The 1,153,433-nt window shown below is 40.4% G+C and overlaps 7 protein-coding genes, 3 long non-coding RNA genes, 2 other non-coding genes and 3 pseudogenes across 34 annotated transcripts; 9 read left to right on the top strand and 6 right to left on the bottom strand.

Moving 5' to 3' along the window:
• Positions 1–37,124: 37,124 nt before the first annotated feature.
• LOC129532502 (uncharacterized) lies at positions 37,125–53,305 on the bottom strand. The gene is made up of 4 exons (XR_010132935.1): positions 52,857–53,305; positions 49,780–49,901; positions 39,293–39,410; positions 37,125–39,018 (listed from the first exon to the last, which is right to left on the bottom strand). It is a non-coding gene; the product is annotated as an uncharacterized lncRNA (long non-coding RNA).
• Positions 53,306–55,845: 2,540 nt separating this feature from the next.
• On the bottom strand, positions 55,846–103,024 carry IL20RB (interleukin 20 receptor subunit beta). Of its 2 annotated transcripts, none has more exons than XM_055383678.2 (7): positions 102,610–103,024; positions 86,247–86,373; positions 84,494–84,684; positions 77,239–77,363; positions 74,718–74,868; positions 71,263–71,405; positions 55,846–56,817 (listed from the first exon to the last, which is right to left on the bottom strand). In XM_055383678.2, exons 1-7 carry the CDS (start codon positions 102,695–102,697, stop codon positions 56,707–56,709), a joined length of 936 nt encoding a protein of 311 aa, XP_055239653.1. In that variant the 5' UTR covers positions 102,698–103,024; the 3' UTR covers positions 55,846–56,706. The 2 variants fall into 2 exon arrangements, with proteins under 2 accessions (XP_055239653.1, XP_063560308.1); XM_063704238.1 differs by lacking the exon at positions 102,610–103,024 and adding an exon at positions 101,129–101,295 and having other exon boundaries at positions 86,247–86,508.
• LOC129532747 (uncharacterized) lies at positions 84,653–114,778 on the top strand. The gene is made up of 4 exons (XR_008678656.1): positions 84,653–84,781; positions 86,990–87,322; positions 105,957–106,017; positions 114,433–114,778. It is a non-coding gene; the product is annotated as an uncharacterized lncRNA (long non-coding RNA).
• NCK1 (NCK adaptor protein 1) lies at positions 111,636–200,999 on the bottom strand. Of its 12 annotated transcripts, XM_063704234.1 has the most exons (7): positions 200,643–200,743; positions 195,545–195,639; positions 149,884–149,964; positions 147,901–147,991; positions 132,548–132,791; positions 114,469–115,181; positions 111,636–112,507 (listed from the first exon to the last, which is right to left on the bottom strand). In XM_063704234.1, exons 5-7 carry the CDS (start codon positions 132,771–132,773, stop codon positions 112,313–112,315), a joined length of 1,134 nt encoding a protein of 377 aa, XP_063560304.1. In that variant the 5' UTR covers positions 132,774–132,791; positions 147,901–147,991; positions 149,884–149,964; positions 195,545–195,639; positions 200,643–200,743; the 3' UTR covers positions 111,636–112,312. The 12 variants fall into 12 exon arrangements, with proteins under 12 accessions (XP_063560304.1, XP_063560305.1, XP_063560303.1 ...); XM_063704235.1 differs by lacking the exon at positions 147,901–147,991; XM_063704233.1 differs by lacking the exon at positions 149,884–149,964.
• Positions 160,768–161,774, top strand: LOC109026123 (RAD51-associated protein 1-like; annotated as a pseudogene).
• A 303-nt stretch (positions 201,000–201,302) lies between the features above and the next one.
• Positions 201,303–230,606, top strand: LOC129532746 (uncharacterized). Its single transcript, XR_008678655.2, has 3 exons — positions 201,303–201,385; positions 217,832–218,067; positions 222,824–230,606. It is a non-coding gene; the product is annotated as an uncharacterized lncRNA (long non-coding RNA).
• Positions 207,075–208,505, bottom strand: SLC35G2 (solute carrier family 35 member G2). The gene has a single exon (XM_019024691.2). The coding sequence runs from the start codon at positions 208,503–208,505 to the stop codon at positions 207,267–207,269; it is 1,239 nt and encodes a 412-aa protein (XP_018880236.1). The 3' UTR covers positions 207,075–207,266.
• Positions 230,607–312,354: 81,748 nt separating the features above from the next.
• STAG1 (STAG1 cohesin complex component) lies at positions 312,355–725,388 on the top strand. Of its 4 annotated transcripts, none has more exons than XM_055382953.2 (35): positions 312,355–313,925; positions 362,449–362,521; positions 433,450–433,561; positions 441,170–441,272; positions 459,967–460,131; positions 497,837–497,933; positions 524,484–524,560; positions 545,221–545,425; positions 563,921–564,072; positions 566,438–566,511; positions 583,211–583,334; positions 586,976–587,074; positions 588,121–588,200; positions 595,638–595,745; positions 608,863–608,977; positions 617,622–617,739; positions 627,321–627,424; positions 638,573–638,665; positions 638,760–638,849; positions 639,004–639,207; positions 640,438–640,508; positions 643,645–643,732; positions 662,771–662,851; positions 683,802–683,894; positions 692,361–692,535; positions 694,558–694,697; positions 698,162–698,263; positions 702,318–702,466; positions 703,771–703,899; positions 712,236–712,441; positions 717,603–717,777; positions 720,075–720,185; positions 721,018–721,132; positions 723,171–723,251; positions 723,344–725,388. In XM_055382953.2, the coding sequence occupies exons 3-35, from the start codon at positions 433,533–433,535 to the stop codon at positions 723,365–723,367; spliced, it is 3,777 nt and encodes a 1,258-aa protein (XP_055238928.2). In that variant the 5' UTR covers positions 312,355–313,925; positions 362,449–362,521; positions 433,450–433,532; the 3' UTR covers positions 723,368–725,388. The 4 variants fall into 4 exon arrangements, with proteins under 4 accessions (XP_055238928.2, XP_055238927.2, XP_055238929.2 ...); XM_055382954.2 differs by lacking the exon at positions 312,355–313,925 and adding an exon at positions 350,466–350,582; XM_055382952.2 differs by lacking the exon at positions 362,449–362,521.
• On the top strand, positions 328,796–343,318 carry LOC101141604 (dnaJ homolog subfamily C member 8-like; annotated as a pseudogene).
• LOC115934155 (U6 spliceosomal RNA) lies at positions 342,648–342,749 on the top strand. Its single transcript, XR_004069989.1, has one exon. It is a non-coding gene; the product is annotated as a U6 spliceosomal RNA (small nuclear RNA).
• LOC115934107 (U6 spliceosomal RNA) lies at positions 631,378–631,479 on the top strand. The gene has a single exon (XR_004069955.1). It is a non-coding gene; the product is annotated as a U6 spliceosomal RNA (small nuclear RNA).
• Positions 725,389–731,430: 6,042 nt separating the features above from the next.
• PCCB (propionyl-CoA carboxylase subunit beta) lies at positions 731,431–809,700 on the bottom strand. Of its 2 annotated transcripts, none has more exons than XM_019023982.4 (15): positions 809,472–809,700; positions 805,212–805,331; positions 804,564–804,632; positions 800,660–800,716; positions 799,127–799,240; positions 777,434–777,544; positions 767,517–767,625; positions 763,340–763,460; positions 760,537–760,618; positions 744,539–744,662; positions 734,689–734,796; positions 734,344–734,444; positions 733,867–733,965; positions 732,742–732,841; positions 731,431–731,695 (listed from the first exon to the last, which is right to left on the bottom strand). In XM_019023982.4, the coding sequence occupies exons 1-15, from the start codon at positions 809,652–809,654 to the stop codon at positions 731,574–731,576; spliced, it is 1,620 nt and encodes a 539-aa protein (XP_018879527.4). In that variant the 5' UTR covers positions 809,655–809,700; the 3' UTR covers positions 731,431–731,573. The 2 variants fall into 2 exon arrangements, with proteins under 2 accessions (XP_018879527.4, XP_030865043.2); XM_031009183.3 differs by lacking the exon at positions 809,472–809,700 and adding an exon at positions 805,770–805,859.
• A 44,397-nt stretch (positions 809,701–854,097) lies between these two features.
• Positions 854,098–854,451, top strand: LOC101136813 (large ribosomal subunit protein eL31-like; annotated as a pseudogene).
• Positions 854,452–863,147: 8,696 nt separating this feature from the next.
• On the top strand, positions 863,148–910,094 carry MSL2 (MSL complex subunit 2). The gene is made up of 2 exons (XM_004037699.5): positions 863,148–864,514; positions 906,795–910,094. Exons 1-2 carry the CDS (start codon positions 864,373–864,375, stop codon positions 908,384–908,386), a joined length of 1,734 nt encoding a protein of 577 aa, XP_004037747.1. The 5' UTR covers positions 863,148–864,372; the 3' UTR covers positions 908,387–910,094.
• On the bottom strand, positions 887,195–1,093,729 carry PPP2R3A (protein phosphatase 2 regulatory subunit B''alpha). 7 transcript variants are annotated; one of them, XM_055382948.2, is made up of 14 exons: positions 1,093,513–1,093,708; positions 1,055,879–1,058,313; positions 1,032,499–1,032,765; positions 1,018,557–1,018,660; positions 1,010,144–1,010,246; positions 988,976–989,050; positions 981,120–981,206; positions 977,165–977,321; positions 971,677–971,725; positions 968,948–969,037; positions 957,444–957,619; positions 956,250–956,368; positions 953,266–953,372; positions 887,195–887,534 (listed from the first exon to the last, which is right to left on the bottom strand). In XM_055382948.2, exons 2-14 carry the CDS (start codon positions 1,057,871–1,057,873, stop codon positions 887,507–887,509), a joined length of 3,357 nt encoding a protein of 1,118 aa, XP_055238923.1. In that variant the 5' UTR covers positions 1,057,874–1,058,313; positions 1,093,513–1,093,708; the 3' UTR covers positions 887,195–887,506. The 7 variants fall into 7 exon arrangements, with proteins under 7 accessions (XP_055238923.1, XP_004037744.2, XP_055238921.1 ...); XM_004037696.5 differs by lacking the exon at positions 887,195–887,534 and adding an exon at positions 911,674–914,513 and having other exon boundaries at positions 1,093,513–1,093,729; XM_055382946.2 differs by lacking the exons at positions 887,195–887,534; positions 1,093,513–1,093,708 and adding exons at positions 911,674–914,513; positions 1,092,940–1,093,395.
• Between the last annotated feature and the right edge of the window lie 59,704 nt (positions 1,093,730–1,153,433).

The following is a 1,153,433-nucleotide window of genomic DNA, read 5'->3' as shown; positions in this document are numbered from 1 at the left end:
GGCTTTACAGCAAGGGATCATGTGGTGATCCAGGCACTTTGTGAGGGGACTTTCAAATATGCATGTCTGAAGGTATAGTCTGTCTTGTATTCATTGTCTGGAGGGCTTGTATTTTTATTATTTCTTCTGTCTTTTCAGTGAGATCTGCTAAGAAGTAGAAATAAGGGCATAGTTCAGTCTACCATCTTCAGTTAGAGGTCCTCTATTGCATTTCTGACAATTAATATTTCTTTCTGGGAAGTTGGGGATTCATGTGTCTTCTATGTCTCCCCAACACTGCATTTATGCCTACCCTCAGAAGTCAAGAATATCCCCTTATTTTTTAACTTCTTTATCTCCAAAGCCATCTTTACTGGATAGAACCTACTTGGGGGTTCTTATTGGTTTCTCTGATTCCTTGAATGCATAGCAAAGTCAGCATACTTGGGAATGCACTCAACCACTTCCTTCTTCCTGCTTTGGCCAAAACATAAGGGGCCTGTTTGCCGGAACCCGCCCGTTACCTGTATACTTGACATAGTTCTCATAGCCCCATCTAGCAGAGCCAGTCTTCCAATGATGACTCTTGTGTCTTGCACTTCAAGACCAACAATTCCAGTGTGACGCTGGGGCCTGTAATGCCTTATAAGGCACGTCTTTTACCCACCAAAAACCTGGCACTGAACTTCTCTGGGGAGCATGATTTCAGGGGCAAATCATCTGCTTTAAGGCAATTCTGGATTTTCTTCATGTGTGAAATGGGGATAACACTAGTACAGCAAAATTATATTCCATAGCATTAGTTGATGTGATGCTATATAGGCACTGTCCTACCCAGGCTCTGCAACTAAAGGGAAAGACATCCTGATGTAGTAACAAACAGTTAACTTTGAGAACAAATGTGCTGCATTCTTAATCTTTTAAGGTCAAATGACACTTTCTAGGTGTGAGACAGGAAAAATTTGAAATGGGGATGCCCATAGAGAGAGCAGGTATATCCTTGTACTCCACAGAAAATGGAAGACTTCAAAGCTGGAGGAGAAGGAAGAGAGTTTTGAGAGAAGAAATAAGAATACACTCTGGAGGAGCCCAAGTCCCTGCCTCTCCCCTCTGGGCCAAGCCCAGGCTGGGCAGAGAGGATCTGAGAGTGGAGGGGACTTGTTGCTCATGCTAGAGTCCTGAGATCAGCCAGCAGCCTTGCAGAGATGACAGTGAAAGGTAATGGGCCTGGATGGAGGAGCCCCAGGAGTCTGTGTGGGCCTAACTGGAGAGCAGAAGATCACTGAGAATGAGCACCCATGAGCCAGCCTGGAGGTAACCACAGCACAAGGCAAGTGAACCTGAGAGCCGAGGCTGGCAATGCTTGCCCAGCCAGATCAGACAAAAGTCTCTGCAACTGAACTCAGGGTGTCAGCAGCAACACAAGAGCAAAAGTGGGGCCAAGTCAACAAAGGAAAATTTCCCTGCTCCCAGAATAAGCAGCGTGCCCAGACTGAGATGGGACAAGAGACAAAGAGGAGCATCTGCAGCAGATGCTACATTGGTGAGACAACCACAGGCCAGACACCTGCTACCCCAAGGCCACTGGATTCTGAAGATTCCCTTGAATAAAATGCATGAGCATGAGGGGCAGAGACCTTGAAATGGTTACATTTTGAACTATAAATAACCAAGGAATTAATATGTTGGGCTAAAAGTCTTGAAACATTGCTAGGCTACACGTTCTTCTAGAATCAAAAATAAGAATTTGCAAACTGAATTCAATGTTTGAGAAATTTTTAGTTTCATTTCTCCTCATCTGAGTCTTATTGTACTATGAAACTCACAGTCATTGTACTTGCTTCACAGTTCTTATTGTGATTAAATGAGGCTCCTTCTGTAAGGTCCTTAACCCTGGGCTTGGAGCATAGTAAGGACTCACAAATGTTAATAACCCCCACCTGCCTTTGTCTATGCCTTTCAGAGTTAATACCTGTGGGCTAGAGCAAGGAAAGTGAAAGAATGCAGGAAGCAAACACTCACTCTCAACCTTGGAGCCGCGCTTAATCCCCTGGTAGCCCTAAGGCTGGTGAAGCCTCCCAGACACTGACACCCCACTCTTGTATCTCTTCTCTGTACAGTCAGGCAAGCTTGGCCTCTCACTCTGACACCCACAGGGAGTCCCTTTGTTAATCACACCCTTTGTCTCACTTGGCCCAAAACACCAGCATTTAAGATCACTAAATCACCCTCTCTCTTTCTTTATCCCATGTCAAAATGAAACTGCATTCACTCTGCTATGAATATTAAATAAATAATGCCATTACTCAGACATTGCATGTTCAATTCAGCTTGCCTAAAGAGAGGTAATGCAGAAAGACCCCAACAAGGAGACAAAGATCTTTAGATTGAGTCCAGAAAGACAAATTCAAAACCTCTATGGCCAGATTGTGACAGCCTTCTCAAGAAGTTTCTTCTACCATCAGTAGGACTCTAATTTCGTAGCCATGTAACAGGCTGATTCCCTCATTTTATAGGCCTTCAGCTGAGTCTGCAATGTGAGGTATCAATTTCTTCCTTCAAGAAAAAGATGAGCTACTAGGCAACAGAAGATGAGATTTTTGCGAAAACGTTAGAAGAATTTTATAGCCTGTTTGTGTCTTCCATACCACCCATTGACAGCAGGGCCTCCATAAATGCTTATTAAAATTAATATTGTTTGAGCAAGTCAAAGGAGAAGAAAATACTTCTGCAAATCTATGCATAATATAACTCTCTCCTGCACAGAGCCTGGGATGAGGAACGTGATGGATGTGATGGAAAGAACATTGTGCAGAGAATAAATAAACTGTATCCAAACGGCATTTGGAATAACACTCCCAGGAGTGGATAGGCCTGGGTTTAGGAATCTGACTGTTCATTCACTCCATCTCTATAATTTACCTGAGGCATCCACACACATAATATTACCATCTGGTATAATGATGCTGATTTGGTAAAATCTCAAGTCAAACTAGAGCTTGCCCAAGGCATAGTGACAAGTGTGTAGTCAGCATCTGCTATCACACATTTCACCTCTATCAAAGGCATTAGCCTCTCTGCCAACTCCAGAACTACAAAGAAGCCTTTTCATAATTCAGTTTGATCTACAATCACTGTTAGGGGGTCTCTTGCATACTTGTGTCAATTTTAACCACCCATCAGAGAATCCAACAACTATAATAGTAATACATACAAATATGACACTTTATAATTTACAAAGGAATCTTACCAACTTTACGATCATTCTTTCAGCATTATAAGAGTAGGTGTGATTACCACTATTTCACAGGTGAGGAAACTGAGGCTCATAGAAAATTAATGACTTGCCCCTGATCACAAAGCTAGTAAGTGGTAGACCCAAGATTTGTACCCAGGTCTCTGGTGTTGTGTCTGTGTTCATTCCAGCAGATCCTGTGTATTATTCAGGGCCTAGTGATATTATTCCCAGTCATTCACTTTTGCCCATGACCTTTCCCCACTTCTCAGGCAATAGCTAGGGCAGTCTGGGCTTACTGAATTGGAAAGGAAAGGCATAAAAAATAAAGAACAAAAATGAGTTTCTAGCTTTTAAGTTTTGAAATTTCTGGCAGAGAACATAGCATAAAAATCTCAAAATCCTTGCTTCTGAGTACAAAAAGCCAGGCTTCTACAAACAGTAGAATTTAGAAGACATGACTGAGAAAAGAGAAAGTTAATTTTGCCACCCAAGACTCCACAGGCCAGGAGGAAACAAAGATGTTCAGGGAGAGTCAGAGATTAATGCAGAAGTGGGACTCTGCACCCTCAGGTGAGAGTTCTAGGTCCAGGAGCCAGAACTCGCAGGGAGCAAACCTTAAGGTATTCCGCCATGATCGCCACCTCCTGGAATTCACATCCTTGCCTAATTCCCTCTGCTGAGTGTAGGTGGACCCTGTGACTTGTTTCTAACCAATAGAATACAGCAAAGGTAAGAGATGTACATGATTATGTGCATGTGATTATGCTACATACAATTATAGTGCCCATCTTGCAAAGAGACACTCTTCCTTGCTGGCTGTAAATAGCCAGCTGCTGTGTGCATTACCTATGGAGAGGACCATGTGGCAAGGAACTGAGAGCAGCTTCCAATGAACAGCCAGCAAGAAACTGAGACCCCCTCCCAGTCTGGCAGCCTGCAAGGAACTGAATGCTGCTAACAACCATGTGAGCTTGGAAGCAGATTTTTCCCCAGTTGAGCCTCAGATGAGAACTCAGTCCTGGCCAACACCTGGACTGCAGCCTTGCAAAGGACCCAGCTAAGCAGTGGTCAGACTTCTGATTCGCAGAAATCATGAGATAATAAATATATGTTGTTCTAGTTTGTGATAACAGTTGTAGAGCAATAGAAACTAATACAGATTAGTTCAGGGATCTGTAGGAGAAGGGATGTTTGTCATTCCCAGGAAAGACCCAGCCGGGTAAGTGAGGTTCCTAAGAGTTTCATAGCCCCAAATATGGTACAGATGTAGTGGAGCAAAATGGTAGCAGGACACATTTGAGCAAACAGAGCCTGCCATAGCCAACCCTGAGTCTTCCTCGGCCTTATAGAGGCTCAGGAGTACAGCCAGGGGGCTCAAGGATGTGGCTTAGGAGGGACAGAAGATAAGGAGGGTCCCTGTGGTCAAGACAAGAAAGGCACAGACCAATGGCACAGACATCTCAGCAGGTCAGTAGGATGGATGCCAGGAACCAAACCAGAGGAAGACAGTTACACATCTCAGATGCCAGCAGGGACTTTTGCTGTGACCAGACACCAGGAGCTCTCCACCAAGCTGAGGTAAATTGATGCTGCTCCAGGGTAAGAGTGGGAGTTCCTGAACAATAGTGTTCATTCTGGAAATGACTGCATTTACCTGGAAGTGATTGCAAGCACATGTTCTGCCATCAGTGGAGAGAGAAGGCAAGTAAACAACCTGCTACTATAGGCTGATGAGTGCTGGATAGCAAGAAACCCAGGCATCTTGGGGATGTAGGGAGGGATCAGTAAAGTTTTCTTAGAGGAAGTAACACCTGAGTGGAGGGTTATTTTTGCTTTTTTAGAGACAAGGTCTTACTATGTTGCCCAGACTGCAGTGCAGTGACTATTCACAGGTGCAATCATGGCACACTATAGCCAGAGCGGAGTTTTAGAAAATAAGTCATAATGAGATTCAGTCCATGTAAAACTGCAAACTTTTATGACCCTATGAGTTTAACTTTTCAAATTCTAAGATTCTTTGTTCCTAAAGTCTGAAGATCAAAGCCTCCTTGCTGGCATTGTTATCTACTGGGACCTGCTTGGGAGTGGGAGAACACAAACTAATACAGCTAAAATATATCTGAATCAGCCTCCTATTCTTCCTAATTTCCGACATCTCTGTCATCTCTGCCTTCAGGACTTGCTTCCTTTTTTAATTTACTTCTTTATTTTTAATAAATGTTCTGCACGCACACAGTTTCAAGAGTCAGATCATTTTGTAAGACTTGCATGAAAAATAGCAGTTGTATACACTGCCCCATCCCCTCCCCGCCCCCCAGTTTCACCACCAGAGGAAACAACTTTCAACTTCTAGAAGATGTTTTGGACATTTTTGCCCCTATCTATAAGTAATATGCTGATACTGCTACCTTTCGATTTTTTCATTGCACCATCCACTGGCTTTCCAATATGAAAAATGTGACTTTTTCACCATTCTTTGCAATCACACCACACACACCTACTTCCTATCCTGATCCTCCCAATGGAGTTGGTTCATAATTTTAGTTAAATTCAAAACATTCAGTGTTTACATTATTATGATGATGTAAATGCTATTCACAACTTACTTGTGAGGCTTGTGAGCTATGATTACATTACTTTATAATACAGTTTGTTTTCCCTTGAGTTTACGCTTGTCTTGGTCTTTCGTTTGTTAAGTTTTCTATATCCTTATCATTAATTCAACCTCAAAGTCTTCCCCATATATGTAAACGTCTTCTTACTACGTTCAAACTCATTCAGCATCTAATCATTTTTGCCTTCTTGAATAATTATCTCCTGGTCTTCTGATCCACTATGGCAATCTGAACTGTTTGCACAGCTGTTGTTTTTAGGCTTCCCTTCACTGTCATCCTAGGGATAGCTTTGTTTCCTGTTTTGGATCTTCTGTTTCCTGTATCCCAGTTTGTAGTATTATACCCCATTTCACCACTTTTAGTGCACACACACACACACACACATACACACACACACACACACACTTCCTGGCTTCAGTGTGCTTTTGCTTCCAATAGCCAGCACCTACGGACCTTCTTCAGAAGACTGCCCTTGCCTACTGGAGGTGCTTTGTCTAAAGCCAGAGAACCAAGTGCCTAGGAATTTTTATCCCCCAGCCCCCACCCTCCAGAGCACTGACTAGTATAATTGATTCTTATACTAGTTTGGGAATATGCCAGCCAGCTCCCTTGCCTCAGGTTGGGACAACTCTGAAGTCCTTTATACCACAGAATTCTCCAGTATCAGATAGAAGTCACCCTCCATGAAACGCTGCCTGGAATCGCAACTTGCTTGGCTTCCTCTCTCTTTTGTCCTGCTTCCTCCACTCCTTTATAGGTCTCTTTAATAAATCACTTGCACAAGAATCAATGTCTCAAAGTCTTCGAGGGAGACCATCTGAGACACATATCTTCCTTTTGCTCAGTTTAATTTATTGGTTTGTTGGAACATGTCCTCCAGTAGCTTCCTGAGAAAGGGTGTATGGCATATAAAATTGTTTAGGCTTTCTATCCTTGAAAACATCTTATTCTACTGGCACACTTAATTGATAGTTCAGTTTTTGTGATGGTTAGTCTTATGTGTCAGCTTGGCTAAGCTATAGTACCCACTTACTTAATCAAACTCAAATCTAGATGTTGCTCTGAAGGTATTTTGTAAATGTGCTTAACATCTACGATCAGTTGACTTTAAGCAAAAGAGATTAAGATTATCTTCGATAATGTGAGTGGACTTCATCAAATCCATTGAAAGGCTTGGAAAGCAAAAACTGAGGTTTCCTGGAAAAGAAGAAATTCTTCCTCAAGACGACAACAATAATTCCTGCCTGGGTCTACAGCGACCCTACAGATTTTAGACTTGCCTGCCCCCATGATCACGAGCCAATTACTTGAAATAAATCTATTTGTATATATTTTACATATATAATGTTACATACATAGTCATCCCTCAGTATCCATGCGAGATTGGTTCCAGGACCTCCTGGGATACCAAAATCTGAGAATGTTTAAGTCCCTTATATAAAATGGCATAATATTTGCATATAACCTAAGCACATCACCACATAATGACATTTTGGTCAACAATGGACCACTTATACAAAAGATTATAATACCATGCCCTTACTATACCTTTTCTATGTTTGGATACACAAACACTGTCAACAAATTAACTGAGTGTGGTTCCAGGCACCTGTAATCCCAGCTACTCAGGAGGCTGAGACAGGAGAATCCCTTGAACCTGGGAGGCAAAGGTTGCAGTGAGCCGAGATCATGCCACTGCACTCCAGCCTGGGCAACAAGAGCGAAACTCCATTTCAGAAAAAAAAAAGATACACAAATACCACTGTGTTATGATTATTTACAGTATTCAGTACATAACATACTGTACAGGTTTGTAGCTTAGGAGCAATAGGCTGTACCATAGAGCCTAGTAGTAAACTATACCATCTAGGTTTGTGGAAGTACATTCTGTAATGTTCACATAACAACAAAAGGGCCTAGTTATACACTTCTCAGAACATATCCCAAGCTTTAAGCAATGCATGACTGTACTTTAAATCATCTCTAGACTACATATAATGCCTAATGCAATATAAACAGCTGTTATACTGTATTATTTTTAATTTGTATCTTTTCATTGTTGTGAGGGGTTTTTTTGGTTTTGGGGATTTTTTTAAACATTTTTGATCCAGGGTTGGTTGAATCTGCAGATATAGAACCACAGATACGGAGGGCTGACTGTATATCCCATTGGACATATCATATTGGTTTCTCTGGAGAACCATGACTGATACAAGCGGGCATCAAAGTCATCTCATCTCAATATTTTGATGTTTTATTTTATATCCTACAGTAACTTCCAGTGTCACTGTTGAGATTTCCAATACTATTTGATTCCTGACCCTCACAACATAACCTGCTTTTTCTCTCTAAAGGCTTTTGGCATCTTTCCTCATTCCCAGTGTTCTAAAATTTTATAATGCGTCTTAGAGTTGGCTGATTTTCTCTCATTGTGTTTGACACTCAGTGGGACCTCTCAATCTGTATAATCAAGTTTTTAATTCTGAAAAATTCTCTTGAGTTATTTATTTAATAATGTATTCTTCTTTGCTATCTCTATACTCTCTTCCTTTGACTTTTATTATTTGGATGTTGGACCTCCTATACTGGTCCTATAACTTTCTTATATTGTCACTTCAATTTTCTATTACTAGAATTTTTCTTCTACCATTTGAAAGATTTCATCAAATTTTTCTTCTAACCCTTCTATTGAATGTTTACTTTTATCTCACATGTTTTTAAATCCCAACAGTTCTTTGTTTAATAGCAATCCGTTTTTTGTTGTTTGTTTGTTTCATGGCTGACTTTTTTTTTTTTTTTTTTTGAGGCAAGTTCTTACTCTGTCACCCAGGTGGAGTGTGGTGGCATGATCACACCTCACTGCAGCTTCCAACTCCTGGGCTCAGGCAATCCTCCCACCTCAGCCACCCAAATAGCTGAGACTGCAAGGGCACACCACCAAGCCCAACTAATTTTTGTATTTTTTGTAGAGACAAGATCTCACTATATTGCCCCAGTTGGTCTCAAACTCCTGGCCTTAAGTGAAATTCCTGCCTCAACCTCCCGAAGTGTTGGGATTACAGGCATAAGCCACATACCTGGACTGCAATATCTTCTTTTATCTCTCTGAGAATATTATTGACAGTTGTTTTTCATAACTTTTCTTGGTACAGAATTATTTATTTCAAAATATTTGTATCTGTTTTAGTCTCTCTGTCTTGGCCAATTTTCTGTTGCTTGTAACAGAATACCTGAGACTGAGTAATTTATAAAGAAAAGGCATTTAGGCCAGGCACAATGGCTCACACCTGTAATCCCAGCACTTTGGGAGGCTGAGGCAGGCGGATCACTTGAGGCCAGGAGTTGGAGACTAGCCTGGCAAATATGGTGAAACCCCATCCTCACTAAAAATACAAAAATTAGCTGGGTGTGGTGGCAGGCACCTGTAATCCCAACTACTTGGGAGGCTGAGGCAGGAGAATCACTTGAACCCAAGAGGTAGAGGTTGCAGTGAGCCAAGATCATGCCACTGCACTCCAGCCTGGGGGACAGAGGGAGACTCCATCTCAAAAAAAAAAAAAAAAAAAAAAAAAGAGGCATTTATTTCTTACAGTTCTGGAGGCCAAGTCCAAGGTCTTTTCTTCTACATCTGGTGAGGAACTTCTTGCTGATAAGGATACTCCACAGAGTCCTGAGGCAGTGTAGGGCTTCACACAGCAAGGGAGCTGAGTGTGCTAGCTCAGGTCTCTCTTTCTCTTCTTATAAAGCCACTAATCCTATTCTCATGATAACCCATAAATCCATTAACCCATTTCCATTACTCCACTAATCATGAATGGGTTAACCCATTCACGAAGGCAGAGCCCTCGTGACACAACTGTCTCTTAAAGGCCCCACCTGTGAATACTATCACATGAGTTTTGGAGGGAACAAACAGTCAAACCATAGCACCCTCTCTTACATCTAAGAAGATTTCTTCATAACATGGAGATCCTAGACCATCTGCTCCCAAGATTGCGACTCTAAAAGTGTCATTGGAAGTCCAAAGTATGTAGTGGGAGTTCATCAACTCTCATCTTCACAGTCAGGTAATCTGGCTGGGCTATTTGTCAGCCGACCCTGGGTGTCAGCATCTTTAAGTCTTTCCTTTCAGTCTGATGAGACTCCTAGGAGACATTTCTTCTGGTCTCCTACATGGACATGAGGGTTCTGGTATCAGTTGAGTTGCTTCTTGGATTTACCTATTGCTAAGTTAGGATTTAGCTTTTTCAAGTCAGTCAAGGCCATTGCCACTTGCCCACCTGCTTTCCACCCGTGATATTTGGTTGACTTGGTTGATTCCCTTTCTTTGTCTTTGTGAATTTATAAGTTTCAAAAACCCTTTTATTCATGAGCTTACAAGGAAAAAGCAAGGTGAAATAGGTGTGTTTTCATTCAATCTACCAACTCTATCTGGAAGTCCTCTGAGGCATTTTAATCCTTCAAACTAGACTGTATCTGACTAAGCCTTCCTTCTCTTGAGCCTTCAGAAGCTGGATTCGTTTCCCAGGGCTGTCATAACAAAGTACCAAAAACTGGGTGGCTTAAAATAAAAGAAATGTATTGTCTCACACTCTGAGGGATTAGAAGTCCAAAACCAAGTGTCAGCAGGTTTGGTTCCTTCTGAAGTCTGTGCGGGATAGTTTATTCCATGCCTCTCTCCTAGTTTCTGGTGGTTTGCTGGGAACTTTTGGCTTATAGATGCATCACTCCAATCTCTGCCTTCGTCTTCATATGGCATTCTTCCTGTGCCTCTCTCTTCACATCGTCTTCCCTCTGTCCTTGTCTGTCTCTGTATTCACATTTCCCCCTTTTGATCAGGACACCAGTCGTATTGGATTAGGGCCCCGATAATGACCTCATTTTAATTTGATTATCTTTATAATGAACCTATTTCCAAATGAGGTCACATTATGAAGTTTTGGGGATTAGGACTTCAATGTGTCTTTATTGAAGGACACAATTCAACCCATAAAGGAACCAACTTACCTTTCTTTCCTCACATTCAAGATGACACCCAGTACAGAAGGGCCACCTGCTTAAATGTGTCTGCTGTGAAAACCTCAGCCACTGAAGTAAATGTTGGTCTCTCTGTGAAGTTGATGTATCTGAAAATCGCAGCATTGTATGGAACGGACAGCAAATAAGTGAGGAGCAGCGCTAACATGGATGGCCTCAGAGGGCCCCTGTCTGGGTTCCTCATATCTGATGTGAGGACACTGACTCCCAGAACAGGGAAGGGCTATAATTCACTAGATATTTGTCAGACAAATAAGTCAGTCCATTTACAGTGATTATTGTTGATGTTAGGAACCCTGGTTTGGAGTCAGGAAACTTGATAGTCTGAATAGATTCTATCTTACCTCAAGTTTGACCTTTCTTGATGTTTCAAAATTCATGTGATTTTTGCATTCTACCTGATAATATGTGCTTATTTGTTTTAATGTTCAAATAAAACTTTAAATAACTTGCCTTAGAGTATATTTAATTCTCTTGGAGAAGATGCTGTGTTTTCATCCTAAGGCTTTGTGTAACCCTAACACAATTTTATAGATACCTTATTTGAGACAGCCCTGGTGAAATGCAGATGAATTAATAGCCTGTAAGACTCTCTCCCTCCCACAGTTCTGTAAGAACATACTTTCTAACCAATAGCAAATCCCAAAGAGATTATGAGAGGCACAAGAGGAGTGCCTTGTCTTTGTAGACTCATCCCACATGGCAACACAAGCCTTAAGAAAGGAAGGCTGGAGCCTCCAAGACAGCCATGAGGAGGAACCAAGCCTAACTTGAACTCTGGTTCACTTGTGCTCCCTGTCCAGAGGTAGAACGATGTAGTGGTGAAAAATGCAGGTTTGGCCCCACAGACCAAGGATGACTCCTGTTTCTGCCACTTCCCAGCCACATGATCCAGGGCAAACGAATATTAATTATTCTTTGGAAATCTAGCTTGAGAGTCAATCTTATCATCCCCCAGGACCGTGGCTGACTTCTGCCTGGACAGAATGCATGAAGCAGCTAAGGATTCTAAAAGTAAAATGCTAGCAAACAGATTGGGGAAGGAAACCAGAACTCGAAGAACTAGAAAAAAAAAATAGTGAGTTTCCTGGTTTTATCCCTCAATACCTCTGAGCCTAGATTCAAAGTTAATCTGAAACCTGAGCTGTAAACTAGATGAGGATGGAAAGAACTCCAAGAGAAATGTCTAACTCCAACCTGAGGCCTAAGAAAGAAAGCCCCTATAGGTCAGAGAGAGTGGGAGAAATAGAAATTGCTTTTCATTCAGTTTCTAGCCCCCAGGCAATATTCTTCCCTTACAACATGGGCAATGGGAGCAGTAACCAGGCAGGCACCTAAACTCCAAGAGTGGGGAAGCCCCCTCTCTCTGACCCAGGAACTGGGGTCTGCAGAGCATGGAGAGAATCCCCGTTGCTTTTTTTCTGTATGTGGTTGCTCGCCTGATGGCTCTGGATGCAGACACAGTCTCAGGAAATACATAGCAGAGTAGGGAAACTAAAGCCCCAACTTCCTAGCGAGACCAGGAGGGGAAGACCAATAAATGGGAACCAATAAATGTCAGGGACAGAAGACCCAATCCTCAGCTACAAGAACAAGTCCTGACAAGTCTAACTATAGCAATTCACTGAAGTCTTACTGGGCCTAACAGCAAGTGGTTTAGGTACGAACAGGGAATGCAGTTCTAGCCAATGAGAAATGAAAGAAAGGCTCCCAGGGTGTGGAGTGGGGCGTAAGGCAGATTTAGGTAAGTGTTTTTTTGCTTTGGAAAGGAGAGGGTAAGAGACAGTCCTGATAGTACGCATCATGTCTGTGGACTGGAGCCACAACAGCCATGCTGGGACCGTGATCAGAACTAGCAAAGGACCAAGCTGACCCTCTGATACTGGCAGAATGGAAAAACGAACAGAACCCAGAGCCACGGAGTTAACCAGCCTGGAGGTGCCCAACCATGACGTTTTTGTTATGAGAGACAATATATTTTTTCTGTTTTTTTGAGCCAATGGAGGCAGGACTTTCTAGAACTTGCAATCAGAAGTTACCTAACAATAATACCTGCTAAGGTGCATATGAGGTAAAAAGTTCGCTAGAGCAGGAACATAAGGTCAGATCCCCACCTGCCCAACCCAAACTTGACCTCACTTTATATTGTTTTAGGTCCCACCTCTGAAACCGGGAGTGTAGGAAGTCTTTCTCAAGGTTCAGAGGATGTATTCACTTCAGGGGAAAGAACAAAGACAGTATCTGGAACAAGGAATGAAGGGAGACCCTCTCTTCCATGACCAACCACAGATATTTGCAGCATCCTTATAATGTCTTCCTGGGCAGCCAACAGGCCGTACCACTGGTGCTAACCCAGGTGCAGAAATTGTGAGGTCAGCTCGCTAAGGGAAGCTAGAGACACCCCATGTGCTAAAAAGAAAATAATTTACTACATGGATTACTCAAGTAATGAGGCTTTAACCACTGTTTCATTTTCATCAAATAGATATTTGATAAATGTATAAACAAATAATTTTATAGGAAAAATAGCCCATGAATTTAAAATTCTCATCTATTTATATCCACCTACATTTTTTCCAGACTCTTCAAAGCACAGACACCATTTATATAAAGTTTTAAGAGTGGTATTTTATTCTGCATTCTGCTTTGCTTTGCATTTAACATTGTGATGTATAGACATTTTTACATATGAGCACAATTCACGTATTTTTCCATTTTAATGTTCACAGAGAATTCTGATACACTGTGGTTCACTTAACCATTCCCACTCACTGGGCATTTTGGTCACTTTCCATCTTCCCCTATTATGAACATCCTACCATACATAGCTCTCTATAATGGCTTTTTTAAAATTTGGATTATTACCTTAGGGTATATTCCCAAAAGTGGGATTATACAGTCAAAGGGTATGAATGTTTTCATATTCCTTATTGCAAACTGCCAGCTTGTACTTCAGGAAAATAGTAACAACTTACAGAACAGCCAGCCTTGTATGTGGATTTTATGTGCAGAATCTAATACAATGGGTTTTATTGATCTTATTTATTTTTATTAATTTAAAGTTGACACCTCATAGCTGTTCAAATTTGTATTTCTTTGTTATTCAGACTGAACATTTTTTCATGTTAATTACTATTTGTAAAAAATAAAGTCTGGGCATGGTGGCTCATGCCTGTAATCTCAGCACTTCGTGAGGCTGAGGCAGGAGGATTGCTTGAGCCCAGGCATTCAAGACCAGCCTGGTTAACATAGTGAGACCCTATCTCTACAAAAAATTTTGAATATTAGCCAGGAATGCTAATGTGGACACCTGTGGTTCCAGCTACTCTGGAGGCTGAAGCAGAAGGATTACTTGAGTCCAGGAGTTCAAGGTTACAGTGAGCTATGATCATGCCACTGCACTCCAGCCTGGGCAACAGACCAAGACCCCATTGGTTAATTAATTAATTAACTAGTTAATTAATTAAAATTTAAAAAGACATTCTAATAGGGCAAATCTATCCGTTATGATAATATGACATTAATTGTAAAGGTGATACTAATGAAGATATCTTCCTTTCTTTATAGGTAAACAATATCTTCATTTCATTTGATAAATTATCAAGTAGAATTCAGGTCTCTCTTTATGGTTGATTCCTTATCTATTTTAGACTGTAAGCTTTATTCATAATAATTAAAATAATTTGCTAATTTTTTATGTCATTTAGTCTCTTTTCTCATGACCAAAAGTCATAACTCTTTTATAATTGATTTGATTCACTTTGTTTCTGATGATATATTCCATTGCTTTTTTTTTTTTTTTGAGACAGAGTCTTGCTCTGTTGCCCAGGCTGAAGTACAATGGCACCATCTCAGCTCACTGCAACCTCCGCCTCCCAGGTTCAAACAGTTCTCCTGCCTCAGCCTCCCAAGTAGCTGAGATTACAGGCACGTGCCACCATACCCAGCTAATTTTGTATTTTTAGTAGAGATGGGGTTTCACCATGTTGGCCAGCCCGGTCTCAAACACCTGGCCTCAAGTGATCCACCCATCTCAGCCTTCCAAAATGCTGGAATTACAGGTGTGAGCCACCACACCCAGCTGATATCTTCTTTTACTTTAAATATCACAAGTACATTTCTCCTCCATTGTAGTTATAAATATGCTATTTCATTCTCTTTTGATTTTGTTATGGTTTGTTTTATGGCCATTTATGAGGTGCAAACCTGAGTTTGCAGGCAGTATTCAAACCATACTGCCTGGATTTCTGAAATACGTGGCTAAATTCTTCCTTTATAACATTAACTGAAAACAAAAGCATGCAGCCATTTAGTTCTGTGATTGCAATGTTGATGCAGAGCAGCTCAGAGGTCAGGGTGCTACAGTGCCATATGCATGATTTCCTACTAATCAGAAAGACCAAGTAGAAACATTTCAGAAGCATCATGAGATGAAGAAAATGCGCACATACACACACACTTTTTTTAACTTTTATAAGCTCAGGGCTATATGCGCAAGTTTGTTATATAGGTAAACTTGTGTCATGAGGTTGTTGTACAATTATTTCATCACCCAGGTATTAAGCCTAGACCCATTACTTATTTTCCCTGATTCTCTCCCTCCTCCCACCCTCCACTCTCCAATAGGCCCCAGTGCACACACACACTTTTAATGCATGTATTTCTGTATTATTTCTTACAACTGTGTATGAATCTAAATTAATTCAAAATAAATTTAATAGAAAAACTTTTTTTTTTCTTTTTCTTTTTTAGATGGAGTCTCACTCTGTCGCCCAGGCTGGAGTGCAGTGGTGTGATCTCTGCTCACTGCAAGCTCCGCCTCCCGGGTTCATGCCATTCTCCTGCCTCAGCCTCCCAAGTAGCTGGGACTACAGGCGCCCGCCACCACACCTGGCTAATTTTTTGTATTTTTAGTAGAGACGGAGTTTCACTGTGTTACCCAGATGGTCTCGATCTCCTGACCTCGGGATCTGCCCGCCTCAGCCTCCCAAAGTGCTGGGATTACAGGCGTGAGCCACCACACCCAGCTGATATTTTCTTTTTAACGTAAGACTCCCAATGAAAGTCTAGACTCTCAGTAAAAGTCTAGAAGCTTGGAGCATGGCTATGCTTTATCATCAATTCCCCGATACTTAAAGCAAGGGCCACCAAGTTGTGAAGTCTTTATCCTCAACCACCCATTATTTGAGGAATCAGTCTTCAAACACTGCAATGTTAAGGCCCAAGGCAGGTTCCAAGGTACTGGTTTTTAGCCATATTACTAAGTATTTTTAAGGACCGCAAGCAATCTTGCTTGAAGGTAGGGCATCAGCTGTCAAGGAAACAACTTATAACAGAGAAAATTAATATTTTTAAGCTAAAAGCTCCTTCCCATTGCTACAGGTGAAGTTTAATTTTTGAAGCTGGAAAACTGTCACTTCAGCAACCAAGTGGATTTTATGTCCTAGAGTTTAAGCAGGAATTTGTTCTTAGGCAGGTCTTCTCTTTCTTCAGGGAGGGCCCACTATGATGACCTTTTTAGTCATGCAGACAGCGATAAAGCAATTTCTTACTCCTTTTACTGGGAACAACCATGAATCAGTCTATGCTTCTGACTGAGATGTTAAGTATTCTGCTCAGTAATGAAAATGTGGTTTCTGTTCCATCAGGATTGTGCCCTTGCAATTAAGTTATTTTAAAATATAAATTTAAATTGTCCAGTCCCTAAAAAGTATTGCTTGTTCATGAGAGATATTTGCTTATTCCCAGTAGATTGTGAGACCAGCCCATGCCAGGTGAAACATGAGGCCTGATTATCTGCTCACGGGGAGGAAAAAGAACCTGGGCTGGGCTTGGCAGGTGCTTCCTGGCCTGGCCTGTTGGGACCCCACACTCAAGGCTCTGCTCCTGCTGCCATTGCCACCTCTATCTCAGCAATCCCAGGGCCCTGAAGCAGTCCAACCATTAAGAGAACAAGTGTGAGTTTGAACCCCAATCTTACCACTGTACTCCTGTATGACCTTGGGCAACTCACTTTACTTCTCCTGTCTCAGTTTCTCATCTGCAAAATGGGGAAGATAATACCTACCAGAGGGGTGCTAGGAAAGTGTGAGTTTCCTCCCCTGCCCCCATCCTGGATTGAAGGACTTTGCCATCCTATACATACAAACTGACCTCTAGTCAGTCAAAGTGGCTGATGAGCGGTAAAGAAAACCCCACCCACCCCTCCAATGGATACACCTGCAGAACCAGTTCCCTCCAGCAGCCATCTAGATGCTAACAAGTGTGGGGAGGGCCTGGCCCCACACCCTGGATATAAAGATGTGGGCTGGGGATATTGCTGTGTACCTGGATCCCCCAGATTATATGGGAAATCTTCCTTCTGATCCACCCCTCCTCTCAGGTGCACAGAGTTGCAGCCTGTGCCAAGGCTGACCTTAGTCTTCCACATATTCTGGCCGAGGAAGCATGAAAATGGCTGGAGGGCAAATAGCCTTTGCCCCATGGACCACCATCACTGAGCTTCCTGTTCAAGCCCTTGCTTAGTTAGCCTTCTTGGGCCAAGACCAACACCCATGGGCTCTGCTCTTCCCCCACATCCCTGGATCATCCCTCTGCTCCTTGAAAGAAATCTCCCTGCTCCCAGAGGCCCCTGCACTCCCCTAACACACATACATACATACACTGTATCTTGCCCACATCCCCTTCACCAGTTCTGTGTGTCAGTCCGCAGATTCTTCTCCCAAAGTGTGCTTTATTCTAAGGGATCTTACCTTGCAGTGTTCAGAGGACAGCCCCTGGCCTGCTGGCACCTTTAACCAGAAACAGTAATAGACAGAAGTCCCTGGGAGTTTATGTCCCTGGGGCTGCCCAAAGTTAATGCATGAGTGGTGCAAGGGTATGAAAGCCAGCTCCTTTGCCTTGATGAAAGGCAAAAGAATGCACCAGAGTGTTCCAATGGCTCCTCAGACCAAGGCTGCAACTTCACCTACAATTGCATTCTTCCTCTTCTTTCTTGTCCTGCTTGTCCTTCTCCCTCGCTGTCCTCCCCTAGGTGCACTTCCTTAGCAAATCTCTTGCACACTCTCTCTCCTCTCAGGATCTGCTTCTGGGCAACCTGACCTGAGACACGACACTAGCTTGTCACACACTCTGATGAGACAGAGGCCCACTGGTGGAGCCCACTTAGCCATGTATGTGATCTCAGTTGTGTGTATGCACAAGCACATTTGTGTGAAAGATAGTGTGAGAACAGGTGTATTGGTGTGTAAGTTTATAAGTGTATAAGTGTGTTGCTTGAGAATGAGTACATGCATATTCTGCAGGACCAGTGTGTTTGTCTGTATGTGTACATGTGTCCAGATGTGTTTAGGCATTTCTGTCTGTAAATGTGGATGTAAGTGAGGGGTGTGTGTACTACTATGTGTGCATGGAGGAAGTGGTGGGTGTGTGTGCACATGCACACACGCTTGTGTCTAGCTCCACTACTTGGGGGTCAAGGGCAGAGGTAACTTGAAGCATCATAACATCTCTGCAGTCAGCAGAACCCACAACCTTCTGATAGTCCAAGGAACAGCTGGATCCTGGGTCACATGAAACGCATTTCATTATAAACATGGCCCCATTTCTCAGTTAAGCAAACATCAGATCCACTTCCACACTGACACCTAAATGAAAGATTTAAAAAGGAAAGCCTGGGGTAAATGAAACCTGGCCACCTGGACTGAAGGCACCCTCTCCATTTGACTACTTCCGGCACACCCAGGTGCCTGGGAAGTAGCACCCTGGCTCCTACACAGAGGACTGGGGATATAATCTTCTACTTAGTTTTATAAACTTAGGGAAGTTGCTTCTCCTCTCTGTGCCTCTACTTTCTCATCCGAAAATGGAGATAATAATAGTGTTATTAGGTAATAAGTGTATACTTACTGTATTTATTTGCTAGGGCTGCCATAACAAAATACCACAAACTGGGTGGCTTAAACGGCAGATTCTTATTGTCTCACAGTGCTGGAGGCTAGAAGTCTGAGACCAAGGTGTGGACAACGTTGGTTTCTTCTGAGGGCCATGAGGGAAGGATCTGTTTTAGGCCTCCCCTTGGCTTGCAAATGGCCATCTTCTCTCCCTGTCTCTTCATATTGTCTTCTTTGTATGGATATGTGTCCAAATTTTCCTTTTTTGTAAGGACACCTGTGATATTGGATCAGAGCCCACCCTAATGGCCTCACTTGAACCTGATTACTTCAGTAAAGACCTTGTCTCCAAATAAGGTCACATTCTGAAGTACTGGGGGCTAGGACAGGGACGGGGACACAATCCAACCCTTAACACTTATTTATATGGTTTTATGGTTACTAAAATGAGTTAGTTTTTGTAAAGTACTTATATCATATACCTGACATATAGTAAGCCCTATAAATATTCTGCTATGATGGTAACAATGATGATTAATTGTAACAACTTCATAACTTTTGTGTCTTGTACTAAGAATTAAAATGGCTGCAAAGTGCTTGTAAGACAAAATATAAAAAGCCTTACAATACACAAAAGGTGAAAGAAAAGACAAAATCCAGTTAGCTGGGCATGGTGGTGGGCACCTGTAATCCCAGCTATTCGGGAGGCTGAGGCAGGGGAATCGCTTGAACCCAGGAGGCAGAGGTTGCAGTGAGCCAAGATTGCGCCACTGCACTCCAGCCTGGGCAACAGTGCAAGACTCTGTCTCAAAAAAAAAAAAAGAAAGAAAGAAAGAAAAAGAAAAGAAAAGACAAAACCCATCTAAAAGCATTTACTCTCTGATTCTTGCAAGACCAATCTCCACCAATTTACGAAGTATTTGAGCTTCATTTGTACAAAGCAAAACTGAACATAGTTCAATTGTTTTAACAAATTGAACCATTGTTTTAACAAATGTTGCTACTATCACATCTGCAAGGTACACTTTCCCACAGATATACCACACTGCAGTTCGTGATAAATAAGTGAAACCAACCCGTCTGAAAATCATCAGCAAAGAGAGAAAATGGGGCCTTGCCTCAAGGAATCTCTTTTTTTCATTAACTCAGGGCTCTGAGATCACAGAACTTGAGAGAAAAGAGAGGAGATCTTTCAATGCATTGTTGAATATAAGGCTCAGGGGAGCTTCCAGGATAAATACTAAATTGTGGGTTTATATTGCATGAGCCAATCAGGAAGTCCTGTGTCCGCTGATGGTCAAAAGAAAATGGAAATGACTTCCTCTGGGACCCCTGGCAGGAATGCAAAGGCTAGGTTTGCTGAATGAACCTCACAATTGTGGCATCCAGCGGGAGACGCTGGAACTGAATTCCAGTGTGCTTCATCCCCAGCTCAGCTCCTAATCACTGACCAGCACCTCCAATTTGCCTGCAGACCTGGGGCAGCATCTGTTACCATAGGCTGGGCCGAAAGGTCACTGTGGCCTCAGCTTTCAAAGGGTTTGTTGAATATAAATGCAGTTGTTTAATGTAATGCAGTTACTACTGTAACTTGGAAATAGGTTAGGACTTGGAAAAATATTGCATCAGATGTATTCAGCTATAAGTAACAGAAATTTTAACTAACAGATTCAAATAAATGCTGGCATTTATTATTTGGTAACAAGAAGACAAGAGAAAGGCGATCTCAGAGTTGGCTTCACAGCCTAATGATGCTATATTTCCTATCTTTCTATGCTCCTGTCCTCCTCTTGTTGGCTTTTGGTCCTTATGCCTGCAGTGTCACAGTTGCAAGATGGCTGTCCCTGGTAGCACCACCTCCTCCCTTTGTCTCTTCATCCTAGGGGTGGGAGCAGCTTCCTTCGAGTGCTGACTTCTGGGTTGCCTCATGCACCATTTGTCTTCTCAGCTCTTCTATCACCTGCTTAATCAATTTCTTACATTAAATTCCTTCTGCTGCAATAACTGAAGTGGTTTTGTTTTCTCAGTTAAAACCTAACGGGCCACATGGTTCAAGCAAGAAATATCCTTAGGGAGCAATGCTTTAAAAGCACAGACCTAAGGGGGATATGAAGATAATTTTTGGAAGAAATTTTTAAAACTCAAAGTATGTAATGAGAAAAAGATATTGAAAATGAGACATAGTGATCCTGTGAAAATGGTAGTACCTCTGACAGGTGAGAAGGTGGAAGACACAGCACCCCTTTAAGTTTGTTCTGTTCAAGGACATCGGCCAAGGGGGACACTGGGGGCCAAGTGCAGCCTATGCTTCACTGTATGCACGCTGCATGAGTCTGTTCCCCCAAGGAAGGGGTGCCTGTATATAACTTGCACAAAAGTTACCCAAAGTTTTCTCCAATTCCAATAGACTAGCATTGGCTCTGTATGCAGTCACCAAAATTCACCCCAGGCAGTGGGAAAATAAAGGGGAACATGAAGAAAGAGCAATACAGCATAATACGAAGCCAACCTGAATGCTTAAGAACTTTGTTAAAGGTTTTTTGATTCGTTTGTTTGTTTGGGGATTTTGGGGGAGGTTGTTTGTTTGTTTTTGAGACAGGGTCTTGGTCTGTCACCGAGGCTGGAGTGCAGTGGCGCGATCTTGGCCCGCCACAACATTCGCCTTTCCAGCTGAGGCAATCCTCCCTCCTCAACCTCCCATGTAGCTAGGACTACAGGCATGCACCGCCATGCCCAGCTAATTTTTGCAGGGATGGGGTTTCACCATGTTGCCCAGGATGGTCTCAAACTCCTGTACTCAAGTGATCCGCCCGCCTCGGCCTCCTGAAGTGCTGGGATTACAGGCATGAGCCATCACTCCCGGCCTGTTCAACCTTTTTTAATGTCCCAAGAACACAGAGAGAGGGACTTTTAAGAAGGAGGCTCCCTGACAAGGAGCATAAAATGTAGCGTGCCCATCCTCTGGAGTAGCAGAAAGAGGCAGTGGTCCTGCTGGAAGATGCTTAATTAGAAGGCAATTCCCACATTTTTGACAAGTGGCATGCTCCTCATGTGCTCTGGTCTGTATGTGTATGTCCCCCGAAATTCCTCTGTTGAAATTCTAACCCCAAGGGGACAGTATTAGGAGGTGGGCCTCAGGGAAGGTGATTAGGTCATGAAGGAGAAGCCCTCATGAATGGAATTAGTGCCCTTATAAAAGAGGCCTAAGGGAGCTCCTTCACCCCTTCCCCATGTGTGGATACAGTGAGAAGCCTCCATCTGTGAATCAGCAAATGGACCCTCACAAGACACTGCATCTGCCAGCACCTTGATCTTGGACTTCCCAGCCTCCCAAGCCGTGAGAAATATAGTTCTGTTGTTTATAAGCCATCCAGTTTATGGTTTTCATTATGGCAGCCTGAACAGACTAAGACATCATAGCTGCAGCCTTCTTTTCTTTTCTATCTTTTTCTTTTTTCCCATCACTGGGGAGGGTGGTCATGGGACTTAGAAAGTTAAATGTGACCTCTGATGAGCTCAGTAACACCCCCACCCCCACAAAACAGCAAGACTCCAGATTCCCAGATAAACATAAAGTACACAAAGTTATTTCTGAGAGGCCTCAGCAGGGAGCCCACCGTGTACTCACAAGCTGGTCTATGCAACTGCCATCAAGCATCAGCCCCTCCTTCCTCTTTATCCTACATCTCATTTGTCCATATCCCCTACCCACAGAGCCATCTGCAGGAGCCTCACCCATGCCAGCCCCTCCGGGGAATTCCTCTATCCATGCCACAGACATTGATGGATGCTCCCAAAGCCACCATCATCAGATGCTCCCTCGGTGCTGTGCCCCATGCAGAATGGGGAAATGACCTCCAGCTCTGGACCTTGCCTCACCCAACCCCAAAGCAGCTCTGACTGTACCCAGAGTCTCACCAAGCAGCTCCACCAACTCCTAGAACACTCTGCCCTCACCCTCTGGGCCTGGGCAACCTGGAGAAACCTGAGCACCAGCAGGAACCTCTGTGTCTCCCAGAGCATCCCCCAGCCCCTGCTCACAGGGCCTTGCACCCAGTCCATTCAGCTGAACCTTGAGCAATACCATGGATTCCATTCACCTATTCTCCTCTTCTCCTTTTCTACCCTCTCCTACCATTAAAAAAAAAAAAATCCCCTCTGCTCTTCCAATTCCAAAGTGAACACTCCCAGATTCTGATGTGTCTGACAGAGAGAAGCAGAGAGAACTTATCTACATCAGCAGCCAACAAAAGACCCTCTGGTATACTTGGCAGAAGGAGGGTGGTCTCACCTTGGCAGCAGAGGGTATAAAAGGAAGGGCTGAGCATAGTTAAAAGAAATCCTGGCAGAGATGATGACTATCTCCTGCAGGATCTCCAGGCCCATAGGTTGTGCAGCGGCCTTGCCCTGGAACCCTGGGGACTTCCTGGCAGGTCTGATGGGGCCTCTGTCTGGAGGACGGGGTGCACAGGTGGCCATCCAGCTCCCTCCCCTCTCTGCTCTCCTCCTTCCTCCCCTTGTCCTTTCTATATCCCTTTCTCTTCATCTTCACCTGCCTCTCCCTCCCACTCCCAGCCTCCAGGTCCCAGTTCTTCCTCTCCTTCCCTTCTAGTTCCCTTTCTCTCCAGCAGTTATCTGCATGCTGCTGGAGGTAAAACAGAAAGGTCAGACAATGGTCCCACCCCTAGGGAGTCAGTGAGAAAAGAAGCAGTGCCCGAGCCAAGCAAAGGAATAGGACTGAGTGAAAAATGGCTTTGACCCCTCCCAAATGTTTCTTCTGCAGTCACCTACTAAGGCATTAAGGCACCCTTGGGGGAAGATATTGCTTGAGGAGATAACTCTATGGGGCCTTCTGGATCGGTATAGAAGACGAAAGAAAGGCTTTGCAACCTCAGTGACACAACTGAAGTTATCTAATAAACAATAAGAAAGCAAAGAATTTTCTATGAGGGCCTCATCTATTCTTCTTTAAATATTAAAATGTTCTATTTGATTATGTTTTTATAGAAAAGCCTTTTTAAAAGCTTCACATGATTTATTGACAAAAGTCCTATCAGATACAAGGCCTGAAACTATAAAGAGGACCACAAATACTGTAAATAGGAGTTTAAAAACTCATCTCTGCAAATGAGATAAACTTAAGTTTTACACACAAAGAGAAAAAGCTAGACAGGAGATTACTTCTTTGTAACCAGGAAAGGTTTATCCTAAGAATTCCTGAAGTTGGACATACAGAAATGTTTCCCTTTTGTGGCCAGGAAAGACAGAGTCAGGTCTTCTGAGTGTATAGTCATTTTCTCCCTCATACAAGGTAAGGATTTGGGCTCCTAGGGAAATCTACATGTGGCCCAATGGTATGAAATTTCCCATGCTGTCTAAATGCTGTTGGGATTAACTTTCTGGTTCATCCCAGAATGTTGGATGAAAGAGTTAATATCAAGCCAAGAAAGAGTTAAGAGACTGCCACTGCAGTCTGAGAGTGGTACCAAGGATAGGTGAGCAGAAGCTGCTCGGTTCTATGTTTTTATATTTCTTTAAATCCAAACATAGTCTTTCTAAAACAAATACATTTATAACAGTTAAACCTGTAATGGTGTTGGTTTTAGTAGAGCTTTGAAAACGTAAGCTAAATTCTCTTTCAGCTTCCCACAGCTGTGGGAAGCCTAGCTGTCAGCTCCTGTGACCCATGGCGGGTACCTGAACTGAAAGCAGCCTCCTTAGGAAGATGCATAGAATTGCACAGCTCACCTAAGAGGTAACAGCAAATAGCACAACTCCTACCTAATCAATGCATGGGGTGGGGATCAAGAAAATGACTAATCAGACCAATGACTTAAACAAAGTAAAGGGGAAATGGATAACAGCACACATTTTCCTGTTGATATCCCATAGCTGCTGGATTAAGAATGATGGACAGGAGAACTACCTTCTGCCAATTAATTCCAGAGCATAATGTGTAGCCTGGGCCCATCCTGGACGATCCTGGGCTGCTAACAAACCATGACACTGCTTTAATTTCTCCTTTGCCCCCACACTCTATTAAAACCTAGAGTGGGTTCCATCAAATATCCCTTCAAGGAAAAAAACAGAGAGTGAGAGACAAATGGAGCAACATTTGTCTCAATGCAATATGAAAGATTAGAGTTTGCTGGAAAAAGAGTGAGAAGGGAGGGGATAGGAATCTTGTGAAACACACACACGCACAGGGACACACACACACACACACACACACACACAATTTCTCTTTTGCAATGACCTCCTTATGCCCCATCCATCAGCCTGGGGTTGGCTTATTCTAACTAGCAGATTCCTTTATTCTGTATAACAGGCCCATCAGACACAATCTGCATGCCAATTACTGGCACAGACCCCTTGATACCAAAAAATGGAAATTAGCTGTCAAGAAAAGGCTTCAACCGGCCAGGTCTCTTTCTCGCTCTCTATTTCCAGCTCATATACACCCTCATTCTGCTCAGTGCCTGGTTCTCACCAGGGAGTCCCCAGTGGAAAAAGTCATCTAAAAATACAAACATATTTTATTGTTATTAGCATTAGTTGCTGACTTTCTCAGTACAATGTGAAATTCACCAGTGGGCAAAAGCTGCTTAGGGCAGAAATGGGTGAGAGAGGTTGATTTCTGATAATTGCATTTCTTTGGGAGCAGATCAAGGCGTCCCATGAAAGGACATTCAAAGAAATGTGAGGATAAGGGCAAAAGAAAACAGACAAGGAATGAGATTCTGTAACCAAGATAACAATCAGAACTTTCACACTTAGGAATGGGCCTAGGCAGAGTTGAGGGGACAAAGGTGAGACAAGCTCCATGAACAAGCCTGCATTACTGCTTTGCATCCTAATCAGCTTTGATAAAGCCAGGCTGCAGCCAACTGGAGGGCTTCCTATGGACACAGAAACAGCGTGTTTTCAACCCAACCAAAGCGTGCTACCTGCAAGATTTCTGCCCTGTTGCTCCCAGAATCTCCAAGAGTAAATTTTATTATATAGTTCCTCTTCTCTTTTTTTTCCAAAATGAATCACAAAGGAAGGGAGTTTATTTTTCCCCATCAAAGATCCAGGGTCCATGTTAAATCTCCTGTGGTAGGACAAAGAAATCCATACGGATCACCATGACTTCAGAGCCGTTCCCCAGAAGATTCAGGGCATCAACTTCATTCAGGATCACACTCAACCCAATGCCCAAGTGGCCTTTTTCCTTAACATTTTTAGTAAGGGATATTCCTATGTCTTATTTTTTAATTGCTCGCAGATAAAAAATTGGGGTTGTATAGATTCATCCAATAACAATTCTTTTCATTAAGTATTTTCATTATCACACAACTCAAGACCTGCTCAAAAATCTAGATTCCTTCACTGGCAACTGAAAAATATTTTTACTTCTAAAGTCTCTTCTGCACATGCATTCTGAGAGCTAAAATTGTCAGGCAGGCAAATCTGGAGTTTTTTAGATGCACACTTTTCAGAGCATGGTGTGTGTAAATAAATAGCTTAATTCAGCCAACGTATTTATGACTACCTACTATGTGCCTGGTACCTACATGTGCAACAAAGATAGGTGAATAGAATGAATGAATGCTAGACCCTAAGCTGCAAATAGGTTGGTGAGTAAGACAGACAATACCCTGACCCTGAGAAGCTCTGGGTCAGATCTAGTCAAAATCCCTCACCTCTAATTTCTTGTCCCAGTATGTATTTTGTAGTTGGTATTACTAAACAAGTCTCCTTAGCTTCCCCTGGAGGGTGATTTACATGTCCCCTCACTCAAACGCTCTTGGTTTTGAGTTACTGAATTTCCAAAAAGATATTTATTTTCTCATCACCCCAAACTATTCTCGACATCGAAACAAAAGCAACATGGTTTAGGGTCTGATGGTGTGTAACACTTCTGACCACAGCCTCCCTTTGTTCCAAGGATGCTTCAGTGTGTATTTCTAGTTTCCCTCCAAATTCTTGGGCTGATCCTTCTCATCCTTTTTTTTTTTTTCTTTTTTTCTTTCTTTTTTTTTTTGAGACATTCTCGCTCTGTCACCCAGTCTAGAGTGCAGTGATGCGATCTCTGCTCACTGCAACCTCCACCTCCCGGGTTCAAGTGATTCTACTGCCTCACCCTCCCAAGCTCCCAAGTAGCTGGGATTATAGGTACGTGCCACCATGCCCAGCTAATTTTTGTATTTTTAGTAGAGACAGGGTTTCACCATGTTGGCCAGGCTGGTCTCGAACTCCTGACCTCAGGTGATCTGCCTGCCTCAGCCTCCCAAAGTGCTGGGATTACAGGCATGAGCCACTGCACCCCTCCTGATCCTTCTCATCCTCTTTTGAAGATTCTTTGTCCTGTCTTTAACTGTTGGTACTCATCAGTGTCTGTCCTGGGTTCTCCTTCTCACAGACTCAGGTTCTAGAACAACAGAGCAGGCAAGGAGCATCAAAGCTGACTAACTCCCAACTTCCTGGATTGAGCAACTGGGCAAATAAAGATCATTCTAGTTGCCATCTTTGGATGCAAGGAACAAAAATGCATGCAAGCTAGCTTAAGTGAAAAAGGGGTTTTGTGAGCACACAAAGCCATGAAGGCTTCACAAAATGAAGGCTGCTCTAAGAAACAGACTCTCAGCTCCTCACCCTTGGGTGGCTCCTCAGCTTCTCTGATTACCTCTGCTCTCTTCTCGTCTTCCCAGTGAGCCATCTCTGAGTGTTCCCTCTTGTCTAACTTTATCTGGCCCTTATTGCCACCCCAGACAAAACTCTACCACAGTCTTTCTACTCCAGCGCCTACCATGAACTGAAAATTGTCTTGGTTATTTAGGACAGATTCCTCAGAGTAGAGATCTGATCAGCTCAATGGATCTTTTCTGAGCCAGGCCAAGGATCTCCCCCTAGAAGAGGTACATATGCCGGCACTTACCAGATATGACTAAGGGTAAGGTCACATGGCCTGCTGTCTACTCAGCAGGGGCTGTGAGTGGAGGAAGATCATCTGAGAAGGGAAGGTGAGTGAGGTGGGTGTCTCCAAATGTGCCAAATATAGCAGAATTCTTAAACAGACATACAGACTTACTCTACATACATTCATTGTGAAAATGATAATACAAGGCAAGTGAAATAGGTTGAGGCTTAAACACCCTAACTTGGAGGGAAAAGAATGAAAAGGACCAGCAGAAGAAGCAGGAGTTCCCATCATTTTAGAATGATAATTTTGGGAGAAGAGAGTGTGAGAAGTGTATTAGTTTCCTATGGCTGCTTCCATTGCTGCAAATTACCACAAACTGAGTGGTTTAAAACAATGCAAACTTATTTTCTTACAGTCCTAAAGGTTAACAGTCTGAAATGGGTCTTATGGGACTAAAAGGAAGGTATCGACAGAGCTGTGTTCTTCTTAGAGGCTCCAGGGGAAAATCAATGTTTACCTTTTCCGGTCTCCAGAAGCTGCCAGCATTCTTTGGCTCACAGCCTCACATCACCACCACCTCTGCTTCCATCATTCCATCTCCTTCTCTAAAACTCACTCTCCTGTCTCTCCCTTATGAGGATTCTTTGGACTGTGTTAGGATCACCATCTCAAGGTCCTTAACTTTATCACATCTGCAAAGTCTCTTTTGTCACATAAGGTAATATATTCACAGGCTCCAGTAGGTTGGGACACAGTCATCTTTGGTGGGTCATTATTCTGTCTTATCACAAGAACAATATTATGGTCATGCAGGTCAAACACTGCCAATAGTCTTGAGGAAAAGCCCCTGAGGTCTAGGCATTATAGTCTCATCTGTGTTCTTCAGAAACATGTTTTCATAAAGTAGAAGGGGTGGAAGTTAAATGTCAAGAGATTACGAATATACAGATGGTAAAGAAAAGGAGGCAGAAATGTTGACCACTCCTTGGAAAAGTCCAGCCACGGAAGATGAGGAAAGGCCTACTGTCTGAGGGGTGATCAGGCCACAGGAGAATGAGGAATGACAGAGCCATTGAAATATGAAAGTTGGAGGTGACGAACACCCTGAACATAGGGAGGCAGAAACAGGCCCGGCCTTGAGGGGTCCGGGCTTGAAGGCACCTTGGTAGACATGCCATGAAAGGGCCCCAAGAGGAAGAGGAGTTCAACATGGCTCAGTGTGTCCAGCTGAGGTTAGGTGTTGACTCAACCTGCATGACTTCCCTGAGCAGGCTCAGAGGCCTGGATAAGGAGCAGAGAAGGCAAGCAGTGGAGATGGTTGGATCAGAGGCTTGACAGGATGGCTGAATGGAGGCTCTGGGAGGGGAGCAATGCTGAGCTGTTACAGAGAGTGACAGTAGACAAGCTGAGCTGGCAGAGAAGCCAGGGAAGGCTTGGCAGCAAGAACTGAAGACAGGATGGCAGATAGCAGCCTTGATAAGGAACTAGGTAAGGGGCCCCATCAACACTAGCTCCATGATTGCCTGCATGGAAGAATGGACAGCCAATCTATGGTCACAGCACTGCTGCTCCACTGGGTGAGAGGAAGCGTGTGGGGCTGCAGAAGAGGAAGCTGTGACCAGATGGGGGAGGCAGGAGGTGAACCGCATCGCATCCCTGACCATGTCACATCCCTATGGCACAGGGTTGCACAGGTGAAAGTTACAGGCTTTTCTTGGATGTTCTGTTTGCTAACCATAGCCTGGTGAGCCCCTGGCCATAAGGAGGAAGAGGACTCAAGGTCATCCCATCAGCTTCAACCTAGTTTTCTGTCACTATTTAGCTCAATAGGGTTTTTTGAGGGGATGAGAGAGGTTTTATAAAAACATCTTGAATGGCTAAATTCAAGTAAACCCTAAATATGTGTCTCCACTTGCCAAGAAAATGTTTATCCAGGCTTGTCAGATGGACACTGGCAGAAAGCACACTTCTCCCCAAGAGAAAAGAAAGATGTCACTGAAATTATCTTGGGTTCCATAGGTGACATTAGTACAGCCAGACTGCCGAGCATCAGGTGCCAATTTACATGTTAGCTTCTGTTGTGCTAAGTGGAAACCCTACCCTTGTTATGTCAATTATGTAGGTGAGAAAACTCCCCTGGCCACAGGGCCTGGCACGGGACTGCGTGTGGGCCCAGGGGCCACTTTATCTACTGCGCAGGTAAATTCTTTGCTGTTTGGCTCTAGAGGAAAATGCATCTTACATAAGGTGCTGCTCCATAGATAAGTCTGTTGTTAATATGCCTTAGACTGCCTTTGCCATGGCTATTATCACGGATACATGCGACGTACATCTTTTTTATCGGTGTGCATTGTACTTGTGGTAAAAATAAATAAATAAAAAAGGAAAAGAGACCACAGGATGTCATCTGTTTTTTTTTTTTAAAAAAGAAAGAGGAGAAAAATGTCCACAGATTCAACCCATACCACATGTTATCCTTGATGTATAAAACTGGAACATCAACTATGCTTTAGTCAAATGTGTGGGTTTTTCAGAATGGAGTTTTCCATAGTTCAGGATGATTCAGCAGCACTTCTAGGCCATTATGCCTGAGGCGAATGAACTAGTTAAATACTGTCTGTTACGATTCTGCCTCAATTTTGCTGTTTTTAAATGTATGGAAGTGGGTGGGCTTTTTTGCCCCCCCCCCCAAAAAAGAAAGTTTTGTTTATGAGCCCTCTTTGCAGAGGGTAGGGAGGGGAGAAGTGGGGACAGAAAGTGCCATCGTCATCCCTGGGCTGTTTCTTCTTTAACATCCAGGAACTGATCAGTCTAGGGAAACCCAGGCAGTCCCACCTAGTGTTTGCTTCAGCAGAAGCCTACAGTGCCACGGAGTGAGCCCCAGCTACAATGGTGGGGAACAGTTCCTGTACTCCTGTGAAGACCCTCCCCTCCCTGGGGAGTTCAGAGTCGTGCAAAACTGTTTTGGAGGTGTTCAGAAAGCAGTGGAACAATACATTGTTTCCCATTTTTCTGGATCCAGGAAGGCAGAAATTTAGATGAGAGCAGTGATGAAATCAGTCAGGGCAGCCAGGGTCAGCCCCAGGAGCCCATGGGGCTGAAGAAGCCCAGGCGAGTTGAGAGCCCCCATCTCTCTGGGCCTCAGTGTCCTCATCTGTGAGAGACCTGGAGTGACTAACTGGCAGTGACACCCTTCGCACTCTGATGGTCTGTGCACAATGCACTCTAGTCAGCCCGCTCAACACATTTCAGGGCTTCTTCCTCCTGACAGTAGCTGAGGCGCAGGCCGGGGACCTCACTTGAGCTCTGCCTGAGCCCCCATGCCTGAGAATAGCCCAGACTAGAATTGGTACTGAGAAAAGGGGACCTCACAAGGCGTAGAAAGCTGCCTGTCAGGAGGCCCCAACAGGCGGGTCTCAGCACAGGGAGAGTAAGCCTCCAAAGGAGTGAGTCCTCCGTCAGGGCTGGCTGGGTTCTGTACCATGATGTGCCTCAAGAGGGTGGGGTGCACTCTGACAGCTCCCGTTTCAAACCACATGCACTAAGGCTGAGGGAGGACTCAGGTGGGTGCTGCGCTCAGATCCCCCTGGATCTCGCACCTTGCTGTGCGCCCCTCTCCTGGCTTCACTGTGCTTTCACCCTAATGACTGGCATGTTTTCCACTTCTGGACTTCAGACCCTTCACAGGGGGTGTCAGTTAATGGGTCCTGGACAGGACTGAACGCTAGCAAAGAGTCTTGGCCATTTCCCAGAGCTTGAGCCAGACCTCCAGAATTCTCTCCGGCCCATCATTCATGTATTTCCAGCCTTCCCTAATCCCCCCTGCCTTCTGCTGATCCCATCCCCCAACTGCCTGTCTGCCAATCAGTGAACCATATGTATGTTGCCTTCTACATGACAATGGGCACAAAATAGTTAAATCAGGAACCCGATGCCCCCCTCACACACCCTCTTCCTTGCCCTCAGCTGCTAGAGCCTGGAGGCACATTCAGTGGTATCACACAGACAGTGCCATCAGGCCTGCATTTTGCCCCAGACCCAGAAAGAAGCCTCTCCTACCCCAACGTTGTTTTAAGTGCACCATTCATTATAGATTGTAGCGGCAAAGAACACAGGGCAGGGCAAGGGACCCAACATCAAGACCCCAGAAACAGGCTGAGGGCTCAGGCTCAGGAAGGAGAGGCCAGGGAATGAGAGAGGGTGAGAAAATGAGAGGAGATCGAGCCGGAGAGCCAGAGGGAGAATAAGCACAGGCCATGCAGCCCCTCCACCCTCGCATCCCTCCACGCTGGCAATCAGTCTTCTACAGAGCACTCACGCCAGCAACGCCGCGCTCCTTCATTCAAAAACCGACATGATGGGTCGTGCGCGGTGGCTCACACCTGTAATCCCAGCACTTTGCAAGACTGAGGTGGGAGGATCACCTGAGGTCAGGAGTTTGAGACCAGCCTGGCCAGCATGGTGAAACCCCATCTCTACTAAAAATACAAAAATTAGCCAGGCATGGTGGCACTTGCCTGTAATCCCAGCCACTCAGAAGCCTGAGGCAAGAGAATCACTTGAGCTTGGGAGGCAGAGGTTGCAGTGAGCTGAGATCATGCCACTGCACTCCAGCCTGGGCAACAGAGTGAGACTCTGTCTCAAAACAAAAAACAGACATGACTGCCTACTGAGCCCATAACAATCAATAAGAGTCGATATTTAGAGATTTTACTTTGAACATCTGCAAATACAAAGATAATGAGCTAATTGTCAAAAATCAAAATAACTAGATACAAAAGGAGTCCAAAATCAAATTACACTGGCTGCCTCTTAGTCCATTGGCTAAGGATAGCAAGTCACCTTAGAGTCCTTGGGGAAACCTTATTAGTTATGCAAATTGAGGCTTTTTTTTTTTTTTTTTAAGAGATGGAGTCTCGCTATGTCACCCAGGCTGGAGTGCAGTAGCACGATCTGGGCTCACTGCAACCTCCACCTCCCCAGTTCAAGGGATTCTCCTGCCTCAGCCTCTCGAGTAGCTGGGACTACAGGTGTGTGCCATTACACCCGGTTAATTTCTGTATTTTTAGTAGAGATGGGTTTTCGCCATGTTGGCCAGGCTGGTCTCAAACTCCCAACCTCAGGCAATCCTCCCGCCTTGGCCTCCCAAAGCGCTGGGATTACAGGCATGAGCCACCACACCTGGCCTATATTATTTTTACATATACACATAGTGGCAGAGGATGTTAAGGCCCCCAGGGATATAAGGCGTTTAATACCTTATTGCTGATGCCCTGGAGGAGTGTAACAGGATTTTGTGGTGCCGTGAAGGCATGCTCCTGCCTGAGGCCCCTACATCTGCAGAACCTGGAAAAGGGTTGGACAATTTGCGGTAGGAGCTGGGGTCTTCTGGGAGCAAAGGGTCTAACGTCCAGACTTGGGGCCAAGAAAGTTGTCAGGGCAGACAGATCTGTGGGCAGGGAGGCCTAATTGAGGGTGTGGACTCGAGCTCTAACCAAATATCTGAGGTCTGGGACCTGAGGGTTTGTGGGGGAAGAACTGGACCTGGCAGGGCCCTTGGCTAGAGCCTGTGCCTGGTTCTGAGGGTAACAGCTGAGCAAGTGAGAATCAACTGACTCAATAACTCTAATGCGAGAGTGAGAATTCTCACTGCAGAGGGCAAGCATCTATCTGTCCAGGACCAGACCTTGACAGGGATGCGCTGTGGCAGTGATCACAGCTTGGTGCCCAGAGGTAAATCCTCTGTCACGGCAGAACAGTGCTTTGAGGGGCGATTCTCATGACCCTGGTAGTAGAAGCTCGTCGGGACTCATGCAAGTGAGTAGAAACACTAAACCAAGAGGATAGAATTTTTATTCCAAACTGACGGTGTGGTTCAAAAAAAAAATCTTAAAACAAAAACAAAACAACGTTCCAGTCTAAACTAGAATGAGCAGTGGGAGAGTTTGGCAGAACCTCTAGGAAGACAGGAAAGGCTATTCTGTTAACAACCCTCTCTAGGGTGTCTACCAGCACCACCCCCAACTGCCAACAGAGGACCCTCCACCGAGATCTCATTCCGGTGCCCGCCCAGTCTTCCTTTCCTCTTTGGTCATCTTTGTAAAGCCCTGGAGTGAAGAGCTCCTCCATATAAGGAGTCCAGAGTAGTAGCCCTATGGCCATCTCACCAAGGGTTGGCTCTGCCTGGGGGAGCACTGCCTTCCACTACAGGACTCAGGACAAATGCTAATCCACCCATCCACTGGCCTCCCTTGTACCTCCGGGAAAAGGACCAATCCATTGTTGCTGAGAACAGACAGAGATGCCTGGCCCTCCCATGACAGTCCTTGGTTCCTGGCCGTCTCTCCCCTCACCCCTCTTTGTCCCTAGGAAGCGACATCCCTGTTGCGCCCGGCCTCGCAATCCACATAGGAATCCACATCCACAGCCTGCCGAGCGAGCATCACTCGGCGTGCATTACTCTCCATAATAATCTCATATATCAAAGCTGGGAGAGACTCCGGCTCTGCCTATGAGCGACTCTGTTCGACGCTGAATATCATTATCAGAAGCCCTTCGCTCCCTCGGCTTCGTATGCAAACTCCTGAGCTCCCAGGAGTCCTTCCCGAAGAAAGTGCCCTGCACGACGGACATTTGTTATTTTGCCGGAGAGGACGCTAAGGCTCCGCTGGGACCCAACCAAATCAACCGTAGCCTGCAGTTGACCAACCAAGACCTACATTGACACCTAGTGGCGTCTTCGGAAACTACAGCTGGCTCCGGAGGGCTCTGCCAAAGCCGCGTTCGGAGACACCAAACAATGCCACTGACGCTGCTGTCTGCAAGTATCCGGGAAGAGGACGGAGTGGGAAACAAATTTTTGTTTTCACCAGCTCTTTGGTGATAGACAAACCAACAATTCGTGTTCAAATATATTAACTTAGCAAAGAGAAGGAGAAATTGAAATCATAGCTCTTTCATCCATATCAGGATAAAGCCAGGTCATGAAGAAAAGGAAAAGAGGAATAGATAGCATAGATATACAAAATATATAGATGCACAAATTTTTCAAGCAGTGTAGGGTGTACATAATATAACTGTTTTATTGTTCCATTATACAGTTTTACCTTTATTTGGAATCTCCAATCCTCATAATGGCAGAAAATTAGTCATGGTCATTTCCGGGTAAATTCAGGCATTTTTATATGTAAGTTTAGTTAATTAACAAGTGTTCTTTTTCTTACCCTGGCCCTAGGCTTAGAGATCTACCTCATATCTCAGTCTCAGGGAGAGGTGTCTGCTCCCCAGACCTCCAAGTGGAAGTTTGTTGCTGACACTTCTGCACCTGAGTCCCCAAACTTTATCTGGAGAATTCGATAATACCCTCCCATACTTCTTTACATCTAATCGCCAGAGGAGGACACAGGGATATCCCTTCTTGGAGACCATGACTGCTTTTCTCATTATTTCCTCCCCATTTCACCTCTTCCCTCAACTCAGCTTTATCTAATCCGGGGTTGGGAAGAGGGGGAAAAAAACTGATTGAGCCAATATACAGTTTGCTCAGTTTTTTTTTCTATCTTATATCTGGGTTGAGAACTTTTATCTTAAAACTCAAGAATTTGGCATATTCTTCACTGATTCCACTGTGACAGCTTCCATAACCAATGGATATCTTGCATCTACTTCCCCAAATGGTGGTTGGAGGAGGAATCCAGAGAAAAGGGAGTGTGGGATGGGAGGACCATAACTGGTGAAACCTCACATATTATCCCAGCTATGAGAGACAGAGGATGTGAAGGACACAAACCAAATATTAACAGAGTTCACACCCAGGGCATAAGACTAAGAGAAAGAAGGGAGAAGCTTTTGGTTTTACATCTTTCCATATTGCTTACATTGTTTTTACAATAAACATGTATTTTTTTGGAAATGGATTTAATTAGTCTAAAGATTAGAGGTTAAGGCTGGATGCAATGGCTCACATCTGTAATCCCAGCACTTTGGAAGGCTAAGGTGGAAGGATTGCTTGAGCCCAGGAGTTTGAGACCAGCCTGGGCAATATAGTGAGATCCCACCCCTACAATAAATTTAAAAATTAGACAGGCATGGTGGTGCGCACCTGTAGTCCCAGCTACCTGGAGGCTGAGCTGGGAGGTCAAGGCTGAAGTGAGCCGTGATTGTGCCACTATAGTTCAGCCTGCAGCCTGACAGATCAAGACCCTGTCTCAAGAAAAAAAAAATATTAGAGGTTGGGAGATTAACCACATCTTATTTCCCCTCCTCTTCTTGCAATCATAGCCTGTGAAAGCTGTGCCACAGAACAGCAAGTAGAGTGTGTCCCAGGAGATGAGGCACTGCTGTCTCCACACTCGTCACCCTGTCCCCATCATTGCCTCTTCTAGAAGACTGGAGTCAGCAGGGCCCCAGTCATGGAGCCAGGTTCCAGGGCTTGGGAAATCCTGAAATAAGTGCCTGCCATGTGCTGTGCCATGTGTCTGTGCCCTAAATAACAAGTGTCTTGTGATCATCTGAAGCTGCCTGAGGACCAGAAGCAGCAGAAAGTCTTTTCTTTCTTTCTTTCTTTTTTTTTAATTTAATGGAAGAAAAGGCCAGCTTAATAACTTTAATGGAGAAAGAAGGAAGCAGTAGAAATTTGTGGAGACTCCAATCACATGTCCTCCACTCTACTACCCTGGGCCCAAAATAAGGGAGGAGACACTCAGAGCCAGGTGTTTCCCTTGATGGGAATGTGATCAGGTGTGACATGGGCTCACAGCCTCACTGAGGCTGGATCTTTTTTTTTCTGTTCCCTCTGAGTCATGGTAGTGTTCAGAAGGAATTATTTGGGTATTTTGTTACTTTACTTACTTTACCCCATCACAATCAGTGCACTTTCCTGAAGTGGAATTTTATTTTGATTATGGAAATTTTCAACCATTACCTCTGCAAACATTTCATTTTCATTCCCCTGTTCTCACTATTTTTCTTATTCAGAAACTCTTCTTGGATGTGTGTCGGAATTCCTCAATCTATCTCCCATGGCTCTCAACTTTTTATTCATATTTTCCATTTCTTCATCTTTTGGTGCTATGTTTTATGTACATTTTCTCTCTATCTCTCTCTTTGAAACAGGGCTGGGTGCGATGGCTCATGCCTGTGGTCCCAGCAATTTGGGAGGCTGAGGCAGGCAGATCACCTGAGGTCAGGAGTTCGAGACCAGCCTGATCAACATGGAGAAACCCCGTCCCTACTAAAAATACAAAATTAGCCATGCATGGTGGCAGATGCCTGTAATCCCAGCTGCTCAGGAGGCTGAGGCAGGAGAATCACTTGAACCCGGGAGGCAGAGGTTGCGGTGAGCTGAGATTGCACCACTGCACTCCAGCCTGGGCGACAAGAGTGAAACTCCATCTCAAAAAAAAAAAAAAAAAGGAAAGAAAGAAACAGTCTTACTCTGTTACTCTGTCACCCAGGCTGGAGTGCTGTGGTACGATCATAGCTTATTGCAACTTCAAACTCCTGGGCCCAAGCAAATCCTCTCACTTCAGCCTCCCAAGTAGCTGGGACTACAGGTACATGTCATCATTCAGCTAATTTTTTTTTTATTTTTAAGAGATGGGATGTCACTATGTTGCTCAGGCTGGTCTCAAACTTCTGGCCTTTCAATGCACTGTGAGCCCATTACAGACAGGCGCCAATGCGCCCACCATTTCTATCTTTTAATTCACTTATCTTTCACCAGCTATTTTCACCGGTTGTCTATCCTGCCTGTTGCAGTCTTTTTTTTATTTCCAATAGCAATATATTTCATGACTGCCTATTTTTGTTTAATAATATCCTGCTCTCATTGCAAGGACACCGTTCTCTCCTTACCATTTCAGTATGTAACATAATGTTAACCTTAAAACTAATTTTTTTAAGACAGGGTATCACTCTGTCTCCCAGGATGGAGTGCAGTGGTGTGATTACAGCTTATTGTAGCCTCGACCTCCCGGGCTTGGGTGATCCTCCCCACTCAGCCACCCGAGTAGCTAGGACTATAGGTGAATGTCACCACACCTGGCTAATTTTTTAATTTTTTGTAGAGATGAGGTTCTGCCATGTCGCCCAGGCTGGTCTCGAATTCGTGGGCTCAAGCAATCCATCTGCCTCAGCTTCCAGAACTGCTAGGATTACAGGTGTGGGCCACCACACCCAGACTAAAAGTCATTTAAAAATCATGCCTGCCACCTTTTGAAAGCATATGAAAAGGACTGAGTTGTTGGACATTTCCAAGGACGTGTGAAGAGGATGTCTTTGAAGAGAGCTGTTGAAGCCCTCTGAGTCTCATGGCCCCAGGGAAAGGGTGGAATGGAGCAGATGACCTCTTAGCCCCAAGCTTAGGGTCCCATGCAGACAGCTTGGTTTGTGTCCCTGCCACTAAGGAAGAAAGAAGGTGGGAGCCTGGCTCACCTTGAGGAAGCCAAACAGCCTGCAATGCAGAGTGGAAGGCGGCGTCTAGGAAAACCAGAGGCTAAGGAATAAAGCTTTAAAAAAAATGTGTTGCCTACCTCACAGGAGTGACAGTCTTAGTTTCAGCAGGGATGCCTACAAAAAATTCACAAAAGTGCCCATAGGAGAAAGAATCAGCTTTAAACCTCAACAGGGCCCAGAGAGCCAAAACCAGCCTTCAACTGTTCCAATCAAGTAAGACCTTCCTGAGCCCAGTTCCCTTCTTCCTTTGTTTTTTCTTTTAATTTTTATGGATACATAGTAGGTGTATATATTTATGGGGTACATGAGATGTTTTGATACAAGCATACAATGTGTAATAACCACATCAGGGTCGATGGGGTTTCCATCACCTCAAGCATGTATCATTTCTTTGTGTTATGAACATTCCAATTATACTCTTTTGGTTATTTTAAAATATTCAATAAATTATTGTTGACTTGTAGTCACCTCATTGTGCTATCACATACTAGATCTTATTAATTCTATCTGACTCTATTTTTGTACCCATTAAGCATCCCCACTTTTCCTCACTGCCCTCCTCAGCCTCTGGTAACCATCCTTCTATGCTCTATCTTCATGACTTCAATTGTTTTAATTTTTAGTCCCCACAGACGAGTGAGAACATGCAAAGTTTGTCTTTCTGCGCCTGGCTTCTTTCACTTAACATAATGACCTCCAATTCCATCCATGTTGTTGCAAATGACAGGCTGTCACTCATTTTTATGGTTGATAGTACTCCATTGTGTGTATGTGCCACATTTTCTTTATCCATTTGTCTGTTGATGGACACTCAGGTTGCTTCTGAATCTTGGCTGTTGTGAACAGTGCTGCAATCCCTCTCCCCTTCTGGAACTCCAATCCCAGGTGGGTGCACAACTGCAACAGATAAAGGAGGAGGAGGAAAAAAAGAGAAGCTGACCACACCCCTCCCTGAAGTAAGAAAGCTCCTTACTAGAGACCAAAGAGGCTTTATCTTTTACAAGAGTTTAAAGTGGGCCAGGTGCGGTGGCTCATGCCTGTAATCCTAGCACGTTGGGAGGCTGAGGCAGGTGGGTCACCTGCGCTCAGGAGCTCAAGACCAGCCTAGGCAACATGGCAAAACCCTGTCTCTACAAGAAATACAAAATTTAGCTAGTGCAGTGGCACGTACCTGTAGTACCAACTGTGGGAAGGTTGAGGCAGGATAAATCACTTGAGCCCAGGAGGTCAAGGCTGCAGTGAGTCGTGATCCTGCCACAGCACTCCAGTCTGGGCAACAGAGTAAGATCCTGTCTCAAAAAAAAAAAAAAAAAAAAAAAGTTCAGACTATTTTCCTATCTGGGAATAGACTATTTTAACGTGAATTGAAACCATGGTTTCATGTGACTACCAAGTATTTTATTACCCAGGAATGATCAGAAAGTCACCCATTGGTAGAGGAAATACTGACCCCAACTAGACAAATTTTAAGGGAGGATGAGAGACTTTCTGTGAGACTAATTATCATCCTTTCAAATGGTTCATAATTTCCACCTCTCCTGTTATTAATTTTGCTTCTTAAGCCTGAGAAGTATGCCTCATGATAAATTTTGACATGTCCTTTGCAATTTTTGTTTTATAGCTCATTCTGCGTGGGAATTCTTTTTTGATGGACAGGCTCTTCCACGTTAGGTGCTTTTGCGGTTGCCTGAGCCCATTCTTCCTGATTTGCACACCCAGGAGCAGGTCTCATGTTATAGAGTTTGGGGTGTTGGTTCTCAGCCAAAAATATTTCTGATGCAGCACCCATGTGCAGCACCAGCCTGGTTCTCATGTTTACATCAGTGCCCTTTTCTTCCTGCACCATGAGCAAGCAGCACATTTCTGGAGTGTTTTCAGCCCCAGCTACATGGAGGGAGCATGGGTCGGGTCTCCTGCCAAGCATAGGCATGTTCATCCCCATTCTCACATAAGCTTTAAAGCCAGCCTATGTATACCCAACTCCTTCTACCCCTGGGCTACTCTTCACCAGCTTATCCTGTAGGTTTACTCTTCATTCTTGGTACAGAGAGAGAGAGAAAGAAAGAGTATGTGTGTGTCCCCATCATTCCTCCAGGTTTGGAGGCGGTTACAGAGAGGGTCTGATGTGTGCTCACTCCACCATCTTGAGCAGATGTCTTCCAGTCATGTCTTAGACACTATTGAGCAAGATGTAGGCCCCAGCCACAGGACATCTCAGCCTTCCAACAGAGTGGACAAGCCCATTTCCAAAGTGGCAACATCTTCACTCAGTGATGGGAGGAATTTGTTTATTAGTGGCTTTGGCAGGAATCCCTCCCTCTTTCGCCTGTCTTGCCCAGAAGAGTGGACACCTCTCCAAGAGAGCCGATGTTGGAGAGTCTGGCTCAATATTCTAAGAAGCCACCATGCCAGAGGCCTCCCTAAGCCCTCCTTCTCACCCCAGAGGCTTGAGTGTGGACACAGGACTTTTGGATAAGAATCTCAGGTGTAAATGCTGGTATCACATAGACCAGACTCTCCCTTCTGCCCTAAAGGGCTCAGAAGACTCTGGGCCTCAGCGGTGCTGCTCACAAGCTCCTGCTCTCTCCTATGGCTACACCACCAACCCAGCCTGGCTTGAGCTTCCCAAGCCTGGAAGCTCCAACAGGCAATTCAGGTAAGAGGGGCAAGAAGAGGGGCTGGGCCCAGCTCACTGGGGCAGATGGGGAGTCTACACCCCAGGAGGTAACCTGGATGTTTCAGGAACTGTATTAGTCTGGCATGGAAGCAGCCCATCTAGTGTACCCCACAAGCCTCAGAACCCACAGATCACCCTGTCTGAAAGCAGAACAAGTGGCCAAGCAGCAAGGCTGGATTACAGTCAGTTCCAGTCGGCTGGAATCACTGAGTGCTGACTGTACCCCCGCCACCGCACTAAGAACATTGCACGCTTGTCTCATTTAATCCTCTCCCTATCCTAATGTGGGAAATGTTGTTATTCACTCCATTTTCCAGGTGAGGAATCAAAGCTCAGAGAGGCCAAGGAATTTGTCCAAGGTCACATAACTTTTAAGTGATCGAGTCAGAACATGGGTAGTTTGAGTCTGGAAGCCACACTGCCAGTCCCTCTGCTCCGCTTCCTCTGGCACTGTGGCTCTCCAGAATGTTGAGCTGGTCCCCACTACATCAGCTCTTATGGAGAAGTGTCCATTTTTCTGGGCAGGATGAAAAGGGCTGGTGCTGGGCCCACAGCAGACCAGGGCTGTGGGGAGTAAGGAAGGCCTGCAGTATGGACAGGTAAACAGACCCCCGTCCCCACAGACAGTCAGAGCCCAGTGCCCCTCCACAACCATCTGGTCCAAGCTCCTTGTTCACTGGGACAGAAAATAAGGGTGAGAAAAGTGACAGTGACCTGTCCAAGGTCACACAGCAAGAAACCAGCTACACCAGGACCAAAACGCATCTCTAAACAAGAGCAGCCTCATCCTGATGCTTCGGAACCCACCATCCTTCTGCACAACCCAGAGCTGTTTTCCATTTCTTATTGCCTTTTTGTTTGTCTATGTGTTTGTGATTTTTTGAATGGCAGATGACCACACCCTCCCCAGGAGATTTTTCTTCAAATGATCCGGAGCAAGGCACAGGCATCTGCCCTTTGTAATGCTCCCCAGGTGACTCCAGCATGCTGAGATCCCCTACTCCAGCCAACCTTGACTTGCTCTCCTTGGTGCTTTCCTCCTGCATCCATGCTTTTGGAAGGAGTGGGCTGCCACCCCTCCACTCCTCAGTGGGACACGCAGCTGCCCACTATTAACACAGCTCTCCTACCAAACCCAGGGGCCTCCTCTCTGAGCAGCATAAAATGCTGCCAATCACCTGTGCTGGGATTGCTACTCCTACAGCCTTCCAGACATCCAGCACCCCAAACCCAACACATCCCAACACAAACTCATCATCCTTGCCCCACGGCCCTGGACTCCTCCGTTTCCTTCATTGGGTGCACACACTGAGCACAAGCTACATACACTGTGAGGCCCCTCATGCATGAAGTAGAAAAAGTGTCATTAAAGGTGCATGGAAAGCTTTTTCCTTTCTTTTGTGATCTCTTTCTAGGATTGTCATGGTGGGTTTTTTAATTATTATTTGCTGTTTAATGGTATTCTAAGTGAAAAAAAGTCAAAAAGTTAAAATTGTTAGTACAATCTCTTCACTGCTCATTTTATAGTGTGCAATGACAATTTTAAATGCAAATACCAGAGCATTTAGCTGGTGCAGAATCACCGAAATTGCACAGTTCTTCCTTCACGGCTTGTCCCCAGAGGGTGCCAGAAGAGGCACACCCAAGGCAGACTCATGGAAGTATAGAAAGAGGAAGAGAGGACTGGGCATGATGGCTCACTCCTGTAATCCCAGCACTTTGGGAGGCGAAGGCCAGTGGATCATCTGAGGTCAGGAGTTCGAGACCAGCTTGGCCAACATGGTGAAACACTGTCTCTACTACAAATACAAAAATTAGCCGAGCGTGGTGGCAAGCGCCTATAGCCCCAGCTACTCAGGAGGCTGAGGCAGGAGAATTGCATGAACCCAGGAGGCAGAGGTTGCAGTGAGCCAAAGATCATGCCACTACACTCCAGCCTGGGTGACACAGTGAGACTCTGTCTCAAAAAAAATGAAAAATAAATAAAAGGAAGGAGGAAGGGAGGATTCCCCAGGCACAGGGCCACCCTGTGACACAGCGCACATGCATATGCACACTGCCTGCCTGTGGGTTCCACCTCCCACCAGCCAGCCAGTGCCCCCAATCTCACCTGGGGGTAGGGCCTGGGAAACTCAAGCAGGTGCCTCCACTTCCCACAGACTCACAGCCCCAACCCACAGCATAAGGCTGATCCCCAGGGATCTCTAAACCTCCATGCTGAGATGCACTTGGTACCTGGATAGGGGGTAGGGAGAGGCTCAGACACATCATAGCAATGCCAGCCTGAAGTAAAGATAGCTACCACCATGCCATGCCCCAAGACATCACAAAGTGTGAGCACCCAGCAGTCTCTGAGCCCCCACCTAGGCCCCTGCAGAGGTGGAGAGCAGCAATGGTCCTGGGGTGGAGGCAGGGAAGAGGAGGTCAGTCACACACGGAGCCAGGGGCAGGGGAGCGGGTGGCTGAGAACCCATGCCAAGGAGGCAGTGCAAGGTGGGCCCACATGTCAGCTGAGCCTCCAAGCCCCTGGCACACTGCATTGTCCCATTGGACTTCACTTACAAAACACAAATTCAAAGGTAAAATTAAGAATTTCGAAACAGTAACCACAGAGCACTAAAATCCAAGGGGGCGGGAGCCTTGTGAGCTCAGAGTGCAACTGCACTGGCCACATGCCATGAAGCTGGCCCTGACCACAGGTCTGTCCATGCTCCCTCTGGGAGCCCTCGCCTGGATAGTGGCAGCCACCAGGCTTGTCTCCGTTCCTCAGATCCTCCTTTGCTTTTGGCCCTGCCCTCTAAGCCAAAATTATCTAGACCCAGGACAGACATCAACCCATGAGCTGGCTTAAACAGATTCTCTTTCAAAAGAATTTGAACCAAGGGGCCCAGATCCAGAAACTGGTTACTGGTGGAAACCTGGAGCTGGGAAGGTCACAAAGCTCAGGGGCTGGGTTGGAAGGGGATCAGTGAGGACCTTCTTCCCTGAGAAAGAACAGGGAACAGCATAGCAGTAAGAATGCAGGGCAGCCTGTAATCCCAGCACTGTGGGAGGCTGAGGTGGGCAGATCACTTGAAGCCAGGAGTTCGAGACCAGCCTGGCCAACATGGTGAAACCCGGTCTGTACTAAAAATACAAAAAAATTAGCCAGGCATAGTGGTGCACCTGTAATCCCAGCTACTCAGGAGGCTGAGGCAGGAGAATCGCTTGAACCTGTAACTGTTGAACATGTGTGTTTAGCCAATCCTTTCAGCATAAAGCTCCTACCCCAACCCCTCCTTCTTCAAAGTGCCTGTCTCTGGTCTTGGCCAGAGGCAGGCTTTCCAGCCTGTGGGATGGCCACCTTGCAAGCTGTAACCTTTTATAAGAAATTTAGAAAAGTCCTATTGAAAACTTTTTTTTGAGTCCGAATCTCATTTCTACATGTTGATCCAAAAGATCTCTCCTTTTCTAAATTTATAAATTTTGGCGTTTTTTAAATAAGTTAACAATATGAACTGTAAGGTTTCAGGGCATTTCAAAGTGTGCGTGTGTGTGTGTGTGTGTGTGTGTGTGTATACTTGCATGTGTGTATATGTGTGTATTGATGTATAAGTGTGTTTATATATGTATACATTTATATATGTATGTATTTATGTATGAGTGTGAATGTGTGTGTATGTGTATGTGTGTATATGTATGTGTGTATGTGTGTATATGTATGTGTGTATGTATATGTGTGAGTGTGTTCGTGCTCTGACTGAAGTTAAATACTTAAATACTCTTGGAATTAATGACACTTATTGCCCAGTTTGTCAGCTTTGTACAGGCTTATTATGAAGTTTGAGTTAATTTATTTCTTGAAAGAGAATTTTCTTTTTGATCAATGTTGTGGAAAAAATTTTTTTCAGCAGGACTTTTACTATTAACTTAACGATCCCCATGCAGCAAGAAATGAGGGGGACTGACCACCAGCCAGCAGCCGGAATCCATCAAACTTCAATTCCTAAGCATCAGTGTTATGGGTCCTTCTAGTGCAAGAGTATAATCAGTTTCCCAATTTAATTGTGATATTTTATGTGGCATTGTGTGACTCAAAGTCGCAACTTACAGGGTCATTCCACTCATATTCCCCTTGAGCTATACAACTTCTTCTGACTGATGTATTTGTGTTTCCTAGTTTTTGTTTTCTTCATCTACACAACAGACTAATCAGTAACACCAACATAATACCAACATGTAAATGACTCGGCAGATCCTTTTTTTTTTTTTTTTTTTTGAGACAGAGTCTCACTCTGTCACCCAGGCTGGAGTGCAGTGGCATGATCTTGGCTCACTACAAGCTCTGCCTCCCAGGTTCACGCCTTTCTCCTGCCTCAGCCTCCCGGGTAGCCCACCACCACGCCTGGCTAATTTTTTGTATTTTTAGTAGAGACGGGGTTTCACCGTGTTAACCAGGATGGTCTCGATCTCCTGACCTCGTGATCTGCCCTCATCGGCCTCCCAAAGTGCTGGGATTACAGGCGTGAGCCACCACGCCTGGCTGACAAATCCTCTGTTTTTTCTCCATTTTCTCTTACTACTCGTAGTCTTTTGCTCCTTTTATGTATCATCTTGGACTCATGGCTTTTCCAATCCACCATATGCCCATTGGCTTCAGCCAATACTCTCCTTTTGACATTCAAGTTGCCTCAACTTTGGCCAGCAGAACCCCTTTTAGATGGCTCCTCTGTCCTTTTGACTCTACTAATTTATTCAAACTTTCTTGATTTCTGGCCTTGTTGTTCAGTGTTTAGGTTTTCCTTGAATTTCCAGCTCAAAGTATGGAATATGCCATTCCTCCCAAGACGCTTTTGGTAAGAAGAGCATTAGAGACCAGAATGTGGGTGCCAAAGTGCATTGTGAGGTGACATGGCTCCTGGGCATTTCAATAGATGGAGAGACAAAGGATACGTATTTTTAATTTACTATTTTTGTTCTTTTAAAAGCTTGAATTTATCTTGATTTTTTCAGTCCAGTTCTAACAATAAAGTGTTCCTCATCAAATTATTTTTTTGCTTTTTTCTTTTATTTTTAGCTGACACATAATAATTGTACATATTTACGGGATAGAGTGTTTTTCTTTAGAAATTTTAGTTTTATGAATTCCATTAAGGTATTTTTTGCTTGGTTTGAAACATCAGTGCCATTCTGGTTTTATTTTTTTTTAATTTTTTATTGATAAGTCATAGATGCACATATTTTCGGGGTACATGTGATAATTTAATACATTCACCTCACTGGTAAAGATTAAATCAGTGTAATTGAAATATTCATCACCTACTCAAATTCTTGATTCTGCAATTGTAGTTCCTCTTCTCCTATGCTAAGAAGTCTAGATTTCTAACAAAATAAATGATCACTTATTTGTCTGGAAAAATTAGTTCTAAAATAATATTACAACATTAATGCAAAATTTCCAATTATCAAATACAGCTCAACTTTTCTAATAGTTCTTTTTTGTTTATTTTTAGACGGCATTCCACTAAGGATTTGCTAAAAATCTCTTTGCTCTAAACTCATTCATAACCTCTGACTCTTTGGCTCTGTATAGAGCTTTGGCTCATCTGTTCTCCTTTGTTTGCAGTTTGAGAGCCCTGGCATCAGAACAGCTGACAGACCAAAGCTCTAGAGGGGGCTGACTGGCAGCCACCAGGAAACAGGGGATCCTCCCTACCGTGAGGTGATAGAGGAGCCTCCAGCAGCGCAGTGGCCAATATTCTGCATGACGATTGTGTTTCTCCATCTACAATGGTTTAATACATGGGTATAATCCAGATTGGCACACATGATTTCTGGCTGAATTAGCCAGTTTTGCCCCTGACATTTTATCTATCAAACCCATGTTACTTTCACAGGTTTAGGAGTTTGTTTGTTTTTTTCTTTTTCTTTTTAATTCTGTTCTTATCTTCCAAGCTTTTAATTTATCTTGCTCCTTTTTATGAGCTATAGGCTCTCCCTCCTTTTATAATATTCTATACCCCCTTACCAACCTAATATATCAGGTATGTGTTATTACATCAAGATTTTCAGTGAAAAATCAAAATGGTTCTCCCAATCAGCAGTTTCTTGACCCAGAACCAAAGTTTTTTATTTTCTCACAGGAGGATCAGATTCTTTATGATTAGCCAAGAATAGTAGCTATAAATGCAGTATCTTAAGATTTTGGCCCGAACTCTCTTTTGACTTATGAATAAAAATGTAGACTTTGCTTCATATATATTGCTGTCATCCTTATTTTAATTACAGACCAATAGAGTGTAGATTTCCAAATTCTCAGAAGTCTTTGGAAAACACAATTACCAACTACCTTAACTCTATAGAAAATTCAAACTTCCCAAAGTGAAATGAAAATGCCATAACAATACAACCAGATATACTTCAATAAAGTTTAAATTAAAAATACATAAGCATCCCTAACTCATTTTATGAGGCCAGCATCATCCTGATACCAAAGCCAGGCAGAGACACAATAAAAAGAAAAGAGAGAATTTTAGACCAATATCCCTGATGATTATCAATGCAAAAATCCTCAGTAAAATACTGGCAAACCGAATCCAGCAGCACATCAAAAAGCTTATCCACCATGATCAAGTGGGCTTCATCCCTGGGATGCAAGGCTGGTTCAACATACGCAAATCAATAAACGTAATCCAGCATGTAAACAGAACGAAAGACAAAAACCACATGATTATCTCAATACATGCAGAAAAGGCCTTTGACAAAATTCAACAACCCTTCATGCTAAAAATTCTCAATAAATTAGGTATTGATGGGATGTATCTCAAAATCATAAGAGCTATTTATGACAAACCCACACCCAATATCATACTGAATGGGCAAAAACTGGAAGCATTCCCTCTGAAAACTGGCACAAGACAGGGATGCCCTCTCTCACCACTCCTATTCAACATAGTGTTGAAAGTTCTGGCCAGGGCAATCAGGCAGGAGAAAGAAATAAACGGTATTCAATTAGGAAAAGAGGAAGTCAAATTGTCCCTGTTTGCAGATGACAGGATTGTATATCTAGAAAACCCCATTGTCTCAGCCCAAAATCTCCTTAAGCTGATAAGCAACTTCAGCAAAGTCTCAGGATACAAAATCAATGTGCAAAAATCACAGTCATTCTTATACACCAATAACAGACAAACAGGGAGCCAAATCATGAGTGAACTCCCATTCACCATTGCTTCAAAGAGAATAAAATACCTAGGAATCCAACTTACAAGGGATGTGAAGGACCTCTTCAAGGAGAGCTACAAACCACTGCTCAGTGAAATAAAAGAGGACACAAACAAACGGAAGAACATTCCATGCTCATGGATAGGAAGAATCAATATCATGAAAATGGCCATACTACCCAAGGTAATTTATAGATTCAATGCCACCCCATCAAGCTACCAACAACTTTCTTCACAGAACTGGAAAAAACTACTTTAAAGTTCATATGGAATCAAAAAAAAGCCCGCATCACCAAGTCAATCCTAAGCCAAAAGAACAAAGCTGGAGGCATCACTATTCAAACTATACTACAAGGCTACAGTAACCGAAACAGCATGGTACTGGTACCAAAACAGAGATATAGACCAAGGAACAGAACAGAGCCCTCAGAAATAATATCACACATCTATAACCATCTGATCTTTGACAAACCTGACAAAAACAAGAAATGGGGAAAGGATTCCCTATTTAATAAATGGTGCTGGGAAAACTGGCTAGCCATATGTAGAAAGCTGAAACTGGATCCCTTCCTTACACCTTATACAAAAATTAATTCAAGACGGATTAAAGACTTAAATGTTAGACCTAAAAGCATAAAAACCCTAGAAGAAAACCTAGGCAATACCATTCAGGACATAGGCATGGGCAAGGACTTCATGTCTAAAACACCAAAAGCAATGGCAACATAAGCCAAAATTGACAAATGGGATATAATTAACCTAAAGAGCTTCTGCACAGCAAAAGAAACTACCATCAGAGTGAACAGGCAGCCTACAGACTGGGAGAAAATTTTTGCAATCTACTCATCTGACAAAGGGCTAATATCCAGAATCTACAAATAACTCAAACAAATTTACAAGAAAAAAACAAATAACCCCATCAAAAAGTGGGCAAAGGATATGAACAGACACTTCTCAAAAGAAGACATTTATGCAGCCAACAGACACGTGAAAAAATGCTCATCATCACTGGTCATCAGAGAAATGCAAATCAAAACCACAATGAGATACCATCTCATACCAGTTAGAATGGTGATCATTAAAAAGTCAGGAAACAACAGGTGCTGGAGAGGATGTGGAGAAATAGGAACACTTTTACACTGTTGGTGGGAGTGTAAACTAGTTCAACCATTGTGGAAGACAGTGTGGCGATTCCTCAAGGATCTAGAACTAAAGATACCATTTGACTCAGCAATCCCATTACTGGGTATATACCCAAAAGATTATAAATCATGCTGCTATAAAGACACATGCACACGTATGTTTATTCTGGCACTATTCACAATAGCAAAGACTTGGAACCAACCCAAATGTCCATCAATGATAGACTGGATTAAGAAAATGTGGCACATATACACCATGGAATACTATGCAGCCATAAAAAAGGATGAGTTCATGTCCTTTGTAGCGACATGGATGAAGCTGGAAACCATCATTCTCAGCAAGCTATCACAAGGACAAAAAACCAAACACCACATGTTCTCACTCATAGGTGGGAATTGAACAATGAGAACACTTGGACACAGAAGGGGAACATCACACACCAGGGCCTGTTGTGGGGTGGGGGGAGGGGGGAGGGATAGCTTTAGGAGATATACCTAATGTTAAATGACGAGTTAGTGGGTGCAGCACATCAACATGGCACATGTATACATATGTAACAAACCTGCACGTTGTGCACATGTACCCTAGAACTTAAAGTACAATGAAAAAAAGAAAAAGAAAAAAAAAATACATAAGCACCTGTAATCCCAGCTACTCTGGAGGCTGAGGCAGGAGAATTGCTTGAACCCAGGAGATGGAGGTTGCAGTGAGTCATGATGGTGCCACCACACTCCAGCCTGTGCAACAGAGAGAGACTCCATCTAAAAAAAAAACACATGAGCAGATATGTCCAATTATATCATGATTTATTTTTTATTGACAGAGAAGTGTATCAGATTATTTCACCTTTAAACCATTCTCAGAAAGTTCAAGTGGAAACTTTTTTACAGAATCATACAATTTTCAGACTACATGGATTCCAATAAAACCAGTTTGTAAAATACACCAGTGTTTACAATTACAGCACACACTTATGCAATAGCTATTTAGTGTTGGTGAAGAAATCCAAATTCTTCCCAAATTTTATGATTTATTCTGAATTATATTATTTGAATTTAAAAGGTGAATTGACATATCACCTGTTTCAATTATCAAGTTTTTAATTCCTTTCTGAAGTTTTAAATAGCATTTAATTTAAAAATCCCAATTTTGGAAATGTTTTAGGTGGCAAAAGAGTTTTTAAATGAGTCATTAGCCAAAGAAAAGAGTGGGCCCCACTTTCTCATACCCTCTGCCACAATCAACACCACGCACATCTCTGGAAGCTGGGCTTTTTGTTTTTAAGCAACATGATGAGACTCACACCTCATGACCAAGTTTTTATCAGTTCTTTAACCTGAGGCTTGCCTTTGTCAACCCAAAGTTGCAACAGAGCGAGATGTTACTTAATGTTACTTGTATTTAAATTTCAGCATCTATTTGCTGCCATCAGCTAAACTGAAACTCTTCATTTAAAACACAGGCAGTGGCTCACGCCTGCAATCCCAGCACTTTGGGAGGCCGAGGCGGGCAGATCACTTGAAGCCAGGAGTTCCAGACCAGCCTGGGCAACACTGTGAAACGCCGTCTCTACTAAAAATACAAAAACTAGCCAGGTGTGGTGGCAGGTGCCTGTAATCCCAGCTACTTGGGAGGCTGAGGCAGGAGAAACGCTTGAACCCGGGAGATGGGAGGTTGCAGTGAGCTAAGATCGCGCCACTGCACTCCAGCCTGGGTGACAGAGCAAGACCCCTGTCTAAAAACAAAAACAAAAACAAAAACACACAGTAAGCGTTCCACCTCACTGGCCCTCCATAATCTAAGCCTGATCTGGGGTGAGGCCAAGAAAAGGGGAAAACTATTCCATTTTGATCTATTTCCAGTTGCAAGACTCAAAAGTTCAAGTGAGGCAGGGCGCAGTGGCTCATGCCTGTAATCCCAGCACTTTGGGAGGCTGAGGCAGGCGGATCACCTGAGGTCAGGAGTTCAAGACCAGCATGGCCAACACGGCGAAACCCTGTCTCTACTAAAAATACAAAAATTAGCTGGGCATGGTGCCAGGTGCCTGTAATCCCAGCTACCCAGGAGGCTGAGACAGTAGAATCGCTTGAAGCCGGGAAGCAGAGGTTGCAGTGAGCCAAGATAGCACCACTGTACTCCAGCCTGGTTGACAGAGCAAGACTCCATCTCAAAAAAAAAAAAAAAAGTTCAAGTGAGACAGTGAGCAGTTAATGTCAATGAAATGATTTCACCTGGGAAAGCTTGTCCTCGTGATTGATGCAGGTGGGATGACATCAGAGGGGCCTACTTTCTGGGCTGTGATCTCCTAGGGCCAGAAACTCAAGATGATGTTTTGTAGGCCTAATCTTATACTAAGGCAATTTCATAGAAGACTGGCTGGCATCTCCAGGAAATTTGGAGGCATGTGGCCACTTTCTAGAGGAGCTGTTTTAAGTACAGAGGCAAAATTTAGAAGTTACTGAGGTTTGTTCAGACACTCATTTCTCCAAACGCCAGGATGGTTTTTTTGTTTGTTTGTTTGAGACGGAGTCTCGCTTTGTTGACCAGGCTGGAGTGCAATGGCGGGATCTCAGTTCACTGCAACCTCTGCCTCCCGGGTTCAAGGGATTCTCCTGCCTCAGTCTCCCGAGTAGCTGGGATTACAGGCGCCTGCCACTACATCCGGCTGATTTTTGTATTTTTAGTAGAGACGGGGTTTCACCATGTTAGTCAGGCTGATCTCGAACTCCTGACCTAAGGTGATCCACCCGCCTCGGCCTCCCAAAGTGCTGGAATTACAGGCGTGAGCCACCGCGCCCGGCCACCAGGGTTTTTTTTTGTTTTTGTTTTTTTGTTTTTGGGGGTTGTTTTTTAACGTAGTTGTTGTTGGTTTAATTTTCTCAATGAGGTCCAGTGAAGGAACCAGGAACCTGTACCTCCTCCACAATATGAGGATTTATACTTTTGCTTTGGAGATGTTTGCAGGCACCTGAGAAGGCTCCTTGCTCAGTTCTTCCTCTAAGGTCCTCCTTAGTGGGGTTTTACAACCTGATCTTGCAACCTCTCACTGGGGGAGACAAGAAAGGTCCGTGTTTTCCTTTTGTGAGCCTCATTCTCCCACCTCTGGCAAGGATACGTTTTTCCAGGTTTTGTTGTTGTTGCTGAAGAAACTGGGAGTCCCAGGAGCCAGAAGAGAAAGCTGTAATTTGGGGCCAACTCTAGTGTTCCAGTTCCAAACTTCACAGGCTGGGCAGCACGCTGGTTTAGCATGAGCAAGCAGCAGGCAGGCTCCTCCCTACTGATCTGTGCGGGGGCTGAGGAACACTCCTGGAAAGTCAGTCTAGTAAAGGGATCCTACAAATAGGTCACACAGAAGGAAAACAAAAAGACATCCAAAAAAAGTCTATTTCCGAGAGGTAGGGAATGGCAGCATGGTGGAAAGATCGACAGACAGGAGAGTGAGAGAGGCCAAGGTCCCAGAAAAGAGGGAGAGCCGTGGGTACAGCGTGAAGCCCCAAACCATGAGCTCGGGACAGATACAGACACAGAGCGAGGAGAAGGTGGCTGCTAAATTCTAACTCCACCAGTGACAGTGGAGGTTTGTTAAGGACCAAGCCCGTGGAAACTGTGTAACTGAGTTATTATTCTAGGAAACCGACCTGAGCTTTCCTTTCTTCATCCCGGAAGCCCAGGGAGTTTCATTGCGAGTGGGAACAGAAAACATTTTCAGCACTGACCACAAGGTGGCGCCAGACGCCCGTGGATGTAATGGGTCTTCCCCTCCTGGTGAGCTCCGAAGCTGGCCATGGGATCAAGTCCTCCAGATTGAAAGGAAACCAAGAGGTCTGCAGTCCCGGAAAGTTACTCAAGCCTAAGGATAATATACGGCACAAGGAAAATAATAAAAAACATCTTTACTAAAGAGACGGGGAGGGTTGGCCCAGAGACTAGACCGGCAGAGTCTACAATTCTTCTGTGAAGGGAACTTAAAAGACTTTTCCACCGAACCCCTTGACAGGACAGGGAGAGCCAAGTGGGGAAAGACTGGACGTTAAGGGGCGGAGAGGAGCCTTTAGAGGAGAAAAAATGCCTTCTGACTGATGGATTTACATTTACTGGTATTCCTCATTGACACGATAAACGAGTCGATAAGCCCAACACGATTGAATAACAAGTAGAAATGCATTCTATTAGATTCATCTTCTCTGAGAATGCATTATGGTAGCTTCGCTCTTCTTGGGTGTCATGGACTGATGACTTTTAAAATATATGGTATCAATTGTGCCAGCCAATATTCTCCTTCTGGTGCTTATATTGTCCCAACTTTGGCCAGGAGGAGCCCTGTATAGATTGTTCCTTGTGTAATTTTGAATGACCCTTATTTAATGCTTTGCTTTCTGTCTCAAAAAGGTATAGGTGTTTTAAGATTACCTTGTACCTTTCAACTCCAAACTGACATGGCATCCATTACTGCTCCAAGAAACTTTGGCTCCTTTGGGAGAAAACTAACACTAGAAACCAAAATCTTAGCATTAAGATGCATTGTGGAGGTGACATTTCTCCTGGGCCATTTCAGTGGAAAAAAGTCAAAATATTTTTAATGTAATGTTTCATAAAGACATGACTTCATATTAATATGTTTGATTCAGTTCCAACAGTGCCCTGTTCTTAGTCAAATTTGGGATCCTACAATTAGCCTTCCTTGTCACTAATCCTAAAATCTAGATTCTTATCAAAATATACAAAATATATATTATTTACTTGCTTTATCTGATAATAGTTGCAAAAAAATACACTGTCAATACAAACGGTATAAGTACTCAATAAAGTTTTTGTTTTAGACTACATACACCTACGGATTTGTTGCCAAATTACTTTGTTCTAGAATCTCTCATAATATCTCACACCATGTGGCTATGCAGGGACTTATCTGACAGGTAGTTCTGGGTCCATTGTTTCCATCCACTTTCATTTTGAAAAGGCTGCAATCTGCCCCCAGCCCCCGTTTTCTGCTCTACTTTTTCATTTTACCGTGACTTACAGACTCCCAATATACTAAATAATTCACTGAATAATAATACTTTGTTATTGTGTTATTATTTCTCCCTTACCCCACTGGAGTGTAAGACTCATGGAGCAGGGATTTTATTCACTGGACCCTGGCAGTTGCACCCTAAAGGCAGGACTAAGAAAGCTGGGCTTGATTCTGGGGGCTCAGGGGACTCTACTGGGTTGGGCTGCAAGAGACAGTCTTCAGTGAAACAGCAGAAGCCACTCTAGGCTGCTCCCAAATACTTATCCCCCCACAACACACACACACAAGTACTTCCCCCAATTCCCACAGGACTCAATGAGAAGCTGTGAAAACAAAGCAAGCCAGTAGTGCTGAGCCTGAGCCCCTGGACTCAGTGACTGGGCATCTGGAGGGTTGGAGCTTCTAGAAAAAGAATGTGGCAGGAAGCTGTGCCTTATGATGAGAGTGACCCGGCTCCTGGTTTGCCCAGAGAAGTCCCGATTTACAGCTGTGGTCCTGCTGTAATTACTAATCACATTCCTTTTCACTCATGTAAGTGTCCAGATGTAGGGATAAATGCATTGGAGGGGCAGGGAGGAGGCCTGGGGACTTGGGATAGAAGTGCTCCAGGGGAGAGGGAACAGCCAGCTGTAGAGGAGGCAGCCCCTCCACCACTGGGGGCTGGCAGGTCTGGTGCATGGCTGGGGCTCCATAAATGCACATTCAGGGCAAGGTGAGACAACAGAAGAATCAAGGGAAATTTCTGTATACCTATAGATGCCAAAAAATGGATGGGCACTGGGAATAGTTGTGAGAGACTCAAGCAGATGGAGGTCAGGGTCCTTTCTCAGTTCTGCGCCTGGGCTGTGACAGAAGGATAGTGCCCCCTACCACCCCACCATAAGGGGGCAGGAAGAGAGAGGAGGGAGGGTGATGACTGGAATAGTAATATGGTCTTTGTTTTTGCAAACTGAAAGTGTGTTTCTAGTTTAGGTCAAATATAAAATTGGCACACACCTCTAACGAACAACACAGAGAAGCATACAAAATAACACAAAGGAAAAGAAGGAACGGGTCTTCAGCGATCTCATGCTCCTGGAGAGACCCCTCCAGGTGGTGAAGGGCTGTGGGCCTCTGGGGAAACACCCAGTTGATGCAGTTAGACTGTCCCACCACTGGGCTGGCTGGAAAGGGCCCAGGAAGTGAGGGTGAAAATAAACCAACTCGGAGGCTCCAGAGCTTCGAGGGGGTTAGAAAGCAAGGCGCAGGCCCTGCCCATCAATCCCTTCACCCCTCAAGAAGTTTCCTCCCATCATTCCTTCTCTGTGGTTGGCTCTTTTCTTCACCTGGTGGGGCAAAGGGGTGAGTAGAAGCTTCCAGAGGTAGGTCCTAAATGAGCAGACTAAGAGGGGCTGGGGATACCCTGAGTAAGCTGTCAAGGAAAAGAGGGTTCCCCAGGGATTTACTGTGGGGTGGGGCCTCCAGGAAAGGCCTAGGAGCACCTAACCAGGTGACGCTTATGCCAGCTGCCTCAGTTGGGGTTCTCATGCAGCCAGAGGCTGCCCCCAACCAGGCAGCCCTGGGCTCTGGACTTCTGGGGGCTGCTCCTCCCCTGCTCCCATCCCCACCTCCCCCGCCCTACCCCCAGTCCTCTTGACCAAAGGTATCCTTTGGAGCCTCTCTGGACTTGAGGTTGCAAATGTAACTAGAACTTTAAAGACCACTTTTGGCCAGGGTGGCCCTTTTTATTCGCTAAATTCTGTACTTTACCAACAGAAAAAAGGAGCACAACAAACATGCACATGTTACTGACTTCTGCATTCTCGTCGCATTGCACACATACATTTCACCTGCTGTCTGAAGTGTGCACACACTGTCAACACTTTACAGTAGTTCATGGATCCTCTGTGTTCATGCACATCCCATTTTCAGTGTGGCTGTGACCTTCTTCCAGGTCACCTACTGTAGAGCTCACTAAGCCATTCCCCTCTGCACCGGCATTGGGCTTGAAGCGAACTCAACACCACTGCTCCCGTGATTCCTCTTCTCTCAAGGATTATTCTGGGAAAGTGGGCTCTCCAAACCACCCAGTGTGTAGAGTCCTTGATCATTCTTATCACACATTTATGTCCTGCTCTCCAGAAACACTGAATCAGTCAGACTGTAGAGTGTCACCAGTTTCCCTCTAGCCTTGCAAGTGCTGGTGTATTTATGTGTACGTGTGTGTATAGAGAGAGAGACTCTGTGTGTGTGTGTTTAGCAGGTGTGTAGGTAATTCCCCCATTACAGATGAGAAAACTTAGGACGGAAGGGATGAAGTCACTTTTCCCAGGGTTGCTCAGCCAGCAAATGGCAGCCCTCAGTCTAGAGGTCACATCTCCTAAGCCTTAGTCAGTGTTCTGTTAGACAAACCACCCTGCCGCTGATGGTTGCTTCTAGACTTGTAGACAACAGGCTCTTCCTACTTCTCTCATCCCTTGTCCGTGGCGGAAAACAGAAACACAACTTGTCCCCTCATGGTTTCCATGTCATGCAGACCAGGTTCTCGGCTTCACCTGGGCCCTTCCGCAAACCTATGAGATCCAGGCCCTGAGGAGTTCCTCAGGAGACATCACAGCCATGGCACAGGCATCCACCTCCTCCCTTCTGCAGCTGATTAACTTCTGGGGTGAATTGGTTATTTTCTGAAAAATAATTTTCATTAATATTCATTAGAGGATAGCAGTAGTAGTAATACTAAAGAATATTATTAAATTTTTAACTATTTGATTAATTAATTTCCAAGCAGCAAAAACAAAAACCAAAAAACAATTTCAAGCCCTAGATCAGGGGCTTCCAACATTTGCTAAGAATATCTCCCAGTTCACTACCCTACAGTTCCCTTGAAGCCCTGCTTGGTCAGAGTTCCTCATTCTAAGACCCTGCCCCACAAAAACCCAGAATGTAATTCTGGTTCTTAAAAAAAAAATTAAAGGCAGGTGCGATGGCTCACACCTGCCTTGGGAAGCTGAAACAGGCAGATCGCTTGAGCCCAGGACTTAGAGACCAGCCTGGGCAACATAGCAAGGCTCCCTTTCCACAAAAAATAAACTAGCCAGGCATGGTGGCACATGTCTGTGGTCCCAGCTACTCGTGAGGCTGAGGCAGGAGGATCAACTGAGCCTGGGAGGTCAAGGCTGCAGTTAAGCTCTGATCACACCACTGCACTCCAGCCTGGGTAATAGAGCAAGACCCTGTCTCAACAACAACAACAACAAAACCCTAACCTTCTTCCACCAGAGAGCTCTGAGAATTATGACCTGGTCTGAGATGCTTTATGAACAGCACCTAGCATGGTGCCCAATACAGAGAGGATGTTTCATAAATGGGAGTCCCTTCCTTGCTCATATTTCAGGTTCCCATCATCTTCTTTCAGTGGCCCCAGTACACAATCATTACTAGTTATAAACATGCAGACATCAACTTTTCAGGTGGACTCTCCCACCTATTACTCGCCTGCTCACCTCTGCCAAAATCTCTAGGTTCTTCTACAGTTATCTCTCTCGGCCCTTCTCCTCATCACTCCCAAGGGTACCATCTGGGCACAAATAGGCACAATGGTTTCCTCCACCTCAGTTCCTCAGGAGACATCAGCTTAATTGAGCCAGTCTCCCTTCATCCTTGTTTGAAAGAGGCAGCCACAGAGGCTCACTCTTGGTGTCCATGGGCAAATGCCAACAGGAAGAGGCAACGCACAGCAGCGTTCACTAAGCGGGAGTGTTAGTGTGAAGCCCATTGGCTCGCTGCTGCCGGTGCAGTCAGATTCTCAGGACACTAACTCCCTACATCTGCAGTGGTCATACATGATCATTTTTTAAATTCCAGAACAGTGCTGTCCAATAGAAATATAATGTGAATCACATATGCAATTTTTAAAATCTGGTAGCACATTTTAAAAGTAAAAAGAAACAGGTGGAACTAATTTTAATAATATATTTTATTTAACAAATATATCCAAAATATTATCATTTTAACACGTCACTTAAAAAATGACTGAAATATTTTATATTCTTGTTTTATTCTGCCTTTAAAATCCATTCCATATTTTATATTTAAAATACATCTCAATTTGGACGAGCCACATTTCTACTGTCTAACAGATATGACTAGTGGCTACTGTATTAGACAGTGCAGTTCTAGCACATTAAAGTAAAACAAACATCATAATCTCAGAATTTTGGAAGGTGCAAAACTGTGGTCCCACAGTTTAGAACTAATTTTCAAGCAAAGCTCAGCATATTTTATAAAATTGGAATCAGTTTTCAACATTTAAAAATCGAGAGATTTCTCATAAAAATCTAGATTTCTGGGCTTCTCATTTAAAACTTGGAGATCTGGCAGCACTGGCTCACACTTCCTCTTGGTAGCAACCTGCTGTCGCTGAGAAGATGAAACATATTTGCCATGATCCCCATCCCCCTCCCTCTTGAGTTACATTCATTGCACTGCAAGTTCTTTCCTTTTTCTTTTTTGTTCTTCTTTCCAGAGCCTGTGTGGACTCAGAGGCATCTGAGTTCACAAACTCCACTTTCTATGAAGCATGCAAGGTCATACTTGGACGGTTCATTGAAGAATTACTAATTTGGGACCATCTTTATGCTTGCTACCTACATTACAGCAGAATGTGACAGCAAGAAGAAAAAGAATAAAGTGAGTCACAAAAAGGAAACTGAGACCCTTCAGCACCAAAGCACCCATTCCCATGAAGCAATTACAGGTGCAAGACAAACAAAATAAATTATATTTTTAAACAGAGAATATGTACTGGGCAGAATTAATATAATTTTCCTTCCATATATAGTTCTGCTTTAGATTTTTATTGGTGGGATCGCGTTCCAAGATGGCTGAATAGAAACACTCCGGTCTGCAGCCCCCAGCGTGAGCCATGCAGAAGATGGGTGATTTCTGCATTTCCAATTGAGGTACCTGGTTCATCTCATTGGGACTGGTTGGACAGTGGGTGCAGCCCACACAGGGCGAGCTGAAGCAGGGCAGGGCATCGCCTTACCCGGGAAGCACAAGGGGCCAGGGGATTTCCCTTTCCTAGCCAAGGGAAGCCGTGACAGACTACCTGGAAAAATGGGGCACTCCCACCCAAATACTGTACTTTTCCCAAGGTCTTAGCAACTGGCAGACAAGGTGATTCTCTCTCGTGCCTGGCTCGGCAGGTCTCATGCCCATGGAGCCTTGCTCACTGCTAGCGCAGCAGTCTGAGATCGATCTGCGAGGTGGCAGCCTGGCTTGGAGAGGGGCATCTGCCATTGCTGAGGCTTGAGTAGGTAAACAAAGCAGCCAGGAAGCTCGAACTTGGCGGAGCCCACCACAACTCAACAATGCCTACTGCCTCTAGACTCCACCTCTATGGACAGGGCATACCTGAACAAAAGGCAGCAGACAACTTCTGCAGACTTAAACGTCCCTGTCTGACAGCTCTGAAGAGAGCAGTGGTTCTCCCAGCACAGCATTTGACCTCTGAGAACGGACAGACTGCCTCTTCAAGTGGGTCCCTGACCCCCGTGTAGCCTAACTGGGAGACACCTCCCAGTAGGGGCCGACAGACACCTCATACAGGCAGGTGCCCCTCTGGGACAAAGCTTCCAGAGGAAGGATCAGGCAGCAATATTTGCTGTTCTGCAATATTTGCTGTTCTACAGCCCCCGCTGGTGATACCCAGGCAAACGGTCTGGAGTAGACCTCCAGCAAACTCCAATAGACCTGCAGCTGAGGGACCTGACTGTTAGAAGGAAAACTAACAAACAGAAAGGAAGAGCATCAATATCAACAAAAAGGTCATCTACACCAAAACCCCATTTCTAGGTCACCAACATCAAAGACGAAAGGTACATATAACCACAAAGATAAAGAGAAACCAGAGCAGAAAAGCTGAAAATTCTAAAAATCAGAACACCTCTTCTCCTCCAAAGGATCACAGCTCCTCGCCAGCAATGGAATAAAGCTGGATGGAGAATGACTTTGACAAGTTGACAGAAGTAGGCTTCAGAAGGTCGGTAATAACAAAATTCTCCAAGCTAAAGGAGGATGTTGGAACCCATCACAAGGAAGCTAAAAACCTTGAAAAAAGATTAGACGAATGGCTAACTAGAATAAACAGTGTACAGAGAAGACCTTAAATGACCTGATGGAGCTGAAAACCATGGCACGAGAACTATGTGACACATGCACAAGCTTCAGTAGATGATTTGATCAAGTGGAAGAAAGGGTATCAGTCATTGAAGATCAAATTAATGAAATAAAGTGAGAAAACAAGGTTAGAGAAAAAAGAGTTTAAAAAAAAAGTGAACAAAGCCTCCAAGAAATATGGAACTATGTGAAAAGACCAAATCTATGTCTGATTGGTGTGTCTGAAAGTGTTGGGGAGAATGGAACCAAGTTGGAAAACACTCTGCAGGATATTATCCAGGAGAACTTCCCCAACCTAGCAAGGCAGGCCAACATTCAAATTCAGGAAATACAGAGAACACCACAAAGATACTCCTCAAGAAGAGCAACCCCAAGACACATAATTGTCAGATTCACCAAGGTTGAAATGAAGCAAAAAGTGTTAAGGGCAGCCAGAAAGAAAGGTCAAGTTATCCACAAAGGGAAGCCCATCAGACTAACAGCAGATCTCTTGGCAGAAACTCTATAAGCCGGAAGAAAGTGGTGGCCAATATTCAACATTCTTAAAGAAAAGAATTTTCAACCCAGAATTTCATATCCAGCCAAACTAAGCTTCATAAGTGAAAGAGAAATAAAATTCTTTACGGCCAAGCAAATGCTGAGAGATTTTGTTACCACCAGGCCTGCCTCACAACAGCTCCTGAAGGAAGCACTAAACATGGAGAGGAACAACCAGTACCAGCCACTGCAAAAACATGCCAAATAGCAAAGACCATCGACGTTAGGAAGAAACTGCATCAACTAATGGGCAAAATAACTAGCTAACATCATAATGACAGGATCAAATTCACACATAACAATATTAACCTTAAATGTAAATGGGCTAAATGCCCCAATTAAAAGACACAGACTGGCAAATTGGATAGAGTCAAGACCCATCAGTGTGCTGTATTCAGGAGACCCATCTGACATGCAAAGATGCACATAGGCTCAAAATAAAGGGATGGAGGAAGATCTACCAAGCAAATGGAAAGCGGAAAAAAAGCAGGGGTTGCAATCGTAGTCTCTGATAAAACAGACGTTAAACCAACAAAGATCAAAAGAGACAAAGAAGGCCATTACATAATAGTAAAAGGATCAATCCAACAAGAAGAGTTAGCTATCCTAAATATGTATGCACCCAATACAGGAGCACCCAGATTCATAAAGCAAGTCCTTAGAGACCTACAAAGAGACTTAGACTCCCACACAATAATAATGGGAGACTTTAACAGCCCACTGTCAATATGAGACAGATCAACGAGACAGAAGGTTAACAAGGATATCCAGGACCTGAACTCAGCTCTGCACCAAGCAGACCTAATAGACATCTACAGAACTCTCCACCCCAAATCAATAGAATACACATTCTTCTCAGCACCATATCGCACTTATTCTAAAATTGACCACATAAATGGAAGTAAAGCACTCCTCAGCAAGTAAAAGAAAAGAAATCACAACAAACTGTCTGTCAGACCACAATGCAATCAAATTAGAACTCAAGATTAAGAAACTCACTCAAAACCACACAACTACATGGAAACTGAACAACCTGCTTCTGAATGACTACTGGGTAAATAACGAAATGAAGGCAGAAATAAAAATGTTCTTTGCAACCAATGAGAACAAAGACACAACGTAGCAGAATCTCCGGGACACATTTAAAGCAGGGTGCAGAGGGAAATTTATAGCACTAAATGCTCACAAGAGAAAGCAGGAAAGATCTAAAATTGACACCCTAACATCACAATTAAAAGCAAGAGCAAACACATTCAAAAGCTAGAAGAAGGCAAGAAATAACTAAGTTGAGAGCAGAACTGAAAGAGAGAGACACACAAAAAAACCGTCAAAAAATAAATGAATCCAGAAGCTGGTTTTTTGAAAAGATCAACAAAACTGATAGACTGCTAGCAAGATTAATAAAGAAGAAAAGAGAGAAGAATCAAATAGACGCAACAAAAAATGATAAAGGGGATATCACCACCGATCCCACAGAAATACAAATTACCATCAGAGAATACTATAAACACCTCTACGCAAATAAACTAGAAAATCTAGAAGAAATGGATAAATTCCTGGACACATACACCCTCCGAAGACTAAACCAGGAAGAAGTTGAATCTCTGAATAGATCAATAACAGGCTCTGAAATTGAGGCAATAATTAATAGCCTAACAACCAAAAAAAGTCCAGGACCAGACGGATTCACAGCCGAATTCTACCAGAGGTACAAAGAGGAGCTGGTACCATTCCTTCTGAAACTATTCCAATCAATAGAAAAGGAGGGAATTCCTCCCTAACTCATTTTATGAGGCCAGCATCATCCTGATATCAAAGCCTGGCAGAGACACACACACAAAAAAGAGAATTTTAGACCAATATCCCTGAGGAACATCAATGCAAAAATTCTCAATAAAATACTGGCAAACCAAATCCAGCAGCACATCAAAAAGCTTATCCACCACAATCAACTCAGCTTCATCCCTGGGATGCAAGGCTGATTCAACATACACAAATCAATAAACGTAATCCATCACATAAACAGAACCAAAGACAAAAACCACACGATTATCCCAATAGATGCAGAAAAGGCCCTTGACAAAATTCAACAGCCCTTCCTGCTAAAAACTCTCAATAAACTAGGTACTGATGGAACGTATCTCAAAATAATAAGAGCTATTTATGACAAACCCACACCCAATATCATACTGAATGGGCAAAAACCGGAAGCATTCCCTTTAAAAACCGGCACAAGACAAGGATGCCCTCTCTCACCACTCCTATTCAACATAGTGTTGGAAGTTCTGGCCAGGCCAATCAGGCAAGAGAAGGAAATAAAGGGTACTCAATTAGGAAATGAGGAAGTCAAATTGTTCCTGTTTGCAGATGACATGATTGTATATTTAGAAAACCCCATCGTCTCAGCCCAAAATCTCCTTAAGCTGATAAGCAACTTCAGCAAAGCCTCAGGATACAAAATCAATGTGCAAAACTCACAAGCATTCCTATACACCATTAACAGACAGAGAGCCAAATAATGAGTGAACTCCCATTCACCATTGCTACAAAGAGAATAAAATACCTAGGAATCCAACTTACAAGGGATGTGAAGGACCTCTTCAAGGAGCACTACAAATCACTGCTCAATGAAATAAAAGAGGACACAAACAAATGGAAGAACATTCCATACTCATGGATAGGAAGAATCAATATGGTGAAAATGGCCATACTGCCCAAGGTAATTTATAGATTCAATGCCATCCCCATCAAGCTACCAATAACTTTCTTCACAGAATTGGAAGAAATTACTTTAAAATTCATATGGAACCAAAAAAGAGCCCGCATTGCCAAGAGAATCCTAAGCCAAAAGGACAAAGCTGGAGGCATCACACTATCTGACTTCAAACTGTACTACAAGGCTACAATAACCAAAACAGCATGGTACTGGTACCAAAACAGAGATATAGACAAATGGAACAGAACAGAGACCTCAGAAATAACACCACACATCTATAACCATCTGATCTTTGACGAACCTGACAAAAACAAGCAATGGGGAAAGGATTCCCTATTTAATAAATGGTGCTGGGAAAATTGGCTAGCCATATGTAGAAAGCTGAAACTAGATCCCTTCCTTACACCTTATACAAAAATTAATTCAAGATGGATTAAAGACTTAAATGTTAGACCTAAAGCCATAAAAGTCCTAGAAGAAAACCTACGCAATACCATTCAGGACATAGGCATGGGCAAGGACTTCATGACTAAAACACCAAAAGCAATGGCAACAAAAGCCAAAATAGACAAATGGGATCTAATTAACCTAAAGAGCTTCTGCACAGCAGAAGAAACTACCATCAGAGTGAACAGGCAACCTACAGAATGGGAGAAAAATTTTGCAATCTACCCATCTGACAAAGGACTAATATCCAGAATCTACAAATAACTCAAACAAATTTACAAGAAAAAAAAACCCCATCAAAAAGTGGGCAAAGGATATGAACAGACACTTCTCAAAAGGAGACATTTATGCAGCCAACAGACACATGAAAAAATGCTCATCATCACTGGTCATCAGAGAAATGCAAATCAAAACCACAATGAGATACCATCTCATACCAGTTAGAATGGCAATCATTAAAAAGTCAGGATACAACAGATGCTAGAGAGGATATGGAGAAATAGGAACACTTTTACACTGTTGGTGGGAGTGTAAATTAGTTCAACCATTGTGGAAGACAGTGTGGCGATTCCTCAAGGATCTAGAAATAGAATTACCATTTGACCCAGCAATCCCATTACCTGGTAGATACCCAAAGGATTATAAATCATGCTACTATAAAGACACATGCACACATATGTTTATTCTGGCACTATTCACAATAGCAAAGACTTGGAACTGACCCAAATGTCCATCAATGATAGACTGGATTAAGAAAATGTGGCACATATACACCATGGAATACTATGCAGCCATAAAAAAGGACAAGTTCATGTCCTTTGCAGGGACATGGATGAAGCTGGAAACCATCATTCTCAGCAAACTATCACAAGGACGGAAAACCAAACGCCGCATGTTCTCACTCATAGGTGGGAATTGAACAATGAGATCACTTGGACACAGTGAGGGGAACATCACACACCAGGGCCTGCCAGGAGGTGGACTTGGGGGAAGGATAGCATTAGGAGAAATACCTAATGCTAGAACTTAAAGTATAATAATAATAATAATAAAAGATTATTACTTGGTGATATAAACTTTAATGGAAAAAATTCTTAATGTCATATTTCAGAGTGCAACCATCACCTACTATAAAATTTTAGACGTAGACATGAAATGTTTCGTCCATACAAATAAATTAAACAGAAATTCAGTAGACCCTTTTGAAAAATTGTCAAGGATTTCTGATTGGTAATTTTCCATGGTTTAGTTGGAAAGATGAGTTGACTTTGCAAGGATGGCTAGAAATCACTTTTTAATAGTTTGGGGTAGTATCTGTAAGTAACACACATGTAGAAATGCAGCTAGGCTATGCTAAAGTCATAGCGGAGAGAGGGGAGGTGGCAGTATTGATTCACAGCTCAAGAATGTGTGCGGGATTCAATGGACACTAGTGATCTGCTTCTCACACAGCACTGTGGGGAAATGCATAGACTCACAGAATTTGTCCACTTTAAAAATCTTAGCGTGAAGTAAGAATAAAAGTTAAAAGCCTTACGGAAGGGAATGCACGTAGGAACAGACATCAGAATGATGTAGGAAGAATGGTAACAGAGAACAGGGAAGCAAAAGGTAGTCAAGGGTAGTGACGTCTATCTGCCATGGATGAAATTGGTCATACTGTCACAGAGTCTTCCAGTCTCTGGTCTCATCTAAGCTATTTCATTTTCTCCAAAAGCTGATTTTAGGGTGTGGCTCATGATACATCAGGATTCCTAGGAGATCTTAGCAGTTGAGGACTCTTCTTGTGTACCTGAAATCCTGTAAGTTATTAACCCTTTACATGGTTCTTTCCCTGTCTCTTTACCCTGTTCCTCACTAACAAGGCACTGGGTCTTGGGAAGATCTTCATTCCCCTGATCTTGAGGTAGAGAGAAAAACTCTTCTGGCCCCCTGATAGAACTAGTAAAGAAAACATAAGAGAGAGTGTTAAGAGTGTAGTTGCCTGTAAGAGTAAGCATGGGCAGCAGAGTTCAGAGAGAAATCACAACAGAAGACCACCTGATGGAGCCCAGCTGATGAAGGCTGAGCTTTTCACTACCTATGAGAAAGAAGAGCTATTGATATGCCTCAGCCAGAAATGCTCCCTACCATTACCATCGCTTTGGATTAGGTCAAGGGATTCCTCTTTTATTGCAGGTTTCTACTTCCACTTATGTCAGGAGAGCACCAATCAGACCAACACTCCTCAGATTACAACTTTTAAAACTGACCCAAATATTAAAAACAGATTCCTTAAATCATGGTAGAGCAACTAAAAGTTCATGCTTGGAAGAAGGGAATGTCACTGGGTGAGTTTCCCATTTTTCACAGCTCCTTGCCTAAAGGCAGGTCCCACTTGGTGCCATAGTCTTACTGTTTTTGAAAAGCCAAAAAACAGAGACTGGTGCAAACACAGAAGTTAGAAAGTAAGAGGAAAAATCCCAAAAAGGAGAGAGCCAGAAAAGGGGAGCTGCAATTCTGTACATAAATTCTGCCCAAATATCTGATTGACCTTTGAACTGTGTGAGGTACAGGTGTGGGGAAAGCTCCTACCAGTCTGTCTAAGGCTAAACAGTCTAATAGATATCTACTGCCTACTGCATAGGAGACCAAAGTTGAGTCTTTCTTCTAAACTAACTGCTTACTAAAGCAAATAAACAAACAAAAAAAATCAATAGTTTTCAGAGGAACATAACAGAATCCAAAATCTCTATAACCTATTGTTGGCAATATCCAGACTATAATCCAAAATCACTAGACATACAAAATATAGGAAAATGTGACCTACACCAAATAAAAAACAATCAATAGAGGCCAACCTTGACATGACCCACCTGGTGAAATTAGCAAAGATTTTAAAGTAAAGCAGACAAAGGTATTTATAATGATGCTCAAAGAAAGAAGAAAATATTCTCATAATAAATGACCAAATAGAAAATCTCAGCAGAGAATATTTACTATAAAAAAGAAACAAATGGAAATTCTAGAATTTAAAAACACAATATCTGAAATTTAAATACAAAATTCACTAGACGTGCCTAAAATCAGACTGGTGCTAACAGAAGAGTCAGTGAACAAGAAGATAGGTTAATAAAATTATTCAATCTGAAGAATAAAGAAGAGGAAAAGAAGTTTTTTATAAAAATGAATGGAGCCTCAGGGATCTATGGAGACAATATCTGAAGGTCTAATATAAATAAGATTGGACTCACAGAAGGAGAGAAGAGAATGAGACAAAAAAAAAAAAAATACCTGAAGAAATACGGGCTGGGAGCAGTGGCTCATGTCTGTTAAGCCCAACACTTTGGAAGGCCAAGGCGGAAGGATACCACTTGAGCCCAGGAGTTCCAGACCAGCCTGGGCAACATAGGGAGAACCCCATCGCTACAAAAAATAAAATAATTAGCTGTGGCCAGGTGCAGTGGCTCATGCCTATAATCCCAGCACTTTGGGAGTCCAAAGCAGGAGGATTGCTTGAGCCAGGAGTTCAAGACCAACCTGGACAACATAGCAAGACCCTGTCTCTACATAAAATTTAAAAATTAGCTGGTTGCTCTGTCACATGTAGTCCCAACTACTCAAGAGGCTGAAGTGGGAGGATCACTTGGACCCAGAAGGTCGAGGCTGCAGTGAGCCATGATCATGCCACTGCACTCCAGCCTGAGTGGCAGAGTGAGACCCTGTCTCTAAAAAAATAAAAAGAAAAAAAAGGCTGAAAATTTTCCAAATTGTAGCTTAAAAATATATACATGTACAGATTCAAGAAGCTCAATATACTATAAGCAAGATAAATATAATGCAAACCCCATCTAGGCATGTTATAATTTAACTGGTGAAAGCCAATGGTAATTTAAAACCAGCAAGAGAAAGAGAACACATTTCACATAGGGGAATGATGTTAAAAAAATCATGGCTGTTTTCTTATCAAAAACAATGTAAGCTAGAAGACAATTAAACAACACTTTTAAAGTAGTAAGAGCTGGGTGCAGTGGCTCTCGCACATGTCATCCCAGAACTTTGGGAGGCCAAGAAAGAGGATTGTTTAAGCCCAGGAGTTCCAGACTAGCCTGGGCAACATAGCAAGATGCCATCTCTATTAAAATAAAATGTTATTATTTTTGAAATATTATAATTAATATTTAAAATGAAAATACAGTAAGAAAAAATTGTCAACCAAGAATCCAGCAAAAATATCCTTCAAGAATGAAAGCAAATAAAGACATTTTCAGATAAAAAAAATCAAAGAGAATTTGTCACTAGCAGATCTACATTACTAAACCTATAATAAAAAAAAGTCAAGAAGTTTTATAAAATGACAGGAAGCCCACACCAGATGGAAATAAAGATCTCAGAAAAGAAGAAAGAGTTCCAGAAATGGTAAATACGTGGGTAAATATAAAAGATTATTTTAAATACCTTAAAAATATATATGACTATATAAAGCAAAAATTATTCCAAAATTCTTACATTTCATGTGAAATGATATAATATTAACTCTAAGTAGACTGTGAAAAGTTAAGAATATGTATATTGTAACTCCTAGGACAACCATGAAAAAGTAATGTGAAGAAGAATAACTAAAATGTCACTAAAGTGAAATTCAAAAAAAAATTTTAATTAACCCAAAAAGAGGCAGAAAAAGAACAGAGGGGGAAAAAAAAAAACAGAAAATAAAATCATGGACCTAAATTCAACCATATCAATCATTATATTAAATGTTAATGGAGGCCAGGCACAGTGGCTCACACCTGTTATCCCAACACTTTGGGAGGCCAAGGCAGGTGGATCACCTGAGGTCAGGAATTCAAGACCAGCCTGATCAATATGGTGAAACCCCGTCTCTACTAAAATATAAAAATTAGCCAGGTGTGGTGGCATGCACCTGTAGTCCCAGCTACTCGGGAGGCTGAGACAGGATTCCTTAAACCCGGGAGGCAGAGGTTGCAGTGAGCCGAGATCATGCCACTGTACTCCAGCCTGGGTGACAGGGCGGGACTCCATCTCAAAAAAAAAAAAGTCAGTGGACTAAAAATACCAATTTAAAGGCAGAGGTTGTCAGAATGGATTTATACCAAAAAATAATTATAACAGAAAAGACTGACTATATGCTGTCTATAAGAGACACACCTTAAATATAAATATACAGATAGATTTAAAGTATGTAAAAAAAAAAAAAGATATACCATACAAACAGTAAGCAAAAAAAAAAAAAAGATATACTGATATCACACTAAGGAATATTACCAGAGGTAAAGAAGAACATATCATAATGATAAAAGACTCCATTACTTGGGAAATCATAACAAAATCTGAATACACTTAAATGTCAAAATGTGAATACACTTAAAACAGAGCCTTGAAATACATTAAGGAAAATCTGACATAAAGAGAGAAACAGGCCAGGTGCAGTGGCTCACACCTATAATCCCAACACTTTGAGAAGCCAAGGTGGGTGGATCATGAGGTCAGGAGTTTGAGACAAGCCTGGCCAACATGGTGAAACTCCTGTCTCTATTAAAAATACAAAAATTAGATGGGTGTGGTGGCAGGCGTCTGTAATCCCAGTTACTCAGGAGGCAGGAGAATTGCTTGAACTCAGAAGGCGGAGGTTGCAGTGAGCCAAGATTGTGCCACTGCACTCCAGCCTGGGCGACAACAGCGAAACTCTGTCTCGAAAAAAAAAGAGAGAGAGAGAGAGAAACAGACATGCCCACACTCAGTGGCATTTTGATATCCTACTCTCAATATTAAAACAACTATACAAAAAAATGACAAAGATGATCTGAACAATACCACAAAACATTTCGACCTAATTGATATATATAAAACACTTCCCCAATAACTGCAGAATACATATCCTTTTATGCTTCAAGGTACTTTGAGACCCTCACGTTCTTGCTAAAGGGTAATAAAGGCCCACCCTGTTTCCTAGGGTTTGATATATCCCATTGCCTTTATGCATAGCAGTAAGCCATTCGTGATTCAGAGAAGGATGGAGAGGGAACTGATAAAAACGACACTGCCAAGCTTTATGAAAAGAAACGAGTCAATAAATATAAAGCCTTAGAACAGTATCTAGCACTTAGCTCTGTACTAGTATCAGCTAACGTCGTTACGACTACCTGGAAGTATGGGAAAGAAGGGAGATCTGGCATTAGGATAACAGAGTGGAGGGGTGTCCTGAAGACTGAATTATAGTGAGAATTATTCCTCCTGTTTAGGGAGAGAAAGCAGGGCCACAGAGATGTCACAAGGATGACTCCTTTCAGAAAGAGTGACTCCAGGCTGATAAGGAGCTATGGGCATGTATAAGTTGCAGGTAGTTCTGGCTTTAGTTGCTTTTCAGAAGTTGACACTGGCTCCCTCTTCCCAGGAGAGAACTGTGAGAATTCCCTAGGGTGACAGGGATGGGGCTTTTTGATTTTGTTTTTGTTGTTTTTGTTTTGTTTTGTTTTATTGCACTGCTTTGTGTGGTTGAGGTCTGGGGGTTGGCGGGAAACATCTGGAGAGGCAGCCAGAGAACATGGGGGAGTTGTTGGAGGCCTGCTTTTGTGTTTCCCCTACCATTGCATGGGTGCATGGGTCCTATACCCACTGGAGAGACCCAGACCTGTGGTCCAGGGCCCTCAGGAGTAAGATAAGAATTCTGACCTCATGAGGATCTGAGAATACAGGAAGGGTCCCCTAACTCAGGCAGTCACTATGAAGGTCCAGGTTGCTGTCCCTTCACCCCACCCTACCCCACCAAAATCAAAGCACAGTCCATGCCTCCCATGTACATCTTCTTCACTCTGAGAACAATGAGGCTTTTGGCATGTGAACTGAATAAGTTGGGTTGGAACATGTTATTGGGTGTAGTTGCTGTTACAATTGTGGGAAGAGGCCAAGAATGCTCAGCAGGCCAGTCTGGGAGGGTAAGACAATGAGTGACTCCTGCAATGCTGAGCATCCTGGGCTGGGCAACACATCTTCTCTCTTTGCCATCCCAGGTCCTGGGAGAAAGCAGAAGTGGCTTGCCTCAGGAAGGTCACCACGCCCTGGAGAAGGGAGATTTCTTCCAGTACCTCTAGTTAGAAATGAAGTATTTTATAAGTATTCCTCTCCCCTCTCTGTGCAGATGCCTATAATCTCATGATAGAAACATGGAAACATGTGCCCATGCCCAGCTAAGGCCCAAACTACATCTGGTCAGTGTTATACTGATAGGAATAAAGAAGTACTCTATTACCAAGGTGTCTGGGAGGACCACCATGGGGCAACAGGAGTACTGGAGCAGCCGGCCCATTTTCCAGACGAACAGTGGCACGACCACAAGGATCAGCATGAAGCCAACAAAGGCAAACAGGGCCAGTACCAGGGGAATGGCCTCTCCTGGAAACAAAAGATAAAAACAGGCTTAGAAAACAGCAGCAAAGATTAAAACTTCAATCCTGAGCCTCCCCCAGTTTCCTGGAGTTGACTCTGCACATTGGCTAAGATGGCAGATAACAGAATCCTGAGATTTGATGTGTGCCCTAGTGACCAAAATTACCACCATTAAAAGCATTTTTCTAGAATCCAGATTAAGGCATGGTTTCCAGAAAGCCCCAGGGAAGATTAAAATCTTTTCCTTGTGACACAAAAGGGAGGAGTATCATGTATTAAGCCAATTGCTGTGTTAGCACGTACCTTGGCACCACTGCCAGGAGGAAGGCAGAGTGCCAAGCCCTGGGAAGGATGAGTGGGAGGTATTGAAAGAGAACAGCACAGAATGGGGCTGGGCGGTAACTGAAAACAAAGTGTGTTTCACAATTCACTCTTGGCATTGATTCATGCTATGGAGGAAATTGTTCAGAAAACAGTCAGAAAATAACTACAACATATCAAGCCCCTATTTTGTATGCTAGGGCTACTACTGCCTTCCAGAACTATGCTGGGGGCTGGACGTGTAGTTGCTTGTTCTTCACAATGAGTGTGAGTATCCCTGCTTTTATAGAAGAGGAATCTATGCTCAGAATGGTTAAGTGAGCTACCCCAGGTTACCCAGGTAGGACTGGCTCCAAAGCTCACAGTCATTCTACCAAATAATTGTAGCAGAAAAGGCCAGATCAGAGCATCTGGAGATGCAGAAGAGGGGACAGGTTATTTTCCCGTCTCTCAGTTCTATGTAACCTTGAGCAACTCAGTTAGCCTCTCTGGGCCAGGCTACTCACCTGCAATGTGAAGGGTAGCCCAGTCAATGAGACTGGAGAAGCTGGTGGACTTGTGGCTGGGGACACTGTACATTGTTTCAATGATTTTGGAAAATATTTTGGTGGTATGCATCAAGAGATACACCAGTGTTCATACCCTTTCATCCACTCCTGCAATTTTTTATTTTTAATTTTTGTAGGTATATAGTAGGTGTATATATTTATGGGGTACATGAGATGTTTTGATACAGGCATGCAATATGAAATAAGCACATCAAGGAGAATAGGTAGCCATTCCCCTCAAACATTTATCATTTGAGTTACAAACAATCCAATTACACTCTTTAGGTTATGTTAAAATATACAATTAGGTTATTGTTGACTATAGTCATCCTATTGTGCTATCAAATAGTAGGTCTTATTCATTCTTTCTGTTTTTTTCGTGCCCATATCCTCACTTCTCCCCAACTCCTGAAATTTTAATTCCAAAAACTAATTCCAAGGAAGGAAACAACTATATACATAAGTCAGTTCTTAGCAACATCTGAACTAGAGCAACAGCCTTTCATTTACATATATTGACATATACATTTTTTTTTTTTTTTTTGAGACAGTCTTGCTCTGTCACCCAGGCTGGAGCGCAGTGGCGCAATCTCGGCTCACTGCAACCTCTGCCTCCTGGGTTCAAGCGATTTTCATGCCTCAGCCTTTCCAGTAGCTGGGATTACAGACGTGCACCACCATGCCTGGCTAATTTTTGTATTTTTAGTAGAGACAGGGTTTCATCACAATGGTCAGGCTGGTCTCAAATTTCTGACCTCAGGTGATCCACCTGTCTCGGCCTCCCAAAGTGCCAGGATTACAGGCATGAGCCACCACACCTGGCTCTTTAAAAATGAGGGAGAACCATCATTCTGAGCAAACTATCGCGAGGACAGAAAACCATACACTGCATGTTCTCACTCATAGGTGGGAATTGAACAATGAGAACACTTGGACAAACGGTGGGGAACATAACGGTGGGGGTTGGGGGAGGGATAGCATTAGGAGATATACCTAATGTAAATGACGAGTTAATGGGTGCAGGAAACCAACATGGTACATGTATACATATGTAACAAACCTGCACGTTGTGCACATGTACCCTAGAACTTAAAGTATAATAAAAAAGAATGAGGTAGATCCATATGTATTGACATGAAAAGATGTTCACAATATACTACTGAGTGAAGACAAGCCAAGTACAGAGTAGTAGGTACAATATCATCCCATCTATGTGTGTGAGCATTGGTACCACACAGACAACGCCTGGAAGATTAAACGCCAGACTCACCAACGGAAACCTCCTGAGTGATGCGCAGGAGAATGGGGCACACTCACCTCTTTATTTATTTATTAAAATGAGACGAGGTCTCGCTATGTTGCCCAGGCTGGTGTTGAACTCCTGGGCTCAAGCAATCCTTCTGCCTCAGCCTCCCAAAGTGCTGGGATTACAGGTGTGAGCCACCATGCCTGGCCCTCCTCTTACTTTATATGCTTTGGTGTTGTTTGGATTGTTAAGCAAGCTTGACTTGTATGATTTTATAAAGTAGCATAAAACAGTAATCAGGAAATCTGCATGAAAAATGTTATGGATATGATATTTGTGAAAAAGCCGGCACAAAATGTATATGTTATAGGACTACAGCATGTGCCTACACGTGGCAATGACTGAAGGATGATGCCCTAAATGAGCTGAGCATGGTGGCTCACACCTGTAATCTCAGCTCTTTGGAGGCCAAGGCCCAGGCAACAGAGCAAGACCTTGTCTCTACATATGAAACAAAATAAATTTTTTTAGAAAGAAAAATAAATAAATAAATATACTACATAATTAAGATAATAATTCGTCTTTTAAAAAAATAATAGTTCTTTTTTTAAAGACTAAAAGGCCATACACAAAAATGTAACTAGTGATGTTTGAGTGACAGATCATGGGATGTAGGCTCTTGTTTGGTTTTGCTTCTTTTCAAAGGGTTTTTAAACATAGTAGGTTTTCTGACCTTAAAATATTCAAGGGAAAAGAGTAATTCAAACAAGAGGATTCTCTAGGCTTTCCATAAGGTCCCTTCCAGATGAAGAAGGCTGTGGTGTTATACAACGTAGTACCTCCTTCCAAGGTCTGACCCTCTGAAGCCTGTGGCTTCCTCTCCTGCAGCCCACTCTGATTCACAGGCAGTAACCATCTGGTAAACCAGTCTTGCAACGCCTGGCCCCCAGGCCTAGGAAGCTTTAAGGCGGAAAGTGTTTCAGACAGCTGCTCGTAACCCCACCCAGCCCCAGGGTGGACTCCCGCCTCTAGGGGAATCAGATTCACAAACATAATTTCACCATGGGAACCCACCCAGTCCATGAGGGAGGTCAGTGAAATCAAGGAAAAACTCAGAACCAAAGGAACCCAGCAGGCCTCTGAGATATGCCAGGAGGGGCTATCACCTGTGCAGGGCTCCAGGGACAGAGAAGCCATCCTTACCTTGCACCTCCACACATTCTGTCTGGCTGAAGGCGCTGTACCTCCCAATGGCCTTCACGAATGTCTGGGCCTTCACACAGTATGCAGCCCCTGGCTCCATGGTTTCTAGGTGCACTGGAATACCCCCACTCCTCACCATTTTGACATGTTCCTTTGACAGACCAGAAAACACAGTTATTGGCCAAGTGCAGTGGCTCACGCCTATAATCCCAGCACTTTGGGAGGTTGAGGCGGGCGGATCACCTGAGGTCAGGAGTTCAAGACCAGCCTGACCAACATGGTCAAACACCCCATCTCTACTACAAATAAAAAATTAGCCAGGCATGGTGGCGGGTGCCTGTAATCCCAGCTACTCAGGAGGCTGAGGCAGGAGAATCACTTGAACCCAGGAGGCAGAAGTTGCAGTGATCCGAGATCGTGCCACTGCACTCCAGCTTGGGTGACAGAGCGAGACTCTGTCTCAAAAAATAAAAAATAAAAAGAAAGCAGTTATTCCCAGAAGGCAGCAGGACTGGAAAGGGCAAAAAGTGCCAGGGAAGGAAAGTTGCAGATACTTCCTTTCCGGATGCACACAGAATGTTCCCTCTCACGCATACATTCATTCAGGCACTCATTCATTCAATCATATTTATTAAGTACCTACTATGTGCTAGGCACTGCTCTAAGCACAGGGACCTATCATTGAACAAAATGGACAAAGTCCTTGCTCTCATGGAGCTTACATGGGGTGAAACAGACTATAAAAAAATACACATCAGGTGGTGACAAGGACTGTGAAGGAAAAAGCAGAGCAAAGAGATGGTAACGAGGAGGCACCATCTTAAACAGAGTGGTTAGAGAAGGCTTCTCTGATAGGGTAACATTTGTGCAGAGACCCTGACTTGAGCAGGGGCTTGGCATGGCCACTGCTGCCAAGGAATCAGTGCAGTGGAGCCACGGGCAGCACCTCCTCACTCATCCACCCATCTGTCCATCCGTCTGTTCACCCTTCCACCTCCATGCCCCTCCCTGAGGCTGTGCTCTGCATCTGATCCTGTGGAGGCTTGCCTGGACCAAGCCTAGATGACTCAGGGTACATGCTCCCCTCTTAGCCCTGACCCTGCCAGTTACCAAGGGTGGGTAGTGGGCTCCATCCCAACGAATCTGAGGGAGCTGCATGCTTCCTCCTGCACAGGCTCTGCCCTGTCCCCAACACTACTCCGTCTGCCTGGCTGGCAATGCCATATCCTACCGTGGGCTCTTGCCTAGCAGGGGTAAATACTGAAACCCAGTGTTGTACCTGCCCACACCACCTTTCATGGGAAGCTACCCAACCTACAGCCCTCTTTGAATGGGTGGTGAGGCATGTGCTCTTAGTCCAGATACTGCTATAAGATCAAGGGTACTCTTGGCCTGAGAAGGGTCCAATCAGGGGCGAGCTGGCTACCAGCAACCTCTGAAGCTTGGCCTGATAAGACGAGCAAGACCAATTGGATTCTTCTTCTGAGGATTTGGTCTTGGGAAACTGAATACCGAGAGCTAGAACCAGGGACAAAGGAGAGAGGACACAGTGAGGAGAAGTCAGGCCTGAGAGGCCTCGAGAGGCTGGGGGCACATCATAGGCATGAGTAGGAAGCACTGATGAGGGATCACAGCCTGGAATAAGCTAGGAAAGGGCCATAGAAAGTGTGCAAGGGCAGGGACCCACCAGAGGGAAGCAAGGGCCCTGGGTAAGTGAGGCTGTAGCCTGGCCCTGTGCCAGCTGTTTATAGATCTGTGAGAGCTCCTTATTGCACCATATTAGTCCATGTGATAAAGCCTATCTTTGCTTGTGCTGCCTGGAGTAAGCCTCTAAGCTTTGTCATCATATGCTTGGACAGAGGCTCCACAGGTCTGAGTGTCCCCTAGTTCCTGCTCGTGCTCCACTCCTCATACTGCTGCTGCTTGTCTGGCTATTCCCTCTGTGAGGGCTGGCCTCCCACCCATCCCAGGCTGTAGCACCCTTCCCATGGGGAGGGCAGCACCCCACCTGAGCATTCTGCATGGCCCACCTGCTCATAGTTAGATGGGTTTACTCAAAAGCCAACTCCTGGATCCCTGCCTCTACCTCTTCACCCTGCCAAGACACACACCCTCAGGAGGTTTGTACCAGCCTTGTGTGCTTTTGAAATCATCCTGTTGATCTACAAATCCTGATTGCTGCCCCTAAGTGGCTGAGGAGATGAGCTGATGAGGGAGAAAAAAGGCATTGAAAAGATATTGTGGTCCAACTATGTTAGAGTTTAGGGTAAGGGGGCAGCCCCACACTTCAGCAGATCTGGCCTGGAAATGCTCCCAGCCAAGGCATGATTGAATGGACCAAGGAAGTTCTTTGGAGAAGAGGCTGATGGGGTGGTCAGCATACTCATCTTTTGCACACTTCACCCAGGACTGCTCATCCCCAGGCCACCCAGTGAGCAGGGGCAGCCTTCCCTTGCTCACCCTCAGAAATCTGTGCCTTCTTTCCCGAAGCCTGACCCAAAGGCCAAGGCTGGAGTCTCACCTCGGCACCAGGCTCCCTCCTCCAGTAGGCCACAAGGAACTCAAACTGGGGCCCCAGGTCCTCCAGCTCAATAACCAGGTGGAAGCCATCTTTGGTGATCTCCATCCCAGGTGGGGTAAGGATGGCTGTTGGCAAGACAACAGGAGAGTCAAAGCCAGCCCCAGACAGGGCTGATTTCCCTGGAACACAATGACCAGGTCATGTATGGAAATATGTCAGTCTCTGTAGGAGAGGAAGGGAGTCTGCTGTAGCTTCAAGCTCATGGAAACATGTACACAAATACTCTCCTGTATGCAGCAGGTGCTCAGTAAATGCTTTTTGAGTGATGAATGAATGAAGAAACAAATGACAAATTCTATAATTCTCTTCTTTTATAATCCTTTAATAAAGTCCACTGTTCCTTCTCCAGGAGGCACATATACACAAGAAAAGTGATTAAAAACTCCAGTAAACATTATCTCTTGCTCTTTTAAAATTTTATGATCCATGCCCCTCCTGTCACCACTTTTTCAGCAGAAATTGCTCCTCACTTTGGCTCATCTAAGTGAGCAGATGCTATATTTTAATGCTTGCCAAATGCCTATGTGAGCTCAGGTCTATACTGAACAGCCAGGCCCAGTCTTTCCCCCTTAGGAATGAGCATACCTGGCAGGGCCATGTGCCTTCCCACAGCTCACACAGATCTGTGGCATGTACTGGCTACTGATAACTTTCACATATCAGCAGATGAGCAGCCTGTGAATAGGGTTGGCCATTCTATTCTCAGCCCAGTTCTCAGCTGGCAAGTCACCGGCCTTTTTTTTCTTTTTTCTTTTTTTTTCAGACAGGGTCTCACTCTGTCACCCAAGCTGGAGTGTGTAGTGGCACTATCATGGCTCACTGCAGTCTCAAACTCTCAGGCTCAGGTAATCCTCCCACCTTAGCCTCCCAAGTAGCTGGAACTACAGGCACACATCACCGCACTCAGCTAATGTTTTTTGTATTTTTTGTAGAGATGGGACTTCACCACATTGCCCAGACTGGTCTCTAATTCCTAGACTCAAGCAGTTCGCACACCTCCAGCTCCCAAAGTGCTGGGATTACAGGAGTGAGCCAATGTGCCCAGCCCACAGGCTTTTTACAGATTCCAATAATCAACTCTAGAAATTACAGCATAAGTACAAACATCATCTTCCATATTGCAAGGTCCCCAGCAGAGAGGCCCACAGCCCTTGTGGATACCTTCCCATCAGCAGACCAAAAACAGAAGGGCCCACACAGATAGTCTCTACACCCTGGTTACTGGTGATGGAGTTATACTTGCCTTTCAGACCCAGATACTGCAGGACCAGAAGGGCCACCCTGATCATTGGTCTTGGATTGGAAAGGGGTGGGGCATGTTCTGGGCTAAATCTGCCTTCCCTGGGGTCAGTGTGAGAGGTGACAGCATGCTGGCAGTCCTCACAGCCCTCGCTCACTCTGGGCGCCTCCTCTGCCTGGGCTCCCACTTTGGCGGCACTTGAGCAGCCCTTCAGCCCACCGCTGCACTGCGGGAGCCCCTTTCTGGGCTGGCCAAGACCTGAGCCGGCTCCCTCAGCTTGCACGGAGGTGTGGAGGGAGAGGCGCGAGCTGGAACCGGGGCTGCACGCAGCGCTTGCGGGCCAGCTGGAGTTCTGGGTGGGCGTGGGCCTGGTGGGCCCCGCACTCGGAGCAGCCGGCTGGCTAAGCCCCGGCAATGAGGGGCTTAGCACCCGGGCCAGCGGCTGCGGAGGGTATACTGGGTCCCCCAGCCGTGCCAGCCCACTGGCGCTGCGCTAGATTTCTCACCAGGCCTTAGCTGCCTTCCCGTGGGGCAGGGCTCGGGACCTGCAGCCCGCCATGCCTGAGCCTCCCACCCCCTCCATGGGCTCCTGCGTGGCCCGAGCCTCCCCGATGAGCGCGGCCCCCTGCTCCACGGCGCCCAGTCCCATTGACCACCCAAGGGCTGAGGAGTGTGGACGCAGGGCGCGGGACTGGCAGGCAGCTCCACCTGCAGCCCCGGTGCGGGGTCCACTGGGTGAAGCCAGCAGGCCTCCTGAGTCTGGTGGGGCCTTGGAGAACCTTTATGTCTAGCTCAGGGATTGTAAATACACCAGTGGGCACTCTGTCTCTAGTTCAAGTTTGTAAACACACCAATCAGCACCCTGTGTCTACTAGCTCAGGGTTTGTGAGTGCACCAATCGACACTCTATCTAGCTACTCTGGTGGGGCCTTGGAGAACCTTTGTGTCTACACTCTGTATCTAACTAATCTGGTGGGGACGTGGAGAACCTTTGTGTCTAGCTCAGGGATTGTAAACGCACGAATCAGCGCCCTGTCAAAACAGACCACTCGGCTGTACCAATCAGCAGGACGTGGCTGGGGCCAGATAAGAGAATAAAAGCAGGCTGCCCGAGCCAGCAGTGGCAACCCGCTCGGGTCCCCTTCCACACTGTGGAAGCTTTGTTCTTTCGCTCTTTGCAATAAATCTTGCTACTGCTCACTCTTTGGGTCCACACTGCTTTTATGAGCTGTAACACTCACCGCGAAGGTCTGCAGCTTCACTCCTGAAGCCAGCGAGACCACGAGCCCACCAGGAGGAACTAACAACTCCAGACGCGCCGCCTTAAGAGCTGTAACACTCACCGCGAAGATCTGCAGCTTCACTCCTGAGCCAGCGAGACTAGGAACCCACCAGAAGGAAGAAACTCCGAACACATCCGAACATCAGAAGGAACAAACTCCAGATGTGCCACCTTAAGAGCTGTAACACTCACCGCGAGGGTCTGCGGCTTCATTCTTGAAGTCAGTGAGATCAAGAACCCACCAATTCCGGACACAAGTGGACACTCAGAAGAAAGGCAGTTCCTAGAGGGAGTTTTCAGAGAACAAAGCCTTTCCCCGTCGCCTCCCTCATCAGAGAAGTGTTTATGCCTGCTTGTTGAAGAGCTACCTAGACAGGGGTCAGGAGGACTTGGGAAGTCAGGGCCAACTGTGCAAAACACACTCAGTCCTGAGGTTCATATGACCACATAACACCACTAGCACTACCTCTGAAACACCCTCAGAAGGGAAACAGATATTTGACTCCTCAACTTATGACCACATAACACCACTAGCACTACCTCTGAAACACCCTCAGAAGGGAAACAGATATTTGACTCCTCAACTTTTCTGTCAGATGTCATTAGAATTGGGTCTTCTGATCTCCATCTTTATTGAGACCAGAATTAGAGGGAATAATCTGAAGTTTCAGTTCAGAGAAGAGTTGTTTGACAGCGTTGGGGCAGGAACCTCTGTCCTATGCCTTCTGCATGCTTATCTCATTTAATCTGCCCAGCTTTAGAAGGTAAACATTGTTCCTGTTTTATTTTATTTATTTATTTATTTATTTATTTATTTAAGATGTAGTCTCGCTCTGTCGCCCAGGCTGGAGTGCAGTGGCCCGATCTTGGCTCACTGCAAGCTCCACCTCCCAGGTTCACACCATTCTCCTGCCTCAGCTTCCGGAGTAGCTGGGACTACAGGCGACGGGGTTTCACTGTGTTAGCCAGGATGGTCTTGATCTCCTGACCTCGTGATCCACCGGCTTTGGCCTCCCAAAGTGTTGGGATTACAGGCGTGAGCCACCATGCCCAGCCTAACATTGTTCCTGTTTTACAGAGAGATTAAGTGACATGCCCAGAGTCACAGAGTTAATCTACAGAATTTGAGCCCATTTCTTTCTACATTTCTACCTCCCTTGTGTGGGGTGTTTAGCCTCTTTGCTAGTGGATCTCAACCCTGGCTGTATATGAAAATAATCTGGGGAGAATTTTAAACTCCCAGTGAATAAGATGCATGCAGATCATTTAAACCAGACTCTCTGGGGAAGAGCCCCAGGCATAAGTGATTCTAAAGCTCCCCTGTGACTCAAATGTGCAAAGTTAAAAACCTCTGCTCTCAATAAAGTTTCCCTTTAAGAGTGGGGACCCTCAGCCAGGCGTAGTGGCTCACACTTGTAATCCCAGCACTTTGGGAGGCTGAGGTGGGAGGATCACCTGAGGTCAGGAGTTCAAGACCAGCCTGGCCAACATAGTGAAACACTGTCTCTAATAAAAATACAAAATTAGCCAAGCATGGTGGCACATTCCTGTAATCCCAGCTACTTAGGAGGCTGAGGCAGGAGAAACGCTAGAACCCAGGAGGTAGAGGTTGCAGTGAGCTAAGATCATGCCATTACACTCCAGCCTGGGCAACAAGAGCAGAACTCCATCTCAAAAAAAAAAAAAGAGAGAGAGAGAGACAGTAGGGATCCTTTTCAGGAGAGCCTTAAATCAAGATTTTTCACATTCCTGGGGAGAAGTCTGAGTGGCCTTTTTCAAATGGAAGAGGACAAACTTAATGCCCTTAAGAGATCATGACGCCATCCCAGCCTATTTGCTTGGATATCATAGAACCGTATCTTCCATCTTCTGATGCAAGTACAGACTCCTGTTCCTCAGCTGCCCCTGCAGCAAGCTCTTTTCCTGTTTATACAGGCCTTCATAAGTACAATGTTTTACAGCACATCCCCACCCACATAGTTTTGTAGGCACTCCCTTATCTTTATGTGACCCATGCCTGCTTTCCAGCAACAGCTGCCAGCCCCCAGCAATGGTCTTGGCTGGATCCCCATGCTCTTAGGAGCCAGAGGGAGGGGTGCTGAATGCTGCCTGGGCACTGCAGGTAGTGGCAGTTTTGCAGTGCCCTACAGGGCCCCTTAATCTCCCCCAGATCCTGCCACTTCGACCAACTTCTCTTGGACCAAATTCAGCCAGATGATCATCCTCTCCATTCCATGAAGTCACTCCATTCCATTCCATTCCAGTCCTGGTGCCTGGGAAGGAGGCCTGGGCAAAGGAGCCCACAATCTGCACCAAAATTCCTTTTGGTATCCCATTCCAATGGTCCTATTCCTGCCCCATCCCTTCCCTCCTCTGCTCTTCAGCTTGGGCTCCTTTTCTTCTAAACCTTCCTAATTTCCACCTAATGTCATACATTCCTCAGTAAATTTTGACTCATCCGAATGCTGCAAATTCTGCCCCAAACCTTCTTCCACCATCATTCACAACAGAAGCTCTTCTGCCACATCACGAAAACAGAGACCAAAGAAGACCTTTATCTTGCCTTTCCTGCAGCTCTAATCTGGTTACATTCCCACCCATTCCTTGCTCCTTCCTACCTCCATGCAATCCTCCACCCCAGCAGCCAGATGGTCATCCTTTCCACTCCATGAAGTTACTTTCTCAAGGGCCCATCCAGGGGCTTCCTCCAGCCTCTCAGGAGCTGTTCTATTCTCCCTTCCATGATCCTCTACCCTGGTGCCCTTCCCTCCATCCACATTTTAAAGTCTGAGGTTTTCCAGGACCTTGTCCTCTCTTTGTCTTCAGTGTCTTGTCCCTAAACAGTCTCGTCTACTTCCAAGCCTTTAGCTGTTAACTTTGTGATGGCCCTGTGCGATGGCTTATTCCTATAATCCCAGCACTTCGTGAGGCTGAGGCAAGAGGATCACTTAAGCTCAGGAGTCCGAGACCAGCCTGGGCAACATGGTGAAACCCCATCTCTACCAAAAATACAAAAAAATTAGTCAGGCATGGTGGCATGTGCCTGTAGTCCCAGCTTCTTGGGGGCCTGAGGCAGGAGGATCGCTTGAGCCCAGGAGGGCAAGGCTGCAGTGAGCTGTGTTGGCACCACTGCACTCCAGCCTGGGCAAAAGAGCAAGACCCCACCTCAAAAACAAAACAAACAAACAAACAAAACAAACCACTTTTTGTTATGTATCTGCCTTTGATCTTTCTAAGCCTCAGGGACTGATTTCCAGCTGCCAGTCAGACATCCACAAGATCACATCTTGTAGAAATCTCAGTCTCAAAGCCGGGGGTGTCTCCTATTCTTCAAGACCAGTTGTTTCCCCCTGGGTTATTTGCCTTAGCTGGTGTTCTCACCAATTCCAATTGACAGCTGAATACCATCATTATCTCTCCCTTTTCTGTCCCCACAAACTTGATTCCTAAGCTCTGTCCTTTCTAAATCAGCCATGTTTATTGGATTCATCATCTCCTTCCAAACTCTTGGGATCAGTAGGAGTATTACAACCCCCTCCTCACTCTTCCCCTGTCCTGCAGGCTTGCCCTACTCTGGTTCACTTTCCACACAGCAGCCAAAGTGTTGTTTTGTAAGATAGACCTGGTCGGCCGGGCACCATGGCTTATGCCTGTAATCCCAGCACTTTGGGAGGCCAAAGTGGGCAGATGACTTGAGGTCAGGAGTCCCAGACCAGCCTGGAAAACATAGTGAAACTGTGTCTCTACTAAAAATACAAAAATTAGCCAGGCATGGTGGTGCACGCCTGTAGTCCCAGCTACTCAGGAGGCTGAGGCAGGAGAATCACTTGAACCCAGGAGACAGAGGTTGCAGTGAGCTGAGATCACGCCACTGCACACCAACCTGGGTGACAGAGTGAGACTCCGTATCAAAAAAAAAAAAAAGAGATAGACCTGGTCTAGATCTTCTCCTCTTTCATTGGCTACCCTCTACTGACTTGGTCAAGCTTCGTGTCAAAGCCCTTCACCACATGATCAACTGCTTCCCTACCCCCTGCCCATCAGCCCTTGCCTCTCCTGTTCCGCAAACACACATGTCCTTTTATACAATGACCAGTGCTTGTACTCAGCCATATTTGGCCACCTATCTGGATTCCTCTATTACTTCTTTCTCAATCCTTTTCCAGGTACTACTCCAAAAGAAAAGTTATTTATTTCCCACAGAAGTCATTACAGAGGGGCAATTTTCTGGTGGCTCTGTTAAGTGTATAAATCCTCTTGCACAACAAAGCTGCTTATGTGGGCAGTAAATATGCAGTTAATGAGGCCTCAAGTGGGAGGCAGTGTAAGATTTATGGAGGCACAATCAGAGTAGGGAGCAGCAGTCCTGGTGCCACCTCTTCACTTCCAGAGCAGCTTTCCTTCCAGGTTCCCAATGTCAGCATCCCCAACACCTGCACACCCTGACACAGACAGTCAGGAATGACTTGCATAGTCAAAGGGCATGAGAGAGAGCAGCATGTAGAAAGCAGTTGGCAATTTTTCAAATATACCAGTAAGGGTTGTTTGTGTTCACAATACTCTGGCTTCGCAAGACTATTTTGATGCTAAAAAGAGTCTAGAAAGTTTAGGTGAACATGGTTCCTAAAGGAGGGGCTGGTCGGGGTGGGAGTGTAAGGAGAGAAGTGCCTTACTTGAGTTTCTATTAAAGGGATGCTTCAGGATGCTCCAGGCTGAGGTCTGTGAGCCCAATGTGGCCCTGACACGAAGGTTGTATGGCACAGTGGCCGTGATGTCATCAGTGACATCACACTCAGGACCTTCAGTGAGTGAGCACCAGCTGCTGGGGATCCAGATGTGGCTCGTGTACAGGCTCTCGTACTCCCTGTCAAAGAGAGGAGGGCACAGAGTTACACCAGCCCCTCTGACACAGGCTCAGTTATGGTTGCAAGTAACTGCCTTCGTTCTCCTACTTTGTACAGGTAAGTAAAATAAGTACTTTCTCATTATCCTAGCTCCTCCACTCTCCTCCCTACCAACCATCCATTCTCCCTTACTCCTTTTATTGCCAGAGAGGGAAAGCTAGGCATAAACATCAATGTGTCTGGATCTCTTTTATCTCTTCATCTCCAGGGTCATCACCCTAATCTCAGCCACTGTCATTCCTTGCCTTGCTGTGATCTCCCAGCTTGCACACCTGCCATTCTCAAAACCATTCACCACTCAGCAGATTGTGACGTTTCTCTCCTTAATGGCTTCCTACAGGACTTAGAATGGGATCCAAACTCTTGCCAGTGGCCTTACAAGATGCTTTGGCCTTCTTTCTCACTCTGCTCCTAAGCATGATATTCTTGCCACATTGGTCATTTCTCCAAAATGCTGAGCACTTTTTGCCTTAGGACCTTTGACTAGCTGTTCACTCCGTCTCAAACGCTCTGCCCCTGCTGTTCGCATGGCTGGCTCCTCTTGTCCTTCAGATATGGCGTAAATATCACCTCCTCAGAGAGGCCATCCCAGGCCATCTAATATAAAGGAGCCTCAGTGTCAACTCTCTATGGCATCAGCCTTTTAGCTTCCTCCTAGCACTGATTACTATCCAAAATTCCCTAGAGCAGTGCTTTCCAAAAATAAACTTTCTGTGATGATGCAAATATTCTAAATCGATGTTGTTCAATATGGTAACCACTGGCCACATGTGGCTATTGAACACCTAAAATGTGACTAGTGTGGCAGGAAACAGACATTTTAATTTAATTTAATTTAAATTTAAATAGCCAGCTGTGGCTGGTGGCTACCATACTAGAGAATGCTGGCCTAGTATATTTATCATCTGTATCCTCCTCTAGATGTAAGCTCTCAAAATCCAGAAACCTTGTCAACTGTATCCCTGAGCCTAGAAGAATGTCTACACATGTAGGTGTTCAGTCTGTATTCATTGTTAATTAAATATATGGAGCCATTTCTGTGTCCTTATCACTCTTCAATAGCTGCAAGCACCTGAACACCTGGAGAAGACTAGAGCCTGCTCAGCCCCAGGGCCAGCTGACCTTTAGCATTATAGTTCATTTTGGCTCTAGGTATAAGCTTATAGTCAGGAAAAGTGAGGACTCCTCCACCCTTAAAGGATCTGAGTCTCCAGTGATTTATCCGTCTCAAGTCAGAGTCAAACCCATTGGACAGTTGATTCACTTTTTAAAATAACTCCATCAAAATGTGTTATGCACATTCATCTTCCCAGAGAGTTCACTGTCAAATCCACAGAACAATTTCCCTTGCTTCTTCAACTCTTTCAATGCCTATGCAGACAGAGGGGGTAGATCTTTGGGGATAATCTATCCCTGGACTCAAAAAGCCACTTTGGGCTCAGGAGGAAGGGCTATGCCTTCAGGAACCAACTTCTGCTTAAGGGAGAAGAACTATTAAAAGAAAAAAAAAGAAAAATCTCACCCCTGGTATTCGACAGAATAGTACACTGTTTCTCCAGGCGCGATCACTGGGCTCCACATCAAGAGATGCTTCATGTTGGTTGAGAGTACAGAGAGGTTCTGAGGGGCAGGCAGAATGGCCACTTCATCTAGGATCAAGGCAGATAGCCTGGCTGACAGGTGGGCTCATAGTGGGGGAATGCCATAGCTTCAAATTACTGTCTAATGAAGGGCCTCACCGGCAGAGGTTGCAGTAAGCTGAGATTGCACCACTGCACTCCAGCCTAGACAACAGAATGAGACTCTGTCTCAAAAAAAAAAAAAGCCTCACATGTTTATAAACCAGAAACAACTCTAATTTTATCATGCTTATGTTAATGCTAAATTTTGGGTACCACCATTATAATTCTGACTTTGTTGATAAATGACATATCAATATTAATAATAATAATGACTAATATTTATCTAATACTTACCATGTTCTATCTAGACCATGTGCTGGATTGTTACGTGATTGTCTCATTGAATTCTCATGACCATACTGGGAGGTAAAGACCATTAGTTTTTCCATTGTACAAATGAGAAAACTGAGTCACATTATTTATGACTCTTCTGTTAGACTGGCTAGGATCCAGTGACTCTGCCACTTACTATGTGGCTTTAAGCAAGTTGCATAAACGTGAGCCTCTTAATCATTCATGGAAAACCCATGCAGACTACTGCAACATTCTCATCACCTCCCTCTCCTGCTACTGCCATCCTCAGATGCCAAAGCAATCGTTTCATGTCCCTCAACAAGGCCAAATGGGGCATCAGTTGCCAGGTGGGAAGTACAGGCTCAGATCTGCTGTGGAGAGAGTCCATTCAAGTGGGACACCAAGCCAGATCTGTGAGTCCACCCTGGAAAGACTGCAGGCCCCTGAGCCAGTCTGGGACACAAGTATGCCCAGAGTGTGCCCAGACACAGTGTGCCCAGAGTAGGCACACAGTGGGACTATGATTTGTAGAGAATGAAAGAGGCCTATGAAGCTGAACCTGCTCATAAGGACTTTGGGCAGTCACAAAGCCAAAAACTTCATCCTCACATGTCACCCAAAGGTACAGTCTGAACTCTCTGCTATGTTCCTCTTTAAATGCCCAACACCTGCCTCCCTTTGCTGTTACAGTGCAGTGATAGCATCTACAGCATAGTGGGGGTGGGGCTGGAGTCCTCATTTGGGACTTTTCATCTCTGTGCCTATCTCCAGATTGGCACCTGCTGTTTGTTATCAAGCCCTGTGACCACAAAGGGATGGAAGGCTGCTGGGAACACCCCACCTGGTTTCCCTGCCCTTTCTCTAATGTAGGGCCCTAGTGATGCACCTCCATCTCACCCTCAGCATCCATGGTCTATTCTGTGGGGAAACACCTGGAGCACCCACAAGGCAGGCTTCCTGACCCCCACACACCCCTAAGCTTGAAATCACCCAAGGGATGGAAAGGAAAAGGGGTAGAGTGGTACAGGAGGACAAGGAATGGTCCCCTCTGACACCTTCCTCTGGTAAAGTTTTAAAAAAATTCTCTAGCCAGCTATTTGGGGAATATAAACCTATATAAATACAAAGCTACATTTTATATAACTAATTTAATTACATAATTAAATTATGTCAACAAATCAATTTATTAATTAATATAATTTAATTATATAACTTTAAAGCTCTCAAAAATGAAATCTCCAGGCACAGATGGTTTTAATGGAAAATGCTACCAAACATTTAAAGATGACAACATCAACAAAATGCAATTTCCTCTAAAACATAGAATAGGAAAGAACAGTTTCCAGCTTACTTTATGAGGCCAGTATTACCATGATACCAAAATCAGATGAGGAAAATATACACATAAACTACATAAAAATATATCTCATGAACTTAGACAAAAATCTTCAACAAAATATAGCAATCCAAATTCAATAATGTACAAGAAGAACTATATACCATAACCAAGTGGGATTTGTTCTAGGTATGCAGGGCTGGTTCAACATTTGAAAATCAGTTAATGTAATTTACCATGTCGATAAGCTAAAGAATAAAATCATAAATCATATCAATTGACACAGAAAAAGGATTTACAAAACCTACATCCATTCATTATGAAAAACAAGACAAAACAGGCCAGGTGCGGTGGCTCACACCGTAATCCCAGCACTTTGGGAGGCCAAGGCAAGCGGATCAGCTGAGGTCAGGAGTTCGAGACCAGCCTGACCAACATGGTGAAACCCAGTCTCTACTAAAAATAGAAAAATTAGCTGGGTGTGGTGGCATGTGCCTGTAATCCCAGCTACTTGGGAGGCTGAGGCAGGAGACTTGCTTGAATCTGGGAGATGGAGGTTGCAGTGAGCCGAGATCAAGCCATTGCACTCTAGCCTGGGTGACAGAGCAAGACTCCATCTCAAAAAAAAAAAAAAAACAAGACAGAACCAAAAACTCTCTTCAAGTTAAGAGCAGGCAGGGAGTTACCACAACTTGATAAAGACCATCTACAAAAAACCTACAGCTAACATCTTACTTAATGGTGAAGGACTGAATGCTTCCTCTCCAAGATCAGGAATAGGCAAGAATGTCCACTCTTACCACTCTTATTCAACATACTACTGAAAGTTCTAGCCACTGTAATAAGGCAAGCAAAATAAGTAAAAGAAATATAGATTATAAAAGAAGTAGTAAAACTTGCCCTATATGCAGATGACATGATATGCTCTCCTACATGTAGAAAAATCCCACAGAATCTTAAAAAAAAATCTAAAACCAGGCCAGGCCTGGTGTCTCACGCCTGTAAACCCAGCACTCTGGGAGACCAAGGTAGGCAGATCGCCTGAGCTCAGGAGTTCGAGACCAGCCTGGCCAATATGGCAAAACCCCATCTCTACTAAAAATAGAAAAATTAGCTGGGCATGGTAGTGCGCGCCTGTAATCTTGGCTATTCAGGAGGCTGAGGCAGGAGAATCGCTTGAACCCAGGAGGTGGAGGTTGCAGTGAGTTGAGATTGCACCACTGCACTCCAGCCTGGGCAACAGAGCAAGACTCCATCTCAAAAAAAAATTATATTTCTATATACCAGTAACAAACACATACACAGAAATTAAAATTATAATCACTAAAAAAAATATTTAGGTGTAAATCTTATTTGTAAATATGTAAAAAATATTGTCAGGTGTAAATCTGACAAAATATATTCAGGGAAAACTCCACAATGCTAAATGAAATCAAAGAAGATTTAAATAAATGGAGAGACATACTGTGTTCATGCATTAGAAGATTCAACAGTTAAGATGCCAATTCTCCCCCAAATTGTATATAGGTTTAATGCAATTCCTATCAATAGTCCAGCAAGCTTTTTGTTAATATAGATAAGTTTTTCCTAAATTTTATAAGAAAAGTCAAAGGAACTACAATACATAAAAGGAGGGGGAGGGGCTTCAAGATGGCTGACCAGAAGCATTTCATGCTTACCTCCTCCACTTAGAAGAACCGAAATCATGTATATACAGTCACACTTTGAATACATTATCCAAAAGAGAACACTGGAACTCAACAGAAAAGTTACAGGAAACGCCAAAAGCAAGGAAGGAGGAGGAGAGGCAGCCTGCTTGGCTAGGATCAGCTGGCAGCCAAGGGTGACTTCTCAATGTGGGCAGAGTAAGTGAGAGACTTCTGGTGGCCCTCATTCCCACCATGGAATCATGCAGTCCTGGCTGTGAGAGAATTCCTCAACCGTCCTAAGCCCTGAAAACATACATAGGGAGCTGCCAGTAGATTGGGGGACAAAATTGTCCCAGGAAGGGAACTCATGCTGGGTCCCACACTTTTTCTGAGACCCAAACAGTTACAGCAAGGCACCATTTTAAATCCTAGTCTTTGGCAGATGCACATGCTATCCTGGTGGCCAGCAGCACCAAGACTGAAGCATTAGGGAAACTCAGGCTATTGCTGCTGAGACTGGGGCACAAACTGGGAATGAGCTCCCACAGCTGAGACTGAGAATCAAATGAGGCATGGGCTGCAGCTGCCAATGCTGGGAAGTGAGTGCTGCCAGGGCTGAGACTGGGAGGAAAACAGGCACAAGTTGCCACTGGGACTTAGTCACAAGCTGGTGGGGACTCCTGCAGCAAGGTAAGGGGTCAAGCTAGGTGTGGCTGGCTGCTGCCAGGGCTGGGGGGGTAAGCCCCGCCAGGGCTGAAGCATGAGACAGGTGCATATTCCCCACCTACTGGCCCAGGCTGTAGCCACAGAGGTCAGCCCCACCTTCTCCAGTGGGAGGACCTCAGCATGGCTACTACCACTCCTCACCCATGCATTCCACCTGAGACCTGAGGATTGCCCTGACCCCTACCCACCGTGACTGCTGCCTGCTCCCACCATTGAAGGGCCTGAGCACAAGCCCACCCAACCCAGCTTCACTCCCTTCTCTGAGACACAGCACATAGGCCAGGGCCTTGGAGGGTGACAAGGGCACCTTGGGCACCTGAGTACTCCTTCTGGGGTCCTGAGGTTGGGCCTAAACTCTCAGCTGCCATCAATCACCTCAACTGGCACCTACTTGCAAGTACCACCTGCAGTCCTGGAGACTGTCCTACACAGCCTGTCACACCCACTGCCATCATAAAAGGACAACTCTCAGAACCCAGATAATTATCCTGCCACTGCTACTGCCATCACTTGTGCCATGCTAGCTGTCCAGGGCCCCAAGAACCCACCTCCTTGCCCAGTCCACCACTACCACTGCCAGCATCCAAGCAAGCCATGTGGAGGCCCAAGAATCAGCATTCTGGTAACCACCAACACCAGTGCCAGCATACATAACCCTGGGAAACACGGATAGGCATACTCAGACCACCACTGCCACAATTGGGGCCTGTAGACCGGCCCACCTGGCATCCCACAGCACAACTTCACCACAGACTCCAATAACTGTAACCTAACCCACTGATGAAATCACATATACTACTAACGCTGCAGCCAAAGTACCCAGAATAAAAGCAAAAATGGGCCAGGCGCAGCGGCTCATGCCTGTAATCCCAGCACTTTGGGAGGCAGAAGCAGGTGGATCATGAGGTCAAGAGATCAAGACCATCCTGGCTAACATGGTGAAACCCCATCTCTACTAAAAATACAAAAATTAGCTGGGCATGGTGGTGTGTGCCTGTAGTCCCAGCTACTCGGGAGGCTGAGGCAGGAGAATTGCTTGAACCCGGAAGGCAGAGGTTGCAGTGAGCCAAGATTGCACCACTGCACTTCAGCCTGGCAAGAGAGCGAGACTCCATTTCAAAAAAATAAATAAAAATAAAAATAAATAAATAAATGCCAAATGCTGTAGCCAATGAACGCCACAGATACATCTTCAGGAAAACGTCCTCCCCTATGGAAGTAAATTCAAAAATGGGAAGAAGAAACTGCTATACCAGATGTGCAGATATCAACATAAGAACACAAGAAACATGAAAAGGCAAGGACATATGACATCTCCAAAGGAACACAATTCTCCAGCAATAGACCTTAATCAAAAAGAAATTTTTGAAATCCCAGAGAAGGAATTAAACACACTGATATTAAAGAAGCTCAGTGGGATACAAGAGAATTTGGAAAAACAATAAAAAGAAATCAGAAAAACAATTCAGAATATATATGAGAAATTTCCAAAGAGATAAATATTTTTTAAAAGAACCAAATAGAAATTCTGAAACTGAACACTCATTGAAAGAAATACAAAATACATTTGAAAGCTTCAACAATAGACTAGATCAAGCAGGAGAAAGAATCTCAGAACTTGAAGACAGGTCTTTTGAAATAATCTAGTCAAAAGTTTTTAAAAAGAATGAGCAAAAGCTTCGTGACATTTGAGATAACACAAAGCAATTGAATTTATGTATTATCAGTATCCCTAAGGGGAAAGAAAGAACAAAAGGACTAAAAAGCCTATTTAACCAAATAATATATTAAAACATCCTATGTCTAGCAAGATATTTAGACATCTAGTTATAGGAGGCTCATGATGTCCAGAGAGATACAATGTAAAATGGTCATTATAGTTAGACTGTCTGAAGTCAAAGATAAAGAGCAAACCCTAAAAACAGCTAGAAAAAAAGCATCTAGTCTGATGGAAACCCCATCAGTGGATTTCTCAGCAGAAATCGCACAGGCCAGAAGAGAATAGAATGATATATTTAAAGTGCTGAAAGGAAAAAAAGAAAAACCTGCTAGCCAAGAATATTACATCTGGCAAAATCATCCTTCATAAATCAAAGTGAAATAGTCTTTAACAGACAAACGAATATTGAGGGAATTTGTTATCACTACACCAGACATACAAGAAATGTTCAAGGGAGTCCTAAACCTGAAAGTGAAATAATAACATTTACCATTATGAAATCACATGAAAGTATAAAACTCATAGGTAAAGCAGTCACACAAAGGAGGAAGAGAAAGGACTCAAATGGTACCACTACAGAAATCCACTAAAACACAATGAACAACAGGAGAAAAAGAAAACACTAAATAATATGTAAAACAAACAGAAAAAAAATTAACAATATGATAGGAAAAAACCTCACATATTAATAACCTTGAATATAAGTGGATTAAATTCTCCATTTAAAAGATATAAAATGGCTGAATAAATTTTTAAAAAAGTTCCAACTATATGCTGCTTACACGAAATTCACCTTACCAGTAAAGACATATATGGACTAAAAGGGATGGAAAAATATTCTCCACACAAATGAAAACCAAAAGCAAGGAGCAGTAGCTATACTTATATCAAATAAGATAGACTTCAAGTCAAAAGCAATTAAAAAAAGACAAAGAAGTTTACTATATAGTGATAAATGGATCAATGCAGCAAGAAGATATAACAATTCTAAATATATATGCACCCCATACTGGAGCACCCAGAGTCTTAAAGCAAATACTACTAGATCTAAAGAGAAAGACTACAATATAATGACTGGGGACGGGGGACTTTAACACCCCACTCTCAGCATTAGACAGATCATCTGGACAGAAAATCAACAAAGAAACATTGTACTTAAACTGGACTTTAGACCAAATGGACCTAACAGATATTTACAGAACATTATATCCAACAACTGCAGAATATATATTCTTTTCATCAGCCCATGGAATATTCTCCAGAATAAACCATATGTTAGGTCACAAAATGAGTGTCAACAATTTTTTTTTTGAGATTCACTGCAACCTCCACCTCCTGGGTACAAGCAATTCTTCTGCCTCGGCCTCCTGAGTAGCTGGGATTACAGGCACGCGCCACCATGCCCAGCTAATTTTTTTTTTTTTTTTTTTTGTATTTTTAGTAGAGACAGGGTTTCACCCTGTTAGCCAGGATGGTCTCAATCTCCTGGCCTTGTGATCCACCCATCTTGGCCTCCCAAAGTGCTGGGATTACAGGCATGAGACACTGCGCCCAGCCAACAAATTTTTAAAAATCAAAATCCTATCAAGTATCTTCTCAGAGCACAATGGAATAAAACTAGAAACCAACACCAAGAAAAACTTAAACTGGTGTAAGTCCAGTTTAAGTACATGGAAATTAAACAACATGATCTTGAATGACCATTGGGTCACCAAAGAAACTAACATGGAAATTTTCAAATTTCTTGAAACAAATAAAAATCGAACACAACATAGCAAAATCTGTGGGATATATCAAAAGCAGTAATAAGAGGGACATTTAGATCAATAAATGCTTACATTGAAAAAGTAGAAAGATTAAAAATTAACAATCTAACAATGCATCTCAAGGAACTGGAAAAGCAAGAACAAAGCAAACCCAAAATTAGGAGAAAAAAGGAAAGAATAAAGATCAGAGCAGAATTTAATGGAATAGAGACTAAAAAAAATACGTCAAGAAAATGAAAAAAAAAATTTCTTCAAAAAGATTAACAAAGTGAATCTTAAAACCACTAGCTAGACTAACCAAGAAGAGAGGAAACCCAAATAAAGAATATCAGAAATTAAAAAGAAGATGTCACAACTGATACCACATAAAATCATCGGAGACTGTTATGAACAACTATAAGCTGACAAACTGGAAAACCTAGAAGAAATGCATCATTCCTGGACACAAACAACCTACCAAGATTTAATCAGGAAGAAAAAGAAAACCTTAACGATGGATAATGAGTGGCAAGATTGAATCAATAAGTCTCCCAACAAAGAAAAGCCCAGGATTAGATGGATTCACAGCTGAATTCTACCAAACATACAAAGAATAATTAATATCAATCCTCCTGAGACTATTGCAAAAATCAGAGACAAATGGGACTGTATTAAACTAAAAAGCTTCTGCACAGCAAAGGAAACAATCAGCCGAGTAAAGAGACAATCCGTTGAATGGGAGAAAATATTTGCAAACTATTCATCCAACAACAGAGTAATATCCAGAATATACAAAAAACTCAAATAACAACACTAAAAAACAAATCCCCAAAAGTGGGCTAAGGACATGAGTAGACATTTCTCAAAAGAAGCTATACAAATGGCCAACAGATATATGAAAAAATGTTCAATATCACTAACCATCAGAGAAATGCAAATTGAAACCTCAATGAGATGTCATCTTACCCCAGGTCAGAATGGCTATTACTAAAAAGACAAAAAATAACAAACATTGATGAGGATGCAGAGAAAAGGGAATTCTTACACACTATTGGTGGGAATGTAAACTAGTACAGCCACTATGGAAAACAGTATGGAGATTTCTCAAAAAACTAAAAATAGAATTACCATTCCATCCAGCCACCCCACTACTGGGTATCTATCTACCCAAAGGAAAATAAATCAATATGTCAAGGGGAAACCTCCCTTTTCATGTTTATTGCAGCATTATTCACAATAGCCAAGATATGAAATCAACCTAAGTGTCCATCAATGGATGAATGGATAAAGAAAATGTGGTACATATACACAATGGAATACTATTTATTCAGTCATAAAAAGAAAGGAATCATGTCATTGGCAGCAATGTGAATTGAACTGTATCTTAAGTGAAACAAGCCAGGCACAAAAAAACAAATATCATATGTTCTCACTTACATGTCGGAGCTAAACGATTTTATCATACAGAGGTAGAGAGTGAAAAGACAGATAATAGAAACTGGGAAGAGTGAGTGGGGTGGGAGTGGGAGGATGAAGAGAAGTAGGTTAAATGGTAAAAACATACAGTTAGATAGAAGTGGCCGGGCGCGGTGGCTCGCACCTGTAATCCCAGCACTTTGGGAGGCCAAGGTGGGCAGATCACTTGAGGTCAGGAGTTCAAGACCAGCATGGCCAACATGGTGAAATCCCATCTCTACTAAAAATACAAAAATTAGCTGGATGTGGTGGCACATGCCCATAGTCCCAGCTACTTGGGAGGCTGAGGCAGGAGAATCACCTGAACCTGGGAGGCAGAGGTTGCAGTGAGCCCAGATGGCGCCATTGCACTCCAGCCTGGGCAACAGAGTGAGACTCCGTCTCAAAAAAACAAAACAAAACATATAGTTAGAAGGAATAAATTCAATACCTGATAGCAGACTAGGGTTATCTACAGTCAACAAAAATGTATTGTACTCAGGTGATGACTCTCCTAAGTACCCTGACTTTATCACTATACATTATATACAGTAACAATATTTCACATTTACCCCATGTGAAATAAAGAAAATAGAAAATAAGGCCAGGCACAGCGTCTCATGCCTGTAATCCCAGCACTTTGGGAGGCCGAGCCAGGCGGATCACGAGGTCAGGAGATCGAGACCATCCTGGCTAACACGGTGAAACCCCATCTCTACTAAAAATACAAAAAATTAGCCTGGTGTGGTGGCACATGCCTGTAGTCCCAGCTACTGGGGAGGCTGAGGCAGGAGAATCGCTTGAACCTGGGAGGCGGAGGTTGCAGTGAGCTGAAATTGCACCACTGCACTCCAGCCTGGATGACAGAGCGAGACTCCATCTCAAAAAAAGGAAGGAAGGAAGGAAGGAAGGAAGGAAGGAAGGAAGGAAGGAAGGAAGGAAACTAGAATAACTAAAACCATTTTAATTATAAAGTGAGAGGAATCAATCTACCCAATTCCAGGACTTACGGTAATTAAAACTATATTGTATTGGCAAAGGAATAGACCCAAGATCAATGAAACAGAATAGAGATTCCAGAAATAAATCCACACAAATATGCTCAACTGCTTTTTGACAATTCCAGACAAAAGTAATCCTAAAATCCAATAGGCTTTTAGGCCCGGCATGGCGGCTCACACCTGTAATCCCAGAACTTTGGGAGGCTGAGGCAGGTGAATCACTTGAGCTCAGGAGTTCGAGACCAGCCTGGGCAATATGGCGAAACCCTATCTCTATAAAAAAATACAAAAATTAGCCAGGGGTGGTGGTCTCAGCTAATACAGTCCCAGCTACTTCAGAGGCTAAGGTGGAAGGTCACCTGAATCCAGGAGGTTGAGACCGCAGTGAGCTGTGATTGCGGCATTGCACTCTAGCCTGGGGTGACAGAGTGTGACCCTGTCTAAAAAAAAAAACAAAAAAACAAAAAACAAAAAAAACGCTTTAAACAAATAATACTGGAACAATTGGATATCTGCAGGCAAACAAACAAACAAACAAACAATACCTCAATCTAAACCTCACACCTTGTGCAAAAAAATGTAAAATACAAAACTCTAAAACTTTTAGGAAAAAACAGGAGAAAATCTTCAGGGCTGGGCAAAAAGTTCTTAGATGTGACACCAAAAGCAAAATCCATAAAAGAAAAACCATGATTTTAATTTTATCAAAATTAAAAACTTTTGCTATGCAAAAGCCCATGTTAAGAGGATGAGATGACAAGTTGCAAAGTGGAAAAAAAAATTGCAAACCACTATCTCACAAAGAACTAGTATCTAGAACACATAAAAAACTCTCAAAACTCAGCAGTAGAAAAATCAAACAATCCAATCTAAAAATAGGCAAAGGACATGAATAGACATTTCACCAAAGAGGATATATAGATGGCAAATAAGCACACTATTAGCTATTAGGGAAATCCAAATTAAAATCACAATGAGATAGCATTACACAGTTATCAGAATGGCTAAAAGTTTTCAAAGTTACAAAACTAAATGCTGGCAAGGATACAGAACAAGTGGATCACTTATACATTGTTGGTAGGAATGTAAAATGATACTCTTTTTCAAAATAGTTTGGCAGTTTCTTGTAAAACTAAACATGTAGTTACTATATGATCTAGCAATTACACTCTTTGGCATTTATCTCAGAGAAATGAAAACTTTACATCACATAAGACCTGCACACAAATATTCACAGTCAAGCTGGAACCGGCCCAGATGTCCTTCAACAGGTGAATGGTTAGACAAACTGTAGTACATTCATACCATGGAAGGGGGAAACAGATTCTCTAAAACCTCCAGAAGGAATGTAGTCCTGCCCATACCTTGATGTTAGCCCAGTGATATGATGAACAGATTAACTGTATTTTGAAATAATTTCAGACTTTCAGAAGAGTTGCAAAATAATACAGAGAGCTCTCATATACTCTTCACTCAGCCCTCCACATGTACATAACCACAGCACAATTATAGAAAATTAAGATATTAATATTAATGCAATATTATTAACTAAGCTTCAGTATTTAATCAAATTTCATCACTTTTTCCCCTAATGCTTTTTTTTTTTTTTTTTGGCCAAAATCCAATTCAGGATTTTCATTTAGCTGTCATGTCTAGTTAGTCTCCTCCAAACTGTTTTCAGTCTGCCTTTGTCTTTTTTAATGACCTTGACTTTTTTTTTTTTTTTTTTTTGAGATGGAGTCTTCCTCTGTTGCCAGACTGGAGTGCAGTGGTGCAATCTCAGCTTGCTGCAACCTCTGCCTCCCAGGTTCAAGCGATTCTCCTGCCTCAGCCTCCCAGGTAGCTGGGACTACAGGCGCCCGCCACCATACTTGGCTAATTTTTGTATTTTTAGTAAAGACAGGGTTTCACCATGTTGGCCAGGATGGTCTCGATCTCCTGACCTCGTGATCCACCTGCCTTGGCCTCCCAAAGTGCTGGGATTACAGGCATGAGCCACCACGCCTGGCCGACCTTGACATTTCTTAGAAGTACTGGTCAGTTGTTTTGTAGAACGTATCTCAGTTTGGTTTTGTCTGATATTTTCACGTGATTTGATTGAGGTTACACATTTTTTCCAGACACTCACAGGGAGTACATGATATCAATACGTCTTATTACTGGTGATGTTAACCGCCCTGATCACTTGGTTAAGAAGGTGTCTCTACTGTAAAGCTACCATTTTCCCCTGTGTAGTTAATAAATACCTTGGGGGAGATACTTTGAGACTGTGCAAATATTCCATTTCTCCTCCAACTTTCACCTGTTAATTTTAACATCTACTGATGGATATTTCTTGTAACAATTATTGCTGTGATGTTCTAGTAGTGATATTTTATTTAATTGTATTCTTTTGTTAGGAAGAGCTGTTCCTTCTCCACCATTTATTTATTCAATTATTTATCTTTACTGGTATGGACTCATGGATATTTTAATTTATTCTGTAAAGTCCAACACTATTGTTATTTTATTATTCAAATTGTTCTAGCTTTTGGCCAATGGGAACACTTTCAAGCTGCCTGTGCCCTTTTAACTTGTTCCCACCCGTTTTACTCATGTTATTTTCATTAATAGATTTTTAAATTTTTGGAATAATTTTAGATTTACAGAATAATTGCAGAGATAGTACACAGCATTCCTATACATCCTTCACCCAACTTCCCTGAATGCTAACATCTTATGTAACCATAATACATTTGTCAAAACTAAAAAGCCAATACTGGCACATTATCATTAACTAAACTCCAGACTTTATTTGAATTTCACTAGTTTTTCCACTAAGTTCTTTCTTCCATCCCAGGCTCCAATCCAGGATACTATGTTAACTGTTAACTTAGGCCCTCATCCTTTTTTAATCACTTCATTACTTACCACAAAATGCTCTTGTCTCATCTTGTTTTTTCCCTGCCCAGCCCTGGAATCAATCACTTCTCTAAGGAGCCCCACCCACATTGTTTTGAAAAAGTCCCGACATCCAGACAGCACCCTAGATTAACTCAGAATCTCTAGCTGTGAAGTCACGGAATTTAGCTTTTAAAAAGTTCCCCAGGTGATTCCAATGTGCATTTGAGGTTGGGAACCACAAATCTAGACTTTACTTCTGGTGGCTAAAGAATAGTTACAATTTTGTTAAATTCCCACATGCCAAAGACTTTAGTGTACTTCCCAGCAGGCTCTTAGGCTCCCTCAAGACAAGTTTTTAAAATCTCTCTAACCAGTACACATCCCAGAACCTGGTACATAAATGGTGTTAAAAGAATGAAAGTTGAACAAGTAAATTAAGCTTTGGCTTCCTTGGGGAAATTAGCCTAGGTCTAACTCTTTTCTTAATCCCTCATTCGTCTTTAAATTAGACCCTTTTTGCTGCTGAACACCTATTTCATAAAACCTTGAGTGAGTCAGTCCAGGGGAAGTAGCATGAAGGCTACCCACCATAAAGCCCTGGGGCAACCTTTCCAGGCAAAAATCTTTGCATCTCTTCTCTGAAGGACACTCAGTGGGCCTGATGTCCACTCCCTTTATTTGGATCCTCTTCTGCCACCTTTACCTCTATCAGCCTTTAAGGCTAATGCATTAGAAAAGGTAGCACCATCTTCTTTATTTCCTTTCCTTTGTCCCTCCTCCCTTCTTCTACCTTGTTTTAATGTCTCAGCTTTTTCTGCAGAGATATATAAAGGGCACAGGCTCTGGAGCAGACCAAACCATCATCAAATCCCAATTCCTGCACTTACTAGATATAGGTACTTGGACAAATAACTGAACCTCTCCTAGTCTCTATCCCTAATGTGTGGAATGGGGATAACACCTAACTTGCAGGATTCATGTGAGAAGTCAAGATAACATTTTTGCTAACTGAAGGCACAATGTGTACTCAGAAATAGCAGTTGTGATTGTCATTGTTATTATTACTATTGGTAGCATAATCAGCTTTCTGAATCACACACTATTATTTGGGAGGGACAGGACAAGGCAAATGATTTCTATGAAAGACAGCCATGGCCGGATGCGGTGGCTCATGCCTGTAATCCCAGCACTTTGGGAGGCCGAGGCGGGCAAATCACAAGGTCAAGAGATCGAGACCATCCTGGGCAACATGGTGAAACCTCATCTTTACTAAAAATACAAAAATTAGCTGGGCGTGGTGGCGTGTGCCTGTAGTCCCAGCTACTCAGGAGGCTGAGGCAGGAGAATCGCTTGAACCTGGGAGGTGGAGATTGCAGTGAGCCAAGATTGCGCCACTGCACTCCAGCCTGGCGACAGAGCGAGACTCGGTCAAAAAAAAAAAAAAAAAAAAAAAAAAGCCACAACTCTACCCATCTGCCCAGTGATCTAGTAACTAATAGAAGTTCATTTAGAATTTGCAGAATTCATCATAGGCACCTACGCAATCCAGAGGAAATGGTCAAAACTGCATAAAGACAACCTCAGCTAAAGCAATTATCTACTGATACCACCATCTGTATAACCAACAGATAATAATAACTAACATTTGAGGGTGGGGAAATGTTGAAGTCTTCAAAGCGCTTTTGTTTGTGTCATCTTATTTAACCCCTCACAACCTCAAAGTGGCTATTATGACCATTTCACAGGAAGGGAAACTGACGTTACATGATTGAGTCCTGAGCTAGTGAGTAACAGAGCCAAAACTCACACACAGGTCTTTCTGGCTCTGACATCCTTGTGATTTCACCACTGAGGTTTTTTGATGTGTGTGTGTTTTCTATGTAAGTTTATAAGTGTCAGAAGTGCACACTCACCTCCAGATCTATTTAAAACAGGAGTTTTCAAGAAAATACTTATAAGACGGGCGTCATTGAAGAACATGTCAAGTCGAAAAATGCTGGGCTTTCCTCTTCTCATTCAGCCTCCCATCTTCTCGTTTCAGCTTAGTGGAGGGATGTTTTCTTGGCAACATTTCTGTTCCAACAACTAAATAACCGACAACTAACTAACCAAACAACCAGCATGCTTAGCCTGTGCTAGGAGATGTGGGGACAGCAGAAAAGATGCCCAGGCCCTGGCCCTCCAGGTCAGTGCTGGAAAGAGAAGTAACCACCTGAAGCTAAAGTACCTGGGGTCAAAGAGAGGTCTCGGAAAGATGTAGAAGGAAATACTGAAGATGCTGCTTCTGGTGGGAAATTATAACAATAAAGGCCAGGAGGAGGAAATGAAGGTATAATATGCTGACTGTTAAGCCAGCAGCTGCTTGTAGTCCATATTTGTTTTCAAGGAGTAGTGAGAAATAGGGTTAAATAAATATAGGGTGGGGCCTGAATATGCTGGGTGATGAGAGACAACAGAATTTGGACACCATGTGCTGAACAACTGGGAGCTGTGAAGGTTTTTAAGCTAGGAAAGAACACCATAAATTTGATGTTTAAGCCAGTTCTACACCTTTGCAAATTGTCTTAGTACTGATTTGTTACCTGATGTAAACTAACTAGAATAATTAAATTAGTTCTGTGTAAAACACACACACACACAGAGAGTGAGACAGAGAGACAGAGAGAGACAGAGAGAGAGAGAGAGAAAGTACTCAAGGCTCCCATCAACACGGCAAAGTGCCTAGTGTCTTGGAGTATCAAAATTAGAAGTTTCTCTTAAACGTGATTTGACATGAACAAACATCAAAGGCTACGGAGTTCCAATTTTAAGACAATAAAGCAGATAGGTACAAGCAACCAGGAGTGGAGCAGAGAAAATTATGTAATCTCACTGGCAGGGGAAATGTCCCAAACCAGATATTTTTTAGAATGCTATGGAGTACCTTTTCTTCAATGACCAGGAGAGAAATCCAATTTTTATAAGTCTTGTATCCAATGTTAAGCTCACAAATTGTCTTTTTATTCATGTGTATTTTGCTAAAATCTTTGTTTTAATTTGTTCTTATAGTTAACATCTCCAAGACACACAGTAAGTCTGACAGAACTACATTGCACTATTTAAAACCAGACGATGAGATAAGTAACAAAGTGCACAGAGCTCTGCTTTTATTTATTTTGATGATTTCTCTTTCTAGATTGTTGTGTGGACATTAAGAAGAGAGATTTCCAAACAGAATGCAGGCCTTTTCTTTGGGATGTGGGAATAGAGGTTTAGGAGGTGATAAATCTTTTGTAAAACAGATATAAGATATTCTATACACATATTTCAACCCCAGGCCCTGGGAAAGTATTTTTTGCCTTCTTAACCTATATTCAAGGCCCAAACTATTGGATGTATTCTAATTCATACTTACCTGTGAGCAAACATGGAATCAATGCGTAGAAAAACCACATGAAAAGACTTGTCCAGATTTCTTCTAGAACCATTGTGAAAGTCTGCATTTGGTAGACTCAGTTTGACCTAGAACATTGTTTCTTTCCAAAATAAAGCATTCTGTCCATCTCAGCCATCTTTCTTCAGAATGCATATGTTGAAGCTGAGGTCTGAGTCGCAGCGAAGCCTGAATTGTTCTAGAGCCGGCCCAGGAAGCTCAGAAAGGGCGGGCTCCGAAGCACCCTCCTTTCTGCCCAAACCCAGATATTGCATCAGCAGGGAGTGGCCTAGGAGAGTTCCAGAGAAAATGTAACTTTGGGGAGCTTGAGAATCTGCCTATGAGCGATACCCGGACCACAGGCTCTGTCCTAGAGGACTCTGCACCTCCCTAAAAGCCAATGAGCAGGCAGGATTATCTCCCTCCCTCATTAAATAGCTGTCCTCTTCCAAGTTTCTCTCTGTGAGTTCATTCAAGCTGGGTACTGACTAGCTCTTTTTTCTAATATGTACCCACTTCAGAAAAACTAGAGATATTTGAAAAAATTTAAAATACCTTTCTAAAAGTCAGGAGGGTAAAGAATAATATATAGCTTCATATATGCATGCATTTGCAAAAAGAAAAACTAAAAGAAGATATAAGAAATGAACAAGATTGGTTACCTTGGGGCAGAGAAACTGGGAATTGGAAAGGTGGAAGAGAAAAATGGGAACAAGACTTTTGACTGAATATCTTTGTATATCGTTTGATTACTGAGTCACGTGAATGTATTACTGAAAAATTAAAATCAATTTCAATAGGTGGAAGAAAAACCTTGTGATAGTATTTAGCCCTTTAAAATTTAGCCCTTGAAGGACTTTAACCACCCTAATGTGCAAATACAATAGTGGAATAAACATGGGTTCTAGAGTATAATGTATTTTGGTTCAAGTTTCAGAACTTACAATGTAACCTTGGGAAAGTTGGTCATTTATTTATTCATTCAAGAAACATTCACTGAAGGCCTACTATGTGCTAGTTCTTAGGAATTCAACAGTCCATTCCCTCAACAAGAATTTCCCAACTAGTGGAGAAGATAGACATGGGAATAATCATAAGTCAATTTTTAAAATGAAGGGACAGCAATATTCATAAGGGAACATAGCATCACTAAAAAGAAACATCTAACCCAGTTTGTAGGATTACAGAAAGCTTCCTGAAGGAGGTGACTCCAGGACTGGGTGTTAAACTCTGGAAAAAAAAAAAAAAAATCAGCCAGGAATGTTGTTTTTAGGAAACAAGAAGTTTGGTGCAACACGAGAACAAGGTTGAAATGGCGAGAAATAGGGCTTAATGGCAGACAGAAACAGGATTCTAGAGAGTTTTGAATGCCTTATTGAGGAGCTTGGAATTTATCCTGAGAGGAATGAAGGTCAAAGGAAGGGTTCAAAGCTCAAATATGACCATGTCATTCCCTGCATTTGAGCTTTAAAAAGTTTGTGACTAGGGTGGAGAAAACAGCACAGGGGGCCAGATTGAAGGCAGGAGGGCCATGAGGGAGCTACGGTAGTGATCCAGGTGACAGACATTGTTGGCTTCCACTAGGTTTCTCATGTCTGCAGAGAGAAATAACCAAATTCAAAAGATAAAGAAGGTAGAACTGATAGCTCCTGGATATTGAGTGCATTAAGAGGGCTGGGGAGGAGGAGCCAAACATGACTTTCAGGTTCTGAGTTTGGGTAACTGGGTGGATGGCAGCACCTCAAGTGAAATAATGAAGTGGGTGGAGTGTGGTCAGGACAGGCAGGATTGGGGGTGCTATAGAAAAAGGCTGCAAATGTTCAGCTTGAGAAATTTGAACTTAGATGCTTATATGGGCAGGGGAGTCTCTAGTATATAAATAATCTTTGTCTCAGGTTGATTGGTGTCAACTTTTTAGTTGTGTTTCTTTAGGCAAGTCATTTAAACTATCTGCTTTATGGTTCTCATCTGAAAATTGGGAACAATTATAATAGTGTCTGACTCAGGGCTGTTGTGAGGATTAAGTGAGACTTAGAACAGGATCCGGCACAAAATAAGTATACAATAAACATTGCTGTATATCTTTTTACCACAGTGGCCACATCTGTGCTTTGACCTCTGGTCACTAGTTGCTTGTACAGTCTCTCACTGCTCCTCTTAAGAGTGCTTCATACATGGCCTCAACGTCTGTCCCCAATGTTACCTTTGTTCTCCATCTTGGCTTCCTGATTCCTCTCTCCTAAGTTCGCTTCTGCTCACAGTTCCAGCATGTCAAAAGTTAACAAAATAAGCCAATGTGTACTGGATATCTATTATCTGCCAAGAATGTCCATATATTATACATGTCCATATATTATACAACAGACTTGCAAGTTAAGATATGATTTGGTTCTCCACTTTTCAGGTGAGAACACAGGGCTCAGGGAAATTAACTTACTATAGATCACAGAGCTAGTCAGGGATGGAAACAGGAATTCCAACTGAGGTCTGCATAACTCCAAGCTTTTTTCACTCACTTTAACTGCCTCCCAGTTAGCATCAAAGGAATGCTTCAATGTGTCTGAGGGACACAAAGGAGTGATCCAAGAGATCAGCAAAGGCTTTAGGGAATAGGTAGACCTCAATATGAGGTTCCGGATGTACCAATTGGATATGGGTAGAAGGGGAAGAGAGGCACACTGTTCATCATTCCTTTTGGGAGAATGATATGAGCAAAGATGGAAAGGTAGAGGGGAATACAGACTGAATTAAGAAGATGAAAATGAAAGTAAACAGAGATAATGGAGGAAAGAATAAGAATCATTTAGCTATGCTGTCGGAGAAGAAGAGTTGTTTACCAAACTTTGAAGTGTTACAGTGGCTAGTTAGCTCCACCTGCTCATTGGTCCCTGTCAAGACACTCCTGTCCAGCACTACAATGCTCTGGCAAGACAGTACTGCCTGCCAATCCTTCATAAGCCATTGCACAGAGTCTGCCCTGGGTTCAGCACACCTCAAGGGGCACTGAGAGATAATGCCATCTGCCTGTCATATTTTTTGAACAATAATCCGTTTCAAGCCTGGGTCATGACCCAACAAGTAACTCAGACCACCCACCTCTGCCTGGGCTGTATCTTTGGGTGAGGACTTCTGGAGGGCTGTGCCTCACCTGCTAGCCCCTAACATTCCTGGATAATCCCTGACCCTGATTTTGCCTTTCTCTTCTGGCTTTGAGGTGCCCCTCTACAGAAAGAGAAGTTGTAATGTCTTGTCTATGCAACATGCACAATGAAACTATTCTCTATCCTGTTTCCTGCACTTCTCAAGTTAATTTCTGGTGCCTCCCACAGAGTTGGAGGGTCATCCATGTCAGAAGATAAACCGCTGGAAGAACAGACCAATTTCCTATAGGTAGGTACAGTTCAGAAATAGGATTTTTTTTTCGATTACACTATTTGCCACTTAAATCTCTGATATTTAATTATGGAAGGAAAAGCAAGCAGAGAAAAGGTTTTATGAAAAGGTAGAGGCAGTGGGGAGGGATGGGAAGTTTTGTGGCCACGGAAGAGAACCCTAAGCTCTCTGTGCCCTGCAGGGCCAGGACTAAAATTAAGGGAAGCACCTAGGGCGCAAAATCTGAGGCACTCACTCTTAGGGTTGTGCAAGTCCAGGATAGGCCCTGTGTCCTTGAATGAACTATGTGGTCAATTATTACAGTCCAGTAATCTTCCTTTCCCCTACTTAACACAAAATAGTTCCTTCCCTTTGCATTAAGATTCTTAGATATCTATGTTCTGTCTTTTAGCACTTCTGACATTTAGTTGGAACTCACTGTGTCTCTATTTTTTCTTTCTAGAAGTAACACAGGGAACTTAAATAGCGGAATTCCACTTGTCTTAGACTCTTCTAATTCATGCTTCCACCAAGACTGTTCCAGGTGGAATTTTTTTTTTTTTTTTTTTTAGATGGAGTTTCGCTCTCGTTGCCCAGGCTGGAGTGCAATGGCGTGATCTTGGCTCACCGCAACCTCCACCTCCCGGGTTCAAGCGATTCTCCTGCCTCAGCCTCCCCAGTAGCTGGGATTACAAGCATGTGCCACCACGCCTGGCTAATTTTGTATTTTTAGTACAGATGGTGTTTCACCACATTGGTCAGGCTGGTCTTGAACTCCCGACCTCATGTGATCCCCCCGCCTCGGCCTCCCAAAGTGCTGGGATTACAGGCCTGAGTCACTGTGCCCGGCCCCAGGTAGAATTTCTACACATTTTTAGAATCTAATTTTCAGGGCTCCTGCATTCCTTTTTCACTTCTGAAATACTTCAGTTTTTCAATTTCCTCTCAAATGTTTATTGTCAGGTCATCAGGAATTTAACCTCCAGGTTTCCTTAGAGTGTGCTCAATTAGAACCCTTAAGTCGGCCAAACTGTCCTCTTCCTGTAGTTATCTTTTTCTACCTGACATCCCCCCAAAAAACTCCTCTTAGAATGGAGAATCAGGGTTTATTCAGAATAGCCTTCTGTAGTTAAATGTTCCACATTTCGATAAAATACCATTTTAGTCAAATTAAAAATCTGAAAACCAGAAACAATGCTCTGTAATAGTGAAGTTCCACATAGTTTTCAAATGATTTTGGTTGCTGTATTTTATTCAGTCACTGGTCGTTCGTAGTCATCAGTGATTCTATTAAGTGGAGCACACAGTATACTCAAAGGTCAATTTTATCAGAGGCCTCTTTTTATCATCCTATATAAATTAACACCCTCACCCTCACTCTTCAACCCTCAAATCTGTTCTATTTTAATTCAGAGCTCTTCTCCATTACGTATCACATCACTAAAATATAAGTTTTATAAAAACTCTGTCCATTTTCTTCACTGTTACATTGCTAGAACAGTCTCAGCGCAGCAATAAAATATTTGAGGTGAGTTGGTTGGATAAATTGATTACGAGTATCTCCAAAAGCTATTTAAACATAAAATCATATATAGAGAGATGTAACAATTAAAAAAAATTTGCATCTTGACATCATCATATGCCTTGATGAATTTGTTCTCTGTAACATCCCCCTTGCCTATTAAGTCTAGAAAACATCAAGTTTGACATTACTTCTCCTAGAGAAGCCATCCTTACTCAATGATTACTGTTTCCTTCAAAAGTACTCAAAAAATATTAATTTAACAACCATTCCTGTGTTTAGCCTAAAATAGACAACACTTAACAGTCTCATTCTGGAATTCACCTTTTTGTCTCAGTAATTTCATGAAGGCTATCTGAAAAGTTTCTCCACAGTCTAAAGATATAAATTATCTGAGCACAGAAATTTATTTAAAGCAACTACCTTAGAAATCTACTTTTAACCCGCCAGGAAATATTCTCAAAGACACTAATTTAAAACATTTCCCTCTGTGAACAAGGTGGCTGACAGCTCAAACTCCTCCTCTGTTCAAAACCCCACCAAGCCTAACCTAGGTTCTACTCATTAAACAAATCTCAGCAAACTATGTATGCTTTCAGATACAAGGTGCACCTCATTAGTAAACTAGAAATAAACATTTCAGTTCCTAAGTCATTTGGTTTAGGTCATGTTACAGCAAGAAATTAGGGTGTGGGGGCATGCATATCATGCTGGTCTGTCAAGTGTTTAAAAGATAGCAGAGAATTGAGTCACAAAAACTCGCTAAACACTAACAGAACCAGCCTATCAGAATCGAGTAGCAAGCCAATGCTTCTAATAATGTGTTTCTCCAGAAACAGTAATTTGGCATTCTTTAAAAAACGGTAGTGTTCAAAACATAAGATAGCATCTATACTATATCAAAAGTCCTTTAAGAAAAAAGTGACCTTGATTGTGAAGCCATTTGGAAAGTTAAAAGTTCTATATAAATGCAAGATTATAAAGGACCCCTTATCTTCTAGCAAAGTATTAAAATGGAAAACTTAGGGAGTACTGTAATGCCACACTCCTCATTTCTTGATTTGGACAATGTAACTGAGTGTTTCTGAAAAAAATGGTAATTTCCAGATTCCAAACCCAAAACTTTCCATGTTATAGGAAAAACAGGGAGAGTAAACTGCATCTGGAGATCTCAACCAGGGGGATAAGGGTTGGGAGTGTGAAAGTTAATTATACAAATTGGGTAATTATTGTCATACCCAACCAAATCAAATTCAATGAGTTAAGGGGAAAAAGTATATGAAGGACATAGCAGCTGCTCCAAGAACTCAGTTTTCCACAAGCCCAGCTACTTAAACAGACTACTGTAAACCCTAAGACCAGTTTTACCTAGTAGCTGCTGAAATGACCTGCTGTGACTCTAAGACTGGTTTTACCTATCACTGTCACACACCAATCAGAGGTGGTGTCACACACCACCTCCCAAAAACTTATCTAAGAGAGCCAATGAGTTTTCTTTCAAAACATATGTAACATTTCGCCTTATAATAAAACTCCCAATCTTCTCTTTTCTTTAGACATACCAAAAACTACTGTCCGTGTATATGCCCTGAATTACAATTCTTGCTTCCCAAATAAAACGTTTCAGAGATTCGTCTCTATATTTTGACTTGAAAGAAGACTTTATTATACTGTTTGAATTTTTTCACCATGTGCACTGGTAAAGATAAGAGGACCATCCATACTAGATTCCAGCTGATTGTTGACTTGTGGGAATTCAACTCATGTTATTAGCTTCTCATTTTTAAAGGGAAACAAGAAGTCTGAATTTTATGTGAAACTCCCTGATTTTTAAATGTTGGCAATTAATTTTTTAAAGCACTGTGTGGGTTGAACAACGTTTCTGTATAAGGCCACTGTGTTTAGATGTACCCTGAAGAAGGTACCCCAGCAACAAGGTGGGAGTGAAATTCAAACTTCTAGAGAAGGGCTGGGCCTGCCTAGAGAATTCTCACAAAGGTGCTACAGACTGTGACAACTCTGCTTCTATGCAACCTCTAGATTATATGGTAGGACATTACAGCTGGAGATAATTTAAGTGCCATATTCTGCAAGAATGACCTTATTCTAACAACCCAAGTTGCCCATCTGCTAGGCCTATTTATTCTTCTAGCAATGGCAATAGATTGCATGAAGCCTATTTTGTTTAGCAGTATTGTCACTAATAGTGCAAGGTGCATGTGTTAACTGTATAGTGATATATGTGTAATATACATGTGTGAATATATATTCAGCTGAATCCTAAGGTTTTATGACTAAATAAGGGACACAATGGCATTTGTTTTTGTCACAAAGCTTATATCATGTTCTAAAAAACCTTCTAAGATTTTGGGGAAGTTATTTGTAGAAGTGAGTTAGGCAGGGTTCCATCTGATACATGTATTTAAATTTGAAACTAAGCATTCTCCTCATGTGGAAGAAAACTTCTGTAATATTGCCCTTCCCAGGACTCTCCTCCTAGTCTAAAACCAAGCATACACAGAGTAGTGTGTCACAATACAGACACCAGGCTGGGAATAAGGAAACTTGGTTTCTTATATAAGTATTTTTACTATCTAGCTATGTAGAGTTTTCCAGGGTTGTTTCAGTTCTTAAAGTTACTTCAAGTATTATAAAAACAGTCACTGGTGTAAGCACTGGATTAAGACTTTTTAAAAATTGGTAAAATATTTAAGTACAAAATAAGTAGCTTCCAGCGAGGTTTTTATACCATAGTAAGAGCACACAATAGATATTACTGGCACACATGGGTTATCTGGGAGCGCTATAGCTACAATAAACCTAATTATGGAACAGAAATTTGCATTCTGTTTCCAGTGCTACTACACTCCTACTTTCTCAAAAGTCTGCTCTATTAATATCAGCTCAGTGCAGTTTACTATGAATAGTTTATGTCTGTGATGCAAAGCATTAATTGTTCTCTTTTTACAAACATACATTTTTTTCATAAGGAAGACTGGGGAAAAACCCAGAAACATACAGAAAAAAGGAAAGCATCATCAAATATATGTTAAAAATTAAGATGATGTTTACTACTAGTCATCCTACAATAATTTAAAGTTTTCCTCAATTTATATTCATTTGATTTTACAGCAAAGATAAGCATACATGATTTTTATTTCCATTAAAAACTTAACTACTAACAATTACCCTCAACAAAGGAGTACTGAGTTAGAAAAATAATAGAATATGAACTAAAATATTTTAAAAGCAGATGTAATAGAGATGAAAATTTGTCTTAATTATATTTGGTCACTTCTGTTGCTTAGTGGGAGAAGCCATGGCTGCCACCCAGTGGCAACGTAAGTCTTTAAATGATTTTAAGATTTAAATAATATTTAAAACATTGATTAAAAAAATTCACAAGTTACACAACTTCAATTTTACCATCAGTAATTCTGGTGTATTAGATATCTGTTTATAACATAGCAAAGAATTAAAACATCCATATGCTTAGGCAGCATTAGGGACTTTGTTGAAAGTATCATACGACATCCTACTCAGTTATGTGGCTTTAGTATTTTTCAATTAAAATACTGATGGCTACTTTATTTAAATTTAAATCTCCGGAATAATAGGGGGACAAATTATGACCATAAAATACAACTGGTTTTCTTCTATAGCCTACAGAAGCAGATTGGCCTCTTATCCATACACCCAAATTCCTACTTGGTTAAAAAACAAATTAAAAAATTAAAAATAATATAATTTTCCCTAACCATGAGCACATTCTATTTTTTCCTCAGGTATACATCAGTTTTAGTGTCTCAATCAACAAAACTTAAAGCTGAAAAGAGGAAATGAAAATAGGTAATACCATTCCTGACAATTACTGATATTTAGTGAGGAGAAAAAAACAAGTATCTCACTGCTTCCTGTTTTTGCAAAACTTGGCCATAACTTATTTCCCACTGGCATAAATATAACATGTCCTAATACAAGATGCTCTAGAGGTAAAATAATACAAGTGGGATTTAAAAAATAAATAACACTAGAGCATCTATTTACAGTTTGAAAAGCTAAATATCTCAGAGACTGTTTTGTTTTCTTGAATAACCAGATGAGGGAGAAGCACTGGAAAAAAAAATTAAGTGATTTTTATTTCCAACAGTTGTAAATTAAAATTGTACAACATGTTTTCTAATCTATGTCTCATGTGTCTTGCTGTACGACTGAAGACAATGAATATTTTTTAAAATTATGGCAGACACAATATACTTGGTATTTACAATGGCCTGTGACAAATATAATACCTGGAAATAATTTCTAATTTTCCATTTATTATTGCTATTTAGTCACAGAAAAGATTAACACTCTCCAAGAAATTTATTTTAGCATATGTCATATATAGATATAATAATTTTATATAATGAAAAACCATAACAGAACAGGGTGCCTTTACAAGGAAACAAAGGAAAGGCAATAAAGGATTTCTTCCATATAAAGATTCTGATATGCATTATTTGATTTTTGTTTACAAAATACAAAACTGTAATATTAGAAGCAAAGGGAAAACAGCAAAGAAAAAAACAATAAAACAGATGGCCAAGGATAAGGAACTGTTCTATGCAGATGCACTGCATACATAGTATATATGTATGGGCTGAGTTATAATAAAAATACTTATTGTCAATTCTCATATAGATTTAGAAACAACAATTTCCAATCAAGCACGACTGGACCCAACATTTTCTCAGTCTTCAATTACATGACAAATTACAGCTACACAGCAGTCACTTCTGGTCAGCAGTATCATGATAAATGCTTGACAAGATATAATTTTTCTCCTTGTTCACTTGTAAAAATTGGTGCCTTTTTGTAATGTTCTACAAGTTCTTCCATGGTGCTGAATTTACGCTGCCCAATGCAGTAGACAGTCTCTTTTAGTTGGACTTTAAAATGCTTGTTTTTCCCTTGTGCTTTTAGTGATACTGAGAAATCATTTGGCTAAAAGAGAAAAAAAAAATACATATAGTAAACATTTTGAAAGCCCTCTATCAGTATTTTTATATTAAACTAAAAGCTAAAATCTAAGCACTTACTAAGTCCTAGGCACCATGGTAAATTATTTACATAGATTATCTCCTTTACTCTTCAAAACAAACCCTTTTTACACATGTGAAAACTGAGTCTCAAAGAAGCTATTAATAACTTGGCCAATATCATCCATCTAGTTAACAACAGAGCCAGGATTCAAACCTGCGTAATCAAAAGTCTCTTAACACCCACGGCTCCAACAGCAGACACCCACAGCAAATCCTTTAGTTAAATATTTGAAGAACAAGAGCTATCTTCTCTCCAGTCAGAGAAACACATGAGAAAGTCTAAGATACCCACCCAACCCCTTTTCAATGTGTAGCTAACAGTAGCTGTCTTAGAGATAACATGCTGAATTCCCAAAAATGAAGAACACACAAATGAGAATTAATCTAAACTTTAAGGAGAGGCCACAAACTCAAATGCCTACAAGAGCCAAAAGAATAATGTAAACAAGTGTCAGAGTGGAAAGGTAGATGGGCAGAGGAAATGATAGTGTATCACCAATCTAAACTAGTGGTGACTTCTCAGCTGTGATTGTTGCCTTGCAGGAACCGGGTCTCAATGTTGGTAGTTCTTCCAATTTTAAATGGTCTAAAGTCTGAATTTTTATAATAAATATCCTAATATTTAAATATCAGCAATGAATTTAAATGTTTAAAAAACACTGTGAAGGCTAAACAAAATATGCCTACTTGAGACCTCTAACCTTAAAAAGTATACTGCTAAAAATAATGGTATATATTGTATTTTGTCTAATATCTACACTCAATTACCCACAAGAAAATACATACAATTCTGCATTCAAGCTATCTTCTTTTTAATTAGTTTTGTTGTTGTTGTTACAGTCTATATCAACCCCCAAAGCCTCTTTTTCTACAGTTACTCCCAAAGTTTCAAACAGTGAGCCAGATCAGGCAACTAACAGAAAATGGATGTCATCACTCTTCCCTACTGCCAACCAACTGCTTTTCTGAGGGATTAGGCACAGGCCCCATTTTCCTGAACTTCACATCAGGAAGTTCAATTAATCTCTCTCCCCACCACACCCCACTTCCACACATTTTCTTTCAAAATTTTGTGCAATTACACATTCCCTTTTGTACAAATATACACACGCAAAGCCAAGACTAACCATGATTTAATAAATGGAAAAGTAGTGATATCTTTCATCAAGGAAAAAGAAAGGCCATTTTTAAGGAAAATGAGTGTCATCAAATTCTAATATCCTAAGCAGTATCTAAAAGAGACCATGAAACCATATTATTTTTCAACTTTTATGGTTTTATAGTATTATTGTTTACTAGTACTGCAATATAATTTATCTTTTATTGCAAATGCATTTCAAACACTGCTAAAATAGGTTTTTTGAGGTTATAATAAAAGTGTATTCCAATTTCCAAGTAACCAATTTATGAAGAAACTTAATATCAATTTTTTAAATTCAGGGATTTCCTATGTCATAAGGACTACAGTGACTACCTTCTTACACATTGCATCCAATAGCAATTTTTTAAATGTTTCCCAATTTAATCTATAGTATTATTCTACTCTCAATGAAGAGGCCAGTGTTCCATTTTCTCCACTTAGTTTAATGCAACAGAAACAAAATATATCAGGAATGCAAAATCAACAGAACTAGACAAGACGAAATAATTCAGTGTGTAGCAACACTGCCACAGCTCTCTTTTATTCAAAATAGATAGCTAGAAAGAATGCCAACTTTAGCTTTGGAACATTTATGCTTATGTTACGTCCCAACTTGTTACCTGGTTAACTTTAGGGAAGCCACTTAACCTCTCCATTTCTCTCTCTCTTTTTCTTAAAATACCCAGAGCTCTATTTGTATTTACCTCCGAAAATCAACTTACCGAAGATTCACTATCACGAATGAGGAAATCCCCTTCATGTCCTCTTTCATTTAATGCCATTTCTGCTTGATGCCTGGTGACTTTGCCATAATACCAAGGATTGCCAGCAAACTTTCCAGTGAGTGAAGGCCTAATGTAATCACACTGTGGAGGCGATGGTTCCAAACCTGAAGTTAATGGATTATTCTGCATAACGGTAACATAGTTTTTTGGTACTAGACCAACCATACCATTGATCTTCCTGCATTTCCACCACTCTGGGTCATTTTCAGGTTTTTCAATAACATCCATTACATCTCCTTTCTCGAAATTAAGTTCTTCATCATTAGATGAGCTGAATGGGTAAAGAGCCTGTACCACATGCAACACTTGCCCAGTATTTAGGTTATTGACGACTGCTGCTAATTTCTCTGACAGAGAACCCACATGGTCACCCAAAGGACTGTCACCTTCTTCAGTTACATAGTTTGAAGGGAACCATCCAACTTGTCCATTGTAGCTACCACGCCACCACCCATCACTGCATTTCTCCATGACGATCACCTTTGTCCCCTTTATCAATGATAATTCATCCTCTCTCTCAGCCATGTAGTTAAATTTCACATAAGCGGGCATGTTGAGGTCATAGAGACGTTCCCCTGGGTCAACAAAACTATCATCAGCAGGAGATGCAGAATCTGGCACACTAGGTTTTCTTTTCACTTTTCCAATGCCTGTTGAAATTAAAAAGGGCCATGAGAGGAGAATATAAAAAAATGATTACCAAAAGAACGAACTTATTCATTATTAAAAAGAGATCTTCAACTCTATATAGATCTTTAAAGCCTTTAAACATAACAAATTTCTATGTAGTTAAAAATCATCTTTTTGGAAATAAGATGCAAATTTTCTTTTTCTTAACCAAATAAATATTTAATTTGTTATTATATGACAGTTCACCATCTTTTCTCTTGTCAAAGGCCCTGAAATAACTATATAACATAATTATAAAGTTGTCCTAAATTAATGAATTCCCTCTTAAATGTAAATATAGATTTCTTTCATAGCTACAATGTAAGTACACAAAGGCTCCACCATACCCATACTCTTCTTGTCTTAGTTTAAGCAAGCTAGATTCTACAATGAGCTGTATAAAAATAAAATTATTTCTATCTTAAATCAGAATATGATATGCAATATAAAACTGCAGTTATGTCTGGCTAATCTTCCCATTTGCTTTCTTGGTTCCCAGACCCAGGTAGCTCTATTTACCTCATATGTTTATTTTAAAATATTATTTGTTTTTCTCCCCTTACCCCAGTCACATGTAACCTCCAAAAGGACAGGGAGTTTTGTTTGTTTACAGATAGAATCCCAAGGATCTTGTACAGTGCTTAGTACACAGTAAATGCTTAACACATATGTGTTGAAAGAAATGAGAAAATCACCAAATGGTACTATCAATACAAATGTACGCTACATCAACTTCAGTCAGGCATTTTCACTGCTGCCCATTTCTTAGCGTGTGATTTTATGCTCTACTTTACCTAGAAAACTGAGGCTTCCCTAGGTAAAACTTCTCAAATTCCTTTTGTCTCAAAACTCTCATTATCCTCACTCTCGTTCTTCACTCAAGTCTCCAAATCCTGATCCTTCTAGGATCTTAATACTATCTTTCCTGACTCTCTTGGGACTCGACATCCTTGTTTTCCTTACTATTTAGTCCCTTCCATTGTCTAAAAACACACTCATATCTTTTCTACTCCAAAATGAAGTTACTTTAACTCTGCTACAACTTTTAAACCGTAACATTTTGGTAATTTATTTATTTTTTCTCTGACTGGTCCAATTTTCCTATAGAATAAACTGTACCACTCTTTTAAAAGTTGTCTTTCCCGGCTGGGCACAGTGGCTCATGCCAGTAATCCCAGCATTTTGGGAGGCTGAGGCGGGCAGATCACAAGGTCAAGAGATCGAGACCATCCTGGCCAAACATGGTGAAACCCCGTCTCTACTAAAAATACAAAAATTAGCTGGGTGCAGTGGTGTGCACCTGTAGTCCCAGCTACTCAGGAGGCTGAGGCAGGAGAATCGTTTGAACCTGGCAGGCGGAGGTTGCAGTGAGCCAAGATCACGTCACTACACTCCAGCCTGGCGACAGAGCAAGACTCTGTCTCAAAAAAAAAAAAGTTGTTTTTCCTTTTCCCTCGACTTTTTCACCACTCACACTCCCAACTCTTTATTATCTGATCCTTTGTCTCCAACATTCTAACAAAACGACTCAATTAAAACCATTCTTATGAATACCATTCTTATGTCATCTCTCCTTACTGTCAAATCAGTAACTTTTAAAGTCCTCAGCCTTCTCAAACTCTATATGCAGCAACCAAGATCACAGCCCACTCTCTCCATTATGTTTTCTTCTTCTTTGACTTTCCCGAATTTCTTATTTTCCCTCCCAACCTGTTTACATATTCTTGTTTACCTCTGTCTGGGCTCCTCTAACCTTGTTATTATAACACTGCATTGTACTTGTTTACTTGTCTGATTCCTCAATATGAGTGAACTTCCTGAGGGCAGAAAACGAGATCTTATTCCTTTCTGTCTCCAATGCTTAGCAGTACATACATCAGTAGTAGGAACAAAGGAAAAACAAAATTATGTATTCAGCAGTCAGCAAACATGCTGAATGAATAAATGAAGAATTCCTTAGCTGAAAGTGTTTCACAAGATGCCATACTTGACCTTCCTCTCTATTCCAAGGAAATCATACACTTTCATTTTCAATAATTTCTGTGCAGAAGGTTCCCAGATCTCTTTGCAGCTCTAAGACCTTTCTGGAATTCAGGCATTACAATTCCAACTGTCACTAGACACCCACAGGTTGTGCCATCAGTACCTCAAACCCAACACTCATGTCCAAATAAAAATAATCCAGTCTATACCCCTAAATCAACTTCTTCCTTCCTAATTTTCTTACTTCTGATTAATGATAGCCTTCTGAGAAATCCCTACATTTGGGGTGATACCACCAAAAATAGTAGAGTAAGGAACTCCAAGGCACTGTCCCTGCAAAAAGCAATGAATGCAATTAATGAGCTGGTAAGTACTGTCAGACTCAACTTTTGCAGAACTCTGGAATCTAGTAAAAAAAAAAAAACTTATAAAATCTAGGGCAAGGCTTGGTAAAGAAAGAAGTTGCTGCTTTGTGGTAAAGAGAGTGCTATCGCATCCTAAGTTGCCTGCCCACCATCCCCCACACCCCAAGTCAGTGATGGCTGTGTGGACAGTAACCTGCACTCCTAATGCCAGAGGAAGCAATACAGATCTCATTCTTAAACAATTGTGATTGTGGGTTTCAACTTGTCTGGCAGCTCCCTGAAGGACCTGAGCAATGGCTTGCCTTGGCTTTGCCTGACTTGGATCATTCCCAGGCATAGGGAGTCTTCCCGGGTGGTTTTTGCAAAAATCATTTAATGGATGCAGCAGCCTGGGGCAAGGGACAACAACTGGGACAAGGAACAGACAGATGGAAAAGCCTGGACAGAAAGGGGATGGGAAAGAATATACATGGGGTAATAAGGGGTGTGTATACCAATCAAGAAGGACGTGCACATGGCCAGGGCTGGATGCACATTCAGGAAAGGCCCAAGAAGACCCTAAGCTTTCACCCTGGCTGACCTTCAGGCTTTGAGCAAACAGTAAGCAAAGGCTAAGGCAGAATTATAAATGGCATCACTAAGTGGTCAAAAACTGCCCCAACATAAAGCCATCTGTAAAGATGGGGAGAGGTTTTCTTTTGTTTGTTTTTTCTTTTGGCTCCAGGTGTTTAACGAAACTCTGTTAAAACCCTAGCTGATTACTAAGCAAATGGAATAAATAGACTTCAGCGGCCCCACATGACCAGGAATATAGAGCTTATAAAAGTAGTTTAGTAAAGTCACTCAACAAGCAAACAACAACCACTCACAATAAGCAGCAGTAATAAGCTCTGGGGAGGGGATAGAATCTGATCTGATGGTGAAAGCAAAAGAGCCAACAAAGAATTCTATATCTAGCAAAACTGTCCTTCAAAAATGAAGGAGAACGTAAGACATTCCCAGATAAACAAAAACTAAAGGAATTCATCACTACCAGACCTGTGCTAAGAAATGCTAAAGAGAGGCTGGGCACAGGGGCTCACACCTGTAATCCCAGCACTTTGGGAGACAGAGGTGGGTGGATCACGAGGTCAGGAGATCGAGACCAGCCTGGCCAACATGGTGAAACCCTGTCTCTAGTAAAAATACAAAAAATTAGCCGGGCGTGGTGGCACATGCTTGTAGTCCCAGCTACTCGGGAAGCTGAGACAGGAGAATTGCTTGAACCTGGGAGGTGGAGGTTGTAGTGAGCCAAGACCGCACCACTGTACTCCAGCCTGGGAGACAGAGCAAGACTGTCTCAAAAAAGAAGTGCTAAAGAGAATCCTCCAGGCTAAAATGAAAAAACACTGGACAGTAATTTGAAGTCACATGAAGAAATAAAGAACAATGGTAAAGGTAGCTACATAAGTAAATATAAAAGTCAGTAGTACTGCAGTTTTTTTTGTAAATTCTCCTTTTCTTTCCTACATAATTTAAAATACAAATGCATAAAACAAAAATTTCAATTCTAGGTTAATGGGCATATATTTTAATGTGTAAAGATGTAATATACAAAGATGGAGCTGCAAAGGAGCAGAGTTATGCATAGTACTGAAACTAAGTTAGTATTAATTCAAACATGATTGTTAAAAACCTAAGATGTTAATCCCCAGGGTAACCACTAAGGAAAAACAAAAATACAGAAAGAGAAACGAGAAGGTTAATAAAACAATATATCAGAAAAAATAGTCCAGTCACAGAGGCTCACACCTGTAATCCCAGCACTTTGGGAGGCCGAGGTGGGTGGATCACTTGAGGTCAGAAGTTCAAGATCAGCCTGGCCAACATGCTGAGACCTCGTCTCTACCAAAAAAATACCAAAAAATTAGCCAGGCATCGTGGCATGCACCTGTAGTCCCAGCTACTCGAGAGGCTGACGCATAAGTGTCGCTTGAACCTAGGAGGCAGAGGTTGCAGTGAGCAGAGATTCCACCACTGCACTCCAGCCTGGGTGACAGAGTGAGACCCTGACCCCCACCCTCAAAAAAAAAAAGAAAAAGAAATCACAAAAGAAGACAGTAACAGAAGAATTGAAAGAAAAAAAAGTAAATGAAAACAGCAAAACAGCAGAAATCCTTCCTTATCAGATATTACTTTAAATGTAAATAGATTAAAAATAACATGATGCAACTGTTATCTGCAAGACACTCACTTTAGATCCAAACAAAGATGCAAATAGGTTTGAAAATGAAAGGATGGAAGAAGATATCCCATGTAAAGGATAACTAAGAGAGTGGGGTGGCTATATAAATATCACACAGCATAGGCCCGGCGCGGTGTCTCATGCCTGTAATCCCAGCACTTTAGGAAAGCGCGGTGTCTCATGCCTGTAATCCCAGCACTTTAGGAAGCCAAGGCGGGTGGATCACTTGAGCTCAGGAGTTCAAGACTAGCCTGGCCGACATGGTGAAACTCCGTCTCTACCAAAAATACAAAAATTAGTTAGGCATGATGTCAGGTGCCTGTAATCCCAGCTACTCGGGAGGCTGAGACAGAAGAATCGCTTGAACCTGGGAGGCGGAGGTTGCAGTGAGCCGAGGTCACGCCACTGCACTCCAGCCTGGGCAACAGAGTGAGACTGTCTAAAAATAAATAAATATATATCACACAACACAGACTTAAAGACAAAGGACAGTATATATTGATAAAAGAATCAGTCCATCAAGAAGTGTAACAGTTACAAATATATGCATACCTAACAAGAGAGCCTCAAGGCATATAAAGTAAAAAATGACAGAATTGAGGGAGAAAAATAGTTCAATATACTTGGAGACATCAATAACCCACTTTCTGTAAGGGACAGAACTAAATGAAAAATCATTAAGGAAATAGAGGCCTTAAACAGTACTATAAACCAACTAGACCTAATAGACATATAGAGAATACCCCATCAAACAAAAGCAGAATATATCACACATTTTTCTCAAGTGTACATGGAATATTCTGCAAGATAGACCATATATTAGGACACAAAACAAGGCTCAATAGGCCAGGCACAGTGGCTCAAGCCTGTAATTCCAACACTTTGGGAGTCCAAGGTGGGGGGATCACTTGAGCCCAGGAGCCTGACGGCAGCCTGGGCAAGATGGTGAGACCTTGTCTCTACAAAAATAAAAAGTAAAATAAAATAATTAGCCAGGTGTGGTGGTGCATTCCTGTAGTTCCAGCTACTCAGGAGGCTGAGTTGGGAGGACTGCTTGAACCCAGGAGTTTAAAGGCTACAGTGAGCCATGATCATGCTACTGCACTCCAGCCTAGGTAACAAAGAGAGACCCTGTCTCTATTTAAAAAAAAAAACAAAACAAAAAAAGCCTCAATAAATTTGAGATTGAAGTCATACAAAGTATCTTTTCTGACCACAATGGAATGAACCTAGAAATCAATAACAGAAAGGAAAACTGGAAAATTAACAAGTGTGTGGCAACTAACACTCTCTTAAACCAATAGGTCACCAAGAAATTTCACAAGATTAGACACTACTGTGAGACAAATGAAAATGAAAACACAACATACAAAAACCTATGGGAGGCAGCAAAGGCAATGCTCAGAGGGAAATTTATAGCCCTAAAAGCTTGCATAAAAAAGAAGATCTCGAATTACCAACTTAAATTTAATTTTAAGGAACTGGAAAAGAAAAACTAAACTCAAAGCGAAAAGAAGGAAATAATAAAAATTAGAGCAGAGATATACACAAAAGAGAACAGAAAAACAGAGGAAATCAACAAAACCAAAATGTGGTTATTTGAAAATATCAGTAAAATTGAAAACTCTTTAGCTAGACCAACGAGAGAGACACTCAAATAAATAAAATCAGAAATAACATTTCTACAGACCTTACAGATATTTTAAAAAGGATTATAAACAAATACTATGAACAACTGTATGCCAATAAATTAATAAACCTAGAAGAAAAACATCAATTCCAAGAAACACACAAACTACCAAAGCTGACACAGGAAAAAATAGAAAATCTGAACAGACATATAACAAATAAAAGATTCAATCAGTAACAAAACATCTCACATCAAAAATGTGCTCTGGACCAGATGGTTTCACTGGTGGATTTTACTAAACGTTTAAAGAGGAATTAACATCAGTGCTTCTAAAACATCTCTAAAAAGAAAAAAGGAGAGAATACTTATTAACTCATTCTATGAGGCCAATATTACCCAGAATACCAAAGCTATCACAAGACAACTGGCTAATATCACTTAGAAATATAGATGCAAAAATCCTCAACAAAATTCAGTTGATTTCATTGTTTGCAGTAGTTATGTTCTATAAAGTTACCATAAATACTGAATTAGCAAATACTGAACCACAGCTCCTAAGGGAAAAACAGGGTTAGGCTCCAGTCATGTTTTTGTTAACCAATCACTACATAACCTTGTTTTATGTGTGTTTCTCTTTAAAGACACTGTTTAATATAAATTGTGATTAACATAGAATTCACAACATCACTGTAACTCATGCCTAAACGAAGCTTATCTAACACACATTTTTTCCATAAGCAAATTTACAGCTTTCTTGTGTTTATGAACTCTAGGCAACACTTCATCACTACGCTTGGGGGCCATTTTAAACAGCAAAATCATCAACAAGCACAAAAATGCAAAAAATGTGGCACTAAATAGACTGCACAAAGGACACTGGTTTATAGTATGAAAGCTGAAATAACAAGGCAGAACATTGCCTCAACTGGGAATGTGCACATCAGATGACTCACATTTTTGCCACACTGCACATGTCCACAAAACACTGCAAGTATCAACTTTGGGCTTATAAATAAATTTTAGCCAATAAGTGAATTCACAAATACAGAATTTGTGAAAAATAAGGATCATTTGTACTAGGAAAACCAAATCCAGCAAGCATATTAAAAGGACTGTATATGAGTAAGTGGGATTTATGCAAGGGTGGTTCAACATATGAAAATCAATATAAGACACCTCATATTAGTAAAACAAAGGGGAAAAAACAAATGACTATCTCAATTGATGTAGAAAAAGTACTGGACAAAATCCAAAACCGTTTTATGATAACAATGCTCAGCAAACTAGGATTAGAAGCGAATTTCCTCAATATAATAAAGGGCATCTGCAAAAAACTGTGGAGCTGACATCACACTCAATGGTGAAAGACAAAGTTTTCCACCCTAAGAACAGGAACAAGACAAGAACAAGGATGCTCTCTTCCACCACTTTTATTTAACATTGTATTGGAAGTGCTAGTCAAAGCAATTAGGGAGGGGAAAAAGTATCCACAGATGACATGATCTTATAAATAGAAAATCCTAAAGAATACACACACACCCACACACTCACACAGAGTGAGAATAAACAAATTCAGCAAAGCTGCAAGATCAACACACAAAATCAGCTGTATTTCTATACATTAACAATGAACAATTCAAAGACAAAATTAAGAAAATAATCCATTTATAACAGCATTAAGAATAAGATACATAGGAATAATTTTAACCAAGTATCAGACTCATATACTAAACGCTGCAAAACACCGCTGAAAGAAATTAAAGACTTAAATGGAAAGATATTCTGTGTAAGATGGCAACAGCATCCAAAACAATCCACAGTTTCAATGCAATTCTTACTAAAGTTCAACCATTTTGTTTTTTCCACAGAAATGAAAAGGCTGATTCTAATATTCACACAGAATTGCAAGGTGGACCCTAAGCAACCAAAACAATCTTGAAAAAGGAAAATCAAGTGGGAGGATTCTCCCTTTCTGATTTCAAAACTTACTACAAAGCCACAGTAATCGAAACAGTGTGGTATTGGAATAAGGACAGACATATACAGCAATGAAACAGAATCGAGAGTCCTAAAATAAACCCATGGATCTATGGTCAATTGATTTTCATCAATGGTGCCAAGATCACTCAATGGGAAGAAAGAATAGTTTCTTCAACAAAGGGTACTGGAACAAATGGATATCCATAAACAAAAGAATGAAACTGGACTCCAACTTCACATCATATATAAAAATTAACTCAAAATGACCAAATGTCAGAGCTAAAACTATAAAACTCTTAGAAGAAAACATAGGAGTAAATATCTGTGACCTTGGATTTAGCAATGGATTCTTAGATACTGACACTAAAAGCATAAGCAACCAAAAAAACAAGATCCATTATACTTCATTAAAACTGAAAACATTTGTGTATAACACACTATCAAGAAGTGAAAAGACAACCTACAGAATTAGAAGAGAATATCTGCAAATCATAATTCTGATAAGGGTCTAGTATCCAGAACATATAAACAACTCTTAGAACTCAACAACAAAAACAACTACTTCAAAAATGGGCAAAGGACTTGAATAAAGATTGTTCCAACTACGGTATACGAATGGCCAACAGGCACATGAAAAGATCCTCAATATCATTAGTCATTAGAGAAATGTAAATCAAAATCACAATGACCCTACCTCACACCAACTACAATGGCTATAAGCAAAGAAAGAAAGAAAATAGGTGTTGGCAAGGATATGGAGAAACTGGAATCCCCCTTACAATACTGGTTGGAATGTAAAATGGTGCCACCATGTGAAAAACAGATGGTTTCTCAAAAAGCAAAGAATTACCATACGATCCAGCAATTCCACTTTTACCGTATACACTTAACTGAAAATAGATATTCAAACAATAACTGTACATGAATGTTTATCACAACGCTGTTCACAATAACCAAAACATGGAAACAATTCAAATGTCCATCTATGAACAGATGAGTGGATAAACAAAATGTGATATATACATATAATAGTTATTCAGCCAGCCGGGCACAGTGGCTCACGTCTGTAATCCCAGCACTTTGGGAGGCCGAGGTGGGCAGATGACTTGAGGTAAGGAGTTCGTGACCAGCCTGGCCAACATGGTGAAACCCCATCTCTACTAAAAATACACAAATTAGCCGGGCATGGTGGCATGTGCCTGTAATCCCAGCTACTTGGGAGGCTGAGGCAGGAGAATCACTTGAACCCAAGAGGCAGAGGTTGCAGTGAGCCGAGATCGCGTCACTGCACTCCAGCCTGTGTGACAGGGCAAGACTCTGTCTCAGAAAAAAAAAAAAAAAAAAGTTATTTAGACATAAAAGGGATGAATTACTGATATATGCTACAACATGGACAAAACTTGAAGATATTATACTAAATGAAAGAAGCCAGACACAAAAGGTCACATACTGTATGATTCCATTTATATAAATTATCCAGAATAGGTAAATCCATAGAGACAGAAAGCAGATTAGTAATTGCCAGGGGCTGATTGAGAGTGACTATTTTTGGGGTGATGGAAACATTTTGGAACCAGAAGTGATGGCTGCACAACATTGTTAATGTACTCAATACTACTGAATTACATACTTTAAAATGGTTAATTTTATGTTATACAAATTTTACCTCACAAAAAAATTTTTAAGGGTCTTAAATCAAATCCTCACAATCTTATCTCCTTACTGCCAACACTTTCCCTTCTCACTATGGTCACTCTTCTTCAGGCCTATTATGTTGTACCAGAGGTTTCATGACCCCACTAAACTAGTTTCCTTATTAATTCAGTTTCTCCCTCAGTCGACCCATCATCCATATCAACCAGTCTGATCTTCCTATAAATAAAGCTTCAATCACATGACATCACTGCTCAAAAGCCAACAGTGGCTGTTTCACATAGCAGATTCTCAATAAATGTTAACTTGAGTAAAAGTGAATAATGATATGAGGCACATACAAAAAAAAAAGTTAAACCTGAAAATACAGACTAAGTTTCAAATGATATTTTTGAAAATTCAGAATTTGCACAGTTTTGTATGGTAAAAGAAATGCAAAAGATCAGTAAAACCTAGAATGATTCTCTCTGGAAGCTTATATTTAAAAACATTATGTCTAAGACTAATTACACATTGTCAAAAAAAGAATGGCCTGGCATGGTGGCTCACACTGTAATCCCAGCATTTTGGGAGGCCGAGGCAGGCAGATCACCTGAGGCCAGGAGTTCAAGACCAGCCTGGCCAACATGCGAAACCCTGTCACTACTAAAAATACAAAAATTAGCCGGTCATGGTGGCGCACACCTGTAATTCCAGCTACTTGGGTGGCTGTGGCATGAGAATCATTTGAACCCAGGAGGCGGAGGTTGCAGTGAGCCAAGATCATGCGGAGTTTTGGGGGACACAAACACTCAGGTCATAGCACTTCCTGACCTCACAGTTCACCACAATCCTCTTAACCTTGACTAGTCCCTTTTGCATCAAACCCTTCTAACCCATTGCTTAACTGACTCCAATTCTCTACTCTTTAGTAATAAAATATCTACTATGAGAACTTTAATAGGAGATACAAGTTTAAATTTTAGTTCCGCTACTGGTTGTGTGATCTTGGTCAAGTTATTTAATCTTTTTTATTTCTAACACAGGAACAGAAAACCAAATGCTTCCCCCTTGAAGGGGAAGGGTGGGCAAAGGAGAGTAGGAGAAAAGATAATGATTGGATACTGGACTTAATACCTGGGTGATGAAATAATATGTACAACAGGACGGGTGCGGTGGTGCACACCTGTAATCCCAGCACTTTGGGAGACTGAGGCAGATGGATCACATGAGGTTGGGAGTTCGAGACCAGCCTGGCCAACATGGTGAAACCCCATCTCTACTAAAAACACAAAAATTAGCCAGGCGTGGTGGCAGGCACCTGTAATCCCAGCTACTCGGGAGGCTGAGGCAGGAGAATCACTTGAACCTGGAAGGCGGAGGTTGCAGTGAGCCGAGATCACACCACTGCACTCCAACCTGGGCAACAGAGTGAGACTTGGTCTCAGAAAAAAGAAAGAAAGAGATAATATGAACAACAAACCCCCATGACATGTATTTACCTATGTAACAAACCTTCACACGTACCCCCAACCCTAAAAGTTAAAAAAAAAAAAACCTCCAGTCTCCTTGTTTGTACAATGGTGGTGGGTAAAAAAATAAATTCATAAAATGCTTGTAAAAAATTTCTAAAAGTCTGTGTGTAAAGCACTTACAGTACATAGCAGGAACTCCATCAATGGTGGTTACTATTTTCCTACCTTCTAGTGCTTCTGGTGTTTAATTTTCAAAATTACTTAAACTTGGCCGGGCAAGGTGGCTCAGGCATGCAATCCCAGCACTTTGGGAGGCTGAGGCAGGCAGATAACTTGAGGCCAGGAGTTCGAGACATGCCTGGCCAACAAGGGGAAACCCCATCTCTACTAAAAATACAAAAAAAATTAGCCAGGTGTGGTGGCATGCGCCTGTAGTCCCAGCTGCTTGGGAGGCTGAGGGACGAGAATCGTTTGAACTTGAGAGACAGAGGTGGCAGTGAGCTGAGATGGCACCAGTGCACTCCAGCCTGGGTGACAGAGCAAGATTGTCTCAAGAAAAAAAAAAGATTACTTAAATCTTTATTCTTGCATTATATAGCTGGACCTGGCTGTAGTTGGAAGGAAACTGCTCAGATCTAAGCACTGAGGAAGTGTACCATTCTGAGGCAGTTTTTTTATTGTTAGCTTTGCTTAAATTAAAAAAAAAAAAAAGTGTAAAGATAATTTCTGATCTTTCCCTCACTACTACCCACTGGTCTTTACTTCTCTCTTCCTATAGCACTGTTTCTTAACCAGAACAATGCATTATAAACTCCACAAGAATTCTTAAGAACCTGGTTAAGCACTGTGAACATTCCTTCTTCATATGACAGCTGTGCTCCCTGAGGCAAGTCTTTGTACCCATAACTATTCCTTATGTGACCTGGTTTGCAAATCCTTGATATACTGGATGCCAGTATTTGGAAGCATCCAAGTTTCTCAATACCATTGTTAAAGAATATCTGTCAAAAGTGGATTCATTACATCATGTTTTATTTGGCCAACACACACATAAGGGAGCATACCTCCACCTAAGCACCTCTCAGACTCGAATCAATGTCACCATGGACTGTGTTGAGAGTTTTAGTACCTACATTACCACAGCAGCTCTTACTAAGTATTTTACTCATGTAAGCTGCTGCCAGGCTAGGTTCTCACCAATCTACACAATTCCTTTTAAAATTTTAATGTAGAGTTTTACAATACTGTCTGTTCCTATTCATCTTGTTTATTTCTATCTTGATTTTAGTTTCCAAATATATTTCTGAACCCAGTGTACTTATTAGTTAGTGATTTCAGTATTCCTTAGTTTAAGCATGTTGTTTTTCCTTCACCTGTACCACTGAGTAAGTGTTGAGAATGGGGCCAAAGAAAGTTTTTCTGTTTCTTCTAATTCCTTAGTCAACTACAATTCTGTTCCCATGTTTCTACTTCTTCAAAACCAATTTCTCACTCATTGCTTTCGCTCAATTCCTATGACACACCTAAGACTGCTTAGTTGTTTACCAGGATGTAAGACTTTTAGAGTTAGAAGGGACTTTCCAGGATCATTTAGTCTTGCCCAACTCTCTCTTTTACAAGGAACAGAAAATCAGAGAAGTTCAGTTATATTTTGCAGGCCACATGGCTTGTAAGTGATATGTCTGGGAACAGAACTAAGAAATACTACATATAAATAGATGGTATTCCTTCCATTACAGGTTTTTATTTAAATTTTTATATGTTCATCTGTTCATTTCATCTACATGAAATAAATTATTTTTTATTGTTTTATTTAAAACACTGTACAATTTTTGTTTTCAAAGATACTCTGGCTGCCACACAAAAAGCACATAATACTCTGTTTCTTCTACTTTATAAGCCCATTCAGGTAGGAAGTAGATGAATAGCCTGTCTCTACTCTGACAAACTGCCTGGCAAAATAAATAAAAATTTGGGGTTGCTGCAGGGATTGAGCAAAGAAACATTTTGGTTACAAATTTCAAATCCTGACTCCCAGTCTGCAAATGCATTAACTATCAACTTCCTAAGACTCAGTAGAAAGAATAATTTTACCACTGTATTGATGATATATATTGAATCACTGTATCAATGATACAATGGATTCTTTTTTTTTTTTTTTTGAGATGGAGTCTCGCTCTGTCGCCCAGGCTGGCGTGCAGTGGCACAATCTTGGCTCACTGCAGCCTCTACCTCTGGGTTCAAGTGATTCTCCTGCCTCAGCTTCCCAAGTAGCTGGGATTACAGGCACCCGCCACGACGCCCAGCTAATGTTTGCATTTTTAGTAGAGACAGTGTTTCACCATGTTGACCAGGCTGGTCTCAAACTCCTGACCTCAAGTGATCCACCCACTTTGGCCTCCCAAAGTGTTGAGATTACAGGCTTGAGCTGCCACGCCTAGCCACAATGGATTCTTTTTATGTCATTTCTGGTTGCTTTATGGTCAACATCACTTATGACTAAACCTAGATATGAAATCCACTGTATTATTAATAACAATCATCATATACCTCTCCACCAGAATGTAAGATTTGCTAGAGTTAGTATTAGTTTTTCACCCTATGATTTCTGCCTGGCTTGGAGTAGGCTCTCAATAAGAATGTGTTGATAAACAAATGAATGAGCAAATAAGTAAGTTCTTCAAAGGTAAAACTTACCCAAAAAATGAAAATGCAAAGATCTGAAATTTTAGTAACTCCCCAAAAAGTAAACAGAAGAGACATATTCCAGAGGGAGTCACTAAAGCTAACAAATGAGTCTTCACATTACAATTACAACATTCTTTTTCAACAAAGTGCTTATTCCTTTTCTCTTTTGCCCTTTTCTCTGGAATCTCTTGTCAGGTTACTCTTTGTTTCCTTAGGCTTGTTGTGCATAAGAGACTTCTATAATAATTCCTCTATTCATTTTTCTAGAAACACCAAGCAAATGTTCAAGGAGATCAAATTAAGTTCACTATAAGATCATAAGGAGGCCACTAGCAGAACCAGCAGAATTAGGCTCTTATAAATTATTATTAGTTTTACTTCATGACCCAAACTCAATAACAGTCAAGAATTCACTATTTTCCTCTTGGTTGTATAGCTGTGCTCATAACTCATATCAAAATACCAAATCTCACATTAATCAAAACATCAATTTCTAGCAATACTACATTAAATAAAAATATTCTCTTTACTAGTGTTTTTATTAAAGATTATCTTTACACTGTTCCGCTAAAAAAAGTAAGTAAAAAGTAGTTAAAAAAAAAAAAAGTTAATTCCAAAGTTGAGGATGAAGAAATTTGTTCACCTAATCCTTTTTTCTAATGTTTTTAATGTTTACAATTTATTTAATTCACTTCAAATGTCTGTGCTAAGTTGAAAATTACTGAATTAGAACTGCATCAAACTCAAACCATTTATATCCTTTCTCTACTTGTTAAACATTCATGTTAAAACATTTTAAAATTATTTTACTTACCAAGTCGAAACTACAATTTTTGGATATATCACCAATCATTTGGTTTATATTACATAAACATAATGTAGTAGCTTACATAAACCCACCAAATAAGAGTTTTCCTTTAAATTTACAAAAGCAGAAAATCCAATTCACAACTTCAAGAAAACAATGGATTTAATAAACAGATTAACTTACTGAAAAAATCTTTAAAGACGTTTAACCAATCCATTTTGAGTAAAAATTCTGTGTTCTGTCAGTTTGTTAACACAGCTCAGGATAATTCTCAGTGAGCTTCCTCGTCTGTTCTGCAACACTGAAACTTCCCACACCCAATCCATGTGACCTGGCCCACACCCAGGCAATAGAAAATTTTTCTGAGGCTTCTCTTTCCAAAACTTTTTTTCCTCTAAATTATAACACAGCCTGTATAACAAGTAAATAATCATGGCCAAAAATATGACCTTATTATTCAGACTTATTTTGGAAGATGCTTTAAAGCATATATATTTTTTATAGTTAAAATATATTCATGCATTAATCCTTTTGTTTTCTCCTTTTCCTTCTCAACTTTCAAACAATGTCTCCACCAGCACAACCATTGTGAAACAAATCCATTAATTACACTGGATATTTAAGTTACCAAAAAGGGATACAGAAATTATGAGAAAAGGGAAAAGTTTATCTAATGTAAAAGCTGGACTTATATCTCTTTACAGGCTAACTACAGATCACTAACTCAAAACAATGTTTCCAAGCACCCTGGAATAAAGGTAGCAATAACTGTAATACAGTAATAAAGTTAACAGAGATTTCCTAAGACTTAAATAGAGATAAAATCTTGATAAAACTGTCTCAATAACATCAGAATACTGTAGTACGGAATGCATCCTGGAGTATTAACAAATAAAAATTATATCTAAATGGGATTTTAGATTTATATACAGTAATATCTAATACTGGACTATTCCCCCCCTTTGCTCTATGATATTAGTTTTTTCACTATATTTTGTTAATTACTGTCACATTCACTCTAATCCCAAGATACCAGTGTCCTTTTAAAATGGAACAAAAAAGTCTAACTGGGTATGTCTTAGTACCCTTGTGCACTTATCACTATAAGGCATACTTTCTTGACAGAAATTACCTTAATTTCTCCCAATATCTCTAATCATCATGCTTTAAATAAATGTCCAGTATTTACAAAACCAGTATTCCTTATTCTAACCCTGGTCTCTTCTGCTACTGAAGGAAAATCTCTTTCTGATTTGTCTTCCATTGAAAAACTAAAAATAATGGTCTTAATCACAAAACCTGAAAGTATTTAAAAAGTTACCTCAGCAGTTAAACATCACATTATATCTACTTAATTACCTTTAGAACACTGGAAATATTTTTATCTCAGAAACTGATAATCCATTACTTTATATCTTACTCCAAATTGTACTATATTTTAGTTTTGGCAGTTTTACAATGGTTAAAAACATTAAATATTTGTATTTTATTGATAATTAGAAGAACATTCTAGAATAACAATAATGTTGAATAAGAATAAAAACTAAGCTGGGCATGGTAGTAAGCATCTGTAGTCCCAGCTACTCAGGAAGCTGAGGTGGGAGGGTTGCTTGAGCCCAGGAGTTCAAGTTTGGCCTGGACAACAGAGCAAGACTCCATCTCTAAAAAACCATAAAAAAACAAATAAATAAAAACTAATGTAAAGTAGTGAGTCAACAGTATTTCATATTTGTCGGTCATGCTATATTGCTCCCAAACTGTCTGCACAAGGAGAAATTGTACTTTTCTTCTACATATAGACAAAGAACAATTACGCAAATAGCATGTTTGCCTGAACACCAAAAATGAAATTCTGTCCCTCCCAATTCCTTCCTGTCAGCTAAGGAGAGTTTAATTTTTTTTTTCTTTTTTCTTTTTTTTTTTAAAGAAGAGGCCATTCCTTGCCCATGCATATTTCCTTCCTATCAGCTTAGCCAAGTCCAGTGTGAAGTGGGCTCCACTGTCTCAGGCCCTAATGGAGGGCCAGTAAAAATAAAAAACAAAAACTTTGGAGAAATAAAGGGAAAAAGAGAAACAAAATAGAAAAGAGCTCTGTAGGTGCTAATGTACAGTAATGATCCACAGTTCTCTTATCAAATAGAAAAATAAAATGGAGGGTTTTTAAGTGAAGTTCAAAACATAAGGTCATTAGATGTTAAAATTCATTATGTGCCATGTACATTAAGTTGCCTTGGTGCCAAAGAGGCAATTCTGCCTATAAGTCTAAACTCCAACAGTCATTCATGGTTCAAACAGCCCCTGCTAGAAGGTGAGAGTTAGTTCTACTCATTGGCATCACTCTGCCTTGACTTGGAGCATGGACCTAGATTTACAGAAACTGCATGTTAACACTTATGACCTTCATTGGTCTTCTGGGTTGACCACCTGCTATGACTCAAACTTACCTAGCCCTTGCCTTTTCAAGTCAATTATGCACACTGCTGCCAGAATTATGTACAAATAACTAAGTTGCAGGTTTCATTTAAAACAAAGTTGCTTTTCTTTTAATAAAAAATATCTTACCTAAGGTATCCTTTAGGTTTTTCACAATAGATGCTTTCCGAGCACTGTTTTTCCTTTCCACATAGTTAGAAGGCACAAAACCTGTTTTATTCATGGAATTTCGAACTCGCCACCAGGACTTAGAATCATCCAGAAGCCATAATCTCTCATTCTTCTTGATGTCCAACTCTTGTTCTTGTTGGGCCACATAATCAAATTTGGCTACTACCACCACTTCTTCTGCCATCTTTCAGCAGCTTCAGCACTGTAAACACATGGAAAATATTTTTATGTAAGGTTGAGGTAGTATTAGTTCACATGCTTTTCAAAAGAGACACACCTAAAAATCTAAAGACATAAAGATGAAAAGTAAAAAATATGGAAAAAAATACATGAGGCAAATAGTAATTTAAAGAGACTGTGACTGTATGGCTGTGCGCAGTGGCTCATGCCTGTAATCCCAGCACTTTGGGAGGCCAAGGCAGGCAGATCACTTGAGGCTGAGTTCGAGACCAGCTTGGCCAACATGGTGAAACCCCATCTGTACTAAAATACAAAAATTAGCTGGGCGTGATGGTGCACGCCCGTAGTCCCAGCTACTCAGGAGGCTGAGGCATGGGAATCGCTTGAACCTGGGAGGCGAAGGTTGCAGTGAGCCGATATCGCACCACTGCACTCCAGCCTGGCGACAGAGGAAGAATCTGTCTCAATCAATCAATCAACCAATCAATAAAGAGACTGGTGTTGCTCTATTTGTATCAAACAAAACTTAAAGGGCAAAAACCATTACTAGCAATAAAGTTCACTACCCAATGAAAAATGTTCTACTCAATTACAATATCTAAACTTCTATGTACCTAGTAACAAGATAGTTTCAAAATATGTTGACAGAACCACAGGGAGAACTTGACAAACCCATTACCACAGAGGACAATTTTTAACATATTATCAGAGTAACAAAACAAAGAAATAAAACGGCCAGGCCTGGTGGCACACACCTGTAATCCCAGCACTTCGGGAGGCCGAGGCTGGTGGATCACCTGAGGTCAGGAATGAAAGACCAGCCTGGCCAACATGGTGAAACCCCATCTCTACTAAAAATACAAAAATTAGCCAGGTATGGTGGCGCACGCTTGGAATCCCAGCTACTCAGGAGGCTGAGGCAGGAGAATCCCTTGAACCTGGGAGGCGGAGGTTGCAGTTAGCCAAGATCATGCCACTGCACTCCAGGCCTGGGTGACAGAGCCAGACTTGGTCTCAAAAAAATAAATAAAAACATTATTAAGGCTAGAGAAGAACTGATATCACAACCAGTAAGTCTGATTTAATAGACATATACAGAATATTGCTTCCAAATAGAATACAAATGAAACACATACAAAAATCAATCAAATGCCAGGCCATAAAGAATGCCTCAATGTTCACGTAACTGATATCCTACAACCATATTCTCCAACAACCGTAACAAAAAGATAACTTTTGAAATACCACATATGTTTGGAAACTTCTAAAAACTAATGAATCTAAGAAGAAATCATATTGAATTTTGAAAATACTTAGAAGTAAATAATTTTAAAAACTATATATCGAACTCTGTGGGATGCAGCAAGAGGAGTGTATATAGACAGATTTTTAGTTTTAAATAGTAACATTAAAAAACAAAAAGAGCGGCTGGGCGCGGTGGCTCATGCCTGTAATCCCAGCACTTCAGGAGGCTGAGGCGGGTGAATCACAAGTTCAGGAGATCGAGACCATCCTGGCTAACATGGTAAAACCCTGTGTCTACTAAAAATACAAAAAAATTAGACAGGAGTGGTGGCGGGTGCCTGTAGTCCCAGCTACTTGGGAGGCTGAGGCAGGAGAATGGCTTGAACCTGGGAGGCGGGGCTTGCAGTGAGCCGAGATCACGCCACTGCACTCCAGCCTGGGCCGCAGGGCGAGACTCTGTATCAAAAAAAAAAAATAATAATAATAATAAAATTTAAAATAAAATTTTAAAAAGAGCTAAAAATAAATTAATGAACTGAGTATCTTAAGCAGTTAGAAAAGTTAAAGAAACATTAGAAAAACAAATCCAACTAGAAAATGAGCAAAAAAACATGAAGAGGCATTCACTGAAGATTTACAGATGGCAAATAAGCAGATGAAAAGGTATTCATCATTAGCTATTAAGGAAATGCAAATTAAAACCACACTGAGATGTCACTACATACACTTGTCAGAATGGCTAAGAGTGGTAATACCAAATGCTGACAAGGGTAAGGTGAAATTGGATCACGCGTATACTGCTGATGAGAATGTAAAATGGTACAGATACTCCGCAAAATTGTCTGACAGTTTCTCATAAAACTAAACATGCAACTACCATACAAGCTAGCAACTGCACCCCTGGGTATTTATCCCAGAGAAATGAAAATTTATGTTCACATTTTACATGAATGTTAACAGCAACTTTATTTCTAACAGTCAAAAACCGGAAACCACCCAGATGTCCTTCAACAGGCAAATAATTAAACAAACTGGTACGTTCATACCAAAAAGAACAATTGATGCACAAAACAACCTGGATGAATCTCCAGGGAATTATAACTTCTCAGTGAAAAAAGCCAATCTCAAAGGTTAACTATATGACTCCATTTATATAACACTCTCAAAACGACAAAATATGGAAATTAGAAACAGATTAGTAGTTGCCAGGGTTAACGGGGCAGCAGGAACAGGAGGGAAGTAAGTATGACTATAAAAGGGCAATATGAAGAAATTTTGTAATATCCTTGTGATATTGTACTATACTTCTGCCAGATGTATTGCCACTGGAGGAAAGCATACACTGGATCTCACAATAAGTTCTAAAGTTTCTCAGAATTGCATGTGGATCTATAATGATCTCAAAATAAAAAGTTCAATTAAAGTAAAAACTGAAAGAGAAAACACAAATAGTCAAAAAATATTCAAAAGATCCTGAATATCTTTATAATTAAAGAAATGAAAACTAAACTGAAATACCATACTTTACCTATCAGGGTGACAAAAGTATCACCAATATTATCTAGTCCTCCCCAGAATGTACAAAAATAGCATTCTACTACATTACTGGTATAATAACTAAAAATTTATATAATGCTTTTAAGTTTTATAATTATGGCACTTTTCAACATTTACAGAAGAGAATAGTATAATGAATCCTATACCTGTCACCCAATTTTATCAACATTATGCCTTGTGGTTCAGCTATCCCCCTAATTTTTGGTGGGGGAACTGGAATCCCATGATTTCATTAAGTACTAACAGATTAAAAACCCATACCCCTCAAAAATGAACAAATCAAGAGCTCCTGACCTTTTCCCCTTTTTAACCCATATATGCCGGAGGTTGCAATTTTTTGTGTGTGTGAAAAATCAGACCTTGGTGATGACCTTGAGCATGATATAAATAACTCTCACAAGCTTAGCGTTCCAATAATGGAACACTAGGCACAAATGGGTTAAGCCATGGACCTCCCCTCCTCCTGCCTTATGGCAGTGTGGTGAAACACAGAACCTCTACTCACAATGTTTCTGATGCATAAAAATATATAAGATTGCAAATAAGTCAATTATACTAAAATTAAATTATCAGTATATTTTCAAAAGCTCATTTTGAAAAGGTGTTTCTTTATTAAGAACTCCTGCAACACTTATTTCATCTAATGCTAACATTCAATTTTTGCTAAGTGTATTTTTTTAAACATTCTTACAGTTGGTGTGAACTGGGATCCAAACTAAGTCGATATATTGCACTTAAGCTAACATGTTTTAAGTCTCTGACACCATTCTCTTTCCCCACTCTATGTCATTTATTTAAGAAGCTGGCTTCACTTGTCCTGTAGCATTTCCCACATCGTGAATTTGGCTAGTGTATATTTTCATGGTGTTCCTCTATCCCCCCTATCTCCTATAAACTGGTAATTATTTCTAGAGGCTTTACTTTTTCTAGGTTGTTTTGTCATTGTTGCAAGAATAATTCGTTAAGTATTCTTGTGTACTTGTTATTGCCATTTATTAGGAGGCACGTTATGTCTGCCTGAACCATTTTCTGTGATGTTAAGACTGAATGGTAGATTTGTAGCACTGAACTGATTTATCCATTATTATAAAGTTCCCCCATCAAACCTCTACCCAATGGTTTTACCTGCCACTGATGATCACTGCCTAGATCAACTATTTCAAAAATGATGATGTGCTAGCTCTACCTGCTTTCAGAAACTGTGATTATTCTCAAAGGAAAATTTTGCTTATTGTTCTATTACCCTAAAACATAAAACCTTACAGAAAAGGTAGAATATATACTTCTGTGTGGTTATGACACCAACCGGATGTAGAGTTAGGCTCACTTGTTTTCATTTTTTGAAGATCACTTTATTTTCCCTTTTTAAAATGTAATTGTTTCATAATTATGTAAAACATTTGGATGGTTCTAAAAGCTAAACTATCAAGCAAGGTAGATGTTTAAATATCAAACATGTTTGAACATTATGTTTAATATTGTTTATATGAATGTTTAAACATTAAATATGCTTAAATATCAAACATATTTAAAACATTTAGAGAGTTCTTCTTCCATACCTTCTCTTTTCTCTCCCCTCTCCCATCCACCTCACTGGACAGCCATTTATTTATTTATTTATTTATTTATTTATTTATTTATTTAATTTATTTTTTTTTTTGAGACGGAGTCTCGCACTGCACTGTCACCCAGGCTGGAGTGCAGTGGAGCGACCTTGGCTCACTGCAAGCTCTGCCTCCCAGGTTCACAGCATTCTCCTGCCTCAGCCTCCCAAGTAGCCGGGACTACAGGCGCCCGCCACCATGCCCGGCTAATTTTTTTGTATTTTTAGTAGAGACGGGGTTTCACTGTGTTAGCCAGGATGGTTTCGATCTCCTGACCTCGTGATCCGCCTGCCTCGGCCTCCCAAAGTGCTGGGATTACAGGCGTGAGCCACCGCGCCCGGCCTGGACAGCTATTTGTTTTGGTTTATGTTTCTATTTTTTTAAAAAATAATTTAAGGAAAGTATTCAAGAAAAATATATAAGAAAATTGAAAATTCTAATTTTTATCTACCCCCACAACAAAACATACACACACACATGCACACAGGCGCGCACACACACACATACACACAGGCATAGACTATATTGCCTGAATCTTTTCATTTTCGGTTTAACAATCTATCCTTAAGATCATTCCACAGCAGCATATGAGACTTCCTTTACTAATACATCTACTACTTCTAACAATTGCAGAGTGCGTCATCATTATGTAAGTAGCACTTTCTTCAACTAGACCTTACTGATGGTCAATGGGTTGTTTGTAATTTTCTGGGATTAAATAGTGCTGCAATGAACAGCCTCATACATGTGTCATTTTGATTTTCTGTTAGTGTACCTTTGGGTTGGACTCATAGAAGAATGTTGAGTTACAGCTAAGGTTTGTATAATTTTGTGAGATATTGCTAAATTCTGTATTCATAAACTATTTTTAAAAACTCCTAACAATATATCAGTGATTATTTCCCCACAGTCTTGCCAACAAACTATGTTGTCAATCTTTTGGATTTTTGCCAATCTAATAGGGGAGAAATAGTATTTCAGAGTTGTAATTTGTATTTCTCTTATTACGGTGATTTCTTTTCCCATATTTAAGGGACATTTACATTTGTTTTTCTGTGTAAAGTGCTTGTTCATATCTTTTCCCCATATCCTAGAATAATGACTCCAACTCCATCAAGTTCCTTATCTGAAAAGGCTCCACATGGCCAGAATTTACTGTTTGTTCCAGCCAAAACCTGGTGATAGGCAGATGGTCGCCTGAACCCCCATTTAGAGCAGTTACCTTAGGAAGCTTGAAATTATAAATCCTTTCTCTGTCCCTTTGTGACTTAAATCTTCTACCATCAAGAACTATCTTCCCAAGGACCTGAGAACTACCTCTTTGAAATGCAAACAATCAAAAAGATAACTTTCACTTTTGTTCCCAGTCCCTGGCGAGAGGGTAAGGGCCAAACATTGGTGGGCCTAATTTGTACCACCGCCTCCTGTCATAAATAATAAGTTTGTTTCTCTTCCAGATAAATGCCAATAACAAACCCAGATGGCCTACTCACATGGACCACCTATTGCCCTTAAAAACCACTCAGTGGCCGGGCGCAGTGGCTCACGCCTGTAATCCCAGCACTTTGGGAGGCCAAGGCAGGCAGATCACGAGGTCAGGAGATTAAGACCATCCTGGCCAACATGGTGAAACCCCGTCTCTACTAAAATACAAAAAAATTATCTAGGCGTGGTGGTGCGTGCCTGTAGTCCCAGCTACTCAGGAGACTAAGGCAGGGGAATTGCTTGAGTCTGGGAGGCGGAGATTGCAGTGAGCTGAGATCACGCCACTGCACTCCAGCCTGGTGACAGAGACAGACTCCGTCTCAAAACAAAAACAAAAACAAAACAAAAAAACCATCTTTCTTTCCCTTAGCAGTGTCTTTCCCTTAGCATACTCAACCTTTAAAAAGTCTCTTCCCCTTTTGTTTTGGCAAAAGTGAGTTGAGTTTACACTGGACACTCTTCCCTACTGCAATAGTTACTGAATAAAATCTGTCCTTACCATTTTAACTAGTGTCCAGTTTATCTTCGACATGTATAATTCTAGTTATGGACCAATGCAAGTACTGGGCTCTCCCAAATTGGACATGCATGGAATATCCAAAGAAGCATCACAAAGGCACTAAGAAATGAAGTACAATATAAACACCACTCAAGACCCACACATCCCTGCATAAAGCAAAGATGCAAATACCACAGCAAAAGTTTAGAAAATGAAACCAATATTGGAACTACTGCCCACAGTTCCTCCGCTTCCTAGATCCTATGTCTTACTTTTTCTCGCTTTACCCTTCATTTTGCTGGAGCATGTCCTCTAGTTGTTTCCTGAGTTAAAAATATATTGCAATTAATTTTTTTAGAATGCATATCTGAAAGTGATTTTGTTCTCTCATACATGACTGGTAGTTTGGCTATCTATATACAGGGGAGTTACTGTTTAATGAGTACAGAGTTTAAGTTTTGCAAGATGAAGATTATTCTGGAAATAGATGGTTGTACAACAATGTGAATGTACTTAATGCCAATATTTCTAGTCAGGTGAACCAGGAAGAGGAGTCATAATGGATTAAGGTCCATCTTAACGACCTCATTTTACCTCAGTTACCTCTTTAAAGACACTATATCCAAATATAGTCACATTATGAACTACTGGGGGTTAGGACTTCAATGTGTGAATTTTTGAAGGGACAAAATTCAGTTCATAACATTTGTTTTTACCATAATTTTTTAGAAATTTAAAAATATGATTACAATCAACTATAAGGCCATTTATGTTTAATTCCCATATAGTATATAAGACTTACATCAATTAATGTACTTACATGTTTGCTGTGTTAATTATGACAATAAATTCATTATGTTACATGTTTTCATAATTGGCGGTTTATATCTAATTGCTCATAATTTAGCAAGATTATTGCTCTTACGTTTGTTGTCACATAATGGCTTCTTTCTTTAGATAAAATGTAATAATCTTCAGATTATAGGATGATGATACTGATCTTGGATCAGTTTGTTATAGTTCAGAGGGGTAATAAGTAACATTCTGTAATGCCTAACAAAATAATCATATAGACAGTAATGTCTTATATACATAAGACATTTATAAGTTTGTCAAAGAAACAGAACTATAGTTGAGGTTTTTTTAAGAGCAAACTTTTTGCTTATCTTTCTTTATTCTCATTCCTTTGCTCTGTCTCCTAGTCTCCACTAACTACTCAATAAACATTTGTTGAGTGAATAAGTGAATGAATTGTGCTATGCACAGCACTTTTGCCTTTGTCATTATTTTGTGCCTTCTCATATTGGGGATGATTTCAAAGTGATATTTCCAAAAGTGGACAGAATTAGATGGAATTTTATTTGACCTACACTATTTTAGAAAAAAAGAAGAAAAACTTAATTTTTAAGCAGCCTTTATTTCAGACTAGCCTGTAATTTTTTGTTTTCCCAGTGGAGGGATCTGTTTCATTAGTTGTTTCATTAGTAAGAGTATTTACCAATTAAAATTACTTGATGAGATACTAGGGTTTAAAAAGCTGAAGAGAATAAAATCATCTTATGAATTGCCTTGTCTTTTTGCATTACTTACAGCATATCCAAGTTAGTTAATTGGGGACTTTCTCCCCCTTCATTGTTTACCGTGAGATCTGTACCCCAACCAAACTTCCGGACTTAGTCACTTGGGTATTGTTACTTAGCTGATTCTTATCAGAAGCAGGAAATTGTCAAGTTATGTGTTAAAGTACAACAGAATCTAAAACTGAACAAGAGATTTCCCTTTAGAATTTTATTTTATTGCTAGCTGGTTCCTTACATTTTCCTTAGGGTATAACTACTGACTTGCCAAAAAAGGTCATATTTATCATGACCTATATACACAGCAAACAGTACCCTTCCTCAGAGTTTACAAATCATACACAATATGACTGATTAAATGATTTGACAAACTTTGTGTCATTAATATATAGCTATACCTATAGAATTTATAAAAGTAGTTTGGGAAAGAACATGTTTTCAGGTGTTTTGTCTAGCATTATTCATGTATTTACATTAGCAGTTCTCTAAGAAAGGGTTACTAAAGTGGATCTCTTAAGGGGTCTACGGAGCCAAAACTATTTTCGTAATACTAGGATGTTAATTTCCTTTTTCACTAGAGATTCCAGAGGCTACATGAAATTCAATTACATTGTCAGTATTTGTAAGATCTGCAAAACTGTCAATATATATTGAGGAATGATACATAATAAATGGATAAAAATAGGGCCATATATTTTTTTGCTGTTTATTTTACATACAGTAAGATTTTCACTATTTGTTGTGAATAAAATTTGACAAACACTTAAGAGTTATGTAATCACTTGCCACAATCTAAATAAGAAAATAAGAACAGTTCTATCACTCCCTCTCAAGAAAAAAAAAAAATTGCTTTATGCTTTGTATTCAAACCCATCCCCAACCATTAATTTGTGACAACTATTGATCTATTTTCTGTCCCTATGTAGTTTTGCCTTTTCCAGAATGTTCTATGTAGACGCTGAGTCTGGCTTTTCCAGTTAACATAATGCATTTGTTTCATTTGTGTTGTTGTGTAAATCAGTAGTTCACTCCTTTTTAGTGCTGAGTAGTCCATTGTATGGATGAACCATCATTTATTTAATGAGAACTTTATAAATTTCAAGAAAAACTAAGTTAAACAAGAAAAGAAATTTAATCATAGGAGGTGAGCCAGTAATGAACAATACTCACATGGTTACATGGTCATTAGTGAAAACACTGAATATATATCACTTTATCAAGACAATGAGGCCAAGAAAGGTTACATGAATGAATACAGTTGGCCCTCAGTATCTAAGGCAGGAGTGTCCAATCTTTTGGCTTTCCTGGGCCACAATGGAAGAACTGTCTTGGGCCACACATAAAATACACTAAACTAACGATAGCTGATGAGCTTAAAATAATCACCAAAAAATCTCATCATGTTTTAAGAACGTTTATGAATTTGTGTTGGGCTGCATTCAAAGCCATCCTGGGCTGCATGCAGCCCGCAGGCCACAGGTTGGATAAGGTTAATCTAAGGGAAATCAGTGCCAGTTTCCTCCTCCCCAATACCAAAATCCAGAGATGCTCAAGTCTCTTATATGAAAATGGCCTAGTACTTGTACATAACCTACGCACAACCTCCTGTATACGTTAAGTCATCTCTAGATTACTTGTAATACCTAATATAATAAAATGTGAATAGTTGTTTCACTGTATTGGGTTTTTTGTTTGTATATTTTAATTAGTGTATTTTTTTTTTCCAGAATATTTTTTACCTGTGGTTGGTTGAATCTGTGGATGCAGAACCCAGAGATGTGGAGGGCTGACTGTATCTTCATTTATCTTAATAGAAATGAACTAAGAGATTATATATATATATATATAATTTAGATATATATCTATAAAGAATATCAGAAGAAACCTATCTATACATTTAGCCAACTCTTGCTGGATCAATAAAACCACCCATCTTTTCACTTTACAAACTCTAAGCCCCCAGAATGCTCCACAAAAACAATTTATTTTTAAATGTAATATAAAAACAAACGGCCTGCCTTGAACTCTAAAGGTGTAAAGAACAAAAAGAATAATGATCCTGGGGACAGGCCAGGTGTCAGGTATAAAACAGGACAGATCCAGAGAAGCAACATAAGAAATTTACACCCACTGGTTGTAAGATAGAGACTATGGATTCTGGTCTTATTCTCCTCACAAAGGGTGATGCCAAAAAGGGAAGCACTAATATTTGGTGACAGCTTACTGATGTATTTGTCATCCATTGTGAAGGTTCTGGGAATTACCTTCCTGAGACATGGAAGCAGAGATTTTACTCAACCTAAACCACCTCTAACTCATAAGTGCTGTGGGAAAGAACTGTTATAAATAAAGAAACGTGACCTTTACCTAAGGAGAGAGAACTGACCTAGGTAACTTGACCCTCAAATGTAAAATGGGAGTCACAAACTAGAAACCAGAGGCATGACAGGAAAAGTGTAAGATATGAGCTATCCTTTACTTCCCTTTTACTATTATCTCTAAATTGCTTTCATATTTGGTTACATGGGCTATAAGGTGGAGGGCACTAGGAAGATGGTCTAGATTCTCCAATTTTTCAAAAGCTGGAGAAAAACCTCCAAAGGATTGTGAAGGTTAAAACAACTTTAAAAATGCAAAGTAAAATATAGTCTCTGAGATCTGATTCAAGGAAAAAATGAGAATAGGAACCAGGCCAGGCCTGAGAAAGATCTATGAGGCTTAACATAGACAGAGGTGTCCAATCTTTTGGTTTCCCTGGATCATACTGGAAGAAGAATTGTCTCAGGCCACACATAAAATACACTAACGATAGCTGATAAAGCAAAAAAAAAAAAAAAAAAAAAAGCTCACAGTGTTTTAAGAAAGTTTACAAATTTGTGTTGGGCCACATTGAAAGCTGTCCTGGGCCGCATGCAGCCATAGGATGGACAAGCTTGACACAGAACATGCCACATTGTTCTCACATAAACTGAACCAATGCTCCACATTTTATACTATGTTTACATATTACATATGAATACATTTGATAAATTACAAATGTACAATATTTCACCTTAGGCAACTTGTTTATCTTACCCTAGTTTTCAGCCCTGTTTGGCTGCCCCTATAAGCAAAATATGCTTATAATATATTCAATTTCCCTCCTAGCCACACACTTGGGTTGTAGCCACTGCTCTGCCATTAGTGATCACTCGGGGCCTGTCATACCAACCTCCCAGAAACTCCATTTCCTTATCTACAAAATAAGGGAATTGAACTGGATAATATAAAAAAGTCTCTTTTATTGAGTATCAAAATTACAATTTCAATTTTTTGAACTAAACAAACTCAGTTTTATTTTCTAAGTTTTTCATTACACTAAACCCTCATTATTCTGATCCTTACCCTTCTAATCTAATTATATTTCCGTGTCACTCCAAGTTATACATATTTCCAAAACAACATACAAATACTAACACAGAGAACACTGACTATAATTTCCCGATGCTTTACATTATTAATAAGGTTTAGATTGTGTCATCTCTTCTAGTAAGCATATTCATAAAACCTGAATATGCTTACTTGAAGGTTCTCTCCAAATCTCATGTTGAAATTTGATCCCCATGTTGGAAATGGGGCCTAATGGGAGGTGTTCGGGTTGTGGGAGTGGATACCTCATGAATACATTACTGCCATCCCTCCTGAGTAAGTGAGTTCACATACATAAAACCTGTGTTAACCTGAAATATCAGACATATTTAACTTATGACTAATCATAACATTTGAGAATTTTTCATATTAATTGCTGCACTTAATTCCAATTCCCCCTCATGCCTTCCATGAGCTTATGTCATTTTTAATCACAAAATGGTTTTAGGACTCTACCACTTAGCCCTTGATACAGTTTGGATTTGTGTATCCACCCAAATCTCATGTCGAATTGTAATCTCCAGGTGACTGGAGGTGACTGCGAGGTGACTGGATCATGGGGACAGATTTCCCCCCTTGTTGTTCTGTGATAGCTGTTGTTCCATGATGAATTCTCATGAGACCTGGTTGTTTAAAAGTGTTTGGCTAGGCCGGGCCCAGTGGCTCACACCTGTAATCCCAGCACTTTAGGAGGCCGAGGTGGGCAGATCACCCGGGCTCAGGAGTTCAAGACCAGCATGGCCAACGTGGTGAAACCTTGTCTCTACTAATAATACAAAAGTTAGCCAGGCGTGGTGATGCACACCTGTAATCCCAGCTACTTGGGAGGCTGAGACAGGAGAATTGCTTGAACCTGGGAGGTGGAGGTTGCAGTGAGCCAAGATGGCTCCACTGCACTCCAGCCTGGATGACGGAGTGAGACTCCATCTCAAAAAAAAAAAAAAAAAAAAACAAAAGCAAAAGTGTTTGGCACCTTCACCTTCACTCTCTTCCTTCTGCTCTGGCCATGCTTCCTATACAGCCTGAGGAAACTGTGAACCTTTTAAACCTCTTTTCTTTATAAATTACCCAGTCTCAAGTAGTTATTTATAGCAACCTGAGAGCAGACAAATACAGCCCTATTAAAGTTTATCATGCCTCCCATTATCATTTTGGCCTATGCATGCCATAAGACCTACTGGAGTTACAGAGAACCAGTACACTCCGTACATTCTTACTTAAAAATCCTGGGTATAAAAGAACTTTGCAACTTCTACAATATTATTGCATAGGTACATCTTCATACACCTTTCCCTACAATACTTTGTGCTTCTGTGACCTATAATTCAAGAAAAAGTACCACCATAAATCCAGTTGTCTGGATTAATTAATGCTACTACGTCAACCCCCCACAGACTAAATCATGTCCCTTTTATCTTCTCAATAGGACTCAAATGAATCCATGTATCTCCATTCTCACTACTACTACCCCTTAGTAGTAATGCGATCTACTTGATGAAGCCTCCTTAAGGTACGTATTAGTCTGTCTGTGTTGCTAAAAAGGAATGCCTGAGGCTAATCTATAAAGAAAAAAGGCTTATTTGGCTCAAAATTCTCATGGCTGGAAAGTTCAAGATTGGGCATCTTCATCTGGTGAGGACCTCAGTATGCTTCCACCCATGAAAGATGGCAAAGAGAAGCCAGCATGTACACAGATCACATGATGAGAGATGAAGCAAGAGAGAAAATGGGGAGGTGTCAGGCTCTTTTTAACAACTGGCTCCCACAGGAACTAATATAGTGAGAACTCACTTACTCAAGAGGGATGGCAGTAATATATTATGAGGGATCCACTCCCACGACCCAAACACCTCCCATTAGGCCCCACTTCCAACATGGGGATCAAATTTCAACATGAGATTTGGAGAGAACATTCAAACTATAGCAAGCGATCTCCCAATTTCAAGTCCCAATATCTTCTGGCTGGAAGCCAGAAGTTGTCACATTAGTTGTCACATTAGGGCGCAAAAAAGATCTGAAACACAAATTCCTTCTATAAATGTTTGCTAACTGAAGATAAAAGCTAAATAAAAGGTCTCCAATAGATTTTCTTTGAGTTATAATGAACTTACTATTCTTGAGTTCCTCAAAATTAAGGAGAAAAAGAACTCTTCTAACTCTAATGAAACCTTTAAAAAAACGTATTAGAGGATTCTGGGGAGAAAGCAGAGTAGGAAGCAACAAGAATCTTCTCTCCACCTAGACAACAATTGTACTACTATAATCTGTCTTATTTAAGTATTTTGGAACTCTGGAGCACATTCTAAGGCTTGCAAGTTCCAGGGAAAGGGCCTGGAAATAAACTGCTGTTACTTTTAGTCAATTTCAGCTCTTAGTTCAGCAGTGACTACCCATTCCCCAATCTCCAGGCAGACACGCATGTGTTCCACAGCTTTCGGGCAATAAGACCTGTCCTCCAACTATCAGGTATCTATGCTCTGACAGCTAATTGCGCTTTCTGATCACTGAGATACAGACACAGAAGCAGGCAGCTATTGTTTCACCTCCCTCCCAATAGCTAGAGGCCACTGCTCCCCGCAGTCAGGCTAAAGGGGATTTAAAAGACCAGGGTCTTTTATTTTTATTTCTTCATTTTTTTCTTTCTCCCTTTTTGGAAGCCAGACATTAAAGGACTAGGACATTCAGAAGCAACCATATAAATGGGGAATTTAGAAAATCACTGTGCGGCCAGGCGTGGTGGCTCACGCCTGTAATCCCAGCACTTTGGGAGGCCAGGATCACAAGGTCAGGAAATCGAGACCATCCTGGCTAACACGGTGAAACCCCGTCTCTAATAAAAATACACAAAATTAGTCGGGCGCGGTGGCGGGCGCCTGTAGTCCCAGCTACTCTGGAGGCTGAGGCAGGAGAATGGCGTGAACCCGGGAGGCGGAGCTTGCAGTGGGCCGAGATCGTGCCACTGCACTCCAGCCTGGGCGAAAGAGTGAGACTCCATCTCAAAAAAACAAAACAAAACAAACAAAAAACAAAACAAAACAAAAGAAAATCACTGTGCATGTCCAGGGAAAGGCAAAGGCTCAGAAAAGATCTGAGATAGCCTACAACAATCAAAAAATAAAAAGGGCTGGGTGCAGTGGCTCAAACTTGTAATTCCAAGACTTTGAGAGGCCAAAGCGGGAGGACTGCTTGAGCCTAGGAGTTCTAGACAAGCTTGGGCAACATAATGAGACCCTGTCTCTACAAAAAATAAAACATTAGGCAGGCATAGTGGTGCACACTTGCAGTCCCAGCTCCTCAGGAAGGAGGATCCTTTGAGCCCAGGAGGTCAAGGCTACAGTGAGCCATGATCATGCCACTGCACTCCAGCCTGGGTGACAAAGCAAGACTCTAAAAACAAAAAAGAAAAACAAGCACACACAAAAACCCAGCAAATCCTGAGGAAAGGAGACAATCTGATTTCCGGAGTTATCACATTAGCAGATTTAAATGTCCAGTTTTCAACAACAAAAAGGGATACAAAGAAATGGGAAAGTATGGCCTATATGAAAGAAAAAAAAAATAAACCAACAGAAACCTTCCCAGAGAAAGATCAGAAGACGGGCCTAATAGACAAAGACTTTAAAAAAGCTACCTTAAAGGTGTTCAAAGAACTAAAAGAAGACACAGAGAAAGGCAAGAAAACAATGTACAAAGAAAGTAGGAAAATGAGTAAAGAGATAGAAAACCTCAAAGGAGGCTGGGTGCAGTGGCTCACACCTGTAATCCTTGTATTTTGGGAGGCTGAGGCAGAAGGATCACTTGAGTCCAGGAGATCAAGACCAGTTTGGGAAACAGCAAGACCCTGCTTCTACAAAAAAAATTAAAAAATTAGCCAAGCATAGCAGCGCGAGTAGTTCCAGCTACTCAGGAAGCTGAAGCAGGGGGACTGCTTGAGCCCAGGAGTTTGAGGCTGCAGTGAGCCCATGAACCGTGATCACACAGCCAAACTCCAACCTGGGTGACAAACTGAGACCCTGTCTTAAAAAAAAAAAAAAGAGAAGGGAAAAATCTCAAAGCAAACTAAAAACAAACTGTGGAGCTCCTGAGGGCAATAACTAAAATGGAAAATTCACTACAGGGATTCAAATAAAGATTTGAGCAGGCAGAAGAAAGAATCAACAAGTGTGATGATAGGGCAACATAAAAAAAAAAAGACTGAAGAAAAGTGAACAGAGGCAAACAGACACTATCAAGAGAACCAACATATACATTATGGGAATGCCAAAAGAAGAGGGGCAAAGAGATTATTTGAAAAACTAATGGCTACCAGCCTGGCCAAATGTGGCAAAACCCCATCTCTACTAAAAACACAAAAATCAGCCAGGCATGGTGGCATGTGCCTGTAGTTCCAGCTACATGGGAGGCTGAGGCAGAAGAATTGCTTGAACCTGGAAGGCAGAGGTTGCAGTGAGCCAAGATCACACCACTGCACTCTAGCCTGGGTGACAGAGCGAGACTCGGTCTCAAAAAAAAAAAAAAAAAAAGAAAAAATAATGGCTAAAAACTTCCCAAATTTGATGAAAGACATAAATATACATATTCAATAAACTCAACAGACTCCAAGTAGCATGAACACAAGAAGACGCAGAGCAAGACACATTATAATCTATCGAAAAACAAACAGAGACGCTTGAAAGGAGTAAGAGTAATCTGTCACATATAAGGGATCCTCAATGATATTATAAGCAGATTTCTCATCAGCGTTCTGAAGGCCAAAACACAGTGGGCTAATATAGTCTAATAGTCTAATTAACTACCAAAGAGGAGAAGAAAAAAAAAAAACCTGTCAGCTAAGAATCCTATACTGGCAAAACTGTCCTTCAAAAGTGAGGGAAAAATTATGACTTTCCAAAATAAACAAAAGTTAAGGAAATTCATTACCACTAGACCTTCTGTGCAAGAAAAGCTAAAAGAGCAAACTAAAAAGCAACTGCACAGCAAACAATTAACAAAGCGAAGAGACAGCACACAGAATGGGAGAAAATATTTGCAAACCATACAACTGATAAGGGGTTAATATCCAAAATATATAAGGAACTCCAGACAACTCAGTAGCAAGAAAGCAACCTGGTTTTAGAATAGGCAAAAGACTTGAACAAACATTTCTCAAAAAAAGACATGAAAATGGCAACAGATACATAAGAAAATGCTCAGCATCACTAAATCATTAGGGAAATGCAATTTAAAACACTAAGATCCGTTAGCATGGCTTTTATCAAAAAGAACAATAAAAAGGTTGATGAGGATGCAGAGAAAAGCAAACATTTGTACATTGCTGGTGGGGATGTAAATTAAATTAGTACAGCCATTATGAAAAAGAGTATGGAGGATCCTCAAAAAACTAAATTAGAGCTACCATATGATCCAGCAATCCCACTTCCAGGTATATATCCAAAGGAACTAAAATCAGTATGGAAAAGGGACATCTATATTCCCATGTTCACTGCAGCATTATTCACAATAGCCAGGATATGGAATCAACTTAAGTGTCCATCAATGGATTAATGAAGAAAAAATGTGGTGTATATACACAATGAAATTCAGCCTTAAAAAAGAAGGAAATTCATTTGCAACAACATAAATGAACCTGGAGCACTTTATGCTAAATTAAATAAGCCGGCACAGAAAGACATGGTCTCACATACATGTGGAATCTAAAAAAGTTGAACTCATAGAAGTAGAGAGCAGAATGATGCTTACCAGAGACTGGGGAGAAGCCAGGATGGGAAGGTGTTGGTCAAAGGATATCAAGTTTCAGAGAGGAGGAATAAGTTTTCAGGCCTATTGCACAGCACAGTGATTCCAGTCAGTATTAATGTATTATATATTTCAAAATAACTAAGAGTACATTTTAAATGTCTCGTTATGAAAATGATATGTAAACAAGGTTACGGATATGTTAATTAGCTTGATTTAATCATTTCACATTGTATACATGTGTCAGAACATCCCATTGTACCCCAGAAAAGTATAAAATTATGATTTGTCAATTAACAATATTAAATTTAAAACTGGAATAAAGAAATGCTAAGAGGAGTCAAACAGGTTGAAAGGAAAGGATGCTAGACAGTAATTTGAAGCTATATAAAGTAAAAGTAAATGCATGGGCAAGTATAAAAGCTAGTATTACTGTAACTTTAGTTTGTAACTCTGAGGTTTATTCGGTTTGTAATTTTTTAAACATAACTTTACTACACAACAAAAACATTACTCTAAAAGCTAGAATAATTGTAACTTTAGTTTGTTACTACACATTTTATTTTCTACATAAGAGACAAATGCATAAAATAACCAAAAGTGGGTAGGGATGGAGCTGCACAGGAAGTTACTCTATGTTACTGAAGTTAAGCTGGTATAAATTTAAATTGGAGTGTTTTATCTTCAGAATGTTAAATGTAATCCCCATGGTAACTACAAAAAGTAGCTACTGAATAGACACAAAAGGAAATTAGAATGGAATTATTCTATTAAATTCAGCACAAAAGACAGTAATGCAGCAAATGAGTGACAAGAAAGCTGTAAGGCATAAAGAAAACAAATAGCAAAATAACAGCAGTCTCTCCTTATCAGTAATTACTCTAATGTAAATAAACTCTCCAATCAAAAGACAGAGACTGGCAAGATGAATAGAAAAAAATATTCTAAATATATGCTATCCGTAAGAGACTCACTTTAGATCCAAAGACACAAATAGGTAAAACGTGTAAGGAGGGAAAGGCTAGTCCATGCACATAGGAACCGTAAGAGAAGTGAGGTGGGCTGTATTAACATCAGACAACATAGACTATAAAACAAGAAGGTGTAAGAGACAAGGAAGGATACTATACATTAATAAAAAGTTTAATATAGCAAAAAGATACTATGATAAACATTTAACATGTAATGACAGCCCATCAAAATATATAAAGCAAAAACTAACAGAATTTAAGGGAGAAACAAGACAGTTCTACAGTAATCATTGGAAACTTCAATACCTGACTCTCAATAATGGGTAGAATAATCAGACAAAAGAGGAAAGAGGACTTAACACTATAAACCAATTAGCTGTATCAGAGAACACTATCCAACAACACAAATCATATTCTTCTCAAGTGCACATGGGACATTTATATTATTACAGCACCCGACATTCTGCCATTGAAATTGGTTGTTTAAATAATTGTCTCTCAGAGCAAGCTCTTAGAGGAAACAGCCTTGTTTCATTTTGTATCCCTGGCACCTCAACAGAATATCATACACGTGGTTTTTAGCATTTACAAAATTATGAGTTTCAGCTCCTTTCACACGGTGTTTCAGTCCTCAGTCTAGCATGCCCTTACCCTCTCAGCAAACTTCTACGTATTTTTAAGACCCAATTCACATATTTTCTTTGCACCATTTGCCTAGACATCTCTGAGTAGTCAGTGACTCCCTTCTCTGTGATTCTACCTAACTTGTGCCTCTCTCTTACTGTCTTAGTCCATTTTGTGCTGCTATAACAGAATATCTGAGATTGGTTGATTTATAAAGGACAGAAATTTATTTCCTCATAGTTCTGAAGGGTGGGAAGTTCAAGATCAAGACACTAGCATCTGGTGAAGGCCTTCCTACTACATAACAACAAGGAGGAAGGCATCAAATATCTGGGGGAGAGTGGGGGGAGAGTCATGGATCCCATTCCTAAAATAACAGCATTAATTCATTCATGAGTGTAGTGTCCCCAAGACCCAAACACCTCCCATTATGCCCCACGTCCCAACACCACTGCATCAACTTTCCAACACATTAACTTTGGGGTACACATTCAAACCACAGCACTATACTGTATATATCCCACTGAATCTGAAATTCTCTTGTAATGTTCTTATAATTTTTGTACCTTCACATGCAGAAACCATTAGCTGTCTACTTTTAATATCTTTTCTCTTCTTCCTAAGAGCTACCAATTTTGAGTAAGGGACATGGCAACCACAGTAAAAAATATATACTGTCAGTCTCCTTTGGAGTTAGATGTCACCACAATGGCAGTAATCAGTCGCAGTTCACCTCCTTTAACAGGTGGGACAACCTATCCCTGTTTCTTGTTTTACTCAGTATCCACAGATTTGGTCTCCAGTTTCATGTATGACTCTTTCAGCCCTGATGATCTTATAAGGACATGAATTCAGAACCACCTCAACCCTGTTTCCATATCCAAATGCTGGCACTGTGGCCTCACCCTCACTTTGCAAGCTGTACATCTAGTCCACTAATTCTACAGATAAATTTACCTCATTTTTTGAACAAGGCTTTATCTTTTAAAACCCTCTATCATTCCTTTGTATTTAAACCAGGCATACATGATCTGTTCTAATATGTTTAAAAACTAATTTAAAAGTACTTTAATTATTAAGACTATATGGGTCCCTGCAGATACTGGTGAAGGAATGTTAATATGACGAAGTGATACGGTTGTGGACCTATGTACCCTAAGTAAACAGACTATTTTGCTATTATAAAGAATCTCATGCTTTCTTTCCTCCCTGAAAATCATATTTATCATTGTTTACTATAATGTATGTTTTTACTAAAATACTGAAGTACTTTTGAATGGTAAACACTTTCAATTCTACCTTTAACTACTGGACTTTCAGAAACACCATCACTACTAAGATTGAAAAAATATTCCCAAAGAGAGTAAGTGATCAAATATTAGGTTAAGGATGTTCTCTCTCTTGCTGACCATGATATTACCGGTTCCTAGCTTATTAGGCACAAAAAGATCTGGGGACTGAGGCTGACGCCACATATATAAGGATATAATACCTGTAGCAATGAGGACAATAGGTAAGATTCTATGTTCTCACCTTGTTACAGTCTGAGTCATGGACAGTATTCAATTATCAATTCATCAAAAAAACAGGAAAGGGAGGAACTTCAAGATGGCTGACTACATGCATTTGGTACTTGCCTCTTCCATGAAAAGAGAACAAAATAGTGAGGAGATAATCACACTTCAAATAGATCACCTAAGAGAGAACACTGGAATTCAGCACGGTGGTGACGAGAAGCACTGAAAGCAAGAAAGGAGGAAGAGGCAAGGCAGCCTGCTCAACCAGGATCAGCGGAGAGCTGAGACACCTCCACTGGTCCACAGTCCCACCAGACTCTTACAATCCTAGCCATGGGAGAAGCCCTCAAGTGCTGCAGGCCCTGAGTCTAACATAAAGAGGTGCCTAGAAACCATGCAACAACATTATTCCAGAGAGAGCTCACGCTAAGTCCCACAAACCTAAGCAGGTACAGTGTGCCTTCATTTTGAGAGCCCAGCCCCCACCAGACTTTGTCATGCCCGGGAACCCAACAGACCCTGCATCTCCACATCCCTGGAGACCCCATTGACATTCTCCACCTATAGCTGCTCCACAGGGTCCAAGACCACAGCCACTGGCAGCAACTGTCTCCCTACACTGCAGCAGAGGAGGACCCATGCATTTTCATGCACTGAGGAAAAATTCCACTGCCTGCAATAGCTGCTGCAGCAGCAGGAGCAAGGCACAAGCAAAGTATGTGACCCTGCAAGCCACCTGCCTATGAATGCTCCCACTGACAGCAACCCCACCCTTCCCGGTAACAAGGCCACGGCAGAAGCCCTGCTGTTGCCAACCAGAGCATTCTGATGGCAGTCTGAGGATCACTCTCCCCTGCCTACCACAGCCAGTACCTGCACGTACCAGTGGGGAGCCTAAGGACAGGCTCCTACAACCTGGCTCCATCCCTCTCAGTACCCGAGCATGCAATCCGTGGGCCTGGCGATCACCTAGCATAGACCACCACTGTTGGCACCTAAGCACTCCTCCCAGGGTCTGAGATTGGACCTATTCAACCTGCCTCTACCACCACAGCTGGCAACTAACCACACATGCCACCTGCAAGCCTGGGGGATTGGCCTGTCCAGTCCATCACAGCCACTGCCTACACCAGCACAGACAGCTTGGGTCCTAAAGGTTATCCCACCACTGCTACTGCCATCATCCACACCATGCCCACTGCACAGAGGTTTAAAAACCTGTCAACCTGCCTGGCTCACCTGTGCCACTCCTGGTACCCAAGCAAGACACCTGGAGGCTCAAAGATTGGCTTACCTGAACCTGCTAACACTGGTGCCAGCATACACTGCCCTGAAGCCCAAGGACAGGCAATTTCAACCCACTGGTGCCACCACTGGGGCCTGAGAGCTGGCCTACTTGGCAACCCAGACCTCAGCAAAACCTTATCACAGGCCAGGCATGGTGGCTCATACCTGTAATCCTAGCACTTTGGGAGGCTGAGGCGGGAGGATTACTTGAGCTCAGGAGTTCGAGACCAGCCTGGGCAACAGAGTGAGACCTCTTTTATTGAAAGTTAAAATTTTCTTTTATAAAAAACTTTATCACAGCCTCCACTAACAACCACAATCTAAGCCACCTAAGAAATCACAGACACCACTGACACCATTCACATTGAAAGAAATCACACAGAGACTACACTATGACACATACCTAGAATCAAAGCCAAAGTGCCATATTCAACCAACACCACAAATACATCTTCAGGAGAATGTCCTCCCCTATGAAAGAAAATTCAAAAAATTAGAAGGAGCAACTGTTACACCAGAGGCACAGATACCAGTGTAAGGACACAGGAAACATGAAAAAGCAAGGAAATATGACACCTCCAAAAGACCACAATAATTCACGGGCAATACATCCCAATCAAAAAAATCTGGCCAGGTGCAGTAGCTCAGACTTGTAATTCTAGCACTTTGGGAGACTGAGGCAGGCAGACTGCTTGAGCCTAGGGGTTCAAGACCAGCCAGGGCAACATAGTGAGACCCCATCTCTAAAAAAATACAAAAATTAAGCAGGTGTGGTAGCATGCACCTGTAGTCCCAGCTACTCAGAAGCTGAGGTTGAGGGATTACCTGAGCCCAGGGAGGTCGAGGCTGCACTGCGCCATGATCATACCATTGCACTTCAGCCTGGGCAACAGAGTGAGACCCTGTCTCAGGGGGGAAAAAAAGAAATTTATGAAATCCCAGAAAAATAACTCAAATACTGATTTTAAAGAAGCCCAGTAAGATACAAGAGAATTCTGAGGCCAGACACTGTGACCCTTGTCTGTAATCCCAGCACTTTGGAAGGCTGAGGCAGGCAGATCACCTGAGGCCAGGAGTTCAAGACCAACCTGGCAGAACCCCATCTCTGTCTCAAAAAAAAAAAAAAAAAAAAAAAAAAGATACAAGAGAATTCTGAAAAACAATACAAAAAATTCAGGATTTGAGGGATATGAGGGAGAAATTTACTAAAGAAACTAGATATCACAAAGGAAAACCAGGTTGGGCACAATGGCTGACACCTGTAATCAATCCCAGCACTTTGGGAGGCCAAGGAAGGCAAATCACTGGAGGTCAGGAGTTCAAGACAAGCCTGGCTAACACGGTGAAACCCTGTCTCTGCAAAGAATACAAAAAATTGCCACCACACCAGGTGTGGTGGCAGGTACCTGTAGTCCCAGCTACTTCGGAGGCTGAGGCAGAAGAATCACTTGAACCTGGGAGGTGAAGGTTGCAGTTAGCTGAGATCGTGCCATAGCACTCTAGCCTGGGAAACGGAGCGAGACCCCATCTCAAAAAGAAAAAAAAAAAAAAAAAAAGGAAAAACCAAACAGGAATTCCAGAACTGAAGATTTCACTGAATGAAATACAAACTACATTTGAAAGTGTCAACAACAGACTAGATTAAGCAGATAAAAGACTCTCAGAACATTAAGAAAGGCCCTTGGAAATGAGCCAGTGAGACAAAAAGTAATAATTAAAAAAAAAATGAGAAAAGCCTGTGTGACATATGGAACACCATTAAGTAACCAAATATTCAAATTTTCAGTGTCTCAGGAGAAGAGAAAACAAAAATGTTAGAAAACCTGTTCAATAAAATAATAGGTAAAAATTATCCAAGTCTAGCAACAGATTTACACATCAGATACACCAAGTTCAGGGATCTCTCAGTAAATACAAATCAAAAAGGTCTTCTTCACAGCACATTATATTCAAACTGTCAAAAAATCATATACACAGAATTCTAAAAATGGTAAGAAAAGCATCTAGTTGCTTATAAAGGAACGCCCATCAAACTAACAGTGGAATTCTCAGCAGAAACCTTATAGGCCAGTAGAGAATGAAATGCTATATTCAAAGTGCTGAAAGAAGGCCAGGTACGGTGGCTCACGCCTGTAATCCTAGCACTTTGGGAGGCTGAGGCAGGTGGATCACTTGAGGCCAGGAGTTCAAGACCAGCCTGGCCAACATAGTGAAACCCTATCTCTACTAAAAATACAAAAATTAGCTGGGCACGGTGATACATTCCTGTAATCCCAGCTATTCAGGAGGCCAAAGTAGAAGAATCACTTGAACCCAGGAGGCAGAGGCTGCAGTGAGCTGAGACTGCACCACTGCACTCCAGCCTAGGTGGCAGAGCAAGACTGTCTAAAAAAATAATTTTTTTTAAAAAGTGCTCAATGAAAAAAAAAACTGTCAGTCAAGGATACTATACCCAGCAAAGTTATCCTTCATACATGAGTAAGAAATAAAGTATTTCACAAACAAGCAAAAGCTGAGGGAATATATCACCACTAGACTGGCCCTAGAAGAAATGCTTAAGAAAGTCCTACATCCAGAAGCAAAAGAACACTATCTACCATCACGAAAACACAAAAAAATATAAAAACCACTGATAGACCAAACACAAACAAGGAAGAGACTCACAACTACAGAAAACCACCAAGCCAAAATAATAATTAATAAGAGACAAAGAGGGAATAGATGATATACTGAATAGCCATAAATCAGTTAATAAAATGACAGAAATAAGCCTTCACACATCAATAACTCTGAATGTAAACTGATCAAACTTTCCACTTAAAAGATACAGACTAATTTGGCCAGGCGCGGTGTGGCTCACACCTACAATCCCAGCACTTTGGGAGGCTGAGGCAGGTGGATCACCTGAGATCAGGGGTTCAAGACCAGGCTGGCCTACGTGGTGAAACCCCATCTCCACTAAAAATACAAAAATTAGCCAGGCGTGGTGGCAAGTGCCTGTAATCCCAGCTACTCAGGAGGCTGAGGCAGGAGAGTCGCTTGAACCCAGGAGGCAGAGGTTGCAGTAAGCCAAGACCGCACCATTGTACTCCAGTCTGGGCAACAAGAGCAAAACTCCATCTCAATTAAATAAATAAGATAGATACTGATTGAATAGATTTTTTAAATGTTTTTAAAGCATGACCCAACTATATACTACCTACAATAAACTCATCTCACCTGTAAAGACATATAGGCTGAAATTAAGGGATGGAAAAAGATATTCCATGCAAACAGAAACCAACAGTGACTAGAAGTAGCTATACTTGTATCAAACAAAACAAACTTTAAGTCAAAAACAGTAAAAAGAGACAAAGAAGGTCATTATATAATGGTAAAGGGAAAAATTCAGGAGGAGGATATAACAATTCCAAACATATAAGGCACCCAACACTGGAGCACCCAGATATATAAAGCAAGTATTATTAGATCTGTAAGGAGAGATAGATTCCACTACGATAATAGTTAGGGACACCAGCACCCCACTGTGAGCATTAAATGGATCATGTAGATAAAAAAATTAAGAAAGCCACACTGGATTTAAACTGCATATCAGACCAAACAGACCTAACAGACATTTACAGAACACTTCATCTGACATCTTAACACTCCCTACTTCACAGGTGGATGCATATTGATTTATGTGTGTTGATTTTGTCCTGCAACTTTACTGAATTTATTTAGCAGAACTAAGTTTTTTGGTGGAGTCTAGCTTTTTTTCTAAATATAAGATCATATCATCAGCAAAGGGGGACAGTTTGACTTCCTCTTTTCTAATTTGGATGCCTTTTCTTTTTTTCCCTCTTGCCTGATTGGTCTGGCTAGGACTTGCAGTACTATGTTGAACAGGAGTGATTAAAGTGGGCACCAGCACCCCACTGTGAACACATTCTTTTCATCAGCATATGGAACATTCTCCAGGATAGATCATGTTAGGACACAAAACAAGTGTCAACAAATTTTTAAAAATTGAAATTGTATCAAGTATCTCCTCAGATAAGAATGGAATAAAACTAGAAATCAAGAATAATAGGCCGGGTGGGGTAGCTCGCGCCTGTAATCTTAGCACTCTGGGAGGCCGAGGTGGGCAGACTGCCTGAGCTCAGGAGCTCGAGACCAGCCTGGGCACCATGATGAAACCCCGTTTTTACTAAAATACAAATCAGCCAGGCATGGTGGCGTGCACCTGTAGTCCCAGCTACTCAGGAGGCTGAGGCACAAGAACTGCTGGAACCCAGGAGGTGGAGGTTGCAGTAATCTGAGATAGTGCCACTGCACTCCAGCCTGGGTGACTAAGCAAAACTCTGTCTCAAAAAACAAAAACAAAAACAAAAACAAAACAAAGAGTTAAGAAGAACTTTGGAAACTATATAAATACACAGAAGTTAAACAACATGCTTCTGAATGACCACTGGGTCAAGGAAGACATTAAGGAAGAAATCAAAAAAATTATTGAAACAAATGAAAATCTAATACAACATACCGAAAATCTATGAGATACAGCAAAAACAGTGCTAAGAGGGAAATTTATAGCAACAAATGCCTACATCAAAAAAGTAGTAAGATTTTAAAGAAACAATCTAGCAATGCACCTTAAGGAACTAGAACCAAACCCCAAATTAGTAGAAGGAAAGAAATAATAAAGATCAGAGCAGAACTAAATGAAACGACTTTTTTAAAAAGCACAAAAGAACAACAAAAAGCTGATTTTTTGAAAAGGTAAATCAATAAACCACTTGCTAGACTAATCAACATAAAAAGAGAGGACCCAAATAAAATCAGAAATGAAAAGAGACATTACAACTAATTCCACAGAAATACAAAACAACATTAAAAACTATTACAAACAACGATACACTAACATACTGGAAAACTGAGAGGAAATGGATGCATTCCTAGACATAGACATATACAATCTACCAAGATTGAATCAGGAAGAAATACGAAACCTGAACAGACTGATAATGAGTAAAGACATTTAATCAGTAATAAAGTCTCCCAACAAACAGAAGTCCGGGACTGGATGGCTTCACTGCCAAATTCTACCAAACACTCATAGAAGAACTAACATCAATTCTCCCCAACTCATTCTACAAGGCCAACATTACCTTAACACCAAAACCAGACAAGGATGCAATAAAAAATATTAAAAAAAAAAAGAAAGAAAACTACAGGCCAATATCCCTAATGAACACAGAGATAAAAATTCTCAAAATACTGGCAAACTGAATTCAACAACATTAAAAAAAAAAATACACCACAATGAAGTGAGATTTATCCCAGAGAGGCAAGGATGGTTACACAAATCAACAAATATGATTCATAACCTCAACAGAATAAAGGACAAAACCATATGTTCATCTCAACAGACACAGAAAAAGCACTTGATAAAATTCAGTGTCCCTTCGTGATAAAAACTCTTAACAAACTAGGCATCAAAGAAACATACTTCAACATAACAAAGGTCATATATGACAAACCCACAGCTAACATCATACTGAATGGGGAAAAGTTGAAACCCTTTCTTCTAAGAACTGGAACAAGACAAGGATGCCCACTTTAATCACTCCTATTCAACATAGTACTGCAAGTCCTAGCCAGACCAATCAGGCAAGAGGGAAAAAAAGAAAAGGCATCCAAATTAGAAAAGAGGAAGTCAAACTGTCCCCCTTTGCTGATGATATGATCTTATATCTAGAAAAACCTAGACTCCACCAGAAAACTTAGTTCTGCTAAATAAATTCAGTGAAGTTGCAGGACAAAATCAACACACATAAATCAATATGCATCCACCTGTGAAGTAGGGAGTGTTAAAAAAAAATCAACATACAAAACCTGTTTCTATATACCAATAAAACAAACTAGCTGAGAAAGAAATCAAGAAGGCATTCCCTTTTTACAATAGCTATAAAAACTACAAAACACTAGATAAAATAAAGAGGGCACAAACAAATGGAAAGACATCCCATGCTCAAGAATAAGAATTAACATCATTAAAATGACCATACTGCCATAAGCAATCTACATTTTCAATGCAATGGCTATCAAAATACCAATGTCTTTTTTCACAGAAATAGAAGAAGCAATCTTAAAATTCATATGAAACCAAAAAGGAGCCCAAACAACCAAAACAATCTTAAGCAAAAAGAATAAAACTACCTGACCTCAAAATACATTACAAGGTTACAGTAACCAAAACAGCATGGTACTGGTATAAAACAGACACATAGACTAATGGAATAAAACAGATAATTCAGAAATAAATCCACACATTTAAAGCCAACTGATTATATTAAAAAACAACAACAACAAAAAAGGCTTCTGCACAGCAAAGGAAACAATGAAGAGTGAAGGGAGAGCGCCAATGTCTGGTTTTGGGCGGGAACTGAAACCACCACTACAGCCAATAAGAACTTGGGAAGTGTAAATATCAAGCCCTGAAAGGGATCATGGTGCAGCCTGTGAGATGTAAGAAACCAATCAATTACTCACAGTTTGGCGACTCTGACAGTGATGATGATTTTGTTTCTGCAACTGTACCTTTAAACAAGCAATCCAGAACATCAAAGGAGTTAAAACAAGATAAACCAAAACCTAATTTGAACAATCTCCAGAAAGAAGAAATCCCACTAGAAGAGAAAACCCCTGAAAAAAAAAGGATGGCTTTAGATGACAAGCTGTACCAGAGAGACTTAGAAGTTGCACTAGCTTTATCAGTGAAGGAACTTTCAACAGTCACCACTAATGTGCAGAAGTCTCAAGATAAAAGAGTTGAAAAACATGGCAATAGTAGAACAGAAACAGTGAGTAAGTCTCCTCATATCTCTAATTGCAGTGTAGCCAGTGATTATTTAGATTTGGATAAGATTACTAAGAAAGACAATGGTGGTATTCAAGGGAAAAGAAAAGCAGCATCTAAAGCTGCGGTACAACAGAGGAAAATTTTTCTGGAAGGCAGTGATGGCAATAGTGCTAATGACACCAAACCAGACTTGGCAACTGGTGAAGATTCTGAGGATGATTCTGATTTTGGTGAGAGTGAGGATAATGACAAAGACTCCTCTATGAGAAAAAGTAAAGTTAAAGAAATTAAAAAAAAAAAAAAAAAGAAGTGAAGGTAAAATCCCCAGTAGAAAAGAAAGAGAAGGAATCTAAATCCAAATGTAATGCTTTAGTGACTTTGGTAGACTGCTCTGGCTGCCATCAAATCAGAATCTCAGTCCTCGCCAAAAGAGATTTATCTTTCTTCAGATGCCACTAGGAAACCATTACAAATATGCAGTCCTTCAGCTGAAAGCAAGAGACCTAAATGGTTCTACCAGCATCTGGAAGTAGCAGCAATAGCAGCAGCGCACTGGCAGGAGTGTCCATGAAGTCTCCAAATCAGAGTCTCTGCTGTGGCTTGTCCAGATCAGCACGAGTTAAACCTTTGCATCCAAATGCTACTAGAGGCTGACTGTGGTACCAGAGAAATGTTTGGCTGAAAGAAGCACAGCTTTACAAGGGTGTTTATATTTGATTTGTGTTTATATCTGAGGCAGGTATTGTAATCTAAAGGAATCCATTACCATGTCCTATAAATGATCTCTAGCCATTTTATGATTATGTTCCCTGTAAAGCTCTTCAAGATCTCAATGAGAGCTTTGTAAGAATTATCTTCTCATGCCTTTCCTTCTGAAGAGCATATTCTATTTTCCTGTCAGTTTGACATGGAGGAAGTCCACATCACATGCCGTTCTTTTCTAGTTACATGATGTGCCTTTCCAGCTTTGTCTAGTTTATAGCACCTTAACGTTAACCGTTCAGTTTTATCTCGCACAGGGAAACATTCTCATTTCTTTCATAAGACATTTCTGAAATCTTATAAGCTACTTAAGCTATATTATCAGTTTTATTGCAAAGATGTTTTGTATTTTAGCCAAATCTTTTTATAGTAAGAGTTCAGAAGTATTTTATACACTAAAATGGTTGCTGTATTATGGCACGTGTCTCCTATTTAGATGGTTATTCTATAACAAATAGAATTTGAAGACATTTAGTGATATCTTCATTGTCAAAACCTTTAATAAAAGTGGAAATGTTTTGAAATGCTTTTTTCTTGATACCACTGCATCCACCTTTTTTTTTTTGAGAGGGAGTCTTGCTCTATCACCCAGGCTGGCATGATCTCAGCTCACTGGAACCTCCGCCTCCCGGGTTCAAGTGATTCTCATGCCTCAGCCTCCCTGAATAGGTGGGATCACAGGCAACCACCACCATACCCAGCTAGTTTTTGTATTTTTAGTAGAGACGGGGTTTCACCATGTTGGCCAGGCTGGTCTTGAACTCCTGACCTCAAGTGATCTGCCTGCCTTGGCCTCCCAAAGTGCTGGCATTACAGGTGTGAGCCACTGCACCCCACCAACAGCCACCTGCTTCTGACTGTCCACACTTCATGATAAAATGAGAGTTCTGCAAAAATGTCAGCCTTTTTCTTGTAAATATAAACAAGGGAAAGCTGTTTCTTCAAATAGTAACTTTCTGTTAAGCCAGTCTTCAGAAAGTAGTTGTCAAGTATTTAGTCATCCCTATTATGATATTAGATAATACAGCTTTTTAGGAAGCTTAGATCTCAATTTACTGTGAAAAACAATTGTAACCAATATGTTATATTTATGGTGAGAATTTCAACTAGCTTCTGATCAATTTTTATAAAAAATTTTCAAATCATATTAACCATTAAAAATGTATAATACTTAGCTCAGTTCTTCTCAGTTTATGGGAACATCTATGTTAACGTGAAAATAATTAATTTAGAACTGTGATTAAAGTGAGCATTTGTCTAAAAAAAGGGTGAAGAGACAATCTGCTGAATGGGAGAAAATATGTGCAAACTATTCAACAAGCGACTAATACCTAGAATATACAAGGAACTCAACAAAAACAAAAACCCCACCAATAATCCCATTTAAAAGTAGGCTAAGGACATGAATAGATACTTTTCAAAGAAAGGCATACAAATGGCAAACAAGTATATGAAAAAATGCTCAACATCACTAATCATTAGGGAAATGCAAATAAAAACCACATGAAATATCATTTCAGCCAAGTTAAAATGGCTGTTATTTAAATAACAAAAAAGGCCAGGTGTGGTAGCTCATGTCTGTAATCTCAGCACTCTGGGAGGCCAAGGCAGGCAGATCACTTGAGGTCAGGAGTTTCAGACCAGCCTGGCCAACACATGGCAAAACCCCATCTCTACTAAAAATACAAAAAATTAGCCGAGCATGGTGGCACATACCTGTAATCCCAGCTACTTGGGAGGCTGAGACAGGAGAATCACTTGAACCTGGGAGGCAGAGGTTGCAGTGAGCTAAGATCACACCACTGCACTCCAGCCTGGGTGACAGTGAGTGAAATTCTGTCTCAAAATAATAAATAAAAGTAAAACAAAAGAAAAAAAGACACTGGTAAGGATGTAGAAAAAAAGGGAACTCTTATACAGTGTTGGTAAGAATGTAAATTAGTACATACTTTTTGGAAAACTATGAAAATTTCTCAAAAAACTGAAAACAGAACTACCACAAGATCCAGCAATCCCACTACTGGGTAGTTATCCAAAGAAAAGAAATCAGTATATCAAAGGGATACCTGCACTTGCATGTTTATTGTAGCACTATTCACAATAGCAAATATATGTAATCAACCTAAGTGTTCATCAACAGATGTATGGGGCCAGGCACAGTGCTAGGTCTGTAATCCTAGCACTCTGGGAGGCCAAGGCAGGAGGACTGCTTGAGCCCAGGAATTTGAGACCAGTTTGGGCAACATAGTGAGACCCCCATTTCTACAAAAAAAATTCTTTTTAATTAGCCAGGTGTGGTGGGGTATGCTTGTGGTCCCAGCTACTCACTGCAGTGAGCCATGATTGCACCACTGCACTCCAGCCTGGGTGACAGAGTGAGACCCTGTCTTTAAAAACAAAACAAAACAAAACAAAAAACAGATTAATGGACATACGCGGCATATATACACAATGGGATACTATTTGGCCATTAAAAAATAATGAAATCATGTCATTTGCAGCAACATGGATGGACTTGGAGATCACTATGTTAAGTGAAATAAGCCAGGACTAGAAAGACAAATATAATATGTTCTAACTCATTCAGTGGGTTTAAAAGATGATCTCATGGAGGTAGAGAGTAGAATGACAGACACCAAAATCTGAGAAGGGTACATGGGTGATAGGTAATGAAAAGAGGTTGCTCAATGTACACAAACATATTGTTAAAGAAAAAGTATAAAAATTCTAATATTCTATAGCAGAGTAAGGTGACTATAGTTAGCAAAACTGTGTATTTCAAAGTAGATAGAAGAGAGGACTTTAAATGTTCCCAACACATAGAAATGATAAATACTCAAGGTGATAGATATCCCAAATACCCTGACTTGATCATTACACATCCTATGTAACAAAATGTCACATGTGCCTCGTAAATATGTAAAATATTATATATCAATAAAAAACAAAAAACAGGAAAGGAGAAGAGAAGCAAAGAAGAAGGATGGCAAACAAAGCAGGATGACAAAAATCCAGATATATCATAATTAAAATAGATGTGAATGAATTTAACTCATTTGTAACAGAAAATAACAAAAATAACATACAGGCTGGGCATGGTGGCTCATGCCTGTAATCCCAGCACTTTGGGAGGCCAAGGTGGGAGGATCACCTGAGGTCAGGAGTTAGAGATCAGCCTGGTCAACATGGCAAAACCCTGTCTCTACTAAAAATGCAAAAATTAGCGGGGTGTGGTGGTACGCACCTGTAATCCCAGCTACCCGGGAGGCTGTGGCACAAGAACCACTTGAACCCAGGAGGCAGAGGTTGCAGTAAGCCGAGATTGTGCCACTCCAGCCTGGGCAACAGAGTGGGACTCCGTCTCAAAAAATAAATAATATAAAATAAAATAAAAACAACATACAAATTCAACTAAAGCTGTTTATAAAAGTGAACTAAAACATTAACAGAGAAAAGATGAAAAAAATAAATTCTGACAAACCTTTTTTTTAAAAAGGTGGTATGGCAATTTTTCAAAAAAGGTGGTATGGCAATTTTAATGTCAGACAAAACAATTTTATTGCAACATTAAAAGGTATGGAAACATTATATATATATATATAATAAAATAAACTAAAAACATACCAAAGCCTTATACACACCTATCAAAATAAGGCAAAAAGAGAATTCCAAGAAAAAAATTAATTTTCAACCACTGCATGAGCCTCTAATTTACTTACAGTAGAAACTGATAGATCAGAATGTCCGAACACCAGTAAGTATATACAACATTTGATCCACAAAGTAAGTTTGATCTAACAGTTATATAAAGAACCCTCCACCAAACAAAAAATAAAAATATAATTATTTTCAAGTACATATGAAACATTTTCAAAATAAAGTCACAATGAAAAACAAAAAAATTTTCAAGGAACTTTCATCTAAGACCACCTTCTCTAACCAAGATATAATGTTGAAATCACCATTTTCAAATATTTGTTAACTTAGAAATGAACTTCTAAATAAATTTAAAATGATAAACGATAAAAATCAGAACTGAATGACAATAAATGTACCACACCATCAAAATGTGGAGCTCAGCTAAAATTAGTCTTAATGCTCTTGAAACAAAACAATAAGACTGAATATGCTTAACTAATATATTCTCAATCAAAAAACTAGAAAAAAAGAGTAAACCTAAAGAAACACAAGTATGTTAATCTTCTTAAATTTTTTCTATATTTTATGATGTTTTGACATCTTGGGCCCTACAAACCCGGGAGGGACTGCACCTCCCAGGGCTACTTCCTAGAGATAGCAAGCAACTTGCCTCTGAAAACCCTTTGATATGCAACCAAGCAATCTAGAGTCTATACCACAACCATCTTTAAATAACTCTCGGCCGGGCGCGGTGGCTCATGCCTGTAATCCCAGCACTTTGGGAGGCCGAGGAGGGCGGATCACGAGGTCAGAAGATCGAGACCGTCCTGGCTAATATGGTGAAACCCCGTCTCTACTAAAAAAATACAAAAAATTAGCCGGGCGTAGTGGCGGGCGCCTGCAGTCCCAGCTACTCGGGAGGCTGAGGCAGGAGAATGGCGTGAACCTGGGAGGCGGAGCTTGCAGTGAGCCGAGATCGTGCCACTGCACTCCAGCCTGGGCGACAGAGCGAGACTCCGTCTCAAAAATAATAATAATAATAATAATAATAATAATAACTCTCACACACCAAGCCAGTATTCCTTCTGCCCTAACACACCCCAGGGCCAGGTACCAGACAACCAGGGACCACACCTATAACCCCGAACCCACCAAAATTATTCAAATTATCCAATCTGAAATGTACTCAAGCTTGCCTACCCTGTCTTGCCCATTCTTTGTTGTTGTTGTTGTTGTTGAGACAGAGTCTCGCTCTGTCGCCAAGCTGGAGGGCAATGGCACAATCTCGGCTCACTGCAACTTCCGCCTCCCGGGTTCAAGCGATTCTCCTGCCTCAGCCTCCCGAGTAGCTGGGATTACAGGCACGCGCCACCACGCCCAGCTAATTTTTGTATTTTTAGTAGAGACGGGGTTTCACCAGGTTGGCCAAGATAGTCTCAATCTCTCGACCTCGTGATCCACCCACCTCAGCCTCCCAAAGTGCTGGGATTACAGGCGTGAGCCACCGCGCCCAGCTGCCCATTCTTTTCCACAGAAACCACAATATAGGCTCTGGCCTATGCTTTTTCCTTCTTCTGCTTCCTGACCAACCTTGGTGCTTTCCCATGGGGCCTTCGATGACATGCCTCCCTCCTGTTTCTACGTAACAGTGAGTACAAAACTCTTCCATGACAGTCTTTTTGGTCTCTGTATGTCTTACCATACACCATATTTTGAGACAACAAGGGAAATAAATAGCAGCAACTAATGAATTGGAAAATTAGAAAAAAATACCCCAGAGTAGAGAAGAGTTTCTCAAACTTAAGAATCAAAAAGCATAAACCACAAAGGAAAAGATATTATGGAAAAGGATAAGCACATTAATTCCTCTTATTTCTTCAAAATCAGCTTTGAGATATAATTCACCTACAAAACTAATTTTAAGTGTACAGTTTAATGAGTTTTGACAAATGTATACAGTCGTGTAACCCACACCACCATCAAGATCTAAAACACTTCTATCACCCAAAAAAGTCATATTATGCTCCTTTACAGTCATTTCTCTCCAGACTGGCAAGCACTGATAGGCTGTCATCAGTTTGCCTTTTCTTGAATTCCATACAAATGGAATCATATAGTTGACTACGTTAAAGTGAAAACTGTTTATCACATCCCTATTATCAAAAAAAATCAGCTTGCCGGGCGCAGTGGCTCATGCCTATAATCCTAGCACTTTGGGAGGCCAAGGCGGGTGGATAACCTGATGTCAGGAGTTCGAGACCAGCCTGACCAAGATGGAGAAACCCCGTCTTTACTAAAAATACAAAATTAGCTGGGCTTGGTGGCACATGCCTGTAATCCCAGCTACTTGGGAGGCTGAGGCAGGAGAACTGCTTGAACCCAGGAGGTGGAGGTTGCGGTGAGCCGAGATAGTAGTGCCACTGCACTCTAGCCTGGGCAACAAGAGTGAAACTCCATCTCAAAAAAAAAAAACAAAAAACAAAAAAATCAGCTTATTTCTGAAAAATATAATTAAAAGTACTAATAAGATTTTAAAAATCTAGCAAAATTAGGATCACAGCAGAATGCAGGAAACAACTTATCAGACACAGAACTGAGCAGGTGGCAGGATGGAATTGGAACCTTTGCATTCCAGGGGAAGTAGGATTTACACTTACTATAGAAATGAGTTTGCCTTTCCTGCCCTGAGTGTCTCTGGACATTTACAGTACCTCAATGGTTTCAAAATGTTTGCTTTGCCAATCTGGGATTCACTTTAACATCACCTCAAACTAAAGGACTCGTTTAATGGTGAAGAAGATACAACATTAAGCACATGACCATGGCATCCACTGGTCCTACACCACATACCACATCACCTAGAAACTGTCCGGCTAACAAAATCATAAAGTGGTGCATTAAATTAAAAGCTCGATTAAGAAGTCATTCGGGATGCAGCATATGCACTGAACCAATGGCTAGGGTATTATATCCCTACTACCTGAGATGCACGGGTTTAGAAACCAAGGGGTAGAGAAGTTAGATTGACTCTTCACCATCACTCCCAGTAACTCACTTACGGCATGTGGATTTCCTATCCTCACAATTTAAAATCTCTGCTGTACTAGAGATCCTGAGGGTAATGCTTCCACAGTAGCGGTTCACGGAGCCTAAAGCCACAGCCACCACTTGGTCACTATGGGCTTCTCATACTGATGAACGAGCAGGCAAAGAAAGGAATAAATATACTAGCAGTGATAAATGACCCTGATTATTAGGACCTGTTGTACACAATGGGATTAGGGAGCAATCTGTCTGGAATGCAGGGTATTTCCATGCTTGCTAATAGGGTAAACAGGAAATTACAGCAACCATGGCTCAAAACAGGCAAGGCAACTAAAGGCTCAAGTCCCACAAGGATGAAAGCCTAAAGGACACAAGGAACTTAAACCAGCTTAAATGCTGGCCCAGCATAAAGGAAATCTAGAATAGGTAGTAAAAGAAGGTAATGATGAATAGTAATTCCTGCCTCAATACCAGTTGCAGTAGCAGGTACCACTGGCTCATATCACTAACCCTTCTCAAATTTCCACGGAAGATGTCAAGACTTGGTGATGGATTAGAATCAATGTAGGGTTTAAGCCAATCTGAGCAAAGCAAGATGTAGATTCTATCAAAAGTCTCATGCCTCAAAAACAAAGATAAAGAGATGGGACTTAAACTAAAAAGCTTCTGCACAGCAAAAGACACAATCAGCAGAGTAAACAACCCACAGAGTGGGAGAAAATCTTCACCATCTATACATCTGACAGAGGACTAATATCCAGAATCTACAAGGAACTCAGATCAGCAAGAAAAAAACAATCCCATCAAAAAACAGCCTAAGGACGTGAATAGACAATTCTCAAACGAAGATACACAAATGGCCAACAAACATATGAAAAAATGTTCAACATCACTAATTACCAGGGAAATGCAAATCAAAACCACAATGCAGTACCACCTTACTCCTGCAAGAATGGCCACAATCAAAAAATCAAAAAACAGATGTTGGCGTGGATGTGGTGAAAAGGGAACTCTTTTACACTGTTTGTGGGAATGTAAACTAGCACGCAGATTCCTTAAAGAACTGAAAGTAGATCGAGCAATCCCACTCCTGGGTATCTACCCAGAGGAGAAGAAGTTATTATATGAAAAAGATACTTGCACATGCATATTTACAGCAGCACAATTCACAACTGCAAAAATATGGAACCAGCCCAAATGTCCATCAATTAACGAATGGGTAAAGAAAATATGGTGTGTGTGCGTATATATATATATATATATATATATATATACACACACACTATGGAATATTACTTAGCCATAAAAAGAAACAAAATAATGGCATTTGCAGCAACCTGGATGGAACTGGAGACCATTATTCTAACTGAAGTAACTCAGGAATGGAAAACCAAACATCGTATATTCTCCATTCATAAGTGGGAGCAAAGCTACGAGGACGCAAAAGCATACGAATGATAAGGGTGGTGGCGTGAGGGATAAAAGACTACACATTGGGTACAGTGTACATTGCTGTTGGGTGATGGTTGTACCAATCTCAGAAATCACCACTAAAGAACTTACTCATGTAATCAAACACCATCGGTTCCCCAAAAACCTACTGAAATAAAGTATTTTAAAAGTCTCATGTATAATCTTCATGCTCTCAGTCTCTCCTTTGATTCTAGTTGTATTAATTGCCTAATGCTATGTAACAATAGTGGCTTAAAATGACACAAATTTGTGATCTTACAGTTCTAGAGGTCATTAAGTCTAAAACAGGTCTTACAGGCCTGTTTGGCATTTGCAGCAGCCTGGATGGAGTAGATTACAAAGCTACAATCAAAGCCTGCATTCCTTCAGAAGGCTCTAAAGAAGAATCTGTTCTTTGTCTATTCCAGCTCCTAGAAGCTGCTTATATTCCTTTGCACTTGGCCACATCATCAAGATTTCTGCTTTCAGCATCACACCCCTTTCCTGGACTAATTGATTCCCTCTGATAAGGACTCTTGTGATTACCAGAGCCCACTCAGATAATCCAGGACATCAGTAGCACAGGCAACCGAAAAGAGTCAAACTGGACTTCATCAAAATTAAGATCTTTTTAACATACTTTGTATATGAAAGGACACTAAATTAATACAGTGAAAAGGCAGCCCACAGAAAGGAATATTTGGAAATCACATCTGATAGGACACTGATATTCAGAATATATAAAGAACTCTTGCAAGTCAAAAACAACAACAACAACAACAAAATCTAGCTGGGTGTGGTGACTCACACCTATAATCCCAGCACTTTGGGAGGCTAAGACAGGAGGATCCCTTGAGGCTAAAAGTTCAAGACCTGCTTGGGCAACATAGTGAGATCCCCATCTCTACAAAAAATAAAAAAATGAGCCAAGCAGTGGCATGCACCTATAGTCCTAGCTACTCAGGAGGCTGAGACAGGAGGATCCCTTGAGCCCAGGAGGATGAAATTGCAATGAGCCATGATTATGTCACTGTATTCCAGCCTGAGTGATACAGTGAGACTTTGTCTCTAAAAAGAATAAAATAAAAATCCAACACAAAAATGGAGACGGAATTGAATAGACACTTCTCCAAAGAAGATATGCAAACAGTGAATAAGCACATGAAAAGATGATCATATCACCAGCCATTAGAAAAATCCAAATCAAAACCACAATACCACCTCACAACCATCACCATGGTTATTATTAAAAAAAAAGATGATGACGACAGAAAATAACAAGTGTTGGTGAAAATGTAGAAGAAAATTAGAACCCTTGTGCACTGCTGGTGGGAAGATAAGATGGTACAGCCACTGTGGAAACCCACATGGCAGTTCTTCAAAAAATTAGAAACAGAATTACCATACGATCCAGCAATTTCACTTCTGGATACAAACCCAAAAGAAGTAAAAGTGAGAACTCAAATAGATACTTGTACACCCATGTTCATAACAGCATTATTCACAACAGCCAAAAAGTGGAAGCAACCAAAGTGTCCATCATCAGGCCGGGCGTGGTGGCTCATGCCTGTAATCCCAGCACTTTGGGAGGCTGATGCGGGTAGATCACCTGAGGTCAGGAGTTCAAGACCAGCCTGACCAACGTGGCGAAACCCCCATCTCTATTAAAAATACAAAATTAACCAGGTGTGGTGGCCCATGCCTGTAATCCCAGCTACTTGGGAGGCTGAGGCAGGAGAATTACTTGAACCCAGGAGGCGGAGGTTGCAAATGAGCCGAGATCGTGCCACTGCCCTCCAGCCTGGGCAACAAGAGCAAAACTCCACCTCAGTGTCCATCATCAGTTGAATGAGTAAACAACATGTGGTAAATATAGATTCAATGGAACAGTACCACCCTTTGGTCGGGGAGGAACTTTAGATACATGCTACAATGTGAATAAACCTTGAAGACACTGTACTCAGTGAAATAAGCCAGTCATAAAGGACAAATATTGTATGATTTATTTCACTTACGCATGGTTCCAGGAGTTGTCAAATTCATAGAGATAGAAAGTAGAATGGTGATTGCCAGAGGTTGGGGGGATGGCAGACTTGGGAGTTGTTGTTTAATGGGTACAGAGTTTCAGGTGGCAAAAATGAAAAAGTTATGCAAACAGGTGGTGGTGATGGCTGCATAACAATGTGAATATACTTAACACTGTACACTTAAAAATGGTTAAAATGGTAAATTTTATGTTACACATCTTACCACAATAACTTTTTAAAAACATGTACATGAATGCCAGTAGCCCTATTATTCATAATAGCCATAAGGGAGAAAAAACTCAAATGCCTGTAAACTGATGAATGCATAAAATGTGGTATTAACTGTAAAATTACATATTATTCAGCAATAAAAAGGAATGAAGTACTGAGAGGTGACAGCGTGCTGGCAGTCCTCAAAGCCCTCGCTCGCTCTTGGCGCCTCCTCTGCCTGGGCTCCCACTTTGGCAGCACTTGAGGAGCCCTTCAGCCCACCACTGCACTGTGGGAGCCCCTTTCTGGGCTGGCCAAGGGCGGAGCCTGCTCCCTCAGCTTGGGGGGAGGTGTAGAGGGAGAGGCGCCAGCGGGAACTGGGGCTGCGTGCAACGCTGGCGGGCCAGCTGGAGTTCCGGGTGGGCGTGGGCTTGGCAGGCCCCACAGGCACTCAGAGCAGCTAGCCGGCCCTGCCAGCCGGGCAGTGAGGGACTTAGCACCCGGGCCAGCAACTGCGGAGGGTGTACTGGGTCCCCCAGCAGTGCCAGCCCACCGGCGCTGCGCTCAATTTCTCGGTGGGCCTCAGCTGCCTCCCTGCGGGGCAGGGCTCGGGACCTGCAGCCCGCTATGCCTGAGCCTCCCCGCCCCATGGGCTGCTGTGCCGCCCGAGCCTCCCCAATGAGCACCTTCCTCTGCTCCAGGGCACCCAGTCCCATTGACCACCCAAGGGCTGAGGAGTGCGGGCACACAGCGCAGGACTGGCAGGCAGCTCCACCTGCAACCCCTGTGCGGGATCCACTGGGTGAAGCCAGCTAGGCTCCTGAGTCTGGTGGGGCCTTGGAGAACCTTTATGTCTAGCTCAGGGATTGTAAATACACCAATTGGCACTCTGTATCTAGCTCAAGATTTGTAAACACACCAATCAGCACCCTGTGTCTAGCTCAGGGTTTGTGAATGCACCAATCGACACTCTGTATCTAGCTACTCTGGTGGGGACTTGGAAAACCTTTGTGTCAACACTCTGTATCTAGCTAATCTGGTGGGGAGATGGAGAACTTTGGGCCTAGCTCAGGGATTGTAAACGCACCAATCAGTGCCCTGTCAAAACAGACCACTCGGCTCTACCAATCAGCAGCATGTGGGTGGGGCCAGATAAGAGAATAAAAGCAGGCTGCCCGAGCCAGCAGTGGCAACCTGCTCGGGTCCCCTTCCACACTGTGGAAGCTTTGTTCTTTCGCTCTTTGCAATAAATCTTGCTACTGCTCACTCTTTGGGTCCACACTGCCTTTATGAGCTGTAACACTCACCGCGAAGGTCTTCAGCTTCACTCCTGAAACCAGCGAGATCACGATTCCACCAGAAGGAAGAAACTCCGAACACATCTGAACATCAGAAGGAGCAAACTCCAGATGCGCCACCTTAAGAGCTATAACACTCACCGCGAGGGTCCGCGGCTTCATTCTTGAAGTCAGTGAGACCAAGAACCCACCAATTCCAGACACAGTACCAGTATGTGCTATAACATGGATGAACCTTAAAAACATCAAGCTGCTGGGTGCAGTGGCTCACGCCTGTAATCCTAGCTCTTTGGGAGGCAGAGGTGGGAAGATCACTTGAGCGCAGGAGTTCAAAACCAGCCTGGGCAACACAGTGAGACTATCTCTACAAAAAAAAAAAAAAAAATCAAAAAATTAGCCTGGCATGGTGGCACATGCCTGCAGTCCCAGCTACTCAGGAGACTGAGGCAGGAGGATCACTTGTGCCTGGATGGCAGAGGTTGCAGTGAGCTGTGATCAAGCACTGCACTACAGTCTGAGCAACAGAGCAAGACCTTGCCTCAAAAAAGAAAAAAACAAAACAAACAACAAAAAAAAATTGAGCTAAGTGAAAGAAAGCGGTCACAAAGGACCACATACTATATGATTCCATGTATATGAAAGGTTCAGAATGAGCAAATGTATAGAGACAGAAGGCAGATTAATGGTTTCCTAGGACACGGAGAGGGGAGGTTAGGGGTGACAACTAATGAGTATGGCATTGCTTTGGGAGGTGATTAAAATGTTCCAATATGGCTGGGTGCGGTGGCTCACGAGGTCAAGAGATCAAGACCATCCTGGCCAACATGGTGAAACCCCGTCTCTACTAAAAATACAAAAAATTAGCCGGGCATGGTGGCAAGCTTCTGTAGTCCCAGCTACTGCGGAGGCTGAGGCAGGAGAATCACTTAAACCTGGGAGGCAGAGGTTGCAGTGAGCCAAGATTTTGCCACTGCACTCCAGCCTGGTGACACAGCGAGACTCCGTCTCAAAAAAAAAAAAAAATTCTAATATTGTGGTGATGGTTGCACAACCCTGAATATACTAAAAGCTGAATTGTATACTTTTAATGAGTGAACTGTATAGTATGTGAATCATATCTCAATAAAACCTTTTTTTAAAAACCGACAAGACTAATGACTGAATGGAATCATAAAATAAAGCAAGGAGGGCCAGGCACGGTGGCTCACACCTGTAATCTCAGCACTTTGGGAGGCCGAGGCAGGCAGATCACGAGGTCAGGAGTTTGTGACCAGCCTGGCCAACATGGCAAAACCCTGTCTCTACTAAAAATACAAAAATTAGCCAGGCATGGTGGCAGGCACCTGTAATCCCAGGAACTTGGGAGGCTGAGGCAGGAGAATAGCTTGAACCTAGGAGTTGGAGGTTACAGTGAGCAGAGATCATGCAATTGCACTCCAGCCTGGGCGACAAGAGCAAGACTCCATCTCAAAAGAAAAAAAAAGAAGAAAGGAAGAAAAGAAACAATAATAAAGGCGATGAATAAAAGATAACGAGAACAGAAACATTACAGTTTGAATTCTTGCTCTGTCATTTATCATCAGTGTGTAACACTGAGCAAGTTATCTAACCTCTCTGCTTCAGTAACACCTACCTACAGGGTTGCTGTGAGGATTTAACAAAATAGGTAAAACAGTACAGTGCCTGAGACATAGCTGTCTTTCCCTGTCCTCTTCTCCTACCTAATGCTAAAAATTCTACCACCAATTTTATGGAAACATAAATTCAATGACAGTTGTATCTGAATTTTATGCTAAAGAAGTTATGTCTGTTCCAGGTGGCAAATAACTTAAAAGTCACCAATTACATGTAACTGGCAAGGCAACTTTCAACTAATTCACTGCAAGTCGATACTAAGGCACAGGAAAATATAAACTTTATCTCTCAACTTCTTTTTCTCCTTCTCGCCTTCATTTTTAAACACTTCTTTCCTCACCTTCCTGCCCTTTTAACTTATCCTTTATTCCAAACTACCAGTCTTACTTAGGCTGCTATTTATCAGGAGAAAAGGCAACAGTAACTTTTTTCCATTTTATGTTAAGATAGAAAAAAAATGCTGAGCATGGCGGTGCACTCCTGTAGTCCCAGCTACTCAAGAGGATAAGGTGGGAAGATCATTTGAGGCCAAGAGTTGGAGGCCGCACAGCATTATGATGGTGCCTGTGAACAGCCACTGTACTCCAGTCTGGAAAACACAGTGAAACCTCATTTCTAAAGAAATAAAACACAATATAAAAGATAGGGGCTGGGTGCGGTGGCTCACACCTGTAATCCCAGCACTTTGGGAGGCCAAAGCAGGTGGATCACCTGAGGTCAGGTGTTCGAGACCAGCCTGGCCAACATAGTGAAACCCCGTCTCTACTAATAACACAAAAATTAGCCGGGCATGGTGGCACATGCCTGTAGTCCCAGCTACTTGGGAGGCTGAGGCATAAGAATCGCTTGAACCTGGGAGGCGGAGGTTGCAGTGAGATGAGATTGTGCCATTGCATTCCAGCCTGGGCAATAAGAGCAAAACTCCGTCTCAGAAAAAAAAGAAAAAGAAAGATAGGAAAAAAAAAAAAAGACTGATCATGTAGCTACAGGACAGTTCCAAACTCTGCCTAAGTAACTCATTAAAGTTCCCTAAACGAAAAATGAATGAACTTTAAAAACATGAGAATGAAAAGGCATACAAGAAAGTTTCCTTTGTGTTCACAGGTCTCTCATTTATCTGGAGACAAAACTGTATGACATCTACAGACTGTGACAGCAATTTCTTAGTACAGTTGGCCCTCTGTATCCATGGGTTCTGCATCCATGAATTCAACCAGCCATGGATTTAAAACATTCAGGAAAAAAAAAAGCACCTGTACTAAACATATACAGACGTTTTTTCCTTGTCATTATTCCCTAAACAATATAGCATTAACTACCTAAATACCATTTACAATGTATTAGGTAATCTAGAGATGAGTTCGAGTATACAGGAGAATGTGCATAGGTTATATGTAAATACTACCCCATTTTACACAAGAGACTCAAGCATCCTCAAATTTTGGTATCTGCAAGGAGTCTTGGAACCAATACCTCATGGATACCAAAGGACAAGTATATACTATCCATAACCAAGTTTCACTGCAAAAGAAAAAAAAAAGGATAACTATATACTACCTATAGCCAAGTTACTACCAAAAAATATATACTTTAAGTCAGGTGCTCTAACAAGTTAGTGTTAATACAATTTTATTAACCCATGCTTCCATCTTAAGTATTCCCTCATTTGACTTTAACGTTAAATGAAATTTTAGTTTCAAACTACTTTAAAGGACAATGTCTTTCAAAGGGGCACCTGCCTTATAAATGCTTCCGGAATAAGATTCAGTAAAAGGATGTGGTTTAGAACAGATGAAATACCACTGTACTGCTGCTTTTGTACACGTTCAGATCAGAAAATTCCTATTAAAAACATGCCAAAATAAATAAATATTATGTCTATGGAAGCTTTTAAGTTAGCCATTCCAACTTTATAACATTCTAAAAAGAACATATCTCTTATGAAAGGTTGCTATAAAGAGCCCAGAACGTTTTCTCCCTCTACAAACCCCTTAACCTTGATGCCTAACTGTATTATCTCACTGTATTTCACTTCAGAAATATTTACTGGACAATGAGTGCACAGAGTAAGTATGCTAAGTAGTTTTAATACATTGTCATTAATCACCACAGCAAACTGATAAAATCAGTATTAATATCACCATTTTTAACTGAAGAAACTAAGGCTTCAAAGGTTTAAGTACGCTGGGTGCTGTGGCTCACACCTGTAATCGCAGCACTTTCAGAGGCCAAGGTAGGCGAATCACTTGAGCCCAGGAGTTGGAGGCCAGCCTGGGCAACATGGCAAAATCCTGTCTCTACAAAAAATTCAAAAATTAACCAACCATTGTGGCATGCACCTATAGTTCCAGCTACGTTAAGGAGCTGAAGAGTTATCAAGCCACTGTACTCCAGCCTAGGTGAGAGAGCAAGACCCTGTCTCAAAAAAGTTAAGTAATGTGCCCAAGATTATAGCTGGAAAAGACAATTCCCTCCTTTTATAATTTCTATTATGTAAAATTTCAAACATACATTAAAGAAGAGAACAAACCCCTTAAACCCATCATGTAGCTAAAATCATCAACTCATGGCCACTTGTCCATGGCCACAATATCCATATTCTCACCCATTCCTGTTTCCTTGCTTAAGTATTTTGAAGCAAAAAACTTTTGTCTGTAAATATTTCAGTGTATACCTCTAAAAATTTCTGTAAATATTTCAGTGTATACCTGAAAAAATATTTTCATCCATAAATATTTAAGTAAATATCTCTAAAACATAAGAACTTCAGCAGGCGCAGTGGCTCACACCTATAATCTCAACACTTTGGGAGGCCGAGGTGGGCAGATCACTTGAGGTCAGGAGTTCAAGACCAGCCTGGCCAACATGGTGAAAAACCATCTCTACTAAAAATACAAAAATTAGCCAGTCGTGGTGGCAGGTGCCTGTAATCCCAGCTACTTGGGAGGCTGAGGCAGGAGAATCCCTTGAACTCAGGAGGCGGAGGTTGCAGTGAGCCGAGATCGGGCCACTGCACTCCAACCTGGGCAACAGAGTGAGACTCCCTCCCAAAAAAAGAAAAAAAAAAAAAGGTCAGGCGTGGTGGCTCAAGCCTGCACTTTGGGAGGCCAAGACAGAAGGATCACCTCAAGACCAGCCTGGCCAACATGATGAAACCCCATCTCTACTAAAAATACAGAAATTAGCCGGGCATACTGCCACACGCCTCTAATCCCAGCTATTCTGGAGGCTGAGGCACAAGAATCGCCTGAACCCAGGAAGCGGAGGTTGCAGTGAGCAAGGCTGCACCACTGCACTCCAGCTTGGGCCACAGAGCAGGACCGTGTTTCAAAAAAAAAGAAAAGACAAGAACTCAAAGCTGTACTCTATCATTCTCATTAAGCTATACTTTCTTATAGAATAAATAAAACCCAAGGTACCCTCTGATCTCAAACTACTTAATAAAAGGTAACATTTCAGAACTTTCAAATGCATATGACAAGGGACAGCTCTACTGGATGCAGCCAACCTAATCATCCCTCTTTCTTGAAACTGCTGGTTTCCTTACCCCTATATTAAATTGGTTTCCCTCCCTCCACGCCACCTGCTTCTGGTTTCCATTTCTGGCTCCTCATTTTCCTTCCACTGAGCCATCTGCTCTTCTCACATATACCCTCTCTCTAGATAGCTCGTTCATTATTATGACTTCATCGTATCACCTCTGGCCTAGACTCTGTAATTTGAATTGTGTTCTCTAATCCAAGCTACTGTTCCTCAACATTTCTACTTAAATATCTTGCTATCACCTCAAATTGAATATGCATCAATCTCCAAAAATTGAATATGCATCATCTCCAAAAATCCAGCTCTTCTATCCTCTTTACCAATCTATTAATTATAATTATAAATCATTATCTTCCAATTCACCCAGGCTCCCCTTAAGTCACACATCAATTTGTGTTGGTTTTTCTCTTGAAATGTCTCTCATCCATCCTTTTCTGTTCCATTTACACTGACATCACTAACACTCAAGCCTTCAGCAACTCACCTAAATTATCATAAGAGCCCTTGGTTAAAATTCAACTATCTCCATTTCAGTCGGTTCTATATAATAGATTCCCTCCAACAACATATCTACTGAATGACTAATGTATCCTAAGCACTGGCCAATTAATGCAGGGATACAACAGTGAGCAAGACAGACACCTCTTTCTAGCAGAGGAAATAAAACTTTTTCAAATAAAATAATTATAGGTTGCAAAAAATGCTGTGACAAAGATTAACACAGTGCTACCATAAAGGACAGAGAATATGAGTGCTACTCTAATTACAGCTTTTAGTTAGAGATGAAAAATTTAAGTGGGCATTTTAAGGATGAAGAGGAGGCAGTCATGTAAATATTTAAAGTAGAGTGCTCCAAGCAAAAGAAACTGCAAAGTACATAGGTTCCAGGAGGGGAAAAAAAAGTCTCACGTTACAGAAAATGACCATGTGGCTAGAGATGTGGCCAGAGAACAAAGGCAAAAGTGGTACAATGTGAGGTTGGGAGAGACACAGGCCAATTTTATTCTACATGTAATAAGAAGTAGGTTGGGCATGGGGGCCCATGCCTGTAATCCCAGCACTTTGGGAGGCCAAGGTGGACAGATCACATGACGCCAGTAGTACGAGACCAGCCTTAGCCAACATGATAAACCCTGTGTCTACTAAAAAACACAAAAAATTAGCTGGGTGTGGTGGCGCATGCCTGTAATCCCAGCTACTTGGGAGGCTGAGGGACAAGAATTGCTTGAACCCAGGAGGCGGACGTTGCAGTGAGCTGAGATCACACCACTGCACTCCAGCCTGGGCAACAGAATGAGACTGTCTTTTAAAAAGTCATGTAATAAGAAGGGTTTTAAGCAAGGAAATTATAATCCAACACACGCTGTGAAAGAGACTGCTAGTATTCACTAATGACTGTGTTCTCTTCATTAAGACACTGCTATACTACACTTCCCAGCCACCCCTGCAATTAGGTAAGATCACATGACTCAGTTCTGACCAATGGAACTGAATGGGTAAAAATGATATATTCCACTTCTAGCCTGGACCCTAAAATCTTTCTCCACACACACTTCCCCTTCCAAAACAATCTGAGAAGCCAAAGCTGATTATGGTGGTGACATAAGATAAAGGTGCCTGTGCTCCAAGTGACTGCATAAAGCAAAGGTGCCCCTCAACACACACACACACACACACACACACACACACACACACACAGTGATGTGGGAAAGTAATGTAAACTTTCGTTGTATTATGCTGCCAAGTAAGAGGTATTGTTGTATCATTAATGCAGAAATCTTAAAAACATTTCTCTGGCTATTGTGTGCTGCTGTGTGAAGAATGAGTTAAATGGACAGACAAAAGTAAAAATAAAAAGACCTGTTCAGACTCAACAAAAACATAACCCAAATGAAAAATGGGCAAACGAACAAAATAGACATTTCTCGAAATATATACAAATAGCCAACAAGCATACGAAAAGATGCTCGTCATCACTAGCCATTATGGAAATGCAAATCAAAACTACAGAGATATCACCATTAACATAGCTACTATTTTAAAAAAAAACACACAGGAAACAAGTGTTAGTGAAAATGTGATGATATTGGAACTCTTATGCACGGTTGGTGGTAATGTAAAATGGTGCAGCTGCTATGGAAAACGGTATCGTGGTTCCTCAAAAGATAAAAAATAGTTTACCATATAATCCAGCAATTCAACTTCTGGGTGTACATCAAAAAACTGAAAGCAGGAACCTGAACAGATATTTCTACACCCATGTTCATGGAAACACTATTCTTAACAGCTAAAATGTGGAAGCAACCCAAGCTGTTCATCAACAAATGAATGGATAAACAAAATGTGGTGTATATAAGCAATGGAATATTATTCAGCCTTAACAAGGAAGAAAATTTTGACATGTGCTACAAAACGGATGAACCTTCAAGACATTAAGTGAAATAAGCCAGCCACGGAAAGACAATATGATTCCATTTATATGAGGTACCTAGAGCAAACAAATTTATACAAACATAAAGGAGAAACATGAAGAATAGTGGTTGCCAGGGGCTAGGAGGAGGGAAGACTTGGGGAGTTGTTAGTATGTATACAGTTTCAGTTTTACAAGATGAAGAAGTTCTGGGGACTGGTTGTACAACAATGTGAATATACTTAATACTGAACTGTATACTTGAAATGGTTAAGATGTTCAACTTTATGCTTATGCAGTTTACCACAATAAAAAATAGAAGCTGGGCGTGGTGGCTCATGCCTCCAATCCCAGCACTTGGGAGGCCGAGGCGGGCAGATCATGAGGTCAGGAGTTCAAGACCAGCCTGGCCAATATGGTGAAATCCCGTCTCCACTAAAAATACAAAAATTAGCTGGGCGTAGTGGCGTGCACCTGTAGTCCCAGCTACTCAGGAGGCTGAGGCACAAGAACTGCTTGAACCCAGGAGGCAGAGGTTGCAGTGAGCCAAGATTGCACCACTGCACTCCAGCCTGGGTGACAGAGTGAGACTCCATCTCAAAAAAAAATTAAATAAAATAAGAGGCCAACAGTGTAAGTGAAGAGATGATGGCTGCTTGACTTGAGTAGTATGGTGATGCAGATAAAGAACAGAAGACTTCAAGATGTATTTGGAGGTAGAAAAGACAGGATTTGCTGATGGACTGGAAGTATGTGAGATTTAGAATGAGGAAAAGAAAGGTATCAAGTATGACACCTTGGCTTCTAGCTATTGAGTGGATGGCAATATCATTTAATGAAATGAGAAAGACAGGAATGAACAAATGTAGGGTGGAGGGCAGAAAGCAGACCTGGAGTGTAGTTTAAGAATGAAGGGATCAAGAGTTTGTTGGCTGGGTGTGGTAGCCTAACACCCGTAATCCCCACACTTTGGGAGGCTGAGGTGGAAGGACTGCTTGAGACCAGGAGTTCAAGACCAGCCAGGGCAAAGAAGTGAGAACCCCATCTCCACAAAGGGTCAAAAAATTAGCTAGTATGGTGGCACACACACCTAGGTGGTCCTAGCTACATGGGAGGCTGAAACATGAGGATCCCTTGAACCTAGGAGATTGAGGCTGCACTCTAGCATGGGTCACAGAGCAAGACCCTGCCTCAAAAAAACAAACAAACAAAGTTTGTTGATTGTCTTAAGTTCAAGATCCATGAGATATCAAGTGGCAACATCAAGGAAACACATTCTCACTGTTCTGGAGGCCAGAAGTCTGAAATCAAGGTATTTCAGCAGGAACGTGTTCCTTCTGAAGATGCTAGGAAGAATCTGCTCTAGGCTCCCTCCTAGTTGGCTTGTAGATAGTCATCTTCTCCCTGGTGTTCTGTCTCTGTGTCAAAATCTCTCCCTTTTTTAAAAGGCCCGAAGTCATGCTGGATTAGAGTCCACCCTAATAACCTCATTTTAACTTGTTTACCTCTGTAAAGACCCCACTTCAAAATAAGGTCACATTCTTTTTTTTTTTTTTTTTTTTGAGACGGAGTCTCGCTCTGTCACCTGGGCTGGAGTGCAGTGGCATGATCTCGGCTCACTGCAAGCTCCACCTCCCGGGTTCACGCCATTCTCCTGCCTCAGCCTCCTGACTAGCTGGGACTACAGGCGCCCACCACCACACCCGGCTAATTTTTTTGTATTTTTAGTAGAGTCAGGGTTTCACCGTGTTAGCCAGGATGGTTTCATTCTCCTGACCTCGTGATCCACCCATCTCAGCCTCCCAAAGTGCTGGGATTACAGGCGTGAGCCACGGTGCCCGGCCTTTTTTTTTTTTTTTTTTTTAATATTCTTTAAGTTCTAGGGTACATGTGCACAACGTGCAGGTTTGTTACAGAGGTATACATGTGCCACGTTGGTTTGCTGCACCCATCAACTTGTCATTTACATTAAGTATTTCTCCTAATGCTATCCCTCCCCCAGCCCCCCACCCCCCAACAGGCCCCAATGTGTGATGTTCCCCTCCCTGTGTCCATGTGTTCTCATTGTTCAACTCCCACTTATGAGTGAGAATATGCAGTGTTTGGTTTTCTGTCCTTGTGATATTTTGCTGAGAATGGTGGCTTCCGGCTTCATCCATGTCCCTGCAAAGGACATGAACTCATTCTTTTTTAAGGCTGCATAGTATTCTATGGTACACATGTGCCACATTTTCTTTATCCAGACTATTGTTGATGGACATTTCGGTTGGTTCCAAGTCTTTGCTATTGTGAATAGTGCACATAAGGTCACATTCTTAAGTACTAGGGATTAGGAATTTAACCTATCTTTTTGAGGGAGATATAACTCAACCCATAATATCTGGCTAAACAACTCTTTATTTTAGATTCTGTTACAGTAATTGGTGTGGTCTCCATTTTCCTGACTAGGCTTTAATTGAAAGCGTATATCTATTTTCTTTCATTTTTCCAGGATACCCATAGAGCCTCTCATTCTGCAAAATCATGTTCCTTGATTCTGGGAATTTTTCTTGAATATTTTACTGATAATTCCTTCTTTTCTCTGATGTCTACTAGTACTTCTGTTATTTGGAAGTTGACCTCTGACGGACCTTTTAATTTTCTTTTCTCATTTATTTTCCATCTTTTCCTCTACTTTATGAAAGAACTCCTTTACTCTAACTTCAACCTTTCTATTGAGTGTTCTATTGAGCCTTTTTTTGTTGTTCTGATTGTCCCCAGTTTTTTTTCTATTTCTTTTAAGAGGTTTCTTATATGAGAAGCTTTCTTCACATGTCTGGTGATCCTTGATTATCTCCTCATATTTAAAAGGAGGGCCATAAAAGCTATTGTAAATAACACAGATTCTCTTCTTGGGTTAGTAAGAGAACCATCCTCCAAATTCCTACTTGATTGTCAGAATTCTGGAAGCCAAAGAGAAGAGGCCTCAGTAACGGTCTCAATATTGAGCATTTTAACTTAATTCAGTGTTTTCTGTAGAACGCTTGACCTCCAATTGTGTCTAGTGCCTACCCTCAGTGTCAGAAACAATAGTCAGTCTTCTTGCTGGGGTACTCAAGAAGGCAGTAACTTGGTGATACAAACTAATGAAGGAATCTAGACTCAACCTTTCTTAAAAAAAAAAATAGCTTTATTGAGATACAACTCAGATTATCATAAAACTCACTCATTTAAAGTATACAATTCAATGTTTTAGTCTATTCAGAGTTGTGCAACTATTACCACAATTAATTTTAGAAAATTTTTGTCACCCCAAAAAGAAACTCCATACCCTAGAGTCACTTCCCATTTCCCTCTAACCTCCCCTACTCCCAGTCCTACGCAACCACTCTATCTCTACAAATACACAATTTCTGGATACTTCATACAAATGGAATCATACAATGTGGTCTTTAGTATACTTAGCACATTTGTTTGTTTGTTTTTGAGACAGAATCCCACTCTGTCGCCCTGGCTAGAGTGCTGTGTTGCTATCTTGGCTCACTGTAACCTCCACCTCCCCAGTTCAAACGATTCTCCTGCTTCAGCCTCCCGTGTAACTGGGATTATAGGTGCCCGCCACCACATCCGGCTAATTTGTGTGTTTATAGTCGAGATGGGGTTTCACCATGTTGGCCAGGCTGGTCTCAAACTCCTGACCTCAAGTGATCTGCCCGTCTTGGCCTCCCAAAGTGCTGGGATTACAGGTGTGAGCCACCATGTCCGGCCTACTTAGCATGTTTTAAAGGTTTATCTGTGTTATAGCATGTATCATACAATACTGTGGTTGTTTGTGACTGGCTTCTTTCACAGCATAATGCTTTCAAGGTTCATCGTGTTATAACATGCATCAGTTCTATATTCCTTTTTACTGCCAAATAGTATTTAATTGTGTGGATATACATTACATGTAACCATTTATCAGCTGATGGACATCTGAGTTGCTTCTACTTTGGGGCTATTATGACTGAGCTGCTTCTTAAACAGATTTTCAAGAAATCCTCCTGTTTTTAGCACCACCCTCCCTGCCAAAAATACCTGATGCTGCCAATTCCTGAGCCTAAGCAGTATTTTCTACTTTTGCTCCTGCCAGTTAGGATTGAACATTTTTAAGTCCACTAAGAAGTTTCCCATCAGTTCACTCGCTTTCCAGTTTCCAGATTTTATTGTTGCCGTCTTTTCTTTCATTCTCTTTACCTGTGTAGTTCAAATCTTCTAAAAGTATCCTTTACCGTCACCTTGCTGGGCTATCAAAGGGAGTAAAAGTAAATGTGTCTTTCACTTAGCCATCTTTATTTAGAAGTCCTTTCAATTATTTTTAGCCTTCATTCTTTCTCATGTATAGATTTGAAGGCTATAACTCTTCCCCTAAGCATGGCTCTATACACATCCTTTAAGTTATACTATATTTTCATGGTTCTGTTCTAAATAGTTTAATGTTATTTCTTCTCTAATCCCCGAGTTTCTCAGGAATATATTGCTTATTTTCAAACAGCTGACAATTTTCTAGTTTTTTTGGTAATCCATTTCTCGCTTAATTCCAACATGTCAGAAAACACTCAAGAATTGATTATTTTGATCTTTTTTATTGTCCAGCATGTGTCAATTTGGGAAAAACTTTCATAGGCACTTAAAAACAATCTGCATTCTGTAGGTATTAGGTGAAATGTTCAATGCATGTCAATTAGATTCATTTGATAATTATAGTGTTTAAATCTTTTATGTATTTTTGTCTCATTATTCTAATTACTCAGAGAGGCAAGCTGAAATATCTCATATTATGCTTATGGATTTGTCTAATTCTCCTTTTAGTTTTGTCCATTTTTTGCCTACCATGCTGGCAAAGATTAGAAAGAATGATAACACAGAGTTAAAAAACACTGTGGTAAAGGTGTAAATTGGAATGTCTTTTCTAAATAGCAGTTTGGCAACAGTCAGCAACATTTTAAATAAACATCTATATCTTTGAAACCAGTTATTTTACATTTAGAAATTGATCTTAGGCAGGAAGGGAGATCCAGACAAGCTCTTCATGGATACCAAACACTGCTTAGCAGTTACAGTGATTTGTAAATTCTCATTGTAGCATTACAGCTATCCTTTGACTAAGTATTACTCTCATACTAGAGATGAGAAAAAAATGAAGTTTTTAGCCACCTAAAAAAAAATGTATATTCTTTGTAGGAATAAAAGTAGAAACAGCTCTATTAAAGAAAATCAGGAACTTTATAACAGAGACAAAGTAGGCAAAGCTTTTTGGTTTTTAAAAAAAAAAAAAAAAACCTTTAGATTTATATATACACTGACACGGAAGGATGTTCATAAAAGCCAAGCTAGAAAACAAAGTATGGTAGTTTGTATTTCTGTGGGATCGGTGGTGATATCCCCTTTATCATTTTTTATTGCGTCTATTTGATTCTTCTCTTTTTCTTTATTAGTCTTGCTAGCGGTCTATCAATTTTGTTGATCCTTTCAAAAAAGCTCCTGGATTCATCAATTTTTTGAAGGGTTTTTTGTGTCTCCATTTCTTTCAGTTCTGCTCTGATTTTAGTTATTTCTTGCCTTCTGCTAGCTTTTGAATGTGTTTGCTCTTGCTTTTCTAGTTTCTTTTAATTGTGATGTTAGGGTGTCAATTTTGGATCTTTCCTGCTTTCTCTTGTGGGCATTTAGTGCTATAAATTTCCCTCTACACACTGCTTTGAATGTGTCCCAGAGATTCTGGTATGTTCTGTCTTTGTTCTCGTTGGTTTCAAAGAACATCTTTACTTCTGCCTTCATTTCGTTATGTACCCAGTAGTCATTCAGGAGCAGGTTGTTCAGTTTCCATGTAGTTGAGCGGTTTTGAGTGAGATTCTTAATCCTGAGTTCCAGTTTGATTGCACTGTGGTCTGAGAGATAGTTTGTTATAATTTCTGTTCTTTTATATTTGCTGAGGAGAGCTTTACTTCCAAGTATGTGGTCAATTTTGGAATAGGTGTGGTGTGGTGCTGAAAAAAATGTATATTCTGTTGATTTGGGGTGGAGAGTTCTGTAGATGTCTATTAGGTCCGCTTGGTGCAGAGCTGAGTTCAATTCCTGGGTATCCTTGTTGACTTTCTGTCTCGTGGATCTGTCTAATGTTGACAGTGGGGTGTTAAAGTCTCCCATTATTAATGTGTGGGAGTCTAAGTCTCTTTGTAGGTCACTCAGAACTTGCTTTATGAATCTGGGTGCTCCTGTATTGGGTGCATATATATTTAGGATAGTTAGCTCTTCGTGTTGAATTGATCCCTTTACCATTATGTAATGGCCTTCTTTGTCTCTTTTGATCTTTGTTGGTTTAAAGTCTGTTTTATCAGAGACTAGGATTGCAACCCCTGCCTTTTTTTGTTTTCCATTTCCCTTTGAAAACTGGCACAAGACAGGGATGCCCTCTCTCACCACTCCTATTCAACATAGTGTTGGAAGTTCTGGCCAGGGCAATTAGGCAGGAGAAGGAAATAAAGGGTATTCAGTTAGGAAAAGAGGAAGTCAAATTGTCCCTGTTTGCAGACGACATGAATGTATATCTAGAAAACCCCACTGTCTCAGCCCAAAATCTCCTTAAGCTGATAAGCAACTTCAGCAAAGTCTCAGGATACAAAATCAATGTGCAAAAATCACAGCATTCTTATACACCAACAACAGACAAACAGAGAGCAGACTGTGGTATTGTTATGACAGTCCTCAAAGACTAATACATCGGTCAATAAAATAATTAAAGAAAATGTCCCAGAACTAATGAATTTTATAGATTCAGAAGGTACACAAATATCTAAGAAAAATTGTTAAAAATAGACGTGACACCAAGCTACAACCGTATGAAATTTCAGAATATAGGAAACACAAAATTCCAGAAAAGCAAAACATTTTTACGATCAAGAATTAGAATGTCTTCAGACTTCTCAAAAGGATGACAAGCTAGAAAACAATGCAGCAAGGCCTTCAGAATTCTGAAGGCAAATTATTTCCAACCTAGAATCCTTAGCCAACCAAATCAAGCATGAACGTCAAAAAAAGTTTTCATTAATGCAAGATTTCAGTCTTCCACAGGAATCTATTGTATGATATACTCCATCAAATGGAGAGGTTAAACAAAAAACAAAACAAACAAAAACACTATATGATTCATGGAAAGGGAAAAAAAAGATTTAACACAGGAGAAAGACAAAGGGAGTAGCTAGTTTTATCAGAAAGGAAGAAATGCCAGGAAACTACTATGTATCAGCCATAGAGGGCCAGATCAAGCAGATTCAAAAACTGCTAGATAAAGACAGCACAATTCTACTCCAATGTGTATATACAGCCAGGAGAAATGAGTGTGTAAGTTCATTAAAGACCTGTAAACGGGCCAGGCGTACTCCAATGTGTATATACAGCCAGGAGAAATGAGTGTGTAAGTTCATTAAAGACCTGTAAACGGGCCAGGCGTGGTGGCTCATGCCTGTAATCCCAGCACTTTGGGTGGCCAAGGTGGGCGGGTCACCTGAGGTCAGGACTTCGAGACCAGCCTGCCCAGCCAACATAGTGAAACCCCATCTCTACTAAAAATATAAAAATTAGCCAGGTGTAGTGGCAAGCGCCTGTAATCTCACCTACTCGGGAGGCTGAGGCAGGACAATCACTTGAACCTGGGAGGCAGAAGTTGCAGTGAGCTGAGATCGCACCACTGCACTCCAGCCTGGGTGACAGAGCAAGACTCTATCTCAAAAAAATTATAAAAAATGTAAAAAACTGTAAATGAATGTTGACAACAGCTTTATTCACAATAGCCAAAAAACTGAAAGCCAAATGTCCAATTTTTTAAAATTACATTATATTCATCCAATGGAATACTACCATCATTGAAAAGGAACTACTGCTGCACTCTACATCATAAATGAATCTCACAAACACAATGTTAAGCTAAAGTAGCCATTCACAAAAAGGTATACAAGCTGTATGGTTACTGTATTAGTCCACTTTCATGCTGCTGATGAAGACTGAACAATTTACAAAAGAAAGAGGTTTAATGGACTTAAAGTTCCATGTGGCTGGAGAGGCCTCACAATCATGGCGCAAAGTGAAAGGCATGTCTCACGTGGCGGCAGACAAGAGAGCTTGTGCAGGGAAACTCCCGTTTTTAAAAATCATCAGTTCTCATAAGACTTATTCACTATCACAAGAAAAGCACAGGAAAGGCCCACTCCCACGATTCAATTACCTCCCACCAGGTTCCTCCCACCACACACAGGAATTGTGGGAGCTACAATTCAAGATGAAATACGGGTGGGGACACAGCCAAACCATATTATTCCGCCCCCGGCCCCTCCCAAATATCATGTCTTCACATTTCAAAACCAATCATGCCTTCCCAACAGTCCCCCGAAGTCTTAACTCATTTCAGCATTAACTTAGAAGTTCACAGTCCAAAGTCTCATTCAAAACAAGGCAAGCCCCTTCTGCCTATGAGCCTGTAAAATCAAAAGCAAGGTAGTTACTTCCTAGATAAGATGGGGGTACAGGAATTGGGTAAATACAGCCATTCCAAATGGGAGAAATTGCCCAAAACAAAGGAGCTAAAGGCCTCTAGCAAATCCAAAATACAGCAGGGCAGTCAAATCTTAAAGCTCCAAAATAATCTCCTTTGACTCCATGTCTCACATCCAGGTCACGCTGATCCAAGAAGTGGATTTCCATGGTCTTGGGCACCTCTGACCCTGTGGTTTTGCAGAGTACAGCCTCTCTCCTGGCTGCTTTCACAGGCTTGCATTGAGTGTCTGCAGCTTTTCCACGCACATGGTGCAAGCTGTCAGTGGATCTATCATTCTGGAGTCTGGAGGATGGTGGCCCTCTTCTCACAGCTCCACTAGGCGGTACCCGAGTAGGGACTCTGTGTGGGGGCTCTGACCCCACATTTCCCTTCTGCACTGTCCTGGCAGAGGTTCTCCACGAATGCTCTACCCCTGCTGCAAACTTCTGCCTGGGCATCCAAGCATTTCCGTACGTCTTCTGAAATGCAGGTGGAGGTTCCCAAACCCCAATTCTTGACTTCTGTGCACTTGCAGCATCAACACCACATTGCAGCATCAACACCAAGGCTTGGGGCTTGCACCCTCTGAAGCCAGCCCAAGCTCTACGCTGGCCCCTTTCAGCCACGGCTGGAGCAGCTGGAATGCAGGACACCAAGTCCCTAGGCTGCACATAGCACAGGGACATTGGGTCTGGCTCACGAAACCACTTTTTCCTCCAAGGCTTCCACGCCTGTGATGGGAGGGGCTGCCATGAAGACCTCCGACACACCCTGCAGACATTTTCCCCATTGTCTTGGGGATTCATATTCAGCTCCTCATTACTTATGCAAATTTCTGTAGCCAGCTTGAATTTCTCCTCAGAAAAGGGGATTTTCTTTTCTATCACGCTGTCAAGCTGCAAATTTTCCAAACTTACGCTCTGCCTCCCTTGTAAAACTGAATGCCTTTAACAGCACCCAAGTCACTTGTTGAATGCTTTGCTGCTTAGAAATTTTTTCCACCAGACACCCTAAATCATCTCTCCCAAGTTCAAAGTTCCACAGATCTCTAGGGCAGGGGCAAAATGTCGCCAGTTTCTTTGCTAAAACATAACAAGAGTCACCTTTGCTCCAGTTCCCAACAAGTTCCCCATCTCCATCTGAAACCACCTCAGCCTGGACTTTATGGTCCATATCGCAATCAGCATTTTGGGCAAAGTCATTCAACAAGTCTAGAAAGTTCCAAACTTTCCCACATTTTCCTGTCCTCTTCTGATCCCTTCAAACTGTTCCAACCTCTGCCTGTTACCCAGTTCCAAAGTTGATTCCACATTTTCGGGTATCTTTTCAGGAGCACTCTACTCTACTGGTACCAATTTACTGTATTAATCTGTTTTCATGCTGCTGATAAAGACATACCTGAGACTGGGCAATTTACAAAATAAAGAGGTTTAATGGGCTTACAGTTCCACATGGCAGGGGAGGCCTCACAATCATGGCACAAGGTTAAAGGCATGTCTTCTCACATGGCGGCAGATAAGAGAAGAGAGTTTGTGCAGGGAAACTCCCGTTTTTAAAACCATCAGATCCCACAAGACTTATTCACTGTCACAAGAACAGCATGAGAAAGGCCCACCCCCATGGTTCAATTACCTCCCACCAGGTTCTGCCAACCACACGTGGGAATTGTGGGAGTAACGATTCAAGATGAGATTTGAGTGGGGACACAGCCAAACCATATCAGTTACATTTATATAAAGTTCAAAAACAGGCAAAAATAATTTATGGCGATAGAGGACAGAATAGTGATTACCTTTGAGAGGGAAAGAGACACTGATTGGAGGGGGCGCAAGAGAGCCTTTTCGAACACTAAAAATGTTCCACATCTGGATTTGAGTGATGACTACACAGATATCTACAAATATAAACATTCTATACATTTAAATTTGTGCAGTTTTCAATAAACATTTAAAGATACTTTCTCTAAACAAATTTTTAATTTTGTTTTTTTTAGACAGCGTCTCACTCTGTCCCCCAAGCTAGAGTACAGTGGCGCGATCATAGCTCACTGCAGCCTCGACCTCTTGGACTCAAGCAATCCTCCCGCCAGCCTTGCAAGTAGCTAGGACTACAGACGCTCACAGCCAAACCTGGCTAATTTTTTTTTTTTACTTTTGTAAAGGCCGGCTCTTGCTATATTGCCCAGGCTGATCTCTAACTCCTACCCTCAAGGCATCCTCCCACCTCAGCCTCCCAAAGTGCAGGATTACAAGCATGAGCCACCATGCCCAGACTAAACAATTTTTTTTAAAAAAATTAGTAAGCTTTTTAGTTGGATCCACAACAGGAATTAATCAAAAGGAAAAAAAATGTAAAGCCTTATATACAAAGATCTTTATTGCAAAATTTACAATAGCAAAACACACACACACACCTGGAAATAACATTTAATAAATGAATGCCAAGCCAACCCTGGATTTCTCTGGTGTGAGAGAAATTAATATTTGGCATCTGTCTGATACTAGTAGCCAAACTTAATGCTGATTAACCTAAAGGAGCCATCTGCCCTGAGGGAAGAGCATGATCACAGACACCAAAGCAAAAAAGGGCTAAGCTATTCAAGGCTGAAAGAGGAAAGAGACAAAAGCAAGAGATGAAGCGAGACGTAGGCAAAAGCCAAATCATGCAAGACCTCACAGGCCTTTTTTTTTTTTTTTTTTTTAAAGACTATAGCTAAGAAATGAAAAGAAAAAATAAAGTAACTGATTTCCTTGGGCAGCAGAATTACTGGGAGACAGGGGTTGTACACTAAATATTCTAAATGTTTCTAAAAATGAAAATATATTATTCAAGAGCATGTAGTACTTGCAAATGATCAAGCATTTCCAAAGAAAACTGCCCAGCCCTATTAAATTTATAAAATATTTCTGCAATACAGCTGGAATAATTACAAGGTACACAACATATTACAGTATTTGTTGTATCTATTATTTGAATTGATCTACACACTAACATATGAAAATATGTGCTAAAATTTTTGGAAGAAAAGGATGAATTTTTTTTTTTTTTTGAGATTAAGTCTCTCCTTGTCACCCAGGCTGGAGTGCAGTGGCATGATCTCGGCTCACTGCAACCTCTGGTTCCTGGGTTCAAATGATTCTCCTGCCTCAGCCTCCCAAGTAGCTGGGATTACAGGCATGCACCACCACGCCCAGCTAAATTTTGTATTATTAGTAGAGACGGGGTTTCACCATGTTGGCCAGGCTGGTCTCGAACTCCTGACCTCAAGCGATCCACCTGCCTCGGCCTCCCAGTGGGATTACAGGCGTGAGCCACTGCGCTGGGCCAGGATGATTCTTTAAAAAAAAAAAAAACTTTTGAGAAACATCCATTCTTTTAAATATTTCCACATATTTTCACTGCTTGTTTTATTCAACTGGCTGTTTGAACAAAAGCAAAAATTATCCATACCATATTCATGTCCAATTCAGCAATCATTACTTACAATTTCAGGAATAGAAACAAGAGAATCAGTGTTTTAACAGGTTTTTTTAACTGATAATTTAAACAAATAGAAAAAGCAACTATTAACAACCAAAAAATAAATGAAAAACAGACCAAGAGAATAAGCATTCCTTTCCCTCCACAGAGAGATTTTACCTGATAGTTTTCTATGCTGTCTTACAGCATTCAACTACTGTTACACACACGTAAGAAAAATACGAAAGCAACCCTACATGGTTTCTGTTACAGAAACTTTAGAGTTAAGAGGAAAAATAAACATGAAGAACAAACATATAAAAGCACTCTAACTCACCAAATGGAACAAATGATTTTTCTTTCTTTCTTTTTTTTCTTTTGAGACAATCTCGCTCTGTCACCCAGGCTAGAGTGCAGTGGCGCGATCTCACAACCCCGCAACCCCCGCCTCCCGGGTTTAAGTGATTCTCCTGCCTCAACCTCTTGAGTAGCTGAGATTACAGGCATTCGCCATCACACTCAGCTAATTTTTGTATTTAGTAGAGACAGGGTTTCACCATGTTGGCCAAGCTGGTCTCGAACTCCTGGGACCAAGTTATCCACCCACCTCAGCCTCCCAAAGCGCTGGGATTACAGGAGTGAGCCATCAGGCCTAGCGGAACAAATAAAAATTTTTTTTTTTTGAGACAGAGTCTTGCTCTGTTACCCAGGCCGGAGTGGAATGGCATGATCTTGGCTCACTGTAACCTCTGCCTCTGGGGTTCAAGCCATTCTCCTGCCTCAGCCTCCCGGGTAGCTGGGACTACAGGCATGCACCACCACGGTGGGCTCATTTTTTTATATTTTTAGTAGAGATGGGCTTTCACCATGGCGGCCAGGCTGGTCTCAAACTCCTGGACTCAGGGGCTCCGCATGCCTCAGCCTCCCAAAGTGCTGGGATTACAGACGTGAGCCACCGCGCCCGGCCTCAACAAGATATTTTGTCTTGTCTTGCTCAACAAGAAGTGATGGTTCCTGACAGATGAACAAGAGGACAAAAAGTAGCAAAATGTGAAGGTGTTACAGTTCTAACACTCAAAAGACAAAAAGAACATTACAGCTAGATCACTGCATTTAGTTATATGATAAGCCCTCCAGGTTTCCTCTAAATCATTACATTGTTCTGTATCCACATTCAAGGCCTCCAAAGATTAATTGGCATTATCAAGAGATTCAAAAAGACAAACTAAATCGCAGCAGTAAAACCTTTAAGAGATTCATTTTTTAGCAGATGATAGAATTCAATGGTAAACATTGGCCAGGTGCGGTGGCTCATCCCTGTAATCCCAGCACTTTGGGAGGCCAACGCAGGCTGATCAACTGAAGTTAGGAGTTGGAGATCAGCCTGGCCAACACGGTGAAACCCTGTCTCAGCTAAAAATACAAAAATTAGCCAGGCATGGTGGCAGGCACCTGTAATTCCAGCTACTTAGGAGGCTGAGGCAGGAGAATCCCTTGAACCTGGGATGCAGAGGGTACAGTGATCCGAGATTGCCCCACTGCACTCCATCCTGAGTGACAGAGCAGGACTCCGTCTCAAGAAAAAAAAAACTCAATGGTAAACATGACAATATTGTTTTTGTTAATGGTGTTAATACATCTAACAAGCATAGGGGAAAGAAACTGTATATAGACTTTAAATCATTGTTTAAATAATTTACAATGTAAGGCTGGGCACGGTGGCTCATGCCTGTAATTCCAGCACTTTGGGAAGCCAAGGTGGGCGGATCACCTGAGGTCAGGAGTTTGAGACCAGCCTGGCCAACATGGTGAAACCCATCTCTACTAAAAATACAAAATTAGGCAGGTGTGGTGGCAGGTGCCTGTGATCCCAGCTCCTCAGGAGGCTGAGGCAAGAGAATTGCTTGAACCCGAGAGGCGGAGCTTGCAGTGAGCCCAGATCATGCTGCTGCACTCCAGCCTGGGCAAAAACTGCGAAACTTTGTCTCAAAAAAAAAAAATTTACAATGTAAATATGAAGGTTCCCCTGCCCTGAAGTTTTCAATCTATGAGAAGGCATAAATACACAAAATGCAAAATAATGTGAGGCAAATAAGGCAAAATTACAAGAGATGAGAAGTAGTATGGTTTCATAAACACACAGAACTTGCGTTAGAAGATCAAGGGTTGAGTCTTTGTTCTGCCCCCATCACTAAATGTTTGAATTTTGGTGCATCTAGTCTATTTGTATTTCAGTTTCCTTATCTATGAAACACAAGGTTGGATTCCAACATTCCAGCAATAATGCTCTATAATTCTATGATTCAAGTCCACACAACATTAAAAACCAAGGGAATACTAAAATAGTAAGGGGTATGGGTTTAAAGGAAAGCAACAGACCAGGCACAGTGGCTCACCTCTATAATCCCAGCACGTTGAGAAGCCAAGGTGGGAGGATCGTTTGAGGCCAGGAATTCAAAACCAGTCTGAACAACACAGTGAGACCCTATCTCTACAAAAAAAAAAAAAAATTAGCCAGACATTGATGCACACCTGTAATCCTGGCCTTTGGGAGGTTCAAGTTACAATGAGGAGCTGTGATCAGGCCACTGTACTCCAGCCTGGGCAACAGAGCGAGATCCTGTCAAAAAAGAAAGAAGAAAGAAAGAAAGAGAGAGAGAGATAGAAAGAAAGGAAGGAAGGAAGGAAGGAAAAGAAAAGAAAGAAAAGAAAAAAAGAAAGAAAGAAGGAAAGAAAGAAAGAAAGAAAAGCAAGCAAGCAACATAAGGAACAGGAAAAACATTTGGAAGGCTGCGCCAAAGGACCAAAAGCGAAAATTCGACAAAATTTTACTTCATTTGCTACTTGGTAATTTAGGAGAAAAAAAAATTTTAAAGACTAGGCAACCTGGACAGGCACAGTGGCTCACGCCTGTAATCCCAACACTTTCGGAAGCCGACGCATGTGGATCACCTGAGGTCGGGAGTTCAAGACCAGCCTGGCCAACATGGTGAAACCCCATCTCTACTAAAAATACAAAATTAGCCAGGCGTGGTGGCATGCACCTGTAATCCTAGCTACTCGGAAGACTGACACAGGAGAATCACTTGAACCAAGGAGACGGAGGTTGCAGTGAGCCAAGATGGTGCCACTGCACTCCAGCCTGGGTGACAGAGTGAGACGCCTCAAAGAAAAAAAAAAAGAAGAAAGAAAGAGGCCGGGCACAGTGGCTCACACCTGTAATCCCAGCACTTTGGCAGGCTGAGATGGGTAGATCACCTGAAGTCAGGAGTTTAAGACTGGCCTGACCAACACGGAGAAACCCCGTCTCTACTAAAAATACAAAATTAGCCAGGCATGGTGGCACATGCCTGTAGTCCCAGCTACTAGGGAGGCTGAGGTAGGAGAATCGCTTGAACCCGGGAGGCAGAGGTTACGGTGAGCCGAGATCACACCATTGCACTCCAGCCTGGGCAACAGAGCGAGACTCTGTCTCAAAAAAAAAAAAAAAAAAAAAGAAAGAAAAAGGAATGATAAGAAGGTACAAAAATACAAAGAGTAAATAAGAATTAGAGATTGGTTTGGTTAGAGTGGACAGCTCCTATAAAGAAATAGTGCTGCCACTGATTAAAAAAAAAGAAAGAAATAGTGCTGGCCCCAGAAAAACAGGTTTGAGCAGACTGTTATTAGGCTATGAATTCTGAACTATACTCTGAAGATAACAGAGAGTTATCACTGGTTTCTGAAAAGTGAAGGATGTGTTTGAAGCATAATTCTAAGATTTAGGAAGACATACTAAGTAGAGAGAAAAACCAAGCAAAAAACCCAATTAAAGGCTAGTGAGTAGTTCAAAGATTAAAATGGCTGGCAAAAATCAGCCAATATTGTTACGCGCATAGAGATAAAACCAAAGTTTGTGTCTGGGTAACTGAAAGCATGGTAATGTCACCAAAACAAAGTCAGCATATGGAATCAGTTTTGAAGGGAAGACTATAAATTCTATCTTCATTAGAGTTTAAGGTGAGGATCAGCCAGACATAACGTTTCCTTAAATCTTTAAATGTCATATTTAGCCTTGTCGTCTTCCTAACATCATAGTATTTATAGAGAATTTGTTAACTGCTCAGTGATTTCAAAAGTTCCCTTCAATTTTACTTATTAATGAAATAACCATTTAATTTTCTAGTGCAGATAACATTTGTTATTTTTCTATATTATAAAGGTAAATTCTAAAAATTATTAAACCATGATTTTAAAAATGAACTGTATCTGTATTCATTAAGTCAAGTCTTCCTGACAAGTGATTTATAATAATCACATCAAATACACCTTCAGCTTTGAAAAACACAGTGGTGAAAAAGTAAAATAAGACAAAGTAAAAGTACAAAGCAATGAAAATGTAAAACTCTAGAAAATTTTTGAAAAATGAATATAGGCCAGGCACGGTGGCGCACACCTGTAATCTCAGCACTTTGGGAGGCGGAGGTGGGCAGATTGCTTGAGGTCAGGAGTTTGAGACCAGCCTTGCCAACATGGTGAAACTCTGTCTCTACTAAAAATACAGGCCGGGCGTGGTGGCTCATGCCTGTAATCCCAGCACTTTGGGAGGCCGAGGCAGGTGGATCACGAGGTCAGGAGTTCAAGACCAGCCTGGCCAAGATGGTGAAACCCTGCCTCTACTAAAAATACAAAAATTAGTCAGGCATGGTGGCAGGCGCCTGTAATCCCAGCTACTGGGGAGGCTGAGGCAGAGAATTGCTTGAACCCGGCAGGCAGACGTTGCAGTGAGCCAAGATCCCGCCACTGCACTCCAGCCTGGGCAACAGAGTGAGACTCCGTCTCAAAAAAAAAAAAAAAAAAGAAAAAGAAAAAGAAAAAAATATATATATACAAAAAAATTAGCTGGGCATGGTGGCACACACCTGTAGTCCCAGCTACTTGGGAGGCTGAGGCAGAAGAATCGATTAAACCCGGGAGGCAGAGGTTGCAGTAAGCCAAGATAGTGCCACTGCACTCCAGCCTGGGCAACAGAGACTCTGTCTCAAAAAAAAAAAAGAAAAGAAAAAAACCCAGAACCATGAAGTATCACTAAATATCTCTTTTCTTTATTATTTTCCTTTTTAAATTTTTTTATATTTTCTTAATTTAGAGACAGGGTCTCACTACATTGCTTAGGCTGATCTCAAACTCCTGGCCTCCAGCTATCCTCCTGCCTTGGCCTCCCAAGTGCTGGGATTACAGGCTTGAACTACCCCACCTGGTCTCCCTCAGTATCTAACAAAACATTACACATAGGTTTTTTTTGTCTGTTTCTGTTTGTTTTTGTGTGTGTGTGTGACGGAGTCTTGCTCTGTTGCCAGGCTGGAGTGCAGTGGCGATCTTGGCTCACTGCAACCTCCGACTCCCGGGTTCATGCAATTCTCCTGCCTCAGACTCCCGAGTAGCTGGGATTACAGGTGCGTGCCACCACGCCCGGTTAATTTTTGTATTTTCAGTAGAGACGGGGTTTCACCGTGTTGGCCAGGCTGGTCTCGATCTCCTGACCTCGTGATCCGCCTGCCTCGGCCTCCCAAAGTGCTAGGATTACAGGCGTGAGCCACTGAGCCCGGCCAACATTACACGTAGGTTTCAAATTTTATTTAGATGGACCTGAAAGCACTGCAGAAACCTGGACAAAAGATAATGCCTAGAAAAATAAATACACATTTTATTTATTTATTTTTTTTTTGAGACGTAGTCTCGCTCTGTCGCCCAGGCTGGACTGCAGTGCGGCGATCTCGGCTCACTGCAAGCTCCGCCTCCCGGGTTCAAGCCATTCTCCTGCCTCAGCCTCCCGAGTAGCTGGGACTATAGGCGCCCGCCACCACGCCCGGCTACTTTTTTGTATTTTTAGTAGAGACGGGGTTTCACCGTGTCTGCCAGGGTGGTTTCAATCTCCTGACCTCGTGATCCGCCCGCCTCAGCCTCCCAAAGTGCTGGGATTACAGGCTTGAGCTACCCCGCCTGGTCTCCCTCAGTATCTAACAAAACATTACATGTAGGTTTCAAATTTTATTTAGATGGACCTGAAAGCGCTGTCAAAACCTGGACAAAAGATAATGCCTAGAAAAATAAGTACACATTTTAAAATTTAATACATGAGCCAACAGCTGAGTAGATCTGAACACTCTGCAAACTATGTTTATGGATATTACAGCCAATTTCCACAGATCACAATTTTCCCAAAGAAGTCTCAGAGTTTGTGGTCAAGATGAAAAGAAAGTACTATTTATCAACCAGTGCATATTACTATCAAGTTGTGAATGGGATGCCTATTTAAGAATATCACAGACTCCACCCCCACAAGAAAATAAAGTGTTTTAAAAAGAAAAGCACGAATATTATTGACAATTACCAAACAAAACTTTCTTCTTAGGTTATTTCTCCGTTTACTGTGTGACCTCGCTGAAGGCTGAGAGTCTAGGCACACTGGTTTCCAGGTGCTGAAGAAATCGTTATAGTTGGTTTGTCATACGTCTATCAAAGTAAAATTTTACAAATGAGTACCTTTTGGCAACACCCGTTTTGGAGGGACACTGAGCTGCTTTGCTCCCTACCCAAAGAGGAGTTAGGAAATTCTCTTTAACCTAATTCTTTCCTAATGTCTAGGGCTTCTTACCTAATCTAACGTGCATAATTATTTTCAGGCGACTCCGGGTCCATCAGTTTGACAGCGAGAGCGTTCCTACGGTTACGTCCTCAGCCCTGAACAAAACCCAGCTTCCTGAGCTTCTAACGGCGAATTTAACTTGTATGTTAATACAGAAGAAAGGTTACAAAACCTATCGAAATAGTTTTTTGTTTTACCAAACATATTACAACTCAAGTCAAAAGTTCACAGCCCCAGCAACTCGCGTACGAATCTGAAGCAGGTCCAGACCATTAAAGTCACAGCCCGAGACTAGAAAACGGCCGGTGGGTGGGGGGAGGGGAGAGGGCGCGTCCCGAAGATGTCCACCCGCAGCACCGCGCAGACTGACGCCTCCCCTCCTCTCGGGCTGGAGGTGAGAGCGCCCTTCCTCCTACCACGTCCCTACCTTCCCGGCCTCGGATTACGCCACAGCTGGCAAAAGGACTTTTTCAGGAGAAAACAGACAAGTCAACCAGCGCGCCGCACACTCGACCTCCCAGGCTCGCACGGGCGGCCGCCCGGGCTCTCAGCCCGACACAGCGCTCCAGGGGCTGACAAGGAGGCCGCGGGGTCACGCTCCCTGGGGCAACGGCCCGAGGGTCTGGCGGAATCCCGGTGCAGAAGTCTGGACCCTCCGAGCAGCCTCCGCGCCCCCTCCGGCTCAGCTCCGAGCCTGCAGACGGCGCCCCCGGGGCTAACTCAGCGCGAGAAGAGGAAGCGACGCAGCGAATAACAGGCTGTATGAACGGACAGCGGACTGAAGGGGGGGGTGTGTGTGTGTGTGTCTGCCTGCCAACAAGGCCGTCTCACCTTCCCGGCTGCCGAGCCGGGCAGCTCCAGCTCACCTGAGGAGGGCTCCAGGACGCCACCGCGGCCGCCGTGATGGCCGTAAAGGCACGAGGCCTGCGCTCCGCCGCCGCCGCGTAGCTCTTGGGAGAGAGGCGGGGCACGCGCGGTGGGCAGGCGGATCCGCGCGGGCAGGAAACCCACTCTCGACCCAATCTGATAGGTTCAGTCGCCCCCTTCCCCGGTCCCTGACGCGACAACGGTCTCTGCCGCACTGGGATTGGGCGGGCCCACATGTCAATCAAGCGCCGTGCGTGATGTGGAGGGAGCGGAGGCTGCGCGGCGGAGAGTAGAGAGCTAGAGGGTGAGAATCGCTGGGCCGGACCAGAACTGTCTTCGCTTTTCCCTCTGCGGCTGCTCTGGTTGGTTACTTTGAGCCTTCCTCCTCAGCGCTGCAGGAGAGACTTAACAGCAAAAATGACTGTGTCCTGAGTTCAGCCCCCACTGCTCTGGGAGCTTTCCCCTGGTTTCTGCACCTGAAGAATGTCATCCCAGCCGAAGGTTCTTAGGAGCGGGGAGCGACAAAGAAAAACAAAAGCAGACCTGAAAATTGGGACCTGGGAGAAATGTAAGACATGTGCTTAATTTGAGGCACAGACCAAAAGAAGCTGAGTCTGAGGGCCCTCTAAAAGTGTCCTCGTGCTTGGGCAGCTTACATTCTTGGCGGCAGTAGTGGTATGAAGAGGACCTTCGGAGCCAGGTCTGCCCATTCTTAGGGCTCCAGCCACTGGCTGAGGCATCAGTAAGTTGGTTCTTCCCCTCGCCGGTGCTGCAGGCCCCTTCCCCGCCCCCGCGCCGTAACCTGCCTTTTTTTTTTTTTTTTTTTTTTTTTGAGACGAGTTTCGCTCTGTCGCCAGGGTGGAGTGCAGTGGCACGATCTCGGCTCACTGCAACCTCCGCCTCCGGGTTCAAGCGATTCTCCTGCCTCAGCCTCCCGAGTAGCTGGGATTACAGGCATGTACCACCACGCCCAGCTAATTTTTTTGTATTTTTAGTAGAGACGGGGTTTCACCATGTTGGCCAGGATGGTCTCGATCTCTTGACCTCGTGATCCGCCAGCCTCGGCCTCCCAAAGTGCTGGGATTACAGGCGTGAGCCACCACGCCCAGCCGCCTCATCTCTTCTTAACCATCTTTGTGGCACAGTTTAGGGTCGCTCCTCAGGGAAGCTTGCTCAGTTAGGTACCTTCCTTGGAGCACAGGTGTTTTCTCCATCCGAGCTATTGAAATGGTTTGCCTGTATGCCTACCTAGATTGTAAACTCCGTTGAATCGGTAACCATGTCTGTTCAGTTTCTCCCTAGGGCCTTGAAATAGGGTAGATGGTCAGTAAATACTGTTTAAGGCATTAATACTTTTTATTTTAATCCTGGCCCTGGATATCAGCCTCAAAAGTTTGCAGTTTTCTGCATTTAACTTCAAAATTATTTACGTGATTGGTAATGCATGCATGTGGTTGGCCTGTGCTGTAATTTAGATGTTTGTTCCCCTAAACCTCCTGTTGAAATTTGATCCCCAGTGTTGGAGGTAGGGACTAATGGGCAGTGCTGGGTCATGGAGGTGGTTCCTTCATGAATAGATTAATGTCCTCCCTGGGGAGGGGGTAAATGAGTTCTCTTTATTTCCACCAGAGCTGGTTAAAAAGAACGTCGCACTTCCTTTCTTCTTTTGCGTCCTCTCTGGCCATGTAATCTCTGCACACACCAGCTCTCCTTTGCCTTCTGGCATGAGTAGAAGCAGACTTAGGCTCCCATCAGATGCAGATGCTCAGTCTTGAACTTTTCCAGACATCAGAACCATAAGCCGAAAAACCTTTTCTATTTATAAATTATCCAGCTTTGGGTATTCCTTTCTAGCAACACTAAAGGGACTAAGACAGCCTGCCATATGTAGGATCACAAGGTCAAGCACAAATTTACCTATTTATGCTGTACTATCCTCAGGTTGGCTGGGACAAGTAGACCATGACACTGGGCAACAGCTACTCTATGTCTACATTCTGTTATTAGCATCCAAAGTGAATAATGGCGGTGAATTCTGAGTTTATTCTAAGGGTTTAAATAACTTTGCATATTTTATCATGACTGGTATGGACTGAATTGCATCCCCCCCAAAAATTCATACTGAAGCCCTCACTCCTAATGTGACTATATAAATGTTCCTTAACTTACAAAGGGGTTATGTTCCAATAAACCCACCATAAACTGAAAACACATTAAGTTGAAGAGATCTTAAGTCAGAAATGCATTTAATGCTTCTAACCTACAAAACATCATAGCTTAGCGTAGCCTACCTAAAACATGCTCAGAATACTTACATTAGCCTTCAGTTAGGCAAAATCATCTAATACAAAGCTTATTTTTTAATAAAGTATTGAGTATTTCATGTAATCTACTAAATACTGAATGAAAAACTGGATGGTTTTATGGGTACTCAAAGTACAGATTCTAGAGTGCATATGGCTTTTGGACCATCATAAAGTCAAAAAAATCTTAAGTCAGGGACCATCTCTAGTTGGAGCTAGGCCTTTAGGGAGGTAATAAAAATTAAATTAGGTCATAAGGGTGGGGCCCTAATCCCATAAGATTAATGTCTTTATAGAAAGTGGCACCAGAGAGCTCTCTCCATTTGAGAACATAGCAAGCAGACAGACATCTGCAAGCCAGGGAGAGAGCCCTCACCCAAAACTGACCATGCTGGCACCCTCTTTTGGACCTCCCAACCTACATAACTTTGAAAAAATAAACTTCTGTTGTGTAAGCCACCCAATCTAGTATTTTATTATGGCAGCCCAAGCTAATACAATGGTTTTATTTGTTGATACATTTTATAAAGTTTACAGACTGAGATATTATATTCATTTTTGAAGAAACTGTTGTCCAGAGTTAAAACTGTTGCTGCAAAATCACCCATCAAACTGTTAGCACAGACTGACTCAATTTTAATTCTAATTACATATTTAACATACGATGGAGGCAGAAGGTGTGAATATAAATACAACAGGTAAAATACAGAAATACAGTTCTTGCCTTCATGTAGCTTATGACCACCTTAAGTGGGGAAAATTAACCCAGCAAAAAGTATGCTGAAGTCATACATTTAGGGTTTTTTTTGTTTTGTTTTTTTTGAGATGGAGTCTCGCTTTTTTGCCCAGGTTGGAGTGCAGTGGCACCACCTCAGCTTATTGCAGCCTCCACCTCCCGGCTTCAAGCAATTCTCCTGCCTCAGCCTCCCAAGTTGCTGGGACTACAGGCACACACACCACCACACCTGGCTAATTTTTTGTATTTTTAGTAGAGATGGGGTTTCACAATGTTGGCCAGGCTTGTCTCAAACCCCTTACCTCAGGTGATCCACCCACCTCAGCCTCCCAAAGTGTTGGGATTACAGGCGTGAGCCACAGCACCCAGCTAGTTTATCCTCTTAATTTTCCTTCTTTAATCTTTCTCATCACTCATTCTTAACAGGAACTCTTTAAAAAAATTTAAGAAACCTCCAAAAATATATGCAAAAGAGGAGTCAAAGAAGAAAAATAAGCAAACAGCAATGAAAAAGGAAAGCATAGACTGGAAGGGCAGATAGGCAGAAAGGCATGTATGTAATTGCACTTAGAAGGGATGCAGTATATGTTTTAATGGGGTGGGAGCTGTCCCAGAGACTTCCTTTCACACAGTCTGTCTCCCCAGCTTCCAAATATAAACATGCACATGGCTGCTGCTTCCTCTCTTTTAGGGGAACTCAAACCAAAAACAGGAATCATCCTTGCTAATTAGTGCTGAGTGGATCAGGGACTAACCAGAATCAGGCAACAAGAAAATGTAAGTCAAAACTTATGATCAGCCCTGGCAACAGAGCTAGACCCTGTCTCTACAAAACAAAATTTTTTTTAATCAGCTGGGCACAGTGGCATGTGCCTATAGTCCCAGCCACTCTGGAGGCTCAGGTGGGAGGATGGCTTGAGCCCAGGAATTTGAGGCTGCAATGAGCTATGATCACACCACATCTCAAAACAAAAACAAAACTTATCTAGGGACTACACGTGGAGCTTTGGATATGGGCAGCTAATCTGTCTACAATTAAAAACACGCAGGTGGCTTACTTTATTAATCCAAAATGAAAGAATTTGGGAACACAAGAAAGGGAAAAATGAGCCTCCATGTCAAGACCTTTCCCAGAAACCTGATATCTTATAGTTAGAAATTGTTATAGACAGTCCAGAGCAAGGAGGACATTAAGCCACAGGGGAAAGGAGTTGTGTGGCCAGGTTAGTCAGGCAATTAACTAGAAAAAATCTGTCCACATAGAGGAGCCTGCATAATAAAAAGGTATTAAACGATAGTAGAATATTGCTAGAGCAGAAGATAGCTAGAAATATAATCAATAACCAGGTTATGGAAATCAAGCACCTTAGAGTTTATCCTATAGGCAATCAGAAGCCATTCAAAGGGTTTTTGTTTTCAGCACTTTAAAGATGTCATTCTTGTTTTCCAGCCTCCATTATATCTGTGAGAAACTAGTTGTAATTCTTATCATTGTTTTCTTGTATGTCTTATGCCTTTTTCTATGAATGCTTTTAAGATTTTGTTTATATTTATCAAAAGTTAACACTGATGTTTCTAGGTGTCTTTTTCTATGAATGCTTATAAGATTTTCATTATATTTATCAAAAGTTACACTGTGATGTTTCAATACACTGTGATGTTTCATTACACTGTGATGTTTGTTTTGGTTTTGGTTTTGTATTTATCCTGCTTGGGGTTCATTTCATTCCCTGGATCTGTGGATTGCTGGTTTCTCAATTTCTTTTTTTTTTTATCACATTTGGGAGACTTTTGTCCAGTATTTCTTCAAATTTTTTTTTCTGTCCCATTCTGTTTCTCCTCTTCTTCTGGGACTACAATTACACTCATGCTAGACTTCTTAGTACTTAGTACAGGTCATTCAGGCTCTGTTCATTCTTTTTTCAGTTTGTATAATTTCTATTGAGAGCCACTGTCTAGTAATCCCTGAAAAAATCTAAATGTTGACATTTTCCCAAAGCACAGTACCCTGCTGATGGCTGTAGTTTCCTTTGGGGAAGGTTTAGAGATATGTTAGTCAGGAAATCAGAAATTAGATGATATTACTACAGAGAGGATTTAGTATTGAGTTTTCATTGACTGAAAAAGCAAAAACAGAACACTGAGGTTACCCAGAGGTGATAACTGCAGGGAGCAGCTGTCAATGATAGATCTAGTGAAAATGGGGAATCAAGGTGGATTATCAGGTCTCAGAAACTCAGACAAATGACCTGGCTGAGTATTGCTCAGACCCCTGAGAGGATGCTGTCTGGCTGATCCTACTACTTCAGGGAAGGATATGATGAGGCTAGTTGTGGGTGGGGAGGATGTCAAAAGAAGCTCAAGGCTGAAATCAATTGCTGCTGCTGGAGCAAAGGGCTCTTGCTTGTTGCTGGGATAACAGTGACAGAAACTGCAAACAAATGGAAAGGAGGAAGTCCCTTCTTCCCTTCTGCCTTCCAGTCTCCCTCTAATGCCCTTTATTGATGGAATCTAGTGAGACACCAGCTGACATAGAAAAAAATGTAGTTTGCAGGGTTTGAGCCACAGCATTACAGAGAAATGTATAGAAGGGGGAATGTGGACCTGAGACAATAAATAGTTTAATAACCAGTACCATATCATTTATTTGTGCTAAATTGGTAAGAATGGCCAAAATTAGACTTAATGCCATCATATGTGCTTTTACAGACTTTTAGAACTTTTTGAAAAGAATCTCAGGATACCATGTCAATTTTCTGCTACATTATGATTACTGTTGGTGCCTTTTTCAGGAGTAAGGAGTACTTTTACTGCAGCTCACACATACACTAGCCACAAAATCATAAACAAGGGCAGCCTTGGAAGAGATCTACGTAACTGAGGATAAGCAGACCCTACCCCAACGTTAGGTCTCCAAACATCAGGGACAAAATGGCATGGGCTAGGTAGGACTGGCAAGAATCCACACTTCTCCCTATTTCTATTTCCTATGTATCACCTAATGTGCTCATAATAAGGAGAAAACCAATTTCCTGTTCTAACTTTGGACAGCCACCCATTGTCATTAAAAAACCACTTATTTTCCCTTCTTTCCTCTTTTCTTGCCTCAACTCAGGCTCCTTTACCCAGCCCTATGACTTCTAGTTTTCTAATGCAAGTAGATGACAGAACAGGGTTTGGTGTTCAACATTTCACCTTATAGTGTATTTTTCACAAATGAAGGAGTTTTGTTGAACATTTGTAGAACATTTCTAATTTTTGAACTTCAGTTCCATCTGAAAGGGGTCATTTCTTTGAGTCTTCTATTATTTAGTAATAGCAGTTAACATTCTCCTTCTACTACAATTTACCTGGAAAGACACCCATAAATACCAATAAAGATACCAGATTCATAACGTATTTCATATATTTAATATTTGTATTTGAATATATTAGACTAGAATAAATTTTCTGCATTTGTATATATTATATATTATATAGCATTCTGTCAATTATATAACACAAAAGACATTCATAGGTAAACATTAAAATGGCAGTATACATATTAATAACTGAACATTAATGAGACAATAATAATCAGGTATTCATTTAATGGGAGAGTCTAGTATTTCCTGGTAGTCCTGCCTTCTTAAATTCCTCCAGTAAAGTTTATAGCCAGCAAGGACAAAAACACTAATCATAATGATTACCCCTCCAAAAACATCATAGATGCTAGGAAATATGTGCAGCACGAGAAGCTGCAAGACCATAGCTACCACAATCTCCAGATGTTGTACTGTGCTAACCAAAGCTGGATGGAATTTGTCCAAGGCATAATAAACTCCTAAGAATGCTGCAGTAGAACAGACACATATAGCAATGAGATAACTCCAGGTTTCTCCATCTAATGGGATGATGGGTTCTTGAAGAATAAACATAGTAGATATTCCCCAAATTGTCCCAGTCCAACCAAAGGTAAACAGTGCAGTCCACATGCTGATCTTCTCCTTGATGGATCTGTATACTATCATTGACAGAGCAGTGGTCAGTCCAGCCATCACAGTCATGGTGTACCCAAAGGCTTCTTTCCAGGCATTTAACAAAGAATTGTCTTCATCAACAATGTTTGGGATCATGACAAGACAAACACCTAAGATGCTGCAAACAACTGTAGCCATGTCAACATAAGCCATTTTCTCATCTACGAGTAAAAAAGCCAAAATGGCACTGAAGACTGTAGTTGTGGCTCTCCACATAGTGGTCCCATTGCTGGGAGGAACTATTGAAAATGATGTATAAGCACAAGTGATAGAAATGACATTGCATACACCATAAAAGAAGAGTCGTAATCTGTATCCACTGGGTCCAAAGGGGGCCTCCTGATAGTAACACACAACTAACACAGATAAGACCTGAAAAACAGAACGGATAAAAATCAGTTCTAGAGATGGAACTTTAGACCGATCAGAAACAAGCCTAGTGATAAGAGCTACACATCCATGAGCCAAAGCAGATCCAAACAGCACTATCCACATTTTTCGGGATTGAAAAATGTTTTTTTCTGCAAAGCTCTGGAATTGTCCAATCTCATTGATCATTGGGTCTTCTGTTGGTGGAGGTAGGGTATCCATGGTTCCAAAGAAAGCTCTTCCTTTTTTTTTCATTTCACTCAGCAGACCTTTCTTTGGATTTTCCTCCATAAAATTTCCATAGTCTTCATTGATTTCTTCATATCCATCATCGCCAGGCTGGGGATAATGAGAAGTATATTTCACCATCACTGTGTTGGGATGTATTTTCACCCGTTTTTTAACTGGATATTTTTTGGAGGGAGAAGTATCCATTTCTTCAGATAATTCTATTTAAAGAAAAAAAATGACAAAAAGACATTCATTTCATTGAAAATTTAATTTCTATTATAATTTTATGCATCAATTCAATGATAGAAAGTAGAGGCTGTAACAGTAGTCCAGAAAAAAAAGAAATTAGAGATGATCTGTCAATATGCCTTATCAGATGTATGGTACCTACTGGAATTGTTTACCCTTTTTTCACTCTCATCTGAAGTCTGTCCCCATTTCTCTTTGCTTACTTGTTTCATTCAGCTCTATTTTCTATCTTTATACCACAAATGGATTTTTCCATCTTTTCATTCCTACCTGTTTCTCCACCTATCCAACAAGCAAAACACAGAAAGATAAATAATAACTTAGGTCAAACCTTTCCTTCTCATTGGGTCCATTTGCCTGTTATAAATTATTAGTTAAGTCCAAAGTATTTTGTATAATCAATTCTGTATAACACCAGAATTCACCTTATAAATTATAGTGATTTTTAAACATTTATTCTGGACTCCCCATAAGTTTTGAGATATAAAAATACACTGAAATTAGAACATAAATAACATGAATTTAGTAACACTCATGCATTGTTGGTAGAAAGGTTAAATTGTACAACCTCTCTCATGAACAGTTGGACCATATGTATTAAGATTTTAACTATCCTCTACTCAGCAATACCACTTTTAAGATTTTATGCTAAAGAAATGATCACAAGATGCTTTTTACATTCTGAATAAAAAAGGGGGGGAGTAAGAATACATATTTATATTTGCTTACATAACAAAGAAATTATATAAAGATACCAAGAAAACTAATGGTGGTTCAGGTGACAGGAGGAACAAGAATGGAAGAAAACCTTTTTGTTATTTATTTTTTTACATTTTTATTTTTGAATTGTGATATTATCCAAAAAAATAGAATTAAAATGTTTATCTGTTACTTAAGAAAAAGAATATACCAAAAAATGTGGGGAAAATGTACATACAGGAGAGTTCATTGTAGCTTACTACAATGAATGTTCATACATGGAATACTATGCTATCTATTAAAAATGACAGTGTAGGCACGGTGGCTCACACCTGTAATCCCAGCATTTTGGGAGGCTGAGGCAGGCGGATCACTTGAGGCCAGAAGTTTGAGAGGAGTTGGCCAGCCTGGCCAACGTGGTGAAATGCCATCTCTACTAAAAATACTAAATTTAGCCGGGCCTGGTGGTATGTGTCTGTAATTCCAGCTACTCGGGAGGCTGAGGCATGAGAATCACTTGAATTCAGGAAGCAGAGGTTGCGGTGAGCCAAGATCGTGCTACTGCACTCCAGCCTGGGTGACAGAGTGAGACTCTGTCTCAAAACAAAACAACAAAAACGATGTCCACTATATAATGTCAAGTGGGAAAAAAAGTTGAACTTACTGTAAGAATTAAATAAAATAATGCATATAAACAGTTTGCCACAGTGCTGGCATATAGTAAACTCTCAATAAATGTTAGCAATAAATTTGGCTTCCTTTCACTTATAACAACTTTATGAAACACTGGGTATCTTCTACAATATTATTATTTCTTTTAGACCTTTATTTTTTCACTTGGTTCTTTCTTTCCTTCCTTTCAACAATTTCCTATTTCCCTCCCAATGATCCTCTCCTCCCGCTTAAAAAACAAAAAAGAAGCCAGGCACGCTGGCTCATGCCTGTAATCCCAGCACTTTGGGAGGCCGAGGTAGGCAGATCACCTGAGGTCAGGAGTTCAAGACCTGCCTGGCCAACATGGTAAAACCCTGTCTCTACTAAAAATGCAAAAATTAGCTGGGAATGGTGGCAGACGCCTGTAATCCCAGCTACTCAGGAGGCTGAGGTAGGAGAACTGCTTGAACCCAGGAGACGGAGGTTGCAGTGAGCCGAGATTGTGCCACTGCACTCCAGCGTCAGCAACAGAGCAAGACTCCATCTCAAAAAAAAAAAAAGAAAAAGAAAAAAAATCTTTTTTTTTCTTCCTCGTGACTCCCTGATTTCTTGCCAAAAACTCATCGGTTCCAGGATCTTATACAATGGCCCGGAAATAAAATCTCCTTTTGTTCTTCGACACCATCTGGGAAGCTAACTGTTCTATTCCTATTTACTCCTTTCTTTTCTAAAAGGCACCACCTTCAGCTGGAAGAAGTCATGAAAAAAATATTACCTGTGCCTCCAAACCCTTCTATTTCCTAGCCTGGACGTCCCATTTGCAGTCCTTCTTCCTGCACACCACTATCAGGCTAATCTGACTGTTCTTTATTTCCAACTTTTGCCAGGACATGTCAAATCATAGCTTCAACAATCCCAAACTGAATAGTCTTGTTCTCCCAAGTAGATTTTTTTCCCTAATGTCCTCATTTATGTCTGTGATACCACAATTTTTCCAGTTCCCCAAGCTAGAAATCAGGGAATACTGTGAATTATCTTTTCTGCCATCTTACTTGCATTTGGTCACTAATCTTACTGTTTTTTGTCTTTGAAATATTCCTGTTTTTCCCGTTCTCCTCCAATTCTATGTAACTTTTATAATTGTGGTTTGGGTTATTGTGAATTCCCATCTAGAATATTGCAACAGCATCCTAACTAGCCTCCCTTGAATCCCAGTCCCTCTCTAAAATTTATATTATCCCACTGTCACGTTGCTCTTCCTTTAAAAGACTCAAAACAAAAACAAAAACTTCTCAAGCTTTCCCCATTCAAGAACCTACAGTGATTTCCTAATCTCCACCTTATCAAATTTCAACTCCTCTGCCAGGCTCTCAATACCCTGGCTAATCTAGCTCCTATCAGTACTTAGGTCTTCAACACGCCTACCTTGCTCTGAGCAGTCAGTCCAGTGTCTTCCCTGTCCTCATTCTCCATATGTACCCTAAGCTTTTATTCTCACCAGTTTCCCTTCTGCTCCAACTTTGTAAACACTGTTCATCTTTTTTTTTTTTTTTTTTTTTTTTTGAGATGGAGTCTCACTCTTCGCCCAGGCTAGAGTGCAGTGGCACAATCTCGGCTCACTGCAAGCTCCACCTCCCGGGTTCACACCATTCTTCTGCCTCAGCCTCCCGAGTAGCTGGGACTACAGGCTCCCGCCACCACGCCCGGCTAATTTTTTGTATTTTTTTTAGTGGAGACAGGGTTTCACCGTGTTAGCCAGGATGGTCTCGATCTCCTGACCTTGTGATCTGCCCACCTCGGCCTCCCAAAGTGCTGGGATTACAGGCGTGAGCCACCGCGCCCGGCCAACACTGTTCATCTTTAAAGGCCCAGTACAAATTCTGTCTTTTAGAGACAGGCCTTTCCTGACCTCTAGCCACTTGTATATTTTTCTTCCTTATTTAAACATCTGCAGTAGTACTTCTAACCTAATATTTTGTAATCTAATAATTTTGTAACCTAGCTGTCTCAACTCAGTGGAATTTTGTTTCTAGTCACTGTGCCCAAATTTGGTAAGTCAAATAATAATTATTTTGAGACAGGGTCTCACTCCGTTGCGCAGGCTGGAGTGCAGTGGCATGATCACTGCTCACTGCAGCCTCGACCTCCAGGGCTCAAGCAATCCTCCCACCTCAGCCTCAGCTAAGACACTTGTACACCACCCCTCCTGGCTGTTTTTTACACTTTCTGTAGAGACAGGGTTTTGCCATGTTGCCCACGATGGTCTCAAACTCCTGGGTTCAAGCAATAAGCATGCCTCAGCCTCTCAAAATGCTGGGATTACAGGCGTGAGCCACCACGCCCAGCTGCATTATTATTTTTTTTTAATTCAACAACTTTGTATGTTATATTTTTGGATACAAATACAAAGTTATATCATGCTTTCAAGATATTCTTTTACTAATTCTCAGAACAATGCAAGGCATAAATATTTGTGCACACTCATGCCTACTTGTGTGATCCTGAGTTTAATAGAAGAAAGGATAGAAACTAGCTTGGTTTATACATTTTTTAAAATATTATTTGGCTCATTTTCCCTAAAAACATCAAGAAAGGAATTGCCACATGCCTGATTGAAAAGATATGCTTAGTGGTAAGGATATATATACATCAACTTTTAAGAGGTTTAAAAAAAAAACTTCTCCCATTTTAACAGTTTGTAGTTCACCACATACTACTAAAACAACCCATAAACCATGAGTGCATTATCAGGAGTGACAGGAGGGTAAGTCGACCGATGTGAAATTTACCTTGTAGGCAATTGACATTCTGCGGTGTATGGCAACTGGTCATGAGCAGTACGAAGAATTTAAAAGGATCCAATATCTCAATATGTTGAAACAAACTGTATCACTTGGATCCATCAATATCATTTTCCATGGTTAGCTTTTGTTTGTTTTTAGTTATTTATTTATTTTTGAGACAGAATCTCGCTCTATCCCCCAGGCTGGAGTGCAGTGGCACGATCTCAGCTCACTGCAACCTCCACCTCCCGGCTTCAAGAGATTCTCCTGCCTCAGCCTCCACAGTAGCTGGGATCATAGGCATGTGCCACTACGCCTGGCTAATTTTTGTATCTTTTTGGTAGAGACGGGGTTTCACCATGTTGGTCAGGCTGGTCTCAAACCCCTGACCTCAAGTGATCCGCCCGCCGCGGCTTCCCAAAGTGCTGGGATCACAGGCATGAGCCACCACGCCCAGCCTAAATCCTGTATTTTTAAAAACTAACAATGGGCCAGGTGCAGTGGCTCATGCCTGTAATTCCAGCACTTTGGGAGGCTGAGGCAGGCGGATCACTTGAGGTCAGGGGTTTGAGACCAGCCTGGCCAACATGGTGAAACCTCGTCTCTACTAAAAATACAGAAAATTAGTTGGGAGTGGTGGCACATGCCTGTAGTCCCAGCTACTTGGGAGGCTAAGACACCAGAATCACTTGAACCCAGGAGGCAGAGGTTGCAGTGAGCCAAGATGGCACCACTGCACTTCAGCCTGGGAGACAGAGAACTTGTCTCAAAAATAAAAAATAAAAATAAATAAAAGCACAGGATTTAAAGTAAAAAAAAAAAAGTTGGGTTCAACTTTACTTATTAATCATGACTTTGGGTACATGATTTCGTTTTCATAAACTTTAGTTTCTACATGTATAAAAGATAATTATACTTATTACGTATGATTATTACAAAGTATAATGATAAAATATATATAAATTAAATGGCATAACTTGTGTATTTAGCACGCAATAAAAATTAGGTACTATTATAATTATTGCATAATTTTTTTTTTAGGTTCAGGGAGTACATGTGCAGATTCGTTACGTGTGTGTGTGTGTGTGTATATAATTTTTTTTTTTTTTTGAGACGGAGTTTCGTTCTTGTTGCCCAGGCTGGAGTGTAATGGCATGATCTTGGCTCACTACAACCTCCACCTCCAGATTCAAGTGATTCTCCTGCCTCAGCCTCCCAAATAGCTGGGATTACAGGCATGTGCCACCACGCCCGGCTAATTTTGTATTTTTAGTAGAGACAGGGTTTCTCCATGCTGGTCAGGCTGGTCTTGAACTCCCTACCTCAGGTGATCCGCCTGCCTCAGCCTCCCAAAGTGCTGAGATTACAGGCCACCGCGCCCGGTCCGTTACATGTATATATTATGTAATGGTAAGGTTTAGGATTCTGGTGTATCCATCACCCAAATAGTGAGCATTGTACCCAATAGGTAATTTTTTAACCCTCTCTTCCCATCCACTCTAACCCGTTTCAGAGTCTCCAGGGTCTATTATTTCCATCTTTATGTGTAATTGTTTAGCTCCCACTAATAAGAGCTTATAAGACAGAACATGCAGTATTTGATTTTATGTTTCTGAGTTATTTTACTTAGGATAATAGCCTCTAGCTCTATCCATGTTGCTGCAAAGGACATAATTTCATTCTTTTTTATGACTATGATGGCTTTTTGTCACCCCAGATTCACTTTGTCACCCAGTGAATATGGCTGGCTCAAGTGATCCTCCCACCTCAGCCTCCTAAGTAGCTGGGGCTTCAGATGCCTGCCATCACGCCTACCTAATTTTTGTATTTTTTGTAGAGATGGGTTTTCGCCATGTTGCCCAGGCTGATCTCAAACTCCTGGGCTCAAGTGATCCACCAACCTCAGCCTCCCAAAGTGCTGGGATTATAAGCATAAGCCACCACACCCAGCCTATGATGGCTTTTTGGTGTATAAACTTGGCTATGCTGAACTACATTTTCCAATTTACTTAATCAAACACTAATCTATCTAAGTTGCTGTTGTGAAGAGATTTTGCAGATGTGATAAAAGTCCCTTTTGTTTGCTGTAAATGTGTTGATAAATAAATAACCCCTAATCTGTTGACTTTATCCTGGGTAGGCCTGACTTAATAAGGGGAGCCCTTTAAAGGTGAGGGCTTAGGCCTTTCTTAAATTCAGAGACTCCAAACAGCTTATGCCCTTGGGGTTCTTGCCTGTTCATGATTTTTTCTTTACTGCCTGTGGACAATAAGCATTATCCTGTGCTCATGGGGTTCTAACCAGTTCTTTCTCTTTTGTTTTGTTTTTGTTTGTTTTAAGACAGAGTCTTGCTCTGTCGCCCAGGCTGGAGTGTAGTGATGCAATCCCGGCTCACTGCAACCTCTGCCTCCCAGGTTCAAGCAATTCTCCTGCCTCAGCCTCCTGAGTACTTGGGATTACAGGCACCCACCACAGCCACCACCAAATCCAGCTAATTTTTGTATTTTAGTAGAGGTGGGGTTTCGCCATGTTGGCCAGGCTGGTCTCGAACTCCTGACCTCAAGTGATCCATCTGCCTCGGCCTTCCAAAGTGCTGGGATTACAGGCATGAGCCACTGCTCCCGGCCCCAGCTGGCCCTTAAATCTCCCCTTCCTGGATGACTGCCTGCAGACTTCAGATTTGCTTATCCAGCCCCCACAAGAACATAAGCCAATTTTTTTTTTTTCTTTTTGAGATGGAGTTTCACTCTTGTTGCCCAGGCTGGAGTGCAATGAAGCCAGTTCTTTATAATAAATCCCCTACTGGTTCTGTGTTTCAAATTAACTCCTAATTCTGATATACGTTAGAATTCTCTCCTTGCTTGTTGTCTTCTGCTAACTCTAATAGGCCACCAATATTCTCTTGGTTGCAAGCATCCAAATGTAGGTTATCTCAGGTAAATTCTGGAGGGCCTCCTCAGTACACAAATCCCTGATGTGGGAGAGCCTTACATTTTGGGACTTAGAGTCCACAGATTTTTGCTGTTTGGTCTTCTTGCCTAGTAGGCAGCTCTCCTTGGCAGGAACTAACAGTATTCACGTGGCCCCAGGAAACTAGGAAATTTTATTTATTTATTTATTTATTATTTATTTATTTATTTTTAGACAGTCTCACTCTGTCGCCCAGGCTAGAATGTAGTGGCATGATCTTGGCTCACTGCAACCTCCACCTCCCAGGTTCAAGTGATTCTCCTGCCTCAGCCTCCCTCAGCCTCCAGAGTAGCTGGGATTACAGGCATGCACCACCACGCCCAGCTAATTTTTGTATTTTTAGTAGAAATGGGGTTTCACCATGTTGGCTAGGTTTGTCTCAAACTCCTGACCTCAGGTGATTCACTTGCCTTAGCGCAAAGTACTGGGATTACAGGTGTGAGCCACCATGCCCAGCCGGAAATTTTATTTTAGAGATAAGAAATTTAAGACTCAGAAATTTTGAGTTCTGGCTTGGCCACCAACTAGAGTAATAATTATTGTCTGTCTTAAGAGAAAGTGTTTTGGATGATAATTTTTGGGATCTTTTGACATAACTGTCTTCACAATCGGTTTGTCTTTTTAATGATTTCATAGTTATAGTGTTTTGATATCTCTCCCAATGCAAGACCACTATGTAGTTTAGCCACTGTAACTTTCTACAATCTGCTCTAAGTCGTTCTGATCAAAGTGCCAACTCAACTTTTCCTCCTTCCTCAGAGACGAGTGCTCTAAACCAGTATCATGGCTCCAGTTCCTCTGACAAGGATTCACATGGGGAAGTGCCCACTAAGGCAGAGGTGTCTACTTCAGCAGTGCAGAGCAACTCAGCTAAGTAGAGGAAATATGAAATAGAACCAGAAGTCTAGCCTGCTTAGCTACAAATGTTTCCACCAAAAATAGTGGATACAAATGAATTAAAAGTATGCACAGTTTGGTATCTGCTTGAACAATGGGTACATTCAGTGTGGAGAGCTTAAAATGACTATTTTTATCCAAAAGAGGAACTATTTCCCAAGCTAGATCCCAGAATATGAGGCCTGAGACCACCTCATTCCTATGGTTGAGAAAAGTAATACAGAATTATGGAGGCTGGCACGTCAGCATGTCCAAAATTTGCAGAGTGGGTAGCAGGCTAGTCCAGAGAAGTGCCAATATTGCGGTTTAAGTCCAAAGTCCGTTGGCTAAAGAATTCCCTCTTGCTTGGAGGAGGTCAGTCTTTTGTGCTATTCAGGCTTTCAACTGATCGGATGATGCCCACCCACATTATGGAAGGCAATTTGCTTTCTCCAAAGTCCACCCTTTCAAATGTAAATCTCATCCAAAAACACTCACAGAAACATCCAGAATAATGTTTGACCAGCCAAGTGGACACATAAAAGTAACCATAATTTTTTTTTTTTTTTTACGGCCGGGTGCGGTGGCTTACGCCTGTAATCCCAGCACTTTGGGAGGCCGAGGCGGGCAGATCACGAGGTCAAGAGATCAAGACCATCCTGGCCAACATGGTGAAACCCCGTCTCTACTAAAAATACAAAAATTAGCTGGACGTGATGGCACGCACCTGTAGTCCCAGCTAATCGGAAGGCTGAGGCAGGAGAATTGCCTGAACCTGGGAGGCAGATATTGCAGTGAGCCGAGATCGCGCCACTGACTCCAGCCTGGCGACAGAGCGAGACTCTGTCTCAAAAAAAAAAAAAAGCCCTCTCCCTCTCCCCCTCCCCCTCTCCCCTTTCCACGGTCTCCCTCTGATGCTGAGCCGAAGCTGGACTGTACTGCTGCCATCTCGGCTCACTGCAACCTCCCTGCCTGATTCTCCTGCCTCAGCCTGCCGAGTGCCTGCCATTGCAGGCGCGCGCCGCCACGCCTGACTGGTTTTCGTATTTTTTTGGTGGAGACGGGGTTTCGCTGTGTTGGCCGGGCTGGTCTCCAGCTCCTAGCCGCGAGTGATCCGCCAGCCTCGGCCTCCCGAGGTGCCGGGATTGCGGACGGAGTCTCGTTCACTCAGTGCTCAGTGGTGCCCAGGCTGGAGTGCAGTGGCGTGATCTCGGCTCGCTACAACCACCTCCCAGCCGCCTGCCTTGGCCTCCCAAAGAGCCGAGATTACAGCCTCTGCCCGGCCGCCATCCCATCTAGGAAGTGAGGAGCATCTCTGCCCGGCCGCCCATCGTCTGAGATGTGGGGAGCGCCTCTGCCCTGCCGCCCTGTCTGGGATGTGAGGAGCATCTCTGCTGGGCCGCAACGCCGTCTGGGAGGTGAGGAGCGTCTCTGCCCAGCCGCCCCGTCTGAGAAGTGAGGAGACCCTCTGCCTGGCAGCCGCCCCGTCTGAGAAGTGAGGAGCCCCTCCGCCCGGCAGCCGCCCTGTCTGAGAGGTGAGGAGCCCCTCCGTCCGGCAACCACCCCGTCTGGGAAGTGAGGAACGTCTCCGCCCAGCAGCCACCCCGTCTGGGAGGGAGGTGGGGGTGAGCCCCACGCCCAGCCAGCCACACCGTCCGGGAGGGAGGTGGGGGGGTCAGTCCCCCGCCCAGCGAGCCGCCCCGTCCGGGAGGGGGGTGGGGGGGTCAGCCCCCCGCCCGGCCAGCCGCCCCGTCCGGGAGGTGAGGGGCTCCTCTGCCCGGCCGCCCCTACTGGGAAGTGAGGAGCCCCTCTGCCCGGCCGCCCCTACTGGGAAGTGAGGAGCCCCTCTGCCCGGCCAGTCGCCCCGTCCGGGAGGGAGGTGGGGGGGTCAGCCCCCCGCCTGGCCAGCCGCCCCATCCGGGAGGGAGGTGGGGGGGTCAGCCCCCCGTCCGGCCAGCCGCCCCGTCTGGGAGGGGGGGGGCCAGCCCCCTGCCCAGCCAGCCGCCCCGTCCGGGAGATGAGGGGCTCCTCTGCCCGGCCGCCCCTACTGGGAAGTGAGGAGCCCCTCTGCCCGGCCAGTCGCCCCGTCCGGGAGGGAGGTGGGCTGGCCAGCCACCCCGTACGGGAGGTGAGGGGTGCCTCTGCCCGGCCGCCCCTACTGGGAAGTGAGGAGCCCCTCTGCCCGGCCAGCCGCCCCGTCCAGGAGGGAGGTGAGGGGGTCAGCCCCCCGCCTGGCCAGCCGCCCCATCCGGGAGGTGAGGGGCTCCTCTGCCCGGCCGCCCCTACTGGGAAGTGAGGAGCCCCTCTGCCCGGCCAGTCACCCCGTCCAGGAGGGAGGTGGGGGCGTCAGCCCCCCGCCCGGCCAGCCGCCCCGTCCGGGAGGGAGGCGGGGGGGGGGGTCGGCCAGCCGCCCTGTCCAGGAGGGAGGTGGGGGGGTCAGCCCCCCGCCCGGCCAGCCACCCCATCCAGGAGGGAGGTGGGGGCGTCAGCCCCCCGCCTGGCCGGACGCCCCGTCCGGGAGGTGAGGGGCGCCTCTGCCCGGCCGCCCCTACTGGGAAGTGAGGAGCTCCTCTACCCGGCCAGCCGCCCAGTCCGGGAGGGAGGTGGGGGGGTCAGCCCCCCGCCCGGCCAGCCACCCCGTCCAGGAGGTGAGGGGCGCCTCTGCCCGGCCGCCCCTACTGGGAAGTGAGGAGCCCCTCTGCCCGGCCACGACCCCGTCTGGGAGGTGTGCCCAGCGGCTCATTGGAGACGGGCCATGATGACAATGGCGGTTTTGTGGAATAGAAAGGCGGGAAGGGTGGGGAAAAGATTGAGAAATCGGATGGTTGCCGGGTCCGTGTGGAGAGAAGTAGACATGGGAGACTTTTCATTTTGTTCTGTACCAAGAAAAATTCTTCTGCCTTGGGATCCTGTTGATCTGTGACCTTACCCCCAACCCTGTGCTCTCTGAAACATGTGCTGTGTCCACTCAGAGTTAAATGGATTGAGGGCGGTGCAAGATGTGCTTTGTTAAACAGATGCTCGAAGGCAGCATGCTCGTTAAGAGTCATCACCACTCCCTAATCTTAAGTACCCAGGGACACAAACACTGCGGAAGGCCGCAGGGTCCTCTGCCTAGGAAAACCAGAGACCTTTGTTCACTTGTTTATCTGCTGACCTTCCCTCCACTATTGTCCTATGACCCTGCCAAATCCCCCTCTGCGAGAAACACCCAAGAATGATCAATAAAAAAATAAAAAATAAAATAAAATAAAATAAAATAAAGAAAAAAAATTAAATTTTTAGGGCATAACTGCAGCTGTTCCTTAAGTAATTTGTATCTGCTTTAAACCACTAGAGAATTAAACTATTCTCAATCAATTCTAAAGGGTGCTGGAAATACATGTCTTTCAGCATCTTCAGGCTGAGTTTCAAGTGCTAGTTTCCTGCTAGTTTCCCAGTGCATGCCTCACATTTTGGCCCAGTCAAGTAAGTCCCATCACCAGCAAATCCACAGTGATTCCACATCAGGAAATTCCCAGTGGTTCCATATCTGAGCTTGCTCAGAATAAACTTCTCACCCAAGAGCTTATTTACCACCATCAGATCTCTAAATAAATAACATTTTGTTTATTCCTATTACAAAAGCAATATATGTTCATTATAGAACATTTAGAAATGTGGGAAAACAAAGAAAATAAAAATCACTCATAATCCTACCATTCAGAGACAACTACAGACCCTTCCAGAAAGATTTTTCTTACAAAAATGATATCAAACATTATATCCTATTTTATAACTTCCCCATTTTACAATACATTGTAAACATTTTCCATGTCATTAAAAATTACATAATATTACTTTTAATGGCTAGTTAATATGGAACCAACAAGGGCTTTGAACACATTAACTTCAGCTCTCTGAAAGCTGAAAGGCAAATGGGATGACAAACTATCCTTATACAGGATTAGGTTCATAACAATCACAGGAAATGCCACATATGTGAAAATAAACAGATAACAATTTTGAAGTTTTTCCATTGAATGTACATGAAGGAATGTTTTGTCTTGTTTTCTTTTTTTTTTTTTTTTTTTTGAGACAGTCTTGCTGTCGCCCAGGCTGGAGTGCAGTGGCCCAATCTCTGCTCACTACAACTTCCACCTCCCAGGTTCAAGCAATTCATGCCTCAGCCTCACGAGTAGCTGGGACTACAGGTGTTAGCCACAATGCCCAGCTGATTTTTGTATTTTCTGTAGAGACAGGATTTTTGCCATGTTGGCCAGGCTGGTCTCAAACTCGTGGCCTCATGCAGTCAGTCAGCCTGGGCCTCCCAAAGTGCTGGGATTACATGTGTGAGCCACCACGCCCAGTCAACAAATTTGTGTTTTTTTTTTTTTTTTTTTTGAGACGGAGTCTCGCTCTGTCTCCCAGGCTGGAGTACAGTGGCGCAATCTCAGCTCACTGCAACCTCTGCCTCCTAGGTTCAAGCAATTCTCCTGCCTCAGCCTCCCTAGTAGCTGGAACTACAGGCGCGTGCCATCACACACCCAGCTAATTTTTTGTATTTTTAGTAGAGACAGGGTTTCACTGTGTTAGCCAGGATGGTCTTGATCTCCTTACCTCATGATCCGCCAGCCTTGGCCTCCCAAAGTGCTGGGATTACCGGCGTGAGCCACCGCGCCTGGCTGTTTTTTTCTTCTTTTTGAGACGGAGTCTCACTCTGTTGCCAGGCTGGAGTGCAGTGGCAAAATCTCGGCTCACTGCAACCTCCGCCTCCCGGGTTCAAGCAATTCTCCTTGATTCTCTCCGTGCCCGGCCAGCAAATTTGTTTTCTTATAACTTGCACAGCCTGTCCACCTCCCAATCACTTCTACTCAAACCTTCATCTAGGCTCAGCTAGGCTAAGGGCAAAGGGTAAGTAGTAAAATTCACTCAGAACTCTGATTTTTTTGTTTTGTTTTGAGACAGAGTCCCACTCTGCCACCCAGGTTAGAGTGCAGTGGGGCAATCTCAGCTCACCACAACCTCCACCTCCTGGGTTCAAGGGATTCTCCTGCCTCAGCTTCCTCAGTAGCTGGGACTACAGGGGTGCGTCACCATGCCCAGCTAATTTTTGTATTTTTAAGTAGAGATAGGGTTTCGCCATGTTGGCCAGGCTGGTCTCGAACTTGTGACCTCAGGTGATCCTCCCGCCTTGGCCTCCCAAAGTGCTGGGATTACAGCCTTGAGCCACTGCGCCCAGCCTTTTTGAAACAGGGTCTCACTCTGTCGCCCAGGCTGGAGTGCAATGGAGCAATCTCAGCTCACTGCAACCTCCACCTCCTGGGCTCAAGGGATCCTCCTGCCTCAACCTCCCACGTAGCTGGGATTATAGGTGTGTGCCACCACACCCGGCTAATTTTTGTATTTTTTTAGTAGAGATGGGGTTTTGCCACATTGGCCAAGCTGGTCTCGAACTCCTGGCCTCAAGTGAACTGCCCGCCTCAGCCTCCCTAAGTGCTGGGATTACACACCTAAGCTACCACACCCTGCCAGAACCCTGATTTTTTTTTTTTTTTTGAGACAGGGTCTCGCACTGTCACCCAGCCTGGAGTGCAGTGGCGCGATCTCAGCTCACTGCAAGCTCCGCCTCCCGGGTTCACGCCATTCTCCTGCCTCAGCCTCCCGAGTAGCTGGGACTACAGGTGCCCGCCACCACACCTGGCTAATTTTTTGTATTTTTAGTAGAGACAGGGTTTCACCGTGTTAGCCAGGATGGTCTTGATCTCCTGACCTTGTGATCCACCCACCTTGGCCTCCCAAAGTGCTGGGATTACAGGCATGAGCCACCGTGCCTGGCCCAGAACTCTGATTTGTAAAGTGCTCCTTCTAAGAAGACTCAGAGCTACAGAGATGTCAGAAACAATCATAGAATGACTCTACATCCTCCCACAATGATACTAGACAGACACACTGGCACACCTCGAAATTTCTGGGTTGTGCACAGCCCAAAATGGCTCATTTAAGCTGCCATGTCCACTCCTCCAACAAATCCAGGCACCATCTAAAGGGAGCATGCCAAGTCACAGTCTCCTTTGTGAATTCCATAATGGCAAGAGAGCTCTCATTCATATTTGTGTTCCTGGCACCCAGAGCACATTTAATAAAAGTTGATTAAACAAAAATAATGACTTGGTCCTGAACTGCATTCTACAACTGCTCCTTGAGTTTTGTCCCATCCTATAATAACCATCACAAGCTCTGCTATTTATTCTACCATTTCTGTCCTGGCCCCACCTTTGAGATTGTTCTCACAGTTATCTTTGCCACTAGGTTGCAATTCTGACTGTGCTGGTGACGCTGGTTCCAGGTCCCTCAGGAACCCCTCCCCCAGTCTGGTCTGCCCTTGAACTCTATACTGGCCCCAGGGTATCCCAGGATTGTCAGAAAGGCCTGGCCAGGATTCACCTGGGAGAGGGATCAGCATCTCTGCAAAGTTGTTGGATTGAAAGAACTTTCATTTTGAGCTACATCATTGAAGAGCTTTAAATCTGAAAATAAGAAAGACGTTGAACCCTATTACTCACATCTCTTTGTCATTTGAAGCAGATCCCGAACCACTCAAAAGGACAAAACAAGGAAACAGCAATGAAACTGGATTCAGTGAATGGGGTAAGGGTATTAAGTGTCTGAAATATAAGTGATAAAAAAATTAGTTTTTACCTTTTTTTCTATTTTCTAAATGTTTTGGTGGCTAGAATAAGATATACTTTGAACTCAAGAGCAATAAATGTTAATATATTAAAAGTAGCTTTATGAAATATGGAAAGTATCTTTATTTCAAAATACTTCAAAGTAATCATCTGAATATTTATCAGAAATATTAAGACAACTTATTAAATCCTGTATTAAAATGATTGCTTATTACTTTTTGTTTATACTAGTCAGAAGTGATTCTCTTCCACATTTTAGATTTTTCAGAGTAAAAAGGATATAATTTTAGACTTTCAATTGAATATAAACTGGGGTTTTTCCACACGATTTGTGGACATGACTGTCTGATGGTGACTCTTAGGTATTTATGCTAAAAATGTTATTTTGGGGATCCTTGGGAATGGACTCTGATATTTATTTATTTATTTATTTATTTATTTATTTATTTATTTATTTATTTATTTTGAGGCGGAGTTTCACTCTTGTTGCCCAGGCTGGAGTGCAATGGCACCATGCCGGCTCATCGCAACCTCCGCCTCCTGGGTTCAAGCAATTCTCCTGCCTCAGCCTCCTGAGTAGCTGAGATTACAGGCATGCGCCACCACGCCCGGCTAATTTTTTTATATTTTTAGTAGAGACGGGGTTTCTCCATGTTAGTCAGGCTGGTCTCGAACTCCCGACCTCAGGTGATTCACCCACCTCGGCCTCCCAAAGTGCTGGGATTACAGGCATGAGCCACCGTGTCCGGCTGGACTCTGATATTTATATTCATTCACATTATTGGCCAGTAGGGAACTGATATCTGACTCAAAAATTAGTAGGATATGAAATCCTTCATTCTATCCATGAGCTTGTTATTCTTGAGAAAAAAATTTACTTTGAGAGTCTGAGGAATGATAAGTTTGTTACATTCCAGAATCTAGTTTTGGTGTTGTGTCCATCCTTTAGATAGGGTGCAGCTCTGTATTACCATAGCAACAACTAATTTTTGTTTCCATAGCCACTGACTGCACTCTTGACCCTGCCTACCATCTTGCAAATGCATCCTCTTGCTTAGAAGAACCAGGGGAGGGGTGGGGCATGGTGGTTCATGCCTGCAATCCCAGCACTTTGGGAGGCTGAAGCGGGCAGATCACTTTGAGCTCAGGAGTTCAAGACCAGCCTGGGCAAAATGGCGAAACCGTCCCTTAAAAATAAAAACAAAATCGCACCACTATACTCCAGCCTGGGAAACAGAGTGAGACCCTATCTCAAAAGAAAAAAAAAAAAAAAAAAAAAGGGCCAGGCACAGTGGCTCACGTCTGTAATCCCAGCACTTTGGGAGGCTCAGACGGGCAGATCACCTGAGGTCAGGAGTTCGAGACCAGCCTGACCAACATGGTGAAACCCCATTTCTACTAAAAATAAAAAATTAGCCAGGCATGGTGGAATGCGCTATAGTCCCAGCTACCAGGGAGGCTGAGGCAGGAGAATCACTTGAACCAGGGAGGCAGAGGTTGCAGTGAGCCAAGATCACGCCACTGCACTTCAGCCTGGATGACAGAGTGAGACTCTGTCAAAAGAAAAGAAAAGAAAAAAGAGAGGGAGAGAAAGGAAGAAGAGAAAGAGATGGAGGGAGGGAGGAAGGAAAAGAGAGAAAAAGAGAAGGAAGAGAAGGAAGGGAAAGAGGGAGGGAGGGAGGGGAGGAAGAGGAGGAGGAAGAAAGAAAAGAAGGGCAACAACCAGGGGAAGAATATGGATGAATCAGTCCAAATTTATCATCATCACTGTGCCTTTCTGGTGACAGGTCAGTGGTGATAATGTTCTTTGAGGATGACTCCCTGCAGTACTAACGGAAGCACAAAAGTTCCAGAACTGGATGACAGCTCACTTATTTCAGGCTAGAAAAAAATCTGGGCACACTAGGCTGAATGATAAGCTCCTTGGCATGCTAGCCAAAATCAGCTTAAAAGAGGGCTACCTGGGTACAAGAGAACCCTTATTTTGGGTTGAAAAGCAGAAGCTTCCCAAGAGGGAAGATACACTGAAGCTGAAGGTGTGGCAATCCCCCCAACCAATTAGACTGGGGATGAAGGCTGCTTAGTTGGACTAGGAAAAGTAATGGATACTGGATTCCAGAGTGGGCAATGTTGGGAGGAGCAAGGTAGAATGTGATTTAAAGGGACTAAGAAATTTTGGGCTGAGCTAGGCTATAGGAGAATGGTAGACAGACCTGAGGATTTTGCTGGGCTGTGTCAGTCTGGGTTATAGAAGGGGGTGGAAATTACAGCTAAGGGACTTGGAGATGAGGGGAGGTAAGAAGACAGATCTGATGGTATTGAGGTAGGCGCTGCTAAGAGAAGCATCAAACAGGAGGGCTAGCCCAGGTTTGAGCTGGACACTCCACTGACAGTTCTAAAGCAGAAAATTAGGGAAGGAATAGTCAGGGCCTTATCAGCTATGCAGTAGCTTCTAGAAGTCAACAGCTGGCTCTGGGAGGGAAAAGATTGAGAAAAACAAAAGAAATAAGAGCAGAAGGTATAGGGGAGAAGGTAGGGGTGAGAGTTATCAGTCTGGTTAGAGCTGGGCTAAACATTTAGTCTTACCATCAGTTTGAAAGCACCTGGACCAGTTAGTTGCTGTATAGGCAAAGTCAAAGGGAGAAGCCTGGCCTCTCTCTACTCAGTCAAGGTTCATGACTTTAGGAGACTGTAATGAACCAGGCATACCAGGAAAGGAAAAGGTTAACTGAGGTTGAAAAAAAAACTTTATGTGGCACTTTTAAACAAGCAGGTTGGTTTGGCTTGTGTGACTATGATGGTGCCTGATTTTGAGCAGAGCAATTTGTGTTGTGACATTTTAAAATCCATTCTGGCACTTGGTGATGAATGTGTCGGCTGGCAGCTAAGAACTTGCTAGAATGCAAGTATGCAAGTCTTCACCATTTATAATCGACACTTCCCTTTCCAGGAAAGAGCCTTTCTAATCTTTGAATCAGTGGATTTATCAATTTGCATAAAATATGCCATCCTCAATGAACACATATTTATCATCTACCACTTAACTTTCCTTCTGTTAAAAAAAAAAAAAAAGCAGAATCACCTTCCTGTGAGTCAGCAGCTTTAAATTCAGCTGCGCTGGGTGAAGCTGTTAAGGGTAGGAAGGAGCCATCACTAGAAGGGGGAGAAGCAGGAATAAAATGATCCTTTTCTATTTCCATGATTTTTTATGTTTCTGTTTAAATGGTTAAATGCCCAATTAGGTTAGATGCTAATTAAATGTAAAATTACTGGGCTGTTCCAATATGCATGTTAAAGTTGTACTTCTTGGTTGTTTGTAATTTACCTAACTCTTGAGAGATCATCAGAGAAGCCCAGCTGAGTTTAAAGGCTTCCAACTGCCCAGGATATGCATCAGTTCCTGAACAAAAAAAGAACACCCCAGGATCAACAGAAGCTACTACCAAATCCTTCAAACACTACATGCACCACATGCTCACATTTGTCCTATTTTTGCTACTATTTATCCACAAAAAAGCCAAGCCTGAACTCCTTCTTGAGGCCAAAACTTAAAAATATACCAAATGAATCGGTTCAAAATTTTACAAATTTGGTTTGGCTTAATCATAACTGATTCTTCATACTATTGACACCATTGATTCTTCATACTATAGATACCACTCACTAAAATTACAACTCAGTCACCTCTTCCCATATACCATATTTCATTAAAATCAATGTAAGATAAGAAATGGTTACCAGATGCCATCGTTTCAGACCAAACCATATGTCAAATTTTGAATAAACCTAACAACACCTGATTGGCTAAGTAGCACACCTAGATTTATTAAAATCACTACACTCCTTTAATGTCTGTAGGAGAACATGTACGCACAAGCACACACACACACGTTGTGTGTGCATTTATATATATATATATGTATATGCTACTGCAAAATTGAAGAGACTTTACCAAGTTCTGTCATTGACAGGGACATTATATATAAAGAATATACATACTGTAATTCACCTCATCAAGAGTTAATTTTATGGCCGGGCACAGTGGCTCACACCTGTAATCCTAACACTTTGGGAGGCAGATCACTTTGAGCTCAGGAGATTTGAGACCAGCCTGGGCAACGTGGCAAAAACCCATCTCTACAAAAAAATACAAAGATGAGCTGGGCGTGGTGACTCCCGCCTGTAGTCCCAGCTGTATACATGGGAGGCTGAGGCTGGAGGATTGCTCGAGCCAGGTAGCAGAGGTTGCAGTGAGCCAAGATTGTACCAGTGCACTCCGGCCTGGGTGACAGAGCAAGACCTTGTTTCAAAAAAAAAAAAAAAGAGTTAATTGTACCAGGAACATGTGGTGTCAAAATTTAAAATATGTGAACTCTTTGACCCAGCAATGCTATTTTCAGGGATATATCCTAAGATCATCACTAGTAAAGTATATAAAGATGTGCATGCAAGAATATTCATCATGGCTTTCTTTATACAATGAAAAATTGGAAATAAACTTCTCATTAATGGGGTGCTGGTTAAAGAAAATCATTAATGTAATATGCAGCCATCTAAAAGGGTAATTGATATGTATATATATTTACATAAGAAAACCCTCATGTCATATTGCTGAGTAAAAAGAAAGATGTCAATGAGTATTCATGATGTGATTCTATTTATCCTTGCAAATGGTGGAAATTCAGTTATATGGTATTTTCTCTCTTTTGTTTGTTTTTCATATATGTATATATTTCCTTTGAAATCAGAAAAAAATCAAGCTATTTTCATCAGAGGAAAAAAATCATTACTCTGTATTTCAGTCACACTAAAATAGTCACCCAAGAAGCCAGTTGTAGCTCTTTTATTTCTGTGCCTTCTGTTGGAAGGAAAACTGTACATAAACAGACCACATTACAGAGAAAATTTGAATGGATGGTGTCTGGTGCCTAAACCAAAACAGAGGTGAAATATTATACAAACTGAAGAGGATGACTTTATCATAGTGTTTGAAATAATTGTGTGTGTGTGTGTGTGTGTGTGTGTGTGTGTTGTGTGTGTGTAGATAAATACTAGTATATTTTCATTACTAACCAAAAACATAATGTAAGTTCCAAATGGCAGCAAAGAATATAATTACCTTTGGCTTTTCTTACATAAGTTACCACCCCATAAATCTTTATGTTAATTTGGAAAAATCTGACCTGAACAGATGGACCTCATGCTGTTCTCTAAAACATGAACAGATTTCTGATCTTCTGGACCAGGAAATGAAGTCAGCACTAAAAGAGGAGACACCATCATCCAGCTCCTAGCATTTCAATCTAAGAATCTGTAATAAAAGCAGTATTTCCCTCTACAGAAATATAGCAAAGTAATATGTTTACATCTTAATGAAATGTACTCTTGATATGATAAAACACAGTGTGATATTTATGGCACTGGTGGTGCTGGCTGTCTGGTCCCTGAACCTCACCAATTTTGGAGAATCCCCTTGCTGTGGTTCTTGGCAGGTAGGGCATTTGGCTTGATGCTCCCAAGTTTCTTATGGAAGGCACATCTCTGGGGCTGACACTCTGCGTGGATAAATCTTCATCTCATTAGCCCAAGGGCCTTTTTTCCATGAGCATTTTCACAGAAGCTGTTTCACAAATCAACTCCATTGGTGTTGAAGACCTAATAAAGGGCTCTCTATCAAGTAATTACAGCACTGAGGTTTGAATTTCTGCTCTACAACCTTCTAGTTGTTTAATTTATGTTGGGAAGAGACTGGTGGGATAAGCAGGCCTGAATCTGAGGAAGAACTGGGGCCAAGGAGGTGGCCTGTGAGGTCAGGAGATTGGTTACATAAAAGAAGAATGAGTAAATAGTTAAATATATCGAGGATAATGGAAGCCAGATTTTTTTTACCAAGAGAGAAGGAAGTTACAAATAGAATAAGGGTGAAGACTAGAATGAACCCTGTAGTGTTGGAGTAGAGCTAGAGATATTGGAGTAAATTCATGAGTTTTAATATAAATGGAGAGAAAGATATATAAATAGATATAGGGGTGTGTGTGTGGGTGTGGGTGTGTGTGTGGGTGTGGGTGTGTGTGAATTTCCTAGCTCTGTCTGCTAAAATGGCCTAAAAACAGTTACACTCCAGTAGCAATGACCACACCTAGCATCCAGAGCTTGGTTCTAAAAATCCATTCTCAAGTAAAAGCAACCAGAGCTCAGTGGAGAAACAGGTGATGAAATAACTGCAATGATTGTGGCAGAAAAAATACCAGAAGAGCCTGAAATGTCTTGCACCCCAAAAAAGTACTCTCAGAATGATACAGAGATGCCAAAAGGACACAGGAGCTGGCTTGAAGGGTATCCCAATGGCTGGAACTGGAGCATTTTCAGCATCAAAACCAATAGTGATAATAATGGCTTATGATCTATTGGATAAAATAGAAATCCACAAGTCCACACTGATGGAAATAAGCCAATAAGAAGGGAGAGGAAAAAACTTCTGTACAATAGAATCCCAACTAGTAAATGGAAAACAAATGTTGTAATTAGAAAAACTACAATTTGGCAATCATCCTAGTAACAGTTTATGCAAGAATCATAAAATAAGCAAGTGAAACTTTGTTAAGAAACCAGATGTTTACATAGCCTCAAAGTGTCCTCCTACAAAATACTTATTAATTCAAAGGGAAAGAGAATAACTTAACAGTGGAGAAATTATCACCTTAAGCCATCAAAGTTAACATCACCAACAAAAAAACAATATTATGTGCCTTTTAATATGATACATTTGGAAGAATACAATTTCACTTCTATCACATTCCTGCCAAAAAAATGTATCACCTGAATCTAATCAAGAAGAAACATCAGACAAACCTAAAATGAGGAACTCTACAAAAAAAAAAAAAAAAGAAAAAGGCCTGAACTCAAAAATGTCAAGGTCACTAAAGATAAGGAAGGACTGAGGAAATGTCACAAATTAAAGATTAAAGAGACATAACAACTAAATGTAATTCATAATCCTGACTTTGATTCTAGACCAAAAGTAAGAAATATTTTTTCAAAAAGGAAATTGTTAGGACAAATGACAAATTTTGAATGTGGTGTGTGGATTAGATAGTGGAATTATATCAATGTTAAATTTCTGATTTTGGCGATAACACTGTGGTTATGCAGGAGAGGGTCCTTGTCTTAAAGGAAAACATTTAAGTAGTTAGGGATAATTGGATATCACCTCTGCAACTTACCTTCAATTGGTTCAGAAAAAGAAAATGAATGGCAAAACAAATGTAAAATGTTTACAATTGGAGAACTTGGGTGAAGAATAATAAGAGAGTTATCTTTTACCCAGGAGTGTGTTGTATTATATTTGCAACTTTTATGTAAGTTTGAAATTACTGCAAAATAAAAAGTTACAAAAATGGCAATACCAGTATTTAATTCGTTGGATTTTGGGGAAAAGTACATGAGTTAATATGTGTGGTATGTTTACAACAGAGCTAGACACATAATAAATGCTATATATATGTTAGCGATGATGGTGGTAGTGAGACAGTGGTGGTGGTGATGATGAAGTCCTGAATTTTAAACACACAGGTGCAGTGGCTCATACCTGTAATCCCAGAACTTTCGGAGGCCAAGGCGGGCTGATCACCTGAGGTCAGGAGTTCAAGACCAGCCTGGCCAACATGGTGAAATTCCTCCTCTACTAAAAATACAAAACTTAGCTGGGTGTGGTGGCAGGTGCCTATAATCCCAGCTACTCTTCTGAGGCATGAGAATCGCTTGAACCCAGGAGGCAGAGGTTGCAGTGAGCCAAGATCACGCCATTGCACTGCAGCCTCAGCCACAAGAGTGAAACTCCGTCTCAAAAATAAATAAATAATAAACACACAATTCATCTGAATTGGGATGAGTTGACTCTGGCTCACTTTTCTCCTTTTAGATTTAACAAAGAAATTAAAATAGTATTTACTTGCATTTGACATGCTAACAACAATGTAAATTTGTTTATTGCAATTTAAACACTGTTCATATAATGTTTTAAACACTAGTGTCCCCAAGCAAAAGACATGTTAGTAATATTTTTTAAATAATCCAAGATCAAATTTTTAAAAAGCCATTTTCACCTTTCATTAATTTAGGCAATCTGGTGATAATGAGAATATGCAATACATAAATATATACATATATTAACATATATTTAATAAAGGTAAATCATGTACAATGCTATTGTTTATGGTTACTATACAATACCATATACAATAGCATTGTATATGATTTACCTTTATTAAATATATACATTAATATATATTACAATACATAGAATTAAAGACCATGAGAGTTTAAAAGATTTGGGGGATCATCTACTCCAATTCCTTTGAGAGTAAGTATATCTTCTCTCTACAGCAGGGGTGCCCAACCCTCAGTGCGTGAACTAGTACTGGTCTGTGGCCTGTTAGGAACTAGGCCACACAACAGGAGGTGAGTGGAGAGCAAGCGAGCATTACTGCCTGAGTTCCACCTCCTGTCAGATCAACGGCGACATTATATCTCATAGGAGCACAAACCCTATTGTGAACTGTGCATGTGAGGGATCTAGGTTGCGTGTTCCTTATGAGACTCCAATGCCTGATGATCTGAAGTGGAACCGCTTCATTCTGAAACCATTCGTGAACACACCCCCCACCCGCCGACTCCTTCCATGGAAAAACTGTCTTCCATGAAACCAGTCCCTGGTGCCAAAAAGGTTGGGGATGACTGCTCTACAGCATCCCCATCAAATAGTACAGTTTCTGATTGACCACCTACAATGACTAGAAACACTCCTTCTCAGAACAGCCAGTTGGAAGTCATTCCTGATTGTTAGAAACTTACTTTTTAAGAATGAGTCAAAATCTTTCTCCATGTAATTTCCAGAGGCTGCTACTATATGTCTTCTGAGGTCACAAATTGATTCCCTCTTCCACATAACAACATTTCAATAACGTGAACTACACTATTCCCTACCCTCCTCATCTAAATCCTCCCACTGTAAGTTTCCTCTTCTCCAAACTGAATAGCCCCTGGGTTTTCAATTATTCCATGTATAATCATGGTTTTCAGTCCTTTCACCATCTTATGTTTTATTCTTTTTTTTTTTTTTTTTTTTTGAGACAGAGTCTCGCTGTTGTCACCCAGGCTGGAGTGCAGTGGCGCGATCTCGGCTCACTGCAAGCTCCGCCTCCCAGGTTCATGCCATTCTCCTGCCTCAGCCTCCCAAGTAGCTGGGACTACAGGCGCCCGCCACCATGCCTGGCTAATTTTTTTGTATTTTTAGTAGAGACGGGGTTTCACTGTGTTAGCCAGGATGGTGTCGATCTCCTGACCTCGTGATCCACCTGCCTCGGCCTCCCAAAGTGCTGGGATTACAGGCGTGAGCCACCACACCCGGCCTCAGTCCTCCCACCATCTTAACCACTCTCCTCAGTTTCTATACTTTGTCCTGTTCAGGGGGATTTTGTTTCTATGAAGGCAGTCTGAGATCACATCAGCTATCTGGCAATCTCATGCATTCATGATTATTCCTTTATTCAGTCAGTATTTATGAGTGCCTATGATGTGGAAGGCACCATGCTAAGACATTATGGGAGACAAGACCAAGAAGACATAAGCTTTCTCTTAAGGAACTTAAATGTTAATGGGTGAGAAAAGATATATGGTAATAAGTGCCACAAAACAGACACAACAAGTACTATGCACATTAAAGGAAGGAAATTATACAATTAACTATAGATTTGCTTTAACATCAGAATATGGGCGAACAAAGCAAAAGTAATGACAATTTCAGCCTAGAACTAATTTGTTTTGGGATAGCATAAGAATTGGTAAAAAGGAGCAGTTTGAGATTTAAACTACACTAAAAGAGAAACTTCTAGATTAGAAGAATGAGCTGGGCATGGTGGCTCACACCTGTAATCCCAGCATTTTGGGAGGCCAAGGCAGGTAGATCACGAGGTCAGGAGATCAAGACCATCCTGGCTAACACTGTGAAACCCCATCTCTACTAAAAATACAAAAAAATTAGCCGGACGTGGTGGCGGGCGCCTGTAGTCCCAGCTACTCGGGAGGCTGAGGCAGGAGAATGGCATGAACCCGGAGGCAGAGCTTGCAGTGAGCCGAGATCGTGCCACTGCACTCCAGCCTGGGCGACAGAGCTAGACTCCATCTCAAAAAAAAAAAAAAAATGAAGAATGATCACACAAATGCAGAAGACACAAAGAGTTTACAGTTTGTTAACGCTTGAGAGCTCTAACAGGAATAATTATTTGTGCAGAGTGGTTTACATGCAATTTTTTAAATAGGCAAAAAAAAAAAAAGACTAGACTCAAGCACTTTACATGTATTATCTCACTTAAACCCACAAGTCCAACAAGGTAGGTACTATTACTCCTTTTTTCAAAAAACTTAAACGAAGCTCAGCAAGGTTTGGTGACTTGCCCAAGCTTACCAAGGTCCTAAATAGTGCAGTCAGGCTTCAAACCCAGGCTGTCACATTCCAAGCCATTTGTTTACAACTTGAGATTATCAGCTACTTAATGCCCAACAAAGCAATTTCTGGCAAATTCCCACCCACATGCCTACAACTTCCCTGGTGACCTACTTGAAAAACCTCTCACTGAACAATCTGGTTCATTCTCTGGATTCTAGAACACTTTCTACAGGGCTCTGTCATCATCCTTGACATACTGTATCATTGTGAGGTGCCTATGTACCAGTATCCCCTGATAAAGTGTTACCACTCCAAGAAAAGGCATTATGTCTTTATCTTTCTTCTTAACATCTCCAACTCCTAGCTCAGTGTAAGACTCAACAAATGCTGGAAAAATGAATGAGTCCTCTGGCTTAGCTGATACGCTTTGGAGAAAGTCACCTTCTTAACCAAGCACCTCTAATTCTGGATCTAATTAGTTGTAGTGCAGAGCTTTGGTTGTCACAATTCTGCAACCTAACTCTATCTTGTATCTCCTAACTGTAAAGTAAGGGAATCCAAAAAGCAATGTGAGTATCTGGCTGTTGTCCACCACCTTCCTCAGCAGCCTCATTCATTTTTCAGGGTCTTCACTCCCGTTTACAACAGTGGCCAGCCAGAGTTACACAGAAACCAGAGGCAAAATAAATGGGAAATGAAATCACCTAATATTTCTCCTTTCCTCCATTGAGTTCCTAAAGTAAAAGAGTTCAGTAAAGTTGCTGATACTTTGGGGTCTTAAATAAAAGAGAGATACAAAGCAAGTGATTTTTATGCAGTCAGAAAATGATTAAACAAAATTTAGTAAAGATGGCAGGTATGTGGATTGAGTTCACATATAATTATAACTATGAAATAGTGTTAAGTTGAAAAATGCAATTGACATACTGAAGAATGCATGAGAGTCTCTTAATAGCAGAATTGATAAGGCAGAAGAAAAAAATTACTGAGATTAAAGACAGGCCATTTGAAAATACACTGTCAGAAGAGCAAAAAGAAAAAAGAATAAAAAGAAATGATGTGGCCTGTGTACGGTGACTCATGCCTGTAATCCCAGCACTTTGGGAGGCTGAGGTGGGCGGATCACCAGGTCAGATCAAGACCATCCTGGCCAACATGGTGAAACCCCATCTCTACTAAAAATACAAAAAGTAGGCCAGGCGCGGTGGCTCATGCCTGTAATCCCAGCACTTTGGGAGGCCAAGGCGGGCAGATCATGAGGTCAGGAGATTGAGACCATCCTGGCTAACGCGGTGAAACCCTGTCTCTATTAAAAATACAAAAACATTAACTGGGCGTGGTGGCGGGCGCCTGTAGTCCCAGCTACTCGGGAGGCTGAGGCAGCAGAATGGTGTGAACCTGGAAGGCGGAGCTTGCAGTGAGCTGAGATGGCGCCACTGCACTCCAGCTCGGGCGATAGAGCAAGACTCTGTCTCAAAAAAAATAATAATAATACAAAAAGTAGCTGGGCATGGTGGTGTGTGCCTGTAATCCCAGCTACTCAGGAGGCTGAGGCAGGAGAATCGCTTGAACCCGGGAGGCGGAGATTGCAGTGAGCTGAGATCGCGCCACTGCACCCCAGCCTGGCGACAGAGGGAGACTCTGTCTCAAAAAAAAAAAAGAAATAATGTATGTCTAAAAAAATCTAGAAACAGCCTCAAAAGGGCAAATCTCAGAGTTATTGGCCTTAAAGAGGAGACAGTGAAAGAGATAGAGGTAGAAAGTTTATTCGAAGAAATAATATGAGAACTTCCCAAACCTAGAGAAAGAGATCAACGTTCAAGTACAAGAAGGCTATAGAACACCAAGCAGGTTTAACCCAAAGAAGACTACTTCAAGGCATTTAATAATCAAACTCCCAAAGATCAAGGATAAAGAAAGGATCCTAAAAGCAGCAAGAGAAAAGAAACAAATAACATATAATGGAGCTCCCATATGTCTGCCAGTAGGCTTTTCAGTGGAAACCTTACAAGCCAGGAGATAGTGGCAAGACATATTTAAAGTGCCAAGGGGGAAAAAAAATTTACCCTAGAGTAGTATAGCTGGTGCAAATATCCTTCAAGCATGAAGGAGAAATAGTTTCCCAGACAAATAAAAGTTGAGGGATTTCATCAACACCAGACCTTTTCTACAAGAAATGCTAGAGGGAGTTCTTCAATCTGAAAGAAAAGAACATTAATCAGCAATCAAAAATAATCTAAAGGAGGCCAGGTGCGGTGGCTCACACCTGTAATCCCAGCACTTTGGGAGGCTGAGGCGGGCGGATCACAAGGTCAGGAGTTCAAAACCAGCTTGGCCAATATAGTGAAACCCCGTCTCTACAAAAAATACAAAAATTAGCCAGGCATAGTGGCGGCCGCCTGAAGTCCCAGCTACTTGGGAGGCTGAGGCAGGAGAATCGCTTGAACCCGGGAGGCGGAGGTTGCAGTGAGCCAAGATGGCGCCACTGCACTCCAGCCTGGTGACAGAGCAAGACTCCATCTAAAAAAAAAAAAAAGTCATCTAAAGGTACAAAACTCACTGGTGATAGTAAGCACATAGAAAAACATAGAATATTATAACACTATAATTGTGGTGTGTAAACTGCTTTTATGTAGAAAGACTAAATGATAAACCAATCAAAAATAAATGTTCAAGACGTAGACAGTACAATAGATGTAAAGAGAAACAACGAAAAGTTAAAAAGCAGAGAGATAAAGTTAAAGTGTAGAGTTTTTATTAGTTTTCTTTTTTGCATGTTTATGCAATCTTTGTTGTCATCAGTTTAAAATAATGGGTTATAAGACAGTATTTGCAAGCCTCATGGTAATCTCAAGTCAAAAAACATACAACAGATACACACACACACAAAGCAAGAAATTAAATATGCCACAAGAGAAAATCATCTTTACCAAAAGACAAGAAGGAAGGTAAAAAGGAAGAGAAGACCACAAAACAACCAGAAAACAAGTAACAAAATGGCAGAAGTCCTTACTTATTGATAACATTGAATGTAAACAGACTAAATTCTCCAATCAAAAGACATAGACTGGCTGAATGGATTAAAAAGCAAGACCCAGTGAATCTGTTTCCTACAAGAAACACACTTCACCTATAAAGAGACACATAGACCGAAAATAAAGGGATGGACAAAGATATTCCACGCCAATGAAAACCAAAAAAGGACAAGAGTAGCTATACTAATATCAGACAAAATAGATTTCAAGACAAAAACTGTAAGAAGAGACAAAAAAGGTCATTATATAATAATAAAAGGGTCAATTCTTCAAGAGGCTATAACAACTATAAATAAATATGTACCCAGTGCTGGTGTACCCAGATATATAAATTAAACATTACAGCGAAAGAGAGAGACCTCAATACAATAATAGCTGGAGACTTCAACACCCCACTTTCAGCATTGGACAGATCGTGCAGACAGAAAATCAACAAAGAAACATTGGACTTAATCTGCAATATAGAACAAATGGACCTAATAGATATTTACAGAACATTTCATCCAACTGCTGCAGAATACATATTCTTCTCATCACATGGATGATTCTCAAGGATAGAACACATGTTAAGTCACAAAACAAGTCTTAAAACATTAAAAAGGTTGGGTGCGGTGGCTCACGCCTGTAATCCCAACCCTTTGGGAGGCTGAGGTGGGCAGATCACCTGAGGTCAGGAGTTTGAGATCAGCCTGGCAAACATGGCGAAACCCCATCTCTACTGAAAATGCAAAAATTAGCTGGGCATGGTGGCGTGCACCTGTAGTCCCAGCTACTTGGGAGGCTGAGGCAGGAAAATCTCTTGAACCCAGGAGGTGGAAGTTGCAGTGAGCCGAGATCATGCCACTGCACTTCAGACAGAGCAAGACCCTGTCTCAAAAAAAAAACAAAAACCCTGAAATGATACCAAGCATCTTCTCTGACCACAAGTAAACTAGAAATCAATAACAAGAAGAATTTTGGAAACTATACAAACACATGGAAATTAAGCAATATGCTCCTGAATGACCAATAGGTCAATGAAGAAATTAAGGACATTGAGAAATTTCGTGAAACAAATGATAATGGAAACGCAACACACCAAAAGCTATGAGATACAGTGAAAGCAGTACTAAGACAGAAACTTACGGCTATAAATGCCTACATCAAAAAAAGAGGAAAAACTTCACATACGTAACCTAATAACACATCTTAAAGAATTAGAAAAGCAAGAGCAAACCAAACCCAAAATTAGTAGAAGAGGCCAGCAATTTGAGAGGCTGAGGCCGGCAGATTGCTTGAGCCCAGTAATTTGAGACCAGCCTGGGCAACATGGCAAAGCCTCATCACTATAAAAAATACAAAACTTAGCCAGGCGTGGTGGTGCACACCTGTAGTCCCAGCTACTCAGGAGTCTGAGGTAGCAAGATCACTTGGGCACCAGGAGGTTGAGGCTGTAGTGAGCTATAATCATGCCCCTGTGCTCCAGCCTGCATGACAGAGCAAGACTCTGTTTAAAAGGAAAAAAAAAAAACTTAGTAGAAGAAAATAAATAATAAAGATTAGAGCAGAAATAAATGAAATTGAAATGAAAATACATAAGGTCACTCAAACAAAAAGTTGGGTTTTTTTAAAAGATACACAAAGTTGACAAACCTTTAGTCAGACTAAGAAAAAGAGAGGACCTTCCCTCCACTATTGTCCTATGACCCTGCCAAATCCCCTTCTCCGAGAAACACCCAAGAATGATCAATAAATACTAAAAAAAAAAAAAAGAAAAAGAAAAAGAGAGAAGATCCAAATAAATAAAATCAGAGGCAGCTGGACAAGGTAGCTCATGCCTATAATCCTAGCACTTTGGGAGGGTGAGGCAGGCACTTGAGCTCAGGAGTTTGAGACCAGCCTGGGCAACATGGTGAAACCTCATCTCTACCAAAAATATAAAAAATTAGCCAGGTGTGGTGGTGCATGCCTGTCCCAGCTACTTGGGAGGCTGAGGTGAGAGGATTGCTTGAGCCAGGGGAGACAGAGGTTGCAGTGCATCAAGATTGCACCACTGCACTCCAGCCTAGGTGACAGACCACATCTCAAAAAAATAAATAAATAATAAAATAAAATTAGAGATGAAAAAGGAGACATTACAACTGATACCACAGAAATTCAAAGGATCATTTGCGGCTACTATGAGCAACTATATGCCAATAAATTGGAAAATCCAAAGGAAATGGATAAATTCCTAGACACATATAAAACACTAAGATTGATCCATGAAGAAATTTGAAACCTAGACAGACCAATAACAAGTAACAAGATCAAAGTCATAATAAAATGCTACTGATTTTTGTATGTTGATTTTGTATCCTGCAACTTTACTGAATTCTAAAGTTCTTTTCCTCCCCATAAAGAAAAGCCCAGGACCTCGTGGTGGCTCATGCCTGTAATCCCAGCACTTTGGGAGGCCGAGACAGGCGGATCACGAGGTCAGGAGATAAAGACCATCCTGACTAACACAGTGAAACCCCCATCTCTACTAAAAATGCAAAAAATTAGCCGGGCGTTGTGGCGGGCACCTGTAGTCCCAGCTACTTGGGAGGCTGAGGAAGGAGAATGGCGTGAACTCAGGAGGTGGAGCTTGCAGTGAGCCGAGATCGCGCCACTGCACTCCAGGCTGGGCGACAGTGTGAGACTGTGTCTTAAAAAATAAAATAAAATAAAATAAAATAAAATAAAATAAAATAAAATAAATAAAATAAAATAAAATAAAATAAAATAAAATAAAATAAATAAAATAAATAAAATAAAATAAAATAAAATAAAATAAAATAAATAAAATAAAATAAAATAAAATAAAGAAAAGAAAAGCCCAGGACCTGATGGCTGAATTCTACCAAACATTTAAGGAAGCATTAATACTAATCCTATTCAAACCGTTCCCAAAAATAGAGGAGGAGAGAATACTTCCGAACTCACTCTATGAAGCCAGTATTACTCTGATACCAAAACTAGACAAAGACGCATCAAAGAAAGAAAACTACAGGCCAATATCTCTAATGAATACTGATGCAAAAATCCTTAACAAAATACTAGTAAAGCAAATTCAACAATACATTAAAACAGTCATTCATCATGACCAAGTGGGATTTATCCCAGGGATGCAAGGATGGTTCAACATGTGTGAATCAATCAATGTGATAAATTATATCAACAGAATAAAGAACAAAAATCATATAATCATTTCAATTAATGCTGAGAAAGCACTTGATAAAATTCAACATCCCTTCATGATAAAAATCCTCAAAAAACTGGGCACAGAAGGAACATATCCCAGCATAATAAAAGCCATATATGGCTGGGCATGGTGGCTCATGCCTGTAATCCCAGCACTTTGGGAGGCTGAGGGGGCGGGTCACTTGAGGCCAGGAGTTTGAGACCAGCCTGGCCAACACAGCAAAACCTTGTCTCTACTAAAAATACAAAAAATTAGCCTTGGTATGGTGGTGCATGCCTGTAGTCCCAGCTGCTTGGGAGGCTGAAGCATAAGAATTGCTTGAACCTGGGAGGCAGAGGTTACAGTGAGCCAAGATGGCACCACTGCACGCCAGCCAGAACAACAGAGCAAGGCTCTGTCTCAAAAAAAAAAAAAAAAAAAAAAAAAAGTCATATACGGTAGAGCCACAGCTAGTATCGTATTGAATGGGGAAAAACTGAAAGCCTTTCCTTCAAGATCTAGAAAAAGGATGGCCACTTTCACCACTGTTATTCAAGACAGTACTGGAAGTCCTAGCTACAGCAATCAGATAATATAAAGAAATAAAGGACATCCACCTTTGCAGGGACATAGATGAAGATGGAAACCATCATTCTAAGCAAACTATCACAAGGTCAGAAAACCAAACACCGCATGTTTTCACTCATAGGTGGGAGCTGAACAATGAGAACACATGGACACAGGGTGAGGAACATCACATACCAGGGCTGGTAGGTGGGGAGTCAGGGGCTGGGGGAGGGATAACATTAGGAGAAATATCTAATGTAAATGACGAGTTGATGGGTGCAGCAAACAAACATGGCACATGTATACCTATGTAACAAACCTGCACATTGTGCATATGTACCCTAGAACTTAAAGTATAATTTTAAAAAAAAGCAAGAAATAAAGGACATCCAAACTGGAAAAGCAGATGACAAATTATCCTTGTTTGCAAATGATATGATCTTATATTTGGAAAAACCTGGAGACTCTGGCAAAAAACTGCTAGAACTTTAGAATTTATTAGTAAACTACTGTTTACAGATAAACAAATTCAGTAAAGTTGCAGGATACAAAATCAACATACAAAAGTCAGCAGCATTTCTATATGCCAACAGTGAACGATCTGAAAGGGAAATCAAAAAAGTAACCCATTTACAATAGCCACAAATCAAATTAAATACCTAAGCATTAACTTAACCAAAGACGTGAAAGATCTCTACAAAGAAAACTATAAAACATTTGTGAAAGAAATTTAAGAGGACACCAAAAAATGGAAAAATATTTCATGTTCATGGACTGGAAGAATCAATATTGTTAAACTGTCTATACTACCCAAAGCAATCTATAGATTTAATGAAATTCCTGTTAAAATAGCAATGACATTCTTCACAGAAATAGAAAAAAAAAATGCTAAAATTTATATGGAACCACAAAAGACCCAGAATAGCCAAAGTTATCCTGAACAAAAAGAACAAAAGTGGAAGAATCACATTACCTGACTTCAAATTATACTACAGAGCTATAGTAACCAAAACAGCATGGTACTGGCATAAAAACAGATACATAGACCCATGACACAGAATAAAGAACCCAGAAATAAATCCATACAGCTACAGTAAACTCATGTTCCACAAAGGTGCCAGGAACATACACTGGAGAAAGGACAGTCTCTTCAATAAATGATACTGGGAAAACAACATCCATATGCAGAATAATGAAACTAGACCCCTATCACTCACCACATAGAAAAATCAAATCAGCCTGTAATCCCAGCACTTTGGGAGGCTGAGGTGGGTGGATCACAAGGTCAGGAGTTCGAGACCAGCCTAACCAACATGCAGAAACCCCGTCTCTACTAAAAATACAAAAAAAAAAAAAAAAATTAGCTGGGTGTGGTGGCGCGCACCTGTAATCCCAGCTACTCAGAAGGCTGAGGCAGGAGAATCGTTTGAACCTGGGAGGCGGCAGTTGCAGTGAGCAGAGATCAAGCCACTGCACTCACTGCACTCCAGCCTGAGTGACAGAGGGAGACTCCATCTCAAAAAGAAAAAAAAGAAAAAGAAAAATCAAATCAAAATGGAATAAAGACTTAAATGTAAGTCTTCAAACTATAAAACTACTTCAAGAAAACTTGGGGAAACTCTCCAGGACATTGTTCTGGGCAAAAATTTCTTGAGTAATGCCACATCAGCATAGGCAACCAAAGCAAAAATGAATAAATGGGTCACATCAAGTTTAAAAGCTTCTGCACAGCAAAGGAAACAATCAGCAAAGTGAAAAGACAATCCACAGAATGGGAGAAAATATTTGCAAACTACCCATCTGACAAGGGATTAATAATCAGAATATATAAGGAATGGCAAATAACTATCAGAATAAATCTAATGATCCAATTTTTAAATGGGCAAAAGATCTGAATAGACATTTCTCAAAAGAAGACATACAAATAGCAAACAGGTATATGAAAAGCTGCTCAACATCATTGATCATCAGAAAAATGCAAATCAAAACTACAATGAGATATCATCTCACTCCAGTTAAAATGGCTTTTATCCAAAAGCCAGGCAATAACAAAAGCTGGCAAAGATGTGGAGAAAGGGAACTCTCACACATTGTTGGTGAGAATATTAATTAGTACAACTTCTATGAAGAACAGTTTGGAGGTGCCTCAAAAAACTAAAAATAGAGCTACCATACAATCCAGCAATCCCACTGCTGGGTACATAACCAAAAGAAAGGAAATCAGTATATGGAAGAGTTATCTGCATTCCCATGTTTGTTGCCGCACTGTTCACAATAGCCAAGATCTGGAAGCAACATAAGTGTCCATCAACAGATATTTACATACAATGGAGTACTATTTAGGCATAAAAAAGAATGAGATCCTGTTATGTGCAACAACACGGATGGAACTGAAAGTCATCATATTAAGTGAAATAAGCCAGGCACAGAAAGACAAACTTCACGTGTTTTCACTTATCTGTGGGATCTAAAAATAAAAAAAATTGAACTCATGGAGATAGAGAGTACGCTGGGCGCAGTGGCTCACACCTGTAATCCCAGCACTTTGGGAGGCCGAGGCAGCCAGATCACCTGAGGTCAGGAGTTCGAGACCAGCTTGGCGAACGTGGTGAAACCCCATCTCTACTAAAAATACAAAAATTAGCTGGGTGTGGTGGCGGGCACCTGTAATCCTAGCTACTTGGGAGGCTAAGGCAGGAGAGTCACTTGAACCCAGAAGGCAGAGGTTGCAGTGAGCTGTGATCATGCCACTGCACTCCAGCTTCCAGCCTGGGCAACAAGAGCAAGACTCAATCTCAAAAAAAGAAAAAAGAGTAGAAGGATGGTGGTTACCAGAGCTGGGAAGGGTAGTGGGAGAGAGTTGGGGGTGTGGGGAAAACTGGGGATGGTTAATGGATACAAAAAGTAGAAAGAATGAATAACACCTAGTATTTGATAGCACAAAAGTATGACTATAGTCAATAATAATTTAATTGTACATTTTAAAATCATTAGAAGAGTATAGTTGGATTGTTTATAAAAACAAAGGATAAATGCTCAAGGGGATGGATACCCCATTTACCATGATGTGATTATTAAACATGTTGCATCCCTATATCAAAACATCTCATGTACCCCATAAATATATATATACCTATGTACCAACAAAAATTAAAAATTAAAATAAATAGAAATAAAAATGAAGTAGTCAAAGTCATAGAATCGAGGAGTAGAATGGTGGTTTCCAGGGACTGGAGGGCAGGGGAAAATCAGGAGTTACTAATCAACAGGCATAAAGTCTCAGTCAAGCAAGATGCATAAGCTCTAAAGATCTGCTATACAGCATTGCACCTATCAACAATATATATCAACAATAATGTATTATACACTTAAAATTTTGTTAAGAAGGCAGGCCCGGGTGCAGTGGCATACGCCTGTAATCCTGGCACTTTGGGAGGCCAAGGCAGGCAGATAACCTGAGGACAGGAGTTCAAGACCAGCCTGGCCAACATGGTAAAACCCTGTCTCTACTAAAAATATAAAAACTAGCTGGGTGCGGTGGCCAGCTACTCAAGAGGCTGAGGCAGGAGAATCCCTTGAACCCGGGAGGCAGAGGTTGCAGTGAGCGGAGAGCACGCCACTGCACTCCAGTCTGGACAACAAGTGAGACAATGTCTCAAAAAAAAAATTTTTTTTGTTCAGAGGATAGATCTCATGTTACATATTCTTTCCACAATAATTTTTTAAGTCTAAAAAATTGGACATAAATGTTCATTATTATGGGATTGTTTAAAAAACTTACATTCTATCCACACAGATCAATATTATGCAACCCTTAATAATGATGACCTAGTTTTATATGTATTGGTTTGAAAGACATTAATTATAAATTATATAGCAAAAATGCAACCAATAGAGGATTGGTCCATTTAAAATGTATGCATGTTCACCTAAATAAAAATCTGTTTACAATGGTTTTCTATGTTTATGCATTTCTCTATTACCTAAAATTCTTATAATGAGCATATATTTTTTAAGGAAAAAACAATACCAATGTTTTTGAAAAATACAAATGTAAACTTTAAGAACTTCACACAAACCACATACCACCAATATATTTAAAATTGTCTGCATTATGATACATTTTAGTCATATGTTCTTAAGATTATAAATTTCTATGATTATTTATATGTTGTTCTTATTAAAATTTACATTAATTCATTTTCCTTAAGCTTTCTTTAAGGAATTTTTTTGGTATCAATATCAATTTTACATCTTCCTAGACTTTGTTCTGGAATTTAAATGAGTGTAAATACTTAATTGCTCAGCCAAATACCAAACACTTCAATCCACAGGCTCCGTGCCTTTGGAACAGATGATTATGAAAATAAATGGCTCTGCAGAGTTCACATTTACTAGAAGTGTCAAAAAATAAAGATGGATTACAAAAGCTCTAAAAAATGTGTAGCTTGTAGTGTGTAATGGTTTTCAAAACGGATGAGTGTATTTGCATGTGTGTTAGGTTTGTGCGTAAATGCACATACCTGTATCTTTCATAAGTATATGTGAGAATTCCTGTTTACGCTCATGGTGTGTACTTTCTCATAGGTAATAAAATCTGTTATGCATATGCTTATCTGTACCTCCAAGGCAAGCCACATTTGCTTTCGTGTTATGTTCAGGAAACCAGCCTCAACTTGTCTGAAAAGAGTTTTAGTGTTGGGCCTGCTCCACTCTGGCCACCAGCCATGGAGATGGGCTATTTTTGGCAAAGGTGCAGAGTTTGAAGGGCAACGCAGGCCGCGGCCCAGGAAGTCAGTCGACGAGGGCGCGCGAGGCACTTCAGCACCACGGACATAGGCAAGCCTGATCCAAGTCCTTTCCCGCGGAGGAAGATCGCTCCTCCGGGGCTACCCTCAGCCCCCTGGACCTACCCCCAGCCCTCTGGACCCACCCCCAGCACTCTGGACCCGGGGCGTTACTATCTCCAGGTCCTCGATCAACACTCGGACACGAGCTTTCCGCCTCGCTCCTCGCGGAGCCGGGTGAAAAACCTGGCCCGAGATGCAGGTCCGCGCTGAGCCTTCATCCGCCGCAACACGAGTCTCTTTCCTGCCGGCCCGCGCGACCCTTCTTCCCTCTCCTCCTCTCAAATGAGGCCAAATGGGTGCACGTGGCGTAGAAATTCTACAGCGCCCAGAGCACTGTGAGGAAAGATTCGCCTTTTCCTCCCCGTGGCTGCTGGAGGCTGTGCGGACTTGCCCTGAGCCTTCTCCGCCACTCTCGGCCGTGACCAGGCCCTTCCTCCACTAACCCTTGCCCTCGTCTTCCCTTGGGAAAAGATTTCTACAAACCGTCCATGTACCACGAAAATCTCAGCGCCCACAGACTGGCGTTCAAGAGTCATGGACATGAGACAAGAGAGTAATGGAAAATACAAATTCTTGGCCATATTTCTAAAATCATCCAGCCTTTTTTAAAACTTGTATTTGAAATTGATCCCATATGACGCCACAGTGACTCACCCCTTGCTTGGGTTGGCTACTGGGCGACAGGAAAGCAACAGCCCCTGGCCTTCATCATGGACGCTGCAGGAGGGCCCAGACACGCGACAGCGGAAAGAAACGGGAAACCGGGCCGTAGCCGATGCTGGCCCTCCCGTCCCCGTGTCCCGGTTCTCCAGGAGGGCAGCACAGAGAAATGCGGGCCCCGCGGCCTTTCAGGCATCGTGCAGAGCACCCCGAAGTCTGCAAAGCGGGCGGGGCGCGTCGCCCCCAGCCCGGCCCTTACCCAAAAAGACTGTTCTGCCCCTTAGGTGTGGCGGCTAAACACGGGTGTGTGGAGTTCGGGGTCCGCTCTCATTCCCCTGTCGGGCGGCCGGGCAGGCAGGATCAAGGTCCCAGTCCGCCGCCGCCGACCGGCTCCCGGGGCCCGGTTACCTGCGTGTCGTGGCGAGGAAGGTGCCCCGGAGGCGACTGACGCGGGCGTGCACTCGCCTGGGAAAATCGAGGCGGGCGCTGCCCAGAGTAGTGCGGTGGGAGAGGGGCGCCGCCGGCGCGGACTCTGCGCCTGCGCTCTCTGCCGCCCCCACCCCACAACCTGACTGGCGCCAGAGTTGGAGACTGCGGGGGGCGCTCAGGGTTGTGCCTGAACTGAAGGACTTCCTCTACCCGCGAGGTGGGAGGGTCCACGGGAAAGCGCCCGCCCGGGCCCCTCTAGCTTACGCCCTTGGAGGGCGCTTGTTTGAAGCAATTGCGTGTCTGCCAGGGCTACGTAGTCCGCTGCAAGTGGGCACGGAGGCAGTTTCTGTCCATTTCCACCCATTGTTTGCGCTTAAAAGTCGCAAGTCTATTCCTTCATGTTTAAATATGTGTCCAGCATCGGAAAATCGTGGTCCGGAAAAGTCTTCGGGCATCCCCGAGTCCACCCGCCATTTTACTGATAAGGTCTCTGAGGGAAGGGTCTTGACACTGCACAGCTGGTTCTTCTACCCAAGTGCATATGCCCCAGTCCCAAGTGGAATGAATATAGCCGCTTGGAAACAGACTGGTCATTAAAAGCAGTGGATTTGATGGGTCCAGGGGACAGGCAGGAAGGCTATAACCCTGGGACAGGCAAGAAAGGGTAAGGGCTGAACCAAGGTGCTGGCTATGGGAAAAAACAGGAGGTGCTTGCTGGTTTTTCCTCTGTCCCTTCAGACCCACTCTCCACTCTGCTCTGTGACTCAGGACTGACCTTTATGGGCTACGTCAACTATAATCTGGCTTTCAATTGGTTTTGGCAAGTGGGAGGCACCTGCAGATCAGAAGGCAGGATGTGATTCAGGACCTCCCCTGCATCCCCAGCGGGCCACCCTGTTAGCAGTGGCTATGTTCTTCATCTGAAAGCCATTACTCCCATCCTGTGGCCCTCTCCTGCAGTTTTCTCCAGGTTCTGGTTACCACTAACTACCCTTGCCCCTTCAGGCCTGGGGTGGGTAATGACGCCCAGAGGTTTCCTTTAACCCCATCCACACCTTTTTAAATAGTCCCTTCATTAAACTCTCCTCAACTATCCCATCTTTTCCCCACCTTTCCAGGACGCTATAATAGATTTTAGTCCATTGCGGTTGGCAAAATTCATGAGGACAAAAATATATGTAAAAGAAATACGGGGCTTTTAAAAGGCAAGAAGTCTTCCAGAGCCATCTTGACAGTTCCCTGGGCTCCAGGCAGCCAGCATGCTAGGTGGTCTCCCCACTGGGCCCCATTGCCCGAGGGTGCTAGTTTAGGTAGACCCAAGAATGGAATTCAGACTGCTCATAAACAGTGTGATCACCAAAGGGCTGGGGATCATTTCAGAGTCCAGCATAACAGGATTTTGGATTCCTCTTGAGGTAGAGAGACAATCTAGATCTTTATAGAGCAAGTGCTGGTGCTCTCCCAACTACAGCTGGGCTGCTTTTGAATGAGTCAATATTCTTAGGACACTTAAGAGAGTCCTGGAAACAGTGTCTGACAAATGTGCTTAACAAGAAACTGCTGAGTGAGGCAGTTGTCAATTGAGAGCCTCTGGCTGTTTCTGTAGAAAATCCAAGAATGTTCCCAAAGAGGGGGAAAAAGGCAAGAGGGTAGGAAGTCATTAAATTGCCTCTAGCACACTATGGTGTGCTTGGTCTGAATCCAAAATTTGACCATTTCTCGGGCTTGTAAAAACAACCAAACTGATTTGACTACTTTGATTCCTTCCCCATCCCCTTGAAAAACAAAACAAAAACAAAATAAACAAACAAAAAACCCACCAATGCAGTATCTTAGCAAGACTTACCCAAAGGGACCCCCAGCTGTAGCTATTTGCAAATAAAATTAATGTCCAAGCAAACACACTATTTGTACTGAATACAAATGAGACCAGAACAGAACATTTAACATGTAAATATTTCCAAACTTTCACCCTTCCAAAGAGAAAGGATCATTTGTTGTTCAGACATACATTAATTGTGCTGATCTCAATAAGGAATAGAGGTAAAGAAGCAAAAGGAGCCTCAGAAGGCTATGCTGATCTGCAAGGCTCAGATTTTTTGTTTTGGAGAAGGTGGGATGGGGTGGGGATAAGGAAGACGACCAGCAAAGTTTGGGTAAGGGAGTAAGAAAAAAAGACCTGGAATGAGCTGACTAGGAGAGATGGTTTCTGGGAGTTTTGAGAGAGTGAGACTAGGGATTTAGCACAGCGGACATTCTGAGTGACACCAAGGTATAGAAAGATATGAAAGAGGATTTTTAGACATTTTGTGATGTTTAATAAATGGAATTATTTTGTGCTATGATACATAGGGCTTTTCCTTACAAGTGTCAAAAACTTAAACTCAGACTGATTTAAGAAAAGGAGTATATTTGGCTTAATAACTGAAAAATCCATAGATAGGTAACTTCAGATATGACTAGATTCACGAATGCAAACATTGACATCAGGACATGATCTCTCCTTTCCTCTTTGTTGACATCAAAGAGTTTGTTTTCACATAGTGATTTCTTGCCACCTCCCCACCTTTCCCCAGTGTTCAACTTATATCATCTTTATAGCTAACCATTCCAAAAGAAGCAGAGCACTTATTTCCCAGTAGTTCCAATAAGATATTGAGCTTATGTTTCATTAGCAAATTCATATACCTTAATCTAGAGACAGGGCCAGGCGCAGTAGCTCATGCCTGTAATCCTAGCACTTTGGGAGGCCAAGGCAGGCGGATCACCTGAGGTCAGGAGTTCGAGACCAGCCTGACCAACATGGAGAAACTCCGTCTCTATTAAAAATACAAAATTATGGCTGGGTGCAGTGCCTCACGCCTGTAATCCTAGCACTTTGGGAAGCCAAGGCGGGCAGATCATGAGGTCAAGAGATCAAGACCATCCTGGCTAACATGGTGAAACCCCATCTCTACTAAAAAATCCAAAAAAAATTAGCCAGGCATGGTGGCGGGCGCCTGTAGTCCCAGCTACTCAGGAGGCTGAGGCAGGAGACTGGCGGGAACCCAGAAGGTGGAGCTTGCAGTGAGCCGAGATCACGCCACTGCACTCCAGCCTGGATGACAGAGCGAGACTCCGTCTCAAAAAAAAAAAAAAAAAAATTTAGCCAGGTGTGGTGCCACATACCTATAATCCCAGCTACTCAGGAGGCAGAGGCATGAGAATCGCTTGAACCCAGGAGGCGGAGGTTGCAGTGAGCCCAGATCATGCCATTGCACTCCAGCCTGGGCAACAAAAGCAAAACTCCATCTAAAAAAAAAAAATCTAGAGACAGAGAATAGGGGAGAGTTCATCCTCCAAAAGAAAATCAAGATTCTTTTTACCAGAACAAACCATATAGTGATGGGCAGGTGAAAAAAGAAAATATCCACTACAGGTACATCTCAAAACAACTTTGGTTAAGATGTATATTGCTTTCCACTATTTTTTGTGGACACCAAACTAGTGTTTCTTTTGAAAATGACAGTGAGGCAGCTGAACTGTTTCTTTAACTTAAAAAATAAGGTGAAATGTCAGCTGGCACAGTGGTTCACGTCTATAATCCCAGCACTTTGGGAGACCAAGGTGGGCAGATGACTTGAGGTCAGGAGTTCGAGACCAGCCCAGCCAATATGGTGAAACCACGTCTGTAGTAAAAATACAAAAATTAGCCGGGCATGGTGGTGCATGCCTGTAATCCCAGCTATTCGGGAGGCTGAGGCAGGAAAGTCACTTGAACCCAGGAAGCAGAGGTTGCAGTGAGCTGAGATCACACCATTGCATTCCAACCTGGGCATTGCAGCAAGTCTCTGTCTCAAAAAAAAAATCAAATAAATAAAAAACAAAACAAAAAATAAAGTGAAATGTCTTGCTGTTCCTATACAAAGAGATACCAGAAAATATTCTTAGAATGTATTTTAGTCTGAGTTTTCATATACTCATAATTTTTATTTAAGTGGCCCCTTTTCTGATCCCAGCAAAGAACTAGAATCCTCAAAGCCCTGAATAAGTTACCAGAGTTCCTCATTACCATTCTGGAGATACTTATTTCCTCTTATCAACATCATCGACTTCACTCTCACAATCAGATACAAAGCTCAATACAGTTGACTCTTGAACAACATCAGTTTGAAGTAGACAGATCCACTTATATGTGGCCCTTTTTTTTTTCAGTAAATATATTAGAAAAGTTTTTGGAGATTTGTGACCATTTGAAAAAATTTACAAACCATATAGCCTAGAAATATAGAAAAAAAATTAAGAAAAAGTTAGGTACATCATGAATGCATAAAATATATGTAGATACTTGTCCATTATATCATTTACTGTCATAAAATATACACAAATCTATTATAAAACATTAAAATTTATTGGGCCAGATGCGGTGGCTCACACCTGTAATCCCAGCACTTTGGGAGGCTGAGGTGGGTGGATCACTCGAGACCAGCTTGGCCAACATGGTGAAACCCTATCTCTACTAAAAATACAAAAATTAGCCGGGCTTGATGGTGCACATCTGTAATCCCAGCTACTCAGGAGGCTGAGGCAGGAGAATCACTTGAACCCAGGAGGTGGAGGGTGCAGTGAGCCCAGATTGCGCCACTGCACTCCAGCCTCTGTGACAGAGTGAGACTCTGTCTCAAAAAACAAAAGTTAAAATTTATCAAAACTGGGCCGGGCGCAGTGGCTCACACCTGTAATCCAGCACTTTGGGAGACCAAGGTGGGCAGATCACAAGGTCAGGAATTCGAGACCAGCCTGGCCAACATGGTGAAACTCCGTCTCTACTAAAAATATAAAAATTAGCCAGGCATGGTGGCTGTAATCCCAGCTACTTGGGAGGCTGTGGCAGGAGAATCTCTTGAAACTGAAAGGCGGAGGTTGCAGTAAGCCGAGATCGCACCACTGCACTGCAGCCTGGGTGAAACAACAAAACTCCATCTCAAAAAAAAAAAAAAAAAACTTATCAAAACTTACGCAAACACAGACTGTATATGGCACCATTAGCAGTCAAGAGAAATGTAAACAAACATGAAGATGCAGTATTAAATCATAACTGTGGTCAGGCGCGGTGGTTCACACCTGTAATCCCAGTACTTGGGGAGGCCGAGGCAGGTGGATCACCTTTCTTACTAACATTTTCTTTTCTCTAGCTGACTTTATTGTAAGAATACATACCAAATACATATAACATACAAAATGTGTGATAATCAACTCTTTCTGTTATCAGTAAGACTTTGAGTCAACAGTAGGCTATTAATAGTGAAGTTTGGGGGGAGTCAAAAGTTGTATGTGGATTATTGACTGTGTGGAGTTTCAAAATGGATGAAAGACCTGAATATAAGAGTATAAACTATAAAACTCTTAGAAGAAAACATAGGATAGGCTGGGCACAGTGGCTCACACCTATAATCCCAGCACTTTGGGAGGCCTAAGCAGGCGGATCACCTGAGGTCAGGAGTTCGAGACCAGCCTGACCAACATGGTGAAACCCCGTCTCTACTAAAAATATAAAATTAGCTGGGCATGGTGGCACATGCCTGTAATCCCAGCTACTTGGGAGGCTGAGGCAGGAGAATCACTGGAATCTGGGAGGCAGAGGTTGCAGTGAGCCAAGATCATGCCATTGCACTCTAGCCTGGGCAACAAGAGTGAAACTCCACCTCAAAATTTAAAAAAAATGAAAACATAGAAGAAAACCTTCAATACATTGGATTTGGCAATGATTTCTTAGATGTAACACAAAAAAGCACAGGCAATAAGATAAAAAAATAGATCAGTTGGACTTTATCAAAATTAAATGTCTTTTGTGCATCAAAAAACACTACCAACAGATTAGAAGGCAACCCATGAAATGGAAGAAAATATTTGCAAATCATATATCTAATAAAAGATTGATATCCAGCATACATAAATAACTCAACTCCTACAACTCAATAGCAGCAACAACAAAAACCAACCCCTTTTAAAAATAGGCAAAGGGCCAGGCACGATGGCTCATGCCTATAATCCCAGCACTTTGGGAGGCTGAGGTAGGCAGATCGTTTGAGCCCAGAAATTTGAGACCAGCCTAGGCAATATAGTGAGACCTCATCTCTACCCCCGCAAAATACAAAAATTAGCTGGATGTCCCTGTAGTTCCCAGCTACTTGGGAGGCTGAGGTGGGAGGATCAGTTGAATCCAGGAGTAGGAGGTTGCAGTGAGACAAGATAGAGCCAGTACACTCCAGCCTGGGCAACAGAGTGAGACCCTGTCTCAGAAAAAAAAAAAAAAAAAAAAAAGCCGGGGAGGAAGGGCAGGCAAAGGATTTGCATAGACATTTCCCTAAAGAAGATATACAAATGGGCTGAGTGTGGTGGTTCATGCCTGTAATCCCAGCACTTTGGGAGGCCGAGGTGGGTGGATCACTTGAGGTCAAGAGTTTGAGATCAGCCTGGCCAACATGGTGAAACACCGTCTCTACTAAAAATACAAAAATTAGCCAGCCATGGTGGCAGGTGCCTGTAATCCCAGCTACTTGGGAGGCTGAGGCAGGAGAGTCATTAGAACCCAGGAGGCGGAGGTTACAGTGAGCCGAGATCATGCTACTGCACTCCAGCCTGGGTGACAGAGCAAGACTCTGTCTCAAAAAAAAAAAAAAAAAAAAAAATTTGGCCAGGCGAGGTGGCTCATGCCTGTAATCCCAGCACTTTGGGAGGCCGAGGTAGGCAGATCACGAGGTCAGGAGATCAAGACCAACCTGACTAACACAGTGAAACCCATCTCTACTAAAAATACAAAAAATTAGCCGGGCGTGGTGGCACGCGCCTGTGGTCCCAGCTACTCAGGAGACTGAGGCAGGAGAATCCCTTGAACCTAGGAGGCAGAAGTTGCAGTGAGCCGAGATCGCACCACTGCACTTCAGCCTGGGTGACAGAGTGAGGCTCTGTCTCAAAAAAAAAAAAAAAAGAAGATATACAAATGGCCTAGAAGCACGTGAAAAGATGAAAAGATGCTCAACATCACTAATTATTAGGGAAATGCAAATTAAAAACCACAATGAGATACCCCTTCATATTCATGAGGAAAAGTATTATCAAAACACCAAAAAATAACAAGTATTGGCAAGGATATGTGGAAAAATTGGCATTGTTGCATTGCTGGTGGGAATTGTAAAATGCTATAGCTGATAGATACAGGAGGCAGATAAGGGAGGGTTCCCAGATAATCTCTCACCGTCCCAAACATCATATGCTTTTGTGCAGATGAGGGAACCTGCCCAGAGTCTTCCCTGGGCATGCCTGCAATGCCTGTGCACTGAGAGAATGGGGTGGAGCCACCAGGAATTCACATCTTATGCAGGGGGAAGAGCCTGGCCTCTTCAGCTCATGTGTGGTGGCCTGGTATTTAATCTGTGAGGTGAAAGCCTGTTCACAGGACCCTCTCTTTCTTTGCCGAGAGTTTTCTTTTCACCCAATAAATCTGCCCTCCTCACCCTTCAATGCGTCTGCATGCCTAATTTTTCCTGGTCATGAGACAATACGCTGGATTTTAGCTGAACTAAGGAGCAGAAAATCCTGCATCATAACCACTGGGGAAACTGGTATAACAATTCCTCAAAAAATTAAAAACAGATTTGCCATATGATCCAGTACTTTTACTTCTTTTTCTTTTTTTCTTTTTTCTTTTTTTTTTAAATTTGAGACAGTGTCTCACTCTGTCATCCAGGCTGGAGTGCAATGGCATGATCTTAGCTCACTACAACCTCCGCCTCCCAGGTTCAAGTGATCTTCCCACCTCAGCCTCCAGAGTAGTTAGGACTACAGGTCTGTGCCAATATGCCAGCTAATTTTTGTAGAGACGGAGTTTCACCATGTTGGCCAGTCTGGTATCGAACGCCTGACCTCAGATGATCTGCCCACCTCGGCCTCCCAAAGCGCTGGGATTACAGGCATGAGCCACTGTGCCTAGCCTGATCCAGTCATTTTACTTATGATACATAAACAAAAGAAGTGAAATGAGAGACTTGAACAGATATTTGTACACCCATGTTCATAGCAGCATTAATCACAATAGCTAAAATGTGGAAGTAACTCAAGTGTTTGTCAACGGATGAATGAATTTAAAAAGTATGGTATACACAGACAATGAAATATAATTCAGCCTTGAAAAGGAAGGACATTCTGACACATGCTATTACATGCATGAACCTTAATAATATTATGCTAAGTGAAATAGGCCAAAAGGACAAATACAAATACTTTATTATTCCACTTATATGAGGTACCTAGAGTAGTCAAATTCATACAGACAGAAAGTAGAATGGTGGTACTGAGGCTGGGGTGGAGAATGGGGACTTAGTGTTTAATGGTACAAAGTTTCCATTGGGAAAGACAGAAGAGTTCTGCAGATGGGTGGTGGTGATGGTTGAACAACAATGTGAGTATGTTTAATGCCATAGAACTGTTCACTTAAAAATGACTAAAATGGGGGAACACTTAGTCTATTTTAAAGAATAAAGTGTTGCCTTGATTCTAGAATCACAAATAAAGCCAATTGAAGTCTTTAAGCTAAATTTATTATAACTTTTTTTTTTTGAGAAAGAGTCTCACTCTATTGCCCAGGCTGGAGTGCAGTGGTGCAATCTCGGCTCACTGCAGGCTCTACCTCCTGGGTTCAAGTGATTCTTTGCCTCAGTCTCCCAAGTAACTGGGGTTACAAGCACCTGCCACTACGCCTGGCTAATTTTTGTATTTTTTGTAGAGACAGGGTTTCACCACGTTGGTCAGGCTGGTCTCGAACTCCTGACCTCAGGTGATCTGCCTGCCTCGACCTCCAAAAATGCTGGGATTACAGGCGTGAGCCACCGTGCACAGCCTATAATTTTGTCATTGATTGTCTTTTGCCAAATAGTTTGAACCATAACCATAATCTTTTTCCTTTCCTTTTCTTTTCTTTTCTTTCTTTTTTTTTTTTTTTTTTTTTTTGAGACAGCGTCACTCTGTAACCCAGGCTAGAGTGCAGTGGCTTGATCTCAGCTCACTGCAACCTCCACCTCCAGGTTCAAGAGGTTCTTTGAGTAGCTGGGAGTACAGGCCTGTGCCACCATGCCCAGCTAATTTTTTGTATTTTTAGTGGAGATGGGGTTTCACCATATTGGCCAGGCTGGTCTTGAACTTCTGGCCTCAAGTGATCCACATGCCTTGGCCTCCCAAAGTCCTGACATTACAGGCATGAGCCACTGAGCCCACCCTGTAATCTTTTTAAATAAAAAATATTTGAATGAGGCCGGGCGTGGGAGAATCACTTGAGCCTGGGAGGCAGAGGTTGTGGTGAGCCAAGATCACGCCATTGCACTCCAGCCTGGACGACAGAGTGAGACTCTGTCTCAGTCAATCAATCAATCAATCAATCAATTTGAATGAGGTAAGGCAGGGGTGGAGTTGAAAAAGGTTGAAAACAAAGGAAGATAAAAAATTGCACTTCAGAAAAATCTCCTCAAATTGACAAGAAGCAGAATAGCTTCAGGAGGGAATGAGTGGATGTTCAGCATATTCTCCTCCTCTGGAGCATTGCTAAGGAGTGGTCCCAGGTGGGGTTGCTTGAGGCACAACCAAATGACCTTCTGACCTCCACCTGTCCCAAAACTGGATCTGTGAAACACTGGATTTGATCTGTAACAATGGGGATGCAGAGAAATTTAAATGGGTTGCAATATACAAACTAAGTGCCTTTCATGGAATTTATAATTCCCAAACTCACAAGTGGTGTTGAGCAGTTGAAAAACATGCAATCTCCGGTTGGGCGTGGTGTCTCACGCCTGTAATCCCAGCACTTTGGGAGGCTGAGGCGGGCGGATCACGAGGTCAGGAGATCAAGACCATCCTGGCTAACATGGTGAAACCCCGTCTCTACTAAAAAAAATACAAAAAAATTAGCTGGGCATGGTGGCAGGCGCCTGTAGTCCCACCTACTTGGGAGGCTGAGGCAGGAGAATGGCATGAACCTGGGAGGCAGAGCTAACAGTAAGCCGAGATTGCGCCACTGCACTCCAGCCTGGGCGACAGAGCAAGACTCCGTCTCAAAAAAAAATAAAAATAAAAAATAAAATAAAAACATGCAATCTCCTTGATTGGTGAAAACATACCTGCACATTCAACTTCTCCCTTCTTTATTTCAGAAGAATGACTGCAGGATAACCTACATGGCATGGAATGCCAAAGATGTGGCTGTGTCTTATTATTATTTCTACCAGTTGGCAAAAATGCACCCAGAGCCTGGAACCTAGGAGGAGTTCCTGGATAAATTCATGGCTGTAAAGGTGTGTTTTGGTTTCTAGTATGACTATACCAGAAACTGCTGGGAGAAAAGGAAAAGGGTTTTGTATCTTTTACCTATTTTTATGAAGACATGAAAGAGAATTCAAAGTGTGGAATTCAGAAGCTGTTAAATAGAGAAAGACATGCCAGAAGAAACTGTGGGAAAAACCCTCTGGTATAGCTCTTCTGATGTGATAAAGCAGAATCCTAGTGGAAATTATACCACTATGGAAAATGATCAGATGGACTATTCTGTCTCCCTTCATAAGAAAGGATATTTCTGAAGACTGGAAGAATAAATTCTTAGTCGCTCAGTATGAGAAATTTGAAGATTACGAAAAGAAAATGAAAGGGTCTACACTGCAGTTTCAATCAGTAATCTAAGAAGGACCTGCTCACTAGGTGCGGTGGCTCATGCCTGCAATCCTAGCAGTTTGGGAGGCCAAGGCGGGAGAATCACCTGAGGTCAGGAGTTTGAGGCTGGCCTGGCCAACATCGTGAAACCCCATCTCTACTAAAAATACAAAAATTAGCCAGCCATGGTGGTGGGCGCCTGTAATCTCAGCTACTCAGAAGGCTGAGGCAGGGTAATTGCTTGAACCCAGGAGGCAGAGGTTGCAGTGAGCTGAGATCACGCCATTGCACTCCAGCCTGGGTGACAAGAGCGAAACTGTCTCAAAAAAAAAAAAAAAAAAAAGGACCTACTCTTTCTCCATCTCCTTTAACTACGATCTAAATTAAAAGAAAAGAAACTCCTTTAAACATTTAGTGAAAGAAAATTCTCTGGATGTTTCCTTAATTACTTAGATTAATGGTTTATAATGCAATAATCAAAGAATTTCAAAGTCTACATAGAAAAAACCATTACAGGCCAGGTGGTGTGACTCACGCCTATAATCCCAGCACTTTGGGAGGCCGAGGCAGGTGGATCACGAGGTCAGGAGTTTGAATCTCCCTCGCCAACATAGTAAAACCCTGTCTCTACTAGAAATACAAAAACTAGCTAGGTGTGGTGGCACGCACTTATAGTCCCAGCTACTTGGGAGGCTGATGCAGGAGAATCACTTGAACTGGCAGGCAGAGGTTGCAATGAGCCGAGACCATGCCATTGCACTCCAGCCTGGGCAACAGAGCGAGACACCATCTCAAAAAAAACAAAAAACACCACAATACTATATTTATGATTCTAATTGCTTTTCATGGTATTTTTATTAGTCTTACAAATTAAATAATAAAATGAAGTTTACAAATTTTTAAATGGTGAAAATGGTAAATTTTATGTTATGCATATTTTGCCACAATAAAAAAATGTTAACTTGGGCCAGGTGCGGTGGTTCACACCTGTAATCCCAGCACTTTGGGAGGCTGAGGCAGGAGGATCGCTTGAGACCAGAATTTCAAGACTGGCCTGGGCAACATAGCAAGACCTGATCACCACAAAAAAATAAAGCAATTAAAAACAGTCAGGTGTGATGGCACACACCTGTAGTCCTAGCTACTCAGGAGGTTGAGGTGGGAGGATCACTTGAGCACAGGAGTTCAGGGATGCAATGAGCTAGGATCACGCCAGTGCATTCCAGACTGGACCACAGACCAAGACCTTGTCTTTAAAAAAAAAAAATTGGGGGCTAAAAAATGCAAATACAAATGTCAAGTGTGTCACCACCCATAGTACACAGTACTCTCAGAAAAAAATATGAGTACAATTAAAACATTTTAAATCACATGAGGAATCATTGATAGGGAAACTCAAGCCAACACAACAGGGCAGATTATCTCTGTCCCTACTTGGTTGACACTGGCACTGTTGATCCCCCTGATGTCTGGCTGTGACTCCCAGAGAATTCACAACCCGGGTAATTTGCCTGCAGGTTTGGCTACAAGATCATTTTGTTGCCACCATGATAACCTTCTGCCAGACTAGCTAGCACCATCAGCTACTTTCTAAGTACATAACAGCGCATGCAGCAACCTCTGGATCCCTTCCATACCATGCTAAAGCCTGAATAGGATCAGGACTGTCAACTCAGGTCTCACTCTGTCTGTGCCATGTTGCTCTTTCACTCTGCTTTAGCCATCCTGTATTGGTGCAGAGCCACCCTGTGAGACTTTCTCCTGTCTTATTTCCAAACAGGGAGTGGAATCCAAGACCCTCTACTTTCAGCTTTCTTCACAGTCAATTTAATAGCCTTAATGGAATTTCTGCCTAAAGGTTAAAATCATGATACAAGGTTGCTTACTCCACTATCTCCCCTTTTTACCCTTTCTGCACCCAAGTAAAAAGCTGAACTTTGACTCTTCTTTTTCCTAAATTAATTCCATTTTTTTAGGAGTACTAATCTCCACTCCCATCCCCAGTGGTTGGTAGATACTTGCGGCTGACTATAGAGAAGGTCATATACACCGAAATGGAAAAGAGAAGAACAGGTAAATTTTTTTTTTTGAGACAATCATGTTCTGTCACACAGGCCGGAGTGCAGTGGCATTATCTTGGGTCACTGCAACCTCCATCTCCCAGGCTCAAGTGATTCTCCTGATGCTGCCTCCTGAGTAGCTAGGATTACAGCACCTGCCACCACACCCGGGTAATTTTTTGTATTTTTTATATTTTGTATGTTTCACCATGTTGGCCAGGGTGGTCTTGAACTCCTGGCTTCAAGTGATCTGCCCACGTCGGCCTCCCAAAGGGATTACAGGCATGAGCCTGACCTTGATATATTCTTTTAAATTAAGTAAAACAGGCTGTTTCAAGCAATAAGGGAATATAAGTGTTCATGTAATTGAACAGTCCAGAGCTCCAGGCCAGGCTTCATTTAGCTCCTAAAATGACGAGATCAAGACCAAGTTTCTCTCTGTTTCTCAATTCTACTTCTTCATTATTGGTTTCATTCTTGGCAGGCTTCTCTCCCTGTCGTTCCAAGATGACTATCAAAGGTTTCTGGACCCACAGGCTTCTTTGTTCACATGAAAGGAAGACGAGCACTTCTCCACTCCCAGTGATGAACCAAAGTCCAGAGCTGAGTCTGGTTGGACTTTCTCTTCCAATCACTGTGGTTATAAGGGTGGTGTTTACTAGCTTAAGATAACATCATATCCCATATCAGCATCCCATTGCTAAAGCAGTAGAGGGGTAGCACCAGATTTCCCCAAGGTACTCGGACCCTGGGAATAAATATTAGATACCAGTTCCCAGAAAAGGGGAAATTTGTGTTGAGTGGCCCAAAACACCAAATATTCACCATCTCTGATATCTACCAAATCTGATTTGACTTACTGCTCAACAAGCATTTATTGAACAGAATACTAAAAAAATTAAAATAAAAAAATTTAAAAAATAAAAAATTAATGCAAAACAGAAACAACTTAATCTTAGCAACTCTTTCCTGTGGTCGGTACTTCCCCATCAAGATCCTTTCTGACTCCTGATCTGTGCTCTAGAAAAAAAATGTTTAAATAATATCCAGTAGTTGCACTTGATACACTAAAATCCACTACCTAAGAGTCCTCTGCTCAGATTTAACTATGAAAATACAAACAAAAGGCAAGGCAGTGGGGAGGGAATCTGCTGTGAGGAATCACCAGAGCTAGGCCCAGTGGAAGTATTGGGGGCCTAATGGCAAAGAACAATCAGCCTGCCACCAAATTTCCTAAATGCAGAGTAACTTCTCTCTCCATTAATCTGGAAAGACTCTTTCATTTTAAAACTCAAGATATGACTGCTCACTGTGGGTATTTAATATTATATGTAATAATAACAAATGTGATAAAATTAGAGTGAAATCTGCTTCAGCTGTAAGGTGGTTTATGAACCACATTAATGATCTTTAAGGAGATGTGGACATGCAGACTGGCAGCCTGCCCACACAGCAGGTGGTGTTAGGCACAGGCTCCTAAGGGGGGATGGAAGGCTTGAGTTCTATTAGCTCTGCTGCTCAGTAGCTGTGTGACCTTGAGCAAACCCATTAACCCCTCTGGACCTACAAGTTCCTCAGCTCTAAAATGGCAGAGTTAAACTTGATGTTTTCTAAGCTTTATTCATCTCCAACCTTCTAAGATACTCTAATAAATTGATTTTGTTTTTAAAAGTTCATGAATGAGGCCGGGCTCTGTGGCTCACGCCTGTAATCCCAGCACTTTGGGAGGCCAAGGCAGGTGGATCATCTGAGGTTGGGAGTTTGAGACCAGCCTGACCAACATGGAGAAACCCTGTCTCTACTAAAAATACAAAAATTAGCCGGGTGTGGTGGTGTGCTGTAATCCCAGCTGCTCAGGAGGCTTAGGCAGGAGAATCACCTGAATCCAGGAGGTGGAGGTTGCACTGAACTGAGATCACGCCACTGCGCTCCAGCCTGGGCAGCAGAGCGAGACTCTGTCTAAAAAAAAAAGAAAATCAAAATAAATAAATAAATAAAAAGAGTAAACATCAGGGGAAATAGGGATATTCTGGCTAAACCAACCTAACAGGATTCTTGCTGAAGATAGGCCAGGGTGATCAGACGTCACCTAGGGGATGGTGGAGGATGTGGAATCTGGTCAGATCTTGACGGTGATCACACATCAAGTGTGGGCGGGTCTTGCTAAACCAACTTAGCAGAGTTCTTTGTTAAAACTGGATTTTTCAAAGGAGTGTACAAATGGGCCTAAGAGAAGTGTTAGGAGCTTGGCTAAAGTTTGGCCAGCAAATAATCTTTGTCAATCCTGACCCTCCCCTACGGAATCTCCAGCGAACCTCAGCAGATACACAGCCCCAGGAGGCAATGTGGACAGAACTGCAGGAATCCCCACTCTCTTTGGTCTGGGAGAGAGATTAAATTTTCTACGTTCACAGAATTCCCTTCTTCAGAGGCACCTCCAGGGACCCAGACCTTTCCCTCACCACCTGTGTTTCCTAGAAGAGGGTCCTAACTAGGGTGGGTCATCCAAGGTTTTGTCTCAGGACGAAACCTAAACTAAGATGACAAATAGAAAGCATGAATTAGTCCAGGCACAGTGGCTCATGTCTGTGATCCCACCACTTTGGAAGGCCAAGGCAGGAGTGTTGAATGGGGTAAAAAGTTTGAGACCAGTGTAGGCAACATAGCAAGACTCCATCTCTACAAAAAGTTTTTTAATTAGCCAGGTGTGGTAGTGCACACCTATAATCCCAGGTACTACAGAGGCTGAGGAGATTACTTGAGCCCAGTAGTTCAAGACCCCATCTCAAAAAAAAAAAAAAAAACCAGAAAGAAAGAAAATAAATCACCAAAAATCTTCAGAGAGATGAATATTACATCAATGAAAGAGGAAAATGGTGTGTTTATGAAAAGGAATACCCAGAGAACATGAAGAAAGCCTTGAAAATTTAAAGTTAGACAGTAAAAATTAAAAAAACAAATACACAGTAAATGGGTTGAGAGTCTCCCATAACATAGGACAAAAGGACAAAATGATGGAATAAAGGACAGAAAAGGTAAGAAAATTAGAAGACCTGTCAGGAAGTCCAACATCCAAATACAGGGTCTAGAAAAAGAGAAGAGAGAAAACAGAGGGAAGGAAATAATCCTCAAAATAATTCAGGACAATAACCTAGAGTCTCCAGATTGAAAGGGCCTATGGAGTGCCAGCATAGCACTCTAAAGTCTGCCCACACCAGGGCATAGCTTCATGAAATTTCAGAACCCTGGGGACAAACAGATCTCCAAGATCTAGAAAGAAAACAAACAAAACCCCAAAAGTGTTTAAAACTGGCCACATTAAAAAATCAGGAATCAAAATTCTTGGGTTTCTTACCAAGCCCCTCCCACGTGCCCAGAGCTTCCAGTAAAATTTTCAGTGTTCCCCTCTTAGGTATCAGACACAGGCCCAAAGAAATTTGTAAATGATGATGAAAAAAGATTGAGCACAGTCTAAAAATCTAAAATTCTCTCACTTCCATGCTAGTTCCTAGAAGCCAGTGGGATGGATGAAGCCTTTTATTCTTCCCTTAGACTCCAATTCCTTCACTCTACCTTTCCCTAATCACCACTTGATCATTTCCTCCTTGTCTCTCTCTCTCTCTCTTTCTGTCTCTCTCTCTCACACACACACAGACACACACACACACTCACTCACTTACACAGGCTTGACTTAAGGACACACGTCATGCTGCTTTTCTTGAGAGCAAACATTGTTAATTATAGCTCTGCCCAGGAAATAGGCAAAAAAATCCCAAGAGCTCAGCTTTTGACAGTAGGGAGCTGCACTTCTTTCTGGACAAAGAGTCAGACTAAATTTAGTGACAAATTCTAAATTGGTGTGAGACTTTCCCATTTCCTTGAAGCATAATGCTCTATTGATTGCAAGCTGAGTCATATATTGAGCCTGCTTCTCACACTGTCAGCTGGAAGTGTAATTCTTGAATGACTCCCAGCAGACATTTATAGATTTTTCAGTCTGTTGAGTTATAAAAGATAGCCAAAGTCTTTTTTTTTTTCTGAAGACCTTCAAATAAATCTTGATCTTAACAGCTAAGTCATTGAGCTTAATTATATACAACACACTGGGAGTAATCTGCATAAAAGCGAAAGTTGAGGTAGTAAAGTTAGAAAAATAATCAAGTGAGTCTGTAAAGAAACAAAGAACAGAGGACTGACAACTGGAGTTCCACCTTCCAGTTTGCTCCTGTTTAAGACGTAGAAGAAAGAAAAAAGTAACTATTCAAGGTGAAGAGAGGGCAAAGATGGGAATAGGAACCAGGTTAGGGTACAAGGACAGGAATCAAAGAAAGAAAATACTTCAAGAAAGAGTGTATGGCAGAGTAAAATATGTTGGGGAGACCAAGAAGGGATGTGGCAGACCCATTTAGTGTCCTGTCCATAACTTCTCAGGTCTTATTGCACAGGGCAGGACTCCTGACTCCTAATGTCTTAGGACCTTTAGTCACTGGATTCTATTCTGCCTCAGCACCGTCAAGCCAGAAGTACAGGGGAATTAATGCTTCCTCATCCTCACCCAAATGCAGCAACCCTCAATCAAGGACTGACTAGAGTTGGTATGTATATACGCCAGATTCCTTACCCCTTAGAATAACTCTGAGCCTATGCTGTACACAGACTCTGAGAGTTCCCCAGCAGAATTAAGCTCCAGTTACCCACAGTGGTAACTGACTTGAAAATACACCATTTATTATCTCCCTTCTCTTTTCTTTCTCATTTCCCTACACCCCTACTGGTGCTTCTTTGCATCATCTCCAAAAGCCTGGGATGAGAAAAAGCCATTGATAATATATTCTGAAGATCCTTGAGAGGTCAAGGTCAGTAGAATGGAAAAGGCAGAAACTACATGGCTGGATTCTAAGAGAAGAGTTGGAGATGAGGAATTGGAGACAGAAATGGAAAACAACTCTTTCAAGAAGTTTAGCATGTAGACAAAAGAAAGAAATGGGGGAGTCACTAACGGGGCAATAGGATTGAAAAAAGTTTTAATTTTATTTGCATTTATTTAGGTAAGATACACTCAGCTGGGCATGGTGACTCACGCTTGTAATCCCAGCACTTTGGGAGGCTGAGGTGGGCAGATCACGAGGTCAGGAGTTCAAAATCAGCCTGACCAACATGGTGAATCACCGCCTCTACTAAAAATACAAAACTTAGCCAGGCATGGTGGCACGCACCTGTAATACCAGCTACTCAGGAGGCTGAGGCAGGAGAACCACTTGAACCCAGGAGGCGGAGGTTGCAGTGAGCTGAGATCGCGCCATTGTACTCCAGCCTGGGCGACAGAGCAAAGCTCCATCTCAAAAAAAAAAAAAAAAAAAGAGAGAGGCCGGGCATGGTGGCTCACATCTGTAATCCCAACACTTTGGGAGGCCGAGGAGAGTGTATCACCTGAGGTCAGGAGTTCCAGACCAACCTTGCCAACATGATGAAACCCTGTCTCTACTAAAAATACAAAAATTAGCTGGCCATAATGGTAGGCCCCTGTAATGCCAGCTACTTGGGAGGCTGAGGCAGGAGAATCACTCGAACCAGGGAGGCAGAGGTTGCAGTGAGCCAAGATCACGCCACTGCACTCCAGCCTGGGGGACAGAGTGACACTCCGTCTCAAAAAAAAAAAAAAAAAAAAAGAGAGAGAGAGAAAAAGAAAGATCCACTCATATTTTGAGACATATGACTCTAGGACAATGTACGTGTTCCTGGAAGCTCTCCTCCCTCTCTTCTGTTTTCAACATCTCTTTGGCTGGTGTCTCTACCTTACCCAGACTTGTGTTTGTTTTTCTAAGCATTCTGTGCTTAGCACTCTTCTCGTCCCTTTCTATACCCTCTCTCTGGGTAATTTAATCCTCTCTCATGGCTTGAATTTACACCTATACACTACTGATTCCTAAATTTGTGTCTTTAATTCAGAGCCCTTTCCTGGGCTCCAGACCCATGTATTGAACCACCTACTTTATAAGTATTCCTGTCTATCCAGCAGCTCCCTCCAATTAATCATGCAAAAATTGAACTTGCCATCTTCTCCTCAAATTCATTTTTACTTTGTGCCTAATGGGTGAATGGGACTTGTATTAGTCCATTCTCACACTGCTATAAAGGAATACCTAAGGCTGGGTAATTTATAAAGAAAAGAGGTTTAATTGGCTCACGGTTCTGCAGGCTGTACAGGAGACATGATGCTGGCCACCTCCTTGGCTTCTGGGAAGGCCTCAGAAAACTTAACAATCATGGCAGAAGGCGAAGGGGATGCAGGCTTCTCTTACATGGCTGGAGCAGGAGCAAGACGGGAGGGGTGTCACACACTTTTAAACAACCAGATCTCACGACAACTCACTATTGCCATGACAGCACCAAGGGGGATGATGTTAAACCATAAGAAACTGCCCCCATGATCCAATCACCTCCCACCTTCAACATTGGGGATTACAATTCAACGTGAGGTTTGGATGGGGACACAGATCCAAACCATATCAGTACTACAATTTATCTAGTTGCCCATATCAGAAAAATGGAACTCATCCTAAACCATACCCTCTGTCATCACCTTCATCCAATCAGTCATAAGTTGAGTAAGTCGTTTCCACTTCTTTAACATCTCCCAAGTTAACACATTCCTTCCATCCCCACTGCTCCTGCCTGAGTTTAGGCTATCATTATCTCTTGCACAGGCCATAAAGGTCTTTTAAGTGGTCACAAAGTTCTCCTAAATGGTCTCACTGCTTGTAGCCTTGACTCTTTCAATACATTTTTCCACCCTTCTGCCAAATAGATTCTCTGCTATTTAAAACATTTCCAGGTCTCTGGGAGAGTTGGTGTGAAGGGAGCGTTTAGAGGTGTGCGGATAGTCAGAATTGGGGAAATTTGTGTCATGCACCCAGCTTGAAGACTTACTGGATCAGACTTATGGATCTCTCATATCCTTTTCTGTAGGTCCAAAACAAGAATCTGTCCCTCCTCCACCAAAGATAATGACTCTCTTGGAATCTTTTTCCTGGGGTCAATCCCTGTGAATCAGGATAGAGATAGAAAAGAAATCCCCTAGTATTTTTCATCTAAGAGGACAGCCACCAAGGAAGGACCCAAGGCTAAGAAATGGAGCTGAATAAGCATCATATACAGAGAGAAAAACTCAAGGTGCAGAAGGAATACCCCCAAGACAAGCATTTCAAGGTTAAGGCAAGGCCAACATGGCAAGATACAAGAAGGGATTTCCTTTTCTTAGAAAATTCTTGTTTAGAAAGTTTATTCCGGACCTGAGAGGTAGACGTTCCCATTCTTGCTCCCACACAGGACAGCAATAATATGTTCTAAGACAATGGTCCTCCACCTGAGGAACGTGTGTAGCCTTAGAAGCATGTGAAGACTTTGCAAAGGATTCAAGTGCAAGATGGTTCTAAGAAAACCAAATTTCAGGCCAGGTGCAGCTGCTCACGCCTGTAATCCCAGGACTTTGGGAGGCCGAGGCAGACAGATCATTCGAGGTCAGAAGTTCTAGGCCAACATGGTGAAACCCCATCTCTACTAAAAATACAAAAATCAGCCCAGCATGGTGGTGTACGCCTGTAGTCCCAGCTATTAGGGAGGCTGGGGCAGGAGAATAGCTTGAACCTGGGAGGTGGAGGCTGCAGTGAGCCGAGATCATGCCACTGCACTCCACCCTGGTGACAGAACAAGACCCCATCTCAAAAAAAGAAAAGAATTGAAGAAAAGAAAATCAAATTTCAGATCCTCAACTTTCTTGTTTCTTTTTTGCTAAATGTTTGGTACTGATTTTTATCTCTCAGGTTCTCATTTCCTATCTACCGTTTTTACAGTTATCCTTCCCCCTCTGCACTAAAGAAAGCACACACTTCCCACCCATCCTGAATCTCACTCTAGTGCACCAAGAAAGAGTGAAAGGGTGTGTGGGTGGTGTGTGTCTGTGGTGTGTTTGGTGTGTGTGTGTGCATGCGTGTGCGTGTGTGTGTGTTGGGGGAGGTATGATATTTTGGTCTTAGTGCTGAGAAAGTGAATCATTGGATAACAAGATTATTTATAAGCCTGGTGTTTCCTATTCTTTAATGTCAACAAAATCAGAGGAGGATCTAATCAAGTTGTCAGCTGATCGTTCAACAAAAATAATTTTTTATAATATATCTTTTTTTGGCATATAACTTAGGAGGAGTTTGAAGCTTGAGTGACATTTGGTTATAACAAAGTGTCTTCCATTATTCTATTCCCATCATCTTATTTATATAAAGATTTGTCAGAGCCATATATATGTTATGTGTATATGTATACACACATAAACAAAAAAGAAATGTGAATGATTCTAAATGCTATCTCATTTCAGCAATAAAAAAATTTCACTCATGCATTCATGAAACAATTTTTAAAAATGGCCCTCCATCGGCCAGGCGCGGTGGCTCACGCCTGTAATCCCAGCACTTTGGGAGGCCGAGGTGGGCGGATCACGAGGTCAGGAGATCGAGACCATCCTGGCTAACACGGTGAAACCTCATCTCTACAAAACCTGCAAAAAATTAGCCAGGCGTGGTGGCAGGCACCTGTAGTCCCAGCTACTCGGGAGGCTGAGGCAGGAGAATGGCATGAACCCGGGAGGTGGAGCTTTCAGTGAGCCGAGATCGCGCCACTGCACTCCAGCCTGGGCGACAGAGTGAGACTCCGTCTCAAAAATAATAAATAAATAAAATAAAATAGAATAAAAATAGCCTTCCATCTCATTAATAAACTTCTTTCTAATTAATTCCATTTTAATTTACATACATAATTTTTGTTGCCAAGAAGTATGATGGTGTGATCAATAAAAGACTTTCAAGCATAAAAAAATTCTGTGGGCTGGGTGCAGTGGCTCATGCCTGTAAACCTAGCACTTGGGGAGGCTGAGGCGGGCAGATCACGAGGTCAGGAGTTCAAGACCAGCCTGGCCAATGTGGTGAAACCCCATCTCTACTAAAAATACAGAAATTAGCCCGGCGTGGTGGTGTGTGCCTGTAATCCCAGCCACTTGGGAGGCTGAGGCAGGAGAATCGCTTGAACCCGGGAGGTGGAGGTTGCAGTGAGCCAAGATTGTGCCATTGCACTTCCGCCTGGGCAACGGGTGTGAAATTCTGTCTCAAAAAAAAAAAAAAAATCTGTGGAGAAAGTGGAATGGAAATATAAGTTCAAGGAGAAAAAAGGCCAGTGTAAAATTTTCTGCTGAAAAAGAGGTTGTTCGTGTTTTGTTTTGTTTTGTTTTGTTTTTGAGACAGAGTCTCACTCTGTTGCCAGGCTGGAGTGCAGTGGTGCCATCTCGGCTCACTGCAACCTCCGCCTCCCAGGTTCAAGAGATTTTCCTGCCTCAGCCTCCTGAATAGCTGGGACTACAGGTGCGCACCACCACACCCAGATAATTTTTGTACTTTTATTAGAGACGAGGTTTCACCATGTTGGCCAGGATGGTCTCAATCTCTTGACCTCATGATCTGCCTGCCTCAGCCTCCCAAAGTGCTAGGATTATAGGCGTGAGCCACTGAGATGGACTGTTCATGTATTTTTTAAATGGATGTTGCTTTGGGGCTAGGTATGATGGTTCACGCCTGTAATCCCAGTGCTTTGGGAGGCCCAGGTGGACTGATCACCTGAGGTCAGGAGTTCAAGACCAGCCTGGCCAACATGGTGAAACCCCATCTCTACTAAAAATACAAAAAAAAGCTGACATGGTGGTGGGCACCTGTAATCTCAGCTACTCGGGAGGCTGAGGCAGGAGAATCACTTGAACCCAGGAGGCGGAGGTTGCAGTGACCCGAGATCACACAGTTGCACACCATTGCACTCCAGCCTGGGCCACAGAGCAAGACTCTATCTCCAAAAAATAATAATAATGATGATAATGTTGATGGGGGGATATCAAATATTGAATTGCTTTGTTATTTAGATTCCACTGGATTTATTTAAAAGTTATATAATGACTTATTTTAAAATGTCTATTTTTTTTTTTTTTTTTTTGAGACGGAGTCTCGCTGTCGCCCAAGCTGGAGTGCAGTGGCGCGATCTCGGCTCACTGCAGGCTCCGCCCCCTGGGGTTCACGCCATTCTCTTGCCTCAGACTCCCGAGTAGCTGGGACTACAGGCGCCCGCCACCTCACCCGGCTAATTTTTTGTATTTTTAGTAGAGACGGGGTTTCACCGTGTTAGCCAGGATGGTCTTGATCTCCTGACCTTGTGATCCGCCCGCCTCGGCCTCCCAAAGTGCTGGGATTACAGGCGTGAGCCACCGCGCCCAGCCAAATGTCTGTATTTTTAAAGTGCCAGAAACTATATAGTTTGCAATGATTAAACTTATGATAAAAATGTTAAATGTCAACTTAAAAATATACAAGGAGATACGTAGTTTTCAAATTATTTTAGAGAATATGTGAGTCAAAATGTTTGATGACCACTGATTTAAGATTCTATAAGCCAAGCCCTTTTATTATTGTTTTACTTTTTTTGTTTTCTTTTTTTGAGACAGGGTCTCACTCTGTCATCCATGCTGGAGTGCAGCAGTGTGATTTCAGCTCACTGCAACCTCCACCTGCCAGGTTAAAGTGATTCTCCTGCCTCAACCTCCCGAGTAGCTGGGACTACAGGAATGCACCACCAGACCTGGCTAATTTTTGTATTTTTTGTAGAGACAGGGTTTCCTATGTTGCTCAGGCTGGTCTCAAACTCCTGAGCTCAAGCGATCTGCCTGCCTTGGCCTCCCAAAGTGCTGAGATTATAAGTATGAGCCACTGCCCACAGCCCCAAGCCCATTTTCATTTTGTTTTCTTTTGTTTTTAATTTAACCAAGACTCAAAAAGACCATCATCACCAGAAAAGAGCTCTTGGTCCTGGTGACAGCTCCTTAATATTGAACCAGGCTCATAAAGCTCTATCCAGGAATTTCAAATTCATTAGTTTAATATCTGGCCAGTCACCTCCCTTTCCCCTCACTTTCTACTCTACATCACTCCTCAACTCTAAACTAGAGCCATGAGGGAGTCTTGCAACTTCCCAAAAGCCCCCTAACATTTCACACCTCTCGGCCTTTGCTCAAGCTGCTCTCTCTCTGCCTGGCATGAACTTTACCTCTCACTACCCTCAGTTCCTCTTCTCCAGCCAAAAGGGAATTTCTCCCAGAAATTGTCACTCATAACTGTTTTGTTTGTTTGTTTGTTTGTTTTGAGACCGAGTCTCACTCTGTTGCCCAGGCTGGAGTGCAGTGGCACGATCTCAGCTCACTGCAGCCTCTGCCTCCCGGGTTCAAGCAATTCTCCTGCCTCAGCCTCCCGAGTAGTTGGGATTACAGGCGTGCACCACCACACCCGACTGATTTTTTGTATTTTTAGTAGAGACAGGGTCTCACTAGGTTGGCCAGCCTGGTCTCGAACTCCTGACTTCAGGTGATCCACCCATTTCAGCCTCCCAAAGTGCTGGGATTACAGGCATAAACCACCTTGCTGGAACATAACTGGTTCTCAATTGAGGGTGACTAACCATCTCAGTTTTTCTAGGACTAAGAGGTTTCATTAGTATGGGGGACTTTCTGTGCTAAAACCTGGATAGTCCCAGGTCAATCAGGATGGTTGGTTACCCTACTATTGTACGTTCAACCTACTCAAAGTTACACCTAGGGGAGTGGAACCAGCTTTAGGGTATTATATCTTCTCCCAACTGACAGGTCTGTGGAAGACAATACTCTTCCATATCCCAAGAGCATCTTCTTAGGCTAATATAGTTCAAATGCTTTAGGCATTTAAGTTACAGTATTCCTGATTACGAGCTCACACTTCAAACAGCAGTTATTTTGTGTTCTTAAAAGAAACACTCTCTTCTAATTAATTGAACTCATTATGTTTGCATATTCAATTCCTGCCAGTGCATGCCTTACAGCATCACTTAAAAATAATTTGTCTCTGTGCATTTGGGGCTCCTAGACTCCTAAAAATAACTTTGAGAGAAACAGTATACATTTCCTGTGAATGTATGTATACGTATTTGGGGAAGTGGGAGATGGAAGGTTGATTTTTTTTTTTTTTTTTTTTGAGACAGAGTCTCTCTCTGTTGCCAGGCTGGAGTCCAGTGGCATCATTTCAGCTCGCTGCAACCTCCACCTCCCGGGTTCTAGCAATTCTCCTGCCTCAGCCTCCTGAGTAGCTGGGACTACAGGCACATGCCACAACGCCCAGCTAATTTTTGTATTTTTAGTAGAGACAGGGTTTTACCATGTTGGCCAGGATGATCTCGATCTCTTGACCTTGTGATCTGCCCGCCTCAGCCTCCCAAAGTGCTGGGATTACAGGTGAGAGCCATCACGCCCAGCTGGAAAGTTGATTCTAATAACCCTTAGGAGTGTTTCCAGAATTTTCCCAGGGCAGAATGTGGTCAGAAGCAGAGAAGCTATGGAGACATGTTACCTGACTGAACTTGAGTATCCAATCTGTTCAATTGGTACAATTCAATAAAATAGATGTCACTATTTTATTGGATTATTGAAAAGATTAAAAAAGGCAGTGTAGCAACTTGGTGAGGAACACAGATTCTGGAGCCAGGCACCCTGGGTTTGAATTTGGTCTCTAGAGCTTACTAGCTATGTGACCTTGAGCAAGTTACTTAACCTCTATGCCTCAATTCTATGCCTCAAGTGAATGTGAATAACAATATAAGCTGCTTCATAGGCTTGTTATAAGAATCAAATGAATTAATGTGTGTAAAGAACATAGAAAGGGGCTTAGTACACAGTAAATGATATATCAGTGTTTGTCAAGTAAGTCTATGTGAAGTACCTGGAGCATGAATAGGCACCTGGGAAATGACACTATTATTGTATTTATATGCATTATTTCTTAGCTGGAATCTTTATATTTTCAGAGAATAAATGGATTCAACAGAAGTTCAGCAAATTACTGAACCATGAGAATAGATTTTCTAACTCTCCACTAAGGGTCCTTTGTTCAAATTGTCTAGGGGCTCACCGAGAAAAGACTTTGAGAGGTCAGATTTTTTTTTTTTTTTTGCATTGGTAAAAAAGTTTGAAAATTGTAAACAGAATTATGTAAAATAATTTTTTTTATATTAGCAAAGCTGTCATCTCTGCAGTTTTTATCAAAAGTGTTTTATTTCCATCATTTTTCTGTTTGCCCAGGAAGGGAGGTCAGCATATGCAGCCTGGTTCAGAGTCCAGGTCAGCAGGCAGCCATCCTCAGCAGGGCTTCCCTTGGTACACAGGGCTTTGAAGCCAATTTTGGGTTACCATAGTAACCAAGAGAGCTTCTAGAAAAATTTCCAAATGAAACATTCATTCAGGACACCAACAGGCATGGCCTGGGGGTGGGGAGTTGGGGAGGAGAGGGACAAAAATATACTGTCCCTGACTTCACCAAGTTCACAGTCTGTTGAAGAGAAATATTGTAAAAAATCATTGACTTAGTTCCTCAATTTAAAGATGCTTTTAAAAAACATTTTAAAGCTTCCGAAGTCAGGTGCATGAATAGATGAGTTCATTTAATGTTATGGATTCCCCTGACACAGATATCTATTATTAAATTAATAGATTAAAAGATGTCTTACAATCTATAGCGTTTTGGAATGGAAAACATTTGGTATACTAGTGTGCCACGTGCTATGACAGAAGCATATACAAAGAACAGAAGGGGCCAAGCAATGAGGGGAGGGGGAAGCAGCATGAGAGTATTTGAGCTCCCTGGGAAGCTTTGTGCAAGCTTCTGCCTTGGTTCTGACTTATTTGGATACAGAAAAACATGCAGGACTCTACCAGCAGGATAAAAATCAAATTGCCTTCTCTCTTTCTCAATTAAGTAAACATGGCACACCAATTTCAGCTTGTGATACACAGATGACAGAGAGGTAGAACAGGGCTTGATGGTGGCCAGGCTTGTGCCACCGATTGCCAGTTTGTGAGCACTCAGCCCTAGCCCTTCCAGCTACATACCCAGGCAGCAAGGGGCAGATCTTGTTGAGGAGGCTCTGTTTGTACCATTAGCTTTGAGCATGGCTACTCTCATGGGTGCCTCTAACTGAACTTATAAGAAGTCCTTTGGGAGGCCCAGGCAGGCAGATCATGAGGTCAGGAGATCGAGATCATCCTGGCTAACACGGTGAAACCCCGTCTCTACTAAAAATACAAAAACATTAGCCGTGATGGTGGGCCCCTGTAGTTCCAGCTACTTGGGAGGCTGAGGCAGGAGAATGGTGTGAACCCGGGAGGCGGAGCTTGCAGTGAGCCAACGTCGCGCCTGGGCAACAGAGTGAGACTCCATCTCAAAAAAAAAAAAAGAAGTCCTATGGTTGGGGCCATAGATATACCAAGTAGTAGAGCACCACACTCTTCCTTGTGTATTGGAGGGATGGTACTGTCCAAAAACCAAAAACAGCAAATACTTACATAGCCCTTTTTTTTTTTTTTTGAGATGGAGTCTCACTCCGTCACCTAGGCTGGAGTGCAGTGGCATGATCTCAGCTCACTGCAGCCTCCACCTCCCAGGTTCAAGCAATTCTCCTGCTTCAGCCTCCCAAGTAGCTGGGATTATAGGCGCATGCAACCATGCTTGGCTAATTTTTTGTATTTTCAGTAGAGACGGGGTTTCACCATGTTAGTCAGGCTGGTCCCGAACTCCTGATCTCGTAATCTGCCGGTCTCAAACGCCTGACCTCATAATCCGCCCACCTTGGCCTCCCAAAGTGCTGGGATTACAGGCGTGAGCCACCGGCATGGCCCTATATAGCCCTTCTTAACAGTTCCCCTCCCACAACCCTTTCACCCACTTACCCAGAGGCCTTCCGGGACCAACAATGTAACATAAATTGAGACCTGAAGAACAGCTGCTCAAAATTAAAAAATTAAAACCCATGCCTGACAAAGAAAACACTTCTGGAGACAGAATAAGGACTGGGTAAGTTCTGAGTTTGCAACTTCTGATCTATTCCTTTGATCCCTACCCATGGTCAGAGCCCCATCTCTCTTTGGTACTCAGCCTACAAGGAACTGGCATGTAGTCATTTTGCCCCATGCTATTCCCTTGCAGGGTAGACAGAGGAGGCTTCATTGATCTGGAATCACTTGGATAGGGTCTTGAATGATGAGTAGTAGTTTGCTGAGGGGAGTTTCACAAGGGGGAAAAGTGGATTCCAGGTACAGAGAAATAGCAAGAGCCAAAGCTGAGAGGCAGAAAACATAAGGGACCTTTTGAGGCTCTATGGGTAATTATATGTGATGGGAGTATAAGCACAAGATGAGGCTGGAGAGGGAGCAGGGCCAGGTGTCAGCAGGACTCTGGGATCAAGTGAGGAAACGTAGCTTTTACTTTGGAGATAGTGAGAACCCCTGAGAGATTTTAAGCTGGAAAGTAAGATGCACTGATTTGTGTTTAGAACCTTCCCCCTGACAGCTGCGAGGAGATGGTCAGAGACACTGGGGAGCCGTGAGCGGGCCAACCTGCTTGAATCAAAGCAGAGGCCCTGGGAATGAAGTGCAGAGGTCCCAGGGATATTTCGTTGGTACAAATGACAGTGTTTAGTGATAGGGGAGGGGAAGGGGAAAAGATATTGCAGAGTGGGTGATATTAGAGCTGACTCAGGAAAATAACCAGAAAATGGCACTACTGTTTAATTCTTCATTCCATTTATATATCATTTTGGTGGAATTGTTTCAACCTACTGTGAGCAAAACCATGTAGAACTGTTTTAAAAGCTCGTTCTATTCTATACCAGTTGTATTTGAGATGTCTTATAGAGGAAACACAGAGCCCATTTCTTTTTTCTTTTTCTTTTTGCTATCTTCTTCTTTTTCCTTTTTTTCTTTTCTTTCTTTTTCTTTTTCTTTTTTTCTTTCTTTTTCTTTTTCATCTTGGCCAGGATCTGACATCATGATCCACCCACCTTGGCCTCCCAAAGTGCTGAGATTATAGGCATGAGCCACTGCTCCCAGCCACAGAGCCCATTTATGAAGAGACATAGAAGGTGGATTTTATAGGGGGTGTCCTGTGGCAGTGGCAGGTGGGCACACAGTCTGTGCTATCTCCATGGTTTCCAGTTCCCATGCTCTCTTGGTTCCTCATTCTTGGCAAGAACTTCCAGCTGATGCTTCCCCTCTTCAGCCTTTCAGCTTGTAAATGACTGGATCCTTGGAGGCAGGCACCTCTGGACTATCTAGTCAATGTCCCAAAAGGGCAGAAGCACATCTTGGCAGAGGAATTCCACATCTCCAGATGTAGTACATCTATCAGGAGGCAGATGAGTAATAGGGAAAACTACTCATTGGATCATGGTCACCCTGGGGAGATGTGCTGTGGAAGACTTAGTGCTCAAAGGCTTTGTTCAGACCTAGCCACAAGGGGATGGCTTGGGAGGCCTGAAGTTCAGCTTCAAGCAGCCTCAGTAATGGACAGTACCTGGGCCCTGGAGAGGTGAGTAAGGTAGGAAAAACTTTGACCTTTGACTGCAGAGGGAGCACATCCAACTGCCTACAGGGACAAGACAACAGTGAAGTAGGCTGGGGGAGATTGTGGCACCCTGGGGAATTTGTGCCTCATCTAGAAGGGATAGATTCTACTCAGTTCCAGCAAAGGTCATGTGGGAACACGAAGCCAAGGAATGCAGAGCTGACAACTTTTCAAGAGAAGGCAGAAATTCAGATTTTTATGAGTCATCTCCTGATTTTTTGGATGTTGGGAATTAATTCAAAGTTTGTTTTGTTTTGTTTTGTGACAGAATCTCACTCTGTCGCCCAGGCTGGAGTGCAGTGGTGCAATCTTGGCTCACTGCAACCTCCGCCTCCCAGGTTCAAGCGATTCTGCTGCCTCAGCTCCCGAGTAGCTGGGACTACAGGCGCATGCCACCACACCCAGCTAATTTTTTTTTTTTTTGTATTTTTAGTAGAGATGGGGTTTCACCGTGTTAGCCAGGATGGTCTCGATCTCCTGACCTTGTGATGTGCCCGCCTTGGCCTCCCAAAGTGCTGGGATCACAGGCGTGACAAAATTTTAAGATGTTGAGCAAGCCAAACAAAGTTCTCCTGTGGTTGGATTTGGCCTTGCAGCTATAAATTTGCAACCTCTACTCTAAAACTTGAGCATTAATCTCTGAATTTCAATCATTTAGTGCTAGAACAGGAAAAAGGGTGAGGCTACTAAGAAGCTGGAAACAGGCAAAAAGGTTTATAGGATCTGAGGGGTCATTAGTCCAATTTCTAATTGCATAGATAGGCAAACTGAGGCTTGGTGAGAAGAAATGCCCAAGGGCACACAGTTCCAGGCAACAGTAGCACTTGCAGTAAGAACAAAGAAACTCAGTTTACGGTGGCTCATGCCTGTAATCCCAGCCCTCTGGGAGGCCGAGGCAGGCAGATCGCCTGAGGTCAGGAGTTTGAGACCAACCTGGCCAACATGGTGAAACTCCGTCTCTACTGAAAATACAAAAATTAACTGGGCGTGGTGGCAGGTGCCTGTAATCCCAGCTACTCAGAAGGCTGAGGCAGGAGAATCGCTTGAACCCAGGAGGCTGAGATTGCAGTGAGCAGAGATCACGCCATCGCACTCTAGCCTGGGCAACAAGAGTGAGACTTCATCTCAAAGAAAAAAAAAGAATAAGGATACTCAGGCCAGGCATGGTGGCTCATGCCTGTAATCCCAACACTTTGGGAGACCGAGGTGGGAGGATCACTTGAGGCCAGGAGTTCAAGACCAGCCTAGGCAATATAGCAAGACTCTGTCTCCTTAAAACATTTAAAATAAAAGAGGCTCAAGCGGGCCTGACTGGCATTTGGTCTTCTTGCCTCAGTTCCCTCCTTTGTTTATTTGTTTCCATTCTCTAGTTTGTGGCTATGATTGGTACATATGTCCCCTACTGAACTTTGGATTATTCCTATTGGACCCCTGGGAGCTGTCCTGGCCTTCATCTGGAGTCTCTGCCCCAACCTCTTAGCCTGGAGCTGGTGCTGTTTCTGAGTCTGCTGGCACTGACCCCCTTGGGCTCCTCGCATGGGCCTGTCTGAGCTCCACATTGTGCTGAGTATGATACATACCTAGTATGGGACAAAAATAATGCTTGATCTCAGTGTGCCATAGTCCTGTGTTCCATCCACTAAACACACTGCTTCCTAGGATTAATGTCTCCCTGCAGAAAGGAAAAGCAAGTTGGAATGTCATTTTGTGTGTGTGAACTGTAAAATGAGTTTGAGTACATTTCAAATTTGCTCTTTCTTGCCCTTTTTTTGCCATCTAATAGTCATGGCCAACTCATCCATTAGGTACAGCTAGCACAGTATCTAGGGACCGAGATACTTTTAAGGGCCTGCAGAAATGTTTTAATTTTAATTTCTTTTAAAATCAGAATAAATAAAAATAAATAAATAATAATAAACATATAAAAAGAATCCAGTGTACTTAAAGCCACTGAACTGTATGGTTAAAAATGGTTAAAATGGGAAATGTTATGTATATTTTACCACAATAAAAAAAAGAAACCAGCATGGATTATATTCATCTTTATACCAATGCAGTTATAAAATATAATTTTTAATATTTATTATGGAGGGAAGGGCCCACAGATTCAAAACTGCCCAAAGCTCATGAATGTTATCATTTGGCCCTGTTAGTAGTTGGTTAATTCATATCAAGGAGAAGTTTTGTATTTATGGACCAAATCATATGGACTGCACTTCTCTCACTTCTTCATGGCCTAACCAGGAAGGTTACACAGCATGACCCAGATTCCTACCATGTGCCACCTGGTGACAGCTACACAGACTGTTCAGGGGAGATGCTGAGTACAGTGGTTCTGAGAGACTTGTTAGTTTTGGTCTCTGCACAGCAGGTCCTGCCTTATTTAGCACAGTGAAGCCAGACACTCTGAGGTAGTCAATTTTACTCCAAAGGGCATTTCTCATGCTTCTCTTTATTAACAAATCTCTCTCTGTTTGGACTACCAAAACAGTCTTCTGGCAGATCTCCCTGACTTGGCTTTTCTCCTACCCAAACCAGAATTATCTTTGCAAACATATATCTCCCTGGAATAAAATTATTTAATGACTTCCAACATTTTCATTATTTCAGAAAGCTTGACAGAAATCCCGCTTTAACTCATGACAGTGCTTTTAAAAGTAACTAAAAACTGCTTTAGTTTGTGCTAGAATTATACCAGCATGGTTACTACAATTAATAAATTTTGAGGACACAAATTAATTATTTTCCAGATGCATAGTTTGTGTTGCAATGAGGTCTTACACCCATGGACCCTTGGGAGAAAGATCATGAATGGATCCTTGGAAGTGAAAAAGTATGGAGATCCCTAGAAATGTCTCAGCAGTCTGCCTGACCATTCTGGGAGGACAGTATCACTCTGGTCAAAGAGAAATTACTGACTAGCTGACTATGGTACAGAAGGTGGGGGAAGATGAAGAAACATCACATTAAATTCAGTGCAAAGTGAAAGCTTGTCTTGAGCAAGGGTGAATGACTCAGCAAGAAATTGTTTACAGGATTTTAGTTTCTGCTCTCTGCAATTCTTATATTAAATAAAAAGCAGATTTTCATTATCTACTTGAAGTAATTCCATTACTCACCAGATAACAAATAAGCAACAAACACACTTCCTAGGATATTTTTTAAATCCTAAAGTGAAAGCAGTGCTTAGAATCACAAATGCTTGGCATGTATGGTCATTGACAAAAATTTGGTCTTTGGCAGAGTGAAAGCTTTGGTTTTTAAGTTCAGTTCCGCTTGTTTATCGTTGTAGTGCATAGTTATCATTCAACATTCCTACATTCAATCCCCTTTCTTCTGGTAACAGTCATACACACACACACACACACATACACACACACACACACTCTTTCACATGCACAAATTTTCTTGGGAAAAAAATATTTTTTTTCCACATTTGGAATATCCTTCAAGACTCCCATAGGCTTTGGAGGGCACCACGTCCTGTGCTCTCTGCTACTACTCCTTTGAGTATCAGAGTGATCACATGTTCCATTCAAAACAAAATCGGGCAGGGCGCAGTGGCTCACTCCTGTAATTCCCAGCACTTCGGGAGGCTGAGACAGGCAGATCACTTGAGGTCAGGCATTCGAGACCAGTCTGGCCAACACAGTGAAACCCCGTCTCTTTTTTTGTATCTAAAAAACTACAAAAATTAGCCAGGTGTGGTGGCATGCGTCTGTAGTCCCAGTTATTCAGGAGGCTGAGAAAAGAGAATTGCTTGAACCTGGGAGGCAGAGGTTGCAGTGAGCCAAGATCGTGCCACTGCACTCCAGCCTGGGCAACAGAGTAAAACTCTGTCACACACACACACACACAAATAAATAAATAAAATAAAATAAGTTTATCATGACTGTAATCCCAGCACATTGGGAAGCACAGGCAGGCAGATCACTTGAGGTCAGAAGTTTGAGACCAACCTGGCCAACATGGTGAAACCCCATCTCCACTAAAAACACAAAAATTAGCTTGGCATGGTGGCGGGCACCTGTAATCCCAGCTACTAACTAGGGAGGCTAAGGCAGGAGAATCACTGCCTTAGATGGAGGTTGAGGTTGCAGTGAGCCAAGATCATTGCACTACACTTCAGCCTGAGTAACAGAATAAGACTCCATCTCAAAAAAAAAAAAAAAAGAAAGAAAAAAGAAAAAAGAAATCGAGACAGGATGACAGGATGAGGGCCAGCTTCTGTGCTGACCTATCAGCTCTGCCTCCTGGCCACATACATGCAAGCTGAGAGCAGCCGTTTTGGCTGCACGTCGTAAATTCAGGCTGGGCTGCACTCACTCAGGTCCCTTGTTGGCACTATATTTCTTCCATTTCAAGGATTCAAACACACACACACTCAGTCCATTCTTTCCTTGATTTATTTTTGTAATACAAGTAAATGAATTATTTTGAATATTGGGGTTATAGTACTAAACCAACCAAAGTCCTCCATGAAACATTCAGTAATTCAGGTTTATGAGGTGTAGATGGGCATATGACCTGGTTTGTCCCTAAGCAACACTTAGCCACTTCTTCAATGACTGGTTCAGAAATGTGTCTTGGATGAAGTTCCCTAGAAGCAGAGCCTGAGGCAAGGATTCAGATGTAAGAAAGACAGGGAATGCTCTTAGAGAAACCTGTAAGGGAGCAAGATAGAGAAGGAGAAGGAGCCAAGTAACGACCTGATGTCAGGTAAAATCTAGTCTTGGTCTGGTTTTGTATGTGGAGGGGGAAGCTTGCCTCTGGAACACAAATTGCACTACAGAGTTGTTTCTGCCTTGAAGCAAGGAGGTTAGCCTGCTAAGAAACTCCATATCTATCAGTTATTAGTCTATATATTGAGACAGTGTAACTTCCCCGGCATCCCTAGGCTAGGAGGCTTTTGACAACCTAAAACACCTCTCATAAACCAAGGTCACAGGTTTAAACTGCTGGCCACAGCCTCAAAATAGCTGCAGGGAGTGGGGGAGAGGGTAAAGAATGGAAGGGGTGCACCAGCTGATAAAAGGGATCTGAGTGGAGTGCCAAAACATACACTACTGCATGTGTCCCAACCAAGTTAATCTTAGACAATGAGATTTAATTCTGCAACTTCTTCTGGAACCATGAGGGAAAATAATCTTTCCTTTTGCTCACCGTGAAATTAGTACAATGCCTGCCTGCAGCTGCTTGAGCCCGTTTTGGGAACAGCCAACTGAGAAGAAAAGAAGAGTAATATAGAGAGGCAGAGTCCCGGTGACAGCGACTCTAATTAGTGTTCTTTTCTCTGCATACCAGTTTGTTCTGCACCTCAATGTGTCCAATTCCCTTTAGAACCCATCAGTTTGGCCGGGCGCGGCGGCTCACGCCTGTAATCCCAGCACTTTGGGAGGCTGAGGTGGGTGGATCACGAGGTCAGGAGATCGAGACCATCCTGGCTAACACGGTGAAACCCCGTCTCTACTAAAAATACAAAAAATTAGCCGGGCGAGGTGGCAGGCGCCTGTAGTCCCAGCTACTCAGCAGGCTGAGGCAGGAGAATGGCGTGAACCCGGGAGGCGAAGCTTGCAGTGAGCCGAGATCGCACCACTGCACTCCAGCCTGGGCAACAGAGCGAGACTCCGTCTCAAAAAAAAAAAAAAAAAAAAAAGAACCCATCAGTTTAACCCAGCTGGGCCTGAACTCAGTAGTCATGGAGTCCAATTCTCTTGCTTTGGAGGAGAGACTGAGATTAAGGTAACAGAAGATCCGGGATTAGAATCCAAACCTCGTGTTGACTTGTGAGTCAAGCCAAAGGCATGTTCCAGGGCATCAGGGTGCCCTAGCTCTTGGAGGGAACTTAAATTCTTTTGCCAAGGAAGCAGTATTTATTTTATAAGGTCAGCCACACTATAAAAGAAACACAAACAGAAATCTCTCCTGGTGATTGTCCAATGCATCGCAGTTAATGGAGCATTTTCACATCTGGGATGTCCTTCAAGACTCCTATCAACTTTGGAGGCACTAAGTCCTGTGCCCTCTGCTACTTCTCCTTGGGATGCCAGAGTGATCACATGTTCCATTCAAAACAGAATTAGGACAGGATGAGGGCCAGCTTCTGTGCTGACCTCCCAGCTCTGCCTCCTGGCCACATGCAACTTGAGATCAGCCCTTTCCAGAGGCTACAGCTGCTGCTGCACGTGATGAGTGCAGGTTGGGCTGCATTCACTCAGGGCCCTTGTTGGCACTTGTATTTCTTTCATTTCAAGAAGCCAGCAGGCTAGGGGCCAGAGAAGATCCCATCAAGAAATGTGAAACATATGCCTCACTGCTCCTTTGCTGCCGTCAAGAAGACCAAATAATTAACCATCAGTGAATTTCTTTTTCTTTCCTTTTTTTTTTTTTTTTTTGAAACAGAGTCGTCTTGCTCTGTTACCCAGGCTGGAGTGCAGTGGTGCAATCTCGGCTCACTGCAACCTCTGCCTCCTGAGTTCAACCGATTCTCATGCCTCAGTCTCCCGAGTAGCTGGGACTACAGGCATGCACCATCATGCCTGGCTAATTTTTTTGTATTTTTATTAGAGATGGGGTTTCGCCATGTTGCCCAGGCTAGTCACTCAAACTCCTAAGCTCAAGCAATCTACCTGCCTCAGCCTCCTATAGTGCTGGGATTACAGGTGCAAGCCACCACACCCAGCTATCAGTGAATTTCAAGAAGTGGACAAGCATAGTGCCAGAATCAAAGGTAGAAGGGAAACAATCAATTATTTATTCATTTATTTTTGACACAGGGTCTTGCTCTGTCTCCCAGGCTGGAGTGTAGTGGTGTCATCATAGCTCACTGCAGCCTTGAACTCGGGGGCTCAAGAGATCCTTCCACTTCAGCCTCCAGAGTAGTTGGGACTACAGGGTTGCACCAACATGCCTGGCTAATTTTCTAATTTTTTGTAGAGACATGGTCTCACTGTGTTGCCCAGGCTGGTCTTGAACTCCTGGCCTCAATGAATCCTCCTGCCTTGACCACTCAAAGCACTAGGATTACAGGCATGAGCCACTGTGCCTGTCCAGAAACAACCAATTCTTTTTTTTTAATTACGAAGTCCAAATTTGAAGAAACTATAAAATTTCAAGCTCTCAGTCAGCTGGCTACTTTTGAGTGACCCTTCTCTCCCTTCTCCATACCCCAAAGTTTGAAACTGTTATTTCTGAGAAATATCCTCCGAATATTGGTGATATTTTTGTGAGACTATTTAGTGATGCATTAGAAATTAGAATAGAACTTTAAATTTTTGAAGTTAGGATTTCCAACTGAATTTTCATTTTTCATAAATACAATGCCAAAGGCTATCTCCTCACATCTAGACAGCTAGGCTGTCCAGCTCAGGTGAGTTTCTTCTTTGTGACTGTCATAGATGTGGCGATATGCCACTCAAATCCCCTTCAATGAAGGATTATTGCCCCAACTGCTGGGAGTGGTATTGGCAGAGATAGTCTTCAATCACCAACCCCTTCAGGGATTTTTCTCATTTAAAGAGATTAACCTCTCTCAAAGTTACAGTCTTGGCTGGGCACGGTGGCTCCCCCCTGTAATCCCAACACTTTGGGAGGCCGAGGCAGGCGGATCACCTGAGGTCAGAAGTTTGAGATCAGTCTGTCCAACATGGTGAAATCCTGTCTCTACTAAAAATACAAAATTAGCTGGATGTGGTGGCGCGCACCTGTAATCTCAGCTACTTGAGAGAAGCTGAGACAGGAGAATCGCTTGAACCCAGGAGGCAGAGGCTGCAGTGAGCCGAGATCCCACCACTGCACTCCAGCCTGGGCAACATGGAGGGAGACTCCGTCTAAAAAAAAAAAAAAAAAATTCTAGCTAAATAAGGTCCCTTGAAGCTCTCGTCAAAACTTAGTTTTGGGTTTAAAAGGAAATCAACAAGTATCAACAATAACCCACCAGCAAACTACAATTTTCTCTCTATAATTAGGAGAATGGAAAGTTATTTTAAAAAGGAATATTTTTCTCTCTCTGATGCAGTGTAATTCCATGGCTTGTTTTTGTAACACCTGAGATCATTCCACATTCCACACTTGCAAAAACACCGACTGTGCTAGATAATGTACATTCCCCCAGACAGTGTTTGGGTTGACATGCCGTCACTAGGTCCAGCCCCATTTCTTCCTTTGTTCCTGCTTGTAGGTCGAGAGGGGCAAGAGTTTCTCTCACTGTTGGAATAGGCGCGTAATTAGCTGGCACAAAGTAACCAACCCTAAGTACTGATTGATAAGCAGTGTCATAGGCGATCCATTTTTTTTTTTTTTTTTTTTGAGACATGAAGTCTCATGCCCAGACTGGCATACAGTGACACAATCCAGGCTCATTGCAACCTCCGCCTTCCAGGTTCAAGCAGTTCTCCTGCCTCAGCCTCCCCAGTAGCTGGGATTACAGGCACCTGCCACCATGCCTGGCTAATTTTTGTATTTTTTGTAGGGACAGGGTTTCACCATGTTGGTCAGGCTGGTCTTGAACTCCTGACCTCAAGTGATCTGCCTACCTTGGCCTCCCAAAGTGCTGGAATAACAGGCCTGAGCCATCGTGCCCAGTCAGGCAATTCATTTCTTTTTTTGAGATGGAGTCTCGCATTGTGGCCAGGGCTGGAGTGCAGTGGCACGATCTCAGCTCACTGTAACCTTTGCCTCCCAGGTTCAAGTGATTCTCCTGCCTCAGCCTCCCAAGTAGCTGGGATTACAGGTGCCCACCACCACGCCTGGCTAATTTTTTATATTTTTAGTAGAGACGGGGTTTCACTATGTTTGCCAGGCTGGTCTTGAACACCTGACCTTGTGATCCACCACCTCGGCCTCCCAAAGTACTGGGATTACAGGCGTGATCCACTGCTCCTGCCTGGCCATGATTCATTTCTTATGGAATAACTATGAATTTTGTTTAGAAAGACAATGTGTGTTATGTTAAAGTAACATTGTAAAGTTGTACTTGCAACAGCTGTTTCACCAATTACATTGGCTACTGGCCCTTGCAGCCACGTCCTCCATCTCATGATGGGGTCATGTTTTTCACACATCAGTTTTATTCTAATTGCCTGTTGACAGTTGAGTAACAGCAAACATTCTGTCCACTCTGTCTTCCTTACATCTCTCTAATTAATTGCTTCTAGAAATGTGAATGGAAATCTTTTCTAGTTTCTATCTTTAAATTTATTGTGTAAATCCTGCTTAGCAACCTTTTTTCACTGCAAAACTCAAATATTTAATGCAACACATAGTTAAAGTGTAAAAAGACAGGGTAGTAAGAAGAGAAATCATTATGGCAGATAATTGTGACAAAACTTCCCCCTGTTTCTACTTCATATTGGTTTGGCATCTGGTGTAGACTGGAAATCCAATGAAGATGGAGCTGTCTCCTCTCTAAGCTTCCTTAACACCTAGGCCAGAGAAGCAACCATCTGTCTTCTGGGCTGAGGACTGTTCTTCCTCCTCTGGCTTTGTCCATGTAATTCTCCACAGTACAGGAGGCTTCCCACAGACAATGGGCCCATCAACACGTATCAGTGAATCTGGCAACTCTCTCACCTGTGCAGTTCCTGTCAAGGGGCAAAGCAGAGGTGCCCAACTACCCTATTCCCACCCCAGCATAGACTTACTGTTCCACTGGAGCTGGGTTCTTGACTGCTGAGTTGTCCTGCCATTGCTCATGACCCATAGCTGCAGTCATTTGTGCTGGCCCCAGTGCACCTGTGGACCATTCTTCCTGTGGGCATTGGCTCTGGTGCTTCCTCAAATAAGTTGCCTCCCACTCTATCAGTTATTTAATTGAGAGATAAAAGAAGAGCTACATTTGATTAGAGAAAATCATTACTTGTAATTGTAAAACACATCATCGAATATTATTGAAAGAAGTGATTGCCATGGTTCTAGCTAGAACATGACTCTATCCACCCCCAACCAAAAAAAGGAAAAGAAAAGGAAAGAAAGGTCTGGTCCTCTTCTTGTTCATCTCAGTAAATGGTACGACTCTTCATCAAGTTGCACCAGTCAGAAATTCCAGAGTCATTTATATTCAATCAATTATCTTGTCTCTTGGAGGTGATTATAAATTATCTTGTCTCTTGGATTTTGTCACTGCCAAATCATCACTTAAAGAGACTTCATCTTCTCTTGTCTATCTCTAATCCATTGTCCACACAGCAACTAGTGATCTTTGTAAATCTGATCAAATCACTCTTCTGTTTACAACCCTTTAATGTCTCCTATTGTTCTTAAAGATCAAAATGAGACTTAGAAACATGGTCAGGCTCATTCCTAACATCTACCAGGCTGAAACAAGAACACAAATAGAGGCTGACATACTAAATTTTTAGATATTTAAAAGTTATAAAACCAGCTGATGAAGAAATTTTAAAAATATGTAATATCCTCCTATTTTGACAAACATATCTTCATGACTCCCTATAAGGCCAGGTTTACATTTAGAATTCTCAGACATGAAGTTTCTGGCTCAGGGAGAGCTGAGCCCCAAGCCCTGGCTCTTATGTTTCTCACCACACCAGGTTCCATTCAGCATCACAGGGACTTCACTTGCACATGTGTGGTCACCCCAGTCTGCATGTTCCACATCCCTGATAAATAGCTGCCCTTTAGACAACTTTTGGGCTCAGGCATGTGCATATCAGTAACCAGGTCCACACTCAAAAGAACAGACCAGGAAAGAGGGTGACACAGGCCCTGGAAGCAGGCTCAGAGACATTTGGGCTGGGAATTTCAGAGAATCCAGAGTGTGTTCTGGAAAGAAGGGTGATGCAGGTTTCAGATGGGCATATCCTCTTGACTGTGTGAATTCTTCATCCCATGGCAATGACTGTGTGAATTCCTCACCCCATGGCAAGGGAGTGGCTGGAGTCGGGCCAGAGTGGACGCAGTGCTTTGTGCATTCTCCCGTGGCTTTCTGCCTTTTCTCCATACTGGCCTTCTTTTAATTCCTTGAATGCTCCAGATGCTTACTGATAAGGGCCTTTGTACAAGTGGTTCCCCGCTTCAGCAACCCATCTTCTTCAGATGTCAGCTAAAGCATTTGGTCTTTGAAGTTGCCTTTCTGATAATTCTCACATTAGTCAGGTGCCCCAATTATGTAGCTTCATAGAATCCTGTAGTTTTCATAGCACTTATAACAATTATTAATATAACAGAATAGTTACTATATACCTAGTATTTATATAGTCATTTATCTATAAGAAGTTATATAATTAACTGTTTAGTGTGTTTATCCTCTGCTGGAATGTAAATCTCTAAGAGGACAAGGACTATGTCTTGTGAATCTTTATCTTCCTAACACCTAACCTGGTACTTCACATATAATCGGCACTTAAATATATTTGTTAAATGAATGAAAGCATGACTTATGGGCACTCCTCCATTCTCAGGTTCTCCCCGACTTCTATCAGAAGGGAAATTCCTTTTAGGACTCACAATGTATCTTGGTCTCAGTCTCTGGGAGCCACGTACAGATTCTTGGAGACTGATGCTGGTGGGAGTCCTCATGGACTTTGATCTGATGGTCCATTTCCAGTTCTAGATGTCTGATTATGGCATATATGCTTAGGAACTACTCGTTTAAAAGGATCATTGATTGCTTTAGCCCTAAGTTAAAAGAATCTTCTCAGACGTGAAAATTAGATGCAATTATTATTACTATTACTATTATTGAGACAGGGTCTCACTTTGTCACCCAGACTATAGTACAGTGGCTCAATCACAGCTCACTGCAGCCTCAACTTCCTGGACTCAGGTGATCCTCCCACCTCAACCTCCCAGGTAGCTGGGACTACAGGTGCATACCACTGTGCCCAGCTAATTTTTTGTGGAGATGGAATCTTGCCATGGTGCCCAGGCTGATCTCAAACTCCTAGGCTCAAGCGATCTGCCCACCTCAGACTCCTGAAGTGCTGAGATTACATGCATGAGCCATTGTGCACAATTTAGATGCAATTATTTATTATTATTATTATTATTTGAGACAGAGTCTCGCTCTGTCACCCAGGCTGGAGTGCAGTGGCGTGAGCTCAGCTCACTGCAACCTCCACCTCCTGGGTTCAAGCGATTCTCCTGCCTCAGCCTCTTAAGTGGGATTACAGGCTTCCACCACCATGCCTGGCTAATTTTTTTTTTTTTTTTTTTTTTTTTTTTTTTTGTATTTTTAGTAGAGGTGGGTTTCACCATGTTGGTCAGGCTGGTCTCGAACTCCTGACCTCGTGATCCGCCCGCCTTGGCCTCCCAAAGTGCTGGGATTATAGGCATGAGCCACCATGCCCGGCTGATGCTAATATTTTTATACCTCTTTCATTATTTAAATATCAATATTAGTGTTTTTATGTCATCTATTTATAGTATGTTGTAATCAATTAAATGCAATTATTTTATAGCCTCAGAGGTAAAATATAAAAATGATATTTGCAATTCTATTCAGTTTCTAGAAATAAATATGTGAAAATATATAACATACTATTGTTTAACTTTAAAAACTTTTTTTCTCTGATTATTATTATTATTATTATTTTTGAGAGGGAGTCTCTCTCTGTGGCCTAAGCTGGAGTGCAATGGTGTGATCTTGGCTCACTGCAACCTCTGCCTCCTGGGTTCAAGTGATTCTCCTGCCTCAGCCTCCCAAGTAGCTGGGATTAGAGGTGCCCGCCACCACGCCCAGCTAATTTTTTATATTTTTAGTAAAGACGTGGTTTCTCCATGTTGGCCAGGCTTGTCTTGAACTCCTGACCTTGGATGATCCACTCACCTCGGCCTTCCAAAGTGCTGGGATTACAGACATGAGCCATTGCGCCCAACCTAATATTATTAAGAGACAGGGTCTTGCTCTGTCACCCAGACTGGAGTGCAGTGGTGTGACCACAGCTCACTGCACCCTCTTACTCCTGAAAAACGTCCTACAGGTACATGCCACCACACCTGGCTAATTAAAAAAAAAAAATTGTAGAGATAGAGCCTTGTCATGTTGCCTAGGCTGGTCTTGAACTTCTGGGCTCAAGCCATCCTGCTATCTCGGCCTCCCGCAGTGCTTGCATTACAGGCATGAAGTCATAGTACCCAGTTTTTTTTTTTCTGATTATTATAATATACGTTTATGATAGAAAAGTTGGAACATTCACAAAAATATAAAGAAGAGAATAAAAATCATCTATAATTCTAATACCTTCAGAAACCTATTGTTAACATTTTTGTATGGTTTCTTCTGGTGTTTTTGTTATCCATATCATATAATTTAATTTTTTTTCTTAAACAGAGTCTCACTGTGTTGCCCAGGCTGGAGTGCAGTGGTATGATCTCAGCTCACTGCAACTTCCACCTCCTGGGTTCAAGTGATTCTTATGCCTCAGCCTCCTGAGTAGCTGGGATTAGGGGTGTACACCATGCCCAGCTACTTTTTTTTTGTATTTTTAGTAGAGATGGGGTTTCACCATGTTGGCCAGGCTGGTCTCGAACTCCTGACCTCAAGTGATCCACCCGCCTCAGCCTCCCAAAGTGCTGGGATTACAGGTGTGAGACACTGTGCTTGGCCCGTATAATTTAATTTTTTAGAAAAAATAAAATCATATACATTTATAGTTTTGTATCCCGCTTTGTTTTTTTGTAGATTGAGGGTATAAATTGGTACAATCTCAGCCAGGCACTGTGGCTCACGCCTGTAATCCCAGCACTTTGGGAGGCCGAGGGTGGTGGATCACAAGGTCAGGAGTTTGAGACCAGCCTGGCCAATGTGGTCAAACCCAGTCTCTACTAAAAATACAAAATTAGCTGGGTGTGGTGGCGGGTGCCTGTAGTCCCAGCTACTCGGGAGGCTGAGGCAGGAGAATCGTTTGAACCCAGGAGGTGGAGGTTGCAGTGAGCCAAGACTGAGCCACTGCACTCCAGCAGGGGCAACAGAGTGAGTCTCCGTCTCAAAAATAAATAAATAAATAAATAGGTACTGTCTCTTTGAAAGGCAATTGAAAACATTGATACAAATTTTAAATTGATACAAATTTAAAAACTCTTTGACCCAGAGATTCCATTTATTCTCCATGTGTACACCCATGTGCGTGAAAAGGTGGATGTATAACAATATTTTAGGCCAGGCGCGCTGGCTCATGCCTGTAATCCCAGCACTCCGGGAGGCCGAGGCTGGTGGATCACAAGGTCAGGAAATTGAGACCATCTTGGCTACCACAGTGAAACCTTGTCTCTACTAAAAATACAAAAAAGACTTTGGGAGGCCGAGGCGGGTGGATCACGAGGTCAGGAGATCGAGACCATCCTGGCTAACACGGTGAAACCCCGTCTCTACTAAAAATACTAAAAAAAAATTAGCCGGGCGTGGTGGCGGGCGCCTGTAGTCCCAGCTACTCGGGAGGCTGAGGCAGGAGAATGGCGTGAACCCAGGAGGCGGAGCTTGCAGTGAGCCGAGATCGCGCCACTGCACTCCAGCCTGGGCGACAGAGCAAGACTCCGCCTCAAAAAAAAAAAAAAAAAAAAATACAAAAAAGAAAAAAATTAGCTGGGCATGGTGGCACGTGCCTGTAGTCCCAGCTACTCGGGAGGCTGAGGCAGGAGAATTGCTTGAATCCTGGAGGCAGAGGTTGCAGTGAGCCGAGATTGTGCCACTGCACTCCAGCCTGGGCGACAGAGTGAGACTCCATCTCAAACAAACAAACAAACAAACAAAAACAGAAAGAAAAGAAAAGAAATAAAGTTGTAATATGTATTTTTGTATAATTTCAATTCTATTAATTTATTTAATTCCAGGCTGGGCACGGTATCTCACACCTATAATCCTCACACTTCGGGAGACTGAGGCGGTTGGATCACCTGAGGTCAGGAGTTCGAGACCAGGCTGGCCAACCTGGTGAGACCCCCATCTCTACTAAAAATACAAAAAATTGGTCGGGCGTGGTGGTGTGTGCCTGTAGTCCCAGCTACTCAGGAGGCTGAGGCAGGAGAACTGCTTGAACCTAGGAGGTGGAGGTTGCAGTGAGCAGAGATTGCACCACTGCACTTCATCCTGGGCAACAGAGCAAGACTCTATCTTACAAAAAATTATTTGATTCTATTTTAGTTATTTTCTCAGGATAATTTCCTTAAAGTAGGATTACTGGGAATTAAGGATCTTCATATATGGTAAAATTATTTTCCAGAATATTTATACCAATTTACTATCCCAGTTGTTTAAGAGATTATCTACTCACTATAAGGTTTATTTTCCGAAATGAAAATCTCTTTGCTGCACTTTTTGAATATAAAAATAACTCATGTGGCTGGGCACAGTGGCTCACTTTGGGAGGTCGAGCCGGGCAGATCACACGTTCAAGAGATTGAGACCATCCTGGCGAACACGGTGAAACCCTGTCTCTACTAAAAATACAAAAAATTAGCTGGGCATGGTGGCACATACCGGTAGTCCCAGCTACTCAGGAGGCTGAAGCAGAAGAATCGCTTGAACCCAGGAGGTGGAGGTTGCAGTGAGCCGAGATAGCACCACTGCACTCCAGCCTAGGCAACAGAGAGAGACTCTGTTAAAAAAAAAAAAAAAAAAAAAAGCTAAATATGTAAGTTCCGAAAACACAGGAAATTTAGGTCTGGTGAGGTGACTCACACCTTCAATCCCAGCATTTTTGGGAGGCTGAAGTGGGTGAATTACTTGAGCCCAGGAGTTTGAGATCAGCCTGGGTAGCATGGCAAAACCCCATCTCTACCCAAAATAGAAGAATTAGCTTGGCATGGTGGTGCACACCTGTGCTCCCAGCTACTTGGGAGGCTGCAGTGGGAGGATCGCTTGAGCCTGGGAGGCAGAAGCTTCAGTGAGCTGAGATGGTGCCATTGCACTCTAACCTGGGTGACAGAGTGAGACCATGTCTGAAAAGCAAAACAGGAAATTTTGTAGAAAGGAAAATAAAAAGGCTGGGTGTGGTGGCTCACACCTGTAATCCAAGCACTTTGGGAGGCCGAGGTGGGTAGATCATTTGAGGTCAGGAGTTTGAGGCCAGCCTGGTCAACATGGTGAAACCTTGCCTCTACTAAAAATACAAAAATTAGCCAGGTGTGGTGGCGGGCACCTGTAATCCCAGCTATTTGGGAGGCTGAGGCAGGAGAATCACTTGAACCCAGGAGGTGAAGTTTGCAGTGAGCCGAGATGGCAGCACTGCACTTCAGCCTGAGAGACAGAGCAAGACTCCATCTAAAAAAAAAAGAAAGGAAAATAAAAAGCATTATCCACAGATACTCACTGTTGTTTTGTTTTGTTTTTTGAAATGGTTTGAATTCATCACCCAGGCTGGAGTGCAGTAACACGATCATGGCTCACTGAAACCTAGACCTTCTGGGCTCAGGTAATCCTCCCAACTCAGCCTTCCAGATAGGTAGATGAGATCACAGGCTACAGGAGCACCCTAGCATGCCCAGCCAATTTTTCGTATTTTTTGTAGAGACGGGGTTTTGCTATGTTGCCCAGGCTGGTCTCGAACTCCTGGGCTCAAGCAATCTATCCGTGTTGGCCTCCCAAAGTGCTGGGATTACAGGAGTGAGCCACCTCACCCAGCAGATACTCACTGTTAACACTAAACTATGTATCCAAACTTTTTCCTAGTTTATATTAACCTGATTTTGTTGAATTTAAAGTACTTTGGGTTTCTTTCTAAGCCAATAGGTAATATGGAAGTATTGTATCTTTTTAATAGATACATAGTAATCTATTATAAGGATATAAAATGGATATCTCGGGTTGGGTCCTGGGGAAGGCAGATTCTGAGATGAAGTGCTCCTGATATCAACATCTGTGGAGAAGAGGGGAAGGAAACAGAATTGAACAGACAGAGAAATTATATTGGATTTTAAACCCAATGGTAGCCTCAGCTGACCTCACAGGAAGTTCTGGAACTGAAATGATCCCTCAGAGTTATCCCAAATTGGAGATGGTCAGGCTTTTTTTTTTTTTTTTTTGGAGACAGTCTTGCTCTGTCACAGAGGTTGGGGTGCAGTGGTGTGATCTTGGCTCACTGCAACCTCTGCCTCCCCAGTTCAAGCAATTCTTGTGCCTCAGCCTCCTGAGTAGCCGGGATTACAGACGTGCACCACCACACCCAGCTAATTTTTGTGTTTTTAGTAGAGACAGGGTTTTGTCATGTTGGCCAGGCTGGTCTCAAACTCCTGGCCTCATGTAATCTGCCTGCCTTGGCCTCCAAAAGTGCTGGGATTACAGGCATGAGCCCCTGCACCCCGTCTGCACCCTGTCAGTCAGGCCTTTTTACCCTGGCATTGATCACTGGATATGAGTCATCTTGGGAAGGGACCTGTCTCTCTGCAGCTAAGGCAATCCCTGAAGGAGCCAATAGCATTCCCAGACGTTGGGGTAATCCTTCATTGAAGGAGGATCTGAGCAGCATATCACAGTGTCCACCATAGTCTTGTTCTGTTCAGATCTACATCTTCATATATATTCTAGGAGCAGCAATACCAGCATTAGGATGGGCCTCTCTTTTTCTGTGGGACATTTAGAAAAGTAAGATTAATGGAGCAAACTATAGCTCTTATTACTGCCACTAGTCTCAGGGCTGCGACTGATACTTATTGTCTCCCTTGTCCTCTATCCAGTTTAGAGTCCTCTTACCTCAGCTATTACCTCAGTGGCTTACCTGGTGGCATGACCCAGACCCTCATCTTTGAAGGGTTTCCCCTAGTTTTTATTCCTTTCTCAAGCTGAGGTTGCTGTATTTGTCTATTTATGGTCAAAATTGGGAAAAATCATACACCAGGAGGTACACAGTTAGATTACCTAAATGCCAAACATTCATGCGTCTGCTATCTAACCTTTCCCTGATGCCAGAATGGTGACTCTTCTTTTTGCCTGCTATCCCTGGACACAAAGAACACAAAGGGCCCAGGTTGATAGCCATAGCTCGGAACTCAGTGGGAGTCTTGCTATATTCTCTGGTAAAATTGCACTCCTTCTGGGGACCTGTACCTCCAACTTTGTAGAGCTCAGACTTGGGAGACAATTCTTCTGCCTTATTAGCCTCCCAAAGAGCTGGGATTACGATTATAGGTGTGAGTCACTGAGCCTAGCCAGAATGGGTGATTTTATAATGAATGAAAATGTCTTTCTTTTTTTTTTTTTTTTTTTTTTGAGATGGAGTCTGGCTCTGTCGCCCAGGCTGGAGTGCAGTGGCGCAATCTCAGCTCACTGCAAGCTCCGCCTCCCGGATTCACGCCATTCTCCTGCCTCAGCCTCCCGAGTAGCTGGGACTACAGGCGCCCGCCACCACACCCAGCTAATTTTTTGTATTTTTAGTAGAGACGGGGTTTCACCATGTTAGCCAGGATGGTCTCGATCTCCTGACCTCGTGATCCGCCCGCCTCGGCCTCCCAAAGTGCTGGGATTACAGGCGTGAGCCACCGCGCCCGGCCATGAAAATTTATTTCTTACAGTTCTAGAAGTTGGAAAGTCCAAGAGCAAGAGGCTGGCATATGGCAAGGCCTTCTTGCTCCTCATTCCATGGTGAAAGGTGGAAGTGCGAGAGAGAGAGTAAAAAGGGTCCAAATTCTTCCTTTCATAACAAACCCACTACCAAGATAACAGCATTAATTCACTCACTCTGCCCTCATGGCCTAATCACTTCCCATTAGGCTTCACCTCCCAACACTATTGCACTGGGGATTAAGTTTTCAACATATACTTTTTGGGGGACACATTCAAACCATAGCAGAGTGGCACTAATTTCCGCCATTCCTCCAACAGGACTGTTTTTTGTTTTGTTTTGTTTTGTTTTGTTGAGACAGAGTCTTGCTCTGTCTCCCAGGCTGGAGTGCAGTGGTGTAATCTTGGCTCACTGCAACCTCCGCCTCCTGGGTTCAAGCGATTCTCCTGCCTCAGCCTCCCAAGTAGCTGGGAATACAGGCACCTGCCACAAAGCCCGGCTAATTTTTGTATTTTTAGTAGAGACGGGGTTTTGCCATGTTGGCCAGGCTGGTCTCGAACTCCTGGCCTCAAGTGATCCGCCTGGCTCGGCCTCCCAAAGTGCTGGGATTATATGTGTGAGCCATGGTGCCCAGCCTACAGTACTATTTTTGATTTACATCATTATAATTGTTATTTCATAGGCCAAGGACCCAATGAGGGAGTTGTGCCAACTATGAAGTATATCTACTCTGATTATGTATTTGGGAAATGGGGAAATTACCAACATATAGGTCTGTAGAAGAGTAGATCCAACGTGATCTGGACCTTGTTTCTTAGTGAATTCAGACTACTATAACAAAATACCCAAAACCGGGTAGCTTATAAGTGATGAACATTTAAATCTTACAGTTCTGGAGGCTGGAAAGTTCAAGACAAGTTGCCAGCAGATTCAGTGTCTGGTAAGGGCCTGTTCTTCATACATAGCACCTTCTCCCTGTGTCCTCACATGGAGGAAGGGGTAAGTCAGCTTCCTCAGGCTTCTTTTTTTTTTTTTTTTCTGTTTTTTGAGACAGAGTTTTGCTCTTGTTGTCCAGGCTATAGTGCAATGGCGCAGTCTCGGCTCACTGCAACCTCCAACTCCTGGGTTCAAGTGATTCTCCTGGCTCAGCCTCCTGAGTAGCTGGGATTACAGACACGTGCCACCATGTCTGGCTAATTTTTGTATTTTTAGTAGAGATGGGGTTTTGCCTTGTTGGCCAGGCTGGTCTGGAACTCCTGACCTCATGTGATCTGCCCACCTCGGCCTCCCAAAGTGCTGGGATTACAGACTCTAGCCACCATGCCCAGCCCTCAGGCTTCTTTTATAAGAGTACTTATCCCATTCATGACAGTTCTGCCCTCAAGATCTATCATTTCTCAAGGGCCCCGCTCTTAATATGATCACATTGGGAATTAGGTTTCAACATATTAATTTTGGGTGAACTTAAACATTCAGACCATGGCATCTTGGGTAGGACTTCATTTATTACCTGACCCCCACATGTACCTACCCTAATAGGGGGGACCATAAATGATTCTTTGGGTCTCTATGTATCAACGTTAATTCAGAGTCTGGAACCAATAGTCCTTGAAATGTTTTGGTACTACCATTTTCCCAGTGCATGATTATTTGAGTAAAGCCATAGGTCCAAAAGTTTTGGAACAACCATTGGGGAAGGACGGAGAAAATCATTCCTGTGTACTTTCACCATGGTGTTACAGGTTATTTTTTCCTGGGGACCTAATCTCTCCTTGAGTTAATGGATTTCATGTCTAAAACATAAGTTCATGTTTGGAAACTTGTCAAGGAATTATATTTCAATTTGTGTTACTGATTCAGTCTCCTGATCATAAATTTTTAAAAAACAAACTGAATACCCTTATTGGTTGCCCACCTATTTTTTTCCCTAAGGACACCATATTAATTATCTCCATAATAATCCTCTGAGGGCCACCTCCCCCGACTGTCTCTCTGATCTTATAATAACTGTCCAATTAGACATTTATTTATTTATTATTTTTTGAGATGGAGTCTTGCTCTGTCGCGCAGGCTGGAGTGCAGTGGCGGGATCTCAGCTAACTGCAACCTCTGCTTCCCAGGTTCAAGCGAGTCTCCTGCCTCAGCCTCCTGAGTAGCTGGGACTACAGGCATGTGCAACCACGCCCAACTAATTTTTTGTATTTTTAGTAGAGACGGGGTTTCACTGTGGTAGCCAAGACGGTCTCGATTTCCTGACTTCATGACCTGCCTGCCTCAGCCTCCCAAAGTGCTGGGATTACAGGCATGAGCCACTGCACCCAACCTATTATTATTTTTTAGATGGAGTCACTCTGTCACCCAGGCTGGAGTGCAATGGCACGATCTTGGCTCACTGCAAACTCCGCCTCCTCAGTTCAAGAGATTCTCCTGTCTCAGCCTCCCAAGTAGCTGAGACTACAGGTATGCTCCACCACACCCAGTTGATTTTTGTATTTTTAGTAGGACGGTGTTTCAGCATGTTGGCCAGGCTGGTCTCGAACTACTGGCCTCAAGTGATCTGGCGACCTTGGCCTCCTAAAGTGTTGGGATTACAGGCATGAGCCACTGAACTCAGCCAACTTTTTTTTTTTTTTTTTTTGAGACGGAGTCTTGCTTTGTCACCGAGGCTGAAGTGCAGTGGCATGATCTCAGCTCACTGCAACCTCCACTTCCCAGGTTCAAGGGATTCTCCTGCCTCAGCCTCCCGAGTAGCTGGGATTACAGGTGCCCACCACCACACCCAGCTAATTTTTGTATTTTTTTTTTTTTTTAGTAGAGACAGGGTTTCACATGTTGGTCAGGCTGGTCTTGAACTCCTGACCTCAGGTGATCTGCCCATCTCGGCCTCCTAAAGTTCTGGGATTACAGGGATAAGCCACCACGCCTGGCCTACCTATTTATGTATTTTTTTGGAGACAGGGTCTCACTCTGTTGCCCAGGATAGAGTGCAGTGGTGCAGGCATGGCTCACTGCATCCTTGACTTCCTGGACTCAAGCAATCCTCCTGCCTCAGCTTCCGGCCTCAGCTGGGACCACAGATGTGTGCCACCATGCCTGGCTAATTTTTTTTTGTAGAGACAAGGTCTCCATGTTTCCCAGACTGGTCTCAAACTCATGGTCTCAGGTGATCCTCCCACCTCAGCCTCCCAAAGTGCTGAGATTACAGGTATGAGCCACTGCACCCAGACACTTGTTGTCTTGATGGAGAGAGGTCTCTGCACCATCTCTGAGCAATGGTGCAGAGAGGGTGGGCCACTTTTAGGAACGTCCTCATCTAATGTGTCAAGCCCCATTCTTTCCCAACTAGGGCCCTGACCTTAACTTGATTTACCTGTGTTGACTGGAAAGTGAATCTTCTTTGGAGCTTAGCTACTCTAAGTTTATTCTTTAGCTTATTCTGTACCCCCACTGCTGGAGACGAGAGCCACTTTGTGAGCTACTAAGCAGACTCTCTAATTTTCACTCGGTGATTAATCATTCTCAATGAAGAAATTGGTGATTAATCATTTTCAACTTTTCATTGTCTTTTTTCTAGTGCATCAATCGGTTAAACAATAGTCTTCGTCTGTTTTAGTCAGCTTGGGCTATTATAACAAAATACCACACATCAGGAGGTTTAAACAACAGAGCTTTATTTATCACAGTTTTTGGGGGCTAGGAAGTCCAACTTCAAAGTGCCAGCTGACTTGGTTCCTAGTGAGGGCTCTCTTCCTGTCTTAAAGATAGCTGCTTTCTTGCTTTGTCCTTACATGGTCTTTCCTTGGTGCATGTGTGCAGAGATAGGGAAAGAGAGAGAGAGATCTCTCTTTCTTTTCTTAAAAGACAACTAGTCCTGTCAGAGTAGAACCCCACCGGTGCATGCGTGCAGAAACAGAGAAAGAGAGAGATTTCTCTTCCTCTTCTTAAAAGACCACTAGTACTATCAGAGTAGAACCCCACCCATATGACCTAATTTAACCTTAATTATCTCTTAAAAGTCCTATCTCCAAATATAATCACACTGGGGACTAGGGTTTCAACACAGATATTTTGGGGGATATATTTCAGTCCATAGTACCACCCAATTCCATCATCCTTATAGTTGCTATTTCCCCCATGTTTCTCAAATGCTTAATACATCATATCTGTAAATATATACTCTTTTACTGGTGTATCAACCAAATTGACCATGCATGAAAGTTTTAACAATTGGACTGTAATCTTGTGATAGGGGTCCTCATTGTCAGGTGGGCAGCTAGTGATCATGCTCCAAAGCCCCATCTTAGTGCCCGCTTTCTCATACCTCACTCCTGCCACCAACTGTCATAGGGTGGGTTCCTGGGAAGCAAACTATGAAACAGAATTTAACAGGCAGGTTATTTATTAAGGAGTGCCCTTGGGATTAGCACTTGTGGAACAGAGGGGGAAGGACACAGGATTGGGCAGAGAGAGATTATGCAGATTACATAGGGAGTCTGGGATGTTACAATTGACCTTTAGAGTTGTCCCAAGTTGGGCTAAGATGGTCAAGCTCTTATACCTTCACTTTAAGGTTTTGTTTGTTTGTTTGTTTTGTTTGTGTGTGTGTGTGTGTGTGGTGGGGTGGGACGGGGGACAGCATTTGGCTCTGTTGTCCAGGCTGGGTGCAATCTTGGCTCACTGCAACCTCCACCTCCTGGGCTCAAACCATCCTCCCACCTCAGCCTCCCATGTACCTGGGACTGCAGGCTCATGCCACCATACCTGGCTAATTTTTCTATTTTTTTAGAGATGGGGTTTTGCCATATTGCCCAGGCTGGTCTCAAACTCCTGAGCTCGAGCCATCCACCCACCTTGGCCTCCTGAAGTGCTAGGATTATAGGCGTGAGCCACCATGCCTGGCCTCTTATACCTTCACTTTGATCAGCAATTGTATGTGGGCCACCTGGGAAGGAACCTAACCTTGAGCAAGGTGGCGCTCTGCAAATGTAGCAATTCTGAAGGAACCAAAGACTTAGCCAACAGTGAACTCAGTAGCTAGAAGAAGTCTTTAATTAAAAGGAGAGCTTGAGGGAGTGCACAATGGCTAACACCTGTAATCCCAGCACTTTCGGAGGCCGAGACAGACAGATCACTTGAGGTCAGGAGTTCAAGACCAGCCTGGCCAACATGGTGAAACCCCTGTCTCTACCAAAAAAACAAACAAACAAAAAAAAATTAGCCAGATGTGGTAGCACGTGCCTGTAGTCCCAGCTACTTGGGATGGCAGGTGGATCTTTTGAGTCTGGAAGATTGAGGCCGCAGAGAGCCGAGATCATGCCACTGCACTCCAGCCTGGGTGACAGAGTGAAACCTTGTCTCAAAAATAAAATAAAAACATCAGGAAAGTTTACATAAAGTTGCTGTTGATTTGCTAAATGTAATAGTCTGATCATGACACTGAATAAATGTCTCAAAAAAAGACAAAAACTATGTATGGATGTCCATTAGAAAGTAAATGAAAAAATTGTAGTATAATCATGCAATGGACTACTATAGCAGTACTGAAAAGGAATGAGCAGTCAATTCACATCACATGGATGAATCTCAAAATAATTTTGTTGAATAAAGAAGACAAAAAAGTACATGATGTATTATTCCCTTTATATAAAATTCTAGAAGATGCAATTAATCTGCAGTGACAGAAAGCAGATCAGTGGTTACCTGGGGATAAGATAAATAAAGGAGGTTTGGGGAAGACAGTTTACAAAGGATGATGAGGCAACTTTTGGAGTTGATGGATATATTAATTGTTATTCTTCTTATTTTTTTTTTTTTGAGACAGGGTCTCACTCTGTCACCCAGGCTGGAGTGCAGTGGTGTGATCACAGCTCATTGCAGTCTTGATCCCCCTGGCTCAAGGGATCCTCTCACCTCAGCCTCCCAAGTAGCTGGGACTGCAAGCATGTGCCACTGCACCCAGCTATTTTTTTGTTTATTTTTTTCTAGAGTCAAGGTCTCACTATATTGCCCAGGCTGGTCTTGAATTCCTGAGCTCATGCAATCTTCCTGCCTTAGCCTCTCAAAGTGCTGGGATTACAGACAGACATGAGCTACCATGCCTGGCCTATATTCATTATGTTGATTGTGTTGATGGTTCCATGGGTATACATATATGTCATAGTTCATCAAATTATAAACTTTAAATATGTGCATTTTTGTTATATGTCAATCATATCTCAACGAAACTGTATCAAACATCTATATATATATAGTACTATACACTCAGTACGTCTGCCTAGCTGTCACTGACAAAGTATATTCACTTTTAGTTTATTGATTGCTTATGTTAATTCAAAAAAATTGCAATTCTGATCATGAAAAGTTGTTACTAAATTTTTATTTCTAAAATGTTATATCACTAAGATTAAAGAGAAAGCCTAAAAGCTTCTGGAAATGAATAATAGTGGCTACCTCTGGAAAGAAAGCTAAGATTCTAGTGCGCAAGAAATAGGCAAGTAACTTTTTACTGTTTGAATTGGTAACGTGTATAATATTTATGTTAAAAAGTTCTTTTTTCAGAAATAACTTGATTGGGGAGGGTGGGGCTTGGGGAAGAAGAAATAACTTGACTATGAAATATATGTAATGAAATATTGCAAAAGTGATCTGAATATGTTTCCATAATATATTTTAACCTAGAGATGATTTATAGCTAACTAAATTAATTAAACATGAAAGGAAAAATTTCTGGTGGTAATGAGGGGATTAAAAAGTTAATTATTGGCCAGGCGCAGTGGCTCATGCCTGTAATCTTAGCACTTTGGGAGGCCGAGGCAGGCAAATCACTTGAGGTAAGGGGTTCAAGACTGGCCTGGCCAATATGGTGAAACACCGTCTCTACTAAAAACTACAAAATTGGCCAGGCATGGTGGTGCATGCCTGTAATCCCAGCTACTTGGGAGACTGAGGTAGAATTGCTTGAACCTGGGAGGTGGAGGCTGCAGTGAGCTGAGATTGTGCCACTGCACTCCAGCCTGAGTGACAGAGTAAAACTCCATCTTTAAGAAAAAAAATAATTAATTAATTATCTATTAAGACCACACTTCCATCCAATTTATCAGTATCACTGAAAACTAGAATGTATTATACTACATAATGCCTTGAAATTTTGAGGGAATGTAAATTCGAACTCAGTCATAGTGACCAGCAGAATGAAGATATTTTCAAATATCCAAAAACTGGAAGTTTATCTCCCATTCTTTCATAAGTAGCTGGGGATGTTCTCCAGCAAATAAGAAGATAAACTAAGAAGACTGTATTAGTCCATTTTCACACTGCTGATAAAGACATAACTGAGACTGGACAATTTACAAAAGAAAGAGGTTTAATGGACTCACAGTTCCACATGGCTGGGGAGGCCTCACAATCATGGCAGAAGGTGAAAGGCATGTCTCACATGGCAGCAGACAAGAGAAGAGAGCTTGTGCAGGGAAACTCCCCTTTATAAAACCATCAGATCTCTTTTTTTTTTTTTTTTTTGAGACGGAGTCTCGCTCTGTCACCCAGGCTGGATGGAGTGCAGTGGCGTGATCTCAGCTCACTGCAAGCTCCACCTCCTGGGTTCACGCCATTCTTCTGCCTCAGCCTCCCGAGTAGCTGGGACGACAGGCGCCCACCACCATGCCCAGCTAATTTTTTGTATTTTTAGTACAGACGGGGTCTCACTGTGTTAACCAGGATGGTCTCGCTCTCCTGACCTTGTGATCTGCCCACCTTGGCCTCCCAAAGTGCTGGGATTACAGGTGTGAGCCACTGCCCCGGGCCAACCATCAGATATCTCTTGAGACTTACTCACTATCACAAAAATAGCATGGGAAAGACCCACCCCCAAGATTCAATTACCTCCCACTGGGTCCCTCCCACAACACGTGGGAATTGTGGGAGCTACAATTCAAGATGAGAATTGAGTGGGGACACAGCCAAACCATATCATTCTGCCCCAGCCTCTCCCAAATCACATGTCCTCACATTTCAAAGCCACTCATGCCTTCCCAACAGTCCCCTAAAGTCTTAGCTCATTTCAGCATTAACTCAAAAGTCTACAGTGCACAGTCTCATCTGAAACAGGGCAAGTCCCTTCTGCCTATGAGCCAGTAAAACCAAATGCAAGTTAGTTACTTCCTATACAAAATGGGGGTAAATACAGCCATTCCAAATGGAAGAAATTGGCCAAAACAAAGGGGCTAAGGTCCCATGCAAGTCTGAAATCCAGCAGGGCAGTCAAATCTTAAAGCTCCAAAATGATCTCCTCTGACTCCATGTCTCACATCCAGGTCATGTTGATGCAAGAGGTGGGTTCCCATGGTCTTGGGCAGCTCTGCCCCTGTGGCTTTGCAGGGTACAGCCTCCCTCCTGGCTGCTTTCACAGGATGGCGTTGAGTGTCTGCAGCTTTTCCAGGCACATGGTGCATTCTGGGGTCTGGAGGATGATGGCCCTCTTCTTCTCACAGCTCCTCTAGGCAGTGCACCAGTGGGGACTCTGTGTGGGGGTGCCCACCTGACATTTCCCTTCTGCACTGCCCTAGCACTGAGTGCCCCACCCCTGCAGCAAACTTCTACCTGGACATCCAGGCATTTCTATACATCCTCTGAAATCTAGGCAGAGGTTCCTCGATTCTTGACTTCTGTGCACCCACAGGCTCAACGACATGTGGAAGCTGCCAATGCTTGGGGCTTGAACCCTCTGAAGCCATAGCCCGAGCTGTACCTTGGCCCTTTTTAGTCATGGCTGGAGTGGCTGGGACACAGGGTACCAAGTCTCTAGACTGCACAGAGCAGAGGGACCCTGGGACTGGCCCATGAAACCTCCAGGCCTGTGATGGGAGGGGCTGCTGCAAAGGTCTCTGATGTGCCTTTTTTTTTTCTTTTTTGAGATGAAGACTCCCTCTGTTGCCCTGGAGTGCAATGGTGCAATCTTGGCTCACTGCAACCTCTGCCTCCTGTGTTCAAGTGATTCTCCTGCCTCAGCTTCCAAAGTAGCTGGAACTACAGGCATGTGCCACCACAAATTTCTGCAGCCTGCTTGAATTTCTCTTTAGAAAATGGGATTCTCTTTTCTATCTCATTGCCAGGCTTCAAATTTTCTAAAGTTTTATGCTTTGTTTCCCTTTGAAAACTGAATGCCTTTAACAGCACCCAAGTCACCTCTTGAATGCTTTCCTGCTTAGAAATTTCTTCTGCCAGATACCCAAAATCAGCTCTCTCAAGTCAAAGTTCCACAAATCTCTAGGGCAGGGACAAAATGCTGCCAGTCTCTTTGCTTAAACGTAACAAGAGTCACCTTTGCTGTAGTTCCCACAAGTTCCTAATCTCCATCTGAGACCACCTCAGCCTGAATTTCATTGTCTATATCATTATCAGCATTTTGGCCAAAGCCATTCAACAAGTCTCTAGGGAGTTCCAAACTTTCCCACATTTTCCTGTCTTCTTCTGAGCCCTCTAAACTGTTCCAACCTCTGCCTGTTTCCCAGTTCCAAAGTTGCTTCCACATTTTTGGGTATATTTTCAGCAGTGCACCACTCTTCTGGTACCAATCTACTGTATTAGTCCATTTTCACACTGCTGATAAAAGACATACCAGAGACTGGGCAATTTACAAAACAAAGAGGTTTAATGGACTCAGTTCCACGTGGCAGGAGGCCTCACGATCATGGCAGAAGTGAAAGGCACATCTTACATGGTGGCAGACAAGAGAAGAGAGCTTGTGCGGGGAAACTCCCCTTTACAAAACCATCAGATCTCATGAGACTTATTCACTATCTCGAGAATAGCACAGGAAAGACTCACCCCTCATGATTCAATTACCTCCCACCTACAAGGTCTCTCCCACAACACATGGGAATTGAGAGAGCTACAATTCAAGATGAGATTTGAGTGGGGACACAGCCAAACCATATCAAAGACATAGATACTAGAAAAGAGTGGCTCTAACTTTGGAGTGCAGTAAAGGGAAGTCCTCAGTGGTACAGCAGAATTAAAGAACAATTAGATTAAATGGAAGCAGAAGGCCAAATGTTCTTCAGGGGTATGTACCAGGGGGTAAAAGAGAGAGCATCTCTGTAAATGGAAAAACTTGATATGATAAATTAGATAAAATATTCAGGAGGCAAAAGGGTAATTTAAAACTCCAGGAAAAACAAAGCCATACAAGTTTGCTTTTTTGTTTTTGTTTTTGTTTTTTTGAGACGCAGTCTCGCTCTTGTCACCCAGGCTGGAATGCAACAGTGCGATCTCGGCTCACTGCAACCTCCGCCTCCTGGGTTCAAGTGATTGTCCTGCCTCAGCCTCCTGAGTAGCTGGGATTACAGGCACCTGCCACCACGCTCAGCTAATTTTTGTATTTTTAGTAGAGACGGGGAAGTTTGCTCTCTGTTGTTGTTGCTGTTTTGTTTTGTTTTTGAGATGGCGTCTCTCTGTCACCCAGGCTGAAGCACAGTGGTGCTATCATGGCTTACTGCAGCCTTGAATTCCCAGGCTCAAGAGATCCTCCCATCTTAGCCTCCTGAGTACCTGGGACTACAGGTGTGTGCCACCATGCCCAGCTAATTTTTTGTATTTTATTTTTGGAGAACCAGGATTTCACCATGTTTTCCAGGCTGGTCTTGAACTCTCAGGCTCAAGTGATCTGCTACCTCGGCCTCCCAAAGTGCTAGGATTACAGGCGTGAGCCACTCTGCCCAGCCCGTTTGTGATCTAAATATGAAGCAAAGATATTTGGGCAATTGTTAATAAGGGAAGATAATCCATTTGATCCTGATGCTTTCTATATTTTCCTTTAAGTGGTTTTCTAGTGGTTTTCACGGTGGTTCAGTGGTTCTGTAAAAGAGAAGATGTAATCCTAGCACACTCCTTAGTCTGGAAGTTGGCTATTAACTGTGTCAACCTATGGACAAAACACAAAAGACTTCTTGTGTTTAAGGGAGGTGAGAAAAAGGTGTGAAGGAATAATGGTGGTGTTAATAGTGGAGAGTTGTAATACTACCTAAAGTTGAAATGTTATCTAGTGTTTTATCTTATATTATTCAGAGTTACAAAGAAGCGTGGTGGCTCATGCCTGTAATCCCACCACTTTGGGAGGCTGAGGCAGGCAGACCACCTGAGGTCAGTTTGAGAGAAGCCTGACCAACATGGTGAAACCACATCTTCACTAAAAATACAAAAATTAGCTGGGCATGGTGGCCCACACCTGTAATCTCAGTTACTCAGGAAGCTGAGGCAGGAGAATTGCTTGAACCTGGGAGGAAGAAGTTGCAGTGAGCCAAGATCATGCCACTGTACTCCAGCCTGGGCAACAGAGGGAGACTGTGTCTCCAAAAAGGAAAAAAAAAAAAAAAAGTTACAAAGAAAACCAACAAAAGATGCAAACTTAATGCAACTGTTAAATATTGGACCAGTGGGTATTAACATAATCTTTATCCTTTGTAGCAGGGAGTCATTAGATTTTATTTAAAGTTGAATGAGCATATTTAGAAATATTGAAGTAATTCCAAACAAACAAAAACATGTAAAAGATGTCGTCCTTGGGCAGTGGCCCTGGCGGTAGAGTTAGGATGAAGCTTGGTTGCTTTTCAACATAAGTTTTTTTGTCCTGCTTGATATGTTACAATTTACTTTGTATCCTTTAATTTGTTGCCACTGTGCATTTCTTTTACTGAAAATAAAATTAGAGGCTGGTTTTTCTGCCTATATGGAAACAATGTTTTAGATAGCTATTCTATCAAGAATGATTCCCAGGCCGGGGTGCAGTGGCTCACGCCTCTAATCCCAATACTTTGGGAGGCCGATGCCAGCAGATCACCTGAGGTTAGGAGTTTGAGACCAGCCTGGCCAATATGGTGAAACCCTGTCTCTACTAAACATACAAAAATTAGCTGGGTGTGGTTGTGTGCATCTGTAATGCTAGCTACTTGCGAGGCTGAGACAGGATAATCGCTTGAACCCGGGAGGCGGAGGTTGCAGTGAGCCAAGATCATGCCACTGCACTCCAGTTTGGGTAACACAGCAAGACTCCACTTAAAAAAAAAAAAAAAAAAAGGATGATTCCTCAAAGTAGTCCAGGCCTCATACAGGTCTTTTGAAATAAGCCATAAAGTGGAATCCCAAGGACATCAAGAAACTTGGACTAAGAAAATGGTTGTTCTACTGGCACTTGAGTCTCTAAATAATAGTAACTCTTAGCTGCTACCCACACTAGTTCCAGCCCTCTGCCTGTGAGTTTTTTTTTTTTTTTTTCAGATGGAGTCTCGCTCTGTCACCCAGCCTGGAGTGCAGTGGCGTGATCTCGGCTCACTGCAAGCTCCACCTCCCGGGTTCACACCATTCTCCTGCCTCAGCCTCCCAAGTATTTGGGACTACAGGAGCCTGCCACCACGCCCAGCTAATTTTTTGTATTTTTAGTGGAGACGGGGTTTCACCGTGTTAGCCAGGACGGTCTCGATCTCCTGACCTTGTGATCCGCACCGCCTTGGCCTCCCAAAGTTCTGGGTAAGGATTACAGGCGTGAGCCACCGCGCCTGGCCAAAATTTCTTTTTAAAAAATATCTGAGCAATTCCGATCCTCTGCTTTTTGAGAATAGAGTTTTGCCTGTAACCAGGTTACTGATTCTGAAAGGGAAGGTAATCTGGATCCCTCTTACCATCTTATTACCAAGAACGGGGCAGAATTTATTGATTTAGTTATACATCTGTCTGTCTGCCTATCTGAGAAAGGGTCTTGCTGTGTCACCCAGGCTGGAGTGCAGTGGCATGATCATGGCTCACTTAAGTGATCCTCCCACCTCAGTCTCACAAGTAGCTGGGACTACAGGTGTGCGCCATCCTGCCCAGCTAATTTTTTATTTTTTATACAGATGGGGTCTCCCTATGTTGCCCAGATTGGTCTTGAACTTCTGGCCTCAAGAGATCTGACTGCCTCAACCTCCTAAAGTGCTGTGATTACAGGTGTGAGTCACTGGGCCTGGCTGCTTGCTCAGTTGTAGAAAGAATAGTGTTTTTAGGCTGGGCGCGGTGGCTCACGCCTGTAATTCAGGCACTTTGGGAGGCCAAGGCAGGCGGATCACCTGAGGTCAGGAGTTTGAGACCAGCCTGGCCAACATGGTGAAACCCTGTCTCTATTAAAAATACAAAAATTAGCCGGGCGTGGTGGCAGGCACCTGTAATCCCAGCTATTCGGGAGGCTGAAGCAGGAGAATTGCTTGAACCCAGGAGGCGGAGGTTGCAGTTTGCTGAGATCGCGCCATTGCAGTCCAGCATGGGCGATAGAGTGAGACTCTGTCTCCAAAAAGAAAAAAAATTAAAAAAAAAGGGAAAAATAATGGTTTAAATCCAGTAGGGAGGACACCATGGCATATTACTGCCACCAATTGGCAGCACACCTTAATTGCAAGAGTAGAAAAGAAGGGAAAATTATTTCTGATAATTGCAAAGGTCTACCAACGTAAGAAAGAACAAATGCCTTGTGACCAAGTGAAAAATGCAAAGGAATACTTGATTTGGGGGAGATTAAGATGACACAGTGGTCATGATCCCTGAAACACAGGGTTTGTGGAGGTGGTAAAAATGAAGGGTGAGGAAGCTTGATCAGAAGACCTCTCTTTGCTCTAGATATCAAGCAGTTGCACTTGGAACTCTGAAAAAGGGGAAGGAAAGGGAAGAATGACGAATCAAATTTTACTTTTCTTTTTTTTTCTGAGACGGAGTCTCACTCTGTCAGCCAGGCTGGAATGCAGTGGCGCAATCCTGGCTCACTGCAACCTCTGCCTCATGGGTTTAACCGATTCTCTTGCCACCTGCCTCAGCCCCTCGAGTAGCTGGGATTACAGGTGTGCACCACCACGCCCGGCTAATTTTTGTGTTTTAGTAGAGATGGGTTTTCACCATGTTGGCCAGGCTGGTCTCAAACTCCTGGCCTCAAGTGATCTGCCCACCTTGGCCTCCCAAAGTGCTGGGATTACAGGCACGAGCTACCGCGCCCGGCCCAAATTTTACTTTAAAAATCCTTTCTGTGTAAGAAATATCACCATTATCCTCATGCAAAAAAAGTTGATTTAATGTGTCTTACTCTAACTGTAAGGCCAATAGAATAACTGAAATCTTTTGTGTGCTAAAATTATCCAGAGAGAAAAAGACATAAGTCTGGCCCAAATTTTAAAGAAACTGTGCAATCTACACAATCAGAAACTCATTCTTTGGGTTATAAAGCAAAGTTTTTCATGTTATTGGTTAATAAATGTTAATTAGAACTAATGCATTTTCAGAAACACAATCTGGTATATTTGCAAGGAAAACAAGAAAAGCAATCTAAAGCTCCCAGTAAAACAACACTATATAAAAATCTTTTAAACTATTGCAACCCCTGTTCAATGTCTTCCCATTTCATAGGCTATAGAATGCATTTTTTTTCTATTTATAACATTAAATATCTACTTTTGGACCAGGTTGGCTAAGAGATTGAGTTGAATTAAAGTTCTGATGGGCATGTGTCTGAAGAATTACATTCTTTTTCATATTGTAGGGATGAAGGGAAAACTTTTATATGTAATAACAAAGGGAAGTTTTCCCTCTGCTGAAGGTTTGCTGAAAAATCAACTGACGACAGTCACATTAGGCTGGGCGCAGTGGCTCACACCTGTAATCTCAGCATCTTGGGAGGCCAAGTAGGGAGAATTGCTTGACTCCAGGAGTTTGAGACCAGCCTGGACAACACAGTGAGACCTCATCTCTACAAAGATTTTTTTTTTTTTTAAATTAGTGGGCATGGTGGTGTGTGCCTGTAGTCCCAGCTACTTGGGAAGCTGAGGCGGATCGCTTGAGCCCAGGACTTTTAGGCTTCAGTGAGCTGTGATAGTGCCACTGTACTCTAGTCTGGGTGGCAGAGTGAGATCCTGTTTCAAAAACACCAAACTTTTAAAATTAACGTGTGTGTGTGTGAATAATCCAGAGTGATTACCTATTATTTAGTGTGGTAAAGAAACTTATATACCCTTTTTCGTAAGGGAAGGGGGAGATGGAGAATGTAGAAATTCTTTTGAGTGACAGCAAGTCATTAGGGAGAACAAATGGACCTTGGAGGTGGAAGGCAGACATTAATGGGAAGGTGAGGTGTAGAGCTGCACAGGAACAAAGATTGTCTTATTATGCAGATAAAGTCCTCCAGGTAATCCCTTGGAGCTGCCCTCAGAAGAACAGATGAAAAGTCTGTCAGGTCATAGTGACTGTCAATCTATTCTCTAGTGGTTGATATTTCCTGGTTATTTGATGAGATTACTAGGGAGGGAGTTTTACAACATTGCATTTCTTCTTTTTATTTATTTTTTATTTTTATTTTTTAGACAGTCTCGTTCTGTCACCCAGGCTGCAGTACAGTGGTGCAATCTCAGCTCACTGCAACCTCCACCTCCCAGGTTCAAGCTATTCCCCTGCGTCAGCCTCCCCAGTAGCTGGGACTACACGCATGCGCCACCATGCTCAACTAATTTTTGTTTTTTTTAGTAGAAACAGGGTTTCACCATGTTGGCCAGGCAGGTCTCAAACTCCTGACCCCAGGTGATCCATCTGCCTCGGCCTCCCAAAATGCTAGGATTACAGGCATGAGCCACCATGCCCTGCCCTGCCAACATTGTGTTTCTTTTGGAAAAAAGCTTTCTTGGTCAGATAAGGAAATTCCAAAGAGAGTGTACCCTTGGTGCTTCGGGAAAGAGGATCAGGGAGACAGGGAAAGGTAAGAGACAGACCTTGGTTCTGAGGCCGTTCAATTTTCAAAGCATTCAGCATGCTGAAGTGCTGTATTTTGGGGAATCGTTTTACCGTGCCTCAATAATATTTTGATCATATGTATGACTTGAAGCTGTTAATAAAAATTGTGATGTTTGAAAATCCTTGCCAAGAGAATTGGAATCTTGATTAAGAATTTCGTTGGCCAGGCGCAGTGGCTCACGCCTGTGATCCCAGCACTTTGGGAGGCCGAGGTGGGCTGATCACCTGAGGTCGGGAGTTTGAGACCAGCCTGGCAACGTGGTGAAACCCCGTCTCTACTAAAAATATAAAATTAGCTGGGCGTGGTGGAGTATGCCTGTAATCCCAGCTAGTCCGGAGGCTGAGGCAGGAGAATCGCTTGAACCTGGAGGCCGCGGTGAGCCAAGATCGTGGCATTGCACTCCAGCCTGGGCAACAAGATCAAAACTCTGTCCGGGGCGGGTGGCGGTGGGGAAGAATTTCTTAAAAGCAGCCTCTGCTTTTATGTGTAATTCTGTAACAAAGTCAACATGTTATGGGACCTTTATTACTTTATCTTACCAGATAGGTAAAGGATGCATAAATCTGCCCTTCACTTACATTTATGATTAATCAGACAGGTCAGCTAGTGTGAATAATTTCTAATGAAATAGAGAAAAAAATGAAAAAATATCAAGGCATGCCTTGAATGTCATTAACTATTTTAGATGATATCTTTTAAGCCATAGGAATCACAGAACGCTTTTGTGTAGGTATAACAATGTTGCATTTTACAAACAGAAGTGAAGCAGGAGTGGGGAGTAGAGGGAAGGTGGGTCAATGGCACCTACCTCTAGACCTAGCAAGGCTGAGGTGTGAGAATCACTTGAGCCCAAGTCAGAGGTTGCAGTGAGCTATGACTGCACCACTGCACTCCAGCCTGGGCAACACGGCAAGACCCTGTCTCAAAAACAAACAAACAAACACAAACAAAAGGGAGGTGAATGAAGGGAGAGGTGTTTACAAGGCTATTACAATAGTTTTGGTGTAAGGCAATGGGAGGAGAGAAGAGTTTGAATAAGGATGGCAGCAGGAGAAAAAAAAGCAAGCCATCTGAATGAGGTATGGTGGGACTTAGGCTTTTTTGAAAGAAAATAATCAAGTCTGGCCCTACAATTTAGAGCCTAGGCTGCTATGTAATTATTTATAAACAATTTATAAAATTGATTATAAAAATTACTTATAATCAATTATTGTGAGGGCAAAATACAATTTTAGATTTCTATAAACTTAGAAAGTTGATTACCCCTGCCCTCAGACTTAAAAAAATGCTAAAAAGTTCTTAGTAAGATTAAAAACAATAAATGTAATAATGCTGATGGCATTTCTATAATATATATTAAGTAGTTTAAATATTAAATAGTTAAATAGTTTAACACTCATAACAACCCTATGAGATTGGTACTGTTGCTATTTCCATTTTGCAGTTGAGGAAACTGAGACAGAAAGAGATTTGTCTAAGGTTACAAAGCTTTCCAGAGCAGTCTGGTTTCACAGTTCATGTTCTTAATCACTACACTATGCTGAAATTACAATGTTAGGATAAATTAGGAAATTCAAATAAGAGAGATGAATTATTTTAAGTGTTTGAGCTGCAGCTTTCTGGCAAGTAGCTGAACACGAGGAAACTCAGTTAAGGAAAAATCAAGAACAGACTAATTTTGGGAGACCTAAGAGAAGGCACGTAGTAGAGAACAGATTGAAAAAAGAGGAGGTGCTAGCAAAGAAATCAGAAGACCAGCAAACTAGGTAGGTGTAGATCCGGGGAAGTGTCTTAAAAGAAAGGGAAAAAGGGTTTCAAGTAGGGGATGGGGATTGGTGAAAACCGTAACTGTTTGAGAATGTGTCAATGAAAGGAACGTTGATCGCATAGCAACTGGAGGGAGTAACATCACTGAATTAAAAAAAAAAAAAGACAACAGAATTTTTTTTTTTTTGAGACAGAGTCTCACTCTTGTCGCCCAAGCTGGAGTGCAGTGGCGTGATCTCGGCTCACTGCAACCTTCACCTCCCGGGTTCGAGAGATTCTCCTGCCTCAGCCTCCCGAGTAGCTGGCATTACAGGCGCACACCAGCACGCCTGGCTAATGTTTGTATTTTTAGTAGAGACAGGGTTTCACCATGTTGGCCAGGGTAGTCTCGAACTCCTGACCTCATGTTATCCGCCCGCCTTGGCCTCACAAAGTGCTGGGATTACAGGTGTGAGCCACCGCACCCAGCCAAGACAACAGAAACTTCTGAGAAACAGAAAGGAATAAGATAGTGGATAAGAACATATTTACATTATAAGGCGCTAGGAAAGTAGTGGTGGAAGAAGGTGGGAAGGGATGGCATAGTTTCAGGCAGAGGGAGTGGCTTTGGAAAGAAGGGTTCTGGGTTAATTTGGTTAGAAGTTTTGGGATCACGAACAGGAGGTGGTCACAGATATTTTATAATGGAGGGAAGGTCAAACCGGAATTGGAGTCCCATAGTTTTGAGCCCAGGAAACTGGATGAATTTATCTATTAGTATGGACTGGGACTGGCATCTTTAACAACATGGAAAGCTTGAAACAGTCTTTGTGGAAAATAGGATAGGAGATCAGCCAGAGATTAGAAGAAAACCCAAGTCCAGTCACGAATTCATATCCAATCTGGTCAGTTATGACTTCCTCCAGCGAAAAGCCACACATCTTGCAAACCCTTGAGAGAGAAAACACAAATAGGGGTAACCTACTGGAGACAGGCCCTTAAGACTATAAAGTAGTTGAGCGATTCCATACTGAAATAGAGTTGGCTATAGCGATAGAGAAGTTAGTCATATATGGGGCTAATGATCCAGGAGAGTAAGGATTCGCTTTTGTGGTGAAAAGTTGTAAGCAGGTGAAAGGTAGGGATCCATGGCCACGGACGGGCAGGTGGAGATCAGGGAAGAGGCGACGTTCAACACAGTTTGTTAATGATTTCACCTTACTGATTATTTCTCTTTTGGCATCTAGAAGGCTAAGATTCTCATGTTTATTTCAGAGCTACTGAAAGTAGTCCTAGGTTGTGGAGGGAGAAATCCAATTTCACAGCTGAGTCTATTTTCTCAGTCTAGTTATATCGTCTTCTCACAAACTAGCCAATGCTGCCGCCTTATGCAAAGCCGACACCACGGAAAGATGTGCTTTACAGAGGCAGGATGACGCCAATCGGCCTGGGGCCGGCGGTGTTTCGTCTAGATTAATGGCGAGGGAAGTCCCCAATAGTCCCTTTGAAACCTTTTCACTCTTGCCTGGTGAAAGCGCTTGTCAACCGTAAATCGCGAATACAATGCTAAGCTCTGAAGCCCTTGCTAAATCCAAGTGGGAGCAGGGATCTGCGCGGCCTCACCCTCGGGTTTCCGCAGGGCGTCTCGAGAGCTCCGGATGCGGGCAGCAGGAGCCGGGCGGGAACAGAGGAAAGCGCCGGCCCTGAGACCTAGGGAGGAGCCTCGGTGAAGGAACCCGGGGCGGGATCCTGCCTAGGTCTCCAAGAAGCTCCAAAAATGGCGGGCGGCAACTCGGCGATCCGGACGCGCAGGCGCCACCGTGGCCGTCCTTCCGCCAGCCTCGGGCGGCCCAAGAACCGTCCACAGCGCCCTTATCCAGAAGCCTACGCCGCTCGCGATTGGCTGAACTGCGCGAGGCCTCCGTGTGGGGGCGGGGCCGCCACGCAGCGGCCACGTTTCCCGCCCCGCTGGTGCGCGTGCGCGCAATCCCCACTGGAAAGCGTTTGCGCGCGCCCCTGCCGCGGCCCCTAGCTCGCGCCTCAGCTCCCTCCCCTTTCCGGGCAGGCCCGTCCCGTCAGCAAGGCAGTGAGCACCGCGGCCAGCAGAGGGCGGTCCGGACCCAAGTCTGCAGCGGCGCCATTGGCGTGTGGAAAATGCCACCAGATGGCGGGTTAGGATTGCAGCTCCGTTGAAGGCGCGGCCCCCGCTCCCGAACCCCCGGCGACCACCCCGTAACAACCCCCCCACATCGGGAATAACACACCGGAGACTTTTGGGGGGAAACTAGGTCGATGGTCGGCGGCGCCCGGATGGGCAGCTGAGGTGAGTGCGGGCGGCGGCGACGGCGGCGGGGGGCGGGAAAGAGGGGGAATGCGGCGGCAGCGGCGCGGGGGCTGGAAGCGCCGATCCAAGATGGAGGCCGGGCGAGAGCGAGAGAGCGCGAGCGGCGAGCGGGCGGGCCGGGCGCGGGCCCCGTGCGGGGGAGGGAGGCCGCGCCGGCCCCGTGCGGGGTGCGGCGGTCGTGGGCCGTCCGAGTGCCCGGAGAGACGTCCGTGGGCGCGGCGGGCACCCCGGCGTCTTCGTCGCTTGCCACCCCTCCCGCGGGCACCGAAAATTTTGCCCCCGCCCGCCCGGGCACTACGGCGACAGGCGCGGAAGCCTTTGTGGCGCGCTCGGGCCCGCCGCCAAGCCCGCCCTCCGGCCCCCCCCCCCCCGCCCGGGCTCTCGGGAGTCGCCCGCGCCCAGCGGGGCCGGGCCGACGCGGGCTGGCGCGAATGCCTTCCGCCGCCCGCCGACCTGCGTTTCTGCGGTGTTTTAGCGGCGGCGGCGTCACATGACAACGAGTTCATTTCAGCGGAGGGGCCTAGGGGGTCGCTCGGCGGGGCGGCTGGCCCAGGCTTCTTGTTGGCGGGGTGGGGCAGGGGGGTGGCGGCTGGGGGAGATGGGGCGTCATGCTGGGCTTTCCAGCTGTCTGCCCTCTCAGCCCCCGACGGGGGCCTCCTTGTGAAACGTGTCCAGGCCTAAGCACTGCCCCGCTAGTTTGCCAGTCCCCTGAGAGACGAGGCCAATAAAAGTTGTTTTCCCTCCTTTCTCGAGGTGGGGGCGGGGTGGGAAACTAGAGTGCTTGGAGTTGGACCTGAGCCTCGTTTGCAGGGTCCGAACTGGGTGCTTCTTGTATGGTATGGGTACTAAGAAATTTTCAGGTTTTAGGATTGTCACGTCACCCCCATCTACCCACATTTGAAATGTTATCTATCGATTCTCTTCACATTGCAGGGAATCGTGCTCCGGGCGTATAAGTCATGGGATAGTTTTGGTTGGAGACTTACAGACAAAAAAAAAAACAAACGCAATTTGTGATAAAAAAAATTATTTGCTGTTAAAGTTGATGTTAAGATGGATAGAGTTTATTCTCGTGATTCTGACTAGAAAGACTTTTGCATCTTCGCAAAAATAGTGTTTACTCGAGAAAGTGTCTGAATTGGCACAAAGTTGTGTGATTTGTAACTTATGTGGAATTTGAATGACTCTACATTTTAGTTTTCCTCGTGTTTTAAGAAAATTGCACATTCCGATGGTGAAGCACTTAGGGAAATATACAGAACAGTGAAAATAAAAATAACTTGTTTATTGTATGGTAATATAACGTACCTTGTTCTAATATTCATAACGTATGAAGAATTCAGACTGAAAAATTTTAACCAAGTAGGGAAATATGGAATGGAAAGAAGCAGAAATGTTATTTCCTTGCTTTTGATGATTAAGAATACTTATAAGACAAATTGTTACCCAAATAAAGTTGTAGAAGATCTACAGGTGTTTTGCCACGCATTTTCCTTTACATATTTTAAAACGTACTTCGAGTAAACTAAATTAATTCAAGTGATCTACCAGTGGTCATTTTCACAAACGAAGTGCTTTTGAGTGGAAATTTTTCTGTATCCACTTCAGTTTCGATGTTCTGATAAAGCTAAGGAATATTTAAATAGATGCAAAATATGGAAGTTTGTTGTGTTACTAGGGTTGCCTCCTTTGAAGAGACTAATAAAATGACTGTAGATTTGATTGGCTCTTTTAAAGCCTTAAAGGCACTATGGTGTAGGGGAGAAGGAGTGGGTCCTGGACCGAAGTTACTTTGAACGTCCTCTGGGTTTGTGGTGTTCAGGGTGTTACCTTTGAGCCTTTCTTTCTCTCTAAAAATGGGGAGCCGGGCCCAGTGGTGCACTCCTGTAGTTCCAGCTACTCTGTAGTGAGGCAGGAGGAACCCTTAAACCCAGGAGTTTGAGGCCTACCTGGGCAACATACAAGACCCCATCTCTTTAAAAAAATAAAATAAAATGGGGATAGTATCTTATGGTGATTGTGTAACAAGATGTCTGTGAAAAACACACATTTAATTGCTGTAACTTAAAATTTACGGAATTTTGTACAGTTTTAATCTTTTTTTCCTTGATTCTGACTCTGTATGTTCATAATCTCAGTGCTGTGAGAAGAAATAATGTACTCTGGGAAAGATACGTTCTTGTTTCCCCTTTTATTTGTTGTTTTGTCCTGTATCTTTATATCTTTATTTAGGGGGGTATATTAGTTTCTTTTTTTTTTTTTTTTTGATGCATAAGAAATTTCACACTTAACAGATTAACAATTATTTCAGCTTCCATAGGTCAGAAGTTTGGGGAGGTATAGCTGAGCATCTCAGGCTAAAATCAGGGTGTCAGCTGTGGTTGCAGTGCATATCTGAGGCTTAGAGTTGTTTTTCTTTTTTTTTTTTTGAGATGGAGTCTCATTCTGTCACCAGGCTGGAGTGCAGTGGTGCGATCTTGGCTCACTGCACCCTCCGCCTCCCGGGTTCAAGCGATTCTCCTGCCTCAGCCTCGCAAGTAGCTGGGTCTACAGGTGCGTGCCACCATGCCCAGCTAATTTTTATATTTTTAGTAGAGACAGGGTTTCACCACGTTGGCCAGGATGGTCTCCATCTCTTCACCTCGTGATCTGCCCACCTCAGCCTCCCAAAATGCTGGGATTACAGGTGTGAGCCACTGTGCCCGGCCAGAGTTGTCTTTCAAGGTCACTACTTGTTGGCACAATTAATTTCCTTGTAATAGTATGACTGAAGTCCCCATCTTCTTGTTAGCTGTTGGCCAAGGACTGCTCTCAGATCCTTGCCATGTGGCCACATAGACAGTTCACAACATGGCTGTTAGCTTTTATCCATGCTAGCAGGAGTCAGTCTCCCTATTTCCTGTGTGTCTGACCTCTGACTCCCCCCTTTAAGGTCTTTTTTAAAAGCTCACCAGCTAAGCTCTGAGGCCCTTGTGGTAAACTTAACTGATTAAGGGCCTTAATTACATATGCAAACATATATTTTGTCATATAACATAATCACCGTAATGATATCCCGTTGTATCTACAGGTCTCTCCCACACTCAAGGGGAGGGCATGATACAAGGGTGTGGGTTAGTAGAGGCTCTTAAGAATTTTGCCTGCTGTAGGAAAAGAAGTATCTTCACATTTACCTCTTCAGATTCCGGACATACAAGGAGAGGACATAGGGAGAGCAGTAACCCCACTTGATCAGCTTACTCTTACTTATATTGCCTTTTCCTCACCTTTTTTCCTTTCCCCTGTTTCCTGGTACCTTAGTTTACATGCCTTCCTCTATGAAATAATTTTATTGCATTGAGAGGAAATTAAAAATAAAAACGAAAATTTAAAAAGTTATAAAGAAGGAAGGCAATGGGAGAAGGGAGTTTGTATAATTATTTTTTCTTTCATTTCTGCCAGTAAGAACACTTTTTAAAAAAATTTTTAAAAATTACTATTATTGGCCTGGTACAGTGGCTGACATCTGTAATCCCAGCACTTTGGGAGGCCAAGGTCGGTGGATCACCTGAGGTCAGGAGTTCGAGACCAGCTTGGCCGACATGGTGAAACCCTGTCTATACTAAAAATACAAAAATTAGCCAGGCGTGGTAGCACTTGCCTGTAATCCTACTACTCAGGAGGCTGAGGCAGGAGAATTGCTTGAACCTGGGAGGCGGAGCTTGCAGTGAGCTGGGATCATGCCACTGCACTCCAGCCTGGGTGGCAGAGTGAGACCCCGTCTCAGGAAAAAAAAAAAAAAATTATTATTTTTTGAGTGTGCCCCGACCAGAGTGCAATGGCATGATCTAGGCTCACTGCAACCTCCACCGCCTGGGTTCAGGCGATTCGCGTGCCTCAGCCTCCCGAGTAGCTGGGACTGTAGGCATGTGCCAGTACACCTAGCTAATTTTTTATATATTTGGTAGAGACAGTGTTTCACCTTGTTGGCCAGGCTGGTCTCTTGACCTGAAACTCTTGACCTGAAACCGTCTGTCCACCTTGGCCTCCCAAAGTCCTGGGATTACAGGCGTGAGCCACCGTGCCCGGCCAGTTATTTTTATTTTTTAAAAATTACATAATTCTTGGCCAGGCGTGGTGGCTCACGCCTGTAATCCCAGCACTTTGGGAGGCCAAGGTGGGTGGATCACGAGGTCAGGAGATCGAGACCATCCTGGCAACACGGTGAAACCCTGTCTCTACTAAAAATAGAAAAAATCAGCTGGGTGTGGTGGCGGGCACCTGTAGTCCTAGCTACCGGGGAGGCTGAGGCAGGAGAATGGTGTGAACCCAGGAGGCGGAGCTTGCAGTGAGCCGAGATTGTGCCACCTGCACTCCAGCCTGGGTGACAGAGTGAGACTCCGTCTCAAAAAAAAAAAAAAAAAACGTATTTCTTGCCATTCCTTGATGCCTTTTGTTTTACCTGTTTTTGATATGATATTGAATCTCAGAGAAGTTAAGGAATTTATTTTTTATTTTTTGAGACAGGGTCTCTCTCTGTCACTCAGGCTGGAGTGCAGTTGTGCAGTCACAGTTCACTCACTGCAGCCTCAACCTCCCCAGGCTCAGGTGGGGCCTGCAGTAGCTGGGACTACAGGTGCATGCCACTATGCCCGGCTAATTTTTGTATTTTGTATAGAGATGAGATTTTGCCATGTTGCCTAGGCTGGTCTCAAACTCCTGGCCTCAAGTAATCAGCCCGCCTTGGCTTCCCAAGGTGCTGGGATTACAGGCGTGAGCCAGTGTGCGTGGCCGAAGTTAAGGAATTTAAATGCCTTGGATCACACTCCTGTTAAGTGGCAGAGTCACACAATCATTGCGTCAGACAGTTGCTGTGGTGTGATTGGTCTAGCAGCTTTTGAGGAGAGAATTCTTTTTTTTTTTTTTTTTTTTGGGTCGAGTCTTGCTCTGTCGCCCAGGCTGGAGTGCAGTGGCGTGATCTTTGCTTACTGCAACCTCCGCCTCCCAGGTTCAAGTGATTCTCCTGCCCCAGCCTCCTGAGTAGCTGGGATTGCAGGCATGCACCACCATGCCCGGCTAAATTTTTTTTTTTTTTTTTTTTAGACAGTTTCACTCTTGTTGCCCAGGCTGGAGTGCAGTGGTGCAATCTCGGCTCACTGCAACCTCTGCCTCCTGGATCCAAGTTATTCTTCTGCCTCAGCCTCCTGAGTAGCTGGGATTACAGGCATGTGCCACCACACCCAACTAATTTTGTATTTTTAGTAGAGACAGTGTTTTTCCATGTTGGTCAGGCTGGTCTCGAACTCCTGACCTCAGGTGATCCGCCTGCCTCGGACTCCGAAAGTGCTGGGATTACAGGCTTAAGGCACTGTGCCTGGCTGCCTGGCTAATTTTTGTATTTTTAGTAGAGACGGGGTTTCAGCACCTGCCTAAGGCCAGGCTGGTCTCGAACTCCTGACCTCAGGCAATCCGCTTGCCTTGGCCTCCCAAAGTGAGCCACTGCGCCCAGCTGAGGAGAGAATTCTTATGAAGAGAATAGTTACTTGCAAGTCTCAGAGTAGGGGTATTATTGGTGGAACAAAGAAGGCAGCAGAAGTTTAGTCATGGCATACGGTTTAGCAGTCCAAGAAGCAAAATATTTTCATGAAGAGGCAATTAAGACAGGTTAGCCAAGGATAATCAAGCTTTAAAGCAAGCTTGTCCAACCCGTGGCCAAACACAATTTTATACACTTTCTTAAAACATTGTGAGTTTTTTTTTTTTTGCATTTTTTTTTTTTAGCTCATCAGTTATAATTAGTTTATTTTACGGGTGACCCAAGACAGTTCTTCCAGTGTGGCCCAGGGAAGCTAAAAGATTGGACACCCTTGCTTTAAAGGATATAACTGGGAATTAAAATTGCTAGGGAGATATATTTTAACACAGAAATGATATAATAGGGGCTTGGTAAATTTTTGTTGACTGAATAAAAATATAAATCTTTAGAATTTAGATGATTCTTGCTAGAGTGGTAGGGAAAAACTAGGAAGCAGAGAGCTAAAATGATATTCTTGCATAAGCCACAGAATGAGGTGATTCTTGAAGGAATTAGAATTGTGTCTGTAGGAAGTTTTCTGTTATTTTGGTGGTTAAGGGGACAGTCAGCTTCCTGCCTTTTAGTGCTGAAAGTGTCTTATAATTCAGTTGGTTTTATAGAATCTTTTCTTTATATAACGTACCCCTTATTGCTTCCCTCACATTTTTCTCCTCCTTTTCTAAATCAAGCTTGTCCAACCTGTGGCCCATGGGCTGCATGCAGCCCAGAATGGCTTTGAATGTGGCTCAACACAAATTTCATAAACTTTTTAAAAACATTATGAGGTTTGTTTTGTTTGTTTGTTTTTTACCTTATTAGCTATCATTAGTGTATTTTATGTATGGCCTACAGCAATTCTTCTTCCAGTGTGGCCCAGGGAAGCCAAAACATTGGATACCTGTGTTCTAAATCAAGGTTCCCCAACCGCTGGGCTGTGGACCCATACTGGTCTGTGGCCTGGTAGAAACTGGGCTGCACAGCAGGAGGTGAGAGGCAGGTGAGCTAGCTTTATCACCTGTGCTCCATCCACCTCCTGTCAGATCAGTGGGAGCATTAGATTGTCATATGAGTGCAAATTCTATTGTGAACTGCACATACAAGTGATGTACGTTGCGTGTTTTATCTAATGCATGATGATCTGAGGTGGAACAGTTTTATCCTGAAACCTTCCGATTCCCCACCCCATCCGTGGAAAAATTTTTTTCCATGAACCTGGTCCCTGGTACCAAAAACGTTGGGGATGGCTACTCCTTTTTGCCAGTCAGTAGTGAAGGATGTCATAAATCTTGCCTTCTTCCCTGCCCCCCCGTTTGTTTTTTATTTATTTTTAATTTTGTGAGTCCATAGTAGGTGTATGTATTTATGGGTTATGTGAGAATGTCTTACCTTCTTTATGAAATACATTCCTTTGTGCTGTGGGCCAAAATGATGTACCATTTAGTTGTCCAAGAATTTCAATGGAATTTTGCTGTAAACATAATAGCAATGGCTTTTAACTTGTTTTCTAGCTTGTGCTAGCAGTTACAAAGACATTTTACGTTGTAGCCTAGTACAAACACACACATCCACACACAATGAAAATAAAAGTTTCATGAAATAAAGTTAATCTTTATGCAGTGCACTCTGACATTTTCTGATCTTTTCTATTAGGAATGCTGGTTGTGGCTGGGCACAGTGGCCCACGCCTATAATCCTAGCACTTTGGGAGGCCGAGGCGGGTGGATCACTTGAGGTCAGGAGTTGGAGACCAGTGTGGCCAAGATGGCGAAACCCCGTCTCTACTAAAAATACAAAAATTAGCTGGGTGTGGTGGCATGTGCCTGTAGTCCCAGCTACTCGGGAGGCTGAGGCACGAGAGTTGCTTGAACTCTGGAGGCGGAGGTTGCAGTGAGCTGAGATGGCACCACTGCACTCCAGCCTAGGTGACAGAGTGAGACTCTGTCTCAAAAAAAAAAAAAAAAAAAAAAGGTTGCAGTTCACCTAAGAAATGTCATGACTCACAGCAGCTAACACTGGGAAAAGCATTGAATTGTAATCTCATTGGTAAAAAGGAAAGTGCAAAGTAGAGCCATGAGAAGAAACCATTTCACTTCCATCAGATTGACAAACATTAAAAGTCTGATAATATCAAGTATTGGTGAGAATGTAGAGAAATTACATTCTCACTTTTGTCAGCAGTGTAAATTGATACAATCATTTTCTGAAAGATGTTAGTAAGATAGTAAATTCAAGCTTCATGTATTTTAACCCCAGCAGTTATACTCCTGTCTTTATATTCCTGATGAATGAAATCCTTGTATTTTTATTTTGGAGATGGAGTTTCGCCCTTGTTGCCCAGGCTGGAGTGCAATAGTGCAATCTCGGCTTACCGCATCCTCTGCTTCCCCAGTTCAAGCAATTCTCCGGCCTCAGCCACCCGAGTAGCTGGGATTACAGGGATGCACCACCATGTCCGGCTAATTTTGTATTTTTAGTAGAGACGGGGTTTCTCTATGTTGGTCAGGCTGGTCTAGAACTCCTGACTTCAGGTGATCTGCCTGCCTCGGCCTCCCAAAGTGCTGGGATTACAGGCGTGAACCACGCGGCCAGCCAAAATCCCTGTATTTTTGTACCAGGATGTGTGAACAGAGTGTTCATAGTAGCCTTATTTGCAGTAGCCAAAATTCAGAAATAAACCGTATGTCTTTAGTGGTAGAATGGTTAAATTAATGATGGTTTTCAAAAGTTAAAATAATTTTGGTTACTGGGATAAGCCAACTTGGTCACACTGTATTAGGTATCCCTTTTGTATTTACTATTATTTTGATAGGATTTTTGGCCTATTTCTTCACTAGGCATATTGCTTTATAGTTTTATTGTAATGTCTTTGTCAGGTTTTGGTATTAGGGTTATGATGGCTTCATAAAAAAGGTTGGGATGTGTTCCCTGTATTTACTGAAATAGTTTGTGTAATAGTGTTATTCTTCCTTGAATTTTAGAATGTACCAGTGATACCATCTGGACTTGGAATTTTCTTTTTGGGATGGTTTTGATAACAAAATCAAATTTAGTTTCTATACTACATATAGGGCTATTCAAATTTTCTGTTTCATATTGTGTCAATTTTGGTCTGTTTCATCTTGTATCAGTTTAGGGAAATTTGTTCATTTTACTTAATTGATTGGCAGGAGTTTGTAAGATTTCCTTGCTATCCTTCTAATGTCTGTAGGATCTGTAGTGATATCTCTTCTTTAATTTCTGGTATTTTTTTTTTTTTTTTTTTTTTTTTTTTTTTGAGAGGGAGTTTCATTCTTGTTGCCCAGGCTGGAGTGCAGTGGTGCAATCTTAGCTCACTGTAACCTCCGCCTCCTGGGTTCAACCGATTCTCCTGCCTCAGCCTCCCGAGTAGCTGGGATTACAGGTGCCCTCCACTACGCCTGACTAATTTTTTGTATTTTTAGTAGAGACACGGTTTCACTATGTTGGCCATACTGGTTTTGAACTCCTGGCCTCAAGCTGTTCACCCTTCTCGGCCTCCCAAAGTGCTAGGATTACAGGCGTGAGCCACTGCGTCTGGCCAGTATGTTCTTTTTATCTTGACCAGTCTAGTGATTTATCGGTTATTTCTTCAAATAACCAACTGAGGTAATTGTCAGTATTTGTCTTTAGTATCTCATTGGTTTCTGCTTTTTAAAATTTTCTTCAGCTTTGCTTTCTTTCCAGCCTTTTAAAGTGAAATTTTAGGTTATAGATTTTAGGCACTTTTTGTTTTCTAATAAATGCATTTAAAGCTATATATTTTTCTCTAAGCACTGCTACATTACTCAGACTTTGATGTGTTTTATGTTTATAATTTACTTTGACATTGTTTTTAATTTGTGATATTTTCTTTTACCCATGGATTACTTAGAAGTGTGTGGTTTAATTTTCTTTTTTTTTTTTTTGAGACGGAGTCTTGCTCTGTCACCCAGACTGGAGTGCAGTGGCCCAATCTCTGCTCACTGAAACCTCCACCTTCCAGGTTCAGGTGATTCTCCTGTCTCAGTCTCCACAGTAGCTGGGATTACAGGCGCACACCACCACACCCAGCTAATTTTTGTATTTTTTTAGTAGAGACGGGGTTTTGCCATGTTAGCTAGGCTAGTCTTGAACTCCTGACTTCAAGGATCCTCCTGCCTCAGCCTCCCAAAGTGCTTGGATTATAGGCATGAGCCACCGTGCCCAGCCTTGTTGTTTAATTTTCAATATTTGGGATTATTCTAGATATCTTATTACTGATTTCTAACTTAGTTTCATTTTGAGTCATATCTTTATGATTTTAATCCTTTAAAATTTATTGAAACTTATTTTATGGGCCAGCATATGGTCCATCTTGGTTAATGTATCTTTTATACTTGAAAGTGTGTTTTGCAGTTGTTGGGTGTAGTATTCTGTAACTATCAATTAGGTTAAGGTGTTTTAATGGCACTTTTCAAATAATCTATGTATTTGTTGTTTTTTTTTTGTTGTTGTTTTGTCTCATTCTATCAGCTGCTAAGAAGAAAGTTAAAATATCCAACTATGACTGTGGAATTATCTGTTTCTCCCTTAATTCTGTCAAGTTTTTCTCACTCATTTTGAAGCTCTGTTGTAAGACATGTACAACTTATGATTATTATGTTGTTTTGACAAATTGACCTTTTTATTGTGATGAAATGTCTCTCTGTTTCTGGTAATAATCTTTTTCTTGAAGTCTGCTTTATTTGATGTTAATATGGCCACTCCAGCGATCTTGAGCTTACTGTTTCCATAATATATCTTTTTCTACCTATTTACCCAAAACTCTTCATTATATTTAAATTGCTTTTGATGGTAGTATATAGTCGAGTATTGCTTTTTAAAAAATTCCTGGCCAGGCACAGTGACTCACGCCTGTCATCCCAGCACTTTGGGAGGCCGAGGCAGGCGGATCATCTGAGGTCAGGAGTTCAAGACCAGCGTGACCAACGTTGAGAAACCCCATCTCTACTAAAAACACAAAATTAGCCGGGCATGGTGGCGGGCACCTGTAATCCCAGCTACTTAAAAGGCTGAGGCAGGAGAATCGCTTGAACCCGGGAGGTGGAGGTTGTGGTGAGCTGAGATCGCGGCATCGTACTCCAGCCTGGGCAACAAGAGCAAAACTCCATGTCCAAAAAAAAAAATTCCTTCCAACAACATGGAAGTGGAATCTTTCAGTTATAATAATCATTGATCATATGCTAATGTCTGTCAAGAACTATGAAGAGTTTGAAGTTTTACCCTATTTATAGGCTGACAAGTTAACTTGGCATAGTTTAATGGCTTATGGTAGAAGTCATTGAAATGACTTGGTCATAGATGAAGAACGATGCACTGTGTCAGTAGCCAGACAGTCAGCATTTGCATCAGATTTCTGAGCTCCAGTTTGCATAGGTCATTGGGAAGAGGTCCAGGTGATACCTGCACAAGTAGTGAAATCCCAAGCTTAGAGAAACTCAGATCTTTTATAATGGGTCATAAATACGCTTTTTGCTCTGGGACATGTCTTTCTTCCAGGACCCTTCACTGTATAACTATCCTGAAAAGATTGGAACAAAGGCTTCCAGTGCTTCTCTTCTCAAGACAGGTAGAAAATCAAGAGACTCCATGGAGAGTTGTCTTCCAAAACTGTCTAGTGAATTTTCTCAGTTTCCCTTTTGTTATTTGCTTCTTAAGTTTTTCTTTTGTTTCTTACATGGCTACAACCTAGCTTTCCAGCTTTATCTCTTCATTGTACTTCTCTATGGTTATATGTTATCACCAAATTAGATTACATACTTGTATCCTGTCTTTCCCCACGTCTTTGTTTTGGTGAATATGTGTGTGTGTAAGAAAACGCTTGGCTAGGCATAGTGGCTTCCACCTGTAATCCTAGCCCTTTTGGAGGCTGGGGTGGGCGATCACTTGAGTTCAGGAGTTTCAGACAAGCCTGGGCAACATAGTGAAACCCTGTGTCTACAAAAAATACAAAAAATTAGTTACATGTGGTAGTGCACACCTGTAGTCCCAGCTACTTGGGGGGCTGAGGCAGAGGATAGTTTGAGCCCAGGAGGTCGAGGTTGCAGTGAGCTGAGATTGCGCCACTACACTCCAGCCTGGGTGACAAAGTGAGACTCTGTCTCAAAAAAAGAACAAAAGCAAAAAAGAACATTGAGCATTTACTATATGCCAGTAAACATTTTACAATAACCCTGTGGGGTAGTTATTGTTATGTCGGTATTATCCCCCTTTTACTGGTGAGGAACTGAGGCTTGGATTAAATTTCTCAAGTTTGTAATTAGGGAGGGACGTATTATGGAGAAGCTTTTGTAGTAATCTATTTCTTGACCTTAGTAATAATTACATGGAGTGTTTGCGTTAAAATTCTCTCTTTTTTTTGAGATGGAATCTCGCTCTGTCGCCCAGGCTGGAGTGCAGTGGTGCGACCTTGGCTCACTGAAACCTCCGCCTCAAGCGATTCTTGTGCCTCAGCCTCCCGAGTAGCTGAGATTACAGGTGCCTGCCACCGTGCTTTAAAATTCTTTAAACTGTTATTTAGAATTTTACATAATGTACTGTATAATTGATATAGTTCACAAAGAAAAGAAAAAGCAAGCACAGAGTAAGATGTGGAATCTGTGTGAAATCTTTACAGATAACTTCAGCCAATCTTTATCCTCTGTGTCTATCCCCTGTTGCATTTATTGTTGGCACCATAACGTTTAGTAAGTGGCAGTGTTTATAAGGCACAATATCTTGTGTAATATATATGTGTGTATGCGTGTGTGTGTATATATGTATATAATTATTATTTTTTTTGAGATGAAGTCTTGCTCTTGTTGCCCAGGATGGAGTGTAGTGGCGCGATCTCGGCTCACTGCAACCTCTGCCTCCTAGGTTCAAGTGATTCTCCTGCCTCAGCCTCTTGAGTAGCTGGGACTACAGGTGCCTGCCACCACATCTGGCTAAGTTTTTTTTGTATTTTTAGTAGAGATGGGGTTTCACTATGTTGGCCAGGCTGGTCTCGAACTCCTGACCTCAGGCGATCCTCCGCCTTGACCTCCCAAAAGTGCTGGGATTACAGGTGTCAGCCACCACGCCTGGCCTTTCTTTTTTTTTTCTTTTTTTCTTTTTGACGGAGTCTGTTGCCCCAGGCTGGAGTGCTGTGACGTGATCACGGCTCACTGCAGCCTCAACCTCTCACCTCATCTTCCCAACTAGCTGGGAGTACCTGGGACCACAGGTGTGTGCCACCAGGCCCAGCTAATTAAAATACGTTTTTTTGTAGAGACAGGGTCTCACCATGTTGCCAAGGTTGGTCTTGAACTCCTGGGCTCAACAGTCCCCCAGCCTTGGCTTCCCAAAATGCTGGGATTATAGTTGTGAGCCACCGAGCCTCACCCAATGTGTAATGTTTTAAATTAATTGTCCCAAGGCCAAACAGCTAGTAAATGATAGAGGCAGAATTTGAAGTTAGGCTGTTTCAGAACCCAGTCTCTAAATTTCTTAAAAGGCCATTATTCTCTCAGCCTCATTTCTGCATGTTGAAATACTTTGCATTTTGAAGTTTATTTTAGGGAGATTTGATTTTCTTCCCTATTCTATTATGTAATAATTATCTTGGGTAGGACATTACTTTCTGGAGTCCTCGATTTTCTCATTTTTAAGATGGGAATACAGTTTAGAGTCTTTTTTATTTTTAGAAAAATCGATTTATTTTTAAATGGACAAATAATTATGTTTATGGTGAATAACATTTTGGTATATGTGTACATTATGGAATGGCTAAATCATGCTAATTAATTAATATATACTTTTCTTCACATATTTATTTGGTGTGGTGAAAACACTTAAAATCTGTTCTCTTAGCATTTTCAAGTATCCAGTATACATTGCTATTAACTATAGCTATCATGCTGTGCAATAGATCTCTTGAACTTATTCCTCCCGTCTAATGAAAATTTGTATCCTTTTTTTGGGGGAGAGGAGGAAAGCAGAGTCTTGTTCTGTTGCCTAGGCTGGATGGCAGTGGTACGATCGATCTCGGCTCACTGCAACTTCTGCCTCCTAGGTTCAAGTGATTCTCATCTCATGCCTCAGCCTTCTAAGTAGCTGGGGCCTCAGGCGCGTGCCACCGTGTCCAGCTAGTTATTATTTTTGATATGGAGTCTTGCTCTGTCGCCCAGGCTGGAAGGCAGTGGTGCGATTTTGGCTCACTGTAGCCTGTGCCTCCGGGGTTCAAGCGTTTCTACTTCGTCAGCCTCCTAAGTAGCTGGGATTACAGATGCGTGCCACCATGCCCTGCTAATTTTTGTATTTTTAGTAGAGATGGGGTTTCACCATGTTGGCCAGGCTGGTCTCTAACTCACGACCTCAGGTGATCTGCCCGCCTTGGCCTCCCAGAGTGCTAGGATTACAGGACTGATCCACTGGGCCTGGTGAAAATTTGTATCTGTTTGATCAGTGTCTTCTTAATCCCCATCCCTGCTCTCATCCCTGGTAACCACCATTCATTCTTCTCTGTGCTTCTATGAATTGAGCGTTTTTTAGTATTTTATATTTTATTAATTAATTTATTTTTTGAGACAGAGTCTCACTGTGTCGCCTAGGCTGGAGTGCAATGGCACAATCTCGGCTCACTGCAACCTCCACCTCCTAGGTTCCAGCGATTCTCCTGCCTCAGCCTCCTGAGTAGCTGGGATTACCGGTGCACACCACCATGCCCGGCTAATTTTTGTATTTTTAGTAGAGATGGGGTTTCACCATGTTAGTCAGGCTGGTCTTGAACCCGTGATCTTGAGATCTGCCCACCTCGGCCTCCCAAAGTGTTGGGATTACAGGCGTGAGCCACCGCGCCTGGCCTTATTCTGTTTTTAAAGTGCTCATTTATTGTCTATTTCTTCCCTCTGGAATGTTAGCTCTGTGATGAGAGACCTTATCTGCCTCCTTTATACTGCTACCTAGAATAGATTCTGACACAGTAAGGGCTAACAAATATTTGTTGAATATAGTAAGCGGTATCATTAACTGAAAGCCAGGAAACAAGAGGTAGTATGGTGAAAAAGGCAGACTAGGTAGAAGTTGAAAAAGTGAACATAAAATGCAGAGGCAAGGCCTGGCATGATGGCCCATGCCTGTAATCCCAACACTTTGGGAGGTCGAGGCAGGAGGATCCCATGAGGTCAGGAGTTTGAGACCAGTCTGGCTAACGTGGCGAAACCCCTGTCTCTACTAAAAATGCAAAAATTGGCCCGGCGTGATGGCTCACGCCTGTAATCCCAGCACTTTGGGAGGCTGAGGTGGGTGGATCACGAGGTCAGGAGTTGGAGACCAGCCTGGCCAACATAGTGAAACCCCATCTCTACTAAGAATACAAAAAATTAACTGGGCATGGGGGTCACGTGGTGGCTGGGCTGGGGAAGTGGCGGCTTCAGGAGAGAGCGGGACTTCGTGTGGCGGAGGCAGCATCGAGGCAGCATTTATGACCTTCTACAGTGAGGAGAAACAAATAGGGAAGAGAGACTTGGTTCTAACATGAAAAAATCAGATTGAAAGACTGACCTGTCCTGGTTCCTCTTACTTCAGTTTCACCCCATTTGAGGTTCTTCAGATCCTGAAGTTACAGATGAAGAAATAAAAAAGCGGCAGTTATCCATCTTGGTGCATCCTGACAAAAATCAAGATGATGCTGACAGAGCACAAAAGGCTTTTGAGGCTGTGGACAAAGCTTACAAGTTGCTACTAGATCAGGAGCAAAAGAAGAGGACCCTGGATGTAATTCAGGCAGGAAAAGAATACGTGGACCACACTGTGAAAGAGCGAAAAAAACAAGGAAGGAAAACCTACAATTGTAGAGGAGGATGATCCTGAGCTGTTCAAACAAGCTGTATATAAACAGACAATGAAACTCTTTGCTGAGCTGGAAATTAAAAGGAAAGAGAGAGAAGCCAAAGAGATGCGTGAAAGGAAACAACAAAGTGGAGAAGAGATTGAAGCTCAAGAAAAAGCCAAACGGGAAAGAGAGTGGCAGAAAAACTTTGGGGAAAGTCGAGATGGTTGTGTGGACAGCTGGCGAAACTTCCAAGCCAATACAAAGGGGAAGAAAGAGAAGATAAATCGGACCTTCCTGAGACCACTGAAAGTAAAAATGGAGCAGTGTGAATGACCACCCGGGGTCACAGGCACAGAACCTTCCCCCTGCTATCTCCCTTCCTGCTTCGAAGGACTCATTCTTTCCTCCCACTTCCACCCTAACATAGAGTAGTATTTGCTTTTTAGTCCATTTTTTCAATACAATTTAATATCGATCAGAGTAATTCTTTTGTGCATTGAAATGCGGGGCTTGGTTTAAAAAAAGACCTTCCCCTCTCCTTGCCCCTAGAACAACCAGGATTAGAAGGTGCCACCATTGGTGCTGCCTTCTCTTCCCACAGCCTGTAACTCAGTGTTTTGTACTTCACTGAATTGTGATGGTTAGAAACTTCGTGGGTAGTTTGTGGAACTCATACAGTTAAACACATTGCTTAAAATGGTATTGCTGTGACTTCATAGACAAGCCTGGAAGGGGCACCTTAGGAAGCCCCTTCGCTTCAGTTGCTCGCTTCTGGGTGTGCTCCCTTCGAAGGCCCAGATGAAACAGGGAACACTTGTGGGCACACAGAGTGGCATCTGATGCCCTGATGCCCTGTGGTGTTTGGCATGTTCCCCCGTCTACTGACCAATCAGCATGGCATGAGGCCCACGCCACCCCAACCTTTCACTTTCCGAAGAGCTAGCCGTCCTCCACCCAGTACCATGTCCTAGCTTGTCTGCATTTGTTGGTGGTAATATTCTTTATGTATAATAAATTTTTATACCTCCCACCACCCCCAGAAAAAATTAGCTGGGCGTGGTGGCGGACGCCTATAATTCCAGCTACTCAGGAGGCTGAGGCAGGGGAATCGCTTGAACCCGGGAGTTGGAGGTTGCAGGTAGCAGAAATCGCACCATTGCACTCCAGTCTGGAAGACAAAAGTGAAACTATCTCAAACTAAAAAATAAAAAAACGCAAAAATTAGCTGGGTGTGGTGGCGTATGCCTGTAATCCCAGCTACTTTCGGTGGCTGAGGCATGAGAATCACTTGAACACAGGAGGCGGAGGTTCCAGTGAGCTGAGATCATGCCAGTGCACTGTAGCCTGGGCAACAAAGTGAGACCCTGCGTCAAAAAAGGAAAAAAAAAAAATGCAGAGGCAAGGCTGGGCATAGTGGCTCATGCCTGTAATCCCACCACTTCAGGAGGCCAAGGCGGGAGGATTGCTTGGGCTCATGAGTTTGAGACCAGACTGGACGTCATAGCAAGACCCTGTCTCTACAGAAAATGCAAAAATTAGCTGGGCATGATGTTGGCTACCTGTAGTCCTAGCTACTCAGGAGGCTGAGGTGGGAGGATGGCTTGAACCCAGGAGGTCAAGGTTGTAAGGTTGTAGTGAGTCGAGGTCGCACCGCTGCACTCCAGCCTGGGCAACAAGAGCGGAAGTCCATCTCCAAAAAAAAAAAAGGGAGTGGGGAGGGAGAGATAGGGTAGGAAGGAAGATAGAGATAGGGTAGGGAGGAAGGAAGAAGGGAAGTTAGCTGCCCCACCATGGAAACTGGAATTGGAGAGTGCAATAATAATTGAGGGGAGTTTGGTTCCTAGGTTAGTGTCAAGAGTTCTGACCAGAAACTGCAGGCCTGGTGGAGAGGACAAGTTCACTGTGTTTAGATTCCACATGTAAGTGAGATCATGAGGTATTTGCGTGGCTTATTTCACTTAACATAATGTCCAGGTTTTTCCATGTTGTCACGAATGGCAGGATATCCTTCAGTTAAGATTCAGCAAATATTTTGTGAGTACTTATTATATGTGTGGCAGTGGTATACAAAATTGATAAATATGTAGGTTCTTCTCTTAAAAAGCTTCTATTCCGTTGACAGAGATTAAAAACAAAACAAAAAACACCCCTAAAGCAACAAAACAAACCAATAGGGTTAATGAAATGTGGGTGGGAGGAGGTGGGAAGCATAAAAAATACAAAAGTAAAAGGAGATGCCCTTCTCCCTGTCAGTGTGCCCCCTGCTGCCCCGCGTAACAATAGATCCTTTTTATGTGTCAGGAAATGACAAACATAGGTCAGAAGAGTTTTTCAGGGGAGTCTCTTTATTTTCTAATCAAGGTAACATGAATAGTTAAATATTACCTGTACTGTTTTTTGGCTCTTTGGCAAGATTTCTCTTCATAACTGTTAAATTGGTTTAAAGGTCCAGGTGGTAGTTTGAGACATTACTGTCTGCCTCCTCAATCTTAGGCAGAAAAGAAATGTTTTATACATAGTCAAGCATGAGTTTGACATGGTTCTCCTTTGAGGTACCTGCCTCTCTCTTTTATCAGGAAGCTTAGTTGACCATGATTATATCAGGTTACAATTTTTCCTGTCTTATTTGGGGCACTGAGAAGTAGTCAGCCCCTATTCTTTAGCAGAGACAGTACAAACTGGCAAGTGTGCAGAAAATTTTTTTTGTTTTGTTTTTGTTTTTGAGATGGAGTCTCTCGCACTGTCTCCCAGGCTGGAGTGCAGTGGCACAATCTTGGCTCACTGCAAGCTCTGCCTCCCGGATTCACGCCATTCTCCTGCCTCAGCCTCCTGAGTAGCTGGGACTACAGGTGCCTGCCACCACACCCGGCTAATTTTTTGTATTTTTAGTAGAGACAGGGTTTCACCGTGTTAGCCAGGATGGTGTTGATCTCCTGACCTTGTGATCCGCCTGCCTTGGCCTCCTGAAGCGCTGGGATTACAGGCGTGAGCCACCATGCCGGGCCTGCAAGTGTGTAGAAATTCTTATAGTGCCAAGGTATAAAAGTTGAAGAACATTTTAGGCTGTGTTCTATTTTATTCTTATAGCCTAAATTAACTGTTGGGAAAACAATGCCTTAGTTTATGCCATGTGCTGCTAGTTACAGTTAAAAATCTCATGTGTTCACAGATGAAGCACTGTCACATGACAGATGGCTAAGAAATCTGTTGTCCATTGTCTGGGAGAGTTCCTGGTGCCTGAATCACACTGTATCAAATTCTAATTGCATGTTTCTGTCTACGTAAACTTGGGCAACTTCTTTAACCTTTCTAAGTCTCAGTTTTGTCATCTGTAAAATGGGAATAATAATAAAAGTATTCCACTGTTGTGGGCTGCACAACAGTGCAAATACAAAAGTAAAAGGAGTTGCCCTTCTCCGTCAGTGTGCGTTAAAAAGTTAGCCTTTGGCCAGGCATGGTAGCTCATGCCTGTAATCCCAGCACTTTGGGACGCTGAGGTGGGTGGATCATTTGAGCTCAGAAGTTTGAGACCAGCCTGGGCAACATAGCGAAACCCTGTCTCTACAAAAAATTACAAAAATTAGCCGGGCATGGTGGCTCGCATCTGTAGTCCCAGCTACTCTGGAGGCTGAGGTGGGAGGATTGCTTCAGCCCAGGAGGCAGAGGTTGCAGTGAGCTTAGATGATGCCGCTGCACTCCAGCCTGGGTGACAGAGTGAGACTGTCTCAAAAAAAAAAAAAAAAAAGTTAGGTTTTAACCACTAGACTATATTGTGTTGTGCATAGATCCAAAGATCATTTATCTTAAAAGACATATCGTAATCTAAGTAAATGCTGAGGTTACTTTCTGTAAGCAAAGAATTTTAGTTAATTGGTTCTCATCAGCAGGTAGGGCTAGCAATAGATTAAAACTTTATTAATGAGGCCGAGTGTGGTGGCTCAAGCCTGTAATCCCAGCAGTTTGGGAGGCCGAGGTGGGTGGCTCACGAGGTCAGGAGTTTGAGACCAGTGTGGCCAAGATGGTGAAATCCCGTCTCTACTAAAAATACAAAAATTAGCCTGGCATGGTGGCGGGCACCTGTAATCCCAGCTACTTGAGAGGCTGAGGCAGGCGAATCACTTGAAACTGGGAGGTAGAGGTTGCAGTGAGCTGAGATTGCGCCGCTGCACTCTAGCCTGGGTGACAGAGCAAGACTCTGTCTCAAAAACAAAAAATTTATTAATGAGAATGGTCAGATGATAAGGTACTGTGGTTAACTGAGAGATGAAGGTTATCACCAGCATGTTCTGCTTATTAGTAAACATATTTCAGAAATTAGGCTCCTTTTCTTTCTTCAGAAAAGTGCTGCATCCTGGAAAGACATTGTAATGCTTCTTTGGTAGTTGATAAATTTTGATGGCTTTATCAGGATTATTTATGAATCTTAGCTTTTTCTTTATTATTCTGCACACAGAAGGTTAGGCATGAAACCAAGAGCAAAGTTGGAAAATTACCTCTAGACAAAATAAGATGATGGCTTACTACTTTTTCCTCCCATCAGGATGCAGACAACAAAATTGTGACTAAGAGGTGTTTTTTTTTTTTTTTTTTTTAGTCGTGGATAAAAGATTTGATTTTATAGATACAAAGGCAGCATGGTGTAGAAGAACAAAAACTAGTGTAGGGCCAGAGATCTGAGTTTTAATTATAACTCTGCCACTAACTGTGTGTCTTTGATTGATTACTTCTCTGGGCCTCAGTTTCTTCATCTCTAAAATTAGTGTCTTTGGCCAGATAGCTGGTTTCCAAGATTTCCTGTAATTTTTTTAGTCCCTGTTGAAATAATCATGAAGTTAAGTGTTTATCAGGTAATGCAGTTTTTGATTTGAAAGTCATTAGTTTTGAAGACCTAGGTGTGATATTTTGCCTCCACACCTCCCGTCTGTTTATTGGAATAATTTATGCTTTCCACTAGCTGATAAGCTCACAGGCCAAATAAAATGTTGATATTTAGATAGCACTTATAGTTTCTGGTGCCAGGTGTGGGCATGTGTTTGCTACATACTTGATGAAAAAGAGATAGGTTAGCAAGTGTTTTCATGTAATTTTGCTCATTGAGTCATTCATCAAGCATTTGTTGAACATTTACAGTGAGCCATATAGTGTGGTTATAAAGACATTGAAGCACAGTTCTTGTTTTCCCGAAGTACACAAGGGGGGGGGGGGGCATATGAAGACTCAGAACTTAGGTAGTACCTTCTTCAGAAATCTTTACTTGATAGGCTTATTGCTCCTCTCTTTCTCCCATCCAGGGTTGATCTAAGTGTTCTCTCTGCCTTTGTATTTTAGTGGCACACAGTGCCGGGGCTGCCATGAATGGTTGTAGAATTGGTACCCTGCCTAAAGATACTTGGCCAAAGTGGTAGGGGAAGGCTGAAATCCAGATTTTATTCTGCTTGACAAATTCTATTTGCTTTTTCCACCTTTTTCTAGTTTACCTGCCCAGAGGAGAGTGCTTTTTCTAATTCTTACAAAAGAACCTGTGTATTCCAGCAAATATCCACCCTTTGCATTACTGTACCATAAACATTCTGTATTGCTTTTTTTTTTTTTTTTGTAGTAAAGTTTTGTAGTGGGTAATGAATGCCTTGAGGTGATTTGTTGAAGTGAGCAAATGCTTCCTGAAGGAGATGAATTCTTATGTGAGTTTTGAAAGAGAAGTGAAAGCCAGACAAGGGTAGATGTTGGAGATGAGAATGACATTCCAGGTGAAGGTACAGTGTATATATGCAAAGGAACAGAGCTGTGATATATAGCCCAGTGGTTCTTAAAAGTGTGGTCCTAGCACCAGTGGTGTCAGCATTACTTAGAAACTTGTTAGACATGCAGATTCTTGGCCTTCACCATAGGCCTGCCAACTCAGAAATTCTGGGGATGAGCAATCTGTGTTTTTACAGGTCTTCAGGTGATTCTGATGTAGGCTGAAGTTTAAGAATCACTGCTATAGCCCACCTCTTCAGAAAGTGTTACTTGATTGTGTTTGGAGCATGGGGTGACTAGGGAAGAGTCATTAAAATACAGAGCTGTAAGTCATGAGCAGAGTGAAGTGCCAAAGGAAAGTGTTTGAACTTTGTCCTTAGGCCAGTGGCTGCACCTTAGAATTACCTGAGAGCTTTAAAACTATAGCAGTGTCTGGGATTTGTCCCAGACCAGCTGAAGCCAAATCTGAGTTTCTGATGCACAGTGAGAATTGTGAACTATATATAGTTCTGATTATAATAGTGTACATATTTATTGAAAATGTATCAAACATGGTGTCAAGTAGCTTACATGCATAATAATTAAACAACACAGCAGTTTTATGTAGGTATTATTCCTATTTCACAGGCAAGGTAGAGAGGTTAAGTACCTTTTCCAAATGTTACATAGCTGGAAAGTGGTTGAGTCCAGGTTTTTGTGACTCTAAAGTCTAATGTCTTAAGCAATTAAAACAAAAAACCTTGGGTTCTTGAATTTGGATGGCAAAATAATGACATCTTTATTTTTACTAACCTATAACTGAAATTTAGCAGTTCCTTCAATTTCAAATGTTAGCAACAAATCACAGTTGTGTTAGCAATACTTATTTTGTCAGCAACAGAAATTAGAAATATTTTCATATTAAATTACAGATTGGGTGTGGTGGTGTGGGCCTGTAGTCCCAGCTACTTGAGAGGCTGTGGTGGGAGGATTGCCTGAGCCCAGGAACTTGAGGTTGCAGTGACAGAGGGCCTGGGTGACAGAGGGCGACTCTGTCTCTTAACCAGAATTAGCCTGGCATAGTGGCACGTGTCTGTAGTCCCAGCTACTCAGGAGGCCAAGGCAGGAGAATTGCTTGAACCTGGGAGGCGGAGGTTGCAGTGAGCTGAGATCACGCTACTGCACTCCAGCTCGGGCAACAGAGCGAGACTCTGTCTCAAAAAAAAAAAAAAAGCCTGGCATGGTGGCTCATGCCTGTAATCTCAGCACTTTGAGAGGGCGAGGTGGGTGGATCACTTGAGGCTAGGAGTTCAAGACTAGCCTGGCCAACATAGCAAAATCCCGTCTCTACTAAAAATGTTAATACAAAAATTAGCTGGGCGTGGAGGCACCTGCCTGTAATCCCAGCTACTCGAGAGGCTGAGGCAGGAGAATCACTTGAAACTGGGAGGCGGAGGTTTCAGTGAGCCGAGATCATGTCATTGTACTCCAGCCTGGGTGACAGCACAGCTCTGTCTCAAAAAAAAAAAAAAAAAGGAAAACTACAGATGTTGTAGATATTTCAAAGTACAATTTCAGTACTTCAACATTAGGGTAATTGTTAGACTAACCTCTAGATCTTATTTACTGTGTTAAAGAATCATATTACAATATTTTAAGTTGCTTTAATATATTGATAATTGTATTTGAATATAATTAATTCTCTTATAAGCATGGTACCATTTACAAAGAGGGAGAGTTTAGTGGATAGCTTGATGTAGGGTAGACAGGAAATTTTAAATTCATAAATCCCTTAGTCTAGGCTGAGCGTGGTGGCTCACTCTTGTAATCCCAACACTTTGGGAGGCTGAGGCTGGCAGATCACTTGACCTCAGGAGTTCGAGACCAGCCTGGGCAACATGGTGAAACCCTGTCTCAAAAAAAAACAAAAACAAAAACAAAAAAACCACATACACGCAAATTAGCTAGGCACGATGGCATGCATATGTGGTCCCAGCCACTCTGGAAGCTGAGTCAGGAGAATCCCTTGAGCCAGGGAGGTGGAGGCTGCGGTGAGCCAAGATCGTGCCTTTCACTCTCGCCTGGGCAATAGGAGTGAAATCCTGTCTCAAAAAAAACAAAAGAATCTTTACAGAAGAGATGGTCTCTCTTCCCCATCCCTCCTTTATTTGTTTTGTTAAATAGAAATGAAACCTAAGTTCTTTGTTGTTACATGTCAAAGTATTAGATTAAAAAACACTTAGGGTTTAGGAGTGCTTTTTACTAAGCACTTCCTAATAAATTAGGAAAGAGGATTATATGCATCATCTCATCAGGCATTTTAACTATCCTGTAGTTTGATATAGTGCTGTTTAATGTAACTTTCTGCAGTGATGGACATTTTTTTATTTGTGCTATCCAGTGTGGTAGTTGTTAACCACAATGATGCAGAAAGAGAAAGTAATATAGTAATAGTTTACAGGAACATAATAACATTATATAATAATAGTTAACAGTATGTGTTAGATGCCAGCTACTGTTCTTAGCATATTGTATATATTGACTCATGTAATCCTTACAATAGCCCCATGTGGTGGGTAGGGCTAAGTCTCTTTACAGATGAAAAAACTGAGGCACGGAGAAGTTAGTTGCCTTTCCAAAGGTTATATAGCTAGTAATTAGAAGATCTGGGATTCAGACTCTGGCAGTCTGGCTTCCTTTATGCTCCCTTTATACTTCTTTATCATTTCCCCCATACCCACAAATGCGTTTACATGCTGCTTTCAGAAACAAGACATTAAAAGGAATTTAAGATAAATAATTTTGTTCTAATTATTAACTAAAAGTATTGTGGTACTTTATAGTTTATTTCCCCTTTGTTACTTGATTCTAATCATGGACTCAATTTACTATTTAGTGTAAGTAAACTTGTATTCAGTGTGGTGTTTTTTTGTTTTTGATTTTTTTTTTGAAATGGGCTTTTGCACTTGTTGCCCAGGCTGGAGTACAATGGTGCAACCTCGGCTTACTGCAACCTCCGCCTCCCGGGTTCAAGCAGCTCCCCTGTCTCGGCCTCCCGAGTAGCTGGGATTACAGCCGCCCACCACCACACCTGGCTAATTTTTTGTGTTTTTAGTAGAGATGGGGTTTCACCATGTTGGCCAGGCTGGTCTCAAACTCTTGACCTCAGGTGATCTACCCATCTCAGCCTCCCAAAGTGCTAGGATTACAGGTGTGAGCCACCGCGCCCGGCCATGGTGGGTATTTTTAAATAACCAACACCGATATTGTTAATAATCTAGATGTTTTTCCTCCCAAAGGTTAAAGTTAGGTTCTAAAATTTAATAATAATATGATTATTTTCCTTACTGAAACAAAATGTAATTCTCAGGTCATTTTGTGATGAGTTGGCTTTGGTTAATGGATATTTCACTTTCCCTAGAGAACATATTTGAATAATTAACCTGTTAGACCTAGCATGTTGTGTTCCTAGAGACCCGAAAGGGGGAAAGTATCTCTCAGAGACAGAGTTCCATCCTTAACTATATTCAGGCCAACCTGGTGGTAGATAAAAGGGGCGAGAGAACTGTCATTTCTCAAGTATCTGTTATAGGCATTATTTTTGGTGCTTTAAATACATAGCCATCATTTATTGAATACAAGCTTTTTATTAAGCCTTTCAAGTGCTTTAGATTCATTACATGCCTTTTTCTTCACATATAACCCTTCAGAGAATATGGCAAAGATGTTTTTACAGATGAGGGCTTTGTTAGGCTCTTTTTCTTCTCTCTCCTCCCCTCCCCTTCACTTCAAGGGGAAATGATCATAAACATAGATGGGGAATGAGATTGGGGTGGTGCTGGGATTATCACTGCTGCCAGCTCACCTATTACTTAAGGCTGTCCAAGTTATACATTTTTCATTTCATTTATATACTGGAAAAGAAGGCAGACGGTATTTATTCTTATGTGAGAGACAGTATCATGTAAACAAAATAATCATATTATGATAAATGCTGTCTATGAAGGGAATAAATGAGGTGTTATGATGGATAATAATGAGGTACTTAACATTAAAAAAGGCCAGGAAAGGCATCTCTGAGGGTGTGAAATTTAAGCTGAGGATGTGTACAGAACCTAGGCAAGAATGGTCCAGATACAGGGAAGAGCAAGGATAAATCTTTTTAGCAGAAATGGCTCTAGGAATTCAGAGAAGGCCGTAGTGACTAGAGGGAACATAATGCAGGAAGAGTACAGTGGCGTTGCATGAGGTTAGAGAGGTAAGCAGAGTCTGGATTATGCAGGGTGTATTTGGGATAGTTAGGACTCATAGATTTTATTATAAGTGAAATGAGAAGCTGTTAGAGAGTTTTAAGAAGAGGAATGTTTAAAAAACATTCTTCTAGGACGGGTGCAGTGGCTCATACCTGTAATCCCAGCACTTTTGGAGGCCAAGACAGATTGATGGCTTGAGGCCAGGACTTTGAGACCAGCCTGGTCAACATGGCAAAACCCCATCTCTACTAAAAATAGGAAAATTAGCTAGGCAAGGTGGCACACGCCTGTGATCCCGGCTACTTGGGAGACTGAGGCAGGAGAATCACTTGAACCTGGGAGGCAGAGGTTGCAGTGAGCCGAGATTGTGCTGCTGCACTCCAGCCCAGGTGACAGAACAAGACTGTCTCAAAACAAAACATATTCTTCTAGCTTAGTGGTTCTCAACTGAGGGCGATTTTGCTTCCCAGGGGACATTTGGCAATGTCTAGATTTTTGATTGTCACAACTGGGAATAATGGTTTATGCTGCTGGCATCAGTGGATAGAAACCTAGGGATTATGGTGTATGCTACTGGCATCAGTGGATAGAGACCTGGGGATGATGGTGTATGCTACTGGCATCAGTGGATAGAGATCAGGGATGCTGCTAAACCTTCTATAATGCACAGAACAGTAAACAACTATTGGCCCAAAATGTCACTAGTGGCAAGGTTGAGAACCCTTGCTTTTGTTATTGTGTGAATATTGGAGTGGTGGGTGGGGTGTGGGGAATGCAAGAGGGAGGGTTAGGTTGTTACAGTGTACAGGTGACAGATACAGTGCCTTGGATGATGGTTGTAATAGAGATAATACTGAGAAGTGTTCTTATTCTGTATGTGTATTGGAGTTAGAGTAGATAAGTGAGGAAAGGGATAAGTCAAGGATGATCTCCAGGTTTCTAACTAATAATTGAGTGATTTGTGATACAGTCCTAAAGTAGGGAAGACTGGGAATGAAGTGTTCTGATTTTTAAAATTTTATTTCATTGAATTTGAGTTGCTATTAATAGAAGACACAACACTATTTTAGGGTACAATAGGAAGGAAACAGTAACCTCATGCTGTCTATACTTGGTCACACCAGCCATTCATTGCTTTGAAATCTTATCTGTTCTCAGGGATATGGCAGTTTCTTCTACCTTTATTTGTATTGCGTGGCATATGATAGGCTGTCCTTCTGCATGTGTCTCAGTAACAAAACATAATACAGCTTCATCTACTTGTGGCTGTTCTCATATCCCATAAGTCATCACTTTACTGTTGCTTTGCAAGAAAACATAGAATTGGTGTTATTACTAGCAATAATTAATACTTAACTTGCTAATACAGATTTTTTTTGTGCCTTTCTGCATAGTTAATAACTTTTCAGTGGCAAATTGTAGAGTAGTATTTTGAAAGCAGTTAAACACAACATGCATGGAACCAGCAATGTTAATAGCTCAACTGATGATCATTGGTCAAGCTAGTCAGATTTTAGAAATAGGAAATAATTCTTTTGTCAGAAGACCTTATTTTAAACACACACACACACACACACACACACCCTTATAATTTTGTTTTCTAGTTCTTGCCTATTGAAGAATGGTAATATTGATGTATAGAGTGACTCATTTGCTTAGGGTAAGATTTTTGGTAAAGGTTCACTAAGAAATTTAGAAGCTTCCTTAGTTGATTTAAAATATGGGAAAAAATATCATTAGATTTACACAGAAATGTTGAGGAACATCTAGATTTGCAATTATAATACTTTAAGTATTAGACTATTTCCATTTGGAACCTTTCTAGTTCACTTTAACAAGACAATTTGAATTGTCAGGCAGGAGCATTTCATTTTCTAAAATAAGAAGAAATGATACTTTGCTATAGAAGACCTATTCATGATTTTTTACATATGTTTAATGTTTTTTTTGAACAGACATTCACAGTCTCTTTTCAGCCTTATAGAGCTCTCTGGTATTACTGTTCTGTCCCAATGTATCATCCCCTCCTGCCTTTATTTTCTTAACTAGCTGAGAACCTTATTTATCTCTCAAAATATGTTCATCTGCTTTGCATTTTTGTCTTTTCATTGCATTTGTCTAAAACCCAACCACATCACTTCATCTTTCTGACTTCTGTGTACCTGGCTCTGAGCTACTGAGCACAGCTGGAGAAAATAACAAACTTGCAGACTGGAGCCACTGAGTATTCATGCTCTCCAATCTTAATTGAACCCTCAGCATTACCCAGTAATTCTCCTTTGTTCCTAGTTTTTTCTCATTCCTCATACAGTTACTTAAAAACTTGTAATCTCCTATAGCCCCCTTACTTTACCACTTCCCTTCTCTTTTTCAGTAGATGACCTCATCTGTTCACTGTGAAACTTGAATTTAATTATTATTTTATTTCTGGGAGATGTTGAAAAAGTTTGAAATGAGACCACATAGAGATCACCTTAACATTTGTGATGCATGTTGCTTGGAGGCATACAGAAAACTAAAGTATAAATTTTAGGACAAAAACGGAAAGATATATCTTTGTGGTAATTTTGGTGAGGCTACTATGAGGTAATTTTAGTACATCACTTTTTTTTCCTTTTTTTTGGAGACAGGATCTTGCTCTGTTGCCCAGGCTGGAATGCAGTCATGGCTTACTGCAGCCTCAACCTCCTGGGCTGAGGTGATCCTCCCACCTCAGCCTCCTAAGTAGCTGTTACCACAGGTGTGCACCACCATGCCTGGCTATTTTTTTGTATTTTTATTAGAGATGGGGTCTCACCATGTTGCCTTGGCTGGTCTCAAACTTCGAAGCTCAAGCGATCTGTCCTCCTTGGCCTCCCAAAGTGCTGGGATTACAGGTGTGAGCCACCACACCTAGCCCCATAGTGTAATTTTTTTTTTTTTTTTTTTGAGATGGAGTCTTGCTCTGTTGCCCAGGCTGAAGTGCAGTGGCACTCACTGCAAGCTCTGCCTCCCGGGTTCATGCCATTCTTCTGCCTCAGCCTCCCGAGTAGCTGGGACTATAGGTGCCCGCCACCACTCCCGGCTAATTTTTTGTATTTTTAGTAGAGACAGGGTTTCACCGTGTTAGCCAGGATGGTCTTGATCTCCTGACCTCGTGATTCGCCCACCTCGGCCTCATCTCTTGACCTGGTGATCCGCCTGCCTCAGCCTCCTGAAGTGCTGGGATTACAGGCGAGAGTCACTGTGCCCGGCCCCATAGTGTAATTCTTAATACCACTTTTATAATGGAACCAAATTATTTAACTTCACCCCTTCTGATCTGTAAGCAATTTATTTCATTTCTTTTGATAAATAATGTAAAAAGAGTGCTCACTTTGGCAGCACATACACTAAAATGGGAACCATATAGAGATTAGCATGGCCTCTGTACTAAGAAAAAAAGAATGTAAAAAGAGTATTAGATATTCAACAAGATTCTAAGATAAGGGGCTTCATTATTTTCGTTTACATATAAAATTAAAATGATTTAGTTAGTTCCAAATTGAACTATTTGATTCTGTTATACTGCCTTCAGTATTATTTGTAAATCTTCTATTTCCCTTTTTTATCCAAATTCTGAGCGTTTCTCTTTATTGTGTCCTATCTTGATCTCTTGTCTGTAAGCTTATTATCCTTTTTGAAGACTTTCTCTGACTGCTTTATAAGACTGCAGAAAAATAATCATTGATTTTCCTGGCAGCTCAGGCTTTCTTGGTTTTATTTGGTTGACCTTTTAGACACTTCCAATGTCTAAGGAAGGAACTGCTGGATTCGGAGATCAATGACTTGGATTCTAATCCAGATTAGTCAATTTATTAGCATCATGTGCTTCTGTAAGTTACTTTTACCTCTCTGCGTCGCTTGTATTGGTAATAAATAGGTATGTCCGTGTCATCTCAGAGCGTATTGGCTAGCAAATGAGCTAACGTTAACAGTGCTCTGTAAACTATGAAATATGAATATAAGTGGTAGTTCTTTGGGGGGACATTTTGTACATCCACAGATTTCTTTTCTTTTCTTTTTCTTTTCTTTTTTTTTTTTTTTTTTTTTTTGAGATGGAATCTTGCTCTGTCACCCAGACTGGAGTACAATGGCACAATCTTGGCTCACTGCAACCTCCGCCTCCTGAGTTCTAGTGATTCTCCTGCCTCAGCCTCCCGAGTAGCGGGATTACAGGCGCCCACTATTATGCCCAGCTAATTTTTGTATTTTTAGTGGAAACAGAGTTTTGCCATGTTGGCCAGGCTGGACTTGAACTCCTGACCTCAGGTGATCTGCCTGCCTCGGCCTCCCAAAGTGCTGGTATTACAGGTGTGAGCCACTGTGCTCAGCCCAAGTTGGTTCATTTTAGTTGTGACTGTTATTGAGCTCAGGTAGCTTGATAAATCTGTCTTCACTATAGCAGATCTGGGTCAGGACACATTCTCCTGGGACTGTGTTGGAGACAAACTGCCAAATTTAATTTGTTTGAATACTCCTCACCATTGAGTTAATTTGGTTTCAGCTTGATATAATCATTTATGAGATCTGGGTTCTGCTTCCCATGCCACCTATTTTGGATTTTATGTATTTACTTTGTTCATTCCACACAGATGGTTTATCTTGTTTCATTCTTCTTAATTTAGTGCTCAGTGTTCACTTAAGATTTTTTTTTTTTTTTTGAGACGGAGTTTCGCTCTTGTTGCCCAGGCTGGAGTGCAATGGCATGATCTCCGCTTACCACAACCTCTGCCTCCCGAGTTCAAGCGATTCTCCTACCTCAGCCTTCCGAGTAGCTGGGATTACAAGTATGCACTACCATGCCCAGCTAATTTTATATTTTCACTAGAGATGGGATTTCTCCATAATGGTCATGCTGGTCTTGAACTCCTGGCCTCAGGTGACCTGCCCGCCTTGGACTCCCAAAGTGCTGGGATTACAGGCGTGAGCCACCGCTCCCAGCCTCACTTCAGTTTTAAAAGAGCCACTTGTGGATTGGATTTATCCTTACAAAGTTGAGTGAGATATATATTGCTTCTAGTGCATTCTTGCTTTTGCATCTAGGAAGAGTATGGATTTTGCAGTCCATCTTAGATTGCCCTGTCATGTATTTAGCTGAAACTTTGGAGCAAGTTACTTTTTTGAGATCGATCCATCCATCCATCCATCCATCCATCCATCCATCCATCCATCCACCCACCCACCCACCCGTCCACCCATGTACCCACTTATCATCCCAGAGGCACTGTAGTGCTGCTGCTCCTTGCTTTTCTGTTTTTCCTTGACAGATACGTTGAGGTATAATTTACATAACATAAAATTCTCCCATTTTAAGTGTACAATTCAGTGATGTTTAGTTAATTTGGAAAACTATGTAGCCAACACTACCTAATTTCAGAATACTTCTATCACCCCCCCAAAGAAGAAAATCTGTGCCCATTTGTAGTCATTTCTCATTTTCTAATCTTAGGGTACTACTAATCTATTTTCTGTCTCCATAGATATGCTTTTTTGGGACATTTCATAAAATTGGAATCATTTATATGCTCTTATGTTTGGCTTTTCTTTAGCAATGTTTTTGAGGATAATCCGCGTTAAGGCATGTTTCAATACTTTCTTGTATTTTGAAGAGTTCTTCATTTTATTAATTTGTTTACTTCATGGACATTTGAGTTTCAAACATTTGGCTGCTGTGAATAATGCTGTGAACATTGATGTAGAAGTCTTGGTGTAGAGATATGTTTCATTCCTCTTTGGCAGATACCTAGGATTGGAATTGCTCGGTCATGTAGTAAATTTATGTTTAATATTTTAAGAAACCGCTAAATTGTTTTCCAGAATGATTGTAATGTTTTGCCCCCTCCCTGCCTGCCTTTTTTTTATTTGAGGTAGAGCCCTGCTCTGTCACCCAGGATGGAGTGCAGTGGCGTGATCTTGTCTCACCGCAACCTCCGTCTCCCAGGTTCAAGTGATTCTCTTGCATCAGCCTCCCGAGTAGCTGGAATTACAGGCCCTCCCCCACCACACTTGGCCAATTTTTTTGTATTCTTAGTAGAAATGGGGTTTCGCCATGTTGGCCAGGCTGGTCTCAAACTCCGGACCTCATGTGATCCACCCACCTTGGCCTCCCGAAGTGCTGGGATTACAGGCATGAGCCACCACGCCTGGCCACCTCTATTTATCTGAATATTTAAGATAACTATTTGATTAGAATTCAGTATCACATGACATTAGCTGTTACCATAGAAGAAGAATCATAGATAGCATCACAGGATTCTATTCCAGCTAGTAAAAAATAATAAACTACAAGTATGTCACATGCAAAAATATAATGTTTAATGATTAAAACCTAGATTTCTACCAGGTGAGCATGATTGCTTGAAAATTTCACTTAAAGACACTCCTTAGAACAGTGTAAAAATGTATTATTAATACTTTATTAAAAAAACTTTTAATTATGGAAAATTTCATACAATACAGATGAAGACAAAATAGTTTATTGCCTCCTCACATACTTTTTACCCAGCTTCAAAATTCACTCATTCCAGTTTTGTTTCATCTATGCTCATACCTAGACTCTTCTCCCGAATATCGTAAAGATAAATATATTCCCATTATCACATCTAAAGCCTTCCATAATAATTCTTTACTAAGAATTGGTTACTTTTGATTAGTGAGATACAGAAATAAAAATTTCAATTTCTTTTTACCTTTGTTTAAAAATGGAAATATTTTGGAGTGGTTTTTTACAGTAAATACACGAGTCTGTGTGTGTATATGTTTTAAAGAAATCTCTTTAGGGATTTTAGGCCCTGTGCTTTCCTCCCCTTCTATCAGAAAAAAATTATAGCAAAATTTTGAGGGTGTGGAGGTTGAGAGGATGTTTTCATTTGGTCCATTTACATGAGAATAAATAGCTTTAGAACATGGGATGAGGTCCAATTTGAATTCATTTTATTACTGCTTTAGAGGAATTATTTCTATCATTTGCATTAGAAATCCAGTTGCTTTAAAATTAAATTATAAATTTTACTTTCTATACGTGATTCCTTGTTTGGATTATGGATCTCACTGGATAGTCTGAGATCCATCATCTCTTTTCTGTGTTGTTTTCTGAAAACTACAATTTTTTTCCATATTAATTTATTGAGACAGAGTTTCACTCTTGTTGCCCAGGCTGGAGTGCAATGGCACGATCTCCGCTCACTGCAGCCTCCACCTCCTGGGTTCAAGTGATTCTCCTGCCTCAGCCTCCCACATAGCTGAGACTACAGGTGCCTGTCACCACACTCGGGTAATTTTTGTATTTTTAGTAGAAATGGGATTCTGCCGTGTTGGCCAGGCTGGTCTCAAACTCCTGGTCTCAAGTGATCCACCTGCCTCGACCTCCCAAAGTGCTGGGATTACAAGCATGAGCCGCCACACCCGACCTCCATATTATTTAGAATTGATTTCTCATTAGTAACAAAATGCTTTTAACACCAAAATCAATAACTGTTTATAGTAAATCTTGGCTTTGATTTTGTTCTATGTCTGATCTATATAGGCAGCTCTGCTTTTTTGAGCCTCAGTCCGTATATAAAATAGGGATATTATAATATCATAAGATAATGAGAAGGTTAAGTGTGTGTAGATTTCTTTTGGTGGTGGGAATAGGTGTTGAGGCAGGGTTAACAATACCTTGTGGTTTTATGCGGTATGCATTTACAAAGAAGAGCAAAGAGAAATAGAACAGACAAAAACGATTAAGTGTTGCTGTGTACACGTTGCTGTTATAAACCATTTATGTAAATTCCCATTTGATCCCTATGACAATGATGGTGGTATATGTTGTTGTTATCATTCCAAACCACAATTCGTAACTGTGAAGTAATTTACAGAAGATATGTATTGTTATCCTCACTTCATATATGAGGAAACTAGGCTTGGAAAAATATAGTAATTTGCAGAAAGTCTTACAATTAGTTAGTGCAGCTTTAATTGGAAAGTTTATGCTTCTTTCTACCACCGTGGTATACTTTCCACTGTGGGCAGTTGTCTCATCAGGGAGGGAATGCAGTTGTTTTTGCTCTCCTTTTTTAAAGCACTGAAATGTTAGAGGTTACTTTGATAATTTGATTGGTTAGCTAATTAGAATATAGAGTTTTTTGTTTGTTTCTTTTTAAAGAGACAGGGTCTCACTTTAGTTGTCCCGGCTGAAGTGCATTGGTGCCATCATGGCTCACTGCACCTTCAGCCTCCTGGCCTGAAGAGCTCCTCCTGCCTCAGCTTCCCAAAGTGTTGGCATTACAAGCATGAGCCAGCGTGCCTGGCAGGAATGTAGTTCTTTTTTTCTTTTTTTTCCTTTTTTGAGATGGAGTTTTGCTCTGTCGCCCAGGCTGGAGTGCAGTGGCGTGATCTCGGCTCACTGCAACCGCTGCCTGTAGGGTTCAAATAATTCTACTGTCTCAGCCTCCCGAGTAGCTGGCACTGCAGGTACCCGCCACCATGCCCGGCTAATTTTTGTATTTTTTTTTAGTAGAGGTGGGGTTTCACTATATGTTAGTCAGGCTGGTTTTGAACTTCTGACCTCAGGTGATCCACCCATCTCAGCCTCCCAAAGTGCTGGGATTACAGGTGTGAGCCACTGTGCCTGCCATGACTTAAGTGAGATGAACCATGAAAAGTGAACCATGAAAATTCAATTTATGTTTTTAATTTTTATTATTATTTTTTGAGATGAAGTCTCTCTCTGTCGCCCACACTGGAGTGCAGTGGCGCCATCGTGGCTCATTGCAACCTCCACCTCCCAGGTTCAAGCAATTCTCTTGCTTCAGCCTGCTGAGTAGCTGGGACTACTGGCATGCACCACTACACTGGCTAATTTTTTTTATTTTTAGTAGAAACAGCGTTTTGCCACATTGGCCAGGCTGGTCTCGAACTCCTCACCTCAGGTGATCTGCCTTCCTTGGCCTCCCAAAGTGGTGGGATTACAGGCATGAGCCACTGTGCCTGGCCATCATTTCAGTTTATATATATGTTTTATACATACTTAAAAAAAAAAAAAACTACAGTAGTTATTGATAATGTCTGGTAGATTTTTCCCATTTATTTGCCTTTTGTAAAAACGTTTTTCACAGTTCTCTTTTATTGTGAAATAAAACACATAAAGTTAATTAGATACAAATATACTGCTTAAAAAAATTTTTTTTTTTTGAAACGGAGTCTTGTTCTGTCACCAGGCTGGAGTGCAGTGGTGTGATCTCGGCTCACTGCAACCTCTGCCTCCCGGGTTCAAGAAATTCTCCTGCCTCAGCCTCCTAAGTAGTTGGGACTACAGGTGTGTACCACCACGCCTGGCTAATTTTTTGTATTTTTAGTAGAGACGTGGTTTCACTGTGTTAGCCAGGGTGATCTCCATGTCCTGACCTCATGATCTGCCCGCCTTGGCCTCCCAAAGTGCTGGGATAATAGGAGTGAGCCACTGCACCAGGCCTAAATAATTATTATAAACACAAACTAGCCCTGGTGCAGTGGCTCATACCTGTCATCCCAACACTTTGGGAGGCTGTGGCGAAAGGATTACTTGAGCCCTGGAGTTTGAGACTAGCTTGAGTAACATAGCGAGACCCTGTCTCTATTTAAATTAAAAAAAAAAAAAGTAAAAAAAAACCCACATACACAAATTTTATCTGGGTCAAGAACCAGAATGTCAGCACCACTGAACTCTCTTACTGTGTGCCCCTTTGTATTTCATACGGTACCCTCCCTTTCCTCTAAAAGAACAATTGTCTTGACTTTTATTTTATATATATATGTGTTTTTTTTTTTTTTTTTTTTTGAGATGGGGCTTGCTCCTTTGCCCAGGCTGGAGTGCAGTGGCATAATCATGACTCACTGCAGCCTTGACCTCCCAGGTTCAAGTGATCTTGCCATCTCAGTCTCCCAGGTAGCTGAGAATATAGGCATGTGCCACCATGCCCAGCTAATTTATTTTATTTATTTATTTATTTATTTTTATTTTTGAGACGGAGTCTCGCTCTGTCACCCAGGCTGGAGTGCAGTGGCATGATCTTGGCTCACTGCAAGCTCTGCCTCCTGGGTTCATGCCATTCTCCTGCCTCAGCCTCCCAAGTAGCTGGGACTACAGGCGCCCGCCACCACGCCCAGCTAATTTTTTGTATTTTTAGTAGAGACAGGGTTTCATCGTGTTAGGCAGGATGGTCTTGATCTCCTGACCTCGTGATCCACCCGACTCGGCCTCCCAAAGCGCTGGGATTACAGGCGTGAGCCACCACGCCCGGCCTAATTTTCTTATTTTTCGTAGAGACGAGTTCTCGGTACGTTGCCAGGATTCTCAGACTCCTAGGTTTAAACGATCCTCCTGCCTTGGTGACCCAAAGTGCCGAGATTACAAGTGTGAGCTGCTGTGCTTGGCCAGTTCTCTTGTTCTTAAAAAATATTTTCACACCCTAAGTCTTTATTGCTAAATACTGTGGTTTGACGTTCTGTTTTTGAGCTTCACATAGATGAAATTACACTTTTTTGGGGGGTAGGGCCTTGCTTTGTTGCTCAAACGAGAGTGCAGGCTCTGTTTCTCAGGCTGGAGTGCAGTGATGCAATCATGGCTCTGGGCAGCCTCCACCTCCTGGGTTCAAGTGGTTCTTCCTGAGCATGAGCCGCCTTGCCCTGCTAATTTTCAGTTTTTTGTTCTTTTTTTGTTTTTTTTTGAGACAGAGTCTTGCTCTGTTGCCCAGGCTGGAGTGCAATGGCACGATCTTGGCTCACTGCAACCTCTGCCTCCTGGGTTCCAGTGATTCTCCCTGCCTCAGGCACCCGAGTAGCTGGGATTACAGGTGCCTGCCACCATGCCCAGCTAATTTTTGTATTTTTAATAGAGATGAGGTTTCGTCATGTTGGCTAGGCCAGTCTTAAATTCCTGACCTCAGGTAATCTGCCCACTGTGGCCTCCCAAAGCGCTGGGATTAAAGGCTTGAGCCACAGTGCCCAGCCAAGTTATAAATTTTTTGTAGAGATAGGATCTTGCTATATTGCCCAGGCTGGTCTCTAACTCCTGGCCTCAAGTGATTCTCCTGCCTCAGTCTCCTAAAGTGTTGGGATTACAAATGCTAGTTACCGTGCTTCCCCACAGTGTATTTTTTTTTTTTTTTTTTTTTTGAGATGGAGTTTCGCTCTGTTTCCCAGGCTAGAGTGCAGTGGCATGATCTCGGCTCAGTGCAACCTCCACCTCCCGGATTCAAGTGATTCTTCTGCCTCAGCCTCCCGAGTAGCTGGGATTACAGGTATGCACCACCACGCCCAGCTAATTGTTGCATTTTTAGTAGTTTGGATTTTACCACATTGGTTAGACTGGTCTCGAACTCCTGACCTCAAGTGATTGTCCCGCCTTGGCCTCCCAAAGTGCTGGGGTTACAGGACTGAGCCACCATGCTTGGCTGCACACTATTTTTTGTGTCTTGCTTCCTTGGCTCAGCACTGTTTGTGAGATTCATCCATGTTGTGGGACCCGTAGTTCATTTTTAGGAACTATATACTTGTGTGATTACGCCACATTTATCCATTCTATTCTTGATGGATATTACATTATTTTTAGTTTGGGACCATTGTAAATATTACTGCTGAGAACACTCTTGTGGTTTTGTTTTGAGACGGAGTTTTGCTTTTGTTGCCCTGCCTGGAGTGCAGTGGCACAATCTTGGCTCACTGCAACCTCTGCCTTCCGGGTTCCAAGTGATTCTCCTGCCTCAGCCTCCTGAGTAGCTGGGATGACAGGCACCCGCCACTGTGCCTGGCTAATTTTTGTATTTTTAGTAGAGATGTGGTTTCGCCATGTTGGCGAGGCTGGTCTCAAACTCCTGACCTCAGGTGATCCACCTGCCTCAGCCTCCCAGAGTGCTGGGATTACAGGCATGAGCCACCGTGCCTGGCCTCATATGTGTTTTTTAATGCACATGTGAAGCCATTTCTGTTGGATATATATCTAAGATCGAAATCTCTTGGTCATAAGGTATGTTGTTAGTAGAAAAGGCCAAATTGTTTTCCAGAGTGGTTTTACTAAACTTTTCTTCCAACAGCAGCATGTGAGAATTCCCTTTTATATTCTCCTGAGTGCACATTATTGCCAGTCTTTTAAAATTGTAGCCATTTTTGATGGCTTTAATTTGCACTATCTCTGGCTACTAATGAGTTTGAGCATCTCAGTGCTGACCATTTTGATGTCCTATTCTGTAAAGTGATTGTTCTCATCACTTATCTATTTTTATTTTTAATTAATGTATATTTTGATTCATAGGAGCTTTTTATATATTCTTAATATAAGGCATTTGTCAGTTTAAGTAGGTTACTTATGTCTTCTCCCATTCTGTAGTTTGCCTGTGGTGCCTTTTTATATGGTATCTTTTGGTGCAGAAAAGTTCTCTGTAGGCTGGGTGCGGTGGCTCACACCTGTAATCCCAGCACTTTTGGAGGCCGAGGCAGTTGGATCATGAGGTCAGGAAATCAAGACCATCCTGGCTAACGTGATGAAATTCTGTCTCTACTAAAATACAAAAAATTAGCTGGGTGTGGTGGCGTGCGCCTGTAGTCCCAGTTACTCAGGAGGCTGAGGCAGGGGAATCGCTTGAATTGGGTAGGCGGAGGTTGCAGTGAGCCGAGATCATGCCACTGCATTCCAGCCTGGCGACAGAGCAAGAGTCCATCTCAAAAAAAAAAAAAAAAAAAAAGTTATCTGAATAAGTACATACATCAGGTTTTTTCTGTTAAACAGTGCTTTTTTGTGTTCTGTTTTAAAATTTTTTTCTTCCTTGGAGGTCATGGAGTTATTCACATCATCTATAAACTTTTATTTACTTCTCTCATTTAGATATGTAATATGTAATTCACCTGGAATAGATTTTTTTGTGTGTGTGTAGTTTTTAGGTCAAGTTTTATTTTTTTTCAAATGGATTTCCAGTTGTTCCAGCACCATTTATGAATAAACAAACAAAAAACTTTTGCCATCACTCTGGAGTGTTGTGTTTTCATAAGTCATGTCCATAGATGCATACTATGTGTCTGGGCCTTTATCCTGTTACATTAGTCTGTCTAGCCTTGTACCAGTATCACTGCCTCATTTATTGAGCTTAATAAAATAAATCTAAATATCCTGTAGAATAAGTCTCCTTGTTTTTTTTTCCTTGAAACATGCTCTCGCTCTGTTTCCCAGGCTGACGTGCAGTAGCGTGATAACAGTGTACTGTAGCCTTGACCTCCTGGGCTAATACGATCCTCCTATCTCAGCCTCCCGAGTAGCTGGGACCATAGGTGTGAGCCACCATGCCTGGCTAATTTTTAAAATTATTTGTAGAGACTAGAGCTCCCTATGTTACTCAGGCTGCCCAGCTTGTTCTTTTTAAAGATTTGCTAGTCTGTTCTTTTGCATTTCCATGTACATTTTAGAATCACTGCATTAATTTCTCCCCGTAAGTAAACAGAGTAACCAACTTAACCTCCAACCAAACCACAGAATCTTTTGGGCTTTTGGTTGGGATTATACTGTTGCCTTAGATCAATTTTGGGATGGGCAGAATTGACATCCTTTATGGTTTTCTAGTTAGAAGTCTTGCATATCTTTTGTTAGATTTATTCTTAGATACTTGATTTTCTTATGCCATAGTAAGTATATATATATATTTTTTTCTTTTTGTAAGTGGGATTTCAGAAATTGTCATACTTTAACCAGGAGTTTTATAGCAAAGGTTTTTGTGAAAAATTATATTCTATAATAGGTTTAAGTCATTGTCTAAAGCATCTCCAGTATTTATAAAGCCAGAGGGAGTCCAGGATGGTACACAAATAATGCTTCCAATGGTGTCATTTTCCTTTTTGTTTTGAAGCAGGACTGGGTAAAGTATCGTATATTGAAATACAAACACAATAACATGACCATTTCACTTCATTTTTTTTTTTGGTAGGGGGACTTTGGCATTTAGTTTCATTTGTGGTTTTAATCTATTCATGAAAGTAGTTGGTTAAATAAAATGGTTTATTTACTGTTTTTGAGTTTTAGATTTTTCTTCTTGGCAAACTTTATTTTGGGTTAGGTAGTTTCTTCGCTCGATGGTTGGAATGGGGGAGTGGCTATAATTAAACCAACATCGAAGTGAAATACAGTATGCACATTGCAGTCTTGTTTCAGTGAAAGTGAAGTAAAAAGACTTGAAAATCTGGTACTGTGGAAAAGAAGCAAAGTACCGGGTAGGCTTAATACTGCATAGTGTTGTGTGTGAGAGAGTCAGAAAAATGCTTATTTCTGAATACTTGAACCGGAGCTTTGGAATTGGAGCACTGTAATAGAGAGGAAGAAAAGGATCAGAATACAGGGAAAATGAAATAGCATGGAGAAGAGAATGATAAAACAAAATTTTAACAGCTTAGTTCCTGGAAAACCATTGTAAAATCAGACTGTATTACTGTGTGAAAGTTGATAAGCATTTTTATAAAAACTTAATGTTGGAATTGTGTTTGGGTGAACTTTTCTGGGTCTTAAGGACAGGTTATTCAGAAAGGAAGGAAAAAGAACAAAAACCCCAGCATGTTTCCAGGGGTATATGTAGCCCCCCAAAAATGCTGTTTTATTGTTTTATGAATAAAGTCTGATACTTATCTGGAGTTCCCAATCCCTCCTCCCCACCTTTTAAAAATTTATTTTATTTTATTTTATTTTTTGAGATGGGGTCTCACTCTGTTGCCCAGGCTGGAGTGCAGTGTTGCAATTTTGGCTGACTGAAACCTCTGCCTCCTGGGTTCAAGCGATTCTCATGCCTTAGCCTTCCCAGTAGCTGGGATTACAGGTGTGTGCTACCATGCCCAGCTGATTTTTGTATTTTTAGTGGAGATGAGGTTTCACCATGTTGGCCAGGCTGGTCTCCAACTCTTGACTTCAGATGATCCACACACTTTGGCCTCCCAAAGTGCTGGGATTACAGGCATGAGCCACCATGTCCGGCCCCCCACCTTCTTTCTTTAGAGAGAGAGTCTTGTTCTGTTGCCCAGGCTGGAATGAGGTGGCTTGGTTATAACTTACTGTAGCCTTGAACTCCTGGGATCAAGTGATCTTCCTACCTCAGTCTAGTAGTAGCCGGGACAACGGGTGTATGCCACCATGCCTAGCTAATTTTATTTTATTTTTTTAGAGATGGGTCTCATGATGTTGCCCAGGCTGGTCTTGAACTCCTGACCTCAAGCAGTCCTCCTGCCTTGACCTCCCAAATTGCTGTGATTATAGGAGTGAGCTGGGCCCCTTCACTGATTAGAGAAAAATTCACCAAAACTCAGAAATAACTGGAGTTCTTCTATGTAAATGATATGGTAACCTGCTTTCCTATGTAATATATTTGTCTTCATTTAAGTTAGTTATAAATTAGGCAGCCTGGGCAACATAATGAGACCCTGTCTTTTTTTGTTTTTTTGAGACAGAGTCTCGCTCTGTCGCCCAGGCTGGAGTGCAGTGGCATGATCTCGGCTCACTGCAGCCTCCACCTCTCGGGTTCATGTGAATCTCCTGCCTCAGCCTCCTGAGTAGCTGGGACTACAGGCGTGCGCCAGCACATCCAGCTAATTCTTTTATTTTTAGCAGAGACAGGGTTTCACCATGTTGGTCGGGCTGGTCTTGAACCCCTGACCTCATGTGATCCGCCCATCTCAGCCTCCCAAAGTGGTGGGATTACAGATGTGAACCACCGCACCTGGCTGAGACCGTGTCTTTAAAAAAAAAAAAAAAAAAAAAAAAAAGCCAGCTGCAGTGGTACATGCCTGTGGTCCAACTACTTGGGAGGCTGAGGTGGGAGGGTTGATTCAGCCTCGAAGGTTGAGGCTGCAGTGAGCCGTGATTGTGCCACTGTACCCCAACTTAAATAATTGTCAGGATTTACTACATGTTACAAAACTTCCATGACTTTTAACTATAAATAACTTGTTGACGAATGGGATGGGAGGGGTGAAACTAAGCACCTAACAATTTTAAGTAGCTATATAATAGTAATACCACCATAGTAAGCCTTGAAACTGTTTATTTCATATTAGTGTTTGATACTTCATACTGGCTTTCCAGTATTGAGTCTTTTTTTATTGAGATGAAATTCACATAACATATATTTAACCATTTTGAAGTATACCATTTAGTATCATTTAGTGCAATTGTGTTGTGGTGCAATCATCTCTAGTTTCAAAATGTTTTCATTATACCAAAAGAGCATCTCATATCCGTAAGTAATAACTTCCTATTTCCTTGACACCCTCCCCCCGATCTCCTGGCAATCACTAATATGCTTTCTATCTCTATGGATTTGCTTATTTATTATATTTCTTATAAATAAAATTATATAATATTTGGCTTCTTTTACTTAGCGTCATGTTTTCAATGTTTATCGAAGCTATAGCATATATTAGTACTTAATTTTTATGGCTAAATAACATTCAATTGTATGTATATACCACATTTGTTTCTTAGTTCATTTGTTGATGCACCTTTTGGCTAATTATGAATAATGCTGCTATTAACATTTATGTGCAAATTGCTGTGTGGATATATATTTTAATTTTTCTTGGGTGTATACCTAGAAGTGGAATTTCTGGATCATGTGGTAATTCTGTTTATCTTTTTGAGAAATGCCAAATTGTTGTCGACAGTGGCTGGCATCATTTTACATTTCTACTAGCAATGTATGAGAGTTCCTATTCCTTCACATCCTTGCTAACACTTGCTGTTTTCCTTTTTTTTAAAAAAATATAGCCGCCTGCTATTGTTTGAATATGATTTGTTTGTACCACCAAAACTCATGTTGAAATTTGATCCCCAGTGTGGTGATATATTGGGAGGTGGGACCTATTGGGAGGTATTTGGGTTATGAGGGCAGATCCTTCATGAATTGCTGGTGCTGTTCTCACTGTAGTGAGTGAATTCTTGCTTTCTAGAGACTGTATTAATTCTTGAGGGAATGGATTAATTCCTGCAAGAGTGTGTTGTTGTAAAGCCGCGACATCCCTCACACTTTCCCCTTTTTGCATGTGTCCACTTCCCCATTGACCTTTTCTGCCATGTTGTAAAGTAGCACAAAAGCTGTCGCCAGAAGCTAGGGCCATGCCCTTGAACCCTTGAACTTCTCAGGCTGCAGAACCATGAACGAAATAAACTTCTTTTCGTTATAAATTACCAGTCAGGTGTTCTGTTATAAGCAACACAAAATGGACTAATACCCCATTCTAAAGTTTGTAAAGTAGTATCTTTTTGTGGTTTTGACTTGCATTCTTTTAATGACCGATGAAGTTGAACATTTTTTCATGTGCTTGTTGGCCAATTCATTTATCTTCTTTGGAAAAATGTCTTTTCAAGTCCTTTGCCCATTTGTAAATTGGATTGTTTGTCTTTTGTTGTTGAGTTGTAAGAGCTCTTTATGTAGTCTGGATACTGGACCCGTAAGTATTTTCTCTCATTTTGTGAGCTGTCTTTTAACTTTCTTGATAATGTCCTTTGATGCACAAAGCTTTTAAGTTTGACAAGGTCCAGTTTATATAATTTTTCTTTAGGTACATGGGCTTTTGGTGTCATGTGAGAAACCATTTCCAAATTCAGTGGAGTAGGTTACTTCTATGTTTTCTCTTAAGAGTTTATAAGAGCTTATAATTTTAGCCTTTATATTTAGGCCACTGATCCGTTTTGATTTAATTTTTAGTATGGCATGAGGTAAGGGTCCAACTTCATTCTTTTGCTTGTGGGTATCACATTATCCCAATACCATTTGTTGAAGAGACTATTTCTTCCCCATTGAATTGTCGTGTACCCTTGTAAAAAATCAGTTGACCATAGAGTGTATTTTTGAACTCTCATTCTATTCCATTGGTCTATATTTCTGTCCTTATGCGAATACCACACTGTTTGACTCCCTTGGCTTTGTAGTAAATTTGAAATTGGAAAGTTTTAGTCTCAAATTTTATTGTGCTTTTTCAATATTATTTTGACTGTTTGGGACCCCTTGCAATTCTGTATGAGTTTGAGGATTGGGCTTTCCATTTTTGCAAAAAAGTCCATTGGAATTTTGATAGGGGTTGCACCGAATCTGTACGTTGTTTTGGAGAGTATTGCCATTTTAACAATATTAAATGATCTAATCGGGGAATGTTAGATGTCTTTCCATTTAATTAAGTCTTAATTTCTTTTAACAGTGTTTTATAGTTCTCTGCAAATCTTTCACCTTCTTGGTTAAATTTATTTTTAGATATTTTAATTTTTGGGTGTTATCGTAAATTTGTTTTCTTTCCTTTTTGGATTATTATGTGTAGGAACACAACTGATTTTTGTATATTGATCTTATACCCTGCAACTTTGCTCAATTTTTTTATCAGTTTAGTGGGGATTTTTTGTTGATTCTTTGGAATATTTTATATATAGGATTGTGTCATGTGCGACTAGAGATAGTTATACTTCATCCTTTCCAATATGAATGCCTTTAAATTCTTTTCTCGCCCGGCTAGCAGTGTTGAAAGTGGGCATTCTTGTCTTATTTCTGATGTTAGAGGGACAGCTTTTAGTTATTCACCATTGAGTATGATGTTAACTGTAGGCTTTTCATAAATGCATCTTATCACGTTAAGCTCCCTTTTATTGCTGGTTTCCTGAGTTTTTTGTTTGTTTGTTTATTTCTGAGACAGGGTCTCACTCTGTCTTCCAGACTGGAGTGCAGTGGCATGATCATGGCTTATAGTAGCCTTGATCTCCTGTGCCCAAGTGATCCTCCCCCCTCAGCCTCTGGAGTAACTGGGACCACAAATATGCACAACGATTCCTGGCTAATTAAAAAAAATTTTTTTTTTTTCCTTTGGTAGAGACATGGTCTTGCTGTCTTGCCCAGGCTGTTGTTGAACTCCTGGGCTCAAGTGATCCTCCCACCTTGGCCTCGCGGTGTGTTGGGATTATAGGCATGAGCCATTGTGCCTGGCCATTTGTTTGTTTTTTAGCGTGATAATATGTTGTATTAGTTCATTCTCACACTGCTAATAAAGACAAACCTGAGACTGGCTAATTTATAAAGGAAAGAAGTTTAATTGACTCAATTCCAAATGGCTGGGGATGCTTTAGAATCATGGCAGAAGACAAAGGAGGAGTAAAGTCACATCTGACATGGCAAGAGGCAAAGAAAGAGAGCATGTGCAGGAGAGCTCTTCTTTATAAAACCATCAGATCTCATGAGACTTATATTCATTATCACGAGAACAGCATGGGAAAGACCCACCCCCATGATTCAGTTACCTCCCATCTTTCCTTCCTACAATACATGGGAATTATGGGAGCTACAATACAATACGTGGGAATTATGGGAGCTACAATTCAAGATCTGGGTGGGGACACAGCCAAACAATATCATACGTTGAACTTTGTTAAATGTGTGTGTGTGTGTGTGTGTGTGTGTGTGTGTGTGTGTGTGTGTGTTTGATGATCATGTGATATTTTTCATTCTGTTAATATCATGTATTACATTGATTGATTTTCTTATGATAAACTATCCTTCATTCTTGGGCTAAATCTTACTTGTTCATGGTGTATAGCTGGGGTTATAGGCGCATGCCACCACGCCCGGCTAATTTTTTGTATTTTTTAGTAGAGATGGGGTTTCACTGTGTTGGCCAGGCTGGTCTCGAACTCCTGACCTTGTGATCCGCCCGCCTTGGCCTCCCAAAGTGCTGGGATTACAGGCGTGAGCCACTGCGCCTGGCCAGGTTTTTTAATTTTCTTAATGATCTTCTGTCTAGATGTTTTAGCCATTATTGAAAGTGAAGTTTTATTATTGTTATCTTGAAGTTTATTATATATTGAAGTTTATTGTTAGGTATTATTGTTGAACTATTTCTACTTTTAGTTCTCTCAGTGTTCGCACACAATTTCGGGGCTCCATTGTTTTGTGTGTAATTGTTATATCTTCTTAATGAATTAACCCTTTTATCACTATGCATTCTTCTTTATCTTTTTTTTTTTTTTTTTTTTTGAGACAGGGACTCACTCTTCACCCAGGCTGGAGTGCAGTGGCATGATCTCAGCTCACTGCAACCCCCCAGGCTCAAGCGATTCTCTCACCTCAGCTTTCTGAGTAGTTGGGACTACAGATGCATGCCACCACGCCTGGCTAATTTTCTGTATTTTTGGTAGAGACAGGGTTTTGTTAATGTTTCCCAGGTTGGTCTGGAACCCCTGAGCTCAAGTGATCTGCCTGCCTGGGCCTCCCAAAGTGCTGGGATTACAGGCATGAGCCGCTACTCCCGGCTATTCTTTGTCTTTTGTAACAACTTTTGACTTATAATCTGTTTTGTCTACTATCAGTTTTGCTGCCCTTCCTCTCTTTTGGTTACTGTTTGCATGATATAAATAATTCCATCCTTTTATTTTTAAGTTATATGTGTCTTTGAGGCTAAAGTGAATCTCTTTTAACTAGCATATAGTTGCATCTTTAAAAAAATCATGGCCAGGCTGGTTGGCTCACGCCTGTAATCCCAGTACTTTGGGAGGCCAAGTCAGGCGGATCACCTGAGGTCAGGAGTTCGAGACTAGCCTGGCCAACATGGTGAAATCCTGTCTCTACTAAAAATACAAAAAGTAGCCAGGCGTCGTGGTGCACTCCTGTAATCGCAGCTACTTGGGAGGCTGAGGCAGGAGAATCACTTGAACCTGGGAGGCAGAGGTTGCAGTGAGCCGAGATCGCACCACTGCACTCCAGCCTGGGTGACAGAGTGAGACTCCATCTCAAAAAAAAAAAAAAAAATCATTTATGCCAATCTGTGTTTTTTTGTTTATTAGTTTTTGAGATGGAGTCTTGCTCTGTCACCCAGCCTGGAGTGCAGTGGCACAGTCTTGGCCCACTGCAACCTCCGCCTCCCAGGTTCAAGCGATTCTCCTGCTTCAGCCTCCTGAGTAGCTGGGACTATAGGTGTGTACCACCATGCCTGGCTAATTATTTTGTATTTTTAGTAGAGACCAGGTTTTACCATGTTGGCCAGGCTGGTCTTGAACTCCTGCCCTCAGGTGATCCACCTGCTTCAGCCTCCCAAAGTGCTGGGATTCCAGGTATAAGCCACTGAGCCCAGCCCCAATCTACGTTTTTTAATTGTCGATTTTAAGCTGTTTACATTTAAAGTAATTGCTGATAAGGAAGAACTCTTGCCACTTTGCTATTTGTGTGTGGTCACTGAAGCCTATGTTCTGTTATCTTCGTGGTCAGCTAGTGACCTGTCAGATCCTCGAGTGTCTGAATCCAGTAAAGAAAAAAAGTTTTCTGTGTTTTATGTTTACTGAGCAATGCCGCTCAATAAATCAGTTTAGCTCAATGGGATTGAAACAGTGGTCAGCCTCCATGCAGGTCCCTTAGTGATCCACCAGGCAGATAAAAACACACAACCCCAATTTTTGAACAAGGCACTTATTGTCCACCCTGACACCAGCAAGCTGAATCAGAAAGGTGGGCTGCTGTCCTGATAAGTGCTTGCCTCCTAGCTGGTGAATGGGGGATGGTAGCTGCTACATGGAATATAGAAATTCACCAGTGTTAACCAATGACTTTCTTCATCTTGCCCACTCATGGACACTGTAAGTGTTTGACTAGACTTTTAGAGTTCTGGAATAGTTGATTTCTTGTAGTTCTTGCCAGCTTTATAATTGTTTCAGTGGAAGAACTTTTTCTTGGAGCTTCTTACTTGGCCATCTTCCATGATGTCACCTCAGCCTTTACTTTTTTTTTTTTTTTTTTTTTGAGATGGAGTCTTCCTCTATTGCCAGGCTGGAGTGCAGTGGCGCAATATCAGCTCACTGCAACCTCTGCCTCCCGGGTTCAAATGATTCTCCTGCCTCAGCTTCCTGAGTAGCTGGGATTACAGGTGTGCGCCACCATGCCCAGCTAATTTTTGTATTTTTAGTAGAGACGGGGTTTCACCATGTTGGCCAAGATGGTCTTGATCTCCTGACCTCGTGATCTGCCCACCTCGGCCTCCCAAAGTGCTGGGATTACGGGTGTGAGCCGCTGTGCCTGGCCCGGCCTTTAGTTTTATATATTGACGTTGTATCCTGTTTCCTAGCTTAAAATCTGAATGAACCTGGATAATTGAAGTCAGTTTTTAAGTTCAGTTGTAAGTGAGGCAGGGCATGGTGGCTCACTCCTGTAATTCCAGCACTTTGGGAGGCCAAGGTGGGTGGATCACCTCAGGTCAGGAGTTCGAGACTAGCCTGGCCAACATGGTGAAAACCCATCTCTACGAAAAATAAAAAATTAGCTGGGTGTTGTGGCGGGCACCTGTAATCCCAGCTACTTGGGAGCCTGAGGCAGGAGAATCACTTGAACCCGGGAGGCGGAGGTTGCGGTGAGCCAAGATCGCGCCATTGCACTCCAGCCTGGGTAACAGAGCAAGACTCCATCTCAAAAAAGGAAAAAATTGTAAGTGAATTTATAACTGAACTTGGTAAGTTTATTTGTGGATTTAACTTAGTAATTTGTTAATTTAATATTGACCAATATTTATTGGAAATAATTTTATAAGTAGTGATTTTTACTTAAAAAATAAATATGTAAAAGCACTTTGGGAGGATGAGGCAAGAGGAGTTCAAGACCAACCTGGGCTGAACATAGTGAGATCATGTCTTTACACACACACATTCTCATTCTCTCTCTCCCTCTCTCACTCTCTCTTTCGGCATGGTGGTGCATGCCTGTAGTCCTAGCTACTTGGGAGGCTGTGGCAGGAGGATCACTTGAGCTTGGGAGTTGGAGACTGCTGTGAGCTTACCTCAAAAAAAAAAAGAGTAAAAGAATACCTATTAAGTTTGACTTAGCAGTTAAAATCTAATTTATCTTGTACAGTAAAACTATGGGGGAAAAGAAGTAGAAGTAGCTCTCGATAATTTTTTTTTCTAGTCTGTATCCTGTTGAAGCTCTTGATAATTTTGTGATAACAATTTTCATTTGAAGTTTCAGTGCCTATGAAGAAGGAGCTTGTATAATGATTCTCTCAGAAGCATTAACTGCCTTTTATTGAGTGATTGCTGTATTCCAGGGATACTGAAAGATTTATTAGATGATCTATTTTAATCCTCAGAGAATTCCTGTAACATAGGTGTTATCTTGATTTTTTCAGTTGAGAAAATTGATGCTCAGAGAGATTCAACATATTTACATCCAGGAGGCATACCGGCTGTTAAGTGGCAGAGGTAGGAAGCGAGTTCAGATCTTTCTGTCTTATTTTTTATTTTACTGAGCTGCTTTTGATTATAGGATACAATAACTTCTAGGATTTGTCTGAAAATGTGTAGGGTAAGCACTACTTTATAGAGACTATTTTCCTGTTAGGATTTTATACACACACACACACACACACACACACACACACACACACACACACACACAAGGATGGGAATGGTGGTGGTGGTGTGTCAGTTTGAGGTTAAGTTTTAATCAAGAAGCAAAAAGGTCAAGGATAAAATTCAGTTTTTACAAAAATAAGAGTATTTTAATATGTTTTTCCTGGTAAGTTGGATATTAAAAAATAAGGACAATATTCAGAGTTTTCTGAAGATGCACTAAATCAAGGTAGGGATTGTCATGTCAACTTAAAATAGTTGAGAGCAGGCTGGGTGCAGTGGCTCACTTTGGGAGGCCGAGCACTTTGGGAGGCCGAGGTGGGTGGATCACCTGAGGTCAAGAGTTTGAGACCAGCCTGGCCAACGTGGTGAAATCCCGTCTCTACTAAAAATACAAAAATTAGCCAAGTGTGGTGGCATGTGCCCGTTGTCCCAGCTACTCGGGAGGCTGAGGCAGGAGAATCACTTGAACCCGGGAGGTCGAGGTTGCATTGAGCCAAGATCACGCCACTGCACTCCAGCCTGGGCGACAGAGTGAGACTCCATCTCAAAAAAAAAAAAAAAAAAAAAAATAGAGCACACACATATTTATGTTTTTTTAAGTTGTTCTTGAGAGACCGTGTGTTAATTTCTGCTAGTAATCCCATTATAAATGAACAGGATCATTGATTCATATTTTCAGTAACTGGAAGGGACTTTTGAAATAATTTAGTTCTATGGCTAGTTCTGTGGTCTATCATGCCTGTAATCCCAGCACTTTGGGAGGCCAAGGTGGGTGGATCACCTGTGGTCAGCAGTTCGAGACCAGCCTGGCCAACATGGTGAAACCCCGTCTCTACTAAAAATACAAAAAATTAGCCGGGCGTGGTAGCGGGCACCTGTAATCCCAGCTGCTTGGGAGGCTGAGGCAGGAGAATTGCTTGAATCTGGGAGGTGGAGATTGCGGTGAGCAGAGATCACACCATTGTACTCCAGCCTGGGCAACAAGAGCGAAATTCTGTCTCAAATTTAAAAAAAAAAAAAAAGTAATTTAGTTGTATATGTTCATTTAACAGGTGAGAAAATTGAATGAGTTTAAAAGATTAAATACTTTTAGTTATTCAGCAGACCGAGATTCGAAACCTAGTTTAGTGATCCTTTATCTTCAAGTCTTTCTTAGTTCTTTATTGCTCAAAATTAGGAATGAAGATAGCATGAGCATCCAGAAATAATTTTTTTCTGAACACCATATTCTAGGCAAAGCATCCTAGATAGAGAAAAAGAAACAATTTGGGAGGTATATGAAAATTAGGAACTGCAAGGACTGTCACATTATAGGCATGTTGTAGAACAGCACAGAGGAGAAAGGGAAGAATAAATGGTTTCTCTTCAACACAGGGCAATTTTGGATATTTTAAAGTAAACTTACAGGCAAGAGGAAGAACAGAGGGCTGTGAATATTAATAGACATAGCATTTAAAGCAGATGTACATGTGATATGGCTACTTGGGAGGGTTCTTTGTATTTCCTCGGATGTATCAAACCTGCTTGCTCTTAATTTCTTACCGCTTCATCTGAAAGTATTTTTCTTTTAGAAAAACCTGGGATGTGGAAGTGATCATTTTGTATATTTTAATTTAGTGGTTGTCATCAACCTAGTGATTTGGATTATATATTACATTAGTATCATCTAGGATTTTTTTTTTCTGAAAGGATACACAAAGGATGTGTCCTGATAGCTTAGCTCGCACTTCGAAGTGAGAGCATAACCATATTTGGTTTTCCATTCCTGAGTTACTTCACTTAGAACAATGGCCTCTACCTCCATCCAAGTAGCTGTGAAAGACATGTCTCACCCTGGTAATCCAGAATGTGGTGAAACCCCATCTACCATAAAAAAAAATAAATAAATTAGACGTGGTGGCGCTTAGTCCCAGCTACTTGTAAATCTGAGGTGGGAGGATCGTCTGAGCTCGGGAGGCAGAGGTTGCAGTGAGCTGTGATTATGCCATTGCATTCCAGCCTGGGTGACAGAGCAAGACCCTGTCTTTAAAAAAGGAAAAGAAAAGAAAATGCAGTTGACTAATTCTAGAGATAGTAATAATATTTGATGTTGTGGATAAACAGACCAGAAATTCTTAAGTATTTGAATAAAGCAGTGGTCTCAGCAAAGACATTTTCTTCCTATAAAATTAAGTAGGCTATTGAGACATTAAAGGAAGTCATTCTTTCTTTTTTATTTCAATAGTTTTGGGAGTACAGGTGATTTTTCGTTACATGGATAAATTCTTTGGTGGTGATTTCTGAGATTTTAGTGTACCTGTCACCCAAGCAGTGTACACTGTGCCCAATATGTAGGCTTTTAACCCTCACACCCTTCCAAACCTTCCTCCACTGCCCAAATCCCCAAAGTTCATTATATCATATGCCTTTGTGTCCTCATAGCTTAGCTCCCACTTTGAAGTGAGAGCATAACAATATTTGGTTTTCCATTCCTTAGTTACTTCACTTACAACAATGGCCTCTACCTCCATCCAAGTAGCTGTGAAAGACATTATTTCATTCCTTTTTGTGGCTGAGGAGTATTTTATGGTGTATATATACTATATTTTCTTTATTTCACCCACTGATTGGTTGATGGGCACTTAGGTTGGATTCATATCTTTGCAATTGTGAATTGTGCTGCTATATAGATGCATGTGGATGTGTCTTTTTCATATAATGACTTTTCCTTTGCTTAGATACCCAGCAAAATACCCATACAAATGGAATCATTTGATATGTAACCTTTTTAGCCTGGCTTCTTTACCTTTACCCAGCAGTGGGATTGTTGGATCAAATGGTAGTTCTACTTTTGTTTAAGTAATCTCCATACCGTTTTCCGTAGTGGTTGTAGTAGTTTACATTCCTACCAGCAGTGTAAAAATGTTCCCTTTTTACCACATCCATGCTCCTCTGTTGGTTTTTTGACTTTTTAATTATGACTATTCTTGCAGGAGTAAGGTGGTATCTCATTGTGGTTTTAATTTGCATTTCCCTGATGATTAGTGATGTTGAGCATTTTTTCATGCTTGTTAGCTGTATATCTTCTTTTGAGAAATGTCTCTTCGTGTCTTTTGCCCACTTTTTGATGGGATTGTTTTTTTCTTGCTGATTTGAGTTCCTTGTAGATTCAGGATACTAGTCCTTTGTCAGACATACAGTTTGTGAATATTTTCTCCCATTTTGTAGGTTGCCTGTTTGCTGATTATTTTGCTGTGCAGAAGCTTTTTAGTTTAATTAGGTCCCATTTATTTATTTTTATTTTTGTTGCATTTGCTTTTGAGGTCTTAGTCATGAATTCTTTGCCTAAGCCAGTGTCTAGAAGAGTTTTTCTGATATTGTAGAATTTTTATGGTTTCAGGTCTTAGATTTCTTTCCTTCTTTTTTTTTTTCCCAAGACGTAATCTTGCTCTGTCTATATAGTTATAATGTGTATTTCATAAGAAAATAGTAAAATATGGCTGTGGACATCTGACTTCTGCTAAATGCACCTGATGTTTATTTACTGAAACATTTGTGGTGCAGTCCCATTTCTGTAAATGTATCTTCTAATCCCTATATTAACACAAGATACACTTCCTGGGAATGTAATCAGGCTGAAGATGTTTTAATCTCTTCATATTCTGTTCCTCTTAGTTGGATAATTCCAGATTTCAAAATGCCTGGGTTGTGTCTAATTCCAGGGAGTTGAAGTAAATGGAGTTTTCCAGTGAGAAAAAGTACATTGCATTATAGCAGAAGATGGTAGTCAGTATTTGTGAGAGAATGCTTTATTTTCTACTTTAGGCAATTGACATTAGAAACAATTGGAATTGTTAAAAATATGATGTCTGATGCCCTCCCAAGATTTTCTGAATCAAAATCAACTGTGACTGCACGTTAGAATCATCTAGGGAGTTAAAAAAATGCTGGTGGCTGGATCTCATCCCCAGAGAACCTGATTCAATTATTTAGAGGGTAAAGATAGTGATTCTTAAACTGTTTTAGAATCACCTGGAAGATCCCAAACTGAGTGTGATTCAGTTGGTTGGGTGGGGACTGAGATTTTGCATTTCGAACAACTTGCAGTTGATGCAGATGCTTTTAGTTTCACACTTTGAGAACTGTACCCTGACTGGGATTGGGAACGACCTGCTTAATTTGGAACGTATGCAATATTAAGTGAGAAAACTAAGTTCATAAGCAACATAGGAAGTGTAATAGATTTCAAGGTAAAAAATGTTAAGTGTGGAAAATTTTAATTTATAAAGTGGAAAGGCTTTATTCATTGTAAGTCAGAAATAAACTTTAAAATTTCATTTGCAATGAAAAGTCCCAAGCATCATAAATACTAACTTAGCAAAAAGAATATCGTCAGATATGTTAAAGACAACAAACGTTCCTCCACCCTGAGTATAATTTACATACGGTAAAATTCAAAACTTTTTTTAGTGTTCAGTTTCATGAGTTTTGACAAGTGCATCCGTTGTGCAACCATCAACAGAATCAAAATATAGAAGAGTTTTAACATTTCCCTCATACCCTTTTTGATCATTCCTTTCATGAACCTCAGGTCCTAGCAACAGTGATCTGTTTTCTTATTCGTGGTTCTGCTTTTCTCAGAATGTCATACATACGGAATCATTTGATATGTAACCTTTTTAGCCTGGCTTCTTTTATTAAGCACAATGCATTTGAGATTCATACATGTTGTTTGTTTATTAATACTTCATTCCTTTTATTAAAAAGTTTAAGATTTACAGCAAAATTGAGCAGTAAGTATAGAGGGTTCACAAAACACCCCTCTTCACTCCCTCAATATGCACAACCTCCCCCACTGTCAACAGATTGGTACATTTGTTATAGTTGATGAACCTACACTGACTCATTATCACTCAAAGTTCATAGTTTACATTAGTATTTACTCTTGGTGGTGTCCATTCTATGGGTTTTGACAAATATAGCATGCACCCACCATTATAGAATCATACACTGTTGTCTCACTGCCCTAAAAATCCTCCATGCTCTTACGAAAATCATTTATACAAATTGAGGTTAATTGTCATACCTAGCTAAACTGGAGTCAAGGGGCCAAGGAGGAAAAAGCATTCATGGTACAAAGCACATGCTCCAGGGATTGTCTCACAAGCCCAGCCACCAAAATGACCTTGTATAAACTTAAGCCTAGTTTTACCTACTAGCTGCTAAAACCACCTGCCTTGGCTCTGAGGCAACTTTTACCTACTGCTGTCACTTACCAGTTATAGCTTGGTGGTTCCAGAAAAACTTTGCTAATGTCAACAAGCTTTTTATCAAAGCAATTAATGCAACATTTCTCTTTCCTAATAAAACCCCAATCTTTTGTTTGTTCTTTAGACGTACCAAAGATTATCTTGCTCTCTGTGTATGTCCTGAATTGCAATTCTGTTTTTATATATTCCCAAATAAAATGTCTTGCTTAGAGATGTGTTTCTGTGCTTTATTTGCTTTTGACATACCTGGTGTCAGAAGTGGGATCCAAAGTGAGCTCACCTGGAGGGGTTTAGTGGCCTCCCCACCCCCCCACCCCAGAACTATGTACTCTTTGATCCTCCTGCTTCTGTGTGTTGCTTTTTTTCCCCCACTTGGTAAGTCTCTTTCGGATTGAACTCCCATTTCTTGTGGTTTGAACTTTCCAGTTTTATTTTGGATTTAATTTTTGAGGGATCTTTTTCCTCTTGTTTATGAGGGATTTCCCCCTTCCTGTGTATGGGGACTTTCACCCTCCTGTTAAAGAAGGTTTTGTCTTTTTTTTTTTTTCTAGTGAGTACTTTACTCTTTTTGCACTTGGTTTTTATTTCGACTTTTGTGTGTTTGATGTTAAACCAAGTCACCTAGATTTATTTACAAAATGGGCTTTCAGGGTTCAAAGGCATGCGAAAGTAACTCCCCCATTGAGGACTCCAGCTGGTTATATGCTTAAACATTACGGTCTGTCTCTCTCTTTTTTTTTTTTTTGAGACAGACTCTCACTCTGTTGCCCAGGCTGGAGTGCAGTGGTGCAATCTCGGCGCACTGCAACCTCCACCTCCCAGGTTCAAGTGATTATTCTGCCTCAACCTCCTGAGTAGCTGGGACTACAGGCATGCACCACCACACATAGCTGATTATGTTTGTATTTTTAGTAGAGGGTTTCACTATGTTGGCCAGGCTGAAACATTATGGTGTGCTATCACATACCTTCTTATCTTGATAAACTGATTATACTGAAGATAATTTGAGATTACAGTGGACTTCATTGGGTTCTTTTGACCTTCCTAAATTTGTTTTCCTCAGAGATAAATTAGAATGCCAAGGCCAAAAAACAGTCTAAATTGGACATATACCTTAGTTGGTATCTTCAGGCATCCAAATGCATTTAAGAGTCGGAATTTGCCTTGCTCCAAAATACTGTCTCTGAGTGATCTGAGACAAACAGAGAAAAAGGACTTAGAAATTCAAACTTTTTCTATTTCTCAGGTGCCACCTTTTCAAGCTTCCCTTCTATTGTGATATTTCCTCACTTTTCAAAACTTTTCTTCTTCCATGATATTTCTTACCCTACTATTCTTCCTCCCTCTGCTTCCCAGCCTCTACTTACAAAAACTTTTCCCTTTATTATTAGGCCGTTTAACAATTGTGAGGTTCCCCAGATTTCCTATGTCCCTTGAGCTAAAGCTGAACTCTGTGCTCAAACCAAGGAATTTCGTAGGTTATTGAGGTCCCTTGTCATTTTGCTGACTAATTTAACATTACATTTCAAGTTTACCAGACTGTCTTCTCCAATGTTTTTTTTTTTTTTTAAAGAGATGGGAGCATCTCACTCTGCAGCCTAGGCAGTGGCATGATCATAGCTCACTATAGCCCCAGCCTCCTGGGCTGAACTGAACCTCCCACCTCAGCTTCCTGAGTAGCTGGAACCACAGAGATGTGCCACCACACCCAGCTAATTTTTTTTTTTATTTTGTTGAGACAGGGTCTCACTATGTTGCCCAGGCTAGGTTCAGACTCCTGGCCTCAAGTGATCCTTCTGCCTCAGCCTTCCAGAATGTTGAGATTATAGGCATGAGTTATTGCACCCAGCCACTTTCCAATCTTTATCAGCGTACTCATGTGCCTGTGGGAGAAGACCAGCCCAACACTCAGTGGTCAGTTGCATCCATCCCCTGTGAGACCTGTGAGACCTGTCTCCACTTCCTCAGCTTCTGGCCTACGATATTGGGATAAGTCTCAACTTGCAAAGAATTTACGTAGGGTTATCCTCAAAGCATTTCCTAAAGCCATTGATTGGAATAAAATTCAAGCTTGTACCCTAGAGCCAAATGAACTGGTTCATAACCATTATAACAGACTCCAGGTGGTATTCAGAGAAAATTCTGGCTTTCCTGTGGATGTTGACTCTACTAGAATTGGTCTTAATTTTGTCAGTGGTCTCCCAAGAAGAGCTAACATAGAATTTCTCAGTTAAAAGAGCTAACATGGAATGGGAGACTGTACAAACCCCTGACCTTGTTAACTTGGTAAATTAATTGTCTCACTCTAAAAAAAATATCAGCAAAGGCCAGGCATGGTGGCTAATGCCTGTCATCTCAGCACTTTGGGAGCCTGAGGTGGGAGGATCAATTGCTTGAGCCTGGGAATTTGATACCAGCCTGGCAACATAATGAGACCCCGTCTCTTAAAAAAAAAAAAAAAAAATTAGCTGAGTACGGGGGTGTGCACTTGTGGTCCTAGCTGCTGAGAGGCTGAGATGGGAGGATTAGTTGAGCCCGGAAGGTCAAGGCTTCAGTGAGTGGTGAACGTACCTCCAGTTAAAACAGATAAATTCACCCACAGAAAACAATTAGGGCTGTACGTGGCACAACTGTAGTTCACAAAAGCAACCTCCTGAAATCTATCCTTAATGTAAACAGCCCTCCCACTGCAAAAAAAGTTGCCATACACTTAAGCTATCTAAATGGACTTCTTCATTTATCTCTTTGGCTTCTCCTTTAGAATGAAGGGGTTCTGAGGACACATTGGGGTTTTTCCCAGTCCTTTCTTTTAGTCACCTCACAGAAAACTTTCTTCAAATTGGCAGTGAAGTTCTGACTATTCTTGTAGACACAGGAGCAACCATATTGATCCTCAGCCCCACCAGTCTCAACCAGCCACGGTGTTGGAATAATAAAAATATTCAAATAGTGGGAGTTTCTAATAAACCATTGACAACCTTTCTGTCCCAGCCCATTACTTTTTGCCTTGGACGTTTACAGGATACTCATCCCTTTTTATTGGTGAAATCTGCTTCAGCTCATTTATTGGGACAAGACTTAAAACAAAAAATAAAATCGTGATGACATCTCTTTCTCCTTAAAAGGGAGACATAATTTTAGAGTTTGATAAACTGAATAGTTCACTGGACTCTTCCAGTCATGCCCTGCTTTTCTGTTACGGTGTCCCACACACCGAAGACATCTCTGCTGGCTCCCAAAATTCCCTATTGAAACATACATCTGTCTCTTTATGGGCCACATCATCATCGGATGCTTGTATAATACACCCCTAATTGAAATCCAAATTGATCCAGCCAAGCTTTTGCCTAATATCCGTTGAGCCAATCTGCCTTACAAGTTGGAAAACCTATAATTAAGGAATACAAAGCTGAAGGTTTAATAATTCCTTGTACCAGCCCCTGTAATACTTCTATTCTCCCAATTAAAAAAAACTTCATGGTTAAGGGTAGAGATTTGTTTAGAACACCTTACTTTCATATCAACTGATAGTAAATTTTTCACTGTAACTGACTTTTTTCTTTTTTTTTGAGACAGAGTCTTGCTTTGTTCCCCAGGCTGGAGTGCAGTGGCACGATCTTGGCTTGCTGCAACCACCATCTCTTGGGTTCAAGTGATTCTCCTGCCTCAGCCTCTTGAGTAGCTTGGATTACAGGCATTTGCTACCATGCCTGGCTAATTTTTGTATTTTTAGTAGAGGTAGGGTTTCACAATGTTAAGCAGGCTGGCCTCGAACTCTTGACCTCAGGTGATCTGCCCACCTTGGCCTCCCAAAGTGCTGGGATTACAGGAATGAGCCACTGTGCCTGGCCCACTGTAATTGACTTTTTTTTTCTTTTTTTTTTTTTTTTGAGACGGAGTCTTGCTTAGTCACCCAGGCTGGAGTGCAATGGTGCGATCTAGGCTCACTGCAGCCTCTTCCTCCTGATTTTAAGCGATTCTCCTGCCTCAGCTTCCTGAGTAGCTGGTATTACAGGCATCTGCCATCATGCCCGGCTAATTTTTCTATTTTTGTAGAGACAGGGTTTCACCATGTTGGCCAGGCTGGTCTCGAACTCCTGACCTCAGGTGATCTGCCAGCCTCAGCCTCCCAAAGTACTGGGATTACAGGCATGAGCCACTGCCCCTGGCTGTAATTGACTTCTGCAGTGCCTTCTTCATTATCCTTGTTCAAACCAGTGAGTAACTATTTGCTTCACTGGGGAAGGACAACAGTTCATTTAGACTTATGCCTCAGGACTGTACTGAAAGTCCTTTCTATTTCTCTCAAGTTCTGAAGCCTGATTTAGGAGATGGAAGTTTTCCCCAGGACTTGTCCTTACTATGATATGTAGATGATCTACTTAGTTCCTCTTCCCTGTAGCTGGCTTGTAAGGAAGATGGTGTTGATTTATTAAAACACCTAGCTGCGAAATGTCATAAGATTTCTAAAGAAAAGTTATAACTAGTAAGACACAAGTTAAATATCTGGGCCATCTAATTTCTTGAAACAAGACTACATTTGGACCCTGAATGGATTCAGGACATCCTGCACCTCCCTAAACCTGAAATGAAATGGCAGCTTTGAGGGTTTCTCAGACTCACCAGCTACTACTGGACACCAAACTTTTCTTTGATTGCTTAACTTCTACATGCCTTACTTAAGGCTCAAGTGAGGCTCTTACCTCAGCCTCCCCAGTAGCTGGGACTGTAGGAATGTGCCACTGTGCCCAGCTAATTTTTTTGTTTTTTGTTTTGTTTTTTTTTTTTGAGAGTCTCGCTCTGTCACCCAGGCTGGAGTGCAGTGGTGCAATCTTGGCTCACTGCAAGCTCCACCTCCCTGGTTCATGCCATTCTTCTGCTGCAGCCTCCCGAGTAGCTGGGACTACAGGCGTCTGTCACCACGCCCGACTAATTTTTTGTATTTTTAGTAGAAGTGGGGTTTCACTGTGTCAGCCAGGATGGTCTCGATCTCCTGACCTCATGATCTGCCCACCTTGGCCTCCCAAAGTGCTGGGATTACACCGCGCCCAAACAATTTTTTTGTATTTTTTATGGAGATGAGGTTTTGCCATGTGTCCCAGGCTGGTCTCGAACTCCTGGGGTGTTCCACCCGCCTTGGCTTTCCAAAGTGTTGGGATTGCAGGCTTGAGCCACCATGCCCAGCCAACTGTCTTTCTTTTTGTGAAAAGAAAGAAAATGAATGTCTGACTCAGAAAAATCGAGATAACATTGCCCTATTGGATATTGCAGTCAGCAACTAGATCCAGTAGCTCAAAGATTATCCCCCATTCGAGAACTATCCCAGCCACTGCCCTACTAGTCAAATCCACCAAAGAAATTATCATGGTATCTCCCTTAACCACCTTTGTTTCCCATAGTATCAAAGCTCTTCTAAATTTACATCATACCAACACATCTTTGCCAGTCATCTTACCTCTTATGAAATTCTTTTGCTAACTCTTCCTCCTCACAGAACTCTTCTTGATGTAACATTCTTACTCCTGTGACTCTTTTACCCCTTCCTTCTGATGAGAGACCCCTCCACCTTAATGATTGTGTGTGTATATGTGATATACACACACAGATAGCAGATATGCCTTTGGGGTTGCTCATGATTGTAAAATGTTATAGGAACAAATAGGATTTGGCCGGGTACGGTGGCTCACGAATGTAATCCCAGCACTTTGAGAGGCCCGGATGGGCAGATCATGTGAGGTCAGGAGTTTGAGACCAGCCTGCCCAACATGGTGAAACCTCATCTCTACTAAAAAATACAAAAATTAGTTGGGCATGGTGGCGTGGGCCTGTAGTCCCAGCTACTTGGGAGGCTGAGGCAGGAGAATCACTTGAGCACAGGACGTGGAGGTTGCAAAGTGCTGAGGTTGTGCCGCTGCACTCCAGCCTGGGCAACAGAGTGAGACTCTCTCTCAAAACAAACCAAAAAAAGGCCAAAAACAAATTGGTTTCCTTATTTCCACTGGAGGAGTTGACCCTTGTACGAGACTTACTGGATGTCATTCAGCCACCAGCTGTGTTGACTATTAAAAGAATTCCTGGACATTCAGGGTTAGACTAACTCTTAGACTTTTTTCTTTCTTTTCTTTTCTTTTTTTTTTTTTTTTTGGTTTGCTTTTTTTTTTGTTACAGAATCTCACCCTGTTGCTCAGGCTAGAGTGTGGTGGTGCTATCTTGGCTCACTGTAGCCTCTGCCTCCCAGGTTCAACTGATTCTCCTGTCTGCCTCCTGAGTAGCTGGGATTATAGGCATGCGCCACCACGCCTGGCTAATTTTTGTATTTTTAGTAGAGATGGGATTTTACCATCTTGGCCAGGCTGGTCTTGGAACTTCTGACCTCATGATCTGCCCACCTTGGCTTCCCAAAGTGCTGGGATTACAGGTATGAGCCATTGTGCCTGGCCACGGTTAGACTCTTGAGGCTACAGGAAACCACCTTGCTGATAATGCTGTAAGAAATGCTGCTATTAAAGCTTCAGTCAGTCAGATCTCTGTCTTGGTCCCACTGAAAGAGATTTCAGAAGATAATTTAAGAGCGATCAGCAAAGGTGTACAAAATTTGGCTCCAGAAGCTGAAAAACAAAATTAGAAAAATCATGGCTACTGGTTTGATGATAAAAGAAAACTATGATTTGGACCTGATAATAAACCTGTTCTCCCAAATTCAATAAAATATCCACTGTTAACTATAGTATATAATTCGATTCCTTTGATAACTGACAAATTAATTTCTTTTATAAAACAGTATTGAGAAGCAACATAAAACAAAACAAAACAAAAACCTGCCAAGATTCCTTATTGGGCTTATTATGCCATTTATTCTGAGTTTAATCCAGGAAAAGCTATATGTACACATTCTTCCTGGAGATTGTAATTTATGTAATAAGCCATTCTAGGTTTGGCAATTGAATTTTATCCAGTTACCTCCTTCCCATGGGTATGCAATATGTATTGGTTATGATCTGTATGTTTTCTTATCAGGTGGAAATTTTTCTTTATAGACAAGCCATTGCTTCAGCCATGGCCAAAATTATTCTTGAGAAAATTATTCCCATTTGGGGAACTCCCCTTGAAGTTCATAGTGTTTTGTAAAGTTCTATAAAGAACACCATAAAGAATCTGCTTTTCTGGCCATGTAATTAAACAGGTACATTTAATTTGGCAAATTTTACAGCATTTTCATTGTGCTTATATCATCCCCCATCTTATTCCTGGCAGAACAAAGAAATGGAACTGTAAAAACCCAGTTGGCAAAATTTATGGAAACCTAACAGCTTTTTTGGCCTCAGGTTCTTCCTTTGGTGTTAATAAATTTGAAAGCTGTCCATCCTTTGGGGCTCACAAACTTTCATCTTTAAAAACAATCACAGGCTGTTTTGTACATTTAGGTCACTCTGCTTTTTTAGTCAGAGTTGATAAAAGGAGATATACTCCAGTATCGTAAGGACATAGTCAAAACAACATATAAAAATTATACTCTTGGCCAGGCGTGGTGGCTCCTGCCTGTATTCTCAGCACTTTGGGAGGCCAAGGCAGGCAAATCACTTGATGTCAGGAGTTTGAGACTAGCCTGGCCAACATGGCAAAGCCCCATCTCTACTAAAAATATTAAAATTAGCTGGGCGCGGTGACATGTGCCTGTAATCGCAGCTAGATGGGAGGCTGAGGCAGGAGGCTTGCTTGAGGCGGAGGTTTTAGTGAGTCAGTATTGTGCCACTGCACTGCAGCCTTGGCAACAGAGTGAGATTCTATCTCAAAAAAAGAAAAAAAAAGAACTATACTTTTTGTACTTTGATAGAACGATCTTTGCTCAGTGCTCTCTTGGTAGATGAAGATCTAAAACACCACAGTCTGCAACCTGTTGACTTTGTCTACTGGAGAAGACACTTACATAAGAACTCTTGTCAGCCTCATTGAAAGGGTTCATATTGCTCCCTGTCGCCAGTCCCTATGTCGACATGCTCAAAGGTATTGACTCCTGGATCCACATTTCATTTTAAAAAGGCCCTCACTCCTGACTGAAACAGTACCTCAACAGGTGACTTAAAACTAAAGTTAACCTGGAATCAAAACAGACATCTGTAGTATATTGTCATCCCAAGATGCTTGGACCAGGCCAGTATAAATTAGTCTCTTCTGACGGGGCGCCGTGCTCATGCCTGTAATCCCAGCACTTTGGGAGGCCGAGGCGGGTGGATCACATGAGGTCATGAGTTTGAGACCATCCTGGCTAACATGGTGAAACCCCGTCTGTATTAAAAATACAAAAATTAGCTGGGCATGGTGGTGGACGTTGGTAGTCCCAGCTACTCGGGAGGCTGAGGCAGGAGAATCACTTGAACCCAGGAGGTGGAGGTTGCAGTGAGCTGATATCATGCCATGGCAATCTAGCCTGGGCGACAAAGGGAGACTCCGCCTCAAAAAAAAAAAATTGCTCTCTTCTTAGATACCTTCATTTTTCTAGAAAGACAATGTATAATCCACATTTCCCAGTCTATTGCCAAAGGGGAAAACACAACTGACTCTTAGATTTATCACCCAAAACCCCCATCTATCCATGATCCAAATGAACCTTTAGTTTACTTTATAACAAATTTTTACTAATGTTCCCAGTGCAACTATTCAGATTTTGTATAGGACCTTTTTTTCAAGGTCAAGTTTTTGGACCCACTTATGCAGATTCCCTGCTTCACCGTAATACCTATAGTCTACACAAAAGACCTTAAAATTAAATTCAGATTATGTAAAGAAAAATATGGTAATATAATTCAAGAAAAAAAATTTAACAGATTACAAAAACATTTATGACCCTGTTCCTCTAATTTTTTATGTCTTCCAACAATATAGTAGTTTAATACTAGAACCTTAAATAAGTACTGCTGTCACCTCCCTACAAGTAACTATGAATACACACAGACTCTAGATGGAATTACTTGTTGTGCTCTATCAAGATACAGTTTCATTTGAGGGGGATTCAGTAGTCAACCATATGCATGGATAACATAATGTCTCAGTCAATTAAAGAAAAAATACCAGTGTGGTTTGAGGTATTTCTGGATTTAAATTAGCAAAATCTGAACATTGGTTGTCACCTCTTAACTTACACCATCATATTAAAAGAGATACTTTACCAAGAAACATGCATCCAAGTGGATGGTCCCAGTTGTTAGATCCTTTTTCCCTTGGATCAGTTAGCCCCTTATAAACAGGGGTCAAAAATTTGTGACTAATTGGGTCTGTAGCTGACTCCACAGCTTAAGCCATTGCATCTCAACAGACTTCACTAGATTCTCTTGCTAAAGTGAATTAGGATTGCTCTGAATTACTTAAGTAGCTGAACAGGGAGGCATTTATGCATTTGCTACCTCTACTTACTACACATGGATAAATTCCTCTGGAAAAGTAAAAACACAATTATAGAAGATTAAAAAAAACAAGTCACCTGGTTCCAACAAGTTCATCACATACATCTAGACTTTTTGATCTGTTCAGTTGGTTACTTTCAAAATTGGGTTCATGGATTAGAGCTGTTTTTCAAACTAGATTTATTATGTTACTGTTCTTTACCTTATGATCTTTAAGCTCTGTTCTTGTTACCTAACCTTTGTAAAGCCAGTTCTCCCAACAAGATGATGTTAGCCTAACGGTTCGAGGTGATTGCTAATGCCTGTGGCTCTAATAAGATGGAATTCAATTCTGAACTCCAGGCAAACCTGCCATGAGGGTTTTTCCTTTTGTCCTTTTTGTAACTAACTTGTGGCTTGGATCCGTGACATTGACTGTCATATTTTCTCCCTGATGTGGGACCAGAGACAACAAGGATACATCCATTTCCACACTGAGAGACAATTAAAGCCTAAATTCAGGATAGTTGATGCTTTCAGAGAAAGAGTTTGAGGAAAAGGGAAAAATGTGAAAATTGATTATGTGAATTGGAGTTACTGTGACACCCAACTAATTTGGAGTTGAGGCACCAGGTAGGGGAAAAACACTCAGAGCATAAAGTGCCTGTGCCAGGAATTAGTGCCAGGAATTATCTTCCAAGCCCAGCTGCCAAAACAACCTGCTGTAATCTTAAGGCCAGTTTTGCCTAGTAGCTGCTAAAACCACCTGCCTTACTCTGTGGCTAGTTTTACTTACTGCTGTCACTCACCAATCAGAGCTTACCAACACTTGAGAACTCTCACTAGCACCAATGAGCTTTCTATTAAAACAATATACATAACATTTATCTTTCCTACTTAAACCCCAATCTTTTCTTTATTCTTCAGACATACTAAAGACCACCTCAGTCTTTGTGTTTGTTCCAAGTTGCACTTCTGGTTTTATATATTCCCAGATAAAATATTTTGCTTAGAGATTTGTCTCTATACTTTGATTTTGATACTCGGCATACTAGTCCCCCCAACCCTTTGCAGTCATGGATCTTTTTACTGCCTTTTTCGTTTTGCCTTTTCCAGCATGTCATATAGTTGGAATCATACAATATATAATCTTTTCAAATTGGCTTCTTTCACTTAGTAATATGCATTTAAAGTTCTTCCATGTCTTTTCAAGACTTATAGCTCATTTCTTTTAGCACAGTTTATCTGTCTATTCACCTACCGAAGGACATCTTGGTTGCTTCCAAGTTTTGTCAGTCAGTTGTGTGTAAAGTTGCTATAAACGTGTGTGGACATATGTTTCAACTCATTTGAGTAAATTCTAAGAAGTACAGTTGCTGGATCTTATGAAAAGAATATGTTTAGTTTTGTAAGAAACTGCCAGATGTGAGGTGTCTGTTTAAGGTCTTTGGCTCATCATTATTGGGTTCATTTTCTTGGTGAGGGCTTTTGTTTGTTTGTTTGTTTGTTTTTGGAGAGGAAGTCTCATTCTGTCACCCAGGCTGGAATGCAACGGTGCGATCTTGGATTACTGCCACCTCCGCCTCCCGGGTTCAAGCAATTCTCATGCCTCAGCCTCCCGAGTAGCTGGGATTACAGGTGTGTGCCACCACATCCGGCTAATTTTTTGTATTTTTAGTAGAGATGGGGTTTCACCATGTTGGCCAGGCTGTTCTCGAACTCCTCACCTCAGGTGATCCACCTGCCTTGGCTTCCCAAAGTGCTGGGATTACAGGCGTGAGCCACCGGGCCCAGCCAAGAGTTCTTAATTTTAACGAAGTCCAACTTTTTGATTATTTCTTTCATTGATTGTACCTTTAAAAAGCCATCTCCAAACCCAGGGTCATCTAGATTGTCTTCTATGTTATTGTCTTAAGAGTTTTATAGTTTTACCTTTTACATTTGGGTCTTTAATGTTATTTTTTGTGAAGAGTTTAAGGTCTGTGTCTAGACTGATGTTTTTTGCTTGTGGATGTCAAATTGTTCTAGCACTTTTTTTTTTTTTTTTTGGAGACAGGGTCTCACTCTGTTGCCCAGTCTGGAGTACAGTGCCGTGATCTTGGCTCACTGCACCCTCCACCTTCCGGGTTCAAGCGATTCTCCCACCTCAATCTCCCGATGATTCTCCCACCTCAACCTCCCAAGTAGCTGGGACTGCAGGCACATGCCACGACGTCCAGCTAATTTTTGTATTTTTTAGTAGAGACAGGGTTTCACCATGTTGACCAGGCTGGTCTCGAACTTTGGACCTCAAGTGATCCACCCGCCTCAGCCTCCCAAAGTGCTGGAATTACAGGCGCGAGCCAATGCACCCCGCCTGTTTGGGTCCAGCACTGTTTTTTGAAAAGCCTATCTTTTCTTCATTGTATTACCTTTGCTTCTTTGTCAAAGATCAGTTGACTGTATTTGTGTGGGTGTATTTCTGGACTCCCTTCTCTTCTGTTGATCTATTTGTCGTATTGTTTTGCCAACACCACATCGTTTTGATTACTGTAGATTTATAGTAAATCTTGAAGTTGCTAGGGTCAGTTTTCCGACTTTGTTCTGTTATACTACTTCAGTATCATATTGGCTACTTTAGACCTTTGGCCTCTTCAGTAAACCAGAATCGCTTTGTTAGTATTCACAAAACAATTTGCTAGGATTTTGGTTGGGATTATGTTGAATCTATAAATCAAGTTGAGAAGAACTGACATCTTGATAATACTGAGTTTTCCTATCCACAAGCATGTAATATTTCTCCTTTTACTTAGTTCTTTAATTTCTTTCATCAGAGTTTTGTACATTTCCTCATATATATCTTGTACATGTTTTGCTAGATTTATACCTTAGCGTTTTATGTTTTGGGGTGCTAACATAAATGGTATTGAGTTTTAAATGTCAAATTGTTTGTTCATTCCTGGCATATAGGAAAGCGATTGGCTTTTGTATATTAACTTTGCTACAATCACTTTTTAGTTCAAAGAGTTTTTTGGTCAGCTCTTGTGTGAATTTTCTGCTAGACAATTTCGTCTCCTGGGAACAGAAACTGTTTTGGCTTTTTTCTTCCCATTCTGTATGCCTTTTATTTCCTTTTCATATCTTACTGCATTAGCTAAGACTTCCATTACATTGATGAAAAGGTGAGGGCATCCTTGCCTTGTTCCTCATCTTAGTAGGAAAGTTTCTAGTTTCTCACCGGTACAACATTATCTGTAATGTAAAAAAAAAAAAAATCCGTTGAAGGCTGGGCACTGTGGCTTGTGCCAGTAATCCTAGCACTTTGGGAGGCCGAGGCTGGTGGATCACCTGAGTCCAGGAGTTTGAGACCAGCCTGGCCAACATGGCAAAACCCCAACTCTACAAAACATACAAAAATTAGCTGGGTGTGTTGGTGTGCACCTGTGGTCCTAGCTACTTGGGAGGCTGAGGCAGGAGAATCACTTGAACCCAGGAGGAAAAGGTGGCAGTGAACCTAGATCATGCCACTGTACTCCAGCCTGGGAGACAGAGCCAGACTCCATCTCAAAAAAAAAAAAATTGTGTTGAAATACACATAAAATTTACTATCTTAGTTATTTTTAAATATACAATTGGTAATATTTAAATATATTCCCATTGTTGTGCGACCAATCTCTAGAACTCTTGTTTTGCAGAAGTGAAATGTTGTCACCTGTTAAACACTAACTTTCTCTTTGTAGCCCGTGGCAATCCTCCATTCTGTTTTCTGTCTCTCTGAATGTTGATGGCTCTAGGCACCTCATATAAACAGAACCATATAGTATTTGTATATTTGTGTCTGACTTATTTCACTTAACACAATATCCTCAAGGTTCATCCATACTGTAGCATGTGTCAGAATTTCCTTTTTTAAGGCTGAATAATATTCCATGTTATGTATATACTGCATTTTTATCCATTTATCCGTTAGTAGACACTTGGGTTGCTTCTGCCTTTTGGCTATTGTGAATAATGCTACTGTGAACATGGGTGTATAAATATCTCTTGGAGAGCCTTCTTTTAAATCTTTTGGGTATATATTCAGAAGTGGAATTGCTGGATCATTGGTGCCTTCTTTAATGTCTTTTGGCAACATTTATAGTTTTCAGTGTTTAAGTCTTTTGCCTTTTTCAGTAAGTTTATTCCGAGGTATTTTATTTCTTTTCATGGTATTGTAAATGGTATTCTTTTCTTAATTTCATTTTCAAATTGTTTATATTAAGTGTATCAAAATGTAAATTTTTGGTAATTTTTGTATCCTGCAACTTCACTGAATTTATTGGTTATAAAAAGTGTTTTTTTGTGTGTGACATATTTAGTTCTCTCTCTCACCTCTCTCTGTCTATATGTGTATATATATATATATATTTTAATTTTTTTTTAATTTTGTGAAACAGAGTCCCACTCTGTTGCCCAGGCTGGAATGCAGTGGCATGATCTTGGCTCACTGCAACCTCTGCCTTCCAGGTTCAAGTGAACCTCTTGTTTCAGCCTTTGGAGTAGCTGGGATTACAGACACCCACCACCATGCCTGGCTAATTTTTGTATTTTTAGTAGAGACAGGGTTTCACCATGTTTCCCAGGCTGATCTTGAACTTAAGTGATCCACCCACCTCAGCCTCCCAAAGTGCTGGTATTACAGGCATGAGTTTTCTGTATATATATTTTAGAGAAATCTGTAGATTTCTTATATTTTCACATGTAAGATCATGTTGTCTGCAAATAGAGATAGTTTTATTTCTTTTTTTTTAAATTTGGATGTTTTTTATTTCATTTTCCTGCCTAGTTGTTCTGGCTAGGACTTCCAGCACCATGTTGAATAGAAAGGGTGACTGTGGCCATCCTTGCCCTCTTTCAGGTCATAGAGGAAAAGATTTTTATCTTTAAACATTGAGTATGATATTAGCTGTAGGTATTTCATATGCCACCTTTGTTATGTTGAAAAAATTTCCTTTATTACTAATTTGCTGATTGTTTTTATCATGCAAGGCTTTTGAATTTTGTCATTTTTTTCCTGCATTGAGATGATCATGTGACTCCCTCCCTTCTTTCTGTTAATGTAGTGTATTGATTTTCATACGTTGGATCATCCTTTCATTTTATTAATGAATGTCACTTGGTTATGGTGTATAGTCTTTTTAATATGAGGTTGAGTTCAGTTTGCTAGTGTTTTGTTTAATCTTGAAACATTTGAAAAATGAAGTTATCTTTTTTAAAAAAAAAGGAATGCCAATTTTTGATGTAAATGGCAGTGGCTGTGTTCATTTTATAGATACTTTATATAGCCTGGTATTTCAGCTCTTATTTATAACCTCATGCCTTGTATACTACCTTGTTTGGATTGTGCCTGAGTTAAGGGAGTATATTTTTTCCCCCAAGGGTACAGGCAGATTGATCATATAAGGAAGGCTTAATTTCACATATCAAAGCTGTTCATTTAAATCGTGCAATTAAATATTTGTGATTAATACAGTTTTCAATTCTAATATAAAGATTCATATTCTTCAATTAGGGCATAGGTAAATTGCTTTTTGTAGCTTTCTGAAATGTAATTCACAGATTGATTATATTCTCCTCAGTGAATTTTGATACTTTATGTGTACAGTCAGCCCTGCATATCATATACATAACTTCGTACATGGGTTCTATATCTGTGAATTCAGCCAACTGTGGGTAGAAAATATTTTGGGGAAAAAAGAATGGTTCTGTCTGTACTGCGTGTGTATAGACTTTTTCTTATTTCCTAAACAATACAACAATTATTAATATAGCATTTATGTTTTATTAGGTATCATAGAAATTTTAAAATGTTGCAAGAATGATTTTAAAATATATGGACAGATGTTTGTAGGATATATGCAAATACTACATCATTTTATATAAGGCACTTGAGCATCTGTGGATTTTAGTATTCACAAGGGTGGGGTGGGGGTGGGGTCCTGGAACCAATCCCCTATGGATATTGAGGCACGACTGTATATATAAATGTATACTTTTATACGTATATAGGTATATGTAATATATATATTTCTTTATATATATATTTACCACTAGTTAGAATTTTTTTGTGTGTTATTCAATGGTTACTTTAGGTTTCTTTATCTTGTTATGTGTAAGTATAAATCTTTCATCCTTATCTTGGACAAAATTTATATCTTGATGTATTTGCTTAAAATTAAAAATATTTTACTTATAATTTTACATGAAATAATAAATGAGGATTTATCACTCATGCCATTCTTTTTGACTTGGTTTTCAACTTTCCTTCCCATTGTATCCCTTCCCTTATCCCTGCCCCTGTGCCTCCCAAAAATTCTTGTAAATAGTATTACATATTACACCATTTTACTGTATTACTAAAAATGTTACTCTTTTTCTCTCTACTCATACAATCTTTTAGTTATTTGTATTTTTGCTTATATAGGCCTTTTTGTAAAGATTTTTAAAAAAGGGATTGTTTTGCACACTTTTCTGTAACTTGCTTTTTCACTAATAACAGCTTGGAGGGAATTCCCCCACCTAAGGTATAGCTCTAGTTTATTATTTTCTTTTTTTATTTGAGACAGGGTCTCGCTCTGATGCCCAGGTTGGAGTGCAGTGGCACGATCTTGGCTCACTGCAACCTCTGCCTCCTGGGTTCAAGTGATTCTCATGCCTCAGACTCCTGAGTAGCTGGGATTACAGGCGTGCACGGCTAATTTTTGTATTTTTAGTAGAGACAGGTTTCGCCATGTTGGCCAGACTGTAGTTTATTATTTTCATGGCTGTATAATGAATGCTTCATGTTGTGTTGTATAAAATTTATTTAGCCATTCCCACATTTATGGGAATATATTTTATTTCCAGTTCTTTGTCATTTTAAATAATGTTGTATCTTTGAATATATGTCCTGACTTCATGATGCTTTTATTTATTTCTGAGACAGAGTCTCGCTCTGTCGCTCAGGCTGGAGTGCAGTGGTGCAATCTCGGGTCACTGCAACCTCCGCTTCCCAGGATCTAGCAATTCTCATGCCTCAGCCACCTGAGTAGCTGGAATTACAGGCGTGCACCACCATGCCCGGCTAATTTTTTTTTTTTTTTTTTTTTTTTTAAGACAGAGTCTTGCACTTTCGCCCAGGCTGGACTGCAGTGGCACTATCTCGGCTCACTGCAAGCTCCGCCTCCTGGGTTCACGCCATTCTCCTGCCTCAGCCTCCCGAGTAGCTGGGACTATAGGCGCCTGCCACCGCGCCCGGCTAATTTTTTTGTATTTTTAGTAGAGACAGAGTTTCACCGTGTTAGCCAGGATGGTCTCGATCTCCTGACCTCATGATCCGCCCACCTGGGCCTCCCAAAGTGCTGGGATTACAGGCGTGAGCCACCACATCCGGCCCATGCCTGGCTAATTTTTGTATTTTTTTTTTGTAGAGATGTGGTTTCACCATGTTGGACAGGCTGGTCTCCAACTCCTGACCTCAAGCAACCCATCTGCCTCGGCCTCCCAAAGTGGTGGGATTACAGGCATGAGCCACCGTGCCTGGCCCATGCTGCTTTTATTTCTCTGGGATAGATTTCCAGGAGTAAAATTGCTGGGTTAAAGGATTTCTATATTTTTTGTTTCACTTGATGTTGCCAAATTGCTTTCCACAAAAATTTGCCACCAGCAATGTTGGAGAATTCTTTCTCCTACATCCTTGCCAGCAGTAGGGCTGTAACTTTTTAAGTTTGCCAACCCAATAGGTGTAACATTATGTCTCCTAGTTTCTGTTAGTTTGAATTTCTTGGGCAGGCATAAGTTTGAACATCTTTTTTATGTTTGTAGACATTTGTTTTTTTTTTTTTTTTTTTTGTGAAGTATTTTTGATATTCTTTGTTGAAATAAAATTTGCCCTGCTCTCCCCACTGCCAGGTAGCTAGTACTACAGCAGGCACATGCCATCATGCCTGATTGGTTTTTTTTCTTTTTCTTTTTTTTTTTTTTGTGAGCATGGGGGTCTTGCTATGTTGTCCATGCTGGCCTCAAACTCCTGGTCTCAAGTGATTCTCCCACCTTGGCCTTCCAAAGTGCTGGGATTACAGGCATGAGCCACCACACATGGCACCTAATTTTGAGTTGTTTATCTTTTCCAAATTGCAGAAGCTCAGTGTGTGTTAAAAGCATTAGTTCTTCATTACCACTGTTGAAATATTTTTACTTTTCCCTAGATACAAAAACTTAATTTTTAATATGAATTTTTTATAGTTCTACTTTTGAGTAGTGAATGTTTCTCATACTGTTTTCCTATAAGATTTTTATTTTTTTGCAATTCATGTTTACCTTGTTTATTTTTGTATGTTGGATAACATAAGGGCATCTACTTTTTTCTGCTTGAAGATTCTCAACACTTAAAAAAATTAAGCCATCTATTTCCCACTGACTTGGGTGATTGCCCTATTTCATTTAAAATCTTTATATTTATGGATTTTTTCATCATTGGGTACTATTTTATTTATATATTGATGTGTTTCTGTATCAATACTATATTGATTTATTTTCTGTGACAGTCTAATATGCACTGTTATTTGAAGCAGTTTCAAGTTTACACCTTTTTTTTTAGCATTAGCTGTTCTCTAGCATTTGTTCTTATATATAAACTCGATTTTTTTCTTAATAAAATAGAAATTGTTTTGATTCTAATTTGAATTACATAAAATTAATAAATTAATATAGGGGGCAATTGATACTTCTATCACTGCTTTTCAAATACATGATAAAGTTTATGCCCTTCACTAAGAATGTGTATTTTCTTCATACTAGTGCCAACTTTTACTAAATTTCTTCTGAAGTCATATATAGGTATTGTTGCTGTTGAGAATATATATATATTATATACATATACAAAATATATAATATGTAATATTATATATCAAAGTACTAAATATATATAATATATATTATATATATGATATATGTATCAGAAATGATCTGATGTTGAGAGTATTTTAATCTCACTTCCTTCTCTAAGATTATTTTCTTAGTCTATTCAGGCTGCTATAACAAAATACCTTATACTGAGTAATTTATGAACAACAGAAATTTATTTTGATTCTAGAGGCTGGGATGTCTAAGATCAAGGTGCCAGTAAATTCAGTGTCTGGCGAGGGCTCACTCTGCTGCAAAGATTGTGTTTTCACATGTTAGAAAGGGCAAGGCAACTTACATCAACCTTTTTAATAAGGGCACTAATTCCATTCATGTTGGTAGAGTCCTCATGCCTTAATTACTTCACAAAAGGACCCCACCTCTTAATAATTTCACATTGGGTATTAGGTTCTAACCTGAATGGTGGCAGGATACCAACATTCAGACCATAGCAATTCTCGTTTCTCCAGTAGAAAAAGCTGTTGATTTTTATATATAGTCATATGTCATATAATGACATTTCAGTCAACAGTGACCTTGCGTGTGACAGTTATTTCATGAGATTATCATGGAGCTGAAAAATTCCTATGGCCTAGTAATATTTTAGTCCTTGTGATCTGGTAACCTTCCTAATGTCATAGAACTACAAAATCGTCAACGTTTGTGGTGATGCTGGTATAAACCTATTGGGCTGCCAGTCTTACAATAAAAGTATGGGACGTATACAATTACATATAGTACATAATACTTCACAATAAATGACTATGTCACTGGTTTGTATATTTATTGTACTGTACTTCCAATTGTTATTTTAGAGTGTACTCCTATTTATAAAAAAATGTTAACTGTAAAACAGTCTCTGGCAGGTCTTTAAGGAGATATTCCAGAGGGAAGGTATTGTTATCATAAGAGATGACAGCTTCATGGGTGTTACTGTTCCTGAAGAATTTCCAGTGGGACAGCATGTGGAGGTGAAAGGCAGTGATATTGATGATCCTGACCCTGTGTAGGTCTAGGCTAATGTGTATGCCTGTGCCTTAGTTTTTAAGGCACAGTTTAAAAAATAAAAAACTTTAAGTTTTTATAACTTAACTTAAAAAAAGTTTAAAAAATAAAAAAAGTCTAAGAAATAAAATCACAAAAAAGCTTAGTAATAGAAAAAAAATTATAGAACAAGGATGTAAAACAAATAAACAAACAAAAACTTGTAATCCCAGCCCTTTGGGAGGCTTAGTTCGGAAAATCAGTTGAGGCCAGAAGTTCAAGACGAGTCTAGGAGACATAGTGAAACCCTATCTCCAGAAATACAAAATTTAAAAATTAGCTGGGTATGGTGGCACATGCCTTTAGTCTTAGCTATTCAGTAGGTTGAGGTTTGAGGATCGCTTGAGCCCAGGAGTTTGAGGCTACAGTGAGCTATGATTGAGTCACTTCACTTTAGCTGGGTGACAGAACAAGACCCTGTCTCAAAAAGAAAGAAAATTTTTGTATATCCAGACAATGTGTTTGTTTTAAGCTGAGTGTTATTACCAAAGAGTCAAAAGTTTTAAAAAGTAAAAAGTTCATAAAGTAAAAAAGTTACAGTAAGTTAAGGTTGAAACATTATTGAAAGAAAAGTAAAATTATTTTATAAATTTAGTGTAGCCTAAATGTTCAGTGTATGTAAAGTCTACAGTAATGGACAGTAATGTCTTAGGCCTTCACATTCACTCACTACTCACTCACTCACCTAGAGCAACTTACAGTTCTGCGAGCTTTATTCATGGTAAGTGCCCCATATAGATGTGCCATTTTAAATCTTCTGTACCATATTTTTACTGTACCATTTCTATGTTTAGATACACAAATGGCTTACTATTGTGTTGCAGTTGCCTGCAGTATTCAGTCCAGTAACATGATGTACAGGTTTGTAGCTTAGGAGCAATAGGCTATACCATATAGCTTAGGTGTGTAGCAGGCTACACCATCTACATTTGTGTAAGTACATTCTACAATGTTTGCACATTGTAAAGAAAATTTTCTGAGAAAATGCATCATTAGATAATTTCTTCATTGCACATTGTGGAGTGTTTATTCATCAGTTGATGGAGAAAAGAGAAATACAGTCAAGCAACATATGACTGGACACAAATGTTAATAATAATATATGATTTCATGTATGTGAAAATGTTTAAAATAAGCAAATCCAAATAGTGGTGATTGTCAGGGAGTAGGGGTGGGGAGGATAATGAGTGATTTAATGGATATGGGATGTCTCTTTGGTATGATGAAAGTGTTCTGAAATTAGACAGTGGTAATGGTTATGCGAATTGGTGAATATAGTAAACCTACTATATTGTATAGTTTGAAAGGGTGAATTTTATAGCACGTGAATTGTATATCTCAACTTTAAAAAAATGATAACAGTGGTTCTATCAGTTAGGGTTGAATTTGGCATTAAATAACAGAAAACCAGACTGCACTTGCTTTATAAAACAGAGCTTTATTTTTCCTTCATAATAAGCAGAGTTGCAGTGTTGCTGGTATTGATTCACTGGCATGGTGGTATCAGGACAGATGTCTCCATGATTAATTTTTGGCCTGTCACTCATGTTTGCATATGGCTGTTGTGGCTCCAAGCATTCATTGGAAGAAAGAGGACAGGGAAGCAACATTGACTGTACCAGGAACTCCAAAGCAGTCTTCACATCTTAATGGTTGGACAATGCCAAATGGTTACTCTTTTCTGGAAGTTGACTGGGGACAAGATAGTGGTAAGAGAATTAGATTTTGGCCAGAAAGTTTCTGCCACAGTGAGCAGAATCCTGTCTAAATCCTTATTTTAACTGTTGTCACTTAATATTCACACTTTAGAAGGACATCTGCTGTTGGTTACAATTATGAAACCAACTTGAATACTTTTTAGTTGAACATTTCAGTAGTCTCAATTATGTTTAAATAGGTTTCACAATTTACTGTTTTTAGTTTAGTTTCCAGCTCCCCCCGACCCCCAACTTTTGCTAGAGAGTTACTCTCTAACTTTTGCTAGAAAGTAGCAAAGTTCTCTACTCTACATGTTCAGGGCTGGCTGTAGAATTTCGTTTTTTAAGGAAACAGGAAGACAGAACTAATTATGCAAGTCTTCATTTAGCTTTTTAAAAAACAGCTTTATTGAGTTAGAATTGACATGCAGTAAACGGTACATATTTAAAGCGTACAATTTGTTAAGTTTTGACATAAGTACACATTGTGAAAACATCGGTCACCACAATCAGGAGACTTATTTTAAAAAACAACTTTATTTAGGATTAGTATACTGATAATGTGTCCATTATAAGTGTACATTTTCAGTTTTGACAAATGTATAGATTTTTGTAACTACCACCACCAGTCAAGATGAAAACGTTTCTAGCGCTCCAGAAAGTTCCCTTGTGTCCCTTCTCGGTCAGTTATCCCCACCACTGCTCTCAGGCAACCACAGTTCTGCTTCTATCACTATATAAGTGACAGAATTTTTCTATAGAATTTCACATAGATGGAATCACACAATATGTACTGTTCTGTCTGGCTTCTTGAGGTAAGCCAAATGTCTTTTAAGAGTCATGCATGTTTTTGCATTTATTAGTAGTTTATTCTTTTTTTGTTGGTGAGTAGCATTCATTGTATGGATATATTCCAGTCTGTTTTACTCATTCACTTTTTGGACATTTGGGTTGTTATCAATTTTGGGCTCTTTTGAATTAATCCCTCCCTCCTTCCCTCCTTCTCTCCTTCCCTCCTTCCCTCCTTCCCTCCTTCTCTCCTTCCCTCCTTCCCTCCCTCCCTCCCCCCCCCTTTTTTTTTTTTTTTTTGAGACAGAGTCACTCCCTGTCACCTAGGCTGGAGTGCAGTAGTGTGATTTCAGCCTACTGCAACCTCCACCTCCCAGGTTCAAGTGATTCTCCTGCCTCAGCCTCCTGAGTAACTGGGACTACAGGCATGCACCACCACGCCTGGCCAACTGTTGTATTTTTAGTAGAGACAGGGTTTTGCCATGTTACCCAGGCTGGCCTTGAATTCATGAGCTCAAGCAATCCACCTGCCTCGGCCTCCCAGAGTGCTGGGATTACAGGTGTGAGCTACTGCGCCTGGCCTGTATTTTTATATTTTCTATAATCAATTATAGTTATTGTATTTGATGTTCAGATTGTTCCACATTTAGCAATTATGTTATAACCATGTCTTTCATGCATAGAGACAGCAAAGTTGGAGACAAAAGCATTATCATCATGGGCAGGCTTTGAGGTGAAAAATTTTTCTGTTTCCCTTTAGATAATGGTTATAACAGGTTGACATAATTGAGGTAGAGGGATTGTGGCATGTACATACATACAACATGTAATACAGATGTTGGGCCTAGTTTATTACAGTTTTTCAAACCACACATCAAGCAGTCATTTCTGATGACTAAATTTACTTTTTAAACCTTCAGCTCCTTTTGGATCTTACCATTCATGTTTTCTAGTTATATTACAACTAGTACTCATTTTTCCCCCAAAATAAAATAAAAAATGAAATACTGTTCATCCTAGGCTCAGTACATACTCAACCGTGTCATACAGTGAAGAGATTTTAAGGTACAAACTATAACTAAGAATTGTCAGCAAACTCATTCAGTACATTTTTAAGCTAATATTAGCTATCTGTTGTCTAACCCTTTGCTACGTATTCTTCCTCATTTTTGAAAACACAGTTTACAGATTTAAGTGGCCCAAATTCAACTTTGCTGCTTCTAGAAATTTAAAACTAAACAGGTTTACCCTATTTCTTTGAAGTAACTCTCTATGTTGTTTTGATATTAAAACGAATTCTTATTCCCTTTTTCAATCCAGTAGAAAAGAATGATCTCTTCATTGAGATGTCCCATCTCTTATGAGAATGTTCCATGTATAATGACATTGGAAAGTTACTTTCACTATAAGAGTAGATAACATCTAGTCTTGCTTTGGGAGTCACCTGTTCTTCATTTTCTTTCTTCTGCTTTAGTGAGCTTGAATATTCCATGTCAGTATGTGCTGCATAATAGTAATTTTTCTTCTGTCCAAATTATTTGTTTAGCCTTTTCACCATGGTGTTTGTCTAACAATACTGTCATATTTTAAAATATGAACTTTACCTGCTGTATGAATTCTCTGTATCTTCTTTTGACTGGCGCATATGACTAGCATGTATCTTGGATCTCCCCCCTCTCTGTGTGTGTGTTGCGGGGTGGAGTGGAGTGGTTAAAACATTGGCTAAATGCTTATCATGTTCTAAGTACTCTAGTTGTTGACTTTTACACTGTGATGACAAGCTTTTTTAATTTTTGTGTTTTGTGGCAGCTTTTTTATTGTGGTAAACTTTTAATGGAAATGTGTGAGTGCTAAAGATAAAAAATAGCCAAGCTTTGTGATAGTCTTTTTCTCTCTCTAAACTGCATATATACTCCTAGATGCTTGTTTAGGAATACAGTATATCTGGAAATATACAGACAAAATTGGTCACAGTGGGTTTGTTTGCGTTTGGGGTCAAGGGTTGTAGAAGTTATATTTCTCACTATGTATTTTTATTATTTAACCCTCACTTTTTCAATTTAAGGTTTTGTGTTGAAACACACATCTGTGTGCACATACACATCTATTGAAAATGCTGTTTCCATCTTAACTGATGTGTTTAACGAGAGTGGTAATTTTCATTTTGTAGGCCTCATTTTTGTGAGCTAATCTGAATTCTCATGACATTTCTGTTCTTGTAGTCAGATGCATGTGTATTGGCCAGACTGCCAGCTACAGGTTAAGGGAATGGAATCCTTGCTTTGGTAAACAGTAACCAAGGAAAAGAAAAATGTTTCTGGATCTTTATTTGAGTGAAACTCCAGAAATTTATTGGTGGATTGGTTATGTGAGTCAGTTCATACTTCAGCAGTGAAATTTTCTACCACCCCCTGTGTCACTGATGATGAAAATATTAGTTTATCTTTTTGGTTCTACACTTACATTGGCGACTGATGGTCTGTTTACTTTTTTTCTTTTTCTTTCTCTTTTTTTTCTTCAAGGTAATGGTCTCATTCTGTCACCCAGTTCAGTAATGCCATCTTGGCTCACTGCAGCCTCGGCGTCCTGGGCTCAAGTGATCTGCCCACCTCAGCCTTCAAAATAACTCGAACTACAGGTGCACACCACCATGCCCAGCTAATGTTTGTAGAAATGGGGTTTCACCATGTTGCCCAGGCTAGTCTCGAACTTCTGGGCTCAAGTCATCCACCCACCTCCCACAGTGCTGGGATTACAGGTGTGTGCCACTGCACCAGGTCCCTGTTTGCCAGTGTAAAATACATTGCTTTTTCATTAAACTCCTTCTTCAAGAGTCCTGTTTTTAGAGCCTTTTCTTTTCAGTTTACTTCTACATTTTTATTAGTACTATCAAAGGCATTATCTAGAGATAATCTCGCATTCCTACACTAGTAACTTTTAGCCTTTTCTTCCTATTCCTCTGTATTTGTGAAGATGATAGGCTCCATTGAGACCCAAATAGAGTATGAGAATACTGCCTGTCATAGGTATACAAAGCATCTAGAAGAGAAAAAAATGCGAGCTGTATGGCACGTATGATTTTTTTTGTGTGTGTGCTTTCCTTTTATTTTTGAGATGGTGTCTCGCTCTGTTGCCCAGGGTGGAGTATGGTGGCGCAGTCTTGGCTCACTGCAACCTCCACCTCCTGATTTCAAGTGATTCTCCTGCGCTAGCCTCCCGAGTAGTTGGGATTACAGGCTGCGCGACCATGCCCAGCTAATTTTTGTATTTTTAGTAGAGACGAGGTTTCACCATTTTGGCCAGGCTGGTCTTGAAGTCCTGACCTCAAGTGATCTGCCCGCCTCGGCCTCCCAAAGTGCTGGGATTACAGGCGTGAGTCACCACACCCGGCCGGTACTTTCCTTTTAAAGAGAAAATCTCATTAAAATATTAAGAGCCTCTTCACTTTTGAGTAATTTCTGGCATATACAGATGCAAAACAAAAAGAAAACAAAATTTCACCAACATCTGGAAAATACATCCATTATTGAAATCTCAGGTGGTGTCAGCTAACATGTATTTCAACATGTATTAATATAGATGATTTTACTTGAAAATATAAGTTGATTAAAAAGAAAAAACAAGTCCGGGCGTGGTGGCTCAGACCTGTAATCCCAGCACTTTGGGAGGCCGAGGCAAGCGGATCACTTGAGGTCAGGAATTAGAGACCAGCCCCTGCCAACATAGTGAAACCTTGGCTCTATTAAAAATACAAAAAATAAGCTGGGAGTGCTGCCTGTAATCCCTACTCTTCAGGAGGCTGAGGCACAGGAATCGCTTGAACCCAAGGTGTAGAGGTTGCAGTGAGCTGACATTGTGCCACTGCACTCCAGCCTGGGCAACAGAGCGAGATTCTGTCCTTCTCTGCTCCACCCACCCCCCAAAAAAGGTATAAAACCAAAATGAAAAATAATAGTTTTTTGGTTCTTTTCTTATAAAATGATTGTACTTTCTTTCTGGTAAATTAAATTAGGGTCTTGTTGGAAATGCATGAGTTCTACAGGAGCTCTACCAGTGTAGTTTTAAAATCAATTATGAATCACTGTTTTTCCATGGCATTGTCACTTGTGACCTTGGCTTCATACATCAAATTCTGCATTTGTTAAATGGGAATACTGGAAACTTTCTTGGCTATAGGGTTGGGAAAACAAAGGCAGTTACATATACCTATGTGCTTTTTACCACAGGCATTGCTGCTAATATTGGATGATTCTATAATATCAAAATGATTAGTGAATAACTTGACTGTGGACTCCTGGGCTCAAGCAGTCCTCCTGGCTTGGCCTCCCAAAGTGTTGGGATTACAGGTGTGAGGCACTGTGCCAGGTCCTGGAATTTATATATTGGAGTCATTGAAAATTTCCTGAAAACTATGTGATATATTTTAGTTATTTGTGTGCTACCAATTAGTAGCACATAATTAGTTGAATGTTCTTTAACTATTATGGTATATGGAGTAAATTCATATATCAAATGAGTAGTCTTTGAAGTGAATGTTATAACTTGTAAATACGGTTTTTCCTACTAGTTAATAGAAAGCCACATTATTTTTGGCAGCAATATAGCTCTGAAGTTGTGAGAAGTCAGTTTGTTAGATTAGAGCTTTGTTTTTTAAACGTAAAATTTTGAAATGGCGTCTTTTTATTTTTATCACCGAAGTCTTGTAATGTCAGTTGTAAAATGTATAGAAAATATGTCTGAGTGTGGTGGCTTATGCCTGTAATCCCAGCACTTTCGGAGGCTGAGGCAGGCAGGTCACTTGAGTCTAGGAGTTGGAGACCAGCCTGAGCAACATGGTGAGACCCTATCTCTACAAAAATAAAAATAAAAATTTAGTTAGGCATGGTGGTTGTGTGCCTGTAATCCCAGCTACTTGGGAGGCTGAGCTGGGGGGATTGCTTGAGCCCAGGGGTTCAAGGCTGCAGTGAGCCATGATTGCACCACCACGGTCTAGCCTGGGTGACAGAGCAAGACATCGTCTCAAAAAAGAAAGAAGAAAGAAAATTCAAGTAAGCAAAAACAACAACAAAAAACAAAAAACAACAACGACCATTAATGTTATCAATCACCACCCAATAGGTAACCACTGTTAACATTTCCGTGTTGATCTTTTCAGCATTTTTTTTGTGTTAGAAGCAGGCAAGTGGATTCTAAATACAGTGTGCTGCCTTTTTCAATTGGAAGTTCCTTTTTGTGACAGAGGTAATACTACAACTGTTACTAGCATTGCAACTTTTTGTTCAAACAGATCTTACAGAGAAATGGAGTAAATACAACAAAACTAGAGCTGTTGCGGTTGAAGGAGGGATTGTAATATAAAACCTCAGTATTTGGCTTTCTTCACCAGTCTGAACATTCTGCCTTGGAGGTACCACTGAAGAAGTATAGGGCATCATGTAGAAAGCAAGCATAGTTGGAAAATTACTGCCCTCTAATATTTTTAATGGCTGCATCATATTCTGTCCTTTGACATCTGTGATAGTTCTGGAAGTGTTCTGCTTCGATCTCCCTTGAAGGAAGTCTCTATTGAGGAGTGTTAGCTGATAGCTTCCAGCTGCAGAGCCTTTGGGATTGGCTACATCATTGAGCCACATTCTCCTCAGGCAGCTCCCTCCCAGTGACTGATCCCAGTAGATACTACGGTCTGACCATTTCTGCTCAACATGGGGCTTCTCTCGAGTTCTCTGCTGGGCTGGCAGATCAGAACTGTGCTGTTCCGTGTCTTTTCCTGATTTCCCCTCCTTCCTCCTCTGCTTTCACAGTTGGCAGCCTGCATTGCAGCCTGAAGGCTTTCTCTGCTTACTCCTCTTGCTTTCTCCTTTCATTCTTCGTAGGCATTTCTCACAAAATGTTTCTTAAAGTTTTAACTCCATCTTGGGCCTACTTTATTTTTTTATAGATATATAAATATATATATAATATATAAATGTTATATATTATATATATATTATGTATAATATGTATCATGTATAATATATAGTATATATCATGTATAATATATAGTATATGTAATGTATAATATATAGTATATATCATGTATAATATATAATATATAGTATATATCATGTATAATATATTATGTATAATATATGTTATATATCATGTATAATATATATTATGTATAATATATGTTATATATCATGTATAATATATTATGTATAATATATATTATATATCATGTATAATATATATTATGTATAATATATATTATATATCATGTATAATATATATTATGTATAATATATATTATATATCATGTATAATATATATTATATATCATGTATAATATGTATAATATATAATGTGATTTTATATATATATATATATATTTGAGACAGTCTCACTCTGTCGCCTCGGCTAGAATGCAGTGTGGCATGATCTCGCCTCATTGCAACCTCCATCTTCTGGGTTCAAGCAATTCTTGTGCTTCAGCCTCTCGACATAGCTGGGATTACAGGCGCATGCCACCATGCTTGGCTAATTTTTGTAATTTTAGAAGAGACAGAGTTTTGTTCTCTACTAAAGAGAACCAATTGGCCAGTTATCTACTATTCTCTACCAGTTGGCCAGGATGGTCTTAACTCCTGGCTTCAAGCAGTCCGCCTGCCTCAGCTTCCCAAAGTGCTAGGATTACAGGCATGAGCCACCATGCCCGGCCAGGTCTACTTTCTAGAGAACCTGAACTGACACACATCCAGGTGGTTTTTAAAAAATAAGTATTTAAAGACATTATCATTCATTCTTATGGTTTAAAAAACACATAAATGGGGCCAGGGGCAGTAGCTCACACCTGTAATCCCAGCACTTCAGGAGGCCAAGGCGGGCAGATCACTTGAGATCAGGAGTTTGAGACCACCCTGGCCAACATGGTGAAACCCTGTCTCTACTAAAAATACAAAACTTAGCTGGGCGTGGTGGCATGTGCCTGTAACTCCAGCTACTGGGAGGCTGCGGCAGGGGAATCACTGGAGCTTGGGGGGCGGAGGTTACAGTGAGCCAAGATGGCACCACAAAAACACAGAAATGCACAAAATGAAAAATAAACAATCCACCCCTTCTCCAAACTCTAAGAAAACCATTTTCATATGTTCATAATCATACCTATGTCATAATCTCACTGATATCATTATTTCATTTTCTATCTATCTATCTATCTATCTATCTATCTATCTATCTATCTATCTGTCTTTCTTTTTTGTTAAGAGATGGGGTTTTGCTATGTTGTCTAGGCTCGACATGAACTCCTAGGCTCAAGTCATCCTCCTGCCTCTGCCACCCAGAATGCTGGAATTATAGGTGTGAGTCACCACATCCAACTTTAGATAGTGTCTATTGTTATCATGTGTGTTCTGAAAGATAAGGGAATTAGTATATCTAACATTCTTTTACCTTTTCGCCTCCATTTTTAAATTTTTGTTTACTGGTGATGTTATTTTTACCTTGTTAAAGCTTATGTTTATACCTAGTTGTATATATTATTTAGACCGCCTATTGAGTAAAAATTGATTTTAAAAATTGAAAATCAGTAATTTTATTTGCTGTAATTACATAAATATAACTTAGTCCAGAAGTGAGTGATTTGGTTGAAACTATATAGGTGGAATATAATTCCACATATCTCAGCTTTGCCAGGTTCAGTTTTCTTTCTAGATGCTCAGCTGTCTCTGTTCCTTGTTGCTTATATTGTCTTCTTCATTTAAGAGCACAAGCCACACTACTTGGAGTTGAATCCTAGCATCAAACAGGTTTTTTTTTTTTTTTTTTTTTTTGAAGACAGAGTTTCACTCTGTCACCCAGGCTGGAGTGCAACGGTGTGATCTCGGCTCACTGCAACCTCCGCCTCCAGGGTTCTAGTGATTCTCCTACCTCAGTCTCCTGAGTAGCTGGGATTACAGGTGCCCACCACCATGCCCTGCTAATTTTTTCGTATTTTTAGTAGAGATGGGGTTTCGCCATGTTGGCCAGGCTGGTCTTGAACTCCTGACGTCAGGTGATCCACCCACCTCGGCCTCCCAAAGTGCTAGGATTACAGGCGTGAGCCACCATGCCCAGTCGTATCAAACAGTTATTCATCGTGTGATCTTTAGCAAGTTACTTACTCTCTGTGCTTAACATTTATGATCTGCAAAACTAGTGTCACAGTTCTGAGTTCTTATACAGTTCTTATTGCTACAGTAACAAATTACCACAAATTTAGAAGCTTAAAACATCCATTTATAATCTCATAGTTTCCATAGGTCTGAAGTTCAGAGGGCTAGGCAAGGTCTCTGCTTAGAGTCCTATAAGACCAAAATCGAGGTGTTGGCAGCGCTGTTTTCTTTCAGGAGGCTCTAGGGGAGAATCAGCTTCCGTGATTATTCAGATTGTTGGCAGAATTGATTTCTAAGTGCTTGTAGGACTAAGTCCTATTTCCTTGTTGGCTGTTGGCTTGGGGGAGGAAGTGTCACACTCAGCTTCTATAGACCACTTGCATTTCTTTCTTTTTTTTTTTTTTTTTTTTTTGAGACGGAGTCTCACTCTATCGCCCAGGCTGGAGTGCAGTGGCGCAATCTCGGCGCACTGCAAGCTCTGCCTTCCAGATTCACGCCATTCTCCTGCCTTAGCCTCACGAGTAGCTGGGACTACATGTGCCCGCCACCTCACCCGGCTAATTTTTTGTATTTTTAGTGGAGATGGGATTTCACTGTGTTAGCCAGGATGGTCTCGATCTCCTGACCTCATGATCTGTCTGCCTCGGCCTCCCAAAGTGCTGGGATTACAGGTGTGAGCCACTGCGCCCGGCCTTTTTTTTTTTTGAGACGGAATCTTGCTCTGTTGCCCAGGCTGGAGTGCAGTGGTGTGATCTTGGCTCACTGCAAGCTCTGCCTCGTGGGTTCACACCATTCTCCTGCCTCAGCCTCCCCAGTAGCTGGGACTACAGGCGCCTGCCACTACACCTGGCTAATTTTTTTGTATTTTTAGTAGAGATGGGGTTTCACTGTGTTAGCTAGGGTGGTCTCGATCTCCTGACCTCGTGATCTGCCTGTCTTGTCCTCCCAAAGTGCTGGGATTACAGGTGTGAGCCTCCACGCCTGGCCTTCTTTCACTTCTAAAGGCCTGTTTGATTATATCATACCTACCTGGATAATCTAGGATAACTGCCTTATTTTAAAGTCTGTAACCCTAACGCTATGTAGTACAGTATATAGAAGAGTAACAGTAGGGGACAAAAATCATAAAGGGCCTAAATCTTGCCTAGCCACAGTCCTTCCTCTGGCTTCCATGATCCATATCTATATCTCACATACAAAATAGAACCACCCCATTCCAAGGTCCTCAAAGATCTCATTGTATAACAGTTCAATATCTCATCTCAAGCTTTTCAGCTCAGAAGTCCTTAATCTCACATCTAGATCATCTAAATAAAAATATGGGTGATGCTGTTTATTGATGGACCTGTGAAACTAAAGAAACAAGTTTACTTCTTCCAAAATAAGTGTTGGGACAGTAATAGACATTCTGGTTCAAAAAGGGAGAAGATGTAAAAAAGGAGTCGCAAGTCCCAAGCAATTTCAAAAACCAGCTGGAGAAACTCCACTACATTTCAAGGCCTGAAAATAATCCTTTGTGGTTTGCAGTTTAACCCTCTGGACTTGCAGCTCTGCCTGCTCTCTTAGATACTTTTGTTAGTTTTTAAAAAAATATCTTTTCTTTTTCCTCAGGTTTGATGGTTCTTGGTTGCCCATCCATATTCATGAAAGGAGGATTAAGTTGGTCTGTTTAAGTAACTGGAATGAGATTCTCTGTTGCAGGTTTATTTCATCCACAGGTCTTTCTCTTGGTTGTGGCATGTGGTAGTCTTTAATGCCTTCTCATAGGCATGCGTTTCTCAAAAAATTGGTTTTGGGGGCAAAAAAAAAAGTTGCTCTTTTTGAGTGTAAAGCACAGATATACATACAATACACAAATGTATAGTATATCTGTGGTTCTAAACTTTTCATGGAGCGAGTGATTAGGGAATAAACATCTAAAAAAGCTCCATTGGTGTTAGTAATAGGAAGAAAGGTTGAGAAACAGTGCTCTGAGGTATATGGTTGACTAGGTGGCAGGCTTCTAGGTACCCCCAATTGCTAAAATAATCATGCCTTATTTTGGGAGTGGAATGCTTTAGTGTCTGAAGAGCTGCCCTTGTTTACTTTTAGGTCTCAACATCTACCTCAAGAGCTCTTCACAGACCTGCCCATTTTGTTTAGAGCAGTAGCTTCCAAACTTTTATACACTGTGTTCCATAGTTCAAAATACATTTTACATTGCAATTTAGTACACACATGTATATTAACTTGTAAATATATAACTAAAGAAAAATTCCATGAAATAGGACATAGCTCCACTTTGTATTTTCTGTTATATGCATTCCAGATCATTAAAAATTACTAGTAACCCACCAAACTGTTTGAAACCCCATAGTTTGAAGAATACTTTAGACCAGTACCTGGGCTTAATCCTGAAGCTGACAGCCTTGCTGTCAACTCTTTAAGCAAGAAGAGGAGGAGAGGCCTAGTTGGCTAAGTCATTTGGAATGCAAATTTTACATGATAAAATTGATGATATCCCACCCCTAACCCCTGCTGTTTGCATTTTAAGCTTGGATCCTCTCTTTATCTCCTTTGGGAAGACCTAAACCACTGTCTTTGCTGCAGTTTCCTTTGCTTACTTTTTCTTAGTTGGATCTCAGTTGTTTTATATTTTCTAGGTATCACCCACATTTTCTGATCTGAGAGTGGAGTTTTTTTCCTTCCATATATTTATGATTTGATTTCTGAGTTTAAAAACAAAATAAAACAGCTTTCTGTTGTTACCTGAAGATCAAGGGTGGAACAAAAATTACATTTGTATGCTCAGTCCACCGTGTTCAGTTGGAAACCTTATAGTTTACTTAACAGTCCTAAGTTAGTGTTATATTTTGGTGTTTTCCAGTTTTTCTAAGAGTTTATTTTTGCTAAATCTACATGAGGAGCCATGCTTATTTTTAGGAATGATGAAAACATGATTGCTTGTCTGAAGCCTACCTGTAAAATCTTTCATTCCCCTTATGTCTGGTGCTAACTGATTGGGTCATGGTTGAGAGTGAATCTATCTCTGATCAAACTGTCAGGTTTCTAAATCTCACTTATTAAATTCTGCCACTTATAATCTATGTGCTCTTGGGCAAATTGCCTCATTTCTTTGTACCTATTTGCTTATTCTAAAGTAGGAATAGTAATATCTACTTCGTAGGGTTGTTGTGAGAGTTAAATGCTAAGGGCATATAAAGAAAGTTCTTAGGACAGTTCCTGGCATATATTAAGCATTTGATAACTGCTGTTTGTCAACATCATCATCATAACTATACTCATCCATACATATATATCCTTTTTAAAAAAACAGCTTTTTTATCCTCTTACACAGTTTTTGTATAGGCTGTGTAGGTTTATTTATTTTCAACCCACTTGATTTTAATTTAATTTAATTTAATTTAATTTTACTATTTTATTTATTTGAGATGGAGTCTCACTCTGCTGCCCAGACTGGAAGTGCGGTGATGCGATCTTGGCTCACTGCAACCTCCACCTCCCAGGTTCAAGCGATTCTCCTGCCTCAGCCTCCCAAGTAGCTGGGATTACAGGCGCCTGCCACCATGCTCGGCTAATTTTTGACATTTAGTAGAGATGGGATTTCACCATGTTGGCAAAGCTGGTCTTGAACTCCTCACCTCAGGTGATCCATGCACGTTGGCCCCCCAAAATGCTGGGATTAACAGATGTTAGCGACCATGCCCGGCTGATTTTATTTTTAAAAGAATCTAAGGCTGGGTATGGTGGCTTATGCCTGTAATCCTAGTACTTTGGGGGGCTGAGGCAGGGGACTCGCTTGAGCCCTGGAATCTGAGACCAGACTGGGCAACATGGTAAGACCCCATCTCTACAAAGAATCAAAAATTAGTTGGGCCTGGTGGCACGCTCCTAGAGTCCTGGCTACTTGGGAGGCTGAGGTGTGGGAAGTTCACTTGAGCCTGGGAGGTTGAGGCTGCAGTGAGTCATGATTGCGCTAGCGTACTCAGACTGGGCAACAGAGTGAGACCCTGTCTCAAAAGAAAGAGTCTAAGGCCAGGCATGGTGGCTCATGCCTCTAATCCCAGCACTTTGGGAGGCCGAGGCAGGTGGATCACTTGAGGTCAGGAGTTTGAGACCAACCTGGCCAACATGGTGAAGCCCTGTCTCTACTAAGAATACAAAAATTTGGTGAGCATGGTGGCACGTACCTGTAATCCCAGCTACTTGGGAGCCTGAGGCAGGAGAATCATTTGAACCCAGGAGGCAGAGACTGCAGTGAGCTGAGATCATGCCACTGCACTTGAGCCTGGGCGAAAGAGCAAGACTCCATCTCAAAAAAAAAAAAAAAGAGTCTGACTGTGTTTTGCTTTACTGGAATTAGTAAACTGGAAAATTGGCCTAGCTAAGACTCAGTTAGCTGAACTAAGGAGAGAAAAGGTGTGAGGTGATTAGAGAAACGTCAGCTTATTAGGATGAAGGATAGTAGGTTGCAAACCATATTTACTTACATTTGCTTTGTGGATAATAGTTAAGGGTGAGGGATACAGAGTCAGACTATCTGAGTTAGATCATTGGTTCCACAACTTGCTGGCTGTGTGACTTTGGGCAAGTTACTTAACTTTTCTGTGCCTTATGTAAAATGGGGATGATAATACCTGCCTCACAGGGATACTGTGAAGATCTCATGAATTAATGCATGTTAGTTGCTTACAAGTGCTTAAGAGACAACAGCTATTAGTAGTATTAATATTGTGCTTGGATTTTGAATTTATTTTGCTTGGATTTGAATTCAGTATTTGATTTTGTTCAGAGTTTGTTGGGTCTCCCTTATGTAAAATGCTTGGGGACCAGAAGTGTTTTGGATTTTGGATTTTTTTTTGTTGGGCGGGGGGGGGTTTGGAATATTTGCGTATGCATAATGAGATAGCTTGGGGATGGAACCCGAGTCTAAACGCAATGTTTATTTATATTTCGTATGTGTATACATATTTTATACACATAGCCTGAAGGCAGTATTATTTTTCCCTTGTTGATACTGAATAAACTGTTGTGCACCTTTGTTTTGACTGCAACCCACGACCTAAGGTCAGGTTTAGACATTTCCGCTTATGACATCATATAGGCTCTCAAGAAGTTTTGGATTTTGAAGCACTTTGAATTTTGGATTTTTGGGTTAGGAATGTTCAACCTTTATAAAGAGTACAGAGTTGAAGTAAAGGGTGAGGTTTTCATACTGATAGAAATGTACTATATTTTCTACCATCTAGAGGTGGAATAATATTTAGGACACAGGAATTAGTTGGGAGATTAATAAATACTTTATAAATACAACAATACTTCAAACATTAGGCCTTCTAGAGTTATTCTAAGGTATTTGGGGCCATACCTAGGCATTGGTATGGTGGTTTGTTGCTAGCCTTTTCACTTAGTCATTAAAACAATTTACCTTTTTCATCCTTGTTATACATTATTTTCTGAATTTCTGCTTTAATAGTTAACAGTAGTCCCCAGGTTTTATTTTTATTTTTATTTTTGTTTCCTTGAGACAGGGTCTCGCTTGTTGCCCAGGCTGGAGTGCAGTGACACAATCATGGCTTACTCCAGCCTTGACCTCCCAGGCTCAAGCAGTCCTCCCACTTCAGCCTCCTGAGTAGCTGGGACTACAGGCGTGTACCACTATACCTGGCTAATTTTTTATTTTTTTTTAGAGACTGGGTCTCATCATGTGTCCAGACTGGTCTCAAACTGCTGGGCTCAAGTGATTCTCCCACCTTAGCCTCCCAAAGTGCTGGGATTACAGGTGTGAGTCACCATGCCTGGCCGGTCCCCAGGTTTAAAAAAAATTCTCCCTTTGAAGTTGTAGGAAACTTAAACTTAGAATGTATATGAAACAGGATTTTCTATCACATTAATTTAAAGTCTCTCTTTAGAGTATGTTACCCAGTGTATTTTCCTTTCCTGTATTTGAGTGTTACAGTATAATCATTAGTGTTTTCAGTATGTTTTGTCTAATTATCTTATTTGTAGTTTTTTTTCTTGTGAAAAACATCTTGAGTAGTACTTTTTGAACATTCTGCTTATTCACTTGAATTAATTGTTTGAATATAGTTTTAGAAATTCATTTTTTAAGATTGCTAAATTTTATTATCTTTTTTCTTCAATTGTGGGCCATACGTTAAAAGTAACAGCTTTGATGTTATTTTGCAGAGACAAGTTTTTGAATTTTCTTAGTTGCAGAATTGCACACTGTGGAAATGACTTTACTGGTAAACCCTGGGTAGCTGTACATCTCTCTATGAGAAAGAGTTTTATAGGAAGAGACATCTATCGCCAATGAATTGCCAAAAGAATGATTTTTCCTGAAAATAGTAGAACGTCTTTTCTGTTTGCCTCCACATTTGTCATGTATCTGTGAAGTATGTATACAGACACACATGCGCACACGCACATGCCGCATGTATGTTGAAAAACATTAATTTTTAAAAATTTAAAAAATTTTATAGAGATGGGGTTTTGCTTTGTTGTGCAGGCTGTTCTGAAACTCCTGGCCTTAAGCAGTTCTCCCGAGTTGGCCTTTCAAAGTTCTGGGATTACAGATGTGAACTATCATGCCCAGCCAAAAAAAAAATTCAGTATACCACATTTGGGCCAACCTTTTCATTAGTAAGATTTCATGACAATTTTTCTAGTATATTATAGCATATGTTCATTCATTACCCTTGATGGCCTATTGCTAAATTTTAGTCCTGATTATTATTCTCCTTTACTGTATCAATTTTGCACGTTACTAAACATGGTATTCAACTATTCTGTCATTAATTATAGACTTCATTTAGTAATTTACAAACCATGATAGCATTTTGGGTCAAGAATACCAGACATTCCTTTTATTACGAAGTAGTTGCCCTTTAAGGTAGTTGAGTTTTCTGTTTCATTTGGATAATGTGCTGTGTTGAGCTTTGGTTGTTAATTGATAAATGTGGTATCCTCTCTGTGAGAGCTTTTAAAATGCATAACACGTATTTCAGAAAGCAGCTGTTGCTATGGCAACTCTCGGGTCACTTGCAGCTCAGCTTACATGATTGGCTGTTAATGGAGTCTAATATGCTTGAGAAGAGAATTGAGCAAATGAAAGAGGGTTTTGAAGGAATCCTGTTAAAGCTCTTGAAGTTAACAGAACAGCACACAAAAATTTAACACTTATATTACTGTTAACACAATTTTGCTGGAAGTAGTTTTATGAATAATGACAGTGAGACAGGACAAATTTTTGGAAAAATAATTTTCAAAATCCTTTTAGGAATGTTGTAATCTTGTCACTTTTCCTTATTTTACTGTTGTTTAAAGAAACACTTTCACAGCTATCACTCGTGTTCTGTGCTCTATTCTCTGAAGTACCTGTCTCAGAGGAGTTAATTACAATGAGGCGTGAGAAGGTTGTTAATTGTGCAGGGTCAGAAAGAGTGGTAAAACCAGGAATAGTGTCAAAATTTTACTCTGGTTACATGAATTAGATTAGAATTGCCTCTTACTTGATTCTTAAGATAGCCCCATGAATACCTGCCTCATTCTTAGGGGTATTTGGATGGTGTGAAAAGGGAGGTGGTGGTGTGTACTGTGGATTTTGAGGCCAGTAAAGTAAGTAAAATTAAGCGTAATTAACTGCCATAATAAAAATTAATAGAGCCATGGAAAATGGCACAGTAACATATATCTTGTTAAATGACAGAATTTTCATCAGTCTCCACCTACGACTACTTTTGACAGTTAAATATAAGTAAAACATAATTATTAGAATTTATAATTCAGATGAAATTTACTAATTAATAATTTAACATCACCTCGGAAATGATTTCACTTTGTAAAAACTTCAGTTGGTTATTTCAGCCATATGTACTTAGAAAAGAGTACTAAGGCATGTAGCTTATTTTACATATCTGCTGTTTCTACTTAGGGTCTTAAAAAATTATTGATTATGGTGCTAGTGTTGAAATTGATGAACTGATTATGTTACAGCTATACTGGTGTATAGTTATATTTGGTTTTTTGGTTTTGCAAGCAAAAATTGGTGATACAAATCAATATCTACCAACACCCTAAATTACCTTTGTTTTTTTTTTTTTTATTTCCTATTCAAGTAACACTCAGGAATATTACAGAAAAACTTTTCTTAATAGACCTACCTAGATATGTGGGATGCCCTCATTACTTTTTTTGACAAAACACCTTAAAGTTCAATAAATGTTCCTCTAAACACCAAAATCTGTAAGTTCGTTAATCCGTATTACCCCTTGGAAATGCTGTTTTTTTTTTTTTTTGGTGGAAGATACAGGACCTGGCTCTGTCACCTAGGCTGGAGTACAGTGGCACGATCATAGCTCAGTGTAACCTGGAACTGCTGGTCTCCAATGATTGTCCCACCTCAGCCCCCCCTGAAGTGTTGGGATTACAGGTGTGAGCCACTGCACCCAGCCTCATTTTGTTTTTAAATGATAGTGTGCAGGTGACCATAGGTCCTGGTCTGCCAGTTCTGGTAGTACTGGATTATTCTTTTTTTTTTTTTTTTTTTTTTTTTGAGACGGAGTCTTGCTCTGTCGCCCAGGCTGGAGTGCAGTGGCGCGTGGATTATTCTTAATAGTGTTCCCTTTTTATATTTAATACCAAGAGATAAAAGAAAAGTACAATAAGTCAACAGGGAAATCCACAACTCATAGCTACTATTGCATTCTAGTGCATTTCATTCCTTTTCAGCCTTTTTGTTTGTTTTTTGAGACAGCAACTTGCTATGTTGCCTAGGCTGGAGTGCAGTGGTGCCATCTTGGCTCACTGCAACCTGTGCCTTCCAGGCTCAAGTAGTCCTCCCACTTAAGCCTCAGGAGTAGCTGAAACTACAGGCATGTACCATCATGCCTGGCTCATTTTTGTGTTTTTAGTAGAGACAGGGTATTGCCATGTTGCCCAGGCTGGTCTTGAGCTCCTGGGTGTAAGCAATCCGCTGGCTTTAGCCTCCCAAAATGTTTGGATTACAGGCGTGAGCCACCCTGCCTGGCCCGTTTCAGTCTTTTTATGTGCATGTGAGTATATATGAAGTGTGTAGGATGGCTGGGTGTGGTGGCTTATGCCTGTAATCCCAGCACTTTGGGAGGCTGAGGCAGGTGGATTATTTGAGGTCAGGAGTTTGAGACCAACATGGTGAAACCCTGTCTCTACTAAAAATACAAAAATTAGCTAGGCGTGGTGGGATGCACCTGTAATCCCAGCTACTCGGGAGGCTGAGGGACAAGAATCGCTTGAACCCGGGAGGTGAGGTTGTGGTGAGCCAAGATCGTGCCATTGCACTCCAGCCTAGATGACAAGAGTGAAACTTTGTCTCAAAAAAAAAAAAAAGAAAGAAAGAAAGAAAGAAATGCGTAGGAGAGGACATTCTTTATATTTGCATCTATACACTGGCCACTTTTTTTTCCATATAATATAAGTATTGCATATCATAAGCAATTCTTCTCATAGTTCTTAATAGTGTATAAAAAATATTCACAAGTAATTGCTCTCCATTTATAGGACATTGTTTCTTTTTTTTTTTTTTTGGCTATTATAAAGTAGTTCAGAGTGGATAATACATTTAAGTGTAAATATATTTTCATTTATGTATTTATTTTTGCTTCAGGAAATATTTTTAGAAGAGGAATTGCTGAACTAAAGATTATTGATTTTTAAAGGTCTTGATACATATTAATATTAGATGCTTTCTGGAAGAGCTTTTACATTTTTTTTGACGTGTAAATTACTGTAAATTTACTTGTAGGACCTCAGGTGCGGAGGGCTGAATTAATCCTGACCACAGTTCATGGCATGCAGTAATTGACTCATTCAAAGCCTTGCTTTCATTTTATTTATTTCCTTAATGTGTATTATTCACTCATTCTCCTTTTCTCCATAGGTTTGATACACACACACACACACACACACATAAATGCAGAGAGCACACGTTTATTTGTATGTGTTCTGATATATATTGTTGTTTTATGTGGTTGTATTTGAAGTCAAACATAAAGTGGATTGGCATTACTTTGTTCTGGGGACCCCTCTGCCACCACCGTTTCTACCCCCACCGCTGATGTTGGGAAAAAAAATGATAAAATACACACAACCTAAAATCTACTATCTTAACCATTTTTAAGTGTATAGTTTAGTGGTATTAAATATGTCCATATTGTTTTGCAGCCATCACCACTGTACGTATCCAGGACTCTTTTTCATCTTGCAAACTGGAAACTCTATACCTGTTAAATAAAAACCCTTCAGTGCCCCCAACCCCAGCTTCAGGCAACTACCATTGTATTTTCTGTTCCTATGAATTTAATTACTCTTAAGTATCTTATGTAATTGGAATCATACAGTATTTGGTGTTTTTTTTATTTTTTTGCGACTCGCTAATTTCACTTAGCATAATGAAAGCAAGCTTCATTCATAACATCTGTCAGAATTATCTTTTTTAAGGCTGAATAATACTCCATTGTTTGTGTATACCACATTGTGTTTATCCATTTGTCAGTTTGAGTTGCTTCCTTGATTGAAGTATTGTGAGTAATGTTACTATGAACATGGGTGTATAAATATGTCTTCAAGACCTCATTTTCAGTTCTTTTGACTACATACCCAGAAGTGAAATTGCTGGATTGTATGGTAATTCTATTCTTAATTTTCTGAGGAAACACCATATTGTTTTACACTGTGGCTATACCATTTTACATCCCCACCAACAGTATATAAGGGTTCTGATTTCTCTACTTGTTACTTTCTGGATTTTTTTTTTTTTTTAATGGAGTCTTACTCTGCCACCCAGGCTGGAGTGCAGATGGTGTGATCTTGGCTCACTGTGACCTCTGCCTCCTGGGTTCAAGTGATTCTCCTGCCTCAGCCTCCTGAGTAGCTGGAACTACCGGCGTGCGCCACCATATCTGGCTAATTTTTATATTTTTAGTAGAAATGGGGTGTCACCATGTTGGCCAGGCTGGCCTGGAACTCCTGACCTCAGCTGATCCACCTGCCTTGGCCTCCAAATGGGAGGCCATGCATAAGCCACATGCATAAGCCACAGCACCCAGCCTACTTTCTGGATTTTTTTATTGTAGCCATCCTAATGGATGATGAGTGTTATCTTACTGTGGTTTTGATTTGCATTTACCTAATTACTAATGATATTGAGCATCTTTTCACGTGCTTACTGGCCATTCGTGTATTTTCTTTGGAGAATGTCTATTCAATCTCTTTGCCCATTTGTGAATCAGGTTATTTGTTTTTATGTTGTTGAGTTGTAGAAGTTCTTCTGGATATTAATCTCTTATCACATGTATACTTGGCAAAGGTTTTCTCCTGTTCTGTGGGTTGACTTTTTACCCTGTTGGATTTGTTTCTTGATGCACAAAGTTTAAAATTTTTGTGAAGTCCAGTTTTCCTGTTTTTCTTTTGTTGTCTGTGCCGATGTTGTTCTGAGAAATCATTGCCAAACCTAATGCTGTGAAAGTTTTGTCTCATGTTTTTTCTGTAAGAGTTTTATAATTTTAGGTCATACATTTAGGTCTTTGATCCATTTGAGTTAACTTTTGTATTTAGTGTTAAATAAGGGTCCAGATTTGCATGTGGCTACCCAGTTTTTCCATTACTATGTGTTGAAACGACTGTCCTTTCCCCATTAATAGTCTTGGCAACTTTCTTGTAGATCATGTTACCATGCATGCAAGGGCTTATTTGTGGGCTCTCTTTTCTATTCCATTGGTCAATATATTTGTATGGCAGTGCCACACAGTTTTAATTACTGTAGTTTTGAGGTAAGTTTTGGAAGTAGGAAGTGTGAGTCTTCCAGCTTTGTTCTTCAAGATTCAGTATCTTGTTCCTGAAATTCAAGATTGTTTTGGCTATTTGGATCCCTTGAGATTCCATATAAATTTTAGGATGAGTTTTTCTATTTCTGCAAAAAATACTGTTGTTATTTTGAAAGGGATTGCATTGAATCTGTAGACTGCTTTTGGTAGTATTGATACATTTAAAAAGATTGTCTCCCAATCCGTAAACATGGGATGTGTTTTTACTTATTTGTGTCTTTAATTTCTTTCATCCATGTTTTCAGTGTACTACAAGTCTTTCACCTTGTTGGTTAAGTTATTCATTAACATTTCACTACTTTAGATGCTGTTATAAATGGAACCGTTTTTGTAATTTTTTTTCAGATTGTTCATTGTTAGTGTATAGAAATGCAACTGATTTTTTTTATGTGTGTTGACTTTGTATCCTGCTACTTGGCTTTATTTGTTTATTCTAAAGCTTTTATGTGTGAAATCTTCAGGGTTTTCTACATACAGGATTATGTTGTCTGAACAGAAACAATTTTACTTCTTTCCTTTCAATTTGGATGCTTTTATTTTAATTTCTTTTTCTTGCCTAATTGCTCTGATTAGGACTTCAGTACTATTTTAAATAGAAGTGGTAAAAGCAGGCATTCTTCTTATGTTCCTGATCTTAGATGAAGAGCTTTCAGTCTTTCAGAATTGAGTTTGATGTTTTCTGTGTGTTTTTCATATATCATCTTTATTATATTGAGAAAATTCCCTTATGTTGCTAGTTTGCTTAGTGTTCTTGTTATGCAGGGGTATTGAATTCTCTCATACCTTTTCTGCATTGAGATGATCATGTGATTTTATTTTCTTCATTCTGTTAATGTGGTATATTACATTGATTAGTTTTTGTATATTGAACCATCCTTGCGTTCCAGGAATAAATGCACTTGGTCATGGTGTATAATCCTTTTATATGCTCTGGATTCAGTTTGACAACTTTTTTGGGTTGTATTTTTCAGTGTTTTGTCAGCAAAGTTAAGAGCATGTACTCTGGACCCAGTCAGCTTGGGGTTGAATCTGTCATTTAGTAACTGTGCTACAGTGGGCCAACCACTCAATGCCACATTTTTATAATTTGTAAAATGGGGTTAAGAGTAGTTCCTACCCTTTTGGTGAGGATTAATTAGTAAATATGTGTATAGTGTTTAGAATAGTGGCTGGCACACAATAAATGTTATATAAATGGGTTAGTGTTAAAAAATTAGAAAAAACTGGAATTTTCATCTGAATTTCATATTTGAATTGATAAATTTTGGAGAAATCAAGTTAAGTTGCCCCATCCAAAAGAATGTAATGGCTGTCTATTGCTCAAAACTTTTAACAGATTTTAATACAATCAAATTTCCTTTTTTTCTGCATAGTACTCATTATTCTCAATTGCTAGTTCTTTTTTCTTTGCTTTGCTTTTCTTTTTTTTGAGATGGAGTTTTGCTCTTGTTGCCCAGGCTGGAGTGCAACAGCACGATCTCGGCTCACCGCAACTTCTGCCTCCTGGGTTCAAGCTATTCTCCTGCCTCAGCCTCCCGAGTAGCTGGGATTACAGACATACACCACCACACCTGGCAAATTTTGTATTTTTAGTAGAGACAGGGTTTCTCCATGTTCATCAGGCTGGTCTCAAACTCCTGACCTCAGGTGATTGCCTGCCTCAGCCTCCCAAAGTGCTGGGATTACAGGCGTGAACCACTGCGTCCAGCTGCTAGTTCTTAACTAGGGGCAGTGTCTCCCATCCTTATTTCCTCCGTGGGACATTTGGCAATGTGTGGAGACATTTTTGGTTGTCACAGTTTAGGAGGATGCTACTTTATCTAGTAGCATCAACAGGCTAGTCTCCACAACAAGTAGTTATCTGGCTAAAAATGTCAATAATGCCGAGGTTGAGAAACCCTGTTCTAGAGGTATTGTTTTTGTTGCCATTTTCAATGGACTTTATTTTAATTTCTGATTGGTTATTGCTATCGGAGGGAGATGTTAACAGATTTTTTCTGTTACCTTTTATCTGGCACTTGTGCTCAACTAAACTTACTAGAACTTGAGTCTAATAATTTGTAGATTCTGGTTGTTTTTCTTTGTCGATGATCTGGTCTCTTCCTTTCTAATTTTTATGTGTCTGTCTCTACCTCTCTTATAACATTGGCCAGAACCTTTACTATTTTATTAAACAGTAGCAGTGATAATAGGCGTCTTTGTAATGTTCTGAACTTTATGGAATGAGTTTCAAGTTTCTTAAGATGAAGTAACACCAAACAATATAGGAGGATGTCAGTCTTAGTTTATCCTGCCTGAGTATTATCACTTAAAATGTGTTCTTGAGGCAAAAATGCTTAACTTCATTGTTGATCAAAAAAATGCAATTTAAATCAGCAATGAAGTGATGTTTTGTATTTCCTAGTTATATTGAGAATTTTTCTACAAGTGCGTTAGCCCTTTTTCCTCTGTGAGTATATTTGTCTTTTAACAATTTTTCCTCCTCTCAGAATTGTATAAGTTATGACTTGCAGCTGTTATTTGTGGTATACTTTTAACTTGTTTGTTTTGATGTGAAAGGTTTTAATTTTTGTGAAAACACATTTACTTTTTTCCTTTGTGAAATCTTTTATTGCTTTTATGCACAAGAAGGCCTTAGCTCCTGAAACTTTCTTCTGAGACTTTCCTGTGATCTTTCTACTTTCTTCAGTGATGTTTTCCTGGTTGAACCAAGGGCACACTTATCCTTTTTCCTTCATTCTGAATCACTCACCTGACTTCAGGTGTTACCTCTTCCCCTGACATGCTAAAATTGTAGGTGATCATAAATATTATTCACTGTGTGTGTGCCTCCCCACCCCCTGCCTTGGTTTTCACAGAGCTTAGGATGTCATGGAAGTATCTCAGGGGCCGTTGGAGATATGGCACTGAGGTGTAGGCTTGATAATTTGGCAGGGTTCCAAGTTTCCTCCCCTTCTTAAGGTACGTTGAGCTCTTTTCTGTTGGTAGTCTACATATGATCATCTCTGTATAGGTGGTCTGCATAAGACTATTGGTTTATATCTTCTGCCGTGAGAGAGAGAAAGTTGGAAATATATACTGATCTAGCATGAGAAATTAGTTAGTAAATTAAAGTCAAGTTAGTAAATATTAAAGCCAAGATCAATTTTGCTACAAAATTTTACTACAAAAATATTTACTAACTTGTAAATATTTACTAACTTTTTAATATTTACAAGATTTTTAATATTTTAATATTTACAAGATAGTAAATATTTACAAGTTAGTAAATATTACAGCCAAGATCAGAGTCTGTTTCTGTTGAATCTAATCTACTTTACATGATTCTTTTTTTTTTTTTTTTTTTTTTTTTTTTTTTAATTTTTGGTGAGATAGGGTCTTGCTCTTTCACTGAGGCTGGAGTACAGTGACATAATCTTAGCTCACTGCAGCTTTGACTTCCCGGGCTCAAGCAGTCCTCCCACCTCAGCCTCTGAAGTATCAAGAGTTACAGGCAGGCACCACTACAGTGGGATAATTTTGTTTATTTTTTGTAGAGACGAGAGCTCACTGCATTGCCCATGCTGGTCTTGAACTCCTGGCTTCAAGAAATCCTCCTGCCTTGGCCTCCCAAAGTGCTAGGATTACAGGTGTGAGCCACAGTGCCCAGCACATGATACTTTAATATTATATCTCTGCATTGGATATTTCTGACAGAACGATCCATTGTCATCTTCCCTTTCTTCTAAAACTGAGCCCATTATCTTTACCCTTTATCCCTGTGGGGAGTGCTTTTCTCCCCAGTGCTGCATCTTCCTTGTTTTTTTTTTTTTTTTTTTTTTTAATTCTACCACCATTCTCTTGTGTGTATACTTTGAAATAAATCTCTCTTAATGGCACTTTTTTAGGCCACCGCATTCAGTTCAACTGCTCAGGGCTACCAGTTTATTTTTTCTTGAGCTCATTGTTGCTTACCTGCTGCTAGATTCATGATTAAGTCCCATAATATCTCCTCACAGTACTATCATAAGAGCTTTATACTTGTTTGCCTTATAGCTAGGCTGTAATCCCTCTGTCCTTTCCACCACTGTGCCTCAAATTAACATTTATATAGATAGCTTCATTAGACAAAATGAAATCTTAAGTTCCTTGGACTAACACTGAAGGCCTTTTACAATTTGGGTAGGCCCTGGGAGGTGTGTATATGTAGAGATAGGCATTTGTAACTTTTTAGCAGTGTGTTACTAACTAGTTATTTAGATCTATCCAGATTTTAAAAATCTTTCTTTTTTATTGCATATGTAATACTTGTAGTATGTATGGAGATGCAAAAGCCAAGAATAAAAGTTGCCCTTAATTTCACTGTTTAGAAATAATCATTAGTCAATCTTTAAAAATGACTATTTTCTTCGTATTTATTCTGTATATTTTGATAAGTTGATACATTTTATTTTTATATTGTTATTATGAATGGAATGTTTATTTCTATTATTATTTTTCCTGTCTCTCTCTCTTTTTTTTTTTCTTGACAGGGTCTCACGTTGTCACCCAGGCTGGAGTGCAGTTGCGCAACCATAGCTCACTGCAGCCTCGACTGCCTGGGCTTCAGCCATCCTCTCACCTCAGCCTCCAGAGTAGCCAGGGCTACAGGCACATGCCACCTTGCCTAACTAACTTTACAAAAATTTTTTTTGGCTGGGCGAGATGGCTCACGCCTGTAATCCCAGCACTTTGGGAGGCCTAGGTGGGTGGATCACGAGGTCAGGAGATTAAGACCATCCTGGCTGACACGGTGAAACCCCCTCTCTATTAAAAATACAAAAAATTAGCCAGGCTTGGTGGCATGTGCCTGTAGTCCCAGCTACTCAGGAGGCTGAGACAGGAGAATTGCTTGAACCTGGGAGGTGGAGATTGCAGTGAACTGAGATTGTGCCACTGCAGTCCAGCCCGGGTGACAGAGCGAGACTCTGTCTCAAATAAACAAAAAAATTCTTTTTTTTTTTTTGCTGCAGAAACGAGGTCTCACTATGTTGTCCAAGCTGCTCTCAAATTTCTGGGCTGAAGTAATCCTCCTGCCACATCCTCCCAAAGTGCTGGGATTACAGGCACAAGCCACCGCACTTGGCCTGTTATTTTATATTAGTTTTTTAAATATACAAACAAAAGTTACTCATTTTTCTGTATTTATTTCATTGGCTGCCCTATTGAAATATTTATTAAGTCAAACTGGACCCTTTCTTTTTTTTGTTTTTGTTTTTGTTTTTGTTTTTGTTTTTTGAGATGGAGTCTCACTCTTTCACCCAGGCTGGAGTACAGTGGCGCCATCTCCACTCACTGCAACCTCCGCCTCCCGGGTTCAAGCAGTTCTCATGCCTCAGCCTCCAGAGTAGCTGGGATTACGCACGTGCCACCATGCCCTACTAGTTTTTATGTTTTTAGTAGAGATGGGGTTTTGCCGTGTTGGCCAGGCTGGTTTTGAGCTTCTGACCTCAGGTGATCCGCCCACCTCAGCCTCCCAAAGTGAGATTACAGGCACAAACCACTGCCCCTGGCCTTTCAATTAACAACCCTTTCAATTAACAAACAAAATAGTGAATAGAATGTTTCAGGGAGGAAATAGTATAAACAAAGGCATGGAGGTCTGAACCATAAAGGTATTTGGGATGAACTACAAGTATATAATTTGATATTACAGAGATGTAAATTACAGTGTCAGAGAGAGATTGGAGGTGAGACTGGGGAGGACCCAGAACTTAAAATTTTTGCTTGCTATGCTTAGGAATTGGAATATTATCCTAGAAGTGGTAGAGAGTTATTTGAAAGATTTTAAATAGGGAGCTGGTGTGATTAAATATTTTAAATAAATCAGTCTGGCTCTAGGGTGGAGAATTGAATTGCGGCAAGCAAGAAGACTAGGAGACTTGAAATATTCAACAGGACAGCAGGGGCCTTTATTTATTAGGACAGTATAAGATTAGAGAGGAAGAGGAAGGGATGGATTTAACATACATTTTACAGGTAAAATTGTCAGGATATGGTAGAAGGAGAAGAAGGGTAGGTAGAAGGGGAAGTCGACTGATTTCAGGGTTTTTTATTTTCTAGCTTGGATGAGTGCATGATTTCATTACATAAAATGAGGAATTTGGATAAAACACATAATCTTAAAATTTAATTAGGTTCTTGTTTTGGAGGACAGAGAGGGTAGAGGACTGTTAGAAAAGAAGCTCAATTTCTGGGATGTCCTGACCAAGGTCACGGTGTTACATCTAAGAAAATTTTTACAGGAAGCAGTAGTAAAATTAGGATGTGAAATAAAGATGTTGGAGTCATCAGGTGCTTTGAAAATTAATGTTAACAACCTTTTTACTACCTAACATAACTAAAGGGTACATCACATTTCATCAGTAGAAGCAGTTTACTGGTGCTTGAGGAGCAAGGATTGGGGAGTGTTTGAGGAGTTTGGGAGAAGGGAATACTCCCCAAACCCAGGTGACTCAATGATTTCTGTTCTGGTTAACAACCATGGTCTAGTTGAAAAGACTAGGATAATGTGGAGATCTATGGGATTATTATCTTTTTGTTAATGGAAATTCAAAGCATATACAAAAGTAGATGGAATTCTATGAACCCCCTAGATACTTACTGTCCAGCTTCAATAGTTATCAACTCATGGCTCTACTATTATTTCATCTGTATACCACTCATTCTATATTTATTTGAAGCAAATCCCTGACAATCTGTCTTCATCTGTAAATACTGTAGTATATATCTATAAAAGATAAGAACTAAGAAGCACTATAAACATCAACAATACTTTCTTAATATCATACAATACTCTCTAGTGATTGTTTTTCCAAAGAGTATTTTCAATGGAGAATTGGGATTATAGTAAGGTTTTTTTTTCTTTATTAAATGAGAGGGAATGAAAAATGAGAAGGTAGAAGCAATGAATATAAACTGCCTTTCTTCAAAGGAAAACAAGGTGTATAGTGCCTAACATGTATACGAAATTACAGGCTATATGTTTTAAGTGATAAGGGATAGTTGGGTGGTTTGTAGACTTAGCAAAAGAGCTAGTAGGGAAATGAAATGTTGACATGGGGACTTGGGGAGCAAGAACAAGAAGAATATCTTTTTTTCCTTATTTTTTTTTTGAAGGAAAAATATTTTTGTTCTTCTTGGAGACCGAGTTTCGCTCTTGTTGCCCAGGCTGGAGTGCAATGGCACGATCTCGGCTCACAGCAACCTCTGCCTCCCGGGTTCAAGCGATTCTCCTGCCTCAGCCTCCCGAGTAGGTGGGATTACAGGCTAGCACTGCCATGCCCAGCTAATTTTGTATTTTTAGTAGAGACGGGGTTTCTCCATGTTAGTCAGGCTGGTCTCAAACTCCTGACCTCAGGTGATCGCCTGCCTGGGCCTCCCAAAGTGCTGGGATTACAGGCGTGAGTCACCATGCCCGGCCAGGAAAGATATTTTTATTTCATTTTTAAATAACCACAATATTTACTAATGGGATGTATGTTGGGCACTGCATGACTTCTCAGATCCTGGAATCATATTGAACACTATTACCTCATTTTCTGTGCCACAATTATTTATGCATGGTATTTATTTTTAAAAAAATAGGTTAAATTTAACTTGATTTAAGTTTTTTTAAAAATTGACGCAATTGTACCTATTTAGGTGTACATAGTGGTGTTGCAGTATACATAATGTATAATGATCAGATCAGAGTAATTAGCATGTGTATCATCTCAAACATTCATTATTTCTTTGTGTTGGGAACATTCAATGTTTTCTTCCTAGCTATTTGAAACTTTATTATTATTATATATTTTTTTGAGATGGGAGTCTCGCTCTGTTGCCCAGGCTGGAGTGCAGTGGCGTGATCTCGGCTCACTGCAACCTCCACCTCCTGGGTCCCAGTTCAAGCGATTCTCCTGACTCAGCCTCCCGAGTAGCTGGGATTACAGGCATGCACCACCATGCCCAGCTACTTTTTGTATTTTTACTGGAGACGGAGTTTCACCATGTTGGCCAGGCTGGTCTTGAACTCCTGACCTCGTGATCTGCCCGCCTCGGCCTCTCAAAGTGCTGGGATTACAGGTGTTATGAAACTATATTATTTTTAACTACTGTCATCCTATAGTGCTATGGAACACTAGAGATTATTCCTCCTGCCTGGCTGTAATTTTATATCCTTTAAAAAATCTATCCCACAAGGATACCTTATTTTCTGAGATAGTATTGAAGGATAAAGAGTGATTGAGGGAGAGATAAAAAGTTGAACCGATAATTCATAACTAATGACTTAATTATTTTTGGATGAACTTTGGAGAGTATTGAGGTTGTCCCTAGGATGGGTTCTCAATATTAGTAAAACTTTGAAATAGTTGTTGAAGAGAATCAGAAAGGGAGCCACGGACAAATATAAAGATTGCTTAGTGGGATTAAGATTCCACCTGAGCCAGGCGTGGTGGCTCATGCCTGTAATCCCAGCACTTTGGGAGGTGGAAGCAGGAGGATTGCTTGAGCCTACGAGGAATGTTTGTGAGAAAGTGGTTTAGGTAGTCATTCATTTGTAGATTGACTAAGGAAATGAGATGAAGAAGAGACACGTAGACAGTGAAAGGAGTAAGCCCTAGACTGTGTGTATGAAACTGAGGAGCAGATGCTATGGTAGTGTAAGCATGAGAAAGCTGTGAATGTTGGAAGATTAGGTCATATTGGTTAAAGTGTCGGGCTGTGGAGTGTAGCACATGAAGTAGGTCTTTGGAATTGAAAATGTCTAGGAATCTTGAGACTTGGGTTTTCAGTGGACATTGCCTGTGGTTGTGGGACATATGGTAGGGCAGGGCAGAAATAAGACTAAGATGCAGATACCTTCAGTGAATGTGAGGAGCAGTGGTAGGTGGTCAGAAAGTGAGTAGATGGCACTGATAAGGAAGATTAAAGGGTGGTATATATGTCGAATGGAGGAGAGAAAATGGTTTGGGAGAGACACTATGGGTAACTAAGAGAACTCAGAGTGTGGGAGACTATTTCTCTGAGTTTTCAGCTATGTTCCAGATAGTTGAGATATTTCTGTAAACAGATGTCCAAGACCTTGGGTTTACCCATAAAGCTTAATATTTTCATGTGCAAATTAAAATAAAGCAGTTACTTGCTATGAACAGCATAGACAGTAAATTTTCTAGGATACTTTTAAAGAAAAGATTTATTACTTCATCCAGTAACATTTGAAATGCTGAGATCTAGAAGTATGGAAGAAGAGGAAGAGTGATGTGATGGAGGTGAAATGGAGATGGAGAGTGGTATGAGCAGAGGCAGTTGGGGCTGAAGTCAATGAAACTTACCATTTTACCTAGAATAGAGCATGGAGGAAGGAGTAGTTGGGGAAGAAAGGAAGCAGGTTTAGCACCAGGAAACCTACCTCTCACATGTTCAGGCATTTCACCCAATTCTGTCAAACCACAGTTCTCGCATAAAGATACCCCTTATAGCTGTTTTTGGGGTGCAGAGGTAGAAGGTGTATCTCTGAGCAGTGAAATCAGGGGAGTATAATTTAGGTTTGCCATTCAATATGCTTAAGTGTTTTGGGACTTAAAAAGCAAAATATCAATTGTCCCAGATAACTACATACAGAATCACTCATACACTATTTAGCCAGTAGAGGTGTTGCTGTTTCTCTGGAGAGCCTGATGTTTAATAAGAGTACATGACAGGCCAGGCGTGGTGATTCACACCTGTATTCCCGGCACTTCGGGAGGTCGAGGTAGGAGGATTGCTTGAATTCAGCAGTTTGACACCAGCCTGGGCAATATGGCGAAACCCAAACCCTGTGTCTCTACCAAAAATACAAAAAATTAGCTGGGCGTGGTGGCAAGTGCCTATAGTCCCAGCTACTGGGGAGGCTGAGGTAGGAGGATGGCTTGAGCCCGCGAAGGGGAGGTTCCAGTATGCTGAGATCTGCCAGCACACTCCAGCCTGGTGACAGAGTGAAACCCTGTCTCAAAAAATAAAAGTAGAGTACATGACAGAAATACTGCATGTTTGTAGGAATTGAGATGTAAGAAATGAGTCTAGTAAACTGTTAATTCCACATAACAGCCTGCATTAAATCTGATCATTGTGTTATGCTATACTAACCTACATCAATAATCATATCCCAGAATTTTGTACTTAGTATAACAGTTTTTGCATCCTCACTAATTCCGTGGATTTTTTATATCTCATTGATGAGAGTGAGCTTGTCAGTGGGAAACACTAGAGAAATAAAGAGGAGAAACCTGATCAGAGGCATCCCTGGAGTATATTTAATCAAGATGATTGCCTTGGGCAGCTGGCAGGCATGGTGCTCCAGTGAGCAGTGATAAAAGTGTATGGTTATGATTATTCTGAGACTTTTATACTTCACTTAACTTGTTCTTCCCCTAATTTTACAGTCTGTGGGATTCTGAAAAACCTTCTGTTGGGGGAATACTCCAGTTCTTGAACCATCCTCAAAGTTTTTCGCCACCTAGAAATTAATTTTCTTATAGTGGTGAAGCATAATATTTAATAGTAAATATGCTACTGTGTAGTAACTACCACAGTTTCATATTATAAAAGTACATTGTCATAACGTAGCCTACACTAAGTTATTGGTGTGGTTTACTGTGTCCTTCAGGTTTGTGATAAGCAAATGCTCACAACATGATTATGGTCTGTACAAATTTAGCCAAAATTGAAATGGGTGTAATATTAAAAAAATTAAGTATCGAACTTTGTTGTGCAAAATTGATGATTCTTTGAAAATTATTGTTTACGAATCACATAATTTTAAGGTTGGTAGGTCTAGTAAATTGTAAACTGTCTATACCTTTGCTACACGGTCATATTAAGTAAACAAACATCTTTCCTCAGTTGTCAAGAATATCATTCAGGCTTGGCGCAGTGGCTCATACCTATAATCCCAGCACTTTGGGAGGCTGAGGCAGGTGGATCGCTTGAGCTCAGGAGTTTGAGACCAGCTTGGGCAACATGGCAAAACCCTATCTCTACAAAAAACACAAAAATTAGCCAGGTGTGGTGGTGTGTGCCTGTACTCCCAGCTACTTGGGAGGCAGAAGTGGGAGGATTGCTTGAGCCTAGGAGGCAGAGGTTGCAGTGAGCTGAGATTGCACTGTTGCACTCCAGCCTGGACAACAGAGCCAGTCTCTTTCTCAAAACAAACGAAAAGAATAGTTGTTCTACTCCAGCCTCCTGCCTTGGTCATTACACTTGCATGTCCCTCAAGTCTTAGCTGAAGTGTCACCTCCTTAGAAATATAAGACCATCCTTTTGAAGTAATTTATCACCTCATAGAATTTCTCATCTGAAACTCTCATGTTTATCTCTTTATTGTCTGATTCTATGAACTAGAAATAGCAACTTCTTAAATACAGGAATTTCATCTAATTTATTAACCATTGTTTGTAGCTAATTAGAATAGTGCCTAGCATAGAGGAGTTGCTTCGTAAACATTTCTTAAAATGATCTTGAATAAATAATTTCAAAACAATGCTTTTATAGAATAGAGAGATGTCATATTTGTGATTTGTGTCCCCCGAATAGATACGTTGAAATCTTAATTCCTATACCTATGAATGCAACCTTATTTGGAAGTAGAATATTTGCAGATGTAATCAAGTTAACACAAGCTCATAGGCATTTAGCGTGGGCCCTAATCCAATATGACTGGTGTCCTTATAAGAAGAGAAGACAGACACAGGGAAGAGAATACAGTGTGATGACACAGAGGTACACAGAGGGAAGATGGCCATGTGAAGATGGAGGCAGAGATTAGATTTAATGCTCCAACAAACCAAGGAACATCTGGGGTTACCAGAAGCTGGAACAAGTCCAGGGAGGATCCTCCCCTAGAGGTTTCAGGGAGAGCATGGCCCTGCCAACACCTTGATTGTGGACTTCTAGCTTCCAGAACTGTGAGAATAAATTTCTGTTGTTCAAAGCCATCCAGCTTTTTGTATGTTACAGCAGCCCTAGGAAACTAATACAAGGGAAGAGCCTTGGAATTGCAAAGTATAAGAATAAAAGATAAAGGGAGAAATTATTCCCATACAAAATTATCTGGTTTTTATCAGACAGTTTCTTTTTTTGTCCATCAAGGGTTGCTTGAAATTGTGGGCCGGTTGCAGTGGCTCTCGCTTGTGATCCCAGCATGTTGGGAGGCCGAGGCGGGTGCATCACTTGGGAGTTTGAGACCAGCCTGACCAACATGGTGAAACCCCGTCTCCACTAAAAATATAAAAATTAGCTGGGAGTGGTGGTACATGTCTGTAATCCCAGCTACTTGGGAGTCTGAGGCAGGAGAATTGCATGAACCCAGGAGGCGGAGGTTGCAGTGAGCCAAGATCGCGCTGCTGTACTCCAGTCTGGGTGACAGAGCAAGACTGTCTCAAAAAAAAAAAAAAAAGAAATTCTGTCTGTTACACAGTACGTGTTCCATAGAGTTCCATCGAACTCTATGGGATATGCAAATAGTTTTAAGTGCAGTTTATTTGTAATGAGTAGTTATAATTTTTGATCTTCAAGAGATAGACACCATATTGACTAGGAGTAGGGAGGGGGAACTTACATAGCACTAATGCCGAGCTTTTGTAAGTGTGTTACTAAGAGTAAAGAAATGTTTTGAACCTTGGGGAGAAAGTTGGAAGGTCATTTGGTAAAGTACCTCACCTCTTTTTCTTCATGTCCTTAGATCTTTTATTGAGTTGTATTTTAGTGTAGAGTTGGGAGTTAGTTTGGGTTCTATTCCTTCTCTCCTGAAATAATGTCATACTTTAATAAAGTTGCAAAAATAGCACAGAGGTTTTCAACCCTGTACCCCTCACCTAGCTTCCCCAACTGCCAATATCTTACATAACCATAGTAGTTGTCAAGAAATCACTGATATGATACTATTAATTAAAATGTAGAACTTACTCAAATGTCATCAGTTGTCCTACTAAAGTCCTCTTTCTGGTGCGTGATCCAGTGTATGATCACACGAGTTTAGTTTTTATGCCTCTCCTGTAATCAGGGACAGTTCCTTAGCCTTATTGTTTCATGACCTTGACACTTTTGAAGAATACTGGGCAGTTATTTTGCAGAATATCCTGCAGTTTGGGTTTATCTGATTATACTTGTGATTAAATTCAGGTTATGCATTTTTGGCAAGAATGCTAAAGAAATATAGTTGTGTCCTTTGTTTATCCTATTAGGAGGCCCCTATTATATGTCTCACTATTAGCAGTGTTAACTGTAATCAGTTGGTTATGGAGGGGTCTGCTGGATTTCTTCACTATAACGTTACCATTTTCCTCTTTATAATTAGTTTCCTCTGGGGAGATACTTTGATATTCTGCGTAAGTTCTTTTAATACGTTTTTTAAAAAAAGGATTTCCTGGAGTTACTGTACTTTTGCCCATTAGTATTCATTATTGATTCCCATCTGAAAAAATATTGTGATGTTCCTCAAATGGTGATTTTCGTATTTCTGTCATTTTGTTTATATTTATTTATTCTACTTGAAGAAGAGTCTTTCTCTTCTCCCCCAATTTTCATTCAACTTTGTATCTGTAAAAACTCTTAGACAGCCCTTCTATTCATTATGTTAGGATCCATTACAGTTTCATATTTATATGAAAATCATGAGGTTTTTCCTAATTATAGCAGTGTTCAAGATGTGGAAGATCTTTCAGATTTTCAGATAAAATGTTATTTAATGGGGCCGGGTGCAGTGGCTCACGCCTGTAATCCCAGCACTTTGGGAGGCCAAGGCGGGCGGATCACCTGAGGTCAGGAGTTGGAGACTAGCCTGGCCAACATGGCAAAACCTCGTCTCTACTAAAAATACAAAAATTAGCCGGGCATGTTGGGGCGGGCGCCTGTAATCCCAACTACTCGGGAGGCTGAGGCAGGAGAATTGCTTGAACCCAGGAGGCACAGGTTGCAGCAAGCCAAAATCGCGCCACTGTACTCCAACCTGGGTGGCAGAGCAAGACTTTGTCTAAAAAAAAAAACAACAAAACAGGCCAGGTGCGGTGGCTCACACCTGTAATCCCAGTACTTTGGGAGGCTGAGGTGGGCAGTTCGCCTGAAGTCAGGAGTTGGAGACCAGCCTGACCAACATGGCAAAACCCTGTCTCTACTAAAAATACAAACATTAGCCGGGCATGGTGGCGGGCCCCTGTAATCCCAACTACTCAGGAGGCTGAGGCAGGAGAATTGCTTGAACTTGGGAGGTGGAGGTTGCAGTGAGCCGAGCTTGCGCCATTGCACTCCAGCCTGGGCGATAGAGCGAGACTCCGTCTCAAAAAAAAAAAAAAAAAAGTTATCTAATGGTGGAACAGTAGTTTTGAGAAGAACTCACAAATAGCTCTCTTTGGATTTAAAGTAACCACACAAAATTAGATACTTTATTTTCCAATAAACAATATTTGTTCGAAATTTTTTGTTATAAAATAACTTTTCCTAAATGAATCAACAAAATAATGAACCACCACAACTTGTTATCTTTTATTTGATTTGGACCTCATTTTAAAACATTCATTTAGCCATAGAATTTATTAAGAACTCATTTCTTCTGGATTGTGGTCCCAGAGAATTTTTCACTGCATCATCAAACTCAATAGGTACATATTCTTTCTTCAAAAACTTAACAGGTTTTTGTGAGTGATTTTTGTAGTAATTATGTGGAAAGGAGGTTGATTAGATAAGGCCTTTAAGCTTGAGTTATAAATTGTGGGAGAAATTTTAGTGTTTATGGGAAGTTTCATTTAGTGGGTTTAATATATATATGTATACTTTTTCACACACATACATAGTTTAAAGGAAATTGAAAATAGAAAGATTGGTCTTCAGTGATGCTTTCTTTACCATATTAAAAACACCATGTGTATTTTTGTTAAATGTTGTAATTTCTTCTTATGGCTGTGGTAGTGCCAATGTTTGTTTATATGAACGCTTGAAATGATTTCTGTATGAAAATCATGGGGTTATACAAACTTACTTATTTTGGTAAGGTTTTGTTGTATTTATAAAAGACAATTTTGTCATAAGTACTGTTAGTTAATTCTTTTAGGATCTCTTTAATAGTAGATGTTTATTTTCTTAAGCCAGAGGACATTTTTGGAATATTTTTATTGTTCTTTATGTACAGCCACTAAACTAGTGATATGCTTTTCCTAATGAAGCTATTAGTTGTCACACAATTCTTATTTGTATGAGTATGTAGATTGATTTGTAAAATATTTAAAAGCATGTAATTTTTAGCTGGAGAGAGGTTGAGTGATAGTGGTTATTTGAATTTGGGGAAAATTGTAGTTTTTAAAAAATCATAATAATTTACTTTCCTTTTTTCTTTTTGGTGACAGGGTCTTGCTCTGTCATCCAGGCTGGAAGGTAGTGACCCAATCATGGCTCACTGCATCCTTGACCTCCTCGCCTCAAGTGACCCTCCCACTTCAGCTTCTGGAATAGAGTAGCTGGGACTCCAAGGCCTTTTTTTTTTTTTTTCCTTTTTTCTTTTTTTGAGATGGGGGTCTTACTTATGTTGCCCAGACTCACTTTTCTTATAATATGCATGGGAACATAAATTCTTGTAATTTTGACAGAAAGGTATGTGTGTGTGTGAGCATTCTCTCATATATTTAGTGCAGGGTGATTTAGGATAAGGCAAGTTAATTGTCTTGAGGTTCATTTTTACTTGTTAGCTGTTTTAAAGACTGTGACATTTTAAATGCTGCTTAAATTTAGAGCAATCCAATCAATAACATACATTTATTTATTTATTTAGAGATGGACGGAGTCTCCCTCTGTTGCCCAGGCTGGAGTTCAATGGCGTGATCCCAGCTCACTGCAGCCTCCGCCTCGTGGGTTCAAGTAATTCTCCCACCTCAGCTTCCCGAGTAGTTAGGATTACGGGCGCATGCCACCATGCCCAGTTAATTTTGTATTTTTAGCAGAGACGGGTTTTCACCATGTTGGCCAGGCTAGTCTTGAATTCCTGACCTCAGGTGATCTGTCCGCCTAGGCCTCCCAAAGTGCTGGGATTTCAGGCATGAGCTACTGCACCCAGCCATGTTTTTTTGTTTTTTAAAAGAAAGCTGCTAACTTTGATTAGTTTGCTAACTCTAAGAGCTTTCCTTGTTTTTAACTTTGTGTACTCTCCTTAAAAATAAGTATATCCATAAACACATATACACACACATATTTTTAATTCAACAACTGTTTACTAGGTTTCAAGCATTAAGAATATAGAAGTGAGGTTGGACGTGGTGGCTCATGCCTGTAATCCCAGCACTTTGGGAGGCTGAGGCAGGCAGATCACCTGAGGTCAGGAGTTTGAGACCAGCCTGACAAATATGGTGAAACCCTTTCTCTACTAAAAATACAAAAAATTAGCCAGGTGTGGTGGTGGGTAATTGTAATCCCAGCTACTTGGGAGGCTGAGGCAGGAGAATCGCTTGAATCTGGGAGGCGGAGATTACAGTGAGCTGAGATCTGAGATCGCGCCATTGCACTCCAGCTTGGGCAACAAGAGCAAAACTCTGTCTCAAAAAAAAAAAAAAAAAATGCAGCCTGGGTAACAAAGTGAGACCCTGTTTCTACAAAAAGTTTTTAAAAAATTAGCCAGGCATAGTGGCGTGTACTTAGTCCCAGCTACTTGGGAGGCTGAGGCCAGGATCACTTGGGTCCAGGACTTGGAGGCTGTGGCCAGGATCACTTGGGCCCAGGAGTTGGAGGCTGCAGGGAGCTATGAATTGCTCCACTGCACTCTAACCTGGGCTACAAAGCAAGACCTCCCATCTTAAAAAAAAAAAAAAAAAAAAAAAAATGTGTTCACACATATATAGAAGTGAACAAAAAGGACAAACAATACCTTCCCTCATGAAACTTACATTCCTTTATGCTTTTGTCTTCCTCCTGTAGCTATGAATTAATATTCATTCTAGAGTTCCAGGTACTCTTCCAGTCACTTACCACAATAACTGTATGCTATATGGGTTCTTTTTTTATTCCAGTTTGATGTATGAGAATACTTAGGCATAGTGAGTTACAAAGCTAGAAAGTAGAATACCTGGTATAAGAACTCAGGTAATTGAGCCCCAGAACCGAAACTCTTAAATTACTCTTACATTTCTTTTGATTTTAAGGTTTATGTTACCAAGATATTTTAAAAATAGTCTTTTACAGTACAACATTCAGAGAGAAAGAGCAGAATAATGATCTAACCTGCTGTTGCCAGTGAACTTCATCACTATCCCATTAAGCACATCATTCAGTTTTGGCTTAAAATATCCTTCTGTCTGCTTAATGTTTGAGAGTTTCTAGGCTGATATTTTCAAAAGATTTATTACTCCTCTCTTTCTTGAGTCTTAATGTTTCCTACTTATTTATCTTTTCGTGTGAATTGCTGTGCAACTTGGAAAATCCAATTTTATTTTTGGCATTCTTTTTGTTCACTAAAAGAGCTACAAAATCTGTCTCACAGGCTAAATTTTACTGGGAAAAGAGTTTGGAACTTTATTTTCTTGATTGCTACTTAAACCTTTATACTACAGAGAATTTAAGTATACAGTAGGCTGTCAAATATCATTTTGTTATAATGTTGATGAGGGAAAGAAAAATAGATTGCTTGCTGGGGCCGTTGTTTGGAGTTTGCACATTTTCCCCATGTCTGTGTGGATTTCTTTTCTTTGGGTACTCTGGTTTTCTCCCACATACCAGATATGTGCATGTGCCTGTTAATTGACATGTCTAAATTGTCCTAGTATGAGTCGTTTAGGTATGTATGTGAGTGCCCTGTGTGATGGAATGGTGACCTGTCCAGGGTTTGTTCTACCTTGCTCCCTGAGCTGCTGGGATAGGCTCTGGCCACCTGCGATTCTGAGCTGGGATAATTGGGTAAATAATTATCTGACTTGTTAAAATTAATCTTTCTTAAATATATGTAAAGCTTAACATTTATTTTAGTGTTTAATATTTTAAATGTTTTGGTGTTTGTTTAGAAGTTTGCTGATTTTTTTGTGACCAGAAGTATGCTGTAGGAACTTAACTATTGTTTATATCAGTTAGCCTATGCTAAAATTGGTTTTGTTACGTGTCATTTTGCTTTAACTCTTAGTTTCCAAGAACCTATGGTTGACGTTAAGACTTAGTATATATTCATGTATGTTATATTCGATAAGAAGTTTTCCGTTAATATACTTAATTTGATATAAACATGAGTAAAATAGTTAAATTCCATTAAAAATAGTAAATGAGTCTATCTCTTCTATGTAGATGGAGTACCACTTACAGAAACTGTTGAAAAGTGGCTTCACAAATAACATCATTGTCATAATTATAATTTTTGATTTGCTTAGCAAATCATGTGGCACCCCACTACCACCACCTGCGTTGTATGTCTGTGTGTGTATACATTGCTAAGAGATTCTTTTCTTTTCTTTTTTTTTTTTGAGACAGAGTTTCTTTCTTGGTGCCCAGGCTGGAGAGCAATGGCATGGTCTCGGCTCACTGCAATCTCTGCCTTCTGGGTTCAAGTGATTCTCCTGCCTCAGCCTCTCGAGTAGCTGGGATTACAGGCGCGTACCACCATGGCTGGCTAATTTTTGTATTTTTAGTAGAGATGGGGTTTCACCATGTTGGCCAGTCTGGTCTTGAACTCCTGACCTCAGGTGATACACCTGCCTCAGCTTCCCAAAGTGCTGGGATTACAGGCGTGAGCCATGGTTCCTGGCCTCTGGATTTCTTACATTACAGTTTTATTGTTTTTCTTATATAGATTCTATGTATTTTGTTGGATTTACACCTAAGAATTTAATTCATTGATACGAATGCAAATGATACTGTTTTTCATTTAAAATTATATTTGTTCATCGTCTACAGCAAAGTGATTGACTTTTATGTATTAGCCTTGTATCTTGAAACCTTGCTATAATAGCTTATTAGTTCCAAGAGTTGTTTTATTATTTTGCCTTTGTCAGTTCTTTCAGATTTTCTATATAGACAGTTTTGTCATCTGGAAATAAAGTTTTATTTCTTCTTTCCCAAGCTATGTACCTTTTGTTTATTTTCTTTCTCTTGTCGCATTAGCCAGGATTTCCAGTATGATGTGAAAAAGGAGTGGTTGAGAATAGCATCCTAACTTTTTTCCTGGTTTAACCGGAAAAGCTTTGAGTTTCTCTCCATTACATGTGATGTTAGCTGCAGCGTTTGGAGATATTCTTTATCGAGTTGAGAATGTTCCCCTATATTTCTCATTTACTGAGAGTATTTATTATGAATGGGTGTTGGATTTTGTCAAGTGCTTTTCCTTTGTCTTTTGGTATGATCATGTAGTTTTTCTTTTTTGGCTCTTGATATGATGTATTATATTAATTGATTTTTGAATGTTGAACCAGCCTTGCATGACTGAGATAAATCCCACTTGGTCTTCATGTAAAATTCTTTTTACACATTGTGTGTTTTGATTTGCTGATGTTTCTGTTGAGGATTTTCACATATATGTTTATTAGAGATATTGATGTGTAATTTTCTTGTAGTGTTTTTGTGTAGTTTGGTGTTACAGAAATGCCTCACAGAATGAATTCAAAAGTAGTTCCTTCTTGTCTCTTTTTTGGAAGATTGATGTTAATTCTTTTTAAACCATGTTTGGTATAATTAAGCAGTAAGGCCATCTGGTCCTGGGCTTTTCTTCCTGGGGAGATTTTTGATAACTGATTCAGTGTCTCGTTATAGTTCTTTTCACATTTTTTGTGTTTTTTGAGCCAGTTTTGACGATTTGTGCATTTCTAGGAATTTGTCCATTTAATATGTTACTAAATTTGTGGGCATATGTTGTTTACCGTATTCTTTTCCCCCTTCTCTCTTTTTTTCAAAAGTCATTTTATTTAAAGATATGTCAATTTTTTTTACCTTTTCCAACAACAAACTTGTGGTTTTATTGATTGTATTGTTTTTCTAATCTCAATATAGTTTATCTGTGCACTAATTATTTCTTCAGTTTGCTGCCTTTGGGCTTATTTTGCCCTTTGTATTTTTTTTTCTTCAGTTGTAGAATTAGGTCATTTATTTGAGCTTTTTTTTTTTTTTCTCCCTAAAAGCTTGATTTTTACAACTGTATTTTCCTCTGAGCACTGCTTTTGCTGCATCCCATACATTTTGATATATTGTGTTTTTGTTTCATTTATCTCAAAGTATTCTAATTTCTCTGGTTTTAAAAAAAAATTTTGAGATTCTGTTGTTAAGGGTGTATAACTTTATGATTTTTTTATATCTTTGTAATGAAATGAATTGGGGACCCCCCCATTATATGGTGCCCTGGTTTTTTGTTTGTTTGTTTGTTTGTTTTGGGGGCTGAAACAGGGTCTCTGTCACCCCAGGCTGGAGTGTAGTGACCCAGTCATGGCTCACTGTAGCCTCAACCTCCTAGGCTCAAGTGATCCTCCTATCTCAGCCTCTCGAATAGAGTAGCTGGAACCACAGGTGTGTGCCACCACACCTGGTTAGTTTTAAAATTTTGTTTTTTCCTTTTTAAAATTTTTTTTATGTTTATTTATTTATTATTTTTTGAAACAAGGTCTCACTCTGTCACCGAGACTGGAGTGCAGTGGTACGATCTTGGCTCACTGCAACCTCCGCCTCCTGGGTTCAAGTGATTCTCTTGCCTCAGCCTCCTGAGTAGCTGGGACTTCAGGTGCCTGCCACCATGCCTGGCTAATTTTTTTTTTTTTTTTAAGTAGAGACAGGGTTTCACCATGTTGGCCAGTCTGGTCTTAAACTCTTGACCTCAAGTGATTCGCCCGCCTCAGCCTCCCAAAGTGCTGGGATTATAAGCGTGGGCTACTGTGCCTGGCCAGTTTTTAAATTTTTTTGTAGAGATGGAGTCTCTCTATATTCTTCCTGGGCTGGTCTCGAACTCCTGGCCCTCACCAGTGATCCTCTTGCCTTGGCCTGTAATATCTGTGCCCCTGCACCCCCCGCCTTTTTTTTTTTTTTTTTTGATATGGAGACTTTTGCTCTGTTGTCCAGGTTGGAGTGCAGTGGCGCAATCTTAGCTCACTGCAACCTCTGCCTTCCGAGTTCAAGTGATTGTCCTGTCCCAGCCTCCCAAGTAGCTGGGATTGCAGGCACCTGCCACCACACCTGGCCAATTTTTGTATTTTTAGTGGAGATGGGGTTTCACCATGATGGCCAGGGTGATCTGGAGCTCCTGACCTCAAGTGATCCACCTGCCTCAGCCTCCAAAGTGCTGGGATTACAGGCGTGAGCCACCATGTCTGAACTCCCTTTAGCATTTCTTGTAGGGCATGTCTAGGGACAAATTCCTTCTGCTGTTATTTTTCTATGAATGTCTTAATTTCTCCCTTGAGGGATAGTTTTACTAGTTATATAGTTCTTTTTTGATGGTTTTTCTTTCAGCACTTTAGTTATGTCATCCTACTGCCTTTTTTACTTCAATGATCACATTTTTTAATTTTTATTTTGGGGCGGGGGGGTACTTTCTGGCCGAAACTGGAAAGCCTGATGGACAAATTCAAACATTAACATTAAAAAAATGGACATTTTGAATATTAAAATGTTTTCACTCTGGGAATCATCCTTTCACCTCCCCCATGCCCTGTTTGATTTTACTGACTGTTAAAAGCTATAGTCATCTGTTTATTTAGTGATTTCCCCCCCTCCCAAACTACTTTTGCCAAGACTGTCTTTATTGTCCTGTGTGGACACTGACATTTTTCATCTTGGTGGTCAAACCAGTAACCTGATAGATTTACCTAAAGAATTGGCACCCAAAAGAGGGAAAAACCCTCTGTGGGTATTTGCAGATAGGTTCTTTACTGAAGTATTTTTGCAATAAATAGCCTGGTCATTTGCAGCTCGGCCTTAGTCTTCATCTTCTGCTTGCACAGAGCTCAAAGATCAATTATAGGTGCAAGCCTATGCTTCTCTCAGGCCTCCTCTGACCATGCTTTTAGCCTTGGGCATGCGTGTAGCACCTTGAATTCCCCAGAATATGTGGGAGTCTTTGAAAGCCCTTAGTCCGTAACATATTTTCCTCCTTAGACTCTTTATTCTGAGGCTTTACATATTGCTGCTTGTCTTGTATGCTGTCTCTTACCCCAGAGAGCTTATGTGTAGTATATATATTTAAATCCTTTCAACAGATGCCAGCTGGGAATCTCTTCAAAATGCACAGCTATCATTTTTGAGAAGGAGGTTGGTATTGCTCCCACAGGTACCAGCAAGTTGCACCAAGAGTTTGATCTGCTGTCCGCATTGACACTGTTGAGTTGGGGAATGGGCGATGGTAGGCAAGTAAGCAAAAGACGCTATAGTGCCTTCTCACCAAATTTTGCAGCTTCTTTCTTTGTTAAGCACCCCTCTCTTTGTAAGTTTTATTAGATTCAGGAATTCTGTAAAAGTTGATTTCAGTTTTTGTCAACCCAAGTGTTGTTTCACTGGAGAGGCTTATTCTTAAAGTTTTCTACTCATCGATTTCCCATGGTATGACTCCTTTCATTTTTTTGAAAGATTATCACTTGGTGTGTAATTCAGGGTTGACTTTTTTTTTCCCCCCTGTCAGTACTTTTAAGATGTTACTCCATTGTCTTTGAACTTACATAGTTTCCATTAGGAAGACTGATACTGATCTTTGTCTTTCTGTATGTATGTATCCTATTTCTTTAGCTTCCTTTTGAATTTTCCCTTTAACTGTGGTTTTTAGCAGTTTGTGTATTTTGATGTATTCTGCTTGGGAATTCTCTGATCTTACATCTGTTTTGATATCTTACATGATTTTTTGAACATTCTTCCCCATTATATCTCTTCAAATATTTGTTCTGCCTTGTACTTTGTCTTTCTGTCTGGAATTCTAACTATACCTGTGTTATTCCATTTGATACTGTATAATGGCCTAGTGTGGACTGTTAGGTCCCACTACCCCTGCTTTTGAAAAATATGAGACTTCATGTTTTTTAGAGCCATTGTAGGTTCACAGCAAATTTGAAGGAAAAGTAAAGAGTGTTTGCTTATATTCTCTGTCCCTACACTTGCACAGCCTACCGTACTATCAACATTCTGCACGAGAGAACATTTTTTATCAGCTGATCAACCTATATTGACAAGTCACTATCACCCCAAGTTGCTACTTTAAATTAGGGTTGACTCTTGCTGTTGGTGTCTTGCTGTTTTTGGACTCCTGCTGTTTTTACAAATCTGTAATGACACATCCATCATACATGTTTCACTGCCCTAAAAATCTTCTGTGATCTGCCTGTTCATCCCTTCCACCCACTAAATCCTTGGTAACCACCGATTCTTTTACTGGCTCCATAGTTTTTCCTTTTCCAAAATGTCATATGGTTGGAATCATGCAGTATGTATCCTTTTCAGATTGGCTTCTTTTAATATGTATTTAAGGTTCTTTCATGCCTTTTCAAGGCTCTCAAGCTAATTTTAATGCCAAATAATATTTCATTGTGAGGATGTGCGTAGTTTATTTATTCATTTACTTAGTGAGAACATCTTAGTTGCTTCCAAGTTTTGGCAGTTATGAATAAAACTGCTACAAACATCTGTGGACATTGGTTTTCTGCTCATTTGGGTAAATGCCAAGTAGTGTGATCACTGGTAATGGTGTGGATTGATTGTAGTTTATGAATTTTGTCATCCTCATTTTATTTTAAAATAATTTCTTTTTTTTAATTGACAGGATTGCCTTTGAGGTTATTGTAAAAGTTTTGAGTTGTACAGCACTTGATTATTTTGCTGCATTGTGAAAGGACCTCTCCAGCAATGATTACTTCAGAATTACCAGTGTTACAGTAAGTATTGTAATTTTCTTTTTTTTTATATTTTTAAGGAAAATTTTGGACAACTTATTTCTTTATCAAAATGCTCTCTTTGATGATACATTTCAAATATGTTCTTTGATATTGGGACAGTATGTTTGCAGTGTAAGTAGTAGTAGGGTGTGTAATTACCATATCCATTCATGGCTTTTGCTATTGAACTGTCAACATGTTTTCTGATATTCAACAAAAAAGATGTTAATGTTGTATATCAGGAGTCAGCAAACTGTGGCCCATGGGCCAAATATGGCATGTTGTCTCTTTTTGCAAAATAAAATTTTGGATGAGAGCCATACTCATTCCTTTACATGCTGTTTATGACTACTTTGTATTACAAGTTGTGACAGTGATAGTATTGCGTGGAAAGCCTAAAATATTTAGTCTGGCCGTTTACAAAAAATAGTTTGGTGTCACCTATCTTATACCATACTCTTTCTCTACCCCTTCTCTACCCCCTCCCTGCTCACTTCCAGCTCTTTTATTATGATTCTTTCTTTTTCCTTAGATTGAGATTGTTGAGGTGTTCCGGCTACCAGAAGAAATCTAAGGGATACACCAGTTGACATTTTTGATGGCATCCCATTAGATTTGTTGGAGTTAAGGACAGATTTAGAATTGGGACTTACTTTTATTTTTATTTTCTTTTGAGATGGAATTTTCCACTGTTGCCCATGCTGGAATGCAGTGGTGCGATCTCGGCTCACTGCTACCTCTGCCTTCCAGGTTCAAGCGATTCTCCTGCCTCGACCTCCTGAGTAGCTGGGATTATAGGCACGTGCCACCATGCCCGGCTAATTTTTGTATTTTTAGTAGAGACGGGTTTCACTATGTTGGCCAGGCTGGTCTCGAACTCCTGACCTCAGGTGGTCTGCCTGCCTCAGCCTCCCAAAGTGCCGGGATTACATGCATGAGTCACTGTGCCTGGCCAGATTTAGAATTGGGACTTATTCTGGGAAATGTGATCACAGGAATGGCAGATATTATTCCTTTCATAGCTTTTATCATGATGCAAGTCGGGAATCTGCATACTTTGATTCTGTATAACAATGGTTTAGATATAATAAAAGTGATGAGCACTTTAAGCAGTTATTTATATATTATTACTACTCAGTTCATTTACATACCTTATTTTCAAGAGAGAACCTCTGATTGATCTCTTGGCCTTCTTTTTTTCCCTTCCAGCATTCTAAGACACAGAGCTATCCAAATTTCTTTAAACCGCTTGAAAAACCATCAGTACTGTCCTCCTGTCCTTTCCCCGACATATGGGAGATAAAATTTATTTCTGCCTACTTATTTCTTTTTTACCCCTGTACCTGAGCATGATATCATATATATAAATATATGAACATATATAAATATGGTATAAATACCATATTTATATGATATTTAAGTTTGGAGGGCCCCTTATAGTATTTTCTTTCTTTTCTTTGTACTTACACACTTCTGCCCTTACCTGGCCAAGCCACTATCTATTTAAGTCTTAGCTCAGGTCTTATGCCTCCAGAAAAGTACTTAATGTAACATTTTATAATTGTCTCTTATTTTTTCTGACCCATCTCCTAAACTGCATTGTGTGCCTTATTTTTGTATGTCCTGCTGCTAGGACACTGTTGGGTATTAGGCAGGCCTTTAATAGCTCTTTGATAAAATATGAAACAGAGGTTATATTTAAATTGAAGTTGTATTACATGAATTTGTATTGACATTATATATAATATATCATGCTTTGTGAGTGAATTTTTTTCAAAAGAATGTAAATCTGTAATATATCTGTGGCTGCTGGACAGTGGTGATCTGGGCGCTGGGTAAATGAGCTCTGGTTTAGATCTGTCAGCCGAAGACGGTACTCTTGGTTAAATTGAGATGTCCAATTTTGGTTTTAAAATGTAGACACTATAAAGACCACTCTAGTGATTATCCTTATTATTTCTTGGCTTACTTAGATATTGTAATTGCTGATGGATTTGTCACCTTAGTGCTATTTACTATTAAGCATTGTCAAAACATTATCATTTACTACATTTTATATTCCGGGAAGCCTACTAGGTTCTGGGTAGATATAACATGTAGAGCAGACTTGTTGCAATGAAGCTTGTAAAGTTAGATATAAATCAAATAATCACAAATACATAGTTCTAAACTATCATTGGTGCTGTGAAGGAAAAGTAGGAGGTATTATGAGAATTTTAACACATGCCTTTGTTTAGTCTACTTTTCTAAGGAAGAGACAGTTGAACTGAGGTCTGAAGTGGGGTTTAGGAGAAGAAGAAGGGAGCAGGCTATTAGGCCCAGACTGAGATTATGTCATGCAAGGACCCTGAGATATGTTTGAAGGCCTGAAATAAAGCCTCCCCCCACCCCTTTTTTTTCTCTAGCACTGGGGATGGAGAGTGACATGAGATAAACTGTGAGTAGGGAGGAACAATATCATATTAGTACCTGCTAAGTCATGTTCAGAATTATGTTTTTTTCTCTTCACTATGTGTATTATTCCATTTTCACACTGCTATACAGAACTACCTGGAACTGGGTAATTTATAAAGAAAAGAGATTTAGTTGGCTCATGGCATGGCTGGGGAGGCCTCAGGAAACTTACAGTCATGGCAGAAGGTGAAGGGGAAGCAAGCACCTTCTTCACAAGACAGCAGGAGAGAGAGAAGGGGAGTGGAAGGAAGTACCACACTTTTAAACCATCAGATCTCGTGAGAACTCACTATCACAACAACAGCATAGAGGAAACTGCTCCCGTGATCCAGTCACCTCCCACCAGGTCCCTCCCTTGACAGGTGGGGATTACAATTCGAGATGAGATTTGGTGAGGACACAGAGCCAAACCATATCAGCATGATAGAGATATAATAAGCTATATACTTTGAAAGTTACTTAGTGCAGTATAGTATTAGATGGGAAAGGCCAACACTAGAAACAAGGAGACCTATCAGGAGAAGGATGTTGCAGTATCTAGGGAAAAGATGATAAACTAGTCACCCTGGAGATAGAAAGAGGTAGACAGAATTTAGAGAGTTCTAGGGAGCAAAATCATTTTTTAAACAAGATTTGATCTTACTCTTCCATTTATGTCTAGTAGTGTTATAAATGTGAACATTAGGCATTTGCAGGAGTTTTGAAGAGCAATTGGTCAAAGTTTGAATTTCCATACCCCTTGACCTGTCATTTTCACTGCATATATCCTAAAGAGAAACTTGATTATGTAATAAGATTTATTTATGTACAAGAACAGTCATTTCAGCCCTGTTTGTAATAGTGCAAAACTAGAGACAAACTAAGTGCTCATTGATAGGGAAGTAGCTAAATAAGTTCAGTGCATATTATGGAGTGCCATTCAGGAATCTAATATATTTATATGGAAGATTCTCACGTATGTAACACTTAAAAAATTGAAATATTGATATTTATATTTTGAGAGAGAGAGACAGAGAGATGCAAAAGCCTAAATATTTATGGCAGCGTCAAACTATTAACAGTGGTATTCTGCAGATGGGATTCAGAGTTAGGATGAGATAAAGTGAAACTTTTCCTTGTATTCTTATATATTTTCTGTTGCTCGAAATTTTCTTTTTCAAAAGCCTAGAATTTGTTTTCTTATTTCTTAATAATAAAACACATACTAACACATAACAGTGCATTAGCTGTTTGTTGGCAATAGTTCTCACTGTTTAAGCTGACTGCAGTTGGCAGCATTATTAAACAAATTGTACTTTTCTGACTCTTGGTGGGGCATCAATAAACAATACTGCTGAAGAATAGGTTAGTTTCACTAATGGGTCAGTAATTATATTCGAGAACCAACCTGCTCCTATAGTTGCCTGGACACTTATAAGCATCAAAAGCACTTGGAGATTTTGTCCACACAAGATAAATACAAAACATAATATTTGCATTATAGTATCTTAACATGAAAATAGAAAATTCAGGTTGATCTTGAGATCTAACTGGACTGTGCCACTTACTAAGTGTGCGACTGTGGACAAGTTTATCGGGTTTTCAGATCTTTCATTTCCTCATTCATAAAATCAGGAAGATAACATGCTTCTTACAAGGTTTTTGTGCATATGTATTATAGATAACTTATGTAAACTGACACATAGTCTATACTGAACATGGCCTATTTGGATTGTAGTGAGGAGAAAAAGCAGTATGATTCATTGTTCTTCAGTAGAGACAAATAACATTGACTGGATCCGGGTTGGCAAATACTGCTAGTGGTTCAGATGCCTCTTTTAAATAAAATGTTGAAACATAGCCACACCCATTAATTTGCATATTGCATATGGCTGCATTTATGGTATGTCACCAGGGTTTAGTAGTAGCTATAGAGAACTTAAGACCCATAAGCCTAAAATATATACTGTATGTTTTTTTGTTTTTTTTGTTTTTTTTTTTTTTTTGAGATGTAGTCTCACTCTGTTGCTCAGGCTGGAGTGCAGTGGCGTGATCTTGGCTCGGCCAACCTGCGCCTCGTGGGTTCAAGCAATTCTCCTGCCTCAGCCTCCCAAGTAGCTGGGACTACAGGCGCACACGACCATGCCTGGATAATTTTTGTATTTTTAGTAGGGAAGGGGTTTCACTATGTTGGCCAGGTAGGTCTTGAACTTCTGACCTCATGATCTGCCGGCCTTGGCTTCCCAAAGTGCTGGGATTACAGGCGTGAGCCACTGCACCCAGCTGTATGGATCTTTATGAAAAAGCTTGCTGACCCTGGACATCATTTACAATATTATTTATAGTTTTGTTGTTGTTGTTTTGTTTGTTTGTTTTTGAGACAGAGTTCTACTCTGTCGCCCAGGCTGGAGTGCAGTGGTGCTATCTCTGCTCACTGCAACCTCCATCTCCTGGGTTCAAGCGATTCTCGTGCCTCAGCCTCCCAAATTGTTGGGGTTACAGGCGTGAGCCACTGTGCCCCGTCTTATTTATGGTTTTAAATACCAGATTAACTTTAAAGATATATAAGTTATAGAGTAATATGATAACTTTGAAGATTTACAAGTGGGTAAGTAATAATGATGTGAGAATATTACTGGCAGCGGTGTGTAGAATGGCTTGAATAAGCAGCAGTAGGGAGATAAATTGAGATTATCACGGGGAGTGGTGATTGTGGTAATAATCCTGGAAAGAGTGAGAAACAGATTATATTGTTCTGAGAAGGATGGCTGAGGTAGGATTATGTTAGCAGGAGGCACAAGAAGACTGATATCATTCTATCAATTCGAGTTCATAGACAGGATAATGGTGACAATAAATTTGTATAATAACTTAAAGCATACTTATGCATAACTTAAATCAGTTAATTAATTGTATCTCTGTGAGTAGAAAGTCAGAGGTAAGTCAGGATTGGATTCAATTTTAGATGTGGCATTTGGTGAATTTGAGGTGGCATTCAAGTAAGTATGTCATGCATGCAAGATAAAAATCCTGAGTCAGAGATCTGGAATGTGGTCAGGTGTACTGATAAGGTATTGAAGTCATTTGCATAGAAGTTACACATTAACTGGATGAAATCTCCGAGGGAGTGTAATATAAATGGAGAAGAGCAGACCTGAACAGTTGAGCTTTAAGGAAGAGGGAATGAGCCTAAAAGAGCATTTGGTGAAGGAGATTGAGAAATAGTAGATTGTGAGTTGGACTTACCATTTGCTATGTACTTTTCCTACTCTTTACAATTTTATGCAGTAATGTAGAATTTAGTGAAGAGATTCTTGTTCATGCTATCTAAACCTTTTCAATGCTGTGTTGAAGCCAGCTTGTATTGGCCTGTGAGAGTTAAATATTAAATTTTTAGGAATTTTGCAAGGTAGCTAAACACAACATATCTGTTTTAAAAAGTTAACTTATATAAGCTTAAATTAAATGTCATATGAAAAATGAAAATAGTGAATACTCAAAACTCATCACTTCCTAATTATTTCATGTTACTATTTATGCTCTTGAAGTTGTTATTTAAACCTGTTGTGTCTTTGTGGTAGAAATATGTTTTAATGCTGTGCTACTGTTTGTCACTTCCCACCTCACTTTGGTTATGCCACTTTGGTCATTTGAAATTGGCTATGGTAGGAATATGTACACCGTGAAAATCAGCAAATGATAAAAACGCTTAATTTATTGTTTTGTTGATTATAGACTTAAGAATGTGATAGAGAAATTGTTAACAATGCAGATTCAACTTAAAGGTATATCGGATGGTCTATACCCATTACAATACAATAACAAAAAATTGAGGAAGCATGTTTCCTCAGCCCTTATCTGAGTCAGCAGAGAAGTTGCTCACACCATTGACTAATGAGTGAAGTTTCAACAAATGTCTTTATAATTTTACTTGCATCCTACTCATTAAAGTGAACAAAAATAGAAACCACCTTTCATGTTAAAATTCCTATTCATTCATCAGTTGCAGCTGTAGGTTAGATTACAATAATTGGCTGGGCACGGTGGCTCACACCTGTAATCCCAGCACTTTGGGAGGCCGAGGCAGGTGGATCATGAGGTCAGGAGATCGAGACCATCCTGGCTAACACGGTGAAACCCCATCTCTACTAAAAATGCAAAAAAAATTAGCCGGGCGTGGTGGCGGGTGCCTGTAGTCCCAGCTACTCGGGAGGCTGAGGCAGGAGAATGGCGTGAACCCGGGAGGTGGAACTTGCAGTGAGCTGAGATTGTGCCACTGCACTCCAGCCTGGGTGACAGAGTGAGACTGTCTCAAAAAAAAAAAAGATTCCAATATAAGAGTTGGGCAAAAATTATCTTTAAAATTATTTTGTGAGAATCGGTTACGTGGAATTTACAATAAAGAGTGTTTTGTTTTATTATTGTTTGTAAATTATGTGCTAGGTATCCTTTATGTCTTTTTTGTTGGTTTGGTTTGTTTTCAAACAGAGTATTGCCCTGTTGCCCAGGCTGGAGTGCAGTGGCATAATCTCGGCTCACTGCAACCTCTGCGGGTTCAAATGATTCCCCTGCCTCAATCTCCTGAGTAGATGGGATTACAGGCATGCGCCACCACACCCGGCTGATTTTTGTACTTTTAGTACTGATGGGGTTTTACTGTGTTGGCCAGGCTGGTCCCAAATTCTGATTTCAGGTGATCCGCCTGCCTCACCCTCCCAAACTGCTGAGATTATAGGCATGAGCCACCGTGCCCGGCTGTATGTCTTAATACTTATAACTTAGGTGTTTTTTTTTTTTTTTTTTTGAAAAGACTGGCATAACACTGCCCTTCATGACTTTATAAAATAAATAAAAATATTCCTAAGCCTTCATATTTTTGTAGTGAAGAATTAGTCTTTTGCAGTTACATTTTGCATTTATTTTTGTATAGCAGCTATCATTTCCACAGTCATTTCTTCCTCTTCCTTTCCCTCTTTATTTGGGGGATTCATTTCACTCACTGTTATGTGAAATTAGGAAGGGAGGATAACATTTTTAGTTTGCTAGAGAGTTTCTCTGAAAGTAGAAGTATAACACACTTCTAATCAGCCATATAGCAGGAGGTAAGGAAAGTAGTGAAACAGAAATGCATTATACTTATTAATTTGTTCGCTAAAATAATATAACATTTTCTAGGGATTCAACTAACGAAACTACTGCCCATTCCGATGCTGGCAGCGAGCTTGAAGAAACAGAGGTCAAAGGAAAAAGAAAAAGGGGTCGTCCTGGCCGGCCTCCAGTATGTATGATGCTTGTCTTCTTTGTTCCTTTAATAGTGACCATGTTAATGAGTTTATATGAGTTGTTAATTCTAGTGCTAGTATGGTTAATACTTAAAAAAAATTCAGTGACACAATAGAGATTGGAAACTTTTTTTCACATAAATTGTCTTGGCAGTGATCAGAAAAAGGAGATGATTGTAGTATGATTTTGTTGCCCTCCTTCTCTTTGTAAATAAATGGTAGTACATGTGAAGGCGTAGAGAAGGTCACTAACAATGAATGAGGTTTAGTTAGCTAAGACTTGCTGCTTTTCAGATGCAACTCTGATTTCTTATGAGCTCCCAAGTACTGTTTTGGAGTTTGGGGTCAGTCTCAGAGTATATTCTCATTGATAACCTGATTGGGAAGTTTAGAAGAGCTCTAGATAATCCTACTTTGAGAGATAGCTTAATGTATTGTACGAGCATCAGTCATAATTTAAGCATGCATAAACCCTATAGAAGATACTATTATCTGCTTGTCAAGGGGTTAAGGGTTATACTGTTCTATGTTTGCTTTTATGATGTGATTTGCTATTAGTAATTTTTTTCTATTTTGTGAAAATTCTTCTAATGGAAATTTTAGCCTCCTTTTAATGTGAGACATCATATAATGAACCCCCCCATATAGCCATTACCCAGTTTTAGCATTTATCAAATCATGACCAATCTTGTTTCATCTCATCACCCCTCCTCCTTTTTTTCCATCCTATGTTATTTTTAAGGTCATTCTAGACATCATTCCATCTGTAAATATTTTAGTGTGTATTGCTAAAAATAAGGGCCTGTTTCTTCTTTCCCCCCAACCGATGGAGTCTCACTCTGTTGCCCAGGCTGGAGTGCAATGGCACAATCTTGGCTCACTGCAACCTCCACCTCCTGGGTTCAGCGATTCTCCTGCCTCAGCCTCCTGAGTAGCTGGGATTATAGGCACACCATCATGCCCAGCTAATTTTTTCTTTTCTCTTTTTTTTTTTTTTTTTTTTTTAGTAGAGATGGGGTTTCGTCATGTTGGCCAGGCTGGTCTCGAACTCTTGACATCAGGTGATCCACCCGCCTCAGCCTCCCAAAGTGCTGGGATTACAGGCCTGAGGCACCGCACCCGGCCCTCTTTTTTTTTTTTTTTTTTTTTTTTTTTTACACCACCACAATATCATTGTGAAGTCCCAGTATAAAATATTTTATTAATATCACCAAATAGCCAGTTTTATAGTTTGTAATTATCTTATGAACATTTAAAATCTAGTTCGGTGGTTAGAGTCATGACACAGGAATGATCCACCCCCTGCAATTGATGGTTATGTTGCTTAACCAGTTATTGTCTATATGTCTTTTATAGTGAGTTACACAACAAGACTGGTTTTTTGATAGTTAAGTCATTTTTCCCTCTTGTTTGCCAGAATTTTTAATTAATTACTCCTCCAGGCCAACCTTAAAATAAAAAACAAGATGAAAGACTTCTTGTATTTTGCTATACACTTGCTTTTATCCTCTACTTTTATTTAAAGGAAAAAAATAATGGGGGAAGACATGCAGTATAGTAACTTTTTGTATTATTTCTTCATTTGTAGAAGTATTTGGTGGTACAGTATTCTTTACAAACTTATTTTGGGAAAAGTGAAAGAGTTTTGCACTTGGAAGCTGTTGACTATTCTAGTTCCCATTACTACCATGTGATTTTTCTGAGACCATAGGCAAGTTTCATTGCTATCCTGGCAATCTCAGGATATAACTGCAGAATTGGAAATAAGACTAGATTTGCTTAAAGGTAGGAGAATGAATTGCCCACGTTTGCTTACTTGAATTTGTTCTCCCCAACTTGAAATTCTTCACTTGCAGGATTCAGATTAAGTACTGTCTCCTTAAAGAAACTTTTTTATTTTTCCTAAAGAGAATTTACCACCCCTCCAGCAGGCTATTGTATAATTCCTTAGAACCTGTTTAAGTTTTATGTGTGTACAGCTGAATCCTTGTAATGTTGTGCCTTTTTTTTTTTTTTTGAGATGGAATCTTACTCTGTCGCCCAGGCTGGAGTGCAGTGCAGTGGCATGATCTTGGCTCACTGCAACCTGCGCCTCCTGGGTTCAAGTGATTCTTCTGCCTCAGCCTCCTGAGTAGCTGGGACTACAGGCGTGCGCCACCACACCCAGCTAATTTTTTGTATTTTTTAGTAGAGATGGGGTTTCACCAATGTTGTGCTTTTTTGATGAAAAGAAGTCTGTGTACCCAAATGCTTATTAACCCTTTTGTGGTAGGAAATACTTGATTTTTACTGAAGTTACTACTACATAATCTAGTAAGTAAATAGTGCATGTTCATGCTATATTTACAGTATTGAAAAAATGTCAACCAGTATAAGAAAGTAGCATTCTAGAAATTTGTTTTATTTATATTTCAGTCTGTACATTCACACAAATTAGTTCACATGGCTGTCTGTACTTCCACCTAACTCAATCAGTCCCATTTCTTGATTGTGCCAACAATGTAACATAAACAACTTCCTGAATTTCTACTTTGAGCTTTGTTTTGGCTTTTTATGTTATTTAATCCTCACACTAGTGTTATGAAATAGGTCTTAGATGCAGTTTACAGAGTAGAATATGAAGTTAAAAAGTGGTAATTTGCCTAAGGTCACACAGCAAGTAAATGGGAAAGCTAGGATTTGAATTTATATGCTAACTCCCACACTGTTTCTCTTAAGGAAGCCAGAATGCCAAGCTGTTAATTAATCTTGAGTGTTATAATTATCAGAATGATCAGATTGGAGTCCTGCCTCAGGTACCTATTATGAAGAAATATTGGACATTTTCTATCAACTAGCTGCATTTTGAACAATAAATCAAGTTTTAACTGATAGCATTCTTTGTTTAGCTGTAGTAATACTATTCATCACTTCTTTTTTTAAGTTTAATCCTTTTAAAATTTATTACTTTTAAAGGGCATTTCTTGTATCTTTGGTTTTCATTTATCCAGTCAAAAACAAATAATATAAGGAGTTTCTATTATAGGCAGTATTGTTTCCTTTACTTCTATTTTATGTTTTATTTTATTTTATTTTATTTTATTTTTTCTTTTGAGACAGGATCTCACTCTGTCACACAGGCTGCAGTGTGGTGGCGCAACTGTGGCTTACTGCATCCTCAAACTCCTGGGCTCAAACAGTTCTCCCACCTCCTCAGCCTCCTGAATAGCTGGGACTACAGGCGCACGCCACCACGCATGGCTGATTTATTTTTGTGTGAAGACTGGGTCTCACTATATTGTCCAGGGTGGTCTTAAACTCCTGGGCTCAACTGATTGTCACACCTCAGCCTCCCAGAGTGCTGGGATTACAGACAGGAAACACTACCCCTGGCCTCTTTTTTTTTTTTGAGACGGAGTCTCGCGCTGTTGCGTAATCTGGAGTGTAGTAGCACGATCTTGGCTCACTGCAACCTCTGCCTCCCAGGTTCAAGCAATTCTCTCACCTCAGCCTTCCAAATAGCTGGGATTACAGGCATGCGCCACCACGCCTGGCTAATCTTTGTATTTTTAGTAGAGACAGGGTTTCACCATGTTGGCCAGGCTGGCTTGAACTCCCGACCTGAAGTGATCACCAGCCTCAGCCTCACAAAGTATTGGGATTACAGGCGTGAGCCACCACGCCAGGCCTAAAGATGTGTTTAACATTGCAAATCGCCACCTCTACCCAATATGACTTAACTGTTTTCCCCTTCCGCTAACGTAACATACATTTTACTTACTTGCTTATTGTCTCTCTCCTACAACTGGAATGTAAGTTGTGTGAAGGCAGGAATTTTTATCTAGTGTGTCTTCTGCTATTTACTAGTGTCTGACCTGCAGTAAGTGTTCAGTAAATGTTTAATGAGTGAATGGTGTTTTAATTTTGTTAAATAAGCACTGCCCCACCCCCTGCCCTTTGGTGTTTAAAAAATTTTTCATTTTGAAATAATTTCCAACACAGAAGGATTCTAAGAATTCTATGAAGAATTGTCAGCTGTCCTTCATGCACATTGTCCTAATGTTAGCATTTTACTACATTTGCTTTATCATATTCCCACTCTTTCCTTCTGTCTTCTCCTCTCTATGTATGTACACACATATACACATGTAAATATGGATTTTTTTATGGCATATGCAGAGATAAGTATTTTGGTATCTATTAGTTTTGAACTGTTTTGGAGTAAGTTGCAGACATGATGTTACTTTTTTTTTTAATTCAATATTGTTTTGTATCTCTTCGCAGTACTTTATTTCTAATAGTTTAGTGTGTATTTCTTTGCAGTCAAGGACATTTTTTCTTACACAACCACAGTACAGTTATGAAAATATGAAAATAATATTGATATAAGAATGATATCTATACATCTCATTTAGATTTTGCCAGTTGTCGTAATCTAATCCCTTAAAGAAAAGAAAAACTATTCTTTTCCTGAATCAGGGTCTAGTCCAGGATTTTATGTTGCTTGTAGTTGTCATGTAAATCAGCACCTCTCTAACCTTAACCCCTCTTTAGTCTCTCGTGTTTTATTATGGGTTTTTTTCTCTTAGTGAGAACCAGCACTTCTATATTCTCAACATTATTTAACTTTCATATTTGCATAGGCTGAGTAGGAGAGGTAAATAATGTTGTATATAAAGTTTCAGTGCCGCAAAAGAAATAGCACTTGAATATAAAATTTTCTTTTAATTCTCAGCAAGGCAAGGTACTTCTATAGAAGGGTGCGCCCTTACAGATGGAACAATGGTGAGTGCACACTTGGACAAGGGAGGGGAAGGGGTTCTTATCCCTGACGCATGTGGCGCCTGCTGCTGTGTCATTCCCTTATTGGCTAGGGTTAGACTACACAGGCTAAACTAATTCCGATTGGCTAATTTAAAGAGAGTGACGGGGTGAGTGGTTTGGTGGGAAAAATGGTTATGACAGAGCAGGTGATGGGAATGAGTCAGGGTGGAGTAGGTAATCGGAATGAGTCAGGGTGGAGCAGGTAATTGGAATGAGTCAGGGTGGAACAGGTGATTGAAATGAGTCAGGGTGGAGCAGGTAGTTGGAAAAGGTTGCTTTATGAGGAAGTTAAGTTTAAAAGTAGAAGGCAAAGAATTGAACATACTTTTCTTTGAAAAGAAATTTAGAACTCATATCTAACAATAAAAAGATACAGTTTTTATTTTTGAATGTCTATTCATACATAGAAGATGGAGAATGTACAACAAAAGATTAATGAGTACCAGAAGGGTAAGTTAACAGGTCACTTATAAAAATTGGATGTTTAAAATTATTTGGTAGTTTAATGTAGACTGTTGGGAATTTCATAATATTCAAATTCCAAAGTTTTTTTTTTCTTTTAAATACCAAAATTTCTATTTGCCCACCCTCTTGGTTTAGCATTATAAACCAAATCAATCTCTTTTTGACCCAGCGTTGTGATAGGAACCACCATGTTACAATGTGGTGGCAGATGTCTGCTAGATTTTATGTTTTTCTGGCTCCTCTCAACCTCTGACTGTCACTTCTTTTGTCCTTTCTTGGTTGTCCTTTAACAGTCTGTTATAACTCCTGTAAAATAGAGAGTAAAAGTACCAACCCCATTGTTATCAGGTTTTATGAGGACTAAGCTAGGACTAAGTCAATCTTTCAGGAACATTCAGACTCCAGTGGTTCCTCCTTGATCTTCAGTATAGCTCCTTCTCATTTGTAATGGGCTGAAGAACCATTGAACTGATAAACCAGGCACCTGGGTATAAGTCCATAGGCCAGGTGAAGGCCTGGATATAAAATATATGGACTTTGTGACGACCACTACCAACATCCAGCCTAAAGAAGGACTGACTTAGCATTTCCAACACCACTGATCTCATGGTTCCCTGTAGATGTCTCCCTTGTACCTCCATTAAGACCAGAGCTTGAGGAAGGGCCTCTCAATTTCCCCTGCTACACTTGGAATAGTATGAGGGACTCAGCAGAGGCTGGAAACTGAATGACCAGGCCCAGGGAGTTAATGTGGGACACTGACAAACCAATTGCAGAGTTGGTGCCATGTCGAGCATTTATGTTAAAAATTCTTAGCTACACTAAACCATGCTGACATGAACTGTTTTGCAAATAAGTTCTGCTGTATAGCCATTGTTTTTTTTTAATCCTAAATTTCTAAAAGTGAAGTTTGTTAGTATATGCTGTTTGTTTTGAAAGCTTTTGACATATATTATTGCCTTTCACACAGCAAAATATATGGGTATACGCTATGTTACTGCTTATAATGATTAAGTCTTTTCTAATTTTTAAGTGGTGAAGTTTAGATCAGTACTTTCTATATTGTTCATTATTTGTGAATAAAGGTGGTATGATCACAGCTCACCACAGATTCGATTTCCCAGGTTCAAGTGATTCTCCCACCTCAGCCTTTGGAGTGGGACTACAGGCATGCATCACCACACCGGCTAAGTTTTTGTAGAGGCAAGGTTTCGTCATGTTGCCCAGGCTGGTCTGAAACTCCTCGGCTCAAGCAGTCTGCCCAGTAGGACTCCTAAAGTGCTGGATTACAGGCATGAGGCACTGGGCCCAGCCTATTTATAATTTTCTGTACTACTTTTTCTATTTTTATTTTTCTAAGAAACAAAGATCTCTATAAAAGAATTTTTTGGAGCTTAAATGTGCACTCTTTTGTGATCACTTTAGGAAGTATATTAGTTGGACTTCTTTTTAAGCTGTCTTTGTTGTTTTCTTAATTTTTCATTTAGAATTTTCTTCTACTGACTAGACTAGTTTTTAGTTCTGACTTCCTTAATTATGTTAAAGACTACCACAGTTCCAAGAACACAGAATTAAAACCTGAGTCATTGTTACATTTCCTCATCTCCAAGTCTCTTGTCCTGTCTCCTTTATCTATTGAAATTTCAGGTCTGATGACTTTTTTTTTTTTTTTTTTTTTTTTTGAGACGGAGTCTTGCTCTGTCACCCAGGCTGGAGTGCAGTGGCGCGATCTTGGCTCACTGCAAGTTCCGCCTCCCAGGTTCATGCCATTCTCCTGCCTCAGCCTCCCGAGTAGCTGGGACGACAGGTGCCCACCACCATGCCTGGCTACTTTTTTTGTATTTTTAGTAGAGACGGGGTTTCACCGTGTTAACCAGGATGGTCTTGATCTCCTGACCTCGTGATCCACCCGCCTTGGCCTCCCAAAGTGCTGGGATTACAGGCGCGAGCCACCGCGCCCAGCGTCTGATGACTGTTACTTTATAAGCTCACTGTGTCTTCCACATCTGTCCTTTATTTTACATTTCCCAAGTTTGTATCTTTAGGGCTTACCTTATTGGCAGCTGTACTGTTAGCTTCCTACCTTTGGTCTTTGTCTTTTTCTATTTCATCCTTTTTAATAGTGCCGGGTGGGAATATGTTTTTTTTTTTTTTCATTTTCTTTTTTTTTTTTTTTCTGATTTGGAGTCTTGCTCTGTTGCCCAGGCTGGAGTGCAGTGGCACGATCTTGGCTCACTGCAAGCTCCGCCTCCCAGGTTCACACCATTCCCCTGCCTCAGCCTCCCAAGTAGCTGGGACTACAGGTGCCCACCATCACGCCCGGATAATTTTTTGTATTTTTCGTAGAGATGGGGTTTCACCGTGTTAGCCAGGATGGTCTCAATCTCCTGACCTCGTGATCCGCCTGCCTCGGCCTCCCAAAGTGCTTGGATTACAGGCGTGAGCCACCAACCGGCCATGAATATGTTTTTTCTTATTCAAAAAGCAGGCAGTGCCCCCACTCCTTTTTTTTTTTTTTTTTTTTGGACAAAGTCTTGTTGTCACCCAGGCTGGAGTGCAGTGGCACGATCTCAGCTCACAGGCAATGCCATTTTATGAAAAAGTGTGGGGTATCTTCAACTAACCTAATATTACACCTAATATTTTATTGTATTTCCCTGTTCACAACTTTTTAGTCAGGTATCTATCTGTCTCTTGTTTTTTCATGTATGGCTTTTGCTTTCCCACATTCACACCATTGCTCATTGTGTTATTGTGTTTTTTCGTTCGGGAACCCTTCTTTTCTAAATTCTACATATGCTAATCTTACTAATACTAATTCTTAACTAATTTTATGAGTTCATTAAGTCCCAACTTGCAGCATAATTTTTTTGTGAAACTTTTCCTGCTTCTCTGTACTAAAAATAATCTTTCTCTTAGAAGGTTTTTAGCACTTATCATAAACCAAAATTCCATGAAAAGTATTTTTGTATACTATAGTTTATTATTTTATATTGCATGTATTTGTGTTTATCTCTTTATCTTTTAATTGTGTATATATAAAATTTTTGCATTATGCAGTCCCCAAAAAAGTTAATATATATTATTTGTGATATGGTGTGGATTATTTCACATTCACAGCTCATTATGCCAGATAAGGCACAAAGGTTAAAGAATGTTTTTGTATCTTTGTTTCTTAAAACTTCTAGGAAAGTCATTGCACATTCATACTGCCACTTAACCTATTCTAGAGCTTTGGAATAGGGTATTTGGGATAAGTTATTTTCCTACACAGCAGGGCTAATTTGTGTATTTAAAACAGTTTACTAGAAATGTAGATACACATTTAAATTGAATAGTATACAGTCGTCCTAAAGATTGCTGTAAATTCTGAGATTAGATTGCATCATTTTTGTGTAGGAACAGTGAAGATAATGACTTCCTATGTATATGTAACATATTTTCCATGAAATTCATTACTTACTGTGTTGCTGCAGACTTTCTTTCAGGTATTTCAGGTTTGCTTTCCTATACATACTCATTAAAATATTTTAAAATCACTATGTCCCTTGAATTACCTGCAGTAATGAACTCTAATTTCTGTATTAATAACCCTATGGACCATAGATATTTCATTTGTACTGTTGTTTATGGGATATAAAGCACTAGTGTTCCTTCATCACTACCAATTGACAAGATTGTATTAGGATGTTGAAAATACATCTTAAATAATATAAGTTCTTTTTTATTTTATTTTTTGAGGCAGAATCTCTCTCTGTTGCCCACGCTGGAGTGCAGTGGCACAATCTTGGCTCGCTGCAACCTCCACCTCCCGGGTTCAAGCAGTTCTCCTGCCTCAGCCTCCTGAGTAGCTAGGACTACAGGCGCGTACCACCATGCCTGGCTAATTTTTTGTATTTTTATTGTAGACGGGATTTCACCATGCTGGCCAGGCCGGTCTCAAACTCCTGACCTCAGCTAATCCATCCGCATCAGCCTCCCAAAGTGCTGGGATTACGGGCATGAGCCACGACGCCCAGCTAGTATAAGTTCTTTGAAAGCCATGTTTGGGGATAGTGGTTCCCATGTTGGACAGTGCACATATAAAGAATCAGTCTGGGTCCAGTCTGGTGAGAGAATCATTGCCAATAATTCAAATGGAGAAAAATTAATGTAAAGAATTAATTGGCCGGGCACAGTGGCGCACACCTGTAATTCTAGCACTTTGGGAAGCCAAGGCGGGGCAGATCACTTGAGTCCAGGAGTTCGAGACAAGCCTGGCCAACATGGTGAAACCCCATCTCTACTAAAAATAAAAAAATTACGTGGGTGTGGTGGCACACACCTGTAATCCCATCTCCTTGGGAGCCTGAGGCACGAGAATCACCTGAACCTGGGAGGCAGAGGTTGCAGTGAGCTGAGATTGCATCATTACATTCTAATCTGGGTGACAGAGTAAGACTCCGTCTTAAAAAATAATTATTAACTATTTAAAGGCTTCAAATCATTTGTCATTTGGGAACTGCAAATCAAGACAACAATGAGATCCTACTACATGCCTATTAGAATGGCTGAAATTTAAAAATCTGACAATATCAGTTTCCTGGGAGGTATGTGATACAACAGAAACTCTGATTTCTTTTTTTTCTTTTGAGACGGAGTCTCACTCTGTTCACTCTGTTGCCCAGGCTGGAGCGCAGTGGCATGATCGTGGCTCACTGCAAGCTCCGCCTCCCGGGTTCACACCATTCTCCTGCCTCAGCCTCCCAAGTAGCTGGGACTACAGGCACCCGCCACCACACCTGGCTAATTTTTTTTGTATTTTTAGTAAGGGACGGAGTTTCACCATGTTAGCCAGGATGGTCTCAATCTCCTGACCTCGTGATCCGCCCACCTCGGCCTCCCAAAGTGCTGGGATTACAGGTGTGAGCCACTGCGCCCGGCCCAGAAACTCTCATTTCATGCTGGTAGAAATGCAAAATGGTACAGCCACTTTGAAAGACAGTTTGGCAATTTCATACAAAGCTAAACATAGTCTTACTCAAAGTTCCAGCAGTTATACCTCTAGGTATATACATAGCTGATTTTAAAAATTAAGTACACAGAAAAACCTGCTTGTGAATGTTTTTTATTTGTAATTGCCTAACAGTGGTGACCCAGATGCCCATTATTTGGTAAATGGCTAACAAAGTGTGATACATCCATAGAATGGAATGCTATTCAACAATTTTTTTGAATGACCTATTTGGCCACTAAAAGACATGGATGAATGTTTTTGTTTTAAGACAGGGTCTTGCTCTGTTGTTCAGGCTGGAGGGAGTGCAGTGGAATGTTCATGGCTCACTGCAGCCTCAGGCTCCTAGGCTCAAGCCATCCTTCTGCATAGCTGGAGCTACAGGCACATGCCACCATGTCCAGCTAACTTTTTTGTTCTTGTTTTTTGTTTTTTTTAATCCTTTGTCTTTAGATATTTTTTCTTTTTTCTTTGTATTTCTTGTCAATTGATAAATTTTTTTATTTTTTATTTTTTTGTAGAGAAGGAGTCTTGCTTTCTTTCCCAGGCTGGTCTTGAACTCTTGGCCTCAGTAATCCTTCCGCCTCGTCCTCTCAATGTACGGGGATTAGAGGTGTGAGCCACCGTGCCCAGCCAGACATGGATCTTAAATGCATATTATTAAAGTGAAAGATGTTAGTCTAAAAGGCCTACATGTTGTTAGACTCCAGTTACAGGTTGAGCAACCCTAATAGAAAAATCTGAAATCTGAAATGCTCTGAAGTTCGAAACTTTGTGAATCCCAACATATAGCCATATAAAAAATCCACACATAGGCCAGGCGCAGTGGCTCATGCCTGTAATCCCAGCACTTTGGGAGGCCTAGGCGGGCAGATCACAAGGTCAGGAGATCAAGACCATCCTGGGTAACACAGTGAAACCCAGTCTCTACTAAAAATACAAAAAACTAGCTGGGCGTGGTGGCGGGCACCTGTAGTCCCAGCTACTCGGGAGGCTGAGGCAGGAGAATGGCGTGAACCCAGGAGGCGGAGCTTGCGGTGAGCCGAGATCACGCCACTGCACTTTAGCCTGGGTGATAGAACGAGACTCCGTCTTATAAAAAAAAAAAATTCCACACATAACCTTATGTGACGGGTCACAGTTAAAACCAAGATCAAGGCAAGATGCAGTGGCTTACCCCTGTAATCCCAGCATTTGGGAGGTGAGGCAGGCAGATATCTTGAGCTCAGGAGTTCGAGACCAGCCTGGGCAACATGGCAAAACCCATCTCTACCAAAAAAAAAAAAAAAAAATAGCTGGGTGTGGTGGCTAGTGCTTATAGTCCCAGCTACTTAGGTGGCTTAGGCTGGAGGATTGCTTAAGCTTGGGAGGGGAGGTTGCAGTGAGCTGTGATCGTGCCACTGTACTCCAGCCTGGGTGACAGAGTAAGACTGTGTCTCAAAAAAAAAAGAAAAAGTAAAAAGGTCAAAACTTTGTTTCATGCACAAAATTATTAAAAATATTATGGCCAGGCACAGTGGCTTACACCTGTAATCCCAGCACTTTGGGAGGCTGAGGCGGGCAGATCACCTGAGGTCGGGAGTTCGAGACCAGCCTGACCAACATGGAGAAACCTCATCTCTATTAAAAACACAAAATTAGCCAGGCATGGTGGTGCATGCTTGTAATCCCAGCTACTTGGGAGTCTGAGGCAGGAGAATCGCTCGAACGCAGGAGGCGGAGGTTGCGGTGAGCCTAGATTGCACTGTTGCAATCCAGCCTGGGTGGCAAGAGCGAAACTCTGTCTACAAGAAAAAAAAAATTATGTAAAATTCCTTTCAGGCTATGTGTGTAAGGTATATATGAAACATAAACGAGTTTCATGTTTAGACTTGAGTTCCATCCCCAAGATGTCTCATTATGTATGTGCAAATATTCTAAAATTTGAAAAAACTGGAAGTCTGACACACTTCTTGTTCCAAGCATTTCAGATAAGGGGTACTCAACCCATATATTAATATGTGGAAAAAAGGAAACTATGATGATGATTAAAAAAGTAAAAACTAGTGGTTTCCTGAGAAGGGGAAAAGAAAGGGTTGAATGGGCAATACACAGGATTTTTAAAGTAAACTATTCTCCATGATAATCATTAATTGTGCATACACAACACCAAGCATTTGTCAAAACCCTTAGAACTTCACAGAACAAAGAGTAAATGTGTTTTTTTCTTTCATAATTGAGATTTTGTTGGTTGTGTTGGAGATTAGTACACAGACATTTCAGTTTGTGCGCAATTCTTAACATACTGAAAATCTAAAAAAAAAGTTTGTAATTCTTTTTTAAAGTCATTCCAGTGACTTTCCAGCTTAAAATTTGGAGGCAAATTTTCCTTGAGGCTATCAAGTACCAGTATCTTCACATGTTGATAAGCTGTTAAATACACTTCTCCAATTCAGTTAAAAGCATATACACAACATACTGAAATATTCAGTCTTTCACAGCACATTAACAAAGTTATTGGGAAAACAGGAATACCACAACCAAAGATGTTAGAGTGCACACAATTCTGACAGGGAGAGCCATGATCAAGGAGTTTTTATTTGTTTGTTTGTTGGTTTTTAGAAAATCCTGCTAAAGGCCAGGTACAGTGGCTTACGCCTGTAATCCCAGCACTTTGGGAGGCTGAGGTGGGTGGATCACAAGGTTAGGAATTTGAGACCAGCCTGGCCAATATGGTGAAATCCCATCTCTACTAAGAATACAAAGATTAGCTGGGAGTGGTGGCGGGCACCTGTAGTCCCAGCTACTTGGGAGGCTGAGGCAGGAGAATCACTTGAACCTGGGAGGTGGAGGTTGCAATGAGCTGAGATCGTACCACTGTACTCCAGCCTGGGTGACAGACGAGACTCCGTCTCAAAAAAAGAAAAAAAAAGAAAATTCTGCTATAAAACAACATGGAATAGAAATAATTTAAAATATCCAAGACATTAAAATGCAAAAATTTTTTTTTAAATTCAGGACTATAACTCCATGTTGCCATTTTATATGCTTTGTCTTTTAGGATATGAAAAGTAACCCCCATCTATGGAATGTTAAGCTGACACCCAAGACAGTCAAAGCCTCCGACAACAATTCAGTATCCCACACTATTTTCTGTTTGTACCAAAAGATAACCAGTGAATGATTTCACCTCTTAAAAACGAAAAGCATTTACACTTTAAAAATGGGATGTGGGTGGGATTCCCTTCTTCTTAAAAATGTTTCTAGATCTACTAAAAAACTTGCATTTATACAATAGTTGATAAAAATATTCCTCTGGATTCTACTAGAATAGAAGGACCACTGATAATAGTATATGATATTAATCAGACTTGGCTTCTTTTTCTCCGGCTTCACCAGAAGCTGGACTCTTCTTGGTATTGCATTGTCCATTTTCTGCAGGTAAATCTATAGTTTTTTGGTTGGCCTCATCAGCCTCTTTTCTCTTTGCTCCCCTTTTCCCTTTTCTTTATACCTTTTACATGTATATATATGTGTGTGTGTGTGTGTGTGTATATATATCTATGAATATATATTTATATACAAATATATATTTATATACAAATATATATACACATATATAAAAGCTAATTTTTGTAATTTTTTGTCTAGACAGGGTTTCGCAATGTTGCCCAGGCTGGTCTTGAACTCCTGGGCTCAAGCGATCTGCCTGCCCTGACCTCTTAGAGTGCTGGCATTACAGGTGTGAGCCACTGTACCTGGCCCTGTTTGTACTTTCCTGCTGCCTTTTTTGACCTCATTTCCACTTTTCAGGAGCAGGTTTAGCTGACAACCATGCCTGTCTTCCTCTTTGACTCTTTCTTCACTTCGAATTCCACCTCTGCTTAGCTGACTTTCCTCTTGGGCATCATTGCAGTGGGGAGAGTGCATACTGGGTACTAGTGGGCCATGGTGCACAGAGAGCCTCAGTGAGCTGGGCTGCCGGGCTGCCTGTTCACTGCCGCTCCTCCAACTGCCTGAGCTACTGATACCCACTCAAAGAGTGACTTTGTTATGTGTAACATATGGGAGGTGTATTTTATGTTTTGTCCACATAAGAACCTAGAAGCAAAGGTACTCTAGTAGCAACGAGCAAAACATAGTGTCTAGTTCTTTTTTTTTTTTTTTTTTTTTTTTTGAGATAGGGTCTCGCTGTCATTCAGGAGTACAGTGCTACAATCACGGCTCACTGCAGACTCCACCTCCCCGGCTCATTCGATTCTCCTACTTCAGCCTGCTGAGCAGCTGGGACTACAGGCACACACTACTACCCTAGCTAACTTTGTAGAGATGGGCTTTTGCCATGTTGCTCAGGCTGGTCTGGAACTCCTGGGATCAAGTCATCCTCCCTACCTTGTCTACCCCTGTGCTGGTATTACCAGTGTGCAGTTCTTTTTGTTGTTTTGTTTTTGAGATAGGGTCTCGCTGTCATCCAGGAGTACGGTGCTATAATCACAGCTCACTGCAGACTCTACCTCCCCGGCTCAATCGATTCTCCCACTTTAGCCTGCTGAACAGCTGGGACTACAGGCACACATTACTACCCTAGCTAACTTTGTAGAGATGGGCTTTTGCCGTGTTGCTCAGGCTGGTCTGGAACTCCTGGGATCAAGTCATCCTCCCCACCTTGTCTACCCCTGTGCTGGTATTACCAGCGTGCAGTTTTTTTTTTTTTTTTTTTGAAATGGAGTCTTGCTCTGTTGCCCAGGCTGGAGTACAGTGGTGCAATTTCAGCTCACTGCAACCTCTCTCTGCCTCCTAGGTTCAAGCGATTCTCCCGACTCAGCCTCCTGAGTAGCTGGGATTACAGGCATGTGCCACCACACCCAACTAATTTTTGTATTTTTAGTAGAGATGGGGTTTCACCATGTTGGCCAGGCTGGTCTTGAACTCCTGATCTCAAGTGATCCACCCACCTCGGTCTCCCCAAAGTGCTAGGATTACAGGCGTGAGCCACCGTGTCCAACGTAATTCAATACTATTTTACTTTGTTGTTCAAATTGTTTCAGCTTTGGCCAATGGGAGCTCTTTTAGTTGGCTCCCAAGTCCTTATGACATAATCACATCATTCTGTGTGGTTTTTCATTTCTTTTTTAGCACTTGGCTACTTATTGGCACAAGATGCTCCAGGTTCACCCTGTATATTCCTTGCCCCAGTTCTAGAATCAACCAATACAAGAAAGAGACTGGGTTCCTTTTATTGGAAAATGATATCAGAGAGTAAGAACTGCACACTGGTTGGCCGGGCACAATGGCTCACGCCTGTAATCCCAGCACCTTGGGAGGCCAAGGCAGGCAGATCACCTGAGATAAGGAGTTCTAGACCAGCCTGGCCAACATGGCAAAACCCCGTCTCTACTAAAAATACAGAAGAACCGCTTGAACCCAGGAGGCAGAGGTTGCAGTGAGCAAAGATCGCACCACCGCACTCCAGCCTGAGCAACAAAGAGAGAATCTGTCTCCAAAAAGAAAACAAACCAAAACAAATAGTATTGAATTAGAACCCCAAGTATAAAATAAACGATGAGTGTATACTGATATAAATGATTGAATAAATAAATGGTTGAGAATAGACAAATCTTCCATGTGAGAGAATTATAATTTGTGTAAATACTTCCTCAGGGAGGTGGAGTGGAACTTCCTACCCCTTAAATGTGGGCTATACATAGTAACTTTCTTCTGAAGGGTACACTATGGAAAGAGTAAGAAAAGTACAGAAGTGAAACCTGACAAAACACTACGTCAGCCAAGTGATTTAGGTCAATATCAACATTGATTAATTATGTTGATAGTATGTACTCTTGATATGAGGTGATAAAAATGGCATGTTACCGGCTGGGCATGGTGGCTTAAGCCTGTAATCCCAGCACTTTGGGAGGCTGAGGTGGGCGGATCACAAGGTCAGGAGATCGAGACCATCCTGCCTAACACAGTGAAACCACATCTCTCCAAAAAATGCAAAAAAAAATTAGCCGGGGTGGTGGCACACACCTGTAGTTTCAGCTACTCGGGAGGCTGAGGCAGGAGAATTGCTCGAACCCAGCAGACAGAGGTTGTAGTGAGCTGAGATCGCGCCATTGCACGTTAGCCTGGGCAACAAGTTAACTTCGTCTCAAAAAAAAAAAAAAAAAGCATGTTAACTCTCCTTTCTTCTCAAATCCCATAATCCCTTGTCTAGTTATGACAAAAACATCAGACAAATTCCAGTGAGGAACCTATTAGAAAATGCCTGATCAATATTTCTCAAAACTCCTATGGTCATCAAAAACCAGGAGAATCTGAGAAACTGTCACAGCCAAAAGGAGCTTAGGAAGACATGATGATTGAATGTAATATTGTATCCTGGATGGACTCCTAGACCAGAAGGTCATTAGGCAAGAAGTAAGAAAAATCAGGCCGCTCATGGTGGCTGATGCCTGTCATTGTGGCACTTTGGGAGGCGAGGTGGGTGGATCACTTGAGGTCAGGAGTTCAAGACCAGCATGGCCAACATGGCGAAACCTTGTCTGTACTAAAAGTACAAAAATGAGCTGGGCGTGATGACAGGCGCCTATGATCATAGCTACTCTAGAGGCTGAGGCAGAAGAATCACTTGAACTTGGGAGGCGGAGGTTGCAGTGAGTCGAGATTGTGTCACTGCACTCCAGCCTGGGCAACAGAGCGAGACTCCCTCTCAAAAAAAAAAAAATTCAAAGAAAGTATGGGCTTTTGTTAGTGTATCAGTATTGGTTTATTGTAACAAATGTACCATACTAATGTAAGATGTTAATTATAGGAGTAACTATATGTAAAGTATTTAGGAATTTTCTGTCCTATCTTCATAACTTTTTTTTTGTAAATCTGAAAGTTCTAAAAAAAGTTTATTTAAAAATTAAGCAATGAACTCTATGTATTAATCCACACACAGAAATGGTTAGAGGGCAATTAACTACTAACAGAAGTGAAAAGAGGACTATACTGTCAGAAACACAGTAAAAGCAAATGCAGGGAGCAGGTACTATAATAAGGAAAAGAAGCCCCTCCAAGCTATGCCTTGTAGTGTTCCTCTAGTACCTTCCTTTTACAAAGCCTAATACTGCAGCAGATGGCAAAAGATAAATGTTTACAGGGTCCAGCTTCAGTGTCAAAAAGCAGGGCAAATTTGTTTCAATTTATTGTCTCTCATTGGAGACACTTATCTCATTGGAGATGAGAGACCTTAAATTGATAAGTGAAGCAGGCATATAATGGGAATGAATTAAATTACTCAGTAGAGAGCATAAGGACTAAGAAGAAAAGATACTTAGGGGAGACCTCTAGGTAATACTAGCAGGTAAGAAATACAGGGAGGGGAAAGATAACTGAAAGGAAAGGAAAAAAGTCATGTCTGTTAAGAGAGTTTCAAGAAATGTCTATTGCATTTAGCAACGTTGGTGTCACTGGTGAGTTTGGTGAAGTAGCACCTGTAGAATGAGTTTGTATGTGAATGAATGAATGTATGAATGAATGAAATTAACAGGAATAGATACAGTGACTGCCAACAATTTTTTCAAATGATCCTTGGCCCTAAAGGTGAGATAGAGATAAGATTATAGCAAGTATTAACTTTTTAAAGTAAAGTTGGGGGGAGGGGATGGTATGTTAATTAAAGAATGTAAACTCCATCAGGGCAAGAATGTTTGTCTGTTTTGTTTATTGCTGTATTGCCAGTACCTGAAATAGTTCCAGATATGTTCAGCATATTTGTTGCATGACTAAGAAATACTTGAGCATTTCAGTAGGGGTAGAAGTTGAATATATGGCATTTCCCAGAAATGTTTTCTGTACAAGATTTCTGAGGAAGTAGGAGAGTATCAATGAATGTATGCAGAAGGAAATGTCAAGAAAGGGCAAGGTTAAAATATTCAACATTGGCATTATTATTGTACAAAACACTAAAGCAATTTTTAAAACATCATCTAGGTGTGGTGGCTCATGCTGTTAATTCCAGCATTTTTTAAGGCCAAGGTGGGGGAATCATTTGAGGTCAGGAGTACGAGACCAGCCTGGCCAACATGGTGAAACTCCGTCTCTATTGAAAATACAAAAATTAACTGGTTGTGGTGGTGGAGTCTGTAATCTCAGCTACTCGGGAGGCTGAGGCAGGAGAATCACTTGAACCTGGGAGGAGTATGCTGCAGTGAGCTAAGAGAGTGCCACTGCACTCCATCCTGGGCGACAGAGTAAGACTCTGTCTCAAAAAACAAAAGAAAGTTACCTTCATACCTTTTATATATAAACTTATGTTTTGCTCTTTGCACCTTTTTGAATTACTGAGAAGAAATTTTAAAGTTTCTTTTGGTTAGGGATTATATTTCTTCTATAGTAGTGATCATTTTATATAAAGCAAAGTAAACCTAATCGAATGGAATCTTTTTTTATCTTTTTTTCAGTCTACAAATAAGAAACCTCGAAAATCTCCAGGTGAGAAGAGCAGAATTGAAGCTGGAATTAGAGGAGCAGGCCGTGGAAGAGCTAATGGACACCCTCAACAGAATGGGGAAGGGGAGCCTGTCACATTATTTGAGGTGGTGAAACTGGGGAAAAGTGCAATGCAGGTAAATTTTAAGTTTTTATTTCATGTATAAAGCAATACAGTTAATAACTTGGGTGGAATCAGTTAGTGTGTATATTGGCACTTTATATACTTCTGTTGATTATGTAAGCAACCTTTCAATTTATCCTGAAAGGTTATTATTTTGCTTTGTTTTGCAAAGAGTGTCAGGAATGGCTGTTTAATCGTAAGATGTACTTTTGTTTAAATTGTTCTAAGTAAAAAGGTCTACTAGAAGCTGCCCAAGAGAATTTTTATTGTCTTGATTTTTTTTTTGAATCTGATTTAGTGTAACACATGTGTCTTTCAGAGTATTTGAAAGAAGAAGGGATATAAAAAAATAATTCTTAAGTAGTGAATTAGGAATAACCAGAACTACATCATTTGTAACTTTCTTTCTTTCTTTCTTTCTTTCTTTCTTTCTTTCTTTCTTTCTTTCTTTCTTTCTCTTTCTTTCTTTCTTTCTTTCTTTCTCTCTCTCTCTCTCTCTCTCTCTCTCTCTCTCTCCTCTCTCTCTCTCTCTCTCTCTCTCTCTTTCTCTTTCTCTTTCTCTTTCTCTTTGAGACAGAGTCTGGCTCTGTCGCCCAGGCTGGAGTGCAGTGGCACGATCTTGGCTCACTTCAAGCTCTGCCTCCGGGGTTCACGCCATTCCCCTGCCTCAGCCTCCCGAGTAGCTGGGACTACAGGTGCCTGCCACCATGCCCGGCTAATTTTTTGTATGTTTTTTAGTAGAGATGGGGTTTCACCGTGTTACCCAGGATGATCTCGATCTGCTGACCTCATGATCCACCTGCCTCGGCCTCCCAAAGTGCTGGGATTACAGGTGTGAGCCACCGCGCCCGGCCATAACTTTCTTACTCTTTTATCTCTTCTCATTTAGTCCATAAATACTAAGTATTCTGCAGGAGCACCATTCTCACTAATGCATTGTAAGGATAAGCCATAATTATTTTTCTTTAGTGTGTATATTTTTATCACTATCATTAAATGTGTTTATTATTTATGTTTGTCTCTACATTTTTAAACATTTTAAAATGCTAGAGGTGGAATTATTTGGCTAAAGGATATTTTTAAATTGTGAAATATATAAATACTGTATTTCTCTCCCGTAAATTGTACTATTTCACCTTTCACGAGAAGTGTACAGGAGAATTGCTTGAACCCAGGAGGTGGAGGTTGCAGTGAGCCGAGATTGTGCCACTGCACTCCAGCCTGGGGTACAGAGCCAGACTCCATATCAAAAAAAAAAAAATTAGGTAATTGTGAAACGGAATTACTATTAGAACTAAAACAGACAACTTTTCATTAGTATACTTTCTATTATATTTTTTACCTATGTTTCTTTTTGAAGCCCTTAAGGGTGTTTAGTGTTTCTTTCTTTTTATGTATGTTACCAGATTGACGTGTTGTGTTCAAGAGTCCTGGAATTTGTGTGGGCAGGGAAGGAGGTGGGTTAGTGGGATGATGCTAAATGGTGAAACATGTATTGAATTTCCAGTTACCCAAAGCAATGGATGACAATATTTAAATTATATAAGTTTAATATAAAAATAGATTTGTGACCTTTTGCCATTAAGCTTGATAATTTATTCATTATACTTTTGTTTCTGAGACAGAGTCTTGCTCCGTTGCCCAGGTTGGAGTGCAGTGGCTCACTGCAACCTCCACCTCCCGGGTTCAAGGGATTCTTGTGCCTCAGCCTCCTGAATAGCTGGGATTATAGGTGTGTGCCAGCACGCCCAGCTAATTTTTGTATTTTTAGTAGAGATGGAGTTTCACCATTTTGGCCAGGCTGGTCTGAAACTCCTGACCTCAAGTGATGCACCCACCTCTGCCTTACAAAGTGCTGGGATTACAGGCATGAGTCACCATGCCCGGCCTCATTATACTTTAATAGAAGAATTGTTAACAAGCTACGGAAGCATTAATTTTAAAGACCTTTTCTATTGCTTCCCACCTTTAGGTAGAAATACAAGCAGAAAAATGACAGAAATGTATTTTTATGTAAAATTTTGATAATTGCATTTCAGATATTTTTCTTCTCTCTCTTTTTTTTTTTTTGTTTGAGATGGGGTGTCTCTTTGTCGCCAGGCTGGAGTGCAGTGGCGTGATCCCGGCTCGCTGCAACCTCTGCCTCCCAGGTTCAAGCGATTCTCCTGCCTCAACTTCCCAAGTAGCTGGGACTACAGGCGCACACCACCATGCCCAGCTAATTTTTGTATTTTTAGTAGAGACGGAGCTTTACCACGTTGGCCAGGACGGTCTCGATCTCCTGACCTCGTGATCCGCCCACCTCGGCCTCCCAAAGTGCTGGGATTATAGACGTGAGCCACTGTGCCCGTCCTTGCTTCCTTTTTTTTAAATGTAAGCCTTTATTTTATCAGATATTTATGTAAAAATAATTTTCATGCATATTGTATTAAAGCTTAATGCCAGTCCTTATTTTTAATATTAACAAACTCTTATCATCATCTATATTTGAAATAAAACATTGACCAATAGACGTGTTTTCAGTTTTAATTCATGGTATTCTACTCTTCATCCATATTACTCTTTTCTAATTATACTCTTATGCTGTGTCTTTTCTGCTGAAACTTTTTTTTTTTTTTTGGAGAGTGAGCCTCTCTCTGTCAGCCAGGCTGAAGTACAGTGGACGATCTCAGCTCACTGCAACTTCTGCCCCACAGGTTCAAGCGATTCTCCTGCCTCAACCTCCCGAGTAGCTGGGGTTACAGGTGCCTGCCACCACGTCTAGCTAATTTTTTGTTTGTTTGTTTGTTTTGTATTTTTAGTAGAGATAGGCTTTCACCGTGTTGGCCAGGCTGCTCTCAAACTCCTGACCTCAAGTGATCTGCCCGCCTCACCCTCCCAAAGTGCTGGGATTACAGGCATGAGCCACCACTCCCAGCTGTCTTCGGCTGGAACTTTTTGTTTCTCATTTTCTGAAAGATAATGATCAGTAGTCAGGACTCTGGTACCTTCCATAATTTGGTGTTAACCCACCTTTCAACTTCTTCTTACTGTTTCTTTCTTGAAATCTGCTTCATGTTATTTTTACTGTAATTTTAATTATTAATATTTTTTAACTGGCTATATTTAAAATAATTTATAAACGTTTGTAATTTTTTTATGTGGCAGTCTGTTGGGCACATTTTTTTCTATGAATTTACCTTCTGATTTTTATTATTTTGGCAGTACTTCCTAAAATAGTTGGGTCATGGTTTATTTAACTAGATTTTATTTTAACTGTTTCCAGTTTTATTGTATTAAAAATAGTACTTCTTTAGGCTGGGTGTGGTGGCTCATGCCTGTAATCTCAGCACTTTGGGAGGCTGAGGCGGGTGGATCAGTTGAGGTCAGGAGTTTGAGACCAGTCTGGCCAACATGGTGAAACCCTGTCTCTACTAAAAATACAAAAATTAGCTGGATGTGGTGGTGTGCTCCTGTAATCCCAGCTACTCAAGAGGCTGAAGCAGGAGAACTGCTTGAACCCAGGAGGCGGAGGTCGCAGTGAGCCAAGATTGCGCCACTGCACTCCAGCCTTGGCGACAGAGCGAGACTTCGTCTCAAAAAAACAAAAACAAAAACAAAAAAAAAAACAACAACAACAAGAAAAAATAAAGAGCACAGCTGTGCGTGGTTGCTCACGCCTGTAATCCCAGCATTTTGGGAGGCCCAGGCAGGCAGATCAGAAGGTCAGGAGTTTGAGACCACCCTGGCCAATATGGTGAAATCCCGTCTCTACTAAAAATAAAAAAAAATTAGCTGGGCATGGTTGCGCAAGCCTGTAATTCCAGCTACTCAGGAGGCTGAGGCAGGAGAATTGCTTGAACCTGGGAGGTAGAGGTTGCATTGAGCCAAGATTGTGCCACTACACGCCAGCCTGGGTGACAGAGCGAGACTCCGTCTCAAAAATAAAAAATAAAGAGCAAGGTAATAAAAGCAGACATCAGTGATTTAGAAACAAAGTAGGTATTTCTGTGGTTTGTATGGAAGAAAACTACAAAGTGATGAACAGGATTGGGTTTAGGGCAGAGAAGCATATGCTTTATAGCCAGGAGTTTGGTTGTTGAGTGTTAAAGTGCTTCATGAAGAATAGGAGAATCGAATCGGGCTTATTACATGAAGCCAAGGCCTAATGTGAGTCTCCCCATTTGTAAAGCAGGCTGAAGGAAAGTGCCAATAACCACTGCATAGGCTTATGTTTAGGGTAATCGTGTATCTCAAGTTACCCTTGAGACGCCCAGTTAGTGCTTATTGTCCATGTATTTATTAATAGAGGCTCCTTTAATATTCAGAAGGGTAGTAGTTTGCATGGCATTTTTTATTAAAACATCACTTACAGGAAATCAAAAGCTGAGGAAAGGGAGAAGATGGACATAATTCTTATAACTGACACCTGAATTGAAATGTCTGTTCATTTGGTTGGTGACTGGGTCTGTGAAAATTCCCAATGTTGTTTTAGGGAAGAGTCTGAAAATTCCCACTCTTGTCTTTTATATGATCTGGTTCTGCCATGGAGGTAATGACAGAAACATAAGAGGGGAGGGATAAATAATAAAATAATGAATAAGTATGTTGAAGATGCTAGAGGGATGAAAGAAGAAATTCTGTCTTATACAAAATAAGGAAGATGAAACAAGATATGAAACAGGAGCAGTCTCGAAAATTGAAAGTAAATTCTTAAAACAGTACATTATGTTACTGAGGAAAAATACTGCTTCAGGTGCCATGAGAGGGAGAATTCAAGTATTGGCATTTATTGGACTCAGAATGTAGCCCGGAGAAATAAGGAGGTAAGAAAATATGAAAGAGCCATTTAAAGACTTTGGTATGGATTGAAGGGTTCCAGAATATACCAAGGGAAGAGATCAGAGGGAAGAAAAGAGATGAAGGATTTTTTTATTTTATTTTATTTATTTTTGAGACAGAGTCTCGCTCTGTCACCCAGGCTGGAGTGCAGTGGCGCAATCTCGGCTCACTGCAAGCTCCATCTCCTGGGTTCACACCACTCTCCTGCTTCAGCCTCCCAAGTAGCTGGGACTACAGGCACATGTCACCATGCTCGGCTAATTTTTTTATTTTTAGTAGATACAGGGTTTTGCCATGTTACCCTAGGCTGGTCTTGAACTCCTGGACTCAAGTGATCCTCCTACCTCAGCCTTCTAAAGTGCTGGAATTACAAGATTGAGCCAGCACACCCAGCCCAATCTCTTTCCTTTTAATGGCTGCATGTATACCACATTTTCTAGTCTATTATTGTTGGGCATTTGGGTTGATTTTATGTCTTTCCTATTATGAATAGTGCTGCAATGAACATACACATGCATGTATGTTTATAATAGAATGATTTACATTCCTTTGGGTATATACCTGTTAATGGGATTGCTGGGTCAAGTGGTATTTCTGCCTTTAGTTCTTTGAGGAATCACGGTCTTAAATACAATTTTTGAAGAGATAATTTTGGAGAAATTTCCAGACAAATTTCCTTTGATCCAAAGTTTGTTCTCAGGAGTGAGCAAGATAAGTGAAAGTAATTACATAGCTGTAAATAGTATAGTATAACTGAAGTATTAAGGAAATTTTGAAAGATTTCATCAAGGAATGTCTGATCCTTTTCTTTATAATGCAGTTAATGTTGAAATACACAGTAAAATAAATTCTCCTGGTAAATTGCGTTATAAAATTTACCAGGAGAATAAAAAGGTGCGGTGGCTCACGCCTGTAATCCCAGTACTTTGGGGAGGCCGAGGTGGGCAGATCACAAGGTCAGGAGATTGAAACGATCCTGGGTAACACAGTGAAACCCCGTCTCTACTAAAAATACAAAAAATTAGCTGGGCGTGGTGGCGGGCGCCTGTAGTCCCAGCTACTCGGGAGGCTGAGGCAGGAGAATGGCGTGAACCCGGGAGGTGGAGCTTGCAGTGAGCCGAGATCGTGCCATTGTACTCCAGCCTGGGCAACAGAGCGAGACTCCGTCTCAAAAAAAAAAAAAAAGTTTGTATTAAAGAGGAGATATACAGAGTTGTAATGTGAATATTAGTGAAAGAAATGTTAGTGAAAATGTTGGAGCCAGCTAAAGCATTACTTGGATAGATGTGTTATCTTAAGGGCATTAATGCTAAGCAAAAGCAAAAGAAACTAGAAAAAAGAAAAACAGCAAACCTAACATTACTGTGAAGAAAGGAATAATAAAAGTAGAAATGGAAGTTAAATAGAAAGGTTAAAGAAGGTCAACTAAACCCAAATATTTGAGTCTAAGAAAACTTTAGGACCAGAAGGTTTTATCTTAGGAATACCGAGATGGTTTAATATTAGAAAATCTTTTAGTATAATGTCCAGATAATCTCATTACAGGAGGAAAAAGCCTATACTTACCTGAAGTGATGTAGGATGTTTAGAAAAATTATGTGATAATATATAGCTAATAGTTTTTATAAACAGAAACTTTTGATAATTAGGAACAAGAGGGAACTTCCTTAGCTTGTAAAGGTTATCTCCCCCAAACCTACAGCTCAGATTATGTCATTTTTAAATAACGGTGAAGTTTAGGTGTATTCCCAGGATATAAGCATTATCACTGCTGTTCAGTACTGGAACACCTAGCCAATACATTAAAAAAAAAAAAGAGCTATAGCAATTGAAGATGAAGATGCAAAAGTATCCCTATTGGAAGAGGATATAATTGTGTTGAAATTTCAAGAGAAACCGTAGACTGTTAGAACTAATGAGAGCGTTCAGCAACGTTCCTGGATAGAAAGTTTAAAAAATCAGTAGCCTTCTGTATGGCATTAATAACCAATTAGAACAAGTAATCAGAAACGAGCATATTCAAGATAGAAGTAAAATCAATGAAGTACAAAATAAAAATCTAATAAAAAATTTGGGTGGAACAGAATAGACTACTATTTTAAAAACCCATCATATTGAGTAATTAAAAAGACCTGACCATACCAATAGTCAGTAAGGTTGTAGAACAGCAACTAGTGGGAGTACAGATCTGTGTACAGATTCTCCTTTGGAGACTATTTTGGTAATATCAAGAAGAGTTGAATGACTTACTGTCCTGTTTTCATTCAGTCAGTAAATACTTAATGAGTGTTTACACTGTGGAAACCACTTTTTTCCTTCTTTCTTTTCTTTACTTAGAATATAACATTAAAGAAAACCAATTCAATTCTTAGATATAACCTCTGGATACAATTTTTTTACATGTTTATAAAAGACATATATAGGAATGAATGTTTTTTCATTGCTTTGTTTATACTAACAAAAAAATAAAAATCCCAAATTTCTATAATAAACAGGATAATTGATAAACTGTGGTATATTTAAACTCTGAAAAAAAATTTTTTTTTAAGACACGGTCTCGCTTTGTCGTGCAGATTGAGGTGCCAGTGACATGGTCCCAGCTCACTGTAACCTCTGCCTCCCAGGTTCAAGTGATTCTTGTGCCTCAGCCTCCTAAGTAGCTGGGATTACAGGCATGCGCCAGTACGCCTGGCTAAATTTTTTGTATTTTTAGTAGAGACAAGGTTTCCCTATGTTGGCCACGCTGGTCTTGAACTCCTGGCCTCAAGCAGTCTGCCTGCCTTGGCCTCCCAAGGTGCTGGGACTACAGATGTGAGCCCCCATGCCTGGCCTGAAATTATTTACTGCATTTAAAATGAGTAAACTAGAATTCTAGATACCAGTACAAATAAATTTTAAAAATGGATTTTAAAGGTCCAGTGCAAATTGCAGAATGATGCATAACACATGATACTACAGTACTTATAAAGTGTGAAAATATACTTAAGGTTATTTAACATCATGTTTTTTATATTGATTACTTTCTGAAAAGATAGGAGAAAAAGGATAGGACCACAAAGGTTTATATGATATATAGGTATACCTCAGAGATATTGTGGGTTTGGTTCCAGTGAGTCATACAAACTTTTTGGCTTCCTAGTACGTATAAAAGTTATATTTACCCTATAGTGTATTGTGTGTGCAATATTATTATGTCTGGAAAAAAAACCAATGTACGTACCTTAATTAAAAATACTATTAAAAACGCTAATGAACATCTGAACCTTCAGTGAGTCATAATCTTTTTGCTAGTGGAAAGTCTTGCCTTGATGTTGATAGCTGCTGACTGATCAAGTGGCTGTGGTAGTTTCCTAAAACAAGACAACAATGAAGTTTCTGCATCAGTTGACTCTTCCTTTCATGAAAGATTTCTCTATAGCATGCAATGCTGTTTGATAGCATTTTACCACAGTAGAACTATTTCAAAATTGGAGGAAGTCCTCTCAAACCCTGTCACTGCTTTATCATATAAATGTATGTAATATTCAGAATCCTTTGTTGCCATTTCAACAGTGTTCACAGCATCTTCACCAGGAGTAGGAGTTTGGTAGGCAGTAGCAGAAGACGTTTCTTAATTTAGAAACAGGAAATGCAAAGATAAAATCTGTTATCCGACCATAGAGGACAGTAGATGCCCTTGTAAAAATGGAGCTGAGAGAAACTACATTCTGACCATTGAATACTTTTTGTAAAATTGATGGTATTTTAGAAAGAAAATGACTTGTTTGTATTTTCATTTTTACAAATGCCTTTCTGGGAGCAATTTAGATGATGATTTGGTGGGCAAGTAAGGCTGGAATCAGACCAAAGGCTTTTTTTTTTTTTTTTTTTAAACACTGATCCATTAGGGAACTAAAGAAAGTTCTTATTTATTTATTTATTTATTGAGGTGGAGTCTTGCGCTGTCGCCCAGGCTGGAGTGCAGTGGTGCGGTCTCGGCTCACTACAAGCTCCACCTCCCGGATTCATGCCATTCTTCTGCCTCAGCCTCCTGAGCAGCTGGGACTGCAGGCGCCCGCAGTTTTGTATTTTCAGTAGAGACGGGGTTTTACCGTGTTAGCCAGGATGGTCTCAATCTCCTGACCTCGTGATCCTCGGCCTCCCAAAGTAGAAAGTTCAAATTTATAGAAGGTCAGTGAGAATGGAGAGGAAGTGACAGATTGTGCAAATATTAAGGCTCTGGAATGATTAGGAAAAATGAGAAAGAGGAAGTAATCTAAGGTGGTCCCTACTTGTTTGACTTGGTAGTGTTCACTGAAAGTTTGTGTGAATATAGGTATTGGAGGATGGCTATGAGAGTAGTTTGGACATCCTGACTTTTAGATCTGTGACACTAAATACATGTTGAATTTTGGAACTTTCAAGCTGTGTAGTCTAAGTGATATTTTTTGCTTTAGTAGTTATGAGTAAGAGCTTGTTAATTTCTGTAATCCATTGGCATTTTCATTTTGTACACCTAGATATCAACTATAAAAGTTGGACTATAGGGCTGGACATGATGGCTCAGTCCTGTAAGCCCAGTACTTTGGGAGGCTGAAGCAGGCAGATCTCTTGAGCCAGGAGTTCGAGACTAGCCTGGGCAACATGGCAAAACCCCCATCTCAGCCAAAATACAAAAATTAGCCAGGTGTGGTGGCATGTGTCTGTAGTCCCAGCTACTCAGGAGGCTGAGTTGGGAGAATCACCTGAGCCCGGGAAGTCAAGGCTGCAGTGAGCTGTGATTGTGCCATTGCACTCCAGCCTGGGCAACGGGCGTGAGACTCTGTCTCAAAAAAAAAGAGTTGGACTGTCGTTTATTCACTCAACAAAAATTCCAAGCTAATTGGGTTAGGCGCAGGGCTACAATATTAATTACACTCACCTGACCGTTACCTTCATGGACTTTCCAGTCTTGGAAGAAGAAATAGTTTATACCAATCAAATGATGTATTAATATACAATTTAAAACTGTTGATTAACACTAAGCAAACTTTCTTTGGTCTTAGTGTAGTGATAACAACAGCTTATGTGAATAAGGAACTCTTGTTAGCCTATAAATTAAGTATACTTAGTGAGACAATTTGGTCTTCTGTTTGCTTTTGACAACTGACTTTGAAGGTGAAACTAATTTTGTCCATTTAAATATGATTGGGCAAGAGGTAGGTGTCTTAGAGATTGTGATCAGACATTCTCTGTCCCTTAGGGTTAGTAAGCTTTGTTTTAGTGTCAAAGAAGAGTATGGACTTTTATAGTGACATTGGTTTCTTCCAGCCTCCGAATTATAGATGAGTTACATGCCAGATCGCTTCGTATCATCAAATGGAGAGGAATTCTCAAGCTGGGCTTGAGTTTTACTCTATGACTGACTATACCAAGGAAAGAGGAAAGCAGCTGTGGGTTTATTTAAATTCTACCTGTTAACTTGTAAGTGTTAGAACTGACAGTTACATAGTAACTGTAATAGGGCTTGTATGCATTTCTGAGCTATTAATAGAATGGATAAAAGTGTTTTAATAATTTTCTAATATTCATTGACTGAGAAGCTTGAAAGTTTCAAGAAGTATTAAAATGGCCAAAGAATGTATAAGGATTGTAATTATAAACAAATGATACTGAGACATTAGATGAGAGGACACATATACTATTGATTAAAATGAAACTTCATGACAAAGATGGGGAGAACACATTGAAAGACAGAAATACTGTAATGAAGTTAAGGAGTAAAATTTTGTGGAACTAAGCAAATATAAATACTTGAATAGAATTAATACTTGAGTGTATAATACAAGAAATGTGTTAATAGCTGTGACTGCTACAGTGCAAAATATTGGGTACAGAATTAAAATCATATAATATTCTAAACATTTAGAGTCTTTGCCTGAAGATAAAATTGGAAAACTGAAAATAGCAGTTGTTTAAACAAGATAGATGTTTATTTCTCTCATATGTAAAAGATCATAGATACGTGGTCTTTTCCATGGGGACTGGTGGATTGTGAAATAATTGAAATTCTCAATATTTTAATAATGATTAACGTATATTTTATTGTAATTTTAGAAGTATACCTTTTGATGTTTTTCAAAACTGGATTTTCCATTTAAAAAAGGAAGAAGCTGCTAAGGCAGCACAATGGGAGGCAGCCAACTCTAGGTCTTTATTCCAAGCACCCTCTGGATATCCTCCTGTGCTGTTTTCATTCCTCTTGCCTGACCCTGGTGGGCATTCTGGGCCTAATGCTTCTTGCTAGTGGTGAAGGCCAGACATATCTCACCTAATATGTACCATGAACAAGTTAATGTGCTACGTGTTGGGGTGAGGTGAGGGGCAGGGTGGGTCCCAGCCTGGTCCCACGCACCGGGCTTTTGAGAGGAACTGTTCCAGTTTATATTCCTTATTTCTGAAAAAACATGCACGAGTGACCAGAGCATGGTGAACTTTAGTGAGCATACCTTTTTGGATGTTGATTGCCTTCCTAACCCCAGCTATGGCAGAAAGGATATTTAAAGGCCCACTAGTGCAGCCAGATATCATTGTGTTGGTGAGTGAACCTAGTGAGCCACCCACAATTTGGAAAAGGAAGACCTGAGCCAATGATAACAACACTCTTGTCACAAATTATTATTGCCAGGTTGTCTGTGCCTTTGAACTCAGACAAAGTTGTGCACTACAAGCAGTGCATCATCTATACCAAGTTGTAGCAGAAAACCTTTCAGAAGACTGTCTACAGTGGATATTGCTGGACTTTGCCCTGCCTATTTTGAGAGGAGGACTAAGGATAAATTACTCTTAGGCCTGTGGCAGCCCCAGAATGCAGTTGTGTAGAGTCCTTCTGCTGGTAATCTCTATGTGGATAAGAAATTGCCACCTACTTTTACCCACCATGAAGTATTTGGCAACTAACCTTAGCGTTGTCATTTTAGTGGTCCTGGTGGCCATTGTTGCTGGCATTGTAGTTCTGGTGGTCACCATCAGGAGAAAGTTGGGGAAATATAAGAAGATAGAGATCAAGGGTTGAGGGAGTTGAATATATGGGCAAGTGTATTAGTTTGTTCTCACATGGGTATCAGGAAATACCTGAGACTGGGTAATTTATAAAGAAAAGAGATTTCATTGACTCGCAGTTCTGCATGGCTGGGGAGGCCTTAGGAAACTTACAATCATGGTGGAAGTTACCTCTTTATAGGGCAGCAGGAGAGAAAATGAGTGCTAGCAGGGGAAATGCCAGATGCTTGTAAAACCATCAGATCTCATGAGGACTCACTCACTGTCATGAGAACATTATAGGGGATACCACCCCCATGATTCAATTACCTCCCACTGGGTCCATCCCATGACACATGGGGATTATGGGAATTACAATTCAAAATGAGATTTGGGTAGAGACATAGCCAAACTATATCAGCAAGTATGGGTCTGTAGTAGGGAAGACATAAAGGGAGGGTTCAGGATCAGTTCAGAGTGAAACTTAATTCTCAGTCCAAGGCAGATACTTCCTCCATCATCATCCCCAACTTCCCTTCCTCCCTTTCCTTCCATTCTTCAGTTTGATGGTTTTGACCCAGGACTACCTCTTTTTCTGGCTTCATGTCCCAACCTTTCTTGAAGTGCTGTTTCTAATATTCTTTCTTCCTCTTGGTCCAGGGCCAAGAAATCTGACTCTTGAATTCAGCAAAGGTAGATGTAAGAGGTCTCCATTGAATGATGTCTTTGATAGTATGTAAAGGAAAAGGTTAAGATGATACCCTAGGGCCATTTCAAAGTGATGGGATACCTTTTAAAGGTTTAATGAGTTTATGTGAGGAACAGTGCTTTTCTTTCTTGCATTTAGTTCTTTTAATTATCTCTCTCTGGTTCCAAATGGAAAGATTTGGCATCTTCATCCTGAATTCTACTTCATAGTTATCATCTTGTTGAAAAGAAAATTTTGGTTTTATTTGAACTTGCACAATAGCCATATTTCTTGTCTGTTATACCACCAATACATATGCTTTGCTTCTCACTTAACAGATAATTTTTTTTTTTTTTCAAATAGAGATGTTGACTTTTCAAGTAGGTCAGTGTTGTCCAGGCTGACCTCGAACTTCTGGGCCCAAGTGATCCTCCCTGGCCTGAGCCTCTCGAGTAGCTGGGACTACAGGTGCATATTGCCATGACGCCCAGCCCAGGGAATATTATTTTTTTGCTTAAACAATTTCCTTCCTTCCTTCCTTCCTTCCTTCCTTCCTTCCTTCCTTCCTTCCTTCCTTCCTTCCTTTTCTCCCTCCCTCCCTCCCTCCTTCCTTCCTTCCTTCCTTCCCTCCCTCCTTCCCTCCTTCTTTCTTTCCTGCCTTCCTGCCTTCCCGCCTTCCCACCTTCCCGCCTTCCCTCCTCCCTCCTCCCTTCCTCCCTTCCTCCGTCCCTCCCTCCCTTCTTTTTTTTTTTTTTTGAAAAAAGACTCTGTCCACAAACTGCCAGTGTTTATTCTGCAGGTCACTCATTAAAGCTATTAGTAATATTTTATTATGTAAAAATGTTTGTACATATTTTGTCTTTGATAATTTTGCAGCAACTTTCTTAATATAACAAATCTAATGAAATATAATAAAATATGGGGAAAGCATAAAGTGAAAGATGGAGTTTGAATTTCAGTCAGATTATGCAAAACAAAAAACAAAAAACAAAACAAAACACCCAACCAAAACCAATACAGCTTTTCTGGGGGGTCCTGGTGAGAGGTTGCACATCATCAGATAAAATAAATGGAACTTCACAGATAACTAATTGGATAAATGAAATATTTACATCCATCAGTGAACTGTCAAAGCAGGGCACATGTTTTAGAACTGATTAATTAATTTGATCCTCAGAAATTTTCAGATTTTATAACCCATAGTGTCTCCACAATTGTATTTTTATAAAGCTATCATCATTGAACCCCTTTAGAGATTCAGCTGAATTACCTTTATACTCCTTCATTTTTATACTCTACAGTTAGAGCTCATCATCTTGTACATGTCTTAGACCAATATTTGGAACTGGTCCAGGATATTTTACAATAAGTCCTGGTCATATGAGTAACTTTTAGGTTATTCGAGCATAAAAGTAGGAAAGTGCTAAATATAAGCTGCATTTCTCCCAGTCTTTTAGTTTTTTTTTTTCTTTTTTTTTTTTGAGACAGAGTCTTGTTCTGTCGCCCAGGCTGGAGTGCAGTGGCCCGATCTCAGCTCACTGCAACCTCTCCCTCCTGGGTTCATGTGATTCTCCTGCCTCAGCCTCCCGAGTAGCTGGGATTACAGGCGCACACCACTACGCCTGGTTAATTTTTTGTGTGTGTATTTTTTTTAGTGGAGACGGGGTTTCACTATGTTGGCCAGACTGGTCTCGAACTCCTGACCTCATGATCCGCCCACCTCGGCCTCCCAAAGTGCTGAGATTACAGGCGTGAGCCACCGTGCCCAGCCAGTCTTTTAGTTTTTAGTCATGAAGTGTTTGAATTGTCTTCTGTTTCTCAGAGATACATGTATTTTTATTTTATTTATTTAGAGACGGAGTCTCACTCTGTCACCCAGGCTGGAGTGCAATAGCATGATCTTGGCTGACTGCAACTTCCATCTCCTGGGTTCAAGTGATTCTCCTGCCTCAGCTTTCCTAGTAGATGGGATTATAGGTGTGTGCCACCAGGCCTGGCTATTTTTTGTATTTTTATTTATTATGTATTTTTATTTTTATTTTTTGAGATGGAATCTCGCTCTGTCACCCAGGCCGGAGTGCAGTGGCTCGATCTCGGTTCACTGCAACTTCCGCCTCCCGGATTCAGGCGATCCTCCTGCCTCAGCCTCCCGAGTAGCTGGGATTACTGACGTGTGCCACCATGCCCAGCTAATTTTTGTATTTTTAGTAGAGACAGCGTTTCACTATGTTGGCTAGGTTGGTCTTGAACTCCTGAGCTCAAGTGATTGACCCACCTTGGCCTCCCAAAGTGCTGGGAGTACAGGCGTGAGCCACCGCATTTGGCTTTTTTTTTTTTTTTTTGGCTTCCTCTGTTGCCCAGGCTGGAGTGCAGTGGCATGATCTTGGCTCACTGCAACCTCCGCCTCCTGGGTTTAAGTGATTCTGCTGCCTGGCCTATTTTTTGTTTTTTGTTGGTTTGGTTTTTTGAGACAGCGTCTCGCTCTGTCACCCAGGCTGGAGTGCAGTGGCACAATCTCGGCTCACGGCAACCTCTGCCTCCGAGTTCAGTCGATTCTCCTGCATCAGCCTCCCAAGTAGCTGGGATTACAGGCATATGCCACCACACCTTGCTAATTTTTTTTTTTTTGTTTTTAGTAGAGACTGGGTTTCACCATGTTGGTCAGGCTGGTCTCGAACTCCTGACCTCAGGTCATCTGCCCGCTTTGGCCTCCCAAACTGCTAGGATTACAGGCGTGTGCCACTGCGCCCGGCCTTGATTGGCTTTTTTAAATTAAAATAGGCCAGGTGCAGTGGCTCATGCCTGTAATCCCAACACTTAGGGAGGCCGAGACAGGCGGATCACCTGAGGTTAAGAGTTCCAGACCAGTCTGACCATTGTGGTGAAACCCCATGTCTATTAAAAGTACAAGGCTGGGCGTGGTGGCTCATACCTGTAATCCCAACACTTTGGGAGACCAAGGCGGGTAGATCACAGGGTCAGGAGTTCAAGATTAGCATGGCCAACATAGTGAAACCCCTTTTCTACTAAAAATACAAAAGTTACCCGGTTGTGGTGACACGTGCCTGTAGTCCGAGCTACTTGGGAGGCTGAAGCAGGAGAATTGCTTGAACCTGGAAGCGGAGGTTGCAGTAAGCTGAGATTGTGCCATTGCACTCCAGCCTGGGTGACAGAGCGAGACTCCCATCTCAAAAAACCAACCAAACAAAAAAACAGAAAATAGGCTGGGCAGCAGAATCACTTGAACCCGGGAGGCGGAGTTTGTGGTGAGTTGAGATGGCGCCACTGCACTCCAGCCTGGGCAACAGAGGGAGACAAAAAAAAAATAAAGCCAAATGCAGTGGCTCACGCCTGTAATCCCAGCATTTTGGGAGGCCAAGGCAGGTGGATCACTTGAGGTCAGGAGTTCAAGACCAACCTAGCCAACATGGTGAAACCCTGTTTCTACTAAAAATACAAAAATTAGCCAGCATGGTGGCATGCATCGGTAATCCTGGCTACTTGGAAGCCTGAGGCAGGAGGATTGCCTGAATCTGGGAGGCGGAAGTTGCAATAAGCCGAGATCGAGGCAACCATTGCACTACAGCCTGAGCATCAAGAGGGAAACTCCATCTCAAAACAAAAACAAAAACAAAAGCCCAAAAACAACAACAAAAAAACCCAAAAAACCAGTCAAATATAGCAGTGGTGGGTGGCGGGTTGTATACCAACTTTAATGACACTAATGTTAATAAGTTCTGATAACCCACTACCATCAGACCAGCCATGTGTATATTTGTATATATCTACTGATTGATTACCCTCCCCAGTAGATAATGAGCAAATGAAGAGCGAATTCATGTTTTGCTATTTGTTGAACAATGTGTTAAGAATGTTTTTATGAGGGAAAGATGTTAGCATAAAAAGTATTTGACAAATTTCTAAATTTTCCTTGGACTTGATTAATCTTTACTCTTACTTTGACCTAATATTGTGTTAAGTGTAGGCTATTTTTTTTTGTTTTTTTTTTTTTGAGATAAACTTTTGCTCTTGTTGCCCAGGCTGGAGTGTAATGGCGCCATCTTGGCTCACTGCAACCTCCGCCCCCCGGGTTCAAGCTATTCTCCTGCCTCAGCCTTGCGAGGAGCAGGGATTACAGGGACCCGCCTGGCTTATTTTTGGCTGGCTAATTTTTGTGTTTTTGGTAGAGATAGGGTTTCACCACGTTGGCCAAGCTGGTCTCTAACTCCTGACCTCAGGTGATCTACCCACCTTGGCCTCCCAAAGTGCTGGGATTACAGACATGAGCCACCATGCCTGGCCTGGCTAATTTTTCTTTTTAAGCAATTTAGTTCTGTTTTCCCTTTATTTTCCTAGGATGAAAAGTAATACATAGAATATATAGAATGTATTGGGTCAAAAGCTATAAATTGCTTTTTTTTTTTTGAGATGGAGTTTCATTCTTGTTACCCAGGCTAGAGTGCAAATGGTGTGATCTCGGCTCCCTGCAACCTCCACCTTCCAGGTTCAAGCGATTCTCCTGCCTCAGCCTCCCGAGTAGCTGGGATTACAGATGCCTACCACCATGCCCAGCTAATTTTTGTATTTCTAGTTGAGACAGGGTTTCACCATGATTGCCAGACTAGTCTCATACTCCTGACCTCAAGTGATCCACCTGCCTCGGCCTGCCAAAGTGTTGGAATTACAGGTGTGAGCCATCAGGTCCGGCCTCAAATTGCTTTTTTCATTTCATAGCTGTTTGAAAATCCTCAGATGATAGATTAATATTTGCTTAAGAGTGAAGTTGTTTTTTTTTTTTTTAACATAATTAGAAAGTCTCTGAAATTAACTTTGGGTGTTTTAACCTGTCTTAAATGAGTCTAGCAGCTTCATGTATAGGTCACATGCTGTTAAAAAATATACTTTAAATCAGTAGCTTATCATGATAGACAATTTCTCATTTATGTAACCATCCAATGCCAGAGTTAGTGGTAGCTATCTTTTCTTCATAGGATGATTCAGGAATCTAAGCCCCTCCATTTTCTGGCTCTTCTTACCCCTAGAGCCTTCATGTTGTTTGCATTCACTTGGTTGGAAGGGGAGAGAGAAAGAGAAGCAGTGTCTACTTCTTAGAAGCCTTTGGCCCCTCTATTTACATTCCATTGATGGGAACTTACCACATACTCAGGTGAGCTAAGTAATGTATTTCATAGCTGGATGCTTGCTTCCCCATGTTAGTGCATACAGATTAGTCACACTGCAATTATTTTTAGGTAATTAGAAGGCATGCGGTAAATATTTTGCTTTTAATTTCTCCAAAACACAATAGATTATAAAAGCTGCTGAGTAGTGCCAAGATAAGAGCATTCACTGCCTTCAGGTTACTTAGAGCTAGATCCTTGAAGGAAGTTAGAAACTTTAAATAGGAATTTTCTTAGCCTCTGTTCAGTTACACCTAAAGGTACCTACTGTTACTTGTGAGCTTAGCTTTTAGCAAATATATTGATGTTATTATTTTTCTGTACTTGCTGATTTCAAACACGTGGTTTTAAATTAACATGGGTGTTTTAGATAATATTAAGTCCCTTCATGATTTCCCCTAAATCATTTTCCAAAGGCTTTATCCCTATATATATAGAATTTTATACAGATTATCTAGGGCAGATCAAGTAAGTAAAGAGATGGCTGTAGTGTTTGTGATTATGATATGTGTGTGTGTGTATATGTATACACACACATAAAGGATTATACATTTACTGGTTTTATTTAATGTTTAGGAAAAATGGACTTTATGTATTTACATACTTCATTTATATTATTGTTTATAGATGTTTAAATATGTGAAATATGGTGGGCTTTCTATTAGTTTAATTTTCAAAGAGGGAACCTAACTTACTTTAATGCTTCTAGCCAAATTGTCTTGCATGTACCCTCAGTAAAAATTGAAATACAGAAAACATTGCATGAATAAAGCTATATCCAGGTATAAATTGAGATTTCTTAAAAATTCTTTCTCAGTAAATTTGGTTTGAATATGCTTGTGCAGTTTCTCATTGTACACTGACTTGAATCATGTATGAAGCAGAATCCTTGCAAAAAGCTAATTCACAATTTGTTTCCAAACTACTAAAGAAAACTGAATGTATGTTGATAGAATTTCTCACTATTTGCTAGGTTTTAGTCTTAGCTTTTGAGATAGGAAGACAAAAGAGATTTGTTTACTTCCAGTGAGGACCTTTGATCTCAGTACAGGATTTCTTAATCTGGAGTCAGTGCTAGGATTCTTGGAGGACATGAACACAGATGGAAAAAGTGGTAAAAAGGAAAAAATTGGAATTGATTAATTTAATTTTATTATTATTATTATTATTATTTTTGAGTCTCACTCTGTCACCCAGGCTGGAGTGCAGTGGTGCCATCTCAGCTCACTGCATTCAAGTAATTCTCCTGTGTCAACCTCCTTAGTGGCTGAGATTACAGGCCACCATGCCCAGATAATTTTTGTGTTGTTTTGTTTGTTTTGAGATGGAGTCTCGCTATGTCGCCCAGGCTGTAGTGCAGTGGCGTGATCTCGGCTCACTGCAACCTCCGCCTCCCGGATTCCAACGATTCTGCTGCCTCAGCCTCCCCAGTAGCTGAGATTACAGGTGAACACCACCATACCTGGCTAATTTTTGTAATTTTAGCAGAGACAGGGTTTTACCATCTTGGCCAGGCTGGTCTGAAACTCCTGACCTCATGTGATCTGCCCATCTTGGCCTCCCAAATTGCTGGGATTATAGGTGTGAGCCAGTGCTCCCAGCCTGGAATTGATTTAAAAGACGTAAGTGAGAAAACTGATCTAGGACAGGTAAAATAATTGTTGAAGGCATTGAAGATGAAATTTATAGCTGTTCCAGTTCATATAATTATTTGATATTTTTCCTAAGGCTTCGTAACCCAGATATTAGTAATCTAAATTTACTCTTCAGCAAAAAGAACAAGAATGTGAGTTATGATTCATTCCAGGAACTCCTTTCAGTAGTTGTTGTTCATTGAGTGTCCTGAGTTACTTGAAACAAGACAGAGTATTATAATCTGGCATGTATAGTCTTAGAAAATGTTTATAGATGTCATGCTGTTTGCAGCGTTAATGGGCTGGGATATGAATGTCTCCTAACTGGATGCAGAGAGGACCTGAAAAAACATACTTAAGAAAGTTAAAAGCCCCATATCCCATATTAAAACTTCATCCTTCACCTGTCACTCAGAGGCTTGCCTTGGTATGTTCCTTGCTAGCTTCTCCTCAGACCTACAGAAGTAGAAATTGTGGATTGAAAGATATTGGATGTGTCTTCAATAAGAATATCAAAATACCTCAGCATTATGGCTCAAATTAGGATAGAGAACACTGAACCAAGAAACAAAGCTTCAGTGACTGGGCATGGAAGGAGGGGTGGCTTATGAGGCTGATCTATCACAAGGTGGAGGAGTGGTGGTAGGAATCCTGGCAGGGGTCCTAAAGGCTGTTCAATCTTTTGAATGCTGATAGAAACAGGATGGCTTGCATGTGACAGTTAATAGCTAGGAGACAGCAGTTATCATAAAGTACCTAAAAAGTAAGTACTGTAATATTCCAAGGTTACTGGGATAATAGCCCAGTTTCAGATAAGGGCCAAGGAGGTTTTGTGAACTGGTTGAATGTATAGAGGAATTTTACTGTGTGAACTACTAGTTTATTGTTTTCAGTCCAGATATTTTTAGTGGAAATAATCTTGAAGGAAGATCAGTGGAAGAATAAGGAGAAAGAAACCAAGAGCAGTTTGGTATTTTAGAATACCAGGACAGGAGAGCATTGTGCTTTTAACGATTGTTGGTGATACAGATTACATGGTCATTTAAAAAGTTTTATTGGCTTAGGTGTTTAGAATAAATTGGCTTTAAAATTGAAGAGTTGTATAGGCTCTCCAGCTGGTGTTTTGTTTTGTTTTGTTTTGTTTGGCTTTGAGTGACATGTAGCTGATCCCCAGTTATTTTACAGTGGGGAAAATACTATGAGGAGACAAAGATAGAAAGTTGTCATTATTTAACTGGGATGGTCTTGGGCAAGTCACTAAACATCTTCCCTCCCCTAGTTTCCTTGTAATTGATTTTCTGTGTAATTAGGTTTTTTTTTTTTTTTTTAAATCTCCTTGAGAGACAGTGTCTCATTCTATTGCTCAGGCTGGAGTGCCATGGCACGATCTTGGCTCACTGCAACCTTTGCCTCCTGGGTTTAAGCAATTGTTGTGCCTCAGCCTCCCAAGTAGCTGGGATTACAGGTGTGCACCATCACAGCTGGCTAATTTTTGTATTTTTAGTAGAGACAGGGTTTCACCACGTTGGCCAGGCTGGTGTCGAACTCCTGACCTTAGGTGATCCACCCACCTTGGCCTCCCAGAGTGCTAGGATTACAGGCATGAGCTACTGCACCGGCCCTTATTAGGCTTCATGTGAGAATCAAGTGAGGCTGATTTATGTCAGTATATTGTTCTACAAATTATTTTAATTACACTTGGCTTCATGATAACATTAGAAAAATTCATGATAAATTCAGCCCAGTTTCAGTGGACTTAATGTGGTTCTGATTTTGAGGATTTTTTTTTTTTGTATTTATATATATTGTATTGAGTTCTAGAATACATCATGTTAAAATTTAACTTAAAACTAGAAAAAAGTTAGAATGAGAAGGATTCTGAGTGGTCCTGTTTTGAGTCAGGCAATACCTTCTTAAGCATATACAATATCCCTTACCCTGAATTAATTTTTTTATTTAATCTTCTTTTAAATTGTGTATTAAATGAATTGCCTGAGAGCCTACTGCTTTTAATAAGGTGCTAAGGTTAATGAAAATAATTCATTTCAATATTGACTTATTTGATACCATTATATTTTGTAATAAAGAAATAATGCAGCTATAGAGAAGAAGCATAGCAGTTCAGAATGGGTCTAAAAATTCTGACACTAGTCTATGCACAAAGAGAAAAATAAAGACAGGTAATGAATTTCTCTTCTTAACCTTTTTTTGTTTCTTTTCTTTACTATTGTGGCAACCCTTTGCTCATCTCTCAAGTTATTTGTGGAGATTTGCTGGTTCATGAAATAACATCTTGGAATTGCTAATTTATTTTTTATTTTATTTATTTATTTTTTTGAGATGGATTCTGACTCTGTTGCCTAGGCTGGAGTACAGTGGCTTGATCTCTGCTCACTGCAACCTCCGTCTCCTGGGTTCAAGTGAGTCCCCTGCCCCAGCCTCCCAAGTAACTGGGACTACAGGCACGCACCACCACACCTGGCTAATTTTTGTAGTTTTAGTAGAGATGGCGTTTCGCCACATTGGCCAGGCTGGTCTCGAACTCCTGACCTCAGATGATCCACCCACCTCAGCCTCTCCAAGTGCTGGGATTACAGGCGTGAGCCACCGTGCCCAGCCTGGAATTGCTAATTTATATGATCCAAACTTAAAGCCTGGCATTATACCATTAGCAACTAGCAAAGGATTTTTTCCTTCCTTTTTCCATTATCAGCTCTTGCTAATGGATCTCTGAGAAACAGGTGGTTAATGTTAACTGCTACTTCAAAAGCATCTGTTACATGTGAAACAAACTCCCTCAGCTCTCCTTAAAACTGTGGTGAGCCTCTTCTAGTCGTGTTTATTACCTGAACTTCTCTCATTGCAGGTATTGGCTATGTACCTTTGATACATTTGTGTTTCTTTGTTAACCCCCCACCCCCACCTTTTCAACCCCCACACAAAAAACAAAGCAGGATTAAATGTTTTCCTATAGCAGGAACTATGGTAAGCACTTTTTGTATCCACTTAGCACCTTCCACTGTAAAATGTATATAGTCAGCACTTAGTGATTTACTAAGATGATTTAACAAATTATTTCCTTTTAGATGTATAATTTTTAAAATGTTTATTACTTTTTTATTTAACTCATATATACTCTTGTTAGAAATTTAGAAGAAAACTTTAAAAGGAAGAGAAGAAAGTATCACACATAGTCATAATTTTTAAGATTTTGGTTCCTGGTGTTTTGTTTGGTGTTTGGTCTAGGCTTATGTTAAAGTTATATTTGTTTTATAAAAGTTGAATGATTAATTTTTTCCACTGTTGATATTCCTTGAATATATGTGAATTTTTAATACATGGTATTCCATAATTTCCATTTTTTCATTTCCATTTTGATTATGTTATAATTTTTCATTATCCTAAGTAGAAGTAAACATTTAGAAAATCTTGATGCCCATATAATTTTTCGTGTGATTCATTTAACTAGGGCTGCTGGGTCCAAAAATATTAATATTTTTAAGGTTTTGTATAAATGTTACCAAATAGCTCTCTCTTCCTACCAGCATTGTAAATACTTATTTTGCAAACCTCTGGCAACACTGAGGGTCATCATTTAAATACGTTATTTGTCATTTGAAAGATTAAAATGGTCTATTTGCGTTTCTTTGATAAAAAGACAGGTGGTTTTTTTTCTGAAATACTTATTTGTGTTTCCTTTAAAAATCTTTTTAAAATAACTTATGTATGTAATGCAACAGCAAAATATTAGGGATTGTTTTTGAACTTGCTGAATGATTTAGTAGAACCTACATGTAAGTGGCAAGAAAATTCTGAAAATGAAGAGTAATGAAGGACTTGCTCTACCGATTTGTAGATTGTATCATAAAACTTCAGAAAATAGTAATGTAAATTAGCGTGGCTCAACAGCTGGCAGATGGATCACTTGAACAGAAATAGACCTAAGTGTATCAATAACGTAACTAAGTTAAAAATTATGTTCTTGTCTGGGCTTGGTGGCACACACCTATAATCTCAGCACTTTGGGAGGCTGAGGTAGGAGGATTGCTTGAGCCCAGGAGTTCACTAGCTTGGACAACATAATGAGACCTCATCTCTACAAAAAAATTTTTGTTCTCCTGATACTTTCTTTCTCTTATAATTGTGACTGACAGTTGATTAACAACTTGAAAAAAAAGAAAAGCACAAGATTTTTACCTCATACCATGTACCAAAGTAGAGTCTAGATGTAGTAAATAATAAAATAATAATTCAATGAGAAAAAAATTTGGTGAAAAACTTAGATTTAAGAATTATACAAGAATAAACGCAAACTCAGAGCAAATGATTTGTTTGCCTACTTTGTATATTCAGCCTTTTACCATGTAATAGCCACCTTTTTACTGTTTAGTGCTTCTAATCTTAAATACTAACTTGATGTTAATATTGTCACCACAGATTTTCTGTTTTTTTATTTACCTAGCATTTATTGATTCGTATCTTTATTTTCTTCTTTTTTATTTTTATCTAAGTAATACATGTACATGACTTAAACAAATCAAATGAGCCGGGTGCGGTGGCTCATGCCTGTAATCCCAGCACTTTGGGAGGCCAAGGCAGGCATATCGCAAGGTCAAGAGATCAAGACCATCCTGGCCAACATGATGAAACCTCATCTCTACTAAAAATACAAAAAATTAGCTGTGCGTGGTGGTGCACGCCTGTAGTCCCAGCTACTTGGGAGGCTGAGACAGGAGGATTGCTTGAACCTTGGAGGTGGAGGTTGCAGTGAGCAGAGATCGCACCACTGGACTCCAGCCTGGCGACAGAGTGAGACTCCGTCTCAAAAAAAAAAATTCAGATGGTATTATGACCAAAATAGCAATCCCCTGTTCTGTCCTCTCCACTTCTAACCTGGTGGAATGTTTTCATTTCTTTTAGCTTTTTTCTCCTCTGGCATTTACATAATTATTTACTGATATTTTATACGTGTACACTGACAGCATTGTACTAATTGTTTACGATGAACGGGGAGTACATCTAAAGCCTTAGTAAAACATATGCAAAGTAGAATGTAGGAGTTGCCCCTCCAACCCTGTCAAATTCAGAGGCTGGTGGACACCTCAATAAAGTATCAGGGCAGTCAGTGGTCTGGAACATGTTACCAGAATGTGATGTTTTGTGGAATAAAATGACACATTGGAGAATCCCATGTAGAAAGTAACTGTGGGCAGCTTCTTGGCCCTGAGGTTTGTCTCTAGCCATTAGCCAGCAGGACATCAAGGGCTTCAGTTATACAACCACAAGGAAATCAACCTAAGTGAGCTTAGAAATCGCTTCTTCCCAGTTGAGCATCCAGATTAGAATGCAGCACAGTAAGTGCCTTGATTGCAGCCTAATGAGACCCTAAGTAGAGGATTCAACTGAGCTGTGTTCAGATTACTGAATCCACAGAAATTGTGAGATAATAGATAACCAATACAACTACCTTATTGGCAGAGACAGGAGAACTAGCATAGTGCTAAAGCATTCATACTTAGTTGAGTACAAAGGTATACTTCTGTCATTTCAGGTAACAACTTGCTTTGAGTGGTTCTTGTTAATTGGAGAAAAAGGAGTTAGTGAGGTCAGTAGCTGCATATCAAGTTCCAGGGGCTGCCACTACAGTTAATGTAACCACCTAGTTAAGTTTATTATAGTCCATAGTCATTCTTCAAGATCCTTCCAACTTCAGCATAGGCCAAACTAGTGAGTTAAATGAAGATGTAATAGATTTTACCACCCTTGCTTCTTTCAAGTCTTTGATTAAACTCTGCAATTTCCCAGGGATGTAGTGTTTACTTCTAGTTTATTATCTTGGTAGGGAGAGGAAGTTCCACGAACTTCCTTTTAGCCATATTTAACCTTAATGACCTTTATCGTGTAGGTTAGAAAGCTGATAATGGGGTTTCTGCCAGTTGCCAAGTATGTCTTTTCCAGTTACACATTCTGGAAGTGGGGAAATAACGACAGGGTGGGTCAGTGGTGGTCCCACTCTTAGACAGACATGAGTTACAACTCCATCATCTATTACCTGACCACTGTAAGCCCCTGATTTAACTGGTGGACTGCAATGGCATTTTGAATCCCCAGGAATTAATGTCAGTTCAGAGACAGTGTATATTAATACACGAAAGGTCTGGATATTTCCTTTCAACAATGCACAGTATCTCTAATTAATGGCTGCAGGTCCCTTTGGGAAAGGATTAAAAGATTTATTGTATGTACTTGGAATAGTTGTACAGGGATCTGGTTTCCTCTTCAGTCAAGGGGCTCTGGGTCTGTGAACTGACACAGGTCTGGAGACTGGTGAGAGGCCATAACTCTCCACAAGTTAGATTTCTGCCTACCAGGCCTAAAGTTTTTTCTTCTCCATAAATCAAACAGTATTCTTGTGGGCTGCCCACCTATATTGTTCCTAGGGGTACTGGTAATGTTATCTACTGCCCAAGATCTCTGCAGGCCAAGACATTGTGAATACCAGTGTGTCCCTACTGCCCTTTATAGACAATTTGCTCTCTTGGTCTTTGATGGTTAAGTGTGGCCACTTGGGCTGTGTTACCTTGGGATCCCATCATCTCCATAGAAATCTCTTAATGACCACATTCCCCATAGTCATATCTGGCTTACAAAAAAGAGTAAGCTTACAGAACTTTAAAAGCACATAGATATAGTTACTCCCTTCACTATTGTAGTTTTCATTGCCTCTGGGCCCTCTTGTGGAGCATAGTTGAGGAATGGGGCTGCATGTGTATAGTTCTCACATGGTAAGTCTAGTCCTGCATTCCTAACTCCCTAATCTGTCAAGGCCAGGGAGGCTCTGGTATCTCAGCTGTTAAATCCAGCCTTCAGTGCACCAACCAGATAAACTGTTGTAGTCACTTTCAGCAACAGGAACTAATGTATGAAGTCTGGAATCTCTAGTAAGCGTGCCTGATACCAATGAATTTGGCGTGTTATGGTTTTATACCACCTCCTTTGGTAAAATACATTTAGAATCTACTATCATACATGTTCCTCAGATTTCTGTTGAGTATATAAGCTATTTTCTTCTGGGTTATAGTGTGTATTTGTGTTCTTGGAGCATGGTGAGATTTGACCCTAGTCATGGATCTAGTGGCATCAGGGGCTGGTTTTGGTAAGTCTTCAGGAGAATGAGCATCCCCCTTCAAGGCATCTGTCCATGTAAAGTTATCAGAGGGCTTTCAAGCTTAAGAAGGCTAGTATTCTCAAACCTTGGAAAGCAAGCTACTTCCACTGGTATGGGAGGCTCAGAATTACTTGGAGGATGGGGGAGAGCTATTCAAAATTGTTAGTTTGATCTGGGACCAACCAGATTTCTCTGTTCCAAGTTTTTGGATCCCATTCTTTGCCAGTTAAGATCCTTACTTCCAGATGAGAAACTTGGTGAGACTGAATTAAACTGTTATTGCCTCTGATACAATTAGATTTTATTGGCTTGATTTTCAACAAAATCAGCCCCTCACCTATAAGAAATGAGACATTCTAGGATTCTTCATGGAAGTTCTCTGGTTCTCAAATTACGATTTAAGCTGAGCATTAATTGACTTGAGCTTTTTGTTTTATCTCTGTGAATACTCAGGTGTACTTAAAAGGATCTTTCTTAACCCTGCTGCCTTTACAGCCATAATTATTGCCATAATTCCTAAATTCAGCAGCCATGTAAGCTTTCAAGGCATGTGCTTGAATTCGTACTTTATCACAATCAGCCACCAGCAATAGCTTGATTAATTTTCCCAAGTTACTATATGCCATCGATTACTAGCATCCCATTTCCTTGGCAAGGAGCTAAGCTCTATCTTTAATCCAAGGATATGACTCAAATCCCCAGGTCTCTTCTTTTCTGATTTATCCCGTGGAACCAGTTTTTTATCAATCTGGGTTTAATCAAGAGCCAGATTGTCGATAAAATTTATTATAAGTATATACTAAGCTATGATAGAGGAATAACTATAAAAATGTAAAGGTAACTCTAGAGGATATCCTAGGGATTAAGGAGATTTCTCAAGAAAAGATAGAGTTGGAAAGGGAGAGGTCCCCTTTTCCCAGTTGGAGTTCAGACCTTATCTGATAAGTTGGGTTGCTGCCCATTAGAATGTAGAGAAGTTCACTGCAAGTTCTTGCCTTGGCCAGAGCTGGTTAGCAGTTGCTGGGTAGCAGGAAACAACACTCTGAGGAGTAGTTGTGTTGAATATGGTAGACAGTTTTATAGGGAGAGACAGGGTACTGCTCCCAGTATGTGACCTGGAGCATGCCAGTATCCATGTTGGAAGGGCTGCATCAAGAAAGTAATTACCAGTCCCAGGCTTGGGCACAAGGTCAACAAAAGGCTGCATACTCTTGGTGTGAGGCTGACCACTACTGGATTTTCTCAAATACACTCACCAATGATGAACCATGCAGCAAGAGCAAAAAAAGCAAAACTCAACATACCAGAACTAGGAAGAGGAGACCGCTTCCTCCTGCAGTATTGTTTCAGAGCTCTGTACTGATAAAACTTAACATCCTTCTTAATGTAAAGAAGAAATACTTATACAGTCTCGACCATTATTCTAGAACAGGTACTGAAGGTTAAATTTGGGGCCAAGAGGCAATACATTGATAATTGATACAGAGGTTTTCCGCTTGTGTCTAGTTTTTTAGCTAATTGCTTAAGAGATAAGACATTGAAAGCGGATTGGATGCTTGGTGTGTAGGGATAGAGTTGGTCCATTATGTCTGACTTGTTTTATTGTTGGTTCTAGTATTTACAAAGATTTTTACTTTTTTCTTTGAATTCATGAATTTTACCTAGCTGGGCTTAGATGTGTGTCATTTTTCCATTAATTCTGGCTACCACTAGATTTAAATCTTTTATTGATTAGGTGGATTTTCCTCTTAAAAATAATCCGTTTACTTGCCTTTCTTTTCTTTGTTCTTTTTCCTTTTCTTCTTTTGAAATGGGGTCTCTGTTGCCCAGTCCTGAGTGCAATGGCACGATCTCAGCTCAACACAACCTCCTCATCCTGGGCTCATCCCGTGCTTAAATGATCCTCCCATGTCAGCCTCCCAAGTAGCTGGGACTACAGGCATGCACCACCATGCCTGACTAATTTTTGTGTTTTTTGTTCGAGGCCAGCCTAGGCAACATGGAGAAACCTCATCTGTATAAAAAAACACACAAAACCCATAGCCAGGCATGGGTGGTGCGCACTTGTGATCCCAGCTACTCGGGAAGCTGAGGTGGGGGGATTGCTTGAGCCTAGGAGATCGAGGCTGCAGTGAGCTCTGATCGCACCACTGCATTCCAGCTTGGGTGACAGTGAGACCCTGTCTCAAAAAAAAAAAAAAAAAAAAGGGAAGTTTTGCTAAAATTCCTCTGATGAGAACTTCTGCAAGATAAATATAGTAACTATAAAGAGAGCTTACAAACTGGAAGGAAATATTATTAATATAAAAACTTGACATGAAGAGAATTGATATTTAAGATATTCCTTTTTGTGCTATGTTTATTTAGAAATCACTGTTACAGCACTAAACTTTTAACCTGGTTGGGTACCAGGTTAAACTGAAAAGTATGTACACTTGTTGAAAATAATTTTCTATTTCAAAAGCAGAATAATACAAAACAAAAAAACACAAAACATTGGTATCAAGTGAAGTATGAAAAATATACTTGTCATGGGGCATTGTATATTTATTTTTCTAAAAAGTGATATTGAAGTGATACTGAAAGCTGTAATTCTGTTCCTAAGATAAAATGAAAATATGGCTTATCACATGAAGGGCTATACCATTTAGCCAAACTTAACAAATTTCTATGAGTTTAGGTAGTAATATAATTACATAAAAGGCCAATGATTAGATCTCATTGGGCTGAAACTGCAGTTAGTTAATACGGAACTAAGAATAAAAGAAATAGCATCGTGTCTGTAGCATCAGTTTGTCTCCACAGCCCCTGAAGAGTTACATTTAAAAAATGTAAAACAATAAAAACAAAAAAACAAGCTTTGGAGAGTTCTGAAAATCAGTAATGTTTTAGCTTATACCTGAAGATAAAATAACAGTCGAACCTCATGGAGTAATAAAAAAATTTCTATCTAACTACATAGTATTTATATATGCATTCACAGAAAATGTGTGTGATATTGCTAAAAGCCATGTTGAAAAGGAGTACCTAAACATTTATTATACAGTGATTCTCAGTTTGGAAGTGGGAAGGTCTTTCATTCAAAATTCCTTATTAAGTTCTTGAATTTACAAAGTAATGTAATTTATATTATCCTTCCCGTCTGCTTGTCTTTCTCCAAAGCAAACGAATCTACTCTTAAGCAGCAATATAGAATACTAATTCTCTGTGCCCTTGTCTGCTTAACCAAGGTCCTACTAAATGGCTTACTGAGAAAAGTATACTTACCTAACAGAATTTGAAGAATGTGGACTCTGTACTATGTAGATATCTAGATTGAATTGATTTATCTTTTAGGTTTACCTTACAGGGAGCTTAGGCAGATTTAAAACTCATTTTAAAACCACCATATTGACTGCTCTTTTCCATATATTTATATTTCCTCTTTGTAGCCTTGATGTTTTTTTATTCTTCTCAATTTAAAAAATGTTATTTTTTAACTACCTCATATTCCTTATGGAACAAGACAGAATATTAATTTTTATACTGCCTTCTAGTACAATATGATAAAATCATAATTATAGCAAATGTCATCATTTTTGTCATATGAATGTAATCTATGATTCAGATGCTGCTTGTTATAGCTTTCTCATTGAGGATCTATGGCTCAGGTCTCGAGGTTTTCTTTGTATCCAAGTCTTAAACTGGAATGAATTGAGGACATTCAAGCCTATTAGTGTCACAAGTTGAATTTTTCCATACCTTTTCCCATGCTTATGTGTATGTGTGTGTGAGAGAGAAAAAGAGATTTATTTATTTAAAAAATAGAATCATACTCATTTCTCTGTGCATTTGATGTCAGAAACAACTGTTTCTATCATTAGTGCTAACATAGATTCAGCTCATTTGTATTACTAGTTACATTTCATTCTACTGTATGGATATACTATCATTTAGTGAAACGTTCCTTTATAGACATTTAAATTGTTTCATGGGGTTTTTAAAATAGTAAATAGTAGTATAATACCTACATCCATGCAAATAAATATTTTCTCTAAGTGGGAGGAAGACAGCATATAAATATTAGTAGGCAGAGGGGCAGTTTTTGGCAGAGGTGACTTGCTATCTACCAAAAGTTATTTTTCCTTTTTCATAGTGAAGAACGTTCAAGGAGGCCGCTGGCAAACAGAGACTCCATTTCTCTACTTCCATTGCATTCATATATGGCTAGCTAACAAGTTCTTGCCTGTGAAGTATTAATATTAGCTGAAATGATATGCACAACTTCCAAACATGACTTACAAAAATTTCCCATGAAATGCTATCTTATTACTGATATTCATGGTTGACCTTGGAAGCTGCTTGTTAAGGATACAAGATCCTATGTCACCTTAGGTCCCAGAATGATTGTGTGTCTGTAATCTGTGATTCACATGTTCTAAAGCTATAGCCTTCTCTTTGGGTCTGTGGCTGTGTTATCAGAAATAGACTTTGTGTTAATTTTCTGTTGGAATTATATTGCATACTTTTCCTTATCCTCCAGATAGAGACAATCCACATTGGAATATTCTGTTTATTAAGGTAGAAGCCACTTTGGTAGGCCAAGGTGGGAGGATTTCTTGAGCCCAGATGTTCGAGACCAGCCTAGGCAAAATGGTGAAATCCCGTCTCTACCAAAAATAGAAAAATTAACCAGGCAGAGAGGCATATGCCTCTGTTCCCAGCTAATTGAGAGGCTGAGGTGGAAGGATAGCTTGAGCCTGGGAGATTTAGGCTACAATGAGCCATGGTCATGCCACTGGACCCTAGCCTGGGTGAAAGAGTGAGACCCTGTCTCAGAGAAAAAAGAAAAACCCACTACCAAAAAGGTAGATTCTTTTAGGTCATTGATTTAAACCCTTCTTTATATAAACTGTAACTTAGCTATAAATTATAAATATTTAAAGCTCTAAATTTTCTTGTAAACACTACTGTAGGTGGATTCTACAGTTTTTGAGGTGTTTTTATTCAGTTTTTTAAAATTTTCTCATTACCAAACATTTGGGGACATTTTAGGTATATTTTTGTTACTGATTTTTAAATCAGATTTAAACAGATTTTTAAATTTGTTATTGCAAGAGAGCTTGCTCTGTATTATTTCAGTGTTTAAAAACTTACAGAGGTTTGATTTATGATTTATTTTGGTGAATATTCTTATTTGTACTTGAAAAGAATGTGTATTCTGTAATTGTTGGTGTTAAGTTTTATGCATTAGTTAGATCACATTATTAGTAATTTTATCCCTATCTTCTATACACTCATTAATTTTTTTGTTTGCTTCTTCTATCAGTTACCAAAAGATGTGTGTTAAAAATTTCAGCCATGGCTATGAATTTGCCTCTTTTAGTTCAATCTTTGCTTTATGTATTTTGAGACTCCTGTTATTTGGTGTTGAAATTTAATGTTGTTATAGCTTCCTAATGAATTTACTGTTTTATTATTATAAAATATTTCTCTTTATGTTTGGTAGCATTCCTTGTCTTGATTTCTACTTTGACATGAATATAACCACAACATGTTTCTTACGGTTAATGTTTGCATGGTGTGTGTATATGTATATATGTGTGTGTATGTATGTGCATATACACACATACACACACCATGTAAACATAAACCATAAGAAACCTGTTATTGTTATAGTTACATCAAAGTAGAAATCAAGACAAGGATGTGCGTGCGTGCGCGCGCGTGTGTGTGTGTGTATACACACACATATAGATCCTTTATTGTGGCCTATCTGCTCTTATATTAAAAGTGTGTCTCTTGTAAATATTATGTGGTTGGGTTTTTTTTTTTTTTTGGGACAGAGTTTCGCTCATGTCACCCAGGCTGGAGTGCAGCGGCGCCATCTCGGCTCACTGCAACCTCCACCTCCTGGGTTCAACCAATTCTCCTGCCTCAGCCTCCCAAGTAGCTGGGACTATAGGCGCGTGCCACCACGCCCAGCTAATTTTTGGTATTTTTAGTAGAATGGAATTTCACCGTGTTAGCCAGGATGGTCTCGATCTCCTGCCCTGTTGATCCGCCTGCCTCGGCTCCCAGAGTGCTGAGATTACAGGTGTGAGCCACCGCACCCAGCGTCTCGCTCTGGCGCCCAGGCTGGAGTGCAGTGGCGCGATCTCCGCTCACTGCAAGCTCCGCCTCCCAGGTTCTCGCCATTCTCCTGCCTCAGCCTCCTGAGTAGCTGGGACTACAGGCACCCACCACCACGCCCGGCTAATTTATTGTATTTTAATAGAGATGGGGTTTCACCATGTTAGCCAGGATGTTCTCCATCTCCTGACCTCGTGATCCGCCCACTTCGGCCTCCCAAAGTGCTGGGATTACAGACATGAGCCACCATGCCCGGCCAGTTGGGTCTTTTTATCCAGCTTGGACAATCTGTGTTTCATGAGGTTGGTTTTTTTTTATTTTTTGTTTTAGTTTTTTAGTCTCAAAATATTTTATTTGCCTTTATTTGAAATATTTTTTTTGGCCAGTTAAAAAATTCAGAATGGACTTCTTCATCTTTCTTCAGGACATTAAATATGTTACTGTATTATCCATGGGCTTGCATTGTTTTTGATGGGAAGTGTGTCATTATTCTATCCTTTGCTTCCCTATATGTGTACCCTTTGGTTGCTTGAATTTTCTCTTTGAAAATTTTCAGCACAATTTGATTATATGCCATATGTGATTTCTAAAACAAATTCTTAACTTAGTCATGGTCCCCTGCATTTATGACAGGCTGCATTATCCACCCACCTATGCCCATACTTGGCAATGCTTCTAACAGTTGCCATTCTCTGCCAACTCAAGAAAGGCTCATACATGACTCCTTGAAGTTTAATTCTTTTTTTTTTTTTTAAATCCTTTTCTTTTTTAAAGATAAGGTCTTGCTCTGTCACCCAGGCTGGAATGCAGTTGAAGATCACAGTTCATTGCAACCTTAAACTCCTGGACTCAAGTGACCCTCCCACCTCAGACTACTGAATAGCTGGGATTATAGGCATGTGCCACTGTGCCCAACTAATTATTTTAAAATGTTTTGTAGAGTGAGGGTATCACTGTGTTGCCTAGGCTGCTCTCGAACTCCTGGCCTCAAGTGGTCCTTCTGCATTGGCCTCCAAAGCTCTGAGATTACAAGTGTGAGCCATTGCGCCTGGCCTGGAGTTTAGTTCTTTAAATTAATTTATCTTCATATCTTTATGAAAGCTTATAAAAGGTACAACTTTGTTTACTTCTGGATGAATAACCAATATATCAGGGTCAGTATCATTTATTGTATAAATAATTTTCCCCTCTAAAATTGAAACGTCTCCTTTGTCATAGTGGAAGTTATATATATCTGGATCTATTTCTTCTGCATTTATTTTTTCCCTTAATGCAAAGGGCTATTATTTATTTTTATTTCTGTACTTTGTTCTCTTACTTGCTTACTTTTTTTTTTTTTTTTTTTGAGACAGTCTTGCTCTGTCACCCAGGCTGCAGTGCAGTGGCACGCTCACAGCTCACTGCAGCTTCATCCTCAGCCTCCACCTCCTGGGCTTAAGTGATCTCTCACCTCAGCCTCCCAAGTAGCTGGGACCACAGGTGTGCACCACCACACCTGACTAATTTGTAGATTTTTGGTAGAGGCGGGTTTTGCTACATTGCCCAGGCTGGTCTCAAACTCCTGAGCTCAGGAGATCTGCCTGCCTCGGCCTATGAAAGTGCTGGGTTTACAGGAATGGGCCACAATGCCTGGCCTTGTTTACTATTTTACTATTTCTGATTGTTTTTCAGTTCCTTCGTAGTATGTTTTAATGTTTATTTTATTGTATTTATTCATTTTATTTTTATTTATTTAATTGAAACAGTCTCGCTCTGTTTCCTAGGCTGGAGTGCAGTGGCACCATCTTGGCTCACTGCAACCTCTGCCTCCCAGGTTCAAGTGATTCTTGTGCCTCAGCCTCCTAAGTAACTGGGATTACAGGCATGTGCCACCACGCCTGGCTCTTTTTTGTTTTTTCTTTTTCTTTTCTTTTCTTTTCTTTCTTTCTTTCTTTTTTTTTTTTTTTTTTTTTTTGGTATTTTTAGCATAGTTAGGGTTTCACCATGTTGGCCAGGCTGGTCTGGAACTCCTGACCTCAAGTGAGCCACCCATCTCGGCCTCCCAGTGTTGGGATTACAGGCGTGAGCCACCGTGCCCAGCCTTATTTATTCATTTTAGAGACAGGGTTTCACTCTGTTGCCCAGGCTAGAGAGAGTGTTAGCATGGTAATAGTTCACTGTAGCCTCAAACTCCTGGGCTCAAGTGATCCTCCTGCCTCAGCTTTCCAAGTGGCTGGGACTGTGGTCACGTGCCACCATTCCTCACTAATTTTTTTTGTTTTGTTTTTTGTAGAGATGAGGGTCTCTGTATGTTGCCCAGGCTGGTCTTGAACTCCTGGCCTCAAGTCATCCTCCTGCCTTGGCCTCCCAGGAGTTGTTGGAATTACAGGTGCAAGTCAGTGTGCCTGGCCCCAAGTTTTTGTTTGTATTTTGACAGGGTCTCGCCCTGTCACTCAGACTGGTGTGCAGTGGTGCGATCTTTGCTCACTGCAGCCTTGACCTTACAGGCTCTAGTGATCCTCTGATCTCAGCCTCCCAAGTAGCTGGGACTACAGGCATGCACCACCACTCTAGCTAATTTTTGTAATTTTTGTAGAGACAGGGTTTCGTCATGCTGCTCAGGCTTGTCTCAAACTCCTGTGCTCAAGTCGTCTACCCACCTTGGTCTCCCAAAGTGCTGAGATTTCAGGTGTGCGCCACCATGCTCAGACCAAAGTGTTAATATTTCTGATGCAGGTTCCTGTGCACCAGTCTTAGAATGTTTTCAGCTCTTCATATGTAACTGGTGGGAATATAAATTGGTACAATTACTTTGGGAATTAAAATTCTACTCAGACTGCCTTTATATTACTGGACCCCTGTAAAAGTGAGGAAGTGACTTCTTCAGTTTTATGCCACACTTTGTTACCTAGGTTGCAAAGCATTTCTGCTTCAGTCCTGAGTCTAAAAGTTGCTCTTGATCTGCTCTATTCACTTCTAGTTTTCACCATCATCCTGAGCTTGCAGAGCCTGACACATTATTCAGCAGAAGTGAACCTTGCCCAGATATCATGGTATTCTTTTCTTCTTGACCCTCTCTTACCACCATAATCTTCTTTCTAGTTTTCTCTTTACTTTAAAAACAAAACCCCCCAGACACTAATGTGATGAGACAGTGAAACATTATTATGTATAGGAAGTCTTCTCTTTCACTTGGAGGAAGGGAAAGTGGTTCTCCCCAATGGAAGGTCATTGAAGAAGGGATATGCTCAATCAGAATGGGCTAAATTAAAATAACTGACAATACCTAGTCTTGGGTGAGGATGTAGAGCACCTGAAAATCTCACATCTTGCTGGATGTCATACATTGCTGGTGGAAGTGTGATTTATTACAACTTGTTTTGAGAAATTGTTTGGCATTATCTACTAAGCCTTGATGTGTGTGTGTAATGTGTGTTAACAAATCTGCTCTTGGGTCTGTAATACAGAAAAGAATGTTTACATTCATCAAAATGTGTGTACATAACAGTTTTATTTGTGATAGCCCTAAACTGCAAAGAGTACTCATATTCCTCAACAGTAAAATGGGTGATAGATTGTGGTATATTCATACAATGAAATAATATTCAGCAATGCAAAAAAGGCATTACTAATACACATAACAATGCTGGTGAATCTTACCAATACAACTTTGCTTGAAAGAAATAAAAAAAGATGATACCATTTATATGAGTTTCAATATGATGTCAAACTAATTCATGGTAATATGCATCAGTATAATAATTACCCTTTGTGCTAGGGATGGTTACTGATTGGAAAGCTACATAAGGGAGCCTGTTTTAGTTGTGGAAATGTTTTATATCTTCATCTTGGTTGTGGTTACACAGGTGTATGTATTTATAAAAATTAAGGAATAACAGGATTAATGCATTTTACTGTATATAAATATACCTTAGTACACAAAATTTTATTTTTTTAAAATTTACATTTTTATACATTTCCTCTGATCCCTACCTCTGCCCAAGAAAATCTCAAACAATTCTGCCCACTGGAATGCAAACTGGAATTACATTAAATTTGCCTTGTAAGTTGGCAAGACTCAGACTTTATTGATACAACACTAAATCTTTTTTTTAAATTCAGGATATGATACTTGTTGAAGTCTTTTTTTTATATCCTGTAAGTTTTAATAATTTTCCTTATTAAAAATTCTCTTAGATTTATTCTTAGGTATTTTTCGTTGTGAACAAGCTACTAATCCATTTATATTTTCTAGTTATTGCACTATTAAGTTATTTTGTATATTTATCTTGTCAGCTACCTTGTCAAATTTTCCTATTATTAATCTCTTGAATCACTTTAATAGAGACTCCTGGGTTTTCTTATCAACTGTAGGAAAGGAGAATTGTCTTTACTAAATTTTTACTAACTTTTGCAGTAACTAAAGACTTCAACCCTGGGTTGAATGGTTAGAGGGGCATCCTTGCCTTGTTCTCTAATTAGTTGAAATATCTTAAGTATTTCAACAACAAATATATTTTAGTCTTTTTATCCTTTAAGTAGATTTTATTGAACCCTAATTTTCCTAGAAAGTTTTTTTTTTTTTTTTTTTTGGATTGGCTACAGAATTTTATCAGATACGTTTTTGAGATCTGATTTGATATATAATTGTTTTATTTTTCTTTTTCACTTTGTTGATAAATTCAGTTATTTGATTTCTTAATATTAAGCCATTCTTGCTTGAAAAAATGCCTCTTATTATTTGCATTCTTTTTATGCACTACTGGTGGATTATGCTTTCTCATAACTCAGAAAGTTTGTATCTGTGTAAAAGTGAAGTTAATTTTTATCATTTTCTTAATATGGTTTGAATATTATCTATACTTGCTTAATAATTATTGGACTTAATGGGATTGGTAAGGTCCGGTTTGTTTTGGATTCTATTGTAAACAAATCTTTGAAACCTAGTAAGTCACTTTTTATTGGCCTTTAAAAATAAGGGAGTCTCTACTTTTATTAGGCTACAGAGAAATAATTTCAGGTAAGTAATTTTCTCGTTCAGATAGAAACACACACAAACACACAAACTTTTTTGAAAATTTATTTGCTATAATATCAAATTTTTTTGAAGTTTTCATTTTTATATTTTTTTTCCACAGTCCGTGGTGGATGACTGGATTGAATCATATAAACAAGACAGGGACATCGCACTTCTGGATTTAATCAACTTTTTTATCCAGTGTTCAGGATGTCGAGGTACAGAATGTTGAAATAAATGATGTACATTGAGCCTGTCAGTCCAGCAGTGTGACTTTTACTTCACCTGCCACTAGTCATATATAATTTACCCTAAAATTAAAGATTATCTTCTAATCTTTTTCTGATAGAGAATATTATTGGTAAGTTATATAAGGATATTCCATTTTTGTTCTTGTTCACTTTTCTCCTATAAAGTAACACATTTATATAGTTTTTGAAATTTTGGGAGGAAATCTGAAATTCGTTCAGTAGTTTCATGAATTGATTTTTTAGATCATAGGCTTTTATAATTTTTACTCATATTATTTGTATGTATGCTCCATATTAGGAAGTGTGCTAGTTGCTAGCATTCATTCTTTTATATCCCTGCCAGTATTTCGTACTCATTTTATAGTTAAGTTTAAATACTTTTCTTAAAGTAACACAAGTAGCAGAATCAGGTGTCTTAAGTTTACAATTGTAAGACAGTTTGTTAAAGTGTAATTTTATTTTTATCATTTTAGGAGATAACTGCTAGATCTTTTTCTTCTGTAGATAAATCTTAACGGGTTAATTTGTATTACATGGGGGGAAGTGAGTTGTTAAATCACCATTCTCTGCTTGTGAATACAGAAGAATAGTAATCTTTTATTGAGATAACTGACCAAATTGATTTCTTGAAGGCTTGTTTATTTATGTACAAGTTACCACTTACCATATTGACATGAGTAGTTTATCAAATATTTACAGAGCACCAACCTTATACGAGATACTCCACCAGGGTATACAGAAGTTATCAAGGCAGTCTGCCGTTAGAAGTGTTAAAGTATGTGTAATTTTTAAAGGCATCTTCATTGTGAGTAACAAAGAGGGAAATACATTAATAGTTCAGCAAAGGGCTTGGTGCCATGATAAGTATGATAAAACTGGTTACTATTTAATGACTGTTTAGTATGTGGCAAGCTGTGTGCTTTACATACATTAGCTCATTTAATCTTTGTTAACAGTCCCATCAGGCAGATCTGATCTTTATCTTGTAGATTGCAAACTGAGATGAAAGGGTTTAGGTAAATTTATTCCAGATCATACAGTTAGCAAGTGTGAAACTCAAGATTGAGAGTCAAGCTGTGTTACCTGGAGTGTGTGTCCCCAGCCACAAGACACTGTGGGAATAACAAGAAAGCAAGGGATGCTGATGCAGCCCAGGCTGTGTGTGTCTGTATATATGTGTGAATGTGGGGAGGTTGTAAAAAAAGTATATCCTACAAAAAGCAAACTCTGATGTGAGATTAAAGATGAGTAAAAGGAAGTTAGAAGGATGAGAAAGGCAAAAGGTAACATATTATGCGAAAAGACCTTAAGACAAGAAAGCATGGTTCAGTCCGGGACATAGAGGATTCTGTGGCTGAATCGTAGAGCATGGAGATGAGTGAGGATTGGCAAGAGATTAGACTATTTGAAAGTAAGAGAGTTTGCTAATTTTACAGCCTTAAAGTAGGTGAGGCAAGCACTGATGATGTGCTTTATATAAATTTTCTCATATAGTCCTATTAATCAACAGACCTGTTGAATTGGGTTTTAATTTGAAAGCAGTTAGTAGTGTTTACAATTTTTCCTTTTGAAATTTATTTTCATGGTTCAAAATAAAAAAGTTTAAAAGTTGTGTAATAAGAAGTCTTTGCCTTTCTGTCTTCCCATCCATCTACACATAGTTAACTGCTCTTAACTAGTTTGTTGAACTTAACTGTCTGTCCATCTATCTAATTTTCATACCTGTAGGGTAGGAATGTATATTCTTTCCTTCTCCACCTCACCTGTCGTACACAAAAGATAATAGTGTATAGAGACCTTTCTCCTTCATTTTTAAAAACACAGGCTCATTGCATTCCTTTGTGTATATGTACAATAATTTATTTAACTAGACTTCTATTAAAAGACCAGTGTGTTATTTGTAGTCTTTTGCTGTTACAGAGAGTACTGTAATGAGTAATTTTATGTATACCTTATTTGGTCTTTATAAAGAATGTCTGTAGGTAAATGCATTTGTTATTATATTAGATACTGCCAAATCGTCAGCTATAGGAATTGTACTCTTCTATACTCTCATCAGTGATATATTAAAATGTCTTTTTTTTCTTAGCCTTTTCAACAAAGTGTATTAAGATTTTGGATTAGTCTTCAGAATGATTTGAAGATAATATTTCAGTTGATTTTTAAAAGTGCTTTGAAGTTCACGTAATATACAAGTAAGCATTTTAAAGTGTACCAATTCAGTAGCATTTAGGGCATTCGTAAATGTGCAGCTGCCTTACTTTGGGTTGCTGTAACAATACCATAGACTGGGTGGCTTACAAATAATAGAAATTTATTTCTCACAAGTCTGGAGGCTGGAAGTCTGAGATCAGGGTCTCAATATCGTCTGGTTCTTGTGAGGGCCCTCTTCCACATTGCAGAATACTAACTTCTAGTTGTACCCTCACATGGCAAAAAGAGGGTTGAGAGCGTTTTCTGGGGTCCCCTTTATAACGGCACTAATCTCATTCATGAGGGTCCCACTCATCACCTAATTGCATCCCAAAGGTCCCACCGTCTAATACCATCACTTTGGGGGTTAGGATTTTAATATAGGAATTTTGGGAGGACACAAACATTCAATCCATTGTAGCAGTTACCACCTCTCTCTTTTCTCAAAACTTTAAAAATCTCCCCAGGAAAATACCCTATACCTGTTAGGTAATCACTATTTGTTCTTTTCTCCCCCATCACTGGCAATCATGAATCTGCTTTCTGTCCCTGAGGATTTGCCAGTCCTGGTCATTTTATATAAAAGGAACCACACCATATGTCACCTTCTGTGTGTGACTTCTTTCACTTACCATATGTTTTTGAGGTTCATTTAAGTTGTAGCATGTATCAGTAGTTCATTTCGTTTAGGGCTGAATAATAATCCATCGTATGTATATATCACTGTTTGTTTATCCATTCACCTGTTGAAGGACATTTGAGTTGTTTCCACCTTTTGACTGTTGTGAATATGGCAACTTTGAACATTCGTGAACAAATACTTGTTTGAGTGCCGTTTTTGAGTCTTTGAGGTGTAAATTCTTAGGAGTAGAATTGCTAGGTCATATAATAATTCCGTTTAAACTTTTTGAGGAACCACCAAACTGTTTTCCACAGTGGCTGCACCATCTTATATCCCCACCAGAAATGTATGAGGATTCCTATTTTTCTACATCCTCAACAACACTTGTTATTTTATAGTTTTAAAAATTATAGCCATCCTACTGGGTATAAAGTGGTATCTAACTGTGGTTTTAATTTGTGTGCACTTAATGCCTAATGATCTTGAACTTCTTTTCATGTGCTTGTTGGACATGTCTGTATTTTCTTTGAAGAAATATACATTCAAGTCCTTTGCTCATTTTAAAATTAGATTATGTGTCTTTTTGTTGATGAGTTGTATATATTGTGGATACCAAACCTTTATCAGGTATTTAACTTCAGCTATTTTTGTCCGCTCTCTAGGTTGTCTAACTTTCTTAATGATGTTTTTTGGTGCACAATAGGTTTACATTTTATTAAGTCTGATTTCTCTTCCTTTCCTTTCCTTTCCTTTCCTTTCCTTTCCTTTCCTTTCCTTTCCTTTCCTTTCCCTTTCCCTTTCCCTTTCCCTTTCCCTTCTCTTTCCTTTCTCTTCCCTTTCTCTTTCCTTTCTTTCTCTCTCTTTCTCTTTCCGTCCCTCCCTCCCTTCCTTCCTTCTTCCTTCTTTCCTGCCTGCCTGCCTGCCTGCCTTCCTTCCTTCCTTCCTTCCTTCCTCATACACGTGTCAAATTTAAGGATCCATTGCCAGATTCAAGGTCATGAAGATTTACCTCTATGTTTCCTCCTAATGGCGATTGCTCACAAATCTGGAGGCTGGATTTTATATTTTATATTTAGGCTGTTAATCCATGGTTAATTTTTGTGTATGGGATGGTTTTAATTTGTATTTCTCTAATGAATGAGGGTTGAGAACCATTACTGTTTTCTCTTTGAATTCTTTGTTCCTGTCCTTTGCCCATTTTTCTTTTGACTACCTTTACAGTTCCTGAAAAGACATTTGACAAAATGGGTCTTAAAACATTTTTGTTAAAGGGGCATAGAAGCATATTTTCTTAATATGACTTATAAAGAAAGCACAGTCTTTTACATCAGTAGAATATAATAAAAATCCTGACATAGACCTAAGTACCTATGAGACATTAGTAAACATATCTTAGAACATATGAAAAGAAAACATTTTTTACTTATTACAAAAGGGATTTACTAATTAAAACTATACTTAGTTACCATTTCTTTTTACCTATCAGATTGGCACAAGTTTAAAATCATAACAACATTCTGTTGTTCAGGCTGTGGCGGGGGAAAGCAGACACTATTACATTGTTGGTTAGAATACAAATTGATAAACTCTTTTGTAAAGGTATCCAGGAATATCTACCAAATCTATATTTATGTTTTATCTGTTGACTCAACCATCCTACTTCTGGGATTTTACCTTGAATATATACCTTCAGCAGTAAGAAAGTAGGTACACAAAATTAATGCAACATTATTTGTTACTGGAAAATATTGGAAACAATCCAAATGTTCATATGTAAGACAGTGATTGAATGAACTGTAGTATAGCCACATGTTGGAGTTTTGTGCTACTGTAAAAAAGAATGAGGAAGATGTCTGTGAATGGAAGTAGGAATTTTCCCTGTATTTTTTTTTCTTTTTTTTTTTTGAGACAGAGTCTTATTCTGTCACCCAGGCTGGAGTGCAGTGGTGCGATCTTGGCTCACTGCAACCTCTGCCGCCTGGGTTCAAGCAGTTCTCCTGCCTCAGCCTCCCGAGTAGCTGGGATTACAGACACGCACCACCATGCCCAGCTAAATTTTTTTTGTATTTTTAGTAGAGATGGGGTTTCACCGTGTTGGTCAGGCTGGTCTTGAACTCCTGACCTCATGATCCACCTGCCTTGGCCTCCTAAAGTGCTGGGATTACAGGCATGAGCCACCGTGCCCGGCCTTTCTCTGGATATGTTTTTAGGGCAAAATACAAATTGCAGAATAATATCTACAGTATGCAACTTTGTTTTTTTTGTTTTTTGTTTTTTTTTTTGTAAGAAAGAAGGGAATATAACGGTTCATTTCACCAAAAAGAAACACAGGAAAGAAAAACCTGACGGTAAAGAGATTGGTTACCTAAAGAGCGAGAGAGAGAGAGAGAGAGAGAGAGAGAGAGAGTTTGTGCGTGCGTGCGTGCGTGTGTGTGTGTGTGTGTCGGAAAGTTTAGAGGGAATTGAGGTGAGGGAATGATACTGAATTTGAATATAGTTTTATAGTTTTTGAATAGTCCTGACTTTTGGAGCTATCTTAATATTTCAAATCCCCAGGAAAACAAAATCAACAAAGATGGAGGGAGAATATCCTAAAAATGAATACAAACAGAACAAATAACCTTTACACCATAATAACAACCACACTGAAAGGTGTAAAATTACTAACCAACGTAACTTTGGAACTCAGTAAGTGGGCTGTGAAACTAGTGGGGTCAGGGAGAAGTTTGATGAAGAGCACAATATTTACCCAGTCTCAAAATGTCTCCTTTCAAGATATCTACTATTTACAGGGTAAAATAGAAACTTTGCAATGTAGAAACTTGATAGATAGCACCTTAACAAATGATAAAAGCAAACATTGCAAGTTATGGAGCTAATTGCTATTATGTGCGTTCTGATATGCCCTTAGAAGAACTCAACATCACTTCTGTAATATTCTTGCCAGAAGTGCATAGTCTGAATCTACTCATGAAGAAACATAAGACAAGCTTGAATTGAGTTACATTCTTCAAAATAACTATCCTGTACTCTGCAAAAAAGTCAGTGTCATGAAATAGTCAGAAATGCTGGGCGTGGTGACTCACACCTGTAATCCCAGCACTTTGGGAGGCTGAGGCGGGCAGATTACCTGAGGTCAGGAGTTCGAGACCAGCCTGGCCAGTGTGGTGAAACCCTATCTCTACTAAGAATACAAAAATTAGCCAGGCATGGTGATAGGCACCTGCAATCCCAGCTACTTGGGAGGCTGAGGCAGGAGAATCACTTGAACCCAGGAGACAGAGGTTGCAGTGAGCCAAGATCACACCATTGCACTCCTGCCTGGGCAACAGGAGCAAAACTCCGTCTCAAAAAAAGAAAAAAAGAAAAGAAATGACTCAAACTGTTCTAGCTTAAAGTAGAGTAAAGAAACATGACAGGTGGCTGCAGTGCATGATCTTAGAATTTCTTTGGGCGGATTACCTGAGGTCAGGAGTTCAAGACCAGCCTGGTCAATGTGGTGAAACCCCGTCTCTACTAAAAATACAAAAATTAGCCGGGCGTGGTGGTGGGTGCCCGTAATCCCAGCTGCTTGGGAGGCTGAGGCAGCAGAATCGCTTGAGCCCAGGAGGCGGAGGTTGCAGTGAGCTGAGATTACACCATTGCACTCCAGGCTGGGCAACAGGAGCGAAACTCTGTCTGAAAAAAAAAAAAAAAAAAGAAATGACTCAGAAACTGTTTAAAGTAGACTGAAGAAATGTGACAGGTGGCTGCAGTGCATGATCTTAGAATTTCTTTGGCATAAGGGACATTATTGAGACACGTGAAATCTTAATTAGTTCTGTGGATTAGAACATATATATAGTATCAATTGTTAAATCTTATGCTTTGGAACATTGTACTATACTGTGGTTGTATAATAGGTTTATTTGGGGGAAATACACACTGAAATATTAAAGAGTAAAGGAATATCATGTCTGTAGCTAAACACTTATTCAGAACAAATGCATCTGTATATGAAGAGTGAAAGAAGGATAAAACGGATGTAGTAAATGTTTACATCTGAAGAATTTGGGTGGAAGGTATTCAGAAGTTCTTTGTACTTTGCTGTCTTTTCTGTAAATCTAAAATTATGTCAAAGTACAAAAATGAAAAAAAAAAAAGTTTTAACCCCAAAGCCAGCGTCATGCTCAAGGGAAACCAGTAGTCATTGTCACTGTCAAGACAAGGATACCCAGCCTCACAACTCTTATTTAACATTATATTGGATATACAAGCCAACACATTTGGACAATAAAAAGAAGTAATTATGATCACTGTTTTTAAAATGATGTTATTCAAATTATAATGCATGTTTAGAAAACTCAGGAGAATCAGTTTGCAAAACTATTATAAGCAATAAAATAATTCCATAATATATTGAGGTACAGAATTTATAGAGAAAAATTACTATCCTACAGCCGGTTAGATTTAAAGACTCCCTTTTCAAGACAAAAGTGAGGGGAAAAATTCTTTCAGATTTACATTTCACTGTGATGGTGTAAACCAGGATAAATTTCCAGTGCATCAAGAGTTTAAGGGCAAAAACAAACAACAAATACAAAGAAAAATAATAAAAGCACTCAATGAAAACTAAGAATTCCTTTATAACCACGGAGTCGGAAGACCTTTTTATTAACTGACTCACAATTAACTGACTCAAAATCTATAAGTTAGCAAAGATTCATAAATGACATAAGAAAACAAAAAATTTGTAAGATGGAGACACATTATAGGGAAAGTCAAACGACAAGGGACAAGTGGGGGAAATTTTTTTGTATTACAAAGGCTGCTATCTCTAATATATGTTGAGATAAGGTTTGCATTTTATAAGGACTCCTTGTCTTGCACATTAATATCCAAAATGTAGATTGGCATTTTACTGTGTGAGCCCATTTTCCAAAAGAGTGTTTTAAAAATTGACCTAAAGTGGGAAGAGAGCAAGGAAAGGGAGGAAAAAAAAAATCACAATTCGCCCCCTGTCCCCACCCAAGTTCCCAGCTAGAAGTGATATCACCAACAATGACAAAACAAAGTGGAACATCTTTTCATGAGTGAATAGTATGAACAGCTCCTCCTTCATTGGCTCCAGTATCCCTATTATCACTATTTTCTCATCTTGGCTCTTGAGCCAAGCCCTAAGGTGCAGTATTGGTTTTCTAATTTAGCTATCTCAAGTTGCATTAGCACCCATAGTTGTTTTTCTAACTCTGCTGAAACGTCTGTAGTCTCTTCATTTGAACCAGCTGGAGTGAATTCTGTTTACCATTGGAAACCTCAGAATCGGCTAACTCAATATGTAGTAGTAATAGATATATTCAGTATCAATGAAGTGGGAAAAATGCAAAGGTAAAGTTGATTTAAACACTGTTGACTTAGAGTTGCATTCTAAAGCTATATAAATTCATAAGTGTTTATTGGAATAAGTTATGAGAGAACTAAGAACACAGAATTATAGCATGTATTCAGGGAATTATGCATAGCAAAATGAAGATATGTTCTCCATATATTCAAAGTATACCTTGTTGATACACGTACATATTTACTTTGGTATGTACTTAAACATAACTAATTTCAGAAATATATGGTTTTTGATAAGTAGTTTTCATTGACAGATGTGCTTATTTTTAATAAGGGTTGTTGATCAAACTTGAAAGTTGGTGGTTAAAAGCAACCTTCTTTCTTAGTTGGATATAACAAGGAATGTTTCTAGTTTGCTCTGTTTGTGCCTAACAGAGAAGTTCCAGATGCCTCAGGGCTTTCTAGGAGTGCAGAATTGCCAGAGAATTAATCACCTAGGAGCACTTAATCTAAGAGTTCCTGAACTTAACCGAGTTCGCTGGCTAATTAGCATCTCAGTGATTTTTTTCATGGCACCTGTAAGCCAAAAGAAATACCTAACATTCTTTTCAGGAAGTTGTTATGTCCAAACTATTTATTTAGGTCCTCACAACTTAGTAGCCATTTAGAAAATGACATACATAATTGAAAAAAATTGTATTCATGTCTCAAATAACTGCAGTTACTTACTAATGTGTGTACAGATGTGTTGGGCATTGTATAGCTTCTCACATTTTGAAATTATCTTCATTTCCTGTTTTATATTGGTTTTTTGATAGCCCTTGTTGAAACTCAGCCTCTCAAAGATAGGGCATTATCAACAGGAATAAAGGACCAGATGTTGAGATTGCAAGTTGCCTCATGCTAATAGTTCCTGTGGTACTTGACAAATATCAAATATTGTATTGTTTTCCTTTGAATATTTAAAATATCCACATTGCCCATATCATTTTGTGTGAGTCCCTCGGGACATCTCAGTGCACAGTTTGGGCACCATGGCTTTAACAAGTGACTGACCGGGAGTTAGTGTATAAATACCCCAATTCCTTTGCCTATCAGTGGGATCATTTTGAAGTGCATGGCCTACTCTGACTGCAGTTTCTCAAGGAGCATAATTAGGCTCCAGTTACCTACAATTGTAATTGGCTAGATAACATACTCTTTATTGTCTGCTTTTTTTTAATTGTTATTTTTCTTTTTCTTGTTTCATGTCTCTACTGCATTACTGGTATTTTGTGGGTTGTCCTTCTAAATAAATTACTTGCACTGGCATCCTTGTTTTAGTATCTGCATCTGGGGGATAGAAACTAACAAGTGCTTATATGGCTTTATTATATATTAATCAGTATTCTCTTTAGCAATCTATTTTAATGAATTCTTATCTCCTCACCTGTACAGTGTGTACGTATATATATAGATAGATAGATAGATAGGTAGTTCAGTGTTATCTTTCTTAAATCCTTTTAAATTGTGACATCTTATATATACAGAAGACTGAATATAAAGTGCCTTTGGCCTCTACCTGTTAGATGCCAGTAGCACATTTCTTTCTCCCTCTGCTCCAGTTGTAACAAGCAAAAATGTCCCCAAAAGTTTCCCAGTGTTCAATTTTGGGAAGCAAAATTACCCCGTTTTGAGAACTACTGTAAAGTATACCTTATATGAATATACCAGTTAATTTATACTTCCCATTCTTGAAGGAAATTTTTGGGTAATATAGACAGTGGTTACTAAAAGCTATCTTTTGCACATATTAATTTGGTATTCATGCACAAGATGCTCTAGTTTGTGTACTGAGGGGTGGAATTGCTGGGTTATAAGATATGCAACTTTTCTGGATGATGTCAAATTTCTCTGAAGTAGTTGTAACTTTTCATGCTTTAGTCAGGTGATGTCACAGAATTCTGATGGCTTCACATATTTTGCTCATAGATAGTATTGCCAGTATTTTTAGTTTTATGTTGTTGAGTAGGATTACAAATATCAGATTGTGGTTTTAATTTATATTTCTTTGATTACTATTGAGATGGACTACTTTTTCACATAACAGTTAACCATGAGAATTTTCTCTTGCATGAACTGCATAAAGTCTTCTACATATTACTGTATTGGGATGTTACCTTTTGTCCTTTATTGTTTTGTAAGATTTTTATTTTATTTTATTTGAGACATGAGTTTTACTCTGTTTCCCAGGCTGGAGTGCAGCGGTGCAATCTTGGCTCACTGCAACCTCCACCTCCCAGCTTGAAGTGATTCTCCTGTTTCAGCCTCCCGAGTAGCTGGGATTACAGGCATGTGCCACCACGCCTGGCTAATTTTTGTATTTTTAGTAGAGATGGGGTTTCTCCCTGTTGGCCAGGCCGGTCTCAAACTCCTGACCTCAGGTGACCTGCCCACCTTGGGCTCTCAAAGTGCTGGGATTACAGGCATGAGCCACCGCACCTGGCCAGGATTTTTAAAAAAGTGTTAATACTAATCTCCTTTGTTATGTATATTGCAGCTTTCTTCTTCCATCTTGCAGCCTGCTTTTTCTCTTTTATTTTGATACATTATCCTTTGAAGGAAGGGATTTTTGTCTGTCTTTGTTCTCTTTGTATCTCTAGCACCTATAATTATTTATTGAAAGAATGAATGAACATGAGTTTTAAATTTTTAAGTGTAACCAAATTTATTTGTCTTTTCTTTTATGGGCTTTTTGTGTCATATTTAAGAAATTATTGACCAGGCCCTGTGGCTTTTGCCTGCAGTAATAGCACTTTGGGAGGCCTAGGCAGGCGGATCACTTGAGGTCAGGTGTTCAAGACTGGCCTGGCCAACATGGTGAAACACTGTTTCTACTAAAAATAAAAAAATTGGTCATGGTGGTGGGCACTTGTAATCCCAGCTACTCAGGAGTCTGAGGCAGGAGAATTGCTTGAACCTGGGAAGCGGAGGTTACGGTGAGCCGAGCTCACACCACTGCACCCCAGCCTGGGCAACAGAGTGTGACTCCATCTCAAAAAAATAAATAAGTAAAAATAAAAATTAAAAAATTATTTACACCGTGGTCATGAAGATACTCACCTGTTTTCTTATAAAAGCTTTGTAGTTTATGTGAAGTTTAGTTAGTTATGTATAGGTTAGTCCTTCAAATTTAGGTTTTTACGTCATCTAGATTTCAGTTTTTTAAGTGTGAAAAGTCCTTCAGTTTTTCTCGATTGTACAGTGACCCCATTAGCATATATCAAGTATCCCTTTACAGGAGAGTCTTTTTCTGGGTTCTCTATTCTGCTAATTGGTCTCTTAGATGGAAAGCTAACTTTCTTTTCTTTTCTTTTTTTAAAATGGTGTCTCACCCTGTAACCCAGGCTGTAGTGCAGTGGTGCGATCTTGGCTCACTGCAGCCTCAACCTCCCTCGGCTTAGGTGATCCTCCCACTTTAGCTTCCCAAGTGTCTGAGACTACAGGCACGCATCACCACTATACCTGGCTAATTGTTTGGTATTTTTGCAGAGTCAGGGTTTCAACATGCTGCCCAGGCTGGTCTTGAACCCCTGGATTCAAGAGTTCTGCCCGCCTCAGCCTCCCAAAGTGCTGGGATTACAGGCGTCAGCCATCGCTCCTGGTCAAGAAATTTCTTGACTAGAAACTTACTGGCTTTTGTATTTTTGTATATATTTTAGAAACTAGTTTGTGGGCCAAGCACAGTGGGTCGTGCCTGTAATCCCAACACTTTGGGAGGTTGAGGTGGGTGAATCTCTTGAGCCCAGGGGTTGGTGTCCAGCCTGGGGAACATGGTAAAACCCTGCCTCTACAAAAAATGCAGGAATTAGTGGGGCGTGGTGGTGTGTGCCTGTAGTCTTAGTTACTTGGGAGGCTGAGGTGAGAGGATCGCTTGAGCCCAGGAGGTGAAGGTTGCAGTGAACTGTGATCACACCATTGTACTCCTGCCTGAGTGACAGAGTGAGACCCTGTCTCAAAAAAACAAACAAACAAACAAAAAAATGAATGTCAAGTTCTATCAGCAAACTCGTTGGAGTTTTAAATGGAATTATATTGAATCTGTATGTATGTTAGCATTTCTCAATCTTGACACTATTGAGTTTTTGGACTGGAAAGTCTTTGTCATGGGAAGCATTCTTGCATTGTAGGACATTTAGCAGCATCCCTGGCCTCTACCCACTAAATGTCAGTAGAACCCCATTCCTACTTGAACAACTACTGCTGTATATCAGTGGGGATGAATTTACATTTTGATAAAATAGAATCTTTCAGTTTGTGATCATTGTGTTTATTTCTGCATATATTCATCCCCTCTGCCAAGTATTTTAGAGGATTTTTTGAAGGGGATGTATGTGTGAAAAGGTCTTATACATCCGTTATTAAATTTATTTCTGAACTTCCAGCATTTAAAAATTTCATTATAAGTAATGGTTTTTTAAAAATAGAGTTTATTTTTTTAGAGCAATTTTAGGTTTACAGAAAAGCATGTCTACCACTGATATTTTAATGTAAAATTTAATATGCATTCCTAGAACGAATTCAACTTGGTCATGATATATTTTTAAATTATTGCTAGGTTTGGTTTGCTAGTATCTTGCTTAGGGTTTTTATATCTGTATTTATCAGTGAGATTGCCTGTCCTTTTCCCCTTTCATTCTTTCCATTTCGGGTTTTGTTATGAAAACTTTGCTAATTTCACAAAATGAATTGCAAACAATACCTTCTTTTTCTGTTTTTTTTTGGAATTATTTCTTTCCAGAATGTTTGATAGAATTCAAGGCTTCTGGACCCTGAAGTTTTTTGTTGGATGATTTCAAGCTACTGATTGTTTTTTCTTAACCATTAAATTGTATACTTGATTGATTGATTGATTGATTGAGACAGAGTCTAGCTCTGTAGCCCAGGCTGGAGTACAGTGCCGCAAACACGGCTCACTGCAACCGCCGCCTCCTGGGTTCAAGTGGATTCTACTACCTTAGCCTCCTATGTAGCTAGAATTACAGGTGTGAGCCACCATGCCCAGCTGTTTTTGTATTTTTAGTAGAGATGGGGTTTCACCATATTGGCCAGGCTGGTCTCAAACTCCTGACCTCCAGTGATCTGCTTGCCTTAGCCTCCCAAAGTGCTGGGATTACAGGCTTGAGCCACTGCGCCCAGTCGTGATTCACTTTTTAAAAACTCATTTAGCATTATTGAGGTATTTTATTATTATCATTATTATTTAGAGACTCACTATGTTTCCCAGGCTGGTCTTGAACTCCGGACTTCAAGAGATTCTCCTGCCTCAGCCTCCCAGGTAGCTAGGACTACAGGCATGCAAGACCATGCCCAGCTTCTGGTGTTTTTATTATTTTGATAAACCAGATTTTTCTAGGAAACTCTCCATTTTATCTAAATTTTAAAATTTATAAAGTTGTTTATAATATTCCGTATATGTTATTTATATATTTAAAATATATATATTGTAAATATATAAATATATATATAGTGTGTGTGTGTGCGCGCGCCTGAGTGCGTGTGCGCATATGTGTATATATAAGTTGTGAATTACTGATGTCCCTTTTCATTAATTTTAAATGTTTTCTAATTCCTAATTATAGCTTTTTCTTGACACATGGATTATTTAGAAGCGTATTTCTTCTTCTTTTTTTTATTTTTTAATGGCTTTTGTTTTGTTTTATTTTTTGGGTTATTTTTTGAGACAGGGTCTCACCCAGGCTGGAGTGGAGTCATGTGATCACAGCATACTGCAGCCTGAACTCCTGGGCAGAAATGATCCTCCCACCTCAGCCTCCCAAGTAGCTGGGACCACAAGTGTGTGCCACCACACCAGCTGATTTTTCTTTTTTCTTTTTTAGAGATGAGGTTGCTATGTTGCCCTGGCTACTTTTGAACTCCTGGACTCAAGCAGTCCTCCCCTCTCAACCTCACAATATGCTGGGATTACAGACATGAGCCACTGTGCCTGTTGAGAAGCATATTTTTAAATTTTCAAGCATGAGAGTTTTCTGGTTAACTTTTTGTATTGTTTTCTTCTTTAGCTTCCTTGAATTTGAGGCAAAAGGAAATGGTCTGTAATTGTAGACTTGTCTCAAGGTTGTATGGTCAGCTTTTGCTAATGTTTCATGTGCCCTTAAAACTCATGCATATTATGCATTTTTTAGGTGTAGTATGTCCATTGTTAGCTCAGTAATTTTGTTAAAATATTTTATATCCTTCTAGTTTATTGTGCTTGTTCTGATGATTACTGAGAGGGGTGTATGTTAAAATCCCACATCATGGTTATAGATTTATGTATTTTTCCTTGATTTTTTCTTAACTGCCTTTCCCCTTCCTTACCCTCCCTCCTGTGTCTGTCTCTCTCTCCACTCCCTGATGTGTTATTAGATGTATACAGACATCCAGCTTTTTTATAACTCAATATTTTATATTTAATGTTCCTCTTTATCTCTGGCAATACTTTTTTTTTCTCTAAAAGTCTGTTTCATTTGAATATTAATGAAACCTACCACTTTTCATGTTTTTCTGGTGTTCTATTTTTTTTCCTTTTATTGTTCCAGTATCTTTTAGATGCCTCTTGTTACAACTTATAGCTGGATCGTATTTTTTTAATTCAGTCTTTCTTTTAATTGCACCATTTAGTCCCTTTTGCATTTAATACAATCACTGTAATTAGTTTTATATTGAACCAGTGGTTGTCCTTTGCCCCTCCTGTTCTATGTTTTCTTTTTCTCTTCTTTCTGGTCTTTAAATTACTTGAATACCAAAGAATTTGTCTTTCTTTTCTCTACTTCTTTGAACTTTTTGTTTTGAGACGGAGTCTCGCTCTCTTGCCAGGCTGGAGTGCAGTGGCGCGATCTTGGCTCACTGCAATCTCTGCCTCCTGGGTTCAAGCGATTCCCCTGCCTCAGCCTCCTGAGTAACTAGGACTACAGGCGCACACCACCACACCCGGCTAATTTTTTGTATTTTAGTAGAGACAAGGTTTCACCATGTTGGCCAGGATGGTCTTGATCTCATGACCTTGTGATCCACCTGTCTTGGCCTCCCAAAGTGCTGGGATTACAGGCATGAGCCACCACACCTGGCCCAAAATTTAATTTTTGCTCTTTATTTCTGGTTTTCTGAGTTTCATTATGTTTTGCTGTAGGCATAGAATATATTTTGACAGGGGCAGGGGGTATTGTTTTTCATTCGTTCTAAAATTTCTTAATTGTTATCTCTTTAAATTTTCTTTCCATTTTATTTCTCTTCTCCTTCAGGAACTTTGTGTAAAATTTGTTATACTCTCTTCTGTGTATCTTTCCATATTTTTGAATTTCTGTGCAGCTTTCTGAATAATACCCCCCCCATCTTTGAGTTCTTTTACTCTTTTTATCTATGCCAATCCCTTAAGCCTTATTTCAGTTAGTGTATTGTTCATTTCTGTAAATTATAACTACTTGGTCCATGGAATTGTTCCCCTGTGGATATTCAAACTTGTATTTTTATTTTTTAACATGGTAAGTTTATTTCTTTTCTAATCTCTATCTGATAATTCTAGTATTTTAAGTCTTTGTGAGCCTGTTTCTGTGGTCTTGTTTTTGCTTGTTTTTTGCATGTTGCCTTTCTTCTTGGTGTATTTTGTTGCTTTTTGTTCCAAGTTCCTTATTTACTCTCAAATTTATTTGAATCCTAGGATTAAGTTACATTTCTCTAAGAGAGGATTTAGCATTTGCTTTGCAGGTGTCCAGGGGCGCTACCAATCTAGGACCATTTGTAATTTAATAGAGAGTTTGAGATTTTCTTTCAGTTATTTGTTAGAACACCAGTTTTTGATTATAACTTCTTAGATACATTTATCTCCCTCTTTGCAGTACCAGAAAAACTTTATTTTCCCCAGAGTATGAGGTGATAAATTGACCCCTGGTTTAGCCTTAACCTGAAGATGTAATCCTTTGAGGCCCCACTTTATAGAGTTATTTCTTCTAGACCCTCTACCTCAGATCGCCCAACTGAAGCAAACAGGCTTAGCAAGGGTCATCATAGAAAGAGTGATTTCAGCATTGCTTCTATATATTGAATTTCTGCTTTTATTTATTGTCCTCCTAATATCTTCCTGCTTCATATGGCTTCAGATGCTTTCAAAATGCTGTTTATATTTTATTTAGCATTTCAGGGAAAGGATTTGTGTAAATAATATTGTTTACAATATCATTATAAACTGAACTTGTATATATAAATGTAAAGTGATTTCTCCCTCGGATGATATGTATATGTGTGTGTAAATGTAACTTGTAATGCTGAAATTTTTCAAAAAATTTTTTTGTGGAAATGAATAATTTTGAAACTTTGATGCTTTTGGCATAATTTGCATATTTACTTTGTATATTGTTGTAATGTAATTTCTGCTTTCATAGGTTTTGATTTTCTTGGCCCTAGTTGAAGGTTTCAATTGCTTATTATTGTCATGGTTTTGAAAAAGCTTTCAAATGTAGGCTGACGTGCAGGTACTGTTTTAGGTAGAGTGTACAAAGAAACCACAAGTAATCCTGATGAGTTTACACTTAAAACCCGTTGGGTATGCAGAGAACAGGATAAAAATTATAAGAGATTGGAATATGAAGTATTTTGCCTTAATATTTTTCAATTTCAGCCTCTCTCTCTCTCTCAGTGTCTCTCTCTCATGTCTTTCTCTCAAGTAGGCCAGGCACAGTGGCTCACGTCTGTAATCCCGACACTTTGGGTGGCCAAGGCAGGAGGATCAGTTGAGCCCAGGAGTTTAAGACCAGCCTGGACAACATAGTAAGACCCTGTCTCTACAAAAATAGAAAAATTAGCCAGGTGTGTGCCTATAGTCCCAGCTGCTTGGGAGGCTGGGTGGGAGGTGGCCAAGAGGTTGAGGCTGCAGTGAGCCATGATTTTGCCACTGCACTTCAGCCTGGGCAACAGAGCAAGATCCTGTCTCAAAAAAAAAAAATACTGAGAATAGACACATGAACTATTCAGAAATTCAAAAGAGGCAGAGCGTGCTGGCTCATGCCTGTAATTCGAGCACTGTGGGAGCCCGAGGTGGGGGCATCGCTTCAGTTGAGGAGTTCTAGAGTAGCCTGGGCAACACAGAGAAACCCTATCTCTCTCCCCTCTTCCCCCTGCCAAAAAAAAAAAAAAATTAGCCAGATGTGTTGATGCCTGCCTATAGTCCTAGCTTGCAGAGGTGGGAGGTGGGAGAGGTTGAGGTGGGAGGATTGCTTGATTCTGTGAGGTCAAGGCTGCAGTGAGCCAGGATTGTGCCACTGCACTCCAGCCTGGGCAACAGAGCACGCTGTCTCGCTCTCCCTCTCTCACTCTCTCTCTCTCTCCCCGCCCCTCTCTCTCTCTCTCAAAAAAAAAAGTTAAATTTATGTAGATACCTAAATCATCTTAAAGGAAATGAAACATAACTTCTTACCCATTAAGTGTGGGCTGTGCATAGTGACTTCTAAGGAGTACAGTGTGGAAAGAGGTGGAGAAATGTAATTTACAAAGGAGAAAACTGACAAACACTTGCATCTAGATGTTCATGATTAATAATCAGTAGTGTTTAGTCATATTGATAGTGACTTGATTTTATATGATGAAGATGGCAATTTCTCTCTTTACCTTCCTTCCAAAAATCCATAAATCCTGTCTAACCGTGAGAAAAGCATCAGACAAATTGAAAGACATTGTATAAAATACCTGACCACTGCTTCTTAAAACCTTTGTGGTCATCAAAAACAAGTAAAATGTGAAAATCAGAAATGGAAGTAGAGACTTTAAAGATGATGTCCCAGAAATAATAAACATCATAAGAGACTACAAGGAACGACTCTACACCAATAAATTGGATAATCTAGAATAAATGACTAAATTTCTAGAAACATACAACCTATCAAGACTGAGTTACAGAGAAAAAGAAAAGCTGGGCCAGGCACGGTGGCTCATGCCTGTAATTCCAGCAATTTGTGAGGCTGAGGCAGGTGGATCACAGGGTCAGGAGATCAAGACCATCCTGGCTAACACAGTGAAACCCTGTCACTACTAAAAATACAAAAAATTAGCCGGGCATGGTGGTGGGCGCCTGTAATCCCAGCTACTTGGGAGGCTGAGGCAGGAGAATGGCGTGAATCCGGGAGGCGGAGCTTGCAGTGAGCCAAGATCGCGCCACGGTACTCCAGCCTGGGCGACAGAGTGAGACTCTGTCTCAAAAAAAAAAAAAAAAAAAAAAGGCTGAACAGACCTATAACCAGTGGGCGGATTGGGAGAACAAAGAAAAGTCCCAGGATCATTTGGCTTCACTGGTGACTTTCGCCAAACATTTAAAGAATTAATGCCAGTTCTCAGTCTTTTCCAAGTAATCGATGAGGATGGAACACTTGTAAACCCATTTTATGTGGGCAGCATTACTCTTATACCAAAGCCAGGAAAAGACATCACAAAAAAAAGATACCATGAAAAGAAAAATCCAGTATAGATCCCTGATGAGTATATATGCAAAAAATCCTAAACAAAAGACTAGCAACCAAATTTAACAGCATATTAAATTATTCACCAAATGAAAGTCAATTAATATGGTATGCCACATTAACAGAATGAAGGATAAAAATCACTTGGTCATCTCAGTAGATACCAGACAAAGAGTTTTATAAAATCCAGCACCCTTTTCATGTTAAAAGAAAAAACTCAGCAAACTAGGAATAGAGGAAAATAGAACACAGTAATGGCCATATATACAAAGCTTATTGCTAACATATTCTATGGTGAAAATCTAAAAGCTTTTTCTGTAAGATCAGGAACAAGGTGAGGATGCCCACTCTCACCACTTCTATTCTGTGTGTTACCAGAAGTTCTGCCCAGAGCTATTAGGCAAGCAAAAAAAAAAAAAACGGAAGAAGTGAAATTGTTTCTGTTAACAGATGACATAATCTTATATATAGAAAACCAGGCTGGGCATGGTGGCTCATGCCTGCATCTCAGCACTTTGGGAGGCTGAGGCAGGCAGATCACCTGAGGTCAGGAGTTCAAGACCAGCCTGGCCAACATGGTGAAACCCCGTCTCTACAAAAAATCAGCCAGGATGGTGCCGGTGCCTGTAATCCCAGCTACTCAGGAGGCTGAGGCAGGAGAATCGCTTGAACCTGAGAGACGGAGGTTGCAGTGAGCCGAGATCATACCATTGCACTCCAGCTTGGGTGACAAGTGTGAAACTCTGTCTCAAGGGGGAAAAAAAAAAGGAAAACTGATTATTCCATGAAAATGTTACAATTCATGAATCAATTCGGCAAAGTAACAGGATGCAACATCAACATATAAATTTAGTTGCATTTCTATACATTAACAGTGAACTTTCTGAAAGAAAATTAGGAAAACCTTCCAATTTGCAATAGCATAAGAAAGAATAAAATACTTGGGAATAAACTTAAGAGGTGTTATTAGTCCGTTTCCACTGCTGTAAAGAAATATCTGAGACCGAGTAATTTATAAAGTAAAGAGGTTTAATGTTTACGATTTTGCAGGCTGTAGAGGAAGCATGGCTAGGAAGGCCTCAGGAAACGTACAATCATGGCAGAATTAGAAGGGAAAGCAGGCACATCTTCACATGGCCAGAGCAGGAGGAAGAGAGGGAGGAGAGGTACTATACACTTTGAAACAACCAGATCTTATGATAATTCACCTACTATCATGAAAACAACACCAAAAGGGAAATCCATCCCCATGATCCAACCACCTCCTACCAGGCCCCACCTCCAACATTGGGGATTACAATTTGACATGATATTTGAGTGGGGACACAGACCCAAACCATATTAGGAGGTAAAAGACTCACTGAAAACAACAAAACATTGATGAAAGAAATTAAAGGAGGCACAAACAAATGGAAAGACATCTTGCGTCCATGAATTGGAAGACTTAATATTGTTAAAATGTCCATACTGCCTTAAGTGGTCTTACTGATTCAGTGAAATTTCTATCAAAATTCCAATGGGATTTTTTGCAGAAATAGAAAAATTCTGAAATTCATATGGAATCACAGAGAACCCTTAATACCCAAAACAGTCTGAAGAAGGAAGAACAAAGCTGGAAGCACCACACTTCCAAACTTCAAAATATGATACAAAAGTACAGTAGTTAAAACATCAGCTGGGTTCAGTGGCTCACACCCGTAATGCCAGCACTTGGGGAGGCTGAGGCAGGCAAATCACTTGAGCCCATGAGTTTGAGACCAGCCTGGGCAACATGGCGAAACCCTATCTCTACTAAAAATACAAAAATTAGCCCGGGCATGATGGTGCTTGCTTGTAGTCCCAGCTACTTGGGAGGTGAGGTGGGAGGACCACCTGAGCTGGGGAGGTCAAGGCTGCAGTGAGCCATGATCATACCACTGCACTCCAGCCTGGATGGCAGAGTGAGACCCTGTCTCAAAAAAAAAAAAAAACAGTTTGGCACTAGTATGAAGATAGCCATAGCAACTAATGTAACAGAATAGAGAGCCCAGAAGTAATTCACGTATGTATGGACAACTTACCTTTGACAAGGGTGTCAAGAATATACAGTAGGGAAAGGATAGTCTTTTCAACAAATGGTGTTTGGGAAAACTGGATATCTACATGCAAAAGAATGAAATTGGTTTGGACCCTTACCTTACACTTTAACACAAAAATCAACTCAAAATGGATTAAACAATTAAACGTAAGACCTGAAACTTACCGACTCTTAGAAGAAAACATAGGGAGAAAAGAGCTTCATGACATTGGTCTTGGCAATGAATTCATGGGAATAACACCAAAAAGTGTCTGTGGATGGATGGATGGATGAATGGATAAATAAATTGTAGTATATACATACAATAGAATATTATTGAGCCTTAAAAAGGAAGAAAATTGTGCAATATGTGACAACCATGGATGAATCTGGAGGGCATTATGCTAAATGAAATAAGCCAGCCACAGAAAGACACAGAAATCAATCAAATAACTGCTTGATTACACTTACATGAGGTATGTTAACTCATGGAAGGAGAGAGCAGAAGGGTGATTGCCAGGGGGAGGGGGAAGCAGGAAGTGGGAAATTGCTAATAATGTGTATCAAGTTTCAGTAATGCAAAATGAATTCGTTCTAGAGATAAACAGTCTGAGAAAGTGTCACAGTGTAGAGGAGTCTAAGAAGACATGACAGCTACCACCTTTGATGGTATTCTGGAACAAAAATGATACTAGGTAAAAACTAAGGAAATCTGCATAAAGTATGGGCTTTAGTTATTAATATTATCAATATTGGCTCATTAGTTGTGACAGTTGTACTATACTAATGTTAGGTGTTAACAATAAGGGATACTGAATCTGATGTGTATGGGATCTCTATACTATCTTTGTAACTTTTCTGTTAGTCTAAAACTATTCTAAAATAGAAAGCATATTTTTTAAAAATGCTATAGGAATTCAGTTAAGAAAAATTCCTTGAGACTGGAATACTAAACCCAACCAGTTCTTTTCCTCACATACATAAAAGTTTTGTAAAATGAAAAATAGGTATTCTAGGCAAAAGATGAGTTGAGAAAGTCTTAGTGGCACCTGAAAAAAGTTGTGAGAGACTTCAAAGTATACTTGAGATTATCTGGGACCCCTAGTGACATAGCTTTGAAGCACAGGTTGAAGAAACAGGACTTGATCATTTATGCAGTCTGATAAGAAACTGCTAAAGAATCTTAAATAGTCTCAAATATTTAAATCTTAAATTATGTAACTGGAGCCAATTATACAATGTCATCTATAAACAAGGTACTTGATAAAACTTTTTGCTCTATAATTTATGGATTCGTATACAATGTGGGCAGCTTCTCTGTGCTTTTCACCCTGAATTTAGAAATGAAACCTGGCTCTCCCTATATCAGATTATTTCACTCATGGCCTCATTAATTAGAAAGGAGAAGAGTTCAGCCTTTTCAACTCTCTGTTTTCTACTCCTTGCTTTTCCATACTATGCGATGAAAGGTAACAATCTTCTCTAGAATTACTTTTTATTGTTATCATTTTATTTCTCCCTTTAGTTCCCTATGACTAAAATTTTTTGGTTGACATGTTGTCTCTAACGTGTAATTTTTGCCTGAGTTCTTGATTTTCTTTAATAATATCCTGAAAATTTTGGGACTTTCTCTACAAAAATACATAGACATGAATTTTCGTATGTTTTAAAATGGTTCATAGGTACTTTGGAGTCCATGTGCCACAGGTCAAGAAACCCTGCCTATCTTGAATCCTATTAATAGTTGTAACAGAACTGAGGTGGCAGACAGACATTATTTTTCTTACAGTCATTTCTTCTAAGTCTTACGTGAACAACATTAGCACTGATATGAACTTATTTTAATAGTTCTTGAAGATATGGTGAAAATACTTTGGACATCTTTGAACAGTTCTGTAGCTCTAGCTAGGATAGTGCTTGCTTTTGGCCCTGGGCTATACTAGCATGGCTCAAACAGGCTCTACAATTTGATATTCTAGTATTTGGTAAAGTTTCTGTTCTTGGTGTAGATGGACTGCATCCTGTGCAGTCTTGAAAGATTAGTTAACCGGTACTCACATGTTACATGCCAATACGTGATTTTTAAAAACATTTGCTTTAATGTTTTACTTATCTTTTGTATTTAGAAAGGAAAAAATACATTAGTTTTTTTTCCTCCCCCACAAGGACTGTTATAAAGTGAAGGCTGCCATCTAGAGACAGACTCATCATTGGAGATGTAATCACAGCAATTTCTGTTTTCAAGGCCTTCTAAAAAATTTATAAGTATCAAAAATGTATCTTTATTCATAATTTGTGAGGTTTTTTTTTCATTTTTGCACATACTATTTAGACAGATCCCATGCATCCCAAGATATTTACGATTAAGCTTGAAAGGTATCAAAGTGTCTCTTTCTTTACCTCTTCCCCAGACCCCCTCTTCAAATCTTGAAAAAGACTCTTAAATGTAGTCACTGCATTACTAGGTAACTGTTAAGTTCTACATTTCTGGTATACTGATATTTGTTTAGTGAATCCTTCTCAGTTTTAGTAGACTCAACATTTCTTCTCCTTTCCTGACTCAGATTTTTTCTACCAATCCATCCATATTTATGTCTAGTCTTGATTTACAGTTTGCTGTTTATCAGGCTAGGTTATGTAAAAATGAAACTAAAAATGGCCAGGCACGGTGGCTCACGCCTGTAATCCCAGCAGTTTGGGAGGCCGAGGTGGGTGGATCATGAGGTCAGGAGTTCTCGAGACCAGCCTGGCCAACATGATGAAACCCTGTCTCTACTAAAAATACAAAATTTATTGTTTTTAGTAGAGAATAATTACACGTGGTGACGCGTGCCTGTAATCCCAGCTACTCAGGAGACTGAGGCAGGAGAATCACTTGAACTCGGGAGGCGGAGGTTGCAGTGAGCTGAGATCGCGCCATTGCACTCCATCTTGGACAACAGAGCGAGACACAATCTCATAAAAAAAGAAATAAAAAAGAAAGAAAAAGTTAGATGACAATAAAAATGATCCTGTCATATGCTTGGATTATCTCTAGTGCATAATTAGATTACATTTTATTTATTAAGGCGCTATAATCCACTCTGTAAAAGAAAAGCTTTAAAATGATTTATACATGGAGCAATTACTTAGAAAGCATCTACTATTTGGAAGGATCTTTTGCTAAGTGTGTTAGACAATGTTAGTGTATTTCAATCACACTTAGACTTCAGTAATTTGAGGTAAGCAAGAATGGTGTGTCATAAAAGCTATAAACTTTTTTTTGAGTCTTGCTCTGTCATCCAGGCTGGAGTACAGTGGTGCAATCTCAACTTACTGCAACCTCAGCCTCCCAGGTTCCAGAGATTCTTGTGCCTCAGCCTCCTGAGTAGCTGAGATTACAGGCATGTGCCACCCACACCCGGCTGTTTTTTTGTATTTTTAGTAGAGATGATGTCTCGCCGTGTTGCCCAGGCTGGTCTCAAATCTTGATCTTAAGCAGTCTGCCCACCTCAACCTCCCAAAGTGCTGGTATTATAGGTGTAAGCCACCACACATGGCCAAAAGCTATTATTAATATAAACTTAAAAGAGCCTTTTGTTATATTTGGATAAATTGTTTTGCTGCTGAGTAAAGTTCTGTCTACTTTCAGTCTTCTATGTGCTTGTGTACCTAGTTGGAGGGATGTATAGAAGGCTTGGAGTTTATGCCCTGGCTGACATCATAGAATAGAGGAGGAGAATTGAAAATGACTGAGGAGGGACAGGGTTGAGACATTTCTCTAAACTGTGTGGTTCATATATATGAGGATAAGAAAGTTTGCTGGGTCCTTCTTGACTTTTCTGACAGTTTACCTCATCATTGTCTTAACTTACCCCTGTGTTAGGTACTAGGCATTTTGAACAGGGTGTTTAGTGCTGTTGGACCTGATATGTCTACTCTGGAGGTGGATGCTATAGGTCTAGGTGATGGGAAAACCTCTGGAATTACTTTCCCTGGTTTTGGGATAAAAGAGGTAGCTCGTCTCTTCAAACAGTATTTGAATCTGTGCATAAGTAGGAATCTGACTTCCTGTAGAACTCAACTTAGGAACTGGAGCTTTTAGCTTGCTTCCAAAATGGGCACGATAATGTATCAAAAAAAAAAAAATGAATGCCCAAAGTAGGAGAGTCTAATACTGAGTATCTTTTATGTTACGGGTGCAATGCCAAATACTTTACATTTGTTATCTCATTTAATTCTCTTATCATCCTTATTTATTTGTTTGAGTGCTTCCCATGTGCTAAGTAACGTTCCAGGCAGTAGCAGTTAGAACACTGAAGAAAAGCTCTCTGCTCTGCAGTGATATTATCACCACTTAAAAGATTAGAAATCCTAGTTTCATAGAGACTAAGTGATTTTTCTAGTGTCCCATATCCGGTAACTGGTGGAGCTGAGAAACCCTACTATGTCTTACTCTAAAGACGTTGAGCCACTCTAGGATGACTTATTTCCTGAGGCTTCTAATGTATGTTGTAATCACTGCAACTACAATTACAGTCTGTTTTTATTGTTGTCTATATAGATATTTATACAAGAGCGTGTTTTCCAGCCTTATATTCCATCTTTTGTGCCCTGTGATAGCAGATAACAAAAACACAGTATTTCTGGCAAACTTGTGTTAAGGATTCTTATTCTTGCCTTCTACTGAGTGCATATTGATAAGGACTATACAAATGCCTGATAGTGTTTAAGAGCAGTGTCTTTCAGTTTAGTTTTTTACATTTTATTTTTTATTTGAAATGTATTTATTCATAATTTTGTTTGGGTAATATATTCATGTAGTTCAAATTTTTAAAGTGCAAAAAGTATGAATATAGCCTCCCTTATTTTTCTAAACCTCAACTGCCCATTTCTCTGTCCTGGAGGCAACCAGTTTTACTAGAGTATCCTTCTAGAAATATTTTAATGTATGTTCAATCAAATATATTTCAATATCCATTCTTTTTTTGTGTTTGAATATATCCTATAGATCTTTCCATATCAGTCATAGATAGCTTATTTTTTGATGGCTCCATCTGTAGTTTTGATAGATTCCATTGACTTTGAGAGTCAATAAAGAGTAGTGGTTAATCATAGTAGCCAGTCTGCCTGCATGTAAACCATGGGTCTGATACCGGGAAACTTTTTTTGCAAGTTGCTAAACCTCTAGATGCCTCTTGTCTCAGAAATAATAGTACATTCTTCATAAGACTGTTGTAAAGATTAAATGTATAAGCATCAAGTGCCTGGGAGATAGTAAGCACCCAAATGTTAGCTGCCACCACCATCGTCATTAATATCACCTTTTTATTTATTTCATCTGATCTTTATGAGCATATAGGCTTTCTTTCCTTTTTTTTTTTTTTATTACAAACAGTGCTTCGGGGATAACCTTTTACATTCATTACTTTGCACATGTGTTAGTCAGTGGATGTTTTGCTACAGGTACAATCTGTGGATCAAAGAGTATGTAAATTTGTAGTTTTGGCAGACATTGACCAAACTGCATACCATAGAGATTGTACCAAATTATATACTTTTGTCAGCAATTTAACATAATTTACACTATCTAGAACTTTATGGTAGATTTCTGATGTTATGTCTAATTATGGAATTATTTATAGTTAAAAACGGCAATTTCAAAATTCTTCCTTTTCCTTCTTAGGAGTACTGTCCTGTCAGAAGGACCTGAGCAAACAACATTTTATGTTTTAATATAAAATATATGTTGGAAGGTTATTCTTTTGGGATTCTCACAGATAACTTGTTAATGCTTGAGAGAGTGGAAGTTGATCTGAAAGATTAATTGAAAGATTAATGTAAAATCTGTTGTTCCACAGGTACTGTGAGAATAGAGATGTTTCGAAATATGCAGAATGCAGAAATCATCAGAAAAATGACTGAAGAATTTGATGAGGTATAGCATTCCAATATTTATACAAATTGCTTACTTATACTTTCACATGATGAATATGTTGATTATCTCAGGTTTCGTTTTGATTTGATGTTTAGTGTAACTGAAAATCTATTTTTTAATTATATATGATAATCTGTGGTACTAATTCCAAAATTAATGATCTTTGGAGATTTGATTATGTTGTGTGGAGTATTGAATAATTACTGGCAGGATAAGAAAATTAGTGATATGAGGTAAAAGTAGATTCTTGATATTTATTTTGAAGACCATCTCAAATTCCCAAATTTTTAAATGCATCTCCAACAGTTTTCTGTTTGTGGAATGCTAGTTGCATTAAATGCTTTAAGGGGAAAACGGTTTGGAGGTCAGTGAATTCTAAGCAGGACCACATATACCTGTCTCAGAGATTATAAAATCACATTATGTTATTTAAGATTCCAAGACATCCTAATTAAGAAAAGCCCTGCTTACCTTCATTTAACCCAGAATTTCCCAAAATTATTTTACATGGAAATTCTCCCAAACCCCTGGTGTGTGTGTGTGTGTGTGTGTGTGTGTGTGTGTGTGTGTATGTTAAGCTTCTATTTGGGACACTCTACTTGAAAGTATTCTTATTTTCATTTAGAATACATGTTTTCTTTGCTTGGCTTCACAAATTAATCACCTTTCTCATTTTCACAGAAATATTCTCTTGAGCAGTTTTACAGTGATTGTAAATGCTGAAACATTTCCACAGTTTTATTTCTGTATTGTATTTATGGTGAAATGAATTTATATTATGTATTAGGCTACCATTAATTCCAGTTTTAACAATCTGCCTTTTGATTTAAATAACATTTCTATTTTTGGTATGTGTTTCTTTTTCTTGACTTTCAGCACTAAAATATTGGTTGTTTTCTAGGTCTGCTCTTTGACAGGGAGTGGGCACGGGGTTTTATTATTATTAATTTTAACTTGGAAAATGTCATACAAACACATATGTTAAGACAAACAGTGTGTGACCCGGGTATTGGGATTTTTGAAAGTTCATCAGGTGATTCTAATGTATACCAAAGCTTGGGAACTACTAGTTTAAAGAAAATTAACAGAAAGCCAAGAATTAACTTAATAAAACTCTTCACGTATGAAAATGGAATGAGATAAAAACAGAAATAAAGACACTATGAAAATGCACATATAACAAGAAAGCATTACTTTTGTTTTAGGATTATTAAATAACTAGAAGTTCAGAAAATCAGGAAAATAAATATATAGTGTTTTTTTTTTTTTTTTTTGGAGACACAGTTTCACTCTGTCGCCCAGACTGGAGCGCAGTGGCATTGTCTCAGCTTACTTTAACCTCTACCTCCCCGGTTCAAGCAGTTCTCATGCCTCAGCCTCCCAAGTAGCTGGGATTACAGGGATGTGCCACCACACCCAGCTAATTTTTGTATTATTAGTAGAGACAGGGTTTCTCCATGTTGTCCAGGCTGATCTGGAACTCCTGACCTCAGGTGATCCAACCACCTCAGCCTTCCAAAGTGCTGGAATTACAGACATGAGCCACCATGCCCGGCCAAATATATACTTAAAATACTCCTGTAAATATTGTTAACTATTATGGTATGTTGAAGGAATAGTAAACTATTAAGAAAAGTAAGAATGAGTTACATTGCAAGTGAAATTACTGAAAAGGCATTTCATATACCTAAATATATTTTCTCGCAATATTTGAGATGATCAACTTCATCAAAGAAGACTTTTTTAAAATCACGAAGTTTTTTTTTTTGTTTGATAGTAAAGTAACAGTTTGATTATGATATGAAGGTATTTAAAGTGAAAATACTTACTAGATATTTGAGGCTATCCATTTTATCTTCTGTCACTTGAGGAAGATATTATTCCTTTTGTTACTGTGTATATACCCGAGAGACTTGGTTTAAATGCATGTATATTGTGAAATATAACTTATTTTAAGAAGTTTATTACATTTTTTTCTTCAAAAGACTATATACGTCATTTGGTTTTCTGGGAGTTGAGGAGGTTAGCTTTATTAAATTGTATTTTATAATATTCTAAAAGATCTGATGACAAGAACCATTGGATCCCAAGAGTCTAGAACAATGTCTAATTCTCAAGGAATAATCATTTAAATTTTATTAAAATTAATATATTGTATTACAGCAAAGTCAGGTAAAGGTGAGATGAGTTAGTTTGAAGCTGTTAAGATTTTCAGTAAAGTGATCTAAAAGTAAGTTGTTGCCTGGGAAGTACACTTTGGTTCCTATTCTTCGTTACAAACAGATTATTACAATGTTGGTTAATAATCTTTTTAAAATACCTATAAACCTGCACATAGCCAGCAGTGCTTTGTGATTGTAATGTCAACCTAATTTAAAAATAAATTATTTCCCAGAGCAATCTATGGGCTGTTCAGTCAATACATACACTTTGCTCTTGATAGAGCTAGCTGTAGAAAGCTAAAGCAAATTGATATTTCTTCCCCACATTTTTGGAATTGCACCTTCATATGTAAAGTCTTTGGTACGTTTCCAAGGTCAGATTGCGTAGTTTTCATATGTTTTAAGTATGACTTTTATGTAGGGAAATTTTTATAACAAAACACATTTAATATATTCATTTAGTGCCTTTAATTCTTGCTTGTTCTTTTGCATTACATTGATAAATTGAGTGATTTTTGTGTATTGTGCTCTTCTCCCGTGATAACTTAACCTTGCAGATTTTTTCTCTTTTCCTGTCTAATCGTATGTACTTCTCTGAATTTATCCATTTCAGCATTTATTTAATCAAAGGATTAACATCATTAATAAGTATAAAAATGGTTAAATAGTATACAAACTGAGAAAAGGAAATATTACAGATATGATAGGGGAAAGCTCAAATTATCTCCAGTCCCAAGTTAAAGTCTCTAAATTGTTTCAATTGTATATCCCATCACTAAAACATTTTTTTTTTTTTTTTTGAGACGGAGTCTGGCTCTGTCGCCCAGGCTAGAGTGCAATGATGCAATCTCGGCTCACTGCAAGCTCGGCCTCCTGGGTTCACGCCATTCTCCTGCCTCTGCCTCAGCCTCCCGAGTAGCTGGGACTACAGGCGCCTGCCACTACGCCGGGCTAATTTTTTGTATTTTTAGTAGAGACGGGGTTTCGTCGTGTCAGCCAGGATGATCTTGATCTCCTGACCTCGTGATCCACCCGCCTCGGCCTCCCAAAGTGCTGGGATTACAGGCGTGAGCCACCGCTCCCAGCCACTAAAACATTTTTTAAACTATAATCCTAATAGTGAAAACCTGTGATAAGCCTCCTCTCTCTTCACCATGCTCCTTTTCAGAGGGCCATAGTTTTTAACATACGAGAGGAGTGCTTAAGAAGTAACTATGTGGTGGTCAGGCATGGTGGCTCACGCCTGTAATCCCAGCACTTTGGGAGGCCAAGGTGGGTGGGTCACCCGAGGTCAGGAGTTCACGAACAGCCAGGCCAACATGCTGAAACCCTGTCTCTACTAAAAATACAAAAATTTGCCAGGAGTGGTGGCACATGCCTGTAATTTCAATTACTGGAGTGGCTGACGCAGGAGAATCGCTTGAATCTGGGAGGTGGAGGTTGCAGTGAGCTGAGATCCCACCACTGCATTCCAGCCTGGGCAACAGAGTGAGATGCTCTCTCTCAAAAAAAAAAAAAAAAGTAACTATGTGGTGATTATTTGAGACCTTCTTAGTTCTGAACTACATCTGTTTTCTAAATGTCTTATAAATAGTAAATACATGAAAAGATTTCTTCCTTCCACCCTTGGTAATCTAGACTGAGTGTATACCCTTGTTTGTTTATTGTATTAAAGTATACTTTGCAGCATATGCATATTTATTAATAGAATTAAATGTATATAGTATTGCGCTATCATTATTTGTGTAAAAGTAATTTTAATGGACAGATAAAGAAGACAAACAATATTTCATACTATTCTGATCAAAATACTGTGATCACACAGTGGTTTTCAAATATGACAGGCTAATAACTCAAGACTCAGTATTTATTTAGACATGGTTCTCATGTTGGTAATGGGTCTATATCTTTATTTTTAATAGTCTTCTTAATAATTTAAAGTTTTCAGGGTCATTTTCTTATATCATTAGATTTTCATGGCTTTACTTTTATAGTGGACTAAGATGAATGCGTGCAAGGAGTGACAGTGCCACCACATTTCTTATTTCCTTATGATCACATGCTCAGGTTTTTGTTGTTTCGGTTTCGGTTTTCTTGAAAAATCTGTGCTTGGTGCCTTTCCATTTTGCCAGGAGTTAAAAATAGATACTGTTGGCCAGGCACAGTGGCTCGTACCTATAATCCCAGCACTTTGAGAGTCTGAAGTGGGTGGATCATTTGAGGTCAGGAGTTTGAGACCAGCCTGGCCAACATGGTGAAACCCCATCTCTACTAAAAATAAAAAAATTAGCGTGGTGGTACGTGCCTGTAATTCCAGCTAATGGGGAGGCTGAGGCAGGAGAATCACTTGAACCCAGGAGGCAGAGGTTGCAGTGAACCAAGATCACGCCACCACACTCCAGCCTGGGCAATGGAGTGAGACTTCACCTCAAAAAAAAAACAAAAACAAAAAAAAGACACTATTAGGCTTAAAGTCATTGAATTGGTCATATGTAACTTAAAATAACTTAAGAAACCAGTGAGGAATGCCATTTCTACTGTCAGCTCCTTTGAGTATTGAACTCTTTGCTACTCTGTTAAATTTGTTTTGTGACACAAAGCAGTCTGAAATATGGACCAAGTGAGGGCATACCAGGCTTATTCTGTATATTAAATATTAGCGACAATTAATTTCTTTCTTTTTGTAGATAAAAATAAATAGAAATAGAAGTTCTAATATTTTCTTACAATACACCACTCCATTTGTGTTGCATACTTCACTGTGGAAACTGCTCCAAGATGAGAAAGGTAAACAGAAAATGTTAAAGAAAATAGAATTAGAAATGACAAGTGCCAAAAGACAAATGAATAATTAAAAAATTGGGATGACTCCAGAAATTGTAATGAATTTGTAATATGCAAAAATGTAACAAAGAAAATATACAATGACTGAACCCTGCAGTTCGATCTATTGGGGACAAGAGCAAATGTTGAATAGTAATAATAATAGCTAATAATTATGCTTAATGGATGCAAGCACTGTTAAGTGCTTTACATATACTTAATTCTCACAATATTTTTGTGAGGTAGGTAGTTTATAATATTGTTATCCCTATATGACAGATGAGAAAATTGGGGCACAAAAGGGTTAAGAAACTTGCCTGAGGTCACACAACTGGTAAATGGCAAGCCAGGAGTTGAACCCAAACAATCTAGCTCCTACAGCCGTACTTTTTTTTTTTTTTTTGGAGAGTGAGTCTTGCTCTGTCACCCTGGCTGGAGTGCACTGGTGTGATCTTGGCTCACGGCAACTTCTGCCTCCCGAGTTGAAGCGATTCTCGTGCCTTAGCCTCCTGAGTAGCTGGGACTACAGGTGCACACCACCACGCCTGGCTTATTTTTGTATTTTTAGTAGAGACAAGGTTTCACCATATTGGACAGGCTGGTCTCGAACTCCTGGCCTCAGGTGAGCCACTGTGCCTGGCCCTAAGTCCATACTCTTAACTACTATCCTATTCTTTGTTTTATATAGTCAGAAGTTTATGATACTGAAATGTCTGGGAAAAGATTACTCAGTAACAGTTACGCTTTTTCAGTTTGGACAACCCTGGTCATATAATTCATTTCTGGCTATTTTTATTATCAATTTCTTACTGCTGATCCAGTAAGTTATAGAATTATACTAGTATTTTTTTAATGAGCCCGTTATATTCTCTTAATCTGTGATAATCTTTTTAGATTGAGTCAGACCTCTCCATTACATTATCTGAGACATCACTCATTATGAGAGATGCTTAAATGAGATACTCATGAAGCCAAAGTATATTCCAACAATAACATTTATGTCAGTGGTTACTAGATGAAATACCATCTGGATTAGTCATGATAAAGTATTTATTGAGGATATACTTACATGCTGGTAATTTGAAAATTTTTATCTTTCTGTTTTAAAACTTGTACAAAATTGGATTTTACGGTGATTCACATAAATCACATTTATATTTGTTAATTATTATTAAGATGTATTAGATTTTTCAGCTAAAGCCAGATAGTAGGAATTTGGTTTTTTATTTATTAGAGGTATCACTTTTTGCTTTTATGGATACATAGTAGTTTACATTTTTATGGGGTACATGTGAATATTTTTACATGCATAGAATGCGTAACGATCAAGTCAGGGTATTTGGGGTATCTCTTACCTTGAGTATTTATCATTTCTGTGTGTTGGTACCATTTCAAGTCCTCTCCTAGCTTTTGTTTTGTTTGTTTGCTTGTTTGTTTTGAGACAGAGTCTCACTCTGTTGCCTAGGCTGGAGTGCAGTGGCACGATCTCAGCTCACTGCAACCTCCACCTCCCAAGTTCAAGTGATTCTCTTGCTTCAGCCACCCAAGTAGCTGGGATTACAGGCTTGTGCCACCGTGCCTAGCTAATTTTTGTATTTTTAGTAGAGACAAAGTTTCGCCATGTTGGCCAGGCTGGTCTTGAACTCCTGTCCTCAAGTGATCACCTGCCTTGGCCTTCCTGTGTGCTGGGATCACAGGCATGAGCCACTGCACCCAGCTCTCTCCTAGCTGTTTTGAAATATATAATATATTGATGTTAACTGTAGTCACCCAAGCCTGCTATCGAACATTAGAACTTATTTCTTCTATCTAACTGTAAGTTTATAACTATTTACCCAACCTCTCTGTTTCCTCCTCACACGCTTTTCTTCCTCTGGCATCTATCATTCTATTCCCTATCACCATGAGATCAGATTTTTTAGCTCACAGATAAGAGTGAGAAAATGTATTTGTTTTTCTGTTCCTGAGTTATTTCACTTAATATAAGGATCTCCAGTTCTATTCATGCTGTTGCAAATGACTAATTTTTTTATAACCAAATAGTATGCTGTTATATGTATATGCTGCATTTTCTTTATCCATTCATCTATTGATGGACACTTAGATTGATTCCATATCTTTGCAATTGTGAATAGTGCTGTGATAAACATGCAAGTGTGGGTATCCCTTTGGTATACTGATTTCTTTTCCTTTCGATAAATACGTAGTAGTGGGATTGCTGGATCATATGGTAGTTCTATTTTTAGTTTTTTGAAAAATCTCCGCACTGTTTTCCATGGTGGTTGTACTAATTTACATTCCCACCAGCAGTGTATAGAAGTTCTCTTTTCTCCAGATCCTCACCAGTATCTGTTGTTTTTCTTCTCTTTAATAATAGCCATTCCAACTGGGGTGAATGATATCTCATTGCCCATTTAATTTGTATTTTCTGGATGATTATGGATGTTGAGCACTTTTTCATATACCTGTTGGCCATTTAAGTTTTCTTTTGAGAATTGACTATTCATGTGCTTTGCTCACTTTTTAATGCAGTTATGTTTTTCTTTTAATTGTTGAGTTGTTTATTTTCAGTATTAGTCTTTTGTTGGATGAATAGTTTGCAAATATTTTCTCTCATTCAAGAGGTTGTCTCTTCACTCTGTTGTTTTCTTTGCTTTCTGTGCTTTTTTATTTTTAGTTTAATGTACCTTGTTTGCCTTTTTTGTTTGTTTTTGTTGTCTGTGCTTTTGATGTCTTGGCTATAAATTGTTTGCCTAGACCAGTGTCCTGAATTGTTTTTCCTGTGTTTTCTTCTACTAGTTTTATAGGTTCAGGTCTTACATTTAAATCTTTAATTTATCTTGAGTTGATTTTTATATAACGTGAGAGATAGGGGTTCAGATTCGTTCTTCTGCATATGGATATCCAGTTTTTCCAGTATCATTTAGTGAAGGAAGGTGTCCATTCCGCAGTGTATATTCTTGACACCTTTGTCAAACATCAGTTGGCTGTAAATATGTGGATTTATTTCTGGGTTATCTATTCTGTTCGATTGGTATGTGTGATTATTTTTATACCAATACTTTGTTCTTTTGGCGAATATAGCCTTGTAATATAATTTGAAGTCAGGCTGTAATGCCTTCAGCTTTGTTTTCGTTTTGTTTTGTTCATTTGTTTGTTTGTTTTGCTTAACTTTGCTTTGGCTATTCCAGTTCTCTTTTGGTTCCATGCACACTTTAGGATTGTTTTTTCTGTTGCTGTGAGAACTGACATTGATATTTTGATAGGGATTACATTGAATCTGTATATTGCTTTTGACAGTATTGTCATTGATATGGTTCGGATGTTTGTCCCCTTTAAATCTCATGTTGAAATGTAATCCCCAGTGTCGGAAGTGGGGCCTGGTGGGAAGTGTTTGGGTCATGGGGACAGATAACTCGTGAGTGGGTTGGTATCCTCCTTGCAGTAAAGAGTGAATTCTCGCTTTGAATTCACAAGATATCTGGTTATTTTTTAAAGTATGGCACCCCTGCCCCCTTGCTCCTTCTCTCACCATGTGATTCACTGGCTCACCTTCACCTTCTGCTGTGATTATAAGCATCCTTGAGGACCTCACCATAAGACGAGCAGACTCCAGTACTATGCTTCATATACAGCTTCCAGAACCTGAGCCAGTAAACCTCTTTTCTTTATAAATTACCCAGTCTTGGGTATTTCTTTATAGTAATGCAAAAAATAAAAATAAAAATAAGAAAGGCGACACAGTCATTTTACCAACCTTTTTTTAAAAAAAAAATTCAGTGGTTACCAACATTTTACCAATATTCTTGGGATTCATGAGCATGAGATGTCTTTCCATTCGTTTGTGTCCTCTTCAGTTTCTTTCATCAGTCTTTTGTAGTTTTCCTTATAGAGATCCTTCACTTTAGTTAGCTTTATTTCTAGATCTTTTATTTTTTGTAGCTGTTGTAAATGGGATTGCCATCTTGATTTTTTTACAGCTGTTTTATTAATGGTATATAGAAACCAATTTTTATATGTTGAAAAAATTTAAAGCACTTTACTGAATTTGCTATCAGCTCTAAGAATTTTTTGGTAGAGGCTTTGGGTTTTTCTAAATAAAAGATCATGTCATCTGCTGAGAGGGACCGTTTGACTTCCTCTTTTCCAATTTGGATGCGTTTTGTTTTTTCTCTTACCTGATTTGTCTGTCTAGGACTTCCAGTACCATGTTGAATAAGACTTGTAAAAGTGGGCGTGTTTGTTTTGTTTCAGTTCTTGAAGGAAAAGGTTTGAACTTTTCCCCATTCAGTATGATGTTACCTGTGAGTTTGTCATATATGAACTTTGTTATTTTGAGGTATATTCCTTTTTTGCCTAGTTTATTGAGAATTTTTATCATGAAGCATTGTTGGATTTTACCAAATGCTTTTTCTGCATCTATTGAGATGATCATAGGGTTTTTGTCCTTCAGTCTGTTGATGTTATGTATCACATTTGTTGATTTGCATATGTTAAACCATCCTTGAATGCCTTATGTAAATTTTGCTTGATCATGGTGTATTAGTGAGTTCGTAGTGAGATTAAATCAGTAATAAAAAGTCTCCCACCCAAGAAAAGCCCAGGCCCAGAAGGATTCACAGCTGAATTCTACCAAAGATAGAAGAAATAACACCAGTCCTCCTCAAACTATTCCAAAAAACTTAAAGGGAGGGAATTCTTAGTAACTCATTCTAGAAGGCCAGCATTACCCTGTTAGCAAAACCAGATAAGGCCACAGCAAAAACAACAACATCATAAAGGAACCTACAGGCCAACATCCCTGATGAAGTTAGATACAAAAATTCTAGCAAACCAAAGTCAACAGACATCAAAAAGGTAATATACCATGATCAAGCAATTTGTTAGTGTATAGTTGTTCATAATAGTCTCTGATGATCTTTTGTATTTCTGTGTTACCAGTTGTAATGTCTCATTTTTCATTTCTAATATTTTTTATTTGGGTCTTTGTTAATCTAGCTAGTGGTTTATCAGTTTTATCTTTTCATTTTATTGATCCGTTGTTTTTTTTTAGTTTTAATTTATTTTTGGTCTGATCTGTATTATTTCTTTTCTGCTGTTAATTTTGTATTTGGTTTGTTCTTCCTACTCTAGCTCCTGAGGTACATCATTAATTAAACTGTTACTTTGAAACCTTACTACGGTTGTTTTTTTTTTTTTATACTTTAAGTTTTAAGGGTACATGTGCACATTGTGCAAGTTAGTTACATATGTATACATGTGCCATGCTGGTGTGCTGCACCCACTAACTCTTCATCTAGCATTAGGTATATCTCCCAATGCTATCCCTCCCCCCTCCCCCCACCCCACAACAGTCCCCAGAGTGTGATATTCCCCTTCCTGTGCCCATGTGATCTCATTGTTCAATTCCCACCTATGAGTGAGAATATGCGGTGTTTGGTTTTTTGTTCTTGCAATAGTTTACTGAGAATGATGATTTCCAATTTCATCCATGTCCCTACAAAGGACATGAACTCATCATTTTTTATGGCTGCATAGTATTCCATGGTGTATATGTGCCACATTTTCTTAATCCAGTCTGTCATTGTTGGACATTTGGGTTGGTTCCAAGTCTTTGCTATTGTGAATAATGCCGCAGTAAACATACATGTGCATGTGTCTTTATAGCAGCATGATTTATATTCCTTTGGGTATATACCCAGTAATGGGATGGCTGGGTCAAATGGTATTTCCAGTTCTAGATCCTTGAGGAATCGCCACACCGACTTCCACAATGGTTGAACTAGTTTACAGTCCCACCAACAGTGTAAAAGTGTTCCTATTTCTCCACATCCTCTCCAGCACCTGTTGTTTCCTGACTTTTAATGATTGCCATTCTAACTGGTATGAGATGGTATCTCATTGTGGTTTTGATTTGCATTTATCTGATGGCCAGTGATGATGAGCATTTTTTCATGTGTCTGTTGGCTGCATAATGTCTTCTTTTGAGAAGTGTCTGTTCAAGACAGAGTTTCGCTCTTGTTGCCCAGGCTAGAGTGCAATGCGTGATCTCAGCTCACTGCAACCTTTGCCTCCTGGGTTCAGGTGATTCTCCTGCCTCAGCCAACCGAGTATCTGGGATTACAGGCGCCCATGACCACACCCAGCTAATTTTTGTATTTTTAGTAGAGACAGAGTTTACCATGTTGGCTAGGCTGATCTCCAACTCCTGACCTCAGGTGATCCACCCACTTCAGCCTCCCAAAGTGCTGAGATTACAGGTGTGCGCTGCTGTGCCTGGCCTGAAACCTTATTACTCTTTTGATGCGGGTGTTTATTTCTATAAACTTTCATCCTACTGCAGTTTTTGCTGTATCCCACAGGTTTTGGTATGTTGTGTTTCCACTTTCGTTTATTTCAAGGCATGTTTTGATTTACACCTTAATTTCTTCGTTGACCCAGTGGTTATTCAAGAGTGTGTTTTTTAATTTTTATGTATTTGTAAGGTTTTCAGAGTTTCTCTTTGTATTGATTTCTGGTTTTATTCCATTGTGGTCTGAGAAGACATTTCATATGATTTTGATTTTTAAAAATTTGATGAGACTTGTTTTGTGGCTTAACATATGGTCTATCCATGTGCTAATGAGAATAATGTATATTCTGTCTATGGCCATACCACCCTGAACGCACCCAATTTTGTCAATCTCGGAGAATAATGTGTATTCTGCAGTTGTTGGATAAAATGTCCTATAAATGTCAAGTCTGTTTGGTTTAAGGTCTAGTTTAAATCCAGTGTTACTTTAATGAATTTCTGTCTAGATGATCGAATGCTGAGAGTGAGGTGTTGAAGTCTCTGTTATAGTCTGGGAGTCTATTTAGATTTAGTAATGTTTGCCTTATAAATCTGGATGCTCCACTGTTGGGTGCATATATACTAAAAATTATTAATTATTCTTGTTGAATTAATCTCTTTATCATTATATAATGACCTTTGTCTTTATGACAGTTTTTGATGTACAGTTTGTTTCACTCATCACAAGTATAGCTGTTCTTGCTCACTTTTCATTTCTATTTGTGTGGAATATCTTTGTCCATCCCTTTAGTTTCAGTCTGTATGTGTCTTTACAGGTAAAGTGCATTACTTATAGGCAGCATGTGGTTGGATCCTGTCTTTTATCTACTCATCTGGTCTTTGTCTTTTTAGTGGAATATTTAATCCGTTTACATTCAGAGTTAATATTACTATGTGACCCTTCGTTCCTGTCATAGTGTTAATTGTTTTCTGGTTGTTTTGTAATATTATTTGTTTCTTTCTTTTTCTACTATTTTCTTTGTTGTTTGGTGATTTTCTGTAGCAGTGTCATTTGATTATTTTATCTTCCTCATATGTGTGTTTGCTTTACCAGTAAGATTTATACTTTTGTGTGTTTTCTTCATGGTAAACATTGTTCATTCACATCCAGTTTTAGGACTCCCTTGAGCATTTTTTTTGTGTAGAACAGATCTGGTGGTGATGGATTTCCTTAGCTTTTGCTTGTTTGGGAAAAATGTTATTTCTCCATTTATTAAAGATAGTTTTGCTGAATATAGTGCTGTTGACTAGCAGGGTTTTTTGTTGTTGTTGTTTTCTTTTAGCAGTGTGAATATGTCCTTCCATTCTCTCTGGTCCTATAAGGTTTCTGCTGAGAAATTTACTGGTAGTCTGATGAAGGTTTCTTTATATATGACTAGACACTTCTGCTGTTTTCAGAATTCTCTCCGTCTTTGACGTTAAAACAGTTTCACTATAACGTGCCATGAAGAAGACCTTTTTGGATCTTAGCCTCTTGTATCTAAATGTCTATATCTCTTGCTAGACTTGGGAAGTTTTCATCTATTCTTTTATTAAGTAGGTTTTAAAATCCTTTCATTGTGTCTTGGCCTTCTGGGACCCCAAATTGAACATTTGGGTGCTCTGTGGTATTTCATATATCACAAAGGCATAGTTCATTTTTCTTTATTTTTGTCTGGCTGAATTATTTCAGAAGACCTGTGTTCAGGCTCTGATACTCATTTTTCTGCTTGATCCAGTATTTGTTGAAGCTTGCAAATGTATTTTTTATTTTATTCAATGAATTATTCAGTTCCAAAATTTGTGGGGGTTTTTTGGTTTGTTTTCTGTTTTTTTGTTTTGTTTTGTTTTTTGCTTTTTCAGTCAGGGTCTTGCTCTGTCACCCAGACTGGAGTGCAGTGGCATGATCTCGGCTCACTGCAACCTCTGCCTCCTGGGCTCAAGTGATTCTCCCACTTCAGCCTCCCAAATAGCTGGGAATACAGGCACATACCACCATGCCTGACTAATATTTAGTATTTTTGGTAGAGACGGGGTTTTGCCATGTCCTGAGCTCAAGGAATCCACTCACCTCAGCCTCCCGAAGTGGTGGGATGATACATGTGAGCCCTTGCGCCTGACTTGGTTCCTTTTAATGATATCTATTTCTTTGGTAAATTTTTGGTCTATATCCTGAATTGTTTTGCTGACTCCTCTGTATTGTTTTTCAGAATTCTGTTGTATCTCACTGAGCTTCTTCAGAATAAATAATTTGGATTCCTTTTCCAGGACTTAGTGATTTTTCGGGGGGGGGGGGGCGGGGGGCATCTGTTGCTGGGGAATTATTGTATTCCTTTGGAGATGTCAAGTTTCTTTGCTTTTTCATGTTTCCTGTGTCCTTAATTCATATCTGCACATCTCTTATAGCGCCTGGCTCAGAGGGTCCCATGCCCACGGAGCCTCACTCATTGCTAGCACAGCAGTAGATCCAACTGCAAGGCTGCAGTAAGGCTGGGGGAGGGTCGCCTGCCATTGCTGAGGCTTGAGTAGGTAAACAAAGCAGCAAGGAAGTTCAAATTGGGTAGAGCCCACCACAGCTCAAGGAGGCCTGTCTGCCCCTGTAGACTCCACCTCTGGGGCAGGGCATAGCTGAACAAAACGCAGCAGAAACTTCTGTGGACTTAAATGTCCCTGTCTGACAGCTTTGAAGAGATTAGTGGTTCTCCCAGCACGGAGTTTGAGATCTGAGAACAGACAGACTGCCTTCTCAGGTGGGTCCCTGACCCCCAAGTAGCCTAACTGGGAGGCACCCCCAAGTAGGGGAAGACTGACAGATCACATGGCCGGATAACCCTCTGAGATGAAGCTTCCCGAGGAACAATCAGGTGGCAACATTTGCTGTTCAGCAATATTCACTGTTCTGCAGCATCCGCTGCTGATACCCAGGAAAACAGGGTCTGGAGTGGCCCTCCAGCAAACTCCAACAAACCTGCAGCTGAGGGTCTTGACTGTTAGAAGGAAAACTAACAAACAGAAAGGACATCCACACCAAAACCTCATCTGTATGTCACCGTTATCAAAGACCAAAGGTAGATAAAACCACAAAGATGGGGAAAAAACAGAGCAGAAAAGCTGAAAATTCTAAAAATCAGATCGCCTCTCCCACTCCAAAGGAACACAGCTCCTCGTCAGTAATGGAACAAAGCGGGAGGGAGAATGACAAGTTGAGAGAAGGAGGCTTCAGACGATCAAACTTTTCTGAGCTAAAGGAGGAAGTTGGAACCCATCGCAAAGAAGCTGAAAACCTTGAAAAAAGACTGGACGAATGGCTAACTAGAATAACCAGTGTAGAGAAGTCCTTAAATGATGTGATGGAGCTGAAAACCATGGCACGAGAACTACGTGACAAATGCACAAGCTTCAGTAGCCGATGCGATCAACTGGAAGAAAGGGTATCAGTGATTGAAGATCAAATGAATGAAATGAAGCGAGAAAGGAAGTTTAGAGAAAAAAGAGTAAAAAGAAACAAACAAAGCCTCCAAGAAATATGGGACTATGGGAATAGACCAAATCTACATCTGATTGGTGTACCTGAAAGTGACAGGGAGAATGGAACCAAGTTGGAAAACACTCTGCAGATTATTATCCAGGAGAACTTCCCCAATCTAGCAAGGCAGGCCAACATTCAAATTCAGGAAATACAGAGAACGTCACGAAGATACTCCTTGAGAAGAGCAACTCCAAGACACATAATTGTCAGATTCACCAAGGTTGAAATGAAGGAAAACATGTTAAGGGCAGCCAGAGAGAAAGGTCGGGTTACCCACAAAGGGAAGCCCATCAGACTAACAGTGGATTTCTCAGCAGAAACTGTACAAGCCAGAAGAGAGTGGGAGCCAACATTCAACATTCTTAAAGAAAACAATTTTCAACCCAGAATTTCATTTCCAGCCAAACTAGGCTTCATGAGTGAAGGAGAAATAAAATCCTTTAGAGACAAACAAATGCTAAGAGATTTTGTCACCACCAAGCCTGCCCTACAAGAGCTCCTGAAGGAAGCACTAAACATGGAAAGGAACAACCGGTACCAGCCACTGCAAAAACATGCCAAATTGTAAAGACCATGGATGCTAGGAAGAAACTGCATCAACTAACGAACAAAATAACCAGCTAACATAATGACATGATCAAATTCACACATAACAATATTAACCTTAAATGGAAATGGGCTAAATGCTCCAATTAAAAGACACAGACTGGCAAATTGGATAAAGAGTCAAGACCCATCAGTGTGCTGTATTCAGGAGACCCATCTCAAGTGCAGAGACACACACAGGCTCAAAATAAAGGGATGGAGGAAGATCTACCAAGCAAATGGAAAACAAAAAAAGGCAGGGGTTGCAATCCTAGTCTCTGATAAAACAGACTTTAAACCAACAAAGATCGAAAGAGACAAAGAAGGCCATTACATAATGGCAAAGGGATCAAGTCAACAAGAAGAGCTAACTATCCTAAATATATATGCACCCAATACAGGAGCACCCAGATTCATAAAGAAAGTCTTTAGAGACCTACAAGAGACTTAGACTCCCACACAATAATTATGAGAGGCTTTAACACCCCACTGTCAACATTAGACAGATCAATGAGACAGAAAGTTAAAAAGGATATCCAGGAATTGAACTCAGCTCTGCACCAAGCGGAATTAATAGACATCTACAGAACTCTCCACCCCAAATTAACAGAATATACATTCTTCTCAGCACCACATCGCACTTATTCCAAAATTGACCACATAGTTGGAAGTAAAGCACTCCTCAGCAAATGTAAAAGAACAGAAATTATAACAAACTGTCTATCAGACCACAGTGCAATCAACCTAGAACTCAGGATTAAGAAACTCACTCAAAACCACTCAACTACATGAAAACTAAACAACCTGCTCCTGAATGACTACTGGGTACATAACGAAATGAAGGCAGAAATAAAGCTGTTGTTTGAAACCAGTGAGAGAAAAGGCACAACATAACAGAATCTCTGGGACACATTTAAAGCAGTGTGTAGAGGGAAATTTATAGCACTAAATGCCCACAAGAGAAAGCAGGAAAGATCTAAAATTGACACCCTAACATCACAATTGAAAGAACCAGAGAAGCAAGAGCAAACACGTTCAAAAGCTAGCAGAAAGCAAGAAATAACTAAGATCAGAGCAGAACTGAAGGAGATGGAGACACAAAAAACCCTTCAAAAATTTAATGAATCTAGGAGCTGGTTTTTTGAAAAGATCAACAACATTGATAGACCGCTGGCAAGGCTAATAAAGAAGAAAAGAGAGAAGACTCAAATAGACGCAATAAAAAATGATAAAGGGGATATCACAACTGATCCCACAGAAATACAAACTACCATCAGAGAAAACTATAAACACCTCTATGCAAATAAACTAGAAAATCTAGAAGAAATGGATAAATTCCTGGACACATACACCCTCCCAAGACTAAACCAGAAAGAAGTTGAATCCCTGAATAGACCAATAACAGGCTCTGAAATTGAGACAATAATTAATAGCCTACCAACCAAAGAAAGTCCGGGACAAGATGGATTCACAGCCGAATTCTACCAGAGGTACAAGGAGGAGCTGGTACCATTACTTCTGAAACTATTCCAATCAACCGAAAAAGAGGGAATCCTCTCTAACTCATTTTTTAAGGCCAGCATCATCCTGATACCAAAGCCTGACAGAGACATAACAAAAAAAGAGAACTTTAGATCAATATCCCTGATGAACATCGATGCAAAAGTCCTCAATAAAATACCGGCAAACCGAATCTGGCAGCACATCAAAAAGCTCATCCACCATGATCAAGTGGGCTTCATCCCTGGGATGCAAGGCTGGTTCAACACACAAATCAATAAACGTAATCCAGCACGTGAACAGAACGAAAGACAAAAACCACATGATTATCTCAATACATGCAGAAAAGGCCTTTGACAAAATTCAACAGCCTTCATGCTAAAAACTCTCAATAAATTAGGTATTGATGGGACTTATCTCAAAATAATAAGAGCTGTTTATGACAAACCCACAGCCAATATCATACTGAATGGGCAAAAACTGGAAGCATTCCCTTTGAAAACTGGCACAAGACAGGGATGCCCTCTCTCACCACTCCTATTCAACATAGTGTTGGAAGTTCTGGCCAGGGCAATCAGGCAGGAGAAAGAAATAAAGGGTATTCAATTAGGAAAAGAGGAAGTCAAATTGTCCCTGTTTGCAGATGACAGGATTGTATATTTAGAAAACCCCATCGTCTCAGCCCCAAATCTCCTTAAGCTAATAAGCAACTTCAGCAAAGTCTCAGGATACAAAATCAATGTGGAAAAATCACAAGCATTCTTATACACCAGTAACAGACAAAGAGCCAAATCATGAGTGAACTCCCATTCACAATTGCTTCAAAGAGAATAAAATACCTAGGAATCCAACTTACAAGGGATGTGAAGGACCTCTTCAAGGAGAACTACAAACCACTGCTCAATGAAATAAAAGAGGACACAAACAAATGGAAGAACATTCCATGCTCATGGGTAGGAAGAATCAATATCGTGAAAATGGCCATACTCCCCAAGGTAATTTATAGATTGAATGCCATCCCCATCAAGCTACAGATGACTTTCTTCAGATAAGTGGAAGAAACTACTTTAAAGTTCATATGGAACCAAAAAAGAGCCCGCATTGCCAAGACAATCCTAAGCCAAAAGAACAAAACTGGAGGCATCATGCTACCTGACTTCAAGCTACACTACAAGGCTACAGTAACCAAAACAGCATGGCACTGGTACCAAAACAGAGATATAGACCAATGGAACAGAGCAGAGCCCTCAGAAATAATATCACACATCTACAACTATCTAATCTTTGACATACCTGAGAAAAACAAGCAATGGGGAAAAGATTCCCTATTTAATGAATGGTGCTGGGAAAACTGGCTAGCCACATGTAGAAAGCTGAAATTGGATCCCTTCCTTACACCTTATACAAAAATTAATTCAAGATGGATTAAAGACTTACATGTTAGACCTAAAACCATAAAAACCCTAGAAGAAAACCTAGGCGTTACCATTCAGGACATAGGCATGGGCGAGGACTTCATGTCTAAAACACCAAAAGAAATGGCAACAAAAGCCAAAACTGACAAATGGGATCTAATTAAACTAAAGAGCTTCTGCACAGCAACAGAAACTACCATCAGAGTGAACAGGCAACCTACAGAATGGGAGAAGATTTTTGCAACCTACAGAATGGGAGAAGATTTTTGCAATCTACTCGTGACAAAAGGCTAATATCCGGAATCTACAAAGAATTCAAACAAAGTTACAAGAAAGAAAACAACCCCATCAAAAAGTGGGCTAAGGATATGAACAGACACTTCTGAAAAGAAGACATTTATGCAGCCAACAGACACATGAAAAAATGCTCATTATCTCTGGCCATCAGAGAAATGCAAATCAAAACCACAGTGAGATACCATCTCACACCAGTTACAATGGCAATCATTGAAAAGTCAGGAAACGACAGGTACTGAAGAGGATGGGGAGAAATAGGAACACTTTTACACTGTGGTTGGGACTGTAAACTAGTTCAACCATTGTGGAAGACAGTGTGGCGATTCCTCAAGGATCTAGAACTAGAAATACCATTTGAGCCAGCCATCCCATTACTGGGTATCTACCCGAAGGATTATAAATCATGCTGCTATAAAGACATATGCACACGTATGTTTATTGCGGCACTATTCACAATAGCAAAGACTTAGAACCAACCCACATGTCCCTCAGTGATAGACTGGATTAAGAAAATGTGGCACATATACACCATGGAATACTATGCAGCCATAAAAAATGATGAGTTCATGTCCTTTGTAGGGACATGGATGAAGCTGGAAACCATCATTCTCAGGAAACTGTCACAAGGACAAAAAACCAAACACTGCATGTTCTCACTCATAGGTGGGAATTGAACAGTGAGAACACTTGGACATAGGAAGGGAACGTCACAGGCTGGGACCTGCCGTGGGGTGGGGGGAGGGGGGAGGAATAGCATTAGGAGATATACCTCATGTAAATGATGAGTTAATGGGTGCAGCATACCAACATGACACATGTATACATATGTAACAAACCTGCACGTTGTGCACATGTACCCTAGAACTAAAAGTAGAATGAAAAATAATTATAATTAAAAACATAAAAGAACAGCGAAAAAGAAAAAAACAAGAGGAACTCTACTATAGTGGGGTTTTGTGATATAGAAGCAGCAGGTAGGCTTATGAGATACCTTTAGGAAGCATCTTTTCTTTCTAGTCTATGTAACTTCTCCAATCTATACTCACACTCGCAGTCATGTAGTGCTCCCTGCCACTCATCTAACACCAACATTAACTAACTTTTGGGATTTTGACTCTGAGTCCGGTCTCTTGTAGCGTCTGCTTTTTGTTACCTGTTCTTGGGATCTGGTGTTCGGTATATCACACTAGTTCTCTTTCCTATGACTCCAGCAGAGCTCAAGGCCTCATTTGTAAAGAAATTTGCCTAGCAGCACTGTGTTCTAGAAAGGACAAAAAGCTACACATTGAGAATATTCAGGCAACCTTGTTCACAGAATTCCTCATTCTCTACCTTGTTAATTTCCATTTCTGTACTTAAGTGTCTTACACTAGAGAGAGAAACCTCTAGCCAATTGGGTTGTACTCTACGTTTTGTGTTTTAAAACAAGATGACACACCCTGGTGATATCAAGAACTCAGATTGTTTTCTTAGAAAACTTAATCAGTCCAGTGTATGAAGTGGTGTTAAAATGAAGTTCATAGTAAAATTTGAGGAAATTTGGTTGGAATTTAGGATGTGTAAGATTATTTTTGCACTTCCCAATGAAATGCTTATACTTTTGAAATCCTCACGTCTTAAAAATTCAATTTAAAATATTGAAAGATGTGGTATGACACAGGTATCATGATAGCTTTCAGCAAAATTCAACTGGCAATCATCCTGTCTAGTCTAAACTTTAAAAAAATTTTTTTACTGTTTCAGATTACCTCAACTATGATCCAGATACAACAAAGTGGAACTGTTATTTTCAATGAAAGGCTTAGAACAATAAAGTAGATGCTGGTTCTAAATAGTAATTTTGAGTATTTTAAGAATTACTTAGTTGTGGCAGATCAAAACCAAAGAGAAATAAAGCAATCAAATGTATATGAAAGTCACCTATTTCTTTCTATAACTGCTTTGCAAAAAAGGGTTCCTATGTAGGTAGGAAGAAAAAAAAGGCTTTCATCAAACTCTGTAATGTGACATACTTAATATGTTCTTTTTCTCTTTTTTAGGACAGTGGTGATTATCCTCTTACCATGCCTGGACCTCAGTGGAAAAAATTTCGTTCAAACTTTTGTGAATTTATTGGAGTCCTGATTCGACAGTGTCAGTATAGCATAATTTATGATGAGTATATGATGGACACAGTAATCTCCCTTTTGACGGGTTTGTCAGACTCCCAGGTCAGAGCTTTTAGGCATACAAGTACCCTGGCTGGTAAGTAATCAACATTTTATTTCCTTTTCATTTAGTTTTGTTGAATATGTTTTATTCTGATTACAAACTTAATGAGAAGATTTAATTAAAAATTTAATTAGAATAAAACAGTCATTTGAATAGTTTTTGTTAAAATTTATGCCTGTTTTCATAACTGGCATTTGATAGCCTTAAGAATGAAAATTGAAATTTTCTGGCCACTGTCATCAAATGTCTGTCTGAATGTTTAGTTACTAATGTACATCCTTATTTATAACTGAAGAAATTTTAAGAGACCACTAGGCCAAATTCTTTGGAAAACCCAAGTAATAATAGCTGAAATTCCAAATTTATTGTATTTTTTCATCGCATAATTACATTGTTTTATTGCTCATTATTACTACAGATAAGTGGGTAAATACTTGTTTATGTACTTGAAACAATTCTGTCCATTAGGGTATCAAACATTCTTCCTATTCCTAGTGCTATAATAACTTAAACATACTCAAATATTAACATCTTTAAAGTCAGTTCTTAAGGTAGGCTGTAGATAATTTCAAGAACTAACAGATTAGTTTTCACTTTTGCTTTCTTTTAGAATTATCATGACAACTTGTCAACCAACTATATTCATTTTTTTTTTTGATTTTCAGTAACGAGGTAATTTTCTTATTTTAGCAATTGTTCTATTTTTCCGTCACTGCTTTAACTGTGCCTACCTAAAATGACTATTTTTTTCATTCATAATGGAGTGTGTGTATACTTGTTGAGTGTTCATCAGTGTATGTTTAAATAATCCCAAATTACATCTTTTTTAGTAGCAGTAACTTTGCCTATATTCATCTTACTTATCATCATGATAAACCAGATTTAGACTCATTAGTTACATTTCATTTTGCATTTAAATTTTAATTTCTCATTTATCTAATTTATTTAAAGCACTGTTCCTCAGACTTTAGCACACACCAGAATCACCTACAGAGCTTGTTCAAACTGATGGCTGGGCAAGAAGTTCCTAGGCAATGTTGATGCTGGTGATTTGGGAACTACACATTGCAAATGTCTGCTTTAAAATTTTGTTATTTTTTGGCTTAACCTTTTGCCCAAAGCCAGTAAGATAATAACTGGAGTTGTGTATATGTTTTTACATTCTTTTTTTTCCAATTCTCATTTTTCCCTTACTCAGTTAATTCATATTAATTCATATTAGTGTCTATTATTCTGTTAGTTACAGTCCTAACCAAGTAAACATGAAGCACAGTTTGTTTTTTCTGAGAGTGTTCTTTTCTCATTATTAGGAAGAGAGGGAGATATTTTACCCAATTTTATCTTTTTTGAAAAGATTAAAAATATAATTTGTTGAAAAATACCTATGTAGAACATACATCAGGTACAGTTCATACTGTGTTTTGAGAGTATCTTCTTCCTCATTATTAGGAAGAAAAAGATTTTTTTACCCTGTTTATCTTTTTTAAAAAGTTACTGTAAAAATACTGTTTATTATTCAAACAGTTATATAATGTTAGACTTTTTTTTTCTAATTCGCCAACCTTTCGTAGTATCCTCTGCATTTGGTCGTTGCTTTTTTTCTTTTCTTTATATTTTCTGTTCCTTTTCATCTTACTTCTTTCTGTGTAAAGTAATGCCCATTTACTTGGTTGTCACATGCATAGGAAATTCAGCAATTTGGAAAAAAAAAACTTGAAAATAAAGTAGAAATTGCTTGTAAATAACCAATTTTGGTGTCATAAGAATTAACAAATTTACTTTTATACAGAAGTTATTATCTGGGTTTCCCAAGGCCAAGAGAGAAGGAGAAGCAATAAGTTAATTGAGGGCTGATAGTATTGTGAAATGACCATTTAAAAGAAGAAGGCACAAAAATTAGTTTACAGTTCTCAAGATAGAGCACAATCTTTGGCTTTTCTCTAGGGGCAAGCTACTTTTCTTTAATCTAGAAACTGTGTGCATTCTGTTTAAAAGGTTAATTGTATGCCATTTACTCTAAGAACATAAGAGGAATGCTATATTATAGAAATATGCAGAATATTTTAACTCTTAAAACATTGTTTTAATTTTGTGAACAATGCACTTTAACTCATTTGCATTTGTCCTTCACTGCCATGTAAATGCAGTATTACTGTATTTTACTGCCTTTTTGATGGTCCATTTCAGCTCTCCTTTTCATTTGCTCATTTTTAGTAACTTTCATTGTATTGTTTTCTCTATACTTATCCCTTTGGTTATCTCCATCTGCTAATCTTGTATATGTTTAAGTATATTTTCATTATGGCTTTCTTCCTATTCCTTTTGAATTGAGTGTCTCCTGCCTCCCCCCATTGCCTTTCTGTGTCTCTTTTCCACGATCTACCTGCATTCATCATAACCTTTAAAACTACTTGATGAATGTGATTTTGTTTTCACCTATGTTCTTTTTATATTAGTATCATCATGTAGCCTATTTAAATTCGAAATTATTTTTCAAAATCAGATACCAAAAAAACAAATTAACAACATATGTTTATACAGAATTTTCAAAGGATAAAACTTTTCAGTTGTTCTCTCAATTTACTTTAACGTATTACTGTAATTCCCATGTGTCTACACTAATTAATGGTTATATCTTCCAAGGCTCACTTGTATAAAATGTGAGACATAGCAGTCACCTACCCTTCAACAAAGCACAGAGGGCTTGCTGAGAACTTAATTCCAGGCTGGACAACAATTATCCCTCTTTTCAAGGACATTTTGTTCTCATCTTTGCCCTCTTCTTATTTTTAATGATATATGTACGAGGAATAGATTAAAAGATAATCATTTTTATTCACTTTGCAGGACAAGTCTTGGGGACTAGATAAAATGGGCAGGAACATTTAATCCTCTGCTTCAAAGACTATGTGCATGGACAGTTACAAGGCAGTTATGGCCAGATATGATTATCGGCTTTGGAATAAAATGCTCCTTGACATTCCTTAAATCTTAGCTGAGAAGAGAGACAATCAGGTTAGTTATTTTGTAGGGTACAGATGTGATGAGTTCCAGAGCTTCATAAGTCATCAGAGTGGTCTTATCAGTAGTATTTTTAATCTGTTTTCCAAATATCCCATTTTCCTGTTATGAATTCAATATGTGTCCCTGTTGTCAGTGTTTATGCATTGCATTTAATTGTATACTTTTACTACATTTTTATTAAAAGTTTTTTTTATCATTATGTAGTTCTTTATGTCTGTTTATTCCACACTCATAAGTATATTCTTATTTTTCCATTGGAGGTAAACTCTCTTTTTAGAATACATTTTACCATTAAATTGAAAGAGACTGTTAACAATTAAATTTTATATTTTCTTTAATCCCTTCGTTGGAATTTTCAAACATACTGTCCTAGTTATTTGACCCATTTTAATAAGCTTTACATTATAGTTTTCATTAACTATTGATCTTCAGAACTAAGTGCCCTTATTTTTATTTGAAATAGCTATCTCAGTGGGACATAGTAGTACAGTTTGTGGATTTAATTTATGTAAGAAACATTGTGTCGTAATTATTTTGGTGGATTTACAATCTGAGACTGGGAACTTTTTTATTTTCAAATTTGATGACATTTTTATTTTTTGAGGGAATATTTTCCTTTTAAGTTCAAAAATAGGTAAGATTTTCTTTGTTTTACCACTTTCTTGTTTGGTATTATGAAGATAAAATTTTACTCTCAAAGAATTGTTTTTCAGGGTTATGTTTATTTTTAGACATTTGCTTTTAAAATGTATACCAATACTTTACAACTTGTTGACTTCAAATTTTTGTTAGAGGGCAACATTCAGGATGAGTAATGTTGGTTAACGTTTTAATATTTTGTTATTTTCTCACCTACATAATTTTCTGTGATGTTATAAATATATTAATGCTGGCTGCCTCTGACTTCTAAAGTTCTAATTTGAACAAAAGGGAGTTAAAATACAAAATTTGTATTAATAATGACATGAAGATTGTTTCTATTCTCTTTTTTCCCTCCTAAAATGAATTTGGGAAAAAATTAGAAAATGTGGTCAAGATCATCACAAGGCCAGTCTTCATCAGTGCTTATCAATAAGTCACTCTCAGACTCCTGAGGGATAAACATTTCTTTATACCTTATGGTTGATTTTATATTCACATATGATTCATTATTGATTAACTTTTCTTATAGAATCAGCATCTCCGGACTTTTCCTCTGAGGAAGGAAATGACATATGAAATTGCTTTAATTTATGATCAGAGGCTGAAAATAATTGTGCCTTAGAAAATTGAAGTCTTTTTATTTGGCCTTCAGTTGCTGAAACCACGTAATACTGTGGTTGATAGAATGGGTTCTGGAGTGCCTGTCTGAATTCATATTCGTCTCTGCCTTTTACTAGTTGGATAACCTTGGACAAGTCCTTAACATAGCTGGTCTTACTCTCTTTATTTGCAAAGTGGGAAAGAAAAGAGATTAGGAGTGCTTGGGACAATGCTTGGCATTTAGTAAGCTGCAGCTATTATTCTATTATTCTTTAATGAGAAAAAGGGATAATAGTATTTGCCAATATTTCCCTTCATTTATGGTTTTACTCAGAATTTATTGATTTGCTTATTCTATTTTAATAAAAAGTAATAAGACATGACAGATGGGGAAATCATAAATAAACAAGTAGATAAACTTTCAAGAACCGCTGTTAAGAAAACGAACAGCATGCATTTTCTTTTCTTTTGCTTTTTTTTAATGTATGTTTATTTTCTGATTCTCACTCTGTTGCCCAGGCTGCAGTGCAGTGGCATGGTTTTGTTTCCTTGCAACCCCCGCTTCCCAGGCTCAAGCGATCCTTCCACCTCAGCATCCCGAGTAGCTGGGACCACAGGTGCATGCCACCACATCCGGCTAATTTTTTTGTAGTTTTTGTAGAGTTGGGATTTCGCCATGTTGCCCATGGCCTTGAACTCCTGAATTCAAGCAGTTTGCATACCATGGCCTCTGAAAGTGCTGGGATTACAACTACACCCAGCCTGCATTTTCATTTTACTTATCTTTTGGCTCTCAGGACCCATATTCTGTTTATTAAATTCAATAATTATTTTATAATTTTTAACCACACAGATTGTTTCTGGTTTCTGTGGTTAAGATGTGAAAATTTTAGAGCAATCTGGTATTATCAAAGAATAGACCATGTAGTATAAATAATTGCTCTTCCTTTTTGTGTTTACATTTTTTTATATTGATTTTTCAAAATTCTTCTAGAGTTTGACCTTTTCATTGCTTTGTACTTTTACTTTGTCTTACTTTACTTTTTCACCGTTGTGTTTTTCATCCTTCCTCCAGATATAAAATCTTTATTCAATTTTCTAGGGTTTGTATATAATAGACTTCTGATGTTCTCGTGGGATTAATGCCCAATAGTTGGTGAAATCTGCAAATACCACTATATCATGTAGTTTTACCCATAAAATAAAGTATAACTTTAAAATGTAATTACTTTTTTGAATCTGTATATTTAGGTCTAGAATAACTTGAAATTTTCTAACTATTTTTTCTTAGTATTATTGTCTTTTACGTTCTATCATCGGTTCTGAAAATTAGCTTTCTTTTGGCAGCCAGTTTCTGTAAAGAAACAAGGATCTTAAAAATTGCTTTATAAGCATTACATATCTTGAATTTATTAACTTGGTGACTTTGGACAAATTATGTAACTCCTGTGCCTTTCTTCGTCTTTATAGCATAGATACTAATAATCCTTCCTCATGGTAGTATTGGGAAGCTTAAATGAAATAATTTATCTTTTGTTTCCTGAGTCATATAGATGAAATAATTTTTGTTAAATATGTAACATACATGAGTCACTTAGTAATTGTCTAATGTTGTTTGTTGTTGTTGTTTTTGAGATGGAGTCTCACTGTGTTACCCAGGCTGGAGTGCAGTGGCACAATCTCGGCTCGCTGCAACCTCCCCCTCCTGAGTTCAAGTGATTTTCTTGCCTCAGCCTCCCCAGTAGCTGGGACTGCAGGCGTGCACTACCACACCCAGCTAATTTTTGTATTTTTGGGAGAGACGGGGTTTTATCATGTTAGCCAGGCTAGTCTCGAACTCCTGACCTCAGGCAGTCCGCCCACCTTGGCCTCCCAAAGCGCTGAGATTACAGGCCTGAGCAACCATGCCCAGCCCAATGTTGTGATTTTTTTTTTAAATTATACTTTAAGGTTTAGGGTACGTATGCACAATGTGCAGGTTTGTTACATAGGTATACATGCGCCATGTTGGTTTGCTGCATCCATTAGCTCATCATTTACATTAGGTATTTCTCCTAATGCTATCCCTCCCCCTGCCCCCACCCCACGACAGGCCCTGGTGTGTGATGTTCCCCACCCTGTGTCCAAGTGTTCTCAGTGTTCAATTCCCACCTATGAGTGAGAACATGCGGTGTTTGGTTTTCTGTCCTTGTGATAGTTTGCTGAGAATGATGGTTTCCAGCTGCATCCATGCCCCTGCAAAGGACATGAACTCATCATTTTTTATGGCTGCATAGTATTCCATGGTGTATATGTGCCACATTTTCTTAATCCAGCCTATTATTGATGGACATTTGGGTTGGTTCCAAGTCTTTACTATTGTGAATATTGTCGCAGTAAATATACGTATGCATGTGTCTTTATAGTAGCATGATTTATAATCCTTTGAGTATATAGCCAGTAATGGGATCGCTGGGTCAAATGGGATTTCTAGTTCTTGATCACTGGGGAATCACCACACTGTCTTCCACAATGGTTGAACTAGTTTACACTCCCACTTACAGTGTAAAAGCATTCCTGTGTCTCTACATCCTCTCTAGCATCTGTTGTTTCCTGACTTTTTAATGATTGCCATTCTAACTGGTGTGAGATGGTATCTTACTGTGGTTTTGATTTGCATTTCTCCGATGACCAGTGATGATGAGCATTTTTTCATGTGTCTGTTGGCTGCATAAATGTCTTCTTTTGAGAAGTGTCTGTTCATATCCTTGTGATTTTAATATAGAGAACAGCTAAGCTTATTTGGTTTGGTTGTAAAGAGGGCACGGAATTTGAAAAATTTTTTAACATACTTTTCGTTTTCATATTGTACACTAGAATATTTTCAGTGTATATAAAATTACATATACTACTTACAGAGAATTCAGAAAAAGAGAAAAGTACAAAAATAAAAATTCTCTATAATGGTACCATCTTATGACTATGCCATAACTTGTTATTTTAAGTTTCTTTGTCATGTGTACTTGTGAAGCTTTTTGGTTTTATTTTTAAACAAGTGTTCTGATCAATTTTTTGACTTTTTTTCTTTTAATTTTTTAAAATTATGCCTCATTTTCTAAAATTTAGATGCTATTTAATTGTTTCTGCTGTTTGAATTTTTTGTCTTTCTTTTTTAGATCCCCTGTTATCTTTTGTTTTCTTTCTTTCTTAATTTATTCTCTCCTTTCTGTGTAGCATATTTTTTTATAGTTTCTTGAGAAAAAGACAATTTGGGAAATATGTATTTGAGACTTTACGTGCCTGAAAAACATGTTGTAGCTTCTTGCTTAATAGTTTGACCCAATTTAAATTTCATAATTGAAAATTTTTTTTTAAGATTTTGTTTCTCGTTTCCAAAGTTGCTGTTGAGAAGTCCAGTGCTAATTTTGGACTTCTGGTTGTGATCCTGTTTCTTGTCTTTGGAAGCTTTGCGGATTTTTTTGTTTGTTACTGAAATTTCATGATGATATCCTGAAATTTTGTGATGATACACTGTTATGTATGTTTATTTTCCATTTCTTTGTCCTTTCTGTCCACTGTGTTACCTCATGTTTATTAATTTTGAGTATCCGTTTACATTTCTAAGAGTTCTTTCTTATTTTCCAAGTCTTCCTTTTTTTTTTTTTTTTTTTTCGAGACGGGGTCTCGCTCTGTCACCCAGACTGGAGTACGGTGGCACGATCTTGGCTCGCTATGACCTGTGCCTCCTGCGTTCAAGGGATACTCTCCCACCTCAGCCTCCTGAGTAGCTGGGATTACAGGCATGTGCCACCATGCCTGGCTAATTTTTGTATTTTTAGTAGAGATGTGGTTTCACCATGTTGTCCAGTTGGTCTCGAACTCCTGACCTCAGGTGATCTGCCTGCCTCGGCCTCCCAAAGGGCTGGGATTACAGGCATGAGCCACTACACCCAGCCCAAGTGTCCCTTTTTAAAAATATTCTGTGTTTCATAGATAACTTTTCTTTGATGGTATTAATTATTTCTCTGAGGTTTTCTTCTGCTGTGAGTCCTAACCTTTTTTCTTCTTATTCTCTGCTTTTTAAACTGTCTTTCATATTGGACATTTTCCTCAAATATTTGTTTCTTGGGTCTGTAGTTATTGTTGATAGTGAGATACTAAAAAGCTCAATAGCAGAGGGGTGTGTGTGTTCACCTCTGGCATGATGGGACATTGACTCTGGCTTCCAGATTGGTGAGCATCACTATCGAGCAGTCTGGTGGTCAGTTAGTTTTTTTTTTATATAGACCCTCAATTGTTGGTAGTGATCATTGTCTTTCCTGGAGAAGTTCAGCCTCTTTGCAGAAGGATCTTCCAGTCCACTTAAGCTTGGCTGCTGTCTGCTCTTTTGGAGTTAGACAGAATGAAGAAACACTCAGGGCACTCACACAAACCAAACATAATCACTCACATATGTCTGATGACTCTGGATTTTTGGTTTATTTTCTTGAGAAGATAAATGTCTGGACTTCCAAAATGAATGTGTCATAAAGGAATTGCTTGACTGCCTGGCTTGGAGTAGAGACTTGGGGATTTAATTGCTTATTATACAGACTTTGAGATAATATTCCTATTTTCAGACCATAACACACTTCATCTTCTATGGAACCTACTACTTCTAATAGCTGATGGTGTCTGGATTCTACTAAGCTAAAATAGCTTATTTTTATTTTCAAGACAGGGTCTTGCTCTGTCATCCAGGCTGGAGTGCAATGGCATGAATACAACTCACTGCAGCCTCAACCTCCTAGGCTAAATTGACCCTCCTGCCTTAGCCTCCTGAAGCTGGGACTACAGGCATGTGCCATCACACCTGGCTAATTTTCCTTTTCTTTCTTTTTCCTTTTCCTTTCCTTTCCTTTTTTTTTTTTAATTTTGTAGAGAAGAGGTCTTACTGTGTTTCCTAGTCTGGTCTCAAATTCCTGGGCTCAAGCCTTCCTCCCACCTTGGCCTCCCAAAGTGCTAGGATTATAGGTGTGCCCACCACCGCACGACCAGTGCTTGTTTTTCTTAGAGATATGGTTGTCATGCTTTTTCTACCCTTTCTGTGACTTTAAATGCTGTCTGCTCATCCTCCTGCTGTCCATATTAATATATTCTTATATTGTGGTTAGGGGTTACATGTATTTTCTGAGTTTGTTGAAGATGAAGATTGATTTTTTAACTTTTATTTGACGTTCAGGGGTACGTGTGCAGGTTTGTTATGTAGGAAAGCTCATGTCACAGGGACTTGTTGTATAGATTATTTTGTCACCCAGGTATTAAGCCTAGTACCCATTAGTTACATTTCCTGACTCTCTCCCTCCTCTAGACTTCCATCCTCCATTAGACCCCACTGTCTGTTGTTTCTGTCTGTGTGTTCATGTGTTCTCATCGTTTAGCTCCCACTTATAAGTGAGAACATGAGGTATTTGGTTTTCCTTTCCTGCATTAGTTTGCTAAGGATAATGGCCTCCAGCTCCATCCATGTCCCTGCAAAAGACACGATCTTGTTCTTTTTTATGGCTGCAAAGCCTTCCATGGTGTATATGTACCACATTTTCTTTAACCAGTCTACCATTGCTGGGCATTAAGGTTGATTCCATGTCTTTACCAGTATGAATAGTGCTGCAGTGAACATGTGCATCCATGTGTCTTTATGATAGAATGATTTATATTCCTTTGGGTGTTGTATTAGTCTGTTTTCATACTGCTATAAAGAATTCCCCTAGACTGGGTAATTCAGAAAGGCAAGAGATTTAATTGACACACAGTTCTGCATTGCTAGGGAAGCCTCAGGAAACTTACAATCATGGCAGAAGGCAAAGGAGAAGCAGGCACATTCTTCACAGGGCAGCTGGATGGGAGTGAGTGCAAGCAGGGGAAATGCCAGAGGCGTATAAAACCGTCAGATCTCAGGCCAGGTGCAGTGGCTCATGTCTGTAATCCCAGCACTTTGGGAGGCCGAGACCGGTGGATTACTTGAGGTCAGGAGTTCGAGACTAGCCTGGCCAACATGGTGAAACCTATCTCTACTGAAAATACAAAATTAGCCGGGCGTGGTGGTGCGTGCCTGTAATCCCAGCTACAAGGCTGAGGCAGAAGAATCTCTTGAACCTGGGAGGTGGAAGTTGCAGTGAGTCAAGACTGCACCACTGCACTCCAGACTGGGCGACAGAGCAAGACTCTGTCTCAAAAAGAAAAAATAAAAATAACCTAGCTGGGCATGGTGGCGTGCACCTGTAATCCCAGCTACTCTGGAGGCTGAGGCAGGAGAATCACTTGAACCCAGAGGGCAGAGGTTGCAGTGAGCTGAGATCGCACCACTGCATTCACAGCCTTGGTGACACAGCGAGACTCCACCTCAAAAAAACGAAAAAAACAAAAAAACACATCCCATCAGATCTCATGAGAACTCACTATTGGCTGGGTGCAGTGGCTCACGCCTGTAATGCTAACACTTTTAGAGGCCGAAGAGGGCAGATCATTCGAGACCAGCCTGGCCAACATGGTGAAAGCCTCGTCTCTACTAAAAATACAAAAATTAGCTGGGCTGGTGGTGGGCGCCTGCAATTTCAGCTACTAGGGAGGCTGAGGCACGAGAATCACTTGAACCAGGGAGGCGGGGGTTGCAGTGAGCCGAGATTGCACCACTGCACTCCCGTCTGGGCGACAGAACGAGACTCCATCTCAAAAAATAAGAAAAAAAATTCAAAGAACTCACTATCATGAGAACAGCATGTGGGAAACTGCCCTCATGATCCCAGTTACCTCCACCTGGTCCCGCTTTGGCATGTGGGGATTATGGGGATTACAATTTGAGGTAAGATTTGGGTGGAGACACAGAGCCAAGCCATATCAGGTATATACCCAGTAATGGGATTGATGGGTTGAATGGTAGTTCTGTTTTTAGGTCTTTGTGGAACTGCAACACTGCTTTCCAGAAAAATTGTTTTTTAAGAGATAAATGGATTTGTTAAATCTATGTCATTTGGAAACTGGTAGTTTGTCATAAGATCCCTTTTAAAAAAAATAAGCATTGTAAAAATAAAGTACTATAATCACCTCTCTCTTAAAAAATCTAGTTTGTTCCACTATATCAGACATATTTACAAGGTGTATAACAGTAGTTTTCAAAGGTATAGTAGGTATCACTAAATATAAATGCAGTTTTTTACTTTTCAGTTTTATGTTTAGCAAGACAGAAATGCAAATTGTTGGTTATTGATTAAAAGGGTCAATGTCCTCCGACTTCGTTTTAGGCATCCCATTTCCTGATGAACTCTCCTTTTGTTCCAGTGTTTTCTTCTGTGTTTCCACTCTACTGTTTTTTTAATTGTGATTTTAAATACTTTGACACTATATTTTTAATGTTCTTCACACTCTTCTTGTCCTCACTGCCTTTATTTTTCCCACTTAGATTTTATCATTCTTTATTATAATCACATCCTCCTTCATACCGTCAACTTCCTTGCTTCTGTCTTCGTCTTTCATATTCCGTAGGAAAACCCCATACAACCATCCGTCCCATACCTGCAGCAGAGCTGAAAGTGGCTGGAGAAAAATACATACCATAAGGGCTGGGCTTTACTTTTTTTTTTTTTTTTTTCCAAGTGGTCCTTTAATGCTGCCTAGCAATCCCCTTAGTGTATTATACTCCAGGGTTATTTCCACATCCTAACAAAATTGTTTTATACTTTCTCCTCAAAGCTACATTTCCTATCCAGTCTTCACATTTAGCTGATTATCTTGCCTGTTTAATCGGATAGTCGAAAGAGAATCCTTCAGGGATTAAGCCTACCTACCTATCTAGCTGCAGTTATACTCTTATCCTCTATCTGTTTTCTTAACTACAGTGGCCTCTAAGGCCAATGCTTGTACTTGTGCAGTGAATCTGATCCCTTTTCACCTTCTCAAGAACTTTGTGTCTCAAGTTGTTCTCACTCTCATTACTTCAAAATTTCTTTCTTTTATTAGATAACTCTTATTATTTTGCTAACAGCTCCCATCTTTTAGGAACCCTTTGTGTCAGTCTGGGTTCCCCCAGAGAAACAGAACTAAGAGATATTCTTACATCTTTCTCTGTCTCTCTGTCTCTCTCTCTGTCTCTCTCTCTCTCTCTCTCGCGCACACACACACACACACACACACACACACACGTACACACGTTTCACTGATGTGGCTCAGCACAATTGTGGGAACTTGCAAATCGGAAATTTGTGGGGTACTCCAGTAAGCTGGAAATCAGACAGGAGTCGTGCAGTCTTGAGTCTGAGATCTGTGGAGCAGGCTAGAAGCTCAGGATTTTATTTACTTATTTATTTATTTTAGAGACAGGGTCTCACTCTGTCACCCAGGCTGAAGTGCAGTGGCACAGTCGTGGATTACTGCAACCTTGAATTCTGGGTTTACGTAATCCTCCCACCTCGGCCTCCCCAGTAGCTGAGACTACAGGTGCACATCTCAATGCCCAGGTAATTTTTAAGTTTTTTGTAGAGATGGAGTCTTGCTGTGTTACCCAGGCTGGTCTTGAACTCCTGACCTCAAGTCATCCTTTCACCTCTGCCTCACAAAGCACTGGGATTACAGATGTGAGCCATCATGCTCAGCCTAGGACTTTATGTTGCAGCCTTGAGGCAAACATTTCCTCTCTAGAAAACCTATTTTTTCTCTTAAGCTTTCAACTGATTGCATGAGACCCACTCACATTATTGAGGGTAATCTCCTTTATTTAAAGGAGATTATAGATGTTAACCATACAAAATATCTACAAAATTCCTTCAATGTGATACCTGCATTAGTGTTTGATTAAGTAATTGACCGTGATAGTGTAGCCATGCCTGGACACATAAGACTAACCATTACACTGTACCTTGTTCCCTCACGTTCCTCTAGCCCCAGTTTCATTTTTTTCCTTTTCTTTATAGCAAATCTCAGAATTATTTATATTCACTCTCTCCACTCAGTCCTCTCCTATTAGGTTTCTGTCTCTACTACTTCACTACCTCTCCTGTTGAGGTCAGCAGTTAGCTTCTTATTGCCCAAATCAGTGAGCAGCTCCAGTTGTCATCTTTTTTTCTTTGGAAAGACACAGCTACCATTTTTTCTCCTTGGAACACTGTCTTCACTTGTTTTCTGGAATACGACATTGTCCTGGTGATTTTAGAAAGCTAAACTGCAAATATCGAGTTATCTTGACACTCAATCTTCAGACAGGTTTTTTTAATGTATTTACTCCTTATTGAATAAAGTGAAAACCAATTTCATAGACATTATTTTTATTCAAAAATAGTGATGAGTAGGAAAATAATATAGTCACATGATTTAAAATTCAAAGTAGACCAGGCACTACCGTTCATCCCTGTAATTCCAACACTTTGGGAGGCTGACGTGGGAGAATCACTTGAGGCCAGGAGTTCAAGACCAACCTGGGCAATATAGTGGGACCCCCATCTCTACAATTTTTTTTTTTTAATTAGCTGGGCATGGTGGTAGCTGTAGTCCCAGCTACTCAGGAGGCTGAGATGAGAGGATCACTTGAGCCTGGTGGGGGTCGAGGCTGCAGGGAGCTGTGATTGCACCACTGTGCTCTATTCTGAGTGACAGAGCAAGACCTTGTCTCAAAAGAAAAAAAACAAGTAAAAAAATTTTATATGGTGAAATGTTACTCTTTCACCCCTGTCTCCGACCTTCAAGTTAACTTCCTTGAAGACAACCAAAGTTGCCAGTTTCTTACATTTTTCTAAACATGTTATATGCAAATAATAGCAAATACACATTCAGTGAGAGGCAATATGGTGTGTTTAAGAGCTGGGACTATGGAGCAAGGCTGCGTATACTCAAATTCTATGTCCACCAATTGCTGTGTAACCATCAAGTCTTTTAGCTGATCTGTGCCTCAGTTTTCTCTTAATGTGAAAAGGGACTAATAATAGTACTTCCTTCGTAGATTAGTGAGTTGTAAATGAATAAGTATGTTTATACGGCTTGGAAGAGTGACTGGCAAGTAAAAATAAATAATACATTCTTTTGCACAAATGATAGCATATACACACTGTAAGGCTATCTTGTCTGTATTTTTCCATTAACAAATATCTTGGTGATCTTTTGTTTACAACACACAAATAATACCACCTTTTTCTAATTTCCATCTAGTTTTATGGTTCTGAATACCAGTGTCTTTGATAATGACTTCCAAATGTGTGTCTACTAGGCATTTCCACTTACATAACTAATAAACAAAAATATTTCTAATTATCTTTGCCCTTTCTATTTGTCTCATTTCCTTCATTGTAATCTAACAAATTCTTTCAGCGGTATATTCTTTTTCTTTTTCTTTTTCTGTTTTTTTTTTTGAGGTGGAGTCTTGCTGTGTCTCACAGGCTGGAGTGCAGTGGTGCAGCCTCAGCTCACTGCAATCTCTACCTCCTGGGTTCAAGCGATTCTCCTGCCTCAGCCTCCCGAGTAGCTGGGATTACTGGCATGCGTCACCACATCCGGGAAATTTTTATTTATTTATTTATTGTTTTGTATTTTTAGTAGATACGGGGTTTCACCATGTTGGCCAGGCTGGTCTTGAACTCCTGACCTCCAGTGATCAACCTGCCTCAGCCTCCCAAAGTGCTGGGATTACAGGCGTGAGCCCCCTCGCCTGGCCTGGTATTTTCAAAATACACTTCATATCTAACAATTTCTCTCTACCTATTGCTGCCACCTTAATCTAAGCCAGCATCATTTCACTGAGTTGCCAAAGGCAAAAACCTAAGACTCATTATTGCAAACTTTGAGCAAAATATTTTCAGCTCTGCCTCACTGCTCCTATTTAGTCTCCCTTCTGCCAGTTTTACTCTCCTATACTCTGGTCACACATCAGTTTAAAATCTAATTCAGACTATTTCACATCACTCCACATTCTCTAGGATATCTTACCCTGCTTAGATTTAATTCATGAGCCTTAAGGAGAGGATAGGTTAACTGGATCCTAGTAACTCTCTTATAATCTGGCCTCTTCCTTCCTTTTAAGTATCCTCTTCTGCCTCTGACTACCTCTGTGCTCCAACCAGACTAAATACTATACTCTGTAGTGAGTACCCTCCTCCCAACAGTTTACCTTATAACTGTCCCTGGAAAGCTGTTCTGCTGTGGAATCACGTGACCATTCCTTCACTTCATGCTCAAATGTCAAGGTCTCAGAGAAGCCTTCCCAAATGACTGTCTAAAATAGCACCCCCTTCATGCTGTAATATTTTTACCGTACTTTTTCTTTATAGCACTAATCATTAACTGACGTGGTTTTTTCATTTGCATATTATCTATTCATTTATTGTCTTCTTTTCCTCACTAGAATGTAAAAATCACAAAAGGAAGTTCTTTGTTTTGTTCACTTGTGTATCTCTAATAACCAGAACAATGCTCAGTATATGCTGGATTGTTAGATGAATGGACAGGACTTTAAATAAGTGCTTCTTTAGCTATGATGAATGACTAGTTTTTAATTACGAATCTGTCACAACCTCGTACTTTTGTAAAATGCGGTGGAAATAGTATATATGTATCTATTAGTGTCATGTTATTAAAATCAACAGGCATTTAATTGTCAGATTGCTATAAAAATTTCTAAATGTTTTCAATTTTTTGCTCATAATGACCTTCTAATAAACTTGTTGTGGTCAGCACCCATTTGCAGACCACACTGTCAGTACCACTGTACTAGAACATATTTACCATTTTATAGTCAGCAGTTAAAATGTGAAAGCTAAATGAAGGACGTATTCTTCTCCTTGCTAGACAAGAAGAAGCCACTTAAGAGCTGATGTCACATTATGATGGCTGAATTCCTGCAGGATTATTAACTTACAAAAAGGTTTTTTTAGTAATACCAGGAAAATTTAATAAGTACCAATTCTATGCAGAGATAAGTCTTTTTCAGTGGACTCAGTTAAAACATCATAATCCTCATTTTATGTCTGTCATTTAATTTGAGGTTTGTTTTTAGTAGCTGTTTATGTGTTATTCAATGAAGTCTCAGTTTTACAGGTTTAAAAATATTTTATCTCAGTAAACACTGCTGTATTATACCTAATATGTTTCCGAAGATATATTGGTCATTTTTTACATGTCTTGTCTGTTTTAGTATGTTGATTGCTTTACTGTTTATGTATCTGGGATGGAAGGAGAGTCATTAAATAATGACATTTGGATTTTGGGATCTGGGTTCACAAGAAGATATATAGCTGAAAGTAAAAGCTATGAAGTTTTTAAAAATCCGTGCCTCAGTTTCCACTGGTGAATTGCAACCAGGGTTGGTGTTAATTTTAATGCTTTTCAGCTCCTGGATATTCAAGTCATTTTGCGTTAGGTATCTAGAGGTAGATACTGAATTAAGCTCCTTTGGGTGTCACTTCATATGCTCATAACAAACACTGATAAACTAGTATTATCAGCTTGAGTAGTTGGAATGCTCCAGATTCCTCTTGTCTTTGAGCTGTTCTCTTTCCTTATACAGTTTAATTTTACAAATTATTTTAAACTTTCATAGTGTAGTCCAATATACTACTACTGGCAACACACAAAACTCAAAATCACTGTCTTATATTTTGAAACACAAGAATATTTCTCAGTTTACTGTTTGAGACACTACCACAGGGAAAGAAACATTTTCATTTAATGCATTTCTAATGCAAAAATCCTGAAAAATCCATTTCTGGTCACTAATTTAAATAAATTTGTTTTTCAGGATTTTTGCATTATAATTTTGCATTGTAATGGTCACTAACTTAAACACGTTTGTTTTTCAGGATGTTTACATTTGTTTTTCAGGTTTTTTACCTTATATTTTGGTTTAAGGACAGCAGCAATTATTTAATAACATAGAACTGATCAAAATGTAGATAGAGTTTCCGAATAACAAATTGAGTATACGTGTAGATAGAAATACAGATACAGCATACATACATACTATATGTATTTAGAAAACACATAGGTTTACATATGTAATTAAGAAAAAATAGGCCGGGTGCGGTGGCTCATGCCTGTAATCCCAGCACTTTGGGAGGCCAAGGTGGGCGGATCACCTGAGGTCGGGAGTTCAAAACCAGCCTGGCCAACATGGTGAAACCCTGTCTCTACTAAAAAATGCAGTAATTAGCTGGGCGTGGTGGTGCATGTCTGTAATCCCAGCTACTCAGGAGGCTGAGGCAGGAGAATCACTTGAACCTGGGAGGTGGAGGTTGCAGTAAGCCAAGATTGCGCCATTGCACTCCAGCCTGGGCAACAAGAGCGAAACTCCAACTCAAAAAAAAATAAAAATAATGAAATTTTATAAACAGTGCATGCTTGTTTTTAATTATATGGATATGTTTGCAGATAAATGAATCAGTTCTTCTAAGGCACTGAACAGTTCAGTTTTTTTAATAACCGAATGTTCATACTTGCACATGAATAACCTAAAAGGAACAAAAAGGAGAAATTATTTACCAGCACAAACTGCCTTGTCCCTTTACCTATATTTCCTATATTCTCACTATCTCAATGATGAAAACAAATATGAATAGACAGAAGTTTGAGGTTTGTGTCATACCTGTTTGTCAGAGGATGTGAAACAAATTTGAAAGTGTTTAATAAGATTTACAAATACAAGTGAATGTTTAAAAGTACATTATCACTGTGGCTGGGGAGGATAGGTCAATTGGAAATTCACAGAGTACATTTTTAATGGACTTCAATGAGTTTGGTAGGATCAGTATGTTTTTCAGGGTTTGGAGGTTGTGCAACTCTCTGAGGTGAGGAACAAAGGGAGAGGACCATATGTGGGGGTAAAGATCACAAATTGATTGTAAACATCTAAAACATCTAAGGTACCTTTGACACATTTAAGTAAAGGTACTAAGGATGCATTTATATATACTCATATTTGATGATCAGAAGAGAGGTTTAGGCTTGATTAGTGTGCCCTTACATGTGTATCTTTAGGAGTGGGAGAAAGGAGTTGTTGAACATAGAACTGAAATCCTTTCTTCTGTTAGTTAGGATGAGGCTGTGTTTAAATGGAAAGTGTTAACAAGCCAAGCTGAGGTAGAGAAAATTATGTTGCAGATGAGTTTATTTCTATAAATTAGTTATCTTTTATTTAAACTTAAATTATGCCTGGGTTGTAAAACAGAAATTCACTAGTTTCATTTCTTCATCCATTGGCTTTATAAATTTGTAATCTTATATGGATAAAGTTTTGATTCATAGGTATTATAATATTTCTTCATTTCATAGCCATGAAGCTCATGACTGCTCTGGTGAATGTTGCCTTAAACCTCAGTATTCATCAGGATAATACCCAGAGACAATATGAAGCCGAGAGAAATAAAATGATTGGGAAGAGAGCCAATGAAAGGTTGGAGTTACTACTTCAGAAACGCAAAGAGGTAAGTTTCATGGGAACTGATGATTTTATGTTCTGTAAATGTGTGGAATGTATATGACATTAGTACTTTTTAAGTTCTCTGTAAAAAGGTTTATGCGTATATTTAGTTAGATTATTTGATGTCAGGGTTTCCAAATGAAGCTGGAGTGTTCATTGGTCATCATGTAAGTGTCGTCTGATGGCAGAAAGGAATCATAGAACACCTCTGTTTTTGAAAGAAGTTGGTCTGGGAGTTAGGCAACTCAAAAAGGTTATAAGGCTATAGCTCAAAAAGTATGATAAATACTGAAGTCAGAACTGTGAGCCAGCAAAGCTACATTTCCAGGAAAAAGCCAAAGGCTACATACTATCTTATATATAAGGCACTCCTATGAATAAGATTGGTCTCAGTTTTACAATGACTCCTGTGAATAAGATTGGTCTCAGTTTTACAATGACATTTTCATATGTGTTAAAAATGATTTTATACTGGTTTTTTTTTTTTTTTGGGATGGAGTTTCGCTCTTGTTGCCCAGGCTCGAGTGCAATGGTGCGATCTCAACTCACCGCAACCTCCACCTCCCCAAAAGCAATTCTCCTGCCTCAATCTCCCAAGTAGCTGGGAGTACAGGCATGTGCCACCACACCTGGCTAATTTTGTATTTTTAGTAGAGATGGGGTTTCTCCATGTTGGTCAGGCTGGTCTCGAACTCCCAACCTCAGGTGATCCGCCCACCTCGGCCTCGCAAAGTGCTGAGATTACAGGCATGAGCCACTGTGCCCGGCCTATACTGGGTTTTTAATAGGAAACATTTTTATTTATCCAATGCTACATAAAATCTTAGATCTGCACTATTAGTCTATCTTATAACTTGAAAAAAGAATATCACATTACTGCAAAGGAATTACATATGAATAATAACTTAATGGGTTTATAATAGGCAAGAAAAAGCAACGATGTTTTGATTATTAGCCATACTGTATTAGTTTGATAGGGCTGCTGTGACAAAGTACAACAAACTGAATGAATTAAACAAAATAACATTATTATAATCTCACAGGTTTGCAGGCTAGAATTCCAAGATCAAGGTGTTGGCAGGGCCATCCTCCCTCGGAAGGATGTGTTCCAGACTTCTCTCCTAGTGTCTGGTAGTTGCTTAACTGGTGGCAGCATAATTCCAATCTTTGCATGACATTCTTACTGTGTGTATGTTTGTCTCCAAATTTATTCCCTTCTTAAGGACATCAGTCATATTGGATTAGGGTCCTCTCCTACTCCAGTATGGCTGCATCTTAATGAATTAAATCTGCCACAGTCCTCTTTCCTAATTTCACATTCTGAGGTACTAGGGGTTAGAACTTCAATGTACAAATTTTTAAGGAACATAGTTTAACCCTTCACACAGACCATACTTGAAATATTATAGAAGTAAATACTAGAGCTGGGCTTTCGTAAGTACTGCTGACTCAGAAATGTATGCCTCTTATAAATTAATTAGTTTTTATATGATAAATGCAATAAAAGTAATTTTTAACACTTGGAGGAAGTTGCAGAAATTTGAATGATTTGCAATAAAAGTATTCCCAAACTTATTTTAGTAAAGCATGAAACAAAGCATACAGCAAAAGAATAAATCTGAGGGAATTTTGTCACATTCATGTATGTAGTAAAAGCAAATATTTCACTGAATATTACTATACAGTAAATTACAGAATAAATTAGAATAATAAATACCACCTTGAATGTAATTCAGTGCTGTTGTTGTTTTTGAGTAATAATAAACACAAACTTTAACTTTGATCAGTTTTGTTGCCTGAAATTTGTATCTTTGCCATAGATATTATTTATTTTGTTACTGTACTTCACCATAAGTAGCCAGGATCCTTTTTATCTTCTGTTATACCTCTTATTGGGAGCATGGCCTGCTGTCTGTTACAGGCTAGTGAGATGCAGAGTAATGTTTGGATACATTAGATGGAGTAGGAAGTTACTTTTAAAACAGCAAATATGTTAATTAGGGATGTTCCTTTAACCAAGAAAGGCAAAACCAAACCCAGGGACCTCATTTGGACAGAAGAGTTCTGTTCCTAAGGCAGATGATATTTTGGAGATAGGAATCTGACCACACTTAGCTATACCACCACTCCTTGTTTGTCATTGTGAAGTTTGTGTCTAGAGAGAGACAGTGAAAAGTTCTAAAACCAATATGATATAAATGTAAAGGAATAATGGAAATATACTGGTATTTTCACACATCTGTACTACAAGTGAGAAAAGGATTGAAAACTACCCAGAATGAGAATAACCAGGAATTAAAAACAATTGGAGCTGTTCCTTCCAAATAAAATGATCAGGATTTCAACTTACATATATTTTTTCATTTCAGCTGCAAGAAAATCAGGATGAAATCGAAAATATGATGAACTCTATTTTTAAGGGTATATTTGTTCATAGATACCGGTAAGAGATTTTAAAAATAATTTTGAAGGCTTTTCACTTAAACAATTATTGATTTTTTTTGTGGCCCAGGCTAACTGTAAAACTCACTAATTATGATTTATGTTTTGTTTTCTGGAAAACAACTTTAGCTGTCAGTGTCACGCTACAACTATAGAAGAAATTGTATGACTGCTGCCACTACCACTGTTATACTCTTCCAAATTCAGAACATATGCTGTTGGAAGTAGCTTATGTACTTGGATTTATACTGATGGAATATTAATTAATAGGATCATAAACTAATGTAGCTTTAATAAGATATTCTTGTTTTCACATTTAAAAAATTAAGTGCCCTACTTCTTGCTCTGTGGTACTCATTTTGTTCCATGGGCAAATTAATAATTTAAAAAAAAATAAACCTGTGTGAAGCTGGGCGAAAAGAGGACAGAGAAGGGCACCCCCGCAGTTAATGCAACAACTGTATCTTCATTCTTGTTTCCTTTCAGATAAACACATTGAAATAAAAGCCATTAGCAAAATATTTTTGTTATCCTCCATTGCAAATGATTTTAGTTTGTCTTTCTGTGAAGCCCAGGAACCTTAAAAACACTAACTACATTGTAAAAGAGCATAATTTACATTGAATGAATGAATCATATACATATACTTGTTACCTTCTGTTGATTAGATGTGATGTGTGTAAGTAGATAGACAAAGAAAATAAATAGAAGCACTGTTTTCAGACCCATTTGAGAGTATGTTTGGCTAATTAATATAGAGCGGTGGGATGTGGTCGCTCATCCCTGTAATCCTAACACTTTGGGAGGCTAAGGTGGGAGGATCACTTGAGGCCAGGAGTTAAAGACTGCATCTCTACAGAAAATTTAAAAATCAGCCTGGTGTGGTAGTGTGCACTTGTAGTCCCAGCTACTCGGGAGGCTGAGGTGGGAGGATTGCCTGAACCAGAGGGTCAAGGCTGCAGTGAGCCTTGATTGCGCCACTGCACTCCAGTCTGGGTGACAGAACAAGACCCTGTCTAAAACAAAACAAAGAAATACACACATACACAGCTGACCTTTGAACAGCATGGGTTTGAACTGCAAGAATTGCCTGTAAACCATTTGTTTCTAACTAAACACGGATTGAAAATACAGTATTTGTGGGATATGAAACCTGTTTACATGGAGGTCTAACTTGTTGAATATGCAGATTACTCAGAGACAGCTGTAGTACTTGAGTATGCATGGATTTTGCTATATGTGAGCAGTCCGAGAAGCAATGCCCTGTGTATACCAAGTGGCAAGTTGTGTGCGTATGTGTATCTGTTTGATAATTTATTTTAATGGAACTTAAACATTTTAACCAAAAGAATAAAATCTTCTTTTGAAATAGGTCCAGGGCTTTTATGTTGAGTGGGGATTGTCTGATTGGAGTTTTATGTCCGCTTTCTTGCATATACTGCATGTATAACATGTTATTGATATATTTGTTTTAAAAAGAACAAGGATTTCCATATACCTGCCATGCAGTCTTTTTTTTTTTTTTTTACTGCAACTTTATGGAGGTATAATTCACATAAATAAACTGCACAATTAAGTGCATAATTTGATGAGTTTTGACATATATACACCTATAAAACCACCACCACAAGCGAGATAATGAATCTCTCCATCATCCTTAAGAAATTCAAGTGCCAAGTTTTCTCATGGCACTTTGTAACTCCTTTCTACCTCCCTTCCTGTTGTTGTACCTTTCCATCATCCTCAAGCAAGCATTGATGTGCTGATTATTTACATTTTCTAGAATTTTATAGAAATGGAATTATGCAACATATCTGGGGTTTTTTTTTGCGGGTGGATCTGGCTTCTTTCTCTGAACAAAATCAGAGTTTTTTTTATCATTGAATGCGTTGCTAGCCGTAATGTGTATATATGTGTGTGTGTGTGTGTGTGTGTGTGTGTGTGTGTGTGTGTGTGTGTGTGTATATGTGTATATATATATATATATTTTTTTTTAAGATGGAGTTTTGCTCTTGTTGCCCAGGCTGGAGTGCACTGGCACAATGTCGGCTCACTGCAACCTCCGCCTCCCGGGTTTAAGTGATTGTCCTGCCTCAGCCTTCCAAGTAGCTGGGATTATAGGCATGCTCTGCCACACCCAGCTAATTTTGTATTTTTAGTAGAGACGGAGTTTCTCCCTGTTGGTCAGGCTGGTCTCGAACTCCTGACCTCAGGTGATCTGCCTGCCTTTCCCAAAGTGCTGGTATTATAGTTGTGAGCCACCATGCCCGGCCTAGCTGTAATATTTTCATAGATGCCCCTTATCAGATTGAGGAATTTTTTTTTTTTTTTTTTTGAGATAGAGTCTCACTCTGTTGCCCAGGCTAGAGTGCAGTGGCGCGATCTCAGCTCACTGCAAGCTCCGCCTCCCGGGTTCACGCCATTCTCCTGCCTCAGCCTCCCAAGTAGCTGGGAGTACAGGCGCCTGCCACCACGCCCAGCTAATTTTTTGTATTTATTTTATTTTTTTTTAACTAGAGACAGGGTTTCACCATGTTAGCCAGGGTGGTCTCGATCTCCTGACCTGGTGATCCGCCCGCCTCGGCCTCCCAAAGTGCTGGGGTTACAGGCGTGAGCCATTGCGCCCAGCCGGAAGTTTCTTTTTATTCCTAGTTTTCTGAGAGTTTTTATTAGAAATATATCTTGGATTTTGTCAAATCTTTTTCTGCATCTACTGAGATCAGTGTGTTGTTTTATTTTTTAAAAACTTAATGTGGTGAATTTGTTTATGTTCAGATGTTAACATGAACACATAGAGTAAAGCCTACATTATCATGATATGTTGTTATCTATATATGGTTGGATGTGATTTGCTGAGTTTTTCCAAGAATTTCTGCATCTATGTTCAAGACGGATAAATAGCTCTAACTTTATTTTAATGAATATCACTGTCTACCTTTGTTAGCAGGGTAATGCTGGCCTTGTAGATTGAGTTACAGTGTATTCTCTCTTCTTTAATTTTCTCGGTGAGTTTGATAGAATTGGTATTATTTCTTCTTCAGATAAGAGTTCTACCATTGGAGCCTAGAATTTTCTTTGCAGGAAGGTTTTTAAGTACGAATTTTCTCCAGTAGATATAGGGCTGTTGAGGTTATCTGTTGTTCCTGAGTAACCTTTGGTAGTTTATGTCTTATAAGAAATTGGTACATTCATCTTGGTGGTTGAGTTCTATTAAAAAACTATCAGCATAAAGTTGGTCATAATATTGGTAATTTAACATCTCTCTCTCTCTCTCTCTCCCACTCCTTTTCCCCCTGCTTCCTTCCTGCTTTTCTCTTTTCATTGTTCAGTGTATGTGGAGCTATTTTATCTTATTTTATATTGAATTTTTCTGTTATTTTTGTTTTCTATTTCATTGATTTCTGTCCTTTATTTCCTTTCATCTGCTCACTTTGGGTTTCACTTCTTCAGCTCTTCTTAGTTTCTCAAGGTAGAATTTGAGGTCATTGATTTGACACTTTTTTTCTAATAAGGGAATTTACTCCTATAAATTTTTTAAAGCACTGCTTTAGCTATGTGTCCTAAATTTGGATATATTGCATTTTTATTTAGTTCAAAATACTGTCTAGTTTCCTTTTTGATTTTTTTGTTTCACCCATGGATTATTTTGAAGCATGGCATTTAGTGTGCAGATATTTGAGATTTTCTAGATGTCTTTCTGTTATTGATTTCTAATTTAATTTCAATGTAGGCAAAGAACATAGTTTTATGATTTGAATGCTTCTAAATTTATTGAGATTTGTATGAGACCCACAGTAAACTCTATCTTGGTGAATAGATACCTATAGATACCTATAGATCTCTATACCTCAAGAAAATAAGGTATATTCTGCTTTTGTTGGCTAGCGTCTTATACCAGTTAGGTCAAATTGGTTAATAGTGTTGTTCAAGTCTTCTCTCTCTTTACTGATTTTCGGTATGTTTATTCTAACAATTATTAAGAAGGGTTTTATAGGAGTACTTTCTGTGTTTTTTTGGGGTTTTTTTGTTTGTTTGTTTGTTTTTTGAGACAGAGCCTCCCTCTTGTTGCCCAGGCTGGAGTGCAGTGGTACAATCTCAGCTCACCGCAACCTCTGCCTCCCAGATCCAAGTGGTTCTCCTGCCTCAGCCTCCGAAGTAGCTGGGATTACAGGCATGCACCACCATGCCCAGCTAATTTTTTTTTTTTTTTTTTTGAGATGGAGTCTTCCCTGTCACCTAGGCTGGAGTGCAGTGGTGCACGGTCTCTGCTCTCTGCAAACTCCGCCTCCCAGGTTCACGCCATTCTCCTGCCTCAACCTCCCGAGTAGCTGGGACTACAGGCACCTGCCACCATGCCTGGCTAATTTTTTTGTATTTTTAGTAGAGATGGGGTTTCACCGTGTTATCCAGGATGGTCTCGATCTCTTGACCTCACGAGCCACCCGCCTCAGCCTCCCAACATGCTGGAATTATAGGTATGAGCCACCGTGCCCGGCCCTAATTTTGTATTTTTAATAGAGGCGGAGTTTCACCATGTTGGTCAGGCTGGTCTTGAACTCTTGACCTCAAGTGATCCACCCACCTTGTGCCTCCCAAAGTGCTGGGATTACAGACATGAGCCACCATGCCATCCATGCCACCACACCTGGCTGATATTCTTGATATAAGTTCGTGAACAGATGTATAGCTTTTTTTCATTTTCTTAATGGTGACCTTTACAGAGCAAATGTTTTCAATTTGTATGGCCCAGTTTATGAGTTCTTCTTCTGTGGTCATGCTTTTGGTATCTGTGAACATTGCCTAACCCCTAAGATTCTTTCTGTGTTTTATTTTCGAAGTTTAATCATTTTGTCTCTTCTATTAAGGCATATGAACCTTTAAAATTGAATTTTTAATTCAATTTTTGTACATGATGTGATACAAGGGCAGAAGTCTACTTTTTGCATATAAATTTTCAGTTTTCCCAGCACCATTTAATGACAGAGTATCCTTCCCCAATTGAATTACCGTGCCATCTCTCTTGAAGATGAATTGACCATGAACACAAGGTTTTATTTTTGGATTTTCTGTCTATCCTTACACTGATACCACCCGCATCGAGTATGCTTTAGATGAGCTTTTAAAATTAGGTAGTGTAAGTTGTCTTACTTTATTCTTCTTTTTCAAAAATTTTTTGACTGGTACAGATTCTTTGCATTTCTGTATAAATCTTAGGGTCAGCTTGTCAATTTTTGAACAAAAGCTTCTGAAATTATCATAGGGATTGTAATTACCTTGTAAACCAATTTGGAGAGAATTAACCTCTTAACAATATTGAATTTATTCCTTATCTTAATGGGGAAACAATTAGACTTTGAAATTAGGCACGATGTTATTAACTGTAAGTTTTGTGTAGATACCCTTTAGTAGGATGAGGAATTTACTTCTAGCCTGATTTGTTCGGTGTTTTTATCATGATGGATTGATGTATTTCTTTATTTTTTCTCTTTTGAATGAGGTGGTCATGCAAGTTTTTTCTTTTATTATATTAATATAGTGTATTCTGTTCATTGATTTTCAGATATTATACCAACCTTGCATTCTGGGAGAAATTCCACATGGTTATGGTATACAATCCTTTTTATATGCTACTGGATTCAGTTTGCTAGTATTTTGTTAAGGATTTGTGCATTTACTTTCATAAGGAGTAACAGTGTCAATACTAGCCTTATAGAATACACTGGGAACCGTTCTTCCTGCTCTGTTTTCTGAAATAATTTATGAAGGATTGGTAATATTTCTATGTTTGGTAGAATTTAGCAGAGAAGCCCTTTAATACCAGGCTTTTCTTTGTGTAAAGGTTTTTAATTACTGATTCAATGTATATATCCTGAATTTTTTTAAATTTTGTTTTGTTCTTTATTAATTTATTTTCTTGAGACAGGGTCTCTGTCTGTCACCCTGCCTGGAGTGCAGTGGCACAATCACAACTCCGTAGAACCTCAATGTCCTGGGCTCAAGCAGTCCTCCTGCCTCAGCTCCCAAGTAGCTAGGACTGCAGGCAAGCTCCACCACACCTGGCCAGTTTTTTATTTTTTCTAGAAACTAGTGCTTCTCCCTATTTTGCCCAGAATGGTTAGAACTCTTGACCTCAAGCAGTCCTTCTGCCTCGGCCTCCCAAAGTACTAGGATTATAGGTGTGAGCCACTGCGCCCTGCACACCGCCAGATTTTTTGTTGTTTTTGAGTCAGATTTGGTAATTTGTATTTCTCAGGCAATATGTCTATTTCATGCAAATTGTAAATTTAATGGCATAATGTTATTCATAATATTTTGTAGTCGTTTTAATTTTTGGGGGGTTGTCAGCCCCCTTATTTATTCTTGTGTGATTTGTGTCTTCTCTTTTGTCTTTCTCAGTCTCACTGTAAGTTTCAGTTTTGTTGATCTTTTCAAATAATAATGGACTTGTAATTTTGTTGGCTTTCTCTGTTTTTTATTTCCTTGATTTATGTTTCCATATTTATTATTTGTGTGTTTTTTTTTTTTTTCGGAGACAGGATCTCGCTCTGTTGTCCAAGCTGGAGTGCAGTGTCATGATCATTGCTCACTGCAGCCTTGACCTCACGGGCTCAAGCAGTACTCCCGCCTCAGCCCCCTGAGTAGTTGGGACTACAAGCACACATCACTATGCCTGGCTAATTTTTGTTATTTTTGTAGAGTCAGGGTTTGGCCATGTTGTCCAGGCTCGTGTTGAACTCCTGGACTCAAGCGATCCACCTGCCTCAGCCTCCCAAAGTGATGGGATTACAGGTGTGAGCCATCCTTTGCTGATCTTTTTGTTTTGGTTTGGTTTGGTTTTTTTGAGACAGGGTTTTACTCTGTCACCCAGGTGGGAGCGCAGTTGCACAATCACAGCTCACTTCAGCCTCAACATCCTGGGCTCAGGTGATCTTCCCACCTCAGCCTCCTGAGTAGCTGGGACTACAGGCACACACTACCATACCTGGTTAATTTTTTGTATTTTTAGTAGAGACGAAGTTTCACCATGTTGCCCAGGCTGGTCTCAAATTCCTGGGCTCAAGCCATCTACCACCCTCAGCCTCCCAAAGTGCTGTGATTAGGTGTGAACTATCATGCCTGGCCTAATTGTTTCTTAAGTTGAAAACTAAAATTATTCATTTTATATCCTTCCTCCTTTCTCAACTCCCCTTATAAGCTCTAAATTTTCCACAAAGCACTGCTCTAGCCTAGCTTCATTTTCTTGTCCTTCCTTTGTGCTATTATTGTCATATATATTTTGTCTACATTAGTTACTAACCCACCTGTACAGCATTATTTTCAGAGTGTTCAGTCATCTCTTAACAAAATTAAGAGGAGAAAATACAAATACACTTACTGTCTTCTAATTTACTTTCTTGTTAACATTTTTGACATTCTTCATTTTTTCCTGTGGAATTTAGTTATTGTATTGTGTTATTTCCTTGCAGTTTGAAGGACTTCATTTTATGTCCCTTGTAAGGTAAATTTTACCCTGCTTAAACTGTTAAATGGCATGTAAATATCTGGGGGCAGTCTTAGGGCTCATCTTGTGTTATCCCCTCTCAGAGATTACCATTCTGCTCTGACTGATAATCCAACATCTAAAAATCATTTTGTGCAATTTGGTTTTTGTTTTCATTTATTTTTTTCAAGTGAGAGCATAAATTCTGTCCATCTTGGCTCCGTCATGCAGTCTTGAATTCAGAATCCATATTTTTATGATTTTCTGTCAGTCTGTAACACCAGTATTTATTTTAATGACTCACCTTTGTTGAGTCTTGACAAAGCTTTCAACCTATTATCCTTGTAGAAACAACAGTTATTTAATTTCTTACTGTTACAATGTTGATTTGCATTTTATTTAATCAGACCTTGCATAAACTAGTATTGGATCTGTCATAGCCTGACTGAACTATTCAAAACTAGAATACAAGTGTAGTTGAGAATGTGACCTACTTGGCAAAAGTGATCAGCATGCCATGGATACTAATCATTAATTTCCATAAGTATCACTCAGTCTACATTATTGATTAATAGGAGATATTACTGCACGTACTGGAAGTAGTAGGTACTATGCAGAGATATCACTTTAAGTTACCACTTTGTGTCCCACTTACCGCCATCCACTTCAAACAAATTTGATTTTTTTGTTTTTTTGTTTTGTTTTGTTTTTGAGACAGTCTTGCTCTGTCTCCCAGGCTGGAGTGCAGCAGCGTGATCTTGGGCTGATTGCAGCCCCCGCCTCTTGGGTTCAGGTGATTCTCCTGCCTCAGCCTCCTGAGTAGCTGGGAATACAGGTGTGCACCACCATCCTCAGCTAATTTTGTATTTTTAATAGAGACAGGGTTTCACCATGTTGGCCTGGCTGGTCTTGAACTCCTGACCTCAGGTGATCTTCCTGCCTTGGGCTCCCAACGTGCTGGGATTACAAGTGTGAGCCACTGCACCCGGCCAACAAATTGGATTTTAATCTGTATGCTGCTAGATCTAAGTAATCATTTACAGTAAGTATGGAGACCAGAAGAATGTGTTTTCTAACTGAATCCTTGTAGTATTGCTTAAGTCTAGAATTTGGGAAACTGTACCTCAGACCAAATGATCAGTTTCTTCCACAAATAAATGGCAAATAATAAGAACCGGGGGATGTAAAAACACAAAATACTGACTGAATGTGAAAAACACTCACAAATTCATATTTAATGAACAGGATATACTTTAGAATGTTGAGGAGACAATTAGTGAATTGGAATGTAATACTGAGGAATTTACCCAGATCACAGTAATAAAGGGATAAAAAGATATGGACGGACCTTTCTGATATGGGAAGGGTAGTGTCGGATACTTCATCGGTCCTTTAAAAAGAAGTTTCAGGAAAAGAGAGAAGCCCTTGGTCATGGTAGTGTGCGCCTGTAGTCCCAGCTACACAGGAGGATGAGATGGTAAGACTGCTTGAGCCCAGGAGTTCCAGGGCGCAGTGAACTATGATCAAGCCACTGCACTCCAGCCTGAACGACAGAGCAAGACCCCGTGTCTAAAAAAATAGATACATAGAAAGAAATGTATTAGAGAGAAGCAGTATTAGTGAGTACAATTTTATAAAATTAGTTAAACAGAAACTTCAGATTAAAAAAACTTAATGAGTGCTGAGTAGGTTAGGGAATATATTCTACATCTAGACATACCATAGTGAAAATGAAAAACATCAAAGATGAAGACAGTTATAAAAGCAACCAGAAAGATTGTTATTTCAGTAATGGTAAAAGAATAACAACAACAACAAAAAAGAATAACAAAGTTGTTAGGCCATAAGGACAAACTTACTCAGAGGACAGATTTAAGTACTTTTGAGAAGATGAAAAACAGATGTCTTTAAGACTAGTTGAGTCTTTTCATCGTTTTATGTTACAATGCAACCTTTCAGAATCATGTTTTCAGAGCTATTCTTATACAATACCATAATAGATTTATTCTGAACAAACTATTATTCCATTATTTTAATCTTCTTCCTAATATTTCATCTTCGATCTAATGTGGGGGTCAGGTTGCTAGTTAAAATGTAAATATTAATTAGAGGATATTTTTCTTTGAAAGCTAATGTATCTTTGACATTTGATTTTTAATCTTATTAAAGCCTAAAATTCTGTTAATAGTAAAATATTAAGGTGTAATGCAGGGTAACAGATAGCCATACACCTTCTCTGTATGAGACTCTTAGTGATGCAGTGCCTTTCTGTGTATTTTGCCACTGTTTTTACTTATTAATAATTAGCAACAAAAATGAGATGAAAAATAGTTTTATAAACTTGCCACATTTTCAATACATCTAAAATAACTCTTAGCAGTCAGGTGCGGTAGCTCACACCTGTAATCCCAGCACTTTGGGAGGATCACTTGAGGTCAGGAGTTCGAGACCAGCCTAGCCAACATGGTGAAACCCTGTCTCTACTAATAATACAAAAAAAAAAAAGGGTGTGATGGTCTGTGCCTGTAATCCCAGCTACTCAGGAGGCTGAAGCAGGAGAATCGCTTGAACCCGGGAGGTGGAGGTTGCAGTGAGCCAAGATTGTGCCACTGCACTCCAGCCTGGGCGACGGAGTAAGATTATGTCTCAAAAAAATTAAATTAAATTAAAACTAAAATTAAATAACTCTAGTAAGCCTGAAATAATAAATGAAATATTTGTATTTAATTTGTAAACAAGACAGTTTCAGCTCTTCAGGTTTACTCTTACACATTACTACCTTTCAAAAGCCTTCCTTGACCACCTTCTCTCCTCTCCATTTTACGTGCTTCTGTGTTCTCTGTAACACTCTTTACTAACTTTCAGCACTCACTAAGGTAGTATTTATTTTAATCATCTTATTGTAAGTTAGGGTCTCTATTCTCAAGTTCTTAGTCTAATAAAGGATACAGTATGACTTTTCTGTAATTCTTTCATCTATTTCTTTCTCCCTATGCTATTTCATACCAAAAAATTCTCTATAATTATTCTATTTTGGAAAATGTGATTTTTTTTTTCCTCCCAGCCTAATCTTAGTGATAAAATTGGTTGAGACCTGAATTCACTGGGTGCTGCAATTTAGAGAGTGTGCCTTTTTTGGCCATTCATAATTATTTCTCCCTCTGGAGCTCTCATGAGATTCCTTGTACATGAGCAATAATTGTGAGTGTCAAAACATCCATATTAGCTAAGCATGGTTTTTGAAATTTGTATTATAATCATTTTAATTTAGTCTGCATCCTTACTGGAAAAGCATCCATAAGGGTAGTACAAGAAACATTTAATTAAAATTCACTGGAGTTCAACTTCATTTTGTTATAAGCAGAAAATAATTAAACTTCCATCTGCTGAGAAAGTAATCCAATGAAAACTTAGGTCCAGATACCATATTAAAGGGTTATATTCTCCCCAAAAGGATACATTGTAATGATCAATAATTAGATAAGTTTTTCATAGAAGCAAACATGATCATTCTTTTATGCTGTAAAATAGAGTTACCACAAAGGATTAATAGAATTGCACCTGAATTATTCTTTTCTAGTTCCTTTTCTTTGAGTTTCCAAGTAAAGCCTTCATGTTTAGTTTTTAATTTCAAGGCCTGAATGCTAGGATGTTGTAAAAATTAGTCTGTCTTATGATTGTCTTTATTCCTTTCCTCTTGTCTTACTATTTTTTGCACCCCCTGCATTACTCTTTGCTTTGGATGCTCCCAAATGCCTCAGTTAGACATCTTTCATAAATGGGGTGAGGCTATTGGAAATAGAGATTAGTTGTTTAAAAATAAATTTAATATGAAAACATAAAAATTGGAGGACTCTTATGAGGAAATATGTTTATATCAAAAGATATGTTGTAATCAAATCAGGGATATTTAGACTTACACTGCATTTTTATTTTATACTGTATCTCCTTGAATATACTATTAGTTCCTGGAGAGCAAGAAAGCAAATATATAATAATAGGAATCACAGAAGAACTGAGACTTCACTAGAGCTTGAAAGAATAATCAGTGTAGGTAATCAGAGTAGAATTCAGGGTATTATAGGCATAGGGATAACCACAAACGTGTAGGTGCTGATGCACTTGAGCTATGTGGACTAAAGAACTAATTGTATAAGATGATTGGTTATTATTATATTTGTAAGGGTCTTTTATAATAAGGAAACTAATAATTTTAATTATCTTTTGCCATGTAACAAATTACTCCCAAACTTGGTGGTGTCAAATATTTATCTCAGGCTGGGGGCAGTGGCTCACGCCTGTAACCCCAGCCCTTTGGGAGGCCAAGGCGGGTGTGTCACCTGAGGTCAGGAGTTCAAGACCAGCCTGGCTAACATGGCGAAACCCTGTCTCTACTAAAAATACAAACATTAGCCGGATGCAGTGGCACGTGCCTATAGTCCCAGCTACTCGGGAGGCTGAGGCAGGAGAATCACTTGAACCCAGGAGGTGGAGGTTGCAGTGAGCCGAGATCATGCCGCTGCACTCCAGCCTGAGTGACAGAATGAGACTCCGTCTCAAAAAGCAAACAAACAAAAAAACATTTGTCTCATAATTTCTATGGGTCAGGAATTTGGGAGTAGCCCAGCTAGCTGGTTCTAGCTTAGATCTCTCATAAGATTACAATCAAAGCATCCTCCAAGTCATCTGAAGACTTGGCTGGGTTTGTAGGTTCTGCTTCCACAATGGCTTACTTACATGGCTGATGGCAGAAAGCTCTAGTTACTCATCACATGGAGCTTTCCATAGAGCACCTTGAATGTCATCAAGACATAGCCGGTGGCTTTCCCCAGAGAGTGATCACAGAGAGAACAAAATAGTCACTTAGCCTCAGGAGTCAGAATTCCTCATTTCTACTACATTATATTCATCAGAGATACTTTACGTAGTGTACCCACATTCAAGAAAAGGGGAATGAAAGGAGCAAAGAATTTGTGGACATCCTTCAAAACTACCACATCAGTTGTAATTTTACTGTCTAGTCTGTGATTATTCACATGTATATGTTATGTATTATGATCTATCAGGGTGATGTCGGCAGTCAAAGTGGATTGGAGCACTAGAACCCAAAGAGGAGACAAGTTATCCAGGGAGTTTTTATAGCTACAGAATAGGCTCTCTGGCCACACATGGTCAAATTGCAAGTCTGGAAAAGGATATTTTTAAAGTTAAGATGGGAAGGATTGAACTGGCATCTGAAGTAGACAAGGACTGGGATTCCTAGAAAACATGTGGTATGAAAATACTGGCAATGTGAAACCAACCCAAATGCCCATCTGTGATAGACTAGATAAAGCAAATGTGGTACATACACTCCATGGAATACCATGCAGCCATAAAAGGAGTGAGGTGATGTCTTTTCCAAGGACATGGATGAACCTGGAAGCCATTATCCTCAGCAAACTTAACACAGGAACAGAAAACCAAACACCATATATTTTCACTCATAAGTGGAAGCTGAACATTAAGAACACATGGACACACAGAGGGGAACAGCACACACCAGTGCCTGTTGGGAGTTGAGGGTGAAGGGAGGGAACTTAGAGGACGGGTCAATAGGTGCAGCAAACCACCATGGCACTTGTATACCTGTGTAACAAACCTGCACGTTCTGTGCTTGTATCCGCTTTTTTTTTTTTTGAAGAAATAAAAAAAAAATCGGCATTGCATACAGAGAACCTGTGTTCTGAGAACATAAGCTGTTCAGTAGTCTAGTTGGTGAAACAACAAAGAGGTTAGAAATTAGGCATAGATGTAGAGATGGGTGTAAAAAATGTTTTGAACAGGATTTCCCTGCTGAAGACGTAAAGGTAAGACTGGATGTTCTCTAGCCTGTTGCAAACAGCCATTCATAATCTCAGTATTAGTAGTAATTCCAAGAATTAACCTAACTCTAAGAGTTAGTTGGAAGAGTTAGATGGAAGAATGATTTCACTGTGTGTATGTGCAGTTACCATACTGAGTAGTCACTAAGTTTTAATCAGCATGCTGTACCTATTGACTTTGTCCTCAGCCTGCTTCCATGAAATTGTGTAATAAAACTTAGCCTGGTTTTTATAGAATTGACTTTTACAAGGGTAGTATAGCAGAGGAAAAATGTAATGGATCCTCGGCAGAGATACTACTTGGTAGGACTGAAAGAGCGAAAATGATATGATTTGGATGTTTTATAGATATATTTTGTAGTTGTGTTTTGGTTTTTGAGGGGAGTTTTATTTTTGCCACTGTTAGCTTGTTTTTATTTGGACATCCTAGTAGAAAACAAAGTATACAAAGCTGTAGCTCAGAGATGGAAATTTTTAAATAGTAGGATAATACCAAATGTCAGGCAAGGATGTGAAACACTGATGTAGACATTTTTAAATATCTAATAAAGTTGAAGATGTGCATTGCTTCTAACCCAATAATTTCACTTGTAGGTATCAAAACAGTGTCTCACAGATGTTGTTGACTATGTCCTACATTAGGTACACAGTAGCTTCAAGAAAGAATACTTACTTGCCTACTGCATGTGGAGCATTGTGGTATTTTCTGTCCTATATACTTTTATGTATTTGTTGCCACTCACTGAATCAATTTTATAATGTGCTAATGGGTCCCGATGCAGTATTTTAAAAACACTGCTCTAGGGAAACTCCCACATATCTGCACAGGGAGAAACATACAAGAATATTCATGGACTCATTGTTAGTAAAAGCAAAACCTTGGAAACAACTTAAATTTCCATTTATGAGAGAATATGTAATTTATAATTGTTTATAGAAAGGAACAGTGGACACTGGCTAAAATTAAAACATCAGAGCTTTATAAACCAGTATGCATAAATTGCAAAATATGATTTGTGAAAAAACCAAGTTGGAGAAGGAGGCCTAAAGGATAATATTTATGTAAAACAATACATATGACGTTAAACAGAGATGGAATTGATATTCACTGAATCAAGGACAGTCATTTACTCTTGGGAAGGGAGATGTATCAGACGTATATAGGAATTTTTAACTATTATATTTCTTAGCTGAGCAGTGGATATATGCAGTTATTCATTATATTGTCCCCTATACCTTGTTTTATGTCTGAAATTTTTTGTCTGAAAAAAGGAATATTCTTGTCCCACACATGTTCAGTATTATGTAGGTCTAGGAACACCTCACAGTTTATAGTAGAGCTACTTTTTTTTTCTTTTTTAGACAGAATCTCACTCTGTCGCCCAGGCTGGAGTGCAGTGGCGTGATCTCGGCTTACTGCAACCTCCGCCTCCTGGGTTCAAACGATTCTACTGCCTCAGCCTCCCGAGTAGCTGGGACTACAGGCGCCCGCCACCACGCCCGGCTAATTTTTTGTATTTTTAGTAGAGATGGTGTTTCACCGTGTTTGCCAGGATGTTCTCGATCTCCTGACCTCGTGATCTGCCCACCTCAGCCTCCCAAAGTGCTGGGATTACAGGCGTGAGCCACTGTGCCTGGCCAGTAGAGCTACTTTTTATACTGTATTCATTATAAATGTCTAGATTGATGAAACAAATGAAAGATTATAATAGCCAACATTTAATGGAAGGATTAATGGATGCCAGGTACAATTCTAAGTCTTTTATTTGCATTAAGTGATTTTATTCTCATAGTAACTGTGAGCTAGGTGGTATTATTACCACTATTTTAGAGATGAGGAAACCTAAGAAAAAGGGAAATACCCAAGGTCACACAGCTAGTAAATAGCAGAACCAGGATTTGAACTCAGGATGTCTTCCTCCAGAGCCTGTACTTTTAGCCACTATGTTATACAACCTCTCCATGAGAAAAAGATACTATCAAAAAATGTAGGAAAACTGAAGGTTGTAATTGGCAGTATGGCTTGGGAAGAGAATGTTTTCCCTATTTTTATCCTTAAGCAATGACAGGAGCCTAGAGAGAACTGAGACTTATTAGAGCAAGGAATTTTGTCACCAAAGAGAAACCAAGAAAAGTGCCTTAATTATCATTAAAATTTTAGCTAAAATGATAGATTATTGCCTTTTGTAAATTGGATAATTAAAAATTACTTAAAATTTTAACATTTGTGAATGGTAAATCAGAAACCTTGAAGATTGATCTACAAAAGAAAATTAGGATTTATGATATTATAGTTAATATTTTTTTCTTAAAGCTAAGGCTAATAACCTTGTGATGAAAGATTATAAAAGTGTTAACGTTGTATTTGTTTACAATTCACAGAGATTGTATAGTAGGAAAGTCATCCCAGGAGGGTTATATTGGATGCTTACTTATGGTGAGGTGAAAAGCCATCTAGGCAATGAGCCAGAATTCTGACTTTTGGGGTTGTTCTGCCATGACTTCACAGTATTGTCAGCAAGATGGTTACCATTGTCACTAGAGGTGGATTATTCTTCCCTGTGTCTCAGCCTAAAAAATAAATTATTACAGATGAAAGACCTGTGCCTTGAATAAAGTGGGCTTTTTCTTCTAATTCATTACATGTGTGCTAGCTTATAAAGATTCCCAGTTCTGGCCGGTCACAGTGGCGCACGCGTGTAATCCCAGCACTTTGGGAGGCCGAGGTGGGTGGATCACTTGAGGTCAGGAGTTCAAGACCACCCTGGCCAATATGATGAAACCCCATCTCTACTAAAAATACAAAAATTACTCAGGTGTGGTGGCTTGCACCTGTAGTCTCAGCTACTTGGGTGGCTGAGGCAGGAGAATCACTTGAACCTGGAGGCAGAGGTTGCAGTCAGCCGAAATCATGCCACTGCACTCCAGCATGAGCGACAGAGCAAGACTCCATTTAATAATAATTAAAAAAAAAAAAGATTAACAGTTCTTTTGAGAAACATTATTCTGTACTTGGATGTTGTGACTCTGATTTTCTTAGAAAGTTTAACATGTTTCTTGGCTCTGTAATAGTTGTGAGGCTCTCAGAAAGCTCCAAATGTCATTGTCTGGCCCAGTGAAAAGAGAGTAATTGGGTCAAAATAGTTTAATAGAAGCTTTTTTTTTCCAGTTTGGTATTAGTAGTGTTTATTTTATAGAAAACATATGAAAAACAGAAGATACTTAAGTTGGAGGCCATTCAGAATGCAAATATATACAAACAGCATTAGAAATATTTATTGCTTATGGAAAGCGAGTATGAATGCATTGTAGCTTTGTATATTAATTCGAGATTGTCTTTTTTTTTCTCTCTCTAGTGATGCTATTGCTGAGATTAGAGCCATTTGTATTGAAGAAATTGGAGTATGGATGAAAATGTATAGTGATGCCTTCCTAAATGACAGTTACCTAAAATATGTTGGCTGGACTCTTCATGACAGGGTAAGTTACTCTGTTCTAAGCTTTGATGGAAGTTATGTTTGTCTCAGTACTAAAATGCTAGGAATCAAAATGACAGTAGTTGATTTTTCAGGAGTTGTAATCATGTGGAAATTTTAAGATGATGCAGCTGAATAACTATTTACTTGATGATTGTGATGAAACTGGAAGCATTTGCCCACGGGTGAAGACCCTATCTTGTTTAGTTACAATATTGTCTTGAACCAAGTTTGACAACCTGGTATATATAAAGTTTTCAGAGAAAGAAAATGGTTATATTCTTTTTCTAATTCAGAATCAAAGGAGATTTCTTTTTTCTTAATATATAAAAACTAAGCTTTTTTTTTTTTAATTTTCTAGGACCATATCATAGTAGAGTGCTTTATCAGACTTGAATAGATTTGTTGGATTTTAGAATATTTGATCTAAAAATCTAATTCTGCCTTCTGACTGTAAAAGGAATCCCTCATATAAGTAATCCTGAATAAGTAATCCTTAGAATAACCATGGGTAGGAGTGATAAGTTATTGGAATTTGGCCAGGTGTGGCATTTACGTACTGTAATAGAAATAATATTAGAGTATATTAGAGCCCCAAAGTAGAGCAGTTATCATAAAAGCAACTGGAATTTTCATTCCTATTAGAAGTTATTTTACAGTTTCTGAAGTATTTTTCATGAATACTACCTTATTTAATTGTTAAGAAGTTCCTGTGGTGACTTTACAGAGAACAGCTGTCCTCAGCCTTTTGCTCATCCATTGTTGATCCTTTCATTATATATGTTACATAATACTTTTGTTTGCTTTCCACCTGTCTTGCCCCCTGGAATACCATATTCATTGAGCAAGTTCCATAGATCCCTATGGGCTGCCCTTCAGTTACTGCCTATTGCAATTATTGTGTTCCCACCCCTCTTGACTATGATGGTCAGGAGAAGCTATGTTCTCTCTGCTCTTCTGGGATCTTCACATCTCCATTGCTGCTGGGAGCCAAATTCTCCATTTGGTCTGTGCTGAGATTTGTCCTTAGTCTGATGACCAGGAGGAAGGTCTGTGTATTATATCAAGACAAGGGCTACTAGCATTGTCCTATAGGCACCTGCCTTATTTGAGGCTTCCAGGTAGTCTTTCAGCAAAGGATGGAGTAAGGAGGAAACATACTATCCTCTAACAAGTGGGCATGAGCCGTATTTTCAGGCCTACAAATTCAGAGGAAATGGGGAGTTCAAGATTCTCACTGCATCTACCCAGATATCCTTTAGACTTCACTTTTTTCATATCATAACTCTTATTTTGACATAAGAGACTTGCCTGGGATTCAGAGTTCTTAAATTCTGTCACACTTACAATTTATTGCTAGGCCTGGTCTTTAGTATCATCAGTTCTCTATCTAAAGGAAATAAATGTTTCCAAAGAGGCAACACTTGGCTTTGAACTGGTGATGAAACACCCTGGCCCTGTCATTTTCTCTTTAGCCTTTCAGTGACACTTAGCAATAGCCACTTAATTTCACAGTTTTTACAGTTACTATTTGCTCTGCTCCCTCCAGTGTAGAAATGTTGTACAAGTTAATGCACATCCACTTTCAACTAAAAGTGAAAATCCTAACAAACTGCTGTCCTACATCAGGAACTATCAAGACTTCATCTACCACCATTGAGTCTTACCTCATAGCAATCCAGCCTTCAGTAATCCAATCCCAGAATCCCATTATTGAAGTCTGATTCCCAGGACCACTCTTGGTTCCAGCTATCATAGATCACATTCCCTGGATGCCAAGCCTGAGTTGGGGATTTTTGTGCTGGTGATGTTGCGAGGTTTGTACTCTCAAGAGTAACCTGTTGGCTGGGCATGATGGCTCACACCTGTAATCTCAGCATTTTGGGAGGCAGAGACAGGCGGATCACCTGAGGTCAGGAGTTCGAGACCAGCCTGGCCAGCATGGCAAAACCCTGTCTCTACTAAAAATAGAAAACTTTGCCGGGCATGGTGGTGGGCACCTCTAATTTCAGCTACTCGGGAGGCTGAGACAAGAGAATCACTTGAACCTGGGAGGCGGAGGTTGCAGTGAGCTGAAATCACACCACTGTACTCCAGCCTGGGTGACAAGAGCAAGACTCTGCCTCAAAAAAAAAAAAAAAAAAAAAGTAACCTATAAAAAAGTGAGGAAAGTATGACAAAGCAGGAAACTAATGAAAATGTGGTTTCAGGAGAAGTCTAATCTCAGCCTGATCTCACAGGGAGATTTGGAGAGTAAATTGTACCTTAGAGGGTATCGTGTACAGAAGCAAGGAGGCTGGGCTGTTTCACCCCTGTATCTTTCTTTACTGGCTATGGGCCTCAACCTGGGTGAGAGAAGGGAAGTGGTTGGGAGAGGAAAGATGGAGCATAACCTCCTAGGGGTTTATGTGCTAGGTGGTTCTAGTAAACCGTGGTCCATTCTCCAGAGAAAGATAGAGATATCGAACCATTAGCAGTTAACACTGGCGGACACTGAAGAATTAGCCCAGTAAAGGAGACCTGGGTAGGGCATCAGCAGCACCTGCCACAGGCACTTCAGCTTTCTCTTGTGTGCTAGAGACTTACCAACAAATATTACGTCATCTCATAGCACATCTCATGGTGTGCTACTGTAGGCTTGAATCAGCTTACAAAAGAGTGATTATGCATCTCCCTTCATAAATGAGTTCATTGACATCTCATCGATAACTTAATATTGGCTATGAAGGCACTATTTACATTAAATAAATCTGCAAAGAGAACAAATCAGAACCCTATTCCTCAGAGCTCTTTGTTAAAACTTTTACCAGCATATCTCGGCACTTAATCCCTACGATAATTTTATAAACAAGAAACCTGAGTATCAGGGTGATTAATAATATACTTAACATCTTGCATGTAGCTAATAAATTGTATAGAATTGGAACTAAAATTTAGTTGTATCTGATTCCAGAACTTGGACTCCTACTGTTACAGCACATAGCTTCTTTCAGAGGATAGAAACTAATCCCCTTTAAATCTTTTGAGAGACTTGTCTAGATTTCTAGGTGATCCTGAATGCGTTTTGATCATCAACATCCTGTACTCCAAGTTGATGACTTTATTAAAGACATTCCACTAATAAATAGCACTCCCAGGACTCTTCATGTATCATTTTGCCTCTGTTTTAAACATTGTGCTATTTCTGTTTTGCTAACTGCTGTCCCTGGAATATAAATTGAATCCAGTAAATATTTGTTGCATGAATAAATGATGACAGTTTAGTATAAAAATCAGGTTTTTCCACAGAATTATTCAATAATTATATAAAGGGCAAATAAACATACTTTTCCCTAATTATAGGTTTTAAATTCTCTCTTTGTGCCTCTGGATGACGTGGGTTATACCACATGTTGAGTCAGCGTTGATAAATATTTAAAATAGGCATAACTTACTCTCAAGTAACTAAGGTCTTTTCAGTGAATTTTTTTTTTTTTTTTACATATAAGGGCAACACACACTATACAATTGTTCAGTCTCATCCTATGTTGAATTACAATATGCAGTAAGTCAAATGTTTAAGCTAAATTTTAGTCTTCATATAGACTTGAAAATTGTAGTATGGAATTGACTCCTTCTGTTGTGCTTTTATTTGTATTTCTGAAGCAAGGGGAAGTCAGGCTGAAGTGTTTGAAAGCTCTGCAGAGTCTATATACCAATAGAGAATTATTCCCCAAATTGGAACTATTCACTAACCGATTCAAGGTAAGCATCAAGAATGATAAGCTTATTTAATTTTTCTCTTTACAAATGCTAGTTACAGCTAGTTTAGCAAATTACATTATCATACAGGTGTTTAGTTCATATTCTTTATTACAGCAGTCCCCAACCTTTTTGGCACCAGGGACCAGTTTCATGGAAGACAGTTTTTCTGTGGACCAAGGTGGGGGTTGAGGGGATGGTTTCGGGATGATTCAAGTGCATTACATTTATTGGGCACTTTATTTCTGTTGTTATTACATTGTAATATGTAATGAAACAATTATACAACTCACCATAAGGTAGAATCATTGCAGCCCTGAACTTGTTTTCCTGCAACTAGATGTTCCCATCTAGGGGTGATGGGAGACAGTAACAGATCATCAGGCATTAGATTCTCATAAGGAGCACACAATGTAGATCCCTTGCATGCGCAGTTCACAGTAGGGTTCATGTTCCTGTTGTTCCTATTGAGAATCTAATGCCACTGCTGATTTGACAAGACTTGGAGCTCAGGCAGTAGTGGGAGTGATGGAGAACAGCTGTAAATACAGATGAAACTTCACTGGCTCACTTGCTTCCACACCACTAACCCCTTGCTGTGTGGCCCAGTTCCTAACAGGCTACAGACCAGGATTGGGGACCCCTGCTTTTACTACATGTTCTTTAAATAAACCCATATGAAATTGATAAGTGAATCTCTGCTTTACAAAATATATTACTATGAGTTCTTATTTATTACCTTTGGAAGAAGGCTCACCTGCTTAAAATTTTCTTTACAGCTTTTTATAAAGATAGTAATTTTCTATGTTAAGGCTTCCCTGACACAAGGTTTAGGGAACAGCAATTGTTGAGAAAGATTTTAAATTACAAACATTTATACTAACATCCCCTTTGTGTGAGTAGGACTACAATACTGCAGTTTCAAGAGTAAAGCTTTTTATTTAACCTATCATTAGTATTGCATATATATCCCAGAATACATTATATTAGATCTGTCCCAGCTTATTTTCTGTTCATAGTTGGTTTGTTTTACAACTTTTTTTTTTCAGGATCGCATTGTATCAATGACACTTGATAAAGAATATGATGTTGCTGTGGAAGCTATTCGATTGGTTACTCTGATACTTCAGTAAGTAATATCCGTTACTATTTTAACTTTATTGATATTTTAATACCTTTTCCCCAGGATTTTTAATGTCCTATCTATATATAGTCCTTATGTATATGTTTATCATTTTAGGTTCAACTTTTACATTTTAAGGTTAGATTTAAAAAGTGTTTTCTGTTTTCTTCTATTTTTGTTTTTTATTTTCACTATTGTTTACTTCTTCCACATAAAAATTATTTTATGCAGCCTAGAGAAAATACCAATGATGTAACTTACCTTTCTATTTAAAACAAAGCAGGCCCAGTATGTTGGCTCCTGCCTATAATCCCAGCATTTTGGGAGGCCAAGGCGGGAGGATCACTTGAGCCCAGGGGTTCAAGACCAGCCTGGACAACATAGGGGAGACCCTGTCTCTACAAATGATTAAAAAAATTAACTGGCATGGTGGCACATGCCTGTTGTCCTAGCTACTTAGGAGGCTAAGGTGGGAGGGTCGCTTGAGCCCAGAAGGTCAAAGCTGCAGTGAGTCGTAATGGAGCCACTGCATTCCAGCGCAGGTGATATAGCAGGACCCTGTGTCCAAAATAAATAAATAAATAAATAACTCAGAGAGAAAGAAGACTGCAAAAGGAAGAACCCTCAAAGGGACAGTTTCCTAAATAGGCTTCTTTTTAATGATATAGAAGTAGAAGAAAAAGCAATTAAATTGTCTCACTAATGATAGAGATTTCAAAATAATAATGTTATAGCTGTATTTCTACAGGTTTGACTAAAAACTAGCAAGAATCTATGTGAGAGAATATATCCTAGCAAAGTCATACATAACAAATCCTCCTCTCCCTACTTTGTGATGGTACATCTATCACGAACTAAATATCTATGCAGGGATCTACTGTTGTTTGAAATCCTTTTACATTTTGGCTCTAACACCATGCTCTTTATTATTGTGGCCTTATAATATATGTTCTAAATATAGGGTCATTTTCTCCTCTTTGTCTTTTTTTTCAAAATCTAGTTACCTTCTTGTGTCTGATTTTTGTTTGATATGAATTTTAAAAATATACTTGTCAAGTGCCTCAAAAACTTTGCCTGGAATTTTGAATATTAGAACTCCATTGACTTCTATGATGAATTTAGGAGAGTTTAAAGTACTTTGCTATGTTATATCACTTATGCATGAAAATGCTGGAATTCTCATCTTTTTTAAAGAGAAGTATTCTTACTATATTTCTCATGCTGGAGTGTGTTAACAGATGTGATCATGGCACATTAAAACTGCTAATTCCTGAACTGAGGTGTTCCTCTTTTTTTTTTTTTTAATTTAAGTTCTGGGGTACATGTGCACAACGTGCAGCTTTGTTACATACGTATACATGTGCCATGTTGGTGTGCTGCACCCACTAACTCATCATTTACATTAGGTATATCTCCTAATGCTATCCCTCCCCTCTCCCCCCACCCCACAACAGTCCCCGGTGTGTGATGGTCCCCTTCGTGTGTCCAAGTGTTCTCATTGTTCAGTTCCCACCTATGAGTGAGAACATACAGTGTTTGGTTTTTTGTTCTTGAGATAGTTTACTGAGAATGATGGTTTCCAGCTTCATCCATGTCCCTACAAAGGACATGAACTCATCCTTTTTTATGGCTGCATACTATTCCATGGTGTATAGGTGCCACATTTTCTTAATCCAGTCTATCATTGATGGACATTTGGGTTGGTTCTAAGTCTTTGCTATTGTGAATAGTGCCACAATAAACATACGTGTGCATGTGTCTTAAAGCAGCATGATTTATAATCCTTTGGGTATATACCCAGTAATGGGATGGCTGGGTCAAATGGTATTTCTAGTTCTAGATCCTTGAGAAATCGCCACGCTGTCTTCCACAATGGTTGAACTAGTTTACAGTCCTACCAGCAGTGTAAAAGTGTTCCTGTTTCTCCCCATCCTCTCCAGCATCTGTTGTTTCCTAACTTTTTAATGATTGCCATTCTAACTGGTGTGAGACGGTATCTCATTGTGGTTTTGATTTGCATTTCTCTGATGGCCAGTGATGATGAGCATTATTTCACATGTCTGTTGGCTGCATAAATGTCTTCTTTTGAGAAGTGTCTGTTCATATCCTTAGCCCACTTTTTGATGGGGTTGTTTTTCTGTTGTAAATTTGTTTGAGTTCTTTGTAAATTCTGGATATTAGCCTTTTGTCAGATGAGTAGATTGCGAAAATTTTCTGCCATTCTGTAGGTTGCCTGTTCACTCTGATGGTAGTTTCTTTTGCTGTGCAGAAGTTCTTTAGGTTAATTAGATCCCATTTGTCAGTTTTGGCTTTTGTTGCCATTTCTTTTGGTGTTTTAGACATGAAGTCCTTGCCCATGCCTATGTCCTGAATGGTATTGCCTAAGTTTTCTTCTAGGGTTTTTATGGTTTTAGGTCTAACATGTAAGTCTTTAATCCATCTTGAATTAATTTTTGTATAAGGTGTAAGGAAGGGATCCAATTTCAGCTTTCTACATATGGCTAGCCAGTTTTCCCAGCACCATTTATTAAATAGGGAATCCTTTCCCCATTGCTTGTTTTTCTCAGGTTTGTCAAAGATCAGATAGTTGTAGATGTGTGATATTATTTCTGAGGGCTCTGTTCTGTTCCATTGGTCTATATCTCTGTTTTGGTACCAGTGCCATGCTGTTTTGGTTACTGTAGCCTTGTAGTATAGTTTGAAGTCACGTAGCGTGATGCCTCCAGCTTTGTTCTTTTGGCTTAGGATTGTCTTGGCAATGCAAGCTCTTTTTTGGTTCCATATGAACTTTAATGTAGTTTTTTCCAATTCTGTGAAGAAAGTCATTTGTAGCTTGATGGGGATGGCATTCAATCTATAAATTACCTTGGGCAGTATGGCCATTTTCACAATATTGATTCTTCCTATCCATGAGCATGGAATGTTCTTCCATTTGTTTGTGTCCTCTTTTATTTCATTGAGCACTGGTTTGTAGTTCTCCTTGAAGAGGTCCTTCACATCCCTTGTAAGTTGGATTCCTAGGTATTTTATTCTCTTTGAAGCAATAGTGAATGGGAGTTCACTCGTGATTTGGCTCTGTGTTTGTCTGTTACTGGTGTATAAGAATGCTTGTGATTTTTCCACATTGATTTTGTATCCTGAGACTTTGCTGAAGTTGCTTATCAGCTTAAGGAGATTTTGGGCTGAGACGATGGGGTTTTCTAAATATACAATCCTGTCATCTGCAAACAGGGACAATTTGACTTCCTCTTTTCCTAATTGAATACCCTTTATTTCTTTCTCCTGCCTGATTGCCCTGGCCAGAACTTCCAACACTATGTTGAATAGGAGTGGTGAGAGAGGGCATCCCTGTCTTGTGCCAGTTTTCAAAGGGAATGCTTCCAGTTTTTGCCCATTCAGTATGATATTGGGTGTGGGTTTGTCATAAATAGCTCTTATTATTTTGAGATACATCCCATCAATACCTAATTTATTGAGAGTTTTTAGCATGAAGGGTTGTTGAATTTTGTCAAAGGCCTTTTCTGCATGTATTGAGATAATCATGTGGTTTTTGTTCTGTTCGTATGCTGGATTACATTTATTGATTTGTGTATATTGAACCAGCCTTGCATCCCAGGGATGAAGCCAACTTGATCATGGTGGCTAAGCTTTTTGATGTGCTGCTGGATTCGGTTTGCCAGTATTTTATTGAGGATTTTTGCATGAATGTTCATCAGGGATATTGGTCTAAAATTCTCTTTTTTTGTTATGTCTCTGCCAGGGACATAACAGGGAGAGTTAGGGAGGATTCCCTCTTTTTCTTTTGATTGGAATAGTTTCAGAAGGAATAGTACCAGCTCCTCCTTGTACCTGTGGTAGAATTCGACTGTGAATCCGTCTGGTCCTGGACTTTTTTTGGTTGGTAGGCTATTAAGTATTGTCTCAATTTCAGAGCCTGTTATTGGTCTATTCAGGGATTCAACTTCTTTCTGGTTTAGTCTTGGGAGGGTGTATGTGTCCAGGAATTTATCCATTTCTTCTAGATTTTCTAGTTTATTTTCATAGAGGTGTTTATGGTATTCTCTGATGGTAGTTTGTATTTCTGTGGGATCAGTGGTGATATCCCCTTTATCATTTTTTATTGCGTCTATTTGATTCTTCTGTCTTTTCTTCTTTATTAGTCTTGCTAGTAGTCTATCAGTTTTGTTGATCTTTTCAAAAAACCAGCTCCTAGATTCATTGATTTTTTTGAAGAGTTTTTTGTGTCTCCATCTCCTTCAGTTCTGCTCTGATCTTAGTTATTTCTTGCCTTCTGCTAGCTTTTGAATGTGTTTGCTCTTCCTTCTCTAGTTCTTTCAATTGTGATGTTAGGGTGTCAATTTTAGATCTTTCCTGCTTTCTCTTGTGGGCATTTAGTGCTATAAATTTCCCTCTACACACTGCTTTAAATGTGTCCCAGAGATTCTGTTATGTTGTGCCTTTTCTCTCACTGGTTTCAAACAACAGCTTTATTTCTGCCTTCATTTCGTTATGTACCCAGTAGTCATTCAGGAGCAGGTTGTTTAGTTTTCATGTAGTTGAGTGGTTTTGAGTGAGTTTCTTAATCCTGAGTTCTAGGTTGATTGCACTGTGGTCTGAGAGACAGTTTGTTATAATTTCTGTTCTTTTACATTTGCTGAGGAGTGCTTTACTTCCAACTATGTGGTCAATTTTGGAATAAGTGCGATGTGGTGCTGAGAAGAATGTATATTCTGTTGATTTGGGGTGGAGAGTTCTGTAGATGTCTGTTAATTCCGCTTGGTGCAGAGCTGAGTTCAATTCCTGGATATCCTTTTTAACTTTCTGTCTCATTGATCTGTCTAATGTTGACAGCGGGGTGTCAAAGTCTCCCATTATTATTGTGTGGGAGTCTAACTCTCTTTATAGGTCTTTAAGGACTTTCTTTATGAATGTGGGTGCTCCTGTATTGGGTGCATATATATTTAGGATAGTTAGCTCTTCTTGTTGACTTGATCCCTTTGCCATTATGTAATGGCCTTCTTTGTCTCTTTCGATCTTTGTTGGTTTAAAGTCTGTTTTATCAGAGACTAGGATTGCAACCCCTGCCTTTTTTTGTTTTCCATTTGCTTGGTAGATCTTCCTCCATCCCTTTATTTTGAGCCTATGTGTGTCTCTGCATGTGAGATGGGTCTCCTGAATACAGCACACTGATGGGTCTTGACTCTTTATCCAATTTGCCAGTCCGTGTCTTTTAATTGGAGCATTTAGCCCATTTCCATTTAAGGTTAACATTGTTGTGTTTGAATTTGATCCTGTCATTACATTATGATGTTAGCTGGTTATTTTGCTCGTTAGTTGATGCAGTTTCTTTCTAGCATCCATGGTCTTTACAATTTGGCATGTTTTTGCAGTGGCTGGTACCGGTTGTTCCTTTCCATGTTTAGTGCTTCCTTCAGGAGCTCTTGTAGGGCAGGCTTGGTGGTGACAAAATCTCTTAGCATTTGTTTATCTCTAAAGGATTTTATTTCTCCTTCACTCATGAAGCTTAGTTTGGCTGGATATGAAATTCTGGGTTGAAAATTCTTTTCTTTAAGAATGTTGAGTGTTGGCTCTCACTCTCTTCTGGCTTGTTCAGTTTCTGCTGAGAAATCCACTGTTAGTCTGATGGGCTTCCCTTTGTGGGTAACCCGACCTTTCTCTCTGGCTGCCCTTAACATGTTTTCCTTCATTTCAACTTTGGTGAATCTGACAATTATGTGTCTTGGAGTTGCTCTTCTCAAGGAGTATCTTTGTGGCGTTCTCTGTATTTCCTGAATTTGAATGTTGGCCTGCCTTGCTAGGTTGGGGAAGTTCTCCTGGATAATATCCTGCAGAGTGTTTTCCAACTTGGTTCCATTCTCCCTGTCACTTTCAGGTACACCAATCAGATGTAGATTTGGTCTTTTTACGTAGTCCCATATTTCTTGGAGGCTTTGTTCATTTCTTTTTACTCTTTTTTCTCTAAACTTCTCTTCTCACTTCATTTCATTCATTTGATCTTTAATCACTGATACCCTTTGTTCCAGTTGATCGAATAGGCTACTGAAGCTTGTGCATTCATCACGTAGTTCTCCTGCCATGGTTTTCAGCTCCATAAGATCATTTAAGGACTTTTCTGCACTGGTTATTCTAGTTAGCCATTTGTCTAATCTTTTTTCAAGGTTTTTAGCTTCTTTGCGATGGGCTCCAACTTCCTCCTTTAGCTGAGAGAAGTTTGATCGTCTGTAGCCTTCTTCTGTCAGCTCGTGAAAGTCATTCTCCATCCAGCTTTGTTCCATTGCTGGTGAGGAGGTCTGTTTCTTTGGAGGGGGAGAGGCGATCTGATTTTTAGAATTTTCAGCTTTTCTGCTCAGTTTTTTCCCCATGTTTGTGGTTTTATCTACCTTTGGTCTTTGATGATGGTGACGTACAGATGGGGTTTTGGTGTGGATGTCCTTTCTGTTTGTTCGTTTTCCCTCTATTTTCTTAGCCTCAGAAGTAGCTGGGGTGGGAGGCATGTACTGCCATGCTCAGCTGGATTTCTTTTTTAAAATACGATTATTTCTTATAGGGTTTAATTTTTTCGTAGTCATTATGCATTAGTTAGTAGGTTAATTCTGAAATGCCTCATGCTGTTTTTGTTAGAATAGTATTTAGTATTTTCTGCTTGGTTATTGCTGAGGAAGAGAACCTTTAATTTTTGTGTTGGTCTAAGATGTGGATCCTATTTGAGCTCTTATTCTGAGTTCTAGAATGCATTCTAATACTTTGTTGATTTTGTTGGTTTTAGTATGTATATTATTATATAACCTGCAAACAATTTCAGTTTTGTCTCTTCCTTTTCCCTTTTTTTTTTTTTTTTTTTTTTTTTTGAGACAAGAGTCTTGCTCTGTCCCACAGACTAGAAGAAGGCCAGGCACAGTGACTCACACCTATAATCCCAGCATTTTGGGAGGATGTAGCAGGTGGATTACCTGAGATCAGGAGTTAGAGAACAGTGTGCCTAATATGACGAAACCCCATTTCTACTAAAAATACAAAAAATTAGCTGAGCGTGGTGTTGGGCACCTATAATCTGAGCTACTCAGGAGGCTGAGGCAGGAGAATCAGTTGAACCCGGGAGGCACAGGTTGCAGTGAGCCAAGATCATGGTGTTGCACTCCAGCCTAGGTGACAGAGCAAGACTCTGTCTCAAAAAAAAAAAAAAAAAAAGCTGTAGAGGAATTGTGGGCATTTTATTTTCTTCTTGTTGAATTTGTATTTTCTGAATTTTATATTATTGTCTTTTATACTTAAAGGGGAAACATTACTTTCAAAGTAAGATAAAAGATGAGACAACAATTATTAAGTCTTGAACTTTATAATGAACTTTAGCAAGTTTAAATAAAAGTAGAAAGGAAAATGAACATTTGCTTTAGATCAGACGTTACTTTCTGTATTTTTCAGTGGAAGTGAAGAAGCTCTTTCCAATGAAGACTGTGAAAATGTTTACCACTTGGTGTACTCGGCACATCGCCCTGTTGCTGTGGCAGCTGGAGAGTTCCTGCACAAAAAGTGAGCTAATTATCTTTGAAAACAGGTTCTACTTTTCTATGTTGTTTTCTTGTTGTTTTAGAGTTTGTAGAAGAGAGTAATAGTGACTGAACACAGTGCTGAAAATGTCCATCTGATACTCCGGGGGCTACAACAGCCTCACAGCCTATGTATACATGGTGAATCACAGCCTTGAGGATGCTGTACCTTGTGACATACTCCTTTTTTCTGAAATCTGAGAGGATGATTCTCAGCTAGATGTGAGTGGAGATTGGAGGAATGCATGAAATTTATAAAAGCTAACGTAATTGATAATTCATCACACTAGTTTTTTCTTTAAAATTCTGAGGTCTGATCTTACTATCTCAACATTTGTAATCTAAATTTGAAGCAGTATCACCTTTAAAATGCCTTCCAAGTTTTAATTTTTTTTCATTCTTTCCATTATGATGATTTTTTTTGAGATGGAGTTTCGCTCTTGTTGCCCAGACTAGAGTACAATGGTGCAGTCTCCACTCACCACAACTTCTGCCTCCCAGGTTCAAGCGATTGTCCTACCTCAGCCTCCCAAGTAGCTGGGATTACAGGCATGCGCCACCCTGCCCAGCTAATTTTGTATTTTTATTAGAGACAGGGTTTCTCCGTGTTGGTCAGGCCGGTGTCGAACTCCCGACCTCAGGTTATCCGCCCGCCTCAGCCTCCCAAACTGCTGGGATTACAGGCGTGAGCTACCACACCTGGCCATGATCAGGATTATTTTAATCAGTAATTCATAGTAATTCTGAAAGTTTTATATATATATAGTTGCAGTTTCATTTTTTTAAACCTTATTTTTTTGTAAAGCATAACATTAATGAGAGTGTATGCATGTAAACATTTAGGACGTACATTTTTTAGCGTGATTTATTGTATATGTTCTATAATTGATTAGTGGATTAATTCATTCTTTAAATCATTTTAAAATATATATTATATATAAGTATATATGTATGTATATATAAATATGTATATATGTATGTATATATAAATATGTATATATGTATGTATATATAAATATATGTGTATGTGTATGTATATATGTATGTGTATATAAATATATATGTATATATGTATGTATATATACATATATGTGTAGATGTGTATGTATATATACATATATGTGTAGATATGTATGTATATATACATATGTGTATGTGTGTATATACATATATGTGTATATGTGTGTATATATACATATATGTGTGTATATATGTGTGTATATGTACATATATGTGTATATATGTGTGTATATGTACATATATGTGTATATATGTGTGTATATGTACATATATGTGTGTATATGTGTATATGTATATATGTGTGTATGTGTGTATATACATATATGTGTATATATGTGTGTATATACATATATATGTGTGTGTGTGTATATATACACATTTTTTTTTTAGAGAGAGGTGGGGTCTTGCTATCTTGCCCAGGCTGATCTTGAACTCCTGGCCTCAAATGATCCTCCCACCTCAGCCTCCCATAGTGTTGGGATTACAGGCATGAGCCACTGTACCCAGTTGATTAATTCATATTTAAAATATAAACATATTCTTGGTTATATGTGTGTATCTTTTGCTTTGTTTTGTGTTTTGGGTTTTTGTTCATGGATTTAAATTACTAGCTTTGAATAATATTCACAAGTGATTTTAAAAGTTTATTATGTATTCTCACTTCTTCTTATGCTGAAGTACAAATATAAATCATGGACTAGGCAATTGCTGTGCGTCAGTGACTAACTTTGATAATGAGCAGGCCTGGTCCTCTCTCCAGTATTTGCACTCAGTGCTACAATAACAAATTGTTCTCTACTCACTTGTACCTCTCAAAGTGAGAAAAGTTATTTCTATGTAAGAAATCTCTGTTAGGAAAGAAACCAGCTACTTACTGGGCATGCTGGCAAAGAAAATGAAGAGGAAGAAAGTCAAGGTTTTCAGGCATGACTTAAAATAATATTGAGTTTCCTAGTGACTCTGACACCTCTGGCTAGTAGAATAATCCTGATTTTATATTTATCTTTGGATGTTGTCTGTCACCGATACCAAGAATGTACTGTAGTCTTTCTTTTTTCAGCATTATTTTATTCTAATTAGTCTCTATTCTCTACTTGTCAAAGAACTTCGTGTTTTTAGAAATAATTTGTTGTTTCTGTAGTTTCAGGGAGAAAAATAAACTTACGAGATTGGTTCTCTGTATAATAGAAGCCATAAACTGGTAACTCTTGAGTTAGAAAAACTCTTAGAATATACTTATTTCATGTCTGTATTATATTTTTCTATGTTTGAAATATTGGCTAAATTTTTTATACTTTTAAAAATTGATAAATGCATATTTATAGGGTACATGTGATATTTTGATGCATGCATCTAATGTGTAATGGTGAAATTAGGTAAATAGGAAATCCATCACCTCAAATATGTATTATTTCTTTGTGTTGGGAACTTTCCAAATCTTCTGTTAATAACTATTTTGAAATATTCCACAAATTATTGTTAACTATAGTCACCCTACTGTGCTATCAAACACTAAAACTTATTTCTTCTAACTGTATTTTTGAACACATTAACCAACCTCTCTTTATTCCACCCTCTGGTAGGGATCATTCTGCTGCCCCTCCAGGAGTTCAATCTTTTTTTTAGCTCCCACATAAAAGTGAGAACGTGAGATATTTGTCCTTCTGTGCTTGGCTTAATTCACTTAACATAATGTCATCTAGTTCCATCTGTGTCACTGCAAATGACAGGATTTCCTTTTTATGGCTAAATAGTATTCCATTGTGTATATATACCACATTTGTTTATCCATTCAAACGTTGATGGACACTTAGGTTGATTCCATGTATCACTACTATGAATGGTGCTGTAGTAAACATGGCAGTGCAGATATCTCTTTGATATGCTGATTTTTTTCTTGTAGATATATACTTAGCAGTGGAGTTGCTTGATCATATGGTAGATATTTTTAGTTTTTTGAGTAACTTCCATACTGTTTTCCACTGTTGCTGTACTAATTTACATTCCCACCAACAGTGTACTAGCATTCACCTTTCTCTGCATCCTGGCCAACATGTTATTTTTTTGTCTTTATGATAATAGCTATTGAAAATGAGGTAAGATGATATCTCATTGTGATTTCTTATTTGCATTTTCTTTATAATAAATAATGAGAGCACTTTTTGTATACCAGTTGGCCACTGGTATGTCATCCTTTGAGAAATGTCTGTTCAGATCTTTTGCCCATTTGTAAATTGGATTGTTTTTGTTTTTGCTAAGGGGTTGTTTGAGTACCTTATATATTCTGGTTACTAATCCCTTGTCAGATGAATAGTTGGCCAATATTTTCACCCACTCTGCAGGTTGTCTCTTTATTGATCCCTTTGCTGTATAGAAACTTTTTTGCTTGATATAATCTCATTTGTCTGTTTTTCCTTTTATTGCCCATGCTATTGAGGTCTTGCCCCAAAACTCTACCCAGACTAATATTCTTAAGAATCCCCAGTGTTTTCTTTCTCTTTTTTTTTTTTTGTTTTTTTTTCAAGACGGAGTCTTGCTAGTTAATGGAAATGGGATTGACTTCTTGACTTCTTTTTCAGATTGTTCACTTTTGCTGTACAAGAATGGTACTGATTTTTATGTTGATTTTGTATTCTGCTACTTTTCAGAATTTATTAGTTCTAACAACAGTTTTTTGGGCGGAGTCTGTTTTTCTAAATATAAGATTATGCCGTCCACAAACAAAGATAATTTGACTTCTTTCCAATTTGGATGTCTTTTATTTCATTCTCTTGCCTAACTGCTCTGACTAGGACTTTTAGTACTATGTTGTATAAAAGTGGTGAAAGTTGGCATCCTGGTCTTGAGTTCTTATGGGAAAAGCTTTCACCTTTTCCCCATTTAATGTAATTGTAGCTGTGGGTTTGTCATATGTGGACTTTATTATTTTGAGATGTGTTTCATCTTTGCTAGTTTGTTGAGAGTTTTTATCATTAAGGGGTGTTGATTTCTTTCAAATGCTTTTTCTCTGTTGAGAGGGTCATATGAGTTTTGTCTTTCAGTCTGTTGATGTGATGTATCACATTTACTGATAATGCATATGGTTAAACTATCTTTGTGTCCCTGATATAAATCCTGCTTGATTATGGTACATTACCTTGTTGATATGCTGTTAAATTTGGTTTGCTAGTTATTGTTGAGAATTTTTACATGCATGTTTACTAGGGATATTGTCTAATACTTTTTGTTGTTGTTGTTGTTGTTGTTATTTTGTCTTTGTCTGGTTTTGGCATCAGGATGATGCTGACCTTGTAGAATGAGCTTAGAGGTATTCCCTTATCTTCAGTTTTCTGGAATAGTTTGAGTAGAATTGGTGTTAGTTCTTCTTTAAATGCTTGGTAGAATTCTGCAGTGAAGCTATCAGGTACCGGGCTTTTTTTTTTTTTTTTTTTGGGGGGAGACTTTTTATTAGTGCTTCAGTATCATTAATTTTTATTACTGCTTCAATATCATTATTGGTCTCTTCAGGTTTTCTTTTTTGAGACGGAGTTTTGCTGTTGTTGTCCTGGCTGGAGTACAATGGCGCAGTCTCGGCTTACTGCAACCTCCACCTCCTGGGTTCAAGCGATTCTACTGCCTCAGCCTCCCGAGTAGCTGGGATTACAGGCGCTTGCCACCATGCCCAGCTAATTTTTGTATTTTTAGTAGAGACGGGGTTTCACCATCTTGGCCAGGCTGGTCTCAAACTCCTGACCTCAGGTGATTCACCCACCTTGGCCTCCAAGAGTGCTGGGAGTAAAGGCGTGAGCCACCGTGCCCGGCAGTTTTCTATTTCTTTATGGTTCATTTATGTTAGGTTGTATGTGTCCAATAATTTATTCATTTCTTTTAGGTTTTACATTTTGTTGGTATACAGATGTTTATAATAGTTTTTACTGATCCTTTGTATTTCTCTTGTAACCATTGTAATGTCTCTTTTTCTGTCTCTGATTTTATTTGGATATTCTTTCTTTCTTTCTTTCTTTCTTTCTTTCTTTCTTTCTTTTTTTAGTTCAGCTAAAGGTTTGTCCATTTTGTTTATTTTTTTAAAAACCAATTGTGGTTTCATTGGTCTTTTGTATTTAGTCTTAATTACATTTATTCTCTGATCTTTATTATTCCTTTCCTTCGGCTAATTTTGGTTTGTTTTTTGTTGTTGTTGTTGTTGTTGTTGTTGTTGTTGTTGTTTTTGTGGGTCTTCTAGTTCCTTGATGCCTTTCATTATTGTTGTCTGTTTGAAGTTTTGCTAGTTTTTTGATATAGATACTTACTGGTATAAACTTTCCTTTAGAACTGCTTTAGCTGTACTATACTTCATAGGTTTTAGTATGTTGTGTTTCTGTTTTCTTTTCTCTCACGAAATTCTAAAATTTCTTCTTTGAACCATTTGTTGTTCAGGAGCGTGTTGTGTAATTTACATGAACTTGAACAATTTCCATTCCTTCTGTAATTGATTTTTAGTTTTATTCCATTATGGTTAAAAAAGATACTCAATATGCATTCAATATTTTAAAATCTATTGACTTCTTTTGTGACCTTGTAGCCTGTCCTGGAGAATATTTCATTTGCTACTAGAAAAATGAGTATTCTGCAACTGTTAGATGGAATGTTCTGTAAATGTATGTTAGTTCCATTTGGTCTAGAATGCAGTTTAACTCCAGTGTTTCTTTGGAAACATTGATTCTTTTTCCTTCTGGATAATCTTCCCATTGCTGAAAATTGCACGTTGAAGTCCCCTACTACTCCTATTATATTGCAGTTACTCTCTCTCCTTATGTCTTAAGTTTTTAAATATATTTGTGAGGTTCAATATTGAGTGTAGAGATATTTACAATTGTTATATCCTCTTGTCATATTGACCCTTTTACCATTGTAAAATGGTATTCTTTGTCTTTTTTTCTTTTCTTTTCTTTTCTTTTTTTTCTTTTCTTTTTTTTTTTTTTTTGAGACAGAGTCTCGCTCTGTCGCCAGGCTGGAGTGCAGTGGCGCCATCTTGGCTCACTGCAACCTCCACCTCCTGGGTTCAAGCAGTTCTCCTGCCTCAGCCTCCCGAGTAGCTGGGACTGCAGGCACGTGTCACCACGCCTGGCTAATTTTTGTATTTCTAGTAGAGACAGGGTTTCACCATGTTGGCCAGGATGGTCTCCATCTCTTGACCTTGTGACCTGCCTACCTCAGCCTCCCAAAGTGCTGCGATTACAGGCTTGCACCACCATGCCTGGCCTTCTTTGTCTTTTTTTAATCATTCTTGACTTAAAGTCTATTTTATTTGATAACAAATATAGCCACTTCTGTTACATTTTTGGTTTCTAAGTGCATGGATTATCTTTTTCCATACCTTCACTTTCAGTCTGTGTGTGTCTTTATAGATGAAGTGAGTTTCTTATGGCATAATATAGTTGGGTCATGTTTTTTTTTAATCGTTTCAGCCACTTTATATGTCTTTCAATTTGATAATTTAATCCATTTACCCTCAGGATTATTATTGATGGGCATGTGTTTACTATTGCCATTTTGTTGCTTGTTTTCTGGTTGTTTTGTAGATCCCATTGATTTTTTTCTCTCTCTCACTGTCTTCCTTTTAGTTATCTAGTAATATATTTTGATTCTGTGCTGTTTATTTCTGGTGTATCTATTATAGATATTGCTTTGTGATTACACTGAGGCTTGTAAAAAATATCTTGTAGTTAAAACAGGTTATTTTATGTAGGGCATGGTGGCTTACACCTGTAATCACAGCACTTTGGGAGGCCAAGGCAGGCAGATCTCTTGAGGTCAGGAGTTCAAGACCAGCCTGGCCAGCATGATGAAAGCCTGTCTCTGCTAAAAATATAAAAATCAGCCAGTCGTGATGGCAGGTGCCTGTAATTCCAGCTACTTGGGAGGTTGAGGCAGGAGAATTGCTTGAACCTAGGAAGCAGAGGTTGCAGTGAGCTGAGATTGTGCCACTGCATTCCAGCCTAGGTGACAGAGCAAGACTCACTCTCAAAACAAAACAAACAAACAAACAAAACAGAGAAAAATAACACAGAAAAAAATACAGTTTATTTTAAACTTATAGTGACTTAACTTTGATTGTAAAGTATCATAAATTAACTTTACACTTTAACACTGCTCCCCTCCCATGTTTTGGCTTTTCTGTGTTTCAATTTACATTTTAAAAATTTTGCTTATCTCAGCAATTGTTGCAGTTTGTTTTGGGTTTTTTTTGTTTGTTTGTTTGTTTTTTGTTTCTGTAGAGACAGAGTTTTGCCATGTTGCCCAGGCTGGTCTCAAACTCCTAAGCTCAAGCGATCCTCCCATCTCGGCCTCCCAAAGTTTGGAGATTACAGGCATGAATCACCATGCCTGGCCCCAGTTGTTATTTTTAATAGTTTTTTCTTGTAGTCTTCATGCTTAAGATATAAGTCATTTACTTGCCGCATTTTAAAGTACTCTGAATTTTTTTCAGTTTTCTTACTTTTACCAGTGAGTTTTATACCTTGAAGTTTTCTTGTCACACATTAGTGTTGGGGTGATCAGACCCAACAGCAGGCCTTGGGGGCTACGAAGTCCAGCAGAGTCAAAGGAATGAGAAAAGACAAGTTAAGAATGAGTGCATAAAGTGGGTCCAGGGGGCCAGCGCTGGTATGGAGGCTGCAAAGGCCCCGAGCTCTGGGAGCCCACACTGTTTATTGGTGATCAAAGAAAGAAGCAGGTGGTGAGGATGTTTGGATGTGGGGGTAAAGAGGTGAGGACGTGAGGATGTAGGGGTAGAAAGGTAGCGGTGCATCAAGCGTTATCTGTGACAGTTTACTATTTTCTTTGATGCATATAAAATATGCTCTGCTGCTTGAGATAATGGAGAACATGTTTATGAGCCTGGGAGAGCAACCAACAAGTCTGCGCACATTCCAGAGGCCACGAGGGGTTTTGTGCTCTGAGCCCTGGATTCCATCCAAGCCACGAGGGGTTTTATGCCCTGGGCTTATATTTGTGGTGTGGCAGGGCAGCCTTCCACCCTTTGGCACAGACTTTGGTGTTCCAAAGGCCATGAGGGGTTTTAGACCCTGGACCCCTGACATTTTCCAAGACTCTTTTATATTATGACAGACAAGCCAATCCTGCGTGAGCTTTTCTGCCAACATATTAGCATTCATTTCTTTCAAATTGAAGAACTCCTTTTGGCATTTTTTATAAGGCAGCTCTGGTGTTGATGAATTCCCTCAGCTTCTATTTGTCTGGGAAAGTCTTTATCTGTCTTTCATGTTTGAAGGATATTGTTAGGTACAGTATTCTTGGATAGCAGTTTTCTTTCTTCACAACTTTGAATATAGCATCCCAGTCTATCCTGACCTTCAAGGTTTCTGCTGATAAATCTACTGAAAGCCATATAGGAGCTCCATTGAATATGATATGATTCTTTTCTTTTGATGCTTTGAATATTTCTTCTTTGTCCTTGATTTTTGTTAATTTGATTATGATATGCCTTGGGAAATTCCTCTTTGGGTTGAATTTGTTTGATGACATCTGAGCTTTCTGTTCTGGATGGTGTTGTCTTTCTCCAGATTTGGGAAATTTTCAGCCTTACTCTTTTAATAAGCTTTCCAGGCCCTTTTTCTCTCTCATCTCCTTTGGGAATGCTAACTTTGCAGAAGTTAGTTTGCTTGAACATGTCCCATAATTCTCATAGGCTTTTTAAATTCTTTTTTTCTTTTTGCTCTTCTGACGAGGTAATTTCATAAGTTCTGCCTTCAGGCTTACTAATTCTTTCCTCTGTTTGGTCAAGTTTGCTGTTGAAGCTTTCTAGTGAGTTTTTCACCTCAGTTATATTCTTTATTTCTAGGATGTATATTTGATTTTTAAAAATTGTTTCTATTCATCATATTTCTCATTTTGTTTTTCAAATTTGATTTAGTTTTCTATTTGGATTTTTTGTGTGTATGTAATTCCTTAAAATTCTTTTTAAGAGGATTACCCTGAATTGCCTGTCAGACATTTCATAGATCTTCAGTTTTTCTGGATCTGTTGCTGGAGCTCTGCTGGTTTTGTTTGGTAGTGTAATATTTCCCTGACTTAGGTTGATGCTTGTGTATTTGAAGAGATAGCTACCGCTTCCACTTTTTTGCAAGTTTTCTTTGGTAGTGTTAGACCTTTACTTCTTAGTTTCAGAACTTGAACCCTGGCCTCTTGTTTTTTTCTTGGTCTGGCAAGAACTTACAGTGGAATTTAAACAGTATTCCAGAACCAAGTCACTGTACTTCTGTTCTTTCTCAGTCTGGTGAAGACTCTTAGTACTGGAGCTTAAACACTTCCCTGGAACTATATTGCTGGCCTTACATTATTTCCCAACCTGGGAAATCCTTAAGTGGGTACTGCAACTTAATCCTGACCTTTTAGTTGTTTCCAGGCCAAGTAAAGACTTTATACAGTCACCTGGGCTTTGTGGAAAATACATCTAGGGATTTGATCCTTCCCTTGGATTGTGCCCCTTGCAGTGCTTTTGCACTGGCCACTCCCTTCAACATGGCATTCCCACTGGCCAATGTGCCGAGTGGCCGCCAAGATCCGTGCACCAGTTGCTGTGATGTGCACCAGTTGCTGTGATCAGCACCCTATTCTTTCTCCCCAGTTCACCCCAGGTGTTTCTGGCCTCCAGGCACTCCCAGTGGTTCCGTGGGATGGAACCAGAGTGGGCTTCTTGCAGAGATGCCCAGACCAGCAAGGAGAGCAATTTTCCACTTCTAATTCCCTCTTACCAGAATCATGGGTCTAGGGAAATTCTCTTTGAGTTTTGCCGGCTTGTAGGGAGGGGTTAGTTGGCACAGTGTGAAATGACTGTTTTTCTTACTAATCATAGTTTCTTGATTCTGTGGGCCCAGAGGGTTTCTCCACTTCTCTTCAGAGTTCTAGCATATTCAGGGTGGTATCCTTGTGTTCGAATAGTTTCTGGTTGTATTTTTGTAGGGGGAGTGATGCTCGGCAATCTTCTGTTCCACCATCTTGCTGATATCACAACACCAAAAAAAGTTTTTATTAGAATATCTGCCACAGAAATCCAGAAGGATAAGCCTCCATTAGTTTTTGTTTCTTTGTGAAAATCAAGCCAATTCTTATGCAAATGAAAGCTTCACTCCATAAATGTTTTTTAGGCCCCTGTCTTGGAGAAACTTAAAGTTTGATGACTTGATTAATGATCTCTTTTATCATTCTTCCATCATTTAATATGGTGACTTAGAAAATCTTAAATAAGCTATGGTGTATCCCCAGGAGTTCCATGATCAGCTTTCAAAGATACATAAATGTACACATCCACACACGTATAATGTCTTGTAGTCTAGTCATAAGCTTTTCACAATATTAACCAATCATCCAAAAAGTAGTAAGATCTGTCTGAAATGAATGTTTTAATACATCATCAAAAATTCCACATTTTAATACTCAAAATTTAAGCAAATTCCTCAATACCTTATTAATATGCAATAAATGGAATTATTTAAATTGGCACAAACTGGGCATGGTGGCTCATCCCCATAATCCCAGCACTTTGGGAGGCCGAGGCAGGTGGACGACTTGAGGTCAGGAGTTCGAGATCAGCCTGGCCAACATGGTGAAACCCCATCTCTACTAAAAATACAAAAAATTGGCCTGGCATGGTGGCACACGCCTGTAATCTTATCTACTCCAGAGGCCGAGACAGGAGAATCTCTTGAGCCCAGGAGGCGGAGGTTGCAGTAAGCAGAGATCATGCCATTGCCGTCCAGCCAGGCCGACAGAGTGAGACTTCATCTCAAAAAAACATAAAATAAGCCGATCACGGTGGCTCAGGCCTGTAATCCCAGCACTTTGGGAGGCCGAGGTGGGCGGATTACTTGAGGTCAGGAGTTCGAGACCAGCCTGGCCAACATGGTGAAACCCTGTCTCTACTAGAAAATACAAAAATTAGCTGGGCATGGTGGCAGGCACCTGTAATCCCAGCAACTTGGGAGGCTGAGGCACGAGAAATGCTTGAATCCAGGAGGCGGAGATTGTGCCGCTGCACTCCAGCCTGGGTGACAGAGTGAGACTGTGTCTCAAAAAATAAATAAATAGATTGGTATATTTCAGTTATCAGGGATATTCATATTTTCCTTTTACCACCCCTCTGAAAGTCATCCATTAAACAGAACCTTCTCTTAAATGATAGCTATATAGATTATAGATATAGCTTCAAGATATAGCTATATATCCCTAGATATAGCTTCAAGATATAGGGGACAAGATTCTAGTCCCCTAATATGCCTTCCTCCTCACTTGTCCCCCCAGAAAAACTCAGCTTCTCTGTGGTCGTTTTCTGGTAGAGATTGGTTTATTTTAATATCACATGAAATTATTCTCATTTTATTTAGTTATTTTGCCTCTCATTTGAGAGGCCTACTCTGACTTTTATGTATAAACTAGTACATGCTATATACGTATACCGTTTTTTTTTTTTTTTTACTTTTCTTTATAACCAACAACAGTATATACTTATCTACTGTTTATTCACTAAAGTGAGAGCTCCATGAGAACAGGGATTTTGTCGTTTGTTCCTAAGATCCCTTTTACCTAGAGCAATGCCTAGAAATAAGGTACCTTTAGCAATTTTTTTTTTTTTTTTTTTTTGAGACGTAGTCTCTCTCTGTCACCCAGGCTGGAGTGCAGTGGCGTGATCTCGGCTCACTGTAAGCTCCGCCTCCTGAGTTCATGCCATTCTTCTGCCTCAGCCTCCCGAGTAGGTGGGACTACAGGTGCCCGCCACCACGCCCGGCTAATTTTTTGTATTTTTAGTAGAGATGGGGTTTCACTGTGTGAGCCAGGATGTTCTCAATCTCCTGACTTCATGATCTGCCTGCCTCGGCCTCCCAAAGAGCTGGGATTATAGGCGTGAGCCACCGTGCCCGGCCAACTTAGCAGTTTTTAAGTTTTGTTAGAATAAATCTAAACAAATTAAAAATTTCAAATCTTTTTTTTTGCCATATTTCAGATGTTTTGTTACTACATGATATTTTATTAATTTACCATTAATGTCATTTTACTAAAAACTGTTGGGTTCATAGATAATGTTTCTAGATAATAAGGTGTGAATTTTTTAAATTATTGATGAAACATTTGGTTATATGTTATAATTACATGACTGTGAAATCAGTGTTTAGGAAAATAGAACTTAGGGCCAAGGCAGGGGTATCACTTGAGGTCAGGAGTTCGAGACCAGCCTGGCCAACATGGTGAAACCTCATCTCTACTAAAAATACAAAAATTAGCCCAGCATAGTGGCAGGCACCTGTAATTTCAGCTACTTGGAAGGCTGAGGCAAGAGAATTGCTTGAACCCGAGAGGCAGAGGTTGCAGTGAGCCGAGATCATGCCACTGCACTCCAGCCTGGGTGAGTGCCAGAGAACTGGGTGAGAAAATAGAACTCAGCTAAAAATTACGTATTCTAGTATCAATCATACAGGATAATAGCAGTCCTTATCATTTTCACACATATTTGAACATTGATTGTTCATCGTAAAAGTTTCCCTTTACATTTTATATCTAGTTTAACTTGTAAGACATTGTTCAGATGCCACCATTTTCTGACCTATAATGACATCAGTTACATATTTCTATTGAAATAGTTGAATAATCTGATCTCTGATTTTTTTTTTTTTTTTTTCGGAGTCTCTGTCACCCAGGCTGGAGTGCAGTTGTGCAATCTCAGCTCTCTGCAAGCTCCGCCTCCTGGGTTCATGCCATTCTCCTGCCTCAGCCTCCCAAGTAGCTGGGACTACAGGCGCCCGCCACCATGCCCGGCTAATTTTTTGTATTTTTAGTAGAGACGGGATTTCACCGTGTTAGCCAGGATGGTCTCAATCTCCTGACCTCATGATCCACCTGCCTCGGCCTCCCAAAGTGCTGGGATTACAGGCATGAGCCTCTGCACATGGCCTGATCTCTGATGCTCTTTCTCCCCGCTCCCCCTTTTTGTTGTTGTTGTTGTTAAACACTGAAATGATTTGTGTGTTGAGGGAAGACTAGAGTTCATATTCATGTAACTTTGCAATGCCGTTTTTCATTTCCAGGCTATTTAGCAGACATGACCCACAAGCAGAAGAAGCATTAGCAAAGAGGAGGGGAAGAAACAGCCCGAATGGAAACCTCATTAGGATGCTGGTTCTTTTCTTTCTTGAAAGTGAGGTAAAAAATGTTTTAAGATAATTCCTTATTTCTTTTATTATATTACATTTTAAATGTCAATTCATTTTAATTTTTTTCAATCAAATAAAAACAAGTCTGTTTCTTATAAAGTTACCTTCATGAATTGCATGATATAGAATCAGTCCTTTACCTTTTGTGGAAAGGTGTTCTGAATATATATGTAGGTGTGGATCAACACTGAATACAGACTGGCAGTTGTTAAACTTTTACAGTATTGCAATACTGCATATCTTTTTTTTTTTTTTTCTTTTGAGACAGGGTCTCACTCTGTCACCCAGGCTGGAGTACAGTGGTGTGATCTCGGCTCACTGCAGCCTCTGCCTCCCAGATTCGAGGGATTGTCCTGCCTCAGCCTCCCGAGTAGCTGGGACTACAGGTGCCCACTACCACGCCCAGCTAATTTTTGTATCTTTAGTAGAGACGGGGTTTCACCATGTTGGCCAGGCTGGTCTTGAACTCCTGACTTAGGTCATCTGCCCACCTTGGCCTCCCAAAGTGCTGGGATTATGGTCATGAGCCACCATGCCCAGCCTGCATACCTGTTTTTTATTGTTGCCTTTTGTTTTTATGCCTGTAGCTTTTACATTACATTAAACAGTTTTTTAAAATTGTCAGACTGTTAATAACATTAGTTTTATCTTGTTTGAAAATTATTTAGTAAGGAGAAAGAAAAATACAAATTCATGTTTTAATTGATAGTTGTACGAGCCTCATAGCAATATTTCCATGTGCTATATTCAGTTATTGCTTAAACAATTTTGTAATTAACACTTACATGTCAGGATCTGTTTTCGCAAGTAAACTTCGGTTTTTCCACCAAAGTGGTGTGGGTTTTTTTTTTAATATATTGTAATCTGTATTTCCTACTACTGCCTTGTCACTGGGGAAACAGTAAATTAAACCTGAAGAACTCCTGAATAACTTAACCTCTTCGTTTAGAAATGCTTGAAAATAGAGTTGCAGGCCAGGTGCAGTGGCTCACGCTTGTAATCCCAGCACTTTGGGAGGCCAAGGTGGGCAGATCACTTCAGGCCAGGAGTTTAAGACCAGCCTGGCTAATATAGCAAAAGTCCGTCTCTACTAAAAATAGAAAAAAATTAGCTGAGCGTGGTGGCGCACACCTAATCACAGCTAATAAAGAGTCTGAGGCACAAGAATTGCTTGAACCCAGGAGGCAGAGGTTGCATGCAATGAGCCGAGATTGTACCACTGCACTCCACACTTCGTGACAGAGCCAGATTCTGTCTCAAAAAAAATTAAAATAAAATAAACAAACAAAATAGCGTTGCAAAAGAAGAACATCTAGAAACCTAGGACTCTCAATTTTATTTGTTAAAAAGTGTTTTTGATTTGTGCTAGAATGTCAGTGAAGAAACGATTCTATGAAAGCTCAAGTTTGAGAGTAAGAGGGGAACTTAGTAGGAATAAGGAAGAGAGACACAAACAGGTAGCCTATATGAAAATTAAAATTGGAGAAGGACTCAGTCAGTGGAGTGAAGGGTGTTAGGGCAAAACAGCAGAAAGTGGTGAAGGAGTTGCTGCCATTTTTTAATAGAGTTACCAATGACTAGAGAAATAAAGTCAGAAACAAAACTAGCTAGAGAGTTGAATTTGAGTAAAGAATGTGTTTAATAGTGTTTTAAATGTGTATGCAAATTACCTGAGGATCTTGTTAAAATGCCAGTTCTTATTCAATAGCTCTAGAATGGGGCCTGAGATTCTGCATTTCTAACAGTCTCCAAGATAGTGCTCGTGCTTGTGGTCCAAGGATCACACTTTGTGTACTAATGATTTGAAGCATTATTTCCTTAACAAGCAAGGGTGCATGTGTTACAGAATAAAATGCAAAGTGTGAATTTTTTTAGTAAAACACTAACTACCCCATAAATATCACATGTCTAGTAAACCATTTCAACTTACACTCTTACCTCCCTTAGGTTTTTTAGAGGAATGGAATAAAAAGTAGCCAGACATGGTGGCTACTTGGGAGGCTAAGGTGGGAGGATCCCTTGAGCCCAGGAGTTGCGCAGGCTGCAGTAAGCTATGATCGCACCATTTGCACTCCAGCCTGTGCAAGACCCTGTCCCAAAAAAAAAAAAAAAGCAACAATAGTTTCAGAAATTGATAAGTATGAGATAACTACTAAAAAGTTTAGGGAATATGATGATCTTCGCTAACTGAATTTGATTATTCATTAAAGGAAAATGTTTTTTATCTCTGAAAGCTCAAGGGCTTTTCAATTTATTAAAAGGCATGAGTACTTAGTTTCAGGCGTTTTGTCTTTTATTTAAAGAAGTAATTTGTAATGTTTATTACTGCACAATTTTTAGATGGTCTTACTGTATTCCTGTGTTTGCTACCATTTTCTAAAGTCTTACAACAGAATTAGAATGTATTTGCCAGCTGTATTACATTCCTTTTTTTTTCCTTCTTTTTTTTTTTTTTGAGACAGAGTCTTGCTCTGTCACTCAGGCTGGAGTGCACTGGCGTGATCTCAGCTCACTGCAACCTCTGTCTCCCAGATTCAAGCAATTCTCATACTTTATCCTCCAAGTAGCTGAGGCTACAAGTGTGTACCACCATGCTTGGCTAATTTTTGTATTTTTAGTAGAGACAGGGTTTCACCATGTTAGTCTGGCTGGTCTCGAACTCCTAACCTCAAGTGTTCCACCTGCCTTGGCCTTCCAAAGTGCTGGAATTACAGGCGTGAGCCACCACGCCTGGCCCTGTATTGCATTTTTGACAGCTACAAAAGCAACTGCAAATAGTATTGAAAGGTTTCTGGTTGATTCTAATGATTCATGGTGTTTATATTGACTTTTATGGTCTCCTGTGTTTCACAAGAAATATTCTTTGTGAAAATCTCTCCTCTTATCTTTTTATACTAGTGTACACCTAGGGTGAATGCTTAATGAAGCCATATTCTCATAGTATGATGGTATTCCAATTGTGGTCTACTCTGAATTTCTCTTTGTTTTACTGTCACACACTTTAATTGGTAAAATTTTGTAATAGACTTGTGAAATACTGAATTTAAAGAGACTTTAGAAATAATAAAGTAGAAAGAGTCTTTTTTTTTTTGGGATGGAGTCTTGCTGGAGTGCAGTGGTGCAATCTCCGCTCACTGCAACCTCTGCCCCCTGGGTTCAAGCAATTCTCCTGTCTCAGCCTCCCGAGTAGCTGGGATTAGAGGCATGCGCCACCACGCCTGGCTAATCTTTGTATTTTTAGTAGAGATGGAGTTTTGCCATGTTGGCCAGGCTGGTCTTGAACTCCTGACCTCAAATGATCCACCCTCCTCAGCCTCCCGAAGTGCTGAAATTACAGGTGTGAAGCACTGTCCCCAGCCAAGGGAGTCTTTATAGATTAGTTACAGACTGATGTGGTTTGGCCCTGTCCCCACCCACATCTCATCTTGAATTGTAATAATCCCCATGTGTCAAGGGTGGGACCAGGTGGAGATAATTGTATCATAAGGGCAGTTTTTCTTACACGGTTCTCATGGTAGTAAGTCTCACGAGATCTGATGTTTTTATCAATGGGATTTCACCTGCACAAGCTCTCTTGCCTGCCACCATGTAAGATGTCCCTTTGCTCTTCCTTCATTTTCTGCCATGATTGTGAGGCGTCCCCGGTCATGTGGATCTGTTCTGTGAGTCCATTAAATCTCTTTCCCTTATAAATTTCCCAGTCTCTGATATGTCTTTATTAGCAGCATGAGAACAGACCAGTACACAGACATTTACCTGGGATTAACTGAACTGATTATTTTTTTCTTTATTTTACTGAAATGAGAAGTAGTAACATTTTAGTAGAATTATAAAATGTTGAATTGGAATCAGTTTGCAGTGCATGTAAAATGTGATTAAGAGATCTGCCTAAACAAGTCAGTAACTTTGTTTTCTTTTGGTACCAAAAGGTGATTTTTTAAGATGTTTCAACCTGTGACAGTCATTGATTTCAGGTGACAAAATACCTTGTATTTTAGATGCATGCCAGATAGTTGGATAAGTGGTACTTGAATGTGATAAGTCTGGATTTCCCTAGAGGTAGTATGACTCTAGAATTTATTATAAAAAGTGTGATGCAGCCAGGCGTGGTAGCTCATGCCTGTAAACCCAGCACTTTAGGAGGCCGAGGTGGGCAGATCACGAGGTCAGGAGATCGAGACCATCCTGGCTAACACGGTGAAACCCCGTCTCTACTAAAAATGCAAAAAATTAGCCGGGCCTGGTGGCGGGCACCTGTGGTCCCAGCTACTCTGGAGGCTGAGGCAGGAGAATGACAGGAAAATGACATGAACCCGGGAGGCGGAGCTTGCAGTGAGCCGAGATCGCGCCACTGCCCTCCAGCCTGGGCGACAGTGTAAGACTCTGTCTCAAAAAAAAAAAAAAAAAAAAAGTGTGATGCTTTTCAGAGGGATAAGGATGCTATTAGTAATTATTTCAAAACAACAAGAACAACCAAGAACATTTCTGGATAATCTGGCAGTATGGTCACCCTTCTTCTTTTTTTATTGTTTTATTTTTTGGAGACCAAATCTCGCTCTGTTGCCAGACTGGAGTGCAGTGGCGCAATCTTGGCTCACTGCAACCTCCGCCTCCCGGGTTCAAGTGATCTCCTGCCTCAGCCTACTGAGTAGGTGGGACTGCAGGCACGCGCCACCACGCCCAGCAATTTTTGTATTTTTAGTAGAGACGGTTTCACCATGTTGGCCAGATGGTCTCGATCTCTTGACCTCGTGATCTGCCCGCCTTGGCCCCCCAAAGTGCTGGGATTACAGGTGTGAGCCACCACGCCCGGCCAGTCACCCTTCTTATGAATGAGGAGGATAATTGTGACAGTCATTTAAGACAGGAAAATTGACAGCTTCTTATCGATATTTTTAAGAAATTTCCCAAAAATGCCAGGCACGATGGCTCACGCCTGTAATCCCAACACTTTGGGAGGCCGAGGCTGGTGGATTACCTGAGGTCAGGAGTTCGAGACCAGCCTGGCCAACATAGTAAAACCCAGTCTCAACTAAAAATACAAAAATTAGCAGGGTGGCGTGGTGGGATGCACCTGTAGTCCCAGCTACTCAGGAGGCTGAGGCAGGAGAATTGCTTGAACGTAGGAGGCAAGAGGTGGCAGTGAGCCGAGATTGCGCCACTGCATCCTGGGCGACAGAGCAAGACTCTGTCTCAAAAAAAAAAATATGAAAGAGAAATTAAGGTACAGTATAGATTAAGAAATTTTATTATATTGTGTAGTAGGAGCTGTGTAAGAGAACAGAAACAATGAAGGGAGGCCAGGCACGGTGACTCATGCCTGTAATCCCAACACTTTGGGAGGATGAGGCGGGTGGATCACTTGAGGTCAGGAGTTCAGGACCAGCCTGGCCAACATGGTGAAAGCCTGTCTCTACTAAAAATGTAAAAATTAGTCAGGCATGGTGGCAGGTGCCTGTCATCTCAGCTACTCCGGAGGCTGAGACAGGAGAATCGCTTGAACCTGGGAGGCGGAGGTTGCAGTGAGCCGAGATCATGCCATAGCATTCCAGGCTGGGCGACAGAGTGAGACTCTGTCTAAAAATAAAATAATTAAAAAAAAAAACAATGAAGGGAAAGAACCAAATCAAAGGACATGCAGTCAGATTACTGCCTAATAGACTCTATATGCAGATTATTACTTGAACATGTTTTCTAGGGAGGTGAAAAATCAACACAATAAAAGGAAAAGAGGAGTATAAGAAACATTGGTGAGCAAATAAATTAAAAAACAAAAAACAAAAACCTTAGCACTAAACCTAAAAGCTATGACATTGATGTTTAAGGCAAATATCTATTAATTAGTTTTTAAATGTAGGAGTATAATGTTCAAATTAAATGAAGAGAAGTGAAAAATAGGCTAAGGATTTTGGTAATGGAAAAATGCTAGAAAATAAAACCCTGAATGAAGGACAGATAAAGTAATGAAGAAAACATCACAAATAGAGCACAGAAAATAAAATGCCAGCAATATTTTCAGCATGAGTAATCCCAGTAAATGTAAATCAATTAACATGTTTTATTAAAATGCAGATTATCATTTGGGATTGAAGTAAATGAAGAATGGCTTTATGCTGTTTACAAACACATCTTAAAATAACTTATAGGAAGTTTATAAATAATAGGCTGGATAAAGGCTGGAAATAACTAATAAATGATTACACAAAGATAGCAGAGGGGGCAATATCAGTACAAGATAAACCAGAATTAAAGACCAAAAGCATTAAGAGGGATAGAAAGGGGATATTCTGTATTTATTGAAGGTATAATCTGCCAAATATATGCAATTGTAAATCTTCATATACCTATTCTACAGAAATACACATAATCAAGCACAAAAGCTTACTCAGCTGATTTTTTATTGTAAAATACATAAAATAAAATTTACCTTGTTAAGTATACAGTTCATTGGCATTAAGTACATTTATATTGCTAGGCAGTCATCACTGCCATTTATCTCCAGAACTTTTTCAAATCTTCCCAAACCGAAACTCTTTATTTTAGCTTAAAATAAAGCTCTTTAATTTATATATGTATAAATAATAACTCTTTAATTTAGCATGGGTTAATAGCAACAGTTTTGAAACAATTTATTTTTCTTTTTTCTGCTGCCATTGTTCATCTTTGACTCTTGAGTTGTGCACCTCTTGTTCCTGTCACTGTTGGAGTAATGTTATGGATGGTCTAAGGATAGTTTCTCAGAATATGCGAATTAGGAAAGTTTGAAGATATCTCCCTCAAAGCTTTGCCTATATTATTTACAAGCAAAGATGCTAATCAGTATTATTTACTCTGGCTTTGATGGAATTCACCGGGACATGTTGTGTGCATTTGAAATGCAGTCGAAATGAAGTACTGAATTAGTGTCAGAAGAGGCAGAGCATTACATAAGTCATTAAAATTCACACTGAAACCAGCCTAGTAACATGGTAACCCCGTCTCTACAAAAAAAAAAAAGAAAAAAAAGAAAAAAAAAGCCAGGCGGCGTAGCACACTCCTATAGTCCCAGCTACTCCAGGGGCTAAGTTCGGAGGATCACTTGAGCCCAGGAAGTCAAAGCTGCAGTGAGCCGTGATTGTGCCAGTGCACTCCAGGCTGCGCAACACTGTGAGACCCTGTCTGCAAAGGAGAAAAAAAAATCACACTGAAGTTAAGAGTGATTATAGAGTTAGGAATGAGGGAGAAATCCAACTCAAGTGCTGAATGTGCCAAGATAACAGTAGATAACCAATAGTAGATCTAGAAGGGTGACTTTCATACTTTTGGGCCACTACTTATGATGAGAAAAATATTTTCTCTGACAAGTACAAGCACATATAACAGATTACAGTTAGTGAAATAGTATTTACACTTTCTATATGCTATGCACTCTTTCTACTGTGCATCATTTTTTGAATCTTAGTTCTCAATGCATTGAATTGGTTTAATAACCCAAGAATGGATTGCAGTCTGTAGTTTGAACAACACTGATTACCAGGACTGTTTAACTGAATGTAATGAGCCTCAAAAGTGGAAGATCTTTTATATTAGGGTGGAGAAGTTACTTGTAAGTAGCAGAAACCAGAACAATGCCAACACCTTCTGTACTTGCCTTCCCTGAAAAGCTTCATTAGAGTAATATTCTCAGGGCCCAGCATGGTGGCACACACCTGTAATCCTAGCACTTTGGCAGGCCGAGGCAGGCAGATCTCTTGAGGTCAGGAGTTGAAGCCCAGCCTGGCCAACGTGGTGAAACCCCATCTCTACTAAAAATACGAAAGTTAGCCAGGCATGGTGGCGTGGGCCTGTAATCCCAGCTACTCGGGAGGCTGAGGCAGGAGAATCACTTGAACGCAGGAGGTGGAGGTTGCAGTGAGCCGAGGTCACACCACTGCCCTCCAGCTTGGGCGATAGAGCAAGACTCCATCTCAAAAAAAAAAAGGATAATGTTCTCCAAGGCTTAATGACTGGCAAGTGGTAGAGTTTGGTGTGAAGTGTTTGATGAAGACCTTAACTATGTTTGTTTACTGTGGGAACATGGGCTTCACAGAAAATTGTCAAGAGAATAATGACCAACAGAAAATGGGGGTGGAGTAAGGAATGAAATGAGTCCAGTGGAAATGAGAGTAGAATAGTGGAGAGATGGAGTAACTTATATTTTTTACTTTGACTAAGATGACAGAGACGTGAAGTAAGTACAGCTGGTCCAAGAGTTTCTAATGGAATTCTGAGGGAAAATGATTAATTTCCTTTAAAAAATAAAAATAAAGATAGTTGAAGAGACCGCCAAGGAGGAGTGAAAAGTGACCTAGATCCAGCATATAACTTCAGAAAATTTTCTAACTAGCTATGCTCTGTTTCCTCATCTATAAATGATGTCATTGGACTAGGAGATCCTTACTTTTGCTACTGTAAATGGTAAAAAGTTGATTCTACATACTGCATCCACACTATTGACAGTGGAATGTGAATATATATATTGTTCTCTAAGTGGTTTTTAGAATCATGGAAACCAAGCCATTTTAATTATGAAGAAAATGATTTCTTAACTCAAATTAGTATTAGTAGTTTCTTTATTAAATATTCTTTGGTCACACTTGATTTTTTCTTTTTAGTTACATGAACATGCAGCCTACTTGGTGGACAGTTTATGGGAGAGCTCTCAAGAACTGTTGAAAGACTGGGAATGTATGACAGAGTTACTATTAGAAGAACCTGTTCAAGGAGAGGAAGGTATAGTATTTTGACAAGTTAATTTACATGATTTTGTATTTCCATTGATAGCAATACAGTTGTATATAGATCGCTTCTTAAAAATGAGCATATATAAGCATGTTGTGTCTTTTTGCCAAGAGAACAATTTGTTTTCTGTAACAAGTAAGGATGTGTCAATCGTTTCTAACATGTTTCCATATAAACACTGCCACCATGCCACATAAGTTTTTAAAAATCCATGTGTGTCATGTAATAGTCAAAAAAGTTTTTCTTTACTTTTTCCTTTTTAAATTTAAGTGACAGGGTCTTGCTCTGTCACCCAGGCTGGAGTGCAGCGGCCCAGTCATAACTCACTGCAGCCTTGAACTACTGGGCTCAAGGGATCCTCCCACCTCAGACTATGGGCACATGCCAGCACACTCAGCTAATTTTTAAATTTTTTGTGGAGACAGGGATCTTACTGTGGTCCCCAGATTGCCTCAAGTAATCTTCCTGCCTTAGCCTTCCAAAGTGCTAGGATTACAGGCATGAGCCACTGCACCTGGCCAAAAGGTTTTCTTGATGCTGATTTGAGATACAAAATACTGATGTAACTTAATGTTTTTTTTTTTAAGTAAATCCAGAATTTTTTTTTGCTTGATTTATATGTGAACTTTTAAAAAACCTTTTATGCATAATGATTTAATTAGACCACTGCCATCCCCTCTTTTGTTGCATTTTCTTTAAGAGAAAAATCAGGAAATCAGAGATAAAGACATTTACCTAGCTACTCAAAAAATAGGGTGACATAAGAGCCACATGATAATTTTTGAAGTATGCATCTTTTTATATGCTACTTAATAATATGCACAGCAAATTGAACATGTATACCTAATAAAGAGATTGTGTTCTAAAAGCTTATATGCATATTCGTTCGTTAGAACTAGAAATGCTTTTTCCTGTGTATGGTTATGTTTTCAAACTAGCCCACAATAGTACTTTAAAGAATTGGTAACTTATTTAATTCATACAACAGCTTTAGAAGGTGAGTGATGCCTTGATGTAAGTGAGGCCCACAGTAGATTGAACATGGTCTTCAGAATCAAAAGAAAATTTTTTTGTGTGTGTGTGATTGAGTCTTGCTCTGTCGCCCACAGTGGAGTGCAGTGGCGCATTCTCAGCTCACTGCAACCTCTGCCTCCCAGATTCATGTGATCCTTCTGCCTCAGGCTCCTGAGTAGCTGGGACTGCAGGCACATGCCATCATGCCCAGCTAATTTTTGTACTTCTATTAGAGACAGGATTTCACCATGTTGACCAGGCTGGTCTTGAACTCCTGACCTCAGGTGATCCTCCCGCCTCGGCCTACCATAGTGCTTGAATTACAGGTGTGAGCCACCGCATCTGGCCAGAATCTAAAGTAATATTAATTCAAATTTTTAACTCTCTCTCTTTTTACTTATGTCCTCAGATTTTCTAATCCTTAGTTTGCCTTTTTCTGTAACAGAGATTATTTCCTTGTGTACCTTATATAGCTGTGAAGATTAAGCAAGATAATGTTCTATTGAGTCCCTTTTCTGCTTCCTGTACCCTCCTGTGTGGTTCATCCTTTTGGAATATTACAAGAGCATAATGAGCCGTCCCCTGCAGTAGACTACCCGTACAGATTACTGGGAGAGTGAGCATCCCCCAGTGTTCCTTCCAAGCAGTGATACTAATTGTATTATCTATTCTGGCTTTGACATAATTCAGTGAGACAAACAAGTTTGTGTTAAACCCAGATACACACTGGTAAACTGGCCCAAAATGCCTCTCCTAAACTAAAAACTTTTTTCTTATTTATTATGTGTGACACAAATTCTTCCCAAACTTTTCTCAGACCTTTCAAGGAAGAGCTTATTATGCTATATTTGCCTCTAGCTATAATTATTATTTATTTTATTTGCACATGGTGTTTCACTCCATGATATCCTTAGTAAGAAAGTGGTCCTAGACCAGATGTGGTGGCTCACGCCTGTAATCCCAGCACTTTGGGAGGCTGAGGTAGGTGGATCACCTGAGGTCAGGAGTTCGAGACCAGCCTGGCCAACATGGCAAAACCCCGTCTCTACTAAAAATACAAAAATTAGCCAGGTTTGGTGGCGGGCACTTGTAATCCCATCTACTCGGGAGGCTGAGGCAGGAGGATCACTTAAACCCTGGAGGCAGAGATTGCAGTGAGCTGAGATCTCGCCGCTTCACTCCACCCTGGGCAGCAGAGCGAGACTTCATCTCAAAAAAAAAAAGAAAGATAGTCCTGTTGTTAAGTTGACAGGGCCCTCTGCTCACTAGGTGAAACTGTCCACTATATTTTGAATTCCCTTTACTTTTGTGATCACAGGAATATGAACCTCTGCCTTCCCAGCTTAAGCAATCCTCCGACCTCAGCCTCCCAAGTAGTTGGGACTACAGGCGTGCACCACCATGCCTAATTTTTTTTGTATTTTCAGTAAAGATGGGGTTTCACCATGTTGCCTAAGCTGGTCTCAAACTCCTGGGCTCAAGCAGTCCTCCCACCTCACCCTCCCAAAGTGCTGAGATTACAGGCGTGAGCCACCACTCCCCAGCTTACACATTCTGTTTCTAACTAACCTTAATATTTTCCCTGATAAAAATCAATTTCCCTCTAATGTCTACTGCCTTATCAACACTTGAGTAAAGGGCCTCAGGTTAGTATTCAATGGTAGGTTCCATTCGTTTTCCTTACCTTGTTTGTAGCTATAAAATTGCCAGAGTAAGGTAGAGCTTCTCCTTCCTATTCCAACTCATTTTCTGTATATCACCCCATGTTCCATAAGGTTATTTCCAAGGAGAAGGGAGGCAAAGAATATAAATTAAGGGCCGGGCGCGGTGGCTCAGGCCTGTAATCCCAGTACTTTGGGAGGCCAAGATGGGTGGATCATGAGGTCAGGAGATCGAGACCATCCTGGCTAACACGGTGAAACCCCATTTCTACTAAAAATACAAAAAATTAGCCAGGCCTGGTGGCGGGCACCTGTAGTCCCAGCTACTCTGGAAGCTGAGGCAGGAGAATGGTGTAAACCCGGGAGGCGGAGCTTGCAATAAGCCAGGATTGCGCCACTGACCTTCAGCCTGGGCGACAGTGTGAGACTCCATCTCAAAAAAAAGAAAAAAATAAATATATAAATTAAGACGAGACAAGATGGTCTGCTTTGATATTGTTAACTTTCTCTCATGTTAATAAGATGTGTAAGTCAGTAAATAATAATTACTGTTTCAGTAATGAAGGTGGTCTAGGTGCATTTTGTTAAAATATATACTATTAGGTGTTTCATTGTGGTTTAAATTCTGTTTACATTGGATTTTTTTAACTTCCAGTCAAAAGGTTTGTTTGGCTTGGCTTGGGTTTGGTTGGTTGGTTTTAGCTAGAAAAGTAACTTACCGGACGGGAACATTTTTGGAAGTCAACCACAGTTTTACTGATTGAATCTAGGTAGGCAGAGTCTGAGAAATTAGGCATAACAGTTGCAGAACTGTATCTACATAATGACTTAATTTTTTAAATACATTTTATCTCTATGCATGTTGTACCACATGCAAACCACATATAAGCTCTGGCATGGAGTGGCATCTAAATTAATTTTCTGTGCTGGTATTTTGCTGTATTTTATGACAACAAAATGCTACCAGTAACTTTTTTTAAAAGTAATTTTTTAGATAGGTGGAGTGTGGTAGAATTCCAGTGGAGAAGGCTGTGGTTAGCAGTTGGAGATGTAGGACTAAATTTTGGGAAAGCAGACACACTGTGACAGACTACCAACATCAGTTTAAATCACAGTGGCCTTAAGACTGTCTTACAGTGTTTGTGTGTGTGTGTGTGTGTGTGTGTGTGTGTGTGTGTCGGGGGGTGTTTTACAGCAAAATCAAGTTGCTGAATAAATTTTTAGTATAATGTGAGGATCTGGTTCTTGTCAACAGCTCTGCCACCAGGTAACAAGACCATAACCAAATCATGTAACTTCTGGATATCAGCTTCTTAAACTGTAAAATGAGAAACTTTATTTTTTTTATGGGTTTTTTTTTTTTTTGAGTCTGGGTCTTGCTCTATTGCCCAGGCTGTAGTGCAGTGGTGGATCTCAGCTCACCGCAACCTCCGCCTCCCAGGTTCAAGCGATTCTCATGCGTCAGCCTCTCTAGTAGCTGGGATTACAGGCGCTCACCACCACACCTGGCTAATTTTTGTATTTTTAGTAGAGATGGGTTTCCCCATGTTGGCCAGGCTGGTCTCGAACTACTGACCTCAAGTGATCCGCCTGCCTTGGCCTCCCAAAGTGCTGGGATTACAGGCATGAGCCACCACACCTGGCTGAGAAACTTTAACTAGATAATCTTCTTTGGTTATTTCTAGTGCTAACATTCTGTAATCCAATTGATGAATGAAGTACCTGTAAATAATAAGATTCTTAAAAGCAGGAATTATTAATTCATTAATAATTTAAAAATATTTATTAACTATATGAGTCAAATATTATGCTAAGTGCTGAGCATATAGTGTTATACTAGATGAGCTCACTGCCAATATGGAGCTTACATTCTCCTGAAGAAGGCAGACCAAAATTGAGTAAATATTCAAAATAATTTCAAGAGTTAATAAGTAGCTTTGGTGGATAATTATAGGGGATCTATCTTTAGACTGAATCCTGATGGAAGACCTTCCTGAGCAGGCCACCTGTGAGCCAAGAAACTAAATGATAAGGCAACCAGGCACGGTGGCTCATGCCTTTAATCCTAGCACTTTGGGGAGCCAAGGCGGGCGGATCACTTGTGGTTAGGAGTTTAAGACCAGCCTGGCCAGCATGGTGAAACCCCGTTTCTACTAAAAATCCAAAATATTAGCTGAGTGTGGTGGCACGCGCCTTGTCATCCCAGCTACTCGGGAGACTGAGGCAGGAGAATCACAGGAACCCGGCAGGCAAGATCATGCCACTGCACTCCAGTCTGGGCAATAGAGCGAGACTCCATCTCAAAAAAAAAGAAACTAAACGATAAGGGACCAGATATGGAAATTGTCATAAAAGAGCTATCTAGATAGAGGAAATAACAGTTTCAAAGTATCTGAAACATGAATGATGTTATGTTCTAGGAGATGCAATAGCTGGAACATAATGAGCCAATGATATAAGATGTAATAGAAGCAGAAATCAGATGATATAGAGCATTTTAGTTTATAAGTGAATTTATCTCATCCTAAATGTAATAAGATGCTTTTGAAGATTTTAAACAGGGGAATAATGTGATCCAATGCATATTTTAAGAAAAATCCCTTTCATAAACATTGTTTGGAAAAATACATAATCATTGCAGTGGTCTCTATGAGGAATGATGGTAAAAATATAAAAGAGGGAGATGGCTTATAAAGAGGGAAAGAGCCCATGGCTGAGTTAAAGATTGTGGATAGGGGATGAAAGCAGGAAGAGCAAGAAAGAATGAGAGTTCTACCTAACTATAAAAAGGATAAGAGATAATTATAACCTTTGCAAGCCCAGTAAAGAGGATGTTCAAGAGAGCCATAGTTAATAATATATATTGCAGAGGAGAAAAAAGACTACACAAATCATTTTGTGATGATTTAGGTCATTGGTGATTTTAAAGCATGATTCAATGATACCATATATATTCAGTGATACTAAAAGGGAGAAGCCAGAGTTCAAGGTGATAAGACTAAAATCAATAGTGAGGAAATGGAGATGCTGTGTAGAAACTTGTATAGTTATTATATGTTGTGTTAGGAAGTTGAAATGACAGTTTGTACCATGAACAGCTACCCATTTGTTTCAGTCAGTGTGGCTGTTTGGCTCTTGCCTGTGGCTTAAGGCTTGTTTGCTTTCAATTTTATTATGTAGTTTTGCTGTCATATCCCAAGAGGAATTTCAATTAAATTTCAACTGCTTTTGAGTTTACCTTATCTCCCCGTTAAGGGTAAGTTTCTAAGTGGATGGCTTCAAATGATAAAGTAACAAAATTGATGGAATTGAACACTGTGCAAGGTTGAGTTATGCTTCAACACTACTGTGAATTTTACTCCCACTATAATGGGAGCATGTTTCTGTTCTTGAGATAAGTTGTTCTGTCCTTCCTCACTTTCCATAAGACTGTGTTTTCTTCCTAAATAACAGACAATGCATTTAGTTCATGGGCAGCCTTGTACTTCCTTTAGCTACAGCCAAATGTGAAAAATTATGAATTTCTGAAATCATAAAAATAGAACTTTAGTTGTTATTGAGCAAAAAGCTTTTTTTGTATTACTAGGCATTGGATCATTCGGATACAGATGGACAAGCTGATGTTTCATTTGTTTTTCCTAAGATAAGCTAAAGTTCATGTGTTTTTTAAAAGACAGTTGTTAAAACACTGAATTAAGATGTACATACATATTTTTACAGGATAATTTTGGTACAGAATAAAGAACAAGATGTTGTATCTTTTTTGCCTTTTCTTTGATTTTGCTCCAACTTAGTTTAAAATAATCAATGTAAACTTTTAAACCTTTGTAAATTAATTGAATTCTTAAATTTATACCTAGTTCTGTGTCTATAATACCTACATCTACTGGTCTTCAATATAAATAAGTATACAGAGGGAAGGAGAAAGAAAGAACTAAACTATTCGAATTATCAAAATCTGAGTTTAAGGCTGGGCACAGGGGCTCCCACCTGTAATCTAGCACTTTGGGAGGCCGACGTGGGTGGATCACTTGAGCTCAGGAGTTCGAGACCAGCCAGGCCAACATGGTGAAACCCTGTCTCTACTAAAAGTACAAAAATTAGCTGGGCGTGGTGGTACATGCCTGTAATCCCAGCTACTCAGGAGGCTGAGGCAGGAGAATCACTTGAACCTAGGAGGCAGAGGTTGCAGTGAGCCGAGATCACACCACTGTACTCCAGCCTGGGTGACAGAGTGAGACTCCACCTCCAAAAAAACCAAAAATATATGAGCTTAAAAATATGTAAGAATGAGGCCAGGCATGGTGGCTCATGCTTGGAATCTCAGCACTTTGAGAGGCTGAGACCGGTGGATCACTTGAGGTCAGGAGTTTGAGACCAGCCTGGCCATCATGGTGAAACCCCAACTCTCCTAAAAATACAAAAATTAGCCAGGTGTGGTGGCACACCTGTAATCCCAGCTACTTAGGAGGCTGAAGCAGGAGAATCCTTTGAACCTGGGAGGCGGAGGTTGCAGTGAGCTGAGATCACGCCATTGCCTTCTGGCCTGGGCGACGGAGCAAGACTGTCTTAAAAAAAACAGGCTGGGTGCAGTGGCTCACACCTGTAATCCCCGTGCTTTGGTAGGCCAAGACGGGTGGATCACGAGGTCAGGGGTTCAAGACCAGCATGGCCAAGATGGTGAAACCCCGTCTCTACTAAAACTACAAAAATCAGCCAGGAGCAGTGGCAGCCACCTGTAATCCCAGCTACTCGGGAGGTTGAGGCAGGAGAATCACTGGAACCTGGGTGGCAGAGGTTGCAGTGAGCCAAGATAGCCTCACTGCACTCCAGCCTGGGTGACACGAGTGAAATGCCGTCTCAAAAAAAAAGAAAAAAAGAATTCAGGAAAGTATAGAATCTATGTGAAGGAAACCATAGTTTTAATTAAATGACTTAAGATCTCAAAAGTGAAAAGCTATATTGTATTTCTAGCTGAAAATGTCATTTTTTTTAATGGTACTAGTCATAATTCCAGTGGGTTTGAGAGAGTTCTGGGAGGTATGGTGAATACGAACTAACTAAGCAAAATGATTTTAAAGTTTATGTAGAATTTTAAGCTTATGCTGAAAAGACAGTATAGCGTAGTGCTTAAGAGAACTGACTCTGGGGTCAAACTACCTGAGTTCATATATTTGAATGCTCTACTGCTAGCTAAGAGCATTTTTCTGTGGCTCATTCTCCCTGTCTGTGAAGTGAGGATATTAGTTCCTATCTCTTAGAAATGTTTTGTGGGTAAAACAAGTTATTACATATAAGCCACTTATGATAGTGCTTTAGATATAGAAAATTCTTAATAAATGAATTGCTATTAGCGTTATAGAAATTAAACAAAATTTTAGAACAAGAGCTAGATAAGGGAAATTTGTTTATTCAAGTTGGTTGAATTAAGTTACATATTAAGTTATAACAAATTATGCCATAAGTCTAGTATAATCGAAGCAGTAAAGCATTGTCATAGAAATATACAAATAGATTAGTGAAACTAAAGAATCCAAAAATACCTGAACCATGTTTAAAAATGACATTTAAATTAAAAAGGGAAATCTGGTTTAACAGTGGTAGAGACAACTGGCTATTTGGTGGGAATAAACAGACCCACCTATTATCATCAGAAATAAATGCCAAATAGGTTAAAAATACAAAAGTGAGCAAGCAAGAGAGACAGAAAAAGTGAAAGGAAGGAAGAGCAAAAGAGCAAGCAAGCACACGAGACAGCAAAAGATGAAATAAATTAGAAGAAAATGAAGAACATATTAGTGTAATCTCCAGGACAGAGAAATCTTTGAAGGCAATACAAGAAACCTGGAAGCCATAAAACAAAAGGAAACAGACGTGACTTTTTAAAAATTAACAATTTCTGTCTGACAAAAGATACCATGAAGAGTCTGATAACAAATGACAAACTGGGAGAAAATACTTGCATCATTCAAAAGATAAAAAGTACTACCCCTACCATACAAGAGTTCTCAGATTGATAAGAAAGGTGAATAGTAGCACAAAAACAGGTGAAGAATAAACATAGACAAATCTTAGGGAAAAATAGAAAATATATTCCACTTAACTAATTAGTAGATAGGAAGGAGCAAAATAATAACCAAATACCCCTTTTCAACCATTGGACTGGCAAAAATTAAAATGGTTTATAACATCTAGTGTTCACAGGGATATAAGGAACCAAACATTCATAACATTGCAGTTGGGGATATAAATTATAATAAATAATCTTATGATTTCTCAATATCAAGGTCTTGCCATTTGAATCCATTATTTCTTCTTTGGAGAATTTATTGTACAGAAATAAATGTATCAGTTACATAAATAGATATCTATTAATGATGTTTATTGAAGCATTGTTCAGTGTCAAAAATCAGGAAATTATTTGAATGACCATAAGTAGAAGGCTGACTGAATTATGGTACATACATTAGATAGTAATTTATTAAGATAATTATTATGTGTGTATTGACTTGAAAAATATTAAGTCTGTTAAGTTTTTAAAAACATACGGCATAGTCTTTTTCATTAAAAAAGAAAAATTATATTAGGAGTTTTGAAATTATGTGGAAGGAAACACTGTGAAATTTTAGAATTGCCTAACTTAGAAAGGTAGCATTAGAAGAGACCAGAGTTTATCCTCTTATTCTTTACTTTGTATCTCTTTCCTATTTGACTTATGACAGCAAGCACATAATTACTTTAAAAAAAAAAAAAGAAATAGCAAAGTACAGAGCTTAACTTTAGTCTTTAAAATAAGCAGTAATAGAATGTTTTCAGTTTTTTAATAATGTGTTCATTTTTAATACGTGGTTATTGTAAAACTGTCTACTCATGCTCATGTATTTTGTTTTACCTTAGCAATGTCTGATCGTCAAGAGAGTGCTCTTATAGAGCTAATGGTTTGTACAATTCGTCAAGCTGCTGAGGCACATCCTCCAGTGGGAAGGGGTACCGGCAAGAGAGTAAGTTACATTAGTGAGAAATCTCCTAAGAGGTTTTTAATGGCAATTAACTGTCTTAAATATTTGGAAATTTTACTGATATTTGTATCCCTAAAAACATGGTGTTTTTATAAATGATGGACTATGGTGCTTCATCTTTATATCCTATATGCTATACTCAGGTTCCAAAAATAGATTCTTTCCTTCATGCTCCCATAGCACCTGTACCTGCTTCTGTTATTGTACTTACGTATTTTATATATATATATATATATATATATATATATATATATATATATATATATTAAGGATTTTTACGTCTATTAAAAGTACATAAAGGCTCTGGAAGCAAAATGCCTAGTTTGCAAGTTCTTCTATTTAGCAGCTATATAATCTTTAGATAGATGAATGATTTTTGTATGTCTTAGTTTCCTTATCTGTAATATGGGACTAGTAATACAGGTATTTATATTAAAGATGAGTTGAGATAATCATAGATGGAGAGACTCCTGGCTCTGTTGGTTTGAAGAGGTAGGCAGATCTTTCTGCAAAAAGCAAGTATAAAACTGGAATGTATTGTCAAAAACATTACATCAGGGCTCTGGAAATTCACCAAAGATTAAAAAAAAAAAACACCTTGGGAAATATTTTTTTCCTGAAAAATTGATAGAGCTTCAGGTAAAAGCAGCAGAAGTCTGTGGCCTTGCCAATACACATGTACCCACATGCTTGGTCGATAAGATCTGTAGTTTGTTACCAGAGTGGCACTGCGTGCAAAAGCCAAAAGCTTTGTTGTCAGAGAGAATGGATTAAACATGGACTAGTAATAAAAGCCCACAGCTTTTGTTAATTACAAGTAGAGAACTTGGTAGAAACCAACAGGAAAAACCTACAGCTTTGATAATCTGGGGTTGTGATAAGAGTACTAAGTAACTGTAAAATCTTAGAAATGAGAAAACTATAAAAAGATTAGCTATGCTCTCCATACATCCCTGGCGGACTAGGAAACCTTAGAGACATTAATGGAAAGTAAAAGTCAAGCAAAATCTAAGAACTGGGTGAACTTTGAACATGCTCCCTAATCAACAACAGATCGTTTCTCAGAGGGGTGGAAGCCTGATTGAAGCCACAAATATTGCAGTATTTGAACACAACCTCTGCCCAAATGATTGGTTGACTACTAATTTATTCAAACACAACGACGACTCCTAGGAAGACAGGCTAAAAAACAAAAGTAAGAATGAAAATTCTGAGCAGAGATAGCAGAAGTAACACACTATGGGGGAAACAGATTATTCAGTTTACATTAAAGATTCCCTTTAAAAAACTGGAAACTTTTATAATTACAAAAAATTAAAATCTGTAGTTAAAAATTGAAATCTGCCAGGCACAGTGGCTCATGCCTGTAATCACAGCACTTATGAGGCCGAGGTGGGGGATTACTTGAAGTCAGGAGTTCAAGACCAGCCTGGCCAACATAGTGAAACCCCGTCTCTACTAAAAATACAAAAATGAGCTGGGCAGGGTGGCATGCGCCTGTAGTTCCAGCTACTCGGGACGCTGAAGCAGCAGAATCACTTGAACCCAGAGGCAGAGGTTGCAGGGAGCCGAGATCATGCCACTGCCCTCCAGCCTGGGTGACAGAGCAAGACTCTGTCCCCCCCCCCCCCAAAAAAAAAAAAAATTAAAATCTTTAGTTACTGTATTATTCAAAAATGTCTACTTTCAAGAAAAACTACAACCATGCAAAGAAACAGTAAAATGTGACCATACTCAGGAAAAAAAGCAGACAATAGAAATGGCTTCTCAGTAGGCCTATATGTTGGATTTAGCAGGCAAAGACTTCAGAGGCCTTTTAATAAGTATATTCAAAGAATTACAGGAAAATATGAAAACAAGAAGTAGAGAATCTCAATAATGAAAACCCAAATGGAATTTCTGGTGAGAAGTACAATGCACAAATTTAAAATTAACTGAGTAAGTTAATTAGCAGATTTAAGATGATGAAAGAGACAATAGAAAAACATGAAGATTAATAGAAATTATCCATTCTGAAGAACAGAGAAGAAAAAAGATTGAAGAAATACTCTCAGAGCCTCAGAAATGTGTGGAACACCATCATGTGCACTGAAATATGTATAATGGGAATCCCAGAAGGAAAGGAGAGAGGGATAGAGGCAGAAAAAATATTTGAAGAAATAATCACTGAAAACCTCCCAAATTTGATGAGAGACAATTTACAGATTCAAGAAGCTTAACAAAATCCAAATAAAATAAACACAAAAGTTCCACATATAGACACAACATAGTCACATTGTTAAAAGACAAAGACAAAAAATCTTGAAAGCAACAAGAGATAAACAACTAATGTAGAGGGCAGTAGCAAAAGTATTAACAGTTAGCTTATGAGAAATAGTGGAGCCCAGAAGACAGTGGAATGACATATTCAGTGAAAGTCAACAAAATGGCCAACCAAGAATTATAAATTTAATAAGATTATCTTCCAAAGATGAAGGTGTAAAAAACCATTACCAGAGAAACAAAAAGGAAAAATTTGGAGAATGTGTTGCTAGTTCTCCCATACCAGAAATGCTAAAAGAAGTCCTTCAGCCGGGCACAGTGGTTCACGCCTGTAATCCTAGCACTTTGGGAGGCCGAGGCAGGTGGATCACAAAGTCAGGAGTTCGACTCCAGCCTGGCCAACATGGTGAAACCCTATCTCTACTAAAAATACAAAAATTAGCCAGGCATGGTGGCATACGCTTGTAGTCCCAGCCACTCGGAAGGCTGAGGCAGGAGAATCTCTTGAACCTGGGAGGCCGAGGTTGTGGTGAGCCAAGATCGTGCCACTGCACTCCAGCCTGGGCAACAGAGTGAGACTGTGACTCAAAAAAAAAAAGAAAAGTCCTTCAAGCCATAAGGAATATCATAAGGTGATAAAACAAATCCACAAGAAGGAATGAAAAAAGAAGGAATGGGCTGGGTGCAGTGGCTCACACCTGCAGTCGTGTCACTTTGGGAGGCCAAGGCAGGTGGATTACCTAAGGTCAGGAGTTCAAGACCAGCCTGGCCAACATGGCGAAACCCCATCTCTACTAAAATTACAAAAATTAGCTGGGCATGGTGGCACATGCCTATAATCCCAGCTACTCGAGAGGCTGAGGCAGGAGAACTGCTTGAACCCAGAAGGCAGAAGTTTCAGTGAGCCGAGATCACCCCACTGCACTCTAGCCTGGGTGACAGAGTAAGACTCCATCTCCCAAAAAAAAAAAAAGGAAGAATGTAAATCTGAAATGGTAAGTATGTGAGTGGATATAAAAGGTAAAAGGCTGTGTGTGTGTCTGTGTGTGTGTGTCTATGTCTGTTTCTTTCTCTTAATTTCCTTGAAAGAACATGAAATTATTTAAATCAAGCTTGTCCAACCTGTGGCCTGCGGGCTGCATGTGGCCCAGGACAGCTTTGAATGCAGCCCAACACAAATTTGTAAACTTAAAACACTATGAGATATTTTCGCTTTTTTTTTTTTTTTTAAGCTCTTCAGCTATCGTTAGTGGTAGTGTATTTTATGTGTGGCCCCAGACAATTGTTCTTCCATTGTGGCCCAGGGAAGCCAAAAAATTGGATACCCCTGATTTAAGTAGATAATTATAGCACTATAGTGTTGAGATTATAACATAAATATATGTGACAAGAGTAACACAAAAGGGAAAAAGATATGGAACTATATTGGAGCAAAATTGCTATGTTTTATTATAATTAATTCAATATCAACCTGAAGTCAATTATAAGTTAAAAATGTATATTATAATCCCTACAGTAATCATTCACATTTAAAAATAAAAAACAGAGGAATTATAGTGGTCCTCATCTGCTAGAGACATATGCTGAAATATTTAAGGGTGAAATTATATACCGTTTACCCTTGAACAATGCAGGGGTTAGTGGCACTGACCTGCACAGTCAAAAATCCATGTGTGCTCACTTCGGCAGCAGATATACTGAATTTGGATCAATACAGAGAAGATGAGCATGGCCCCTGTGCAAGGATGACATGCAAATTTATGAAACATTTTTATGAATCTTAAAATTTAAAAAATTCACGTGTAACTTTTGATTCCCCCAGAACTTAGCTACTATTAGCTACTATAGCCTACCAATAACCTAAATGATCAGAAGCCTTAAAGCTGTTAACACAAACAATGGATTAACACATTTTGTATGTAATATGTATTATACACTGTATTCTTGCAATAAAGTAAGCTAGAGGAGAAAAAAGTTTTTAAGAAAATTAGAAGGAAGAGAAAATATATTTACTATTTATTAACTGGATCAACATAAAAGTCTTCATCCTTGACATGTTGACATTGAGTACACTAGGGAGGAGGAAGAGGGTTTTTGTCTTGCTGTCTCCAGTGGCAGAGGCAGAAGAGATGGAGGAGATGGAAGGAGAGACAGGTGCACTCACTGTAACTTTACAGAAATACATTGTAATTTCTGTCTTTTTGCTTTTTCATTCTGTGTGATACCAATCCTCCTTCCACTATTTGCTTTAATTTCAGTGCCCACATAATACAAGGGTCTGTGTCACCAAAGAAGCAAAAGCAGTCTTAAATAATTGGAACTCTTCTGCCAAATTATCTAATGTTGATTTAGGCACCCCTTCTTCAGCATTTTCTTCCTCATCATCTGGTACCAGTTCAGAGACATTCATCTCCATCAAGTCATCCTCTATTAGTTCCTCTGGTGTAGTCTTTTTTGTTTTTGAGACAGAATTTCGCTCTTGTCATCCAGGCTGGAGTGCAGTGGCATGATCTGGGCTCTCTGCAACCTCCACCTCCCGGGTTCAAGCAATTCTCCTGCCTCAGACTCCCAAGTACCAGGGATTACATGCACCCGCCACCAGGGCCAGCTAGTTTTTGTATTTTTAGTAGACACAGGGTTTCACCATGTTGGCCAGGCTGGTCTCGAACTCCTGACTTCAGGTCATCCACCCGTTTTGGCCTCCCAAAGTGCTGGGATTACAGGTGTGAGCCACCTCTCTCAGCCTTTTTTTTGAGACAGAGTCTCACTCTGTTCCAGGCTGGAGTGCAGTGATGCTATCTGGGCTTACTGCAACCTCTGCCTCATGGGTTCAAGTAATTCTCCTGCCTCAGCCTCCCGAGTGGCTGGGTTTTACAGGCCTGTGCCACCACGCCTAGCTAGTTTTCTGTATTTTTAGTAGATACGGGGTTTCACCATGTTGGCCAGGCTGGTCTCGAACTGCTGACCTCAGGTGATTCTCCCACCTTGGCATCCCACAGTGCGGGGATTACAGACGTGAGCCCTCATTCCTGGCTGGTGTCTATTTGCTCTCTAATTTCTCTAAGATCTATATGTTGAAGTCTTTCATTCCCCACATTTTATACTATAACCACAATCTCTTTGATGATTTTCTTGATTGGTTCTGTGAAATCATACATAACATCTGGACACAGTTTTCTCCAACAGGTATTTATTTTGGGGGGCTTGATGGCTTTAGAACAACAATGGCATTTTCAGTGGTGTAATTCTTCCAGACTTTCATCATATTCTGTCAGGGTTCTCTTCAGTAGTGTTAACAGCCCTTTCCATTGAGTACTATGTTTAATGACCTTTAAGGGTTCTATGGACCCCTGATCTGTAGGCTGATTTAGAGATACTGTGTTTAGGAGCAAGTAGACCATTTTGATGCCTGTGGTGTTGAACTTACTGGGTTCTGGTTGGTCAGGGGCATTATCCGTTATCAGAAGAACTTTAAAAGGCAATCCCTTACTGGCAAGGTACTTCCTGGCTTCAGGGACTTTGAAGTGTCAGTGGAAACCAATCCAGAAAAGGGGTCCTTGTTGTCCAGGCCTTCTTGTTACACATTACTGGCAAAAAAGACAGGCAGCTGATGTTTATCTTTTCCCTTCAAGGCTTTTGAGAGTTAGCAGCTTTACAGATAAGGGCAGTCCTGATCATAAACCCAGCTTCATTTGCACAAATGAGTAGATTAGTATATTTCTTCTTGCTTTAAAGTGGTGCTCACCTTTCTTCCTTACTAATAAGTGTCCTTTGTGGCATTTTTTTTTTCCAGAATAGGGCACTTTGATCTGCATTAAAAACCTGTGCAGGCAGATATCCTTTTCTTCAGTGATTTTCTTAATGGCGTCTTGGAGAGTGGTCAGCTGCCTCTTGGTCAGCAGAAACAGTTTTTCCTGTTCTCTTGACATTTTTAAAGTGAAACCTCTTTCTAAAATTATCAAACTATCCTTTGCTGGCTTTAAATTCTCAGCTTTGTAACCTTCACATTCCTTTGGCTTTAAGTTGTTATTATATGACTTCACTTTTTTTAAATCATATGAGTATAGGTGTGCCTTTTTTATAGCAATTCTGCACCCATATATAAGCTGTACTTCTAATGTGAAATAAAAAGGTATTTTGCAAAAGGTACAGTGGTTTTTGCACCTGCTAGTATAGCAGTAATGGCTTTAAGAATTTTTTTTTTTTTTTTACAATGGTCCTTATACCGGATTCATTTATCTTGAAATGGTGGGCAACTGTAGCTGCAGACATATCAAGCAATTTAATTTTTTTCTTTAAATTTTTTCTTGTAATAACTTTTCTCTGCTTCTTGGGAACACTTCCAGCATCACTAGTAGCACATATGGGTCCCATAATGTTATTCAAGGTTTATGGTATGGCACTAAACATGATAAGTGAGAACCACAAGATCACTTTTGACTATGATACACAATTCACTGGAGAGACCAACTGTTCATGCAAAGATGATTAGTGTCATGGGGCTTTTTTAGTGAATACTTGGCAATACTTGAGCTCACTGCAATAGCAACAGTAGATGTGTACAATATTATTGTAGTAGAATGTGTGCTATAGTTAATTCTGTACAGTTATGATTAATACTATATCTTTTTTTTCTTTTCTTTTCTTTTTTTTTTTTTTTTTTTTTTGAGTTGGAGTCTCGCTCTGTTGCCCAGGCAGGAGTGCAGTGGTGTGATCTCGGCTCAGTTCAACATCTGCCTCCCGGGTTCAAGCGATTCTCCTCCCTCAGCTTCCTGAGCAGCTGGGATTACATGCGCGTGCCACCACATCCCACTAATTTTTTTTTTTTTTTTTTTTTTTTTTTTTTTTTTTAAGAGATGAGTCTCGCTCTGTCACCCAGGCTGGAGTGCGGTGGCGCGATCTCGGCTCACTGCAAGCTCCGCCTCCTGGGTTCATGCCATTCTCCTGCCTCAGCCTCCCAAGTAACTGCGACTACAGGCGCCACACCCGGCTAATTTTTGTATTTTTAGTAGAGGCAGGGTTTCACCGTGTTAGCCAGGATGGTCTCGATCTCCTGACCTCATGATCCACCCACCTCGGCCTCCCAAAGTGCTGGGATTACAGGCGTGAGCCACCACCACGCTCAGCCGGTATTTTTTAGTAGAGATGGGGTTTCATTATGTTGGCCAAACTGCTCTTGAACTCCTGATGTCTAGTGATCTGTCTGTCTCAGCCTCCCAAAGTGCTGGGATTACAGGCGTGAGCCACCATTCCTAGCCATGATACTGTATCTTTATTCACATTGCTGTCATGTGCGAATGGTGCCATGTACAATCTGTAAGTGTGTGTGTGAGTTTTGATAAATTTTAAGTTCTTACAATAGATTCATATATATTTAATAGTAGTGAATGTTAAATATCTACATATATTTTATACATCATGATGAGTCTAAATTTGCTTTCGTTTTCCAATATTTCTAGGCTACATGGCTTGTCTGCAAGTTTTATTGTTTGTTTGTTTTTGAGACGGAGTCTCGCTATTTCCCAGGCTGGAGTGCAGTGGCGCGATCTCGGCTCACTGCAGGCTCCGCCCCCTGGGGTTCACGCCATTCTCCTGCCTCAGCCTCCAGAGTAGCTGGGACTACAGGCGCCTGCCACCTCACCCGGCTAATTTTTTTTTGTATTTTTAGTAGAGACGGGGTTTCACTGTGTTAGCCAGGATGCTCTCGATCTCCTGACCTCGTGATCTGCCCGCCTCGGCCTCCCAAAGTGCTGGGATTACAGGCATGAGCCACCGCGCCCGGCCTCAAGTTTTTTTTTTAATTGTTGCAAATCTCCAAAAAATTTTCCAATATGTTTATTGAAAAAAATCTGCACATAAATGAACCATGTAGTTCCAAACTATGTTGTTCAAGGGACAAATGTACAAGGATTTCCCCTAAAATGCCATAGAAAAAAAAAACTGAGGGATAATTAATGAAACAAGAATGACAGTGCTAATGGTTATTGCTCTGCTTTTGAGTGTTTCTGAAATTTTCCTTAATAGTCTTTAAAGTATATGCTATCCCAACTTTGACTAGTGATAAGCCCCTTCATACTAATTTCTTGTCCTTTTCACATATCTTCTTATTTTTTAATTACTTTCTTGCACTTTTCACATATCTTCTTATTTTATAGATATATGTATATGTATATATGTATATATATACATATATATACACATACATGCATACATACACACAGAGACATACACGTATTTAAATCATACATTCATATTGGTATTTGACCTAAATTTAGCCTAATAGAGTTTTTACCTCTTTGAATTTATGAGTTTTTTTCCCAAACTTATTTTTTTGAAATAGGTAAAACATTTACATAGTTAAAAAGTCAAAACCATGTGAAAAGATATAGTCATAGAAATCTTATTTATATAACTTTCTCTACACCTCATTCTTATTAGTAACCATTTTTGTTTCTGGTTTATTCTTCAGGTGTTTCATTTTGCACAAATAGGTAAAGGCATGTACACATAAAGATATATATATTAATATTTCACATTCCACCCACTCACCCCCCAATCTTTTACCAAAGATACTATACTTTATATACTATTCTATACCTTTCTTTTTTTAGCAGTGTATCCTGGAAATCAGTCCATGTCTTTATTTGGAGGTCTTCATTTTCTTCTGGCTGTATAGTGTCTATTAGATGGATGCAGTACTGAAAGTTCACCTACGCACAGTCTTTTGTACTGTTGCTAGTCTTTTGCTACTAGAAATAATGAATAATCAGCTGGGCACGGTGGCTCATGCCTGTAAACCCAACACTTTGGGAGGCTGGGGCGGGCAGATCACGAGGTCGGGAGATTGAGACCATCCTGGCCAACATGATGAAACCCCGTCTCTACTAAAAATACAAAAATTAGCTGGGTGTGGTGGTGCGTGCCTGTAATCCCAGCTACTCAGAAGGCTGAGGCAGGAGAATCTCTTGAACCAGGGAGTCAGAGGTTGCGGTGAGCCGAGATTGCACCACTGCACTCCAGCCTGGCGACAGAGTGAGACTCCATCAAAAAAGAAATAATGAATAATCTTATGCATATCTCATTACTTGTACCAGGTGTGTTGGTGAGATAGAATTGGTATTGCTAGGTCAAAGGAAAAATATATATACAATTTTGTTAGATATTGGCAAATTCCTTCTTCATAGGTATCATGCCATTTTTGTTATCCCCTCATAGGTATTTTGAGGACTAGATGAGTTCATGTATGTAGAGTGCCTAACAAAATGACCACTCAGGCTGGGCGCAGTGACTCACACCTGTAATTCCAGCACTTTGGGAGGCCAAGGTTGGCAGATCACTTGCAGTCAGGAGTTGGACCAGCCTGGCCAATATGGTGAAAACCCGTCTCTACCAAAAATACAAAACTTAGCCTGACTTAGTGGTACACACCTGTAGTCCCAGCTACTTGGGAGGCTGAGGCAGGAGAATCGCTCAAACCCAGGAAGCAAAGCGGAGGTTGCAGTGAGCCGATATCGCGCCATTGCACTCCAGCCTGGGTGTCACAACAAGACTTCGTCTCAAAAAATAAATAAAAAAAATAAAAAAAAAAGATCGTTCCATCAAAAATAGCCGTTTCCCTAAAATCAGTATCCTTAGATGTTTCATACATTGTCGAATGAATTTCAAGACTTTTCAATGTATTGAATACATTCCTAGACATACATGTAGTTCCCTTAATTGCTTTGTGCAGAGCTAAACACAGTAGTTGGTAGATCATTCAAAAGTGATTATTTTATATGCTTAAAAGATTGAACAACAAGGCCGGGCGTGGTGGATCACTTGAGGTCAGGAGTTTGAGACCAGCCTCGTCAACGTGGTGAAACCCCATCTCTACAAAAATACAAAAATTAGCCAGGCATGGTAGGACATACCCATAGTCCCAGCTACTCAGGAGGCTGATGCAGGAGAATCACTAGAACCCAGGAGGCAGAGGTTGCAGGGAGCCGAGAACGTGCCACTGCACTCCAGCCTGGGTGACAGAGCAAGACTCTGTCTCAAAAATAAAAATTAAAAAAAAAAAAAAGACTGAACAATCAAATAGGCAGTGCTATTACTTCTTGCACATATTCTTAAACATTGAGGTTCACATTTATGAAGTGGCAATTTATATTGGAATGTTTCTGTTCTGCAAAACCATTTGACATTATGATGGCAAATACCTTCAAGATAATAAAATGCAGAATACTTAGGGGAAATGATTATGTTAAACTGAGCTTACATTTTAATATTTTATTTTTGGAATCACCTGTGGTTTCACAAGTTGGATACAGGCTAAAGTGATGAGCATTAGCAGCTTAAATTTGTTCCATGAGCACAAACTATACTCTTTTTTGTTGATAGCTATTTAACAGATTTATGAGTTTAGTTACAAGGAGACTCAAATGTAAATGAATCCAGAGATATTATTAGTGTATGCTTTAAAAATAAGTGAGAACATATTAGCTTCTGTTGGTATTTAAAAGGCGTTACTTTAAAAAGTGTGTGTATATTTAACATAGGAAGATCACTGTTAACACACTGAGATTAAAACCCTAGAAAAATTGGGTATTGATTGGTTTCAGTATTTTAATAATGGTAACTATGGTTTTATTAATATGTATATATTTTTATTTGACATAAACAAATAGTAATTCGCCCAGACTTTAGCTGTTTGATAAGGTAGTAGTGCATGTTATGTAAAAATTTGCATAAACTTTCTTGTGTTTATTTCAGTCATTAAGTTTCTCTTAAAATTTGTGGTTATATTATTTGCCAGTGCTTCATCAATATATGTAACAGTTTGGATTTATAATTTAATACAATACTCTTCTTTTCCGATTTTGTTTCTAGGTGCTAACTGCCAAAGAAAGGAAAACTCAAATTGATGATAGAAACAAATTGACTGAACATTTTATTATTACACTTCCTATGTTACTGTCAAAGGTACAGTTTCATTTACAGTTTTGTTATGTCACTGAGTTTGCTTTCATTGTACTATTAAAGTAGTTACTGTCTTTTTCTTTGCTTCTCCTTCTAGTATTCTGCGGATGCAGAGAAGGTAGCAAACTTGCTACAAATCCCACAGTATTTTGATTTAGAAATCTATAGCACAGGTAGAATGGAAAAGGTAATGATATTATGAAATTGAAATTCAGCTGTTATAGTTTTATTAACTGAATTATTTTCATGTACTCTTATAGACTTGTTATTTGACAGATGCTGATTTTTTATTTTTTATTGTTAACCTAAATATTACAGTTTTTCTTTTTTTGTCTCCTCAGCATCTGGATGCTTTATTAAAACAGATTAAGTTTGTTGTGGAGAAACACGTAGAATCAGATGTTCTAGAAGCCTGCAGTAAAACCTATAGTATCTTATGCAGTGAAGAATATACCATCCAGAACAGAGTTGACATAGCTCGAAGCCAGCTGATTGATGAGTTTGTAGATCGATTCAATCATTCTGTGGAAGACCTATTGCAGGAGGTCTGTTGTAAAGTTAATGTGTACATATAATAATATTGACTGAGAATTACTTAAGATAGCTGAGTGTGTAAATCATTTTCATTTTAAAATGAAATTGAGTAGAATTGTCTGCCCCTTCCAAAACTTAGCAACCTTATTACAATTGTGTATTCTATAAAGATCAGCCTTGGTTATGCCTTATTTTTATTCTAAAAATCTGTCATAAAAACTAGAATTTCTTTTTCTCTTTCAAGAATTTTTTTTTTTTTGGAGGCAGAGTCTTGCTTTGTCACCCAGGCTATCTCAGTTCGTTGCTCACCGCAACCTCCGCCTCCCAGGTTCAAGTGATTCTCCTGCCTCAGCCTCTTGAGTAGCTGGGATTACAGGCACCTGTCACCACGCTTGGCTATTTTTTTATTTTTAGTAGAAATGGGTTTTCACCATGTTGACCAGGCTGGTGTTGAACTCCTGATCTCAAGTGATCCACCCACCTCAGCCTCCCAAAGTGCTGGGATTACAGGCATGAGCCACCACACCCGGCAAAAAAATCTCTTTAAAGTCTAATTTTTCCTAACTCATTTTCTATTTCTGGGACCTAATTTACATTTTAATATTGCTGAATTATTGTGATATGCTAATGAACAGAGCATACAAATTAAGTCTGCTTTTAAGGATGCCCGCTTATCAATGGTATGCCCAAGATATCAGCAAACATCTCCAATTGCTTATTTTCTAATTATTTCTGTGACTTCTTCCTCTTTCCCTCTCTCTCATCAATCTATATAAGGCAGTCTGGAATTTCCATAGTTCTCTGTGCTCTGATGAGCATGTAACTGATTTATGAAAGACTCTTTCCTACTATTGAAACTTACCAGTTTTTTTCAACCATTATTTATGATTTTCCTTGTGATTTTCAAGCTACAAAAGTGACTGACAATAAATAAAATATTGGAAATCATTGAAAATCTTTCAAGTACATTTTTCACTTAGAAATTTTAAAGGGTTTTATCTATAGTATCAGAAAACTTTTCAAAGTCATGTTTATCACAACATTATTTAAAATGCAGAAATTATTTCTAGGTTGTTATTAGAGTTATGGGTGTTTTTGCCTTTTTGCTTATTTGTATTATGGATCTACAATGAATATATACTATTAATATAATTTAGAAGAATTTTTATTTAGGCAATAAGTAGTAATATACTATAAGGTGAGTAAAGTTGTAATGATGTTATGTTTCCTTTTTTTTATAGGGAGAAGAAGCTGATGATGATGACATTTACAATGTTCTTTCTACATTAAAGCGGTTAACTTCTTTTCACAAGTACGTTATTTTATTTAAAGTAAAGGCAACGAGGTGGCTCATGCCTGTAACCCAAACACTTTGAGAGGCCGAGGTGGGCAGATTGCTTGAGGCCATGAATTGGAGACCATCCTGGCGAAACCCTGTCTGTACAAAAAACACAAAAATTGGGCATGAGAGTGTCCACCTGTGGTCCCAGCTACTCAGGAGGCTGAGGCAGGAGAAGCAGGAGAATCGCTTGAACCCAGGAGGTGGGGGTTGTCGTGAGCCGAGATCGTGCCTCTGCGCTCTAGCCTGGGCAACAGGCTGTCTCAAAAAATAAATAAATCAAGTAAATGTAGTAACCCAGGTGTGTAAGCACACAGCTATGGTCCCAGCCACTTGAGAGGTTGAGGAAGGAAGATCACTTGAGCCCAGGAGTTCAAGGCTGCACTTGATCATGACACTGGCCCATGATCGTACCTGTGAATAGCCACTGCACTTCAGCATGGGCAGTATAGTGAGATCTGATCTCAGTAACAACAAAAAGATAAAATAGATTTAGTGAATGACATGTAACAGCCAACATACACTGACTGATTGTTGTGTTTGACATTAATAACAATGGGGATTTTAGGCCTGGTGTGATGACTCACACCTTATAATCCCAGCACTTTGGGAAGCCAAGGGAGGTGGATTGCTTGAGCCCCACGAGTTTGAGACCAGCCTGGGCAATAGGCAGACCCTATCTCAATTAAAACAAAATAGTTGTTTTTTAAAAAATGGGAATTTTAGAGAATATTGAGATATGTTTTTCCTTTATTCAGATTTCTCTAGATGATTATGTTTTGCTATCACTGAATTACTTTTTTTTTTTTTTTTTTGGACAGAGTCTCACTCTGTTGCCCAGACTGGAATGTAGTGGCCCGATCTCGGCTCACTGCAACTGCCGCCTTCCAGGCTTAAGTGATTCTTATGCCTTAGCCTCTCGAGTAGCTGGGACCACAGGTGTACACCACCTTGCTCAGCTAATTTTTATATTTTTAATAGAAATGGTTTCACCATGTTGGCCAGGCTGGTCTTGAACTCCTGACCTCAAGCAATCCACCGGCACTCGGCCTCCCAAAGTGCTGGGATTACAGATGTGAGTCACTGTGCCTGGCCTATCATTTAATTACTTAAGGTATAAAATTTATTTACTGTAATGATTTAGCTATCACTTAATGTAATGAATATATACTGTAAAAGTTTCAGCCCATGAGTATTTAACAAATTAGGCTTATTTCATCACTAGAGTGCTACAGGTATAATTTTCAAATGATAGCTTTTAGAAATCTTGCTCTTAATAAGTAAGAAATAAGATTTGGGACCAGGCATGGTGGCTTATGTCTGTAATCTCAGCACTTTGGGAGGTTGAGATAGATGGATCACTTGAGCCCAGGGGTTCAAGACCAGCCTGGCCAAGATGGCAAAACCCCATCTCTGCTAAAAAAAAAAAAAAAAAAAAAAAAAAAAAAAAAAAAAAAAAAAAAAATACAAAAATACAAAAATTAGCCAGGCATGGTGGCACACGCCTGTATCCCCAGCTACTCTTGGGGCTATGGCACGAGAATCGCTTGAACCCAGGAGGCAGAGATTGTAGAGAGCCAAGATTACACCACTGCACCTCAAGGCAGCAGAGCAAGACTCTCTCTTTAAAAAAAAAAAGGCTGGGTGCGGTGGCTGAAATTTGTGTTGTCAAATTGTAATTTTCACTTCCATTTTAATGAGATATGCCGGTCTTCTCCATGAAGAAAGGACAAAACGAACTTTGTTGTCCAAAGAGAGTTTGAATATAGCTTTTGCACTAATCAGTACTTCAAAATACAAAATCAGTTTCCAAAATCTAAGCCTTTATATACAAGTAAATTTTTTTTAGAATTCCCTAGAAAAGCAAACTTTTATTTTTTTAAAAAACTGTCATTTGAAAACAGAAGTTACTAGTGTCAGAATGACTATTTTTAGTAGTAGAGCCCATGAGAATATAAAAATTTACCATTATCACATTCATAAGTCCTCAGCCCAAGTAAATAGCTATAGTGCAGTTTTTGAGCTTTCCCATTGTTCCTTTCCCCTAGTTTTATCTTTATGTCCATTTTGAGAATACAAATCTCTTTTAAAAATACACATGTGGTTATATTTTTAAATTGTAAATGGAGTTCTTTAAAATGTACTTTTAAATAGGCCTGACGCGGTGGCTCACACCTATAATCCCAGCACTTTGGGACACCATGGCGGGTGGATCTCTTGAGCCCAGGAGTTCAAGACCAGCCTGGCCAACATGGTGAAACCCCATGTCTACAAAAATAAAAAAATCAGCCAGGTGTCATGGCGCACACCTGTAGTCCCAGCTACTCAGGAGGCTGAGGCATGAGAATCTCTTGAACCCGGGAGGCGGAGGTTGCAGTGAGCCAAGATCTTGCCACTTCACTTCAGCCTGGGCGACGGAGCGAGACCCTGTCTTTAAAAAAAAAAAAAACAAAAAACTATTATATATACAATAAAGGGATTTTATCCATATATGGAATAGAATATGAGCTTAGCTTGACCATGTGGTAGAAATTTTCAATTAAATATGTGAGGTTTTATTTTTGTTGATTTCTTTAATAAATTCATAGAATCATCTCTTTCTTTCCTTTTCCTTTCTACCTTTCTTTCAAATGTGAGCATTTAATGAGTATTTCCTTTATGGATCTTTTTCAGTTCTTCAAGGAAATGAAAAAAACCTTTTTTTTTTTTTTTTTTTTTTTTTGAGACAGAGTCTTGCTCAGTTACCCAGGCTGGAGTGCAGTGGCGCAATCTTGGCTCACTGCAACCTCTGTGTCCCGGGTTCAAGTGATTCTCCTGCCTCAGCCTCCTGAGTAGCTGGGACTACAGTCATGCGCCACCATGCCCAACTAATTTTTTTGTGTGTATTTTTAATAGAGACAGGGTTTCGCCATGTTGGCCAGGCTGGTCTCGAACTCCTGACCTCAAGTGATTTGCCAGCCGCGGCCTCCCAAAGTGCTGGGATTACAGGCGTGAGCCAGTGTGCCCAGCCGAAATGAAATTATTTTATTCTTCCACTCACCTGAACTGAGCTCAAATTTAAATTTCCTTCCATTCTAGAATAAAACAGATGCATTTTTGTTTATTTCAGTGCACATGATCTCACAAAATGGGATCTCTTTGGTAATTGCTACAGATTATTGAAGACTGGAATTGAACATGGAGCCATGCCGGAACAGGTAGGAGTTTGTTGGTATTCCTTCTGTATGACTCTAGAAAGTTGTTTTTCTGAAGTCATATGATTATCAGAAGCCTTTTATAGAAAGTAATTGACGATTCATTAGGGCAGCTGCCTCTTTTGAGAGAATTATTGCTGTAGTAATTAAATGTTATTGATAGGTGTATTATACTGGCTTATGTGTTAAGAGTAGAAAAAACTTTTGCTATAACATATCTTAAAAATTTTACTGTTAAGGTAGACTTTTCTCTATTAGGAAAAATACCATTAATATCTATGGCAGCAATTTTAAAACTTTGGATAATGAAAATTGATGATGGGTATATTCCAGCCGTGTTTTAGGTATTAATCATATTAAGTATGGCTTAGTTTTTATATTAGAACCATAGTTAAATTAACATGGCAGCCTTTAATAGACTTTAGAACTTTGTACACTCATATATACAAGTTAGAGTAGAAGGGGCAGAAATTCAACAAACTTTGCCTAATCTGAAAGAGACTTCAGTAGAATAATTACTCTACTTGATTCAGTATGGGAAAGGAAGGAGTTATTTTGTACACTGCAGACATTCATGTAGACCAAAATATCAACTCCATCATTAAGTGTGGGTAATATTTAGGGGTTATCTCATTCATTTCCATTTGGTAGTATAGAATGCTTAGATGATACCTTATTACTCTAAAGCAGTAAGAATTTCAACAGATAAAATAATAATCTTATATTAAAAATTAATCATGGGCTGGGCACAGTGGTTCACGCCTATAATTCCAGCCTTTTGGGAGACCAAGGCAGGGTGGATCACCTGAGGTCAGAAGTTCGAGACCAGCCTGGCCAACATGGTGAAACTCCGTCTCTACTAAAAATAAAAAAATTAGCCAGATGCAGTGGCATGCGCCTGTAGTCCCCAGCTACTTGGGAGGCTGAGGCTGGAGAATCGCTTGAACCTGGGAGACGGAGGTTGGAATGAGCCAAGATGGTGCCACTGTACTTCAGCCTTGGTGACAGAGTGAGACTCTGTCTCAAAAAAAAAAAAAAAAGTTAATTATGAAAACAGTACCTTATTATTGCTGTGATTAATTCATTTAAATTGCCTAACATTAGTCATTTTCTTGGTCCCTACAAATGTCCCTGATTATGTTAGGTGTTTTTATTGTAGTTTGTGAAAAGACACTAAATATTTTACCCTCTCTTTTTTAAAATGTATTGCTGATACCAACTTCCCATCCTGTCTTCATCTCAGACCAGCAGCCTAAATAAAATTCACTCATATTTTCAAGCCATGCTTCTAAGTTGAAAGTGAATGAGAGAGTTAAGATATTCTTTTTATCCTTTTCTCCATTTTCTCCAGGGAGAGAATAAGAGTACATCTCTGTTTCATCTACTGTGTCAAAATTTTTAGACTTACTATACCATCATTATTGTGCTAGTACTGACTTTTGACAGCTTCACAGTGTTGTCGTCTTTGTTATTTTGGTTTTCTTTTGCTTATGTTGATTGCATATGTCTTATTTCCTCCATTTTTATTGTTGGATAAAAGAACATACTTATGTGACATTAAAAGTTTTGTGACTTTAGGGGCTGGGCGCGGTGGCTCACACCTGTAATCTCAGCACTTTGGGAGGCCAAGGTGGGCGGATCACAAGGCCAGGAGTTTGAGACCAACCTGGCCAATATGGCAAAACCCCATCTCTACTAAAAATACAAAAATTAGCCAGACGCGGTGGCGGGCACCTGTAGTCCCAGCTACTCGGGAGGCTGAGGCAGGAGAATCACTGGAACCCAGTAGGCAGAGGTTGCAGTGAGCAGAGATTGCACCACTGCACTCCAGCCTGGGCGATGAGCGAGACTCCGTCTCAAAAAAAAAAAAAGTTTTATGGCTTTAACTTTGTTAATTTCTTGAACACGTATTTTTAACCATGTGTATGAAGTTTGAATGCATGACTCAAATATGACTAGATTGTACTCTTGTTCATTTTAGCAGCTCTGAGAAATATCTCTTAAGATACTGTTGAAAATACAGAAATTCTGTATTTAACCACTTCTTTTTTGTTTGTTTGTTTGTTTGAGACCGAGTCTCGCTCTGTCACCCAGGCTGGAGTGCAGTGGCGTGGTCTCAGCTCACTGTGACCTCCGCTTCCTGGGTTCAAGCGATTCTTCCGCCTCAGCCGCCTGAGTAGCTGCGTCACCACGCTGGGCTAATTTTTGGGTTTTAGTGGAGACGAGGTTTCCCCATGTTGGCCAGGCTGTCTTGAACTCCTGACCTCAAGTGACCTGCTTGCCTTGGCTTCCCAAAGTGTTGGGATTTCAGGCATGAGCCACCGCACCCGGCCCTCAACCACTTCTTAATACAACCATGCAAGCTCACTTTTTAAGGTTCCAACTGTGTACTTACAATAAGAATTCAGAGAAAATACCTTTTGGAGCAGGGATACTGAAGAGCTACCAAAATGTTTATTACTGTTGACCCTCAGTTGTGCTTAATGTTTTGAAGATACCTTAAAACTGTCTAGCTGTTTGGGGAGACTATATTAGCTATATGTTTGACTTTTTTTGTTTGTCTTGTTTTTTGTTTTGTTTTTTTATAATAACCAATTCAACTAGAAGTTCCTAGTTCCTTCCTTCACTGAATTGTTACACAAGCATACCTCATTTTATTGTGCTTTGCTTTATTGTGTGGTTTTTTTCAAATTGAAGGTTTGTGGCAACCCTGCATCAAGCAAGGCTATCAGTGCCATTTTCCCAACAGCATATGCTGACTTAGTGTTTCTGTGTCACATTTTGGTAAATCTTGGTTATTTCAGACTTTTTCATTAGTATTAAATCTGCTATGGTGATTGGTGATCAGTAATCTTTGATGTTCTATTGTAATTGTTTTGGGGCACCATGAACTGTACCCACATAAGATGGTGGACCTAATCCATCAATGTTATGTGTGTTTTGACTGCTCCATTGACAGGCCCTTCCCTGACCCCTTTCCCTTGCAGGCCTCCCTATTCCCTGAGACAAAACAATATTGAAATTAGGCCACTTAATAACTCTACAATGTTCCTTAATGTTCAAGTGGAACAGTCACACTTCTCTCATTTTTCATGACTGCTAACACAACAGAAGTAATTTTTACTTTCAAGCCTTAATTATTTAAGAAAAAACATTGCATAAGCCTTGTGGCTGCCATAGAAAGTGACTCTGTTGATGCGTCTGGGCAAGAAAATTGAGAAACTTCTGGGAAGGATTCACCATTCTAGATACCATTAAGAAATTAGTGATTCATGGGAGGAGGTCCAACTATCAGCATTAACAGGAGTTTGGAAGAAGTTGGTATCAGTGTTCATGGATGACTTTGAGGGGTTAAGACAAGTGGAGGAAGTCACTCAGATGTAGTGGAGATAGCAAGAGAACTAGAATTAGAAGTGGAGCCTGAAAATGTGCCTGAGTTGCTGCTATCTCCTGCTCAAACTTGAAGAGATGAGGAGTTGCTTCTTACGGATGAGCAATGAAAGAGATGGTATTTAGTCCTAGTGAAGATGCTGTGAACATTGTTAAAATGACAATGAAGGATTTAGGATATTACATAAACTTAGTTGATAAAGCAGTGACAAGGGTGGGAGAGGGTTGTCTCCAGTTCTGAAAGAAGGTCTGTGGAGAAAATGTTGTCAAACAGCATCACATGCTACAGAGAAATCTTTTATGAAAGGAAGAATCAATTGATGCAGCAAACTTCACTGTCATCTTGAGAAATTGCCATAGTCACCCCAACCTTCAACAACGACCCTGTTAAGTCAGCAGCCATCAACATTTCAAGCAAGACCCTCCACCACTGAAAAAATTATGACTCACTGAAGAGTCAGGTGATCATTAGCATTTTCTAGCAATAAAGTATTATATTTTTTAGTTAAGCTATGTACATTGTTTTTTCAGACATAATGCTATTGCACACTTTTATATGCACTGCGAAACCAAAGGTTTTGTGACTTGCTTTATTACAATATTTGCTTTTTTGTGATGGTCTGGGAGTAAACTTGCGCTATATCCAGGGTACACCTATGTATTTGTATATTTTTTCCCCTCCTAGTGATTTATCTTTTATCATATCAGTACTGTTTTAACCATAGTAGTTTTAGAATATGTGGAAGACTGACCAGGCATGGTGGCGCACACCTGTAATCCAAGCATTTTGGGAGACTGAGGCAGGCAGATCACATAAGGCCAGAAGTTCGAGACCAGCCTGGCCAATATGGCAAAATGCTGCCTCTACTAAAAATACAAAATTAGCCGGGCATGGTGGCACATGTCTGTAATTTCAACTACTCGGGAGGCTGAGTCAGGAGAATCGCTTGAACCTGGGAGGCAGAGGTTGCGGTGAGCCAAGATCACGCCATTGCACTCCAGCATGGGCAACAAGAGCAAAACTCCATCTCAAAAAATAATAATAATAATAATAATATGTGGCAGACCAAAAAGAAATTACGTATTCTAATTTTTTAAAATAAATTTTTTTAAAAATCAAATTATAGAAATGTTACAGAAAATTCACCTAATCCATTTTCAATATTTTCCCACATTTCCGCACTTAGACACTATCTATATGTATATATAATATATATCGTATACGATATAATACGATATATATAGTATACATTATATAAATTATATATAATATATAATGTGTGTGTTACATATGTTAATATGCATATATAAAATATATATTAGGCCAGGCAAGGTGGCTCACACTTGCAATCCCAGCACTTTGGTTGACCGAGGTGGGTAGATCACTTGAGGTCAGGAGTTCGAGACCAGCCTGGCCTACGTGGCAAAACCCTGTCTGTACTAAAAATACAAAAAAGTAGCCAGGTGTGGTGGCACGTCCCTGTAATCCCAGCTACTTAGGGGGCTGAGGCACTCGAATCACTTGAACCCAGGAACAGGAGGTTGCAGTGAGCCGAGATTGCGCCACTGCACTCCAGCCTGGGTGATAGAACAAGATTCGGTCTCAAAAAAAAAAGAAAAAATTGTCACAACCACCCCAACCTTTAACAGTTTTTTTTCAGCCTAGGACCAATGCAGAATAATGCATTGCATTTAGTTGTTACATTTGTTTTTGTCTCCTTTAACCTGGAATTTTTTCTGAGCCTTTTTGTTTCATGACATTTTGAAGAGTATGGACTAGTTATTTTACAGAATGTTCTTACTTGAGTTTTGCCTGATCTGCATGTTTAAATTTTAGTTTCACATTCTTGGCAGGACTACTCCATAAATGATATTTTGTCCTCAATGCATCACATCAGGAGGCACATGATGTCAGTTTGTTCATTATTCATATTATTAACTCTGATCACTGACTAAAGTGAGGTCTGCAAAGTTTCTCCTGTGTAGTTAGCAGTGTCCTTTTTAATTGCTGAAGTGAGCTGTAGAAGTATTCTTTAAAACTATGTAATAATCCTGTTTCTTATCAGACTCTGACATAATAGTTTTAGTACCGATTTATGATCTTTGTCTGACTCAGTTATTACTGTGAGGGTCACAGAGTAATGACTAAAATGATGATTTTCTAACTCTGTTGTTTATTTTGTATTTCTTAGTTGGCACTCTACTGTAAGGAAGAACTTTCCTTTCTCCATTTATTCATTCATTCACTCACTTTTTACAATTCTGAATTCCTTTTAAAAAAATTGGTATCACTGTAGACTCATGGATACCTATTTTATTTCTGTTTTATTTGAGAAGTTGTAAATCAGTACTCTTTTTTTATTTTGGTTCTCAAATTGTAGCAGATTTGGCCAGTGGGAGTTCTTTCAATCCAGTTCCTATGTACGTTAGATTTTGTTTGTTTGTTTTTTAGACGAAGTCTCGTTCTGTCACCCAGGCCAATATGGCAAAATGCTGCTCTACTAAAAATACAAAATTAGCCGGGCGTGGTGGTCCATGCCTGTAATCCCAACTACTCAGGAGGCTTTTGTGATCTTGGCTCACTGCAACCTCCGCCTCCCGGGTTCAAGCAATTTTTGCCTCAGCCTCCCAAGTAGCTGGGATTACAGGCGCCCAACACCACGCCCAGCTAATTTTTATATTGGTAGATATGGGATTTCACCATCTTGGACAGACTGGTGTTGAACTCCTGACCTTGTGATCCACCCGCCTTGGCCTCCCAAAGTGCTGGGATTACAGGTGTGAGCCACCACACCTGACCTTTATTATTATTATTTTTTAAGCATCTCCATCCTTTCTGACACACGAGTATGTTTCAGGGTCTGCTTATGCCCTTTTCTGTGCTAATGAATTATTTTTAATCTATGAAAAGTACTAAAAGTGATTGCAGTTGTGTAACAACAATAATCATTAGCTTGTGAAAAGCACACATTTCAGAATTTATTGTAATATCTCTTATACCCACTTTTGTAGAATAAAGTCAAGGTATATTTAAATTCTATTCTGTTTTGTGACTTTGTTCCTATTTTCTGTTGGTATAGTTTTAAATTTAAATATCATCCCAGATAACCTCTAAGAAAAATAATTTTTTATTTTATTTTTTTTTTCATGAAACCATTTGAAAGATGAAATATTTTCTGGAAAAATAAAATATTAATTTTCTGCTTTATAGTTTGTACAACCCTCAGTAGATTCTAAAAATGGAAAACCAATCGATCATTTACAGGTGTTTTTGTACATAGTATTTGCCATAGAACAAAATCGTGCGACTACACCCATAAAAATGAAGTATAATCACGTATCACTAACTTTGGGCCTCTCAAGTCATCAGGATAGAAAACTTTTATTTTGCTCTTATATACAAGGTACTATTTTAAGCTCCCCGCTTGTCTGCCCAAGCTGGAGTGCAGTGATGCAATCTCAGCTCACTGCAACCTCCACCTCCTGAGTTCAAACAATTCTCATGCTTCAGCCTCCCAGGTAGCTGGGATGACAGGCATATGCCACCGTGCCCGGCTAATTTTTGTATTTTCAAGAGATTCTCATGCCTCAGCCTCCCAAATAGCTGGGATGACAGGCATGTGCCACCGTCCCCAGCTACTTTTTGTATTTTTAGTAGAGATGAAATTTCACTATGTTGACCAGGCTGGTCTCAAGCTCCTGACCTCAAAGTGATCCACCCACCTTGGCCTCCCAAAGTGCTGGGATTACAGGAGGGAGCCACCAGGCTGGTGGATTTTAAGTCTTTTACATTTAAGTCTTTTTAAGTCTTTACATTTGTTTCATTTTAAGTCTTTACATATGTTTCATTATTTTCATTTTGTTGATGATGAAACCAAAGATACTAAATAACTAGCCTTAGGTCACATAGCAATGGCGCACCCACTCAAATCCAAGTTTTTAAATTTTTTTCATTGTCTCTTCCCATTTTCTGCTACTAATGTGTTGTTTGTGGTAGCTTGCACTACTCTTCCACTTTACCCTTGCCTTCTGATGTTGGTCTTATGGCAAACTTTTTATTTTCAAACAGAGTCTTGCTCTGTTGCCCAGGCTGGAGTGTGGTGGTGTGATCTCAGCTCACTGCAGGCAACCTCCATTTCCCGAGTTCAGGCAATTCTCCTGCCTCAGCCTCCCAAGTAGCTGGGATTACAGGAGCCCGCCACCACACCGAGATAATTTTTGTATTTTTAGTAGAGACAGGATTTCACCATGTTGGCCGGGCTGGTCTTGAACTCCTGACCTCAGGTGATCTGCCTGCCTTGGCCTCCCAGAGTTCTGGGATTCCAGGCATGAGCCACCATGCCCGGCCAGCAAACTCTTATTTTTTGTATTTATCTTTCTTTTTTTTTTTTTTTTTTTTTTAGACAAGGACTTTCCCTGTTGCACAGATTGGAGGGCAGTGGCACAATCACAGTTCACTGCATCCTCTACCTCCCAGGCCTTCAGCCTCCCAAGGAGCTGGGACCACATGCTTGCACCACCACACCGCAGCTAATTTTTTAAAAGAAATATTTCATAGAGATGGGGTCTCGCTATGTTGCCCAGGCTGGTCTGGAATCCTGGGCTCAAATGGGATCCTCCCACCACTGCCAACCAAAATACTGGCATTACAGACATAAGCCACAACACCCAGCTGAATTTATCTTTTTTCAGATATCTTTTTGGGTTGTTTTAATGGCAGTTAATGGGGAGAGATTAGATGCTAGTATTTAATACATCATCATGAACTAGACATGAACACATTCTTCAGACTGAATGTAATGTAGGGGGCGAGTTTCAATGTAGTCACATTTTGGCTGGGCACAGTGACTCACAGCTGTAATCCTATCATTTTGGGAGGCAAAGGCAGGTGGATGACTTCAGGCCAGGAGTTTGAGACCAGCCTGGGCAACATGGCAAAACCCCATCTATACTAAAAATACAAAAATTAGCTGAGCGTAGTGGCATGCTCCTGTAATCCCAGCTACTCGGGAGGCTAAGATGGGAGGATCGCTTGTACCTGGGAGGCAGAGGTTGCAGTGAGCCGAAATCATGCCACTGCACTCCAGCCTGGATGAGACTGTCTCAAAGAAAAAAAAAAAATAGTCACATTTGAACCAATAGTGGTTATTAGTTTTTGGATAGATTGTGACTTACTATTTATTTACTTTTATTTTAATTTGTTTTTTGGAGACGGAGTCTTGTGCTGTCACCCAGGCTGGAGAGTAGTGGTGCGATCTTGGCTCACTGCAACCTCCGCCTCCCAGGTTCAACCAATTCTCCTGCCTCTGCCTCCCGAGTAGCTGGGACTACAGTGCCCGCCACCACGGCAAGCCAATTTTTGTATTTTTAATAGAAACAGGGTTTCACCATGTTGGCCAAGCTGGTCTCAAACTCCTGACCTCTGTGATCCACCCGCCTCAGCCTCCCAAAGTGCTGGGATTACAGGTGTGAGGCACCGCACCTGGCTTGTGACTTACTATTTATGTTATGTATATTGATAGAGTCATGCTATTCTTAGAAGACTACACACTTATTTCCATGACTGAGCTTAGAAATTATTTTAGTTACATACTTCTGATTATTCCTTGATCATACTATATCAAAACCTTTTAGTATTCTTCTATCCATTTTTTATCTGTCTAGACTTCTAAGTCAAAAAGACATGAATCTAGGTTAATGCCTCCCTTTTCTTCATCAGCACACACACTGTACATCCTACTTGCTGTCTACCTTGTCATTATTTACCAAAAATGCATTTGAGTGCCAAGTCCTGAGGATATAATGGTGTGCTACAAGCAATCCTTAATCTCATGAGACTCTTGTTTTTTGTAAATTCTACCTTCTGAATATCTTCTTGCCGTACTCTTTTAGCCCTACTACCATATCTTTAGTTTAATCCCTTATGGGTTGGTGCAAAAGTAATTGTGGTTTTTGCCGTTACTTTTAATGGCAAAAAAAAACACAGTAACTTTTGTACCAACCTAATACTTTCTTTTGTGGATCACATCAGAACCTTTCTGTTTTAGTAACTTCAGTTTCACCCTCTCTCCATTCTAGGTTCTGTTACAGTAACTCTCAACTATGTGTATACATGAGAAACTCTGATAATGTTTTTTAAAAAATATCTGACTACTCTGAAATACTGTTGTATGTGTAGATTACTTGCCAATCTCTATCAAAATTGAAAGTGGACATACCTTTCTCTGAGCATTTGTGGTTCCAGGAATTTAGATTATAAATATATACTTGGATGTGTGTACAGAGGCATAGATGCAAATATGTTCATTGTAGCATTTATGAATATTTAAAATTTAAAACATTCTACATGTTCATCTACAGAGAACCAGTTAAATAGAGCAGGATAAAGGATGATGAGAAGATTTATATATACATACATTTAGTTGAAATATATTTTTGGATGTTTCAGAAGAAACTATGAACAGTGGCTTTCTCAGTGGAAAACTAGAGGAAGAAAGTTAATTTGAATTGTACACCAGTTATACTGTTGGATATTTTACCATGCACATCTAATGCTTTTTTTTTTTTTTTTTGGAGACAGAGTCTTGCTCTGTCGCCCAGGCTGGAGTGCAGTGGCGTGATCTCAGCTCACTGCAACCTCTACCTCCTAGGTTCAAGTGATTCCACTGCCTCAGCCTCCTGTCTAATGCTTTTTAAATTAAAATACAGTCCGGTCGCAGTGACTCATGCTTGTAATCCCAACACTTTGGGAGGCTGAGGTGGGCAGATCACCTGAGGTCAGGAGTTAAGAGACCAGCTTGTCCAACATGATGAAACTCTGTCTCTACTAAAAATACAAAAATTAGCTCGGCATGGTGGCATACACCTGTGATCCCAGCTACTTGAGAGGCTGAGGCATAAGAATGACTTGAACCTGGGGGGCAGAGGTTGCAGTGAGCCAAGATCGCACCATTGCACTCCAGTCTGGGTCACAGAGTGAGACTCTGTCTCAAGAAAATAAACAATTATTTAGCAATAAACGATTGAAAAATGAAATATTATGAAATGTATTATTTACAGTAGTGCCAAAAACATGAAATACTTAGGTATAAATCTAACAAAGTATGTGCAAGATCTGTATGCTGAAAAGTATAAAACATTAATGAAAGAGGCTGGGCGCAGTGGCTTACGCCTGTAATCCCAGCACTTTGGGAGGCCGAGGCAGGTGATCACCTGAGGTCAGGAGTTTGAGACCAGCCTGGCCAATATGGCAAAATGCTGTCTTTACTAAAAATACAAAATTAGCCAGGCATGGTGGTACATGCCTGTAATCCCAGCAACTCAGGAGGCTGAGGCAGGAGAATCAGTTGAACCCCAGAGGCCGAGGTTGCAGTGAGCTGAGATTGCACAACTGCACTCCAGCCTGGGCAACAAGAGCAAAACTCTGTCTCAAAAAAAAAGAGATTGCAAAAAGAGAATATAATCTCTACACCACACTGTTAATATGTGATTTTTCTTTTTACACTTCCTTGTTTCCAATATTTGGAATTTATATGTAAGCTTGACAATAAAATTTCAGAGTCTTGAATTGCCAAGGATTAATGTGCATTAGCCTGCTTCGTAATCCATTCTTTGGGAAATCTTCTAATTCTTTAATCACGGAAGTTAACCTTTTACTGCTTGAATTTTTTACTTGAGTTTTTCACGCTTCTAATGATATTTTTTATTTTTTTAACTTATGATATAGCATCCTGCTAATAATACAGTACATTGATTGGATAATCAATCCCCTATTTCCTAGAATTTATTAATCTTTTCTCTTTACTCAATTGTTTGCTACTTTATATCACTGAGGATTTGCATCAGTGTTTATGTATTTCTTAATATTTCCTTAAAAACGTTACAGTGAAATTTACTCTGCCATATTATTTTGAATTATTATACAACAAAAATGACTAATTTTTATTTATGTACGGTCTTATGAATTTTAATGTGTTTAGATTTTTGTAGTCATCACCATAATCAAGATACATAACAGTTTCACCATCCCAGAAGACTTCTTCATGCTATCCTTTTATAGTCATATGCTCACCCCAACTGAAGCTCCTGGACATCAGTGATTTGTTCTTCATTACTATAGTTTCATCTTTCTAAGATTTCCAAATAAATGAAATCATACAGCATGTAACCGTTGAGAGCATGTCTTTCACTGAGCATAATGTCTTCCCGAAAGTAATGTTTTTGACATTAATTCAAGTTGTGTGAGTCAAAGTTGGTTCCTTTTTACTGCTGAGTAATATTCCACTGTGTAGATACTTCATTTTGTTTTATCCATCCGGCTACTGAAGGACATTGAGTTGTGTCCAGCATTTGGCTATCACAATTAAGTCTGTCATGAACATTTGTATACAAATTTTTGTCTGAATTCATAAGTACTCATTTCTATTAAGTAAATGCCCCAGAGTAAAATTGCTAGGTTTTATGGTAATTATATATTTAACTTTATTAGAAACTGTCAAACCATTTTCCAGAGTGGCTGTACCATTCTGCATTCCTGCTAACAATGTATGAGCTTCAGTTATTGTGTATCATCATTGGTACTTGATAATTTTTACTTTAGCCATCCTTCTAAGTATATAGTGGTATCTCATCATGCTTTTAACATTTTTCCTTTTTTTTTTTTTTTTTTTTTTTTTTTTTTTGAGATAGAGTCTCATTCTGTCGCCCAGGCTGGAGCGCAGTGGCACAATCTGGGATTATAGACACCTGCCACCACACCCAGCTAATTTTTTGTATTTTTAATAGAAACGGGGTTCACCACATTGCCCAGGCTGGTCTTGAACTTGTGGGCTCAAGCTATCCACCCACCTGGGCCTCCCAAAGTGCTGGGATTACAGGCATGAACCACCACACCTGGCCTAACATATTTTTCCTAATATTAAAGATGTTGAGGCTGGACGCGGTGTCCCACGTGTATAATCCCAGCACTTTGAGAGGTCGATACAGGCAGATCGTTTGAGCCCAGAAGTTTGAGACCAGCCTGGCCAACATGGTGAAACCCTGTCTCTACTAAAAATATAAAAATTAGCCTGGCATGGTAGCACACATCTGTAATCCTAGCTACTCGGAAAGCTGATGCACAAGAATTCATTGAACCTGGGAGACGGAGGTTGCAGTGAGCCAAGATCATGCCACTGCACTCCAGCCTGGGCAACAGAGTGAGACTTTGTCTGAAAAAAAAAAAAAAAAAGATGTTTTTTCATGTGTTTATTTATTTGCCAGCCTTATATCCTCTTTGGGAAAGCCATATTGATTATTTATTTGCATCTAAATGCTCATTTTTTGAAGAGGATGTTAATTGTCGCTCATATTAACCCAGTCTAAAAATGATAGACCAATATTGGCTATCAGACACAGTTAAGTTTAGTTCACTCTTTTATCATGCACATGTCCACTAAAAAGTTTGAGCCTCCTTCTATTTAAGGTCTCTTGCCAACAGAAAAATAGAAGAGCCCAGATTTTCCACTGTCATTACGTGGATTTTTAGGATTTTAAACATGTCCTATAGGTGTGGATAATATGCATGTATACACACACACACACACACACATATATGCATAATTATTTTCCTTACTATTATTCTCTAGTCTTAATTCAGACTTTGTTTTCCATGTAAACTCAGTTTTCTAAACTTAAACATTCCAGAAGCTTTACATTAATTAGAAAATTAATCTTCAAGATGTGCAATATCTGTCATTAGCCACAAGCTGAATGATTCTCACTGATTCAGCCAGCTAGTTAGAGATAAAAAGGTATAGTTCTTTTAAAGAACTGTTAAGGAAAGGGACTAATAACAATTTTATTTTGATTAAAGTAGTGCTGGCTGCTATAATCAATTAATTTCAAAATCTGAGTGGCTTAACACATAGAAATTTATTTCTCACACCCATAACCGTAAAGTATCATTAGGGGAAGTAGGGTGTTAATTGCTCTCCCCAGTCATTCAGGGACCGAAGTTTTCATGGGGTATTGGTGTCCTGGCAGACAGGAGAAGATAAAAAGATAGAAAAGGCACTCCTACTTGTTAATTTGCCTAGAAATGTGCAATACACATTAGTGTTTCCTCCTAGGAACACCATTTCCTCATGGAAACAGGAGGACAGAGAAGGGTTGGAAGAAATTATTATCATCAGACTAATAATGACTTGCTGTCATTTGATGATCCTCTCCAGGCTCAGAGCAATGTTAATCAAAGGCAGAAAGAGTATGGTACTCAAGGTTGCAACAGTGGCTTTTGCCTTTTTCAGTTTTTTGTTCCTTGTTTCTTGTTTCATTTGTCCTCCAGAAAGACGAAGTTACTGAACAATGATTTCTGGACAAGTTAGGATAACATTGCTGGTGTGGAGGACAAAATATCAAAATGGCTAAGAGTGAAGCTTGATAGGAGAAGTTCTAAATGGTGTCTGATAAGCTATATTGTTATAGAATTATGTCTGCGAGAAAGCAGAATGTTTCCAAGTCAATAAGAGCAAGCTTTTTATTTTAAGGTAATGCAGTGGAGTCCCTTTAAAAGTAAACTTAAAAGGAATACCAATGTGTGAAACAGATTAGAATGGAAATTCTATATTTGAAACAGGTAATGGGATGACCAAGTGTCTCTGTTCCCTCATAACCCCTGACAAGAAACTTCTTTAAAACTATGAAACAGCCTGAAATATTTATAGTGTAGAATAATAGAAAAGTAGAAGGAAAGGAAGTGATATTTATAATGAGTAGGACAATGACATAACCAAAATAAAGCAATTCTTCTTCAACATTACTCTTTTCCAGCTTAATTTCCCATTGATTACTATTAATTTATGTATCACTCTTCTAGTAATTTAACAGATAGGGTTGTTTCAAATTCAAGGGGATTTTTAAAATCTTGTCTTTTCCATTCAGACCTCATTATTATTGTACTTAATATTATAATTTAGAATTTACCTTAAGGTATCTCAGGACCATTGAACATCTTCTAGTGTATTAGGGTGATTTTTTTAGCACTAATGTTTATAACTTGACAATGTTCCAGTAGTCTATTTTCTGCATTCTGACATGAGTCAATCATTTAATTATGTTTAATAAAATCCTGACATCATCTCATTAATTTTGCACCAAAGGCAGCGCACCACTTATTCCTCTAATTCTTTTTTTCTTCCCTTTTCCTTTTTCTTTCTTTCTTTTTTTTTTTTTTTTTTTTAAGACAGTCTCACTCTGTCGCCCAGGCTGGAGTGCATTGGTGTAATCTTGACTCATAAAACCTCTGCCTCCCAGGTTCAAGTCATTCTTCTGCCTCACCCTCCTTAGTAACCAGGAATACAGGCACGTGCCACCATGCTTAGCTAATTTTTGTATTTTTAGTACAGACAGGGTTTTGCCATGTTGGCCAGGCTGGTCTAGAACTCCTGACCTCAGGTGATCCACTCACCTCGGCCTCTCAAAGTGCTGGGATTACAGGCGTGAGCCACTGCACCCAGGACCAGGTCATTCCTCATACCTCCAATTCTTAAGAGTTATTGTCAGTCTCAAGTAGGCACATGGGAAGTATCTTTTGCTTGAGTGATCTGAAACCTGAAAATTTATTATTTTTTTTTCTTTTTTAGACAGAGTCTCACTCTGTCACCCACGGTGGGGTACAGTGGCATGATCTCGACTCACTGCAACCTTCACCTCCTGAGTTAAAGTGATTCTCATATCTCAGCCTCCAAGTAGCTGAGACAGGCATGTGCCACCACGCCCGGTAATTTTTTGTATTTTTAGTAGAGATGGGGTTTCACCATCTTGGCCAGGCTGGTCTCGAACTCCTGACCTCAGGTGATCCACCCGCCTCGGCCTCCCAAAATGCTGAGATTACAGATGTGAACCACTGTGCCTGGCCTGAAACCTGAAAATTTAAAGTAAAATCAGCTAGGCCGGGCACGGTGGCTCACACCTGTAATCCTAACACTGTGGGAGGCTGAGGTGGGCAGATCATGAGCTCAGGAGTTCGAGACCAGCCTGGCCAACATAGTGAAACCCCATCTCTACTGAAAATACAAAAATTAGCCGGGTGTGGTGGCACGCACCTGTAGTCCCAGCTACTCAGGTGGCTGAGGCGGGAGAATCACTTGAACCCGGGAGGAGGAGGTTGCAGTGAGCCAAGACCACACCATTGCACTCCAGCCTGGGTGACAGAGTGAGACTCTGTCCCAAAAAAAAAAATTAAATTAAATAAAAAAATAAAATCAGCTCTAACTCTCAACTAGTTCCTGCAGCATTCTACTTATTGATTTCCCTTTTAACTTATTACCTACATATGTTTACCTTTATGGTTTGTAGTTTATCAAGTGGGGAAGATAATAGTGACACAAGATAAATTTACTGATTAAATAATGGAATATTGGGTGGGCGCGGTGGCTCACACCTGTAATCCCAGCACTTTGGGAGGTCGAGGCGGGTGGATCACCTGAGGTCAGGAGTTAGAGACCAGCCTGACGAACATGGTGAACCCTGTCTCTACCAAAAATACAAAAATTAGCCAGGCGTGGTGGCACGTGCCTGTAATTCCAGCTGCTCAGGAGGCTGAGGCAGGAGAACTGCTTAACCCACCACTGCACTCTAGCCTGGGCGACAGAGCAAGACTTGATCTCAAAAAATTAAAGTAAAATAAAATAAAGGAATATCAATATTAGGTATGCTTTATTGCGAAAAGATACATCATTTATTCAAAAAATGTAGTAAACATTTTGTGTACAAAAATGCAGTAAAAGATCTATCCAAGGCCCAGGAGACAGTGCAATACTCCATCTCAAAAAAAAACTGAAAAAGTGCTCATCCTCATTGTATTTAGAGAAATGTAAATTAAAACCACTACCCATATGTAATAGAATTTCCAAACTTAAGCAATCTGATATCAAGTGTTGGTAGAAATGTGAAGACCCAGCAACTGTCAATGACTAGTAGATACAAACACTTTGAATAACAGTTTCAGAATATCTAATAACATTGTACATACACATACTGTATGATCCAGAAGTCCTATTCTTAGAGCATCAGGAATAGGATTTTGTCTGTATTTTCCAGAGAGACAAATATCAGAATTAAGGAAAGTAAAATTGATTAAGGATTACAACGTAGAAGAGAACTCCAATTTGGATAGGTTTTTTACCACATTTTTGTTTGAATACTTGATGTATCTTACTGCAATAAAACATACCTAATAATATTGATATTCTCAAAATGTGGCCTGGGAACCCATGGGCGGTTTCCAGGAGAGGTCCATGAAGTCAAAACTATTTTTACAATAAGATCAAGATGTTATTTCCTTTTTACACTCTCATTCTCTTGCAAGTGTACAGGTGGAGTATTGGTGTCATAGCAAGGAATATTCATGTTATCTACAGAGGTTATTAAACTATACCTTCTTTTCCCAAACTACTTTGTGAGACTGGATTTTTTTCATATATTTCAGTGAAAACAATATATTGTAACAATGCAAAGCAGATAGGAAAATTCAGTTGTTTTCTATTAAGACAGACATTAAAGAGATTTGCAAAAATGTAAAACAGTGCTACTCTTAATAAATATTATTTCCTTTAGAAAATTTATTTTGAGGCCAGGCGCGGTGGCTCACACCTGTAATCCCAACCCTTTGGGAGGCTGAGGCGGGCGGATCACGAGGTCAACAGTTCAAGACCAGCGTGGCCAACATGGTGAAGCCCTGTCTCTACTAAAAATACAAAAATTAGCCAGGCGTGGTGGCAGGCGCCTGTAATCCCAGCTACTCGGGAAACTGAGCCAGGAGAATCACTTGAACCCGGGAGGCGGAGGTTGCAGTGAGCCAAGACAGTGCCATTGCACTCCCGCCTGGGCAACAAAGCGAGACTTCGTCTCAAAAAAAAAAAAAAGAAAAAAGAAAGAAAGAAAATTTATGTTGTGGCCGGGCGTGGTGGCTCACGCCTATGGTCCTAGCACTTTGGGAGGCAGAGGTGGGCAGATTGCCTGATCTCAGAAGTTTGAGATCAGCCTGGGCAACATGGCAAAACCCCGTCTCTACTAAAATACAAAAAAATTAGTCAGGCGTGCGCCTGTAGTCCCAGCTACTCAGGAGGCTGAGTAGGAGAATTGTTTGAACCCGGTAGGTGGAGTTTGCAGTGAGCCGAGATCACGCCACTGCACTGCAGCCTGGGCAACAGAGCAAGACTCTGTCTCAAAAAAAAAAAAAGAAAATTTATTGATAATTGGTTACCGTGGCTCAGACCTGTAATCCTAGCAGTCCTGTAATCCTGTAATCCTAGTAACCCAAGGCAGGTGGATTGCTTGAGTCCAGGAGTTTGAGACCAGCCTGCCCATCATGGCGAAACCCCGCCTCTACTCAAAGTACAAAAATTAACCAGATGTGGTGGTGCATACCTGTAGTCCCAGCTATTTGGGAGACTGAGGTGAGAGGACCACCTGAGCCAGGGAGGCTGAGGCCGCAGTGAGCCGTGATCACACCACTGCACTCCAGCCTGAGTGACAAAGTGAGACCCTGTCTCAAAAAAAAAAAGAAAGTTTGTTTCTTTTCAGAAAGTTTTATTATTTGTTATGTAATAAATTTTTAAGTGAATTAATAAGTATTTTATAAACATTTCTTAGTTTTAGTTTCTAATATGATAGTATTGAGAGATATAACCCACATAAGGAAAAACTCTCTGGGACTCTTAGTAACTTTTAAGAGTATAAAGAGATCCTGAGAACTAAAAACTCTGAAAACCTCTGCCCTAGAAAACTGCATGCAGAGTGCACCAAGACACATATATAAGCATGTTAATCGCAATATGATCCATAATGGCCTAAAACTCAAAGCAGTGTAAAAGTTTATCAATGATAGATGAATAGGGAGTATTCTAAATATTACACGGAACTAAAAACTAATGAACTCTAGGTACAGACAACATCAATAAATCTGAAACATAAATGTTAAATGAAAAAAGTCAGACTCAAAGTAATACATATTGTATGATTACGTTTATGTACTGTTCAACGATATGCATAAAAAACTAGGAATGCAGACTTAGGTAATTAAAATATACCAATTCCCAAATAATCCATAATAACTGTTGCCCTTGGGAGAAGAAAGATAATTATATTGGGAGGAGATGCTGGCAATGTTTTATTTCTTGATGTGGGTGGTGGTTACACAGGTATTTTTGCTTTATATTCATTAAGCTTTATACTCATAAATGTATATTTGATATGACTGTTTTCACATTAAAATACTTTAAAACAAGTAGAAATTTTCTTATAAAATGTGGGTAAATATTTTAGATTCAGTTATTTCAGCTATAACATTTGGATAAAAATAATTTCATCAGTCTCCTTTTAAAAATTTGACTAAGTAAAATATTCATGACACTACATTTTTGTTTAAACATAGTGCTATTTCAATCTGTATTTATTCCCATATGTTGTGTCTTTATTCTCCAGATTGATATATTGGTTTGTCCTTTTTAACCAAGTATTTTATACATTCTCATTAATTATACAAAAATTTGGACTTGAAGCTATACTATAAAATAACAACTGTGATAAATATTATCTTAGCACGGTGCAAACAGATGATCTCATTTTTTTGAATTTTTCATTAAAAAATTTTTTTTTCATTTGATACAGATAGTCGTGCAAGCACTGCAGTGTTCCCATTATTCGATTCTTTGGCAGTTGGTGAAAATTACTGATGGCTCTCCTTCCAAAGTAAGTAAGAGTTTCTGTAGGCAGAAGGGTTATTACTGAAATAATAACCTTGCTTAACTATTTAATAATTTACTATTATCAGTTATTGTGTAATATAAATTATTGTAATATTTAATAAAATATATGATTATTACCAGTTCTTGGTTTATCTTATGAGTAAGTATACATTTACCTCTTTGGGAAGAGCCAAAATCTTCAAGCAAAAGACACATAGTTATGTGTGTGTATATATATGTACACACACACACAGATTAAAACTTCTTATATAAAATCACTGTAGTAGACACAAGAGCTCTCATAGGTAACATGCTATTAAAAAGAATAACAGTGAGGCCGTGCACGGTGGCTTACGCCTATAATCCCAGCACTTTGGGAGGCCGAGGCAGGCAGATCACTTGAGGTCAGGAGTTCAAGACAAGCCTGGCCAATATGGTGAAACTCCGTCCCTACTAAGAATACAAAAATTAGCTGGGCATGGTGGTGCACACCTGTAGTCCCAGCTACTCGGGAGGCTGAAGCAGGAGAATCACTTGAACCCAGGAGGTAGAGGTTGCAGTGAGCTCAGATCACGCCACTGCTCTCCAGCCTGAGCGACAGAGTGAGACTCTGTCTGAAAAAAAAAAAAGAAAAATACAAAAATTAGCCGGGTGTGGTGTTGGGTGCCTGTAATCCCAGCTACTGAGGAGGCTGAGGCAGGAGAATCGCTTGAACCCAGGAGGCAGAGGTTGCAGTGAGCCAAGATCGCGCCATTGTACTCCAGCCTGGGCAACAAGAGCAAAACTCCATCTCAAAAAAAAAAAAAAAGAATAACATCATTGAAAGATAGTAGTATGATACCTAGAGACACAAAGTGAACAACCCTCTTGAAGTTAAAAACAACTTAAAATGTTGGGTAAATTTTTTTTTTTTTATTTTAATGTATCCATGACCGTGCAATACAAAGAAAAATGTGGGCTAGGGATTAAATGAAAGTAAGATCAAGAAAGCCAAAAAGAGCACTGAAGCCTGCTTTACCTTGAGGATGTTTCTCAAGGTCCATCCAGGATAGAATGTCTCATAGGTGGCCACATCTCCCAGATAATTTTGGGATCCTAATGACCTGCTCTTACCACAGGGGTGAACTAGAAATAAACGCACTCCAGTTTCCTTCAGGGGCTGGGGGATTATAAGGAAAAGAGTCTGTCTTAAAATTTGTCATTGATTAAAATGGGGAAAAATAAGTCTCCCATGAAAGTTTATGACTTAGCTTTTGCATAGGTTTTCACCTGAATTCATACTATTTTGATGGTAAAAAAAAAAAAAAAAGAAAGAAAAAAGTTGAGATTTTGATTAAGTGTTCTATAATGGTGGTAATCCCCAACCACCTAACAGAATCAAATCTAAATATCTTCTGAAGGAACTTGCCTTAAAGAATTTTCCACAAGTAAAACCTTAAGCAAAATGAGCTCACAGCAAAAATATCACTCATGGAAACAACCATGAAGAGAATCAGACAAAAAATACTTCACATTGGAATTATCTGACACAAATATAAATGTTTCAGTTATTTCATGTAATGAGAGGCCTGAACATGACTAAGAAGTAAACATTTGATAAAGAACCAAATAAAGATATTAGTATATTTGTGTATCTCCTCTTAACAAAACAAGCTGTTTAACCAGTAAAGATGAGTAATGCATTTGCATATAGAACAAACAGCTTGATATGGAGTGTTATTTTTTCAGAGTAAGAATTTGTTTTTCCTTTCTGAGTAATAATTTGAGGATCTCTGCATTTAGAAAGTAGTAGGATTTTTAAATTCTTTTTAATTAGAAGAATGGTAATATATTGGTTAGCCTCTTGGTTTTTCTCTTTTATTAATAATTTCAGTCTTGAAAAACAAAAATAACAGTTAACCTTTTATTAGTAATGAAAGCCACTTTAAAACTGTGTTACAGCCTGGTGCGGTGGCTCGCGCCTGTAATCCCAGCACTTTGGGAGGCCGAGGCGGGCAGATCACAAGGTCAAGAGTTCGAGACCAGCCTGGCCAATATGGTGAAACCCTGTCTCTACTAAAAATACAAAAATTAGCTGGGTGTGGTGGCAGGCGCCTGTAGTCCCAGCTGCTTGGGAGGCTGAGGCAGAAGAATCGCTTGAACTCGGGAGGCGGAGGTTGCAGTGAGCCGAGATCATGCCACTGCACTCCAGCCTGGGCGATAGAGCGAGACTGTCTCCAAAAAAAAAAAAAAGGCCAGGCGCGGTGGCTCATGCCTGTAATCCCAACACTTTGGGAGGCCGAGGTGGGCGGATCACAAGGTCAGGAGATCGAGACCATCCTGGCTAACACAGTAGTGAAACCCTGTCAATACTAAAAATACAAAAAAATTAGCCGGGCGTGGTGGCAGGCGCCTGTAGTCCCAGCTACTCAGGAGGCTGAGGCAGGAGAATGGCCGGAGCCCAGGAGGTGGAGCTTGAAGTGAGCAGAGAGATCGCATGGCTGCACTCCCGCCTGGGCGACAGAGCGAGACTCTGTCTCAAAAACAAAAACAAAAACAAAAACAAAAAAAAAAACTGTGTTACACTGGGCCTGGCGGCTCACGCCTGTAATCATAGCACTTTGGGAGACCAAGGTGGGCGGATCACCTGAGGTCAGGAATTCCAGAACAGCCTGGCTAACATGATGAAACCCTGTCTCTACTAAAAATACAAAGTTAGCTGGGCATCGTGGCGCACATCTGTAATTCCAGCTACTTGGAGGCTGAAGTATGAGAATCGCTTGAACCTGGGAGGCAGAGGTTGCAGTGAGCCAAGATCTTGCCACTGCATTCCAGCCTGGGTGACAGAGCGAGCCTCTTGTCTTTTTTTGAAATGTTATTTAATATGGTAAAGTCAAAGGAGATTGAATTTATATATTAAAATTTGATAGGAAGGGTTTAATGATTTTACACAATTGCTTTTATTCTCACCCTTCTGATTGAGTTTTAGATAGTTTTTCCCACAGACATCATTTTTGTTGAGTTACTTGCATTTTGGCTAAATATTGATTATTGCATTTAGTAAATTTAGAATATGTTATTCCATAAAAATTCAGCATAATCGATAGTTAATTCCTCCTTGTAAATCTATTAATAATTTAAATTTTGTCTTTTTTTTAATTGAGATGGAGTCTCACTCTGTCACCTAGGCTGGAGTGCAGTGGTGCAATCTTGACTCACTGCAACCTCCACCTCCCAGGTTCAAGGGATTCTCCTGCCTCAGCCTCCCGGGTAGCTGGGATTACAGGCGCGTGCCACCATGCCCGGGTTTTTTGTATTTTTAGTAGAGACTGGGTTTCACCATGTTGGCCAGGCTGGTCTCGGACTCCTGACCTCAAGTGATCCACCCACCTCAGCCTCCCAAAGTATTGGGATTACAGGTGTGTGCCACTGTGCCCAGCCTAAATTTTGTCTTTTTACAACTATATTCCATAATTGGAATGAGAATCTCTATTCTTCAATCGACTTCTTTGAATATTTTCTATTTTTTAATCTTTTTACGGCAGGATTATTTTGAAATTCCTTGCCTTTTTTGTCTGACACATTCTCCTAATAAAAGATAGTTTTATTTTTGTATTAGTCATATTACATATTTCATTGGAAATGCAGATTTTGTTACCAGAACTGATTTTGTTTTGTTTTATTTTTGAGACAGGGTCTCACCCTGGTTGCCCACTGTCACGGCTCACTGTGGCCTCAACCTCCTGGGCTCAGGTGATCCTCCCACCTCAGCCCCTGAAATAGCTGGGACTACAAGTGTGTGCCACCACGCCTGGCTGCATTTTTTTTTTTTTTGAGACAGAGTCTCGCTAGAGTGCAGTGGCATGATCTTGGTTCACTGCAGTCTCCGCCTCCCAGGTTCAAGCGATTCTCCTGCCTCAGCATCCCAAGTAGCTGGGATTACTGGTGCCTACCACCATGCCTGGCTGATTTTTGTATGTTTAGTAGAGACGGGGTTTCACCATGTTGGCCAGGCTGGTCTCGAACTCCCGACCTCAGGTGATCTGCCTGTCTTCGCCTCCCAAATTGCTGGGATTACAGGTGTGAGCCACCACACCCAGCCACGCCTGGCTACTTTTTTATATTTTTTGTAGAGATGGGGTTTCACCATATTACCCAGGCTAGTCTCAAACTCCTAGACTCAAGCAGTCCACCCGCCTCAGCCTCCCAAAGTGCTGGGATTATAGGTGTGACCCACTGATTTTCTTTATGCCAGAAAGAATGCTGCAGCATCTTTTATGTGTTTTATTCAGTTAATTACAATTTATAGTTTTGTGTGCATTTATAGCATATGTGGAATTTTTCTTACTTAGGTATTTGTCTCTCAAGTTATTTCATCTCATTTTGAAGTTGTTGGTAGTTTCTTTAAAAGTCCAAGGTATATTCAGTAGTCATCGTACATCAGTTCTGTCTATAATTTTAAAATGGTTCTCTAAGTGATAATCTTCAAAAGCATGAATTTTTAAGACACATGCAAACTTTAAAAATTCATGTTTCAGCTGGGTGCAGTGGCTCATGCCTGTAATTCCAGCACTTTGGGAAGCCAACGCAGGCGGATCACGAGGTCAAGAGATAGAGATTATCCTAACCAACATGGCGAAACCCCGTCTCTACTAAAAATACAAAAATTTGCTGGGCGTGGTGGCATGGGCATGTCCCTGTAGTCCCAGCTACTCAGGAGGCTGAGGCAGGAGAATCGATTGAACCCAGGAGGCGGAGGTTGCAGTGAGCCAAGATTGCATCACTGCACTCCAGCCTGGCAACAGAGCGAGACTCCGTCTCAAAAAAAAAGAAAAATCCATGTTTCAGGCTGGACACAGTGGTTCATGCCTGTAATCCTAGCACTTTGCGAGGCCAAGGTGGGCAGATCACTTGAGGTCAGGAGTTGGAGACCAGCCTGACCAACATGGTGAAACCCTGTCTCTATTAAAAATACAAAAATTAGGCAAGTGTAGTGACACATGCCTGTAGTCCTAGCTACTCGGGAGTCTGAGGCAGGAGAATCGCCTGAACCCACAGCAGGTAGAGATTGCAGTGACCTAAGATTACACCAGTGCACTCCAGCCTAGGCAACAGAGTGAGACTCTGTCACAAAAAAAAAATTAAAAAAAAAAAAAAAGATGAAGCGTAGGGGGGGACTTTGTTGTTGTCATTACCTTATTGTTTTGCATTTTGTTTGCTCGTTTGTTCATTTGTTTGTTTTGAGACAGAATCTTGCTGTGTTGCCCAGGCTGGAGCTCAGTGGCATGATCTCAGCTCACTGCAAGCTCCGTCTCCCAGGTTCAAAGGATTCTCCTGCCTCAGCCTCTCCTGAGTAGCTGGGATTACAGTCACCCACCACCATGTCCGGCTAATTTTTGTAGTTTTACAAAAGTTGGCTCAGTTTGTAATGCCAGGACTAACAGTATATGGAGGACTTCTGTGATAATGCACCTAAAACTCTATGCATTTTTTCCCCTTAATTTTTTTCCCGAAGTTTAAATGTAGTATGGTAGATACTGGGATTTTTATATATGTTAAATGTATTTAATATTTGTAATGTTGGTCATTTAGAAGCAAGCTGAAAGTTTGTTACGTAAAGTAATTTTGTATTATTTTGTTGAGAAAATGTTAAAGGGGTCATTTAGATAGTGAGGGAGCAAGCCAGCCAACCATTATTTGTTTTTCTTTCTGTAGTCATTTATACAGTTATAGAAACATTTAAATCTCTCAAGAGGTCACATATTTTTATTAATAAAATATGCTTATTATTTTTTGTTATAAAATACAGGGTAGAGTTCTCATAAATTTGAGCTCTCCTACTTCAGCATATGCTCATTATAAAAGAAGAAATACAAAAATAGTAATATAAACAAAATAAAACTGACTCTTACCACTTGTAGATAACCACTGTTAATATTTTGGTGTATTTTCTTTTCTTTTTTTTTTTTTTTTTGAGACGGAGTCTGGCTCTGTCACCCAGGGTGGAGTGCAGTTGCACAATCTCGGCTCACTGCAACCTCCATCTCCCAGGTTCAAGCGATTGTTCTCCGTCAGCCTCCCCAGTAGCTGGGACTACAGGCGCATGCCACCACACTTGGCTGACTTTTTGTATTTTTAGCAGAGACGGGGTTTCACCGTGTTAGCCGGGATGGTCTCGATCTCCTGACCTTGTGATCCACCTGCCTCAGCCTCCCGAAGTGCTGTGATTACAGCCATGAGCCACTGCGCCCAGCCTGGTGTATTTTCTTTAGTGCTTTTTCTTTAATATATTTGTAATTTTATTGAGATTACAATGTACTTTCAATTTTTGTCTTCTCTTCAATTAACATATTTTCTTCAGTTATTAAGAAAAGTTTATAGAGAATATTTTTAATATATGCATAATCTATTGTGTAGCTATACCGTAATTTATTTTACCTCTCTCCGCTCTTAGATATTTGGGTTTAAATATTTTTACTAATAAAATTAATGCTGTGATGATGGGCATTCTGGTGCAAAAAGCTTGTTCTGTGTTTTTCATTGTTTCATCTTGTATTATATTCTTAGAAATGGAATTGCTAGGTCAATGATTGTATATACTTTTAAGGTTCTTGATGCATACTGCCAAATCGCTTTTTAAAGAGTACTTTTCTAAAATTTTTTTTCTTTTCTATTGTCATAAACACTCATTCAGGAGATTATGAATGGTAGTTATAATTGAAGTTTAAATTCAAGTTATAATTTAACTCAACAGTAAACACTGTTAAATGAAATTTATGAGAAGATTATATCAAGAAAAAGCTTCGATCGTTATTTGAAATGGAAGTGCACTGGGTTTCACCAATAGGTTTTCCTCTGTTCCCCTGATTCCCAGAGTTGGAAGCTCTGGGGCAATCTTACAGGTCATGCTAAGTATACTTTGCTCCAGTGCCCCCTAGTGCTGGTCCTGTGGAAGTAACCTTCATTTTTTCTTTGTAGCAGAAAACATCCTTCTTCCTTCAGCTCTTTCTGGACATATACAAAGACATTTAAAGAGCCAGGCAAATAAGAGTTAGGGCTAAAATGGGCCGGGCATGGTGGCTTACGCCTGTAATCCCAGCACTTTGGGAGGCCGAGGCGGGCGGATCACAAGGTCAAGAGATCAAGACCATCCTGGCCAACATGGTGAAACCCTGTCTCTACTAAAAATACAAAAGTTAGCTGGGCATGGTGGCGTGCGCCTGTAGTCCCAGCTACTTGGGAGGCTGAGGCAGGAGACTCGCTTTAACCCAGGAGGCGGAGGTTGCAGTGAGCCAAGATTATGCCACTGCACTCCAGCTTGGCGACAGAGTGAGACTGTGTCTCAAAAAAAAAAAAAAAAAAAATAGAGGGCTAAAGTAATGCCCTATTACTTTCTTTGGCCTGCGGATCTAGAATTTATCCTTATTTTTTTTCTCTCCTGGGAGGAGCTGTCCTGCTTTCTGTGGTCTTATATTTGTGCTACTCTCTCTGCCTTACTCTGCATGTTTCTATTCTAGACTGCAGTAGGGAGGGCCTGGGCCAAACGTCCCTACCTCTGGACCCTCACCCTGTTTCAAATCCTTTATGTCAAAGAAAGTCAATATACCCTAGGTAGCTACAAGTCCAATTATTATTGAGGTATTTAGCTGTAAAATTTGTCCTTCCATCACTGTCTTGACTAAAGGTTCTCCTCTGAAAATTCCAACTTGTTGACCTGCAAACAGACTGGAGAAAAGAGCAGTAAGGGTGAAGGTGGGACTGATAGTGGCCAAGCCCCATGAGAAGACATGTTTAACCTTGCTATCCTTCCCACAAACATGCATTCCTACAAATGTGTTAGAAATAGGCTCAGATGTGTAAAAATCTACAGGTTGCTTTCTGTAGCTCTTTCTCTCCTCTTCCCTACCCATTCCTTCAGAATAGCAGTGAGCAAGAGATAGCTCATTAGAGTCCTGGCCCGGAATTCCTGTAATAACAAAATACAGATAGCAACTCCCTATCTGCAGAGTTAACTGCTTTGAGAGGAAGGGAGTGGGGCCAGGTGTGAGAAATAATAGTGATCCTTGTAGGAACAAAATTTTAGTCGCATGTAAGCATTTTATTTCACTTCTTTTCTTAGAGAATCTTTGCCCCCACCTTTTATTTATTGGAAATTCTGTTCCATTAGTTAGTTCTAAGCCTTTCCTTTCGGTCGTTCCATGACTCCAGAGTTGTTCTTTAATACATGTGTTCCTGTTAATATTATGTCCAATCACAAGTGCCGATTGGCTGGTCTAGAAAAGTTAGAGAAGAAAGATACAGGTCTTGTTTAATATCCATTTCATGTTCAGCTCTCAGAATATTCATTTAAAAGAATCTGGAATGTAAAAGTAGGTGTCTATTCATACCAAATTCAGAACTTCTCCAAAATTATATTCAACCCAATATTTTAAAATTCTCTGAAAACCGGAAATAAATATCTTCAATTTAGAAAATGACTTACAAGTCATGGTTTCAGCATTCCATTAAGAGCACCATGTTGTGTTTGCAGCCCTGTTCCTGAGCCCCTAGATACAGAGGCTTGCTTGCTGGTAGGGAATCTCCTCTTTAAAAATAGCATAAGGGGCCGGGCGCGGTGACTCACACCTCTAATCCCAGCAATTTGGGTGGCCAAAGTGGGCAGATCACAAGGTCAGGAGTTCAAGACCAGCCTGGCCAACATGGTGAAACCCCATCTCTACCAAAAATAGAAAAAATTAGTTGGGCACAGTGGCGGGCACCTGTAGTCCCAGCTACTCGGGAGGCTGAGGCAGAAGAATCGCTGGAACCTGGGAGGCGGAGGTTGCAGTGAGCCAAGATCATGCCACTGCACTCCGGCCTGGGTGACAGAGTGAGACTCCATCTCAAAAAAAAAGAAAAAAAAAATAGCATAAGGCCAGGTGCGGTGGCTCACGCCTGTAATCCCAGCACTTTGGGAGGCCAAGACGGGCGGATCACCTGAGGTCAGGAGTTTGAGACCAGCCTGGCCAACATGGTAAAACCCCATCTCTACTAAAAATACAAAAATTAACCAGATGTGGTGGCACACGCCTGTAATCCCAGCTACTTGGAAGGCCGAGGCAGGAGAATTGCTGGAACCCAGGAGATGGAGGCTGCAGTGAACTGAGATGGCACCACTGCACTCCAGCCTGGGTGACAAAGCAAGAATCCATCTCAGAAAAGAATAATGATAAAAATAAATAAATCCAGCCTGACCAATATGGTGAAACCCCGTCTCTACTAAAAATACAAAAAAATTAGCCCAGTGTGGTGGTGTGCGCCTGTAGTCCCAGCTACTCAGGAGGCTGAGACAGGAGAATTGCTTGAACTGGGAGGCGGAGATCATGCCACTGCACTCCACCCTGGGTGATAGAGTGAGACTCAGTCTCAAAAAAAATTAAATAAGCAAATAAGTAAATAAAGCATAAGGCCTTCTCAGCCTCACTAGCCTGTCCCCAGTGAATGCTGTTTTTACTTATTAAGAGACAGTTGCCTCGTTTACAAATATCCAAACTTCTTAAGACATTTAATACTTCATGATCTAAGTAACAAGGCAGGACCAAGATAATTAATTCTAAGTAACAAGTATTACATTGTAAAAATATGTTTTCACTAAGCTTATCAGAAGCCTAAAACAATATTAAGAATATTTAGACACTTTGGGAGGCCGAGGCAGGAGGATTGGTTGAGGCCAGGAGTTCAAGACCAACTTGGCCAACATAGTGAGATCCCATCTCTATTTTTAAAACTTATTATATATATAAAAAAAAAGAATATTTAGACAAAACATAACACTTTCTAGTACAGAGATTTGAGATTTCCTCCACCAAAATTAATGATAAAAGAAGTTTCCTTTCCTGTCAGGTTATTTATTTGAGTAAAAAAGAAATGGGTATCTTATCCTGCTTAATATCCCCTAAGTGGTACAGTAATGCATTTTCCTTACTACAGTAGGTTTTTCATTAAAAATTGTTTTTCCTAATAAGTAACAGTTACTAGTTGTTTGTTAAATGACTTCTTGTTGCTTACACAATTTATCTATGTAAGTAGCTCCCTGCCAGGTGCGGTGGCTGATGCCTGTAATTTCAGCACTTTGGGAGGCCGAGGTGGGCGGATCTGGAGGCCAGGAGTTCGAGATGAACCTGACCAACATGGTGAAACCCTGTCTCCACTAAAAATATAAAAATTAGCTGGGCATGGTGGTGTGTGCCTGTAATCCCAGCTACTCAGGAGGCTGAGGCAGGAGAATCGCTTGAACCCAGGAGGCGGAGGTTGCAGTGAGCCAAGATCGCACCACTGCACTCCAGCCTGGGCAACAGAGCGATACTCCATCTCAAAAAAAAAAAAAAAGCAGCTCCCAGTTCTTCTGTTTCCAGCACTTTTTGTGTGTGTTGGAACATGGTCTTTGGAGTTAAAATTGAGTTTGAATTTTTACTCCACTTCTTACCACCTGTGGCAAGATAAGCAAGGTACTTCACCTTGAGCTTCACTTTCCCGATATATAAAATGAGAATGATACTCACTGCTGGATAGGTTTGTTGAGAAGATGAAATTGAAAGAAGTGTTTGAATTAACAGTAAATGTTATTTTGTTGGCATTAAGTCGCAGTCCTAATCTTTGTTTTTGTAGTCTTCTCCCCTGCTCAAACCAAAATGAACTATTGAACTATTGCCTGAGGCCATGGGCATACATAAACATACTTGATGGGCAGTGTAGGTTTGGGATACAGCGTGATAGATTTAGTCCTCCATCTGAATTTTTGGGATAATTTGGGAATTCAAGTCTCTCACTTTGGTCCTAACAGTCACTGCTTTTCCCCTGTTCCTCTGACTCCTTCTTTAGCTTCCTTCATCTTTGTATACTACAGGAAAGAAATCAGAAGATGTTTTGGAACTACAGTAGGCAGCTTAAGGGTTCCTGGATCATAAGTGGATTAGCCTTTGAGGCAATGGCAGGAGTCAGCAGGTGGGGATTCAGATCGCCAAGAGCAGCAACAACACTGAAAACTAGGTATTACATTTGGGGTTTAAATATCAAATAGTCGTTTTATTATATATTCACAAAAGTTGCACACTCTCCCCCTATCCCTCTGAAGAAAGTTGCCAGTAACAATTACTCTTAGAAGAAAACAATCTCAGAAATACAGCATAGTGTTTAGCCTTCTACAATGGTGGGGCCTTTTGTGTCTTGTTCTTTTTGTCACTTGTTCCAAGTGAATGAATTTAGTTCTGTTTTATATATAGTATGGATAATGACTTACTTCAGGTGGAAAGTAATTTAATGAGCCTTGTTATGTATTAGTCACTATGGTAGGTACAAAGAAACATAATACAGTTTGTCTCCAAAGATCTTTATAGCTCAGAACAGGCTCAGCAGACTTCAGACCATGGGCCAAATCTGACCTGATGTGTTTTTGTAAATGATGTTTTATTGGAACACAACCATGCTCATTCATTTATGTACTATCTAGGACTATTTCATGCTACACTGACAGTTAAGTAGTTGGATCCAGACCATATGGACTGCAAAGCCTAAAATATTTACTGATTCTTAACACAAAAAGTTTGCCAATCAGTCGCCTAATAAGTTAACTTCTTTGCCTTGTGTACCAAACTTTGTCAGTTAGAAAAACGTATTTGCCTATTCTAGGTAAGCAGAAATTTAGTTTTGTGCTGCCTTTTCATCATGAAAATTGATCACTAAATTTTTAGCAGGCTTTATTTTTGTATTCTGAGAATTTTTATCTGATCTAGGTCCTTGTTTTGCTACTTTACTGTTTATTTCTGCCCATTCCAAAAATCTATATTTGTCAGATAATGTTGAGCAAAAGTTTTATGTGTTTACTAATTAGTTTTTCCATGGCTTCATTTTCTGACTGTGATTATGTTAACAGTATTTTATAGTTATGGATGAAAACACAACTAAATTTGGTCCTCCGCTAGCCGTGTAAAATTTTGGAACAAAGCCTGGGCAACATGGTGGTACCTGGTCTCTACAAAAAAATACAAAAAAAAAAAAAAATTAGCTAGGTGTAGTGGTGTGTGCCTGTAGTGCTTGCTACTATTGTGGAAGAAAATTAAAAGGAATCACACATTTAAAATCTATATACTTCTGTTTTTGTGTATATAGGAATTAAACTCCCTTACCTTTCTTCACTGACTGTAATCATATAGTTTGCTGTTATGGGTCAGTCTACATTTAAAGATCTTTTTTCTTCCTAAGATGTCAAATTCGAGCCTTTGTGCCTTTAGGAAAGCTTCTTTCTAATATAGCTTATATGATAAATTCACCATCTTAATTGTGCCTTGCATTTTTGGGGTTCTTCATTGTTGATATCTTGCTGACAAGACTTTTATTTTATTTTTATTTATTTATTTTTGCGACAGAGTCTCACTCTGTTGCCCAGGCTGGAGTGCAATGGCACGATCTCGGCTCACCACAACCTCTGCCTCCTGGGTTCAAGCAATTCTCCTGCCTCAGCCTCCTGAGTAGCTGGGATTACAGGCGTGCACCACCATGCCCAGCTAATTTTTTTTGTATTTTTAGTAGAGACGGTGTTTCACCATATTGGCCAGGCTGGTCTCGAACTCCTGACCTTGTGTTCCGCCTGCCTCGGCCTCCCAAAGTGCTGGGATTACAGGCGTGAGCCACTGCGCCCGGCCAAGACTGTATTTAAAAACGTCAACTTAATTTGTTGAAAGAGGTTTCTTTTCTTGGCTAAGCATGGTGGCTAATGCCTGTAAGCCCAGCGCTTTGAGAGGCTGAGGCGGGAGGATTGTTTGAGCCCAGGAGTTCAAAGTCAGCCTGAGCAACATATCAAGACCTTGTCTCTACAAAAAATATAAAATTAGCCCAGGTATGGTAGCACACATCTATATTCCCAGCCGCTTGGGAGGCTGAGACAAGAGGATCACTTGAGCCCAGGAGGTCAAGGCCGCATTGAGCTATGATTGTGCCACTGCACTCCAGCCTGGGAGACATAGTGAGACCCTGTCTCTTTAAGAGGTTTCTCCTCTTACCTTGGTTAGTAGATCACTGATAAACTGAAACTATTTTAGCCCTTTTATATATGGGTATATGTAGGTTTCAGTCTTCTAATTCTCAGTTTCACTAGATCTACCAGGAAGCAAAAACCTTAGCCAATCTAATAAAGCTACTTGCAAAATGGATACAAAATATAACCAAGATACCATGATTTACATCTCAGTGTGATCTTACTACTCGAGCCATCTGAATTCCTTTCCGCAGCTACTCTAGGAAAAAGTTGGTTTTCTGTAGAGACAGGGTCTCACTCTATTGCTCAGGCCAGAGTGCAGTGGCACGGTCATGGCTCACTGCAGCCTCAATCTCCCAGGCTCAAGAGATCCTCCCGCCTCAGCCTCCTGAGTAGCTGGGACTATAGGTGCATGTCACCACACCTGGGTGATATATTGTAGAAACAGGTCTTGTTTTGTTGCCCAGACTGTTCTTGATCTCCTGGCCTCAAACGTTCCTCCTGCCTCCCCGTCCCAAAGTACTGGGATTATAGGTGTGAATTGCCCCACCCAGCCAGAAAAAGTGCTTTTGATGCCATGCTGCTTTCTAAAAATAAGATAAAATATTGGTTTCATTTAGGAAAAAGAAATTTGAAAGGAAGCATCAATATAAGGACATTTTATATGAACTAAGAGAAGTGAGATAAAGTAGCATAGATTACTCTTCTGTATTCACCCATTAGCTTCAGTTCCCACTCCTATAATCCAGGTAATCTGACTAGAAAGGGGATTTGTGGAAGTAAAATTCCATTGTATTCTAGTTTCTTAAAATGACAGTCTGTATAATCAGCATATCTTGTTCTTGTATTATTCTTTTTCAATGTCTAGTGAGTTAACTGGCTTTTTTGTTTATATATAAATATATTTGAGTAATTCAACTTTCAAATTTCTTACTTACTTTTTCTTTTTTTTCTTGAAATGGAGTCTCACTCTCTTGCCCAGGCTGGAGTGCAGTGGTGTAATCTCAGCTTACTGCAACCTCCGCCTCCCAGGCTCAAGTGATCCTTCTGCCTCAGCCTCCAGAGTATGGGACTAAAGGCGTATGCCATCACGTCTGGCTAATTTTTTGTATTTTTGGTAGAGATGGGGTTTCACCTGTTTGGCCAGGCTGGTATCAAACTCTTGACCTCAAGTGATCTACCCACCTTGGCCTCCCAAAGTGCTAAGATTACAGGTGTGAGCCACCATGACTGGCCTCAAATTTCTTTTTTTTTTTCTTCTTTTTCTTTTTGAGACGGAGTCTTGCTCTGTTGCCAAGGCTGGAGTGCAATGGTGCAGTCTTTGCTCACTGTAACCTACACCTCCAAGGTTCAAGCAGTTCTCCCGTCTCAGCCTCCGGAGTAGCTAGGACTACAGACATGTGCCACCACACCCGGCAGTTGTTGTATTTTTAGTAGAGATGGGGTTTTGCCATGTTGGCCAGGCTGGTCTCGAGCTCCTGACCTCAGGTGATCCACTCACCTCAGCCTCCCAAAGTGCTGAGATTACAGGCGTGAGCCACCACACCCAGCCAAATTTCTTACTTTCATAATGCTGCCTGTCTCTGCAAGTTGCCACATATTAATTTTATCATATTAAAGAGTCATTATAGCATACTGGTTAAGACCACAGTCTGGAGGCAGACTGCTTTTGTTATTTCACTTTGCTACTTAATGGCTGTGTGTCTTTGGGCCTGTCGCTTAACATCTCTGTGACTTTCTAATTTTTTTTTTTTTTTTTTTTTTTGAGACAGAGTCTTGCACTGTTGCCCATGCTGGAGTGCAGTGGCGCGATCTCGGCTCACTGCAAGCTCTGCCTCCTGGGTTCATGCCATTCTCCTGCCTCAGCCTCCCGAGTAGCTAGGACTACAGGCGCCTGCCACCACGCTCAGCTAATTTTTTGTATTTTTAGTAGAGATGGGGTTTCACCGTGTTAGCCAGGATGGTCTCGATCTCCTGACCTCGTGATCCGCCCACCTCGGCCTCCCAAAGTGCTGGGATTACAGGCGTGAGCCACCGCGCCTGGCCGTGCCTGTTTCTTTATACATAAAGTGGGGGTGATAATACCAATACCTATCACAGTTGTAAGGATCAGTTGTTAATCTGTGAAAAATTTAGATTAGTGCCTGGCAAGTAGTAAGTGTGGATAAATGTTCACTTTTATTATTATTGTATTCTGGCCCAGATAAAATGAAGTAAGTTAAGCATGTTTACTTTTTTTCATAATGAATTACAGCTATTATAGCAGATGAGAAGTGACAGTATCCATAATATGAGGAATGTAACTTTTTTCAAATTGAAAAGCAGTCGATATATTTTAAAAGAATTCGTAGTAAATGTGCTAATTTTCACCTATTTAGAGCAAGCTCTTATAATATGCCCTATTCCAAATCTTTTTATATTTCTTTTTCTTTTTCTCTTGAATATTATCTACTGTTCTTTAAGGGGCATTAAGAGTAAAGCTAACTCTATGAGACTTCTTTGTTTTCTTACTATTGGAGTCTTAAATTGGCAAATCCTGAACTAATTTCAAAATCTTGATGTAACACCCTGAAAATTTATAGATACTTATTATCACATGACCCAGTAATGGCAGCCTTCCTCAACTTGAGCAAAATCACAGTCTTGGGAATCATAATTCCCACTACTTAAATGAAATGAAGTATAGTAACAGGCCAACATCATGAAGTGGATGAATAAAAGCACTGAGTTCTGAAATTTTCAGGAACCTAAATTATCTTCCCAACTGTTCAAAGGATTTACTATAAGAGATTAACTTTGTTAAGTATACAGTATCTGTGCTTATTTACCCAAATCTGTCAGCATGTATAATTCTCTCAGTGGAATATAGTTACAATTAAATTAACTTTCTTGAGCACTCAAATAATATTTAGTTTGCATCCAAATCTAGGCCAAACTTTATTGCTAAAGAAGGTCTTTAGTCCATCCCCATTGGAAACAAGAGGAAAAAATAATAACAATAAAGAAAGCCTGGCCAGGCGTGGTGGCTCATGCCTCTAATCCCAGCACTTTGGGAGGCCAAGACAGGTGGATCACCTAAGGTCAGGAGTTCGAGACCAGCCTGGTCAACATGGCAAAATCCTGTCTCTACTAAAAATACAAGAAAAAAAATAGTAGCTGGGCGTGGCAATGGGCACCTGTAATCCCAGCTTTTCGGGAGGCTGAGGTAGGAGAATCGCTTCAACCCACAAGGCAGAGGTTGCAGTGAGCCGAGATAGTGCCACTGCACTCCAGCCTGGGCGATAAGAGCAAAACTGTCTCAAAAAAAAAAAAAAGCCTTGGTTGTTTCACATTTCCAGTGTCTCTTAAAATACTACTGTTAATTAGTTCATCAGTAGATTGCTTACTTATTTGTGGTATTAAATGTACTACTCTTTAGATGTTTTGGGAAGTAATCATTTTACATAAGACACATTTGCTTTGTGTTCAGCCTTTAAAGGAATCCTTTGCCTCCAACTCCTAAGATGGCTGATTCCCTAGACTTTCTTACATACTAATCAAGAAATCTGAGGGAGTAAAGGAACAGTAGTAACTCCTAGCATCATTTCTTAAAAACCCAATAATTATTTATTGTTTGATGAAATTAACACATTATAAGTTGTCCCCAGGATTGTGGTAAACATCCATATTAAGTATACCAACATTTCATTGAGTATTTATTAAATACCTACTATATGCAAAGCACTATTTTAGGTACTAACAGTGGAACAGTGTTCCTTTGAATACTGGAAGGTTTACAAGTTGACAGCTGTCTGTTCTCATTTGAGTTTCATAGAGTTAATTTAGCAGAATCAGAGTAACATAGAACGTCAGAATACCTAGTTCAACTCTCTTGTTTATAGATTTTAAAAATCTTTAATCCTGCGATGTAAAATAATTTTTCTGAGATCATATAGCTAGTTAATAGCATTGCTTGCTTTTTGTTCTTTTAGTTACTTTTCATTCAGCAAACATTCTCACATCTTTTCTATTAAAAAGGTCAAGAATGACCAAAAAAAAAATCCATCAACCTTAAAAGACTTCTATCAGCCCCATCCTATTTTTCACTGACTCTTTATAATCATACTTTTTTGAAAGAGTTGACTTCTTCCTTATCTTCCTTTCAGCTTACTGCAGTCTGATTCAGCACTCATAACTCCATTGAAAGTGCTCTCCCCAAGGTTACCCACAGCTTCATAATTGCTATATCCCTGGCACTTTTAATACTTATCTCTAATCTCTCTGTGGCATTTGTCATTGTTAATTATTCATTTTTTTAATGTTTTCTTACCTCCGGGATATCATATTCTCCTGGTTTTATTACTACTTCTCAAATAATTTCTTAGATTTCTTCATAAGCTCTTCTTTGTCATTCATCTTTCAAATATTGGTATTTCCCAGGATACTTGCTGTCACCTTTCTCTGTGTATTCTCCTTGAGCAGTCTCATCCACTTCTGACACATCTGTTGCTATCTAAATGCTGAAGACTTCCAAATCCTTATTTACTTCTTTCTCTTAGGCTTTGAACTCACATACGCAGCTGCCTACTAGACATCTTCAAGATACCTATTAGGGATCTCAAAATCATCATCTCTAAAATTTAACTATTACTAACTGCATTTGTTCCTGTGTTTCTTTTTTTTTTCTTTTTTTTTTTTTTCTTTTTGAGACAGGGTCTTACTCTGTCTCCCAGGCTGGAGTGCAGTGGCACAATCAATCTCAGCTCACTGCAACCTCCACCTCCTGGGTTCAAGAGATTCTCTTGCCTCAGCTTCCTGAGTAGTTGGGATTACAGGCGCCCACCACCACGCCTGGCTCATTTTTGTATTTTTAGTAGAGACTGGATTTCACCATGTTGCCCAGGCTGGTCTTGAACTCCTGACCTCAGGTGATCTGCCAACCTCAGCCTCCCAAAGTGCTCGGATTACAGGCGTGAGCCATCATGTCTGGCCTGTTCCTGTGTTCTTTATCTTGATGACTTAATACCACAATTCCTCTAGTAGGCAGCTCCCTAGAAATTAAGGAGTAATCATCAACAGCCTCTACCCGATTGCTCCCTAAATTCTATCAGTTCTACTGCTTTATCTTTCATCTATCCATATCTTTAGAGCCAATATATTATTTTCAGGCCCTCATTCTAAATTATCCCTGGCTGGGCACGGTGGCTCACGCCTGTAATCCTAGCACTTAGTGAGGCCGAGACTGGTGGATCACGAGGTCAGGAGATCAAGACCATCTTGGCCAACATGGTGAAACCCCGTATCTACTAAAAATACAAAAATTAGCCAGGTATGGCAGCACACACCTGTAGTCCCAGCTACTCAGGAGGCTGAGGCAGCAGAATTGCTTGAACCCGGGAGACAGAGGCTGCAGTGGGCCAAGATCACACCACTGCACTCCAGCCTGGGTGACAGAGTGAGACTCCGTCTCAAAAAAAAAAAAAATCCTATGGCCTTTGTTAATATGCAATAAAATACACAGTAATGATTAAGAACATGGACTTTAGAGTCAGACAGCCCCACGTTTGGATCCTTGCTCTGTCACTTAGCATCTATGGGTGCTGTGAATATCAGTTTTCTTGTCTGTAAAACAGGAATATTACCATTTACTTTGTAGGGTGATGGTGAAATGTAAATTTATAGTTCTGGGAACACAGTATGTGGTACATATCAGCTCTCAACGAAAGATGTGACTACTCTAACTGGCCTATTCCACATCATTCTCCATTGTGTTTAGAATATGATTCATTTACACAAAATTTTAGCACTCTTATGCTAAAAATCCTTCTTCAGTAGTTCCTTATTGCCAGCAGGACAATATTCAAATGACTTAATGTGATATTTTAAATGGTCTTCTATGTAAACGCAAATGGTTGTATTCTTCTTTAGCTTTTTTTCTTGCTGCTGTCTTCCCTATTTATACCCCAGCTACAATAAATTAACAGTTCCTCAAAAGCACCTCTGCACTTTTTTTTTTTTTTTTTTTTTTTTGAGATAGAGTCTTGCTCTATTGACCAGGCTGGGGTGCAGTGGCGCAGTCGGCTCACTGCAACCTCCGCCTCCCAGATTCAAGCCATTCTCCTGCCTCAGCCTCCCGAGTAGCTGGGATTACAGGCATGCACCACCACACGCGGCTAATTTTTCTATTTTTAGTAGAGACGGGGTTTCATCATGTTGGCCAGGCTGGTCTCGAACTCCTGACCTCGGGTGATCTGGCTGTCTCGGCCTCCCAACGTGCTGGGATTACAGGCGTGAGCCACCGCACCCAGCCACCTCTGCTTTTTTGAATATCTGTGCCTTACCTGGAATACCTTTTTCTGTAGCTAGATTATTTTTCTCCTTCAGGACTCAGCTTACATGTTATCTTCTTTGGGAACTCTTCCATGACTACTTTTGACTCTGAGTTAAGATTTTCCAACATGGGGCCCATGTTTTCTCCTACCATAGCACTCCTTACACTATATTGCAGTTGCCTGTTCTCCTATCTGTTTCCCTCAGTGTATTTTGAATGTTTAAAATTAAAGAAGTTTCAGGAATGTTGAAGTTTAGTTATTAGATATTTATCTGCAGAAACATGAAAAGTTCTCAAGAGGGTGTCCTTTTTACTTCTCTCCACAAGATGAACTCGCTCCTTCTTCCACATACTATACTCATGTTAGCAAAAGAAAATATGTGTGTAATTTTTGAAGTGTCATTATTTGGGATGTAAAGATCCCCAAAAAGACTAAGTGCTGTCATCTGTATAAAATAGAGTGGCTTAAAGAGTTTTAGTTGAGTACTTTTTAAGTGTTTCTATATTAGCCTTTGCTCAGGTAATTAGTCTTCATTACTGTTTTAAATGTTGGTATCTGCATGTGTCTTACTCATTAGTCAGTGAGAATAATATGAGCTCTTATATCAGATAGTCCTAGTTTCAACCCCTCGCTAATAATTACTGTTTCTTAGGATCAATGTAAATGTTAAACTATATAATAGTAAGCCCTTAAACCAGTGCCTGGTGGGTTGTAAGCACTCGATAAATTTAAAATATTTTAAGCCAGGGTCTTGCTCTGTCACCCAGGCTGGAATGCAGTGGCACAATTATGTCTCACTTCAGCCTTGATCCCATGGGCTCAAGTGATCTTCCTGCCTCAGCATCCCCAGTAACTCGGACTACAGGCATGCTCCACCATGCGCAGCTAATTTTCTGTGTTGCCCACGCTGGTCTCCAACTCTTGGATTCAAGTAGTCCTCTCACCTGGGCCTCCCAAAGCACTGGGATTGCAGGCATGAGCCACTGCACTCGACTTGAAATTTCCTTTTGGACTTTTCAAATGTTCCTTATGGAATCTTATCTGGCCATCTAATTAAATCTATTTACCCATCCAACCTTAGATTAAAGCCCATCCTCCTATGAAGATTCTCCAACTTTGCTACAGTTAAGAGTTAATACAATAACTGAACACTTCATCTCCATAATTGGCCTCTCTGCTAGAATGTTAACTATTTGAGGGCATGGCACTGTCTTAAATTTATCTTTCTTCCCCTGACATTTTGCAGAGTGCTGAGATATAAGATAAATTCAGTACACATTTGTTGCCTAATTGAGTTTTTTCAGTGTGCTGCTCTGCTGCCTCACTTTACTAGCAGTAATGTGTGTCACAGGAATGACTAACAATTTTAATCAACCTAAGTAAACCATATTTATAAAGGAAATCTGTTGAAAATAATCATACTGAGTATTCCATAGCTAACTATAACTGTTTTAGAGTGTCAGTGTCACTACCCGTTCTATTAGGACAGATAACTAAGAAATGACTACATTAAATGGTTCCCAACATTAAATTTGGTTATATGAATTTCCTTGAGAATAAACCAGTTTTGCTATTTTCTACTTACTGTTTCTTCTAGATCAGTTTTCTATGATCCTGTAATTCACGCTTGCAAATTTGAATGTGTCTTACAGGAGGATTTGTTGGTATTGAGGAAAACGGTGAAATCCTTTTTGGCTGTTTGCCAACAGTGCCTGTCTAATGTTAATACTCCAGTGAAAGAACAGGTAAGAAATTATCAGCAAGAGCTCTCAATAAAATCAACTCAAATACATTAATGAACATTAAGAAGATACAATTTTTTATGGCAGTTTTTGTACACATGTTCATTCCTAACATTTACTGGACCTGGGACAAGACTGTAGATGTGTGAATTTATGTTATAAAGCAAGCTAACAAACTTATTATATACTATACATTCTTTCCTTTTACTTTCACAAGTATACTGTCATCAGCTGGAAGGGCAGGTTGAAATGTAGACTTTTTTTTTTTTTTTTTTTTTGAGACGGAGTCTTGCTCTGTCGCCCAGGCTGGAGTGCAGTGGCGCAATCTCGGCTCACTGCAGGCTCCGCCTCCCGGGTTCACGCCATTCTCCTGCCTCACCCTCCCGAGTAGCTGGGACTACAGGCACCCGCCACTGCGCCCAGCTAATTTTTTGTATTTTTAGTAGAGACGGGGTTTCACCATGGTCTCAATCTCCTGACCTCGTGATCAGCCCGCCTCGGCCTCCCAAAGTGCTGCGATTACAGGCGTGAGCCACCATGCCCGGCCGAAATGTAGACTTTTTGACTCCTAAGAATTGACACCAGAATGGCCGGGCGCAGTGGCTCACGCCTGTAATCCCAGCACTTTGGGAGGCCGAGGTGGGCAGATCACAAGGTCAAGAGATCAAGACTATCAACCCTGTCTCTACTAAAAATACAAAAAAAAATTAGCCGGGCATGGTGGCAGGCGCCTGTAATCCCAGCTACTTGGGAGACTGAGGCAGGAGAATCGCATGAACCCGGGAGACGGAGGTTGCAGTGAGCCGAGATCGCGCCATTGCACTCCAGCCTGGGCAGAAAGAGCAAAACTGTCTCAAAAAAGATTAAAAAAAAGAATTCTACACCAGAATATTGAGGGTCTGGGGAGCTGACATATGACATACCCTTTTATCATCTTACCTTCAGCTCCTTCCCACACCAGTTAAGAGTTTCTCACACATGCATGCCAACACTTTAGCCCCACATCTTGAAACTGTCAATACCACCCGCCCAAACAGCTGCCCATTCACCACCCAGGGGCCTAGTAATATGTACATTGGGTATGCAGTATGCCTAGAGAAGAGGCCTTTGCAGGCTCGGACAACAGTATCAGGACTGTAGGGCAAGGAGTCTCTGAGTCCCTGTACTTGGACAATGGTGTAGAAGTGGGGTTTGGTAAGCAGGTGGGCATATCCCATTGGTCTGATAGATTCCTCATCTCTTGTAGAGGGGCACAGCCCAAAGAGGGTCAGGGTGGGGGTCAGGGTGGGCCACGGAAGTACTGTTTCCATGATATGATTTTGTAAACTATTTTTTAAAATAGACTGTTGTATTGGGGAGTACATTTGTGTAAGACAAAATGTATATTTTCCATACTATTTCTTATTTTGATATTGGGCTACAGTCGTTTGGTGAAAGAGTACAGTATTACTTATCCTTTGCTGTCTCTTACAAATAGTGACAAGTATCTTTATTGAGTTATCAGCATTTAACTTAAAATGGAAACAGAGATGGTCTTCCCTAAACCTTATTCTTTAAATCTTCAGAACACTACTTACGGAGAAATACCCAGCTCTGCCATTTATTTTATTTTATTTTATTTTATTTTATTTTACTTTATTTTATTTTATTTTATTTATTTTACTTTATTATTTTATTTTATTTTATTTTTATTATTTTATTTTATTTTATTTTATTTATTTTATTTTAATTTATTTTATTTTTGTTATTTATTTATTTATTTATTTATTTATTTAGAGACAGAGTCTCCCACTGTTGCCCGGGCTGGTGTGCAGTGGCGTGATCTCGGCTCACTGCAACCTCCACCTCCTGAGTTCAAGCAATTCTCCTGTCTCAGCCTCCCAAGTAGCTGGGATTACAGGTCCCCACCACCACGCCTGGCTAATTTTTTTGTATTTTTAATAGATATGGGTTTCACTGTGTTGGTCAGGCTGGTCTCAAACTCCTGACCTCATGATCTGCCTGCCTCAGCCTCCCAAAGTACTGGGATTACAGGTGTGAGCCACTGCACCTGGTCCAGCTCTGCCATTTAAACCCCAAATCCAGTGTTTCTGCATCAGACCTGCTTGGTGATGTCCAAAACTATGGCCTGCTGGTTAAAAAGTATTCCCCGTGGATTATCTGTATGCTGCCTTTTTTTCAAATGGCTCTTTCTAAATACCTGAGTATATTTCATGGTTGTGCTGTCAGGGCATAAACTGCCAAGACTCTTGCTGCAGTTGGACAACCAGATATACAGTTATCCCAAACTAAATGCCAAAATTATGTTTTCCCATAGAAGTCAACTTTGGAGGGGGCAGTGTTAGTGGATTGTTTAGAAGTTTCAGAGCCCTCAATTATCCCACAACAAAATCTTTCTATTGTAATCAACTGATCAGACCCATTTATTTCACTCAATCCATTAAATAGGGCAAATTTGGCAGCATACCTGTAATGTGTACAAATGTATTCAAAGTCTCTTTATATCATTAAATTTGTTTGGAGGCTTTATTAGATACTGGTTTTTATATGAATGGTTTTCTAATACAGTCATGCACCACTTAACAACAGGGATACATTGTGAGAAATGTGTTGTTAGGCAATTTCATCATTGTATGACCATCATAAGAGTATATTTACACAAACAAATGGTATTGCCTACCACATGCCTATGCTCTATGCTATGGCCTATTCCTCTTAGGCTACGATCCTGTACTGTATAATACTATACTGAGTAGTATAGATAATTATAATACAACTGGTATTTATATATCTAAACATATCTAAAATACAGTATAAAAGATTTAAAAATGGTATCCTTACCATAAGAATGGAAGTAGCTCTGAGTGAGTGAGTGAGTGATTGGTGAGTGAATAGGAAGGCCTAAGACATTACTATACATCGCTGTAGACTCTATATGTACCATACACTTAGACTATACTAAATTAATTAAAATGTTTTTCTTTCTTCAATAATAAATTAACCTTATCATACTATAATTCTTTTCCTTTGTAAACTTTTTAATTTTTTTAACTTTTAAACTCTTTTCTAATAATACCTAACACACAAACACATTAAACAGCTGTACAAAAAAAATTTTTTTTTTTTTTTTTTGAGAAGGAGTTTTGCTCTTGTTGCCCAGGCTGGAGTGCAGTGGCACAATCTCGGGTCACCCCAACCTCCACCTCCCAGGTTCAAGCAATTCTCCTGCCTCAGCCTCCCTAGTAGCTGGGATTACAGGCGTGCACCACCACACCTGGCTAATTTTGTATTTTTAGTAGAGATGGGATTTCTCCATGTTGGTCAGGCTGGTCTCGAACTCCCAACCTCAGGTGATCCTCCCACCTTGGCCTCCCAAAATGCTAGGATTACAACTGTGAACCACTGTGCCTGGCCAAAATATTTTTTTCTTACATATTTATTCTAGAAGCTTTTTTCTATTTATTTTTGAATAAATACAGTGTGCTGTATCCAGGAAACCCATCTCATGTGCAGACACACACATAGGCTCAAAATTAAGGGATGGAGGAAGATCTACCAAGCAAATGGAAAACAAAAAAAGGCAGGGGTTGCAATCCTAGTCTCGGATGAAACAGACTTTAAACCAACAAAGATCAAAAGAGACAAAGAAGGCCATTACATAATGGTAAAGGGATCAATTCAACAAGAAGAGCTAACTATCCTAAATATATATGCACCCAACACAGGAGCACCCAGATTCATAAAGCAAGTCCTTAGTGACCTACAAAGAGACTTAGACTCCCACACAATAATAATGGGAGACTTTAACACCCCACTGTCAATATTAGACAGATCAATGAGACAGAAAGTTAAAAAGGATATCCAGGAATTGAACTCAGCTCTGCACCAAGCAGACCTAAGAGACATCTACAGAACTCTCCACCCCAAATCAACAGAATATACATTCTTCTCAGCACCACACCACACCTATTCCAAAATTGACTACATAGTTGGAAATAAAGCTCTCCTCAGCAAATGTAAAAGAACAGAAATTATAACAAACTATCTCTCAGACCACAGTGCAATCAAACTAGAACTCAGGATTAAGAAACTCACTCAAAACTGCTCAACTACATGGAAACCGAACAACCTGCTCCTGAATGACTACTGGGTACATAATGAAATGAAGGCAGAAATAAAGATGTTCTTTGAAACCAACGAGAACAAAGACACAACATACCAGAATCTCTGGGACACATTCAAAGCAGTGTGTAGAGGGAAATTTATAGCACTAAATGCCCACAAGAGAAAGCAGGAAAGATCTAAAATTGACATCCTAACATCACAATTAAAAGAACTAGAGAAACAAGAGCAAACACATTCAAAAGCTAGCAGAAGGCAAGAAATAACTAAGATCAGAGCAGAACTGAAGGAAATAGAGACACAAAAAACCCTTCAAAAAATCAGTGAATCCAAGAGCTGGTTTTTTGAAAAAATCAACAAAATTGATAGACCACTAGCAAGACTAATAAAGAAGAAAAGAGAGAAGAATCAAATAGACGCAATAAAAAATGACAAAGGGGATATCACCACCGATCCTACAGAAATACAAACTACCATTAGAGAATACTATAAACACCTCTATGCAAATAAACTAGAAAATCTAGAAGAAATGGATACATTCCTCGACACATACACCCTCCCAACACTAAACCAAGAAGAAGTTGAATCTCTGAATAGACCAATAACAGGCTCTGAAATTGAGGCAATAATTAATAGCTTACCAACCAAAAAGAGTCCAGGACCAGACGGATTCACAGCCGAATTCTACCACAGGTACAAGGAGGAGCTGGTACCATTCCTTCTGAAACTATTCCAATCAATAGAAAAAGAGGGAATCCTCCCTAACTCATTTTATGAGGCCAGCATCATCCTGATACCAAAGCCTGGCGGAGACACAGCAAAAAAAGAGAATTTTAGACCAATATCCCTGATGAACATTGATGCAAAAATGCTCAATAAAATACTGGCAAACTGAATCCAGCAGCACATCAAAAAGCTTATCCACCATGATCAAGTGGGCTTCATTCCTGGGATGCAAGGCTGGTTCAACATAGGAAAATCAATAAACGTAATCCAGCATATAAACAGAACCAAAGACAAAAACCACATGATTATCTCAATAGATGCATTAAAGGCCTTTGACAAAATTCAACAACCTTCATGCTAAAAACTCTCAATAAATTAGTTATTGATGGGACGTGTCTCAAAATAATAAGAGCTATCTATGACAAACCCACAGCCAATATCATACTGAATGGACGAAAACTGGAAGCATTCCCTTTGAAAACTGGCACAAGACAAGGATGCCCTCTCTCACCACTCCTATTCAGTATAGTGTTGGAAGTTCTGGTCCAGGCAGTCAGACAGGAGAAGGAAATAAAGGGCATTCAGTTAGGAAAAGAGGAAGTCAAATTGTCCCTGTTTGCAGATGACAGGATTGTATATTTAGAAAACCCCATCATCTCAGCCCAAAATCTCCTTAAGCTGATAAGCAGCTTCAGCAAAGTCTCAGGATACAAAATCAATGTGCAAAAATCACAAGCATTCTTATACACCAATAACAGAGAGCCAAATCATGAGTGAACTCCCATTCACAATTGCTTCAAAGAGAATAAAATACCTAGGAATCCAACTTACAAGGGATGTGAAGGACCTCTTCAAGGAGAACTACAAACCACTGCTCAATGAAATAAAAGAGGATACAAACAAATGGAAGAACATTCCATGCTCATGGGTAGGAAGAATCAATATCGTGAAAATGGCCATACTGCCCAGGGTAATTTATAGTTTCAATGCCATCCCCATCAAGCTACCAATGACTTTCTTCACAGAATTGGAAAAAACTACTTTAAAGTTCACATGGAACCAAAAAAGAGCCCGTATTGCCAAGTCAATCCTAAGCCAAAAGAACAAAGTTGGAGGCATCACGCTACGTGACTTCAAACTATACTACAAGGCTACAGTAACCAAAACAGCATGGTACTGGTACCAAAACAGAGATATAGACCAATGGAACAGAACAGAGCCCTCAGAAATAATGCCACATATCTACAACTATCTGATCTTTGACAAACCTAAGAAAAACAAGCAATGGGGAAAGGATTCCCTATTTAATAAATGGTGCTGGGAAAGCTGGCTAGCCATATGTAGAAAGCTGAAACCGGATCCCTTTCTCACACCTTATACAAATATTAATTCAAGATGGATTAAAGACTTACATGTCAGACCTAAAACCATAAAAACCCTAGAAGAAAACCTAGGCATTACCATTCAGGACATAGGCACGGGCAAGGACTTCATGTCTAAAACACCAAAAGCAATGGCAACAAAAGACAAAATTGACAAATGGGATCTAATTAAAGAGCTTCTGCACAGCAAAAGAAACTACCATCAGAGTGAACAGGCAACCTACAGAATGGGAGAAAATTTTTGCAACCTACTCATCTGACAAAGGGCTAATATCCAGAATCTACAATGAACTCAGACAGATTTACAAGAAAAAAACAACCCCATCAAAAAGTGGACAAAGGATATGAACAGGCACTTCTCAAAAGAAGACATTTATGCAGCCAAAAAACACATGAAAAAATGCTCATCATCACTGGCCATCAGAGAAATGCAAATCAAAACCACAATGAGATACCATCTCATACCAGTTAGAATGGCGATTATTAAAAAGTCAGGAAACAACAGGTGCTGGAGAGGATGTGGAGAAATAGGAACACTTTTACACTGTTGGTGGGACCGTAAACTAGTTCAACCATTGTGGAAGTCAGTGTGGCAATTCCTCAGGAATCTAGAACTAGAAATAACATTTGACTCAGCCATCCCATTACTGGGTATATACCCAAAGGATTATAAATCATGCTGCTATAAAGACACACGCACACGTATGTTTATTGCGGCACTATTCACAATAGCAAAGACTTGGAACCAACCCAAATGTCCAACAATGATAGACTGGATTAAGAAAATGTGGCACATATACACCATGGAATACTATGCAGCCATAAAAAATGATGAGTTCATGTCCTTTGTAGGGACATGGATGAAGCTGGAAACTATCACTCTCAGCAAACTATCACAAGGACAAAAAACCAAACACCGCATGTTCTCACTCATAGGTGGGAATTGAACAATGAGAACACATGGACACAGGAAGGGGAACATCACACACTGGGGACTGTTGTGGGGTGGGGAGGGATATCATTGGGAGATATACCTAATGCTAAATGAGCAGTTAATGGGTGCAGCACACCAACATGGCACATGTATACATATGTAACAAACCTGCACATTGTGCACATGTACCCTAAAACTTAAAGTATAATAATAATAATAATAAAAAGAAAAGAAACACATACATTAGCCTAGGCCTACAAAGTGTCAGAATTATCAGTATCAGTGTCTTCCACCTCCCACATCTCATTGGAATGTCTTCAGTGGCAGTATTTTGCATGGAGCTGTCCTATCCTATGATAATAATGCATTCTTCTGGAGTACCTCCTGAAGGACCTGCCTGAGGATGTTTCACAGTTAATTTTTTTCATAAGTAGGAGTACACTCTAAAATCATGATTAAAAGTATAGAATAGAAATAGTATAGTATAGTATAGTATAGTATAGTATAGTATAGTATAGTATAGTATAGTATTAGTAAATACATACGCCAGTAACATATTCATTATCCTCAAGCATTAGGTTCTATACACAAGTTAGATATGCTATACTGTTATACGACTGGCAGCATAATACACCAGCATCACCACAAACAACATCACAACAAACTCATGAGTAATGTGTTGCACCACAGGGTTATGTTACTACATCACTAGGTGATAGGAATTTTTCAGCTCCATTACAAGCTTATGGGATCCACCATCATGTATATGCAGTCCATTATTGACGGAAACATCACTGTGCAGTAGTACACTGACATTTTTTAACATTAGAATTTTTAGAAGTATTCATTATACTATGTTGAATTAGAGTTTCAAATTTTATGCTAATTTGACTAAGCAGTATACAATTGATTTCTAATCTTTGTTATAATCTGTTATATCAATTTTGTATTTGCAAAGTTGGGTTAAACTCATTTTGTTCTTTGACCTGTAATCAACACCTTGCTTAAACTCATTTTTTAAAAGTTCAAGTCAAACTATCTTAATGAGCTATGTTTGAGTTGATACAGCAAAGTAAAAGAAATAGGTTATATTTGGGAAAAGTCTTAAATATGACACTTGTTTAGTGAGAAAAAATAATTTTATTAAATTTGGAAATTATAACTAAATATTTGGAATTTAAATACTGAAAATTTATATTATGGTACTGCTATTAAACTATGTTTTAATTTGATACATTTTCATTAATGTTGACTTGTAGTTATATTTGTGTAATATTTTGCTGATGGATTGCCTTTGTATTCCAGGCTTTCATGTTACTCTGTGATCTTCTGATGATTTTCAGCCACCAATTAATGACAGGTGGCAGAGAGGGCCTTCAGCCTTTGGTGTTTAATCCAGATACTGGACTCCAATCTGAACTCCTCAGTTTTGTGATGGATCACGTTTTTATTGACCAAGACGAGGAGAACCAGAGCATGGGTACTTGTAGCTATCATCTTGTCAATATTGATTTTTTTTTACCAACCCCAAAAGATAGGAGAAAAGAAACAAATTCAGTTCTAAAAATTATCGAGATTTCTTTCTTTTAAAAAAGTTGGCCAGGTGCAGTGGCTGACACCAGTAATCCTAGCACTTTAGGAGACTGAGGCAGGAGGATTGCTCCAAACCCAGAAGTTCGAGAGCAGCCTAGGCAATATGGTGAGACCTTGTCTCTACAAAACAGAAAAAACAAAAATTTTAAAAAAGTTAATAGTAATACATTCATGTAGTTCAGAAACCAACAAGAATAAAAATGTACATAGTGAAGTCTCCCTCCTTTAACACTGTACCTCAGATCTTTTCCTGTCGTTATATAGAGTGCTCTTTCTCTAACAGCTACACAGCATTTCTTTATGTAGATATAGGATAATTCATGTTATCCATCTCACACAGATTGACATATGGCTAGTTTCCAATCTTCAACTATTACAAACTATGGTGTAATGAATAGTAGTGTACATTTGTCATTTGCCACATGTACAAATGTGTATGTAGGATAGATGTTGTTTCTGATTGGCTATGTCCGGGTTCATAATTTTTCTAAAAGAAAGTATCCAGGTTCCTTTCTATTCCTAAGTGGTCATTATGTATTACTTAAATGAACAAAACCTAACTGTTTGATATTAAATGCTGAAAAACTGTTATCAAACCTCACTAGCGAAAATTGTGCTGTGCCTGCAGAATGATAACTTAGCAATATTAGACTGAATTGTTAATGATTAGTTGTAAATAAGTTCACTTAGAATAGGTTATTTGTGAAATAGATTATTTAAGCTCTCTAAAATAATATAAGAAGTATATTTGATCCACAAGTCTATTTGATGCTGTTCAGCTGTTCTTTCAGAACATTTTGGAAAATACTAGTCTGTGAAACAGTATGTTTATTTAGAGTCTATATTCATCTCAGGAGACAAATTTACCTGCTACTTGTCTTAAGCAAAAAAATGTGTACTTCTCAAACCACTGATGCTTCACAATAAGACTAATTAGTAGAAAGGAAAGAGACTGACAGCAAGTTCTTTTTGCGAATCTATACATATAAGGGAGAGAAGAAAGAAGGTTGATTCCAAATAAGGGCAGGCCAGGACACGAGAGGGTCAGTACAGAGCCTGAAACAAATGTTATCATCTGGAGTCTTGTTGGCATGTTTTTTCTAGGATTAGAAATAGAAACCCCAGTGCGGTCTGGAACTTACAAATTTGAGGAAGAAACACACTTGTTTTGAAAGTATTTGATAGGGCTTTAAAAAATTTTTATATGTGCATAACATGGTATGCAAAATATTTTGTTTCTCAGTTGATAATGTAACCATGTTTAGGATGAGCACTGAAAATTTAACTCATCCATATTTCCATTTCTTCCCTAAATATTTTTCTAAAAGGAAACTTTTTCCTTGTGTCTTAAAATTTTTCAGAAGTGTTCTCTCTGTGAGAATGTATTAACACATAAGGAATATTGAAATAAGAAAAGACAGCATTTTAAAGGTAATCAGATAATTTCACAGTATTGTTATGACACAAGTATCAGAAAACCAATCTTTATACAGCTGTCTCTCAGTATTGTGGGGGATTGATTCCAGGACTCCCACTCATACCAAAATCCATGGATGCCCAAATCTCTTAAATAAAATGGTAGAGTATAGTCAGCCCTCCCTATCTGTGGGTTCTGCATCCACAGATAAAGGAGGGTAGACTATACATGGTTTGCTTATCTTACTCAGTCTTTACTATGATAATCTCCTAAGAAGATAGAAACCTTAGTACCTATTAAATGTTTGATAAATGAGTAACTAAATACAGCACCCTAAAATAATTAATGTAACAGTTTTCGTCCCATCTAAAACTGAATTGTACTATTTGTGAAGTTATAATATTAATCTAATTTTCAATTATACAGATTATCTGCATTGTTTTACGTGGATAAAGTACCAGAATTCATAACCAATTTGTAATCTGTGTTTAGAGGGTGATGAAGAAGATGAAGCTAATAAAATTGAGGCCTTACATAAAAGAAGGAATCTACTTGCTGCTTTCAGCAAGCTTATCATTTATGACATTGTTGACATGCATGCAGCTGCAGACATCTTCAAACACTACATGAAGGTATAGTTAAATATTCTTATTTTTCTCCTTCCTCTAACTGGCAGAGAAATTTGCAATTGAAAGGATGATGACAGAAGTTAAAATGGACAGCTTTTCACCTATGTAATGTGGATGATTTTGTGATAAAGTTTCTCTTTTATATAAGCTTTTTATCAGTCTGTACTATTATATCAGTTCCATTGAGTAGGAGTTCGAGCATTTATATGAAACAACATACTTTCTAGCTACTTTCATAAGCTCCATTTTGTTCCTGACTCTGAAAAAGCAGTGCTCAGAGACCTTCTTGATGTGGCCTGACAGGCGCAGATGGGAGGGAATACTTCTCAGTTTTCCTGTATTTGCCTTGTTCTTGTGTCAGAGAGAATGTTCTCTTTTATTTAGAATATTGTATGTGTCATTTGATCTACTTGTGTCTTCATGTTTGGGTGTAGTCCAATTCCAGTTATGGTATAGTAGCTGATTTATCATATTATGCTGAACAACTGCAATGTGTTGAGTAATGTGCTGGTAGCCAGAGGTTTAAGTAAGACGTGATTTCTGCACTAAGGAGCTTACAGATTAAGAGTTAACTAACATCTAAACATAATATAACGTAGCATACTGATAATGAATGACTGCCATGTGTTCATGCCATTTATATTTGAGACACTGTTCTAAGACTTTCACATTATCATTGATCTTTCTAATCCCCCTGTGATGTAAGAAATAGTATCATCATTTACATATAAGGAAACTAAGGCTCGAGAGGTAAACCTTTCAAGGTCACACACGACTATTAAAGTAACAGAAACTGGGATTTTATTTTAGGCTTGTCTAACTTCAAAGCTTAGCTCTTTTCACTAGACCACAAAGCTTCAGCATGATTATTGTAGTGATAGATGCATAAATTACTAACCTAACACCAAATATAAAGAGAGACTTAAGTGAGAGGAGCCAGAGAAGACTTCCTAAAGCTAATGTGTAAACAGAGTTGCATGGATAAATAGGAGCTTACTAGATGAGCATGGAAAGGAAGAGAAGCCCTTGCCAAGACAGCAGCATAAATATGCCTACCTGTTTCAGCTCATTTTTCTCTACTTAATCCAAAAAGAAATCATGAAAGAACTTGTCAAACTAATTATTGATATCCAAATAGACTGTGATATTTGCATGTTGACCCTTTCTAAAAGAAAATGTCACGATCTGTTAGCAAACTTCTGCTTGCTTCCAGTGACCATTTACTTTCCAAATATTCGCAGGCATTACATTTAATAATGTATTCTGTAATCTTAGGCTCAGCATCAAGCTCACTGATGGTATTGTTCTGAAAAGTTATTCCTCATCCTGATTTTCCATCAGTCACCTGGAACTTTATTCCAAATTACATGTTCCTGGGTCCCACTCAACCTAAATGAAAAATATCTAGGGTGGATCCCAGGCATTTGTGGAGGAGGGGTTAATTTTCCATATAACCTCCTTTCCTTTTGGAAAATCAGAACTATGATTATCTTTCTCTGTCCTCTAGCACCTTTCCTATTCTTCACCATTTCTTAAAGAGCACAAAGTTTCCATAATCTCCACAAATTTTCTTAAGACACGATTCATCTGGCCTAGGAAACTAATTCAATTCAGAACAACTTGATGCTTTCATTATCTCTTCACTAAACCTGGATGTCAGTTCCATTTTATAAGTGTTTATCCTACCCTTTTTATATAGTTTTCTCTTTAGCAGGAAATAAAGGGCATGAAATATGTTGAGTTCTGGTTTTTCCTGGTAATCCTTTAACAATACTTCATTGGTTCCAAAAAGTGAGTCTTATTCAGAACTTTTATCATCCTTAGCATTTCAGGGTCACTTCTATTCACTATAGGCTCTAACCTTTTTGTGAGTATTATAATAGCTATTTGCTCTTCTGATATATGGCTATGTGGCTTTTCCTCCAATTTTTGTACATAATTGGTTCAGTCTGAACTTAAAAGAAATCTGCCTTCTCCAGTACTTTAGTGTTTTGATCTTTTTTTCTTCATTGAGATAATTCTTCTTTGCACTAAAAGGATCCTTTTGAGCTGTTCGCCTTTTAGCATTTCACATCATGGAAACATACCTATCTTTTTGAGATTTTGAAAATCTAATTGCCAAACTATTATTAATCACTTCTTCACATAGGCTGTAGACTTTAGCTTGGAAACAATGTCCAGATTTAATGGTTTTAAATGAAACCTTTTGATTATTTACTCACAGAAAAAATTATTTAAATCTTGTGTCAAAAAACTGAATTATAACTTTTCCCAGTCACTGTCGAAGATGTCTGTGTCTTACTTTTTTATATTTCAATAGTAAAATATAGACATGTTGATGGGGAGTTACAGGGATGAGATAGTGCACAAAGTATTAAATGAAGAGTTAAGTCTGTTACCCTAATCCCCCCTTCCCCCTATTTAGGCCCACCCCCCAGAAGTAAGCAGTTTTAACTGTTTTGGTTTTAGTTCTTCAGGAGGCTTCTACCAAAATTCTGTTTCTTGATCTGTCACCTTTTAGATGTTGTCTGTTCAATCATGTTATAAACAATGGGGCCAGGCGCAGTGGCTCACGCCTGTAATCCCAGCACTTTTGGAGGCTGAGGCTGGTGGATCACTTGAGGTCAGGAGTTCAAGACCAGCCTGGCCAACATGGTGAAACCCTGTCTCTACTGAAAATATAAAAATTACCCGATCGTGGTGGCACACACCTGTTGTCCCATCTACTTGGGAGGCTGAGGTGGGAGAATTGCTTGAACCCAGGAGGCAGAGGTTGCAGTGAGCCGAGATGATGCCATTGCACTCCAGCCTGGGCAACAGAGTGAGACTTCATCTCAAAAACAAATAAAAGCAAAAACAAAAAACAAGAATGGAGAAGGCCAGGTGCAGTGGCTCACGCCTGTAATCCCAGCATTTTGGGAGGCTGAGGTGGGTAGCTCACTTGAGGTCAGGAGTTCAAGACCAGCCTGGGGAACATGGCAAAAACCCCATCTCTACAAAATATTTTTTTAAAAAATTAGCCAGGTGTGGTGGCACATGCCTGTAGTCCCAGCTATTTAGGAGGTTGAGGTGGGAGGATCACCAGAGCCCAGAGTTGAAGGCTGCAGTGAGCTACGATCACACCACTGCACTCCAGCTTGAGTGAGACCCTGTATCAAACAAGAAAAAACAAGAATGGGGAATTTTTCTCACCACCTCTCTTCCTGGAATTCCCAGCTTTTTTGGTTTTACTAGTATTAGTTCATAATCTTAAACATCAAATGTGCATTCCTGTAACTTTAGTTATTTAATTCCTGTTAAGTTTAAGATGAAGAAATTAAACACTTTATTTACCTTTCCTTTCTTTTACCAACCAACCTGTTCTTTTTTTTTTTTTTTTCATTTTCAAAGGAAATGACACCAACCTATTCTTTATCTCATGAAATGTCAGTAATTTTAAAGCCATGTTTTCTTTCTTTCCCTCACAGTATTACAATGACTATGGTGATATTATTAAGGAAACACTGAGTAAAACCAGGCAGATTGATAAAATTCAGTGTGCCAAGACTCTCATTCTCAGTTTGCAACAGGTAAGAAATTTGGAGAGAGGGAGACAAAGAATGGAAATAACATTATTGCACTTCTCTGTGCTTAATATTTGCTAGGTATCTCATCTCATTTAAACTAGGTCATTTTATATCGTTTTGTCAGTGCATTACTGTGGATATTTTCTGGTACAAAGACATAGGTGTCTTTTCTTTTGGAAGAAAATCCTAGAGTTCATATTTCAAATAGATGCAATCCTAAGGTGATTTATTCCTGGACTAGATGAAATGTCAAATTGGAAATTTAAAAAGTAGTAATTTAAGAAGAAAAATATAAAAAGTATTTCATGAGGAAGGGCACCAGGAGATAAGAAAATGTTTTTCATATTGCGTAAATAAGATTTCTAATAAATGCTAAGTAATTTAAAATGATTTCAGGGGGCCTAGTGGATATATATATGTGATATGTGCGTATATAAAAATACATTATATATATGTTTGTATTTAGTTTATGATAAAAGTCTTATATCAGTGGCAAAAGGATTGGGACTATTCAATAAATGGTGATGGGTCAGCTGACTGTGTATTTGAAAAAAATAGCTGTTTATAGTCCTACCTAATGTGTACCCAAAATAACTACTAGATGGTTTATATGTAAAAGGACAAAAATAAGGGTTTATAAGAAAATAAGAGGATATTTTTTAAATCCTCTTTCTAAAGAAGTCACAGAGTTAATCATTGATGATCTGTATAAATTTCTTCTTTTTTTTTTTTTTTTTTTTTTTTTTTCAGAGATGATGTTTCACCATGTTGGCCAGGCTGGTCTCAAACTCCTCAGCCTCAAGTGATCCACCTGCCTCGGCCTCCCAAAGTGCTGGGATTATAGACATAAGCCACCTTGCCCCAGCCAATCTGTATAAATTTAAATAGATTAAATAGATGTATACATCAATCAGCACTTTGAGCAAAGTTAAAAAAAAATGACAGATGGAAATATTTTCAGTCCTACATAACAAATCCTACAGATCAGTAGGAAAGATAAATAAATCCCATAGAAAAGTGAGCGAGGGATATGAAAAAGGCACTTTTCCAAGGAAGAATCTTACAAACCAGTAAACATGAAAAGAGGCATTAGGCTGGGTGCAGTGGCTCACACCTGTAATCCCAGCACTTTGGGAGGCCGAGGCGGGTAGATCACCTGAGGTCAGGAGTTCGAGACCAGCCTGGTCAACATGATGAAACCCCATGTCTACTAAAAATACAAAAAATTAGCCAAGCGTGGTGGCGGGTGCCTGTAATCTCAGCTACTCTCAGGAGGCTGAGGCAAGACAATCATTTGGACCTGGGAGGCAGGGGTTGCAGGTATCCGAGATCATGCCATTGCACTCCAGCCTGGGCTACAAGAGCAAAACTCTGCCTCAAAAAAAAGAAGAAAAGCATTAATTATATATAACATAAGTAATTAATAATTAATGAAAGCCAAGCACAGTGGCTCACACATGTAATTCCAGCACTTTGGGAGGCCAAGGCAGGCAGATTGCTTGAGCCCATGAATTCAAGACCAGCCTGGGCAACATGGCAAGATCCCGTCTCCAAAAACAAAAACAAAAATAGCCAGATGTGTTGGCACGCACCCCGTAGTCCCAGCTACTCGGGAGGGTAAAGTGAGAGGATGGCTTGAGCCTGGGAGGTCAAAGCTGCAGTGAGTTATGATTGCATCACTGCGTTTCAGCCTAGGTGACAGAGTGAGACCCCGTTTCTAATAATAATTATTATTATTAATGAAATGCAAATTAAAATGGATACTTACTGCTCAACAGATTGGCATGAATGAAAATGATTGACAAAGATATAGAGGAAAAGGCCCCTTTTGAAAACTGCCTTGTTAGAAGACAGTTTTGTAGTATATTCCAAAATTGAAGATATATATTCCCTTTAAGCCAGTAATTTTGCTTCTAGGTATCTACATGGATATGCACAGGTGTGTACCAATAAATATATGTAAAAGATGTTTTATTGCAGCAGTCTCTGTAATAGTAACAAACTGGAAATAATCTAAATGTCTATCAACAGGGGAATGGTTAAATAAACTGAGCTAGATAAAGGATTTTTAAGACAAAATATTGAGTGAAAAATAGCAAGTTTCAGGACAAATGCAGTATGCTACCATTTATGTAAAAATAAAAACTTTAGCTGTAAAAGTAATATATCTATACTGATCTAGAAAACTTTCAGACTTTAAACACTGGTTACCTTTGGAGAGAATAATGGTATTTGGTAGAAGAGAGAAAGAATAACTTTTACTTTGGTATTCTTTGAATTTTTCACAACAAAATGTATTCTTTGTATTCACTTTAAATGTACACTTTAAGTTTTAAAGTTTAAGGCTATTGTATATACCAATATGTGAAAACATTTTAAAGTTTAAGAATTTATAAACAGCCTGTAATCCCAGCACTTTGGGAGGCTGAGGCGGGCAGATCACAAGATCAGGAGATCGAGACCATCCTGGCTGACACGGTGAAACCCCCTCTCTACTAAAAATACAAAAAATTAGCTGGGTGTGGTGGCGGGCGCCTGTAGCCCCAGCTACTCAGGAGGCTGAGGCAGGAGAATGGCATGAACCCAGGAGGTGGAGCTTGCAGTGAGCCAAGATCATGCCATTGCACTCCAGCCTGGGTGACAGAGCGAGACTCCTCAGAAAAAAAAAAGAATTTATAAACAATTATCTATGAATAAATTTGAAATCCCTGGAAGAACTGTTCCTTCAGTAATGACACAGCAAGTAGTTCAGGCCAATCTATTGCTGAAGAAAACTAAAAAGGTGCAGAACATATTAGCACCCAGGAGCTATTTCAGTGAATGGTGTGATTAGAATAAATTGAGAGATTGGGAGGTGAGAGACTGAAGAAAAGAAATGTCAACAACACTTTTCAGGACCTTTGCTATAAAGGGAATCAGAGAAATGGGTTAGTAGCTGGCAGAGGAAATGGGGTCAAGAAGTTAAGAGTATTTTTAAGATGTATACATCTAGTACAGAAGGAATAGTTTAGGAGGCAGGAGAGAGCAGTAAACACAAGAGCAAAACTATTGAGCAGGCGAAACCTTACATACTCCCTTCTTACCTAATGCATAGGAGGGAATGGCTTTAGGTGAAAGTCTGGACAGTTCACCCCTCATAACAGGAGGAAAGTTAGATGTCTACAGATAAAATTAAGTTTTTAGATTTGGTAGTGGAATGATAATTGCTTGTATATTACCTCCAGGGTTCTGTTTTTGTTGTTATTTTCACAGGAAATAGCTAACAGATATGCAATTTATAAAACTCCACCCAGCTTAAGAACTTTTTGGTGTATTTTGTTACTGGGTGGGAAAAATCATAGCACCATGTATGTAAATGGTCTTCTTTTATATAATGTTCTTGTTTGAAATATAATAAGTGAAAAAACAAACCTCTTAACCTTATATTTCATATATTGTCATTCCTGTAAAAACAATAACAAAAAGAATAGATGTTTATAAATATACAGTGTACTTCTATAAATGTATTTCCTTTTCCCATCTCAAAATACGTTCTTTTGGCCACGTGTGGTGGCTCACGCCTGTAATCCCAGCATTTTGGGAGCCCAGGGCAGGCGGATCACTTGAGGACAGGAGTTTGAGACCAGCTTGGCCAAGATCTCTACTAAAAATTAGATGGGCATGGTGGTACACGCCTATTATCTCAGCTACTCAGGAGGCTGACGCGTGAGAATTCCTTGAACCCGGGAGGTGGAGGTTGCAGTGAGCTGAGATCCCACCACTGCACTCCAGCCTGGGTGACAGAGCGAGACTCTCTCAATAAAAAAAGAATGTATTTTTTTATTATTATTAGAAACAAATTTCTGTCTGCATTTAATCACACCACTAGCATGAAAATTAACTCAAGCTATTAATAATAGACAATTTGTAGAAAGGGAACAGAGTAGCTAAAGTTCAATGCAAGAAGAGAAACATATTTCACCTTATACCTTTTACATATTTTTTAATTACCTATTCTGAAAATAAATGTTTAAAATTCTGAGCTATAGGTTTTTTCTTCTTTTTTTCTTTCTATCAGTTATTTAATGAACTTGTTCAAGAGCAAGGTCCCAACCTAGATAGGACATCTGCCCATGTCAGTGGCATTAAAGAACTGGCACGTCGCTTTGCCCTTACATTTGGATTGGACCAGATTAAGACACGAGAAGCAGTTGCCACACTTCACAAGTGAGTGAGATAAACACTTTGTTATGCAGAATCTGATTTACTTGAATTTTAATGAAATAAGTCTTATTTGACCCATTTTTAAAGTGACGATAGAATTTTAAGTTATAAGAACTTTAGAGATTAGTTTAGAGATTCTAAACTGGGAGGATGTTTTTAATTTGAAAAAACTTAAACCACCCATTTGTTCATCTTACAAAGTATGGAAAGCAAAATTTAATAACATATTATTGTCTGGTCTGTCAGTAAGAAAACAGTGGGTTTGAGAGACTATACAGGCTGGGTGTGGTGGTTCACGCCTGTAAATCCCAGTGCTTTGGGAGCCCAAAGCAGGAGAATCATTTGGGGCCAGGAGTTCGAAACTAGCCTGGGCAATACAGTAAGACCCTGTCTCCTGCAAAAAATAAAAATGAGCCAGGCACAGTGGCACGTGCCTGCAGTCCTAGCTACTTGGGAAGCTGAGCCAGGAGGATCACTTAAGACTGGGAGTTTGAGATTATAGTGAGCTATGATTGTACCACTGCCCTCCAGCCTGGAAAACAGAGTGAGACCCTGACTCTGGAAAAATAATTATTATAGAATTTTTTGTTAAGACTATACAAAAGTGATTTGGGTTTCATTATTGTGAAAACAGAAGTAACAGAAAATCTTTAGTAAACTCACACAGCTTGGTACCATTACCAGCTCTAAGAAGCAAATATTCTGGCAATCTATTAGTAATTCTTTTTCCAGGGTATCTTGTTACCTCTAAAAACTACACATAGCGGGCCAGGCACGGGTAGCTCACGCCTGTAATCCCAGCACTTTGGGAGGCCAAAGGAGGCCAATTGCTTGAGCCCAGGAGTTTGAGACCAGCCTGGGCAATATGGCGAAACCCCATCTCTACAAAAAATGCAAAAATTACCCAGGTGTGGTGGCACACATGTGTAGTTCCAGCTACTCGGGAGGCTGAGGTGGGAGAATCACCTAAGCCCAGGAAGTCAAGGCAGTGAGCCATGATAGCACTACTGCACTCCAACCTGGGCGACACAGTGAGACCTTGTCTCAAAAAAAAAAAAAAAAAAAAATACGAATTTAGCTTTGTTGCTCTGTAGCTATTTTTTGTATATTTTCCCCAACTTACAGTTTCATACTATAAATATACACAAATATGTCCTGTATATTCACATTAGTTTATTATTTGAATTTATCAGATTTTACTACCTTTTGTGATAATTTTACTACCTTCACAAATATTTGTGTAATGTTAGCTAATTGAGAGAACTACACTATCTGGAAAAATAAGTTGATATTTTCTTTTACTTCAGGGATGGCATAGAGTTTGCATTTAAATACCAAAATCAGAAAGGACAAGAGTATCCACCTCCTAATCTGGCTTTTCTTGAAGTACTAAGTGAATTTTCTTCTAAACTTCTTCGACAGGACAAAAAGACAGTGTAAGTTGCACATTACAAAAGAAGTGGTTTTTATAATAATACTGTTGTAAATGTTTATTTTTTGAAAAATTTTTAATCATTTGGATATCTTTACTCTTGATAATTTAGGCTCTGGTAGTTTGTTTTAAGAAATTATAGTTTTCCTTCAAGCATTTATGTAGTAGTTATTTCACTGCTTATCTTTTAGTAACCTAGAATCTGCAACATGAAATTAAGCAGGTGGAAATGATTTCTTATTATGCAGTTCAAAGATGTATGAACACTGGTTTAGCCATTGTGTAACTCTTCCTTCTTTCCTTTTATATTAATTTCATTTTAGTTTTATATTCTACTTGTTTCAAAAGATTGATTTTTTTCATATTTGCTTTTTTTGATTATTGATAACAGTTTAAAGAAATATAAATATAATTTCAAAAGAAAATCTTGATTGGGTAAGTTTTATTTAAAACCAAACCAGAAAACTTCTAGGCTGGGCATGGTGGCTCACACCTGTAATCCCAGCACTTTGGGAGGCCAAGACGGGCGGATCACAAGGTCAGAAGATCAAGACCATCCTGGCTAACACGGTGAAACCCCATCTCTACTAAAAATACAAAAAAATTAGCTGGGCGTGGTGGCGGGCGCCTGTAGTCCCAGCTACTCAGGAGGGTGAGGCAGGAGAATGGCGTGAACCTGGGAGGCGGAGCTTGCAGTGAGCCGAGATCGCACCACTGCACTCCAGCCTGGGTGACAGAGCAAGACTCTGTCTCAAAAAAAATAAAATAAAATAAAAAATTTAAAAAAAATACAAAAAAAATAGCTAGGCATGGTGGTGCGTGCCTGTAGTCCCAGCTGCTCAGGAGGCTGATGCCCAAGAATCGCTTGAACCCAAGTGGCAGAGGTTGCAGTGAGCTGCGATCATGCCACTCCACTCCAGCCTGGGTGACAGAGCGAGACTCCATCTCAATGAAAAAATAAAATAAAAACTTTTTTAGAGGATAATACTATAATGAATCCTAAATTTTATAAACTGTTAAGACAGAGAGTCCTTTATAATATTCTAGCTGGGTGCAGTGATTCACGCCTGTAAGGAGGCTGAAGCAGGAGGATTGTTTGAGTCCAGGAGTTCAAGACCAGTCCTGGCAACGTAGCAAGACCCCATCTCTATAAAAAAAATTTTTTAGTTAGCCAGGTGTGGTGGTGTGTACCTGTAGTCCCAGCTACTTGGGAGGCTGAGGTCGGAGAATCACTTGAGCCCGGGAGTTTGAGGCTGCACTTAGCTATGATTATGCCACTGCATTCCAGCCTGGGCGACAGCCTGGGGAGCCTGTGTCAATCAGTCAATTTTCTAAATATAACAGGATTCTAAATAAATAGAATTTTGGAGAGACAGTTAATACTTATATGACTATAAGTGATAGTTCTAAGTAAAGATGTTGATGTCATGTTGATCAGAAAATATTTGTTAAGCCCCTAATATGGTCAGCTACTGTTGTAAAGCTTATGCTCTAATGCCAGGGGGCACAGCATAAACAGGCAGATGGCCAGGCTCAGTGGTTCCGACCTGGAATCCCAGCTATTCCGGAGGCTTAGGTGGGAGGATTGTTTGAGGGCAAGAGTCTGAGAGCAGCCTGGGCAAGATAGTGAGACTGTCTCTAAAAAAAAAAAAAAAAAAAAAAAACAGGCAGACAAACGAGAGTTTCAGGCACTGAAATGGGGTAATATGATAGAGACAGGTGTTGAATTTTAGTGGGAGTGGTTTGAAAACTTTTTCAATACAGGCATTTACAGCTATACATTTTCCTCTGAACATTACCTTAGCTGCATCTTGTAAGTTTTGGTATGTTGCATTTCTGTTTTTATTCATCTCAAAGTATTTTCTCATTTCACTTATTTCTTCTTTAACCTGTTGGTTATTCAGGAGTATTTTGTTTAATTTTTATGTATTTCTGAATTTCCAGATTTTCCTTCTGTTACTGATTTCTTCATTTCATTGTGGTCAGAGATCATGCATTGTATTATTTTAATCCTTTTAAATTTATTGAGGCTTGTTTTATGGACCAACATACGGTCTTACAGACTGTTCCATGTATCACTTGAGAAAATGTGTTACCATTCTGGTTTTGGTTGGAGTTTTTGTTCTGTAGATGTGTGTTCTGTCTAGTTAGCTTATAGTTCTGTTTATAGTGCTTTTCAGGTCTTCAGTGTTCTTGTTAATCTTTTGCTTAGTTGTCCTATTCATTATTGAAAGTGGGATATTGAAGTCTCCAAATATTACTATTGAATTGTCTATTTGTCCCTTCAGTTCTGTCAGTTTTTGCTTCATATATTTTGGGGCTCTCTTGTTAGGTGTATATACTTTTTGTTTTTTTGTTTTTTTGTTTTTTAAGATGGAGTCTCACTCTGATGCCCAGGCTGGAGTGCAGTGGCACAATCTTGGCTCACTGCAATCTCTGCTTCCCGGGTTCCAGCGATTCTCCTGCCTCAGCCTTCTGGGTAGCTGGGACTATAGGTGTGTGCCACCACACCTGGCTAATTTTGTATTTTTATTAGAGATGGGGTTTCACCATGTTGGCCAGGCTGGTCTTGAACTCTTGATCTCAAGTAATCTGCCCACCTCGGCCTCCCAAAGTGCTGGGATCACAGGTGTGAGCCACCACGCCTGACCTGTACATATATTTTTAATTGTTACATCTTCCTGACCAGTTGAGTCTTATTCTAAAGTGTCATTCTCTAAGACATTTTTGTGTCATACTACTATAACCACTCCAGCTTTATTTTGACTACTGTTTTGCATGGTACACCTTTTTTTTCCATCCTTTCACTTTCTGCCTTTGTATCTTTGAATCTAAAGTGTGTTTCATGTAGACAGCAAATTGGATCATGTGTTTTTAAATTCAACCTGACATTCTCTATTATTATACTTTTTGTTTTTTATATGTCTCCTGGAGTTTTTGGTTTTTGGTTTTTTGTTTTTTTTTTTTTTTTTTTTGGTTCTTTCTCCATTACTGCCTTCTTTTATATTAAATGTATGTTTTCTAGTGTAGCATACTAATTCCTTTAATTAATCTTTAATTGTATTTTTTTAGTTATTTTCCTAGTGGCCTTACCAGGCCTTACAGTATACATCTTATCAAAATTTACTAGCCGAGTGCAGTGGCTCACACCTGTAATCCCAGCACTTTGGGAGGCTGAGGTGGGCAGATCACTTGAGGTCAAGAGTTCAAGAACAGCCTGGCCAACATGGTGAAACCCCGTCTCTACTAACAGTACAAAAATTAGCCGGGCATGGTGGCACATGCCTGTAATCCAAGCTACTTGGAAGGCGAAGGTGGGAGAATTGCTTGAACCCCAGGGGGCAGAGGTCGCAGTAAGCCAATATCGTGCCACTGCACTCCACCCTGGACGATAGAGTGCGATTCCGCCTCAACAAAACAAAATTTACCTAAGGTCTATCCTGATTTATTCTAAGGAAATACAGAAACTTTAATTCTGTATAAATCCACTTCCTTCCTCCTTTTTTGGCTATTCTTGTTATGCCTAGTCCATCTATATATATTAGAAACCCAATAATAAATTGTTATAATTATACTTGAGATAATCTTTTATAGAAACTGAGAAAAGAAAGGAAAGCCAGTATGTATTTATAGAGTTTGTTATATTAATCTTCCTATTTACCATTTTTCTGGTTCTCTTCATTTCTTCCTGTGGATTCGAATTGCCATCTGGTATCATTCCTATATTCAAATACAGCTTCTCTTTCACTCACTTTTTTGTGTTTATTGTCAAATATATTACATTTCTATGTTATTGACCCAACAATACAGTAACATACATATTGTTTTATATATTTGCTTTTTAAATCAGTTAAGAGAGAAGGGATAAGTAAATATGTAATTATACTTTTGTAACTACCTACAAATTACCTTTACTGGCACTCTTTGTTTTTTTCATGTAAATTCAAATTACCCTGTGGTGACATTTGCTTTCAGCTTGACTAACTTCCTTTAGTAGGCAGGTCTGATAGCAACAAATTCTCTCAGGGGTGGCTCATGCCTGTAAACCCAGCATTTTGGGAGGCTGAAGCAGGAAGATTGCTTGAGCCCAGCAGTTTGAGGATACAGTGAGCTATGTAAGATTCTCGTTTGATAGTTTTTTACTTTCAACACTTTGACCATGTCATCCCACTACCTTCTGGCCTCCATTGTGAGCCAGGTGATAAGAATTAATCATTAATTTTATTGGATTTTCTTTGTATGTAGTGAATTACTTTTCTCTTACTACTTTCATGATTTTGTTTTTATCCTTGGCTTTCAGCATTTTTCCTATGATGAATCCATGTGTGGATCTCTTTGCATTTATCCTGTTTGGAGTTCATTGAACTTTGTGGATATGTAAATTATGTTTTTCATCAAATTGGGCAAGTTTTTAGCCATTATTTCTCCTAAATTTTTCTGCTTTTTCGTCTGCTATCTTGGTTACTCCCATTACACGTATGTCAGTATATTTAATGGTATCCCATACTTCTCTCACGCTCTGTTCATTTTTCTTTATTCTTTTTTCTCTCTCTTCTTCAGATGGCATAACTTCTTGATATATCATCAAATGTGGTGTTTCTTGCTTTTGTCAGCTCAAATCTACTGTCAAGCCATTATAGTAAATTTTTAATTTTAATTATACTTTCAACTGCAGAATTTCCATTTGGTTCTTTTTTAAAATTGATACTCTTTATTTCATGAGAGATATTGTCATCATACCCACTTTTAATTAGATATGATTTTCTTTAGTTCTTTGAACATACAGGTGCTCCTGGATTTAAGATGGGGTTACATCTAATAAACCCATCATAAGTTTAAAATATTGTAAGTCAAAAATGCATTTAATACACCTAATCTAGCAAACATCACAGAATAATATAGCCTACCTTTAACACGCAGAATACTTACATTAGCCTATAGTTTGATAATATCATGTAACACAAAGCCTATTTTATAATGAAATGCCAAATATACTATGAAATTTGTTGAATACTATACTGAAAGTACAAAACAGAATGATTGTATAGGTACTCACCATTAAAGTACACAGCTAAAAGCACTATCATAAAGTAAAAAAAATCATAAGTCAAAGCATTGTAAGTTGGGGACTTTGTATTTATAATCATTGCTTTGAAATCTTTGTGGGCCAAGATGCTGTTGCTTGCTCTTTTATCAACGTATCCATCACATTTTCCTGTTTCTTTGTACATCTCATAATTTTTTCTTAAAAACTGGACATTTTGCCAGGCGCTGTGGCTCACACCTATAATCCCAGCACTTTGGGAGGCCGAGGCGGAACAATCACTTGAGCTCACGAGTTCAAGACCAGCCTGGGCAACATGGCAAACCCTGTCTCTACACAAATACAAAAATTAGCTGGGCATGGTGATGCATGCCTGTAGTCCCAGCTACTCGGGAGGCCGAGGTGGGAAGATGGCTTGAGCCTGAGAGGCAGAGGTTGCAGTGAGCCAAGATTGTGCCACTGCACTCCAACCTCGGTGACAGAGTGAGACCTTATCTCAAAAAAATAAATAAAAAGAACAAATATTGCAAAAATGATATCTTTTGAAATAATAATATAGCTACTCTTTACTAATTATCTGCCCCCTAGAGGTTGATACTATTTTCTCGTTGGTCATTTATTTGTTTAGTTACTTGGATGAACAAACTCCAAAATCTATTTTCTCTGCCTTGTGCAGCCTCTGATGTCTTTGCTCAGATCTTTTTTCCTTTGTTTTTATCATTTGTCTTGGCTGCTGAGGAGGTCACCCCTGGGTTAGCATAAGCCACTTACTGATCAAAGGTTGCGTTTAAACCCCTTAGCCAGTTAGGTTTACCCTTTACTGTTGGATATGTGTATGGCTTGCAGGCTGCTTTCATAATTCAGGGTATTTACTTTTTTGACCCACATTTTAGGCCAGGGACTAGCAGCTTGGAAGATACCTCTCTGATTATTCCTGAGAAAGGCAGCCTTGGGTGTGCAGTCTTCAGACGACCAGGGAAGCATTATTATTTTATGTTTAAGCCTGGCTTCCTAGGAGTTGCTCCTAGGTGTAAGAATAGCTGTTAGTTCAGCCAGTGTTTGGTGAGAGGTTGTATTTAAACCACTTTTGCCAGTGAAGCTTCCTCCCTGTGTTGATAGATCTGTATGTGGCTTGGGGAATGCTTTCAAGTCTGCCTCGTTCCCTTCCCTTTTTTGCCCATGAGTGAATGCAGCTTAGGATATGTGCATAGCTTTCCCAATTCCCAGGACTTTTATTTTTTATTTTATTTTTTAAACCTGTTCCAAATATGCTTAATGGATAAACAGATAAACTCACAAAATTTGAAACCTATAAACAAAAGAAACTTTTAAGCATAGCAATTACTTAAGCAGATCAGTAACTATAAAATGTTATCCTTCTTTCATATAAGAAGAAATATGTGAAATGCCAAGTTAGCTCAGCAACCTATTAATAACCACCAAAGATTGGTGATAAAGCATTCTTCCAGTGCTGTGATGATAAAAAAGAAAAACATAAGCACAGTGGAGGATTTGGTAGGCTATGTTCAAATGAATCAAAGGGAGCTACTGAAATGAAGAATCACTTGTTTTTTAGTTAAAAACAAAGGGAAACAAATCCTTCCTTTTAAAAAATAATATATATTTAAGGTGTATATATGATGTCTTGATATACATATATGTTGTAAAATGATTACAACAGTCAGTTAACAAATCCAACTCCCAGGATTGACTATGACTCCAGGAAGGTTCTTCTTGGCTGTCTCTTTCTCTGGTTTTCTCTGTTGAACTTCCAGCTGTTTTGCGCTGTCATTTGTTGCTGCTAGTGTCAGAGAACTACCAGCACCCTCTCATTTTCACTCCATCAGGATCTCTGTTGTCAACACCCTTAGGAAAGGAATTTTCTACATTTCATTCCAAATAAACAAAGTCATCACCACCACCTTCCTCCTCACTCCTCTCTCCAGCTGCAGTTTCTTCTTCATAGTCAGCCTCAGCCACCAGGGAGAACTTGAACTTTTATGCCACTGAAATGGGGAGGAGGGCAGAATTGGATGGGATGGAACAGCATCCCTCTTCTCCCAGAATAACACCTCTGGCTCTTTGAGCAGGGGAGAGAGTAGGTAACCCCTGGTTCTCAGCTTGCCCCAGGTTTGGAATCTCTCGACAGGGAGTTTGAGGTGGGGCATTCAGGGTTCCAGTGTTCTCAGCCGGCTGTGCCCAGGATAGTGTTTTACCCGAGGGGTGGAGGCTAGGTGGGATAAAAGGAGCTTCATTTTTCCTGGTTGCTGTTCAGAATAGAACTTACACAACACAGGGCTGGGAGGTGATAAGAAATGCAAATGGTATGCTTCTTTCTTTCAGGGTAGCCTGGGAACTAGAGAGAGAGGGAACCCCCATCTTCTTGGCCACCTTCCTGGACTAGATAGAGCTGTAGTGTCAGGGAGAAGGAAACAAGGGAAGGGAACAGGTTGTGGATCAAATGCTACAAAACTTTTGCTGTTCTTGCCAAAATGTATTAGATTTTCTTTTTTTTTTTTTGAACGGAGTCTCCAGACTGTCACCCAGGCTGGAGTGCAGTGGCACGGTCTTGGCTTACTGCAACCTCCGCCTCCCGGGTTCAAGCGATTCTCCTGCCTCAGCCTCCTGAGTAGCTGGCATTACAGGTGCATGCCACCACGCCTGGCTAATTTTTTTTGTAGGGATAGGGTTTTGCCAGGTTGGTCTCAAACTGCTGTCCTCAAGTGATCTTCCCACCTCGGCCTCCCAAAGTGCTGGGATTTGCAGGCGTGAGCCACCGTGCCTGGCCAGATTTTCTTGAATGAATTTTTCTCCATTTGCTTTATGCCCTTAAGAGAATTGGCAAATACTTTGAATTACGGTATTTTATAATTTTTACTAGTTAAAATATTGTTTTGCTGGAAAGAGGGCATGCCAGCCTCCTTACTCTACCATCTTAGAAATCCTGCTTTGGCTTGAACACTTTATAAGAAAACTCAATAATCTTTTTGAGCTAAACTTCTGATTTTTTTTTAACATTGGTGTTTAAAAGTAAAGGAAGAAATATAGGAAAGACCGTACATACATACAAACCCTTAGGTAATACACTGTCTTGCTTTAAAGTATCCCAAGAATATGTGAAACAAAACCTTAACTCCTCAGTCCCTCTCTTTCCAAAGGTGACCACTGTTAATAGTTTAATGTGTGTCCTTAGGTATTCTTCAGAACCTGCAGAAAGAGAGCCTCAGATTAAGAAAAAGTAAGTGATGTATGAACTGCTTCCCTGAAAATCACTGCTGTTTCTATTGTGTTTATAGTCATTCATACCTAGAGAAATTCCTTACCGAGCAGATGATGGAAAGGAGGGAAGATGTATGGCTTCCACTCATCTCCTATAGAAATTCATTAGTCACTGGGGGTGAAGATGATAGAATGTCTGTGAACAGTGGAAGTAGCAGCAGCAAAACCTCATCAGTAAGGAATAAGAAAGGACGACCTCCACTTCATAAAAAACGAGTAGAAGGTAAGTCTGCCTTTACACTATAAGAAACAATTTGCCTGGTTTTAAAGAGATAAAGTAGCAAATAATCTTTTGAAACAAGATAATAGTATCAGGCACATGATTTTCTTGTATATTTGATTCACAATGAGATGTTAAGGCAAAAAGGTTGAAACAGATGAAGTAAGACAGAAAAGCATCAAGGAAAAAGAAGTTGAGGAAGCATGGAGCACAAAGGAAGACAGACCAAAAGAGGAAAAAATTAGCTAGGTCTATAAAATCAATCCCCATACTATATGCCTCTAATACATTAAAATATAAATTAAGATAGTCACAATGCTATTCTATTAAAATTCTTCCTAATATAGGTGAGATACAGGTAATTTGAGGGTAGATTTCTGCAGCAAATTGAATATACCGGAATAGTTGTTTTCCAGTTCTACCACTTGGTTGGAACAGTAAGACAGTGATGGCCTCCAGGTGTGGTGGCTCACACCTGTAATCCCAGTTACTCAGGAGACCAAGGAAGGAGGATCAGGAAATTAAGGCCAGAAATTTGAGACCAGCCCGGGAAACATAGCAAGACTCCCATCTCTAAGAAAAAAAAATTTTTTAATTGGTGGCGTGCACCTGTAGTCCCAGCTACTTGGGAAGCCGAGGTGGGAGAATCACTTGAGCCCAGAAGTTTGAGGTTGCAGTGAGCTATGATCATGCCACTGCACTCCAGCCTGGGCGACAGAGCAAGACTCACATCATTCAATTTTTTAAAAAGGCAGTAATGGCTAAATCAGGTTTTATAACCCTCTTGGACTATGGGGAATGGGAAGTTAAATTGTCATGAAAATCTGATCAACAGTAGGTATTCCTATATGTTAAAAAAAAAAAAAAAAAAAACCTAAAAATTGCCCTATTAAAACAAAGCATTCCTGTTAAAATTACTAAGAGAAGCCTCAAAGTAAAAATGCTTATTTTCTCAAATAATCTTCATCCTTCTTCATGCTTCTAATAAATTTTCTCCAAACCAAGAGGAGGTCTGTGATCTGAGTCTTCTCTCTTGTTCTTTTTATAACTTCTTATCTTTCAGCATCTTACCTGTGCTGCCTAAAAAAATGACTAATAAAGGTTTTGCTAAAATCTGTGGCAAAATTAATTAGAATTTAAATCTAATGATTCTTTTCATTATTGGGGAAACAGTATTGACTGTTGATGAGGAGTACAAATTCTAACATCAGAGTTCCAGAATTCAGACCTGGCCTTCTCATTATCAGCTATGCAATCTTTGAGCATATTACTTAACCTCTCTAAGTTTAAATCATTCATCAAATGAAGGATTAGCAGAGTATTTATCCTGTCAGTTCCCGTGAATATTAGATACTACAAGTAAACCACTTAGTATACACACAGTACTGAGCACAGTGCTTGGCACATAGGTAGCATTCAATAAATTATCTGAATGTTATCATTGTATAGTAATGCCTCATATCTGTCTAGCATCAGTCAGTAAATTAGGCAGCATCTGTATTCCTTTTCTTTTTTTAACCTTGCAGCTCCAGCTCAAAGCATCTATATTTCAAAAGGAATAAAAGAATTAATATAAATGTTACTGTTCAAGTTTAACAAAATCTCCACAAAGTTTAAGATTTCCTTTCAAATTACAGCTTTGGGACTTAAAGTCTTTTTTAAAAGTCCAGAGAAGGAAAATATAAAATCTTGTCTTTGTACTGTACGATCCTGGACTTTTCTCTAAAGAATGACTACAGGCATTTCCTTTTTTTTTTTTTTTTTTTTTGAGACAGGATCTCCCTCTGTCACCCAGGCTGGAGTGCAGTGGTGTGATCTTGGTTCACTGCAACCTCCACCTCCCAGGTTCAAGCAATTCTCCTGCCTCAGCCTCCCAAGTAGCTGGGATTACAGGTGCCCACCGCCACGCCCAGCTAATTTTTGTATTTTTAGTAGAGATAGGGGTTCACCATGTTGGCCAGGCTGGTCTCGAACTCCTGACCTCAAGTAGATCCACCCACCTTGGCTTCTCAAAGTGCTGGGATTATAGACATGAGCCACTGCACCTGGCCTTTTCTTTTTCTTTTCTTTCTTTTTTTTTTTTTTAATGAGACAGGGTCTCACTCTGTCGCCCAGGCTGGAGTCTTGTCCAGCCTCAACCTCCCTGGCTCAAGCAATCCTCCCACCTCAGCCCCCAAGTAGCTGGGACTACAGGCATGTGCTGCCACACCCAGCTAATTTTTGTATTTTTCGTAAAGACAGGGTTTCATCTTGTTGCCCAGGCTGGTCTTGAACTCCTGGACTCAAGCGATCCACATGCCTCAGTGTCCCAAAGTGCTAGGATTACAGGCATGAGCCATTGCGCCTAGCCGTTCTTCAATGTAATATTCTTATTAGCCAACATTCATCAAATTTTTGCTAGGTACTAGGAATATGTTTTAACATGCGTTATATCATTTAATCATTTAGTTGACATATTTATAAAGCATTTAAGTCAGTCTCTGGCACATAGTGAATGATGTATAAGTGTATAAATGTCTTATAAGTCAACACTATTATCTAAATTTTTCACAAAAGAAACTAAAGCTTAGAGATTTTAACTATCCATAATGTTCATTAGTGGTACAGTCAATATTATTTTCAAGATTAAGAGAAGCTTATGTGGAACCAGATAACCTAATTTGTTTAAATTAAAAAAAGAAAACTTTTTTGTCAATTTGAGATTTACCAAATGACTAAGATGGGTTGCATGCACAGAACCCTTAGGCTGCAGAGTTTCATCCTTCAGAGATGAAAATGAGAAAGTATTAAAAGAAATATTTTCATTGAGGAATCTTTAAAGGATTAGAAGTATTTATTTCTATTTAAGATGAGTGAGTTCTCCCTGGAGTTATCCATTCATTCAGTAAGTTTCTACCAAGCACCTTCCTAAGAACTGTGCTGAGTACTACAGATTAAGTATTAATATGCTGTGAGTGCAGATAGAGAACAGAAACAGGCTGTTTGATTTCACCATGGTCAATGCTCTGATGTGCCAAACACAGGAGGTTGTGGGAACATATAGACAGTGACCAAACTTTTAATGAATACAGGAAGATTTTCTGGAAAAGATGACATGTAGTAGACAGCTGACAGACGAGTTTACCAGGTTCAGAACCTAAGTGATAATAATCTTTTTATCATAAAATTTTAAGTGTGGTAGAGAATAAAAGTTTTGAATTAAATGTTGAATGAAATGTGTTATGAATAGAAGATGATGAAATGTCTTGTTAACTAAGTGTCTTTGTTAACTAAGAAGGGATTGAGTAGTGAGCTTCAGATCAGAGGAATTACTTTAACCAGACAATGGGTAGGTATTTCCAGGCACAGAAAAGCCCATCTAGAATGTACAGGTATAAAAAAATATCAGAAACCTGAGAAATACGAGGAGAAACAGGATGCTCGATGGCAAAAGAGGAACCTAACACACACATCTCTGAGACTTGAGAGGAAAAGCAATGGGATTCATACTATGTATTGGGATTAAAATTCTTCAGAAGGAAAACCAAAGCAGTAATACTTTTTAAGAAGCCTTATCATATTAGAATAATTTAGAATTTTTATATGTAGAAACTTGGCCGGGCATAGTAGCTTATGCCTTTAATTCCTGCACTTTGGGAGATGGGTGGATCGCTTGAGCTCAGGAGTTTGAGATCAGCCTAGGCAACATAGCAAAACCCCATCTCAAAAAAAAAAAAAAAAACTAGGTAATATTTTATCAGGACAGTTTGTAAATAATGTTTTAATCTGCTCAAATCTTTATAAACCATCTTAGCTGGTGGCTTACACCTGTAATCCCAGCATTCTGGGAGGCTGAGGTGGGCTGCTCACTTGAGGTCAGGAGTTCCATTTCAGCCTGGCCAACATGGTGAAACCCATCTCTACTAAAAATACAAAAATTAGCTGGACATGATGGCAGATGCCTGTAATCCCAGCTACTTGGGAGGCTGAGGCAGGAGAATCACTTGAACTTAGGAGGCGGAGGTTGAAGTGAGCCAAGATCGTGCCACTGTACTACAGCCTGCGACAGAGTGAGAGACTGTCTCAAAAAATATATATATATTTATAAACCATTTTCATAAGTTCTGAAAGAAAAACAGTTCGTAGCCCCTGGAAAACTTAAGTTTTACAGAGACAATTTATACACATGACAAATTACATAAGCTGCTAATGCAGGATAGTGTATAATTAAGTCCTAAGTGAGTATGAATGACTGTATTTCCTCTGGAAATTAGAAGCCTGGGCGTGGTGGCTCATGCCTATAATCTCAGCACTTTGGGAGGCCGAGGTGGGCGGATCACCTGAGGTCAGGAGTTCGAGACCAGACTGGCCAACATAATGATACCCCGTCTCTCCTAAAAATATAAAAATGAGCTGGGCGTGGTGGCGGGCACCTGTAATCCCAGCTACTCGAGACGCTGAGTCAGGAGAATCGCTTGAACCTGGGAGGCGGAGGTTGCAGTGAGCCGAGATCACGCCACTGCACTCCAGCCCGGGCGACAGAGTGAGACTTCGTCTTGAAAAAAAAAATTTAAAAAAAGAATGGTAAGTGGGGGGTTGGGTAGGGGTAATCAGGGAAGGCTTCTCTGAAGTACAGAGGCATGAAAATGGTGAACCTTTCAATCCATCTCCACATGTATAACCTGGCAAGAAGTTATTGACCAGTGTCTAGTTGTGCAAGGGGATTTGCTTATTTCTCCACAAAAGTCAGTCAGACTTTAATTGCTACTGCCTGGGACCCCTACGAGGCCCAGGAAATAGGCCCTTTATTGCTTGAACAAAGAAAAGAGGAGAGGTCTCTGGCTGGCTGCCATCTTCCCCTTCTAGGATGAATGAATCTTTAGAGATGGAGGGACTTAAAAGAGATGATGATGTGATGATAGCTAACATTTAGTGGTTACATACATTACCTCATTTAGTCCCTGCAACTTCGGGAGGTTAGGTAATGTGTCCCCATTGTATGTATGAGAAAACTCAACTTTGGAAGTTTAATGACTTATACAAAGTCATGTAAGTAAGTGGTGGAACTGAGATTTAAAGTAGGCAGTCTGACTGCAGAGCCACACTCTTCACAAGTCTATGCTATGACTGCTACCAGAGTTCACTCCACCCATGACATTGTGTGACCTTAACTGGAATTTTACAGATGAGAGTCTGGATAACACATGGCTAAACAGGACTGACACCATGATTCAGACTCCTGGCCCCCTGCCAGCACCACAGCTCACATCCACTGTACTGCGGGAGAACAGTCGGCCCATGGGAGACCAGATTCAAGAACCTGAGTCTGAACATGGTTCTGAACCAGACTTTTTACACAAGTAAGTAGCAAAAATTTGTCTTTTTCGCAAAAAGCCTTTAAAGAAAGTAAAACCATTTAAGAAAAACTTTATTTGTTCATCAGAACATATTGCTGGTCAGTTCATGATAAAAGAAGCCACAAACGGAGGTAAACACTTCATGTGAGAAGAGCTATAAAAAGTCTGTAAACATTGTTGAAGATACCAGTTCCTGGAAGTTTACAGACCTTTAAATGTACGGTGTCTCACCAGGTGCTAATTTCAGTTGGCATGTGCATTTTCATTGGGCAGGTCTGTTTCTTCTCAGGGACTTGCCAAGAAATGCAGGTTACTTCCTAGGCAAGAAAACCTGTAAGAGCCTATGTTAAGTTGTCAGTAGTCTGGACACCAAATAAATAGACTGTATTAGCTTTATCATCCATTTAATTAATATTTTGTCTTGTTACATTTTAAACTCAACCTTCTCATGGATTAAGAATTTTTAAGATCTTACTTGATAAATTCTGAGAATAGTTGCCCTCAAAGAGAGAATCAAGGTCTTACCTTTCCCCCATGCTAGTAATTAAAATGTTTTCTAGTACACAGACCTCTGAAAATTGTAGAGAAGGCAGAGGGTGATGGCGTGTTTTGCTTATAAAAATCTTATTGTTGTTTTCCATCCAACTTTGAAATTATTTGAGCTCCTCAGTTGTGTTTCTGTGTATAGTTGGGTAATGCTGTGAATTACTCTGATGGATAAGAGGGAGAACTCTCATTTGAACTCAACAAATTTAGTTAGGTTGAAAATAGAGACAGTGTTAGAAGTATCAAATCCTGGGTTTTCATAAGGCCCCTTTGCTCTAAGGGATCAGCCTTCAAACCCAAGAAGATACTCACTGTCACCCATGGTATAACTGGGCATTCTTGTGCTGCCAAGTATCCTAAAAGGTGGTTTGCCTTATGGCAAGCATCCCAAGATGGGTGACCTAACCAATATCCCGACCCCTCTTCCTACAGGGTGGGTTTCTCCTTGTTTTAGCAGCCTGCCTTGCCCCTCTGACCCTACCATTTGTCATTCCTTGTGGCCATGGTCTGCCTTCTTTTCCCTGCTCCAGGTTTATAGGTTTAATCAAGGTGGTGGCCCCACATGATATAAAGACAGCTACATAGAGACAACTTCATGTGACAGTTTGTATTGGCTAAAAAACCACTAAAGTTTACATCCTATAAATGTATGGGTATGGTGGCACACACCTGTGATCCCAACTATTCAGGAGGCTAAGGAATGAGAATTGCTTGAACTCGGGAGGCAGAGGTTGCAGTGAGCCAAAATCGCGCCACTGCACTCCAGCCTGGGTGACACAGACTCTGTCTCAACACCACCACCAAAAAAGAAAATTAGCCAGGCGTGGTGGCGCATGCCTTTGATCCCAGCTACTCGGAATGCTGAGGTGAGAGCAGCACTGGAGCCTGGGAGGCAGAGGTTGTAGTGAGCTGAGATCATGCCACTGCACTCCAGCCTGGGTGACAAGAGTGAGAACCTGTCTTAAAAAAAAAAATTCCTGGCTGGGCGCGGTGGCTCATGCCTGTAATCCCAGCACTTTGGGAGGCCGAGGCAAGTGGATCACAAGGTCAGGAGATCGAGACCATCCCAACTAACATGGTGAAACCTCATGTCTACTAAAAATACAAAAAATTAGCTGGGTGTGGTGGCACACGCCTGTAGTCGCAGCTACTCGGGAGGCTGAGACAGAAGAATCCCTTGAACCAAGGAGGCGGAGGTTGCAGTGAGCCAAGATTGTGCCACTGCACTCCAGCCTGGATGACAGAGCAAGACTCCATCTCAAAAAAAAAAAAAAAAAAAAAAAATTCCTTAGAGGCATGTTTACACACACTTCCATGTGCCAGTAAGTTTAGAGTACAAGTGCAGATTTGACTCCATAAAGACTGAGGAAAAGATGCTATATTCTTCCTTGTTGAATTCTGGAGAACTTTCAGCTGCCAAGCCAACATAATTTCTGTTAGTTGGGGATCTGCTGTCCAGCTAGGTACACCTGTGAGTGCGGCACCAGCCCAAGACAGAGGTCTGAGAACCCTTGTTTGGCAGAGATTTGGTTGATAGTTTAAGCATCTAACAATTAGCCTCAGCCAGCTTCCTTGGAGACTTACAGATATCTTTGGGCAACTTACTGCCTTTTTTATAAAAAGGCACCAGAATAAATTCAGCTAATTCCTCCAACATGGGATTAAGTAAACCTACCTTGGCTTTCTTAGCTTGGGGCTCATTAGCTAAATTCATCATCTGCTGCTACAAAATTAATAATAGTACCCTCTCTTAGTCCTCAGATGCAGATCTCTTGGTTAGGCCAGCCGAAGTTAGAAGACTTAAATCGGAAGGACAGAACAGGAATGAACTACATGAAAGTGAGAACTGGAGTGAGGCATGCTGTGTAAGTGTTACATGGAGTATCACAAGAACATAACTATGTGATGCCCATCATTTTGTGAAATGACTTGGGTTTCTTTGATGTTTGGTCTTAGGAGTTAAAATTATAATTTGTGATATGCTATGCAGCATAGGAAAGGAGGGCGTGAGTTCTTAACACTTTCACCATTTAAATCCTAGCTCTGCCACTTGGCAGCTGCATGGCCTTGGACAAGCTCTAAAACATCTGTGCTGGCTAGGCGTGGTGGCTCCGCCTGTAATCCCAGCACTTTGGGAGGCCGAGGAGGGCGGATCACCTGAGGTCAGGAGTTCAAGACCAGCCTGGCCAACATCGTGAAACCCCGTCTCTACTAAAAATACAAAAAATTAGCCGGGCATGGTGGTGGGCACCTATAATCCCAGCTACTCGGGAGGGTGAGGCAGGAGAATCGCTTAAATCCAGGAGGTGGAGGTTGTAGTGAGTCAAAATCACGGCACTGCACTCCAGCCTGAGCAACAGAGCAAGACTCCGTCTCAAAAAAATCTGTGCTTCAGGTTCCTCATTTGTAAAATCGGGATAATATTACCAATAAGATTTTTAGGGTAATTGAAACATAAATAAATGTTAACAACCGTTATTATTGAATTGTACTTCCTTTTGATGTGTGAGATGAAATCTTGAATGAACCAAAGGAATGATTCTTAATTGTCCTGGAATTCAGTATAATTTGTGTAGTCTGTAGGTCATGATTAGAAGGTATACTTCAGTTGGTTAGAATAACTTTAATCTGAGAAACAGCCAGGACTCCAAATGGTGGAGTCTGATGAGCTTTCTGACAATACCTTTTTCTTACCAGTCGGGGTCTAATGGAGGAAGATGCTGAGCCCATCTTTGAAGATGTGATGATGTCATCCCGAAGCCAGTTAGAAGATATGAATGAAGAATTTGAAGACACCATGGTTATTGATCTGGTAGAGAAATTCACTATATTTTTCTTTTGTTAAAATATGTGGGGGCATTGGTGTAAGATGATCCTCTTAGGCCGGGCATGGTGGCTCACGCCTGTAATCCCAGCACTTTGGGAGGCTGAGGTGGGTGGATCACCTGAGTTCGGGAGTTCGAGACCAGCCTGACCAATATGGAGAAACCCCGTCTCTACTAAAAATACAAAATTAGCCAGGCGTGGTGGCACGTGCCCGTAATCCCAGCTACTTGGGAGGCTGAGGTTGCAGTGAGCCGAGATCGCGCCATTGCACTCTAGCCTGGACAACAAGAGCGAAACTCCATCTCAGAAAAACAAAAAAAAATTATCCTCTTATTCTCAGAATTCTGGGAGGAAGGGTGAGGTGAGGAGGAGGTGACACTGACCAACAACCGTGGGCATTTGGATGAGCTTGGGTGTTCTTCAAGCCTCCTTTCAAAGCAGTCATATTTTAAATTGTGATAATAACAGAAACTGGTTCTTTCTTTTTACCTTCTTTGAAGAGAGCTCATACCAGATCTTTCAGCATCACTGTGTATCTGGCCTCTTGTGCTTTAAATTTGAGCCTGACAAAAATCCACGGTGCTTCAGCATAACAAAATGCCGAATATGGGACTTCTTTGTTCAGTATGAGAAGACATGTTTGAGATATGGACTAACCATAGGTGATACTAAGAACTTATTTTTTCAGGAATAGTAATGCATGGTGGTTATGTTTTTTTCAAAAGTTCTCATCAGTTATAGACAACACATTGTAGTAGTTATAGGCAAAATTACATAGGGAAGGAAAAACAGTGAGACTCAGTGGAACAAGACTGGCCAAATGTTTGACAATTTTTGAAACTGGGTGATGGGTACATAGAAATTAATCATGCTGCTTTTTCTGTGTATTTTCTAAGGCTGCCATAATAAATACCACAGACTGAGTGGGTAAACAAATTTTTATTTATTTATTTAGAGATGGAGTCTCGCTCTGTTGCCAGGCTGTAGTGCAGTGCTGCAATCTCGGCTCACTGCAACCTCTGCCTCCCAGGTTCAAGCGATTCTCCTGCCTCAGCCTCCCAAATAGCTGGCACTATAGGCGCATGCCACCATACCCAGTTAATTTTTATATTTTTAGTAGAGATGGGGTTTCACCATGTTGGCCAGGATGGTCTTGATCTCTTGACCTCGTGATCCGCCCACCTGGGATTACAGGCGTGAGCTACCATGCCTGGCCCAGAAATTTATTTTTTTATCACATTTCTGGAAGCTAGAAGTCCTGAGATGAAGGTGATTTCTTTTGAGGCTTCTCTCCTTGGCTTGTAGATGGCTGCCTTCTTCCTTTGTCTTTAGATGGTCTTTCCTATATGTGTCTCTCCTCTTCTTATCAGGGCCCCAACTATATTCAATTAGGGCCCACCCATATGACCTCATTTTACCTTAATTACCTCTTTAAAGGCCCTGTCGCCAAATACTGGCATGTTCTGAGGTACTGGATTAGGACTTCAGCATCATGCACATTTTGAAGGGACATAATTCAGCCCGTAACATTTTGCTTTGTATGTTGTGAATTTTCCATAATGAAAAGTTTTTGTAAGTTTTGTAAATATAAATGAGACCATATTACTCCAATCTATAACCTCCCTGCCCCCACCTTCCAATAACTTTCCATCTACCTGCTTTGGGGAATTCACAGAGGTTTATCACCTAGTAATGAATGAATTTTGTAATTTTTCTGTGACTTTAAAGGGAAGATATGGCCTGGGCATGTAGGTCCAAAGTTATTTATATGTATTAACATGTTGTTTATTCATGATACTTTGAAAGTTTTATGCGTTGTTTTTGCCAACATAATTAAAAGCCAAAAGTACTGTTTGTTTTTAAAAAATCTATTTCATATAAAAGCCAGATTCTCTTCTTCCTTTCAAAATTGACTCTTAGCAGTTCTATATATTTATGATACTGTCAGAAATATTAGCCGATTATCACAATTCATTATCTTAATGATCTCAGAAAAAAATTAAGAAACCGATTTCTCTTTCCAGCCTCCATCAAGAAATCGGCGAGAGAGAGCTGAGCTAAGGCCAGACTTCTTTGACTCTGCAGCTATCATAGAAGATGATTCAGTAAATGTCAAATTATTACTGCTTTTTATTTATGGCTCCTGGGTCCTGTTTATGCATGAAATTAATAATTATGTTTCTCATCATTTTTCTAGGGATTTGGAATGCCTATGTTCTGAAGTCCGAAGAAAATTTACAAATCTGGAACTCTATTATTTAGAGCTAGAGGCCTATATACTGTGATAGCTTGTATGGGGAAAAACACTTTTGATGTGATCTGATTTGTTTTTTAATCAAATGATTAAGGTCAGTCCCTTTTTGCAGTGACAGAAGAGGAGCATGTAAATTACCCAAGGGAATGTTGGTGAATGTCAACTCAGAAAGACTGACCTGAAAATCATGTGTGTCCTACTATTGGACTTATCCCAATACAGATGTGTGTGTTTTTCTGGAGGGAGGAAGAAATTTTAAATTTTTAAAACAGCTGTCAAGATAAACACTGTTATACACCTGTTTTATGAAAACTCAACATTGAGTAAAAAAAAAAATATTTTTAACTTTATTTTCCTGTTGTACAATTTAAAAACCGTTTTAACATTTTGCCTTTTTATGTTTTAAAAGCTAACCATTTTTATTAAACCTATGAGTAAGCAGCTCATCCTAATTGCCGAAGAGTGTTTTGGAGTTCACTGGATTTGGTTGACCTTTGTGGAACACAAATAATGAAGAAGGAGCAGAACATTGACAAGCTAAGATGAAATTCTGACATAGTGCATCTCTGTCAAAAACCACACACCCTCTGTGGATATGGATATGAATTCCCAGATTTTATATACTCTTGAATAAAAGGTTTATTTTTATTTATAAGTGGGCATAAAATAAGAAATGTCCATGCAGCCATTTTTCCAACAGATGCTGTACACCGTTCATTTTATATAGACTAGGGAGATTCAAATACAGTGCATTTTCTATTGGTATTTGTTCTGTGCATTTTTAGCAACTTCTACCAGCAAATAAAGTATTCTCAGTAAAATGAAAATGATTCTCAAGTTATCAGTTTGCTGTTTTTTACCACTTATTTCATGCCCTGCCAAATTCAAGTTACACAGACTTCCGTTTGCTTAAGATAATCATGAAGAAATCCTTAATCAATCATTCAAAAGTAATTTTAAGTGTAACATAACTGTGTTTACTTCCCATGCACTTAATACCCTTATGCGCTAATTTTGTGAGTTAAGTTAAGTTTACTGATTGATTATAGAAGTATGTGCTGCATAGAAGTCTGTGCTTAGAGGGTGAAGTTCCTAAGCTTACCTTGAATTACAGCTACATTTCAGTGTTAAATGTGCATATTAAGAATAATTCTTTTGGGGAAAGAAATTATGAATCTTCAGGACAGTCTACAATGGTTTAGAGTTACATTCTGCCTAGACTTTTATGACTTGCTGCTATTGTTTTAAAAACCCCACTTAGTTTCTTCCTTTCTGATTTCTAAAGTAAGCCTCAGAATTTCCAAACAAATTCATCCACAGCTGTTTCTGGGCTGGTTTTTAAAGTAGCTGCAACAGAATCATGAGGCTTTCCCTTTTTATCAAATACGAAAAACATTTTTAAAAATTCTGCACACCCAGTGATCATCTTTTGTGCGGGAAAGCAAGATGATGGATGATTTTATTCATCCTTTTAGTAAAGACACAAAACAGATTTTTCTCAACATTTGTACAGTTCTGAAAAAAACCTGGTCACCAAAAATATTCTCTCTGCTAATTCAGCAATTCTTGGGCTCCAGTTAGGGGAGCTGGGGCCTCACTTTCTCCCAGAATTGTGGGCTTCACTGGAAGTGAAGGTGCAGGAATGACTGGACTGTCCACCCCAGCCCTGCCTGCCTGTGGTTTTGGCCGGGGAGCAAGCCATGAGGTGCCCTGGTACATGCACAAACTGATCCTTTGCGTGACAGTCTTGTATGGAAAACAGATGCTGACAGAATTGTAGACTACCATGCCACACAAAAAGGCTAAATATACTCCAATGGGTTTCCAGTTCAGTTTGAAGTCAATCAAATTTTTGTATTTTCGGTGTCTCCTTGATTGGTTTTGCTAGTAATTCTGTAAATTGTACATTTGCAATATGAGGTTTTTTTTCCTTTTGTACAATTTGAAACTGATGCTTCACCTTTCCTTTAATAAACTATTCAAAATCAGGCTTGTGGTAGTCATCCTATTGTTCCTACCAGGTATGGCTTTAGAGATGATTTTCTGTCCTGTGGCTCTTGAGAGAGTTTGCAGTTTCTGATAATCTGTTAAATGGCAGCAAGTTAACCTTATTAGTGAGTTGGTGGTTTTGTTTTGGCTTTTTAATTTTTTTTAAGAAAGCAGAATTTAGGAATAGCTCACTTTCTTTCATTCCTTAGATTTCTCTGGAGTGTGTGTAGGCCAAGTCATCTGTGGTTTAAGAAGGAGTCTCTTGCAAACTGAGTTTTGCATGAGGCATTCAGGGAACACCCATCCACTGGCCTGTAGCATGGGTCCTCACGGCTTGAGACTCTGGGCTCATATGCATAATTGCACCCTGGCAGTGCCCTTTTGAAGACCACATAGAGTCAGTGCAGCTACAGAAATGAAGTTTTCAGCCAGGCATGGTGGCTCACGCCTGTAATCCCAGCACTTTGGAAGGCCAAGGTGAGTGGATCACTTGAGCTCAAGAGTTCGAGACCAGCCTGGGTAGCATGGTAAAACTCTACAAAAAATACAAAAATTAGCTGGGTATGATGGCGCACACCAGCTACTCATGAGGCTAAGGTAGGAGGATGGCTTGAGCCCACAAGGTGGAGGTTGTTGCAGTGAGCCAAGATTGCACCACTACTGCACTCCAATCTAGGTAACAGAGCCAGACTCTGTCTCAAAAAGTTTCTCTTGGCATTAGACCTCCTCACTCTTTAAGAAGTCATACCCTACACACTTCATGGGTCTGGCAATAGGGGGTGAGTTCCTTAAATGGCCTAATATGCCTATGCAAAAAAGGCAAAGGTGTGGGAGACAAATCAGCAAGCAAGCTTTCCAGGCAGCCAAGGAAGGAAGGTCATTTAAGGATGGTCTGTAACAGCTCATCTTGATGGTTACAAGAGTATGAGACTAGATGAGCACTTTCAGGCTTGGCTCAGGCTTGCAAATCTCCCATTTGTGGCTTGACTGTAACTCCCTGTTTGCCCCTGTTCCCAGGTAACAGTCCATCAAGCAGGGACTAGTATTTTCATGGGAAACAAAGGTTTGATGCCACTCAGGCTTGGCTTTTCTTGGGGGGGGGGGGGCGGTAAGTGAAGACAGGGTCTCGGTCTGTCACCCAGGCTGGAGTACAATGGTGTGATCTCAGCTCACAGCAACCTCCGCCTCTGGGGTTCAAGAGATTCTCCTGCCTCAGGCTCTCAAGTAGCTGGAATTACAGGCACCCACCACCACGCCCAGCTAAGTTTTGTATTTTTAGTAGAGACAGGCTTTCACCGTGTTGTTGCCCAGGCTGGTCATGAACTCCTGAGCTCAAGCAATCCGCCTGCCTTGGCCTCCCAAAGTGCTGGGATTACAGGCATGGGCCACCGCACCCAGCCTTAGGCTTTTCATACTAGACCAAGCTCAGGTAAGATTCTATCCCTGCCCTTCTGAGTGTCTTGTTCTGTGGAGATCTCCATCAGGCACCACTTTTTGAAGAGCATCTTTCTGCTCCCAAGGACACATAAAGGGAGTATTTTCACCACCCAGGACAGTAGGGACATGGTCAAAACTTAACTATTGAGGCTGCCACATTGGCTGGAATATGCCAGCTGGATTCCACAGAGGCCCCAGACTGAGGCACTGCCTATCAAGTGGCTGCAACTCCTGCTTGGAATTGTAGAAATCCCATGCTGACATCAGAGGTGCACAGAGTATGAGGACCAATAGTTCTAAAAGGGTAAAGTCATAGCTCTCCAGAAATCCTTTGGAACCAGAAAGACAAAACAGTCACATATGTTGAATAGGTGAAGAGGGCTGATTCATCAACTCCACATGTGGGTGAGTATCCTTCACAGACTTCTTTGGCTGAGCAGACCACATCTTAAGCACCAGCACCAGGACAAAGTATCAGTGCAACCAGAGGCAGAAAGTTGGGCTGGGGAGACCAAGACAGGGTCAAAAAAAGAAGCTAGAAGAACTTTGCAACAAAAGCACTTTCTAACAAGCATTAGAAGGGTGTATTGTGGATGTGCTCCCCATTACTCTAGCAACTCAAAAAGATGACTGGCCATCTGTTGGTACTGCTTTGCAAGAGATTGATGCGGGAGATAGGAAAGCTGTCTAAATGTAGTAGCTTTCTGGGTTAAGACAAGCCCAGGGGAACAGACCACCAACCTCCCTCACCCCTACTCTTAGGCCAACCCTTAGAAGTCCATCTCACCTTCCTCATCAGCTGAGTGGCAGTACTTTGAAATGATCAGAACACAGGCTTGGCTGGGGTCAAACCCATCTGAGTTCAAATCCCAGCTTCACCACTTGTTAGCTGTGTAGCTCAGGAGGAACTGGATTAACATAAGGCGGGGCAGGACCAGCAAGACCCTAGCAGTGCTTCCTACACCACAGCTCATCATATTATCTGCTCTCAGTTTAAAGACAGACACTTGTCAGCTATCAGCTCAGTGGACCCAAGTATTTCCCATTTACAAAATTCAGTGTATTTTCTTTTTCCCTTTAAGGTGAGGGCACCAGCTGGGAAAGGCATTCCCACACAACAGCCAAGAGAACACTCAACTGTCATTACTCTCAAGGTATTCCGTGGTCCATAGAGGCTGGTCCACTTGACAAAGCTTCCAAGGTCTTGTGGCTTTGAGTTTCTTTGACCAGCTGAGTTTCTGTACGGGAGTTTCCCCATCATCCAAGGCTTCCGTAAAGCTGCTAGCCCAGCTGCTCTCTTGAGCTGGTTCCTCTACCATCTTACAGCCCCTCTACCATCTCGGTGTCCAGATTGCACAACCTGGTGAAACACTTCTTGGACTCTTACCTCCGAAAAGAAAAAAAAGAGCTTGTATGTACTCTTTTATGGACCATAGCAGAGATCACGAAAACAAGAACTGTGGGCTCAGAAAACTCACTAGGCAAGCAAGGGAGGGACAGACTGTCCAGGACCACCTACGTGGGCTAAGGACTCACTCTGGAGAACAGGGAGCTCTGGAAGTGGCACTGGAGCAGAGGAATGCAACAAAATCTGGATCTGGAGTTAGTATGGTAGCTGAGAACAGGATTTCCAGCTCAGTGGGAGGCCACAGAGATCAGTGAAGAGACTGCTGCAAAAGTCCTCAGAGCCCAACTAGGATTGGTGACTGAAGGAGAGTGGAAAGATGCTTTAAGAAAAAAAAAAAAAGAATGACTCTTAAGGGCTACTGGGAATGGGGGTAGGGGAAAATATTTTTGAAATGGGAAAAGTGGAGAATAAACAGTCACACATTAAGTTGACCTTGAAATAATGATTCACTGTCCAAGCAGTGCTTACAGATCTCTGGAGCCAAGGGAAAGCCATCAGTAGTGGGAGGGCCCTGGGGTTTCACCAGAGAGGATACCTGGGGTGGGGGGGGGGGGCATCTTGGATCAGCACTCCATGGTTGGTCCTTCTGCTCAAACTTAATCTCCAGTTCTGGTAAAACTATTAAGGTTTTAACTTGGTAAAAATCAAGTCAACAGTGTAGGAGGAAAGGCTTTAAAGTGGTTTACAAACAAAAAGGACTAATTCATATTGATAACCACTCAGTTACTAATTCAGGTAACTTAACCATGTATCTTCAGTTTAAAGACAAAATGAACTACAAAGAAGTCGTGAACTTTAGAAGGTTTATTGTTGATAGAGCTGTAGTGATTCTGAAACTTGTATTTATGGTAGCACTGAGCAAATGAGTGAAATATATTGAGAATAATGGGAGCCAGGGTTATTACTGCTGTGGTAAGAGAGACAATACAGAATGGGGGAAGGCAAAGAAGCACCCATGGTGTTGGATTAAAAGTTTCAGTATGAACTCATGATTTAAAAGTATGACAAATATGTATTCATATATACATGTGTCCCACATATATACACACACACTTATTTGCATAAATTTTCCTAGTTCTGTCTGCTGAAATGCCTCAAAGCAATGATATCCAGTATCAGTGTGAATACCTAGTGCCAATTTTAGCTTCTAAATGACATACCTACTAAAAGAAACTAAGAAACTACTATATACTACTGCTACATACCTATTAAAGAAACTCCTTGGAGAAACTGCTGATTCCTGGGCTGGGCAAGAAAAATACAAGATAAGCCTAGAGCATTATCTTGTCAGAAAATAAGGAAATACTAAAAAAATCAGTGGGATATATTAAAAGCACTTTGGGAGGCTGAGGCGGGCAGATCACGAAATCAAGAGATCGAGACCATCCTGGCCAATATGGTGAAACCCCGTCTCTACTAAAATTACAAAAATTAGCTGGGCATGGTGGCGCACACCTGTAGTCCCAGCTACTCGGGAGGCTGAGGCAGGAGAATTGCTTGAACCTGGGAGGCAGAGGTTGCAGTGAGTCAAGATTGCGCCACCACACTCCAGCCTGGCGACAGCGAGACTCCTTCTCAAAAAAATAAATAAATAAAATAAAATAAGTCCAAAATGATACTAAGAAAACAAAAACAGGAGAAAAGAAAGCTCCCTTCCTTACCTAGAGTTCCAACTAATAAATATGAGAGAGTCAGAAACTCAACATTTTATAATCAATGCAGAATCACTGATTGAGGCAAAAATCAATGAATACTAGAATTATTGGGTGAAAGTTTATTTATTTAATTTTTTGAGACAGAATCTAGCTTTGTCACCCAGGCTGGAGCGCAGTGGTGTGATCTCGGCTCACTGCAACCTCCGCCTCCCAGGTTCAAGCGATTCTCCTGCCTCAGCCTCCTGAGTAGCTGGGCGTGTGCCTCCACATCCGGCTAATTTTTGTATTTTTAGTAGAGATGGGGTTTCACCATGTTGGCCAGGATGGTCTCGAACTCCTGACCTAAGGTGATCTGCCCACTTTGGCCTCCCAAAGGGCTGGGATTACAGGCATGAGCCACTGCGCCTGGCCCAGGTGAAAGTTTATTGACAGACAAGATTAAATAATACCCCACAAATTAGTTATCAGTTACAAAGAGAAAATGGTAACTACCATGGAAAAACCTTTGCAGCCACGACCTTAACCATGTGATCAGAATCAGTTACCAACAGCAGGAAAAACTGACATAATGTGCTTACTAATGTGACGCACTGAAAGGAATATGTGTCAGTCTTATCTGAATCTAAACCTCAGGAAACAGACATCCCAAACTGAAGGACACTCTACCAAATAACCAGCAAGTAAGCTTTCCTCAAAAATGTCAACGTCATGAACGACAGACTATGTAAGACAAAGGACCTTGTTCCTAGGAGATACAAGTTTCTAGGAACACGGGGTCACGAATCTGCAACTGACTTTCAAAGGGGTCAATTAAATAATTATATTGTATATGTTATGCAATTATATAATTATATAATGTATAAATACATAATATAAATATATAATTATATATAATCATGTTAGATATAATTATACATTAATTATATTAATATAATTATATAATTAGATATCTTATATGCATATTATATATTATTAGATATATCTACGTATGGAAGAAATAAAGCAAATGGAGAAAATGTTACCAACGAGAATCTAGGTGAAGTGGATACAATACAATTCTTGCAACATTTCTATCGGCTTGAAAATTTTCGCAAGTTTTTTTTTAATTTTAAGAACACATTTCTGGAAATAACCTGAGTCAACATAGGGTGCTATGCCTTATTGAGCATCTATACTGCTAAACACATATACCACAATTGCAAACATCACATTTAATCCTCAATTCATGGAGGAATTAGGAGATAGATAGGGCATATTATCCCTATTTTTAAAATAAGGAAACTTAAGCCTAAGAAATACTTTGCCTTAAAAACTTATTATATATCTCACCTATGGATAAAAAAACTAACTCGAGAGGAAAAAGAACAATACCCAGAGGTGTGAAATAAAAATCAGCTCTAGATGATAACACTGTGTACTATTTTTCTTTCTAGTTGTATTGATTTTTCAGATTTCCACCTGAAAAAAATCGAATTTATGCTCAAAAAATACAACTTAAAATGTTTTAAAAAGTAAATAATTTTACAGTAAGGCACAAAAGAGATCTTTCTAGAATTTAATAAACTTAGTTATTCTAAGTTATCCAACTATTTGGATTCCCAGGTTTCATGATTGCAAAAGGCAGGAATGGGATGTGAATGGGCAGACAGTAATTCAGTTCTTGGTTTCTTTTCCTTTGATTTGTTTACAATGGAATATTTGCATGTTTTCTCCAAGGACGTTGTACCTTCTTGCTGGCCAAGACATCCAGGTCACAGCAGATTCGGGCACGTGTGGAAGAAGGTTGGATGATGTCATCCACAAACCCTGGTGAAGCACAGAAAAGGGAGTGGATCATCTGCATCCCGAGATGATGCCACCCCTCAACCTTCTGCTCAGCCTGGGCACCATCCCTGGGGCCAGCAGTATAAGCAGTGCCCAACCTGATACAGAGATGGTAGGCCCTGTGAATCCCCCCTTGTATCCCAGGAGCTGGCCTGTTCTGACAGGTCCCCAACTTCTGGCCTAGGAGCACTTGGCAAGAAAAGGAAAATCGGACACCCTCCCTATACCCTGCTTGCTCCAATGCCTCCATCCTGCCACAATGAATTCAATAGGAAATAAAGAAAATACATCTAGGTTTTCAAAAATGGCTATAACAATTCATCCTTGTACACAAGTCCTGCAATGTGACTTTACCACTTCTCTCTTCAAGAGGTGGATTTGTATTCCTTCGCTTAACCTTGTGAGTTTTCTTGGCCTATAAAATGTGGCAAAAATGACACTGTGCAACTTCCAAATCTAGGCCTCAGTTTCCCTTTGCCCCCTTGCTACTCTCGGGACACCATGTAAGGAAGCCTGGACTAGCCTCCTCAAGGGTGAGAGGCCACGTGGGGAGTGAGTCTAGCTAACAGCAACTACCAAGTAAGTGACGCCATTTTGGACTGTCAAGCCCCAGTCAAGCCACAGAATGACTATACCTGTGTGGGTGATCCCAGGCAAGACCAGCACAAGAACCACTCAGCTGGGCCCAGACCAAATTGTGGACCCCACAGAACCATAAGCAGTGGGGGAAACGGTGGTTAGTTTAAGCTGCTGAGTTATAGGGTGAATTTCTGCACAGCACTAGACAACTGGAACAACACCTAGAAATTTAATACACTTTGGCAATGTTGTTTTAATTGTGGTTACCAAAGCAGCCTGTCCCACGGTCCTTAGTCCAAGTGATGACTGCCCAGGGACAGTCCCAGCCCTCACTAGTCAACAGATTAGACTGCAAAGGCAAAAAGGCAGTTATGTGACAATTTCTGTAGAGAAAGAATGAGCAAGTTGACCAAACAAACAAAGCTGCCCTCTTCACCACAGTCCCCTACCTCGCACTGCTGCAGGGAAAGGGTTGGCAAACTTCTCGATGTACTCTGCCTGAGCAGCTTCCACATTCTCATGCCCTTTGAAGATGATCTCCACAGCGCCCTGTGATTAGAGGAGTTCATGAACGTCTTTGGTCGTCCCAACCTGGACAGATCTCCTTCAACTCATTATCACTGTGTGTGGGTGCAAATTTCTTGGTAAATCAGTGTACTGGGGGGAAGTGCCATCTCTAAAGGCCATAGCATAGAGGGAGGAACTGCCTGGGGCTGACCATCATGACACAAGGGGCTGCATGATGGGATGTGATGCTTCCCTGTGGCCCCAATAAGGGGCAGTCAGGCAAAAGCCAATAGCTTCTCTCCCCAGAGTCCATTCTACCATCTCCATTTGCACTCATCATACTTCTTTGAGCCAAAGATGTTAGCCCTGTTTTCCATTATTAAATCCATGGTCTTGTATCAAGGGGAATTAAATGCACTATTTCCCTTTTTCGGTACCCTAAGACCTGAGTATACAATTCGGTGGCCAGAGGCGACCAGACTGAACCAGAAATTAGAAGGATTGGCCTTCAAGTCAGAGCACCTATAAGTCAACTCTAGGGGACCTGCAAGTTATCTGATTCGACCACAATAGCTACTTCAAAGCAGGGAGGAGTGAGGAATAGGTCAAGCAATAGGAAGTACCTTGTCCAACGTCACTAGGGTCGGACCTACAGTTTAGCTTCTTATGAGCTTAAAAGAGTAGCTCTGGGGCCCTCCCTGGAAGCTGAGGTGGAGTTGGGAGAATGTCCAATACTTCTGAAAGTGACTTCAGTTGACTCAACCCTTTGCCCCCTTTACTTACAATCTCAAAACCACCCTGGACCCCTCTCACTTTCCTTTCACCTGCCCCACCCACCTTGGCATGAAGACACCAGCGTGGGCCTGAAGAAAGGGTACAGGACAGGAGGCAGAGCTGTCTCTGGAGCCCCAAGAGGGAGACTTACCAAGGTCTAGGTCCCATTCACCTCAGTCCTGGCTCAACCTAGGGGCCCTGGCCTCTCTCCAACATTTCCCAGCTATGCCTTGAGCTCTCGCTGGTAGAGTCGAGTCCTTGGACCCAGAAAGGGAAAAGCAAGAGGCCCTCACCTTTGCTCCCATGACTGCAATCTCTGCGGTGGGCCAGGCATAGTTGGTATCACCACAAAGGTGCTTAGAGCTCATGACATCATAGGCACCTCCATAGGCCTAAAACAGATACAAATGCTGAATGTTAGAGCCTGAGACAGCCAGATCATGTCCCTGAAAGACCCCAGGAAACCAGGTAAAATTGGGACAAAGAACAAGAATAGCCCTACTGGGCTCCTGAAGGCCCATGGTCTGTAAGACCTTTCAAAGTTAATGCTCATTATCTTTTCTGGCTTTTTCCCACTGCTGCCTTCAGTTCCCCTGTGTTAAAAAAGCACAGACATTTCTGCGGGGCTGGGAACAACATCCTCAAGAGATCTTTTTAAGGATGAGCAAGGTGTACTCCTTCCAGCCCTGGTAAAACTCTGCCAGACCTCCCACCACGGCTATGCTGTAGGAAAGTGAGCAGGGTCATGGCCTCCAACATGAGGTCCTCACCTTCCTGGTGATGACTGTGACTTTGGGTACAGTTGCCTCAGCAAATGCGTAGAGAAGCTTGGCACCATGCCGGATGATGCCCCCGTATTCCTGTGCTGTGCCTAGACATGAGGAAGAGTTACTAGATACCCACAAGTCCTCACATGGTTATCCTGCCACTCTCAGCTGTGAGGTCTTTCCCACCTCTGGAGAGGGCCATTCCTTACGCAGCCCTATCTTCTGGACACCCAGAATACATGGAGAAGTCACAAGTCCTCGGGGAGTTCTGCAAGAAGATCTCCAAATAAAGTGGGCACCTTACTGGGAAAGGCAACTCTCCTAGCCCCCACTCTGTCAAAAACTTACCAGGTAGAAAGCCAGGGACATCAACAAAAGTGATGAGTGGAATATTGAATGCATCACAGAATCTGACAAAACGAGCCCCTTTCACAGATGAATTAATATCCAAGCATCCTAGAAAGAGAGAGATTATCCATACTGAGTATCCAGGCAATTCCCAGTTCTATCCACAATGGGGATTTGTCCTCAGCAGCCATCCAAAGCTGGTTTCTGTGGAGGCACCAACACTTCTTTGTTGCAGAATGGTAACAGGGACCCCTCAAACTCCAGGAAACAGGGAAGATGAAGAATCCACCTGTCTGTCACTGGCCAAAGAGGCCCAGAACTAGACTACTATAGACTCACTACAGACCAAAGGGCTGCCGCCAGCTGAGACACAGCCGGCCTTGCCGCAGGGAGCCATCAGTGGGAGGCAGCATTCAAGGGCTGGTCTTAGAGAGTCCTCAGAGCTTCCAATCAGATTCTGGCTCCACTGATGATGGCAACGTGCCCCCGAGAAATTACTTTGCCTTTTGACCTAAGGTTCCTTACCTGCAAAGTAGGGATGATACTGCCTCCTAGCATAGTTCTAAGGAGTAAAGGAAATGTAATCTATAAAGCAGCACAGAGTAGGAGCTCAATTACTAGTAAATCTCACCTCCTAGAAGAGTTTCCAACTTAATTCTATGAGACCAGTATTACCCCAATACCAAAGCAAAACAAGGACATCATCAGAAAAGAATACAGACCAAAAACATACATGAAAAATTTTTACTTTTTAAGTAAAGCACATTATGAAGTCCAGCAATATATACAAAAACAGTAGGCCGGGCGCGGTGGCTCATGACCGTAATCCCAGCACTTTGGGAGGCCGAGGTGGGCAGATCACGAGGTCAAGAGATCGAGATCATCCTGGCTGACAAGGTGAAACCCTGTCTCTACTAAATATACAAAAATTAGCCGGGTGTGGTGGCGGGTACCTGTAGTCCCAGCTACTTGGGAGGCTGAGGCAGGAGAATGGTGTGAACCCGGGAGGCGGAGCTTGCAGTGAGCCAAAATCATGCCACTGCACTCCAGCCCGGGCAACAGAGCGACACTCCATCTCAAAAAAACAGTAATACATCATGTCCAAGTGGGGTTTATCCCAAGAATTCAAGGTTGATTTCAGCATGTGAAAACTAATGAAATTATTAAATAAAGGAAAAAAACTATATGAACATCTCAATAGATGTAGAGAAAACACCTGAAAAAATTTAATATCCATTCATGAATAAAAACATGGCCCAGCACAGTGGCTCACACCTGTAATCCCAGCACTTTGGGAGGTCGGGCAGGCAGACCACTTGAGGTCAGGAGTTCAAGACCAGCCTGGCCAACATGGTGAAACCTCATCTCTACTAAAAAATACAAAAATTAGCCAGGCGTGGTTGCAGGCACCTGTACTCCCAGCTACTCAGAAGGCTTGAGGAAGGAGAATCACTTGAACCCAGGAGGCAGAGGTTGCAGTGAGCCAAGATTGCACCACCACTCTAGGCAACAGAGTGAGACTCCATCTCAAATTTAAAAAAAAAAAAAAAAGGAAAGGAAAGGAAATAAATAGGCAAGTCACAAGCCAGGCCCTAGAAATCAACAATAAAAAGACAATGTAGTCCCAGCTACTCAGGAGGCCAAAATGGAGGACTGCTTAAGCCCAGGAGTTTCAGACCTGCCTGGGCAACATAGTGACACTCTGTCTCTAAAAGAACAAAAAAAAAATGGCCAGATATGGTGGCTCACACCTGTAATCCCATCATTTTGGGAGGCCAAGGTGGGCGGATCACCTGAGGTCAGGAGTTCAAGACCAGCCTGGCCAACATGGCAAAACCCTGTCTCTAGTAAAAATACAAAAATTAGCCGAGCGTGGTGCACACCTGTAATCCCATCTACCTCAGAGGCTGAGGCAGGAGAATTGCTTGAACCTGGGAGAAGGAGGTTGCAGTGAGCCAAGATCATGCCACTGCACTCCAGACTAGGTGACAGAGTGAGACTCTGTCTCAAAAAAATAAAATGGTATGAAAGCTCTGTGGCTTTTTAATTACACTTGTCCCATTTCCTCCCTGGTTCTGGAGGAAGCAGAGCAGACCTCATTCACAAATTTCCGCATAAGTCTGCTCTAACCTGTCTGTGGGCTGCCTGAAGGACTGACACAAGGAACACAACTCTGTTTCACCTAACTCAGAACTTATCCAGGCTGGAAATGTAGCAGGCATTTCTCTAAATCATGGTAAGGTAGAGGAACAACCTGCAGATGTCTGGGCAAAAGATTACTGTTGAAACCACCTAAGATATGGGAGAAAAAAAAAAACAAGGAGAGAGTGTCTTTAGGAAATTAGTGCATTCAAAAGCACCTGTGAATAGGGAGAACTCAGAAAGACACATGTATGCCTAGGATGAGATACACGATCAGAAAAGATCTGAGAGGGGAAATAAGAAAAGAAGTTGAATGAAAATGAAAACACTATTACAAAATAAAAGACCAGGGAAAACCTTAACCTTTAACCTTGAGCTGATCTCAAACCTTAGTTCAAGTTTGGCTAAGCATCAAAGGAGAGCCCCAACACAGAGACAATTTCAAGACCAGGAGTTTTCTTGTTTGTTGTTTCTTGGTTTTAGTTCCTGGTGTTCAAGAAAATTTCTGTCAAATATACAAGTTAAGAAACAGGCTGGGCATGGTGGCTCACACCTGTAATCCTAACACTGTGGGAGGCTACTTTGGGAGAATCTCTTAAGGACAGGAGTTCAAGACCAGCCCAGGCAACAGAGCAAGACCGTGTCTCAAAAGAAAGAAAGAAACAATAAAAAGAAACAGGGACTTCAGTGACCACAAATGACAAAAAATATACAGTCTCTGGAAAAGTCATTGCAAAAAGACACTAGGCAAACATATATGACATTAAATATCCAAAAAAAAAAAAAAAACAAAGCTTGGGAAAAGAGGAAAATTTGACTGCCAGCATTACCACATTATAATGTATAAATACCCCATTTTCAATTAAAAAAATCACAAGGTATAAAATGAAAAAACTATCCCTAAGTAAGCATAGACACTGAACTTACTAGAAAAAGACTATAAAACACTACTAGTGGGTTTTTTTTTTTTGAGATGTTTTGTTTTGTTTTGTTTTTGAGATGGAGTTCCACTTCTTGTCACCCAGGCTGGAATGCAATGGCGCCATCTCAGCTCACTGCAACCTCTGCCTCCCAGGTTCATGTGATTCTCCTGCCTCGGCCTCGTAAGTAGCTGGGACTACAGGCACCCTCTGCCACGTCCGGCTCATTTTTTGTATTTTTAGTAGGGACAGGGTTTCACCACATTGGCTAGGTTGGTCTTGAACTCTTGACCTCAGGTGATCTGCCCACCTTGGCCTCCCAAAGTGCTGGGATTACAGGCAGGAGCCACCATGCCCGGCCTAAACTAGTCTTAAATATATTCAAAGAGGTAAAGGAAAACATGGACAAAGAACTAAAGGAAATCAGGAAAATAATGAAAAATTCTGGAGCTGAAAAGTACAATAAATGAAATGAAAAATTCACTACAAGGATTCAATAGGAGATCTGAGCAGGCAGAAGAAAGATCAGAGAATATGAAGATAAAACAATTGAAATTACTCTGCGGAGAAAATAAAAAAATTAAATGAGCAGAACCTAAGGGACCTGTGGGACACCAACATGTGAACCAACATACACAGGATAAGAGCACCAGGAGAAGACTGAGAGAAAGTGGCAAGGAGATAATCTGATGAAATAATGTCCGAAAACTTCCCAAGTTTGATGCAAGATGTGAAACTAGAAATATAAGAAACTCAACTAACTCTAAGAAGAATACATTCAGAGACCCACACTGAGACATATTATAGTCAAATTACTGAAAGACAAAACAGAATCTTACAAGCAGCAAAAAAAAAAAACAAAAAACTCATCATTTACAAGAAATCCTCATTAGGATTATCCAGTGATTTCTCAGCAGAAACTCTGAAAGCCAGAGACAGCAGGATAACATATTTAAAATGCTAAAAGAATAAAAGTGTCAACCAAGAATTCTATATCTGGCAAACTGTCCTTCAAAAATGAGAGAAAATTTAAGAATTAAGACATTTTCAGATAAACAAAAGCTGAGGCCCTCAGTACCAACCAGCCTACTCCACAGAAAAATGCTAAAGGAAGCCCTTCAGGTTAAAAGAAAAGAACACTAGACGGTATCACAAAGCTACATTAGGAAATAAATATCTCAAGTAAAGATGACTACATGGGCAAATATAAAAACCAGGATTTGAGTATTTTGGTTTCTAACTCCACTTTTTATTTCCTACATAATTTAAAAAGCAAATAAAGCCCAGGTTTCAACTAGGGAATTCTACCATACATTTAAGGAAGATACTAATACCAGTTCTCTACAATCTTTTCCAGAAAACAGAAGCAGAAAGAATACTTTCTAACTCATTCTATGAGTCCAGCATCACTCTGATACCAAAACCAGACAAAGACATTGCAAGAAAACTGTATCTCAATATTGCTCATAAACATATATGAAAAAATCCTCAACAAAATATTAGCAGACCAAATCCAACAATGCATAAAAAGAATTACATATCAAAACCAGGTGGGATTTTCTCAGGTATGTGAGTTTAGTTCAACAGTCAAAAATCAATTAATGTAATCTATCATATCAACAGTCTAAAGAAGAAAAATCACATGATCATATGAATACAAAAAAAGCATGTAACAAAATCCAAAATACATTCATGACAAAAACTCTCAATAAACTAGGTATAGAGGGGAATTTCTTCAACTTTATAAAGAACATCTATGAAAAACCTACAACTAACATCACACTTACTTGTAAGAAACTAGAAGTTTTCCTGCTAAGACCAAATATCCCCTCACCACTATCTTTCAATATTGTACTGGAAATCCTGGCTAATGCAGGAAGACAAGAAAATAAAACGTATACACATTGAGAAGGAAGAAATCAAACTGTCTTTGTTCGCAGATGACAAAATTGTCCATATAGAAAATCTGAAAGAAGTGACCAAAAAATAACTGCTGGAACTAATAATATAGCAAGGTTGCAGGATAAAAAGCTAATATACAAAAATCAATTACTTTCCTATATATTGGCAATAAACCAGTAGAATTTGAAATTTAAAACAAAATACTATTGGTATGGGATAGCTCTGTGTGCCCACCCAAATCTCACCTCAAATTGTAATACCCATGTGTTGAGAGAGGAACTTGTAATCCCCATGTGTTGAGGGAGGGACCATGTGTCAAGGGAGGGAGGTGATTGGATCATGGGGGTGGTTTTCCTCATCCTGTTCTCGTGATAGTGTGTGAGTTCTCACGAGATCTGATGGTTTTATAAACATCTGGCATTTCCCCTGCCTGCACTTCTCTCTCCTGCTGCCATGTGAAGAACGTCTGCTTCCACTTTGCCTTCCACCATGATTGTAAGTTTCCTGACGCCTTCCCAGCCATATGGAACTGTGAGTCAATTAAACCTCTTTCCTTTATAGAATACCCAGGCTTGGGTGGTGTCTTTATAGCAGTGTGGAAACAGATTAATACAACCATTAACCTCAAATATACTGCTCTTGTGCAGGATTTTGGACATATGGAGGCTGTGCATGTGTGCATGTGGGAGCAGAAGGTGTACAGGAATTCTATGTACTTTCCATTCAATTTTGCTGCAAACCTGTAACTGTTCTATAAGTCTATTTTTTTAAAGAGGTTATACACTGTGATCCAGTGGGATTTATTCCAGGAATGCAAAGGCAGTTCAACATAAGAAAATCAACATAATACACCATGTTAACAAAAGGAAGGACAAAAACCACATGATCATCTCAATTGACACAAAAAAGGCATTTGACAAAATCCAACATCCTTTCATGATAAAACAAAGAAAATCATGAACAGATGGAAACTTCCTCCATATTATAAAGGGCATTTATGAAAAACCCACAGCTAACATCATACAATAATGAAAGATTAGGTTTTCCTCCCTTAACATGAGGAACAAGACAACCATGCCCACTTTCACCACTGCAATTCAACAATGTACAAGAAATTCTTGCCAGAGCAATTAGACAAGAAAAATAAAAGGCACCCAAATTGGAAAGGAAGAAGTAAAACTATCTCTATTTGCAGAAAATATGATCCTATATATAGAAAATCCCAGCAAATCCACAAGAGGGCTAATGAACAAATTCATCAACTATCATAATATTCACAATATTCACCAGCATTATTCACAACTAAAAGGTGGAAATACCCCATGTCCACAGACCAACAATCAAACAAAATGTAGCAATATAAATTTTGAAACAAAAGCTAACAAAGTTAATAAACCCAGCAAAGTTGCAAGTTACAAGATCAACAAAAATCAGTTTTGTAGTTGCGCTTCTATACAGCAGCAATGAACAATCCGAAAAAGAAATTGAGAAAGCAATTCCATGTACATGACATCTAGAAGAATAAAACATTTAGGAATAAATTTAACCAAAGAGGTGATAGGCTTGGACTCTGAAAACTACAAAACACAGCTGAAAGAAATAAAAAAAGAAGAAAAATGGAAAGACATTCTGTGTTCATGGATTGAAAGACAATATTGTCAAGGTGTCAATACTACTCAGAGTAATCTACTGATTCAACACCATCCCTATCAAAATTCCAACAGCCTTTTTTGCAGAAATGGGAAAGTCACCAACAAAATTCATATGGAATTTAAAAGGGCCCCAAATGCCTAAAACAATCCTAAGAACAACAACAAAGTTGGAAGACACACTTCCCAATTTCGAAACATATACAAAGCTACAGTAATCAAAACAGTGTGACACTGGAATATGGATAGACATACAGACCAACAGAATAGTGTTAAGAATACAGAAACAAATTCATACACCCACAGCCTGTTGATTTCCCACAAGCATGCCACACCTGTTCAATGAGGAAAGAATAATCTCTTCAACAAACGGTGCTGGAATAACTGGATTTCCACATGCAAAAGAATGAAGTTGCACTCCTATCCCATACATATAAAATTAACTCGAAATTAAAAGCTAAATGTAAGGGCTAAAACCATAATACTCTCAGGAAAAAAACAACAGGAACATACCTTCACCACCTTGAATTTAAATTCTTATATACGACAACAAAAGCACATGCAACAGAAGAAAAAATACAGAAATCAGATTTAATCAAAACTAAAAACTTTTCAGCCAGGTGCAGTGGTTCACACCTGTAATCCTAGCACTTTGGGAGGCCAAGGTGGGCAGATCACTTGAAGTCAGGAGTTCGAGACCAGCCTGGCCAACATGGCAAAACCCCGTCTCTACTAAAAATACAAAAATTAGCCCAGCATGGTGGCACATGCCTGTAATCCCAGCTATTTGGGATGCTGAGGTGAGAGAATGGCTTGAAACTCAGGGCACAGAGATTGCAATAAGCCGAGATCGTACCATTGCACTCCAGCCCGGGCTTGAGACAGCAAGAGAGCGCGAGACTCCATCCCAAAAAAAAAAAAAAAAAAATTTGTGTATCAAAAGACATGATCAAAAGAGTGCAAGGACAACCTATAGAATAGAAGAAAATACTTGTAAGTCAAATGTAAGAGTTTAATATACAGAATATACAAGGAACTCCAACTCAACAACAAAAAACACACAAAATTAAAAAATGGAAAAGGACTTGAATAGACATTTTTCCAAAGAAGATATACAAATGGCCAATAAGCACATGAAAGGATGTTCACCAAGACTAATGTGGATGAGAAATGCAAATCAAAAACACAATTCCATTCACTTCACATCCACGAGGATTACTATTTTTAAAAATTAATAATAAGTGTTGGCAAGGATGTGGAAAAACTGGAACCCTTGCACATTGCTGGTGGGAATGTAAAATAGTGCAGACACTGTAGAAAACAGTATGGTGTTTCCCCAAAAAGTTAAACCTAGAATTACCACATAACCCAGTTATTTTGCTTCTGGGTATACACCCAGAAAAAGTGAAAACTGAGGTTCAAACAGATACTTATATATCAATGTTTATTCCAGCATTATTCACAGTAACCCAAAGGTGGAAATAACCCAGGTGTCCACTGACAAATGGACAATCAATCAAAATGTGGTATATACATGCAACATAATATTATTCAGCCATAAAAATAAATGAAGTTCTAACATATGCTACAATATGGATGAATCTTGCTAAATGAAATAAGCCTGATTATGCTAAGTGAAATAAGTCTGATATAAAAGGACAAACACTGTATGATTCCATTTATATGAAATATCTAAAATAGGCAAATTCATAGAGAGAGAAAGTAGATTTAGAATAGCAAAGGCTGGAGGCTGAGACAAATAGTGAGTTATTGTTTAACAGGTTCACAGTCTCTGAGGAGATGAAAATGTTTGGAAACAGTGGTGATGACTGCATACACTTTGTATGTAATCACTGCGGTTGCACTACTTTAAATGGGCCAGACATATTTTGTTATATATATTTTACCATGACAAAAATTTTTTTTTGGGGAGGTGGGGACAGTGTCACTCTGTCATGCAGTGGCGTGATCTCAGCTCACTGTAACTTCTGCCTCCCGGGCAGTGACACAATCCCCGGCTCACTGCAACAACCTCCGCCTCCCCGGCTCAAGCAATTCTCCTGCCTCAGCCTCCCAAGTAGCTGGGACTACAGGCACGTGCCACCACGCCCAGCTCATTTTTTGTATTTTTAGTAGAGACAGGGTTTCACCATGTTGGCTAGGATGGTCTCTAACTCCAGAACTCGTGATCCACCCCCCTTGGCCTCCCAAAGTGCTGGGATTACAGGCGTGAGTCACCACGCCCAGCCAAAATAGTTTTCTAAAGACAATAAAAAATTTCCATGGCAGAAATAAGATGAGGTTAGGTCATGAAGACAGACAGATTCTTCCTAAACAAGGATACAAAACAAATCTAAGAGGAAAAATATTGAGGAGAGAAGTGGTATTCACAGTCCCCACCCCAGCACTCCCAATCCCTCCCAGAGCACAGCCATGGAAGAGTCTCCCTCACTTGGCTGCGAATCAGGTCTGGCCATATCACCAGAAAGCTGTGGGGCACAGACATGGTAAGATGCCATTAACTTGTCACGTACCATCTATGTGCCTGGCACTGTTGAAGGCACTGGAGATACTACTGTGAATAAGACATCACCACCCCTGCCCTCATGGAGCTCATGATTAGTGGGTGAGTCATATATTTAACTGGGGGTAGGGGGGAACAGAAAACTGACCCCTAAAAAATTGAAAACCTTATACACTAAGAATGTAAGTTTCCTATAAACCTTTGAAAAGGAGTATGAAAGAAGCATTTTGAGATATTAAAAGTAGCTTTTATAGGCCAGTTGTGGTGTCTCATGTCTGTAATCCCAGCGCTTTCGGAGGCTGAGGTGGGCGGATCACTTGAGCTCAGGAGTTCGAAACCCTGAGCACAGGCAACATGGCAAAACCCCATCTCTACCAAAAATACAAAAAAAGAAAATTAGCCAGGTATGGTGTTATGTGCATGTAGTCCCAGCTACTTGGGAGGCCGAGGTGTAAGGACTGCTTGACCCTGGGAGGCAGAGGTTCCAGTGTGCTGAGATCACACCACTGCACTCCAGCCTGGACACCAGTAAGACCCTGTCTAAAAAAAATTTAAAAAAAAAAAAATAGCTTTTACAACAACCATTTAGATTTTTTCCTCTGGTCATGGAAGGCCATGTCTGAAGAACAGGCAAAAGACAGAAAGGATACCATGGACCCAGGCTTCCCTGGCCTCCAACCCCAAAACCAAGGCTTATAAGAGCTCCATCCTACCTGAGGCCACCTTAGGTTGGTTGCCAACAATTCCAACAGTCCTCCCATTCATTCTTGCAAAACCAACAATGATGTTCTTGGCATAATTGGGCATGATCTCAAAAAATTCATGCTCATCAACAACCTGCAGGAATAAATTTACTTCTGAGCTCAAAATGGTAAAGACAAGTATAAGATGTAATGACACTACAGAATGACATTTCTATTACAGAATTAAAGAGGTAGAGGTAGACAGCTCCAGCTCTATCACAGGTTCTCCAAGGAAGCAGGACAACAGGCAGAGGCAGCACCTCCTCCCTGCTGGGGAGAAATGGTGTGGAAAACCTCAACTGCTGCTAAGATGGACACACCAATGAAGTTTGTTTTAAAAGTCCTATTTGAGTGTGGAATTTTTGTGACAACTTTACCTTTTCACTTTGAAATTATTTCCAACCTAAATAAAAATGTCAGGCCGGGCCCAGTGGCTCACTCCTGTAATCTCAGCACTTTGGGAGGTTGAGGCGGGTGGATCACCTGAGGCCAGGAGTTCAAGACCAGCCTGGCCAATGTAGCGAAACCCCATCTCTACTAAAAATACAAAAAATTAGCCTGGTGTGGTGGCAGGCACCTGTAATCCCAGCTACTCAGGAAACTGAGGCAGGAGAATCGCTTGAACTGGAAGGCAGAGGTTGCAGCAAGCCAAGATTATGCCACTGCACTCTAGCCTGGGCAACGGAGGGAGATCCTATCTCAAAAAATAAATAAAAATAAAAAATTCAAGAACAGTACATATACCCTTCACCCCGATTCTTCATTATTATTTTACTACAAACTATCTTGCTTTTTGTTTTTTCTTTTTTTGAGACAGGGTCTCCCTCTGTCACCCAGGCTGGAATGCAGTGGTGCAATCATAGCTCACTGCAGCCTCGATCTCCTGGGCTCAAGTGATCTTCCCACCTCCGCCTCCCAAGCAACTAGGACCACAGCTGTGCACCACCATGCTCAGTTAATTTTTAAATTTTTAGTAGAGATGAGATCTCGCTATGTTGCCCAGACTGGTCTCCAATTCCTGGCCTTGAGCAATCCTCCCACCTTGGCCTCCAACATGCTGTGATTACAGGCATGAGCCACTGTGCCTGACCATCACTCTCTCTTTTATATACATATAAATACATAAGAACATTCTTTTTTATAACTACAGTGATATTATCAAAATCAGGAAATAAACATTACCACAATACTATTTTTTTTTTTGAGACAGGTCTTGCTCTGACCCAGGCTGGAGTGAAGAAGCATGATCACAGCTCACTGCAGCCTTAACCTCCAGGGCTCAAGCAATTCTCTCATCTCAGCCTCCCAAGTAGCTAGGACTACAGGTATATGCCACCAAAAAAATAAAAAATTGTATTTTTTGTAGAGACAGGGTCTTGCTATGTTGCGCAGGCTGGTCTCAAACTCTTGGCCTCAAGCAATCCACCTGCCTCAGCCTCCCAAAGTGCTGAGATTACAGGCATGAGCCACTGTGCCCAATTCACAATTTTCTTTTGTTTGTTTGAGACGGAGTCTCGCTTAGCTGCCCAGGATGGAGTGCAGTGGCACGATCTCGGCTCACTGCAATCTCCGCCCCCTGGGTTCAAGCAATTCTCCTAAGCCTCCCGAGTAGCTGGGACTACAGGCACGCACCACCATGCCCAGCTAATTTTTTTGTGTTTTTAGAGATGGTTTCACCATGTTGGTCAGAATAGTCTCGATCTCTTGACCTCGTGATCCGCCTACCTCGGCCTCCCAAAGTGCTGGGATTACAGGCGTCAGCCACCGTGCCCGGCCACTATTTCTTATTATATGACACTATTCAAGTTTGCCAATTGTTCCAATAGTATCCTTTATAGCAGCACAAGCAACAAAATTCTGGTCCAGAACCTGATCCAGGATCACCTGGTGCTTTTAGTGGTTATATCTCTTTAGGCTCCTTTAACTTTCCCCCTCCATCTTTGTCTTTCATAATCATGACATCTTTGAAGACAACAGACCAGTTAATTTGTAAAGCATGACTTCTATTTGGGTTCCTTTGGTATTTCTTCATGTTTAATTTTGAGCTAAGCCTTTCCACGGGAGTACCACAGAAGAAGCATTCTCATCAAGTGGCACAATGTGTTGATTTGTCCATTAATGATGGTGATATCTGCAGGTTTCCTTGCAAAGTTACTATTTCTCCAATTTAATAAGAATTTTGTGAGGAAATACGTTGAGACTACATAAAATCCTGTTCTTCAAACTTTAATCATTTATCTAGTTCTTCATCCACTAGGTTTAGCATCCTAGCAGCCACCAAGCAGCCATGATTCTTGCCTGACTCATTACTGTCATGATAGCTGCCAAATGGTGAGTTTTTTTGTTTTGTTTTTTTGTTTTTGTTTTTATTTTTCTTGAGACAGGGTCTTACTCTGCCACCTAGGTGGGAGTGCAGTGGAGCAACCTCAGCTCGATGCAACCTCCACCTCCCAGGCTCAAGCGATCTTCCCACCTTAGCCTCCCAAGCAGCTGGGACCACAGGTTCATGCAACCATACCTGGTTAATTTATGTATTTTTAGTAGAGAAAGGGTTTCACCATATTGGCCGGGCTGGTCTCAAACTCCGGAGCTCGAGCAATCCGCCCTCCTTACAAGTGTGAACCACCACACCCAGCCCAAAGGGTGAGTTTTCCAATTCCACTTTTCTTCTCCATTTATTAGCTGACATCTACCACAAGAAAGATCTTTGCCTTTCCCATTTACTTATAGGTATCAGTATGAACTTATAGATTGTTTTATTCTATGGATTATAATCTTTCACCATCATTTCATGTTTAAATTGTCCTATATTTACCAAAGTTCCTTCATGCTGGTTCCTGTGTCCTTCTAAAGTGTCCCCATCATTCTTTGAGCACTACCTTACATTTTGGAAGTATCTTACTTTCTGGTTCATCTTGGTTTCTTTCCTGCCCCAGCCCTACAATCAGCCAGAAAAGGCCTGGGTTCCTTTCAGGGTGAGGGTGTGTGTGTGTGGTGTGTTCTGTGTGTGTGTGTGTTGTGTGTGTGTGTGTTCTGTGTGTGTGTGTGTGGTCTGTGTGTGTGTGTGACTCCTTCTAAAACGTCCAAAGTCCAGCTATATGAAAAACCATGAGTTCATGCTGATAATTCTAATCCTACTCCAGTGCAACTATAGGGTTCATTCTAGATTTTTTCTCTTGCCATATTCACAACTCCCTTCTCCGATAGCAGAATCTGGCTGCCACTACCCTCAAAATGTACTTATTTATTCGATCCTCAAATACAGAGAAAATGGTTTCAGAACTGCTAACTTAGCTACAAAAAACAGACCTGCTAGCTAGAAATTTTTACAGCTATTTCGGTCTTTAGATTAAAGGTATATAGTCAAAATATAGGTTCAAAAGACACTCATTTAAAACAGGTTCATGTTTGTATTTCATTTTAAAGGTTTTCCCCAGTCTTGATTTTTTAATATGTAAAATACTAATACAGTTTAATAGTGTTCCTTCCCCATCCCTTCCACCCTAGTCCCACCTACCCTGTTATTAATCTCATTATTTTCTGATGTATTATGTGTGTATTTGCATTTGTATCTTTTAATTTACCCTTCTTACATGGAAAGTAACGGTATAGACACTCTTGCACTTTGAATTTTTTCACTTAATATGTCCTGGGAATCACTTCCTATCAGTTCATAGAGATCGTCATTCTTTTTCACTTCTGCATAGTACTGTACTGTGTGATGTACCAAAGTTTATTCAACCAATCTACACGTGGCTTACATTATTTTAAATTTTACATTTAGGTTATTTAGAGTATCTCGCAATTACAAATGACAACGTAATGGCAGTAACCTCGTACATCTATAATTTTGTATGGTGGGAAGTGTATCTTCAGGGTAAATTGCTAGGAATGGGATTGCTGAGTTAAAGGGCAAATGCTAATTTAGTCCTGGATAATACCAGAGTCCCCTACCAGCAATGCACAAGAGTGCCTGCTTCTCCACTGACTTTCCAATGGAAAGTGTTTTCGGGGTTTTTATTTTTAGCCAATCTAACATATGAGAAAATACTCAGTGTAATTTGAATTTGTATTTCTAGCATTATGTATGAAGTTGAAAATCTTTTGACATGTTTAAGGTCCATTTTATATCTTTTTTGTGAGCTATCTATCCGTGGTTTTTTGCCCACTTTTCTATCAATTTTGGTTGTTAATCCCTCAGCATAAGAGCTCTTTATTAAGAATATTCATACTCTGGGATACATGCTGCAAAGAGTTTCTTCTAGCATATTGGTTGTCTTTTGATTTTGTTTATAGTTTTTTGCTATGAAGAGTGGGATTTTAAAATTTTCACAGTCAGCTTTGTCTATCTTTCACTGAAACTAGTTGAGTTACAGTTCAAAAGTATTTCTAAACCTTCCCCTAAGGTTTCAGAGGAATTCATCTGTATTTTCTTTTAGTGCTTGTATGGATTCACAGATTATATTTAGTTTTCTGACCCATTTGTAGTTTATTTTTGTACATGGTGTAAAGTATGAATCTAATTTTATATTTTCCTAAATGGCTAGTCAGTTGCCCCAGCATCATTTATTAAAAGCTAATTTTTGCCCCTGAGATTTGATAAAATATCATTATCATATACAGTTGGGCACTGCACAAAGAGGTTCTGGTCAATGACGGACTGCCTATAGGAAGATGGTCCTATTGTAATAATCTATTTTTACTGTACCCTTTTTATGTTTAGATACATACTTACCATTGTGTTACAACTGCATACAGTGTTTGGTACAGTAACGTGCTATACAGGTTTGCAGCCTAAGAGCAATAGACTATACCACAGATCCTAGGTGTGTAATAGGCTATACCATCTAGGTTTGTGGAAGTACACTCTATGATGGTCGCACAAAGAAATTGCCTAATGATGCATTTCTCAGAACATATCCCCGTTGTTACGCAACGCATGACTGTACTAAAATTCTGTATGTACTTGAGTCTATTTCTGGCTCTTTTATTCTATTCCACTGGTCTATTTATGTGCCTGTACCACAGTTTTAACTATAGGATGCTGTAATATAAAACATGGCTAGTCCCCACTTACAGCTTTTCTTTTGCAGTATATTCTTAGGTATTCTTGCACTTTTATTTTTCCATGTGCACTTTTGTATAAACTTATCTAGTTCTAGTTTTTAAAAACTGTTTATTGGGATTGCCTTAAATTTATAGAACAACTTAAGAATCACCAGTTTGTTAATAACATTAACCCCAGGAACAACGAATGTCTTTCCATTTGTTCAAGTCTACTTTTATGTTTTGTTTTGTACAGACAAGGTCTCACTATGTTGCCCAGGATGGTCTCAAACTCCTGGGCTCAAGGGATCTTCCCTCCTCAGCTTCCTAAAGTGCTGGGATTACAGGTGTGAGCCACCATGCCTGGCCTACTTTTGATTTTCAAAAGTGTTTTTAAGATCACCCTGGGCTGGGCTTGGGGGCTCACACCTAAAATCCCAGCACTTTGGAAGGCCAAGGCAGAAGGATCGCTTGAGCCCAAGAGTTCGAGACCAGCCTGGGCAACATAGCAGGAATTCTTCCTACAAAAAAAAAAAAAAATACTAAATCAGGTGTGTGTGGTGATGCATGCCTGTAGTCCTGGCAATGTGGGAGGATTGCTTGACCAGGAAGTTGAAGCTGCAGTGAGCTGTGACTGGGTCACTGCACTCCATCCTGGGTGACAGAGTTAAACCCTGTCTAAAAAAATAAATTTGCCCTAAAACAGCTTCTGTACATTCCTGTTAAAATTATTACTAAATATTTTATCTTCCTGTTGCTATGTAACAGAGGCTTTTACTCTACCATAATTGGTTACTGCTTGTGTATATGAAGATTTCTATATGTTAATTTTGTATCCTGTTCCTCAAGTATTGTTTTAGTATAATAATGCATTCTCTAGAGTTTTCTTGAATACTATAATACTATATCACCTACGTTACAGCTTGACATCTCTCCCAAGGCTTTTGTCTCTAATTGGTCCTCTTCTTGGATAACTGTATTGGTTAATATTTCCAGAACAATGTTAAATAATAATAGAAATAATGGGCATCCTATACTTGTTCCTAATCCTAGTAGAAGCTAGCCTTTATTAGGTGAGATGCAGGCTTTTGAAAAGGTCTATACCAAATTTTATTACATTAAGAAAGTACTAATCAATTCCTATTTTATGAAGTCTATCAGGAATAGGTATTGATGTTTCTTAAAGGTTTTCTTCAGCGTCTATATAAATAATTGTGATTTTTCTCCCCTATATGTGTTAATACAGTATATTATTGAGTTTCCTAGAACCAATCTTGCATTCCTAGAATACATCCCAGTAGGCCACAGATATAATTTTAAAGAAATCAGCAATATGAAACTGAAATCTTAAGTACTACCTTTATCAGGTTCAGGTATTGATATCATACTTCTTTAAAAAAATTTTGGAAGGTTCTTGTGTGTTTTGTTTACTTTCTATGCTCTGGAAGAATTTATGTGGCACTAGGACTATTTGGCCCTTAAAGGTCTCAGAAATTCCACATGAAACTATTTGGGCCTGGTGTTTGTTTGTTTGAGACAGAGTCTTGCTCTGTCACCCAGGGTAGAGTGCCGTGGCACAAACATGGTTAACTGCTCCCTCAACTTCCTGGGCTCAAGCAAACTCCCACCTTGGCCTCCCCAGTAGCTGGGACTACAGGTGCATACCACCATGCCCGGCTTTTTTTTTTAGATGGAGTTTCGCTCTTGTTGCCCAGGCTGGAGTGCAATGGCACGATCTTGGCTCATCGCAACCTCCGCCTCCTGGGTTCAAGCAATTCTCCTGCCTCAGCCTCCCGAGTAGCGGGGATTACAGGCATGTGCCATCACACCTGGCTAATTTTGTATTTTTAGTAAAGACGAGGTTTCTCCGTGTTAATCAGGCTGGTCTCGAACTCCTGACCTCAGGTGATCCGCCCACCTCGGCCTCCCGAAGTGCTGGGGTTACAGGTGTGAGCCACCTTGCCTGGCCCTAATTTATTTTTTGTAGAGACAGAGTTTCGTCATGTTGCCCAGGCTGGTCTCAAACTCCTGGGCTCAAACAATCCTCCCGTTTTAGCATCCCAAAATGTTGGGATTATAGGCATAAGCCACTGAATCCAGCTCCTTGTGCTTTTTGGTGAAGTAATTCCTTCCGTGGAATTTGGTGGTTCATTTAAGCTTCCTATCTCTGATGGGATCAATTTCTGTTAAACTGTGTTTTCCAAACAAATTTTCCAATGTATCTTGTCTCTTAGAATTTTTTTTTTTGAGACAGGGTCTCACTATGTTGCCCAGGCTGGAGTATGATGGTGCAATCACAGCTCACTACAGCCTTGAACTCCTGTGTTCTAGCAATTCTCCTACACTGAAGCCTCTCAAGTAGCTGGGACTATAGGTGCATGCCACCACACCCAGTTAACTTTAAAAATTTTTGTAGAGACAGGGACTCACTATGTTGCCCAGGTTGGTCTTCAACTCCTGACTTCAAGCAATCCTCCCACCTCAGCCTCCCAAAGTGCTGGGATTATAGGCATGAGCCACCACACCTGGCCTCTTAACGATTCTTAAGTTTCCTCTTTTTCAGTGGTTATTCCCTTTCTCACTTCATACTTCTGCTTTTACTGTCTCTTTTTTGAAGTTAGCCAGTGTTTACTAATTGCAGCTATTCTTCTATTTCCATCATAAATTTCTGCATTTATCCTTATTAAATTATTTCTTGGATTTATTCTGAAATATTTTACAGGGTTTTTTCCCCTGGCTTTTCCAGTTGGGAATCTGTTTTTCTTTTTTTTTTTTTTTTTTTTTTTTTTGAGATGGAGTCTTGCTCTGTCGCCCAGGCTGGAGTGCAGTGGCACGATCTGGGCTCACTGCAACCTCTGCCTCCCAGGTTCAAGCGATTCTCCTGTCTCAGCCTCCTGAGTACCTGGGATTACAGGCACACGCCGCCATGCCTAGCTAATTTTTTGTATTTTAGTAGAGACGGGGTTTCACCGTGTTGCCCAGGCTGGTCTCGAACTCCTGAGCTCAAGCAATCCACCTGCCTCGGCCTCCCAAAGTGCTGGGATTACATGTGTGAGCCACCGCACCTGGCCTGTTTATTTTCCTTCTCTGATTTTTACTGTTTCAGGAAATAGATATTCATCTGTTCATCGTTTTAAACATATTCTATAGGTTTTGACACATAGTATTTTGTCTTTTTTTCTTTTAGAATTCTGTCATTTGGTTTCTATTTTCCCCTTTCATCCAAGAATTGTTTACTAGAAGATTTATTTCCCGGCTGGAGGCTACTTTTGTTTTAGTTGCTACAAAAGTTTCTAATTTTAAGCAATGTTGTTTCACAGTATTTTTTACTCTATGGGATTTAATGATGTTTTCTTTCTGATCTAATACATATGATCAACTTTTGTGAATATTCCATGTGCACTTCAGAATAAGATTTATTGTTCATTACCAGGGTGTAAAGTCCAAAAGAGATGTGTAAGATCTACCTATTACATTATTTAGGTCTCCTAAATTATTACTTTTGTCCATTTGACCTGCTTTGTACTAACAATGCTGTGTATACATCTCCTATTCAGTGTTTCTACCTAAGTCTGTTGAATCTCCTATAGTTTCAGCTTTATAAAGATGGTGGTTATTTCTGGCACAGATATTCGATATGCTTTACATTATCATTGTGAACTATGGCTTTTAGCAGTTGAAAATGTCCTTCCTGGGAGGCTGAGGCAGGAGAATCACTTGAACCTGGGAGGTGGAGGTTGCGGTGAGCCGAGATTGTGCCACAGCACTCCAGCCTGGGTTACAGAGTGAGACTACATATCAAAAAAAAAAAAAAAAAAAAGTCCTTCCTTATTCTGGTTAATACCTGAACTTTACTCTGTTCAATATTAGTGTCACAAATACTGCTGTTATTGTTTCCATTCTCCCAGTATATTTCCGCCCATTCCTTATTTTTAGCCTTTCTGAATCACATTTATATACTGAATATAGTTGGTCCATAACAAATTAGACATATTTTTAACAAGTGAATTAAACCCATCCATATTTATTGGTATGACACTTTTTTACTATCATATTATTATTATTATTATTATTTTGAGATGGGGTTTCACTCTTGTTGCCCAGGCTTGAGTGCAATGGTGCAATCTTGGCTCACCACAACCTATGCCTCCTGGGTTCAAGCGATTCTCCTGCCTCAGCCTCCCGGGTAGCTGGGATTACAGGCATATGCCACCACACCTGGCTAATTTTGTATTTTCAGTAGAGATAGGGTTTCTCCATGTTGGTCAGGCTGGTCTCAAACTCTCAACCTCAGGTGATCTGCCCGCCTCAGCCTCCCAAAGTACTGGAATTACAGGCATGAGCCACCACGCCTGGCCTGTCATATTATTTTTTATAATTACTATGTATTCTATATGTATTGTCTTTTATCTTTTATTTTTTATTTTTTCCCCTTTATCATTACCCACAATGATATATACTGTTTATGTGAGTAGTATTAAAGAATGTTTGTATTTTTTAGTCTAGTGGTTACCTTTGTAATTATGCCTTTTGATGCCTTTAGTTCATTTCCTTAATCTTTTATTAACTAGTTTGTTTTTAATGATATCTGTTAGCTAACAATAATCAGTGAGCTGATTCTGCAATATTCTTCCCCTCTCTTCTCCCATTTTTCAGTTGCATTTTTTTCTGAAACTAAACATATAGCACTTATACATTCTCTACCCTCATCCCCACTTCTGTTTTAGTCTTAGAATTATAATTAAGTATATTAGATAATCACTACCAATCCTTTTGCTGAAATTTCTCCAGCTACCTCTTGATTGGATGAAGCTCATTCTCTAGTAGATTCCTCAAGAAAGCCTCATTAACACAAACTTCCCTCGGTTCTTGGTTTAAAACTGGTTTTCTGCAGTCTTAATACATGAAGGTGAGCTTTGCTAAACATAAAATCCTTAGTCACAGATTCTTTCCTTCAGCCTCCTGAAAGTGCTTTTCTGTTGTTTCCTTGCTTTTCTACGTTGCTTTGGAGAAGTTGGATGTCATTTTATTCTCTTGCCCTTGTAAGTCATTTGATTTCTGCCCAAAGGTCCTGAGCATTTCTCCTTATTTTAAAAATCCAACAGTTAATATTTTCTCTAGTTTGACAATTCTGGGTCAATTTTCCCACGTGCTCAGTGTGCTCTTTCATTATATAAATCTGAATCTTATTTTATTTCTGGAATATTTTCTTGGATTACAGTTTTAAATATTAAGTCTGTTCTACTGGTTTTTCTTCAGACACTCCAATTATATGTATGTTCATTCTTCTTTGCCTTTCATTGTAGTCACTTTTTTCTCATACATTTAACTAAGAATTTTAAAAAATTAATCCCAGATGTGACAATATAACCAATAATTGTATTAAAGGTATCTGTACTATTTTAAAATTTTATAATTGCATATATGTACAATGTACATGTTTTCATATATGTATACAGTGTAGGATGACTAAATCAAGCTAGTTAACATATCCACCACCTCACATACTTTTTTGTGGTGAGAATGTAAAATCTACTTTTACTTTTTTATATTATTTCATTCATTTTTTAGGCTATTTATCTACTTTTCTTAAATGTTCCTTATTAAATTTTCATTGAAATACATTCTCCTTTGAGCACCTTGCAATTTTGATATCATTTCTGATGCAATTTTGTCTCCCCTGCCCATTTTCTTAATTCAGTCAGCTTTAACTTCTTACTATTATCTCTCCATTTTGTCATTAGTTTCTGAATTTTCTATTTTTACAACCTCAAATGCTTATCAGGGGCTACTGCACTCAGATTGAAGCATAGTCAGCTGCTTCATGATTGACTTTTACAGTGAAGGGAGTTCCATCAACTGACATGTTTCAGTCTCACTTTTTGTTTTCTTATTGTAGCTTTATATAAATGAAAACTATTTGTATCTGCATTCTCCAAAGCTGGCAGACGAACAAATGAACAAAAATCCTAGTTCAAGAGCACCCTCTTCTGTCAGTATAGCAAAGTGCAGTTTAGTTCATGGGTGACTAATTTTACGGAGGGTGATGGGGAAAGATGTAGTGTCCTTCGGTGTATTCGATTCTGTATGTCTTGCAGGTACATAAATGTAACCCCCTTGCTTCATTTTCCCTTCACAATTTCCAAAGGTACCTCTCTCTTTCCTTTGTACTCTTCTTCCCCAGAAGTAATGCCTTCCCCTGACTACCGTATTGATTTGTGTGTGCACTCTTAAGTAGCTTCTAAAGTCACTGCTTTGACTCTTTTCTAGCATATTCACTTTTTTTTCTTTTTTTTTTTTAGAGACAGTTTCACTCGTCGCCCAGGCTGAAATGCAATGGTGCAATCTCAGCTCATTGCAACCTGTGCCTCCCCAGTTTAAGTGATTCTCCTGCCTCAGTCTCTCCAGTAGCTGGGATTACAGGGACACGCCACCACACCCGGCTAATTTTTGTATTTTCAATAGAGACAGGTTTTCACCGTGTTGGTCAAGCTGGTCTCGAACTCCTGACCTCAAGTGATCCACCCACCTCAGCCTCCCAAAGTGCTGGAATTACAGGCATGAGCCACCACGCCCGGCCAGAAGAAGTTTTTTTAAAAAGCAAAATAAAAAAGTGTAATAACACAATACTTTTTGAGTTAAAAGTAAATATATGTTCTAGGTGCAGTGGCTTACACCTCTAACGCCAGTAGTTTGGGAGGCTGAGGCAAGCGGATCACTTGAAGCCAGGAGTTTGAGACCAGCCTGGCCAACATGGCGAAACCCCATCTCTGAAAATACAAAAATTAGCCAGGTATGGTGGCACACACCTGTAATCCCAGCTACTTGAGAGGCTGAGGCAGAAGCATCTCCTGAACCTGGAAGGTGGAAGTTGCAATGAGCCGTGATCTCACCACTGCACACCAGCCTGGGCAACAGAGTTAGACTCTGTCTCGAAAAAAAAAGTGAATTTGGAGAGAGGGATGCTCCAGAGGTAATTAAAGTTAAACGGGGCCATAAGAGGGGGACCCTAATCTGTTAGGACTGGAATTCTTTTAAGAATTGGAAAAGCTGGGCTGGCGCCCGTGGCTCATGCCTGTAATCCCAGCACTTTGGGAGGCCGAGGCAGGCGGATCGTGAGGTCAGGAGATCAAGACCATCCTGGCCAACATGGTGAAACCCCGTCTCTACTAAAAATACAAAAATTAGCCAAGCGTGGTGGCGCATGCCTGAAATCCCAGCTATTCAGGAGGTTGAGGCAGGAGAATCACTTGAACACGGGAGGCAGAGGTTGCACTAAGCTGAGATCGTGCCACCGCACTCCAGCCTGGCGACAGAGTGAGACTCCATCTCAAAAAAAGAAAAGAATTGGAAAGCCGGCCGGGCTGTGAGTGCTGTAATCCCAACACTTTGGGAGGCCAAGGCGGGCAGATCACGAGGTCAGGAGATCGAGACTATCCTGGCTAACACGGTGAAACCCCGTCTCTACTAAAAATACAAAAACAAAATTAGCCAGGCGTGGTGGTGGGTGCCTGTAGTCCCTGCTACTTGGGTGGCTGAGGCAGGAGAATGGCGTGTACCCGGGAGGCAGAGCTTGCAGTGAGACGAGATCATGCCACTGCACTCCAGCCCGGGCGACAGAGCCAGACTCCATCTCAAAAAATAAATAAATAATTGGAAAAGCCAGCCTGGGCAACATAGTGAGTTGCCATCTCTACAAAAAATTTTAAAATTAGCCAGATGTGGTGGCATGCAGCTATAGTCCCAGCTACTCAGGAGGCTGAAGTGGGAAGATCACTTGAGCACAGGAGGTCAAGCCTGCAGTGAGTCAAAGTCACACTGCTGCACTCCAGCCTGGGTGACAAAGCAAGACCCTGTCTCTGAGGGAAAAAAAAAAAAAAAAAAAAAGATGAAGAGACACCAGAGATCTCTTTCTGCATGCACTGAGAGCAAAGACCTCGTGAGGACACAGCAAGAGTGTAGTCCAGAAGCCAAAGAGACAGAGACCTCAGAATGAAGTCAACCCTGCCAACACCATGATCTTGGACTTCTAGCCTCCAGAACTGACAGAAAATAAATTTCTGTTGTTTAAGCTATGCAGTTTATGGTATTTTCTTATGGCAGCACTAGAACACTAATACATAAAGCAAATACAGGCCAGGCACGGTGGCTCACACCTATAATCCCAGCACTTTGTGGGGCCAAGGCAGGTGGATCACCTGAGGTCAGAAGTTCAAGACCAGCCTAGCCAACATGGCGAAACCGTGTCTCTACTGAAAGTACAAAAATTAGCTGGACATGGTAGGGCTCGCCTGTAACCCCAGCTACTTGGGAGTCTGATGCAGGAGAATTGGTTGAACCCAGGAGGCAGGGGTTGCAGTGAGTAGAGATTGTGCCACCGCATTCCAGCTTGGGTGACAAGAGCAAAACTCTGTCTCAAAAAAAAAAAATTTTTTTTTAATAAATAAATAAGTAAAGCAAATACAACATCGATACCAAAACCTGATTTTAAAATACCTTAAAATATATGCACTAGTATCACATAATATCAATGCAAAAACTCAAAACATTAGCAAACAGAATATACAACTTCAGGAATGAAGGAATAGTTTAGTATTCGGAAATCTACTAGGATAGATTTATAAATAGATCTAAGGAAGAAAATCACATGATCATCTCCAAAAACACTGAAAGTGCATTCAACAATATTCAACACTCATTCCTAACTTTAAGAACAAAATAAACAACAACAAAAATATTTAAAACAGAAGCCAGTAGTAGCTTCAACATGAAAAAAGATATAAATTAGGAAACACTGACAGCAGTCTTGCTAAACTTACAAACAATACAAAGATGCCCAGAATCACAACTATGATTCACCATTACATTTGACATATAGGGAGTTGTAGCCAATGCAAGACAAGGAAAGAAATGACATGTAAAATAACAGGAAAGATAAAATTTTATTCATTTACTTATTTTTGGCAATGGAGTCTTGCACACCAGGATGGAGTGCAGTGGCAATGATCATAACTCAGAACAGCCTCAAACACCTGGGTTCAAGCAATCCTCCCATCTCAGCCTCCCAAGTAAATGGGACTACAGGCGACGGCCACCTCACCCAGCAAATTTTTTTACTTTTTATAGAGATGGTGACTCATTATGTTGTCCAGGCTGGTTTTGAGCTCCTGGCATCAAAGGATCCTCCTGCCTTAGCCTCCCAAAGCATTGAGATTATAGGCATGAGCCCCTGCACCCGACAGAACTCTTATTTATACATAGACAGTATACAACCACATTTTTAAAACCCTAAATACCACACTCTGGGGACTGTTGTGGGGTTGGGGGAGGGGGGAGGGATAGCATTAGGAGATATACCTAATGCTAAATGACGAGTTAACGGGTGCAGCACACCAGCATGGCACATGTATACATATGTAACTAACCTGCACATTGTGCACATGTACCCTAAAACTTAAAGTATAATAATAATAAAATAAAAATAAATAAAATAAAACCCTAAATAAATGACAGAAAAAAATTACAAACAAGAGTATTTAATAGGTAGCAGGATATAAAACTTTATAATGAGAATCAAGAGTTATCATATATACCTTAAGAAAAAGTTAGAAGATGGCAGAGTAGGAAGCACCAGGAATCTGTCTCCCCACCCAGGCAACAATTGCCTGGCAGAATCTGTCTGATGGAACTATTTTGACTCTGGTGTCTGTTGAAGGACTGCAACTTCCAGGCGAAGGATTGGACTGAAAATTGGAGTTAATTTCAGCTCTTAGCATAGTAGCAGCTACCCATCCCCCACCCCAGCTCCGTGACAGATATTTCCGCAAGTGTTCCTGCAGCAGTTTGCACACAGCTTGCAGGAGCTGGGGTGGGCATAAAATGACCCTGTCCTCCAAATATTGAGAATCTGTGCTTGCTGACTGCTGCTTCTGATCACAGAGGTGCAAAGAGATGGGTGATCACTGTTGCTACAACTCCCCACACTGTTGCGAGGCTCTCCTGCTTTGGGCTGAACTGACTTCCAAGGAATTTAAAGGGCTGACATCTTTTTACCATCTTCATTTTTTTTCTCTTTTTCTACTTTTGGGAGCCAGACGTTAACAACTAGGACACTCAAAAACAACTGCATATGCAAGGAAAATTAGAAAGTGATTGCACATGCCCCTGCAAAGGCTCAGAAAAGACCTAAGGAAGACCTTAAGGTTACATCTCAGGCTAATCCTTGGTGCAGGAAGAGACTACAAGAATAAAAAAGACAAAAACAGTAACAGAAAACAGCAAACCCTAGGGAAGAGGGAGAATCTGACTTCTAGAGTTACCAGAGAGCCATCACGGTGTGTTACACAAGGACTACCGAGAGCACAGTGTACCCTTAAGGAAGGCATTGGCCATCCACAGATGCCTTCAGTTTGCCTAACACTGTCCCCTTTACTTAATGACCCAGGAATCTGCTGTACCAAAAAAAGGTACAAATGGCTCCTGTCTCCCACGGACCTCCACACACACAGTCCAACCTTCTAGGATGCCCTGTGTACTCTCTTCTCTATAAAGACAAAACCCCCTCTGAGCAGAGGGCCCCAATGATACTTAACAATGATCACTCTGGCCTCACTCTAGACTCTGTGGACATGGCCCCTAATTTATGATCCTCAGAGGGCCTTCTAAAGTCTCCTGAGCTCTGCTGGCCCTTACTACTCCTATCTCCAGCCCTCAAGTCCATCTGTGCCACTAGGGTATCTATAGCCACTAGGTCTTTCCAGAACACACTACTCAGTGGCCACTGGTCCTGTGCCCACCCTATTCCCGACCTGTGTTGTCTGACATGGAGGCCAAGTGGTCCAGTGCTTCCTCACTAAGCCGAAGCACAATGCCCATGAATGTGGCTGACTAGGACAGGCAAAACAAACAGATGTGGCACTTACAGAGTGTATGATGTCCACCATGTTGTAGGCTTTGGTTGATTCCAAAGGGACAATTGTGTCAAGCTCAGGAACCAGACGGTCACTTTAGGCAGAAAAAAGGCAGGTATAGTCAACATAGGAAGAGCCAGTTACCTTTTGTGGGAAGGGGGTGGGAAAAAAAATGGGGTGACACGTCATAGGGACTGGGCCAGTTCTGTCCCTGCTGGGCTTACAAAGCAGTCACCAAAGAGTCATTCCTTTTTAACCACCATATTAACTGAACCTGGGACCAGTATCAATCCAAAAGACCTTCTGGTTCTCTTTTAGAGGAAAAAATGAGTTTATTCCTCTAAACATTATTCTTTCATTTATCTTCTCTGAATACCTCCTACATTCTAGGTACCGTGTAGGGCACTGAAGGACATTATAGTGAACAAGACACAGCCCTGGGAGATCCCAGCCCAACTTCCTGGAACATTAAAAGAACAAGGACTTGGAAATGCAAAGGCAGAGCTCTGCATAAACCACTGTGGGTTCACATTCCCTGTTAGGTTAATCTGCTAAAGCTCCTTCAGAAAGCAAAACTGCAGGCCCTCAGGGCAAAATCACCACAGAACCTGTCACATGCAGGCTCATGGACTCTCTCCTTCCTCCTGCATCCAAGTGTCTCAGCAGAAAAACTAAGCCAGAGCCCACTCCCACTCTACAGGAGGACCCAGCAACTTGCCCCTCTCCAACCTCTTCTCTCCAATAGGTTTTCATTCCCTCCTGCCCAGTGTGGGCAGCCAGGGGCTACAGTGACCCTGAGATGTACTCCTGGGCTGAGGTTTGGCCTTGGGTCAGGCCATGTGTCCATCAAGCCCAGCTTCACAAAAAGCTCTACGCTGGAAAACTAAGGGTAGCCCCATCTGCTAATAAAGTCCTCCCTTTTCACTTGTCATACATATATGTATGTGTATATATACACATACATATATATGCATATATACAATATATACACATATACTCATACATATGTGTATATATGTATGTGAACACGTGTAGATATACATATATACATATGTGTAGATATGCATGTATGTATGTGTGTGGATATGCGTATATGCATATGTGTGTTGATATGCATATATGTGTGGGCATGCATATATGCATGTGTGGGTGTGTACACATGCATATATGTGTGGGTATGCATATATACACATGCATGTGTGTATACATGCATGCATGTATATATGCATATGCGTATACATATACATATGCATACATATGCATGCATACATATGTACACATATACATACATACACATGCATGCATATACATACACATGCATGTATATACATACACACGCATATACATACACATGCATACCTATACATGCACACGCATATACATACATACACATGAATACCTATACATACACATGCATACCTATACATACATATGCATATATACATAAGCATACATATACATACATATGCATATACATAAGCATACATATACATACATATGCATATATACCTATGCATGCATATGTATGCATGTGTATGTGTGTATGCACAAATATGTATACATACAAATATGTATGTATACACGCGTATGCATATACATACATATGCACACATGAACATATGTATATACACATACACGTATACATATATACCCATATACACATGCATATATATATGTATACATATATATGGATATCTATCTCCCTTGGAATCATATGCAGAAGAGGTATAGCTGGGCCAAAGCGGGCTATGCAGACATTTCTGGGCTCCTGGGCCATAATACCTTCAAGTGATGTCCTAAACCCTTCAGGAACTCCAAACAGTATACTCAGAAAGGCTATACCCACAGCTCTGGACCTTGTGACCACTCTCCCCTCCATGACTACAAACAGTGCGCCACTGGGTATGTCCCTTGTGGAGTGGGCAGAGGCAGACAGAGTGAGGCCCTGGCAACACAACTCTTCAGAGCATCCCTGGCCCAGACCAGGCCCCACAGGAAGGAGTCCAGGTTTAAGCTACAGGATAGCATCTGAAAATGACCTCTTCCCAAAGAATACAATTTCAAATCCCTTCTGCAGAAGAAAGTCCAGGCCAAGTGAGTGCTTATAATTTGGAGAGGAAATAAAATGGAACGGCTAGAGGTGTGGAGCAGTTCCTGGGCAGGGCCTCCACTTTACTCTATGGTGCCTCCACAACAGGTGGTAGACTCCAACAGCAAAAGGAAAGGTCTTCACCAGATGGCCAGCAACACACCCTTCCCCAGGACTGCCCCAGCCTCTGGCTATAAGCAGTATGCATAAACATGTTTCCTAAAGGGCATGTTGTTTGCATCATTTTACATTTATTTATTTCAAAAGGACAACTAGGTAGAGCCCAGGAACCAGTCACTTTAGAGAGAAAAAAAGCCAGGTATAGTCAGCATAAGAAGAATCATGGCTCTTCCTTTTGTGGGTGAGGGGAAGGAAAGGAAATGGGAGACTTCTTCATGGGGACTAGGCCAGACCAAAAAAAACTTGAATCTCTAATTCCAGATAACTTGAGAGTTTCTTAGAAATCAAAAAATTTTTCTTTAAAAATGTTTTGGGCCACTCTTCACCGCCAAGATATACATTAGATATTACAGAGAGGAAAAAGGTAAATAAAATCATCTTTCTTTGCTCCTATAGCCAAACATGACATCATCCCCACACCTGGGAGCCACTCTACCACACTCTGCTGCAACTTGCCCAACAAGGCAGACCCTGGGGGTCCTGTCAGGGCAGAGAAAGGCAAGCTACACTGCAAAATGAGAGAAGGTGCACCGGCCTACAACCCACCTGGGATCATGGCACTCACGGACGGGAGCCGGGTCCTGACTGCTCAGGGGCAGGTAGTTGAAGAAATCCCGGAGATTACACAAGGCATCAACATCATTTTCAAAAGCTCTGTGGGCCACACCTAAGAGAACAGGGAGCATATATGATTGAGTCAGGGTACCAGCCAGCCCAAAGTTGCTGCTTCATGCCTGACTGCGCCCTTCTAGGGCATGTCAGTAGCAGACCGTGCTGATAGCTCTGTTCTCTGCACCCTCCACTGAGGATGTAATGCCACATAATACATACCTTCCGGGTGATCCTTCAACTCATGCAGCACATGTTCCCTCTGTTCTGCAACCACATCTCTACAGGGGTCACACCTTTCTTTATTCAGGTCCTTGCTCTAATGTCACCTCCACACCCACTCCCAGATCCTTCACTATCCATCCCTATACCATGCGGGAGTTCTCCTCCTGTACTTTTCTCTGCATCACCTATTTCCCTGTTTACTGCCGGACATCTCTCCTGGAATATCAGCTCCAAAAGGGTAAGATCAGGCCTGGCCAACATTAAGAATAATGTACCTGGCAAACAGGTGCTCAGCAACAGTGGAAGGAAAGGAGGGGAGCCACCTGCCCCTAGTGAGGAATCAAGCCATAATTCTTGAAGAGCACTCTGAAATCACAGAGCAGCCAAACAAGGCCATAGGTATGATGGAGAAAGCGGAGCCAAGAACTCTCTCCCCAGGTTCATCCCACCAGACTCCTTTCTTTCACCATTGCCCCTACGGTCTCTTGTCCACAAAGCTGACAGACACAGCTTTTTAAGTCAGATCGTGTCATGTCTCTACTCCAATGATCCTCCTTGTTCACTGATCGGGCCAGTCACTCTCCTACCGAGAGCCTTTGCATAAGCTGTTCCCCTCTGCCAGCAATGCTCCCCACTTACATATCAATGCAGTTAACTCCTAAAATCTGCTCAGCTCCTAACCTCAGTGAGGCCTACTGTTACCACCCTATTTGAAACTACAACAATCCCAGTCCCCTTTACCCTGTTATACTTTTTCCATAGCACGTATTGCCTTCTAACATACTGCATAGTGTACTTATTTACAATGTTTATTGTCTATCTCCTCTACTAGAATATAAGCCCCATATGGGCAGGTCTCTTTCTTTTGTTCTGTCCACAGATGTATTCCTAGCACCTAAAACAATGCTTCACACATAGGTACTCGATGAATATTTGTTTTGTTTTGTTTTGTTTTACATTTTTATTATTCTATTTTAAATTTTTAATTCCTTTGCTATTTGCCTTTTTCCACATATTCTAAATGAGTATTTGTTGAATAAAAAGCGTTTTCAGCATGACAGAATTCTTTCATTCAAAAAATATTTATAAATGGGTACAGCCACTTTGGAAGAGAGTCTGTCAGTTCCTTAAAAGTTAAACATCGAGTTATCATTTAACTCAGAAATCAAAGAGAAATGAAAACATATGTCTACCCAAAAACTTGCATATAAGTATTAATATTTATGATAGCCAAAAAGTGGAAATGACCCAGTGTCTATTAACTGGTCAATGAATAAACTAGATGTGGTATATCCACACACTGGAATATTATTCAGCCATAAAAATGAATAAAGTACTGATTCATGATACAACATGGATGAGCCTTTAACAACATTATGCTAAGTAAAAGCAACCAGTTACAAAAGATCACATATTATATGATTCCATTTCTAGGAAATGTCCAGAATGAAAAAATCCACAGAGGCAGAAAGTAGCCTGGTAATTGCCTAGAGCAGAAGTATCTGTGGTTGAAATGCAGAGTGACTGCTAATGGGCACAGGGTTTCTTCTTGGGGTGATGACAAGGTCCTAAAATTGATTGTGGTAATAATTATGCAACTCTGAATGTATTTTAAAAACCACTGAATTGTACACTATAAATAGGTGTTTAAAATATACGGTATATGAATTACATCTCAATAAAGCTGTTACCACAAAAGAAAAAAGAAAAGAGAGAAAAATATATGTACAGAGCACCTTTTTGTGCCTTGCCCTGGGGATACAGGGCCAAGTGCATCAGACACAGCCCATCAAAGAGCCTCAGGCCCAGAAAGAAAACCACATACTGCCCTACAATCAAAAAACAAACAAAACGTACTTGAGATTGTGCTACAGAAGAAACTTTAATGTCATGGGCAGACATTCATTACTTTAAGCTGTCAAGTAAAAAAAAAAAAAACTCGGGTTACATAAGAGTATGTCCATACCTATGTTTGAGTAAGTGTATGTGTATTCACGCTCATGTGCGTGAAAAGACTGCAAGGGTATAACCAAAAAATCACTAGTGATTATCTGTGGATGATGGAATATCTAGCAGTTTTTATGCTTTGTATGTTTTCTAAGTTTTGTACTACAAACATATAATGCTATTAAAATGGGGAAAAATAAACAGCATATTTCATCAAATCTAAGATACCATCAAGACCCAGCTTTATATTATATCCCAGCAAGAAAAACAGGCTGCTGCCAATAAAGCCCTGAGACAATAGCATGGCATCAGGCCGTGCTGGAGTTGATGCTAAGAAGTGTTCTGATTCTAGACATGTCTTAAAGATGGGGCTAAATGATGCTGATAGGTAAGGGAAAGGAATGAGTCAAGATCGATGCCAACCTGACATGGGAGAAACAATTTTTGTGGGTGGGGGATCAAGAGCCCTAACTTTTTTAAAACTACATTTCATCTAATCTAAGACTTCACTGATAAGACACATCTCTACTTTAGGGACACTGGGAAGAAATGCTGACAATTAAATGCTGACCCAATGCCTTAACCACAGTACAATGAGGTGCATAAATCAGGCATGCCAGCCTCTCACTGCTGTAAAATCTCTCAGAGAAGCAATTTCTCCTGTCTTTAGTTACATTGCTGTGTGGTAGGTAATCCATTCACAGCTGGGTGGTTTCTTTTACAAGAAAACATGGAATTGCAATAATTACTCCAACAGCTAACATGTCTTCACTAATATCAGAATCATGCCCTACTCCCAATTCCATGCCTTTCTGTTTAAACAAGAACTTTTTGTTTCAGTGCTGAGGCACAGAATAATCTTTATACATTTTAAACTTGATATGTAATCTTAAAGTTGTGAACAACTAGCCGGACATGGTGGCTCACGCCTGTAATCCCAGCACTTTGGGAGGTCGAAGTGGGAGGACTGCTCAAGCCCAGGAGTTCGAGACCAACCTGGGCAACACAGTGAGACCACATCTCTACAAAAAAATATTAAAAATAAAAATTACCTGGGTATGATGTGACATACCTGTAATCCCAGCTACTAGAGAGGCTGAGGCAGAAGAATTACTTGAGCCCGGAAGACTGAGGCTACAGTGAGCTATCACTGTGTCCTACACTCCAGCCTGGGCAACAGCATGAGACCCTATCTCAAAAACAAAACAAAACAAAAGCCAGGTATGGTGGCTCATGCCTGTAATCCCAGCACTTTGGGAAGCCAAGAGTCTGACACCAGTCTGGCAACATGGTAAAACCCCATCTCTACCAAAAAAAAAAAAATTTGCTGGGTGTGGTGGTGCATGCCTGTAGTCCCAGCTACCCAAGAGTCTGTGGGGGGAGGATTGCTTGAGCCTGGGAGGCGGAGGTTGCAATAAGCTAAGATTGTGTCACTGCACTCCAGCCTGCGCCACAGAGCTGGATCCTGTCTCAAAAAAAAAAAAAAGAAGTTAACAACTATGACCAAATTCATCAACACATGATATATGACCATCATGCACCTGGCCAATGATTGGAAAACACTTATGTACTCTAAGATATATACCAACCTTAGAATAAAAAATGTCACAATAAGATAAAATTTTTTTTCAAAGGTTCAACTGTACATACATAAATCATACCTACTTATAATCACCATTCCAGCAACTAGCTTTAAATTGTTTTAAAGAATAACCAGGCATTACTAATAGCGTGTTATTTAATAAATTTTATATACTAAATCTACCTTTATCACTATATCTGTAAACAATACACTGTACTGTAGTACAATAGACTGTACCACCGTCTTCCCAAATAAGGTCTGCCAATTAAGTAATATTTCTTAAAAACTGCCACCAGGCTCTTTGGCAATGCCCTCTTCTCAATGTTTGAAAACAACAAGGTCATCTTCAAGGCCTCTCACCTGACACGGTGGTGTGGGTCTTGGCACCACCGAGCTCCTCCTGGGTAACATCCTCATTGGTGACAGACTTCACAACATCAGGGCCAGTGATGAACAGGTAGGAGGTGTCCTGAAATAAAAGATTTCCAGAACAGTCAACCTCAGAGCACCAGAGCTGGTCACAGCCTTAGAGTTGATTCAGCCAAGATGACAAATGCAGAGAAGATAGTGACGTGGCTGAATGAGGATAGGATGTAGCTTAAAGATACGAATCCAAACTAAAGACCCAAGTTTTCCCTGCCTTATTGTCTTTTTTAAAAAATTTCTGTTGCACGGTTCTACCTCAGAAGTTAACTTGCAATGTGGCTAACATCTCAAGGTCATTCATCTGTAGAACACAGTAACAGGTGGCTCTTACTCAGAGCTTGCTGTGCACCAAGAAGTTTTTTAAGCACTTCACAAAACTGTGTCACTAAAGCCTAAGTACTATTATCACCCTCATTTACATATGAGGAAACTGAGATGGAGACTGTATGCAACCAGTCACTTTAAATGAAGCTACTTAAAAATATTGATAAATCAGTGGGTTACAGTGGCTCACATCTGTAATCCCAACACTTTGGAAAGCCAAGGCAGGAGGATCACTTCAGGCCAGGAGTTCAAGACCAGCCTGACAACATAGCGAGACCCAGTCTCCATAAAAATTTGTTTCAATTAGGTAGGCCTGGTGGCATGTGCCTGTAGTCCTAGCTATTCAGGAGAGTGAGGTGGGAGAATCACTTGAGTTGCAGTGAGCTATGATTGCTTGCACCACTGCACTCCAGCCTGGGTGACAGAGTAAAAACCTGTCTCAAAAACAAAAACAAAAAAACTAATAAATCAATGCTTTGGTATTAAAGAGTGATAGGCTTTTAATTTTTAGTTTCTAATATATAGATAATATAAGCATACTGCATAAGATTTAAACAGAGGAACAGGAGATACAGTGGAAAGTCTACAGCCCAGCCCTTACTTCCAGGCCTCCAATTCGCCTCCCCTAAGGCATACCCTCTGTCAGTTTCTTCTCTCTACAGAGACACCCATGCATCCATGTGCATTTATATATATATTTGCCCTCTTTGCCCTCTTATCTTCTAACACAAACATTATCTAACACAAACACTTTCTAACGCAAACATTTTCTTCCCAACACATTCTTTCAATACACACAGTGTTCAATACACATTGTGTTCAATACACATAGTGTTCAATACACACTGTTCTCAAATTTGTTTTTCTAGCTTGAAGATCATTCTATTCCATATCAGTATAGTAGGATTTGTATCATAACTTTCACCAATTGATGGTCATGAAGGTTGTTTCCAAAACTTTAGTATAATAAGCAATTCTGCAATAAATATTACTACAGCGCTCTCTGAACTCACTATTCATGTTATTTGCCCATTTCTAATACATCATTGGCTTTTTTATATACTAGGGAAATCAGTCCTTAGTCTATCATATGCATTATATCAGTCTTTTATCTTATGGCTTCTTGGTTTGAAATCTTGCTAGAAAGGTCTAGCTACAAAGGTCTTCCCCACTTCACACAGACTTCTAAACAAATGTTTATAGCAGCCTTATTTGAAACTGTTAAAAAAAAAAACTAGAGACACAAAATTTCAGGTTTCTAGTCCAGCACATAAGAAGCTGAAAGTTGATACTCCTTCCTAACAAATTAAAAGCTGAAAAAGTTGCGGGGGAAAAACCAACAGTTTTTCTTAGGTCCATCAAAGAGGTGAGGTCGCAGAACAAAGCACCCCAAAACTGGAGACCAACTGGCAAATGCAGAAAATTGAGCCTTGCAGGGCAGAAACCCACAAGCACAAATCTCCCCCAGAGCCAGGGCTGATGTAGGAAAACCGGAACTATAACTGACAAATTGCTGGAGGCCCAGCATGGACAAGTCGGAGAGATCAAGACTCCAGGGCCGGCCAGTCATTGGGGCTCCCACACTTTTGTGAGTTTTACCTCTAGGAACTCAACAAGGTTCTCACAGTGATAATCAGAGAAAAACTCCCTCATGCTTCTGACATGCATGGGGAAAAAAAAAAGACCCTTCCGAAACGCACCAGAGCATCATTCTTAACAGGGTCTGCTCTCAGGCAAAAGTATATAATAAGAGCCTAACCTGCTGAAGTTTTATCAGAAACTGCTGACGCGAGGGAAGAAAAATACCAAACTCAAGCCAGCTCTTGCTTTCCATGTGGAAGAGGGGAAATGGCCAGACCCAACCTGCTCTAGCCACCGTCCCACCAAAAAAGTAAGAGAGACTGAGACACATGACATTGATAGTTCAGAGGCACAGGCTCACTAAAAGACTGACACCTACTCATAAGACTACAGAACACTTCCTCTTCCCCAGCTCCTTATCATTACTAAGGGCCTATTTACAATAGTTCCTTTTACCTAGTGTATCATGTCCAGCTATCAGGAATAAGTCATAAGACATACTAAAAGACAAAAAACAAAGTTTGAAGAGAGAATAAGCATCAGAACTGGAATCAGATGTAGCAGAAATGTTGGAATTATCAGACCAGAAATTTGAAACAACTACAATTAAGATGTTTGCCAGGTGTAATGGCATGTGTCTGTAGTCTTGGGTACTCAGGAGGCTGAGGTGGGAGGATCACTTGAGCCCAGGTGTTCGACACTAGCCTGGCCAAGACAGCAAGACTCCATCTCAAAAAACAAAAACAAACAAAATGGTTTAAGGGCTCTCATGGATAGAGTAGACAGCAAGCAAGAACAGATGAGCAATGTAAGCAGAGAAATGGAAATTCTAAAAAAATAAAATATACCAGGGATTGGAAACACTGCAACAGAAATAAAGAATGCATTTGATGTTTTTTGGTAGACTGGGCATGCTTGAGGAAAGAATCTCTGAGCTTGAGGATATCTCAAGAGAAACCACTCAAATTGAAAAGCGAAGAGAAAAAAATGGATCAAAAAAAAAAAACAAAACTAAACTGGAGTATCTAAAAACTGTGGCACAAATTACAAACGATGTAACATATACATAATGAGAATTCCAGAAGGAGCAGAAAGAGAAAAAAGAACAGAATATAGGAAGCAATAATGACAGAAAAGTTCCCCAAATTGTCAGACACCAAACCACAGATCCAATAAACTCGGAGACCATCAAGCAAGATGAACGCCAAAAAAAAAAAAAAAAAAAAAAAAAAAAAAAACTACACAGAGAAAGCTAGGTATAGTGGTGCACACCTGTTGTCCCAGCCACTCATGAGGCTGAGGCAGGAAGACCATGTGAGCCCAGGAGTTTGAACCAGCCTGGGAAACACAGGGAGACCCCCATCTCTAAAAAAACAAAAAACAAACAAAAAAAACCAAAAAACTACACTTAGGACATTATTTCCAAACTACAGAAAATCAATTATAAAGAAAATATCCTAAAGGCAGCCACAAGAAAAAAACATTTTGCCTATAGAGGACCAAAAATAATAATTATATCCAAATTTTTCTTAGAAACTATGCAAGAACAAAGAGAGTGGAATGAAATATTTAAAGTGTTGAGGGGAAAGATCCTACCAACCTAGAATTCTGTGCTCTGCAAAATTATTCTTCAAAAGTGAAGGAAAAATACAGACCTTCTCAAACAAACAAAACTTGAGGTAATCTCCTGCCAGTAGACCTGCCTTGCAAAAAATGTTAAGCAAAATTCTTTACAGAAAAGGTAAATGATAAAGATCAGAAACTTCTATCTACATAAAGAAAGAAAGAAAGCATTCAAGAAGGAATAAATGAAGGTAAAATGAAAACTTCTGATTCAAAGTAATAGCAAAAATTCAATTATGTACAATTGAATTATGTGCACTTCGCTTCTCAGCCTTTTGGCTAAGACCAAGCACAATTATGTACACACATTTTATATATATCATATGAGGGATAGGAGGAAGGAATTAGAATGATTTTGCTATTATAAGGTACTCATATAACCTGGGAAGCAGAAAAGTGTTATCTGAAATTAACTTAAAATAGCTGTAAATTATATTGCAACCTCTAAGGCAACCACTGAAGAAGGTAAAAAAAAAAAAAAGTATAACATGTTAATAAAGGAGAAAAATGGAATCATATAGAATGCTCAATTAAAATCACAAAAGGCAGAAAAGTGGAAGACAAAAATAAGAACAAATACAACAAAAAGAAAACAGTAACAAATATGGTAGATACTAATCCAACTATACCAACAATCTCTCTGAATGTCAATGGTCTAAATGTATCAATTAAAAGACGGATTGTCAGACTAGATCAAGAAACAAGACACAACTATAAGGGATGTCTACAAAAAACCCACTTGAAATAGACATAAAGATTAAAAGTAAATGAATGCAGAAAGATATTACATGCTAAGACTAATCAAAAGAAATCAGGAGTAGCTATATTAATTTCAGAGAGAAAAGGCTTCAGACCAAGGAAAGTTATTATACAGAGGAATTCTGCATAATGATAAAGGGGTCAATTCTCCAAGGAGACAAACAGTCCTTCATGTGTATGCACCTAACAACAGAGCATCAAAATAACATGAGGCAAATACTGATAGCACTGGAAGGAGAAATAGATGAATCCATGATTACAGCTGAAGATCTCAACAGTCCTCTATCAAAAGTGGACAGATCCAGCAGGCAGAAACAGTAAAGACACAGATGAACTCAGTAACACCAATCAGCTGGGCACAGTGTCTCATGCCTATAATCCCAGCAACTCAAGGGCCCTAGGTGAGAGGATTACTTGAGGCCAGGGGTTAAGACCAGCCTATGACAATATGGCAAGACCCCATCTCTACAAAAATTAAAATAAATAAAAATTAGCCTGGCCAACATGGTGAGACCCTGTCTCTACAAAAATAAAAAAATTGGCCAGGCATGGTGGCACACAACTATAGTCCCAGCTACTCAGGAGGCTAAGGTGAGAGGATTGCTTGACCCCAGGAGGTCAAGGATGCAGTGAGCCGAGATTGCACCACTGCTCTTCAGCATGGGCGACAGGACGAGACCTTGTCTCAAATAAATAAATAAAATAAATAAAAAATTAGCCAGGTGTGTTGGTATGTGCCTGTAATCCCAGCTACACAGGAGGATCACTTGAGCCCAGCAGGTCGAGGCTGTGGTAAGCTATGATCATACCACTGCACTCCAGCCTGGGCAACAGAGTGAGACCCTGTCTCTAAACATTTTTATAGACCAGGTGCGGTGGCTTATACCCGTAATCCCAGCACTTTGGGAGGGAGGACGATTGCTTGAGCCCAGGAGTTCAAGACCAGTCTCAGCAACACAGTGAGACCAGTTCTCTACAAAAAAAAACAAAAAATTAGGCAGGCATGGCAGTGTGTGCCTGTAGTCCCAGCTACACAGGAGGCTGAGGCAGGAGGATCACTTGAACCTGGGAGCCGAAGGTTGCAATGAGCCAAGATCACACCACTGCACTCCAGCCTGGGTGAGAGGGGGAGACTCCGTCTCAAAAAATAAAAAAAAATAATAAACATTTTAAGAAGTAAAATAAATAGAAATCATTTTTAAAATTAAAACAGTACCAATAAACAGGATATGATGGACATACTTCATCTAACAACAAAATACGCTTTCTTCTCAAGCTCCCATGGAACCTTCACCAAGATAGACTACATTGAGTCATAAACATACCTTAATTTAGAAGAACAGGAATCATACGAAAAGGCACTCAGCTTTATCAGTCATGGACTAATGCAAATTGAGTCAATGCAAATTGACAACACAATAAGAGACTATACCACAAGCATCAAACTGGCACAATTAAACTATGTTAATGTAAGTGCTGGCAAGGATGTGAAACAAGTGAAATTCTCAAACTGCTGGCTGCAACCTGTTTAGTAAACAGACGGGCATTACCTAGAGAAGCTGAAGACATATATATCCTATGACCTAAGATTGCCTCTAATGTGAAATGTTTACATCAGCACCAGAAAATAAAATGTGCGCACCAAGATACATATAGAAAAATATTTACATCAGCATCATTTGCAATGGCAAAAATCTTGAAATAATTCAAATGTCCATCTGCAGTGGAATGAATGAATATGTTAAGAAATATTTACTATAGCTGGGCACAGTGGCTCATGCCTATACTCCCAGCACTTTAGGAGGCTGAGGCCGGCAGATTACTTGAGGCCAAGAGTTGGAGACCACCCTGGCCAACACAGCAAAATCCATCTCCACCAAAAATACAAAAAATTAGCCAGGTGTGTGGTGGCACACGCCTGTAGTCCCAGCTACATGGGAGGCTGAGGTGTGAGAATCACTTAAACCGAGGAGGCAAAGGTTCCAGTGAGGTGAGATCCATGTCACTGCACTCCAGCCTGGGTGACAGAGCAAAACTCTGTCTCAAAAAAAAAAAAAAAAAACACACCAAACACACACAAAAGAAAAAAAACACACACACATACTACACAGCTATTAAAGTGAATGAACTACATTTTCAAAGAACAACATAGATAAATCTTAAAAACATAATGAGCCAGAAGCCATGCACAAAAGAAAGCATATTATATGGTTTCACTTAACGTAAAGGTCAAAACAGGAAACGCTAATCCACATTGTTTAGGGAGGCAATTTTTATTTTCAACTATGAAGCAAAGCAAATAAAAACATTACCATAAAAGCTGAGACAATAAAGAATTATTATTAATAACAAATTCTAAGCAGGATGGAGGCTACAATGATCCTTAGAAAGGATCATGATGACAGGGCTCTTGAAGAGCTATTTCCTGACCTGGGTTATTTTTATTATTATTTTTTTTTTCCGAGACAGAGTCTTGCTCTGCCACCTAGGCTGGAGTGCAGTGGCACGATCTTGGTTCACTGCAACCTCCGCCTCTCAGGTTCAAGCGATTCTCCTGCTTCAGCCTCCCGAGTAGCTGGTATTACAAGCACGTACCACCACGCTTGGCTAATTTTTGTATTTTTAGTAGAGACAGGGTTTCATCATGTTGGCCATGCTGGTCTCAAACTACTAGCCTCAAGTGATCCACCCGCCTCAGCCTCCCAAAGCGCTCACTGCAACCTTCAGCTCCCAGGTTCAGAAGCAGGGAGACCAGTCAGGAGGATTCTGTAATAATCAGGTGGGAAATGATGTGCTTGAATCAAAGTGGTAGCAGTTTTGTTAGTAAGAAGTAAGTAGTCGTGCTAAGAAGCAATTTGATTATATTGTGGATTATATTCTAAAGTAAAGCCAACAGGACCTTCTGACTAAATTTGGGATGTGATAGCAAAAGACGAGTCAAGGCAGTGTCAAAGCTTTTACCTGAGCCACTGGAAGACTAGACTTGCCATTTAAAATGGCGAAGGCTGCAGGAGAACAATGCAGGAGAAGCTTGGTAGAAATCAAAACCTGTTAAGTTTGAGATACCCATTAAAGTCCAAATGGAAATTCTGGTAGGCTCTTAAAAATATAATCCTGGAGGATTATATTTGAGATTTGAGAGTTGTCAGCATATGGATCAGTATTTAAAGTCATGAGACTGGAGTGATCAGCTAGAGCAAATGTTGTCAACAGGTAAGACAAAGGGTGAGAAATGTCAACTGGATTTAGTGATGCAGCAATCACTGGTATCTCTGACATAAGAAATTGTTATTATCAGTGACTCTGCTTAGAATAATATCCTTCTCATCATAATGTCCAAATAGATGTAGATCTATGTATCAATTCTGTAATGTCCCTTGGTCTTTCTGTCCATTTACTTACAAGTTCTTCAGACTGTTTTAGTTATCGTAGTTTTATATCCTGGCACCTGGTAGGGCTAACTCCTCATTACACTACTTTCATAGAATGTTTATTCTTGCATGGTGTTTCTTCTTCCCATAAGAACTTTATAATTACCTTGTGTAGTCCTTTAAAAAAGACTTAGTATTTTCCACTGCACTCTCATTAAATACACAGAATATTTAAGATGTAGAATGGTGACAGCTTAATAATGTTGCTGAGGACAAGAGAGGAAGTCTCACTAATATGCAATTATTAACTAAAGTTTTGTAAGCAGAAAATGAGATTGCTTAGAATAAAACACAGAATTAAAAGAGAAAGCAGTTGAAATGAACTCCAGCATCTAGAGTCTGAATGGAATCATGTAAATTGCCAATGGAAACCAGGAAGGTATGGTCAGAGTTGTGAGAAGAAATGCCAGAGTATGGTATAATGGAAGCCAAGGGAATACTGTTGAAAGACAGGAAAATGAGAGTTAAACTGCATTTACAGTGATGCAAGTCACTGAGGACCTTTAAAAAAAAACGATTTAGTGCTCTAGGGGACAAAGCTAAATTAACACATGTTAAAGAACGGGATGGCAAGAGAGAAACACAGCAAGAGCTACAGGAGTACGCCAACTAGAGGACAGTTTTTGTTTTGATGATAGGAAAGACCTGAGTGTGATTAAGTTTTGATGGGAGGATCTAGTACCAACGGACAGACTGAAGATACTAAAGAGAAAGGAGAAAAGGAACAGTATAAGGGTCCTGAAGAAGGGTGCAGAGTTATATTCAGCAATGTGGATGTGTGTAGCAGGAGGAAAGGATGGCTCTAGCCAGAGGAATTGATCCCACACCTCCCTTCATTAACAGGCAGGAAGGAGGAGAGAATGGGGGTAGCACCAGCTAGGTGTGCATATATAGATTTAGTAAGCAAAGTTCAGAAAATTCTGCATCGTCCACCAAGTAAGAGAAGTGGTCATGTTACTTTTTTTTTTTTTTTTTCTTTTTCTAAGGCAGGGTCTTCCTCTGTCACCCAGAGCTAGAGTGCAGTGGCACGATCTTGGCTCACTGCTGCCTTGACCTTCTGGGCTCAAGTGATCCTCCCACCTCAGCCTCCCAAGTAGCTGGGACCACGGGTATGCACCACCACGCCCAGCTAATTTTTGTATTTTTTTTGTAGAGATGGGGTTTCGCTATGTTGCCTAGGCTGGTCTCAAACTCCTGAGCTCAAGTGATCCACCTGCATCAGCCTCCCAAGTGCTGGGATTACAGGCGTGAGACACTGTGTATGGCCCATCTTAAATTTGATTAATAAAAGTCACTCTTATTGTTGAACACTTACACTACTTTCGGTATATCACTAAGAACAGAATAGTTGGGTCAAAGTGGTAAGCACTTTGTGAAACTTTTGAATTCCTACTGCCTAACTTCCCTTGAGAACAAAGGGTTTCCCATTTACACTCCCTCTAGAACTCCTCTCCTCAAGTTGGATGGCTATCACTACTTTTTCTCCCCAACCATTCTGTCTTGGCATCCAGTGTTCATTTTTATTAATATTTTAAGAAGAAAAGGCTGATTTTTTTAAAGCAAGGTTTGAGATGAATGGTAATTACTCATGTATAAGTTCAAATAGACTTCATTTAAAAATATTTTTAAAATATAAGTCCATTAAAGTCATGTAATAAAGATATGTACCTCTGAAAATGAAGTGTGAGATCAGATTTATCCTTTACCATTATGGACACAATGTAATAAAATGGCAAGGAGCTGAAGAAATAAAGGTGAAACATCAGAAACAACTTCCCAATAAACAGATTACAGAAAAGCCTTCCATGAGAAACTTCTTGAATAGGACTCAGTAAACAGTCATCTATCTGGTCAAAGGACAGGATTCTTTGATTACCTGAAAATCATTTGCAATTCAGATCAACAAGTAAAATCACCCACCAATGAAGTACATAAGCACCCCCTGCCACTGAACCCCCACAAGCTACAGATTTCATGCCAAAACCCTCTCTCCACTAACACCTTATCATCACTATGCTGAAAGCCAATGAGAATGCAGGTAACAACCTAGATCTGGGTCAGGAATTATTTTTATGGCAGGTAAGGAACTGCACAAATCTCAAACGGCACCACAAACAGGCCCTTCTTTCTTACCTTTACCATGAACGTGAAGTCTGTTAGGGCTGGGGAGTAGACGGCCCCACCAGCACATGGGCCCATGATCAGAGAAATCTGAGGGATGACTCCGGATGCCGTAACATTCCTCTGCCAAAACAGAAAAGCAAAAGCATCTGGTTACAGAGATGTTTGAGGCATTATCTGCGGAAAGATAAAGACAACAATAAGATAACATTTGGCTTTTTTCCCACAGAAATTCTATACAGGAGGCAACAGACCTAATCAGTAAAGTTCTTTAAGAATTATATGTGCATTTTCTCCCCGTAACTGGTAGGATGGTCAGCATATTACTTTCTGAGGCAAATATTTTCTCTCCCCTCCCCTCCTGGGCAGCAGTTCCCTAAAACCTTCACTAAGGGCATGAGGTACAGAGTGTATCCCACCATCCTCACCACAGCTCCAAATGCAAAGCCCCCCGTCTGTGCAAAGCTGCCTGAAAGAAGACTGAAAACCTCATGCAGAGTTTGCAGAGCCAACACTTATCTTGGCACCCTGACCTCTATTTTGAGTCCCTCCACACCCTCCACAGAAGGCACGCAAGGGTACAAGCAGGTGCTTCTTGACACTGAGTACCCAGTGTCTACTCTGCCCATCCCCAGACAAGGAATGCAGGAGAGAAGGCGGTAGAAGGAGCCAGAAAGCCTCCATAAGGACACTGTGTTGTGAAGGACTAAGCCTCAGGAAAGATAGGATGTGGGGGCTCAAAGACCCAGGCAAGATGATAAAAGGCCCAATTATTCTTTGCCCTATTTCCAACCTCTTTCCTTCTCCTAAGTCCCATCAGCTTAGGAAAAGTAGGTTCACTTTTCAGCCTGCCTTGGCTCTAAGCCCAATCTATACACAGCTAAGGACAGTGCAAAATGTAATCTATGCTTTCTGCAAAGATATCAAGGTAGTAGGGGAGACTTCCAGCTGTGGCAGAGTGAAGAGTTCAGAAAATTCTCTCCCCAAAAACAACTGGACAGCATTGTCAAAAACGAGTATTTTGGGGTTCTAAAAATGAGCCAAATTTAACAAATTGAGAAGTGTTTATTCATGAAAAACTACTAAAGTTGAGATAAGAACAGTGAAAGCCTATGGCATTCTTAACCTAGGCTGCCACCATTGCCCATACCAGCTCAAAATGTCCTACTGGATGAAAGAAAATAACACCAGACTATAATTCAAATCCACAAGAACCAATTAAGAGTGCTGAAAATGATAAATATGTGATTATAAACACTGCATAAGTATAGTTCTCTTTTCTTAATACTTTGAAAAACAAGACTGTATAAAGCAATAATTAACAGTGTTTTGAGTATTACATAACAATAAAAGCACAAATGAAGGGGGAGAAAATGGAGCTACATTGGAGCAAAGTTCCTGTTTTACCAGAATTAAGTCAGTATTAATTTGAAGCAGATTGTGATAAATTAAGAGATATATAGTAACCCTTAGAGCAACTACTAAAAATAACTCAAAAAATACAGCTAAAAAACACTAGAAATTAAAATGGTACACTAAAAATATATGCTTACCATAAAAAAACTGAGTGACATCACAGAAGAGAGAATAGGAAGCTCCAAGAATCTGAGATCAAAACAACTATTCAGCTGTCTAAAGCAACTAGTTTTGAACTCTGGAGTCTACTCAAACACTTCAGGGCCCAGAGGAGAGTTTGATAAAACAGCAAGTAAATTTCAGTAAACTTCACATTTATTAATAACATGGCTGCTATAATCCCCCAGCCAACAACCCATGGCAGGTAGCCACGAGGATGTTCCTAGTGTAGCTAGTTGGTGCCAGATTGGGAAATTAGAACCTTTGCATCTTGGTTTTTCAACCTTGAAAAATCAAGGTTGTATGTTCTGATTACTGACCACTGCTTTTGATGGCTGAGGGGCTAAGCATAGAGGCTGGCATTGTTTCAACCCTGATTGGCTCAAGCAGCTTCCCAGCCACAAGGGATTTACAAAGGTAGTTTGTTCCACACCCCTCCACCCTTCTGGGAGACAGATATTTAAGGAAATTATTGTCGGATTGCTGGTTAAACACAGTGACAAGAGAACTAAAATTTCAATGGCCATATTAAAAAAGGAACATACTCTTTGCAAAAACAGCTTGGAAAAGTTCAAACAGATGGATCCAGCAGTTGACAAGCAAAAATCGGCTATTCCTGAAAAGTAGGAGAACTAGACTTCCAAACTTCCAAACATAATATTCAGAATTTCTCATCCTCAACAAAAATCACAAATCATACAAAGAAATAAGCAAGTATGGCCCATTCACAAGAAAAAAATAATTTAACAAAAATCATCTCTGAAGAAACCCATATATTGGACTTAATAGTCAAAGATGGCACATGAACTGTCTTAAATATGTTCAATGAGCTAAAGAAAGCTGTTGGGGGAAAAAACTACAGGAAATCAGGAAATCAATGTCTGAACAAAATGAGACCACAAAGAGACAGAAATTATGAAAAGGAACCAAGCAGAAAGCCTGGAGTTGACAATAACTGAAATGAAAAATTCATTTCAGGGGTTCAACAGCAGACTTAAGCAAGCAGAAAAAAGGATCAGGGAACTGGAATACAAAACAAAATAATCCAGTATAAGGAACCAGAAAAAAGAAAAAGAGAAATTAATAGAGCCTGAGGGACCTGTGGGAAACCAAACATACCAATATACACATTACAGGAACCTCAGAAGAACAGAAAGAAAGGGTCAAAGATTTGAAGAAATAATGACTGAAAACTTCCCACATTTGATGAAAGACATAAATATACATACCCAAGAAGCTCAACAAACTCCAAGCAGTATGAACTCAAAGAGATCTACACGGAGACATATTATAGTCAAACTGTCAAAACACAATAAGAGAAACTTGAAAGCAGCAAGATAGAAGCAACTGATCCCATGCAACTGATCCTCAGTAAGATTAACCATGGAAGCAGGAAGGCAGTGGGACATATTTAAAGTACTGAAAAGTCAGGTGCACTGGCTCACACCTGTAATCCCAGCACTTTGGGAGAATGAGGCAGGAGGACCACTTGAGGCCAAGAGTTTGAGACCAGCCTGGACAATATAGTGAGCCCTGATCTCTACAAAAAGTTTTTTTGGTTGGTCGGGCATAGTGGTGTTCTACCAGCTACTCAGAAGGCCAAGGTAGGAAGACTGCTTGATCCTATAAGGTCAATGCTGCAATGAGCCATGATCATGCTCTATTCTGCGTGACACAGCAAGACCCTGTGTCTAAAATAAAAATAAAAACAAAATAAAGTATTGAAAGAAGGCTGGGCACAATGGCTCATGCCTGTAATTGCAGCTCTTTGGGAGGCCAAGGCAGGTGAACTGCTTGAGTCTACGAGTTTGAGACCCACCTGGGCAACATGGTGAAACCCTGCCTTTACAAAATATACAAAAATTAGCTAGGCATGGTGGTGCATGCCTATGGCCCCAGCTACTCAGGAGGCTGAGGAGGGAGAATCATTTGAGCCTAGCAGGCGGAGTTGCTGTGCACCAAGATCGCACCACTGCACTCCATCCTGGGCAACAGAGCAAAACTCTGTCTCAAAAAGAAAAAAAGAAGTATTGAAACAAAATAACTGGTCAACCAATAACTTTATATCCAGCAAAACTATCCTTCAAGCAAGAAGGGAAAATTAAGACATTTCCAAGTCAACAAAAGCTGAGAGCATTCATTTGCAATAGACACGCCATACAAGAAATTCTACAGGGAGTCCTTTAGTCTGAAATAAAAGGATATTAGACAGTAACATGAGGTCATGAGAAAAAATAAAGAACACTAATAAATGTAACTTCCTAGGTAAATATAAAAGTAGTGTTGTACTTTGGTTTGTAATGTCTTTTTCCTATGTGATTTAAAAGGCAAATGTGCGGCTCCTCTCAGCAGTTGCGGCCCCAGCAGAGGAGTCTGCACAAAAAATAAAATTTACAAAAATAAAAAATAAAATGCAAATATATGAAACAATAATAAATCTGTTGTTAATGAGTATACCATGTATAAAGATATAATCTATGACAATAACAACATAAAAAAGGAAGGATGGAGAGTTACAGAAGCAGTATGTCTACGTACTACTAAAGCTAACCTGGTATTCTTCCAACTAGTTCAAGATATTAATTATAATCCCCAAGGTAACCACTAAGAAAACAAACTTTAAAATATGATTAAAATGAAAGAAGTGAATCAAAAAGGCAAACAACTCAACTAAATATCACCACCCCAAGGCCATAATGGAGGAACTGAGGCATAAAAAACCAAAACACATACAGAAATAACTAAATGGCGGAAGTAAATCCTTCTTTTTCAGCAATCACGCTAAGTATAAATGGATTAAACTCTTCTATTAAAAGACAGCGATTGACAGATTGGATTTAAAAACCAGAATCTATCTGTATGCTATTTACAGGAGCTTCACTTTAGATACAAAGACATGAAGAGGTAAACTAAAGGATGGAAAAAAATATTCCATGCAAAGGGTAACCAAAATAGACCCTAGGTGGCTATATCACTATCAGACTAAAGAGACTTTAAATCAAAAACTTACTAGAGAGACATACTGATAAAAGGTTCACATCTAGAAAATATACCAGTTAAAAAAATAAACACACCTAACAGAGCCCCAAAATCTATGAAGCAACAAGAGCCCTAAAATACACAAAGCAAAAGTTAACAGAATTATGGGGAGAAATAGGTGCACAATAATAGTTGCAGACTTAACACCTCACTTCTAATAATAGACAGAACAACCAGACAGAAGATCGGTAAGTTAACAGTACACTTGAACAACACTATAAACTAATACATATAAAAGACCTATAGAGAACACTCCACCCAACAACAGAGTATATATTCTTGTCAAGTGCATATGCAACATTCTCCAGGAGAGACCATACATTAATCCACAAAACAAATCTTAAATTTAAAATGATTGGAATCATAAAAAACATCTTTTCTGATTACAATGGAATAAAACTATAATTCAATAACAATAGGAAAACTGAAAAATTCACAAACACATAAAAATTAATCAAAACACTTCTAAATAAGCAATAGGCAAAAGAAGAATCTACAAGAGAAGTTAGAAAATACTTTGAGAGGTTTTGGTTTTTCCACCCCCACCAAGATGGCAGATAAGAGGCAGTGTTAGCATGCCTCTCCCACTTGGAAGAACAGAATAGTGTATTGAGAATCACATGGTGACTCTTTTTTCCAAGAAGCCACACAGGAACTTAACAGGAAAACTGAAAGAATCCACAGACCTTTTAAAGAAGTGGCAGTCTGCAGCCTACACCATAAGACAAGGGAAAAACTGTAAGTCTCCAGAGTGTGAGATAGAGAGAAGCTGCTTTCAGGTTCCCACTGGGGAACCTGAAAATCCAGGCCATGGGGGAAGGCCTTAACCTTACCCAGGGCTGGGACTGATTTAGGGAGCAGTAAGAAATATAAAAGTAGAAACAGCAGCAGGAAGTGCTTTGCAGGCATTCCCAGTCTCCAGTGCAGACCAAGGTAAGCCATTCTTTATTGTACCTCACAGGGGACCTTGGGGAAGTCAGCCAACAAGCTCAGGTAGTGGTCGCAGGTTGAAAGAATCTCCCCATTTCAAGATATAACACTGAGTGAGGATGAACTCCTTTGTCCAGAACCCATACCTCCCAGGGGCAGGGGGAAGTGCACTGCAGCCACAAGTGCAGGAGCCAGGTGCCTGGCCCTGCAGGTGGCCTGGGAGGAGCATGGCCTGAAAGCCACAGCTGCTTTCCCACAGGGAAAGCTTATGGCCTGGGGCAGGTTTGAGTTCTGAGCCTAGGCTGCCTGGAACTTAGCCCAGTGCAGCTAGCAGAGCACAGCGGGAGTGAGATCTGCCTTTCCGACCGTGTGGGATATGGGTGAGGCTTAGTGCCACCTGTTACTCCCCACACACTGTGTGATCTCTTCTGTGCAGTAGAGGCAGTTATATTCCTCTCTGGAACATTACCCTAATGACCTGAGAACTGCCCCCCCAACCCTCATAGGAGCCACGGCTTTCCCCACACATGGAGAGACAGAGTGTAGACCCACCTGACCCAGCCCCCACCTGGCTGTACCCCTCCACCCACCCTGGTTACTTAATACAAAGGACAGAAACTTTTGGCAGCTTTATGGCCCCCATTGTCACCTGAGAAACCAGAATACCTCCTGGGCAACACAGGACAAGCTCAAATCCCACTGCTACTACTGCAGCTGGTACCCTTTTGTAAACGCTACCTCCAGGCTGGATGCCAACCAACACAGTCCACTACAGCATCTCTAGGTAGAATAACACTGTGAACAGAAAGGAGAAAACCAGTGCATGACCTAAGCTATCACCATTGCCTGCAAAACCCTGGCTAACCAGGAGGTCCTGCATCTGTCCACGTGACCAGTTCACTACTATTATAACCAGCATTCGAGAAAGCCAGCACACTAAGGCTTTCTGTAACCAAGGAACCTCAAAGAGTCTACCTCACTCACCTGACACTCCCATCAGCACTAGTGTTGGTATATCCCTTGCTGGGAGACTTGAGGACAGGTCCCATTACCGGATCCCTTGCAGACAGTCCCCAGCACCAGCCTGGAGTTGGGCAGCCCCACTGGGTGGCTAGACCCAGAAGAACAATAGCAATCAACTTATCCTGGCTCTCAGGAATTCCTACTCCTAAGGGAAGGAGGAGACCACCACACCAAGGGAATACCCCATGGGACAAAAGAATTCAGATGGCAGGCCTTGAGTTCCAGATCTTTCCACTGATGGGAAGTTCCTTTCAGCAGAGACACAATTGCAGTGCTGGGCTCAGAAGGGAAAGTCTGCAGCTCTACCCCAACAATCAGGCAGCTTTGCTGCTCATGAAGGGTCCTGGAGAAGGTATCTTCTCTCCCACCTTGTCCACCACTACACAGACACAGTTGGGGCTTCTCCACAGGAGCTTGGCAAAGGTGGACCTATAGACAGCCTTCCTGGAACACTACAGAGTGACTGCATCTCCACAGGAGGAATCCCCCAACCCCCACCCTGGCCCAAGTTCAGGTTTGCAAGAGAGGCAGAGTCACAAATTCCTCTCTATGTGGAACAACAACAGCCCTACAGATGAAGAGATGCCTGTCTGATCCGAATAGCTGGAACACCAGGGCAGGAGCGAGTCTGGGAGGTGAATAGCTTTCCTACTGGCCTGGCACAGGAGCTGAGGTGGCTCCCACCCTTCCCCTTGATAAGACCTCAGTGCATCTAATTGAGAGTTCCCCCAGCCACTTTCATCAAGGGTGGAACCTCTCTGCCTTACTGAGTATTGCATTTACCCATCTGCTTTAGCCACAACTGGTTCCTACCCTGGGACAGCTACCCTACTGGCCTGAAGCCTTAACCATCAACTTAGTAAATAAAATACAGGGGAAAAATTAAATAAATAAAAAAGTGCACACCACAGGGGAATGAGATGAGCTTCAAGAGACCTTTCCGTCTCAACCCCATAGAAGACAGTGAACTTGTCCACACATCAAGTACATATCTATTAAATACAGGCCAGGGGCAGTGGCTCACGCCTGTAATCCCAACACTTTGGGAGGCCAAGGCAGGTGGATCACCTGAGGTCAGGAGTTTGTGACCAGCCTGGCCAACATCGTGAAACCCCGTCTCTACTAAAAATACAAAAATTAGCCAGGCGTAGTGGTGCACACCTGCAGTCCCAGCTGCTCGGGAAGCTGAGGCAGGAGAATCGCTTGAACCCGGGAAGTGGAGGTTGCAGTGAGCCAAGATTGTGCCACTGCACTCCAGCCTGAGTGACAGAGCGAGACGCCACCTCAACAAAAATAAATAAATAAATAAATAAATACAACCAGCATCTAAAGAAGCCATCATACAACGACTCTCTATAGCCAAGGAACTCATACAGTCTTCACCTTAAAAGCATTAAGAATCACATTAGGCTATAATAAACTATAAACACTAAAGTCACATCCTTAGTGAAGAGGAAAAAGAAACTTAAAAAAACCACAGCCAAATCAAAAATAAATTCAAGAACAATGAGAAGAAATACTCTACACAAACGAGAAAGAACCAGAAAAGTAATTTTGGTATAAGACAAAACAGGGTTCTATCATACCCCCGAAAGATCACACTAGCTCCCCAGCAATGGATCCAAACTAAAACGAAATCTTTGAAATAATCAAATAAATAATTCAGTAGGTTGATTATTAAGCTACTCAAGGAGACACCATAGAAAGGTGAAAACCAACATTAAAAAAAACTTAAAAAACAATTCAGAATATGAAGGAAAAATTTTCTACGTAGATATCATAAAGAAAAAACAATCAGAATTTCCGGAAATGAAACACACTTAGGGAAATACAAAATGCAATGTAAAGTTTCAACAATAGACCAGAACAAGTAAAAGAATGAATTTCAGAGCTCCAAGACAAGGCTTTCAAATTAACCCAATCAGAAAAAAATAAAGAAAAAAGAATGAAAAGAAATAAATAGGCTGGGGTCAGTGTCTCATGCCTATAATCCTAGCACTTTGGGAGGGCAAGGCAGGTGGACTGCTTGAGCCCAGACTTTGAGACCAGCCTGAGCAACATAGCAAATTTCCATCTCTACAAAAAAACATAAAAATTAGCCGGGAGTGGTGGCATGTGCCTGTAGTCCCAGCTACTCAGGAGGCAGAAGGGTGAGGATTGCTTGACCCCAGGAGACAAAGGTCACAACACTGTACTACAGCCTGGGCAACAGAGGAAGACCCTATCTCAAGAAAGAAAAAAAAACAAAGAAAGAAGAAATGAACAAAGCTTCCAAGAAATATGGGATTATGTAAAACAACCAAACCTAAAAATACTTGGTGGTCCTGAGGGAGAAGAGAAGGCTAAAAGTTTAGAAAACTTATTTGAGAGAATCATTGAGGAAAACTTCCCTGGCCTTGCCTGAGATTTCAATATCCAAATGCAAGAAGCTCAAAGAACTCCTGGGAAATTCATTGCAAAAAGATTATCACCAAGGCACATAGTCATCGGGCTATCTAAAGTCAACATGAAGGAAAGAATCCTAAGAGCTATGAGACAAAAGCATCAGGTAACCTATAAAGGAAAACCAATCAGACTAACAGCAGATTTCTCAGCAGAAACCTTACAAGCTAGAAGGGATTGGGGTTCTATCCTTAGCCTCCTTAAACAGAATAACTGTCACCCAAGAATTTTGCATCCAGCAAAACTAAGTTTCCTAAATGAAGGAGAGATAAAGCCATTTTCAGATAAACAAATGCCGAGGGAATTTGCCACTACCAAACCAGCATTACTCTTCAGAAGAGTTCTACATCTTGAAACAAAAGCTCAATATGCACCAAAATAAAACCTCTTGAAAGATAAAACCCACAAGGCCTATAAAACAATAACACAATGAAAAAAAAACAAAGTAACAACTAAAATGATAAACAGAACAGTATCTCACATCTCAATATTAATGTTGAACGTAAATTGCCTAAATGATCCACTTAAAGATACAGAATGGCAGAATGGATTTTTAAAAAATCACAAACCAAATATCTGCTGTCTTCAAGAGTCATCTAACACATAAGGATTCATATAACCTCAAGGTAAAGGGGGAGAAAGAGATATCCCATGCAAATGGGAACCAAAAGCAAGCAGAATTAGCTATTCTTTTTTTTTTTTTTTTTTTTGAGACAGAGTCTCCCTCTGCCACCCAGACTGGAGTGCAGTGGCGCGACCTCGGCTCACTGCAAACTCCGCCTCCCGGGTTCACGCCATTCTCCTGCCTCAGCCTCACAAGTAGCTGGGACTACAGGCACCCGCCACCATGCCCGGCTAATTTTTTGTATTTTCAGTAGAGACAGGGTTTCACCGTGTTAGCCAGGATGGTCTCGACCTCCTGACCTTGTGATCCGCCCGTCTTGGCCTCCCAAAGTAGCTATTCTTATATCAGACAAAATAGACCTTTAAAGCAACAACAGTAAAAAAAAAAAAAAAAAAAAAAAGAAAGAAAGAAAAAGAAGGTCATTATATAATAAAAGGAACAATCCAACAAAAAGATATTATAATCCTGAATTCATATTCACCTAATACTGGAGCTCCCAGATTTATAAAACAATTACTACTAGACCTAGGAAATGAAATAGCAACGAAGTGAAATGGGGGACTTCGATACTCCACTGACAGCACTAGACTCTTTTCGTTGAGACAGAAACTCAACAAAGAAGCAATGGACTTAAAGTATACCCTAGAACAAATGGACTTAACAGATATTTACAGAACATTCTACCAAACAATTGCAGAATATACATTCTTCTCCTCAACACATGGAACATTCTCCAAGATAGACTGTATGACAGGCCACAAAACAAGTCTCAACAAATTTAAGAAAATTGAAATCATATCAAGTATCTTCTCAGACTACAGTGGAACAAAACTAGAAACAACTCCAAAAGAAATGCTCAGAACTATACAAATACATGGAAATTAAATAATCTGCTCCTGAATAATTTCTGGGTTAACAATAAATCAAGATGAAAATTTAAAAATTTGAAATGAATGATAGTAGTGACACAGTTATAAAAACCTCTGGGGATACAGCAAAAGCAGTGCTAAGAGGAAAGTTCATAGTTTTAAGTACATACATCAAAAAGTCTGAAAGAACACAAACTGACAATCTACTGTCTCACCTCAATGAACCAGAGAACAGGTACGAACTAAACCCAATGCCAGCAGAAGAAATAACAAAGATCAGAGCAGAACTAAAGGAAACTGAAGCAAAAAATAAAACAAAAACTTGGTTCCTTGAAAAAATAAACAAAATTGGTCGACCATTAGACCAAGAAGAGAATAGATCCAAATAAGCTCAATTAAAAATGAAACTGGAAATATTATAACCAATATCATAGAAATACAAAAGATCACTCGAGACTAACATGAACATCTTTACACACACAAACTGGAAAATCTAGAGGAAATGGATAAACTCGTGGAAACATACAATCCTCTAAATCAGGAAGAAACAGAAACCCTGAACAGACCAAAAACAAGCAGTGAGACTGAATCAGTAATTTTAAACTGCCAACAACAAAAAAGCCCAGGACCAGATGGATCACAGTTGAATTCCACTAGATATTCAAAGAATTGGTACCAATCCTACTGAAACTATTCCAAAAGATTGAGAAAGAGGGAATCCTTCCTAAATCATTCTATGAAGCCAGTATCACCCTAATACCAAAGCCAGGAAATGACATTAAAAAAAGAAAACTACAGACCAGTGTCTCTGATAAACATGGATGCAAAAATCCTCAACAAAATACTAGCTAACCAAATCCCACAGCACATCAAAAAGATAATACAACATGATCAAGTGAGTTTCATCCCAGAGATGCATGGATGGTTTAACATATGCAAGTCAATAAATGTGATACATCCCGTAAACAGAATTTAAAACAAAAACCATATGATCATCTCAATAGGTGCAGAAAAAGCATGCAATAAAATCCAGCATCTCTTTATGACAAAAAACTCTCAAACTAGGCATAGGAGGGATGTACTTCAAAATAGTAAAAGCAATATATGATAAACCCACAGCCAACATCGTAATGAATGGGGAAAAGTTGAAAGCATTCCCCCTGAAAACTGGAACAAGACAAGGATGCCCACTTTCACCACTTCTATTCAACATAGTACTGGAAGTCCTAGCCAGAGCAATCGGGCAAGAGAAAGAAATAAAGGGCATCCAAATTGGAAAAGAGGAAGTCAAACAAGTACTGTTTATCAGTGATATGATCATATATACTTGGAAAACTCTAGAGACTCATCCAAAAGACTCCTAGATCTGATAAAGGAATTCAGTAAAGTCTTAGGTTACAAAATTAATATAGACAAATCAATAGCTCTGCTATACACCAACAATAACCAAAGTGACAATCCAATCAAGAACTCAATTCCTTTTACAACAGCTGCAAAAAATAAAATAAAATACCTAGGAATATACCTAACCAAGGAGGTGAAGATCTCTACAAGTGAAACTACAAAATGCTGCTGAAAGAAACTATACATGACACAAACAAATGAAAACACATCTCATGCTCATGGAGGTAAGAATCAATATTGTGAAAACGACCATATGGCCCAAAGCAATCTACAGATTCAATGCAATTCCCATCAAAACACTACCATTACCATCATCATTTTTCACAGAACTAGAAAATACAATCCTAAAATTTATATGGAACCAAAAAAGAGTCCAGATAGCCAAAGCAATACTAAGCAAAAAGAACAAATCTGAAGGCATCACATTACCAGACTTCGAAGACTTAAATCTAAGACCTGAAACCATAAAAATTCTACAACATTGGAAAAACTCTTCTGAACACTGGCCCAGGCAAAAAATCCATGACTAACACCCCAAAAGCTAATGCAACAAAAACAAAAATAAACGGGACCTAATTAAACTAAAAAGCTTCTGCACAGCAAAAGAAATAATCAGCAAAGAGCCAACTCACAGAGCGGGAGAAAATATTTGCAAACTATGCACCTGACAAAGGACCAGTATGCAGAATCTACAAGGAACTCAAATCAGCAAGAAAAAATAATCCCATCAAAAAGCAGGCAAAGGACATGAATAGACATTTCTCAAAAGAAGATATACAAATGGCCAACAAACATGAAACAAAATGCTCACATCACTATCAGGAAAATGCAAATGAAAACCACAATGAGATACCACCTTACTCCTACAAAAACAGCCATAATTAAAAAGTCAAAAAACAGCCGGGCACAGGGGCTCATGCCTATAATCCCAGTAATTTGGGAGGCCGAAGCAGGTGGATCACCTGAGGCCAGGAGTTTGAGACCAGCCTGACCAATATGGTGAAACCCTGTCTCTACTAAAAATACAAAAATTAGACGGGTGTAGTGGCATGTGCCTGTAGTCCCAGCTACTCGGGAGGCTGAGACAGGAGAACTGCTTTAACCCACGAGGTGGAAACTGCAGTGAGCCGAGATCGCGCCATTGTACTCCAGCCTGAGAAACAGAGCAAGACTCTGCCTAGAGCGGGAAAAAAAAAAAAATGTCAAAAAACAATAGATGTGGCCAGGCACTTCATGTAACTTGTGTGAGTGTTCTATCTTACTGAAATCAGAAAAGTTCATAACCAGTGCATAGTGAACCTACCTCACAGAGGCAACCCTTCCAACTCATTCTATGAGGTGAGAATTACTGTAATACCAAAACCAAAAGAAAACATCACAAGGTAACTGTAGGTCAATGTTTCTTACTAATATTGATTCAAAAGTACTCAAGGAAATACTGGCAGAGCCCAGCACCTTCCAAAAAAGGATGATATACCATGACCAAATAGGACTTATCACAGAAATACAAGGTTGGTTTAACATTCTAAAAACCAGTAATGTTACATACCATATCATTAGAATAAAGAACAAAAAACACATGATTATCTCACAGATGCAGAAAAAAGCATTTGACAATATTAAATACCCTTCATGATAAAAACACTCAAAAAATTAGAAGTAGAAAGGAACTTCCTCAACCTTCAAGAGAATGTCCAAAAAAAAAAAAAAAACACACACCAGTTAACATCATACTTAATGGTGAAGAATGAATGCTTTCTCCTTAAGATTAGGAACAAGACAAGGATGTCCACTGTTATTTTTTTTTTTTTTTTTTGAGACAGAGTCTCACCCTGTCACCCAGGCTGGAGTGCAGTAGCACGATCTCGGCTCACTACAGGCTCCGCCTCCCGGGTTCACGGCATTCTCCTGCCTCAGCCTCCCGAGTAGCTGGGACTACAGGCGCCCGCCACCACACCCGGCTAATTTTTTTGTATTTTTAGTAAAGACAGGGTTTCACTGTGTTAGCCAGGATGGTCTTGATCTCCTGACCTCGTGATCTGCCCACCTCGGCCTCCCAAAGTGCTGGGATCACAGGCGTGAGCCACCGCACCCGGCCAAGGATGTCCACTCTTACCACTTCTACTTAACATTGTACTACAGGTTCTAAGCAGAGCAATTAGCAAGAAAAAGAAATAAAAGGCATCCAGATTAGAAAGGAATAAGTAAAACTGCCTCTATTTGCAGAAGACATGATTGTGTATATAGAAAATCCAAAGAAATACACACATACACACACACCCCCTATTAAAGCTAATAGACAACCTCAGCAAAGCAGTATACAAGATCAACATATGAAAATCAATTGTATCTCTATACATTTGCAAAGAATCCAAATAGGAAATTAACAAGATAATTCCATTCTAAATAGCATCACAAAGAGTAAAATATTTTGTTTTGTTTTGAGACGGAGTCTTGCTCTGTCGCCCAGGCTGGAGTCTGCAACCTCCGCCTCCTGGATTCAAGCGATTCTCCTGCCTCAGCCTTCTGAGTAGCTGGGATTACAGGCATGCACCACAACACCTGGCTAATTTTTGTATTTTTAGTAGAGACAGGGTTTCACTATGTTAGCCAGGCTAGTCTCGAACTCGTGACCTCAGGTGATCCCCCTGCCTTGGCCTCCCCAAGTGCTAGGATTACAGGCGTGAGCCACTGCACCTGGCCAGAGTAAAATATTTTAGGTATAAGTTTAACAAAAGAAGTGCAAGACAGGTATGCTGCAAATTACAAAATATTGCTGAGACAAAGTATAGAGCTACATAAACAGAGAAACATTCCATCTATGTGGAGTGGAAGACTCAATATGTTAGGATGTAAATTCTCACCAAATTCATCGACAGACTCAATGCAGTTCCTATCAAATCTCAGCAGGCATTTTTGTAGAGTTAAGAGCTGATCGGGCTGGGTGCGGTGGCTCACGCTTGTAATCCCAGCATTTTCAGAGGCCGAGGCGGGTGGATCACCTGAGATCAGGAGTTCAAGACCAGCCTCACTAACATGGTGAAACCCTATCTCCATTAAAAATACAAAAAATTAGCTGGGTGTGCTGGCACGTGACTGTAATCCCAGCTACTCGGGAGGCTGACGCAGGAGAATTGCTTGAACCCAGGAGGTGGAGGTTGCAGTGAGCTGAGATCATGTCACTGTGCTCCAGCCTGGGCCACAAAGCGAGACTACATCTAAAAAAAAAAAACCAAGTTGGAGGATTTTACACAACTTCAAAACTCCTATAAACTATAGTAATCAAGACAGTGTGGTTCTATTTTAAGGACAGACATAGAACAATGGAAGAACTGAGAGTTCAGAAACAAACCCTTACCTTTATGATCAACTGATATTTTTATCAACGTGTCAAGACAATTCAATGGGGAAAGAATAGTTATGTCAATTAATGGTGGGAGACAAGAGTGATGTTAGTCCCTTCTGTCACACCATATACAAAAATTAACTCAAAATGGATCACAGATCTACTATAAGAAAGCTGGCTGGGCTCTCTTATATGTACTTGTGTATGTAGATATATATATATCTACACACACACACACACACATTAGCCAGGTTTGGTGGCAGGCACCCATAATACCTGCAATCGCGCCATTGCACTCCATCCTGGGCGACAAGAGTGAAACTCCATCTCAAAAAAAAAAAAAAAGAGCCAAACCTACAAAAAAAACTCCATGAAGAAAACAAAATCTTCATGACTTTGTATTACACAGTTTTTACATATGACAATAGAAGCATGACCCACAAAAGAAAACTTGATAAACTGGACTTCAAAATTAAAAACTTCTCCACCTCAAAAGCCACCAGAGGCTGGGCACATCGGCTCATGCCAGTAACATCAGCACTCTAGGAAGCCGAGGTAGGAGGATAGTTTAAGTCCAGAAGTTTGAGACCAGCCTGGGCAACATAGTGGGACCCTCACCTCTACAAATAATGAAAAAAAATTGCCAGATGTGGTAGCATGTGCCTGTGGTCTCAGCTACTCAGGAGGATGAGGCAGGAGGACTGCCTGACCCCGGGAAGTCCAGGCTGCAGCGAGCCATGATTACACCACTATACTTCAGCCTGGGTGACAGAGTGAGACCCTAGCTCAAAAAAAAAGCCACCACAGTCTTGGGGCAGTGGCTTGTAATCCCTGCACTTTGGGATGCCGAGGCAGATCGCTTGAGACCAGGAGTTCAAGACCAGGCTGGTCAATGTAGTAAGACCCCATCTCTACACACAAAAGACATTTTTAAAAAATTAGCTGGGTGTACTAGTGTGTGCCTATAGTCCTAGCTACTTGGTAGGCTAAGGCAGGAGGATTACTTGAGCCCAGAGTTCAAGGCTGCAGTGAGCTGTGATTGCACCAACGCACTCTAGCCCAGGCAACAGAGCAAGACCCTGTCTCTAAAAAATAAAATAAAAATAGGCTGAGTGTGCTGGCTCACGCCTGTAACCCCAGCACTTTCAGAGGCCAAGGGAGGCAGATCACCTGAGCTCAGGAGTTCAAGACCAGCCTGGGCAACATGGTGAAACCCTATCTCTACTAAAAATACAAAGAAATTAGCTGGACGTGGTGGCACGCACCTGTAATCCCAGCTACTTGGGTGACTGAGGCACGAGAATCACTTGAACCCAGGAAGTGGAGGTTGCAGTGACCCAAGATCACACCACTGCACTCCAGCCTGGAGGACAGGGTGAGGCTGTCTCAAAAAATAAAAAATAAAAATAAAAATAAAGCTACCACTAAGAAAGAAAAGACAAGCCACAGACTGGGAGAAAATACTTACAAATCATATATCTGATAAAGGACTTGTATCCAGAATATATGAAGAACTCTTACAACTCAAAAACCCAATTACGACATGGACAAAAGATCTGAATAGACATTTCAGCAAAGAAGGTTTACAAATGACTAATATGTACATAAAGATGCTCAACATGATTAGTCATCTGAGAAATGCAAACTAGAACTACAGTGAGATACCATTACACACCACTAAAATGGCTATAGTCAAAAAGACTGGACCAGGCACAGTGGCTCACGCCTGTAATTCCAACACTTTGGGAGGCTGAGGCAGGAGGATCACTTGACCCCAGGAGGTCGAGGCTGCAGTGAGCTGTGATCATGCCACTGTACTCCAGCCTGAACAACAGAGTGAGACCCTGTCTCAAAAAAAGACTGGCTGGGTGCGGTGGCTCACGCCTGTAATCCCAGCACTTTGGGAGGCCAAGGCAGATGGATCATTTGAAGTCAGCAGTTCAAGACCAGCCTGGCCAACATTGTGAAACCCTGTCTCCACTAAAAATACCAAAATTAGCCAGCCATGGTGGCACATGCCTGTAATCCCAGCTGCTCGGGAGGCAGAGGCAGGGGAATCACTTGAACCTGGGAGGCAGAGGTTACAGTGAGCGCAGACTGCACCATAGCACTCCAGCCTGGGCCACAGAGTGAGACTCCATCTCAAAAAAAAAAAAAAAAAAAAAAAACCAAGGCCGGGCATGGTGGCTCACACCTGTAATCCCAGTACTTTGGGAGGCTGAGGTAGGCAGATCACGAGGTCAGGAGATCGAGACCATCCTAGTTAACAAGGTGAAACCCAGTCTCTACTAAAAATACAAAAAATTAGCCAGGCGTGATGGCAGGTGCCTGTAGTCCCAGCTACTCGGGAGGCTCAGGCAGGAGAATGGCGTGAACCCAGGAGGTGGAGCTTGCAGTGAGTCGAGATCGCACCACTGCACTCCAGCCTGGGTGACAGAGCGAGACTCTGTCTCAAAAAAAAAAAAACAAAAAAAGACTGACAATACCAAGTATCAACAAAGATATGGAGAACCTGCGACCCTGAATACATTGCTCATGGTAATGTAAATGGTTTAGTTGTTTTGGAAAACCATCTGGCAATTTCTTAAAAAGTTATAAACAAGCTTATCATAAAACCTACAATCCCACTCTTAGGTACCTATCTATCCAAGGGTTATGAAAACATATATCCACACAAAGTAATACACAAATGTTCACAGTAGCATTTACTCATGATAGCCACGAACTAGAAACAACCCAAATATCCTTCAACTGGTAAATGATGAAAATACGTAAAATATTCAATAGATATTATTCACCAATAAAAAGGAACAAACTGATACATATTACAATATAAATGAACCTCAAAAAACATGGTGCTTAGTGAAAGGAGTCAGATGGAAAAATTTGTAAAATAAGAAAGTTGGGTGAGGAATTGACTGTGGTTAGGTGAGAACTGACTGCAAACAGGCAAGAAAGTATTTTTGGAGTGAGTGGCAGGTTTGAAAACTAGATTATGGCTGTACAACTCTAAAAATTAATTTAAAATTACTGAATTATATTTTTACAATGGGTGGATTTTATGGTTTGTAAATTATATCTCAATAAAGCCACTTTTCTTTTTTGAGATGGAGTCTCGCTCTGTCACCCAGGCTGGAGTGCAGTGGCATGATCTCAGTTCACTGCAACCTCCACCTCTCAGGTTCGAGCAATTCCCTGCCTCAGCCTCCCAAGTAGCTGGGATTACAGGTGCTCGCCATCATGCCCGGCTAATTTTTGTATTTTTAGTAGAGACAGGGTTTCACCATCTTGGCCAGGCTGGTCTTGAACTCCTGACCTAGTGATCCACCCACCTCGGCCTCCCAAAGTGCTGGGATCACAGGCATGAGCCACCGCGCCCGGCCCTATTAAGCATTAAGCTTTTTTTTTTTTTTTTTTTTTTTTTTTGAGACAGAGTCTCGCTCTGTCGCCCAGGCTAGAGCGCAGTGGCGCAATCTTGGCTGACTGCAAGCTCTGCCTCCCGGGTTCATGCCATTCTCCTGCCTCAGCCTCCCAAGTAGCTGGGACTACAGGAGCCCGCCACCACACCTGGCTAATTTTTTGGTTTTTTAGTAGAGCTGGGGTTTCACCGTGTTAGCCAGGACGGTCTTGATCTCCTAACCTCGTGATCCACCCGCCTCGGCCTCCCAAAGTGCTGGAATCATAGGCGTGAGCCACCGCACCCGGCCAAAGCTATTTTTTAAAATATCAAGATCATGGAGAACAAAGACAGGAACTGCTCCAGATCAAAAAAGATTAAAAAGAGATAACATCTAAAGTCAATGCTTCATTCTGGATTGGATCCTGGCCAGGAGGAACATATATATATATACACATATATATATATGTGTGTGTATATATATACGTGTATATATATACGTATACATACGTATATATATATACGTATATATATACACGTATATATACGTATATATATACACGTATATATACGTATATATATACACGTATATATACGTGTATATATATACACGTATATATACACACACACATATATATACACACACATATATATACACACATATATATACATATATATACACACATATATATATACACATATATATATGAGAGACAGAGACAGAAAGAGCGAGAGCGCACGCATAGAAAGCGCACACATGCCCAGAGCACACACTATAACGGACTTAAGTCCTGAATAAGGATAATGAATTAGAATAACATCGATGAATCAATGTTAAATTTCCTGATTTTTATTACTGTATTCTGGTTATTTAAGAGAATATCCTTATTCTTTAGAAATACCCAATGAAGAACTTAGGAGGTAAAGAAGACATAGTATCTCCAATTTATTCTCAAATATTTCAGAAAAATGTAACATGCAAGTATGTATATATGGAGAGAGAACAGAACAAATGGAAAAAATGTAAACAACTGGTGAATCTGGGAAAACGACATATAGGAGTTCCCGTACTATTCTTGTCATTTTTCTGTGAAGTTCGAATTTTTTTTTTTTCTTTTTTGAGACAGAATCTTGCTCTGTCACCCAGGTTGGAGTGCAATGGCACAATCTTGGCTCACTGTAACCTCTGTCTCCCAGGTTCAAGCAGTTGTCCCACCTCAGCCTCCTGAGTAGTTGGGATTACAGGCATGTGCCACCATGCCCAGCTAATTTTTGTATTTTTAATAGAGACAGGATTTCACCATGTTGGCCAGGCTGGTCTTGAACTCCTGACGTCAAGAGATCTACCTGCCTTGGCCTCCCAAAGTGCTGAGATTGCAGGTGTGAGCCACCGTGCCCAGCCTGAAGTTTGAAATTTTATCAAAATAAAAAGTTACCAAAAAATAACACAGGCAGGAATAAGTGAGTGGAGGTATCAATATGACAAGCAGCATTAGTAAGCAATTAATTAAGCAATGAAGATCTGAAAGTAAAGACTAGCCCTTGAAAACAAAAATTAAAAGCCAGGCGTGGTGACTCACTCCTGTAATCCCAGCACTTTGGGAGGCAAACGCAGGTCAATCGCTCGAGTCCAGAAGTTCAAGATAAGCCTGCGCAACATGGCAAAACCCCGCCTCTATAAAAAAAATACAAAAAAAAATTCACCGGATGTGGTGGTGCATGCCTGTGGTGCCAGCTATTCAGGAGACTGAGGTGGGATGATTGCTTGAGCCCAGGAGGCTGAGGTTGCAGTGAGCAGAGATCATGCCACTGCATTCCAGCCTGGCCAACCGAGACCCTGTCTCTAAATAAATAAATATTAAAAAAAAAAAAAACCAGCTGGGTGCGGTGGCTCACACCTGTAATCCCAGCACTTTAGGAGGCCGAGGTGGGCGGATCACAAGGTCAGGAGTTCGAGACCAACCTGGCTAATATGGTGAAACCCCGTCTCTACTAAAAATACAAAAATTAGCTGGGCGTGGTGGTGGATGCCCTTAGTCCCAGCCACTCGGGAGGCTGAGGCAGGAGAATCGCTTGAGCCCAGGAGGCAGAGGCTGAAGTGAGCCTAGATGGGGCCACTGCACTCCAACCTGGGAGACAGAGCCAGACTCTGTCTCAAAAAAAAAACCTCCTCCAGACCCATAAAGATGTATTCAACTAGATGATATTCTAAAATCCAGTCAAGCTCTAAAATGTGGTGGTTTATCACCACGTCTCTGAGGGCCGCTCTTTTGTTTCTAAACAGGAATGACTTCCAGGCCTAAACTGCTTAGGCCAAGCCATCCACAGAAGTAAGCCTGCAGAGCAGGGATGATAAGAGTGGCTGGCCTGATTAAAAACAATGTCTGCCTGTCTCCTTCCTTTCTTCTCCCTGGAAATGTTGCCAGTTTCTGTCTGCAGTATCTCTCTCCCTCATCCCAGCCTCTTACTGTATCTCTCACAAATATACTTTATACTTCACATAACACATTATTTTATGTTTCTTTTCATTTCTTTCTCTCATAATTTCAGTCTGTAAATAAGCAAAGAGATATCAGTAATGAGGTTCGCCAAATGTTTCTGAATGGTAGGATCTGGGGTGATTTCATTCTTCTTTGCACTGTGGCTTGGACTTTATATAATAATCCTGTAGTGTTTTAACTAAAAAATTAAACAGGTGCTACATTTTTTAAAACTTCTAATTCAAGCACATCAGTTCATTTTAACTTTTCATATTTCCTCTCCCTTGCTTTCAAAAAAAGAAAAACATTTTCAAGTGCTTTTCCCTTATGAACGATCTTTAACTGTAATTTCCCCTGTGAGTGGCCCTCTGTTAGAAAAAATGAAAACCCTCTCTTCCCGCTCTCTCTTGCTTTTCATCTACCCTTCATCCCACCCCCAGTGACACAGAAAGGACCCACAGAACAGACACAATGCAGCAGAGAACAATGAGGAGAGTTGGAGAAGCTCTGGCCACGCCATGGCTTAGAGAACTTAAGCCCTGTATTTTTTTATTCTCTATTAACAGGTTTCTCACCAGAAAGATGTCTGCATAGCCAGCCAAAGACTCCACTCCCTCTTGGATCCGTGCTCCCCCAGAGTCATTCAGCCCAATCACTGGAGCCCCCACCGTTATGGCCTGGTCCATGATCTGAGACAGCAGAGAAATCTTTTATTGAGACAAATGTTCTTGATATAAAAAATGACATTCACAAAATACCACAGTGTTTTCTGGAAAACGTTCTGAGTGCACTTTTCAAAACAGGAGGCAGTAACACTGGTTTCACTCCCCATCACGATTGGGTACCTTCATGGAAGACAAAGGACCAGATATTTAATAGGCTGATTAAAGCCCCCAAACACCCAAGAGCCAAAGCACTTCCCATTAGCAGGGGATAAAACAACTCATGGCAACCATTTCTAGAACCACAGGCTCACGTTGTAACGTCTTCCAGCAGCCAGTTTTGTTCCCAGGTACTGCTTTGAAAGAACTTACAGTAGACAGAATGGCAAAGTAGTACTTTCATGAAAGCAGATGTTGACCCATCTGTTAATCTGAGGGCAGGCCCAGGCCTGCTTTTACTTCTAATGTGACAGATTTTCCTCATGGGTTAGTAATTCCAACAGCATAATAAGCAATATTCCTACAGTCCTTGACAGTTTAAAAGCACTTTCACTTCCATTACCTCATTTACCCATCATAACAGAGGGAGTAAAATGAGAAAAATTAAGAAGGTTTAAAAGTTAAGTGACTGGCCCAAGGTCTCAGGAGTAATACATGACAGGACCATGTCTATAATCCAGATGTTCCAGTTACTAGTAGCTCCAACTTTAATTCCAAAATTCTCTATTATTTATAGTTTTATTCCTCTCCAGAGCATCTAATCTCTAGCAGTAGTTTTTAAATATCAGCATACAATGCTCACACTGTTCTTTACCTTCTAGCACCTGGCCCTTCCACCTAGACAAGAGGTTCTTCACTTGAAATCCTCAGAACCCCAAGAGGTCTGTGAATGGGAGTCCATGAACTTGAACAGGAAAAAGTTTACATCTTTATCTTTACTAATGCTAGCTGATCGTTAACATTTCTCTTCATTATTGATACAGGCAATGAGCCTCAGTATCAGAAATATCTGTGACTTTGCCATTATTAGAAGCCACAGATATTTTTACGTCCTACTAAAGTTGTTGCAGATACCCTGAAATATTTCACCTTTGACTACTTTGAAATTACAGTAGTTACTAGATCTACTGCTAAATCTTGTTATTAAATGCATTAACAAGGGAGCACGTATATTCTAAATGTGGTTTTTAAAAACATTTTTAATCCTTTAAAATCCTACAAATTTTATTTTAGGCATGTAAAAACAGGAGGGTCCAGGCTTTGCCAGCCCATGGAAGAGATCCATGGTACGAAAATTGTTATGCACCCCTTTGGGTTGGTAGCACATCTTGCATACCTCTGCCCTACCCCAAGTACCTAGCTCAGTGTCTTGTACCCCAAAGATACTCAATAAGCACTACGTAACTGAGGAAAGCAATGGATTGAATTTGAGTATTAAACACTTACTTTGCAGATCTTCTGGGCATGTGCTCCTGACAGACTGCCTCCAAAAACTGTAAAATCCTAAAAAGAAAATACAAATCAGCAAGTCAAATATAGTGACTGGCTAGAGATGAAAACCCAGTGGGAGGAAGAAATAGAAAATTCACAGATAAAAGTTTTTAGGCCAGGCGTGGTGGCTCATGCCTGTAATCCCAACACTTTGGGAGGCCAAGGCAGGTGGATGGCTTGAGTCCAGGAGTCTGAGACCAGCCTGGGCGACATGGCAGAAGCCTGTATCTGCAAAAAATATAGAAAAAAGTTAGCTGCGCATGGTGGCACATGCCTGGAATCCCAGCTACTCAGGAGGCTGAGGCAGGAGGACTGCTTGAGCCCTGGAGACAGAGGCTTCAGTGAGTTGAGACAGCACCACTGTATTCCAGCCTACGCAACAGAGCAAGACCCTGTCTCAAAACAAAACAAAACAAAAAGAGTTGCCCGGGCATGGTGGCTCGCGCCTGTAATCCCAAGACTTTGAGAGGCCAAGGCAGGAGGATCACCTGAGGTCAAGAGTTCCAGACCAGCCTGGCCAACATGGTGAAACCCCATCTCTACTAAAATATAAAAATTAGCTGGGCGTGGTGGTGTGTGCCTGTAATCCCAGCTACTCGGGAGGCTGAGGCAGGAGAATCACTTGAATCCAGGAGGCGGAGGCTGCAGTGGGCAGAGATTGCACCACTGCACTCCAGCCTCGGCGACAGAGCAAGACTCTGTATTTAAAAAAATACATACATATAGTTTTTAAAGCATTTTCAGAAGTTTAAAAAATTAGAAAAAAAGTCTGATTTATAGATTACTCCATAGAATAAAATATCTTAAAGGAAGTTCATGAATTGTCAAGAGCAAAAGAGCTAGTCTTTGCTCTACAAAAATGTTTTGAAAGGAAAAAAAAGAAATGATTTGCAGATCTGAAGGAAAACTTATCACACAGAATTAACTCTAATATCAGATTCTATGGATATCAAACAGACAAGCACTTCTGTTTTTAAGAAATATTTACTGTTTTATTTTACTTATTATTTTGAGACCAAGTCTTGCTCTGTCACCCAGGCTGGAGTGCAGTGGCGTAATCTTGGCTCACTGTATCCTCTGCCTCCCAGGTGCAAGTGATTCTCCTGCCTCAGCCTCCCGAGTAGCTGGGATTACAGGTACGTGCTACCATGCCCAGCTAATTTTTGTATTTTTATTAGAGACAGTTTTGCCATGTTGGCTAGGCCAGTTTCAAACTCCTGGCCTGAAGTGATCCACCCACCTCGGCCTCCCAAAGTGCTGAGACGACAAGCGGGAGCCACTGTGCCCAGCCTATTATTTGCTGTTTTAAAAAGAAAGGTTAAAAAACAAGAATCAGAGCTCTCACTGCTTCTTCTGCTTATGGATCTTCACTATGTTCAGATGTAAAGGGCTTATTGTGGGCATAACCTCTCCTAAAACCCCCTCAAAAAGACAGTTGGGAATTAAGAATAGAATCAGCTGTGAGAATAAGAACAAGGAGACAATAGCATAGGAAGGATTAAACAAATTTGGGGGGAACTGAAAGCACAAGAAAATACCTGATTTAGAGGGAGAGAATGGAAGCTTACACACCTGCAGTGGGGGTAATCAAGGAGAAGACAACCCAGGAACCATGGAAAGTGGAGGTGAGAAGGGGGCTGAAAACAGAGACTAACAGAAGTCTCTGTTAGAAGCAGTTAGACCCCACATGGCCTCTCCTTCACCTTGAGAGGAGAGAGAATGTTTGTTCTCTAAAGGAAATTAACCAGAAGGGTTCTAAACTCACAATCGCTAGCCTAAAAGAGGAAAAGGTGAGGCTGAAAACATGCAAGATTAGGAGCCTATACACTGAATGAGTGCTGGCCCCTTTTTTCTCTCCCACTCAGAATACACCAACAGCCAATTATCAGGCAAGGGACTGAGGAGGCTCCCCAGAAGAACAGAAGCTCCCCAGAAAAAGTACCTAAGATATTAACATCTTGGAGATCACTATTAAAAAACACTGGCTCATCACTCCCTACCCTCAGTATCCTTCAGGGCCTGTCTCAATTGCCCCATTGTTCCTAAAGCTTTCCTCAACCCTGGATGTGATTTTTCCCTTGTCTTGGGTCTACAGCATTTGCCTGGAACCTCTCACTCCATGTGCTCTGTAGTTACATCTGTTCTGTGCCATTCTGCCTATAAAATGATTCGCTTCTTCAGGGTGGGAACTCTTGTCTCAGTCATCTCCACCTTCTCCTCACTCCCACCCTACCACATGAGCATAAGAGGTGCTCAAAAGTATCAATTCAGTGAATTTTTCCATCTGCTTAATAGTGGTGAGTGAACACCATGTCCAGAAAACATCTTTCTTTGTTCTATCTCTCTTTTCAATGGTTCCTTCTGTACAAGTTTTTCTCAGCTCTCATAAATTGCACAAAACAAAGAAATGTGATTCCTTCTATTTCGGCATTTGGTAGACCAATTTATAACAGTTTTAAAACATTTCAAAGGTAATTTAATTGGTAAATGCATACTAACTACGACAGATTTTAAATTAACCAAGTATAACTATTTTATTATTTTTTTGTTTGAGATGGAGCCTCACTCTGCCGCCCAGGCTCGAGTGCAGTGGCGCAAACTCGGCTCACTGCAACCTCCGCCTCCCAGGTTCAAGCGATTCTCCTGCCTCAGCCTCCCAAGTAGCTGGGATTACAGGCACCCACAACACCCAGATAATTTTTGTGTTTTTAGTAGAGATGGAGTTTCGCCAAGTTGGCCAGCTGGTCTCAAACTCCTGACCTCAGGTGATCCACCCATCTCAGCCTCCCAAAGTACTGGGACTACAGGCATGAGCCACCACGCCTAGCCAATTTTAATATCAAACTTCAGGTCTGTAAAAAGACCTAAGCATTTTAAATTATATACATATTTCCACCTCTGGAGAGAAAAAAGTCAAATCCAAAATAGTACACAACATATTCTGTGTTAGTTTTCTATTACCGCTATAACAAATTAATATAAATTCAGTGCCTTGAAACAACACAAATGTATTATCTTATAGTTCTATAATTTAGAAGTGCTACACAGGATTGACTGGGCTAAAATTAAGGTTGGCAGGACTGTGCTCCCTTCTGGAGGCTCCAGGGGAAAATGTGTTTTCTTGCCTTTACCAGCTCCTAGAGACCATGGGCACTCCTTTGCTGATGGTCCCCTTCTCCCATCTTCGAAGCCAGGTACTGCAGATCATGTCCTTCTCATATCACATCCTTATAAGCTCCTCTTCTACCTCCCTCTTCCACTTTTAAGGACGCTGTGATTATATTGGGCCCACCTGGATAAATCAGGCTACTCTCCCTATCGCAAGGCCAGCTGATTAACAACCTTCATTCCCTTTTGCGTGTAAAATAACATATTGATAGCTTTGGCTATGTGTGTGAACAAACCGTATCTGTCTTGAGGCACCCTGATAAAATTTTCTGAACATATTCATGAAAGCCCAAAGCTCAGGGGGACTCTGGTTCTGAGAGTCAAGTCCCCTTTGCTAGGCTGCACCCACTGCACTCTCTCTAGTCCACATACACTGCCCAGGACACAGATGCCCTACAGGCACACACCCAACCCTGCCAAGAGGAATCTCATTCACTTGGAATAAATTCCTGGTTCTTGGGATACCTCTCTACAAGGCTAGTGCCCTGTGATCCCCCCCAAAACAGACTAAGGACTCTTCCTAAGAAAAAAACACACAATATTCTGGAAATACGCACTGAAAAGCAAAGCAAATCCCTCATTTTCCCCAAACTACAAGCAAGTTTTCATTCCCCAATATTGGCTTCTTTCACATATTTTCCTCTTGACTCTGCCCTCCAAGAAAGTTCAGACTATTGGAGTTATGAAATACCTGACTGAAGACATAAACCAATCTTCCATTGATTCGGCCTCGTCCAGTGACCACGCTGTCTCCAGGAAACTACCAGAAAAATGCAAAAATAAAGGTTAAAAAATCCAAATACTTCTTCTAATGAGTTTGGCCACTATGCCTCAATGAAAGACAAAAACAAAACCCAAATTCCTAAAACGTCAATATGAACAAGGAACATGAAGGAATCCCACCCCACTTTCCCAGCTCTACAACAGGAAGCACAGGGCTACTACTTCATCAATAGGAGTGAATGGCACTGTCATCTTAGGCCTTATGTACCCTCCTAAAAGCAAAATAATCAAGACCCAGGGCCACCACTTCTCTATGCTTACATGGAGGAGGACATATAAAGAAACACAAGGCAGGGTACGATGGCTCACGTCTGTAGTCCCAACACTTTGGGAGTCCGAGGTGGGTGGATTGCTTGAAGCCAGGAGTTCAAGGCCAGCCTGACCAACATGGCGAAAGCCCATCTCTACTAAAAATACAAAAATTATCTGGGCTTGATGTCTGCAGTGCCTCTGCAGAGGACTTCAGATAAAAGCCTTATAGATTTATTATTATTCTAGTGGGTAGGCCAGCTGAGCCACACCTAAAAAGTGTTCACACCACCATTTGAACAAATACCTTATTCTTATCAGCAGCCATTCCAAAATCTGCACATCTGTGTTCCACAAACATGTCGCTCTCAACAAAGCTGCCAGGGTCCAGCAAGAGACTGATCCTCTCCCTGGCTGTTAGCTTTCCCTACAATGGAACAAAGATCACTCAGTGATGTCATCACAGACAATTTAGTAAGCAAAGCAAGGGCTGTTCATGGGAGGGCTTGAAGGGCAGATTTGCCCGTTCATCTCAATGCAAGTACTTTCATTCTATCCAACCTGCCCAAGGCAGATAGGTGTTATTAGTAGACTTTAGATGACATGGAAATCAGGACAGACAGTGTGCGCCAGAAGCCACCCAACTGTGGAAGATGAATAAGGAAATAGGACGAGGAAAAGGTAGAGAGAAGTGGGGATAAGGAGAACCTGACCCTGGAACACAATTAATTAGTTCCACAAATACTTACTGGAGACCTAAGGAGCCATAAAAAGAATGCAGAAGCAGGTGGTGGAAACTAAAACAGGCTTAGTGAAGGACCTGACACAGGTTTTTTCTAGGGAGACCTACAGAAGCACACCTCACCTCACAAGGGTCCCTGCTGCTCCCAGCTCCCACCTCAAGGACACGCTACTTCCTGGTTCTTCTCCTGCCTCCTCTGTGGTCTTCTCCTTCTCCTACTATCCTATCCCCTGTTTAGGGACCCCACACCTGACAGTGACACTGTGACACAGAGATGACCCCACAGCAGGGAGTGGCTGAGTAGAAGGGGAGTGGGACACAAAATGCTAAAGAGCTCACTTGAGAAGAGTTTTAAAATGCTTCTTTGGGCCAGGCACGGTGGTTCACGCCTGTAATCCCAGCACTTTGAGAGGCAGAGGCGGGTGGATCACAAGGTTAGGAGATCGAGACAAGCCTGACCAACATGGAGAAACCCCATCTCTATTAAAAGATACAAAATAAGCCGGGTGTGGTGGCATGCGCCTGTCTTCCCAGCTACTCAGGAGGCTGAGGCAGAAGAATCGCTTGAACCCGGGAGGCAGAGCTTGCAGTGAGCCGAGATTGTGCACCACTGCACTCCAGCCTGGGCAACAAAGTGAAACTCCGTCTCAAAAAAAAAAAAGCTTCTTTGAGGAGATGAGGTCAGAGCTCTCAATCTACCAAGAGCCTCGGCTGGGCACAGTGGCTCACACCTGTAATCCCAGCACTTTGGGAGGCTGAGACGAGCATCGCTTGAGCCCAGGAGTTTGAGACCAGCTGGACAACATGGCAAAACCTGGTCTCTACTGAAAAATACAAAAATTAGCTGGGAGTGGTGGCACGTGCCTGTAATCCCAGCTACTCAAGAGGCTGAGGCAGGAGAATCACTTGAACCTGGGAAGCCGAGGTTGTGGTGAGCTGTGATCACTCCACCGTGCTCCAGCCTGAGCAACAAAGCGAGAACCTGTCTTTAAAAAAAAAAAAAAAAAAAAAAAGCTAGGCGCAGTGGCTCACACCTGTAATCCCAGCACTTTGGGAGGCCAAGGCAGGTGGATCATGAGGTCAGGAGATCGAGACCATCCTGGCTAACACAGCGAAACCCTATCTCTACTAAAAATACAAAAAAAATTAGCTGGGCTTGGTAGCACCCACCTGTAGTCCCAGCTACTCGGGAGGCTGAGGCAAGAGAATCGCTTGAACCCAGGGGGCAGGGGTTGCAGTGAGCCAAGATCGCACCACTGTACTCCAGCCTGGGTGACAGGGTGAGACACTGTCTCAAAAAACAAAAACAAACAAAAAAAAAAGCCTCCATTGCTTGGGCTCCCAAGCTCTCAGCCCCAAGCAAATACCCTAGCCTACCGTCCCCTTCCCCAACAACAAAAAAAAAAACCACATACCTCAAATTGGCTATTATTTCCCCCTTAGGAAAGTAGCCAAAGCTGGTGAGGTTGTGTTTAAAAAAACAAACAAAAACCAGGCAATCCTATACACTGTCACGTAAAGTAGAATAAGTTTTTAGGAAACCAACTTGGCAACATATATACAGATTTTTAAAATATATTTATACTGACCAGGCACTGCGGCTCACACCTGTAATCCCAGCACTTTGGAAGGCCAAGGTGGGAGGACTGCTTGAGCCCAGGAGTTGAGACCAGCCTGGGCAACAAAGCGAGACTCTGTCTCTACCAAAAAATAAAATAAAATAAAATAACTAGCAGGGTAGGAGGCTGAAGTGGGAGGATCACTGGAGCCCAGAGGTCAAGGATGCAGTAAGCCATGATTACACCACTGCCCTCCAGCCTGGGTGACAGAGTAAGACCCTGTCTCAAGGAAAAAAAAAAAAAATTCTGTCATCCCAGCACTTTGGGAGGCAGACGCGGGTGGATCACCTGAGGTCAGGAGTTCAAGACCAGCCTGGCCAACATGGTGAAACCATGTCCCTACTAAAAATACAAAAATTAGCCAGGTGTGGTGACACATACCTGTAACCCCAGGTACTCTGGAGGCTGAGGCAGAATTGCTTGAAGCTGGGAAGCAGAAGTTGCAGTGAGCTGCTGCACTCTAGCCTAGGCAACAGAGTGAACTCTGTCTCAAAAAAAATAAACTTACACCCTTTGACCCACTAATTCCTCTTCTGGGAAAATCTACGGAAATGGTCAAAAATTGTTTTAAAAGGGGTGCAGGGCCAGGTGCAGTGGCTCACACCCGTAATCCCAACACTTTGGGATGCCAAGGTGGGTGAATCACTTGAGGTCAGGCATACAAGACCGGCCTGGCCAACATGGTGAAACCCTGTCTCTGCTAAAAATACAAAAAAAAAGTTGCCAGGCATGGTGGTGGGCACCTGTAATCCCAGCTACTCGGGAGGCTGAGGCAGGAGAATAGCTTGAACCTGGGAGGCAGAGGTTGCAATGAGCCAAGATCGCACCATGGCACTCCAGCCTGGGCAACAAGAGCAAAAGTCCGTATCAAAACATAAAAATAAAAAGGGGTGTAGGAGGGGGTTCATATTGAATCTGCCTCCTAAGTCAACTTTGGCAAAAGAAAAACAGCTTCTGGAGGCTTCATCTAAACCCAGTAGGATCTACCTGGGAAAGGGCTAGGCGATGTTCCAGGGAAGAATTGAGCAATAGGCCCCAACAGAAAGAGTGTACAGGAGCACTGACAGGCCTTTCCAGAGGATGATCTAACATCTCCCTCAGCCCTAACAGAGTAGGTTAGAAGTAGCCCCAGGGGAGAGAAAGCACTCCTAGCACCATAAACCATCACTAAATTTACATTTCACTCTCAAGTGTCAAAAGGAACTGTTACCTTCGGACCCTTGTCAAATGCGAATTTATGACATCTGAATCAATATTAGACAAATGTAGAGCTGTTCAAATCTCCTCACTTTAAGACCCCATCCCTCCCCCAGTGCCTCCCTCATGGTTGTGAGTTGTGCCTGAATACTCTTCACCTGTAAGAGTTTCACTTCTGCACCTTCCCGTTGGTTAATTCGTGCAGCACAACGGTCCAGACTCACCCACCAGTCACGGACACACTGAGCAAGCCTGGTTTCAAGTCAGGGGTCACCTCTCCAAAATGGGCCGCCCAGCTTATCTCTGAAGGCCAGATGGATTCTCGCCTCAAAACACAGGCGATGGGTGGCAGTGTTTCAGCTGCTCAGTCCAGCCAAACATCGAGAGTAGCCTGCGCACTCCCAGAAAGGCCACCTGCTTCCGACACGTGCCTTTGCTACCCATCAAGGCGAGGCATGCTAAGGCCCTAAAGAGCTCGACCAGGCATTCTGCGGGCAGAAGTTCCACAAGTTCCCTGCACGCGCACATCCCCCACTTCATGTTAGTGGAGTATGCCCAAGTTCAGTTTTCCTGCTTCCACAAAGGAGAAAGAATCTACCATCACTCTTTCATGGGGCACGAGAATAAGCACATGGTTTTTACTGAGCGCCTATCGTTTTGCTATCTATGGTCTAACGATACGCTTGTGAAGGAAGAATTATTATTAAAATGACCCACAGAGATTTAATAAGTTGCCCAAAAGCTTATGTTAAGTGGTGAGCTGGCTAGAGACGAGCCAGATCCGTCTAAATCCCAAGGGTTAAACAGTGTGAAAAAGCACACAGGTGCTTCTGCTGGTTATACCCGCCTCCACGAGAAACGCTGCAGGTTTTCAAGGTGAACACCCTCGCTCCGGCCCCTCCAGACACCGTGCGGATTGGCAGGGAGGCCTCGGACGCCGCAAGCCGGGCACGCTGTGATAGGTCGCGGACGCCAGGGGCGGGACTCACTTAGGCCCCTCAGGACTCACTCGCTTGTGCTGCGCGTCAATACGGCGTTGGCCTCCTCCCAGCAGCGCGGTCCGGCGCTTGTTTTCGATGCGTTCGTTAACAGAGGTGGCCTGGCTGCAAAGGCTGCGGACTGCGGCGCGGAGACCGCTCGCCAGAACGCTGAGCCTTGCCCCGGCCGCCGCCACCCGTAATGCCGCCGCCATTTTTGCTGTGCCGGCGCGTCCCCTACCGGCGCACCTGAGTACGCATGTGCATAAAGCGTGGGTACGGCGCTTGCGCAGCATCGGCTGGCTGTAGGGAGCCGCGGGGGCTGGACTACAGAACCTGCTTGGGAGGAAGGCGTCAGAGTTCGAGACCCAATGCTGCCCGAGGAGGGTCGCGCAGAGAAAAAGTACAGGGCCTGCCTGGCTGCACAAAAAAGGGACATAGTCCTTGCTCTTCTCTGACCACCTAGACCCTTAACTTTGTCGTCCTACTTCCTACAGAAAATGATTATAAGATGTAACCAACATTTATTAAGCATTGTGCCAGGTGTTGCTTTTTGCACTTACCATGCACTAGCTTACTATCTGGATTTCACAGATGAGGTAAATGAAGCACAGAGAGATGAGTGATTTGATCAAGAGGCAAGACTGAGGCCGAGGTAGGTGAGCCCAGGAGCCCAAGACCAGCCTGAGCAATATAGTAAGACCCCACCTCTACAAAAAAAAATTAAAAATTAGCTGGGCATGGCGGCTTGCACCTGTGACCCCAGCTACTCGGGAGGCTAAGGCGGCAGGATGGCTTGGCCCATGAGGTCGAGGCTGCAGTGAGCCGTAATTGCATCACTGCACTCCAGCCTGGGCAAAACCCTGTCTCAAAAAAAAAAAAAAAAGCCAAGACTGACAATGTGGTTGGCCAGGATTCAAACTCAGAGACCTATCATTAATATGTGCCAGATAATGAGCACAGGACCCTTAACCTCTAATCAGTAGTTCTCAAAGTATGGATTCCATTAAAGAAAAAACTATTCATGACACTTAATTATTCATGTTTAAGAATGGTAAGGCAAACTTTATTCAGGCCCAATCTGACAGAGGTAGGGATAGAGTTTTGCCGTAAGTCAGAGCGATTGGGCTGAATATAGCAAAGTGGTAATTTATAGCTAAGGGGCAGTGTGTGGAAGTCAGTGGATGGAAAATTACTAAGAGGAAACATTGGCGGGGAATCTGGCTAAATTGACCTAACAGGATTCCTGCCCAAGGCAGGTCAGGGTAACTGAGCATCACCTGGGGGATGGTGGCGGTATGGGTCAAAACCAGATATGGAGAGTAATCAGATATCAAGAATGGAGGATTCTGGCTAAACTGACTTGGCAAGTTTCTTGCTAAAATGGAATTCCACAAGGAAAGACATGGGAGCCCACGCTCAGGCCTAGTCAAAGAGAGAGCTCAGAAGAGCCTGACCAATGTTTGATCAAGGAGGGAATCTTGTCAATCCAGCAACTTCAGTATCACCTGGGAGTGAGTTGGAAATGCAAGCTCGAATTCTCAGAGCTTACTCCAGACCTTTAAATCAGAAACTCTGGGGCTGGGGCCAGCCATCTGTTTTAGCAGATGACCTTTAGGTGATTCTGATCTGCTTGCTAAAGTTTAAGAACCACTGCTCTAGGAATTTGGAATTGTACTGTTGAGAGCTTGACCATCTGTTTCTCCCACTAACAGGCAGGTCTTCAAGACAAAGAACATGGTTTATCTTTCTCATTTTTAGCCACAGAAAACTGCTAAAGTTGATCATGAGCCCTTCCCAGATCCAGCTCATAGCCAGCGCCTTCATAAAGTGCAAATTCTGACCTATGACCTTAATGTTAATGCAATTCAACTCAGAAAACATTTTTGAGCACCTACCATGTGCCAAGAACTAAACATCAGTACTGATTGCATTTCCTGGAGTAGGAACTGTTCATCTAGATAGAGAGGGCAGCTTAGAGGCCAAAGCCTCTTGGCTAGGCAAAGCCCACCTGTATCTGTATAACTCCGTAATGGGTACTCTTGACCTTGCATTTGGGTCCTTGCTTTAAAGACTTTACCAACCTAGAGAGGCAGATGGACAACCTAGAGAGGCAGATTGCCTTGGGAGCACAAGAGAGAATTTGAGTAAGGCTGAGTGTGTTGAGGAGAGTTTCTCCAAGAAAGCATCCATATGCCAGGGAACAGAAGCAGCGTGAGCAAAGGCCTGGCATGTTCAGATTCACATACACAGACACACACACATACTTTGTTGTGTTCCCAGCTTTTGGGGAAATGGTGGTAAATGAGACTGGAAAGTGAGAATGGCATTAGATTGTGAAGAGTTTTTTCATGTCCAGAAATTGGGACTTGCTTTTGGCCTGGGGGCAGTTGGACTCCCTTGTCCCACAGTGCCTTGTAGGTTCCTTACATAAAGCACATCTCACACTGTGTTAAGATTGTTTAGCTGTCTTCCTAGACAGACTCTCCAGCCAGAGGTCGGGGACTGCAGCTGATTTGCTCACCACTGTGGTCCCAGCACCTGGAACAAGGCCCAACGCAGAGAAGGCCTTTAGAATGTTTTTGTGAAATTGAATCGAGCTAGCAAATAGGCAATTGCATGTGAGTCCAGAAGTTTTCGCCCCCTCCTCTATGTCTTTTCAGGCTCTGAAACCTGCTCAGGTATCATCTCCTCCATGCAGTCTATCCTGATCCTCAGAAGCAAGGAAGTTTTTCTTATTTAACTTTAGATAACCAGTGCTTAGTAGAAAACCCAACACAGGGAGGCTCACTGAACCTAACTGCTTCCTCCAGCTTGTCCTCTCTCCCTCCACTTCTTTCTCACTGTCCTAATGCCCTGCCTATGGGCACTCCATAGTTCTATAGATCTGTAATGTTATTCCTCAGACCTCACATGCAAGCTCCAGCTTGGGGCAGGTGGGTGGGGGTAGGAGGAAGTTGGAGGTAGGAGGCAATTATCCAGTAATTGCCCTTTAATACCACTATGCTCCAGGCTGCTTTCCTGTCCTTAGTCCCCCCACTGGTTGCTGTGTTTGAGTTTTTTTCTCCATTGTGAGACAGGAGTCACCCTGATCTTTTCGTTTTCTCACTTTCTGAGACAGTAGAGCTGAAAATTTGGAGTCAACACCTGGGTACAAATCTTGCTTCTGCCCTGACTTCCTGGATAACACAGCGTCATTCACCTAAGGATCTCAGTTTCCTCTGTAAAAGTGGAGAGGGGGTGATCTGTGAAACCCTTGTGTTCTGAGTTTGTTACCTATGACATAATAACAAGAGCCCAGTCATTGGTGTTAGACTGTCCTGAGGTTAGTTCCAACTCTGCCAGTTACCTCTGTGTGACTTGGACAACTTGGCCTCAGTTTCCTCTTCTGTAAAATTGGAATAATAATAGTTCTACCTCAGAGTTGTAAGGTTTATTTTTATTTATTTATTTATTTTTTGAGACAGGGTCTTGCTCTGTCACTCAGGCTGGAGTGCAGTGGCTCAATCTCGGCTCACTGCAACCTCCCCATCCCAGGTTCAAGCGATTCTCCTGCCTCAGCCTCCCAAGTAGCTGGGATTACAGGCGTGTGCCACCACGCCCAGCTAATTTTTTTGTATTTTTTGGTAGAGATGGAGTTTCACCATGTTGGCCAGGCTTGCCTCGAACTCCTGATCTCAAGTGATCCGCCTGCCTCAGCCTCCCAAAGTGCTGGGATTACAGATGTGAGCCACCATACCTGGCCAAGTTATAAGGTTTAAATGTAAGAATGCACATAAAGCAGCTAACATAATGCCTGGCAAATGTGAAGTACTCTTTAAGTGTTACCTAATAGATTACCAGTAGTATCCTGAGATAGTCTTATTTACCAGAAATTTTCATGAGTTCTCCTTAGAGTGAAGGACAGTGATACATTTCAGAGTATTTGTTCACTTCCTTCCACAAGGAGTGAGGATGGATGGGGGACAGTGAGGTGCCAACATTTTCTGGCCATTCTAGGCCAGTCAGTTACAACTTTCAGCAAAGATGAGTGCAATGGTAGGAAGGAGGAAATGGAAGAGGTCACAATTTAGTCTGGGTCTTCAGAGAAGCAATTGCCAAGAGGGGAATTAACATGCAAGAAATCAATTAAGGGGGCCAGGTGCAGTGGTTCACTCCTGTAATCCCAGCACTTTGAGAGGCCAAGGCAGGCGGATCACCTGAGGTCAGGAGTTCAAGACCAGCCTGGCCAAGATGGTGAAACCCCATCTCTACTAAAAAGAAAAATTAGCCGGGCATGGTGGTGCACGCCTATAATCCCAGCTACTCGGGAGACTGAAGCAGGAGAATCACTTGAACCTGAGAGGTGGAGTTTGCAGTGAACCGAGATCGCGCCACTGCACTCCAGCCTGGGTGACAGAGCAAGACTCCATCTCAAAAAAAAAAAAAGAAAGAAAGAAAGAAATCAGTTAGAGGAACCACCTGTGAGAAAAAGTGGGGAGACAGTGGGAGAAGCTGGGAGGCCCATGAGATTGCAATGCAAATCTGACCTCCAGTCAGGAAGAGAGGGAAGGAAGGAAGGTGGGTGGGAGCTTCTCAGAATACCGTGCAGTTTTAAGGAAAGTTCAGCAAGGTTGTTGGGGAGTACAGGAGCCAAAGTATTTTTGCTGCAGCTATGCTGGGAGCAGCCCGTGGAAGGTGTAACCTCAGTGCAGATTTCAGCAGTGAATTTCAGAGCAACAGCTGGGGCTCTCAGTTACTATGTTCAGTACAGTCCAGGTGTCTTCTCACAATAGAGTTTGGGGTGGTTAGGAGTAAAGGGAGTGAGAGAGAGGAAATTTGTGAGAATAGCTGTCATCCATGTGGAGAGAAGAGATTTTAAAGATTTTTTTTTTATTTTTTGAGACAGGGTCTCACTCTGTCACCCAGGCTGGAGCGGATTGGCAGGATCACAGCTCACTGCAGCCTCGAACTCCTGGGCTCAGGTGATCCTCCCCCCTCAGTCTCCTGAGTAGCTGGGACTACAGGTACATGCTACCATGCCAGCTAGATTTTTAAGATTTTTGTTTTGCATTAATTATGTACTTCTCTCCTTGGTGTGTGTGTGTGTGTGTGTGTGTGTGTGTGTGTGTGTGTGTGTTTTAACTGAATAAAAAATGAAGTGCTTAAAATTTACGTTTATCTTTATTTTTTCTTTTTTTGAGATGGGGTCTTGTTCTGTTCCCCAGGCTAGAGTGCAGCGTTGTGATCATGGCTCACTATAGCCTTGACCTCCTGGGCTCAAGCAATCCTTCACCTAAGCCTCCCCCATAGCTGGGACCGCAGGCAGATGTCACCAAGCCTGGCTAATTTTTTTTTTTTTTTTTTTTAAGACAGAGTCTCCTTCTGTCACCCAGGCTGGAATGCTAGAGTGCACATCTTGGCTCACTGCAACCTCTGCCTCCCAGGTTCAAGAGATTCTCCTGCCTCAGCCTCCAAAGTAGCTAGGACTACAGGTATGTGCCACTGTGCCTAATTTTTTTGTATTGTTAGTAGAGACAGGGTTTCACCATGTTGACCAGGCTGGCCTTGAACTCCTGACCTCAAGAGATCCTCCTGCTTTGGCCTCCCGAAGTGCTGAGATTACAGGTGTGAGCCACCACACCTGGCCCTAATTTTCTAATTTTTTGTAGAGACAATGGTTTCTCTATGTTGTCCAGGTTGAAAATTCACATTGTTATTGCTGAACTGTTTCTTTGATGCTGAGATTAGAACCCAAGAGTCCTAGCTTAAATTCTACTTAAAATTCTTATTAAGACCTGGAGCCTAGGCCATGCGCAGTGGCTCACATCTGTAATCCCAGCACTTGGGGAGGCTGAAGTAGGAGGACTGCTTGAGGCCAAGAGTTTGAGACCAGCCTGGGCAACATGGCAAGACATTATCTCTACAAAAAATTAAAATGTTAGCCAGGCATGGTGGTGCACACTTGTAGTCCCAGCTATTCCAGAGGCTTGGGGAGGAGGATCCCTTGAGCCTAGGAGTTTGAGGCTGCAGTGAGCTATGATGGCACCACTGCATTCCAGCCTGGGTGACAGAGCAAGACTGTCTCTAAAAAGAAATAAAATTAAAAAAATTTTAAAAGGCATGGAACCTCATTGTCCCCAGACTACACACATTTTCCAAGCCACCTTGAGAAATCCTTATCTTTTCTGACTCCCTGGGCTCTCTGGGAAAGCGCAGGCCGGTAGCAGTGGCTCACGCCTGTAATCCCAGCATTTTGGGAGGCCGAGGCAGGCAGATCACAAGGTCAGGAGATCGAGACCATCCTGGCTAACATGGTGAAACCCTGTCTCGACTAAAAATAAAAAAAAAATTAGCCACGCGTGGTGGCAGATGCCTGTAGTCCCAGCTACTCAGGAGGCTGAGGCAGGAGAATGGCATGAACCCGGGAGGCGCAGCTTGCAGTGAGCCGAGATTGCACCACTGCACTTCAGCCTGGGCCACAGAGCCGGGCTCCATCTCAAAAAAAAAAAAAGAGCAGAGCTGGTTTGTTCCTTTTTCCAGAGCTGCTTCTAGCTGTTTCTATTTTTTTTTTTTTTTTTTTTGAGATGGAGTCTCGCTCTGTCACCCAGGTTCGAATGCAGTGGCACCACCGCGGTTCACTGCAAACTCCGCCTCCCGGGTTCATGCCATTCTCCTGCCTCAGCTTCCCGAGTAGCTGGGACTACAGGCGCCTGCCACCACATCCGGCTAATTTTTTTTGTATTTTTATTAGAGATGGGGTTTCACCATATTAGACAGGATGGTCTCGATCTCCTGACCTCGTGATCTGCCCGCCTCAGCCTCCCAAAGTGCTAGGATTACAGGCGTGAGCCACCACGCCCGGCCGCGCCCGGCCACAGTTTCTATTCTTGCTGAGCTGCTTTTCACTTGCCGTTTTTACCCTCTGTTGGTACCACCCTTTCAGCATTCCCCTGACCTCCACCACATGCCCTCCTCTCCCTTGTCCTGTGATTTCCACATCAGGCTCACTTTTCCCCTTCCCTGTCTTCCACTGCCATTCTCAGACTCCATTCAGAGTCTTCATGCTGATACCCTCTGATTCTATGGCCCAGGAATTCCTTAGCCTCCTCAACATGAAGGGCCTTCAACTCTGTTCCACTCCAGCCACCCACACACTGGGCTTTGTAATCACTAAGAATTGCTTCACGTCTAGGAGTGGAACCTGGCAGTTCTCTCTACCACCTCCTTTTCTGCTACCTTTCCCATGCCCTTCACACTGAATCTGGTCCATCCTTTCCGTGTAACCTTTTAATTCCCTCATTCTGCCTACTGGCCTCCCTCAAGCCCTTGAATTTCCATTTAGATCACCATGCCTTGGCCCAAGCCTTCTTTTGGATCACTCTGATTCTGCTAACAGACTGCCCATGGTAGCTGGCAGAACTCACAGAAATTATGCTAGGTATTTTAATTTCCTTGGGCTGCTGTAGCAAATTACCACAAAGTTAGTGGTAAAACAACAGAAATGTGTTCTCTCACAGTTTGGGGAACCAGGAGTCCAAAATCAAGATGTCTTGAGGGCTGTGCTCTCTCCAAAGGCTCCAGGGCAGAATCCTTTCTTGCCTCTTCCAGCTTCTGGAAGCTCTGGTGTTCCTTGTTTTGTGGCATCATGACAGCCATCTCTACCTCCGTCTTTGTGTGGCCTTCTTCCCAGTATCCTGGTATCTGTGACCTCTCTCCCCTTTTTCTTTTTTTCTTTTTTTTTTGAGATGGAGTCTCGCTCTGTCACCAGGCTGGAGTGCAGTGGCATGATCTCAGTTAATTCCAACCTCTGCCTCCTGGGTTCAAGTGATTCTCCTGCCTTGGCCTCCTGAGTAGCTGGGACTACAGGCATGTGCCACCACGCCCAGCTAGTTTTTGTATTTTTAGTAGAGATGGGGTTTCACCATGTTGGCCAGGATGGTCTTGAACTCTTGACCTCGTGATCCGCCTGCCTTGGCCTCCCAAAGTGCTGGGATTACAAGCATGAGCCACTGTGCCCAGCCTCCCCTTTTTCTTATGAGTCACCAGTCGTTGAATTTAGGGCCCATCCTAAATTTAAGATGACCTCATTTAGAAATCCTTAACTTAATTGTATCTGCAAAGACCCTATTCCCAAATAAGGTCACACCCACAGATACCAGGTCTTAGGACCTGGACATATCTTTTAGGGGGGCACAATTCAACCCACTATACTAGGTCACCACAGATTCTTGCTGTTCCTTGCTGTTCTCCCCAACCCCATTTCTGCATGTCCAAAGCCCATGTATCCTGTCCCAAACACCATTTCTTCCACAAAGCATGTCCACAATTTCTCAGTTATAAGCACCTCTTCTTCCTCTAAACTCTCATCTGCTTTTTGTTTCTCATTTGTAGCTTTTATCAAGTTCTACATTTTAACAGTGCTGGCTATGTGAGAGAGACTTCCATTTTCTCTGGTTACCTGAGTGCTCCCCAGGTGTCTGGTCACCAAACTTCATGTGGAAATCTTTGGTCTGGCTAGAATCATTTATGTTGTTCCTGCTGACACTGAATATGCAGCCCTGGGCTCTGTACTGTATGGTTCCTGTCTCTCTCTTCTTCCCTAACCAGTTGTCTGTCTTCCCGTCTCTTAGCTTCTCCTTTTCCTCTGTCCTCAACTTAACAATCTGCCCCTTCTCTACTTCCGCCCCTCAGTCTCCCAGCAAGGTGAGCCCTGTGAAGCACAAGTCTGCCCCATGCACACGAGCCCCTCAGGCCACCACTGTCTCCTTATTTTCTTCTCCACCCAGTTAAGTCCTTTGCTTGAGGCTTTCTCCTACCTTCCCTCCCGCCCACTAGGTATCTTTCTCCGAGAACACTCCCCCTCACTGTCTTGCTTTTCCTGATGGCATGACTTCCCTTCCTTCTAATACCTAACGTGTCTTCCATCCCACAAAATTACTGCATTCTTCTTTTGTATTCCCATAGTTTGTTCCTGTCTCTGTGACAGTACCACCTTGATATGTTGCTTTAAAATTACTTCATGGTGGGGCATGGTGGCTCATGCCTGCAATCCCAGCATTTTGGGATTATAGTGCTGTAACTCCTGGCCTCAAGAATCTGTTGCAGAATAGCAAGACCCTCATCTTGAAAAGAAAAAAAATTACTTCAGATTTTTTTTTTTTTTTTTTTTGAGACAGGGTCTCACTTTGTCACCCAGGCTAGAATACAATGGCACAAAGACAGCTCACTGAAGCCCCAACCTCCCAGGCTCAAGCAGTCCTCCTACCTCAGCCCCCAAGTAGCTGGGACTACAGGTGCGCACCACCGCACCTGGCTAAATTTTGTATTTTTTATAGAGATGGGGGTTTGCTGTGTTGCTCAGGCTGGTCTCAAATGCCTGAGCTCAAGCGATCCACTTACCTTGGACTCCCAGAGTGCTGGGATGACAGGTGTGAGCCACTGCACCCAGCCCACTTCTTCAGATTTTGCTGATGACCTCACCCTTCCTACCTACAATATACTCCAATTCCATTTAGATTTATACCTTAGCCACAGGCAGTGGCACACACCTCTAGTCCCAGCTACTGGAGAGGCCGAGGGTCGTGTGAGCCCAGGAGTTTGAGGCTGCAGTGTGTTATGATTACGCCTATGAACTCCAGCCTGAGCAAGTTAGAGAGACCTTGTCTCAAAACAAAAACAAAAACAAAACAACACAAAACAAAAAATTTATCCCTGGTAATAGAATTGGGATGTACATTTTGAGAATTGTGGTATGCTAGGTTCACCTGGCTGGAACGGTGGAAGATACGAAAAGGGATATAAATTCAAAGAGCCCCTGAACTCACAAGAACAGCTCCAGTCTTGTCTTCTGAATATACTGACTCTAACACCGTGAGGATGCCCTTTCCTATTTCAACCAAAACAGCCTTAGTGATTCTCTCCCTTCTGGATACTGATACTGGGTTACAGGTAAGTCAAAGTGCAGCCATGATACAAGAAATACTCTTTCTTTTTCCTTTATTCTCCATCCTCGCTTTTCTTATCCCTCTTCCAGCTGCTTAGAAAATTCTAAGACAAGAGTCATGGCACTAGATTAAGAAATGTTTCTTTTAATTAGTGGCCTCTCTTCTTCTTTTTCTTTTATAATTCCTCCTGCATTTCTAAAAGACTATATGAGTTATGATACTTTCACAATTATTTTTATTATAATGGGTGATTTTGAGCTTTTGGTATGAATTATGCTGTTCTAAAGCAACTGAGGTTAACATCTAGAAACTGGAAACAAATTAGCTATTCATATATGACTCCCCATGAGATTATAAGCTTATTTTGGATAAGGACTCTATCATTTTTATTTCTGTGTTTCCAGTACCCAGTGGTTCCAGATACAGGGGGTATTCAGTCATTGAAAGAACTTTCTCTCTTGCTACTCTAGTTTCTCTGTGAAGAGGGGATTATCTGGCACTCAGCTCCATTACTAGAGCCAGCTTCTTTCCCATGAACCATGGGAAACCTATCTAGTTTCCTACGGGTGGTGTTGACATTTAAGATATACTCACTGGGGAACATCAAAAGTAATAAAGATTGCCACCACACCCAGCCCTTTGCATTCTTTTGACCATGTCTTTTAATACACAAACTTTTAAATAAAATAGGTTTTATCTTCCTACCTGACATATGTATTTTCAAGGCTGGGTGCGGTGGCTCATGCCTGTTATTCCAGCACTTTCGGAGGCAGACGGATCATTTGAGGTCAGGTGTTCAAGACCAGCCTAGCCAACACGGTGAAACTCCATCTCTACTAAAAGTACAAAAATTAACTGGGCATGGTAGTATGCGCCTGTAATCCCAGCTACTCAGAAGGCTGAGGCAGAATGGCTTGAACTGGGAGGTAGAGGTTGCAGTGAGCCAAGATTACGCCACTGCACTCCAGCCTGGGAGACAGAGCAAGACTCCGTCTCAAAAAAAAAAAAAAAGAAAAAAAAGTAATAAAGATCATTACTTTTTATTAGGATATGGTTCTTCCCATCCAACTCGCTCAAAATTTCAACCCTATGATTGATGTAAGTGTGATCCTGAGTGAATGAGAGAAAGAGGGAAGGTTGGGAAGAAGCATTCTTAGACTGCAGTGCAGTCTAAGGAAAGTCAGCAAGAGAACTAAATGAAGCGGTGCCACCACTGTACCTTCTGCAGTTACCCTTAGTTTGTTGTTTTGGAAAGACAGACAGAAGCAGGGGAGGGAAGGAAAAGAAAAAGTGAAAAGAAAAACAATATTGTTTGAAGGCTTAGAAAACAGCTGCAACAACAGAACTTTCCTTATAACCCCTTTTGTATGTAAGAAAGGATTAAGTAAATATTGATGCATTCCTCACTTCCAGAACAATTCATAGGCTAGAAAGGGTGCTGGAGAGGATTGCCCTCGTTATGAGCTAGTGAAGGGTTTCTGGTAGGATGGAAAGCATGCTTTGGTGCTGTAAAACTGGATTCCAAATGATACTAACAAGCAGTGTAACTAGGCAAATCAGTTAATCTCTTTCAGCTACAGTTTTTCACTTATAAAATCATGATAATAATATTGACCCTACAGAATAGCTGGAGGGATTAAATTAAGTGAGAAAACATATGTAGAGTACACGGTATGCAATAGATGTTTAATAAGTAATAATCCCGGCAGGGCGCAGTGGCTCACGCCTGTAATCCTAGCACTTTGGGAGGCCAAGGCGGGTGGATTGCCTGAGCTCAGGAGTTCGAGACCAGCCTGGGCAATATGGTGAAACCCTATCTCTACTAAAATAAAAAAATAAAATAAAAATAAAAATTTAAAAAAAAACTAGCTGGGAGTGGTGGCGTGTGCCTGTAGTCCCAGCTACTCAGGAGGCTGAGGCAGGAGAATTGCTTGAACCCGGGAGGCGGAGGTTGCAGTGAGCTGAGATGGTGCCACTGCACTCCAACCTGGCAACAGAGCAAGACTCCGTCTCAAAAAAAAAAAAAAAAAAGTGATAATCCCACTCTAGTTTGGAAAGAGAATCCCGAGTAGATGGGAAAGACAGTATACATGAGAATTGATCCTGGATACCTAAAGAAGAAAATGAATTATTGGAAGGAAGGAATTATCAAGGGGGATAGAAAAGAGTCAAAAAGCAAGATAATCTAGAAGCAGAAAAACACAGCTAAGCTCATGCCACGAGAACAGTGGACATTGACCTAGATACCACTATTGACAGACCTTGCTGTGACTGCTTCTGGATTTGCAAGGCCACTGTGAATAGTTTTCATACTATTGCGTATCTTTGCATAGTGGGCTCCCCCACTTATAGTATTGAGTGGGAACATCAAATTGGCAGAGACTAAGTGACATGCTCACACCCCAGCATGAGAAAGATCTTAGAAAAGGACAAATGATCTCTATATTACTTAAAATAATGCTAGCAACTATAACAAACCCCAAGGTTTAAGTTACTTAACGTAATAGAAGCTTGTTGTTCACCCTGATGTTCTAGTGTAGCTATTCTTCCACATGGTGGGCGGCTTTCCCCCTTGCGGTGATTTAAGGACCCAGGCTTCTTCTGTCTTGTGGGTTCATCATCCCTAGATTTGTCTGTATTCAACTGGAGAATGGGGAAGAAGACAAGTGGAAGGGAAGCCCTGTTTATTAAAGACCCCACCTCCATCTGGACGCAAGGGCAAGGATGACAATGTACTCCCTGGCTGGCCAGGCACTTTCCAGTAGCAACTCCAAACAGCAGAAGAAGGATTACAGATTTTTAGTTGACAGTTATGTATGTATGCCACACCCTCTACTGGGCCAATGTATATGGGAAAAAGTATGAAGTGGGGCAAGGTATTGAGGATTAAAGGACCCTGGGAAAGTGGAGAACGGTTTTGAGTAGTTGATTTGGGGAATGGGAAAAGAGACAGTACACTGGGAAGTTTAAGTGGAAAATATCAATTCTGGGCCACAGGATTGTCTAAACAGCACAGCGCTTGTGACGACTTCTTTCCTAGGATGGTTGAACTAAGCTCCTTTTATGTATAGCACTGCGTGACATGTAGGGGTTGGCCAGGATGATATAATGGTGACTATCTCCAGGAGCCTTCTAAACGAATGGGAAAGATGTATACATAGAAAGATAGATTTTATTTTCTAGGTAGCATTTGGGAAGTGTCAAGTAAGTGGTCGGGGGAAGTGCTCTAAGAGTTCAAAGTAGGAGGTTATCACTGACATGTTGGGGCTTAGAGCAGGTGCTTAGTCCAGGTCTGCCAAGAAGCTGATGCCAAGACAGGATCACATGTGGAAGAAATTTATTAGGGAAATGCCTGTGAGAAAAAATGGTGAGGGAGCCAGGGAAGTCTGGAAGAGCCTTGGACTATGTAAGTGGTGTAAAGTAAATCTGACCCTGAGAGAGAGAGAGAGGGAAAGATGGAAGGCAGGCTGAATGGAAGCCTCTTAGACTGCAGAGCAGACCAAGGAAAGTTGAGCATCAGGAAGTCTTTGAGCAAAGTCACCTACCAGATGAGCCCCATCTCCCAGGAATGGACCTGCCACACAGGCAGGAGCATTGGGAGCAGTCTTCAAGAAGCATGGCCTCACAGTACATTCAGCCACGGATTGCAGAGGGTCCCAGCTGGGGCTCTTGGTCAATTAGACTCCTTGCATTCAAAGACCTGAGGGTGAATTCTTTTTTTTTTTTTTTTTTTTTTTTTGAGACGGAGTCTCATTCTGTCACCCAGGCTGGACTGCAGTGGCGTGATCTCGGCTCACTGCAAGCTCCGCCCACCTGGTTCACACCATTCTCCTGCCGCAGCCTCCTGAGTAGCTGGGACTACAGGCGCCCGCCACCACGCCTGGCTAATTTTTTGTATTTTTAGTAGAGACGGGGTTTCACCGTGTTAGCCAGGATGGTCTCGATCTCCTGACCTTGTGATGCACCTGCCTCGGCCTCCCAAAGTGCTGGGATTACAGGCGTGAGCCACCACACCTGGCCAAGAGGTGAATTCTTATGGCCACCACAGTCTACCATTTGCACCACACAGATCTACTTTTTCCCTCAGGTTTGGGGAGCAGCTAGCTCCTTTACGGTTTCTGTAGACCTTTCTTCCTGAGAGTTATAACTCAAAAAGCATCTGAAACAAGTCTTGATCAATTTAGAGGTTTATTTTGCCAAGGATTCACCAAGGAAAAAGAGACACAAGTCACAAGAGACAAGGAAAAAGAGACACAGGTCTGTGGCCTGTGCTTTTTCCAAAGAGTGTTTTGAAGGGCTTCAATATTTAAAGGGGAAAGAACGGCAGGAGGGGAAGGATAAGAAAAAAAAAGGGAGTGTAGGTAGTGAGGTAAGGGGTCACATTCTTGTGAGGCTCACCAAATCCACATTTTACATGTGAAAAGAGAAGGCTGAGGGGAAAAGTCCATTATGCAGGGCTCAGTAGATCTACATTTGACATAAGATAAAGTAAGTCTGTGAAGTTACATCTATCTAGGAACAAAAGGAAGGTAGTTTTTGCATGACTCAGTTCCCAAGCTTTTCCCTTTGGCATAGTGAATTTGGGGTCCAAAGATTTTATTTTCCTTTCACAGGGGAAACTCAGACAAGGGAAGGTAGTGGAAAGAACTGCAACGTCTGTCGCTGCAATCGATCTCATTCTCTCCTTCCTGCACTATCCATCCTCCAATCCCCTCACCTTGGCAGATCTTGGTGACTTACCTAGTGATGGGACTCAAACTTTCATTCTGGAAGTATCTGAACCAGAAAGGTAACTATACCTTTCTCAAGCCTGTGTTACTTCATATTCAGTTTACAACAGAGCAAGAGAGTACCAGGAGGCACTTAAGTGGGTCACCTAGCTTCCACATGTATTCTTCTTAGTCCCTGTTGTGTAAAAGGAGCCCTCTACCGAGCAGGGTCAATGACTCCTGCCAGGATGGTGATTCCTGTTTTTGCCCACTGCTTACTAGACACAAGGAGTCCAAAGTGCCCTGGCAGCAGCTGTAGATTGTGGTTCAATAGGACCTTTTTTCTTTTTTTTCTTTTCTTTTCTTTTTTTTTTTTTTTTTTTTTGAGACACTCTGTCACCCAGGCTGGAGTGCAGTGGTGCAATCACAGCTCACCACAGCCTCAACCTCCTGGGTTCAAGTGGTCCTCCACCTCAGCCTCCAAAGTTGCTAGGACTACAGGCACACACCACCACACCTGGCTAATTTTTGCTTTTTTGTTTTTTTGGTTTTTTTTGAGACAGAGTCTTACTCTGTTGCCCAGGCTGGAGTGCAGTGGTACGATCACAGCTCACTGCAACCTCCACCTCCCAAGTTCAAGCGATTCTCCTGCCTCAGCCTCCTTAGTAGCTGAGACTGCAGGTGCACGCCACCATGCCTGGCTAATTTTTGTATTTTTAGTAGAGATGGGTTTCACCATGTTGGTCAGGCTGGTTTCAAACTCCTGACCTCGTAATCCACCCACCTCGGCCTCCCAAAGTGCTGGGATTACAGGTATGAGCCACCACGCATGGCCAATTTTTGTATTTTTTGTAGAGACAGGGTTTCGCCATGTTGCCCAGGCTGGTGTCAAACTCCTGACCTCAAGCCATCGGCCCGCCTCAGCCTTCCAAAGTGCTGGGACTATAGGCGTGAGCCACCATGCATGGCCTCAATGGGACTTTTGATGTATCCTTGGTAAGAGTATACCCTCTTTGGGGACCAGGACCTCTAACCCTGCAGGATCAAGAGTTGTGGGGACAAGAAGCACCTAATCATGTCCTTGTCCCCAGTGGGACATTGAGTGTAAGTGGGGTCACCCCTGCTTCTATCCTTTGCTTTCCAGACCCATGTATTCTTCCTACTGAGGACATAGCACCATAGAGAGGGCTCTGATTTAATACATACACTGTGTCCTGAAGGATGGCACCCCATCCATCCAGACTGCTGCCTCCCTACTGATACTTCAGCACTGTTAGAAGGCAATTCCAGACCTGCTTTGACTGAGCATTCTCATGTCTCAGCAGCTCTGCTACTCTAACCATTAGGTATTCAGCCTGCCGCTCAGCACTGCATACCCTTCCTCTGCCAGAGATAAGGGTCTCTTTATAGGCTATCCCAAAGGTCCTATGGCTTTCTCACTTAACTAAAAACTGCTTGTTAACTGCCCTTAGTCTCTCATTATTTCTCAACAGGCCATCAATACAACTTAGTAGTAACCACCCAACTTTACTCGCTCTGTAGAAATTGTCTCCCCTGTCTCCCTTGTTTTCGAATAACTACATCATCACATCTGCCAGGGCATTACCCTCCACTGAAACGTTTTCCCAGGTAAACACTAGTGAAGTTTTGGCAGTTGAGCTACTACCTTATGGCAGGGACTGTCCGTACTCCACCTACTAACCAGCATGGCATCCTTTTTGCTACTGGGCAGTGGATGAGCCAATCCAAATTCCCATCCTACCACCTATTTTCTTGGACCACTCCTGGTACTACTTATGTTAGTCTAGGACCCTGAGGATTAACTGTGTAAGAAATTTATTAGAGGAAATGCCTGTAAGATAAAATGGGGGGAGGTGGCCAGGCGTGGTGGTTCATGCCTGTAATCCCAGTACTTTGGGAGGCCGAGGCGGGTGGATCACCTGAAGTCAGGAGTTCAAGACCAGCCTGGCCAACATGGTGAAACCCCATCTCTACTAAAAAATGCAAAAATTAGCCGGGCGTGGTGGTGGGCACCTGTAATCCCAGCTACTCAGGAGGCTGCAGCAGGGAGAATCGCTTGAACCTGGGAAGTGGAGGTTGCAGTGAGCCCAGATTGCGCCACTGCACTCCAGCCTGGGCGACGGAGCAAGACTCTGTCGCAGAAAAAAAAAAAAAAGATAAAATGGGGGGGGCAAATAGGCAAATACGGGAGGTGGGGAAAGCCATCAGACTGCAATACAAGTCTGACCCAGAGTGAAGGAAAGAAGATTGGATTGAAGAATTGTATACCCCATTGCATTTCTAAGGGAAGTTTGACAAGGCAGTTTGGGATTTCTCAAGTCAGTTGCCTGTCAGAGGAACCTGGCATCTCTCTGGAATGGGTGCCTTAGCATCTCTGCCATGTGCAGTCATTGGCTGGAAGCATCCTGTGGGAAGCAGAGCCTTGGTGCAAACACAGTGATCAATTTCAGAAGCCAGTAGCTGGGGCTGTCATTCAGTAATGTTCTCTGTAATTAGAGATCTGAGAGGTACATTTTCAAGGCCACCACAGAAATCTTCATGGATGAGGCATGGAGGAAGTGAAAGAGGGACAGGACCTAGAAAATCAGTAGAATTTAGACAAGTGGTGATGGACAGAAAATATATCCAATGATGATATGTAGGCAGAGTGTAATATGTGTTCTAGGTAAAATAAACAGGGCACCTTATCTGAAGGGCACCTTATTAAAGGGCTTACTTTAGAGGTGATATGGGAAAAAATGTTAGAAAAGTAGGTAAAGATAGAATTGTTGTGGGACTTGAATGCCAGTATGAGAAATTTAGACTCTATCCTGTAGGTATTGGGAAGCCATGGACATATTAAGTCTACATTTTACCTAATCTCTCAGCGGCATTGAATACTATTGACTACTCTTTCCTTTTCTATTTTTATTTTTATTTTTAGAGACAGGGTCTTGCTGTGTTGCCCAGGCTGGAGTGTAGTGGCATGATCATGGCCTACTGCAGCCTCGACCTCCCAGGCTCAAGTGATCCTCCCACTTCAGCTTCCCAAGTAGCTGGGACCACAGGTTTGTGCCACCATGCCCGCTAATTGTTTTTTTTTTTTTTTTTTTGGTAGAGACAGGGTCTCGCCATGTTGCCCAGGCTAGTCTCAAACTTATGGGCTCAAGCAATCCTGCCACCTTGGCCTCCCAAAGTGCTGGGATTATAGATGTGAGCCCCCACGCCTGGCTTCTTTTTCAGTTCCTCCTTCATAAAACATTATTTTGGCTTTTTTGACATAACACACTCCAACTTTTCACACTCCAGCTTTTCCTCCTATGTCTTTGGCTACTCATTCTTAGTCTCCTTTGTTCAGTTCCTCATGACTTGAAAGTGGATGACTTGCCCAGGGGAGAATATAAACAAAGAAGAACAAAAATAAATAATGAACTAATTAATCCATCCAGGCAAATATTTCATGATTATGTCACTCACAAACATAAATCCCTTTTTAAAACTTTCTTTGAGACAAGTTCTCCCTCTATCCCCCAGGCTGGAGTACAGTGGCGTGAACATGGCTCACTGCAGTCTCGACCTACTGGGCTTAAGGGATCTTCCTGCCTCAACCTCTGGAGTAGCTAGGACCACAGGCGTGCAACACCATGCCCAGCTAATTTCTCTGATTTTCAAATAGAAACTCTTCAGTGACTTCTCAATGTTCATATGACAATGACAAAGATTTTTTTTTTTCTTTTTTGAGACGGAGTCTTGCTCTGTCTCTCAGGCTGGAGTGCAGTGGCGCAATCTCAGCTCACTGCAACCTCCACTACCCGGGTTCAAGCAATCCTCCCATCTCAGCCTCCTGAGTAGCTGGGACTACAGGCGCAAGCCACCATGTCCGGCTAATCTTTGTATTTTTAGTAGAGATGCGGTTTCACTATATTGGTCACGCAGGTCTCAAACTCCTGACCTCAGGTAATCCACTCACCTCAGCCTCCCAAAGTGCTGGGATTATAGGCCTGAGCCACCATGCCCAGCCAAGATTCTTAACATAGCCTATAAGAGCCTACATGGCCTAGACCCTACCTATATCTATAATTCATCCAGTATTATCCCTCAGTCTCTCTGCTCCAGCCACACTGGTCTTCTGTCTCCTGTCAACTCCTCAAATGCACGTTGTCTACTTCTGCAGGGTCTTTGCCTTCACTGGGTGGAAGTTTCATCTCTCAGTAATGTCTGTTCTTCAAAATGTCTACTCATCCTTCATATCTCAGCCTTACACTTTCATAGAGAAGCCTTCCCTGACTTCTTCAACTAAATCAAATCTTTCTATGTGTCCTAGCACCATGCTCCTTTTATTAGTAACAGTTATCAAAATTGTAATTTTATATTTATTTGTGTGAATATTTGATGGTCAATCTTGTCATTCTCTTCAATTAGACTGTAAGGTACATGATGGCAAGGACTCCAAGATAAGTATTATCTTCATTTTTCTTGTGTCACGTTGCATCTCTAGCTTCTAGCACTTAGGGCAGTGACTGAAACATACTTACCATGGTAGCTGAAATAACTACTGCATGAATGAATGAATGAACTGTAGCTCTTGAGCAGAGGATAGTGGTGATGTCTGTGCAAAGTGATTCTTAGTTTAACAAGTCAATACTGAGTAAGATGAATTAAAGGTCTGGTAGATATATTAGGAGATCTGCTTTAAAAGTCTACTGCAGCATTTAGTCTAGGGGAAAAAACAAAACAAAACAAAAAGTCTACTGTAAGTCTGAGGTAAAGAAGGTATATTAGGAAAAAAACTAAGTTGCTTTATAAAAGACCTGCTAAATACAATGGCCTGGCCAGGCATGATGGCTCACACCTGTAATCCCAGCATTTTGGGAGGCAAAGGCAGGCAGATCACTTGAGGCCAGGAGTTCAAGACCAGCCTGACCAACATGGCAAAACACCATATCTACTAAAAATACAAAAATTAGCTGGGCATGGTGGCACACACCTGTAATCCCAGCTACTCGGGAGGCTGAGGTACAAGAATCACTTGAACCCAGGTAGCAGAGGTTGGAGTGAGGCAAGATCACACCACTGCTCTCCAGCCTGGGTGACAGAAAGAGACTCTGTCTCAAAAAAACTAATAAAAATACGTAAATACAGTGGTCTAAATAAAACAGTAGTTTATTTTCTCCCATGGACATCATCAAAGTTTAAGTGCAACAGTATTCACTGTACTGTTTTTTGTTTTTTGTGGTTTTTTTTTGGAAACGAACATTCGCTCTTGTTGCCCAGGCTGCAGTGCAATGGTGCGATCTCGGCTCACCGCAACCTCCGCCTCCTGGATTTAAGTGATTCTCCTGCCTCAGCCTCCCAAGTAGCTGGGATTACAGGCATGCACCACCATGCCCAACTAATTTTTTTGTATTTTTAGTAGAGACAGGGTTTCTCCATGTTGGTCAGGGTGGTCTTGAACTCCCAACCTCAGGTGATAAGCCTGCCTTGACCTCCTAAAGTGCTGGGATTACAGGCATGAGCCACCACTCCCGCCTTCACTGTAGTGTTTTTTTTTTCTTTTTATTTTATTATTATTATACTTTAAGTTTTACGGTACATGTGCACAATGTGCAGGTTAGTTACATATGTATACATATGCCATGCTGGTGTGCTGCACCCATTAACTCGTCATTTAGCATTAGGTATATCTCCTAATGCTATCCCTCCCCCCTCCCCCCACCCCACAACAGTCCCCAGAGTTTGATGTTCCCTTTCCTGTGTCCATATGTTTTCATTGTTCAATTCCCACCTATGAGTGAGAATATGCGGTGTTTGGTTTTTTGTCTTTGCGATAGTTTACTGAGAATGATGATTTCCAATTTCATCCATGTCCCTACAAAGGACATGAACTCATCATTTTTTATGGCTGCATAGTATTCCATGGTGTATATGTGCCGCATTTTCTTAATCCAGTCTATCATTGTCGGACATTTGTGTTGGTTCCAAGTCTTTGCTACTGTGAATAGTGCCGCAATAAACATACATGTGCGTGTGTCTTTATAGCAGCATGATTTATATTCCTTTGGGTATATACCCAGTAATGGGATGGCTGGGTCAAATGGTATTTCTAGTTCTAGATCCCTGAGGAATCACCACACTGACTTCCACAATGGTTGAACTAGTTTACAGTCCCACCAACAGTGTAAAAGTGTTCCTATTTCTCCACATCCTCTCCAGCACCTGTTGTTTCCTGACTTTTTAATGATTTCCATTCTAACTGGTGTGAGATGGTATCTCATTGTGGTTTTGATTTGCATTTCTCTGATGGCCAGTGATGGTGAGCATTTTTTCATGTGTTTTTTGGCTGCATAAATGTCTTCTTTTGAGAAGTGTCTGTTCATGTCCTTTGCCCACTTTTTGATGGGTTTTTTTTTTCTTGTAAATTTGTTTGAGTTCATTGTAGATTCTGGATATTAGCCCTTTGTCAGATGAGTAGGTTGTGAAAATTTTCTCCCATTTTGTGGGTTGCCTGTTCACTCTGATGGTAGTTTCTTTTGCTATGCAGAAGCTCTTTAGTTTAATTAGATCCCATTTGTCAATTTTGTCTTTTGTTGCCATTGCTTTTGGTGTTTTAGACATGAAGTCCTTGCCCATGCCTATGTCCTGAATGGTAATGCCTAGGTTTTCTTCTAGGGTTTTTATGGTTTTAGGTCTGACGTTTAAGTCTTTAATCCATCTTGAATTAATTTTTGTATAAGGTGTAAGGAAGGGATCCAGTTTCAGCTTTCTACATATGGCTAGCCAGTTTTCCCAGCACCATTTATTAAATAGGGAATCCTTTCCCCATTGCTTTTCTCAGGTTTGTCAAAGATCAGATAGTTGTAGATATGTGGCGTTATTTCTGAGGGCTCTGTTCTGTTGCATTGATCTATATCTCTGTTTTGGTACCAGTACCATGCTGTTTTGGTTACTGTAGCCTTGTAGTATAGTTTGAAGTCGGGTAGCATGACGCCTCCAGCTTTGTTCTTTTGGCTTAGGATTGACTTGGTGATGCGGGCTCTTGTTTGGTTCCATATGAACTTTAAGGTAGTTTTTTCCAATTCTGTGAAGAAAGTCATTGGTAGCTTGATGGGGATGGCATTGAATCTATAAATTACCTTGGGCAGTATGGCCATTTTCACAATATTGATTCTTCCTACCCATGAGCATGGAATGTTCTTCCATTTGTTTGTATCGTCTTTTATTTCATTGAGCACTGGTTTGCAGTTCTCCTTGAAGAGGTCCTTCACATCCCTTGTAAGTTGGATTCCTAAGTATTTTATTCTCTTTGAAGCAATTGTGAATGGGAGTTCACTCATGATTTGGCTCTCTGTTTCTCTGTTATTGGTGTATAAGAATGCTTGTGATTTTTGTACATTGATTTTGTATCCTGAGACTTTGCTGAAGTTGCTTATCAGCTTAAGGAGATTTTGGGCTGAGACAATGGGGTTTCCTAGATATACCATCATGTCATCTGCAAACAGGGACAATTTGACTTTCTCTTTTCCTAATTGAATACCCTTTATTTCCTTCTCCTGCCTGATTGCCCTGGCCAGAACTTCCAACACTATGTTGAATAGGAGTGGTGAGAGAGGGCATCCCTGTCTTGTGCCAGTTTTCAAAGGGAATGCTTCCAGTTTTTGCCCATTCAGTATGATATTGGCTGTGGGTTTGTCATAGATAGCTCTTATGATTTTGAGATACGTCCCATCAATACCTAATTTATTGAGAGTTTTTAGCATGAAGGGTTGTTGAATTTTGTCAAAGGCCTTTTCTGCATCTATTGAGATAACCATGTGGTTTTGTCTTTGGTTCTGTTTATATGCTGGATTACATTTATTGATTTGTGTATATTGAACCAGCGTTGCATCCCAGGGATGAAGCCCACTTGATCATGGTGGATAAGATTTTGATGTGCTGCTGGATTCGGGTTGCCAGTATTTTATTGAGGATTTTTGCATCAATGTTCATCAAGGATATTGGTCTAAAATTATCTTTTTTGGTTGTGTCTCTGCCTGGCTTTGGTATCAGGATGATACTGGCCTCATAAAATGAGTTAGGGAGGATTCCCTCTTTTTCTATTGATTGGAATAGTTTCAGAAGGAATGGTACCAGTTCCTCCTTGTACCTCTGGTAGAATTCGGCTGTGAATCCATCTGGTCCTGGACTCTTTTTGGTTGGTAAGCTATTGATTATTGCCACAATTTCAGATCCTGTTATTGGTCTATTCAGAGATTCAACTTCTTCCTGTTTGGTGTTGGGAGGGTGTATGTGTCGAGGAATTTATCCATTTCTTCTAGATTTTCTAGTGTATTTGCGTAGAGGTGTTTGTAGTATTATCTGATGGTAGTTTGTATTTCTGTGGGATCAGTGGTGATATCCCCTTTATCATTTTTTATTGTGTCTCTTTGATTCTTCTCTCTTTTCTTCTTTATTAGTCTTGCTAGTGGTCTATCAATTTTGTTGATCTTTTCAAAAAACCAGCTCCTGGATTCATTAATTTTTTGAAGGGTTTTTTGTGTCTCTATTTCCTTCAGTTCTGCTCTGATTTTAGTTATTTCTTGCCTTCTGCTAGCTTTTGAATGTATTTGCTCTTGCTTTTCTAGTTCTTTTAATTGTGATGTTAGGGTGTCAATTTTGGATCTTTCCTGCTTTCTCTTGTGGGCATTTAGTGCTATAAATTTCCCTCTACACACTGCTTTGAATGTGTCCCAGAGATTCTGGTATGTTGTGTCTTTGTTCTCGTTGGTTTCAAAGAACATCTTTATTTCTACCTTCATTACATTATGTACCCAGTAGTCATTCAGGAGCAGGTTGTTCAGTTTCCATGTAGTTGAGTGGTTTTGAGTGAGTTTCTTAATCCTGAGTTCTAGTTTGATTGCACTGTGGTCTGAGAGAGAGTTTGTTATAATTTCTGTTCTTTTACATTTGCTGAGGATTGCTTTACTTCCAACTATGTGGTCAATTTTGGAATAGGTGTGACGTGGTGCTGAAAAAAATGTATATTCTGTTGATTTGGGGTGGAGAGTTCTGTAGATGTCTATTAGGTCCACTTGGTGCAGAGCTGAGTTCAATTCCTGGGTATCCTTGTGAACTTTCTGTCTCGTTGATCTGTCTAATGTTGACAGTGGGGTGTTAAAGTCTCCCATTATTATTGTGTGGGAGTCTAAGTCTCTTTGTATGTCACTCAGGACTTGCTTTATGAATCTGGGTCCTCTTGTATTGGGTGCATATATATTTAGGATAGTTAGCTCTTCTTGTTGAATTGATCCCTTTACCATTATGTAATGGCCTTCTTTGTCTCTTTTGATCTTTGTTGGTTTAAAGTCTGTTTTATCAGAGACTAGGATTGCAACCCCTGCCTTTTTTTGTTTCCGTTTGCTTGGTAGATCTTCCTCCATCCTTTTATTTTGAGCTTATGTGTGTCTTTGCACATGAGATGGGTTTCCTGAATACAGCACACTGATGGGTCTTGACTCTTTATCCAGTTTGCCAGTCTGTGTCTTTTAATTGGAGTATTTAGTCCATTTACATCTAAAGTTAATATTGTTATGTTTGAATTGGATCCTGTCATTATGATGTTAGCTAGTTATTTTGCTCATTAGTTGATGCAGTTTCTTCCTGGCCTTGATGGTCTTTACAATTTGGCATGATTTTGCAGTGGCTGGTACTGGTTGTTCCTTTCCATGTTTAGTGCTTCCTTCAGGAGCTCTTTTAGGGCAGGCCTGGTGGTGACAAAATCTCTCAGCATTTGCTTGGCTGTAAAGTATTTTATTTCTCCTTCACTTATGACGCTTAGTTTGGCTGGATATGAAATTCTGGGTTGAAAATTCTTTTCTTTAAAAATGTTGAATATTGGCCCCCACTCTCTTCTGGCTTGTAGAGTTTCTGCCGAGAGATCGGCTCTTAGTCTGATGGGCTTCCCTTTGTGGGTAACCCGACCTTTCTCTCTGGCTGCCCTTAACATTTTTTCCTTCATTTCAACTTTGTTGAATCTGACAATTATGTGTCTTGGAGTTGCTCTTCTCAAGGAGTATCTTTGTGGTGTTCTCTGTATTTCCTGCATCTGAATGTTGGCCTGCCTTGCTAGATTGGGGAAGTTCTCCTGGATAATATCTGCAGAGTGTTTTCCAACTTGGTTCCATTCTTCCCGTCACTTTCAGGTACACCAATCAGATGTAGATTTGGTCTCTTCACATAGTCCCATATTTCTTGGAGGCTTTGTTTGTTTCTTTTTATTCTTTTTTCTCTAAACTTCCCTTCTCACTTCATTTCATTCATTTCATCTTCCATCACTGATACCCTTTCTTCCAGTTGATCGCATCGGCTCCTGAGGCTTCTGCATTCTTCATGTAGCTCTGGAGCCTTGGCTTTCAGCTCCATCAGCTCCTTTAAGCACTTCTCTGTATTGGTTATTCTAGTTATACATGCATCTAAATTTTTTTCAAAGTTTTTAACTTCTTTGCCTTTGGTTTGAATTTCCTCCTGTAGCTTGGAGTAGTTTGATCGTCTGAAGCCTTCTTCTCTCAACTCGTCAAAGTCATTCTCCATCCAGCTTTGTTCCGTTGCTGGTGAGGAACTGTGTTCCTTTGGAGGAGAGGCGCTCTGCTTTTTAGAATTTCCAGTTTTTCTGCTCTGTTTTTTCCCCATCTTTGTGGTTTTATCTACTTTCGGTCTTTGATGATGGTGATGTACAGATGGGTTTTTGGTGTGGATGTCATTTCTGTTTGTTAGTTTTCCTTCTAACAGACAGGACCCTCAGCTGCAGGTCTTTTGGAGTTTGCTAGAGGTCCACTCCAGACCCTGTTTGCCTGGGTATCAGCAGTGGTGTCTGCAGAAGAGCGGATTTTCGTGAACCGCGAATGCTGCTGTCTGATCGTTCCTCTGGAAGTTTTGTCTCAGAGGAGTACCCGGCCGTGTGAGGTATCAGTCTGCCCCTACTGGGGGGTGCCTCCCAGTTAGGCTGCTCGGGGGTCAGGGGTCAGGGACCCACTTGAGGAGGCAGTCTGCCCTTTCTCAGATCTCCATCTGCATGCTGGGATAACCACTGCTCTCTTCAAAGCTGTCAGATAGGGACATTTAAGTCCACAGAGGTTACTGCTGTCTTTTTGTTTGTCTGTGCCCTGCCCCCAGAGGTGGAGCCTACAGAGGCAGGCAGGCCTCCTTGAGCTGTGGTGGGCTCCACCCAGTTTGAGCTTCCCGGCTGCTTTGTTTACCTAAGCAAGCCTGGGCAATGGTGGGCACCCCTCCCCCAGCCTCGCTGCCACCTTGCAGTTTGATCTCAGACTGCTGTGCTAGCAATCAGCGAGATTCCGTGGGCGTAGGACCCTCCGAGCCATGTGGGGGATATAATCTCCTGGTGCACCGTTTTTTAAGCCCCTCAGAAAAGCGCAGTATTAGGGTGGGAGTGACCCGATTTTCCAGGTGCCGTCTGTCACCCCTTTCTTTGACTAGGAAAGGGAACTCCCTGACCCCTTGCGCTTCCTGAGTGAGGCAATGCCTCGCCCTGCTTCAGCTCATGCACGGTGCGCTGCATCCACTGTCCTGCGCCCACTGTCTGGCACTCCCTAGTGAGATGAACCCGGTACCTCAGATGGAAATGCAGAAATCACCCGTCTTCTGCGTCACTCACGCTGGGAGCTGTAGACTGGAGCTGTTCCTATTCAGCCATCTAAAGTGTGAGAAAGTAATAGCCTCAATGTCCAACAATAGCAGTATAGTTAAGTAGATTGTTATACTGCTATTCAATGGAATAGCATCAGCTGTTAAAAAGTCATAGGGTAGGCTGGGTGCGGTGGCTCACGCCTGTAATCCCAGCACTTTGGGAGGCCAAGGCAGGCGGACCACGAGGTCAGGAGATTGAGACCATCCTGGCTAACACAGTGAAACCCCGTCTCTACTAAAAATACAAAAAAATTAGCCAGGTGTGGTGGTGGGCGCCTGTAGTCCCAGCTACTTGGGAGGTTGAGGCAGGAGAATGGCGTGAACCCGGGAGGCAGAGCCTGTAGTGAGCTGAGATAGCGCCACTGCACCCCTGTCTGGGTGACAGGGTGAGACTCCGTCTCAAAAAAAAAAAAAATCTTGTGGTAGAGCAGTGGTTCTCAAACTTCTGTGTACATCAGAATTACCTAGAGGGCTTGTTAAAGCACAGTTTGCTGGGCTCACTCCCACAGTTTCTGATTGAGTGGGTCTGGGTGATGTCCAGGAATTTGCATTTACAAGCTCCTAGGTGATGCTGATGCTGCTGGGACTACAATTTGAGAACTGTCAGGCCTCTGAGCCCAAGCTAAGCCATCATATCCCCTGTGATCTGCACGTATACATCCAGATGGCCTGAAGCAACTGAAGATCCACAAAAGAAGTGAAAATAGCCTTAACTGATTACATTCCACCATTGTGATTTGTTTCTGCCCCACCCTAACTGATCAATGTACTTTGTAATCTCCCCCACCCTTAAGAAGGTTGTAACTCTCCCCACCCTTGAGAATGTACTTTGTGAGATCCACCCCCTGCCTGCAAAACATTGCTCCTAACTCCACTGCCTATCCCAGAACCTGTAAGAACTAATGATAATCCCACTACCCTTTGCTGATTCCTTTTTTGGACTCACTCCACCTGCACCCAGGTGAAATAAACAGCCTTGTTGCTCACACAAAGCCTGTTGGTGGACTCCCTTCACATGGACGCGTGTGACATTTGGTGCTGAAGACCCAGGACAAGAGGACTCCTTCAGGAGACCAGTCCCCTGTCCTCACCCTCACTCCATGAAGAGATCCACCTATGACCTCAGGTCCTCAGACCAACCAGCCCAAGGAACATCTCACCAATTTCAAATCGGGTAAGCAGTGTTTTCACTCTCTTCTCCAGCCTCTGTTGCTACCCTTCAATCTCCCTGTCCTTCCAATTCCAGTTATTTTTCCTCTCTAGTAGAGACAAAGGAGACACATTTTATCTGCAGACCCAAAACTCCGGCACCGGTCACAGACTTGGGAAGACAGTCTTCCCTTGGTGTTTCATCACTGCGGGGATGCCTGCCTGATTATTCACCCACATTCCATTGGTGTCTGATCACCGCAGGGATGCCTGCCTTGGTCATTCATCCACATTCCCTTGGTGGCAAGTCAGTTGCGGGGACACCTGCTTTGGCTGCTCACCCACATTGCAGCCCAGGGCTGTTCCCCTTCTCCATGTCTCTACCCTTCCCTTTAAATTTGCCTCCTTCACTATGGGTAATCTTCCACCCTCCATTCCTCCTTCTTCTCCCTTAGCCTGTATTCTCAAGAACTTAAAACCTCTTCAACTCTCACCTGACCTAAAATCTAAGCATCTTATTTTCTTCTGCAACACCGCTTGGCCCCAATACAAACTCAACAATGGTTCTAAATGGCCAGAAAACAGCACTTTTGATTTCTCCATCCTATGAGACCTAGATAATTTTTGTTGAAAAATGGGCAAATGGTCTGAAGTCCCGTATATCCCAGCATTTTTTACACTTCATTCCCTCCCTAGTCTCTGTTCCCAATGCAACTTGTCCCAAATCCTCCTTCTTTCCCTCCCACCTGTCCCTTCAGTCCCAACCCCAAGCGTCGCTGAGTCTTGTGAATCTTCCTTTTCTACTGACCCATCTGACCTCTCACCTTCTCCCCAGACTGCTCCTCCTCAGGTCGCTCCCCACCAGGCTGAATCAGGCTCCAACTCTTCTTCAGCCTCTGCTCCCCCCACCCCCCATAACCCTTCTATTACCTCCCCTCCCCACACCTGGTCTGGTTTATGGTTTCATTCTGCAACTAGCTCTCCCCCACCTGCCCAACAATTTCCTCTTAGAGAGGTGGCTGGAGCTGAAGGCATAGTCAGGGTACACATGCCTTTTTCTCTATCAGACCTTTCCCAAATCAGCCAGCATTTAGGCTATTTCTCATCAGACCCCATTAAATATATACAGGAATTCCGATATCTAACTCTGTCCTACAATTTAACATGGAGTGACTTAAATGTCATCCTAACTTCTACCCTCTCCCCAGATTAACAGGAAAGAGTTTTTTCTCTAGCCCAAACTCATGCCAATAACCTCTGGCTTCATGAGCCAGACCTCCAGGAAGGCATTAGAGCAGTTCCCCGAGAAGATCCCCAATGGAACTATCAGGCAGATTCCTCAGGTATAGCTAGGGGAGATTACATGGTTTCCTGCCTAGTTGAAGGGCTTAAAAAGGCAGCTTACAAAGCTGTTAATTAGACAAACTTAAAGAAACTACCCAAGGTAAAGATGAAAACCCAGCCCAGTTCATGGCCCGCTTAGCAGCAACCCTTAGACACTTTACTGCCTTAGACCCAGAGAGGTGAGAAGGCTGCCTTATTCTTAATACACATTTTATCACCCAGTCAGCTCCTGACATCAGAAAAAAGGTTCAAAAATTGGAATCCAACCCTCAAACCCCACAACAGGAATTAATCAACCTCACCTTCAAGGTGTACAATAATAGAGAGGAGGTAGCCAGACAGCAATGCATTTCTGAGTTACAGCTACTTACCTCCACTGTAAGACAACCCACTGTAAGACAACCCACATCTCCAGCATACAAGAACTTCAGAACATCAAAGCCACAGCTCCCAGGGGCTCCTTCAAAACATCCTCCTGGACCTTGCTTCAAATGCCAAAAGCCTGGCCACTGGGCCTCAGAATGCCCACAGCCCAGGATTCCTCCTAAGCCATGCCCTGTCTGTGTGGGTCCCCACTGGAGTTTGGACTGTCTGACTCACATCGCCACTGCTCCTAAAGCCCCTGGAGCCCAAACCCAATGTTCTTTGGCCGACTCCTTCCCAGATCTCCTTGGCTTAGCAGCTGAAAACTGATGCTGCCCGATCACCTCGGAAGCCCCCTGGACCATCACGGATGCCAAGCTTCGGGTAACTCTTATGGTGGAGGGTAAGTCCATCCCCTTCTTAATCAGTATGGAGGCTACCCACTCCACATTACCTTCTTTTCAAGGGCCTGTTTCCCTTGCCTCCATAACCATTGTGGGTATTGATGGCCAGGCTGCTAAACCTCTTAAAACTCCCCAACTCTGGTGCCAACTTGGACAATATTCTTTTTTTTTTTTTTGAGACAGAGTCTCCCACTGTCACCCAGGCTGGAGTGCAGTGGCACAATCTTGGCTCACTGCAAGCTCCACCTCCCAGGTTCACACCATTCTCCTGCCTCAGCTTCCCAAGCAGCTGGGACTACAGGCAGCTGCCACTGCGCCCGGCTAATTTTTTGTATTTTTAGTAGAGATGGGGTTTCACCATGTTAGCCAGAATAGTCTTGATCTCCTGACCTCGTGATCTGCCTGCCTCAGCCTCCCAAAGTGCTGGGATTACAGGTGTGAGCCACCGAGCCCGGCTGAACAACATTCTTTAATGTACTCCTTTTTAGTTATCCCTACCTGCCCAGCTCCCTTATTAGGTTGAGACATTTTAACTAAATTATCTGCTTCCCTGACTATTCCTGGGCTACAGCCACACCTCATTGCCGCCTTTTCTCCCAGTTCAAAGCCTCCTTCACATCCACTCCTTGTATCTCCCCACCTTAATCCACAAGTATAGGACACCTCTACTCCCTCCTTGGCGATGGAGGATGCACCCCTTACCATCCCATTAAAACCTAATCACCCTTACCCTGCTCAATGCTGATATCCCATCCCACAGCATGCTTTAAAAGGATTAAAGCCTGTTATCACTTGCCTGTTACAGCATGGCCTTTTAAAGCCTATAAACTCTCCTTACGATTCCCCCATACCTGTCCAAAAACTGGACAAGTCTTACAGGTTAATTCAGGATCTGGGCTTTATCAACCAAATTGTCTTGCCTATCCATCCCGTGGTGCCAAACCCATATACTCTCCTATCCTCAATACCTCCCTCCACAACACATTCTGTTCTAGATAAACCTAGCTGACCCCATAAATCCTAAATCCTTTCCCCACTCCCCTTTCCATTCCTTAAAAAACAGCCCTAAAAGCTGCTCCCACACTAACTCTCCCTAACTCATCCCAGACCTTTTCATTACACACAGCTGAAGTACAGGGCTGTGCAGTCAGAATTCTTACATAAGAGCTGGGACTGCGCCCTGTAGCCTTTCTGTCCAAACAACTTGACCTTACTGTTTTAGCATAGCCCTCATGTCTGCGTGCGGCAGCTGCCACTGCTTTAATACTTTTAGAGGCCCTCAAAATCACAAACTATGCTCAACTCACTCTCTACAGTTCTCATAACTTCCAAAATCTGTTTTCTTCCTCACACCTGACACATACTTTCTGCTCCCCAGCTCCTTCAGCTGTACTCACTCTTTGTTGAGTCTCCCACAGTTACCATTGTTCCTGGCCTGGACTTCAATCCGGCCTCCCACATTATTCCTGATACCACACCTGACCCACATTACTGTATCTCTCTGATCCACCTGACATTCACTCCATTTCTCCATATTTCCTCCTTTCCTATTCCTCACCCTGATCACACCTGGTTTATTGATGGCAGTTCCACCAGGCCTATTTGCCACACACCAGCAAAGGCAGGCTATGCTATAGTATCTTCCACATTTATCATTGAGGCTGCCGCTCTGCCCCCCTCCACTACCTCTCAGCAAGCCAAACTCATTGCCTTAACTTGAGCCCTCACTCTTGCAAAGGAATTACACATCAATATTTATACTAACTCTAAATATGCCTTCCATATCCTGCACCACCATGCTGTTATATGGGCTGAAAGAGGTTTCCTCACTATGCGAGGGTCCTCCATCGTTAATGCCTCTTTAATAAAAACTCAACGCTGCTTTACTTCCAAAGGAAGCTGGAGTCACATACTGCAAGGGCCACCAAAAGGCATCAGATCCCATTGCTCAGGGCAATGCTTATGCTGATAAGATACCTAAAGAAGCAGCTAGCATTCCAACTTCTGTCCCTCATGGCCAGTTTTTCTCCTTCTCATTGGTCACTCCCACCTACTTTCCCACTGAAACTTCCACGTTTCAGTCTCTTCCCATACAAGGCAAATGGTTCTTGGACCAAGGAAAGTATCTCCTAGCCTCACAGGCCCATTCTATTCTATCATCATTTCATAACCTCTTCCATGTAGGTTACAAGCCACTAGCCCACCTCTTAGAACCTCTCATTTCCTTTCCATCGTGGAAATCTATCCTTAAGGAAATCACTTCTCAGTGTTCCATCTGCTATTCTACTACTCCTCAGGTATTGTTCAGGCCCCCTCCCTTCCTACACATCAAGCGTGGGGATTTGCCCCCCACCCAGGACTGGCAAATTGACTTTACTCACATGTCCTGAGTCAGGAAACTAAAATACCTCTCAGTCTGGGTACATACTTTCACTGGATGGGTAGAGGCCTTTCCCACAGCGTCTGAAAAGGCCGACACGGTCATTGCTTCCCTTCTGTCAGACGTAATTCTTCAGTTTGGCCTTCCCACTGCTATACAGTCCAATAATGGACTGGCCTTTACTAGTCAAATCACCCAAGCAGTTTCTCAGGCTCTTGGTATTCAGTGAAACTTTATACCTCTTACCGTCTTCAATCTTCAGGAAAGGTAGAATGGACTAATGGTCTTTTAAAAACACACCTCACCAAGCTCAGCCTCCAACTTAAAAAAGAAAAAGGACTCTGTCAAAAATAGAGCCCCAAAACTCACCAACCAAACAAGTAATTACACTGAACCCCCTTGGACATTCTCTAATTGGATGTCCTGGGTCCTCCCAATTCTTAGTACTTTAATACCTGTTTTTCTCCTTCTCTTATTCAGACCTTGTGTCTTTTGTTTAGTTTCTCAATTCATACAAAACCACATCCAGGCCATCACCAATAATTCTATATGACAAATGCTCCTTCTAACAACCCCACAATATCACCCCTTACCCCAAAATCTTTCTTCAGTTGAATCTCTCCCACTGAAGGTTCCCACGCTGCCCCAATCCTGCTCGAAGCAGCCCTGAGAAACATCGCCCATTATCTCTCCATACCACCCCCAAAATTTTTCGCCACTCCAACACTTCATGACTATTTTGTTTTGCTTTTATTTAAATATAAGAAGACAGGAATGTCAGGCCTCAGAGCCCAAGCTAAGCCATCAAATCCCCTGTGACCTGCACGTATACATCCAGATGGCCTGAAGCAACTGACGATCCACAATAGAAGTGAAAATAGCCTTAACTGATGACATTCCACCACTGTGATTTGTTTCTGCCCCACCCTAACTGATCAATGTACTTTGTAATCTCCCCCACCCTTAAGAAGGTTATTTGTAATCCCCCCACCCTTAAGAAGGTTGTTTGTAACTCTCCCCACCCTTGAGAATGTACTTTGTGAGATCCACCCCCTGCCCGCAAAACATTGCTCCTAACTCCACCGCCTATCCCAAAACCTATAAGAACTAATGATAATCCCACCATCCTTTGCTGACTCTCTTTTCACACTCAGCCCACCTGCACCCAGGTGAAATAAACAGCCTTCTTGCTCACACAAAGCCTGTTTGGTAGTTTCTTCACATGGATGCGTGTGACACTATCGTTGTAGAAGAAAATTTAATGACATGGGAAAATGTTTATGGCATGTTGCCAAGTGAAAAAAAAAAGCTCCAAAATTTAATTATATTCATGATCTCATTTTGATAGAAAAAAAACCCATATATTTCTGTACACATAAATCAAAGTCTGTAAAGACCACAAATTACAGTCGTCTCTCAGTATATGCAGGGGGTTGCTTCCAGAGCACCCGAGTATACCAAAATCCCCGCAAGCTCAAGTTCTGCATTTGGTCTTGTGGAACTGCATGTACAAAAATCTTCCCTCCTCTGTATATGCAGGTTTTGCATCCCGGCAACACTGTGTTTTCTTTTTTTTTTTTTTCTGAGACAGAGTCTCGCTCTGTCGCCCAGGCTGGAATGCAGTGGCCCGATCTCGGCTCACTGCAAGCTCTGCCCCCTGGGTTCACGCCATTCTCCTGCCTCAGCCTCCCTAGCAGCTGGGACTACAGGCGCCCACCACCATGCCTGGCTAATTTTTTGTATTTTTCGTAGAGACGGGGTTTCACCGTGTTAGCCAGGATGGTCTCAATCTCCTGACCTCGTGATCCACCCGCCTCGGCCTCCCAAAGTGCTGGGATTACAGGCGTGAGCCACCACGCCTGGCCGGAACACTGTATTTTCAATCTTCATTTGATTAGCAAAAATCCATGTGTACCCTCACAGTTCAAACCCATGTTGTTCAAGGGTCAACTGTATTAACATGTAGATTTATAGGTGGTCTTTTTGTTTGTGTTTGTAAGTTATTTACAATGAACATTTGTAATAAAGTGATTTGTTGTTCTTTTTAAGAAAGAATTGACAAGACATTGAGGAGGAATGGTCAAAGAGTAACTCTAAGGTTATAAACTTGACAGAAAGGGAGATGATGACGTAATGATAGAATAGAGTATAGGAAAGCGAGATCTGAATATTGAAGAAAAGATGATGAGTTTGGCTTTAGATGTATAAATTTTAAGGTGACTCAAGGATATCTAGCTGAAGATAGAAGCAAGAAGTTTGAGATGCAAATTTGAAGCTCAGAAGAGGCATCAAGTAGAGAAGTTGATATAATCATTTTTCAAAAACGGATAATTTAAGCCATTAATGAGAGTGTAGGAGTTACCAGAATGGAGATATGAAATCAGATAGGCTAAAAACTGTGGCCTGGGCTGGGCGGGGTGGCTCACAACTGTAAACCCAGAACTTTGGGTGGCTGAGGTGGGTGGATCACTTGAGGTCAGGAGTTCGAGACCAGCCTGGCCAACATGGTGAAACCCCATCTCTACTAAAAATACAAAATTAGCTGAGTGTGGTGACGCAGGCCTGTAGTCCCAGCTACTCAGGAGGCTGAGGCAGGAGAATCGCTTGAACCCTGGAGGTGGAGGTTGCAGTGAGCCGAGATCACGCCACTGTACTCCAGCCTGGGGCAACAGAGTGAGACTCCATCTCAAAAAAAAAAAAAATACAAAAATTAGTCGGGCTTGGTGGCATGCGCCTGTAATCCCAGTTACTCAGGAGGCTGAGGCAGGGGAATCACTTGTACCCATGAGGCAGAGATTGCAGTGAGCCAAGATTGCGTCACTGCACTCCAGCCTGGCTGATAGAGCTAGTCTCTGCCTCAAAAACAAACAAACAAAAAAATCCCTGTGGCCTGAATTAATACAATCATTCATTCATTCCTTCAAAACTAAATGAATGAATATATCAGACCTTCAAAAAAACTAACAGTTTAATAAGTGAGACGGATGTAAATAGCTGATTTCAATTTAGGAGTATTAATATCAAATTGAAGGCTGGGCACATTGGCTCATGCCTATAATCCCAGCACTTTGGGAGGCAGAGGCAGATGGATTACTTGAGGTCAGGAGTTTGAAACTAGCCTGGCCAACATGGCAAAATGCAGTCTCTACTAAAAATACAAAAATTAGCTGGGCGTGGTGGTGCCTGCCTATAGTCCCAGCTACTCGGGAGGCTGAGGCAGGAGAATCACTTGAACCTGGGAGGCAGAGGTTGCAGTGAGCTGAGATCTTGCCACTGCATTCCAGCCTGGGCAACAGAGGGAGACTCCGTCTCAAAAAAAAAAAAAAAAAAAAATCAAATTGAAGGCTGGGCATGGTGATTCAGGCCTGTAATCTCAGGACTTTGGGAGGCCCAGGTGGGGGGATCACTTTAGCCCAGGAGTTTGAGCCCAGTGTGGGTAACATAGGGAGACCCCTCTCTACTAAAAATAATATCAAATTGATATGAGAGGGAATCAGCAGCAAATGAAAGAGAGAAAGAGAATACACAGAAATAGGATAACTTGGACACTACAGAATCACAGAACAATGAGGAAGAATGTTTTAATTTTATTTTTTTTGAGATGGAGTATCGCTCTGTTGCCCAGGCTGGAGTGCAGTGGTGAGATCTCAGCTCACTGCAACCTCTGCCTCCTGGGTTCAGGTGATTCTCGTGACTCAGCCTCCCAAGTAGCTGGGACTACAGGCGCATGCCAGTCAAGCCCGGATAATTTTTTTTTTTTTTTTTTTTTTTTGAGACGCAGTCTCACTCTGTCACCCAGGCTGGAGTGCAGTGGTGTGATCTCGGTTCACTGCAACCTCCATCTCCAGGGTTCAAGCAATTCTCCTGCCTCAGCCTTCCGAGTAGCTGGGACTACAGGCGTCTGCCACCTCACCTGGCTAATTTTTTGTATTTTTAGTAGAGACGGGGTTTCACCACGGCTGGTCTCGAACTCCTGACCTCAAGTGATTCCCCCACCTCGGCCTCCCAAAGTGTTGGGATTACAGGCTTGGCCTAATTTTTGTATTTTTAATAGATATGGTATTTTACCACGTTGGCCAGGCTGGTCTCAAACTCCTGGCCTCAAGTGATCCACCCATCTTGGCCTCCCAAAGTACTGGGATTACAGGCATGAGCCATCATGCCCTGTAAGGGAAGAATGTTTTAGAAAGAAAGATGTGATGAATAACAGGAAGTTTTTTTAGAACAGTTAAGAAGAATAAGGGTTAAGATTTTGTAAAGTAGGTTGATATTGTTGAATGATACCTTTCCTCTGTTCCACAATTGGTGCTTTGGGCCTATAACTGCAGACAATTAAGCTCTAAGTATCCTCAACTGTTACAGACACCTTCTTCAGGACTAAGAGGCAACAAAACCAGCCCTGCCATCACCTGCCACCACCTCTACACTCTTCCTAGTTCATAGAAAAACAGAGAAGTGGAGCATGAGAGTCCAGTCTTCTGGTTGTGCATTTATGGCCAGAGGCTTCTTGTTCCCCTCCCAAGGACGCTGTGCTTTTCCTCTATTTCCAGTGCCAAGGGGGATTGGAGGTGCAGGAGAGCAGGAAGGGAAGAGTGGTTTTCTGATTGAATGTATTATTGGGCTGGGAACTTGATCTGAGCAAAGGAAAAGGAACCGGAGATGGCAGATGGGGGTTGGTGGTGGGCTGTGGAGAAAACTAAACTCCCACTGTAGCAAAGATGAGTGTGTCCTGTTCTGGGGGACCTGAGAAAAATAGCTGGGATGTGAGCCATCTTGGCAATACTCCTTATAGCGAGGTATCACCAGGCAAGGAGGTCCTAGCAGCAAGAAGCTGCGGATTGAATGCTGGGAGTATGAATGAAAGAGGCTCTGGAAGTGGTTAAGGCAGAGATATTCTTCCATATCATGGGACTGTGCGGTGGAGTGGACACACAGAAGTGGTCTAGAAAAATGCAAACATGCACCCCAAGAGAGACCCTGCACTTGGTTGCCATCTATTCAGAACTTCAGTTGACATTTGGTCAGAGAAACAGTGGCAACCATCAGAAACAGAACTGCGGCCCTTCCCAGTTGGACAGATGCATGTCCAGGTCCACTCTGAACATTTGCAGGGCCCAGGGCATAAGTACAAATGGTGACCTACATACCATATGTCTAAATATTTGCACATTATTGATCAAACTAACAAACTTTTAAATAAAATAGGTTTATCCTTCTGCTTTGACAAATATATTTTCAAGGCCAGGCACAGTGGCTCACGCCTGTAATCCCAGCACTTTTGGAGGCTGAGGTGTATGGATCATTTGAGATCAAGAGTTAGAGACCAGCCTGGCCAATAAGGTGAAACCCTCCTCTCTACTAAAAATACAAAAATTAGCTGGGCATGGTGGTACATGGCTGTAATCCCAGCTACTCGGGAGGCTGAGGCAGGAGACTCGCTTGAGCCCCAGAGGCGGAGGTTGCAGTGAGCTGAGATTTCACCACTGCACTCCTGCCAGGGTGACAGAGCAAGACTCTGCCTCAAAAACAAACACAAAAAAGCACAAACAAACAAATATAGTTTCAAAACAATATGGAAGGCCAGATTTGAATTTAGAATTCTTGAAATCCTTGGAGTTTCTTTTCTTTTTCTTTTTGTTTTGAGATGGTGTCTTGCTCTGTTGCCCCAGGCTGGAGTGCAGTGGCGAGATCTCGGCTCACTGCAACCTCTGCCTCCCGGGTTCAAGCGATTCTCCTGCCTCAGCCTCCTGAGTAGCTGGGACTACAGGTGCACGCCACCATGCCTGGCTAATTTTTGTATTTTTAGTATTTTGTATTCTTAGTAGAGGTTTCGCCATGTTGGCCAGGCTGGTTTCGAACTCCTGACTTGATGATCCACCAGCTTCGGCCTCCCAAAGTGCTGGGATTACAGGCGTGAGCCACCATGCCCAGCCCGATCCTTGGAGTTTCACACCAGAATGCAGCAGCACAGGTAGAATTGGTCCCCCAACCATGGCTGCTGGCCCACCTCCTTTCTCTTCCTACCTTTGGCTCTTTCTCATATGTTAAGGATCCTAACATGTACATCCCAACCCAAACATATAATCTCTATTACCAGTGCTGTCCCTTGGCCACTTATTAGGCTCTGGGGCAAATTTTCTTGACTCTGTGGACCCCTCTACCTGGCAGATAGGGAAGCATGGCCAGAGTTGCCTCTTCTGTTCTGGACCTGAGAGCACCACCGCCCTTGTCCTGTTTTCTCTTCTGTTTCACCAACACACCAGAGAAACTAGATCTTCAAGAATGAGGGGGAAAGGAAGAGTTGAGATTTTTAAATGTTTTAAAGTGTTTAGTTTGTGGCTGAAATTGCTAGTTGCCACCCAAAGTCTATTCTCTCCTTGTTCCTTAATAACAGAACTTCTGGCTGGGCGCGGCAGCTCACGCCTGTAATCCCAGCACTTTGGGAGGCCGAGGTGGGTGGATCACGAGGTCAGGAGTTCGAGACCAGCCTGGCCAACACGGCGAAACCCCGTTTCTACTAAAAACACAAAAATTAGCTGGGTGTCGCGGCGGACACCTGTAATCCCAGCTACTCAGGAGGCTGAGGCAGAGAATTGCTTGAACCTGGGAGGCAGAGTTTGCAGTGAGCTGAGATCATGCCACTGCACTCCAGCCTGGGTGACAGAGCAAGACTCTGTCTCAAAAAAAAACAAAAGAAAACAACAACAGCAACAACAAAACGTGTGAATTTGTCATGTTCACAAACCCACTAAAAGACTACTTTTCTGATTCCCTTCCAACTGAGCATGGCAATGTGACTAAATTATGGCCAAAGAAATGTAAGAAAAGTGTTATGTGGGCTGCTTAAAACTGGAGGCTGGTTAGAAGGTGCTGACTCAGCTGGGAGGTGGGTCCTTGTGTTCCCGTTTTGCCTTGCTGTTAGCTGAAATGTGAAATGCTGAAGCTTCAGGAGCCATCTTGGACTATTAGATAACCTTGAAGGTAGAAGGTATATATTTGGATGGTAGAGTATGAAGACAGAGCCTGGATCCCTGATAACAGTGGAACTGCCATACTAACTGTGCATGGCTTTCTTCCAGACTTTCTTTTTTACATAGAATAAGCCAATTTCTATTTTGCTTTAGCATTGTTATTTTAGGTTCTCTCTGATTTCAGCTAAATCCAATTCTGATTCAAAGTTTTAAATTAGACTATATTTTATTAACTAAAAATAACCAAAGTTATGGAATCTGCCCAAGACATAACATAGGGACAGGAAAGGGCAATTTAATACAGCAGTGTTCAAAATAGTCATTGGATAATTTTAAAAAGTCAAACATTGGGGGCCTTCTGTGGTTTATTTTTATTTTTTTAAACTGAGGCAGGGTTTTGCCATGTTGCCCAGGCTGGTCTCGAACTCCTGGGCTCAAGGGATCCACCCACCTTGACCTCCCAAAGTGCTGGGAGGTTGCGCCACCCACCGCCAAGCTCCACTATGCCCAGTTCCTCTGTAGTTTTGAAGAATATAGTTTCAGTAGAGTTGTGGGGAGAGAAATCTGATTTTAAGAGACTGAGAAATAGTTAATTAAAAATCAAAATAAGGTTTAATTCTTGCAAAAGATTGACAGATTAAAAAACGGGACAGATGTGGACTGAAAGATGGATTTGGGAGCATACAGCATAGCTGGGCAGAACTGGGGAAGATAGTAGTGAGGGACAGAAGGCTGAAGACGTTAAGACCTGGAAAGTTTCTACGCTCACCACTATACCACCGGATGCTGAAGAAGTAGGACTTCGGAAAACCATGGAGCAAATTCCTGGAGGAAACCAGAAACAGAGAGAAGAATGACAGGAAGGGGAATTGTGGAATATTTTGATGTAGAAAAGAAGGAGATCTTTATTTTCTCCTTGGAGGTAAAGTCCTCTGCTAGGAATTGGAAGGCAGCCGGGCACGGTGGCTCATGCCTGTAATCCCAACACTTTGGGAGGCCAAGGTGAGTAGATCACCTGGGGTCAGGAGCTCGAGACCAGCCTGGCCAACATGGTGAAACCCTGTCTCTACTAAAAATACAAAAGTTAGCTGGGCATGGTGGCACGTGCCTGTAATCCCAGCTACTCTGGAAGCTGAGGCAGGAGAATTGCTTGAACCCGGGATGTGGAGGTTGGAGTGAGCCGAGATTGCGCCCCTGCACTCCAGCCTGGCAACAGAGCAAGACTTCGTCTAAAAAAACAAAAACAAAAACAAAAAAAAACAACGTGGGGATGTGGAAAAGGTTCAGGAAAGCCCCACAGCACAGTTAAGGACTATAACCTTCAAATGAGACTTTAATGGTAAAAGAAGTTACCATTTGGGATGCCTATGGTCTGCTGGTTATTATGCTAAATTATTTACACACATTACCTCACTGAAAATGAAACATCTTTCCAGTTTGCTGCCTACCTCTCCTTCTGATTCTCTTTTGTGGGATCCTTTCCCTCTGCACTTTGTTTAAATATTGGTGGTCATCACAACTTCATTCTTAGCATTCTTCTCTTCTTACTCCTCCTGGGTAGTTTCTATCACTCCCATAGTTTCTATTGCCATATGCTGCTGACTCCCAAGTCTATACCTTCAAATCAAATCCCTCACCCCTATACCCAGGATGCCAGATTCATTTATCCAACTGCCTATTGGACATTTAATTTGGATGTCCCATAGCCACTTCAGACTGTACATGTCCAAAACCTATGTTCATAATTTCCCTCCAAACCTATTTTTCCTACTGAGTTCCCTCCCTTTGTGAATTTATAGAATAGTCTTAAGAGTAGGGATTCTGGAACCAGACTGCCTGGATTCAATTCTTACCTTACGTTAGCTGTGTGACCTTGAACAAATTATTAGACCTATGTGCCTCAGTTTCCTCATGTGTGAAATGGGGATAATAATAATAGTACTTACTTCGTGGTGTTGTTGAGCATATTAAATTAGTTAATATATTTAATTTTTATTTTAGACAGGATCTCACTCAGTTGCCCAGGCTTCAGCTCAGTGGCATGATCATGGCTCACTGCAGCCTTGACCTCTCAGGCTCAGATGATCCTCCCACCTCAGCCTCCTAAGTTTGTGCCACCATGCCCAGATAATTTTTTTTTTTTTGAGACCGAGTTTCGCTCTTGTTGCCCAGGCTGGAGTACAACAGCACAATCTCGACTCACTGCAGCCTCCGCCACCCAGGTTCAAGCGATTTTCCTGCCTCAGCCTCCCAAGTAGCTGGGATTACAGGTGCCTGCCACCACACCTGGCCAATTTTTGTATTTTTAGTAGAAATGGGGTTTCACCATGTTGCCTGGGCTGGTCTTGAACTCCTGGACTCAAGTGATCCACTCACCTCGGCCTCCCAAAGTACTGGCATTATAGGTATGAGCCACTGTGCCCAGCTTCAAGGTATTATTATTATCTCCATTTTATAGATAAGAAAACTAAGGCTCAGAGAACTTGAATAATTTTTCCCAAATCTACACAGTAAGTATTGAAATAAAGCTTTGTTCATGCTATTGCACTGCCCCATGCTCCCTCTCAAAGCTCAGGAATAACAAGGGCTCAAAAAGTCTAGCTTGTTCAACTTCAGGTTAGAAATCTTCATTCCAGCTGGGCATGGTGGCTCACACCTGTAATCCCAGCCCTTTGGGAGCCCAAGCTGGGCAGATTGCCTGAGCCCAGGATTTCAAGACCAGGCTGGGCAACATGGCAAAACTCTGTGTCTACCAAAAATACAAAAATTAGTCATGGTGGCATGCGCCTGTAGTCTCAGCTACTTGAGAGGCTGAGGCGGGGACGACCCATTGATCCTGGGAGATTGAGGCTGCAGTGAGACTGATCGTACCACTGCACTCTAGCCTGGGTGACAGAGCAAGACCCTGTCTCAAAAACAAACAAACAAACAAACAAACAAACACCTCATTCCTAGCGTAGTCTGTCTTGGAATTGCAAAGACCATTTTTAAACCTTTATTGTCTAAGACTCTATAGTTAGATATCTTTGGGAATCCTGTTTTATCTAAGAGATGCACCCTTTTAAAAACACTCCTGCGATCTTTTTTTTTTTTTTTTTTTTTTTTGAGGCAGAGTCTCGCTCTGTCACCCAGGCTGGAGTACAGTGGCACGATCTTGGCTCACTGCAACCTCCATCTCTCGGGTTCACGCCATTCTCCTGCCTCAGCCTCCCAAGTAGCTGGGACTACAGGCTCCTGCCACCACGCCTGGCTAATTTTTTTTTTGTATTTTTAGTAGAGACAGGGTTTCACCGTGTTAGCCAGGATGGTCTCAATCTCCTGACCTCGTGATCCACCCGCCTTGGCCCCCAAAATGCTGGGATTACAGGCATGAGTAATCTTTTTTAATGTCCTTAATCAACTCCCTCTCCCTTTCACATAGCAGCAATTCCAAACTTTCATCACTCACTTGATGGACTCTTCCTCACTACCTTCTCTAATAGTGAAATGTTGAAACAGTCAGATTTGGGGCTACTTCAGTCCTACCTGCTTAACTCAACCTGCTTGACCAGAGGACTATCTTAAACATGTAGTGCAGAGCCCAGGTGAGGAAGGTGATGACCATGAAACTATGCAACCTGCAGGTAGTACCATATGCTATGTAGAACAGGTGGGAGTTGTGTATGAAAACTGTCCTAAGACAGAGAGGGATTCTTAGATAATGGAGAAATAGCCCCCAGGGGAAAATGGGCTGTATTCCAAAAATTCAATTTTAAATTGACTGTTTGGAATGCAGAACACATTTTCCCTTAGAAACAATGCCATGAATAATTGCAGTTATTTTTCTCAGGAAAGTCCACACAAGCTTGTTTAACTCATAATGTAACAGACATATCTGCTAAGACATTTTAGATTTGCGTCAAGTAGATCCCTAAATCCTTACTACTCTGAATTATAAATTAGCCGTGTACATAGCTGCCACCCCAACTAGACTGTGAACTCTTTGAGGGCTAGAAACTGTTGAATTATTCATTTTTGTATTCTGAATGCCTGGCATATAACTGGCAATAAACGTTGGTTGCATAAATGAATGGACAAATTTAATAGGCATTTGAATAGTGTTGAAAGTGTCTTGGGGAATAAAAACAGTAACATTTAGTGGATCCCTTAATGCGTTTGGCACTGTCTTAGGTAGATGACCAATAAAGCAAGCTGCTTTGTTAAGGCTGGAGTTAGAGATGAAGAAGATCAAAACAATTTTAATATTTGAGGTGTAAATAAATGAGTGCTTGACTTGCTAAATACATGTTTTTGGATTAAATCAATGGAGAGATACACTGATTTGGAAAATGTTATGGAAAAAATATCAGCAGGAATTGCTTGGAGGGGGAAGGGAGGTGGTTCTTGGGAGCTCTAGGACTGAGAAGGGGAGAGCTATGACCACAGCTAAGAGCAGAGGATGGAAGAGGAAGTTTGGTAATGGTCAGAAAGGAATGATCAGGAAAGAACAGAAGTATCAGTCTGAATTACAGCCTAGTTTAATTTCATCTGGTTTACTGCTCCCTATAAAGAAGTACTACTCTGGCCAATCTCTGAAGATTTTTCATGAGTTTAGATTATGCTATTTTTACTTTCCCATAGATTGTGTTTAATTAGATTTATTGGTTTCCACAATGACAGTAGATTAAGCATTTGTGGCTTTTGTTTTTGAGACAGGGTCTCACTCTGTCACCTGGGTTGGAGTATAGTGGTGACATCTCAGCTCACTGCTACCTCATCCTCCCAGGCTCAAGCAATCCTCCCACCTCAGCCTCCTAGATAGCTGGGACCACGGGTGTGCACCAGCACACCCAGCTAATTTTTTTGTATTTTTGGTGGAGACGGGGTTTTGCCATGTTGCCCAGACTGGTCTCGAACTCCTGAGCTCAGGCGATCCACCCACCTTGGCCTCCCAAAGTGCTAGGATTACAGGCATAAGCCACGGTGCCCGGCCAGGCATTTGTTAAAATCTGGTAGGGATGTGTATAATGGTGAAAACGATGGGATGGAAATAATAAGCAATGAGGGAGAATGCAACTTGAGAAAGTGGGAGACGGAACATCATCTCTACAGAGAGTTTTTGGTGGAGGAAGAAAAAGGAGGGGACAGAGGAAGGAGGGTGAAAGAGGAAGGGAAAGGAAGACAAAAATTAGCTATTTTGTAAACAATCTAACCCATCAGAAAGTCTCTCTGACTGCTTGCCTGATCTTTGTTCTTTGAAAACATAACTACAACCATTTCTGTATTTACTTCATTGTCTCCAAAGTGCTAGAGTGCATTCAATAAATACTTGATGATTGATATTCTGAGTGTTTCAAATCAATTCACACTTTTGGTTTTATTAAGGACCTTATAATTAACATTGATTTGATCAAGCTGAAACAAGAACTGGCTTCAAATTTGTAAGGCATTTTATATCTCTCCCCAAGGAAAAAGCAAACAATTTTCCATGCCTATTAGGTACTACACACTATACTAGTGACTTTACTTATATTGTCACATTAATCATTATTTTAACAATTATTGAATTCCTATTATATGTCAGACCTTATGCTAAGCAATGAGGATAAGAGGCAAAGAGGGAGAAAACTCTGACCTTCTAAGAGTTATAGAAATATAATGGGGAGGAAACAGGGCTAAACCAACAACTGCAGCATAGTGTGGTAGTGCAACAAAAGAGGTAAACACGCTTTTTATCAACTTGGACCTGGCAGAATGGCTTCCGCAAAGAAGGGTGGCGAGAAGAAAAAAGGCCGTTCTGCCATCAACGAGGTAGTGACCCGAGCATACACCATCAACATTCACAACCACATCTATGGAGTGGGCTTCCAGAAGTGTGCCCCTAGGGCACTCAAAGAGATTCGGAAATGTGCCATGAAGGAGATGGGAACTCCAGATGTGCACATTGATACCAGGCTCAACAAAGCTGTCTGGGCCAAAGGAACAAGGAATGTTCCATACTGAATCTGTGTGCTGTTGTCCAGAAAACGTAATGAGGATGAAGATTCACCAAATAATTTCTATACTTTGGTTACCTATATACCTGTTACCAACTTCAAAAATCTGTAGACTCAACGTGGATGAGAACTAATCGCTGATTGTCAAATACATCAAATAAAATTATAAAACTGCCTTCAAAAAAGAAAAGAAAGAGGTAAGCACTTGGCAATATTGGAGAACAGAAGAGGGAAGCTTTAATTCAAAATGGGTATACAGACAATAAGAAAAACAAGTATTTTCCACAATCCCACTATCCAGAAAAAAATAATATTTTGGTGTATGTCTTTATAGTCATCTTTTTACCATGCATGGATATTTAGTTTTTCCAAAATTGTTCTGTTAATCAGGGTTTAAAAAAATTAATATATTATGAATATCTTCCCCGGTCAATAAATACATTTTTATATCATTTTAATTTTTTACATCATTCCTAATAACTATATAATATTCTACTATGTAGATATATCCATAATATGGGTTGTTTTCAATCTGGAAATTTGGATTGGTTCTTTTTAAAATAGTATAAACAACTGCAATGATTATTATATAAAAATCTCTGGCCAGGTGCTGTGCTCACGCCTGTAATCCCAGCACTTTGGGAGGCTGAGGCGGGCAGATGACGAGGTCAGGAGATTGAGACTATCCTGGCTAACACGGTGAAACCCCGTCTCTACTAAAAATACAAAAAATTAGACGGGTGTGGTGGCAGGCGCCTGTAGTCCCAGCTACTTGAGAGGCTGAGGTAGGAGAATGGCATGAACCCGGGAGGCAGAGGTTGCAGCGAGCCGAGATTGGGCCACTGCACTCCAGCCTGGGCAACAGAGCGAGACTCCGTCTCAGAAAAAACAAAAAACAAAAAACAAACAAAAAAAACCGTAAAAATCTCTTCATAATCCTAGATTATCCTATTGTCTTAGATCTCTGGTTCCCAAAGAGTGCACTAACGTACCCCCAGGTGCCACAGAGAACTCATAGAGAAGCCGCAGGATATTTCAACCTTGTGAGGAAAATATTTGACATTTGTTGGTTACTGTAAAAATTACAGTTTCAACATTAGATCACCTTACATTCCTTTCAATGAGGTTATATCTTTGCAAAGCTGGGTTTTTGCTGGTGCTGTGACAAAAATAAAGCATTGCACAAAAATCCATGTGATCTGGGAAATGAGGGTGATGTCCAATCTGATTTTTTTTTTTTTTTGAGACAGAGTCTTGCTCTGTCACCAGGCTGGAGTGCAGTGGCACGATCTCGGCTCTCTGGAACCTTTGCCTCCTGGGTTCAAGCGATTCTCCTGTCTCAGCCTCCCAGGTAGCTGGGACTACAGATGCGTGCCACCACGCCCAGCTAATTTTTGTGTTTTTAGTAGAGACGGGGTTTCACCATGTTGGCCAGGCTCATCTCGAACTCCTGACCTCAAGAAATCCTCCCACCTCGGCCTCCCAAAGTGCTGGAATTACAGGTTTGAGCCACCGTGCCTGGCCTACTTTTTCAAATAGCTACCATGTTAGGGCATAAATACTCATTAAGTTGTTTGGACCTAACTACTTAAAAAACTCTTTCAGGCCGGGTATGGTAGCTCACGGTTGTAATCCCAGCATTTTCGGAGGCCAAGGCGGGCAGATCACATGAGGTCAGGAGTTTGAGACCAGCCTGGCCAACACAATCTCTACTAGAAACCCCGCCTTCACTAAAAATACAAAAATTAGCTGGGCGAGGTGGCGGGTGCCTGTAATCCCAGCTATCGGGAGGCTGAGGCAGGAGAATCACTTGAACCCGAGAGGTGGAGGTTGCAGTGAGCCAACATCGCACCATTGCACTCCAGCCTGGGTGACAGAACTAGCCTCCATCTCAAAAACAAACAAACAAAAAACCCAAAAAGAAAACAAAACAAAACACAAACTATTTCATATTTCTTTTGGCCTAAGAGTGTGGTGAAAAATTACTGAGATGCTAAAGGCACCATGAACCAAGAAAGTTTGGGAATCTCTAACTTAGGATCAATTAGAGACTTATGTGGAACTGCTAGTTTTGAGGCTCTGTAAACTTCACAAGCTTTTAATATTGCCTGTTGTCCTTCAGAAATATTCTATCAATTTATACACCCAGTAGCAGGTTAATTTTCTCTTACTTCATATGGTGACCCTTGAACTAAATGAGTCCAGAAGGGTTGACTTGAATGAGAAACCATGACTGAAAAATTTTGCTGAGTTCTCTAGTTAATACAAAAAGGAGTAAGAAAGGACTTCTAACCTTAAAGGCAGAGCCTGTCTTACCTTCCCAGACTCTGGTACAGGGCTTTGCTAGAGCAGAGGCTTAGTAAACACATGTTGATGAAATGAAAAGAAATCCATTCACAAGAGTTTCCAAGGAAAGATTGAAAACAACATAAGGTTATAGTGAAAGCATACACACTTTAGGTTACCAGATAAAATAAGAATGCTGTTAAATTTAAATTTCAGGCTGGGTGTGGTGGTTCACGCCTGTAATCCCAGAACTCTGGGAGGCTGAGGCAGGCAGACAGCTTGAGACCAGGAGTTCAGACCAGCCTGGGCAACATAACAAAACCCTGTCTCTACTAAAAATTCGTGGTGGTGTGTGCCTGTAGTGCCAGCTACTTGGGAGGATGAGCTACCTGAGCCCAGGAGGCAGAGGCTGCAGTGAGCCCAGATCTTGCCACTACACTCCCGCTTGGGTGACAGAGCAAGACCCTGTCTCCAAAAAAAAAAAAAAAGGAAGACATTATCTTAAATTGATAGTTTAAGAAATATGTGGCTCATGCCTGTCATCCCAGCAGCACTTTGGGAGGCTGAGGCTGGGGGCGGATAGCTTTAGCTTAGACAACATGGCTAGACTCCCATCTCTACAAAAAAAAAAAAAAAAAAAAAAAAAATTACAGGCAACCTACAGAGTGAGAGAATATTTTTACAATCTTTCCATCCGACAAAGCTCTAATATCCAGAGTCTACAAGGAACTCAAACAAATCTACGAAAAAAAACAACCCCATTAAAAAGTGGTCAAAGGATATGAACAGACACTTCTCAAAAGAAGACATTCATGCAGCCAACAAGCATATGAAGAAAAGCTCAACATCACTGATTAGAGAAATGCAAATCAAAACCATAATGAGATACTATCTCACACCAGTCAGAACACCATTATTAAAAAGTAAAGAAACAATAGATGCTGGCGAGGTTGCGGAGAAATAGGAGTGCTTTTACACTGTTGGTGGGAATGTAAATTAGTTAAACCAACTGGAAGACAGCGTGGCGATTCCTCAAAGATCTAGAACCAGAAATACCATTTGACCCAGCAATCTCATTACTGGGTATATACCCATAGGAATATAAATCATTCTATTACAAAGATATATGCATCTGTATGTTCATTGCAGCTCTATTCACAATAGCAAGGACATGGAATCAACCCAAATGCCCATCAAATGCCCACAGACTGGACAAAGAAAATGTGGTACATATACACCATGAAATACTAGGCAGCCATAAAAAGGAATGAGGTCATGTCCTTTGCAGGGACATGGATGAAGCTGGAAGCCATTATCCTCAGCAAACTAACGCAGGTACAGAAAACCAAACACTGCATGTTCTCACTTATAAGTGGGAGCTGAACAATGAGAACACATGGACACAGGGAGGGGAACAACACACACTGGATGGAGTCTGTCGGGGATGGGGGGGTGGGGAAAGGGAGAGTATTAGGAAAAAATAGCTAATGTATGCTGGGCTTAAGACCTAGGTGATGGGTTGATAGGTGCAGCAAACCACCATGGCACATGTTTACCTACGTAACAAACCTGCAGATCCTTCACACGTACCCCAGAACTAAACATAAAAGAATAAAAATAAAAAGAAATTTGAGTTATAGGCCAGGCACTGTGGTTCATGCCTGTAATCCCAGCACTTTGGGGGGCTGAGGCTGGAGTCAGATCCCTTTAGCTTAGGCCACATGGTTAGACTCCCGTCTCTACAAAAAATACAAAAAAAAAAAAAAATCAGCCGGGCATGGTGGTGTGTGCCTGTAGTTCCGGCTACTCAGGAGGCTGAAGAGGGAGGATTGCTTGAGCCCAGGAGGCTGAGGACACAGTAAGCACTGCACTCCAGCCTAGGTGAGACTATCTCAAAAAAAAAAAAAAAAAAAAGGAATTTGAGTTATATATGATTTTTCCTAAATAATTAAAGCACTTTTAATGTATTTTTTTAAAAGAATCAACCTGCATTTATTTCAGAGGTTTTTTATTTAGGAAAAATATACATATATAATTTACCACCTTTACCATTGTTTTCAACTTTTTATTTATTTATTTATTTATTTTTTGAGAGGGAGTCTGGCTGTGTAGCCTAGGCTGGAGTAGCTGGGATCACAGGAATGTGTCATCACACCTGGCTAATTTTTTTTTCTTTTTTTTGAGACGGAGTCTCACTCTGTCGCCCAGGCTGGAGTGCAGTGGGGCAATCTCTGCTCACTGCAAGCTCTGCCTCCCGGGTTCACGCCATTCTCCTGCCTCAGTCTCCCGAGTAGCTGGGACTACAGGCACCCGCCACTGTGCTGGGCTAATTTTTTGTATTTTTAGTACAGATGGGGTTTCACCGTGGTCTTGATCTCCTGACCTTGTGATCCACCTGCCTCGGCCCCCCAAAGTGCTGGGATTACAGGCGTGAGCCACTGCGCCCGGCCACACCTGGCTAATTTTTGTATTTTTAGTAGAGATGGAGTTTCACTATGTTGGCCAGGTTGGAGTGCAGTGCTGCAATCTCGGCTCACTGCAACCTCTGCCTCCTGGGTTCAAGCAATTCTCCTCCCTCAGCCTCCCCAGTAGCTGGGATTACAGGCATGCACCACTGCATCCAGCTAATTTCGTATTTTTATTTATTTTTATTATTTATTTATTATTATTATTATTTTTGAGATGGAGTTTAGCTCTTGTTGCCCAGGCTGGAGTGCAATGGCATGATCTCGGCTCACCGCAACCTCTGCCACCCAAGTTCAAGCGATTCTCCTGCCTCAGCCTCCCGAGTAGCTGGGATTACAGGCATGCACCACCATGCCCGCCTAATTTTGTATTTTTAGTAGAGACGGGGTTTCTCCATGTTGGTCAGGCTGGTCAAACTCCCGATCTCAGGTAATCCGCCCACCTCGGCCTCCCAAAGTGCTGGGATTATAAGTGTGAGACACGGCGCCCGGCCAATTTTGTATTTTTAGTAGTGACGGGGTTTCTCCATGTTGGTCAGGCTGGTCTTGAACTCCCAACCTCAGGTGATCCGCCCACCTCAGCCTCCCAAAGTGCTGGGATTACAGGTGTGAGCCACAGTGCCCGGCCAGGACATAATTTTTTTATGGCTGTATAGTATTCCATGGTGTATATGTACCACATTTTCTTTATTCAGCCCATTGTCAGTGGGTATTTAGTTTGATTCCATTTCTTTGCTATGTAAATAGTGCTGCAATGAGCAGATGAGTGCATGTCTTTTTGGTAGAATGATTTATATTCCTTTGGGTATATACCCAGTAGTGAGATTGCTGGGTCAAATGGTAGTTCTAAGTTCTTTGAGAATTCTCCAAACTGCTTTCCACAGTGGCTGAACTAATTTACAGTCCTACCGGCAGTGTATAAACATTCCCTTGTCTCTGGAACATCCCCAACATCTGTTATTTTTTGACTTAATAATTGCCATTCTGACTGTGTGGTGAGATGGTATATCGCTGTGGTTTGGATTTGGATTTCTCTGATGATTAGTGATGTTGAGCATTTTTTTCTTTTTTCTTTTCTTTCTTTCTTTTTTTTTTTGAAATGGATTCTTGCTCTGTCACCGGGCTGGAGTGCAGTGGTGCGATCTCGGCTCACTGAAACCTCCACCTCTGGGGTTCAAGCGATTCTCCTGCTTCAGCCTCCCTAGTAGCTGTAGGCATGTGCTACCACGCCTGGCTATTTTTTTTTTTTTTTTTGTATTTTTTAGTAGAGAAAGGGTTTCACCTTGTTAGCCAGGATGGTCTGGATCTCCTGACCTTGTGATCTGCCCGCCTCAGCCTCCCAAAGTGATGGGATTACAGGCATGAGCCATCATGCCCGGCGGAGCATTTTTTTCATACATTCATTGGCTGCTTGTATGTCTCTCTCTTTTTTTTTGGCACTTGCTCTGTCGCCCATGCTAGAGTGCAGTGGCTCGATCTCCGCTCGCTGCAACCTTTGCCTCCCAGGTTCAAGCAATTCTCTTGCCTCAGCCTCTGGAGTAGCTGGGATTACAGGCACCTGCCACCACTTACGGCTAATTTTTTTGTATTTTTAGTAGACATGTGGTTTCACCATGTTGATCAGGTTGGTCTCGCCCTCTTGACCTCAGGTGATCTGCCCGCCTAGGCCTCCCAAAGTGTTGGGATTACAGGCATAAGCCACCGCACCTGGCCTATGTCTTCTTTTGAGAAGTGTCTGTTCATGTCCATTGCCCATTTTTTAATGGGGTTGTTTTTTGCTTGTTGACTTTTTTAAGTTCCTTATAGATTCTGAATGTTGGACCTTTGTTGGATGCATAATTTGCAGACATTTTCTCCTATTCTGTAGGTTGTCTGTTTACCTTGTTGATAGTTTCTTTGCTGAAGCACTTCATTTTCTATAAACAATTCATTTGTTTCCCTTTTAGGCAAGGCTCAAGCAAGCCAATAAATATTAGAAGAGAATATACCTCAAGATTCTTTGCCTCTAAGTACAATACTCTTATTACCAGTTGCAACCAATTTCAGAAGCTAAAAAAGAACTGGCTTAACACACGTTTTCTCTCTCACTCACGTCCATGCACACGAATGATCAACAGAATTAATCTTAATTTGGGGTGTACACATCTGAAGACATTTGTAAAAATCCAGTTATGAGAAAATTAGCAAGGTTAATGCCCTGCAAGTAATCACTTGCTTAGGGTGACTGCTAATTTATTGTCTTAACGGAAAACAGTGCTGATTATTTTACTCTCTGTGTTGCTCCTTTTGGGGAGAACAACTTCTGTGTTGTGGGAGAAGACCTTAGAGTCTGGAGTAAAAATAGAACCGTGTAACAATTTTATTTGAAGGAGAGCTTAGAAAAGATCTCTTATGCAAAAAAAAAAAAAAAAAAGAGCTTTTAAAGATGAGAGTGGCTTTTAGAATATTTGTCATTTTCCACGTATAAGACAACCAAATACAGTTTGCACAGCTAATAAAAATTAGGAAGTTAGATTCTTACTGCTTAATATTTAAGTGTTGATAATATGGTAGGTCTTGTAAAAAAAAACCTGTCTTCAAATCGTAATAGAAATTATAAATCGAGATTGTATGGGTTCCCTTGATATCTTAACTATTTCTACTCACCTCAAGTGGCAGCTTGTAACTAACACGTACCACATTTACATGTGCCATATACGTGCCTGTGTACATATGTAACATGTGCCACAATAGATTTACACGCATCATAATTTTCACTTTGCAAACGTATAGAGTACCTACTGTGCATGAAAAATTATGCTGAGGAGCTTTGGTGTGTACAGAGATAAGAAATGCTTCTTATGGCCTGTTACTATTTGTGCTACTCAAAAAAAGGTTTTGTACTTTGAGATGGGAGGGAAGTCATCTACTAAGTCAGGCTTTTGTTTATTTATATCCCAGTGCCCTTGATCTCCTGCAAAAACAAAAGGCAAAAGCTTGTTTTAAAAAACAAAACATTTGCAAGGATTTGGGTTTGTTCTAGAGCAAGATCATGCATTCTTCAAGACATCTGTACACACAGAAGAGCTAGGTCTTTTAAAAAAGCTAGGTCTTTCAAAAAAAAAAAAAAAGGAGTTCGTTTTGTTTTTAAAACAGGACTCTGTTCCGGTGAGAGCTCGGTGAAGTCCTGATCGGCGCCCATGAAGGTGAGGCCGCTCGAGTCCAAGGGCCAGAGGCCGTGGGAACAGCGCGGGTCCGACGGGTAGGAGGGGGCGGTGGGTTCGAGCCTCCACGCTTACACACAGCCTGCCAGGGCCTTAGAGACCTCTGACTGCGAACCACCGCAGAGAGGTGCGGGACGCGGCTGCGACCCGGCAAAAGCCGTCCGCACGCCTGCTGGGCGCGCAGCCACGTTGACTACTGCAGCCTTCCCGGCTCGGCGAGAGCCTGCCAGCCAGCCGAGGCTGCGCCCTTTCCGCGGTCGGGATGAGCGGTTCCAGGAGAAAGGCCGCGAGGGCGGGGCTTGGGGCCTGGCGCGGCTATTTCCTCACACCGCGGTCAGTCAGGACGAGAGGCCGCGTTCAGGCCAGTGCAGAGCGCCACATGGCGCTACCAAGTCGGGCCCCGGCGTTGGCGGGCACAGAAACAGTGTAATGCGGGAAGCCTGCAGCCCACACTGGGGAAGGATGTGCCAGCTAACGAATGTTTCACCACAGCCCACATGCCTGGGAGAGGGAATTTGAGAGCACGTGGGGGAGGGGCGGCGAGCGCTGTCGGCTCGCAGAGAGCATGCTCCATTCTGAGAGCCGAAGTGGAGAGCCAGGCATGCGCAGTGAGCCCAGGGTGGGTTGGCAGCGGTGAGGGACTGGCGCGAGCGGGCTGATGTGTTTATCCGGTTTTCTGGGTGGGCGGTCAAAGCGCACGCGGAAGGGCGAAAGGCGGCGGAGCTAGGTAGCAGCTTGCGCATGCGTGGAGTGAGCCGGTAGCTCTGGGAGGCTGTGGAGGGGGTTGTTAGAGGAGAAGCAAGGGAAAAGGGAAGCGAAGGGAGAGGAAAGGGGGGAGGGGTGAGAGTGTGCTCTGCGCATGCGTGCCAGCGCTAGCGACGACGGCGGCGGGGGAGTCTCGGGGATGACAGTGGCTTTGCCCGTTGGGGTAACGGTCGTCGTCGCCGCCAGCAGAGCCCTGAGTCGCCACACAGCCCGCGGGATCCATTAAGGCCGCAGCAGCCCGGGCCCTACCGAGCTGGAGTGGCGCGTGGAGTCGGGGTGAGGGCGGCGAGGCACGGGGGAGGGGCCTGCGGCGGGGCCTTGCTGTGTGCGCTGGGCGGCGGCGGGGCCTGGCGGTGTGAGCGCTTGCCTTCCGCGGCCGGGGAGTGCTGAGGGCGGTGGCGGCCGTCGTGCTTGGCGGAGGAGTCGTCTGTGTGTGCGGCGCCGAAAAAATGGCCGGGCAGTGAGGGGGCGGCGCTTGAGTCTGGTGACCCCGGAGTGTGCGACTGAGGAGCGAGGGGCGCCGCCGCGGCCCGGCCGGGCTTGCCCCCCGCCCCCTCCCGCCCGCCGGCGGCGGCCCGCGCACTTCCTCCCCGGCCCTCCCCTCCGGGTTGAGGACTCTCGCCCGCCTCGCCACCTCGGGGAACTGCGGGCTGCAACCCACGGGGCGGAGAGCCAGGGCGCAGTCTGGACCCCGCGTCCGATATGGAGAGCGCGGCGGCAGCGTCCACCAGCCGCAACAGCAACCTTCGTCGCCGCCGCGGCGTCTTGCACTAGATCCGGGAAGCCGCCGCCCGACCGTCGTCCTTGCCGTCGCCGCCGCCTCCGCGCCCTGTACTGGGATGGAGTAAGAGGCCCTGCAGCCCGGGAGAAGCGTGCCGCGCCTCAGACGGGGCCGGGGCCTGCTCCCGCGCCTGCCAGCTCGACCTGAGGAGGCGCCTCCGTGTCCGGAGATGGAGCTCGAGTGCAGGCCGCCTGCCGAGCCGCGGGGCTAGACTGAGCGCCGAGTCCCGCCCCGAGCGCCCAAGCCGCCGCGTTCTGCGCTCTGTGGTCGCTCCGGACGAACTCGAACGCTGGTTTCTCTCTCTCATATTTTTGGTCTGGAAGTCTCAGGGACGGAGGGGCGCCAAGGCCCCATGTGTGGGAGGATTGTTTCAGCTCCACAAACTTGCACGGATTTTGGTTACTTGTTTGGCCAATGGTTCGGCTCTGATTTCTTCCGAATTGCTGCAAATTCGCCATCGTTCCCTGGCTGCTTACAAAGTTGGATCCGGAATTTCTTTTCAACCGGGAGCCATTGGTGTCGAAGTGTCTGCAATGAACCCCGTGAATGCTACTGCTCTCTACATTTCCGCGAGCCGCCTAGTGCTCAACTACGACCCCGGAGACCCCAAGGCATTTACTGAGATTAACAGGCTCTTGCCTTACTTCCGACAGTCTCTTTCGTGCTGTGTTTGCGGTGAGACGCTTTTTATTGTTCCCTTTTCAATGCTTGTTTTTAAAAGCCTTCTGGGCAGTGGTAACGTGAGCGGGTTGACGGCCTGGTGGTTGGTATTAAGCTTTTGTTATTTGTGCAGCGCTGTATGGTCATTAGTTTTGAAACTTGCCGAGGGACTTTTGCCCGGCGTTTCAGAAAGGCAGAGAACCCTTTCAGACCGCTTTGTGCAGCGGCATTAACGTTCAAAATGGTTTAATTCGCCTCGGTTCATCTGGTGGTGGTGGTTTAAGTGGGGGTAAGATGCATGCACAATCCTTTTTTTTTTTTCTTAAACCTTTGCCGTGGGAGCTGATTTCGTACCTACGGCGGTTAAAAGTGGTTAAACATGATCAAAACATGCACATGTGGCGTGTTTGCATTTCCCCAAACTGGTGTTACGTGGGAGTGGTGGGCTAAGCTGATGAACCCACAGCTGGAGAACCCGGCGCGGAACTTTGCCCCAGGTTCCTCCACAAATGCTTTGACGGTTTGACGGTTAACAGCGAGCCGGGGAAGGCTGTTGGTACTCGAAGTGCTTTTTAGCTGGTGAGATTTTTGCTTACCACTTTTTCATTTTGTGGTTTAATATACTTTGGCTTTATCGAGGGTTATTTTAGATGTTTCTGTTAAAAAAAATTAACTCGTGGGTAGGATACTTTTATTTTTAAGATAGAAGAGATATGCTAAATTGTCTAAGGAAAATGTCTCAAAAGTGATAATTTGAATGTTAACTGTGCGTGTGTAATAATTACTTGCTTTTCGAAAAACCTGGAGTGAAACGTTAATACAAAAGAAAGGGCAACTGCCAAAGCAGTAATATGCATGCTCCGCTTAATGTTCTACCCTAAGTTTTGAAGTTTTGATGATCCACTTGTTTAGTCAGAACCTGGGAAATTCAGGCACGTTAAGGTTTCCACTTTATTTAAAATTAGATAAAGGAAGAAGAGTAATTTGGGACAGTTGTGGCTGAAGGGAGAAATAATATTCATTTGAGGTTTATCCAGCATTCTCTATCTAGATCCTGAAACAAGACACTGAATGGGTGCAGAAGAGGTGGCGGTGGTGTTTTTTGCAAGACAGGTACTTAAGGTCATAAACATTTAAGTAACTGAGTAAGTCATTAAGTGCTACTCTGACTGGTGACAGACACTTAACACCTTAGAGGAATAGTCGCCCAGGGCAAATCACCTAACTGCCCTGGGCCTCAGTTTCTTGTGTAAAATGGTAATTTTCGGCTAGATTCAGTTTCCTTTCAGCTTAAGTTTTACAAATGTAAGTGTATCAAGAGTTTGCCTGGTTTCATGGTGACCTCTCACTCTACTCCCACTTTTATGGAGTGCTTTTTTTTTTTTGTTAATGTCCTCACATATTTTGATGGTTTTAGGACTGAGGAAATGGAGCTGCCATAACTTCCTTCTCCATATACTTTTTTTTTCTTTTCCTTTGGTGCCGGCCGTAGGGTGCTACTATGGTGAGGTAGGGGGAAGAGGAAGGGCCCACTCTGTCCTGCTGAAACAGCATTTGAGAGTGATGTCATTATCAGTTAACATTTGTAGAATCTGGTAGGTTCCCTGTTTACTAGATGGGTGAAACTTAGCTCTCTAATTTAAGTGGGAAATGGTAGTTTTGAGTTGTGCAGACCACCACTATCCTAAAACTGTTAAGAACCTCAGAGGTTTTAAGTTCCTATTAATAGCTTTCGGATGGTAGTGGTGGTCTAATTGAACATTTTCCCAAGTTCTAACCTGGACTTTAAATAATGGCATTAAAGATAAAAAAAAACCCTACATTTAAAAGTCCAACTGGAGCCTTTTTTATTTTTATTTTTTGTCAGTCTTGGCAACACAAGGGGAATTTTTCTGACAGGGCTTTCTTATTTCACATCATCCTATGGAAAAGATCGTGAGTTCTCCTTCTCCCTTATGATTGAGTAGCTGGCATGGTTTCAGTAATAGGGATGTAGGTTCAGGTTTTTTTCCTCCCATCTCTTTGGACGTAAGTCTATGATTATAAAGACATAGAAAAAAAATCAGTTATTTGAATTCAGCCCAGCATTTACATATTTTTGTACCAGGTATGTACTAGACTTTTTTCCTTAGCTGAAAAGCATTAGTGCATTCAAATTAATGCGCGGATGGGCAGTCTTATTTCATGAAGATAATGCACTTGTAAAAATGAAGTTTAATTCTGTTGTAATACTTAATTAGGGAATTTGTTTCAACACGTCCTGTAGATTTGACCCGGTACTACCTTTTCATCGTTTTATTCAACTGTGGTTTTACATAATTCCCTTTTAACTGGATTGATATTTTTGTCCTTTCAAGCATGCTTTTTTATGTCTTACTCTTTTTTTTTTTTTATCTTTGCTTTCTTAAGTTTCTTCTGCCTAAAACACTACTTTTTTCTAAAGGCCTAACTCAACTCCCTGCCTCCTTGGTGAGGTCTTCCTTGCTCACTGCGGCAAAAAGTTACTTCTGGCCAGGTGCCTGTAATCCCAGCACTTTGGGAGGCCAAGGTGGGCGGATCGCTTGAGGTCAGGAGTTGGAGACCAGCCTGGCCAACATAGTGAAACCCCATCTCTACTAAAAATACACAAATTAGCTGGGTGTAGTGGCAGGTGCCTGTAATCCCAGTTATTCAGGAGGCTGAGGCCGATCTCCAGACATTGCTTGAACCTGGGAGGCAGAGGTTGCAGTGAGCCGAGATCGCACCACTGCACTCCAGGCTGGGCAACAGAGTGAAACTCCGGCTCAAAAAAATAAAAAAGTTATCTTTGTTGTCTAAATCTTCTGTAAACCTTTGTTCCAGTCATAAGGTACTTATAACTCCTTTGAGTGCAGATTTTGTATCAGTCTGATTTTCTTGATACATGTAATAAACTTCTTAGGGAAGACATTGTTTTTTCTTTTACAGTTTTGTATTTCTTCTGCTTCACATTCTTTCCTGCCTGGTGACTTACATGTAGGTGTTTATGACAGCCTCAGAGGAAGAGGTGAGGGAGGGAAAAAGCCCTTCAAACTTTGCAATTAGGTTGAAATTTGGCGTTTACTTACTGTGTAGGCACATTGCTTTAACTTTTTGCCAATTTCCTTTATCTTCTTCAAGTTTGTTTCTCTAAATTTGTGTTATGTGTGGGCTTATTTTTAAGCGGTTTGAAAAAATTTTTATTGAGACAGGATCTTGCTACGTTGCTCAGGTTGGAGTGCAGTGGTGAGATCCTAGCTCACTGCAGCCTTAAACTGCTGGATTCATGCAGTCCTTCCACCTCAGCCTCCTAATTAGCTAGTAACTACAGGCATGTACCGTCGTGCCCAGCTAAAGTTTTTGTAGGGAGAGGGTCTTGCCGTGTTGCCCAGGCAGGTCTTGAACTCCTAGGCTCAAACTATCCTTGTGCCTTGGCCTCCCAAAGTGCAGGCATTACAGGTGTAAGCCACTGTGGCTCCTGGCCTGAAAAGACTTTTTTTTTTTTTGAGACGGATTCTTGTTCTGTCACCCAGGCTGGAGTGCAGTGGCGCAATCTCGGCTCACTGCAACCTCCATCTCCTGGGTTCAAGTGATTCTCCTGCCTCAGCTTCCCGAGTAGCTTGGGATTACAGACTCACGCCACCACGCCCAGCTAATTTTTGTATTTTTTGTAGAGACGGGGTTTCACCATGTTGGCCAGGCTGGTCTTGAACTCCTCACCTTGTGATCCGCCCGCCTTGGCCTCCCAAAGTGCTGGGATTACAGGTGTGAGCCACCGTGCTCAGCCTGAAAAAAGTTTTTGAACCCATGAGAACAAGTCTGCAGATTCAGTGTCTGGCACGTATTAGGTACTTAATATCCTACCTTTGCACAGTAGACAATGGTGGGTGGAGGTGAGGGAAGAGACTAAACTATCAGGTCAATTATTGTCAAACCTAGATTATTCATTGCAGTTACAGTTTTGTTATTACTGTTCTTTGATATGTTAATTAGCTGATTATCACTGCTTGTTTTTCAATTGGTTTGTATATTTAAACCTTCTGAAGCTTCTAGTGAATGGGATAGCCTTGCTGTAGAGAATTACTGTACTTTCTAGGCCACAGAAAGTGAACAAGACAAAAATCACTATGGGTACTATTTTTAAGTGTCGATTTCTCGCTCATGTTCTAAATGTTGGACTTGCTTTATCAGAAAGTAGAATTGTTTTTTTCTTTTGATAACATGAGACTTGATAAGTTTTGGCCTAAGGATTTTATGTTTTCATTAAACTTGTAACTCTTCAAATGATGTAACAAGTCTGATGTATACAATCAAAAATCCTGTTAGGATTGGAGGGTCATGTTAAATGGAAAAATACTACTCTTGGAGATAACTTGGAAAGTATCATGGTCAAACTCGGGAACATGAATATTTTCCTTTTTTTTTTTTTTTTTGGAGACAATCTTGTTTTGTCACCCAGGCTGGAGTGCAGTGGTGCAGTCATAGTTCACTGCAGCCTCCAACTCCAGTCCTCTGGCATTGGCCTCTAGAGTAGCTAACACTACAGGTGTGCGCTACCACACGTGGTTGGCTAATTTAAAAATTTTTTTTTGTAGAGATGTGGCCTTGCTGTGTTGTCTAGATTGGTCTTGAACTCATCTGGCCTGGGTCTCCCAAAATGCTAGGATTACAGGCGTGAGCCCCGGTAGCTGTACTGTTTCTTTATTGGTCACCTGTGATGTTCTAGATGCTAAGATAGAAAGATGAATAAGACACATGGCACAGGCCCATATATATTGGTCAGTGTTACGGGGAAGACAAGTAAACCAACAATTATTGGCCAAGTGCTGAGTAGAGGCACTTAAGCTATAACAGACCTAACGTGTCACGATAGAAAAGTTAGTAATTTTTTATTTTTGAGACAGGGTCTTGCTATGTTGCCCAGGCTGGAGTGCAGTGGCATGATCTCGGCTTACTGCAACCTTTGTCTCCCGGGTCCAGGTGATCCTCCCACCTCAGCCTCCCAAGTAGCAGGAACTACAAAAGTGCACCCCCGCGCCTGGTTAATATTTGTAGAAAACTTACCAATTAACATTTTGTACATGTAAAGTTTCAGAAATTAACCATGAAAGCGCATTTATTTGTGTAGAGTTTGTTTTTGAATAGCTCTTTGGTCAGAGGTTAAACATTGGTGTTAAAACAGGGTCTATTTTAACAGTTTTTTGTTAGTTTACCTGTTTTCTGAATCTGGGAAGAATTCTTTTTTTTTTTTTTTTTTGAGACGGCGTCTCGCTATCGCCCAGGCTGGAGTGCAGTGGCGCCATCTTGGCTCACTGCAAGCTCCACCTCCCGGGTACACGCCATTCTCCTGCCTCAGCCTCCCGAGTAGCTGGGACTGCAGGCGCCCGCCACCTCGCCCGGCTAATTTTTTGTATTTTTAGTAGAGACGGGGTTTCACTGTGTTAGCCAGGATGGTCTCGATCTCCTGACCTCGTCATCCGCCCGCCTCCGCCTCCCAAAGTGCTGAGATTACAGGTGTGAGCCACCGCGCCCAGCCTCTGGGAAGAATTCTTTAGAGCACATTTATCTAGTATGCAGGTAGGAAGAACTGTGTTTAGTTAGTAATTTTCTTGGTAGATACAATTCAGCTATAGATAGCAGATCTATTTTCGTAACTTTTTTTTTTTTTTTTTTTTTAATTTTCTCGAGACCGGGTCTTGTTCTGTTGCCCAGGCTGGAATGTGGTGGCATGATCACGGCTCAGTGCAGCTCAACCTCTTGGGCTTAAGCTGTCCTCCCACCTCAGCCTTTCAATTAGCTGGGACTGTAGGCCTGCGGTACCATGCTCGCCTTATTTTTGTGTTTTTTTTTTTTTTTTTTTTTTTGTAGAGACAGGGTTTCACCATGTTGCCCAGGCTTGTATGATCTCTTTTCCTAAGAAAAATCTAAGAAAAATCTATAAAAGTTCTAAAATATTTGCTCCTACTTGGGTATGTTTATGCAAGATGATACTGCCTTAGGGAAAGGACTCCGTAAATGCATTGTTCCCAGTGCTGAGATGAAAAGAGGTTTGATTTGCAGCCCTTCATCTTATGAGAAGTTGAAAAGGTAATAATAGTTTAAATGTGGGTTCAAGGCAGGCAGTATGGTACTGTAGAATTAGGCAGATGAGATTGTTTCAGTCTGGTAAGATCTGGTAGGTGTGGGGCTTGAGCTGGGCCGAGAGAAATGGTGTAGTGGATACTTTTTTTTTTTTTTTTGAGACAGGGTCTTGCTCTGTTACCTAGGCTGGAGTGCAGTGGCTCGATGTGGGCTCCAGCAATCCTCCCACCTCATCGTCCTGAGTAGCTGAGACTACAGGCATACGCCATCAATGCCCTGCTAATTTTCAAATATTTTGTAGAGATGGGGTTTTGCTGTATTGTCCAGGCTGGTCTTGAATTCCTGGCCTGAGGCAGTCCTTCCACTTTGGCCTCTCAGAATGCTAGGATTATAGGCATGAGCCACTGGAAGCCAGCCTGTTAGTGGACTTTTTTTTTTTTTTTTTTTTCCAGATGGAGTCTTGCTCTGTTGTCAGGCTGGACTGCAGTGGTGCGATCTCGGCTCACTGCAACCTCTGCTTCATGGGTTCAAGCGATTCTCCTGCCTCAGTCTCCTGAGTAACTGGGACTATAGGCATGCCCCACCACGCCTAGCTAATTACTGTATTTTTAGTAGACACGGAGTTTCACCATGTTGGCCAGGATGGTCTCGATCTCTGTACCTTGTGAACCCCCCCAGCTTGGCCTCCCAAAGTGGTGGGATTACAGGTGTGAGCCACCGCGCCTGGCCTAGTGGACATTTTTAAGTAAGGCCTGAAGGAGAAAACCTTTGGCTTGTGTAAACAGCAGTAAATTGGGTTTATCTGGAATGAAGAGCCCTTGTAGGAGAGCCCTTGCCTTATAGTGGTTATTCAGGGGCCTTTTGTGTGGAGAGTTTTGATCCCAGGCTAAGGAATGTGACATTCACTCTGTAGACCTGTTTCTTTCTTTCTTTTTTTTTTTAAAATATGTTCTACAGGCCACCTGAATCAAAATCACCTAAAAGCTTATTAAAATCCAGCTTGCTAATCATCACACCAGACTGATTGAATTAGAATCTCTGTGGACAGGCCCTTGTAATCTGCATTTTAACTGCCTATCTTGATTGGGATGAGAGGATTTGCAAATCAGTGTTATAAGCATTTGAAAAACAATATTTAAGTAGGATAGTGATACAACTGAAATTGTTTTAGAAAATATTAATTTGGGGGTCAAAAAAAATTTTTTTTTTTTTTTGAGACGGAGTCTTGCCCTGTCACCCAGGCTGGAGTGCAGTGGTGCGATCTCGGCTCACTGCAACGTCCATCTCCTGGTTCAAGCTATTCTCCTGCCTTAGCCTCCTAGAGTAGCTGGGACTCTACAGGTATCCGCCACACCCAGCTAATTTTTTTTTCTTGTATTTTTAGTAGAGACAGTGTTTCACCATGTTGGCCAGGCTGGTCTTGAACTCCTGACCTCAGGTCATCCTCCTACCTCGACCTCCCAAAGTGCTAGGATTACAGGCGTGAGCCGCTGCGCCTGGCCAAATATGGTTTGTTTGGAGTCTCTAATAAGAGGATTCTTTAATGAGGCTTGAATAGAGTGGTGGGAGTGAAAAGAAAGGGAACAGCATAAAATGAAAAGGGAACATTTGATCATTCTTACGGTTATCATAACATTTTAATTTGAAATGTATTGTGTTATCTTTGTCGTAGTTGGGTTTATCTCGTTATAAATTGATTAAATGAGATGTTTTCTAGTCTTAAATTGGTATGTCTAGCACAGTGCTTTCACATAACATGTACTTGATAAAATGTACAGCTAATCCTCCATATCTGTGGGTTCTGCATTTGTGGATTCAGCCAACCTTGGATCTAAAATATTTGGGAAAAAATTGCGACTGTGCTGAACATGTATGGATGTTTTTTTTTTGGTCATGATTCTCTAAGCATTACAGTATAACAACTACTTACATAGTATTTATATTGTTTAGGTGTTATAAGTAATCTGCAGATGATTTAAAGTGGCAGTTCCCTACCTTTTTGGCGCTAGGGACTGGTTTCATGGAAGACTATTTTTCCACAGGGTCAGGGGATGGTTTCAGGATGATTGAAGCACATTACATTTATTGTGCACTTTATTTCTATTATTATTACATTGTAATATGTAATGAAATAATTATACAATTCACTATAATGTAGGATTAGTGGGAGCCCTGAGCGTGTTTTCCACAAGGGTCCCATCTGGGGGTGATGGGAGACAGTGACAGATCATCAAGCATTATTTCTTAATGAGTGTGCAGCCTAGATGCCTTGCTTGCACAATTCACAATAGTGTTTGTGCTCCTATGAGAGTCTAATGCCACTGCAGATCTGACAGGCAGAGCTCAGGTGGTAATGCGAGCAGTGGGGAGTGGCTGTGAAGCTTTGCTTGCTGGACCCAGTTCACTTCCTGCTCACTTCTGCTGTGCAGCCTGGTTCCTAACAGGCCAAGGACTGGTGCCTGTCCATAACCCGGAGGCTTAGGGACCCCTGATTAGAAGAATAGAGGATATGCTTAGGTTATGTGCAAATACTATGTTATGTTATATCAAGGACTTCAGTATCTGCAGATTTTGGTATTCAAGCGATATGCTGGAACCAATCACCCATGGATATCTAGGGACAATTATACAATGGTGTTGAAGAACTGACAAAACCTGGCAGTTTGACACAGACACATGGGAAAAATTGAAAGAGTCAAAAGGTCACTTAGTTCATATCAGAAATGAAGTAAGGAAGGATGTTGATTTTTGGGGAACCTGAAGAGTTGAGGTAGTCTAGGTTTGAAGGTAATGTAAGGATAGCCCAGTTAAAGAATTCTTCAGGGATTTTTAGTGATATGGTTGTGGTAATTGAGCTAAATATTCTGCAAAATAGCCATGCTGTTGTTTTGACAACCTCTTTTAGAACAACTTTTTTTTTTTTTGGCTTCCATTTTCCCCAAGTTACCTTCTCTGTATGTAATTGTCTCTATTGATTTTAGTTTTGTCTTCTGGAATAATTCAGAAAGCCTTTGATAAAATTTTGCCCTTCAGCATTGGAAGACAGCTTTGTCATTCCTGAGGAGTTGGGTCCTGGCCAGGCGTGGTGGCTCACGCCTGTAATCCCAGCACTTTGGGAGGCCGAGGCAGGTGGATCATCTGAGGTCAGGAGTTTGAGACCAGCCTGGCCAACATGGTGAAACCCTGTCTCTACTGAAAATACAAAAATTAGCTGGGCGTGGTGGTGCGCACAGGAGAATTGCTTGAACCCAGGAGGCGAAGGTTTCATTGAGCTGAGATTGCACCACTGCACTCCAGCCTGGGCGACAGTGAGACTCTGTCCCTTCCCCCACCACCCCCCGCCCCCAAAAAAAAAGAAAAAAAGAGTTGTGTCCCAAGTTATTCTGGTAGCATCCTTGTTTTAGTTTCCTCTAAAAGGGTGATTTTTGTGTCCATATCTATAGTATTTTAGATATGGTTAGATGAAGTTATCTTCTATGATGACTTGAATAATTTTTCTGTTTCATTTGTAAGATGAGGTTGTTGGATTAGAGCATAAATTTTGCTATGAATTTGATTTCCAGACTTTTTTTTTTTTTTTTTTAGCTTTGTTAAAAATTTACTGAATTGGGCTGAGCACAGTGGCTCATGCCTGTAATCCCGGCACTTCGGGAGGCTAGGGCTGGCGGATCCTTTGAGGTCAGGAGTTTGAGATCAGCCTAGCCAACATGGTGAAACCTTGTCTCTATTAAAAATACAAAAAATTAGCCGGGTGTGGTGGCGCATGCCTGTAATCACAGCTACTTGGGAGGCTGAGGCAGGAGAATTGCCTGAACCTGGGAGGCGGAGGTTGCAGTGAACTGAGATCCTGCCACTGCACTCCAGCCTGGGCTACAGAGCAAGACTCAGTCTCAAAAAAAAATGAGTTGGTGGTTACTGTTTCCAAACCTAGACCTCACATAAAAATCCAAATTTTTAGGCACTTCCTGGAAAAGTATGAGGTTTTGCAACAGTGGAAGCATTGAATTGGAAGCATTCCATTATTGGCTAGCATCATTGGCTAGATTTGAGAGATTGGCTTTTTTCTTTGGTGGTAGGAGTATGTCCTCCTCAGTTTGTCCTTGGTCACACCTGACCTTTGTCCCCCCCCCCTTTTTTTTTTTAACCTTTATCTACTTGCTCCTGTAAGAATTCGGGTTTGTAATTCTCAGGAATGAAGGATTTATCCAGGCCCCTTCTTGTACGCTGGAGGTTGTTCAGAACCATGGAATTCTTTTTTTTTGTTTGTTTGTTTTTTTGAGACAGAGTCTCGCTCTGTCGTCCAGGCTGGAGTGCAATGGTGCGATCTCGGCTCGCTGCAACCTCCGCCTCCTGGGTTCAAGGGATTCTCCCACCTCAGCCTCTGGAGTAGCTGGGATTACAGGCTCCTGCCATCATGCCCAGCTCATTTTTTTTTGTGTTTTTATAGAGACGGGTTTCACCATGTTGGCCAGGCTGGTCTTGAACTCCTGACCTCAGGTGATCTGCCTGCCTTGGCCTCCCAAAGTGCTGGGATTACAGACGTGAGCTACTGTGCCCGGCCCAGAACCATAGAATTCTTTTTTTCAGACGGAGTCTCACTCTTGTCGTTCAGGCTAAAGTGCAGTGGCACCATCTGGGTTCACTGCACCCTCCGCCTCCCGGGTTGGAGCAATTCTCCTGCCTCAGCCTCCCTAGTAGCTGGGACTACAGGCGCCCACTGTCACGCCTGGCTAATTTTTTGTATTTTTAGTAGAGACAGGGTTTCACCGTGTTTGCCAGAATGGTCTCTATCTCCTGACTTCGTGATCTGCCCGCCTTTGCCTCCCAAAGTGCTGCGATTACAGGCATGAGCCACCACACCTGGCCAGAACCATAGAATTCTAATGATGTTGTGATCTTCGATTATTTTGTGAAATCTTATTACTTGGATAAGAGTCAGGATTGCTTTATCTTGTTTGGCAGTTAGAGAACAGTTGTTGATTCACAGTATTTCTGGTCAGTTAAAACATTTTCACAGGTTAGTCGACAGTATTGTTCATTATTTTCTCTGTTCTTACAGACTTTTAGTAGTTTTGTCAGTTATTGAGTTGAAATCTGAACTATATGTGTTTGCAGTTTCTCTTCAGAGTTTTATCATAAGTTTTTGCTTCATGTATTTTGAAGCTCTGTTGGTAGGTTTATGAAACCTTTCTGAACTTACGGAATATAGTTAAAATAACTACCATTTTAATAACTTTGATTTTTCTAGCCTGGGCAACATGGCAAAACCCTGCCTCTACAACAAATAGAAAAATTAGCTGGACATGGTACGTGCCTGTAGTCACAGACACTTGGGAGGCTGAGGTGGGAGGATTGCTTGAGCCCAGGAGGCAGAGGTTGCAGTGATCTGAGGTCGTGCCACTGCACTCCAGCCTGGGTGGCAGAGTGAGACCTTGTCTCAAAAAAAAAACCAAAAAAACAAAACTTTCATTTTAAAAATTTTTCATAGAGGTGGGGCCTCCCTGTGTTTCCCAGACTGGTCTTGAACTCTTGGCCTCAAGTAATCCTCCTACCTTGGCTTCCCAAAGTGCTGGGGTTACAGGAGTGAGCCACCGCATTTGGCTTAATATAAATTTCATTTTTAATGTTGTTTACTAATTCTATCATCTTTCATTTTCTGAGTTTGTTGCTCGCACTGGTTTTTCTTCTCATCGTGGGTTATATTTTCCTGCTTCTTTCTTGGCCTGGTTAATTTTCCAGCTATTGTGAGTTTTACCTTGTAAAATTTTACTTTGTTGCTGGATATTTTTGTACTACAAATATTCTTGAGCTTCGTTCTGGGATGAGGCTAAGTTACTTGGAGACTGTTTGATCCTTTCAAGGCTTGTTTTTAAGCTTTTGTTCAGCAGAGTCGCAGCAGCTTTTAGAGACTAGTTTTTCCATGCTACTGAGGGCAGGAACCTTCTGACTACTCATCTGATGCCTTGTGAGATTCTCACTTTGGGTAGTGGAAGGAGGAATTACTCTGCTACTTCTGTGAGTTGTGGGGATTGTTTCCACTGCTTCTTTCTGGGGCTTCTCTGGTAGTTTATACGCATGTGCTAATTAATCAGTACTGAGCTGAAGACTTGAGAGGGACCTGGTACACCACTCTGGACTTCTTTCTCTCTTTTTTTTTTTTTTTTTTTTTTTTTTTGAGGCGGAGTCTCACTCTGTCGCCCAGGCTGGAGTGCAGTGGCGCGCTGGACCTCTTTCTCTGTGCAGCTCTCTCATCTCTGTGCTTCGCTCTGACAAGTCCAGCTGCCTTGGCTTCCAGCTCTGTCTTCTCAATTCAGGGGAGCTTTTTTTCTCTCTCCCCCCCCCCCCCCCCCGCTCAATCCAGGCTTTGGATTCTCCCTCCCTGTGCTTTTTGGCCTGAAAAGTATTCCCAGGCAATAAGCTGGGATGGTTGTAGGGTTTATATTTGTTCCCCTTTTCAGGGATCACTGTCCTGTGCTGCCTGTTGGTCAATATTTGAAAACCTGTTGTTCTATTCTGTTTTTTAGTTATTTCAGTTAGGAGAGTAAATCTGATTATTCCAATTTTGTCTGGAAGCAGAATAAGATCACATTCTAAACCTACATTTTAGAGAAAGCCAGTAGCCATATGTGACAATTTAAATTTTGTCTAATTAAAAGTAAATACAATTTAAAATCCAGTTCTTCTGTTATCCTTAATAACATTGTAAATGCTTAGTAGCCACATGTGAGTGTAATGGCTTCCTTATTGGACATTGCAGATATAAAACATTTCCATTGTTGCATAAAGTTTTGTTGGACAGTGTTATAACATTTAAAGAACTTAGATTTGTTCTTGAAAGCTGTGTGAGAAATTTGCCTTCAGTGTTTTCATCTTGTTTTTTAAGTTGATTTTTAAAAAAAATTTTAAATTAAAAAATTTTTCTTCAGCCCACGTAAGTTTTGATTTTATTTTTATTTATGTATTTATTTATTTATTTATTTTTTGAGACAGAGTCTCACTCTGTTGCTGAGGCTGGAGTGCAGTGACACTGTGTTGGCTCACTGCAACCTTCGTTTCCTGGGTTCCAGCAATTCTCCTGCCTCAGCCTCCCGAGTAGCTGGGATTACAGGCGTCTACCACCACGCCTGGCTAGTTTTTGTATTTTTAGTAGAGACGGGATTTCACCATGTTGGCCAGACTGGTCTTCAACTCCTGACCTCAGGTGATCCACCTGCCTCAGCCTCCCAAAGTGCTCAGATTACAGGTGTGAACCACCACGCCCGGCCAAGTTTTGATTTTAAAACATTGAGCTGGATGGGGTTGTGAACAAATTTTTGGAGCTTACCATTTACAGACCTTTAGAACAATTTCTTCACCTTAGTAATCGGGCCCAAGAAGGTGTTCCACGGTGGTAGTGAAAGGGCTTCTGTTACTTTAGAAAAAGAGAAGACATTTTAACTGTTTATCTTCCTTTAAAATGAGGTAATGTGAAGAGATATCAAATGAGCATGAGACAAATTAATGGTGCTGTAACCAGTTAATAATTCAGCTTAATCCTTCCGTCATGAAGGTTTCATATTGTTTTAATCTTAGTCATGTATTTTATTAACTCTTACTAATATTGTTTCAATACTTCATTCAATAGATCAACGGTTAGAGACAAGAACCATTAAGAAAATTAAGTCGATAATGAAATACTACATGATGAGCATAAAAATGTAAATGATTCTAAATATTTGGTTCATGATTTTTGTTACTTTTTTCTTTTTTTTTGAGACAGAGTTTCACTCTGTTGCCAGGCTGGAGTGCAGTGGCGCAATCTCAGCTCACTGCAACCTCCACCTCCTGTGTTCAAGTGATTCTCCTGCCTCAGCCTCTTAAGTAGCTGGGATTACAGGCATGTGCCACCACGCCTAATTTTTTTTTTTTTTTTATTTAATAGAGTCAGAATTTCACTACATTGGTCAGGCTAGTGTTGAACTTCTGTCAGATGATCCACCCTCCTCTGCCCTCCCGCCCCGCAAAGTGCTGGGATTACAGGCTTGAGCTACCACGCCCGGCCAACTCCTTTTTCCTTCCTTCCTTCCTTCCTTCCTTCCTTCCTTCCTTCCTTCCTTCCTTCCTTCCTTCCTTCCTCCCTCCCTCCTTCCCTCCTTCCCTCCTCTCCTCCTCTTCTTTTCTTTTCTTTTGTTTTTTCTTTTTTTTCTGAGACGGAGTCTTGCTCTGTCGCCCAGGCTGGAGTGCAGTGGTGCCATCTTGGCTCACTACAACCTCCGCCTCCCGGGTTCCAGCAATTCTCCTGCCTCAGCCTCCCGAGTAGCTGGGATTACAGGTGCCAGCCTCCGTGCCCGGCTAATTTTTGTATTTTTAGTAGAGACGGGATTTCACCATTTTGGCCAGGCTGGTCTTGAACTCCTGATCTCGTGATCTGCCCACGTCAGCCTCCCAAAGTGTCTTTTGTTCTTTATAAGTTGTCTGTGTTAACACCCTGTATCTGAACAGGTCCTTGGTAATATTTCAAAAAGTAACGTTAAAAAGAGAAAATACAGTGCTACCCAGTATTGCTTTTTATTTTTGGAGACCAGAGACTATTCATACTTGGAATGTGTTATTTGAAGTGTTTGTAGATGCCGTTTTGAAGCCACTTTTAGCTTATCACGCAGTAACAAAATACAAAAATTGTTAAAAAAAATTTTAGTAGGAAACATAAGAAGTCCAAATATCAGGGTATGTAGGCAGTTTTGCCCCTGTGTAATGTATTCCATTTTAGCCTACATTTTTAACATTCATGAGTTTACAAACAGGGCATGCCATTTTATTTTTATTTTTTATTTTTTGAGACGGAGTCTCGCTCTGTTGCCCAAGCTGTAGTGCAGTGGAGGGATCTCAGCTCACTGCAGCCTCTGCCTCCTGGGTTCAAGTGTTCTCTTGCCTCAGCCTCTTGAGTAGCTGGGACTACAGGCCCCCGCCACCACGCCTGGCTAGTTTTTGTATTTTTAGTAGAGGTGGGGTTTCACCATGTTGGCCAGGCTGATCTTAAACTCTTGACCTCAGGTGATCACCCGCCTTGGCCTCCCAAAGTGCTGTGATTACAGGCGTGAGCACCATGCCCAGCCCAAGATAAGCCGTTTTAAAGTAGATATGTCAACAAATGCATTTTAAAACTTAATTTAGATAAAATTGTCTTTGTATGCTTTAAGATGATCTTTATAGTATAATCTTGCCTAATATGCTGATTAAAAGTAGTTTTTTTCCTTAAAATCATTTAATCACATTTACTACTTAAATGATGAAATGTCCCCAGGAGTTCTTATTACTGTGGAAGATGACTTCAAGGGAAGAAAAAGTTAAAAGTATTTTTAGTGATTCCTAATCCTGGTTCATCAGAATTTGGGAAGCTTTTACAAAATACACATTCCTCGCTGGGCAGGATGGCTCATGCTGTAATCCCAGCACTTGAGATGCCAAGGCAAGTGGATTGCTTGATCCCAGGAGTTCAAGACCAGTTTGGGCAGTATAGTGAGACCCTGTCTCTACCAGAAAATAAAACATTAAGGATGGTGGTCCCTGCCTGTAATCCCAGCTACTCGGGAGCTTGAGGTGCAGGGATTGCTTGAACCCAGGAGGTTGAGGCTGGTTTGAACCATGATGGTGCTGCTGCACTCCAGCCTGGGCGATAGAGGGAGTACTCTGTCTTTAAAAAAGAAAAAAGTGAACAAAGTGAACACCTGTGACCAAATTTGAACACAAGGTTTATGACCATTACACTAAGACTGGTATAGCTAATTGGGAGGCTGAGGTGGGAGGATTGCTTGAGTCTTGGAGGTCAAGGCTGTGGTGAATTCTGATTGTGCCACTGCATTCCAGCCTGGGTGACGGAGTGAGACCTTGTCTCTTAAAAAAAAAAAAAAAGAAAACCAACAAAATAACTACATTCCTGGGCAGCATCTTCAGAGCTGGAGTAGGCCATGTAAGTGATCCTGGTAATAACCGTTTGATGGTAGTAGTGCTGTCTTGGAATACTCCATGTGTGAGGTTAAAAAAAGCGTGTGCTGGCGGGGCACAGCGACTCATGCCTGTAATCCCAGCACTTTGGGAGGCCCAGGTGGGTGGATCACCTGAGGTCAGGAGTTCGAGACCAGCCTGGCCAACATGGTGAAACCCCGTCTCTACTAAAAATAAAAAAGTTAGCTGGGTGCCATGGTGGGCGCCTGTAATTTCCCAGCTACTTGGGAGGCTGAGGCAGGAGAATTGCTTGAACCTTGGGAGGCGAGGTTGCAGTGAGCTGAGATTGCAGCGCTGCACTCCAGCCTGGGTGACAGAGTGAGACCCTGTCTCAAAAAAAAAAAAAAAAAAAAAAAAGTGCCAGCAAATTTAAGCAGTGCTGTCTTAAGTTTTTTGACACCTATAGAATATTCAGTTTTAAGATGCTAATGTATTTTGTGATGACTCTCTAAGAGGGTAATAAAGCAAACCTGGTTCCGTGGAACACCAATTTGGGAAATTTGGATCTTAATTTATGTTGGTTTATTGATTAATGTTTGTTCAGGTATGAATCAACTTAATTTTGCCTAATTAATCAGCCTACATTATCTTATAGGTAATAATTTCGTGAGTGGCTGTCATTGCTTTGCCAAAATAGGAAAATAATGGAATATTATAAAAGTGCTCTGTAACCACAAACATTCTATAAAAGCCTCCCCTACTTAGTTATTAAGATGAACGATGTCTGGCGTTCTCTTTTAGTTCTTACCAGAATATGAAATGAGGCATGGCTTGAGTATATGAATATGTTGTGGGTCTGAGTGGTTATACATATACATCATCCATTTTTAATAACCTATGATGGGTCTTTGTTTAATGGTAGTTGACTGGTGAAACTTATTCGTCAAAAGTGCATGTATAAAGTACTGACTTACCCAAAGATGATTCAATACAAAATTAAAAAAACTCTGAAGTTTAACTGTTCAGGTTTTCAGTGAGCAGCTTGGCTTGAGTAACATTTATATTTTTAAAATTACAGTGTTTAACTGTTCTTTTTCTTCACCTCCACTCCCCTGTAAAATTGGCATATATGTTTAGCTATCACTGGTCTCTCAAATATAGTGGTATTTAGTTATTTAAAGTGCTATAGTGAACGTTAAAGTAATTACTCAGTCAAGTGGTCAAAATATTACACTTTGTAGCATCTTTTCTTTTCTTTTTTTTTTTTGTGAGATGGAGTCTCGCTCTGTCACCCAGGCTGGAGTGCAGTGTCGTGATCTCAGCTCACTGCAAGCTCTGCCTCCTGGGTTCACGCCATTCTCCTGCCTCAGCCTCCCGAGTAGCTGGGACTACAGGCGCCCACCACCATGCCTGGCTAATTTTGTTTTTTGTATTTTTAGTTGAGATGGGGTTTCACCTTGTTAGCCAGGATGGTCTCAATCTCCTGACCTCATGATCCTCCTGCCTCAGCCTCCCAGGGTGCTGGGATTACAGGCATGAACCACCGCGCCCGGCCTGTAGCATTATTTTTAGTGACTAAGGCACATCTGCCATATTAATTATTCTTTCTTGTTTTTAATTAAAATGCATATTTTTGTGGCATATGATTATTTGTGCTAGATATTTTAAAGAAATAGTTGACAGGTCTTTGGAATCCAGCTGATTAGGGATATTTAAACGGGCTAATGCTGATTTGGGCATAGTTGCTTGAATATTAGAGAACTGCTAATTTCTTCAAAACCTTAGTTTGTTATTTAGATTCACTGATTTTTTGAGGCATGTATTTGCTTTTTGGTTCAGTACTAAAAGTGGGTGGAGGTTTACAGTAACAGGTTTTAAGTGCTGCTCAATAAAAAATTTAAAGAAGAAAAACAGACTTGGGCTAGGAAGCCTCACAAAGGTAAACTTGTGCTGTCTTAGGAGAGTTCTCTGGTCTCGAATTCATTTCTCTTCGACCTGAGCTTATTATCTTTTATAGCAATGTGTAAGTCCGTTTGTGTTGCTGTTAAGGAATACCTGAGGCTGGGTAATTTATAAAGAAAAGATACTTATTTTGGTTCACGGTTCTGCAGGCTGTACAGGAAGTATGGTGCCAGCATCTGCTTCTGGTGAGGGTCTCAAGAAGCTTCCAATCATGGCAGAAGGCTAAAGGGGAGCAGGCCTATCACATGGCGAAAGAAGGAGCAAGAGAGAGAAGGGTGTGTGCCACCACACCTGGTTAATTTAAAAAAAATTTTTTTTTTTGTAGCAACAGGGTCTCAGTTGCCCAGGCTGGTCTTAGATTCATGGGCTCAAGTGATCCTCCTGCCTCAGCCTCCCAATGCTGAGATGATAGGCATGAACCACTGTGCCCAGCCGGAAAGTTTTTTTTTTTTTTTTTTTGAGAGAGGGTCTCATTCTGGTTGCCCAGGCTGGAGTGCAGTGACACGATCTTGGCTCAATACAGCTTCAACCTCCTGGGCTCAGGTGATTGTTCCACCTCACCCTCCTGAGTAGCTGGGATTGCAGGTGCATGCCCCCATGTCCTGCTAATTTTTTGTATTTTTAGTAGAGACGGGGTTTTGCTGTGTTGCCCAGGCTGGTCTTGAACTCCTGGACTCAAGCAATCCACCTGCCGTGGCCTCCCATAGTGCTGGGATTACAGGCATGAGCCACCATACCCACCCGGCCCCTGAAAAGTTTTAAAAGAAGTTTAGACTTTAAAATATGCCTGCACACAACTATATTGGGCAAAGAATATAGTTTTACTTGTCCAAGAACTGTTGATTAATTTGCACCAATTTGGAAATGATAAGTACTATCTTTTTATGGTATAGTCGTTTTTGTTTGGCTGAATCCAGAGATTATTTCCTTGTATATGTATCTAGAATATGTCCTACTAGTTATTGTTTGGAAACATACTCGACATCTTTAATTTTGGAGTTTAATTTTGGTGCTATAATTCAGAGATTTAAAAAAGGTTTGAGAATGTCTTGCTAAGTGATGGCAGGCTTAGCACAGTGGCAGGCTTAGCACAGTGTTTGGCATATAGCTGGGTCCCAGGAATTATTTACATATGTAATGGAGGAAGGAGAAATGTTTTATTCAATGAACATAGACTAAACAATTCACTCTTCATTTGGGAAAGGTGAAAAATGGGGAAATTTAGATAAATTGATTATGAAACGGTTATTGTTCCGGCCCTATCTCAGACTTGTTGTTGTTGTTGTTGTTGTTTTTTGAGATGGGGCCTCTGTCACGCAGGCTAGGGTGCAGTGATCCCATCATGGCTCACTTGCAGCCTCGAACTCCTGGACTCTAATGATCCTCCCACTTCAGCCTCCTTAGTAGCTGGGACCACAGGCATGTGCCACCATGCCTGGCTAATTTTGTTTATTTTTCGTAGAGGCGGGGTTTCACTATGCTGCTTAGGCTGGTCTCGAACTCCTGGGCTTGAGTGATCCTCCTGCCCCAGCCTCCCAAACTGCTGGTATTGTAAGTGTGAGCCACTGCACCTGGCCTATCTCAGACTTTTGACATCAGTGAGAGAAGCGTATTCTCCCACTTTTTTTTTTTTTTTTTGAGACGGAGTCTCGCTCTGTCGCCCAGGCTGGAGTGCAGTGGCGCGATCTCGGCTCACTGCAACCTCCGCCTCCTGGGTTGAAGTGATTCTCCTGCCTCAGCCTCCTGAATAGCTGGGATTACAGGTGTGCGCCACCACGTCTGGCTACTTTTTGTATTTTTAGTAGAGATGGGGTTTCACCATGTTGGTCAGGCTGGTATCGAACTCCTGACCTCGTGATCCACCTGCCTTGGCCTCCCAAAGTGCTGGGATTATAGGCGTGAGCCACCATGCCCAGCCATGACTCAAATTCAGCATAGTTACTCTCATACCACAAGAGAAATAGAGTGTACGTGTTTATTTGGGTTGATCAGCATCGGTTTATTGCTATTACATTCCCAGAAAATTTTATAAATGAATCAAAACCAGCTTAGTCTAATCATGAGTTGAGTATATATGTATTTACTTATTTTAAACATATATATTACACATGAATACATTATGCATACACATTTGATATACACATACATATTCTCTAAGGTTTCTGATGCTGTAAATTTTAGACTGGTATATAGGCTGATCTTTGTTTTTGTTGAAATCTCTTTTACACAGAAGATGGTACAAATGCTTTATAGCATATATGTCCACTTGAAGTATTTAAGGCTAACTTTAAAAATTGAAGTTAGTGTGTAGAGAATTTAGGCAGGGCTCTTGCTGGTCCAGTTTTTGTGCAGTAAGGATTTCCTGACCCTCACAAACCTGTTATTGAGAATCCATCCTCCCCTTCCTTTTGCTCTTCCTGCCTCAGTCACTATCCATTATTGCCAGTACCTGTTCCTGTTTCTTCTTTCCAATAAAAGGTTGTATATCTTGTGGCTAATTATTCTGCCTATAGCTCAGTTTCTGTAATCATTCTTTTTGGGAAGGGGCAAGAAGCTAAAATTGTCTCTGTGTATGCCATAGACTGTTTTAATAGAAGTACAGATAGTGCTGGATAAGTGAAAATAATTCTAGGCTGGGAATCAGTAGACTGAGCCTCTATTTTTCATTGCTAGTAACCAGCTGTGTAATCCATGAAAGTCCATCTTGGTTAAAATGAGGTCACAGAACAAGTGATTACCAAGGTCACTCCCAGATTTAATGTTCTTTTTATGATTAATTCATTTTACATTTATTAGGTGCTGGCTTATGTGCCAACACTAGTTTAAAGATGTAGAGATAAATAAGTTTCTGGCCTTGAGTGAGACCCAGTGAACAATGACAATATAATGTGATTAAGTGCTGTAATAGGAGAATGTGTAAAGTGCTTTTTCAACAGATTGAGGGAGGTTAATTAAGAAAGGCTTCCTCTTGGAGGTCATATTTGAATTGATTCTTGAAGAATAATTGACCATGCAAGGCAGGAAGAAGGACATTCTAGGAACAGCAAATCATGGAGGATGAGTAAGCATTGCATGTTTTGGAATGGTCACTGGTGGGTGAGAATGGAGTATGGAGTTCTTGGAGAAAGCTTAGTGAAATGAGATTTGGGGTGGAAGACAGGAAGGGGCTAGATTCTGGAAGGCCTTATATGTCATTCCAAAGTCTTTGGATTTTAAAGTTCGCGTCAAGGGTTTTCAAGAGAAAGGCATATAATCAGACTTGTGTTTTAGAAAGATCATATGGTGGCAGTGTGGAAGATGAATTGATTGGGTAAGGCATGGAGATAAGCTAGAAAACTGGGAATTCGGGGTGAACAATGATGAAGGTTGAACTAAGGCAGTAGTAGTCATGCAAATAAAACCTGAAGGGGTGGAATTGGCAGATTTTTATAAACTACATGCAGGGAGAACAATTGGATATGGAATGGAGGTGAACAGTCTGGGTGGTTTCAAGGTATTTAGTCTGTGAATGAATGATAGTGTCAGTACCAAGAGAATAAGGGATGCAGGAGGAAGACCAGGCTTTTAGGTGGGGATTTATGGGAGATAAAATTTATATTTGCTCATGTTAAGCTTGAATTACCTGTGGGTTGGCAAAAGAGAGATGAGATTCCTAGTAGGCACTTAGATATTGGGTCTGAAGTTCAGGGGAGAAAGATTTGAGTTGGAGATACAGATTCAGAAGTCACCAATTTATGAACAGTAGTTAAAACAGCTTTATGGGCAATCACTCTAGAAAGAAGTATGTTCCACCTTCTTTTGTTTGTTTGTTTGTTTATTTTGAGACAAAGTCTTGCTCTGTCGCCCAGGCTGGAGTGCAGTGGCGTGATCTCAGCTCACTGCAACCTCTGCTTTCTGGGTTCAAGCGATTTTTGTGCCTCAGCCTCCCAAGTAGCTGGGATTACAGGCGCACACCACCATGCCTGGCTGATTTTGTATTTTTAGTAGAGGTAGGGTTTCGCCATGTTGGACAGGCAGGTCTTGAACTCCTGACCTCAAGTGATCCTCTTGCCTTGGCCTCCCAAAGTACTGGGATTACAGGTGTGAGCCACTGTGCCCGGCCCCGTAGGTCAGTTTTAAAGTTTGTATGGTGTCATGTCTGTTTCAAAAGGGGAAAAGATTAATGATCCTCATAAGATTCTGAACAACAATTTGTACTTTTTTTTTTATTAGCTCTTGAACTGAAGATGTACACATTTGTATAGTCAGATTCTCAAAGGGGTCTGTGTCAGTAAGGATTACCAAGGATTACTGAAAGGGAGTAAGGACAGTAGATCCTATTAAGGAAACATGGGAAATACTAAAATTAATGAGGGGACAGAAGAGGATGTAGAGGAGATGACGGAGACAGTGTTAGGGGAGAAGGGAGGAGAGCATTTCAAGGGAAGAATAATGAACCAGAAGTGCCCACTACATTTGGGATTAGCAATTTTTGCCTTTCGTTAGAAGACTGGTTCTGGTGAGAAGCTTCTGCATAGGAATAACTGGATGGGGGGGGGGGGGGTTGCTATAGGAAGAAAGGTTGAAGGTGGAAGTGAGAGAGAGGGTATAAATAACATTAGGTATAGGTAAATGGGTGGGGGGAGTATGGGAGGTATGTGAGCCAAAGCATTGGAGGGAGAGGAGGGTTTACGTAGGAGGGAAGAATAAAAGGGTACTGTATGTGTGTATGTGTTGTCGGGGAGTGAATATGATGAGAGGTGGAGAGAGGGAGAATACTTAAATATGTAAACCTTCTGGTAAATTTGGAAGCATGAAAAAATTGACATAAGTAGAAATATTCAAGCTTTCATTGGACTTTATTTTGTCACGTTTATAGAAAATTTCAATATACAGGCCAGGTGTGGTGGCTCACGCCTGTAATCCCAGCCCTTTGGGAGGCCAAGGTGGGTGGATCGCTTGAGCCAGGAGTTGTGGTCCCAACTACGCAGAAGGCTGAGTTAGGAGGATTGCTTGAGCCCCAGGAGGTTGAGGCTACGATGAGCCATGACACTGCACTTCATCCTAAGCGACTGGGCAACAGAGTGGGACCCTGTCTCCAAAAAAAAAGAAAAAGTTTCAACATACAAAGTAGAACAAAACTCTCACATACGTACCTGTTACCTCAACATGATACCTAATGAAAATTAATTATACCCAAATGCAAGGCTTTTGATACACCCTTTATAGACCTAGCCATACGTCTTGGAATCATCAAATTTTACAGCTGTGAAAAGAACCTAGATATTTAGTTAATAGCTTTAAGAAACTGAGGGCCAAATCACTTAGGAGCACACTATTATTATATATGACATTGTTTTACTCAAAATTTGTCAGACTTGGACAGTTACAGAATTACTGATTGTAGTGGATGCCATGATGCAATACCCAAACCCCCACTTAAGGATTAAAGAAATTCATTCTTTTAGCTAGTGGGTGTGCTGCTGAGGCTGTGAGACCTGTCTGGGAATCGTCCTTGGCTGAAGAGAGCAGCTTATTCATGGTCACATGTTTTCGTTGTGAGTAGCGTGCCTCCAGGTTCTGGTTCATTAAAGTACCTGGCTCCTTGGGCCCAGCATAGGACAACCCTAAGGAGTCATTCAGCTTTAGAGTTTCTGTTGGGTCATCTGAGGCCTTTTTTGTGAGTTCATCCCAGCCACTTCCTTCCTTCCTTTACAAATGATAATCCTGAGAGAAACTCTTGATAAGTTTTCTGCACACTAACCTGTCTTAAGAGTTTGCATGCCTAGGAATCTGACTTATAACAGTGACTAACTTTACACTTCCTTTTGATTTGAAACAGCAATGACTTGCTAAATTTTTAAAGATTTAACGTCTCATTTTCTCATGTTTGTGAGACATACCCAGGTAAATATTGAGTAATAATATAATGAAAGAAAATGATTACTTTGTACAATGCCAAACATACAGAAAACATTCATCATTAGGACATGTTTTGGGATGGAACAGAAAGTAGAATACTTTCTCAAACATATTGAACAAATCTTGGCATATAATTGGCCTCTTTTCCCTCCCATCGTTGTTAGGGTTCTGCTACCTCATTTTTACCTCCTTTTATAAATTAAAAAGGTATCCCCCTGCCAGTTTGAGATCAGGCTTGTATTCTTTTTTGACCTGATTGGAGTTATTTAAAAATATGGACAGGCTGGGCACAGTGGCTCACGCCTGTAATCCCAGCACTTTGGGAGGCTGAGGCGGGCAGATGACGAAGTCAAGAGATTGAGACCATCCTGGCCAACACAGTGAATGTCTCTACTAAAAATATAAAAATTAGCTGGGCATGATGACGCACGCCTGTAGTCCCAGCTACTCGGGAGGCTGAGGCAGGAGAATCGCTTGAACCCAGGAGGCAGCAGTGAGCCGAGATCACGCCACTGCACTCCAGCCTGGCAACAGAGCGAGACTCCCATCTCAAAAAAAAAAAAAAAAAAGGACAGAGTTTTTTTCCTTTTGGTCATCCTGTAGAAAATGGAAAGCTGTGAAGTATATTTGAAACAAATATGGTTGGATTGAGTCTTTATGGAAAGGCCTTGTACTTCAGTCACACAGTAGAATGACTGTAGTTAACAATGGTTTTTTTTTTTTTTTTTTGAGAGGGATTTTTGCTCTTGTCTCCCAGGCTGGAGTGCAGTAGTGTGATGTCGGCTCACTGTAGCTTCTGCCTCCTGGGCTCAAATGATTCTCCTGCCTCAGCCTCCTGAGTAGATGGGATTACAGGCATGCACCACCACGCCCAGCTAATTTTTGTATATATATATATATTTTTTTAAGTAGAGACGGGGTTTCACCATGTTGGCCAGGCTGGTCGTGAACCCCTGACCTCAGGTGATCTGCCTGCCTCAGCCTCCCAAAGTGCTGGGATTATAGACATGAGCCACCGCCCCGCTGATTTTTTTTTTTTTTTTTTAATGGAGTCTCTCTCTGTTGCCCAGGCTGGAGTGCAGTGGCGCGATCCTGGATCACTGCATCTTCCACCTCCTGGGCTCAAATGATTTGTGCCTCAGCCCGAGTAACTGGGATTACAGGCATCTGCCACCACACCTGGCTACTTTTTTATTTTTAGTAGAGATGAGGTTTTACCATGTTGACCAGGCTGGTCTTGAACTCCTGACCTCAAGTGATCCATCCACCTCGGCCTCCCAAAGTGCTGGAGCGCGCCTGGCCAGTTAACCATGATTTATTGTATATTTCAAAACACGTAGAGGCTGGGTGCGGTGGCTCACGCCTGTAATCCCAGCACTTTGGGAGGCCGAGGCAGGTGGATCACCTGAGGTGAGGAGGAGTTCAAGACCACCCTGGCCAACATGGTGAAACCCCGTCTCTACTAAAAATACAAAAAATTAGCTGGGCGTGGTGGTGTGCACCTGTAATCCCAATTACTCAGGAGGTTGAGGCAGGAGAATCGCTTGAACCAGGGAGGCAGAGGTTGCAGTGAGCCCAGATTATGCCACTCCACTGCAGCCTAGGTGACACAGTGAGACTGCGTCTCAAAAAAAAAACAAAAAACAAAAAACAAAAAAACAACCCACCAAAACCCATAATAGGAGTGGATTTGGAATGTTCCCAACACAAAGAAATGATAAATGTTTGAGGTGATGGATATTCCAGTTAGCCTCATTTGATTGTTACACGTTATATGCTTGTCAGAATATCACGTGTACCCGCATACATATGCACAAAAATTATGTACCCATAACCATTTAAAAAATAAGCAACCCCCGCCCCCTCCCCCCCGCCAAAACAACAACAAGCCATGCCCTCATGGTACAGGAAAGATTTGCCTGGCAGAATCCAAGACTACATTCCTGTAGAAAATAGTGGAAGATTTTCTGTTTGCAGCATTTCAGAGTGCCTTTCCAAGACAAAGTGTGCCTCTTGTCATCCATTAAAAATGTTTTGTCATTGCTTAAGTTACCATCCTGTCTTTTGATCAAGAGCCTCACAGCTGTGTGATTTGGCTGGCAACAAAATGCTTTTTGCTGTTAATAAAGGTTTTCTTTTTTTTCTTCTTTATTTTCTTCTGTATATATGATTGTAGCTATGCTTAGATGATTATGTAGCTATGATTAGATGATTATGTAGCTATGCTTAGATGGCCAGAAGTTATCTGGGCCATTTGGAAAGCAGTGGCTGTCAAAAAGGGTGTTATCTCATTGAACAGTAATTGCTGAGGAAATTGGTTTTAGAATTAGTGAACCTGGAAAACTTACTATTTAAAAACTTTGGTGATTTTTTTTTTTTTTTTATTATTATACTCTAAGTTCTGGGATACATGTGCAGAATGTGCAGGTTTGTTACATAGGTGTACACGTGCCATGGTGGTTTGCTGCACCCATCAACCGGTCATCGAGGTATTTCTCCTAATGCTACTCCACCCCTAGCTCCCTACCCCCAACAGGCTCAGATGTGTGATGTTCCCCTCCCTGTATCCATGTGTTCTCATTGTTCAACTCCCACTTATGAGTGAGAACATGCGGTGTTTGGTTTTGTGTTCTTGTGTTAGTTTGCTGAGAATGATGGTTTCCAGCTTCATCCATGTCCCTGCAAAGGATATGAACTCATCGTTTTTTATGGCTGCGTAGTAGTCCATGGTTTATGTGTGCCACATTTTCTTTATCCAGTAATTTTTTTGAGTATTTTAAGATAACTGGTTTGTGTTCTTTTTCTTCTTTCTTTAGTAATGATTTTAAAGTCTCACGACTGTTGTTATCCCATTTTAGCAAGTGAAGTTTTTGTCATTTTTAATTCTTTTTCTTTTGCCTTAAGAGCTTGTTTGCTTTTTTTTGGTAGAGTTGGGGTCTCACTTCATTACCCAGCTAATCTTGAACTCCTCCTGGCTTCAAGTGATAACTCCTGCCTTGGACTCCCAAAGTGCTGGGATTACAGGTGTGAGCCACCACTCCCAGCCATCTTGAGAACTTACTATGAGTTTCTCTGGCCGCTTTTTATTCCTGTTTTTGGTGTGGGTCCGTTTGTTGGGAAGCAAATTTAGGCTCTGATGGAAAGCATATTTTATTGAGGTACTGTGTAGATATCTCTTGTTTCATGTGGTTCTCATCAATAAAAGCGGAAAACTGTTTCCTGTCTTTTGTAGGATGCCACATATTTTATAGCTGTTTGATTCTGTACTGTTATTTTTCTCTTTCATTACGTTGGAAAAGTTGATTGAGGGTATTACAAAAACTGATTTTTTTCCATTCCAAATATTTTCCCATATATTTAAGTATTATAAGATTAGAGTCTTCTTGTGGATACCTTGACCATGTAAAATTCTGGTTTCTGAGAATGCATCTTGGACAAATGATATGATGGTTTTAATTATAAATCACCTGCATGTGTCCATTTTTTGTTTTCTGTTAGTGGCATTTCATGATATTCATGTGAGTCTTCATTAATTTTCCTTCATCCTCATGAGTCATAAACAAAAGGTTTATGTAAAATTATTTGCATTATTTGAGGTTATTGATTAGTTGGTCCTTGCTGTAATGGAAGCATGACCAGAAAAAGAATTATGGAGAGAGGCTGGTGGTAAATACAGAATGTTTTGATTCTGAGAATTTTTTGTGTGCATATGACATTTAAATTAGAATTATATGATGCATTTTTGTCAAAGGCCAAAGTTAAGCCATTGAGGTAGTTTAATTCCTTGATAATTTTTTTTTCTATAGAACAACTAAACCATTTTTCACTTTTACCAAGTTTTTATTTTACTGAAATTTTCATTGGGATTTCTTTTGCATGTGAACTTTAAAATGAGGATTTGATTGATAAAGTCTCTTGTTCATGTTTAATTTGTCCATGTTACATTTTAATCTCTGATAATTTTTGCCATTTTATGATCATTATTATTGCCAGGTCCAGTGTTCACAGGTTTATTTTTAGTTGTTAACAAATTTTGCTAAGTATTAGCCATTATCAGTTTTATATATATTTTTTTCTTGTGCCCCTTCTCCTCATTTCCATAAACTTAATTTCTCCCATAATCTGGTCAAAGTATTTGTGACATTAAATACTTCAGTTAGAATGGAGAATTAAAAAATCTTGCTTCAGAAGTAATTAAGACATAATTTACTTGGTAGTCTGCACATCAGCATAAAATTTGTAGTACAGCTGCCTTTACCAGTAGTATTTTGAAGTGAGTGAATTACTAGTTGCTTTATTGAAAACTGGGATCAACTATGTATTTAAAGAGTTTTCCAAGAGTACTGATAACCTTGTTGTTTATCTGTGCTAAGGAGGAGTGCCCATCTCTTGTATAGAGACGGGCAAGCAATTTGAGACTTAGTTACGGTTTAGCGCTGTTTGCCTCTCAAACTTACGCTGCTTCAAATTTACGCTGCTCTGTAAATCTTGATGCTGGCTGGCAGTGATTCTTGTCAGGGATATGCATGAGGATAAATGCCAGTCAATCTAGGTTCTAGTTTTGGCATGTTAATACTGTAATTATTTGAATGATCTATGTTAAATTTGTTTTAATAAGAGGGAAGGTTTATTGCTTTAAAAAGGCATGTTGATTCAAAAAAATTTTACTTAACAAATTTTTTTTTTTTCTTTTTGGTGGCTGAATTAAAGCCCCTTTCTGGGGCCTTAAAACTTACTTTTTTTTTGAGATAGAGTCTCGCTTTGCCGCCCAGGCTGGAGTGCAGTGGTGCGATCTTGTCTCACTGCCACCTCCATCTCCCGGGCTCAGACAATTCTCCTGCCTCAGCCTCCTGAGTAGCTGGGATTATAGGCATCTGCCACCACGCCCAGCTAATTTTTGTATTTTTAGTAGAGACAGCCTGGACCATGTTGTCCAGACTGGTCTTGAACTCCTGACCTCAAGTGATCCGCCCACCTCGGCCTCCCAAAGTACTGGGATTACAGGTGTGAGCCATCGTGCCTGGCCCAGTTTTTTCTCCTAAATCTTTTTTTTTTTTTTTACTGGTACGTACATTTAAATATTTTATTTTAAATTTTATGGGTACATAGTAGGTGTATGTATTTGTGGGGTACATTAAATGTTTTGATACAGGCACTCAATGCATAATCATGACATCATGTAAAATCCCCTCAAGTATTTATCCTTTGTGTTACGAACAATTCCATTATACTCTTTTAGTTATCCCATTATACTCTTTTAACTTTAAATTTACAATTATTAGTGACTATAGTCACCCTGTTATGCTATCAAATACTAGGTCTTATTCATTCTTTCTATTTCTTTTGCAGCCATTAACAATTAAATCTTAATCTAGTTTAAAAATTAATGATGTCTGGATTTGCTTTTTGAAATAAAGAACAGAAGATAAGTAGGTGAATTAAATGTGGCATAAGATAATTATTCTGGGTTATGAGTATATGGAGGTTACTTGTATTGTGTTCTTGCTTTTGTCTGTTTGAAAGTCTCCATAATAAAAAGATTCACTCATTAAGAGCATTAAAAAATCTGATATTAAATATCTTAGTAAATTAATTATCAAGTTATATTTTCCCAGAAATTACAAAAATTAGCATTGTGGTATCCTAAAACTATGCCTTAGCCTTAAATTTAAAGTTGACTGACTTGAGGAAAAGCAGTTAAGAAGAGGGAGAGTAAATAAGAAATTGGTAGCTAAACAAAAATGAAAATGTTGAGGCACAAAAATGAATATTATTTTTAGGGTCAATATCACATTATTTGTTTAGACAGAGCACATAAATATCATTCGTTTAGTTATATGTCCACTTATGAAAAGGAGGGTAATCGTGAAATATTGCAGATAAGGTTTCAAGGCAGTGCAGTGAGACTTTTTTTTTTTTGTCATGAACTTTACATTTTTTTTAAAAGTCTGGGCTTGCGCGGTGGCTCATGCCTGTAATCCCAGCACTTTGGGAGGCCAAGGCGGGTGGATCACCTGAGCGCCAGCAGTTCAAGACCAGCCTGGCCAACATGGTGAAACCCCGTCTCTACTAAAAATACAAAAAATTAGCCAGATGCAGTGGCACTCACCTGTGGTCCCAGCTGCTCGGGAGGCTGAGGCGGGAGAATTGCTTGAACCTGGGAGATGGAGGTTGCGGTGAGCCAAGATCACGCCACTGCACTCCAGGTGGGCAACAGAGCGAGACTTCGACTCAAAAAAAAAAAGGTCTGAAGGTGTGTATTTTGAGTGAGTCTTTTTTTGTACTTGTGTGTGTAACTATATGGAACACGATTTATGCTACATCAAACCTTTCCTTAAACACTCCGCAGTTTTTATAGGAGAATCTACCAGTGACTTACATATTTCCTCCTGTTGTATATTGCCCATCCATTTTATTTTCTAGGATAAGATGCATTTTTTTTTTTCAACAAATTCAAGTATGTTGTCTGGTATTTCTTAAGTTGGAGCTGGGGGGTTTCTTAGAGACATAGTTAGATATTTGATTAACCGTGATCCCAGCTAAGAAGCTCCTGAATGACTCTTTTCTATTTCTCACATCATTGGAGCTGTCTTCATTGTGAAGTGTATAGAGAACCCTTGGGGAAACTTTGAAGAGTTAGGATGGTTATCTAGTGCATAAAGTTAGTTTGCCAATGGGCATCTTTAATAGTCAAGTTTCAGATATTTGTGGTGGGGAATGGTGGGCAATCTGTGAAGCTAAGTGAGTTTTGGTGCCTTCCAGCTTATTTTCATTTCTCAACAGTTGGCATGGTTACTCTTCTAAAACCTCATAGAAGACTAAAGACATGTAGAGTATGAGTCCTTTAAGGTGCTCCATGGTTAGCGGAGGTTTTGATTAACATATTAGCTGGATTATTCCTGTGAGGAGAAACTTCTCCATGATTTGGTGGTATATTTCCTAAAGTTAAATTAGGACAAATACTTGATTCTTGCTCTTATTTACTAGTTTTCAGACTCATGAGCTGCTTCACTAATATCCTGAAACTGATTTTGTTTTCTTTTTTAAAAAAATGAACTCATATTTGAACATTTTAGATGTGCTTCATTTCATTGCATTTATGAATTGTATTAGTCTGTTTTCATACTGCTATAAAGAACTGCCTGAGACTGGGTAATTTACAAAGGAAAGAGGCTTAATTGAGTCACAGTTCAGCATGGCTGGGGAGGCCTCAGGAAACTTAACAATCTTGGTGGAAGGCAAAGAGGGGAAGCAGGGCACCTTCTTCACATGGTGGCAGGAAGGAGAAGTGCCCAGTGAAGGGGGGAAGAGCCCCTTATAAAACCATCAGATCTCATGAGAACTGATTATCACAAGAACAGCTGGGGAAACTGCTCCCATGATTCAGTTATCTCCACCTGGTCTGTCCCTTGGCACATGGGGATTATGGGGATTACAATTCAAGATGAGATTTGGATGGGGACACAAAGCCTAATTATATCATGCATGTTTAGATTTTCTTGTCTTTGGCCAGTGGGAACCTCTTCAGGTTTGCCCCGAGTCTTGATTTTGATAGTTTCTATGCTTTCTGGCATAACAAGGTGATCAAAACTACTCTTGTGCAATTCATGGCACAAACTTGAAATTAGCCATTTGTCCAAGAAGCTCTGATTCCTTTGAAAAGGAAATTGTTTTTCAATCCTGTAATCTGTATTCATTGCTGCTGGGGTTCTTTGTTTCCAGGCCTCTTCAGTGGATAGTGCTAGGAAATACACACACACATAGTGCTAGGAAATACACACACATTTAAGATTAAAACATGAGTTCATAGTGTTAAGTCCAGTTGAAATTCATTTTAGGGCTACAGGATTTATGTTTATATTTATATTTATTTGAGACGGAGTCTCGCTCTGTTGCCCAGGTTGGAGTGCTATGGTGCGATCTCAGCACACTGCAACCTCCACCTCCTGGGTTCAAACAGTTCTGCCGTAGCCTTCCGAGTAGCTGGGATTACAGGCGCCCACCACCATGCCCAGCTAATATGTTGTATTTTTAGTAGAGACGGGGTTTCACCATGTTCACCAGGCTAGTCTTGAACTCCAGGTCTACAGGATTTTTAATGTAACCTTTTCTCTCTTAACAACTTTCCTCCTTCTCCCTACTGAAAAAAAAAAAAAATCCAAGTCCTCAAGGCATTAACATTGACTTTTTATCCCATGGTACGCACTAACACTTCTATAATTATTATTAACACTGCCACCAACAGTGTGGTTACTGAAAATAAGAAAAATGAGGATTGCAAGGATTGAGCCAATTTTCTGTGTTATAGTCATTCGAAATAGTTACTCTTTGGATTGTTATACCACCAATTTGATATAAAATTATGGTTACTTTACTTTGGTTTTCAGAGATTTCATGTAACATTTTGGTTTTGTTATACTATTATATAAAATATTTACATGGTTTGAAAGTAAAATCTATAAGACAGATTAAACTCAGAGTAGTGTTTTCCTATTTCAGTTTGTTCTGTCTCTCCCTCCTAATTGGTAGCCCTTTTATTTTGTTTTTGAGACAGGTGCAGGCTCTGTTGCCCAGGCTGGACCGCAGTGGCGCAATCTCGGCTCACTGCAACCTCTGGCCCAGGCTCAAGCCATCGTCTCATCTTAGCCTCTTGAGTAGCTGGGACTAAGGTGCGTGCCAGCGTCCACGGCTAATTTTTTAATTTTTTGTAGAGATGGGGTTTTGCCATATTGCCCAGGCTGGTTTCAAACTCCTGAGATAAGTGATCTGCCTACGTTGGCCTCTCAAAGTGCTGGGATTACAGGTGTGAGCCACCACACCTGGCCTGGTAGCCCTCTTTTTTTTTTTTTTTTTTTTTTTTAAACCTTATGGTTTATCTTTTCAAATGCATATATAGGGCCAGGTGTTGTGGCTCATGCCTGTAATCCCAGCACTTTGGGAGGCTGAGGTGTGTGGATCACGAGGTCAGGAGTTCGAGACCGGCCTGGCCAACATGGTGAGACCCCCGTCTCTACTAAAAATAAAAAATTAGCCAGGCGTGGTGGCGGGCACCTGTAAATCCCAGCTACTCGGGAGACTGAGGCAGGAGAATTGCTTGAACCCAGGAGGCAGAGGTTGTAGTGAGCCGAGATCACGCCACTGTGCTCTAGCCTGGGCGACAGAGAAAGACTCCATCTTGAGAAAAAAAAAATGCATATATATGTATTTTTTTCCCTTCCTATCCCTTGTGTCCTTCCTTAGATGAAGCTAAGGACACTCTTTAAGGGATCCTTGCATTGGCAATAGGGAGAAGGTTGGATTCTGTAACTATTGGTGCCTTGTCTTAAAGTGTTATTTTTAAATTTTAGAGTTGTGTAACCATCACCACTATCTGATTTTAGAACACTTTCATCCCCGTAAAAGGTTCCATTGTGCCCATTTACTGTTAATGACTGCTCCACTCTCAGCCCTAGGCAACCACTGTTTTTCTGCTTTCCTGTCATTTCTGGGCATTTTATATAAATGGAATAATGCAATAATGTACTCTTGTATCTGCTTCTTTCACTTAGCAAATGTTTTGGAAGTTCATCCATGTTGTGGCATGTACCAATACTTTATTCCTTTAAATTGCTTAACTCCATTGCATGAGTATACATTTTGTTTATCTACTCACCAATTAATGGACATTTGGATTGTGTCTAATTTTTGGCCATTAGGAATCATGCTGCTGTGCACATTCACATACGTTTTTCTGTGTGGATATGTTTTTATTTCTCTTTAGGTAGGTTCCTAGGAGTAGAATTTTGCTGGTTTCTGTGGTAAATTTGTGTTTTAACTTTTTAAGAAAGTACCAAACTGTATTTCAGTGTGATTGTTGTACCTGTTTTACATTTTACCAGCAGTATATAAGGGTTCCAGTTTCTTCACATCTTTGCCAGCTTTTGGCATTGTTGTTTTGAATTTAGCCATTCTAATGGGTGGGCAGTAGTGTGCCACGGTTTTACTTTGACTAATAATGTTGAGCATATTTTCATGTGCTTATGGTCATTCATTTTATTTTATTTTTTGAGATGGAGCCTTTGCTCTGTCGTCAGGCTGGAGTGCAGTGGCGCTCTCTTGGCTCACTGCAACCTCCGCCTCCCGGGTTCAAGTGATTCCCCTGCCTCAGCTTCCTGAGTAGCTGGGATTACAGGCATGCACCACCATGCCTGGCTAATTTTTTGTATTTTAGTAGAGATGGGGTTTCACCGTGTTGGCCAGGATCGTCTCGATCTCCTGACCTCGTGATCTGCCCATCTTGTCCTCCTAAAGTGCTGGGATTACTGGTGTGAGCCACTGCGCCCGGCTGGTCATTCATATATTTTCTTTGGTGAAATGTTTATTCAAATTTTTGCTTTTAAAATTATATTGTCATTTTACCGATTTGAACTTTTTTTTTTTTTTATTGAGATGGAATGGAGGCTTGCTGTGTCTCCCAGGCTGGAGTGCAATGGCATGGTCTCGGCTCGCTGCACCTCCGCCTCCTCGGTTCAAGCGATTCTCCTGCCTCAGCTTCCTGAGTAGCTGGGACTACAGGTGCATGCCACCACAGCCAGCTAATTTTTGTATTTTTAGTGGAGATGGGGTTTTACTGTGTTGGCCAGGCTGGTCTCGAACTCCTGAACTGCCCGCCTCAGCCTCCCGAAGTGCTGGGAGTGAGCCCCCACGCCCGGCTTGCATTGTTTTTTGTTTTTTTTTTTTTAAATGTGATTTGCAAATATTTTCTCTCAGTCTGTGGTTTATTTTTGATCTTCCTTCCTTCCTTCCTTCCTTCCTTCCTTCCTTCCTTCCTTCCTTCCTTCCTCCCTCCCTCCCTCTCTTCTTCCCTCCTTCCCTCCCTCCCTCCTTCCCTCCCTCCTTCCCTCCCTCCTTCCCTCCCTCCCTCCTTCCCTCCCGCCTTCCCTCCCTCCTTCCTTCCCTCTTTTTTTTTTTTTTTTTTTTTTTGAGACAGTCTTTCTCTGTCCCAAGCTGGAGTGCATTGGCACCATCTTGGCTCACTGCAACCTCTGCTTCTCAGATTCAAGCAATTCTCCTGCCCCAGACTCCTGAGTAGCTGGGACTACAGGCATGTGCCATCACGCCTGGCTAATTTTATTTTATATTTTTAGTAGAGACAGGGTTTTGCCACATTGGCCAGGCTGGTCTTGAACTCCTGACCTCACGTGATCTGCCCACCTTAGCCTCCCAAAGTGCTGGGATTACAGGTGTGAGCCACCTCGCCTGACCATTTTTTCATTTTCTTAATGGTGTCTTTTGTTGAAGCACAGTATGTTTTTAATTTTGAGAAAATCCATTTAACTATTTTTTTTTCCTTTTTGTGAATTGTGCATTTGATGTCACGTATAAGAACACTTTGGCCAATAGAAAGTTACAAAGATTTTCTCCTCTGTTTTCTTCTAGAATTTCTATATTTTAGCTCTTACATTTAGGTTTGTGATCATTTTAATTTTTGTGTATGTTGTGAGGTAAGGGTATAAGTTTGTTTTTTTCCTTTTGGCATTTGGATATCAAATTGTTTCACATGGTATGTTGAAAATACTCTCCTTGGCCAGGCGTGGTGGCTCACGCCTGTAATCCCAGCACTTTGGGAGGCCGAGGCGGGCGGATCACGAGGCCAGGAGATCAAGACCATCCTGGCTAACACGGTGAAACCTCGTCTCTACTAAAAATGCAAAAGAAAAAAAAATAGCTGGGCGTGGTGGTAGGCGCCTGTAGTCCCAGCTACTCGGGAGGCTGAGGCAGGAGAACGGTGTGAACCCGAGAGGCGGAGCTTGCAGTGAGCCGAGATGGCACCACTGCACTCCAGCCTGGGCGACAGAGCGAGACTCCGTCTCAAAAAAAAAAAAAAAAAGAAAGTACTCTCCTTTCCCCATTGAATCATCTGGATACCCTGTCACACAAATTGGTTGACCATAAATGTAATAATTTGTTTCTGGACTCTGAATTCTGTTCCACTGATGCATGTGTCTATACTTTTGTCATTACCACACTGTCTTGATTACTATGGCTTTATAGTAAAATTTGGAATTTGGTAGTGTAAGTCCTGTAATTTTGTTGTTTTTCAAAGTTGTTTTGTCTGTCCTCTGTGATTCCATATGAATTTTAGGATCAGCCTGTCAATTTCTTTAAGAAAAAAAGCTGCCTGGGATTAAAGATTGCATTGAACTTAGATCAATTTTGGGGAAAACTGCCATCTTGACAATATATTGATAGTCTTCTAATCCGTGAACATGTCTGTTTAGATACTCTTTAATTTCTTTCAGCTGTGTTTTGTAGTGCTGCGTGTAGAAGTTTGTTAAAGTTTTTCTAAATATTTTAAGTATATTCTTGATGCTATTGTGAATGGAATTTTAAAAAATTAGTTTGTTCATTCCTAGCATATAGAAATGGAAAATGCAGTGGACTTTTGTATATATTGTTTGTGCTATGACCTTGCTAAATTTGCTTATTGGTACTAGTAGTTTGCGTGTGTGCGTTTTTTGAGATTTTCTGTAAGCAGAATTGTGTAATCCATTACTAAAACAATTTTACTTGTTTCTTTCTAGTCTTGATGCCTTTTTTTTTTCTTTTCCTTTTAAACCTTACTGCACCAGCTAGAACAAGTACAATTTTGAAAAGAAGTGGCAACAGCAGGTATCCTTTCCTTGTTCCTGATCTTTGGAAGGAAAGCATTGTGTTTTACCTTTAAATAAAGTTGGCTTTAGATTTTTTGATGCCCACCACCATCAAGTTAAAGAAGTTCAGTTTCTCGTTTGTGAATTTGTGTGTGTGTGTGAAGAGGTATTGTATTATATGTTGTGGGATTCTCTTGAATGTTTTGTTATGGATTTTGTCATGTTTATGGGAGATTTTGGTTTGTATTTTCTTTTTTTTTTTTATTTTAATTTTTTTGAGATGATTTAGTTGCCCAGGCTGGAGTGCACTGGCATGATCTTGGCTCACCGCAACCTCCGCCTCCTGGATTGAAGCGATTCTCCTGCCTCAGCCTCCTGAGTAGCTGGGATTACAGGCATGCGCCACCACGCCCGGCTAATTTTTGCATTTTTAGTAGAGATGGGGTTTCTCCATGTTGGTCAGGCTGGTCTTGAACTCCCCACTTCAGGTGATCCGCCCACCTTGGCCTCCCAAAGTGTTGGGATTACAGGCGTGAGCCACTGCTCCCGGCGGTTTGTATTTTCTTTTGTCTGGTGGCCTTATTTTCTTTCATAGTAGTTACTGGCCTTTAAATATGAGTTGGGAAGTGTTTTCTCCTCCTCTATGTTTGGGTGTTATTTCTTTTTAATTATTTGTTAGAATTTACCAGTGAAGGCATTTAGCCCTGGAGTCTTCTTTTGAGGAAAATCTTCAGTGGCTATTTAAAACTTTTATTACAGGTCTGTTCAGTTTTAAAACTTTTTCTCCAGTGAATTTTGGTCATTTGTGTCTTTAGAGAAATGTGTCCATTTCATCAAAGTAGTCTAAAATTGTTAGCATAAAGTTGTTCATAGGACTTCCTTAATTCTTCACATTTTTTAGGGCACTAGTGATACTCTGACCCCTTTCATTTCTAATTTTGGTAATTTGTATTTTCTTGTTTCCTTTGATCTTTTAAAACAACCAACTTTTGGTGTTATTTATTTTTCTCTTTGGTTTTTCTGCTTTCTCTTGTATTGGTTTCTGCCCTAATCTGTATTCATTTATTTATTTTCGTTTTTTTGAGATGGAGTCTGGCTCTGTCGCCCAGGCTGGAGTTGAGTGGCACTCTCTTGGCTCACTGCAACCTCTCCTCCCAGGTTCAAGCAGTTCTCCTGCCTCAGCCTCTGAGTAGCTGGGATTACAGGTGTTCACCACCCTTGGATAATTTTTGTATTTTTAGTAGAGACAGGGTTTTACCATATTGGCCAGGCTGGTGTCGAACTCCTGACCTCAGGTGATCAGCCCGCCTTGGCCTCCCAAAGTGATGGGATTACAGGTGTGAGCCACTGTGGCCTGCTCTAATCTTCATTATTTGCTTTAACCTGCTTAGTTTGGGATTCCTATTAAGGTGAAAGAAAGCTTTGGTTATTGACTTGAGACTTTGCTTTTTTATTTTTTATATTTTCTATTTTTACTGTGCATACACATATATACAGTGTGTTTTAAAAATGGGCTTTACAATATGTAGTTTTATCACTCGGTTTACAACTAAATATATTGTGAACATTTTCTCTTCTTCAACAGTTAAAAGGATTGCATAGCTTGGAGGAAACATAATTTATTTATTTATTTAGTTTGCTTGCTTTTGAGATGGAGTCTGGCTCTGTCGCCCAGGCTGGAGTGCAGTGGCGCCATCTTGGCTCACTGCAAGCTCCGCCTCCTGGGTTCACGCTATTCTCCTGCCTCAGCCTCCCGAGTAGCTGGGACTACAGGTGGCTGCCACCACACCCGGCTAATTTTTTGTATTGATGGGGTTTCACCGTGTTAGCCAGGATGGTCTCAATCTCCTGACCTCGTGATCCGCCTGCCTTGGCCTCCCAAGGTGCTGGATTACAGGCGTTGAGCCACTGTGCCCGGCCAGAAACATAATTTATTAAGCCATCTTGTTGGGAATATTGAGGCATAATTTTTTTTCTAAGGAGACTTCATTCTTTTTACAATGCTTTTGGGAAAAAAGGGGGAGCCCTTGTCTTATATAGCTTTCTATAGATGATGGAAACTTGCCTTTCCATTTAGCCTTTTAACTTGCTTCTCTACACCCAATCACCAGTCAAGTAACCCATTTTATGTTTTCCAACCTCCCTCTCCCATTTGCTTCCCATTTCCTTCCCATTTCCTTCCACATGCAGACGGACTTCCATTACTTCAGCACTCTGGTTCCTCCCCTTAAAGAGGCTTTTTTTCCTTTTAGAGACTACTTTGATTTTGATCAGCTGTACTCAAAACTGTATCGTAAGTTTCACATTAGGATTAATCTTTAATAATCTGAAGATATAATTCAGTTGTTTAAAAGAACATATTAAGAAGACCTTGGTAGAATTACATGTATCAAGAAATACTGGACTCCAGCACAGTGGAGATATAGCTGTTTTCCTTTTGAAAAAGGTAGTTTTTTGGGGGAGGGCAGGGCAAAGAGGTAAGAAGTAGTTGGTACTATAAGGAAATGTTAGAGACCATTATGGAAATGTATTCATTATTTTAAAGCATAAGAGTGGTACATGCAGACAGTAGTAGTTCTGGAGTATTGGAAACCATGAGGTGCTCATCCATCACAAGGCCATCACAGCCAGGTAGAAATGCCTGAGGAAAGCAGTGGAGCTGGCCATGCCAGCATTTACACATAGAACAGTTCTTGGGCAGCCGGGTGTCACGGGGCACAGACCCACAGTTCTCTTTGCATACGTACATTGTGCTCACAATTCTGTCTGTAGGAGGGGAAGCAGGCACAAAAGGACCCCAGCATACAAGTTCCCCCCATTCAGGCAGCAGGTTTTGTTTAGCTCGTTACTGTCCTGTATCCCCATGGGCGGCACAGGTTGGGAAGGCTGAGGATGAAAAGCAGGCTCCTTCTGGGGTTGAATGCTGTCATCTCTGAAGGCCAGGTCTCCCTGAGATGGACACCCCTTTCTTTTTTTAAATTTATTTATTTATTTTTTTGAGGTGGAGTTTTGCTCTTGTTGCCCAGGCTTGGAGTGCAATGAATGGCACGATCTCGGCTCACTGCAACCTCTGCCTCCCAGGTTCAAACGATTCTTTTGCCTCAGCCTCCCAAGTAGCTGGGATTACAGGCATGCACCACCATGCCTAGCTAATTTTGTTATTTTAGTAGAGACAGGGTTTCACCATGTTGGTCAGGCTGGTCTTGAACTCCTGACGTCAGGTGATCCATCTGCCTTGGCCTCCCAAGGTGCTGGGATTACAAGCATGAGCCACCGCATCCAGCGTCTTTTTTTTTTTTTCCAGACAGTCTTGCCCTGTCGCCAGGCTGGAGTGCAGTGGCACCATACTCAGCTCATTGCAACCTCTGCCTCCCGGGTTCAAGCGATTGTCCTGCCTCAGCCCCCCTGAGTAGCTGGGACTACAGGCGTGTGCCACCACTCCCAGCTAATTTTTGTATTTTTAGTAGAGATGGAGTTTCACCATGTTGGCCAGGATGGTCTCAGTCTCTTGACCTCGTGATCTGCCTGCCTCGGCCTCCCAAAGTGCTGGGATTTGCAGTTGTGAGCCACGGCGCCCTGCCCAGCCGCTTTCTTAAAATTTATTATAATTTTTTTTAGAGACAGGGTCTTGCTGTCTTGCCCAGGCTGGTCTTGAACTCCTGGGCTTAAATGAGTGTCCCACCTCTGCCTCTCAGAGAGCTAGAACAACAGGCATGTGCCACTGTGCCTAGCTCAAGACCTTATTTTCTGATACAGACTTTCAAAGCTATAGATTTCCACTAAACACTGCTTTAGTTGCATTCTCCAAATTTTGATATGTGGTGTTTTCATTTGGTAAATGTTTTCTCAATTTCTCTTACGATGTTTTTGGCTTATAAGTTATTTTGGTATATGTTTAATTTCCAGATACTTGGGGATTTTTCTGATTTTTTTTTTTTCCCACTGATTTCTAATTTCTGTTGTGGTTGAACATATTCTTTGTGTGATTTATGAGAAGAGGTACCGCTTTGGGTAATTGCTGACCATTTGTCTGGATTGGGAACCAAGGAGCAGTTGCAGCTTTGGAGAGTAAGAGTGGAGATGGGAACTGGGTCTAGTTCCTTTCCCTTCTTGGTTCGTATGTATATGTCATTTATAATTTGAGAATTGTGTCAAGTCGGGGGACTACTTCATTATACTGTATTGTCGCAGTTAGGATACTTGTGGTTTATAATTAAACCATGGTCATTTTGAAATCTGTCAGAAGAATTTGAGCCCAGTATTATACCCTAGTTTTTTTTTCTTTAATAAGTTTAAATATAGTTTTTTCCATTTTATATTTTTTTCTAGAAGAATTTGAGTTGAGTAGTACTCCTTTTTTCTTTGTTTTAATGTAGTTGAACATAGTTCTCTCCTACTGAAACTCCTTTTTTTTTTTTTTTTTTTTAAAATGAGATGGAGTTTTGCTCTTGTCGCCCAGGCTGGAGTGCAGTGACACAATCTCGGCTCGCTGCAACCTCCGCCTCCTGGGTTCAAGGGATTCTCCTGCCTCAGCCTCCTGAATAGCTGGGATTACAGGTGCCCATCACCCTGCCCGGCTAATTTTTGCATTTTTAGTAGAGACAGGGTTTCACCATGTTGGCCAGGCTAGTCTCAAAGTCCTGACCTCAGGTGATCTGCCCACCTCAGCCTCCCAAAGTGCTGGGGTTACAGGCATGAGCCAGCACACCTGGCCTTTTTTTTTTTTTTTTTTTTTTTGAGACTAAGTCTCGCTCTGTTGCTTAGGCTGGATTGCAGTGGTGTGATCTCAGCTCACTGCTACCTCAGTTTCCTGGGTTCAAGTGATGCTCCTGCCTCAGCCTCCCTAGCAGCTGGGACTACAGGTGCGTACCACTATGCCCGGTTAATTTTGTTGTATTTTTAATAGAAATGGGGTTTTACCATGTTGGCCAGGCTGGCCTTGAACTCCTGACCTCAGGTGATCCGCCCACCTCAGCCTCCCAAAGTGCTGGGATTATAGGCATGAGCCACTGTGTCCGGCCTGAAATGACATTTTGATCTTTTTTCTTTAAAGTTTATGATTAGTATATATGCATTAAAAACTGATTGAAAAATTTTTTTTTTCCGTGAAGATACTTTTCCACTGATGAATGCCCTCAAGACTATCTTTTATGAGGGCAGGGACTAAATCTCTCTTACTCATATCTTTTTCCCCAGTGTCCAGCACAAAATAATATGATTTTGTTCAGCATGTTGTAGCATTGCCATGTTGTGTTAGGTTGAGGTCCAAAGGGTTTTGTTTTGTTTTGTTTTGTTTTGTTTTTGAGACAGGGTCTCGCTTTGTCACCCAGGCGGGAGTGCAGTGGCAAGATCATAGTTCACCGTAGCCTGAACTCTAGGGCTCAAGCCATCACCTCAGCCTCCTGAATAGCTGGGATTACAGGCACACACCACCACACCTGGCTGTCCAAAGGGTTTTAACCCTAGTTTGTGCTTCTGGTGTCTGATCTTCACCTCTTTAACTTTATAGCCTTTGGAGGAAGAGGATAAGAAGGTGGACCAGAACGTATTGCTTGGGGAGAGAGACACAGAATCAAGGATGATTTTGGTTTGAGATAACTGAATGGGGAATATGGCATGAAATCAAGCGAGCTAATTGAAGATTCTTCCGTTTCTTCTAAGATATATTTTCTGTTATCTGGTCTAGTGAGTTTAATTCATCTCAATTTTGATAGACTACTTATGTCATCTAAACTTCAGTTTATGAAATGGTAAATTTATTTTACTAAAATCTTTGCTTTCCTCCTTCTCCCCCTTAGGACATTTGCTACAAGATCCTATTGCACCCACCAACTCCACCTGCCAACATTATGTCTGCAAAACTTGTAAAGGCAAGAAAATGATGATGAAACCTTCCTGTAGCTGGTGCAAAGACTATGAGCAGTTTGAGGAAAACAAGCAGTTAAGCATCCTAGTGAACTGCTACAAAAAACTATGCGAGTATATAACACAGACTACACTGGCACGGGATATAATAGAAGCAGTTGACTGTTCTTCTGATATTTTGGCTTTGCTTAATGATGGATCATTGTTTTGTGAGGAGACAGAAAAACCCTCAGATTCATCCTTTACTTTGTGTTTGACACATTCCCCTTTACCTTCAACCTCAGAACCCACAACTGATCCTCAAGCTAGTTTATCTCCAATGTCTGAAAGCACCCTCAGCATTGCTATTGGCAGTTCTGTTATCAATGGTTTGCCTACTTATAATGGGCTTTCAATAGATAGATTTGGTATAAATATTCCTTCACCTGAACATTCAAATACGATTGACGTATGTAATACTGTTGACATAAAAACTGAGGATCTGTCTGACAGCCTGCCACCCGTTTGTGACACAGTAGCCACTGACTTATGTTCCACAGGCATTGATATCTGCAGTTTCAGTGAAGATATAAAACCTGGAGACTCTCTGTTACTGAGTGTTGAGGAAGTACTCCGCAGCTTAGAAACTGTTTCAAATACAGAGGTCTGTTGCCCTAATTTGCAGCCGAACTTGGAAGCCACTGTATCCAATGGACCTTTTCTGCAGCTTTCTTCCCAGTCTCTTAGCCATAATGTTTTTATGTCCACCAGTCCTGCACTTCATGGGTTATCATGTACAGCAGCAACTCCGAAGATAGCAAAATTGAATAGAAAACGATCCAGATCAGAGAGTGACAGTGAGAAAGTTCAGCCACTTCCAATTTCTACCATTATCCGAGGCCCAACACTGGGGGCATCTGCTCCTGTGACAGTGAAACGGGAGAGCAAAATTTCTCTTCAACCTATAGCAACTGTTCCCAATGGAGGCACAACGCCTAAAATCAGCAAAACTGTACTTTTATCTACTAAAAGCATGAAAAAGAGTCATGAACATGGATCCAAGAAATCTCACTCTAAAACCAAGCCAGGTATTCTTAAAAAAGACAAAGCAGTAAAGGAAAAGATTCCTAGTCATCATTTTATGCCAGGAAGTCCTACCAAGACTGTGTACAAAAAACCCCAGGAAAAGAAAGGGTGTAAATGTGGGCGTGCTACTCAAAATCCAAGTGTTCTTACATGCCGAGGCCAACGCTGCCCTTGCTACTCTAACCGCAAAGCCTGCTTAGATTGTATATGTCGTGGCTGCCAAAACTCCTATATGGCCAATGGGGAGAAGAAGCTGGAGGCATTTGCTGTGCCAGAAAAGGCCTTGGAGCAGACCAGGCTCACTTTGGGCATTAACGTGACTAGCATTGCTGTGCGTAACGCTAGTACCAGCACCAGTGTAATAAATGTCACAGGGTCCCCAGTAACGACGTTTTTAGCTGCCAGTACACATGATGATAAAAGTTTGGATGAAGCTATAGACATGAGATTCGACTGTTAAATCAGTGGGTCTTTTAAACCTACTCCTGGTAGGGAAATAGCTACAGTTTTACGGCAGCTATGGTTCTGTTGGTTTAACTTGCCGGAGCTCCTGCATATAGATCACTTGTATCAAGTGTTTTCATTGCTAAGTTATATGTGTTAGTGTCGGGGAAATAGTTTGCAGATAATGGAGGAGTAACCCTACAACTATATGTCCTTAGTTCTTACAGAACCTCATAGTTTGAGAACAAAGCTGATGCAACTGATTTATACAAAATGAACTTTGGCAAGAAAAATAACATTAACCTCATTGTTTATGGCCATGCTTTGTGCATAATCAAAGTTTATGATTAAATGTAAGGAAGTGGTATCTAGTCAGTCCATAAAGATTGTGCTAATTTTTTTTGTGGAAAAGTAGCCATTAGTTCAGGAAACTCAGTGCTGCCTTCAGATGCCATTGATGTTTCTCCTGTTGGAAAGCTGATGTGTCCAGCTCAACCTTTGTGCTGACATCATACCATTTCTGATCATGAAATATTGGCTACTGGTGTATGTAGCAATTCTTAAATCAGCAGTATTATGAAAAAAAATTCCCCCTCATTAGAATGTTTAAGAAATCTTTTTAAAAAGTAAGCAAATTCTGTCAGACTACAAATGTTTAGCTGTTACTCATTTCTAGGGAAGAAATTCTAAATCCCTCCTTCACTTTGAGCAGTGTTCTAATTGGATAAATGAAGGAGAGTAGTTTTATTCTGAAGGTAATTAAATTTAGACTATGTAGTATGTGACAGAATTTTTTTAAAATTATAAAAAGATTTTATTTAGTAATTGGGATTTACTTAAAATAATTTCGGAATAATGCTCCCAGACTTGCCCAGATTTGTGTATTGTACTTATTGCCACTGGCTGCCACTTTGACTTATTTTCTCTAATAGTTTATTTGCCACAGTCTTTATTTTGAATATGCTCCTAGTTTTTTTTTAGGGTGCTGTTCACTATGAAGGCTTCTTTATAGAGGCCTAATAAGAATGCCTTTTTATAAAGCCTGTGCATTTAGGTAGGTTGAAGCTAGGAGGATTTTCTTTAGAATGCTCTTTTGCATGTAAAGCACAAAGTATGTTTCAGTTTAAATGCACTTCTTCCCGTTAATTTTTATGGGGAAGACAAGTGAGTCACAAACATTCTGTTGAAGGGAAATCTAGTCAGTTGCTTGAAAGAGCACAGCCCAGATAAAACAAGGACTGACTAGGTGTAATGAAATAACCTGTGATTTAAAAGAAGAGCTGCAGCTTTGACAGTGCTTATTTAAAGAAAAATACTGCTGGAAAATTTCCAATTTCTACTACGTTCACCATCTCTAGTAAGATCTGACATATGCTGAAGTTATGTTTTGATTTGGCACACAGCATGTTCAATGATGGTTACTCGCCTAGTACAAGACATGGAGAAGAAACCTTTGGACACAGAGCAGATGACACCTCCTTCTGTTTTGTAGTGTATCCTGGTGTCATTTTCTGTGAATGTGGTCAGGTAGAGTTGTTTTTGTTGTTGTTGTTGGGCTTTTTTTTCTTTTCTTTTTTTTTTTTTTGGTCTCTTGGTGGGGTGGGGGTGGGCTAAAGCCATAGGAAGAAAAATGTGATGTATGTGTCCAGTATGTACTATTTTGTTTTTGTTTTGCAAGAAGAGTTGAACTATTTTTGATAACAAGAGTAAATGGTGGAAAATGCTTCTTAGTTGTCTTGTCTTTATTTGCTTTCCAAGATTTGGAATTTTATTTAATTCCTTTAAGTGTTAGCAGTGTCTTATGAAACATGTATTTACCTAACGTTTGTAACAGTTTTGTGTTGAACGCAGATGCCCTGCTATATAAAGTTGTAAATCTGTTCTTTATTCACTAATGATCACTGCAAAAATGATTAGAAATGAGATTGTACACATGGATGAGGATATATTTTGCAAATCGACCAAACTTTCCTAATATTATGATCTTAAAATTCATAGAGTACTTTATTGCTTCCCAAGTTTGATAATCTTGTGGTTTTTTTTTTTTTTGATGCATGGGAGGTTGGCAATATAGACAAAGTGGAAATCATTAGTATGTGAGGGCCTTGATTGTTATGTAATATTGCCAATGATGAATTCAGGTTGTTTTTAGCACAAATTTCTCTTTTTTATGCTGGTATTCTCACTGCCACATTTTTGAAAACCTGTATTACACCTTAAATCTATCAATAAATGATAGTTTTCTAATTCTATGTTGTAGAATACTGAAGAGTTTGGGATAGCATGCTCTGAATGGTCTGTATTATATACATCTGGGGAAGAGTAATCACAGTGCCTTGATTTTTATATTATTTTTCTTTATACCACGAGTTGCTTAGGAATGCTGACAAATGGCTAACGAGGGATGATTGAGAGATTATTACTGAAGTAACTGGATTTACTTCATCAGGATTTGAAACCACCAAAGAACAGCAGCATTTAATAAGACACATCCTGAATTGTTGAGTCCTTGTTACTAATATAAATGATCAAATGATCTTTTACCTTAGGTAATAGTTTTAGAGCTGACAATTTTATCTTTTTGGTTAGCCTTATTAAGTCTGCATTTCCGTGAGGAGGTGTAGTATGGTCCTAGGGATAAAGAATTCCTTTTATTTCATTGTATTCTTAGTTAAAACAATTTCATGGTGACCTTGTTGAAGAAGAGTAAAAGTTTTATGGGAATCAGATGAAAAATAAATTGTCCATAACCATATCATAGATAAAAAATAGAAATGCTTTAGAAAACACTAAGTTCAAAGTATGGTATTTTAACCAAATCTAATACTTGGATGGCATTTTATACTTTTCTCTTTTTAAAAAAATTAAAAGCTAGGCACAGTGGTGTGTGCCTGTAATCTCAGCTACTTAGGAGGCTGAGGTGGGAGGATCACTTAAGCTCAGGAGTTCGAACTCAGCCTGGGCAACATAGACCTTGCCTCTGAAATAAAATTTAGGTACCCCAAAACATGCTGTTACACATTCTTTTAAAATAATGCATTATAGATGAGGCTAAAGTCTACCTTGATTCCTGTGAACTCCGCCTCATTCACAAACCCTGGTCCTCTTCCCTATCCCCTGAAGAAATCATTTCTCAGTATATTATCATTACTACAAAGACCTTTCTTTGTAGTTTTCACATGGGCTCAAAGAGTTATTCTCTGACATTCAAGCTTGTTTACAGTGTTACTCTTGCAGACAAAAAAATGAGGTGCAAATATGATTAAAAGCACAAGTGTGTAGTAATTACCTTAATGAACATGATTCATATTTGACAACTTTATTTAGTTTTGCTAAAAGGGAAAAACAAAGTCATGCAGCCTTCTCCAAACACATCTTAACATTTCAAAAAGCTGAGCAAATCTCATTTGATGAATCTAGAGTTTTATAAACACTTTGAATGGTACACAGTGACAAGATGCAGGGAAGATATATGGGATTTTATTAGTTTGATTACCTTGGTAATGTTACGCTATTAAACTCATTTCTCATTGAATTAGCATTAAGGTCATGATAACCCTCAGCTTTTATCAAGGGGCCTGGGTTATTATAACAACTTGAAAATTCCAGTTTGGCAGTAATGATTATACTTAACCATGATCTTTACCAGAAAGTCAAATATATTCTACCTTAATTCCTCAGAATTCACATTCCTTGCATTCAGCTCCAAGGAAGGAGTACAATAAAACACATTCTTATAATTCCTGAAAATGTGATAATGTGGGTAAATTACAATAGCCCATCTTAAATGGAATGGTATTGATGGATGTACTTTTATAATAGAGACTTTGTAAGAGAATGGGGTCTTGCTCTGTCGCCTAGGCTGGAGTGCAGTGTCGTAATCATAGCTCACTGCAGCCTCGAAGCCTGGGGCTCAAGCGATTCTCCTGCCTCAGCCTCCCAAGTTGGTAGGACTACAGATGTGCACCACCATGCCCAGCTAAATTTATTTTTTGTAGAGACGGAGTCTCACTATGTTGCCCAGGCTGGTTTTTACTCCTGGGCTCAAGTGATCACCTCCCTTGGCCTCCCAAAGTGCCGGGATTACAGGCATGAGTCACCATGCCCAGCCAATAATTAAGAGACTTCAAAAACCAGATCAAAGTGAAAGCAAGAGGACTTCAGTAAGGAGAACCAAGGTAAAAAGGTAAAGCCAAATAGTTAAAAAAAAAAAATGTATATTGTAAAATTTAATTTTTACTTTTTGGTGAATCTTATTAGTTTAGATCATTATGGATAATAAAACATTTAAACCATATCTGGCTTCTAAGAAAAGTTTTTTTTTTTTTTTTGTATTTCTATCTGAAATGAAATAATTGCTTTTCTTCCCTGGTAAAGGCTGGATGGATTGGTAGGAGATTTCATTTATCACATAAATAATCTTAATCCTAATAATTTATCAGTGTGTTTAGATTTTGAATATTGTGTTTCCTAAAAATTATTTTTAAGCTTTTAATTCTTTTGTGTGAACTATTAGATAGTTGCAATAGTTACTGCTTTCTGTAATAGTTAAATGGAAGATCAGTTCTAATCATGAAGATAAAATGACGGAACTGGGAGCTTGTGACAGGCAGGATTCCTAGGATTGTTAACTCTCACTGTACTGTACCTTGTTTATAGCATATTTCCTAAATTCTCCTTTTCTTTTTGCCTACCATAACTCTAACCCAAGGTTCATTTCACTGCTTGGCCTTTATGCCAGCAAGGAGGGAACCTAGGTAGGGTGGAAAGGGAAGCTATTCTTGACACTTTCAGAACTAGTTAAAAAAAAAATCTAGGCGAAAAGTTGATGACTGACAGATGGATATTAAGTTGCTTGGGGGTTTTACTTACATCAGAAATGTCTATCCTTTTTAATAGTTTCTTTTCAAGGATGTTATAGGATTTGGCTGGACTGTGGCCTGCTGAAAAATGTAGGATTCTGTAGTGAACACATCTACAACTACAGTAAAAGCTTTCTTTTATAGCTGTATCATTTTCCATTTCCTTGGTAAATATTGAGGTGGATGAAATATCTGTAGTAATTGTTTTCAACATGAAGTAAAGAATAACGTTGAGGCCTTTACTATTAGCTAGTCTAATACTCCTGGGAGGAAGGAATATAGTAAGAATTTTAATGTATCATCATTCCTTTATGTCTTCAAGCAGGCCCTCTGATTGATAGGAAGTGAAAAGTTATCAACTAATTTGGAAATTAAATACATCATTCAATAGTTCAATGAATAAAAGATAAAAGTTAAAAGGGCTTTTTCCAAGTATGAGTCAAATTCTATACTTCATTTAAGAAGTGTTTTTTTATCTTGAGATTTTATATAAGATCCACAGTCAGGGAGGTTACCAGAGCTTGCCAGCAAAGTTGGAAGGCCCAGTGGTTACAATACCTGAGGATGTAAAGTGACTAGTAGTTTGGCAGGTAACTGTGAAATTACATTAAGCCAGGTAAGTTAAAAATCTTTGAACTCCAGTATACATATAATTAAAAGAAGTCTCTGAGATGTTTTGGCAGTGCTTTTATTACTAGGGCTAAGTCAGTTCTGGAGGCCCTTACTACTTTTTCAAGTTCCAGAATTTTCTGACTCAAGTTTTCTGCAAGTGAAGGTTTCTTCTAGGCTCCATAGGAGCCCGGAGGCGACTCAGGGATGCCAGCCAACATAGAGGCAACTTCAGTCACCTGTGTAGAGAACCGTGCTTGGCACTGTCCCCAAGAGATCCTTGGTACATTCAAGAGTGTAGAGTGCTGACTTTGGAAGGCGATGGTACCACTTCTGAGGAGAAGCTCCGTAAGAGGTTTGAGGCAAATTGGAGGAGTCTCCTAAGTTAAATGTGTATCCAGACCTATTGCTTAAAAACAAAGTTCCTAGTGCAGATACACACTTGGAGAAATCAAAGTCTTTAAAAAGCAGTATGCAAACGAGAACATCTCTTCACAAGAAAGAAACATTTAAAATACACATCTTCGTTTCATTGTAGACACCGGCAGCTATTCTTCATCCACTGATTGAAGCTTTCCACATTTCTCTGGAAGGTTTGCACTTAATATTTTATTGCCTTTGTTTCCAAATTCAGAGGGAGAGGCAGGTTCATCTGTTTCATAATCTTCAAAGCTGAAAAAGCAAAAGTGAATTAACTGATTAAAGTTTGGGTAGAAATCAATATGGCAAATCCGAGCCTCAAGACCAGCCCACAAAGGTACCTTGAATTGCTAAATTGAGGCCGTGAGCAACTCAACTGCCGTGAAGGAGACAACACTCTAGAGCAGAAAACACATTCTTCTCCCTGTTCCTTAAAGCTTAAGTCCATGTCAGAATTTGTTGAAAATGTTCCGTATCAAGCTTTCCCTAGGGTGGTTGGTGGGAGTGAGAGAATTACAGATGGTGCTAGGTTAAGAAAAATTTGAGGTCCATGAAGTATGAGCATTACTTGACCTTATTGAAGTGGTTTCCACTCAGAGTGGCAAACCTTTTTTTTTTTTTTTTTGAGACGGAGCCTTGCTTTGTCACCCAGTCTGGAGTGAAGTGGCACGATCTTGGCTCACTGCAACCTCTGCCTCCCAGGTTCAGGCGATTCTCCTGCCTCAGCCTCCTCAGTAGCTGGGACTACATGCATGCGCCACCACACCTGGCTAAGTTTTGTATTTTTAGTAGAGATGATGGGGTTTCACCATGTTGGCCAGGCTGGTCTGGAACTCCTGACCTCAGGTGATCTGCCCACTTTGGCCTCTCAAAGTGCTGGGATTACAGGCTTGAGCCACTGGTCGGCCAGAGTGGCAAACTTTCTCAACTCTCAGATTGCTTTATAGCTTCCCTCCGTGGCTTCCAAGCAACACAAAAAGATGTTCAAGTGTGTAGGTTGAACTGACTAAAGTGCATTTATGGACTTCCCATCATTCTACTTTTTAGGCCTCTATAGCATACTTGGACCTAGATACTCATCCTGGGAAGATGTCCTTCTGCTAAACCTTTTAGGTGTTGCTGGTATCCCCTGAATTCTGTATCCTCCAGGCTACCCCTAAGGTTGGCTTTAAGCAGAGATGAAATATTTTCTCTTGGAAATGATGTGGCTGCCTGAAATACTGATAAATATTCTGAGGCTGTATCTCTGAGCCTCATATGTAGATACGTACATCAGAAAAATGTACATCAGTTAGTTAGCAATGTCTATTACAGTATTTGACATCACTGGCTTAGCCCTTGCAGGGATCTCTCTCCCACAGTATTTAAGCAGGAATTTGTGGACATATAGTCCCTTCATCAAAAAGGTACCAAGGCCAATTAGTGAGGGAAAATATGCTGAGGTAGGTATATACAGTAGGTGGCACCTATTCAAGTTCCTAAAACATTGTGTGTGTTTTTTCTTTTGAGATGAAGTCTCGCTCTGTCGCCCAGGCTGGAGTGCAGTGGGGCCATCTTGGCTCATTGCAACCTCTGCCTCCCAAGTTCAAGTGATTCTCCTGCCTCAGCCTCCCGAGTAGCTGGGATTTACAGGCATGTGCCACCACGCCCGGCTAATTTTTGTATTTTTAGTAGAGACAGGGTTTCACCATGTTCGCCAGACTGGTCTTGAACTCCTAACCTCAAGTGATCCACCCGTCTCGGCCTCCCAAAATGCTGGGATTACAGGCATGAGCCACTGCGCCCAGTCAACATCTTTTTGTTTTTGAGATGGAGTCTTGCTCTGTTGCCCAGGCTGGAGTGCAGTGGCATGATCTTGGTTCACTGCAACCTCTGCTTTCTGGGTTCAAGCAATTCTCCTGCCTCAGCCTCCCAAGAAGCAGGGATTACGGACATATATCACCACTCCTGGCTAGTTTTTGTGTTTTCTTAGTAGTGACAGGGTTTCGCCATGTTGGCCAGGCTGGTCTTCAACTCCTGACCTCAGGTGATCCACCCCCGTCAGCCTCCCAAAGTGCTGGATTAAAGGTGTGAGCCACTGCACCCAGCCTAGGCCAACATTTTTGAATAGAGGTTAGAGGTTTAAACCTTTTAAAAAGCTTACTTGATAGAAAATTGTTCCCTATGACTACCAGTTTATGATACTGTCAAAAGTTATAATTTGTTCATTTAATAAAAATATTCCATTCCATTCTTGTTTCTACTTCTCTTCCCCCATCTCCTTGAGGCCTCAATGCGGCATGGGATGTGCTGGATAAGGAGGCAATAGGAGAGGAACTTTCCGCTAATGCAAGTGAAATGGTTGATGGCAGAGCCTCTGTTCTGGGGAACAAAATTTTCAAAACCACTGCTGCTGATTTCTTGTCAGGATGGGAGCATCTTCCCCTTGGTGCCCTAACGTGTTGTCTGTAAGCTATCAGTGTTAAATACCTCAATGTAGGTCTATGAATAACGCATATTTTCAGAGTTAAGTGTGAAGTGAGACTCATCCAGTAAATATTTGAACTCCTGTTGCTAAGTGTCAGAGCCAAATGCTAGGATTACAATGATGAAAAAGACTGAATCAGCCCTCTCCTCACAGCACTTGAAGCCTAATGGAGACCTTATGGAGTTAGGGGTTAAGTGATTTAGGGTTAGAGCACAGGCTTTGGAGTCAGACTATAAAAGTCAGGTTCCAATCTGGGTTTGATCACTTAATGTGATTTTGGGCATGTTGGTGAGTGACACCTAATCCTATATTGGAGGAGGGATTATACATTTTTGTGTATGTCATTTTTGAATAAAACATTTGCAAAAGGAAGTTCATTCAATAACCCTCCTTTGTCAGCATCCTGGAGATTCCTCTTAATTTTGGTGGTTCTCAACTAGGGTGATTTTGCCCCCCCCCCTCCCCCCAGCGGACATTTGGGAATGTCTTGTCACCACTGAGTGGGTCCTACTGGCATCTAGTGGGTAGAGTGCAGGGATGGTGCTAAACATCCTACAATGTGCCGTATGTCTCACAATAAAATTACCCATCTTAGAACTCTTGCTCCTTCAATGCCAGTGCGTCCCAGGTTCTGGACTAATAAGCTCTTCTTGTTTTGTACTTCCCTGGTAAGCTTAGTCTTTCCCATGGCTTTACTCACTGCCTACTCACCTGTGGTTTCCAAACTATGTCCAGCCTCAGCCTTTTTCTAAGCTGGAGAACTCCATATACCCAGCTGCCTACTATATAGACGGCTCTTTCAGAACAGCAGCATGTATAAACTTGAACTCCTCATCTTTCCCACTGCCCTGGTTCTCCCTATTTTAGTCAATGGCACTGCCATCTGCCCACTCAAAGCCAGAAACTCGGTTATCCCAAGTTCCTCTTTCCTCACCTCACTACAGTTGACCATATGGATACAACCCTGCCTCTTCCTCCCTACCACCACTGGCTTAAGTTCAGGGTACCATACTTTCTTGTTTGGATTACACTTTTGCCACATATCCTTTGCTACTGCCATACCAGGCTGTTTATAGTGTTGGAATAGGTTATGGTCTTGGGACCTAATGCCACTGTACATGTTTTTCAATTGCCTGAAATGCCCTTCCCTCTTTGGCTAGCTTGTGTTCATCTTTTAATCTGAGATGTCACGTACAGGTTTCCTGATTATTCACTCCTGAATTAATTAACCACATCTCTGATTCAGATGTATGTAATGGCTTCCTTATTTGTCTCCCTACTTCTGTTCTTGCACTTCCACTAATCTGGCAGAATGATCTTCAGAAAACCTAAAGGGTAGGGATTATATCACTCCCTTGCTTAACAATTTTCAGTGGCTTCCCTAGGCCCTGCATGATCTGTCCCCTGCTAGACTTTGTAACCACATCTCCCTCTGTTGCTCACTATATTCTGGCCACACTAGGCTTTAAAAATCTCCCCAACATGCTGTTTCCTGCCTCAAAATCACTGCACACAGTCACATATTTTACTCCCTGCCTAGGACATTTTTGCTGTTTTTTTCTTTTCAACCTTTTAGGTCTTATCAACTACTCAGAAAATTCTTCCCTCAGCACCATAAGTTGCAACTCCTTGTCCATTACTGGTTCATCTTATTTGTCTCCTTCATATTTACATAATTAAATCTGTTCCTCACTTGATTGTAAAGTGTCCGTTTTGTAACTCACTAATTTCCTTGGGCTATAGTACAGTGATTGGCACTAGGTGCTCAAAATGAATTGCTGAATGAAAGGTGATGTCCTAATGCTCTTGTGAAACAATGTGTAGAGTTGCCGGGACAGGATTGGAGTCAGTAAAATGGTGAGAATGCAGAATTCATTAATGATCATTCATTCATTCATTTATTTTTGAGATAGAGTCTCGCTCTGTCGCCCAGGAGGGCAATGGCGTGATCTCAGCTCACTGCACCCTCCGCCTCCCAGGTTCAAGCAATTATCCTGCCTCAGCCTCCTGAGTAGCTGGGATTATAGGCGTGTGCCACCACGACTGGCTTTTTTTTTTTTTTTTTTTTTTTTGAGACCGAGTTTTGTTCTTGTTGCCCAGGCTGGAGTGCAGTGGCGCGATCTCGGCTCACTGCAAACTCTGCCTCCAGGGTTCAAGCGATTCTCCTGCCTCAGCCTCCCAAGTAGCTGCGATTACAGGCATGTGCCACCACACCTGGCTAATTTTGTATTTTTAGTAGAGACAGGGTTTCTCCATGTTGGTCAGGCTGGTCTCAAACTCCCGACCTCAGGTGATCTGCCTGCCTCGGTCTCCCAAAGTGCTGAGATTATTACAGGCGTGAGCCACTGAGCCCGGGTTTTTTTTTGTTTTTTTTTTTTTAAAAGAGACAGTCTCACTCTGTCACCCAGGCTGGAGTACAGTGGCATGATCTTAGCCTCAAACTCCTAGGCTCCAGGAATCCTCCTGCCTTGGCCTCCCAAAGTGCTGGGAATTATAGGTGTCAGCTACTGAGCTTGGCCTCACAATTCATCTTGAGTCAGATCTGTTAGAACCTTAATCTTTATCCTGCTCTCCAGGAATTCTTGAGAACGTGGAGAACAAAGTATGTTAACTGACTCCTTCTGCACGGCCACTTCTGGGTTCAGTGGTATTCCCTGGGGCTCAAATGAAGATTATTTTATTAGGTGTTTTCTGTTAACTGGCCACTTTTGAATGAACAGAGGGGTCAGAGGATTAAAGCAGAACTCACAGGGTTCACAAACAATTTACTAGAAATCACAGGTATCAAATTGAGAACATATTCTTTTTTTTTTTTTTTTTTTGAGACAGAGTCTCGCTCTGTTGCCCAGACTGGAGTGCAGTGGCACTATCTCAGCTCACTGCAACCTCCACCTCCTGGGTTCAAGCGATTCTCCTGCCTCAGCCTCCTGAGTAGCTGGGATTACAGGCATGCACCACCACACCTAGCTAATTTTTTTTATTTTTAGTAGAGATAGGGTTTTCACCATGTTGGCCAGGCTAGTCTTGAACTCCCAACCTCAGGTGATCTACCTGCCTCGGCCTCCAAAAATGTTGGGATTACAGGCTTGAGCCACCATGCCCAGCTGAGAACAAACTATTTTTTTTTTTTTTTTTTTTTTTTGAGATGGAGTCTCGCTCTGTCACCAGGCTGGAGGGCAGTGGCGTGATCTCGGCTCACTGCAACCTCTGCCTCCGAGGTTCAAGCGATTCTCCTGCCTCAGCCACCTGAGTAGTTGGGATTACAGGCACATAACACCACGCCCAGCTAACTTTTGTATTTTTAGTAGAGATGGGGTTTCACCATGTTGGCTAGGATGGCCTCGATCTCCTGACCTCATGATCCCCCACCTCGGCCTCCCAAAGGGCTGGGAGTCCAGGTGTGAACCACCGCACCTAGCCTGAGAACAAATTCTCTAACATAGTTTTGTTAGCATGAGGGGATATGGTGGTTCATGTAATTTGGCCAGCAACACCACTGCCTTTAGAAACTTATTTCCCTAAGTAAGTTTTCCCTTTCAGATGAGCAGTTTCTGGGCAAAAGCATTAAGGCGGGCTCTGCAGATTCCTGGGATGGAAATATAAAAGTTGGAATGAGCAGAGATAATGACTGGGACATAAATTGTTTGACAAAGGATTGTATGCAGTTTCAGGGTGTTGTCTGGGAGTTATGTTTTGATTCCAGTTTCCAGGATTCTGACTATTTACAGGGACAAAGGAATAGAATATTTGATTCAGGGATTATCTGGGCATATCTAAGACATATGGTACCTACAGGCATAAAATAAAATGTTCAATATTTTGGCCTGGCATGGTGACTCATGCCTGTAATCCCAGCACTTTGGGGGAGGCCAATGTGGGCAGATCACCTGAGGTTGGGAGTTCGAGACCAGCCTGACCAACATGGAGAAACCCTGTCTCTACTAAAAATACAAAATTAGCTGGGCGTGGTGGTGCATGCCTGTAATCCCAGCGACTCGGGAGGCTGAAGCAGGAGAATCGCTTGAACCTGGGAGGTGGAGGTTGCCGTGAGCTGAGATTGTGCCACTGCACTCCAGCCTGGATGACAAGAGCGAAACTCTTGTCTCAAAAAAAAAAAAAAAAAAAAGTTCAATATTTCTCTAGTTTGGAGTCTATAATGCTTCAGAAATACAAGTGTGTGATTTATCTTTATACTTTTAAGTTAAAAATAGATATCCTAAGCCACTTATATAAAATGGATTAGCTGAAATATTTGGAAGTTGGATATTTGCTTCACTGAATTTCCTTAACCCATCCAGTGACCAGAAAATCTTTAGTTTCAACTCTTGTTGAAGTTTCCTTATATGTACCACTTGCTTTCCTGTCCCAGGAAGTAGATTTCACTTCAGTTTTGATGGTTAAAGGAACTCTTGCAGTTCTTCAGAATCATGAGCTATCAACTGTTAATTCTTACTCATTGTGGATGTAGACAGCATAAAAATGTGGGCTAAATATATTCTAATTATGAACTGGAAGGACACGGTCTGAATTCATGTTTATTACCAAGCACAGTGCCTGGCATAGAGTAGGTACCAGTAAATATCTGTTGAAATAAATTAAAATTGGGCTTTGATATGGTTTGTTCAATGTGGAAAAAAATAAAACATTAACTTCAGGCCCATGTAGAGGCTCTGTTTATTAAGCATTAAAAAATAATTCTAAACTCATATATCTGTAATATTATAACTCATGTTTTGGAATATTAATTCATGTCATTCCTTCTTTTTCTTTCCCTATACCCTAATATATACACACAACCCTCCATTCTCCCTGTTTCCCTGTTCCTCTCCTACATTCTCCCACCTCACTGAGGAGAGTTGGGCTTCATACTTCGTCACTAGTTACATTCCTGGACGATTGCTCTAATGGGTTTCTGGCTGGCTTTCTTTACCTACAGTGCCTTAGTTTCCAGTGCTGATGGATGTAAATGTAGATCTCTGACAGAGGCCGGGTGCGGTGGCTCACGCCTGTAATCCCAGCACTTTGGGAGGCCCAGGCGGGCGGATCACGAGGTCAGGAGATCGAGATCGTCCTGGCTAACACGGTGAAACCCCGTCTCTACTAAAAATACAAAACATTAGCCGGGTGTGCTTGCAGGCGCCTGTAGTCCCAGCTACTCCGGTAGGCTGAGCCAGGAGAATGGCCTGAACCCGGGAGGCGGAGCTTGCAGTGAGGGAAGATCACGCCACTGCACTCCAGCCTAGGCGACAGAGCGAGCCTCCATCTCAAAAAAAAAAAAAAGATCTCTGACAGAGTAATTCATATATTTTTAATATAAAGGAAAAAGCTGCCTTTAAAAACATTCAATGGAAAACAGTTCTAATCTGCCCAAATGTCCAATAATAGGGAAATGGATGTGAGTTACTGCTTGAGAACACTGAAGCACTAAAATTCCTGTTTTTGAACACATTAGTAACAAGTGTTAAAAAGAAATATACCAAGTATAAAATAATGGTTATCCCTGGATCACTGAACCAAGAGTGATTTTAATCTCTTTATATTTTCCATTTTTTCAAGTATTAGTCAAATTGGCAGAAAAGCTTGTTTCTGATTATTGAGGGTCTCAGTTTCTTAGGATAGTAACATGGAAGACCCTTTAGCCTTCTTTACATAATTTCTGTGGTGTTTTTAATGTACTCCATTGCATAAACCATAAGAATGTTAATTATAAATATGGTATCATAACCTGTTATCTTCATATAGGTAACACATTTAGTTGACTTGGATTAAGTAACTGGTACCCTGTCTTTCTGGCTTCTCTTACAAGGGTTGAGTTTATATAAATGCTGTTGTATGCTGTGATCACTTTGTGTGCTAGACATGTTAATTTGCAATATTTACAGCCTCATACTTATGGAAGCTTTGGTCTTGCTTCACCTCACTGAGACCTGCAGTGATTACGAGGTTACTTATTGAAAACATTACATAAGTACCAGTCTTGAAATCAGGAGGTACAGATGCTTAGCACAATGGCTACCTGTGATTGTTGTTAGATGGTAAAGTAGGTGGAGGATTTTAAGTTGTTTTTGGAGGGCCAAATCATCTGGACTACTGTAGATATCCTTGTAGTGAGGGTGGCTGCTGTATTGCTGTGGTCTGTGCCTTTCAGTAAACATTTGCTGAGGACCTCCTATGTAACAGTTTGCCAGGTGCTGGGACTACAAGACCAAGAAAACATTCTTGGCCCCTGAGGAGCTCACAATCTAATGGTAAAACAAATAGCTCCATTTTTTTTAGCATTAATATACCAGACACTGTTAGATTCATTATATACATTATCTCTTAATTCTCAGTACAATCCTGCTGTTCATGCAACAGATATTTACTGTGTCAAGCAGTAAAATGTGCCCTAGGAGTGAAGGGAACAAGATAAGGGATAGAATGCTAATGTTACAGCTGAATAAACTCTACTTCAGAGAGGTTAGGTAATGTGATCACAAAAGTGGTAGCAATAAATAGCCATTGTTTATTGATTACACAGACACTATGCCTAAGGGCCTTATATTATATACACTGTCTTATTTAATCCTTAAAACAGCTCAGTGTGCCAAGTGGTACCCTTATTTTTATAGAGGATGCTGAGGCTTGGGATGCCTGAGATTACACAGCTTGTGTGATAAAGCAAGGATTTGAAGTTAGGTTTGTCTAACTGCAAATTTCATGCTCTTAACCATGATGTTTTACATATATATACATATGTATATATATGTATATATTTTTTTTTTTTTGAGATGGAGTCTTGCTCTGTTGCCCAGGCTGGAGTGCAATGGTATGATCACAGCTCACTGCAACCTCCACCTCCTTCCTAGGTTCATTCAAATGATCCTCCCGCCCAGCCTCCCAAGTAGCTGGGATTATAGGCACACATCACCACGCCCAGCTAACTTTTGTATTTTTAGTAGAGATGGGGTTTTGCCATGTTGGCCAGGCAGGTCTGGAACTCCCGGCCTCATCTGCCTGCCTCGGCCTCCCAAAGTGTTGGGATTACAGGCGTGAGCCACTGCACCGGGCCCATGATGTTATATTGTATTTCTCCTATATGGAGTAGTAACAGCTACTATTTATCATGAGCCATGTGCCAGGTGTTTACATATAATATCTTAGATTCTCACAACCACCTCAGGAAGCGGATGCTGATGCCTTCTGAAACTGAGCCTCAGGAGTCAAGTAACCTGCCCAGCTGGTGAGTGGACCAGATCTGTCTGGCTCCTAAGCCTCTGGTCTTTCTGTGGTACTAACATTCCTCCCTTTCTGATACCTGAGTCTGGCAATTTCTGTTTGACAATTAGACTCTCCCTGACATATCTGTGATTCTTTCTTGAGATGAAACCCTAGTTGATTTAGCCTTGGGAATTTAGGTCTGGCCTTGCTTTTGCACGAGTTGGTCAGTTGTTATTCCTGTAAACGGGCCTTTTCCTTTCCTTTCCTTTGTTCACATTCTAGTGCTTGCTCTATAGACTGTGGCTGTTGTAAGCCTCCTTGCCCCTTGGGACCTCATAACCCACATGTGTTCTGTGTAGGCCTTATCTTATCTCCCACAACATGAGAAGTGGGGTATCCAGCAAGCAGCAAGAGCCTCTCATATACAACGGTTGAATTTCACTCCAGCTGGTCTCTGCGTCTCCTCTTGTGACCCCTCCTCACCTGTGCTTCTGTCTGCAACCCCCTGCCTCCTGAGCTTTCTTCCTTCCAGGCACACTGGCACGTTCTCTCAGTGCTACCACAACTTGAAAAAACTTTCGCTTGAGCCAATTATTTATTCTCTTTAGATGCCACTAGTTTCTCTTCTTTTCAGATGAACATGCCTATTTGTTTAGATCTGCTATCTATTTCTTCTTCCTTTAAAGCAGGTTATAAAACAATAGTAATATTTTTTGTAAAATACATGATCTAGTTGCACAGAAATGTCTAGAAGGGTATACTCCAAAGTGATAAAACAGCCTGTCTCTGGGTGGTGAATTTTAGGTGTAGATTTTTGTTTATATTCTAACTCTTCTGCAATGAACATGTATTACCTATATAAACAGATAAAGGAGAAAAATAATTTTTTCCCATTTGTTAAAGTAATACAGTACAGGCTCATTACATGAACCTTTATAAATTATAGAACAGTATAAAAAACCAAATTACTTGCAATTCCACAGCCCAGAGTTAATGACTGTTAATATTTTGGGGTGTTATCTTTTAGCTTGTGTATATACATACACACGTTTTAAGTACTGAGATTATATCACAATTTTGTAATCTGGATTTTTCTATGAAATTAAAAATTTTCAAGTACATTTCAATAGCTGCATGTTATGACACATAGATACCATGACTTATTTAACCATTCTATATTGAACATTTGTGTTGCTTTGAATTTATTTTAGAATTACCTGTGACCAGTGCCAATTGTTTAGATTACACAATTCTATCCAAATTTCTGATTATTTACAATAGATAGTCAGAATTACTATTAGGGAGTCAAAGGGCATAAATTCAAGTTGTTGCTACATATTGTCAAATTACTTTCCAGGGACACTGGGGCAATATGCTTTTACCAGCAATGTTTGAAAGTGCGTGTCTTCCTGCAGTAAGCCTAGAGTGAGGTGTTTCTGCAATTTGTTTCTTCTATGAGACAGCAGTGAAGACACTATATTTTAACTGCATCTGTCTTCCCATCCTGTCTTGCATTTGCCAGTATCCAATAATGCTTAATATACAGTAGTAATGCAAACATTTATTGAATATTATCCTTAAAACTTATGTTTTAAAAATTGCTGCCAATTTAATAAGCTGAAGTTTTTTGGCTCTTGCTTTTTTAAAAACAGCTTTATTTAGGTTAATTTACATACCATAGATTTTACCAATTTTAAGTGTTCAGTGCATTTTAGTAAATTTCTTTTTTTTTTTTTTTTGAGATGGAGTTTCACTCTTGTTCCCCAGGCTGGAGTGCAATGGCACAATCTCAGCTCACCATCATATGGTGGAATGTTATAAAAAATACATATATTTAAAAAAAAATATATATATATATACATATTCATTTTTGTCCTTGCCTGAAAAGTCTCTCATGAAAAGATGTATTTTGCTTTATCAGTTCACCAGTTTGATGGACATGTGGATTATTTCCAGTTTTGAGCTACTAGGAATAATGCTGTTATGAACACTGGGTGAGCTTTTCTCTTAGGTAGATTTCTAGGAGTGAGATTATTGATTCATAAGCCAAATGTATGTTTAACTTTTTAAGAAACTGCCAAACTTTTCTAAAGAAGCTGTATAGTTTTACATCCTTACCAGCCCAATGTATGAGAGTTTTGGTTTCTCCACATTACTGCCAACTGGTGATTTTAGTTGTTCAAGTGGCTGTGTAGTATATCTCACTGAGGTTTTAATTTGCAATTTCCTAATGTCTAATAATACACAACATCTTTTCATACACCTATTTACTGTTTGTACCTCCTTTTTAGTGTGTATTCAGATGTTCTATTTAAAAAATTGAGTTATTAGTCTTTTTGTTATTTAGAGTTCTTTACATATTCTGGATATGAGTTCTTTATCAGAATGTTTCGGAAATATTTTCTCCTGGTCTGTTTTTTCATTTTCGTAATGGTGTCTTCTGAAGAGCAATCGTTTTTTAATTTTGAAGGAAGTCCAATGTATCAATTTTTAAAAATTACTCTTGCCCAACCCAAGGTCACAAAGATTTTCCTTTGTTTTATTCCAGAAGCTTTGTAGTTTTATCCGTTACAGTTAGTTCCATGATTCCTTTTTAATTATTTTTATATTTAGCACAAGATATGGATTGGGGTTCTTTTTGGCACATGGATATCCAATTATTTTAGCATCCTTTTGAAAAGACCATCTTTTCTCTTTTGGTTAAAAATTAGTTGGAGTGTTACACTGATCTCTGTGTATATATATACCAGTGCTACAATGTCTTGATGATTGGTTTACAGTACATTTTGAAATCAGGTAATCTAGTCCTTCAACTTTGTTCTTTTAAAAAAGTGTTTTGGCTATTCTAGATATTTTTCATTTTCTATACAAGTTTTAGGATTAGTTTACTAATTTCTACAACAAAAGTCTGCCGGGATTTTGATAGGGATTATGTTAAATCTGTACATCGATTTGGGGATAACTGACATTTCAACAACGCTGAGCCTTCTCATCTTTCCAGTTATTTAGGTCTTCTTTAATTTCTCTCAACATTGTTTTTTTAGTTTTATTGTACAAGTATTATTATTTTATTATATTTATTCCTATTTTATTATATTTATTCCTATTTTTCATATTCTTTTTGATATGATTGTGAATAGAATTATTCTTTTTATTTCAATTTCATCACTGGAGGGGCTCATTGCTAGTATATAGAAATATTGTACTACTGATTTTTGTATACTGAGCTTGTATTCTGAGGTTGTGCTAATTCACTTAATAGCACTGGTATCTTTTATGTAGATTCCTTAGTTTTCAATTTGTAGGTCACATCATCTGTGAATATACAGTTTTACATCTTCCTTTCCAATCTGAATGCCTTTAAAAAGTTTTTTTCTTGCCTTACTGCCCTGGCTAGGAACCCCCAGTTACAATGGTTGAGTAGAAACAGTGAGGAATAGAAACATCCTTGCCTGGTTCTTGATCTCAGGAAAAAGGCATTCGTTTTTTTTTAAATTATACTTAAAGTTCTAGGGTACATGTGCACAATGTGCAGATTTGACACATAGGTATACATGTGCCATGGTGGTTTGCTGCAGCCATCAACTCATCATTTACATTAGGTATCTCTCCCAATGCTATCCCTCCCCCAGCCCCCCCACCCCCTGACAGGCCCTGGTGTGTGATGTTTCCCGCCCTGTGTCCATATGTTCTCATTGTTCAATTCCCACCTATGAGTGAGAACATGCGGTGTTTGGTTTTCTGTCCTTGTGGCAGTTTGCTGAGAATGATGGTTTTCGGCTTCATCCATGTCCCTGCAAAGGACATGAACTCATCCTTTTTTATGGCTGCATAGTATTCCATGGTGTATATGTACCACATTTTCTTAATCCAGTCTATCATTGATGGACATTTGGGTTGGTTCCAAGTCTCTGCTATTGCAAATAGTGCCACAATAAACATATGTGTGTATGTGTCTAAGCAGCATGATGTATAATCCTTTGGGTATATACCCAGTAATGGGATTGTTGGGTCAAATGGTAATTCTAGTTCTAGACTGTTGAGGAATCGCCACACCGTCTTCCACAATGGTTCAACTAATTTACACTCCCACCAACAGTATAAAAGTGTTCCTATTTCTCCACATCCTCTCCAGCATCTGTTGTTTCCTGACTTTTTAATGATTGCCATTCTAACTGGCATGAGATGGTATCTCATTGTGGTTTTGATTTGCATTTCTCTGATGACCAGTGATGATGAGCATTTTTTCATGTGTCTGTTGGCTGCATAGATGTCTTCTTTTGAGAAGTGTCTGTTCACATCCTTTGCCTACTTTTTGATGGGGTTGTTTTTTTCTTGTAAATTTGTTTGAGTTCTTTGTAGATTTTGGATATTAGCCCTTTGTCAAGTGGGTAGATTGCAAAAATTTTCTCCCATTCTGTAGGTTGCCTGTTCACTCTGATGGTGATGGTAGTTTCTTTTGCTGTGCAGAAGCTCTTTAGTTTAATTAGATCCCATTTGTCAATTTTGGCTTTTGTTGCCATTGCTTTTGGTGTTTTAATCATGAAGTCCTTGCCCATGCCTATGTCCTGAATGGTATTGCCTAGTTTTCTTCTAGGGTTTTTATGGTTTTAGGTCTAACTTAATTAAGTCTTTAATCCATCTTGAATTAATTTGTATAAGGTGTAAGGAAGGGATCCAGTTTCAGCTTTCTGCATATGGCTAGTCAATTTTCCCAGCACCATTTATTAAATAGGGAATCCTTTCCCCATTTCTTGTTTTTGTCAGGTTTGTCAAAGATCAGATGGTTGTAGATGTGTGGTGATATTTCTGAGGCCTCTGTTGTTTCATTGGTCTATACATCTGTTTTGGTACCAGTACCATGCTGTTTTTGTTACTGTAGCCTTGTAGTATAGTTTGAAGTCAGGTAGCATGATGCCTCCTGCTTTGTTCTTTTTGCTTAGGATTGTCTTGGCAATGCAGGCTCTTTTTTGGTTCCATATGAATTTTAAAGTAGTTTTTTCCAATTCTGTGAAGAAAGTCATTGGTAGCTTGAAGGGGATGGCACTGCATCTATAAATTACTTTGGGCAGTATGGCCATTTTCATGATATTGATTCTTCCTATCCATGAGCATGGAATATTCTTCCATTTGTTTGTGTTCTCTTTTATTTCATTGAGCAGTGGTTTGTAGTTCTCCTTGAAGAGGTCCTTCACATCCCTTGTAAGTGGGATTCCTAGGTATTTTATTCTCTTTATAGCAATGGTGAATGGGAGTTCACTCATTATTTGGCTCTCTGTTTGTTATTGGTAGATAGGAATGCCTGTGATTTTTGCACAATTGATTTTGTATCCTGAGACTTTGCTGAAGTTGCTTATCAGCTTAAGGAGATTTTGGGCTGAGACGATGGGGTTTTCTAAATATACAATCATGGCATCTGGAAACAGGGACAATTAGACTTCCTCTTTTCCTATCTGAATACCCTTTATTTCTTTCTCTTGCCTGACTGCCCTGGACAGAACTTCCAATACTATGTTGAATAGGAGTGGTTAGAGAGGGCATCCTTGTCTCGTGCCGGTTTTCAAAGGGAATGCTTCCAGTTTTTGCCCATTCAGTATGATACTGGTTGTGGGTCGGTCATAAAGAGCTCTTATTATTTTGAGATTATGTTCCATCAATACCTAGTTTACTGAGAGTGTTTAGCATGAAGGGCTGTTGAATTTTGTTGAAGGCCTTTTCTGCATCTATTGAGATAATCATGTGGTTTTTGTCATTGGTTCTGTTTATGTGATGGATTACATTTATTGATTTGCATATGTTGAACCAGGCTTGCACCCCAGGGATGAAGCTGACTTCATCATAGTGGATAAGCTTTTTGATGTGTTGCTGGGTTCGGCCTGCCAGTATTTTGAGGATTTTTGCATCGATGTTCATCAGGGATACTGGCCTGAAATTCTCATTTTTTGTTGTGTCTCTGGCAGGCTTTGGCATCAGGATGATGCTGGCCTCATAAAATGAGTTAGAGAGGATTCCCTCTTTTTCTATTGATTGGAGTAGTTTCAGAAGGAATGGTACCAGCTCCTCTTTTTACCTCTGGTAGAATTTGGCTGTGAATCTGTCTGGTCCTGGACTTTTTTTGGTTGGTGGGCTATTAATTATTGCCTCAATTTCAGAGCCTGTTATTGGTCTATTCAGAGATTCAACTTCTTCCTGGTTTAGTCTTGGGAGGATGTATCTGTCCAGGAATTTATCCATTTCTTCTAGATATTCTAGTTTATTTGCATAGAGGTGTTTATAGTATTCTCTGATGGTAGTTTGTATTTCTGTGGGATCGGTGGTGATATCCCCTTTATCATTTTTTATTGCATCTATTTGATTCTTCTCTCCTTTCTTATTAGTCTTGGTAGAGGTCTATCAATTTTGTTGATTTTTTCAAAAAACCACCTCCTGGATTCATTGATTTTTTGAAGGTTTTTTTTTGTCTCTATCTCTTTCAGTTCTGCTCTAATCTTAGTTATTTCTTGGCTTCTGCTAGCTTTTCAGTTTGTTTGCTCTTGCTTCTCTAGTTCTTTTAATTGTGATGTTAGGGTGTCGAGTTTAGATCTTTCCTGCTTTCTCTTGTGGGCATTTAGTGCTATAAATTTCCCTCCATACACTGCTTTAAATGTGTCCCAGAGATTCTGGTATGTTGTGCCTTTGTTCTCATTGGTTTCAAACAACATCTTTATTTCTGCCTTCATTTTGTTATGTACCCAGTAGTCATTCAGGAGCAGGTTGTTTAGTTTCCATGTAGTTGAGCAGTTTTGAGTGAGTTTCTTAATCCTGAGTTCTAGTTTGATTGCACTGTGGTCTGAGAGACAGTTTGTTATAATTTCTGTTCTTTTACATTTGCTGAGGAGTGCTTTACTTCCAACTATGTGGTCAATTTTGGAATAAGTGTGATGTGGTGCTGAGAAGAATGTATATTCTGTTGATTTGGGGTGGAGAGTTCTGTAGATGTCTATTAGGTCGCTTGTTGCAGAGCTGAGTTCAAGTCCTGGATATTCTTGTTAACTTTCTGTCTTGTTGATCTGTCTAATATTGACAGTGGGGTGTTAAAGTGTCCCACTATTATTGTGTGGAAGTCTAAGTCTCTTTGTAGGTCTCTGAGAACTTGCTTTATGAATCTGGGTGCTACTGTATTGGGTGCATATATATTTAGGATAGTTAGCTCTTCTTGTTGAATTGATCCCTTTACCATTATGTAATGGCCTTCTTTGTCTCTTTTGATCTTTGTTGGTTTAAAGTCTGTTTTATCAGAGACTAGGATGCAACCCCTCCTTTTTTTTTTTTTTGCTTTCCATTTGCTTGGTAGGTCTTCCTTCATCCCTTTATTTTGAGCCTATGTGTGTCTTTGCACATGAGATAGGTCTCCTGAATACAGCACACCAGTGGGTCTTGACTCTTTATCCAATTTGCCAGTCTGTGTCTTTTAATTGGGGCATTTAGCCCATTTATATTTAAGGTTAATACTGTTATGTGTGAATTTGATCCTGTTATTATGATGTTCACTGGTTATTTTGCCTGTTAATTGATACAGTTTCTTCATAGCATCAATGGTCTTTACAATTTGGCATGTTTTTGCAGTGGCTGGTTCCGGTTGCTTCTTTCCATGTTTAGTGCTTCCTTCAGGAGCTCTTATAAGGCAGGCCTGGTGGTGACAAAATCTCTCAGCATTTGCTTGGCTGTAAAGGATTTTCTTTCTCCTTCACTTATGAAGCTTAGTTTGGCTGGATATGAAATTCTGGGTTGAAAATTCTTTTCTTTAAGAATGTTGAATATTGGCCCCCCACTCTCTTCTGGCTTGTAGGGTTTCTGCCGAGAGATCTGCTTTTAGTCTGATAGGCTTCCCTTTGTGGGTAACCCGATCTTTCTCTCTGGCTGCCCTTAACACTTTTTGCTTCATTTCAACCTTGGTGAATCTGACAATTATGTGTCTTGGGGTTGCTCTTCTTGAGGAGTATCTTTGTGGTGTTCTCTGTATTTCCTGAATTTGAATGTTGGCCTGCCTTGCTAGGTTGGGGAAATTCTCCTGGATAATATCCTGAAGAGTGTTTTCCAACTTGGTTCCATTCTCCCCATCAGTTTCAGGTACACCAATCAGATGTCGATTTGGTCTTTTCACATAGTCCCATATTTCTTGGAGGCTTTGTTTGTTTCTTTTTACTCTTTTTTCTCTAACCTTGTCTTCTCACTTCATTTCATTAGTTTGATCTTCAATCACTGATACCCTTTCTTCCACCTGATCGAATCAGCTGTTGAAGCTTGTATGTCAGGAAGTTCTTGTGCCATGGTTTTCAGCTCCATCAGGTCATTTAAGGTCTTCTCTACACTGTTTATTCTAGTTAGCCATTCGTCTGATCTTTTTTCATGGTTTTTAGCTTCCTTGCAATGGGTTTGAACATCCTCCTTTAGCTTGGTGAAGTTTGTTATTACCAAACTTCTGAAGCCTACTTCTGTCAACTCGTCAAAGTCATTCTCCGTCCAGCTTTGTTCCGTTGCTGGCAAGAAGCTGTGATCCTTTGGAGGAGAAGAGGTGGTCTGATTTTTAGAATTTTCAGCTTTTCTGCTCTGGTTTCTCCCCATCTTTGTGGTTTTATCTACCTTTGGTCTTTGATGTTGGTGACCTACAGATGGGGTTTTGGTGTAGATGACCTTTTTGTTGATGTTGATGCTATTCCTTTCTGTTTGTTGGTTTTCCTTCTAACAGTCAGGTCCCTCAGCTGCAGGTCTGTTGGAGTTTGCTGGAGGTCCACTCCAGACTCTGTTTGCCTGGGTATCACCAGCGGAGGCTGCAGAACAGCAAATATTACAGATTGGCAAATATTGCTGCCTGATCCTTCCTCTGGAAGCTTCGTTCCAGAGGGGCAGCTGCTTATATGAGGTATCTGTCGGCCCCTACTAGGAGGTGTCTCTCCGTGAGGCTACACAGGGGTCAGGGACTCACTTGAGGAGGCAGTCTGTCCATTCTTAGAGCTCAAATGCTGTGCTGGGAGAACTACTGCTCTCTTCAGAGCTGTCAGACAGGGATGTTTAAGTCTGCAGAAGTTGTCTGCTGTCTTTTGTTCAGGTATGCCCTGCCCATAGAGGTGGAGTCTAGAGGCAGTAGGCATTGTTGAGTTGCAGTAGGCATTGTTGAGCTGTGGTGGGCTCTGCCCAGTTCGAGCTTCCTGGCTGCTTTGTCTACCTACTCAAGCCTCAGGAATGGCGGATAACCCTCCCCCAGCCCGGCTACCACCTCACAGTTCAATCTCAGACTGCTGCGCTAGCAGTGAGCAAGGCTCCATGGGCATGGGACCTGCTGAGCCAGGCACGGAAGAGAATCTCCTTGTCTGCCAGTTGCTAAGACCTTGAGCAAAGCGCAGTATTTAGGTGGGAGTGTCCCGTTTTTCCAGGTAGTCTGTCACGGCTTCCCTTGGTTAGGAAAGGGAAATCTCCCAACCCCTTCTGCTTCCTGGGTGAGGTGCTTGCCCTCTGTGGGCTGCACCCACTGTCCAACCAGTCCCAATGAGATGAACCAAGTACCTCAGTTGGAAATGCAGAAATCACCCATCTTCTGCATCGATCATGCTGGGAGCTGCAGACCAGAGCTGTTCCTATTCGGCCATCTTGGAACGCCCCTCCTTTTTTTTCTTTTAACCATAACTGTGATGTTAACTACAGATGTCCTTTATCAGGCCGAGCAACTTCCCCTCTATCCTTACTTGGGTGAGAATTATTGTCAATGGATGTTGGGTTTTGTCAATGATAATGTGCTTTTTGCCATTTTTTCTATTAATATGGTTGTATTACATTGAGTTTTGAATAAGCCAACCTTTCATTTCTGGAATAAACTACACTTAGTTATGGTATATAATCTTTTTTATGTCATTGGATTTGATATGTTAATATTTTATAAGAAGTTTTATATTGATGTTCATAAGGGACATTGCTTTGTTTTCTTTCTTTTTTTAATAGGGATGGGGTCTCACTTTGTTACCCAGGCTGGTCTCAAACTCCTGGGCTCAAGCGATCCTCCCACCTTGGCCTCCCAAAGTGCCAGGATTACAGGCGTGAGCCACCACGGGTGGCTGGGATATTGATTTGTAGTTTTAATTCTTTGTCATATTCAATACACAAGACAAGATGTCTTTGTCTGGCTTTGATATTAGGGTGATACCAGCTTTATAGAGTGATATTGGAAGTATTCCCTCCTACTATTATTTTCTGGAAGTACTTGTGAAAGATTGGTATTTTTTTCCCTTAAATATTGGACAGAATTCACCAGTGAAGTCATCCGGACTTGGACTTCTCCTTTTTTAAATTTTTTATTTTTTGAGATGGAGTTTCACTCTTCTTGCCCAGGCTGGAGTGCAATGGCACGATCTCAGCTCACCACAACCTCTGCCTCTTGAGTTCAAGCAATTCTCCTGCCTCAGCCTCCCAAGTAGTTGGGACTACAGGCATGCGCTACCATGCCCAGCTAATTTTGTATTTTTAGTACAGACAGGGTTTCTCCATGTTGGTCAGGCTGGTCTCGAACTCCCGACCTCTGGTGAACTGCCCGCCTTGGCCTCCCAAACCGTTGGGATTACAGGTGTGAGCCACCGTGCCCGGCCTGGACTTGGACTTTTCTTATGGGGAAGACTTTTAATAACAAATTCAGTATCTTTATTTGATATAGGCCTATTCTGATTTTTCAATTTCTTCTTGAGTCAGTTTTTGTAATTTGAGTTTTTCTAGCATTTTTTCCCCATTTCATCCAAGGTGTGAAATTTGGATAAAGTTGTTCATAATATTCCCTTATAATTCTTTTAACTTCTGTAGTACCTACTGTGATGTGTCCTCTTCCATTCCTGATACTGTTAATTTATACCTTTTCTCTTTTTTTGTTGGTTTAGCTGAACATTTATCTTTTAAAAAAATCTTTCTAAGGAACCAGGTTTTGGTTTAATTAATTATAATTTTATATTTTTTCCTGTTTTCTATTTCATTGATTTCTATTCTGATTTTATTATATCCTTTTTTCTATTTTTGGTCTTGTTTGCTCTTTTTTTTCTAGCTGAAGGTGGAAGCTTGTATTGTTGATATTAGACCTTTCTAAGTGATAATTATCCCTCTAAGCACTGCTTTAGGGTGCTTAGAAAACATCCTATATGTTTTCTTTCTTTTTTGAGACAAGGTCTCAGTTTGTCACTTGGGCTGGAGTGCAGTGGTGTGGATCGTAGCTCACTGTAACCTCAAACTTCTGGGTTCAAGCAATCCTCTTGCTTCAGCCTCTCAGGCAGCTAGAACTATAGGTGTATGCCATCCCCATGCCCAGCTAATTCTGTAGAAATGGGGTCTCGCTGTGCTGCCCAGTCTGATCTTGAACTCCTGGCCCCACGCAATCTTCCCAACTTATCCTCCCAGAGTGCTCAGATTACTGGCATGAGCCACTGTGCCCAGTCCATCCCATATATTTTCACATGTTCTTTTCATTCATTTAAAGATAATTTTGAATTTCCCTGTGGTTTTTTCTTTGACCTATGCATCTTAAGAGTGTGTCATTTAATTTCCAAATATTTTGGGGTTCCCAGATCTGTTTTCTAATTTAATTCAATTTTTAATCAAACAACATATTTATATTATTGTAATCATTTGAATTTATCAAGTCTTATTTTATCTGCCTAAGATGTGGTCTGGAAAAGTTCTGTGTGCACCTGGATGAAACAGTGTATATATATTTTTGTTGTTTTGTGGAGTGTGCCCTAATAATGATTAAATCAAATGTGTTGACTATTAAGTCTTCTGTATCCTTGAGTGTCTGCAATCGTTCTATCAATTACTGAATGAGAAGTGTTGAAATCTCCAACTGTAATTGTTGACTTACCTATTTCTCCTTTCAAGTCTGGAAATTTTTATTTAATATATTTTGTGGCTGTGTTGTTTGATACATATACATTTAAAATGATCACATCTGGCTACTGCATTTTAACACTGGTGAAGCAGGAATATTTATGTTTGTTTCCTGGGTAAAATGTCTGTCTTTTGACTGTTTTAGAACTGGACAATATTTATGTTCTTACTATTGATTTTGAAGAACCCTATTTATAAAACAAAATATTGGTCATATGCTGCAACCCAGTTTGCCCTTTGATTGTGATGCAGAATTTTGTCACTTTTTTGGGTTACTTTTAAAATTTGCTCAAATCTATAAATAATTTCCTTATACATTTCTTCCATTACTTTTATGCTTTTAAAGTCTTTATTTGCATGCAGACATTAGTTTAATATGCATTTATTTTGCCCCACCATGGAGAACCAACATTTTACTGACTAGCCTTTTCCTGACACATTTAACATGCTATCTTTATCGTATGCTACCCATTGCTACGCATAATTTTTCTGTTTTGACGTGAATAATATACTTGCTTTAATTATTACTATGGTTTTATATAGTCCATCTCCCCTGTACTCCACCATACCTTTGTTTCTTTTCATAACTCATTGCTATTCTGTGTCCTTATTATGCCATTGGAGCTTTAAAACTAGCTTACTAAGTTCCACAACGTATTTTGGGGGATAAATTATATTAAATTAATAAATTAACACAACAACTGGTCATTTTTAACTGGTTATTTCTGGGATATGGAACTAAAACCCTTTATCCATTAAAGAGTTACTTATCTTAGTTTGCTTAGTTTTAAGATTTTTTCCCCCAAACTACAAAATATATTAAATTTTATGAGATGCCTTCAAATAATCAATTTAAATTTTTATAATTTTGTCTCCTTTAATCGCTAATGACAGATTTTGTAAGGATAAACTAATGTTCCAGTCCTGGGATAACACCCATTTACTTCTGATGTATTCTTCTATACACTGGGAGATTTGACAATTTACATAATCTTCTGTGGTTCAGTTTTCGTAACTGTAACATAACAGTATCCAACACGTAGGGCTCTGTGAGCACAATGAATTAAAATATGTAGAACAGCGCTTGTTACATAGTATGCTCTTTGTGTGTATGTATAAATAGATTTTTTTGTTGTTGTTTACGTAGAAGTGTTTGATTTCTTCCTAATATATACAGTTGACCCTTGAATAATATCGGTCTGAACTTCATGGGTCTTCTTGCACATGGATTTCCAACAAAATGCAGGTAAAAATACAGTATTCAGGGGATGCAAAACTCATATATATTTAACTGCAGGAGGGTAAACTTTCATATATGTGGATTTTGCAAGGCTGACTGTGGGACTTGACTATATGCAAATTTTGGTATACACAGGCAGTCCTGGAATCAATCCTTCACATATATGGCGGGAGAGTTGTACTTTATTTTGTCATCCTTTTTCTTTTCAAGTCTGAGGCTCACTTTGTCACCCAGGATGGAGTGCAGTGGTGTGATCATAGTTCACCATAACCTTAAACTCCTGGGCTCAAGTGATCCTTCCACCTCAGCTTCCCAGAGTGTTGGGGTTACAGGTGTGAGTCACCGTGCCCAGCTATGTCATCCTTTTTCATGCATCTTGAATGGATTGCCTAATTCATTTATTTCAGTATACAGGCTACAAATTTCTTCCTGTCCATATCCCACAGGTTGTAATAAATAGAATACTTTCATTGTCTGGTTCTAAAAAGATCGTAATTTGTATTTTTTTGATTTTTTTAAGCAAAAGATTTCCTTTTTTGCTTAAAGGTTATCTTAAAATATATTTTTAAACCTTCAGAATTTTATGTTTTGAGAATTCTCAGGTATTGCATTGGAAGGGAACATTGGGAAAAAAATCAGCTAGACTGTTAGATAATCAAGTGAAAACCTAGCATGTTGAGATTTGGAATTACAGTTTAGTGAAAATATTCTCAATTTCATCTTCCAAATCTTCTGCTGAGTTTCCATTTTTACTAATATATTTTTAATTTTCAGAAGCTCTCATTCCCTGACTTTTCATTAAAAAAAAACATTCAAATTTATTAATATAATCTCTTCTCTTTCCGAGAATATTAGTTACAATTCAGTTATTAAAGCTTTCATCTCTTAGAAATTGTTTTTGTTCCCTATGAAGTTCTCTTTTCTTTTTCAACTTTTATTTTAGATTCAACGGGTACCTATGCAAGTTTGTTACATGGGTAAATTGCATGTTGCTGGGTTGTGTGTACAAATGATTTCGCCACCCAGGTAGTAGCACAGTACTTGATAGGTAGCTTTTTGACTATCACCCTCCTCCTATCCTCTACCCTCAAGCAGGCCCTGGTGTCTACTGTTCCCTTCTTTGTGTGCATGTGTACTCAATGTTTAGCTCCCACCTATAAGTGAGAACATAAGGTATTTGGTTTTCTGTTCCTGCTTTAATTTGCTTAGGAAAATGGCCTCCAGCTGCATCCATGTTGCTGCAAAGGACATGATTTCATTCTCTTTCTTTTAATGACTGCATAGTATTCCATGGTGTATAGGTACCATGTTTTCTTTATTCAGTCCACCACTGATAGGCATCTAGGTTGATTCCATGTCTTTGCTATTGTGAATATGATGGACATATGAGTGCATGTGTCTTTTTGGTAGAATCATTTATTTTCCTTTCGGTATATATACCCAGCAGTGGGATTGCTGGGTTGAATGTAGTTCTAAGTTCCTTGAAAAATATCCAAACTGCTCCCCACAGTGGCTGAACTAATTTATACATTTCCATCCACCAGCAGTGTATGTGCATTCCCTTTTCTCTGGAACCCTGCCAACATCTGTGATTTTTTTTTGACTTTTTAAGAATAGCCCTTCTGACTGGTGTGAGATAGTATCTCATTGTGGTTTTGATTTGCATTTCTCTAATGATTAGTGATGTTGAACATTTTTTCATATGCTTGTTGCCTGCTTGTATGTCTCACTTTTGAGAAGTGTCTGTTCATGTCCTATGGGCATTTTTTAATGGGGCTGTTTTTCCCTTGTTGATTTTTTTAAGTTCCTTACAGATGCTGAATATTAGACCTCTGTGAAATGCACAGTTTGAGGATATTTTCTCCCATTCTGCAGGTTGTCTGTTTACCCTGTTAATAATTTCTTCTATTGCGCAGAAGCACTTTTTTTTTTGAGACAAGAGTCTCACTCTGTCTCCCAGGCTGGAGTGCAGTGGCACGGTATCCGCTCACTGCAACCTCCGCCTCCCAAGCTCAAGTGATTCTCCTGCCTCGGCCTCCTTAATAGCTGGGACTACAGGCGCACACCACCCTGCCCGGCTAATTTTTGTGTTTTTAGTAGAGACGAGGTTTCACCATGTTGTTCAGGCTGGTCTCGAGCTCCTGACCTCAAGTGATCCGTCTGCCTTGGCCTCCCAAAGTGCTGAGATTACAGGTGTGACCCACTGCACCGGACCAGAGGCTTTTTTTTTTTTTTTTAATTATACTTTAAGTTCTGAGGTACATGTACAGAATGTGCAGTTTTGCTACATAGGTATACACATGCCATGGTGGTTTGTTGCACCCATCAAACCCGTCATCCACATTAGCTGTTTCTCCTAATGCTATCACTCCCCTAGCCCCCACCCCCCCTGGACAGGCCTGGATATGTTAAGGTCCCTCTCCCTGTGTTAGTTTGCTGAGAATGATGGTTTCCAGCTTCATCCGTGTCCCTGCAAAGGACATGAACTCATCCTTTTTTATGGCTGCACAGTATTCCATGGCATATATGTGCCACATTTTCTTTATCCAGTCTATCACTGATGGACATTTGGGTTGGTTCCAAGTCTTTGCTATTGTGAATAGTGCCGCAATAAACGTACGTGTGCATGTGTCTTTCAGAATGATTTACAACCCTTTGGGTACATACCCAGTAATGGAATTGCTGGGTCAAATGGTATTTCTAGTTCTAGATCCTTGAGGAATTGTCATACTGTCTTCCACAATGGTTGAACTAACTTATACTCCCACCAACAGTGTAAAAGCATTCCTATTCTCCACACCCTCTCCAGCATCTGTTGTTTCCTGACTTTTTAATGATTGCCATTCTAACTGGTGTGAGATGGTATCTCATTGTGATTTTGATTTGCATTTCTCTAATGACCAGTGATGATGAGCTTTTTTTCATATGTTTGTTGGCTGCATAAATGTCTTCTTTTGAGAAGTGTCTGTTCATATCCTTCACCCGCTTTTTGATGAGGTTGCTTTTTTCTTAATTTGTTTAAGTTCTTTGTAGATTTTGGATATTAGCCCTGTCAGATGGATAGATTGCAAAAATTTTCTCCCATTCTGTAGGTTGCCTGTTCACTCTGATAGTTTCTTTTGCTGTGTAGAAACTCTTTAGTTTAATTACATCCCATTTGTCAATTCTGGCTTTTGTTGCCATTGCTTTTGGTGTTTTAGACATGAAGTCTTTGCCCATGCCTATGTCTTGAATGGTACTGCCTAGGTTTTCTTCTAGGATTTTTATGTTTTAGGTCTTACGTTTAAGTTTTTAATCTGTCTTGAATTAATTTTTGTATAAGGTCTAAGGAAGGGATCCAGTTTCAGTTTTCTGCATATGGCTAGCAAGTTTTCCCAACACCATTTATTAAATAGGGAATCCTTTTCCCATTGCTTGTTTTTGTCAGGTTTGTCAAAGATCAGATGGTTGTAGATGTGTGGTGTTATTTCTGAGGCCTCTGTTCTGTTCCATTGGTTTATATATCTGTTTTGGTACCAGTATCGTGCTGTTTTTGTTACTGTAGCCTTGTAGTATAGTTTGAAGTCAGGTAGCATGATGCCTCCTGCTTTGTTCTTTTTGCTTAGGATTGTCTTGGCAATGTGGGCTCTTTTTTGGTTCCATATGAAGTTTAAAGTAGTTTTTTCCAATTTTGTGAAGAAAGTCAGTGGTAGCTTGATGGGGATAGCATTGAATCTATAAATTACTTTGGTCAGTATGGCCATTTTCACAATATTTATTCTTCCTATCCATGGGCATGGAATATTTTCCCATTTATTTGTGTCCTCTCTTATTTCATTGAGCAGTGGTTTGTAGTTCTTGAAGAGGTCCTTCACATCCCTTGTAAGCTGGATTCCTAGGAATTTTATTCTCTTTGAAGCAATTGTGAATGGGAGTTCACTCATGATTTGGCTGTTTGTCTGTTATTGGTGTATAGGAATGCTTGTGATTTCTGCACACTGATTTTGTATCCTGAGACTTTGCTGAAGTTGCTTAACAGCTTAAGGAGATTTTGGGCTGAGATGATGGGGTTTTCTAAATATACAATCATGTCATCTGCAAACAGGGACAATTTGACTTCCTCTTTTCCTATTTGAATACCCTTTATTTCTTTCTGTTGCCTGACTGCCCTGGACAGAACTTCAAATACTATGTTGAATAGGAGTGGTGAGAGGACATCCTTGTCTCGTGCTGGTTATCAAAGGGACTGTTTCCAGTTTTTGCCCATTCAGTATGATACTGGCTGTGGGTTTGTCATAAATAGCTCTTATTATTTTGAGATTGTGTTCCATCAATACCTAGTTTTATTGAGAGCATTTAGCATGAAGGGCTGTTGAATTTTGTCGAAGGCCTTTTCTACATCTATTGAGATAACCATGTGGTTTTTGTCACTGGTTCTGTTTATGTGATGGAATTACATTTACTGTTTTGCATATGTTGAACCAGCCTTGCATCCCAGGGATGAAGCCCACTTGATCGTGGTGGATAAGCTTTCTGATGTGCTGCTGGATTCAGTTTGCCAGTATTTTATTGAGGATTTTCGCATCAATGTTCATCAGGAATACTGGCCTGAGATTCTCTATTTTTGTTGTGTCTCTGGCAGGCTTTGGTATCAGGATGATGCTGGCCTCATAAAATGAGTTAAGGAGGATTCCCTCTTTTTCTATTGATTGGAATAGTTTCAGAAGGAACGGCACCAGCTCCTCTTTGTACCTCTGGTAGAATTCAGCTGTTAATCTGTCTGGTCCTGGACATTTTTTGGTTTGTAGGGTATTAATTACTGCCTCAATTTCAGAAGTTATTGGTCTATTCAGGGATTCAACTTCTTCCTGGTTTAGCCTTGGGAGGGTGTATGTGTCCAGATTTATCCATTTCTTCTAGATTTTCTAGTTTATTTGCATAGAGGTGTTTATAGTATTCTCTGACGGTACTTTGTATTTCTGTGGGATCAGTGGTGATATCCCCTTTATCATTTTTTATTGCATCTATTTGATTCTTCTCTCTTTTCTTCTTTATTAGTCTGGCTAGAGGTCTATTTTGTTGATTTTTTCAAAAAACCAGCTCCTGGATTCATTGATTTTTTGAAGGGTTTTTCATGTCTCTATCTGTTTCAGTTCTGCTCTGATCTTACTTATTTCTTGGCTTCTGCTAGCTTTTTAATTTGTTTGCTCTTGCTTCTCTAGTTCTTTTAATTGTGATGTTAGGGTGTCGATCTTGGATCTTTCCTGCTTTCTCTTGTGGGCATTTAGTGCTATAAATTTCCCTCTACACACTGCTTTAAATGTGTCCCAGACATTCTGGTACTTTGTGTCTTTGTTCTCATTGGATTCAAAGAACATCTTTATTTCTGCCTTCATTTCGTTATTTAACCAGTAGTCATTCAGGAGCAGGTTGTTTAGTTTCCATGTAGTTGTGCGGTTTGAGTGAGTTTCTTAATCCCGAGTTCTAATTTGATTGCACTGTGGTCTGAGAGATAGTTTGCTGTGATTTCTGTTCTTTTACATTTGCTGAGGAGTGCTTTCCTTCCAATTATGTGGTCAATTGTAGAATAAGTGCGATGTGGTGTTGAGGAGAATGTATATTCTGTTGATTTGGGGTGGAGAGTTCCATAGATGTCGCTTAGGTCTGCTTGGTCCAGAGCTGAGCTCAAGTCCTGAATATCCTTGTTAATTTTTGGTCTTGTTGATCTAATACTGACATTGGGGTGTTAAAGTGTCCCACTATTATTGTGTGGGAGTCTAAGTCTCTTTGTAGGTCTCTGAGAACTTGCTTTATGAATCTGGGTGCTCCTGTATTGGGTGCATATATATTTAGGACAGTCAGCTCTTCTTGTTGCACTGATCCCTTTACCATCATGTAATGACCTTCTTTGTCTCTTTTGATCTTTGTTGGTTTAAAGTCTGTTTTATCAGAGACTAGGATTGGAACTCCCGCTTCTTTCTGCTTTCCATTTGCTTGGTAAATATTCCTCCATCCTTTTACTTTTGAGCCTATATGTGTCTTTGCACATGAGATGGGTCTCCTGAATACAGCACACCAATGGGTCTTGACTCTATCCAATTTGCCAGTCTGTGTCTTTTAATTGGGGCATTTAGCCCATTTACATTTAAGGTTAATATTGTTATATGTGAATCTGATCCTGTCATTATGATGCTAGCTAGTTATTTTGCCCGTTAGTTGATGCAGTTTCTTCGTAGTGTCGATGGTCTTTACAATTTGGTATGTTTTTGCAGTGGCTGGTACTGGTTGTTCCTCTACATGTTTAGTGCTTCCTTCAGGAGCTCTTTTAGGGCAGGCCTGGTGGTGACAAAATCTCTCAGCATTTGCTTGTCTGTAAAGGATTTTATTTCTCCTTCGCTTGTGAAGCTCAGTTTGGCTGGATATGAAATTCTGGGTTGAAAATTCGTTAAGAATGTTGAATATCAGTCCCCACTTTCTTCTGGCTTGTAGGGTTTCTGCAGAGATCTGCTGTTGGTTTGATGGGCTTCCCTTTGTGGGTAACCCGACCTTTCTCTCTGGCTGCCCTTAACATTTTTTCCTTCATTTCAGCCTTGGTGAATTTGACGCTTACAAGTCTCGGGGTTGCTCTTCTCAACGGGTATCTTTGTGGTGTTCTCTGTATTTCCTGAATTTGAATGTTGGCCTGTCTTGCTAGGTTTGGAAAGTTCTCCTGGATAATATCCTGAAGAGTGTTTTCCAACTTGGTTCCATTCTCCCCATCACTTTCAGGTTCACCAATCAAACGTAGATTTGGTCTTTTCACATAGTCCCATATTTCTTGGAGACTTTGTTCGTTCCTTTTCATTCTTTTTCTCTCTAATCTTGTCTTCTTGTTTTATTTCATTAAGCTGATCTTCAATGTCTGATATCCTTTCTTCTGCTTGGTTGATTTGGCTACTGATAGTTGTGTATGCGTCACGAGGTTCTTGTGCTGTGTTTTTCAGCTCCATCAGGTCATTTATGTTGTTCTTTAGGCTGGTTATTCTAGTTAGCAATTCATCTACCCTTTTTTAAAGGTTCTTAGCTTCCTTGCATTGGGTTAGAACAAGTTCCTTTAGTTCGGAGCAGTTTGTTATTACCCACCTTCTGAAGCCTACTTCTGTCAGTTCGTCAAACTCATTCTCTGTCCAGTTTTGTTCCCTTGCTGGCAAGGAGTTGTGATCCTTTGGAGGAGAAGAGGCCTTCTGGTTTTTGGAATTTTCAGCCTCTTTGCGCTAGTTTCTCCCCATCTTTGTGGATTTATCTACCTTTGGTCTTTGGTGTTGGTGACCTTTGGATGGGGTCTCTGAGTAGACATGCTATTCTTTTCTGTTTGTTAGTTTTCCTTCTAACAGTCAGGCCCCTCTGCTGCAGGTGTGCTCGAGTTTGCTGGAGGTCCACTCTAGACCGTTTGCCTGGGTATCATCAGTGGAGGCTGCAGAACAGCAAAGATTGCTGCCTATTCTTTCCTCTGGAAGCTTCGTCCCAGATGGACACCCGCCAGATGCCAGCCAGAACTCTCCTGTATGAGGTGTCTATTGGCCCCTACTGGGAGGTGTCTCCCAGTCAGGATACCTGGAGGTCAGGGACCCACTTGAGGAGGCAGTCTCAAACGTTGTGCTGGGAGGTCTGCTGCTCTCTTCAGAGCCATCAGGCAGGGATGTTTAAGTCTTTTGAAGCTGCGCCAACAGTTGCCCCTTCCCCCACATGCTCTATCCCAGGGAAATGGGAGTTTCATCTGTAAGTCCCTGACTGTAGTTGCTGCCTTTTTTTCCAGAGATGCCCTGCCCAGAGAGGAGCAATCTAGAGAGGCAGTCTGGCCACAGCAGCCTTGGTGAGCTGCGGTGGGCTCCCACTTCGAACTTCCCAGCGCTTTGTTTACACTGTGAGGGTAAAACCACATACTCAAGCCTAAGCAATGCTGGACCCCCCTCCCTGCATCAAGCTGGAGTGTTCCAGGTTGACCTCAGACTGTTGTGCTGGCAGCAAGAATTTCAAGCCAGTGGATCTTAGTTTGCTGGGCTCTGTGGGGGGTGGGACCCGCTGAGCCAGACCACTTGGCTCCCTGGATTGAGCCCCCTTCCAGGGGAGTGAATGGTTTTGTCTTGCTGGCATTCCAAGCACCACTGGGGTATGGGGAAAAACAAAACAAAACAAAAAAAACAACAACTCCTGAAGCTCGGTGTCTGCCTGAATGGCTGCCCAGTTTTGTGCTTGAAACTCAGGGCCCTGGTGGTGTAGGCACCGGAGAGAATCTCCTGGTCTGTGGGTAGTGAAGACTGTGGGAAAAGCATAGTATCCGGCCGGAGTGTACCATTCCTCAGGCACAATCCCTCATGACTTCCCTTGGGTAGGGGAGAGAATTCCCTGACCCCTTCTGCTTGCTGGGTGAGGCGATGCCCCACCCTGCTTCGGGTCACCCTCCATGGGCTGCACCCACTGTCCAACCAGTCCCAATGAGATGAACTGGGTACCTCAGCAGGGAATGCAGAAATCACCTGCCTTCTGTGTTGATCTGGCTGGGAGCTGCAGACTGGAGCTATTCCTATTTGGCCATCTTGCCAGCAATTCCAGAAGCTCTTTAATTAGGCCCCACTTGTCTACTTTTGTTTTTGTTGCAGATACTTTTGGAGACTTCATCATGAAATCTTTGCCAAGGCCTATGTCGAGAATGTTATTTCCCAGGTTTTCTTCTAGTTTTAGGTCTTACATTTAAGTCTCTTTTTTTTTTTTCTGACACAGGGTCTTGCTCTGTTGCCCAGGCTGGAGTGCAGTGGTGTGATCTCAACTCACTGCAACCTCCACTTCCCAGGTTCAAGTGCTTCTTGTGCCTCAGCCTCCTGAGTAGCTGAGATTACAGGCAAGTGCTACCACACTGTTTTGTTTTTGTTTGGTATTTTTAGTAGAGATGAGGTTTTGCCATGTTGGCCAGGCTAGTCTCGAACTCCTAGCCTCAAGTGATCCTCCCACCTTGGCCTCCCAAAGTGCTGGGATTACAACCATGAGTCACCATGGCCAGCCTTGCATTTAAGTCTTTATTCTATCTTGCATTGACTTTTGTATATGGTGAAAGGAAGGGGTCAAGTTTCAATCTAATACATATGATTAGCCAGCACCATTTATTGAATAGGGAGTTCTTTCCTCATTGCTTACTGTCAACTTTGTCAAAAAACAGGTGGTTGTAGGTGTGCTTTATTTTTGAGTTCTCTAATCTGTTCCACTGGTGTTCCACACAATCTTGATCCACGCAGTCTGTGTGTCTGTTTTTGTACCAGCACCATGCTGTTTTGGTTACTGCAGCCTTGTAGTATAGTTTGAAGTTGGGTAGTGTGATGCTCCTGGCTTTGTTGTTTTGCTTCGGATTGCTTTGGCTATTCGGGCTTTTTTTGTTTCATATGATTTTTTTTTCTTTTGTTGCCCAGGTTGGAGTGCAGTGGTGCGATCCCAGCTCACTGCAACCTCCACCTCCTGGGCTCAAGCGATTTTCCTGCCTCAGCCTCCCGAGTAGCTGGCATTACAGGTGTCTGCCACCACACCTGGCTAATTTTTGTAGTTTTAGTAGAGACAGGGTTTTATCATGTTGGCCAGGCTGGTCTTGAACTCCTGACCTCAGGTGATCCACCTGCCTCAGCCTCCCAAAGTGCTGGGATTACAGGCATGAGCCACCGCGCCCAGCCTCATATGAATTTTGTAACAGTTTTTTTCAAATTCTGTGAAAAATGATGTTGGTAGTATGATAGGAATAGCACTGAATCTGTATATTGCTTTGGGTAGTATGCCCATGTTAACAATATTGATTCTTCCTGTCCACGAGCACAATGGGCAGCATGGTCATTTTAACAATATTGATTCTTGCTATCCATGAGCATAGAATGTTTTTCCATTTTTTAATGTTGTCTGTGATTTCTTTTGGCAGTGATTTGTAATTACTGTTGTAGAGAGATCTTTCACATCCCTTATTCCCAGGTATCTTATTCTTTTTGTGGCTATTGCAAATGGGATTGTGCTCTTCATTTGGCTCTCAGCTTGAATGCTGTTGGTGTATAGAAATGCTGCTGATTTTTGTACACTGATTTTGTATCCTGAAACCTTACTGAAGTCATTTATCAGATCTAGGAGCCTTTGGGTAGATACTATGGGTTTTCTAGGTATAGAATTATATCGTCTGCAAAGACAGATAGCTTGACTTTCTCTCTTCCTATTTTGATGAGTTTTCTTTCTGTTCCCTGATTGCTCTGGATAGGACTTCCATCACTATGTTGAATAGCAGTGGTGAGAATGGGCATATTTATCTTCTTCTGTGTCTCAAGGGGAATGCTTCCAGCTTTCGCCCATTCATTGTGACGTTGGCTGTGGGTTTGTCATAGATGGCCCTTATTATTTTGAGGTATGTTCCTTAGATGCCAGTTTGTTGATGGTTTTTAACATGCAGGAGTGCTGAATTTTATCAAAAGCCTTTTCTGTGTCCATTAAGATGACCATGTGGTTTTTGTTTTTTGTTCTATTCATGTGACAAATTGCATTTATTGGTTTGCATATGTTGAACCAACCTCGTATCCCAGGAATAAAGCCTACATGATTGTGGTGGATTAGCTTTTTGATGTGCTGCTGAATTTAATTTGCTACTATTTTGTTGTGGGTTTTTGTGTGTATGTTCATCAAGGATATTGGCCTGAAGTTTTTTTATTGTGTCTGCCAGGTTTTAGTATCAGAACGATGCTATCCTCACAGAATGAGTTAGGGAGGAGTTCCTCCTTGATTTTTTGAAATAATTTCAGCAGGATTGGTACCAGCTCTTCTTTATACATCTGGAAGAATTTGGCTGTGAATCTATCTAGTCCAGGGTTTTATCTGATTGATAGTTTTTTTTTTTTAATTACTGATCAAGTTCAGAACTCATTATTGGTCTGTTCAGTGTTTCAGTTTATTCCTGGTTCAATCTTAGGAGGTTGTATGTTTTCAGGAATTTATCAATTTCTTCTAAGTTTTCTAGTTTGTATGTATGAAGAAGTTTGGCTTATTGCTACTTTGAGTGGAGTTTAGGTAACTTGCCACCAGAAGAATGCTGATTAATGTACTTTCAAGTAGTTTGAGTTTTTACTCAATTTTTTTCAGTTAATAACCTTTTTCTGAAACTGATATGAAAGTTTTCCATTTTATTTTTATTCTTCTAGTGAAAATATCTTAAATTTTTAACAGACATACTTTAACCATTGTTGGAGAAATACAAGTTTATCAATGTCTATATTTCTCTACTCTTATACAAATAAGAACCATAGGATATTACTCCAATTCCTTTTTCTCTCTTATATATCTGTGATCAATACTTATTTAGTCCTAAGAATAATTTTTACTATTTTTATTGCTCACAATTGCTTCTTTCCTCCCACTGTTTCCTCTAGGATCCATTTACCTTCTTGCTGAAGAATATCGTTTAATATTTGTTTCAGAGATATTCTGTGGTATACTTTTTGCACCTCTTTTTACAAGCCTGAAAATGTCTTTATTTGTCCCTCACATTTGAGTAAGAACAGAATTTTAGGTTTGTAGTTATTTTTTTTGCAGTACTTGAATAATTTTGTTCCATTTCTTTTTGTGTGCACTTTATGGATAATGTTTTTTTCTTTCTGGTAGATCTTCAGACCTTTCCTATCTTTCGTATTCTGAAATTTCACTCACAGAGGTTGACAACTATAGTCTGTGGGCCAAACCTATCTTGCCATCTGCTTTGGTACAGCCTGTGAGCTAAAAATAGTTTTACATTTTTAAGTTTGAAAAACAAAAGAATATTTGTGACATGAAAATAGTATGAAATGAATAGCTCAGTGTCTATTACTAAAGTTTTATTGGAACATAGCCACATACACTTGCTTACATATTATCAATGGCTGCTTAGTTGTGGCAGAGGCCCACAAAGCCTCAAGTATTTATAACTGGTTAGAAAAAAATTGCTGATTCCTTCTTCTGTGTATCTTTTTATTTGCTCAAACAACTAAAATTCTAGGAATTATTAAGCTATTATCTCTATTGCTTCCAAAGAGGATTTCTTACGCTAGTATCCCAAATCAAAAACTTTTCAGTTTTTTCCATTCTATTAATTCAGTCCAATGGCTGCATTTTTTTTTTTGATAAAACTTTCATTTCTAAGAAACTGGTTCTAGTGTTGGTTTAGGAGTGTGATATTCTCTCTTATTCCTTTGAAAATAGTGAATATGCTCATTTTGATGTCTTGTTCTGATTGTGTCTCCTTCCAAGGTTATAAGTTCTTCCATTTGTTGAGTATTTCATTGATATTTCTTAACTGTTCGATATTTGTCCACCTTTTAAGTAGTTGAGAACAGACTGCTGCTTCTGTTCACACTGACTGCTTAGGAAGGGGCGGTGGGGTTGTTGGGGTTTTTAATGAGAACAGGGAAATGAGTTGGGGACAGAATGAGATGGGATGTGATATGTTGCTGAGGTGTAGCTATTTCAGTGACTGGGCTTTCTCTGTTCCAAGCTCCATAGTCAGGGCTTTTGTCTTTCCTTTAGGGGTAGGGTGGGATATACAGGAGTTGACCTACCTAGACACATCTTCTTCTGGTCTTCTTCTTGCTATTGGTTTCAGTCAAATTCAGGTAGAGATCATTAAGTGCTACTCCCATTACCTATCTAATTATTTTATACATTCTACTATGAAGAATCTAAGCTGCTGGCTCCTTCATTCTGATCCCATCTGCTTTCCTTCTTTTAGTGGCCTGCTGAAAGTTTCTCTTCTAAGTGATATTCTGTATTTCTTACTTTTATGTGGTTTGAAACTGAAAACTATAGCATACTTTCAGTTTAACTCAGATGCTGAGTCTAATGCTGGTCTATATTACTATATTAATGCTAGTTTTTAGAAGTCCACTGAAGTGTTGTTTGTGGCCTAATACGTATTTTGTAAATGATCTATGAACATAAACCACAAATGTATTTTTATCTATCTTAAGGGAATACTTTACTGTGTCTTCAAGTAATAGGTTTCAATTTCTCCTTTTTTGTTTTTGCTTTAAAAATCTGATGTTATCAAGACAGTTTTTTTGGGGGTCTTAATTATTTTTATATTCAACCTTTGTTGTTGTCATTCAATAATTGAATCTTTTTATTTTGATAAGTGACTTTATTCCTTTTACATTCACTGATCTAGAAATATTTGCGTTAGTTCTGGCATCTTTAGTTTATGCCGCATGGTCTGTGTTTTTCTTTTGTGTGTACATGTTTTCTGATTTAATTAGAATAGTTAGTCTGGCTTTAGTTTTGTAACAGCTTATTATAATTTTCTTAAACCCCAACTTATCAGCTTTTGAGAGCATCTGTTGAGACCCTGCTAATGAAACTTACACATATATTTACTTCCTCCTTTTTACATCTTTAGTTACACTATTTTTTTCTTATGGAATATTATGTTCTGCTCTCTTTTAATGCCCATAGTTGTTTAGCCTCATTTCTACATTTAAATGGATTGAATGCTCACTATTATTTCTTTTCTACCATGGCTGCTCATTTCTGGCTTTTTATTTTGGCTTGTCTCTTGGTTTTATGATTATGTACTTTTTAAAGAAGAGCTCCTGGGTACTATATAATCTCTAGTTCTCGTATGTTTGACAATATCTATCTGCGTCTTTATGCTTGAATACCATCTTGGCTTGGTCTAAAATTCTTGGGTATAGAGCTTCTTTCTCTGAGGAAGTTGCAAACATTGTTTCATGGTCTTTCAGTATTCAATTTTACTGAGGCATGCTGATTTATTTATTTATTTATTTTTTTACCAGTTGTCTGGTGACTTGAATTTTTAAAATTGGGAAAAAAAACCCAATGATAAACCTTTATTCATCCTTGAGTTCTAGTAGATTCACAATGCAAATCTGGGGTCCATCACTATTCATTATCAGTATTTCCTGGATATGGCGTGATTTCTGACCTTTCCTATTCAGGTTTTCTTTTATTTCGAAAAAGCTTTTCTATTGTCTTTTAATATATTTTACTATTTCATATATTCTTTTCTCTAAAACACATAAATAAGATCCCATTTGCTTTCCTTACCTATACCTAATTTTCTTTCGGATACTTTTTTTGTTTCTTTTCTATTACATTTTACTTGATCTTTCATAGTCTTCTTCCTCATCCCATTTTTCCTAATTAAAGTCCAGAAGTACACATCCACAAAATGATTTTAATGCTTAATGGAACTGTACTGGGTACATGTAGTATAATTTTATTAATCTTCCCATTAGATACCTAGATTGCCTCCAAATTTTCACTATTATAAACATCCACACTTGGTGTGTGTGTGTCAGGGTCTGGCTAGCTCTGCAGGCCAGGCTGGAGTGCAATGGCATAATCTCAGCTCACTGCAGCCTCTGCCTCCCATGCTCAAGTGATCCTCCCACCTCAGCCTCCTGAGTAGCTGGGACTACAGGCACACACCATCACACCTGGCTAATTTTTGTATTTTTTGTAGAGATGGGGTTTCGCCACATTGCCCAGGCTGGTCTCGAACTCCTGGGCTCAAGTGATCTGTTTGCCTCAGCCTCCCAAAGTGCTGGGATTACAGCTATGAGTGACTGCGCCTGGCCAATCCACACATATTCTTAACTGCAGCAATGTTGCTTCTTAAGATTGGTACGCTAACCCTAATTCCTAGTATGGAAGCTCAATGCCAAAAAAACCTTTAAATCATGTTTGTGAATCCATTTTCCTATATTCTGATGCAGTCAGGCTTAAGATACTGAGTGCACGATGAATGATTTTAAGGGTTTCCAGGTCATCGCCATAAAAATGAAATCCTAGTTTTGTGGCTAAGCAGGTTAAAGAAATCTCTCAGTGAAAGAAGGCTCTTTGCTGATGGCTTGTTCAGCACCCTCAAAAAAGATAATATTTAGTGAATGGTAGAGGTATAAAATGGTACAATCTATATTGAGGACTATTTGACTTTATCTATGGGGCTGGATAGTTTCTGTTTATCCCTCTAGACCTGCTCTTCCCCTATCTCTATGCCTCAGGAGGCTGACCTGAATGGACCACATCAGAGACCACATTTGAGACTCTGTCTCAAAAAAAAAAAAAAAAAAAAGAATTAATGTATCTTTCTAAATATACATAGATAGGTGGAGGTGGAGAGAGAGGCTCTTTGGAAGAGTAAGCAAGAACATGATGACACTTGTTGCTTCTGGGGAGGAGAAGTGGGTAGTAGGAAACTTTTTACTATTTCTTTTGTTTCTTTGAATATTATATCATATGAATAGTGCCTGTTCAAAAAGTACACTACATTAATGAGAAAGATTAATTGAGGCCTTTACAGAAGCTATGACTAAGGAAGAATTGGAAGAATTACAAAAGGAGTTACTAGAAGATGATGGAAAAAAACCAGCAAATTATAAAGTTGCTGAAGTGATCCAAGGAGTCAAATTCTTGGATAATTAAATTTCTTAACATGGTCCCTTTATGGAATTATGCCCTGACTAGTAGAAATACATGTAGAAGTTACTTCCTGCACAAAACCATGTATAATAAAGATTTGTTCTAAACATGATCATCTTTATTATTATTGAAGGAGCTTTAGTTTTTTGTTTTTTTTTTTGGAGACGGAGTTTTGCTCTTGTTGCCCAAGCTGGAGTGCAATGGCGTGATCTCGGCTCACTGCAACCTCTGCCTCCCGGGTAAAAGCCGATTCTCCTGCCTCAGCCTTCCAAGTAGCTGGGATTACAGGCATGCACCACCATACCTGGCTAATTTTTTTGTATTTTTAGTGGAGACAGGGTTTCTCCATGTTGGTCAGGCTGGTTTCAAACTCCCGACCTCTGGTTATCCACCCGCCTCGGCCTCCCAAAGTGCTGAGACTACAGGCGTGAGCCACCGTGCCCGGCCAGAGCTTTAGTTCTTTTAGCCTCCTCCTTTATGTACAGGGTTTATCAATATCACTAAAACAGTAGTTTGATTGTTCAGTGATCTCGTTTTCCAGTGAAAGATAAGACTCATTAAAGGAAATGGACATGAGAAGACTCTATCAGGAAATGAGTGAAGATTGCTGGAAAAAATAATCATTTAACTAAAGTTGGCTAAATCACATTTTTATGCTATTCAAAAATGGAAAAAATAGAAAAGGATTTTGTAAGGGGGTTTTAATACTCTGGACATGCGCATTCCTGTTAAAAATTCTACAAGACATAGGGAAACTCACTCACCCTTCCTGGAATTGTGCTTGGGCAGATTCCTCTGCAACAAGAGTCTCATACTCCTCAGCGGCAAACCGGTCCCAGTCTGAGGGCTCAGGCCCATCGTTCTCAACATCCTGATTGGAAAGAAGACAGCCACGAGAAATAAAAAAAATCAAAGACAAAGAATTGGAGATAGATCATCACACAAATGTATACTGCTGAAAAAATCCTACCTGAAAAATGTTTCATTTCAACAGGTTTAAAAGAGGTGCTAAGGTAAAACTCCCAAGGAAATTTTCTACACCTCGAATGGCAAAATTATAACTGTTTAGCAGCTAGGTTTTTTAGGTATAGATTCCATTTTTTTCTTTTTTCTTTTTGAGATAGAATCTCACTCTGTCACCCAGGCTGGAGTATAGTGGCACGATCTCGGCTCACTGCAGCCTCTGCCTCCTGGGTTCAAGCAATTCTCCTGCCTCAGCCTCCCAAGTAGCTGGGACTACAGGCAAGTACCACCACGTCCAGCTAATTTTTGTATTTTGTAGAGACAGGGTTTTGCCATGTTGGCCAGGCTGGTCTCGAACTCCTGACCTCAGGTGATCTGCCCGCCTCAGCCTCCCAAAGTGCTGGGATTACAGGTGTGAGCCACCGTGGCTGGCTGATTCCAACTCTTTTTTTAAAAGAGACAGGGTCTCACTCTGTTGCCTAGTCTGGAGTGCAGTGGTGCACCAACAGCTTACTGCTAACCTCAGAATCTGGGCTCAAGTGATTCTCCTGCCTCAGCCTACTGAGTAGCTGAGACTACAGGCATTCCACCTACTAAGTAGTTGAGAATGCAGGCATACCACCATGCCCTGCTAATTTTAAAATTTTTTTGTAGACACAGGGTCTCACTATGTTGCCCAGGCTGGTCTTGAACCCCTGGCCTCAAGTGATCCTCCCGTCTTAGCTTCCTAAGTAGCTGGGATTACAAGCACAAGCCATAGCACCTGGTAAGTCTACTCTTTAGCCTTGTAATCAGAGACATTTCTCTGGTCCCCTCTCCTCTGGCACTTTGCACAGCAGCCACCTGGAGTGACTTGTGGTTTGCCACAGGCCCGCCTGAAATGTACCTTCCCCAAGCCCCTATTCGCTGGCAAATTTTTGTTCTTTAAAAGCCAACTCAGATACCACGTTGTCTGTGATAGCTTCCTGGAAACAGCCCTTCTCTCCATATCACTTCCTTTTTCCTAATGTAGATACTTTGGTTGCCACCTTTTGTTCTTGTATCTCTGCCATCTCCATATATCCAGTATCTCTTCAACACAGTGCCCAGAATTTATTAATAAGCACTGACTAATAATATTATTTGTAGATCAGAACAAATATCAATAATTATACCATTTATAAAGAAAAGTAAAATTTAAAGGTAATTTTTTTAGAGTAAAAATGGTAACACAAAGAAAATAAGTGAAGAGGGAAAAGACCACACACTTTTGTGAATTTTCTTGAAATTTTATGTTTCAGATAAAATGTCTTTCCAAGCCGAACATGAGTTAGTATTGCCCTAGGGTCTAGAGTTAGTTATGCCAAGAATAATGTTAAGTTCCTACACAATGACCACTATTAATTACTATATTTAATTCCTTTTAAGACCCCATCTCTATCCTTCTAACATTTATGAAATTGCAATGCATTACAGGCTTACAACTGCAATGTTTGGGGTTTTGTTTTTGCTTAGAGAAATATAAAACAGGCTGGGCACAGCCAGCTCACGCCTGTAATCCCAGCACTTTGGGAGGCCGAGGTGGGCAGATCACCTAAGGTCGGGAGTTCGAGACCAGCCTGACCAATATGGAGAAACCTCGTCTCTGTTACAAAAAATACAAAATTAGCTGGGTGTGGTGGTGCATGCCTGTAATCCCAGTTACTCGGGAGATTGAGGCAGGAGAATCACTTGAACCCGGGAGGCGGAGGTTGCGGTGAGCCGAGATCACACCATTGCACTCCAGCCTGGGCAACAAGAGCGAAACTCTGTCTCTCTCTCTCTCTCTCTCACACACACACACACACACACACACACACACACACACACACACACACACAAAGAAAGAAACAAATATAAAATTATGGAACATGTTAAATTCAATGAACCATAACAGACTTTAAACCAGCGATAATGCAACTTGATATGCTGAGATCAGATGCAGAATATTTGTTTTTGGAAGGCGATAAATTCTTATTTATCTTATTTAGAAGGTGATCGATCATATTCTTACTACTATTTAGGTCAAACAGTTATGGAACACATAGAAGAAAAAAGAATGCAAAAGCTTCTTATAGTTCACTGTTACTCAACTGCAACAGTCTGTTCTTAACATAATTTTTACTTCTTGGAGGAATGGTAAGAACAAGGGGTGACATTGTTTTTATTTTTAACATGGATCGTATGTATAGGGTTTTCTGAGGGTCCACAGGTTTGTGTGTCTGGGGAAGGATATTCAGCTTTATTCAGATGTAGAATGCATTCAAAACTGATAGCCATGAACGGCAATCATTAACATGTGAAAAGGCGTTATATTATTTGAAGGTTTTCTATCATGGAGAACTCTAGTTTTTACCGTGATGGGGAAAGCTACTTACCATGGAATCCTGGAAATGAATGGTACAAGTGAATCAAGGCCAATATAGTTTCTAATACAGATGTGCCTACTGATATATTTTTAAAAGTTAGAAGGACAATTTTTTTTTCAAAACTACTCTTTTGTTTCCAGTGTGTGTATCAGTAGATGAGCTATAGAGTCCGCTCAGTGGAAAGTGCTTACACAGATGCAGGTTACTTAGACCTGACGATCGGCTGTGGAGAGACATGTGCTCTAGAGGTCCTTTATTGTCTCTTTTTAGTCTTTAATGAAATGTTATAGATGTTACCTCTTTACCGAAATTCCAGCATGCAGAGACCATTTTAATATGTAGCACACACAGCCCCTGATACTGCAGCCCTCAAATAAAAGTTAAAATTATACTGTTACCTTCTGGACCGCAAAGGGATCTCTCTGTTCATGGTCTAAGTATTTCTCCAGATTAAAGAAAGTGTCATAGAAGATGTGAGCCATTCTGCACCTCTTCAGATCTCTTAGAGTTATTTTGCCTACATAAAAATAAACAAATCTGGTAAATTTCATCAAGAGCTGTTTTGGCAAGAGGAAAAAACTTTCCCTGACATCTAAAAGTATAGGTATATGTTTATTATGAAAGTCCTATTTTCAGAATAAAAACATTTAAATCTCATTTCTTTTTTCAAGGGTATCAATTTCTCAAACCCATTTCTTTTATTAAATTGAGGTAAAATTCACTAATAAAGTTCACCATTTAAACAACTTTAAAGTGCATAATTCAGTGGCTTTTAGTACACTCACAATGTTGTACAACCATTACCACTATCTAGTTCTGTAACAATATCATCACCCCAAAAGGAAACTCTGTGCCCATCAAGCAGTCCCTCCCATCTCTCCTCATGTGCTTTCTGTGTCTAAGGAAAAATCTTCTTTCATCCCCCAAACCCTGCTTTCATTTTCTTTTTAAAAAACAGAGTCTCGCTGTGTTGCCTAGGCTGGAGTGCAGTGGCTACTCACAGGAACAATCATAATGCAATCCTCCCACCTCAGCATCCTTAGTAGCAGGTACTACAGGCACACACCACTGTGCCTGGTGTAAAATCCTATTTCTTAAATAGCAGACTTGCCATCATTTGCTACACTAAGCCTGGGCATGGTGACTCATGCCTGTAACCCCAGCACTTTGGGAGACCGAGGTGGGTGGATCACCTGAGGTCAGGAGTTCGAGACCAGCCTGGCCAACATGGTGAAACCCCATCTCTACTAAAAATACAAAAATTAGCTGGGCGTGGTGGCGGTCGCCTGTAGTCCCAGCTACTTGGGAGGCTGAGGCAGGAGAATCACTTGAACCCAGGAGGCGGAGGTTGCAGTGAGCTGAGATCACACCATTGTACTCCAGCCTGGCAGACAAAGCGAGACTGCATCTCAAAAAAAAAAAAAAAAAAAAGTTGCTACACTAATAGTCAAGGAGAAACTTTAAACACTTCTGTCCTGGGAAGTCTTCTATCAAGACTCTGAAATGTTAAATAATTTAGGACAATCTAGGATTCTTTGCCCTCCTCTGATACATAGGTGAACAGTGCATCTGTCCCATTGCTTTGGTCTCACCATCAACAGCTGGCTTCACTAGGTCAAGCATCTGGCACAGTAAATCATGGAATGGCAAGGGCTCAATTCCCATGGCTTCCATCCGTTCACACTGCTCCTCATAGAAGTACTCCAGCTCATACATGGAGAGTACACCATCTCCATCCACATCCATGCAGCGGAACCAATACTCAATGCTAGATGATAAGGACAATCATTATCATGGGCCTGGTAAAGACCTTTTATTTATCCAGATTTAGTATGTTTCTTTTAAAGTAAAAGTTACATATTACATACACTTCAGGCTTAGATATAGTTTTACAAAGTTTGTTAGAGAAAATGGCAGACCCCTTCTTCCCTTTATTTTTCCACCCAGAATCAACCGTGTTCAACCCTGATTATTTTGCTTTTTACCTTCCTATTTTCAGATAACGCGTCTATATCGCTCCTTTCTTGTATTTATTTTCAGAACTATTATTAGGGGCTGGGCGCGGTGGCTCATGCCTGTAATCCCAGCACTTTGGGAGACTGAGGTGGGCAGATCACTTCAGGTCAGGAGTTCGAGATCAGCCTGGCCAACATGGTGAAACCCTATCTCTACTAAAAATACAAAAAACTAGCTGCGCATGGTGGTGCATGCCTGTAGTCTCAGCTACTTGGGAGGCTGAGGTGGGAGGATTGTTTGAACCTGGGAGGTGGAGGGTGCAGGGAGCCAAGACTGTGCCACTGCACTCCAGCCTGGGTGAAAGAATGAGACTCCCACCTCAAGATAAAAACCAACTAACCAACCAACCAACCAACCAAAGAAAAAGTAGATTTCACATTATGAAAGTTGAACTTTAGTTCTTCTGTAATTTGTCACCACTTTACCTACATGCCCTTCTCATCCTAATACAGTTAACTTGCTCAACATTCAGAATTTATAATTTTATATTTTTCTTTTATCTATTTGCTTAGTTTTCTGTGTACTTGCTACTAATTCAACCCCCAAATTCTGCCAGTTGTCTAAATCCACACTCAGTCCCATGAGGTGCTCTGTCAATTTCATGTTCTTGATGAAGTCTTCCTTGGTTGCTTCTGACCTACTCTAATCTGGGCTGCTTAGTCTCTAGGCCTCGCTCAGTTTCATCCAGGGATTCCTTTCGCCTTTCTCCTAATTCTTGTTTCTTGCATTTTCCTCATTCTTTGTTTCCTCATTATTTTGTTACTCTGCGCATTCTCTAGTAGCTTTTTGAATGAAAGAGTATGGCAGGTACATTTTTTGAGATCTTGGGTCTTTGAAAATGCCTTTTTTCTACCCTCTAATATGGTTGGTATTTTGGCTAGTTATAGAATTAGAGGTTTGTGGTGTTTTGCCTTCAGATTTTTTGTTTTAACTTTAGAGATGGGGTCTCACTCTGCTGCCCAGGCTGGAGTAGATGCACAACAGGGCTCACTGCAGCCTTGAACTCCTGGCCTCAAGCAATCTTCCCAAGTAGCTGGAACTACAGATGCATGCCACGATGCCTAGCTAAATTTTCTTTTTTTTCAGATGGCATCTCACTCTATCACTCTATTGCCCAGGCTGGAGTGCAGTGGTGTGATCTCGGCACCGCAACCTCTGCCTCCTGGGTTCAAGCGATTCTTCTGCCTCAGCCTCCTAAGTAGCTGGGATGACAGGTGCCTGCTGCCATGCTCAACTAATTTTTTTTTTTTTTTTAAGGAGAGACAGGATTTCACCATATTGACCAGGCTGGTCTCGAATTTCTGACCTCAGGTGATCCGCCCGCCTAGGCCTCCCAAAGTGCTGGGATTACAGGTGTGAGCCACGGCACCTAGCCTGGCTAATTTTTAATAATAATAATAATAAAAGTTCTTTTTTTTTGGTAGAGACAGGGTCTCACTATATTGCCCACACTGGTCTCGAACTGCTGGCCTCAAGGGATCCTCCTGTCTTGGCCTCCCAAAGTGCTGGAATTTTAGTTGTGAGCTCCTGTGCCTGGCCTTTTCCCTCTTACTTTAAAAAGTATTGATCCATTGTTTATCCAGTATTGATGAGAAGTCTAAAGCTTTATTGGTATCTATTCCTTTGACTGTACCCATTTTGTTTTTTGCCTCTTAGAAGCCCGCAGAGGTTTCTCTGAGTCCTTAGTAGTTTGAAATATCATGATGGCCTTGGTTGAGATCTAGCTCATCTATTTGGCTGGGCTTTTCTGAGAGCCTATTCAGTTTGGAAACTGAATCCTTCAGTCCTTGAAAATGTTTGTATCTCTCTTCCCTGCCCTTTCCCTCCTTCTCTTTTTTTTTTAAGAACTGTTATTGAGATCTACATAGCCCAGTAATGGTATAGCTACTAGCCGCATGTGGCCTTTTGAGCATCTGAAATGTGGCTAATCAAATTTGAGATGTTTTCTCAGTGCAAATACAAAACAGATATACAACAAAATTAATTTTACCTATTTTTAAATTTTTCCATTGTGGCTAAATTTTAAAATTACCTATGTGGCCTGTACCATATTTCATTTTCCAGTTATATTAAAATTTTTTTGATCTGCTTCTCCAATTTTCGTATCTTGTCTCTATTTCCTATTGTTTCATCTTTTTTGGGGGAGGGGGTTTCTTTCTGGGAGGGTTACACAGCTTTATCTTCTAAACATTGTTTTTTTATTTCTGCTCTTGTAGTTTTGATTACTCAGAGCTTTTTGGTTTCCTGAATGTTCCTTTCATAGAAAGTATCATTCTGTTCATGTCCTGTACTGTAATTTCTTCTCATATCTCTGAGGATATTAATCACTGTGTTTTTTTTCTTGTAATGTTTTATTTTCTCTGAAAGTCTGTTTCATCCAAGTTATCTTTCCCCCTCTATTTGTCTGGCCTTTATCTTTTGTGCAAGAGGCTTTACTCAGGTATCTAGTGATCCTCTGTTCTCTGCTCATATTTGAGAGTAGGTGCTAAAAAGCTGATTGGAGGTTCTGATCTGTGGGTTTGTTGACTCTGGGCTTTACTGTAAAATGAATGGGCTGGGTTTTTTCCTTGGGGATGACCCAGTGTCAAATCTTCAGGTCTTTATTCTTGGGCAGGTCAGTTCCCCAGAAAAGCATTTCAGTTTCTTGCTTGGAGGTTCAGGGCAGGTAGACAGCATTCTGTTAGCTAAGTGAGGAATGAAGACTGGGCGTCTCAGCATTCAGTATGCATACACTCATTTTATCTGTTTTCAAGATCACATTCACATCTCAACTGTGCCCAATGCTCCCCAGTCCGGAGACCCTCTGTTTTATGTTCTCCAGGGAATAAAGCACCAGTTTTATGCTAGGGTAGAGGACATGACCTGAAGATCAACTGTTCATTTAAACAAACTTTCTATAAACTCTCCTGTTTTGGCTTTACCTTTACCCCACCCCCACTTTCAAGGTTCCTAGTATCCCCAAATCCTGAATGTCTGCAGGTTTTCCTGGGTATATCTGGTTGCTTCTTGGTTTTTCCCTCAGCTGGCTTAGGATTCAGGCAGTCTGCTATGTTTATTTGCTTTCCAGTTTCCAATACTTTGTTATTATTTCTCATTTCCTTTATGAAGCCAACAACATTAATTGGTAATAGGGAACAATGTTTTTCTAAAGAACCACAAATTCATAGCAAAGTAAAACTTTTCAAGAGAAGGTTCTAGGAGACCGCTGTTCAAATTCCCACTTGTAGGCCTGAAACCATATTAAGAACCACACCTTTAATGGTTAAAAGAAAATCTCCTTTGGGGAGAGAAAAGTGAAAATAACTAAGTTGTAACTGTTGACTGTTTTCAAGTAAGTCACATTAAGATCTGTGTGTACCTTTTCTGAGAAAGATATAGTTTACATTATTGCAAAAAATTGAACATGTAATACTTGAAAAGTTTTTTACTATTTGTTTTTGAGATAGGCTCTCATTCTGTTACCCAGGCTGGAGTGCAGTACTGCAATCATGGCTCACTGCAGCCTCAACCTCTTGGGCTCAAGTGAGACTCTTGCCTCAGCCTCCAGAGTAGCTGGGACCAGAGGCATGTACCATCACACCTGGCTAATTTTTTAAAAACTTTTTGTAGAGATCGGGTCTTCCTATGTTGCCCAGAGTGGGCAAAGTCTTTTTGAGAAATATATTTTAAAAATTGTACCAACTTGATGTTTAACGTTATTATTAAAGAACAAAGGGGGACATTCATTGAACCTAATGAATGTGAGGTAATAGGTTGGCTATGGTGAGGTTCAGTCATATCATATCTACTCTCAGAATATAAAAGGGGCAGAATGCTGCCCCACTGTCAAACTATTCCTGATTGTGGGGAAAACCTTGAAGAGTTACATCTCATAAGCAGAGGGCTGCAATACATGTAATACTATCTGGTTGTTACACTGTTGGGACTTTTTTTTTTAAGTAATAATGGTTTCAGTACAAAAGGGGCAGGGGAGTGGCCTCTGGCCTCTAAGATCTCTTTGTGTCTTGAAATTCCTCATTACTTAAGAGAACCAAAATCAGGCAAAAGGGAATACAGTAAATTTTGATTTTGACCAAGGATTTAACAGGACTGAAGTGAAAGACAACTTATTTTACTGTGAAATAGAAACTGAAATAATTTAATTACTTGCATTTTCAATTAAGAATGAAGACAATCTTCTCTTTACAATAAATAAAGCTAAAGCATACCCTTCAGTTCTTTGTTAATAGCCCATAAGAGAGAAAGAAAGCTAGAATGCAAAGACAGATATACTGCCTGAATATTTGCCAAAAGCACCTAACTGCTTTTAAATATCTGAAAGATGTGGTAATCAATCAGATATAATTCTCTGAATATTGGAGACTATAAGGATCAATGAACGAAAGAGAAAAATGAACAAGCTGCCTCAGTGGATAGTTACCTGTCCCTGAAAAGTTTAGCAGCAGGGGCTGGATGGATAATACATGCAGGACATGTTCAGAGGGTATTTTCTTATTGAAAGTACTGGATACTCTCTAAAGTTTCTTTCATTGCAGATTCTTTTTTTTTTTTCTTACCAAAGGTAACTGATCTTCTCAGAGCCTAAAAGTATTGACTATTTATTGTAGGAAAATTGGAAAACAGAAAACACAGAAGGAATAACTGACCAGAGAGCACTAGTGTTAGATTTCTGCTATATTTACCACCAATATTTGGTTTTTCAAAGCATAATGATATTAATGACAAATTATATTTCTAAAATTGTAGACATAAACAAAATTACATTTTTTGTGTGTGTGTGAGACAAAGTCTCGCTCTGTCACCCAGGCTGGAGTGCAGTGACATGATCGCAGCTCACTGCAACCTTCCTCACCTCCTCCCCCACCCCCGGGTTCAAGCGATTCTTGTGCCTCAGCCTCCCAAGTAGCTGGGACTACAGCCATGAGCTAAGATTACTTCTTGTCCTTTCCTTGGACTGAATGAAATTAAGTGCTGAGCCAGTGATTTCTTACCCCTAATATAAACTCCTGTATGCTATTCAAGAAGAAAGTTATTGGAAACTCCATTATTGCTTAGGCAGTAATTAAATGTATATTCTGTTGCATATTCAATATACATATTTTATTATTTACTACTGTGAAAAGCACTGGCCTAGTGCCCTTAGGCATAACAAAGGTGAATGAAATAGCTCCTGGAGATGATATCTAGCCAGATGACTAAGGTAGAAGCAGAATATGATAAAAACCAGGACAGAGAGATTAAAGGACATACTAAAAGAGGGTTTGCAAGAGTTTGTCCACAGAAAACAATCTACCCAGATTCTTCCCATATCTACCTCTGTTACCAGGCATAGGAAAGACTCTAGATCCTAATTTCGTATGCAGCATTTCACGCAGGATTAATCACACCTTAGTGAATGTATTACTTTTTTAACGAAATTCATTTTTTCAACCCATGTAATTCATAAGCCAGAAACCCCATTTCTGCAAAGTGGTGCCTGTTTCATTTTCTTAAATAAGAGTTTGATTTTCATTCTATAGACAGTCCCTGACTTATGACGGTTTGACTTAGAATTTTTTGACTTTACAATGGGGTGAAAGCCACATGCACTCATTAGAAACTGCACTTTAAGTACCAATACAATCATTCTGTTTTCACTTTCAGTACAGTATTCAATCAATTATATGAGATACTCAATACTTTATTATAAAGTAGGCTTTGTGCTAGATGATTTTGCCCAAATGTAGGCTAAGATGTGTTCTAAGCACATTTAAGGCTGGCTAGACTAAGGTATAATGTTCAGTAGGTTAGGTGTATTAAATAATTTTTGACTTATATTTTCAAGTGATGCTGAGTTTACCAGGATGTAACCCTACTGTAAGTGGAGGAGCATCTGTATTGACATTTTTGCCAAAATGGTGGACACTATTTTCTGCTCACACTCTGCTTTAGTAAAGCAATGTGAACCACTGAGAATAACATGCAGGGTACCTAGTAAGTGCCACTAGAAACCAAGGAAACAAGTATCAATGGGCAAAATCAGTAGTTATTTTCTTATATAATTGGCCTAATTTTGATTCTCTTAAGCAACAAGCCATTTCATGACACAAAAAGAACTCTCTTTTAGGGAGTCTACAGCCTACTTGGAAAGAAGGTAGACATGCAAATGAATGGCATCTGGATGACAGACCATATAGTGGTAGAGTCCAGGTTTGGGAGAGATACAAACCTGAGTCTGAATCCAAGCTAGGACACTTACTAGCTGCACAGTCTCTTAGAGCTTCTGTTTCATCAAATGAATGGGACCACTGACACCTCAACTCATAGTGATATGAGGATTAAATAAGCCATTACATATAAAATACTAGTCACCGGCAAAGAATGGAATCTCAATATGTGAGCTGTTAGGAGAAAGGAAACATGCAAGGTAGAAAAGGAGCACCAAAGGAGGTCTAAGAAAGCTTTTGACTCAAAAAACTTTTGTTGGTAACATTCTATGAGAATCCAATTATGGATCTCATGATATGAAAAACTGATCTGAAGAGCTCCACTTCTGCTAATGATTACCTAAGTGGGATCATGCCTTCCACTGAGGAAATTGAGGGGACCTCCCCCCATAGAAAAAAAAACAGTTCAAAGATGCTGGAGAATTAACAGGGCAGTGAAGAATTATGGTATCCAGATCTAGAAGAAGAAAATCCAGAGAGGGGCACCTAGCATTTGGGACCATCTTTCCCTTGGGGCATCTGCAGATTCTGGAAGAGGGACCTGAAAGTTTGAGGAACTAAGCCTTGACTTACTAGTATTTTGTTACTGATTTTGGGTCTATATTCAAGAGGGATGTCAGTCTGTAGTTTTATTCTCTGGTATGTGTTTGTCTGGTTTTGTTTATAAAATGAGTTGGGAATTATTCCTCCCCTTTCTGTTTTCTGGAAAATGTGGTGCAGAATTCGGTATTATTTCTTCTTCAAATGACTGTAAGAATACAGTTAAATTATCAGGGCTGGGAGATTTCTTTTTCAGGAGGTTCTAAACTGTGAATTCAATTTTCTTTAATAGACATCTGACTATTCAGGTTATGTATTTCTTCTTAGGTGAGTTTTATTAATTTGTGACGTTAAAGGAAATTGGTCCATTTCATTGAGGTCACCATATCTGTGTATGTATATGTTATTTGTAGCATTCCTTTATTACTTTGTGAATATCTAATTCCCCTTGAGTCATCCTTTTTAATCCATAGATTATTTAGAAGTGTGTTGTTTAATACCCAAGTGTGTGGAGATTTTCCAGTTGTCTTTCTCGTATTGATTTCTACATTAATTCCATTTTGTTTACAGAACATACTTTCTAGTATTCTAAGTCTTTTTTTAAAACAGGCTTACCAAAATATATTTCACATATCATATAATTGTTCCTTTTAAAATGTACAATTCAAGGGTTTTTAACATTCACAGAGTTGTATAACCATCACTACAGTTAATATAGGGACACTTTCATCACCTACAAAAAGAGACTCCATACCCATTAGCACTCATTCCTCATTTCACCACAGGCTCTCCAGGGATTAGGCATCCATTAACCTATTTCCTGTTTCTATACATTTGTCTATTCTGGACAACTCATATAAATGAATTCATACAGTATGTGGTATCTTGTGACTGGCATCTTTTACTTTACATAAGGTTTTCAAGATCCAATCGTGTGTAATATGTATCAGTACTTCATTTCTCTTTACTGCTGTGTAATACTTGGTTATATGAATAGATCACACTTGTTTATCTTGGGCTGATCCCAACTTTTGGCTATTGTGAATGACGCTGCTATGAAAATGGGTGTACAGGTTTTTGTGTGGACATGTTTTCATATATCTTGAGTATATACCTAAGGAGTGGAATTGCTAGGTCATATGATATGCTTAACCATTTGAGGAAATGTCGGACTTTTCCGTAACGGCTGCACCATTTTACATTCCTATTGTAATGTATGAGGGTTCCGATTTTTCCACCTGCTTGGCAGCACCTGTTATTATCTGACTCTTTGATAACTATCCTAGTGTGAAGTGGTATCTCATTGTGGTTTTGATTTGCACTTCTCTGATGACTAATGATGTCAAGCATCTTTTCATGTGCTTATTGGCCATGCATATATCTTCTTTGGAGAAACGTCTAATCAGATCCTTTGTCCATTTTTTAAACTGGTCAGTCTTTCTATTATTGAGTTGTAAGTGTTGTTTATATGTTCTAGATACAAGTTCCTTATCAGATATATCATCTGCAAATATCTTCTTCCATGCTGTGGGTTGTCTTTTTACTTTCTTGATCATATCTTTTGATGCACAAAAGTATTAATTTTTTCTTTTTTTTGAGATGGGGTCTTACTCTGTCACCCAGGTTGGAGTACAGTGACGTGATCTCAACTCACTGCAACCTCTGCCTCCCAGGCTCAAGTGATCCTCCCACCTCAGCCTCCCAAGTGTAGCTGGGACCACAGGCACGTGCCGCTGTGCCTGGTTACATTTCGTATTTCTGGTAGAGACGGGGTTTCACCATGTTGCCCAGGCTGGTACTGAATTCCTGAGCTTGGGCAATCCACCTGCCTTGGCCTCCCAAAGTACTGGGAATACTGGCATGAGTCACCACATCCAGCCAAAAATTTAAAATTTTGATGAAGTCCAATTCATTGACTTTTTCTTTTGATACTTATGCTTTTGGTGTCACATCTAAGAAACTGCCTAACCAAGGTCGTGAAAATTTACTCCTCTATTTTCTTCTAAATTTTTTATAGCATTAGCTCATACATTTTGGGCTGTGATCCATTTGACTTAATTTTTGTAGTATGTGAACTAGGGGTCCAAAGGTAAGGTTGGTACAAAAGTAATTGCAGTTTTGGCCACCAAAAGAAATTGCAAAAACCACAATTACTTTTGCAGCAACCTAATATTATTTTGTACGATATCCAGTTGTTCTGGCACTATTTAATAAAAACACTGTTTTTTTTCCCCATTGGATCGTCCTGGCATCCAGCATCCTTGTTGAAAATCAATTAGCCCTAAATGTGGGGATATATTTCTGAACTCTCAATTCAATTTTGTTTATTTTTATGTCCATCATGATACGAGTACCATACAGTCTTGTTTACTTTCACTTTGTAGTGAAATATTTTGGAATAGGGAAGTATGAGTTCTACATTTTTTCTGTACTTTTTCAGCATTGTTTTGGTTACTGTGGTCCCTTTGTATTTCCACAGGAATTCAATATTCAGCTTTTCCATTTCTGGAAAAAAAATAAAAACCATCGAAAAACAAAAAAAGCTTTTGACTCAAAGTAACTAGTATTTTGTTAGGAATCTGTAGATCAGATTGGGAATTACTGCCATCTTAACAATGATCCATGAACATGGGATATCTTCATTTCATTTAGATCTTTAATATTTTTTTTTTTTCATGATGGAGTTTTGCTCTTGTCACCCAGGCTGTAGTGCAATGGTGCGATCTCAGCTCACTGCAACCTCTGCCTCCTGGGTTCAAGCAATTCTCCTGCCTCAGCCTCCCATGTAGCTGGGATTATAGGCATGTATCACCACGCCTGGCTTATTTTTTATATTTTTAGTAGAGACAGGGTTTCATCATGTTGGCCAGGCTGGTCTCAAACTCCTGATCTCAGGTGATCTGCCCACCTCGGCCTCCCAAAGTGCTGAAATTACAGGTGTGAGCCACTGCAACCCAGCTGAAAATCCAAAACTTTTTGAGTACCAACAAGACACTCAAAACTCATACTCAAAGGAAATACTCACTGGAGAATTTTGGATTTCAGATTTGGGATGTTCACTGGTAAGTATAACAAACAGTTCAAAATCTGAAAAAAATCCAAAATCTGAAACACTTCTGATCTCAAGAATTTCAGATAAGAGATACTCTACTCTGCCAGTATATGAAAAAGAGTAGCATATATATGAACTTTTAATATTTTTTTCTGGGTATTAAAATTACTGGTATTAAAATTTATTTTTCTTCTGCTCATTCATGTTTTCTAAATAAATTATTACTTTGGAAATGGAAAACAAAGTTATTTAAAAATAATCTAACAAGCTCTCCAAGAAATGGCTTATTTTTATTTCAACATCTTCTAAACAATATATTCAACATTTATTTTTTTAGAGTTGGTGTCCTGCTCACTATACCCAGGATGGAGTATAATGGCATGATCCTAGCTCACTACAGCCTCAAACTCCTGCCCTCAAGCGATCCTCCTGCCTCAGCTTCTTGACTAGCTAGGACTACAGGTGTGCATCACCATTCCCAGCTATTTAAAACATTTATCTGTAGAGATGGAGTCTCGTTATGTTGCCCAGGCTGATTTCAAACTCCAGGCCTCAAGCAATCCCTCCTGCCTTGGCCTCCCAAAGTTCTGGCATTACAGATGTGAGCCACCATACCTGGACATGTACAACATTTAGATAACTTTTCGAATCAATATTAAGATAGTTGAGTTAGTTGTACCTGCAAGTACCATCAAGGTCTATAACTCCTCCCTCCCTTGGTACTGAGCACAAACTACAGTGCGTTGTGTTACACAAAGTAGGGATAAGAAGTGAGGCATCTAGATTTTTTGCCTAAACAAGACATGGAAAGAAAGAAATGTGTAAATTAATAACTCCAATCAAGGTATGTCTGGGAGTGCCAAGGAAAAGCATAGATGATTTCAACTGGCAGACTGAGGATGTGTTCTTATACACTAGTCATCCACAATTTGCTTTCCCTCTCTAATAGTAATGGTTTACCAACCAGTAAGATGATAAAACAAGTAATTCATAGCATCTATTCCCATATTCCACATGAATGCTTACTAGCCCTACTTGTCATCAGCTTACATGTCACTTCACCTTTGTTTCTGTGGGTAACAGCACTTCTCTTGATATGCCATGAACATGGATTCAGTGCCAATCTCCTGAGACGGAGAGCTCCGAGACGGCAGAAACTAAGTCTAATTCATCTTAGTATTGCCACGTTGAGTTGGCTTCACTAGGTATAATATACACCATGACTTTTTCAAGCTTTGTGCATGTGTTTAACATCTTGGCAAAGGAAACTTAGAAATCATACCTGGTAGGATTCCTTTTGTCTTCTTCAGAGATCAAAAACCAAACAAAATCTGCATAGCTCATTCTTCCCTCTTTCTGTATTGTTTTTCCCCTAAAGAAAACACATGGTTATAAAATTTCCTGAGCAATTACTCAGAACCATTTATCAGGATGATAGGCTAAGAAATAAAGTAATATGTCAGTTAAAATTTTTAAAATTATAATGCTAAATGCCTCATAAAGGGCAACCCTTCCACAGCCTATCTTATTTTCAAAGGTCTAGAGGGTGAAACCAGAAGGCATTTGCAAATATGAAGAAAAGAAATCTGGTTTTTAATATGAATGCAAATAATCACTGGGATAAAATACTGTTACCTGTATTTAGATATAGGATTAATACTCATGTTAGGCATCAATGGAAGATACCTCAAAATAATAAGAGCCGTCTATGACAAACACATAGCTAGCATTATACTGAATGGACAAAAGCTAGAAGCAATCCCCTTAAGAACAAGAACAAGACAAGGATGACCACTCTCACCACTCTATTCAACATAGTACTGGAAGTCTTAGCCAGAGCAATCAGGCAAGAGAAAGAAATAAAACACATCCAAATAGGAAAAGTCAAATTATCTCTCTTTGCTGACAACATGATTCTATACCTAGACAAGCCTGAAAACTAAGCCATAAGACTTTCAGAACTAATAATTATTTCATTAAAGTTTCGGGATACAAAATCAATGTATAAAAATCAGTAACATTTCAATACACCAATAGCATTCAAGCTGAAAGCCAAATCAAGAATGCAATCCCATTTACAATAGCCACACACACACAAAATAAAATACCTAGGAATACAGCTAACCAAGGAGGTGAAAAATCTCTACAGGGAGGACTACAACACTCTGCTGAAAGAAATCAGAGATAACACAAACCAATGGAAAAATATTCCATGGTCACGGATAGGAAGACTCAATATCGTTAAAATAGCCATACTCCCCAAAGCAATCTACAGATTCAATGTTATTCTTATTAAACTAATGTCGTTTTTCACAGACTAGTTTTTAAGAAAAAAAAAAACAACAACACCATTCTAAAATTCATATGGAACCAAAAACAAAGTCCCAATAGCTAAAGCAATCTTAAGCAAAAACAACCAAGCAAGAGGTATCATAGTACCTGACTTCAAACTACACTATAAGGCTACTGTATCCAAAACAGCATGGTACTGGTACAAAAACAGACACACAGACCAATGGAGCAGAAGAGAGAGCCCAGAAATAAAGCTGCACACCTACAACCATCTGATATTTGACAAAGTCGATAAAAACAACGGGAAAAAGACTCCCTATTCAATAAACAGTGCTGGGATAATTGATTAGCTATATGCAGAAGAATGAAACCAGACCCTTACTTTTCACCATATAAAAAATTAATTCACAATGGATTAAAGACTTAAATATCAGACCTCAAACTATAACAATTCTAGAAAAAACCCTAGGAAATACCCTTCTTGACATTAGCCTAGGCAAATAATTTATGGCTAAGTCCTCAAAAGCAACTGCAACACAACCAAAAATTGATGATTGGGACCTAATTAAACTAAAGAGCTTTTGCACAGCAAAAGAAACTATCAACAGATTTAACAAACTACCTACAGAATGGGAGAAAATATTCTTAAACCATGTATCCAACAGAGGTCTAATATCCAGACTCTATATTGAACTTAAATCAACAAGCAAAAAACAACCCCATTTAAAAATGGGCAAAGGATATGAACGGACACTTCTCAAAAGAAGACATACAGGCAGCCAACAAACATGAAACAATCTCAACATCATTCATCATTAGAGAAATGCAAATCAAAACCACAACAAGATACCATCTCACAACAGTCAGAATGTCAACTACTAAAAAGTAAAAATGTAACACATGCTGGTGAGGCTGTGGAGAAAAGGGAATGCTTATACACTGTTAGTGGGAATGTAAATGGGTCCAGCTGTGGCGGAGAGCAGTTGATTTCTCAGAGAACTTAAAACAGAACTACCATTCGACCCAGCAATCCCATTACTGGGTATATACCCAAAGGAAAATAAATCATTCTACCACAAAGATACAGGTACTTGTATGTTTATCCAGCACTATTCACAATAGCAAAGACATGGAATCAACCTAGATGCCTACCAACAGTAGACTGGATAAAGAAAATGTGGTACATATATACCATTGAATACTACGCAGCCATAAAAATTATGAAATCATGTCCCTGCAGCAACATGGAGGCAGCTGAAGGCCATCATCCTAAGCGAATTAACACAGCAACAGAAAACCAAACACCATATGTTCTCACTTGTAAGTGGAAGCTAACACTGAGTACACATGGACATAAAGATGGGAACAATGGACACTGGGGACTGCTGAAGTGGGTAGGGAGTGAGCACAGTGAGGGCTGAGGGACTGCCTGTTGGGTGTTGTGCTCACTGCCTGTGTGACAGGATCCTCCATACACCAAATCTCATCATCACGCAGTGTTCCCGTGTGACAGACCTGCACGTGTACTCCCGAATCAGAAAAGTTGAAATTGTTTTTTTAAAAAAGAATTACTGTCTTGTATTAAGCCATAACTATGCTTTATAGGATATTACTTGGTCCAATAGCACTGCCAAATTATTCAGGAAGCTTTGCTAAAATGAGATCGTTATGGTATTACTTGTAGTTCATTTTTAAACACAGCATTAAACGTTTTCTTACCTTGTTACTGCACCAGAGAATATCCTTTCAATAATCCTGCTTGATGAAGCTAAATGTAGATAAAAAAAAAATTACAAAGCTAGTTAGAAATAGGCTCCATAAAGGCAATACTTTTCACAAATTTGCTTTTCACTAGCTACAAGCTAAACCATAACCATCGTCCATGATGAGAATGTGAGTACATTTTTATTTATGCATAATTTTAAAATAATTTAAAAAAATAATAGGCAAATGAATGTGGCTGACATCTGGGAAGTATTAATATAGTTGAATGCTAAGTTAGGTCTGAACATCCTGACAGCTAGGACAAAAATATATAGGATTTGTTTTGATCTTATCCAATGAGACCAATTTTCCTATAAACAAGACAAATTTTATCCTTAAATTCAAGGGGGAACTGATTGTGTAAGCTCCTAAAACAATGTAAAATAAAACAAAACAAAGTTAAAACAATGGAGAATGCTTTCAAGTAGTTTTTTTAAAAGCTACTCAAACACACTACAAACATACTTTTCTTATATTCCCATTTTATAAAAGCTCAGGGTTTAACATGATATAACACAAGATTTTTAGAAATTCCATCAGGAAGTTTTATTCACATAGATAATCGTGGCTTAAGTTAGCATGTTGGTGTGAGTGAGACAGAGAGAGAGAGACACGACTAGAGACCTGTTCTTTCATTTATTTATTTATTTTTGAGACAGAGTTTTGCTCCTGTTGCCCAGGCTGGAGTGCAATGGTGTGATCTCGGCTCACTGCAACCTCCGCCTCCCGGATTCAAGTGATTCTCCTGCCTCAGCTTCCCGAGTAGCTGGGATTACAGGCATGCGCCACCATACCTGGCTAATTTTTTTGTATTTTTATTAGCGATGGGGTTTCTTCATGTTGGGCAGGCTGGTCTCGAACTCACAACCTCAGGTGATCTGCCCACCTCAGTCTCCCAAAGTGCTAGGAATACAGGCGTGAGCCACCATGCCCAGCCTGTTCTTTCTTTTAACAGATGCCCCAGGCAATGGCATGCACACTAAAATTTCAGGATCATCAATAAGGTCATTAGGGACTTAGCAGCTATCAGCATCGAATTCTTCTGCACAGTTAGGTACAGTTAGCATAAAGGTAAATTGGTTTGGCCAAAGAAAGTTGGGAATACGTGTATTGGTACAGCCGTGCCTGGCCACACACCAAAGCTTATATAAAGACCTTCTATATTTTGCTGAACATTGGTTTATGGGGTTAATTTGTACTAGATAGAAAAAAAGAGGGCTATATAGGAAAGGCGAGGATATTTAATTGTAAAGCCAAAATCTTTTTTTAAAGGCATTTTTTAGCTTGGGAAGGTTTAGCTTCCTAAAATTGAAGATCATGTTATTCTATGTGGTCTCATTAGGGAGAGTCTGGTGAGTGGATAATTATGGAGTATTCAGTGGCCCCTTCTCGCTCTGTCGCCCAGGCTGGAGTACAGTGGTGTGATCTCGGCTTACTGCAACCTCCACCTCCTGGGTTCAAGCGGTTCTCCTGCCTCAGCCTCCCGAGTAGCTAGGATTACAGGCACGCACCACCACACCCGGCTAATTTTTGTATTTTTAGTAGAGATGGGGTTTCACCATGTTGGTCAGGCTGGTCTTGAACTCCTGACCTAGTAATCCACCTGCCTTGGCCTCCCAAAGTGCTGGGATTACAGGTGTGAGCCACCGCGCCTGGCCAACTTTATTTCTTAAATACGCAAAGCTCTATGAAACCTGACATCATATACAACAAACCTTTTTTTTTTTTCTTTGAGACAGGGTCTCCCTGTTGCTCAGGCTGGAGTGTAGCAGCACCATCATGGCTCACTGCATCCTCAACTTCCCCAGGTTCAGGAGATCCTCCCATCTCAGCCTCCTGAGTAGCTGGGACTACAAGCATGTGCTACCACATCCGACTAATATTTGTATTTATTTTGTCATTTGAAAGACATTTTTTAATTTTTAATTTTTGTATTTTTTGTAGAGACAGGGTTTCACCATGTTGCCCAGGCTGGTCTCGAACTCTTGGGTTCAAGTGATCCACTCGCTTTGGCCTCCCAAAGTGCTGGTATTGCAGGCATGAGCCACTGCCCCCTGCCTGATGAGCCTTTTCTTAAGATGCATACCATTAGTAACAGCCATACCAAAAAACAAAAACAAAATTCAATGCATTTATTTAAGATTCATACTCTGCTATATCTAATAAGCTAAAGTATCATTTAAAAATCAAGAGTGCCTGAGAAGGCATTTAAGGACAGAACAGGGACAATCTTATGAGAGAAGAATGAATCAATGTATCTTAGTGCTTAGTTAATATTAAATCAGGCCAGGTGTGGTGGATCATGCCTGTAATCCTAGCACTTTGGCAGGCCAAGGCGAGTGGATCACTTGAACCTAAGAGTTTGAGACAAGCCTGGGCAACAAGGCGAAACCCCATCTGTATTAGTCTGTTCTCACGCTGCTAATAACGACATACCTGAGACTGGGTAATTTATAAAGGAAAGAGGTTTAATGGACTCACAGTTCCACATGGCTGGGGAGGCCTCACAATCATGGTGGAAGGCAAAGGAGAAGCAAAGGCACATCTTACATGGCAGCAGGGGTGTGTGTGCGGGAACTCCCCTTTCTAAAACCATGAGCTCTCATGAGACTTACTCACTATCACGAGAGCAGCACAGGAAAGACTCGCCCCCATGACTCAATTAACTGCTACCTGGTCCCTCCCATTTCACATGGGGATTATGGGAGCTACAATTCAATATGAGATTTGGGTGGGGACACAGCCAAACCATATTGTTCCAACCATGGCTCCTCCCATATCTCAGGTCCCCACATTTCAAAACCAATCATGCCTTCGCAACAGTCCCCCCAAAGTCTTAACTCATTTTAGCATTAACTCAAAAGTCCACAGTCCAAAGTCTCGTCTGAGACAACCCAACTTCCTTCCACCTATGAGCCTGTAAAATCAAAAGCAAGTTAGTTACTTCCTAGATACAACAGGGATACAGGCATTGGGTAAATACACCTGTTCCAAATGGGAGAAATCAGCCAAAACAAAGGGGCTACAGGCCCGATGCAAGTCCGAAATCCAATACTGCAGTCATCAAACCTTAAAGTTCCAAAATGATCTCCTTTGACTCTGTCTCACATCCATGGCACACTGATGCAAGAGGCAGGTTCCCATGGCCTTGGGCAGGTTCACCCCTGTGCCTTTGTAGGGTACAGCTCCCCTCCTTGCTGCTTTCATGGGCTGGCATTGAGTATCTGTGGCTTTTCCAGGTGCATGGTGCAAACTATTGGTGGATCTACCATTCTGGGGCCTGGAGCATTGTGGCCCTCTTCTCATAGCTCCACTAGACAGTGTCCCAAGTAGAGACTCTGTGGGGGCTTCAACCCCACATTTCCCTTCCACACTGCCCTAGCAGAGGTTCTCCATGAGGGCTCTGCCCCTGCAGCAAATTTCTGCCTGGACATCCAGGTGTTTTTATACATCCTCTGAAATCTAGGTGGAGGTTCCCAAATCTCAATACTTGACTTCTGTGTACCCACAGAACCAACACCACGTGGACGCCACCAAGGGTTGGGGTTTGCATTCTCTGAAACAACGGCCTGAGCTGTATGTTGGCCCCTTTAAGCTATGGCTGGAGCTGAAACAGCTGGGATGCAGGTCACCATGTTCAGAGGCTGCATAGAGCAGGGGGGGACCCAGGCCTGGCCCAGAAAACCATTTTTCTCTCCTAGGCCTCCAGGCCTGTGATGGGAGGGGCTGTCATGATGGTCTCTGACATGCCCTGGAGACATTTTCCCCATTGTTTTGGTGATTAGCATTTGACTCCCCATTATTTATGCAAATTTCTGCAGTGGGCTTGAATTTCTCCCCAGAAAATGGGTTTTTATTTTCTACTGCATTATCAGGCAGCAAATTTTCCAAACTTTTATGCACTGTCACTTCTTGAATGCTTTGCTGCTTAGGAATTTCTTCCACCACATACCCCAAATCATCTCTTTCAAGTTCAAAGTTCCACACATCTCTAGGGCAGGGGCAAAATGCCAAGTCTCTTTGCATAGCAACAGTGACCTTTACTCCAGTTCCCAACAAGTTCCTCATCTCCACCTGAGATCACTTCAGCCTGGATTTTATTGTCCATATCACTATCAGCATTTTGGTTAAAGCCATTCAAGTCTCTAGGAAGTTCCAAACTTTCCCACATGTTCCTGTCTTTATCTGAGCCCTCCAAACTGTTCCAACCTCTGCCTATTACCTAGTTCCAAAGTCCCTTCCACATTTTTGGGTATCTTTACAGCAGTGCCCCATGCTACTGGTACCAATTTACTATATTAGCCTGTTCTCATGCTGCTAGTAAAGACATACCTGAGACTGGGTAATTTATAATGGAAAGAGTTTAATGGACTCATAGTTCCACATGGCTGAGAAGGCCTCACAGTCATGGCGGAAGGCAAAGGAGAAGCAACAGCACATGTTACATGGTGGTGGGCAAGAGAGCATGTGCAGAGGAACTCCCCTTTATAAAACCATCAGCTCTCATGAGACTTATTCACTATTATGAGAACTACATGGGAAAGACCCACCCCCATGATTCAATTACCTGCCACCAGGTCCCTGCCACAACAGGTGGGGATTATGGGAGCTACAATTCAAGATGAGATTTGGGTGGGAACACAGCCAAACCATATCACCATCTTTACAAAAAAATACAAAAAAATTAGCCAGGTATGGTGGCATGTGCCTGTAGTCCCAGCTACTTAGGGGCTGAGGTGGTAGGATGGCTTGAGCCCAGGAGGCTGAGGTTACAGTGAGCCGTGTTCATGCTTCTGCACTCCAGCCTAGGTGACAAAGTGAGACGCTGTCTCAAAAAAAACAAGGATATTAAATCAGTAGGCAATAGGTTCTAGATTTACTGCCGGCAAAAATGAAGTAAAAAGGGTATTATCATGTGATATGTAATTTTTTGTTTTCTGACAAAAGAAAGCACACAAAATTCATCTGCAGAGACATATCTTTCTGGAACAAAATTTCCAAAAGTAAATTTTTGTGAGTCCTTGAAAATAAAACTTGGCAAGTTAGAAACATTATTTTCATGCTTGGCTTTTTACAGAAATATTGTTAAGTGGGAAGGGTTATAAAGGTGTATAGATATTCTCTTTCAAACAGATTTAAACAGGTGTGGATCTTATTCAATTCATCATCAGAAAATACACACCAGTATAAAGACTCATCACTTTATCAAAACTAAGACTGTGATTGGTTACTTACTTCCAAACTCCTTCTCCTACATCTGACCTTTTATTAATTTAATAAAAAATTATATTATCTTCACTTATCCCCTCTTAAAAATTATTGGCCTGTAAAGAGGACTTGATTAGGTTTAGAATTTAGCAAACGGGAATTTCTCATAATGAGTAGTGATAATTTATATAACTCTTTAAAATGGTTAAGTCTTAGCATCTACAGAATCACTTACCCTGGTCATTGTATCGAGACAGATCGGCCTGGCTGATGTAGAGGTCGTGATCAGTATCTAGTTCCCAGAATTTACAATAAATAACATAGAAATGTTCATAGGAGAAGTAATCTGTAATTTGGTTTATATCTTCCTCTTCTTCCAAAAGTGCTAGGGTCTGAAATTATATGAAAAGAAGAATTTAAACATTATGAAAAAGCAGCTTTGGCCACTGTGCAGAGTCTAGCGAATTTCTGTTTTAAACTGAATTTAAAATTTTTTTCTGGTACCAAATCAGAAACCCTTTAATAGGCAACCTCATCCTACCTTTAATCAACCAATCAATCTATAAGCATTTACTGAGCTCTGTAATATGCTCAGTGAAGGGTTGGATGCTGTGGAGGATGTAAAAGCAGGGGAAGGGAAGTACCATTACCTTGGGGACTATAGTTGGTCAGAGGTCAGAGACTGGCATGAAAAGAACAATTAGATCATAGTCTTAATTATTTGGCCAGAAACAAATACTGTTTTTAATTTTCAAAGTTATGTGAGCAATATTAAGAGGGGTAGGCATCAACATATAGGGTTTCATTTTGTAATTAAGTTTATATCACAAAGGTTACTCATATATACAGTAGTGATGATACATGGTGGCCTGGCATAGGCATGGCAGGTAGAGATGCAGGGCCCTGAGCTGGAAGTAAACCTGGGTCTTCCCTGACTCACTGTACTCCCCTACGGCAAAATCCAGAATCAGTGATACTGAACCCACAATTCTGTTGTCAGCCAAATTATTATATAAGTGGGCAGATAAATAAAGACATATTCAGAAGTGAAAGATTCAGAAAGAAAAATAAAAGCACAAAAGAATGTAAAAAATATAAAAAAATGAAATGGCAGAAATAAAATCAGATATATGAATAGTCACAATAAAGATAAGCGATACATCTCCCTATTAAAATATTTTTTTGATTGAGTATCAAAACCATGCCCCCAAAACAGATCTACCTATATGCATCTATAAGGGATACATCTAAAAAAAAATAAGGAAAGTTAAAAAAAAGATGGACAAACATACACAGTTAAATGTTAACCAAAATAAACAGGTATCAATATTAATATGGAATACAAGGTGAAAAACATAAGCGGGCTGGGTGTGGTTGCTCATGCCTGTAATCCCAGCACTTTGGGAGGCTGAGGCAGGTGGATCATGAGGTCAGGAGTTCAAGACCAGCCTGGCCAAGATGGTGAAACCCCGTCTCTACTATAAATACAAATATTAGCTGTGTGTGGTGGCAGGTGCCTGTAATCCCAGCTACTTGGGAGGCTGAGGCAGAGAACTGCTTGAAACCGGGAGGCAGAGGTTGCAGTGAGCCGAGATCACGCCACTGTGCTCCAACCTGGGCGACAGAGCAAAACTCCGTCTCAAAGAAAAAAAAAAAGAAAAAAGAAACACATGAGGGACAAAGAGGACTATTTCATAACACAAATGTTAGTATTCTGACAAAAAATTATTTTTTAAAATATAAACACTGGAAAACCAAAGTGCTCTGGCAAACTAACAACAACATAAATTATTATTAAGTTATGGTAAATCTGCTGGATAGAAAATTATGCAGCTAGTAAAAATTATAAAGTTTACACTGAAAACCATGATATGGTAAGTACAAAATATAGGATACAAGATTGTACCCACTAAGAACTACATAAAATCCTAAAAATGCATATATACATATGAATAAGACTAGATGAATACAGACAAAAATGATACTAGTTGTATAAGGGTGATAAAATATGGTTTTTCTTCTGTCTTCCAAACTTGCTCATAATATTTTGTTTTATAAAATGTCCTTTGATATGTAAGAAGCAGAACACTTTCAATAAAGCACATATTTAGAAGCAAAGCGCTATTATTTTTACCCACTGGATTGGCATAAAATGAAGACGACAGCAACTTTTGTTGGTGAGTATGTAACTGAAAGTAGTGCAGGCTTTTTGGAGGGTAACTTGGCAGAATCCACCAAATTAAAAATGCACATACTATTTGATCCAGGATTTTCCCTCCAGTGGTCTGTTCTACAGACATTCTTACTCATACCCCATACAAGGATGTTCACTGCATCACTGTAATAGAGGAAATCTGAAAACGATTTGGACATCAATAGAGGAATATGTAATTAATTACACTTTAGCCATGCAATTGATTATGCAGTAGTTGAAAGAATGAGATAGACTTATATGACTGGAAATGAAAAAAACCCTGAGACACTGTTAAGTGAAAAAACCAAGTTAAGAGAATAGTATGAACCCATATATTTTTTGAAAACCCTCAAAGTAGCAGCCATACAAAACAAAACTATATACTACATGTATATGTTTATAAGAGAATAAAACCACACATGATATGGGTCCCCCTCTGGGGAAAGTGGGTAAAAGGGTAGAGTGAAGAATAGTGACTTCTGTTTATTAGTCTAGATGTGCTCATATTATTTGAATGTTTTATGAGTATTGTTTAAGTACGAAGAGGAAGACTAAGGAAAGGGGCAGGGAAGAAAAGGGAGGAGAAAATAAATCATGCTCTAGGAAGCAGAACACTTGAGTTCTTTTTCCAGTTCAGCAACTTACTTTTGTGTGATCTTATACAAATCATTTAAGTATATTTGGGCCTCAAATTTTATCACTGGTAAAAAAAAAAATGGATTAATTTTAAAAGCCAAAAAAGAAAAAATATGGATTAGGCCAGGCATGGTGGCTCACACTTGTAATCCCAGGACTTTGGGAGGCTGAGGCAGGTGGATCATGAGGTCAGGAGTTGGAGACCAGCCTGGCCAACACAGTGAAATCCCATTTCTACTAAAAATACAAAAATGAGCTGGGCATGGTGGCACACGCCTATAGTTCCAGCTACTCAGGAGGCTAAGGCAGAAGAATCACTTGAATCCAGAAGGCAGACGTTGTGGAGAACCCAGATCGCACCACTGCACTCCAGCCTGGGCAACAGAGCAAAACTCTGTCTCAAAAAAAAAAAAAAAAAATTATGGATTATAAAAATGATTCAGAAACTACAACCTATAATGTGCTTCAGGAAAGTGGGGGATTATCATCATTACTCTTGAGGTACTATGGAATTACTGCCATTTTAACCCATCCCATATTACCTACTGAGAGCCCAGGCAGGCATCAGGTGTTCAATAAATATCAACACTGACTGTGATGATGACTGTTCATTTTAGAATAAAAAAAGTTTGTATATCCATCATGGACTGCTAATTTTGCCAAGTCTTCATTACTCTGTCTCAGATGAAGATAGGAAAAAATAAAGAGTAAATAAGGTTGTATTATTAGCCTAAATTCCATTTAGTATGATTCTTAAAAATAAAACATTTCATTTTCTTCCAAGTGTGAACAATTTCACTTTATGTTTACAGAAGCTTAAACAATCAGGCATGAAGATTACTTCGGTAAAAGGCTCCCACTAGTGGTCAATACTTTCTCTCTCATTTGGTAATATGAATAAAATAATTGAATGAAATGTATTCTTTCTTAAAAGGAATTTTTAGTACTTTTCTCTAGCAGGTGCTGGATACAGAGTCATTGCTGAAAGGATCAAGTTTAAAATCTTCCAAGACCATTCCCAACCTAGCCCCAGCCCACCCCTCCAGGCTTATCTATTGTGAAACCGCCTCTATAGGTTTTATCCATGTCTATGGAATGTATCAAGTCAGGTTTAGTGTCTGTACACTTCACTCTTTTGCTCCAGAGTGCATGCCTTCAGGCAGAGATCCCTTATTATTCTCTTCATTTTTACCCCCTCACCCAAAACATTCCAGCGTCCCACGACAGGTATTTGATAAATGCTTAATGACTGAAAGTAGTGACAGTGCTTTGAATAGAGTAAGCGCTCAAATATTTGTTAAATAAAGTAAGACAATTATCTAAATTGCTCATTACACATGAATTCTAATGAAAGGCATACTTGCAAAAAGTTGCTTTTTCTTATCTCTGTCGAAGTAATTTTTCCACTCCAAGATCTGTTGACTGTGTAGAATATTCTCTGAATAACCTGGTTCCAAAAGGAAAATAAAACCAAATAAAAACATTAAAGATCTCCACTACTTTCTCAAAGGCCATTTTATGAACATACTTGGGACCAATTTAACTTTCAGCTTTTTGATTATGTTAAGTGTAATTCCTAGTAAAAATGAGCACTGTATTTTTAAATCTACATCTATATATTTTAGATTTGCCTCTGTACTTCCAAGAAGAATAAAAAAACATTCTCTGCTCACAAGTCTTCACTTCCCAACTGACTTCACATCACTTCTTTTGTTTACCTCTAATTTATACAGTGATGCCTGATTCAAGTAATGCTTATGGGGCTCAATGTTTTGGGAAGGCGTATGAGGTGGGAAGTATCTGCTGGGTTGGCCTAATGATTGATTAACTGGTCAGAAGGATGGCTATCAAGGTGGTATGATTCAAGAGGGCCTTATTCTGGTTATTATAGCCTTATTCACTTGAGTCTTGAAGACTCTTGGTCTTCTAGACTCTATATCTGGGATAATTTGTATCCTAACTTTTATTTGGGCATGAACATCTTTGTTATTAGCTGGTGTTTTAATGGGTTTAGCAGAATTGCAACTGTGGAGAAAACCTTGGATAGAATGGGAGAAGAGGAGATAAGAAGCAAATGTGTCTAGATTGAGGATGTGTGTGCTGTGGTGTAGGAGAAGATCAGAGAAGGAAGATGGAAGCTGCAATCCTGGAGGTAGGTCACAGTGCATTCTTAACAATTTTACCTGCAGTCATTCCTACCCACTTCATTTCCCTTTCAATGATTATTTTTCTTCTCCCAAAGGAAGCAGTGGTAAAAAGAGCAATTTTAGCAGCTTTATTTTTTTGGGTGGGGGGGGGGGTGCATTCTGCTTTTATTTTGATAGTCTAATAATACAGAAATCCTGTATCTTTGGTGGTTTTATCATGGAAGAAATTAAATCTCTTTTTCAAGATATTTTGGTGCGACAAGAACAAATAAGGCAACGTATCTGGACATCTTTCTCAATAGTAGGCCTAATGAGGGACTAAACCACCTTTCCTTTCTGGATTCTTCAGCAGAGAGAGTGATTCTTCAACTGTTCTAAACAGGGAAAAACTAGCATCAGGATGAAGGTCTAGATTTCAGCTTTCCAGTGCTCACCACCCCACCCCTGCTATCAGTGCTAACCCCTCTGACCCTACAGAATTGAGCTCAAGTGCCACGCTCCATGGGAGGCCCCAGGACAGGGACTGACTAGAGCTCTGCCTTCTGTGCTCCCACTGCCACCTGAGCCTCCTTTAGCTGTCCCTGTGGTTACATTCCAAACACTGGTGCACCTGACCATCATCACCTCCAAACACTAAGAGACCAAGTCTTTCTTGACTTGTATTCCAGTAACTTATATGGTGCTTTTTTTTTTTTTTTTTTTTTTGAGACGGAGTCTCACCCTGTCGCCCAGGCTGGAGTGCAGTGGAACAATCTCGGCTCACTGCAAGCTCCACCTCCCGGGTTCACGCCATTCTCCTGCCTCAGCCTCCCAAGTAGCTGGGACTACAGGTGCCCGCCACCATGCCCGGCTAATTTTTTGCTTTTTAGTAGAGATGGGGTTTCACTGTGTTAGCCAGGATGGTCTCCATCTCCTGACCTTGTGATCCACCCGCCTCGGCCTCCCAAAGTGCTGGGATTACAGGCGTGAGCCACCGCGCCCAGCCACGGTGCTTTCTATATATCAGGTGGTCCATAACTGCTTGATAAAATAATGAGGTTTGAAAGTTACATAACAAAGATTTTTGTATTATCTTTGTGTTAGAGAAATACGGGTTGGCTTCATAACTATTTGAAGAACTCTACTCAGAGTTTTGCATAGCAGATGAATGTCAACCCAAGAAAGGTCTCTAATTAGTATTTCACATGTATCAGTATTTCTGTCTATTATTTATAGATAGAATCATATATAATGTGCAAAACCCACAAAACAGGTAAGTGTAACTATATTCAAAATGATTGTGAAAGATGCTACTAATGTAGTAATGTTTAATCTTGAGAAAAAATAAGACTAGAGTGTAGATGTGATCAAGATCTGAGTGGCTATTGGGCGGAAGAAGAAGCTGACTTGTTCTGTGTTGCACCAAAGGGAAGAATTACAACTGCTAGACAGAAATGCATTTATACTGAAATGCTTCAATATAAGGAAGACTTTCCTAATATTAGCCCTATAAAGCAATGGGTTTGTATGAAGTGGCTGGGTTTCTTTTCATCTTTTCACCACAAGTATTTAGGAAGAAGTTGACAGGATTCCTGAATTAGGTGGGAGCTGGGACTAGGCAGTGCCTAATTTCTCTACTGGCCCCAACCACTCAGACTCTGAGGTCACTGAGGACAGAGAACATGTCTTACTCAATATTGTATTCTTAGCACTAGCTTGGCGGAAGTTCATGTAAAAACGATGGAGGATTTTTAGCACAGAAAATTTATGTATGAAAATAAACATTAAGAATTTCATTTATCATAATTCCATGTCCCCTCTCTCAAGTTAAAGTCAATTTCAATATGTATTATTAAACCACATTTTTCTATTGAAGATTTTTGTCCTTATTTCTTGATTCTGAATGTAAATTTATCTTAAAGTATGAGTTTTCTATCTAAAATTTATATTTATATACTCAAATACTTTATATTATTTATGAAATTACTGTGTTAAAAATTATAAAACTTTATAATCTGTATCCATTCGTGCTTATTTTATTTTTCTCCTCTTCTTTTTGAATTTTTAAAATCTGCAAACAGTTTGACTGTTAGGCATTTCCTATTTTTAGCCTGTGCTAACCTACTTATCTAATACTATAAGACAATGTATTTGTATTCCATTTTTCCATAGCCTAAATCTCCTTATTCAGTGGCCACACTTCATCAGCACATTTGTTGGTTTCCACATCACTGATTCAGCACTTTAGATGGCTGAGGCAGGAGCACCATCTAGTGGTGAAGCATGTAGCTGCTAACTCTACACTAATTATTGTTTTTCTAACTGCTCTCTTCTAGGTAAATAAAATTCATCATCATTTAAAATATCAAATAAAATTTTATAATAAATCATAATTAGAATAACTATTTTCTGCTAGTGAAATAAATGAAATTTGACCATTTTTCACCAAGGGATCTTTAGTCAACTTGATATATAAGTTAAATTGTAAGTCAGTTTCCTTTCTTCTTGGTATCTATTGAATTAGAAATCTCTAATTCACAAGTATAGGTCACCAGGAATGGAAATGTTTGATGGCTCTGTCATATAGTTTTTGAAAAATGAATTAAATACAGATATAGAAGTTACAAATAATTTTTACTATGTATGTGTACAGAAGAACAAACTCCAATGCTGGAAGCCTGGCTCTCACTTGGCAGGAGTGGTGAACAGATTTCCAATTCACTCTTTGGTTAACATGGCTCTGAAAAGTATTTCCTTATGGTCTTCTGTAGAGTTAGGACTTTAAAAAATATATCTAACAAAAATGTTTTTTTTCTCTCTTAAGAGGAAAAGTTTTCAAGGGGGAAGAGTTGGTAAGCTCTTAGTGTGAGCAGTCTCCACTACAGCTTAGTGATCTTAGGAAAATCAGTACCTTGCCCTCCACAAGGAAAATCCTGGCATTTCAGCCTACAGTGGTGGATTCTGGCCAATCAAGATACTGAATATATCACTAAGACACACCATCAGAGCAAGCCACAGAAATATCTCTACTGCCAGCACCAGTGTCATAAAGAAGTATTTTAAATCTCATCGCTTATTTTAAAAACTCAAGTTAGCACTTCTTTCCTCAAAAGTTGGCATATGTTGGCTTGGATAAGCAAAACCTTTTATTCACCAGCAATTTTTGCACAGCATGCAAAACTGCACTCAAGGGCTATGATTTGCTGGTATTTCTAATCTTCATTTTCATTCAATATCAAAGGCTTATTTCTCAACTTCTAAATCTTTTTGGAAATAAGAATACAGACTGATTTAGGTTCAATCTCTTTTTTTGGGTAATGATGTCCTTCTTTGCTGTACACATAGCTGGTGGTCTGTCTTTCCAGTCTAAAAACAGCTGACAAAATAATTAACTAAACAAACAGCCTTTTCCTGTAACATAGATTTTCAATGATACATAGAAAATAAAAGTTTTCTAACTTTCCTTCATCATATATGTACCTCACATAAGCTAATACTTGAATCATACTCTATGTCAGTGGTTTCTTCCAAATGCAAACTGAAAGAACTGAGTAACACTAGCATGCAAACATATTAATTGTTCTTCTATACTGTATGCCACGAAGATTATATAACATTCAGTAGAGTCACATGGTAACTGATTTTGCTTTTTCTGAGATATCTGTCATTAATTCTGAGGCTGATCTTTATATGTTTCTTAGAAATAGTGCGATCTTAACTGTTTTTGCTGTGAGCAGCGTAGAGAATGATGTCTTTTTAATTTGGTCACTTTCATGTCTAACAACAAAATAAATTTCATACTAGAAGGCCTTATTTTACATTTGTTCTAGAAAAACTCACTGTACTCTGAAATAATGCAACAGTTTCAATGACTTCATGCCATTATTTGACCAAGTTTCATAACAGAAAAGGCACTGAGGAGAAGATAACCAGTCTAATACAATTCTATTTCCAGATAATCGTTTTTATACTTTTTATTTGCCCTTTTTGTGAGTTTATCACAATGGCGGTTATTCACTTATCTCAGTACATATTCACGTGAAATGTTTCCAATTAGGTCTTGCTTACTATTTATGTTATGGTGCTGTTTTGAGTTTCCATATTATCATCATTTTATCACAAGTATTTTATACTTAAATGGCTAGTTCTGAGTAATGGATTCACTTTTGTGCACTGGAGATAAAGCAGCACAATGTTAATAACAAAGTGAAATTTAACAAATGTAAAGTTACATACAAATGCCATGAAAATATTACAGCAGAGATAATTAACTGTACTCTATTAATTCGCCAGTGTAGTTCATTTTGTTCAACTATTATTAACATGACGCTATTTCTCAGAAAATGTGAATTATATGTGAACAAAATGGTTTCATGGCTTTTCACTCTAAAATCATAAAACTTCCTGGGGATGGCTGGGTGCGGTGGCTCATGCCTGTAATCCCAGCACTTTGGGAGGCCGTGGCAGGCGGATCACGAGGTCAGGAGATCGAGACCATCCTGGCTAACATGGTGAAACCCCGTCTCTACTAAAAATACAAAAAATTAGCCGGGCGTGGTGGTGGGCGCCTGTAGTCCCAGCTACTTGGGAGGCTGAGGCAGGAGAATGGCGTGAACCCGGGAGGCGGAGCTTGCAGTGAGCTGAGACCGTGACACTGCACTGCAGCCTGGGTGACAGAGTGAGACTCCGTCTCAAAAAAAACCCAAACAAACAAACAAAAACCAAAAAACTTCCTGGGGACTACTTGCTAGGTGACCAAATACCATCGAATGTCCAAGTACTTCAAAAAATATCAAACTATGTGTTCATTAAGATCATGAAAGAAAAAAAAGAAATATCAAATAGAACCGTAAAGAAAACTTATTTCCATTTTACTCTTTTGTTCTTTAATATCTCTAAGAATACATGCCAACAGTTTGGACTAGTTTAATTCCAACAGTTTGGACTAGTTTATTTCTAAGATCTTTTCTAACTCTTAAGAATCTAAATTATGCTGTTAATATGCCCTGAGTTCTCAGAATAGTCAATATTCAGAACCCAATAATTCTCTTTGGGACTGCAGCCAGAGCTAGCGTAGAATTCTTTTTTTTTGAGACAGATCCTTGCTCTGCCTCCCAGGCTGGAGTGCAAGGGCGAGAATCTCGGTTCACTGCAACCTCCACCTCCTGGGTTCAAGTGATTCCCGTGCCTCAGCCTCCTGAGTAGCTGAGACTACAGGTGCGCACCACCACACCTGGCTAATTTTTATATTTTTAGTAGAGACGGGATTTCACCATGTTGGCCAAGCTGGTCTTGAATGTCTCGCCTCAAGTAATCCGTCTGCCTCAGGCTCCCAAAGTGCTGGGATTACAGGTATGAGTCACTGTGCCTGGCCTAGAATTCTTAAACATGGATAATTTCATGTATTCATTCAGTACATATTGACTGTCTATTATACGCCAGGGAATATTCTAGGTACTGAGGACATAGACAAAGTTCCTGCTTGTATGGAGCTTATATTATAGAGACGGAGATGGACAAACAAACAATTAAATATCAGATGATAGGAGATGGACAAACAAAAAATTAAATATCAGATGATAGGAGCTAAGAAGAAAAATAAAGCAGGACAAAGGAATAGAGTGTAGGGGGAGGGGGCAGAGGAAGAAGGGTTACAAAAACAGAGAGTGATCAGGGAGGGCCTCACTAAATAAGGGAACCGAGCAGATATCTGGATGAAGTGAGGGAGTGACAATGTGGAAATCTGTAGGAAGAACATTCCAAGCAAAGGAAAGAGGAAGAACAAAGCATGTGAGGCAGAAGTGGGTTTGGTTTGCTCATGGTGGCTGAAGCAGAGTAAGCAAATGAGTGGGAGGTAGGAGATAAGATGAGAGAATAGGGGTTGCCAGGGTATGGGAGGATTATGGAGAATCTTGGCAAGGACTTGGCTTTTATTCTACGTGAGCTGGGAAACTACTGCAGGGTTTGAGCAGAGGAGTGACATGATCTGGCTGATTTTTTAAAAGGACAATTGTTTGCTCTGTGGAGGCTAGACTATGGGGCAATTAGGGTGGTAACAGGGAGACCAATTAAAAATAAACCAAGATTGAAATGAGGGCGACAGGCCAGGTTGATTGTGGTAGAGGTAATTTAGTAGAGTGTCACGGTTAACAGGAAAAAATAACTTCTGAGAGTGTCTTAGATAACAGTGACACCTTCTGGCTCAAATAAAATCTTACAAAGTTTTATACTGACATAAGAGAGCCAATGCAAAAGCACTGAATGAAAAATTAAGTTCCTACAGGAGAAAAAGAAAACAGTAGTATTTTGTAACTCGGCAGGACCTAACATATCTTTGGCTAACAAACTGTACCCTAAGTATAGAAGGGTGGTCCTCAGAGGAGACTGCCCTGTTTAGCTGAGGAATCTGAGCTACATGCCAGGGCCATCTCACTTGAGAACGTGTCTGGTAAATGGCCCTGGGGCTGGTCGGTGGAATGTCTCCAAAGATAATGTGGGAGCTAGAGCAGAGTGCATGAAATGGCTACTCCGTGCCCTGTGGACTGTGTGTGCTCACTTATAATTCCTGACCTAACTGGGACTGACCAAATGAGGCTGTGCCTGAGAAACAGGGAGTGCGAGCTCCTCACAAAATGAGATTGTGATCATGTTGTTTTAAATTCTTACATCGTTTTCTGATTACACACGAGCTATTTTCTCATTATCATGTCCAGTTCTAACTTTGAGGTACTAGAGACCAATCTTTTTTTCTGGGACAGGGACAGACTGTTGAAAATTCTTTTCAGTCTTATTTGGAAATGCTAAAGATCAACTGGATATCAATATTCATAACACAGAAAAAGATATGCCTCATAAGACCAGACAGAAGGAATATATTACTTTAATTTTGTAAGTATTGGGCACAAACAAGAAGGAAAATAGATAAAAATGAAGAAATTATGAATTCAATTTTATTTTAGCTTCCTTCCACTTGAAATAATCATTATAACCCATGTTACCTTTTGCATAGATACTTGAAATTCTGGATAGCAGATGGTAATAAAAAGGTGACTTATGGAGTTATATTAAGAAAAAAGATGACTCAGCCTACCGTGGTGATGTAGCGGGAGTGGAATTCTGGAGCATCTTTCAGGAACGTGAGACCAGGGTGGGTATCCACCACATCCTGAAAAAGATCAAAACCAAAACTCAATTAACAAACATACAAAAATTATGCCTATGGAAGTTTTTCCTTCCTGTATGTTGCCAGTTGAGCAAACTTGCTATTTTACAATAATGAATAATGCACTTAAAATTTAATTCTTCATTAAATTCGTTTCATTATAAGCATACTTATGTGTGCTTTTCCGTATACACAGTATACTTCAAAAAAAGTTGAAGTTTGATTTTAGCTACGTTAGGTAATTTGTGAATCAAATGTCTCCGAGGTATGTATTGTAATTCTAACACATCAACAGCACATCAAGGCAATTCATCCCACAGATTATTGTCGAGGTATTATGTAAAGTGTATTTACACAGAAAGGATGTCGTGGACAGTAGATGCAAGCCAATGAAAATGATCCTCTTTCATAATCTAAAAACACTGAAAATTCTTTTTGGAAAAAAAAAGCAGCCATGTAGTCAAGTGGTTTGAATCTTTGTTAAGCTGTGCAAGCCAGTTAATGCCCATCAGATTTTATCATAATTGTGTGGATAAATCATTTCTCACATTAGAATTTTATTTATTTTTAAATCTTTAATCTTGTTCTCATTGAAGACTATTGGAATATTAAAACCTGAAAATACTGTTTTTATTTTCTAATTAGATTTTTAAAGCATTCTGAATGAGCCCAGAGGATCTAATAGAGATAATCACAATATTAATTAACCAGAGGAAATAGCTATGCCATTACAGATATAGTCTATTAACTGGCTTGTCATCAACAGACAGACATCAAGTATATCTCTTCTGTTTCTTCAGAGCAGTTAGCTATAATACCAATACATAGTCTCAAACCAATGGACTTATTTCTTTAACTTTTTTTAGGCTTATTATTATACATAGTACATAATTTTTATTTTTTGAGACAGAGTCTCGCTCCGCCTCCCAGGCTGGAGTACAGTGCTACGATCTCAGCTTATGACAACCTCTGCCTCTCCAAGTTCAAGGGATTCTCATGCCTCAGCCTCTTGAGTAGCTGGGACTACAGGTATGTCGCACCACACCAGGTTAATTTCTGTATTTTTAGTAGAGACAAGGTTTCACCATGCTGGCCAGGCTGGTCTTGAACTACTGGTGTCAAGTGATCCACTCCCCTAGGCCTCCCAAAGTGCTGGGATTACAGGCATGAGCCACCATGCCTGGCTTTTTATTTGGAAATAATCTTATACTTACAAAAATTATTATAGAAAAACTTCCTATGCTCCTCTCCCAGCTTCCCTTAATGGTAACAAGTCACAAACAATAGTATAGTGATCAAAACCAGAAAATGAACATGGATAAGATATGAAACTACTCAAATCTCACTAGTTTTTCCACTAATGTCTTTTTCTGTTCCAGGATCTTACACTGCATTTAGGTTTTGTGTCTCACTGGTCTCTTCCAATCTGTGAAAGTTCGTTAGTCTTTCCTTATGATTTTGATGCTTTTAATGAGTTTTGGTCAGTTATTCTGTAGAATGTCTCTCCATTTGGTTTTGTTTGATGTCTGGTCATGACTAAGGTTACACATTTTTGGCAGGAGAACCACAGAAGTGATGAGTCCTTTTCAGTGCATCACTGGGCATACGTAATACAGAGGGTATGTGATGTTGGTATGTCTTCATTTGGTGATGTTAACTTTAATCACACTTAGTTCAAGTGGTGTCTGCTGCGTTCTCCACTGTAAAGTTGCTATTTTCTCTTAATAATAGATAAATATCATGGAGGCAGACGCTTTTGAGAGTGTCAACATCCTATTTCTCCTCAAAATTTCTCTCATTCATTTTAGCATCTATTGTTAGATTATGCCTGCAACATTTACACTGTAGTGTTTACTTAATAGTGATTTTGTTTCTATTCCGTCTACATTTCTTAACTGGAAATCTTCTATAAGGAAGAGCTGTCTCTTCTCTCCTATTTCTTTTTTTTATTTTTTTGAGACGGAGTCTTGCTCTGTCATCCAGGCTGGAGGGCAGCAGTGGTGCGATCTCAGCTCACTACAACCTCCACCTTCTGGGTTCATGCAATTCTCCTGCCTCAGCCTTCCGAGTAGCTGGGATTACAGGCGTGTGCCACCATGCCCGGCCTACTTTTTTTTTTTTTTTTAACAGCGCAGACTCATGGGTATTTATTTCATTCTATGGGTTATAATCCTATACTATCATCATTTTGTTGCTCAAATTGATCTAGCTTTGGCCATTAGGAGCTCCTTCAGGTTGGCTCCTGTGTTCTCTTTTTATTTTTATAAATGAGACAGGGTCTTACTCTGTCACCCAGACTGGAGTGTAGTGACTCCATCTTGGCTCACTGCAACCTCTACCTTCCAGGTTCAAGTGATCCTCCTTCCTCAGCCCCCTGAGTAGCTGGAACTACAGGTGTGTGCCACCATGCCATTTTTGTTTTTTAGTAGAGATGGGGTTTCACCATGTTGCCCAGGCTGGTCTCGAACTCCTGGGCTCAAGCGATCTGCCTGCCTTCGCCTCCCAAAATGTTGGGATCACAGGCATGAGCCTGGCCACCTGTGTTCTCTTGATATGCCCCTGTGTTTTTATGGGGACTTTCATATTTTCTGGCATAAGATGACCCATGTTTATCTTGTATTTTTCTTGCCCCAGCCCTGGTATACGAACCTTTTGTCTAAGAAGCCCTGGCTCCTTTCATTGGAAAATGGTATTTGAAACCAAATCTGGGTGTGAAAGGTGCCCATTACTACTAGAATAGTATTTCATTGTGTACATCACTACATTTTCTTTATGCCTTCATTCACTAATACTTAGGTTGATTCCACATATTGTTCAGCTTTGGTTAGTTTCCTCATCTATTTGCTGATCAGTACTCTGCTGAATACTCATGGAGGAACTTCTGAAGATCTCTAAGGATTGTTCTCCATGCAGTTCTCTCCTCTTTGGTACTCTGTCCAGAGAATTCTAGTCACCTTGGTTCTCTTAGACCCTTAGACTCTGTCTCCTAAACTCAAGGAGTCCACTTAACTCAGCCTGGGTTTCCCATTCTTGCACTATGACTAGAAAACTTTCTCAAGGTGGTACTCTCTCTCAATCCTAAGACTCACTTTGTTTCCATCTCTCAGGAAAGAATCACTCGTTTGTTGCCTGATGTGCACCATCTTGAAAACCCATTGTTTTATATTTCCTGTCTGTTACTTTCCCTTGTTGCAAGTGGGAAGGTAAATCCAGTCCCTGTTAGTCCTTCTTGGTCAGAAGTGCCAAATCTATTGATTTTTCTGTTAATTTTATTTCCTCCTACTTTAATATTTTATTTAGTTTTATTACTAATTTTTCTGAATTTTCAAACTTTACTGTCATCTGCAACAAGATACTTTTACTTCTTTAACGAATCTTATGCTTCTAATTGTTTTCTCTTATACAATTACTACAGTAAAATGCTGAATAGTAGTGGAGATAGTGGGCATCCTTGCCTTGTTCCTGATCTTTGTTGAAGAGCCTGTAGTGTTTTCCCATTAAATAAGATATTGGCTTTAACACTAAGGTATATGTATTTCATCATGTTAAGAAAGTATCTAAAATAGAGAAATTTTTTTTCCTTAGATATAACATACGACATTAATAAATAATATGGTTTGGATCTATTTCCCTGCCAAATCTTATGTTGAATTGTAATCCTCAGTGTTGCAAATGGGAGCCTGGTGGAAGGTGACTGGATCATAGGGTGGATTTCTCTTGAATGATCTAGCATTGTCCTCTTGGTGCGGTCCTCAAGATAGTGAGTTCTCGTGAGATCTGGTTGTTTAAAAGTGTGCAGCAACTCCCCCACACCTTGCTCCTGCTCTCGCCAAGTGAGATGCTGGCTTCCCCCTTGTCCTTCTGCCATGACTGAAAACTCCCTGAGGCTTCACCGTAGGCCGAGCAGATGCCAGCACCGTACTTCCTGTAAAGCCTGCAGAACTGTGAGCCACTTAAACCTCTTCTCTTTATAAATTACCTAGTATCTGTTATTTCTTTACAGCAATGCAAGAACAGCTTAACACAATAAATATCCTAATATTAAAACAATCTTGCCTTCCTGGAATAAATCCCACTTGGTCATGGTATATTGTTTGGTAATATTTTATTACCTTTTATCATTCATCTTGAAGCTATATTTGTTTGCAGTTTTATTCTCTGGATTGTCTTTTCCTGATTTAGGTATCAGTGTTATACTTGCTTCATAAAAGGAGTTTGAAATTTTCCTTCCTTTTCAATACTCTGAAATAATTTATGGAGCATTTGAACTACCTGGTTGTTGAAGGTTTGGTAGAATTCCTCTGTAAAACTACCTGGGCCTTGTGCTTTTTTGTGCAGTTTTGTAATAAATATCTGTATTTATTCTATAAAAGCTAGTCTGTTTACCTTTCTAAATCAAATGGAGTCAATTTGGGTCCTATGTATTTTCCTAGGAAACTGTCCATTTCATCTAGGTTTTCAAATTTATTTTCCTAGATGTCTGCAAAGTAGCCTTTTCTGATTTTAAAAGGTTCTTCTGGCTGGGTGCAGTGATTCAACTGCAATTCCAGCACTTACAAGGCCAAGGCGGGAGGGTCACTTGAGACCAGGAGTTCAAGACCAGCCTGGGCAACATAGCAAGACCTTGTCTCTATAAAAAATGTAAAAATTAGCTGGGTGTGGTGGTGCACATCTGTTGTCCCAACTACTTGGGAGGCTAAGGTGGGAGAATTGCTTGAGCCCACATAGTTGAGGCTGCACTGAGCTATGATGGTGCCACTGCATTCCAGCTGGGCAACAGAGTGAGATCCTCCTTGTTATTTCTTATTTTGCATATTAGTGTATTCTCCTTTTTTTCTTAATCAAATTAGTCAGTTGTTGGTTTTTGTTAATATTTTCCCATAACCAAAATTTCAATTTATTAAAAGTGCTATTGGTTTTTTATTCTCTGCCTTCTTAATTTCTGATCACTACTGGGACTAGGTGAGGGGTACATAAGGCTTTGCTATACCAGTATGTATGCATTTCAAAATTCTCCATAATAAAAACTTAAAAAATTTATATATACACACACAGTATAAAAGCAAAAGCATATACAAGCATTTATATAAATAAACGTTCTACTAACCTACCCCACCCTTCCATCTTTAGCCCCACTTCTTTCCAATCATTTACACTTTTAGGTCTTTTGCTGGTTATCTCTATAACTAAACATATATTTAATAAAAATGTAATTAAAAACTACATTATAATTATTACTTTATCAACTTTAGAAAATATTGATTCTTTGCTAGGAAACGTGGATTTAGCTCATTTATACTGTCCTACTTTACTCCCCTATCCCAATATTTGAGGTTATGATGTTCAGTTCTTTGGTTGATTATCTTTGTAAGCTGCAAAACTTGTATTTATCCATCTAATTTTCATTCATCATAGTTCCTTACTTTCCTTTTACATAGGATAATATCAACCCATCCTTATTCTCTCTTCTTCTCCCTTTTACCTTCACATTTTATTGGCAATATTTTGACTTTTACGTTGCGCAGGTTTTTTTCATACTGTTCTACAACCACAATAAAATTTTCTATAGATTATCCACACAGTGATTTTAGATGCTATAAACTAAAATGTTTTTGTGATATTTTGATTATATAAATATGGTTGAATGTCAGGTCAGGCAATCTATGAGGAACATATTTCATTATGTGTAGGTCCAGCATCAGGGTCTTGGAATGTTCAAAGGAGATTGTTTCTGACATTGAGGTTAAACTGTCTTTTCTAACTGCATCAGCTGTTCATAATCATACCATATTTTATTCTGCTTCTTGTTTAGATCGTGGCTGTCTTATATAGTTTTTTCATTATTCCTGGCATTTCTAATTGTTTTTAACTTACTTTTTTTCATGAAATTAGAAATCATTTTTATTTACACAAAAATTATGGAAACAATTTTCATTAGGTGTGACAAGTTTCCTTAAGCTGGAAAGCTGAACACAACCATTTCCTGACATATCCACAAGAAGAGAAACAGCCTGAAACACATTTGAAAAACACATTAGTATAGAACCCATGCACCCCTCCAGAGTCTTTTTTTTTTTTATACTTTAAGTTTTAGGGTACATGTGTGCAACGTGCAGGTTAGTTACATATGTATACATGTGCCATGTTGGTGTGCTGCACCCAGTAACTCGTCATTTAGCATTAGGTATATCTCCTAATGCTACCCCTCCCCCCTCCCCCCACCCCACAACAGTCCCCAGAGTGTGATGTTCCCCTTCCTGTGTCCACGTGTTCTCATTGTTCAATTCCCACCTATGAGTGAGAACATGCGGTGTTTGGTTTTTTGTCCTTGCGATAGTTTGCTCAGAATGACGGTTTCCAGCTTCATCCATGTCCCTACAAAGGACATGAACTCATCATTTTTTATGGCTGCATAGTATTCCATGGTGTATATGTGCCACATTTTCTTAATCCAGTCTATCACTGTTGGACATTTGGGTTGGTTCCAAGTCTTTGCTATTGTGAATAGTGCCGCAATAAACATACATGTGCATGTGTCTTTATAGCAGCATGATTTATAATCCTTTAGGTATATACCCAGTAATGGGATGGCTGGGTCAAATGTTATTTCTAGTTCTAGATCCCTGAGGAATTGCCACGCTGACTTCCACAATGGTTGAACTAGTTTACAGTCCCACCAACAGTGTAAAAGTGTTCCTATTTCTCCACATCCTCTCCAGCACCTGTTGTTTCCTGACTTTTTAATGATTGCCATTCTAACTGGTGTGAGATGGTAACTCATTGTGGTTTTGATTTGCATTTCTGTGATGGCCAGTGATGATGAGCATTTTTTCATGTGTCTTTTGGCTGCATAAATGTCTTCTTTCGAGAAGTGTCTGTTCATATCCTTCATCCACTTTTTGATGGGGTTGTTTTTTTCTTGTAAATTTGTTGGAGTTCATTGTAGATTCTGGATATTAGCCCTTTGTCAGATGAGTAGGTTGCAAAAATTTTCTCCCATTCTATAGGCTGCCTGTTCACTCTGATGGTAGTTTCTTTTGCTGTGCAGAAGCTCTTTACTTTAATAAGATCCCATTTGTCAATTTTGGCTTTCGTTGCCATTACTTTTGGTGTTTTAATCATGAAGTCCTTGCCCATGCCTATGTCCTGAATGGTATTGCCTAGGTTTTCTTCTAAGGTTTTTATGGTTTTAGGTCTAACATTTAAGTCTTTAATCCATCTTGAATTGATTTTTGTATAAGGTGTAAGGAAGGGATCCAGTTTCAGCTTTCTACATATGGCTAGCCAGTTTTCCCAGCACCATTTATTAAATAGGGAATCCTTTCCCCATTTCTTGTTTTTGTCAAGTTTGTCAAAGATCAGATGGTTGTAGATATGCGGCATTATTTCTGAGGGCTCTGTTCTGTTCCATTGGTCTATATCTCTGTTTTGGTACCAGTACCATGCTGTTTTGGTTATTGTAGCCTTGTAGTATAGTTTGAAGTCAGGTAGCATGATGCCTCCAGCTTTGTTCTTTTAGCTTAGGATTGACTTGGCAATGCTAGCTCTTTTTTGGTTCCATACGAACTTTAAAGTAGTTGTTTCCAGTTCTGTGAAGAAAGTCATTGGCAGCTTGATGGGGATGTCATTGAATCTATAAATTACCATGGGCAGTATGGCCATTTTCATGATATTGATTCTTCCTACCCATGAGCATGGAATGTTCTTCCATTTGTTTAACTTATTGACACAGGCTTCATCATAGCCTTGTTTCCTTATTCTTTTTTTTTGAGATGGAGTCTCACTCTGTCACCCAGGCTGGAGTGCAGTGGCATGATCTTGGCTCACTGCAAGCTCCGCCTCCCAGGTTCATGCCATTCTGCTGCCCTAGCCTCCTGAGCAGCTGGGACTATAGGCGCCCACCACCACGCCTGGCTAATTATTTGTATTTTTAGTGGAGACGGGGTTTCACCGTGTTAGCCAGGGTGGTCTCAATCTCCTCATGATCTGCACACCTTGGCCTCCCAAAGTGCTAGGATTACAGGTGTGAGCCACTGTGCCCAGCCCCCTTATTCTCAAATGTAACTGTATTGCATGGAGTTGCTCCTTGCCTCCCTCTCCCCCATCATGGAGAAGACCTGCTTGGAGGAATTTTACCACCTTCTCTCTTCTGAACTGGCTGCTCTTCAGTTATCCTGATGCTGCCCTTCATTACTTCTCTGGATTGAATCCACTGTGTCTTAGATCTCATGCATTCCTCTTTCTTGGTTTACTTACTTTGCTGCAGTATATATGCAAGTAACTGTTTAAGAAGCAAAGAGGTAACTTATAAAGGAGATAAACTTTCTGAGTCCATGAATGTCCAGGAATCAGGTTTATGTGAACCTCATTCCTAATTAGTAGGTTAGCAAGATACAGAAATCTAAGTTCAAATCCATTTCCTGAGGGATGCCAATGAGAATCTAATACCATCCTAGTCTCTTTATCTACATTTTTCTAAAACTTCAAGGACATGTTTATGCATGTGTCTTAAAGAAATTCATAATTGTCAGCACTCAGTTGTTTTTTTTTTTTTTTGAGATGGGAGTCTTGCTCTGTCGCCCAGGCTGGAGTGCAGTGGCGCGATCTCGGCTCACTGCAAGCTCCACCTCCCAGGTCCCGGGTTCATGCCATTCTCCTGCCTCAGCCTCCCGAGTAGCTGGGACTATAGGCACCCACCACCACGCCTGGCAATGTTTTTGTATTTTTAGTAGAGACAGGGTTTCACTGTGTTAGCCAGGATGGTCTCGATCTCCTGACCTCGTGAGCCACCTGCCTCAGCCTCCCAAAGCACTGGGATTACAGGCGTGAGCCACTGTGCCTGGCCTCGCTTGTTTTTTGAGAAAGTCTTGCTCTGTCACCCAGGGTGGAGTGCACTGGCGCAATCTCAGCTCACAGCAACCTCTGCCTCCCAAGTTCAAGCAATTCTTCTGCCTCAGCCTCCCGATTAGCTGGGACTGTAGGTACGTGCCACCACGCCCGGCTAATTTTTGTACTGTTAGTAGAGATGCGGTTTCACCATGTTGGCCAGGCTGGTCTCAAACTCCTGACCTCAAGTGATCCGCCCACCTTGGCTTCCCAAAGTGTTGGGATTACAGGCATGAGCCACTGTGCCTGGCCTCAGTGGCTCCTTTTAACCAAAGACATATATTTTAGCTCTGCAAAATGATTCTGTATTATTTTATTTGATGATTTTTTTCTCTCCACTTTTCCCCTTCTTTCTTCCCCAGTCTCCAATTAGTTAGATATTAAAATTCCTGAAGTGGTCCTCTATATGCCTTTTCTTTTTCTCTCTCTCTTTCTCTCTGAAAGATATCCTCAACTTTAGTTTCCAGGTCTTATGCTGAGCTTTTGGTACCTACATTTTAAAATTCTAACAGCTTTTCCTTGTATCAGCATTCAGTTTTCATACAGTTTATTCTTGTTTTTTTAATTCTTTTTTACATTTATTTAAATTGGCAAATAAAATTGTACATATTTATCATGTACAGTGTGTTGTTTCAAAATATGTATTTATTGTGGAATGGCTAAATTGAGTTATTAACATATGTATTACCTCATTATTTTGTAGTGAAAACACAAAATCTACTGTCTTAGCAATTTTCAAGAATAGGATACATTGTTATTAACAGTAGTAACCATCTTGTATAATAGATCTCTTGAAATTATTCCTATTTAGCTGAAATTTTGTATCCTTTGATTGACATCCTCCCAGCTTTGGTTATTAGTCCAGTCTCACATTGCTCTAAAGAACTACCTGAGACTGGGTAATATATGAAGAAAACAGGTTTGATTGACCCACAGTTCTGCAGACTGTACAGGAGGCATAACTGGGGAGCCCTCAGGAAACTTACAATCATGGCGAAAGGCGAAGGGGAAGCAAGCGCATCTTTACATAGTGAGCAGGGGAGAGACAGAGAACAAGGGGGAGGTGCTACACACTTTCAAACAATCAGATCTCATGAGAACTGTATGAGACAGCACTAGGAGGATGGTGCTAAACCATTAGAAACCACCCCCGTAATCCAATCACCTCCCACCAGGCCCCACCTTCAACACTGGGAATTACAATTCAACATGAGATTTGGGTGGGGACACAGAGCTAAACCATATTATTTGGTAATTACCATTCTATTCTTTACTTCTATGAGTTTACCATTTTTAGATTTACATATAAGTGAGATCACGTAGTATTTGTCTTTCTGTGCCTGGCTTCCTTCACTTAACATAATGTCATCCAAATTCATCCATGTTGCTGCAAATAACAGTTTCCTTCTTTGTTTAAAGCTGACTGGTATTTCATTGTGTATATATACCATATTATCTTTTTAAGTTTTAAGTTCGGGTGCTCATGTGCTGACTTGTTACATAGGTAAACTTGTGTCAAGAGGGTTTGGTTGTACAGATTATTTCATCACCCAGGTATTAGGCCCATTAACTATTAGTTATTTTTCCTGATCCTCTCCTTCCTCCTACCCCCTCCAACCTTCAACAGGACCCAGTGTTGTTTCCCTCTATGTGTCCATGTGTTCTCATCATTTAGCTCCCACTTATAAGTGAGAACATGTGGTATTTGGTTTTCTGTTTTTGTGTTAGGTTTGCTAAGGGTAACAGCCTCCAGCTCCATCCATGTACCTGCAAAGGCATGATCTCTTTCTTTTTTATGGCTGCATAGTATTCCATAGGGTATATATATCACATTTTCTTTATCTGGTCTATCATTGATGGGCATTTAGGTTGATTCCACCATGTCTTTGCTATTGTGAACGGTGCTGCAATGAATGCACATGGCACGTCTCTTCATAAGAGAATGATTTATATTCCTTTGTATACATACCCAGTAATGGGACTGCTGGGTCAGATGGTATTTCTATCTTTAGGTCTTTGAGGAATTGCCACACTGTCTTCCATAATGATTGAACTAATTTACACTCCCACCAACAATGTATAAGCATTCCCTTTTGTTCACAACCTTGCCGGTATCTGTTATCTTTTGACTTTTTACCAACAGACATTCTGACTGGTGTGAGATGGTATCTCCTTGTGATTTTGACTTGCATTTCTCTAATCATCAGTGATGTTGAGTTTTTTTTTCATATGATCGTTGGCCACATGCATGTCTTCTTTTGAAAAATATTTGTTCATGTATTTTGCTCACTTTTTTATGGTTTTTTTTTCTTGTAAATGTATTTAAGTTCCTTATAGATGCTGGATATTAGACCTTTGTTGGATGCATAGTTTGTAAAAATTTTCTCCCATTCTGTAGGCTGTCTGTTTAGTCTGTTGATAGTTTCTTTTGCTGTGCAGAAGCTCTTTAGTTTAATTAAATCCCATTTGTCAATTTTTGCCTGTTACAATTGCTCTTGGTGTCTTTGTCATGAAAGCTTTGCCTGTGCCTACATCCTGAATGGTATTGCCTAGGTTGTCTTCCAGAGATTTTATAGTTTTGCGTTTTACATTTACGTTTTAATCCATCTTGAGTTAATTTTTGTATATGGTATAAGAAAGGCATCTAGTTTTAATCTGCAATGTGGCTAGCCAGTTATCCCAGCACCATTTATTGAATAGGGAATCCTTTCCCAATTGCTTTTGTCAGGTTTGTCAAAGATCAGACAGTTGTAGCTGTGCAGTCTTATTTCTGGGTTCTCTATTCTGTTCCATTGGTCTATGTATCTGTTTTTGTACTGGTACCATACTGTGTAGCCTTGTAGCATTGTTCGAAGATGGGTAGCATGATGCCTCCAGGTTTGTTCTTTTTGCTTAGGATTGCCTTGGCTATTATGGCTCTTTTTTCGTTCCATATTAATTTTAAAGTAGTCTATTTCCTATTTCTGTAAAGAATGTCAATGGTAGTTTAACACTGAATCTATAAATTGCTTTGGACAATATGGCCATTTTAGTGATATTAATTCTTGCTACACATGAGCATGGAATGTTTTTCCATTTGTCTGTGTCATCTCTGATTTATTTGAGCTGTGGTTTGTAGTTCTCCTTGTACAGATCCTTCACCCCCCTAGTTAGCTATTCCTAGATATTTTATTCTTTTTGTGGCAGTTGTGAATGGGAGTTCATTCCTGATTTGGCTCTCGGCTTGTTTTTGGCATACAAGAATGCTAGTGATTTCTACACACTGATTTTGTATCCTGAGACTTTGCTGAAGTTGTTTATCAGCTTAAGAAGCTTTTGGGCTGAGACTGGCGGGTTTTTGAAATATAGGATCATGTCGTCTCCCAACAGGGATAGTTTGACTTCCTGATGCCCTTTATTTCTTTCTCTTGCCTGACTGCCCTGACTAGAACTTCCAATACCGTTGTAGTTGCTCATTCAGTATGATGCTTGTCATATATGGCTCTTATGATTTCGAGGTATGTTCCTTCAATACCTAGTTCACATTTTTGTTATGCCTCCATTCACTGATACTTAGGTTGATTCTGTATTTTGGCTATTGTGAATAATGCTGCAATGAACCTGGCAGTGTAGATATTTCTTCAACATACTGATTTCATTTCCTTTGGATATACACCCAGTAGTAGGACTGTAGGATCATATGGTAGTTCTCTTTTTAATTTTTTGAGGAACCTCCAAACTGTTTTTCATAATGGCTATAGTAATTTACATTCTCACCATCAGTGTGCAAGGATTCCCTTTTCTCTACATCCTCTCCAACACTTGTTATCTTTCGTCTTTTTGATAACAACCATTCTAACAGGTGTGACATGATCTTTCATTGTGGTTTTAATTTGCTTTTCTCTGATAGTGATTTTGAGCATTTTTCTATACTTGTTGGCCATTGTTTGTCTCCTTTTATGCAATGTCTATTCAGATTCTTCACCATTTAAAAATGTATTGAGGTAAAATATAAATATAAAATTTACCACATTTACCATTTTAAGTGTACAGTTCAGTGGTAATAAATACATTTATATTCTCTTTTTCCCTTCATCTTCTCCCTCCCCTTTCCCCCTTCCTGGTCTCTGGTAACCACCAATCTACTTTCTATCTTCACAAGATCCATTTTTTAAACTCCTGCATATGAATGAGAACATGTGATATTTATCTTTCTGTGCTTTGCTCATTTAACATAATGGCCTCCAGTTCTATCCATATTGCTGCAAATGACAGGATTTCATTCTTTTTTATGACTGAGTAACATTCCATTGTGTATATATACACTGTATTTTCTTCATCCATTGATTGGCACTTGGGGGGTTCCATATTTTGGCTATTGTGAATAGTGTTGCAATAAACACAGAGTGCAGATATACTTATTTCCTTTCTTTTGGATATTTCCGGATCATATGGAAGTTCTATTTTTAGTTTTTTTGAGTAGCATGATGCCTCCAGCTGTTCTCCATAGTAGCTGTATTAATTTACATTCCCACCAACGGTGTACGGCGGGGGGGGAGGGGGTCCTCTTTCTCTGCATCCTCACCAGCATGTTATTGCCTGTCTTTTTAAAACAAGCCATTTTAACTGGGGAGAAGGTGAAATGATATCACTTTATGGCTTTAATTTTCATTTCTCTGATGATTAGTGATGCTGAGTATTTTTTCATATACCTGTTGCCTTTGCCCATTTTAAAATAAGGTTATTTTCTTGCTATTGAGTCGTTTTGAGTTCCTTACAAATTTTGGATATTAACACCTTGCCAGATATATGGTTTGCAAATATTTTCTACCATTCTGTAGATTTTCTTTTCACTCTGTTGATTATTTCCTTGACTGTGCAGAAGTTTTTTACTTTGATGCAATTCCATTTGTCTATTTTTTCCTTTGTGCTTTTGGGTTAATATCCAAAAAAAATCAATGCCAAGACGAGTGTCACGCAGCCTTACCCCTATGTTTTCTTTATGGTTTCAGGTCTTACATTTAAGTCTTTAACCCATTTTCAGTTGATTTTTATATACGGTGTAAGATAAAGGTTTTGTTTTACGGTTCTTATTGTATATAACCTTCCTTAATATAGTACTTTTTAAAATAACTGGTTTTTTTTTAGAATAGTTTTAGGTTTATAAAAAAATTAAGAAAACAGCACTGAGAGTTCCCATATACCCTGCACCCAGATTCCTCAATTATTAACACCTTACACTTACTATATGGTCCACTTGTTAAAATTAAACTGATATTGACACATTATTATTAAAGTCCATACCTTATTCACATTTCCTTAATTTTTACCTAATGTCTTCTTTCTGTTCCAGTGTTCTATCCAGGTCATCATATTCTATTTAGTTTTGTCTCCTTAGACTTCTTTTGGCTGTGACAGTTTCTTAGACTTTCCTTACTTTTGATGACCTTGACAGTTCTGATGAGTACTAGTCAGGTATTACGTAGGATATTTCATTACTGGAATCTGCCTGATGTTTTCCTCATGATTAGACTGGGTTTATGGATTTTTGGGAGAAAGGCCAGAGAAGTAACATGTCCTTTGCACCATATCTTGCCAAAGGTACATACTAACAACGTGATTGATGACTGCTGATGTTGGCCTTGATCATCAGACTGAGGTAGTATCTGTCAGGCTCCTCCACTGTAAAGTTACTCCCCACACCCTGAAATCACTATGCATAGCCTACTCTTAAGGAATGGTGATTTACGCTCCCCTCTTTAAGACTGCAGTGTCTACTAAACTGTTTGCAATTCTGCATAGATTTGTTTCTTCTCCCCAATCATTTATTTATATCAGTATGTGCAATTTGTTTTTAAAAAATTCTCATCACCACATTCCGTAAAGATGATTTCCCAAGTAGTGGTATTTCTCTAAGTTGCTCCAGAGTCTTAGGGTGCAAACCACAGTTAGTAAGCTCCTTATGAACAACCTCTGTATCAAGTACTTTGTCCATTGGCAGGCAGGTGTTAAATACAGCAGTTGGCTCGTGTGGATACAGTACTGCAGAGAAAGACCCGCTCTGTGAAGATCTGAGCAGCATGGTCAGTGAATACAGGGAATGAGGCATGATAGAACCTGCAATCTCCAAACTAAACTGGTCTCTGTATCCAGAAAGAGCTGTGTCTTCACATTTACACTTTGTGCCTTAAGCATTTGCATTATGGCACCTCGGAGAGCAACAGGGGATAAGAGGGTCAGAGGAAGTCCTGCCTGTGGACCTGAGGTAGCAACTAAACTCTTAGAGTTGATCAAAAAATTGAGCAATGTAAAGATGTTGATTCCTTTCACCAACACAACAGACTCAGGTCTGTGATCCATTTGTACTTCATGTTTCTCTTTACGCAGCTTGATAGAAAGTATGTCTGGCTTTTTAATTTTATCTTGCACACTCATCTCTTCTACATTTATAACTGGAGATCCTGAACACCAAAGTAAGCCTAAAAGGAATCTTTGAGGAAAAAAGCCTTGTAGCAAGCAAAGTCAAGATTCTTGAAGTTAAGGAAATATACTTTAAAATATTGAAATGTTTATAAACATTAACTTTTATTACATGCACTGAGCAGTAGCATTTTAAGGTTTTAAATCAGTGTTTTCTGCTTTTACTATTTTCAGATTAAATTTTTAGATATAAAGATAAAAAACTCAGAGAACTCAAATGAGATATCTATATCCCTACAACCGAATTATATAGTGAGTAGAAAACTGAATTAATGCATTTCTTTGCAAACAGGAAATTGAGACTAAACACACAGCAGCTATCTCATGGCATTGTGACCAATGGCATCAGGGCAAAAATATGTTACTTTACCATTTACCTAAGACTGTTAGCAGGTTCTTGTTTTACAAAGGTAGAAAATAAATGTAGACAACATCTACTGAGCTGACTGATGATGCCTTTACCTGAACATCTTTCCTACTGATTTATAATTCCTTTACTTTCACATATACTAAATTTTTTTAAATGCATGTTAATTCAGATAAAAAGGCATTTTGTATTCCACACAGAATAGCATTAAGAATTGTGAAGTAGGCTGGACGCGGTGGCTCATGCCTGTAATCTCAGCACTTTGGGAGGCCGAGGTGGGCAGATCACGAGGTGAAGAGATCCAGACCATCCTGGCCAACATGATGAAACCCCATCTCTACCAATAATACAAAAATTAGCTGGGTGTGATGGCGCATGCCTGTAATCCCAGCTACTTGGGAGGCTGAGGAAGGAGAATTGCTTGAACCCGGGAGGCGGAGGTTGCAGTGAGCCAAGATCGTGCCGCTGCACTCCAGCCTGGTGACAGGGCGAGCCTCCAACTCAAAAAAAAAAAAAAAAAAAAAAAGAATTGTGAAGTATACTGAGCTGTCATGGCAAAGCAGTATTTAATGTGCTTATAGGTGTATGTATATGTGTGTAGGGGGAATTATATAATTCACATTTTTAAAATAAAAGTGCTTAGAAATAAAAAGCACTGGGTAAAGAAATAACAGTATTTAAGTATTTGTTCACTTTATAATCCAGAAAATAAAACACCACGTTTATTTCCCCCCCCAAAAAATTCTCATTTCTTCTGTTTCCTGAATTAGTTTTGTTTCTTTTCTGGGCTACTTTTTCTGTGTATGTGTTTTTTTAACCTTTATTTTTCTTTAATGATGATCATTTTCCTCATATACCTCGTTGTCCATTCATGTTTAAGAAGGACAAGGTAGTTGATATAATTTGATATAATTTTCCTCTGTGGAAATATAAGTAGGTCTATTTTTCAACAGGTATCTTTCTTGAGTACCAAATCTGCCTCGGGGTTCTGTGCATTTACGGTGGGTGTGTTGACTGACAGGCATTATTTTAGAGTAAACTGGTGAGACCTCCCGGGATCTCCAACTGCCAGAATAAAGAGAAATAAGGAGAATTTCAATCTGCGGCTGTCACATTAGAAGCCTTAGCATGCTTTATTGTCTTGTTAGTGTGTTTATGCTTGTGAATAAATGTCAGGCTGCACTTTATATTTGTGAACCAGGAAAGGAGTCAACTAGTGATTGTTGTGTATACCGACCTTCAGTGAATCCCCATTTCCAGTATCTCTCATTGGGTCAGTCAGCCCTGAATTTACAGCTGCTCTGGGCCTTGATGAGCACAGGAGCTCACTTCTCCACTGGAGCCCACACACAGCTCCTGATTCTGGGTTGTGGTTTTCTTAGCCTACTTCTGGTTACTTATTTTTCTTTTTTTTTTGGTCCATATAAATCCATTTATTATTTACAATTTTAAGATCACAGAATCTTTTTTAAACTTTTATTTTAGGTTTGGGAGTAAATGTGAAAGTTTGTTACATGGGTAAACTCATGTCACAGGGCTTTGTGGTACAGATTATTTCACTACAGGTACAGGTATTAAGCCCAGTACCCAATAGTTATCTTTTCTGCTCCTCTCCCTCTTTCCACCTTCCACCCTCAAGTAGACCGCAGTGTCTGTTGTCTCCTTGTTTGTGTTCATAACTTCTCACCATTTAGCTCCCACTTATAAGTGAGAACATGTGGTATTTGGTTTTCTGTTCCTGCATTAGTTTGCTAAGGATAATGGCCTCCAGCTCCATCCACAGTCCCACAAGACATGTGGTCACTTTCTATCTTAAAGAAATATGTTAAGATTTCTTGTACGTTGATTTTCTCTACCATTTCATTGGCTTCCATGGGTTTATTCCTTTTTAATTTCTACACTTTAACTTCAGAAGGGCTTGGGAAAGAATGGGAGGATAATGTCTCTATTTAGTTTGTCTCTTTTACCAGAAGACTCCACAAGTCCACTTCTTAAATACAAATAAGATTTCTCCTTAGATTTAAGGGAAGTATAAATGTCTGTTAACTCATAATTATGATTTTGTTGTTGTCTGTTTCTCATTTTCTTAGTCTAAACTTAATTTACATTCCTGTCAAAGCTTTTATTAAAGCTCTGATAAAATTCAGAACTGCATCAGTCAGGGTAGGGTCCCCACAGGAAAAAGAATTCACTGTATGAAGCTTTCATGAAAAGATTACGTGTAGAGTTGTGAGCAGGATGAAGGGAGCAAACAAGGGAATAATGAGGCACCCAGAGACTACTGACAGGAGGATACTGTTATAGTCCTGAGGGCCAAAGGAACAAGGGGAGGAGGAGAGCCTAGTAGGCACTAGGACCACAGACAAGGGGCTGTCCAGCAGAAGCTGTATTGTAGAGAGACACAGTTACTGTGCCGAGGCAGAGAGCAGGGAAGAAATGCCAGCTTTTCTTTCCTCTGTCCTCCCATTTACTGGCAATGCTTCCCACTGCCCAGATCCAACCAAAAGCTAGTCAGCAAGAGAGCCCCAAAGACGCACTTTGTAGGGTCAGAGCAAGGCCAAGAATGGATTGATAGAGTGAGGATGGAGAGCAGTAGATAACCGGTAAAAAAACCTAATGTTTTATTACAATGCAGTTCAAATATTGAAGATTTGAGATTTCACAAAACATAGGAATATTTAATGTTGGATATTATCAGGTAAAATGGTCTTAATTAAATGCCAAAAACTATTAAGAATCTTCATTCTCATGAGTATTTTTTTTAGGGGAACAAAACCACGTAGCAGATGAGTCTAAGGATAATCAAAGCAATTATGCAAATTAGACAAGCCCAAGGGCCCTGAGCATAAAATAAAATCAGAACCAAACTTCAAATTTTAAACATGGAAGATTGTTACTATAATTAAAAATCTATGTACTATGGTGTTATTAGGGTAGTGGTTATTGTTGGGTGGCAGTGACTGGGATGGAGCATGACAGGCTTTGCAGGTGCTGGTAATACTGTTTTTGGATCTGTGTGCTAGTTATATGGATATGCCTACATTGTGAAAATTCATTGACTAGGACACCTGTGATTTGGGTGTTTTGTGTGAGTATATTTCGGCAAAAATCTTTTAAAAAAATCATGGCATGGCCAGGTGTGGTGGCTCATGCCTGTAATCCCAGCACTTTGGGAGGCTGAGGCGGGTGGATCACCAGAGGTCAGGAGTTCGAGACCAGCCTGGCCAACATGGTGAAACCCACTCTCTACTAAAAACACAAAAATTAGCCAGGTGTGGTGGTGGGTGCCTGTAATCCCTGCTACTCGGGAGGCTGAGGCAGGACAGTCAATTGAACCCAGGAGGCGGAGGTTGCAGTGAGCCGACATCGCACCATTGCACTCCAGCCTGGGTGACAAGAGCGAGACTCCGTCTCCAAAAAAACAAACAACAACAAAACATGGCAGCCATGAATACAACTTAAAAAAACCTCAACTATTTCCATGTATTTTATGCCCTTCTTTAGGTATCCATACTAAGAGCTAACAAGGATTTACTGTAACACCTAAAATAATGATGCACATTCAACAGGCAGGAAAAGCTTATCTTAGCTTCAAAGAATTTGTGATCTGCTTAGAAAAACCAAATATTTAGATATGAAAACAAGAATATTAACAAGCAATATCTCAGGCTATGAAGAATGCTATAGTAGAAACAGGTGCAATACTGATATGTAACTGATTCCCATGGGAAGGCCTAGATAGAAACACTCCCCAGGTGGGCTCTTTCTGTTAGACATCTCTTTCTCTCTAAAACCTTAACAAAGGTCAACTAGGCCAAATGACTGTGGACCCTGCATTTAAGCCTACAATACGCACAGTGCCATAAAAGCCATGAAGATTTTGAGGTCACTTCTCTTCTCTGCCCTGAAGTAGTGAGTAGGGAGCTCACCCCTACTTGAAAGGGAAGCAGACAATACAAGCAAGGAGAATTGAAGGCAGAGATAGGAAAGCATAAGAGAACATGGCAGCAGGAGATTTCTGCAGAGTAGAAGACCTCTTAGTGTCAGGAAAAAGAAAGAGAAGTCTGTGGGTGATAGGAGCAAAGAGACCCTGCTGCCTGGCAACACCCTAGGGGGGCAGCTAAAACCTTAAAAGAAAACAGCTGTGTGTGCATCTAGGCAGATGGGCCATGGGTATCTTCACCAAAGGTTCTGGGGCTTCACACATGGTACAGAAGCAGCAAAGACCTCTGGATCTGAAGGGAATCTGCTAGCCAAAGATGGCTGATGTCTCAGCAGTAACTCCCAACCCTAATGCTTTGGTACCGTGTAAGACCTCAGAACTGTGGCACAGCTCCAGGCTGAGAAACCTCAGGAAGGTCTGAGGTTAAAAATATCCGCCAACCTGGTAAATGAAGGCTAAAGTCAGAAATTCAAATCCAGAAACTTATACTTCTGATAGATCTGAGGTTTATTCAGGTCTGAGACTTATCCTTTTTTTACATGTATAATATATGGATGTACAACACACAGAGTTTAAAATTTCACAGACAGAAAAGGAAAAATGAGAAGTACAGTGCCATTGTTTTATCTGGTTCCATCAGTGAAAGCTGCTCCCTATAAATGAGTTTTCTAGATAAGTACATATAGAGTCTATGCTACTAAAATAAATTACTAATCTCAGCTGAAATCTGGTAATGGGATTGGGACTACTGCCATTATCCTAAATTACTCCCAGACTAGAGTACATTTAAAGCTTTTGGGTCTTTTTTTTCTCTTAGTGTTTCTTACTCTCCTCACTACCTTTGTAGTCTGGTGGTGTAGTCTGGTTTTTGCAGCTCTCCATGCACTTGATTCTAGTTATCCTCTTTCCCTTCTCCTATTCTAATTTTCTGTTTCAAATATATCTTGGGTTGAAGAATCAGGAAACCAAGCATTTAAAAACTGTACTTAAATAAAGGGTCAGGAGGCAGTGAGTGAAGACCCCAGAGATCGTGAGAGTGATTCTGGTTACATCATGACCTTTTCTTTCTTTCTACCAGGTTCTTAGCTATGTTCTACGCTAACAGAGAAGTTATCTTCTTGCATTCTATCATTTCAGAAGGTGCTTCAGTGATTGCTGTGGGTGGGCAAGGGGGAGGATGAGTGGCCCCTCTCCTCTGCTTCAGTGGGAGTAGCCCTGAAGGAGTAGCTCTTTTACTACTATGGGTTCTGTTTTAGATTTCATTTAACGAGATTTCATTTAACGAGAGGATCTTACTGCTAAAACAAGTTTGAAAACCACTCTTCTAGAATCTGATATCTAGATTTGTGTAGCTCAATTGACATGTTATAGTTGTAAATTTTAAACAAAACTGCTGAAACTCCAAAATTAGAACCCATTTTCAAAAGGAGATGAAAATTACCTGAAGTAGAGGGATGAAATCCTCTTGTTCTAGAGAGCTGCAGTTGGGCTTTGCTAGAAGACAGATGAATTTAGAGGCATCATCATGATGGTTATTCAGCAACCTATAAAAGAAACAACTGCTTAGGAAGATTAGTTCCTCTGAACAAACAATGACAATAACATCAATAGTTAGTAATTTCAGTTTGATCTGAAGGCCACTCAGATCAACAATCAAGTAAGGAATTTACATAATCAAAGGATGTTTTAGAATGATGAGCTGTCTGTCTATTAGGTTGGATGAGTACTCAAGTTTATTAGACCCTCTTCCCTTCCAGGGGTCTCAGCATGAAGTAATAAGGCCTTGACCTTGATGGTAAAACGGAAACAGGAAGGAACAGCTGTCTAAAGCATTTTCAGGAAACATTCCTCAGGACTCCAGCAACCTCATCTAGTATTCCAAGCACCCAATGGTTCAAGCTAGAAACTTGGGAGTCGTCATGAACTTCTCCCTTCCTTTTACCCCCACACCTATCAACTACCATGTTGTTTCATTTCTACCAAATTGGCCTCTTTCTGTCTCCCACTGCCAATATCCATGCTTAGGCTCTTGTTTGTTGCTTGATATTTCTGAGTAACATATTTGATCACGTCATTGTCCAAATTAAAATTCTTCTGTCAAGTAGGCTAAAGTCCCAGCTTTTTTTTTTGAGACGGAGTTTTGCTCTTTTCACCCAGGTTGGAGTGCAGTGGCACGATCTCGGCTCACTGCAGCCTCCGCCTCCTGGGTTCAACCAATTCTCCTGCCTCAGCCTCCAGAGTAGCTGGGACTATAGGCGCATGCCACCACGCCTGGCTAGTTTTTGTATTTTTAGTAGAGACGGGGGTTTCACCATGTTGGCCAGGATGTTCTTGATCTCCTGACCTTGTGATCCGCCTGCCTCGGCTTCCCAAAGTGCTGGGATTACAGGCGTGAGCCACGGCGCCTGGCCTAAAGTCCTAGCTTCTTGACCTGACATAGAAGGGCCTCCAGAATCTGATCCTACCTGCTCATGTCCCCTTCTCTTACCATTCCTGCACTTGTGGTTGCACAAATGTTCCATGCCTTCTCACACCAGGCATTTGTAAATGCTACCGTCCTTACCACAATACCCTTTTCCCTTACTTCACCTTCCAGGAACTCTCGCTGGCCTCCTGTGTCCTTCCATGCGCTTATTATTTCTGTCATGGCTGTTCCACAATAGCATAACCTTATTGGAATAACTTTTTTTTTCTTCAACTTTTATTATAGGTTCAGGGGTACATGTACGGGTTTGTTACAAAGGTATACTGAGTGATATAAAGGTCTGGAGTATGAACGAATCCATCTCTCAGGTAGTGAGCATAGTACCAATAGCTAGTTTTTCAGCCCTTGCTCCCTCCATCCCTACCCTTTCTTGTATTCCCCAGTGTCTACTGTTCTCATCTTTTTTTTTTGTTTTTGAGACGGAGTCTCGCTCTGTTGCCTACGCTGGAGTGCAGTGGCGCAATCTCGGCTCACTGCAAGCTCTGCCTTCTGGGTTCACGCCATTCTCCTGCCTCAGCCTCCCAAGTAGCTGGGACTACAGGCACCCGCCACCACACCCACCTAATTTTTTTTTTGTATTTTCAGTAGAGACGGGGTTTCACTGTGTTAGCCAGGATGGTATCGATCTCCTGACCTCGTGATCCACCCACCTCGGCCTCCGAAAGTGCTGGGATTACAGGCGTGAGCCACCACGCCCGGCCTGTTCTCATCTTTATGTCCATGTGTACTTGATGTTTAGCTCCCACTTACAAGTGAGAACATATGGTATTTGGTTTTCTGTTTCTGCGAATTTGCTTAGGATAATGGTCTCCAGCTGCATCCATGTTGCTACAAAGAACAAGACTTCATTCTTTTTTATGGCTGCTTAGTAGTCCATGGTGTACCTGTACCACATTTTCTTTATCCAGTCCACCATTGATGGGCATGTATGTTGATTCCATGTCTTTGCAATTGTGAACAGTGCTTCAATGAACATATGGGTGCATAATTCTTTTTAGTAGAATGACTTATTTTTCTTTGGGTATATACCCAGTAATGGAACTACTGGATTGAAATGTAAACTCTGTTCTTTGAGAAATCTCCAAACTGCTCCATGGAGTTCAGCCATGTCCACCTCTTTAGCGAGACTGGGGAAATTTCTGTGGACTATATCCTCATACGTTTTCCAAGTTGCGTACTCTCGCTCCTTCTCTCTCAGGAATGCCAATGAGTTATAGGTTTGGTCTCTTTACATAATCCCATATTTCTGAGAGTTTTCATTTTTTAAAATTCTTTTTTATTTTTGTCTGCCTGCATTGATTCAAAGGAGTGGTCTTTGAGCTCTGAGACTCCTTCCTCAGATTGATCTGTTGTTATTAATGCTTCTAGTTGTATTATGGAATTCCTGTAGTAAATTTTTCAATTCTAGAAGTTCAGTTTGGTTCTTTCTTAAAACGGCTGTGTCATCTTTCAACTCTTGGATCATTTTACTGTTTTCCCTGGATTGAGTTTCAACTTTCTCCTGTATTTCATTGAGCTTTCTTACCATCCAGATTCTGAATTCTGTCATTTCAGCTGCTTTAATTTGATTAACAACCATTGCTGGGGAGCTAGTGAGATAATTTGGAGGTAAGAACACACTCTGCGTTTTAGAATTGCCAGAGTTCTTGTGCTGGTTCCTTCTCATCTGTGAGGGCAGGTGTTCCTTTATCTTTTGATGTTGCTGTCCTTTGTCCTTTGGATGGAGCTTTTTTGTTTTTACTTTATTTCCCTTGAGGGTTTGACTGTGGTGCAAGCTGAGTATAGCCAATTGGCTTTATTTCTGCATGCTTTCAGAGGGCCAAGGCTCTGTATGGAATCTCTTCTGGATTTCTTTTTTTTTTTTGAGACGGAGTTTCACTCTTGTTGCCTAGGCTGGAGTGCAACAGCGCAACCTCGGCTCACTGTAACCTCTGCCTCCCGGGTTCAAATGATTCTCCCGCCTCAGCCTCCGGAGTAGCTGGGATTATAGGTGCCCATCACTATGCCCGGCTAATTTTTTGTATTTTTAGTAGAGATGGGGTTTCACCATGTTGGCCAGGCTGGTCTCGAACTCCTGACCCTCAGGTGATCCACCTGCCTTGGCCTCCCAACGTGCTGGGATTACAGTTTTCTGTCTTTCTTGAGACAAAGTCTGGCTCTGTCACCAAGGCTGGAGTACAATGGCGTGAACACAGCTCACTGCAGCCTCAACCTTCTGGGCTCAAGTGATCCTCCTGCCTCAGCCTCCCAAGCAGCTGGAACCACAGGTGCATACCATCACGCCTGGCTAATTTTTTTGTAGAGACAGAGTCTTGCCATGTTGCCTAGGCTGGTCTTGAACTCCTAGGCTCATGCAATCTTACTGCCTTGGCCTCCCAAAGTGCTGGGATTACAGGTATGAGTCACTGTGCCTGGCCTGTATGGGATCTTTATTTGTCGCCAGAATCCTGTACTGGGTTTTCTCAGGCAATTCACGCTGGAATTTTTTGGTGCTGTAATTCAAGCTGTAACCCGGGAGATGGCATTTAATAGTAAGGGCTACCAGGTAGACTGCAGGTTAGGGGTATATCTGTGGGTGGTCTGTTCATGCAGTAGGTCAAGGGTGAGGGATCCCTGGGTAGGGTGATGCTGCCTTGGCTGTGCAGCTGGTGTGGTGCCCACAGCCTACGTTTTTTTGGCCAGCAGACAGCACTTCCCAGCTTGTGCTTCCTTGACAGGTCTCCTGGTTACTGCCCAGAATTTGGCCCAACCAGCTAGTTTGTCACAAGACTTCTGCACCCAGATCACTGGGCTATTAGGTGTTCCAGACTGCCAGGCTCCCTTGGGTAGAGGCTGTGGCCCAGTTCCTGTGCCAGCCCATTAATCCATACCTCACTTTTCCCAGTGCTCTGAGAGTGAGGGCTCTTCCTCCACTTGAGTTCCAACCACAAGTCTCAGCTTGGCACTCCTGGACTGTGTGCTCTAACCCTGGGGGCCTGGGACCAGGCCTGTAGCTTAGTTCTCTGGCTCCCTGAGGTCGAGCACCAGCTGTGCTGGGTGAGCCAAGGTGCTCCCAGGCCACCAGTAAAAGCGCTCCACTGGGGGCCACTGGCAAAAGTGCTCTCGCAGGGGAGTGGAGGCTGTGCTGTGTGCCTGCTCCTACGGGAGAAGCCAGACAGGAGCCCTGGGAGGGGCTGGTGGACAGGAGAGTGCACGGATCACATGTGCCCTGGTCCTGTGGGAAAGACAGCCCTGCTCTCTCCAGGTCTGGCAGTCAACAAAGGTTAGAGCCTCTTAGAGGAATATGGAGAGCCTTGGGGGATAGGTGCCTATGGTTGTGTTTTGTTGCAGCTGTTCCCATACAAAACCCCATGGGCTCTGTGTAGCCTCGAGCTCTGTCTCTGCCAGCTCTCCAAGCAGTTTTCCCTGCCAACTCCAACGTCCATGGTGGCTGTGGGATCTCTTGCAGCTAGAATCCCAGAGGTCCACAGTGACAGTGGCCTGCTCTGCAGTTACTTCTTTCACCCCTTCCTTAGGAGCCATTCAGAGCCCATGCAGAGTTCTCAGTTTCCTCCCTCTTCAGCCCCAGTGACTGCATCATCTCTCCACTGACTCTCAGTGCTTTCTCTGAAAAGATCTGTTCAAAGTATGCTGGTTTACTCAATATTTTGGTTTCTCTTGGTAGGAAAGGGAAGCTCTCCCTGGCTGTGTCTTCTTGGCCATCTTAACATCCTTGTCTTTTTTTTTTTTTTTCTTTTTTTGGAGACAGGGTCTCATTCTGTTGTCAAGGCTGTGGTGCAGTCTCATGATCATAGCTTACTGCAGCCTCAAACTCCTGGGCTCAAGCGATCCTCCCACTTTAGCCTCCTAAGTAGCTAGGATTACAGGTGCAAGCCAGCACACATGGCTTGGTGTAACTCTTTCACTAGACTGTAAGCTCCTTACAGGGTATAAAACTGTCTTACTTTCTTTGTATCCCAACCGCCTTCAAGACCAGACACAATATCTGGCATATAGTTAGCATTCAACAAGTGATTAAGGAAGAAAAATAAGAAAATGTTTTTCATCAAACAGATGTATACTTCATTTGTGCTTATTAGAGCTATACTATGATTTTTATACTTATTCTCCATAACATTCCTCAACATGCTTAAGGCTCCTAAAGTTAAATAAACACGTTTCAGAAAAAAGATTCACGCAATAGATGCTAATAGGAGCCACCTCTCAGGATTAGAAAATGGGTGGGATGATCACAATAGAAAAACAGTGAGGTCTTTCAAAAGAACTACTTATATATATAAAACAGAATCGTAAGATATAAAAACAGCAGAGACATGACAGATGAGAGCTACTCTGAGAGGACAAAGTGAAATCAGAAATGGTCTTTTGCTGTGAAATAGAAAGAAAAGGTGAATTACAATTTTCTGCCAGTGTTACTGGCTGGTCAACTCTATGGCAGGAGAAAAGATAAAAGTCATGAAAGCTAAAGAATGAAGGTAAGCATAGCTATTCTAAACTAGCATCTTTCAGAACTTTTAGGACAAAATGTTATTTTGTTAATGGACAAATGATACATTGATATGAAAAGGTAAAAGAAAGTAAAGCATAATAAAGCTGAAGCAATATTATTGATTCCATTTGAGATGAGTTCTGCCCAAAAGCTGATACTCCAGGACCTCAAAAAGAAATGCTATGGAGCAATGTCTTTCTCCTAAAAATGTCCTGACTATAAGAATATATGTCAGAGTATAGACATGAAATGGGCAGCGGCACAGGGAAAGGAAGTGGACCAGAGCCCTTTGGAGGAGAGATACTGAGGCCTCCACCCCATGAGCAGTCTGACATGAGAGAAATTATTTCCCTATATTCTGTTTTGAGATGGAGTCTCGTTCTGTCGCCCAGGCTGGAGTGCAGAGGCGCGATATCGGCTCACTGCAAGCTCCGCCTCCTGGGTTCCCGCGATTCTCCTGCCTCAGCCTCCTGAGTAGCTGGGACTACAGGTGCCCGCCATCTCGCCCGGCTAATTTTTTGCATTTTTAGTAGAGATGGGGTTTCACTGTGTTAGCCAGGATGGTCTCGATCTCCTGACCTCGGGATCTGCCCGCCTTGGCCTCCCAAAGTGCTGGGATTACAGGCGTGAGCCACCACGCCCGGCCATTTCCCTATATTCTTATGAGTTTTATATTTGACTCTTTTTTTTTTTTTAAGATGATGTAGAGCTACTGGAGCAAGTCAGCATATATATGTATTCTCCAAAATGGTTTAATTCTGTATAATTACCTGTTGGCAATTTTTTTATTTGAAAGTTTTAATATACTATACTTGAGCCCACAATGCTTTATGCAAATGTTACAATTTGTTAAAAAAAAAAAAAAATTACAAAACTAAACACGTCTTCTCCAAGGTCAACGTGGTAACTCACACCACCATGTTTAGCTGCTTAGTCTCCCAAAATAGCCACACTCGGGGCTCCCTTCAAGCACCCTGGCTTTTAAAAGACATTTTAAGAGCTCAAAGAGGAATTTCCACTAGAGGGCACTCAAACCATTTTAATATCTGACTGTAAAATAACACTTTAATTTAGAGACACACTTATCTATTCATAGAATTTTCCTGATGAAAAAAAGACAGGGATAGTTGCTCATGCTATATAACTTCATAAGCAATTTTCCTGCAGTTAACCAAAATGGAGACTTGTACTTCATGTCTTTCCCCCGCTTTTTGCGTTTTGCAGAAATGTCTTCCTTACAGATAAAATTTAAACAATTCATCTGAATAAAAGAATACAGCTATTGTGGTGGTGGCTATGATCTATCCACCAACATACACTCTTTTTAAAAAAAATTTTTTATTTTTAAGTTCCAAGGTACATGCGCAGGATGTGCACGTCTGTTACATAGATAAACACGTGCTGTGGTGGTGTGCTGCACCTATCAACCCATCACCTAGGTATTAAGCCCAATATGCATTAGCTATTTTTTCCTAATGCTCTCCCTTCCCTCACCCCACCCCGACAGGCCCCAGTGTGTGCTGTTCCCCTCCCTGTGTCCATGTGTTCTCATTGTTCAGTTCCCACTTATGAGAATACGCTCCACCAACATAGACTCTTTAGTTCTAATGTGATGTATGAAGAACTTGAACTTGACCTGCTGCTAGATTTTTAAAAATAAGAATACATTTATTAATCACCTACTATATTCTCAAGCATTATCCTATTAAGGGCTTTTAGCTGAAATGAAGAAATTAGAAAGAATCTGTCTGTTCAATCTGCTGCTATTATAGGTTGATGTTAAATAATAATAACAATAGGTGAGTAGCATTTCCCAATAGTTTACCAGGAAGGATATTTAGCTCAGAAAAGGCGAGAAGAACATGCATAACAAGGGTGCTGATCAGTTAAAAGAGGCAGAAGGGGCAAGCTGTGATACTTAGCTAAGATGTATAAATATACCAAGAAATAACTCCTAAAGAAGAAAGAAGGGAGAAAAAAGAGATAAAGAAGAAAGATGTTGGGTTTGAATTCAAGAAAATTTGTCAGAATGTTAGAATCCAGGAAAAGCTTGATAAATATACTAGTCCTTCAGTTCCTTAACTGGAGCTTTCAAAAGGTAATGATTAAAATCTATTAGAATTCAGTATTTCTAACAAATCAACTATATATAATTCTAAATTGGATCATATGGGAATGAAAATGTATTTCCCATGTGACACATCTGATTTGCCCCCCCATAAAGGGGAGTTCTTATTTGCTTATTTCACTGCTGCCAGATTCAAATCCTGAGACCCAAATTTAACAAGTAAAATTGGCTGGGTGTGGGGTTCACACCTATAATCTCAGCACTTTGGGCAGCCGAGCTGGGAGGATTGCTTAAGGCCAGGAGTTTATGACCAGCCTGGGCAACAGAGTGAGATCCAGTCTCTATAAAAATTAGCCAGGTGTGGTGGTGCCTGCCTGTAGTCCCAGCTACTTAGGAGGCTGAGATAGGATTATCACTTGAGCCCAAGAGTTTGGGGCTGCAGTGAGCTATCATTGGGTCTCTGCACACTAGCCTGGGCAAAAAAGTGACATTCTGTCTCAAAAAAAAAAAAAAAAATAAACAAAAATAAAAAACAACAAGAAAAACCAAGTAAAACTAATAAACTATCAAATAGTTTTTAAAGAAAGATTTCTGCAGATCTGCTTTACTGCTTTTTAAAGAGGTTAGATAAAGGCTTGTGGCAAAGAACTTGTATGTGGGTATAAATGGTTGTAAATCATTGAATTTTCCTTGTTGATATAAAGAGTAAAGGGAAAATGTATAAATGAGTAAAATAGGTGACCTTTAGAAAGCATGTCATGAGGGTCACACAATTCTTTGCCTAGCCCCAGAGAGACTGCTCACATACTTACTTTCTCCACATGGCAATGAATGACTGTGCTGTCACAAATCCTGTCTTCTCTCCCCCTGCAGCCCTGAACATGGGGGCTTTCCAATAGAGAGGACAGCCACAGACCTGCAAATAGAAAACACATACAGGGTAAGCCAACAGGGAATGAAGAGATGACATGGCCAAAGAAAAGATCTTTGTGGCTTTTACCCTTCATGCCACAGTGGATGGAAGAGGCCTCAGGAGAACAAAACTGGAGCATAGGAAAATATATCAACTAGGGTAGATTCAGAGAGAGGCAGAGGGGAAACAAAATAAGAGAACATGTTCAATGAAGAAAACGGAAATTCATTTATGTTTTCTCCAACTCCATTTAAAGTGATTCCCTCCTCCAACCTGACAGTTAAAGCAAACAGCATCCCTTCCCACCACTTTCTTCTTTTTTGAGACGGAGTCATGCTCTGTTGCCCAGGCTGGAGTGCAGTGACACAATCTCAGCTCACTGCAACCTCTGCCTCCTAGGTTTAAGCAATTCTCCTGACTCAGCCTCCTGAGTAGCTGGGATTACAAGTGCCCACCACCACACCTGGCAAATTTTTGTATTTTTAGTAGAGATGGAATTTCACCATGTTGGCCAGGCTGGTCTTGACCTTCCGATCTCAAATGATCCACCTGCCTCAGCCTCCCAAAGTGCTGGGATTACAGGCGTGAGCCACTACACTTGGCTTACCACTCTTATAAATTTACTACCTTCTAGAAAGAAAAAGAAATGACTGAATGTCACAGTTGTAATATATGTCCTTCATTCATTCCTTAAGCAGAAAAATCCAGCCACCTTTATTACTTGGTCACTTCGTGTTAATATCCACTACCTATCTCCTTCTCTCTCCTTTGCCTATTATGTTATTAAGTCCCAGGTTCAAGAAGAACCAGAAAATCCTAGACTGCTCAAGAAAACAGCTATCATATCTATTTAAATGGTTATAATTCAGGTAAAAGATGAAAGGTAAAATGCTATAATTTATTTATATATTAGAGGCTACCACAAATGATTACAAAGCCTTAGGAAAGACTGGAAATGAATATAAAACAATTTTAGTACCCTAAAAGGTATTGATTTTTCTCGATAAAAAGCTCTTCCTTTCAATTAAAAAAAACCTGAAGGAGAAAAAATTCTCTATGAAAAGGGAGGTAAATTTAGTAAGAACTCTCTTTCTCATGAGAGTAAAAGGACAATTTTTTTTTTAATTGAAAGGAAGAGGTCCCCAAGTCCCAGGCCATGGACACATGGAGAGGTACCAGTCCGTGGCCTGTTAGGAACTGGGCCACACAGCAGGAGGTGAAGGGCGGGTGAGCGAGCAGTATCACCTGAGCTCCACCTCCTGTCAGATCAGTGGCAGCATCAGATTGTTATAGGAGAGTGAACCCTATCGTGAACTGTGCATGCAAGGGATCTAAGTTGTGCACTCTATCTAACGCATGCCTGAGGATCTGAGGCAGAACAGTTTCATCCTGAAACTACCCCCACTCTACCCCCATCCATGGAAAAACTGTCTTCCACAAAACTAGTCCCTGGTGCCAAAAAGGTTGGGGACTGCTGCTATAAGTAATAATACAATCGTTACTATTAGCAAAGAAATAGTCTCCAAATCATCTCAATTTCTACACACACAGAAAACATATCCCAAATGTGGAACTCTTCAACAAGTCACATTTTGTTATGAGATAAATATGTTATTATTCACATTAGACCCAGGATCTGTTGCGCCCTCATCATTCTACAGAGGAAAAGCCTCTCCTCTAGAGGAAGACTAGATGTGCATCCACCTTAGGCTTAGGTGAAGCTGCTCCTGGTGTGAGACTTCAGTGCACAGGGGACCCCCACAGGAGCCTGAAGAGTACCTAGTCTGACATTAGTTATCCTGAAAGAACACCCAGGCTGCTGGGTTCATGGAGATATGGAAGGCAAGATTCAAGCCAAGGGAGGTAAGGACAGGGCAGAAATAAGAGGCTGCTACTGCCAGGGCCAATAAAGCATATCTGCAAGCAGAGCAGAATTTAAGATTTTTTAAGTCCAGAGGTCGAATATCTCATACCTCCACTGGGGTCAAGAATGAGGGAAAGGTGTTGCTTAGCAACCATGTGATTTTGTTTATTGTATAAATAATGATTACCAAGGTGCAAAGCTCACAATTAATATACTCTGGCTGTATAAGCTGTTGAATCCACTTTCCCCAATCCTAGACTCTCCTTTCATGCAGAATGGTGGTTTGCCAAGAAAATGCTCTTAGACAGTCTTAGTGATGGGCTAGTGGCAACTACTGGGAAAGAATCGTCTGTATCATGGAGGCAGGGTGAATGGAGCCACAAACAGACGGTGTGTGGAGACGCTGGAACTGGCTTACCAAAGTGCTTCAAACTCCCACCATTAGAGTCACTCATGAATTTTTCAGAACTGGAAGGGATCAGGAATCTTTTAACTTCCTGATCAGAAACACTTCCAGGGGCTGTGTGCTTACCACCTTCTGTGGGGTAACTTCCACTAACTAAGCAAATTTCATTCTCTTACAGTCTTTTCTCCAGAAGACTCCTATTAAAACGGATATACACCAGCTCATAAGGAGGATTAAGTCTCTGAAGATTAATAAACTTATTATGACCCAAAGGCAAAATCCTCAGAGACAGGGTACAGAACAAAGATGTTCTGAAGTAGACTGGAAAAGGTCAGCCTATTGTTCTCATAGTGGGGTACCCTGAGTAGCCAAGTGTTATACAGCAGGAGGGTATTATGCCCTTGGAAAAATGACAAAGGGAAAAAATGGGAAAGGCAGAATGGTAAGGGCTATGGACATTACACTCTGACTATTAAAAAAAGTATGCTAGCCTGCATCTGCTTAAAAATCAAAGATTTAAGGTAAAACGAGCCAGGAGATCAATAAGAACCTAAACAGTAAATGGTATTAATCTGAAGGCAAGAGAATAGCACTTTTATTAATAGAAGAGAGAACAAGCTTTTTCTTGTTGAAGTGTGAAGTGTGAATACTGACATTTTGTTTTTGTTTTTTTTTTACAAAGGAAGAGAGTGGATAGCAAGTGGGTATACACAGAGATACAGAAAATAGATTTAGGAAACTTATTTTTAGAGGGGGAGGCGAGTCAATATATGGTAATCAAAGTTCTGGAGCAAAGAAAACTTGATCAACACCTACGATTTGATCTAAGACTGGCCAACAAAACAAATAATCCAAAGCAAGGTTGTCTAATGATACACATAGGAGAGGATGATTACCCAATGTTTGTAATCTTCTTTCAACATTTAAAGATGTCTCAGGCTTGTAATTTCATTTGGCCTTCACGTGATCCTCACATAGATGAGGGCAGTTATTTTTTTAATCCCATTTTGCAGATGAAGAAATTCAGGTACAGAGAGGCTACCTTCCAGGCCACAGGTGTGACGGGTAAAGATGGTGCTATGTCAGCCAGAAGACAGGAGCTGCGGGGCTTTGTATGGTTCAGAAAAGAGTCTTATTCTTTTTCCTCAACTTTCTGCTAGAAGTTAAAACTCCATGATGAATCCTTTGGCCCAGTCTCTGAAAAATGCATTTCTTACTGTTTCTCTGTTTCTGTTCCTAAGTTGCTTTCATTTCTCTGAGATTCATTCTCTATTCATTTCTTCTCTATCATTACTTAAAGCTGTGGAAAAACGTACAAACTACACACTGAGAATTTAACCAGATGTAAGCATTAAGTTCTTCAGGGCTGTTTGAGGTCTAAGATGAATGAGCTAAACTTCACCAACAGATGCAGATTCCATAAACATAGAGTTTTCTAGGCACTTAAAAACAGATCCCAGTCTTTACAGCTACACTTGAGTGCCACTAAGAGTAAGCAGCAAACTCCAGCTGGTCTTCCAAATAACTTTATAAACTACAAGAATCCATAAGAACATTCATTTATTGCTCTAACAAACTCTCTCCTCCTTACTCCTTAAAGGTTGCCTCTCTTCTCCTTTTTCCTATGCCAACCTATCATAAGAATATGAACAGTAAGTGCTGGAGACACAGAGCTCACTGCCTGGTACCAGAAAAGACTTGCATGCATAGTAAAGAATTGTCGAAAATAAGGATGACTTAGTGAGTACTAATAGACTGCAATAGCCAAGTAAAAGCTAAATTAAAAGAGAATTAGGAGTAATAAAAAGTCTCTGAGGACTGAGGGGATCATGGTGGACGGGAGACAGGACTAGACTGCAGCTCCAACTTGGGACAGACAGAGCAGTGTGTGGAGGCTTGCAGTGAGAATTTTTGCTCCAGAACAACTGCAGGAATAAATCAGGAAACCTGAGAAGACCCAAAGACCCCCTGAAGGAAGCGGACTGTTCCTGTGGGACCCAAGAGGCACCCCAAATACTGTGCTGGTATACACGGCTGAGAGACCCACAGAGGGTTCACATCACAGGACGCTGTGCAGACAACCCACAGTAGCAGTCCAGAGCCTGGACTTGCTGGGCGGCTAGATCCAGAAGAGAGATAATCACTACAGCTTGGCTCTCAAGAAGCCACATCCATAGGAAAAGGGGGAGAGTACTAAATCAAGGGAACACCCCGTGGGACAAAAGAATCTGACTAACAGCCTTCAGCCCTAGACCTTCCCTCTGACAGAGCCTACCCATATGAGAAGGAACCCGAAAACCAACTCTGGTTATATGGCAAAACAATGTTCTTTAATACCTCCAAAAAATCACACTAGCTCATCAGCAATGGACCCAAACCAAGAATAAATCCCTGATTTACCTGAAAAAGAATTCAGAAGGTTAGTTATTAAGCTAATCAGGGAGGCATCAGAGAAAGGCGAAACCCAATGTAAGGAAATCCAAAAAATGATACAAGTGAAGGGAAAAATATTCAAGGAAATAGCATAAATAAAAAACAATCAAAACTTCAGGAAACAATGGACACACTTATAGAAATGCAAAATGCTCTGGAAAGTGTCAGCAATGGAACTGAACAAGCAGAAGAAAGAAATTCAGAGCTCAAAGACAAGGTCTTCAAATTAACCCAATCCAACAAAGACAAAGAAAAAAAAAAAGAAAATATGAACAAAGCCTCTAAGGAGTCAAGAATTATGTTAAAAGACCAAACCTAAGATTGATTGGTGTTCCTGAGGAAGATAAATTTAAAGTTTGGAAAACATACTTGGGAGAATAATTGAGGAAAACTTCCCCAGCCTTGCTAGAGACCTAGACATCCAAATACAAGAAGCACAAAGAACATCTGGGAAATTCATCACACAAAGATCACTGCCTAGGCACACTGTCATCAGGTAATCTAAAGTTAAGATAAAGGAAAGAATCTTAAGAGTGGTGACACCAAAGTACTACGTAACCTAAAAAGGAAAACCTATCAGATTAACAGCAGATTTCTCAGCAGAGCCCTACAAGCTAGAAGGAATTGCGACCCTATCTTCAGCCTCCTCAAACAAAACAATTATCAGCCAAAATTTTGTATCCAGCGAAACTAAGCTTCATATATAAAGAAAAGATAGTCTTTTTCAGAAAAACAAATGCTGAGAGAATTCGCCACTACCAAGCCACCACTACAAGAACTGATAAAAGGAGCTCTAAATCTTGAAACAAATCCTGGAAACACCCAAAACAGAACCTCTTTAAAGCATAAATCCCACAGGACCTATAAAACAAAAATGCAATTTAAAAAACAAAAACAAAAAACCAAGATATACAGGAAACAAATAGCATGATGAATGGAATGGTACCTCATATCTCACTACTAATGTTGAATGTAAATGGCCTAAATACTCCACTTAAAGATACAGAATTGAAGAATTGATAAGAATTCACCAACCAATTATCTGCTGCCTTCAAGAGACTCACCTAACACATAAGGACTTGCACAAACTTAAGGTAAAGGAGTGGAAAAAGACATTTCAGGCAAATGGACACCAAAAGTGAGGAGTGGCTATTCTTATATCAGACAAACTTTAAAGGAACAACAGTTAAAAAAGAAAAAGAGGGACATTACATAATGATAAAAGGCCTTTTCCAACAGGAAAATACCACAATCCTAAACATATATGCACTAACACTGGAGCTCCCAAATTTATAAAACAATTACTAATAGACCTAAGAAATGAGACAGACAGTTTAACACAACAAGAGTGGGGGACTTCAGTACTCCACTGACAGCACTAAACAGGTCAAGACAGAAAGTCAATAAACAAACAATGGATTTAAACTATGCCCTGGAACAAATGGACTTCACAGACATATACAGAACATTCCAGCTAACAACTGCAGAATATGCATTCTATTCAACAGCACATGGAACTTTCTCCAAGATAGACCATAGAAGAGGCCACAAAACAAGCCTCAATACATTTAAGAAAATTGAAATTATATCAAGCACTCTCTCAGACTACAGTGGAATAAAACCTGAAATCAACTCCAAAAGGAACCCTCAAAACCATGCAAATACATGGAAATTAAATAACCTGCTCCTGAATGATCACTGGGTCAAAAATGAAATCAAGATGGAAATTAAAACATTCTTCAAACTGAATGACAATAGTGACACAACCTATCAAACCCTCTGGGACACAGCAAAGGCAATGCTAAGAGAAAAGTTCATAGCCCTAAACGCCTACATCAAAAAGTCTGGGCTGGGCGCAGTGGCTCACGCCCATCATCCCAGCACTTTGGGAGGCCGAGGTCGGTGGTTCATGAGGTCAAGAGGTCGAGACCATCCTGGCAAACATGGTGAAACCCTGTCTCTACTAAAAAATACAAAAATTAGCTGGGTGTGGTAGTGCACACCTGTAGTCCCACCTACTCAGGAGGCTGAGGCAGGAGAATCACTTGAACCCAGGAGGTGCTGGCTGCAGTGAGCCAAGATCACGCCACTGCACTCCGGCCTGGCAACAGAGAGAGATTCTGTCTCAAAAAAAAAAAAAGAAAAAAAGTCTGAAAGAGCACAAACAGACAATCTAAGGTCACACCTCAAGGAATTAGAGAAACAAGAATGGAACAAACCAAACCCAAACCCAGCAGGAGAAAGGAAATGACCAGGATCAGAGCAGAACTAAATGAGATTGAAAAAAATAATACAAAAGAAAAAAAATACAAAAAATAAATGAAACAAAAAGCTAGTTCTTTGAAAAGATAAATAAAATTGATAGACAATTAGCAAGACTAACTAAGAAAAGAAGAGAGAAAATCCAAATAAGCTCAATAAGAAACAAAACAGGAGATATTACAACTGACACCACAGAAATACAGAAGATCATTCAAGGTTACTATGAACACCTTTACACACATAAACTAGAAAACCTAGAAGAGATGGATAAATTCCTGGGAAAATACAACCCTTCTAGCTTAAATCAGGAAGAATTAGATACCCTGAACAGACCAGTAACAAGCAGTGATATTGAAATGGTAGTTTAAAAATTACCAACAAAAAAAGTCAAGGACAGACGGATTCACAGCCGAATTCTACCAGACATTCAAAGAAGAATTGGTACCAATCCTACTGACACTATTCCACAAGACAGAGAAACAGGGAACCCTCCCTAATTCATTCTATGAAGCCGGCATCACCCTAACACCAAAACCAGGAAAGGAGGACATAACCAACCAAACAAACAAAAACCTACAGACCAACATCCCTGATGAACACAGATGCTAAAATCCTTAACAAAATACTAGCTAACTGAATCTAACAACATATCAAACAGATAATCCACCATGATTAAGTGGGTTTCATATCAGGGATGCAGGGATGGTTTAACATATGCAAGTCAATAGATGTGATACACCACAAAAACAGAATTAAAAACCAAAATCACATGATCATCTCAATAAATGGAGAAAAAGCATTTGATAAAATCCAGCATCCCTTTATGATGAAAACTCTCAGCAAAATTGGCATACAAGGGACATACCTCAATGTAATAAAAGCCATCTATGACAAGCCCACAGCCAACATAATACTGAATTGGGAAAAGTGGAAAGCATTCCCTCTGAGAACTGGAACAAGACAAGGATGCCCACTCTTACTACTCTTCTTCAACATAGTACTGGAAGTCCTAGTCAGAGCAATCAAACAAGAGAAAGAAATAAAGGGCACCCAAATCAATAAAGAGGAAGTCGGCCAGGCGTGGTGGCTCACGCCTATAATCCCAGCACTTTGGAAGGCCGAGGTGGGCAGATCACAAGGTCAGGAGATCGAGACCATCCTGGCTAACATGGTGAAACCCCGTCTCTACTAAAAACACAAAAAATTAGCTGGGCATGGTGGTGGGCGCCTGTAGTCCCAGCTACTTGGGAGGCTGAGGCAGGAGAATGGTGTCAACCCGGGAGGCAGAGCTTGCAGTCTGCAGTGAGCCAAGATTGAGCCACTGCACTCCAGCCTGGGCGACAGAGCGAGACTCCGTCTCAGGAAAAAAATAAAATAAAATAAAATAAAAATAAATAAATAAATAAATAAATAAAAGAGGAAGTCAAATTCTCGCTGTTTGCTGATGATATGATTGTTTACCCAGAAGATCCTAAAAACTCCTCCAGAAAACTCCTGGAACTGATAAAATAATTCAGCAAAGTTTTCAAAGACAAAATTAATGTACACGAATCAGTAGCTCTTCTATACACCAATAGCGAGCAAGCTGAGTATCAAATCAAGAACTCGACCCCTTTTACAACAGCTGCAAAAAACAAACAAACAAACAAAAAACATACTTAGCAATATACCTAACCAAGGAGGTGAAAGACCTCTACAAGTAAAACCACAAACCACTGCTGAAAGAAATCACAGATGACACAAACAAATGGAAACACATCCCATGCTCATGGATGGGTAGAATCAATATTGCGAAAATGACCATTCTGCCAAAAGCAATCTACAGACTCAATGCAATTCCCATCACAATTCCTATAAAAATACCATCAACATTTTTCACAGAATTAGAAAAAACAATTCTAAAATTCATACAGAACCAAAAAAGAGCCCGCATGGCCAATGCAAGACTAAGCAAAAAGAATAAATCTAGAGGCGTCACGTCACATTACCTGATTTCAAACTATACTATAAGGCCATAGTCACCAAAACAGCATGGTACTGTTATAAAAATAGGCACATAGACCAGTGGAACAGAATAGAGAACACAGAGATAAAGCCAAATACTTACAGTCAACTGATCTTTGACAAGGTAAACAAAAACATAAAGCAGGGAAAGCATACTCTTTTCAAACAAATGGTGCTGGGATAATTGGCTAGTCACATGTAGGAGAATGAAACTGATCCTCGTCTGTCACCTTTTACAAAAATCAACTCAAGATGGACTGAGGACTTAAATCTAAGACCTGAAACTATAAAAATTCTAGAAGATAACAATGGGAAAACCCTTCTAGACATTGGCTTAGGCAAAGATTTCATGACCAAGAACCCAAAAGCAAATGTAACAAAAACAAAGATAAATTGCTAGGACTTAATTAAAATAAAGACGTTTTGCACGGTGAAAGGAACAGTCAGCAAGTAAACAGACAACCCACAGAGTGGGAAAAAGTCTTCAAGATCTATACATCTGACAAAGGACTAATATCCAGAATCTACAACGAACTCATATCAACAAGAAAAAAATAATCCCATCAAAAAGTGGGCTAATGACATGAATAGGCAATTCTCAAAAGAAGATATACAAATGGCCAATAAACATATAAAAAATGTTCAATGTCACTAATGATCAGGGAAATGCAAATCAAAACCACAATGCGATACCACCTTACCCCTCCAAGAAGAACCTTAACCCCTGCAAAACCACAATGTGATACCACCTTACCCCTGAAAAAACAAAACAAAATAAAACAGTAGATGTTGGCAAGGCTGCAGTGAACAGGGAACATTTCTACACTGCTGGTGGGAATGTAAACTAGTATAACCACTATGGAAAACAGTGTGGAGATTCTTTAAAGAACTAAAAGTAGAACTACCATTTGATCCAGCAATCCCACTACTGGGTATCTACTCAGAGGAAAAGAAGTCACTGTAAAAAAAGATACTTGTACATGCATGTTTATAGCAGCACAATTCGCAATTGCAAAAATGTGAAACCAACCCAATGCCCATCAATCAACAAATGGATAAACAAACTGGCGTGTGTGTGTGTGTGTGTGTGTATACATATATATATACACACACATATATATACGTATATATACACACACATATATATACATATATATACGTATATATATACGTATATATATGTATGTGTGTGTATATATATATATATATATGATGGAATACTACTCAGCCATAAAAAGGAATGAATTAATGGCATTCGCAGTGACCAGGATGAGATTGGAGACTATTCCATGTGAAGTAACTCAGGAATGGAAAACCAAACATCATATGTTCTCACTCATAAGTGGGAGCTAAGCTATGAGGATGCAAAGGCATAAGAATGACACAATGGACTTTGGGGACTAAGGGGTAAAGGGTGGGAAGGGGTGAGGGATAAAACACTACATATAGGGTGCAGTGTATACTGCCTGGGTGATGGATGCACCAAAATCTCACAAATCACCACTAAAGAACTTACTCGTGTAACCAAACATCACCTGTTTCCCAACAAACCATGGAAATAAAATTAGAAAAAAAGAGAATTAGCTAACTGGAAGACATGATTAAATCAACTTTTAAATAAACAGTTTTAAGAATAAAGAGGCAAAAAAAAAAAAAAACAAACTGACACACTCAAGATATCTTTTCAGGTAATTATATACACATCCCCCTCAACTTCCCAGGTAATTATATACACATCCCCCCCGCCCCAACTTTTTATTGAGACGGGGTCTCACTTTGTCACCCAGGCTGGAGTGTGGTGGTGTGATCATGGCTCACTGCAGCCTCAACCTCCTGAGCTCAGGTGATCTTCCTGCCTCAGCCTCCTGAGTAGCTAGGACCACAGGCACATGTCACTACACCCAGGTAATTTTTAAAAAATTATTATCTGTAGAGATGGGGTCTCACTATGTTGCCGAGGCTGGTCTTGAACTCCCAGGCTCAAGCGATTCTCCTGCCTCGACCTCCCAAAGTCCCGGGATTATAGGCATGAGTTACTATGCCTGGCCACGCATCCTCATTTTATAAAAATGCAGTGTTGGTTTTAACTTTTTAAAGGTATGTGCAGTTTACTTTGCTACCTGAGCTGACAATTAAGATCTAAGAGCAATGAACAAAAAGGCTTGGTGCCCATGAATAGAATTTAGGGCTATAATTAAGTATAATTCAGACAAGTTAATCAGACATATATATGTATAATGGCTATTGCACCACAATTATTAGGTATAAGTAGCAAATTGTTACATAAATGACTGTCACTATGGCTAAACAAATTAGTTTTCTATCTTTTTAAACTTCTCCATGTTATCTGTCAGTTTCAACACTGCTGTTTTTTTCTGATGCCACATACAGACTGATTCTCACTGCACATAAATGGCAAAGTCGTTCCTCCGGCTCCCCACCTTCCAGAGACCTCTATCTTGCCTTGACTATATTCTTTTTGACACCTCCCTTGAGCACTGTGGAGTCTTCAGGCTTTCTGCTCTCCTCTCACTGAATCTGTGGAGTGCTAGCAGGGCCCCGAGCCACAGAGCAAGGCAGGGCTACCACGGCACAGGAATGGGAGGCCAGACCATAAAGGATGTGGAGGCAGAGCAGTACAAAGACACAGGAGAATGGGCTCCTCAGTCAGCAGTTGGGAATATTCAGAGGAAGAAGGGCTCTCCAGACATGGTGACCTCAGCACTGTACCAGGGAATTACTATGCCCTAATCTGGAAAGTTTCTCTTTGTCTGCTTACCTGAGGCAAGCCATTAAACCTTCTGTCTCTTTCACACAAATTGCTCTCGTGTTAGAAATACCCTGTTGGTGTAATCTCAGCACTTTGGGAGGCCGAGGTGGGCGGATAACCTGAGGTCGGGAGTTTGAGACCAGCCTGACCAACATGGAGAAACCCCACCTCTACTAAAAATACAAAAATTAGCCGGGCATGGTGGTGCATGCCTGTAATCCCAGCTACTTGGGAGGCTGAGGCAGGAGAATCGCTTGAATCTGGGAGGTGGAGATTGTGGTGTGCCGAGATAGCACCATTGCACTCCAGCCCAGGCAACAAGAGTGAAACTCTGTCTCAAAAAACAAAACAAAACAAAACAACAACAAAAAACAACAACAACAACAACCCTGTTGGCATTTATGTAGTTACCATATTACCTCCAAATGCAGATTTCATTCAGCCTTGTTAAATTTTATCTTTTGGATTTACAGCCATAGTTCCAGCCCATTCAGAAATTTTATCATCAGGGTTCTGTCATCTAACGCGATAGCCACCTCTAAAAGAATTGGGTAAGAAAACCCTGAATGCCCTTAAAGAACTTGTAATATATTTGGGTGGCTATTAACTGGAAGTTAGTTACTGTGACCACATGTCCAGGGAGATGACATATGTAGAAACAGCACTGTGCTAGAAGTTAGACAACTTGTCTCCCGGCATGAACTAGCTCTGTGACTTCAGGTAAGTACTTGTAGAACTGCAGTTCCCTCATAAGTAAAATGGAATGGAAACAGATAAGCTCTTATTTCCGGAATGAGTTTTTCATTAGAAGCATCTAGGGTATCAACAAGCAATTTTTAAGAAGGGGGAATGAAGAAAGAGAACAAAGAATTCCTTCTCATTTCCTTTAAAATCACTCTAGTTACATATCATTTAACAGCAATGACAAATGCTTTGTGAGGTCAGAGGTAGGGCAGGGCATGACAAGTGAGGGTTCAGGGACTTCTCCAATAATACACAATGGAAGCTAGGTCTTCAACAAAGTGGATGCTGAGGAGGTTGGCAGGAGGGGAAGCCCACTCTGGAGGGAGAACTCTGAGAGCCCAAATGCAGAGGTGTGCCTATGAGAGGGCAAGAGGATCACGCTTATACAGGAAAGTTTTAGGCAAGTTTGGAAAGAAACTCTGGGGCCAGGCTGTGGAAGCCATGGAATGCCAGGAAGAGAAGTTTGAGGTTTATCCTGAAGAATGGTAGTTTTCCAACTTTTTAACATTACTCCTGAAAGCAGGGGAACCCTTCTCAGTGGAAGTGTGCACGGGCTCTTAGGTATTCTCACTTGGTCTCCTACTTGGCTCCATGCAGCCCTTAGCCTTCTAAACCCCTCTGCCTCTTGAAGCACAGCCTAAACTACTGCTAAAGCCTGAAGTGTGACCTGACTCTTCAATATTTATGCATAATAAAAATAAAGCCCAAACAAAACAAAGCACTGCTATAGAGGGTGGGAATTCTTGAATATTGCTAAATTGGGAAATGGCATAATCAAATATAATCTGATGGTTATGCTAAGTATTAACTGTTCTGGGAGGAGGCTGGAGGCACAGAATCAAGTCAGAGTAGTCCTGACAATAGGGGGATAAGATTTTAACTCAGAAGCAGTTGGATATATTTGAAAGTTCCAAAGACTTGCTTCCTATTGTCAAATCCATTTATTTCTGGGTAAAATGACTGTATTGAGATGGTCTAATGCTTCCTTGTCTGGCATTAGGGCAGTTATGATCAATGGGTGAGACTAAAAATCAGATTCCTATTCAGCACAAGGAAACATTTTCTAACAAACAAGTATTTGACAATAGACCAGGCTGCCTGGCAAGGTAGAGCTTCTAGCCTCTGAAAGCATTCAAGCAGAGAATGAATTTATGAGTTGGTGATGTCTTGGAAGGGGTTCTTATATTAAATAGGAGGTTGAAATGGAAGATCACTATGGGAAAAACAACAACTCCATGCATGCTTAAAAACAGAGCAAAGAGGCAGTGAAGGGCGGGGGATCCGGGTTTCTAGAGAAGGGGAGGGGATCAGGGTTTCTAAAGAAGGGGAGATTGTAAATCATTTAGTAGTTACATTACCTTCGCAATTTTCCCCATTTCATAAATGTCTGCTTTCTGATCTTCAATATCCATGAAAGCAGTTTCAATTCTGCTTAGAGTTTGTTCATGATTACTACAGGTATCTGGGAGTCCTTCAGGAAAGTAGAACCGTGGAATGTTTATGGACAATGGCGCATTCACAACATTATTCACATGGGGAACCGGGGAGAGAGGTCGGGGACTACTTGGAGAGGTGGCTGGAGGTGGGAGTGGTGTTCCAGGTTTCTTTTCTGGTTTATTTTGAATCTAAAAGAAAAATAAGATTATGAGACACAAAAAATTTAAACAGTATTCATTTACTGAAAATCCTCACCAGCAATATAAGAAACCACAATCAGAGACAGGAGAGATTAAGGGTTCACTGTACTCTTAAAGGTGGCAAGCATGTTTCTAGGGAATGCTTATCTGCACTAAATTAATTAATTTATTAATTATCTGCCAGTACTCAAGTTTACATAGATTTACGTTTAAAAAAATACATAGGTTTCTCCATCAACTATTTGGCAGACATTTCAAAAGACTCAAAGAGCAATGTTAGTTGATATATTAAGAATCTCAAGGTGTATTCTCACTCTGTTGGAACTGGATTAATACATTCTTTTTGAAGACAGTTCTTGGTCTTTCTGTGACTTTTACCTCTCTTTCAACAGGCAAAAACAAGTTCCTTTTAAATATATATATCCAAAAAGTATTTGGGGAAGGGGCTCCTTTTACCTTCTCTAGTTTGACTTTGCTGAGGTAGAATCACTGCCAGCCCTTGATGCTGAGAACATCTTTGTTAAGAAAATTAAAGCATTTTAGTTCTGAAATGTCCCCTACCTGGCTTATTTGCCACTAGGGCCATGCCATTTTCTGCAAGATACACATGTATCTTATTTGTGGTTTGCTCCAATAGGCAAAAACCATGGTCATTAATTTCATCACAACCAAACTCCCTTTACAGTTTAATAACTCATTTACAGTTTATATTCTTCTTCTTTTAAAAAAATGATTTGATGTGGCATACTATAAACAGACATTAGAAAGGTCAGTAAAGAGTGGCGGGGAGGCAACGAGGAAATTAAGATTGCCCATGATTTAGGAAAAAGGGAGGGGAGGTACACCATTATTCAGGTAGAAATTTATCTTACCAATAAAGACTAAATTTAGTTCTGAGATTCTTACCGGAAAAAGCAAAAAAGATTCCATGAGGATTTTCATAGTTCTAATTTCCACTCTTAATTAATGGCCAAATTATCAAGGCTCATGAGCATGGTACTGTATTAGATGCTACGTAAAGTATGAAAGATGAACACAACTGTTGACTAGCTAAATACATTGTATAGGTATTATGAACACAAAGTATTATTCAAATTTCTTCCTTAAATTACCCTAATGCCATCTCTAAAGTTTGAACAATGATATATCTGTAAGAAATATATCTATCATATTTCTTAACATATAGGTTTATAACATAATTTTAAAAATCATGATAAAAATTTTAGCTACCCTTAAAAATGTGAGTTTTATAGAGATAAGATTTATTCATATAAATATATGAAAATGGTTAAATCTCCTATTTTTGTCATAATAGCCCAATTTCCCTGTGTTAATATCTGACATTAATACACAGAATGGAGTCTGCTCATATATTAAGACTGTTAGGGATATGAAGGCCAGTTGTCACACCATGTCTTTGCTACAGTATCAGGATGTCACCCATATAAAGCAATAGTCAAGGAAGAAACAGAACAAAGGGAAGTGATACCAATGAAATATGAAAAACTTAAAGCACTGATGGCTTACTACTCTGTGACCTCAAAATGGTTACTTAACCTTTTGGAATTTCAATAATAAAACAGAAATTACAATGTCTACTTCTTAGAAGGTTGTTGTGAGGATTAATGGAAATTACAAGATGTAATATAGGTAAAAGGTTTAGAACAGTGCCGGGCAGAGATCCATCTATCATGCAAGAAGATGAATGACAAGACCAAAGGATGAGATTCTCAAAAAATTAGCTGAAGCATAATTTGGCATAATCTTTCAGATTCAATAATAAAATAATCATTTGCATATGTAAAGCAATTTGAAGTTTACAAACCACTTTTGAGTTAACAAATTGACAATCCATTTTCAATAAACATTTCTCTCTGCCTTAATGCTAAATCTGTAAATATTACACAGTCCCGTAAGTCAATAAGTTATTATTATTATTCAAAGTGTTCTTAAAATTCTAAAGTAAGGCACACAATTCTTCAGGGGCTTTACCTAGACCATTTATATTAGGGTCATTCCTTTTCCATTATTCTATGCTGAAAGAGATTTGTGAGGTTCAGGTGTACAATCACCAATGTTTTCTGTGGTGTCACATCTAGGGCAGTTATGCCCATAGAATTAAGACCACTGGTGCCAGCAGGGATGAAACCTGAGAGTCTCATGAATACATACTAGTGGGAAAGGTTTAGAGCAAGGTCTTCAATGTTAACTCTGCGCTTTTGCTTTGACAGAAATAAGTGATATTCAGAACACTGGCTGCCAAAGATTTTATTTGAATGGGAAAATATCTGATTATAAAATATTCTGTTCTGCTTTTCTTAGTGTACTTAACACAGAGCAATTCACTGATAGGTAACTATTAATCCACTGGTCAATTCCATATTTAATAAAACTGATGTTAATATTTAAAAGGAAAATAACATTAAAATAATGCATTTATTTTGAGCTTTTGGATACTCAATTTACTTTCTATTGAGTTCTACAGGAGATATATAATTTAAACCTTAAAGTAGCTGAATAAAACTGGTAGTTTACAAACATTATGGAAGAAAACCTAGTAACATAAATTCTGCCAGATTTACTAGCAAGTTTAGCATCTGCTCACTTTGGATACAGTGGTTTCAGTCCAGTCTAGGAGCAGCATTAGAATAGAATTAGCTGGGTAAAGTATTTCAATTCTCCATTTGTCTTTCCCTATAAACACAGTATCATTTAGATATTCATTCAGAATAGTATCCTTGTGCTATTATGTCACTGTAGCATTTCCAATATTTGATCATTTTTGACCTACAAAAAAGCAATTTCATATTTACCCCAATAATTTGAGATTATTCTGGGTCAGAATAACCATAAACCTATGGTTTCTTGCTGGATTTTGGATGGCCAGCATTTGTACAGTCCTTGATTTATATTGTAGTCAATGTTAGGCACTTGTTTGGTGAAACACTGCCATAGGTTTTAAGCAAGAAAGTAGGGACTCTGCAAAGTACTCATCATAGGCAGAAATGACTCAATTGCACAGCTTGCTTAGGGAAGACATTTTTAATGATCTAGAAGTAACCACCAGTCTTTGTTATCTACATACATTACGACACACACATACACAATTGTCTATATAGACAAATACGTCTTGCTTTAAAAAAAGATTACCAGGATTAACATACTTTTTAAACAAACATTTGTTACAGATGTGTATGCACGCTAATATATAATCTATTGATTCAAAGTGCAAACAAGGCTTTTAATACAGAAATTCTAGTTTTTCAAGGATATTTCTATGAACAATTCCGGTAATTTTCTACCTAAATTGTAAAATGTTTGTTAAGTTGTATTTGTTGTCTCTAAAACTGGATTCCCTCTCTACAAGAGAAAAATGTGAGTACTGTACTCCAGGTCCAGAAGGTCTATTTTTAAACCTGTTGGAATCCCTCTGCAAATAGCTTTCTGCAAATAGCTGAATAGAGGACACACATTAATTCCTTGATCTAATATCAAGATACAAGGGAGCTGTAAAATTATTTGTGAGTTAGTTCACTGGATGGTTTTATTAGTAATAAAAATATTTTCAAAACAAAACAAAACACCCAAATTTCAAACCTGTGTCTGCTGAAATGACTTCAGCCGCTTCTTAAACCGTGAAGGGAGAACAAAATCACAGCCCCTTGCCAGGAAAGCTAGCTCTCCCCTTAAATCCGGGTCCCTTCGTAGAGATGTTTCCTTGATCATCATCTTTGAAAAGTGAATGTTTACTTCGCAACTGTCCAGCACACTTCTGAAGATAATCAGATTTAGCAAGTTGTCAATCTTGTCAGGTAGGAAGGTATTTTTTTCTTCTTATCTCCCAAAGAAATGAAATTCAAGCATTGTGCTCTCCCAGCCTCCACAGACCACAATCTATGCTTGTCCTGACATGCAGCTGGTTCCCAAATACAGTCTGTGGCTCCCAATACCTGCTCATAATTTTCAAGTTATAAACAGCCTGCAGTGGGCCTGTTGCTCCTTGTTGGTAGCTTTATGTCAAATTGACCTGCACATGTTGAGAATACGGAGCCTTCTGGGAAAGGGAGCACCCACTACTCTGCGTACCAAAGTTAGAAACATTACAGCTGGACCTAAAAATAGTACCTTCTCAGATAATGCTAACTTCTTAAACTCGGTATGTGAGGTGTCAATCCACATAAAGCAGTTTCTTCTCAAACTAGAAGAAAAAGAGTATGTAGAACATTTTCGGCTTTTTCTCTTTAATATTTTATAAAAAAAAGAACAGGCTGCTGAACTTCGAATTTGAAACTATTATTTTAAGAATAGTTTTTTATTTTTTATTTGAAGAGAAGTAAATATCCAAATCTTTCCAGATCTCTCCAGTCAAAACAAAAGGAAAAACAGAAACTTTCATTCTCAAATGGGAATTTACAAAAAGATCTGTTGATCTCAGATTTAAAATTTTTTAAAGCAAAAGACTATCATAGTTACCAAACATATTTTCTTGAACTGATGATGAACATATTTGAAAATTTGTTCTTGGAAGTATTAAGAAAGTAGAACAATTGAATGCCATAGAAAAGAAGTTTTAGATACATATAAGCAAGGAAATTTGGCTAAAAAAAGGACAGAAAAGATGATCAAACAGCAATGACATACTACATACTGAATTTGTAAGATTTCTTCCTTTGAGAAGCTTTAATCACTTAAGATTTTTAAAATACCTATTATTTCATCATATATTAAATATCTGCCTCATATAGTTATTTGTAAGTGAATCATAAAGTAAAGTCATCCTTTGGTAACTGTGGGGATTGGTTCCAGGACCCTCCACGGACCAAAATCCACAGCTGCTCAAGTCTCTTACATAAAATGTGTAATATTTGCATACAACCTACTCACATTCTCCCATATACTTTAAAGCATCTCTAGATTACTTGTAATACCTAATACAATATAAGTATTATGTAAATAGCTGTTATACTCTATTGTTTAGGAAATAATGACAAGAAAAAAAGTCTATACATATTCAATACATATGCAACCATACTTTTTTTCCCCAAATATTTTCCAACTAGATGCAGAACACATTGATACAGAGGGCTGTTTTCTCACATTTAATATTTAGATTTCAATATTTATTTTCAATCAACCACATCATTCAATATTTTTCTATGTCTAGAAAATATACACCAAATATTATTAAAACAAAAAAATAGCTTACAACCCTCTTTTACTGAACCTTTGTCTAATTTAGTGGGAATTAAATTCTTTGGTTTTCCACTGTTTCCTACAAATTTAAGTCTGCTTTTCCCCACTGATTTCTTTTCAAGACATTCTGACAACTCTTTCTAATGTATACATTAGGCTTATATGTCTAAAGCTGTGTTTTAAAGAATTTCTTTTAAGTGGCAGAGTCTTCTGTTCACATCAAATTTTATCTGAAAGCTTTTGATATGTACTATGATTGAAAGAGGATTACAACTGAAAACCACTGGTCTTATGCTTCATCCTGAGTCTTTCCTTATTTTCTCAATTTTCTCTCTCACTGGGCTTCCATGTTAATTCTTTGAGGTGGGTAGCTTTCCCATATTTTTTCCTTACACTCCCGACTAGAATACTCTTTTTCTCCCTCATTATTTATCTTCTAAATAAAATGTCAAAAAGGTTTGTAGGAATGCAACTAGGCCTTTAGACTTACAATTTAATGCTTATTCTATTAAACCACACCTTAAATTTCCTCTCCTTCCCAACACCAACCTGTGGCTGTAGGTGAGTAGGTTCATTCCTTTCCTGAGAATGCTCCCTTTCCTCAAATTATACATTCTAATCATCTTTCAAGATCCAACTCAAAATTTAACTATTTCATGAAGGCTTCCTGATTATTTAAGTCTCCTTACTGTAATTCTTAACTTTATATATACAGCACTTAGTGAAATACTATATAACGTCTCTCAAAGGAACTCCACTTAACATATTATCTTATTCAGCCAAAGCTCTCCATTTCTCCTCTGAAACAGAGCAACTAATGCCCATCACACACAGATTTGTGGCTAATAGTTTCTCTTACACTCTCATATTTCTTACCTTAGTAGTTGGGTTGTGTGTTTACTAAGAGTCAGCTGCATTTGTCCTCAGTCTGTTTATGCTGGTTATACTTTTCACAATAATTATTCATTACATAAACTAACAAAATATAAGCGTGGAAAAGAAAAGCTGTTCTAAAATTTAAAAAAACCCTAGGTTTTAGTAAAAGTAAACTACTAAAAAGATTTTGCTGTAAAATTAGGTAAGGGTGGGATGAAAGAGAAAAATCACTAAAGTTTAGAAGGTGTCTACATTCAAATTGCTTTACTACTATGTTCTCTCTCTAAAGAAACTAAAACTACAAATCAGACAACAAACCTATTATGAGTGTGATTTATCAAAGAAATATGTCACAGAACTCTAAATATGTATGAGACTCATTCTCAGAAAAAAGGCTTTGACCCTCTATCAAAAGACATCAGAATAAATTAATGCCTGAGTTAAAATGTTTATATAGACATTTTATAGTACACACACATATAGTTTATGATTCCCTACTATCAAACTCAATCATGTTCAGGTAAAAGGGCTTCTACTGTAATATTTTGTAACTTGATCATTATTTTCCAGTAGTGTCTAAACTCTTGAGGACAAGAGTTTAGATTTTAATTTTATAGTCATTCAATTACTCAACAAATATTTTTATATATAATCACTTATATGCCAGACACTTTGCTTGATATGAAGCTAGAGAGATGACAAAGATGTGGTCTCTTTCTTACTGTGCTTTCTAGCACTATGTTGGTTTGGAGCAAAGGACAAGAAATATTTTCGTTTCATTTACTTCCTATAAATCTGCTAAGTTTCAAAGTCAGAACAGTGGTTAAAAGCCTGCCCTGTTGTCATACTCTTAAGCAAGAAAATATTTCTTCATGTCTTTTGATGAGGAAATAATCGGTAAGTTTTGATATATCAAAATGTTTTCCAAAAAATTCAGAGGCAAAAAGACCAGGATCCCTAAAGGGCTTAGAAAAGAACTGGTCTGTGGCAATGAGTTATTGACAGAGGAAAACTAGCATGAAGTTGGTTTATTTGCTTTTTACTTATTTACTTGTGTTTGAATGGAAGTATTAGTATATATGCTTGGTTTCTGAGAGGATCTGAGAACACGAGTTAGTTTCAAGGAGTTCATGACAACTGGAATATAGCACCAAAGAATATGGTTTTTAGAGTTACTTTTTCCAGGAAAAGATCAAACATAGGGGAATTTCACTACAGAGAAATATATGATCTGTGATCTACTCTCTTCTCTCTCTGCTTTGATGACAAGGGAATGTACAATCTATGGGGCTGGGAATTATAAGAGAAAAGCTGTTTTGGGGTGACAGGTTTCTCCTGGAGGAACTAACCAGAATGAAGAAAAATAGAGAATCATAAACACATAGGTTATAAATTAAGTTTGAGCATGTGGAAAATTAGGAGCTGTGTGCAGTTACAATGGAAAGAGCCACTGTAAAAGTTTTCCGAATGTCTTTCTGGAATAAACTAAAAAATATTTTCTCCTGCTCCCTGCAGCATATAATTAAGTCCATCCTAACAAGCTAGCTGATTACCACCAGTAGGCACTTCCTGCACAGCTGCCTGCATCTCTTCTTGGCCTGCAGATCACTCATGAACTTTCCCTGTCTGAAGACACAGGCAGTCCTATCTGGACCATGCGCTCAATCTGAGTCTTCAGGATGACAACGATAAGAGAGCTTCATTAGGCAAAAGACTGGTGCTCTCTGCTGTGGGGGTGGTTGGAACACATCAGTTGTTAATTTGAGATCCAGCTGTCTTGGTCTGGGTCTGGGGTTCCTTTCCTGCCTTACCATTCCATATATCTTTCTCCAGAACAAGCATGCTTGGGCAAGGGAGACAGTCTTTCTCAAAAAGAACCGGGTAGGATAGGCTGCTGGGCATGAGTTTTACAGGTTCCCTCTGGCAGAGTTATATGGAAGAGAAGCTGGCCTCTCCACTATGACCCTAAAAACTAAATATTTTTTTTCTTTTTTAGGATAGCCTCTAATATCCCAAGCGAGAAAAGATGCTCCCTTACCCTATACTGAAAGGACCTACAAAACTGAGGAATAAGTTTAAAATGTACCCTGAAGGAAGGTGAGATTGGGTAGGAAACAGAGAATAAAACTGTGAAACACAACACATTCTGTATTTATACAATTCATTCTGTTAGGCTTAGTTTGAAATCCAGGACAGATTTCTTAGAACTTTCTGAACCTTCTTATTATTCCTTGCCCTTCCCCCTTTGAAAACGAAGACAATAGTGATTTATAATATTCTTTTTTTCTGGGGAAATCAGCTACATGGGATGTTTTAAGAAAAAATGGGTTGATTACACAGGACAAAGAAAATAATTTTGAACATTTGTCTGAAGAAGTCTCTTATTCTGATTTGTGTATAACTGTTAAAAAACAGTATTATATATGCAATGTGTTGTACCAAAGTAAGTCTACCCCTTTATTTTTTTGAGACAGGGTCTTCCTCTGTTGTCCAGGCTGGAGTGCAGTGGCATGATCTTGGCTCACTGCAACCTCCACCTCCCTGGCTCAAACTATTCTCCCACATCAGCCTCCTGAGTAGCTGGGACTACAGGCACATAGCACTGTGCCCAGCTAATTTTTGTATTTTTAGTAGAGACAGGGTTTCGCCATGTTGCCCAGGCTGGTCCTGAACTCCTGGGCTCAAGCAATCTGCCCACCTCAGCCTCTCAAAGTGCTGGGATTACAGGTGTGAGCCACTGTGCCTGGCCTAGCCCTTTATTTTATATATACACATGTAAATCCATTCAACAGTCTCAGCTGAATGTGGTTATGGAGACTGAGATGACAGCATCAGCTAAGGCCTTAGAGTAGGAAGGGCAGTTGGAATAATGCAGGCAGCAAAGCTATAAAAATCTGAATGACAGAAACACATAGCACAGTGAGGCTGGGAAATCAGCTCAGCTAAGTGAGGACCTGTATTGAGGTTAGTGTTAGAAGCAGGTCCAGAAAGATAGCATAGTCACTCTGAAGTGACACCAAAGACAGAGAGTCACTCTGAAGTGACACCAAAGGATTTTGCTCAGAAGATGCTACAGAAAAAAAGTTACATATCAAAGTGGAGGTCCTGGTATATCATGAGGGTGCTTCTGATTAACAAAAGCCAGCCAGCTGTTTGGAAAAATCTAAATATGTTAACAGCCTGTCCTTGTCCACACAAAAACTTATACACAAATGTTCACAGCTGCATCATTCATAATTGCCAAAAAGTGAAACAACCCAAATGTCCAGAAAATGAATTTTATCTCAATTTTTAAAAAGCCTTCTCATGTTGTAGTTCTAACAGGCTGAGTAGTTTAAAAAGGTAATAACAGAGTGAATAATCAAGGAAAACTTCCCTCGCGTTGCTAGAGATCTAGATAACCAAATCACCTGAGAAATTCATTGCAAAAAGATCATCGCCTAGGCACAGTCATCAGGTTATCTAAAGTCAACATGAAGGAAAAAATCCTAAGAGCTGTGAGGTAAAAGCATCAGGTAACGTTTAAAGAAAAACCTCTCAGATTAACAGCAGATTTCTCAGCAGAAACCCTACAAGCTAGAAGGGATTGGGGTCATATCTTTAGCCTCCTTAAACAAACAATTATCAACCAAGAATTTTGTATCCAACTAAACTAAGCTTCATAAATGAAGGAAAGATAAAGTCTTTCAGACAAACCAATGCTGAGAGAATTCACCATTACCAAGCCTGCATTACAAGAACTGCTAAAACGAGTTCTAAATCTTGAAACAAAACCTCGAAATACACCAAAATAGAACCTCCTTAAAGCATACATTTCACATGGCATATAAAATAATAACACAATGAAAAAACCCCCAAGGTATTCAGGCAACAACTAATATGATGAATAGAATAGTACCTCACATGGCAATAGTAATGTTGAATGTAAATGGCCTAAATGCTCCACTTAAAAGATGCAGAATGGTAGAATGGATAAGAATTTACCAACCAAGTATCTGCTGTCTTTAAGAGACTCACCTAATGTATAAGGACTCACATAGACTTAAGGTAAAGGGGTGGAAAAAGATAATCCATGCAAATGGACACCAAAAGTGAGCAGGAGTAGCTATTCTTATATCAGATAAAACAGACTTTAAAGTGACAATAGTTAAAAAAGACAAAGAGGGACATTATATAATGATAAAAGGACTAGTGGAAAATATCACAATCCTAAATATATATGCACCTGACACTGGAGCTCCCAAATTTATAAAACAATTACTACTAGACCTAAGAAAGGAGACAGATAGCAACACAATAATAGTGGGGGACTTTAATACTGCACTGAATGCACTAGACAGGTCATCGCATCAGGAGGTCAACAAACAAACAATGGACTTAAACTATACCCTAGAACAAATGGACTAAATGGATACTTATAGAACATTCTACCCAACAACTGCAGAATATACATTCTGTTCATCAGCACATGGAACATTCTCCAAGACAGACCATATGACAGGCCACAAAACAAGTCTCAGTAACTTAAGAAAACTGAAATTATATCAAGTACTTTCTCAGACCAAAGTGGAATAAAATTGGAAATCGACTCCAAAAGGAACCCTCAAAACCATGCAAATACATGGAAATTAAATAATCTGCTTCTGAATGATTGTTGAGTCAACAATGAAATCAAGATGGAAATTAAAAAATTCTTTGAGCCAGACAATAATAGAGACACAACCTATCAAAACCTCGTGGATACAGCGAAAGTGGTGCTAAGATTAAAGTTCATAGCATTAAATGCCTGCATCAAAAAGTCTGAAAGACCACAAATAGACAATCTAAGGTCATACTGCAAGGAACTAGAGAAACAACAACAAACCAAACCCAAACCTAGGAAAAGAAAAGAAATAACAAAGATCAGAGCAGAACTAAATGAAATTCAAACAACAACAAAAAATGCAAAAGAGAAATGAAACAAAAAGCTGGTTCTTTGAAAAGATAAACAAAATTGATAGACCATTAGAGAGATTAACCGAGAAAAGAAGAGAGACGATCCAAATAAGCTCAATTAGAAATGAAACAGGAAATATAACAACTGATACCACAAAAATACAAAAGATCATTCAAGGCTACTATGAACACCTTCATGCACGCAAACTGAAAAACCTAGAAGAGATGGATAAATTCCTGGAAATATACAACCCTCCTAGATTAAACTAGGAAGAAACAGAAGCTCAACAGACCAATAACAAGCAGAGAGAGTGAAATGGTAATAAAAAAAGATTGCCAACAAAAAAAAGTCCAGGACCAGATGGATTCACAGCTGAATTCTATCAGACATTCAGAGAATTGGTACGAATCCTATTGAAACTATTCCAAAATATAGAGAAAGAGGGAATCCTCCCTAAATCATTCTATGAAGCCAGTATCACCCTAATATCAAAACCAGGCAAGGACATAAAAAAACTACAGACCAATATCTCTGGTGAACATAGATGCAAAAATCTTCAACAAAATACTAGCTAACTGAATCCAACAGCCTATTAAAAAGATAATCCACCATGATCAAGTGGGTTTCATACCAGGGATGCAGGGATTACTTAATATACACAAGTCAATAAATGTGATACACCACAGAAAAAGAATAAAAAACAAAAATCACATGATCATTTCAAATAGATATGGAAAAAGCATTTGACAAAATCCAGCATCCCTTTATGATTAAAACCTCAGCAAAATTGGCATAGAAGGGATATACCTTAAGGTAATAAAAGCTATCTATGATAAACCCACAGCCAACATTATACTGAACAAGGAAAAGTTGAAAGGACTCCCCCTGAGCAATGGAACAAGACAAGGATGCCCACTTTCACCACTTCTATTCAACGTAGTACTGGAAGTCCTAGTCAGAGCAATCAGGCAAGAGAAAGAAATAAAGGGCATCCAAATAGGTAAAGAAGAAGTCAAACTGTCGCTGTTTGCTGATATGATCACATACCTGGAAAACCCTAAAGACTCATCCAAAAGCTCCTAGATCTGATAAAGGAATTCAGTCAAGTTTCAGGACATAAAATCAAAGTACACAAATCAGTAGCACTGCTATACACCAACCGAGACCAAGCTGAGAATCAAATCAAGAACTCAACCCCTTTTACAATAACTGTAAAAAAACAAAATAAATAAAATACATAAGAATATACCTAACCGAGGAGGTGAAAGACCTCTGCAAGGAAAACCACAAAACACTGCCAAAGAAATCATAGATGACATAAACAAATGAAAACATATCGCATGCTCATGGATGGGTAGGATCAATATTGTGAAAATGACCATTCTGCCAAAAGCAATCTACATATTCAATGCAATTCCAGTCAAAATACCACCATCACTCTTCACAAAACTAGAAAAAACAATCCTGAAATTTATATGGAACCAAAAAAGAGCCCACATAGCCAAAGCAAGACTAAGCAAAAGAACAAATCTGGAGGCATCACATTACCTGACTTCAAACTATACTATATCGCTATAGTCACCAAAATAGGCACATAGACCAATGGAACAGAATGGAGAACCCAGAAATAAAGCCAAATACTTACAACCAACTGATCCTTGACAAGGCAAATAAAAACATAAAGTGGGGAAAGGACACCCTATTCAACAAATAGTGCTGGAATAATTGGCAAATCACATGTAGAAGAATGAAGCTGGATCCTCATTTCTCATCTTACACAAAAATCAACTCAAGATGGATCAAGGACTTAAATCTAAGACCTGAAACCATAAAAACTTTAGAAGACAACCCTTCTAGACATCGGCTTAGGTGAAGACTTCATGACCAAGGACCCAAAAGCAAATGCAACAGAAACAGAGATAAATAGATGGGACTTACTTAAACTAAAAAGCTTCTGCACAGCAAAAGAAATAATCAGCAGAGTAAACAAACAAACCACAGCGTGGAAGAAAATCTTTGTAAACTATGCATCTGACAAAGGACTAATATCCAGAATCTACACAGAACTCAAACAAATCAGCAAGAAAAAACCCAAACAATCCCATCATAAAGTGGGCTAAGGACACAAATAAGACAAGTCTTAAGACGTACAAATGGCCAACAAATATATGAAAAAATGCTCAACATCACTAACGATCAGCAAAATGCAAATCAAAACCACAATGCGATACCACCTTACTCCTGCAAGAATGGCCATAATTTAAAAAATCAAAAAATAGTAGATATTGGCATGGTGGTGATAAGGGAACATTTTTACACTGCTGGTGGGAATGTAAACTAGTACAATCAATCTGGAAAACAGTATGAAAATTCCTTAAAGAACTGAAAGTAGATCTACCATTTGATCCAGCAATCCCACTACTGGGTATCTACCCAGAGGAAAAGAAGTCATTATATGAAAAAGATACTTGCACACTCACGTTTATAGCAGCACAATTTGCAATTGCAAAACTATGGAACCAGCCCAAATGCTCATCAATCAATGAGTGGATAAACAAAATGTGATACATACATACATACATACGTACACACACACACACACACACACACACACACACACCATGGAATACTATTCAGCCATAAAAACTAATGAAATAATGGCATTCACAGCAACCTGGATGGAATTGGAGACTACTATTGTAGGTGAAGTAACTCAGGAATGGAAAGCCAAACTCGTATGTTCTCACTTATAAGCTGGAGCTAAGCTATGAGGATGCAAAGGCATAAGAATGACAGAATGGACTTTGGGGACTTGGGAGGAAGGGTGGGAAGGGGGTGAGGGATAAAAGACTATACATTAGGCACAGTGTACACTGCTCAGGTGATGGGTGCACCAAAATCTCAGAAATCACCACGGAAGAACTTAATCCATGTAATCAAATACCACCTGTCTCCCCAAAACCTATTGAAATAAAAATAAATAGAAAATAAATCAAAAGGGGTAACAGCTTGGAATCACAGACTTTCTTTAAAATATCCCTGTAAATAGGCCTTATGAGAGCCAACTGATTATAAGCTAATTAGTTAATACTAGATTTCATAACCTTTCTGCTCTAACTTGGTATTTTCTTCATTATTTAGTGGCTTGTTCTGTGTTACTATTTTTTTTTTTCACTCTTAAATAATGAAACACTGGTGGGGGGAAGGAGGCCAGGTAGTGGTAGTTATCTATAGTTTATTTGTTCCCAGCCTAATTCTCTAGCCTTGACTTCACTGGCTGCAGCAAAATAGGAAAGCATGTGTATGACAGAGGAGACCTAATAAGCATTTTTGTGTCTTGCTTCAATTGCCTCCAAATTATGGGAACACATTCTATGACTAATAACAGAAAGAACCCACAAAATCTGATGTTTTTGCTTTTCAGTGTTCCTAATACTTGGGGTAGATGTTGTTCTAGGATCTGGGGAAGCAAGGAAGAATTAGAGCCTAAAATGATCAGGAATAATAATTCTGGGATCCCTAGAATTTCTAGTGTCTAGAGTTCTCTGTACTTCTTAGTCTGCTTTTTTTCTTCCCTCTCTCCTTGAGGAATTAATTCAATTAGAGATTGCTCATTACAGACCATAATAATTCATTTTTGGCCTATAAATATGTTGGAGAAAAAAGAAATGAAGGGATTCTATTTCACTGACACTGCCATGTTAAATAAATGCCTGGTGACTGGTGCTATAAAATACTCTGCCCCAGTGTCTTCCTTGGTGGAGAGAGTGAGTGAGTGTGCGTGTGCGTGTGTGTGTGTATGATTTCTCAGTAATTGTGGGTGGGAGGTGAACTCACACATGTCAAAACAGGAGCTTGGAACTGATAGTCAAGGACCCTGGTGACAATGAGCATTATGCTGGAAGTACGACAAATACGTCTCTTGGATGCCAAAGCACCTCCCAGGGTAAACACCTTAACTGTGGTCTCCAAAAGTAGATCCATGAGAGGGGATGACAGAATAACCCCTCAGACCCAGTCTAGATTAGTTACGGTTTGCTGGCAATCTCAAGGGAGATGACTCTGATTCAAAGATCTCTATGTAATTCCCAGTTCTTATGAAGGACTGCAAGATATGGTATAATAGAGCTTCTGAAGTGATCAGTTTACACACGTAATTTTATCCAATTTCTGAGGATGATCATATTGGGAAGCCTGGTTTCAGGGGCTCAAGCCTGGCTAAAATAGTGGAATCTCTTAGGGTATCTAAGAGAATTTAGAAAAATTACCTTTATTATTTTTTTCTTCTTACAAAAGGATAAGGTTGGTTGTAAGGAAAAATTTAAATACTACAGAAATATAACATAGAAACAGAAGTCCCTACACAAAGTGACAATTACTAACAAATATCAATTGAACACTGAGTGCCAGCTACCAGGGATATAGCAGTGAATATAACAGACAAAATTCCCTGTTCTCATAGAGGTTTCATTCTAGTGGTAGGAGTCAGCGGACAAAAAGAAACAGTAATTGAAATAATATATCAGGGGGTGGTAAGTGTTAGGGGAAAAAAAAACAGAGGGGGAAAGGGAATGCCAAAGATTGTATGTGTGCATGAAATTTTTAGGGCAAAAAGTCCTCAGTGAAGTGATATTTTTACAAAGACGGATGTGGTGATGGAGTGAGTCCTGCAGGTATGGGGTGCGGGTGTTGTAGGAAGAAGAAATAGCAAATGGGAATATGTCTGGTATATTTAGAAAGAGGAAGGCTAGAGGAGGAACTGGAAACAATAATAACAGCTCTTTCAAAGAGCCCTGGAGTGAAGAAGAGCAGACAAATAAGTGTTAACTCAACTGGTATGTTGGAGCACTAGGGGTCTGTTTTGTTTTAAAGCTGGGAGAATTGTAGCATGTTTATCTGCTGAAGGAGTGATTGAGCAGAGGAGAAAAACTGATGACTGCAGGGGAGAAATGGGTCAATCTCTGCAGGAGTGTTTGTGAGTTGATGGGAGGGGATGGTATCTATTAATAAAGCCCCAGTGTAGGTCTGGCCTTAGATAGGAGTTTGGGGATGGGTGCGGTGGTTCATGCCTGTAATCCCAGCACTCTGGGAGGCCGAGGTGGGCGGATCACAAGCTCAGGAGTTCAAGACCAGCCTGACCAACATGGTGAAACTCCGTCTCTACTAAAAATACAAAAATTAGCCGAGCGTGGTGGCATGCGCCTGTAGTCCCAGCTGCTCGGGAGGCTGAGGCAGGAGAATCGAGGGAGGCAGAGGTTGCAGTGAGCCGAGATCACACCACTGCACTCCAGCCTGGGCAATAGAGTGCAACTCCACCTCAAAAAAAAAAAAAAAAAAAAAAAAAAGAAAGAAAAGAAAAAGAGAAAAAGATAGGAGCTTGGATGGTTCATGTATAGAAATAATAGAAATAGAAGGAAAGGGAGAAGATATTTAGTACTGATATGGGTAGGAGATGGATAAAGGTCTCTTCTGATTGCTTTAGTTTTCTCAGTAAAATAGGAAACACGATTAGCTGAGGGTGAGGATGGGAAAGATGCTGGAGGTTAGAAGACAGGGAAGAAGGCACCTGCAGAGTGGAAAGTGAATGGACTAGGGAAACACAGTAGGACTGCCACACAGTACTAAAGACCCACTGGAGGTTGGTCATGAATTTAAAGCAAGACCACTCAGCATGGTTGTGTGATCTTCTGTAGCCAAGTTCAGCTGAATGAATAAAAGCTCAGAGTAGACAGAGAACACAATTTAATCTGAGTTGGAGCTGTTCCAGGTGGGTACCATGAGATGAGGGGATGACAAGGAACCTCAGAGTATATTCAAGGGAATGATTTTAGTGATGAATTATGGCAGTGGTTCTCAAGCATAATCATGCATCAGAATCACCCGGAGGGCTTGCTAAAACCAAAAAGTGTTGAGCCCTACCCCCAGAGTTTCTGATTTACCAGGTTTGGGTTGGGGTAGGAGAATATGCATTTCTATCAAGTGCCCAGGTAATGCTAACACTATTAGTTGGGAACCATACTCTTAAAACCACTGACATAAACATAAGGCCAGAAAATGAACGAAGAAGGACAGACTCATTAGAGGAGATCAAGGAATTGAGAAGCTCCTGTATTGGATACCTTATCTATCAAACACTCGAACAGTGGCAAGAGTAATACTGAAAAGTGTGTCATAAAGCCAGGAGATAAAACCTTCAAGAAATAAGTGACCTGGGTTGGTAGATGACTACAATCAGAAGAGGTAGTGGATAGCAGAGTCTAATGGTATTAGTTCAAAGTTGGGGCGGGGCTGGTTTCAGGGAGGCAGTCAGGAGAATAGTCTAGAGCAGCAATGAAATGCAAGAACCCTTACTGCCCCCTCCAGGCCCAGTGGGATAGGGGGTGGGAATGAGAAAGAATAGAGCCACCATTTCACTGGCTACAGTATCCTTAGGAAGAGACGAGTTTAAGTTATAATAGGAAGGGAAATGTTTAGAGAAGAGATATGACATAGGAAACTTTGCCGGTAAATGATCATGAATTCAGAGTGCAAGAGGACATGGTGAAACGATTTCAGGAGTTGGGAGGGTTGGAAGTGGACTTAGGAGATATATAAGAGCAGTGTGAGGAGGAAAGTGGGGTGGGGGATGGGGGCTGATCTGGATTCCTGGATTTCTGGTGGTGACTAATGTAAACAAGGATGAAGGGCATATTAGACAGATTAGTCCTGATGACCTTAAGTCAGAGAGTGGTGGTGAAGCTGTGAGGGTTGGACAGGCCTGTGGGCTTAATGGAGCAAGCTGGGTTCTGGGAGCTCCTCTTCACTCCTGCCAAGGGTGGAGTGGAGGCTGGGAGAAGGCAGACTTATCAGGAACACCTGGATATGAGATTCACTTTCTACTTCTGGAGGAACATGAATAATATTGAGCATATGTACCCCAAACTTTGTGTGCATAAAAATATATTAATAACAAAAAGGGATCATAATGGTACATCTTGCAATTTACATTTTTAACTTTATCTTGACCCTTCTACATCAGTACATATATATGTACCAGGCTCTTGTGAACATAGGTGGGGACATATTTGAGATACCTGATGTTAATCAGAAAGAATGCAGGTATTAATGCAAAGGTACCTGACGTCAGAAGCCACCAAAGGTGGAGGGGGATATTCAGGTTGGGCTCATTCCACAAATTCCTATTTGCCACCAGGCAGATGTGTTTACTTTTATTAATCTGCTTGGTGGCAACTGAGAGGAGGAGAGAATGGTTTCCTATTGTATTGCTAAGTTTCTTGATTTCTACTTAAGCATTCCCAGCACTGAATCCAGGCACCATGAGAGCCTACAAAGCTAGGGAAGAAACATTTTCCCTCAGTGACATGACTGGCTAATGTTAATGAAGGCACGGATATAAACCTAGAAAGTAAAGAGAGAAAAGTGTTTATTAAGGCTCCACAAGGAACGTTTAACAAAGTTCCTAAAATGTGCTTTGCTAAAATGTTAAATTTATTTTCCTAATTATTCTGCATTCAAATATGCATATAAAACTATACACTATACTATCTAAACAATGAGGAAACCTAAATGTTACATCATTAACCTAGGAAGGTTCTTTATTTCCTCTGGAATGAAATCTCAAATTCCTGCTCAGGGTTAGAAGAAAGCAAAGTGAGTTCTAGTAACAACAGAAATTATGCTCACCTTCAAAGATTTCTCTCGGGCATCCAAAAACAAATAAACAAACAATTGTACTAAAATTATACGGCCAGAAATATCTTTTTCCAACCCAAATCCATGAGGAGGAAGATGGCAACTTCTAAGAATGGGCAAAAGGACAATGAATATATAGGTATTCCTTAAAGAGAAAGTAAATTGTTACAAAATTTTCAAAATTTAAACAAAGAGCTCGTATATAGCGTACTGTAAGAAAGCCTGTGGGAACAATGGTGATCGAGAAAGCACCCTCTCCTCGAAATGGCTACAGCATATTATCGAGGGATTTCTGCCCCACAATAAAGTAAAACAATCTACACTCACATGATGTCTTCCCCTCTTGCCAGGAAAGGTGACCAGACCCTTCCTAGGGTGCTGTCGTTTTTTAGGTGTTAAAGGCTAGAGGAATTAAAAGACTTAGAGGTCTAGGTAAGATACTTGCGTCTTGCTGAGGCACTACCCTGAAGTCCGAGAAGGGCACCCTGATGTCAGGTCCTCTTGTACCCATCCTTGAGAAGCAAAAAGCAGGGAAAGGGATGGCCCTCAGGCAAGGGAGCAGTTTCCATTTGAGGAGACAAAGCAGGAAAGTGAAAATCCCCTCACTTGGTTATTCATCCACTTACTCGTTTATTCATTCAACAAATAGCCATTTAATGCTAAATAAAGGCCAACAGAGGCTAGTAGCCCAGATGTGGAAACTTAAGAGAGATTCACACATCTCCTTCCATATTCTTATTTCACTATTTCATTTTTACCTCAGGTACATTTGAGAGCTTGAGATAACATTTTTGGAGGCTGAATGGAAAAAGAGAAAATCAGATGTGAATTAGGTTGTCAGGCAGACTGCCTGCTTAAATTCTGACTTTAAACTCCAGAAAACCGATGGGAAAAGGTTACCACCTGAAGGACAGGTAGGCTTCTTACTCTCTATCCCTTATTGGTATGGATTCTACTAACTTGGAATTCATAATAATATAAGCAGAGCAGTCTGAAATTTCCCTTTATATTCTCTAGGAAGGAAAGTTCTGTTAGAACAATTTTTGTTGCCCTTGATCATCAAGATAAAACTATTACAGAGCTTAGGTTTGAGAGAAATAATGGATTCATATATATCTATATAGTCTCTTGCTGAATTCCCCTGGGACAAAAGGTATTTGGAGAAGATTTGAAGCAAACAGTAAAATGTTAAGATTTGACAAAGCTAAATGGTGGGTGATAACAGTGCTTTTGTATCATTCACCATACTTTTCTATTTGCTTAAGATGGGTTGACAAACTTCAGTCCATGGACCAAATCTGGCCCACTGCCTGTTTTTCTAAGTCTTGGAGCTAAGAATGGTTTACATTTTTAAAGCATTGGGTTGTTTGTTTGTTGGTTTGTCTTGCAAAGGGCAAATAAGACTACATGACAGAGACTCTGACCCATAAAGCCTAAAATATTTACTATCTTGCTCTTCATAGAAATGTGTGCCAATTCCTCACTTAAATTTTTCATAAGAAAAGAAAGATTAAAAAAAGACAAGTAGGAAGGCAACTGAGTCAAGGAAGAATGGTTTGTCTTCTTGCATTAAGCATCTTCCTGAATTAAACATTTTATATTACCTGTCTCTTTGAATTAGCTTTTCATTAATTACTTTTCCAACTTTTATCAAGAAGAAATCTCATCAAATTTTATTATATTCTGTGATATTGAAACTTATTTAAAAGAATGGCAGGAGACAATCTTTTAATAAGATTCTGATTTCAGTCCATTACTTGTCAAAAAACTGGGAAGCACATTTAGAGCCCAGTGTGGCATTTTAAGGTAGCTGTACCTAGATTGGGGGTCATGGGGAACCCACTCATGAGGTGTTAGCCAGGGACACAGGACAGGTGATGCTCAGACATTTTCTACTTATGCAGTCCATCTCTTTTTAGAGAATTTGTCTCCTTTTTGTCACAGAAGATAATGGGGGAAGAGGGTTGAGTAAAATTCAAAACACCGTATCACAGTGAGAGTTTCTGGTTATAATGGTTTTAAGATATTGGAATAGGTCATCAGAGAAAGCAGATGTTTCTTCAATGGGCAGACAGGTTATTGTGAGGAAAAATAGTGAGATAATACCTTTAAATGTCTTAGTATGCCTTAGTTCACAATAACTGGTAGCTCTTATGACATTATTATCATTTTGAAGTTGCTATGTAGGTATTTTCTTTCCTTTATAATAAACTATTAAGCACATCAGTATTGCCTGTGTACTGCAATGTGTCATGTGGAAAAAAAAACCATGTGAAGGGATTTTTCTTACTTTTGTGATTAATTCCAAGTTTCTCCCCTAGTGTTGACCCCAAACTAAAGATACTACCACCTGTGAACCAACAAATGAGGAGATTCACACAAAGTAATTTCACAGAAATGCTCAGGGAACATCTGTGATATTTAGACCCAAATAATCACTTAGTAACCTTATTAAAAGTATGTATTGTTTTAAACTTTAGTGTTGCTAGTGACTAAAAAAGTCCACAGAAGAATAGCAGCCACAAAACATACAGACTGAGTATCCCTTATTCAAAATGCTCAGGACTAGAAGTGTTTTAGATTTAGAATTTTTTTGGATTTTGGAATATCTGCATATACATAATGAGATGCCTTGGGGATGGGGCCCAAGTCTAAACACGAAATTTATTTGTTTCATATATACACATAGCTTGAAGGTAATTTTACACAGTATTTTAAAGAATTTTGTACGTGAAACAAGGTTTTGATAGCGTTCTGACTGTGACCTGTCACAAGGTCAGGTGCAGAATTTTCCACTTGTGGCATCATGTTGGTGCCCAAAAAGTTTCAAATTTTGGAGCACTTTGGATTTTGGATGCTCAACATGTACCAGGGAAAGAAAGATTCATCTGATGACAATATGCATTTGCTCCCCTGCTCAAATGACAGTTGTAATGAGAAACCTAATATGTAACTTGTATTTTAACTTGGCCACATAAATGGCATCTCAAATATCCAATTAGTTTTTTAAAAAATTACTACGTAATATTTAAGAATATAAAAAAGCACAAAGAATAACATAACAAAATACTTATGGATCTACTACCCAGATTATGAAGTAAAATATGACTAATACTATTCAGGCCCCCTGTACGCCCTTCCTCAGTTGCATTTCCCTTCCTCCAGGATTAACCATTAACATTGGATTTTGTGTATCCATGTATTTCTTCATACTTTTTGTAAAAATGTATGTATCTCAAAATGATTAATATCCTTATTTTACAACTTGCTTTTGCCGATTTGGCTTTATGTCTGAATTCATACATGTTGATACATATAGCTCATTCATGTGGTAGGGGCAGTGCTTAACAAATATTCCATGTGCTTTTCTATGTTTCTTAGATTTTAGGTTGGGAATCACTGGACTGTGAACAGAAATGAAGTGTGCCCAAGTTTGGGACAAGGCAGTTAAAAGCATCACCCCTTTGTTCCCCTCCTTCAGTGAACTCAAAAGCCACATATCCTAGATGGGTCAATGGGCAGCAGTAAGAACATGGAGCCTCCATCAGACTGGGTCCTTGAGTGAAGTAGAGCAGAGCCTCTTGCTAACCCATGTTGGACTTATAAAATGAACAAGGAATAATCTTGTTGTGCTACGACACACGTATGTAAATAAAATGGGAAGACAACTGCCTTTCTGGGAGTATTCAAAAGCAGTGCTTTCAGTAGGGGGATGGATTAAAAACTTTTGAAAATACTTCTGTGATTCTAGATTGATATTTATTCTCAGTTGCCTGGAGAATCAAATCTTACCCTTTAGTCTTTATCTTCTTTGAAGGCCTACTGTTATGACCATACTTTCAGAATGGTGTTCACATGCTCATGAACTGTTTCAGACATTGTCAGTTTTGTCTCTACAAGTGGATTTTAAGCTCTTAAAGAATCATGTCTTCTCTCCTTTTGTACTCTACACTAACCTTACACAGGTCTACACAGGCATGCAGTAACAACTGGTCTCTTGGTTGGCTGGGGAGGGTGACGACTAATATTAAACGCCTACTTTGTGTAAGGAACCTTGCTTATGTTTCACACAAGTTATTTTGATCCTTATTATTTCCACCATAAAGATGAGGATATTAAAGGTAAGTAATTTTTCTTTGGTCACAGAGCTGGGAAGAAGATGAAGGGTATGGGGAGGGCAATAGGAACCAGTCTGAGTCTAAAGTCTTTGCTTTTTTTTTTTCCTCTATCATCTTGTATAATCTTTGCTTTTTACTGACTCTGAGCTGAGTGAGATCATTCCTAGTGTAGGGCAGAGCTTTAGTAGAACAAAAAATGGCTAACAAAAAAGTTTTTCTTTATAAAATTTTCAAACACTAAACATTTTTTAAAGAGTTCCTAGGACTCAAAATTGTTGGGTCTTACCTTGATCACCTCTGGAGTCTGCTGAATCAAAACTGCTGAAGTAGTATCTTTGGCTTTATCACCAACAGGACTTTTACAGACTGATAAATTGGCCTGGGAGGAAGTTGTCAAGGTTTCCTGTAGAATTTGCATCATTTCCTTTTCTTGTGATAGGCTCCCTCTGCTTGATTTGCATTCAACTAGTTCTTGAGCAAAGTCTTCAATGCTTTCCAGGATTCGCAGTAAGAGGGCTCGATCCTCTTCCTCTATTTTGTGTCCATTGGTTTCAATAATCCTTGTTAGACAGGAAGGTGAGACTTTTTCTATGGGTGAAGAGACTTTAGATTTAGGCTCAAGATCTACAAGGGTCTGACCGGTCAACTGACTGTGACTATTTAAAGAATTAGAGTTTTTACCCTTCGCAAGTGGCTCTCTTAGAGAGGTCTCCATCTTCTGTGAAAAAGATTCCAAATCCATTAACAATTTATCTATCTCTTCTTGGCTATTGGAATTTGTAAAATCTCTCTGGTTTCCCTCTTTAAATTTAGAAACTTTTGATTTACAGTCTTCCTTAGGTAGATTAACAAATGATTTCTCAAATATCTTAGCAATTTCATTTTGCATTGGGGTGGGGCATTTTTTAAGATGAGTAGCATGTTCTGGAAATTCTGCTCTATGTTCATTTACCTTTAATAACTCATGACTAGGTCCATTCTCTGTCTTTTGTCCTTTATCTAATGCTTTCTTTCCATCTGACTCTTCTTCAATATAAAGAGTTTCCATTAAGTCGTCAGAAGAAACATTTTCTAAAGGATTCATGGTTAATGACTGTGATTGGACCTGGACAGCTTTTAGAGTTCTAGGATCATTTACCTCTAAGTTATATAAGGAATTTGTGGAGTTGTTTGGAATGGATTGTACAGTGTCCATCTTCCTAGAATTAGGCTTGTCATTTTGCAATTCAATAGTTTGAAATTGTCCAGAGTCAGAAGCTGAGAGCTGGACAACATCTTCATATTTAGGGGGTTGTTCAGTGCCAAACACTGGGGAGAAGGGAGTCAGCTGTAAGCTAGGCATATTACTGATCAGTTCTGTTAAATCTAGAGCCTCATTATTCCCAGACTGCATGAATTCAAATGGTAACTTTTTCAGATAGGATGCTAACCTGGTCATTACATTCATATAGACAGTTTCAGAGCTAGAAATTGTATCATTACCACTTCCTTCACTGATGCTACTCCCTGATTTTCTCTTTATGCATTGTTTTATGATGTCTGTGCATTTTTTTAAATCCTCGGAGCACTTCAATAAGATATCCAAGCACATCTTTATGTCCGTCCCAGAAGAAAAATTATCTATTTTATGTTTTTCCAAAATCTGAGTAACCAAGTCTTCTTCAGAAAAGTTTTGAAGAAACATGGAAGTCAGGTTCATATCCAGTGAGTTTCTATGAGACAAAGGTTTTTCCTCAACTGAGGAACTCCGCAGTAAACCAAAGGATGGGGCGTTCCCATCGTTGTTATAATGGCCACAAAGCAAGTCCAAATCAACTGACCTCCTATTAAATGAGTCAGACTTAACTTTCCTTCCCTTTCTGTAAGCTGCATGGTTAGAGTTTTTGAGTTTTTCAAGGGAAAATTCTTTTATTTTCCCACTGGCAAAACTGATTGCTTCTCCTGCAATGTCCTTTAAGTTGTAGGTATTCTGAAATGTAGATCCTCTCTTGACCCTGGGTATGCCTGTGAAGGCCTGTTGGGGATAGTCTCCTTCAGCCGAAGAAAGCCCATTTTCATGGGGTAGAAACATAGAGTTCAGATCTGCATCTTTGAACTGAGACACAGGGATGTGCAAGAGGTCTGCACAAACGCTATGGTGTACCACAATGCAGTCAATTCCATGTGTGAAGGTGTGGCAGGTTCCAGTGCAATAATGTATAGCTTGTTCAAAACGCCGGTCTATCACCACGCTGCTGTAGTGGTTCACAGTACTAACCACAAGTCTGTAAGTTGCTGCCATAATATCAAATCCACTTACTGGTGGGACTTGGAACTTTCTAGAACTTGTTTCATGAAAATTCTCCTAAATGACAGTTAGCTGAAAATATATTTAATAACAATGTTCAGTGGTTTCTTCCAAATATAATGGCTTTTCCCATGAAGGGAAACCATTTATATTTGAGGTTTGGTAACTATCAGGATACAGTAGCTGCTGCACATGTGTGGCAAATTTAATAATTTAATAATTGTGCTTTTTAATTTTATTTAGTAATATTATGATACTGCAGAATTATTTTGATGAAAGAATATCCTCTTTTAGTTCTTCAACAGTTCTATAACATGGAAATTTGCTCTCATAAATTTACTATCATAAATCTTAGTTGGTAGTAGAGAAGTATTGTGATAACTGAGTCCTCCAAAGGTTTAAATGATTCATTTTTCTGTGAATGACAGAGAAACCTGTAATAAAAAAAAAATAATTAAAAGGAAATTTTTTTAATGCTGGAACTTCTAATTTCCTCTTTCTTTGCATCCCATATGCAGTTAACCACCACGCTTTATTATCTGCAATATCCCTTACAGCTGATATTCAACTCATGCCTTTGTTTCATCACACCTTACACTCCTTATTGCCTAGAGTAATATTACCTCAACTCTGCCTTGTCACATCTGCCTCTGAGATGAATTTCTTATTGCATGCTCCTTGCCACCTTATATGATATTAAGAAGCTTAGATTTACATGGCATTTTCATCCCTCACAGCTTAAAAATTCACACTTCTGATCTCCTCATGGATCACAGCAAGTCTACCTCTTTTGACTCACTTTTAAGTCCCTCAACACCTGTTCCAATCCATCTATAATCATATTTTCTACTATGTCCCTGCACCAACCTTTTGCTTCCATCAACCTAGTCTTCTCAAAGACTACCAACACCTAGTACCTGTTCTTGAGTCTCAAACTTCCTCTACTCTTAGAAATTATTCTCCCATCATCTTCTTTTTGCTTACTGAAAGAAAAAACAAGTTTCATTACTGATCTTGATCCCATCCCCAGACCCTGCCCCATGTGGATATCTCTCTCTCTGCATCAAGTGGACAGAATTTACTTGATAATTCTTTTTAAAAAACAGCTTTTAAAATATACTGTAGTTGCTTTCCAAGAAGGTTCTGTCAATGTATTTATTCCATCAACAAATACTGACTACCTACTGTGTGTACCAGGTTCTTTGTATACACTAGGGATACAGCAGGAAATAAAACAAGGGGAAAAAACCCAATATACAAGTTAAACATATAAACTTATCATATGGTGGCATGTGTTGGGGAGAAAAATGATGCAGGGCAAGGGTTTAGAAATGCTGGGAGGGTGCTGTTTTATGAAGGGTTGTCAGAGAAGACCTCACTGACATCTGAAAAGCAGAGACCTGAAAGACTAGAGGAAGCAGGCCAAGGAGGTATTATGAGGTAAATCCTCCAGGGTAGAATAACCGCAATTACAAAGGCCCTAGAGTGGAGCATGCGTGATTCACTAAAAGAATGGCGAAGTGACCAAAGTGGGTGGAGCAGAGAAAGCAAGGAGACAATGTGGGAGATGACATGGCCTGTAGTCCCAGCTACTCGGGAGGCTGAGGCAGGAGAATTTCTTGAACCCAGGAGGCAGAGGTTGCAGTGAGCCGAGATCACGCCACTGCACTCCAGCATGGGTGACAGAGCGAGACTCCATCTCAGAAAAAAATAAATAAATAAAAATAAGTAAATAAATAAAAATCTGATGAACTTTTCACGAGTCATCTTGCTGAGAAAGAAAAAGGTGATGGGGCAAGACTTAAAAGAACGAATCACAAATTTAGGTCTTTGAGTATGTTTTGAAAGGACATCAACAGCAGAAAACCAAACCTCAAGGGGTAGCACCAACTATCAATGAGAAATTTACAGTCTAAAATCATTTGAGTTAAAAAAAAAATGCCAAAGAATCAAAGATTACTTTCCCTGCTATTTGTTTCAGACCCATGGGTGTGAAATTCTGCCTTTTTATTCAGACCATAATTCAACTGATGCCCAGTTAACTAGATGGAATCTTAGACATGGAATCTAATCCACTATTTTCAATCAGAGATCCAACCTAACTCAGAAGCACCATGCTATCCTGCATCTAAGAGAAAGCTAGACTCCATGGTTTTGAAGCCCAATCCTGCCAGTGTGGCCTAATATAAGGTGGTTAACCTTGTCAGTCTGTTTCAATGGCAAAATGGAGAGAATAATAATACCCATCTCATGAAGATTAAGTTAACATATGTCAGATGCTTACAACAGTACCTAAGACTCAGGAAATGCACAATAAATGTTATTGCTGTTATTGCTCTAGTTCACTTATCAAACATTTCCTACTCTGTGCCTGACCCTGGGAGAATGATGCCAAATGACATATAGTGATGTCTTCGGAGTGCTCAATGTTTAATGAGGGCAGGGACAGAAGCAAGCAAGCACAGCAGCTATCAGGAGTGAGGCCAAGTTTCTCCCATTTTGCTCCCACAATTAATAAATGTTCTTTTCAGAAAAGCTGGACAATATTCACAAGCAGAAATAAACACTGTTGATATTCTTATGGATATACTTTAACTTTCTCTTACAAAAACTTATAAATGTATGTATTTTTTACAAAATTTGGACCATACTATAACTTACTTCGACAATATCTCATAAATGTACTTCCAGGTCAAAATAGACATAGATCATTTTAATGAATAACATTCTATCATATAAATAAATTTAGCCATTTGTTATTGCTGAACATTTAGGTTATTTACTATTTGTTTTCAAATAAGCAGTGATAAACATTCTTTTACATATATTTTACATAGCTCTTCAGTTATTTGCTTATAATATATTCCACACAGTAAAATGTTGAGTCAAAAGATGTGTGTGTGTACATATACTTTTTCAAAAAAGGTCATTAGATACATAGGGCCAATCTAGAAGAGGGCCTGTTTCTCCATGTTTTCTTGGACTGATTCCTCTCTTTAAATTTTTGGTAATTTGATTGATGAAAAAAATGGAAGTACATTGTTTTAATCTTCATTTCCTTGATTGCTGGTAAGTCTGAATATCTTCTCATTTACCTATTAGACATTTTGTCATTGTTCACTTGTGAAGCCTTTCTTCATATCCTTTGTCTGTTTTGAGAGGGAGCATCTGAATCAGACTGAGGAGTCAGGAAAAGCTTCCTGAAATATAGCGATGTAGGTACATAATTTTGAAGGATCAATGAGAGCTACTTAGACAAAAAGGAAGGGAAGAATACTCCAGGTAGAGGGAAACACATATGTGAAGGCAGAGAGGCAGAACACTGCACAGTGAATGCCGAAGTACAAGTAGTTCCAGCTAGTCTCACTGGGGGGCGTATAGAGACAAGCAAGAGGGCAGGAAAACACAGCAGCAGCAGCAGCAGCAAAAGCCAATCACAGTTGGCCTTTGTATGCTAAACTAAGGAGTCTGAACTTTATTCTGAAAGCTATGAGAAAAACAAAGACTTTTAGGCTAGAGAGTAAGAGTAACATGATGAAATTTGTTACAGAAAGATCACTGTAGCACCTGAGCGGAGGATAGATAGGAACCAGACTGAAGACCTAGAAATCGATTAGGAGGTTATGATAATAATCCATGCAAGAAGTGATGAGAATCTAAACCAAGTAGGTGACAGTAATAACAAAGAGGAGGGCACTGATTAGCCCAGGAGGAAGAATCCACAGAACGGCAGGAGGGGAAAGTGACAGGGAGGAATCTTGGATTTCTGGCTTAAGTACTGGGAGACTTGTCTTGCTAATCCTAAAACAGACTTTTTGTTTTTGTTTTACGGGGGGTGGCCACAGGACAGATAAAGTTATTTTCTGAATGTGTTGTTTGAGGAGGTACCTGTGGAATATCTAAGTGGTGATGACTGAATGAAATGTGAACATAAAAACCTGGAGGTCAGCAGAAAGATCTGGGTGGAGACGCAGCTCTGAGAATTTACTCAGGGTGAGTGCATAAAGTGAGGGGAGCTCTGGACTGAGGAAAAGTTGAGGATCAATGACATTTCTGGGTTGAAGAGAGGAACAGAATTCTTAGAGGGAGTCTAAGAAGAAAGAGAAAAAGATAACAAGAAAACCAGGAGAAAGCAGTTTTATGGAGGCTGAAGAAGGGACTTTCCAAATGGAGGTCACTAGCACTGGATGTTACTAAGAGGTCCAGGAAAAACAAAAAACTGGATTTGCCAATATGAAGGTTGCTGGTATCCTTATCACGTGCAATTTCAGGGACTTGGTGTCAAAAAAAGTGGTGTAGGTAGACTAGATTTTCCATTAGTTTTTTTGCTAAGAAAAGGAGGGCTATAAAACGGCAGCTAGAAGAGAATGGAGATATGAATTTTTTCTTAAAGGATAGAAGATATTTGAGCTTGTGTACATGTTGAAGGGAAAGATCCAGAAAAAGCTTTGAGGACCCAGGAACTAGTAGCCAAAGCCCTGGTGAGGGGATTAGTCTCAGAGGAAGGTGGATACCTTTCCTAGTGAGGCAGGGGGAAAGAAACCAGTTTATAAATGGAAGAAGAAAAATACAAGGAATTTTTTTCCATGACAGGTTCAATTTTTCTCAGTGAAACTGAAAGCAAAATTATTGATTAAAGTTTAGGGGGCAGGAAAGGTATTAAGGAATTTGGGAAGATAGTGAAAATCTGAAATAGATGTTAATGAAAATAAGGAGGTATCTGATTAGGAACAGGCAAAAGTAAGGATAGATCCTGAAACACTGAGCAGGACTGATGTAGAAGTAGAGATGGTACAAATGACTAGCTTGATCTAGGGCTTCTCATGAAGGCCAGAATACAAAAAGAAGTATGAGGTAATATGTTTATTGATTAAATAATGCTGATCAAGAAGGAGCAAAGGACAGAAAAAGTTCCTTAGCAATTTACTAAAAATCTTCCACTAGGATGACATCTGTTTGTGCAATAAGCTTTAACTCTGTTAGATTAACCAACAAATATTTCTCTCTACATATTAGTGGACACTTCATTAAATCATTTGAGATGTAGAAGGTCTATTTTTTCATCAGGCTTCTTTTAAAAGTTGATAGAAATAAAAGTGCCTCTGCTAACTTTAAGCAAAAAAATGTGAAGACAAGAAAACTTCAAAGTAGAAAAGAAAACCTTAAAAATTTTCACAAAAATGACAGTTTAGAAGAAAAGTTTGGTTATAAATACATTTTTACAAAGCAGCAGCCTTTAAATAATAGGAACAAAGAGAAAGTTTCTGAGGCCAGAATCACATTATTGAGCTACAGTATTTTTCAATTCTAAAATACATTTTTTTTGGACATTTTAACATCACTTAAATGGAAATACATCTTATAGTTGGTAGCATCTTAAAATCCCTATTGGTCAGGCAGAACTGTGACATGGTTGTCATTTATTGAATGCACTCTAGTAAGGTCAAGAAAACACCATTGTAAAAAAACATGGAGAATAACTTGGCAGAAAATTCCCAAAGATCATAGCAGAACACTCTTTTAAGAAATGCGTCATCACCAAACACTCTGGATGGCAGAGAAAGAAAGTATAAACATAGGTGGCTCTAAATTGAAAAGTGATTTTAAAGAGTCTGAATCCGAATAGATGAAATTCTAGAAATATTTTAGCCAATTATTTCCACTGCATTTTATTTATATATGCACAAGAGTGACATATAGTTGAAAATATCCGTCAGGCCAGGTGTGGTGGCTCATGCCTATAATCCCAGCACTTTGGGAGGCCAAGGTGGGCAGACTGCCTGAGGTCAGGAGTTCACAATCAACCTGGCCAACATGGTGAGACCCCATCTCTACTAAAAATACAAAAATTAGCTGGGCATGGTGGTGTGTGCCCGTAATCCCAGCTCACTTGGGAGGCTGAGGCAGAAGAATTAATGGAACCTGGGAGGCAGAGGCTGCAGTGAGTCTAAGGCTGCAGTGAGCCGAGATAGTGCCATTGCACTCCAGTCTGGGCAACAGAGACAGACTTCATCTCAAAAAAAAAAAAAAAAATCTGTCAACGTAAGTCTCATAGAACTCTTTCAATGAGTAAAAAAAGTTCTAGAGGATAAGCACTCTATCATAATCAATAGAGTTTTTTCTTTCTTAATGGCATATGAAATAATGAGTTTTATAATCTTAGATGAGATAAAATATGAGAAAAATTTTCAGCCTAAACATCTGTTACAGTCTGCTTTATACCCCTAATACAACAGACTACTTGCAAAATCATAATTGTTCTGAATGTGTATATTTATGCACCTCAGGTCTGTGGCATGCTGCCAGCCCCACCCGCCAGGCTTTTGGTCTCTGCCGGTCCTTTCATCTCCACAAAGGGCCAGAGTCTGTTTTCCTAATTTCTGGGCAAGTGTTTCATATGCATCTTTAGAGTTCATTCAACAGATATTTATCAAGCACTTACTATTACCACCACTTTAAGCAGATTACGATTACTCTAACATGTACTTTCCAGTGCCTCTGGAAAGCTCCACAATAAACTGCTATATGGCAGTTCCTAATGAAGAAGATCTGCTGTGAAACAAAGGTTTAGAAGCAGCAGATAAGAAAAGTTAGGATGGAGAGGAACTGGATTTTTGAAAGATAAGAGCCTTATCAGGTAAAAACAGGTTGGACTGCGCCTTGTAAGCAAAAAGGAATTCTATGAAGGCACAGAGACAGAAAAAGGCTTGTGTGTTTAGAGAGGTATAAGGAGTCTGGTATTGGTAACGCTGAAAATGTGCAGTATGGGTTTCACAGTTTTAAAGTCTCCTCCAAATAATAAGAATGAGAAACAGGAATGCAAACTCCATCTTCAAAAACCTAGGAGACACCTGTAACTCCAGATGAAGACAGAAAAGAGAAGTAGGAATGGTAAATGACAGCTTACTGATGACAAGCAAACCAATTCATACCCTGCACAACCCAAAGAAAGCCAAGGTTTGTTGGTAGCAGGTACCACAGAAAATGGAGTAGGGTAGAGGATTAAACATAGGGTGACTGTTTGAAAGTCTGTAAGAGAATAGTTAGGTCTCCATACCCACACTCCACAAGCTCAGAAATCATCCCTCTTTCACCCTGCTGAAGATAGAAAGTTGATGTGCTGGGAGGAAAAAACTGAAACAGAAAAGCACCAACATCAGGGGCATCAGACAAAGACGGTGGTAAAGGATTGAAAATACAGGAGGCCCAGGTCACCAAAAACCAGGCTTACTACCTCCAGCTCCTAGTCTCCACTGTGGATTAAAGAATCTTTTTCTGGAGAAATAGAAATCTCATCTAGCTACATGATCGCCTTACAGTGAAGCCCACTAATTGACAAATGCTGTCCACAAACACAGAGCTTCCCTTCAGCTTTTTAGAGCTTCACTTTTATTTTGAAATCAACTTTACTGATAATTTACATATAATAAAAAACATATTAAGTGTGTAGTCCAGTGAGATTTGACAAGAACCATGTAACCATTGCCTTAAAAAAGATGGAACATTTTTATCACCGCAAAATTATCCCTAGGCCCTTTCTCAATTTCCCCTACCCATAATATCCAACAACCACTGATCTGATTTCTATTACTGTAGGTAAGTCTCGCCAGTTCTAGATCTTCATATTAGCATAATTACATATGTACTTTTCTCTCTGGCTTCTCTCATTTAGCATTTAGTTTTGAGATTTATCCATTTTACTGTATGTTATCAATTGTACATTCCTTTACACTGCTGAGTAGTATTCCACTGTATGAATGTACCAGAATTTGTTTTGTCTATTCAAATGTTCTGATGCTATTCAACAAATAGATAAAACAAATTCTGGTATATTCATACAGCTGATGGACATTTGAGCTGTTTCTAGTTTGGGCTATTATGATTTAAAGCTATTATGACTAATCAAGTAAAAGTCTTTTTGTGGATATGTGTTCATTTCTTTTGGGTAATTAGCAATGGAATTACTGCATCATGATAAATGTACATTTAACTTTATAAGAACCTGCAAAACTGTTTTCCAAAGTGGTTCTACCATTTTATACCCTTAGCAGCACTTGAGAGCTCTAGTAGCTCTACATCCTTTCAGATACTTGTAAATTTTAGCCATCTTAGTGAGTGTGAAGTGGTATCCCACTGTGGCTTTAATTTGCATTTCCCTGCTGACTAATGATGTTGAGTATTTTTTCATATGCTTATTAAAAACTCATACATATCTTCTTTTGTGAAGTGTCTATTCAGAATCTTTTGGGTCATCTTTTATTAGTGAATTCTAAGAGTTCATTATATATATATTTTAAATACAGATATTATCTCCCAGTCTGTGGCTTCTCTTTCCATTTTCTTAGCAGTGGCTTTTGAAGAGTAGGAGGTTTTAATTCTGTAAATTAATTTCATCAATCCAATTAATCATTTTTTCTTTTACAGTTAATACATTTATATATACTACCTTAAGATCTTTGCCTATCCTAAGGTCATAAGGATTTTCAACGGCTTTATAGTTGAAAAGAATGAAACACTTCCCTCACTTGACTCCTGGGACATATTTGGCTGGTTCTCCACCTGCCCTTTGAAAATTCACTGTCTCCTTCCTTGCATCTCTCCTCTTGTCCCCTATGTGCCAGTCTTCCTCAGAGTTTTGTGCTTTGCCCCGTTTCTCATCTTATATATGCTCAAATCTTGTCCACTTTTGTGGCCTTAAAATCTTTATCTGGCGCTTCCTCTCAAATATTTATCTTTAACTCCGGTCTCTTCACTGCCAAGTATATTTAACTACATGGGGAATATTTTCTCCTGAATGTGTACTGAAATCCATGCCTGAAGCTGAATTCATCTCCCTGCAGATATTAGAGCTACATTTTTTGGGGTGTCTCTCCCTAATTTCATGGAGAAATTTGGGAAGTTAATGTAATCTTAAACATTAATGTAATGATGGAAATTATAGAACGGTGTTACACATACTATGTTGCTATTTATTTGTTCCACTTCAGGAAACATCTGGAGCAGAGTATGAGGTAAAGAAATTCCACTGCTTATCTCAGCTGATGAAAGGGTTAAAGAAGAAATGATCAACATCAATCATAAAGAAAAGACAGAGTTGACTGAATGTCCATGCCACTTAGGTGGATCACTTGAAGACTAGGAGCAGAAAAAAACTGTAGAAAATTGTCTTGAAAACTTTATTTAACAGACAACACAAGGTGTAATGATTCAGAAGTAATGAGTCATTTAGAAATAAAACTATTACTTTGCCTGGAAAACATAGGCAATCTTGGGTGGATGACTCAGTGTGGAAACTGCTTCCAACAGAACAGTTTAAAAGAATACCAAAAGTGTATAGTAAGGCCTATTTGTGGAATAAAAAAGGAGACATGGAATATTTTATTTGTCATGTCCACTTCAAAAATAGTTGAGAAATTTAAAAAATAAAATAAATAAAATTAATATAGTTGAGAAAATAAAACATCTCTTATAGAAAAGATTTTCTGATGCTCAAAGAAACTGTATACATGGGTATGACAGAACAATTAATGCTTTAGGTTTAGGGCTAATGTATGAGGCTAAGGGTAATATAAAAACATTCAGCAGTGGACCTGATTTGAACATACAGGAATTAGGAAGCGCTTAAAAATTAACTTTTATTTTTACCGCAGTGGAGAAACAGGAAACGTGTGGCTGAGGGGAAAAAGCACCAGGTGGGCAGTTAGCTTCTGCACTGACTAGCTGGGTAACTTGGTCAAGTCACTTCCCTCACAGGGATTTTATCTTTTCTTCAGGAAAAACAGGATGAAAAATGGCTCTGGGGTCTAGGGAACATGAGAAAAGCAAAATTTGTTTTTTCTTGGTTTGAATTAAGAAAGGGCTACATTTTACCAGAGAACTATTTTGTATTATTTGATATGGGAAGTATGATGAATAGGCTATTAATATTTAATGCATGTAATCTGCAAAGCTACTGCTTTCTCTGAGAACTATCTCCAAAAGGAATATTTGGGGTTAAACTTTTACCATTTTCTAATTTTAAAAAATTCTTTATTATATACTCCAAAATATCACCAATAGTTTTTGTCTCTGTCTAACTATATTTTAAGTTACTTTAATTCACACAATTTCCTTTTCTAAGTATTTTTCTTATTTTGGAGGAGAACATATAAAAATCAGGTAACATTCTATGGGTAAAAATCATTTAGACAATTCAGAAGAACACATGTATTTTACAACACAGTTTAATAAACATTTGAGTCCCACTACAGGCCAGGTACCCTTCAACATAAAGAACTATGAACTCTATGGTTTTGCCTCAAGCAGCTCACAGTCTGAGTGGGCAGGAAAGTGGATACATAACCTTTAGGCAAAAGAAGACACACCAGAGAGGGGATCTGCCAAACCCAGTCCTGGAATAGAGTAGTGTAGTTGGCTGAAGGGAAAATGTCCTGTAAGAGGGAGCAAAGCAGAAAGCAGCATGGGATGTGTGGGAGCTAGCAGGAACTTGGTATTATTTGAGTGTCAAGTTTGAAGACAGGCTTCCAGGAGCCAAAGCTGAAGGAGTGGGGCAAAGGCAACACAGCATCAGAAAGCCCCCGAGAAGTTACAAATTGCGGCTGCAACAGGAGACAAGATCAAATGTGCATTGTGGGATATTACTCTTTGTAGCATTGTGGAGGGCAGACTTGAGGACACAAAATGAAACTAGGTAGGCCAGGTAGAAGGCCTCAGAAGAGTCTAGAAGAGAATCCGTGAGGCTATGAATGAAGGCAGCTTAGGGGCTTAAGTTGACTAATCATGATCACAAAACTGTGAGCGGGATCTAACATAAGACTTTTATCTTTAAGTCCTGTCCCTTTCTAAATTCCTGTACAAGCACAAATTCTGGTTAAAGATAACAAGAAATCTGAAATTTATTTTTATTAAGTATGGATATATTTTTAAAAGGACTTTATTCATTAATTTATATTAAGTACTCCAAATGTTCAGGGCATTACAGAAAACAAACAAGGCTTGTTTGTAGGAATTTGTGAGATAAAATAAATGAGACAAAAAATAATAGGTCAATTCATTTAAGAGGTATTTATTGAGCTCCTCCTGGGTCCTGATGGAGATCACATTCTAGTGACAATTCCTTTTAGAACATCATTTTTACATCCTCCTTCCCTTCCCTGACAAGTTCATTGATACAAGTGAGCAGAGAAGGTCTTCAGCGCCTAGTGGATTCTAGAGGACGGCCAAGAACCTATTGTAAAAGAATGGAATCATGAGATCAGGGAAAAGCTGCTCATTTGGGATAAGAGAAGAATCCCAAAGAATGGTACAGATGGCAGTAAGCTGGGGTGGAGCCCGGACCCGCCTTCAAGGCAGTTTGGATTTGACAAACCAAAGTTACTGTTTTGTCTTTTTAAACAATAGTTTTAATCTTCATAAAAGTAATGACTGTAGAAATAAGACACACTACAAACAAAAGTGAGAGTGATACCAGAGAAATTACAAAGAGGAAAGCAAAGATCACAGCTAGAGGTAGTATCAATGTGAACATTTTTGTAAATATCCTTTTGGGCTTTAAATATACATATACACATAAACAGTCATGGAGATTTTTGTGCATATAACTTTTTAAACAAAAGTAAGATTATAGTTTATTGCCTGTTTTTTTCCACTTAATATAGAGAAACTTCTTTCCCTGAAAATAAAAATCTATAGTATACAACTTATAGATATTGTATGGGCACAGTAAATTTACTCATTTAACTCTCTAGTAAGGCAAGTTAGGCTGTATGGTAAGTAAGGTACAGAAAGGAAGCAAGCAACAAGCAAATGAGAAAACTGACTTCAGCTGTGGCAGCATTCTGACTATTTTAAAGGTAGAAAGAAGGTAAGACATATGGAAGCTCAGGAGATTTTTTGTGTTCCAGACATAGATGAATAATGTCTGAATCTGGAATTCTTTGTGGATGAAGAAGAATTTCCAAAAGGCAAAAAAAAAGGACTGCAACCCAACACACACTATAAATGAAGTAATTTCAAATCTTCACATCTGCATAACAGATAGATAGAATGTCAAGAAAGCACTGAGACAACTAAAAACAGCGGGTGGACTGCCAGGGAAAAACCAAGTCTCATTCTAATGATCATTCACAACCACAGCTTTCCAAGGAAGTGGCAGAGCTCCCAAACTAAGCTCTAATAGAAGGTGTACTGAGCCTTTCTCATGAGATGCCAGGTGGCTTTAAGACTTCATGTGTCCTCTGGGTCTCCACCTTCTCAAGTGTTTGGGTGGGCCTTGTGGGTTAAAAACTGTGCTTGTCAAAGTTCCCTTGGAAGCTGCATTTCCTACTGCAACAAAACAGCTCTGCTTTTATCTGTTTTAGATACTGGATCTCCAAAAAACGTTTTATTTGAAAAAGCATTTCCACAGCTAAAAAGTGTTCTTAAAATAACAGCGTTAAAAAAAAATAGCATTCACCCTTCAGCTTATTTGTTAACCACAAAGGGAAAAATGTAAATATATAATGGAGAGATACGAACATTCCCATCTCAACACGTTAGACAAACTTGGCATCACTAATGGTGGGATAATCAATAGGTGCCTCCCAAAATGATTCAATGTCAAGACTGCAGCATCATTGATGGAATTTCCTCACCAAAAATATTTAATTAATCTAATCAATCCTTTAGATCTAATGTCCAATTCCAGAAAATACAGGCTATAGAGAAATAAGTTAATACCATGAGGAAGCAGAGAAATTCATGGTATGGATCATTCTATAAGACAACTGGACTGGTGTCTTCAGTGGGTGGGTTAGGGGAAAAGGAAGCAAAAGGAACACCAGATACAAAGGTTCTGAGGTGGGAGCATGGCTTGAATGTTTTAGCAAGAGTGAGAATGCCAGTGTGACTAGACTTTGCTCTTACCTAAGTGAGATGGAAAGCTACTGAGGAGTTTTAAGCAGAGAAATGACATGACCTGATGTTCTTCTTCACAAAATCATTCTGGCTGTTAGGATGAGAACAGACTACAGGGCACAAGAGTAGAATAAAGAGACCAGAAGGAGGGCTATTAGAATAATCCAGGCAAAAGATGATGCTGGCTTGGACTAGGTGGTAGCAGGAGCAAAGTGGTCAGATTCTGGATATATTTTGAAAGTAGAGCCAATGGGATACATGAGTGGGTTTTACAGAAAACAGAGAGGTCAATAATAAATCTAAGAGTTTAAAAAAACTGTTTTTTTTTTTTTTTAATCCTTGAACAACTGAAGATGAGAACTCACATTAATTGAGACTGGAAAGACTGCAGAAAGAAAAGATTTGTTTGTGGGAGAGGAAGTAGTGGTTGCAAGGAGGATCGGTAGTTCAGGTAGTTCAGTTTTAGACATGTTAACTTTAAGATGCCTATTAAGACATTCAGGTACATGTGTCCAGAAGGCTGCTAGAGAACTGAGCCTGGAGTTTAGGGGACAGATCCGGGTTGATAGAAATTTGGGAATCTTTTTTTAAAGTCATGAAACTAGATGAGATCACCAAGGGATGGAATACAGAAGTAAAAAGGAGATATCCAAAGGCTGAGCCATGGGGCACTTCAAACATGCAGAGTGGCACTGTCCAATGGAACTTTCTGTGATGATGGAATATTTTTATATCTGCACCATGCAATAGCAGCCACTTCCTACATGTGGCTATGGAGCACTTGAAATACAGCCAATTGAAATAACTACATGCAGCTAGTGGCTACAGTACTAGACAGCGTAGATCTAGAGTATGGCGAATTGAAGAAGAACCAGCAAAGGAGACTGACAAAAAATGGCCAGAGAGGGAAGAATTACTGTGAGTCAATTCTCCATAGGTCTCTTATGTTTCTGCAAATATTGTAAGTGAGGCACTATCTTGATAGTCGGTGATGTGACACATGACAGTTCTAGACTATCTTTTCAAGGATGTTTTTTATACTGAATAGCCTTGGAAGACTTGGTAGTGTCTCCCTCCAGAGCAACGGGTTACTGTCCAGCATAATAAAGATAATGTTTCCCTCTGAAACAAAGAGCAGGCATGCTTATGGCCCATTATAAAAGATTTGGGTTCCACCTAAGATCAAGTTTCCTTTCCAATAACACAGCCTTACTGTGTGTGCAGGTGTCATCTGGCCTCTTCATATTGCCCTAGGAGAACTTGGGATCAGGAAACCAGCACAAAAATACTGATACTCTGGTTATGTTACCGCTATAAGTAATAAACTGTCTTCTGTCTCTGATCCAGAAGTCTCATGTCTTCTACCATTATACATGAAACTGTGGCATACTAACTTGTTAGTATACAAATACAGTAAACTCTTAGATCCTTCATAGTTCTTGACAAGTATCTCAGAAGCCCAGTGAAGGTGTTTCAAGGAGGATAAAGTGAATGATCAACTCTGTTCCTAAATGTTAAGTCAGACAGGTGTTGAGAAATGACAGATGTGGACATCACTGATAACCAAAAAGAGCAGTTTTATTGGAATTATGGGGGAAGAAGTCTGACTGGCTTTAGTTAAAAAAAGAATGGGAAGTGAAAAATAAGCAACAGAACATAGATAACTCTTTAAATAAGTTTTACTACGATGTTTACATTAAATAAGGCAAAAGTTAGAGTGGAAAGTGGAGTCAAGAAGGATTGTTTTTAACATGGAAGAAATAAAAGCATATGTTCATGCACAAGAGAATGGTTCAGAAGAAAGGAAAGCTGATGACACAACAGAAAGAATTATAAAGCACTTAGGGTAGTTCTTTCACACTAACAGGAAAGAAAGCTGAGTATATGGATACTACTGCGGGTAGTGGGTAGCTGTGGTGATAAAGCTCCTTCCTGACTCAGTTTCTTGGTGAAATAGGAAGCAAGCCATCAGTTCAGAGTGAAGAGTGGGGAGGAGATATCCAACATGAAGGAGACTGAAGAAATAGTCATCAAATAGGAGATGAATGACAGAAAATGGCTGGAGAAATCTAGTATAATAGCCAGGTAACATTAAGGGTCCACTTGAGGATATGATAATTAATATGTCAAGTTCAGCAGCATGGTTTTACAGGCATAGAATAGGCAAAGAACTGGATTTAACTGGCTCTGTGGGTTAGCCAGGCAAGGTTGCTGAAGTGAAAGAGGGTCAAAGGAATTGAGGATGTACGCAAGAGAGAGATGATGGTGACTGATGATGAAATCTAAGCCTCTACCCCTTCTACCTCCTGAAAGCTTAACCCTTCCGCTGAGCCCCGTGGGACTCATGAGCAGTTATCAGCAAAATCCTCATATTCTTGACCTCTACAGCTTTCTTCAACTTCCTTTACCTTCATATTTAAATGGAAACTGAACTCTCCCCTGAGAATGCTGCTTTCCCTGTATCCCTTTTAGATGATGACTCTTTTTCTCTTCCATACTCCTCAAAACATGAGACCTGGTAACTGCCTTTCTTGTTCCTCACCGCTGCTTCCAGATCATTCTCCCTGTGTGCTCTCCAAAAATCCTCTGCTCTGAGTTACATACCATCAGACTCTACTGCCTACTATCGTTCCTTATTGCAGTCATTTATGGCTCCCCAAAGTCATTCCCTTTCATTCCTTGATTTTAGTTCCTGGCTGTCACTCCAACACTATTTCTGTCATAAGTCTTACTGATTTTAGCATCCAAACAAATAATTCATCTGATATTCTGTCCTCTTAGTTTCTTGATCTTTTTTTCCCACAACATTAATAATGCTGACCTTGTTCTCTACCCTGTCTCAGTCACTTTATCCCATGGTCACATCCTAAGCCTTTAGAACATCTAAGAGTACATCTTAATAACCATACATCTGGAGATGCATCATTTGCCAAAAAGTTTACTGGTGAGTTCCAAGTAAGACAATCCGTCTGTATGCCTCCACTGGCAGGGTCAAAGGAACGGTTATACATTAGGTGTAAGACTACTCTCTGCAGAAATTCATGCTACCTTCATCAACAGATAAACAGCAAGGAGGAGGGAACTTGGCATGCATCCTCTGATCTTGGGCTTGTATTCCTTAGGTAGGGAAGAGTATGTGTGTGTGAGAGAGAGGGAGAGAGAGAGAGACAGAGAGAGCGAGAGAGAGAGGGAGACAGAGAGGGAGAGAGGGAGAGAGGAAGGAAGAGAGGGAAAGAGGGTGGGGAGAGAGAGACAGAGAGAGAGAACGGGAAAGGGGGAGAGAGAGAGAGACAAAGTGAGCAGGACTGGGTTAGAGACAGAGGTGTGCTGCTATGCTGACCCTTGTACTGGGCTTTCGAAGAGAAGATTATTATTATTACATCATCATTTTAAAGTACTTATATATGCTAGGTGTATTAGTCCATTTTCACACTGCTATAAAGAAATACCTGAGACTGGGTAATTTATAAAGGAAAGAGGTTGATATGGTTTGGCTTTGTGTCCCCACCCAAATTTCATCTTGTAGCTCCCATAATTCCCACATGTTGTGGGAGGGAGATGGTGGAAGATGATTGAATCATGGGGGCAGGTCTTTCCTGTCCTGTTCTCGTGACAGTGAATGGGTCTCATGAGATCTGATGGTTTTAAAAATGGGAGTTTCTCTGCACAAACTTTCGTGGTGGTGCCTGGCACCATCCACGAAAGATGTGACTTGCTCCTCCTTGCCTTCTGCCATGATTGTGAGGCCTCCCCAGCCATGTGGACTGTAAGCCCAATTAAACCTCTTTCTTTTGTAAATTGCCCCATCTTGGATATGTTTTTATCAGCAGCGTGAAAATGGACTAACACAGAGGTTTAACTGACTCACAGTTCTGCATGGTTGAGAAAGCCTCAGGACACTTACAATCATGGTGGAAGGGGAAACAGGCACATCTTACATGGCAGCAGGAAACAGAGGAAGCAAAGCAGGAAGAGCCCCTTATAAAACCATCAGATCTTGTGAGGACATACTATCGCGAGAACGGCATGGGGGAAACTGCCCCCATGATCCAATTACCTCCCAGCAGGTCCCTCCCTCAACACTTGGGGATTACAATTCGAAGTGAGATTTGGTTGGGACACAAAGCCAAACCATATTACTAGGATTGTGCTGAGTATTTAAATGCATCATCTAATTTAATTCTTATGTCAACATTGAAGTGTTATCTCTATTTCACAGATGAGGAAACTAAGGCTTACAGAAGAAAAAAATTTACTCATGTTACATACTTAGAAAGTAGAACTGTGATTTGAGTCCAGGTTTCTGTAAGATCAAAGCTCTTTTGTCATATACTATGTCTATATTAAGGCTAAAGGAGCTGGGGTAGTCAGTTCCTAAATCCCTGCTACAATTCCAGATTTCTCAACTTCTAGGGAAGGAACTCTCAAATTAGGAAATAAAAGAAGGAAAGAGAAGGAAGGGAAAGGAAGGGTAGTTAGAAGGGGAAGGAGGGAGGGAAAATCTATACAACACTGAAGTTGTTATAGTAACCTGGATAGGATGAACAAAAAGGTGGATTTCTGTTAAACTCCAATTTTGTTTTTCAAAAAGTTTGAAAACTAATAAACTGTGACACATAAAATAGCTACTAAAAAAGTCATAACAGATAAAGTTAATGGAGTAAAATTTACAGGTGACTCTTAAAAACCAATGAATAATGTTAAGTGCTACCTCTCTCTGAACTTCAGGCTATAAGTTTGTTGTCAAACTTTGTAAGTATACTTAAAACAATGAGCTTGTTCAATAATATAACTGACTAGGACATAATTAAAAGCATGTTCACAAATGGCATCATATCCAGAAATAGAATTACATACAAAACATGCCATAAGGCTAAGCATAAAGCCTGACTTAAAAAATGACCTGTGAGATTAAATCAACAAGAGGCAAATAGAAGATGCAGAAGGCTCTAGATGTGGAAGAACACAAATATCAGGGCAAGACAAAGCAATTTAAAGAAACTTAACAGAAGAGTAAAACGTAGGATTTGATTTAGAGGAAACATATAAATAGAAAAGCAAAAATGCACTGAAAAGAAGAAACATTTTGAAATAATTTCCACTTATTTGCAAAGTCTTGTCTTTTTAGTATTAAGCATTTATAACACTGTTATAGTTTTTCAGGAAGGGGGATGATGGGATTCAGGTGGCAGTATGATGAATCAGGGAAGCAGACGCAGATGAGTCAGAAAGCCATCACAATGTACTCATCCTCATATCCCCACCACATAGCCAGTGCACAGCATAAAATATAAATTCAATAATATTTTCTTAATGGATAAACGGTCAGATTCTGTGAAGCACACCCCAAAACTAAACTTGGGTAGAGAAATGGGGCAAAAGCCCAGTGGAAATATCTGTAAGAAGAAAATGCAGATTACTTTGAGCTGAGCCTTCATAGTCCTCACGTGTCCCTTGACAGAACTCATTGCTTAGCTCCTGCCCTGGATATGGCTTTGGAATCCTATTTCTTGACCCCACTGATGCCCTCTATTTAACCAAGCAAGACTATAAAAACTTATCACATCTAACGTTATTAGTTCATTTTTGCACTAAGCTTGACAATTGGAAGAGTGCATGAAGTACTCATCTGTCTATAAGACAAATGCAGGCAAAAAGTTATGATCCTGTGGGCTCAACAGTACCACCTAACTAAGCAAAATCACCCATAGGACACAAGCCTGAATTACCACCTCTAGTGGGGTTCTGTGGCCACAATTTCAGCAGGAAATTTTTCATTCAATATTATGAAAGGTGTGTGTGTATGCATGTGTTGCAGGGGTGGCTGGAGTTGGGGAAGATGATACTGAGATCAGATGGGAAAGCAGAACTGAGAGCAAGGTTCAACTTCAAGAATCTAAAGGGGAGTCCAAACCAAAAGACCAGAAGGGGTACAGAGGTTGACCACAGAGTCAGGAATATGAGAGTGGGAGGGTTGAGAATAAATAGAGTCATCTGCTGTAAGAGAGCCAGCAAGGTTGTTTATTATTTGTTTTTTATTTCCTGGTCATATATGTGGTATGTGAGGCTGAGCTGACAGGTCCAACTCTAGGGTCAGGACAGCAACCCACCCTGCTTCACCAACCTTTGACCGCCATTCAGCCTCAAGTGCCCTGAAGGGTATAATGAGAACCTGAGACACTTCCAAAGTTCTTCATTCAGCGGACATCCTACATGTGGGACTGCAGGAATCCCTGTATTTTGCAGATGAGGCCCAACAAGAGTTTGTTATTAATTACCCATTATATAGACAAAGAACCCGATGACCCAGTAGATGCACAACTGGAATACATTATTGTGAAACAGAACTTTTTACAGGTGTCTTGCTATGAACTTGTTTGCAAGTTCATAAAAGTGGAATGGCCAACTGCCACATGTGCAGCCCAGACCCAGGATATAAACTCATTCAGTAAGACCTGTCAACCCTATCTCAAAAATATCTCTTAATTTTGACCACTTTTAATTTTCACTGTTAGAATCACGATCCTAACCATCATCTTCTCTCACCTGAAGTACTGTCATGGACTTCTAACTGGTCTCCCTGCTTCCACTCTTGCCTCTCCAAACTCCAGTCATTCTGCAAGCAGCACTACCAGAGTAATACAAATCAGAGTGAATTGCTTTCCTGTTTAAATGCATTTTGAACAAAGTCTAAACTCCTCTCCCATGGCCTTTAATAGCTCAGTCTGCTAACCACCTCCCTGACCTCATCTTGTACTATTCTCCCTTGGCCTTCCTTTCTTCAAATGGCCTCTTCCTCTCCCTTGACCCTGGCCCCTTCTCATTACTCTCTGCCCTATTATGTAGTTTAATGTCTTCATAAAACTTATGAGTTCTTGGCTTTATTTACTGTTTACACGTTTACTGTCTTTATCCCTGCAATAGAATGTACACTCCAAAGGCAAGGATTTTGTTTGCTGTGGTCACCACTGCATCCTAACACTAAAACAGTGCCTAGTATATATAAGTACTCAATGAAGGAAGAGAAGGAAGAAAGGAGGAAGGCAAATTGCTAATATACCACCACTTCTGTTTCCTTGGCCAAGACCTGGACTAGAAAAAAAGGTCACTTTTTGTAATCGGTTTTAAGGAAGGGCTAACTGGCTCCATCTAGGATAAAGTGGCCTTACTGACCATTTCTCAGAGTTGTTCAGCTTCATTTGGCATTTTAACTGATGAAAAAATATAGCATTTGCTTTGAACCTAAGACCAGCACCCCTGGCCCCCATCCCAAATCCTCTAATACAGAGAGACAAAGTAGAGAAGACAATCTGCTACAGCTCCAAGACCCAGCACAACTCCCCAACATACAAACCGAGAAAGATCGCCAACAAGATGCTCAATTATGAATCTACTACAGCTAAGCAAGTTACTTTACAAAAGTCTACTTACTGAATAGTCGTCTGGCTCACCAGTAAGGTGGACCCACATCACCATGATCACCAAACTTAAAGAGCTTATGTCCAAATCCCCAGAGAACACATTCCTGCATAGGCATCTGGTTATCCAAACATTTTAGAACATTCTGTCAACCAGGCCTTGGTCCTTTAGGCAAAGTGACATACATGTACTGATGACTGGAAACCATTAAGAGCTTCTGATGTTACCACTGTCATTCAGCACACCTACACCTGGTGGTGCTCCTCCTTGTAAATGCCCTGCTACCACTCATCTGTGCTATGCAAGAACAGCTCAAGACAAACCAAACTCCACTATGTGGGTGTGGGAAAACTAAGACACTTGAACATCAGTGGTTACCAAGCTAGCTGAACTGAGTGGAACTTCATGGAAATCACCAGGTTGATTAGGCATCAGCCTAAACAGGCTTTATCATGATGGCAACTGGCTCTTAAGGGAAACAGATTTTGGCCCAAGATGGTCTATACCAATGTATAGGAGTCTATACACCTTATGGAAATTTTTGGTTATATACTTAAAGTTCCAGTCATCTACTTCATCTCACCTCCTAAAGTCCCTCGTTCCTGTTGGGTGGGAATCATCTATAAATTTTATTGGGGCAATAAAGCTGCCCAGTGCAAAAGTAGTTCATGTTATAAACTAACTTAACCTTCCTTTTCTATTATACACTTACCAACTTTTGTTTTTTTTTTGGAAGGGGTATGTGCACATTTTATGCTCCTTTTTTTAATCCCCCAAGGCTTGGGGCAGCAATTAACTCCTTTTCAAACAAGTCTTCTGTCTTATGTACTGAGCAAGATATTTCATTCATTTCCTCTTGACTTATACCCACTTCTTAGAGACCTGCCTTGTTCACAGGCAAGATGGGGAAACTATGTGTCACATGCTTTCCAATCTCTGGAAAATTTGGTTGGGACACTAACTCAAGGTAGACCAATTATATTTTCTGTCCTGGGGACTTGGAATTGAAGCACTGAAACGCTGTCAATTAGCTGAGAGCTCTGAGTCTCAAAGGTCCTATCATTTTGTGCCTGAGGTCACTCTTTCGGGGCATTCATGATGAGCAACATGGCAGGAGACACTGGTGTTAAGAAAACAGAGCAGACATAATACAGAAAGAGAAGCATGTTCATTTTCCATGATGGCGGCTGTACTTACTAAAATTGGAACGAACTAACGTGTTCCCTGAGTATTTTAACTATAAACAATATTTTACTTAAATGGATGTTTATTCCTTAAAACCAATCAATTTCTACAACATGCAAATATACATCTTCATTGATCATCTATTTTTCTTTCAGCTCTTGCTATCATAATACTCTGCCTCCTTCCCTCTCTTGGTGTCTCTCTTCATTTAATCTGTAGCCAAAAAACCCTTATCGTATGTAATGGATACTTACCATATTTTTTTTTGTCTGCCCAGTATGTTTTGGACATTCTGATCTTTTATTATAATGATGGCAGGATGAGCAATACATGTGCCCATGTGCCCATTTTTACAACCAAAGCAACAACATGGATTGAGAGGGGAAACTTGTTACCCTTTTAAAATGAGCAGCAACGCTGTGTACTTCAGTTAAAGGGACCCATCATATGACACATCGTGTTCCCACACTCTGATGACAGTATGTCTTTTCCAGGCTGGCCAATCTGAATCCAGATCCAATCGGACATCAATCAGTACAAGTTCAGTGGTTAGGCCTTTAATGCAGATCAATGTTTCTCAACCTTTTATTTGACAAATAAATCTTTTTTTTTTTTTTTTTTTGAGATGGAGTCTCCTTCTGTCACTGGAGAGCAGTGGCGCAATCTCGGCTCACCGCAACCTCCGCCTCCTGAGTTCAAGTGATTCTCCTACCTCAGCCTCCTGAGTAGCTGGGATTGCAGGTGTGTGCCATCACACCCAGCTAATTTTTGTATTTTTAGTAGAGACGGGGTTTCACCATGTTGGCCAGGCTGGTCTTGAACTCCTGACCTCAGGTGATCCACCTGCCTCAGCCTCCCAAAGTGCTGGGATTACAGGCATGAGCCACCACGCCAGGCCAAATAAATATTTTAAAAGTAATACTGCAAACTTCCCTAGAAATTTTTAAAATCATTTACAAAAATTTTATGACATATGATAAAGCAATTTCAGGTAAAAATATTTTATCTTAAATCAGCATATCATTAAAGATTGTATTATAAAGTTTCTGTGGCATAATCTTTAATACTGATAATATTTAAGGAAAAATTTTAACTTCCATTCACAGTAGATGAACTATTTTGTCATGTAAAGAAAATCACAAGTTGATGAGAAGATGGACTTAGCACCAAATGTATATTGAAATGCAGATTAAAAATTAATTTGTATTATAGCATCCAAAATAACAAACTGCATCTATAACCTGATACTTACATTTTCGAGCTTATAAAGATCAGCTGCTTATTTTGATAATTTGGGGGTTTAGTTTTTAAATGTCAAGGTAGGAGAAATGGTTTCACACTGCTCTTTGAGAGAATTTCTTTGTAACACATTGTAGATTTTTATTACCAATAAATGAAAAGCCAAACTGGATAGAATCACCCATATTTTTTCTTCTTCACATTTTCAAGTGTTTAAATCTTTCTTTTTTAGAATTTTAACTATCTAAAGGGTAAAATTACCAAAAAAAAAAAAAACCAGTTGTCCACAACACCAATCATATACAAAGGTGAAAATGAATTATTTTTCAAGAAAACCACTTCCTAATTATTTAATACCACATTGGGTCTTTCAATTGACAATTCATTTTAGAAATTAAAGCCTCTTAATTTGATTAGGCCTATGCTATCTTTCATGAGATTCAACAGAGTACCTTTACCTTACTATCTGTATTTGGTGAACCAACCTGAAATTATTTTCTCTAGAACAGGCTTAAGAATAGGAAATAGTAAATGCCAATTACATGCGTATGTAAATAAATGTGTAACTTTAAATATAAGGCATGCCTGGCTGATGTTTCTAACTTTATAATGATTTTTTTAAACTTTTTATTTTGAAATAACTCTACATTTCTAGAAAAGTTGCAAAGATAGTACAGAAACACCCTTCACCTGGCTTCCTTTAATCATACAGTTTTAAAAATATTAGATATATCTTGATGTTTTACAAGAATGCTGATCAGCCAGGTGTGGTGGCTCACACCTGTAATCCCGGTACTTTGGGAGGCTGAGGCAGGTGGACAGCTTTTAGCTTAGGAGTTCAAGACCAGCCTGGGCAACATGGTGAAACCCTGTCTCTACAAAAACACAAATATGAGCCGGGCAGTGGTGGCTCACACCTATAGTCACAGCTACTCGGGAGACCGAGGCTGGAGAATCGCTTGAGCCCGGGAAGCGGAGGTCGCAGTGAGCTGAGATTGCACCACTGTACTCCAGCCTGGGCAACACAGTGAGACTCTTATCTCAAAAAAAAAAAAAAAAAAAAAAAAAAGAATGCTCATCAGATGAATGCAACTTATGTATTTAATAAAGAGCATCTTAAAATAATTTAGCAGAATTATATTTTTTATGCTCTTTAACTTATATTTTGACACGTGTTGCACACATGCTCCATCTTTAACCAACAGTCCATTATGAGTACAAATTAAACCACAAATGCAACTAAAAACAATTAAAAACAGTGTAATGGTTAAAAACCACCAAAGCAGACAATAAGCAATGATTAGAGATCATGACCACATTCAAGCAATATCTTCTAACGACTGTACGTTTGCATCACACCACTCAAACTGTTATCTTTAAGTGGAAAAATATTTAAATATTTTATTGACACAGAACTATTATTAATGTCAATGATATAAATTGATTCTAAGAGCAATTTATAATCTAATTCTAAAATTTCACATCAATTAGAAAATGTGGCAGAAGAGTCAAGACAACTTTGGAGTGGGAGGACAAAGGGAATGGTAACGTTTTTTCCTTACATTGAGTGGTAACAAGTGTTCATTGTATTGCTATGCTTTACACCTTATATATACGTTTTACAAATATTCTACTATAGCTATTTAACATTTAATTTTAAATATATTTAATTTTTTAAATAGAATGGAGGAGGACCTTGCCTTACCAAGAAAAAATATTATAAAACTACTGCAATTTGAAATGTATTAATGGTGTAGAAACAAAGATCAATGGGACCAAACAGAGTCCTAAAACCAACTTATGCACATATGAGAATTTAGTAATTGATAATTTGACATGCCACCTATTAAAATTATTATTCTAAATGAATGGCCAACTGAACAAGATTCTTCCCTCACACTATTCACAAAAATAAATTCCAGATGAACTTAAATATCTACATTTAAAAAATAGTATTAAAAAGTAAGATTTTATGTGTATCTTTGGGGCAGAAAAGAAGTATTAAAAAAGTTAAGTAAAATCAAATGCCATATAAGGCAAAGATAGGGAAATTTGCCATCAAAATTAAAAACTACTATTTAACAAAAGATACCACAAAGGGAGAGGACTCCAACAGATTGGAGGAAATACGCCATTTTTATAATAAAGGATGAGTATGTAGAGTTTATTTACCTAGAATTTATTTAAGTCTATTTACAACATAAATAAACAAGAAAAGGCAAGCACCTGTTATGTTGTGTATTCTAGAAAAATGCAATATGAGTGCTTAAACAAAATACAAGTTAAATTTCCTTCTCATGCTAAAGAAAGTCTTCCCTCTTAGTGCAGCAACTCTGCCAAATGCTCAAGAGAGCCAGCCTTTTTGGCTCACTGACCTACCATGATGGTCCTGATGGTTTATGATGGCCACTAGTGCTCCAGTCATTACATCTGCATTCCAACATATAAGACACATGAAGGGATGAAGAAAGGAGTGCTTTCTCCCTTTAAGGAGACTTCAGAGAGTCACATTTAACCTTTGCTGCTTATATATCACTAGCTGAAACTTACATAGTTATACTTAGCTCCAAGGAGGTCAAGTGTTCTACATGGGCAGCAACGGGCCTGGGTAAAAGCTAGGGTTCCTATTACTAAAGATGAAAGAAGAATGGATCACAGGATGTAACCAGCAGTCTCTGCTATGCAACCCAACAGACAGAAAAATAAATACAAATAATCAAAAACTTTAGAGAAGATATTCAGCCCCAGGGAAATAAAAATTAAAACAAGGAGATACCATTTTGTACAACTTTTAAGAGAGGCAAAAATTCACAAATTGGTGAGGGTATGAAGATTTTTAGCCTAACAGTATGTTAATTACTCTTACAAAGAGAACGTATTCAATATTATCAGTGCTTTTAATTAGATTATATATCATATATCTTATATATGTAATATTAGTACAGATAACTTGGGGACCAATTTGGCAGTTTTTAATTAAAATTTTAGCTATATGATTATATGACTCAGCAATTCCACCTTTCAGAATCTATGCAATACAAACATTCACACATTTGCCCAAGTACCAGGATGTTCATTGCAGTAATGTTTAAAACAAGGAAAAATTGGAAACAACCCAAGTGTTCAGCATCAGGGGAAAAGCACTCCACTTTATTTTCTTCATAGCACTATTACTACTCTCTGAAATTATATTAATTTATCTACTTGTTTATCATCTAGGAAATCAGCTCATCTAGGAAAAGGAAAGCAAAGAGACTGTATTTATATAATACTTGTTTGGCTAAAATTCTTAGAAATAATACCGTTTCTTCTAAAACAACAAATCAGAACAGACACCATTCCAGATTTTAATAACATGAACCCACCAGAGGGCCCACATAAAGGCCTGTAGGTTTGCAGACAAAGGCTGAGAAACACTGCCCCTGATGAAGTGTCTAAACTCGCTATCTAGATAGACTGTCACTAGATGTGGCCTGTTTGCCCTTTTAAGGCCTGGGGCATTTCTCAGTAGAATCAACACACTCTTCATTACACAGAACCCTCAACTGCCTTTAATACTTGGATCTCAATACTGCTGCCAGCACCCAGTGAGCCTCCACTCATTGAGGGCCCACCATGGGAAAGGGGTCTCAACCTTCTACTAGAAGAATACCAAGATTGCCAAGATGTACCATGTTGAGAGAAGACAAAATGCTAACAGCTGGGCCACAGTGCTTGATGGAAGACTTGGCATCGGTAGGAGCACATCAGTACTCACAACAGCAGTATTCTGGGGCCCAATCCCCAAGGCTGTAAAATAGGAAATATGCCTACGATCTACAAAATGGAAGGGATAAATGGCCCTTGCTAGGATTCCTAAGCCCTTAATGACATTTCCATTCACAACCACTAATCTCTGCTTTTTATTTCTAATCTCACAGAGAAGCAGTTTCCAAGCTGCTTTTTCAACTGGAGGAACTCTGTTCAAATGAAAGTGTAAGATGAATAAACAAACAAGAGGAAGGGGATAGCCTTAGTGCTCAGTCTAGGGGGTTGGGGTGGGAGGATACCCCTCCCTTTTACCCCAAAGTGCTGAGAAGCAGAGTTTGAAAGGGAAGGGAGACAGAGAACAAGGGAGGAAGCTTTACTAGGAGAAACAAAGGTCCTGTGGAAGGAACATACCTGGCTTGTTGGAAGATGAAAAAAGTCCCCTTTTTGACTGGGACAAAGCAAGCACAGGGAAGAGCAGTAACAGATGAGGTCAGAAAGACAAAGAGGAGTTCAGATTATGTAGGGGCCTTGTAGGAAAGTGTAAAGCCTCTGAGTGGATAACTTACTTTTAACAAGATTCCTCTGGCTGCTGAGTTGGGAATAGGCCGTCAGAGAAGGACATAAGCAAGGAAAAGACGTTACTGCAAGTTATTTCCTTCCTAACTTGGAGATATACATTTGGTAGTCGGCATGTAGTTGTTGGTGTATAGATGGTATTTAAAGTCATGAGACTGACTGAAATGCCAAGGAAATAAGAGTCAATAAGGAAGAATGGAGTATTAATGAGCCTTGCAATGCTCCAACTTTTAGGGGTCAAGAAGATCATGAGGAACTAGCAAAAAGACTAAACCTCCAATAAGGTGAGAGGGAAATGCAGAGAATGCAGCAAAGCTAAATGAAGGACGCGTTTCAAAGAAAGAGGAATAATCAACTGTGTAAAATGCTGCTGAAAGGTCAAGTAAGAGGAAGACTGAGAACTGATTCACTAGAGCTAGCAACATGAAGGTCAGTGGTGAGCTTGACAAGAGTGCTTCAGTGGGGGAAGGGGCCTGATTAATGTGGACTCAAGAGAGACTGGTGGAAAAGGAACTGGAGTCAGTGAGTTAGATAACTGTAGAAAACAAATAGAGAGGGGAATGCAAAGTCAAGAGAGTTTGGTCTTATATTAAAAGGCACTATATCTCCGGTATCTAGAACAGTGCCTGGCACATAGTGATAAATTAGTAAGTATTTGTTGACTGAACTGATCACTAGCCATTTAAACAGTCTTAGTTCTGGAAGTTTAAAAGCTGATAGAGTGAAACATGAGGATTCTTGGTCCAATAAGAAGAAACTGCCTTTTAATTTCCTACTATGCCTGCAAATTCTTTAGGGCCTTTAAACACCTAGAATAGACATTCCTCAATATCAGAGGAATAGCAACAGAATTCAACAAACACATGCCCTACAAGAAACTATACTTTCAATTCTGGATAGCTGCAATCTCTCCAACTACCTCTTGCATCTGGGGCCCTGTGACTTTGGACCTAGGGATACAACATGGATCACAGTCCTCTAGTCACGTTGTGATTCACTATGCACTAAGAGGGAAGATGTGTGGTGGTCCCTGAAGGACATCAATCTATGCGGCCTTGACCAAATGAAAGCTCTATGTGGCATGCCAATAATAATCATGAGTATTTGTTTAATGATATATACTTTTCAAAGTGGTAATACATATATCCTCTCCTATTTAATCTTACAACAACTTTGTGAGGCAAGTGTTTTTATCACTTTCATTTTACAAATAAGAGTCTCAGACTTGCATAAATCACACAGCTCTTTCAACAAATTATGCTGGGATAACTGGATATTCACATGCAAAAGAATGAAGTTGAATCCCTACCTCACATACAATAATTAACTCAAAATCTACCAAATAGCTAAATGTTAAGAACTAAAACTATATATTCCCAGAAGAAAACACAGGAGTAAACTGCCAGGACCTTGGATTTGGTGATAGATTGTCAGATATAATGCCAAAAGCATACACAATCAAAGAAAAAACAAATTCAACTTCACACGAATTAAAAACTTCTGTGCAAAGAACACTAACAAGAAAGTGAAAAAACAGCACACAGTAAGACAGGAAATATTTGCAAATCATAAACCTGATTCGTATCCATATTTACATATGTAAAGAACTCTTAAACTCAACAACCAAAAGACAATCCAATTAAAAAATTGATAAAAGACTTGAACAGACATTTCTCCATGAAAAGATGCTCAACGTCAGTAGTCATTAGGGAAATACAAATAAAAACCACAATGAGGCACCACTTCACACCCACTAGGATGGCTATAACCAGAAAACAACAAGTGTTGGCGAGGAGGTGGAGAAACCAGAATTCTCAAAAATTGCTGGAAAAAATGTATAAGTGTGCAGCATCTGTGGAAAACAGTCTGGGAGTTCCTCAAAAACTTTTTAAACATAGAATTACTGCATAATCCAGCAATTCTATTCCTAGATACATGCACAAAAGAATTGAGAACAGGTATTTAAACAAAAATTTGTAAAAGAATGCTCTTAGCAATACTATTTATAAGAGCCAAAAGGTGTAAACAATCGAAATGTCAACTGATAAACAAAACGTAGTATATCCATACAATGGAGTATTATTCAGCCAAAGAAGGAATGAAGTACTGATACATGCTACAACCTGAGTGAACCTCGTATACATTGTGCTGAATGAAAGAAGCCAGGCACAAAAAGTTACATATTGTATGATTCCATTTATATGAAATCTTCAGAACAGGCAAATCCATATAGACAGAAAGCAAATTGGTGGGTGCCAGACGGTAGGGGTAAAGGGGAATGGCGAGTGACTGCTTAATGGGTACAGGGTTTCCTTTTGGGGTGACGAAAATGTTCCAGAATTAGATAGCGGTGATGGCTGCACAACATTGTGAATGTACATATTGAAGTAACTGATTTGTATACTTTAAAATGGTTAATTTTACCTCAATTAAAAAAAAATCACACAGTTCACCCTTGACAAATCCAGGAACTATACTCAGGAACTGACTCCAAGTCCTCTCCCCACTCAGCTATCCTGTTTCCTCCACAAACCAAAGGAGCTCTGGACCACCTTGGTAATGGACTTTTGCCTCTATATACTGCCATCCAGGCATAGTACCTAACCATATTTGTGATGATGGAATTCCCACAGCTGTCCAAGCATATACAAGTTTCTAAATAAAATATTTTCTTAGAATGGACTCCCATTACAAACCATCTTGGACCAAGGTCTGCTTTCATGTCATAAAGTCATCCTTTATACAGAAGTTAACCATCATCCACCTAACTGATAAACCAATGACAGCTATGAAGTCTGGTCCCTCACAAGATGATATTCCTGTTTTCAAGAGTATAGCAATGAGGTTTATGCCTTCAATTAATCAAAACCATTCTTAACCAATAATTCTTGGCATTTTCCACCCCTTATATTTTCTGTTCTGTTGGCAGGCTACAACTCTTAGAAATATGAAGCACAAAATTGACCTTAAAAGCCTCTCTGCTAGGTTAAGGTTGCCAGTGTGGCAGAAATGGATAAAAGACAAACTGGTTGTGACCATCTGCATTACAACCCATCCTAAATAGTCACTCTAACACCAAGTCTTCGAGGTAGAAGCCTTCACACAACTTTTTGGAAACCAGTTTGCTCAGTGCTTTCTTCTTTCTGAGCTCAATGAGGGCCCTACATCTCCAACTTACATCCATATCCCTCAGGTACCATCAGTGATAAATACTTCAAAGTATGAGAGTTTTTACATGCATGCAACTGGAAAATTAAGCTATAATATCAAGTTAATTGGAAAAAATACAGCTGCAAAAACTATTCCTGGGAATCTCACAGTTAGATACACATTCCCTAACATAGCCAAGTATTCCATTTTCAGCATACCAACAATATAGTCTTTGTTCATCAGCTCAATGGGAGGATGATGTCAGGGTCACTGGAGCCCAGATCACCACTGGCCTTTAGGAGCTCTACAGCTTTCCAGTTGAGAAAGAAACTTGTGGCCTAATCACCAACATCTGAGTCAGCCCCTTCAAGAGTCCTGGCAAAATTTCTTCTCAGTAAAAAGTAGTCTCCAAAACAAGACCCCTAAGAATGTGGGAGAGGGGTATCAGACACCATTGACCTACATCCCTAAAAAGTTAGGAGAAATGTTTGAGTAACCAACAGACTAACACCTACATTGTAGGCATGTAAGACACCTCATCCTCCCTCACCACTTCCTCTTTTCGGGCAAGCTTCTCAAAGGAATTTCCAACACTTGCCACTCCCATTTCCTTACTTTTTACCCACTTCATTTTGGTTTCTGCCTCTTCCAATCTAAAATGGTTCTTGCTGAGGTCAAAGACTCCATCTTGCTAAATTCAACAGATCATTTTTGGTCCACATCTTTACTTGATGACACGTCTCTATTTGAAACATTCTTCTCTCACCTTTTATGATGCATCTTAAACTAGAACTAGATTGTGAAGGAAACAGCTAAGACAAAAACCAAATATTGTTTAAATTACTCTTGAAAATCCTTTAAATGGCCCGTTAAATATCGCACACCTGTATACAAGTAAATAAAACTTTTCTCTCTCTCATTTAATAAAAAACATGGTAGAGCGCATTCAGTTAAGTTTGCACACTTTAATTCTAAGCAAGGTGTCATTCCACTGTACCTCTGTGGCCACTTCTCATTCTCTTCCTGGGCTATCCTCCTCTACTAAACTTCAAAATGCTGGGCCTGAGCCCTTTTTTCTTAATCTCTGTCAGTGGTTCTCAACTTCCACAGCTAAGTGGAATCACCTCAGATTTGTCCAAGACAGCAAATCAGATCAAGTAAACAGAAAAAGAAATTTCTTAGGTGGACCACAGCATTAGCATTTTTTAATCATTCAGTGATTCCAATGTGCAACCAAGATGAGAACACTGTTCTATGCTCTCTTCCCAGACCAGGGATCACATGCTCAAAAGCCTACAGTCAGAGAAATAAATGAGCAAAGTGGGCCAGGCATAATTTTAGGGAGTGGTGGGCTCTGTAGTGAAATAGAAGAGCTGCGATCATCTGTGACTTAGCTCCAATTATTGCTGCCATATTGGAAAACCAACTCAGTAGTGCTACATTTTCTCATTTTTAAAGAGAAACCCCAAATCTGGATTTTTCATGAGAAATCTTCAGATTTTAAAATATTGGCAACTAACTCAAAATTAAACAATAACAAAACCACTGTATGGGCAAAACATCTGTGAGTCAGATTCAGCTGTAGGCTACTGCTTTGCAACCACTGCCCTAGATAATTTCGTCCACAGCCTTTAATTTACACCTAAAAATTTGTGCCTCCAGTTTAGCCCTCTGCTCTTGGCTCTGAATTAGAATTGTCAGATGCTTATGTGACCTCTCACTTGAAAATCTCAGCAGTCCCAATGTAAACTGTGATTTAAACTCATCTCAAAACTATTTATCCTTAAATGTTCTTTATTTCAGGTAACACCACCACCATTCACTGGTTGGGCAAGCTAGAACCCTGGGAGTCATCTTAGGATCTCATTTCTCCCTCTCAACCCTTGTACCATATCAACTACCAAATCCTATCAATTACGCCTCCTAAATATATCTCATGAATATATGTACTTCTCTCCATCTCCAATACGACCATTCTTTTCTCTCAGCCACCACCTTTTCTCTCCTATGTTATCCACAGTAACCTTAATTAGGGGCAGCTGTCTCCCACACTCAATCTTGTTTCCTTCCAAAGCATTCTAATATGACCAGAATATTTTATAATCACAAATAATTACAAATATATACACATATACACGCATTACATAAATATATACTTACGTAAATATATGTGTTTGTGTGTTTATTTCACCCAACAATTCCATTTCTAGGAATTTACCCTATAAATATATTTATTCACATATGAAACAGCATATTCGTAGCACTGTTTACGGTAAATTACTGGAAACAATCTAAATGTCTGTCAGTGGGGGAATGGTTAAATAATCTATGGTATATCCATACAGTGAAATACTGTACAGTCATTCAAAAAAATAAGGAAACTATATACTGAAGTGGAAAGATTCCCAAGACATTGTTAAGAAAACAGAGTGTACAGTATGCTACCATTTGTGTAAAACAGTAAGAGGAAAGATATGCATTTCCTTGAATGCCCACAAAAAATGTCTACAATGATATACAAAACTAGTATCAGTGGTTATTCCTTTGGAAGACAGGGAAAATGGTGGCTGGGGGAGGGAGCAGAACCCACCAAAAATGCTCTGATTTAATAGGCTTGGAGGAAGGCCCAGGCGTCGGTCTTAAGTTCTGGTGGTTCTGATGAGAGTGTTGGACTGAGAACCACTGCTTAGTGGACAGCCTTTGCCTATTTTCCTAGCTTCATTTTGTGTCATCACTCTCCGTGTTCCTGGCTTCTGGGTTCCCAAAAGCGGCCCTGTTCCTTTCTTCCTTAAGGTATTCACATCTGTTCCTTCTGCCTGGAATATTGTTCCCGTGAGCTTCACCTAGTAACTCCTGTTAATCCTTCACCGTCCACCTCAAAGGTCACTTCCCCATGGAAACTTTCCCCAGTTTCCAAACTACATCAGGACATCTGTTTTATGCACTCAGAGCTGCCTGTACTTCTCCCAGAAATTAACACAATCGTAATGAGATAAATGTATATTTATGCATGTATACATCTGTCACCCTCCTTAGACTATAAGGTCCAGGCATGCAAAGTTGTTACTAATCTATTTCCATACCTAATCTAGTGTCCAGTTGGCAAAACAGGCCTTCAGAAATCTGTTAAATAAATAACTGTTCCCGCCCTCAAGCTTAGTATAGTAAACACCTAAGCAAATGAGGACAATGCTGCGTCACTAGTGTTAAGGCAGCAGTCTGCTCACAACAGTGGTTCTTAACTAAGGGTGATTTTGGCCCTCCTGGGGGACATTTGCGATGTCTGTAAGCATTTTTGATGTTCACAACTGTGTGTGTGGAGTGCTACTGGTATCTATTCCTCAGTAGATGTTAGAAATGCTGCTAAACATCCTACACTGCACATGATAGCCCTCCACAACTAGAAATTACCTGGCCTAAAATGTCAACAGAACTACAAATGAGAAACTCTGACTCAGAGGACGATAACACTCAAAAGAGCTGTCAATTGCACTTCTGAGGGTGGTGATTTTTAAATATCTGTTTTCTTTTTGGGGGATGGGGGGTGTCAAGCAAAGCTTCAGGGCAGAGGTAAAGCTTCAGCTGTGTGTTTGAAAGGTAACAGGGGCCAGATCAGTGGGGACTATGTTTGTCAGGAGCAAGGAGGAGTCTCTGAAGAGTTTAAAAGCAAAGTTATGATTTGAACAGGTGCCCCCAAGTACCCTATACTCCAAAATTATTCATTTCCTTTTTTCCTTTCTCGCTGAAACAAAACTTCCATTCTCTCATAGTAGCTGGTTTCAGCTGAACATTAAGGCCAAATTAATTCAGCCCAAGATAAAGTCAGATAGGCCCTTCACTCTCCAGAATGTTAAGCTACATTTTAAAATATGCAAATACTTATGAGTACAAATAAATCTTTAACTGCTCAATGTTCAGGTTGTCAGTGGATAAAGCTATTTTTGAACTCAACAGCCAGATTGGCCCCAGTAACACTTTCCCAAAGCTTTGTTTTTTAAAAACCTTTTTGATCTGTTTCCCCGTTCTCCTAGAAATCTCCTAGATTTCTGAGCTCCTAGATTGTATAAAAGATCTAAGTTTTTTTCCACAAGTATCTCATGCCATTAAGTTCTTCTGCCAGAGGTGATAAAAGGGCCATCTGGATGCAATAAATGTAAATAAATTGTGTGTGTAAATTAGCAGTGGCTTAGAAAATTTTTAAAAGGCTTTCATGGACTACTGAAAGAAACTGAGATAATTTTTAACATACTACCAAGAAAAAAAAAAACAACAGTTTTACTGCAACACAAGCCGGCTGCCTACTGAACTGGACGCCCATGCTCTGACCTAGTATGGCAATTCTTAGGGTCTAGGCGCTGGGTTCTCTGTTTACAAGAAACTAAGGCCTGAGACTAAGGAAGAACAAAGAAAAATGCCTGGCACCAAAGGTGTGGGGGATGTTTTGTACATAAATGAAGATTTGAGGAGGAATACTTCCTCAGATGTTGGAAGGAATTACTCTTTTTTTGCTTACTTGTTAAGAATTTAATGTTTTCAGGCCATTTCCTAATTAGAAAATACCTTATAATTTACAAACAATAATTTGTCTTCCCCTACATTTGCTGACCACCAAGACTGGATAAAATTTCCTTAAGCTTTACCAGAGTGGGAGGACTGGGAATAACGGGAGCACAACAGAGTTCGGATGCAACATCAACTCCAAGCCCGGCCAGCTGGTTTCCATCGAGAGATCCCCCAGGAGAACGCCCCTCCGCGGCGGCGGCGGCCAGGTCGGAGCGGGAGAGACCCACCGAGGCGCTCCAGCGCGGCCGCGGTGCAGGGCCAGGGGCCGCCCGGCCTCCGTTTACCTTTGTTTCAGGTACCCCGGCTCCTGGCGGGCCGGGAATCCCGTCCGCGGCCCGGAGCTGGTGACACATCCTTCTTTGGCCAAGTCGGGCCGAGGTTGGGCAGGGGGCGGGGAAGGAAAAGAAAGCCTCAGCGCCTAACGACGTGACTCTCAGTTCTTCCAAAACGCTGGCATTTGTTTCTCTGCCAGGCTTTCCTGTTAACAAGTTCCCGAGGGCTGTGCGGGCGAACTGGCCCAGGAGCCCTAAAAAGTGGGAGGGCCCAGGCCGCCCCCGCCTACCCTCCTCCGCGGGCGCCCCTGGGGCAGGCAATTTCCACACCTCCCTGGCTGCCGTGTCCCAGGACCGGCCGGCCGCGCCGAGGCAACGCACCACACCGCACCGCACCGCCTGGAATTCCGACTTCCACAGCCCAATCAGCTCCGTGTGGCCCCTCTGGCCAGGCCGGTCCCCGCCCCCAGGTCCCGGCCCCGCCCGCCCCGGCCTCCGCGCGCCGCCCCGAGCCTCGCCACCCCCTCGGGCCGGGACGAGGGAGCTGAAGGCTCCAGGCCGTGCGGCCACTGTTCCTGCGCCTACCTCGTTGCCCGCGGCTCCTCCTCCGGCGCCTCAGCTCGCGGGCAGCGCTCGCCTCCAAGCCTCCCCGCGGCGCGGACTCTCAGGCTACGAATGCGGCGCGTGAAGAGAGGAGGCCCGAGCGCGCCCCGCCCAGCCACCCGCAGGCCCCTACCTCCTTCTCCTCCTCCTCCTCCTCCTCCTCGGCCCCACCCTCGGCGGCCGACCCGTCCGGAGCACCGCCCTCGCGCCAGGCCCCGCCCACTGTCCGACCCCGCCCCCAGCCTCCGCCCCGCCCCTCTGGCCAAGGCAGGAAGGGGGCCTCCAGGGGCGCCGCGAGAGCCGCTGTGGCCTCGGCGAGGGCAGTCTCCTGTATGGCGGCGCCGCGGGGATGCGATTCGTGGTGGTCGCTGCTGTTTGACAGATTCGAGTCTCTTGCTCGGATTTATTACTGTTATTGTCATCGTCAATATTGTCATCGTTGTTATTGTTATCGTCATTAGTTGTGTTGCCCTCTTCAAGGGGCCTTCAAGGAGGCCCCTTGAGGGCAGCGCGCTGCTGGCCAGACATTCCCTGGCACTCCTGTCTTCCCACAGTCCTGCACCTGCGCCACATTTCACTCAGCCCAAGAAGTTGTGTGAATTTTGAAAGAAGTGATATTTATTTTTAACTGTTATTGTTAACTGTTACTGTTAAATAAAACACAAATATAGACAGCCATATAAAACCAATGTACAGCTTAATGGATTATTCCGATACACACACCCTTATAACCACTCGCCAGATTTATTAATAACACCGTGTAATATGGTCTGCTCTGAAACAGAACCTCATTAATAGCTGGAAGGACATAGCCTGGAAGGGCCTCCCAAAATTGCCCTCCTTCTAACTGCCACAGTACTCAAATGTGACAGGTCCATAATCATGTCCTCTCCAAGAATATATTTGTAAAATGGAAATTTCTCCAGAATTAGGAACCTCCAATTGAGTATCTTCGTAAAAATCTTGATAAAATGATAAATCTATAAATATATAAGCATATAAATAACAATAAATAAGTCAATCAGTTGGGTTGAATACCGTGAGTAAGGAGCATGGGGGTGGGGGATGGGAGGTATGTAAAGACTTAAAAGGATTAGGTGGGCTGTGAGGACAGGTCCTGGGCACCTGGGTTGTTCTCACTGTCTCCCCAGCACCTAGCATAGCACCAAGCATATACTAGGTGCCATATGTGTGTGTGTATATATGTGCATTGTATGTATATGCACATATATGTGTGTGTGTGTATAGCACAAGGAAAGAAAAAATTATGTAAGATAACCCCAAACAAGCTTTACATACTGAAATTTCACCCAAGGTCAATCCTCCCAGTAGCTAAAGTGTGCTCTGTGAGATGCCTTGATGCCCTAGAGAGAAAGAGACCATTTTACTTTCAACTTTCTACTGCTTTTCCATTTCAAAAGCCCTTTCACATGCATATGGTATCTTATTTGAGACTGAGAGCAACTCTGTGAAAAATGCAGGGCAGGATAGGACTCTGCAAAGGTCACAGTGCAATGCATATCAGTAAGAAGGAAAAGTACACAATGTACCATAAAACAATGTTAAAACTGCTGACCCTGGCAACCTGGATTCTTGGTTTGTCTCGACAGTTTTATTGCCAATGTTTTTACATTAGGGCTCCTTTGGCCCTTTTGCCATGCATTTATACACATTATAACTTGAATGTATAAAGGACACAATACGTGACTGGAAATTTGATTCAATACAATAGAGTTAGTCTCTCTGTCATGAGGACCATGGTGAATTGGGGCTAGAGAGTTGCCAATTCACCACGATGTATTGAGTACTCAGACTGTACTAGGTGGTAGGAATACAAATGATATAAAATAAAGAAGATACAGGGGCTGGGCGTGGTGGCTCACGCTTGAAATCCCAGCACTTTGGGAGGCCAAGGCGGGCGGATCACCTGAGGCCAGGAGTTTGAGACCAGCCTGGCAAACATGGTGAAAACCCATCTCTACTAAAAATACAAAAATTAGCCAGGCGTGGTGGCACGCGTCTGTAATCCCAGCTACTCAGAAGGCTGAGGCAGGAGAATCACTTGAACCCGGGAGGTGGAGGTTGCAGTGAGCCGAGATCGCTCCGTTGCACTCCAGCCTGGGTGATCAGAGTGAAACTCTGTCAATCTTTGTTCTCAAGGAGCTTATGGCCAAGTAAGGGAGAAAGATTTGAAAATCAATGTTTAAATTACATGATGGTAGGGGAGCAGTCACGAGCACAATTAATTCTGTGAGGTATAGGAAGAGAGTAGGGCAAGTCTTATTAGACAAGAAAACATCTGAATTTTTTTTTAGTATAAAAATATCAAATATTGAAAACAGAGACAGAATAATATAATGAACTACTATGCACCCATTACTTGGCTTCAACAATTATCCCATGACCAATTTGTTCCATCTGTACCCTCACCTTTTCTTTCCCTCCTTGGATTATTTGAAGGCAAATCACATGGAGCATTATTATTTCATCCATAAATATTTCACTATGCATCTCTAAATGATAAGGTCTATTTTTAAAAACAACCACAAAATCATTAAATTGTCTTTTAAAGTAATAATTTATTAACATCTAGACAGTGTTCAAAATTTCCCAATTTTCTCATAAATGTTTCATGTAGTTTACTTCTTCCAGTCATGATCCAAACAAGTTCCTCACAATGCATTTGGTTAAAATGTCTTACACCTTTTTCTTTCCTTGTACTTTTATATTGAAGAAATAGATTGTTTGTTATAAGGAGTTTCCCACATTCTGCATTTTGCTGATTGCTGTGATGTTCTTTAACATGTGCCTCTACCCTTGTATTTCCCATAAAGGATAGTTACTAGAGGCTTGATCAATTTAGAAAAGTATAACCCATAATGAAGAGAAAAATCAACAAATAAAAAATAGACCAGAACTATCACAGATGTTAGAATTAGCAGAGAAAGACATTAAAACAATTACTATGGCTGGGCATGGTGGCTCAAACCTGTAATCCCAGCGCTTTGTGGGGCTGATATGGGTGAATTACCCGAGGTCAGGAGTTTGAGACCAGCTTGACCAACATGGTGAAGCCGCGTCTCTACTAAAAGATACAAAAAAATTAGCCGGCCATGGTGGCAGGTGCCTATAATCCCAGCTACTCGGGAGGCTAAGGCAGAAGAATCGCTTGAACCCGGGAGGCAGAGGTTGTGGTGAGCTGAGATTGTGCCACTGCACTCCAGCCTGGGCAACAGAGTGGCTCCATCTCAAACAAAAACAAAAACAAAAACAAACAAACCAAAAAACCACAATTACTATAACTATATTCCAAATGTTAAAAAAGTTAAGTACATATTAAAAAGGGAAGATGTAAAAAAGACACAAATTGTATTTCTATAGTTGAAGACTATAATGTCTAGAATAAAAATACATTAGATTGGATTAATGGCAAATTAGACATTACCAAAGAAAAGATTAGTCACATCAATAGAAATTATCCAAAATGAAACACACAGAAAAAGAAATGTTAATGAAAAGAGCATCAGTGAGCTAAAGAGCAACTACAGGTGGCCTAATATGTGGAATCTCCAAAGGAGAGAAGACAAAAAATATTTGAAGAAATACTAGCCAAAAGTTTCCAAAATTTATGAAAACTATATACTCACAGATCTAAGAAGTGCAACAGACTTCCAATTTCCAGTACAGCAGACGATAGACTTACATCCAACTATATCAATAGTCATATTAAATGTGAGACTTTTGGTTCCAAAATGGCAGCATAGAAGCAAGCCGGCTCCCCCTTTTCCCCAGAAAAAGAAGACCAAACCCAAATACACAACACCAAGATTACCATCAACAATATCCCAGAACTGAAATATGAGGATGAGACAGTTTGCAGGGTCACAAAGAAGTGAAAAAGCTCCAAGCAGATGGTAAGAGAATGACTTCCATGTTCAGGATGCCCCTCCCCCTATTCTGTCCAGCACCAAGCATTCAAAAAGTTTCCTCCTAAATCAGTTTATACACTGGAAAAAGTGAGATCAAGGTGGACAACCAGCTCCCCACCATCTTGGGTTCCTTGGCAGGAGACTTGTCCCTGTCTTAGCCCACAGAAACATTGCAAGTCCCTTAAGGGAGAAATATCCCGGAGGATGGGCAAAGGCAAATCGAGAGGCAGAACTACCATCCCCAGAACTGGAAACTGCTCTGTAACTGAGCCAAAGGAGACGTTAAATTAGAGTGTCTGTTCAGCAGCAACATGATGTAGGAGGTACATTCTGCAGATACTTTGGGGACAAACCCCTAGCCAGCCTTCCCACATTGCTGGGATGTCCCAGGATACCTTCCATTTACTAGAGCTGAGGTGGACCTGGGCTTAAGACACTACCTAGAGCTGAAAAGGAGGCAGAAATGTAGCAGTGAAGAATCTTTAAGCAAATACATTCAATAAAACCCAAAACAAGTCAGGCAGAGAAGACTGGAATAAACTACCCTTTAGTGCAAAGACATGGATATACATCACAAGAAACAATAGCAAAGAGGGAACCACAAACTCCCCAAATGGGCAAAGCAAGGGACCAGTAACTGACTTCAATGAGATGGCAATATGTGACCTCTATGACCAATAGTTCAAAACAGCAATTTTGGCTGGGCATGGTGGCTCATGCCTATAATCTCAGCACATTGTGAGGCTGAAGCAAGAGGTTCACTTGAGGCCAGGAGTTTGAGACCAGCCTGGGCAACATAGCAAGATTCCATCTCCACAAATAAAAAATTAAAAAACGAATAGCTGGGTATAATGGTGCACATCTCCAGTTCCAGCTACTCAGGAGGCTGGGGTGGGAGGATCACTTGAGTCCAGGAGTTCGAGGCTGCAGAGAACTATGCTGGCACCACTGCACTCCAGCCTGGGTGACAGAGCGAGACCCTGTGTCAAAAATAAAAAAAATTAAAAAAAGCAAAAATAGAAAAAAATCCTCCAAAATAGCACTTTTAAGGAAACTCAGTGATCTCCAAGATAACACAGAAAACCATTTCAGAAATTTATCAGAGAAATTTAACAAAAATATTGAAGTAATTAAAACAATCCCATAGATGTTTTGGAAGTGAGAAATACACTTGCTGTACTAAAAATTTCATTAGAGGCCCTCAAGAGCGAACGGATCAAGCAGGGGAAGAATCAGTCAGCTTGAAGACAGGCTATGTGAACATATGCAATCAGAAGAGAAAAAAGAATGAAAATAAATGAAGACCACCTACAAGATACAGAAGTTTACCTCAAAAGACCAAATCTAAAAATTATTGGTGTTCAAGAGAGAGTTGAGCAAGGGGTAGAAAGCTTATCCAAAGAAATAATAATAGAAAACTTCCCAAAACATGAGAAAGAATAAATGTTGAGGTACAGGAAGATCAGAGAACACCAAACAGATCTAATACAAAGAACACTACCCCAAAGCATATAGTAATCAAACTCTCAAAGGCCAAGGACAAAGAGAGGATCCTAAAAGCAGCAAGAGAAAAGAGGCAAATAACATATAAAGGAACTCCAGTTTGTCTGGCAACAGACTTCTCAATGCAAACCATACAGGCCAAGATGGAATGGAATGACATTTTCAAAGTGCTAAAAGAAAAAAACCCTTTCATGCAAGAATACTGTATCCAGCAAAGTTATCCTTTAACTGTGAAGAAGAGATAAAGTCTTTCCCAGAAAAACAAAAACTGAGAGAATTCACTACCACTAGAGCCATCTTACAAGAAATGCTAAAAGGAGTTCTTCAATCCGAAACAAAAAATACTAATATGCAAAAAGAAAACATTTGAAGCTATGAAACCCCTGGGTAAAATTAAGTACACAGACAAACCTAGAATACTTAAATACTATAATTGTAGTATGCAATTCATTCATAACTCTAGTATGAAGCCCCAAAGACAAATCTATTAAAAAAGAATAATAGTAACTAACTGCAGGCTGTTAAGAGATACGTAATGTAAAACTATGTAAATTGAGACAACCAAAAGTCAAAATGTGGGAGTGATGGAGTTAACATGTAGAGTTATTTTTTATTTTTCCTTCATGTCTATTCTTTTATTTTTTATATAAGTTGTCATCTCTTTAAAATAACTTGTTATATCTATAAGATTTTTTTTAAGCCTCATGATAACCACCATATGCAAAACCTGTAATAGAGTCACTAAAAATAGCAATTGAAGATGGCAGCAGCAATGATTTACCAGCTGTGGGCTGGAGCAGCATAGTGGTGTTGAGCCTGCCCTCAGGTGCCAGGTGTTTTGGGGTATGGGCCTTGCCAACTGGAGAGAAGGTCAAGCATGCCAGCCAGGTTGATGATAATAAAGACTCCAGAAAAATTCAGTTTGTGGGTTGTCAGAAAGAGGTGAATGTAAACTTTGCCACTGATTTGATAACAGAGCAACCTATGAGTGAAGTAGAGAGTTGGATAATATTGTGTAACTGGTTGGGGAGCTCTTGGCTACCCAAAAGTATGTGTAAACATAGACAAAGAAACAAAAACTGGGATATGTGGTTATTGTGGACTATAGTTCAAAAAACACCATCATTAGAATGAATTGTGAACCCATGGTCCTCTGAAGTATGTGGATGAGCATTTTGATTTTGAAAATAAAGCATGTGAAATCACTAGTTCTGTATAAAGGATATTCCTATTGCTAAATAAAGGGTAATGCTATCAAGAAAAAAAGACACAATGAATTAAAACATACTACCAGAGAAAATCACTTAACCACAAAGGAGGACAATAAGAACAAGAAAGGAAAAGGGGAGTTACAAAACCTGAAAATAAGCAACAAAATGGCAGTAGTTAAGTAATTTCTTATGAATAATAACACTAAATGTGAATGAACTCAGTCCTCCAATTAAAAGGAATACAGTGGCTGAATGGATAAAGAAACAAGACGCATCTATATGCTGCCTACGAGAAACCCATTTCACCTATAAAGATGCATACAAACTGAAAGTGAAGGGGTGGTAAAAGTCATTCTGTGCAACTGGAAATCGGAAAACAGTAGCAGTAGTTATATTTATGTTGGATAAAATAGACTACAAATTAAAGACTGCAAAGAGAGAGACAAAGAAAGTCATTATATAATGATAAAGGGATCAATTCAGCAAAGGATAAAACAATTATAAATATTTATGCACCCAAAACTAGAGCTTCCAAGTATACAAAGCAAACATTAATAGATCTAAAAGGGAGAGATAGACTGCCATACAATAATAGTAGGGATTTTTAACTGGACAGATTACCTAGACAGAAAATCAACAAAGAAACATCAGAGTTAAACTACACACTAGACCTAATAGGCCTGACATTTACAAAACATTTTATCCAAATGATGAAGAATACATACTTTTTTCATCAGCACATGGAACATTCTCCGGAATAGATCATATCTTAGGCCACACAAAACAAGTCTGAACAAATTCAAAAAACTAAAAACCATATCAAGTATTTTTTCCTCACCACAATGGAATAAAACTAGAAATCAATATCAAGCAAAACCACAGAAACTACACAAACACATGGAAATTAACATGCTCTTGAATGACCAATGGGTCAATGAAGAAATAAGAAGAAAAAATTAAAATTTCTTGAAACAAATGAAAATGGAAACACAACATTCCAAAATCTATGGAATACAGCAAATGTAGTAGGAAGAGGGAAGTTTATAACAATAAATACCTACATCAAAAAAGTAAAAATATTTCAAATAAAAAATCTAATGATGTACCTCAAGGAACTAGAAAAGCAAGAATGTTGCAGGAAGTCAGGGACGCCGCACAGAGGGGCTGGCTGAAGCCACTGCAGAAGAACATAAATTGTGAAGATTTCATGGACATTTATCAATTCCCAAAATTAATACTTTTATAATTTCTTACGCCTGTCTTCACTGCAGTCTCTGAACATAAATTGTGACGATTTCATAGACATTTATCTCTTCCCCAATTAATACTCTTATAATTTCTTATACCTGTCTTTAATCTCTTAATCATGTTATCTTTGTAAGGTGAGAATGTATGTCACCTCAGGACCCTGTGATGATTGTGTTAACTGTACAAATTGTTTGTAAAACGTGTGTTTTAACAACATGAAATCAGTGCACCCTGAAAAAGAGCAGAATAACAGCAATTTTCTGGGAACGAGGAAAGATAACCATAAGGTCTGACTGCCTGCGGGGTCGGGCAGAATATAGCCATATTTTTCTTCTTGCAGAGAGCCTATAAACGGATGTGTGAGTAGAAGAAATATCGCTGAATTCTTTTCCCAGCAAGCAATATTAATAATTAATACCCTGGGAAAGGAAAGCATTCCCACGGGTAGGTCTATAGACGGCCGCTCTGGGAGTGTCTGTCTTATGCGCTTGAGATAAGGGATGAAATACGCCCTGTTCTCCTGCAGTGCCCTCAGGCTTACTAGGATTGGGAAATTCCAGCCTGGTAAATTCTAGTTAGACCGGCTGTCTGCTCTCGAACCCTGTTTCCTGTTAAGATGTTTATCAAGACAATGCATGCCCAGCGGGACGTGGACCCTCATCAGTAATTCTAATTTCACCCTTGCCTTGTGATCTTGCTCTTCCCTTTGCCTTGTGATCTTTTATTGCCCTTTGAAGCATGTGATCTCTGTGACCCACTCCCTATTCATACACCCCCTCGCCTTTCAAAATCCCTAATAAAAACTTGCTGGTTTTGTGGCTTGAGGTCACCATCACGGTCCTACCAATATATGATGGCACCCCTGGTGGCCCAGCCGTAAAATTCTTCTCTTTGTACTCTTTCTCTTTATTTCTCAGACTGGTCGACACTTAGGGAAAAATAGAAAAGAAACTACATTGAAATATTGGGGGCTGGTTCCCCCAATACAAGAACAAACCAAATCCCAAATTAGTATAAGGAAAGACATAATAAAGATGAAAGCAGAAAATCATGAAATTGAGACTGAAAACTACAGAAGATCAATGAAACAAAAAATTGTTTTTTAGAATGATAAACAAAGTTGATAAACTTTAGCTAGACTAAGAAAAAAGAGAGAAAAGATGGAAATAAATAAAAACAGAAATGAAAAAGGAGACATAACAACACAGAAATACAAAGAATCATCATAGACTATTTTGAAAAACAATACAGCAACAAATTGGAAAACCTAGAAGAAATGGATAAATTCCTAGACACATACAACCTACCAAGATTGAACCATGAAGAAATAGAAAACCACAGAAAACCAAACACTGCATGTTCCCACTTATAAGTGGGAGCTGAATGATGAGAAAACATGGACACAAGGAGGAGGAACAAGACATACTGGGACCCGTCAGTGGTGGGGGTAGGGGGTGAGGGGATAGACAGCATCAGAAAGAATAGTTAATAGATGCTAGACTTAATACCTGGGTGATGGGATGATTTGTGGAGCAAACCATCATGGTACATATTTACCTATGTAGCAAACCTGCACATCCTACACGTGTAACCCCTGAATTTAAAATAAAAGTTGAAGAAAAAAAAAGAAATAAAAAACCTCAAAAAAAAACCCAATAATGAGTAATGAGATCAAAATTGTAGTAAAAAGTCTCCCATCAAAGAAAATCCAAGGATCTGATGATTTCATTGCTGGATTCTATCAAACATTTAAAGAACTAGTACCAATTATACTCAAAATCTTAAAAAATTGAAGATAAGGGGATACTTCCAAACTAATTATATGAGGCCAGCATTCACCTGATATTAAAACCAGACAATGACACAGCACAAAAGAAAACTATAGGTAAATGTCACTGATGAACATAGATGCAAAAGTCCTCAACAAAATACAAGCAAACCAAATTCAACAGCACATTGAAAAGATCATTTACCATAATCAAGTGGGATTCATCCTAGAGATGCAAGGACATGTCAACATACGTAATCAACAAACATGATACATCACATTAACAGACCAAGAACAAAAACTATATGATTATTTTAGTAGCATTCGGTAAAGTCCCATATCCCTTTATGATAAAAATCCTTATGGAACTGGTATTGAAGAACCATACCTCAGAATAATAAAGGCCAAATCTGACAAACCTGTAGTAACATAGCACTGATGAGGAAAAATTAAAAGCCTCTTGTCTAAGATCTGGAACTGGACAAGGATGTCCACTTCCACTACTTTTATTCAACATAATACTGGAAATCTTAGTGAGAGCAATCGAGCAAGAGAAAGAAATAAATGGCATTCAAATTGTAAAGAAATAAGTCAAATTAGCCTTGTTCACAGATGACATGCTATTGTATACAAAAAAACCCTAAAAGCTCCACCAAAAAACTGTTAGAATTGATAAGCAAATTCAGTAAAGTTGCAGGATACAAAATCAATATACAAAATTAGTAGTGTTTATATTTTCCAGCAGAAAACAATCTGAAAAAGAAATCAAGAAAACAATCCTATAAGTGCTTGAAGTAAAGGATACCCCATTTACCTTGATGTGATTAGTACACATTGTATGCCTACATCAAAATATATCATATACCCCATAAATATATATACCATGTACCCATAAAAATTAAAAATAAAAAATTAAATATATATATAGACAATGTATATCAGAAAAAAAGAAAGCAATCCTACTTATAATAGTTGCAAAGAATACAAAATACCTAGAAATCAATTTAACCAAATATGAAAGATCTATACAAGGAAAACTATAAAACACTGATGAAAGAAATTGGAGAGGACACACCAAAGAAAAGAGAAAGATATTCCATGCTCATGGACTGGAAAAATTAGTATTGTGAAAACGACCATACTACTCAAAGCAATTTACAGATTCAATGCAATCCCTGTCAAAATACCAATGAGATTCTTCACAGAAATAGAAAAAACAATCCTAAAATTTATATGGAACCACAAAAGACACCAAACAACCAAAGCAATCTTGAGCAAATAGAACAAAGCTGGAGGCATTATACTAATGGACTTTAAAGTATACTACAAAGCTATAGTAACCAAATCAGCATGGTATTGGTGTAAAAACGGACACATAGACCATTGGAATGGAGTAGAGAATCCAGACATAAATCCACAAGTTTGTAGCCATCTCATAGTCAACAAACATACCAAGAACATATAATGGAGAAAGGACAATCTCTACAATAAATGGTACTGGGAAAACTGGATAACTATATCCTGAAGAATGAAACTACACCCCATCTCTCACCATACACAAAAATCAAAATGATTAAAGACTTAAATCTAAGATCTGAAACTATGAAACTTCTAGAAGAAAACATAGGGGAAATGCTCCAGGACATTTGTCTGGACAAAAATTTTTTGTGTAAGACCTCAAAAGCACACTCAACTAAAGCAAATACAGACAAATGGGACTACATCAAGCTAAAAAGCTTCTGCGCAGCAAGGGAAACCATCAATGAAGTGAAGAGATGACCCACAGAATGGGAGAAAATATTTGCAAACTGTCCATAGTAATAACAAGGGAGTAATAACCAGAATATATAAGGAGACAAGGGAGTAATAACCAGAATATACAAGGAAGTCATAACCAGAATATATAAGGAGACAAGGGAGTAATAACCAGAATATATAAGGAGCTCAAACAACTCAATAGCAAAAAACCCAAATAATCTGATCTAAAAATGGGCAAAAGATCTGAATGGATGTTTCTCAAAAGAAGACGTACAAATAGTCAACAGATATATGAAAAAATGCTCAATATCACTAATTATCAGAGAAATGCTAATTAAAGCCACAATGAGATATCATGTCACCTCAGTTAAAATGTCCTTTACCAAAAAGATAGGTAATAAGAGATCCTGGCAAGTTTGTGGAGAAAGAGGAACCCTTATACACTGTTGGTGGGGATGTAAATTAGTACAGTCTTTATGGAAACAGTATGGAGGTTTTTCAAAAAACTAAAAATAGAACTACCACATGTCCAGCAATTCCACTACTGAGTGTACATCCAAAAGAAAGGAAATCAATGTACCAAACAGTACCCTGCAGTACAACGTACCAAACAGTACTCAGGAGTACAACACGGTGAAACCCCATCTCTACTAAAAATACAAAAAATTAGCAGGGTGTGGTGGCACACACCTGCAATCCCAGCTACTTGGGAGGCTGAGGCAGGAGAATCACTTGAACCCAGGAGGCGGTGGTTGCAGTGAGCCAAGATCAAACCATTGCACCCCCGCTTGGGTGACAAGAGCAAAACTCTGTCTCAAAAAAAAAAAAAAAAAAAAGATAGGAGCTGGGGAAATAGACAAATCTATTATTATAGTTGTATATTTCAATACCCTGCTCCAAGTAATTGATAAAGCAAGTAGACAGAACATCAGCAAAGATATAGCAGACTGGAATAACACTCTCAAGCAACTTCACCTAATTAACATTTGTAGGACACTCCATGTAATAACATTATTCACATACTTTTCAAGTGCACAGGAAACATTTACCAAGATAGATCAGATTTAGTACTGTAAAACAAGTCTCAAATTTAAAAGAATTCAAGTTATAAAAGTATGCTCTTTGACCACAGTGCAACTGTATTAGAAACCAATAACATGTCTAGAATTTAGTATATACCCTCCTCCCGACTCTAACTCCTAAACTTGCTCCTCCTCCATGTCCTTTTCTCAACTTAGGTCAAGGCCCCATTATCCATTCAGTCACTTAAGCCAGAAATTCTTAATTATCCTTTTCCTCATCTCTCTTAAGCAACAAATTACCATATTCTGCTGACTTTTCTTCCAAATCATTTCTCAAATCTCTTCCCAACTCTCTGCCTCGATTACTGCAGTCTCAGTTCAAGTCATTACCATCTCTCTTTATGGACCTGCACCAGCCACCTAACTGGTCCCTCTGCCTCTCATCTTCCCCTCCTTAAACTCATTTTCCACATGTAAGTGAGTGCAGTGAATAGTCTCTCACATTCTTACAGTCTCTGTTTCTCCGCATCTGTAGAACAGCTTTCCTGTATTTGGGAAATCTCTACTGTTAGGAGTCCTGACTCCCAAAGTGCAAACCAAAATTCATTTTCATCACCTCCTTTGCTGCTAGGGCAGGGTACATGACTCGGGCTTAATCAGATGCACCACACAAGACTTTAAGACAAGTACGGAGTGAAGAAGCAGGACATCCACAACAGAATAAAATTGTTACATATATGTGCAAGATATTCCTAGAGATATTTTCCTGTAGGAGGGATTTATTTACTCTCCTTTCTCTCTCTTTTCTCTCCTTCCTTCCATCCGTCCTTCCTTCCTTCCTTCCTTCCTTCCTTTCTTCCTCCCTTCCTCCCTTCCTCCCTTTCTCCCTTTCTCTCTTTTTCTTTCTTTTCTCAGCTTTATGAAGATATAAGTCACATAACATGTAATTCACCCATTTAAAATGTAAAATGCAATGGTGGTTGGTATAGCCACAGAGTTATGTAATGATCATCAAAATCAATTTTAGAACATTTTCATCACCCCCAGAAGAAACTCTATACTCATTAAGCTACTCTTCATTTCCACCCATCCCCACTCCCATCTGTAGGCAACCACTAACCTACTTTCTGTATTAATAAATATTCATATAAAAGAAGTCTTATAATATATGCCTTTTTTGTCTCACTTCTTTTGTATAGGTAGCATAATGTTTTCAAGTTTCATCCATATTGTACTGATCCATTATCAGTAATTTATTCCTTCTTATTGCTATATAATGTTCTATGGCATAGCTACACAGCAGTTTGTTTATGCATTCACCTGCTCATGGACATTTAGGTAACTTTCATTTTTTGGCTATTACAAATAAGACTGCTATGAACATTCATGTCCATTCTTTGTATGGACTTATGCTTTCATTTCTCTTGAGTATATATCTAGTGGTCGAATTGCTGGGTCATGTGCTTTGCTTGAAGGTTTAAGGAGTTTTTTTTTTTTACTTTTAATTTTTATTATTTATTTATTTATATATATTTATTATACTTTAAGTTCTAGGGCACATGTGCACAATGTGCAGGTTTGTTACGTATGTATACATGTGCCATGTTGGTGTGTTGGAGATGTTTTCTTTTGTGAGAACCTGGATTGGGAAAAGTTGAACCTTTCATCATTTCATCATTTGAGTTTTTTAATGTATGAGGCAGGCTTTTGTACAGAGAGAGAGAGAGAAAAACCCCAAACACTTATAGCCACTTTTGCTTAATTAATGTTAAATTTATTAAAGACATCTGATTTTAAAATCTAGTTTTTATTAGGTGCTTAAGCTTAACTTTAAGCTGGTAAATTTTATTTATAAATATAGTATTCTGTTATAACTTAACAGTCACTTCTAAATAAGATAGATTAAATTCCCTAAACATTTATTATTAAGATGATGAAATTCTTAGATATTTCAAACTACAATTATAAATGTATCTGATTCTCTAAAGCACTTCAAGCACTCAACAAGCAAGCTTACAAATCTAATAAACCAATATTCCTAAGCACTTACATTCTATTTACGAACCTAATAACTCAAAAGTAGTAGATTTAATTCCTCAGGTTCTCTGAAAAATTCAAACTCAATTTACAAACATAATCAATTCAACTTCAACACATCTTCAATTTAAATCCTCAATCTACCATCAATTATGTTCTTTTAAACATTTCAGATTAAAATCACAAGTCTAAATTCAACGTGTCAAATATCCCATCTGTCAAACAAAATACATGCGAATTGCCAAATACATGCGAACTGCCTATTAAAAAATAGCTTATTCTTGAACTCAACACAAAAAATGTTAAATCTTGGGTTTGAGTAACTTCTTCACTCTTATTCAGAGCCTGCATAAGTTTGGCTTACGGAAAAAATTCAGCTAAAGTGAAGAATCATAAGTAATACTTCATACATAGTTTAACATTTTAAGTTAAATGTTTAGAATATATAAATATAAATACATATATAAATTATATATATAAATATATATATAATATATATATAATAAATATATAAATGTTTAGTTTAGAACATTTAAATACACATTCTTTTGCCATACCCTTTCTTTGAGTATGAGTCTGTTAATCAGACTTCCAAGACACCTTCGTTGCATAAACTACTCCCATAGTGTATCCTCCGTAATTTCCAGTTTGGATTATGTTATAAGCCTCTGCAAAACAATGTAAATGTACATTGATTTTAGGTTTTTATATTTCCTTGCAATCTTTCATAGTTGTCTCATCCACTTTTAGTTTAAAAAATGTTTTAGCAAGTTTCCATTAGCAAGTCTTTCCAAAGCGTTTCTTCTAATTTTCTTTTTTTTTTTTGGAGCAGGGGACAGTCTTGCTCTGTTGTTGCCCAGGCTGGAGTGCAGTGGTGCGATCTCGGCTCACCACAACCTCTGCCTCCTGGGTTCAAGCGATTCTTCTGCCTCAGCCTCCGGAGTAGCTGGGACACAGGTGGGTGCCAACATGCCCAGCTAATTTTTGTATTTTTAGTGGAGACAGGGTTTCGCTATGTTGGCCAGGCTGGTCTCAAACTCCTGACCTCATGATCCACCCACCTTGGCCTCCCAAAGTGCTGGGATTACAGGTGTGAGCCACCGCGCCCAGCCTCTTCTAATTTTCATAGTAACAACTTTTTTCCTACACTTATATTTCATGGGATTATGTCATATTTAATCAAATTAGTAATTATAATAACAAAACTAATATCTGCAGGTTTGGGAACAAACACAACTTGGTAAGTGTTGTGTATGTGTATGTGATTCTTGGTATGTGTTGTGCTCAAGTGATGGGAGCAGAACATACCAGTATACTAGAGAGGGATCTACTAGCTGTAAGTACTCACCTGTATGTGCCCTGGGTGCCCGTTGGTATGTTTTACAGAAAGAATGGAGAATGTTGGTTAATTTAGTAATTGAGCTAAGTGGAGGTTGGCTTAAAAATCTTCCATTACTTTTCATGTTTAAAAAAATTGAGTTACGCGTTACATACAATAAAATATGCCCTTTTGAATGTGTAACCCTATGAGTTTTAAAAAACACTTGCAGTTATGTAATGACCACTACTACCCTGATCAAGATATGAAATGCCTCTGTCACCTCTCAAAATCCCCTTGTGCTACTCCTTTGTAGTGAATCCCTCCACCCCACCACACCCCCGGCTCCTGCAAATCACGTACCTCTGCATAATTCTCTGGAGAGTCACCAAAGTTGTTGTGTGTGTTAGTTATTCCTTTCTATTGCCAAATAGAATTCCATATTGCAGATGTACAGCAGTTTGATGATTCACCTGTTGAAGGACCCCTTGGTTGTTTCCAGTTGGGGGTATTATGAAAAAAGCTGCTAGAAGTATTTCATGTATAGGTTTTTGTATGAACATGAGTTTTCATTTCTCTATGTAGTGCTATCTCATTGTGGTTTAAATTTGCATTTCCCTAATGGCTAATGATGTTGAATGCCTTTTCATGTGTTTGTTTACCATCTGTATTAACATTTTCGGTAAAACATCTGTTCATGTCTTTGTCCACTTCTATTTGGATTGTATTTCCACTGTTCAGTTGGAGAGTTCTTTATATATTCTAGATACTAGTCATTTGTGGGATATGTGGTTTGCCGATATTTCTCCCAGCCTATAGTAAGTTGTTTTTCATCCTCATAATAGGATTTTTCATGAGCAAATGTTTCTAATTTCGATGATGTCCTATTTATTAATGTTTACTTTTATAATCATGTTTTTGGTATTAAGTCTAAAAACGACTTGCCCAGCTATAGATTATAAATATATTCTACCATTTTTTTTCTGTCTTTCTTTTTTATTTTTATTTTTTGAGACGGAGTTTCACTCTTGTTGCCCAGGCTGGAGTGCAATGGTGTGATCTCTACTCACTGCAACCTCTGCCTCCTGGGTTCAAGTGATTCTCCTGCCTCAGCCTCTCATGTAGCTGGGATTACAGGCATGCACCACTATGCGCGGCTAATTTTGTATTTTTAGTAGAGATGGGATTTCTCCATATTGGTCAGGCTGGTCTCGAACTCCCAACCTCAGGTGATCTGCCCGCCTCGGCCTCCCAAAGTGCTGGGATTACAGGTGTGAACCACCTCACCCGGCCTCTACCGTTGTTTTTCTAGAAGTTTTGAAGAAGGATTTACATTTTATATTACATCCATGATTCACTTTGGGTTAGTTTTTGCATAAGATGTGAGTTTTAGGTCAAGGTCCATTTTTCTTTGGCCTATGAATGTCCAATTACTCTACACCTTTTGTTGAGATGGGTATTATTTCTCCACTGACTAGCTTTTGAATATTTGTCAAAAATCAATTGGGAATCCCAGCAGCAACAAGTACATGAGTACACCTAGTGTTCAGGTCATGGTTTCTAATACCATTCCCCAATGAAAGGAATCAGTGTTCCTTGGAGAAATGGCTGATTCTTGGACTGGGGCAAAAATTATACAAGATAATCCTAGAGCTCTTGCAGTATCAGAAAGTAAGGAAATGATAACAACAATAAAATCCACATTGATGTCAAAGGAGCACAAGAGCCAGCTGAAAGAGCTTCCACGGCCAAAGTGGGAACAATTTGAGCAACAAAATTTAAAAGTAGCATTGGAATTATAGACCAAAGTATAAAATAAATATTTTGAGTGTATATTGAGAAAAAAATTGAATAGTAAATATGTGGAGGAAAACAGGCAAATCTCCCATGCAGAATTCCAAATAATTTATACAGATACTCCTCCCTGAAGGAGGGGACCGTAACTCCCCACTCCTTATGTGTGGTTTGCCCATAGTGACTTCCTTCCAAAGAGAACAGTCTGGAAAGGGCGGAAAAGTAACTTTACAATGGAGAAACCTGTCAAACACTATCTTTGCCACGTGATCAAGGTCAACATCAATGGTCATAAATCACACTGGTAGTATTATTACCCTTGATATGATGTGATGAAAATGACACTTTATTTCTGTGATCTTCCTCCCAATAGCCCATACTCAGTCTTATCATGAGAAAAACACCAGACATATTCCCGAAGTGCGGCATCCCACAAAATATATGACCAATACTCCTCAAAGCTGTCAAGGTTGTGAAAAACAAGGAAAGTCTAAGAAACTGTCACAGCCAAGAGGAGCCTAAGGAGACATGACAATTAAAAGCTAAGGAAATCTGACTATACGCTGGCCATTAGTTAATAATAATGTTTCAATATTGGTTCCTTCATTGTAACACATGTATCATACTAATGTAAGACATTAATAACAAGAAAACTGGGTGCATATGGGAACTCTCTGTACTATCTGCTTAATTTTTCTGTAAACTAAAGAATAAAGTCTATTTTAAAAAATCAGTTGGGCATATTTGTACGGCTCTATTTCTAGGTTCTCTGTTCTGTTTCATTTGTCTATTTGACTATCCCTCTGCCAATACCACACTGTTTTGATTACTGTGTGGTATTGTCAGAGGGCTAGCTACCCAGTAGACCTTCATATTGGAGTAGATTTTGCCCATTTTTAATTAAGTTGTTTGTTTTCTTATTATTGAGTTTTGAGAAAATGGCAGAGTACTAGAAAGATGCCCACTGGCTGCCAGTGATCAGATGCCGTGGGACCAGTTGGTAGGTTTTATAGAAGGAATGGAGATTATTAGTTAATGTAATAATTTGATTAAGTAGAAGTTCATTACAAAAGTTTCTATTATTAGTATTATTATTACTACTATTTTGAGGTGGAGTCTCACCCTGTTGCCCAAGCTGGAGTGCATTGGCATGATATTGGCTCACTGCAACCTCTGCCTCCCAGGTTCAAGTGATTCTCCTGCCTTAGCCTCCCAAGTAGCTGGGACTACAGGTGTGTGCCACCATGTCCAACTCATTTTTTTTTTTTGTATTTTTAGTGGAGAAGGGATTTTGGCATGTTGGCCAGGCTGGTCTTAAACTCCTGACCTCAAGTGATCCGCCCACCTCGGCTTCCCAAAGTGCTGGGATTATAAGCGTGAGCCACTGTGCCTGGCCAATGAAGGTTTCTATTATTTTTATCTCTGGGTTCCTTCCCCAGGTTTGGAAGGGCATATACCCAATTGAATTAACATCAATTACTTGGAGAAGATGTGGGACTACTATATAGTTACAGATTTGGGTTATCTGTTGGAGGTTAGGGGACTGGACACTGGATCCTGCTTCAGCTTTCAGAATTACATCTCCTGAACCATCTTTTCACAAGCTAGATCCCCTCCTATATATCTGGGCTTTGTATCAATAAAATCCTCAAGCCCATGCCTTTCAGCTGGAATTTAACTTGTTTCATAACCTGGTGAATTGCACAGGCTCTAGGCATACCTAAAGTTATATTTTTATCCTCTCCTCCCATTTTTTCCCAAAACTTCTTGCACAACATTTTGAGATTGGGGTTGATGGGATTCTGCATGTCACCCTCACCCCACTAGTCTGCAACTGCCTGTTGAAAGGGTTCTTAACTGTTTTTCCCCTATAGATATCTTTGGCAGTCTGATGAAGCCTATGGATCTCTTCTTAGAAAAATGTTTTAAAATCTATTTCATAAAATCCATTGGACCACAAAAGAAACCAACTATTGAAACACAGTTATCAAAATATTAAAGTGAATGTGACTTTTTTTTTTTTTTTTTGAGACGGAGTCTCACTCTGTCGCCCAGGCTGGAGTGCAGTGGCGTGATCTCGGCTCACTGCAAGCTCCGCCTCCCAGGTTCACGCCATTCTCCTGCCTCAGCCTCCCGAGTAGCTGGGACTACAGGCGCCCGCCACCACACCCGACTTATTTTTTTTGTATTTTTAGTAAAGACGGGGTTTCACTGTGTTAGCCAGGATGGTCTCGATTTCCTGACCTTGTGATCCGCCTGCCTCGGCCTCCCAAAGTGCTGGGATTACAGGCGTGAGCCACCACACCTGGCCTGAATGTGACATATATTTATACAGTCATGCATCACTCAGCCACAGGAATATGCTCTGAGAAATATGTTGTAAGTTGATTTCATTGTTGTGCAAACATGATAGAGTGTACTTATACAAACTTAGATGGCAGAGCCTACTACACACCTAGGCTATATGGTATAGCCTATTGCTTTTAGGCTACAAACCTGTACAGCATGCTACTGTTCTAAATGCTGTAGGCAATTAAACACAATGTTAATGTTAAGTATTTGTGTATCTAAGTATATCTTTTTTTTTTTTTTTTTTTTTTTTGAGATGGAGTCTCATTCTGTTGCCCAGGCTGGAGTGCAGTGGTGCAATCTTGGCTCATTGCAACCTCTGCCTTCTGCTTACTACACCTGGAGTGTGCCTTGCCCTGGGGGTGAATAGCCAAGGCTCCCCTTCACCCCTAAGTCACCACTGAAATCAACCCAGGTCAGTGGCCTAACATCCCCAAGGCAAGCTGTAAGCAACTGTTACATAGACATTTCCCTATGAGACCAATTGGAGGTGGAGCTGCTCTATTTACTCCTCCCCTTTTTCTCTCAGGCTGGAGCTGAAGCAGTATCTTGCCTCCTGGAAAAATAGTATTTTGGCTGCTTAAAGTAGTTATACCTCTCTGTGCCTAAGTTGAAGCAGTGTCTACATCACAGGAAACTGCCTTGGCTACCCAAAGTGGTCGTATACCCCAGTACCTAAGCTGAAGCAGTGCCCTGCATCTTAGGAAAATGGTGCCTTGGGCCATGTGGAATAGTCATCCCCCCAAGGCCTGAGCTGAAGCAACACATTATCCCCTTAGGAACTGGTGCCCTGACCAAGCTGACGAGCTGCACACCCCAGGGCTAAGCTGATATAGTACCTGGAGTCCCAGGGAAACAGAGTAGTGAGCTGAGACACATTATGCTATAGGCCAAACAACTCTAGTACCCTGATTCCTTGGAGCTGAACTAGACTTTTAGAGTCTGAGTTGCTCAGACACCCTACTCTCTGGGGAATACAGTCATTGCTGTGCTGTTCCCTGTCATCCCCAGGGCCCAAACAACAGCTGCGCTATACTATTCTGGGATACATGATGTCACTGCACCTGGCTTCACAGAGTCTTGGATACTGCCAATCCCACCATCCTACCGTTCACGGTCACTACCTACACAGTGCCTCATCCACTGGGACCCAAGTTGCCACTGAGCCCTAATGGTTCAGGTTCTCAAATTTTAGCCAAACCCTGCTCTCTGGACCCAAACCTGCAGAGCACCCCTTCTTCTCTGGAGTTAGTCCAGTTTTGTGCTTTGTTCTCTGGGTGTAGAATCACAGCTATGACCTGCCCCCTGGGCTTGAGCTTCTAGGGAGTGCTTCAGAGGCACAGATCCTGGCTCTGTGGGCAACCAATATCCAAACCTGTGACAGAGAACAAACCTGTGACAAACAAACAAATGGTACCCCAAGACCCAGTTGCAACAATAGTTTTGTGAGAAACTATTGAGCTTAGGACTGAGCTTAGGACTCTGGTCCTACAGTTGCTCTGAGCACCTGCACCTGGAACCTAGCACTGCTGTAGCTGCCTATAGGACATGTCAGACATGACACCAAGAGGGATGTAGTTCACTAAGTATCCTCATTGTGGGGAAAATGAGCATAGGAAGACTCCCAAAGCCCTTGACACCAAGAACATGAACAACCTTCACAATCAATGCAGCTGTCACAAACTTCCACAGCCTAGGCTATTGAGACTCCAACAGTTAATGCTGGCATTGAACACAGATGATGAAGCTGCATGGAGACTATACAACTGTGCCTATCTATAAACAAAACTGCCACATCCTTCCCAATTGGCACACTAAAATCCAACTGCAGGTGAAAGTCTTTCTCTATGAAAGCCACTCTAGAAAGTTTGAAAGGGCAATTGTTCCACCAAATGCACAGACAACACTGGGGCACAAGAAACATGAAAAAGCAAGGAAATACGACACTACCAAATGAACATAATAACTCTCTAATAACAGAGCCAATTGAAAATGAAATCAGAAAATTGCCAGAAAAGGAATTCAACATAATGATCATAAGAAAACTCAATGAGATACAGGAAAATACAGATAGAAAATTCAAAAAAATAAGGCAAACAATTCATGACATGAATGAGAAATTCAATAAAGAGATAGAAATAATAAAAAAGAACCAAACAGAAATACGGCAGCTGAAGAATTCAATGAATTAAATAAAAACTATTATACAGAGCTTCAGTAGTAGACTTGATCAAGCAGAAGAAAGAATATTTAAACTTTAAGATAGGTCATTTGAAATTACCCAGAAGGAGAAAAAGAAAAAAAAGAAATAAGAATGAAAAAGAGTGAAGAAAGTCTACAAGACTTATGGGACACCATTAAGCAAACAAGTTTTTACATTATAGGAGCTGCAGAAGGAGAAGAGAACGAAAAAGGCACAAAAAACTTATTTAATGAAATAATGGCTGAAAACTTCTGAAGTTCAGGGAGAGATATGAACATCCAGTTCTGGAAAGCACAAAGATCCCCAAGTAGATTTAATTCAAAAAGATCCTTCCTGAGGAACATTATGGTCAAATTGTCAAAAGGCAAAGACAGGCTGGGTGCAGTGGCTTATGCCTGTAATCCCAACACTTTGGGAGGCCAAGGCAGGAGGATCCCTTGAGCCCAGGAGTTCAAGACTAACCTGGGCAACATAATGAGCCCTGTCTCCAAAAAAAAGAAAAATTAGCTGGGCATGGTAGCACATGCCTGTAGTCCCAGCTACTTAGGAGGCTGAGGCAGGAGGATCGCTTCAGCCAGGAGGTTGAGGCTGCAGTCAGCCATAATTATGCCATTAGACTCCAGCCTGGGTGACAAAGTGAGAACTTGTCTTAAAAAAAAGAGGCAAAGACAAATAGAGGATACTAAAAACAGCAGGACAAAAGTGTCCAGTCACACATAAGAACATTCTCATTAGAGTAACAGCATATTTTTGTGCAGAACTAATAGCCAGGAGATAATGGGATGATGTATTTGAAGTGCTGAAAGTAAAAATTTGCCTGCTAATAATATTATATGCAGAAAAGCAAAAGCTGTTTTTCAAAAATGAGGTATAAATAAGGTCTTTCTCAGAGAAGCAAAAACTGAAGAAATTCATCACTACCACCTGAGCCTTACAATAAATATTTAAGGGTATCTTAGATCCAGAATAAAAAAGATAATAGTTATTATCATTAAAACATGTAAAATTATAAAACTCACTGGTAGAGCAGATACACAAAGGAAAAAGAGAAAAGAATCAAATCTTATCACTATGGAAAACCACCAAACTTCAGTGATAAACAATAAGAAAGAAAGAAACAAGGTATATAGAAAACAACCAGAAAATAATTAACAAATGACAGGCGTAAATCTTCATCTATGAATAGTAACCTTGAATGTAAAGACATTAAATTCCCCACTTACTAGATATAGACTGGAAGAATGGATAAAAAAAGATGACTCAACTATATGCTGCCTACAAGAAAGTCACTTCACTTGTAAAGATACATATAAACTGAAAGTGAAGGAATAGAAGAATATATTCCACACAAATGAAAACCAGAAGTGAGCATGGGTAGCTACACTTATATCTGATAAAACTGACACAGAAAGAATTAAGTCAAAAACAGTAAAAAGAGACAAAGAAGATTATTATATAATGATAAAGGGTTCAATTCAGCAAATTATATAACAATTATAAATATCTATGCAGCAAAAACTAGAGTGTATATAAAGTATACAAAGCAAACATTAATAGGTCTAAAGGGAGACATAGATTGCCATACAATAATAGTAACAGGCTTTAGCACTCCATTCTCAGTAGTGGACAGATCATTCAGACAGCAAATCAACAAAGAAACATCAGAATTAAACTATGCACTAGTCCTAATAGGCCTAACTAATATTTACAGAACATCATATACAAAAATGATGAAGAATACTTATTTTATCATCAGCGTATAGAACATTCTCCAGAAGAGATTATATCTTAGGCTGCAAGACAAGTCTGAACAATTCAAAAAAGTAAAAATCATATCAACTATCTTTTGGGACCACGATGGAATAAAACTAGAAATCTTTTCATGTGTACAAATACAAGAAAATTAAACAACATGCTCCCAAATGACCAATGGGTCTCTGAAGAAATTAAGAAGAAAATTTAAATATTTCTGGAAACAAATGAAAATTGGAATACAGCATAGCATAATCTATGGGACATAGCAAAAGCAGTACTAAGAGGAAAGTTTATAGCCAAAAATATCTATGTCAAAAAAGTAGGAGGACTTCAAATAAACAACCTACTGATGCATCTCAAGGAATAAGAACAGCAAGAATAAACTAAATCCAAAATTAGTAGAAGAAATAATAAAGTTAAAAAAGAGATAAGTGAAATTGAGACTAAAAAATTACAAATCATCAATGAAACAAAATGATGTTTTTTTTGAAAAATAAAATCTAGAAGCCATTAGCTAGAGTAACCAAGAAAAAAAGAGAAAAGACAGAAATAAAATCAGAAATGTAAAAGGAGACATTAAAACTGATGCCACAGAAAAAGAAAGGATTATTAGAGACTATTATTAACAACAATATGGCAACAAATTAGAAAGTCTAGTGGAAATTAACTCCAGGACACATACAACCTACCAGGATTGAATCAAAAAAATAGAGAACCTGAACATACCAATTATGATTAATAAAATGGAATCTGTAATAAAAAGTATCCGATCAAAAAAACAAAAAAACAAAAACAAACAAACAAACAAACAAAACAACCCCAGGTCCCAATGGCTTAACTGCAGAATTCTGACAGACATTTAAACATGAATACCAATGCTTTCCAAACTATTCCAGAAAATTGAAGAGGAAGGAATACTTCCAAACTCATTCTACAAAGCCAGTTACCCTGATACCAAAATCCGATGATGATACAACAAAAAAAGAAAACTATAGGTCAGTATTCCTGATCAACATAGATGCAAAATTCCTTAGCAGAATACTGGCAAACTGAATCCAGCAGCACAAGAAAAAGATCATTCACCATCATCAAGTGAGATTGATCTCAGGGATGCAAGGGATGTTTCAACACATGCAAATCAATAAATATGATACATCACATAAACAGAATGAAGAATGTGATACATCACACAAACAGATGATCACAATATGATCATCTCAATAGACACAGAGAAAGTATTTGAGAAAATTCAATGTCCCTTCATAGTAATAACTCTCAAAAAGTTAGGAGTAGAAGAAACATACCTCAACATAAGGCCATATATGACAAACCCACAGCCTACATCATATGGAACAGGGAAAAGTTGAAAGAAAGCTTTTCCTCCAAGATGTGGAACAAGATAAGGACACCCACTTTCCCCACTTTTATGCAACATAGTACTGGAAGTCCTAGCCAGAGCAATTAGGCAAGAGAAAGAAATAAAGGGCATCCAAATTGTAAAGGAGGAAGTCAAATGATCCCTGTTTGCAGATGACATAATCTTATATATAGAAAACCTTAACAGCTACACCAAAAAGCTCTTAAAACTGATAAACAAATTCAATAAAGTTGCAGGAACATACAAAAATCAGTAGCATTTCTATACACCAACAACAAACTAGAGGAAGAAGAAATCAAGAAGGCAATCCCATTTATAATAGCAACAAATAATATAGAGTATTTAAGAATCAATTTAACCAAAGAGGTAAATTATCCCTACAGGGGAAACTATAAAACACTGACAAAAGAATTGAAGAGAACACAACAAAATGGAAAGACATCTCATGTTCATGAATTGGAACAATTGAAATTGTGAAAATGGTCACACTATCCAAAGAAATCTACAGATTCAATGCAATCTCTATCAAAATACCAATGACATTCTTCACAGAAATAGAAAAACAATCCTAAAATTTGTGTGAAACAACAGAAGACCCTGAATAGCCAAAGCAATCCTGAGCAAAAAGAACAAAGCTGGAGGCATTATACTATTGAACTTTAAAGTATACTACAAAGCAATAGTAACAAAAATAGCATGGTACTGGCATAAAAACAGACCATAGGCTAATGGAATAGAATGGAGAAACTAGATATAAATCCACACGTTTACAGCTGACTGATTTTCAACAAAGGCACCAAGAATATTCACTGGGGATGGGATAGTCTATTTGATAAATGGCGTGAGAAAATTGGATGTCCATAGAAGGAAGATGAAACTAGAGCCCTATTTCTCACCAAATGCAAAAAATCAACTAAAATAAATTAAAGATTTAAATGTAAGTTCTGGAATTGTGAAACTACTAGAAAAGAAAACACGGGAAATGCTTCAGAACACTGGTCTGAGCAAAGATTTTATGGAGAAGACCTCAAAGCATAGGCAACAAAGGAAAATTAGACAAATGGTATTGTATCTAACTGAAAAGCTTCTACACAAGAAAGCAAACCACCAACAAAGTGAAGAGACAACCTACAGAATAGTAGAAAATACTTTCAAGTTACTCATCTGACAAGGAGTTATTATCCAGAATATACAAAGAACTCAAACAACTCAATAGCAAAAATGAAAATAATCCAATTTAAAAATGGGTGACCGGGTGCAGTGACTCATGCCTGTAATCCCAGCACTTTGCCAGGCCAAGGCAGGTGGATCACCTGAGGTCAGGAGTTCGAGATCAGCCTGACAAACATGGAGAAATCTCATCTCTACTAAAAACGCAAAATTAGCCAGGCGTGATGGCACATGCCTGTAATCCCAGCTACTGGGGAGGCTGAGGCAGGAGAATCGCTTGAACCTGGGAGGTAGAGGTTTCAGTAAGCCAAGATTGCGCCATTGCACTCCAGCCTGGCCAACAAGAGCAAAACTCCTTCTCAAAAAAAAAAAAAAAAAAAAAAAAAAAACTGAATTGTCATTTTCAAAAGAAGAGATACAAATGGCCAACAGTTATATGAAAAAATGCACAACATTACTAATCATCAGGGAATCAGGGAAATGCAAATCAAAACCACAAGACATATTATCTCACCCCAGTTAGAATGGCTATTATCGAAAAGACAAAAAATAAGAAATGCTGGCAAGGATGTGGAGAAAGGGAAACGTTTTTTGTTTTTTGTTTTTTTTTTTTTGCAGTTGCAAGATTTAATAGAGTGAAAACAGAGCTCCTATACAAAGGGAGGGGACCCAAAGGGGATTGCCATTGCCAGCTCAAATGCCTGGGTTTATATCCTGATCCTTGTCCCTCCCACTGTGCTCTCAGGCAATAGATGATTGGCTATTTCTTTACCTCCTGTTTTTGCCTAATTAGCATTTTAGTGAGCTCTCTTTACTATCTGATTGGTTGGATGTGAGCTAAGTTGCAAGCCCCGTGTTTAAAGGTGGAAGTGGTCACCTTCCCAGCTAGGCTTAGGGATTTCTTAGTTGGCCTAGGAAATCCAGCTAGTCCTGTCTCTCAGTCCCCTCTCTCAACAGGAAAACCCAAGTGCTGTTGGGGAGGTTGGCTGATGACCACTCTAACTGCTTCCTGCTGAAATGGGGCATAGTAGGGGTTATGCAGTTGAGATTTCCTCGGGAGGGGTGCCTTTGATGCCATTAGCATCAGAGCAAGGGCTAGCAGGCTGGTCCAGGGGCTTGCGGTGGATCTTAGTCATGGACTGCATCTGGGGCTCCATTTGAAGAACGATTTGTAGTTTTACAGCTTTGATTCTGGAAGAGACAAACTTAACAAGGAGGTTAAAGATTCAGGGATTGAAATGTATGGCCTGCAGTGCAGGCGATTATTTCCTTGGCACACTTCACAGGCCCTGACTATCTGCTTGATAGTTTTGAAAAGGCCTGGTCCAGTAAATAATAATTTGGCCATCTGATGGGTGCTATCAATGCCTAAGTGAAAGGTTTGGTGAAGGGTTTTAAGTAATTTCCATTGGTTAGCTGCAGGCAAAAATATTTTTCCTTCTTTGGTGGCTAGCCATCCTGAGGGGAGGAAACTATGTCCTTGTGAAGTTCCTCTTTCTATTTCTTCTTCTGAGTACTGGGGCTTGGTTTCCTGGAGGGGATTACCCCATACTAGGGGACTTTCTATAAGCATTTCTAATGGAGGGTCCTGCCTTGCAGCTCTTCTGGCTTCAATCTCTGCTTGGCGGTTCCCTTCTATTTCCATTTCCTTTTTTTCTGATGACCCCAGCCATGTAAGACTGTCACCTCTTTAGGTTTCTGTACAGCCAATAATAATCTCCTAATGGGTTCCTGATGTTTGATAGGTGTTCCCTCGGAAGTTAGGAATTCCCTTTCTCTCCACATTGCTGCATGGGTATGGAGGACTAGGTAAGCATACTCAGAATCTGTATATATATTTACCCTTTTTCCTTCTCTTAATTCTAGTGCCCAAGTGAGGGCTATTAGTTCTGCCAGCTGAGCAGTAGTTCCTGGAGTGAGGGGATTACTTTCAAGTATTCCATTATCACTGACCACTGCATACCCCGCTTTTTGAAGTCCTTTTTCTATGAAGGAACTTCCATCAGTATACAAGCTGAGGTCGGGATCAGTCAAGGGAACCTCTAAAAGATCCCCTCAAGTGGCATAGGTTTGAGCAATTACTTGTTGACAGTTACATTCTATCTTTTCTTCATTGTCTGGAAGGAATGTGGCTAGGTTAAGAGTTGCACAAGTGTGCAGTTGCAGCACTGGCCCTTCAAGTAATAGAGCCTGATATTTAAGTAAATGGTTGTCTGACAGCCACAAGTCTCCTTTAGCAGTGAGTATGCCATTCACATCATGAGATGTCCACACAGTAAGATCTCTTCCCTGTATTATTTTAACTGCTTCAGATACTAAGCCTGCTACTGCTGCCACTAGCCGTAAACAATGAGGCCAACCCTTTGCCACTACATCAATTTCTTTACTCAGGTATGCCACAGGTTGCAAGCTCGTCCCTCGGACCTGTGTAAGGACTCCTAGAGCTATTCCTGTTCTTTCTGTGATATATAAAGAAAAGTCTTGCCCCATTGGCAAGCTTAACACTGGGGCTTGGGTTAGGGCCTTTTATAGGGCCTGGAAAGCCACTTCTGCTTCAGGTGTCCATCTTACTAAATGGGTATTGGCTTTCTGAGTTTCCTTAATTAACGTATATAATGGTCTGGCTATTTCACCGTACCTGGGAATCCATATTCTGCAGAAACCTGTTATGCTGAGGAACCCTCTTAGTTGCTTTAGGGTTTTGGGATAAGGATAAGCCAGTTTAGGCTGGATACGTTGCTCACTGAGGGCCCTGGTGCTTTGGATAATTTTAGACCTAAGTATTTAACCTGCTTTGAGCAGAGCTGAGCCTTTGGTTTGGAAACTTTGTAGCCACAGGTAGCAAAGAAAGTTAAGAGCGCTTGGGTGGCTTGATGGCACAAGGTTTCTGAATGGGCGGCTAAAAGTAAATCATCCATGTACTGAAGGGCAAGAGTGTCCAGGTATGAGAATTGGCTCAAGTCTTGGGCTAATGCCTGGCCAAATAGATGGGGGCTATCCCTGAACCCTTGAGGTAAAACAGTCCAGATGAGTTGAGACGTTGGGTTCAAAGGATCTTCAAAGGCAAACAAGAATTGAGAGTCAGGATGTACAGGGATGCATAAAAAGGCACCCTTAAGGTCCAGGACTGTAAACCACTCTGCTTCCTCTGGTATTTGGGAAAGCAGAGTACAAGGGTTAGGTACAGCTGGGTATAGAGGGACAAAGGCCTCATTGATAATCCTGAGATTTTGCACTAACCTCCATAGTCCACTGGGTTTCTGTACTCCTAACGTTGGAGCATTGCAGGGGCTATAGCATGGTTTTACTAGGCCTCGGGCTTTTAGGTCCTTAACAATCTTTTGGAGTCCTTGTTGGGCCTCGGGTCTAAGGGGGTATTGCCTTTGGTAGGGAAAGGAGGCAGAATCCTTTAGTTTAACTTGAACAGGACGGGCATTCTTTGCTCGACCATATTGTCCTTCTGTTGCCCAGACTTCAGGAATAATTCCTTCCTCAAGCAGGGGACAACAAATGGGTGTTCCTTCTCCTACGTTCGGGTGTATAATGGCCCCTGCTTTTGCTAGAATGTCTCTCCCTAACAAGGGAGTGGGGCTTTCAGGCATAATTAGAAAAGCATGTGAAAAGAGTAAAGATTCCCAGTCACAACTTAGTGGCTGGGAGAAGTATCTAGTGACTGGCTGTCCTAGGACCCCTCAGATAGTGATAGATCTGGAGGACAGTTGTCTGGGACAGGAGAGTAAGACTGAGAAGGCCACACCAGTGGCCAGGAGGCAGTTAACCTCCTGGACCTCAATGGTCAAGCATACCCGGGGCTCTGTGAGGGTGATGGCATGGGCTGGCACTTGCCCTGGGCACCCTCAGTCCTGCTGCTGGATCATCTTGTTAGTGGCTTCTGACTCAGAGGACCTTCATGCCCTGGGGCAGTGGGCCTTCCAGTAATTCCCTTGACATAAGGGGCATGGACAAGGAGGCGGCTTATTTCTACCTGGACAATCTTTTTTAAAGTGTCCTTGTAGACCACACTGGAAGCAAGCCCTATTAGGCATTCAATTTGCCCAGCTTTTTCCTTTTCCAGAGCCTCCAAAGTCCACTTGCCTGAGGGCCATGACTAAAGCGGTGGCCTTTTTTTTTTTATCCTGTTTGTCCCGTTCCGCCTGCTCCTCCTGATCTCTATTACGGAGAAAGGGAAACTCTTATACACTGTTGGTGGGAATGTAAAGTAGTACAGCCATTATGAAAACCAATATGGAGGTTCCTCAAAAAATAAAAAATTGAACTACCACATCACCCAATCATCTCACTCCTGTGTATACATTCGAAGGAAAGGAAATCAGTATGTTGAAAAGATATCTACACTCCCATATTTACTGCAGTATTATTCACAATAGCCAAGATAAGAAATCAACCTAAGTGTCCATCAACAGAGGAGCAAATAAAAAATTTTGGTATATATACAAAATATAATACTATTTAGATATGAAAAAGAATGAAATTCTGTCATTCATGACAACATGGATGAACTTGTAGGACATTATGTTAAATAAAATAAGCCAGGCACAGAAAGATAAATAGCAATATGTGGTAGTTAAAAAACGACCTCATAGAAGTAGAGAGTACAGTAGTGGCTGCTATTCTGCATAGAGGAAGGGTAGGGGGTGAGAGAATATCCAAAGGTTGATTAACAGATACAAAAGTACAGCTAGATAGGAGGAATAAGGTCTAGAGTTCTATAGCATTATAGGGTGACTATAGCTAAGAACAATTAGGCTGGGCATGGTGGCTCACGCCTGTAATCCCAGCATTTTGGGAGGCCAAGGCAGGTGGATCACCTGAGGTCAGGAATACAAGACCAGCCTGACCAACATGGAGAAACCCTGCCCATACTAAAAATACAAAAATCAGCTGGTTGTGGTGGCGCATACCTGGCACGTCTGTAATCCCAGCTACTCGGGAGGCTGAGGAAAGAGAATCCCTTGAACCCAGGAGGTGGAAGCTGCAGTGAACCCAGATCGTGCCACCGCACTCCAGCCTAAGAAATGGGAGACTCCATCTCAAAAACAAAACAAAAAAACCAGATGGGACATATCTCAAAATAATGAGAGCTATCTATGACAAACCCACAGCCAATATCATACTGAACGGGCAAAAACTGGAAGCACTCCCTTTGAAAACTGGCACAAGACAGGGATGCCCTCTCTCACCACTCCTATTCAACATAGTGTTGGAGGTTCTAGCCAGGGCAATCAGGCAGGAGAAGGAAATAAAGGGTATTCAATTAGGAAAAGAGAAAGTCAAATTGTCCCTGTTTGCAGACAACATGATTGTATATCTAGAAAACCCCATTGTCTCAGCCCAAAATCTCCTTAAGCTGATAAGCAACTTCAGCAAAGTCTCAGGATACAAAATCAATGTACAAAAATCACAAGCATTCTTATACACCAATAACAGACAAACAGAGAGCCAAATCATGAGTGAACTCCCATTCACAATTGCTTCAAAGAGAATAAAATACTTAGGAATCCAACTTACAAGGGATGTGAAGGACCTCTTCAAGGAGAACTACAAAACGCTGCTCAATGAAATAAAAGAGGATACAAAGAAATGGAAGAACATTCCATGCTCATGGGTAGGAAGAATCAATATTGTGAAAATGGCCATACTGCCCAAGGTAATTTATAGATTCGATGCCATCCCCATCTAGCTACCAATGACTTTCTTCACAGAACTGGAAAAAACTACTTTAAAGTTCATATGGAACCAAAAAAGAGCCCGCATTGCCAAGTCAATCCTAAGCCAAAAGAATAAAGCTGGAGGCATCACGCTACCTGACTTCAAACTATACTACAAGGCTACAGTAACCAAAACAGCATGGTACTGGTACCAAAACAGAGATATAGATCAATGGAACAGAACAGAGCCCTCAGAAATAACGCCGCATATCTACAACTATCTGATCTTTGACAAACCTGAGAAAAACAAGCTATGGGGAAAGGATTCCCTATTTAATCAATGGTGCTGGGAAAACTGGCTAGCCATATGTAAAAAGCTGAAACTGGATCCCTTCCTTACACCTTATACAAAAATCAATTCAAGATGGATTAAAGACTTAAACGTTAGACCTAAAACCATAAAAACCCTAGAAGAAAACCTAGGCAATACCATTCAGGACATAGGCATGGGCAAGGACTTCATGTCTAAAACACCAAAAGCAATGGCAACAAAAGCCAAAATTGACAAATGGGATCTCATTAAACTAAAGAGCTTCTGCACAGCAAAAAAAACTACCATCCGAGTGAACAGGCAACCTACAAAATGGGAGAATATTTTAGCAACCTACTCATCTGACAAAGGGCTAATATCCAGAATCTACAATGAACTCAAACAAATTTACAAGAAAAAAAAAACAACCCCATCAAAAAGTGGGCAAAGGATATGAACAGACACTTCTCAAAAGAAGACATTTATGCAGCCAAAAGACAAATGAAAAAATGCTCATCATCACTGGCCGTCAGAGAAATGCAAATCAAAACCACAATGAGTTACCATCTCACACCAGTTAGAATGGCAATCATTAAAAAGTCAGGAAGCAACAGGTGCTGGAGAGGATGTGGAGAAATAGGAACACTTTTACACTGTTGGTGGGACTGTAAACTAGTTCAACCATTGTGGAAGTCAGTGTGGCGATTCCTCAGGGATCTAGAACTAGAAATACCATTTGACCCAGCCATCCCATTACTGGGTATATACCCAAAGGACTATAAATCATGCTGCTATAAAGACACATGCACATGTATGTTTATTGCGGCACTATTCACAATAGCAAAGACTTGGAACCAACACAAATGTCCAACAATGATAGACTGGATTAAGAAAATGTGGCATATATACACCATAGAATACTATGCAGTCATAAAAAATGATGAGTTCATGTCCTTTGTAGGGACATGGATGAAATTGGAAATCATCATTCTCAGTAAACTATCGCAAGGACAAAATACCAAACACTGCATGTTCTCACTCATAGATGGGAATTGAACAATGAGAACACATGGACACAGGAAGGGGAACATCACACTCTGGGGACTGTTGTGGGGTGGGGGGAGTGGGGAGGGATAGCATTAGGAGATATACCTCGTGCTAAATGACGAGTTAATGTGTGCAGCACACCAGCATGGCACATGTGTACATATGTAACTAACCTGCACATTGTGCACATGTACCCTAAAACTTAAAGTATAATAAAAAAAAAACAAAAAGAACGATTTATTGTGCATTTTCAAATAGCCAGTAGAGTGGATTTTGAATGTTTCCAACCCAAATCAATGATAAATGTTTGAGGTGATGTATATGCTATTTACCCTGATTTGATCATTATACATTGCATACATGTATCTAAATATCACACTATGCCTCATAAATTTGTATAATTATTGTGTGTCAATTAAAAGTAATAATAAAAGCAAAAAAAAAAAGAAGGTAAAAATGATACACCTGTATAAGGCACTTGCCACTTAATCAGTGAGTAAATGGTGAGTGAATGTGAAGGTCTAAGATGTCACTGTACACTGCTGTAGACTTTATAAACACTGTACATTTAGTATAACTAAATTTGCATAATAAATTGTTCTTTCTTCAATAATTAACTAATCTTAGCTTAGTGTAAATTTTAAATTTTATAAGCTTTTAAAATTTTAAAAACTCTTTGACTCTTTTGTAATAGCGCTTACCTTAAAACACAAACACAAACTGGGTGTGGTGGTGTGCGGTAATGCCAGCTACACAGGAGGCTGAGGTGGGAGGATCATTTGAGCCCAGGAGTTCAAGACCAGCCTGGGCAAACATAAGGAGGCCAACAAACAAACAAATACAAAACAACCTCCCCCCACAAACACATTGTAGAGCTGTTCAAAAATATTTTCTTTCTTTATATTCTTATTCTATAAGCTTTTTTCTACAAAAACTTTTTTGATTTTTTACTTTCTAGACTTTTTTGTTAAAAATGAAGACACAAACACACACATTAGCCTAGGCCTACGCAGGGTCAGGGTCATCAATGTCACTGTTCTTCACCTCTACATCTGCTACTGAAAGGTCTTCAGGGGCGTTAACACTCATGAAGCTGTCACCTCCTATGATAACATTGCCTTTTTCTGAAATACCTCCTGACGGACCTTCCTGAGCCTGTTTTACATTAACTTTTTTTTTTTTAGTTAGTAAAAGAAGTACACTCTGAAACGATAAAAAGTATAGAAAATACATAAAACAGTAATATAATGTTTATTATCATCATCAAATGTTATGTACTGTACATAATTGTATGTGGCAGACTTTTCCAGGACTGGCAGCACAGTAAGTTTATTTATACCAGCGTCACCACAAACACATGAGGAATGCAGGGTTGTGCTACAAAATTGTGACAGCTATTAATACAATGTTACTAGGTGACAGGAATTTTTTCAGCTCCATTATACTCTTATGGGACCATCCCGGTATACGTGGTTTGCTGTTGATTGATAGTTATGTGGCACGCCACTGTATACAATTTTTCATTAACAGATTAAATATCAAAATCTAGTGACAGATTTACTTAGTATCATAATTTTAGAGTAACAATGAACAAAAATGATATTTCAAGATATTTACAACACCATAAAGTTAATTGAAAATACCTGTGAATTCTATTGGTGACAGACATGGGTACTACTAATACTGCAATGATTTATTGCCTCCATTCATAAATAAAGGAAATACTAGATTTTCACTTACAGATTAGTGAAAATAAAAATGCATAGTTTTTTTTCTCCATCTGAGTTCATGGCTTTGTGGAATCTATTTCTGTTCTGTGAGATCTTGCACACTTTTCACATTTTACTTTTTGATTAGTCTCATCTACCACTATTTTCTCTTCTTTTATAGCAACTGCCCAGCAACAGACTTTAGAAGGAGGTTGAGGGAAGTGAGGAATATGGATGAGTGCAGACCCCAACTCCTGGACTAATGCTTGGCATTCTGCCCTCCACGCTTCTTTTCTTTCCTACACTTAATACTCGGCATTCCCGGGCCCAGCCTGCTGGTGTAAGTAACTCCTAGCCATAAAAACCAGTCCTAGTCACAGAGGGCTTGGACCTTGTCTTGGTTTCCCTCTGTGTTTTGTTGATTTGTCTACATAACCTACCCATAGCTAGCTGTTCTCTCCTCCTTATGATCCTGAAACTTGTCATGTTGGAAAAGTGTTTTGCTGTAGACATCCTGAATCATCCTGAATCTGGGCAGGGCCTTTGAATGTGTAGGAATTGAAATTGTTTTCCAGTTTCAACTTCCATCGATCCTAGAAGGTAAAATACAACTATGCATTTAAATCAGAATATTGAAGACTTTGCTGTGGAGAAGGAGTATTCAAGGATATTAGTAATATATTGTTGGTATTGTGAAGCTAAACAATAAAAGTAATTGTTTTATTAAGATGGGAGCAACTATTTAGCCTCTGCACCATCTTCTCTCTCTTCCTTTCCAATGCTTGGAGACAGGCAGTACGGTGGAACTCTCAGTGGTGAGAAAAAGATGTTTTCTGCTTTTGGTGACACTGCTGTTTCCATAGTGCATTTCTTGCTGTGGGACTCTTGCTGATTTCTGCCCTAGAGGTTGAGAGCAGAGATGTTCCAGTTCTCTTGACGAGGTCCCAGGAGACTGGGAGTGGACTGGATTCTGGCCAGGGCCATTTATTCTTGAAGAAATTAGAAACCAGTGGTGTATTGCTCTGCTTATTCAGAAGGAGTAAGAAATAAACTAGCATGTGACAGGGCAAGGGAGTTAATCTCAATCTAGACAAACTTTTATGTTTCTAGGCCTATGTAGGTGACAAAAATGAAGGCCAGGAGAGGAGAAATGATTGGTAATACACACACACACACACACACACACACAGAGAAAGAGAAAGAGAGAGAGAGAGAAAGAGAGAGAGAGGGACAGACTGATGAAGCACATTTCTATTCAGCAAAGGTTGTTTTCATGTGGAGTTAGAATTCTTTCCCCTTATTTCTTCTCAGTTCTTATTTTTTTGATTAAGAAAATTAAAAATAAAGCATCAGAAAAGTACAGCTAATTATATAATAAACGTCCACATACCCACCACCCAGATGGGTAAACATTACATGAGGAGAGAAGGTCCCATTGGGAAGCTCTGATAAGTCAATGAAGATGTCTGGAAAGAAAGGGTTCCCATTAACCATCTTCCTCACCCAGAGAATATGAAGCCATCAAGTGAGGTTAAGAACTGGTCTATTCCCTTCATCTTTCTCCCTGCCAAACTCCTCCCATTTTCAGGGAGAACAAAACATCAGGTATTGAGTGGAAGAGAGAGGTGAGAGGGGTGGAGGGTAGAGAGCAGAAGGCCCGGTCTTCCCGTCCTACTGCAGGTTTCCAGGCTCAGCTGGTGGAGGGGAGATTTACTACTAAGGGAAGTTATGAGTTTCGATGATTTCAGGGGATTATGCATTCTTTTTTATTTTATAGTATTTTTTTGAGACTGAGTCTTGCTGTTGTCGCCCAGGCAAGAGTGCAATGGCGCCATCTTGGCTCACTGCAACCTCTGCCTCCCGGGTTCAAGCAATTCTCCTGCCTCAGCCTTCTGAGTAGCTGGGATTGTAGATGTGCACCACCACACCAGACTAATTTTTGTATTTTTAGTAGAGACAGGGTTTCACCATGTTGGCCAGGCTGGTCTCGAACTCCTGACCTCATGATCCACCCGCCTTGGCCTCCCAAAGTGCTGGGTTTATAGACTTGAGCCATCTTGCCCGGCCTGGGATTATGCTTTCTAATCACTAAACTGAGACTGTGTTTGTGACTTAAAATGGCTGTGAGGCTTTTCCATTATTTAAGAGTGAACAGAAAAGACTTGGGACTCCCAGTTTTCCTTCATGAGCAGGGAAGGTGACTTTCACTGAATAAATGTTTAAAGAAAACTGTGGGAGAAAAAGTCAAGTTGGGTTTTGGTTGCCAGGAGTTACGCTTGTTTCAAATATCACCCGGAAAGCATTTAATCAAATCCAAGATACCACCGATACTAAGGCAAAATATAATTTTAAATGCCCCTAAGAAAGAAAAATATTGCTACTATGATACATAAACATGAACGCAAAAATCCATGATGAACAAAATACCAAAATTTTAAATAAAGGATCAGTATTACTGATTTTTCCTTTTGCCTCAGTCTTTAAAGTGTCTCAGTGTGGTATTGTAACTGTTCTTTATCTAAAATTTTGATATGTAATTCATCATGTTTTTTGCATTAATTTAAAAGTGTTGCATTAAAACATTACATATCTTCATTTTTGAGTTTTTGGGTGCTCCACTAAATTTTGCACTTGAAGCAAGTGCCTTCCTCACCTCACCCACCTCATCCACTGCACCCTAGCTCCTCTGTGAGATATGCATGTGGATAGAAACAAAAAGAAGAAAAGGGGAAGAAAGAAATATAAAAGATCCTTTGCTTATTTTCTTGCCTGTGTAATTGCAGAAGGGAGAAATATTTGCATACATTTTTCAAACACGAATTTCTCTAAAGCACCAGCTGGAAAATATCAGAGATGGTCTAATCGATAGCCCTAGGTAACACTGAAGAGGGAGGTCTAATCTTCTCTTTGAAAAGACTCGAACATATTGCCTGGGATGACAAAAGTCCACAATAAACAGCTAATTTGGTGCTTTTGATGGTGTTGATATTAAAGTATGAACCAAAAATCTTATTGTTTTGATTTCTTCATTCCTGCCATTAAAAGAAATTCCCTCTAGTACCAATGAAAGTGTAGGAGATTTATGATACTTGTGTGTAATATAATACTTGGTACATAGCTCTCTACCATTTTCATCATCTCTTAATTCTCATAATATTTCTCACTTGATCCTCAAAACTACCACAGAGGGTAGAGAGGGAAGGTGTTGCCCATTTTATGGACAAGGCTTCAGCCTCATTTTTCAGACAAGGTTGATCCAAGTCACATGACAAACTGCTACAGAATGGGAAGAATAATTCTGATCTTTCAACATCAAGGGTAGTCCTTTTCCTGTACACAGTGCTGTGTGCCTCTGAAGACATGTGGAGAGACGCTGTAAGTGGCTGCATATGAGGGATTGCAGCTATAATCTGAACTGGTTAGCAGCTGATCTCCCTGAGGCTATATCCAGTCTCCTAATGCTGTTTCATATTAAACATGTTTGGGAGTTAGTCACTTGGCTGGCACATACCAGCAAAGTGATTGCTTCAGCCCTGCTTGAAAATTCTAGGTCCTCCCTTTGCCTGGGGGTTGCAAACTCAATGCAAACCTCAGCTACAATCTTGCAGACACTCTGGGGCTGAAGCTGACTTTGTGTTTCACTTATACATAATATCATATTTTCAGTAAAAGATAAATGGATGAATTAAGTATTATTAGTCTTTACCTCAATGTACCATCAAAGCTGTTCCTGTGAATGCCACCCCTTCCAAGGAGAGACTGGCAGATCAACAGGTTTAGTCTCACATATCAGTGGGATTTGGGTATAAGTATTTGGCTGCATTTAAACCTGCAGGTGGAGATGCCAGGTTCCCTGTAGCCATTCCCTATCAGGGAAGGGACTAATTCTTCTCAAGCCCTCTTGTGCCTGGGTGCCCAAGTCACTGGCACCAGGTGGTGTGGAGGGATGGAAAGCCTTGTTCTTGCATGTCAGGCAGGTGGATGGAGTCTGCTTCATGCCTTCATCCTGCCAGCCCTGTTTCCTGAGGTGGGCCCATGCTTCCATTTCCTTCATGCCTCAGTGAAACTCTTCTACCCAGTGTCCCCTCACCGTGTTTTCTCCGGTTCTTTGAGTGTGCCCTTCTTATGGCTCCTTAGTCCCTGGCCTGTAAATGAGATAAGTCTGTTGCACTTGACTTAGATTTTTGTCTTTTATTGTTGATCCTTTTCCCCAATCTCTGGCTTTTTTTTTTTTTTTTTTTTTTGCCCTACATTCCTATTCCTTACTACAATTCCTAGCAACCATTTTCCTAACCCTTTGCCAGATGCAAACTTTGACAGTTGTCTTCTTATAAGATTCTGGAACTCAACTGCAAAGAGCCATGGCTTATAGGGGAGAAGGAAGAGGGCAATGGTGCCTGCCACCTGAAGAGTAAGGCCTGCTTGTCCAGGTGAAATCTTCCTGCACAGAGTTTATTTGAAGGTTAGTATTTTTATTGTTGTTGTTAATAAAGTAGAATAACATCTATTTATTTTTTAAAATTTTTATTATACATGCTGTATTCATGGAAAATCAAGATCTTTAAAGGAACTCAAATTAGATCTAAATTATGTTGAGCTCTGAACTGGTTACAAGTCATGTTTAGCATGGGAACAATTAAGCTGAAACTTTCTTCTCCTTATAGGTTACCATCATTTTCTTGATTTCTGCAGTAGCCTTCCCTGGATTCAGACCTGTGGGACAAGTCCTTGTGCAGTTCATGATGGTGTGGCAGCGGTACAGAGAGAGTGGGTCCTGCAGCTTGGCCAGGTACTGTTCTGTGAAGTCTTCTCTGGAGTCAATCATCCAGTGATAGGCCTGTATAAGAACTGCAGGCCCCAGATATTTGTCTCTGTTCCACCAGTAGCTGGGGCAGGTGTTGCTGCAGCAGGCACAGAGAGGAGGCTGAGGTGGGAGAATCACTTGAGCTCGAGAGGTCAAGGCTGCAATGAGCAGTTGTTGAGACACTGCACTCCAGACTGGATGACAGAGTGAGATCCTGTCTCAAAAAAAGTAGTTTCTGAATAGGATTCTCTAAGTTCCACTGTTCCAATATTGCTCAAAATCCAACTGGGAAATGATGTACATCTTTGGCTCTATCTAAATCCAAGCAAAGTTTATCTATAGGCACCTGATGTCGTTTTGTTCAGACTTATTAGTCATTAAATGTTAGCCAGACCCTGGTAGAAAACCTTAAGATTGTCATTAGTGTTTCTTTTACATAGAACACTGTTCATTGTTTTTAGTGTTTCATTTATAGATGAACTTACCTATTCTCAGGTGTTTCTATATCTGAAAGGATCAATAAAAGATAGTGGTAAAATACTGGTTTGATGGATAGCACATAGGGTCTCAGTAGGTGAGACAGTGAAGGCAGATGGGAGATAGAGTAAGAACACATAAAGGGATCCATGGATTAGCACTCTAAATGAGGTCAAAGAGTAATTGTTTTTGTTTGTTTTCTTTAAAAGAGAGAACTGGAAAATGGACTGGTAATGGTTTTTGGTGTGACATCAGAGTTTAAGTTGGCAGAGTTGAAATAGATCTGGGTAATAATCACATTTAATATAAAGCTGTAAGAGAGGAAGTGGCTAGTGGCTACCAGAAATCTTCACAGGATTTGAGGAAGAAAGCTTGATGGAGGTCTAGTGAATGTGGAGTGAATGACGAAGAGAAGAATACATACCAATGGCCACAAAACAGGGTAAAGGGCTTTTCTAGCCAATGAAGAGTAAGAGTTTGAATATGGTAATATGGAGCTAGAAGAGTAAATATGTCAGTTCCCCTAAATAGCACTAAGATGCTAATCAACGTCCTCACTTCCAGGGGGTTGCAGGAAAGGCAATGTGCTTCAGCAAGGATCGTGTTTCAGTTAAGGCAGGAGGAGAAAGGAGACCAAAGGGGGAAAGATTTCCATTGTAAGAAAAGGCGTTTACCAACGGATGAGGGCTCCAGAGGGCCAGCAGAAGGGGTTGAGTCGTAGGAGAGGAAGAAGAAGGAGGATGAGCTAAGGGAAGGTTGGAGGTGATGGTAACAGGAAAAGATAGACCATTGGAACGGCTAGCATTTAGGCTGGAGGCAAAGTATGTCAGAGTGGAGAGATAGGTAAAGCATGGGCCCCAGGCATAAGGGGTGTGTAAGCCCACACAGAGAGGTTGTCAGCAGTGTTTGAAGCTAGGTGCTGCCCACCCTTATGGGCTGGTCAGCAGTGATAGGCTTCTGCCCAGGCCTCCAGATGAATGCAACATGGCTGGGAGGTTATTTTGTGCCGTAGCATGAGCCAGTCTCAAGTGAGGAGGGTAGAATTGTTAGACCTTAATTGAAAGGAGGAGAATTGTATATGTTCTCAGGCCTTCTGTGGAGTGCATCTACACAAGGGCTCTGATAAATTAACCAAACTTTTCCTTATGTTGGTAACATACTCTCATCCCTTGGTGTCTTCCCGGAAGCATTGGGTCTCATCCGTAGAGTCCTCAGCATTAGGAGGGTTAAGAATTCAGCCCCTAAACTTCTTGGCCAAACTAGCTTGACCTGATGATCATATAATAAAGCTGCTCCTAAGAATCTTCATCATCACGGCAATGGGTCTGCTGACACCTGCTCTCTATTGTCAGGGTGACCACATCTCAACAAAACCTGTAGCAGTCAGGTGGCCAGTCACGAGGGATTTAGATGTGAAGCTAGAAACTTAGTCCAAGAGGTGGGCGGTGGGGGGAGGGGAGGTGGGGGATGGTGCACGGGATAAAAACTGCACATTCGGGTTTTGGGAAAACCATGATATTAAATCAAGATAGAAAAAGCAACAAGATAGATGTAATGCTCAATCATTGAGTGGCTAATCTAATCTTTATGCAACTCAGATGTCAGTTGGGGTCACCCTGACTCTTAGTATCTGTGAAGATTGACTCAAGCCCCATCCTGGGGAAGTACAGTGCCCTCCCACATTATGCATAGTCCTGTGGGCAGTTTCCTAGTCATTCCTGCGATGATTTCCAACTTTGGCTGAGTTCTTTCCCACCCCATTGTGGATCAAATCAAGGGCTCTTTCTCCTTGGTTTCCTCCTAAAGCACCACTCGCGGCATTTAGCAGCATGTTGTAGAACTTTAACTGCTAGTGGGAGCTACGGATCAGTACTAGACAATGGATGATGTAGAGTTAATATCAGACAGCCCTGTTCTTAAAAGTCCCCTATGTCATTTCTGCCAGCTCCCAGACTCCAGATTCCCACTGTGTGAACTCTCTCTTTCCTAATCTCCTCTCTCCTCCATCTCCTTCCTCTTTCCCACTCCTACTCTAAGTCCCTTTACATTTTCTAAGCAGAGAAATTTAGCTGCTTCTTCGTTAACTCCTGTCAACCTCAGTCCTTGGGCTCACTCTTTCTTCCCACCTAGCTTTTCAAGGTATTTTCCTAAACAAGATAGTTTCTCCTCTAACAGAAATTGTGGAGCCAGCTGGGTAGAAGATTTTTCTATTTTCATTACCGCTGTCAAAGATAGTTGGCTTCCAGAGTCTAATAGGGCTTGACCTGCAAGTGCATTTTAAGTGGCTCCTGATACAATGGGCAGAGGTGGTGGAGGGAATGAGGTTGACAGCTTCCGCAGTCCTGGAGTAGAATGGCAACCTTCTGAAACCGCTGGTTGGTTCTCAACACTGTGGCCCTCTGAGCTGATTTCTCTCATGAGACTTCCCAGACCACATGTACACTCACTCTTGGAAAATGCATCAGCTTGTCCTTTATTCACTCTTTCAGGTAACAGCCTGATCCTCTCTCAGCTCTCTCTTGGAACTCTTGGCCCAAAGATACCTTCTTCCCATCTCTCCAGGAGGAAGACAGACACAAAACAGCTCTTTGTTCAGAACTTGAAAACTCAGTGTCTCCTTTCACCTAATTAGCAGGAAGTACTTTTCCACTCACTTCATTTTCTTATTGGAATTTGCTAACTGGAGCTGAGTAGCTTAGTTTGCATATGAGGTTTGTTCATTAATTAACAGCCTCTAGGCCAGGTTGTCCTTATCATGACTTAATATCTAACTCAGCACGGGTGAAACCGGGAAAGAGTGCTTGCTGGTAGATTTTCCTGTGATGAGAAAGATCTCCAAAGTGATGTAACAGCTCTTGTGCCTTTGCTGGAAGTTATCCCGAAGATTAAGACCCTCCAAGGAGTGTAACCTGAAATATTTGGGGATCCTTGACAGAGATTGGGGATGGGCACCACTTTGCCAGTTTGTTTTAATAATGAAGCGAGACAAATGGCTTGGGACTCTAAAAGAAAATAGTCAAAATATTTTTTATTTTTTTGAGACGGTCTCACTCTGTTGCCCAGGCTGGAGTTCAGTGGCATAATCATGACTCACTGTGGCCTCAACCTCCCGGGCTCAGTTGATCCTCCCACCTCAGCTTCCCAGGTAGCTGGGACTATAGGCATGCAACACCATGCCCAGTTAATTTTTATTTTATTTTTTGTAGAGACAGGGTTTCATCACATTGCCCAAGCTGGTGTCGAGCTCCTGGGCTCAAGCAATTCACCTGCCTTAGCCTCCCAAAGTGCTGGGATACAGGCGTGAGCCACTGTCCAAAAAAAAAAAAAAAATTATTATTTTTTCAACAAGCTCACTTTATTTTCTACTCAAGAAGGCACTAAGTAATGACCAACTGTAACCTCACTAGTTTCTCCATTCTGTGCTATTAGGTTGTGATAGGCAGAATTTTGGCCCCAAAACTTTTGCCCCCTGGTGTTACTCCTGTGGTTATGTTATGTTAATTGGCAAATGAGACTTTACATATGTAATTAAGGTTACTAATCAACTGATCTCAAAATAGAGATATTATTTGAGTGGGTCCCAGGGAATTATGTGAACCCTTAACAGCAGAGCTTTCTCCTAGCTAAGGCCAGAGTAGGACATCAGAGAGATTCCAAGCATGAGAAGGGGTTGATGTGCTGTTGCATCTGAGAAAGAGGGGCCATGTGCAAGAACCAGAGACAGGCATCTGGGAACTAAGGGCAGCCCCCAGCTGACAGTCAGCAAAGAAACACAGCCCTCAGTCCCACAACCCACAAGGAGCAGAATTCTGCCAACAACCTGCATGAGCTTGGAAGTGGATTCCTCCCTGGAGATCCAGAAAGGAACACAGCCCTGCTGGCACCTTGTCTTGGACTTTGTGAGACCCTAAGCAGAGAACCCAATTGAGCTACACTGTACATGGACCTCTGGCCTATAGAAACTGTGAGATAATAAATATGTGTTGGTTTAACCTTCAAGGTTTGTGGTACTTGGTTGCAGTAATAGAAAATGATCACATGGGCTTTCTATCTTTTATTTGAAAAGGAGTGAGCAGTGGAGATGTCTTTTCTTAGGAGGAGCTGACCAAGTAAGGGTCTTTATGGCAAGGTTCTGTGGACAAACTTGGTCACTGTGTTCAAAGGGCTGGCCTTCTGTTTTATAATCTAGAGCTACCTAGTCCAATATGGCAGCCACTGGACACATATGACTTAAATTTAAATTAAATAAAATTGAAATTTTAGTTTCTTATTTGCATTAGCTACATTTTAAGTGTTCAGTATCCATGTGTGGCTAACGGCTGCTGAATTGGAAGGCACAGGTATAGAACATTTCTTTTAATGCAGAAAGTTCTATCGGACTCGAGCCAGCCCAGTAGAACTAGACTGGTTCTGGTCTAGATGATTAGCAATGATGGCCTCCAGTTACACTGTTCTTTTTTCTCATTTGCAGCACTGAGAGGTAGGATTTCTCCACTCTCTAGTAGAATTATTACAAAGCAAAAAACATGCAAATTTCTCCCAACTGCTGCAAGAAATATGTGAATTTTGTGGAAACTTTCATGTCTGTATTTTTTTTTCCCGCTTAGAGACCAGGTCTTGCTCTGTTGCCTAAGCTGGATCATAGATCACTTCAGGTGTTGAACTCCTGGGCTAGTTTTTAAATTGTTTGTAGGGATGGGGGTCTCGCTATATTGCCCAGGCTGACCTTGAAGTCCTGGCCTCAAGTGATCCTCCTGCCTTGGCCTCTCAAAGTGCTGGGATTACAGGTGTGAGCTACTGTGCCCAGCCATCTCTAATATCTTTACATATCACTTGAATAAATTATCTCCTGGGAATAGGAACCCTGGCCTTGAAGTAGAACATTTTAGAAATATCAGTGACTGGGTATCAGGCCTTGCTATTTTTCCAGATGGAAGAGGGGTTACCACATTGTGAATGACCAAGAAGTCCCTTGCTCTGGGCTACAGAATTTTCCAAGGGTCTCCTGTTATATAGTAAGACAAAGGTCTTTGTCTAACCACCACAGTCTGTTTGGGTTTGTTTGCCTCCGTGGGTGACTTTATTGGCCTGGCCTGAGGCAAACAAATCCAAAAAAACTATGATGGTTAGACTTGCCTTCTTATATTAGTTTCCAGTGCTCAAGGTGACACTAACCTAGATGAGTTAAAAAAGGCTTATTCTCTCAGGAGACTGAAGCAGGCAGTCTCTGGATCTGTCTTTTGGCTGAGGCTCAAACAACAAAAGTTGAGACTTAAGACTTCTTGGCCCTGGCCAAATTCACATGTAACTTGTGGCCATGAACTAAAGCTTGCAGGTGGTGCACTTGGAGATGTATGGTGCAGGCCAAGGGCAAGGACACGGCTTAGGGGTCAGAAGACCTGAGTGTGAATGCTGCATCCATGTTGCTGTACTACCCTGAGCTACTTAATGAATGTTTTTTCATATTTGATGAAACAGAGGATAATAATCTCCAATTTTTGGGGTTGTGGTAGAGTTGTAAGGATTGAAGGAGAGAATTGCATGAATTTTCTGGCACCTAGGAGGCTCTCAGGGAACAGTAGCTAATGTTACTCACACATGTATCAGCCCAAGGTTATATCAGAAAGAACCATCCATCAATATCCTGGCCAGTCACCTCTGTAGTGTTGTCTCATTCCCACCTCAATCACCACTTCTATGGCCATACCCTCAGCCCAGTCACTTCGATAATTACACTATCCCCCCAAACATTCTACATCACTTTTCAACATCCTACTTCCTCACCTCTACCCAATACATTCCTCTGAACATCTGATTCCCTGCGATTCTCCCATCTCACTGAAACCTCCAATCCATTATTTCACTGAGGAAAACAGAAGCAACCAGAAAATAACTTCCACAAGCTCCTACCACCACATCTACCTACCTTCTGGCATTTGTGCTCAGAGATTCTGCCTTTCCTCATGCGATGATGGGCAAACTGTCTGTGCTTCTATCCAAGACTCTACTCTGCATCCAGCCGCTCTCTCCCACTCTAGAAACTTGCTCTTGCAGTTGTCCTTCTCTCCTGCATCATTAATTTCCCCCGCTTCACCAGATCATTTCCACTGCATTGAATATACTAACATTTCTCATATTTAGAAGATTTCTCCTAGACTCCTATCCTCCTTCAACTACCACTTTCCCTCTCCTCCCCTTTATAGTGCCCTTCACTGGTGTTTTCTCATCCCCTCAATTCTAAATGCTGGAGTGCCCCAGGGTTTAGACCTCAGAATTCTACTCTGTCTACACTTACCCCCAGGGGATTGCATACAATCCATGAATTTGAATATTTTCCACATGCTGTCAAATTTATATACTCTACCTGGGCCTCTCCTCTGAACCACAGACTCATGTCCAATTGCCTACTATACATCTCCACCTGCATATATATGAGGCATCTTGAACTTATTATATCCAAAATGAACTGTTGATTTTCAGCCCCTAAATCTGCTCCTCCCATAGTTGTCCCTGGTTCAGTAAATAGAACTCTATTCTTCCACTTGCTCATGCTAAAACTCTTGGTTTTACTTTTATCCTTCTGTTTCTCTCACGTACTTCATTGAGTCCATCAGAAAGCAAAGGGAGAGAGTCTTGAAAGTCTATTTTGTCCAGGCCAGGGATAAGTCCTGAGTCACCAAAGAATACTACCCTCTAGTGACCAGAATTATACATAACCTACATGTATTCATTCTTATTTCAACAAATATTTTAAAATAGATTGGGAGCATTTACCATGTTCCAGGCAGTGTTCTAGGTGCTGGGGATATAGCAATGAAAACAAAACAAAACAAACAAACAAAAACAAAAAACAAATAAAACAAAAAACAAGTAACATTTTGTGAAGCTTACCTTCTATTGGGAGGAGACAGAAAACTTGTTAGACGGCTAAAGAAAAATACATCAGAAAATAACAGAAAGTGTTAAAAGGCTGCTGTTTTAGATAGTGTGGTTATGGAAGCTTCTAAGCTGACATTTAAGCATAGATACTTAAGCATTAAGCAGAGGCAGCCATGCAGAGATCTGGGAATAAATTATTCAAGCAGAAGGAATATGTGCAGAGATTTTGAGGCAGAAGCATACTTGGGGCATGTCCCAGGAGCAGGATGAACCTCTGTAGCCAGAGTGCAATGAGTGAGGTGCATAGGTGGTGGGAAATGAAATCAGGGAGGGAGCTGGGGTGAGATTCATAGGCCTTGCAGCCAAAAAACGGAATTCGGAAATTTTTTTCTGACAGGAAGAGAGCCAGTAGAAGGTTTTGAGCAGAGGTGTATCGTAATCTGACTTACATTTTAGAAGGATCAGACTGACTGCTGGCTGAAGAATGAACAGTAGGTGGAAACAGGGAGACCAGTTAGGGGCCTGTTCCATTTCTCTAGGCATGAGAAGATGGTGCCTGAATTAGATGATTACTGTGCAGGTGGCGTGAAGTACTGGACTGAGATTTCTTTTGAAGGTTGACCTGACAGAGTTTGCTGAGTACATGGTACCTGCACAATTCATACTTGTTGGATGAATGGATACACAGAGATGAGTATTCTGGGGTGAGGCAGGACTTTTCGGGCCTGGATGGAATACCCTGCCATACACCCCCCACTGTTCTTTTGGTGTTCACCTGCAGACATTTGATGACAATACTTTTTTCCAGGTGCCCTAACTCTGAGGAGGGGTGGCTCAAGATTAAACAAGAGGGTATTGCCACTGGAAAATATCTACAATTCTAATTTAGTAAATTGGGTTTATGAGTGATTTTTAATTTCCTTGTCCAGTTTTGCTCAGTTTGACCAAGTCTCTGATAAAGTTGAGACCCAAACCTGAAAATTGGATCCTAAACTCTAGAACCTGGTGGTCCCACATAGTTCTTTCAAGCTGTTGAGCCCATTCTGAGTCATTAATTGGGCTCCTTTTGGGGAAGTTTCTTCGATTTTTAGCAATATGTGGTTCTATTACTCTTCGAATTTGGAATGTAAAATTTCTAATAATTGGGTAGGAACACAGTTTTTATTGTCAGAAGATTTATAGAGTCTTTCTTTACTTCCAAGTTCCTTTCTTCAATTCCAAGGACAGCAGTAATGCCTGCCAGGGCCAGGACTAGGTGAGCCACGTGAGCTGCACAGGGTGCAGCATTTAAGGAAGCACCTGAGAGTGAGTGCCTCCTTAAATGTTTTGCTCCAGGCATTTGCTCGCCTCACCCTAGTTCTGGCCCTGATGCCTACAGAGAAGCATTTTGGTTTATTAACCAGGCAGCTCTAGCATGAAGAGCAGGACCAGTTCCCTACTGTTTGGCCATGACTGTGCAGCAGAAAGCTGCTCTCAGAGAAAGCAAATGGCATGGAGAAGAGCCATGTTCTGGAAAGCTCTGCCAATTTAGAAATTAAAACCAGTGGGAAAATGGGGACAAACATTATGAGGTTTTGCTTCATAATTGACTCAACAAGCCACTGGCATTCCATTTGTTGAAGCCTACCTGGATCTACTAATCCTATTTATAGCATTTCTATCTTGTTTGTAATTCCTCAGATACAGCATTAAAAAAAAAAGTTCATTCTCTACTATCCTCTTCTGTGTCTTCTTTATATACATTACAAAAATTAACAGAATAAATAATGGCTGCAGTATAAATGCTTTGGACAATCGGGTAAGGGTTTATTTTTAAGTTTGGGTCAATAATTTCCATCTTCAAAATGAGCCCAAATTGACTGAGTGATTCTAAATTAGCTCTTTAGTTTTTTACTCCAAACCATTGATAATGCCACTATTAATTTCAATTATTTAGAGGCAGCATTAATACATGTGAAACAAGAACAGCAATGACAGAAAGGAATACATTACTTGCTGCAGGACAGAATGACATTTTGACTGGCACAGAGATTTTTTTCCCTTCACACACTTCGTGCTTTGACATTTCACTTGGCACAAACATTTCACAAATTCTTGACCTAATCTGATGTACTGTTGTTTAGCAATTGCTGACATGACATTTTAACCTCAAGCTCACTGGATTCCAAATGTTACCTTTTTCTGTCAATCAGGGTTGGGTGACCTCCAAAAAAACAGTCGAAGAAAAGACTATGTTTGTAGGACGTTAAGTGTATTTGCCCAGAATGGAGAAGTAGCAGTTTGAAGTAGGGTTTCGGGTGGGGTGGGAGGAAGAGGTGCTGTCATTTAGGGCAATTATAGGGTGAAAAAAGGGCAGAAGACAGATCCCCAGGGAACCCTGACATCTTGAGAGAGGCAACAGCCCCAAACATAAAATCTCTAGAAATAAACCTAACAAGAAATAGGTTAGGCACATATGACAAAAAATGTCAGAGAATGAAGGGATAGAAGAGATTTAAATAATGCAGAAATTACACTGTCTTCCTAAAAGGGAAGCATGTATTGTATAAACATGTCATTTCTTCTCAAATTACTCTATAGATACAACTTGATTGTCTCTAGGCCTTACTGCCTTTGGGTATGGAAGGGTCATGTTCATATGAATACCTAGATTTTTCTTGTTCATTAGCTTCTATTGACATCTTCTCCCTCCCAGGTCTTTACTCAAGAATCAGCCGACTCACGTGGCTCTCCTCTGCTCTCCTTTTTAAGGGCTATATCAGTTAGAAATGCTTTTAGTCACAAGTAATAAACAACTCCACCAAAAGTGATTTAAATAATAAAGACGTTTAATTGTCTCTTATATTTAGTCCAGAGGTAGGCAGTTCCAGGTGTGATACATTGGCTCAATCAACAAAATCATCAAGGACCCAGGCTCTTTCTATGTTTCCATTCTACTAACCTGGAAAAATTGCTTTTTGTCCTTAGCCTTGTAGATGCAAGTTGGAAGAACTACAGCTCCAAGCATAATGTCTACATATTACCATGCTCAAAGCAGGAAAAGAGGGCAGGGAGAAACAGGTTTTCTCACAAGGATGTGTCTTTGTATTAGGCAAAACAATATTTTTCTAGAACCCCTCCCACCCCCAGCAGACTTCCCCTTCCATCTCATTGGCCAAAGCTGGGCCATGTTGCCCATCTCTAGACCAATCACTGGCCAAAGGGAGTTGCAACTGCCACGAATAACCAAACATGATTCATCCGTGGCTGCTGCGACTGTTGCTACCAGAACAAAACTGTGGTTCTGTTAGCTATGAAGAATGGGACATGGCTGGTTGGATAGGCAACCTATAGCATTTGCCAAAAGATGCAACACCTATGGGCATTTGAGAGAGGCCTCCATAAGACCACTGCTCTGTTCCACAAAACCGCCATTGTCTTCATGGCCCGTTCTCAATGAGCTGTTGGGTACACCTCCCAGACGGGGTGGTGGCCGGGCAGAGGGGCTCCTCACTTCCCAGTACGGGCGGCCGGGCAGAGGCGCCCCTCACCTCCCGGACGGGGTGGCTGGCCGGGCGGGGGGCTGACCCCCCCACCTCCCTCCCGGACGGGGCAGCTGAAACATGTGCTGTATCCACTCAGGGTTGAATGGATTAAGGGCGGTGCAAGATGTGCTTTGTTAACCAGATGCTTGAAGGCAGCATGCTCGTTAAGAGTCATCACCACTCCCTAATCTCAAGTACCCAGGGACACAAACACTGCAGAAGGCCGCAAGGTCCTCTGCCTAGGAAAACCAGAGAACTTTGTTCACTTGTTTATCTGCTGACCTTCCCTCCACTATTGTCCTGTGACCCTGCCAAATCCCCCTCTGCAAGAAACACCCAAGAATGATCAATAAAAAATAAAAAAAAAAAAAAAAAAAAAAAAAAAAGACCACTGCTCTGATGGCTGCTCCAGACTTTTTTGATCTGCAAGGCACAGACACTATCCCTGGTAGTTTTTCCAAGTCCTTAGCATGTCAAAGTTGCTTAGCTGCCTGCAGTAAAGAGGGACAAAGAGTGACCTTCTCGGCAAACAGCAATGCTCCTTGTGACCCATCTTGCAAAGGTGCTCATGCAAATAGCTCCTGCCTCTGGTGCCGTCTTTCATATAAACTCTGCAGGTGGGCTCACTCAGCAGCCATCTTTATCTCCCTTCTCCCACCTCCATTCTGCCATCTAGAAGTTAAACATCATCCCGCAGCCTCCTTTTCAGGGAAGGGGAGTCATGTGTGTGACTGTTTTGGGCAATGCTAGATAAGCAGAAATTTGCTAGGGGTTTCTAGAAAAGCTTTTACTTTTCTGATAAAGGCCTTAATGCCAGCATGCATCACTTTGCCACTTAAATTTAACATGATCCTAGTCAAAGGTACTAATAGGATTTTAAAGGGTGACGACAGCAAAATTATTCTAAAGTTTATTTGGAAAAATAGACAAGTGAGAATAGCTAGAATATAAGCTTCATTAGGGCAGGGATTATATAAAAGTAATTTCCAATGCTTTTATGCTTTAAAAAGACTTCCACATTCTGAAATCCATTACATATTTATCTTATTATTTTTTTCTGGTTTCATTTTTTACTGTAAAAAAATCCAAGTGTCAAAAAGTCACCATATGCAACCTTAAGAGACAAGCAACAAACTGGGAAAAGTCTCCCTGTTTCAGCAAGGTGACAGAGGAGCAAGACATCAGGGGGCGGGAGTGAGAGCCAGTGTGACTGAAGCATGGAGTCTCCTTTATACAGTCTGGTGATATATTATTATCCCCATTTTGTCAGTGAGGAAATTAAGAAGTGAGATAATTTGCCCAAGATTAGATAACCTGGGATCAAAATCCAGGTGTTTTTGATAATAAGCCAAAGTCTGTACTCTGTCCATTATACCCCACTGCCAACCAAATTCTGAGAAAGTTTAACTTTCCAACTGAATTAGAAATAATCAGAGGAGTGGGACAGAAGAGGGTAATTTAAGAGATGTCATGGGAGGTGGGAAGGTGTAAATTAAGGGGGAAAGATGGAAGTGAAAGTTATCTACAATACATAGACTACTACTGGGTCTAGGATCATTGGGAATGAACAGGCAGGAAGGATGGACCTCCAATTAATGTTGCCTATGGCCTGGACTGAATTCATGCACACACATCACCAAGGGAGTGTATAGTGGAAAGCGCACAGACCTCTTCTATCCAACAGATCTTCCTTGATCCCCTTTCGTCACTTACTAACCACATGTCAAAATGAGAATGAAACAGAATCCTTAAGTAATCCAACCACAGCCACCATCATATTGCAATGTTCAATTCTCTTAAGGTACCCTGGCTGGTGCTCTTCCTCCAGGTGTTCTGATTGCTGCCAGATTGCACTCCCAGAAACCAATGGCACAGTCCCAGAGCTACATTTAAAGATGTTGGTGTAGCAGCAAAATTTGCTTGTTGGCAATAAGCACCCGATAAGCAGAATTTTATTTTGGTTGCAAGTATCCACCCAAACTCCATGAATTAAATACTCCTGGTTGACATAGCATAAAGATTGCATGATTGAACCCACAGCTGTCCAGAGAATTTTTTTTTAAACAGATGCATTATATTTAAAGAGGAATGGCCATTGTGAATTGACAAAGGTAAAACATAATTAAATAAAAATGATTATACTCACCATGGGTAATTTCTATCAGTACTATTCATATGGCTGAACAATGAAATCCATGATGGAAGAGTTCCATTTAAAATTAATGTTGCTTAATTTATGGCCAGCTTTTCAAAATCTTAACTTCAGTCACTTTTTGCTCAATACAATTATAGCCATAAATAATTTAAATTGATTAAACTTGATGAACAATTCAATTTATGAAAGATTACAAAGTACCATAAATTTAGCAAATTTCTATTTATAAATACAGATCAGATAGCACATGGAAATAGGTTTACAATTTTTGCAGAGAATATTTTAATACAAGTAATATAATGAAACACCGGTTTATCAAAGTGATCAATAAAACTAAAGATTATCACAGTCTTTTTTGTAAGTAAAAATGACTGACATGAGAATTTATGTTATTTATCCTCTTTAATAATGAACAAGAACACTCAATTAAAATAGCCATATTAATTTCCTAGTTTAGTTTATTTGCTTATTATTTTACAATTGCTCTGAGTTATTGCTTTGATGTCTGCAAAAGCTATAATTTTGCTGCAAACCTTGAAATTAATTTAGAAACAATTTGATGTCCCATTTTTCAGTGAACAATTCAAGAAACAAGCAGGTAAAACTAATCACAATGCATTGGTGTGAACATACTTTAAAGGGTATGTGTAAGTGGAAAAAACATGTTCTTGATTCAGATGGTTTTTAAATATTTATAATACCATATTTATATATGAAACTTACACACATATAAAGGCAGTTCAAATACAAAGTAGATGCTTAGGAAATGTTTGTTGAATAAATGACTAACATACTTTGCCAAATACAGATAAGTGCACATCACCATGTCATAGACACGCTATCTAAAACTTAAAGAATTTTAAACATTAAAAAAGTTTATTTAAATGATGCGTGGCATATTTGCTGGAGGAAGTAGGGCACAAAGTTCCTCAGACAAATGTCACCTCACATCTGTTTTGTTCGTTGCACAGCATGGCGATTTTAACTACCTTTTCCAGATCCTCTTCAATTTCTGCACCTGTGAACTTAAACGCAAATATTATTAGAAAGGTTCAATCCTTCCCCTAGGGAAGCCACATTTTTCACTTCTTATTTTAGAAAGAATCTCTATTGGATTAGATACACTTGTACAATTTTATCTGGCTTTTCAAAATTTCTTATAAAATCTTCTTTCCTTGTGGGCTCCCAGACCTGAAAGAATACTATATACCAAATTCTACTTTCATTATGCTGTTTATTTTACTGCTTCTAAGTGCCTCATAACATCTTGGTCTCCTACATTCACTTTAAGTCTCTCCCAAATCCAGGTAATTTTGCCTCATGCCTCACTCTAAATTTTTAAAAAATATCCCATCAATCCAATTGCATGTTTATGTCATTAGAGTTAAAAAGGACTTCCTTTACTAATCACACTGGCCTAACAGGTGTTCTTATTTGAGGACATAGAAAGCATCCCACCTGCAGGAAGTATCCTCAGGGACCATCAGGGATCCTTGAGAAAAACAGGCTCCATGGTGGCTGGGGTAGGGGTGGGGTATAGTGAATAAGGCCTAGAGCATCTGAGGATTCAGCTGTGCAGAGCTTACACCAATTGGTGGAGTAGAATTTATTCAAGGCTTTGATTTTTCTGTGGTCACAGGAGGTGTCACATTATGGAGTAATTGGCTCTCTCAATTTCCCTCCATCCCTTTTCTCTTCTCTCCTTCTGAGGGCCTTGGAAACACCCAAATAAGCACCATAAAATGCAAGTGCAATTTTGCTCTACCCAGCCCCTATGCACTGGATGCTGGCTTTTCTACCTAGTGCATCCATCTCCCCATTCCCTGCTTCCCAACAGACCCACTTTTATTCAGGCATCCAACACTCCTCCACCTTTCCCTGACAGCTGACTGCTTCAAGGGAAGACGACCCTCCCTCATTTGCAGAGCTGGGCCTGATTGGTCCTATGGGATGCTCATTCCCTTTGTCAAGGATTGAGTAATAAATGGGCATTTGAGCCAGTTTGAGCCAATGAGGTGTGAGAAGAGGTTTACTGGGACTTCTGGGGAGGGACATCAATTTCTAGGAGTCCTCCTAGCAGCAGCGGGACTTTCTCCTTTTACAGCTGTTGTTGCACACAGTTGTGAGGCCAGACCAGCTGCAGCCCTCTTGCCTCCAGCCAAGCACTGAGGAAGCCAAAGCACTGCGGAGGGCAGAGGAAATGAATGTATCCTAACTAAGAATGAGTACAGACTCCCAAAGTGCAAGCTTTAAACATCCTGCCTTTTTAATCCATAACTGAAGAAGGCAGTCCTTGTCTTCTCCCTACTTCCTTTCCCTCCATGAAGACAGATCTTTAAAACAAAAACTGTGGTAAAATGTACACAACATAAAATTTACTGCTTTAAGTGTATAATTTAATGGCATTAAGTACATTTACATTGTTTCGCAACCATCACCACTATCCATCTCCAGAACTTTTTCATTATTCCAGACTGAAACACTATACCTGTTAAATGTGAAGAGGGACTTTTCATAGGACCGGATTCCGGGGTGTAGGCTCGGCCCCTGCTTCCTGGAGGAAGAGGGCACAGTGTATTTGTATGTCACACACATGGGGTGGCTTTCTCTCTGGCTTTGTCTTTCACCTACAGGACAAGAAGGGTGATCTGTGTCAGGGCCTGCTTCCCTGGGGGAGACAGGGATGTCTGGATTCCTCTACTTCTGTGAGAAAGTACTGAAAGGTGGCTAGCAGGTAGACCCAAAAAACCCATTATTCATTGTTTACCTAAAATGTAAATTAAACTGGGCATCCTACTTTTTTTTTTTTTTTTTTTTTGAGATGGAGTCTTGGTCTGTTACCCAGGCCTGGAGTGCAGTGGTGCGATCTCGGCTCACTGCAACCTCTGCTTCCCGGGTTCAAGTGATTCTCCTGCTTCAGCCTCCTGAGTAGCTGGGATTACAGGCATCCGCCACCACGCTTGGCTAATTTTTGTATTTGTATTTGTATTTGTATTTTTTATTTTTTGAGACGGAGTCTCGCTCTATCACCCAGGCTGGAGTGCAGGGGCGTGATCTCGGCTCACTGCAAGCTCCACCTCCTGGATTCATGCCATTCTCCTGCCTCAAGCTCCCGAGTAGCTGGGACTACAGGCACCAGCCACCACGCCTGGCTAATTTTTTGTATTTTTAGTAGAGACGGGGTTTCACCATGTTAGCCAGGATGGTCTCGATCTCCTGACCTCGTGATCCACCCACCTCAGCCTCCCAAAGTGCTGGGATTACAGGTGTGAGCCACCGTGCCCAGCCAATTTTTGTATTTTCAGTAGAGACAAGGTTTGTCATGTTGTCCAGGCTGGTCTCAAACTCCTGGCCCCGTGTGATCTGCCCACCTTGGCCTCCCAAACTGCTGGGATTACAGGCGTGAGCCACTGTGCCTGACCATTCTACATTTTTATTTACTAAATCTGGCATACCTAGGTGAGGAGAAAACAACCCATTCAACTTGGCGAGTAGAGGCCTTGAAGGCCTGCTGACAGCAGCTGTGAACACGGGTGCCGGGTGCTGGGGACCGAGCGAGAAGCTGGCTGTCCTGCCAGAAACTTACAGTGAGAGAATGGCTGTAGGCCCAAATGACACAGATTTTGTCAAATACCAGAATGAAACATAAGCTGCACTTCACACATCCCCCACCTGAACTTAGATTCTGGGTAAAAGGAGGAGAACAGGGGGAGAATCCTGACCTGGTTGAGTATTAACCCAAAAGGACCTGAGAGAAAAAACCTGAAAGGGACTGAATTACTCTGCATCGGCAAGATTAAACAGAAATGAGATCTTAAGAACTAAGTTCTGGCTGGGCGTGGTGGCTCACGCCTGTAATCCAGCACTTTGGGAGGCTGAGGTGAGTGGATCGTGAGGTCAGGAGTTTGAGACCAGCCTGGCCAACATGACGAAACCCCGCCTCTACTAAAAAAATACAAAAATTAGCCGGGTGTGGTGGTACACACCTGTAATCCTAGCTACTCGGGAGGCTGAGGCAGGAGAATTGCCTGAACCGGAGAGGTGGAAGTTGCAATGAGCCAAGATCACGCCACTGCACTCCAACCTGGGCGACAGAGCGAGACTCCATCTCAAAAAACAAAACTAAGTTCAATTATAATAAAGTTACATTTTTCACCTCTGAGCCTGTGAGTGAAAATTTGTACCTGCTATAGATAAAAATGGGAGTGATGAGATTGTCTCCAAGGTTCATTTTGTATCTACAATTCCATGGCTATAGAGGTGAGACTTGAGGCCTTGGAAGAAAAAGTAAGGCATGGGTTAGGTGAGGGTGGAAGCACTTGAAAAAGCCCAACTGAGTCTCTGTTCTAAAGACCCAGCAAAGGGGCATGGGTGGGAAGAGGTGAGGGGAAAATCATGACCATTGTAAGTGTAAGGTGTTCCTGTGTGTTTTATGTTTGTTGCTTCTCAAACAGTTAAAGCTGAGAGCTCAGTAGAGTTTATGAATTATTATTAACAGTAAGAGGTTGCTGATTTATGCTGATTCAGCTGATTTAAGAACTATACTCTTAGAAGAACTGTGAACAGGCTTTCTAGAGAACCAACTGGTGAACAAGTGCTTCTTTGCAGGGAGAGCCACAAAGGACTCTAGGGCCAGGAGAACCAAATGCCTAGAGAATTGTTGCAAACTGCACCATGTTCAGCTTCTTGCCTAAGTGAACACTGGGTGCTTTGAGTGCAATTGGTTCCCCCTGCTTGTAGAGAGGGTGCAAGCCTTGATGGGGGCTCCCCCAACACTGCAGAGGAGAAGGGGTGCCTAGCCAGCGGGGAGATGCATGCCAGGTGGGAAGGCAGAAAGAAAGCCTTTCTAAGAGCGGAGGGGGGCTTAAGACAATTTCAAGAAGCCTGCGAGTGAAACAGTGATTAAGAGCAGCTGGTGGAGGAGAAGCATCTCTGCCTGGGCCGAGGACAGTGTCTTTGTGCGCCTGCCCAGCAGCGCTCCACACTCAACAGTCAGGGAGCATGCTCAGTGGCGGGCACTGGCAGGAATGAGCAAGGCTGTTCCCACCCAGTGAGGGAGAGGTGAGTCATGGAAGTTGGTGACCAATTCCCTTCTGGGGAGCCAAGTGGCCTGAAGCGGGGAGTGGGGTGAGTTGTCTTGCGGGAGGCAAGCGGGCATTCTGCAGGCAAGCAGAATGTGGCCAACACCTACCAGGAGATATCAGTGGTATTGATCAACACTCACACCTATAGATTTACATATGAAGCAGTGAGTCCTGGAGGCAGAAGAACGCTGCTGTATCTCTTGTCTTTGGAGGCTCTTATAAAAAACACAGAAAGCTAAGGGTAGAGGTGGACAGAGGTCATAAATATGTCATGCTCCATTTTAAAGGTTGCCACTTGTGAAGAATAATGAGGAATGAAAATTGAAGTATTGGCTACACCTGGTGTCAGCAGGCTTTGGTTTTCTAGATTGTGGCTTTTGATACCAGCACTTCTGGCAGAGATTACTGAGTGCTTTGCACTAAATCTGGGAAGACCTGTTTGACAGGAAACACCTACCTAATTGAGAGCTTCCACCCCAAATGTGAAGGGGCAGGGAGAAATTGGTCTAATAAAACCAGGAACCCAAGTATCAGGGAGGATAACCACTATAGCATAAAATAAATATGAAAACAAAGATATTTTCAGGTGTAAGCATCCAGTAAATGGGTCACAGTGTGCGAAAAGCTTTGAGATCTACGTACAAAGGTGCAAAATCTGGGGAACAAAATGTATTTATATTTTTACACAGTGAGGTAAACAGAATCCTGTAGGAATGGGGTGCAATGGAAATCGATGGCTGGCCCAGGCCTGTCATACCATGAGAAGAGTGTCAGGAAGGCTAACAATCAGAACAAGCCAAAGCTTGTGGAGGAAACAGAAAGGCTAAAGACAAGCAAAAGGGTTTTTAAAAAGCCCTGATGGAGCAAGAAGAACATGGAAGTTGTAGGCTTGCTGTTAGGGAAATTTAGTGCAATATTTGCAAATGATAAAGACCAACAGAGAATTACACTCTCCTGGTGTTACTTCTGTCTCTTCTTTTTTCTCTCGCCTAGAGAGTGCAGTGGCACCATCTCGAGTTTCTGCAACCTCCACCTCTTGGGTTCAAGTGATTCTCCTCACTCAGTCCCCCGAGGGAGTAGCTGGCCTGAGTACAGGCGCCCGAGCACGGTAGCTCCCAAGTACAGGCACGTGCCACCACACCCAGCTAATTATTATATTCTTGTAGAGACGGGGTTTCACCATGTTGGCCAGGCTGGTCTCAAACTCCTGACCTCAAGTGATCCACCTGCTTCAGCCTCCCAAAGTGCTGGGATTACAGGCATGAGCCACCACTCCTGGCCACTTCTGTCTCTTCTAACAAGGGAATGCCTTTCAAGCTCCATACAGCACAACAAATACACCAAGGAGAAGGAAAGACAGGGGGAGTGACCTAGGCTCCAAATACCTACCTGTCAGGGTTGTGCTTGCTGAAAAATTGTTAATTAATTTGGTGTAAAAAAATGAATGGTGAGGAGATACTTTTACAAAAGGATTTGAGTACTTATTTTGGAAAGATCTCCTTCACGTGAAGTATCCTCTCCCAGCTCTCTAGGAAGTGTCTTTCAAGCTTAATGGGCTGGCTTTGCCCACCCACTTGTAAAACCTCTTAATGTTAGGTTACAGAGAAATGGCATAACAGAGTTGAAACTTCAGGTTAAAGATCAAGGTCAAAAGCCTTGGCTAGTTCTCATTCTCAAATGTATATGCATGGAGCAGAAAAGGTAGAAAGGCAGTAGGAGGTTCTCTTGTTCTGGGGACATGGAGGGAGCCCCCATATCATTCTCTGCTAAGCTGACATCTGTCCCCAGCAGGTGTCTTAATC

This window comes from Gorilla gorilla, chromosome 2 (assembly GCF_029281585.2).
Source record: "Gorilla gorilla gorilla isolate KB3781 chromosome 2, NHGRI_mGorGor1-v2.1_pri, whole genome shotgun sequence".
In the NCBI taxonomy this organism is placed as follows: domain Eukaryota; kingdom Metazoa; phylum Chordata; class Mammalia; order Primates; family Hominidae; genus Gorilla; species Gorilla gorilla.
The sequence above is the reverse complement of the archived record's forward strand: the minus strand, read 5'-3'. Positions and strand labels throughout refer to the sequence as shown.

Coding starts and splice junctions, on each gene's coding strand:
- IL20RB (XM_055383678.2), bottom strand. CDS start 102,697: ATGCAGACTTTCACAATGGTTCTAGAAGAAATCTGGACAAGTCTTTTC. Junction 77,364..84,493: donor TCCCTTTAATAGAAACTCAA/GTAAGGCACTTC, acceptor TCTTGCCAACAG/CCATCCTTACCCCACCTGGG. Junction 56,818..71,262: donor TGGTCCTCCCAGACACCTTG/GTAATAGAGTAC, acceptor ATTATTTTTCAG/AAAATAACCAATTCACCCCA.
- NCK1 (XM_004037712.4), bottom strand. CDS start 132,773: ATGGCAGAAGAAGTGGTGGTAGTAGCCAAATTTGATTATGTGGCCCAA. Junction 115,182..132,547: donor AAACCTAAAGGATACCTTAG/GTAAGATATTTT, acceptor TAATTTCAACAG/GCATTGGAAAAGTGAAAAGA. Junction 112,508..114,468: donor TTCGTGATAGTGAATCTTCG/GTAAGTTGATTT, acceptor TTTCTCTTTTAG/CCAAATGATTTCTCAGTATC.
- SLC35G2 (XM_019024691.2), bottom strand. CDS start 208,505: ATGGATACTTCTCCCTCCAAAAAATATCCAGTTAAAAAACGGGTGAAA.
- STAG1 (XM_055382952.2), top strand. CDS start 433,533: ATGATTACTTCAGAATTACCAGTGTTACA. Junction 583,335..586,975: donor GCTGGACTCTTCATGACAGG/GTAAGTTACTCT, acceptor GTATTTCTGAAG/CAAGGGGAAGTCAGGCTGAA. Junction 723,252..723,343: donor CTATCATAGAAGATGATTCA/GTAAATGTCAAA, acceptor TCATTTTTCTAG/GGATTTGGAATGCCTATGTT.
- PCCB (XM_019023982.4), bottom strand. CDS start 809,654: ATGGCGGCGGCATTACGGGTGGCGGCGGCCGGGGCAAGGCTCAGCGTT. Junction 799,241..800,659: donor ATGCCCAGAAGATCTGCAAA/GTAAGTGTTTAA, acceptor CTGCTGTCTCAG/ATCATGGACCAGGCCATAAC. Junction 731,696..732,741: donor TTTCCCTGCAGCAGTGCGAG/GTAGGGGACTGT, acceptor GTGCTTCACCAG/GGTTTGTGGATGACATCATC.
- MSL2 (XM_004037699.5), top strand. CDS start 864,373: ATGAACCCCGTGAATGCTACTGCTCTCTACATTTCCGCGAGCCGCCTA. Junction 864,515..906,794: donor TCTTTCGTGCTGTGTTTGCG/GTGAGACGCTTT, acceptor TCTCCCCCTTAG/GACATTTGCTACAAGATCCT.
- PPP2R3A (XM_004037696.5), bottom strand. CDS start 1,057,873: ATGGCAGCAACTTACAGACTTGTGGTTAGTACTGTGAACCACTACAGC. Junction 989,051..1,010,143: donor ATTTCATCCCTCTACTTCAG/GTAATTTTCATC, acceptor GATCTTTTTCAG/GATGTGGTGGATACCCACCC. Junction 977,322..981,119: donor GAAAAAGCAACTTTTTGCAA/GTATGCCTTTCA, acceptor ATATAATTTCAG/ACCCTAGCACTTTTGGAAGA.